At 34.7% G+C, this 1,153,433-nt stretch overlaps 18 protein-coding genes across 33 annotated transcripts; 10 read left to right on the top strand and 8 right to left on the bottom strand.

The window, feature by feature from the left end:
- The first annotated feature begins 6,373 nt into the window (after nucleotides 1-6,373).
- Nucleotides 6,374-227,445, top strand: LOC101890035 (disks large homolog 5). Of its 2 annotated transcripts, XM_059129329.1 has the most exons (12): nucleotides 6,374-6,666; nucleotides 34,165-35,317; nucleotides 189,621-190,492; nucleotides 190,566-190,698; nucleotides 200,106-200,236; nucleotides 200,449-200,475; nucleotides 205,041-205,330; nucleotides 205,393-205,713; nucleotides 205,779-205,950; nucleotides 206,177-206,287; nucleotides 210,912-210,941; nucleotides 227,290-227,445. In XM_059129329.1, the coding sequence occupies exons 3-12, from the start codon at nucleotides 189,632-189,634 to the stop codon at nucleotides 227,428-227,430; spliced, it is 2,217 nt and encodes a 738-aa protein (XP_058985312.1). In that variant the 5' UTR covers nucleotides 6,374-6,666; nucleotides 34,165-35,317; nucleotides 189,621-189,631; the 3' UTR covers nucleotides 227,431-227,445. The 2 variants fall into 2 exon arrangements, with proteins under 2 accessions (XP_058985312.1, XP_058985314.1); XM_059129331.1 differs by lacking the exons at nucleotides 200,449-200,475; nucleotides 227,290-227,445 and having other exon boundaries at nucleotides 210,912-211,531.
- Nucleotides 16,340-23,945, bottom strand: LOC131805723 (uncharacterized). Its single transcript, XM_059129275.1, has 3 exons — nucleotides 22,559-23,945; nucleotides 17,112-21,973; nucleotides 16,340-17,042 (listed from the first exon to the last, which is right to left on the bottom strand). Exons 1-3 carry the CDS (start codon nucleotides 23,943-23,945, stop codon nucleotides 16,770-16,772), a joined length of 6,522 nt encoding a protein of 2,173 aa, XP_058985258.1. The 3' UTR covers nucleotides 16,340-16,769.
- A 51,058-nt stretch (nucleotides 227,446-278,503) lies between the features above and the next one.
- Nucleotides 278,504-300,119, top strand: LOC131800496 (whirlin-like). 2 transcript variants are annotated; one of them, XM_059129332.1, is made up of 5 exons: nucleotides 278,504-278,649; nucleotides 291,515-291,601; nucleotides 296,573-296,776; nucleotides 299,780-299,872; nucleotides 299,970-300,119. In XM_059129332.1, exons 2-5 carry the CDS (start codon nucleotides 291,548-291,550, stop codon nucleotides 300,096-300,098), a joined length of 480 nt encoding a protein of 159 aa, XP_058985315.1. In that variant the 5' UTR covers nucleotides 278,504-278,649; nucleotides 291,515-291,547; the 3' UTR covers nucleotides 300,099-300,119. The 2 variants fall into 2 exon arrangements, with proteins under 2 accessions (XP_058985315.1, XP_058985316.1); XM_059129333.1 differs by lacking the exon at nucleotides 291,515-291,601 and having other exon boundaries at nucleotides 278,509-278,649.
- A 29,760-nt stretch (nucleotides 300,120-329,879) lies between these two features.
- LOC101889870 (tetratricopeptide repeat protein 36 homolog) lies at nucleotides 329,880-339,107 on the top strand. 2 transcript variants are annotated; one of them, XM_059129308.1, is made up of 2 exons: nucleotides 329,880-330,355; nucleotides 338,250-339,107. In XM_059129308.1, exons 1-2 carry the CDS (start codon nucleotides 330,019-330,021, stop codon nucleotides 338,492-338,494), a joined length of 582 nt encoding a protein of 193 aa, XP_058985291.1. In that variant the 5' UTR covers nucleotides 329,880-330,018; the 3' UTR covers nucleotides 338,495-339,107. The 2 variants fall into 2 exon arrangements, with proteins under 2 accessions (XP_058985291.1, XP_005183204.1); XM_005183147.4 differs by lacking the exon at nucleotides 338,250-339,107 and adding an exon at nucleotides 334,538-334,856 and having other exon boundaries at nucleotides 329,893-330,355.
- A 75,247-nt stretch (nucleotides 339,108-414,354) lies between these two features.
- LOC101900898 (zinc finger protein sens) lies at nucleotides 414,355-432,779 on the top strand. The gene is made up of 4 exons (XM_005181468.4): nucleotides 414,355-414,575; nucleotides 417,463-418,568; nucleotides 429,143-429,293; nucleotides 431,949-432,779. The coding sequence occupies exons 1-4, from the start codon at nucleotides 414,407-414,409 to the stop codon at nucleotides 432,191-432,193; spliced, it is 1,671 nt and encodes a 556-aa protein (XP_005181525.2). The 5' UTR covers nucleotides 414,355-414,406; the 3' UTR covers nucleotides 432,194-432,779.
- Nucleotides 432,780-486,518: 53,739 nt separating this feature from the next.
- On the bottom strand, nucleotides 486,519-840,220 carry LOC101900197 (pyroglutamyl-peptidase 1). Its single transcript, XM_059129105.1, has 3 exons — nucleotides 840,207-840,220; nucleotides 487,312-487,509; nucleotides 486,519-487,248 (listed from the first exon to the last, which is right to left on the bottom strand). Exons 2-3 carry the CDS (start codon nucleotides 487,432-487,434, stop codon nucleotides 486,637-486,639), a joined length of 735 nt encoding a protein of 244 aa, XP_058985088.1. The 5' UTR covers nucleotides 487,435-487,509; nucleotides 840,207-840,220; the 3' UTR covers nucleotides 486,519-486,636.
- Nucleotides 491,992-503,928, top strand: LOC101900371 (protein disulfide-isomerase). The gene is made up of 4 exons (XM_005181465.4): nucleotides 491,992-492,311; nucleotides 501,079-501,386; nucleotides 501,956-502,924; nucleotides 503,420-503,928. Exons 1-4 carry the CDS (start codon nucleotides 492,155-492,157, stop codon nucleotides 503,480-503,482), a joined length of 1,497 nt encoding a protein of 498 aa, XP_005181522.1. The 5' UTR covers nucleotides 491,992-492,154; the 3' UTR covers nucleotides 503,483-503,928.
- Nucleotides 512,446-607,763, top strand: LOC101901079 (uncharacterized). The gene is made up of 12 exons (XM_011293359.3): nucleotides 512,446-512,834; nucleotides 523,918-523,952; nucleotides 559,270-559,305; nucleotides 594,645-594,895; nucleotides 594,955-595,072; nucleotides 596,479-596,628; nucleotides 596,689-596,774; nucleotides 596,838-597,111; nucleotides 597,179-597,223; nucleotides 599,143-600,114; nucleotides 600,188-600,446; nucleotides 602,195-607,763. The coding sequence occupies exons 4-12, from the start codon at nucleotides 594,666-594,668 to the stop codon at nucleotides 607,282-607,284; spliced, it is 7,224 nt and encodes a 2,407-aa protein (XP_011291661.2). The 5' UTR covers nucleotides 512,446-512,834; nucleotides 523,918-523,952; nucleotides 559,270-559,305; nucleotides 594,645-594,665; the 3' UTR covers nucleotides 607,285-607,763.
- On the top strand, nucleotides 610,099-611,054 carry LOC101900545 (cytosolic Fe-S cluster assembly factor NUBP2 homolog). Its single transcript, XM_005181466.4, has 2 exons — nucleotides 610,099-610,256; nucleotides 610,363-611,054. Exons 1-2 carry the CDS (start codon nucleotides 610,146-610,148, stop codon nucleotides 611,020-611,022), a joined length of 771 nt encoding a protein of 256 aa, XP_005181523.1. The 5' UTR covers nucleotides 610,099-610,145; the 3' UTR covers nucleotides 611,023-611,054.
- On the bottom strand, nucleotides 614,138-616,616 carry LOC101900721 (activity-regulated cytoskeleton associated protein 1-like). The gene has a single exon (XM_005181467.4). It carries the CDS (start codon nucleotides 616,428-616,430, stop codon nucleotides 615,696-615,698), a length of 735 nt encoding a protein of 244 aa, XP_005181524.2. The 5' UTR covers nucleotides 616,431-616,616; the 3' UTR covers nucleotides 614,138-615,695.
- LOC131805648 (uncharacterized) lies at nucleotides 618,005-628,414 on the top strand. 3 transcript variants are annotated; one of them, XM_059129104.1, is made up of 3 exons: nucleotides 618,005-618,434; nucleotides 619,130-619,327; nucleotides 626,728-628,414. In XM_059129104.1, exon 3 carries the CDS (start codon nucleotides 626,730-626,732, stop codon nucleotides 627,687-627,689), a length of 960 nt encoding a protein of 319 aa, XP_058985087.1. In that variant the 5' UTR covers nucleotides 618,005-618,434; nucleotides 619,130-619,327; nucleotides 626,728-626,729; the 3' UTR covers nucleotides 627,690-628,414. The 3 variants fall into 3 exon arrangements, with proteins under 3 accessions (XP_058985087.1, XP_058985086.1, XP_058985085.1); XM_059129103.1 differs by lacking the exon at nucleotides 618,005-618,434 and having other exon boundaries at nucleotides 619,058-619,327; nucleotides 626,728-627,704; nucleotides 628,085-628,414; XM_059129102.1 differs by lacking the exon at nucleotides 618,005-618,434 and having other exon boundaries at nucleotides 619,058-619,327.
- On the bottom strand, nucleotides 634,756-636,113 carry LOC101893614 (activity-regulated cytoskeleton associated protein 1-like). The gene has a single exon (XM_005191131.4). The coding sequence runs from the start codon at nucleotides 635,945-635,947 to the stop codon at nucleotides 635,213-635,215; it is 735 nt and encodes a 244-aa protein (XP_005191188.1). The 5' UTR covers nucleotides 635,948-636,113; the 3' UTR covers nucleotides 634,756-635,212.
- LOC131805649 (activity-regulated cytoskeleton associated protein 1-like) lies at nucleotides 664,891-667,057 on the bottom strand. The gene has a single exon (XM_059129106.1). The coding sequence runs from the start codon at nucleotides 666,877-666,879 to the stop codon at nucleotides 666,145-666,147; it is 735 nt and encodes a 244-aa protein (XP_058985089.1). The 5' UTR covers nucleotides 666,880-667,057; the 3' UTR covers nucleotides 664,891-666,144.
- On the bottom strand, nucleotides 674,115-675,511 carry LOC101890621 (activity-regulated cytoskeleton associated protein 1-like). The gene has a single exon (XM_005190294.4). It carries the CDS (start codon nucleotides 675,310-675,312, stop codon nucleotides 674,578-674,580), a length of 735 nt encoding a protein of 244 aa, XP_005190351.2. The 5' UTR covers nucleotides 675,313-675,511; the 3' UTR covers nucleotides 674,115-674,577.
- Nucleotides 689,117-691,854, bottom strand: LOC131800497 (activity-regulated cytoskeleton associated protein 1-like). The gene has a single exon (XM_059129107.1). The coding sequence runs from the start codon at nucleotides 691,678-691,680 to the stop codon at nucleotides 690,946-690,948; it is 735 nt and encodes a 244-aa protein (XP_058985090.1). The 5' UTR covers nucleotides 691,681-691,854; the 3' UTR covers nucleotides 689,117-690,945.
- LOC101901414 (activity-regulated cytoskeleton associated protein 1-like) lies at nucleotides 703,396-704,685 on the top strand. Its single transcript, XM_005181471.4, has one exon. It carries the CDS (start codon nucleotides 703,579-703,581, stop codon nucleotides 704,368-704,370), a length of 792 nt encoding a protein of 263 aa, XP_005181528.1. The 5' UTR covers nucleotides 703,396-703,578; the 3' UTR covers nucleotides 704,371-704,685.
- Nucleotides 712,166-719,221, top strand: LOC101901579 (activity-regulated cytoskeleton associated protein 1). Its single transcript, XM_005181472.4, has 3 exons — nucleotides 712,166-712,231; nucleotides 712,302-713,026; nucleotides 719,101-719,221. Exons 2-3 carry the CDS (start codon nucleotides 712,318-712,320, stop codon nucleotides 719,115-719,117), a joined length of 726 nt encoding a protein of 241 aa, XP_005181529.1. The 5' UTR covers nucleotides 712,166-712,231; nucleotides 712,302-712,317; the 3' UTR covers nucleotides 719,118-719,221.
- LOC101901746 (CUGBP Elav-like family member 4) lies at nucleotides 761,531-1,128,337 on the bottom strand. Of its 11 annotated transcripts, none has more exons than XM_059129090.1 (9): nucleotides 1,128,199-1,128,337; nucleotides 1,019,687-1,019,766; nucleotides 778,326-778,469; nucleotides 776,773-777,037; nucleotides 775,361-775,477; nucleotides 771,554-771,631; nucleotides 766,324-766,500; nucleotides 765,484-766,116; nucleotides 761,531-762,488 (listed from the first exon to the last, which is right to left on the bottom strand). In XM_059129090.1, exons 1-8 carry the CDS (start codon nucleotides 1,128,302-1,128,304, stop codon nucleotides 765,989-765,991), a joined length of 1,095 nt encoding a protein of 364 aa, XP_058985073.1. In that variant the 5' UTR covers nucleotides 1,128,305-1,128,337; the 3' UTR covers nucleotides 761,531-762,488; nucleotides 765,484-765,988. The 11 variants fall into 11 exon arrangements, with proteins under 11 accessions (XP_058985073.1, XP_058985076.1, XP_058985075.1 ...); XM_059129093.1 differs by having other exon boundaries at nucleotides 766,324-766,482; XM_059129092.1 differs by having other exon boundaries at nucleotides 775,361-775,462.
- Nucleotides 1,128,338-1,153,433: the final 25,096 nt, after the last annotated feature.

The following is a 1,153,433-nucleotide window of genomic DNA, read 5'->3' as shown; positions in this document are numbered from 1 at the left end:
ATCATCGTTTAGATTTGTTTCGAATTTCATTGTTTGACAGTTACATGTGTGTTTCGGATTTCACTTCATTTGACATTTCCATAAATCATTGAATTGTCATCATAAGATGTAAAGAAACATGCGCTCTTGTGGAAAGAGAGCGAGATTAAATCTCACCTTTGTTGTGTGTGAGAGAGAGAGATAAAGCAATGAGAACTGTAGTTACTCTCTTGCCAGTTAATAGCTTTTGGCTTTTTATCTCTTTCCAGTGTTTTGATTTCTTACCTGTTAGTCAAAAATTTATAAAGATTACTTTTTTTTCAACTCTTTCTTTTGAGGTGTTGTTGTAGGATTTGTAAAAAAACGTGTCATTTTGGAGAATTGAAAGGAGAGAACTTAGAACTTGAAATGGCGTATAAGAGAATGAAGTTATTACACAGTAAAGAATATTTAAGGTATTGTGTGGGTCCAGTATTAGTTTTAGCATCTGAAAAGGCGTAATCTTGAATGAAGATCAGTCGGGTGAACGAACATTCAATGGTGCTGCTGTCCAAAAAAGAGATAATTTAAGAGAAAAACAAGTTAAAAAGCAGTAAGTTCGGCCGGACCGAACTTTTAATACCCTCCTCCATTTGCAACGAATTTGGAAATTTTCAAAAAATAAAATCCTTAAAAAATTCTGTTAAAATTTTAAAAATACCAAATATAGCCATTATATTGGGGTCTTTACGACGTGGACATACATAGGCATTGTTTGTCATAAGCCATTACCATATTCAAATTCGAAACATGAAATAAACGTAGCTAAAATCATCAAAATATCGTATATAAGGAGGTGCCGTTAAATTGGAGCTGTGCGAAGACCTGGACCAGCATAGACAATTTTTTGTCACAGGCTGTAGCATACATTACGAACTTCAAATACCACATCTCAAACAATTTCGGTGGGTATTGTACCTAAACTCGTCAAAATACCGAATATATGGAGGTACTGATATATGGGACCTATACGAAGACCTGGACCCGCACAGACTATTCTCTGTCACAGACTGTAGTTCCCAGAACGAACTTCAAATACCAATTTTGAAGCAATTCCGGTAAATAATCTTGCTAAAATCATCAAAATACCGAATATAGGGAGGTACCGTTATATGGGGGCTATACGAAGACGTGGACCTGCACAGACAATTTTCTGTCTTAGGGTGTAGTATCCATTTTGGACTTCAAATACCAAATTTGAAACGATTCCGGTGAATAATGTCGCTAAAATCATCAAAATACCGAATAACGGGAGGTACCGTTATATGGGGGCTATATGAAAACATGGACCTACATGGCTCATTTACGAACTTAACCTGCCTACTGGAAAAATAAACATGTGTGCAAAATTTTAGCCATCTATCTCATTTCATTCAAAAGATAGCGTGATTACAACAGACAGACAGACGAACAGACAGACAGACGGACATCGCTAAATCGACTTAGAATTTTACGCTGATCAAGAATATATATACTTTGTTGGGTCTGACATGAGTATTTCGAGGAGTTACAAACGGAATGACAAAGTTAATATACCCTCCATAGTATGGTGTAGGGTATAAAAATTCTAAGTTTAGATTTGTTCGAATTGGTCACCTTTGGCACGAATTATGGCCTTCAGACGGCCAATGAAGCCGTCATACGCTGCCCGAATGTTGCTCTGCGGTATTTTAGTCCATACCCGGCAAAGCGCTTGATTGAGGTGATGAAGACTTTGGTATTTTTAGTGCCAACCATGCTTTCCAAAATACTCCAGATACAATAGTCCAACGGATTGGTATCCCGAGATTTTGATGGCCATTGTGCGCTAGAATTGAAACGAGGAACCTCACTTTTTAACCATTCTTGGGTGGCGCTTACTGATTGCGACGGTGCTGAGTCCTGTTGGAATGCCCAATGTCTGCGGTCAAAATGTTTGCTTGCCCTAGGCTTTAATACACCCTCCAGATTTTTTTCGTGATAATATACGACATTTATTCTGATGCCACGGTCGATTAATACGAGCGGAGAGTAACCATGGGCTGTTATGGCGGCCCATGCCATCACCATGGCCGGCGCTTGAGGTCTGGTGGCCAAGCGAAGGTGCACATTTTCAGCTGACCTCATTTAGTTTGTTTACAAACTACTGCACAACGAATATTTTATCATCGGAGAAAACCAAATTCGGCGGTTCACCACTGTCGGACAAGCGAAGCAACTCTTAAGCTCTTTTTAGTCTGTTTTCTCCCTGTTGCGGTGTATATTCTTGCACTTTTTGGAATTTCAATGGCTTTACTTCGAGCTCATTTTTCAATATTTGCCGAATGGAATATTGCGATATGTTCAGCTCACGAGCCATTTTCAGCCACTGCGATGCGGGTTTCGATCAAGTCGCTTCTTTAGTTTTCGAACCATTTCTGCTCATGTTGTTGTTTTCTTCCGTCCACTTCCTTGACGTCGGACTATGCTACCAGTGTCACGGTAACGAGCGATGATACAAGACACAAAAGATTTATTCACATTTAAATGCTGGAGTGCTCTAACGATAGCCACTTGTGGTTTTCCAGTCGAATATAAAGAAATCACACCATCACGCTTGAAATCCATCAGGAATAACTTTTTTTCTGGAAAATTCTCACCAAAATGCATTTGTACGCTTGTAAGCAATATAATGAGCTGTCAGTGGAATAATTTTAACAGCTGTCGGATGAGTGGCTTAAAAATGACAGCAGTCTGAAGTTGGTTGCAGTTTTTTCATCTCACCCTGTATAGGTCACCTAAGGCAAATATTAAAAATATCCTGCAAGATAGGCAACACCGACTAGGATGCATGTTTCAACATTGCCGGAAAAGTTCTACCAGGACCAGAAGATTTGAAGTGTTGAAAGCTGTCGATCCCCCATAAAATCTTGGGGTAGCTTGTTATACTTTTAATTTTCCTAGCCCTCTTACACAACCTCCTTGCTGTTTCCGAATAATATCAAGGTCCTTAGTCCGCCAAACCGGCTGGGATTTCCCCCCAGACTAGGTGATTGGACAAGATTTCTTATAACTTGAACGAAGAATATTTGTGACAACATTCACCGTTTTCTCGACATCGTTAATTGCCGACCTCGAGGATTGTGCTTCAACTCTGACGTAAAATATTTCAATTTACCCCAGTCAGCACTTCTTGGATTCCTATAAAATATCGGTATGACACCCCACCTTAGCCACTTGAAAGAATGTAATTTTGTTATTTCAGAAAGAGTACTTTTCAGATAGTTTCCATTTGCCAATAGCAGAGTCGTCCATATCGGAGAGGGTGATGTCAATGACTTCCGCTCTTACACCATTCTGAAATGTGGCATTGTTACGCTTATTGCAAATTCTAAGATTATTTTTGAGAAAAAAAATTGAGCACTAACTCACCTCTTATATTTGTAGAAGAACTGGACATCTGTGTCACATTCTAGGATACTGTTGCTTGAATTGTCCATTTCCTTTAATAGGTCTTGGGCGTATTAGCGTTGTGGGACCGGGTCTTCGCAAGGCATTGGGATTGAGGATATCAGATGTGATTTACCACTACTAATACCTCCATCTCCTGTCTCCTTTGCAGAAATAAGAAAGATTATTTGATTTGCTTTTATTTTAGCAACTATACAGGTCCTCTATTTGCCCCATTTATGGTGGCGTATAGTTCTTGCCCGGAAACTATATTTTTGAAAAGATAGGGCTCCAAGGCGATATCGATGTTTGATGCTGCGAGGTTAAGCTGGAGTTTGGCAGCCGCGGCCTTGCAATGATTTAGATTGATCTGCACCATCTGGCGTAGACCAGATTCCTTGTCCATTGCTGCTTACTTTGTGGGAAGCGACAGTGAATGCGTTGCAACTCAAAGCTTAGCAGTCCCCATTGAATTCTTAGGAAGGCCTCTCTGGCCGTGTCTTCTGTAAGAACCATCCCACTGTTCTTGGCGAAGGAATTTTGCATACGCCAATTTTCAATAATAAGACCAGCATTTTGCTTCTCCTTCAACTCCATTATGTGCGGTGGAATCCAGGTTCGGTGGCGACTATGCTTCCTTCCAAAAAAAAAAAAAAAAAAAAAAAAAGAATCAAGGCCATTAACTGCGGCAATTTGGTAATTTACAGATTCCTCATTATAATAAGTTAGGACCCTGGCTCCATTGCAGATTGCACTACGGTCAATTCGCACATTGTTTAGTTCGATCTCATTCGACAGGTAGATGTACTGGATATTCCCGTCAGTCATCATCAAATTGATGTAAACCTGATCAATGACCGCTACTCTAAGGTCAACCGTTACCATCCGTTGAGCAGTTTGAGCACAAGGTTTCTGCGAAGATTTATCGGCAGGATCGACTTTCGCCTTCTGATAAGTGCGCTTCCCACAATCCTTCTTGGCAGCCACGGTCTGCGTCGTCACCACTTTCTACGCAACTGGCTGAGAGAAGAACTTGGTCGCCTTTAAAGCTGATTTTTTCGGCTACGTCCGCTGGTTGTAGCCTTCTTTGTATTTGACTCTTCTCCGTTGTTACGACTGAAACGGTTTGGTGTTGCATTAGACTTCGAGTTCTTCTTCTTTTTTTAAGTGGTCTGCGGTTCCGTCGACTTACCCCCAAGCTTGCCTTGCCTTGTTTATGAAAGTGGGTTCTCTGGTGTTGGAACCTCAGGGGCCTTCGTTAAAGGCTTGATTGTATTAGTCTTCTTCGATATCATCTTTGTAGGTGGTTAGGGGTTTCCGGCAGTCGTTGCCTTTTCAGATAAGTTATAACTTCTAATCAGTGAGTATTAATGGAACCCCATCGACATAACGACTACGGCAGTAGCCGATATGACTTTTCATCCCTTGTACCCTTGGATTTGGCGTTTTTGGTGTCGGGCGAACATAGCGGCACTTCCATTTTATCAATGGAAACGCCGCTGTGTCCCCTTCCAACATCAAATGCCTCAAGGTTTGGACATGTCGGTGTTTTTTTTCGATGAATTAGTATTGGGGACGCTGGGGCTTCTCAGGTCAGCTTGCTTAGTCAACCTCAGACTAGAGGCCTTCTTCCTCGTCAGAGGGGGGGGGGGGGGGGTGGGGCTTTCCCGAAAGTCCATAGGAATACCAAGATAGTATTCCAGCCTTTAATGGTCCCGGTATGACCCTTTTTTGTGCGGATTATTTATGAAAAGAAGACCAAGCTTGAATTAAGTTTACAAAACTTATAAAGTTTACAAAAATTATGGATCGAGGAGGCGGTGTTGGATATACCCAAGAGGAGAAAATTTCAAGCCACGGCCGAAGGCCGACTTCTTATGAAAGTTATATAGTTTAAAAAAATCGCACAGCCGGTGTTAGATATACCCCGGAGGAGAAAATCCCAAGCTCCGAATTTAAATAAGCGATACAATTACAATAAACTACGGATTTCGTAGCATGTGTTAAGCATACCCAGAGGAGAATATATCAATACTTACCAAAGTTGGACCTACAAGAGATATCAGCACATTTGGCAAAGGCAAAAGTGCAGGGTACCGGTTCAAGCAACCCCATCATATAACTACTTGTAAAATAGGTACTGTCATATTCTTTCAAATGATACCCATTTTGAAGGACCGCATAAAACACGGATTTCGTATACGAACTTTGTGGGTTTTCCCCCAGAAAAAATTACTCTGCCGTAATCAGGTTCAAAATACCTAACCCATAATGGAGTTTATGTCACCCCAGTCACTTTGGATATAATCCCCATTATCAGGGGGTTTAAACGGTCAAAATGCTCATAATTGTAATTGATAAGACAAGATAGACCATGCTTCCGTAAAAAGTTGTCAAAACCATTTTCCATTGGTTCTGGTTCCGTAGGATCTTTGGCTTGCTGTTTTCACTGAAAATAATGAGCTTAATATGGTAAAAAATGTCCCTTTCTGGTGACCACGGATAATTAGGAGACTCTTCTAGTCAAATAGATAAAATAGGTACATGGCAAGCTCCCGCAGTACTTCACCGAAAATGGAATGGATCTTTGGCTCAGAAGGACATTAGCCGCTCCAATGAAATTTGATATCCCTGTTTAAAAAATATGAGGAAACCAAATTGCCTGTAACGGAATTTTCTCACAGCCATTACTCTCTGTGTTATTTTCTTTTAATGCTCATTCAAATCTCAGATACTTTTCTCTCTGTACTCTCTGTAAATTAATGCTCCCACATTTCATGACTACTCACAACGTGGCGCCGTTTTGTTATTGTCTCCCACGCACACAAACAAACAAAATCACTAGACCAAATCATTCGGAATCAACTACGACGATAACGAGAATGTTAATGAAAGCTTTCCATTCGGACTTGAATTCCTAAACATTTGCCATATTGGCAGTGGCCAAAGTAGTTGGAGACGTGGAGCCTTAACGAAAGGACTTAAATAATCATTGCGTGAAACTTTGTGAAACGGTAAAGAAATCCAAGAAAAAAAAATACCTTGTCTTTTCTTTTGCTGCTCAAAAAAAATGAAAAGAAAAAAAAATTGTCGAAATGGAAAGAGAAAAAGTGTTGGAAAAATTGTTGCAAAGAAAATAAATGTTTACGTTTGAAACAAAAAATAAATTATTTAAGAAAAAAGTGTAATTCAATCAAATCTGAGTGTTGTGTGAAAAAATGTTATCAAAAAAATGAAAATGTGAGCATAAATTATGGATGGGCAGAAAAACGAAATCTAAAAAAAATTTCTGTGTGCAAATTAAATGGGAAAAAAGGAAGCAAAAATAATAATAAAAATGTTCGAATTCTACAGAACAATGCTAGCAAAAAGGATATGCAAAGAATATAATTTTTTTGAGAATTTCTAATAATTTCTTTTCCTAGTTTTGGATTTTGGTTTTTCTTTTGCTGTTCGTTCAATGTGCTTTTGACAATGTATAGCGTATTCGTCCTGTCTAACCTCCCCCGTCCTCATACATATACACACGCACATACATATGTATATGTATGTCGATACATAGTATACAAAACTGACAGTTGGACAGACACATGGAACATTTGAGATTGTGGTAGACGTTGTGACAGCAAATGGCAGACTAAAATGAAAAGATTTTCTTAAAATTGCGAATAAATTTCGATGTAAATCAGCAGCTTTGGGGCTCTGAGAAAAATTGAGGTTTTCAAAAAAAAAAATATTGCTGAAAAAATCCTGGTATCCTTTTGGATTCCTTGCGATTTTATGCAAGTTTGGAAGATTTAAAAAAGCAAGATTTTTCTCAAGTTTTTGCTATTTTTAATGTAAATATTCTCTTTTTCTGTTGCTTGCTGTGTTTTTTTCTTGATTTGGAAGTTCCGTGCTCTTGTGCTTCTTTTTTTTTTGACAAATAAGGCCAATATAACCTTGACAGAGTGCGTCTGCACTCAAAACCCCCCAAAAAAACGCACAGAAATTGTTATGGCACCAATCGAGAAGTCCTACAAATGCTTGTTGGGCCAACAAAATATTTTGAAATTGTATTGTAAAATTTCCAAAAAATATAATTTTCAAATAAATCTTTTCGAGAATCCTGTGAAACGTGCTGGTCCTCAGCTATTTGCCTTAACCAAGCGGGCAACAAAAACTACCAAAGGAAAAAGCAAAAAATCAAGGGGAAAACGTTTATTTAATGATGACGCATTCCTTCAGAGTAGGGCAGAAGGTTATGTTACACACACTCTCACACACGCCGAGAGAGAAGAATGGATGAAAGCAACGAAACTGAAATAACAAAACCTAATAGCCACCACAATAACAACAGCAGTAGCAGCAGCAGCTAGAACTGGCAAAATGTTAAAAGAGGAGCAGGAAAACAATGCCACCAACAACAATAAAAATATACACATTTTCATACAAACGCTGGCACGCACACACACGCGCTCACTCACGTAACGGTACTCCAGAACAAGTCCTACTGCCAAACTAATTCCCTTATTTTGTGGCAATGTTTTGTTGGATAACCCTCTGAAATATAACAGAGCACAGTACAGAATTCGCTCTCGCTCTCTCTCCCTCTCTTTTACAATACAGACAATAACACAAACTCTCATAATTCCCAACAAAAGCTTTAATCAGCCACACACAAAAAATGGAAAGAATATTTTACTCCGAATATTAAATGGTGTGCCACAGGCCCGCCCACCCCACACACCCTCAACGGCCGCTACTACTACAATTTTTTACAACTCTGGGTATTCAGCAATGCTGGCGCAGGGCCATCATCAACAGTAGCAGTCTGTCAGTCAGTCGGTAGTAGACAATGACAAAAGCAGAAGACGAAGACGAAGAAAAACAAAACATCATAAACACAGTAGGAATGGAGAAGCAGCAATAACAACAACAATAAACCACTCCACCATCTTTTCATTTCAGACATTGACTCTCAGCCTTTGCCCACTCTCCCCCCTCCGCCAATTAACCAAACCCAAGTGCTCATCAGAGACAAGTGTTAACAGTAAAACAATTAGTTTTACATTCATTCTCTTTACTCGCACTCTCATTTGTACTCTTAATGAGATTCTGGGATATTAGACATGTTTCTAATGGGGACTAAAATTTTGAGGAGTTTTGCGGGACAGGTATGGAAATGTAGAATCGAAAAAGCCTTAGAAAGTATCAGTTTTAATATAAAAGTCTGCTATTTTAGGGAGAATGAGAACAAAATTCCTTAAAAATGTTTTTACAAAATCAACAATTTGTTAAAATAAGTCCTTTCTAATAATATACCCTTAACAAAACATGCGGAAGACCATAAGAAATATAAGAATACCCACATTAGAATGCCCACAATTCGTGAATAGGAATCGGTTTAGAAATATTTGTATACCCTTCATCTTGAAAAGGAGGGTGTATTAACTTTGTCATTCCGTTTGTAACGTCCCCAAATATTCGTCATGACCCCATAAAGAACATAAATTCATAATCAGCATAAAATTCTAAGTCGATTTTATATCCGTCTGTCTGTCTGTTGAAATCGCGATACAGCCCACATTGTTTGACGTAAAGCTTCCAAATTTGGCAGAACAATTTGTATTGTGTCTAGGATGGTTGGTATTTAGAATAAGATAAATCGGTCCAGGTTTTCATATAGCCCCCAGATAACGGTACCTCCCAATTTTCGTTATTTTGATGATTTTTGACACATTTTTCCATGGATTTATCTAAAAATTGGTATTTACGGGAAATAATGAGTTCTAGCTCCATTACCCATTGATTTTGTAGTACCCATTGATTTTGTAGTACCCATTGGTTTTGTAGTATTCACATTTGAAGTCAGATATTTTTATGGTGGTGGAGTGTTTCAAAAACTTAATTTTTTACGTGCCTAAATAAGACTCTCGGCTTGAAATCCCTTGAAAAAAAAAAAATAAAAAAGTATCAGTCAGTTTTGCCGACAGATGTACACCCTCAGCCAATGTTTGATTATTTAAATATATTTTGACTTCAGTTATGATTATTCAATTGTTTGAACCTCTATGGAGTATTTAATTCGAAGCATTTTAATTGTATTTCGTGAAATTTCATTTGTAATTCGAGAACTGCATTCGTAGAATTTCAAATGAAATTCGAGAACTACACTCGTAATTCGAATTCAATAGTAATTTTAAAATTTCATTTGCAATTCGAAAAATTCCATTTGAACCTTGAAGTATTTTAGTTGTAATTGGATTTATTCTATTTTTTATTTGAATAATTCCATTTGTAATTCAAAATATTTCTCTCTTAATTTGAATAATTTTATTTGTAATTAGAAATCCGAAAAATGTTTCCGATTTTTGTTTTCTTTCGAATTTTAAGCGGAATAATTCAAATTACAAATGGAATAAAACGAATTTCAAATAAAAGAATTTGAAATTAAAATGGAATGTTATGAACAAAAAATTGAAATCTTGAATTACAGTTAAAATATTACGAATAACAAAATGGATTCTCGAATTGCAAATAAATTTTTTCCAATTACATCTGAAAAAGGTGTTGTTCGTCAGTTATTTCATTAATTAATTCATGTAAAACTAGGAGAGCTTTTTTGCACTCAAGAATGACTCTCGATTTAATGGCACTTGACTTGATAGCTTTGAGAGGCGTCTGACTATCGATATATATAGTTATTGCCCTGTCATGCTATTGCCAAGTTATCTTACCATTTCTCGGAATTTCTGCCAGAAAAACGCTACAATTGTCATTGAGTTTATATGAGAGTTTTATGATTGGATTCGGGCAGAATATATCAGTACCGGTGCCATCATCCATTTTCGAACCATCAGTGATGGCCAGAAAGTCAAAGAATGTTCACCACCAGCCTAAACGTCTTTTCCAGTATCGTTACTTCCATGAAATTGAGGTAAAGCAAGTAAAAAAACAAGTAAGCAAAGGCTACAGTCGAGCGGGGCCGACCGTTGAATACCCTACAACACTATAATAAACGATACAGTTTATATAGGCGAGATACTCGAAAGAATTCCACAAGATATTGTGACAAATAATAAAATAAAGCCATCAGGTTTCGTTCTCTAAGTTTCGAATAATAGCAACATAAACTAATTTGCTCATTTCCAATTTATTGGTAGATGTTGCACGTAAATGGTCTTCCTAGATCTGGAACCAATATTTCCCAAAGACCTATAATCTCTCAGAAGTGGCAAAAGATTAACATTTATTATTAGTTTCTGACTGAAACGCATCTATATGAGATACAGACATTTGACTATATTCTTCAGCGAAATCAGCGTTAACGAAATAGTCAGAAGTGCGACTTTCCTGCATTTGTGAATTCTCCAAAAAGTCGCTGGAATGGACATTTTCGTATTTAGTCTACAAAAGTTGGTAAACTATTTCACACATTGAATATTTTTGGATGGCCATCCGAAACTGCTTGGCTTTTGCAATGTGCGGTAAACCCCATTGAGATGTGCGTGAGGATCGGGCGATAATTACGACCTGCTGACAATTTTGCAGTTTTTTTGGTTCATTTCAACCCCTAAATATATAACGATCATCTCCAAAAAAGTAGGAATCTATTATGACCCTCATCTTATCCCCATGCAAAATTTCGTAAGGATCGGGCCATAAATGCGATCTCTATATGATATCCTGATATCCTAACTACTTACTTTTGTTAGCTTTAGAAATATTACCAAATATTTAATTCAAAATGAAAATATGCCAAAAATATGAGAAAATGTTACAAATCTAATATTTTCATCTTTAGAGAGATATTTTTATGCGATTTTTTAGACGTTTTTTCTTTCCTAACAAGAGGCCATTCTGAATTAATGAGAACTGTCGAAATCAGTTCAGCCGTTCTCGACATATAAGATATCTTTCAAGCATATCTTCTTTGATAGACATATATATCGCACATATTTTGCTATATATCCGATTTGTTGGATGTCAACATCATTGTAAAGGTCAGAAGTAACCTTGTCATGGCTTTGTGATTTCGACGGGATTTAAAATATTTACGGTTTAATGAAAAATTTTGAATTTTTTCAATACAAAAGATATATAGACCATATCCCGCTAAATATTATCCGTTGACCACCCAAATTTGTAGGCTTCTTCCCCGCCCTAAACTCTAGCTACATGCGCGTCGATTGGTCTATAATTGCGACCTGTATAGCTACTGCAAAATCTGACATTTTTTCAGTATTTGGTCCATTTCAACCCCTAAACATTTGGCGATCATCTCCAAAAGAAATAGGCTTCTATTCTGACCCTAACACCACCTTCGTGCAAAATTTCGTAAGGATCGGGCCATAATTGCGACCTGTAGCTTGATTACAAATTAACATGGACAGACGGACGGACGGAAATACATAGCTAGATCGACTCAGCTCGGCGAGCTAGGAAGATCCATATATACTTTCCTATATGGGAAACCAATATTTCGTGGTGTTACATAAATTCTGGCCCAATCAAACTTATAATACCCCCAACACATAGTGTTGTAGGGTATAAAAACACCTTCACCATTTGGAAGGAACTTGAAAATTTTCAAAAAATGCCGACAAATGATGACCTTTATGCGGAGGCTATACGAAGAGGTGTACTACTGTAGTACCCGTTACGAACTTTAAATACGAAATTTGTAACAATTCTAGTGATTTATGTCGCAAAAATCATGAAAATTCCGAATATTGGGAGGTACCGTTTTATGGGGGATATATGAAGATGTGGATTTTATTAAGATTAAGATTTTCCAATACGAAATTTGAAATTATTCCGGTGAATTATGTTGCTTAAATCATCAAAATACCGAATATCGGGAGATAGCGTTATGTGAGGGCTATACGAAAACGTGGACCGATATGGCTCATTTACGAACTTAACCTGCCTACTGGGAAAATATTCATGAATGTAACATATTAGCCTTTTATCTCAATTCTTTCGAAGTGTAGCGTGATTATAACAGACAGATTGGCAGACAGATAGGCAGAGAGACAGTCGGATATCGCTGTAATTCTATGCAGATCATCAAAAGGAACTATAGACCCATAGTTCTCGTTTCCTTTTGCCTATAAAAACTGATACGTTCAAATCGGTAGTTATTTTCAAACGAAAAATATGTTGTTACTTTCTGATATATCCATCCCTGATACTCGCCCACCAAAAGTTAGGGGAGAGGGAAAAATATATTGGTGGTGTCATCATTATTGGAGACATTGTTCTACAGTGGTTTTATGTAAATTTCCCTTCTGTTTATGGCTCTTGTTATGTTCAAAATAGGATTCGAAATTTAATAATGGCAACTAAAATTACAATAAAAACAACAATAACAATATTAATAGTACAAGAGAACAGAAGCAGCATCCTAAGACTCATCGCCAATGATATGAAATACAGTTTTTCATTTGTTTGAAGAGTAACACCGTATTTTATTTCTTACTCTCAGTTATGTTCTCTCCCACACCGTTGCCGTTAACATAATTTGAAATGAGTTAATGTTGTAACAGAGTTATGTTGTTTTTGCATTCATTGGAGAAAAAGCCAAAAAAGAAGAGAGAGAGAGAGTGTGTGAGAAAAGCAGAGAGAGAGAGATAGAGTGGAAATAACAACAAAATATGTGCCACTGACAGCAATTCCCATAATCGTGTGTATGGGTATGCGTGTTTAGATATGTATGTGAGTGTATCTGGTGTTTAAAGTTAAATTACCAACCGACGAATGACATGCAACAAAGAGTGAAAGAACAAAAAACCAGCAACAACAAAACCAACAACATTCAATTTAATACAAAAACATCAAAATAATGAAGTTGGGAAAAGAGTGCAAATTCTTGTCACACGAAAATGAAAATAATGAAGAAGAAAAACAGTATTGTGAAAAAAAAACGCTTAGTTCTGCATAGCGGAAAATTAACTGTGTTTTTCTGCCTGCGCTGGCGGCAGTTATGGCAAAGTACTGCATGCAGCCAGTTAGCTAACTAGCCGACCAGCCAGAAAACCAGCCAGGCATTCGTATCTTGTGTCTTTTTTTAAGTGGGACAATTTACAATTGAAGAAAAAAGTAGAAAATAACAACAGCATCACGAACGCTGCATAAATAGAAACAACAAGTGAAAGAAGAAAGTGAAATGTTAACGAAGTGTATAATTAAGTGAATGAATAGAATAAACGTTAAAATAAAATTAAATAATAAACAAATAAAAGGGAATAATGTTGGTTCATAGAGAAGTGTGCAAATTAAATAAGAATTGTAAATTAAAAAAGGCTTTGTTTATTTGGAAATTGCGTTGACTGGGTGGCGTATGATAAATATTCGTTATTTTCATCCAAATTACGTATACGCCAGAGTATATAGATTTGATGTGTAGTATTGTAATTTGTTATGATTAATAGTTAAGGTGAATTAAAAATTAAATTGTTTAAAATTTTTAATATGGAACTTTGTTATCGAATATACTTCGACTTTTTGTTATTCTAATTATTACGCCTGCCTTATACCTCATGACTACCAAAAGGAGCTAATTCAGTCTTGGCTAGTTCCATATTGTGGTAATAACTTGTAAGTTTGAGTCTCATTTTCTCTCATTGGGAGTGATATTTTGGTTAGTTGATCATGATATTTGGCATAAAACAAGATTTTAAAGATTTTTTTAGAATTTTTGCGTTATGTGTAATATTGTTAAATAAAATTTTGGTAGGCAATTTTGATGTCTGTGTTATCTAAGAAAGCTTTGGGGGTCGAGTGCGTTCTTCGTTTTCTCTTGAGAATATTTTAAATCCAGTTTCGAATAACCAAAACTAAAAGCTAAAAGGCGAACCAAGCAAAACACCTGTCAAATATGATCTAAATATTAAAAAGTGTCGTAAGCATGTTTGCGGAGTCGATACAGGGACTACGAGTTGGAGACGTAGTAAAATCAAAAATCTGTGCAATCCTTCAAAAAAAAAAAAAAAAAAAAAAAAAAAAAAATAAAATAAATAAATAAAAATAAATAAATAAATAAATAAAAATATTAAATTAATAAATGAAATAAAATAAATAAATTAATAAATAAAAATAAAAAATACTACAAAATCTTGTCAAAAGTTTTCTAACACAAAATGTTGTTACATTTTTTTTAAAATATGCACAAAATTTTAAAAATTGGACATCCGTGTAAAATTTTTGTGTTTATATGTGAACTATTTCAGCAACCTCCCCTTCCTTTGACCGTTGATATAAAGAAACAATCTGAATTATTTCATGTGGAGCTTTGATCGCCTAGGACAAATGTTTAAAGGAAATGGGCTACATCGGTCCACGTTTTAATTTACGGTATTATGAATGTTTAACTAAGTTAAATCAAGAGGTAATGATGAAGAAGATATAGGATATTGTTTTTCCGAGTTGTTTAAAAGTCCCTGAGTCGGAGTCTGATCAAAATTGACACGACTCCGCAGCCATCGCCAGAAGAAAGAGATATAAGTACGATTGTATATTAACAGTTCTAAAAAATACAAAGGAGTTACTTCGTCCGGGCCTAACTTTGAATACCCTTCACTATTTTGAAGGAATTTTCCAAAAAAAAATTCCGTTGAATAATACCGAACATAGGGAGTTAGCATTATATTGGGGCATATACAAAGACGTGAAGCAGCATAGGCAATTTTTGACATAGACCATTACAATATTCAAATACGAAACTTGAAAAAAATCCGGTGAATAATGCGCAAAAACATCAAAATACCGAATATATGGAGGTACCGTTATATGGGGGCTATACGAAGAAGCACTCCTGTAACGGAAATTTTCTGTGAGAGGCTGCAGCACCCATTTCGAACTTACAATACGAAATCTGAAACAATTCGGGTGGATAATGTCGATAAAATCATTTAAATATAGAATATAGTGTGGTTCCGTTATATGGAGGCTATACGAAGACCTTGAATCAAATATGGAATTTTCTTTCATAGGATGTAGTACGCATTCAAACAATTCCGGTGAATAATGTCGTAATACCTATAGCCCTACATAAGGGGGCTATACAAAGACGTAGCCTAGCATAGGAAATTTGCCTGTAAAATCCATCACGAACATACAATACGAATTTTGAAACAGTTCTGATCTATAATGTAGGTAAAATCATCATTATACCGAATATTGGGAGGTTCCGATACACAAAGCCCTGGACCTACATGAGCAACTTTCTGTCATAGGCTTTAGTATACATTACGAAGTTCAAGTTTCAAATTTGAAACATTCCGGTGATAAATGTGACATAAATCATCAAAATACCGAATATCTGAATGTACAAAACGTGGACCTATATAGCCCATTTTCAATACCTTCAGACCAAACACAAATCTGGGTAAAATTTTAGCAGCCTTCTTCATTTCCTTCAGAAGCTAGAGTGATTTCCACAGAGTGTATATATATTGATTAGGCCAAAGGGAGCCTTAACGAAATAAATCTTTCCTTAGATAAAATCCGCTGCAAGATTCGATATAGTCATATACGTATATTTGTATACATGTTTGGCAGGTGAGCATGATAAGTCTTGAAGGGAGTATCTAATTTGACCCAAACTGCGTTTTAAAAGGGATGGATAGTCTTAGATGATATAACTTTCAGATAATGGCAATCAAAACGGAAAAAATTACCACAACCTCAGTTGTTATTTTAAAGAAATCCTTTGTGGGGAAAACATCAAATACTGGGAGATACCGTTATATGAGGGCTATGTAAGAACCTGAGGACAAAAACCATTGAAAACTTCAATTACAAATTTTAAAACAATTCTAATGGAAAATTTTACAAAACTCATCAAAACGCCATGTTTCGGAAAAATCTAGACATGCATAGACAGTTATCTGCCAAGGAAGGTGTTAGCGGGAGAATCAAATTCTAGAACTTGTTTGTTCGTTTGTCAGTTTAATTCTAATTTTATTGAACAAAATGTATTACTTAAGTGCTAGTACACAACAGAAATCTTAGGGGGGTTTAATCTTATGCATCTACTTAAGGCTACAAACACTTGACATTTCTAATTCTATGCATAGGCCTAATGCAACACACAATTGCTGTGATCTATATTTACTCCCCAGCTGAGCGCATTTTTATGGGAGAATATTCTTTATTATCAATGCGTCTCCAGCAGCATGAAGTGTTATCATCCCTTATGCTCTTATCTTTCATGCACACACATTTACAAGTACTCTAGAATGTTGGGTTAAAATTACATAAACATTTTATAGCCTAAATCACTTAACGATCTAATTTATTGCAGCAGTCTTTCATGTTCATAGTTTTATGAACATTTTCCCGGGCGGCAAATAATTTATTTAGACATCCTGGCCTCGGGGAAATTGAATTTCGGTTATGCGTTTTAATTTTTTCTGTCTTCTTATAAATAAAATAATTAGAATTATTATTACTATAATTACTAAAATAAAAGCTACGTGTGATGAGATGTGATGGAACTTCAAGCCTCGCAATTCCACATTTTCTTTCTTTAACTTGTCCACGAATTTCTTTAGCTCGTCAATTTCTTGATGATGATTGATAAGTATATTTCCAAGGGGTTTGATTGATTCTTTTTCGTCCGGACTTACATCCTTCAAAAGAAACGAATGGAATTCGGTGTTTATCTCGTTATGAACTCTATGCACAGCTACCAACGTTACTTTACCGATCCTCGCTGTACAGTCTGCATCCAGCGTGAGAATTCCTTGCTTTGGAAGTTCCATAATCGTCTGTTGTTTGTGAGAGCATTGCAAATGAGCTGTTGTACTTGAAAAGGTTTTAAAAAGCCAATTGCCATTTCGTTTCAATGGCATCCAATAAGGCATTCGTTCCACTTCGTCATAGGCGCAGTTTAGTTTTATGTGCGGTCTCAGAGGAGATAATTCACAATTATTTGTAGTTGCATCTCTCCATGGAAAATTCTCTTCGCACATTATCTCCTTACCCAACGTCTCTTTGCACTCATTCAGCATAGGCTGTGTTAAGAAATGAAAAGAATCCAGCTCAAAATTATATACAATGTACGGGGAATTCACCCGGGCTATCAATATCGTATTTCCTTCTTCAAATGGTATCGGAATTACTTTGTAAAACTGGGATGACTGCCGATTGAACAGCGGTATTTTTATATTAATTACCAGTTGGGACCCCACAAACGATCCGTGGCACGTCATCAAATGTAAGATCTCTTTTAATTCCATTCCTGTACGCTTTCCTGGCAGTACATATTTTTCAGGCAGAGCATCTCGTATTTTTACTATCTCTGCTTGTAATTGTTTGGGTGTTATCAGGACGGGATGAAACTTACCGCTGTTTACATCAATTAATGCATCAACAACTTCTTTTTGGACTTCGTCACATTCTTCCAAAAGCTCATGAATTTGTTTTGCTATTATAAAGAATCGTATGGATTCTCTATACACGAAGTAATTCTCATTCATTGTAGCACTTATGTTCTCAATTTTGCCTTTGATATCCGAAAAGTGCGAATTCACTTCCTCTGTGGTTTTCCTTAAAAGATTTACTGTAGCGTCGACTACAGATGTCTGTTGTTTTGCTAACTTCTTCAAATCCTTTTGGTTGGCTAATAGATTTTTCATATTGCTCTCCATAGCTACTCGATCGTCATCGTCCATTATCCCAAATGCCCAGTGTTGAAACGAACCTACAAATTTCAACGGAGCTCCTCTTTTTTGACGATTGTCTTCTCTGAGGAATAATCGATTGTTGGTCTTTATCTTATTAATCTTGAGTTCCATATTGTTAATCGTGGACCAACACTGCTCCTCAAAAGTTTGAAGTCGTGGGCATAAGCTTTTTGATGTTTTCAGCAATTCGGAAGCCAGGTCTAATGTTTCTAAATATGGTTTCAGCTCAAAGTACACAACCATATTCCATGATGAGGAAACCATGTGAATTTGAGACATGGGATCCAAATATACCGCAGCCGAACTATTCAGTTCATGTACAGATGATGCCTTGGTAGATATTAGTAAAAATAAGTTCAGCATCATTGCCCACGTTATTGGTTGTTTCCTTATTTTTCGCTCACATCTTGTCATATTAGTATGTGTAATTTCCGCCTGTTTTTCCTGTCTGGGCAATTCTTCAGATTCCTCGTCCATATGCTCCAATGGACATAATTTGTTAATTGGCCTCTTTATCACGCCGTCTTGTGTTTTAACTGTCACAATCCTTACAACTCCGTCCTTCCCTGGATGGACTTCTACCACCTTGGCCAGTGGCCATCGCGCCGCGTGCGTTTCTTCGTTTTTCAATATCACCACATTGCCTATTTCCACATTATTATTTTGTTTCTTCCATTTCATTCGGTTTTGTAATGTGGTTAGATACTCCTCTTTCCATCTGCTCCAAAAATGACTTTTAATTCGTTGTAGCAGTTTCCATCTATTAAGACATCCTAAGTTACCTTCATCGATAGTCGCCGGTGATTCTAACATCGGACGGCCAATTAAGAAATGTCCAGGTGTTAAAGTGTCAATATATTCTGTACCGCTTCCAAGTTCATGTAGCGGCCTCGAATTTAATACTGCTTCAATCTGAGATAGCACCGTACTCAACTCCTCGTAAGTCAATTTCGTATCACCAATTATTCTTTTTAGGTGATATTTCATGGACTTCACTGCTGCTTCCCAAATTCCTCCAACGTGAGGAGCTGCCGGCGGAATGAAATGCCAACTTATTTTTTCATTTTCCAAAATGGGAGCTAACTTCGTGTTGTTTTTAACGGCATCCAAAAAGTCTCTGTCAAGCTGCCTTGCTGCCCCTACGAAGTTCGTTCCGTTGTCTGAATATAAGTCGGTTGATTTTCCTCTTCTCGCGAAAAATCGCCTTAGCGCCGCCAGAAATGCTTCCGTTGTAAGTTCGCTGACAGCTTCCAAATGAACCGCCTTAGTTACCATGCATACGAACACCGCTACGTAACCCTTCATAGCCTTCACTCCTCTTGTTTTGGAGCACCGTATTTGTAGCGGACCCGCATAATCAATGCCACAGTGTTGAAAGGGTTGATTTATACTGACACGGTAAGCTGGTAAATTTCCCATCAATTGATTTCGCACTTCACCTCTAAAGCGCGTACATCTTGGACAACACCTAATGCAAAGTTTTATCCTATTTTTAGCTCCAATAATCCAATATTTTCGTCTTAGTATATTTTCCATAAGTCGATTTCCTCCATGCATCGTTTGAATATGACAATTTCGAATGATATTTCCCGCTAATCTTGACTTTTGAATAATTATTGGATGCTTTTGGTTATAGTTCAGCTCTGACAAAGCAAGTCTTCCACCAACCCGCATTATGCCATTTCGATCCAACTGTGGATGTAGTGAAGCTATTTTACTTTGATGATCCACCGTTCCCAATGTCTTCAATTTCCTTAGTTCCACTGGCCATTCTCTTTCTTGATGTAGTTTTATTATCTCCATCTCTGCTTCTTCCAACTCTTTTGCCGTCAAATGCTCATTTACTGCTCGCTTCTTTTTTAGCCCTTTTATAAAACGCAGTAGATAAGCCATTACACGTATCTGTTTCTTAAATGACGAATACTTCATCATACTTTCATATAAGTGGTTTTCAGTCGAAAACTTTACTGTTGTTGCTACTGTTTGATTTATGTTGCTTTTTGGCCAATCTTGTTCATCTTTTTTCAGCCATTCGGGGCCTTCCCACCACAATGTATTGTTTGTCAAAGTCTCCGGTGGGACACCCCTTGAACCCATATCTGCTGGATTCTCCTTTGACTTGACGTAGCCCCATTTCGCTTCGGGTATTCTCTCCAAAATATCCATCACCCTTGTTTTTATGAACTTATCCTTGTTTTTGGAGTTGTGAATCCATGCCAAGGAAATCATGGAATCACTCCAAGCAAAAGTTGGTGTTGCTGACTTCAATACTCCTTTGATCTTCTGTAGTAGTTTAGCCAATAGATGTGTTGCACAAAGTTCCAGCTTTGGAGGCGTCTTCCTATTTTTTACTGGATTTACCTTACTTTTTGCAGCCACTATGGTCACCTGCGAATTTACCTTAAGGTATACGACTGCTGCATAAGCCTTCTCGGAAGCATCTGCAAACCCATGTAACTGTGCAGTTTTGTCTTCCAATATTCCAAACCATCTTGGAATCCTTAAATTTTCTAAAGCAGGCAGACTGTATGTAAACTGCCGCCAATCTCCACTCAATTTCTCCTCCAATGGCACATCCCATTCTATTTGTTGTATCCATAACTGCTGTATAAATAGTTTTGCTGTTACCGTGACTGGCGTCAGCCAACCTAATGGATCGAATATTCGTGCCAGTCTTGACAATGCTATTCGTTTTGTCAACTTGTCTTCTTTTTTAATTTGCATACTAAATGTAAAGCAATCGATCTGTGGATTCCATTGTAATCCCAATGTTTTCAAGCATTCATCTTCTTCTATTCTCAGCACTTCATTTTCTTCATTCAATTTCACCGCACTCAATACTTCAGGAGAGTTTGATATCCATTTTCTTAAATGAAACCCATAATCCTCCAGTTGCAGCGTTATCTTCTTCTGCACCTCCCTGCATTCTTGTTTTGTATTCGCTCCTGTTAAAAGGTCGTCCATGTAGAAATCTTCTTTGATCCTCTGAGCGATTTCTTGATTCTGGCACCTATTTCCAATTTCTATGAGCGATCTTACAGCCAGAAATGGTGCTGATGCAGTGCCATATGTTACCGTAGTAAGTTTATATTGTTGGATAGGCTCCGACGGATTACTCCTCCACAACACATGTTGGTATTCCTGGTCTTCTTTTTCAACTTTAATCTGACGAAACATTTTCTCCACATCAGCTGAGATGACAAACTTCCACGATCTCCACTTTGTTACAATGTCAAATATATCTTTTTGAAGCCTTGGTCCCACGTGAAGTATGTCATTCAGCGACTTCCCATTTGAAGTTGTCGATGAAGCATCAAATACCACTCTAACTTTTGTGGTTAGACTTGTTTCACGTACCACTGCTTGGTGCGGCATATAATACAAAGCCTTCTTACTTGGATCCACCTTTACCATTTGGCCCATGGATATGAGCTCGTTCATTGTTTTCTCGTACTCTGACTTTAATTCCGCATTATTTTCTAATCTTTTTTCCAAGTTTATAAACCTCGCCATGGCTCTTTTATATGAATCTCCCAAATCTTTTTCTTCAATTAACGGCAAACGCACGACAAATCTTCCTGAATTGTCTCGGCGTGTTGTGTCTTCATATAACTTAAGGCAGTATTCGTCTTCTTCGGTCGTTTTTTCATCTTCTATTTCCTCTATTTCCCAGAACCTCTCAATTGTTGTTGTTGCTGCCGATTTCTTTATGTTCAATCCAGGATTTACTACTACTGTTCCAGATAAAATCCAACCCAACTTCGTATTTTGTCCCACAATTTGCTCATCGTGGCGAACTCCTTCTTCCAATATTTGTGAGTAAAGATCGGCTCCAATGACTAAATCGATTCTTTCCGGGCTGTTGAAATTTGGATCTGCCAAATTTACATTTCTCCATTTATCCACGTCATATTGAAACCTTCTGTCGGGATGTGCTGATGCAAGTGCTGGAAGGACTAGTGCTTCTGCCTTAATCATTATGTTGCTCAAAAATCTGGGTCGTAGTTCCAGTGCAACTTTAGATTTCGCCACGCCAACTAGGGTCTCTCCTAGACCTTGTAACCTCACTTCTGTCTTCTTCCTTGGTAGCTGCAACAGTTGAGCCGCGTCCTCTGATATGGATGTAATTTGTGATCCTTGGTCTATCAGCGCTTTGACTGTTACAAATTCTCCATGCAGTGATTTTATACGAACTTGGGCTGTTGCTAGCAGAACATTTGTTGTTGTATTGGTGGTCATTGCTTTCGTATATCCTCTTCGCTCTAAATGCATCACTGTGATGTGATTCATTCCACACTTCTGGCATTTAATTTCATTGTAACATTTTTTATCCTTGTTGTGGCTTAAGCATCTGAGGCAGACCTGTGCTGATCTTGCCCAATTGTATCTTTCATTCGAAGATAACGCCGAAAATTTTCTGCACCATGCGATATCATGTCCGCTCATTTTACAGAACTTACATTGTTTTAATTCCGCTACCACTGCTGATTTTTCTTGGAGTTTGTACAGTCCTATGTTATTGTGTTTTCTGCCTACTGAAGCTTCCAAGGCTTGAAACTGCTGCTCCAGGAAGTCCATCACATCCTCAAGTTTTTGGATGTCCTTGGATTTCTTTACATTCTGCTCATAAAGAATAAGCCCATCCTTATCCAGTTTCCGTATAATTATTCGGGCTAAAATGGGATCCGCTTGCTCTAGGGGAATATCCATTGCTTTCAACGCCTGAATACTTTCATTTACATTGTCCAGCAAATTTCTTATGCTTATTGCTGACAGGCTGTTGATGTTTTGATGGTCCAGTATTCTATCTACCAATTTAGTGAATAAAATTCTCCTGTTGCCATATCTTTTTTCCAGTAATTCCCATGCTGCTTCATAATTTGCCTCGGTCACTTGAAGATGTTGCACCAAGCGAAATGCCTCTCCTTTTAGATTTGTCTTGAGGTAGTACAGTTTTTGAACTTTTGATAATTTGGAGTTTTCATCAATCATCTTTTTAAATAAATCGTGAAATGAACTCCACTCTTCCACATGACCACTAAAGGATGGTATTTGAACTCTTTTTAGTTCTACTTCCAGTGACTCCTCTTTAAGACCATCTATCCTTCTTATCATATCCTGCATTTTGCTCTCAAACTTTTCTTCAATTTCTTCAAATTCGAGATCTACCTCTTCCATTCCATGCACCGTTGAGAGCTCGAGATGCAATTTCCTAATTTCATCCATATGCTTCTCCCACGATGACTTCATGTACTCCAAAGCATATTTTGATAGTCCAGCTAAATCGCTTTCAACGGCATCGGCGAGTTTGTTTACTTTTTTCCTGAATTGGTAGATGATTGCGCTTACTTTTATATTCGCCTGATTGCCCATTGGTGATGATTCTATATGGGTTTGTCTTTCTTCCTCATTTTCTCTTTTATTCTTCTCGAACATCAACATAAATTGTTGCATTTGTTGTTGCATCTGTTGTTGCATTTCCTCTTGGAAGGCCTTTAACTGTTGATCGAGCATTAGCCCATGCACTTCGGGCTCTGCTTCTTTTATTACCCTTTGCGGTTCTCGCTCGACCTCTTCTTCCAAACTCGCTAGGAGTTCCTTTGCTTTTCCATAGTTCAAGTTGATGAGATCCCAAACATTTTCTTTGAAATAGGGATCAGTGTTTTCGCCATGCACTCTCAGCATTTCGTGGTTCGTAGTGGCTTCCTTCATTTTGCTTTCCAGGGATCGTAGTGTGTCACCCATGGCTGCTTTCCGAACCATGCCTGCTTGCAGTTTTTCCTTAATCCCAATTACTTCTTTAAGGAGTAGGCTTTGGAGCTTATACAAGTTATGTCTCGACGCCATTTTTCCTTGTTTTGTGAAGCAAGTAAAATTTGTAGTTTTAGCTTCTTTTCTTTTAATGCCCCTGTGGCTTTTTTCAAAATTATTCTGTTTTATTTTTTTGCTTTTGTTGCCCCTATGGCTTTTTTTGATTTTTTCTTTGCCCCTATGGCTTTTTTTGTTTTTTCTTTGCCCCTATGGCTTTTTTTTTTTTGTTTTTTATTTGCCCCTATGGCTTTTTTTGTTTTGCCCCTATGGCTTTTTTTTCTGTTTTGTTTTTTTTTTTTACAAAAATATAATTCTCTTTTTTTTTTTGAAATATATTTTTGTGGCCGCTGGTTTTTTTTTGTCGAAGGACCAATGTTAGCGGGAGAATCAAATTCTAGAACTTGTTTGTTCGTTTGTCAGTTTAATTCTAATTTTATTGAACAAAATGTATTACTTAAGTGCTAGTACACAACAGAAATCTTAGGGGGGTTTAATCTTATGCATCTACTTAAGGCTACAAACACTTGACATTTCTAATTCTATGCATAGGCCTAATGCAACACACAATTGCTGTGATCTATATTTACTCCCCAGCTGAGCGCATTTTTATGGGAGAATATTCTTTATTATCAATGCGTCTCCAGCAGCATGAAGTGTTATCATCCCTTATGCTCTTATCTTTCATGCACACACATTTACAAGTACTCTAGAATGTTGGGTTAAAATTACATAAACATTTTATAGCCTAAATCACTTAACGATCTAATTTATTGCAGCAGTCTTTCATGTTCATAGTTTTATGAACAGAAGGTGAGACTTAAAAAACCAAACTTGATAAAAATTCCGTTAAAAAATGAAGCTCCAACCATCTAGGTACGGTTCTATATCATAATTTGACATGTTTGGAGACTTATTCGCAAGAATGTTTTCTGTCCGCAGAATTTTCCAAGTTCGCTTGGAAAATTGGCAGAAAAAAATTCTTTAAATCGGGTTTTAAAGCTTTTACCAAACTGCACTTCACATTTCATAAGGCCCATTCAAAATAGATCCTCCAGTAAATCTTTTTGGGATTGGGAAATAGAAATCGGTTTCTATAAAAAATTTTATAACTGGAATGAAAAGGCATCGGTTATAACACACAGGGCTATAAGAAAGTCCAGTATTTACATACCCAACAACACTATGCGTTAAGGGTATTATAAGTTTTATTGGGTCAAAAATTATGTAACACCTCGAAATATTTGTTCCCACATAGGAAAATATATATGGATCTTCCTATCTCGCCGAGCTGAGTCGATCTAGCTATGTATGTCCGTCCGTCCGTCCGTCCGTCTGTCCATGTTAATTTGTAATGACTCTACAGGTCGCAATTATGGTCGGATCTTCACGAAATTTAGAATGTAGGTGAGGCTAGGGTCAGAATAGAAGCCTATTGCTTTTTGGAGGTGTTCGCATAATATTAAGAGGTTGAAATAAACCAAAAACTGAAAAATTTCCTGATTTTGCAGTTGCTCTACAGGTCGCAATTATAGACCAATCGACGCGGAAATTAACATGGGGCTATTTAGTGGGTTAAATAGAAGTCAAATTTTCCATTAAACCGCGAATATTTTTAATCCCGGAGAAATCACAAATATACGAACTGGTCAATTCTGACCGTTACGTAGATGCCGAAAGTAAATATATCGGATATATGTAGAGAAATATATACAATGTATATGTACAAAGGTAATGGGATGTTAGCTAGAATGCTTATATGTCAAGAATGGCTGGACTGATTTTGACAAATTTTGCCACTTCAAAATGCCCTCTTGGCATAAAATAATTAAATCTAAAAAAATCGCATAAAAATATATTTTACAAATTATAAGAGATATAATTAATCCAAATTTTTAACCCTTTGTGGGTTAAAATTTTAGAACGTCATATTCCATCTACACATCAGATCTTGGTTTAATGTGCGACAAATGAGGAGAATCGTATTTTATAAGGGTTATAATTATTCCAAATTTTGACCTTTTGTGTGGGAGGTACTTGCTGGAGTGGATCGATATTTTCCACCTGACCTCGAACTGATACAAATATTGGGATTCGCCAAGTTTGCACAAAATGGAATGATCCTTTCTGGTTTTATAAAGAAAATAATTTTCTGTTAAAATGTTCACCTTTTATGGGGGAGGTAGCAGAAGAAGTGGGCTGATATTGCCCATTTCCGAACTCGATCTATGTTTGACAATAATATTACGCTGTACCATACCCCCAACACACTGTGTTTGTAAAATGTGCGTACTTTGGTGCTTATTGCGCTTTCTTTGAACGTTTTGTTTTTCAAAATTTTGAACCCTATGTGGGGGAGGTACCAGAAAAAATGGTTCGATCTCTACCATCTTTCGCGTTTTATGAGCTTCATGGATATTCAAAATTTTGACCCCCTGGAGGGAGGTACCAGAAGGAGTGGACCGACATATTGCATCTTTACACCAGACCTTGGGTTAATAAAAATATTGTGATGTTTGTAATTTGAAGATAATCGGACTCTTACAACACATTTTATAGGACTTAAATTTTTATTCAAATAGGTTGACTCCAAATATCCTGAAACGGATTTGGTCTAAGGAGATCTAGGGTCTAAAAACGTTTTTTCAATTATATATACCCTCTCTTGCCATATGACTGAGGTTATGAATTTTTACATTCACGTTTTTCGCCAGGAGGTCACTCAGAATTGATTAAAAATTGTCAAAATCAGTCCATATTCTTGAGTTCTTGAGTTATATTTGTAGAAACTAAAAGTCTTCAAAATATTCCATTTTGAAGTTTATCGGCCCACATCTAAGTTTTCTATTTAAAACTATGTCAACCTCTCCATCTCCCTAGAAGCCAGCCAATATCAAATTTAATAACATTTAGTACGCATATCCAAACAATCAATCAACATCTCCTGTATCCTAGACACTACCAGTGATTATTACCATTTTAGAATTTTTCATAATCTTAAAGTTCGAATGTTCCAAAAACCTTTAGAAAAACCTATCCAGACTGTTTTTCAAAATTCCAGAATTCTAGCTCATTCCCTTTGTTTAATATATAGTATTTTCGAAAAACCCAGCCTTATCACACGCCTACTCACCAAGACTGGCCTCTTGCGAAATTTCAAGATTCTAGCTTCAGTCATTTCGTCTGGATGTCGATTCTCGGTTAGTCGGTCTGTCAAATATTTTACTACTGTTTTATATCATAAACTCCGGGACGAACATGGAAAATACCTCCTCCCAAGGGTCAACAACAACAACACAACAATAACTCTCATTCAAAGTGTGATTAATGTTCTTTTTATCTTCAAACTACGCACATCCTACTATTTAACATTTAACGAAAATTTGATATGTCGGTCCACTGCTTTTGCTGCTTTCATGACTCTCATAGAGTGCAATAAACATTAGATGTAATTCAAGATATGTATATCTCCTCTTCCTGGTATCTCTACCGCGAAGAGTATACATAAATAAATGGTTCTATACTGAGGGTTAATATCTGTAGGCAAAGTTGCCAATCTCAATGCTTTCAGTAATTTTTTCTTTCTACATAAATGATTTCAAATTTTGAGCAAAATATGAACAATACCCCTGGAGATGTTTCCCCCCAAATTGTTTCGATACATTTACTTGCTTTCGATTTGTTAGCATAATTTTAATTTCAGTTTGATTGTTTTACACTTCCTCACCCCTCCCGCCCCTTTTTTAATGCTCCTCAACACCATTTGAGCATTAATGGCCTTGTGTGATTCTGCAACAACCTTCATTTACTAAAGTGATTGTTTTGTTGTTGTTGTTCTTCGATATCTTACTGTTACTGCCTAACCTTTTGCAATAACCCTCGCATTGTGACGTGGTGTCTGTCGTTGAGTCAAACGTCAAACATCTCACGTTTTGCATTAAAATTCCTAAGACATTACCGAGCAAGGTTTTGCATACATACATCTATGTGAGTGTGTGCGTGTGTGTGTGTATCCATGTACGTGGCAAGGATATTCACTCCTTTTATCTCAACACTGCACTGCAAAGGGAAATGCGAACACATAGAAAAAAAATAGAACAGAAATAGTAATAAAATATGACAACGACAGATATTCAGTTCCCCAGTGTAAATACACAAAGGAACAAGTAAATGTTTTACTTTCCATGTTGTTTTTAATCATTTGTTTGCTTGTTTGCCAGCTAGCTACCTTCGTCGTTAATGTTGAGTGCGCCGAGTGTAAGGCGCACACACCCGCACTAACGCTTTCATGTTGTGGCAATATTTTTTATTATATTTTCCCCCAATGTTTCCTGCATATCCTTTGACAAGAAGACAAAAAAAAAGAAAAGATGAAGTCCTGTTCAAATAACCACGTAACATTTATGTTGATTCTGTTTTACTGTCCCCCACCCGAGTATTTCCACACCTGTGTGTGTCCGTGCGTGTGCTACTGTAAGTTGACTGTCTAACATGCAAATATACAAACATACACCCATAAATAGTTAACATCAACTTAAGTTACACTCACACATTTGCATATTTCCAAAGAGCAACAACGGCCACGTTGTCGGTTGTTTGAGAAAAAAAAAAACACTGTGCCTTCTATAGAGGGTGAGAGTAACTTGTGGGGAGAGAGAAAGAGAGAGCGGAAACAGCTAGAGGAAGTTACATGCAAAAGAAATCATAGAAACACACACTCACACACACACACATAGCGGAAGATATCGTGCTGTTTGCAAATAAAAAATGGGGGTAAGCTAGACAAACTAAAACGCTGAACTGCCATAGACCCAACACACACACATGCACGCAAGGATAGAAATGTATTCCATTTATCCCTGCTACACTTGCTTTCGGGGACCTAAAGTTTAAGAAAAAAAATTGAAAAAAAAAAAAGAAAAACATAAAACGAGAAGTTAAACGTTGACGACAATAACCCACTGTCGCCAGCCATGATGATACGGAAGAAGAAAAAGAGAGACACGCACACACACACACACAATTAACATTTAAACTAGAAATGGAAACAACAACAATTTGTGTTAATGTAATTGTCAGAGTTGAATGTCTGTCTGTCACTCTGACGGTTGAATGGTCGGTTGGTTGACTGTTTGGACCATTGTTATTGTTGATACTTTGCGGCTTTTTCATCTTCTATTCCGTTCGAGGGTTTTTTTTTATTTGTAATGCAATGAGGAAGAATATCTGTTTCAAATGGCCTTTCTTTGCTAAGCATTATTACATTCACAATGTGCAATTGAATAGCCTTTGGATTTCTTAGGCCTTTCCGGACGGATAATGAGTTGTATCGGATTGTGTTATGTTTTAATAAAAGTCTCTACGTGATAGAAGACTATTTTAATTTTTATTTCCTACAATACTACATTGTGAGGGAATTATATGTTTGTAATATCTCGAAATATTGGTCCCAGACCAACCGTGTGGTATATCGATCTTCCTGTCTTGCTTAGCTGAGTCGAAACGAGCGTTAAGTGTCTGCCCGTCCATTTGTGCCTCCGTCTTTCTGTTTATTTTAATTTGTAACTACCTTGCAGGTCTGATTCTAACGAAGATGATGGCAAAATATGTAGGGGTTGGAATGAACTGAAAACTTAAAGTTTTCCTGATTTTGCAGCAGCTCTTTTGTTGGCAATTATAGACCAACCGACGTTGAATTTAATACCCTCCACCATGCATAGTATGGATAGGATATTATGTTCGTCATTCCGTTTGTAACTCATCGAAATAATAATTTTAGACCTAACAAAGTATTTAGCCCTGTCCGTCCGTCGGTCTGTTGTAATCACGCTAGAGTCAAAACGAATTAAGATGGGAAGCTAACATTCCGCACAGATCAATCTTTTGTGTGCAGACAGGTCAAGTTCGAAAATGGGCTATATCGGTCCACGATATCGTATGTCCCCCATATAACGGCACCTCCCTATCTTCGGTATTTTGATGATTGTAGCCAAAATTTTCAATGGAATTGTCTAAAAATCCACATCAGGATTTGCTTCTGAGTCCACGATATCGTATTTCCCCCATATAACGGTACCTTCCGTTATTCAGTATTTTCATGATTTTATTTCTCTCTCACAAATAAATAAAAAATTTAAAATTTCATTTGAGAGTCTGTGACAGTTTAGCCATGTTAGTCGGTCGCACGATCTTGCACATGTACCATATACAGAAAACATTGATATCGAAAATAACAAGGCCTTAACAAGGCAAAACTCAAAAATTAAAAGTCAGCCGAGCCTGGCAGTGGGATTTCAACCGCGGACCTCGGTGCGCAGCCGACTAGAAGTTTCCATCTCTACGTTCAGAGCCATTAACCCGTCTTCATAAAGCAGCACTAAAACAAGTGTATGCATTGGAAGCAATGTAGTTGTTGCGGACAAAAAATCCACCAAACTTTGCTGTGAAAAGGTCTGCTAATAGAACTTGAGTCGAACTTGGAGAGTTTCTAGTGTTTAATTCGCATATGCTAATTCGCAATAAGTTCGAAATATATACTACTTTCCAGAGAACGGCCCTTGTAAGCCATCATCCACACCAAATATGCCTGATGAGCCGCTTAACCAACGGCGGAACGCGTCGCATAGTGGTGAGTGTGTGATAGTGTCTATCTGGCTTTCCTTTTCACAGCAAATTTCAGATCATGAAGCTCGTCTCGAAAGAGAAACAAACACGAAAATAAATTTTACTGAATGAAAGCGATAAATGTCGGAAATAGCATCAAATTTTAGAATGAATTAACATTTGTTCGAATTGGTCACCTTTGGCACGAATTATGGCCTTTAAACAGCCAATAAACACCGACACACGTTGCCCGAATGTTGCTCTGCGGTATTTTTGCCCATTCCCGGCGAAGCACTTGCTTGAAGTAATCGACTCTTTGGTATTTTTTGGTGCCAACCTTGCTTTCCAAAATACTCCAGACACAATAGTCCAACGGATTGGTATCCGGAGATTTTGGGGGACATTGTGCGCTGGAAATGAAGCGAGGAACCTCATTTTGGGTGGCACGTGATGAGTGCGATGGTACTGAATCCTGTTGGAATGTGCAAGGACTGCGGCCAAAATGTTTGCGTGTCCGAGGCTTTAATACACCCTCCCGAATATTTTCGCGATAATAATCGGCATTTATTCTGATACCACGGTCGATAATACGAGCGATGAGCGCCCATCGGCTGTTATGGTGGTCCACACCATCACCATGGCCCGCGCTTGAGTTCTGGTAGCCAACCGAAGGTGCAGCTTTCCAGCTGACCTCTTTGGTAAGTAAATACCATCAGTTTGTTTGTTTACAAACTGCTGGACAACGAATGTTTTCACATCGGAGAAAACCAAATTCGGCAGTTTACCACTTTCGACCAAGCGAAGCAACTCTTTAGCTCTTTTGAGTCTATTTTCTTTCTGTTGCCGTGTAAGTTCTTGCACTTTTTGGAATTTCAATGGCTTTACCCCGAGCTCATTTTTCAATATTTGCCTAATGAAATATTGCGATATGTTCAGGTCATGAACCATTTTTCGATCACTGCGACGCGGGTTTCGATTAAGTCGCTTCTTTACTTTTCAAACCATTTCTGCTGATGTTGCTGTTTTCTTCCGACCACTTCCTTGAATTTCGGGCTACGATGGTACGAGACCCAAAAGATTTATTCACATTTTAATGCTGGAGTGTTCTAACGCTAGCGATTTGTGGTTTTCCAGCCAAATATAAAGAAATCACACTACCACGCTTGAATCACATCAGGAATAACTTTTTTTCTGGAAAATTCTCACCAAAATTCATTTGTACGTTTGTAAACGATATAATGAGCTGTAACAGCTGTCGAACGAGTGGCTTGGAAATGTCAGCATTCTGAAGTTGGTTGAAGTTTTTTCATCTCATCCTGTATATATTAAACAAATATTTATTGGAGCAATAGATAACCCGGACCGGGTTTCACCAAATGGAAAAAATTCGATTGAATAACAAAAACTCTACACAATTTGGGCTGATATTACTTCTATGGTGAGCAATAACCGTAAAATCGGACGAGGATGTAGATCGAAGCTATATAAAAATCTGAACCGATCTCGATAAAATTTGGCAGAGGTATTTTCGAGCTGTATCAAATATCGTGAGGGACTTAAACACCAAATTGGATGAAACATATATATGGGAGCTATAGCTATAACTGAACCGATTTTCTCTTAATTTCCAAATTTGACTAATGTTAAATTTCTTCAATCCCAATATGTCTACTAACACAAGATCTGATGTGAAGACGGAATATATCGGACTACTTCGTCTGGCACCTACTCCACAAAGGGTCAAAATTTAGAATAATTTTAACATAAAATCGTGAATTAGGGTTAGATTGTCTCCAGATTCCAAATATTCCAATATTTTTATTAATACAAGATCTGGTGTAAAGGCCACAATGGGTTTTAATAAATGTATCTCTCATAAAATACGAAATAAATATCATATCATATCTTTAAAATTTACATATCCCAAGATTTCTATCAGCACAAAACTAGGTGTGAAGATGGAAAACATCGAACCACTCCTTCTCATACCTAACCCACAACGGGTCAAAATGTTGAATAAGTATATCTCTCATAACATGCGACATATGCGTCAAATTCTCTTCAAATTTCATGGATTCCAATATTTTTACGAACACAAGTTCCGGTATGAAAATGATAGACAGGCCGATATCTATAATTTTCTGGTATCTCTCTCAGCTCTTTCTCTCATTTTTTGAAGGTTCCACGATTTCAGTTTGACTAAACATTACCATAGACAAATGAAGGTATAGACTAAAAAGTTTTAAAATGTACCCCTTCCGGCAGATGTCACTATGGTTGATCTTGGGCCAGTTAAGTCACTCAGGGCTAGTGAAGTCACTCGACTTCGAAAACAATTTATTCATTTTTTTGCTATTTCAGTTCCATATTTTTATATTTTACGACATATTTGGATAATGTAAAAGTAAAAAAGTCACTGTTTTGTTTTTAATTGATAAATAATAAATAATCATAAAAATATTCAAAATTTTGTATTTTGAGAGAATTGAGTGATTCTACTGAACCTCTCTCACAGCATGAACGACATCTATTGAAGCACTTTTTTCGAAGATAACAGATGAGACAACTTTTTAGTCTATACCTAATTTGTCTATGACATTACGATGTGTCAATTTTGAACCACATTAAACCGAGCAGACGGACACGGCGAGATCTATTTCAAATGTCATGAAACGAATTTTCTTCAAAGAGACATGAGATCTTAAAATTTTTACTTTGACTTGACACATTTTGGACCTATCAAAAAGGTAAAAAGCCTTTGTAACAATAAATTTCAGGATAGAAAATATGTATAATGGGGTTTTTGGCCAATGCTACTTTGCTACTTACTATATCATCCAGATTGAACGTACCTTGAAAATTACTTTATTGTAACGTATTCGTGAAAAACTTTTCAAGAAGCATTAATTTTTTCTGAACTTAAGGGGCTTTCAAATCCCAGAAAAACATTTTCAATACAACAAGGGCCTCTTTGAAACCGAATCCTGTATAATTTCACCTAGAACGGCATAACAAAATCAAATTAGTTTCCAATTAGAAATGTTTGCCAATCAATCTCTTCACATTTCCAACAACACCCACAAATATTTACATTTTTCTTTTGTTTATTAAATTTCATGGTAATGCTTTAATCAACTCAGTACGGCGATGATGATGAAACAAAAAACAAATGTGATTGAGTGTTTGGGAGTGTGGGTGTGAAGAAATGAGAGGTGAGTTGCCAATGTAAAAGGCATCCATCTATTATTGTTTGTGAGTGAGTGTGTGTGTGTGTAAGTGCGTACATGTGGCACACAAAGGGACATGTTGGCAAGCCAGGCATGCTGTTTGTTTGCTACTCACATTGATTGTGTCAACAGCATCCTCTCTGGCTCATCATCAAAATGGGAGGGAATCTCTCTCACACTCTCACAACCAACATACTCCCACTCATTTGAGTTTGCCGTTAATTGTGTGTGATATTATAATGAACGCCCTGAGATGCGAATGGCGGGATGTTGTTTTTGTGGTGGCTACGTGTTTTTATTTTATTTTTTAATGAAATAATGTTGGATTTTTGTTAAATTTATTTCTTGTTCTTCTTTTTTTTCATATAAATTGCAATAACAATGTGTGTATGCTCGCGTATCTGTGTGTGTAAACTATGTAAAGACAGTTAAAAACAGTTCCATGTAGCGTGTTTTCTCTTCAATGGAATAATATATAGAAATGGTCAACAATGGAACGTGAAAAGGAAGCCTGATAGTTCTTTGTCGGAACACACAACCAAAACACACACACATACACACTAATACACAAAGACACCGAGAGGCATACATTCATACACACGAACAGACCAACCAACCAACCAGCTAGGCATTGGCCCAGGCAGAGATATGAAGGCATGCCAACACCAGAACCAGCGTCCGGAAGGATATCAACACACACATACACACGGCCGACAGACATGAAGACATGCAGAGAATGTGCTAAAACATGAACAAGTTTCCTGTGAAAAAAACAGCAACAACAAATATAACTAAAACTACAACAACGGGAGCTCTAGGCTCACACAATGAAAAGAGAAAAGGAGAGAGAGAGAGGAAAATGTGAACATTTTATTAAAAATAATCTAAAATAAAACGGAAACTAAGCAAAGAATTAAAATAGCCATAACCAACAACAAAATAAACAAACAAAAAAATTGAAAAAGGAAACAATAATTGAAAATTACGAATAAAGTTAATTTTGAAATTAAAAACAACAACAACAACTGTTCTAACATCAACTGAAAATAAAATTAAAAATAAAAACAAAAAAGAAAAGTGTGTCGGAAAAATAAACTTCCCAGTGATAGAAAAGTGTGCAGAAACGGCAAACATCAACGGTGTCTGTCATCAGCAAACAACATTTCCTCTTAACAAAAATAATAACTAGAACACGCTGCAACAACAAGAAAAACAACAAATTTAACTGCAATAGTAATAACATCAACTCTGACGACAATTGCTCTTCCTCTTAGTTTTTTTTGGATCTAATTAGAACAACTTAAAAATAAATCCTCACATACACGTACTAACCCAACAGAAACATCTAAAAAAAGAAGCCCCAGAGAAGGGGGACGGGGGTGAGAAGAGAAACAGAGGAAGAGTATTAAAGGAGTAGATATTTTGCATTAGCATTAACCCCACATCCTTTGTAAGAGGCCTTAAGACCACACAAGAAACAGCAGCAGCAGCAGCAGAAGAAGAAGAGGACTAAAGGAAAGCACCACCACCACAAAAAGCAAAACAAAAAACGCTTTAATGTATCCTTAGTACTTAATACAGGTGAGTCCATGTTACTTTTTGCCTAATATGTTAGCTATGCCATATTACTTTTGGAGCAGCGGGTGGGCCCAAGGGGAGAAAGGAATTTATGTTAATGTCTTCCTTTTGTTTACTCTGCGGAGAGAATGGAAGAAGAAAAAAACCCTCCGGAAAGGGAAATCACCCATAAATAATGGGGGACGGGTATCTCGTCCATGTGTATGTGGATTCTTTGTTTGATGATATGCAATTAAGTGCCATTAAATATGCCGGTGAAACGTGTTCGCACACACACACACACATATACAGACACAGAGGATAATAATCAAGGATATTGAGTTTCTCAAAAGAATATTTTGAATATTAAAGAAAGACCAATATAATGATTAATATTAAGATATTAAGAAGCAATTTTGAATGGATATTGAAACCAGTTTTTTTTTTGGACCTTCAATATATGCGTTGTGTTTATACGAGTTTGAATGTATTCTTTTTTTATGAAAATTTATTTCCTCTTGCTGAATTTTTCCTTTGTTTTTCGATACACAAAAAGGTAAAAATGACAGACTGATTGCTTCAGATCCACCTAAAAGAAACAACTAGGGCTAGAATATTGAAATTTGTCATTAAGGTAGCTGGTGGTGAGTATAGGCCCATAAACGCAGTGCTTTCGGACATTCGTACAAAAAAGTAATAAAAAGAGAAAAAAAATTAGTTTGTTCTTCGACTAATTTTCTTTTAGTTTTAGTGTTCTTGGAAAGCACTAAAAAATTCTAAAATTGTGCGATTACTAAAATTCACTAAAAATCAATATTTTAGACCTCGAATCTTATAAATACGCAAGTGGAAATAACTACGACTGCGAAATATCAGTCGAAGAGGTATCTTTGGAAGTTGTACCAAAAAGTACTAAAAACTGCGCTGATGTACTAAAAACGGTTTCCGATTAAAATCATCACACAAGGTTTTGTCTTTTCTTTGGAAACTGTACTATAGTGGTACTACAAATACTAAATAGTTCATGGTTAGAGCTAGAATTCTGAAATTTGCTACTAAGCTTTGTCTATCTGAAAAAGAAAAAAAATCAGGGATTGTGATGTCGATGGATTCGGGTTGTAGACGATTTTTAGGTAATTGTTTGCAACATTTTATCCGGATTAACCCACATTTTAGGATTCATTGGTTAATCCGGATTTATTCAACCCAATTTACAATAAAAAAAAGAAATGAAAAATAACAATAACAAAATAACAAAAAGAAGCTAACTTCGGCCGGGCCGAACTTTTAATAAAATTGAAATTTTTCAAAAAAAAAAAAAAAAAAAAAAACCGAAAATTACCACTCAAATGAAAACCGTTATATGGGAACTATACGCTACATGGGGACCTTAATACGAAAATTTTTGTCATAGGCTGTAGTGCCCATTACGGACTTCAAATACGAAATTTGTTACAATTCCGGTAAATAATGACTCAAAACTCATGACAATACGGAGTACCGGAAGGTACCGATGACGTGGACAAGCACAGGCAATTTTCTGTCTTAGGTTGTAGTACCCATTAGGATCTTCCAGTAGGAAATTTGAAACAATTCCGGTGAGTAATGATACTGAAACCATCAAAATAACGAATGTCGGGAGGTACCGTTGGGGGCTATACGAAGACTTGGACCTGCATACAAAAATTTCTGTCATAGGCTGTAGTACCCATTAGGATCTTCCAGTAGAAAATTTGAAACAATTCCGCTGAATAATGTTGCTGAGATCATCAAAATACCGAATATCGGGAGGTACCGTTATATGGGAGCTATACGAAGACGTGGACCTGCATATAAAATTTTTTGTCTTAGGCTGTAGTACCCACAACGAACTTCAAATACCAAATTTGAAACAATTCCGGTGTATAATTTTGCTGAAATCATCATAATACCGAATATCGGGAGGTACCGTTGGGGGATTTACGAAGATTTGGACCTGCATACAAAATTTTTTTGACATAGGCTGTAGTACCCATTAGGATCTTCCAGTACGAAATTTGAAACAATTCCGGTGAATAATGTTGTTGAAATCATCAAAATACCGAATATCGGGAGGTACCGTTATATGGGAGCTATACGAAGACTTGGACCTGCATACAAAAATTTTTGGCATAGACTGTAGTACCCATTACGAATTTGAACATGAAAATACCCAATATCGGGGTATTTCGTATGGGGCTATATGAAAACGTGGACCGACATGGTCCATTTACGAACTTAACCTGGAGTAGATCATACCAACTAATAACTTTTTTCATTGTGGCTTTAGATCAGTTACAATTTGGAATCGGGGGGAACTAATATATATGGGCGTTATATCTAACTCTGAATCGATTTCCATCATATTTGACGAAGGCACTTTTTCCTTTCATACAAAATAACATGGCTATGGGGTGCATATGACTTCGAGAAGGCTTAAATAGATATAGATAGATATAGATGTATGGGAACTGAGTTTTACAAAATCGAAAATTTTTCTTGTATGTGCAAAAATCTATCCAATTTGGGTTGATATTAACCCTTTGGTGCGCAATAAACTTAAAATCGGATTAAGATATATATGGGAGATATATCCAATTTTAAAGCGATAATAATAAAATTTGGCAGAGGTATTTCTGGGCTGTATCTGATGCCTGTTCCCAAATATTATTGTTGTGGAGTGCATATTGCGAGTGTGAGGGACTTAAACGCCATAATCAGAAGCTATAGCTATATCTGAAGCGATTTTCAGCATATTTAAAGTACCTACTTCTTCTAAGCTGAATTTGATCGGATGTGCCAAAGGACATCCTATTTTTAGGAATATTACACATATGGCGCACAATAAAATTGAACTCGGACGAAAATATATGTATATCATCGATCAACTCATTTTTGTACCTTCCCTTAAAAGGGCGAAAACTCAGAATTTTCATAAGTCATGCGAAATGCAAAAAAATCCTCCGATTTTTCTGAAACATTATAATATTTCTAACGACCAATACTTTTTACTTGCTATGCAACATTTCGATTCAAATTTTTTTTTCGAATAGAAGGCTATGAAATAGTTTTTAAATCAAAATCAAAATATTTTTCACATTTCATTTAAAATTTTATAAAAGAAAATAACGTTTTAATTAACATTGAAAATTGGATTTTGAATTACCGGAATATACATAAATAATTTGCGTGCATATCATACGCAAGCGGTACAGATGATAGCAGATTTGAATTCATTACGGAAAGTTATAAAATTGCAAATTGAATGGGGAAATATTGAAGAAACAAAATGAGTTTGGGCTTGAGAATACATTCATTATTGTGGATTATGGATAAATGGAATAAATGAGAGAATCATGCCAAAACTGAGATGAAAGGTAAGAATAGTGAAAAAACGTTATTAAGAGATTTTTAGAAAATGTATCGAAGCATATATTTGTCAATATTTGATCAAGTGTCACTTTTTATAACCTACAACATTATGTGTTTGGGGTTATTAAAAATTTGATTGGTCCAAAAATTTTGTAAGACCTCGAAATATTGGTTTCCCACATAGGAAAGTATATATGGATTTTCCTATCCAGCCGAGAAGAGTCGATCTAGCTGTGTATGTCCGTCCGTCCGTCTGTCCATGTTAATTTGTAATCAAGCTACAGGTCGCAATTATGAACCGATCCTCACGAAATTGAAAATGGGGGTGGGTTATGGTCAGAATAGAACCCAATTGTTTTTGGAGATGATCGCACGGTATTTAGAGGATGAAATGGACCAAGAATAGAAAAATTATGTGTTTTTGCAGTTGCTCTATAAGCCACAATTATGAACCAATCGATGCGAAAATTTACATGGAGTTAGAGTTTAGGAGTGGGCAGAAACCTACCAATTTGGTCGGCCATCGGACGGTAAGTAGCGGGTAAAATAGACCCTAACTTGTATGTAAGAAAATATATATATAAAAGATTTGATCTTATGTATTATAAATAAAGAACCGCTGGGCCGATTTTCACAATTCGCATCAATTCGGAATGGTCTCTTGCCAGAAAACGATAAAATCTAAGAAAATCGCGGGAAAATATACCAATAAAAAAGTGAATATCTTTTGTCGAATTTTTTCAATTTTTGTAATATTTTTTATCGCATGCAATTTTTTCAATTGGACATACAATTTTGAATTGTAAATTTTCTAAATTTTTATACCCCCCAACACTACGTTATGAGGGTATTATATGCATATCTCAATTATCGTCCAATCCTCACGAAATTATGCATTGGGGTAGGGTTGGGGTCAGATTTAAAGCCTATTGTCCTTAAGATGTACACTTAGAGGTGCAAATGGACTAATAAAAATATATTTTTCTAATTTTGTAGTCGCTCTATAGGCCACAATTGAAACTAATCGACACGGAATTTCGCATGGGAAGAGAGTTAAGGGCAGGGAAGAAGTCTTGCATTTTGGATGTCCATTGGATTACATTTAGCTGTAAAATAGACCACAAATTTCACAACTTTTGCCAAATTATCCGGGCCACAAAACTAAGGGTAGTCTCTGGGCGGGGCTCTTAGACATTATTTCAAAAACGAAATCTTCCAAAATGGATTTGGATATAAGGGGACCACGATCATATTGTAGTGTTGTAGGGTATCACATGGTCGGCCCCGCACGTCTATAGCCTTTGCTTACTTGTTTTTTTGGTGTTTACCCGAGGGAGAGAAACGAAAGATACATCTCCACTTCTTTCCGTTCCTAACCCACAAATGATTAACATTTTCGAAGTTTATAACTCTCAAAATTAATACTGCACTTCTAAATATTTTTGTCAACATACATCCCATCATATATTAGATATATAGCAGCAGGAGTCCAAAGCCAAGTCCAATAGTTGTTTATCGTAACATTTGTTTTAAACTTTGGTCACGTGCTGAAGTTGTAAATAGCTACCATTCTTTCTGGTAATTATTCTAACAAAGAAAATGCGTGGAATTACCCTCTGGATGTCTTCAAACTTCGCACTTCCAAATATATGTTCTTATATTGGACCACTATTGAGCCAAATTTTTCAAAGAAGTCATAAAATGTGAAATTAGTCCCGTATGTTATGATGGTAAAAATGTTAGTTCCCTCTCGCAACCACCAATCGCGGATTTTCTTACCACTTCGTGCACGAGAACGGTCTTTGTCATTTTTAAGGTTTTCCGACTATATTATGTATTGATTTTAAAATGTTATATTTTAATGGGAATATTTTTAAGGGGTTTCTCTACGGACTTCGTGGCTAAGAAAGGTCAATATCTTTTAAATATTTTTTCAATAACCTACTACTACGATCCTTTGACAAACAATTTTTAATGTTTTCAGGATCTTTCTGGCTATATTAATTATAGGTTTTAGGAATATTTGATACACAGTCTTTCCAGAAAAGATTCTGACTTTTAGAACAATCGTCCATCCCTATACAGACAATCGGGATTTTTTTTCAAATATTTTCATGATTTCAAAATTGTAGATTTCTTAAAAACTGCGTGGCAACCAATATTTGGACTTTAAAATACATCTTTAGCGAGAAATCTTTGATTATTTTAAAAATATTTTTCAAAATCTTTACGTTTTACTATAGCACCCATATAGCGGTACCTTCCGATATTCTGTATTTTGACGATTAAAGCCACATTTTCTAACGAATTTTTCTAAAATTTGGTATTTGTAGTTTATAATTTGTTCTTCCATCGATGTCAAAACAATCAAATATTCAGTACTTTAATGATCTTGGCCACATTTTTTAGTGGAATTGCTTTAAATTTTGTATTAAAGTCTGCTAAAATCGGATGATTCTTTCTTTTTCTATGGGTTAAATTATTTTCTAGGAGCATTTTGACCTTTTGTGGGGCAAAACGACTCCGATTTTCCTGAAACGAATTTTGTTTAAAGAGATGAGGCACGTGTTGCCTGTATTAAGTGAAATAAGTGTGTCTCAACTAGAACGCAATCGTGAAATCGGAAATAGGTATCGTGAAGTGATAACCAGTTTTTCTTGCCAAAAATAAAAGAATTGAATGTTGAGGGCATGTGGTTCAACAAGACGGCGCCACATGTCGTACAGTCAGAGAAACAATTCATTTGCTGCATCAGTAATTTCCTGGTCGTGTTTTCTTCGCCGCCTAGATCGTGCGATTCCTTTGAATTTTTTGAAATCGATAGTTTACCCATATAAATCAATAACGATTCAAGCCTTAACGGAGGAAATTGGGAACTGCATTAATAAATTACCGCGGCATTTATGAACAACGGTCATTGAAATTTTCATTAAAAGATCGCGTGTATCACGATATCTTGCTCCATTTTTTTTTTAAGGAAAATAATTTGAACAATATTTTTTGTTGTTTTTTTTTTTAATATTTTTTCTTGTGTATTTCCTTGAAAAAATATTTTTTAAAAACATTTTCTTAATTGTGAATTATTTTTTTTAAATACATGTTTTTATTAAATTTGTTTTTAAAGTTAATATTCTAAAAATATTTTTTAATCGTGGATTTAAAAAAAATCGTAAAGTTATTAAAGAACTGTTTAATCGTTTAATTTTTAAAATACTAGAAAGAAATTTAGATTTTGAGTTTGGATTTTTATACATATTTTTAGAAACGTTTTTCAATCTGTTGTTGCAAAATAGTAAGGCTTAACCCCATTATTGCTGTTTTTATTTTTATAAAAACAACGATTGTTTATTAGAGTTTCAATCGAGATTTTTGTACCCTACACAATATAGTCGTAAGGGTATTATGTCTTTGTGACATGTTTGTAACATGGAGAAGGAAGCGAAATAGCCCCATAGTTACTTCTGAGGATATTCATAGAATTACTTTCTGAGTCGATTTATGCATGTCAGTCCGGCGGTCCATGTATTTTTGTGAACAAAATGCACGTCGCATTTATTATCCTCTTGAGATGAAATTTTCCAAACAATATTTGTTTGGCCCAAGAAATTGATGAGAGATGATTCAAATTTAGATATAGGTCACATATATATCTTTATCCGATTTTAGGTTTATTGGGCACCAAATGGTCTAAATGACCTAAATTTTGTTACATACGTCCGAATTCAGTCTAGAAGAAAGAAAATAAAATTTGTTGAAAATCGGTTCATATATAGCTCCCATGCATATGTTTCATCCGATTTGGTGCTTAAGTCTCTCACATTCGTAGTATGCTCTACATAAGAATGATATTTTGTACCAGATATCAGATAAAGCCTAGTGTAACGTGGTTTTCTCGTCGGCTGAGGTAAGCTCAGCTGTATCCAGGGTCTCCTTAAGGACCCACTAAACCTTATGAAATATTAAGAGTAGATTTCTCCCTTTCCTGGGGGTAAAAATCGGATGTTTTATTGATCTTTAATTCTAAATTACAATCTACTCGGGTTGAAATACGATAAGATAAATATGGAATATAGGATGGCAAATGGACTTCGGAGATGTTAGTGATTTCAAGGTATTGATGCTTAGTTGATGATCGGGAATTCGATGTTAACTCGTATCTTAGACAGGAGGATGTACGACTCGTGGACAATCGAGAACGATGATGTCGGGTGTACACAATGAGTACTCGGGTGGTTGATGTGAGGGGTGATTAGTCGACGACTTGAAGGCGATCGGATATTCGGGGATGACCGTAGGAGGTTGATTGTGGGGAAGATCGGGAATTACGGCGTTGCGTTCGGGTGATGCTTACGTTGACGATTTGAAGGTAATCGGGAACTTGTGGTCGTCGGTTGTCGACGATCAGGAATTACGATGATTGTGTTCGGGTGATGCGTTCTGTTGACGGTAATCGGGGACTCATGGTCGTTGACGATTTGAAGGTAATCGGGTCGTCGGTTGTCGACGATCGGGAATTACGATGATTGTGTTCGGGTGATGACTGTTGTTGACGATTTGAAGGTAATCGCGAACTTGTGGTCGTCGCTTGTCGACGATCAGGAATTACGATTAGAAGGTAATCGGGAGCAGCTGTCCAGGTCTTCGCGAGCAGATTGACATTCGTACTGGTTGGGCAGCTCCTTGAGGGTAGATTCGGCAACCGATGCGTTGGACGGGGCTCGTTCGTGTTCGGCAGCTCGTTGAGGGTAGATTCGGCAACCAATGCGTTACTCTTTGTAAATGGATCGGGGCTTGTTCGTGTTCGGCAGCTCGTTGAGGGTAGATTCGGCAACCGATGCGTTACGCTGTGTAGATGGATCGTGGCTCGTTCGGCAGCTCGGGTTTTGTTATTCGGGTCGGCTACAGGGGCGAGGTAACTAGCCTAGCTACGATTCTCTAACTACGTCTACTCCACTACCAACGTTTGACTATAATACGGAACAGCGAGCCGAAGGTCCTGTGGAACAGCGAACCGAAGTTCCTGTGGAACAGCGAACCGAAGTTCCTGTGGAACAGCGAACCGAAGTTCCTGTGGAACAGCGAGCCGAAACTCCTGTGGAACAGCGAGCCGAAACTCCTGTGGAACAGCGAACCGAAGTTCCTGTGGAACAGCGAGCCGAAACTCCTGTGGAACAGCGAACCGAAGTTCCTGTGGAACAGCGTGCCGAAGCTCCTGTTGAACAGCGAACCGAAGTTCCTGTGGAACAGCGAGCCGAAGCTCCTGTGGAACAGCGAGCCGAAACTCCTGTGGAACAGCGAACCGAAATTCCTGTGGAACAGCGAGCCGAAGCTCCTGTGGAACAGCGAGCCGAAACTCCTGTGGAACAGCGAACCGAAGTTCCTGTGGAACAACGAGCCGAAACTCCTGTGGAACAGCGAACCGAAGTTCCTGTGGAACAGCGAGCCGAAGCTCCTGTGTAAATGAATTACCAGCCACTCAAATTAATGAGAGCCAGTCTTGGAAAAGTATTCCCGACTAACGCTTTTTTTAGTCGGAGAACGGCCGATGATCTTTAGAAAATCACTAGCTACCCTTTGGCAAGCTCCTGCAGTAGCGAGCCTCTTTTTATCGCACCTCAAACCGAACACTATATGTGACCGGTTCTACCAAGTCATTGCGAATTTTTAGCCTTATGCTGTGAGCAACACACCACCGAAAACTACTTTGTTCACCACGCGCCCAATGAATGCTGCATTTGTTGGCTCGTGCTGTTGTCGCCTTGTTGACTGCGTATGACCGAGTCGTGTGTGTATGGTGGTGGTGGTTGGTTGGTGCTGTTAGCGTCGCACTTGCAGTGGCCGCTGTTGTTGTTCCCATTGTGTAATAGGTGCGGTTGTTGGTTCTTATAAATGTACGTGATGAAATCAGCACGTTACACTAGAAATACCTCTGGCAAATTTTATCGAGATCGGTTCAGATTTGGATATTGCTCCCATATATATCTTCAAACGATTTCGGATTAATTGTCAATAAAACGGTCAATATCGGTCCAAATGACCTGAAATGTGGCAAATCCGACCGAATTCAGTCTAAAAGCAAGAATTTCAAATTTGGGTTAAGTCCCTCAAATGCATAATATGATCTCGCTGGAGCACTGAATCTTTTGTGTGTCGTACCATCGCTCGTTACCGTGATACTGGTAGCATATCCCGACGTCAAGGAAGTGGACGAAAGAAAACAGCAACATCAGCAGAAATGGTTCGAAAAGTAAAGAAGCGAATTGATAGAAACCCGCGTCGCAGTGGCCGAAAAACGGCTTGTGAGCTGAAAATATAGCAATACTTCGGCAAATATTGAAAAATATGATCGGGGTAAAGCCATTGAAATTCCAAAAAGTGTAAGAACTTACACCTCAACAGAAAGAAAATAGAGCCACCCAAGAGTGGTTACAAAATGAGGTTCGTCGCTTCATATCTAGCGCACAAGTGCCTTCAAAATCACCGGAAACCAATCCGTTGGACTATTGTGTCTGAAGTATTTTGGAAAGCAAGGTTGGCACTAAAAAATACCAAAGTGTCAAGTGTCACCTCAAGCAAGCGCTTCCCCGGGATTGGGCCAAAATACCGCAGGGAAACATTCGGGCAGCGTGTGACGGTTTTATTGGCCGTTTGAAGGCCATAATTCGTGCCAAAGGTAACCAATTCGAACAAATCTAAACCTATTCTAAAATTTGATGCTATTTCCAACATTTTTTGCTTTCATTCAATAAAATTTATAAAATGTAAAAATTATGGCGTTTGACTTTGTTGCAGTTTTTTATTTCACCCTGTATAATTTTTTTTTTGTTACGGAAGCTCTACTAAATACGGTGTAGGGTATCATATAGCCGGCCCCGCCCGACTTTTTCCTTTTCTTACTGATGTTTTTAATTTTCAGGATTTCCTGTTTCATTTCCTGAGTAAAAACCTTGAATTTCTAAAAAGTTTTAACAAAACGTTCTTGAAAAAAAACTGAGGATTATCCTTAAAATTCTTCTTTTCAAATAATAGCGATTTTTTAGAGAGTATCAAAATTTCTTATTAGAACCATACCCAGTATAGTTATTGCTATAGGCTAAGGGCATATTACTGATGGCGACCGAGTACTGCTGTCTAACATGTTTTTTTTTAATTTAGATCTTATGATGAATTTGTAGAAATTAAAAAAAACAAATAAAAATTCCTCCATGTTCTTCAAAATTAACATCGCCGCTGAACGTGTCTTGTTTTATGAAACTATACTTCAATATACACGATTACAGTATGCCATCACATCTCTAACCATTCCGGATTTTTTTTTTTTTTGCCTTCACTTCTTTATATTTCGTATTTTTTATCGTCTACACCCGCATTCGCCAAATTATCTCTAATGAGAGCAATTTTTGTTTAAATACGAAATACGCCAAAAAAATAATTGCAAAACATCTACAAAAACAACAACGGCGTCGAAAAACGACGATACAAAGTGAATTCAAACAAATTAGTCGTTTATGAGTCCTTTTTGGGCCAGATCGAAATGAAGGAAGTAAATAAAAACGCAAAGCATGTTTTGTTATGGGGTCAACGCAAAATTCATTTTTGGGTCAGAGGGGGAAGCAAAAAATGATTTTCATGAAAATTCTAACATTCGAAAATGTTTAAATATTTTCTGCAAAGGGAAAGAAAGAAAATCATAGAAAAAACTAAAAACCGATTTAGAAATTCACAAAATTGGCGTGGGAATTCAATACAGCTGTGTTTTGCCTTGTTTTGTTTGGTCTGGTATTGGAGGGGTGTTAAGGGAGAGGAGGGCAAATTATACATCCCTAGCACACCATCAAATTATAAAAGCCAGGCAATTCTAACTCTTTATATCCCCCCCACACACACAATCATATCCACAGAATTGCCTACATTTTGTTTGTAACAAAATTCTCTTTTGATTTTCCCTTTGGGTTTCAATAAATAGCAAAAATAGTTGAATTTTTAAAATGGATTTCAGTTGTTTTTGTTGTTTTTTTTTTTTGTTGTGTCAGTTATGAATGGTGAATGTTATCGTAACTGTGTTCAACATCAGGGTTGCCAATATATTTCTGAAATTTGAGTGTGTAAAAAAGTCACGATTCTCAAATGCAACGTGTGTATACAGGGTGAGATAAAAAACTGCAACAAAGACAAAAGTCATGATTTTTACAATTTTTTTTATACCCTCCACCATACATGAAAGTATATATATATATACAAAGTATATATATTTTTGATCAGAGTAAAATTCTAAGACGATTTAGCCCTGTCTGTCCGTCTGCCCGTCTGTTGTAATCACGCTACAGTCTAAACGAATTAAGATAGAAAGCTAAAATTTTGCACAGATCCCTCTTTTGTCTGCAGGCAGGTCAAGTTCGAAGAAGGGCTATATCTGTTCACGATGTCGTATAGCCCCCATATAACGGTACCCCCCGATATTCGGTATTTTGATGATTTTAGCCACATTTTTCAAGGGAATTGTCTGATAATCCACACAAGGAGTTCTTTGTGGGTACTTTATTCCTTGGAAGATAATTATCTATACAGGTCCAAAATATCGTATAGCCCCCCATATAATGGTACCCCCGATATTCGGTATTTTGGTTATTTTAGCCACATTTTCAACGGAATTGTCTGATAATCCACACAAGGACTTCCTTGTGGGTAAATTATCTCTTGGAAGAGATTTCTCTATATAGGTCCACGATATCGTATAGCCCCCATATAACGGTACCCCGCGATATTCGGTATTTTGATGATTTTAAACACATTTTTCAACGGAATTGTCTGAAATTCTACGCATGGGTTTTTTTTAGTACTTTACCCCCTGAAAGAGAGTTGTCTATATAGGTCCACAATATCGTATATCCCCCCATATATCGGCACTTTCCGATATTAGATATTTCAAAGATTTTAACAGAATTTTTAATGGATTTTATTTTTTGAAAAATTTCTAATTCGTTCCAAATGGTGGAGGGTATTCAAAGTTCGGCCCGGCCGAACTTACTGCTTTTTTACTTGTTAATTTTTTATTCAATGAAAGCAAACAAATTATATGTCACCTTTGGCACGAATTATGACCTTAAAACGTCCAATAAAACCGTCTCACGCTGCCCGAATGTTGCTATGCGGTATTTTGGCCCATTCCCTGCGAAGCGCTTGCTTGAGATGATCAACTTTTTGGTATTTTTTAGTGCCATCGGATTGATATTCGGAGATTTTTGTGGCCATTGTGCGTTGGAAATGAAGCGAGGAACCTCATTTTGTAACCATTATTGGGTGGCGCGTGCTGAATGCGATGGTGCTGAGTCCTGTAGGAATGTCCAAGGTCTGCGGCCAAAATGTTTGCGTGCCCAAGGCTTTAATACACCCTCCAGAATATTTTTGCGATAATATTCGTCATTTATTCTGATGCCACGGTCGATAAATACGAACGGAGAGTGACCATCGGCTGTTATGGCAGACCACACCATCACCATGGTCGTCACATGCTGCCCGAATGTTGCTCTGCGGTATTTTGGCCCATTTCCGGAGAAGCGCTTGCTTGAGGAGATAGACGCCTTGGTATTTTGGTATCTGGAGAATTTGGTGGTAATTGAGCGAGGAACCTCATTTTGTAATAATTTTTGAGTGGCGATGGTGCTGAGTCTTGTTGGAATGTCCAAGGTCTGCGGCCAAAATGTTTGCATGCCCATATTCGGCATTTATTGTGATGCCATGGTCGATTAATACGAGCGGGGAGCGACCATCGGCTGTAATGGCGGCCCAAACCATCACCATGACCGGCGCTTGAATTCCGAAGATGCACATTTTCAGCTGACCTCTTTGGCAAGTAAACCCGATCATTTTGTTTTTTTACAAACTGCTGGACAACGAATGTTTTCTCAACGGAGAGAACCAAATTCGGCAGTTCACCACTTTCGGCCAAGCCAAGCAACTCTTTAGCTCTTTTGAGTCTATTTTCTTTCTGTTGCGGTGTAAGTTCTTGCACTTTTTGGAATTTCAATGGCTTTACCCCGAGCTCATTTTTTACAATTTGCCGAATGGAATATTGCGATATGTTTAGCTTATGAGCTACTTTTCATCAAGGCGCTTCTTTACTCTTCGAACTATTTCTGCTGATATTGCTTATCCAGTTTTCTTCCGTCCACTTTCTTGACGTCGGGCTATGCTACCAGTATCACGGTAACGAGCGATGGTATGAGACACAATAGATTTATTCACATATAAATGCTGGAGTGCTCTTACGATAGCTACTTGTGGTTTTCCAGCCAAATATAAAGAAATCACACTATCAAGCTTGAATTTCATTACGAATAATTTTTTTTCTGGAAAATTCTCACCAAAATGCTTTTGTACGCTTGTAAGCGATATAATGCGCTGTCACTGGAATAATTTTAACAGCTGTCGGACGAGTGGCTTAGAAATGACAGCATTCTGAAGCTGGTTGCAGTTTTTTCATCTCACCCTGTAGAAGAAAATAAAGTTTTTGGGAGAGAGACAGAGAACACCGAGAATAATTTATATCTCCTTTATTGAATTCTTTTTCTTTCCCATAAAAGTCAATTTATTTTCCCGAAAATTTTTTTCCATTTTCTTGTGGGAGTGATTACCAATGCTTTATTCTTATTAACTAGAAAGCTGATCTCCATCTCATTCGTTTCCCCATCTTATTTCAAAATCCTTTTTCTGTTTTTTTTTTCAACACTAAAAAATGGCAACCCGAAATTCCCTTTCCGTCCCCCATCCTATAAAGTTCATTTAATGGCCATGTGACCACCTGCCAAAGTCAATAAAACTCTATCGCAATATTTTGTCACTAGGATTATTTGTTGATATTCAATATGTGAAAATATTGAAAAAATCCTTTCACTGGGGAATTGAGTCGATTCAATGGGATTCTGTTTCGTGGAATTCAATGAATATGTTTGTTGACAAAACATAAATATCAGATAAAGGCCACGATGGCTTTTAGAGAACGCAGGGTATTTATAATTTAACCATTTATTTTATTTTATTTTATTTCGATTTTCAAGGCAATGAGGAGGGTTGGGAGATGATATTTTAAAATCAATTGGGTTTCAAAGAGCTTAGGTTTTTTAACTTTTTTTCGCAATGCCCTTCAAACCCTGTAGCCTTGTATTGAGTATGAGAATTTGGTATTTTTTTTTATATAAGACAAGTAGAAACGTGTTTAAGTCCTGTTGTCCTGAACGGTTCTTCTGTACCATAAGATGGACTAAATTACACAAATCGGGTGGAAAATATATTCAATTTTTAGAAGCGTACTTAAAACTCCGTTGGAAACAATTTCAAAGGGTGGATGTTTCCCACCAAATATAAACAGTAAATGTCAGCATTGTAACCATTTGAGAGTGAAACAAGTATAAAAGCAGTAAGTTCGGCCGGGCCGAACTTTGAATACCCTCCACCATTTGGAACGAATTAGAAAATTTAAAAAAAAAAAAAAAAAAAAAAAAAAAATCCATTGAAAATTCTGTTAAAATCTTTAAAATACCTAATATCGGAAGGTGCCGATATATGGGGGATATACGCTATTGTGGACCTATATATAGACAAATATATGTCTGGGGGTAAAGTACTCACAAGGAACTCTTTGTGTGGATTTTCAGATAATTCCATTGGGAAATGTGGCTGAAATCATCAAAATACCGAATATCAGAGGGTACCGTTATATGGGGGATATACGATATCGTGGACATATATAGACAATTCTTTTTGAGGGAGTAAAATGCCCACAAGGGACTCCTTTTGTGAAATTTCACACAATTTTATTGAAAAATGTGGATAAAATAATAAAATTACCAAAAATCGGGGGTACCGTTATATGGGGGCTATACGATATTGTGGACCTATATAGATAATTCTCTGCCGAGGTATAAAGTACCCACAAGGAACTCCTTGTGTGGATTTTCAGAAAATTCCGTTGAAAAATGTGGCTAAAATCTTCAAAATACCGAATATCGGGTGTACCGTTATATGGGGGCTATACGATATCGTGGACCGATATACCCCATCTTCGAACTTGACCTGCCTGCAGACAAAAGAGAGATCTGTGCACAATTTTAGCTTCCTATCTTAATTCGTTTAGACTGTAGCGTGATTACAACACACGGACAGACGGACGGACAGGGCTAAATCGCTAAATCGTCTTAGAATTTTACGCTGATCAAGAATATATATACTTTGTAGGGTCTAAAATGATTATTTCGATGAGTTACAAACGGAATGACGAACTTAATATACCCTCCATACCTTTTTTTGGGAGGGTATAAAAAGGTCCCAGTTATCTCCCACCTGCCTCCCTGATCGCTCTATGTCACAAAATGTAGCTTTATTAAATATAATTTTTTTCCCTCCTCGAAATACTCATGTTAGACCCTACAAGGTATATATATTCTTGGTCAGCATAAAACACGAAGTCAATTTAGCAATGTCCGCCATTTCATATGAATATCTATCTGCTGTAATCATGCTATCTTTCTATCGAATTGAGATAGAAGGCTACACTTTTTCACACATGTGTATTTTGTCAGTACGGTAAATGGGCCTGGTCGGTCCACATTTTCTTATAGCTAACATATAACAACAAACTTTTCTATATTTGATAGTTCGACGATTTTAGACACATTTTGTAAAAGCATTGTTTTAAATTTTATATTTAGAGTTCATAATGGGTTCCTTTGTCGAAAAATTTTTGAATAGGTTCATGTTTTCCTATAACCCCCATGTTTCGGTACTTTCCGATATTCGGTATTCTGATGAATTTAGCCACATCTTCTGGGGAGTCGTTTAAAATTTGGTATGTAGGGTTATAATGGACTTTGTCTTTTGTAGCAATAGACTCATAATTTCATTTATCACTCATTAGACGGTACCTCCGAATATTTGGTATCTTGGTGATTTTACCCACATTTTTAACAGATTTTTTTTGTACCCCCAACCATACAAAGGTTATATATTATTTTCTACGGCCAAAACGTGCCTCAAGACATTCAAACTTCAAGACATTTGGAAACAATCTAAGGGTGTCAGTCTATTCGTTTGCCTGGTGCGCACGACAACTCTCGACAACATCGTAATATTATTGCCAAACTTAAATCGAGTTCGGGGGTGGGCAATAGGCCAACATTCTCATTGATAATAATTTACTTGTTCCTCCTCCACAAAGTGTGGGTGTGAAATAAAAGTCCGATTATCTTCGAGGTTCGCACCTCTCAATATTTCTATCAACACAAAATCTGTTGTAAATATGGATAATATACAACCACTCCTTCTGGTGCCTCCCTCACAAAGGGTCAAAATTTTGGTCAGATATAACACTTTATAACATGTGAAACAAGTCAGTGATTCTCTTTCAACTAAAGTATATCTCAATATTTAGTCTAAACTCGAGATCTAGTATGAATTTTGACCAAAAAAATTAAAAAAGTCAAGTGTCATAAACTTAAAAGTAATTGTTCGATATTTCTTCTAAGTTCGCACAATGCAATGCCTTCGTCCAATGGCCCAATGGTTTCTATTTCGTATTTGACCCAAGTCTGATATAAATATTACAACGTACAGATATTGGGACTATATCGACTATTTCCTTCAGTTTATATGAAATATTTCATAAGAGTTGGGAAATTCTGAAAAGTGCATCAGGAACGAGACATGGTGGAAATTTTACATCTTTTGTGGGTGGGGGGAGATACCAGAGGGAGTGGACCGATAAATCCCATATTTATATTAGATTTCTTGTTGAGAGAAATATTTAGATAAACCAAGTATGAACAAGAAAAAAACAGTAGGTTCGGCCGGGCCGAACTTTGAATTTTCAAAAAATAACATTCGCTAAAAATTTTGTTAAAATCTTAAAACTACCGAATATAGCCGTTATATTGGGGTCAATACGAAGATGTGGACCTGCACAAGCAACTTCTGTCATAAGCCATTACAACATTATGATAACATACAATATAGGGTGCTACTGATATATGGGGCCTATACGAAGGCCTGGACCTGCATAGACAATTTTCTGTCATAGACTGCAGTTTCCATTACGAACTCTTAATACGAAATTTGAAACAACTCCGGTGAATGATGTCGCTAAAATCTTCAAAAGACCGAATGTTGGGATGTACCGCTATATGGATATATTCTGTCATACGCTATAGAACCCATTAGGAATTCTAGGTACGATATATGGAACAACTCCGGTGAAAAATGTCCCTAAAATCATCAATGCTGGAGTGCTCTAACGATAGGCACTTGTGGGTTTCCAGCCAAATATAAAGAAATCACACTATCTCGATTGAATTCCATCACGAATAACTTTCTTTTTGGAAAATTCTGAACAAAATGCTTTTGTTCTCCGATGAGAAAACATTGGTTGTCCAGCAGTTTGTAAACAAGCAAAATGATGGTGTTTACTTGCCAAAGAGGTCAGCTGAAAATGTGCACCTTCGGTTGGCCATCAGAACTCAAGAGCCGGCCATGGATATTGTTAGGGCCGCCATAACAGCTGATGGTTGCTGTCCGCTTGTATTAATCGACCGTGGCATCAGAATAAATGCCGAATATTATCGAGAAAATAATCTGGAGGGTTTATTAAAGCCTTGGGCACGCAAACATTTTGGCCACAGACCTTGGACATTCCAATAGGTCTCAGCACCATCGTACTCAGCACGCGCCACCAAAGAATGGTTACAAAATGAGTTTCCTCGCTTCATTTCCAGCGCACAATGTGTCTGAAGTATTTTTGGAAAGCAAGGTGGGCTCTAAAAAATACCAAAGTGTCGATCACCTCAAGCAACCGGGAATGGGCCGAAATACCGCAGAGCAACATCCGGGCAGCGTGTGACTGTTTCATTGTCCGTTTGAAGGCCATAATTCGTGCCAAAGGTGACCAATTCGAACAAATCTAAACTTATTCTAAAATTTGATGCTATTTCCGACATTTCTTGCTTTCATTTAATAAAATTAAAAACTATTTACAGAATTTTTTGCAATATTACTCATTTGAATTGCGTCAAGTTTCGTATTTGATGTTCGTAATGGGTACTACAACTAAGTCGGAAAACTGTCTATGCAGGCCAACGTCGTAGTATTATAATACCCGTACAACGGTACCTCTCTTTATTCGGCAATTTGATGATGATGACATTATTTATTACTAGAAGTTCGGAATAGTTACAACAGCCACCACAGCTTCGTAAAGCCCCCATAGAAAGGTTTTCCTTTGAACGGTATTTTTCAAAGGATTTTTTTTTGAAAATTTTAAAGTTCCTTCCGAATGGTGGAAGGGGTAAAAATTTCTGATTGTTTACTTGTTAGTACCTTTTATTTACGATGTTTTAAAGAGACTCCTCATCTGAAGAATTGCTTCAATGGCGAACTACAAGCAAAATGTTAAGACTGAATCCCTAAAAGTGCAGTATTTGATCCCATAATAAACACAGTTTTTAGTACTTTTTAGTACCTTTAAGTACGGATTAAAAAAAAAAAAATCAAGACATATCGCCTACCTACCCATCAAGAGCTAACGCCATACCAAATTTCAAGTTCCTTAACCTAACCATTTTGAGTTTGTGATATTTGCGAAAACAAAAAAAAAAAAAAAAATAGTAAAGAAAGTCCTAAAGTCGGGAGGGGCCGACTTTATGATACCCTACACCACTTTGCTAATTTAGTAGAGCTCCACGTAACAATTAAAACTGTTTATGGGAGAAATCAATCATACACGCTATGATATAATTTAAAGTTCAAAGGACTAAATATGCCGAAGCATTTGTATCTTTTAAATTCGGACTTGTATTGCCCATTTGGTGCACAATTAATTTGAAATCGGATAAAGATATATATGGGAGCTATATCAAAATCTGAACCGATCTCGATAAAATTTGACAAAGATATTTCTGAGCTGTATTTGATTTATTTCCCCAAATATCGTTGTTACAGAGTGCATTTTACGGCTGCGGAGGACAAAAATAACAAATCGGATGAACAATATATATGGGAGCTATAGCTATATCTGAACCGATTTCGATCAAATTTGGCATACTTATTTTCAGGCTTAATTTGGTTGTATGTGCAAAACTTCATACTATTCGGGCTGATATAACGCGTTTGGTGCACAATAAAAGGCAAATCGGACGAAGATATATATGAGAGCTATATCTAAATTTTTACCGAATTTCTCCAACTTCAATAGGGTTCGTCCTTGGGCTAAACAAATGTGGTTTGGAAAATTTCATCTCAATCGGATAATAAATGCGACCTGCATTTTGTTCACAAGAATACATGGACAGACGGACGGACGGACTGACATGCATAAATCAACTCAGAAAGTGATTCTATGGAGATCCTCAAAAGTAACTATGGGTCCATCTCGTTTCCTTCTCCATGTTACAAACAAATGCCCAAAGACATAATACCCTTACCACTATGTGGTGTAGGGTATAAAAAAATTTTACAAACCAGGGCCTCCTCTGAAATGGCTGATTTTCATGAATTTTGGTTCAGTTGGGCCTCTTTCTCCAAAATTGTGTTAAAATGCATTTCGGTGTATGTGCTTGCAGCGGATCTACTATATTGAATTTATATATAGTCATAACCATAGTTATGACGAAGAGAATACCTCATAGAAGGCTACCTCTGCTAAATCCCCTCCAAATGTTCCGAATTGGATTTATTACTCGCAAAACTGTTTGCATAGCTCGCATTTATTTTCGCCAAAATATTTGATCTCCCCTCACCCTTTTGTATGAACATTTCATCACGGATTTTCAATTTTTCATAATTGAACATTGCCACCGTTGTCCTCAGCCTTTTGGCCATATTTCATTTCTTAAGTTCGCTGTTTTGTTCTGTCTTTCATTTCCCATGCTTTCTTTCTTTTTCAAAGATTGACCTTAAAAAGATTTTCTCGGCTTGTTGTCATTTCGCCGTAGTATTTGTTGTTGCTGTTATTCGATTCCTTGATTCTTTGTCGAAGGAAGAGATTTCATTTTTATAAGATTTTTCAAGTACTTTTGTGTGTGTGACACACTCACATAGTATTGCAAGAGAAGAAGAAGAAGACAAATACGAAGAAGAAAAACGAACGACGGAAAAGCAGGGCAAATGCTTTTGTAATTCCCTGACCTTTTTTCCTTCTTGCTCTCAGCAATCATCTTCTTCCTCATTTGTTATATCCTTGTGAATTTTCTTCCCAGCTAAGAAGATGAACAGCAAAAAGAAAAAAATGTTTAACATTGAAAATTTTCTTTGGTTCTTTGCTCGTCTTTCATCTCTCCCCTCCCTCTCCATGTCTAAACGAATATTTCGAAAATTTTCCATTTCTTTGGATGGGGGCGGCCGTATGAGTTCTACCAATTGACAATGCAATTAAAATATCTATCGTTTATGGATTTGTTTGAGCCCTTGGGGGAGTGGCGCAGGAGGGTGATTGGGGAGAAATGCATTTTTGCCCATTACCCCGAAGAGGAGGATACCAAAAACGAACAGGCAACACAAATGGACATGTTGCCAATTTAATTGGATGCATGCTATTCAGTATGGATTTCTTGTTGTTGTTGCTGTTTTTGTTAACAACATTGGGATCAAAATGTCAAATATCGACACAGATAGTTTTCCCCCTCGGGGAGAAGAAAGAGGAGGAGCAGAAGCATAGGAAAGATAAATGCAAATGAAAAGTTTCGAGGCCAAGATAACAAACAAAAGATGTGTTAAAAACAATTTTGAATAATGAAAATTTGAGAAGCAAAAAGAGAACCAACCTAGCTGTACGGATGGATTGCAGATATTGCCCTGATGTCGTATGATTGATAATTATTGTTTCTTACCAATTATTGCTCATACGCTCTCAAGTGCGGTATATTACTAATACTTAAACGACACCCACAACATTTTCAAAGACCTTGATTTTTCATGGCCACCGGATTTGTAATCCATCATTTCTTTACGTCAACCGAACAATTTAGTTTTCTTAGGAATTTCTCATTGCACAAGCCATACTTGAGCTTTGACACTGTTATTGGGTCAAAGATAAAGAGAACTAATATTTTAATTGGATTCCAAAGAGTGTGGCATTTTCAAGAGACTTGGGCAATTAAAAATTATTTCGAACGATATTATTATGAAACAATTACGAGTTCGATGGAAACTGGTACTCAACCGTTTTGGGAATATTAAATGAAAGTTTTAAGAGAATCCGTTAAAAATCAATAGAAAATAATTCATTACTGAATTTTATGATAGAATTGAAAATGAAAACTGTTATTGTCCTCTTTACTCCACTTTTTTTTTTTAATTTTCGGATTAAGATTCCTTTGGAATCTATTGAGTTTCGGTATATTGTGTCTTCGAAAATATTTCACATGAAAATATGAGAAATATTTCCGTCCAAAATTGTAAGCCCCAAGCGAATCATAAAAGGCGTCTCCAAAGTTTCAAAAAATGTACCATATTTTTGTTGAGAAATTTTTGAAGCTTTGAAATTTTGCATGGAGCTCATTCTCCGGTCAGGTGTTGGAATAAGCCCTCAAAGTGTAACGTGGTTTTATCGTTGCCTGGGTTTAGCTAATTTGTAGCCTGGGTCTCAATAAAGATCAACTTAACCTTATATCACATTCTGAGTCAATTTATGCATGTACGACCGTCTGTCCGTCCGTCTGTCTTATGAAGTCATTTGTTTGACACAAGGACGAACCCTATTGAAATTGGAGAAAATCGGTCAAAATTTAGATACAGCCCCAAATACAGGATGAGATAAAAAAATTGTAACCAAACTCAGACTGCTGTCATTTCCAGTTACAGCTTATTATATTGTTTACAAGCGTACAAAAGCATTTTGGTGAGAATTTTCCAGAAAAAAAGTTATTCGTGATGGAATTAAAGCTTGATAGTGTGATTTCTTTATATTTGACTGGAAAACCAGAAGTGGTAGAGCACTCCAGAAATTATGGTGGTGGTGTGGACCGCCATACCAGTAAATGGTTACTCTCCACTCGTATCAATCGACCGTGGCATCAGAACAAATACGAATATTAAAGCGAAAATAATCTGGAGGGTGTATTAAAGCCTTGGGCAAGCACACATTTTGGCCGCAGACCTTGGACATTTCAACGTCTGTCCGTCCGTCCGTCTGTCCATGAATTTTTGTAAACAAAGTACAGGTCGCATTTATTGCCCGATCCAGATGAAATTTTGCAAAGATCTTTTGTTTGGCCCAAGGACGAACCCTATTGAAATTGGAGATAATCGGTCAAAATTTAGATATAGCTCCCATATATATCTTCGTCCGATTTGCCTTTTATTGTGCACCAATCGTGTAATATCAGCCCGAATTGTATGGAATTTTGCATATACACCCAAATTGGGCCTGAAAATATGTGTGCCAAATTTGATCGAAATCGGTTCAGATATAGCTATAGCTCCAATATATATTGTTCATCCGATTTGTTATTTTTGTCCTCCGCAGCCGTAAAATGCACTCTGTAACAACAATATTTGGGGAAATATATCAAATGCAGCTCATAAATACCTTTGCTAAATTTTATCGAGATCGGTTCAGATTTGGATATAGCTCCCATATATAACTTCGTGCGATTTACCTTTTATTGTGCACCAAACGTCTAATATTTGTCCAAATGGGATGGAATTGGGCACTTACGACCGAATTGAGTCTAGAAGCTAGTATGTCAAATTTGGTGAAGATCGGTTCAGATATAGCTATAGCTCCCATATATACTGTTCATCCGATTTGTCATATTTGTTACCCACAGCCGTAATATGAACTCCGTAACAATGATATTCAGGGAAATATATCAAATACAGCTCAGAAATATCTTTGCCAAATTTTATCGAGATCGGTTCAGATTTGGATATAGCTCCCATATATATATCTTTATCCGATTTCAAATTAATTGTGCACCACATGGACAATACAATTCCGAATTTAAAAGATACAAATGCTTCGGCATATTTAGTTCTTTCAACCTTAAATTATAATTATAATCACAGCGTGTATGATTGAATTCTCCCATAAAAACTTTTAATTGTTATGTGGAGCTCTACTTAATTAGCAAAGTGGTGTAGGGTATCATAAAGTCGGCCCCGCCCGACTTGAAGACTTTCTTTACTGGTTTAAAATGATTTAGAGAGACCCACTGCAGGTGCAACTGCTGATCGAGACCTCGTTGTTTACGACGGTTGAAAATGTCTGCGATACTGATACTAGCATTGAAGACGAGGTGTAGCTGTCGGATATAGTCCTCTTCACGATTTGTAGATAAGCGGGAACTATGATGTATGGACGTCGGGTGTCCGGGGACTATGATGATGATGATGTTCGAGCTATAGACGATTATAAGGCAATCGGGAATTCTAATGATCCATGGACTTCGATGATGATGTTCAGGTTATAGACTATTTGAGGATAATCGGGAACTCTGATGAACAGAAATTTTTTTTCCGTGGATTACGATAATGATGTTCTGGTTGTAGACGAATATTAGTTAATCGGAAATTCTGATTAATGGATGTCAGGTGTCCGGCGTTAATGATGATGTTCTGGTTGTAGACGAATATTAGTTAATCGGAAACTCAGGTGTCCGGCATTAATGACGATAGTGATATTCGGGTTGAAGACGATTTGAAGATAATCGGAAACTCTGATGAATGGACTACGACTGTCCAGGTGATGATGCCCGGGTTGAAGACGATTCGAAGATAATCGGGAACTATGATGCATGTATGTCAGGTGTTCGGGGACTACGATGATGATGTTCGGGTTGTAAACGATTTGGAGACAATCGGGAACTTCGATGAATGGATGGTCAGGTGTCCGGGGATGATGACCTTAAACGATTTCGCTGTTCGGGTTGCAGTTAATATTGCTGTTCGAGAAATCCGGTGGGGGCACGTATCGGCGCTCGGAGGTGAGTAAGTCGGGCTATGCAACAGTCCACGACTACCTTATGTTACTATTTCGTTACTAACTTGTTGTTACTAATTTCGGTTGAATCTGTGAGCCCGAAGCTCCAGTTAGATCTGCGACCCGGAAACTCCTGTAAGAACTGCGAGCCCGAAGCTCCAGTGGCAATGTATTGATAGCAAATACATTCAAGGGGTAGCCAAATAAAAAAAATGCCAAAAAATATTCCCTACCAACAGTTCATGTTAGGCTCTCCTGCAATAGCGAGCCTGCTTCGGCATCCGAAAGAATAGCCAAGTGAATGAGAATTATTTTTTATGTGCTATTAGTGTGTTTATGGGAAATGAGCGACGACTCCACGATAAGCTTTACAAGCACTGCTTATGTTGGTTGAGTTGTTCGTCGATACTATTGCATTTCTGTGGTTGTTGAGGTGGACTGTGTGTTGTTATTGTTGTTATAATATTGAACCACTATTTCTCGTACCTCCTTCTAAGTTAAAATGCGAAATTATTCCCCAGCTCTCTTTAATTTTCACACATTTCAATATTTGTACTAACATTAGATCTAAAGTAAAGTTTCTAACTTTTTTCACTTCCAAAAGGTTTCCATGTCGAATGTGTAAATTACTCAAACTAAACTAGTTTAGTTCTATTTTATGGCGGAAATGAAATTTTGATTTTCTTTTCGCCGGCGATAATAAAACGTGTCGTTGACACTTATCGTCATCGTCGTCGCACAGCCATTTAGCATTTCAACCCCTTTTTTCCCCCACCATTAAAACATTTACTTAAACACACATGCTTAAAGCCCAAAATAATGCCACAACATTCGAAATAATGCCGTGTAGTTATCAAGATTTACAGTTCTTAAAGGCCACCCCATATGCGATGTGTCGTACAACGCAAGTTGTTTTGCGTCAACGATAAATACAAATAAAAAAGTGGAAACGGAAAAAAAAGAAAACTTAAAACAGAGAGTGGGGAGGTGGATTGCGAACATTTACCGTAAAGCGGGGAATTTTATAGGTATTGTTTCGATACAAACTTCTTGTTGTTGTTTTTGTTGTATTTTTATTAACAGTCATACGCACGGAAAAGACCTATAACAACAAGAGGATGTTTGCCATAAAACATTTCCACTTGAAAAGCAAAAAAATCGAAAACACAACTTGCCATCGTTCTGTGGTAAGCCCAGGGAGGCAATACTATCACACACACACACCACTCAATGCCATGTGTGGTATTTGTATCGGCAGGGATGGGTATGATATACACATTTCTTATTATACACATACATAATATAGGCTCACACCTATACACGGACACACACATGTGTGTCAAGAAAACAAAAAGAAAGTCTGGCCGCTGTTTTTTTTTCGGATTTTTTTTTTATTGTACTTGACACTGTCGATTACAGAGACGACAAATAAATAAGAAAATAACACCAGAAACAACAAAAAACAAAACATGATTTTAAGTCACACCTTTGCCGTAGCAAGGGATTTGTTTGGTGAATGGGGATTACTACCCTGCCACCTTTGCTTCTTGGTCTTCTTCTCAAACTCATACCACTCTTTTATATGAAGCACGGGGATGGGAAATTTAGTACCATAGTAAGTTTTTAGACTTTCAGAGCATATGGGTAAGGTGGGCATATATCATTTCATACGGTAAAAAATGTATGTCGGATACGCAACATAATTCTCGAAAGGAGTACCCGATTCGGTCCAAGCATGGTACATCCTGATATTTTTGATTAATTGCGGAGTTGGTGCTGATATTCCATATATGGTGGAAAATAACCGTAAAATCTGATGAAGATGTTTGTCGAAGGTATATAAAAATTTGAACCGATCTCGAATAAAATTTGGCAGAGGTATTTTCGAGCAGTATCTAATATCTGGTACCAAAAGATCATGGATCATCAAAAATCATCAAATCGGATGAAACATATATTTGGAAGCTATAGCTATATCTGAAGCGATTTTACCAAATTTGATGTATTTGCTTCCAGACTGAATTTGGTCGGAAGTGCCAAAATTCAGTCCATTTGGGTTGATATTAGGCATTTGGTGTTCAATAAACCTGAAATCGAATAAAGATATATATGGGAGCTATATCCAAATCTGAACCGATCTTGACAAAATTTTAGGCACTGTTTCCGATATCTGGTACCAAGGATCATTGTGGTGGAGTGCATTTTATGCATGTGAGGGACTCAAAACCCCAAAGCGGATGAAACATATATATGAGAGCTATAGCTATATCTGAACCGATTTTCACCAAATTTGATGCACTTGCTTCTAGACTGAATTTGGTCGGAAGTATCAAAATTCAGGTCATTAGAACTGATATTGGCCATTTGGTGCAAAATTAACCAGAAGTCAGTTGAAGATTTATATGGGAGCTATATCTAACTCTGAACCGATTCTCGCCAATTTCAATATGGTTCGTCCTTGGGCCAAACAAATATTTTTTGGAAAATTTCATCCCAATCGGATAATAAATGCGACCTGCATTTTTTCACACGAATGCATGGACATACGATCGGACGAACAGACCAACCGAAAAGCATAAATCGATTCAGAAAGTTATTCTTTGAAGAACCTCTAAAAAAATAACTATGGGTCTATGTAGCCTCCTTCTCCGTGTAAAAATATTTCATCAAAATCGAAGGGAGTATCCGATTTGAATGAGATTTCATACATCAAAATATTTGCATCGGACTTAGAACTCTGTATACGTACCTGTATTGGGTCACTACATTTCGAAGTAACAACACTAAATATCTTTGGTCTATACAATGTCATTAAAGGTTTTCATTCTACAAAATATCTTCTTTGGGTCTCCTATCTATAGAAGATTTTCTAAAGATCTTCTGTCTATAGAAGACCTAGTGAAGGTTAGGCTTGGTTGCAGCATGCGAAGTTACACTAAGACCATTGTTTCATGGTGTTCATCCTAAGAAAAATTAGCTATGATAGAGATATCTAGATGTACGAAGGCTTGCTTAGCCTGTTTTGAGTAAACCTTTGGGTGATAATGGGATCAATGTCTGAAAAGAAAGTTTCCCCACCTAGCGAATCCGAGCGAGCCTATGTCTCTTGCTTAACAGCGTGGGACATTTGCATAGCAGATGTTCAATCGTCTCTACCTCTTCTTCGTCCTCACATAGTCTATATTAATCAGAACTACGGTTATCCCATCTACAGGTCCCGTATCTGATATTGCACTCAATAGCCATCATGATTCGTTGATTGGACCCACTAACTGAGAAAAAGGAGCAATCTCGTTTTTTTTTTTTTCAAAAATGCCGGTCAGATGGCCCTAGATACCTCGCAATTTTTTTTTCCAAATGGCATCTTCTTCTAGCTCCTTCTCTGAGAGCCTTTTGGAATCGGCTGTTATAATGCCCAGTAGGTGGTTTGGCAGTTTCTTCAATCGGTCGTCTGGAAACCACCTCGAGGTAATTTTCCCTATGTCCTGGGACTCAACAAAGCTTAATGAGTTCATGTATTTCAAGAAGGACTTTCTTGCAGTTATGAATGGCTCTCGATTTGATGGCTTTGAGGACTGCCTGATATATAGTCACTAGTCCTGTTATGCTATAACAAAGTTCTCTTACCATTTGGGTTGCCTTCTTTCCGCCTGAAAAACGCTGCAGATTTCACTAAGCTTTTAAGAGCGCTTAATGATTTGATTTTGACAGAAAAATCTTGCTCCGTTGCATATTCCATCTTGAAACCGTCTATGTATATGACCAGACATAGACTTTGTGAAGGTCGAAGGAAGCTATAAAAGTCTTCTAATACTCAAAAAGTGATAAAAGCTTTTAAAAATATGTTCGACCTGTTCTGATAATCACAGTCTTAAAGAACTTCTTCTAAAGGTCAAAGATCTATGGACGTCCTTCTAAACATCTTCTGTTTATTGAAAAACTTCTGGAGATCAGGTCCTTTTATAGGTAATGGGCATATCAAGGACCATATGAAAATTAATTTCAGGGTCTCCGGCCTTTAGGCCTTCGGCCCAGAGAAATGCTTTCAGAAACTCAAAAAATGAGTCAGAGAATCCCACTACTGGTGTAGTGAACCGTGAACTAGATTGGCAAAACTCTAACCCCTATAAGGCTTTTTTAAAGTCATCTATCGAAGGAAATCATGTCGAAAGTCTACGCAACATTGTTTTAAGGACCTCCATCTGAAAAGAATTTTTTAAAGGCGTTCTTCATGCAAAAAAAAAAGGATTTTTTATTTCTGTAAAATGCTCTGCTTTGTCTTCTTTTCCCACGCATTACCTATATTTTCCTCTTGCTTAAAATTTAATTTCTGAAATTCTAATTTGCCATGCCTGCCTTCGCCGTGCATTAAGTTCTTTGCCCAATTAACAACCTCAAATGTTCGATAAGGTTTCCCCCCACTCTCCGTTTCACTCTCTTTTCCTTTTATTCCAAAATCATTCACACACACCCATAGGAAATTGTGGTGAATAACTCGAACATATCGAATAAAACCAACAATTCTCAAACACGCAAATCGTGCTCAACCATAAGGCAAACACATTTTGGAACTTTTTGATATCGACAAAAAGCAGAAGAAAATTTTCCTGATGAATAAGCTAAGAGAAGAGAAAAAACTTCAAATATTAAGCGCTAATAGCAAATTAAATTACTTCAAATTTAAATTACATTCTTCAAAATATAACGAACTTTTGTGCTGGAGATGTCAGAAGGTGTGGAGCGATATTTTCTATCTTTTAGTTCGATATATGTTTGATAAAACAAATAGTTCCATTTGATGTTCTAACTGATACATACATACATATTTTTCCTATTACGAAGAGTGAGCCAGTATATTCCATTCTGAGACTAGCTCTAACATAGATAAGTGTATTTGTAGGGGAAATTTGAAAAAAAAAAAAAATAATAATTCGACTTTGTAAGATTCCGAATTATTATAAGAACTAAATACAGGCACAGGCAAATATATTGCGCTGTGCTTAGTTTGATCTATATCGGAGTAATTTTACATTAATAATTATTAATAATTTGAACCCAGTTGTGGGCGAGGTTCTTCTAAGTTTAAGTATTTTATTTATTTTGAAAGATTTAATTTGGTAACAATGTTTTATATTATCGATGTTTGGACAAATATTAATGAAACATGAAAATAATGTAATTCTAACTCTCTCTTGATTTTACTCTTTGTTTTATATTTTGCTCACCGCCTCTTAAATATCCACTCATGTAAACTATTTTTCTCTTCCTCTCTCTTTTACAGGTAAGAGCACAAGATGAACTAATTTTTGGTAAGCTGATTTAATATCAATAGAACAACATCGATATAAAATAAAGCCCTATTAGGATAACAAATATAGTCAATTTGATAGTAAACCTTTGCTGACATTTGAAAGATACATTTGATATATACAGGGTGAGATAAAAACTGCAACAAAGTCAAACGCCATAATTTTGAATTTTTTTTTATTTTTTTTTTATTGAAAGCAAAAAATGCCAGAAATAGTATCAAAATTTAGAATAAGTTTAGATTTGTTCGAATTGGTCACGTTTGGCCCGAATGTTGCTCTGCGGTATTTTGGCCCATTACCGGCGAAGCGCTTGCCAGAGGTCATTTTTCGGTCATCGACACTTTCTAAAATAATCCAGGCACAATAGTCCATCGGATTGGTATCCGGAGATTTTGGTGGCCATTATAAGCTGGAAATGAAGCGAGGAACTTCATTTTGTAACAATTCTTGGGTGGCGCATGCTAAGTGCCATGGTGCTGAGTCCAGTTGGAATGTCCAAGGCCTGAGGCCAAAATGTTTGCGTGCCCAAGGCTTTAATACACCCTCTAGAATATTTTCGCGATAATATTCGGCATTTATTCTGATGTCACGGTCGATTAATACGAGCGGACAGCGACCATTGGCCGTTATGGCGGCCCACATCATCACCATGGCCGGCACTTGAGTTCTGGTGGCCGTACGAAGGTGCACATTTTCAGCTGACCTCTTTGGGAAGTAAACGCGAAGGATCATTTTGTTTGTTTCTTAACTGCTGGGCAACGAATGTTTTCTCATCGGAGAAAACAAATTCGGCAGTTCACCATTTTCGGCCATGCGAAGCAACTCTTTAGCTCTTTTGAGTCTACTTCTGTTGCGGTGTAAGTTTTTGTACTTTTTGGAATTTCAATGTCTTTGCCCCGAGCTCATTTTTCAATATTTGCCGAATGAAATATTGCGATATGTTCAGCTGAGGAGCCATTTTTTGGCCACTGCGACGCGGGTTTCGATCAATTCGCTTCTTTACTTTTCGAACCATTTCTGCTGATGTTCCTGTATTCTTTCGTCCACTTCCTTGACGTCGGGCTACGAGACACAAAAGATTTATTCACATTTAAATGCTGGAGTGCTCTACCGATAGCCAGCCAAATATAAAGAAATCACACTTGAATTCCATCATGAATATATTTTTTCTGGAAAGATCTCACCAAAATTCTTTTGTACGCTTATAAACAATATGATGAGCTGTAACTGGAATAATTTTAACAGCTGTCGGACGAGTGGCTCAAAAATGACAGCAGTCTGAAGTTGGTTGCCGTTTTTTCATCTCATCCTGTATTCCATTTTCAGAATACTGTTTTATTTTAGTGGAAATATATTGGGCACTAAATTTAAATTTTTGAAAGTTCTGGATGAAGTAGATCTGTATGTCCTTACATCGAAACTTATCTTTAAAGAAAAATTGACAAAACATTCGCAATTTCAGAGAGTAATTTGGAGAAGGTATCTAAGCCAATGCGTCATTATTGTTCATAATAAATAAAGAAAATAATAAAATATCCTTTATAAATAATATTATTAATTTGTGATATAAATATTATTAATTTCCCAGAATATCCGATTATAGCCATTCTTAACGGATTTCATACAAACTTTGAATTAGAGAACGCACGTAATAAATACAACTCATTGAAACTCGTCAACACTCCAATGTCAACACCCTTTTCGCGAACAATGTAATTTGATGCCACTAACTTCTTCAACTACTTAAGTATCGACTTTCTGCCTTTATTCCTCTTCAAATAGTTTGATTTGTATTTGCGTTGCGAGTGGCTGCAGTTTGCTGTTGTTGTTGTTCTAATATTCTTGGAATTACGCTTCGCAGCTATTGTTATTCAATATTGAATGGCTTTATGCTTATTTCTTCCATTGTCGAGAGAGAGAGTTTTATTCCACTGAAGTCTGCCATTGAAATTCGTTGAATGGTGGACAGACAACTTGAAATGGATCATATCCCTATGTCATGTTTTGTTCTGCTTTACAAATCAAAATGGGAAGTGTTTTGCAAAAAGTGGTGGGGTGTGTATTTAATGTCCTTGTTATGGGAGAGAGAGGGGGATGAGGTATTACCATTCAAAAAGAGAGAAAGAAAATACTTTTGTTTGTCATAATATGTCATACCATTTTTTATTAAATTTGTATCGTTTTTCAAGGCTGTATAGAGGCCCTTACTTATATCCTTTTGCTTATAGCTACATAGAGCATATATCATTTGTTATGACAAAAATTCGTCTGGCTACTTTATGTGTGAGATGATATCTCCACTAAAAACATTAAATTTTTTACATGAGTCACAGATATTCCGAATAGAGTCGAGTCTGTGTTCAAGTAGAAACTTTATATATCGTAATATTTTCAAATCGCAAGTGTCCGGTACTTCTTCAGCGAAGAGTCCATCTTAAAATTTTAGTTTTGTTCCAACAGTGCGTGTTAGGCCCTTTTATACCCTCCACCATAGTATGTAGGGTGTATTAAGTTTGTAATTCCTCGAAATATAATTTTATACCCCACACAGTATATATATTCTTGGTCAGCATAAAATTCTATATCGATTTAGCGATGTCCGTCCGTCTGTCCCTCAGTGGAAATCACTCTAGCTTCCGAAAGAAATAAGATAGATTGATAAACTTTTGCTCAAATGTGTATTATGTGTGCGGGACTCTTGGTATTGAAAATGGGCTATGTAGGTCCACGTTTTGGTATAGCCCCCATATAACGGTCTCTCCCGATATTCGGTATTTTGATGATTTTAGCGACATTATTCATCGGAATTGTTTCAAATTTAGTACTTGAAGTTTGTAATAGATACTACAGCCTAAGACGGAAAATTGTCTGTGCAGGTCTACATCTTCGTATAGCCCCCATATAATGGTACCTCCCGATATTCGATATTTTGATGATTTTAGCGACATTATTCATTGGAATTGTTTCAAATTTGGTATTTGAAGTTCGTATTTGATACGACATCCTAAAACTGAAAAGTGTCTGTGCAGGACCACGTCTTCGTATAGCCCCCATATAACGGTACCTCCCCATATTCCGAATTTTGATGATTTTAGCGACATTATTCACCGGAATTGTTTCAAATTTGATATTTGAAATTCGAAATAGGTACTACAGCCTAAGACAGAAAATTGTCTGTACAGGTCCACCTCTTCGTATAGCCCCCATATAACGGTACCTCCCGATATTCGGCATTTTGATGATTTTACTGACATTATTCACAGGAATTGTTTCAGATTTGGTATTAGAAGTTCATAGTAGATGCTGCAGTCTATGACAGAAAATTGTTTGTGCAGGTCCACGAATTTTTATAGCCCCCACATAACAGTACCTCCCTATATTCGGTATTTTGATGATTTAAGCGACATTATTCACCGGAATCGTTTCAAATTTGGTATTTGAAGTCCGTAATTGATACTATATCATAAGACAGAAAAGTATCTGTGCAGATCCACGTCTTCGTATAGCCCCCATATAACAGTACCTCCTGATATTCGGCATTTTGATGATTTTAGCGACATTATTCACCGGAGTTGATTCAAATTTAGTATTAGAAGTTCGTAGTGGATACTACCGTCTATGACAGAAAATTGTCCGTGCAGGTCCACGATTTGGTATAGCCCCACATAATAGTACCTCACTAGATTCGGTATTTTGATGATGTCACGTTTGTCACGTTGTCGTATAGACCGTAATATGAAGGCTAATTCGGTATTTTTAAGATTTTAATAGAATTTATAACGGATTTTATTTTATTGAAAATTGACAAATTCGTTTCAAGTGGTGGAGGGCATTCAAATTTCGGCCCGACCGAACTTATAGCTTTTTTACTTGTTAGTACTTAAAATGCACAATTTGCTCAATTTTACAAGATCTTTTCATCAAAACTTCATTTATTGTACTAAATTTTCAGACTTTTAAGATTTTAAATATTATTCGAGTTTTTTCATTTTTGGAAAGAATAAAAGGAAAATATTTACCTTTTACACCAAAAAAATCTTTCATTTTACAGAGGAGGATATTAGTAGAAACATTGCATAACGGACCCACATTTTCATTTTTCTATCCAGACATAATTCAAAGTCTCGATAAATAAATCCTAGAAACCACCAGGGACCCCAATATCAAATTTCAGAATTTAATCTCTTTACCCAAAATTAGTCCAAATTTTAAGACGTATTTGCAAAACCACCACGAGATCCCATTGCCATATTCCAACACAAATATCAATATCAAATTTTCCAGCACTATGATTTTACTCAGCACCAAATTTAGTAATTTTTTTTGTATAATTTTAGTACATATTTGAAAAAGAGTTCCATATCTCAATCCAAGACACCAACAGTTATAGTATAAAATTTCAAGGTTTCAGTTCTATCCCTTGACTCAACAAAACATTAGCAGCTTTTAGTACTTTTCGAGCAATTAGAAAAATCTCCATATCTCAACCTCAGTTTCGAGCACAGACCTTAAATTCGAATTTCAGGATTTTATTTTTATCCCTTCACCCAATACCCAATTAAGTACCAATTAGTACATTTCGTACAATTAAAGTACACATTCCAATACTACCTTCATATTTCAATTTAAGATACCAACGGAGGCCTCAATATCAAATTTGAGGATTTCAGACCTATCCCTTCTACAAATACCAAAATTAGTACCAATTAGTACTTTTCGTACAAATATAGTACGCATTTTCAAAACAATCTCCATATCTCAACTTCAGATTCCAACAGTGGCATCTATATCAAATTGCAGGATTCCAGCTCTATTCCTTGACCCAATACCCGATATAGCACCACTTAGTACTTGTCCAACAATTATAGTACACATTTCTGAAACAACCTACATGTGTCCAGGCTACACATGAACAGCGGCCCTAATATCAATTGTATGATTTCAAGCACAATCTTTACACTCAATCCCAAATAGTATGATATTTAGTTCAATTTAATACTTTTCCTTCATTATAGTACACATTTCGAAAATCCACTCTATAGCTCAATCGCAGATACCTCAATAACAAATTTTGGGATTGCAGCTCTGTATCCAATTTAGTACCACTTAGTACTTTTCGAACGATTATAGTACACAATCCCAAAACCAGCTCAATATCTTTACCACATACACCAACAGTGACATCTATATCAATTTGCAGGAATTTAGTACTGTTTTGTACTTTTTCTACAACTATAGTACACACTTCCGTAACCACCTCCATATGTCAATTTCAGATATCAACAGAGACTCCCAGAAACTCCCAATATCAAATATAGTACCATTCTGTACTTCACGTACAATTGTAGAACACGTTTCCAAAACCACCTCCATATAGCAACATAGACCTCAAAACCACATCTAAGGATTCCAGGCTACACATGCTACACAGCAACCCCAATACCAAATTTCAGATTTCAATCACTATTTGTTAACCCAGTATACAATTTAGTACTATTTAGTACTTTTCGTACAATTAAAGAAATATCACAAAACCTCCTCCATATCTCAATTCCAGATCGCAACATAGACCTCCATACCACATCTGAAGATTCCAGCCCTATCCCCTCAACCCATACCAAATTTAGTACCATTTAGTACATTACGTACATTATGGTACACATTGCCGAAACCGCCTCCATATGTCGAGGCAACACATGAACAGCAACCCTTTTATCAAATTTCTGATACCAAACACTATCTGTTTACCCAATGTCAAATTTAGTACTTTTCGTACAATTATAGACACATTCCCAAAACCTCCTCCATATCTCAATTCCAGATAGCAACATAGACCTCAATACCACATCTGAAGATTTCGGCCCTATCCCTTCAACCCATACCAAATTTAGTACCATTTAGTACTTTACGTATATTATGGTACACATTTCCGAAACCACCTCCATATGTCGAGGCTACACATGAACAGCGACCCTAATATCAAATTTCTGATACCAAACACTATCTGTTCACCCAATACCAAATTTAGTACTTTTCGTACAACTATAGTACAAAAACACCTTTATTTTTCAATCCCTTATACCAACAAACACTTTCTATTTACCCACCCACCTTTTTATCACAAACCTACCACCAACAGGGACCCAAATACAAAATTTCAAAATATCATCTTCATCCGTTTAATCTAATCAAACAATTCCAAATTTAGAACAGTTCGTGTACTTAGTACACATTTCCAAAACCACCTTCATATATCAAACTTTCCTACCTTGATTCTCATACCAAATTTCAAGCATTTAGCTATATTCGTTTACATAACACCAAGTGGTACTTTTTTAGAAGTTTATTACTGTTTTGGAACTTTTTGTAACCTTAAAGGTCGATTATCCAAAAAACCCTTTGATACATCCATCCCGCTCTCCATCAGTGAGTCTCATTCAAAATTCTAGCACATTCTCTTTGGCCAATACAAAGTATTAAATTTTTAGCACATTTTAGAACTTTTCGTACCCTTTTAGTACGAAGTTCCAAAAACCTAGCATTATCACATGTCTTCGCACTAAGACTGACCGCCGTGCAAAATTTCAAGATTCCCGCTTCTGATGTTTTGAAGTTATACTAGAGATGTGGAAAGTCTTAGTGCGAAGACAGTTCCAAAGGTTTTAGACAAGCTCCTCAGATATCATATCCCATCTATTCTGCAATGTAAAACACCCTATACTGCAACATCACAATCACGTGGAAGATTGAATCCTCTTTTGCACCTATTCAATGGAGATTGGTTTTTCAGGTATCGATGTCCCCCCCCCCCCTTTCTTCATTCACAAGACCGCACCGCATATCAATTTGCCAATACTTTCTGTTATGATTCTGTCAATTTGCGGGGAAATGATGAACATTTTTCAAAGCAAAAAAGGGAAATGGAAAACATTTATGAATTTCTCTGCAAATAGAGCATGCAAAGCAACTGGAACATTTTTCAAACTTCATAACGGTATGGGAGAGGGGGCAGGGATGGAGAATAGAAAGTGAAGTGAATTTCAAACAGTTGAAGTACTTTAGAATTGTGTGATTTGTAAAAAAATATAGGAGACAGTTGGAGGGAGGGAGGAAAGAAATGGTTACAAAAGACTGGTTCAATATCGTCCCTTGTGGGACGGGACTAGGGGTATAGTTTGTAAAGACGATTTTCAAAGTTTTCAAGAATTGTTGGCAAACTTCATATTTGACTGTTAATGGTGTGTAATAATTGGATGTTTTCCATGTTTTCGTAGATGTACGAAAGTTAAATTATGAAGAAAAAATAAAATAAATAAAAATAATACAAACAATGCACAATGAAATTAATCAATATCCATGCCAATACAGTACTCGAAATTTGAACTTAAATTGATCTTTACACGCATATAACATTAGTACAGATAACCTACTGTATATCCCTAACGAAATGTATGGAGCAACAAATTTGTAATTTTACAAGAATGGGTTTTGGAAACATATTCGTGGGAGAGGTCAGAAAGAATATCGATTCACTCAATTTGATACCTCCCTCACAAATTATTAATATTTTTTCAAACTATTCATACCCCATATCGCCGTGTTGTGTCAATTTTTCGAATATCATAAAATTTTTATTAATTTTATTGAAATTGGAAATCGTAGTACTATTTCTTCTGGAATGTGTCTTACCAAAAATAACATTTTGGGAAAACAATAAAACTTAAAAGCAAGTAAAAAAACATTGATTTCGACCGGGCAGAACTTTTAATACCCTCTACCTTAGGGTAGTGGAAACATTAGAACCAATTATGACCCACAAATACCAATTTTTAGACATATTCGTGGGGAAAATGTTGCAAAAATCATCAAAATACCGAATATCGGGAGGTACCGCTGTATAGGGCTATACAAAAACATGGACCTATACATACGGTGTTTGGCCAACGGAGCTAGAACCTATTATGAGCAACTTATTCCAAGTTTTAGAAAAATCCCTGAAAAAATGTGACAAAAACAATCGAAATTCCGAATATCGGGAGATACCGTTATATAGGGGCTATACCAAAGCGTGAACCTATATATACAATGTTTCACCACAAATACCAATACAATGACCTACAAATACCAATTCTCAGACAAATCCGTGAAAAATGTGGCAAACCGCTATATGGGGGGCTATACCAAAACGTGGACTTATAGATTCAATGTTTCACCGGAACTAGAACCCATTAAGACCAACAAATACAGATTTTAAGACAAATCCATGACAAAAATGAGGCAAAAATCATCAAAATACCGAATATCGGGAGGTATTTTCCTAAATGGGGGCAATACCAAAACGTGGATAAACGTATATGTCATTTTTAATACCAACCATCCTAGACGCAATACAAATCATTCTGCTAAATTTTGACGCTCTACGTCAAATAATGTGGCCTGTATCTAGATTTCAACAGACAGACAGATAGACAGACAGACGGACCTGAAGGACCTTACGTTTATTCGTGATTTTTTTTTAAATCTTCCTCATACTTTCCTGCAATGTATAAAACAAGGATAAATATATGTTTCAAAGACTTTCTGCAGACTTTTAAATGGTTCCCAAGCAATAATGGATTTTTGCAAGAAACATTTTTTGAAGCCCAGCAATAGTGTTTTTCAAGGATTTCTTGGCCAAGGTCGTGGATTTTTTATTCATATTTTTGCAGATCTTTCCGACTAATCGTGGATTTTAATTAAAGTATATTTTTTCCTAATCGTGAATAAAAATAATTATTCTAGGACTTTCAGGCTAATTGTGCATTTAAAAACAATATATATTTTTTAAGGACTTTGTGGGGAGTCGGAAATTTTTAAAAAAATATTTCTACGTACATTTTCCTTATATAAATCGTGGATATTGTAAGAGCACTTATCCACGACTTTCCGACATTATGTAAATCCGAATTTTTTAAGGACTACCCGTATTAAAAAAATTGTAAAGACTTTTTTGTTTAATATTTTCCGGCTATATATGACTGTGGATTTCTTATAAATAATTTTCAATATAAACATCGGTCTACGTCTACTCCCCCAAATGGAGTTAAAATTTTGAATAGCCATGAAGCTTGTAAATCGCGAAATGATTATCTGATTGATTTTAAAGTCGGAACATCTCAATATTTCCTTCAACACAAAATCTGTTGTGAATCTTGGATGGATCGGATCACTTACTCCGGTATTTCCCAAAATTTTGTATAATTATAACTTTTAATAAATGTGAATTCCGGTACCTCCTACACAAAGGGTCAAAATTTTGAATAATAATAATTCTTATAAAATGTGAAATCGGACTCTCCGATTGTCTTTCCACATATCCCAATATTTCTACCAATTCTAGGGTTAGTATAAAGACAAGAATGATCAGACCACTCCTTTTTGTACCTGCCCCGCAAAGGGTCAAACATAAAATACAAAACTACTCTTTTCAAACTTGGCAAGTCCCAATAAATCCACTAACACAAGATCTCATGTAAGTTTGAGATTTTCTGCCCCACTCCTTCCGATACCTCTCCCACAAGGGTAACATTTTTCAATAGATTTAACTTGCGAAACAAGTCAGCGAATAACTCAACGTAACGTTATCAATCATAGATCCAATGCCAATATGGATGGGTCGATCCACTCTTGCTGGTACCGCCCAACAAAAGTTCAACATTTTTCTAAAAAAAGTTCAGGGAGTAGTCGATATAGTCCAAACCAGGCAAGCCGCAGCATTTATAGCAGACTTAGCTCAGATGCTAAACAGAAAACATCCTAACAAAAGGTCAACACTGCGAAAAAAATTTAAATAAACGCACATTGGCTAAGGATATACATCTATCGAAAAAACCGACTAGTAATTTTTAACTTGTTTTTATATTTTAGTATGGCTTCAATAGAGCAATACTTCCTGATTTTGGATATTTCTAAGATTTTGACCGCACTTGGCAAGTGAATTAACTATATTTTAGTATTTGGAGGGTACGGTACAAAGAATTTAAACACTTCCATTTTCTCGTACAGCAAACAAATATCGATTTGAAGAATTTTGAGTGTTTGGATTACAAATTCCAATGTATCTGGTTATAACATGATGTTTGAGGTTATCTTGGAGCCTGGTATCTCATTGCTTCATGCTTCAATGTTGTCATCAAATTTCTCAATTGAAGCGGGCTCGCCTGTATAGACAAATGTTTATTTATGATTTTATATCCTCAGCCATAGGGCTAAATAGGGTGATATGGCCACAACGTGCATTATCGAAATAACAGTTTTAGACCCTAGGACCAAATCCGTTTCAAGACATTTGGCGTCGATCTAGCTATGTTCGTCCGCTTGTCCGTCTGTAAGGCTGCGGTACGATAATTCTCGAAGGGGTATCCGATTTGGTCCAAACTTGGTACATTGTAATACGATTATCAAACTTAGATCGGGTTCGGAGATGGGCAATATGGGCCCACTCCTTCCGGTAACACCCCCACAAAAGGCCGAAATTTCCAAAAAATATAGTACTGCACGGAAAGGAAAGGATCATCAGATTTTGCTCCAACTTTGGAAATCCAAATATTTGCAGGAGTGCAAGGTCAATTCTCTTCATATTTCTCACATTCCATTATTTCTACTAACACAAAATCTTCTATGGAGATGGGACCTCCCCCACAAAGGGCAAAAATTGTGGAAAACAAAATGTATAAAAATGTGATTGATTAGGCCACTCCTTCTTGGAGTCCCCCCACAACGGGCCTAATTTTTTAATAAGCGTCATAAAATGCAAAACGACTCTTTTCAAACTTGGTATATCTCAATATATCTACTAACATGAGATCTGATATGAGTTTGAGATTTTTTGTCCTATTCCTATTGTCAGCGATTTATTAAAAAATTCGAGTAAGATAATATTTCTATTAACCATAAGTCCAATGTAAATATGGGTGGATATGTCGGTCCGATCTTTCTGGTACCTACCCCACAAAAGTTCAACATTTTCCAAAAAAAAAAAAAAAAAAAAAAAACAAGTAAGCAAAGGCTATAGTAGTACGAAATAAGCATAAAAAATCCAGAAGTTCGCCTTTTGTGTTATTGGGATATCGCCTGTAAGTAATGTTGGTATTTTTTCACACAAAAGTAGTGGTCCATTCTGTTCGCTGTCCTAAACTCTAACATCATGCGAGATTTCGTATCCTTTGGTTTCTATTTGTGACCTTTATAATGGCTGCAAAATCAGGAATATTTTTAGTTGTTGGTCCATTTCAACCCCATGAGCCTTACCTTACCCTTGTGAAAATTTTCCTGAGAATCGGACGATGATTGCGTTCTGTATATAATAGCCCCAACCTGTGTTGTAAGGTGCAAAAATATTACAAAATATACATTTCAATATAAGAAGTCAAATTGAAAAAATCGCTTGCGATAAAAAATATGAAAAAATAAAAAAATGTCACAAAATACTACAAAATCTATATTAACATTATTATTGGCATCCTTTTATGCGATTTTTTAGATTTTATTCTTTTATACCAGGAGGGCATTCAGAATTGACTAAATTTGTCAAATTCGATCCAGCCATTCTTGACATATAAGCATTCTAGCTAAAACCCCCTTCCATTGTATATATACATTGTTTATATTTCGCAATATATATTCGATATATTTACTATCGGCATCTACGTAGCGGTCAGAACTGACCTGTTCGTCTATTTGTGCTTTCGCCGGGCTTAAAAATATTCGCGGTTTAATGGAAAATTTGACTTTTATTTAACACATATGTTATGGTCTATTTCACCCACTAAATATTACCCAATGACCATCAAAATTAGCCCTAAGCTCCAGCCACATGCTAACTTCCGCGTCGATTGGACTATAATTGCGACCTGTAGAGCAACTGCACCCCTCCACCCCCATATATTATGCGATCATCTCCAAAAGCAATAGGGCTCTATTCTTGCTCTAGCCCCACCACCATTCTAAATTTCGTGAAGATCGGGCTATAATTACGACCTGTAGAGTGATTGCAAATTAACATGGACAGACGGACGGACGGACATACATATCTACTCAGCTCGACGAGATAGGAAGATCCATATATACTTTCCTATGTGGGAAACCAATATTTCAAGGTGCTTCATAATTTTTGGCCCAATCAAACTTAAATACCCCCAACACATAGTGATGTAAGGTATAAAAAAAATAACAGTTAGGAAAGGCAAAAGTCGAGCCGACTTTATGGTACCTTTATATATATAGAATTCATATTCATAGTTTATAGAAATTTATAGAAATTCATATTCATAGTAAATATATGTAGTGACTGTTTTTGGTTGAAAACCTGGACATATATAGACAATCTTCTGCCACAAGAGGTAAAACTGGTCAGGAGCTCCGAAATTATGGTACATTATATTGATAGTTTAAAATTTTTGGGACTCGAATATAGTCGTGGTCCATATATAGCCTTAAACCTATTTTGCCGCTTTTCTTTTTTTTTTTTTTTTTGCCATCAAATCATACACCTTGTGTGAAAAAATGTTGGCTCTGAGTATCGTTTGGCAAGCCACACATTGTTCAAGGAAGCAGTAAATATCTTCATATCATCCATATTTCTTTTTTTTGCGATGATAAATTTGGCTGGGACATAAACGAATTGTTGGCAGACAAATTAGAGGAGATGTGTTTCAAATGATTGCCAAAAACATACAGAAAACTGTTGCCTTTTTCTGTTCCGATTGGGGGAATCAATCATGGTACAATGAAGAGAAGGTAGGTCAACTTTGAAAAAATTGCAAGTATAGAGATCTACCTGTTTGGCTTGTAATGTCAGAAATAGTATCAAAACAATAACAAAATCAAACAACTTGTTGCATTTATTTTGAATAAATAATTGAAAACCGCGAAAACTGAATGAAAGGTCAACACTTCTTTTCAAAACCAGGTTCTATATATCTCTAAAGGATTATTTCGCTACAAAAACTCTAGATTTTGTCGATGCATACGATGAAATAAACATTTTGAAAACACCCGAATTTGAATATTTTCTGAACAATTTTTTTGTTATTGACAAGAAAACACATACAAAAACAAATAAAGATGACATATTAAGCCAAGAAAATAAAAAAATTGAAATCATATGGTATCATAACCCTACCTTGATATCATTGTACCATGGAATCAATCATCAAAACGTTCATGGGCAACAAACATTGTCTTATTTGCAAATTTGTTTTGTTAGTTGTGTCATTTTGAATTCCATCCAAATGTGTCAATTTATGGGTACGCACAAACACAAACACACAGACACATATATTATGGAAATGGAAATTCAGATGTGTACGTATGTTTGCTTGCATGGTTTTGTGCGTTTGTTTATGTGAAGGACTTTCATATTTCGCTAGACGATGACTGTATTTGACTGCAATTTTTGGGAAATATGCCAAAAAGGATTTTTGTTGCTAGAATTTTGTTTTTCGATTTTCTACAAACAAATATTGTTTTTTTTTCGGTTCCTCCTTCTTCTTCTGGGGAACTCATATCTACACTTAATAATGAATGTTATAAAACAAAGAAACAACAACAAGAACAAAGTATAAACACGCACTCTTTCGCATTGAGTTCGGCATTGCTGGCATTGCCATACTCTGTATAAATGACAAAGCCAAAGGCAAGCGGAGGGGGAAAAGCTATTTTCAAAAGGAAATTAAGGTCGATGCAAAGACATTTTGAGACTAAGTACAGCTCATATATCCAAAGCAACCAACCATCCAGGCAGACGACAGCACACACACACACATACATGTTATTATTTGGCTACCCTATACCATTTACGTCTATCCCCCTATGCCCCATGTACGGATCATCAAGTCCTAGGGCTTTATTTGTAAAATTGGATTTTTTTGTTGTTGTTGCTGTTTCGTTGTTGTCATTTGATTTGAAAGCAACAAAAACGAAATCGATTTTAAGAACATAGACATAAATTCATTTTGGTTTTGGTTTTAGTTCTGTCTGGGCATTTGCTGTTTTGCGGTACATTCTAATTCTCCATGATGAGAATCTTAAATTATGACGATTCGTCTACGTCCCATCCTGGAGAATAAACGATAGGATGCCATTAGTTTCATTGTCATGTTTAAAACTAAATGAAGCCAATAAGTCTTCTGCTGCAAAGGTTTTTCAAGGATGTTGGGGAAAAGTTTTGAAGAAAATGGAGAAATGCTCTCGAGTAATGATGTGAATAGATTTCATTTGTAATAATATTTGAAATAATTATCGAAACAAATTAAGGAAGAAAATGCCGAAAAAAAAAAAACAGAAAATTGTTTATGGAAGGAGATCTTGTTATAAATTGGAGTAATTACAATGAGAGGTGGAAAGGAGGAGGAAGAGGGAAATGTTGACATTCAAGGTATTATTCGCATCATTGCTTTGTGGGGGCCTTCAAGGTAAATTCTTTAGGCCGACATTTTTTCAAAGACAGTGGTTTATAGAGAGCAGCGGAGCCTCATTATCAGTTGTGGAAGAGAAATCGATTTTTTGTAGGTAACCAGCAAGTGCCCATTATTAGCGCGTCTTAACAATTATTAAAACAAGTTAGAAAGTCTCAGTCGGTGTTCCGACACATATATACCCCCAGCATTTGTCAGACGTCTTTGGGGCATGTACTTAAATATTGGAACTACATATTCCAAATTTATTTAAATATCCTACACCACCATGCATATTTAGTATAGCTCAGGTAACAAAAAAATATATATATTGGAAATTTATATGAAGTAGATCATACCTTTCTCGAATGCCTATCAAGGCTTTAAAGTAGTCATAATTTGGGAACTATATCCAACTCTGAATCGATTTTCAACAAATTTGGTGGTGTTTGTTTCTCTAGTACCAAATAACATTGCTGTATAGTACATGATAACATTAAACAAGTAAAAAGCTGTAAGTTAGGCCTAGCCGAACTTTGAATACCCTCCACCATTTGGTACAAATTTGGCAATTTTCAAAAAATAATATCCGTTAAAAATTCTGTTAAAATCTTAAAAATACTGAAAGTAGCCGTATATTAGTGTCTATACGACGATGTGGACCTGCATAGGCAACTTTTGTCATAAGCTATTACAATATTCAAGTGCGAAACTTGAAAAAATATCTGTTTATAATGTAGCTAAAATCATCCAAATACCGAATATAGGGAGGTACCATGGGGGTTATAAGACGTGGACCTGCAACGACAATTTTCTGCCATAGGCTATAGTATCCATTACGAACTTTAAATACAAAATTTGAAATAATTCCGGTAAATAATGTCGCTAAAATCACCAAAATACCAAATATACGGAGTTGTCGTTATATGGGACCATACGAAGACCTGGACCTGCATAGACAATTTTCTGTCATAGATTATAGTATCAATTGGGAATTTCAAATACTAAATTTAAAACAATTCCGGGTGAATGATGTCGCTTAAATTCTCAAAACACTGAATATGGGGTGGTACAATTATATGGGGGCTGTACGAAGACCTGGACTTGTATAGATAATTTTCAGTCATAGATTGTAGAACTCATTGGAAGCATCAAATGCAAAATTTTAAACAATTCCGAAAAATAATATCACTAATATTATCAAAATACCGAATATAAGGAGGTACCTATATATGGGGGCTCTACGAAGACCTGGACATGAATAGACAATTTTCTGTCATAGACTGAAGTTCCCATTACGAACTTCAAATACAAAGTTTGAAACAATTAAACAATGGTAAACAATGCCGCTGAAATCATCTAAATACAGAATATAGGGAGATATAGTTATATGGGGAAATAGCTAAACGTGGACACATATAGCCCATTTTTTACAAAGACATAGGTCTTTGTTTTTTATACGTGTGACTCTCATACAAAAGTTCAAAGCATTAGCTCATTCCAGTCCCTTTAAATCAGCACTGCGACATTTGTACCTATTTCTAGTTTTTGTGCCTTTTAGGTACGAAGGCAACATAGGGTGGCCTCGTTGCGTCACCACTGACTCTCATGACAATTTTAGGAAATTCTGCTCAACTCCATCGCATGTAGTACTATTGGTACCCTTTTATACCCTCCCCCATATTATGGAGGGTATATTAATTTTGTCATTCCGTTTGTAACTCCTCGAAATACTCATGTCAGACCCAACAAAGTATATATATTCTTGATCAGCGTAAAATTCTAAGACGATTTAGCCATGAACGTCCGTCTGTCTGTGTGTCTGTATGTCCGTCTGTCAGTTGTAATCACGCTATCATTCAAACGAATTGAGATAGAAGTCTAAAATTTTGCACTCATTTTTATAGTGTCAGTAGGAAGGTTAAGTTCGTAAATGGGCCATGTAGATCCACGTTTTCATATAGCCCCCATGTAACGGTACCTCCCGATATGATTTAAGCGACATTATTCACCGGAATTGTTTCAAATTTAGCATTTGAATTTCGAAATGTATACTACGACAGGTACCTCCCTATATTCGGTATTTTGATGATTTTAGCGCCATTTTCCGTAGTAAATTCAATTACGCATTTAGATTTCGTAATGGGAACTATAGTCTGTGACAGAAAATTGTCTATACAGGTCCAGGTCTTCGTATAGCTCCGATATAACGGTACCTCCCTATATAAAGAATTTGATGATTTTAGCTAGATTATTCACAGTTTATATCAAGTTTCGAATTTGAATATGGCAATGACTAATGACAAACAATGCCTATGTAGGTCCACGTCGTACACGCCCTAATATAGCGGCTATATTCTGTATTTTTAAAATGTTAACAATTTTTGGCGAATGTTATCTTTTTCGAATATTTCCAAATCCGTTCCAAATGGTGGAGGGTGTTCAAAGCTCGGCCAGGCCGAACTTACTGCTTTTTTAATTGTTTAGTACTCCAAAGGTTGGATTATCAAAATTGCTTTTCGCAAAACATGTTGTCACCGGCAGACACAATATATTTAAAGTGGGTCGTCTAAATAGATCCCCTGTCAGCATCTATAGGGGTTCTTATTTAGTCGTCCTTAGAGAGCTCTTTTCTTTTGCAGAAGTAGACAGACTCCTTTTCAGACTTTTTTTTTTGGATTCCTATCATCTATGGAGATTCATTTTCTGACTTTTGTAGACATCCCTCTTAATCGACTTTTTTAGTCATATGAAAGACACCCTATCAGTCGTCTATGAGGACACCTTTTCGATTTCCTTTTTCGTCTATAAAGAATCTTTTTTTAGTAGTTTATGGAAACACCCTCTTCAGTCGCCAAACTTAGATTGAGTTCGGTGATATGGAAATTTGATCCACTCCCTCTGGTACGTCAACATTTTCAAAGAAAATAAGAGAACGAGAAAAGATCATCCGATTTTGTTCAAACTTTTCAAATGCCAATATATCGCAGTGCTTGGTCTGGTGTGAAAATGGACAAAAGCGGATTCTCACAAAGAGTCAACATTTTGAATATTTATAACTCCTATAAAATAGAAGTCCGAGTTTCTTCAAATTTTAAAAATCCCAATGTTTCCACCATAACAAGATCTGGCGTGAAGATGGGATATATCGATTCACTCATTCTGGTAACTCTCCCACAAAGGGTCAAAATTTGTAATAGCCATGAAGCTCGTAAAACGCGAAATAAACATCCGATTCCTTTCAAGCTGAGAATATCACAATATTTCTATCAATACAAGAATTGTTGTGAAGATGGATCATGTCAGATCACTCCTTCTGGTGCCTCCCCCACAAAGGGTCAAAATTTTGAAAAAAATTATATTTCTCATTAAATGCGAAATAGGCATCCACTTTTCTTCAAAATTCACATAATGCAAGTTCTGGTGTGAACTTGCGATTCTATTCAAACTAAATATATTCTAAATTCTGTCAAAAAAACATCTAATTTGAATATGGAATTTATCGACTCATACCTTTCCGAATTTAAAACAAGTAAAAAGCAGCTAAGTTCGGCCGGGCTGAACTTTCAATACCGTCTACCATTTTGAAACAATTTGAAAATTTTCAAAATAAAATCCGAAAACTATTACTTAAATGAAAACGTTATATGGGGACTATGCGAAGACGTGGACTTTCATACAAAATTTTTTGTCCTAGGCTGTAGTGCCCATTATGAACTTCAAATACGAAATTTGTTACAATTGCGGTGAATAATGTCGCAAAAATCATGAAAATACGGAGTATCGGGAGGAACCGTCATATGAAGGCTATACGAAGATGTGGACCTGCATACGATTTTTTTTTACCATAAGTTGTAGTACCCATTGGTATCTTTCAGTACGAAATTTGAAATATCGAGAGGCACCACCATATATGGGGGCTATATAAAGACATGGAAATGTATATAAAATTGTTGTTATAGGCTGTAGTACCCGTTACGAACTTCAAATACGAAATTCGAAATAATTCCGGTAAATAATGTCGCTAAAATCATGAAAATACAGAATATCGGGAGTTGCTGTTATATGGGGGCTATACGAAAACGTGGACCGACATGGCCCATTTACGTTTTCAACCTGCCTTCTGGTAAACTATGCATGTATGCAAAATTATAGCCTTCTATCTCAATTCGCTCGAAAGATAGCGCACAGACGGGCAGACAGACGGACATCGCTGGATCGTCTTAAAATTTTAAGCTGATCCAAAATATATATACTCTGTAGGGTCTATTATGAGTATTTCGAGGTGTTACAAACGGAATGACAAAGTAAATATACCCTCCATAGAATAGTGGAGGGTATAAAAAGGTTAAAATTGTGATTAACAATTGCTCCCAATCATTGGTTGATGTCTAATTTTCTTCAAATTTGACACATCCAAATTTTTTTTATCAGTATTCGTTGAAGTGGAACAATTTCGTCCAATATATCTGTTACCTCACGCATATTTCTACAGTTTCCAAAAATTATCACATATTTCATATAAAGTGAAGTCCAAATCGGTCATGTTGCAATATATTTATATGAGGGTTAGTTCAGATGAGATGTGTATAATATTGGTCCATCCCTTCGGAATCTACTCCATAAAGGTTCAAAATACTGAATAATCACAATGTAACTCAATACATGTTTTATAAACTGACATGGACTGAGGGTATACTGTCCGGAAAATCGACTGATACTTTTTAACTTGTTTAGTTGTTCTCTACTCTATTTTGGTCTATAGAGACTAATTTTTACTCAGCCAGAAAACCCCAGATTAGTTATCTACTTAACTGATTTTTCCAATTGTTTACGTTTCAGCCATCATCTTCCTGTTACCCCATATGTACGATTTCGTATACGAATTGACATTACTTATACGATACGTAACCCATATGCACGATTTCGTATAAGTATTGACATTACTTATACGCAACGATGCACACCATTTCAATAATGGTTACCCCAGGTTATTAAACATTTTTACCACACCAACTCGTTTTTTTTTTTCTCCCAACAAATAAAAATATTTTTTTTTAGCATCATGAAGACACAAGATGTGCCTTATTAAAACATTAATTAAAATGGAAAACAAGCCGGAGATGCAAGGACATTTTCGTAAGACATTCATAATCCAAGGCACGAGTATACAAATGCAGTGTGTATAATGAGCATGCATTTTTCTCTCATACTTCAATAAAGTAAATCCATTGAAGTTTATTATCTTCATAAAGTATGTTTCCCCTACTTGCAGAAATTCTTGGCATGGCTCCAATAAAATGTGTCACACATTTGACCTTCTGTATCAAGTGACAAATTTGAACTTTTCGTACACAAAAATTGAAGTAATAGAACAGCTTGCCTGGGGGTTTGTTTTACAATAAGGCTATGGCGAAATTTAGATGTGGTTGGAGGCCTCAGGTCCCACTACCCTTCCACTAACCCTCCCTACATATGCAACCATTTAAATGTCATTTAATCATTATGGACATATGTCATATCGCAGCGTTTACTTTGGTGCAGTAATCTTTGGTCAAGAACGATTGATGACGGTTGGGCAGAATTGGAATTGTGCCAAATCAAAAAATTGGTGTGGAGGGAGGGGTGTTGTCCCATGACACCAGTGTATTGATGAAAAGCCTGATGGCGATTCAATGATATGTGAAATATGTATGAAATAATCGAAATTGAAGTGTGAAGAGATTAAATGTTGACCAATTGAGAGAGAGTAAATTTTATTTCTTTATTGACAAAAGGAGATGGATTTACATTTGTTAAGAATTTATGTTGGTGGGACATTGGCGCATGTTTTTTTCAGCCTCTCGCTCGTCGTTGGTAGACCCACTTTTATACTCAGTCTTGTAATGAACATGATCTATTGATAGCAGTGTTTCGGTAAAAACAGCTGTGGTGTTGTTCAAAAAAAACATGAAATCGATGTTTTAATAGATCGGAGAAGGACAATGGGAGTTTATAATAGCTAGCAAAAGCAGTCGGCTGGGTGAGTTCGGTCCTTTCCTATCTAAAGCCAGTTCATCATTACAGTAATAAAAAAAAACTCCCTTTTATTTTTATGAAATATACTAAACAACTGAAACTAAATAAAAAGAAAGCACGTCGTTAACAGAAAAGAAACACAGCCTTGAAAGAAAACAAATATAGAACGACTTAGAAATACCTTAATATCCTTAATGGTTATTGTAACATGGTCTAATAATACTTTGGCACCTCCACGATGTTGTTTGGAGAGCCTCGCCTCATAACCCATCCCATTCCAATGTCCCTTTGGCGATCAGATAATAAAGAACCCCAAAACGTAAGTTGAATTAAGTTATCATTCCATTGCTATTGTCATCTTAGAGAAACTCCCTCAAAATTAGCTTAGTGGACCATATTCATTTCAATATATTTTATTAATTTCATAAATTCTTGTTTAAATGTTATGAATTTTAGAGGCATCCTATTAATTAATGTTTACATTTAAATCAATTCAATTCATTATTTTCTTAATTCTACTTTTCACAAAACAATTAATTTTGTCATAGAAATGTCCAATCGGATAATCCTGTGACAGAGTATTGCATGTAGGGTAATAATAAAAAAAAAACTACGCCAATAGAGACAATACTAATAATGATCTAGAAATACAAAATGAGAAAAAAATAATGCACATTGGAAGTAGAGAACAATAAAAAAAAAGTAAGCAAAAGGAAGGCAAAATTGATCTACATATCAGGAGAATCAAAACAAAAATCCACTTTTGAGTGATTATTATTCTCTCATTTGCAGGCGAGTGACATAGCTATAATATCAAAATCAACTAAACAGAATTCCACTCATAAATAGAAGAAGAAAAAACGTAAGTGTGGGGTAACGTTACAGCCTGTAAGAGTTTACAGGGGCGTATCTTTTCTCTTTTTTTTTTTTTTTTTTCTTTTTATTTAGGGGGTTTAGATTGCAGACTTACCAAATAAGATGATGATTAAAAAGGCCTTTTTAGTCTCAGCTGTATTGGTGTTTCTTGGAAGCTGAAAAAAATTATTTCCAAACTTGGTGCACTTTCACTTCGAAATATGTTGGTTTTGGTTTTAGCTTTGTCACTACTTGCCTTATTTGTACTATTTGCTGTTGTTATACTCTTAAATAAAGGAATAGTTAATTTATATAAAGTAACACGCATGGGATCGAAATAAGTGAACAACTATATGGATTATAAATTACACTCTTCCATCCTGACTTTTATGTAATTAATAAAAAAATGTTTCACTTCGTTCTGAGTACAATTCACAAATTTTGAGTCGGTTTTAAAGAATATTTTTATCGGAATATTACCACTCGACTGAAGGCTTTTCTTGCAGCTTTTTGGGTTTTTTTTTTTTTTTCATAACATTTTGTTAGTCACTTATTTTAATCACCTTCATATTTACTGCAAAAACTTTTACTAACTACGACAACTTGTGGTGCTTTTGTTTAAGAGTGATTGAAGTCGTAATTTAAAATGATATTGTGCTTTACTTCGCGTAATTGATGATCTCGTTGGTCCACGTGGTGGAAGCTGATTAGAAGTACCGTATGGTGCTGAGATTAAATCTTAAATTTAAAATGTTGATATGTAGATATGGTCGTATCGAAGAGGGGGGGGGGGGATGAATTTTGTTTCTCCGTTTTGTCGATGAAATGATAGGCAGAGTCGTCGGTTAAAGACTTCACTGCCAAATCAGTATATTTAATATTACGATCCCATCTAATAATTATCTTCGTAGAATAAGTTGACAGCATCAATCTCTCTCTTGGCTGGCTTATTAGCAAGATCGTATGGGACTTCCATTAAGACTTTACGCTGATTGAAAAGTGGGGGATCTTGTTGTGACGAAACTTCTGGTGGAGGTGTTACTTGGAAACAACAATCCGGGTAAACTTGGAACCCTCGAATGTTGGAGAAGTTTACGGTACTTGAGTGATAAGAAAATCGATGGATGTCTGCAACGAACAGACGTATGGACATGAAATGAAATTGTCATAGGATGTAAATCTCAAATGATTTCTTTACCTTGATTTCTCGTTCGATAAGAGTTAATTTATTAACAATTATCTCTGAGGATGTGTGAATATTTAATACAATCTAGTATATTAAATGGATACTGGGAACAATTACACTGTTGAAATTTAATAATGTTTTCACCCAATTTAATTTCCAAATTTTCGTCTTTGCTTCTTGACTGGTAGAAAAGAAAGAGGAAGTTTTCTGGTTTATCGCTTAAAGGAAGTCTCTGCTTCTTTGGTAAATACGACAGCTGAGCAAAACAGATGTTATATTCACTAACTGGCAGTCTGACTTAGGCTTATCACGCGCTTAGCCAAAATTGATACGACACCAATAATACGACATCTCATGCGACAAAAAAAAAAAAACAACTTGAATTGTCTGTTAACATTTTTATTTGAAATATGGTATGCGTTTGTTAGATAAAAAAAAGTCCATTACAAAACTGAATAATTCTAGCTCTATGAGCGTAAGAATTATTAAGAACAGGACTTATTGGCGAATATCTTTCGCATGAAAAGTTCCAATCGAATTGCCATCGGTATCTTGCAGTATGTAATAATGATTTCCAAGCTTCTGACATATTTTTGCTTTGAGGAACATGGGGGCTAATTTGGCGTTGAAGTTTTTTTCAAGGTTGCTTTGCGCAAAATTTCTCCTGAAAACTTCGTCCCCAACATTGAATGTCGGCATTCTAGTTCTTAAGTTGTAAGTTTGCTTGTTTCTATCATAGGCATTTCTTATTTCTTTCCGAATATCCTGTCGCAGACTTTGGAGTTGATCTTCCCTGGAGATGTTCCCAACTGGTTCATCTAACATTTGAATTTTACGTAACAAATCATATGAAGAGCCATGGGTTGTCATGTTGAAGCCGAAAACGGCCCTATAGGGTGAAACTTTAAGGGATTGGTGGTAGGAATTTCGCAATGCGCACGATATACTGCTGAGATTTTCATCCCATAGTTTGTGGTCTGCTTTGAGATACGCTCGTATTCCGGCTATGAGGGACCTATTGACTCTTTCGGAGGCGTTCGATTGTGGAGAGTAAATGGCAGTGTAGGTGTGTGAGACTCCATATTTTGTCAGAAAGGCGTTAAACTCCTTAGCCTTAAACTGACTGCCATTATCGCTTACCACAATCTCCGGCACTCCGAATACGTGAAAGATTTGTTGCTCCAGAAAATTTTGAATTGAACTGGCGGTAAATTTTCTTAGTGGACATACCCAGTGGAATTTTGTGAAATGGTCGAGGACGATTAACAATCCTGTATAACCATTTCTACTGCGAGGATAAGGACCTAAAATGTCTATATATAAGCGCTGGAATGGGCGGACGGAAATGTTTTGGTTCCCCATAGGAGGCTTCATTATGAAGTTGGGCGCTTTTGTCGTTTTACAGACTTCGCAATTTTTTATATAGGTTCTGACATCACGCACCATTCCAGGCCAATAGAAATTCCTTCGGATGAGTTCCAACGTTTTACTTATACCTCCGTGAGCAGTTATAGGTGAATCATGGGAACGAACTATAACCTGTTCCCTTAGATTTAGTGGTATCCAGAGCTTCCATGCCTGTTGCTCTTGCAGCTGCTCTCCGGAATAGTGCTCCGTTCGAATATAGACAAAATTATCAACAATCTTCATGTCAGAATACTTATTCTCGTTGCCAGTAATTCTGTCCCGTAGATCAACGTAATCCTTATCATTGAAGTGAGGCGAGTTAAGGTCGATTTCCGGATCTACGTTTGAAAGGGCTGCAATACTGGAGTCAGGAATTCGGGAAAGAGCGTCAGGCACTACATTTTCCCTACCTTTCCGATGACTCACGCTGAATTGATAACCTTGTAGTTGTAAGGCCCATCGGGCAAGTCTTCCTGTCAGATTTGGTTGTCGCATAAGCCATACAAGACTACTGTGATCTGTAATGACTTCAAATTCGTGCATCTCCAGATAGCACCGAAATCGTTTTATGGCTTCTATAGCCGCTAAACATTCTCGCTCCGTAACCGAATAATTTCGTTGAGCGGAATTAAGTTTACGACTCATAAAAGCCACTGGCCTTTCATGATTTTCGTCATCCAATTGCACCAGGACAGCACCGATGCCATAGTCACTGGCATCGCAATGAACGAAAAATTTTTTTGTAAAATCGGGATTTATGAGAACGGGGGCGCTGGTTAGAAGCTCTTTGATTTTTTCAAAGGCCGCTTGTGCATCTACTGTCCAGGCGAATTTGCGTTTGGTGGATACTAATTCGGTAATGGGAAAAACAACAGTAGCGAAATTCTCAATGAATCGCCGGTACCATCCTGCTAAACCTAAGAAGCCGCGAACCTGCTTCAGATTCTTAGGAGTTGGCAAATTATTGATTGCACTTACTTTCTCCATATCGGTTGTTATTCCTCCATTCCCTATCACATAGCCGAGATAGTTCACTTTAGTGACACAGAATTTGCTTTTGTTGAGATTGAGTGTTAAATTAGCTTTTCTGAACTGGAAGGCTATACGCATCAGAACTTCAGCATGTGATTCGAAGTCGCTAGACACAATTATCAGATCATCGAGATACCCAAAAACGCAGTGGCGCAGATCTGGTGGTATGATCTGGTCCATCAATCTACACATTGTTTGCGGCGCGTTGCATAGACCGAAAGGCATCACGACGAACTGATAAAGGGGCCGTCCGGGCACTGTGAATGCTGTTAAGCTTTTTGAGGAATCATCAAGAGCTATTTGCCAATAGGCATCCTTGAGATCCAATTTAGTGATCACATTTGCCTTAGGCAGCCTCGCAAATATCCCTTCAATCGACGGAAGAGGATATGCATCCTTTTTTGTGACACTATTCAATCTTCGCGCATCCAAACATAGACGTATTTTGTTGGGCTTTACCACAAGTCTTATCGGAGAACTCCATGCCGAAGAAGAAGGCTCGATAACCCCGAGATCGAGCATTCGGTCGACCTCTTTAAACATTAGCTTTTCTATAGCAGGTGAGACTGGGTAGTGTCGTTGTTTGATTGGGGAAGATTCATTAACCTCAATTTTATGCTGAATTAAGCTGGTTCGACCCAGGCCAAGCTTCTCGAAACTCGGAAATAGAGACATAATGGTTTCCAACTGAGATTTTTGTGCCTCTGATAGAGGAAAAAATATTTCTTCTGGTTTGTTATTATCAACAGGAAGGTTCGCAGGGACAGGAAGTGTCTCAATAGTTGGAGCCAAGCTAGATGCATGGTCAATGCTAAGCACGTCAATGGAACCGATGATATTGTCAAATAGTTGAAACGTCTTGCAAAAGTCGACACCTAATATTACCCGTTGTGAAATCGATGGTACGAGGAAAAATTTTATTTCGTGTGATACATTTTTGAATTTAACTTCCACATCAATCCAACCAAGTATGGTTTGTGGTTTGCCATCAGCTGTTCGGACATATGATTTGCATTTAGTAAAGTTAGGGAATTTTTGAGCCGCTAAATCTGAACCGAAACAGTTGATGTTGGCCCCGGTGTCTATTAGACCATATTCAGTTTGATCCAAAAATGATATTTTTGCGTAATAACGCTTGTCTTTCGGATTAGAAATTATTGCCGAAACAAGGAACCTCTTCGAAAGTTTTCCTAATTTAAAATACTTTCGTAGTCGTAGCGTTGAACGCTTAGGTTGGGTTAATGAAACCTCTTCAGTACTGAATATATCATCCCTCCTCTTTATATAGTTTTCCAACCTTTTATGGTAAGGTAAACTGGGTAATAAAATTGGTGGCTTAATGTCATATTCACTTTGCTGGGGTCTTTTCAAAATAATAATATTTTTGGTCAAATCAAGGGAATTGTTATTTGTTGTAGTATTGATAGGGGCCTTTGTTTTGTCAGACAGATGAGTTGGCAATAAGGGTGTTGTTATATCTGTTCCTTTGTTGGAACGTTCGTGCGCAAGTTTTTTGGAATGGAATAAGCATTGATTTTACACTTAGGACAATTTGGTTTATACACCTTTTTGGCCCCACAGCCGTAACAAAACACTTGCCGGTCCTGTAAGCAGTCCTGCCAGTGGTGACCTTTTTCTTCGCAGTTCCAACACAAAGATACATACGAAGATCCCTGTAATGCGTTAATAGAATTATCATTTTCCAAAACTGGTAAAAGCTCATCGTCCGCTTCTTCATGATCTATTCCAGCCATTTGGCGTCTTGCCGCCGTGTTATTGTTTTGCCGTAAGGCCATATTGCGGCGCACATGGTCGTCATTGAGAAAGTTCTCGCGCTTGTGAACAAGCTGACGTAAATGTGAGACTGATCTAATATGAATATAAAGCAATTCTTGTCGAATTTCGGGGCGTAAATTTCTCGTTAATGTTTCAACTACCTCTGTCTCAGACATCGGTGTATCTAGTCGATCTATTATGCCAGAAATTGAATCGAAAAATATATCAAATGTCTCTCCCGGCTTCTGCTTACGGTTTCGTATTTCCTCCCTTAAATCTGACGAGGTTTTAAAATCGGCATACTGTGAACGAATCGCCTGGCAGAAGTTTTCCCATTCGATGTTTTGAACTTGTTTACGATATCTCCACAGCCAATCTCGAGCCCTTCCAGATAGCAATATCTGCAAGTTTTTACAAATTATAGAGAGGTCTCCGTCAAAGTAATCTTTTGTGAGGGACCTTACTCTGTATAAAAATTCTTCCACATTCAATCCAGTTGGAGAACCCTCGAATCGAAGATTCCAACCCTGGATGATGGAAGATATTTTATCCACTGTATAAGGCATACGAAATTGCGAAGAAAGGTTTGATGGGTGGGATACATTTTGTTCTACTGCACTATGATCCGTAGCTCGTTGATTATGGTTATGCATGTGGGACATAGGATAATCGTGAGCAGAACGATTTTCTGTCGGGGTGCGGGGTATATTAATTGTGGCAGTTGTTTTGGAAGATATTCCCCCTGAGAGATCAATATTGATGGCACTTAATAACCGTGACATACTTTCTTCTATCATACGATTAATATAATCGTAGTCAACGTTTACTCTACCACCTTTAGTATTTTGTGCTTTGTTGTTTCGACTTGATATTGGTTCATTTTGATTTGCACCATTTTCTTGATGAACCAACTCTTGAGTTGTATTTAGAGGTGGTTTACCGTCATTAAAAAGGTTTCGCATATGACTTCGCGTGTTGTATGCCTTGGCACCTCGTGGTTTCCCTCTTCCACTTGGTTTGGTCGTATTGGTGAGAGGAACAGAGCCTTCTATGTGTGGGGAGTCAAATACTGTATTGTTATTAGTGGAAACATTGAAATTATATCCACGCAATTCAGACAATTGACAAGATCTTTTGCACACAGGACACTGCGAGCTATTCGCTAACGAAGTTTCGATACATATTCTGTGGAATATGTGATTACATTCCTGTATGATGACGCAATTCTGGTCTTCTGATAAAGTTTCCATGCAAATGGAACATAGATGTACGGTATCGGTAATCATGGGAAAGGCCAAAGACCTTGGAGGAGTTCTCTCAAGTGACATTTTGGGTAGAGCAAAATGAAAAAAAAAAACTTTGTTTTTTTTTTTTCAAAATCTAGTATTCTAATGAAAAATAGTATAATAAGAAGGTATGTAGTGGGAATTCAACACTACTTATAATCAATGAGGAATGGAAGGAGTTTTCTTTTCGACAACAGAGCAAGGAATGATAAATATGACCAATACAATCCATTAAGGAAAACAACACTATTCTATGGTACTTTAAAAATCTTGTCAAAAGTGCATCATTTTAACAAACCAGCATCATTAATAATCTTTCAACATTTTTTGAATTTACTACTAAATAATGGACAGACAATTGCAAACAGCAAATACTCTGTACCTCCAAGAATTAAGTAGGAGCTGATAGCTAAGTCAAAAAGACTAATTTTTGATAAGTTTGAAAAGCTAAAATAAAGCAAAGTCTTCAATAAATCAGTCTAGACAACCCTGGAAAGGAAATACCCTAACTAATTGGTTAGCTTACCCGATCTGTGTTTACTCAAGTAGCTAATAATCCAAAATAGGGCTGGTATTTTTCTCGCAGGTAAGTGTACTAAGGAAAAGATTTCTCGACTTTGTTATGGATAATGAGCTTTAGAATTGAATTAATATGGATGAGCAGAAAAGGGTATTTATATCCTTTTGTGCCCCACGTTGGGCGCCAATTTCTGTAATGAACATGATCTATTGATAGCAGTGTTTCGGTAAAAACAGCTGTGGTGTTGTTCAAAAAAAACATGAAATCGATGTTTTAATAGATCGGAGAAGGACAATGGGAGTTTATAATAGCTAGCAAAAGCAGTCGGCTGGGTGAGTTCGGTCCTTTCCTATCTAAAGCCAGTTCATCATTACAGTAATAAAAAAAAACTCCCTTTTATTTTTATGAAATATACTAAACAACTGAAACTAAATAAAAGAAAGCACGTCGTTAACAGAAAAGAAACACAGCCTTGAAAGAAAACAAATATAGAACGACTTAGAAATACCTTAATATCCTTAATGGTTATTGTAACATGGTCTAATAATACTTTGGCACCTCCACGATGTTGTTTGGAGAGCCTCGCCTCATAACCCATCCCATTCCAATGTCCCTTTGGCGATCAGATAATAAAGGACCCCAAAACGTAAGTTGAATTAAGTTATCATTCCATTGCTATTGTCATCTTAGAGAAACTCCCTCAAAATTAGCTTAGTGGACCATATTCATTTCAATATATTTTATTAATTTCATAAATTCTTGTTTAAATGTTATGAATTTTAGAGGCATCCTATTAATTAATGTTTACATTTAAATCAATTCAATTCATTATTTTCTTAATTCTACTTTTCACAAAACAATTAATTTTGTCATAGAAATGTCCAATCGGATAATCCTGTGACAGAGTATTGCATGTAGGGTAATAATAAAAAAAAAACTACGCCAATAGAGACAATACTAATAATGATCTAGAAATACAAAATGAGAAAAAAATAATGCACATTGGAAGTAGAGAACAATAAAAAAAAAGTAAGCAAAAGGAAGGCAAAATTGATCTACATATCAGGAGAATCAAAACAAAAATCCACTTTTGAGTGATTATTATTCTCTCATTTGCAGGCGAGTGACATAGCTATAATATCAAAATCAACTAAACAGAATTCCACTCATAAATAGAAGAAGAAAAAACGTAAGTGTGGGGTAACGTTACAGCCTGTAAGAGTTTACAGGGGCGTATCTTTTCTCTTTTTTTTTTTTTTTTCTTTTTATTTAGGGGGTTTAGATTGCAGACTTACCAAATAAGATGATGATTAAAAAGGCCTTTTTAGTCTCAGCTGTATTGGTGTTTCTTGGAAGCTGAAAAAAATTATTTCCAAACTTGGTGCACTTTCACTTCGAAATATGTTGGTTTTGGTTTTAGCTTTGTCACTACTTGCCTTATTTGTACTATTTGCTGTTGTTATACTCTTAAATAAAGGAATAGTTAATTTATATAAAGTAACACGCATGGGATCGAAATAAGTGAACAACTATATGGATTATAAATTACACTCTTCCATCCTGACTTTTATGTAATTAATAAAAAAATGTTTCACTTCGTTCTGAGTACAATTCACAAATTTTGAGTCGGTTTTAAAGAATATTTTTATCGGAATATTACCACTCGACTGAAGGCTTTTCTTGCAGCTTTTTGGGTTTTTTTTTTTTCATAACATTTTGTTAGTCACTTATTTTAATCACCTTCATATTTACTGCAAAAACTTTTACTAACTACGACAACTTGTGGTGCTTTTGTTTAAGAGTGATTGAAGTCGTAATTTAAAATGATATTGTGCTTTACTTCGCGTAATTGATGATCTCGTTGGTCCACGTGGTGGAAGCTGATTAGAAGTACCGTATGGTGCTGAGATTAAATCTTAAATTTAAAATGTTGATATGTAGATATGGTCGTATCGAAGAGGGGGGGGGGGATGAATTTTGTTTCTCCGTTTTGTCGATGAAATGATAGGCAGAGTCGTCGGTTAAAGACTTCACTGCCAAATCAGTATATTTAATATTACGATCCCATCTAATAATTATCTTCGTAGAATAAGTTGACAGCATCAATCTCTCTCTTGGCTGGCTTATTAGCAAGATCGTATGGGACTTCCATTAAGACTTTACGCTGATTGAAAAGTGGGGGATCTTGTTGTGACGAAACTTCTGGTGGAGGTGTTACTTGGAAACAACAATCCGGGTAAACTTGGAACCCTCGAATGTTGGAGAAGTTTACGGTACTTGAGTGATAAGAAAATCGATGGATGTCTGCAACGAACAGACGTATGGACATGAAATGAAATTGTCATAGGATGTAAATCTCAAATGATTTCTTTACCTTGATTTCTCGTTCGATAAGAGTTAATTTATTAACAATTATCTCTGAGGATGTGTGAATATTTAATACAATCTAGTATATTAAATGGATACTGGGAACAATTACACTGTTGAAATTTAATAATGTTTTCACCCAATTTAATTTCCAAATTTTCGTCTTTGCTTCTTGACTGGTAGAAAAGAAAGAGGAAGTTTTCTGGTTTATCGCTTAAAGGAAGTCTCTGCTTCTTTGGTAAATACGACAGCTGAGCAAAACAGATGTTATATTCACTAACTGGCAGTCTGACTTAGGCTTATCACGCGCTTAGCCAAAATTGATACGACACCAATAATACGATATCTCATGCGACAAAAAAAAAAAAACAACTTGAATTGTCTGTTAACATTTTTATTTGAAATATGGTATGCGTTTGTTAGATAAAAAAAAGTCCATTACAGTCTCTATATATCATGATGTTTAGTCTCTATATATGTATGATAAATAGGAATATGAACTCATTTTTCAGTTATTAAAAGAGAATCGCTTTTTTAGACGTCTTACAGGACTTATTTGCAATCTGTATTGTTTATAACCAAAGGATAGCGACTCATCGAGTCATGCATGTAGGTAGGAAATCATGCATGTAGGTAGGTTTAGGTTAAGAATCAAAGGATATTGCCATGGGGAAGAACACAATATTGTTAGGGGTTAAAATAAACTAAAAACTGAAAAAATCTGACTTTGCAGTTGCTCTTCAGGCCACAGTTATAGACCGATCGAAAGCGAATTTTGCATCCCTTTAGAGTTTAGGACTTTCTACAGAAGCCAATCAATGTGTATGGTCGTCGGATAATATTTAGAGGGTGAAATTAATCTTACCACACTAAAAGCCACAGACAATCAAGTTTTTATTTGATTTCCTTTACATTTTCGTACGAAACCCAAAAATTATATTTGTCTGCCATGAAATGAAATGGTAGAAAAATAAGTTTGCTGAACATGCTGTAAGGATCAGAATAGGAGTCTTTATATTTTTGAATATTTGGCGGTTGAAATGGACCAAAAATTCCAGAGGCAACAATTAAAGAACAATCGACACGGAATCTTGCATAAGGTTGGTTATTTGAAACCAAGGAATGAAGTAGTGACAAACACGTCACTAACATGACACGTCGCGACAAGCTTCTTCGACTTGGGCTTTTTACAGCTACCGGACGTATTCTGTTCTACAGAAAAGCTTTCGTTTTTAATCGCTGTATTTGAAAACCTTATGGTCCTTTGGGATTCTGTAAAAACTCTGAAATAATTACGGCCATGCTCAGTAAAATCCATACATTGTATGGATGGTATATTATGCACACCTTTCCATTTGGAACTTATCAACATAATAATTGTTGACCTAACAACGTATATATATTCTTCATCAGAGTAAAATTCTAAGACGATCCAGGCCTTTCCGTCCGTCTGTCTGTTTTAATCAAGTAAGAGGCAAAACGAGTTTCGATAGGAAGCTAATTTTTTCATAGATTAATATTTTGTGTGCAAGCAGGTCAAGTCCGAACATGTGTTATATCGGTCCACTATATCGTATAGCCCCCATACAATGGTACCCCCCGATATTCGGTATTTAGATGATTGTAGCCAAATATTTAATTGGACTTGCCTGAAAGCCCACACAAGGAGTTCTTTCTGAGCACTTTACCCTCTGCAAAACAATTGTTTATATAAGTCCATGATATCGTAGCCCCCACACAACGGTACCCCCTGATATTCCACATTTTGACGTTTTTAGGGACAATTTTCACCGGAGTTGTTTCTGATTGCGTACCTAGGATTCATTCATACCTAGGATTCAGTTTATGATAGAAAATTGTCTATGCAGACCCAGGCTTCCGTATTTGCCTCATATATCAGTTCCTCCCTATATTTGGTATTTTGATAATTTTAGCTACATTATTCACCCGATTTTGTAAAGTTTCGTATTTGCATATTGTAATGGCTTATGACAAAAGTTGCCTATGCAAAAGTTTGAAAATTCGTTCGAAATGGTGGAGGGTATTCAAAGTTCTTTCTTGTTTACATTTTTACACAAGCCTTGGGCCTTGAAAACAACTTAAATTGGTTATTATTGTTTGAAGGCCCCAGTCGCATTCTCTGAAGTTGAGGAAATTTGGATTTTAAACTCATAAAAAGTAGAACAACTTCTTCAGAAAATTCCTAAATAGGTGGCCTGCTTTATAGAAGACCAGTTCGTAATTTTCATAGAAGAAGGTGATATTCTTCATAGAATACTGGGTGATCTTCAAAAATAGAACGAGTAGTGAAGTTAATGAGAATTATTATCCACAATTGGAAAATAATTCATATTGAAATACAATAGCTCTATAAGAGTTAGTGTTTTTCATGTGGCCAACGAAAAAGTTATTATTAGCGGAATTCATATTGCCCTCATACAACGATATTTATACCCTACACGACATAGTGGTAAGGTTATTATGTATTTGTGCATTTGTTTGTAACATGGAAATGGAAGCGCGATAGACCCATAGTTACTTTTGAGGATCTTCATAGAATCAATTTCTGAGTCGAATCAATTTCATGCCAGTCATGTTTTTTTATGAACAAAGTGTAGATCGCATTTTTTATCCGATTGAGATCAACTTTTCCAAACAATATTCGTTTGATCCAAGGACGAACCCTATTGAAATTGGTGAAAATAGATTCAAATATGAATATAGCTCCCACATATATCTTCAACCGATTTCGGGTTAATTGTGCACCAAATGGCCAATATCAGTCCAAATGATCTGAATTTAGGCACATCAAAGCAAATTCAGTCTAGAAGTAAGTACATCAAATTTGGTGAAAATTAGTTCAGATATAGCTGTAGCTCCCATATATATGTTTCATCTGACACACATTCATAATATACAGTCGACAACAATTAAATTTAGTACCAGATATCTTATAGAGCCCGGAAATAATTTTGCCAAATTATATCGATATCGGCTATGATTTGGATATAGCTCTCATATATATACTTAATCCGATTTCTGGTTTCTTGTGCAAATAATGGCTAATATCAGCGCGTATGGAGTGCATTTTGGACGTTCGTGTTCATTTGGTGGAACTCGGCTCCGAGTGGTTATCATATCATTATGGTATACATCATTTGATACGGTCAAAACGTGCCTAGTCGAAATAACGGTTTTAGACCCTAGGTGTCTTTGGGCCAAATCCGTTTCAGAACATTTGGAGTCGATCTAGCTATGTATTGTCAAACTTAGATCGAGTTCGGAGATAGGCTATATCGATTCACTCCTTCTGGTATCTTCCCCACAAAATATCAACATTTTCAAAGAAACTAATTTATTGCACCTAAAGAGAAAGGATTATCCGATCCTGTTACAACTTTGTAAATCCTAATATGTGCATCAGTGCTAGGCAATATTAGTCCAGTTCATCAAGTACCTCCCTCTCAAAGGGTCAAAATTTTGAATAATTTTAACCCTTATAACAGGTAATGTAAAAGTCCGATTATCTTCAAATTACGCACATAACAATATTTTTATTAACCCAAGGTTTGGTGTGATGACGGTCCCCTAATTCTGGCACCTCCCCTACAAAGGGTCCAAATTTTTAATATTCATGATGCTCATAAAACACGAAATTAACATCCGATTCCATGCCGACTAGGCACATATCAATACTTCCATAAACACAAGGTCTGTTATAAAGATGATGGGGATCGGACCATTCCTTCTGGTGCCTCCCCCAAAAAGAGTCAAAGTTTTGAATAACCAAAACGCTCAAAGAAAGCAAAATAAGCATCCAACTCTCTTGAAATTTCACACATCCAAATATTTTTGCTAACGAAAGATCTGTTGTGATGTTGATATATAACTGCAAGCCCGTAATGGTACCTCATCCAAAAAAAGGTCATAATTTCCGATACTTATATCTGTCATAACTTGAGAAACAAGTCGGCGATTCTTTACAACTTGCTATATCTGAATACTTCTCTTAACCATAAATCTAATACCAATATGTAATTTCTCGAAATTTATAATTTCGCACAAAATTAGATATATATGTTCGATTTCCTTCAAATTGCAAAATATATCAAAATGTTTATCTATATTATATAAAGTATGAAAATGGAATACTTCTATATCTGTTACCTTACGCATATTTCCAAATTTTCCAAAAAAAAAAAAAAAAAAAAAAAAAAAAAACATCATTAAGTAGTCGTTATAGTCCAAATCTGGCACTTTGTAATATTTATATCATTCTTAGTTCAGATACGAATTGGTCAACTGTTTCGAAACCTCCCCCATAAAGGGTCAACAGTTTGAATAATCATAACTCAAGGCTGAGGGTATACATCTGTCGAAAAAACCGACTGATGCAATTTTACTTGTTTTTATATACTTTAAGCCATCATGGTATAGGGTATCATAAAGTCGGCCCTGTCCGACTTTTGACCTTTCCTTACTGATTTTGAATTGTATTCTTACCTAATGATGGGGGATTTTAAAAGTTCGGCTTGGTTCAACATAAAGGATTTGGCTTCCTAAACTTCCAACCGGGTCCGTTCCCCTTACCTTCTGTAAATACATAAAAACTCCATTTGATTGACAAAATCAAATATTACTTATATTCCAAAAAAAAAAGTTATCATTTATTAACATGTCACAAGTTCGATGTATATTTTGCTCTTCACATTTCCCCATCAATATTTAAGATCACAAAACATCGGAAAATCCTTTAATGTTTTGATGGAACTACTTTGGACTTTGTTGCTGTTTGACATAACTTGTATCGTTGACAATAACATGTGTACTCAGAACTTACTTGGTATGCAAAGAAATCTTTTTCCATATCTAAATAATATTCTCTAGAATGAGGCATCTATCAATCTTGCAAAAGTCTTCCATCGAAGTTTTTAAGTCTTTCCAAGAAACTCATGAAAAAATATTGGAAAAAAAATAACAGATGGGGGAAAAGTTATTAAAAAAGAAAACACATGCTTGTTTTTCATTTCTTAGACATTTTGTTGTTCTATTTTTTGCTTCCTCTTCTTCTTCTTCGATTTCTTGTTCGTTAAATAAGCATTACAAGTTGTAACATTTTGTTATACTCTGTTACACATATTGACTGCTGACTGAATGGATGGTTGATTTTTCATTTCGATGTTAGTGTGTGTGTGTGTGTGTGCGTTCGTGTGCAATCACACTTCTGGTGTTTAAACTATGCCCTTTCGTCCGACACTTCGTTGTAGGGTTCCATGCTGTATTGTATTTTCCTTTTTTAAATATTTAACTGACTTTTTCAAATGAAACAACAATAATAACGGCTTCCAATATAACTTTTTTCCCCAACAGTTATATTTTGTTTATATCCCTCTTCTTCTTTGCAAAGGATATCCATGATGGCAGAACACATATTTCTTTTTTTTCTGAATTGTTAAGGGCTTAGGCAATATTGCTCTTTACTCAAAAAAGGAAATTAAATGTGTACATATTTCGTTGGTGTTATTGTTGGAACAGTTTCACACGATAATTGATAGTTGTTCGATGTTGCCATTTCGGATGGTTGGATGTTTGCATGCACCACAGAATCACTACCATTCCCTAACCCAGTCAACCGTGCTGTTACTTATCCGTATTCTCCCCATACTCTTTTCCTCTCTCCTTGATGAGACTTCATTTCATTTATTCAACCATCCATCCATTCATACACTCCGTCAGTCAGTCATTCAGTCCTTCATTCATTTATAAACTCAATTCTATGTCATGCCGCCGCATACAATTCAATTTCAATTTCTATTCCAATTGTTTGGTTGTGCCTCTTCACAACATCGACTACCACAATCGCGCCTTGTCGTTCGTTGTCTGCTACCACTATTATGTGTGGATGGGTGTGGTGGGGTGAAGCCTATTGTGATGGTGTGTGGTGAGCGCCTGTTCAATGTGAATGCCAACATTTGTTTTGAGACTTAAGTCAATTGGCATAGCTGCCACACCGACTGGGAGCTGTTTTTCGAATTTCACAAGGAAAAGCCTTCCTTATAACAGAGACATGAAATGGTCTTGGGGACGGTCTATGGGAGACCAGGTGGTCTTCTTCATAGGTCCTCTTCATGGAAGACCAGGTGGTCTTCCTTATATAAGACTAGTTGGTCTTCTTTATAAAGTACCAAATGGTCTTCTCCCTAGAAATCCAGTCGATATTCTTATCTCTAGTCGGTAGTCTTGTCCCTAGAAGACCAGTCGGTGGTCTTCTCACAAGAAGAACAGTCGGTGTCTTTTCCTCCATAGAAGAGCACTTGGTGGTCTTCTCCATAGAAGAGCACTTGGTGGTCTCCTCCATAGAAGAGCACTTGGTGGTCTCCTCCATAGAAGAGCACTTGGTGGTCTCCTCCATAGAAGAGCACTTGGTGGTCTCCTCCATAGAAGAGCACTTGGTGGTCTACTCCATAGAAGAGCACTTGGTGGTCTCCTCCATAGAAGAGCACTTGGTGGTCTCCTCCATAGAAGAGCACTTGGTGGTCTCCTCCATAGAAGAGCACTTGGTGGTCTTCTCCATAGAAGAGCACTTGGTGGTCTTCTCCATAGAAGAGCACTTGGTGGTCTTCTCCATAGAAGAGCACTTGGTGGTCTTCTCCATAGAAGAGCACTTGGTGGTCTTCTCCATAGAAGAGCACTTGGTGGTCTTCTCCATAGAAGAGCACTTGGTGGTCTTCTCCATAGAAGAGCACTTGGTGGTCTTCTCCATAGAAGAGCACTTGGTGGTCTTCTCCATAGAAGAGCACTTGGTGGTCTTCTCCATAGAAGAGCACTTGGTGGTCTTCTCCATAGAAGAGCACTTGGTGGTCTTCTCCATAGAAGAGCACTTGGTGGTCTTCTCCATAGAAGAGCACTTGGTGGTCTTCTCCATAGAAGAGCACTTGGTGGTCTTCTCCATAGAAGAGCACTTGGTGGTCTTCTCCATAGAAGACCAGATGCTCGTCTTCCCCATAGAAGACCAGTTGCTGGCCTTCTCCATAGAAGACCAGTTGCTGGCCTTCTCCATAGAAGACCAGTTGCCGGTCTTCTCCCTAGAAGACCAGTTGGCGGTCTTCTCCATAGAAGACCAGTTGCTCGTCTTCTCGATAGAATACCAGATGGTCTTTTCCATAGAGGACAGGAGGTCTTCTTCATAGAAGACCAGTTGCTCGTCTTCTCCATAGAAGACCAGTTGCTCTTCTTCTCCATAGAAGACCAGTTGCTTGTCTTCTCCATAGAAGACCAGTTGGTGGTCTTCTCCATAAAATACCAGTTGTTAGAAGGCCAGTTCCCCATAGAAGACTAGTTACTAGTCTTCCCCATAAAAGACCAGTTACTAGTCTTCCCCATAGAAGACCAGTTACTGATCTTCTTTATAGAAGACCAGTTGCTGGTCTTCTTCATAGAAGACCAGTTGCTGTTTATCTCCGTGGAAGACCAGTTACTGTTTTTTTTTTTCATAGAAGACCAGTTGCCGGTCTTCTCCATAGAATACCAGTTGCCGGTCTTGCTGGCCTTCTCCATAGAAGACCAGTTGCTGGCCGTCTCCATAGAAGACCAGTTGCTGGCCTTCTCCATAGAAGACCAGTTGCTGGCCTTCTCCATAGAAGACCAGTAGCTGGTCTTCTCTATAGAAGACCAGTTGCTGGTCTTCTCCATAGAAGACCACTTGCTGGTCTCCCCCATAAAAGACCAGCCTTTGGTCTTCTCTATAAAATACTAGTTGATAGTCTTCACCAGTTGATAGTCTTCACCCCTTGTTGATCTCCTCCATAGAAGACCCCTTGGTGGTCTTCTTCATAGAAGGCCACTTTGTGGTTTTCTCCATAGAAGAACACCTGGTGGTCTTCTCTATAGAAGACCACTGGATGGTCTTCTCTATAGAAGACCACTGGATGGTCTTCTCTATAGAAGACCAGTTGGTTGTCTTCTCCATAGGAGAACACTTGGTGGTCTTCTCCATAGAAGAACACCTGGTGGTCTTCTCTATAGAAGAACACCTGGTGGTCTTCTCTATAGAAGAACACCTGGTGGTCTTCTCCATAGTAGAACACCTGGTGGTCTACTCCATAGAAGAACACCTGGTGGTCTTCTCCATAGAAGAACCCCTGGTGGTCCATAGAAGACCACTGGATGGTCTTCTCTATAGAAGACCAGTTGGTGATTTTCTTCTCCATAGAAGGCCAATTGGTAGTCTTCTTCATAGAATAGAAGTTCCTGGTCTTCTCCATAGAAGACCACTTGGTGGTATTCTCCATAGAAGACCACTTGATGGTATTCTCCATAGAAGACCACTTGATGTTATTCTCCAAAAAAGACCATTTGGTGGTATTCTTCTTGGAAGACCGCTTGGTAGTCTTCTCAATAGAATACCACTTGGTGGTATTCTCCATATTTGACCACTTGGTGGTCTTCTCCATAGAAGACCCCTTAGTGGTCTTCTCCATAGAAGACCCCTTAGTGGTCTTCTTCATAGAAGATTAATCGTTGTTATTCTTCGTAGAAGACCAGTCGTTGTTATTCTTTCAGTCATTGCTCCTCTCCATAGAAGACCAGTTGGTGGTCCTCTCCAATAAAGACCAGCTGGTGGTCTTCTCCATAGAAGACGAGCGTGTGGTCTTCTCCATAGAAGACCAGCTCGTGGTCTTCTCCATATAAAACCAGTTGGACTTCTTCATAGAATATCAGTTGGTCTTCTTCATAGAAGATCAGTTGGTGGTCTTCCCCAAAGGGACCAGTTGGTTGTCTTCTCCATAGAGGGCCAGTTTGTGGTGTTCTTCATAGAAAACCAGGTGGTCTTCTCCATAGAATACCACTTGGTGGTATTCTTCATATTAGACCACTTGGTGGTATTCTCTATGGAAGACCCCTTAGTGGTCTTCTTCATAGAAGATTAATCGTTGTTCTTCTCCATAGAAAACCAGCTTGTGGTGTTCTTCATAGAAAACTAGTTGCTTGTCTTGCCGGTATTTCTGGTCTTCTTCATAGAAGACCGGTTGTCGGTCTTCTCCATAGGGGACCAGTTGCTGGTCTTCTCTTTGTAGGACACTACTTGCTGGTCTTCTATGCCATTTCTTATTTTGCCGTTTCTAAAAATACGCACCCACTGTACCCAGCCATAACTAAACCCCTTCCCTTTCCTCTCCTCCCAAACCACTTACCACGATAATAGATCCCACGTGTCATTCTCTGACAGACATCACATTTTGCGTTCGAGCAGCTTATTGTGACATCGTTTGAACAAGTGTGCGTCTAAATCGAACACACAACAATTACTAATCCATGGATGAATGTTTGTTGGGTCGGTCTGTTGGTTGGCTGGCAGCTTAGTTAGGCTCATTGCGAACTATAACTATTTTATGATACAGTTTTCTTGAAAGGGAGGGTGGAGGTGGGAAATATAATTTAAAAGAAAAGAAACCCCAAGAAACTGTCGTTCTTGGGGTTCTTGGGCGTCTAATAGTTGTTGTCATATAAAATTTATTGATTCATTTATTATGAAATGAAAATGAAATGTGAAAGGAAAGAAAGAGAGAAAAAAGGGTTGACTTCTGGGCTGGCAGGCGGGGAGGCTGCCTCTATTATTTTATTAACAAATCATATTACGGAAATTATTTCTATTGTGATATAATGCGATTAGGCAAGCAAAACTACAAAGTTTTGTGTGCAAGATTTTCTTTGAAATGGGTAAAATGAATGGGGGATTACTAAACAATGTAAATTGCAAGTGACAGGGATTTTTTTGGGGGATAGAGTAATGTTATGGGCTTTAATGGCATGTTTCAGAATATTCGATTTGATATGTTTAATGATTATTATAATATATATTATATTATAGTATATTGTTTGCAAATGTTATAGGCATGGCTAATAGGATTTTATATTTAGACCACTATGTGCAAGGTAGGAATATTTTACATTTGCAAACAAGTTAGAAGAAACATATGGAGACTCGAATGGTCAATAATTTTACCAAACCAGATTTAATTGAGGACAAAAATGATCATTGAGTCAGACTGGAAATAATAAAAATCTCCTGTATTTGTGAGTAAGTTTGTATGTCGATTAGATGTGTCATAAATTGTGAATAAAGTCCAATTTTTAAAGCTTTAGAGCTTCCAAGCAGCCTGCCGACTTAAGGAATTTTGAAGTTTCGAAAGCATATTTCTATTGTCACCAAATTTGCTTTATTTTCTTGGTATATCACTGTATTTAATTTTGGGTTATCATTGGATGGAAATGTGCTGTCCGAAAGTGGTAGGATCACATTATAAACTTCACATAGCTGTATTGGTAATTTAAGTCGCATTGGCAATTCATTATTACTCAGACCACCAGACTTCATAGTCTCTGAACGCCGTATTTTTTTAACCATGGATTGCCAAGTGTTCAGAGAATGTACAAATTACCGCTTCAGAGAACAACCCAGCCCCATAGCAGATAGGTGTTTCAGGAACATATTTCGCTCGAATGCCTGAAATAAGAACTACATACACAGCAGGGGCTGTAGGACTAGCCGATTAGCGTCGTACTGGCCCAGATTTGGACTGGCCCTATGGAGGGTATATTAATTTTGTCATTCCGTTCGTAACTCCTCGAAATACTCATGTCAGACCCCACAAAGTGTATATATTCTTGATCAGCGTAAAATTTTAAGTCGATTTAGCGATGTCCGGCTGTCTGTCTTTCCGTCTGTCTGTTGTAATCACGCTATCTTTCGACAAAATGAGATAGAAGGTTAAAATTTTGCACACATGTTTATTATGGCAGGTTAAGTTCGTAAATGGGTCATGTAGGTCCACGTTTTCTTATACCCCCCATAAGACGGTACCTCCCGATATTCGGTATTTTGATGATTTTAGCGACAGTATTAACCGGAATTGTTTCAAATTTAATATTTGAAGTTCGAAATGGATACTACAGCCTAAGACAGAAAATTGTCTGTGCAGGTCCACGTCTTCGTATAGCCCCATATAACGGTACCTCCCGATATTCGGTATTTTGATGATTTTAGCGACATTATTAACCGGAATTGTTTCAAATTTGGTATTTGATGTTCGTAACGGATACTACAGCCTAAGAGAGAATATTGTTCATTCCGGTCCACGTCTTCCTATAGCCCCCATATAACGGTACCTCCCAATATTCGGTATTTTGATGATCTTAGCGTCATTATTCACCGGAGTAGTTTCAAATTACGTATTAAGATTTCAAATTCGTATAGGTCCATATATCAGTACCTCTCTATATTCGGTAATTTCACGATTTTAGGTACAATACTCACCGAAATTGTTTGAGTTGTCGTATTTGAAGTTCGTAGTGGATGCTACAGCCTGTGACAGAAAATAGCTCTGATATAACGGTACCTCCCTATATACGGTGTTTTGATGAGTTACCGTCTTTTTTTTTTTTGTAACAATATTTTTGCCATTTCACTATGGGGCCAATTACATGCGCGCAATTTTCTGCACGAATCCTCCCTTTTCATATAAATCCCAATATTATATTTTTTAAGCGAATTTTATGATTTTTTCCATCTTTACAGTGTAGTTTTCTTTTTGAAGAAACTATAAGTCCAGGTTCACTTCTTGTTGGTATAGCTCCCTATGCTATCGCCCATACTCAATGTATTAAACCATATTTTGCTACTCATTTCAATGGAATTTGCATGCTCAAATTATTTCGGTTGCATACTGAATTTTTTTTTGCGATTATTCTCAACGGTTCACTTCACTTCGTTGTTTTATACGGTTTTTATTTATCCTATGATATAGATCCCTATGCAGAGCGCCCTGGATCTTTGTTAGGTTAGATTAGAAGTAGAAGAGTATTTACAATTAAAATTGAATCTATCTCACGCATAGACCTTTCGGTTCATTGTGATTATCCTACGTAAAAGCGAAGTAAGGAGGAATAACTAGTAAAGAAAGGTCTCTTTATGATACCCTACGCCACTATACAGTTAGTAGAGATACCCGCTACAAATAAACATTTATATACGGAATTAATGTGAATTGGACCGTAGTTATTTTTTTAACTCCTGATCTAAGCCGATATCGATAAAATTTGGCAGATTTATATTTGGTATCTATGTATTAAATATCATTGTAGTGGAGTGCGTATTAAGAATTGAGGCGCTTAAACCCCGAATCGGTGGATTTTCACCAACTTTTAAATGTTTGCTTCTAGGCTGAATTCGGTCGTATATGCAAAAATCTACTCTATTTAGCTGATATTTAACATTTGGTGCACAATAGACATCAAATCGGATAAATGTATATAGGAGCTATATCTAAATCTTACCCGATCTTGATGATATTTGGCACATGTATTTCTGGGGTCTATACATAATATCTGGTTATCAATGTGAGGGATTTAAACCCAAAATCGGATAAAACATATATATAGGAGCTATGGATATATCTGAACCGATTTTCACCAAATTTGAAGTACTTGCTTCTGGATAGAATTTGATTAGATGTGCTGCAACCTATTCCATTTGAATGAATGTTGAACATATGGCGCACAATAAAATAGAAATCGGACGAAAATATATATCTTAATCTGAGACGATATTCACCTAAATTGCCAGCTATACTTCTGGACTGAACATAACCTATTATTACTTAGTTAGTACACAATACTTATGAAATCGGACGACACTATATATGGAAGCTATATCTAAATCTTTTTCGATTATAGCCAATTTAAATAGGGTTCGTTTTTGGCCCAAACAAATGTTATGCGGGGAAAAGTCCACAGCCCAATAAGTTCTTGTAGGAATACAGTACAATAAAGCATTTTTTTACCCGTTCTTCAACATTTTTATTCCACAATTGTGCCTAGATATAGATAATTGCTTTCAGAAGAGAGTTTAAAGATCACTCCATCCAACACTGTTGGAATAAATTGATGCAAAAAAGTTAAACAATTTCAAAATTAGTAGTCAAAACAATTAGAGAAAAATATTTATGTTAATCAAATAAATACAATGTCTCCTATGTTTTTTTAACTTGTGATAATTTTATGGGGTTCTTCGTTATAGGGCTTTTTAAGGTAAAAATGCTAAGACAATTTTAGATTTCGGACGAATTTTGCAAAAACTTACATTTATCAATGGAAGCATTGTTCGAATTCGATGGGAAACTCATTGTTGTTTATTTTGACATTCTGTTAACTAATTTTTTATTAGAAAACTAATTTAATTTATGAGTAATTCATAGTAATTTATTCTTCATTTTCTATAATTGCAGGTAAATTGAATACAAAATTCCATAATTAACCGTGTGAGTACAAATTGATATTATACCCAACAAACCATAAATTGTAGTAAAGTTTCTGCAGATCTGAAACCCTTTTGATTCCACTAAGATACATCCCCATAGCTACTAATCAATGAAAACTAATGTTGAACCAAATTGTTCCTTTATTTGAATAATTATCATAGATCTGAAGCAAATATTTTCCAAAGACATACGATCATAAAAAAGATAAAAAGACATTAAGTTCGGGCGGTTTGAACTTTTAATATCTTCCAACTTTGGATAAATAGGCCTTTTTATATAAAAGTATCTGGATTGAAACGTGTTCCACTTTAAACTACAGATACCACTGAGATCTATTGGAGAATGCAGTCAAAGTTTTCAAAAAACAATAAAGTGGGTGAAGCCGTTATATAGGGTCATGTCAAAACGGGACCAATATAGACAGTTTTATTATGCGTGTCTTAAATACCAAATTTGAAACAAATCCTTGGGCAAATGTGACTTGGATCATCAAAATACCGAATATTGGTGGGTACAATGTTTTGACACCGCTTGTAGAATCCATTATGAACTACAAATACCAAATTTTACACAAATCCATTAGAAAATGTTGCTTAAATCGTCAAAACTTCGAATATCGGGTAATATCGTTACATGGGTATATCTTCCGATTTTATGATACCCCTACACCACTTTTCTAATTTAGTAGAGCTCCACATAACAATTAAAAGTTTTTATGGGAAAATTCAATCATACATGCTATGATTATAATTGTAATTTAAAGTTCAAAGGACTAAATATGCCGAAGCATTTGTATCTTTTAAATTTGGACTTGTATTGCCTATTTGGTGCACAATTAATTTGAAATCGGATAAAGATATATATGGCAGCTATATCCAAATCGGAACCGATCTCGGTAAAATTTGGCAAAGATATTTCTGAGCTGTATTTGATATATTTCCCTGAATATCGTTGTTACGGAGTGCATATTACGGCTGTGGGTAACAAATACAACAAATCGGATGAACAGTATATATGGGAGCTATAGGTATATCTGAACCGATCTTCACCAAATTTGGCATACTACCTTCTGGACTCAATTCGGTCGTATGTGCCAAATTCCATCCCATTTGGACAAATATTAGACGTTTGGTGCACAATAATAGGTAAATCGGACGAAGTTATATATGGGAGCTTTATCCAAATCTGAACCGATCTCGATAAAATTTAGCAGAGATGTTTCTGAGCCGTATTTGATATATTTCTCTGAATATCGTTGTTACAGAGTGCAAATTACGGCTGCGGAGGATAAAAATAACAACTCGGATGAACAATAAATATGGGAGCTATAGCTATATCTGAACCGATTTCGATAAAATTTGGCATACTTATTTTCAGGTCCAATCTGATCGTACGTGCAAAATTCCATACTGTTTGGATTGATATTACACGTTTGGTGCACATTAAAAGGCAAATCGGACGAAGATATATATGGGAGCTATATCTAAATTTTGACCGATTATCTCCAATTTCAATAGGGATCGTCCTTGGGTCAAATAAATGATTTGTGCAAAATTTCATCTGGATAGGGCAATAAATGTGAACTGTACTTTGTTTACAAAAATATATGGACAGACGGACAGACAGACTGACAGACAGACGGACAGATAGACGGACAGACAGACGGACGGACGAACTGACATGCATAAATCGACTCAGAAAGTGATTCTATGCAGATCATCAAAAGGAACTATGGGTCTATCTCATTTCCTTTTGCCTGTTACAAACAAATGCACAAAGACACAATACCCTGACCACCTTGTGTCGCGTGCTCAGGTTAACGTATCCGTATAGCCCTCATGTCACGATACCTCCCGACATAAGGGGTTTTATTTTTCCAAGTTTTTTTTTGATATTTTTTAAGTTCCTTCGAAATGGTGGAGGTATTAAGACTTTGTCCCGGCCGAACTTTGCTCCTTTTTTAATTGTTTTTTTATTTGTTTCGTTCAAAGAAATCGATCGGTTTGCCAACGCGTGAACATCTGAACCGATTTCAATATCATTTGGCAAATTTATTTTTGTACCGGTTTCCGTTACAAATTCTAAGTTTGGAGACTGTATCAAAAACCCATCAAAATTTCCTGCAGGTGCATTCGATTCTGATGAAAATATTGAGATGTACTAAGTCTTAATTGAATCGGTTTTTTTGGTCCGATGTACCCCATCTTTACTTCTTCTTGGGTAGGTAAAAATAATAGGATTTGTGAAATTTGAAGAGAACTGTATGTTAATTTCGGATCCTATGATCATTTTGGTTATTCAAAATTTTAACCATTTGTGGGGGAGGCACCAGAAAGAATGGACCGATATATACCGACTTCACGCCAGACCTTGGATTAATAAAAATATTGTGATGTGTGTAAATTGAAGGCAATCGCGCGCTTATATCACATTCATAATTATTCAAAATTGTGACCCTTTGTGGGGAGGTGCTAAATGGAGTGGACCGAAATTGTCCACTTTCGCACTTGGCCTAGCACTGATGCATATATAAGGATTTGCAAAGTTGGAGCAAATTCTGATTATCCTTTCTCTTTCTGTGCAGTAAATTATTTTCTTTGAAAATGTTTACATTTTGTGATAAAGGAACCAGAAAGAGTGGAGAGATATTGCCCATCTCCAAACTCGATCTTAGTTTGACAATAATATTACGGTGTACCCAATTTGGACCAAATTGGATACTCCCTTCGTGAGTTATCGTGCGCACCCGCCAAACGGACGGACATCGCTAGATCGACTAAAAATGTCCTTAAACGGATTTGGTCCAAGAGACCTAAGGTCTAAAACCGTTATTTCAATGAGGCGTTTTGGCCGTATCAAAAGATATGTACCCTTTCTAGCCATATGACACGTTTTGGCCGTATCAAGTGCTATATACCCTCTGTAGCCATATGGCTTAAGGTATAACAAGGTACTAAATATGTATTATAAATTAATTTTATGCATTCAAGTCATTTAGTCATTTTTGTCAAACTTAGATCAAGTTCCTCTGGTTTTAAGCTATTTCGAAGAACTTACTCCCTTAAAAGATCTATAGAAAATATATATTTCAATGTAGCGTTCATATATAAAATAGCTCCTGATTTGATCTATTTTGAGGCTTATTATTCTACAATCAATTTGCGAGTAAATTTATATTTTGGTTTACTCGAGGGAAGAAAATCTTTTTATTTTAACCTTGGTATGGGTACCATAGCCAGAAATGCAAGCCAAACCTCCATGTACTATTGCACAATGTTATTTATTCCACTGAAATAAAGAATAAATTTTGTTCCCATGTGTCATTAAAATAATTTCAAATATTTGTTTTATCCATTGCAATAATTAAATTAAAGTCTCCTACAACAATATTTGGTGTATAGCGCTTCCTCATTGCAAAGGTGTAATGAAAAAATTGTTATTTTTGAAAAACACCTTAAATGTATCCTTCATCAATTGCACAACATTTTCCATTTCAATGGCCAAAGTCAAATACTTCGTTTCCAACTTGGTTGGTTTGTTGCCTCCCTCTCCTTCATTCGCTCATTTATTTTCTTTTTGCAGGCAAAATAGTTAGCTAAAGCAATTTTTATTATTTTAACCCTGAAGACGAAGAAGAAGTGCAAGGTAAACTTTGGCTAATACACGTTGCAAGACGACTAACAAGGCAAAAGACCTAAAACCCCAACAAGGATTTATCATGATTTGTTGGTAAAAAGAAAACCAAATTTCCAAGGGTTTGTGTGCAAGTGTGGCCTCTGTGTGTGTGTGTTTGGGTGATTGCTTTGATTTGGCGTTTATTTTTAAGGATGTCTCCGTTTTGCCTTCACCCGCTATTCGATGGCCTTCAAAGCAGGCAAATAACTGAATTACGAAACTAACATCGATTAATATATATATAAAAAAGAAATCAGAAAGAGGAGAGGAAAAGAGGCGATGGGAAAATAACCATGTATTTGCAATACGTGATTCTCTCTCACATTCCTTGTCCTTGCTTCTTTCTCTCGCTGTTCGCTCTCCCTTTTACCACCAAAATGTTAAGGGTCTATATATTTCAAAAGTTAGAGTAATCGTTTGATATATCTCCTCAGATATGACTTGGTATCTAAGCTGAACGTTTGATTGGTTGGCTTGTGTGTTGTTGGCTTTGTTTCTTTTCTTTATGTTGGTGTGTGCGTGTGTATCTGTGTGTTTTTCTTCCTCTTATGGTGCCGTTAACCTCGTTTTCGAAAATTTTCTTAGTTTTTAATTAGTTTTCTTAAATATTTTAATAGTTTAATTAAAAGGTCACCATGGAGATACCCTAAAGGAATGAATGTGTATGTGTATGGCTTTGTATTGCAACATGGGTGGCGTATGGGTGTGTTATTCGATTCTAATCAAATATAAATCATACGCAAGGGTGGTCGTCAATGCCTGCCTATTGTGGGGTTTCTGCCAAATATTTCCCAACCAAATATGTTAAATGCATAAGAATTTATTTTATTTTCGAAATTCTTGGTGTTTCATTTCCAATGGCACTTGAAAATGTTTTAAATTTCATAGCTCATTGGTTTTCAGTTATGTAATTAATGGGTTCAATAACATGTTGATGTATTAGGTTCAGGGACGTATTGAACTAAGGTTTTATATCAATAGTTTCCTGAATTTAGTGCAGAGCCGCCCAATGAACTTCGATTTATTTGAAATGCAATGATTTCAAATAAAAAACATGTAAGGATTGTAAAATTAATCTTAATTCGAAAATATCAGGAGATGTGGATGGTGCAAGATCCATTTTGGTATAATTTGGTATATCCTTCAAAACCTTCCAATCTTCCAAGGTTTAGATCATAAGCCGAAAACAAAATTTTTGAAATTTGGAATGAATGTTAAATTTGTAAGGGCAACGAGCTATGAAATTATTCTGTAGACCTACATAAACAGGCTGAATGATTTTTTTTTTGTTGGGCATATTTCCCTTAGATTGGGTTTGCGGGCAAGTCAGGCGGACTGAAAGCGTCTGGGTAAATTACAGCCACCATCATATGCTTGATTTTAGTAAAACTGGGTAAAAATCCACGTTAGTGCCTTCCAGCGTGGACTTTGTATGAACTTTGAAACTTTGTAGGACTTTGTATGAACTTTGAAACAAGAAGTCTACAATTATCAGCAGGTTTTGCCGACAGATGTATACCCTCAGTCAGTTTATAAAATATATTTTGACTTACATTGTGATTATTCAATATGACCTGAGGGTCACCGGAAGGGGAAGAGGATATAACATATAAGTATTCAAATTTTTGATCCGTTGTGGGGAAACGGGTCGGATTTGGTCTAAATGGACCAACGGTGTAAAACCGTTATTTCGATGAGGCACGTTTTGTTCGTATCAAATGATATATTCCCTCTGTATCCATAAAAGACATCAACGTATAAAGATGGACCAGACAGAATCAACATATTGCCATCAGGTAAAAATAGCGCATAGTTGTTTTATATTAGCATGTCTCTCTCATAAGCTGTTATTCAAGGTAATGTAGCCACAAACCATTTTCTCAGAATGCATTTTGTATAGTCTTTAGCATTTTAGGCCTTTGTAGCCATATGGCTGATGTTCTTTTTTCTTCAGATTTGAGGTGGCACCAGAGTTAAGAAAAAGTTACCATTTATAATAACATTTTGTATCAATTTTGGGGAGGTACTAGCTTCTGTGAGAAGTTCGATGAAAATCATATACTAATTTCACATCTTTTGAAAGTTTGGGTTTTTAAAAGGGAGAGAACAAATGAAGATGGCAGATTTATCCCGTCTTCAGCGAATCGGCAATATGATATTTCAAATTTCAAAAAGATCGGATTACGGGTCAAACTTTTTTTTTTTGAGTTTTGCATTGTTTACTATACCCTACACCACAAGGTGGTCAGGGTATTATGTCTTTGTGCATTTGTTTGTAACAGGCAAAAGGAAACGAGATAGACCCATAGTTACTTTTGATGATCTGCATAGAATCACTTTCTGAATTGATTTATGCATGTCAGTCCATCTATCCGTCCGTCTGTCCATGCATTTTTGTGAACAAAATGCAGGTCGCATTTATTATTCGATTGAGATGAAATTTTCCAAACAAAATTTGTTTGGCCCAAGGACGAACCCTATTGAAATTGGAGATAATTGGTAAAAAATTAGATATAGGTCCCATATATATCTTCGTCCGATTAGCCTTTTATTGTGCACCAAACGTGTAATATTAGCCCGAATAGTATGGAATTATACACATACAACCAAATTAGGCCTGAAAATAAGTATGCCAAATTTGATCGAAATCGCTATAGAGTGCATGATATCACTGCGAGAAGATTTTTTTGTTAAATATATATCGGAGCCGAGTTCCACAAAATGGAAACGTACGTCCCGAAATTCACTCCATTTGGGCTGATATTAGCCATTATTGGCACAATAAACCTGAAATCGTATTAATTATATATGTGGTAGTTATATCCAAATCTTAGCCGATCTCGATAAAGTTTTGCAAAGGCATTTTTTGTGCTCTATCATTTTTCTCGAATGCATATTACGCATTTGTGGGGCTTAAACACCACATCGGATGAAACATACATATGGGAGCTGCATCTATATCGAAACCGATTTTCACCAAATTTAATGTACTTGCTTCTAGATTTAATTCGGTCGGATTAGTTATTTGGTGCACAATTAACCTGGAATCGGTTGAAGATATATATCTGAACCGATCTTGATAACATTTGGCAAAGGTATTTCTGGGCTGTATCTTATATCTGGTACCAAATATCATTCTTGTGGAGTGCATATTACGAATGTGAGGGACTTAAACACCAAATGGGATTAAACATATATATGGGAGCTATAGCTATATTTGAACCGATTTTCTCCAAATTTGATGTACTTGCTTTTAGACGGAATTGGTTTGGATTTGCTAAAACTCAGGTCATTTGGACTCATATTGGCCATTTATATGGGAGCAATATCTAAATCTGAACCGATTCTCACCAATTCCAATAGGATTCGTCCTTGTGGCAGACAGATATTGTTTGGAAAATTTCATCTCAATTGGATAATAAATTCGACTTGTATTTTGTCCACAAAAATACATGGAGAGGTGGCAATTTTTGCTGACGAAGTTGAAACTGCACTTATGGTCAAAGCCGCTATCCTCAAAATTTCGAAGTTCCGTTGTATGGGGCTATACTTATATTGCATATTTTTGAGAGGAGTTAATCTGGGCGGACAGTTAGAAACATAATTTTTTTTAGCATTTCTAAAGAATTTTGCAAAATAAATATATATTAATGATTCAGAAAATGCAAGTAGGGAAAATACCCAAAGCATTAATATTTAGTTATACATATGAAAATACACACCCATTACTTCATTTTTTTATGGCATGGGCTCGGTTTCCTATTGTCGACCAGATACTCGTTTTCTCTACATGCATTGCTTTGTCGTTATCCACATTTGTTTAATATTTGACACTTAAATCCTTTAGAAGATAGCATGTCTGCTTGACAACCAGATATCGCATTTACGCAAAAATGTGCTTTAATTTCCTCTACCCGTTTCCTCTCCAGTCTAATACCCCATTCTATGCTGTTGTTTTTTGCTCACAAACAAATGTAACTGAACCCTTTTAAAAGAATGGTTGTGAAATATAAAAAAACACCCCCAACTCTATAAGAGGTTTTTATTGTCGTCGTCGTCGTTGTTGTTGAAATCACACAATTCAACAACACGCCAAATGCATTGGAACAAAAAAAAAAAAATACTCAAGCGAAATCAGGCAAAACATTTTTTTTTTGTTTTTGAAAAGAACATAGCTGATGAAAACAACAAAAAGAACAACCACATCAACGAGGACTCATATGAAAATACACAAAAAAGTAGAAAAAAAAAAAAAACAATCCAGACAGATAACATGTTCAAATGCTTTTAACCTACAATCGCCACAATACCGCCACTCGTCGTAAACTGGAGAATGGTGGAGCACAAAAATATTTGGTGTGCCACTTTGTTTTTGTTTTTTTGTTTTGTTTTTGTCTCGCAGCTTGTTCGCTCTGCAATGAACATGAACATGGAAAATGAATATGCATATGTATGTGTATGTGTATTTTCATATATATGTGTATTTTGGTACATATGTATAGATTACGCTTAAATATGTTGCAACTGAAACATAAGAAATCTTTAAATATGCATATTTTTCATTGAAATTAAAAATCCCAAAGAGTATAAATTTCACATAAATCCGTTGTGGAAGGGAGATACTACCAGCAAGCGACAAGTTAAACGATTCACGTTGCGAAAGACACAACTTTTCTAATTCTCTCTCTCTTAAGCACATTTGTTGGAAAAGCTTCCATGTGAGTCAAGTTTCTTGCTTTGTGCCCTGTTATTTGCTCGTCTCTAATTCAAAAAAAGTACAAATACCTTAAAGCATTTGACAATTTAAGGTATCAGGTAGTCCATGAAGCTTGTGCCTTTGAAAGATTTACCCCCATTGCAAAAGCCTAGTAGCATGGCATAAATGGGCTTACACACACACACAAAAGCGAACACGAGCACGTGAAGGAAATATGAGATATTCAATGAATATTGTTGTGATTACAATAATACTTATATAAAATTTAGAATACTAGTGCGATATGTCACATATAACCAAACTGAACTTAGAAATAAGTATGCCAAAATTGGTGGAAATTGGTTTAGATATAAGCTATAGCTCCCATACATATTCTTCATACGATTTGTTAAATTTCTCCTCCACATCCGTAACAACGATATTCGGAAAAATATATACAAAAATATATATAATATATAGTATCTAATATTTGGTGCCAACTATTTGATACTACATAAAAATACCTCTGCTTTTATAGATATTTGGATATAGCTCCCATATACAGAGTGACATTGAAAAACTGCAACAAAGTCAAACGCCATAATTTTTAAATTTTTTGTTTTTTTAAATTTTATTGAATGAAAGCAAAAATGTCGGAAATAGTATCAAATTTTAGAATAAGTTTAGATTTGTTCGTATTGGTCGCCTTTGGCACGAATTATGGCCTTCAAACTGCCTGAATGTTGTTCTGCGGTATTTTGACCCATCCCCGTCGAAGAGCTTGCTTGAGCTGATCGACACTTTGGTATTTTTTAGTTCTAATCTTGCTTTCCAAAATACTCCAGACACAATAGTCCAATGGATTGGTATCCGGAGATTTTGGTGGCCATTGTGCGCTGGAAATGAAGCGAGGAACTTCATTTTGTAACCATTCTTGGGTGGCGCGTGCTGAGTCCCGTTGGAATGTCCAAGGTCTGCGGCCAAAATGTTTGCGTGCCCAAGGCTTTAATACACCCTCTATAATATTTTCGCGATAATATTCGGCATTTATTTTAATGACACGGTTGATTAATACGAGCGGAGAGCGACCATCGGTTGTTATGACAGCCCACATGGTAGAGATCGGACTATTCCTTCTTGCAAAATTTTCAGTTCTCATAAAATGCGGAATAAGCATCCTGTTCATTATAAGCTTCACACATACCAATGAATCTTCTAAGAAGAGAACTGGTCTAAATATGGCTTATATCGGCTTACTTTTTCTTGTACCACCTTCCCCACAAAGGGGTCAAGAATTAGAAAAATTATATCTCTTTTAATATTCGAAACAAGTTGGCAATTCTTTTCGGTACTCTTACGATTTAAGCCACAGTTTTTTAACGGAATTATCTAACATTTTGTGGTGATAGAGCATTGTATATATGCATATTTTCCCATAGCTTCCTCTCAATATTCGGTATTTTGTTCAACTTAGCACATTTTTTCACAAGTTTCCCTAAAAATGTTATTAAAAAATTTAACCAAATAGAAGGTACCACTGTATAGAGGATAGGAGAAAACGAGGACCTTCTGCCATAGTGGATAACACGATTCTGCAAAAAATGTGGTTAAAATCGAAGATCTGGACGTTTCAAATGGTGCTCAAAGGTTACTCTTGCATCAAAGGGTTGAAGTAAGCCCCGTATTTTGGGAATGTGTACTTCAAGTACGAAAAGTACCTAACGGCACTAAACTGTATAATATTGTTATTAAAATATCAATAACATCTAGCACTTTAAAATGTTTCACTCGGGGGGCATATTTCACTCGCGAGTAATATCGGAGATGTGGTCAAAATATAGCAGACATCTGTACTTAAATTCTTAAATCCCCTTAAAATAAAAAAAAAATCTTTTCCATCTGGGAATACCAAAATATTTTACCACTACAATTAAGTGAATGAAATGTCGGAGTGTTTCTTAAAAATAGTTGGTTGGTGCGCCAGTTTCATATGTATATAGCATATATCCGACAAGCTAGGAATCTTTAAAAACCCCTCCATTGTCTCTTTTTTCTTTTTACTCGGTAAAAGTAACAGACGATCTAAAACGTAAAGTCTGCATTGTACTATTGCAGGCAGCTGACATAGGAGATGTTTATCTGTTTCCTATTCCCCTTAATATTCGCACTTGTAGCCTGGGTTAATGTGTTTTACCAAATTCGATGGAATTTCTCATATCTAAGTATAAATTCCCTTCCACATAAGCCGATGTACTAATGCATGTATATCAGATGCATGCTTTTTGGGGCCAGTCTTACAGCTGATTGGAGCAAGTGCTTGCTACGGCATGGCATGCTGCCACTATTTCTTTGAAATATTTCTAAGCAGATCACTGATCAGAAAAAGGGAGAGATGGTGAGGGGTGGAATGTATGGAGCAAAAGTACAAACTTTGGAGCAATAGAGCAAAGGAAGTAATGGGACGATGAATTTTTCATCAAAAGTCGGGCGGAGCCCAATATATGATAACCAACACCAATATACATATTAACAAGAGCTCCCGCAACAAAAAAAAAAAAAAAAAAAAAAAAAAACAAATTTTTGATGTAGATCATATCACGTATCAACATTTGGCTTTAGAACAGGTATAGCTTGGTTTCAGTGGGAACTAATGTATGGGAGGCATATGCAATTCTGAATCGATTTCCACTAAATTTGAGGGAGACATTTTAATCTTGAAATGCATGATATAACTTCGAGAAGGATTATGGAAGCCTTCGTTCCGAAATTCACTCCATTTGGGCTGATATTAGCCATTATTTGAACAATAAACTTGAAATCGGATTAGGGGAAATCCGAACCGATCTTCATAAAATTTGACAGATGTATTTCTGGGTTATATTTGATATCTGGTACCACATAATATTCTTCTAACATACCAAATTTGAAACAATTTCGTGGGTAAATGTGACTAGGATTATCAAAATACCAAGTATCGGTGGGTATCGTTATATGTGCGCTCTAGGAAAAAATAGACCTAAATTTTCCATGTTCTGCCCCGGAGCTAGAATCCATTACGAACTACAAATACCAACTTTTGAACAAATCCGTGGAAAAATGAGACAAAAACTATCAAACCACCAACTTTCGGGAGGTACCGTTATATGGCAGCTATTCCAAAACGTAGACCGATAAATCTTATTTTCAACACCAACCACCCTGGACACAGTACAAATTGTTCTGCCAAAATTTTAAGCTTTTTTTACCTAGAGTACGAGATCGAAAGCTCAATAGAAGAGGAGCCCAAGAATTACGCAAAGCCAATATTCTTTTGGAAAATCTTCTAATTCAACCGGTTCCTCTTCTATTGAGCTTAGGTAAAACAAGTTTTTTGACATATGAGTTATTTTTAAAATAACTCCTGGGGAGAATATCCTAGACAAAAACAAGGGAACTGATGAGGATTGGTGTCTCTTTCCGAAACCTAGGTATTCCCTGTCCTACCCCCTGGTAAAGATTTCCATCGTTCTTCACTAATAAACAAACGTTGTTTTTATAAAAACAATAATAATGGAACTAAGCCTGGCAAAAAAAAAAAAAAAAAAAAAAAAATATATATATATGCTGTAGGCGTCTAGCTTTTTGTATATGTTTTCAATCCACTTTTCTCGGTTTCCATCATTTCATGTATTTTCCGCTTTTCCAATTTCGTTCGAAATGCCTCATACAAACATTTCAGACATGTCCGAAATTAAATTTATTTTCCAAAAATTGTTCCTTGATTCGAAACAAAAATTAAAAAAAACTTGCCTGTGAATTCCGGTACTTATGGTTGTTAATTCGTTTGTTTGTTCGGTTTCTCTTCCTTTCATGGTTGACTTGTTCATCGAAACTAGTTGTTGCTTTTATTGCTTGATGGCTATCGTGTCGTCGTTACTGCTGTTGTTGCAGTTGTTGTTATACATACATTGAATTTGTATTACCAAACTTCCGACACGTTATCCTGTGTAGTTCCGTTGCAAAAAAGAAAAAGGAAGAAAAAAAAACAAAGAATATGTATTAAAATTGTTTTTTGAAATAATAAAAAAAAATTTACTATAGATGGGAACCTTAAAAGTAATGAAACAATTTTACATATGTTATTCTGTTTAGGAGGATTAGAAAAGAGGGATTTTGTGGGATTGGTCTACTAATATTTGAGAGCGACGCACAAAATGTTGATAATACGCATATATAGTCCATCTTTAAACAAAATTTCTGTTTTATGTCACATGTTTCTCATAAGATTGATAAAAAGATTAGCTATTGGAAGTTTGGATTCCCTTGAGATTCATTATTTGTCAAGATGTTGGCAATTCGAAGGGGTTATATCAAGAGGAAGTAACATACATGTATATTTTCTATATGTTCAGAAGAGTAGTGATATGACTTACTGACTCACTGATCTAGAATCAACGCCCAGACCTAGGGTGTAGGGATGGATATAAAATTATGCAATTTGATATTTTTAAAACTTGTGGTGTCTGTTTTTGAGATTAGTCGGTGGTTTGGAAATGCGTCCTATATTTGTATGAAAAGTACTAAATGGTACTAAATATGGTATTGAGTGAATAAGTAGAATCTGGAATCCTCAAAATGTAATACTGAGATCTTTGTTGGCATCTGGAATGGAGATATGGAGGTACTAAATTGGGCATTGGTTGAGAGGAGGAGCTGGTTTTGGATATATGTACCATAATTGTACGCAAAGTACTGATTTGGTACAGGATGAAGGGATAGAAATACATTTCAGAAATTTGATATTTATATGATTATGGTATCTGTCTTTGAGATTTGGCTTTTGTTGGAAATGTGTCTTATATTTGTACGCAAAGCATTAAATGGTACTAAATTTGGTAAAAAAATTGAACAGATAGTGCCCGAAATCTGAAATTTGGTATTAGGGTAGGAAATTTAGCACGGATGTGGTTTCGTAAATGTGATTTATAATTGTACGAATAATACTGAACGGTACTATTTTGGCATTGAGTGAAGGGTCAGAGATAAAATTCTGAAATTTGATGTTTAGACTACTGATGATATCTGCGTTTGAGATTTGGCGGTGGTTTTGAAATGCGTCGTACGTATATTTGTACGAAATGGTACTAAATTTGTTATTGGGTAAATGGATAGGATTTGAATCGTCAAATTTGATCTCTGTTGGTATCAGGAATTGAGATATTGAGGAGGTTGATGCTGGTACTATAAGTACCTAGTGGTACTCAAATGGGTATTGGGTAATGGTGGTGATATTTAGATTACTGAGGGAATCTGTGTACAAAAAGTACTAAATGATGCAAAATTTGATATTCGATTAAGAAACAGGGCTTGAGACATTGTTGGCATCTGGAATGAAGGTATAGAGGTACTAAATTGGATAATGGGTGAAGGAATGAAGCTGAAATCATTAAATTTGATATGGATGTCACTGGCTGGTTCTGTAATTAGGAAAAGGAGCTGGTTCTGGATATTGTAAGAAAAGTACTGAATGATACTATATTTGGCATGTGGTGAAGGCATACAAATAAAATTCTGAAATTTGATGTTTAGATTACTTATGTCTGTGTTTGAGATTTGGCGGTGGTTTGGAAAGACATTCAATATTTGTACGGAAGGAACTAAATGGTACAAGATTTAGTATAGGGCGGAGGAATAGGTCTAGAATTCTCAAATTTGATATCGAGGTCCCTCTTGTACAGAAAATATCAAATTATACTAAATTAAGTATAAGGTGGAGTGACAGGACTGAAACCGTGAAATTTTATATTGCTGTATAACTCTTGGTGTCTAGAATTGAGATATGGAACGGTTTCGTATTGACTAAATGTATAGAGCTAGAATCCCAAAATTTAATATTGAGGTGTCTGTTTGTTTCTATGGTTTATATATAGAGACGCTGAAATCGTTTTGGACAGAATAATTGAATGTTGGTGCATTGTGCAATGGTTTTACTAGCATTCTCTTCCGTAAACTTCAATATGAAAGATTTGGAAGACTTTTTGGTGTAAAAGGTAAACATTTTCCTATTATTCTTTCCGAAAATGGAAAAAATTGAATAATTTTTAAAACCTTGGAAGTCTGAAAATTTAGAAAAGCTAACACGAACTTTAGGAATTAATTACAGAAGAGATAGAGCATAGTTTGTTTTTCCAAAAGCCTATGTCTCACACCGATGAGTGTTTGACAGTGGTAGAGTAAATGTTAGATCATTTCAGTTTCCTCCTCATTATTTTAGAGCCTGTAGTAATCGGTATTAATGCCATCCTACATACTACCTGGACAGTGACTGATAATTACCACCACAAATGTTATGTCTAATTTCGGAGGAGGAGTGTTGTTCTCTTCCCAGAGTGTGTTGGTCAAATTGTATCCGAGACATTACATCGCTTTTCCTTCATACAGATTTTTTGACATCTTCCGGCGTAATATTGAGGACACCGAGCAATTGACCTCAATATCGGTTGACACGGATTGACGTCTGACTTGAAAAATTTATATTTTTGACACAGTATTATTGTTAACTTCCGTTAACAATGTAGTCAGTATCTGCTATTAGAATTATTTTCCTATACCACTCAATTTTTGGCTGAAGATATAAAAAGTACTCTTGATGCAGGTTTTTATAAACTCTTTAACCTTATTGGATATATTCCGTACTTTATTCAATATTGGTAGAGATGAAATACACCTTGAATCTTCATTCTATAATCTTTAAAATTAGGGAAAATTTGATAAATTATATTTATTGAAAAATTCCTATGATTGAGGCTCACACATACCAGCTGAAAATATTTCCATTACCTTGTCTTTTTCCCCTTTCAATTCAAAATTCACTTACTTAAAATATTCAGAAACTTTAATTTCATATCGTGACCAACCACTCCATTTGTCAGTGCAATAAAAAAGCGGACTTTTTAAGCTGCTTTAAAACTTTGACTTTAAATGTATCTGAAAAAAGAAATATTCTTAACTCCCTCTAAGCTGTAACGTTAGGTTTTCTTTCTATTTTTGAAATTTTTGATTTCATGTTTCTTCGTCCTGCTTTGTCACTTCGAAACTTAACTTTTCACTTGGTTGAAAGGAAAGTGTTATTTATCTTTTATTCTTCTTCTTCTTCTCCTTCTCCTCTTGCTGTTGTTACTTACTTCTATCGTCCATGGCACTCTCTTATCTAACAGAAGTACAAATTCGTGTTTAGGCATTTTTCCATTCGAATTTCCTCATGCCATCAATTCAATGAAGCGTTAGGAGTAACAAGGACTTTGCTTAATAGAAAATAAGAAGTGAAAAAAAGAGCTTAGAGAAAACTTGAGGCAGAAAAGTACGGAGAGAAAAAGTAGTCTAGGAAATGGGCAAAAAATCTAATCTGGCAAAGGCTTGTCGGTATTTAGGCGGTAGTCAAGAGGATATGTAAGCATGTGACTTGGTATGTAGAAGTAGGTAAATGGTAGAAAATGTTAACTAAAATTTTAATTTTTTTAAATATATCAATGTAATATGTTTGTATTTGTTGATAACATTCTTTGTCTAAATCACGATAGAGCTTATATAACTAAAAATATTATTTCTAGAATGTTTTGGTATTAAAAATTAATATATAACCGTCCTTCTTTAAGAATAGACCTATACAACGGTGCCTTCTGATCATCAGTGTTTTAGAAGTTAGTTTAATAATTTCGGATCAAATGAACTAAACGCAGGCAACATTCTTTGCGTCAATTGAATTTTGTACGGGAAAATGCAAATCAATGCGAATAATCCGTTGTAAAGTGGACCGACCCATGCCCTACTGCTGAGAACGGCGTTTTTGGGATGTTCTTGGGGACCTCTCAACACTGGCTCGTATGGCAGCGATATTCTCGGCCGATCGCCTTGGTCGACTTTTATATGGCCTCTTCGGATTAGAAAGAGCCTTACCAGTCGAAAATTTTTCGTATAAACGCTTAATGGTGTTCTTAGAAGGCGCACTTCTCACATTTTTTAATGTTTTAAAAGCACGTTGAGTTTTCACAATTGACTTCTTGTAAATTTAAACTATTTCAGAACGCTCGCGTGGCGTGTATTGGTTCATGGTTCTGCTTGGACTGACGCTTCAAACGCGGTTTGTCATTAAGCGATGTGACATCTCTGTCGAAAGTTATGGCGTTGCCAGATGGGTCCGTCGAATATGGGCAACCCTGTAAATATCAGAATATTGAAAGCCTTGCTAAATATATTTTTGACATTTCGAGTACTTTGTGCTCAGATTTACTCCTTGCAAAAGCTATTCAATGTAGATCAACTTTCTGGTATAGCCCCTACACAATGGTACTTCCCGGTTTTCCATTTTTAGAGCTTTCCGCTCTAATTTCCAACAAAATCAGTTTTTTTCGATATTTTTATCCCTTGTTGTCGAATTTCTACTTCTAAAAAATTCTACATATCAATTTACACTTAACTCGGCTGGAAACTAATGCCAATTTGGTAGGCATTTGCTTAAAGTTTTCAAATGAAATCGGAGTTTTTCGTTTATTTGAGGGTGAGGTACCAGATATATATCATCTGCACAACAGAAATTTGAAGAGTATTGATAGTTTATTTCGCTTTCTTTGATCGTTTTGTTTTTCAAAATTTTGAACCCTATGTGGGGCTGATAGCAAAAGAAATGGTCCGATTTCTACCATCTTTATAAGAGATCTTGTGTTGATGGAAATATTGCGATGTACCAAGTCTTGAATGGAATCGGATGTCAATTTCGCTTTTTATGAGCTTCATGGATATTCAAAATTTTAGCCTTTGTGGGGGAGCCACACCGAATATTTTGTTAGTGGAAATAATGGGATGTGTGAAATATAAAGAGAACCTGAAACTTATTTCGGATTTTATCAACGATTTGGTTATTCAAAACTTTGACCCTTTATGGTGGAGGTACCAAAAGGAATGGTCCGATCTCTGCCGTTTTTTTAACAGATCCTGTGTTGATAGAAATATTCAGTTGTGCCAAGTCTAAACGGGATCAGATGTTAATTTCGCGTTTTATGAGCTTAATGGATATTCAAAATTTTGACCCTTTGTGGGGGAGGTACCAGAAGGAGTGGACCGATATATTCCATCTTAACACCAGATCTTGGGTTGCTACAAATATTGGGGTGTGTGAAATTTGAAGACAATCGGACTCTTACATCACATTTTATGAGAATTGTAATTTTTCAAAATTTGTGGGGGAGGTACCAGAAGGAGTTGACTGATATTGTCCATTTTCACACCTGACCTAGCACAGACGCAAATATTAGGATTTGCAAAGTTGGAGCAAAATCGAGTTATCGTTTCTCTTTCTGTGCAAAAAAATTTTTTTTTGAAAATTTCGGCTTTTGTGGGGGAGGTATCAGAAGGAGTGGACCGATATATTCCATCTTGACACCAGACCTTGGGCTAACATGGATATTGGGATGTGTGAAATTTTAAGACAACTGGACTCTTATATCAGATTTTATGAGTGTTGTAATTATTCAAAATTTTAACCCTTTGTGGGGGAGGTACTTGATGGAGTGGACCGATATTGTCCATTTTCGCACCAGACCTAGCACTGACGGAAATATTAGGATTCTCAAAGTTGGAGCAAAATCGGATTATCCTTTCTCTTGCTGTGCAAAAAATATATTTTTTGAAAATTTCGTCTTTTTGTGGGGAGGTAACAGAAGGAGTGGACCGATATATTTCATCTTAGCACCAGATCTTGGGTTAAAACAAATATTAGGGTGTGTGAAATTTGAAGACAATCGGACTCTTACATCACATTTTATGAGAGTTTTAATTATTTAAAATTTTAAGCTTTAGTGGTCAGGTACCAGAAAGAGTGGGCCGATATTGTCTATCTTCATACCTTGCCTAGCACTGACGGAAATATTAGGATTTGCAAAGATGGAGCAAAATCGGATTATCCTTTCTCTTTCTGTGCCTTTTTTTTTTTTTTTGAAAATTTTGATCATTTGTGGTACCAGAAGGGGTGGACCGATATATTCCACCTTGACACCAGACCTTGGGCAAACTTGGATATTGGGATGTTTTGATATTTGAAAACAACCGGACTCTTACATCACTTTTTATGAGAGTTGTAATTATCCACAATTTTGACCCTTTGTGGGGGAGGTACTTGATGGAGTGAACCGATATTGTCCATTTTCACACTTGGAGTTGGAGCAAAATCCGATTATACTTTCTCTTGCTGTGCAAAAAATATATTTTTTGAAAATTTCAACCTTCTGTGGGGGAGGTAACAGAAGGAGTGGACCGATATTGCCCATCTCCGAACTCGATGTTAGTTTAAAAAAAATATTACGATGTACCAAATTTGGATCAAATCGGATGCTCCCTTCGAGAGTTATCGTGCGCACCAGCCAGACAGACAGACGGACGAACGGAGGGACATCGCTAGATTGACTCCAAATGTTCTGAAACGGATTTAGTCCAAAGAGAAATAGGCTCTAAAATCGTAATTTCGGTGACGCACGTTTTGACCGTATCAAATGATATATACCCTCCGTAGCCATATGGCTGAGGTTATAATAATGGGATTACCAAATCAAGACCAAATTGGAAACCCACTTCGAGATATATGGTGCGCACCAGCCAGACAGAATATACGTCAACCATAGATCAACTTCAAATAACCTGAAACGGATTTCCGATTTCCAAAGAGATTTAGGGTCTTAAATCGTTATTTCGATTAGGCACCTTTTTCATATATGGCTAGGGTTACAAAAAAATATTTTTAGCATTAGAGTGACTGGCATTTAAAACGACGGCCTCGTCATCCAACGGGAAGGGTTAATGGCGTCTTAGCTTTCTAATCCACGCCACGCTTTTAAAAACTAAAAAGTGAAAATTTCCAAAATCGAGTTTCGTCTACCCACTGATGTTACGTTGAACCAACGTCGAAATGTGGGACTTTGCTAGATTCCTTTTTCTATTGTAATCTCCTTAGGTCATGATTAGCTCAACTCGAAAGTGATGATATCGTTACAGACAGCAAAGAAAAATCCTCTACGAAAACGAAAATGTGTTTTCATTCGTTAAAATTTACAAGGAATAAATGGGAAAAAATTCTTCCAAGAACAGTCTGACACTATGGGTTTAAAATCTGAGAAGGTCAACAAGACTCACAGTTGTTAGAATTTCAAAATCAGTTGAAGGTCTAACTCCCGAGTTTCCTGCTTTATCTAATATTAATTTCTGTCTCGGAATATCATTTTTCGCAGTTCTTATTTCATTTCCATCCTTTAGTTAGTTCTATTGGCATTTTATCTAAGAATCTCAATAGATATGCCCGAACACGGATACACTTGTTTCGAAAGTCGGAAAGAACTCAAGAGAGTAATATATGTGCATGGGAACAGTTTGTTTGATAATTTTATGAATTTTATGATAATAAAAGGGAAAACTTTCGGAAACACAACGACGATGGCGGCGACGACGACTACAACGGCGATGATAACGATGAGTCGAATGTTGTTACACTACTTTATTTCCAATGATTCTTGTGAGCAAGAAGAAGACATATTTATGCTGGTGGAACTTCCGTGGCATGGCATGCCATGCCGCCAACTCTAATGAATACTCGAACTCAGGGACAAAGAAGACACAGACGAGGTACGACGAGAACGAACATCAATGATGACGACAATTTTCTCCACAGTTCTTCCACTTGTTCATCCTTGTGAATGGAAAACTTTGAGGTTCTCAATACAAAGAATACCTACCAAGTGGTTGGCAAAGAGAGAGAGAGAGAGGGAGAGAGAGATAGCGAGAGGAAGTACGAGTGGCAAATGCTTGGTGGCTGTCTGCTAACAAATTTGTTTTCCGAATTGGGCCAAAAGGTTTTTGGAACCATTTAAAATGTAATCGACGTCATAGAAAAATGTAACATCGTCGCCTTTCTTCTCCATTTGCCCCCATCACTTTGGAATTCTCTTCTCTTCGCTTGCTCTAGTTTCTAATTTTCTTTTTCAGGCCTTCGGCTATGTGACTTCGACTTTAGCCGCCGTTTAAAATGTCTTTTATCTCTGCGAGAAATGTGACAGACCAAAACTGTGTGGCAGCACTTATATTAGCGGCGGAACACGTTGCAAAACTGTGTCTTTGGAAAATGTCAATATCGTGTTAAAAAGTTCTCTCAAAAATTTATGTTTTCTCCTAACGTTTGTGCTGCTGCAGCGACGCTACGCTGCTGTAGCGGCAACATTGTCAATGGCTTAAATGGGTCTGTTACATTTTAGTAAATCGTAAATTATATTTCCCGTTTTGTCGTTGTTTGTGTGTGTGTGTGTGTGTGAACATTAAGCTATGGCTATGGAATGTAGTGTAGATGTTCCACATAACAGGAAATGAAAAGCGACACTTGGACAGTGATTCTAGGAAAATCTCAGCTTTTAGATTAAAATTTTAAGTTTAAATAAGTTTTGATAGGATTTTAATGGTATCCAAGGAATTGTTCACTGGTCATATAAATGGAATGAGGTAGAATTCTGAAATTAGGTTTCTGAAGGGTTTCTGGTAATTCGCACTTTACGGTTACGAAAAATTCTAAAATGGTACTAAACTTCTGAAATGATACCAATTGGTATAACGAGAACTTATAAAGATAACCAATAAGGAATAGTCAAAAGTTGGGCGGTGCCGACTATATGATACCCTATGTATATTTAGTAAAGCTTCCGTAAAAAAAAAAATAATTTTTTTTCTAGCAGATCACACCACTTAATAACATGTGGCTTTAGAGCATAGAGTGCATGCTATTACTTGGAGAAGGATTATATTAACAAAATAGATATCGGAGCCGAGTTGCACAAAATGGAAACGTACGTCCCGAAAATTCACTCCATTTGGACTGATATTTGCCATTATCTGCACAATAAACTTGAAATCGGATTAAGGTTATATATATGTGAGGGATGATAAATTTATATGTGAGCTATATCTGACCAATTTTCTTCAAATTTGATGTACTTGCTTTTAGACATCGGTCGGATGTACCAAAATTTTTGACAGATAATGGCCATTTAGTGCGTAATTAACCCTGTATCCAAATCTGAACCGATCTTGATAACATTTAGCAGAGGTATTTCCGAGTTTTATAAAATATCTGGTACCAAATATCATTGTTGTCGAACGCATATTACGAATTTGAGGGACTTAAACACCAAATCGGATGAAACATATATATATATATATATGGTGATATAGCTATATCTGAACCGATTATCTCCGATTTCGATGTACTTGCTTCCAGACTGAATTTGGTCGGATCTACCAAAACTCAGGACTTTTAGACTGATATTAGCCATTTGGAGCATAATTAACCCGATTTCGGTTAAAAATATATATGGGAGCTATATCCAAATCTGAACCGATCTTGATACTGTCTTGATATCTGGTACCAAATATCATTCATGTGGGTTGTATATTACGAATGTGAGGGACTTAAACATCAAATCGGATGAAACATACATATGGGAGCAATAACTGTACCTGAACCGATTTTCAACAAATTTGATGTACTTTCTTCTATGCTGAATTCTGTCAAAAGTACCAAAGTTCAGATCATTTGAACTTATATTGGTCATTGGGTGCACAATTAACACGAAATCGGTTGAAGTTATGTGGGAGCTTTATCTAAATCTGATCCGATTATCACCAATTTAAATAGGGTCCATCCTTGGGCTAAACAAATATTGTTACGAAAATTTCATCTCAATCGGATAATAAATGCGACCTGCGTTTTGTTCACAAAAATGGACAAACTGACATACATAAATCGACTCAGAAAGTAGTTCTATGAAGATCCTCAAAAGTAACTATGGGTCTATCTCGCTTCCTCATCAATGTTACAAACAAATGCACAAAGACATAATACCCTTACACTATGTGGTGTAGGGTATAAAAACTTGAAATTTGGTATCGGAAATCAAGGTTGGAAAGTAAGTTTAATATGTGAAGGTGGTTTTGGAAAAAGTACTAAAAAGTACAATATTTGGTACAATTTGATATTAAGTGAACAGATAGTGCTTGAAACATTAAATTTGGTAGTAGGGTCTCTGTTCATGTGTCTCCTGGTCTTATGTAGGTACTGTAAGTGTACTAAATGGTACTAAATTTGGTTTGATATTGAGGTAGTTTATCATAGTTTTGGTTATTCAAATTGTGGCAGGTACAAAAGGAGTGCGCCCGTAAACCATCTTCAAAGCAGATCGGGTGTTGGCAGATATGTTGGGGTGTGACGAGTTTGAAAGAAATCGTATGCTCATTTCGCATTTTATGAGCTTTATGGCCATTCAAAATTTGACCCGTTCTGGGGGAGATACCAACAGAAGTGGACCGACATAGCCAATTTTCACACCAGATAATGTGTTGGTAAAAATTATAGAATTTGTGTATTTTGAAGACAATCGGACTCTTATTTCATATTTTATAAAAGTTATAATTTCTCAAGATTTTGACCTTTTTTGGGGCAGGTTTTTGATGGACTTGGTCGATATTGTCAATTTTCCTGATCCATTACCTGATCTAGAACTGATGAAAATTTTGGGAGTTGCAGAATTCAAGCAAAATCGGATGATCCTATATTTTTCTAAGAAGCAAGATAAATTATTTGAAAAATTCGAACTTTTGGGGGAGAGGTACCAGAAAGAGTGGACCGATATTGTCAATCGATCTAAATTTGATAAGAATATTACGATGTACCAAGTTCTGTCGCACAATAATAATCGGTCCACTATTTCTGGTTCCTCCTCCACAAAAAGCCAAATTCTTTTCCGTGCAGAACCCTATTTTGTTTCATACTTTGCAGATTTCAATATTTGTATCAACGCTATGTCACGTGCGAAAATTAAAAAAATCGCCCCACTCCCTCATATACGTCCCACACAAAGAGTCAAAGGATATTATGCCTCTTTGCATTTGTTTGTAACATGGAGAAGGAAACGAGATAGACCCATAGTTCCTTTTGGTGATCAGCATAGAATTACTTTTTGAGTCGATTCATGCATGTCAGTCCGTCCGCCCATTTTTGTGTACAAAATGCAAGTCGCATTTTTTATCCGATTGGTACGAAATTTTTTTGGCCCAAGGGCGAACTCCCTTGAAATTGGTGAAAATCGGTTCAAATTTAGATAAAGTTCCCATCGGTCCACTCCTTCTGCTACCTCCCCCACAAAAAATAATTAACTGCACAGAAAGAGAAAGGATAATCAGATTTAGCTCTAACTTTGCAAATCCTAATATTTGCGTCAGTTCTAGATCCGGTGTGAAAATTAACAATATCGGTTTACTTCATCAATTACCATCAATTACCCCACAAAGGGTAAAAATTTTGAACAATTACAACTGTCATAAAATGTGATGTAAGAGATCATCTTCAAATTTCACACATCCCAATAATTTTATTAACCCAAGGTTTGGTGCTAAGATGGAATATATCGGTCCACTCATTATGGTAACTCCCCTACATATGGTTGGAATTTTCAAAATATATTTTCTGCACAGAAAGAGAAAGGATAATCAGATTTTGCTCCAACTTTTCACATCCAAATATTTTCATCAGTGCTAGGTTAGGTGTGTAAATGGACAATATCGATCCACTCCATGGAGTACCACCCCCAAAATAGGTCAAAATTTCGAATAATTATAATTCTTATAAAATGTGATGTAAGTGTCCGATTGTCTTCTTATTACACACATCACAATATTTTTACTCACCCAACAGCACAAGATCTGTTATAAAGATGGTAGAGATCAGACCATTCCTTCTGGTTCCTCCCTCACAAAGGGTCAAAGTTTTGAATAACCAAAATCCGAAATAAGCATCCGGTTCTCTCATACGTCACAATATTTTTACTAACCAAAAATCCAGTGTAAAGATGGGAAATATCAGTTCACTCCTTCTGCTACTTTCCCCCACAAAAGGTCAACATTTTGAGTATCCATCAAGCTTTTAAAACGCGATATTAAGATTCCATTCAGACTTGGTACATCTAAAGATTTCCATCAACACAAGATCTGTTATAAAGATGGTAGAGAGAAATTTCTTCTGGTACTCCTCCACATAGGGTTCAAGATTTTGAAAAACAAAACGCTCAAAGAAAGCGAAATAAGCATCCAACTCTCTTCAAATTTCACACATCCAAATATATTTGCTAACGAAAGATGTGTTGTGAAGTTGATTTGTATCTGCCAACCTCTTCTAGTACCTCACCCACAAAGGATCACAATTTCTCTTTTATAACTTAAGGAACAAGTCAGCGATTCTTTATAACTTGCTATATCTAAATATTTCTCTTACCCAGAAATCTGATATGGATTTGTAATTTATCGAAATTTTTGATTTCGCATTACAGGTGTTCTGATTTCCTTCAAATTTTGTACACACCAATGTTTTTTTATCTGCATAAGTTGAAGTATGAATTGGAATACATCGGTCCGCTATATCTGTTACCTCACGCATATTTCCATATTTTCCATAAATTTGCACATATTTCATATAAAGTATAGTAAGTAGTCGATATAGTCCAAATCTGGCACGTTGTAATATTTATATCCGTCTTATGTCAGATATGAATTCATCAATATTGGCCTACTGCTTTGGAACCTCTCTCATAAAGGGTCACCAGTTTGAATAATCATAACTCTCATATAAATCGGTGTAGTCCCAATCTGACACATTGTAATATTTATATTAGACTTATATCAACTCCTTCGGTACTTGCCTCCCATAAAGGGTCAAAATTTTGAATAATCATTACGGATGTCAAAATATTTGTAAATAACGGACAATAGCTGAGGGTATACATATGTCGGCGAAACTGACGGATATTTTTTAACTTGTTTCAATATCCGTAGGTGTAGAGGTAATTCAAAGAAAATGGTTTTCTCATTCTTTTCCGTATGCTTGGGACACACCTGCGCAACCCCATAAACAGAAGCCACCATTCTTCAAATGCCTTGCCACTGTGCATGTCATTCAATCATAATTTTGTGCAGTGGGTTATATCGGTGCTATTTTTGCTTCTGTTTCACAAAAGGTTATAGTTTCAGTTTATGGATTACCATTTTGTTTTTGACGTTTTTAATGGCGCTTTTAAAGGTTTTTCATATATTTTTTTCGTATTATTTAAACTATGACAGTTTAATCAGCTTGCTATACGTTACATGGTGCTCTCTCCCCGGCTCCCCTAGTCCGCCAGCAAAATAGTTTATGGAAAACGTAAGTGGTAGCCACCCTCCAGGTATTTTACCTCCCCCTCCATTCTCCTTTACCCCCTCCTCCCTTGGCAACATATTAATATTACCTTTTCCCTATTCGAATGGCTTAAAATGTCGGTTGTGTCTCTTTGAGGCAGACTGTGTTGTCATCCATAATACGTTGCTGTCATTATTCTTTTGGATTTTTGTTGTTGCCGTTGCTGTTTTCCCCAGTTGTAGTTATTATTTTTGTTGTTGTTGTTTTTTAGTTATCTATTAAAGCACCATTTCACCAAAACCCCCTGGCGTTTTCGTGACTCTGCCTAGGGGGTGGGGGTTATGGGTAGAGATTTTTTTTGTAGTTCTCTTATTCCACATTAACTGCTTAGGTAGCGGTTGTCGTTCTGTGTTCGGACATAATGTTTGCTTCATTTATATTTAATTAAAAAGAAAATCAATATTTGTCATGTAACCGAGCGGCAAATGTTGTAGCGGTAAGAACCACGACAATGACAGCAACAATGTAAGTTCATTACAACTCGGCAATATTTTCGAAAACAAGTGTTTTTATTTTTGTTGTTGTTGTGTTGAATTCTTCCAAGAACTTCTTAAGCCCCACACCTTTGGTGTTGTTGCTTGCAAGCTAATTTGGTGCAGGTGCCTGGAAAGTCAGCTGTTATTATTTTCTTTAGACTTGTATCTATTATATTTGTCGATACTATCGTTTTTAAATTGTTTGATAGCCAGAATATTCTCAATTAACTGTTTACACCTCAACAGTGGGTTTCTCAGAATATCTTTACCTTTAATATGTCCGTGGCGTATACGTTATGCCACGTGTTATACGCCCAAAAGTAATCATTTTTATACCCTCTACCATAGTATTGAGAGTTTATTAAATTTGTCATTCCTTATTTAACACCTCGAAATATATATTTTAGACCCCACAAAGTATATATATTCTTCATCAGCATAGAATTCTATGACGATTTAACAATGTCCGTCCGTCTATCCGTGTGTGGAAATCACTCTAGCTCCCGAACGAAATGAAATAAGTTGATAAAAATTTACTCAAATGTGTATTATGTCTGCAGGACTTTTGGTATTGAAAATGGGCCATGTAGGTCCACGTCTTCGTATAGCCCCCATATCACTGTACCTCCAGATATTCGGTATTTTGAAGATTTTAGCGATATTATTCACCGGAATTGCTTCAAAATTGGTATTAGAAGTTCGTAATAAGTACTACAGCCTAAGACGGAAAATAGGTCATGTAGGTTCACGTCTTTGTATAGCCCCCATATAACGGTACTTCCCGATATTTGGTATTTTGAGGATTTTAGCGACATTATTTAAAGAAATGGTTTCAAATTTGGGATTTGAAGTTAGTAATGGATACTACAGCACGAGATAGAAAATGGACCATGTAGGTCCACGTCTTCGTATAGCCCCCATATAACGGTACCCTCCGATATTCGGTATTTTTATGATTTTAGCGACATTATTTACCGGAATTGTTTGAAATTTCGCATTTGAAGTTCGTAATGGATACTACAGCCTATGACAGAAAATTGTCTGTGCAGGTCCACTTTTTATAACCCCCATGGTACCTCCCTATATTCGATATTTTGATGATTTCAGCTACATTATAAACAGATTTTTTCAAGTTTCGTATTTAAATATTTAAATGGCTTATGACAAAAGTTGCCTATGCAGGTCCACGTCGTCGTATAAACACTAATATACGGCTAAATTCGGTATTTTTTAGATTTTAACAGAATTTTTAACGTATTTTATGTTTTTGAAAACTGCAAAATTTGTACCAAATGGTGGAGGGTATTCAAAGTTTGACCCGGCCGAACTTACAGTTTTTTACTTGTTTTCTACATTAGACGAAAAGATTTCTTTTTATATAGCCTTTAAAATCGTTCGGAAATTTTTTTATATCCCTCACTAAGAGAAAACTTCAGATATGATGAAATTAGTTATCTAAAAATTCCTAAAGTTTGAGGTCTTTTAATTTTCAGCATACTAGCTTTATACGATTTCCCAGAACCCAACAAAGCTCATTCTCAAACTTCCCCTAACTACAAGCAAGAAATAAATTTTGTACATTTTGTACACGCCATTTTTTTATTTTTTAAATAATTTTTGATTAAATGGACTGTGCTTGTTCTGTTGACCTTTATATTAATTTGTTTGGGATCTGGGGCTGTGTTAATGTAAAACAAGTAAAAAAATGAGAAATGTGCCAACCATGCTAGATCGAATGAATTAGTCTGCGTATGAGTGATATGAAATTTAGGAAATCACTCATACGTTTAGAACTATGAACTAGATTGACACAATTCAACAGGGTGAGATAAGAAAACTGCAACAAAGTCAAACGCCAAAATTTTTATATTTTTTTAACTTTATTGAATAAAAGCAAAAAAAAAAAAAAAATGTCGAAAATAGCATAAAATTTTAGAATAAGTTTAGATCAGTTCAAATTGGTCACGTTTGGCACGAATTATGGCCTTCAAACGGCCAATAAAATCGTGTGACGGTATGTCGCTCTGCGGTATTTTGGCCCATTCCCGGCGAAGCGCTTGCTTGAGGTGATCGACGCTTTGTTATTTTTGAGGGCCAACCTTGCTTTCCAAACACAATAGTCCAACGGATTGGTATCCGGAGATTTTGGTGGCCATTGTGCGCTGGAAATGAAGCGAGGAACCTCATTTGTAATCATTCTTGGGTGGCGCGTGCTGAGTGCGATGTTGCTGTTTTCTTCCGTCCACTTCCTTTTCGTCGGGCTACGCTAACGGATGATGTTGCGAGACACAAAAGATATATTCACATTTAAATGCTGGAGTGTTCTAAAGATAGCAACTTGTGGGTTTCCATCACGCTTGAATTCCATCACGAATAGATTTTTATCTGGATAACTTCACCAAAATGCTTTCGTACACTTGTAAACAATATAATGATCAGTCACTCGAATAATTTTAACAGCTGTCGGATGAGTGGCTTTGAAATGACAGCAGCCTGAAGTTGATTGCAGTTTTTTCATCTTACCCTGTATATCTAAATCGGTCTGCTGTGAAATCTCTAAAATTTTGGCTGATACTTCATATTGGGATACTCAGCATTTTGACCCTTTGTGGGGGAGGTACCAGAAGGAGGATACCGATATATTCCATCTTCACAGAAGATCTAGTGTTAGTAAAAATATTGGGATGTGTGAAGTATGAAAAGAACCGGATGCTTATTTCGGGTTTTATAATCGTTTTGGTTATTCAAAACTTTGACCCTTTGGGAAGAGGTATCAGAAGTAATGGTCCGATCTGTACCATGTTTATAATAGATCTTGTGTTGATGGAAATATTTAGTTGTGCCAAGTCTAAATGGAATCGGATGTTCATTTCGCGTTTTATGAGCTTCATGGGTCTTCAAAATTTTGACCCTTTGTGGGGAGGGTACCAAAAGGAGTGAACCGATATATTCCGTCTTCACACCAGACCTTGTGTAATTTTGTGGAAAATTGGTAATTGTAGTTTATAATGGGTTCTAGCTCACTGTGTCCTATAGCATAAATAGAACGATACCCACCGACATTCGGTATTTTTATAATCGTAGTCACATTTACAGACGAAATTGTTTCAAATATGGTATTTAAAAAGATTTTGTAGATGTCAATCCTTGAAGTATAAATTTCCCCCGGTACCGTTATGTGTCAACCCTTTGTAGGGGAGGTACCAGAAGGATTGGACCAATTCTGCCCATCTCCGTACTCGATCTAAGTTTGACAAAAATATTATAATGTACCACGTTTGTATCAAATCGGAATCTTTTTTCGAAAGTTATCGTGCGCACCAGCCAGACAGACGAAAGGACGGACGGACATCGCTAGATCGACTCCATATGTCCTGAAACGGATTTGTTCTAAGGAAACCTAGGGTCTTAAATTGTTATTTCAATGAGGCACGTTCTGGCCGTATCAAATGATATATACCCTCTCTAGCCATATGGCTGAGGGTATAATTATTATTTTCTTAAAATATTACCTTTTGTGTCGCTGGTACTAAAACAAGATATTGTTCATCTCCTAACTGAGATCTTTTTTTTTTGTGAAAATATTACTATGTACCATATCTGGCCAAAATCGAATACTCTCTTCGAGAATATTCAAGCTCATGAAACGTCCGAAGAGATAGAAGGACATAAAAATTTTGCTACATCGACTTCAAATGTTTTAAAATGGATTTCGTCCAGGAGACCTAGGCTTCGATGAGACACAACTTGGTTGTATCAAATGATATATATCCTTTGTATCCCTAAAGCTTATAAGTTTTAGGCACGATTCTCACGGTCAAGATAATGATAGTTTGATGGTTTTGGTTTGGTTTCTTTTTTCAAATCAGCTTGCCAGTATATATTTTTGGTTGTCTTCGGGAACAAATCGACATAAACTTAAAATTCACCAAACAAATACAAAGCGAAATCTGTTCAAGAAACGATTTCTCTATATGCACTGTATACCCTACTTTGATGTCTTGCTGGGAAGTTGCAGCAATTTAAATTGATTTAATTCATCAGCCCTCGCTGGTAATAAATTGTCCATATCAACTATTTTTAACCGTTTAAATTTCCACTTAAATAATTCCCTTCGGAACTGCACTTTAATTTTACAACGAACACTTTTAGTCTATGACCCGTTTATAACAATAAAAAATCAACAACAACAACATGATAATAAATGCGTACAAATGTTGTTGTTGTTGTTGGCATTCCAAAAGCCATAAATCCCTTGCATTGACATTTTATGCCGGTTGTCTAGGAGGCACTGCAGTCGTCGCTGCCTTCCACGTCGCGTGGCAATGTTGGCCATCATGCGATACTCCTCTTGGATAAGTTTTACCGCTTAGTTAGTTTGTTAGCCAAGACAATAGCCGCATTTAAATTAAGTTTTGTGTTAATGAAGAGACAGACAAACAGATAGACATACAGACAGACTGAAGGGATAACTTACAAACGAACACACACACACAGACAACAGTTGAAACCATTCAAATGGCAGAGACTGGAAATAGTGGCAGTGGTGGTGGCCATAGATAGTCGGTCGGCACAATTATGCCACTTGCCACTTAACAATGCCACAAAAGTACAAATACCATTGCTGGTGTTAAGTTCATAGAACCGGCTGACCAACCGACCTCCTTCTTTACTATGTTTTCTATATTCATTCATTCGTTCATTCATTTATTCATTATTTGTTGTTGTTAGTTTCTTATTTTTTATTTTAATTTTATGAAGAAAACTACGAAGGGTACGAAGCGACAAAGACTCGCCATTACCTGCCGCATTATACCCTCAGCCCTGTGCGGGGCAAAGACTGAAGATTGCCAATCCTGCTTCCTTTCATTGTTTTAATTTTCTTTTGTTTTTTTTCTCTCCTCCTTCATTTTGTATTGCATTAGTTAAAGGCGAATTTTAATTATTCAAATTAAGTTAGCGTTGTTGTTGTTGTTATTGCTGTTGTATTTTTATGTGCCACCGTTGACATGTGATAATAAATCACTGTCCGCACCATGGAGACCTATAAATCTTTATCCGCCAACTAGAGCAGTGACTAGTTGATGGAACTAAAATTAAACGGAAGGTACCAAAGAGTGGGCACCGATAGATACGGTGAGGAGGGGTGTGTGCGTTGAATTAAGGATAAGTTGGGAATAGATAAACTGTATGGTATGGTAAATAGTTAATGCTTTGACAAAATTAATAGGCCAAGGAGCTGGAATGTGACACCAGGAGAGCTAGTTATGTCACGTATCTATTTCAAAATCATTTCGAGAGGTCAAGTAGCAACATAACTTTTCGATATGAAATGAATAATAAGTGTTAGATGGCCCTTACAGTATATCTCCAGTTTGTATAGACGCCAACTCTCAAAATGAATATCAGATTAAGTAAAAAGCGAGTAAAAAAAACTAGGTTCGAAGGGACCGAATTTTTAATAACCTTCACCATTGGGTTAAGAAAAGATTTTTATATAAATAATAAATATAGATTCAAATTGTTCCATTTTAAACTACAAATACCAGTAGGACCTTTTGGAAAAAATGTTGTGGGTAAATGTGACTAGGATATGAAAACGTTGACCTATACATATATACAATATTCCGCACCAGAGCTAGAACCCATTTGGGAATACAAATATAGACAAATTCGTTTAAAAATGTGGGGGATATACGAAAACGTGGACATATGTATTCAATGTACCACCACCGGAGCTGGAACCCATTTCGAACTGCAAATACCAAATTTTGGACCGATCTGTGGAAAAATATGGCAAAAATCATCTAAGTATCGAATATCGGGAGGTACCGTTATAGGGGGGCTATACAAAAACGTGGACCGTTATATCTCGTTTTCAATACCAACTATCCTAGGCACCATACAAATTGTTGTGAAAATTTTTTAAGCTCTACGACAAATAATGTGGGCTTTATGGTGGTTTCAACACACTGACGGCTGAATATGAATATACATACTTTATGGGGTCTATGACGAATATTTAGGGATGTTAAAATCGGAGTGACAATGTTAGCGTGCCCTTCTTAGATCGAGTTCGATATTGATCAATTCCTTCTGGGAACATATATTTCAATTGGAGGTCTTGCTAAGCTCAAGCCAGAAAAATAACAGTGCTGGCCTCCTAATTGCCGTAACTCGCAGTTCAGAAGAGGTCAAGATTGTCGAATTTTCTTTAAATTTGGGAACTTCCAATAGGGTTAGCAGAAATGTGAAAACAATTTAGCTGTTATTTCACATTTTATTTATATGATGATTATTCAACGTTTTAATTCTTTGTAGAAGAAGCACTCAAGGGCGTGATGGTGAGATTGTCCATTTTCAGATCTGCCCGATCGCTGTAAAATAGTGAGATTTACAAAATTTTAACACATAATATGATTAGTTCTCTCTCTATTAGTTAGATTTTTTTCGCTGAAAAATTTGAACTATTGTAGGGGAGGTACCAAAATGAGTGGGCCTATATTGCCATCTCCGTACCATAAGTAGGTTTAAAAGTAATATCACGAAGCACCAAGTTTGAACGAAATCGAATACTTTCTTAGAGAGTTATAGTGTGTACCAGCCAGACAGACGAACACCGGCGGATCGTCTCCAAATGATCTGAAACGGATCTCGTCCAAAGTGGTCTATGGTCTAAAATCCTTATTTCAATGGAGCATATTTTGATCGTATCAAATGATATACCAATAAAAGCAAATAAATGGGCGTATAAATGTCGCTTACTTCTTCTAATTACTCTCCCATAAAAGGTTAAAATTTCAAACTATTCAACTCTTTGATAAATTTGAAAATTAAAATATCGGCCCCCTATTTAAGTCAGTTTAAATTTGTTTTTAGAAAAAAATAATTATTTAATATATATATATATATATATATATATATATATATATATATATATATATATATATACAATAAAAATAATAATTTTTACAAACCGAGTAAAAATGTTATATATGCGGACTGTAGGGTACACGATAAATTAAAAAGTCCAAAACTAGATTTAAATTTAATTACACACACGTCAATTAGCAAAACATATTTTTATACCCTCCACCATACTATGGAGGGTATATTAACTTTGTCATTCCGTTTGTAACTCCTCGAAATACTCATGTCAGACACAACAAAGTATATAAGTTAACACCAGACATATTCAAATTCAACATTAGCAACCCAAAGAATTCATCAACCAAAGTATAAGCGTGTCATTTTGCTGACACTGCAGTTCCCACCGAAACACTGACAACAACATCCAACAGGCAGACAGCAACATTCCATCGCCAACACGAGCAGGTGTCCAGTATCATCTGGGTGCATGAATCCAAAGTATAAGTTAGGGTAGTTTTATTTCATTATTCACTTTGTAGTCCGGAACCTTAACCAATAAAGACGTGATTGCTTGCAGTAAGCAGCAATCACAATTTTTTAAAAAAATAAATAAATTAACATTGAATTAATTGGCGCCCGAGAGCAGGGACCTGTTTTTAAACAGGTACTCGAAACCCGAAGAAAGGATTTCCGACAAAAGTCAAGCCTTCAGGTGGCGCCCCAGTAACTTAATTGTGAAAAGGACGTAACGTTATGTCACTAGATTACGGTAGTTTACAAATAAAAATTTTAAAAAAGTGAAAGTAAAATAAAAACATTGATACAAGAATTGTGAAAAATGAAAAACTATTAAAGAAAATAAAAAAAAACTCCTGAAAAATTAAAAAACAAAGTAAATTAAATTAAATAAAAAGTGAGAATTTAAAAAAAAAAAAATAAAAAAAAAGGATCAAAATAAAGGAAATTTTAAAAAAAGTGAAAGTAAAATAAAAACATTGATACAAGAATTGTGAAAAATGAAAAACTATTAAAGAAAATAAAAAAAAAACTCCTGAAAAATTAAAAAACAAAGTAAATTAAATTAAATAAAAAGTGAGAATGTAAAAAAAAAATAAAAAAAAGTATCAAAATAAAGGAAATTAAAATGATAATTACAAAATGAAAACTTAAAAAAAAAAAAAAAAAAAAAAAAAACTTGTGAAAACTTAAATGCAAAGTAAATTAAATGAAGTGAGAAATAAAAGAGAAACAATTGTGAGAAATTATAAAAAAAAAAAAGAGATAAAAAATAAAGCAATTTAAATGAGTTTGAATGAATATAAATAAAAATAAAGTTAAGACAGAAATAAAAATTAAAATAAAAAAAAAATTGTTTGAACAATATTAAATATTTTAACAATTTATAAATAAAAGTGAAAAAAATCGGACACAACAAAACTTTGAAAACTTTGAAAGGACTAAGAAAAACGATCATCTCATCTCATCTCATCTGTACTAGAAGGATGCTACTCCAGACTCTAATGATGCTGCTATTGTAAGAATAACTTTAAGAATTCAAATTAAGAACAAATTTAGTTCCTAACATTTTATAGTTATAGTTATTTGTTACCTATGAAATTTTTTTTGTTCCCAATACTGATAAATAACGTAACTTTGATAGCTCCACCTTTCCTTTTGATAAAGAGAAAAAATGTTAGAATCAGTGGATGATATTGCCGCAAAATTAAATAGAATTACGATAAATCCATCTTCAAATAACATGGAGACTCAAACAAGGGCAAACACCCTTACATCAGGTAGTTCAGCACTCACGGACAGACAAAGAAATGAAATCACACGAATGATTACAAACCTTTTGGCCGGACGAGACGAAACGTTTGACGATGGTAGTGACATACCGGTAGGAACAGTCTCCTCGAGACTGGAGGAACTGGACAAAGTTCCAGATATAGTGAAATCCTTGAGGGAATTTTCGGGAAAACCCGGAGAATTCAGCTCTTGGAGGAAATCAGTCGAAAGGGTGATTGATTTATACTCATCACTTCGTGGTACCGGGAAATACTACGCAATTTTGCATACAATTCGTACGAAAATTATAGGTGAGGCCGATACTGCTTTAGAATCCTATAGGACTCCATTGGATTGGGCCAAAATACGCAAATGTCTGATGGTGCACTACGCGGATAAACGAGATATAGGTACACTAGAGTACCAAATGAATGTTTTGTGTCAGGGGCACAGAGGTGTCACAGAGTTCTATCAGGACGTCTATCAAACACTATCTCTAATTTTGGATAAGGTTTCCTGCCTGGAATTGGACGACGGTAGTCTCAGAGCCATGACGAATACATATCGAGAGAAGGCACTTGATACCTTCATAAGAGGCCTGAACGGCGACCTTCCTAGGCTGCTCAGTGTCAAGGGTCCTACATCTCTACCAGAGGCTCTACATCTTTGTTTGAAGCTAGACAATATGGCATTTCGGAGAGATTATGCCCAGAAGGGAGGCCATAGACAGGAACCATTGAGGATGTCAACTGGTTCGAAATTTTACCCAGAATTGGCAAATATTCCGACTCATAGACCTAGAGTATCCCCAGCTTTTCCATTTCCGAACAATTTGAATATGCAGAATCAGCGTCCTCAGTTTGGGGGACAACCATTTGTTCATCGTCCTCAGCAATTCTTTCAACGAAATCAGATGGGAGGACACCAAATCACTCGTCCTTATACGGGAACCCAGAATTTTCCTCAGAACCAATTTAGGCAATTTCCCTCACAATTTTACAATAACCAGAGTAAGCCAGAACCCATGGATATTGACAGGTCAATACAAGTAAGACCCCAACAGAACCAGAATTTTAAAAGACCTGCCCAGTTTTCGGTACAGACTCCTATGAATAAGATTCAGCGTAATTTTCATGTAAACGTGGATAATCAATACCCAGATATTGAGAACCAATCCCCAAATATCGACGATTACCGAGACAACAGTGACTATCAGCCAGTAGACGAAAATGACACAGGGAATTACGGACAACAGGATATAATACCGGACGATTACCAGGAACGTAACCCCGATGACATTCCAGCCAACTTCATAGATATGAATTTTTTAGATTAAACTGTTCCTCGTTGCCATACTTTCAAGTCAAAACGAGGGACGGGAAGACATTAGACTTTTTATTGGATACAGGAAGCAGTAAAAATTATATAAGACCAACTTTGGTCCTGAGACCCAAGTTGAATGACAATAGGTTTAGCGTAAAATCTGTAGGCGGCGATGTGGAAGTTTCACACCACACTCTTCTTAACATGTTCGGTGTCAATGACGTCCCACTAAAATTCTTCCTTCTACCTGGTTTGGTATCTTTCGACGGGATTTTGGGGAATGACAGCTTGAAGGAATTATCGGCAGTAATTCATACTTCCGAAGATTATTTCCAAGTAAGAGGTGGCAAGAAAATTGCCATTAGACAGAGAATATCCCAGAATGTTAATAGTCTGGAGCTGGAGGCTGATCATCTATCATTAAGTCAGAGGAGTTCTCTCAATAATATTGCAAGGCAGCACCGGAACCTGTACTCAGATCCGGATGAGAGATTAACATACACCTCTGTTGTGGTTGGAGAAATCCGAACTGAAAACGAATCTCCAATCTATACGCGAAGTTATCCTTACCCAATGGCATTAAAAGATGTCGTGGAGGAAGAGATTCGTCGTCTCCTTCGGGATGGCATCATAAGACCATCCAGATCCCCGTACAACTCCCCTATTTGGGTAGTGCCCAAAAAGGAGGACAGTTCTGGTCGAAAAAAATATCGTTTGGTCGTTGACTTTAGAAAGCTCAACGCCGTCACCATACCGGATAAATATCCGATTCCCGAGGTGACGGAAGTCCTATCTAACCTAGGGGGGAATCAATATTTTACGGTCATTGATCTTAAAAGCGGTTTCCATCAAATACCCCTACGGGAGGAGGATAGACAGAAAACCGCATTCTCAATCAACAATGGCAAGTACGAGTTCACGAGACTGCCATTTGGCCTGAGGAACGCGCCAGCAATATTTCAGCGAACGCTGGACGATATACTCAGAGAATTGATTGGAAAAATCTGTTTACATCGATGATATTATCATCTTTGGCAAGGACGAGAAGTCACACGCCGAGAACATAAAGAAAGTTTTCCAAACACTAGAGTCCGCTAATATGAAGATCCAGTTGGACAAGTGTTCATTCTTTAAACAAGAAGTGGAATTTTTGGGATTTATTGTGTCGAGGGATGGTATAAAAACCAACCCAAAGAAAGTGGAAGCCATTCTTAATTTCCCGATTCCTAACACACTTAAGGAACTTCGTTCTTTCCTTGGCCTCTCGGGCTACTATCGAAGGTTCGTAAGGGGATATGCCGATGTAGCAAAGCCGCTGACATCGCTCCTCAGAGGGGAGGAAGGCAGAATTCCAAAGACAGCTACCAGTCAAATTCCGGTGACATTAGATGTTTCCGCCGTAGAAGCTTTCAACGAGCTAAGAAATGCATTGGTTTCAAACGATGTGATACTTGCGTATCCAGATTTCAGAGAAGATTTTGACCTAACGACGGATGCCTCCAGTGTCGCTCTTGGAGCAGTGTTGAGTCAAAAGGGAAGACCAATTGCATTCATTTCAAGAACTCTGGATGAAACAGAGGAGCATTACGCCACAAATGAGAGGGAAATGTTGGCCATCATATGGGCCCTCACTACCTTGAGGAATTATCTATACGGATCGAAGAAAGTTATAATTTATACCGACCACCAACCCCTCACTTACGCCATTAGCAACAAAAATAGCAATATGAAGATGAAACGCTGGAAATGTACTCTGGAGGAATATAATTACGAATTGCGGTACAAACCCGGAAGACAGAATGTCGTAGCAGATGCTCTGTCTAGAACGGTACAGAAGGACAATAATGCTATTACTCCGATTAATTCACTGACTCCCACACAGCATAGTGCGGAGAGCTCACCAGAGACCCTTATACCCAGTGTTGAGTCACCCATTAATGTTTTCAAGAACCAGCTTCTCATAAGTGTGGATGACACATCAACGTACCAGTTCAATGTTGTTTTCCCAAGCATCCACCGACACACAATTACTGAACCACATTATGACGAACGAAAACTTCAAACAATCTTGAAGAGGTATTTGAACCCGTCTGTAATTAACGGAATCAAGGCACCCGAACAAATAATGGGAAAAATTCAGAACATTTATCCACTCCATTTTAGCCAGTACAAATGCAGGTTTACTCAGAAGGTAGTAGAAGATATATTATCAGAAAATGACCAGGAAAGAATAATTATTGATACCCACAATAGAGCCCATAGGAACGACAGAGAGAACAAAACACAGATTTTGGAAAATTATTATTTTCCGGGGATGTCGGGAAAAATAAAGCGAATTATAAAACTGTGCACGACGTGTAAGAAAAACAAATACGAGAGACATCCCAATGAACCTTACCTTTGTGAGACGCCTATTCCAAATTACCCAGGTCATACTATTCATATTGATATATTCTCTACAGATAGGAAATTAGTTCTGACCTCCATTGACAAATTCTCAAAGTACGTTAAAGTGAAAATACTAGACGGAAGATCTACTGAGGCTATTAGAAGACCACTGAGGGAATTATTATTCTCTTACGGAGTTCCGAAGAATGTGGTAATGGACAACGAACCGTCTTTAAATTCCAGTTCGATATTATTCATGATGAAGGACGAATTAGGAATAAATATTTTTACGACCCCATCCTACAGGAGCGAGGCTAACGGACAGATAGAACGCTTTCATTCTACCCTCGCTGAGATAATGAGATGTTTGAAAGGTGATGGAACATCCAGGAATTTTGAGGAATTACTGGAGAGGGCTGTTAATGAATACAATCACTCGATTCACTCCACGGTGAATAGAAGACCTGTTGATTTGTATTTTGGACGCACAATTGACTTTTCTCCACAAGACATAGAGACTACCAGACGGAATATTGTTGACAAACTCAGACAGAAACAGGCCAACGACTTGACGTATCATAACAAAAAGAAACGACCAGTTAAGGATTATATTCCCGGACAATTAATTTATGTAAGCAACAACAAAAGGTTAGGAACGAAACTAAGCGACCGTTACAAAGAGGAAATAGTTAAGGAAAACCGGAATACCACCGTTTTGACCGAAAGCGGAAGGGTTATTCACAAAAGCCATATTAGAAATTAATAAAATCCTAAATTTTACAGATTGTTTCCTGGAAACGCCCTGGCTGACTTCAGCATCCTCGACTACTCGAACGCAAGACTCATTTCAATTCATAATGGAATAGCAAGGAAACAGAACGGGACATTTAAAGTAATTCATTCAATAGATCTTGAACAGTATGAAAACCTCACTCGTGAAACCGAACACATTCTAGACAAATTCGTGAACCTAGACCATCCTCTCCGTCCATTTATGAAGCAACAATTAATTGACATCAATGGACTATTAGACCGTCTGATGCCGCACAGAGAGAAAAGATCGATAGACTTCATAGGAAGTGCTTGGAAGTGGATTGCAGGCAGTCCAGATAGTCATGATTTTCAGATCCTAGAACAGAAAATTGGCAATATTTTGGAAAATAACAATAGACAGCTGATAATAAACCAATTAATTTCGGAAAGAATAACCGAAATAACTAATAAGACGAATGAAATAATAAAAAGGGAAGGGTGGAACGATGAAGTAGTATTCAAAATCGAAAGAAAACTTAATTTTATTGAAAAAGAGTTACAAAACGTAGAGTTTGCAATACAGTGGGCTAAAGCTAATATCGTCAATTCATTTCTGCTTTCTAAAATCGAAATCGATCAAATAAACACTGTTTTTGAAAAACATAATATTCCTACTTATTCGATAGATGAACTATTAACTTTTGGATCCGTAAAAATTGTTACAAATAAACGAGAAATTTTGTACATCCTTAGTATCCCTGTAACTCAAGAAGAAGTTTGTAAAGTATATTTCATAAAACCTATAAAAACTGGAGATGTAATTGATAAAATTGAATACGAAAAAATTTTGGAATGTAATAAAGAATTATTTGGAATAAAAACAGAATGTAAAAGTAATTACGACATAACAATTTGTAATAGAGATAAGCTTATTTCATTAAGAAATGATAATTGTATAACTAATTTGTTCAAAAGTAGAGTAGGGAAATGCACCCAAATAAACAACGAACACATACCAACAATTGAAGAGATCGGATCGGACTTGCTCTTGCTGAACCAATATCAAGGCGCTATCAGTGTAGACAACGAGCAGATTTTTTTAAACGGGACTTATCTCATCAAACATTTCAACGTCACTATAAGAATCGATGGCCACAGTTACAGTTCAAGAGGAATAAGTGCCAATAAACCTCTTCCCGCCTTTTTGCAACCAAAAGGTCCAAAAGACAAATTAGAAGAAGTAATATCATTGGAGCTGCTTAAACAGTTGAACGTAAAGAACATCGAACGAATACGATCTATGGAAACCAAAGGTACCTTAGCAGTCGGCATCGGTTGTGTTTCTGCAATAATCCTTACAACTATAACAATAATATCACTGAGAAGAAAATATGCAAAAAACTCCGAAAATAATAATCTGAAAATCGAAGATGCCCCAGGAGATGAAATAGAGATTGCGGAAGTAAATTTACCTACAACTTCGAAAGAAACTAAAACATCCAGCATTTACAATATTCATTCATTTTGAACAATCGGGACGATTGTATTTAAGAGGGGAGGAGTTAACACCAGACATATTCAAATTCAACATTAGCAACCCAAAGAATTCATCAACCAAAGTATAAGCGTGTCATTTTGCTGACACTGCAGTTCCCACCGAAACACTGACAACAACATCCAACAGGCAGACAGCATCATTCCATCGCCAACACGAGCAGGTGTCCAGTATCATCTGGGTGCATGAATCCAAAGTATAAGTTAGGGTAGTTTTATTTCATTATTCACTTTGTAGTCCGGAACCTTAACCAATAAAGACGTGATTGCTTGCAGTAAGCAGCAATCACAAATTTTTAAAAAAATAAATAAATTAACATTGAATTAATTTATATATTCTTGAGCAGAGTAAAATTCTAAGTCGATTTAGCGATGTCCGTCTGTTTGTCTGTCTGTCCGTCTGTCTGTCTGTTGTAATCACGCTATCTTTCGAATGAATTGAGATAGATGGCTTAAATTTTGCACATATGTTTATTTTTCCATTAGGCAGGTTAAGTTCGTAAATGGGGCATGTAGGTCCACGTTTTCATATAGCTCCCATATAACGGTAACCCCCCTATATTCGGTATTTTGATGATTTTAGCGACGTTATTCACCGGAATTGTTTAAAATTTGGTATTTGAACTTCCAAATGGATACTACACCCTAACTATATATATACTATATATATATATATATATATATATATATATATATATAAATATATATATATATATATATATATATATATATATATATATATATATATATTTTTTTTTTTTTTTTTTTTTTTGAATTTGGATAAAGTTAAAAAAACAAGTCAGCGATTTTTTGAATTGGAAATAATTTAATTGGAAAATTTATAGTGAGGCTATAACTATACATGGACGTATAGAGCCCATTTTCAATACCAAAGGTCCTGCAGATGAAGCAAACATTTGAGTGAGATTTCATCAACCTATTTTCAATTCGTTGGGAAGCTAGAGTGATTTCCACAGACGAATAGACGGAGGGACATCGTGAAATCGACATAGAATTGTATGCTGCTCAAGAATGTTCGAGGTGTTAGAAACCGAATGACAAACTTAATAAACTCTACATACTATGGTGGAGGGTGTAACAATATGCCCTTCAAGGTTGAAGTAGAAAAATATCGTATTGTGTGAACAGTTATCTCTTTTGCGTTAGTAACATTTCTTGAAAAAAATGTAAAAGGACATCCTAGAAAAAAATTGTGAGCCTTATGTTTTTTAAGAACCGAACACGAAAATCATATTTTTTTATTTTATATTATTATATTTTTGCAAGGACTACGTTTTTATATCACAACGAAATTATGAGAATTTTTATCAATTAAAATAATTCATTATAAACATTTTTCTAATCATATATATTTTTTTTTTAATTTTTTTGCAGGTAACTATTGCATACCTCTGAATTCATTACATAAACCAAATTGAGGTGAGCCAGAAATTTCACACAGATATCTTCAAAACGTTTATTATACCCTCCACCTTTGATAGGAGGATATATTAACTTTCTCATTCCGTTTGTAACATCCCTAAATATTCGTCGTAGATCCCATAAAGAATATATATTCATAATCAGCATAAAATTCTAAGTTGATTTAACGATGTCCGTCTGTCTGTCTGTCCGTCTGTTGACGCAGAGCATCAGAATTTAGCACAACAATTTGTATTGTATCTAGGATGGTTGGTATTGAAAATGAGATATATCCTTCCACGTTTTGGTATAGCCCCCATATAATGGTACCTCCCGATATTCGGTATTTTGATGGTTTTTGTCGCATTTTTCACGGATTTATCTAAAAATTGGTATTTGTTGGCCTTAAATGGGTTCTAGCTCCGGTGGCAAAACATTGCATGTATAGATCCACGATTTGGTGTAGCCTCCATTAAATGGTACCTTCCGATGTTCGGTATTTTGATGGTTTTTGTCACATATTTTCACGGATTTGTCTAAAAATTGGTATTTGTTGGTCATAATGGGTTCTGGCTGCGGTGGCGAGACATTGTGTGTCCCCGTTTTGGTATAACTCCCACATAACGGTACCTCCAGATATTCGGTATTTCGATGATTTTTGGCACTTTTCTTCGCAGATTTGTCTAAAAATTTGTACTTGTGTGTCCTAATGGGTTATAGCTCCATTGCCAAAACATTGTATATAAAGGTTCACGTTTTTATAGCCCCATATAGTGGTACCTCCCGATATTCGAGGGAAAAAAAATAAAAATAGAATTCGTTATAAATTCTGTTAAAGTCTTAAAAATACCACATATATGAAGTTGCCGTTATTTCGGGATCTATACGAAAACGTGAACCGACATGGCCCGTTTACGAATTTAAACTGCATACTGGGAAAATTCACATGTGTGGAAAATTTTAGCCTTTTATCTCAATTCGTTCGAAAGATAGTGTGATAACAACAGACAGATGAACAGACAGACAGTCATTTTTTACGCTGATCCGGAATATATATACATTGAGGAGTTACAAACGAAAATTTAATAACGTTCCAGTTTTTTATGAGTACAACAGAACATACTTTAGCAATTGAGACGGTATCCTCGAATTATTTCGTTAGAAGTCCTATATTAAACAAATTTATAGAGAGTTATTAAGAGATCAGTCAGGATGACTCAGAAATATACCTTCAAATCGATATGGGAAAATCTGAAACTAACAGTTTCTCAAAGAAAAAATATGATTTTGTTTTCGCAGTCAACTCCGGAATCATGGTGGTTAAAACAGACAACCAAGGAGTCGGAGTCTGATTAATAATGGGTCGATCCCGAAGTCCCAGTGTACACAACGAATTTAGGTGTGATCTTTATAGCTTGTTTTCCATGTTCTCCCTTATTTATTACAACAGTACAACAGAACATACTTTAGCAATTGAGACGGTATCCTCGAATTATTTCGTTAGAAGTCCTATATTAAACAAATTTATAGAGAGTTATTAAGAGATCAGTCAGGATGACTCAGAAAATATACCTTCAAATCGATATGGGAAAATCTGAAACTAACAGTTTCTCAAAGAAAAAATATGATTTTGTTTTCGCAGTCAACTCCGGAATCATGGTGGTTAAAACAGACAACCAGGGAGTCGGAGTCTGATTAATAATGGGTCGATCCCGAAGTCCCAGTGTACACAACGAATTTAGGTGTGATCTTTATAGCTTGTTTTCCATGTTCTCCCTTATTTATTCGACCACCAATTTTCGTCTTTTTACGGACAATGATCTCAATGTAACTGAAATAATGAAGATTTTCTTAATTCTTAAATGTCCATTAACTTATACTCCAATAGTAATTCCCTTTGTCATAAATTGCAATTTGTTATTTAAAAGAAAATCCTCCCATTATTATATAGCGCCAGAGCTAACAATAAAAAATGACATAAAATAATATAACAGAACACCTTCTCCGCTGGCATTCGAATTGATTTATTTCTGTACTTTGTTTGTCATTTATCAATAAATTTGCTCAGCCATGTGCCTGCGATTTTGCTTCTTTTGTTTTGTGTTTCTCTCGTTCGTTCGTAGGTTCGTTCATTTCTTGGATCGTTAAATACATGTCTGTACCAGTTTCAATTTACCAAAGAGCCAGGCTATTCCCATATTGTTCGGCGTCGTTGTCGTCTTCTTCTTTGAAATCTTAGCGTGCTCTGAAGTACTTTACCTCAAAAGCCGGTCGTTTACTCTGGAAGCCACAAATGCAAATTGTTTGAATTACGACTTGCTTTGCCAGTCCGCCAGTCAGCCAACCAGCCATATTGCAGTTGTAATAGAAAATTTATAGATGGTTGCTGTTCTAGGCCACAAACACAAAGCATTTGAGGGTTTTGTATTTTTTTTCTCTCTCTCGGCCATTTAGAGCCTAGAACAAATTTATCGTCACCACCGAAAGCAAGTGAAATGTTTCCTTCAAGGCTATTTCCAGTTGGAAAACGGAACGGTAGTACCGTTGTAAGAAGAATTTATTTCCACTGTTGTTTCAATTCAATTTGTTTTCTTGTAAACTTAAATAAACAACAATCCTGATGTGTGTTTGTCCTTCCTTTCTCGTCCTGGCCCAATGTAGTTTATGTTCTCTAAAAGCATCTGGATGTAAAACGAAGTTTACATTGACTTTTATTAAAGTGTAAATTTAATTTGTTTTGTTTTCCATTTCAAAATTTGAAAACAATTTTTAATGGGAAATTTGTTGATGGGAAATGGAGTTGTATATGTGTCTAGGTAGTATGCTAAACAATAAGTGAAGAATTAAGAGCAAGATCTTAATTGTTGCAGAAGGTATAAATCAATTTATAGGTCAAATATTCTTCAGCGAAATAACGTTGTCAGACTCCAGTGTGTATGATTCGCACATTGTAATATTTATTAGCGAGAATCTACAATAACCACCCAATCCTTTTGGTACCTACCTGAACTGAAAAGAACGTGAAAATAATGTTCGATTTTTAATAATAATTTTTTTGAATATCTCTTCAGACTATAAAATTAGTGTCTAATTTTCTAAAAACTATCCATTTATCTAAATCTTCTGGCACCCAGCCAACATGGGTAAATATTCTGAAAACCCTAATTCCGAGTTTCTTTCACCTACAACAAGATGAAGCCGTTTAAAGTCTAGCACTTTCAAAAGCTTAATGTCAATTCTCCATCTTCTACTACAAACTTTCAAAAAACCCACGCTAAATCCTAGTCAATACTAAGAGTAAACCTGATATTTAATTTTACCTCTTATCACTATTGGTAACCCTTAGTTAAATTTTAGAATATTTTCGCTTTTAGTATTATTGATACCTTTCTTTAGTATCCAAATGCGCAAGATTTTAAATAAAATTTCACAATAGCATTTTTCCGTCGGATACAATTATATTCCAAATTTCAAAATTTTAGCTGTATTACAATTTCCCGAATATTATCTATGGCACCAATGATGACCTCCTTTCAGCTTCAAAACACCAGGTTAAAAATGGTACAGCTTTCAGTACCATGTTTAGTACGAATATCCCAAAAACCATGCCTTTGTCTACTGTCTCGTATCAAAAATGACTTATATGCAATACTTGGTAATTTTAGCCTCATTTTCTAAGAGAATTTTTTAAAACTTGCTATAGATAACAACCAACATAGCGGAAAATCGGTAGTTTCGACTTTTCGGTAGTTTAAACCCTTTTGCCAACCGATTTCACTGACAAAATGGAACTGGATCCAACATTCAATTCCGATATTTTAATTTGTAAAGGTTTTCTTTAACTCATGGTGGAGCGTATTCACCACGGCTGAACATATCGCGTTTTTTACTTTTTACAATCTCAGCCATATGGCTAGAGAGGGTACATATCATTTTATACGGCCAAAACGTGTCTCATCGAAATAACAGTTGTAGCCCCAAGGTCTCTTTGGACTAAATCCTTTTCAGGACATTTGAAGTCCGTCCGTCCGTCTGTCTGTCTGAATGGTGTGCACGATAACTCTCGAGTATCTCGTAGTATCCGATTATTTTGATCCAAATTAGATCGAATTCGGAGAGGAGTAATATCGGTCCACTCCTTCTGGTACCTCAACATTTTGAAAGAAAATAATTTACTGCAGAGAAAGTGAAAGGAATATCCGAATCCTTATATTTTCATTAGTGCTAGGACAGGTGCGAAAATCGAAAATATCGGTCCCTTCCGTCAAGTACCTCCCCCACAAGGGGTCAAATTTTAAATAATTATAACTCTTATAAAATGTGATGTAAGTGTTTGATTGTCTTCAAACTACACACATCACAATATTTTTATTAACCCAAGGTGTTGTATGAAGATGGGATATATCGATCCATTCCTTATGGTATTCCCCCCAAAAAGGGCCGAAATTTTGAATAACCATGAAGCTCATACAACACGAAATTAACATCCGATGCCATTCATACTTGGCACATCTAAATATTTCCATCAATGCAAGATCTCTTATAAAGATGGTGTGGATCGGACCATTGCTTCTGGTACCTCCCCAAATAGGGCTCAAGATTTTTGAAAAACAAAACGGTCAAAGAAAGTTTTCTTTAAATTTCACACATACAAACATTTTTGCTAACACAAGATCTGCTGTGAAGATGATATATATCTGCGAACTAATTTTAAGGTGACGCTGACGAACTAAAAGGCACCAGATAAAACATATCCAGTTAAGCACACAAACTGCTTGTGGAAATTCAAGAAAGTTGTCGATGTGGCGCAATTTCATGGTTTTAGAGTAGTCACATTTTGTGAACTATATCCAACTCTCAATCTATTTTCAAGAAATTCGACGGAGGCTTTTGTATCTCTAGTACCAAATATCATTGTTGTATAGTGAGTGCATGATGTGACTTCGATAAAACTTATATTAAAAAATACTTATTGGAGCAATAGATATTTGGACCGGAAAAATTGGGTTGAAAATAAAAAAAAAATCTATTCAATTTAGGATGATACTACAATATGGTGGACAATAACCGTAAAATTGGATGAAGATGTATATCGAAGGTGTATTCAATACGCAACCAATTTCGAAGAAATATTGATAGGTATTTTCGAACTGTATCTGATATCTGGTATCGAATATTATTCCTGTGGAGTGCATACTACGCATGTGAGGGACTTAAAACCCCAAATCGAATGAAACACATATATGAGAGTTATAGCTATATCGGAACCGATTTTTTTTGATGTATTTGCTTCTATGCTAAATTAGGTCGGATGTGCTAAAATTCACCCCATTTGAACTGATATTGGCCATTTGGTGCACAATTACCCCAAAATCGGTTGAAGATATATATCGGAGCTATATCTACATTTGGACTGATTCTCACCAATTTTAATTGGGATCGTCCTTGGGACAAACAAATATTGTTTGGAAAATTTCATCTGAATGCATCTCAATAATAAATGCGACCTGTATTTTGTTCACAAGAATACATGGACGGACGGACTGAAATACATAAATCGACTCAGAAAGTAATTCTATGAAGATTCTCAAAAGTAACTATCTCGCTTCCTTCTCCATATTACTAACAAATGCACAAAAACATAATGCCCTTACCTCTATGTGGTGTAGGGTATAATAATAAAATGTAATAATAACATTCTATGACACAAAATCCTTATTTTTTCGGCACGGCTTGTGAATTCATCCTAGAAACCAGTACTTTAAATTTGGTGTAAATCGTTTCAGAAATAGCTTAGCTCCTACATATAAGTTTTATGCGATTTGGGGTTTAAAGCACCTCACAAGCGTAATATGCAATATACAACAATGATCTTTAGTAAAAGATATCAAATACAGCTCCGAAAAAAGTGTATTAAATTTTGTCTAGACCGGTTCAGATTTGGATGTCGCTCCAATATATATCTTCAACCGATTTCGGTTAACACCAGTCCCTTTAATTCGTAATATGCATTCGACAACAATGATATTTGGTACCAGCTATTTTATAAAGCTCGGGAATACCTTTGCCAAATTTTATCGAGATCGGCGGATATGGATATAGTTCCTATATATCCTTAATCCGATTTCAGGTTTATTGTGCAAATAATGACTAATATCAGCCCAAATGGAGAGTATTTCGGAACGTACGCTTCCATTTGGTGGAACTCGGCTTCGATATATATGTTTTTAATATAATCCTTCTCCAAGTGATATTTGGTATAAAAGGTTAAAACGCCTCCGTCAAATTTAGTGAAAATCGATTTCGATTTGGATATGCCTCCCATATATTTCTTCCCTCTCAAACCAAATTATAATAGGTCTAAAGTCAAATGCTGATAGGTGGTATGATCTAGTTGAAATAAATTCTTTTGTTACGGAAGCTCTACTAAATATGCATGCAAAGACATAGAAGTATAAAGATGAGACAAACCAGAGTCAAGATATGGCAGCCCTGTAAAACTACTTCTGTTGCTATGATATCGTAACAACATAGTTAGCAATGTTAAGCGATTAAAACCGCTTAGACATTATTCAATAATTGGGAAAGTCTATAAAATATAATTTTGAAACCCAATTTTAGAATTTTTCAAACTTTTGTTTGTCATTTCATAAATGTGTGTGTTTTATATTAACATTGTGCTGTTATGAGCTGTTATCTAGATAGTATAGACACCAACCATTTGCTCAAAATGCATTTTGTCTAGTCTTTACCATTTTAGGTCTTTGATGCATGGTGGTTGTTTATCTCCCTTTCCTTTCCTGAGTTTTTAATTCAGTTTGTAGTCCAATTTTGTTTCAGTTTCAAAGTTCAAATTTTATTTGTACAAAAGGTAATGTGCGGGCTGAACTTCTCTGTTCGGTGGTTTGTTGGAGATTATAATCTCGGTTATGTGCCGTATGCATACAGGGATTCGACTCTGGCTAGTGGGTGTCTAAGAATCACGTTAAACTAACACAAAACTATTACAAAGTAGGAATCACCCTGTTAACTCCGAGACTACATCTTCCACATCGACGGAGAGTAACAATGGGTTTACATCATATTGGAATAAAGCATGATTTAACAATATCATTAGAAATTATATTTTTAAATAAAAGTAATGGAAAATCAAAATAAACTATTTCAACGCAACCAGTGGTGTAGGGTATCATATAGTCGGCCCGGCCCTGCATTTGATTTACTGGTTTTACATTGAAATACGGTTTTTGGGTTGGTTTAACATTTTGTTTTAGAACCTGGTTTTTCTGAATCGGTTTGTAGCCGTTGTTTGATTCAAAAATTCCATAATATATCATAAAAACGTTTGAAAGTAAGTGAAGACTTATATTTAATTATTTTTTGGTTGCTATATTAAGAAGAAATATAGGTGAAATGAAGTTAACTTTTTTGATTTTTCTCTAACAGTCATTTTCTATATATTTTGAATATTTACGCTATTTTTTCTATCAGTGATTTTTTTAATTTCTATCCATTTGATTAGAGTATATATACTTACCGTAGACACAAATATGATACCAAATGTTGCATTGCGAATAAAAAATTTTGTACGCACCCTACATTCATCTATTTCGTCCAGCCGAAGGCCAAACTTTGGAATTAATTCAAACAAGTTAAATAGCAGTAAGTTCGGCCGGGCCGCATTTTTTATACCCTCCACCATTTGCAACGAATTTGGAAATTTTCAAAAAATAAAATCCCTAAAAAATTCTGTTAAAATTTTAAAAATACCGAATATTGCCGTTATATTGGGGTCTATACGACGTGGACATACATAGGCATTGTTTGTCATAAGCCATTACCATATTCAAATTCGAAACTTGAAATAAACGGTTAATAATATAGCTAAAATCATCAAAATATCGTATATAAGGAGGTGCCGTTAAATTGGAGCTGTGCGAAGACCTGGACCAGCATAGACAATTTTCTTTCACAGGCTGTAGCATCCATTACGAACTTCAAATACCACATCTCAAAAAATTTCGGTGGGTATTGTACCTAAAATCGTCAAAATACCGAATATAGGGAGGTACTTATATATGGGGCCTATACGAAGACGTGGACCTGCACAGACAATTTTCTGTCTTAGGGTGTAGTATCCATTTTGAACTTCAAATACCAAATTTGAAACAATTTCCGTGAATAATGTCGCTAAAATCATCAGAATACCGAATATCGGGAGGTACCGTTATATGGGGGCTATACGAAGACATGGACTTCCACAGACAATTTTCTATCTTAAAACTTCAAATACCAACTTTGAAACAATCCCGTTAGATAATGTCGCTAAAATCATCAAAATGCCGAATACCGGGGGGGAGGGGTTACCGTTATATGGGGGCTATATGAAAACGTGGACCTACATGGCCCTTTTACGACCTTAACCTGCCTACTGGAGAAATAAACATGTGTGCAAAATTTTAGCCATCTATCTCAATTGATTCGAAAGATAGCGTGATTACAACAGACTGACAAACGGACATCGCCAAATCGACTTAGAATTTTACGCTGATCAAGAATATATATACTACGTTGGGTCAGACATGAGTATTTCGAGGAGTTACAAACGGAATGACAAAGTTAATATACCCTCCATAGTATGGTGAAGGGTATAAAAATATAATAGCAATTTGACAATTCCTTTTCTGTAGTTTCTTATTCCACTTAATTGAAATTGCCCCTATTTGTCGATTTAACAACCATATTAATCGACATTCAAAATCATGAAGTTTCCAGGCATGATTTGAGAACATACAAAAATTATCCAATATCCTCTTCTGTGATAATTATTTTTGGCACCACTACAAAGGTAAATAGCATTCAATCACTCTGCCCACATTAATTCGTGTGGGGAACTTAATTTTTTATGCTATGGCCACGCCTGGAGCAATGGCATGCTGGTTGGCATGTTGGCTTAGTTATCAAATATCACAACTTAATTGCCACCTGATAAGCGGAAGAGAGATAAGTCTTTGGATGCCCATCAAAAAAGAGAAAAAAATGCAACACCATATCATTTTTTATTACAATTTATTAAGGGGAGATTCGAATCATTTTTTAAACAGTTGACTTGCAATTAAATAGTTGTTGCTCCCACCCTTTTAGCCAAGAGCCAATCTTTGCCAAAAAAATTATAATAATTCATCATTAAATTAGCTGAGGGTAAAAAGCGGGAGAGAGAAAAAGCCGAACTTTTTTCGTTACATTTTTTAATTTTTCATTTTGTGGGAAAATATTTTCGTTGCTGCTGCTGTTGTTGCTGCCTTTGTTTGTGGTTATGGCAACAGCTGGTGTTACTTGGCTCCGTTGAGATTGCAGCCAAGTAGAGGAAATGCTGATGTGTGCAATGGAATTATGATTTTAATGAGTTTTATCCTTTTTGATTGCATTTCCGTTTGCAGAGAATTTCATTTTTTGGATGGTTGGGTATGTTTGTCTGTATTTTGGCATGTATGGGTAAAAAAAGGTGGGTGAACATTTTATATAAAGCACTCTACATCCATCTATTTTAGACAATAAGGTAGAAGGGGACTGGGCTGCAGTGAAAATCGAAAATGTATTTCAAAATTTTTGAAACCCATATTAATACAATTTTGAATCTAGTGCCCTGAGGTGCAAGAAGAAGTTGACCAATAATATCCTTTTTCGCATCTGTCTGAAAAAAAATTAAATTTCACTTATATAATGTACAAACGTTTAACTATGTATGGGAGCTTTCAAAAGCAGAACAAATCTGACAAAATTTTGACTCCAATCTGACTCCATAGTATGGAGGATATATTATGTTTGTCATTCCATTTGTAACACCTCAAAATATACAACTTAGACCCCATAAAGTATATTTATTCTTGATCAGCATAAAACTCTATGTCGATTTAGCGATGTCCGTCCGTCTATCCGTCTGTGGAAATCACTCTAGCTTCCGAACGAAATAAAGTAGGTTAATAAAATTTTACTTTAATGTGTATCATGTCTACAGGACTTTTGGTATAGAATATAAGTCATGTAGGTCCACGTTTTGGTATAGCCACCATATAATGGTACCTCCCATTTTTCAAAATTTTGGTGATATATGCGACATTATTTTTCCAGAAATGTTTCAAATATTGTATTTGAAGTTCGTAATGGGTACTACAGCCTATGACAGAAAATTGTCTGTGCAGGTCCACGTCTTCGTTTAGCCCCCATATAAAGTTACCTCACGATATTCGGTATTTTTACGATTTTAGCGATATTATTCACCGGAATTGTTTAAATTTGGTGTTTGAAGTTCGCAATGAATACTACAGCCTAAAAAAAAAAAAATAATAATTGTGCCTGCAGGTCCCCGTCTTTGAATATCCCCCATATAACGGTGCCTCCCGATATTCGGTATTTTGATGATTTTAGCTACATTATTCACCGAATAATTGAAAATTGTGACCCTTAGTGGGTGAGGTACCAGAAGGGGTTTGCAGATGTATATCCACTTCCTAACAGATATTGTGTTAGCTAAAATGTTTTTATGTGTAAAATTTAAAGAGAGATTGATGCTTATTTCCTTTTTTCTGTTCTTTTTTAAATCTTGAACACTACGTTGGAGAGGTACCAGAAGAAATGGTCCCAGATCAACCATATTTATAACAGATCCTGTGTTGACCATATTTATAACAGATCCAAGTTTAAATGGAATCGGATGTTAATTTCACGTTTCATGTGCTTCTGGGATATTCAAAATTTTGACCATTTGTGTGGAAGGTACCAGAAGGAGTGGACCGATATATCCCACCTTCACAGTAGATCTCGTGCTAGTAGAAATAATGGGATGTATGAGATATGAAGAGAACCGGACGTTTATTTCGGATTTTATAATCGTTTTGCTTATTCAAAACGTTGGCACTTTGCGTGGGGAGATATCAGAAAGAGTGGACCGATTGATTCTATTTTCACACAAGACTTTGAGTTATTAAAAGTATTGTGTTGTGTGTAATTTTTAGACAATTAGCCACCTACATCACATTTTATAAGAGCTATAACTATTCAAAACTTTAACTCATTCTGTGGGGAGATACTTGATGGCGGGACCGATATTGTCCATTTTTATTTTTTTCTATTTCTGTGCAGTAAAATAGTTTTTTTTAAATGTTGACGTTTTTTTTTTTTGGTAGATACCAAAAACAGTGGACCGAAATTTATGCATCTCCGAAGTCGATCTAAGCCTAATAATGATATTACAATGTTCCAAGATTGGAAATAGGGTACGAGTATTTCTGAGGTGTATTTGATATATTTCCCCAAATATTGTTGTTACAGAGTGCATATCACGTCTGCGGAGGACAAAAATAAGAAATCGGATGAACAATATACATACATAGCTTTATCTGAACCGATTTTGAAAAATTTGGCATACTTATTTTCAGGTCTAATTTAGTTGTTTGTGCAAAATTCCATATAATATCAGCCCGAATTCCATGTAATATCAGCCCGAATATTACATGTTTAGTGCACAATAAAAGGCAAATCGGACGAAGATATATATGCGACCTATATCTAAGTTTTTCAATAGGGTTCGTCCTTGGGCCAAACACATGATTTGTGCAAAATTTCACCTGGATCGGGTAATAAATGCGAACTGTACTTTGTTTACAAAAAATACATGGACAGACGGACACACAGACGGACGAACGGAAATGCATAAATCGACAAAGACATAAAACCCTGACCACCTTGTGGTGCAGGGTATAAACAGTAAGTTCCGCCGGGCTGAACTTTAAATACCCTCCACCATTTGGAACGAATTTGGAAATTTAATGTCCTTAACATTATCAAAATACCGAATATCGGGGGGTACCCTTGTATAGGGGCTATACGATATCATGAACCTATATAGGCAATTTTTTCCAGGGGTAAAGTGCCCACTAAGAACTCCATGTATAAAATTTTAGACAATTCTATTAAAAAATGTGGCTAAAATCATCAAAATACTGAATATCGGGGGTACCTTTATATGGGGGCTATACGATATCGTGGAGCAATATAGCCCATCTTTGAATTTGATCTGTCTGCAGACAAAAGACTGATCTGTGCACAAGTTTAGCTTCCTATCTTATTTTATTTTGACTCTAGCTTGATTAGAACAGACGGACGGACAGGGTTAAATCGTCGTAGAGTTTTACGCTGATGAGGAATATTCATACATTATTAAGCCTAAAATTTTTATTTCGAATAGAATGACGAACTTTATATACCCTTCTTAGTATGTATGGTGGAGGGTTTAAAAAAGTATATTTGCACATGGTCCGCGGCTATTTTTTTATACCCTCCGCCATACTATGGAGTGTATATTAACTTTGTCATTCCGTTTGAAACTCCTCGAAATACTCATGTCAGACCCAATAAAGTATATATATTCTTGATCAGCGTAAAATTCTAAGTCGATTTAGCCATTTCCGTCTCTCTCTCTGTCTGTCTGTCTGTCCATCTGTCTGTTGTAATCACGCTATCTTTCAAACAAATTGAGATAGAGGGCTAAAATTTTGTACACATGTTAATTTTTCCAGCAGGCAGGATAAGTTCGTTAATGGGCCATGTAGGTCCACGTTTTCATATAACGGTACCTCCCAATATTCGGTATTTTGATGATTTTAGCGACATTATTCACCGGAATTGTTTCAACTTTGGTATTTGAAGTTCGAAATGGATACTACAGCCTATGACTTAAAATTATCTGGGCAGGTCCACGTCTTCGTATAGCCTCCATATAACGGTACCTCCCTATATTCGGTATTTTGATGATGTTAGCGACATTATTCTCCGGAATTGTTTCAAATTTGTTATTTGGGATTCGTAATCGATGCTACAGCCTATGACAGAAAATTGTCTGTGAAGGTCCACGTCTTCGTATAGCCCCCATATAACGGTACCTCCCAAAATTCGGTATTTTGATGATTTTAGCGCCATTATTCACCGGAATTGTTTCAAATTACGTATTTAGAGTTCGTAATGAGAACTACAGTCTGTGGCAGAAAAATGTCTATGCAGGTGCAGGTCTTCGTATAGGCCCCATATATCAGTACCTCCCTGTATTCGGTATTTTGACGAGTTTAGGTACAATACCCACCGAAATTGTTTGAGATATCGTATTTGACGTTAGTAATGGATGCTATAGCCTGTGACTGAAAATTGTCTATGATATGATAATGGTACCTCCCTATGGTACCTTCCATACGATATTTTGATGATTTTAGCTACATTATTCACCGTTTATTTCAAGTTTCGAATTTGAATATGGTAATGGCTAATGGCAAACAATGCCTATGTAGGTCCACGTCGTATAGACCCCAATATAACGGCAATATTCAGTATTTTTAAAATTTATCAGAATTTTTTAAGGATTTTATTTTTTTAAATTTCCAAATTCGTTCTAAATGGTGGAGGGTATTCAAAGTTTGGCTCGGCCGAACTTACTGCTTTTTAACTGTTTTTTTTTTCATTTTAACTCTTATTATTATTTTTTATCACTCTCTCACATTATCCTTTAACAAAATGCAAAAATAAAACACAAAAAATTCCCAACCACCACCAGCAGTCGAGCAACCAACTATTGAGCCAACATGCAACATTTGCTAATTAGTATTTAGTCAAAACTCTTGGGCTTCAATTACTTTAAAGTGGTTTTGTGGGAGGGCTGCATTTTGGCGGGGTGGGTGCTTACAATAAAGGATATTTACCAAATGATTGATCAGTTGTTTCGCCTTTTTTCTGCTTTTGCAATTCAATGAATTTCCCCATCATCCTCAATTTATTAGCCACATTTCAATGGCAAAACAAAATGGCAACAACAACCGGAAACATTATTTCCTACTTATCGACAATTTCGAAAACACCACCAACAGCAACACCGTACAAAGTAATGCCACTAAAATCCGGATGTTGAATTCGAACTGATGTTGCTAGCGGCATGATGTCGACATTATTTTGGTTGGTGGTTTTTGGAATTCGTTTTTTTTCCCTGTCGCCATAGAATTTTTTTTTAATTGCCTTGATTTTTGCACATTTTATTTTTGTGGTGCACAAATACACACACATTTATGCATTATCAATGACATAATTATGTCAATCGATAAATGTTGTCAACTATGTCACTAATGAAGTTCCAGGGATATTGATTTTAATGTTAACCGCATTGACGGCGCTTGAATGCGGCTGTTTGGCAAATTCAAAGAAGAAAACTGTAAATAAATAACTGTTTTGTTTTGGAAAATCGGAAAAAATTGTTTGGTAGAAGAGCCAATTAAACGTATGGACAAAACTTTTTTGTAGCGGGTATTATTATAATTAGTTAAAAGTTTCCAGGTATTTAGGAATATCGTAAAAAAATCTCTCCCACCTCTCTGCCCCCTTTAAAAAAAATTAATAGAGTCTTTTTAAATTTTTGAAAATACGAACGACACATTATGGTACTGGGTATTACAGCTTTTCCGTTTACACTCCGGAGAGAGACTTGCTCGAGAGCGGGAGAACTAGATGAGTGAGAGTTTATACCAGCCGTGTACACGAGCACGTGTTCGTATGAAAATATTAAGATGTTTCAAATCTGAATGGAATCGGATGTTTATTTCGTGTTTCATAAGCTTCATAAATATTCAAAATTGTGACCCTTGGTGAGGGGAGGGGGGTGTATCAGAAGGCGTGCACTCATATATACCATTTTCACAGCAGATCTTGTGTTAGTAGAAATAACGCTATGTGTAAAATATGAATAGAAACGGATGCTCATTTCGGATTGTATGATCGTTTTGGTTATTCAAAACTTTTGACCCTTTGTTTGGGAGGTACCAGAAGGAATGGTCCGATCTCTACCACCTTTATAACAGATTTTGTGTAGATGTAAAAATTGAGATGTGCCACGTCTAAATGAAATCGGATGTTAATTTCGTGTTTTATGATCTTCAGGAATATTCAAAGTTTTGACCCTTTCTGGGGGAGGTATCAGATGGAGTGGACCAATATTCACACCAGACCTTGGATTAATAAAAATATTATGATGTCTGTAATTTGAAGATAATCGGACAATTACATCACATTTTATAAGAGTTATAATTATTCAAAATTATGATCCTTAGTGGGGAAGGTTGATGGAGTGGACCGATATTGTCCATTTTCGCACCTGACCTAATACTGATGCAAACGTTAAGATTGACAAAGTTTAAACAAAATCGGATTATCCCTTCTCTTTCTGACAAGTAAAATATTTTCTTTGAAAGGTTCGACCTTTTTTTGGGGGAGGTACCAGAAGGAGTGGATCGATATTGCCTATCTCCGAATTCGATCTAAGTTTAATAATAATATTATGATGTACCAAGTTCGGAACAAATCGGATACTCCCTTTGGGAGTTATCGTGCGCACCAGTCAGCCAGACAGACAGATGGACGGTCATCGCTAGATCGACTCCGAATGTTCTGAAACGGATTTGGTCCAAAGAGACCTATGGTCTAAAACCGCTATTTCGATGAGGCATGTTTTGGCCGTATCTAATGACATATGAGAGGGTATATGTCACTAGCCATAAGACTGAGGGTATAAAATGGTGTAGAATCTTGGACATAGTACTGTTGAAATGACTTATCTGGAACAGACGTTAGTTTGATACTGGGACCAATGATATACTTATATGGGAGCTCACATTTTGTATACCCTCAGCCATATGGCTAGAAAGGGTATAAATCATTTGATACGACCAAAATGCGACTAGTCGAAATAACGGTTTAAGAATCGGTTTAAGGTCTCTTTGGACCAAATCCGTTTCAGGACATTTGGAGTCTGTTTAGCGAGGTCCGTCCATCCGTCTGTCTGGATGGCTGGTGTGTACGATAACTCTCGAAGGGAGTATCCGATTTGGTCCAAACTTGGTACATCGTAATATTTCTATCAAACTTAGATCGAATTCGGAGATGGGAATATCGATCCACTGTTTCTGGTACCTCCGCCACAAAAATTCCAAATTTGGAATATCTAAAACCCTCATAAAATGCGAAATATAATGCAGATTCTCTTCAAATTTCACATACACCAATATTTTTATACCCTCCACCATAGTATGGAGGGTATATTAAGTTTGTCATTCCGTTTGTAACACCTCGAAATATACATTTTAGACCCCACAAAGTATATATATTCTTGATCAGCATAAAATTCTATGTCGATTTATCAATGTCCGTCCGTCTGTCCGTCTATCCGTCTGTCCGTCTGTGGAAATCACTCTAGCTTCCGAACGAAATGAAGTAGGTAGATAAAATTTTACTCAAATGTGTACTATGTCTGCAGGACTTTTGGTATTGAAAATGGTCCATATAGGTCCACGTCTTCGTATAGCTCCCATATAACTGTACCTCCCGATATTCGGTATTTTGATGATTTTAGCTACATTATTTACCGGAATTGTTTCAAATTTGGTATTTAAAATTTTTAATAGATACTACAGCATAAAACAGAAAATGGGCAATGTAGGTCCACGTCTTCGTATAGCCCCCATGTAACGGTACCCCCCGATATTCGGTATTTTGATCATTTTAGCCACATTATTTACCGGAATTGTTTCAATTTTGGTATTTGAAGTTCGTAATGGATACTACATCCTAAGACAGAAAATAAGCCATGTAAGTCTACGTCTTCGTATAGCCCCCATATAACGGTACCCCCCAATATTCAGTATTTTGATGATTTTAGCGACATTATTTACCGGAACTATTTCAAATTTAGTATTTAAAGTTCGTAATGGATGCTACAGCCTATCACAGAAAATTGTCTGTGCAGGACTACGCCTTCGTATAGCCCCCATATAACGGTACCACCGATCTTCTGTATTTTCATGATTTTAGCGAACCTATTTACCGGAATTGTTTCAAATTTCGCATTTGAAGTTCGTAATGAATACTACAGCCTATGACAGAAAATTGTCTGTGCAGGTCCACGTCTTTGTATAACCCCCATGTAACGGTACTCCCCGATATTCGGTATTTTGATGATTTTAGCGACATTATTTAACGGAATTGTTTCAAATTTCGCATTTGAAGTTCGTGAAGTTCGATATAACAGCCTATGACAAAAAATTTTGTGTGCAGATCCACGTTTTATAACCACCATGGTACCTCCCTATATTCGACGATTTTAGCTACATTATAAACAGATTTTTTTCAAGTTTCGCATTTGAATATTGTGATATAAGTTGCCTTGTGACAAAAGTTGCCTATGCAGGTCCATGTCGCCATATAGACTCTAATATACGGCTACACGATTTTAACAGAATTTTAAAATCCTTTTATTTTTTTTTTTTTTTTTGAAAATTGTTGAATTCGTACCAAATGGTGGAGGGTATTCAAATTTCGGCCTGGCCGAACTTACAGCTTTTTTACTTGTTACTATTACAAAGCCGAGTGTAAAGATGAAGAATATCGGACCACTCCTTCTGGTACCTCCTCCACAAAGGATCAACATTTTAAAAAACAATGCACTCATAAAATGCGAAATAAACATATGATTATTTTTAAACATCATACATCCCAATATTTCTACCAAACCAAATTTTTGACTTAAATTGTATGGATGGGACCGCTTACAAATAAGCTTTATGGGAATTTGTGTATTTTGACCACTACATCGTGTGTAGGTTCGGGGTTTCCTGGTCAGTATTCTACAGTAATGAACGAAAAAAGGTGTTTCTTCAATTTATTTTCCATTAAAAACGGTCCAGCGTCTGTTGAGGAATTAAAGGTCAGAATCCAACTTTTTCATGCAGCCTCTGACATATGGATACGCATTCGTCTATCTTTCACTTCTGTCAAATGTTTAACCCCTTATGCAGTAGGATCCGAATGAATGGGCCAATATTGGCCATTTCATATCGGACCTGAATAAATATGATAAAAATATTGCAACGTGCTAGATTTGAACTGTGTTAAGGATGTACCATGTCTTGAATAGAATCGGATGTCAATTTCACTTTTTATAAGCTTCATGGATATTCAAAATTTTGAGCCTTTGTGGGGCAGGTACCAGAAGGAGTGGACCGATATATATCGTCTTCACAATGGATCTTTTGTTAGTGGTAATAGTGGGATCTGTGAAATATAAAGACGTGAAACCTGATGCTTATTTTGGATTTAATAAACGTTTTGGTTATTCAAAACTTTGATCCTTTGTGGGGGAGGTACCAGGAGGAATGGTCCGATCTCTACCGTTTTTTTTTAACAGATCCTGTGTTGATAAAAATATTCAGATGTGCCAAGTCTAAATGGAAAATAAGACTTATAATTATTCTAAAATTTTACCCTTTGTGGGGAAGGTACTTGATGGAGTGGACCGATATTATCCATTTTTGCACCTGACCTAGATGGAGTGGACCGATATTGTCCATTTTCACACCTGACCTAGTACTGACGCAAATTTTAGAATTTGCAAAGTTGAAGCAAAATTGGATTATCGTGCAAAAAATATTTTACCAGAAGGAGTAGACCGATATATTCAATCTTAACGACAGACCTTGGGTTAATATAAATATTGGGATTTGTAAAATTTGAAGACAATCGGATTCTTACCTCAAATTTTATGAGAGTTGTTATTATTCAAAATGTTGACCATTTGTGGGGGAGTGACCGACATTGTTCATTTTCACACCTGACCTAACAAAACAAAATCGGATTACCCGTTTTCTTTTTGTGCAACCTACTTTTTGAAAATTTCGACCTTTTGTGAGGGATGTATCAGAAAGAGTGGACCGATATTGCCCATCTCCGAATTCGATCTAAGTCTGACAAAAATATTACGTATCAAGTTTGGACCAAATCGGATACTCCCTTCGAGTGTTATCGTGTGCACCAGCCAGCCAGACGGATGGATGGACGGACGGACATCGCTAGATCGACTCCAAATGTGCTGAAACAGATTTGGTCCAAAGAGACCTAGGGTGTAAAACCGTTATTTAAATATTCAAAGTGCTGAGCCTTTGCCGAGGAAGCAAGAGTATGATTTTATCGATAATTTTTATTCAAAATTTTGACTTAAAACGTATGGATGGAGTCGTTCAAAAATAATCTTTATGGGAATTTGTGTGCTAAGACCCCGGCATCGATTGTAGATTTGGAGTATCCTAGTCAATATTTTAAAATTATATAGAAAAAACTGTTTTTTTTTTTAAGTATATTTTATTAAATATGTTCAGCGATTGTTGAGGAATTAAAGGTCAAAATCCGTCTTTAGGATACAGCCTCAGCGATATGTTCCACACCCTCCCCCCCAAATATTTCGTACAAAGCGAAATTAGCACCCGATTTTGTACCTCATCCACAAACAGTCAACAATTTTAATAGTTATATCCCTAAAAAGTAGTTATATCCCTAAACAAACGGAAAATGAGTCTTCAAACTTCTCATATTGCAATATTGCATTACCTAGTGTAAAGGTGGGATATGTGGTGTGTAGGTCCTGGTGCTGTCGCCACATGGGGTATACATTAATTGCCTAGTAAATATTTTTGTTAACATTCTTTATAGATATTATTTCTTAAAACTCGTTTGAAGAGTATTCATATGGTGCCCACTTCATAAATTTTTCATATAATACATTTTTCATATTTTACATTTTTACTCCGGGGTCTAAAGTGGATAAGAATTCTTCGCATGTGGCCATTGTAAGAATGAACAGAGAAACTTACATGAAGATTTTGTATTAACATTCTTCACCCACATATCCTTGCATGCTTCAAATTCCATACTTTTGAATATTAATTTTTTTAATATAACTGGAATTTCATTCAATCCTGGATATTAACAGATAAAACAATTCACTTGAAGTGTGTACTTAAAACTATTTTAATGAATTACTTATTATATTTCAAACAAATAAAAAAACATATAATAATTTTATCCCCTCTGCTCTGCCTTGCTTCACTTCGCATAAGGCCACTGACATTTTGCATTAATGCGCACAGATGCAACAAGTGCAGCGGAGGGGTAACGGCAGAATGTCAAGTGAGGGGGTGTGTATTGAATTTTCTCTCTGTACATCTGGGAATATGTACACATCTATTTGTTTCTCTTAAATTGTATGTGAAGTGGTGGTATTTGTATGCGTTATTATGAAATAAGTATGCGTAAATGTGCTGAGAGCATGTGTGTGAATGTATGTGAATATAAATGTATTAGTATATGTGTGTAAACATAAATCCTCTTTCACAAAAAAGTATGGCAACAACTATAACAAATGATATATTGAAAATGCCAACATTAGCATAATAATTTATTTGAATTTTCGTTTCCATAATGACTTTTCACACATGGAGCAGGGGAGCAGCGTGCAGCTCATTGCAATTTTATTGAGTTTTCCATTTAATGACATTTAGGCTGAGTGGGAAAACTAATTTGATTGCAAAACAATACAAATGAAAGAATAATATATTACTCATTTTATTGCTAAGTGTATATTAGTATGAATGATATGGCGCCCAACGTGGGGCGTATGAGTTAGAAAATTCAGAAAATATTAATTATCCGTTTTTTTTCGAGTTCAATAAAACTTTAAATCTACGTAAGATCGATTAAAAAGGACTTTAAGCCCGACCATGGCAAACTTTTTGTAGCATACACCATGTAAAAACTTAACCTACGGTCAAATGGCGTATCCTAAAAAAATTCAAACATTTTTGGAAGTTTTGTTATTAAAATTTGGCCCTAGCTTACTTAGGTCATTGAGGAAATGCATCATATTATGGTGCTAAAATGTGCCTAGTTGAAATAACGATTTTAGATCCTGGGTGCCTTTGGACGAAATCCGTTTCAGGACATTTGGAGTCGGCTTAGCCTTATCCGTCCGTCCGGACGCACGAGGTAGTATGTAATTTGTCCAAAGTTTATTTGTTATATAGTAATAACTATCAAATGTCCGCTACTTTGTATTCGGGAGAAGAAATTTATATAACGTGAATTTATCCAATAATAGACCACTATTTGCATATTTCAAGTTATAAATTGAGTGAATTATTTCAATACATATGATAAATTCATAAATCTAAACAAAATCGTACATTTCTATCATAAAAATGGGTTCATATACTTTTGCAGTTTTGCATTTTCTTCCGTTGTAAAAAAAATAAATATATTTTAAAATGATTGTAATACCGAAATGCACAATTTCCGCTCTTTTCTTGCTCTATGCACAAAATTTAGTACCATTTAGTAATAGTTTTGTCATTACACTCCCTACCGGATGTCGTACTATTTGTACCTAGTCTAACCCACAGTTACTCGCACAGCAGTATTTATAATTTCAGCTCTAGGAATTTATACTAACATTTAGTATCATTTAGTCCTCTTTGCATTTGTTATCTTACGGGTTGCTAAATACACCTCACAGTCTACACAGTCTCAGTGATCCCTATACGAATATTCACAATTCGGGTTATTTTCCTACACTTTATATCAAATTTAGTACCATTTAATAAATACTTATTGTACACGTTACAGTAGGAATTCAAAAAAATCGACTCCTTATTCCAATGCATTGCATTCACAGTTATCCTAATATCAAAATTCATAATGTAACTTCTATTCCCATGCTAAATTTAGTACCATTTAGTGCTTTTCGCATATTTAATGTACAACATTTGGTACGATTTGGTTTTGGGTGACTGGAAAAGGTGGAATGTTAAAATATAATATAGATTGAGGTCCTTCGTTGTACCTTTGTGCCTTTTTTGTACTATTTATTACAGTTTCTAAACTTCAAATACATTTCCAAAACATCCTTCTTATTTCGAACCATCATCCTAAACTTTGTGTTCATACCAAATTTATTACCTTAACTTTATCTAAATTTGGTACATTTTAGTACTTTTTTTATAAAATCTTTGATTCACCAATCTATACATAACATCATTTAGTATTTTTTGGTTCGTTTTTAGAAATCCAACTCCAGCACACAAAAAGTAACCCAAACTTCATATTTCACATTTCCAGCTTTATTCCTTCTTCATATACCAAATTTAGAACCAGTTAGAACTTTTCGTACTTTTTGGAACATATTTCCAAAGCCAACTTCATATCTCCACCCTACACATTAACAGTGACCCCTATATCAACATATCCAGCTCCAATCAAATCCAAATTTTGCCAAATGTAGTACCTTTAAGCACAGTTCTTACTACACAACCATTTGAAAACCAGCTCCTTATATTAACTCTACTTCCTAAACTTGATTTTCAAAGCAAATTGTGACCCGATTATGAACATTTCAGAATTCCAGCTCTATCCCATCCTTATGTACCAAATTTAGTACCATTTTGTACTTTTCGAACTTTGAAGTACATATTTCCAAAATTATCTTTAAATCTCAACCCTACACATAAATATCCAATGAATGATTGTTATTTTTCCAGCTTCATCCGTTCACCCAAATTCAAATTGTACCAAATTTAGTACCATTTAGTACATTTCTTACGTTTTGGTAAACATTTCCAAACGTATCTGTAAATCTCAACCCAACACACTAACAGCGACTCCAAAATCAACATTTCATTTCAGCAATGACCCAAATCCAAATGGTACCAAATTTAGTTCCCTTTAGTACAGTTCTACACTTAGTACACATTTCAAAAATCACCTCCTTATATCAGCCTAGTTTCCACCTTCATTCTGATACCAAATGTTTACATATCAGCTCTATCCCTCCACGTAATACTAAATGGTATCAATTATGTCGCTTATGGTGGAAATATAGTACACTTTCAGTTACATTTTCGGTGATCTTCATTGCATATATCAGAATCTTACCTATATCCATTTGCCCAATACAATGGATTCAATTTTTAGGTCCTTTTTGTACTTTTAGTACACTTACGGATCAAATATTATCCTATGTCCTTCTGTTGGCTCTAAACTACCTCTTCACCTTCACCCTATGCCAAATTTAATAACATTTAGTAGGTATATCAGAAAACAATCTACATCTCTACACTCTGGACACAAACAGTGATTCAAAATTGTTACCATTTATTACTCTTCGAACGATTTTAGTACGTATTTCCAAAATCACCTCCAAATCTCAACTTTACACACTAACTGCCATGTTTCAGATTTCAAACACTATCTGTTCACCCAATACCAAATTGTACCAAATGTTGTACTATTTAGCACTTTTTGTACAATTATGGCACAAATTTCCAAAACGACCTTCATATCTCAATCCCAGATACCAAGAGCGACCTTAATATAAAATTTCAGCTCTATTCATTCACCCAATACCACTACTACTTGTACTAAATTTAGTACCACTTGGTAATTTTTGTACACATTTCCAAAATAACCTCTTTATTACCACCAGCAGGAACCCCAATACCAACATTTAAAATAATCAGCGTATTCCTTTCACACAACACGGAATTGTACCAAATTTAGTACCATTTAGTACAGTTCTTGCGTTTAGTCGACATTTCCAAAACCACATAAACTATGTTTTCAAGAATTGATGCTCATACCAAATCATACTTTTGGTACGCGTATTTTTAGAATTTTGCGAAAACCTTTTAGTTTCTCTATCCTACACAACCCAAGGTAATACTATTTAATAATTTTCGTACTTATTAATAAACCGCACAAAAGCTGATCGTAATGCCTAATTATAGACTTCCAACTCATTCCCTTACCAAATATCAAATTTAGATCCATTAGCACTCTTTGGTAGCTGCTTCCAAAACCACATCCAAATCTCAGCGCTGCACACTAACAGTGATACTATTGCCAAATTTCAGATTAGGTTAGCATAATTTTGATATTAATTAATTATTTTGAATAATTAGAATTATCTAAACATGTGAAACAATGCAGTGATTTAAATCAAAACAAGTTAAAACGTATCAGTCGGGTTTGTCGACAGATGTATTCCCTCAGCCAATGTTCGATGATTTGATATTTTGACTTCTGTAATGATTATTCGAATTGTTGACCATGTATGGAGTAGGTTCCGAAGCAATGGACTAATATTGTACATTTCGTATCGGATATAAATAAACTTGATATAATATCTCGACGTGCCATGTTTGGACTATATTGGGGACTCCCTTCAATTTTTAAGAGATACCAGATGAAGTCGACTGATGCATTCCATTTTCAGATTCATTCCAATTTTTTCACAGCAGATCTTTTGTTACCAAAGAATGTCTGTGTGTGAACATTTTTTGTGCTTTTGGTTTTTCAAAATCTTTAACCCTTTGTGGCGGCGGTACCAGAAGAAATGGTCCGATCCCTCCCACTTTTATAACATATCCTGTGTTGATGGAAAAACTGAGATTTTCCAAGTCTTAATGGAATCAGAAGTTAATTTCAATTTTTATTAGGTTCATAGATATGACCCTTTGTGGGGGAGATAACAGAAGGATTGGACCTTTATATTCCATCTTCACACCAGACACATTGGGTTAATAAAAATGTTTTGATGTGTGTAATTTTAAGTTAAAATTATTCAAAATTTTGACCTTTTGTGGACCGAAATGGTCTATTTTCGCACCTGAACTATCATCGATGCAAATATTAGGACAAAAGTGGAGCAAAATCGGTTGATCCCTTCTTCTTCTTCTGTGCAGTCAAACATTCTCGTTGACAAAATTCCACCTTTTGTGGGGTAGGTAACAGAATGAGTGGATCGACATTGTCCATCATCGAACTCGATCTAAGTTTGATAATAATATTACGATGTACCAAGTTTGGGACAAATCGGATACCCTTTCGGGAGTTATCGTGCGCACCAGCCAGCCAGCCAGACGGACACACATAGCTAGATCGAAACGGATTTGAACCTGAAACGGATTTGATCCAAAGTTTGATAATAATATTACGATGTACCAAGTTTAGACCAAATCGGATACTACCTCCCAGAATTATCGAGCGCACCAGCCAGATAGACAGACAGACTCCAAATGTCCTGAAACGGATTTCGTTCAAAGAGACCTAGGGTCTAAAATCGTTATATCGATCAGGCGATGACGTTTCAGCCTTATCAAATGATATTTACCCCCTCTAGCCATTTGGCTGAGGGTATAAATAAGTATATCTCAATATTTTTATCAACCATAAATCTAATGTTTAGATGGTATATGTGGGTCCACTTTTTCTGGTACATCCCCCAATAGTTCAAAATATTCCAACAAATTTTACATATTTCTCAAATATAGTTGAGGCAGTTCTAGATATAGTCCAAAACTGACATGCAGTATTTAGGTCACTTTGGCCCTCTCCTTCGATTCCTATCCGATTAGGCGCTTGGCTTTTTGAATAATCCTATAGCAAGGCCGAATATATGTAAACAAACGGTCATAGGCTGGGACAAACCCGACTCATGCGTTCTAACTTACTTTTGAGAAGAATTTATCTACCCACAACGGATCTATAAAAATTGCAGGTGATTCTGTTTAAATTGGCACCGAAATACCGAAAATCAGGATATTTTCTTTTATAAAGATCAGTCCAAAAAGTGGACTCACATTAAAGAGTAAATATATTCACAAAAATCCTAGAATATCAAATTACAACTGATTCGGTTGAACTTTGGGACTGAAACTTATAAAATGCTGAAAATCAGGAGATACTGTCATATGGGAGCTATAATTTAACATGGACTCATACCAAACTTCCTTGGCAAAATATCAATGCCTGTACTAAATTTCAAGGCTCAATTCTTAATAGTGCAAACCTCATCGGGATTAAAATAGACAAATCGATACATAATTATACTGATCTAGGAAAATATACATGGAATGATATTTTTATCACATCCTTCAGTTTGTGGTGAATTAAATTTTATATCTCCAACCCCTACTGATTTTTAATTGTTCCTCATATACTTCCCCAAAGGAAGCCTATTGCTTTTCATTTCCTCCATTTATTAGTTATGCCCCTTTGCTTTTTACCCAACTCTACATTTAATTTTTCATTTAAAATGAATGAACATAAATACCGATTGTAGCCGCATTATTCGTGCCGCTCGAACTCGAACAAATGCAACACAAATGCAGTGTGTTAAATTACATTTGTGGCATATTTGAAATTGTTATGAAGGAATGCATTACAATGCAATGCAACTCGCAATGTGATGGGATGCCAAAAGGGTGGAAGGGGAGGTGGTAGAGGCCATACACAGTAAAAAAGGTCACATGTAATTGAGTTGCCCGCACTTCTTGGTAGGCTAGTGCTAGTGTGGTATGCGAACGAGTTCACATAAAATATAATAAAAATACACTTAATGTATACATACATATATACATAAACGACAACGGTATTTACTTAATGTACAGCGAAATATTATGAAGGTATTTGGCTATGGCAAATGGTGGAGGAGATGCCTGGCGGCTCTAAAACGAAAAAAAAAAACCGACAGACAACAGAGACCATGACATATCCATGCACGCGGTTGAATTGAATACCTAGTATATGCAACAGTACTACTCTGAACTGGACTAAGTAAAATAAACAGAGAGCGAGTACATCAGCATAACGTGGCCACACATGTTCGCCCCCACCACCATGTCATACACAGCAACATCAACAAACATACATCGGCAAACAGCCACATAGTCAGATATTAAAAACAATGCCAAGCTGACGGGCTTTGTAGTCCTTTGCCAATTGTTTAAAACAAATGTAAATTCGCAATTGTAAATCACAAAACAATAGACACTGTGATGAGCAAACCAAACGAAAGGAATGTAAAAGAGTATGGGGAAAAAGCGAGGGAAACAAATGCAAGTCCACGGCGGATAGAGAGACCATATGTTTTAAACACATACATGCACACTCACACACAAGAAAACTGAAAACCGACCATTGATTTAACCATTGTATCTGGCCACATTACAGTGGCATTGTTTTTTAAGGAAACTGGTCGTGGAAGTGTTTTTAAGAAATTTCTGTAAAATTTGGCTTTGAGTTGGAAAATTGAGGGAATTTTTAGTAATAAATTATGTTTTTTGGAAATTGCGAATCAATGAATAAAATAATGAGTTTTTATACCCTACTCCACAAAGTGGCAAGGGTACTATGTCCTTGTGCATTTGTTTGCTACATGAAGAAGGAAGCGAGATAGACCCATAGTTACTCTTGAGGATATTCATAGAATCACTTTCTGAGTCGGTTTATGCATGTCAGTCCGTCCGTCTGTCTGTCCATGTATTTTTGTGAACAAAATGCAGTTCGCATTTATTATCCGATTGAGATGAAATTTTCCAAACCACATTTGCTTGGCCCAAGGACGAACCCAATTAAAATTGGTGAGAATCGGTTCAAATTTTTAGATAAAGCTCCCAATACATATTCAACCGATTTCGTCTTAATTGTGCACCAAATGACGAATATCTGTCGAAATGACCAGAATTTTGGCAATTCTTTCCGAATTCAGTCTGGAACCAATTACATCAAATTTGGTTAAAATTGGTTCAGATATAGCTATAGCTCCCATATATATGTTTCATCCGATTTGGTGTTGTAGTCCCTCACATTCGTAAAATGCACTGCTCAATAATGATATTTGGTATCAGATATCAGATACAGTCCAGAAAACACCTCTCCTAAATTGTATCAAAATCGATTCCGATTTGGATATGGCTCTCATCTATATCTTCAACCGATTTCATGTTAATTGAGCGCCAAATGTCCAATATCAGTCCAAATGACCTGAATTTTGGTACATCCGACCGAATTCAGCCTAGAAGAAAGTAAATCAAACATTGTGAAAGTCGGTTCAGATATAGGTATAGTTCCTATGTATATATGTATCATCCGATTTGACGTTTAAATCCATTGCATTCTCAGTATACAATCTACAACAATGGTATTCGGTACCAAATATCTAATAGAGCACCGAAATACAGTTTCTAAATTATAGGATGAAATAAAAAAAAACTGCAACAACCACAATTTTTAATTATTTTAAACTTTTTTTAAATTTTTAAATTTTATTGAATGAAAGTAAATAATGTCGGAAATAGCATCAATTTTCAGAATAAGTTTAGATTTGTACGAATTGGTAATCTTTGGCACGAATTATGACCTCCACAAGGCCAATGAAACCATCATACGCTGCCCGAATGTTGCTCTGCGGTATTTTGGCCCATTCCCGGTGAAGCTCTTGCTTGAGGTGATCGATACTTTTTTTGTGCCAACCTTGCTCTCACATATACTCCAGACATAATAGTTCAACGGATTGGTATCCGGAGACTTTGATTGCCATTGTGCGCTGGAAATGAAGCGAGGAACCTTATTTTGTAACCATTCATGGGTAGCGCGTGCTGAGTGCGATGGTGCTGAGTGCTGTTGGAATGTCCAAGGTATGCGGCCAAAATGTTTGCCTGCCCAAGGCCTCAATACACCCTCCAGAATATTTTCGCGATAATATTCGGCACTTATTCTGACCGTGGGGTCGATTAATACGAGCGGAGAGCGACCATCGGCTGTTGTGGCGGCCCACACCATCACCATGGCCGGCGCTTGAGATCTGGTGACCAACCGAACCGAAGGTGCACATTTTCAGCTGACTTCTTTGGCAAGTAAATACGATCATTTTGTATGTTTACAAACTGCTGGACAACGAATGTTTTCTTATCGGAGAAAACCAAATTCGGCAGTTCACCACTTTCGGCCAAGCGAAGCAACTCTCTCTAGCTTTTTTGAGTCTATTTTCTTTCTGTTTTGCGGTGTAAGTTATTGCACTTTTTGGGATTTCAATGGCTTTATTCCGAGCTCATTTTTCAATATTTGCCGAATTGAATATTGCGATATGTTCAGCTCACGAACCATTTTTCGGCCACTGCGACGCGAGTTTCTATCAAGTCGGTTCTTTGCTTTTCGAACCGTTTCTGCTGACGTTGCCGTTTCCTTCCGTCCACTTCCTTGACGTCGGGCTACGCTACCAGTATCACGGTAACGAGCGATGGTAGAGACAGAGGATTTATTCACATTTAAATGCTGGAGTGCTCTAACGATAGTCACTTCTGGTTTTCCAGCCAAATATAAAGAAATCACACTATCACGCTTGAATTCCATCACAAATAACTTTTTTTCTGGAATTTTCTCACCAAAATGTTTATGTACGCATATAAACAATATAATGAACTGTCACTGGAATTACTTTAACAGCTATCGGACGAGTGGCTTAGAAATGACAGCAGTCTGAAGTTGGTTGCAATTTTTTCATTTCACCCTGTATATCGACATCGGTTCAGATTTGGTTATAAATATAGCTCCCATAAATATCTTCGACCGATTTCAGGTTTATTGTTCACCAAATGGTTAACATCAACCAATATTGAGTAAATTGTGGGGCTTCCTACCGAATTCAGTCTAAAAGCAATAAAACAGCTCTGCGATTGTTCATCATTTAAAGTATATTTGTAAAAATCCTATGGATCTATGGACGTTCGAAAATTCAAGATTATATGCCTAGTGGTTCCCTCAAAAATACGCCAAACAATTAGCTACTTCTACCACGTCAAATCTTGATTTATGGCCAAATGGCTTATACCCAAATCGCTTAATATTTAGATGTTCCATTATTTACGGACTATACCTAGAGTAGTGTCAATCTAGTTCATAGTTCCGTACATCAGTTCCTATGCGTATGAGTGATTTCATGAATTCGATATATTTCATATCACTGATACGCAAAGTTTTCATTTCATAGAAAAAGATTGACACAACTCTAACTATACTTATATTGAATATATTTTGAGAGGCGTAATCAACCCGAATGCACCTTTTCATAGAGGGTATACCAAAAAATGTATCTAGTTTGAACAAACTATTCCCCGAGAAATCGAAATGTGAAACTACAGCTAAATTGGTAGGAAATCTGGAAGTGGACCGAAATTCAATGTTTTGCTACGAGGTTATAAACTACCCGCTTAGAAACTGAAATAACAAATTATATCATTTGAAATTTTTGCGAGAGCCAAATTTTGACTCGACTGAATGTTCCAGAAAACGGTGCAACAGTAGGGCCCATTATAAAAGGTATACCTATACATTCCATTTGCAATACCGAAACTGCCTGTTCCAAATGTTAAATCTCTATTTTAATATTGAAAGTTCTATAGTGATTCCCATAAACGGACATAAATAAATGTACATTAGGTCTCCAAAGAATATTTCTAGGTGAGGCAAAGGGTATTTTTGGCAAATCGAACTATAGGTACTAAAAATCAATAAATATATGGTACTGTATTTGGTTTTTTTGGGAAGGGACATTCTGAAATTTTAAGGTTAAGAATAGATGTACCAAAAAGTTCGAAACGTTCTTAATGGTACTAGATTTGGTATATGCGGTAGGAATAGAGCTGAAAATCTGAAATTTCGTATTAAGGTCGCCTTTTTTAGGTGGAGTTGATAAATGGAGGTGGATTTGGAAAAGCATACAAAAAAGTATGAAAAGTATTAAATTGTATTAAATTTCGTGTTTAGGGAAGGTCTAGAGCTGGAAATCTTAAATTTGGAATAAGAATATTTGATATTGTGTAGGATTTATAAACCAAAAGTTTTATAAAATATTCGAACAATAAGTGAAGCAAAATTACTAAAATACAGTGATAAAAATATGGTATGAAAACCAATTTCAGGAAGTAGGTTTGATATAAAGAGGTAGTTTCGAAAATATATACTTAGTAAGTTGTAATAAATTTGGTACAATTTGGTTCTGGGTAAATGGATAAAGCTAACCACTGCCGGTGGGTAGGGTCCAACTAAAGAGATGGTTTTGAAAATGCGTACCATAAAAGTGTGAAAAGTACAAAATTGGCTGTAAAGCGGAGAAATAAAGCTTACGTACAAAAGTACAAAAAGTACTAAATTCATTATTCATAATTCGGAGAGGTGGAATTGTGAATTTTTGTGTTATGATTACAATGAGAGTGTAGCTTCTAGATAAGAGGTGGTTTTCGAAATACGAAGTATGTAATGCATTAAAAGTAATAAATAGTATTAATTTTTACATTTTGGGCTTAGAATTTTCATAAAACGGTGAATTTATGGATGCGTAGAATAAGGTGTAGGTAGGATCAAATTGTATTGAATTTATATTATTCCGAACAGTGTTGGCATTTTTGTTTGAGATACGATAAATATTTTTCTACCCTCAGTCATATGGCTAGAGAGGATATATATCATTTGATACGGCCAAAACGTGCCTCATCGATATAACGGTTTAAGACCGTTATATCTTTGGACCAAATCTGTTACAGGACATTTGAAGTCGATCTAGCGATGTCCGTCCGTCTCTCTGTCTGTCTTTTAGGCTTGCTCGTGCGCACGACATCTCTCAAAGGTAGTATCCGATTTGATCCACACTTGGTATATCGAAATATTATTGTTAAACTTAGATCGAGTTCGGAGATGGGAAATATTGGTCCACTCCTTTTAGTACATTTCCACAAAAGGTCGAAATTTTCAAATAATATATTTTACTACACAGAGAATGGAAGGACAATCCGATTTTGTCCTAACTTTGTCAATCCTAATATTTGCATCACTTTCAGGTTAGGTGCGAAAATGGACAATATCGGTTCACTCCATCAAGTACCTCCTTCACAAAGGGTTAAAAATTTTGTATAATTATAACTCTTATAAAATGTGATATAAGAGTCCGATTACCTTCAAATTACAGACAGCACAATATTTTTATTATCCCAAGGTCTGGTGTGAAGATGGAATGTATCGGTGCACTCCTTTTGGTACATCCCCCACAAAAAAACCCGAAATTAACATCCGATTCCATTCAGACTTGGCACCTCTCAATATTTCCATCAACACAAGATCTGCTATAAAGATGGGATTGATCGGACCAGTTCTTTTGGAACTTGAAAAACCAAAGGCTCAAAGAAACCGAAATAAGCATCTCACTCTCTTTACATTTCACACATCCAAATATTTCTGTTAACACTAGATCTGTTGTGTGGATGATATATATCTTCGAACCCCTTCAAAGGGTCAACTCAGTGATTTTTTGCAACTTTCCCTCAAATAACAACCTGAGATGAATTTGGAATTTATATAAAAGTGGATATAAATGTTCGATTTTCTTGTAATTTTGCCGATACCAATATTTTTATTTGTATTGGATGAAGTGCGAAAATGGAATACTTCGGTCGACTATATCCCCGTAGCTCACATACATTTTAACATTTTCTAAAAGTTATCACAGATCTCATATGAAGTGAAGGAAATAGTCGATATAGTCCAAACCTAGCAAATCGCAATATATTTATCATATTTATTTAGGTCCGATACGAAATGGACAACATTGGCTCATTCCTTCGGAACCTATTCCAACGAGGGTTAACAATTTTAATAATCATAACAAAAATCAAAATATATTTAAATAATCGAACATTGGCTGAGGGTACAAATCTGTCGGCAAAACCGACTGATATTTTCTAACTTATTTAGTTGAAATATATTTGAAATTTCATAAAAACGTCATTTATTTATTGGTGGAGAAAGATGGCAATGTTTACCAGGGGATATGGTAGGGGATACCATGGTTTTGGCTGGAGTATTCTCCACAGGATCTATTTAAAATAACTTCTATGACAAAACCCTTTTAATTCAAGTTGTCTGTTGGGCTTTGGTAAAGATATGCTAAAAATCCCCGATTATTGGTACCAGATATAGTCGACAGAAATATGCTTGATGGAGTGGGTCGATATTGTCCATTTTAGCACTTGACATAGCATTGATACAAATATTTGTATTTGCAAGGTTGGAGCAAAGTCTGTTGATCCTTTCTCCCTCTCTGCAGTCAAATATTTTCTTTGGAAATATTGACTTTTTGTGGCGGAGGTACCAGAAAGAGTGGACTGATATTGACCATCTCCGCATTCGTTCAAAGTTTGATAATTATATTACGATGTACAAAGTTTGGGCCAAATCGGGTACTCCCTTCAAGAGTTGTCATGCGCACCAACCAGCCATTCAGACATCGCTAGATTGACTCAAAATGTCCAGAAACAGATTTGGTCCAAAGAGACCTAGTGTCTAAACCCGTTATTTAGATGAGGCGCGTTTTGGCCGTAGCAAATGATATATGCCCTCTCAATAGCTGAGGGCATTAAAAAAGTTACTATTATTTAGTTATTTGTTCCATGAAAAGAAATTTAAAAAAAAATCCTTTATTATTGCTCAAAAAAAATATTCTTCAAAACCTGAAAATTTTTAATTTATTGTTGATTTAAAACATAATCTGCAAAACTCCAAGATTATTGGCCAGTTGGCGATTAAGAATATTCTAAAAATATCCAACGTTGTGTGATCCTCAAAATTACTTTTAAGATTCCGCGATCTCTTTCTTATTGCAATTGAATACTTTTAAAAATTCCAAAATTAATGGGTTTGAAACAAGTTTTCATAAAAATCCACGATTATTGGTGTTTTGTTAAATGTCCCTCCAAATTTTATGTTACCACTGTCCCTCTAAATGTTCGCTCCTAGCTCTCCCCCTAAAACTGATAAGGGAAAATGAATGACTGCTGTTACACTGTCACCGCACAACACGTTTATAATCTTCACTCGCTTGTTGCTTTGCAAAAGGAATTTCTCTACACCAACAAGATACCAGGCCAAACAGCAGCCAACATACATCGCTGGTGGTATCCTTGTGGACATGTTGTAGTATCTTTCCTTTTGTGTAGCCACAACTGGTTCCATTGCTGGCATGCATGTATGCTGTAGTGGCTGTTGGGGATAAGTTCAAATTCACACATTGCCATTCGTCGTCGTCACCGCCAAGGAATTCATGCCGAGTTGGAGAGTTTTAGTGTGTATGTGTGTGAGTGAGTGAGTGAATGGTATGCAACTGTGTTGTGGTTGGTGTCCGGGTAAGAAGTGTGAGCAAAAAAAGAAGACAAGAATGTGGTGTACAATAACAAAATATGTCCTTTCAATACAATTCATCCATCCATTCAGCCGTCCATTCAGCCGTCCATTGGGTACATATCTAGCAAACACACACATACATACAGAGATCATATGTTGTTCTGTGTTGTACTGACTGTTTGGTTGCTGAGCGTGTATGGCATTGCTGCTTACGCTTCGTTACATCCATTCTTCTTGTTCTGATTTTTTATTCGGTTTTTTTTTGTTGCTACCATTGTTGTTGATAGTGATTCTCTTTCGTTGAACGTGTGTGGGTGTGAGTGTTTTTTGGCAATAATCTCAAAAAAACGAACAACAAAATGTTATAAATCATATCAAAAGTGCATAAATGGAGGAGGCATGGAAAGAACAGGAATGAATTAAAATCAGGTGAGTCGATACAATAGCTAGTGTGTATGTGTGTGTGGGAGTGGATGCATTCAGAGAGAGACCTTGAATAGTTTTGTTTTTCCATTTTCATTTTCCTCTTTTTCTCTTTGCTTTGTTGCTCTGTTTCCATCCATGTTAACATCATTTAAATACAAAACAAATGAATTCGAACAACCAAAAATGACCTGTTCGTCCACGTTGCTGTGCTCTGCACACAATGAATGCAAATGGTCGAACAAGCCAAGTTTTTTTCCCCACTTTGGGAAAATGATAATCAACCCAAAAATTATTTTTGGCCAATTCCATTGTGCCACTGGCTGGGTGAATGTGGTGTGGTGGCACCCGTTCCTATCAAAAATCGTTTCACATGTTTTATTTATCAGTTTTAAGTACAAATATTACCATTGGAGGTTATGTGAGCTTTTAACCAGACAACATATGTCCTGAGAATGGAAATGTGGAGAATTATTGCATAATACAATATAAAAAAGTCAAAGACTATATAATACCCTACACCAGTATCAATATTTAGTAGAGCTCCCGTAATACATAATCAGTTATAAGTTAGTTTCAAAGGAAGCTAATATATATGGGAGGCATATTCAATTCTGTATCGATTTTCACCAAATTTGACGGAGACATTTTTATCTTTAAAACAAAATAACATTGGTATAGAGATATATAGAGATATAGATAAAAACAAGTAAAAAAGCTGTAAGTGCGGCCGGGCCGAACTTTGAATACCCCCGTCTTCCTCCACAATCTGGAACGAATTTGGCAATTTTCAAAAAAATAAAATCCGTTAAAAATTCTGTTAACCTCTTAAAAACCTGCATAGGCAACTTCTGTCACAAGCCATTACAATATTCAAATGCGAAACTTAAAAAAACGGTGAATTATGTAGCTAAAATCATCAAAACACCAAATATTGGGAGGTACCGTTATATGAGGGCTATACGAAGACGTGGACCTGCACAGACAATTTTCTGTCATAGGCTGTAGTATTGATTTCAAACTTCAAATATCAAATTTGAAATAGTTCCGGTAAATAATGTCTCCGTTATATGGGGATATACGTGACGTGAACCTACATAGTCCATTTTCTGTTTTATGTAGTAGTATCCATTACGAACTTCAAATACCTATTTTGGAGCAATTCCGATAAATAATGTCGCTAAAATCATCAAAATACCGAATATGGGGAGGTGACGTTATATGGGGGTTATACCAAAACGTGCACCTATTTGGCCTAATACCAAAAGTCCGGCAGACATAACATACATTTGAGTAAAATTTTATTAATATACTTCAATTCGTTCAGAAGCTAGAGTGATTTCCACAGAGGGATAGACGGACGGGCATCATTAAATTTTAGAATTGAGAATTATTTTAGAATTTTATGCTGATCAAGAATATATGTACTTTGTTGGGTCTAAAATGTATATTTCGAGGTGTTACAAACGGAATGACAAACTTAATATACCCTCCATACTATGGGGAGGGTATTTAAATTTATATTAGCCATTATATTTACAATAAACCTCAAGAATATGTATGGGAGCTACATCCAAATCTTAGTCGATCTCTCTAAAATTTGACAAAGGTATTTCCGAGCTCTATAAAATATCTGGAACCACATATCATTGTTGTCGAGCGCATATTACGAATTTGAGGGACTTAAAGGCCAAATCGTATGAAACATATATATGGGAACTAAAATTCGCAAATTCGAAAATTCGCATGGGGTATTTCTGGGCTGCATCTGTTATCTGGTACCAAATATCGTTGTTGTGGAGTGCGTATTCCGCATGTGGGGGACTTAAAATACCATATACATATATGAGAGCTATAGCTATATCTGAACCGATTTTCAACAAATTTGAAGTACTTATTTCTAGGATGAATTCAGTCGGAATTTTTATGATTTAGTCGATTCGGGCCTATATTAGCCATTTGGTGCACAATAAACCTGATATCGCATAAAGATATACATGATAGCTATATCCAAATCTAATCCGATCTCCATAAAATTTGACGGAGGTATTTCTGTGCTGTGTCTGATATCTGATACCAAATATCATTCTTGTGGAGTGCATATTACGAATGTGAGGGACTTAAATCCCCAAATCGTATGAAACATATATATGGGAACCGGTTGTCTTCAAATTTCCACGACTGAATTCGGTCGGATGTACCAAAATTCAGGTTATTTGGACTTTCGGTCTATCTCGCTTCCTTCTCCATGTCACAAACAAATGCGCCAAGACATAATAACCTTACTACTTGTGGTATAAGGTATAATTAGGGAATATTTTCTTTTCTTTTTGAGAACATTGATGTAAATATTTTTTCGACATTCATTAGAAGTACGGATTTATTTTCTTTTGTGACTTATTGTAAAATTCGATGGAGTATATTTTTGTCTCTGACGTCATCCTTCTAAATAATGCTTTATTAGAGTTTTTTTTTAAAAAACTCACAAAAGCATGGATTTAACCCTAAAATGTGTTTATAATAAATATGAATTCAATGCGTTTGGTTAAATTTTAGACTTTTGACGTCTTCTAAGATCTATAGTAAAATTTTTTGACAGATAATTTTGTAAAATATTTTAACTCGCTACGATTCCGTTTAAAGTAAGTTTTTAGTCAAATTTTGCAAAATGGACCAAAAAGACCCCATTTTTGACTCACTTGAGGGTTAAAATTTTTGACCAAAGTCTTCCCCGTATTTTTATCTGCAATATTGTGGAAGCCACTATATACCTAAGAAGCACGGATTCCGAGGAATTTTGATCATCTTTTTTGTTTTGTTTTCCATGTAAACTTTCAAAACGCCGATACACGTGTCTTCTTTATTTAGCTCTACTTTCAAAATCTGCCGGATTTTTTCGTAATTATTAAAAAAATTGAATTTTGTTGCACAGTATAATTGCAGGTTCGGGAATTTACAAAAGACTCTTCAGCTTGTCTATTGGCAAGAAAAACTTCCTGATTCAGCTCGTTGGCTATTATAGGAGAGGGGGGAGAGAGTCTCCCTACTCCAGCTCGTCCATATGAGTGAGAGACTCCCTTCTTAAACTCGTAAGTAGGAGAAATAGAGAGAGACTCCCTGCTTCAGATCGTCTATAGGAGAGATAGACACCCTGATTCAGCTCGTCTATAGGAGAGAAAAAGACTCCCTACTTCAGCTCGTCTATATAAGAGAGAGACTTCCTGCTTCACCTCGTCTATATGAGAGAGACATTCCCCGTTTCAGTGCGTCTATAGAAAAGAGAGACTCTCTGCTTCAGGTCGTCTATTTATTAGAAAGATTCCCTGCGTCAGCTCGTCTATAGGAGAGAGAGAAATAAACTTCCAGCTTCAGTTAATCTATTGAAGGGCGAGATAATCTATAGGAGAAATTCCCTGCTTCAGCTAGTCTATAGGAGAAAGAGACTCCCTGCATCAACTCATCTATAGGAAAGAGTCTCCCTACTTCCGTTTGTCTATAGGGGAGCGATTCCGTTCTCCAAATTGTCTATCGCAGAGAGCGCCAAATCAAATGAGCTCCTTATCTCAGCTTTTCTGAGGAAAGAAGATTCACTCCTTTGCTCGGTTATAAAGAACAGCTCTCATCGTTTTACCAAAAAAAATGCCGTCAATTGAAGAGAACGTCAAGTCAAATGAGCTCCTTAGGGAAGAAGAATCACTCCTTCAGATCGATTATAAAGAACAGTTCTCATTAATCTACCAGAAGCCAGTCATGAACATTCTCCCATCGGCCTCGCCAAAATATAATATTTTCTAAGTCAGCCTCAACCACTTAACAATATTTGATATTTATTTGCTTTCAATGCCTCTCAATTATTTACATTTCTCCCTCTTTTCCTCTCTCCTTGCAGCCTGACTTGTAATGCGCCTTGGGGGTGGTGTACCATACGACGGCGACCCCCCGACAATGAGCGCTGCTGGCAACGACTATGCCGAATTATGCGATCTTGGACCTACGCGATGGAGTTCGCGCGGCTACTATCATGTACCACCACCTGCGCACAGTTCATCACTGCATCCTAGCATCCTGCAGACATCCACCCAATCGTCATCCAGTGTCCCAACGGGTGGCTCAGCCGGTCTTACAGCTCATCACCTGCGCGTTGCACCGCCCACAAGTAGTTACGAGGCAGAAGATATTGCCGCTGCTTACGGTATGACAACACCGCCACCCGGCATCACCGACCTCTCGAATAGCTACGCCGTCAACTCACGTATAGGCAATAGTACAAGTTCGTTACGAACCGGTCCAACATCATCGTCCGCAGCAGCAGCAGCGGCGGCGGCAGCAGCAGCAGCAGCAGTTGGTGCAGGCACAGGGCGCTCGGGTTTGTACTATTCACCGCCTGGCACATCGTATACGATCATTGAACGACCCCATTCGCCGCACTATTATTACAATTCGGCGGGTGTTGCCACCAAGGGTGGTTCATTGCCGGGCCGTGGTTCGGCATATTTGTCCTCATCACCGTCGAACTATTTGAACAGCGGCATGAGCGGGACATTGCCTACCTCAACTGCTGCACGACATGCAATGAATTCCGCTTCGGCCATGGCCAATGGCAACAAGAAACGGCCGATATCGCCGGAGCAGGTGCTGCGCATGTTTGGCGCTACCCAATCGTCTTCAGTTCCTACTAGCAGCTATCATTACAGTAATGGTACGAGAGATCGCACCGGTCGTCGTAGTCCCGCCAGTAGTCCACCATCAACAACGCATCAGGTGGGCATAATAGACAATAATGTGGAATATAACCGTTTGCTAGTAAAATGTTCTCTTCTCTTCCCCTTTGCAGATCTATCGCGAACGTGAAAGAGATCGCAGCATGACAAATATTCACGAATTAACGACACGCACTGTGACCATGTCCCGAGATCAGCAAATAGATCATGGATTTGGTATTTGTGTTAAAGGAGGTAAAGACTCAGGTAAGTCAGGCAGAACAAAAATTAATTAAATTTCTATCATACCAAAACGTATTTCCCTATTTTAAATGTGGTGCGACGACACCAACATGCACAATAACTAAACAAAGAAGCTTACAGCGAAAGTGCATATAAAGTGGTTCATTTTTTATGCAATCAATTGTTGGCAAAATAGACTATAAAAGCGAATAACACCCCCCGCCCTCGTCCTTGCTTGAATCCCCGGTCTATTAACCACCGCTCTCAGAAACGTGAATATTTAAGTCAGCAACGTATTAAATATGAAATTCAATACGACGCCAGCGACCAGCAGCATGTGTCGTTTTTCCTATTTTCTTCTTCTCTGCTTCAATATTCAATAAACGACTTCTCGCACCATAATACCAATGCCATACAATAACTGTCATCCGCCATCCCGTAACCACACCGCCATACAACCGTCATACTTAGTATGTCTTTATGTACTTGTATATTATTACTGGTACGTGTATGTCCCTTTCCCGCAAAACCATTTTGCCTTAGTACACCTCATCCCTTCGCAGTCATCACGACTAGATTTCTATTCAATAATAGGGCTTAATAATCAATAGCCGGGTGGGTTGCCAATCTAGGAATATATTTTTCAGGTTTGGTCGAACATTTATAATACTAACCATACCCTTCACAATGACCTAGACTTCACAGAAAACTTTTTAATAAAATTAGTATCAAAATTCAGAAAAACAGAAAACCGAATATCGGAGGATATCGGTGTAAAGGGGGTATATCAAAACAAGTAAAGTAGCAGCTACGTTTGGCATAGTCATATTTCTAATACCCTCCACCATTTTCAAAGAATTTGAAATTTTTCGGTAGAAAAATACCTCATAAATGGAATCATGTTCTTATATGAGGGCTATTCGAAGACGTGTTCCTTAAAATTATTTTTTGTCATTGGCTGTAGTACCCTACACCACAAGGTAGTCAGGGTATTATGCCTTTGTGCATTTGTTTTAACAGGCAAAAGAAAACGAGATAGACCCATAGAAACTATGGTCTGCATAGAATCACATTTTGAGTCGATGCATGTTTGTCCGTCCTTTTGTCCGTCTCTATCCATATCGTTTTGTAAACAAGGTACAGGTCGCATTTATTGCCCGATCCAGATGAAATTTTGGCTTGTTGAAATTGGTGATAATTTAGATATAGCTCCCATATATATATATATATTTGTCCGATTCGAATTTTATTGTGCACCAAACGTGTATTATCAGCCCAAATAGTATGGAATTTTGCACACACGAGCAAATTAAGCCTGGAAATAAGGATGCCATATATAATCGAAGTCGGTTCAGATATAGCTATAGGTCCCATACATATTGTTAATTCAATTTGTTATATTTTTTCTCCACAACAATGATCCGTAACAACGACATTCGGGGAAGTATATCAAATGCTTGGGGTGATCGACACATTGGTATTTTTAGTGCCAACCTTGATTTCCAAAATACTCCAGACACAATAGTCCAACGGATTGGTATCCGGAGATTTTGGTAGCCATTGTGCGCTGGACATGAAGCGTGGAACCTCATTTTGTAACCATTCTTGGCTGGCCCGTGCTGAGTTCTGTTGGAATGTCCAAGGTCTGCGGCCAAATTGTTTGCGTGTACCCTCCAGAATATTTTCACGATAATATTTGCCATTTATTCTGATGCCACGGTCGATTAATACAAGCGGAGAGCGACCACCGGCTGCTATGGCGGGCCACACCATCACCATGGCCGGCGCTTGAGTTCTGGTGGCCCAGCGAAGGTGCACATTTTCAGCTGACCTCTTTGGCAAGTAAATACGATCATTTTGTTTGTTTACAAACTGCTGGACAACGAATGTTTTCTCATCGGAGAAAACCAAATTCGGCAGTTCACCACTTTCGGCAAAGCGAAGCAACTCTTTAGCTCTTTTGAATATATATTTTTTACTGCTGCGGTGTAAGTTTTTGCACTTTTTGGAATTTCAATGGCTTTACCCCGAGCTCATTTTTCAATATTTGCCGAATGGAATATTGCTAAAATAAAACTACGGTTGAAGCTCATTCGAGGACAATCAAAAATTGAATAGTATTATAAATTTTGCAATATTTCCTAGAAAAGTGTTCTGGTATCCGGAAAGTGGTAAAGCTTTCCGCCACATTTAACGGAATACTCATCGAAATAATCATTTTAGACTTCACAAAGTATATGTATTCTCGAATCTGCGTCGATACAGCCATATCTGCCCGCCTGTTGGAATCACTCAAACTTCCGAATGGTTGATACTCATATTTCTTTATTTTGTCACCCAGTCCGGCTGTCCGGCCGTTCTTCTGTCTATGTATTTTTGTGAACAAAATGAAGTCGCATTTGTTATACGATTGAGATGAATATTTCCCAACAATATTTGTTTGGCCCAAGGACGAACCGAATGACCTGAATTTTGGAAAATTTGACCGAATTCAGTCTAGAAGAAAATACATCACATTAGGCGAAAATTGGTTCACATATAGCTATACCTCGCGTATATATTTGTCATCCGATTTGGGGTTTGAAGTCCCTCACACGCGTAATATGCTCTCCACTACAATTATGTTTGATACCTGACATAAGATACAGCTACATATGTATATAGAATGGTGTTTCAGTTCCTCACATTCGTAATATACACTCCACGACAATAATGTTTAGTACCAGATATCAGATACAGCCCAGAAATACCTCTGTCAAATTTAATTGAGATCGGATCAGGTTTGGATATAGCTCCCATATATATCTATATGCTGTACATAGTATATTGTGCCCCAAATGACTAACATCTGTCCAATTGAACTGAATTTTCGCCATTCCGACTGAATTCGTCCTAGAAACAATTACTTTAAATTGCTAATATCAGCACAAATTGACTGACTTTTTTATTGGAGTTACACCATTTTCTGACTCTATTTTTGTATGTGAGTCAGCAAACTGTTTTTACTTCCTTATTTTTGTGTGAAATTCGAATCAAAGATTTAAGGTTTTCAAGTCTGACTTCTACACTCCGTGCAGCCGTTACCCAATAAATGCCTATCAAATTATTCCTATTTTTGCTGCTTAGATCCCTCAACACAGTTAGGTTTTGTGATACATTACCACCAGTAGTTTTTGATGCTATATCTTGGTCTTGGTTTGGACAATAGGATTGGTATTGTTACACCGATATAAAATATTGCTGGACGGCAGACTTTAGGGCAAATAAATTAATGCAGGAAGGGGTTCATCTCCTGAGCAGAATGTCAAAACTAAACCTTGCAGCTACATTTAAATATTTCCGAATATTTTGTATCGAATAACAGATATACATTATTTAATTCTGCTCATTGAGCGTTGGGCGCCATTTTTATACCCTCCACCATACTAGGGAGGGTATATTAGCTTTGGCATTCCATTTATAACTCCTGGGAATACTCATATCAGACTCAACAAAGTATATATATTCTTGATCAGCGTAAAATTTTAAGTCGATTTAGCGATGTCCGTCTGTCTGTTGTAATCACGCCATCTTTTGAACGAATTGAGATAGAAGGCTCATATGTTTATTTTTCCAGTAGGCAAATGGGCCATGTAGGTCCACGTTTTCATATAGCCCCCATACAACAGTACTTCCCGATATCCGGTATTTTGATGATTTTAGCCGCATTATTCACCGGAATTGTTTCAAATTTGGTATTTGAAGTTTGTAATAGATACTACAGCCTAAGACAGAAAATTGTCTGTGCAGGTCCACCTCTTCGTATAGCAGGTCCACGTCTTCGTATAACGGTACCTCCCAATATTCGGTATTTTGATGATTTTAGCGTCATCATTCACCGGAATTGTTTGAAATTACGTATTTAGAGTTCGTAATGGGAACTACAGTCTGTGACTGAAAATTTTTCTATGCAGGTCCAGGTCTTCGTTTAAGCCCCATATATCAGCATCTCCCTTTATTCGGTATTTTGACGAGTTTAGGTACAATACCCACCGAAATTGTTTAAGATGTCGTATTTGAAGTTCGTAATGGACTCGCACAGCTCCGATATAACGGTACCTCCCAATATACGTTATTTTGGATGATTTTAGCTATATTATTCACTGTTTAATGGCTTATGACAAACAATGCCTATGTATGTTGGGGTCCACATCATATAGACCCCAATTTAACGGCTATATTGGGTATTTTTAAAATTTTGACAGAATTTTTTTAAGGATTTTATTTTTTGAAAATTTCTAAATTCGTTCCAAATGGTGGAGGGTATTCAAAGTTCGGCCCGGCTGAACTTCTTGCTTTTTAACTTGTTATTTTTCCCTAGTATACCTTCTGACATCTCGTTGAAAGTAGAACCCATTAAAAAAAGTGGGTAGAAAACCCCTTCTACAACTTTTTGAAATAGTCTTCAAAAATCTGCATTGCGTAGAGCAAAGTTTTCGTCTTATATTCCCCATATCTTTCATGCATTAGTCTGTAGATGGAGTTGGAAACTTGTATTTTTTCGTTAGGCATGACTATCGAAAGAGGGCATGGCAACCCTAAAGCTTTGATTTCTATTATGTTCCTCTCCCGGTTCATTTTACTATTCTAAGAGCTTTCTCCAAATTTCTGAAAGAAATCGGGCAGAATTCGTCTGGAAATTCGGCGGAATATTCAGATTTTCTGAAAGAAATCGGTCAGAATTCGAAAGAAAATTCGGAATAAAATTCAGATTTTCTGAAAAAAAAACGCTCAGAATTCAGGAGAAAGTTCCGATTTTCTGAAAGAAATCGTTCAGAATTCGGAAGAAATATCGAAAAAATCGTCACACCACTTAAAAATGAAAAAAAAAACACATATTTATTTAAAAAACAAACAATTTATTTCGGGTTTCGTAAAAATGTAGTTTAAATATTACATCTATAATACATTTACATTATAAATATTATTTTTATTAGGAACATAACATACAGTAGCACGTTTCTGTTTCAACTGCTAAACAAGAACTAAAAATAAAAAGCAGTGCACACAGAAAACCGGTATGTAGTTGTTTTTGCAATTTTTTTCCATCATATTTTTTTGGGAACGAAAGAGAAAGAGGCTGATTCACAACAACAACAAAACGCACATTTTTACAACGGAAAATCTAACAGTTCACAATAACAATAACAAATAGCATTTTTGCTTTGCGCTTTGTTGAGATCTTGAAATGAATGATCACAACAACAACTACTATGGGAGAGAATGTGTCAAACCACCACCATCCGTTTACATGTGGGAGAGAATATGCCAGAGCAATAGACAATCTACTCTCTCCGTTTGTACATTTTTCGAGTTTTTTTCGCTTAAAAACACAGGAAAATGTGCAGAAATTCTAAAAAAAAACGTTTAGAAAATCGGACCAATTTCTATCAGAAATTTCTGAAAAAAACGTCAGAAATTTCGGAAAAAAATCTAAAATCAGAGCAGTCGGAAAAAATTGTTTACTGGGTATGGACTTTATTTAAACGCTTAGTAACACTTTTAGCAATGTTTGTTGCTACTTACCATTCTCATGCCGCTCTTCCCCTCTCTCTCTCACGTTATATATCATCCCTGTATTTGTTGAACGTCATTTACAGGTGTCATTTATAAGCCGAGCAACAGCTTACATATATACATATGCAGATAATGCAATATGGAGAACAGGAACAAACAAATAATAAAAATAGGCGATATATCCTCTCAAACTGCAAGGAGAGGTCTTTTGCACACTTTTCAGTTTTCTGTTTATATTTATTTTTAATTGTATTAAGCGAGAGAGAGGCAAAAACAAAATAACTGATGAATATTAATAGCATTTATTTTCTCTGTACATACTTAGGAGACATATACACACATACATCGTATTTGTATTGATTTATTTTCATAACCGAGCCAAGTTCTCATTGCTCTTGTGAAAAGCTCAACTAACAACACAACTGACATTTTGTATTGACAAAAGGACTCACAAGGAATCAATCGCAAGGATATGCAAAAGTGGTATCACTTGATTAGAAGAAAATTACATTGAATGTTATTGAATCGATTTTGTATTCAATTTATTCGAAGAAAATTGTTATCTTTGCAAAACTTGTTTGGATACACTTAATTGAAATCAATTGGAAATCTTTGGGACATATTTGAATGTTATGAAAATACGAGCAATAAATTTCTTTGCTGCAAATATTTGTAGAAAATTTAAAATTGGTTATTGAGAGGATGAGAGTTTTTAAAAAAACAGTAAAGAAAGTCTTAAAGTCGGGCGGGGCCGACTTTATGATACCCTACACCACTTTGCTAATTTAGTAGAGCTCCACATAGCAATTAAAAGATTTGATGGGAGAATTTAGTAATACACGCCATGATTATAATTATAATTTAAACTTCAAAAGACTAAATATGCCGAAGCATTTGTATCTTTAAAATTTGGACTTGTATTGCCCATTTGATATATATGGGAGCTATATCTAAATCTGAAGCGATCTTGATAAAATTTGGCAAAGATATTTTTGAGCTGTATTTGATATATTTCCCTGAATATCGTTGTTAAGGAGTGCCTATTACGGCTGTGGGTAAGAAATAAAGCAAATCGGATGAACAATATATATGGGAGCTTTAGCTATATCTGAACCGATCTTCACCAAATTTTGCATACTACCTTCTAGACTCAATTCGGTCGTATGTGCCAAATTCCATCCCATTTGGGCAAATATTAGACGTTTGGTGCACAATAAAAGGTAAATCGGACGAAGTTATATATGGGAGCTATATCCAAATCTGAACCGATCTCGATAAAATTTAGCAAAGGTATTTCTGAGCGGCATTTGATATATTTCCCCAAATATTGTTGTTACAAAGTGCATATTACGGCTGCGGAGGACAAAAATAACAAATCGGATGAAAAATATATATGGGAGCTATAGCTATATCTGAACCGATTTCGATCAAATTTGGCATACTTATTTTCAGGCCTAATTTGGCTCTATGTGCTAAATTCCATACTATTCGGGCTGATATTACACGTTTGATGCACAATAAAAGGCAAATCGGACGAAGATATGTATGAGAGCTGTATCTAAATTTTTATAGATTATCTCCAATTTTAATAGGTTCGTCCTTGGGCCAAACAAATGTTGTTTGGAAAATTTCATCTTAATCGGATAATAAATGCGGCCTGCATTTTGTTCACAAGAATACATGGACAGACGGACTGACATGCATAAATCAACTCAGAAAGTGATTTAATGGAGATCCTCAAAGGTAACTATGGGTCTATCTCGCTTCCTTCTCCATGTTACAAGCAAATGCACAAAGACATAATACCCTTACCACTATGTGGTGTAGGGTAGATTAAGTAAAAAAATATACCCTCAGCCAATGTACGATTATCTAAAAATATTTTGACTTCTGTTATGATTTTTCATAACACCCTCTATGAAGTGGGTTTTGAAAATGGTGACCCTTTGTGGGTGACGTACCAGAAGGTGTTCGCAGGTATCATCTTCTCATCAGATCCTAAAATAAGAAAAATGTTTGTTTGTGTGAAATTTGAAGGAAGTTGGCTGCTTACTTTAGATTTTATGATCGTTTTGGTTATTTAAACATATTGTGAGGGAGGTACCAGAAGAAATGGTCCGACCTTTACCATTTTTATAACAGATCTTTTGTTGATAGAATTATTGAAATGTGCCAAGTCTGAATGGAATCGAATGTTAATTTCGCGTTCTATGAGCTTCATGTATATTCAAAATTTGAACCCTTTGTGGGGTATGTGCCAGAAGGAGTGGACCGATATATTCCATCTTCACAGCAGATTTTGTGTAAGCAAAAGTAACGGGATGTGTGAAATATGAACAGAAACGGATGCTTACTTCAGATTTCGTAATCGTTTTGGTTTATCAAAACGTTGACCCTTTTTGGGGGTTAAAAGGAAGAAATGGTCCGATCTCTATCTTTATAATAGATCCTGTGTTGGTAGAAATATTGAGATGTGCCAAGTCTGAATAGAATCGGATTTTATTTTCGCGTTTTATAAGCTTCATGGACACTCAACATGTTGACCCTTTGTGGGGGAGGTTCCAGAAGGAGTGGACCGATATATTCCATCTTCACAGCAGATCTTGTTTAAGTAGAAATAGTGGGATGTGTGCAATATAAAGATGACCTGATGCTTATTTCGGATTTTAAGAACGCTTTGGTTATTCAAAACTTTTACCCTTTCGGGGGGAGGTATCAGAAGGAATGGCCCGATCTCTACCGTCTTTACAACAGATTCTGTCTCGATAGAAATATTCAGATGTGCCAAGTCTCAATGAAATTGGATGTTAATTTTTATGAGCTTAATGGATATTCAAAATTTCGACCTTTTGAGGGGGAGGTACAAGAAGGAGTTGACCGTCTAAATACCAGATCTTGGGTTCATAAAACTATTAGGATGTGTGAAATTTGAAGACAATCGGGCTCTTACATCATATTTTATAAAAGTTGTAATTATTCAAAATTTTGACCCTTGTGGGAGAGGTACTTGATGTGGTGGGCCGATATTGTCCATTTTCGCACCTAACCTAGAACTGACGCAAATATTCGGATTTGCAAAGTTAGAGCAAAATTGGATTATTATTTCTGCTTCTGTGCAGAAAATATATTTCTTTAAAAATTTCAACCTTTTGTGGGGGAGGTACCAGAAGGATTGAACCTATATACTCCATCTTAACACCTGACCTTGGGCTAATAAAATATTTGGGACGTGTGAAATTTGAAGACAATTGGACTCTTATATCATATTTTATTAGAGTTAAACTTATTCAAAATTTTGACCCGTTGTGGGAGAAGCACTTCATGGAGTGGACCGATATAATCCATTTTCGCACCTAACCTAGAAATAACGCAAATATTCGGATTTGCAAATATGGAACAAAATCGGATTATCGTCTCTGTTTCTGTGCAGAAAATATTTTTATTTTATTTTATTTATTTATTTTTTTTTTTGAAAATTTCGGCCTTTTGTGGGGAAGGTACCAGAAGGAGTGGACCGATATTGCCCATCTCCGAACTCGATCTAAGATTGACAAAACTATTACGATGTACAAAGTTTGGACCAAATCGGATACTCCCTTCGAGAGTTATCGTGCAAACCAGCCTGACATACAGACGGACGGAAGGACGGACATCGCTAGATCGACTCCAAATGTCCTGAAACGGATTTTGTCCAAAGAGACTTAGGATCTAAAACCGTTATTTCGACTAGGCACGTTTTGACAGTATCAAATGATACATCCTCTGTAGCCATATGGCTGAGAGTGTAATCATACAGATACTTCTTTCTTAATCCCCATGTTCTGCATTCTCAATCATGTGAATTAATCAGTAAATGCATTTTCCTTCCTTTTCAGGCCTTGGTGTTTATATTTCACGCATCGAGGAAAATTCCGTTGCCGAACGAGCAGGGTTGCGTCCCGGTGATACTATCCTAGAAGTGAATGGCACCCCATTCACTTCAATCAATCACGAGGAAGCGCTAAAAGTAAGTATTCGTATCGGTGTTTTAATTCTAATTATCACCCCCATCCCACCCAAAGGGAGATTGTTATAATTAAAACACTTTGCCATAAAAAATAATCGTTTAACTACTAAAAATATTTACATATATAAATAAAACTTATACACTTAAAACATTTTTAATTTTTGGAAATATTTTTATTTTGTTTGAAAAAATACGGAAAAACTTGTACCAAGCTAATAATACAATTACATCAAAATAAGGCAAGGAAATTTGAATTTTTCATTTCGAATTTTGAGTTTATATCTGTCTGTCTGTCCGTTGCTAGAAATGCTCCAAACTGTAGGTATGCTAGGGTGAATAATGAGTTCAGCATCAGTGTATAAAACCCAATATAGATTGAGATTAGTTGCTCCTTCATTTTGGCTAGTGTTGTTAAGCAATAAATCACCTTTGTTTTGAAACTGTTCGAAAAATCATGGGAAAAAATGGGACTTGTCAAAGATATAAGTCATTGTAATATTTTCTAAAATAATTATAAATTGTATAGGAAATTGAAAATCTTCGAGGACTCGTAGGCTCCTAATAAGTATTTCTACTTTTTGATATCTCCATTTTAACAGTCAAATTTTATAGCGAAGGTGTTTTTCTGTGTTTTCTATAGTCCACATGACAGGTCAGTTTTGGATTGATTTGTCCCGACCTAAGACTCGACATCACAACCTATGATTTTATAGAACCTGGGCATCCGTTACTCATTATTTGACAAGGGATAAATCTGTTCCTTTGTAATTTTCCAAGGAATCACTCATTATTTTCAAAATAGATGTTTGTTTACATTACCTAAGAATCAGTTAATCTGCTCATGGGATCCGGATAAAATACAGAATCGATAGGAGCATGTCCTCCTCATATTACGTGTGGATATGGCCGGCAATGCTGATATGATACTATTTTGTAGACTAAATCTATCTTTGATGATGGGGACTAGTATTGACTCAAGATAAAAATAATATCAACCTATATAGTTCACCCTCACTGGCATCGTTCCTGTCGGAAACCCCCTGCCCATTTTCCATCTTTCGGGAACATTTCGTAAAGGACACTTTGAAAAGTGTTCGAAACATCAAAAAAAGTCCAAGTGGAGGTGATAGTACTCGGTTCGTAGATGAAAATACCAAAAGACTCTTGGGTTCCCAGACAAACTTTTTTGGTGCCTTTAACTGCCAATGTAGCCTTAACCATATAAAAGGGATTCAAATATTTCACTCTATACTTTGCAAAATTATAGATAGAGCTTTAAATTATGATGCATGTCTTTGAGTTACAAAATATAGGTCATGTCGGTCCAGGTTTTGGTATAGCCCCCACTATGGGTATACCCCGATTTCAAGCATTTTTTTACATTTAAGTTATATTTTTATACCTTCCGTCATATGGCTACAGAGGGTATATATCGTTTCATGCGCCCAAAATATGCCTCATCGAAATAATGGTTTTAGACCCTCTATAGCATTTCCGATGTATGCCGCTCCTTGACGTCACCTGAGATCTGGAAGTCCAAACGTCTCTGTAGGTACCACATTTCGGAATATTTCACACTCTAGAAATTTTCGCTTAAAAAGCAATGGTTTCGTTGCTTGTGAGGCACATAGTACCGTCCAACGTGGAGGACGGAGACAAAAATTCGACGTCGTTGATGATTGGCCTACATTCATGTGTTATAATAATAATGGAATAATCTCTCGTGGCTTAAAAACACCACATTCGGATTTGGTGGATGTCTTATTTAGATAATAAATCCTTAATAGTTTTTGAGTATGTTTTCGGAAATGATACTTTAAATCATGTATAGGTTTATGTAGCGAATTATGAAATGTTTGTCTTTTTCCATTTCGTACATTTAAGGCTTCGGCCGGGCCGAACTATTAATACCATACACCATAAGATAAAGAAAACTTAAAAAAAAATAAAAGAATCGGGATTGAATTATGGGTCCACTTCCATTTTTTCCAGAGAAATCGGGTGGTAAAATGGTTCTAAAACTGCCGTAAAGTCGATTTTCTACTATATTGGTTATTATATATTGCGAATTTCAAATACCAAATTAAAAAACAAAATGTGATTAAAATCACCAAAATACCAAATATTCGGAGGTACCGTTTTATGAGCAATGAAGAAATAATGAACCTATTTCAATAGTGTAATGCAACAGACGGCTCTTCGTACCGAATTTTAAACGATTTCTTTTAGAAAGTGGATAAAATCATCAGAATACCGAAAATCGGGAAGTTCCATGAAACATGGGGGGCTATAGTAAAACGTGAACCTATCTAGACAATGCAATAGCTGTAATCCGTAACAAACTCTAAGTACCGAATTTCAAACAATTCAGTTCGAAAAGGTGGCTTAAATCGTCCAAATACCGAATATCGGGAGGTACTGTTATATGGGGACTATAAGAAAAAATGGAGGTTCTGCCACAAGATATAGAACCCTTTACGAACCCTAAAACCGAATTTCAAACAACTCCGAAAGAAAACATGATTTAAATAATCAGAATACCAAATATCGGGAGGTAAAGTTTCATTGGGGCTATAAGACAACGCGAACCGACATGACCCATTTACGACCTTAAGCTGCCTACTTACTTACACATGTGTGCATAATTTTAGACTTCTATCTCAATTCGTTCGTAAGATAGCGTGATTATAGCAGACTGACAGACGGACATCGCTAAATCGACTTAGTACAAGGTGAGATGAAAAAACTGCAACCAACTTTAGACTGCTGTCATTTCTAAGTCACTCGTCCAGTGACAGCTCATTATATTGTTTACAAGCGTACAAAAGCACTTTGGTGAGAATTGTCCAGAAAAAAGTTATTCGTGAGTGATTTCTTTATATTTAGCTGGAAAACCACAAGTGGCTAGAGCACTCCAGCATTTGAATGTGAATAAATCTTTTGTGTCTCGTACCATCTCTCGTTATCGTGATACTGGTAGCGTAGCCCGCCGTCAAGGAAGTGGACGGAAGAAAACAGCAACATCAGCAGAAATGGTTCGAAAAGTAAAGAAGCGACTCTATCAAAACCCGCGTCGAAGTGGCCAAAAAATAGCCACACCACTTAGAGCACTCCAGTATTGAAATGATACTGGTAGCGTAGCCCGATGTCAAGGAAGAGGATGGAAGAAAACAGCCACCATGCCACCATAACAGCCGATGGTCGCTCTCCGCTCGTATTAATCGATCGTGGCATCAAAATAAATGCCGAATATTCTGGAGGGTGTATTAAAGCCTTGGGCACGCAAAAATTTTGGCAACAGACCTTGGACCTTCCAACAGTAACCAGCACCATCGCACTCAGTACTTGCCACCCAAGAATGGTGTGCGTTTCCAGCGCACAATGGCCACCAAAATCTCCGGATACCAATCCGTTGGACTATTGTGTCTGGAGTATTTTGGAAAGCAAGGTTGTCACTAAAAGATACCAAAGTGTCGATCACCTCATACAAGCGCTTCGCCGGGAATGGGGCAAAATACCGCAGAGCAACAATGGGGCAGCGTGTGACGGTTTCATTGGCCGTTTGAAGGCCATAATTCGTGCCAAAGGAGACCAATTCGTACAAATCTAAACTTATTCTAATTCCGACATTTTTTGCTTTCATTCAAAAAAAAAAAAATTAAAATTAATGGCGTTTGACTTTGTTGCAGTTTTTTTTTATCTCACCCTGTATGTACTTTGCTAGGTCTGACATGAGTGTTTCAAGGAGCTGCAAATGGAATGACACTTAATAGTATACCCTGGTGGAGGGTATAAAATCGAGTTAGTTTTTCCATTAGACCTGATTTAGGCCAATATACCTGATTGAGAGAGGATGTTGAGACCCTTATGTCCTTAGAAGTTGAATTTTTCATTGTTAGTATTTATAAAGTTTACAACTGATTCTTCCCTGTTCTTCACTTCGGAGCCATCTCACATAGGTCTCTCGCATTTGCATCGTAAAAATCGTGATTAGTTCTACCAACAAGTTGATCAATACAGTGTTCAGAGTATTTTTAAATTTACCTCTAGCTTAACTGTGAGGATTAGTTTCATAATTTAAATTGGTCGGATTTTATTCGACTTGTCATGCATTCAGATAAAAAGATAACCTTTAATACACCACATTGAAGTAGAGATTATTTGGAGCACACACACACACAACACACCATTGAAAAGTAATAACAAATTTTGGAAAACCAAAAGTATACAACACTAATACACTTTGAGAAAAAATTGGCAATAGAATAAGTTTTTCTATTCTGTTCTTCATTATGTACGTATGTGTATGTAAATTTTACAATCTTTTGGTTTTTATTTTGTTTGAGTTCAATACTGCACCGAAGTCGAAAACCCAAGCTTAACACTTCCAACACAAAATTCAATTCACAAAAAATGCACATTGAGGATAAATATCCTTGCATACCCCTCTCACACATTGCAAACCACTGAACACAACACTGAACAATCACCAGCACCGCTTTTTTGAAAAGGATTATTTTTCCCCATTACGAAATTCTTTTATTTCTTTTTATTTTGCTTTCACCTTCCATATCTATCCTCCATTTACTTATTCTACGACTATCTATCTATCTGTCTGTCTTCTTCTCTATTTAAATTTCAATTCAATTAAATTTGCGTTGCTTAACTTTTAATTTTTGGTTTGTTTTGTTTTGGGTTTTATTTGATTTCTTTGCTTTTCGTTTCTTTTCGAACTTTCTCTCCTTTTTCTTCTTCTTCTTCTTCCTTTTTGTCTCTTCTATTGCCACATTTTTTCTTAACGCAGAGATGTGTGCAGATATTGAAATCACAACGTCAAATCAGTATGACGGTACGATCACCACCCACGCTTAACTCAACGGCGCCGCTGCACGGCTTTGGGCCACCCTCTCGAGATCCCATGTACGCTTCAATGGCTCCCCTGCTCACACAACCGACAGCACTGCCACCGGGTGCCGCCATCGGAGCAACTGGTTCGTTGCCATATCGACAAACATGTTCCTGGATGGATAGACACGGGAGACCTGCCTCACCGCCCATGGAGTATGGCGGCCGAAGAAGTGATCGAAGGGATAGGTAAAGACGCTAGGAGCTCTAATGAGAATCATGATATATAATCCGATTTCTTTTTTTTTTAGAATACGTTGTGTTGAGTTATTAATAGAACCCGGCCAGTCACTGGGTCTAATGATACGCGGCGGTGTGGAATATGGCCTGGGTATATTTGTGACGGGTGTCGACAAGGACAGTGTGGCCGATCGTGCCGGCCTCATGGTGGGCGATGAAATATTAGAAGTCAATGGCCAGTCCTTTCAAGATGTTACCCATGACGAGGCTGTTAGCCAGCTGAAATACCACAAGCGTATGTCCTTGGTCATACGTGATGTGGGTAAAGTGCCACATTCCTGTACCTCCATTGAAATGGAGCCATATGATGCTTACAGTCCCACGGGGACAAGGTATGGCCACGAAATATGAAAATAATTTCGACAAATGGAATTAAATTCATTTTCCTTTTTTTCAGAGCCCGTCGAAAAGGTCAAATCACCGCCATGGTAGAAGAGAAAGCCCGCTCACTTCTGCCTCGACATCATTTTGCAAGTCTTTCGTATTATATTGCCGAATATACTGCGAGAGCAATGACCATAGATGCCTTTGTAGCCGTCTTATTAGAAATGTTAGATACATATGAAAAGGTAAGTGAGAGGATCTAATAGCCATTAATCCAGCAAAAAATGCCTTTAGAGATCGCACAAATAATTCAAACAATAATTAGTTGATAGAGAATTACTTATTTCGTGTGATTCGTAATGACACGTTTTGCTGGGATAAATATCTAATCTCTTTAAAAAAAAATATCATTAATTCCTCTCTTTGTCTCTCTCTCTCTCTCACTTGTTTCGATTTCGTTTGTCTCCGTAGCATACACTAGTGACGGAAATCCGTGAACTTATATTCCCTGAGGATCGCACACGATATGATGAACTAGTATATCGTAGAGAGCGCGATCCTTACAGTGGCGAACGATTAAGGGTAAGTAAAATTCATACCATTTTGCATACATACAAATCTATGTGAGAAATTTGCAATATTCTGAAGAAATGTAAATCCTTAGAGTGCTTATACCCTCTACACGAAGGCGTAAAGTACTTTAATAAATTAGAAAGTATTTTTCGGCAGCCCAACAAATATATGCTCTCAATGTACCTTTGGAACACTTATTTTATCTATACGAACCAAATGATTTGGGCTAAGTGGTGGAAATTTTTATCGTTTAACGGGGAGCTACTAGAAGGAATGTAATGATATTGGGAATATGGGAATATTACAATGTATGATATTTGGACTTCAACGGACCCCACTTCCTTCTGAGCTTGTGTTCGGAGGTCCCAGAATGTGTGGACCTATTTCGTTTATAAATTTAGAATTGAACTATGCCTGATCCAAATGTTACGATGAAGCAAGGTTTTGCTTTGGTTCCAAAATTATGATCATTTATTCTTGTAGTTGTTTTAACAATAATATACAGGGTGAGATAAAACAAGTAAAAAAGTTGTAGGTTTGGCCGGGCCGAACTTTGAATACGTGGAGGGTACAAATTTATCAAAAAAATTTTCAAAAAAATAAAATCCGTTAAAAATTCTGTTGAAATCTTAAAAATATGTAGCCATATATTGGGGTCTATACGACGACGTGGGCCTGCATAGGCAACTTTTATCACAAGCTATTACAATATTCAAATGCGAAACTTGAAAAAAATCTGTTTATAATGTAACTAAAATCATCAAAATGCCGAATATAGGGAGGGGGTTATAAAACGTGGACTTGCACAGAAAGTTTTCTGTCATAGGTAAATAAATAATGTCGTAAATAATGTCTCTAAAATCATAAAAATACCCAATATCGGGAGGTACCGTTATATAGGGGCTATACCAAGACGAGCACCTGCACAGACAATTTTCTGTCATAAGCTGTAGTATTCATTACGAACTTCAAATACTAAATTTGAAATAGTTCCGGTAAATAATTTCTCTAAGATCATCAAAATAGCCAATATCGGGTGGTACCGTTATATAGGGGCTATACGAAGACATGGCCCATTTTCAATATCAAAAGTCCTGCAGACATAAAAAAAGTCCTGCAGACAAAAAAATTTGAGTAAAATTTTATCAACCTACTTCATTTCGTTCGGAAGCTAGAGTGATTTCCATTGACGGATAGACGGACATTGATAAATCGACATAGAATTTTATGCTGATCAAGAATATATATACTTTGACAAACTTAATAAATGACAAACTTAATATACCCTCCATACTAAGGTGGATGGTATAAAAACCAAATTCGGCAGTTCAACACCTTCGGCCAAGTGAAGCAACTTTTTAGCTCTTTTGCGGCTATTTTATTTCTGTTGCGGTGTAAGTTATTGCACTTTTTCGAATTTCAATGGATTTACCCCGAGCTCTTTTTTGAATATTTGCCGAATGGATTATGTTCAGCTCACAAGGCATTTTTCGGCCACTGCTACGCGGGCTACGCTACTAGTATCACGGTAACGAGCGATGGTACGAGACACAAAAGATTTATTCACATTTAAATGCCGGAGTTCCTTAGAAATAATCCCACTTGTATTTCTTTTTCCGAATTTCACGTGACATTGGGGTCCAACATTTCAAACTCGACCGGAGAGTAGTTAGTATGGCATTTTGACTGCATGAAACACCTCTGATATATCTAGTACAGGCAATACTGTTCTATGAGCCATCATGTTCTAGTTTTGTCCTCGACGAATAGGTTCGATTATGACGTATATCCATGTAAATGATTCGTAAGTGGATTGCTTCAACAAGTGATGGGGAGGAGTAGATCCTCAAGAGTCTTCCCTACTGGCGACAAAAGCGAGTTCGGCCCGTATCACTCGCTTTTCCTGGCATCCATGTTAATTGACTCGAATCCACATCTTGCCAGTTTATCAGGATCAGGAACCCAACCGAATTTGATGACCAACTTGAATTTTTCCAATGCCTTCCTAGTTTTAAAGCTTCTACAAAGTTCATGGTAAATTAATTTAGTGTTCTCAGACCACCTGACTATGGACTTATATAGTCATATATTCAGTTAAGTTCAGTGTTTCTGTTAGCCATCAGATGTATAGCCTTTTTGATCTCAAAGTCTTCTGCATGGAAGACGCTTTAGTAATTGTTAAGTTTGAATTAGTTGCTTTTGTTAAGGCTATCCCAATCTGTCAATCTGTCAGTATGAACAACTGTAGAGAGATGTGTTGTTACGGTTCAGAAGTCGCCATGAAGTACATGGATGTCTAGTGGCTCAAAGTTTAAACATGGTGATATATAATCACTAGCTTTAACCCCGCTTCCTATACATTCCACACATCCTAAAATCGCAGCGTGTCCAAACGGTTGACTGCGCCATTGTCTCCGATCTCTAAGTCTCAGGGCGCACCAGAGGGTCTATGTCTCTATAAGTAGATTTAAAGTACTTATGAGAAATAGGGTGTCCAGTGCAGCATGAGGTGTGTGCTTCCGATGGAAGGTGGTGGCACCATCGCCCACAAAACTTGCCTGCTTCACGAAAACCAGCTATTGCATTGAAGTATACAACTTTTGATTCCTCGTTTTTACAGTAGATTACCTTAACTCTTTTGTACAGGGTAGCACTGCCAAACTGCATTATTCGAGTATTCCCTTCTCCAAGAAAGACTGTCCCCCTTAGAGGGTCTTCGATAAAAAAGCCACCGAATTTGGTTATTTCAACTTCCGATTCGGCGTTTTCGATGAGTGCTAAAGGTAGGTGAACCGGTTAGATGATCTGAGAAAGACTGAGGTTTAGTGGTTGACTTGTGGACCCTTCCCCGCTTGGGGGGCTAGGTGCCGACTTGGGTACATCCTTTTTGCTGATGGCCGGAGTGGAAGCCTCAGTTGGTGCCAAAAAGCCTTTGGATGTGGCTCGGCAGTGGAACATCCTCTGTGTGCGTGAAGAGATATCGGTGTCCTTAAGAACCATAGATGCAGTGTTCGTCCCCATGTCCACTTTCTTTGGCAAGAGCCTTAACCGCCACGGGGATTGCACTTGATTCCGTTGTTATTAAGACAATGGGAGCGAACTATCATAAAACGCGAAATTAACATCCGATACCTTTTAATCACGGCTGATCTCAATATTTTTTATCAATACAAGATCTGTTATAAATATGGTAGAGATTAGACCATTTCTATTTCTACCATTCCCACATATGGTTCAAAGAAGGCGAAATAAGTTTTACAACTTCCTAAATTTAAATATTTCATTCCTGAGATAAATATAGAATTTATGATTTCGTATAAAATTTGATATAAATTCTCGATGTTCTTGTAATTTTGCCCATACTAATATTTATACCCTACCAAACTATGTGTTGGGGGTATTATAAGTTTGATTAGGCTCAGAAGGGCTAGGCCTATTGTTTTCAAAGATGTCCGCAATATATTTAGGGTTTGAAATGGACTAACAACTAAAAATGTTCCTGATTTTGCAGTCGTTATAAAGGTCATAAATAGAATGAACCACTATTTCAGTCTGAAAAATACCAACATTACTTACAGGCGATATCCGAAAAAAATTCATTGTCGAATATAGCCAAATATTGTAGACAAGAAAATCATATAGATGAGTCTAAATTTGGAGATACAGTGTGGCCTTTTACTTTTGGAGATGATCGCAAAATATTAGGGGTTTAAATGAATCAAAAACAGAAAAAAATCCTGATCACACAATTGAAGCCATTCGACGCGCCTGAGAAGACCGTTAAGGACTGCGAAGAAGTCTAGCATTTTGGATGAGTATTGAATTATATTTAGCTGTAAAATGGACCACAACAACTAACAGCACTACGGTGTGCGTAAATATTGGGGAAATGTCCTTGGTCAAAACGCTAAGGCTATTATCTGGGCAGTGCACCGTGACATAATTTCAAAAGCGAAATCTTCCAAAATGGATTTGGACTTAAGAGGGCTTCTAACATGTTGTAGTGTTGTAGGGTATCACACGGCTATATCCTTTGCTTACTTCTTTTATCTGTATTAGATGAAGTATGAAAATGGTATACTTCGTGTGATATTTTTAGAAATATATTTTCCAAAAATTATCACATATCTCATATAAAGTGAAGGAAGCAAACAATATAGCCAAACCTGGCACGACGCAATATTTATATCATATTTATTTAGATCAGATACAAAATGGACAATATTGGACCAATCCTTTGGAGCCTATTTCATAGAGGGTCAACAGAAGTCAGAATATATTTAAATATTCGAATAATGGCTGAGGGTATACATCTAAAGGCGAAACCAAATGATACTTTTTAACTTGTTTTTTATTTGTTTATTTATATCGGTGTTTGGTTAAATCTAAAGATAATACAAAACAAAACATGAGCTTTAGAACATGCATATTTATTTATTTATTTTTATTTATTTATTTATTTATTTTTTTTTTTTTTGGCAATCCGACTGATATTTTTGTCTTATGTCTAAAATATGTTATATTTTATAAATATTGTATTCCCATTATTAATAATAGAATATACATATAACTTCTGTGTAACCATTTCTCCATTTGCTTCCATTTTAATGCCGATTTCTTTTCTATATTTCAGCGTAAAGGAGAAAGTGCGCGTGATTTGCCGGTAAGCTTTTTAGAAGATTTATTCTACGACACAGACACTACATACTATTAGAGTTGCGTTATGACAAATTATAACAAATAAATAAAAACAAACTAACAAAGAACTCATTAGTTAAGCAGAAAACCAGAAAAAACGACAATTAACAATCAAGCAATGCAATAAACTAACAAAACTTTACTGCAATATCAAATATATCTATACATATATATATACATAACCCAGCAAACCATATTCTGTCTGAATGCAAATTATACGCAATAATAACAAAACAAAACAAATAACTATTCCAGTCCAACAAAAAATAACCAACTAATAAAATTTCCCCTCAAGAATATCTATTAACTTAAAATTAAATAAATTACTAATAATTAAATAAAAATACTTTATGAAATGCTTATTCAAATAATTTATTATTAAAACAAAACAAAAAAAAAAAAAAACAAGAACAAAATACAACAAAAAATATTTATTAAATAAAACGTCGCATGTTGAATGTGTAAAACAGAAAGTACACAGAAAAATCAAAAACTAACGGTATTTTTAATTTTTATGATTTTGTTTTTTCTAATTCTACTGTTGTTGGGAAGAATTTTTTATTTAATTTTATTATTTTTTTTTTTTTCAACGAAAATAAGCCATTAACGATTAAATTCATTTGTGTAAAATTTTATATTTATGGTTTAGTTTTTGTTATTCTATTTTTGTCGTCGTTGTTGTTGTTCTTTCTCATTTATTATTTTTAACTAATACCACTAATGTTGTTGCTGTTGTTGTAAATGTGTTGTCATAACGAACATAAAAAATAATTATTTATGTAGTTTAATATATTTATTAATAACCATTAAGAATATAACAAAAAAAAAGAAACAACCAAACTACTCAACTAATAAACATACAACAATAAACACACTCAATTATACAATGAAGACAATAATTTATTGTTTTGCAAAAAAAACCCAGAGAATAATGAACCACACAATGTAGAACACATTCGAACACACACTCTCCAAAATACTAACAACTATTTTATCCAATACTATTATTATTATTATGGTCGAATACGTTTATAACGACAAAAAGCAAATTAAAAAAATATATATTCAAAGCTTTACAAAAAATTAATAATTCCGTCCTACATTTTTTGGATATGCTACTTTTTAAATAACCGTATTCGATTATAGAATTAACGCAGAGAAAGAGTTCTTAACCATTTCATTGGGACCAATTTTCGTTAGATTTTGTGCACCAACACAGCATTGCGAATTTCGAAAGCCCTTGTTTTAAAAGGGACTCGTTGATAAGGAGACGCACCATGTGCGGCTAAACTAATTTTTAAGCCATTTAAAATCGTAAATCAATAGAAGATTGTGGTAGATATCTCTAAAATACGTATAAAAGGTGGTCAACGAACGAATTTTCAAATTTTCAAAAAATAAAATCCTTAAACAATTCTGTTACAATTTTAAAAACACCGCAGATAGTAGTTATATTGGGGTGTATACGACGTGACCTACAAAGGCATTGTTTGTCATAAGCCATTACCATATTCAAATTCGAAACTTGAAATAAACGGTGAATAATATAGCTAAAATCATCAAAATATCGTATATAGGGAGGTACTGTTATATGGGGGCTATACGAAGACGTGGACCTGCACGGAGAATTTTCTGTCATAGGCTGTAGCATCCATTACGAACTTCAAATACAACATCTCAAACAATTTCGGTGGGCATTGTACCTAAACTCGTCAAAATACCGAATATTGGGAGATACTTATATATGGGGCCTAAACGAAGACCTGGGCCTGCATAGAGAATTTTCTGTCATCGACTGTATTTCCCATTACGAACTCTAAATACGTAATTTCAAAAATTCCGGTGAATAATGACGCTAAAATCATCAAAATGCAGAATATCGGGAAATACCATAATATAAGGGCTATGCCAAAACGTGGACCTGCACAGACAATTTTCTGTCATAGGCTGTAATATCCATTACGAACTTCAAATACAAAATTTGAAACAGTTCCGGTGATAATGTCGCTAAAATAATCCAAATACCGAATATCGAGAGGTACCCTTATATGCGGGCTATACAAAGACGTGGATCTGCACAGACAACTTTCTATCATATGCTGTAGTATCCTTTACGAACGTGGGCCTACATGGCCCATTGTCACTACCAAAAGTCCTGTAGACGTAATATACATTTGAGTAGGTAGTAGTAGGTAGAGTAATTTCCACAGACTGATAGACGGACGGACATCACTAAATCTACATAGAATTTAAGGTGATCAAGAATATACAGGGTGAGATAAAAAAACTGCAACAAAGTCAAACGGCATAATTTTTACATTTTTTTTAATTGTATTGAATGAAAACAAAAAATCTGGAAGTATGTTCTTCAATTCGGGGAAGATCGATTCAGATATAGCTATATCTCTCAATATCCGATTTGAGTAAAATGCACTTCACAACAATGATATTTGGAACCAGATATCTGATACAGCTCAAAAATACATCAGGCAAATTTTTTGAGATCGGTCCGGATTTGTATATACATTTACTTTTTTTTAAATTTCATTGAATGAAAGCAAAAAATGTCGGAAATAGCATCAAATTTTAGGTTAAGTTTAGATTTGTTCGAATTTGTCACCTCTGCCACGAATTATGGCCTTTAAACGGTCAATGAAACCGTCACACGCTGCCCGAATTTTACTCTGCGGTATTTTGGCCCATTCCCGGCGATGCGCTTGCTTGAGGTGATCGACACTTTGGTATTTTTTAGAGCCCACCTTGCTTTCCAAAATACTCCAGACACAATAGTCCAGCGGATTGGTATCCGGAGATTTTGGTGGCCAAATGTAACGAGGAACCTCTTTTTGTAAGCATTCTTGAGTGGTGCGTACTGAGTGCGATGGTGCTGAGTCCTGTTGGAATGTCCAAGGTCTGCGGCCAAAATGTTTACGAGCCCAAAGCTTTAATACACCCTCCAGAATATTTTCGCGATAATATTCGGCATTTATTCTGATGCCACGATCGATTAATACGAGCGGAGAGCGACCATCGGCTGTTATGGCGGCCCACACCATTACCAGGTGCACATTTTCAGCTGACCTCTTTGGCAAGTAAACACGATCATTTTGTTTGTTTACAAACTGCTGGACAACGAATATTTTATCATCGGAGAAAATCAAATTCTTTAGTTCTTTTGAGTCTATTTTCTTTCTGTCGCGGTGTAAGTTCTTGCAGTTTTTGGAATTTCAATGGCTTCACCGCGAGCTCATTTTTCAATATTTTCCGAATGGAATATTTCGATATGTTCAGCTCACGAGCTATATTTCGGCCACTGCGACGCGGATTTCGATCAATTCACTTCTTTACTTTTCGAACCATTTCTGTTGATGTTGCTGTTTTCTTCCGTCCACTTTCTTGACGTCGGGCTACGCTACCAGTAACACCGTTACGAGCGATGGTTCGAGACACAAAAGATTTATTCACATTTAAATGGTGGAGTGCTCTAACGACAGCCACTTGTGGTTTTCCAGCCAAATATAAAGAAATCACACTATCACGCTTGAATTCCATCACGAAAAACTGGAAAATTTGAATCTGGAAAATTCTCTTCAAAATGCTTTTGTAAGCATCTAGAAAATATAATGAGCTGTCACTGAATGACAGCAGTCTGAAGTTGGGTGCAATTTCTTCATCTCGCCCTCATGTTTACTATGAGCCAAATATGTAGTCTTTTGGAGATGAATTAGAGCTCATAAAATATAAATAAACTGATTTGATATTTAAGTTTTCCCAATGCTGTAGCATGTACTCGTACTTTTGATACGATTTTCCGTAATATGCATTTTATAGCAATGGTACCCAGTACTGCCCAGTTCTATTTCCATAAATTTTGGCGGAACATAAATTCTGATATGGCTCCAATGTATAGAGTGAATTTGAGCTATTATTTATTTGGCAACACTGGTTTAAACAGCTCACGCACGTTCGTGTTTTGTCAGACATTCTCAGATGGTCCATAATTTAACCACGAATCGTCCTACACAACGCATTAATTATCCAAGTTCTCTGTAAAGAAAATTTCATCGTTTGCTCATTTTTGGCCCAAAAGGGTACTTATATAAGCAGAATTGTCAATTTTGGAATGAAGATAAGCCTGAAGAATTGCAGAAACTACCAACGCATACTATTATATGCTGGTGGCATTATTAGACCGTACTTCATCTAAGATGCTGCAAAACGTAACATAACTTAGAATGATGAGCGCTACCGTGAGATATTATCTCTCCAATTTTTTTGCCCAAAATGCAAAAGCTTGTCAAGGATGGCATGCGGTTTCAACTACACCGTGCCACATACCATACAGCACGCGTAAAAAAGGGCTTGTTGAGGGGCTAGTTCTGTGAACATTTTACTTCACGTTCGCACGTGTCCAGGTTTGTGTGATTTAACGTCTTTTGACTACTTGTTGTGGGGCTATGTTAAAGCTCATTTTTCAATATTTCAATACATGAGGCCGATTGAATTGACGCATTGGAAGATAACATTAAAGTACTTATTCCTGAGATACCGGCTCAAATGTTGAAAAGAGTTTTCAAAATTGAAGTAAGCAGATGGACGGTTTGAGGCGGTCAATATTTTCCTGAGTTGCATTTTTTAACTTCCTACAGTCTGTAAAAACATTAACTTTAAGAGGTACTTAGTGTGGAAGCTTGTTTGCTGTGTTGGTAGTCTACTCAATATGGTTAAGAACTCTCTCTCTCTCTCTATTTTTCTTTCGTAGATATAAAGACTATAGGCAGAAACTCTCATAAAAATACAATATTTTGGAAATATCCTGAAAGTGTATGGAGATTTTGAAAACAAATAACTCTATAATTAATAATCTCCATAATACGCTTCCAGAGTATTTTATTTCCACATAAATATACTAAAAGACTCGAAGTGTAGAGTTGAAATTGCATGCTTCTACTATGAGAATATCTAACATTACACAGATACTATTTTACTACTATTACTATTAAAAATCTACAATTGCTATTACACTTATTCCACTAATTTTTGTGTTAACTTTTCTCAAAATAAAGTCTTAATATTATTTAAACAAAAACAAAAAATATAGACTCTACTCGTTTGAAACACACACGTTTTTGTTTGTATTTTGTTTAGATAGTTTTCGTTTCGTTTTGATTTTGAAGTTTTGTTCTATGAGTTGTGTATTTTGTGGTTCAAGTTGAAATATTTAAAAGTTTGACGTTTTGTTTTTTATGTAAATTTTTGTGTGAGTATAGGTTTCAACAAAACATAAACCGAATGTCAATTTTTAACAAAATTTAAAGTTTTATTTTCAGTTTATCTGTCATTGCATTAAATCGATTTCATGATTTTTTTTATTCTATGGCATAGTTTGTTATTGGTATCCTGAGATTGAAATTTCTTAGAGAAGTAGGTTAGTCTATTAACGCATCCTGTAGTTGGAATCTCGGTTAATTTTTGTCATTAAATTAAATTGCAATATTATGGGGCTAATCAATGTGCATCCATTATTAAGTCTGGGGGATTACCTGGCGAACTGTTGGTACTCTCCACATTAAAGAAGAAAACATTTTAAAATAACAGCGCCGAGTTTCAGTATTTCAGCATTTGCCCTACAATCCCCTAAGTATTTAAAATTTCAGGTAGTTTTTGAGATTAAATCATTCAAAGTTCTAAATACCTTTAAAATGTTGTTCTTTAATAATAGTTATTTTCTAGAATGATTGCTATGCTCTGCGAACACAAAATATCCTTTACAGCTAATTTGCTGAAACAAGTGGCCAAAACAACTAAGATGTCTTAAAACGTGCGATACCATTGCATAGGTGAATGCTTCATACGAAGTAGCCGTACCCTCTGAGACCCACAATATAGCTCATTGTAAACTGTGGTTAAACCCTTTAAAATACTTAAATCTGGGTTTACATTACCCTTCAGATGGAGCTTGTAGTATAATTTCAGAACTCCATCAAAATTCAGTATTATGATTTCAGATAATAGAAGCAATGTATCTATGATTTCTTAACCCAATCGCCGCGACCGTATCATATATTTTCACCTTCTTAGACCCACTCTATGTACGGAATCATAAGGTACCACATCCGGTGGGTTATGTGTATTTTCATTAAGGGAAACAGCGGCCAAATTTTATGGACGGGAAACGGGAAACGTTAAACAAAAAATCGAAAACATATTTCTCCGCAACGAGTGGGTTAATCTTGTGGGATAATGGCAGCAATATTAAATTGTCATTAGAACAAGTTAAAGAGTATCAGTATTGGCGACAGATTGATACTCCCAGCCTTTATCCGTTTATTCAAATATATATTTCTAAATGTTTTATTATTCCAAATTTTGACCCTCTGAAAGCGCTACCAATGGAGTAGAACAATATTTCCCATTACTCATATGACCTTAGTCTGATATAATCATTGGAAGTGACAGCTTTTTAAAAATGCTCAACTTTTTCGAAAAGTGGCCAAATAGTAAGGGTCAATATACCTTAAATACACAATTTTTGAAGAAAATCTCTTATTTATTTCGCATAATAAGGGGTATAATAATTCAAATTTTTAAAAAGTGGGAAAGTTACCAGTTCATATTCAGGTCGGATCTCTTATTGGTAAAAATAATATATACAAGATTTGAGGAAAATCGTTGTCACACTTCGCATGTTATATGAGTTATAATTATTCAAAATTTTACCCTTTGTTGAGAGGTACTCGAAAGAGAGGATCGATATATTATATCTCCATAGTTTATACAAAATATCGATCCGTTGCGAGTGAGGTATCAGAAGGAAAATTTCGTTCCATCCGTTCCTCATACCTGATCTTGTGTTGGTAGAAATCTTGGGATTGTGAAATTTGTAATATTTTGTAATAGTTATAATTATGACAAATGTTGACCCGTTGTGGGAGAGGTATTAGAAGGTGTAAGTCGGTATGTCCCATTTTTATACCCTATCTTGTAATGGTTAAAATATTGGGATGTGCGAAATTCAAGGTAAATCTGATGCATTTTATAAGCGTATTAGATATAAGCGCATTAGATATATCCCATCTTCACATCAAATCTTGTTTTGGAAAAAGTACCGGGATGTGCGGAATTTGAAGAGAATCTGCATTAAATTTCGCATTTTATGACCGTTTTAGATATTCGAAATTTGGACCCTTTGTGGGGGAGGTACTAAAAGGAAATGCAAATATCACGATTTTGCAAAGTTTGAACAAAATCAGATTATCCGTTCTCTTCCTATGCGGTAAATTATTTATATAAAAATGTCGACCTTTTGTGGGGGAGGTACCAGAAAGAGTGGACAGATATTTCCCATCTCCCAACTCGATTCAAGTTTGACAATAATATTACGATGTATCAAGCTTGGAACAAGTCGGATACTCCCTTCGAGAGTTATTGTGCGCACCAGCCAGTCGGACGGACGGACGTCGCTAGATCGACTCCAAATGTCCTGAAACTCGAAACTTTTTAATGTAATAATATTTCCATTCTATTCGAGTTAGAGTTATACCAATCGAACTAACTAGTTCCTTATTGAGTTCCGTGGACTCCGGCCGTTTGTACGAACACTCTGCATATGAGTGGTATGAAATTTATGAAATCACTATGAATTAGATTGAAACAGCTCGAATTTTTTCAGTACTAATTATAATTATTTTATTCCGAATGGGGTAAAAACTTTAACCTTCATAAATCTAAATCACGAAAACCGAATAAAATTCGCGAATGAGATTAATGAGGTCCGTTGTTCTAGTCTTATAGATCCAGGAGAAGTCAATAGATAGAATAGATTATCAGGATTTTTTTAACCAAATTTTCAATATTTTCCAACGGAATTGGCTATAATTAGTTAGTTGTAATTCAGTTTTTACGCAATTTATCGAGGAATTATCAACAAAATAACAAAACCTACTTAGTTTCCGAAATAAGAAAAAATGTTCGACTTAATTGTGAGTTACTCTCACAACTTTTAATATTTCACATGTTATGTTTGGGTTACGATAATCTGGTTCTAACTCCAGGTTCAAAAACCAGATGTCTTCTGGAGTGAGTGAAGTATGTTTTGCCGGGTAATTGAAAATGTGCAGCATATTGTGTGGGCCAGTATCCCATCGTGCCCAATAAAAATTGAGTCGGCTGCACCATTCTGAACGCAATTGCCCCGAAACTACCCTGGTTTGTCTAGGCAGCCGATGTTCTTCAGCTGCAACGGATTGGGGTGGACTCCGAGGACGGCATTCTTACTGTAATTGTTGATAGCTTCTGTGACTGCATCAATATGAATGTCACTCACACCTCTCTGGAGGTTTCTTTCTAGATCATGTATGTCCTTCATGACACGGCTAGGTGAGAGAGTTTTATCCACCATACAATGGTTTGGATGATGATTAAATCTCCCTCTGCCTTCACATTAAGCTTTGGTCTCATCTCCATAGGCCATGTGGTAAAGAGGGTTAATTTAGTGTCTTACAGAAGCCTCGGTTGAAATTGCAGCTTCGAAAGTATCACTAAGTCCTGTATTGCATCTAATTGAAGTTGTTACTGTGCCGCGGCTTTGGTCATTTTGATCACGTAACCAACCAATCTGGGACCATCAGTAGTGGATCTGTTGCTAAGTCCTTCATTAAAATCTCATCATAATTTTACATCCAAATATCCTTTTCTAAAGCGAATACAAAAATACATTTTATATCAAAATTATTTCACTGTTGACAAGATTGATTATTACTTGAAATTTCCTCTTTTTATATTTACTGATTTGTTGTTAGCATGTTAGAAATAATGCCATTAGACCTCATACACTTAATGTTCACTTATGGTCTAATTCGGTGAATACTGACATATTTTCAAATGTGTCCATTATTTTCAAATGGCCATTCAGTCTGGTCGAGCTTTACACCTTTTCCAGAAAAAGTGTTAGATTTTCATTCCAGTCATCTTTGTTATTCTTTGTACAGGTTGTAATTATACTGTTGTTTAAATGTACCATTCACCCCACTTCGTATTTGGCTGCTTTAATAAAATATATCATATATAGTAGGTCGATGAGAGCCATTACAGATATAGATCTACGATTTATTCTCAGAAAAACGATAATACAAAGTGTTGGGCGCCATTATTTATTTATGTTTTTTTTTTGCTGTTTCACTACATATGAGGTTGGGTTACATTTAATACGAACTAAAATGTTAGAATATCACTGAAATATTTGGTTTTTTTTCTTCATATCGGAATGAAAAAACATTTTCATTTATTTCAGTTATGCCATAGAAAAGAAAATTTTAAATATAAACCAAAAAATATTAATAATGAAAAATTTCCTTGTAATCCCGTTCGACAACAATCACACAACACCATAGACAATTAAATTACGTACATAAATATTTGCATAATTTATTAAAGAGTTGGACAACACCATCATAAATAATTTAAATGCATTTCACCATTTAACCATAGATTTATCTATCATTCACCAAACTTAATATGCCTTCACTGTTCCACATCACTTTCCAACCACCCACCCTAAAAAAATAACCAAACAATTCGAAATGTATCAAAGAAATTCCTCCCAAAAGTATGCACCACTTTTTCACCTTCAATATCAATAAGACAAGCGTTGATCAAAACAACACACACACACACACTCTCTCACGCCCACATTTCTTCTTTGCAACTGTGTAGAGTAGCAAAATTTTTGAGGTTATGCAAACTAATACTAAACCATGTTGTGTTGTGTACCCATCATACACAGGTAACCGATATTGATCTGGAAGTAAGTGCGGCAACCGGAAGAAGTCCCTCGTCGGACTCGGGGCTGGGAATGACCGTGACGGAAAATAAAAATCGGTACTCTCTTTTCTACACTTATTTTTGAGAATTGTGACAATATTTATTTTTTGTAAAAAAACAATAAAATTTTCACGACTTTTGGACTTGGTATCTGTGTTGAACATTTGTAATAATATTTTGAATTTTTTCCGTCCCTCCCTCCCGCCTTTGTTCTCTTGTGACCGCTAAGAATAATGCAACGTTTGCCCTATCGACCCATGTCAGCTGAACCGATACTGCATCGCTCATACAATCATCCGACACCATTACCGCCGCCACCCAATTCAGGGGCAGCGGCCGCAATCAACGCCTCATCGAACAGGTCAAATAATAATTTCTTGCACCCCCATAATCATCTACCACATCACGTCTATAATAGCCATCATTCGTCACTGCGGCAATTGGGGGGTGCAGCATGGTCGCGTCTAACCGGATCATCGCAATCATCGTCGACATCGCGAATCATGGGACCAACCTACATTAGTAGCAGTACCACTCATAATACGCCACACAAGCAGCAGCATGATGGCAGCAGCATGGGGGCGGCCGTAAATCAGAATTATCTAGACAATCAGCAACTTCATCATCATCAGGTGATCATCACACATATAAATATAAATATATTTGAACTATATTCTCTCACTATATCTCTGTTTGTAACTCTCTTTAACACATAAGTACTGATTTTCCGGATACAAACAGAAAGAGATTTGTATTTAGGCTTTTTCAACTGCTAATAATTGGTTTCACCTGAGAAAGCTTTACAAAAAGCTTGTGCACTGTAAACAAACAAGGCTTTTTTCTCTTTACACTTTTGCTTTCTCTTTTCCTCTCAATATTTCTCACCTGCCGTTTTATTCTAATAATATTCTCAATTCTTACTCACCACTGCTAATTGCTCTCTTTTTTTTCGAAATAAAATAACTAATTCGCTCTTTTTCATTAACTGTACTACTCTCCCTTTGCTTTTCTGCAAAATCACTTCTTTTGATATTTCTACGTAAATTTTTCCTAAGAAATTCTCTCAGTTTTTGCACAAAACTAATCCTTCAATTAAAAATATAACAAAAAAAAATTGACATTCGAGGTTCTCAGTTGGGTTCTAAGTTCGAACCTTAATTTTTGAATTAATATCTGTCGAATTTGAATTTTGTTCTTCAAACGTAAATTGGGTTGTCACAGTGTGTCGTGTATTTCACAAAAGGGTGTGAATAAATATTGCAAAGATTTTTTTTTTGTGATTCAACAAAGGGTGTATGTAAATGGTGTGATTGATAATTAATGTGTAATAATTATTATTATTTGTTTTTAATATTTTTTTTATTCTTTTTTTTAATATGGCAGAGGGTTAGCCAATTTTCTGTATCTATCCGTGTATAATTTTTTGATGTTATTCTTTGGTTTATTTGTTGGTGTATTGGTCGTTAGTATTTTCTTTCAGTGTATCTACATGTCTATACTTACTTACTTACATACATAAATAATTGATGTGTTCATTGTTCATATTATCAGTACAAAAACAAAAAAAAAAAAAAACAAAAAGAAACGATTAATTGGCCATGTTGTAAATTACATTAATCTGTATCTGTAATTGTGTTGTAAAAAAACATGTACCATGTATAAATTTAAGGCAAAGCCGTAGGCAAAATGTACGAAACCTTTGAATGGATGGAAAAGTTTTCCTTGAAATGCTTTAACATTTAAGATTTGTATTTAAAAATGTTAACAACAAATTTGATTTATATTCTTTTTAATGTATTGAAATATTTGATAAGGGAAGGGGACCTAACATTTTGGACAAGAGCAGGGCCAGTTTTAATTACAAAAGGTGACTTTAGGTCTGTCTGATTACTTTTCCTTCAAGAATTGTTCTGCAAAACTGCAAGGAATTAGCAGCAATGTTTGTGCTATAAATCAAGTAAAAATGCGATTTGGTACACTCACCCATTAAGAAGTGACACTTTTGAAGATATTGCTGACATTTAGCATTCGAGCGGTTTATATTAGAAATTAAAAAAATGGAGCAAAAATAGCGATACCAAGTGCTACCGTTATATGGGTCTATAGGGAAACGTGAACCTACTTTGGCTATTAGCTGTCATAAAAGTTGTGAATTTCAAGTATCAACTTTTAAACCATTCCTTTAGAAATGTGATTAAAATTTTCAAAATACCGAATATCGGGCAGTGCCGTTTAATGTGGACTATACGAAGACACGGATATAGTTATACGATTTTTTTCAAAGGATTAGTAAAAAAGTTAAAAGTATCGGCCGACAGATGTATACCCTCAGCCAATGTTCGATTATTTAAAAAAATTTTGGCTTCTGTTGTGATTATTCAAATTGTTGACGCTCTATGAAGCTAGTTCCGAAGAAAACCAGTTTAAGCCCGTTTTTTTCATGGAGCCAGTTTTGGCCGTTTCAAATGATATATATATCCTCTCAACCCATATGGCTGAGGGTATAGAAAGTCAAATTTAAATTCGTTCTCACAATTCGTGTTAGACTTGTTTATACCCTCCACGACCACCACCGTATATCCCCCACATAACGGCACTTTCCGATATTCGGTATTATTATGATTTTATACACATTTTCAATGGAATTGTCTAAAAATCCACACATGGAGTTCCTTGTGAGTACTTTATCCCCCAGAAGAGAATTATTTATATAGGTCCACGATATCGTATGGCCCCCATACAACGGTACCCCCCGATATTCGGTATTTTTATAATTTGAGCCAAGTTTTTCAATGGAATATAGCGCCCATATAACAGAACCCCAATATATTCGCTATTTTCATTCCACCGGAATTATTTCAAATTTCGTATATAAAGTTCGGAACCGTTACTACAGCCTATGACACAAATTACTTATGCAGTACCACGTCTTCGTATAGCCCCCATATAGCGGTTTTCATCCGAGCGGTATTATTTGACAGAATTGTTTCAAGTTTCTTCCAAATGTTGAAGGTTATAAAAAGTTCCCGGCCGAACTTAGAATCTTTTTTTATGTTAGTGCTCAAAATGCACAATTTGTTCACATTGACAATTATTTTAATAAAGGCTTCAAAGGTTTTACATATTATTCCAATATTTTTTTCTTTTTCTGAAGTCTTCAAAATCTTTCATTTTGAAATTTACCTAAGAAAATGTTAATAAAACCATTGGACAATGGACCCTCATCCAATTTTCCTTTCCAAAACTATTTCAAAGTCTCCATATGGAAACCCTAGAAACCAAGGGTGACCTCAGTATCAAATTTCAGAATTTCATCTCTAATTCTTCACCCATTACCAAATTTAATACAATAGTACAATTATAGTTCGCATTTTCAAAACCACCTCCATATTTCAGTTCCAGATACCAAGCCCTATCCCTTCAGCCAATTTCAAATTTAGTCAGTACTTTTCGTACAAATATAGTACAGTAACCATCAGTAATCTAAATATAAAATTTCAGTATATTATCTCTATCGCTTTACCCAATACCAAATATAGTACCGTTTCCAAAACTTATGTCCAAAACATATTCCAAAGTTTAGATTTCCACACTATCTGTTCAGCCAATACCAAATGGTACTAAATATATTTTCGTGCACTATATATTTTAGCACACATTTTCAAAACCACCCACCTGAAGGTTGGAATTTTCAAAAACCTTTTCATGCTGCTATCCTGCACTCCATCTGAAAGACAACAAAGTCACTGTGTGTTAACTGATAATAAAGAATTTGAAAATGTCCACACACAAAGATAGCAATGCAGTCACTAGGTAGCATAAAGAAATGCTCTCTCCAGCAAACAACCCTCTGTGTTCATTGATAAGATGCATTGAAGTAGGCTAAGTTAGATTAGTGCAAATAGCTATTAAGAAATAAATATTGAGAAATTAATCGCAGCGTGAAAGTTGTTCTTTCATTTTCAAATAAACACCATCAGTGACTCTCACTTTAAATTTCTAGCTCATTCCGTTTGTCCAATCCAAAAAACAGTCTTATCACACGACAAGCAAAACTTCACGATTCGTGCAAAATTTTATGATTCTATCCTTAGCCGTTTCGCCTGGGCGTTGATTATCAGTCAGTTGTTTAACTACTGCTTAAATGTGTATATAAGACTTCAACGACTCAAAAATTATTTGATTGTATTCCATCAAGAATAAGGTTTAAAGCCTGTTTTATGGTAATAATAAAAAATTGTGTTCCCTTTATTCTACCCATAGGTTTATTCACTAACTATTTGGTATTCAAAAATTTCAAAATTTATTGGTTAACGATTATTTTTTGTGCCGATAGTTGGTAGCATACTTTCAGGCTCTTATTCTAATACAAGAATTATTATTATAACAATTATGCAATTTACAACAAATTTTTTGTAAGCATATAACCCCAAGGGATTGTAGAAATATTTAGTGAAATGATGTCTTATGATTTTCGGAATTTTTAGCATTCAGCCACAATTTCCAAAGAATGTGTTTGTTGCAAGGTATCTTGGGTTCTCGTCAAATGAACATTTACCTTAAAAACAAGTAAAACAACATTAAGTTCGGCCGGGCCAAACTTTTAATACCCTCCACCTTAGGGTAAAGGAAACATTAGAAGAAATGTGGCAAAAACCATCAAAATACCGAATATCGGGAGGTACCGTCATATGGGGGCTATATCAAATCATGGACCTATACATACAATGTTTCGCCAATGGGGCTAGAACCCATTATGACTACAAACCAATTTTCAGACAAATCCGTGAAAAAATGTGGTAAAAATCATCAAATTACCGAATTTCGGGAGGTACCCTTATATGGGGGCTATACCAAAACGTGGACCTATAATTACAATGACTCGCCATACGAACTAGAACTCATTATGACCAAAAAATACCAATTTTTAGACAAATCAGTGAAATAATGTGGCAAAAACCATCAAAATACCGAATATTGGGAGGTACCGTTATATGAGGGCTATACCAAATCATGGACCCATGCATGCAATGTTTCGCCACCGGAGCTGGAACCCATTATGACCAACAAATACCAATTTTTAGACAAATCCGTGAAAAAATGTGGCACAAAAATTAAAATACCGAATATCGGGAGGTACCTTTATATGGGGGCTATACCAAAACGTGGACCCATACATGCAATGTTTTTCCACACGCACAGGGACCCATTATGACCTACAAGTACCAATTTTCAAGCAAATCCGTGAAAAATATGGTTATATGGGGACTATAGCAGAACGTGGACCGATATATCTCATTTTCAATACCAACCATCCTAGACACAATACAAATAGCTCTGCTAAATTTTGGCGCTCTACGTCAAATAATGTGGGCTGTATCGTGATTTCAACAGACAGACAGACGGACTTCGTTAAATCGACTTAGAATTTTATGCTGATTATGAATATATATTCTTTATGGGGTCTACGACGAATATTTAAGGATGTTACAAACGGAATGACAAAGTTAGTATACCATCCTTTCCAAGGTGGATCGGGTCGACTTTTTAATGTTTGGAAGGATATTGACCCTGAAAGTGTCTGTATTAACATATTTTAAAATCTTAAAGTACTGACCACATCCTCCCCGAAAGATTAGAAGATCCTACCCAATTATCAAAAGTGAAGGAAGTAACCAATATATTCCAAACCTGGCACGCCACATTATTTATATCATATTTATTTAGGTCCGATACGAAATGGACATTATTGACTGGGTGGCATCGGAAAACAACATTCAAGAGTTTATTCGTGCCAAAATAAAACTAAGCGGGAGGACTTTTGATAAATACCATTTGGCTTAAAATGATATTCCAATTTTTATTATATTTTGTTGTCGATTGTGCCATAAATTCGTACTTCAGATCCCTGTGAAAATTACAACACATTATATAGAAATACAAAAAAGGTTTTCCTTTCGCCATGATATTTCAATGAATATTATAAATTTAAAAAATTGTGTGAAATCTATAAATCCACACGAATAGATTTATTTTAATATCCATGTCAATAAATTAAAAAAAAAAAATACTAAAGTAAATTGAAATCATAATTTCGTACACTTTGCCTGTGGCTGTAAGCAATCAAACAGGCCCTGCGAAAACTGTAAACAAATATCACATTACAAAATCATAAACAAATTCGAAAAAACAAACGCTATTGAAATTAACATTTTATCATTGAACAGAAGAAAAAATCAAAAATAAACAAACAAAAAAAAACATAACAAATTACATTTTCATCATTACGTTTGAGTTTCATTACGTTTCATTTCATTCTATTGTGTTTTTCTTTCCTTTTTCCTTTTTCTTATTGTGTAACCAAAAACAAAAATCGAAACAACCAAAAAAACATTTGTTTACCACTCATAAATGGATATTTTGTTTGAAAAATTGAATCAAATGATATGAAATGAAATATGAAATGAATGATGGTTGGTTGGTGTCCCTAGGAATACGGCTGTGATGACCATAGGTCCCGAAGATTGAGTGAAACCCATGTACCCCATACGGACTATGAGCAAGATGTGGTGAGTAGAACCCAAAAACAGATTTCTTTCTCAAAAACAACTTCTATTTTTGTTAACTCGTAAAGGCTTGTTAGGGTAAATCAATCCATCATTAATTGCCATTAACTAACTAACTTACCTTTACGCTCGAGGAAAAACAGAAAAATCCATGCAAATATTTATGTCGTTTGTTACCTTTTTTATTTATTTATATATTTTTGTTATTAGTTTAAAATAGTTAATACAAGTATCTATACATTTATGTGCTAGACTACAAAAGCAAACACTTAACAACTATAAGCAGGTAATATTTATGATTTTTTCAACATCATAATGTAGGTATATTTAAAAAAATTATTTATTCTATAAACTTAAGGGAAAATACTTTTGTTTTTTGTTTTCTTCTCTGCTGACGCCAAAAAAATGACAAGGTTTTAATATTATTTATGTATGTGTGTGGTTTGCCTACTTTTTCGTTTCGGAAAATCGATAATCATTACCGCCCTCCTGATAGGATCGGCTGTGAGCATTTGAATTGGAAGCCTCCACATCATCGTAATCACGTGGCGGTGTTGGTGGTCTGGCCATATTTGCATAGCCATTGCCGGAAACCGTTACACGTGGTTCAAATTTTGGTCGGGGAATACGAATTTGTTTGATTTCCGTTAAAAATGATTCCATTGTGAAGTGGGAGGGATGCCTTAATTACTGCAATAAAAGAAAGGAATTTCGATTAATAATTTTGTTTGGGTGTAAAAAAAGGATTTGAAATTAGCAAAAAATAAAATACTGTAAAAAAATATAATGTCAATAAAAATGTAATCAAGTCCTCATCGATGGGAAATTTTTGATATATGAACAGATCACTAAGCATGAAAATCATTTGAATGGTAGATCTTCTCTACATGAGTGATATACCAGAAGTTGTTAAAACCGCAAGTCAATCAACCCAAAATATAAAATTTAATTCCATATTTAAGCAAAGTGTGGACCATAAACAATAATTGGCTGAGGTTTAGTTTCATTTGATCTAACGGTACCTCCCGATATTCGGTATTTTGATTATTTCAGCAACATTATTCACCGGAATCGTTTCAAATTCCGTACTGGAAGATCCTAATGGATACCAAAACCTATGGCAAAAAATTTTGTATGCAGTTTTTTTGTATGCGGTTTTCATTTTAGTGATAGTTTTCAGAATTTTTCTTGAAAATTTTCAATTTCCTTCGAATTAAAAGTTCGGCCCGTCTGAAGTTAGCTGCTTTTCTACTTTTTTTTTTGAAGTTTACCGAGGATGATATTAGAAAAACTTTTGCACAATCGACCAACATCCAATTTTCCTGTCCAAAATAATTTAAACGTCTCCATATGTAAACCCTGGAAACCAACGATGACCTCAATATCAAATTTCAGAACATCATCTGTATCCCCTCAAACAATACAAAATTTATTAACCTTTAAAAATTCTATCCAAAATAATCTATATTTCTCTAACGTAGGCAACAACCGTGACGGAAATTTGATACTATTTAGTACTTTTCGTACAATTATAGTAAGTATTTGCGGAACCGCCACAAGATCTCAACACCAGATGCAAACAGAGACCTCAATGTCAAATTTGAGGATGTAAATTTTAGTACCATTTAGTAATTTTCGTACAATTATAGTAAATTCTCAATTCTAGATATCAATATTATCTAAATATCAAATTTTAGAAATTTATCTCTGCCCCCTCAAACATGACCAAATTAAGTACTATTTACTACTTTTCATAAATTTTCCAAAACGACTTTCATATCTCAATTCCAGATACCAACAGAGATCTCAATGTCAAATTTAAGGATTCCAGCTCTATTCCTTCACCCGATAACAAATTAAGTACCATTTAGCACTTTTCGTACAAATATAGAACACATTTCCAAACCATCGCCAAATCTTAAACCCAGATGCCATTAGTAATTTTAATTTCAAAGTGATGAGATACAGACAAAAAATATAGTATCATTAAGTACTTTTCGTACAATTGTAGTACACATTTCCGAAATCACCTCCATATGTCCAGAATATACATGAATAGCGACCCTAATCTGTTTACCCAATACAAAACTGTACCAAATATAGTACTATTTTCGTACAGTCATAATATGATCGAAACCACATCCATATCTCAATTACAGATACCAAAAGAGACCTCAATATCAAATTTGAGAATTCCTACTCTATTCCTTCACCCAATACCAAATTTCGTACCATTCAGTACTTTTTGTGCGGATATAAGACGCATTTAAAGCCACCGCCGAATCTTAAACGCAGATACAACCACAAATAATCTTTATTCCTTCACCCAATACAATTTTGGTACCATTCAGTCCGTTTCGTACAATAATAGTACACATTTCCGAAACCAGTTCCAATTGTGCAGGCAACGCATGAATGGTGACCCTAAAACAAAATTTCAGAATTTAAGCTCTACTCCTTCCTCCAATACCAATTATTGTACTATTCAGTATTTTTCGTACAATTTTAGTACAATCCAAATCAATTACAGATACCTACAGAGACCTCAATATCAAATTTGAGGTTCCCTGCTCTATTCCTTCACCCAATCCCGAATTTCGTACTATTCAGTATTTTTCGTACAAATATGGGACAAATTTCTTAACAACCAAAATGCCACAGTAATCCAAATTTTAAATTTTGGAATTTTGTCTCTATTCAATTACCTAATACCAAATATAGTATAATTCAGTCCTTTTCGTTTAATTTCCGAAACCGAAGCGGCACTAATACGAAATTTATATTTCAAGAACTATCTGTTCACCAAATATCAAATATGGTACAATTTAATACTCTTCGTACATTTATAATACGCATTTTGAAAACCACCTCCATTATTCAATCCCAGATACCAACAGTGACATCAATATCAAATTTCAGCCCTATTCCGTTACCCAGAAAAAATTTGGTACTATTTTCGTATAATTATAGTTCAAATTTCCAAAACCATCTTCATAACTTAAAGACAGACACCAGCACAGGCATCAGGATTTCATTCCTCCAATACCAAATCGTACCAAATTTAGTACCACTTGGTAATTTTTGTACACATTTCCAAATACAACTTTAATTCTCAAATGTACCATCAAGTTTCAGTCGTTTGGTTGGTGGTTAATTCTCAGTCAGTCACTTATTTCACAACTCTTTAAAATGTATATAGAAGATCATAATTTTCGTTTTCGCCTTCGGAACACTGTGCAATGTCAAGAACAGATTAGTTGGATAACATCTGCATAACCTTCATTTGGTTGTGACCATCAAAAAAAGAAAGACAAATGAAAAGAAAAATAAACAATAGTTTGTTTTTTTCTGTTTTGAAATTTGAAACCAAACTTTCGACATGAAAATCTAGAATGTTTTCTTTCATTTTCTGGCCATTGTCACAGTTTATTTCCCATGGTTCTTTTTTGTGTTGATGTTGTGTCCAGTTGTTGTGGTTGTTGTTGTTTGAAAATGGCCTTTGTTGTCAATTGCAGCAAATGCCGTCTTGGTTTATTACTCAAGAAAGAGTTTTCTCTTTTTTTTAAGCTACTGATTTATTCTGGATTTATTTTGGCCAGAGAAATTTTCAAGGGTGTTAAATGAAACAAGTACAAAAAGCTGTAAGTTCGGCCGGGTCGAACTTTGAATACCCTCCACCATTTGGTACAGATTTGACAATTTTCAAAAAAATAAAATCCGTTAAAAAATTCTGTTAAAATTTTAAAAATACCGAATGTATATTAGGGTATATACGACGACGTGGACCTGCATAGGCAACTTTTGTCACAAGCTATTACAATATTCAAATGCGAAACTTGAAAAAAAAAATTGTTTATAATGTAGCTAAAATCTTAAAATAGCGAATATAGGGAGCTACCATGGGGGTTATAAAATGTGGACCTGCACAGACAATTTTCGGGCATAGGCTGTAATATCCATTACGAACTTCAAATATTAAGTTTGAAATAGTTCCGGTAAATAACGTCTCTTAAATCATCAAAATACCGCATATCGGGAGGTACCGTTATATGGGGACTATACGAAGGTCGGATACATGACCCATTTTTAATACCAAAAGTCCTACAGACATAATACACATTTGAGTAAAATTTTATCAACCTACATTATTTCGTTCGGAAGCTAGATCGATTTCCACAGACGGACAGGCGGTCGGTTAAATCGACATAGAATGTTATGCTGATCAAGAATATATATACTTTATGGGGTCTAAAATGTATATTTCGACTTGTTACAAACGGAATGACAAACTTAATATAACCTCCATACTATGGTGGAGGATATAAAAAGCGAAATAAGATAAATTCGGCCAGCTACCTTGAGGCACTCATGCATTTATTTAATTCGCAAACGAATTCATAACTTTTGATAACAATAATTGCCCCTCGATTTGGGCTTCATTAATCTCGTCGTGTCATTAATCAAATCGAATCGAATTCTCATATCTCTCTCTCTCTCTCTCTCTCAGTGTTCAATGACATTTCTTTAATTGTTTCCATGATGTTTCGCTTTATTGCCAGTGATGGCATATTGTTGTTGTTGTCGTTGTTGTTGATTTGCAAAACTTCGTAGCATTGCTACGAACAAAACCTAAGAGTTTCAGCTACTGCCGACAACCACTGCCATCAATTAATCAATGTTGAAGTATTAATTACATTTCGATTTGTTGTGTATCTGCCATTGGCAGATATCTTTGAAATGTGACACTTAAACAAAAATAATAACATTGCGGTTTAATTAGCATCAACAATATTGAAAGAGATATGTGTGTACGTATGTATGTAGATGAACAATTTCCACAGCCAGATTGTATGGCATGCAATCGATGTTGAAATAAGTTATTGAACCTAATGTGTGATGTGGATATTGTATTACCAAAATTTAAATGAAATGATTTCATTGAAGCAGCACTCACTTTCAAAAGATATATGAACGAAAGCCTTCTCTAAAGCTGAATTTAATCTACTGATGGGGGAAAATATGATTTCGATAAATGGGAAACGAATTTTTGACGATAAAAGCCCTGGGCGAATATATTCTTAATTAATAAACATCGGCATAGGTATATATCGGAATTAGTATATATTAGCTATTTTTGTTGCTTTGTAAAAATTCTCCCCAAAAATGTTGCTACTTTTAGATATAAATTACATTTAAAAAAGCATCGAAATAACGGTTTTTGACCCTAGGTCTTTTTGGAACAAACCGGTTTCAGAACATTTGGAGTTGATCTAGCGATGTCCGTCCGTCAGTCAGTCTGTCTGGCTGGTGCACACGATAACTCTCGAGGGGAGTATCCAATTTGGTCCAAACTATATTTTATATATTTAAGTCGAGTTCGAAGATGGACAATATCGGTCCACTCCTTCTGGTACATCAGCAACAAAAGGTCAAACTTACAAAAAAAAAAAAACTAGTAAAAAACATTAAGTTCGGTCGGGCCAAACTTTTAATACGCTCCACCTTAGGGTAAAGGAAACATTAGAAGAAATGTAGCAAAAACCATTAAAATGTCGAATATCGGGAGGTAACGTTATATGGGGACTATACCAAATCGTGGACCTTCACATGCAATGTTTCGGCAAAGGTGCTAGACCTACAAATACCAATTTTCAGACAAATCCGTGAAAAAATGTGGCAAAAATCATCAAATTACCGAACATCGAGAGGTACCGTTATATGGGGGCTATACCAAAACCTGGAACTATAATTACAATGACTCGCCACACGAACTGGGACCCATTACAATGCACAACTACCAATTTTCAGAGAAATTCTTGAAAAAATGTCTCAAAAATCATCAAAATACCGAATATTGGGAGGTACCGTTATATGAGGACTATATCAAAACGTGGACCTATACATACAATGTTTCGCCACACGAACTAGAACCCACAAACACCAATTTTTAGACAAATCAGTGAAAAAATTTGACAAAAACCATCAAAATACCGAATATCGGGAGGTACAGTTATATGGAGGCTATACCAAATCATAGACCCATACATGCAATGTTTCGCCACCGGAGCTGGAACCCATTATGACCTACAAATACCTATTTTCAGACAAATCCGTGAAAAAATATGGCATAAATCATCAAAATACCGGATATCGGGAGGTACCGTTATATGGGGACTATACCAGAACCTGGACCGATGTATCTCATTTTCAATACCAACCATCCTAGACACAATACAAATTGCTCTGCTAAATTTTGACAGACAGACGGACAGACAGACGGACATCGTTAAATCGACTTAGAATTTTATGCTGATTATGAATATATATACTTTATGGGGTCTACGACGAATATTTAAGAATGTTACAAACGGAATGACAAAGTTAATATACCCTCCTTTCCAAGGTGGAGGGTATAATTACTGCACAGACAGAGAAATAATAATCAGATTTGTTCCAATTTTCAAATCATAATACTTGCATCAGTGCTGGTCCACACATCGCAATATTTTTACTAGCCCAAGGTCTGGTCTAAGGATGGAATATATCGGTCCACTCCTACTGTCACCGTCCCACAAAGGGTCAACATTTTGAATATCCATAAAGCTAATAAAACGTGCAATTTATATCCGATTCCATCCAGACTTGGCATATCTCAATATTTCTGTCAATACAAGACCTGTTATAAAGAATGTAAAGGTCGGACCATTTCTTCTGGTCCCTGCCCCACAAAGGGTCAAAATATTGAATAACCATGAAGCTCATAAAACACGAGTTTAACATCCGATTCAATTCAGACTTCGTGTATTTCAATATTTCTTTCAACACAAGATCTGTTATAAAGATTGTAGAGGTCGGACCATTCCTTCTGGTATCCCTCCCACAAAGGGTCAAAGTTTTGAATAACCAAAACGAGTAAAAAACCGAAAATAAGCATCCGGTTCTCCTCAAATTTCACACAACCCCTTCTACTAGCACAAGATCTGCTTTGAAGGTCTACCACTCCTTTTGCACACTCCTTTTGCACTCCCAATATAAAGTATTTTGATGATTTTAGCGAACATATTTACCGTAATTGTTTCAAACTATGTATTTGAAATTCGTAATGGGTACTACAACATATGACAGAAAAAATGTGTTTGTAGGCCAACGTCTTCGTATAACACCCATATAACGGTACCTCCCTTTATTCGATATTTTGATGACCTTAGCGATAATATTCGCCGAAATTGTTTCAAATTTCTTATTTGAAACAATTCCGGAATCGGCCTATGGCAGAAAATTACTTACAGCTCCTATATAACGGTTCCATTCAAGTGATACTTTAAGACGGATTTTATTTAATTTTTTCAAGTTCCTTCCAAATGGTGGAGGGTATTAAAAGTGCGGCCCGGAACTTACCTGATTTTTTACTTGTTTGTATTTTGAAAGTAAAAACCTCAATTTACGGGCTAATTTCCTGTTATTTGGTCCCACGTCAAAAGATAAAGAAACATCCTCGCAAAAGACAAAAGGTCCATTTTTCGGCATAGACCCAGTATAATACTACCATCGGATAATTGTTATTCTCAAGGGTTTGTGCTCGCTTTTTTCCGATACCGCCGATTATGCAGTATTAAAAAAACTCTCTCTATAATATAGGAGTTCGATCCGATCGAAATTAACGCCATTTTTACTTATTTCAGCCGATGAAGAAATAATTACAAAATTCCAATTGTGGGCGAACCTACTTTCCCTTTGGCCCCCCGCAAGAAAAATTATGTACCTTAAAATTGCCTCCACTATGCCATTATAAGAAAACTTGTTGGGACAACTGTAACTGATGTGAATGTGGTCATCAGACTTGTTATTGCAGCTGTCATTTGCACTTCTTCGTTCTTTTTTGCAGTTTCCTACATTCCCTCCAACCATTAAAAACTCTTATTCAAGTTTCTATTTCATAAAGGCTATCTACTTCCATTTACGCATCATTCGTTTTTTTTTCGAAGAAATGACCTACATTTTTTTCTTTCTTTCAAACCGAAGAAGATGAAGAAGAAGGAGACGAAGAAGATAGCATCCCAAAAGAATACCAACATTTAGTCATCCAAGAATAAGTTTTTTTTTTTGTTTTCCGCTTCTTTCACAAAATTTCAATGAATGAACTGCCATGTCGTCCAAGTGGTAAACAGGTCTTTGCTTTAATAGAATGATGTCAAATAAGTCAAGACCATAATGAGGTGAGTGTGTGAGGTAGCACGCAGCAGAAGCAGCAGATGAAGCAGCGTCGGCAACACCGACCGACAGACAAACAGTCGACCACATTTCAAAAACAAAAGCACGACCGCAATAATATTTATTAACCTTAGGTATTAAAAAAATCTCTTCTCTCTCTCTCTCTATCTCACTTAGTGCATGTGTATGCCAGCAATGGAGACATGGACACATAACGGCATAACGACCACGGCTAAGTGATTTTTATATCAAAAAGAAATGGCTAAATGTCTACGTCTTTCCCCCCACGGCGGGCTGCAGTACCAGTTCCCACAACAGAGCGTCATCACCAGCAGAAATTGCCTTTTACTTAAGCCTCGCAGAAGTTTGTTTAAATGTTTACGCTCAAGGAAAGTGTCTTTAGGCCTGCGATTGCAAAGCAAAGATAAAGTGTGGCAAATTGATTTCAAGCCATCCTCAGTTTTTATGGCCAAAAGGAAAAAGGTTAGGAGGGACGTTTAAATACATTTTTCTTGATCCAGAAAAAGGCTTATCTCTCAGGCATATCTTAAGTAGTACAAAGAAACAAACAAAAAAATGCGAATGTTGTTTTTTCTTTGCTTTTTGAGATCAGAAAAAGAGGCCATAATTAAATCGTTAGAAATTGAATTTATTTTCATCTGCTTTGGGAAGTGTCACAGCAAGTTATTAAAAAAAAAAAAAAAATAGGAAAATAACATTTTAAAGTGGGGTGAATGAAATGATATCTAAACTTTGCTTAAAGGGTTGTGGAAGATATATTTATTTCCTACTTCTACTTGGCAATCGTATTTTTGCTCTCGACTTTTTATTCTGTAAATTTCCTACCAATCAGTTAAAAATCGTCTACCAATTTTTTTTCTCAAAATTTGCATTATTTTGCTTTTGATTTAGAAACCGCGTCATTAAATATTATATATTTAGGTCCACGTATAGCCTAATATGAGCTCAAAACCTCGTATTCGGCATTTTGAAGACTTTAATTACGTTTTCCTACTGATTTTCCAGACAACATTTTCAGATTTAAACAGAACTCGATCAAATGTGGAACCTCGGTATCTCTTTTCAAAGTTTTACCCAGTCAAAATTAATAATTTTAAGTTATATAAACCGGTTTGTAATTATATTTAAATTAACAAGTTAAAAAGTATCAGTCGGTATTGCCGCCAGATATATACCTTCAGCCTATGTTCGATTATCTAAATATATTTTGGCTAGTGTTAAGATTATTCAAACGTTTGATCCTCTGTGGAGCAGATCCTGAAGGAATGGACCAATATTGCCCATTTCCTATCGGACCCAAAAATATGATATAAATATTTCGACAGATGTGCCAAATCTAAATGGAATCGGATGTTATTTTGGCGTTGTATGAGCTTCATGTGTACTCAAAATTTCAATATTTTGTGGGGAAGGTACCAGAAGGAGTGGACCGATATTACCCATATCCGAACTCGATTTATGTTTGACAAAAATATTACGATGTCGTCAATTTGGACCAAATCGGATACTCCCTTCGAGAGTTATCGTGCGCACCAGCCAGCCAGACAGACGGACGGACGGACGGACTGAGGGTAAAAAAAATTCAATTTGAGGAGGGTAGAAAAAGCGGAATTTTACTTCTTATTGTATTCCTCCATTGTGTCATTACAATAGCACTTGCTGGAGCAACTTCTAAGTTCTTATTTGCAGCTTTCTTCATTCCCTCCATCTATTAATAAACTATTATTCAGGTTTCTATATCAGGATGTCTGTACCGATATATTCCATTGTCAATAGTATTTGGCATTCGGAGTGGGTATGCCAAGATAATTAGAAATCGGACCATATTTAGTTATATTCCTCAAAAGAGTGTATCGCCCGATTCTAGGTATGTTGAAGGGTTTGACCTCAATTTCCACAGAATTTGGCTACGGAAACTCCTTAGGAGAAATTTTGGCATTCGTTCCATGGAATAGTCTCCATGTAACGGTACCGACGTATTTAAGTCAATTTGGTCTTTTAGTTATATATTTTTCTAATAAAAGGCTAAAATTTTGCTCACATTTGTATTTTGGCAGTAGGCAGGTTAAATTCGTAAATAGGCCATGCCGGTACAAGTTTTCGTATAGCACCCATATAACGGTACCTCCCTCTTTTCTGTATTTTGACGATTTAAGCGACTTTATTCACCGGAATTGTTTCAAATTTCGTATTAGAAGATCTTAATGGGTACTACAGCTTATGACAATAAAGTATTTTCTTGGATGTGTTAGTCGCAATTATAAACCGAATTTGCTGTAAGTGGGGAGGAAAAATCCTTGCAGAGAATTGTAGAAATAAGTACAAGTTTTGGTATAGACCCCATATAACGATACCTCCCAATATTCGGAATTTTGATGATTTGAGCTACATTTTTATTTATTTAGATTTCGTAGTGGATACTACATCTTATGACAGAAAATTTCCTGTACAGATCTAAGCCTTCGTATAGCCCTCATATGACTGTACCTCCAGATATTCCGTATTTTGATGATTTTAGTTACATTTTCAACCGAATTATCTCAAACTTGGTTTTTGGAGTTTGTGAGAGGCACCTCCTTTTCTGGCAGATAATTGGTTGTAAATGTCAACGTTGACAAAATTATAACAGCTATCACAGAGAGAGAGATATATAGAGGAAGAGTATCTGATTCCGTTAAAATTTAGTGTATGGCAATATTTGTTATCAGACCTATGTTAGGTTAGGGTAAAATGGTCAACATCGGCCATGTCTTCTGGTATCTCCTATACAAGGGTTCATTTAAGCGTTTTGTTTATCAAATCTTGAACCCTATATGGGGCAGCGGTACCATCTTTATAACAGATTTTGTATTGATGGAAATATTGAGATGTGCCAAGTTTGAATGGAACCGAATGTTAGTTCCGCGTTTTACGAACTTCATAGATATTCAAAATTTTGCACTTGGTGGGGGAGGTATCAGCAGGAGTGGACCGATATATCATCTTCAAAGCAGATCTTGGGTTAATAAAAATATTGTGATGTGTGCAATTTGAAGATATTCGGACTCTTATATCACATTTTATAAGAGTTATAATTATTCAAAAAGTTGACCCTTTGTGGAGCACTGATGCAAATATTAGAATTTGCAAAGTTGGAGCAAACTCGGATTATTTTTCCTCCTTTTTCTGAAAATGTTGACCTTTTGTGGGTCTGGCTGGAATGGATCGATATTGGCCATCTCCGAACTTGATCTAGGTTTGATAATAATATTATCATAGACAGACTGATATCGCTAGATCGACTTCAAATGTCTTGAAACGAATTTTGTCCAAAGATACCTGGGGTCTAAAACCGTTATTTCCATGAGGTACGTTTTGGCCGTATTAAATGATATATACCCTCTCTAACCATATGGCTGAGGGTATAAAAAATATATCATATTTGGTGAAGTGAGTAACCGATATAGTTCGAACTTTGGAATTTCGCAATATTTGTATAAGAATTAGTTCAAGGGCGAAAATGGACAATATTGGCTCACGCATTCTTGCACCTCCTCCATAAAAGTTAACAATTAAAAAAGCTGTAAGTTCGGCCGGGTCGAACTTTGAATACCCTCCACCATTTGAAACGAATTTAGCAATTCTCAAAAACAATAAAATCCGTTAAAAATTATGTTAAAATCTTAAAAATACCCAACGTAGCTGTTATATTAGGGTCTATACGACGACATGTACCTGCATAAGTAACATTTGTCATAAGCCATTACAATATTCAAATGGGAAACTTAAAAAAATCGGTTATAATGTCGATAAAATCAAAATACCTAATATCGGGAGGTACTGTTATATGGGGGCTATACCAAAACGTGGACCTACATGACCCATTTTCAATAACAAAAGTCCTGCAGACATAAAATACATTTGAGTAAAATTTTATCAATCTCATTCAATTCGTTCGGAAGCTAGAGTCATGTCCACAGACGAATAGACGGACGGATAGGATGGAAAGGATAAAGGGTTTTTGCAGATAGATTTCCATTTCTTCAGGTACCTCTGTAGCTTTATATCAGTTTTAATACCAACTGAAGCTTCGCAATTTGCGTTTCTACAAATGGTATTTAAGATACGGCAAAAATTGGACCGTATTATCCTATACACTTACAAAATCTAGTGCAGGAAGAAATATTGAAATATTGAAATGGGCAAAGTTAAAAGGAAATCCGCAATGCAATTTATGAGAGTAATGATCATAAAGATTGTTGCCCAGAAGGAGTGCAGATATTGCTCATCTCGATATAAGTTTGAGAGGACAAATTGGCTTCGGTAAAACAAGATTTGGGGAGTAAAAGTTACTACATGTGTTTGTACATCGACTCCAGTTATGGTGTCTCAAACATTTATTTCGATGTGGCAGATGTGGTAGAAAAAACTTCAAATTCAAAACTTCTAGTTGGTTCTGGAACAAAGTTGTTGTGAGTTTTGAGGTATCGGGTAGGGTGCCAGTAGACAATAGTTCCCATATATCCATTGTTCCCAATAAAAATTTCAATTTACTATCGTTTTCATTTGAATTCATTAAAATCTTTATAGCTTCACTTTTTTAAATCCCCTTCTATTTCTCCCAAAAAAACAGTTGGCAATTGGAGCAAAATAATGTCGTTTTGTGACTAAATACAGTTTTAGGATTTATTTCATGTCTTTTAATTTATCGGATATTTGTTAATTTTTTTGTTTATGGCTTCTTAACGTGTTTCAATTTTATTACCACTTTTTATTACGACTTCGCATTTTGTCGATGGCTATGTGTGTGTGTGTTTGTTTGTTTGTGCGAACATTCTATTTCAAAATAAACTTTTTTTGGTGCCGGCTTGCTGGCTTTTGCACAAGCCCAAGCAACTTCAATTTGCACCACTTTTTTTTCGACGAATAAAAATGGTAGCAGTAAAAATTAATTATTTTCCTCACGTTTGACTTGATTTGGTGGGACGGTTTTTTAATGGGGGGTTTTGGCTTCTTGTTTACTGTGTTGAAATTTGTTTTTCTCTGTGTGTGTGTCTGTGTGTGTTTCGAGTTTTTTCTTCGCATTTGCCGCACGTAATCTACTTGCCGTTTGTTAACTGCTGTTAATCGTAATGGGCGACATCTTTCTTGTTTGTGTTAAAATAAATTGTATTTTTGAAATAAAAATCGTTGCGTTTGCGAACGTTTTACGCTGTTGAGATAGGTTATGTAAAAATACAATTGGAAAAAGACATCAAAGTAATTTGCTAAGAAACAGGCGGATAGGGGGTGTAAAAAGCCAAGATGGTAGAATTAAAATAATGTATCAAAAACGCACAGGTCGAACGATTTTCGACAAGATTGTCGAAAATTGCAATTCAAAAAAAAATAGTTAAAATTTCAAATAGGTAAAATTTTTAGAGATTCTGAAAGTAGAGCTAATGAGAGAAGACACGTGTAGCGGTGTTTGCATCGCAAAGTAACATAACTAGGAAAAGTCTTCACATTTTTTTTAAATGTACGGATTAACATTCCTTGGAATCCGTTGAATTTAGGTATATTGTGTCTTTGGCAATATGACTAACAGTAAAATAAGGAATATTTTAGTCAAAGTTTTTAATCCTCAAGCGAGTTACCAAAGGTGTCATTTTGGTACTTTTTTTCGAAATAGGGTAAAAACTCTCTTCAAACGTAATCGGGTAAAGTTAAAATATTCTACAAATTAATTGGTGATAACATTCTACTATAAGTCCCAGAAGACATCTAAGGTCTATTTTAAAAATAAACTTTCTATTTTACAATTTAGGACCTTCTTGATATAATATTTTTAAAACTCCATCTATTTTTCGGATATGGCGAAAATATGGGCATATTCTGAATTGATCTATACATAAATCGTGGACCTGTATAAACACTGTATTTGGCCTTAGAAGTGGTAGCCTTTACAAACTTCTAATTTAATTCAATTTCTTTAATATGGCTTAAATAATTACAATGTCGAACTTTTTTCGGAGGTCTAGTTTTTATTACACCTTTTTATACCCTAGGCCATATAGCTAGTTATACCCTCAGACATATTTGATACAACCACAACTTGCCTCAACCTTAGACCTTGGGTCTCTTTGGACAAAATCCGTTTCAGAACATTTGGAGTCGATCTTGCGATGTCGGACTTAAATCAAGTCCGGAGATGGGCAATATCGATAAACTCCTTCTGGAACCTCAACCACCAAAGGTAAAATATTTTACTGCAAATATTACTTAAACTTTGCAAATCCTAATATTTGCATCAGTGCTTGGTTAGGTGCGAAAATGGACAATATCGGTCAACTCCATCATGTACCTCTCCTCAAAGGGTCAAATTTTTGAATAATTATAAGCCTTATAATATGTGATGTAAGTACCCGATTGTCTTCAAATTACATACATCACAATATTTTTATTAACCCAAGGTCTGGTGTTAAGCTGCAATATATCGGTCTACTCCTTCTGGTACCTTCCCCACAAAGGTTCAAAATTTTGAATATCCATGAAGCTCATAAAACGCGATATTAACATCTGATTTTATTCAGCCTTGACACATCTCATGGCCCTAGAGATAGGGCCATTCCTTCTGGTACCTCCCCTACAAAGTGTCAAAGTTTTAAATAACCAAACCAATTATTAAATACGGAGTAAGCATCCGATTCTCTTCATATTTCACACATTCCATTGTTTCTACCAACACAAGATCTGCTGTGAAGATGGAATATATCGGTTCACTCCTTCTGGAACCTTCCCCACAAAATGTCAAAATTTTGAATATCCATGAAGCTTATAAAACGCAAAATTAGCATCCGATTCCATTCAAACCTGGAACATATCAATAATTCTATCAACAGAAAATCTATTATAAAGATGGTACAGATCGGACTATCTCTACAGGTAACTCCCCCGCAAATGTTCAAAATTTTGAATTAACAAAGCGCTCAAAGAAATCGAAATAAACATCCAACTCTCTTCAAAGTTCACATTTTTGCTTACACAAGATTTGTTGTGAAAATGACATATATCCGCGAACCCCTTCTGGTACCTCACCCACAAGTGGTCCCAGACCCAACAAAGTATATATATTCTTGATCAGCGTAAAATTCTAAGTCGATTTAGCGATGTCCGTCCGTCTATCGGTCTGTCCGTCTGTCTGTCTGTTGTAATCACGCTATCTTTCGAATGAATTGAGATATATGTCTAAAATTTGGCACACATGTTTATTTTTCCAGTAGGCAGGTTAGGTTCGTAAATGGGCCATGTAGGTCCCATATAACGGTTCCTCCCGATATTCGGTATTTTGATGATTTTAGCGACATTGTTCACTGGAATTGGTTCAAATTCGGTATTTGAAGTTCGAAATGGATACTACACCCTAAGACAGAAAATTGTCTTTGCAAGTCGACGTCGTTGTATAGCCCTCATATAACGGAACCTCCCGATATTTGGTATTTTTATGATTTTAGCGACATTATTCATCGGACATTATTCAACGGATTTGGTATTTGAAGTTCGAAATGGATACTACACCCTAAGACAGAAAATTGTATGTGCAGGTCCACGTCTTCTTATAGCCCCCATATATGGGTACCTCCCTATATTCGGTATTTTGATGATTTTAGCGTCATTATTCACCAGAATTGTTTCAAATTACGTATTTGGAGTTCGCACAGCTCCGATATAACGGTACCTCCCTATATACGATATTTGGATGATTTTAGCTATATTATTCTCTGTTTATTTGAAGTTTCGAATTTGAATATGGTAATGGCTTATGAAAAACAATGCCTATGTAGGTCCACGTCGTATAGACTCCAATATAACGGCTATATTTTCTATTTTTAAAATTGTAACATAATTTTTTTGAAAATTTTAAAATTCGTTCCTAATGGTAGAGGGTATTCAACTTCTTTTTAACTTTTTTTTTCTTTTTTTGGCATACTAAATATTTTTCAATACAAAAAATTCTAGATTTCATAACATTTTATCAATATTATGTTATTACCAAAGACGGACGGGCATGGCTCCATTCAAACAGGATATTATATTGATCAAATAATCTTTATACGTTGTGGGCTCTAGAACGGTTATTCCAAGGAGATGCAAAAGGGAATGACAAATTTAATATACCGTCCAAATTTAGGAAGACATTTTTTATGCCGGAAATCCTGAATGTTGAATTACATATGATTGTGTTGGGGAAATCGGGGCTGATACGTTGTAGATGAAAGTACAACGAGATATTCAATTACAGGGCATATAAAGTTTGGCTGATCAACGACATAAGAGGGTCTCCTATGAATATTTCGAGCTATTCCAAACGGGTATTTGGTATTCGGTGCATTCAAATTCCAAATATTACTTTGAAATCTGAAAGTTTTCAGAGATTTAATCATAACTCCATTGAGCAGATGATTGACATTTCTCGAATTCAACCCCAATGGGCGTTAATGCCTAAGCATTCACCTTTTCGTTGTTCACTACATTTTGCTCGCAATCGCCTTGTTTTGCTATATTTTGCATGCCGCCAAATGAAAGTGAAAGTTAATTTTCTAAGAGAGCAAGAAAAAAACAGCATTACACTACAAATCCATAATCTTACACGACAATTTGTAATACCATGCATAAACACACAAATGTACATACATACATGCTTACATACATATCTATCAACAACATAACCGCAATAAAGTTTTACTATAATTCCATGAAAGACATGACCAAAACATGCATACACACACACACACACATAAATACAATCAACAAACTTTTTTCTTTTTCTGATTGAGGTAAAGTGCTGCTCCTAATGGCCAGGCTAAGAGTGGTATTTAAACATTTTCCATGGAAATTAATTTAATCAACAACTTTAGTTGGCTAGCATGGCCCCACCGTAACTTTGCCATGACAGCCAGGCAGTTAGCCAACAAACAAACTACGGCAAACAATTTCCAGCCAGCCAACAACTAACTCCGACTGGCATAGCCATAGTCAAACCACTGGTTACAATCAATTTTGTTGCAACTTCTTATTTTTATTCAGTCTTTATTTTGTTTTTTTTTTTTTCTCTCTGCACCAAAACCAAAATTACCAACAATCAATCATTGCTGCATAAATATTTATGGCCACAATCTGTTGCTGTTGTTATTGTTGTTAGAAACTCCCTTCTCGATTCTCTGTTGCCAAAGAGTGCGTGTGAATAAAATTTAAAGGAAACCACCTACAGATTTCAGTTCACACATAATTAAGCCCCCAACGAAACTCCCTTGTTTGGTCGCCACAGAGCTCATTCATTTTCAGAGTCAGCCCTTTTTTCCGCCAAACGCCCCGGTCACTAGGCGGGCACACACCCGTACAACCACAAAGCTTGAATGTGTGTATTGTGTGTGTGTGCGGCATTGTTCTGGAGTGAGTGGAAAAGAGCTTTTAAGTCTATTTTTGACCTGATAACAGGTACAATTACATTTAATTTCCGTTCCTGGTTATGAGTCCATAAATTTATTTCGCATGCAAACAGTGTTCAATTTCGGGATGGAATGGGGAACCTGTTGCGGATACATAGATGAATTTTTCAGAAACTGAAATGCCTGAAAAGTTCTTCCATTAAAGACAAATCTATGTGCCTGAAAGAAGTCTGTTATGCACTGAAGTCTCTTGAGAAAACCTTTTACAGGCCTTTTACAGCCATAGCAACTTTTATAGATCCTTTTATGGATCTCATTAAGGGGGAGGTCCTTTAAAGTTCTTCTATTGACAGAATGACTTTACATGCCTTTATACCCTTACTAGTCTTCCAGATGCAGAAAAAATGTACGCTTATGCTATAGACAGGAGGACTGTTTAAAATTCTTCTATGGACATATGACATAAGACTTTCCATATCTTTTATAGAAAGAAGAACTTTCACAAATATTTTATAGATAGAAGAGCTTTTATAAATATCGGCAGCAAAGCTTTTCCAGATATTATTTTGACAGAATAATTTTACCAATTTTTCATAAACCGAAGAGCTTTTAAAGGTATTATGTAGCCAAAGGGCTTGTACAGACCTTCTATAGACAGAGAAGCTTTTACAGGTCGTCTAGAGACAGAATAACTTTTAGAGGTCCTCTATAGACAGAAGATATTTTAAAGGCAGAAATATCTTTAAAAGGCTGCTGTCTTATCTTCTGTAGAAAGAAGAACTTTAACAAGGCTTTTATAGACAGAAGAGCTTTATAAATCTGACAGGAGAGTTTTTCCAGATCTTATATTGGCAGAATAACTTTTACCAATCGTTTATATACCGAAGAGCTTTTAAATGTATTTTTTAGTCAGGTACTTGTATAGAGACTTGTACTTCTATACACAGGAAAGCTTTGACAGGTCGTCTATAAATATATAATAATATATAAATTTTGAAGATCGTCTGTAGCCAGACATTTAAAGATGTGTGTATAACAGAAGAGCCTTTACACGTCCTCTATAGACCGAACAACTTTCGCAGACCTTTAATAAACCAAAGAGCTTTTGAAGATATTTTTGGTCAAGAGAGTTTGCACAGGTCTACTGTTTAGATCGAAGAGCTTTTACAGATCTAGACAGGAGAGCTTTCCAGATCGCAATTAAGAAAATAACTTTCACAGAAGAAATTTCTGACCAAACTTTTGTAGGCAGAAAAGCGTTTACAGACTCTCTATAGACAGAAAAGCTTTTACAGATGTACTGTAGACACAGGAGCTTTTATACGACCTCTATTGACAGAACAATTTTAACAGACCTTTCAAGTCAAAATATACATTTTTAGTCAGGAGTGTTTGTACAGGACTTCTATATAGACAGAAGAACTTTTACAGATCTAGACGGGAGAACTTTCCTGATCGTCATTAAGAAAATACATTTCACAGAACTTTCATAAGTCAAGGAAATTTCGAAAGTATTATGTAGCCTGACAGACCTTCTATAGACAAAAAAGCTTTTACAGATGTACTGTAGACGGAGGAACTTCTATACGTCCTCTATTCACAGACATTGAATAGATAAAAGAACTTTTATAGACATTTTAATTCTGGAGAGTTTTTGCAGGTCTTTTGTATAAACCGAAAGCTTTTACACATCAAAGCAGGAGAGCTTTCCAGATATTTCCAGAGAAAAACTTGCACAAATATTTGATAAGCCAAAGAGATTTTTGAGATATTATATAACCAGGAATCTTTAACAGATCTTTTGTAGACAGGAAAGCGTTTACAGACCTTGTATAAACGGAAAAGCTGTAAGCAGAATAGCTTTTCCGTCCTCTATTGACTTAACAACTTTTACAGACATTTTAAAGACAAAGAAGTTCTTATGGACATTCTCAGTCAGAACAGTTTGTACTGGTCTTCTGTATCGAGATCCTTGCAGATGGTTATTGAGAGGACAATTTTCACAGATTTTTCTTAGAGTAGTCAGGGATATTTTATAGATATTCTGCAGACAGAAAAGCATTTACAGACCTCCTATAAATAGAAAAGATTTTACAGGTCGTTTTTAGAAAAAGAAGCTCTAACAGAAGTGCTCTAGGTGGAGAAGCTTTTAGACGTCTACAGATAAACTTTCAGAACTTTCATAGACAGAAAATTTTACAAACATTCTTCAGTCCAGAGAGCTTGTGCATATCTTCGGTATAGATAGAAGAACTATTACAGATCTAGGAAGGAGAGCTTTTCCAGATCTTCTATTAAGATAATAGCTCTCACAGATCTTTCATAGATCGAAGAGCTTTCAGAGGTATTCTGTAGCTAAGTCCGCAAAAGGTATTCTGTATACAGAAAAACCTTTGTAGGCTTTCTATAGATAGAGAAGCTTTCACAGGTCTTCTATATACAGAAATCTTTTATTAAAATTCTGTAGGCATAAGAGCTTTTAGACTTCTTCTATAGAGAGAAAAACTTTTGAAGACACTTTTTACTCAGGAGAGCTTATAAAGCTCTTCTGTAGACTGAAAAGCTTTTACTTTAACAGAGAAGACCAAAAGACAAGTTTACTATGCCTCTCACAAGTGCTCCATGTAGAGATAGAATATATCTTTTCGGAAGACTTTTATCACACATACTAACAAGATATTACCGATCTTTTGAGGACAGACCTTTCATAGGTGTTCTATGTAAACACATAATTTGAAGGATGTCCTTCAAAGATCTTCCATGTATTTTATAATTAAAAACTCTTTGGCATGTCTTCTAGGTGTGGAAGGTTTTTAACTGCTATTTTAAGCACAGAAAAAAGCTTTAAAAGGATTTCAATGTATAAAAGAAATTTAACAGACATCCTTGGTAGAGAACGCCTTCAGTAGGCATTTTATGTACAGAAACAGGTTTTTTTTTCTAAATAGCAAAATTATAACGGCCTTCTATATACAGAAGAGCATTTTCAGTAATTCCATACCTTAAGGAGCTTTAATAGGATTTCTAACTTTGAAATAGCTTTGATTTGATAGGTCATGAATCTATAGAGGAACTTTCGTCCACAGAAGACCTCTTTAAGCCCTTCTATAAATAGATGTCCTGTTTAAGCTTTTCATAATTATTTTTATAGAAAGGCTTAAACAGGACATTTAAATATAGAGCAGATTAAACAGGTCTTATGTGTACAAAAGACTTTTAACAGGTGTATAGCAGCGTTTTTACAGGTCTTCTTAGTAAAGAAGAGCTTTAACAGGTCTTCTATGAATGGGAAATCTTTAACGGTCCTACTATATGACGCGTACAGAAGATTTTTAACAATTCTTATATGAAGAGAAAAGCGTAAACAAGTCCTCTATGAATAGAAGAGCTTTAAGTCTTCTATGAATGAAAGAGCTTTAATAAGTCTTCTATATATAGAGGAGCTTTGACTGTGAACAGAAGAAAAACTTAAGAAGCTTTTGCATGTATTATTTTCTATATGTTACATAGGTCCTGTATAGGGTGAACAGAATTTCCAACTAATTGTATATCCTTTTTTTGTGAAACACTGTTTCAAAGGGCCAGCTGGTAGAAGAAAAAAAAGAGGGGTCGCATACCAGCAATGCAGCAGAAGTTGTTGCAATGTCGGTATAAAGTTATTATCGCTGTTGGTGAGCCTTTTTCCGTCCTTTTTCATTTTTTTCGTATTTTCCTCTCTTTTGTTGCAATTGTTGCGGAAAATATGCTGTGCAACAATTTTCCGGTTTGAAACAACGTTATAACTTTGGCTAGCACACAACATTGATACACCAGGCAGTTTGGTGGTGGTGGTGGGAAAAAAACAAAGAAAGTGTGAGTAAGAGAGAGAGGGGGCTAGCAATCATTGCAGGGCTAGCAATTACATGCAAGTCATCCATAGATGTGTATGTACTCGCATGCAGCCAGTCAGTCCGTTAGCAGCTAGCCAGCAAGTGACGGCGTTATTTATGCTCGTTAAAGTTTGGGCATTATGTGAAGTGTGCTGCTTGTTTGCTATCTATAGACGTGTTGTGTGTGTCATTTTTTGTGCATATTGATATTTAAACAAAAAGTTAACAAATTTTTTCTTTAAAGCTTAAAAGGGTTTTATTTGTTTGTTTATTTTTTATTTATTTATTTATTTTTTTTTTTGAAGTTCATTGAATGTTGTTTAAAAAACAACATTTAACTAAAATGCTTTTTAAGCAATTCGTTATGGCTAGAAAAAAATCAAACGTAAGCTGAACTCAATGGCAATGAAGTGCAAAAAAGTTGAATGGTGTTTAATACCAATAAGGGTAGTGGGAGGTGACACATAGTTGGAACACTCTGAAATGTATTTCCAAGACTGATCATTATTAAATTTATAAAGCAAATTGTAAACGTTATGTTGGGATATGTGGGAGGAATGCAATAATTAATTATTTCTATTTATAACATTCAAATCGTTACTTTTGTGTCCCACCAATCTGGACGTGCCACCAGATGCTTTCTGTTATACAATTTTGCGATTTTTTCAGGATTCCAGTTTCGCATTGGATTTTCCGTTTTATGTAACCTCATAATCCCTTGTTGTTATCTCAAAGTGTTTGGAAACTATCACAAAAGGTATTCAAAAAAAAAAAAACAGAAAATTTTGAGGAATTCCAATAAAACACCAAACCAAATATGGCCTCTATATAAAATGTAGTATATCAGAAAATTTTTCGAATTTACAATATATTTTTCAAACACACAATATCTCCTTTTACAGTATTCTAGATAATAATCGTATTGTTAGGTGTGCGCCTGAGGCGAACGGTCCCTGTCTGGCTTTCAAAACGCTGTGCGACAAAATTGATTTTTTTTTTTTCAATAATATCGGAGTTTTGGAAATTTTGCTGTCTCAAAGTAACCTTAATAAAGGAGACAAATTTCCTCTCGTCCACACATTGAGAAATTTCCGGAGTAAGATTCCTTAAGATCCTTAAGGCAATATAACAGATAGTTGTATGAAGATTATTTTGGCAAGTCACCAAAGGGGTCTTTTCGATTCTTTTCTACAATTCTGTCCAGATGAAATTTTTCACAAATCATTTGTTTGGCCCAAGGACGAACTCTATTGAAATTGGAGATAATCGGTTAAAATTAAGAGATATATCTTCGTCCAATTTGCCTTTTTTGTGCACCAAACGTGTAATATCAGCCCAAATAGCATGAATTTTATTCACATACATGAAAATAAGTATGCCAAATTTGATTGAAATCGGTTCAGATATAGCTATAACTCTCATAAATATTGTTCATCCGATTTGTTATTTTTGTCCTCCCCAAACGTAATATGCACGCTGTAATGACTATAGTTGGGGAAATATATCAAATACAGCTCAGAAATACCTTTGCTAAATTTTGTCGAAAACGGGTCAGATTTGGATATAGCTCCCATATATAACCGATTTGCCTTTTATTATGTACAAAACGTGTATTAATAACCCAAATGGGATTGATGGATTAAAATTGACGATATTTTTTCGCTGTACATATATGGTATACACATGTCTTTTGTTCAGAGACTCAAAATGAAATTTGATCGAGAATATTTCTTCCTTTGATACTTTTTCCAAAAACTGAGGTACAAAGGGAGATTTGGACTTAAAATGAAATTGTTTTAAATTAGCAGTAAAAATGGTAAACTCATAATTTTTAGTTGCGGTGTATAAACTTCGAATGTATTTTTTTAAAAACTGTTATACTTAGATATATGATTTATTCTGAGATTGATAATGAAATTTTGTGTAGAATATTTCACCCTCTGACAATTTCAGCCTGCAATGAAATTTTATGTTAGTTGCTTGCACCCACTCAAAAAAAGTCAAGGAAAAAATTCACCAAAAAATTCAGATATATTTTTGGTTTTTTTGGCGACATTGATGCAAATATTTCCTTAATATATAATGGAATTATATATTTCTTTTGTTCGGAGACTCACATTGGAATTCCGTCTAGAATAATTCTTCCTTTGACACATTCTCTAAAAAATTAAGTATTAAGGGAGATTTTGACTTCGATTGGAAAATTGTTAAATTGACAGTAAAAAACGTAAACTCTTAGTTTTCAATTGTAATACACAAATTTCGTATGTCATTTTCTTAAAACCTATTACACCTAGGTATATGATTTATTCGAAGATTGATAATGAAATTTGTCTAGAATATTTCTTTCTTTGACACTTCTTGCCTTAAACGAATTTTTATGTTAACTTTAAGCATCAACTCAAAAAAGGACGAGAAAAAATTATCAAAAAAATAAGATTTTTTCAATTTTTTGGTAACAATGAAGCAAATAATTTTTGAATATATACTGGAAATAGAGATTCCTTCTCTTTGGTGGATATAAGTGAAATTTGATGAAGAATAATTTTGTCTTTGACGTCATCATTCCAACATGATGTTTTTTTAGAGAATTTTGCATAAACTCACATAAAGTATGGCTTGAAACCTAAGGTGTGCTTTTAATATTTTTAAATTTCCGGCCTTTAGGAAAAATTTAGGCTTTCGATGTCTTCTGGAACCTATAGTAAAATGTCGTGAAAACAAGTTAGTAGAATACTTTGACTTGCTACGATTCTATTTAAATTGAGTTTTAATCCACATTTCGAAAAAAAAATGACCAATAAGACTTCTTTAGTGACCCATTTGAGAGTTAATAATTTAGACAAAAATATTCCTCGTATTGCTATATTTAGTACTGGAGACAATATATACCCAAAATTAATGGATTCCAAGGAATCTTAGTCCAACAATTTCAAAAAGTGTGGAAAAGGGAAAATTTAATCTCTTCTATTTGGGTTACTTTGCGATGTAAACTTTCGAAATGCCGATACGCACGTCTTGTATTTATAGTTTAATTTTCGTACTCTGCTGAGGATTACAAATTTCGTCGTGTCTTCTGTTTATAGTTAGTTCAACTTTCATAATCTGCTTAGGCGTAAAAATTTTAAAAAAATAATCTTTGTATTGTTATCTGCAATACAGCCGAATGAATGAATCTTAGAAGAGGAAAAATTTTGCTACCTCAATTTGGGTTACTAACATTCAAAACGCCAACACTCTCGTCTTCTATTTTTAGCTCAACTTCCATAATCTGCAGAATTTTTTCTGTGATTATTTTTTTTTGTGTCTCTCTCTCTCTGTGTAATTTTTGGCCATAGTTTCTCTTCAGAAGTACTCGTTTAGATGCAATTGATATCGTATTATCTATATTACTTTTTAATTGTCGTTAATTAACCAATTTTCTTCCTTTCCTTTAAAGGAAAGTGCAAATGGGTTTTTTTTATTTTTTTTTTTTTTTTTTAACCACACCGTACCATCTACATTTCCCCACCCCCTACCTCCCCCCCCTTGCAAGAGTACGTGATAATGATTTGCAATAAATTTGAACTTGAACATGAACGAGCTAAAGACCAACCTGTTGATCGATAACAAAATAAATTGACTCACCAACGAATGGGCCACAAAGTCAAAAGTGCATTAAAATCCAGCAAAAAGAAGAAATTGCTTTAAAATTTTGCCAATGGTTGGAGGACAAGCAATTCGCTGCGTGCATTTGGCAATCAGGAAGAGAGCCAGGGAAAGAAAAGAAATGAACAGAACAGAACTACGGGAAATTCAGTAGGAGGTTAGTTGATGGTGTCTAGGCCAAAAAGAACACAACTGGAAACAAAGGCTGTTCAAATGCCCACCAAGAATACGAAGAAGACGAAGAAGAATAAAGGCAAACCCCTTGGGGCTAGAAAGTTTAACTAAAAAAAGAACTCAGAAAAGGAAATGACAGTTTCAAGACCACAAAACGACGACGATGATGACGACGACTAAGGCTAAAACCTTGCAACTAAAGACAAGAGAAAAACAAGATTCGTGAAAAAAGAACCTTCTCCATGGAAGACCTTAAGCATGGCTGAGCTTTAATTGCTTTCGAAATTTGTTTCAAATTAAGTGAATTTTCAGTTCCGGTTTTGTTAATTTAGTTTTATTTTTTTTTCGTTTTGTTCTATTTTTGAGCTTTATATTTTTGGCCAAACTAATACTCTGTTTATGGCCAAAATGTTATTAGCCACCAAAAAAAAAAAACAAAAAACTTTTTTGTTAATTACACTTGAAAAATAAACTACTCTTTTTATTGGTAAGCCATCATTTGATGGCTTTGTGGTCAGTTAACAATGAGCGAGAGATAAATGTCTGTGTTGTTTCTGTTGCTGTGGATGTTGTTACTCTATCTAATGCGGTGGCCAGCATTTGATTTCAATGTTTAAAAGTTCCATTGAACTTTGGGCCAATAACACGTTTGACTCTCCAATGTTGTTGTGGTTTGTCTACAACAGCTTAATAAACTGCCGAATTAAATAAATTTAATGATATTTCAATTTGATTTTGGACAATGGCAAAATGTGGTGGCAAATGTGTAGGTATTTGATAAACATGTTAAGGGGCTGCGGGGGAGAATAATTGTTTTACAAATGAATATGAAAATCAAATTATCTCGACATATGGTACCCTACATCGTTATATCTCTACAGACAAATAAACTCATATTGAAAAAAAAAATTGATAAAGGTCTTCAAAGGAATAAATTTTATAAGTTTTAAACATTTTAAGAAAAACCTCCAAAAGTCATCAAATGTATCAACCTAATATTTCACTTGAAAAATCTCCAAAAGTCATAGCTGCATTCTTCGTATATTTTCTATGTAAATGCAATAAGATTATAACAAATATAAGTTCGCTGAACTGTAATCTATTGGATTCGGAGATAGCATTCATTCCAATAGCTCGAAATAATACTGTCTGTGCAAATTAAATAATTTTTATTTCCAACGCTAGTTCTTAAAAAAAATCAGTAAGGAAAGGTCAAAAGTCGGGCGAGACCGACTTTATCATACCCTACACCACTATGCGTATTTAGTAGCATGCATCGACTTCGATAAGGATTATATTAAAAAAAATATTTATTGGAGCAATAAATATACCGAACAGAGTTTCACCAAATGGTTCGGTAGAATATTCTATTCAATTTGATTATGTCCGGTCTTAAATATCATTGTTGTGGAGTGCATATTACGCATATAAAGGACTCTAACACCAACTCGGATGAAACATATATATGGGAGCTATAGCTATATCTGAACTTGTTTTTAGGATGAGTTCAGTCAAAATTTGCCAATATTCAGTAATTTGGGCTGATATTAGCCATTTGTTACACAATAAACTTGATATCGGATAAAGATATATATGGGAGCTATATCCAAATCTTAGCCGTTCTCGATAAAATTTGGCTAAGGTATTTCCGAGCTTTATAAAATATCTGCTACCAAATATAATTTTTGTCGAATGCATATTACGAATCTTAGGGACTTGAACTTGATGAAACAAATATATATGGGAGCTATGGCTATATCTGAACCGATTTTCTCCAAATTTGATGTACTTGCTTTTAGATTGACTGCGGTCGGATGTAACAAAATTCAGGACATTTTGACAGATATTGGCCATTTTGTGCACAATTAAGCCGAAATCGGTTGAGAATATACAGGGTGAGATAAAAAAACTGCAACAAAGTCAAACGCCATATATTTTTTTTAATTTTATTGAATGAAAGCAAAAAATGTCGGAAACAGTATCAAATTTTAGAATAAGTCTAGATTTGTTCGAATTGGTCACTTTTGGCACGAATTATGGCCTTCAAATGGTCAATGAAACCATCACACGCTGCCCGAATGTTGTTCTGCGGAATTTTGGCCTATTCGCGGCGAAATACTTGCTTGGGGTGATCGACACCTTGGTATTTTTTAGTGCCAACCTTGCTTTTCAAAACACTCCAGACACAATAGTCCAACGGATTGGTATCCGGAGATATTGGTGGCCATTTTGCTCGGGGAATGAAGTGAGGAATCAGATTTTGTAACCATTCTTGGGTGGCGCGTGCTGAGTGCGATGGTGCTGAGTCCTGTTGGAATGTCCAAGGTCTGCGGCCAAAATGTTTGCGTGCCCAAGGCTTTAGTACAACCTCCAGATTATTTTCGCGATAATATTTGGCATTTATTCTGATGCCACGGTTGAGTTCTGGTGGCCAACCGAAGCTGCACATTTTCAGCTGACCTCTTTGGCAAGTAAACACAATGATTTTGTTTGTTTACAAACTGCTGGACAACGAATGTTTTCTCTTCGTAGAAAACCAAATTCGGCAGTTCAGCACTTTCGGCCAAGCGAAGCAACTCTTTAGCTCTTTTAAGTCTATTTTCTTTCCGTTGCGGTGTAAGTTCTTGCACTTTTTGGAATTTCAATGGCTTTACTCATTTTTCAATATTTGCCGAATGAAATATTGCGATATGTTCAGCTCACGAGCCATTTTTCGGCCACTGCGGCTCGGGTTTCGATCAAGTCGCTTCTTTACTTTTCGAAACATTTCTGCTGATGTTGCTGTTTTCTTCGGTCCACTTCCTTGACGTTGGGTTACTTTACCAGTATCACATTAACGAGCGATGGTACGAGACACAAAAGATTTATTCACATTTAAAGGCTGAAGTGCTCTAACGATAGCCACTTTTGGTTTTCCAGCCAAATATTAAGAAATCACACTATCACGCTTGAATTCCATCGCGAATAACTTTTTTTCTGGAAAATTCTCACCAAAATGCTTTTGTACGTTTGTAAACAATATAATGAGCTGACACTGGAATAATTTTCACAGCTGTCGGACGAGTGGCTTCGAAGTGACAGCAGTCTGAAGTTGGTTGCAGTTTTTTCATCTCACCCTGTAATTCCCATAAAATGTAATAGATAGAACTGATTACACCCCCAACAAGGAGTAAACTTTTTGAATTACCACGAAGCTCATAAAATGCGAAATAAGCTTCCGATTATTTTCAAACTTAGCACATCTCAACATATCTGTTAAAACAAGGTCAGGTATATAGATGGAATATCTCGGACCACTCCTTTTGGAGTGAGAAATTATAACTATCATAAAATGCAAAAAAAAAAAGTATCCGATTCTCTTCAAAATTCACACATCCCGTTATTTTTACTAACACAAGATCTGGCGCGATAAATCCCATCGGACCACTCCTTCTGCGAAAAAAGTCAACGATCCTTTTTTAACTTGGTATGTCTAAATATTCCTCTTAACCAGAGATCTGATGGGATTATGAAATTGATGGAACCACGCCTTCTCGTACCTCTCCCAAAAAAGGTTAAGGTTTCAATTAACAATTATATACATAAAATAAGAAATAAATGTTCGATTTTCTTTAAATATGCAAATTCTAATATATTTATCAGTATTAGATAAAGAGCAACACTTCGCTCCACTATATCTGGTATCTCGCGCTCATTTCAATTTTTTCCAAAAATTACCAACTGCAAGAAGTGGTCGATATTTTCCAAATCTGGGACAGATGCGAAATGGACAATATTGGCCCACTCTTTCGGAACCTCAACAGTCAAAAATATTTAAATAAACTGAAATTTGCTGAGGGTATATATCTATCGGCAAAACCGACTGATACTTTGCAACTTAAAAACTTAGAGACTAAGCCTAATACTCTAGCCATAGTGTGGCTAAGGGTTTATATACAAAACTATTTGTTTGGTAGTAACCATCACATTGATTGTTACAGATTTAGCCAATCATTCCCCTCTAAATAATTAGGTTACTTGGATCCAGGGTAGCCTGGGTAATTTTCAATTTGGAATGGAAATTACATTTTTTAAAAAATTAGTCATGAAAAAATACCAAATAAATATGATTCACTACGAGATCAAAATTTCCGATGCACTTGCCATTCAAAGTCGGCATTTGTAGGTATGGCGCCACTTAATTAGTCACATCAATAAAAAAAATGACGCCCTAATTGGCCCAGCTGTGTGATCGGTGACTTCATTTACCAGTTATTGTAATTTTGGCCCATATTCATTTCCCCTCTTGCTTAGCCATACGCATCACACAACTTTCATACCACTGCTCCACCTGATTTCAACACTTCCCAAAGGAAGTTACTTATTTGAGATTACCTGTTGCTCCGTATGGTTGTGGTGGTGGTGTTGGTGCTGGTGATTGTGACACATTTCAATGTCACCCAAATATGACAAAAAACTGGGGAAACTAATAAATCACTTCTAACCCACTTAACAGATATTGAAAATTTACGTGATCAACCGGTAGCTGGCTATAAACAGCAAGTTACCAACAATCCAATCAAGGCAAGTAGTACTGCAACGACCAGCCAAACATCCAACCAAACAACAACAGTAACGATGACGACAACAACAAAAACAATCAAACAGCCAATGGGGCCAATAAAACTTCCCAGCTGATACAGATGAGGTTAATTAAATTCAAAATCGTGTTTACAATGTTGGCCAAAAAAAAACAGCAGTAGCAGCAACAACAAAACCAGAAGACAAAGAAAGATAGCAAAAACAAACAACACCACCATCAACAACCATACTTTACATATTGTGACGTTACTTTTTCTGTGTTTGGTGATATTTGTTGACTGTGGAAACCGGAAGATGAAACCGAGCAGTAGTAAGCCAAAGAAAGCCTAGGGCATAAGGGGTCAGCAGCGCAGCAACAACAAAGTGTGTGCGTGCGTGTGTGTCCAGAGTCAAGTTAGTCAGTCAAAAACAAGCCAACCAACGACCCAACCTCCCAACAATAGAGCAAAATTGCAATGCACCGAAAAAATAAATCGCGTCCCAACAGTTCCCAGTAACACACGAGACGTAGAAGAGCCATTAGCCATTTGGCCATTAGCCGGTGCTAAGTTTCACATGATCTCAACGAGAAAAAATTTACACATTTTCAAAATCTATCTTTGTTTTTTGTTTTCGCTCTCGTGGAAAGCAAGAGTGAAAGGAAGTAAGCGAGGAAGGAAGGAAGGGACTAAGTGAATAGGGCTTGACCATTAAATTAGGCATCTGTTATGGTTGGCAATGGCTGTTATGCACATTTATGAATGCATTGCCGCTGCTAATGATAAGCAAAACTGAGTCTCAGTTTTCCCAGCCACATAGTCAGCTACGGTTCCTCGTTATTGGTATTACGTTATTAGCCGCATAATTATGTTTTGGCCACCATAATTTTTTTTGGTTTTACAAAAAACTATTGCCATTTGTGCCGTAATGCTTGACTGCTCGTTAACAATGAGAATGTGTTTGGAGGGAGCATCGTTGGTGGCTGATGCTAGAGTCGAGCCATTGGAATCAATTGCCGCTGTCTGTCTGTCTCTCCGTTCGTTTGCCTGTGAGGCAGTTTGTTACTCAGGCACTGACAGATGCTGATGTTAACAAACTCACAACAATGGGAAACAAAAGAGCGAAAATCTCAATGACACACTAATGCTGTGTGTGCCACACATGTATGTTCATCTGTACTGTATGAACGTTGCTCGTATGCATGTGTGTTCGAAAGTGTTCCATGCCACCATAGAGCACGCACATTTTGTATAATAGTTATAAAACCATAATATATGTGGCTGCACCATCCAGCTTCTGGGGTTTTTTTTCGCATCGCCGGTAATCTACTATGATTATAGGGGGTATATTTAGTTCGAAATTCCAATTGAGACTTGTGTGGCATGGAAAGATTATAGATACGTAGTCGAGAGCAAAAGGCGAATTTTCAATCAGCATAGTATCCTATTTCGATTCATATTCAGCATAAGATTCTATGTCGAGTTAGCAATTTCGGTCCTCTGTAAAAGTCACTTTAGCTTCCGAATGGAATGAATTAAGTTGACAAAATAAATTTTAGCTCAGTAGAATATTTATACCTTCCACCATATTTGTAAATGGATCATGTCGGTCCCCGTTTTCGTATGGCCCACATATAACGGTACCTCCCGATATTCGATATTTTCATGATTTTGGCGCCAGTATTTAGCGAAATTATTACAAATTTCATATTTACAGTTCGTAATGCAAGTCCAGGTCTTCATATAGCCCCCATAAAACGATACTTCCCGATATTCGGTATTTTTATGATTTTAGCGACATTATTATTTATTTCAAATTTCGAATTTGAAGTTCGCAATAGGTACTACAGCCTATGAAAAAAATTTTTGTATGCAGGCCCATGTCTTCGTATAGCCCCCATATACCGGTACCTCCCGATAGTCGGTATTTGGATTATTTCAGCAACATTATTCAACGGAATCGTTTCAAATTTCGTATTGGAAGATCTTAATGGGTACTACAACCTATGGCAAAAAATTTCGTATGCAGGTCCACGTCTTTGTATAGACCCCATATAACGGTACCTCCCGATACTCGGTATTTTCTTGATTTTTGCGACATTATTCACCGTAATTGTAACATATTCCGTATTTAGACTTCGTAATGGGTACAACAGCCTATGACAAAAATTTCGCATCCAGGTCCTCGTCTTCGTAAAGTCCTCATATAGCGGTTTTACATTTAAGAGATTTCGAAATTTTTTGAAATTTTTTAAGTTCCTTTCAAATGGTAGAGGGTTATAAAAGTTCGCCCCGATCGACCTTAGTTGCTTTTTTGCTTGTTTAAATTGAAAATGGGCCATGTAGATGTACTTTTTGGTATAACCTCCTACAACTGTACTGGTGCACAATATCCAAATCTGATCCGATCTCAATAAAATTTTACCGAAGTATTTCTGAGCTCTATAAGTCATCTGTTACCAAATACCATTGTTATAGAGTGCATATTACGAAAGTGAGGGATTTAAGCCCCGAATCGGATGAAACATATGTATGGGAGCAATAGCTATATGTAAACCGATTTTCACCAAATTAGATGTTCTTGCTTCTTGACAGATTTCGATCCGAAGTGCCAAAATACACTCCATTTGGACTGATATTAACCATCTGGTGCGCAATAAAATTGAAATCTGTCGAAGGTATATATGGGAGCTATATCCAAATTTAAACCGATCTTGATAACATTTAAAACAGGTATTGCTGAGCTGTATATGATATCTGGTACCAAATACCATTGTTGTGTTGAGCATATTACGAATGTGAGGGACTTAAAGACCAAATCGGATGAAACAAATATATGGGAGCTATAGCTATATCTGAACCGATTTTCACCGAATTCCATGTATTTGCTTTTAGAATAAATTCGTTCGGATGTACCAAAGTGCAGGTAATTTGGACGGATAGTGACCATCTGGTGCACAATACACTTGAAATCAGTGGAAGATATATATGGAAGCTATACCCAAATCTGAGCCGATCTCATTTTGAAACAGATATTGCTGGGCTGTATCTGATATCTCGTACCAAATATCATTCTTTCATTACGGATGTGAGGGTCTTAAACACCAAATCGGATGAAACATATATATGGGCTATATTTGATGTACTTGCTTCTAGTCTGAATTCGGTCGAATGTGCCAAATTTCTGTTCATTTGTACTGATATTGGCCCTTTGGTACACAATAAACCCAAAATCGATTGAAAATATATCTATGGAAGCTATATCTAAATCTGAACCAATTTTCACCAATTTCAATAGGGTTCGTCCTGGTGCCAAACAAATATTGTTTTGGAAAATTTCATCAAAAGCGAATAATAAAAGCGATCAGCATTTTGTTTAGAAAAATACATGAACGGACGGACAGACGGACTGACTGACATGCATTAATCGACTCAGAAAGTGATTCTATGAAGATCCTCAAAAGTAACTATGGATCTATCGCGCTTCCTTTTCCATGTTACAAACAAATTGATATAGACATATTACCTTTACCACTATGTTGTGTAGGGTGTAAATTTCAATATCTAGGTTATATGATTGTCTTAAAATCATTATTCAAGTGCTATGGATAACGAAAACTTATTGTTTTGAAAGAATCATTTAATCTTTGTCCTTTTTATAGAAAATTCCATATCCTCTTTTTGTTGTATTATACCTAAATATTGCCTACATTCTCAAGATAAGCAGTGTTTCCAATTTTATTTATTTATTTTTTTATTTTAATTATTTATTATTATTATTTTTTTTTTTTCTGTAGTGTCCAACAAACAAATTTTCCAGAGATATTTTTGGCTAATGGACAATGAAGCTTCTATATACATTGCAACTGTATAATGAAAATACATTCTTTTTCTTTCCCCATAAGCGAAGAGTTCACCTGATTTATTATCTTCCGTAATTTGTTTGGGGGTTTCCAGAAAAAAATATTCATTTCCATAACATCTCGAAACCCCTCGAAGGGTATAACTATTTCCACATTGCCCAGCTTTAGTTTTTTTTACAATTTTCTTATTTCTCACTTTCTTCCATTTTTTTATTTATATATATATTTTTTTTTGTAACAACACAATGCCAGCTACAGCAACTGCATTGCTACGTAATATGAAAAGTGCGTTTTTCCGGGTAAATTAAATATAAGCATGCAGTTGTTTTGTTACACTTATGTAAATGTGTCTGTACGTTTGGTATATTTTTTAATTGTATTCTGTATTGTTTTGGGCGGTAATTTTTCCAGAGCATTTCATTTGGAAATGTTTCCTGTTTTGGCATTACTTGCAATTTTTGTTTTATTTTAGTGTTTTGTTTTAACCAAATAATGACGAAGAAACGCACATCACAACACTTGGTATCCACATTCGAAGAAGCAGGGTTTTTACCCAATGCATCATTAAATTGAATTTTGTTTTTTTCTTCGGTCGATTAAAAACTACCCACCTTTTGGAAATGTTGAATGGAATTAATTTTTGTTTACAATTTTTATTACTTTTTGTTATTTTCAATCGAACGATCGATCGTCTTCGAACACGCCAGACAAAGTAACCTTCTCTTCACAAACGCTTAACACCAACTGCCAGTTTAGAGCTGTGAAGTTTTGGTTTAAAGTGAAACAAAAGTGTTTTTTTTTTTTGTCTTCTTTCTGTTGTACCAGAAAACCGCAAACTCACCGAACAACTTCAAACTTGTTGAACGATGAAGCTACAACATCCATCCATTGCATGCAAACATCATCGACAACGCACACAGGCAGGCCACTCACACAAACTCAACGACAATAACAACATAAACCACCATCAGTTCGATTACCCTACTAGAGATTGCAAAATCATATGAGCTTGAAACATGATAAGAGACCATAAATTACACTGAGAGAAATAAATAAGACGGGAATAATGAAAAAAAAAAATATTTGTCTTATATGTGAATAATCCTATGTGAATAAGGAATTTATATTCACTTCTGTGGGCTTAAACACTTTGGATAATATTAATACATTATCTTCGTTATGTGGATTTACAAAGTTCTCCCTAGCCACGGTATGTGGATGCTAATCATCATCATAGCACTGATTTACTTGTTTTAGCTCGGGAGAGAAATTTACTCGCATACGGCGAGTGTTCGAAGAGTGAAAGTGTTATACAAAGTTAAGCTCTTATTCCATTGTTTTGTGCGGAAGCGCTTCTGTTTGAAAAATTAGGATGGGAGTCGGATCACTCTAAACAGAATAAGCGTTCGCTCTAACAGTGAAATCGAGTGGATAAAATCATGAAATACAAAAACGGTATGAAAAAAGACTAAATAAGTTTTCGGCAAGAGCAGATTCTTCCATTTTGAGAGAATTTTGCTCCCACTCTAAAACTAGCTAATCAGCTCGTTCCAACTCGAGCGATATCAAAAAAAAGAGTATGCTAGATTTTTTATACCCTCCCCATACTATGGAGGGTATATTAACTTTGTCATTCCGTTTGTAACTCCCCGAAATACTCATGTCAGACCCAACAATGTATATATATATTCTTGATCAGCGTAAAATTTTAAGACGATTTAGCGATGTCCGTCTGTCTGTTGAGATCACGCTATCTTTCGAACAAATTAACATAGAAGGCTAAAATTTTGCACACATGCTTATTTTTCCAGAAGGCATGTTAACTTCGTAAATGGGCCAAGTAGGTACTCGTTTTCATATAGCACCCATAGAACGGTACCTTCCAATATTCGGTATTTTGATAATTTTAGCGTCATTATTCACCCGAATTGTTTCAAATTATGTATTTAGAGTTCGTAATGGGAAATACAATCTGCGACAAAAAATTGTCTATGCAGGTCCAGGTCTTCGTATAGGCCTCATATATCAGTACCTCCCTATATTCTGTATTTTGACGAGTTTAGGTACAATACCCACCGAAATTGTTTTAAATGTTGTATTTGAAGTTCGTAATGGTTGTTATTGCCTATGACTGAAAATTGTCTATGCTGGTCCAGGTCTTAGCACAGCTCCGATATAACGGTACCTCCCTATGTACGATATTTTGATGATTTTAGCTACATTATTTCCCGTTTATTTCAAGTTTCGAATATGGCAATGGCTTATGACAAACAATGCCTATGTAGGTCCACGTCGTATAGAGCCCAATATAACGGCTTTATTCGGTATTTCTAAAATTTTAACAGAATTTTTTAAGGGTTTTATGTTTTGAAAATTTCCAAATTCGTTTCAAATGGTGGAGGGTATTCAAAGTTCGGCCCTGCTTTTTAACTTGTTTCTTTTAGGAGGATAAAATGTGAAACTCGTTCGATGTTGAGGATTCATTATTAGGACAATAACAATTCGCTATCCACGGTGTAGAGATTTGTGACTCTTTTCAAAATATATTCTATCTACAGACGTTATAAAATACTTCTCTGGTGAATACTTCCCATACTATGATGGAGGGTATACAATCATATAATGGAGGGTATATTAAATTTGTCATTCCGTTTGTAACACCTCGAAGTATATTCTTGATCAGCATTGAATTTTATGTCGATTTTGCGATGTCCGTCTGTCTGTCCGTTTGTGGAAATGCCGAATATTATCGCGAAAATATTCTGAAGGGTGTATTAAAGCCTTGGACACGCAAACATTTTGGCCGCAGACCTTGGACATTCCAACATCGCACTCAGCACGCTCCACCCAAAAATGGTTACAAAAAGAAGTTCCCCGCTTCATTTCCAGCGCACAATGGCCACCAAAATCTCCGGATACCCTTCCGTAGGACTATTGTGTTTAGAGTTTTTTGGAAAGCAAGGTTGGCACTAAAAAATACCAAAGTGTGGATCACCTCAAACAAGCGCTTCGCAGGGAATGGGCCAAAATACCGCAGATCAATATTCGTGCAGCGTGTGACGGTTTCATTGGCCGTTTGAAGGCCATTATTCGTGCCAAAAGTGACCAATTCGAACAAATCTAAATTTTTTCTAAAATTTGATGCTATTTCCGAAATTTTCCGCTTTTGTTCAATAAAATTTAAAAAAAAAAGTAAAAAATGGCTTTTGATTTGTTGCAGTTTTTTTGTCTTACCCTCTAAGCATGTGTGGAACTTAAAACCCAAATCGGATGAAACATATATATGGGAGCTATAGCTATATCTGAACCTATTTTCACCAAATTAAATTTACTTGCTTCTAGACTATATTTGTTCCGATGTATCAAAATTCAAGTAATTTAGACTCATATATGTGCCATTTGGCGCGCAATTAATCCGAAATCGGTTGAAAATAAATGTGGCAGCTATATCTAAATTTGAACCGATTCTCACCAATTGGGCCAAACAAATATTGTTTGGAAAATTTCTATCGGATGGTAAATGCAACCTGCATTTTTTGTTCACAAAAATACATGGACAGACGGGCGGATGGACTGAAATGCATAAATCGACTTAGAACGTAATTCTATGAAGATTCTCAAAAGTAACTATGGGTCTTTCTCGCTTCCTTCTCTATGTCACAAACAACAGCACATAGACATAATACCCTTACCACTATGTGGTATAGGGTATAATTACATATCTTAAAGTCTTTTATCTCTAGAAAAAAACCTTTGCAAAGATCCTCTGTCTAGAGCAGACTCCTAAATCGGGTTTTGCCTCTAGAATAAATTTCAAGAGGTCTTTGAAGACCTTCCAATAGCATAGAGATTTTTCTTAATATAGGTATGTTGAAAGTTGAAAATTTACCCTCCGCCCATGCTGAATTTTCTCACTGCATTTGTTTCCCAATTCTCTCTCGATTAGCTACATTTGCCACTCACATCTTTGTTTCCCAACGCTCATCTCCATGCTTATGTTCTCTCATCTCTCAGTTACCATTGTCGTGAGAATTGATGGACTGAGTCTATGATTGTTCTGGTAGTTGAATCATTGGTCAAAGTCTTTAATGATCTGCACAAGCATTAAAGTGTACTCTAAACTTGTTGGCCAACAAACACTCTTACTCTTACCACAACGCAGCCTAAACACATTAAACCAAAAACAAAACAAAAACATAACCTCAAAGCCAACGGGGGGATGGTGCATGGGAAAGCAAAACAATACCACAAAAGACTGGAAAAAAGTAGAATGAAGAAAAAAAGAAGTAGTTGACGAAGAGATCATAAAAATAAATCAACTAAGAGCCACCACAACAACAATCATGTTAGCAAACAGGCCAACAGACGGTAATAATATTTCTGGCTTTTTGTAGTTTGTTCGCTGGCTATTACACTTTTAGAGAGTTCTTGTTTTCGGGCCATTTTTGCCTTTGGCCGGGACAGGGGAGATTTTTCACGATCTACCAAATGTGAAATGTGGCAGCTGCAGACCATGCACAGACGCATACGCATTTTGGTACTTTTCCATGGTGATTTGGCCAAAACGACAACAGCCCATATCCATCTTACGTACATATTCCTCTAGCCGGCATTCGCATGAGAAACCGATCTATGACCATGTTTGGCTTGCAATTCATGTTCTTCTGTTTTGGTGTTCTTTCTTTAGCCACCAAATAGCGTCATTGAAGGTTTGAGAAAAAAAACTGCCAACATATTTAACAGTTTGACGGAACTTTTTGCAGTATGGAGGGGGCTATAATGCACAAGAACATGTTGCAGATAAAAATAAGCAAAAATTCCAAAAAAAAGAACCAACGAAATAATAATAATTGGTAACAATGCCACCGCATTCAGAACATGTTACAAATCTAGACTAAGGCCGTACAAGGCAAACAGACGATATTGAAGACCGGCCAAAGCAACTAGCGACAACCAAACGACCGGCTAAGAAAATTTTAAGATTCTCAGGTTTGCGTATGTAACGTGTAGAGGCGCTGTTTTCGTAATCGAAACGACATTTGATCTAGAAAAGTTATTGCTACATATATGGGAGCATAGGGGCGACATGAGTGGGGTGATGAGAATTTTATGTGAAATTATGAGTAAGAGATTTGAAATAGATTTATGAGTATGAAAGGGACAAAGTTCAACTACAAGAAGAGTGACTGACTGATTCATCAACGGCCCGGCGAAACTACTGAAACTAGAATCTAGAAATTTTACATGTGGGTCAATGTTGGTGGGTAGCGGTGAGATAAGGCTGGATTTTTGAAATTCGTGCTAGAAGTGTACTAAAAAGCACTAAATTTCATTTCCTGAGATTTAGTATAAAAATTAAGTTTAGGAAAAGTGTTGAGATAGGTAGGAGTTTTTTCGAAGTGTAACAGCTGTACTAAATTCGGTACAATCTGAAATTTGGCATTAGGATCACTCAAAGTGTGTAGGATTGAGATGTGAAGGTACGTTTAGAAAAATATACTAAAGAGGACTAAATGGTACTAATTTTGGTAATTGGACAAGGTATTGAGTTGGAAGTCTAAAATTTGGCATTAGAATCACCTCTGATACGGTTTGGTTGATACATGGAGGAGGGATTTGGAAATACGTTCCAAAAAAGTGCGGAAAGTACTAAATAGTATTATCCTTGGTATTTGGGGAAGGAATAGAGCTGGAAATTTGGAATTAGCAATGAAAGTCTTTAATGTTGTTGCGGAAGGACAAACAAAAGGGTTAATTGAAATTGTAACAAAACGTGTACCATAAGTAATAAAATTCATTACATTTGGTACCATTTGGAATTATGTCAACGGATAGTAGTAAAATCCTAAAATTTGGTATGAGAATCAATTCTTGGAAATGGAGTTGATATAAGGAGGTGGTTTTGAAAATGTATACTAAGTATAAGGTCTGTACTATATTTGGTACAATTCCGTTCTTGGATGAACCGATGAAGCTGGTTATTTGGAATGTTGATATTGGGGTTGCTGTTGGTGGTAGGTATTTGATAAAGAGGTGGTTTTGAGATGTGTGTCCAACAAGTGCACGAAACGTTCAAAATGGTACTATATGAGGTATAATTTGGTATTGGGTGAACAGATAGTGCTTACAACCTGAAATCTGGTATAAGAGTAGATCTTTATGTGTAGCCCGGGCACATATGTACTTTCGGAAATATGTCCTATATTTGTACGAAAAGTACAAAATGGTACTAAATTCGGCATTGGGTTAACACATAGAACTGCAATTCTGAAATGTGATATACAGGGTGAGATAAACTGCAACAAAGTCAAACGCTATAATTTTTACATTTTTTTTTAATTTTATTGAATGAAAGCAAAAAATGTCGGAAATAGTATCAAATTTTAGATTTGTTCGAATTGGTCACCTTTGGCACAAATTATGGCCTTCAAACCTTCACACGCTGCCCGAATATTGCTCTGCGGTATTTTGGACCATTCCCGGCAAAGCGCTTGCTTGAGGTGATCGACACTTTGCTAATTTTTAGTGCCAACCTTGCTTTCCAAAATACTCCAGACACAATAGTCCAACGGATTGGTATCCGGAGATTTTGGTGACATTGTCCTGTTGGAATGTCCAAGGTCTTGCGTGCTCAAGGCTTTAATACACCCTCCAGCATATTTTCTCGATAATATTCGTTGCCACGGTTTATTCTGATGCCACGGTCGATTAATACGAGCGGAGAGCGACCATCGGCTGTTATGGCGGCCCACACCATCACCATGACCGGCGCTTGAGTTCTGGTGGCCAACCGAAGGTGCACATTTTCAGCTGACCTCTTTGGCAAGCGAACACGATCATTTTGTTTGTTTACAAAATGCTGGACAACGAATGTTTTCTCATCGGAGAAAACCAAATTCGGCAGTTCACCACTTTCAGCCAAGCGAAGCAACTCTTTAGCTCTTTTGAGACTATTTTCTTTCTGTTGCGGTATAAGTTCTTGCACTTTTTGGAATTTCAATGGCTTTACCCCGAGCTCATTTTGCAATATTTGCCAAATGGAATATTGCGATATGTTCAGCTCAAGAGCCATTTTTCGGTCGATCAAGTCGCTTCTTTACTTTTCGAAACATTTTTGCTGATGTTGCTGTTTTCTTCCGTCCACTTCCTTGACGTCGAGCTACGCTACCAGTATCACGGTAACGACCGATGGTACGAGACACAAAAGATTTATTCACATTTAAATGATGGAGTGCTCTAACGATAGCCACTTGTGGTTTTCCAGTCAAAGATAAAGAAATCCCTCTATCACGCTAGAATTCCATCACGAATAACTTTTTTTTCTGCAAAATTTTCATCAAAATGCTTTTGTACGCTTGTAAACAATATAATGAGCTGTCACAGGAATAATTTCAACAGCTGTCGGACGAGTGGCTTAGAAATGACAGCAGTCTCAAGTTGGTTGCAGTTTTTTCATCTCACCCTGCAAAGTATAGGAAGTAGACCATATAGTCCAACAATGGCACCTTCTAATATTTATATCAGACTTAGTTCAGATACGAATTGTTCAATATTGGCCAACTGCTTCGTAACCTCCCCATTAAGGGTCAACAGTTTGAATAATCATAACTCAATGCTGGGAGTATAGATCTGTCCACAAAACCGACTGATACTATTTTACTTGCTATACCCCCCACCGTAGCATGGAGGGTATATTAAGTTTGTCATTCCGTTTGTAACACCTCGAAAAATACATTTTAGACCGCAGCAAGTATATATATTCTTGATCAGTATAACAATATATGTCGATTTAGCAATGTCCTCTGGGGAAATCGCTCTAGCTTCCGAACGAAATAAAATAGGTTGTTAAAATTGTACTCAAATGTCTGCAGGACTTTTGCAGTGAACGTCCACGTTTTGGTATATCCCCCCATATAATTGTACCTCTCTATTTTCGGTATTTTGGCGATCTGAGAGACATTAATTACCGGAACTGTTTCAAATTTGGTATTTGAAGTTCGTAATAGATACTACAGCCTGAGGTAGAAAATTGTCTGTGCATGTCTCCGTCTTCGTATAGCCCCCATATAACTGTACCTCCCGATATTCGGTATTTTAATCATTTTAGCGACATTATTCACCGGAATTGTTTCAAATTTGGTTTTAGATGTTCGTAATAGATGCTTCAGCCTATGACAGGAGATTGTATGTACAGATCCACGTCTTCGTATAGCCTCCATATTACGGTAGCTCCCGATATTCGTTATTTTGGTGATTTTAGCGACACTATTCACCGAATTTTTTTTTTCAAATTAGGCATTCGAAGTTCGTAATGGATACTACAGCCTAAGACAGAAAATTGTCTGTGCATGTCTCCGTCTTCGTATAGCCCCCATATAACGAACGGTACCTCCCGATATTCGGTATTTTAATCATTTTAGCGACATTATTCACCGGAATTGTTTCAAATTTGGTTTTAGATGTTCGTAATAGATGCTTCAGCCTATGACAGGAGATTGTATGTACAGATCCACGTCTTCGTATAGCCTCCATATTACGGTACCTTCCGAATTGTTTGAAATTTGGTATTTGAAGTTCGTAGTAGATACTACAGCCTATAACAGAAAATTGTCTGTGCAGGTCCATGTCATCGCATAGCCCCCATATTACGGTACCTCCCGATATTCGTTATTTTGATGATTTTAGCGACATTATTCACCGGAATTGTTTTCAAATTAGGTATTCGAAGTTCGCAATGGATACCACAGCCTAATACAGAAAATTGTCTGTGCAGGCCCACGTCTTCATATAGCCCCCGTTCAACGGTACCTCCCGATATTCGGTATTTTGGTGATTTTAGCGTCTTTTTTCACCAAAATTTTTTCAAATTACGCATTTAGAATTCGTAATGGAAACTACAGTCTGTGACGGAAAATTGTCTATGCAGGTCCAGGACTTCGTATAGGCCCACTATACCAGTACCTCCCTATATTCGGAATTTTGACGAGTTTAGGTACAATACTCACCGAAATTGTTTGAAATGTCGTATTTGAAGTTCGTAATGGATGCTACAGCCTATGACAGAAAATTGTCTATGCAGGTTCAGGTCTTTGCACAGCTCCGATATAAAGGAACCCCCCTTTATTCAATATTTTGTTGATTTTAGCTACATTATTCACCGTTTATTTCAAGTACCGAATTTGAATTTGGTAATGACTTATGACAAACAATGCCTGTGTGGGTCCATGTCGTATATACACCAATATAACGGCTATATTCGGTATTTTTAAAAATTTAACAAAAATTTTCCAGGATTTTATTTCCAAATTCGTTCCGAATGATGGAGGGTATTAAAAGTTCAGTCCGGTCGAACTTACAGCCTTTTTACTTGTTTTTTTTTTAATTCGTTTGCTCTATGTAGACTCTCTACCTCAAAATCCCATCACTCCCTTTGTTCAACAAAAAAATCCCTACTGTATTATTTTTAGAATGGTAAATTCTCCAACATTGCAATTAAAGGTAATTCTAATAATAGGATTATATTTCTGCGAAGACGCGTTCACTTAGTGATCATGAAATTACTGGCTTATCGGATCTCTGTCTTAATTCAGGAGCTATAAATAAATCTCATGACACAATAAAATGCTGAACAGATGTAATGGAATTCTTTTAGTTTTAAGAAAATAATATGAACAAGGGGAAATCAGATTTTTTTAAACCTGTGGGTTTGGATTATTGTTAATATGAAGTATTTCGAGTCTTTGGATCCTTGAATTAATATATAAGTATTGATATTAAGTTCTTCATAGATTTCGAGTCCTTTGGGTTCTGAATTAATGTTTAAGTATTGATATTAAGTTCTTCATACAAGATTTCGAAAATCTCTTTATTTTCATTTTCCCATAATCTCACGCTTTGGCTTCAGATTTCTTATCTAAAAATTGTTCCTATCAGCTTCCTCAAACATATCTCTTTTTTCCTCTCTCACACACACACATCTGCGATGTTTGTCACCAATCGAAAGCAGTTTTTAGAGAGAATCCATGCAAATTATATTTAAAGCTTTAAATAATACTAAAGCTCATTAATGGTCTTTGTGGAATCTTATTAACATAATTTTCTTTATAAAAAAAAAAACATTTTGTCTTATAACTTTTTTGTCAATTTTTTCTTTTCTTTTTTGTCTCGTTTTTTATTTCATGCCTTCTTTGCATTTGGACTGCAACAATGCTACCATTAATTGTTAACAACAAACAAACAAACCAATGAAAACCCCAACAACAGGAACAGGTAAGCTTTTGAATGCTTTTTAATGTGTTTTTTATGCTTTATGAAACTATACTTTGTAAGCTTTATAATAACCCAAACAGACTTTTGAAAAGAAAAAGAGTTCTTTAAAGAAAAAAAGTAAAACACAAATAAAGGGAGGAGAACTCAATCCTAAGATATGTTCAGATAATAAAAAACCTAGGTTTGAAAACAGGAAAAACATTTACACACACACACAAACTACACACAATTGAATACACACAAACACACACAAAGAGTCACCAGAAATCACAAATTCATTAATAAACATAAAGGTATTTTTCTACAGATTTTAGTGAAAAACAAAAAACTCATAGTAAATTGTAAAAAAAAAATAAATTTTAGAAAGAAAATTAGAGAAATTTCCAAAACCAAAAACAATGTATTTCTTCTTAGTATAGAGACAAAGAATAAAACACCCAACATTTTGTTTCGGAGATTTATATATTTTTTCTTAGGATTTAGAAAATAACAATTTAGCTGAAGTCCAATAGTCCTTTTAGAAGGCTATTCGAGTTTCACCAACTTCCCCCTCTACATTTTTTTCATATCATAGGTTATGTAGATAGAATAAGTAATAAAACCCATAAAAGACCTTTAGAGGTTGTTATACAATGTCCATTTCTAGATGTTTCTTTTAATGATAAGTACTTAGAAAATTACCCAAGTAAATTCCAAAAGATATCCTAATTTAGATTTTAATATATAATAACACTGTGTGTGCTGAGTCCAAATTTAAGTGGTAAGAAAAAACCTGCATAATTTCGCGTTTACATATACCTACATATATTATTCATAAATGCGTATAAACGTTTGCTGGATAAAACGGATAACACTGTATTAAATACCTGTTGAGATATCTACTTTACAGAAAATGTAGGAGAAGGGAAAACTAGTAAAAATATTAAAAAAAAAAAACAAGTAAAAAACATTAAGTTCGGCCGGGCCGAACTATTAATACCCTCCACCTTAGGGCAACGGAAACATTACAACCAATTATGACCCACAAATACCAATTTTTAGACAAATCCATGAAAAAATGCGGCAAAAATGATCAAAATACCGAATATCGGAAGGTACCGTTATATGGGGGCTACACCAAAACGTGGACCTATACATGCAATGTTTCACCACCCTAGCTAGAACCCATTATGACAAACAAATACCAATTTTTAGACAAACCCATGAAAAAATATGGCGAAAATCATCAAAATACCGAATATCGGGAGGTACCGTTATATGGGGACTATACCAAAACGTGCACCGATATATGTCATTTTCAATACCAACCATCCTAGACACAATACAAATCATTCTGCTACATTTTGGCACTCTACGTCAAACGGAATGACAAAGTTAATATAACCTCCTTTCCAAGGTGGAGGGTATAATCCCTGAAAACTTAGCTAATCATATGTTAGCAATTGGGCTGTACTCAACCGTGTGTGTTTCCACTAGTAGTAGCTCGAATTTTTTCACTAATTTCTGCATTGTGATCCGACAAGGTATTACACGTGATCATCATTTTTATACCCACCGACACATGGCTAGAGAGGGTATATATCATTTGATACGTCCAAAACGTGCCTAGTCGAAATAACGATTTTAGACCCTAGGTCTCTTTGGACCAAATCCGGTTCAGGACATTTGGAGTCCTTTTAACGTCTGGCTGGCTTGTGCGCACGACAACTCTCGAAAAGAGTATCCGATTTGGTTGTAATATTATTATCAAATTTGGATCGAGTTCAGAGATGGGCAATATCGGTCCATGTTACCTCTTCCACAAATTTTCATAGAAAATAATTTACCGCATAGAAAGAGAACGGATAATCTGATTTTGTTCAAACTTTGCAGATCGTGATATTTGCATTACCGCAAGATCGTGTGCGAGAATGGACTAGAACGGACTACTCATTCTAGTACCTCCCCCACAAAGGGTCCAAATTTGAAACATCGAAAACGCTCATAAAATGTAAAATATAATGCAGATTCTCTTGAAATTTCACACCTACCAATATTTTTACCATTAAAAAATCGGGTGTAAAAATTGAGTATAGCGAACCTCTCCTTCTTGTACCTCCCCCACAAAGGGTAAAAATTTTAAATAACCAAAACGCTCATAAAATGCATAATAAGCATCCGATTTTTTGCACATCCTAATATTTTTACCAAAACAAGATCTGATGTGAAGGTGGGATATATCGGACCACTCCTTTGAATACCTTCTTCCTTCTGATACCTCACCCAAAATGGATCAATATTTTGAATAAACAATCATTAGGCAACTTAAAACAACCTAATGCTACACAAGATCTACTAGGGAGATATAATATATATGTCCTCTCTTTCTGGTACCTCCCGTGTGTATATGGGTTATGTTGACCCACTCTTTCCGCTGACTTGCGCAAAAAGCTGTCACGTCCAATTATTACATCAGACATAAGCAAAATAGACAATATTGTTCTACTTCATCGGTAGATCTCCTATAAATTTTGAATAATAATAAAACATGTCAAAATATATCTGAATAAACCGATAAAGGCTGAGCGTATAAATCTGTTGGTAAAACCGACTGATGCTCTTTAACTTATTGTCATGAATTTTAGTAATTTCATTGCATCGCTGAAGCTTGAATCATTCCACTCCGTCAGGGTATATTAACTTTGTCATTGCGTCGTATATACTCAAAATAATCCCATTAGACCCTACAAAGAATATATATTCCCGATGTCCGTTTATCCGTTATATCAGGAATTACGGTACAATTAGGCATTCTGGATATTCCTTCACTGCGTAGCACTTATATTCGTAGACCACATTACTCACCACAGACAGACCTATCGAAGATAGATGTGGCTTACACGGACGACTTGAACATGCTGTCGAATGTGACCCCTAGAATCTTGCGGTAATTCGTGGTCTGGAGTTAGATATTAAAAAGTTTCGAAGAAATCACCCTACCTTGGGGAACTTATTTTTCCATTCTATGAAGTTTGGTTTTCTTGTTCCGAAAATCCAAGTACTGCAGGTGTTCAAAAATAAAGTTTATTATCCCAAGATTCACACATGGCCGGAGGGTTCATCTCTCGACTTTCTTAAACAATGGAGTGGTATTTAACACCTTTGACAAGTCACAAGAGCTACCCGCACTGCCATCGTGCCATCACGACTTGTTCTTGTCTAATCCTCGACGAATATTTAAGGATATGAAGTGTAATGTTGTTGTGACACTGAGTTGTGGATGTAATCCGTGTGGGACGGCCTATTCTGTTACGTGGGGAGAGTAAAACCTCTAGAGTCTTTGCTACTGGCGGCAAAAGCGTAATTGGCCTGTGTAATTCGCCATTTTCCATGCTTCGGGAATGATGGGTGTGGCTGGCGACAGGTTGAGGGTTTTAGTGCGATTCCGGTGTATTCAGCTGTTGGAAGACTTTGCGTTTCGGATAACATACGCAACATTACCCATTGTAAACTGTAGTCGTACCTTCTCGGTGGGAAGAAATCTTATTCGACGGTTCGACCTCAGGTGCTCGACAAGCTGCCTATAAAAGTGACCAACGTACAACTTCATGACTGCCGTCTATCCTTTGATTTTTGGTGTTTATTATTATATCTGCAAAACTTTTCTGAACATCAGATGTTCTGGGCAGTTCTCCGAAGCGAAGGTTGGTGATCTCTTTGATTTCTGGCCAGCGAGCTTTCCCATGGTTAAGGAAAGTGCGATGTTTAGAGGTATTCAAAGGTTTTCAGGCGAACAGCTTTTGAAGACGATTATCGAGAGATGGTGTGAACAATGAGAAATGACTGACTCCTCGTATTCAGGTGGGGGCATCCTCAATTACAATGCAATGCTGTCCTTACCTAGGACAGAAGGCTACAGTTCATGGTGCGTATATTCTTGAGCTAATATTCGGCAACTAACGCGCTTCACAACTATTGCCCGGCTGGACATCTACCCCATACATTCCATGTATGGGTCACTAGAGACTAGCTCAGGCGAGATAGGTCTGTATTGAAAAAAATGATCTAACAGGAAAGCTTATTCTCCATCTTCAGTTCTGATGCGATCCTTCCTTAATACTTTGTTACCACAAAAATCCGAAGCAGGCATTCCGATATATGCTGCTACAAAGTAGAAAATGGTGGCATCCACTTGCCGGAACAGAAATGTTATTATTCCGGGTCAATCTGGCATCGTAGAGCCCGTCGCTCTGAGTGAATCAGCAGGGTCGTACACAGAAATGTATTTCGGCCAAAAATATGGCAGAAAAATAGTCCTTTTGGGCAAAAGTGGGCACCCAGTGTATATATCTGGTGATCAAGTTCGTAAATGGGTCATGTCAGTACACGTTTTCTTATAGGCTCCATAAAACGGTGTCTTCCGATATTCAACTTCACGCTTTTATAATTCTAATGGGATAGTCTCTACTTGTCGAATGTTGAAATATCAGATAATTCAAAATAACGGGAGGACTCGTTAAATGGGGCTACACAAAAACGTGGACATATTTCGACCGAGTTAGTCAAACCCTCAAAATACCAGAAATTTATAGGTGTAGCTATACGAAAATGTTAACCAACTGGATTTTGTACATCATTAGCTGTTGCGGAATATATTTAGGCAACACTGTCATATGGACCCTTGTTCAATACCTTTCCAATACAAAACATTTTTGCAAATGAGGGTTTCAAATATATGAAATTGTAGCAATTTTTTTAGAATTGTGTCTAATATTCTACAGGCTACTATTTTATGAAGGGCCTTGTATGACAGCTGTATCTGAAGGTGCCCTCAGCCTTATACCTATTTGAAACGGACAAACCGTGACTCTTGAAAATACAGATATTTGAATTTTATATAATACTAGCTGAACCCGGTGCGCTTCGCTACCCCTTTTGATTTTATATGCATTCAAAATTTTATTTACGAATATATGTTGGATAAAGAAAAACAGTAACATGACATGCATACACAAAGGGTTTGTCCTTTGGATTTATTTATTTCATAGCAAATACCAAGCGTGCAGGAAACTGCAATTTTTTTAAGTAGAGTGGCATTTCCATTGCAATTAGTGAATTCGAGATAGCAACATACTTCGCCGTAATAAGCTTATTTCAAATCAATTGTTGTGTTGTTTTTTAGTGTTAGCCTAAGGCGTTGTGGGTCAATGGTTCTTATTAAAATCATATCCCAATCTGATCTGATTTAAATATAATTTTAAAAAAATTACTTTTACACCAAACTCCGCCACACCTTTCATATTTCATTGAAATTGGTGCGTCAAATATGTGAATATGGGAGCTGTATCCAAATCTTAACTAATTTCCAATTAATTTATCACATTTATTATTATAACCAAATTCCGCCACACATTCTGAATTTCATTGGAATCGGTCATATATATCGTGTTTGGTGCATAATATGTATGAAATCGGCCGAAATATATATGTTAGCTATATCCAAACCTCAACTGATTTCAATATAATTTGGCAATTTTTGCTGGTGCCAGATTTTGTCTCTATCGCTTTGGGTGCATCAAATATGTGAAATCGGCTGAGTATATATATGGGAGCTATAATCACATCTGAGCGTATTTGAATATAATTTGTCAAATTTATTTTTGTACCAAATTTAGCCACTCATGCCGAATTTCGTTGGAATCGTAAATACGTATCGTGTTTTGTGCATCAAATATGTGAAATCGGCGGAAAATATATATGGGAGCTATATCCAAATCTGAACCGATTTTAATATAATTTAACTAATATATTTTCTAATTAAAATCCCGTCACACCTTCCCAATTTCATTGGAATCGAACATACATATCGTGTTTGGTGCATCAAATAAACGAAATCGGTTGAATATATATGTTGGAGCTATATCCAAATCTGAACCGATTTCAATATAATTTGACAAATTTATTTTCGGATTAAATCCCGTCACACATTCCAAATTTCATTGGAATCGAACATTCATATTGTGTTTGAGGCATCAAATGAACGAAATCGGTCGAAAATATATATGGGAGCTATAACCAAATCTGAACCGATTACAATATAAATTGGCAAACTTATTTTTGTTCCGAATTCCGTTACGTATTCCAAATTTGGAGACTGTATCTTCAACCAATCAATAGATATGTGCATATAAAATCTAAATTTTTGGGAGGTACCTCCGATTCTGATGCTATATCTCCAGTTCCAAGTGGAAATTCAAAAATGTATATAGCCTATGTTACTTTTAGGCGATGTTGCAGTATATATGGAAATTTTCAGGAAAATCTATTCAGCGGTTTTCGAGTCCATAAATTACAAACAAACAAACAAACAAACAAACAAACATACAAACATTTTCCTCTTTTATAGATATAGAAGAAGAAGAGAGAAGATTGGATTTTATAATCCATGACAGGCCGGTGGGCCTGTACAAAATGCGTTACTAGAGACGCATACGTTCGTAGTTTTATTTGTCCAGCAAACTATTGCAATCAATTGTTTATTTATTCCAGAAAACTTTTTTGCCAGTAACCTCAAAAAAAAATCGAAATTATGCAAATTAGAATACCGACCACACACAGTGTTATTATTACAGTTATATATTATAATTTGTTGTTTTTTCAAATAATTAAAAATATATTATATATTTGTTGTTGTTTTTGTTTCATTTCCCTTTCCGTTTTCTTTTTATATTTTTCTATTTCTGGTATAAATATTTTACTTTGAACTCATTACCAAAAAATAAAATCGAACCATGACTATTTTTTGTATATTAATTTTTCGAAACATATTCCCCCCACCTTAATGTGCGTGCGTGTGTATGTGTGCGTAATTTTAACTATCAAATATATATATTATTTGTATTACTATTTCCTTTATGACCTCTCGAAAATAAAAATTATAAAAAAATATATTTTTTAAAAAAAAAACTCCCCCCTAATCTCCTTTACTTTATTTTCTTCTCTGTCTTCCCCTAATCACCGAACAAAATATGCCATCTAAAAATGATTTCTTTTCTTCCCATTTTTTTTTTTACTTTTCCTTTGGATTTTCCTTTGTGGTAATTTCCCTCCTCCCCCGGAATCTTTTTATGTGGTCTTGTTGTTTCTTTTTTTTTCTCTCCTTTGTTGTTGTTGTTTCTTTTTCTCCGTTCATTGTACATTTCAGGGAGGCTACCTAGATGGATTACGTTCACATTTGGGTGGTTTAACACAACGTGTCAAATCATGGTATTGGGGACGACCTCTTGTAAGTGCAATTGTATTTTTCATTTGAATGCAAAACCAAATTCAAAACCCAAAAATTAAAAAATAAATAAACGAATTACAACAAAAACAAACTCGAATCCAAAAAACCATAAACAATATTTATTTTTTTGAAATGCACAATTCTTTCTTACAAAAACAAAAAATAAATTCTTTGAAATCCAAAATATTTTAAAAGAATTTCTTAAAAAAATCCCAAAAGTTTGCAAAAATATTTTTTTGTTTTTTTTTTTCTTTCTTTAAAATAAATATATTTTTATAAATAGTTTAGAGTTTTTTTCCATTTTCAGTTTAGCCAGTAGGTTTCTTCAATCTTAGTTCTCTGATTTTGTCTTCAAATTGTGATCAATTGTTGTTGTTGTCTTTGTTTTAAGTTTGCCAAAATTTAGTTGTTTTCTTGACATCTGATGAATAATTCCGAATAGAAAAAAAACTGAATATGTTTCCAAATCAACAGCTTGCTTTGACAAAACTCACTCTCAATTCCGAACCACCATTAATAACAACACCCTACCACCCCACCTACCACTACTAACTAACTAACTTACTTACCTACTAACCAAGCAGTCAGTCAGTTTCAGTCTATGTTTCTAACCTTAAAAAAAAATAAAACCAAAATCTCCGTTTTAGTTGCACTTTGAATTTCAATTTAGTTTTAGAATTCTTTGTCTCAAGTTCTTTAAATAAAAACAGTAAATTAACCTAGAATTTTTGTAAATCATTGTAAATGATAATCCTCCCTACCTTCCTAAACACTCGAATCAAATCGTATTGACTCAAACCAAACCAAAACCTTAACTAAAGCAATTCTGTCAATTATGTGTAAGTATAGCGAGTTACTTTCTTTATCAGTTTCCAATTTTTTTCCTTCTCTTTATATGTGTCTGTGATTGTCATTATTTATTTAAGTTGTTTTTCTTCAATAAAAAAAAAAATCATATTCTCAAAAAAAAAAAATCAAAATAATAATAATCCCAAAAATAAAACTAGAACAACTGCCACCAAAAAAAAGTTTGTTAAAATAGCAAAAAAACTAGAAAGAAATTCAAAGAAAGCTTGAAAAATATAATTGCACCATAACGCATGAGTCACCCTGTATTTGTTTTATGTAAAATATTTTCGAAATACACTCAAACATGGCTATATCTAATAAACAATTATATATAATTTTATAAAATTAAATAACATTTGAAAATGAATGCACTTGTAATCCCTATAGCCCTGTTTGCCTGTAACATCATCACTTAGTTTAGTTGTGACTTTCTTTCAATCCTGTTTCTATTGTTTTCCAATCATGCACCACTCCATATAATGTAATTATTTATTATTTTCCTTATAGTTAGTTTCCAATTAAATTCTAATTTTTTTGTTTATTTTTTCGATGTTTAGATGTAGTTCTTATTTTGTTTTTAAATATTTTAAATAACGGGAGACTATGTTGGGCGATTGGTAAGAGTGATTCCGAAAAAGTACATGGGAAAATATGGTCATAAATTAAAACCAGTAAAGTAAGTCCTAAAGTCGTTCAAGGCCGACTTTACGATACCCTACACCACTTTGCTAATTTAGTAGAGCTCCACATAACAATTAAAAGTTTTTATGGGAGAATTCAATCATACACGCTATGATTATAATTATAATTTAAAGTTCAAAAGACTAAATATGCCGAAGCATTTGTATCTTTTAAATTTGGACTTCTATTTGCCCATTTAAAATATATATGAGAGCTATATCCAAATCTGAACCGATCTTGATAAAATTTGCAAAGATATTTCTAAGCTGTATTTCATATATTTCCCTGAATATCGTTGTTACGGAGTGCATATTACGGCTGTGAGTAACAAATCGGATGAACAATATATATGGGAGCTATAGCTATATCTGAACCGATTTGATCAAATTTGGCATACTTATTTTCAGGTCCAATCTGATCGTACGTGCTAAATTCCATACTATTCGGACTGATATTACACGTTTGGTGCACAATAAAAACCAAATCGGACGAAGATATATATGGGAGCTATATCTAAATTTTGACCGATTACCTCCAATTTCAATAGGGTTCTTGGGCCAAACAAATGACTTGTGCAAAGTTTCATCTGGATAGGGCAATAAATGCGAACTGTACTTTGTTTACAAAAATACATGGACAGACGGTAGGACATGCATAAATCGACTCAGAATGTGATTCTATGCAGATCATCAAAAGGAACTATGGGTCTATCTCGTTTCCTTTTGCCTGTTACAAACAAATGCACAAAGACATAATACCCTGACCACCTTGTGGTGTAGGGTATAAATAGAATATATTAACTTAAAATATCAAACCCTTTATATTAAAATAAAAAAACGTGAAATTGCGAAATCATATTACAATCCAAATTGATTGGAAAATGTGGCAGAAATCTTAAAAATACTGAAAATCGAAAGGTACGGTTATATGGGGACTATACCAACTAGTGGGCCTGAATTTTATTTTTTATTCGTTTACACGAAGAGACAGACCTATCGAAACCCTTAAAATATCAAGCTTCAGCTGATTTGGTTGGAAATTGTGGCGGAAACCTTCAAATCAACCGAAAATCGGAAGGTGTCGTTATATGGGGGCTATACCAATTAGTGAGCCTGCATCGAATATTATTTTCAGGGAGAGAACAGACCTACCGAAAACCCCAAATGTCAAGTTTGGAAATTGTGACAGAAACCTTCAAAATATCAAAACATTGACCAATATATCCGAAGTAAGCAAAGGCTATAGTCAGGCGGGTCCGACAATATTATACCCTACAACACTACAATATGTTCGAAGTCCCCTTATGTCCAAATCCATTTTGGAAGATTTCGTTTTTGAAATAATGTAAAAGAACCCTGCCCAGAAGTTACCCTTAGCTTTTTGACCCGGGGAATTTGGCCAATATTTACGCACTCCATCTTGTTGCTAGGTATTCAAAACAATTTCACACAGAAGTTGTGGTCCATTTTCCAGATATACTCATCTAAAATGCTAGACTTGAATGCTAGACTAGACTAGATGTACACCTACAAAAACAATATCCTTTAATAATACCCACAAAACGTAGTGTTGCGGGGTGTAAAAATTTAGAAAATGCGATAAATAATATGACAAATGTTGAAAAAAAATTAACAAAAAATATTCACTTTTTAATTGGTATATTTTTCAGGGATTTTCTTTGATTCTATCCTTTTCTGGATAGAGACCATTCCGAATTGATGAGAGTTGGGGAATTGGGGAAAATCGGCCCAGCGCTTCTTGACTTATAAGCAGAATTAGAAATATTCGCAGTTTAGTGGAAATTTTCGTATTTTCTTACAAAAAAGTTAGACCCTAACTTTTTCACCCGCTAAATATTGACAGTCGGACGACTTATGAAATACATACCTTTTTGCATGCAGGAGGGTATAAACTGATTCCAGCGCAAGAAACTCAAACAATTATTTAAATAAGCACTTCAAGCGATTCTAATACGCACTCAAGTAAAGGTACGACAAACATAATTGAAGGTCTGAAAACTCCTCTCTTCACCTACCGATCTCTCATATTATAATGGGAAAGTAAGAAATATTTCCTCACTTCAAAAAAAAAAAAAAAAAACCGTCGCGATGTAGGATTGTTGTCTATTTGCAAAAAGTCAGAATTCCGATGTTGATTGTCAGATGGTTAACAGAGTGTATGTAATCGAGGAAAATGTTTAGGTTACAGACCACTTGAAGGCAATCGGAAACTATGATGTATAGGCGTCGGGACTTCAGATAATCGAACAACACTATATACTTGTTCACGCCAGGTTTATGATGTCTCGAAAAGTACTTTGCGCTACCCGAATATCAGAAGGTTTAAACTCTTCTCAGAAGCGAAGGTTGATATACTCTCTAACGATTAAACATTTTTTCTCAGTGAGGACTGATCGCCTTTGCTAATTAGCCCGGATAGGATGCAACAATTGTTATAAACCTGATAATTTATAATAGACTGTTAAATGAAAATCCCCATATTTTATACAAAGGTACGAGTTATAGAAATTGAATTAATAATCTTTATATATTACTAGCTGAACCCGGTGCGCTTCGATACCCCCTTTTTCAAAATTTCATATACGAATATCTTTTGGATTAAAAAAATAATAAAATAAATTCAAAAATGTTATAAAAATAATTATTGTAATACTTTAATGTGTAAACAAACAAATAGCTCGGTCTACCAACGCGTGAACACAGCTGACCATGGGAAAAGCAAAGATATGCCAAATTTAGTCCGCGTATACAAAGGATTTAGCCGAGAATATATACTTATAATTTATTATTGTAACAAAAATCCGCCACACAATCTGAATTTCATTGGAATCGGACATACATATCGTATTTGGTACATAACATACATGAAATCGGCTGAAATATAAATATATAGGAGCTATATATACCCAAACCTCAACCGATAGATATGTGCATATAAAATCTACTTCTTTGCCATATCTCCAGTTCCAAGTGGCATTTCAAAAAATTTTAATAGCCTATGTTACTTTCAGGCGACTTTCTAGTATACTTGGAAATTTTCAGAAAAATCTGTTCAGTTCGAGTCCATAAATTACAAACAAACATACAAACATCTTCCTCTTTTATAGATACAGAGAAGAAGATATGTGATGTGATTATATACTTGTATAATGCGATGGGTTGCAAATGCAAACCATTAAATACCGACAAAAACCTCCACATTTGCAACCTTACGCCAAGACACTTCATTGAACTAAAAATGATATTAAACAGCGGCGATAGAACTAATCTTATGCTTTACCTCGTTATATCTGCGAACTAATAAACTCTCGACTGTGAAATTAAACCTTATTATTCTTCCCCATCGCCCAACATAGATCCTTTTATTAATTTGTTATTAAATTTATCAAAAACAAAAATAAAACACCTTGTAGTTTAGTGTTGTTTAGCTTCTGTCATTTGATTTTAGAGCTTTTCTCAAAACAATTAAACAAATAACAAAGCAATCCGAAATATTTCACTCTCCTTCTCTATCTAATTACTGTCAGTCACAATACCTCCAAAAAGATAACAAATGTAGTGCCCTGTAGTTAAAATCACTCATTTTTCGTTTTCATCACTCGCCCCGCCTCTGAAAACTGTAACTATCTCTTTGCCCTTAGTCAACATTCATATAACAGCAGAACATAATTAAACACCTAACACTTCAAACATTCAGAACATGTATCAGACATAATTGCGTAAAATGAATTAATGAATTTAAAGAAACTAATTTATGTATGAAAAATGCTATGATATAATTATTTAAACGACTGTCGAAGTTATCCAAAGGTGGCCCAGAGCCCTCCCAAGATTTTGAACATGGTACTTCCAAAATTTTAAACAAATTCGCCAAAGATCTCTATTTGAGGTTACTTGGAATTGCATTGGGAATTTAGTTAAAAATATTGGATAAATATTTAACAAGTAATGAACATTAAGTTCGGCAGGGCCGAACTTTTAATAACCTCCACCATTAGCTAAAGAAAAAAAATTATATTTAAAAGTATGAGGATTCAAATGTGTTCCGCTTTAAACTACAAATACTACTACTACTACTAAAGTTAAACCTTTTTATACCCTCCACCAAAAAAGGTATGGAGGGTATATTAACTTTGTCATTCCGTTTGTAAGTCATCGAAATAATCATTTTAAACCCAACAAAGTATATATATTCTTCATCAGCGTAAAATTCTAACGATTTAGCCCTGTCCGTCCGTCTGTTGTAATCACGCTACAGTCTAAACGAATTAAGATAGGAAGCTAAAATTTTGCACAGATCTCTCTTTTGTCTGCAGGCAGGTCAAGTTCCAAGATGGGCTATATCGGTCCACAATATCGTATAGCCCCCATGTAACGGTACCCCCCGATATCCGGTATTTTGATGATTTTACCCAAATTTTTCAACGGAATTGTCTAAAAATCCACACAAGAAGTTCCTTGTGGGTACTTTATACCTCAGCAGAGAATTATCTATATAGGTCCACAATATCGTATAGCCCCCATATAACGGTACCCCCCGATAATCGGTATTTTGCTGATTTTAGCCACATTTTTCAATGGAATTGTCTGAAAATCCACACAAGGAGTTCCTTGTGGGTACTTTATACATCGGCAGAGAATTGTCCATATAGGTCCACGATATCGTATAGCCCCCATGTAACGGTACCCCCCGATATTCGGTATTTTGATGATTTTACCCACATATTTCACCGGAATTGTCTAAAAATCCACACAAGGAGTTCCTTGTGGGTACTTTATACCTCAGCAGAGAATTATCTATATAGGTCCACAATATCGTATAGCCTCCATGTAACGGTACCCCCCGATATTCGGTATTTTGATGATTTTACCCACATTTTTCAACGGAATTGTCTATCCACACAAGGAGTTCCTTGTGGGTACTTTATACCTCGGCAGAGAATTATCTATATAGGTCCACAATATCATATAGCCCCCATGTAACGGTACCCCCCGATATTCGGTATTTTGATTATTTTACCCACATTTTTGAACGGAATTGTCTGAAAATCCACACAAAGAGTTCCTTGTGGGTACGTTATACCTCGGCAGAGAATTATCTATATAGGTCCACAATATCGTATAGCCCCCATATAACGGTACCCCCACGGTATTCGGTATTTTCATGATTTTAGCCACATTTTTCAACGGAATTGTCTGAAAATCGACAAAAGGAGTCCCTTGTGGGCATTTTACCTCCTGAATATGAAGTGTCTATGTAGGTCCACGATATCGTATATCCCACATATAACTGTAACCTCCGATATTCCGTATTTTGATCATGTTAGCCACGCTTTTCGATGGAATTGTCTTAAAATCAACACAAGTAGTTCCTTGTGAGTACTTCACCCCCTGAGAGAGAATTGTCTATACAGGTCCACGATATCGTATATCCCCCATATAACGGTACCTCCCGATATTCGGTATTTTATGATTTGACCCACATTTTTCATCGGAATGGTCTGAAAATCCACACAAGGAGTTCCTTGTAGGTACTTTATACCTCGGCAGAGAATTATCTATATAGATCCACGATATTGTATAGCCCTCATATAACGGTACCCCCGATATTCGGTATTTTGATGTTTTTAGCCAAATGTTTCAACGGAATGGTCACAAGGGGTTCTTTGTACAAAGGGGTTCTTTGTGAGCACTTTACCCACCGACAGAGAATTCTCTATATAGGTTAACGATAACGTATAGCTCCCATATAACGGTACCCCGCGATATTCGGTATTTTGATGATTTTAGCCACATTTTCCAATCGTATTGTCTGAAAATCCACACACGAAGTTCCTTGTGAGTACTTTACACGCAGACGTAGATTTGTCCCCCCATATATCGGCACCTTCCTATATTAGATATTTTAAAGATTTTAAAAGAATTTTTATTGGATTTTATTTTTTTGAAAATTTTCTAATTCGTTCCAAATGGTGGAGGGTATTCAAAGTTCGGCCCGGCCGAACTTACTGCTTTTTTACTTGTTAGTGACTTAAATCGTCAAAATACCGAACCTCCGAAAGTACCGTTATATATGCACCATAGGACAACATAGACCTACATATTCAACGCTCTGCTACCGGAGGTAGAACGAACTACAAATACCAATTTTTAGACATATCGGTAGAAAAATGTGACTATGGTGGTTATACGAAAACATGGACCTACAAATACCAATTTTAAGACAAATTGGGCTACACGAAAATATGGAGCTATTTATACAATGTTCCGCCACCGGAACATTCTCTATATAGGTTAACGGTACCCCGCGATATTCGGTATTTTGATGATTTTAGCCACATTTTCCAATCGTATTGTCTGAAAATCCACACACGAAGTTCCTTGTGAGTACTTTACACGCAGACGTAGATTTGTCCCCCCATATATCGGCACCTTCCTATATTAGATATTTTAAAGATTTTAAAAGAATTTTTATTGGATTTTATTTTTTTGAAAATTTTCTAATTCGTTCCAAATGGTGGAGGGTATTCAAAGTTCGGCCCGGCCGAACTTACTGCTTTTTTACTTGTTAGTGACTTAAATCGTCAAAATACCGAACCTCCGAAAGTACCGTTATATGTGCACCATAGGACAACATAGACCTACATATTCAACGCTCTGCTACCGGAGGTAGAACGAACTACAAATACCAATTTTTAGACATATCGGTAGAAAAATGTGACTATGGTGGTTATACGAAAACATGGACCTACAAATACCAATTTTAAGACAAATTGGGCTACACGAAAATATGGAGCTATTTATACAATGTTCCGCCACCGGAGCTAGAACGAAGCACGAATACCAATTTTTAGACAAATCCGTTGAAAAATGTGTTATGTGGGAGCTATACGAAGACCTATATGTGCCATTTTCTGTCATAAACATTTCCAGTAAAAATTGAGGCACAAATCATCAAAATACCAAATATTTGGAGGTAAAGTTATATGGGGACTATATCAAAACATAGATCTAGAGTGATTTGTGTTTCTTATATAAAGCTAGAGTGATTTCCAAAAACAAACAGACATCACAAACAATTTTTCAAAATATTTTGACTTGTTCCGATCCAATTTATGGGAAGCTTTAAGCTATATTTTAAAAAAACCCAAAAAAAATATCACCTGAGGGTTAAAATTTTCTCGTACTATTATAAGTAATATTGCCAAAGACATTATATGCTCAAAATTTAAGGATTTCAAGAAATTTTAATTTCTAATGTAAACTTTCAAAACGCCGAAGCACACATCTTCTTTTTTAGCTCTACTTTCATAAATCAAATTTTGTAGCTCAGTGTTACAATTATTAATCGTTTCCAACAAGGCCTGGTCGCTTCTCGTTCTGGTTGAAATCTATAAAAGAATTTCAAACCTATAATAATCAAATATCGATGGAAAGATTAATACCACGAAGGACTTCGCTACTGATGACAGTAGCGGACCTATCCAAGGTTCCGGAACTGTAAATTTGTTAAATGTTTGAATAAGAATTTAATTTAGTTTCTTATGTGAAAAGCCCATAACAATTTGATTTTTAAGAGACGTATGAATGTAGCTTAGCCTGCCAGGAGAAAGGCTTCACAGGTTAGCTCTAAGGTTGGAATGTTTGGAATTCAGTAGATTGATTATAAATGTACATTGGTGGAAAAATATTAGCGATGGAAGACCTTCGGAGCATTTACCAAGCCAGGATTAACAAATTTTTAGAAGACATTTTGAATAATGTCTGAGTTTTTATTTCCCGCCTTACTTAGTATATTTCCAGGATACGTCGATTGTATCTACCTCTTCTTTATCCCCTCTAATATATGGCCTTGTCTAACATCATGAAGCTAATTCAAACACCATAATAATAGATTGTAATGTGATTTTTTTCAAATTTATATTTAAAAATTTTCGGCATAATTTTAAACGCTATCTACATTTTTTATACCGTACACCACATAGTGGTAAGGATATTATATCTTTGCGCATTTTTTGTAACATGGAGAAGTAAGCGTGATAGACCCATAGTTACTTTTGAGGATCTTCAGAGAATCACATTCTGATTCGATTTATGCATGCCAGTCCGTTCGTCCATCCGTCTGTCTGTCCATGTATTTTTGTGAACAAAATGCAGGTCGCATTTATTATCCGATTGAGATGACATTTTGCAAACCAATATTTGTTTGGCCCCTGGACGAACCCTATTGAATTTGGTGAGACTTGGTTCAAATTTAGATATAGCTCCCATATATATCTTTAACCGATATCGGTATAATTGTGTACCAAATGATCAATATCAGTCCAAATGACCTGATCTTTGGCACATCCGACCGAATTCAGTCTAGAAGCAAGTACATCAAATGTGAAAATTGAAGTGAAAAAAAGTTCAGATATAGCTATATCTCCCCTATGTATGTTTCATCAGATTTGGTGTTTAAGTCCCTCACATGCGCAATATGCACTTCACAACAATGATCTATGGTATCAGATATCACATACAGCCCAGAAATACCTCTGTCAAATTTTATTGAGATCGTTTAAAGATTTGGATATAGCTCACTGAATTTTGGCAAATTCAATGGATTCGTCCTAGAAACTGGTATTTCAAATATCGTATCAGATATAGCTATAGCTCCCATATACATGCTTTATTCGATTTAGTGTTAAAGTTCCTCACATGCGTAATATGCACTTCACAACAATGATCTACAGTATCAGATATCACATACAGCTCACAAATAAGTGTTTGAAATTTGTCAAGATCGCTTCAGATTTGGATATAGCTCTCGTATATATCTTTATCCGATTTCAGGTTTATGGTGCACCAAATGGTTAATGTAATGGAGTGAATTTTGGAAACTCCGACTTAATGCTTCCTAGAAACAAAAACTTCAAATTTGTGAAAATCGGTTCAGATATAGCCGTAGCTCCCATATATATATTTCATCCGATTTGGGGTTAAAGTCCATCGCATGCATAATATGCGCTCCACAACAGTGATATTTGATCATCAGATACCGCTCGAAAATACCTCTGCCAAATTTTATAGAGATAGGTTCAGATTTGTATATACCTTCATCCGATTTTAAAGTTATTGTTCACCATATATATAATACAATACTAATTTTTCATAGAGTGCAAGGATTATATTAACAAAATATGTATCGGAGACGAGTTCCATAAAATGGAAACGTACGTCCCGAAATTCACTACATTTGGACTGATATTAGCCATCATTTGCACAACAAACCTGAAATCGGATTAAAGATATGTATGGGAGCTATATCCAAATCTTAGCCGTTCTCGATAAAATTTGGCTAAATTTTTTCCGAGCTCTATAAGATACCTGGTACCAAATATCATTCTTGTGGAGTGCATATTACGCATGTGAGGGACTTAAAACCCAAAATCAGACGAAACATAAATATGGGAGCTATAGCTATATCTGAATCGATTCTCTCCAAATTTGATGTACTTTCTTCTGGAATGAATTCCGTCGGATGTACCAAAATTCAGGGCATTATGGCTTATATTGGCCATTTGGTGTACAATTAAACCGAAATCGGTTGAAGATATATAAAAGCTATATCTTAATTTGATCGGATTATTACTAATTTCAATAGGGTTCGTCCTTTGGCCAATCAAATATTGTTTTGAAGATGTCATCTCAATCGGATAATAAATTCGACCTGAATATTTTCGCAAGAATACAGGAACAGACGGACTGACATGTATAAATCGAGTCAGAAAGTGATTCTATGAATATCCTCAAAAATAATTATGGGTTCCTTTTCCCTAAAACACACAACTGCACAAAGACATAATAATCTTACCAATTTGTGGTATAGGGTATAATAATAAAATAAGCTCTAATTTGTATTCCTCCTAGTTAAAAAAAATTGATGAGAGCCTTAAAGTATGCTTCAAAATTTTAAATATGAATGTTAAAAAATCACAATACAAATGACTCTTACATAATTTAAGACCCAGAGTTTAGATATTAAAGATTAAAAAAAAAAAACGTGAGCCATAATAATACTAACCATGGTTCTTGGCTGTAAAATTTTAAGGAATAAAATGGACCAGATTATTTACGCTGAAGGTTGTTTTGAAGTAGTCAATATTAAGTTACTATACGGTTGATGGTTTGACAGTCTCTCCTATTCAAATCAATTGGCTAAGCCTTTTATTCTCTGTCATATTGTCTTGACTTGGAACTCAAAATATTTAACTGAAGTATTTATCTTAAGAAGAGAGGTTATGTTTTGAAGAATAGGTCTTGAGTTCATGGTAAATGGGTTCATTGCGTTGAGGGCCTTTTGGAAATCGATATATAATTGATCTGTTCCAGGCAGAACCTGCACGAGTCAACTATTTCAGCAACTTTTTTTTTTTTTTTTTTTTTTTTGATATCATAGGTCCTTCATCTGTTCGTTTGCCTTCCTTTCGTTCCCTCCTCCAACAGGGAATAGTTCGAACTTAGAATGTGCAGACAGGATTTAACGCCCCACTTGTTATCCTCTTCTGATATTACAAATTTAATGGATTCAGAGCAGTATATCTATCGACCTACAAAATTGAATTTTTGAAAGTAGGATTGTTGCAAGGAATCTTCAGCTTTCTCTGATGTTGTTTTTTAAGTGTTCCTTTTTGAAGATGACCTCAATATAAAAATATGAGGCATTTCAAGTTTTGAAAATATAACACAACAACAAATCACGAACACCACACATTTTCAAATTTGTGTTATGTCTAAAAACTGCACTTCAATAATTAAAATGCTAATGATGATGATGGTGATGATAATTATGATTATAATGATGATGATGATTGTCTGTGAAATGAGATTTTCTTTTTTTCTGTTTGTGTGCGTGTTCCTGATTGTTTCTTCTTCCCCCAAAAAAATACAAATGTTCAAACACAACACATGTTTTCAGAAAAATCTACACTGCAAAAAATTAAACGCTTTTTTCTCCTCAAAAAAAAACTGTTATGTTTTTCCTTTCTTTTTTAACAAAAGAAACAATATTTGAAAATTAAAAAAAAAACTCTTTTCTTTAGAAAACACCACACTCTTTTTTGCAAAGAAAATTCTCTCAACTTTACAATATCGTTTTTTTTACAATTTTCAACATTTTCTCAATCATTGCAAATAAAAAAAAATCCAAAACCCAATAAAAACCTTTCGATCAATCCAATTATTGAAATGTGTGCTGGCTCAACAACACAACCAAATTCTGAAACAAAATTCGAAACCCCAAACAAAAATTTGTAAAATAACAAAAAAATTAGGAGTTGGCCACAAAACTATCACGAAGTTTCGATATGAAGGAAGAAGGCGGCACCCTACTGGGCGAAAAAGGTGTACGTAGACATCAGGTAAGTAGTGTATTGAGCGGTCTCGAAGCCAAACACAACTTTTCTCTTTCAACAAATGAAAATACCAAGGCATCATTTCTTTTCTCAGCCAAAAAAAAACATACAATTAAGAGTTTTGTATATTTTTGCTACACGGATAAGAAAATAAGAGGAGGATACAGAATAAAAAACATATTTCAAAAATTCATAAAACCTTTCTTCCCTCATCATTTTCATCTGACATTCGTACTACCCCCCAAAACCTCATACTTCTAACTTTGATCCACAATTTCTATATTACTTCATTGCTTGCGCCGAAACTGCCAAGTTTACATATTGTAATAGAATTGTATTGTTCATACAGTACATTTGAATTCTCTTGAATGTCCAAATATTGTTTTTGAAGTTTATATTTCCAATATCTGAAACATTATTTTTATATCCACACTTCCTTATCCAAAAACCCATAAACTTTTCAAATAGAGTTGCCTTTTGTTTGTACAGTACCACGAAATGATGTTATATTCCATATTCCAGTCCACAGAATAATTAAAGGCGTAATCAACCACAACTCTTTTTTCCCAATATTTAAATCATAATTTCCATATCACCCTCATATTTCCTTGCCATTAAAAACACTCATCAAAATTTCAATTAGAATTGGCTTGTTTGTACAGTACAAAATATTTATTATACTCAATCCTCGTTGGAAATTTGCTACCTTTATAAAAAAAAATATCACACACTCACACTTTAACTATTAATACTTATCCAAAAAATATATATTTAACTTTTGTATGGCTCTCTAACTCAAACTTTGTTAATAATACTTTTACAAATATTATTATTATTATTCTTGAATACTTGAATAAACCTTATGTTTGATTTAAAGACTTTTTGAACATCCAAATGCTTGCTAGAAATTTTTGTAACAAATGTATTATTTTTATTTCCTGTTTTTTTAATGGTAATAAGATATTTATTTTTATATACTTATATACAATATAACCGAGAAACAAACACCAATTCTTGATTTTTAGTGCTCAATATATATATACATATATAAAACCATAAACAATGTACACTTAAAGAAGAAGTTATATTTTATATACATATGTTTTTAATACATTATATAATTATTTATTATTATGCATTGTGAAAATTACACAAATTAATTATGAATATAGAATTATGAATATGAATATAGAATATGTATTGGCGAGATCCGTTCGATTATTGGAATAGCCAAAGACATTACTAGAAACTGAAAAGGGCCTTTTTCGGCCGGGCAGAACTTTTCATGCTTATATCTTAAGGGGTATACGTTTGATTTGGCCAAAAAGTTTGTAACACTTCGAAATATGGTTCCTGGACATAGGATGTTATATATGGATCTTCCTCTCTGGTCGAGCTGAGCCGAGCTAGCTATGTGTGTCCGTCTGTGTAATCACCCTACAGATCACATTTATGGTCCGATACTCACGAAATTTAGCATGGAGGTAGGGGTAGGGTCAGTATAGAATTGTTAAAGATAGAAATGGACCAGAAACAATTGTTAATTGGATATATAGCAAAATATGTATAAACAAGTTAAAAAGTTTCTGTCGGGTTTGCCGACAGATGTATACCCTCAGCCAATGTTCGATTATTATACCCTCCACCTTGGAAAGGAGGGTATATTAACTTTGTCATTCCGTTTGTAACATCCTTAAATATTCGTCGTAGACCACATAAGGTATATATATTCATAATCAGCATAAAATACTAAGTCGATTTAACGATGTCCGTCTGTCTGTCTGTCTGTTGAAATCATACAGCCCACATTATTTGACGTAGAGCGCCAAAATTTAGCAGAGCAATTGGTATTGTGTCTAGGATGGTTGGTATTGAAAATGAAATATATCGGTCCACGTTCTGGTATAGTCCCCATATAACGGTACCTCCCGATATTGGGTATTTTGATGATTTATGGCACATTTTTCACGGATTTGTCTGAAAATTGGTATTTATGGGTCATAACGAGTCCCTGTGCGTGTGGCAAAACAATGCATGTGTAGGTCCACGTTTTAGCCCCCATATAAAGGTACCTCCCGATATTCGGTATTTGGATTATTTTTGCCACATTTTTTCACGGATTTGTCTAAAAATTGGTATTTGTTGGTCATAATGGGTTCCACCTCCGGTGGCGAAGCATTGCATATATGGGTCCACGACTTGGTATAGCCCACATATAACGGTACCTCCCGATATTCGGTATTTTGATGGTTTTTACCACATTTTTTCACTGATTTGTCTTGAAAATGGTATTTGTGGGCCAGAATGGGTTCTAGTTCGTGTGTGGAAACATTGAATGTATAGGTCCATGTTTTGGTATAGTCCCCATATAACAGTACCTCCCAATATTCGGTGTTGTGATGATTTTTGACACATTTCTTCACGGATATGTCTAAAAATTGGTAGTTGTAGATCCTAATGGGTCCCAGTTCGTTTGGCGAGTCATTGTAATCATAGGTCCACGTTTTGGTATAGCCCCCATATAACGATACCTCCCGATATTCGGCATTTTAATGGTTTTTGCCACATTTCTTCTAATGTTTCCTTTACCCTAAGGTGGAGGGTATTAAAAGTTTGGCCCGGCCGATGATAATGTTTTTTTACTTGTTTAAATATATATTTTGACTTCTGTTATGATTATTCAAATTGTTGACCCTCTATGGGGTAGGTTTCGAAGGCCAACATTGTCCATTTCGTATCGTCTACTTCCTAAACTTTATATAAACTAAGCGAACATTTTTAGAAAATGTTGAAATGTGCGTGAGGTGGACCGAATATTCCATTTTTCACACTTCATCTAATACATGTAAAAATATTGACAAGGGCAAAGTTACAAGAAAATCGAACATTTATATCCAATTTTATGCCCAATTATAAATTCCATAATTATATAAATTTCTAGTTTAGAGAAAAGTTTAGACAGAAAGTTGTAAAGAATTGCTGCCTTGTTTCGCAAATTATTACAGATATAAGTATTGGAAATTATGACGGCTTGTAGGTGAGTTAGCAGAAGGGGTTCGCGGATCTTGTGTTAGTGGAAATAATGGTATGTGTGAAATTTGAAGAGAACCGGATGCTTATATCGGATTTTATGATCGTTTGGTTATTTAAAATTCTGACCCTTTGTGGGGGAGGTACCAGAAGAAATGGTCGATATCTACCATCATTATAACAGATCCTGTGTTGATTAAAATTATTGAGATATACCGAGTCTGAATGAAATTAGATGTTAATTTCGTGTTGTAAGAGCTTAATGGATATTCAAAATTTTGAGCCTTTGTTGGGGAGGTACCAGAAGGAGTGGATCGATATATCCCATCTTCACAACAGATATTTTGTTAGTGGAAATAATGGGATGTGTGAAATATAAAGAGAACCTGATGCTTATTTCTGGATTTTATGATAGTTTTGGTTATTCAAAACTTTGACCATTTTCTGGGGGAGGTACCAGAAGGAGTGAACCGATATATTCCATCTTATCACCAGATCTTGGGTCCATAAAAATATTGGGATGTGTGAAATTTTAAGACAATCGGATTCTTAAAAGTTATAATTATTCAAAATTTTGACCCTTTATGGGGGAAGCACTTGATGGAGTGGACCGATATTATCCATTTTTGCACCTGATATAGAACTAGCGCAAATATAGGATTTGCAAAGTTGGAGCAAAATCGGATAATCGTCTTTCTTTCTGTGCAGAAAATATATTTTTTGAAAATGTCGACCTTTTGTGGGGGAAGGAACCGGAACGGCCGATATTGCCATCTGCGAACTCGAGCTAACTTTGATAATAATGTTACGATGTACAAAGTTATCGTGCGCATCAGCCAGACAGACGGACAGATGGACGAATATCGCTAGATCGAATCCAAATGTTCTGAAACGGATTTGGTCCAAAGAGGCCTAGGGCCTGAAACCGTTATTTCGATGATTTACGTTTTCGCCGTATCAAATGATATATACCCTCTCATGCCATATAGCTGAGGGTTCAAAAAGGTATGACAATTACCAATGGCCTTTCGATAGAAAAATGTAATATTTAACATGTTAAAAAGCTGTATTTTCGGCTGGGCCGAACTTTGAATACCCTCCACCATTTGGGAGGAATCTGCAAGTTCTCAGAAATTCCGTTGAAGAATAATGCTAAATTCATAAAAATACCGAATATAAAAATACCGTTATATGGGGCTATACGAAGACCTGAACCTAGCTATGCAATTCTCAATCACAAGCTTTAGCACCTATTATCAACTTACAATATAATCAAACTACTGAATATAGGGAGGGCTATACCTTCGGAAGCAAACATATCAACTATAACAAAACCAGCAAAGTTCCTCAAGTCCCTTAACATCACCATGCTTGAAAATCTATAACAATATAATTCGATGACCAAGCCTTGACGAGAGTATTTCTCACACAAATCTCTGGTCTGGTCAAAGGGGTAATATGAGAAAGCAGACGAGTTAGTTAGTTAGTTAAAATTTTATTATTTTTACCAATATTTTTTCATAGAAATACTTCATTTCTATCGACAATTCTCCACAAATGTTTTTTTGATTCATGGATAATTAACAAGACGGCGGAACACATTTCACGCGGTGAATATGAAAGACTAACTTTGTTTCATTTATTTTGAAGCTGTACATCCTTGTTATCTATGATTCCCACAAGGATCTTCGCATTCGATTGTTTCCTAGGATTACAACAACTTTCCGGCTCTCGCCATCTTCAAAGTCTCTTCTTATTGCAGATATTTCACGCCGATTCCTTTCCCCTACTACGGTTATTCAAATTCGTTACTTTAATATATATTTTGTGTAATTTTCACATTATAGCCAGCAATATATACAGCTAAAGCAAAAATATTAATTTCAACATAAATTTAATTATCCATTTCATTAATAATCCTTTTTTCAAAATTTTTATTGATTGCAGTCTATGCAAAGATTATCGGCTGAACAGCAGCAGCAAAATGGTTCAACGACTGAACAAACAACCCATGAACACAATCCAAACGTCGTACCTGATCATAGAGGCAACTTACACATTACAGTTAAGAAAACAAAACCCATATTAGGTATTGCTATCGAAGGTGGTGCTAATACAAAACATCCGCTTCCTAGAATAATAAATATACATGTAAGTAAAACAACAACAACAACAACAACAACAATAAGAAAAACACCAATATTATGCAACAATTTTCATAGAAATTTAATTTTGGGTGAAAATTTTAAGAATGAAGGGTTAATTAATTACTGGTTATAAAGGAGCCAGCAGAACAATATTTAAATATATTACCTTCTTCTATGGAGCACTATATATACAGCTCTACGTATCGAAAACCTGATAGGAGACCTATTGGAGACCTGATATCTATAAAAATTCCAGATCTTCCATTTATTGACGGTCAATGTATTCTTAAAACGAAAAAAGGGGTCTCCTAGAAGTTTCCTAACAGTAGAAAGTCTCTAATTGATTGGATCTCTTGGATTGAATGCCTTATATTCCCAAATGATTTCAGATAAACGAATTTTTCCGATTTTCAAACCAAAGTGGGGTTTGCGTAAAATCGGAAAAATTGGATCATCTGCAATCATTTGGGAATATAAGACATATATACTCAGAAAGAACTACTCGAGACCTTTCATTTGCTTCCCTACTGGCAACCCCACTTTGTTTATTCGTCCTCGTCGGGAAATTATGCCATATTCCTGTTATATTAATTTAGTGTGCACCAACACAGACTGCAAGTGGTTTGTGTCTTTGCTAGTATATTTTAAAATTTATCTTTACGGGCATAAACGCAAAATTAATTCGAATTTCAAATCGAATGTAACGGATTACAAGATTATTTTGAATTCGAATTTTTCCCTTTTTAATTCGAATTACTTCATTTGAAGTTGCAATTGATTATTTTGTAATTCGAAAAATCAATGGAAAAAAATTCGTATTTTTTGCTTAAGTTTTCAAGTGGAATAATTCGTAGTAAAAATGGAAGGACTCAAATTACGCATGGAATTCCTGAATTACTATTGAAATATTTGCAATTACAAATTAAATTCTTGACTTACAATGGTCGGAAAAAGTCATGGCCCGAGTCTACCATGAAAGCCTTCTATGACAGAAGATTTTTCCAGAGTTTCTATGTGCAGAAGACCTCTGGAATACCTACTTGTAATAAATGTCCCTTGGAAGATCTCCTGGAAACCTTCTAGGAAAAATAGACTACTAGAAGATCTTAAATAAATAGGAATCCTCAAGCCTCTAGAATACCATCTATCTGTTAAAGTATTCTGGAATATGATTTCTCAAAGCCCCCTATGTACAAAAGACCTCTATAAAATCCTCTATAACCGGAGACCTCTGAAAAGCTTTATATGGATGGTCTTTTATGTGCTTAAGAAGCTCTCTATAGGCTTCCGTAAATTCTTCTATATATACAGGGTGAGATAAGAAAAACAACAAAAAAATCAAACGCCATAATTTTTAATTTTTTTTTTAATTTTATTGAATGAAAGCAAAACAAATGTCGGAAGATGCATTAAATTTTAGAATAAGTTTAGATTTGTTCGAATTATGGACTTTAAACGGCCAATGAAACCGTCACACACTGCCCGAATGTTGCTCTGCGGTATTTTGGCACATTCCCGGCGAAGCGCTTGCTTGATTGAGGTGATCAACGCTTTAGTAATTTCTAGTGCCAAACAAATACTCCAGACACAAAAGTCCAACGGATTGGTATCCGGAGATTTTGGTGGCCATTGTGCGCTGGAAATGAAGCGAGGATCCTCATTTTGTAACCACCATTCTTGGGTGGCGCGTGCTGAGTGCGATAGTGCTGAGTCCTGTTGGAATGTCCAAGGTCTGCGGCCAAAATGCGTGCCCAAGGCTTTAATACACCCTTCAGAATACTTTCGCTATAATATTCGCCACGGTCGATTGATACGAGCGGAGAGCGACCATCGACTGTTATGGCAGCCCACACCATCACCATGGCCGGCGCTTGAGTTCTGGTGGCCAACCGAAGGTGCACATTTTCAGCTGACCTCTTTGGCAAGTAAACAGGATAATTTTGTTTGTTTACAAACGCGAATATTTTCTCATCGGAGAACACTAAATTTGGCAGTTCACCACTTTCGGCTAAGCGAAGCAACTCTTTAGCTCTTTTGAGTCTATATTCTTTCTGTTGCGTTGCAAGTTCTTGCACTTTTGCCGAATGGAATATTGCGATATGTTCAGCTCATGAGCCATTTTTCGGCCACTGCGACGCCGGTTTAGATCAAGTCGCTTCTTTATTTTTCGAACCATTTCTGCTGATGTTGCTGTTTTTTCCGTCCACCTCCTTGACGTCGGGCTACGCTACCTGTATCACGGTTAACGAGCGATGGTACGAGACACAAATATTTATTCACATTTAAAAGCTGGAGTGCTCCAACGATAGCCCCTTGTAGTTTTCCAGCCAAATATAAAGAAATCACACTATCACGCTTGAACTCCGTCACCAAAAACTTTTTTCTGGAAAATTCTCACCAATATGCTTTTGTACGCTTGTAAACAATATAATGAGGTGTCACTGGAATAATTTTAACAGCTATCGGATAAGAGGCTTAGAAATGACAGCAGTCTGAATTTGGTTGCAGTTTTTTCCATCTTACCCTGTATACGCCTTCGTAAAGTCTTCTATAAATAAGACATTCCATTTATAGTAGATCCCTGGAAGACATTCTATGTATAAAGCAATCTTTAGAAGGTATTTTATTTATAGAAGTCCCATAAGAGGTCTTCAATCTTGGGGAGGCCCTCTGGAAGACCTTCTTCATATATAGGAACTTTTAAAATATTTGTAGACAAAAAATCCTAGAGAAAGTCTCATATCTATAGAAGAGCTCCTATTTTTAAAAATATCCGTTAGAAGTTATTATATCTACAGAAGACCTCTGCATAGACTCTTATCTATAGACGAGCTCCTATCATTAAAAAATATCCCCTAGAACTTATTATATCTACAGAAGACCTCTACATGGCTTTCCATGAGTTGAAGACCTCTGAAAAAGTTCTTCAATATGTGTACCACCTATAATTTTCATATACATGTGTAGGTATGAACATGTCGCTAATCTACTTTATTTTCCCCTCTAGGAAAATGGAGCAGCATTCGAAGCGGGCGGCCTAGAGGTGGGGCAGCTGATACTGGAGGTGGATGGTAATAAAGTCGAAGGCTTGCATCATCAGGTAAGTAGCTCTTCCTCGCCTATTTTTTATGGATTCTTAAGAAATTTCCACTATTTTTTTTTTTCAAATTATTTCCATCCCCCCAAAAAAACTCTAGGAGGTTGCCCGACTTATAGCCGAATGTTTTGCGAATCGTGAAAAGGCTGATATAACCTTTTTGGTTGTCGAAGCGAAAAAATCGAATTTGGAACCCAAACCAACTGCTTTAATATTCTTAGAAGCCTAACATTTGCTTGCCCTGCCGGCTACAACTAGTGACGACCCCCTGGAACAACAGAAACTGGAGTTCCTCTATGAATGGGGTATCGATTTAACGACAACGCCAAAACCAATGCCAACACCAATACCACTAACAAAAGCTAAAAATCCACCGCCACTGCCAACACTAACACAATTACAACAACAACAAAAGCAGCAGCAACAACATCAACTTAATACACACTCAACAGTAACAGCAACAACATCGACAACAATCCACACAACTACCACCAACACCACAGCAAATACAACAACAGCAACCACACTGAACAAACAACAACAACAGCAGCAACAACAAAAATCCTCAGGAATGTTATCAACAACAGCAACACCGAACACTCATCCCCACCACAATTCAACACACCCACATGCATCACAACAGCAACACCATCAACATCCGCAGCAGCAGCAGCAACATCATCACCACCATCATCACCAACACCATCAGCTGGAAACCACATTGGAAACGCTTACCTCACCCCTCTCATCCAGCGAACACAACACACCCACCCATCAGAATTACACGAAAAGAAATTATGATTCCGTTTACCAATAATCGAGACTTGTTCGATCGTTATGCCATGGCGATCGACAGCTAAAACAACTACAACAAGAAAAACAAAGATGATAATGATGATTTGATGATGATGAAAAACAACAAATGAAATAATCTTCTATTCTATTTTGTAATATTGCTTGCCATTTCTTTTCACTTTCCAGCGAAAAGTGAGAAATATTTTCACACAATTTGTTTTTTTGCTTTTCCATTGGTGTGCTAATTAATTAATAATAATAATACTAAAGAAACAAAACTGAGCGTTACAGCGCAGCTTTACCAACTCGCTTCATTGCTTCGCTTAAATTCGCCAAAACCATAAAATTATCTAAACGGTCAATTGTGCTAGAAGAGAGACAAAAACAAACACACAAACAATATCCGGATTCTTAGGAATAGAAAAACAAAATGAAGAAAAACAACAACGATTTTATAAGTATGACATTTGGAGATTTTTCCTACTTTCACTACCCAAAAAGATTGATACATTACATGAGTAGTGCGCAGAAAGTATAGCCAATGTTTAGATTTCTGTATTTTAAGAAATCTGTTAATCCACAAAGAACTAGAAACTGACAAGAAACAATGACAAAGGTGACATAAAAAAACTGCAACGAAGTCAAACGCCATAATTTTTACTTTTTTTTTAAATTTTATTGAATGAAAGCAAAAAAAAGTCGGAAATAGCTTAAAAATTTAGAATAAGTTTACATTTGTTCAAATTGGTTACCTTTGGCACGAATATTGGCTTCAAACGGCCAATGAAACCGTCACACGCTGCACGAATGTTGCTCTGCGGTATTTTGGCCTATTCTCGGCGAAGCGCTTGCTTGAGGTGATCGACACTTTGGTATTTTATAGTGCCAACCTTGCTTTCCAAAATACTCCAGACACAATAGTCCAACGGATTGGTATCCGGAGATTTTGGTGGCCATTGTGCGATGGGAATGTAGCGAGTAACCTCATTTTGTAACCATTCTTGGGTGGCGCGTGCTGAGTGCGATGGTGCTGATCCCTTTTGGAATGTCCAAGGTCTGCAGCCAAAATGTTTGCGTGCCCAAGGCTTTAATACACCCTCCAGAATATTTTCGCGATAATATTCGTCATTTATTCAGAGGCCACAGTCAATTAATACGAGCGGAGAGCGACCATCGGCTGTTATGGCGGCCCACACCATCACCATGACCGGTGCTTGAGTTCTGGTGGCCAACCGAAGGTGCGCATTTTCAGCTGACCTCTTTGGCAAGTAAACGTGATCATTTTATTTGTTTACAAACTGCTGGACAACGAATGTTTTCTCATCGGAGAAAACCAAATTCGGCAGTTCACCACTTTCGGCCAAGCGAAGCAACTCTTTAGCTCTTTTAAGTCTATTTTTTTATGTTGCGGTGTGCAAGAACTTCACTTTTTGGAATTTTAATGGCTTTACCCCCAGCTCATTTTTTTCAATATTTGCTGAATGGAATATTGCGATATGTTCAGCTCACGAGCATTTTTTGTCCACTGCAACGCGGGTTTCGATCAAGTAGCTACTTTACTTTTCGAACCATTTCTGCTGATGTTGCTGTTTCTGTTTTCTTCTGTCGTGCTACGCTACCAGTATCAGTATCACGGTAACGAACGATGGTACGAGACACAAAAGATTTATTCCCATTTAAATGCTGGAGTGCTCTAACGATAGCCACTTGTGGGTTTCCAGCCAAATATAAAGAAATCACACTATCACGCTTGAATTCCATCACGAATAACTCTTTTTCTGGAAAATTGTCACCAAAGTGCTTTTGTACGCTTGCAAACAATATAATGAGCTGTCACTGGAATAATATTTAACAGCTGCCGGGCGAGTGGCTTAGAAATGACAGCAGTCTGAAGTTGGTTGCAGTTTTTTCATCTTACCCTGTACATGGCTGCGTGTCCCTTCATTCAAGTGATCTTGGCTACCTACTGGCGCATCGATATATGTGAGTGTGGGTTATGACCTGTATTATCCTACACATTACCGTATGCGACAGTACACAAGATCACTGAATTGTACACATGTGATATTTTATGGCCGCTGGAAAACTGACAATTTTGAAATATTTATTTTAAATGGTTCGATTTTCCCAGCGCCTCAACCGCACTCAAAAGTATGTACAAAATATTTTGTACACATTTGAAAGAAAAATAATATATGGAAAACTAAACTGATCCAATTTTTGTTCGATCAAAACTAAAGCAACTTTTTAATTTTTTTTTTATTTTAAAAAAAGTAAATTTGGCTGATAGTCGATAGCATAACCATTATTTTTGATAACAACTGCAAACCTATGATTAATTAAATTAATAAGACACTCAATTTCACCCTTCGGTTTGCTTTCCCAAGCACTCTGAAATCCTTTGAAAACTGCTGTGTTTATTTGTTTCAGAATATCGCTTGATCTTCCTGTCTACGATACTCCAAAGGGTTTCTATGGGAGTTTCGTCAGACAATTGTGCTGGCCATGACAAACCCCTGATTTTAGACTCTATCGCCACAACCAATCTTTGTCAAGTTTTGATGCATGTTTCGGGTCAGTGTCATGCTAAAACACCCAAACAAGCGGGATATTTTCCTCAGCAAAAGAGGAGCATCACGTTTTCCAATACATTTTTGTAAACAAACAGATACATAACTTCCTTTATTTCATAGATGGGCCCAAGTCCATAAAATGAAGAACAACCAGGCACCATTTTGAAACTTTTCCATGCATAATTTAATCCTTGCATTACTGCGACTTGAGTATTTCATTGTTTGGTCTTCTCACCGCAACATTTTTATGTCACAAATATATTTATGGAATATTTCTCGGAAATCTTTATCGTAGGAAGCAAAAAGCTATAGATATAACGGTGAAAGCAAAGCCAAAATCGGGTTAATTGAATTTACCATACATTATTTTTTTTAAATCAAAATGAATGAAATCGTCTTTTTTGTGGCGTAAACAGAAATTATGGAAAAATTAAAACAAAACGCGTTTATTCTGTTTTTTACTTAAGATCATAGCAGAATGGGCGCGCTACGCGTTAATGGTGTAACAAAAACAAAAAGGAAACGGCTTTATCGACATTGAAATTGTATTTGTGATTACTGTTTTATCGATGGCGCGTGAAATGAAATAACGCGTGGCGCTTTCATTCTGATTTTCGCTTATTAAGTACATAACAATGGAGTATTAAGCGAAAACGCTTATTGCGTCTCAAATCATATTTCAAATGTAAAGATTCGTCAATTTATACATTGCAGATCTCCAGATGTCGTCTCGTTCATTCCCAAATTGAACATTGAGCGAAACTTATAAAATCGTTGTTTTTCTACCTACAATACACGCAGCTTCACGTTAAAACTGTTTTAAATATAGTATTTTAGCTTTGTTTAATAACAAAATATTTGCTAAAAAATCCCCTGGCAGAAAGGGTCTTCCACATGGATGAAGTTCTAATTGGAGCGATTTTTAATGTTGTTTTCATTTCGATTGTTTATTATAATTTCCTTACTTAGTTCTTATATTTGATTCTTAGACATTTCCCAAAAAAACTGATTACAAAAAAATACAATGTAATGCTAAAAATTATAAAAATTTGTGAAAAAAATAATAATTGTTATTTGTTGTATTATTTTAAAACAAAATTCAAATTGTTAAAAGTATATAACTGCAAAAAAATAATAAAATATACAATTGATTGATTTTAAAAAACAATTATGTTTGCTTTATTTTTGTGTTGATTATTTTGTTTGGAAGATCCTTTGAAAGAACTCCACTTAACTTTTTTTGATTATCAAATAGGTTAGCAGAACTCTGGAAATTTTGAAAAAAATAACCAAAAAATTTCTTAATTGAATATTTAATTTTTTTAATGATAATGAACTTCTATCCCACTGTGATTTAGCTAGAGATGTTTAAACCCAACGAGATAACTGATATATTTTGCAAAGAGAGATAGTCAAATTACACTAAAATATCTTATTTTACCACACAAAAATTAAATACGTTTTCACACTTTTGCACCCAATTTATTTAAACTTATATTTCACGCTATACTCACTTGCTACTAAATTCTTGATTAAAATTCTTGTGTTGGCATAGGGCAGTTTAAACCATTTCCAGAACTAATCATAATTTTTACATCTTCTTTTTTCTCATCCAAAAAACAAAAATTGCAAAAATTAATAATTCAATATTGTGTGTTAGAAAAAATCTGTAACAAATGAAAAGTAATTAATAGGACAAGTTTTTTATAAATATGTAAAATAAGTTGTAAACATGTAGGCTCATGTATCCAATAGAACTGTCGATAGTGCAGGCAAACCAACACATTGTTTTTTACCGACAGACTTTTCCCATGTTATCGACACTTACAAAATCACTCGCACATAGTGATGCCAACAAAGCGTTTTTGGCCTTTTAGTGAAAAGCAGAAAATGGGTTTTTCTATGTTTCGCGTATTTTCAACACTTTGTTGTTAGTTGGGATCAAATTGGAGAAGAATTCGTGTCCTCTGTTCGAAATGATTAAGCTATTTGGATGTTAACTCCTTTGGTGTAGGAGTTACCATTTCTGTGTCCTCTATATTATGATCTGATTCCAATTGTTCTTCAACTGTAAGCCGTTCACTGTCTGAATTAATCAAATTGACAATATCACTTTTATTCAAATTTTCAAACCCGTTATTCACGTTAAATTCTGCTAAATTTCAGAGACGGGAATATCGATTTCAGATATTACAACACACTCAGGCCAGATTGATTTCCAATACTCGTTCCAAGACTCACTAATACTTTCAATGGCACCCTTAATTGAATTTTTTTCTATAACTTGCTGATCCACAGTTTGAATAAGAGATATAGTATTTTTCGGAAGATACTCAACGTACTAGCATATTTCGTATAAGTTATAAGTATTTACTCCTAAATCCTTGTAACTTTTTTCTGCAACTAGGCTTTCACTTTTGGACAAAAAAAATTTTGATCTAGTCCTCAAAAAGATATTTAGTCATCGAAGCCTTCTTGTTAGACTTCCAAATAAAAGATAACTAATTTTTATCCAATCCTTTTAAAGCTCTCAGGTTTCCGGACATATAAACCAACAATGGTATAAGTTTGAAGTTTTCAGAAACATTACCATCGGACAATAAAGTGAGTCTTTCCTTGGACACCTTGTAATCAGATGAAGATTTCTTAACTCCTGAAATAAATGTTCGTTCCGACATTTGCTTCCAGTACAACTCTGTCTCGTCAACATTAAAAACCTATTCTGGACAATATCCTCCATTACGTAAAATCGCTTTCAAGACTTCTGGATAATTTTTTGCTGCGATGACATCGGGCTAGCTGATTCTCCCGCTAGTTTAATGTTAGCAACCCCTTCTAACTTGTTTTCCATCATTAAAGATTCAAAAATACTTTTAGCCTGTTGCTGAATAATGATCTGACTCATAGGAACATTTCTTTGGTGGTTATCCTCCATCCAGAAATCTAGTAATCTTTCCATCTGCTCCATAATGCTATTTTTTCGCGGGTCCGTTTAGAACAGAAACAGGTTTTAATTTACTTTTTGAACTGTCTATGTTTTTCATTATTTTCCAAACGACGCAAAACATTGAGCTTAGTTTCTAAAGTAAATGTCTTGCTTCGTTCTTTGATTGATCCAGTTCCGATCTCTCCTTTCGCAGAGTAGTTTATTCGAATTAGTTCGTTTTGGAATTGCCAACTTTTATCAAATAATTGCCTTGTTAGATCAATCGTCGTACGTACGTACGTACGTACGTATTTTTATGAGATGGGAAGACGACAGAATTAGGCAATGCTATTCATTACATAAACTCAATGAAGTTTTTTTTCTCAAGAACTAGTTAAATCATATGAGCCTTTATAAACACAGGTTTAAAACTTTCTTCTAGCCGTACGAGCTATAGTTTTCTTCTTTTTTCTTTGAGATGACAAAAAGCTGGAATTGAACATTGCCATTCACTGGATAGTTTAAATTATATATTTCTTTTTCCCAACAGGAACTAGTTATTTGAACTGGTTCATTCATTCCATTTCATTTTGGCAAGCACTAACCTGCCATGCTTCCCTTGAGCATTTCGAACGATGTAATTTTATGAGATGAGAAGATCTCTTTCCTTTTCTCAACAACAACTATTTTCATCTAGTGGTCCCTTAGTTATGTATATGAGAGTTTATAAGAATGCTTTCATCTAGCCATACGAACTATGATTTTTTTGTGATGGCTGGAAGGACAATGATATTCACAGCTGGAGTAGGACAATGATATTCACTGCATGGACGAAATTATAAATTTCCTTTTCTCAACAGGAATTAGTTTTTTTTAACAGGTTCATTCCTTTAGTTAATTTCATCATTTCATCACGGCAGGTTAAAACTTCCCTTGAGTCTTTTGAACAAAGGATTTTTTGACATGGTAAGACGCTGGAATTCAACAATACTATTAACTTCTTGGACTAAACGATCACTTTCCTACTAGTTCCATCAACTGGACATTTTGTTCAATTTAGTTCATTCTTTCATATGGACGTTTATAAGAATTTTAACATTTCTTTGGTCCCTTCGAACAATGTAATTTTTTGAGATGCGAAGACACTGAAATTAAACAATGCTATTCATTACATGAACTAAATGATCTCTTTTCTCAACAGGAACTAGTTCCATCAACTGATGCCTTTGTATAATTTAGTTCATTCCATCATATGGGCGTTTGGGCGCCAGGCTTAAAACTTTCCTCTAGCCCAACAAACAAAATATTTTATGAGATGAGGAGAAGACAGAATTGGATAAACCTATTCACTGCATGAACTCACTGATCTCTCACTCACTCACTCACTTTTCTCAATAAGAACTAGTACCATCAACTGGTCGCTTTGTCCAAATTAGTCCATTCCATCACATGAACGTGTATACGCATGCCAAGTTTTAACATTTCTTCGATCCCTTCGAACCATGTAATTTTTTGAGATGAAAAGACGCAGAAACTGAAAAACACTATTCACTTCATAATCCAAATTATATATTCTTTTCTCAACAAGAACTAGTTCCATCAACTGGTCCCATTGTTTAATTTAGTTCATTCCATTATATGAACATTAAAGAGTACGCAAGGTTTACAACTTTCTAGCCCAACAAATAAAGTATTTTATGAGATGATAAGAATACAGAATTGTACAATGCTATTCACTGCATGATCTCACTCATATCTTACATTTTCTCAATAAGAACTAGTTCCATCAACAGATCCATTTGTTCAATTTAATCCATTCCATCACATGGACGTGTAAAAAGGCGCTAGGTTCTAACATTTCTTCAGTCCCTTGGAACCATATAATTTTTTGAGATGAAAAGACGCAGGAACTGAAAAACCCTATTCACTTCATAAACCAAATGATATATGTTATTTTTTCAACAAGAACTAGTTCAATCAATTGGTCCCTTCGTTCCATCTAGTTAATTTTATCATATGGGCGTTTATGAACACACCAGATTTAAAACTTTATTATAGTCATATGAACTAGTTTTGTTCTTATTAGGGAAAGAACCTGGAATTGAACAATACTGTTCACTACATGAACTAAATGATCTTTTTCTCGACTGGAACTAATTCCATTAATAATTCCCTTCAATATCAATTTAGTAAATTCCATCATATGGGCATTTATAAGTATGACAGTTGTAAATCTCTCCTCTAGCTCGACAAACAAGGCATTTTTATGAGATGAGAAGAAGACATGATTGGGCAATTCTATTCACTGCACGGACTAAATGATCTATTTCCTTTTCTCAACCGGAACTAGTTATTTTATTTGGTCAACTCGTTCCATTTGGTACATTTCATCATTTCGGCATTTATAAACACAACAGGAATAAAACATGTATCCAGCTTTTGGAACAATGTAATTTTTTGAGATGAGAATACGTTGGAATTGAACAATACTATTCACTTCATGAACTAAATTATTTCTCTCCCTTTCCCAACAAGAACTAGTTATTTTAACTGGTACCGGATTTTTAAATTTCTTCGATCCCTTCGAACAATATAATTTTGTGAGATGAGAAGACAATGCATGGTCTCCGTCATTTTTTTCTTAGAAACTTCTATAGAAAAATTATTTTTAGTCTATTAACTTGAGAGAAAATACAAGTTTTCCTTGATTACAAAAATGTTCAATATTTTCATGGAGTTCAGATATTATATATGATATATGACTATGAAGAAGTGAAGTTGGCTGCAGAATAAAAGAAACGTCTGAAACCAAAAGAACAAATGTGTGTAGTCTTGGTTGCTTCTTTCAAGGAACCATTAAACTAATTCGTTCTGGAATAATAGGAATATAAAAGGAAACTTCTGTTTTATCAGAATATAACAATTTTTGGAATTACATAAAATTGAAAAAATAGTATTATTTTTTTTTTACCTTTTAGCGAAGAAAATAGGAAGTTACCAAGCAAAATATCATTAATTTGGCTTTTTAATAAAAAAAGACTAATTTGCGAAATTATTTCCAATGTATATATATATATAAAGTTCCCTACAAGCTTTCGGAGATTTTTAACCAAGTATTCAAGCGTTTCATTTGGGTATTTTTGGATTTTAGATTTACCCCTGAATTTATTTCAAATAGTTTTCTAATGTCGATAACTTGAACTGGAGTTCGATGCAAATTAAATTTTGCTGATTACAGATTTTCACTTACATACACGAAATAAATAAAAAAGATATTCAAACTCTAGATCAAATATGAAAAAAAAAAAACCAATTATCAAAAAAATCACTGCCAAATTATGTGAATAATTCTATATGAGAACCAAATGTGAACCATATCCCCCCAAATCCCTTAACTATAAAATCCTTCTAATAAAAATCCCTACTAAGAACTAAACTCCTATCAAATCCGTGACTTCAACTTTACTTCTCTTTAAAATAGATTTCTTTTGATTTGAATAGTTTTTTTGATTGACATTCATCCACAACACAAACCCCAGAAAACAAACAAAATTGCAGCTCAGAATACACATATTGTAGAGTTAGAAATCTAGACAAAAAAGATGGTCTGACAGGATAACAAGAAACCTAAACAAAAACCCACCAAAACAAAACGAGTCATAGTAGAGATGAAGAAATAGCTAACTATAAAGTAGGAACAACAACAACATACCAAAAATCTTGGAATTTTTGTAAACAAAAACATATAGATTTAGAATATCAGATTTAAATAGAAAACCAAAAACAAAAAGAAAATCCCAAAAAATGACCACCATAAAGCTAAATTTCAACACTACTTTTCTTAAACCAAAAAGGAAACGAACGAAGACACCCTTAAGTCCATGTAAAATATTATAAAAAAAAACGTCTCCTTTAAAAAATAAATAATAAAAAAAATACCAAAAACCATATTTACATACAATTTACTAGGAAAAAAAAGGCAAACAATAACAATTCTTGGAACTAACAACAATAATAACACACCTTTTAAACAAACCAACAAACTTAAGAGCAACAATAAAAAGAATAATAATATATTTTAGTACAATTATGCACCGTGCACCAAACTTTTAAAGGACAATTTTCAAACACCACCAACTGCAATATGAAAATAAAAAATTTAAAATCTTAAACTTTTGCAACACCAATAACAAAAAAATATTACTCAATTTTTTATCGAAAACTCAAAACATGCCAAAAAGAACTCAATTTAAGCAACTACACCACACACGAACACCCAACTCATTTGGTAAACGAGTTATAAACACCAAATCCAATGCAAAAAAAAAATATTTTTTCACACATTTGTCGTCTCATTTTAGTCAGAAAACGAACAAAATTTCAAAAAATCGCAAAAAACAGAAATGGAATTTCTTAACATTCACCAACAACTACAACACACATAAAATCGCTATGAGGAAACTTAATAGAGAACCAAAAAAAAAAGCTTAACAGAAAACACTAAAGGTTGATTGGCATTACACAGAAAAATTGAGCTCAAAACTCTAGACTCAATATCGTTAAAAAGTAAAACTAAACTAAAAAGCCGACAGGGCGCGATTTTTTCAACTGAAAAGAAAAAACCTACAACAATAACAAAAATACGCTAACCCTTTACGAGAACTACAGAAGCTACAACTACCGATACAATTTGAATTATTCTCTGTATAGTACGAACAAATTACAACAACAAATGGCTCAAAGAGAAATCACAACAAACCAATACCAAAAAAAAAGAAACCTTTTACTAATTGTTATTAATTTTCTAAAAAAATATGAGAAAAAAATCTTAAAAAAAAACAACAGAAAATAGCTAAGCTTTTTTAAAACCAAAAAACAAAAATGTGGAATTTATTAATTTTCCCCCCACTTATTTAGTGAGAACAAAACTGCTAAGCCTTTTGCTAGTTCAAACCAAACAAAAATAAATGCAAAATTGTGAAAAATAAGTAAATAAATCCTGGTTGTAGTAATGAATATTTCCTCTATCTCTCTCTTTCTATCTCTGTCACTCTCTTTTCTTCACCATTTAAATTATCAATCGTTCCTCATTCCGTAAAAAAAACACAAACATTTTGAATATTTTTCAAACATTATTCCTGAGTTGAAAGCTATTTTTGTAAACAGATGAGAAAGTGTTACAATCGTAAGTTGGAATTGAAAACAAAAAAATCGCCCAGTTGTCATCATTGCTGGCACAGCATTACCAGCAGCTATTTTGTGGTTGCAGCAACATTTGATCGTGAATACATTGTTATCGAATGTTGCTTGGCGATAATATGGTTTCTTGCATTTATTATATCATGTTCCTACAGTAGATATAAATTTGGAGGTTGAGGTCTCATCACACGGTTTGATCGAAACGACGTATATAAAATAAAAAAAAACATAATTTTGAGTTTTGCCTTTTTTGTTAAGGCAAATATCATATCTTTATGTCTCTTTCGAGAGGAGTTTAATGTTCTGAAATTTGCAGTGAAATGTAGATGTTTCTAGCACTTGAAGGAAATAAATACATAATTTAAGGCAGTTTGCCCCCATCATTGAGCAAAACCGCACTTCAAAGACCACTATCAAGTTATTTATAAAAGTAAAATGTAGAAAACCAATAATATGTAAAAACTATTTAAAGAACCTGCGGAAATTGAATGTTCTTTATGACGAATTGAAAAAGTTTTTGCAACAAATTATAAATAATCTTTCATAGTCTCGATATATAAATTACATTTCAAATTTGTGGAACAAAATGTGGAAGGCTAGAGTAAAATGAATCTTTTTTTTCTGCAAGATTCCTAGGAATGTTGTACCACAAAAATAAAGTCGGGAGAATGAGTAATCATCAGCATTAAAAGCGTTATGTAATTAATGAACGTTCTAGTTCAAATGAACGATTCTCTGGAAAAACAATGGAACTAGGTAAAATCGCTTTTTAATCCATTTAATGTGATAAGCGTAAGAGAGTGGACTAGGAGCATTATTGGTGTTATGCAGTCAATCAAAGACCTAGTTCAAATGAGCGATTCATTAATAATAACAATGGACCCACATAGAATAGTTGGAATCCCACTGTCTTCAAGAACCAAATTTACTGAGTGTGCGTAAAAAAAATGAATGCAGTGTAAAATTCATTTGGAAATAAAAGTAACAGAGGGGAGAAATAAACGACTGAGTTCTACGTAAATTCGGTGATTAAACTAAGAGAAGAACTGAAATGAAAAAAATATAAAAATATTCAAGAAAATACTAAGTTCCGTAGCTCGCTCGCACATACATATACTAACAGAATCCTGTCACATTAGCAAGTAAACCTAATGCACCTACAACAACTAACAATTTGGGCTCATGTATCGTTTCTTCCATGGTAGAAGGATAAAGGTAAATGCATCAACGCTTAGGAACATTGATATGTCAAAAAATTTTAAATTTTCTTTAAAATATAAGTGGTTCTTTACACGTTTTCTTATACGACGTTATTCGGAGTTTATTATAATTCGCGTCTTTCAACAATTTTTAAAAATTTAAATAATTTTTCATTCAACATTTTCAATTTCAAAATTGGTTTGACAGTTCATTGTCCCAGCAGCTGTGTCTTCTACCATGGTTTCTTCTTTTTTATCAACTAGTTTTTTAATCGACGATTACTCGGGTAATCGATTTTCTGAGGCTTTCAAATAGTCGATATTTGATGTTTTGCAAAGTCGATTTTTGAAAAATCGGGGTTTAGAACAAAATCGAAAACTCGAGAACTCAAGTATTGCTTTCCATTTACTATCATTAGAATCGCAGCATCTTTGAAGAAATGCGGTCCAATGGTACCACCAGTACGGTCCAATGATTCCAGCCGCACCAAAATGTGACTTTTCTGGATGCATTGGTAATTTTTACAATGCTTCTGGTTGATCTTCACTTAAAAATCGACAATACTGCTTATTTAAGTACCCATTGCGGCAAAAATGAACATCGTCGCAAAATGGAAGTAGCGCTCGATGAACTTTCTTAACAGAGTACGCACTTTGGCAATAAAATTCAATAATTTGCAAGCGTTTGTAAGACGGTTCATGGTTAAATTATAGAAAAAACTGAAGATGTTTGACGGTGAGACAAAACGCGAACCGTTTTTAAACCAGTGTTGCCAATGAGATAATAGTTAAAAAATCACGCATTACATAGACATTACATGGAGTGGTTGTTTAACAAAAACAAAGATAAATTGGCTGCATGCACTACAGCACCTTGCTCATTTATGGTCTAAAGTTTTCAATATTGTTTTTGAATCCTGTAAGAATGAGGTCAATTCTTACGAAATTTAGCATAAAGTATTTTAATCGGAAAATTTCAAGATATTGCTTCTGTCTGAAACTATTGCACGAATAAAATTGAATCAAAAATGTACACATGCTTAAAATATCCATATATCTATATAGGTATGGTTGGAGAATGTCTTTATTGGAAAGCACAGTGTTTCTCGAACTGAGTAATGTAGTAATAACTTACTAATTTCTGTAACTCTTTAGGTAGTTACCCGCAAAAATCGGCAACCTTCAAACGCAAATTTTTCAAACTTCCGGTACCTCACCCACAAAGGCTCACAGCTATATCTAAATATTTCTCTTAACCAGAAATCTGATATGAATATGTAATTTATCGGAATTTATGATTTCGTATAAAATTGGATATAAATGTTCGAATTCTTTTAAATTTTGCACATACCAGTATTTTTAATTTGTACTAGATGAAGTGGTACGCTATATCTAGCACCTACCGCATATTTCCACATTTTCCAAAAATTTGCAAATATCTCATAAAAGTTAGGGAGTAGAAGGTATAGTCCAAATATGGCACGTTGTAATATTTAGATCAAACTTAGGTCAGATACGAATTAGACAATATTGGTCAACTTCTTCGGAACCTCCCCAATAAAGGGTCAACAGTGCGAACAATCATAACTGAAGGCATACATATTTCGGCGAAACCAACTGATACTATTTAACTTGTTTTCAATAACACATCAACTCTTTATGTGAAGGAATTATATAACTAGATCGCCAGATAAGAGGAAAGTACCTCAATGAGTCAGTAACAATTGTCGTTAGTAGTCTAAAAAGTTCGGTACGGCAGTGTGATACGAGGAAACTGGTAAAGCTTACTAATATTATAGGGTAGGTAATGCAATTTAGTGAGAATTTTTTCGTTAGTTTATAGAAAAATGTCTTTAATTACAGAAATTATAAGCAATCGAACAATTGGTGTTATCTATAATTGTCGAAGAAGTTACAAAATCGATTCTCTTGCTTTTTTTGTCATTGCCGGTAACTTTCAAATACGTAATGTTCGAGCTTCTTCAGTATTTTAGTATTTTGGGTTCTGTCAGTATTTCTTACCGACTACTCATTTTCTAGCAACGAAACAATTATTTGACGAAAATAGAAGAAAATTAAAAATTTCATTTATAAATAATTTTCATTGATCCTGTCGTCAACTTGCTTCATAATCGCTGTACAAACTCTTCAATACATTAATTATAACTATATTATACAATTATAATTATAACAATCTTACATAATATACTGAATCAAAATACTTGTAGAACAAAAAAAAAACGAACTTAAGTGGGAACGTGGTATTAAGACAATGCTATTATCATTCACACTGCATTGCCTACACTGTATACAATCATTGTCGGTAATGCAGTAAATTTCATGTGGAAACTGTTGTTACCAACCCATTTGAAAGCTTTTGAAACACAACTTATAATTGTAACACTTTTTCCAACGACTGACTTTAAAATTCAAATCCCCTCTTTCAAAAGAAAACAAATAAAATAAAGAGTAACTATAAAAACTAACTAATAACTAATAGTTGAGTTGTTATGAGTGTGATAGTAAAACAACAACAATTACCAAAGAACAAAGAAAAATTTAAGTTGCGAATTTAATTTTCATCATATTGAAAGACCTTATTTCATTTAAACCGAAAACAAAACACAAACATAACCTTAAACTTGTTAAAATAAAAAAAAAAAACAAATCTGTTACCAAAAACTCTATAAAATAATCTATGCTATACAAATATAAAAAAAAAACACTAGAAAAATATATTTAAAAAAAACATTGTTGAATAATATGTAAAAAAAAAATAATGCTATGTGTATATTACCAAAACCTAGTACCTTTCTTTTATTGAGAGTAAAAACAAATAACAACAAAACTATGTTAAGAAAGAAAATCAACTAATCCAAAGTGTAAGTAATTGAAAACAGCTAGCTAACGTTAGTGGTTATAATAAAAGAAAAAAATATAAAAGCCAAAAATATTTAAAAAAAAATACCAATATATTCTTTAGAAATGTGTAAAAATACGGCAAATTTTAGAAAAAAAATGCTGAATAATTTGTGTGTTTCAAATTTAGGTATTTTTTTATTTCTGAACTTCAAATCCTTACCAAAAAGCATAACTATTAAAAAACATATTTGTTACCTTGATTCGGAAATATAGTTATTTGATTTTGCTCGACACACAAGGGGGCGCAGAAGTAATCCTTCATTAAAAAAATGCGCAAAAGTTATCCTCGAATCAGAAAATTCTATATATATTACGATTGGCCCCTAATGTCTTAATTAAGCCAAAAAAATCGGAATGTCTGTCAAGTACATGTGCAAGTACAAGGTGGCGCAAAAGTAAACATCAGATGTTTTTAGCTGTAATTAAGACATTAACGGTGAATCGTTAAATTTTAGAACTTTCTGATTGGAGGATTACTTTTGTGCCATCTTGTGTATACGTATCTGCAACCAAAATCTGGGGTGCCATGAAAATTTTGTATTATATATTGTGACCACTTTCTCCGACTATGAGTTTGTCGAAATTATTTTAGGGAATTCATGAAAGTTAGTCTAACAATATACATCCGTTTTAGTATGACTTCGAAAAGAGTAGAATTTCGAAAAATGGAAAATGGCGCCCAATTGTACCGGCAGTTATTAAATGTATAAATCACTTTTTCAATAAATTTAGAGGGCTGCAATCTTAAAATTTCGATAAAACCGAAGTAATGATCCCATATATATCGTACTATGGTTCTCTCGTCGTCTGGGGTAAGCTCAGAAGAATACAGGGTCTTCATAAGGCCCCAGTAAACATCCTTCCTGGGGGGTAAAAATCGGGTGTTTTATTGATGTTTAATACTTAATTACAATCTACCAGGGTTCAAATGCTATATGAGACGAATATAAAAAATAGAATGACGAATTGACTTCGGAGATGTTCGGGAATTCAGAGCAGAGTTGTTCAATTGATGTCTAGGAGTTCGACGTTTACGATGTCTTGTTGGCAAGAGGGTAAACGACTCGTGTATAATCGGGAGCTATAATGTACCGATGTCGGGTTGTGTGAGTGATGTGAAATGTAAAAGGCGACGATTAGAAGATACTCGTGAGTGACCGTCGGATATTGATTGGAGCCAGGATTGGGATACTGATGTCCAAGACTTCAGAAACGGGGGGTATTTCACTGCAGAGATACTCGGGAGAAGATATCCGCGTTCGGGTTCAGGTCCAAGCTGCGGTAGATAGTTCGGAACTCGTTCGGGTTCGGCAGATCGCTAAAGGTATGTTCTTAAGCCGATGTCTATGTCTTTGCAGATGGATCGAAACTCGTTCGGGTTCGGCAGCTCACTGTGGTTATGCTCGTGAACCGATATCTAGGCCCTCGCAAATAGATCGGAGCTCGTTCGGTTTTTGTAGCTCAGTGGGGATATGATGCCTAGACCTTTGCATATGGATCGGAACTCGTTTAAATTTGGCAGCTCAATGTAGATATGTTTGGGAACCGTTGTTTAGGCCTCCGCAGATTGATCGTGACTCATTCGCGTTCGCCAACTCGGTAAAGGTATGTTCGGAAGCCGATAGGATTGGAATTCGTTCGGGTTCTGCAGATCGCTGTGGGTATACTTAAGCGTAGCTATTTGGATTGTCTACAATTGCTACGAAACTTTTTGATCTAGCACAGCAGTTTACGACTACCTATAATCCATCACCAATGTTTCAGCTATGATACGGTACAGTGAAACTGCTCGAAGGAAAGAAAACTATTTAGAAAATCAATACCCTTTGACACCACCCCTGCCGTAGCATGCCTTCCTCGTCGTAACTCAACTCGAAAACTTTATGTGACCAACATTACCAAGTAAATGAGAATTATTTGCCTTATGCGACATATTGTCGAAATCTGAATTTCCGTTAAGCGGCCAAAGAATACTGGAGTGGTTGGTTAACGCTATCGTCTCTTGGGCTTGTTATGTTGCTGTTACCGTTATTGTTACAATTGATGCAATAGTTAAGATTATTTGTTCTGGCTAATGTAAGCGACGAAATCATCACGTTACAGTAACGTTTTCGGGAAACTAACTAAAATTTTTTCCATTTAAAACATCTTTACGTTTTCGATATTAACTTTTCGAAGAAAATAAGGAAAAACGTATTTTTGGTGAAAATCTCTAAATTTTTTAAAAAATTAAAATTGCATGTCTCTAATTTTTCGAAAAGTGAGGATAATGGTAGAATTTATCGAAAAACGTTAACGGCACAACTGTGTACTCTGTTAGCACAGCTCAGAACACTAGTTGATTTCCATTCGAAAATGGAAAATTCAAAGTTGTAACTAGAGCACACATCGACCGAAATCGGGTACTTCCTTCGCCATTCAAGTTCAAATGCCATAAAACGGATTTAGCCCAAAAATAAACAAGGTAGTAAAACTGCGAAACCACTTTTGAACTTAAATTTCAGAACCTTTTCGAAACACTAGAAATTTAATGCCGAACTCTAATTAAGGATTTGAAGTAGTTTCCTTTTTAAGTGAAATTCATTAAAAATTCGGTTTAAAATATTAACAAAATTCAAATTATGCTTAATATTGATGAATATAAAACAAATGCTTACATATAAATAACAATGTAAAATATTTAATAAAAATAACAATCTTAAAAAAAATATATTTCAACAACAAAGAACTTATTTCACCATAAAAATCACCATTCAACACATTTTTAGAACATTTTATGTATGTAATAATGAATTCATTAAAACGAAACGACCCATTACCAAAGACAGATACACTAAATGTAGTTTAGTTCATGTAATATTTAAATAAAAATCTATAAAAAAAATAAAACTATAAACAAATGCTGTTATTAATATTGAGCTAACTGACTTGACTTCAAAACAAAACCAACAAAATAGAAAAAAATACAAGCATTTAATAAAAAAAAAATAAAAGAAAAAAAATATATATAAAACAAAGGCTTATGTTATATACATACATATAAATATATACATAATGTTATATAACTATATTAATATATAGAGAAAAATAAATATATATAAAAAAGAAAACATTTTGCTTAATTTATAGGTGAACAAGCGCGAAATTTACCGAAGAAACTGAGAAAAGACATAGAAAAAAAAATAAAATAAAAATAAAAACAAAGACATTTTTGTAGTTAACTTTAACAAAATACCTTAAACTGACTTTGTTGTAGATAATACTTATACATACATATTTACATATATTAATTGTAAAAAATTATAAAAAATGAAATTGGTTTAAATCTTTGATGACAAAAAAAAATGAAAAATGAAAAGAAAACGTAAAAGAAAGAAAAGCTTGCTTAGTTCGAATTTAAAACAATTTTCCCCATTTCTTTCCCCATCCAAATCGTTTGCCTTACACACACGCCCATTTGTCATGATGTAGTAGTCTCGCTTGTTTGAATACACAAAATTTAGATAATTATTAAAAAAAATATTTATTTTATTAAACAAAATATATTATTATTTTTTTAAAAATATTTCAATTTACATGAAACTTTTTTTTCGTTTGAAAAATCGCCTGCCTTAGGTTGTGACTTTAATCGACAATCGTTTAAACAAATAAACATGATCAAAAATTAAACAGGTCTAATGTCAAAAATTGCACTTGACACCGCAACAAATAATAATGAGCTTCGTATAACAATATTTTGCCAATAGTTTAATATAATAATTGCTAAATTAAAAGAATTTATATTTAAAATCAGACAAAAAATGGCGATTGTATTGCAGAATGCAAAAACTTTTGGTTACCACAAATGGCTGTCCCGTAATATCACTTAGGCGCTTTATCAAACGGATCCGCAAAAGTTTCTACAAAATTCTGGTCTTTTTTACTCCTGCTCTATTCAGCATACTTCTTCAATGAAAGTGAAGATTTTCCAAAATGTCTTATCGGACAGAGGAGTTAAGTTGTGGACAGAAGGCATTTCAAAACAAATGGATAACCCTTCAAATAGTCTTTCATGGTCATTCAAGAGACCGGCACTAAATATAAGAACTAATGACCTTCTTTATAAAAAATAGTTTCCACACATTGAAGACCCTTCAAGGAACATTTCAGAAACACTTTTATAGGTGGACGAGATTTCATATGTCATATATATAAAGAACAAGTTCAGAGTGAATCTCAAGACCTTGATGGAAGACATTCAAGAGGAGGAAGACATATCTTTTAAATAACCTTATATATGGAAAAATCAGCTTGCAGAATTTCTAAAAGTTCACTAATAATAAAAGTCCTTCCAGAAGCCTTCTAACAAACGGACAGGGAGGTACACAGGATCGGAAATCATTAATGTTCGAATAATTTTTATACATTTTACATAGAAAATGATTTTTTGCCACTTGAGACATACAGGCCCCCTCTTCCCATAAAGATAGAAGACCCTTCAAACGCCTTCTTCAAATATAATACTTTCCATAGAGGTTTTCTATATATGGTTCGAAGTCCTTGTGATAATCTATCGAAAGGCTTAAAAAGCATTTCTAGAAGAGCTTTTCAGGGTATATTTGAGAGCCATCTATAACTGAAGAATATTTTTTAGGCCTTTTATAACCAGAATACCTTTATAAGTCTATTCAAGTATCTACTATGGAATCAAGAAATAGTTCAAAACTTTCTACTGATCTTTTGAGATAAAATACCATCTCAAAGCCTTCTGTAAGCAGGAGGCCTCTTCAATCGCAAAATGGGTCTTATATAGATAAAAGTCCTTGAGAAGATACTCTAGCCATTGTAGATCCTTCTTTGAACGGAATTATCTTTTCAAAGTCTTAAAATTCCTTTTGAAGGTTCTTTATGTTCAGAGGACCCACTTTCGATTTATTCACAGACATTTATAATTAGAAAATCTGCTGAATGTTTTCTATGGTTAGTAGACATTTTCAAGGACTTATTTAACTAGAAGACTTCCTCAACGCCTCCTACCTTCTCAAGGCCTTCTATGACCAGAATGTCTCCTCTTTTGAGAGCCATCTATAACTGAAGGATCTTTTTTAGGCATTTTATGACCAGAATACCTTTATAGACTTATAGTAAGTATCTACTATGGAATCAAGGAATCGTTCAAAACCTTCTACTGATTTTCTGAGATAAAATACCATCTCAAAGCCATCTGCAAGCAGGAGGCCTCCTCAATCGCAAAATGGGTCTTATATAGATAAAAGTCCTTGAGAAGATACTCTAGCCATTGTAGATCCTTCTTTGGCCCGAATTATCTTTTCAAAGTCTTTATTGGGTAAAATTCGTTTTGAAGGCCCTTTATGTCCAGAGGACCCACTTTCGATTTTTTCAAAGACAAATATAATTAGAAAACCTGCTGAATGTTTTCTATGGTAGACATTTTCAAGGACTTATTTAAGCAGAAGACCTCCTCAGCGCCTCCTACCTTTTCAAGGCCTTCTATGACCAGGAGGTCTCCTCGTGATCTGTTTTGGAGTCTTTAATGGAGAAATGACCCTTAGATCCTTCTTTGGCCCGAATTATCTTTTCAAAGTCTTAATTAGGTAAAATTCGTTTTTTAGGCCCTTTATGTCCAGAGGACCCACTTTCGATATTTTCAAAGACATTTATAATTAGAAAATCTGCTGATTTTTTTCTATGGTTAGTAGACATTTTCAAGGACTTATTTAACTACAAGACCTCCTCACCGCCTCCTACCTTCTCAAGGCCTTCTATGACAAGGAGGTCTGTTTTGGAGTCTTTTATAGAGAAATGACCCTTAGAAAATCAACAAGCCATGAAAGATTTTTCTTAGGGCCTTGATCGTTAGAACCCCCCATTTCAAGTGCCCTTTTTTGGACAGAACCCCGCATTTTCTTCTCAACGTTTTCTTATGTACGCACAATGGTTACTATTCAGTGATTATTTGTACTTTTTTTAACCTTTAAAAGGTCAGAAGGTTTTCTCAAGGCCTATCATATTTTCGGGTTAGAAAACCTAGGGAAGATTCCCCAGCCATGGAAGATATTTCTTTGATTTAAATAACTTTTCAAGATTTTGGACCTATTTAAGACATTTTTACATCATTTCTGACCAGAAGATCACATTGAGGTATTTTAAGCTTCTAGGCCTGTATTGCGGTCTATCAATTGAATTAATTTTTTTATTTTTCAATATTTAAAATACCTCCACTTAACTATTCATGATCAGAAGACCTTCTCAGGATCCTGTAGCTCTTATTCTGCTAGAAGATCTTCGGAATGTCCCAGAAGAACTTTTCAAGGACAAGAACATAGTCTCAAGGCATTTTAAGAATATAATATTTTCTCATGGTTTTCTTTGGCAGAAAGACCTTTAGTAGAAGACCCTCTATAGTTAGTAGATCTTAAGGCCCCATATGGATAATAAAACATTATCTGGCTAAAGACCTTTTCTCACTTATTCGAGTTGGAAATTAAAAAAATAATTTCATACACAAAATAGTATAGTTTTACATCGTATAGTTTAAAAAAGGAAATTAGCAAACAGCAAATGAAATTAAATAAAAAGTTTTGAGTTACTCGAATAATGGTGCAGCATGGAAATTCTGAGGAGATTGTTAAAGCGTATATGTTGATATTGACATTTGTATTGAACACTTAAAAAAACACAAAACAAAGGCGATTTTTACATTTTATACTTTCTTTGAATCTTATTTTTAGTTATTAAAAATCTAATTGCTTTTAGTTTATAACAAATACAAATTATCCTAAAATATTAGAGTAGAAGCAAAAAGGAAATTCCGTAAAAAATCATATAATTAGAATACCTACAAATATTTAACGTGCCACATTGAAAACTCCAAAAGAATGCAAGAAGAGAAAAAAAGAAACACAAGAAAAATAATTTTTAACATTTTTTGAAATCACCTCATGTGTACAGCATTTTATTCAACAAACACCCATTCGGTCAAAACAGATCACAACTATCATAGTGGGATACATTTAATAGCACAGACAAAAGCTCAACTCTTCACAAATTCAGTAACAAATTATTCGAAAAGATATTTTCAAAACTCACTCGTTTAGTAATTTTAAACCCACAATTTTTAACCCGATTTTTTTCAATTCATCGCAATCAATGTAAAATATCAATATAACTTACTATTGCACAGTGGGATAGAATAAATATTTGGTGGTATTTTTTAATACAGGAATCATATAATAAATCAAAGTTCAGATTTTTTAACAATTTACAGAGATTCTAAACAGGGGGAGATAAAAAACAACAAAGTCAAACGCCATAATTTTTACATTTTTTTTAATTTTATTGAATGAAAACAAAAAATGTCAGAAAAAAAACATAAAATTTTAGAATAAGTTTAGATTTGTTCGAATTGGTCATCTTTGCACGAATTATGGCCTTCAAACGGCCAATGACACCGTCACACGCTGCCCGAATGTTGCTCTGCGGTATTTTGGCCCATTCCCGGCGAAGCGCTTGCTTGAGGTGATCGACACTTTGCTAGTTTTCAGTGCCAACCTTGCTTTCCACAATACTCCAGACACAATAGTTCAACTGATTGGAATCCGGAGATTTTGGCCATTGTGCTCTGGAAATGAAGCGAGTAATCACATTTTGTAACCACCATTTTTGGGTGGCGCTTGCTGAGTGCGATGGTGTTGAGTTCTGTTGGCATTTCCAAGGTCTGCGGCCAAAATGTTTGCATGTCCAAGGCTTTAATACACCCTCTAGAATATTTTCGCGATAATATTCGGCATTTATTCTGATGCAACGGTCGATTAATACGAGCGGAGAGCGATCATCGGCAGTTATGGCTGCCCACACCATCACCATGGTGGCCAAGAAAAGGTGCATATTTTCAGCTGACCTCCTTGCCAAGCAAACACGATCATTTTTGTTATACCCTCCACCATACATAGTATGGTGATCATTCCATTTGTAACTCACCGAAATAATAATTTAAGACCCAACAGAGTGTATATATTCTTGATCAGCGTAAAATTTTAAGACGATTTAGCTCCGACCGTCCGTTCGTCCACCTGTCCGTCAAACAAATGAAGATAGGAAGCTAAAATTTTGCACAAATCTGTATTTTGTCTGCAGGCAGGTCAAGTTCAAAGATTGGCTATATCGGTCAATGCTCCCACATAACGGTACCCCCTCCCGATATTTGGTATTTTGATAGTTTTAGTCACATTTTTTCAATGGAATTGTCTGAAAATCCACAGAAGGAGTTCCTTGTGAGTACTTTATCTCCTAGAAGAGAATTGTCTATATGTCCCCCATACATCGGCACGTTCCGATATTCGGTACTTTCATAATTTTTATCCACATTTTTCAATGGAATTGTCTGAAACTCTACACAAGGAGTTCTTTATGAGTACTTTACCCCCTGACAGAGAATTGCCTATGTAGGTCCACGATATTCGGTATTTTGATAATTTTTGGACACATTTTTCAATGGAATTGTCTGAAATTCTACATAAGAAGTGCTTTGTGAGTACTTTTCCCCTGAAAGAGAATTGTCTATATAGGTCCAAAATATTGTATATCCCCCATATATCGGCACGTTCCGATATTCGGTATTATTTTAGGTTTTAACAGAATTTTTAATGGACTTTATTTTTTTTTTTTTTTAATTTTCCTGATTCGTCTCAAATGGTGGAGGGTATTCAAATTCGGCCCGGCCGAACTTACTGCTTTTTCTACTTGTTTGTTTACAAACTGTTGGACAACGAATGTTTTCTCATCGGAGAAACCCAAATTGGGCAGTTCACCACTTTCGGCCAAGCGAAGCAACTCTTTAGCTATTTTGAATTTATTTTCTTTCTGTTGCGGTGTAAGTTCCTGCACCTTTCGGAATTTCAATGGCTTTACCCCGAGCCCATTTTTCAATATTTGCCGAATGCCACGCCACTGCTTTCGATCAAGTCGCTTCTTTACCTTTCGAACCATTTCCGCTGATGTTGCTGTCCACTTCCTTGACATCGGGCTACGCTACCGGTATCACGGTAACGAGCGATGGTACGAGACACAAAAGATTTATTCACATTTAAATGCTGGAGTGCTCTAACGATAGCCACTTGGGGGTTTCCAGCCAAATATAAAGAAATCACACTATCCCGCTTGAATTCCATCACGAATAATTTTTTTTTTGGAAAATTCTCACCAAAATGCTTTTGTACGCTAGCCGAATATTATGGCGAAAATATTCTGGAGGGTGTATTAAAGCCTTGGGCACGCAAATATTTTGGCGGCAGACGTTGGACATTCCTACAGGACTCAGCACCATAATTCGAACAAATCTAACTTTCTCTAAAATGTGATGCTATTTCCGACATTTTTTGCTTTCACTCAATAAAATTAGAAAAAAATGTAAAAATTATGGCGTTTGACTTTGTTGCTGTATTGAACTGCCACTGAAATAATTTTAACAGCTGTCGGACAAGTGGCTTAGAAATGACAGCAGCTTAGCTTTTTTTAATATTTTAAAGGGTTTAAATATTATTCAGCAATTTATGTGTTTAAGACATTTATAGAAATTTTTAGGAATACTAATTTTTATTGAAGACCCTGTCTTTAGATAAATATCGTGACCACATTTAATGTACTCAGAATTGCAAAAATTATAAGGTCCTTTCATCACTTCACTACCAAATAAAAATTTGACTTAAACTATCCCACTGTGCCCACGAAACACTGTAGATTCAAACTGACCATTTAGACTCAAATCAACCTACAAAGTAATAAAATAAATTTATTTTTTGAAAACATTTTCCAAATAACACTTTCTGAAAATATAATATTATCAACACTCATTTACATATACACAATAATATTCATATATTAAAAAGGAAATCACCACTATTTTTAAATACATTTCACAACACAACCATTCCAAGCGTAAATAATTCAAGGACAATTATTATTAAACAAAACAAGGCAATTTAACAAAGCGAGAAATTATATTAAATTTTTCAATATTTTTTCATAATTTTTATTTAAGCAAGCTTTTTCGGCGAAAACCAAAATTTAGAAAATTGGCAAAACTACAAAGGAAGTGCAACACCATTTGGAATTTAGAAAGCATTTTTTCAATGACCGAGCTATATATACACATACAAAGATTAAGTTGAGAGAAAAGCAGAACAAAAAAATATATGAAAACGAGTTCTTATTATTTTCAAAGCAAAAATGTGTATTTACTATTCTGAAAATAAATAAATAAAGCTGTGTAAATTAATTTTTTTTAATAAATAAATTGCAAAACAAAAATACCCAAAAAAATCGTTTAAGGTTAAACATTACAAAGCAAGGCATTATTTATTAAAATCTAAAAACCAAATATTTATATAAATATAATTAACACAAAAAACCCATATTATTATAATTATTATTATTATTATAAACTATTATTATATATAAAACAGCATTAGCATAGCAAGTATATATTTAAAAAAAATTAAAATTAACATATATATAAAAAGAGAAAAAACGCTGATTTATTATAAACAAACAAAAAAACAATATTATGATTATTATTAATTATTTAATTATAACAAAAAAACAACAACAATTGTTTATTTAACGGCTAAAGTAATATTGTCCTTAATATTTACATTTACATTAAAACAAAAACAAGCAAAAAACCCAACAAACAAACAACAACAACAAAACGTATATTATTAATTATATAATTATTTAAAATAACATAAAAAAGAATGATATTATAATGAAATGAGAAAATAATAATAATAAAAACAACAAAACAAACAAGAAAAAAACACTAATAAAAATTGTTTTTAAAAAATAAAAAATATATATTTTATTTATTATTAAATTAAGTTAAATGTGGTAAGTACTACCGACAATATGTCTGATCGATTGCCTCATCAGTGCCCAGACGAGGAGGTTAATATTAGACTTTTGAATGTGGATAAATATCCATGCATAAGGTTGAAAGGTATACAACCTAGGCTGAAATTGTATTTGTTAGAGCTCAAATCCGAAAACTTCGCTAGTAACATGCTAGAATGAATGAAAGAATTGCTGACTTGCATCGCAAGCTATGAGAGATAGAAGTATAGTAAATTGTGATTCTTTGTGGGGGAGATACCCGAAGGGGTGGACCAATATCTATCGCCTTCACACTAGATCTTACGTTGGAAAAAATATTGGGATGTTTAAAACTTGAAGCATCGGATGTTTATTTCTCATTTTATGAGAAATGTTATTATTCTAAATGTTGACTTTTTTGGGGGAGTCATCAGAAGGATTCGTCTTATGTATTCCATATTCACACCAGATCTTGTCTTAATAAAAATATTGGGATGTACCAAGATGGAAAGAAATTGGATGCTCATTTCGTATTTTATGAGCTTTATAGTCATTCAAAGTATCGACCCGATGAGGTGGGCGGTATTATGTTGGTAGATATATTGAGTGGTGTGATTCATTATTCAGTATTCTTCAGGTACTTGATGGAGTGGCCCGATTTTGATAGTAATATTCCGATGTACCAAGTTTAAATCAAATCGGATACGGCTTCCAAGATTTATCGAGCGTACCAGACAGTCACACGAACGGATGGACGGATACCCCTAGATCGACTCCAAATATCCTGCAAGGGGTTTTTTTTTCCAAAGAAACCTATGGTATACATCCGTTTTTTGATGAGACACGTTTTGTCCATATCATATGAGGTATAACCTTTGTAGTCATATGGCTGTGGGAATAAAAAAACACGTACTTTATATTTGAAAGGTACAAAAAATTCTAAGGAGAAGATCTAGAACTTGACATGGGGGGGTTATATTAATTTGCGCAAAATGGGTACACTTATACACTTAATCTTAACAATATGTTACTTAAAAGTATTTTCGAAACTAAAATTAAGTATTTTTTGTGCTAGAATCTAAATATTTGTTTGTAGGCCACTATGATATAAGATAAGTGTTCCGTTCCAGTACCTGCAAGAATCTACTATTTTTGCGATTTTCTTCGATATCATAAAGGGAAAATCGGTTATCGTAGTTAAAACTTTTACATTCTTCCAGTTCTGGAACAGAGCAAAGGTTATCACTTTTGATATTGGTACCAACACTTACAAACCAACTCTGGTCGTTATTGGACCATTCTTACTTTAGTGCGGTCAACGTCTGAAATCGGAAGAAAGAACCCCGTCAAACGTATTATTTCACAATAATTTGCACAAATACAATGTGTTTTGGTAACAAACCCACACCCTTTCATGCCTTAAAGACAATTAAAACATATAGGTAAATTAAGAGAGAACAAACAAGAAGGGCCTTTAATAACAGTCTCATTATTAACTCTTCAATTCAGGTCCAATTTTTGCTGTAGCCCACAGGTATCTGTACTACCTGAGTTTCGGTATTTAAAAGTCAAAAGTCAGGCTAGGCAGACTATATAATATCCTACACCACTTAAAATATTTAATAGACCTCCCATAAGAAAAGAATTTATGTGAAGTAGATCATACCAAGTTTTAATCTCATTTGACTGAGTATCATGGCTTTAGAGCAGTTATAATTTGGTTCTTGAAGGAACTAATATGTACATGGCAGGCACATCCAATTCTTAATCAATTTAACGGAGGCATTTTTACCTTTCATACCAAATAATATTGCGATAGAGTGCATGATATAAATTCGAGAAGGATTATATTAAAAATATATATCGGAGCCGAGTTCCACCAAATGAAAACGTGCATTTAACAATTCACTCCATTTGGGCTCATATTAGCCATTAGGTGCACAATAAACCTTAAATTGGATAAAGATATATATTTGGGAGCTATATCCAAATATGAGCCGGTCTTAATAAAATTTTCAGGGGTATTTGTGAGTTCTATAAAATATACGCATATTACGAAAGTGGGGGACTTAAAGACCAAATCAGATGAAACATATATATTGGATATAGCTATTACTGATTTTTACCAAATTTAAAATACTTGGGTCTAGGCTGAATTCGGTCATACGTGCTTAAATTCACTCCATTTGGGCTTCTACAATCAATTTGGTTGTATATGCCAAATTTCATCCTATTCGGACTAAAATGACACATTTGGTGGACAATAAAAGGCAAACCGGACGAAGATATCAATGGAAGCTATATTTTAATTTTGACTAATTATTCCCAATTTCAATAGGGTTCGTCCAAAACTATAACAAACAAACTATATGTGCAAAATTTCATCTTGATTGGGCCATCTATCCTGACCCGTACTTTGCTTACAAAAATACAAAGACAGTCGGACGGACATGCATATATCGACTCAGATCATCAAAAGGTATTATGGGTCCATCTTGTTTCCTTCTCTATGTTACAAACAAATTCACAAAGACAAAATACCCTGAGGACAGTGTGGTATAGGGTATAATAAATGTATAGCCCCCTCCACTATCAGAAAATGAAAACATTGGAAATGTGTCAGAATGCATCAATTCTAAATAAACTCACAAGACACTTATTCATTGCTAACAACTCTAAATGCCAATTGTTTTAAGGCCCTTAATAGGCCGAATTTCTGATGAAAATGTAATATGAATACTTGATTGTTCCAATGTTGAACATCTATTCGGAACATAAAATACTTGTTGCAACATCGAAATGAGAACTGATTCCGATGATTTTCGTGCAAAATTGATTATGACAATTACATTGTAAAACATTAATTTTTATTTATTAATTATAATTAATAATAAATTAATAAATAAAATAATGTGCATTGTTGAATATATTAAATGAAGCGAGTTTTTCCAATCGGACATGTCTTGTATGCATTGATACATATATATTTAAAAATATGTTATTAACTACACATACATTATAGCAGTAAGTTCGGCCGGACTGACTTTGAATACCCACCACCATTTGGCAATTTTCGAAAAAAAAAAATTCGTTAAAAATTCTATTAAAATCTTAATAATACCGAACGTAGCTGTTATATTAGGGTCTATACGACGACGTGGACCTGCACTGGCAACTTTTGTCATAAGCCATTACAAAACAAATTGGGCATGTCTTTTATGCATTGATTCATATAGACTTAAAAATATTTTACTAATTGTGGGTAATATTTATATATATAATATTAGACAAGATATATAAAAAAATATTTCATTGTTCTTCGACAAAATGAATACTTATTTTCTTTTGTATCAAAAAGTCACTAATCAAACACTGTGCTTCTTAATACACTATCGTTGAATTCAGAATTTTATTTAAATATTCATTTCTTTTGACCAGTTTTTCGTGTTCATTTGCATTTGGTAGCAACAGTAAACAAACAACAAGATTGTAGTCTAATTTAAGACAACTGCCGGCCAGCGACTGGTTAAGATGCTTGCAAAACGTAACACTCAGCATTCCGCTTTAGTTTATTTTCAAACGCGCAGGTGACAACACGGAAAGAAACCAAAACAACATAGACTCATAAACACCCCCTCCCCTTGCACATCAAACAATGAAAAAAGAATGCCGCAACATCTAACCAAATCGTGTCTCAGTGCCCATGATCAACAAGTCTTGGAATCGATTTTCAATCCTTTGGAACTGACATCCGCCTTAGCACCACAACTTATCAATGCTGATTCCACTGAAGTTTTAATAGACGTCGATGATTATGCGGAGCCCAAGGAGATTGTGGAAAAATCAAAGCTATTGGAAATCGAAGCAGTTAAATTGGTAGAAGAAAACCATTTGGATGAGGCAGCATTCGAGAAATTCAGAGAAGCCTTAGCATTAACCCCGAAACGAGCATCGATTTACAACAATAGAGCTCAGGCGTTGCGTTTGGCTGGCAAAGATGAAGGTGAGTTGCTGGGATGCGGTAATTTTTTGCCATGAAAGGATTTTTTTTATTTTAATGGAATGGTTGTGGAATTTACTAAGTATTTGAATTTCCCTACACTAATTTAGTACTGAAAGGAATTTTTTCATGTGTTTAATAAGGAGATATTCTTGTAGTGCAGACATAAACCACATGTGTTGAAAAAACGTAATCTCACCTCTGGGTAGCTGTGTTGTATAAATAGTATATAAATAATGTAACTTGACATTGTTTAAGAGGTAAAAATAAGGTTTTAATCACGTTTGCGTCCAAACGTCTTGTGCTAAAATATTATGATTTTGCAAAGGCTTATCTTTTACCTTTTACTTACTTTTGTACATTTGTACATTTACTTGTAAAACGTAAAGAAAAGATATAGAACTACATACAGAGATAGAGCTATATACTATATAGCAATCAAATTACGGAGCGATCTCAATTTGATTGCTCATCAAATTCGTAATATTCGACCGAATTCAGCCTAGAAGTAAGTTTATGAAACAGGGTGAAAATTAGTAAATATTTAAGAACAAATTAAAATAAAATCAATTTTTTTGTATTGTTCTAAAATATTGACCCTTTGAGAGAAATATTGAGATATGCTAAATTTGAAGGAAATCTATAGCTTGATTTTCATGTTATGAAATATAATAATTCAAACTGTTGATCCATTGGGGGGAAGGTACCAAAACGAGTGGGTATATATCTTCCATATTCACTCAAAATTAACCATAACTTGAAGTTGAAATTTAAACAAAATACCAATCTTCTTGTGTTGCCCCTGAACAGGTTCAGACAACCCCATCGTATAACTTGTTGGATTGATATTTCCATAATTGCAAATGATACCCATTTGTACATATCAGTCTTTAAGAACCGGATTAAACCCAAGTTTTGTATTCGAACCTTCGGGTTGGGTGATTGGGCATTTTCCTCACAAAAAATTACTTTGCCGTTATCAGTTTAAAACCAGTAAAGAAAAGTCTTAAAGTCGGTAGGGGCCGACTTTATGATACCCTGCAACACTTTGCTAATTTAGTAGAACTGCGCATGACAATTACAAGTTTTTATGGGAGAATTCAATCATACACGCTATGATTATAATTATAATTTAAAGTTCAAAAAACTATATATGCCGAAGCATTTGTATCTTTTAAATTCGGACTTGTATTACCCATTTGGTGCACAATTAATTTGAAATGGGATAAAAATATATATGGGAGCTATATCCAAATCGGAATCGATCTCAATAAAATTTGGCAAAGATATTTCTGAGCTGTATTTGATATATTTCCTTGAATATCGTTGTTACGGAGTGCATATTACGGCTGTGGGTAACAAATATGACACATCGAATGAACAATATATATGGGAGCTATAGCTGTATCTGAACCGATCTTCACCAAATTTGAGATACTAGCTTCTAGACTCAATTCGGTCGTAAGTGCAAAATTCCATGCTATTCGGACTGATATTACACGTTTGGTGCACAATAAAAGGCAAATCGGAAGAAGATATATATGGGAGCTATATCTAAATTTTGACCGATTATCTCCAATTTCAGTAGGGTTCGTCCTTGGGCCAAACAAATGATTTGTGCAAAATTTCATCTGGATCGGCTAATAAATGCGAACTGTACTTTGTTTACAAAAATACATGGACAGACGGACAGACGGACGGACATTCATAAATCTACTCAGAATATGATTCTATGCAGATCATTAAAAGGAACTATGGGCCTATCTCGTTTCCTTTTGCCTGTTACAAACAAATGCACTAAGACATAATACCCTGACCACCTTGTGGTGTAGGGTATAAATAACTACCCCATTATTATGGGGATTATGTCCGTTACTTTCTGGGGATTACGGCAAGGTGATTTTTCGTGGAGGAACTACCAGGTTATTGGACCCATAAACTGGACCGAGTTATTGGTTTTATCCGGTTTTACTTATTACTTACAAAAATTAGGAATTAAAACAAGTTAAGAAGTATCAATCGGTTCTGCCGACAGACTAATACCCTCAGCCATTGTTCGATTATTTAAATGCATTTGGACTTCTATTATGATTATTTAAACTGTCGACCTTCTATGGAGTGGGTTCTGAGGGAATGGGCCAATATTGTCTATTTCGTATGGGACCTAAATAGATACGATATAAATATGGGGTAACTTGGTAATAGGTTCGTCACTTCCTTTACTTTACATGACACATGTGATAATTTTTAGAAAATGTTAACATGTTGACCGTTTTATTATTCAATTCTTGAATCCTTTGTGGGGCATGTAGCAAAAGAAATGATCCGATCTCTACTATCTTTGTAACAGATCTTGTGTTGATGGAAATATTCAAATGTGCTAAGTCTAAATGGAATCGGATGTTAATTTCGCTTTTTGTGAGCTTCATGGATGTTCGAAATTTTTAACCTTTGTGGAGGAGACCCGAGATGGAGTAGACCGATATATCCCATCCTGAAAACTGATCTTGTACTAGTATAAATAATTGTATAAATAATGGGATGGGAGATATAAAGAGAACCTGATGCTTATATCGCGTTTTATGACCTTCATGGATATTTAAAATGTTAACCCTTTGTATGGGAGGTACCAGAAGGAATGGTCCGATCTCTACCGTTTTTATGACAGATCCTGTGTTGATGGAAATATTCAGAACCGCCAAATCTAAGTGGAATTAGATGTTAATTTATGAACATAATGGATATTCAAATTTTCGATCTTTTGTGTGGGAGGTACCAGAAGGAGTGGACCGATATATTCCATCTTAACCAGATCTTGAATTAATTAAAATATTGCGATGTGTGACATTTTAAGACAATCGGATTCTTAAATCACATTTTATAAGAGTTGTAATTTTTCAAAATTTTGACCCGTTGTGGGGGGAGGTACTTGATGGAGTGGACTAATATTATTCATTTTCGCACCTGACCTAGAACTATCGCAAATATTAGGATTTGAAAAGTTGGTACAATATCGGATTATCATTCCTCTTTCTGTGCAAAAAATATATCTTTTGAAAATTTCGATCTTTTGTGGGGGAGATACAAGAAGGAGTGGACCGATATGGCCCATCTTCCAACTCGATCTAAGTTTGATAAAAATATTACGATATACCAAGTTTGGACCAAATCGGATACTTCCTTCGAGAGTTATCGTGCACACCAGCCGGACGGACGGACATCGCTAGATCGACTTCAAATGTCCTGAAACGGATTTGGTTCAAAGAGGCCTAGGGTCCAAAACCATTATTTCGATGAGGAACGTTTTGGCCGTATCAAATGATATATACCCTCTGTAGCCATATGGCTAAGGGTATAAAAACAGTAAGAAACGTCAGGCGGGACCGACTATATGATACGATCTCGATAAAATTTAACAAAAGTATTTTCGAGCTCAATAAGCTATGGGAGCTAAAGCTATATCTGACCGATTTTCGCCAAATTTCATATGTTTTTCTCTAGACTGAATTCGATCGGATAATATGGCAGAGGTATTTCTGGGCTGTATCTGACATTTGGTACCAAATATCGTTCTTTTGAGTGCACATTACGAATGTGAAGGATTTAAACACCAAATCGGATAAAACATACATATGGGAGCTGTAGCTATATCTGAACCGATTTTCTCCAAATGTCGGAATTCATTCCAGTTGGAGGAATTTTACACATAGGACGCACAATAAAAATTGAAATCGGACGAAAATATATATGGGAGCTACATCTAATATAATAATATGTTTTGTGGCAATGGGATACAGTCCAAATTATTTGACGTAGAGCGCCAGGATTCTTGGTATTGAAAATGAGATATATCGGTCCACGTTTTGGTATAGTCCCCATATAACGGTACCTCCCGAGTAAAGGAGGGTATTAATGTTTTTTTTTTTTTTTTTTTTTTTTTTTTGAAATAATGTTATAATGTACGAAATTTCCTGAAAATCGGGCACCAGTTTCACATTTTTTGAGAGCAATTATTATTCAAAACTTTTGCCATTCGTAGGTGAGATAAATTTTGAGATACCCTCATTAGTTGCCACATGTAACCCATTGCCACAAAACATGTATAAATATATATAAATGATAATATGCTGAATAAAAATTAATTTATAAATACCTAATTACCAAAATGATTCTTTCCATTTTCAGATGCCTTCGACGATCTCAACAAGGCCATAGAGTATGGGGCAACGCAACACAAAACGAAATGTCATGCGCTATGCCAACGTGGCGTTCTCTATCGCAAAATGGATAAAGTCGACGATGCCAGACGCGATTTCGAAGAGGCAGCAAAAATGGGTAGTAAATTTGCTAAAACGCAACTGGTTGAAATAAATCCGTTTGCAGCTCTGTGCAATCAAATGTTGCGCCAGGCTTTTGATCAACTTAAGTGAAGGAGCTTTTTGCTGTGAAATTATTGTTAAATTTAATTAGTGTGTAGAAAATAAAACATAAGAAATTAATTGCGCATACAGTAATTTTTAATGGAAATGATTAGACTTTAAGGAAAAACAAGTTCGTTCACCAACCGATATCTACAAACCACTACTCAAGGTATTTGCAAAGATTCTCGGCAACTATCAAACCGATCGGCAAACAAATTCAATCCGATTGTTAATGTGAGAATAGAAATTTGTAATGGACACTACAATATATGACATACAATTCTCTATGCAGGCCCATGTCTTCGTATAGCCCACATATAACGGTATTTTGATGATATAAGCGACATTATTCGCCGGAATTGTATTTGAAGTTCGGAATCGGTAGTACAGCCAATGACAAAAAAATCATTTATTCTGGTTCTCTTTTTCATATATCCCCCATATGGCGGTTTTCATTTGCCGGTATTTTTCGACAATTTTTTAATTTTTTAAGTTCCTATCAAATGGTGGAGGGTAGTAAAAGTTCGGCCCAAAAACTTCAAATATCGGATGGTACAATTATATGGCGGCTATATGAAAACGTGGACCAATTATCGGCCATAGAAAAGCCAATCTGGAACTCGAAAAGCCAATTGAGATAAAACTATAACAAACTAAAATTAAAAACAAAAGAAATGATACGTCTTACTAACAGATCTTGTGTTGATGGAAATATTGGGATGTACCAAGTCTGGAATGGAATTGGATGTTAATTTAGCTTTTTATGGACTTCATGAATATTAAAAATTTCGACCTTTTATGGGGAGGTACCAGAAGGAGTTGACCGATATATTTCATCTTATCACCAGATCTTGAATTTATAAAAATATTGGGATGTGTGAAATTTGAAGGCATTTGTATTTTTAAATCACATTTTATAATAGTTAAAATTATTCAAAATTTTGACACTTTGTGTTGGAAACACTTGATGGAGTGGACCGATATTATCCATTTTTTGCACCTGACCGAGAACTGAGGCAAATATTAGAATTTGCAATGTTGGGCCCAAATAAGATTATTGCTTCTCTTTCCGTGCAAAAAGAAAAATATATATATATTTTTATACCCTACAACACTATGTGTTGGGGGTATTATAAGTTTGATTGGGCCAAAAATTATGTAACACCAAGAAATATTGGTTTCCCACATAGGAAAGTATATATGGATCTTCCTAGCTCGCCGAGCTGAGTCGATCTAGCTATGTATGTCCGTCCGTCCGTCTGTCCGTCTGTCCATGTTAATTTGTAATCACTCTACAGGTTGCAATTATGGCTCGATCTTCACGAAATTGAAAATGTAGGTGGGGTTAAGGTCAGAATAGAACCCTATTTCTTTTGGAGATGATCGCATAATATTTAGGGGTTGAAATGGACCAAATACTGAAAAAATGTCGGAGTTTGCAGTAGCTATACAGGTCGCAATTACAGATCAATCGACGCGGAATTTCGCATGTAGCTAGAGTTTAGGGCAGGGAAGAAGCCTACCAATTTTGATGGTCATCGGGTAATATTTAGTGGGTAAAATAGACCATATCTTTTGTGCTGAAAAAATTCAAAATTTTTCATTAAAACGCGAATATTTTAAATCCCGTCGAAATCACAAAGCCATGACAAGGGTAGTTCTGATCTTTACATTGATGTTAACATCAAACAAATCGGATATATAGCAAAATATGTGCGATATATATGTCTATCAAAGATGATATGCTTGAAAGATCTCTTATATGTCGAGAACGGCTGATCTGATTTCGACAATTCTCATTAATTCAGAATGGCCTCTTGGCAGGAAAGAAACTACGTCTAAAAAATCGCATAAAAATATCTCTCTAAAGATGAAAATATTGTTTTTCTAACATTTTCTTATATTTTTTCAATTTTGTCACATTTTTGGCATATTTTTATTTTGAATTAAACATTTGGTAATATTTCTGCAGCTAACAAAACTAAGTAGTTAGGATATCAGGATATCATATACAGATCGCATTTATGGTCCGATCCTAACGAAATTTTGCATGGGGATCAGATGAGGGTCGGATTAGAAGCCTAATCTTTTTGGATGGACCAAACAACTGCAAAATTGTCAGCAGGTCGTAATTATTGCCCGATTCTCACGCACGTTTGAATGGGGGTTACGGGCATTGCAAAAAGCCAAGCTGTTTTGGATGGCCATTCAAAAATATTCAATATGTGAAATAGTTTGCCAACTTTTGTAGACAAAATACGAAAATGTCAATTCCAGTGAATTTTTGGAGAATTCACAAATACAGCAAAGACGCACTTTTGACTATTTATGTAACGCTGATTTCGTTGAAGAATATAGTCAAATGTCTGTATCTCCTATAGATGCGTTTCAGTCAAAAACCAATAATAAATGTTAATCTTTTGCCACTTCTGAGAAATTATAGGTCTTTGGGAAATATTGGTTCCAGATCTAGGAAGACCATTTACGTGCAACATCTACCAATAAATTGGAAATGGGAAAATGAGCTTAAGTTGCTATTATTCGAAAATTAGAGAACGAAACATGATGGTTTTCCTTTATTATTTGTCACAATATCTTGTGGAATTCTTTCGAGTATCTCGCCTATATAAACAGTATCGTTTATTATAGTGTTGTAGGGTATTACACGGTCGGCCCCGCTCGACTGTAGCCTTTGCTTACTTGTTTTTTTTTTTGAAAATACCAGGTACCCGAAGGAGTAGACCGATATATTACATCAGACCTTAGGTTGATAAAATTATTGAGATGTGTGAAATTTAAAGACAATCGGACTCTTACATCACATTTTATAAGAGTTGTAATTATTCAAAATTTTGACCCTTTGTGGGGGAGGTACCTGATGGAATGGATCGATATTGTCCATTTTTGCACCCGATCTAGCACTGATGAAAATATTAGGATTCGCAAAGTTGGAGCAAAATCGCATTATCGTTTCTCTTACTGTGCAAAAAATTATTTTCTTTAAAAATTTTGACCTATTGTGTGGGAGGTACCAGAAGGCGTGGGCCGATATTGTCCATCTCCGAACTCGATCTAAGTTTGACAATAATATTACGATGTACCAAGTTTGGACCAAATCGGATACTCCCTTCGAGAGTTATCGTGCGCACCAGCCAGACAGACAGACGGACGGACGGACATCGCTAGATCGACTCCAAATGTTCTGAAACGGATTTGGTCCAAAGAGACCTAGGGTCTTAAACCGTTATTTCGACTAGGCACGTTTTGACCGTACCCTCTGTAACCATTTGGCTGAGGGTATAAAAAATTACTGATGCAGTTCTTCGTATAGCCCTCATATTACGGTTTTCATTCAAACCATATTTTTTGACAATTTTTTTTCAATTTTCTTTCAAATGGTGGATGATAGTTGCTTTTTACCTGTTTAAATTAGTTTATAAATAACTAATTAACAACATTATTCTTGCCTTTTTCAGATGCCTTCGACGATCTCAACAAGGCCATAGAGTATGGGGCAACACAGCACAAGACGAAATGTCATGCCTTATGTCAACGCGGCGTTCTCTATCGCAAAATGGATAAAGTAGACGATGCCAGACGCGATTTCGAAGAGGCAGCAAAAATGGGCAGTAAATTTGCTAAAACGCAACTGGTTGAAATAAATCCGTTCGCAGCTCTGTGCAATCAAATGTTGCGCCAGGCTTTTGATCAACTAAAGTGAAAACTGTTTGTTTTTAAATATTTGTTAAGTTTCATAAGTTTATAGAAAATAAAAAGAAAACAAGTTAAAAAGTATCAGTCGGTATTGCCGCCAGAGATATACCCTCAGCCTATGTTCGATTATCTAAATATATTTTGACTAGTGTTAAGGTTATTCAAACGTTTGACCCTCTATGGAGCAGATCCCGAAGGAATGGGCCAATATTGCCCATTTCCTATCGGACCCAAAATATGATATAAATATTTCGACAGATGTGCCAAGTCTAAATGGAATCGGATGTTAATTTGGCGATTTATGAGCTTCATGGGTACTCAAAATTTCAATATTTTGTGGGGGAGGTACCAGAAGAAGTGGACCGATGTATTCCCCCTTCACACCAGACCATGGGCTAATACAAATATTAGGATGTGTGAAATTTGAAGACAATTGGACTTTTACATCACATTTAATGAGATTGTAATTATTCAAAATTTTGACCATTTGTGTGGGAGGTACTTGATAGAGTGGACCGATATTGTCCATTTTCACACCTGTCCTAGTACCGACGCAAATATTAGGATTCGCAAAGTCGGAGCAAATTCGGATTAGCCTTTCTCTTTCTGTGCAAAAAATATGTTTTTTTTTTTGAAAATTTCGACCTTTTGTGGGGGAGATACCGGAAGGAGTGGGCCGATATTGTTCATCTTAACACCAGTCCTTGGGTTAATATAAATATTGGGATGTGTGAAATTTGAAGACAATCGGACTGTTACATAACATTTTATGAGAGTTGTAATAATTCAAAATTTTGACCATTTGTGGGAGGGGGGAGGTACTTGATGGAGTGGACCAATATTGCCCATTTTCACACCTGACCTAGCACTGACGCAAATATTAGGATTTGCAAAGTTGGAGCAAATTCGGATTATCCTTTCTCTTCCTGTGCAAAAAAAATATATTTTTTGAAAATTTCGACCTTTTGTGGGGGAGGTACCAGAAGGAGTGGACCGATATTGCCCATCTCCGAACTCGATCGAAGTTTGACAAAAATATTACGATGTAGCCAATTTGGACCAAATCGGATACTCCCTTCGAGAGTTATCGTGCGCAACAGCCAGACAGACAGACAGACAGACAGACAGACAGACGGACGGACGGACGGACGGACATCGCTAGATCGACTCCAAATGTTCTGAAACGGATTTGGTCCAAAGAGACCTAGGGTCTAAAACCGTTATTTCGACTAGGCACGTTTTGGCCGTATCAAATGATATATACCCTCTGTAGCCATATGGCTGAGGGTATAATAAATAAATTGTGGGTGCTTACATTACATAATCCGCACATTCCCATTGCGTTATCAGAAGGCTGAAATTATGACAGGCACAAACCCTCATTCGGGTATACCCGAACAGATGTATACCCTCAGCAAGTGTTCGATTATTTAAAAATATTTCGATTTCTGTTATGATTATTCATATTGTTGACCCTCTATGGAGTAGGTTCCGATGGAATGGCCCAATATTGTCCATTTCGCCTCGGACCTAAATAAATACAATAAAAATATTCCGAAGTGGCAGGTTTGGACTATATTGGTTATTTTCTTCTTTTATATGAGATATGTGATTTTAACAACTAAAAAGCATCTAAGTTCGGCCGGGCCGAACATTTTATAACCTCCATTATTTGGAGGGAACTTGAAATTTCAAAAATAAAAATTCCGTAGAAAAGTAAGAATCAAATAAAAATTCCGTTGTATAGTACCGCTCAAATAAAAAACTTTATATTGTGGCTATTCAAAGACGTGGTGCTGGATGAGTAATTTTCTGTCATAGGCTGTGGTACTGATTCCGAACTTCAAATACGGAATTCGAAACAATTCCCGTGAATAATGTCTCTAATATCATAAAAATACCGCATAAAGGAAGGTGTGGGCTATTCTAAGACATGAACCTGCATTGACAATTATCCGTCATAGGTTGTAGTACTCAATTCGATCTTCAAATACGAAATTTGACGCAATGCCGGTGAATAATGTTGCGAAAATTCTGGAAATACCGAATATCTCGGGGGAGCGTTATATGGATGCTATACTAAAACGTAAACCTATATAGACAATTCTCTTCCAGGGGTAACGTACTCAGAGAGAACTCCTTGTGTGGATTTTCAGAGTATTCCATTGAAAAATGTGGCTAAAATCATAAAAATACCCAATATCGAAGACACCTTTGTATGGGGGCTATACGACCTATATGACAATTCTGGACCTATGTAGACAATTCTCTTTCAGGGGATAAAATGGTCACGAAGAACTCTTTGTGTAGAATTTCAGACAATTTAATTGAAAAATGTGGATAAAATAACCATCAAAATACCCAATATAGGGGCACCGTTATATGGGAGCTATACGATATCGTGGACCTATATAGAAAATTACCTTGTAGGGGGTAAAGTACTCACAGTACTCACAGTAGTAAAGTACTTCAGACAATGCCATTGAAAAATCTTATTATAATCATGAAAATACCGAATATCGGGAGGTACCGTTATATGGAGGCGTTTCGATATCGTGGACAGATATGGGCTTTATCTTTTACATGGACCTGGCAAAAAATTAGTGGACCTGGCACAAAAGACTAATCTGTACAACATTTCAGCTTTCTACCTTAATTCGTCTTGACTCTAGCGTGATTACAACAGGCGGATGAATGGACATCGCTAGATCGACTCCAAATGTCCTGAAACGAATTTGGTTCAATCTATCTGTCTAATCCCGTTATTTCGATGTGACCGTTTTGGCTGAGGTTATAAAAAGGGTCATTGTTCTTTCCCCAGCTTTGAGCCATATTTTAAGTATTTTGAAATTTATTTTAATGTAGGCAACCTTAACTCATACCAACCATTGGCGTTCCAGTGTAATCCAGATGGAATTCTGCAACATTACTTTTTTATAAAAACCAAAGTCAATTCATATTAAAGCGAATTCAACCCTAAAATTGAAATCCTTTTACAAATTAAAACCCATTAATCGTAATTCGGGTTAATCACAATTGCAATCTGCTTTTCCCCTTATCACAAAATATAGGTCAACTGGTCAATTTTCAATATTCATAACCTGTCCGGCATAATCAATAATCCATAATTACCAAACGAAAAAAAATGTTTCATTTATTTTCAATCTACCTCAGAAAGCAATGCATATCTTAAGGATAACACCTTGTAAAGGATAACCAGCACGAAATGCATAACTGCAGCAGGAACTCTTTCATCAATGTCACTTAGAGGACGACATGGGCTAATTATAAAACAAAACAAAGCAAAAAACCAGAGTGTGGTGTGAAAAAGGCACTGAAGCTAATCTTGAATACCTAATTTTGGCAATTAAGCTTAAAAGGATCCACTTCGGTATTCGGTCATCGGATGAATGGATGGATGACTGGTCAATGCCTTGCCTTGACCAACCAACGACGAAAAAACACCTTTTAAGGATTTCCCTTTGCAATGAAGGAGCAGCAAAAAAAAAAAAAAGTCAACCCTGTAATGACATTTGCTGATTACAAATCGAATCGGATCGATCTGAATTTATCTGCTGTGGACAAGCAGAGCCATTAAGATGAAATGTGATCCTGTGACCAGGCTATGTGACAGTTTTACATATTGTAGAACACATGTTCGCCATCCCAAAGAATCCTTACACAATGGCCACTCTCCAAAGAAACAAAAACCCCGAGGAGAATTGCGACATTAACGACTTCCTTAAGACTTCCTGTCCTTGTTAACTTAGCTCCAGCTCTGCTATTTACATTAAGCTTTCACTGCTTGTTAGTCAACAAAGCGAAAAGATGAAGATGAAGATCAAAAGTCAGTCCCCCCAAAACTGCAACCGATGAAAAACGCAGCCTAAACTCTCCGATATGGCCAGCCATAATTCCGTTAACTAACGATTAACCATATATCATTTGAATTAGTCTCGTGTTGAAATCGACCATCATTGATTTACAACTTGCTGCCAGTATTAAAAAATACAAATTTCATTAAAGCCAAAATTCGGAAGGGGGAAGCCAGTACCTTACATTTAAGCCGAAGACAACGAAGAAGACGACGACGATCACCAAAAGAAAACCTGTCGCATTTCATTAAAACGAACCTGGAAAGGGGGAGACAATTCCGCCACCGCAGCCAAGATTGGCACAAGGTGCAAGGTGCGTTTTTGAATGCTTTACGATTCACTTTGTTGCTGTTGTTCACTTCACTCCGTTTTGTTTACGAGCTACAAGGGGAAACGCAGCGCAACGAATGCATTTCCAACCTGACAAACTGCAACTGTTGCTCTCACAACACTGGCCCTTGCCCCAGTCCGAACGTAAAACAAGTGTGGCACGTGGTCAACAGCTTTGAACGATTGGCACGATTTTGTAACAATTCTGCGTTAAGATGCAATTGCAACTGTTGCTGTTCGTCAAAAAGGACGAAGTAGAAGATTTTGCTGGCCCCTTGAAAATGAAATGAGGTTTATTCTTGATTCTTAAGGGATTAGTCCTGAATTCGCCCCCTACCCTTCTTTTGTGAGGAATTGTTTGGTTATATTTTTATTTTGCATGAAAAATCCGTACGGTTTTCTTATGTCTCTTCCCGTATTCGAAAATAAATGGACAACGGTACACCATCACCAATAACAAATAAAAAGGATTAAATTGAGTTGGTTTTTCACCTACAAAAGAATGATCGGTATGCTGAGTATTTCATTCCATTTGTTACCAGTTTGTGCAGAAACACATAAAGAAATTTAAGAATAAGTAAAAAGGTCTTTATGTTCGACCGGGACGAAATTTTTATATCCTGCACCACTATGTTTATCAGAGTAAAATAAATGATGATGAAAGAGTAGAATATGTTAAGTTAAAATATCATTCCGTTTTAATTAAAATAAAAAAACCAGGAAGGAAACCTAAAAAGTCGGGCGGGACTATGCATATTTAATAGGGCTCCTGCAACAAAAAAATTATTTGAAGTAGATCATACCAACTATCAACATTTAGCTTTAGAGCAGTTATAGTTTGGTTTCAGAGGGAACTAATATATAGGACTCATATCCACATCCAAATCGATTTTAAATTATAAATTTGACTGAGACACTTTAATCTTTTATACCAAATAACATTGCTATAGAGTTCATGATATCTCTTCGAGAAGGATTTTATTAAAAACATATATATCGGAGCCGAGTTCCACAAAACGGAAACGTACGTCCCGAAATTCACTATATTTGGGCTGATATTAGCCATTACTTGCACAATAAACCTTGAATCGGATTAAGGATATATATGGGAGCTATATCAAAATCTTAGCCGTTCTCGATAAAATTTGACAGAGGTATTTCTGAGCTTTATAAGATATCTGGTACCAAATAGCATATTACGCATGTGAGGGACATAAAACCCCAAATCGGGTGAAACATATATATGGGAGCAATAGCTATTTCTGAACCGATTTTCTCCAAATTTAATGTACTTGCTTCTAGACTGAATTCGGTCGGATATGCAAATGTTCTGGTCATTAGGGCTTATATTAGTCATTTGGTGGACAATTAACCCGAAATCGCATAAAGCAACTCAAAAAGTGATTTTATGAAGATCCTCAAAAGTTACTGCAGGTCTATCTCTTTTCCTTCTTCCTGTCACAAACTTTGTGGTGAAGGGTATTTTAGCCGAAATCATAAATTCCATGTTTATCTCAGGTTTCTGATTGAAAGATATATTTAGATACAACAATGTATAAATAATCGCTTACCGGTTTCGCAAGTTATGACAAATACAATGAGGTGAGGTACCAGAAGGAGTTCGCAGATATATATCATCTACATAACAGACCTTTGTGCTAGCAAAAATGTTTGAATGTGTGAAATTTGAAGAGAGTTGGATGCTTAATTCGCCTTTTTCGAGCGAAATATATGGGTGAGACATCTTGTGTTAATGGAAATATTGAAATGTACTAAGTCTGAATGAAGTAATGGGATGTGTAATATGAAGAAAACCGGTTACTTATTTAGGATTGTATGCTCGTTCAGGTTATTCAAAATTTGGACCCTTGGTACCAGAAGGAATGTCCGATCTCTACCATCTTTTTAACACATCTTGTGTTGATAGGAATATTGATATGTGCCATTTATTATTCAAAATGTTGACCCCTTGTGGGGTAGGTACCAGAAGATGTGAATCGAAATATTCCATCTTTACAACAGACCATGGGTTAATAAAAATATTGTGATGTGTGTGGTTTGAAGATAATCGGACTCTTACGTCACATTTTATAAGAGTTATAATTATTCAAAATTTTAACCCTTTGTGGGGGAGGTACGTGATGGAGTCGACCGATATTGTCTATTTTCTCACCTTACCTAGCACTAATGCAAATATTAGGATTTGCAAAGTTGGAGCAAAAACGGATTTTTCTTTTCTCTTTCTGTGTAGTAAATTATCTTTTTTTACCTTTTGTGGGGAGGCACATCTCCGAACTCCATCTAAGTTTGATAATATTACGATGAACCAAGTTTGGACCAAATTGGCCAGACAGACGGACGGACGGACATCGCTGGATCGACTCCAAATGTCCTGAAACGGATTTCAGCTAAAGAGACCTAGGGTCTACAACCATTATTACGATGAGGCACGTTCTGACCGTATCAAATGCTATATACCCTCTCTAGCCATGTGGCTGAGGTTATAACCAACTCACCTGACGCTGAGGGTATTATAACAGAAATAGCGAAACCCATCTTCATCTAATTTGGTTGGAAATTGTGGTAGAAAATTTCAAAATACGAAAAATCGGGTGGACCTGAAACGTACATTTTTTTTGCAAGAGGAGAACAGACCTACAGAAACCCCCAAATGAAAAGTTTCAGCTGATTTGGTTGGAAATTGTGGCAGAAACCTTAAAAATAGTAAAAAATAGGAGGTACCGTTTAGGGAGGGTCTATACTAATTAGTGGACCAGAGTCAAACATTTTTTACAAGTAGATAACATACCTACCGGAAACCTCATTTAATAAGTTTCATCTAATTTGGTTGGAAATTGGTCAGAAGCCTTCAAAATACCAAAAATCGGGAGGTGCCGTTATATGGGTGCTATACCTTAATATGGACAAATATAACCCATTTTCAATACCTATCAGCTTGCATAAAATATAAACCATTGTGCCAAATATCAAAGCTTTAGATTTAAAATTTTGGACTTTTTCTAGATTTCAACTGACAAACAGGCCCACGTCGCTAAATCGACTTAGAATTTTGCGGTGATCCAGAATATATATACTTTGTTGGGTCCATATGAGTATTTCGGGGTGTTTCAAACGGAATGAAAATTCCATATATCCTGTCAGATGTGTCAATGCTACTGCCTTTTTAATGGCAGAACGATTTTTCAGAAATCTTAATAGACGAAGTAAAAACTTTTTACTGTTATGTTCAACGCTATATCCTAGAGGATTACGTTATAAGACCAAAACTACTATAGTGTGTACACTTTCACATTGATGTACGATGACAAAGGGTCAACATTTTGAATAATCATAACTCGTATAGAATGTGAAATAAGATTGCGATGGTCTTTCGCACATACCAATATTTTTGCCCACACAAGATATGGATGGAGGTATGGATCTGATTGATACCTCCCCTAAACTGTTCTCTCATAAAATGCGAAATAAGAATCCGCTTCATTCTAAACTTCACACATTCCAATATTTCTCATGTGAGTAAAATTTGATCAAACTTCTTTGTTTCTTTTGAAAACTACAGTGATTTCCACAGACTAAATCGACGCAGAATTGTATGCTGATTAAGAATATATATAGTTTGAGAGGAGTAAAATGAATATGCGAGGTGTCACAAACTAATTTAAAAACTTAATATACCCTCTATATATCGCAATGTTTAAGATAAATTTTAATCTTAAATATCTAATAACATTTTCATGTTACAGAATAATAACGAGGAAAAAGAATTCTGAAATCCCTGTAAAGAGGAAACATCATAAACTTCCCAGCATTCTAAAAAGTCTTGAGAATAATATTATGATAAGCTTAAGAAGATAAGACTTGAGATGAGAATGCATAGAACGTTTTTGTTACCGGGCTTAAGTCATCAGCTGGCTTCATCGTCATTGAAGCTTCCTAAGAAAACTTTCCTTTAAAATCTGATTTTAAGTTTAATCTGTTTTTCCTGAAAATAGGGGATCTAAAACTTCGACCACTTCAAATACACCTTTAATTTCCTCTTTTACTTGCTCTTTATTATTATTTTCGTTGTTCTCTCAAACATTTGATTTACATATAAAACCGTTTTTGGTTTTTTCCTCTGTTTTTAAAAACCAAAACCTGCAAATTGCCAAAAACACAAAACATTTTATTAAATGCAAGCAAAGAAAAAACTGAAAGTGGTTTTCGCTTTTTTTTTTTTTGTCTACCTTAATTTTTGGTTCGTGTTATTTGTATTGGCATGTGTTGTGGCTGTAAAAATACATGAGGGGATACAGCCGTAATCAAGCTATGCTATGGGGAAAATTAAATGTCAGACGCCAAACTTTGTAAACATCTTGTAAAGAAGAGTTAACATAGACGGTGCAGATTACAGGGTTTTAAGTTCGCATTGTGCGACAAAGTAAGTGCCCTATTTAAGAGGAAAATGGAAAAATAAAAATTAATGAAATTTTAAAAAAGTTAAGGGATCTGAGACGGATAGGCGATGTTTGAAGAAATTCGAAAGAAAGTTTAAATTTTTTAGAGTTATATTTTCTTTACAGTGCAGATCGTTTGGGGGAGATACCAGATAAAGTTACCCAATATATTTAATCTTAACTCCAAATTTAGTGTTGACAGAAATTTTGGAATTAGCAAAGTTTGTAGAAAATCGGAAAAAGTGTATTTCATAAAAGTTGTGATTATTAGAAAGAGTTAACCTATATTATCGATTTTCGAACCTGAGCTAAGTAACATATAGTTAAAGAATTTTGCGAGTTTTCTGGTACTTCTTTGATTTATAGTTTTTAGACAATTTGGCACATTTGAGGGGGAGGTACCGGAAGGATTTGACCGATGTGTCTTATTTTCGTTCTACTTTATCAAGTTTTGATATAAAATAAACAAATGTTCACATTTGATTACATATATAATTATTCTTAATTTTGACCTTTCTGAAGGAAGGTACCTAAAGGAGTTATGTAAGGTACCTGGATGTTGTGGATTTTCAAATCTAACCAAAGCTGATATAAATACTACCACACTTTCTTCAAATTCTTTGATCCTCCCACTATGTATAAAAGATTAATTTTTTCAGTTTAGAATTAGGAACATAAGTATTTCGAGGAGTTACAAACGGAATGACAAAATTAATATACCCTCAATAGTATGGTAGAGGGTATAAAAATTAGAGAAAGAGAATATATATGGCTCATCTCAGAACTCGCTTTAAATTTGACGAAAATATTAAGAAGTACATAGGTTGAAAAAGGATCGGATAATTCTTTCAAGAGTAATCGCGTTCGCACCAACTAAACGGAAAGATGGACTGAGAACCCTAGATCGACTCAATATGTCCTAAAACTGGCTTATTCAAAGACGTGTGGGGCCTGAAATCGTTATTTCGATTAGGCCCTTTTGGCGGCTCCCTTAGTCATAGTTTAAAAAAAAAATGTGGCAAAAAGTAGGCTTTGGGGCTCCACTGACCGATCATTTAAAATATTTAACCTTACCGATAGCACCTGGTATATTTCCAGTGGGTATCAATGACAGCTACGCTAGCCAATGTTTTTCATGTTTTGTTAATTAGTGTGCCTTCGGCCGGGTTTTACAATTTTCTCCTGTGGGTATGTCTGACACAGGCCACGCGACCCAAAGTTTTTATAAATTGTATAATTTTTATACTTTCAGCCGTGTGATACAGAGGGTATATAAAATCATTTTATACGACCAAAACGTACCTCAACGAAATAATAGTGACCCAAGACCCAAGGTGTTCTCGTACCAAATCCGTTTTAGGACATTTGGAGGGTGTCCATCCGTCTCTCTGTCTGTCTGACTGACTGGAGTATCCGATTCGGTCCAAACTTGGTACATCGTAATATTATTATCAAACTTAGATCGAGTTCGGAAATGGGCAATATCGGTCCACTCCTTCTACCACACCCTCCCTCTCAAAAGGTCGAAATTTTCAATATTTTACTCCACAGAAAGAGAAAGGATGTTAGAATTTTGTAAAGCTGAAGCAAAATTGGATCATCCTTTCTCTTTCTGTGGAGTAAAATATTTCCATTAGTGCTAGGTCAGTTAAGAAAATGGAAAATATCGGTCCACTTGACACATCTCAATATTTTTATCAACATAAGATCTGTTGAAAAGGTGGTAGAGATCGAGCTATTTCTTCTGGTACCTTCCCCACAAAGGTCCAAAGCTTTGAATAACCAAAACGATTATAAAATCGAAAATGAGCATCTGGTTCTCTTCAAATTTCCCATTATTTCTACAAACTTAAAATCTGCTATGAAGATGGAATAAATCGGTCTACTCCTTTTAGTACCTCCTCCACAAAGGGTCAAAAGTTTGAATATCCATGAAGATCATAAAAAGCGAAACTAACATCCGATTCCCTTCCAGACTTGGTCAACCTCAATATTTCCATCAACATAAGATCTGTTATAAAAATGGTAGGGATCGGACTATTTCTTCTGTGTTCAAGATTTTTGAAAAATAAAACGCTCATAGAAAGCGAAATAAGCATCCAACTCCCTTCAAATTTCACACAGGCACACATTTTTGCTAACACAAGATCTATTGTGAAGATGATAGATATCTGCCAACCCCGTCCACCTCACCCACAAAGGGTCACAATTTACAATATTTATATCTGTCATAACTTGCGAAACATGTCATAGATTCTTTACAACTTGTTATATCTAAATATTTCTCTCAACCCGGAACCTGATATGAATATGGAATTTATTTATTCGCATAAAATTTGATATAATTGTTCGATTTTCTTGTAATTTTACCCATACGAATATTTTTATCTGTACTAGATGATATGTGAAAATGGAATTCTTCGGTCGACTATATCTGGAAATTCACACACATTTTAATATTTTCTAAAAATTATCACATATTTCATATAAAATGAAGGAAGTAACGAATTTTGTCCGAACCTGGCACGTCGCAATATATTTGTTTAGGTCCGATACGAAATTGACAATATTGGCCCATTCCTTCGGAACCTACTCCAAAACTTACTCACCTACTCAAAAATTTCAATAATCATAACAGAAGTCAAAATATATTTAAATAATCGAACATTGGCTGAGGGTATACATCTGTCGGCAAAACCGACTGATACATTTTAGTTTTGTTTTATATCCTACACCACATCGTGGTAAGGTTATTATGTCTTTATGCATTTGGTTGTAACATGGAGAAGGAAGCGAGATAGACCCATAGTTACTTTTGAGGATCTCCATAGAATTACTTTCTGAGTTGATTTATGCATGTCAGTCCGTCTGTACGTCCGTCTGTCCATGTATTCTTGTGAATAAAATTCAGGTCGCATTTATTATCCGATTGAGATGAAATAATCGGTAAAAATTTAGATATAGCTCCCATATATATCTTCGTCCGATTTGCTTTTTATTGTGCACCAAACGTGTAATATCAGCCCGAATAGAATGGAATTTTGCACATACAACCAAATTAGACCTGAAAATAAGTATGTCAAATTTGATCGAAATCGGTTCAGATATAGCTATAGCTCCCATATATATTGTTCATCCGATTTGTTATTTTTGTCCTCCGCAGCCGCAATATGCACTCTGTAACAACAATATTTGGGGAAATACATCAAATGCAGCTCAGAAATACCTTTGCTAAATTTTATAGAGATCGGTTCAGATTTGGATATAGCTCCCATATATAACTTCGTCCGATTTACCTTTTATTGTGCACCAAACGTCTAAAATTTGCCCAAATGGGATGGATTTTAACACATACGACCGAATTGAGTCTAGAAGGTAGTATGCCAAATTTGGTGAAGATCGGTTCAGATACAGCTACAGCTCCCATATATATTGTTCATCCGATTTGATGTATTTGTTCCCCCCCGGCCGTAATATGCACTCCGTAACAACGATATTCAGGGAAATATATTAAATACAGCTCAGAAATACATTTGCTAAATTTTATCGAGATCGGCTCAGATTTGGATATAGCTCCCATATATAACTTCGTCCGATTTACGTTTGATTGTGCACCAAACGTCTAATATTTTCCCAAATAGGATGAAATTTGGCACTTACGACCAAATTGAGTCTAGAAGCTAGTATGTCAAATTTGGTGAAGATCGGTTCGGATATAGATATAGCTCCCATATATATTGTTCATCCGATTTGTCATATTTGTTACCCACAGCCGTAATTTGCACTCCGTAACAACGATATTCAGGGAAACATATTAAATACAGCTCAGAAATATCTTTGCCAATTTTTATAGAGACCGGTTCAGATTTGGATATAACTCCCATATATATCTTTATCTGATTTCAAATTAATTTTGCACCAAATGGGCAATACAAGTCCGAATTTAAAAGATACAAATGCTTCGGCATATTTAGTCTTTTGAACTTTAAATTATAATTATAATCACAGCGTGTATGATTGAATTCTCCCATAAAAACTTTTAATTGTTATGTGGAGCTCTACTAAATTAGCAAAGTGGTGTAGGGTATCATAAAGTCGGCCCCGCCCGACTTTAGGACTTTCGTTACTTTTTTTTGTTATTATTACTTCAGTGTTATGTCCCACCAATTGTCCGACAATTTTAAATATTTCTGTTTTCTTGGTCATTAGAATCTAATTTCTCAATTCCTTACTCCACAATTCATATTTCAAAGCCCCATCCAAATAGACAACATTCGAACTGTATAAATTGTATGACCACTGAATTCGTTAACTAAACGTTGTCCACAATGTTACATCTTTCGTATGGCAAAAAAAACCAAAAGATTTCAAACCACATGTTGTCTTTTAATTCAAACACCTCAATATGCCGGTCGTTCACAATGAAAAGCTTTAATGCGTATGCTGTGGTTTCATTGAAAAGGTTCAAAACGAAACTAAACATAAAAAAAATACCGGCACGCTTGCGAATAAATTGTTTCTGTAGGACATGGTTCGTTGGTGTGTGTGTATGTTGTCCGTACGACCAACCAAACCATAATTGTACTGATCCTTCCAAACCAAAACCAAAATACAAAAATCAACTTCCAATCAACCACCACCATCACTGCGACTAAATCTTTTGCAACAGCAGATAATTCCCTTCTTCTTCGTCGCCGTCCCCATCTCCGTCATCATCTTTACTCGAAAATAACAGCTTTTCGTCCTGGCTGGCAGAATCAAAACAAAAGTGAGAAAGAGAACAAAAAACAAACAGTTACAAAATCCAAGAAGTCTTGTCTGTGGTTTTACTTTTTTTCCAACTGCGGTTAACTGTAAGCCCTGCAGTATTCATTTTTTGTTTGCCTTCTTCTCCTTCTCTCTCTCTCTCTTGCTCTCACTAAAAATGGTTTACTCTCCACTTTTTCAGTTGCAGCAGGTGCTTCGATTTTTTTTTCTTCGGCATGGATGCAACACAAAAAAGTTGCAAAAGGATCTGCAGAAAAAAATCAAACAAGTCTCACACCAAGTCTGCAGCATATGTTCGTAATTAATCGTACGTTTTAAGAATTCGAAGAAACGATGCGAATGGCTAAGAAAAAGATTTTATGAAATTGAATTTTTTGTAAAATCACATCACATCTCATAGAAGAAAATTAAGCAAGTGGATAGTTGTACTAAATTGTTCTAAATACTTAGGTGCACTAAAAATGTGTTTCTGGAGCAAAAATTCTGAACTTGTAGATTAGGAATCTTGATATTTTAGACTATTGGTACAATACATAATAAGTACTTGTAGAACTACCATAAACTTAAATTTTATAGCGGTTTTGGAATTTTTTAAAGATTTTCAGGCAAAGTTGAACGAAATTTTGTTCGCAATTTACATTCATTCTGGAATTTGGTACGAGAATCAATGCTGGTTTGTAACGTTGAAATGAAGAACGAAAAAACTAAATTTGATATCTTTAAAATAGGATGAATGAATTTTAATAGAATATATCGATCATATGCACGTCATCTGTCCATATTAATTGACAAAGAGAGTTTAGGCACGAACATAGGACTATAATTTTAAGATTATCGCAAAATACTTTGGGAATGATGTGGACCAAAAGTGGAAATATTTTCTGATCTTCATGACTACGTGATATTATTTCAAGAATCAAATGGACCAATGAGATGCCATGTTGGTGAAACATATTTTTTTTTTTTTTTTTTTTTTTTTGTTATTTTATATAGATTTTAAAAACTCTTCCCTAAAACCATCACCATAGAGACATTTGTGGCATAGGAACAAGAAAATCATTCCAAGTATGACCATTATTTATTGCCTCAGAGCCGATTAAAATGGAAATTTGGAATCAAAACTATGTCTTAATCCTAATGGATTTTCACTAAACATGACGAACGTATGTTATGTTGTGTATGTCCTCTTGTACTAAAATATTAGTCGCTAGGACCTACCGATAGATACCAATGTTGTGTACCTTAACTTATTTTTTAAAAGAAATTTTCGGATTTCAAAGTTACCGATTTTTGTCGGTAACTCAACTCTCTCTCTCTCTCTCTCTCATCAGCCGAATTTGCCGACAGACGTATAGCCTCAGCCCAAGTGCGATTATTAAAATACTTTTGGACTCTTGTTATGACTATTCAAATTGTTGACTCTATAGAGTAGTTTCCGAAGGAATAGGTCAATATTGTCCTTTTCGCATCGGACATCGGAAATATCATATCAATATTGCGAAGTGCCAGGTTTAGATTATATTGCGACTACTTCCTTCACTTTATATGACATATGTGATTTTTTTCGACCGAAGTATTATATTTCATACTTCGCCTAATACAGATACATATATTGATACGGGCAAAATTACAAGAAAATAGAAAATTTATATTCAAATTTATGCGAAATTATAAATTCCAGGTTTCTGGTTAAGAGAGATATATTTAGATATAGCAAGTTGTAAAGAATCGCTGACTTGTTTCACAAGTTATGACAGATAAAATTATTGAAAATTTTGGCCCTTTGTACCCGAAGCCGATCGAAGATATGTATGATCTTCACAACAGATCTTGTATTAGCAGAAAATGTGTGTATGTGTAAAATTTGAAGAGAGTTAGATTCTTATTTCGCTTTCTTTGAGCATTTTGTTTTTCAAAATCTTGAACCCTATGTGAAGCAGGTAGCAAAGGAAATAGTCCGATCTCCGCCATTTAAAAAAAATCTAGTATTGATGAAAATATTGAAATGTACCAAGTCTGGAATGGAATCGAATGTTAATTTCGCTTTTTATGAGCTTCATGGATATTCAAAATTCAGAGCCTTTTTGGGTAAGGTACCAAAAGGAATGGACCGATATATTCCATCTCCACACCAGACTTTGGGTTAGTAAAAATAGTGTGACGTGTGCGATTTGAAGACAATCGAACATTTACATCATATTTTATAAGAGTTAGAATTATTCAAAATGTTGACCCTTTGTAGGGGAGGTACTGAACGGAGTGAACCGATACTGTCCATTTTCGCACATGACCTAGCACTGATGCAAATATTAGGATTCGCAAAGTTGGACCAAAATCGGATTATCGCTTCTCTTTCTGTGCAGAAAACATTTTTTTATTTGAACATTTCGACCTTTCGGGGGGAGGTACCAGCAGGTGTGGACCGATATATTCCATCTTTACACCAGACCTTGTATTAATAAAATTATTGGGATGTGTGAAATTTGCAGACAATCGGACTCTTACATCCCATTTTATAAGAGTTGTAATTATTCAAAATTTTGACCCTTTGCGGGAGATGTACTTTTGAAAATTTCAACCTTTTGTGGGGGAGATATCAGAATGAGAGGACCGATATATTCCATCTTAACACCAGAACTTGAATTAATAAAAGTATCGGGATGTGTGAAATTTGAAGACATTCGGACTCTTACACTCCTTTTTATAAGAGTTGAAATTATTCAAAATTTTTAGGGGAGCTACTTAAAGGAGTGGACCGATTTTATCCATTTTTGCACCTGACCTAGAACTGATGAAAATATCAGGATTTGTAAATATGTAGCAAAATGGGATTATCGATTCTGTTACTGTGCAGAAAATATATTTTGAAAATGTCGGTATCAGAAGGAGTGGACCGATATTGCCCATTTCCGAACTTGATCTATGTTTGAAAAAAATATAACGATGTACCAAATTTGGACCAAATGGGATACTCCTTTTGAGAGTTATCGTGCGCACCAGCCAGACAGACAGACGGAAGGGCATTGCTAGATCGACCCCAAATGTTCTGAAACGAATTTGGTCCAAAGAGACCTATGGTCTAAAACCGTTATTTCGACTAGGCACGATTTGACCGTAACAAATGAATGAGCCATATGGCTATTACATAAGGTATTAAAGGAGCTATGACCATGAAATGTAAAATCAGATAATGTAAGATTTGTAAAAAAAATTGAACTCTTAAAGTCCACCCTTTAAGTAAACGGATAATATATTATGGAGTCCCCGGGGAATATGTTGGGATATTGCAAAAGAAATGACAAATTGCAATTGGGATCACAAAACTTTTTGAAGAAACACATACGTTTTGATATCAGTTATCGTTAAAGAAAGTGAAAGCTCAGATTGAGTTTGGTCCTACAACTCTACAAAATGTATTTTCTCACAAAATTTTTAATAATTATTCATTTTGGAACAAGGATTTTATGGCACCTGTATCGGGAGATTTACATATGAATAGTTTGTAAATAAATTTCCCATCCCATCTTTTTCTAAGGACAATTGTGGGAACCACTTGAGAAGTGTTCAATTCTTTTATAAATAAAATTTCATGGGAACTCAATTTTTAAATACTAGATCTTAGAACTTCCTTCCATTATTTAAATCTCATAGATTTTCAATTATTGTTTTTTTCTTCTTCGGATTTTAAGTGTGTTAATCCTGACAAAGTCAAAAATGTTATTCTTTTGTCTTTTCTGTTTCTCTAGCCACAGCCAAACAAAAATCCTTAAAAAATTGTAAGCGTCATATGTTTGGTAAATACCAAAGTCAAAGTCAATGACAGCTAAACCCTGGATAAGGAGAATAGCCGCAAAGGATAATAAGAGAGAGGGAGAGAGAGAGAAGTAAACATCAACAAAGCAGGAGAGTAACCTAAACCTACAACAACAATAAAAAGAGGGCACAACGATGGTGAAACCAAGCCAGGGAAAAAACTGGCCAAGGAAATCCACACTCACACGCATCAACAGAAACAACAACAAAAATTAAGAAATCCTTCAACCTTAACGAATGGCATAAAACCAAGACCAGGGTGAAACCTTTGAATGACGACAGAAGGCACGCGACCAGGTAAATGGTTTTAGATGAAATACAACAGCTACAGCAACAAAAACAATTGGCTGTGATAGCAGCAGGTAAGTTCGAAACATCGATACTCCAAAAATTCCATGAGATTGAAATTAAGAAATTTTAGATTGGGAACTTAAGAATGTTTTAGCTTTTTTACTAAACATTAACATTAAGATTTTTTCCATAACTTTTTTTTGCGAAAGGAGAAAAGAGGATGCTTCCACAAATGCTGTTAACTTAAACTCATCTCAAAACGGAAGGAAGTTATTTCAAAGATATCAATCTTTTGGACTTCCACGGATTACACTCAAATTACAGTTCCGGTGAGCACCCACAAAAAATCCTTTTCGTTTCGTTGGCAACATTTTTTCCCACTTCCTCGCTGGCCTTTTTAGTGTGGACTGATCGATTCTTTGATGAAGGGAAAAAATAATATTCTTTTTTTGTTGCCCTGCTAAATGATTGAGTATTGAAGAAGGAAGGATACTTTGGTCCGATGATCACAATGAAGAAAGGCGCAACATATGTTACCATTTGACCAACAATGTACCTTGTGGCTCTCTCCTTTTTGGTGGATACTTTGGACAATGAATGATAATTTTGATTCTTTTTTGTTATTCGTTTCGATTGCCATTCTCTCAGTTCATCGCACCAACTGACGCAGTATTTTGTGTCCTTACTCAGTTCGTCTACCTACCATTTTTCATTTACAATCTATTGATAGGCTTGATGAATTTGATTATCATTGATGTTGTCCATTGCGAGGAAAAGGACTTTGCCCTCAACTGCCATCGCCAACAACAATAACAATAAAGCAGATACAAATTGATACATGTAAACCGTATGTCCATGGTGTTGGAGTTTTAAATCGCATAGTCGATAGGTAATGTGTTTGAAATGCCAGTAAGATGATGATTAAATTTTATTATAGGATTTCATCTTTCGTTTGTAAGGAACAAAGAGGGAAGGAATATCGAATTTGGTTTGGGGAGAATAGCACTGCGCAACAATATGTTGGGGAGGGAACTTTGGAAAGTGTATTTTGAAGATAAAAGCTCGAGTTTCCCAAAAAAAAATAAATAATTGCCGCAGAAAAGGTTTCAAGCTATGAAATGATGAGTTTTGTCATCATATAATGCATCTCGATATTCCTGAATGAATGCTATTGTGCTAATGCAGCTTTTAGACATTTTTTGTAGAATATTTCGTCCTTCCAAATCCTTGTATGTACTCTAATATCAAAGTTTATGACATCAACAATCATCAAAACAAATATCGATCGTACGATTTTTCGTTGATTTTTTTCGTGAGCTAAAGGACATGGAATCCATACGGTCATGTCTGTACCTCAGACTTATATCTGCAAAGGTTATATATATTTGATACGTCCACAATTTGTATACCCTACACAACAAGGTGGTCAGGGTATTATGTCTTTGTGCATTTGTTTGTAATAGGCAAAAGGAAACGAGATAGACCCATAGTTCCTTTTGATGATCTGCATAGAATCACTTTCTGAGTTGATTTATGCATGTCAGTCCGTCTGTCCGTCCGTCTGTCCATGTATTCTTGTGAACAAAATGCAGGTCTCATTTATTATCCGATTAAGATGAAATTTTCCAAACAACATTTGTTTGGCCCCAGGACGAACCCTATTGAAATCGGAGATAGTCGGTCAACATTTAGATATAGCTCCCATATATATCTTCGTCCGATTTGCCTTTTATTGTGCACCAAACGTGTAATATCAGTCCGAATGGTATGGAATTTTGCACGTACGATCAGATTGGACTTGAAAATAAGTATGCCAAATTTGATCGAAATCGGTTCAGATATAGCTATAGCTCTCATATATATTGTTCATCCGATTTGTTATTTTTGTCCTCCACAGCCGTAATATGCAACAACAATATTTGAGGAACAACAATATTTGCAACAACAATATTTGAGGAAATATATCAAATACAGCTCAGAAATACCTTTGCTAAGTTTTATCGAGATCGGTTCAGATATAGCTATAGCTTCCATATACAACTTCGTCCGATTTACCTTTTATTGTGCACCAAACCTCTAATATTTGCCCAAATGGGATGGAATTTGGCACATACGACCGAATAGAGTCTAGAAGGTAGTATGCCAAATGTGATCGAAATCGGTTCAGATATAGCTATAGCTCCCATATATATTGTTCATCCGATTTGTTGTATTTGTTACCCACAGCCGTAATATGCACTCCGTAACAACGATATTCAGGGAAATATATCAAATACAGCTCAGAAATATATTTGCCAAATTTTATCGAGATCGGTTCAGGTTTGGATATAGTTCCCATATATATCTTTATCTGATTTCAAATTAATTTTGCATACAAATGCTTCGGCATATTTAGTCCATTGAACTTTAAATTATAATCATAGCGGGTACGATTGAATTCTCCCACAAAAAACTTTTAATTGTTATGTGGAGCTCAACTAAATTAGCAAAGTGGTGTAGGGTATCATAAAATCGGCCACGCCCGACTTTAGGACTTTGTTTACTGGTTTTTTATCGAATTAAGGGGGTAGACTCAATGTCTCTCCATTTCATGGCATTTGGAGTCCACCTGTCTGCCTGGCTGGATTGATTTGGTTCAATATGTTTGATCAAACATAGATTGAGTTTGAAGACATTCCACTCCATATTCCACACATAAAAATCAACATTCAGATCGTATTTTTCAATTTGGGTGTGGATCGACCGAACAAGTACACTCTTATAAAATCTTTATATTGAAGAAACCATGTATTACCCATTGCAATGGGTAATATGGTCTTAAAACTTGGTATGAATAATTTCAACAAGAGTTTATTCAATCCCTCTGTCTGTCCGTTGAAATCACTATCCAGGGTGAGATAAAAAAACTGCAACAAAGTCAAACGTCATAATTTTTACATTTTTTTAAATTTTGTTAAATGGAAGCAAAAAATGTCGGAAATAGCATCAAATAAAGTTTAGATTTGTACGAATTGGCCACATTTGGCACGAATTATGGCCTTCAAACGGCCAATAAAACTGTCACACGCTGTCCGAATGTTGCTCTGCGGTATTTTGGCCCATTCCCGGCGAGGTGATCGGCACTCTGGTATTTTTCAGTACCAACCTTACTTTCCAAAATATTTCAGACACAATAGTCCAATGGATGGGTATCCGGTGATTTTGGTGGCCATTATGCGCTGGAAATGAAGCGAGGAGCCTCATTTTGTAACCATTCTTGGTTGGCGCATGCTGTGTCCTGTTGGAATGCCCAAGGTCTGCGGCCAAAATGTTTGCGTACCCAAGGCTTCAATACACCCTCCAGAATATTTTCGCGATAATATTCGGCATTCTGATTCTAATGCCACGGTCGATTAATACGAGCGGAGAGCGACCACCGGCTATTAGGGCGGGCCACACCATCACCATGGCCAGCGCTTCAGTTCTGGTGGCCAACCGAAGGTGCACATTTTCAACTGACCTCTTTGGCAAGTAGACACGATCATTTTGTTTGTTTACAAACTGCTGGACAACGAATGTTTTCTCATCGGAGAAAACCAAATTCGGCAGTTCACCACTTTCGGTCAAGCGAAGCAATTCTTTAGCTCTTTTGCGTCTATTTTCTTCCTGTTGCGGTGTAAGTTCTTGCACTTTTTAAAATTTCAATAGCTCTATCCCGAGCTCATTTTTCAATATTTGCCGAATGGAATATTGCGATATGTTCAGCTATTTCGGCCACTGGGGTTTCGATCAAGTCGGGGTTCGATCAAGTCGCTTCTTTACTTTTCGAACCGTTTCTGCTGATGTTGCTGTTTTCTTCCGTCCACTTCTATGACGTCGGGCTACGCTACCATTATCTCGGTAACGAGCGATGGTAAGAGACACAAAAGATTTATTCACCCTTAAATGCTGGAGTGCTCTAACGATAGCCACTTGTTGTTTTCCAGACAAATATAAAGAAATCACACTATCACGCTTGAATATGAGATCATCATCACGAATAACTTTTTTTCTGGAAAATTCTCACCAAAATGCTTTTGTACGCTTGTAAACAATATAATGGGTTGTCGCTGGAATAATTTTAACAGCTGTCGGACCAGTGGCTTAGAAATGACAGCAGTCTGAAATTGGTTGCAGTTTTTTTATCTCACCCTATATAAATCGTGGATTTATATCCTTCAGGATTTTTAAAAATATTTTGCAAAATCTTTTTGACTATATTGCTATGTATTCTTGGATATATCAACCATGGACTTTAAAAGCAAAGACAGGACGATTATCTAAGCGGTGGATTTATAAAAAAAACAAGTAAGCAAAGGCTATAGTCGTGCGGGCCGACCATGCGATACCCTAAAACATTACAATATGTTCGAAGTCCCCTTATATCCAAATCCATAGATTTCTTCGTCTTTGAAATAATGTCAAAGAGCCTTGTCCAGATGTTACCCTTAGGTTTCTGACCCGGGGAAATTGGCCAATATTTACGCACTCCGCAGTGTTGTTAGGTATTCAAAACAATTTCACACGGAAGTTGTGGTCCATTTTACAGCTATATATAATCTAATGGTCATCCAAAATGTTAGATTCCTTCCCTGTCCTTAACTCTCGTCTGATGCGAAAGTCCGTGTCGATTAGTTTTCAAATTTGGCATATAGAGCTACTACAAAATTAGAAAAAATTAAATTTGTGTAGTCCATTTGAACCTCTAAATGTACATCTTAAGAACAATAGGCTTTTATTCTGACACTAACCCTATCCCCATGCAAAATTTCGTGAGGATCGGATGATATTTGCGACATGCATATAATACCCTCAAAACGTAGTGTTGGTGGCGTAAAAATTTAGATAATTTACAATTCAGAATTGTAAGTCAAATTAAAAAATCACATGCGATAAAAAATATGACAAAAATTGAAAAAAAATGGAAGGTATTCAAATTTTTATTGGTATATTTTTTCGCGATTTTTTTAGATTTTGTTCTTTTCTGGCTAGAGACCATTCCAAATTGATGGGAATTGTGAAAATCGGGCCAGTGGTTCTTGATTTATAAGCAGAATAAAAAAGACTAATTTTTTTACATATATATTGTACTTATTTTGCTACATATCCGATTTCTTGGCTATTAGCATCAATGTAATGGTCAGAAGTGATCTTTTAATGTATTTGTGATTTGGCTGGGATTGAAAGTATTCGTGATTTAGTGGACATTTTCCTATTTTCTTATATAAACGTTAGGGTGTATTTTACCCGCTAATTATTGTCCGATGGCGACCCAAATTGGTAGGTTTCTGCCCAGTCCTAAACTCTAACTCCATGTAAATTTTCGATTGGTTCATAATTGTGGTCTATAGAGCAACTTCAAAATCGGGGAATTTTTTCTTTTTGGTCCATTTCAACCCCTAAATATCGCGGGATCATCTCCAAAAACAATAGGGTTCTATTCTGACCCTAAACCCACCACCATTTTCAATTTTGGGAGGATCGGTTCATAATTGCGACCTGTAGCTTCTTTACAAATTAACATGGACAGAAGGACATACATAGCTAGATCGACTCATCTCGGCGAGATAGGAAGATCCATATATACTTTCCTATATGGGAAACCAATATTTCGAGGTGTTACATAATTTTTGGCCCAATCAAACTTATAATACCCCAACACATAGTGTTGAAGAGTATAAATATTACTTTTAGGAATATTTTTGAAAGGACATCTCGTTATTTAAGAAATATCTATCATAAATCTTTTAAAAACAATCGAGTATTTTTAAGGTATTTCCGAAAAAAACTGTTTTTTTTATAATATTTTCAGGAACTTTTTGAAAAAATCGCTGCATTTTCCTGAACATTTCGAAGGGTTTCTATGGATTTTGAAGCATACTTTTAAGTAACTTCTTAGAAATAATCGCGGATTTTTTGTGGATTTTTCATGGTCTTAGTGTCAAATCATGTCTTTGACATTATTCAATAACTTTCTTGGCCATTAAATCGCAGATTTTTTACTAAAATTTATTCCTAAGGACTTCTTAAAAAATTCACCGATTTTTTTTTAAACATTAATGCCTTTTTTATATTCAATTGATATGAATAAACATATAAAGGTATGTCGATGTTTTTTATTTTCATTATTCGCTTTACCCTGAGAATTGAGAGAACTCGGATGATTTTGAACAACAGAGTACAAATACAACTCGTTTTGTCGAACAGATTTATATATTTTTTATAACATACACTGTTATCCATTTTTCACCTTAAACAGATCATCAGCTCTTTACAAAACATTCAGCTTCTGTCCCTTTTCTAATTTTTTCATTGCCGGAATTGGTCTTGCCAATTCTCTACGTTTAAGAATGATAATGCTATGATATGCTGTCATGATGCCATACATGAATGATAAAAGATGTCACTATTATCCACCGTATCCTCCGATCGATCCGTTGTAGAATACAAGAATGTCCCAAAAAGGCTTAAGTCTATTCCCAAGGTTTAAATCTATGTTCCATGTTTGAAACTACGCCCAAATATATAGAAGTTTAAAGACCTGTTTTGCACTTAAGGAGCCTGAGGAATAATTGTGAAAAAACATGTAAAGGTCTAACCTTTTTTCCTTAATTTTCCATGGCATCTCTATTATTTTTCCGCAGGATTCAATCCATACACTTCCCTATATAAAAACCTAAATATGTTCCAATATTCCTAAAAATGTCCCAAATAAACCAATTTCCCGAACAATTCCTATGACATTGCTGTCATAACATGTCCACTATTTCATGTTCATAATTTTTATTGAAATCCATTCCCAGCTGAGTATATTATCATAGTCTTCGAACATATATGATCCTTAAAAATAACGCTCACACAAGTCGACAAACATAATTCTCAAAATCAAACTGTTGTCACACACAAAACTCAATGAATGCCAAAGCGGTAGCTGAAACTATCAAATCGCAAATTGTCAAAGCAACTGACAACGAAACCAAACAATAATAACACAATCACCGCTCTCGACCAAAAATGGTCTGATCAAATATCAAAGCCAGTAAAACAAACACACATACACACAACATCTAACTACCACAATTCCTCAATGATTCTCCTCCGACTGAGCTATATGCCATCGTCATTGGTTTCGAAGACATAAACAAATTTTCCTTAACAATTGCCAAAAGGACCGGGGAACGTTTTTGTTTCCTCTCTTTCATCTATCTGGTCTAGTCTGCTCTGCTGGAGCTTAATCAATGTTCTCGAACCACAGTGTGTTGTTGTGTCCAATCGCATTAGAGGGCTATCACATTCTATTCTATTGCCCGCATAGCGCCATTATGTTCAAATGCGAACAATGTTAATATTTTTGATGGCTTCGAAAATAGAACTTGGCCGTAGCGTAACTTCAAATGGGGAAATGGACGAAAGAAAGGCTGGAGTTGGTATCGCTGTTTTTATTTTGTGGTTGTTGGAAGAGACCTCCTCGGGAGTTGACAAACATCAGTGCAATTGCAATAAAACAATTTACCAAAACAAGAACTTTGACTACTATGTGATTCCTTCGGTACTAAATAATATGTTCGCCGAGGTGGTGTTGAAGCAGGGGCGTAGAACTTTAACATTTTGGAGAATGGCTCCTTTAATATTTTAGCATCTGTTTTTTTTTTGGTTATGTACTGAATGAGACCATTTCCAGTCACGAAGTTTGTTTCTTAAGTCTTTTGTTTTGGCATTGTTCTATCCTCTGCAACAGTTAACGATTAAGTTAAGTGTTAAGACCCACCTAACAAACACTCAAATAATTGTGACTCAGCTATTACCTGCTGAAAATGTAACACATAAGTACTGGTAATACCAGTTTGCAATAGAGGAAAAATAGGTTACATAAATGTATACCCCCAGCCATATGGCTACAGAGGGTATACATCATTTAATACGGCCAAAACTTGCCTAGTCGAAATAACGGTTTTAGACCCTAGGTCTCTTTGGACCAAATGCGATTCAGGACATTTGGAGTCGATCTAGCGATGTACGTCCGTCCGTCCGTCCGTTCATCAGTTTGTCTGGCTGGCTGGTGCGCACGATAACTCTCAAAGGGATTATCCTATTTGACCCAAACTTGGTACATCGTAATATTATTGTCAAACATAGATCGAGTTCAGGGATGGGCAATATCGGTCCACTCCTTCTGGTATCTCCCATACAAAATGTCAAAATATTCAAAGAAAATAATTTATTGCACAGAAAGAAAAAGGATAATCCTATTTTGCTCCAACTTAGCAAATCCTAATATTTCTATTAGTGCTACGTCAGGTGCGAAAATGGACAATATAGTTCCACTCCAATAGGTACCTCCCCCACAAAGGGTCAACATTTTGAATAACTACAACTCTTATAAAATGTGGTGTAAGAGTCCGATTGTCTTCAAATTTTACATATCTTAATTATTTTACTAACCCAAGGTCTGGTGTGAAAATAACATTTTTCGGTCCACTCCCTCTGGTACCTTCCACACAAAATGTCGAAATTATCAAAAATATATATTTTCTGCACAGAAAGACAAAATATAATCCGATTTTGCTCCAACTTTGAAAATCCTAATATTTGCGTCAGTGCTACGTCAGGTGCGAAAATGGACAACAGCGGTCCACTCAATCAAGTACCTCCAATACAGACGGTCAAAACTTTGAATAATTACAACTGTTGTAAAATGTGATATAACAGTCCAATTGTCTTGAAATTCCACACATCCCAATATTTTTATCAACCCAAGGTCTGGTGTTAAGATGGAATATATCGGTCCGTTGCTGCTGGTACCTCCCCCAAAAAAGGTCGAAATTCATAAAAAATATTTTTGCACAGAAAGAGAAACGATAATCCGATTTTGCTCCAACTTTGCAAATCCTAATATTTCTATCAGTGCTACGTCAGGTGCGAAAATGGACAATATCAAGTATCTCTCCAACAAAGAGCCAACATTTTGAATAACTATAACTTTTATAAAATTTGATTTAAGAGTCCGATTCTGTTCAATTTTCACACATCGCAATAATTTTATCAACCCAAGGTCTGGTGCCAAGATGGAATACATCGGTCCACTCCTTCTGGTACCTACCCCAAAAAAGATCGAAATTTTCAAAAAAAAAATTCTGCACAGAAAGAGAACCAATATTCCGAAAATTTGATCCAACTTTGAACATCCTAATACTTGTTCTAGGTCAGGTGCAAAAATGAATAATATCGGTCCAACCCATCAAGTCCTTTTGGTACCTCCCCCACAAAGGCTCAAGTTTATGAATAACCAAAACGTTTATAAAATCCAAAATAAGCATCAGGTTTTCATCATTTTTTAACCATTCTTGGGTGGAGCGATGGTATGAGACACAAAAATTTATTCACATTTAGTAGTAGTAGTAAAGTAAAGTAGTACTCCAGCACTCTAACGATAGCCACTTGTGGTTTTCCAGCCATATATAAAGAAATCACACTATCACGCTTGAATTCCATCACGAATAAGTTTTTTCTGGAAAATTCTCACCAAAATGCTTTTGTACGCTTTTAAACAATAAAGTTCGACATTACTTCCCAGGTCTTTTCAAAGTACGCATATTAATTTAGTTATACTAGAATTAGATTTAGTGTCAAAAAAGGATATGTAGGTTCAGTTTTTGAGGAACGTGCCCAAAAAAGGGTAGAAATAAGGTGGCAAAGGATATATATCTCTTGGATCGTCCACACAACATTCTAAACAGTTTTAGTAAATTTTGGATATCATTGAATTAATAAAAAAACAAGTAAAAAAGCAGTAAGTTCGGCCGGGCCCTCCACCATTTGGAAAAATGTAGAAATTTTCAAAAAAAAAAAAACAGTAAAGAAAGTCTTAAAGTCGGGCGGGGCCGACTTTATGATACCCTACAGCACTTTGCTAATTTAGTAGAGCTCCACATAACAATTAAAACTTTTTATGGGAGAATTCAATCATACAAGCCATGATTATAATTATAATTTAAAGTTCGAAGGACTAAATATGCCGAAGCATTTGTATTCGGACTTGTGTTGTCCATTTGGTGCAGAAATAATTTAAAATCGGATAAAAATATATGGGAGCTATATCTAAATCTGAACCGATCTCGATAAAATTTGGCAAATATATTTCTGAGCTGTATTTCATATATTTCCCTGAATATCGTTGTTACGGAGAGCATATTACGATCTTCACCAAATTTGACATACTAGCTTCTAGACTCAATTCAGTCGTAAGTGCTAAATTTCATCCCATTTAGACAAATATTAGACGTTTGGTGCACAATAAAAGGTAAATCGGACGAAGTTATATATGGGAGCTATATCCAAATCTGAACCGATCTCGATAAAATATAGCAAATGTATTTCTGGGCTGTATTTTATATATTTCCCCAAATATTGTTGTTACAGTATGCATGTTACGGCTGCGGAGGACAAAAATTACAAATCGGATGAACAATATATATGGGAGCTATAGCTATATCTGAACCGCTTTCGATCAAATTTGGCATACTTATTTTCAGGCCTAATCTGGTTGTATGTGCAAAATTCCATACTATTTGGGCTAATATAACACGTTTGGTGCACAATAAAAGGCAAATCGGACGAAGATATATATGGGAGCTATATCTAAATTTTGACCGATTATCTCCAATTTCAATAGGGTTCGTCCTTGGGCAAAACAAATGATTTGTGCAAAATTTCATCTGGATAGGGCAATAAATGCGAACTGTACTTTGTTTACAAATATACGTGGACAGACGTACAGACGGACAGACGGACGGATATGCATAAATCGACTCAGAATGTGATTCTATGCAGATCATCAAAAGGAACTATGGGTCTATCTCGTTTCCTTTTGCCTGTTACAATCAAATGCACAAAGACATAATACCCTGACCACCTTGTGGTGTAGGGTATAAAAAACAAGTAAAAAGCAGTAAGTTCTGCCGGGCCCTCCACCATTTGGAAAAAAATTGGAAATTTTCAAAAATAACTTTTAAAATCATAAAAATGCAGAATTTCGGGAGATACTTTTATATTGCGGTCTATACGAAGACGTGGATCTTCATAGGAAAGTTTTGTAATAGGCCATTAAAATATTCAAATACGAAATTTGAAACAATTGCTGAGAATAATGTCGCAAAAACATCAAAATATGGAATATAGGGAGATACCGTTGTATGGGGGCTTTGTAGTATCCGTTACGAACTGCGAATACGAAATTTGTGACAATTCCCGTGAATAATGTCGCTTAAATCGATAAAATAAAAAATATAGAGAGCTACAGTTATATGGGGGCTATACCAAAACGTGGACCTACATGGCTCATTTTCAATACCAAAAGTCCTGCAGACCAGACACACATCAGAATAAAATTTTCTCAACCTACGAAAATTCTTTCGGATACTAGAATGATTTTCACAGACGGAAAGACAGACAGACAGGAGGACGGGCGGGCATCGTTAAATCGATATAGAATTTTCGAAGTGTTACATACGGAATGCCAAATTTAATATACCCATACTATGGTAGAGGATATAATAAACCCCGTTATCCCCCTCCCATTGCCACCACCTCTGACAACAACAGGCTACCATACAATTCCTCCTGCCGGCCAAAATATGTGTGTTGGCTTTATTGGCGCTTTAGCACATTTATCATTTCGTTAGTGAATATAAAATGTAAGTAAGTCTAAACGTCTTGAAATGAATACTAGGTTAGGTTCTGAATTCAAAACCAAATGCACCGCTAGTGCAATCATTGCCGTCAACAAGAACCTCAACATTTAACTGGTAAATGAAGCAAAGGAAAAAAGGGAGAGGAAGAAGATGCAGATGAAGGTGGACTTGACTAACTAAAGGTGCGTTTCGGCAGGCTACCATAGGCAAATTCGTACAACAAAATTCCTTTACGGCGCCAAATAGAGCACACAACTGGCAACAACAAAACCGAAGGCAACAACAATTTCGAAGGCTGTATGGATGAAGATGGAGATGAAGAAATGATGCAAACCACTAAAAAGTAGTAGAAAGAAATGATAAACTTCACAAAGGAAAAGTCATATATCGCCCAGCTTTGAAAGTCAACTTCAAAAGCCGAACAACAAATAGACTTTGGAAAGAAGTAGAACCCCTCCCGATCATCGGTCGTCATCATCAATACAAACAATCGGAAGTTCTATTGTGCGTTGCACACATAAGAATAGAGATTTCTTTCGGGGCATAAATATTAACACAGATTTACTACCAAATTGCAGTTAACGAGACGTGACATACTTGAGCCGCTCAGTGGCACTGTCCACCAAAAAGCCAGCCACTCCGCCAAGTCAAAGAGAAGCAAACGACAAGCGTCGTTGGCAAACAAGTCAACAAATAAACCAAGTTTGTGACTGTTGTTATTGTTGTTGGGTTATTTGTTTGCCTACGGAAGTGACCAAACAATGGCCAAACAGAAGCAACGCCAGCAGTCAGGGCACATAAAGAAGTTATAAAAATACGCAATACCAGCAACAGCGGAAAAAACCCCAGCCTGCGACGACTCATGCTCTGCTTTTTCATGTGGCTAACTGTGGCGGGGATGCTTCATCATCATCCTTGTCGTAGTCGCAGTCAGTTTGTTTGGATTCAATTGCTGTTGTTTGTCGGTCGGTCGCTCGCTCTGTGTCTGATTTGCATAAACGTGTACTCCAATCCGGCATAGCGGCAAGTCCAAATAAACCGAAAAAAAACCTCCGCCGCCTGACAAAAGATCTCATAATTGCATGATTTAAATGGCCATTCATAAATGGTCCGACCAACAGCTTGTTTGGGGGCAAAGCCAAGTGCGGTAGCTCATCACCTAGCCGCGAATGTGTAAATATTTGCTGGCCCAGCAGCTAGGTTGTCTGCTCCCAAATACAGATCACTGAAAACAAGGTGTGAATATTCTTGCATGGCTTGCTGCCGCCGCCGCCAATTGTGGAGGAGTTTTGCTGGTATGACAAACGCCTTAGTCAGTGGTTTTTTGTTGCGGTTGCTGTACATTTCAAAACTGGATAGAGCAATTAATAAATGTCTTTATAAATTAAAAATTTAAATTTAAGAACAAAATTGCTGGCATTGTTGCCAGAGGATTTGACAAGAAGTAATCTAAAAATGAAAAAAAAAAGAAAATCTGAAATCGTTTTGGAAGTACATTAGTTCAAAAAATTTTTCGTATACTACATTTTTCCTCGCAAAATAAGGCTACCAAAATAAAAAAAATCAACAAATAAAACAAAGTCCTAATGTCGGGCGGGGTCGACTGATACCCTACACCACTTTGCTAATTTAGTGGAGCTCCACATAACAATTAAAAGTTTTTATGGAAGAATTCAATTTCAAAGGACTACAGGGTTGCCCATATTCGACGGACCCATGTTTTTCTTTGGGCCCATTCCAATCGACGAGGCTTGTCCGCAGGCAACATTCTTTGCGTAAATTGAATTTTGTACGGGAACAAATGCAAATCAATGCGAAAAATCCGTTGTAAAGAGGACCGAGCCGGCGTTTTTGGGATGTTCTTGGGGACCTCTCAACACTGGCTCGTACGGCAGCGATATTCTCGACCGATCGCCTTGGTCGACTTTTATATGGCCTCTTCGGATTAGAAAGAGCCTTACCAGCCGAAAATTTTTCGTATAAACGCTTAATGGCGTTCTTAGAAGGCGCACTTCTCACATTTTTTAAGGTTTTAAAAGCACGTTGAGTTTTCACAATTGACTTGAATGTAAATATCAGCCTAGAAAGTTTGGACCGATAATCCCATTTTCACAACGGATCTTTTGTTAGTGGAAATAATGGGATGTGTGAAATATAAAGAGAATCTGATATTTATTTCGGATTTTATGAGCGTTTTGGTTATTAAAAACTTTGAACTTTTGTGGGGGAGGTACCGGGAGGAATGGTCCGATTTTTTCACAGATCCTGTGTTTTTTATCAACACAACAGATGTGCCAAGTCTAAATGGAATCCGATGTTAATTTTGCCTTTGCGAAGGAGTGGACCGATATATTCCATCTTAACACCAGATCTTGGATTTATGAAAATATTGGGATGTGTGAAATTTTTCAGACAATCGAATTCTTACAACTCATTTTATGAGAATTGTAATTATTCAAAATTTTCACCCTTTGTGGGGGAGGTACCAGAATGAGTGGGCCGATATTATCCATTTTCGCACCAGACCTAGCACTGATGCAAATATTGGGAGTGGCAAAGTTGGATCAAAATCAGATTATCGTTCCTCTTTCTGTGCGAAAAAAAATATTTTTTGAAAATTTCGACCATTTGTGGGGGAGGTACCAGAAGAAGTGGACCCGATCTTGGGTTGATATAAATATTGGGATGTGTGAAATTCGAAGGCAATTGGACTCTTACATCACATTTTATGGGAGTTGTAGTTATTCAAAATTTTGACCCTTTGTGGGGGAGGTACCTGATGGATTGGAGCAATATTATCCATTTTGACACCTGACCTAGAACTGACGCAAATTTTAGGATTTGCAAAATTAGAGCAAAATTAGATTATTACTTCCCTTTCTGTGCAGGAAATAAATTTTTTGAAATTTCGACTTTTTGTGGGGGAGATACCCGAAGGAGTGGACCCGATCTTGGGTTGATATAAATATTGGGATGTGTGAAATTCGAAGGCAATCGGACTCTTACATCACATTTTATGGGAGTTGTAATTATTCAAAATTTTGACAATTTGTGGGGGAGGAACTTGATGGAGTGGACCGATTTTGTAAATTTTCACACCTGACCTAGCACTGACACAAATATTAAGATTTGAAAAGTTTGATTAAAATCGGATTATCCTTTCTCTTTCTGTTCAAAAAATATATTTTTTGAAAAATTCGACCTTTGTGGGGGAGGTACCAGAAGGAGTGGACCGATATATTCCATCTTAACACCAGACTTTGAGTTAATATAAATATATGCGACTGTTTTCTTCCATCCACTTCCTTGACGTCGGGCTATGCTACCAGTATCACGGTAATGTGCGATGGTACGAGACACGAAAGATTTATGCACATCTAAATGCTGGAGTACTCTAACGATAGCCACTCGTGGTTTTCCAGACAAATATAAAGAAATCACACTATCACGCTGTCAAAGGAATAAATATAAAAGCTGGCTTAGAAATGACAGCAGTCCGAAATTGTTTGCAGTTGTTTCATCTCACCCTGTATACCCTCTCTAGCCATTTGGCTGAGGGTATACGAAGGTATGCATTTTTCTGAATTTCATTTTTATACCCTCCACCATACTATGGAGGGTATATTAACTTTGTCATTCCGTTTGTAACTTCTCGAAATACTCATGTCAGACCCAACAAAGTATATATATATATGCTTCATCAGCGTAAAATTCAATCAGCGTAAAATTCGAGTCGATTTAACGATGTCCGTCTGTCTGTCTGTTGTAATCACGCTATCTTTCGAACGAATTGAGATAGAAGACTAAAATTTTGCACACATGTTTATTTTCCCAGTAGGCAGGTTAAGTTGGTAAATGGGCCATGTAGGTCCACGTTTTCATATAGCCCCCATATAACGATACCTTCCGATATTCGGTATTTTGATGATTTTAGCGTCATTATTCACCGGAATTGTTTCAAATTTAGTACTTGAAGTTCGAAATGGATACTACAGCCTAAGACAGAAGATTATCTGTGCAGGTTTACGTCTTCGTATAGACCCCATATAATGGGACCTTCCGATATTCGGTATTTTGATGATGTTAGCGTCATTATTCACCGGAATTTTTTCAAATTAGGTATTTGGAGTTTGAAATAGATACTACAGCCTGTAACAGAAAATTGTGTATGCAGGTCCAGGTCGTCGTTTAGGCCCCATACCTCCCTATATTCGGTATTTTGACAAGTTTAGGTACAAAAATCCACCGAAATTGTTTGAGATGTCGTATTTGAAGTTCGTAAAGGATGCTACAGCCTGTGACAGAAAATTGTCTATGCTGGTCCAGGTCTTCGCACAGCTCCGATATAACGGTACCTCCCGATACACGATATTTTGATGATTTTAGCTACATTATTCACCGTTTATTTCAAATTTCGAATTTGAATATGGTAATGGCTTATTACAAACAATGCCTTTGTAGATCCACGTCGTATAGACCCCAATATAACGGCTATATTCAGTATTTTTAAAATTTTAACAGAATTTTTTAAGGATTTTATTTTTTGAAAATTTCCAAATTCGTTCCAAATGCTGGAGGGTATTCAAAGTTCGGGCCGGCCGAGCTTACTGCTTTTTAACTTTATTTGGCTCAGATTTTCTTTCCTTCTATCACACTTAATCTAATTGATTCTCTTAAATATCTTAACATTTTTCATACAATCTCATTAAAATATTGAAATATTTAGTGATTTCCCAGTTTTATGGGAATTTATTTAAACTCCCTCTATTTGGTTTATTATATTTCAATACACTTGACTCTGTAACGAAATGTGTTCAAATTTTGGAACATCCTCTCTTATCTACCTGACAAAGGATTTTCACGCATTAATCGATTTTATTTCCGGCTTAGGATATTAACAAATTCTCCTAATCCAAAACCAGAAAAAAATATTGTATTATTCTTTCATTCTCAAACTTCTCAACAATGCCGTTCCTTGGGATTATGACGGAAATTAATTTCCAAGTAAAAAAAATGAACAGCATCCCTTAGAAAACAAAAACAAAAATGTGGCGCATAAATTAAACGCTTAGATGCGGTAACAGGTGAATCCATAGCTGAGCTCAAGTGGTGTTTAAGGCGATTTTCTGACTTTTCCATTTATCGGCTATTCTTCATTCATTAGATGCCGAGAAGATGAAATTCCCTCCAAAAAAAAAAAAAAACAATGATGGCCAAAAGGCAATTGCCCATTGCATCAGGTGAATTTCATTTGTTATAGGTTGCATGAAAAGAATCCCATTGTTGTTCTTGTTATTTTTATTCCATCTCCCTTAGCCATGGAACGAACGACATGTGTTTTCCCTGGTTTTTCGAAGAGTTCAATGGTTTTTAGGGTTTTCTTGTTTTTCCACACAATCCTTAAACATCTTTTTACGAAATTAATAAATTCCTGTAATATCATTTACCAATACCACTACACAAGAATGTGCGAGATGAGGATGAGTCCTTTAGAATAAAGGCTAGCTACAATAAGAAAAGCAAATAACAACAATACAAACACATAATTGTTCTATGTTCATGAAATGTCCTTTTCAACCTGCTGTTGCAACCATACCTGCCACATTCACACACACACACGCACACTCACTCATAGAGACACAGACACGACAGAAAAAAAAACAGATCTTCAAATTTGTATCGAACAACGACGGAGACGACGAACTACAGACAATGGGGAAGAGTGTGGACAATTTACATTGCCACCTGCTAGATCGATTACAAGATACTAAAATTGTACAACGACAACGAACGCACGGCCAGGACGAAAAAAAGTCATTGTTGCCGAACAAGAACGCCCCGTAAGCATAAGAATGCCAGAGCAGAACGACAAGATGTTGAGCTGCCACACATTGGCTGTGCCGACATCTATTTGTCCATCCATTCTAGGCGTTATCGCTAAAATAAAACCAAAGAACAGCAATGAAAAGCACCTGTTCTCATACGGTCCCCAACTATGTGGCCGGGTGATACGACACTGGTCCTCTTCTTCTGTCTATCAAATGTTGTCCTTTGCGCGCACACACACACACATCCACGCGAATTCCAGGCTGTATTCTAATAGATAATGTGCATTAAAATTGTGTGTGTTCCGTGTCAGGATAAGTAGTAATAAAATTTGTAAATTATTTGGATTACGACTTGAAGAAATCCGCAATGGAACAGATGCAATTTTAAATCGTGTTATGGTTAAAATTGAACTCAGAAATTAATTTTGATAACCATTTAGGCCATAAAAACACTTTGCAACAAAATTTAGTGAACATTGAAAAGTTCAGCTGCAATTGAAGAAAAGGACACGGATTTCTTCCGAAAGTAATCTGGATCTCTAAATTGTCACAAAAGGTGATTTCGTTCCTTGGTCTTTCCAGCAGATTTCAAAGCATTTTAAAAAACTTTGACTTTATAAATCACCTCTCTTTCGCCACCTAGTGATCGACTAATAATGCAGCTTTTAAGCAATAACCCATTATTTTCAACCTACCGATAATTCAGAAGGTAGTTTGTAATGTAATGAGCTGCTCGTCTGTCCGTCTGTGGAAAACACTCTTGCTTCCGAACGAAACGAAGTAGATTGATAAAATATTACTCAAATGTATATTATGTCTGCAGGACTTTTGATATTAAAAATGGGCCATGTAGGTCCACGTTTTGGTATAGCACCAATACAACGGTACCACCCGATTTTCGGTATTTTGGTGATTTTAGCGACATTATTCACCGGAATTGTTTCAAATTTTGTATTTGAAGTTCGTATTGAATACTACAGTCTAAGACAGAAATTTGCCTGTTCAGGTCCACATTTTGGTATGGCCCCCATATAATAGTACATCCCTATATTGATGATTTTAGCTACATTATTCACCGATTTTTTTTTTCTCATAATCATATTGTAATGGCGGCTAAATTTGGTATTTTTAAGATTTAAACAGAATTTTTAACGGATGTTATTTTTTTGAAAATTAAAAAAAAAAATACCAAGTTCATTCCAAATGGTGGAGTGTATTCAACATTCGGCCAGGTCGAACATACAGCTTTTTTACTTGTTTTTATACCCTACACCACAAGGTGGTCAGGGTATTATGTCTTTGTGCATTTGTTTGTAACAGGCAGAAGGAAACGAGATATACCAATAGTTCATTTGATGATCTGCATAGAATCACATTCTGAGTCGATTTATACATGTCCGTCCGTCCGTCTGTCCATGTATTTTTGTAAACAAAGTACAGGTCGCATTTATTACCCGATCCAGGTGAAATCTTGCAAAGATCTTTTGTTTGGCCCAAGGACGAACTCTATTGAAATTGGAGATAATCGGTCAAAATTTAGATATAGCTCCCATATATATCTTCGTCCGATTTGCTTTTTATTGTGCACCAAACGTGTAATATCAGCCCGAATTGTATGGAATTTTGCATATACACCCAAATTAGGCCTGAAAATATGTACGCCAATTTTAATCGAAATCGGTTACGACTTGGATATAGCTCCCATATATAACTTCGTCCGATTTACTTTTTATTGTGCACCAAACGTCTAATATTTGTCCAAATGGGATGGAATTTGGCACTTACGACCGAATTGAGTCTAGAAGCTAGTATGTCAAATTTGGTGAAGATCGGTTCAGATATAGCTATAGCTTCCATATATATTATTCATCCGATTTGTTATATTTGTTACCCACAACCGTAATATGCACTCCGTAACAACGATATTCAGAGAAATATATCAAATACAGCTCAGAAATATCTTTGCCAAATTTTATCGAGATCGGTTCAGATTTGTATATAGCTCCCATATATATCTTTATCCGATTTTAAATTAACTGTGCACTAAATGATTGAATTCTCCCATAAAAACTTTTAATTGTTATGTGGAGCTCTACTTAATTAGCAAAGTGGTGTAGGGTATCATAAAGTCGGCCCGCCCCACTTTAAGACTTTCTTCACTGTTTTTTTTTTATAATTTTAGTACCCATTTGGAAAATCGTACCATATCTCAATCCTAAACATAAACTGTTATCTTAATATAAAATTTCTCGGTTTCCGTTCCATCCCTTCATTCAATCCAAAATTTAGTATTATTTAGTACTTTTCGTACAAATATAAAATGCATTTTCAAACCACCTCCAAATCTCAAAAACATATACCATCAGTAATGAATATATCAAATTTCAAAATTTGAAATCTATTCCTTTACCCAATACCAAATATAGTTCCATTCACTTATTTGCTTACAGTTATAGAACACGTTCCCGAAAACACCTCCATATGCCCAGGCTACACATGAACAGCGAACCTTATACAAAATTTCAAATTGTATACAAAATTGTACCAAATTTAGCACTTTTCGTGCAATCTCTTTATTTTTTACCAGCTTTTATCTATTCACCCAAAACGGAATTGTACCAAACTTAGGACCATTTAGTGGAGTTCTTTTGGTATAGCCCACATAAAACTTTAGGTTAAGGGGGCATAAAGTTTTTCAGTCACAATTTTAAAACGAATTGACTGTAAATTCGTTGTTTGTGTTCCCAGTGTATCGAAAATATCCTTGCAGAGAACTGTAAATATAGGTCCAAGTTTTGCTATTATCTCCATATAATTGTACCTCCAGATATTTGGTATTTTGATGATTGGTGTCTTTTCACTTGAATTATTTCAAATTTTGTACTTGAAGTTCGTAATGGATAATAACTCTTATGACAGAAAGTTGCCTATACAGGTCCCGTCTTCTTCCTTCCCATATTCGGCATTATAATGATTCCAGTTCAGCAAACAGCCCTTCTTGTATAATTAAGACTATATTTATAATAGGCTCTAAAAAGTTTGGCCTGGGAACCCAAAAGCCTTTTGGGGCTTTGATCTACTAGCTGGATACTATCACGTCCAGTTTGGTAAGAATTTTCCAGAAAAAAAGTTATTAGTGATGGAATTCAAGCGTGATAGTGTGATTTCTTTATATAAATCTTTTGTGTCTCGTACCATCGCTCGTTACCGTGATACTGGTAGCGTAGCCCGATGTCAAGGAAGTGGACGGAAGAAAACAGCAACATCAGCAGAAAAGGTTCGAAAAGTAAGTAACGACTTGATCGAATCCTGCGTCGTAGTGGCCGGAAAATGGCTCGTGATCTGAACCTATCGCAATATTTCATTCGCAATTATTGAAAAATGAGCTCGGGGTAAAGCCATTGAAATTCTAAAACGTGCAATAACTTACACCGCAACAGAAAGAAAGTGGTGAACTGCCGAATTTGTTTTTTTCCGATGGGAAAACATTCGTTGTCCAGCTGTTTGTAAACAAACAAAATTATCGTGTTTACTTGCCAAAGAGGTCAGCTGAAAATGTGCACCTTCCCTTCGGTTGGCCACCAGAACTCAAGCGCCGGCCATGGTGATGGTGTGGGCCGTTATAACAATATCTCCGCTCGTAGTAATCGACCGTGGCATCACAATCAGAATGCCGAATATTATCGCGAAAAAATCTGGAGGGTGTATTAAAGCGTTGGGCACGCAAACATTTTGACCACAGACCTTGGACATTCCAACAGGACTCAGCACCATCGCACTCAGGACGTGCCACCCAAGAATGGTTACAAAATGAGGTTCCTTGCTTCATTTCCAGCGCACAATGGCCGCCAAAATCTCCGGATACCAATCCGTTGGACTATTTTGTCGCTTCATTTTCAGCGTACAATGGCCACCAAAATCTCTGGATACCAATTAGTTGGACTATTGTGTCAAGTGTTTCGCCGCGAATGGCCCAAAATGCCGCAGATCAACATTCGGGCAGCGTGTGATGGTTTCATTGGCCGTTTGAGGGCCATAATCGTGCAAAAGGTGACAAATTCGAACAAATCTAAAAGTATTGTAAAATGTGATGCTATATCCGACATTTTTTGCTTTCATTCAATAAAATTTAAAAAAAATACATATAATGTTTTTTATCTTACCCTGTATATAGTAATTATAATCTTCAAATCACAAAACTATAGAATCAATTTTTTTACATCACTAAAAGATGTAAATCTACAATGGAAATTTTTTGTCAAATTTTCAAGACCTCTTCAATCCGACAATTATGATCAATTTAATTTTACAATTCTCAAATTGCCACTTGAAAATGCGTTCCTTTTTTTCCTTGTACACAATATTTATTGTCCTTTGCATATCCCAAAATCAAACCATAAATTTGTCGTCATTGCCTGCTTTAGCTGGCATTGTCGCTGATATCAATCATGCGTTTTATTGTTGATAGCTACAACTGTTTCTGTGGCATATTAAGCCAAGAGACCACATGTGGTCGAAACAAAGCAAAGGCAGTTGCCTAAGATTGTTTGGTGTCTGTGGACCCGAAAGAGAACAACTACAAGGAAACCCATAATAACGGCAACGCCTCACTTTTCTTTCCACACAAATGTTTGCATTTTCAGCCAAAACAAAGTGGCGGGTTGATTTTCCATTATTATTACCATAATTTCTTTGCTATTTTTGGTAACATTTCTTTCGAAAAAAATAATAATATAAAATTGTTTGTGTTTTGCGGAGCTTTCTTTGTTAATATTTATTTTAATGTAGCAAATTGTGGGGCTTACCAACTGCACAAGTTTTTACACACTCGAAGTGAAATCTATTTATAAACAAGTAAAAAAGCTGTACGTTCGGCCTATCCCAACCTTGAATACCCTCCACCATTTGGGACGAATTGTACTATATTTGTTCGAAAAGTACTAAATGGTACTATATTTGGTACAAATTAGTATTGGGTGAAAAGATAGTGCATGAAATCTGCACTATTCGTCGGGTTCATGTATAGCCTGGCCATATGGAGGTGGTTTTGGAAATGTGTACTATAATTGTGTAAAAAGTACCGAATGGTACTTTATTTGGTATTGGATGAAGTGTCAGAGATATAATTTTTAAATTCGATATTTTGATTGCTGATGGTGTCTCTAATTGGAATTAGGCGGTGGTTTGGAAATGCGTCCTATATTTTATGAAACGTTCTAAATTGTACTAAATTTGGCATTGAGTAAAGAGATGGGTCAAATTTGATATTGAGGGCACTATTGGTATCTGAAATTGATATATGGAGGTAGTTTTGGAAATGTGTACTATATCTGCTCGAAAAGATCTAAATAGGACTATATTTGGTACAATTTAGACTGGACATATGGAGGTGGTTTTGGAAATGTGAACTATAATTATATAGTATTGGGCGAAGGAATAGAGATTTGGCTGTGAAATTTTGAAAATTCGACCTATATTTGTACGAAAAGTACTAAATGGTACTAAATTTTGTATTGGGCGAAGGGAGAAGGCTGAAAACATGAAATTTGATATAGATGTCTCAAGTGGTGTCTGTAGTTATAATATGGATGTTGTTTAGAAAATGTGTTAATTAATTGTTTAAAAAGTACTGGGTTGTACTAAATTGGGTATTGGGTGAAGGGATAGAACTGGAATCCCAAAATTTTATATTGAGATCTCTGTTGGTATCTGGGATTGAAATATGGAAGTGGTTTTGGAAATGTGTACTATAATTGTACGAAAAGTACTAAAAGACACTAATTCTGGCATTGAATGAAGGAACAGAGCAGAAATCCCGAAATTTGATATGGATGTCACAGTTGGTGTCTGTTCTTGAGAGAAAGAGCTGGTTTTGGATATGCGTACACTAATTGTACTAAATGGTTCTATATATGATAATGGGGTAAATTGCAGAGCTGAAATCCAGAAATTTGATATTGAGACAACTGTTGCTTTCTAGGATTTACTTATGGAGACGTTTTGGACAGAAAATTTGGATGTGGGTACGCAATGGTTTTACTAGCATCGTCCTCGGTAAACTTCGAACTGAAAGATTTGCAAGTAGAAGACCAGACGGTCTTCTTATAAGAAGAGCAGAAGGTCTTCTTATAAGAAGAGCAGAAGGACTTCTTATAGAAGGCTAGATAGTTTTCTTATAGAAGACCAGAATGCTAGAAGGTCTTCTTATAGGGCCAGAAGGTCTTCTCATAGAAGACCAGAAGGTCTTCTTATTGAAGACGATAGCATATTTTTGAGTGTACGCCTGCGGGTGGTGCTACGCAGATTCACTTCCAGTCCTGCAGTTCAATAACGACATCCAAAAGAAACAACTACAATAGACAGCTACTGGCATACACGCCTGTCGCTTATTTGTTGTGGCGGGCACAAGCCCAGTTAGAAACCCCGAAAAACAGAGAAACAAAACAACAAACAGCCGATTGCGCATTTTATCTTTGTCTAAATTAAACAACAAATTGTCAAACAATTGGTCTCCTATGACTAGAGTCAACAAAGGGTACAACCGAAACCGAACGAACGCACCACCGCCATAATCTATGTCTGAAGCCAGCTAGCTTTGGCCATAAACTGGGTGTAATCCTTTGAAACGACGACGACGACAACAAGATTCTCCTGTGGTGGCCTGAACCCTGGATACGTTTTTTTACGTTTTGGCTTCTTTCTACGCTGGCTTGTTATGATAACCTATTGAATGTGGTAGCAGAAGTTGTGCAGTTTGTTGCCATGGCTTTTGCTGACAATCTGTGGTCTGGCTAACTGGCTAGCCTGCATGATTGTGTGCAAGGCTACAAACATTGCTGCTGATGCTGTTATATTAGAGGTCCTTTGATGGTCGTCAATTGATAGCCAGATTTGTGCAATTATCATTTTAATAATTGCCAACAATCTTCACGATATATGAGACGCAGCATGCCGGGCTTAAATACCCAACAACTCCTGGTATTTGCTTTCCTCGGTTGCGGACCCCTGACCCTTGCCTGAGTCATCGTCATCAACAACATCATGGCCAGCATCATTGGTAGGCTCGAAAGAAGCTTAGTTGCGTTTGCATATTCCAATTGTTACTATTGGCTTTGGTGGCTTGTTAACCAAAGAACTCTCTGCTTTCAATTGGAAATATTGTCGTTGTTGTTGTTGTTTTTGTTCTACAACAACCATTACCCGTAGAATCTTACATTGTGTGTACAATCTGCAATTGCTTTCGCCGCTTACTAAGTATGTTTCCTTTTCGGCCTTTGCCACAATGTGTTCCAAGGCAAAGTCGAAGCGTGTGGCGGCTGGCTTGCTGCCAGACCCTGTTGCCTGCAGCGCTCATAACCAGTAGCTTAAATTGTAATAAATTTATTACAGATTTTTTTGCCTGATTTCTTTTTGTTAACATTTTTTTGTCCGCTCCAAACGTTTGACTTTTTTTTTTTGCTCAGATTAGCCAGTTATTTTTGGTATGCATGTTCGGTTGATACTGGGGTATACAGGTTTTCAGAGATTTAATAATGTGATCGGTCATATGGAAATTTGGGCACTTTTGTCGGGGAAAATTAGGAATTATGATAGAGAGTTCTTCCATGATATAGCTTACTAATCTTAGATTTTTCCGCCTACCTTAAAAATGGGTTTTCGAATAAACCACATTTTTTCCGTCTGCTTCCCAAATATGAAAAAAAATTGCTCCCACTTAAACAGTGTCGATATTTATTCCAAAACTGAAATTCAAGTGCATCCCATCAAATGTGCGCCATTAAAAATCTCTATCCAAAAACCCTCAATATAAACTTCTTTCAAATAGCTGAGAGCTACAATCCACTATAATTTTATAACTCCTTTTAAATTGGAAGAGAATAATGTCCTCCACATTCGACTTCACCGCCACTGTTTACTCTGGTTTTCCATTACCAGTAATTTATCGTTGTAACCCCCCTTTAAGCCACAAAATTGTAATAATTTGTTACTATTCTCCTTCTGTTTGTATTTCCAACATTCGACACAATGACAAATCGAATTGGTGTCGATTTATTCGCCGCGTTTATTGAAAATATTCAACAAGGCTTTTAAATCAAAGTTATGGTGTTAATTAATAATAGTTTTGAATACCGAGACTAGTTCGCATTTTTATCTCACAGGGAGACAATAGACAAAACAAACAAAGAAGCAAAGGATGATCTACGAAATATGGCAATCGCTTACTTATAGTTACTTTTGAGGATCGTCATAGAATTACTTTCTGAGTCGATTTATGCATGTCGATTTATGTTCGTCCATGTATTCTTGTGAACAAAATGCAAGTCGCATTTATTATCCGATTGAGATGAAATTCTGCAGTTGATATTTGTTTGGCCCAAGGACGAAACCTATTGAAATTGATGATAATCGGATCAGATTTAGAAATAACTCCCATATGTCGATTTCGGGTTAATTGTGCACCAAATGGCTAATACGAGTCCAAATGACCTGTTTTTTGGTACATCCCGCCGAATTCAATTCAAATTCAAATCAAATTTGGAGAAAATCGGCTCAGATATAGCTATAGCTCCCATATATATGTTTCATCCGATTTGATGTTTAGGTCCCTCACATTCGTAATATGCATTCGACAACAATGATATTTGGTATCATAAATCTTATAGATCTCGGAAATACCTCTGCCAAATTTAATCGAGAACCATATATATCTCCAACCGATTTCGGCTTAATTGTGTACCAAATTGCCAATATCTGTCAAAAAGTCCTGAATTTTTGTACATCCAGCAACTACAAATTTGGAGAAAATCGGTTAAGATATATGTTTCATCCGATTTAGTTTTTAAGTCCCTCACATTCGTAATATGCATACGACAACAATGATATTTGGTACCAGATATCTTATAAAGCTCAAATACCCTTGCCAAATTTTATCGAGAACGGCTAAGATTTGGAAATAGCTCCCATATATATCATTAATCCGATTTCATGTTTATTGTGCAAATAATGACTTATATCAGACAAAATGGAGTGAATTTCGGGACGTAAGTTTCCATATTGTACAACTCGGCTCCGATATATATTTTTATAACCTCCACCTTGGAAAGGAGGTTATATTAACTTTGTCATTTCGTTTGTAACATCCCTAAATATTCGTCGTAGAGCCCATAATGTATATATATATATATATATATATATTCATAATCAGCATAAAATTCTAAGACGATTTGACGATGTCCGTCTGTCTGGCCGTCTGTCTGTTGAAATCACGATACAGCCCACATTATTTGACGTAGAGCGTCAACATTTAGCAGAATAATTTGTATTGTGTCTAGGATGGTTGGTATTGAAAATGAGATATATCGGTCCCCATATTAGTCCCCATTTAGCGGAACATCCCGCTATTCGGTATTTTTGATGATTTTTGCCACACTTTTTCAAGGATTTGTCTGAAAATTGGTATTTATAGGTCACAACGGTTCCTAGTTCGTGCGGCGAAACATTGTATGTATATGTCCACGCTTTGGTATAGCCTCCATATAACGGTATCTTCCGATATTCGGTATTTTAATGGTTTTTGTCACATTTTATCAGGGATTTGTCTAAAAATTGGAATTTGTTGGTCATAATGAGTTCTAGCTCCGTTGGCGAAATATTGTATGTAGAGGTCCACGCTTTTGTATAACCCTATATAGCGGTACCTCCCGATATTCGGTATTTTGATGATTTTTGCCAAATTTTACCACGAATGTGTCTAAAAATTGGTATTTGTGGGTCATAATTGGTTCTAGTGTTTCCATTACCCTAAGGTGGAGGGTATTTAAAGTTGGGCCCGTCCGTCTGTCCATGTTAATTTGTAATCCCGCTACAGGTCCCAATTATGGGCCGCTCTTCACGAAATTGCGAATGGAGGTTTTTGGAGATTATCGCCAAATGTTTAGAGGTTTAAATAGACCAAAAACAGAAAAATTTCCTGATTTTGCAGTAGCTCTTCAGGTTCAGTTTTTTATGTGAAGTTGTTTTGAATAGCAATCAGCACGACAAAGAGGTGTAAGTTTAGGGCAAATGCCGCCGGTCAAACAGCATATATTGTAGTGTTGTAGGGTATCACATGGTTTACCCCGCACTTTTCTATAGCCTTTGCTTACTTTTTTAAATAATAAAATATTTTTAAACATTTCTTTAAAAAAATATTAGATTAAAGCTTCTAAAATATATTTTTCAAAAATCTAAGATTTCATAAATCCATGAATAAATATTTTAAAAATATCCACAATTATGCTCTTTAAAAAGTCCACGATTATTAAAAAATTAAAAACATTACAGAAAATATATCTTTAAAAAATCGCCGATCATATGTATTGAAAAAATCGACTATAATATAACCTAAAATGATTTTGAAACGATTTTAGCTCTAAAAATATTAAACATTATTATGAATATATAAAATTGTAATGAAATAATTGACTGAATGACCCAAAATCAACACCCAGACGAAGCGGCTGTAGTTAGAATCATGACATTTTGTACGAGGGTCAGTCTTGGTGCTAAAATGTACTAATAATTTGTATTGAAACCAGAAATTTGGAATGAGAGTTACTGATGTAATGCAGGATAGATGTACCAAAGAGTTTTTGGAAATTCTAACCTTAAGGTTACTAAAAATTCTAAAATGGTATCATTTGGTATAATGCGAACGAATAGAGCAAAAAACTTGTAATATGAGATAATATGGTATGAGAATCAATAGACATTCCAATTTGATATATGAAGTTAGTTTTGGGAAATATGTACTAAGTTTGTGAACTGTATTAAATGGTACTAAATTTGGAAGAGTTTAATTAAGGCTGAAAGGATGAATCTGGAATTTTGAAATTTTGTATTGGGGTCCCTGTTAATGATAGATATGTTGTAAAGAGATGGCTCTGGAAGTGTGTACTGCAACTGATTGCAAAAGTTCTATATTTGGTACAATTTGGTATCGCTTATACATATTAAGCTTGTAATCTGAAATTTGGTATTAAGGTATCTTCTCTAGGTTTCTGATGGTATATGTTATTTGATATTGGGCGGTGTTTTTGGAAATGCGTCCTATATTTGTACGAAAAGTACTAAATTTTACTAAATTTGGTATTGGCTGAAATGATGGGGCTGAAATCTTCAAATTTGATATTGAGATCTTTGTTGGTGTCTGGAATTGAGATGTAGATATGACTTTGGAAATGTGTACTATATTTATACGAAAAATACTAAATCGTACTAAATTTTGTGTTGGGTAAAGGGATGGGGCTGGAATCCTCAAATTTGATATTGAGGTCCTTTTTGGCATCTGATGAGATATGGGGAAATATGGAAATATGTACTATGAATGTACGGAAAGTACTAAATAATACTAAATTTGGTATTGGGTGAAATATGGTATAGATGCCTCTGTTAGTGTATGTTGTTAAGATTGGAGCTACTATAATTGTACGGAAATACTAAATAGTACTAAATTTGGTATTGGATGTAGGGTTAGAGCTGGAATTCTGAAATTTGATATGGATATCACTTTGGGTGTCTGTAGTTGAGAGAAGGAACTGATTTTGGAAATTCGTACTAGATACTAGAGTAAGAATTCTTAAATTTAATATGAAGGCAACTGTTGGTATATTGTTTTGAAAGATGGATGTGAATTTGTGAATGCGTACTATGATTGTCAGAAAGGTACAAAATGGTACTATATTTGCCATTGAGTGTATTGATGGAGCTTGAATTCCGAAATTTGATATTGAGGTGGTTTCTATGATTTAGATATGGTTGCCAATTTTTTGTAATGAAAAGACATTGAAATAGTTTTGGGCAGAATATTTGGATGTGGAACCATAGTTTAAGGGTTTATCTAATATTCTCTTCGGTAAACTTCAAAAGGAAAGCTTTTAAAAGTAATATTTTTTAACTATTCATTTGATAAAGAAAAAACTCCAATATGAATAAAGTGTTATCGAACTGGGGCAGCTAAAAAATTAGTATGATGCATGAAGTTTTGTTCGTAAATTTAATGCAAGATATAATGAATAAATTAGACATTTTGAGTACTGAAATGAAGTGGTAGAACCAAATTAAAATTTTAAGATGGACTTTTCGCTGACGAAGTATTGGGCACTTGCTAATATTAATTATAAATATTTCAAGTAGAAATAAGCATTTACTATCAACATTTCAATAAATATTCACGTACCGGCCTTTTTAAGAGTTTTAATGGTCCTGGAAAGATTATCCAGTCACATGATTAGAATACATATTATTAAATTCTGTTGGCTACTGGTTAAAAGATAAAGCTGATCACTCGGTTTTGTCGACATATGTAAACCCCTAGCCTTGAATTATGATTATTCTAACTGTTGACCCCTGTGGGAAAGGTTCCGAAGCAGTTGGCTTATATTGTCGTCAAATCTGACCTAAAACTCATATAAATATTACAACGTGTCATATTTGGACCATATCGAGTACTTCCTATACTTCATATGAGGTATGTGCAATTTTTTGGAAGATGTGGAAATATGAGTGAGGTAACAGTTATAGCGGACTAAAGTATTCCATATTCATACTTCATCTAATACAGAAAAAAAATATTGGTATGTGCAAAATTTTAAGAAAATGGAAAATTTGCATCTAATTTTATACGAAATCATAAATTCCGATTAATTTCATATTCATATCAGATTCTGGCTACGGGACATATTTAGAATCGCCGACTCATTTCGCAAGTTATGACTGATATAAGTATTGTGGTGTGAGGTACCAAATGGGGTTCGAAGTCACATATCACCTACCAACATAATTTGTGTTAGCAAAAATGTTTGTATGTCTGAAGTTTGAAGAGAGTTGAATGCTTATTTCGTTTTCTTTGAGCGTTTTGTTTTTCAATATCTTGACCCCTATGTGGGGGAGTCACCAGAAGAAATTTTCCGATCTCTACTATCTTTATAAGAGATATTGTGTTGATAGAAATATTAAGATGGACCAAGTCTGAATGCAATCGGCTGCTTATTTCGTATTTTATGAGCTTTATGAATATTCAAAATGTTGACCCTTTGTGGGGGAGGAACTGGATAGAGGGGCCGATATTGTCCATTTTTGCACCTGATGCAAATATTAGAATTTGCTAAGTTGGAGCAAAATCGGATTACCCCTTCTCTTTCTGTGCAATATAATATTTTCTTTGAAAATGTTGACATATTGTGGGGGAGGTCCCAAAAGGAGTGGATCGATATTGCCCCCCCCCCCTAACTCGATCTAAGTTTGACAATAATATAACGATGTACCAAGTTTCCCTCCCTTCGTGACTTATCGTGCGTTCCAGCCAGCCAGAAAGACAGACAAACGGGCGGACGGACGGACATCGCTAGATCGACCACAATAACCTGAAACGTATTTGTTCCAAAGAGACCTAGGGTCTTAAATTGTTATTTCGATGAGGCATATTTTGGCCGTATCAAATAATATACACCCTCTCTAGACATATGACTGAGGGTATAAAAAGTATATACCAAAGGGTTAAAATACACACGTTAACATCCCAGTCCAATTATCAGTGTAGTAAAGTTTTCTAAACAAACAGGCTGTAATTGATATATATTCGGTCCTCGTTTAAATATATTGTTTAATAATCCACCATTGTTCCATGGTTTCAGTGGTTTTAATCAAAAAATTCTATAATAACCCGCAAAAAAAATATTTCAATGCAAATTGCAGATCATTAAGCTCGTCTCGAAAGAGAGAAACAAACACGATAAACGTTCTGGTGATGATTCATAAATTTTCTTTAAAATAGCTCAAATGGTGTTTCAGAAAAATATTCCAAAAAAAATCAATGAATATTGCTCTTAATATTAAAACCAGTAAAGAAAGTCTTAAAGTCGGGCGGGGCCGACTTTATGATACCCTACACCACTTTGCCAATTAAGTAGAGCTCCACATAACAATTAAAAGTTTTCATGGGAGAATTCAATCATACACGCTATGATTATAATTATAATTTAAAGTTCAAAGGACTAAATATGCCGAAGCATTTGTATCTTTTAAATTCGGACTTGTGTTGCCCATTTGGTGCACAATTAATTTTAAATCGGATAAAGATATATATGGGAGCTATATCCAAATCTGAACCGATCTCGATAAAATTTGGCAAAGATATTTCTGAGCTGTATTCGATATATTTCCCTGAATATCGGATGAATAATATATATGGAAGCTATAGCTATATCTGAAACGATCTTCACCAAATTTGACATACTGGCTTCTAGACTCAATTCGGTCGTAAGTGCCAAATTCCATCCCATTTGGACAAATATTAGACGTTTGGTGCACAAAAAAAGGTAAATCGTACGAAGTTATATATGGGGAATATATCCAAATCTGAAACGATCTCGATAAAATTTAGCAAATGTATTTCTGAGCTGTATTTGATATATTTCCCCAAATATTGTTGTTGCAGAGTTCATATTACGGCGGCGGTGGACAAAAATAACAAATCGGATGAACAATATATACGGGAGCTATAACTATATCTGAACCGATTCCGATCAAATTTGGCATACATATTTTCAGGCCTAATTTGGGTGTATATGCAAAATTCCATACAATTTGGGCTGATATTACACGTTTGGTGCACAATAAAAGGCAAATCGGACGAAGATATATGTAGGAGTTATATCTAAATTTTTATCGATTATCTCCAATTTTAATAGGGTTCGTCCTTCGGCCAAACAAATTAATTGTGCAAAATTTCATCTGGATCGGGCAATAAATGCGACCTGTACTTTGTTTACAAAAATACATGGACAGACGCACGGACGGACATGCATAAATCGACTCAGAATGTGATTCTATGCAGATCATCAAAAGGAACTATGGGTCTATCTCGTTTCCTTCTGCCTGTTACAAACAAATGCACAAAAACATAATACCCTGACCACCTTGTGGTGTAGGGTATAAAAAATCACTTTTATAACTGCGGCGATTCTTAGGAAATACTGTTCAGAACCACTATTATAGCTGTGGTATTCCTTTAGAAAATATTATTGATGGAATTATCCTCAAAAAAGTACACGATTAAGGCTCTAATCGTCCTTGAGAAGACATCTTCAAAGCTATTGATAATAGCTATTTTATATCATAGAAGTCGTCGACATACCAATTAAGCCACATATTTTCTCATGCCAAGTGATTCCACTTACCCTGAATAATCACCCCCAAAAATCACAACAAATCAAAGTACATGAAAAATATTTTCTATCAGTCTTGCGCAGTAAATTCCAAAAAACACACATTGGTAAAGCCAATCACAAACTGGCTTCATCTTCCCTCACTTACACGCACACACACGTATAATTCCGATTACCTGTAACGAATATTTTCAATTCCAGCAATTGCACCACAAAAATATTATTTGCATTTACATATTTTTAATTAAATCTATCCATGTTGAGATTTGGCATTGCTAACCAAATATAAGATTTCCAAAACGATAGTCCAATATAAGAAAAAATCTTCCACGTTGTGCCTTGCCTCATATGAATGTATGTATGTTCGAATGTACTCCTGCAGTTAGGTCTCAAAGCATCGATACCGAAAATAAAACGAGGAGACTCCAAACCGAAAACAAATCGCCATAATTTGCATTACAAAGTGAATTTATTTCAATTTTATTTGATATTAATTGCGTAGAACTAGAAGATGAAAAAAGCAGAAGGAGCAGGAAAAAGAAGACAAAACTCTAGCCATGGACACATTTATTGGTGCATATTCTTGTCCGTTTGACCATGGTGGGCATAGCAGTGTTGCCTGGTCTGGCAAGGGATTTTACCTTGCGAATGGATGCATTGTATTTTCGAGGTTTTTAGCCAAAAGATAGGTTAACTTAAAAGATAAAGCTGATCGGTCAAAAGCCAACCAAAAAACCTAACCATGACACAGGGGGAGGAGGAGGAGGACAGCAATGACCAGCAGCAAACTGTGTAACATATTGGCCTGCAGAAGCTGTATCAATTGTACGTAGCATTAGTAGCTGCTCAGTTTTCGGCCAACGAGTAGCCAACAGAATCAAATAGCCTGCAGCTGTTTAGAAACAAAATAAAACAGGGAAACAAACTTAAAACTAAGCTCTTGCTGATTTTTTGGGGATTTTATTGATACCCTACAATACTCAACTTTTGGACTTGAAACAAAATATAGGTAGCATTTATTATCCCATTGAGATTAAATTTTCCAAACATTATTTGTTTGGCCCAAGGACGAACGAAATTGATGAGAATCGGTTCAAATTTAGATATAGCTCCCATATATATCTTCAACCGATATCGGGTTAATTAAGCACCAAATGGTCAATATCAATCCAAATGAAATGAATTTTAGCACATCCGAGCAAATTCAGTCTAGAAGCAAGTACATCAAATTTGTTGAAAATCGGTTCAGATATAGCTATAGCTCCCATATATATGTTTCATTTGATTTGGTGATTAAGTCCCTCACATTCGTAATATGCATTCGGCAACAATGAAATTTAGTACCAGTTATCAGATACAGCCCGAAATATCTCTGCCAAATTTTATTCAGATCGGTTCAGATTTGGATATAGCTCAAATATCTTCTTCAACCGATTTCGGGTTAATTGTGCACTGAATAGCCAATATCAGTACAAAAGTCCTGAATTTCGGTACATCCGACCGTATTCAGTCTAGAAGCAAGTACATCGAATTTGGTGAAAATCGGTTTAGACATAGCTATATACAGGGTGAGATAAAAAAAACTGCAACAAAGACAAACGCCACCTTTGGCACGAATTATGGCCTTCCAGCGGCTAATTAAACCGTAACACGCTGCCCGAATGTTGCTCTGCGGTACTTTGGCCCATTCCCGGCGAAGCACTTGCTTGAGGTAATCGACACTTGGGTATTTATTTAGTGCCAACCTTGCTTTCCAAAATACTCCATAGTCCAACGAATTGGTATCCGGAGATTTTGGTGGCCATTGTGCGCTGGAAATGAAGCGAGGAACCTCATTTTTTAACCATTCTTGGGTGGCGCGTGCTGAGTGCGATGGTGCTGAGTCCTGTTGGAATGTCCAAGGTCTGCGGCCAAAATGTTTGCGTGCCCAAGGCTTTAATACATCCTTCGGAATATTTTCGCGCTAATATTCGTCATTTATTCTGATGCGGCTGTTTGGCGGCCCACACCGGAGCTTGAGTTCTGGTGGCCAACCGAAGGTGCACATTTTCAGCTGACCTCTTTAGCAAATAAACACGATCATTTTGTTTGTTTGCAAACTGCTGGACAACGAATGTTTTTTCATCGGAGAAAACCTAATTCGGAAGTTCACCACTTTTGGCCAAGCGAATCAACTCTTTAGCTCTTTTGAGTCTATTTTCTTTCTGGTGCGGTGTAAGTTCTTGCACTTTTTGCAATTTCATTGGCTTTACCCCGAGCTCATTTTGCAATATTTGCCGAATGGAATATTGCGATATGTTCAGCTCATAAGCCATTTTTCACGCTTGAATTCCATCACGAATAACTTTTTTTCTGGAAAGTGCTCACCAAAATGCTTTTGTACGCTTGTAAACAATATAAAGAACTGTCACTGGAATAATTTTAATAGCTGTAGGCGATCTGAAGTTGGTTGCAGTTTTTTCACCTACCCCGTAAATTCAATATATACAATACAGAATTTTATACAAATCCGATAGAAAATGGGGCCTAAATCTTAAAAATGACGAATATCTACAACTACCGTTATATTGGAACTTAAGGAAAACCTGTATTTTTATAGACAACCAGTAAGTGCCCTCTACTTCGACAGCGAAAAGCCCACCTAAAAATGTTAGATTCGTTTCTTTGAAGTTTACCGAGAATGATATCAGTAAAAACATTGCACAATGAACCTATATTCAACATTTTAGTCCAAAACTATTTCAAATTGTCAATATTTAAACCCTAGTTACCTCAATATGAAATTTCAGAATTTCAGCTCTATCCCTTAACTCAATACCAAATTTTGTAGCATTTAGTTCTTTTTGTACATTTAAAGCACGCATATTCAAAAGAATATTTATGTTTCAACCTCAGATGTCAATAGTGACCTTAATTAACGATATTTGTTTGGCCCAAGGACAAAACATATTGAAATTGGTGATAATCGGTTCAAATTTAGATATAGCTCCCATATTGTGCTCAAAATGGCCGATATCAGTCCAAATTGACTGAATTTGAGCACATCCAACCGAATTCAGTCTAAAAGTAAGTATATTAAATTTGGTAGAAATCGGTTCAGATATAGCTATAGCTTCTATATATAGGTTTCATCCACATTCGTAATATATACTCCACAACAATGATGTTTGGTATCATATATCAAATGCTACTCGAAAATACCTCTGTCAAATTTTATGGACATCAGTTCAGATTAGGATATAGCTCCCATATATATCTTTTCCGATATCAGGTTTATTGTGCACCAAATGGCCAATATCAGTCCAAATAACCTGAATTTTGGCACATCTAACCAAATTAAGTCTAGAAGTAAGTATATCAAATTTGGGGGAAATCGGTTCAAATATAGGTATAGCTCCCATTCGAAATATGCATTCGACAACAATGATATTTGGTACCAGATATCTTATAGAGCTCGGAAATATATATATTTATTTTATGGAGGGTACATTAAGTTCGTCATTTTGTTTGTAACTCATCGAAATAATCATTTTAGACCCAACAAAGTATATATATTCTTGATCAGCGTAAAATTCTAAGATGATTTAGCCATGTCCGCCCGTCTGTCCATCTGTTGTAATCACGCTACAGTCAAAACGAATTAAGATAGAAAGCTAAAATTTTGCACAGCTTTGTCTTTTTTCTTCAGGCAGGTCAAGTTCGAAGATGTGCTATATCGGTCCACGATATCGTATATCCCCCATATAACGGTAGCCCCCGATATTCGGTATTTTGATGATTTTAGCCACATTTTCCAATAGTATTGTCTGAAATTCCACACAAGGAGTTCCTTGTGAGTACTTTATCCCCTGGAACATAATTATCTGTATAGGTCCACGATATTGTATAGCCCCAATATAACAGTACCTCTCGATATTCGGTATTTTGATTATTTTAGCCACATTTTTCAACGGAATTGTCTGAAATTCTACATAAGGAGTTCTTTGTGAGTACTTTACCCCCAGACATAGATTTGTCTATATAGGTCCACAATATCGTATATCCCCCATATATCGGCACCTTCCGATATTAGGTATTTTAAAGATTTAAACTGAATTTTAAATGGATTTTATTTTTTTGACAGGCCCGACCGAACTTACTGCTTTTTCACTTGTTTAATATAATCCTTCTCGAAGTGATATCATGCACTCTATAGCAATGTTATTTGGTATAAAAGATTTTAAATGTCTCCATCAAATTTAGTGAAACCCAACTATAACTGGTCTAAAGCTAAATGTTGTAAGGTTGTATCATCTACCTTAAATAAATTATTTTGTTACGGGAGCTCTACCAAATATGAATAGTGGTGTAGGGTATCATATAGTTGACCCCGCCCGACTTTTGACTTTTCCTTAGTGGTTTTATTTGTTATTGTCAATTTCTATTTCTACTTTATTTTATTGCATTTTAGGAATATGTTAGGGAATTTTAATTTTGTTTTCAAACTTTTGTTTTATCATCTGTGAAATAAACCTTTTTCAAGAAATATTATTTGAAAAACAACCTGAATTTTTAGAAAATTATGTTAAATGAAATCCTGAACTAAATACTTCCTGAAGTAGTTCATTGACTATTCGCCTAATATTCTCCTAGCAAATACAACTATTTCATCTAGCTCCCAGTATCACATGCATGTAGCCTGTTGCTAACAATATTTGTAGCCTTAAGGAATTTGTTGCTACCACATAGCGGCAATATTGCTGTAGTTGCTCGCACACTCTTTGCAACCGCCACTCGCCATCGAGCGTTGTGATGGCGCCTTTCGGTGACCAAACTACACACACAATGGGCCAACAAAACGAAACGATTGCCACAACGCATTTGAAACCTTTATTGCGCCAAAAAGACCCTCCAAACAGGAGAACCAAAAAAGAAGAAAAAAAAAACTAACCCACAACCACTCAACAACATGTGTATGTGGCACTCTGGTTGTTAGCTGTTGTTGTGGCTGTTTCTCTTATTGTCCCTGCTGACTGCTGCTGCTACAAACAATAAAAACAATTACATGTGATATTACAATCAATTTGCAACAAATAAGGCACCGTTTGATTTTCTTGTGTTGTTGTTGTTGTTGTTGCTGTCGTCGTCGTTGCGATGGCTGTTGGAAAACAACTGCTGAGGCAAATCTGGCAGCACTGTTTTGTCACATGGTAATGTACAGAACCCCTGCTTCCTGCTACCCTTTATCGGGCATAATTACCGGGACACGGTGGTAAAAGAACGAAAATTGGATAAAAAATCAAATTATAATGCACTTGATGTCATTTTCATTCCATATTCTGAACGACACTCTTTCTTATCCAGATTATATGGATAACCACAATGGGAACCTTTTTATACCATCCACCTTGAAAAGAAGGGTATATTAACTTTTACATTCCGTTTATAAAAAACCTAAATATTCGTCGTAGACCTGAAAAAGTATATATTCATGATCAGCATAAAATTCTAAGTCGATTTAACGATGTCCGTCTGTCTGTCTGTCCCTTCGTCTGTCTGTTGAAATCACTATACAGCCCACATCATTTGACGTAGAGCTTCAAAATTAGGCAGAACAATTTGTGTCTGTCTGGTTGGTTTTGAAATTAAAATATATCAGTCCAGGTTTATGTATAGCCGCCATATAACGGTACCTCACGATATTCGGTTTTTTGACGTTTTTTTTTTTCACTTTTTTCCACCGATTTGTCTAAAAATTGGTATTTGTAGTTCGCAATGGGTTCTAGCTCCGGTGGGGAAACATTGAATGCATAGGTCCACGTTTTTGTATAGCTCCCATATAACGGCACCCCCTGATATTCGGTATTTTTATGATTGTAGCCAAATCTTTCAATGAAATTTTCTGAAAATCCACAAAAGGAGTTCCTTCTGAGTACTTTACCCCCTGGAAGAGTATTATCTATATAGGTCCACGGTATAGTGTATCCCCCATATAACGGTAACTCCCTGTATTCGGTATTTTGATGATTTTAGCTACATTTTTCAATGGAATTTTCTAGAAATCTCTTCTAGAAATTCTTTGTTTACCCCTTGGAAGAGAAATGTCTATATAGGTCCACGATATCGTATAGCCCACGTGAAACGGTACCCCGCGATATTCTATATTTTGACGATTTTAGCGACATTATTCACCGGAGTTGTTTCAAATTTCGTATTTAGAGTTCGTAATGTGTACTACAGCCTATGACAAAAAATTGCGTATACAGGGCCACGTTTTCGTATAGCCTCCATATAACGGTACCTCCCTATATTCGAATTTTTTGGTGATTTTAGCAACATTATTCACCTGACTTGTTTCAAATTTCCTATTAAGAGTTCGTAATGGGAACTACAATCTATGACAGAAAATTGTCTATGCAGGTCCAGGTCTTCGTATAGGCCCCATATATCAGTAACTCCTCATATTCGGTATTTTAACGATTTTAGATACAATACTCACCGAAATTGTTTGAGATTTCATATTTGAAGTTCCTAATAGGTACTACAGCCTGTGACAGAAAATTGTCTATGCAGGTCCAGTTCTTCCTATAGTTCCGATATAACAGTACCTCCCGATATTTGATATTTTGGTGGTTTTGGCTACAGTATTCACCGATTTTTTTTATAAATTTCGTATTCGTATATTGTAATGGCTTATGACAAAAAATTTATATTCAGGTCCACGTCTTCGTAAAGATCCAAATATAAGGGTTTTTAAAGGATTTAATTTTTTTTTTTTGAAAATTTCCAAATTGTGGAGGGTATTCAAAGTTCGGCCCGGCCAAACTTACAGCTTTTTTACTTGCTTCTCATTATTCAACTAACGTAGAATAATGCATTATCCCACAAGGCGTGGATAACCCATTGCCTTTACATATCAGTTACGTCAACTAAATAAAATGGATAACGTTATCCGAATAGTGTGGATAAAAAACCTATTTTCATTATCTAGACAGCGTGGATAACCTATCCTCGCTATCCAAATGAAGTGGATAACTTATTTTTGTTATCCAAACAACGTGGATAAGATATTTTCGTTATCCAACCCCATTTCCGCTATCCAAATAATGTGGAGAACATATTTTCGTTGTCCAAAGAAGGTGGATAACTTGTATCCAAACAGCGTGGATAACCTACTCTAGTTATCCAAACCCATTTCCGCTATCCAAATAATGTGGATAACATATATTCATTATCCAAATAACGTGCATAACATATATTCGTTATCCAAACAGCGGCTATGACCCAGTTTCGCTATCCAAATAACGTGGATAACATATTTTCGTTGTGGATAACATAACGTGGATAACTTATTTTTTTTATTATCCAAATCCGGATGGCCTATTTTCTTTATCCAAATAACGTGGATAACATATTTTCATTGTCCAAAAAACGTGAATAGCCCATTTTTATTATCCAAACAACGTGGTTAACCTATTATTGTTATCCAAATAACACGGATAACATATTTTCGTTATTTGAAATTGGGGGACAACAAACGTTCGTTAACAAAACAAAGCGAATAAAGGATTTTCGATATCCAAATAACGTGGATAACTGTCTTTCGTTATCCAAAAAGTTGGACAACATACAGGGTAAGATAAACAAGTTAAAAAGCAGTAAGTTCGGCCGGGCCGAACTTTGAATACCCTCCACCATTTGGAACGAATTTGGAAATAGAATCCTGAAAAAAACTTTGGTAAAATTTTAAAAATACCGAATATTGCCGTTATATTGGTGCCTATACGACGACCACACTGGCATTATTTGTCATAAGTCATTACCAAATTCAAATTCGGAACTTGAAATAAACGGTGAATAATGTAGCTAAAATCATCAAAATATAGAATATAGGGAGGTACCGTTATATCGAAGCTGTGCGAAGACCTGAACCTGCGTGGACAATTTTTTGTCATATTCTGTAGCATCCATTACGAACTTCAAATACGACATTTCAAACAATTTCGGTGAGTATTGTACCTAAACTCGTCAAAATACCGAATATAGGGAGGTACTGGTATGGGGCCTATACGAAGTCCTGGACCTGCATAGACAATTTTCTGTCACAGACTGGAGTTTCCATTACGTACTCTAAATGCGTAATTTGAAAAAAATTTGGTGAATAAAGACGCTAAAATCACCAAAATACCGAATATAGGGAGGTACCGTTATATGGGAGCTATACGAAGACGTGGACCTGCACAGACAATTTTCTGTCTTAGGCTGTAGTATCCATTTCGAACTTCAAATACTAAATTTGAAACTATTCCGGTGAATAATGTCGCTAAAAATCATCGAAATACCGAATATTGGGAGGTACCGTTATATGGGGGCTATACGAAGACGTGGACCTGCACAGACAATTTTCTGTCTTAGGCTGTAGTATCCATTTCGAACTTCAAATACCAAATTTGAAACAATACCGGTGAATAATGTCGCTAAAATCATCAAAATACCAAATATCGGGAGGTACTATGAAAACGTGGACCTACATGGCCCATTTACGAACTTAACCTGCCTACGGTAAAAATAAACCTGTGTGCAAAATTTTAGCCTTGTATCTCAATTCGTTCGAAAGATAGCGTGATTACAACGGACAGACAGACAGACAGACGGACAGTAGATTTAGATTTGTTCGATTTGGTCACCCTTAGCACGAATTATGGCCTTAAAACGGCCAATGAAAGCGTCATACGCTGCCCGAATGCTGCTCTGCGCTATTTTGAACCACTCCCGGCGAAGCGCTTGCTTGCGGTGATCGACACTTTGGTATTTTTTAGTGCCAACCTTGCTTTCCAAAATACTCCAGACACAATAGTCCAACGGATTAGTATCCGGAGTTTTTGGTGGCCATTGTGCGCTGGAAATGAAGCGAGAAACCTCATTTTATAACCATTCTTGGGTGGCGCGTACTGAGTGCTATGGTACAGAGTCCTGTTGAAATGTCCAAGGTCTTCGGCCAAAAAGTTTGCGTGCCCAAGGCTTTAATACAACCTCCAAAATATTTTTGAGATAATATTCGGTATATATTCAGATGTCACGCTCGATTGATACGAGCGGAGAGCGACCATCAGCGGTTGTGGCGGCCCACACCATCACCATTGCCGGCGTTTGAGTTCTGGTGGCCAACCGAAAGTGCACATTTTAGCTGACCTCTTTGGCAAGTAAACACGATCATTTTGTTTGTTTACAAACTGCTGGACAATAAATGTTTTCTCATCGGAGAAAATCAAATTCGGCAGTTCACCACTTTCGGCCAAGCGAAGCAACTCTTTAGCTCTTTTGAGTCTATTTATACCCTACAACACTATGTGTTGGGGGTATTATAAGTTTGATTGGGCCAGAATTTATGTAACACCTAGAAATATTGGTTTCCCATATAGGAAAGTATATATGGATCTTCCTAGCTCGCCGAGCTGAGCCGATCTAACTATGTATGTCCGTCCGTCCGTCTGTCCGTCTGTCCATGTTAATTTGTAATCACGCTACAGATCGCAATTATGGCCCGATCCTTACCAAATTTTGCACGAAGGTGGGGTTAGGGTCAGAATAGAAGCCTATTTCTTTTGGAGATGATCGCCAAATATTTAGGGGTTGAAATGGACCAAATACTGAAAAAATGTCGAATTTTGCAGTAGCTATACAGGTCGCAATTATAGACCAATCGACGCGGAATTTCGCATGTAGCTAGAGTTTAGGGCGGGGAAAAAGCCTACCAATTTGGGTGGTCATCGGATAATATTTAGCGGGTAAAATAGACCATATCTTTTGTGTTGAAAAAATTCAAAAATTTTCATTAAACCGCGAATATTTTAAATCCCGGCGAAATCACAAAGCCATGACAAGGTTACTTCTGATCTTTACATTGATCTTAACATCCAGCAAATCGGATATATAGCAAAATATGTACGATATATATGTCTATCAAAGAAGATATGCTTGAAAGATCTCTTATATGTCGAGAACGGCTGAACTGATTTCGACAGTTCTCATTAATTCAGAATGGCCTCTTGGCAGGAACGAAAAAACGTTTAAAAAATCGCATAAAAATATCTCTCTAAAGATGAAAATATTGATTTTGTAATATTTTCTCATATTTTTTCAATTTTGTCATATTTTTGGCATATTTTCATTTTGAATTAAAAATTTGGTAATATTTCTACAGCTAACAAAACTAAGTAGTTAGGATATCAGGATATCATATACAGATCGCATTAATGGCCCGATCCTTACGAAATTTTGCATGGAGATAAGATGAGGGTCAGAATAGAAGCCTACTCTTTTTGGAGATGATCGCCATATATTTAGGGGTTGAAATGGACCAAAAAACTGCAAAATTGTCAGCAGGTCGTAATTATCGCCCGACCCTCACGCACATTTGGATGAGGGTTACCGGACATTGCAAAAGCCAAGCAGTTTTGGATGGCCATCCAAAAATATTCAATGTCTGTATCTCATATAGATGCGTTTCAGTCAAAAACCAATAATAACTGTTAATCTTTTGCCACTTCTGAGAGATTATAGGTCTTTGGGAAATATTGTTTCAGATCTAGGAAGACCATTCACGTGCAACATATACCAATAAATTGGAAATCAGCAAATTATACTCGAAAGAATTCCACAAGATATTGTGACAAATAATAAAAGAAAACCATCAGGTTTCGTTCTTTAATTTTCGAATAATAGCAATTTACTATTATTCGAAAATTAAAGAACGAAACCTGATGGTTTTCTTTTATTATTTGTCACAATATCTTGTGGAATTCTTTCGAGTATCTCGCCTATATAAACTGTATCGTTTATTATAGTGTTGTAGGGTATTCAACGGTCGGCCCCGTTCGACTGTAGCCTTTGCTTACTTGTTTCTTTCTAAGTTCTTGCACTTTTAGGAATTTCAATGGCTTTACCCCGAGCTCATTTTTCAATATTTGCCGAATGGAAAATTGCGATATGTTCAGCTCACGAGCCATTTTTCGGCCACTGCCACGCGGGTTTCGATCAAGTCGCTTATTTACTTTTCGAACCATTTCTGCTGATGTTGCGGTTTTCTTCTGTCCACTTCCTTGACCTCGGGTTACGCTGCCAGTATCACGTCAATGAGCGATGGTACGAGACACAAAAGATTTATTGACATTTAAATGCTGGAGTGCTCTAACGATAGCCACTTTTGGTTTTCCAGCCAAATATAAAGAAATCACACTATCACGCTTGAATTCCATCACGAATAACTCTTTTTCTGGAAAATTCTCACCAAAATGGTTTTGTACGCTTGTTAACAATATAATGAGCTGTCACTGGAATAATTTTAACAGATGTCGGACGAGTGGCTTAGAAATTACAGCAGTCTGAAGTTGGTTGCAGTTTTTTCATCTCACCCAGTAATATGACTTTTCGTCATCCTAACGTTGCGGAAAATCTATTTTTGTTATCCAAAGAAGGTAGATAATCTTATTTTCATACTCCAAACAAAGTAGCTTACCTTCCACCGTTATTTAAACAGCGTGGATAACCCATTTACGTCAATAATATATTTTTGTTATCCAAAAAAAAGTCCAAACGAAGCGGATAACCAATTTTCGTTATCCAAATAACGTGAATACTTTCACATACTTTCGTTCTGCAAGAAACATTGATAACCTGTTCCTAATATCCAAATAATGAGAATATCATATTTCCATTATCCACATAATGTGGATAACCTATTTCAGCAAACTAAGCATCGTGGATAATGTATTATTCTTATCCTAATAACGTGGATAACATATTTACCGCCTCCGGATAAAGTGGATAAATGACTTGTATTGTTTTAAAATGTAAATAATTTTTTATCCGTTATCCAAATGCAGTAGATATCCTAGTTCCATCTCCGGACGATTTAAATTATCTTCTTAGATTATCCAGCAGCAATATATTTTTCTTTTATTTCAAAGCGGATAACCGATATCCATTATCCTATTGACGTGGATAAACATCTTACTTTATCCACAAAAAAATTAAATAATTTCTCTTTCCTCAATACACTGTCCGCCAATCACCAAAGCGACATATCCGTTGACTAACGCTAATATGTTACCGCCGAACATAATGCTGTTGTTGTTGCGGTTCTTGTTGCATTTGTTGTCTGTATTCGTAGAATATCGTTTGAGGTTGAAATTAGTTTAAAATGTTAGTCGAACTTGCCAGGTTGTCTGTTTCAATTAAAACAGTTTTCCCCCCACTGCAAAGCTAATTTCGAACAAATTCAAAGGAAAAAAATCTACTCGGACACACACAACATCGTCACATGCATACTCGTATACACATATAATCCGACATCACAGGAATGGGCTAAATGGCAACAAAATCGACAAGAACGTGTCGTTTAAGCCATTTATGGCGAAAAATGTTTAACAATTCGTTAAATGCAAACAACGGAGCATTTAAAATTTTGTCCACAAAATCGAAATCGAATTGAAATCATTTCCAATTGTTGGCCATTTTATACCCCAACCTCCACTTCCTCCATCCATTTTTTAGGTTCTATGTGGAAACATAGCTCAAGTGGGTTTCTGGTGGCGTTGCTGGTATAATTGCTGAAATATTTCCAAAGCGTTTAACAACATTCCCGGGGTGACAATTAAGGATACGTTCCAGTTGGTAGTTCGAACATAGCTGTATGCGTGGCATGTGAACCAAAATGTTGCAGAGGTTAGAGAAAATCTCGTTTTGCTGGAAAGATTGAAACAAGGACATGAGGTTTGGCAAACAGTTAAACGCTTTGAATTAAGCGGATGAATTGTAGCAATACTGTCAACTGGATTTATTTACGGTATTTCTTTTTCGAATGTAACAGGATTTGTTTGACTTACAACATGTTGGGTTAAAATGAGTTCAAATGAGAAACAAGATGTTTGATTCCCAGGAAATAAATTTCTTAAATAGAACAGGAAAAGTTTACAGTTCTTAGGGACTGAAGTCTTGCAGGAAAAAACTTATTGACACTAACGCAGACTTTGTGGCTAAGGAATTTGTCAGCCTCCTGCCGTTTACGTCCCTAGAAGGAGGGTAGAGGGAAGAAGCATAATTTTACTGTCCGTCTTAATCTAGTAACGTTTCTGGCGACTTATCCACTAATCACATACCGTGAAAGCTCTCCAAATTAAAGAACTACGTTTTTTGAGCTGCAATAGCCTATTTCTGACGAGTCATACCCTGTCATCCTTCAACGATTGTGAATAATTGTTATATAGGGAAGAGGAGACTATACCATGCCGACTTCAGTAGTAAGTTGCAACTAAGACTCTAAATCGGTAACCCAATTAAACCATAGTGAGGGGAATGTGAATAAGACGGCGGTGAACTGATGGAAACTATCCATCTAAGGCACAAAGACGTAGGATATTAATGATGCTCCTAAGGAGAATCTCACCGTCTTCCACTTCTGCGGAATAACCATAGAGGTTCAGTTCTTCAGAAAAAAATCCTGCTTAAAAAAGCTTCAAGTCAAAAAAATAAAATCCTGTACGAAAAATTATCTGCAAGGTTTCAGCTATTGCAAATGATGACGGTTCCTTTGCCAATGTGACTAAGAAATATCAGTAGCATAGCACCACCATGACACCAAAGTAAAGTCGATGAGGATGTGGAAAGTTTAGGTAATTTATTCAAAGCCAGTCCGCAAAAACTAAGAGTATGGCATTTCATACCGATATATTCCATCTTCACAGCAGAACTTGTGTTATTAGAAATAATAGGATGTGTGAAATGTGAAGAAACCCGGATGATTATTTCGGATTTTATAATCGTTTTGGTTATTCAAAACTTTGAGCCTTTATGGGGGCAAGGCTCAGAAGCAATGGCCCTATCTCTACAATCCTGATAAAAAAAATCTTGTGTTGATAGAAATATTGATATGTGCCAAATCTGAATTGAAGCGGATGTAAATTTCGCATTTTATGAGCTTCATGAATGTTCAAAATTTGACCACTTGAGGGGGAGGTACCAGAAGAAGTGGACCGATATATCCCACATTCACAAATGTGAAGAGACAGGATGCTTATTTGAGATTTTATAATCGTTTTGGTTATTCGAAACTTTGACTCTTTGTGGGGGAGGTATCAGAAGGAATGGTCCGATCACTACCATTTCATTAAAAATATTACGATGTGCCAAGTCTGGAATAGAATCGGATGTTAAATTCGCTTTTTATGAGCTTCCATCTCCATACCAGACCTTGGGTTACTAAAAATATTGCTATGTGTGTAATTTAAAGACAATCGGGCTGTTACATCAGATTTTATAAGAGTTATAATTATTCAAAATGTTGACCTTTTGTGGGGGAGGTTTTTGATAGAGTGGACCGATATTGTCCATTTTTCGCTACTGACCCACCAACAAAGCAAATATTTGGATTTGCAAATTGGGAGCAAAATCAGATTAGCATTTTTTGAATCCTTGATAGAGTACTTCTTAAAGTTACATTACCAACTCTGAGTACCAAATTTTAAATAATTCTGTATAATTCTGATCGACAAAATACCAAATATCAAGAGATATGGTTATATGGGGTCTATAAGAAAACGTGGACCTACACTGCCCATTTGCGAACTTAACCTGCCTACTGACAAAATACACATGTGTGCAAAATTTTTGCCTTCGATCTCAATTTGTTCGAAAGATAGTGTGGTTACAAAAGACACACGGGCGTCGCTAAATGGACTTTTACGCTGATATAGCACCCATACATTTCTTCTGATTTGACATTTAAGTCCCTGAAAACCATAATATGTAAAAATTTTGTCGAAATCTATTCAGATTCATGTTTACGGGTAGACTTTCATACTGGTAGTCGTTGGGCGCCACTTGAAAAATGAAGTCAATGCCACTGCAACTGCATAAATCGATCTCAAAGATGGGATACGTGAGGCCATTTTGCGGTTTAATTCTGCAAATGTTTATAAAAATGATTTTCATCCTGTAAACTTGCTCCTGATATCAAACAATCATCCGATAATTTATTTAATATCTAACTTATTTGAATGCTAAACTAAATCCTTTTATTGAAAAAACCTAACATTTATTTGAAAACTATTAAATATGTATACATATATTTTTCCCAAACAAATAGATTCCTAATTCCTCTCCTTTTCACCTTATATTGTAATGCAATCTCTCAAAACAGCATGCATATTTAATTTTGTAAAGCATATCTATTTTTGGCGATTTATATACCCCCATATGTACATTTATTGTCCCATTAGTTTTTCAATTACAATAACTTTCCATCTAATAAATTGTCGTCTTATTAATAGAAGCGCGTTTTATCTGCATTGCCCTCGTGCCAAGCTAGCACGTGCCCTTATTACGCCTGAATAAAAGTTGGAAAAAAAGGAGAACGATAACAAAATAGCGCGCGCGTCTGCGCTTTACTTATCATTAACAACATTAACCGAGGGGGCTTCGGTGTAGCTAGCACTCACTTAAAAAAGTACCTATTTGCTTTCATCGTCTTTGTTGTTGTTTTATGGCTCGCAAAGCACGAGCCATGTTTTTTTCTATTCCTTCATTCCATACATTTTCCTTTTTTCACTTGCATGCTTGACTTAGAACCCCGCCAAAATGTAATAAACTGTAGGCATTTTCTTCTGAACGAGCTAGCAGAATTTCCCCCCCCCCTCTAGGTGATCTTCTCTGCTGTCCGTTAAAAATATCGGTGTGATATGCCATACCGCCATAATTTTCCTCTCTTCTCCTATGTGGTGGTACTTCCTTCTTCCTCCTATACTAGGGGTGACGGTTTGAGTCTTCTTTATAGAACAAATAGAAAGACTACTAGCCACAGCAACAACAACAACAATTCCACTCATCTACATAAACTCGTAGGCAATGCCACCATCATCATGAGGGCTAACTCTTCACAAGACCGGGAAAGTTTTAAGTGCTAATACGAAAGGGCAGGTGTGCGCCACCAGTTTTGCTACTCCTTGCGGGGTTTTTTTATTTCTTTCAAAAATTCCTTCATAGATTCCAGCGCACAATCGCTGTAATAGTCGAACGTCATGTTGTGCCATAGCTACTCAAATTAATTTTAAAGGGATACTAGTCACAGCTAATGATAATCGTGGATTAGTGAAGATAGTAGCCAGGTGGTGTGAGGGGTTACTGAGAAATTTAAAAATTAATTTGGAAGCAATAAAATCATTACGATCGGGAGCGGCATGATAGATACAATAATTTTCAACATTATTTTTTAAATGAAAACTCTACAGTCTGTAGGATGAGTATAGATTGAAAACATTAATAGAATTCAACAATTTACTAAAAAAAAACCGTGTCTACAATTCCTAAGCTACTCACTTTATAAAATAAATAAAAATCAGAATCGGAATTGGTACTAATGTCTCCGGGAAAATTTTTGAAAAATTATATGTCTTTGTTTTCTTAATAAACCCATACAGTGTGAGAAAACTGCAACAAAGTCAAACGCCATAATTTTTATATTTTTTTAAAAAAACGTTATTGAATGAAAGCAAAAAATGTCGGAAATAGCATCAATTTTTAGAATTAGTTTAGATTTGTTCGAATTGGTCATCCTTAGCACAAATTATGGCCTTCGAACGGCCAATGAAACCGTCACACACAGACTGAATGTTGTTCTGCGGTATTTTGGCCCATTCCAAGCGAAGCGCTTGCTTGAGGTGATCGACACTTTCGTATTTTTTAGTGCCAACCTTGCTGTCCAAAATACTCCAGACACAATAATCCAACGGATTGGTATCTAGAGATTTTGTTGGCCTTTCTGCGCTGGAAATGAAGCGAGGAACCTCATTTTGTAGCCATTCTTGGGTGGCGCATGCTGAGTGCGATAGTGCTGAGTCCTGTTGGCATTTCCAAGGTCTGCGGCCAAAATGTTTGCGTGCCCAAGGCTTTAATACACCCTCCAGAATATTTTCGCGGTAATATTCGGCATTTATTCTGATGCCTTTATTCGGTTGTTATGGCGGCCCACACCATCACCATGACCGACGCTTAAGTTCTGGTGGCCAACGGAAGGTGCACATTTTCAGCTGACCTTTTTGGCAAGTAACCACGATCATTTTGTTTGTTTACAAACTGCTGGACAACGAATGTTTTCTCATCGGAGAAAACCAAATTCGGCAATTCACCACTTTCGGCCAAGCGATGCAACTCTTTAGCTCTTTTGAGTCTATTTTCTTTCTTTCGGTTGAGGTGTAAGTTCTTGCACTTTTTGGAATTTCAATGGCTTTACACCGAGCTCATATTTTAATATTTGCCCAATAGAACATAGCGATATGTTCAGCTCATGAGCCATTTTTCGGCCTCTGCGACGCGGGTTTCAATCAAGTCGCTTCTTTACTTTTCGAACCATTTCTGGTGATGTTGCTATTTTCTTCCGTCCACTTCCTTGACGTCGATTTACGCTACCAGTATCACGGTAACGAGCGATGGTACGAGACACAAAAGATTTATTCATATTTAAATGCTGGAGGGCTCTAACGATAGCCACTTGTGGTTTTCCACCCAAATATAATGAAATCACAGTATCGCGCTTGAATTCCATCACGAACATCTTTTCTTCTGGAAAATTCTCACCAAAATCTTTTGTGCGCTTGTAAACAATATTATCAGCTGCCACTGTAATAATTTTAACAGCTGTCGGACGTACCAGAAGGAATGGTCCGATCTCTACCACCTTTATAACAGATCTTGTGTTGATGGAAATATTGAGATGTGGCAAGTTTGAATGGAATCGGATATTAATTTTGCGATTTATGAGCTTCTGAGATATTCAAAATTTTAACCGTTTGTAGGAGAAGGGGATCTTGGGTTAATAAAAATATTGTGTCGTGCGAAATTTGAAGACAATCGAGATATAATTTTATAAGAGACTAGCTTCCCCATTCGGTTTTATCGGTCTTACATATCGTCTTTGGTGCATAAAATATTGGCAAATCGGAAAATGTATATGGGAGCTTTATCCAAATCTGAACTGATAATTTGGCAAATTTATTTTTATTTCAAATTCCGTTACCGGTTCGAAAGTCATTGGAATCAGACGTGCATCGTGTGTTTTGTGCATCAAATTATTAAATCGGCTATATGCAAATCTGAACCGATTTCAATATAATTTGGCGAGTTTATTTTTGTACCAAATGTCCAAATCTGAACCGATTTTAATATAATTTAGCAAATACAATTTCGGATCAAATTCCGTCACCCATTCCAAATTTGATTGGAATCGGACATACGTATCGTGTTTGGTGCATGAAATATGAGAAATCGGCCGAAAATATATATGGAGACGATATTCAAATCTGAACCGATTTCAATATAATTTGGCGAATGTGTGTTCGTTTTAAATTCCGTTACACATTCCAAATTTCATTGAAATTAGAAATACATAGCGTTGTTGGTGCATGAAATACATGATATCGGCCTAAAAAAGTATATGGGAGCTATATCCCAATCTGAACCGATTTCAATATAATTTGACTATTTTTTTCTAAATTCCGTTACGCTTTCCAAATTTGGGGACTGTATCTGTAATCCATCAATAGATATGTTAATATAAAATCTAAATTTTTGGAAGGTACCACCGATTCTGATGTTATATCTTCAGTTCCAAGTGGAATTTCAGGAACAGGAACATTTGTGCAGCGGTTTTCGCGTCCATAAATTACAAACAGACATTTTCTTTTTTTATAGATATAGCAGTCGGATTATCCTTCCTCTTTCTGTGCAGTAAAATATTTCGATCATTTGTGGATTTTTTTGTACCAGAAGGAGTGGACTGATATTACCCATTTCCGAACACGATCGAAGTTTAATAATAACATTACGATGTACCAAGTTTGGACCAAATCGGATACTCCCTTCGAGAGTTATCGTGCGCACCAGCCTGACAGACGGACGAACGGACGGACATCGCTAGATCGACTCCAAATGTCCTGAAACGGATTTGTTCCAAAGAGACCTAGAGTCTAGCCATATGGCTGAGGGTATAAAAAATACGTCAATTGATCTGGAGCAGAAGTGAGTATTACATGTAGTCCAAAATGTACAAATCATAACAGGGTAAGTGCGCCCAATTTCGACATGTAGTAATCGGCATGTTAAATATTTAAACTCAAAGTAATAAGATTTTTATGCTTAAATGAAAAAAAAAAATTATATTAGATTCGAATGTAATATCAGTTATCTTTGTGTAAAGTTTCGCTAAGAGAAGATTTTTTCTATTAGAATTTACATTTTTGTCTGAGAGGGCCCTTAGGCAAGAACGAGGCAATGCATGTTCTTAAGAAAAAAAAAATAGTGAATACGTCTCCAGATTTTAAACTTTTAAGATCTTAATGATCCGATTCTGCCAATTATCTTCATCTTATCTGTAGTCTTTCACCAATAATTACGACTTTAACTTTCCGCCTGATCATTAGCTACTGCAAGAATCGTTCATTTACATACAGATACAAATACATAAATATGTACTTGGCATATATAAGTATGTGTGTTGGTATGTATTCCTGAAAAAATTGCAATATCCCTATTCCTATCGCACTTGTCATGTAAACTCACTTTCGCATTCGCAGCACAAGTCTGACATTTGGCTTGTGTCACTTTTTGGCGTACTTTTCACCGCCAACATAACGGCTTGCTTCGGGTTCTTTCATTTTATTATCAACTGTCATGGTTGAGCGGTACTTCGTAACATGGCTAGGGGTTAGTTACTTTCAAATGAAAACAATGGCAAGTAAATTTCTCTTTTTTTCTGTGGCATTAAAATGGAGGGCGATCATCAAAGCGACAATTGTAACGGATTCGCCGTATGCCATACGTCAACGTTTTAAATGAAGGCATGCGGCTTTTTGTTGTCGTTTTTTTTCAACTTTGGTAACAGGTAATTGGATAGAGGGCCGATTTATTTACAATTCCACAAAGGGTGTTTGTTTTTTAGACACAAGGGTTTGTAACTTCTTGTGTTGGTATCAGCTTTAATTCACTTTTAAACAAAGGCAAGCTGCTGAGAGGTACCAAAATCCCACCAAAACACACAACGAACCCCTAAAACGGCAACTATCTTCATTTTCATCCCCAAAGATGACTAACGTATTTCCCCTCACTTCCTTTGGATTAATCTTTGTAATCATTTTTGTTTATTTTAGAGAATTTGCTCATGAAAAACTAAAACACCTATAAAAATTCAATTTCTCAAGAAAATAATCTCCACACAACTCTCTCAATTCGACAAAACATACCGGCTTTGGCGTTATTACACTACCATGTGAACAACAAACTCTTCTCACGTTGAAAATACCTTTGCACTTGTTTACTCTCATTCTCTCTATCTCTCTGAATTTGTTTGCCCACATTTACTGTATGAGAGCACTGAGTCTCGTTTACGTTTTGTTTTTGTTTCCCTTCACTCTGATTGGCCAATGGCGCGAAATGGTAGGCGTTGCAGTTGCTTACCGTTTTTGTTTGGTTTTCTATGACGTTTGAACAAATGCTTGGGTGCCATATGGATGGTTATTTGTTTGTAAGTAGGTGTTGTGCCTCGGTTGAGGTTTATCATGTGATTGCATCAAATCAGCTATAGGCACATATTTTTGATGGATTTCCTTTATTTTTAGTAAAATATATATTGTCAATACAAATGGGATTAGGACGATAATATGTGAAATACCGAGACATATGTGTATGTAGGTGCCTAGGTAAATAGAAACAAATACTAAACCAAATGGAAGCAATGATTAAATTACTGAAACAAAACATGGGGTTGATAGTCTGTGGAATGTCTTAAAGAAAAGTAAATAGGTTAAGTGTACTAGAATTCGGCATTTAAGGATCCACGCATCTGCAATGTTTCACCATTTTAAGTATAATTTTTTAATTATAATTTAGTTTCCCAAATAATAAAAAAAGTTTGAATCACTTTTGATAAATTTGTAATACGTGGATCGAGGATCTTCATATAATCACTTTCTGAGTTGATTTATACATATCAGTCCGTCTGTCCATGTATTTTGTGAACAAAATGCAGGTCGCATTTGTTATGATATTTTACAAACTATATTTATGAATTTATGAAATTTTACAAACAATATTTATTTAGCTCCAAGGACGAACACTACTGACATTAGCATCGATTCAAATTTAGATGTAGCTCCCATACATATCTTTCGGGTAAATTGTGCACCAAATGGTCAAAATCAGTGCAAATTTTGACACATCCGACCGAATTCAATCTAGAAGCAAGTGTATCGAGTGTGAAAATCGATTCAGATATAGCTTTAGCTCCCATATATATGTTTCATCCGATTTAGTGTTTAAGGCCCCCACTTTCATAATATGCACCCCACAGGAATGATATTTGGTACCAGATATCAGATACAGCCCAGAAATGTCTCTGCCAAATTATATCAAGATCAGTTCAGATTTGGATGTAGCTCCCATATATATCTTCCACTGATTTCGGGTTAATTGGGCGCCAAATGGCCAATATCAGTGCAAATGAACTGAATTTTGTCACATCCGACCGAATTCAGTCTAAAAGCGTTCATCAAATTTGGAGATAATTGGTGCAGATACAACTATTGCTCCCATATATACGTGTCATCCGATTTGGTCTTTGGGCCCCCCACAGTCGTAATATGCATTTGACAACAATGATAATTGGATCAGATATCTTATAGAGCTCGGAAATACATTTGCCAAATTTTATCAAGATCGGCTGAGATATGGTTATAGTTCCCATATATATTCTTAAACCGATTCCAGGTTTATTGGGCAAATGATGGCTAATATCAGTCCAAATAGATGGAATTACGGGACGTCCGTTTCCAATTGGTGGAACTCGGTTCCGAAATATATTTTTATACTCTCCACCATTCTATGGAGGGTATATTAACTTTGTCATTCCGTTTGTGACTCCTTGCAATATTCCTAATGGACCCTACAAAGTATATATATTCTGGATCAGCATAAAATTAAGAAGATCTAGCGTATTTGAAGTTCGTAATGAACACTGCAGCCTATGACAAAATATTTCGTATGGAGGTTCAGGCCTTCGTATAGTCCCCATATAAAGGTTTTCATTTAAGTGGTAATTTGCGGATTTTTTTTTAAATTTGTAAGTTCGTTCGAAATGGTGGAGGGTATTAAGTTCGGCCGGGCCGAACTTAGCTTCTTTTTTTTATTTGTTGTTTTTATGTGTCCGTCAAATTTAGTGAAAATCGATTCAGAATTGGATATGCCTCCCATATATTAGTTCCCTCTGAAACCAAAATATAACTGCTCTAAAGCCATATGTTGATAGGTGGTATAATCTACTTCAAATAAATTAATTTGTTGCGGGAGCTCTACTAAATATACATAGTGGCGTAGGGTATCATATAGTCGGCCCCGACCGACTTTTGATTTTTCCTTACTGGTTTTAGGAAATGTTATTATTCTTCAAATTGATGATCTTTTGTGGGGGAGGTAGGGGAAGTAGGGATCAATTGTTCATTTTCACACCAAACTTACACAAATTTATTTCGTTTTCATAAATTTAAATGTCACAAATTTAAGACGCTTTAAGAAGAAGGTGCGAAAAGAAGTGCACGAATATTGTACATGGTTTAAATATTACAATGTTCCTAGTTAGAGTTAATTCTCGGATTTGGTTCATTTTATGTGTATTTATATGGCTGTATGCTATATTGGCGGAAATGCTCATATGTAATATTTCCACATTCCAAAATAATGAGCTTTTATTAGCTTGCTGCTGAGGATTGGATCGAAGATACTTCCATAAATGTCAATGAGAAACTTGATTTTATTTAAAAATGTGTTCATATATACGTATATCCATCTTCGTTCTCTGTGTAGTGGTGATGTCAATATTGGAATGTGTAAGGAGGAGCTATGACAATTAAATACAAGTAAGCAAAGGCTATAACCGTGCGGGGCCGACAATGTCGGAAGTCTCCTTATGTCCAAACCCATTTTAGAAAATTTCATTTTTGAAAATATGACATAAAGCACTGCTCAAATATTACCCTTAGCTTATTGACCTGGGGCATTTGCCAATATTTACGCACTCCGTAGTTTTGTTAGGTATTCAAAACAATTTCACACGAAAGATGTGGTCCATTTTACAGATAAATATAATCAAATGGTCTTTCAAAATGCTAGATTTCTTCTCTGTCCTTAACTCCCATCCCATGGAAAATTTCGATTGGTTTTCAATTGTGACCTGTAGAGCGACAAAATCAGGAAAATTTTAATTTTTTGGTCCATTTGAACATTTTTAAAAACAATAGGCTTTAATTCTGACCCTAACCCTATCCCAATGCTATATTTCGTGAGGTTCGGACGATAATTGCGACCTGTATATAATACCCTCAACACATAGTGTTGTGGCGTGTAGAAAAACCTTAGAAAATTTACAATTAAAAATTGTAAATCAAATTGAAAAACCGATATTTTGAATATTAACATTACTGCAATGGTTAAAAGTGATATTTAAATGTATTTTTAATTTGACCGGGATTAAAAATATTCGCAGTTTAGAGGAAATTTTAAAATGTATGGTTTATTTTACCCGCTAAATATTGGCCGATGATCATACCAATTTGTTAGCTTCTGCCCAGCCCTGAACTCTAACTCCATGCAAATTTCCGTCGATTGGTTCATAATTATGGCCTAAAGAGCAACTGCAAAATCAGGAAAATCTTTTGTTTTGGTCCATTCCAACCCCTAAATATTGTGCGATGATCTCCAAAAACAATACGGTTCTGTTCCGACCCTAACCCCACCTCCATTTTCTATTTCGTGAGGATCGGGCCACAATTGCGACCTGTAGCGTGATTACAAATTAACATAGAAATACGGACATACATAGCTAGATCGATTCAGTTCGGTGATATAGGAAGGTCCATATATAGTTTCCTATGTCACAAACCATTATTTCGAGGTGTTACACAATTTTTGGCCCAATCAAACTTATAATACCCCGAACACATAGTGTTATAGGGTATAAAAACAACGTTAGAACAAAGTTAACAAAATCCGGCTATATTACAAAAAATCAGGAAATCCGAAAAACAAATATTTAAACACATGACAGGTTGTTTAAAAAGTGTGGAAGTGAAAAAAATGAAAACGGATCAGATCCTGTTACCGCCAAAAAAAAACGAAGAATAACAGTCAAAGGACATGAGTTCATAACGTTTTTTCAACGTTGGCGCTTTTCCTCGCTGAACAACTGGTCAGAAAAGTGTCAGTTGTGCAATGAAACCAGGACATGCAAAAGGAATCCTTGAAAAAAAACGTAAAACAATACACACATATTTCCAATTGTCGTTGTGTGTGTGTGTGCATGTGACCCTATGTCGCGCCGCCACAAACCGGCGAATACAACAAACCAATTAGTATAGAACGCGTGCTACTAACACGAAAATAGGGGGCAGCAGAAAGATGAGCAAACATAGCTTAAATACGGTCAAAATGTTAAATGCTCTCTCTCTCTCCGCTGGGTGAGTATGTGTATGGCTATGAGAGTAAATAACTGTGAGTTTGCTGATCTGCGAGAGCAGGGGTTTGTTGTTTTCATTTTTTTTGGTTGTTTCTTCCTCTGATTCCAAAATATATACATATGTATTTTTTTCATCTTCTTAGGGGTGCCTTGATGATAATGATCATCCAACAGCCAGCGAGCGGCATATGGAGAACAACTGCCACGATCAGCACCATCACCACCACCACCACGACTGCCATCATTAACAAAAACAACAACAATGTCAGTTAACGGAGGCTCCTACACCAAATTGTTTCCCTTACGATTGCCTCGAGACACCGTTTTGATTCGTTTCACCTTCGTTTTTCGTTGTCGTGGCACGAGAGTAAGTGGTTGTTGATTTTGTTTTCCCTTGCTTCCTTCGTGCTTTTTGGAATAAAAGTGGTTGATTTTTGGATTTTTCTCCAAAGGGAAACAACATAACAGTGGTTGAATATTCACTGGTTGCTCTTTTTTGTTGTTGTTGCTGAAGAGGTTCTGCCACCGGTAACAATAACAACAATGCCATGGAACACCGTTGCAGGCACTACCACCACCACCACCACCACTAGCTGCTGCTGCTGCTCTAACCTGGCCAGTTGTTTTCATTTTTATTGTCTCTTTGACTTTGGTTTAAAGGCTCTCCCTCCTCTGTCTGTTGGCCAACATTCACTACGATGTGCATCGCAACTTAGCCTTTTCAGAACCTAACGAACGGTTTAAGATTCAGTCAGGTGCCAAGCACCAAACCGTACGGACGTGTGGTCTTTGCCTTAACAAGAAACCAATACAATTTTCACAAAACATTGCTATTACAATTTTTTTGTTTGGTTTTCTTGGCTCAAAAACGTTAAGACGTTCTCTAACGGGATATATAAAAGAAGGAATAAAGAAAACTTGGATTAAAAAAAAAATTAATTGTGCAACAAATAACTGCTGAAATGGAATATTGAAAAGAAGAAAAAAACAAGTGGATTTGAATTTTTTTGTTTTTGGAAAAAAATCCAAAAAAAAATAAACCCGTTATTTAAACAAAAAAAAAACAAGTGTTAAATTTTTATTTAAAGTGTCGAAAATAAATCCTTGTTAAAATGAATCATTTATCACCCCCACCCTCCCCACAATCCAAGGCCGCTCAATTGAGTAATTTCGGTTCAGCTGCCTCGTCGGCGTCGGTGGATTCCAAAAATTGGATACAACGAGCTTCGGCCTTTAACAATGTTATGGCCACAGCTGCTGCCCAACAACTTAATACCAGAGGTAAGTTTTGAACGCGATATATGAGGATGTGAGGGGTTTAAAAAGAAGAAGATATCTTAAGGAGGAAAATTCCAATGAATCCCCATATTATTTGGAAGAGTTTTTATCCTTTTATACAGAAAATCCTCATAAATTACCGTTTTAAAATTTCCATATTGTTCAAGCTTTAAAGCCTCAGCTTCCTCATCTTAATTAGAGGTTTTCTTTATAATCATTCTCTAGAAAATGGCATCAAATCAAACCAAATACTTAGAAAATAACAAAAAAGGGTAATAAATTGGTACTGCCTATTATCCCTAAAAAATTATTCAGCCGGTCCAATAGAAATTTATATATTTTTATGGAGTATCGATTAGTTACCGAACACTTGAAATAAAAGCTCACAGCTTCAAGTCAATTTAGAGAGAAAAAAATAACAATAATTTGGAGCTTCCTATTTTCCTGAAAAATTATTCTTTCAGTCTAATAGAAACTTATATTTTTTATGGAGTATCAAATAGTTCTGGAATACTTTAAAAAAATATTATCACGAAAAGTATCATTTAGACGTCTTGAATACAGTTTAGAAACATTCCTGTTTCACAGAAAAACTTAAATTTTTTGTGGGCGTTTCAAAACGAGTTTCCAAAAATTCTCACTTCACAGATAAATTGCAAATTTGTTTTGGGCGTTTCAAAGCTCTATTATTCGAAATCGTCCATTAGGGTGAAGCCAATAGAGTGAGTGAAAAGCTCATAGATTTTGATTTGGTTAAACCAAGAGAGAAATTTTGAGATCTTCCTCGTTAATTCTCTATTGGGCTTATCCTATATTCCACACTATTTTTAATTTTTCAAAGGATTCCCGTTTTTTGGAAGTTGTGAAGATTTTGATCATATCTGTAAGACGATTTAGAAGCGGAATTTTATATTTCTGGAATTTATCCGAACTGAATTGCTTTAAAGCAAATTTAGAAGCATTTTTAATGGAACAATACGAAATAAAAAAAAAACATATTCATATGCCTTAAAGGGATTATTCCAAGGCTTGTGTCGAGGTCTTAGAGGGGTTCCTTAGTTCTAACTTTTTATCATTGATAATTACTGGCAGATATTGGATATTACATTCCAGTTCTCTTCCGTTTCTATAATTTCGCAGCGATATTGACGATTCTTCTTCTAGCTTGCGTCTAAGTTCCGTAATAAGTTTCGAGGTCTTAGAGCGGTGTCTAAGTTGCTTATTTTAATTTTTTAAAACATCTCACAGAATTTGAATAATGCATTCCAGTTTTCTTCCATTTCTAACATTTTCGCAACGATGTTGACGATTACTTCGAGTTGACTCCTGGGCTTCTAAGGCCTTCAGCTTCTTCTAGTTCTCCCTTTGTATTTTTGATAACATCTCGCAGAATTTGGTCATTACATTCCAGTCCTCTTTTGTTTCAGTCATTTTCCTAACGATGTTGACGATTACTTCGAGTTGACTCCTGGGCTTCTAAGGCCTTCATCTTCTTCTAGCTTACGTCTAAGTCCCGCATGTTCGTTTCGAGGTCTTAGGGAGGTGTCTAACTTTCCTCTTATTATTTTTGGTAACTTCTCGCAGAATTTGGTCATTACATTCCAGTTCTCTTCTGTTTCTGTCATTTTCCCAACGATTTTGACGATTGCTTCGAGTTGACTCCTGGTCTTCTAAAGCCTTCATATTCCAAAGCCTTCTTCAAGCTTGCGTCAAAGCTCTGATATTCGTTTCGAGGTCTTAGAAGGGTTCCTAAGTCCCATTTTAATTTTTCGCAGAATTTGGATATTGCATTTCAGCTTTTTCTAACTCTCTCATTTTAGCAGCGATTGAAAAAGTGCCTCTTTGTATTACAAGTACTGATCGAAGATCTGCCAAACTGCATTAAGAAGAATAGTGTATTTTCTGCTTAATCTGCAATGTGGGCTATTTAATGCAAGCAAAACTGGGAATGATCTTTCCCATGATTAAATAGATATTTACGGAAATACCGATGCCTCAAGTTTACATTTCCATGTCTAAATTTTGTCCATGCTTTTATTTCTAGGATGAGCCTCGCTAAGCATCTGTCATATATCTCTCGTCTGCCAATTTTCGAATGTCTCCTCTTTTATTTGAGCATGTTCTGAGACTTCATATCGGGAATGTTTTGCTTCAAATATTTTCAACAGCTCTTCTGTCACCAAATCGATTGGTACCAGCTCGATATAATTTGTAACACTAGGCCTCTCAACGCTTTAAGTTCCTGATACTTTAAGGAGTTTCTTTGGCCTCTGTTTATTGAGCATGCTCTCTGTCCAGATTTCGCATTCCGCACAAAAGAACACTCTTGCAGGTCTCCATTAGTAGATTCCTCTTGAACAAAAAAAAAAGAGCAATGGCTTAATTTTAGAAAAAAAAAAACAAAGAGAGCTCCCTAACGCTTCTAGAAAACTTCAGGAATTTTTTATAGCAGAACTTTTGAATTATTTTTGATCGATCTTTTACTAAATATTCTTAAAAAATAAATAAAAATGGTTTTGTTTTATAAAAATATATTTTTTTAATATTTTTTGTTTTATTTATTTTTATTTTATTTCATTTTTTTGTGTATTTCATACTTTCTTGATTCACTCTTCTTTCTTTTTAAACAAAGATTATTAGCTAGGAGGGCTTCCTTAAAACCCCTGAAGAATTCAGCAATTTTTTGTAGCTAATATTTTTGGTTGGGCTTTACCAAATTCACCCAAAATATTGTTTGTTTTATAAAAAATAATATTTTTAATATTTTTTGTTATTTATTTCCTAATTCCTCGGAAAGTTTTTAATTCTCATTTTCCGGTTTCAGCCAACATTTATTAATTTTCTCTCCACAATTTATTTAACTACACCAAATTGTTTATCTTCATTTCAGATATACCGCCCATTCTCTACAATCCCCTGCTATACTCAAGTGCCCTGTTGTGGCCACAATTCCTACTATCATCAGCCTCCGCCTTACACACACCCCATACACCAATTACCCCAAAATCTCCCTTCAATGCCAGCCTTAATAGTCGGGATTATGCTCTCACTCCCGAAAAGGAGGATTTATCCGGATCCTCGCAAGAAGAGAACACCAGCCTTAATGAAGATATGCCATTGAATTTGTGTATCAAACGGGAATCCGCCAATGAGGAACAAGCCTCCTGTAGTGGCACACCACCACCCTTAAGAGCGGTTAATCTCAAATCTTCCTCACCCAAAACCCCCGAAGATGATTATGAAACATCGGTGAAAATACGAACACATCATAGCAATTCCATTTGGTCACCGGCCAGTATGTGTGCCCAAAAGAAAAACACCAGTCTGCCGCTGGCCGCCAACACCCACAATACGGATGAGGAACAAATGGAAATGGATCCGATTGTGAGAAAATTCAAATATGAAAGACGCAACAGTTTTAGCCGTCAACAATCTGTACAGGACAGCAATCTCCTTACACCACTCTCCTCCATTTCCGGACCAGCCACTTTTCCCCGCTCAAATTTCTCGAATCATAAAGCCAACATTGAATTGGAAACGGCTCAACAGCAACAAATCAATGCTCATCGCAATGCCTTTATGGCCGGACTGGCCGGCAACAATTTGGAATTGCTCACCCAACATTTGAAAGCTCAGACACAGCGTGAATTGGAGTTGTTGTGTCAGCAGCGTGTTGATTTATTCGTACACCAACAACAGCAGCAACAAACATCCAGTGATAACGATAGTATTAGTGAGGATTACCACAAGGAGCAAGAGAATAAATTGTCATTGCTGCAGCAACATCATCATCAGTATATGGCAGCTGCAGCAGCGGCGGCGGCAGCAGCATCACAACAACAACAGCAGCAACAACATCCTGATTCAACAGCAGCCATTGGTGGTAGTCCAGCAGATGGTCTACATTCGTCATCGTGTCATCCGGACAGTGATGGTGGCCACAGTGGTGGCACAGCATCGAACAGTGGCGAAAAGCGAGTGGCCAGAAATTTTCAGGTGAGTTTTCGGGATTGAAATTACATATTTAGTATTTCAATGATGGGAAAGAGAGGAAGTTACCACATGACGTACACATTTTGGAAAAAACTCAAACTGTACTACATCAACAGGAAAAAAGTCGGACATATTTGTAAAGGGATGTCCCTATTTTTGCGGTGGAAATCCTTGCTGAATTCGATTGAGGCAATTCACCAAATCCACAAAATTAGGAGTATCCTCCACAAATTACGTGAGATTCTCTTCCATAAATATAAAATTAATCTTGATACCAACTAAAAAATCCACCTGCCAACCTCTGGGAGATGTGAACACCTCGCCACAACTGTCGTATTACTTTGAGGAGTTTCCAAGATCTTCTTCTTCTAACTTGCTCCGCTATTCGTTTCGAGGTCTTAAAGGGTTGTCTAAATCACTCTTTTTGATTGTTAGCAATTTCTCACAGAATTCGAATGTTGCATTCCAGTTTTCTTCGGATTCTGTCTTTTTTTTTTTTTTTTTTTTTTTTTTTTTTTTTTTTTGAAAAAGCGTCGGCTTCTATTTCCAGCTCCGATCGAAGGTTTACCCAAAAACTGCATGAGAAGAAAATGTGTTCTGAGTCATTTGCAAAGTCTCCTTCTTCATTCAAGTAAAATCGAAAGTCGCTTTGCAAATACTCACAAATATACCCAGATCCGGAACGCATCTGTCAATAGGCAATAGTTCTTTTTTTTTGTATTGAATAACTTCACTCATAATCAAACATGAGCGTTTGCTATTTTCAGCAGCATGAGTAGATCGATCGACCTAATATGTCCTTAAACTTTGAGAAGTTGAGGGAGGATTTCCTTAAATCAATAGTTCACACGAAATTACCCCTCTCATTTAATTAATTTCAATATTTATTGAAATCTATAAATTTATATATTCCCATACAACTTCACATATCCCCATATAATCTTCGTCGGATTTAAATTTTATTGGACGCCATATGTCTTATATTCGTCTAAATAGGTTGTAATTCGGTACATACGACCGATTTCAACCTAGAAGTAAGTATTTTCAATTTCTTGAAAATCGATTCACATATAGCTATAGATCCCTGAGAAGTGGGAGGAAGATCCCCTCAAATCTTCCCACAACCACTGGTTAACACAAAATGACCCCCTCTTATTTAATTAATTTCAATATTTATTGAAATCTATAACCTCATCCGCCCTCCTCCCATCATTTGCCTTTATCGAAACTCTAAATGAGGCCATGGCAAGCAATTAAATCAAATATTCATTTGACAAACGGGAATGTTGTATATTTGCCTACTGGCTGCCTGGCTGGCAAATAGATTTTTGATTGAAATCCTTTAATTTTCATTATAGATTTTAATTGCTTAATATCGTGTTTGGCGTATTACACCAAAACATTAGAGGCCATAAATGTTTAGCTCTTCAGTTGGTGTTGTTTTTTTTTTCTATATTTATTACGGCTGCAAAGCTTCAATTCGTTTAATTGAAAAATGAATGGAATACTGGCAAAGGTAAAAAAGAGAGAGAGCAAGCGAATTGAACCCTTTTAATGAAATGAAATAATCAAACTTGAACACCACCAGAAATGGCCATTAGAATTTATAACTGGTCATACCAACGAACGCATCTAAAGCCAGGGCAATAATGCGTGTTTTGCTTCTTTTTCGTTGTGACATTCTGTTTTTGTTTTGCTACAACTTGTGTTAATTGTTTGGTATTATTTATTTACGATTTTATAACATAATTTAATTGTCCCAACCAACCCCCATATTTTTTGTTCTGATGGACTGAGGGGGACTCCCATGGAATGACTCGCTGGCTGGTTCTTCATTTAAGTATTTGTCTAGATAAAAGTGTCACATTAATAATAAAACAAAACCCCCTCTCACGGTTCACAAATAAAACCTAAGTGAAATATTTGTCAATCAAAGGGGGGTTAATAATATTTAGTTGCTATTATTGAAATCCAACATCTAAAATCACGCAATTAATTAATTAAATACTAGCATTTTCACCACCTCCCCACCACTTAAAATAAAAATCCCGACATTACCTGGAAAATTTGGAAATCTCTAAATGTTTTTATTATTTATTTTTTTTATTAATTATTAATGAGTATTTTACAGTTAAAATTACAAAAAAATCTTTTGACATTCTCATAATTACTTCTGGAGAATTGAATTGTTAGTGGTACATAGTGGGGTATGTGGTATGTGGAGGAACATTGAAGTTTGTGTTGTTAACAAAAAATCCGGCTGAAATATCAACCATAATGACATTATAAAGAAAGGAGGCATTTAACAAAGTTTGCAGCTGGATCAGGGAGAGTCTATTAAAGTATGGTAGAAGATTATCAAAGGAAAAGTTCAAACATCTTAAGCAGAAAATTGAACAGACTCGCTGCGATCGCAGGGGGTTTTTATAAATAGGATCCCATATGACCGAAAAGTATTCCAGAAAAATTGACACATATTCCAGAAAAATTGACACATAGATTTTTTTAACATTCGTGATAATCGGTCCAAATTTAGATATAGCTCTCATATATATCAATGTCCGATTTCAATTTAATTGGGCGCCATATGTTTAATGTTCGTCAAAATAAGTTGTATTTCGGCAAATTTAACCGAATTCAGACTAGAAGCAAGTACTTTAAAATTTTTGAAAACCGGTTCAGATAAAGCTCCCAAATACCGGGTGAGATAAAAAAACTGCAACAAAGTCAAACGCCATAATTTTTTTTTTAATCATTTTTGGGGTCGATTAATACGAGCGGAGAGTGACCATCGGCTGTTATGGCGGCCCAGATCATCACCATGGCCGGCGCTTGAGCTCTGGTGGCTACCCGAAGGTACACATTTTCACCTGACCTCTTTGGCCAACATTTTGTTTGTTTACAAACGGCTGGACAATGAATGTTTTCTCATCGGCAGTTCACCACGTTCGGCCAAGTGAAGCAACTCTTTAGCTCTTTTGAGTATATTTTCTTCCTTTCTGCAGCGGTGTAAATTCTTGCATTTTTGGAATTTCAATGCCTTTACCCCGAGCTCAGAATATTTTCGCGATAATATTCGGCATTTATTCTGATTCCACAGTCGATTAATACGAGCGGAGAGCGACCATTGGCTCTAATGGCGGCCCACACCACCATAGCCGGTGCTTGAGTTCTGGTGGCCAACCGAAGGTGCACATTTTCAGCTGACCTCTTTGGCAAGTAAACACGATCATTTGTTCGTTTGCTTGTTTACAAACTGCTGAGCAACGAATTTGCCGAATGGAATATTGCTATATGTTCAGCTCACGAGCCATTTTTCGGCCACTGCGGCGAGGGTTTCGATCAAGTCGCTTCTTTACTTTTCGAACCATTTCTGCTGATGTTGCTGTTTTCTTCCGTCCACTTCCTTGACGTCGGACTACGCTACCAGTATCACGGTAACGAGCGATGATACGAGACACAAAAGATTTATTTACATGTGAATGCTGGAGAGCTCTAACGATAGCTACTTGTGGTTTTCCAGCCAAATATAAAGAAATCACACTATCACGCTTGAATCCCGTCACGAATAACTCTTTTTCTGGAAAATTCTCACCAAATTGGTTTTGTACGCTTGTAAACAATATAATGAGCTGTCATTGAAATAATTTTAACAGCTGTCGGACGAGTGGCTTAGAAATGACAGCAGTCTGAATTTGGTTGCAGTTTTTTCATCTCATCCCTGTATAGGTCTCATATTTATATCTTCATCCGATTTTACTGTTATTGTGCACCAAATGGATAATATCAGCCCAAATGAAGTGGATTTTGGCACATACCTCCGAATTTTTCCATTTGGTGGAACTCGATTCCCAAATATTTATAGCTCCGATATATATTTTTTGCAAATAACCTTTTTCAAAGCAATATCATATATTCTTTGGCACTTACAACGACATGATCAATCTATTAATTAATTAATTAAATGCCACCTTCAACCCTCAACCAACACCAAAAAAAATCCCTGCTCCCCAACACAAAAATCTCAAATATGTCCCCCTGCTTCTAGTTCTCACTCAAAAGCCTGGTCGTGTGCTGGTGATTAAACTTTAATTTTCATGATAATTATTTCAACATACGAGTATCAGGCAGTCGGTCCTCTGGGCTCATATGCTCATTCACTCGCTCGCTCGCTTGCAGTAAATATCAGTTTACATTTTCTTCACACATATTCTCGTAGGCCTTTAATTGCCATAAACAAAAACAAAATCCGGCACATGGTGCTGTTGGCCGTTTTTTTTTTTTCTTCTTCTGGCTGTATGGCTAGCTTGGCAGTCGGTCAAGCCAGCCAGTTTGTTTACCATGCGGCCAAACATGTTGAAAGAGGCCCAGAGTCAACTGGCTGGATGGCTGGCGATGCAACTCTCTTGCATTTGGCCTGGTCATGCAGCAAGGAGGTATGCAACTTGATAGGCTTCAAGAAAAGGTTTCCTTGATGATCGGGCGTATGCAGCAAACAACAACAACAGCCGAAGACAACATACGTTGTATTTTTGTGCGTGCGACTTCCCAGGAATAAACAGATGGCTTAAATGCTTATCAAGCAGGATTTCAATATGATTTCTGTTTCTTACTGGTGTCCTATCATAAAATTCAAAACTACAAAAAAAATCCGAAAAAAACAGAACATCAGATTGTGATGATACAAAATTAAAACTCAAAACTGTGAAGAAGAGAAAAAAATCAGTTATATGTACATCTGTTACTTTTTTCGGATTTTTTTCGTTCGTTCGGCATTCGTTTTTGTTTTTTAACTTTCTTTGTAATTTCCACTGAATATGGGTGGTCTGTGAAAAGGGATTCTGTTTTCATCTTACATTAAGAAATTTAACGGCTCCATGCACAGATGTTATCGCCAGGATAAGCATAAGTCATTTGAAAATGAGAGTTAAAATTCGGGAATTTTTTTCCAATTGATTTTAAAGGCAATTAAGCCGGCTAAACAGTAATATTTGAAAATTATTTTATAATCAATTTTTATATTTTATTAATCAATATTCGAAACTATTTTTAGTTCGAAAATCATTGATAAATCATAGAATTATATAGTTCAGAATAAGATTCCTAGGAAATAGTTGATATTAATTGAATTACATTATAGCGAAATTAAAAGCTCGTTATGACCAAATATATATTCCAAAATGTGGACCCTTATATATTCCATAATGTGGACTGGCATAACCAATTTTTTAAACCAATGATTCTGGAAGCTCTCTATAAATTTTCACATTCCTATAAATATAATATAAATGTGTGAAATATGGCCCAAAATATTGGGGTTCCCTTGTATATGATCAAGGCTATATAGAAGCCATAAATAGTTTGGCCTAAGAATGTACCACAAACCAAGTATAATTTACAAACCGAGTATATTCCTCTTCACATGGAGTTTTTCCCATCTCAGACTGGCCAGTAGACAGAAAAATTATAAGAAAATTTGTAGCGAATTCGAAAAAATTCTAAACTCGTAGAAATTATTTTATTTTTATACCCTCCACCTTGGAAAGGAGGGTATATTAACTTTGTCATTCCGTTTGTAACATCCTTAAATATTCGTCGTAGACCCCATAAAGTATATATATTCATAATCAGCATAAAATTCTAAGTCGATTTAACGATGTCCGTCTGTCTGTCTGTCTGTCTGTCCGTCTGTCTGTCTGTCTGTCTGTCTGTCTGTCTGTCCGTCTGTCTGTCTGTTGAAATCACGATACAGCCCACATTATTTGACGTAGAGCGCCAAAATTTAGCAGAGCAATTGGTATTGTGTCTAGGATGGTTGGTATTGAAAATAAGATATATCGGTCCACGTTCTGGTATAGTCCCCATATGACGGTACCTCCCGATATTCGGTATTTTGATGATTTATGCCACATTATTTAACGGATTTGTCTGAAAATTGGTATTTGTAGGTCATAACGGGTCCCTGTATGTGTGGCAAAACATAGCATGTATAGGTCCACGTTTTGGTATAGCCTTCATATAATGGTACCTCCCGATATTCCATATTTTGCTTATTTTTGTCACAGTTTTTAACGGATTTGTCTAAAAATTGGTATTTGTTGGTCATAATGAGTTCCAGCTCCGGTGGCGAAACATTGCATGTATGGGTCCATGATTTGGTATAGCCCCCATATAACGGTACCTCCCGATATTCGGTATTTTGATGGTTTTTGCAAAATTTTTTCACTGATTTGTGTAAAAATTGGTATTTGTGAGTCATAATGGGTCCTAGTTCGTGTGGCGAAACATTGTATGTATAGGTCCACGTTTTGGTATAGTCCCCATATAACGGTAGCTCCCAATATTCGGTATTTTGATGATTTTTGACTGATTTTTTCACGAATTTCACTGAAAATTTGGTAGTTGTAGATCATAATGGGTCCCAGTTCGTGTGGCGAGTCATTGTAATTATAGGTCCACGTTTTAGTATAGCCCCCATATAACGGTACCTCCCGATATTCGGTAATTTGATGATTTTTGCCCCTTTTTTTCACGTATTTGTCTGAAAATTGGTATTTGTAGGTCATAATGGGTTCTAGCTCCGTTGGCGGAACCTTGCATGTGTAGGTCCACGATTTGGTAGAGCCCACATATAACGGTACCTCCCGATATTCGGCATTTTAATGGCTTTGCCACATTTCTTCTAATGTTTCCTTTACCCTAAGGTGGAGGGTATTAAAAGTTTGGCCCGGCCGAACTTAATGTTTTTTACTTGTTTATTCTTAAAAAGAAATATTTCCCATGAATCAAAATTGATGGTTGAATTTTTATGTTACATATTAAGTTTACGAATTTCTTGTGTTCAGAGACTCATAACGAAATTTGATGGAGAATATTTCTTCCATTGACATTTTCCCCAAAAACTGAAGTATTAAAGGAAATTTTGACTTAGACTGGAAACTTGTTAAATTAACAGCAAAAATCCTAAACACATAATTTTCACTTGTCTCATACATACATTTGGAATGTTATTTTCTTAAAAACTATTAGATCTAGATATATTGTTTATTCTGAGATTTATAGTGAAATTTTGTGTAGAATATTTCTTTTGTTGACATTTTTTGTCTAAAATGAAGTTCAATGTGACTTTCATACATCAACTCGAAAAGAGATCAAAGACATTTTATAAAAAAAATTGAAAATATTTTCCATGATTTTTTGTCAACATTGATGTAAATATTTTCGTGATATATAGTAGAAATAGAGTTTTCTTTTCTGTGGTGACTCATAATGAAATTTGATCTAGAAAATTTCTTCCTGTTACATTTTCCCCCAAAAATTGAAGTATTAAGGGAGATTTTCACATGGAAAGAAACCGTGTTAAATTAGCAGTAAAACCGTAAACACATAATTTTCACTTGAAATATGTAAAGTTCGAATGTAATTTTCTTAAAAACTATTAAACCTAGTGATATGGTTTATTCTGAGATTTATAGTAAAATTTTGTATAGAACATATCTTCTTCTGACCCTTTCTGCCTAAAACGACATTTTATGTTAGTTTCATGCATCATCTTGAAAAAAGAGCGAAGAAAAAAATTCTTGAAAAAATAGAAAATATTTTTAATTTTTTTACAAGTTGAAACACATATTTTGTTGATTTATAGTTGATATAGAGATTTCTTTTCTGTGGTGACTCATAGTGAAATTTGATCCAAAAAATTTCTTCCTTTGAGATTTTGACTTAGAATGGAAACCTGCTAAATTGGCAGTAAGTAACATAAACACATTATTTTCACTTAAAATATGTAAAGTTCGAATGTAATTTTCTTAAAAACTATATGACCTAGATAAATAGTTAATTTTGAAACTTTTAGTGAAATTTGGTGTAGATTATTTTCTTTCTTGACATTTTTTGTCTAAAACGAAGTTTTATTTTACTTTCATACATCAAATCGAAAACGACTGTAAAAAATCAATAAAAAAGAACTAAGAAATACTTTCACGTTTTTTTTTTTTTTTTGCGAAATTGAAACAATGTTTTCTTTTCGTAATAATGAAGATGGAGATTTCTTTTCTTTGGTGACCTATAGTGAAATTCGATAAAGAAAAAGTTTATCTTTAAAACTTTTCTAAAAAAATTAAGAATTATGGCAGATTTTGACTCAAAACTAGGAAGGTATAACAATAACAGCCAAAAACGTAAACATATAATTTCATCTTTTAATAACTACATTTCGAGCGCAATTTTCTTAAAAAGTATTATACCTAGAAATATAGTTCATTTTGAGACTTTTATTGTAATTTGGTGCAGACTATTTTCTCTCTTGACAATTTTTGTCTAAAACGAAGTTTTATGTTACTTTCAGGCATCGACTCAAAAAAGGGCAAAAAATGTGGAAATATTTTGACGTTTTTTTTTAATTTTTGCAAAATTGAAATAAATATTTTCTTATTGTAATAATGGAGGTAGAGATTTCATTTCTGTAGTGACTTTTAAGGAAATTCGATGACGAATACTTTTTTCTTTGATGTCATCCTTCTAGAATGACGCTTAATAGGAGAATTCTGCACAAGTTTTTTAATATTTATGAATTCCTGGTGTTTAGATAAGAGTTAGGTGTTTGATGTATTCTAGGACCTATAGTAGAATTTGATGGAAAATATATTTGTAGAATATGTTGACTTTCTACGTTGCAATTTAAAGGGAGTTTTTATCCATATTTTGAAAAAAAGAGCCAAAAAGGGCCACTTGAGAGTAAAAATGTTCAATTAAAATAATCTTCGTATTGCTGGCAGTAATATCTTCAGCAATATTACTGCGAAAAATGGGAATTACGTACATAAAATGCAAGGATTCCACAAAAAAAACTTAATCCGAAAATTTAAAAAAAAAAAATTGCGCAATGGTTGGGACGTGTAACTTGCCTCCTCTTTTTAAGTCACTTCATGATGTAAATATTTCAAAATACCAATACATGTGACTTCTATTTTAAGCTCTATTTTCATAATTTGACCATTTTGCAACAACAAAATTTGAGGGATTTTTCTCAGACTGGCTATTGAACAGGTTTGCATGAATTGGATATTCATTTCAATTATTTTTCTTAAAAACATAAATTGTGAGATTCTACTACTTTAACAACAACTCAGCCAAATGACCGAAGATTTTTTTGTCAATTCAGTCAGTTTTTTTAAAGAAATTTTATTTTCTAATTTTTCTAACTTTCAAATTAAGTTTTTTTGCTAGGTTAACCTTTCAAATCCAAAACTCAAAAAAGAAAATCTAAATATTATGGGGACCCTTGTCCATTTTTTTCTTATTCAGCCAGGTGATTTTCACATTTATGACAAATAGCCAACTGAATTTAACTTTACCTCAACAAAATAGCAAATTTACTATAATAAAAAAGCTACTCTATTCCAAGAACTATTCAGCTAGGTAAATAATACCTATGCCTTTGAACTCGTGACACAGTATATCCGTTAAGTTTACGCAAATTCAACAAACAATACTTCCGTTTTTTTGTCTCCCAAAACCCCTCCCAACAAAGAGTTACAAAAGACAATTTTTCAGTACTCATTAAAAAATCATACGATATTGATTCTATGGCTCTTTGACTGGAATCATGTCAAAAAAATATCAGCTCATTACTGAGCTGTTGTTGTCAACAACAGCAACATCGTTTCGTTGTCTTGACATCAATCAAAAGAGTCGTCAAACAAAAACTGAATTTTCTCCACTTTGAATGGCAAATAGAAAATCATCTACGAAACACTTGTGTCATCAGCATTACAACCGCCAATGATGGACAGGGGCCCCAAGACAGAGTCATCCATGTTATTTATGTATAACACGTACACTCACACACATGCACACACACAGCGAATAAACAATAGATCAGGGAAAACAAATTCAGCTAATAAATAAAATGTAAAAAATGATTGAATTGCTGGCCGCCAGACCGGGCTTAAATGTTACACCCAACACCGGGGCAAACTGTGTCAATATTGGGAGATGATTAAATAAATGAAAAGCGGAGCCTGATGCACCCAACAAGATTTTAATGTCATAAGCTGTGTTTTTCTCCTCTTGAGGTTTATTGTATTTTCTTAGAATGAAAAAAATAACAATTTTCTTTCAGTCAATTCAGCTGTATTTGAAAAGCATTTATTTTGTTCTTTTCTTTTTTTCTGTCTCAAAATACAAATCCTTAGCAACATTTTTTATAACAAAATATTTTTTTATTATTAAACACTTGTTTACACCTCTTCGTCTGGCAAAGATTTTCAGAATTTCGTTCTTTCCAAGAACATTCTCAAACAAAAAAGAGAACACAACATTTCTATTTATTCCTGACAAACAAAAGATTTTGCAAATGAATTTGTTTTGCAAAAATAAAAAAATAGCTACTTTGATTAACTTTGATTGGCTAAAAGTTTATTTTTGTGTGTCTTCGAAACACTTGGCCAAACAATGGAAATTTGTTGGCGTCATTGTGATTTCTTTTTTCGTATTGTAGATTAAATCATCAAAGAAATGTTTATAAAAAATATTTTTAACTAATTTATTGTTTTCTCTTTCTCTCTCTCTTGTAGTGTAAGCAGTGCGGCAAGGCCTTCAAACGTTCCTCAACATTAACCACCCATTTGCTGATACACAGCGATACCCGGCCATATCCTTGTCAGTATTGCGGCAAACGTTTCCATCAAAAATCCGACATGAAGAAGCACACATATATACATACTGGTAAGTTGATTTCCAAAGTTTATTCTGAATAAATTAGGTTAGATTAGATGAATACGAAATTTAAACATTTTCTTATTCACAATTTTCAATATTTATTAAAAATTTATACATTACATTATATTACAAAATTTTTATAAAAATTTCAGCTAAAAAGCATTTTTTCCAAAAAAATTGGATTTTAACAATTCAAAATATTTTTCAAAAAAAAATCTAGGGGTTAGATTTTAGGGTTTTTGTGTCAAAAAATCTCTATAATTTTATATTATTCTGTAACAGAAAAATCGCAGTAGATTATAAAGATAGGGCCAAAAATAGAAGACACGTGTAGCGCGCGTTTCGAAAGTTTACATCGCCAAGTAAACTATAAAGAGAAAACAGATTTCCACTCTTACCATTTATTTTTGAAAATGTCGGAGGATTATGATTCCTTGGAATCGTTGCATTTTAGACATATCTTTGGAAATATTACTGATAAGAATATAAGGATTGTTTTTGTCGAAATTTTGACCCTCAAGCAAGAGAAATAAAGGGGTCGTTTTGATCCTTTTTTTCAAAAAATACTTAAAAAATCCATTTAAACGGGATCATAGCAAGTCAAAATATTCCACAAAATTATTTGTCACAAGGCTCTACTATAGGTCCAAGAATACATCAATGTTCTAAATCTTACCTAAACGCAATGGATTCATAAAAATCAAACACACATTTTGGGGTTAAACTCGTTCTTCATTTGAATTTATTCAAAATTCTCCAAGAAAACATAATTTTAGCAGAATAATGTTAAAGATAAAAATATTCTTCATCAAATTTCACGAGAAGTTACCAAAGACAAAAAAACTCTATTTCCATTGAAAATTAAAAAAAGTTATTTTAAGTTGCCAAAAAAACGCGAAAATATATAATTTTTAATGGATTTTTCTTTAAACTCTTTTCGAGTTGATGCATGAAAGTTACACAAAACTTGATTTTAGACAAAAATTTTCAAAAGAAGAAATATTCTACACTAAATTTCACTATGAGTCACCAAAGGAATTAAATCTGTATTTCCATTATTAAAACAATAAATACTTGTTTCAATTTTCCAAAAAAGGCAAAATATTTCCTAATTTATATCATCAATTTTTCCTTGGCTCCTTTTTCGAGTTCATGCATGAAAGTAATATAAAATTTCATTTTAGGCATAAAATTTCAAAAGAGAAAATATTCTACACCAAATTTCACTATAAGTCTGAAAGTAAACTATACATCTAGGTATAATAGTTGATAAGCAAAATCCATTCGAAAATTATATATCACGAAATAAAATTGTGTGTTTACGTTTTTTACTGCCAATATAACATGTTTCCAATATAAGCCAAATTCTTCCTTAATATTTCAATATTTGGGCTAAGTGTCCAAGAAAGAAATATTCTAGATCAAATTTCATTATAAGTCATCACAGAAAAGATATCTTTACTTCCATTAGATATCAAGAAAATAGTTATTGTAATTTTACCAAAAAAAATCGCGAAATTATTTTCTAGTTCTTCATGGATATTTTGTTCGATCTCTTTTCGAGTTGGTGCATGAAAGTAACATAGAACTTCTTTTTAGAATAAAATTCTCAAAAGTAGAACTATTCTACACCAAATTTCACTACAAGTTTCAGAATAAACCATATATCTAGATGTTATAGTTTGTAAGAAAATTACATTCGAAATTTATATTAAAATTGAAAACTATATGTTTACGTTTTAGTCTATTAATTTTTTACGTTTCCAATTTGAGCCAAAATTTTCATTAAAACTCAATTTTTTGGCGAAAATGTTAAAGGAAGAAATATTCTAGATCAAATTCCACTATGAGTCTCTGAACAAAAGAAATGTGTACAATTAATATGAACCATACAAAAATATCATCAATTTAATCTAAAAAACCAAAAAAAAAAAAAAAACACTTTTTTTATTTTCGTCAAAATTTGCATTTTTCGCCCAAAATATCCTTAAAATTTTAAGGTGCATCAGTCAAACTGTATGTGGTAGTGTTCGGTTTGTAGATCAAAAGTTGTTTGGGCTCTTAAGATAAACTTTTTAAGGCCTTTATGTAGCCTTGACCAGGGACTTCGTATTTTGAGCTATATTTCGGCCACGGCCAAAACGTGCCTCATCGGAATAACGGGTTTAGGGTTTCTTTGGACCAAATCCGTTTCAGGACATTTGGAGTCAATCTAGCGATGTCCGTCCGTTTGACGCTTAAAATATAAATAAAATATAAAGTTTTAGATTATTCTAAACATCATTAGTTTCAAAGTGGAATTCACTTTTGGTGTAGCCCCATTATAAAGGTAAACCCCGATTTCAAGTATAGTTTTATGTTTTAGTCATATTTACCTTTAATTCCACCACATTTTGACATTTCTAATTTAAATTACGTAGAAACCCTTCTTGTAGCCCCCGAAGCAATTCAACATAGGTTTAAGTCATATTTTCCTTTAATTCCGCCACATTTTGACATTTTGAGTTTTTTTCACATAGTATTAAGTTCACAATATTGAGTTTCCAAAAATATTTTAAATCCCAAAAATATCAGCTAAATTAATAAGTTATTATAAATTTAAATTTTTCTTTTAAATATTTGATTATTAATCTCCCATTTCCTTTTATCGTTTCTTTTTAGGTGAAAAACCCCACAAATGCACGGTGTGCTTTAAAGCTTTCAGCCAAAGTTCCAATCTTATTACCCACATGCGTAAACACACCGGCTACAAGCCCTTCGGCTGTGGTCTCTGCGATCAGGCCTTCCAACGTAAGGTCGATTTGAGACGTCATCGTGAGAGTCGTCATGAGGATCATTCCATGTCCACGGGGCCAAGTAGTCAGCCACCAACAATGATTAAAATGGAAGTGAGCAGCAGTTGTTAGAGAAACATGGAATTAAAGAAGTGCTGCCAAGTTTTTTGTTTAAAGCCAAAGTTTAGACCACCAACAAAACAATGGAAAACAACCAATCCTCTTTAAGAATTTACCCCACCAACCCACATGCAAAAAAAAAGAAGAGAAACTAGAAATCCAAAACAAACAAACAAACACAAATTATATATATACATAAATACATACATATATGGAAGTCAATTTATTTATATACAAACTAATTATCTAAAAAGAATTTAAGTGTAAAATTAACAAAAAAAATATTATATTTTTTTTTAAGAATGCAAAACAAACAAACCAATCCATCCCTCCCTCCCCCAAAACCCCTAGCCATTAACTAGTTTTTAATTAACAAATAATAATTTAAGGCTGTATAGAATTTTTAATTTTTAGACAAAAACAAACAAGCAAACAAATTGGAAGACTTTTGATTTAAATTTTAGTTATTTTTTTATTAAAAATTAAAATATTATATTTTATTTTAGAAAAGTTATTACAAAAATATTTAGTTTTTTTTAATTTTTATTTCTAATTATTTTTATTAAACATTTTATTTGTTTTTCTTTTAATTTATATTTTATTAAAAAAAAAAACAACAAATTACATATTACACCAAAAAAAATTGAAATAAAAAAGACAACAAACGAAATCAAAAGTGCTAAATTTTTTTTAAATAATTTCGAGAATCAACACCCTTATGTTTACAGACTCAAACAAACAAACATACACAGCTAAACATACCAAAGAATATTTATTAAAAAATTTCACAATGACTTTTCTCGCCACCTTCATTGCCATGTGTGCATCACTTCCCGCCTATGGGAATTTCCGTTTCCATACCAACAACTCGTGGCCTTATCCTCTTACTCTTTACACTTTGCATACCTTTCAACCATCCAAAAATCCCTTCCCCTCCCTTGTCTCCTTTGGTATACGCACTCTTCTCTTGAAATTACTTGAAAACAAAAGAAAACACTTGCATTTCTTTGTAGATTTTTTTTTCGCATTGTTTCCACAATTGTGCTAGTATTATTTAAGCCATTTTATTATTAAATATTTTTTTTTTGTAATTGTAATGTAATTATTTATAAATATGATTTCATGATTTTTATTATTGAGCTTTTTTTGTCTTATTTTGATTTCAATTGTGTTTCTTTTTTTTAGTATTTTGTGAATTTATTTATAATTTAAGTTATGTTTAATTGATGGCGAAGATGATGAAGAAAAAAGAAACCATTGATAAAAGAAAGAAAACAAGACAAGTGACAAAAGCAAATAAAGTTGCAGAAAAAAAACTAAAAGAATATCTTGAAGTGTTTTTATTTAATCCGGGAGAGATGCAGCAAATTTTGGGAATCTAAAGCTTGAATTCGGAGTCAGATTTGAAACGAAGGAGGAATTTAGGATAATATCTCTTTCCAGTTGAGCTATTAATCCCAATAAAAAAACCTTGCAAAGGCCAACGCATCCAACCAATATGCGACACATATCACCCTTGGTTAAGGAGCTCAAATACCCATTAACAAATGACCTTCCCTTGATAAGGCAAACATTTCTAATATAAATAGGAATTTACTTAATCCAGTATTGGGTGAACTGGATGAGAATCATTGACACACTTAAACAAATAAAGAAACAGTTAAGTTCGGCACGGCGATCTTTTAATACCAACACCATTAAAGGAGTTTAATCACGCTAGAAAGTGGGGTGATGTCCTCAAAAACAAATATTAATTCAACGTGGCATTCTGTCATTTATATACTGTGATCATACATTGGAAAATTATCAAAATTACATTCAATGTTTTATTTCAATTCAAATTCAAATCCAGTTTTGAGTTACTTGAAAAGTAACATTTGGAGTCGATCTTGGGGTGTCCATCCATCTGTCTGGTTGGCTGGTGCGCACAATAACTCTCGAATGGAATATCCAAATTGGTCCAAACTTGGTACATCGTAATATTATTATCGAACTAAGGTCGAGTTCGGAGATGGCCAATATCGGTCTACTCCTTCTGGTATCTCCCCCACAAAAAGTTAAAATTTTTTTAAAAGACAAATTAGAAAAAATAAGTCGGTTTTGCCGACAGATGCATACCCTTAGCCAATGTTCGATTATTTAATTATATTTTGACTCATGATTATTCAATCTTTATAACTTGTGTTGACGGAAATATTGAGATATACCAAGTCTGAATGGAATCGGATGTTAATTTCGCGTTTTATGAGCTTCATTGATATTGACCCTTTGTAGGAGAGGTATCAAAAGGAGTGAACCGGTATATTCCATCTTTACAGCAGATCTTGTGTTAATAGAAATAATGGGATGTGTGAAATATGAAAAGAACCGGATGTTTATTTATTATTTATAATCGTTTTGGTTATTCAAAAATTTGACCCATTGTGGGGGAGGTACCAGAAGTAATGATCCGATCTCTACATATAACAGATCTTGTGTTGATAGAAATATTGAGATGTACCAAATCTGAATGGAATCGGATGTCAATTTCGCGTTTTATGAGCTTTCTGGATATTCTAAATTTTGACCCTTTGCGAGGGAGGTACCAAAAGGCGTGGACCGGAATATCCCATCTTCACAGCATACCATATTTATAACGGATCTTGTATTGATAGAAATATTCAGAAGTGCCAAGTCTAATCGGATGTCAATTTCGCGTTTTATGCGCTTCAAGGGTATTCAAAATGTTGACCCTTTGTGGGGGAGGTACCAGAAGGAGTAGGCCGATTTATTCCATCTTCACACCTTGAGTTAATAAAAATATTAGGCTGTGTATAATTTGAAGGAAATCGGACTCTTACATCCCATTTTATATAGTTATAATCACTCAAAATTTTTACCCTTTGTGGGAAATGTACCTAATGGAGTGGGTCGATATATTCTCTTTTCACACCTGACCTAAAACTGATAAAAAATTATTAGTAATTATCATAATAAGCTAAATAAGCATCTGATTCATACTGAACTTCGCACATTCCATGCGAATAAATATCGGGCCACCCCTTCTGGTATCTCACCCACAAAGGGACACAATTGTCAATATTTATATATCTCATAACTTGTGAAACAAGACAGTGATTCTTTTAAATTTGGTATATCTAAATATATTTTAACCAGCGATCTGATGTGAATAATTAATCTATGGACCTACTCATTGTAGTACCTTCCCCACAAATGTAGAACATTTAAGATATTATTTCATTTTTGCATATACCAATATTTTTAATAGTACTAGATAAAGTGGAATACTTTGATCACGCGATCGAAATTTAAAAAAATTCCAATTTCCAATAACATTTTAAAAATTTCCAAGAACAGTCCAAATTCGGTACGTTGCAAAATTTATATCAGACTTAAGTCAGATGCGAAATTGACAATATTTGTCCACTTCTTCGGAACTCTCCCCATAAAGGGTCAAGGATTTGAATAATCATAGCGAAAGGCTGGGAGTATACATCTGTCGGCAAAACCAACTGATACTACTTGTTATTTGGCACTTTGTTTTATCAATGAATAGTTACTGCACAATATAGGAACACTCCTTGGTGCTACGGGGCCTAGTAAGGTAAGATCCCCAAAAGCAGGGATTAATTCAAAGGAAACGATCATAGTTTATATAATCTACTTCGCAAGTTCCCAATATAAATCTTTACTTATTACGCTACCCTTACTAAATATGCATAGTTGTAGGAACTATATCCAATTCTGAACCGATTTCAAATAATTTTAGAAATTTGTTTCCAGATTTCATTGAAATTAGCGATATATAGCGTGTTTGGTACATCCAATATATAAAATCGACCGAAAAAATATATGTGAGCTATATCCAAACGTCAGCAGATTACAATATAATCTGACAAAATTTCGTCTCTTATTCCAAATTTCATTGGAATCAATCATACATATTGTGTTTGGTGCAGCAAATACACGAAATCGGTCGAAAATATATGGCAGCTATATCCAAATCTGAACCGATTTCAATATAATTAGACAAATTTATTTTTGTACTAAATTCCGTCGCTCATTCCAAATTTCATTGGAATCGGACGTGATCGGGCGGGTATATATATGGGAGGTAATTTCAAATCTGAACCGATGTCAATATAATTTAGCAAATTTATTTTTGTACCGATTTCCGTCACACATTTTAAATCTGGAGACTGCATGTGTAACCGATCAATAGATATTTGAATTCAAAACCTAAATCTTCTGGAGGTACCTCCGTTTCTGATGCTATATCTCCAGTTCCAAGTGGAATTTTAAAAATTTATATATATATATGGTGCTGTAGTATATATGGAAATGTTCAGGAAAATCAGCTTAGCAGTTTTTGAGTCTATAAATTACAAACAATCAAACGTACAAAAATTGTCCTCCTTTATAGATTTAGTTAATTTTTTTAACGTTTGAAGTTGTATGGGACAGGAATGAAGATATATTGTCCACTTTCAAACTCGAAGAGAGTCTAATGAAAAGTTTATGTTTACCAAGGTTGGACCAAATCGGATACTCTTTTCGAAAGTTATCATGCGCTCCAGTTGGCCAATCAGGCAGACGAACAGTGTAGATCGACTACAAATGTTCTGTAACAGAATTCGTCTTAAATCGTAATAACGATGAGGCATATTTTGGTCGTATTAAATGATATATACCCTACTTAGCCATTATACTGAGGATTCAATGACCATTTGAATGTAAGCTTTGGACTATTCAACTCGTGGGGTCCTCACTTGATTGAATCGTGAATGGCAGAATTGGAATGATGTGAATTATAAAATTTTCTAAAAAAAACTTATTTATCCCAATATCGAAATCTTTAAACGTAGCTAAAGTCTGGCGAGAAACTGGACACTATCGGCCAGACTCATCAGTCTATAATTTCTTGTAACGCTTTTATGGAAAAGTTCCAAATGTTAGTATTCGATATAGACGAAACTGCATATAACGTAATATTTTTATACCCTCCACCATACTATGGAGGGTATAAAAGTATACCATGTATATATATTCTTGATCAGCGTAAAATTCTAAGTTTATTTAGCGATGTCCGTCTGTCTGTCCGTCTGCTTGTCTGTCTGTTGTAATCATGCTATATTTCGAACGAATTTAGATAGAAGGCTAAAATTTTGCACACATGTTTATTTTTCCAGTAGGCAGGTTAAGTTCGTAAATGGGATATGTAGGTTAACGTCTTCGTATTGCCCCGATAAAACGATACCTCCCGATATTAGGTATTTTGATGATTTTAGCGACATTCTTTACCGAAATTGTTTCAAATTTGATATTTTAAGTTCCAAAGGGATATTACAGCCTAAGACAGAAAATTTACTGGTCAGGTCTACGTCTTCGTATAGCCCCTATATAACGGTACCTCCCTATATTCGGTATTTTGATGATTTTAGCGACATTATTAACAGGAATTGTTTCAAATTTGGTATTCGAAGTTCGTGTTGGATACTACAGCCTATGACAGAAAATTTTCTATGCAGGTCCACGTCTTCGTATGGCCCCCACATAACGATACCTCCCAATATTCGGTATTTTAATGATTTTATCATCATTGTTCACCGGAATTATTTCAAATTACGTATTTAGAATTCGTAATGGGATCTACAGTCTGTGACAGAAAATTGTCTATGCAGGTCCAGGTCTTCGTATAGGCCCCATATATCTGTACTTCCCTATATTCGGTATTTTGAAGAGTTTAGGTACAATACCCACAAAAGCAGCTCCGATATAACGGTACCTTCCTATATACGATATTTTGATGATTTTAGCTACATTACTCACCGTTTATTTTAAGGTTTCGAATTTGAATATGGTAATGGCTTATGACAAACAATGCCTATGTAGGTCCACGTCGTATAGACCCCAATAAAACGGCTACTTCTACGCTCATATCACTCTATCTGATCTTGTCATAAAAATTGCATACATCGCTATAATTTCAAGTCAAACCATATCTTCGAGTCTCATATGGCTCGGATTTACATACATATTGATATGGCCATTTGCTAGGGGTGTATTGGTCTCTGCAAACCAACTGTAACTTTCTATCTTACCATTTTTATAAAAAAAATAATAAAAAATCACTTGCGTATAACTTTATTTGCCACTCATGAAAAATCTATACAAATAATCGTATTCGTTATAATTGCGTTCGTCCGTGCTTTCAATTTAATTTATTAAAAAAGTTTTACTGATTTCCCTACAAAGATTGCCTAACGAACATCAACGGCCACTCAAATCACAACTAACCCTCTCACACAAAAAAATTTAATGCCTATAATTTGCTAAACAAATTGCATTCCCATATGTCCTTGCCACATGCAACTTTGTCCTTAATAAAATCGAATTACAGCAGTAGCTTCACTCACAGGACATGTCCGAGTTACATTTTATGGGTTATTTGTTGACTAATCGTTTAACTGATTTCCCCCTCTTTCTCCATTCCAACTTCCTTTTGCGAAATATGTCTGGCATTATTTCCACCTAACCGATTTCCACTCTTCTTTCTCCCCTACTCTCCACCCCCTCGCTTAGTAATATTTTTAATTTTATTTTGATTTCAAATATTCACAACAAGTTGTTAAAAATCACTCTATTAGTTAAATTAAATCAGATAATGCCGGACAAAATGGCAAATCATTCAAGTCATAGTTCCTTTTTTTACAACAAACACGCAAATTGATCGACATACCTATCGAGCTAGAAGGAAACTTCCCCCTTTTTAGTTTCAAGCCAATATTAATGGCAAAAAGTAACAACAACGTGTTGTAGTCACGTGACGTTCTAAAATATTATATGCCAACATATGTGGCCTTCATGTGTCAAGGGGGTAGTGAAAACTGAGTGTGTGTGTGTGTGAGGAATAAGAAGTGGCGCTAAGAAGAGGGTGCTTAAAGTGTTATGCTCTTGACAAGTGTTGAGAGATTTTAATAATACTAAAATTGTTAAGAAAACGGTAGTGCAAAAAGAATATGTATATATGCATTTTTAAAAAATATGGTCATTATTCTGATTCAATTCACATATTCAGTATTAACCCGCTAATGTTTAATAAAAATTCGTTGCAGCCTCAGCCACATATATTAAAACATTAATAGATATCTTTTAATGTTATGGAAAATTTTAACTTTGTATAAGAGTTCTCCAAAATTGTTATATAGTTCTAAAATTTGACATGTTTATACTATATATCTATAGATTGGGACCATATAGGTTAAAGTTTTGGAACGGGACCCAGAAGACACTTGATATTAGTAATTTGGGTTATAGATGAGTAGAAAACTATAGATAAGCCAGTAAGAAAGGACATAACACACTTTACCATTCTGCATATTTCCATAATAAATGTATGGTTATTTTGGGGACTCACATGGAACTACAGTGGCGGACAAAAGTCTACGTACGACCCCCTTTTTTAATTTTTACCCAACTTAAAACATTTAAAAGAAAAGTAATGATGCGGTTTTGTTTAGAATTTAATTATATTAGAAATAAAACAAAAATAGCGCATATTCAGCTTAAACTATAAAAGTTTTTAATAAAAAACATAAATAAGGCACTGACAAAAGTGTACGTACGAACTCAAAAATTAAAGAATATTCAAAGAATTTACTTATAAATAACAAAATTAATATTTAGTTGGGCCCCCGTTAGCATCGATGACTGCTTGCAGTCTTCTAGGCATTGAAGCAGCTAAATTTTCTAGCTCTTCCACCGAGATGTTCTGCCATTCCTCCATCAGCTTCTCTTTGAGTAGTTCAGCACTAGTAATAGCGTGCTTTCGGATTTTTCGGTCCAAAATTTCCCAAACATGCTCAATAATATTTAAGTGTGGGCTTTGTGGGGGTGAATGCAGCTGTCGTGGGGCATAATACAGCAGCCAATCTTTAACAATTTTCGCCGTGTGCTTAGGATCATTGTCCTGTTGGAAGATCCAGCTCGCACCAAGGTTTAGTTTGTCCACGGATGGCTGCAGATTATGTTCCAATATGCGCTTGTATTGCAAGCGGCCCATATTATACTTGGACTCATCTGTGAACAGCACCAATTTCCAGAATTCCAATCCCTTGTCCCGATGCTTGTTTGCAAACTCCAAGCGAAGCTTTCGGTTTTTCTCGCTTATAAGGGGTTTCTTGCGAGGAATTCGGCAACGGTATCCTTCATTATTAAGTGCCCTGGTTATTGTGCGTGGGTGGACAACAATTTGTGATCTTTCTGCCAGCTCCTGGGCCAAATTAGTGGCATGTATTTTGGGATTCTTCTCTACTTCATTGCGGATGAACGACACTTCCCTGCGATTTAATTTCTTAGGACGGCCACTGCGCGGTTTACTTTCAAAACAACTTGATTGTTTGAAATTATTAAATATGGTTTGCACCGTGGATTTGCTTAAATTTAATAATTTTGATATTTCGCCAAAAGATTTTTTATTATCCCTTATTAGAAATTTCTGTACGCGACGTCATTATCACGATCGGAAAATTACTCAAGTGACACAATTCCATGAATTTAAAAGAGAATGCAAAGAATAAGCGCTAAAGTAAATAAACGGTACTTTACCGTTAACTTATAGCAAAACAATGAATCAACAAAAAGGAAAATAAAAAACGTACGTACACTTTTGTCAATGCCTTATTTATGTTTTTTATTAAAAACTTTTATAGTTTAAGCTGAATATGCGCTATTTTGGTTTTATTTCTAATAAAATTAAATTCTAAACAAAACCGCATCATTACTTTTCTTTTAAATGTTTTAAGTTGGGTAAAAATTAAAAAAGGGGGTCGTACGTAGACTTTTGTCCGCCACTGTATATGTTACATTCACTTTATATGAAATGTGTAATAATTAAAAAAAGAACAATAGATGAAAAGTGGAACATTTTACAAAAACACACGAAAATACCTAAAGAATCTTTTAAAGAAATACTGACCTTTTGTATAGAGGACTGTAGATATTTCATATACTCGGACAAGGTGTACGAACAACGAAAAGGACTTCCTATGGGATAACCAGCGCCACCGATCATTGCTGACATCGTAATGGAGGAATTATTGGACTCTTCTTTAGAAAAACTGATGACAAAGCCGAGAGCAGTAACTAAATACGTAGACGACATTTTTTGTATAATGAAGAAATCGGAGATCAACACCACATTAAATATTCTAAACGCATTCAGCCCGAGCATACAATTTACACACGAACTGGAGAAAAATGATAGACTACCCTATTTGGACGCAATAATAATCAGACAATGAAGAAAACTTAAATTAGATTGGTACCAAACGCCAACGGCGTCAGGACGATTGATTAACTTTTATTCTAAACACGCCCAACGAATAAAAATAAACACAGCGACTTATTTTTATCAAAAGAATTTTCAATATAAGTGACGAACAATTCCACTTAGAAAACGAAAGAAAAATGCGCCACATATTAAGCCAAAATGATTTTCCAAAAAGCACCATTGACAACCTAATTATACTCGCAAAAATGGACCCAAAAGGAGGCAAGACATGAAAACATATATAAAGCTGTCACTTACATCCCGGGATTCTCAGAAAGACTTTGTAAACCAAACATGTATAATAAGGACCACTATCAATTAGCGTTTGAATCATGTAATAATGTAATGTGACAGTATGTTTAGCAAAACAAAATCTAAAATAAAGAAGTAGGACAAGTGCAATGTAGTTTATAGGATAACATGTAATGGGGACGACGCTGACGTATGCCAAAAGGCGTATGTCGGCACGACAAAGACGAAATTAAAAACTAGACTTTCCGGACATAAATCGGATCAAAAAAGCGACAAGCCTCTCTGACAGGACATAGACCCTTAAAGCCGTCGACATATTAGCACAAGAAAATAATTACAAAAGACGATTTACATCGGAAATGTTACATATTATAAGTTTACCAAATAACAAACGAATTAATTATAAAACCGATACAGACCATTGTGCTCACATTAACAGAAGCCTAGTTCATAAACACCGACGTAAAAAAACTTAGTTTGATAGTGACATTTAAACTGAATAGAAGAGCTTTTGCTCTAAAAATGTATGTTATTTATTGTGTTATATATTGTAAATTTTTTTTTTTTTTTTTTTTTTTTTTTGTAAAACAGATTCGTAAAGATTATTTCCGGAGGAAATTGAAATATTGGATGAATAAAAAAGGAAAAATTCAAAAATAAAAAACATAGTTTTTTAATGACCTTAAGCCAAACAATTAATAAAATAAATAATATAAATATAACACAACAACAGTATACAACAAGTAAGCAAAGGCTACAGTCGAGCGGGGCCGACCGTTGAATACCCTACAACACTATAATAAACGATACAGTTTATATAGGCGAGATACTCGAAAGAATTCCACAAGATATTGTGACGAATAATAAAAGAGAACGAATCCTCTCTAATTTTCGAATAATAGCAACTTAAACTAATTTGCTCATTTCCAATTTATTGGTAATTAAATGGTCTTCCTAGATCTGGAAACAATATTTCCCAAAGACCTATAATCTCTCAGAAGTGGCAAAAGATTAACATTTATTATTGGTTTTTGACTGAAACGCATCTATATGAGATACAGATATTTAACTATATTCTTCAACGAAATCAGCCTTAATGAAATAGTCAGAGGTGAAATAGTCTCCAAAAAGTCATTGAAATGGACATTTTCGTATTTTGTCTACAAAAGTTGGCAAACTCCTTCACACATTGAATATTTTTGGATGGCCATCCAAAACTGCTTGGCTTTTGCAATGTCCGGTAACCCCCATACAAATGTGCGTGAGGATCGGGCGATAATTACGACCTGCTGACAATTTTTCCGTTTTTTTGGTCCATTTCAACACCTAAATATATGGCGATCATCTCCAAAAAGAGTAGACTTATATTCTGACCCTCATCTTATCCCCATGCAAAATTTCGTAAGGATCGGGCCACAAATGCGATCTGTATATGATATCCTGATATCCTAACTACTTAGTTTTGTTAGCTGTAGAAATACTACCAAATGTTTAATTCAAAATGAAAATATGCCAAAAATATGACAAAATGGAAAAAATATGAGAAAATGTTACAAAATCAATATTTTCGTCTTTAGAGAGATATTTGTATGCGTTTTTTAGACGTTTTTCCTTTCCTGCCAAGAGGCCATTCTGAATTAATGAGAACTGTCGAAATCAGTTCAGCCGTTCTCGACATATAAGAGATCTTTCAAGCATATCTTCTTTGATAGACATATATATCGCACATATTTTGCTATATATCTGATTTCTTGGATGTTAACATCATTGTAATGATCAGAAATAACCTTGTCATGGCTTTGTTATTTCGCCGGGATTTAATATATTCGCGGTTTAATGAAAAATTTTGAATTTTTTCAACACAAAAGATATGGTTTATTTTACCCGCTAAATATTATCCGATGACCACCCAAATTGGTAGGCTTCTTCCCCGCCCTAAACTCTAGCTACATGCGAAATTCCGTCGATTGGTCTATAATTGCGACCTGTATAGCTACTGCAAAATCCGACATTTTTTCAGTATTTGGTCCATTTCAACCCCTAAACATTTGGCGATCATCTCCAAAAGAAATAGGCTTCTATTCTATTCTGACCCTAACCCCATCTTCGTGCAAAATTTCGTAAGGATCGGGCTACAATTGCGACCTGTAGCGTGATTACAAATTAACATGGACAGACGGACGGACGGACATATATAGCTAGATCGACTCAGCTCGACGAGAGGTGTTCCATAAATTCTGGCCTAATCAAACTTATAATACCCCCAACACATAGTGTTGTAGGGTATAACAACAACATTTAAAGAAAATGTTAAAATGTACATTAGCTTCCAGATATAGTCGACCAAAGTATTTCATTTTCATACTTCATCTAATACAAAAAAAAACAAGTAAGCAAAGGCTATAGCCGTGCGGGGCCGACCATGTGATATCCTGCAACACTACAATATGGTGGAAGTCCCCTTATGTCCAAATGCATTTTGGAAGACTTCGCTTTTGAAATTATGTCATAGAGCACTGCCGAGATATTACCCTTAGCTTTTTGACCAGGGACATTTGCCCAATATGTTCGCTCTCCGTCGTGATGTTAGTTACAGCTAAATATAATCCAATGGTTATCCAAAATGCTAGACTTCCTTAACTCTCTTCTCATGCAAAAGTCCGTATCGATTGATTTCAATTGTGTAATCAGGAAAATTTTTGTGTTTTTGGTTAATTCGAACCCCTAATTATTTTGCGATAATCTCCAAATGCAAGAGGCCCGTCTGTATCTCCAAATTTAGAATCATCTATGTGATTTGCTTGTCTACGATACGTGGCTATGTTCGTCAACGAAATCAGCATAAAGAGCCCAAAGTTTGCCATTTGTGTATTTTGGATTTCGCCTGTAAGTTATTTTCAGAATTTCCGAAAAATGGAAAAATTTAGTGTTTTAATGGTCCATCCTACCCGCTATCCTAAACTCTAACTTCATGCGAGATTTCGTGTCCTTTGGTTTCTATTTGTGACCTTTATAACTGCTGCAAAATCAGGAACGTTTTTAGTTGTTGGTCCATTTCAAGCCCTAAATATATTGCGGACATCTTTGAAAAAAATAGGCCTAGCCCTTTTGAGCCTAACCCTACCCTTATGAAAATTTTCGTGAGGATCGGACGATAATTAAGTAACAACCCCAACCTGTGTTGTAAGGTAAAAAAATATTACAAAATGTACAACTCAATATTATAAGTCAAATTGAAAAAATCGCATGCGATAAAAAATATGAAAAAATAAAAAAATGTCACAAAATACTACAAAATCTATATTAGCATCATTATTTGCATATTTTGATGCGATTTTTTTATATTTTATACTTTTATACCAAGAGGGCATTCTGAATTGACAAGATTTGTCAAAATCTGTCCACCCATTTTTGAGATATAAGCATTTTAGCTAACATCCCCTTCCCCGAAATATATTTACTATCGGCATCTACGTAACGGTCTGAATTGACCTGCTCGTCTATTTGTGATTTCGCCGTTTAATGAAAAATTTGACTTTTATGTAACACAATTGTTTTGGTCTATTTCACCCACTAAATATTACCCGATGACCATCAAAATTTGAAAGGAAATAATAAGCAATAGGGTTCTATTGTGGCTCTTGCCCTGCCTCGATTATAAATTTCGTGAAAATCCGACCATAATTGCGACCTGTAGAGTGATTACAAATTAACATGAACAGACGGGCAGACGGATGGACGGACATACATAGCTAGATCGACTCAGCTCGGCGAGATAGGAAGATCCATATACACTTTCCTATGTAGGAAACCAATATATCGAGGTGTTACATAATGTTTGACCCAATCAAAATTATAATACCCCCAACACATTATGTTGTAGGGTATAAATATCAAATCATAAATTCCATATTAAACTCAGGTTTTTGGTTGAGAGAAATATTTTGACATAGCAAGTTGTAAAGAATCGGTGAATTTTTTTGGCAAGTTATGATTAAAAAAAAAATATTGAAAATTGTGACCCTTTTGAAGGGGTTCGCAGATTTATATCATCTTTACAAGAGATCTTGTATGTGTGAAATTTGAAGAGAGTTAGAGGCTTATTTCGCTCGTTTTTTTTTTTTGGTTTTTTAATTTTTTTAATCTTTTAAACTTGATCGTGATCTCTATCATCTTTATAACAGATCTTGCGTTGATGGAAATATTGAGATGTACCAAGGCAAAATGGAATCAATCAATTTTAATTTCGTGATTTATGAGTTTCATGGATATTCCAAATTTTGTCTCTTTTTAGGAGAGGTACCAGAAGGAGTTTACCGATATATCCCATCTTTACAGGAATGTACGGAATATGAAAAGAACCGGATGCTTATTTCGATTTTTATGATCGTTCTGGTTATTCAAAATGTTGACCCTTTGTGGGGGAGGTACCCGAAGAAATAGTCCGACCTCTACCGTCTTGATATCAGATGCTGTGTTGATGAAAATATTGAGATGTGCTAAGCCTCAGTGGAATCGGAAGTTAATTTCGTTTTTTATGAGCTTCATGAATATTCAAAAAAATTTCTAAAGCCGTTATTTCGATGAGGCACGTTTTCGCCGTATCAAATGATGCATACCCCCTCAAGCCATATGGCTGAGGGTATAAAAAATGTTGTCATACTGAACAAAATTTGAATTTTTAGACTCTACACCACACTGTGGTCATAGTTTATGACTTTGGGCATTTTTTGTAACATAGAGAAGGAAGCGAGATAGAACCGTAGTTCCTGTTGATGATCTTCATAGAATAACATTCTAAGTCGATTCATGCATGTCCGTCCGTCTGTCCATGTATTTTTGTAAACAGGCCGCATTTTTTTTTTGCACAAATTAGTTGTTTGGCTCAAGGACTAACCCAATTGAAATTGGAGAAAATCGATTGAAATTTGGTACATGCGACCAATTTTAACATAGAAACCAGTACGTGAAATGTGGTGGAAATCTTCCCAGCTTCCATATATATTGTTCATCCGATTTTTTAGTTTTGTTCTCCACAGTCATAATATTCACTCCGTAAGAACGATATTCGAGAAAATATATTAAATACAGCTCAGAAATAACTTTACCAGATTTTATCGAAATCGATTCAGATTTGAACACAAGTTCCATATATATCAATACTCGATTTCAAGTTCATTGTGCTCCAAATGGTTAATTAAGCCCAATGGATTTTGGCACATACGAACGAAATCATCCTGGATTGTGCTCCCCACAGCAAATAATACCTCTGAAACAAGTGCTATTAAGTGTTCCAAAAATAAAAACACACATTTCTTTTTTAACCTTTCACCAAACCAAAAAAAAATATTCCCTTCAATCTCTGGAAAGTGAAAAAGACATTTCATCACGTGCTCTTTGAATAATTTCGATACGCTAATAAAGGCTCGCCGCCAAACTTTGTCGGCAAAATTGAAAGGTTCGGGTCAAAGGAATCTCCCCACCAAAAAAAAAAAAATAAACACAGCGGTGACAAAAACAAACAAAATAAAGTCCTTGAATTACATGTGAAAATGTCGATCAAAAGCAATGAACTGCTGCTGCTGCTAAGTGATCCTCACAATTGAATTGTATTGCAAATTTCAGAAGCCAAAGCAGTTCAATATTTTTTTTTGGGAATACCTTTTTTTGTTGTAGCATTTTACAATTTTTACTGATCAATTTGTTAAATACCTGACGTAGTTAAACGTACTCCAAATGGAACTGCCACATTCGCACTTGTGCGGAGAGAATGAAGAGGAGCGATCGATGGATGAATGCATGGTTGATCGAATGAATGAGTGGTCGTCATTCGGAAGCGAAAGGATGCTGCTGTTGTTGTTGCTTGTAAGCTGGCATAATTTGTGCCAATTGGAAATGATCGACGTCGTCGACAACGATGTTGATGAATTCAATGGGAATTGTAAGATTTGATATCCCGTGATTTGGCCCAAACTGCCGGAGTGTGAGTGAGATTTATATTTTTTGGGTAATTCTGGGGTTTTGCTTCCCAAAAGCTGTTACTTAGCCAAGCAGGCAGCTGTAATTTTGGGGTAATTGTCATCAATTGTGGTAGTTTCGTTTTTTCCCAACATATTCCCATTGAACTCCATGGAGAGTTTTCGATTAAAGCTGAATTGCTGACATCATCGAAGCGGCAGAAGGAGAACGAGAAAAAAAGCTGCAGGCCAGAGTATTGATTATTTTTTAAAGTGATGATTAGCAAAGCTCTTTAAAGTGTTTTTGGCCATCTGATGACATTGTGATCCTGCCCAGGCATAGAGCGGCTGTGTAATACAGCGGCATTTTACAAAAAGCCTAATTATTGATGAATTCCTTAAAACAAAAATTTGTAACGATCGGCAACCAACTAAAAGAAAAATATCAATGATCTACCGCAAAGTTCAAAAAGCTTATTTGGAATCTGCCGAACAACATCAATCATACTCGGTTGAAAATTTTGGTTTATAGGAAAAATTGTGAAACTGTTTTCTTCTGCCGAAATCAAGTTTTCAAATATTTATTTTGCACAAGGGGTGGGGGCAATTTTTTTAAATGCTGTTAATTATTATTTAAAAGATCTCACTTCACTTAGCCAACCAACCAACCAAAAAATAAGTAAAGAATGTCGTTTACAACACTTTTTGGGGTTTAGGGTTGGGTTACGTTTCGCAAAAAAAGCCCCAGCTCCATTGTATTGGAGTTTATTGTCGGCCTCTAGTGGCTGCTTCCCCAAAACGAAAACCAATACAAAAATTAGTCATTCCAATAATTTGAAATATTTATGTACTCTTTGATGAATAATTGCCGCTGGCGCGTAGTCACAGTTTTAAAGTCGGTATTTAGCACACAATTTGTAAACGCTCCAAGATCAAAGAGATATCTGACATTTGAATTTCCAAAGTTATTTTTGCTTTTTTTGTTGGCTTTGTTGTGCATATCATGGACAAGGTCATTCAGTTTTGTTCTAGACCATTTCGTATCCCTTTTTTTTTTGAGATAAGAACATTTTAATTCACCTTTATGAAAATAGAAATTATTGGCGGCAGACTTCTAAAGCCAAAAATAGATCAAATATTTCAAATAGTTTCGAATTCTAAAAATATGAACATACGGCTTTTTTCAAAGATCAGGAAATGTGGACATTTGCTTTGCAGAATTTGACCTTGTGATAACTTTAGATGCTATATTAAAGCTAATCAAACATATCCGTCTGGTTTTTTGCCGGAGTCGGAGTCTGGTCAAAAAAAAAACAAGTAAAGAAAGTCTTAAAGTCGGGCGGGACCGACATTATGATACCCTACACCACTTTGCTACTTTAATAGAGCTCCGCATAACAATTAAAAGTTTTTATGGGAGAATTCAAACATACACTCTATGATTATAATTATAATTTAAAGTTCAAAGGACTTAACATGTCGAAGCACTTGTATCTTTTAAATTCGGACTTGTATTGCCCATTTGGGGCAAAATTAATTTGAAATCAGATAAAGATATATATGGGAGATATATCCAAATCTGAACCGATCTCGATAAAATATAGTAAAGATATTTCTGAGCTGTATTTGATTTATTTCCCTGAATATCGTTGTTACGGAGTGCATATTACGGCTGTGGGTAACAAATACAACAAATCGGATGAACAATATATATGGGAGCTATAGCTATATCTGTACCGATCTTCACCAAATTTGGCATACTACCTTCTATACTCAATTCGGTCGTAAGTGCCGAATTCAATCCCATTTGGACAAATATTAAAAGTTTGGTAAAGTCATAAGACTATCCATCTCTGTATTTTCTGTAATTTACCTTGTCGAATTTCACTGAATACAAAACAGGTTCCCATCTCTGATTTCTGTGTATACAATGGATTTACAAATATAAATTTTGACAATATGATTTTGTCAAGCGAATTATTTTACGAATAATTGTAAACATATGATTACATGACTTTACGTTCTTAATTCTACCATGAATTTTTATTTCATTATTGAACATTTAATTATTCTTGGGTTTGATTTTTAGAGAAACGAGTTTAAAAGTATCCGTCGGTTTTGCCGACAGATGTATACCCTCAGCTAATGTTTGATTATTTAAATTTGTTTTGACATCTTTTGTAATTATTTAAATTTTGTACCCTCTATGAAGTAGGCTCCGAACGAATTGGCCAATATTTGCAATTTCGTATCGGACCTAAATAAATATGATATAAATATTGCAAATTCTAGAATAATTTTAGATTTGTTCGAATTGGTCACCTTTACCACAAATTATGGCTTTCAAACGGCCAATGAAAGCATCGCACGCTGCCCGAATGTTGCTCTGCGGTATTTTGGTCCATTCCCAGCGAACCGCTTGCTTGAGGAAATGTAGCGTGGAACCTCATTTTATAACCATTCTTGGGTGGCGTGTGCTGAGTGCGATGGTGCTGAGTCCTGTTGTTGAAATGTCCAAGGTCTGCGGCTAAAATGTTTTTGTGCCCAAGGCCCAAGGCAATACACCCTCCAGAGTATTTTCGCGATAATATTCGGCATTTATTCTCATTCCACGGTCGATTAATACGAGCGGAGAGCGACCATCGGCTGATATGGCGGCCCACACCATCACCATGGCCGGCGCTTTAGTTCTGGTGGCCAACTGAAGGTGCACATTTTCAGCTGACCTCTTTGACAAGTAAACACGATCATTTGGATTGTTTACAAACTACTGGACAAAGAATGTTTTCTCATCGGAGAAAACCGAATTCGGCGGTTCACCACTTTCGGCCAAGCGAAGCAACTCTTTAGCTCTTTTAAGTCTATTTTCTTCCTGTTGCGGTGTAAGTTCTTGCACTTTTTGGAATTTCAATGGCTTTACCCCGAGCTCATTTTTCAATATTTTCCGAATAGAAAATTGCGATATGTTCAGCTCACGAGCCATTTTTCGGTCACTGCGACGCGGGTTTCGATCAAGTCGCTTCTTTACTTTACGAACCATTTCTGCTGATGTTGCTATTTTCTTCCGTCCACTTCCTTGATGTCGGGCTACGCTACCAGTATCACGGCGATGGTACGAGGCACAAAAGATTTAATTCACATTTAAATACTGGAGTGCTCTAACGATAATCACTGGTTTTCCAGCCTAATATAAATAAATCATACCATCACCCTTGATCCCGTCACGAATAACTTTTTTTCTGGAAATTTATCACCAAAATGCTTTTTTACCCTTGTAAACAATATAATGAGCTATCACTGGAATAATTTTAACATTTATAACCTCAGCCATATGGCTACATTCATATCATTTGATAATGTTAAAACGTTCCTCATCGAAGACCCTAGGTCTCTTTGGACCAAATCCGTTTCAAGATATTTGGAGTCGATCAAGGTTTGCCTTTCCGTGTGTCTGTCTGTCTGTCTGACTGGTGCACATAATAACTCTCGAAGTTAGTATCTGATTTAATCCAAACTTGCCACATCGTAATATTATTGTCAAACTTAGATCGAGTTCGGAGATGAGCAATATCGGTCCGCTCCTTCTGGTACCACCCCCACAAAAAACCAAAAATTTTGCAGGAAATAATTTACCTCGTAGAAAGAATGATTCGATTTTGAGCAAACTTTTCAAACTTCGAAACACTCCATCATGTACCTTCTCCACAAAGAGTCAACATTTTGAATAATTATAACCCTCATAATATGCGAAAAAGGCATCAGATTCCCTCCAATTTTTATACCCTCAGCCATATGGCTACAGAGGGTTATATCGTTTGATACGGTCAAAACGTGTCTAGTCGAAATAACGGTTTTAGACCCTAGGTCTCTTTGGACCAAATCCGTTTTAGAACATTTGGAGTCGATCTAGCGATATCCGTCCGTCCGCGTATCTGTTTGTCTGCCTAGCTGCAGCGTTCGATAACTCTCGAAGGGAGTATCCGATTTGTTGCAAATTGGGTACATCGTAATCTTTTTGTCAAACCTAGACCGAGTTCGGATATGGTTTCGGTCAACTTCTTCTGGTACCTCTTCCACAAAAGACCAAAAATCTCACAGAAAATAATTTACCTTGCAGAAAGAGCAGGTAAATTTGCAAATTTCGATCCATGTCATGTACCTCCCCCACAAAGAACCAACATTTTAAATCTCATAAAATGCGAAATAAGTATCACATTATCTACAAATTTCACACATCCCAATACTTTTACACAAGATCTGGCGTGAAGACGAAGTCTATCGGCTCATTTTTCACATCCCAATATTTTTATCAGTATTAAATTAAGTGGAATACTTCGGTCCACTATATCTGGTATCTCACGCATATTTTCCACATTTTCCAAAAATTATCACATATCTCACACAAATATGATAGACATCGGTATCTCCTCCATAAAGTGTAAAATTTTCGAATAATCATAAAATAAGTTAAACTATATTATATTAAACTGACATTTTTTTGATGGCGCAGCCACTGATCTTAAGTTTTGTAGTCGGACGTACTTGATTTGATAAGGGAAGGTTGTTTGTCTTGTAAATTTTTGAGGAATAACTCATTATTTTCAAGCTAGCTGGTTATGCAGATGGTGAGTATTTGTTATTACAAGTAATGCTAAAAGTTGCACATACGATTACCAAATAGTTAATGGTATGCCCTCCTTAGAAATAATATTCGGTACAAGATATCAGATATAGCCTACAAACACGTCTTCCATTTTGACGAAATCGGTTTAGATTTAGATCAAGCCCCCATATATTTTGCCCTCTTATTTGTTGTTTAGAAAACACTAACAACGCTACGTTTTTCCAATTAGATTGAATTTTAGACTATAAAACCTGCCGAATCGTTTTTTAGATTTTTAAGACTTCCCGAAGTCACAGTATATACCCTATAGCAATTATATTTGGTACAAAAGGTTACATAAAGCTTAAATGCATCTGACAAATTTAGCGAAAACCGATTAAAATATATATAGTTATAGTCCCATACATACGATTTGAGCGAAGTGTATCGTATAATCGGCCCCGACCTACTTTTGTCTGTTTCTTATTCTTTTGTAATTCCAAAAGCAACGCTTTAGAAATTTTCCAAAAATAATTCATGTTCTAGTATTCACAAATCGGATCGGAAATTTAAACACAACTTCTAGTCAGCTCCAAAGACAAAACAAAAATCATATGGAACACTTAAGCATAACACCTATAAGGCAATATTACATTCTTTTATCGAATTTGAAATACTTTTCCTAGAATGTTTATTTTATGATTTTATCACACTGCCCTCGAACATAATGCCCTGCAATAACGCCCACCACAAATGTGCAAGTAATCTAAATAATCGGCCTAGGTTTTGTTCTGCAGAAACACACAAATAATCCTTAAAATCCCATTAAACAACAAAAGCAGCAAAAAAATGCACAAAACCGCACTTGAAAAGTCATTTGTAATCTTTTGAAAATCTCAGGAGATTTACCGAAGATCCTTAACACTCTCTCATGCAATGTTATGCTCAATCAATTTTATTTTTCTTTTCATTTTCGTACACAAATATCCTTTAGGAGATTTTATCGTCTGGATCTTTTTGTTCATTCACAGCGGCAGATGAATTTGTGCATAGTCTAGGGCGTATGCACCTACATCCATACATAACTACCTACCTACCTACTCTACACCATAGCGTAATTGGTTGTCTGTCTCTCTGGTTGGGATTTTAGCAGAGATTTCTGTTACGGTTATTATTGCAGAACACAACCTAAGGTTCTACAACTTTGTATTCTGTTGTACAAGAACATTAAATTTTTAGAAAACAACAACATGAAGAGGAATTTTTCAAATCAAATCATTGTATTTATGGTCAATGCGTCCGATCAGAGTCTGTCGGCCATACATGTCTGTAGATGCCGGACAACAAAACAAAAAACATCAGCCACTGCACCTGTCACACTGTTTGTGTGGCTGTGTGTTTCGCTCAATCTCTCCAACCTTCGCCTGTAATCGTGTTTCAAGCCCTCTCCTTTTCACAGCCATTGTTTTTGACTTGTTTTGACCCAATTCCATGTGAGCTGTGAGCAATTTTTTCGGCTCTTCGCCTTTTCATTGCTCTCTGCCTTTGTTTCTGTTCCATTGTTTTGTGAGATGATCACTTGTGCCCCTGACTTGTTCACTCTCAAAAACAATTTGACATCACATTGAGCCATTGTCCAAAGCGTTGTGTGTTTGCAGCCAGCAAATAATCACCTTGTAAATGTCCTTTATTCAATTGTTTTCTCTGGGAGATTTTATGACAAATTTATGTGTTTATTAAATCACAATCGGATACACTTCAAATGGGAGTTCAAAGATAAAGAAAAAAGGATCATGTCCTTTTTTCATTACAAAGACAAAATTTGTTCTCATTCGGAGGCTGTCATAAATTTGGCGCTCTATAAAAGAGAAAGATTTTCAATAAAATGACTTTTATTACCATTTAAGGACGAACAAAGGGAATTCACCTGTTACAGCAAAGGATTTCAAATTCTTAGACAATAAGAAATAAAGGCCTTAAAAAAATGAAAAAAGGACAGACATACTGATTTTTTCACAGAATGTCGGTAATTAGTTACAGTTTGAATTGAAATTAAAAAAATGGATAATAAAATAATCTAAAGACAATATTAGGGACATACATATATCGCTACTTCAATATTGTTTCAGAATTGGTTTTCAACGCATATTGTCTATTAAAACATATTGATTTTTTTGTGCCAGGTATAGAGTGATGGGACCTCAATTTCAGCTGTCATACTAGGAATTGAAAAATACCAACACGAAAATCGGAATACATTTTTAATTCAACTCCATGTAAAATCGGCCAAATCGAATATCCTGAATAACCCGAAAATTCCTAAAATGTTAAAGTATACTCTCAGCCATATGGCAACAGAGGATATACAGGGTTGCCCATATTCGACGGACCCATCTGGCAACGCCATAACTTTTGACAGAGATGTCACATCGCTTAATGACATACCGCATTTGAAGCGTCAGTCCAAGCAGATTTTTACCATGAACCAATACACGCCACGCGAGCGCTCTGAAATAGTTGAAATTTACATTCAACAGAAGAAGTCAATTGTGAAAACTCAACGTGCTTTTAAAACATTAAAAAATGTGAGAAGTGCGCCTTCTAAGAACACCATTAAGCGTTTATACGAAAAATTTTCGACTGGTAAGGCTCTTTCTAATCCGAAGAGGCCATATAAAAGTCGACCAAGGCGATCGGCTGAGAATATCGCTGCCGTACGAGCCAGTGTTGAGAGGTCCCCAAGAACATCCCAAAAACGACGTTCTCAGCAGTTGGGCATGGCTCGGTCCACTTTACAACGGATTATTCGCATTGATTTGTATTTGTTCCCGTACAAAATTCAATTGACGCAAAGAATGTTGCCTGCGGACAAGCCTCGTCGATTGGAATGGGCCCAAAGGTCCGTCGAATATGGGCAACCCTGTATATAACTGGATACGACCAAACCGAGCCCCATCGAAATAATGGTTTTAGAACCTAGGGGTCTTTGGACCAAATCCTTTCCTTGAAATTTGGAGTCGATCTAGAGGTGTACGTCCGACTGTCTCTCTGGCTGGCTAGTACGCACGATAGCTCTCGAAGGGGTATATTATTATCAAACTTAGATCAAGTTCGGAGATGGGCAATATCGGTCCAATCCGTTTGGTATCTACCTTACAAAAGGTCGATAATTCCAAAGAAAATATTTTACTGCACAGAGAGGGAAGGGTTCATCCGATTTTGTTTCAGATTTACAAAATCCTAATATTTCTATCAGTTCTAGGGCAGGTGAGAAAATGGACAATATCTGTCCGTCTAGTACCTCCCCCACTAAGGGTCATATGAATAATTATATAATTATGAATAATTTTAACTGTAATGTAAGAGTCCAATTGTCTTCAAATTACACACATCAAAATATTCTTATAAACCCAAGATCTGGTGTGAAGATGGGATGTATCGACCCTCTCCTTCAGGTACCTTCGCCACAAGGGGCCAAAATGTTAAATATCCATACGCTCATATAACGCAAGATAAACATATGATTCCATTCACACTTGGCACATTTCAATATTTCTATCAACACAGGATCTGTTATAAAGATGGTAGAAATCAGACCATTCCTTCTGCTACCTCCCCCACAAAGGGTCAACATTTTGAATAACGATCATAAAATCCGCAATAAGCACACTGTAATCTTCAAATTTCATACATCCCATTATTTTTACTAACAAGATCTGTTACAAAGATTGTAGAGGTCGGGCCATTCCTTCTTGTACCTCCTCTACAAAAGATCAAAATTTAAAAATGATCAAAACGATCATAAAATCCGAAATAAGCATTCAAATTTCACACATCTAAACACTTTTGCTAACACAAGATCTGTTGTGAAGATGATTTATATCTGCGAATTCCAGCTAGTACCTTACCCATAAAGAGTTGTGACTTCAATACTTATTTATATCTGCCATAACTTGCGAAACAAGTCAGCGATTCTTTACAACTTTCTATATCTAAAAATTTCTCTCAACCTGAAAGCTGATATGAATGTGTAGTTTATCGAAATTTATGGTTCTGTGAAAAATTGAATATAAAATTTCGATTTTCCAGTAATTTTGCCTATACCAATATTTTTATCTGTATTAGATGAAGCATGCAAATGTCGGCCCACTATATCTGGTACCTCACGTACATTTCAAGATTTTCTAAAATCTATCACATATCTCATATAAAGTGAAGAGGAAAATGTTTGTATGTTTGTTTGTTTGTAATTTATGGACTCGAAAACCGCTGAATAGATTTTCCTGAAAATTTCCATATATACTGCAACATCGCCTGAAAGTACCATAGGCTACATACATTTTTGAATTTCCACTTGGAACCGGAGATATAGCATCAGAATCGGAGGTACCTCCCAAAAATTTAGATTTTATATGCACATATCTATTGATTGGTTGAAGATACAGTCTCCAAATTTGGAATACGTAACGGAATTTGGAACAAAAATAAGTTTGCCAAATTATATTGTAATCGGTTCGGATTTGGATATAGCTCCCATATATATTTTCGACCGATTTCGTTCATTTGACGCCTCAAACACAATATGAATGTTCGATTCCAATGATATTTGGAATGTGTGATTTAATCCGAAAATATATTTGTCAAATTATATTGAAATCGGTTCAGATTTGGATATAGCTCCCATATATATTTTCGGCCGATTTCAAGCATTTGATGCACCAAACACGCCATGTATCCCCAATTTCAATGAAATTTTAAACGTGTGATAGATTTTACCTAAAAAATTGATTTCCCAAATTATATTGAAATCGGTTCAGATTTGGATATAGCTCCCATATACATTTTCGGCCGATTTCATGTATTTGGTGGACCAAACACGACATGTATTTCCAATTGTAATGAAATTTAAAATAAGTAACGGAATTGGGAGCCAAAATGAATTTGTCAAATTAAATTGAAATCGGTTCAGATTTGGATATAGCTTCCATATATATTTTTGACCGATTTCATGTATTTGATGCACCAAACACGCTATATATCTCTAATTTCAATGAAATTTGGAATGTGTAGCGGAAATTAAAACAAATATACATTTGTCAAATTATATTAAAATCGGTTAAGATTTGGATATAGCTCTCATATATATTTTCGACCGATTTCATGTATTTTATGCACCATACACGATATGTATGTTCGATTCCAAAGAAATTTGGAATATGTAACGGGATTTTGATTAGAAAATAAATTAGTCAAATTATATTAAAATCGGTTCAGATTTGGATATAGCTCCCATATATATTTTCCGCCGATTTCACATATTTGATGCACATAACACGATACGTATTTCCGATTCCAACGAAATTCGGCATGAGTGGCTAAATTTGGTACAAAAATAAATTTGACAAATTATATTCAAATACGCTCAGATGTGATTAAAGCTCCCATATATATACTCAGCCGATTTCACATATTTGATGCACCCAAAGCGAGAGAGACAAAATCTGGCACCAGCAAAAATTGCCAAATTATATTGAAATTAGTTGAGGTTTGGATATAGCGAACATATATATTTCGGCCGATTTCATACATATTATGCACCAAACACGATATATATGACCGATTCCAATGAAATTCAGAATGTGTGGCGGAATTTGGTTATAATAATAAATGTGATAAATTAATTGGAAATTAGTTAAGATTTGGATATAGCTCCCATATATATATTCTCGGCCGATTTCACATATTTGACGCACCAATTTCAATGAAATATGAAAGGTGTGGCGGAGTTTGGCGTAAAAGTAATTTTTTTAAAATTATATTTAAATCGGATCAGATTGGGATATGATTTTAATAAGTACCATTGACCCACAACGCCTTAGGCTAACACTAAAAAACAACACAACAATTTATTTGAATACGCTTATTACGGGAAGTATGTTGCTATCTCGAATTCACTAATTGCAATAGAAATGCCACTCTACTTAAAAAAATTGCAGTTTCCTGCACGCTTGGTATTTGCTATGAAATAAATAAATCCAAAGCACGAACCCTTCGTGTATGCATGTCATGTTACTGCTTTTGTAATGATTTTGTTTATTAACGCATTAAATTAGTGCAATATTTTTTTTTTAATTTTTAAATTTGTTTTTCTTTATCCAACATATATTCGTAAATAAAATTTTGAATGCATATAAAATCAAAAGGGGTAGCGAAGCGCACCGGGTTCAGCTAGTCTCATATAAAGTGAAGGAAGTGGTTAATATAGTCCAAACCTGGGGATAAAGACAAACTTCTAAAATTTGAACATTTTCAATATGAAATTTCAAGATTTCTGTTCTATCCCTTCACCAAATACCCAATTTAGTACCATTTAGTACTTGTCGTACAAATATAGGACGTATTTCCAATCCGCCGCTAAATCGCAAAAACACAGCTATAATCAGTACTAAATTTCAGGATTTTATCTCTACCCCTTCTCTCAATACCAAATATAGTACCATTCAGTGCTTCTCGTACAGTTACAGTAAACATTTCCGAAACCACCTCAACACTTCCAGACTACACATGAACAGTGACATTTATACCAAATTTCAGATTTCAAGTACCATCTGTTCACCCAATACCAAACAGTACTAAATATAGAACAATTTAGTACTTTTGCTACTCTTGTAGTACAAATTTCCAAAACCACCTCTTTATCAATCAATCTATTTTAATATCAACCCCATTTCCAAGATTTGTTTCTCATACCAAATTTCAAGGGAGAGTCCCTTCACATAACTCCCAATAGTACCAAATTTTGTGCATTTCAGTACGTTTGGTACACGTTTGTCTATGTCGAGTTCCAGCTGTGTTCCTTTCCCAAATGCCAAAGTTAATGCTATTTAGTACTTTTCGTACGTAAGGTGGAAGGAAAACTAAACTTGTCATTCAGTTTTCTATTTTTTTTTTTAAGTTCGTCATTCCGTTTTTAACTCATCGAAATAATAATTTTAGACCTAACAAAGTATGTATATATTCTTGTTCAGCATAAATAATAAGACGTTTTAGATCTGTCCTTCCATCCGTCTGTTGTAATCACACTATAGTCAATACGAATTAAGATAGGAAGCTAAAATATTGCACAGATCAATCTTTTGTCTGCAGGCAGGTCAAGTTCGAAGATGGGCTATATCGGTCCACGATATCGTATAGCCCCCATGTAGCGTTACCCCTAGATAATGATTTTATCAACATTATTCAATGGAATTGTCTAAAATTCTACACAAGGAGTTCCTTGTTTCCCTCTAGAAGAGAATTGTCTATATAGGTCCACGAAATCGTATATACCCCAATACAACAGTACCCCCGATATTTTCGGTATTTTAATGATTTTAGCGACATTATTCACCGGAATGGTTTCAAATTTCATATTTGAAGTTCGAAATGGGTGTTACAACCTATGACAGAAAACTGTCTATGCTGGTCCATGTCTTGATATAGCTAACATATAACGGCATATCTATTTTTTCGGCATTTTAATAATGTTACCGACAGAATTTCGTATTTGAAGTTGGGAATCGGTACTACACCTTATGACAGGACCACATATTCGTATAGGTCCAATATTACGTTTTTATTTTTTAAAAATTTTTAAATTCCTTCCAAATACTGGAAGGTATAAAAAGTTCGACCTGGTCAAACTTAGCTGCTTTTTTACTTGTTATCGATTATTTTAGAGTTGGTATTGCATCTGGGAAGATTTGTTTTATCGTTTTGGCATTGACCCATACAGGTCTCGATATTTTAAAGTTCTTAGGCTCCATTTACAAAATAAATTAGCTGCAAAGTGACAATTTGTATTCCCCTGACCAAACCGTTAATTTAGGTAATGTATTTTCTTTAGTTCCCATATAACAATAGCTTCTTGTTTCACTATTTTGAATCTTTTTCAACGAATGAAGCTGACATTTCACATTTCGGGTTATAATTAGGTATGTATTCTTATTATGAAAATTGTTCGAAATAGGTCCACCATTTGGCATAGGTCAGGATACCCCATGGTTTTCGGTATTTTAAAGGAGTTTTGCTCCAATTTCCAGAGGAAACCCCTAAATTGATATTTTGGATTTTGATTAGGTAGATTTTCTCCTCGCAAAAATGTTTTTGACATTTCCAGAATTTGCTATTGTCCTCGTGTAACGGTATCTCCTCATGTTCGGCTTTTGATGGTATCTGGTTCGTTTTTATACTCTCCACCATTTCATCGAAATAATCATGATAGACCCCACAAAATATATATATATTCTGGATCAGAGTAAAATTCTAAGTCGATTTAGCTATGTCCATCTTTCTGTTGTAATCACGCTACCTTTGGAACGGATTGAGATAGGATGCTAAATTTTGCACACATGTGATAATGTGCCATGTCGGTTTACCTATTCGTATAGCCTTCATATAACGGTACTCCCCGATATTCAATTTCAATTTTCGATATTTGAATTTTCGTAATTAAAGTTCGCTTTTGGTAGGTACTACAGCCTATGACAAAAAAATCTCTTATGCAGGTCCACGTCTTCGGATAGGCCCTATATAATGAGAGTCTCTTTTTATTCGGTATTTTGATGATATTAGCGACATTATTTACCGGAATTATTTCAAATATGGGGAGATCTTAATGGCCAGCTAACAACTTCATGTAGCCGCCATATTACGGTTTTCATTTAAGCGGTTTTTTTCGGAATTTCTTAACAATTTTCAATTTTTTTTTTTTAAATGCTAAAGGGTATTAAAATTTCGGCCCGACCGAAATTAGCTTCTTTTTTACTTGCTAACTATTCTTAAGATCAAGGTAACATTTTCCACCCGAAGTGGCTGTAATTTGGTGTTTTGAAATCCAGTATTATTTTAGGAAATCCTGTATTATCCTGGAGGCTTTAATAATCTTTGTTTATTTTCTATCAAAATCTTATTTTATCTCCTTTATTGTTCGATCAGTTGCCATTGAATTCATTTTTATACCCTCCACCATACATAGTATGGAGTATATATATTCTTGATTAGCGTAAAATTCTAAGACGATCCGTCTGTGCGTAAGTCTATTGTAATCAAGCTAAAGTCAAAACGAATTAAGATAGGAACCTAAAATTTTGCACAGGTCTGTCTTTTGTCAGCAGACAGGTCAAGTTCGAAGATGGGCTATATCGGTTCATGATACCGTATAGCTCCCATACAACGGTACCACCCGATATTCGGAAGGATTTTCTTGTGACTACGAAGATGGGCTATATCGGTTCATGATATCTTATAGCCCCCAAATAACGGTACCTCTCGATGTTCGATATTTTGATGATTTTAGCCACATTTTTCAACTGAATTGTCTGAAATTCTACACAAGGAGTTCTTTGTAAGTACTTTACCCCCTGAAAGAGAATTGTCTATATAGGTCCACAATACCGTATATCCCCAAATTACGGTACGTCTCGATGTTCGATATTTTGATGATGTTAGCCACATTTTTCAACGGAATTGTCTGAAATTCTGCACCAGGAGTTCTTTGTGAGTACTTTACCCCCAGAAACAGATTTGTCTATATAGGTCCACAATATTGTATATCCCCCATATATCGGCACCTTCCGATATTCGATATTTTAAATTTAATATTTTTAATTTTTTATTTTAACAGAATTGTTAATGGACTTTATTTTCATGAAAATTTCCTAATTCGTTCCAAATGGTGGAGGGTTTTCAAAGTTCGCCCCGGCCAAACTTACTGCTTTTTTACTTGTTAAAACTGATTTGAATGTCTCCGCTTGTCTTGTAACCGCTTCAAACCAATATTGTTTTGGATCCAATTTTCAAAATTGATTTCAATTGCTGACACAACATCGCCAACACCACCATCATCTCTACCTAGCCCGAGGAGGAAACCCTTACCTTGGCTTGTATTTGTTCCTTTTCTTCTTTACTTTTCTAGTTGTAAATTACAGCTCCTTGCAAACACGGCCTGTCATTTAAGGACATTTGCAAACGATGTTGCTTCGTTTTATTTTTTTCTCCAGTTGATGGATTACTTTTAAATGATTGAGGATTGATGAAATTTATTGGTAATGTCTGATATGTATATATGTTGACTGTATTGGCTCCTTTATGAGGTCCTTGCTTGCCAAATAACAAATAAACCTGCTGTAATTTTACATTACAAAAGCCGACATCGAGCTAGAGGAGAAGAAGAAGAACAGCAGCTCCACAGACGAAGCGACAGCATGTGTTTTCTGCTGGGCAAAAGGAAAATAACTCAACAAGTTAATGAAACCGGCTGCACTTCCAGCTCGCCGCATTGTTGTTGTAACCTTTCCATTTTTTTGTTGAGCCACTTACGAAGGGCTCAACAGAAATTAAGAAAAACTCCAACATATAAAATGCAGTTAGTAGGGCTTTGAGCCTGCTGTTATCGTTTTTTCAGTTTTAGTTTCTTGCCAGACAGTCGGAGGACAGACAGGTTTACAGGATTCATTTGCGAGGACCTACAGTTGTGCATTGGTGTACAACATCAATCCATCCAGCTAGCCGCCAGAAGATAGCAGGTGCATACGCTTAAATATGATGCTATGTTAGCGTTGGCCATGCAGTTTATTTTACCGGTCTCCTTTCGGTATTCCTTAAAGCCAAGATTGCAGCAGGGTTCTTCGTCTTCTTCATCGCCGTCGTCGTCGTTTAATAAGAAATCTCTTCTACTCGTTTAATGTTAAATGGGTGCTGCTTCTGCTGCTGATGTTGAGGCCGTAGCCACATCAGTTATTGCTCCTCTTTATGTTGCATAGCGCGTTACTAAGGGATGCTTCAAAGGATACACGACTACAGACAAACTTTTACAACAAATCGCAGTGAGAGTGTGTTCATGAAAGAGCTAGCAGTCAATGAGACTATTTTTAATAGGCACGTATAAACATACACACACAAGCACATGCACATCCAGGCGATTGCAGTTTTACAGGTGCCTTTTTCACAGGACAATTGGCACAGTAGGGGATAATTGGGAAATACCCTTTTTTGTATTTTTGATTTATTTAAAATTAAACTATAAAAATATTTAAAAATTCATATCTCCGGAATTCATAAAGAACAGAAGACAGATTTTTACTAGGTCTTCGAAAAATATATTCTCCGGACTTTTATTAGAAGACCTCAAAAACCTTCTTTGAGAAGGGTTCATAAGTATTTCATTGAAGACCCTAACCGGTCTTCTATAGGAGACCCAAACGGTCTTCTATAGGAGACCTCAACGGTCTTCTATAGGAGACCCCAAAGGTCTTCTATAGGAGACTCCAACGGTCTCCTATAGGAGACCTCAACGGTCTTCCATAGGAGACCTCAACGGTCTTCCATAGGAGACCTCAACGGTCTTCCATAGAAGACCTCAACGGTCTTTCATAGGAGACCTCAACGGTCTTCTATAGGAGACCTCAACGGTCTTCCATAGGAGACCTCAACGGTCTTCCATAGGAGACCTCAACGGTCTTCTATAGGAGACCTCAACGGTCTTCTATAGGAGACCTCAACGGTCTTCTATAGGAGACCTCAGCGGTCTTCTATAGGAGACCTCAACGGTCTTCTATAGGAGACCTCAGCGGTCTTCTATAGGAGACCTCAGTGGTCTTCTATAGGAGACCTCAGCAGTCTTCTATAGGAGACCTCAGCGGTCTTCTATAGGAGACCTCAGCGGTCTTCTATAGGAGACCTCAGCGGTCTTCTATAGGAGACCACAGCGGTCTTTTATAAGAGACCTCTGTGGTCTTCTATAGGAGACCTCAACGGTCTTCTATAGGAGACCTCAGCGGTCTTCTATAGGAGACCTCAACGGTTTTCTATAGGAGACCTCAACGGTCATCTATAGGAGACCTCAACGGTCTTCTATGGGAGACCTCAACGGTCTTCTATGGGAGACCTCAACGGTCTTCTATAGGAGACCTCAGCGGTCTTCTTTTAGGAGACATTAACCGTCTTCTATAGGAGACCTCAACCGGTCTTCTATAGGAGACCTCAACCGGTCTTCTATAGGAGACCTCAACCGGTCTTCTATAGGAGACCTCAACCGGTCTTCTATAGGAGACCTCAACCGGTCTTCTATAGGAGACCTCAACCGGTCTTCTATAGCAGACCTCAACCGGTCTTCTATAGAAGACCTCAACCGGTCTTCTATAGCAGACCTCAACCGGTCTTCTATAGAAGACCTTAACCGGTCTTCTATAGCAGACCTCAACCGGTCTTCTATAGCAGACCTCAACCAGTCTTCTATAGTAGACCTCAACCGGTCTTCTATAGGAGACCTTAACCGGTCTTCTATAGGAGACCATAACCCGCGGGATTGCACAGGAGACCCCAACAGTCTTCTATAGGTGACGGCAACAGTCGTCGCCTAGAAACCCCACTTCACGGTCTTCCATAGTAGTCTCTTACTGGGAGCTCATCGCAGACTTCGCAGCGCTTCTATAAGTAACCTCGCATGTAGGCTGTAGAAAACCTATTGGGTCTTTTCCTTAAGGGTTTGCTATTGGCAGTTTATTAGGTCTTTTATTTGAAAAACAGGTTCTTCTTCTCCCGCAATGCCTTTCGCATTATTTAGAAACCAAATCCCCCACTGTGCATTGAGCTCTACTTAATTATTGAACTGCTGCTCAATAAATGCGCCGGCAACAGCAGGAGATGCAGTAGCATCCTGGTCCTTTGATGATCGTTTATTATCGTCATTGAGTTTACATTGGAAGCGGCACTTGTTGTAATGCCCGGATTTTCAACCAGTCTTCTCGATGTGGCGGCTATCAAACACTTCACCTGCTATTCTGTTGGACGTCATGTTGATGTGTGTGTGTGTGTCGGTAGTATTTTGGTGTTGGTTATTGCAACAATTTTATTTTTTTGTATTTGTTGTTGTTATATTTTCTTGGGCAGTTGGCTACTATTCAATTTTATGACATCGTTGAGTTGTTGGCCTGCCTGATGCTGCTGCTGCTTGGACTGCTGTTGTTTTTGTCGTCATCGTCGTCGTCGGTTCACTTGTAAAAGGTGCGCCTGCGCAATTCCTGACCTAAGACATTGCTTTTCTCAATAGCCCTATTATTATGATTATGTAGTTGGTTGAGGTTCGTGTTGTTGTGGCTGTTGTTCTTGTTGCCAGGATTCTGTTCGTGTCTGTCTGTCTACCAGAAAGTGTTGATGAACTGGTTCAGGGGTTGTTTGTTGTGTCTGTCGGTGTTTGGCGTTTTTTCGTTGGTCTCGGAATTAATTCATTGGAAACTATTTCAATTTTTTGTTATTAATAGCCAAAGTCACAGACACTAAAAATCACCTGCATATCGTCTTTATTTCTTTGCGCCTTGTCCTTTTGCTGCTCAACATCCTTTGAGTTCGAAATTATCCCAAAGCCAACATTCTTGGCATTTTTAAATTCAACTCTATGGAGTTCAGTTTTTTTCTTTTTCACTTTTGTTCTGACATTTCAATTCGTCTAATTTTAACCACACAAAAGCCATTCGAATGCTTGTAGCAAAAATATAGGGGCCACTTTGGTTTTTATGCTATGCCCTCTTCCTCCTCCTCCTGTTTTGTTTTACCATATCATTTCTTTTGGCTATCTAATGCCAGAGGAAGATAGCATTTTGTATCTGTTTTTTTATGAGCATTTCCTTCCACCATTGCAATAGGTAAAGATGTGTTAATTCCTGTTATTTGACAAATTATGTGGGTTCAGGTGTTAGACAGCACATTTTCAAAAGCATTTCTGGATTAGGGGTTCGCTGGCAAAGGGTTAAAGAACTTTTGTGGAAGATAGTAAAGGTGATGGTAGTGGAGCTGGGGATGATATGGTTAAAAGATAATTATTTGTAATTTAATTTTAATACTTTATACGTATAAGCGTAACACGGAGCAGCATAAGCAGATTATGAAACTAGAGCCAAAAAAAGAATATACGTGAATCGGCATTTCAAATGTTTACCTCGCAAAGTATCCAAAATAAAGACGGAAATTCTGCCTCTTCCATTTTTTGGAATAACGGAATTAGGATTTCTTGAAATCCTTACTTGTTAGGCAGATAGTGTCATGAGCAATATTACAGACTAGCAAGTGTCCGCTATTTCGCCCGCGAAAAGTCCACCTTAAAATATAAGATTCGTTCCAACAGTTCATGTTACACCTTTTTATACCCTCTGCCATATGGCTAAAGAGATTATATACATGGTGATATGAAAAAAATGAAACCAATTCAGACTGCTGTCATTTCTAAACCACTCGTCCGACAGCTGTTAAAATTATTCCAGTGACAGCTCTTTATATTGTTTACAAACGTACATAAGCATTTTGGTGAGAATTTTCCAGTAAAAAAGTTATTCGTGATAAAATTCAAGCCTGATAGTGTGATTTCTTTATTTTCGACTAGAAAACCACAAGTGGCTATCGTTAGAGCACTCCAGCATTTAAATGAGAATAAATCTTTTGTGTCTCGTACCATCGCTCGTTACCGTGATACTGGTAGCGTAGCCCGACGTCAAGGAAGTGGACAGAAGAAAACAGCAACATCAGCACAAATTTTTCGAAAAGTAAAAAAGCGACTTGATCGAAACCCGCGTCGCAGTGGCGAAAAATCGCTCGTGAGCTGAACATAACGCAATGTTCAATTCAGCAAATATTGAAAAATGAGCTCGGGGTAAAACCATTGAAATTCCAAAAAGTACAAGAACTTACACCGCAACGGAAAGAAAGTAGACTCAAAAGAGCTAAAGAATTGCTTCGCTTGTGCACCTTCGATTGGCCACCAGCATAACAGCCGATGGTCGCTCTCCGCTCGTATTAATCGATGTCGAATATTATCGCGCAAAAAAATTTTCTGGAGGGTGTATTAAAGCCTTGGACACGCAAACATTTTCACCGCAGACCTTGGACATTAAAACAGGACTCAGCACCATCGCACTCAGCAAGCGCTACCCAGAAACGATTACAAATTGAGGTTCCTCGCACAATGGACACCAAAATCTCCGGATACAAAACCGTTGGACTATTGTGCCTGGAGTATTTAAGAAAGCAAGGTTGGCACTAATGGGAAAGCGGGGAATGGCCCAAAATACCAAAATAACGGGAATGGGCCAAAATACCGGGCAGCGTGTGACGGTTTTATTGACTGTTTGAAGGCCATAATTCGTGCCAAAGGTGCCAAATCGGAACAAATCTAAACTTATTCTAAAATTTGATGATATTCCATTCAATCAAATTAAAAAAAATGTAAAAATTATGGCGTTTGACTTTGTTGCATTTTTTTGTCTCACCCTATATATTTTGACTTATGTTATGATTATTCAAATTGTTGACCCTCTATGGAGTAGGTTCCGAAGGAATTGGCCAATATTTTCCTTTGGTCATAAATAAATACATATGATATAAAAATTGCGACGTGCCACATATGGACTATATTAGTTACTTCCTTCACTTAACATTAAATAGGTGATAACCTTTAGAAAATGTTAAAATTTGCGTGGGGTACCAGTATTCCATTTTCATACTTCGTTTAATACAAATAAAATCATTAGTATGGGCTAAATTACAAGAAAATCGAACACTTATATCAAAATTTATGCGAAAATTCCAGGTTTATCTCAGGTTTCTGGTTGAGAGAAATATCCAGATATAGCAAGTTGTAAAGTATAGCTGACTTGTTTCGCAAGTTATGACAGATAAAAGTATTTAAAATTGTGACCCTTTGTGGGAAAGTGTTCGCAGATATATATCATCTTCACAACAGATCATGTGTCAACAAAAATATTTTTATGTGTGAAATTTGAGAGAGTTGGATGGTTATTTCGCTTTTTTTAAGCGTTTAGTTTTTCAAAATCTTGAACCCTTTGTGGGGGGAGGTACCAGAAGAAATGGTCCGATCTCTACCATCTTTATAACAGATCTTGTGTTGATAGAAATATTTAGATGTACCAAGTCCGAATATAAACAGATGTTAATTTCATATTTTTTAAGCTTCTTGAATATGCAAAATATTTAACTTTTAGGGGGGAAGTACCAGGAAGAATGGACCAAATATTCCGCCTTCACACCAGACTTTGGTTTAATTAAAATATTGTGATTTGTGTAATTTAAAGAGAACCGGATGCTTATTTCTGATTTTATAATCGTTTTGGTTATTCGAAACTTTGGCCCTTTGTGGGGGAGGTACCAGAAGAAATGTTCCGATCTCTACCATCTTTATAACAGATCTTGTGTTGATAGAAATATTTAGATGTACCAAGTCTGAATGGAATCGGATGTTAATTTCGCGTTTTATGAGCTTCATGGATATTCAAAATTTTGACCATTTGTGGGATAGGTACCAGAAAGAGTGTACCGATATATTCCATCTTCACACCAGACCTTGGTTTAATAAAAATATTGTGATCTGTGTAATTTGAAGACAATCGAACCCTTATATCACATTTTATGAGAGTTGTAATTATTCAAAATATCAAACCTTTGTGGGGGAGGTACTTTACGGAGTGGACCGATGTTGTCCATTTTCAAACATGACCTTGCACTAATGCAAATATTAGGATTTGCAAAGTTGAACCAGAATCGGATTATCCTTCTCTTTCTGTGCATTAAAATATGTTTTAAAAAATTTCGACCTTTAGTTGGGGGGGGGTACCAGAATTAGTAGATATATTGAAGACAATCTGACTCTTTTGAATATCAATGAAGCTCATGACTCTCACATCATATTTTGTAAGAGTTATAATTATTCAAAATTTTGACCCTTTGTGGAGGAGGTACATTATGAAGTGAACCGATATTGTCCATTTTCACACCTGACCTAGTACTGATGCAAATATTAGGATTTGCAGAGTAGAAACAAAATTCGATTATCCTTTCTCTTTCTGTGCAGTAGTATATTTATATTTTTTTGAAAACTTTGACGTTTTGTGGGGGAGGCACCAGAAGGGGCGGACCGATATTGCCCATCTCCGAACTCGATCTAAATTTGATAATAATATTACGATGTATAAAATCGAATACTCCCTTCGAGAGTTATCGTGCATACCAGCCAGCCAGACAAACAGGCGGACGGACGGACATCGCTAGATCGACTCCAAATGTCCTAAAATGGATTTGGTTAAAAAAGAAACCGTTATTTCGATGAGGCTTGTTTTGGCTCATTCATTCATTTCTATTTTCAATACACAACAAGTAACAAAATTGTAAATTTGGCCGTTCCGAACTTTGAATACCCTCCACCATTTGGAACGAATTTGGAAATTTTCAATAAAATAAAATACATTAAAAATTCTTTTAAAATCTTAAAAATACCGGATCGAAGACGTGGGCCTGCATAGGCAACTTTATGTAGCTAAAATCATCAAAATACCGAATATAGGGAGGTACCGTTATATCGGGGCTATACGAAGACCTGGAAACGGTTCGAAATTGTTCAAACAATTTCGGTGAGAGGTACAGAGAGGTACTGATATATGGACCCTATAAGAAGACCTGGACCTGCATAGACAATTTTCAGCCATAGGATGTAGTAGCCATTACGAATTCTAAATACGAAATTTGAAACAACTCCGGTGAATTATGTCCCTAAAATCGTCAAAATATCGAATATTGGGCTATATGATATGGTTGACATATATAGACATTTCACTTCCAGGGGGTATGGTGCTTAGAAAGCACTTCTAGTATAGATTTTTAGACAATTCCATTGAAAAATGTAGATAAAATCATCAAAATACCGAGTATCGGGGGATACGATTATATGGGGGATATCGTGGGCCTATATAGACAATTCTCTTCCATTGGATAAAGTACTCAGAAGGAATTCCTGGAGTGGATTTTCATTGAAAAATGTGGCTAAAATAATTAATATCGGATGGTACCATTATAACTTGACCTGCCTGCAGACAAAAGACTGATCTGGGCAAAATTTTAGCTTCCTATCTTTATTCGTTTTGATTCAAGCGTGATTATAACAAACGGACAAACGGACGGACGGGCAGGGCTAAATCGTCTTAGCATTTTACTGTGATCAAGAATATATATACTTTGTTATGTCTAAAATAATTATTTCAATGAGTTATAAACGGAATGGCGAACTTGTAACTTGTAAATACTTGTATTTTACTTGTGTGATGAATTACATTTACTGGGTACGTCGAATATTGGGTAATGCTCTCAAGTTCCGTCAAAAAGGAATTTCCTACGATTCGTTAAGTTTGCTGTGATATATTCCAATTTTTGATGGATGGATTACAACAAAATAATCCTGGGTATGAAATCATCATGTCATTCTACCTTGACAGCCAAATGACTTTATTTACAGACAATGCACCGCCACAATTAATGTCAAAAAAATATAAAAGGAGCAAACCTCAAAAAATCTAAAACCAAAAATCAAATACCAATCAAAACATCTTTGATTTCTATGGAAAACAAAACTAAAAAAACTGCAACGAATCTCTTAATGATCTAACCACACAAAATCACCATTAAGGATACACTTCACTGTCAGACAGACGTCGAAAACAAAACAGAAATCAAACCCAAATCAAGAAGTGAAATAACAAGAAAACTCGATACAAAATCATCTAAAGAGCACCTTTTTGGATTCAAAAAAAAATGGAAAAAAACGAAGGAAAGGCAGAAAAAATGACGACAGGTGTGATGCTAAAAATTCGTTGTCCTGCGAAGGAACACGAACAGACAAACACACACACACACACAATTGCCTATCGTCCTTATTTTTCTTCTTTGGAGACGACAACAGAGAATGTTTCAAAAAAAGGCATACATTTAAGACGATCGTGGTGTCCTTTCGTCAGTTAGTTGCATTTACTGCAGTCTTCACTGGGCGACCAGATTCAGCACAGTACAAGGATACAATCTGCTGGCTTGAATTTTTTTCTTTAACAGCAGAAATCCAACAAAAAATATGGCTCACAGAATACAGTGGTTCAAGGTACACTTTTTTAATTTAAAAAATAGAGAGATAGAGAGAGAGATAGTTTTACTCAACACACTGGAAAGTATTCTGAAGGACTATGTTCCAATAGAAACGAAACTGGTTTAGATATCCTTTAGAAGTCAAAACGCATATCTATATTAATAAAAGAGTTAAGCAATTGACTGATTAACTAATCATCTTCTCCCTTACAATAGGCTTCTATTCTGATTCGAACATTAACTCCATGCAAATTTTCGTGAGGATCGGGACAAAGTGTGATAACAAATTAACATAGACAGCTAGATTAGCTCCACGAGGTAGGTGTGGGACTAGGACCAATATTTCGAGGTGTTACAAACTTTTGGTCCAATCAAACTTATAATAGCCCCAATACAAAGGTTTGTAGATCATAAAAAGTGTTAAGTTCGGAGCTGGGCCGAACTTTTAATGCCATTCACCATGAGGTAAGTAAAAAAAATATATATTCATGATCAGAATAAAATTATAAGCGATTTATCAATGTCCGTCTGTCTGTCTGTTTGGCACAAAGGTTTATATTATATGCAGCTGATTGGTATTGAAAATGTGCTATATTGGTTCACATTTAGGTATGGCCCCCATATAACGGTACCTCAGGATTTCCGGTATTTTCAAAAGTTTCTTCCACAATTTCCAACCAAATCAGTTGAAACTTTTTTTAGGGGTTCCTGGTCTGTTCTTTGTCTGTAAAAAATATTCGCTACAGGTCTACTAATTGGTATAGCTACCGTATGAAGGTTACTCCCGATTTTCGGTAGTTTGAATATTTCTCCCAAAATTTCCAACCATTTGGGGTTCCCAATCTCAGGTTGTTCTCTCCTTACAAAAAATGCTCGATTCAAGTCAAATAAATGGAAAAGCAACCATATAACGGTGCCTCCCGATTTTCGGTATTTTGAAGGTTTCTGCCACAATTTCCAACCAAATCAGCTGAAACTATATATGAGGTTTTTGGTTCTGTTCTCTCCCTGCAAAAACTATTCGCTACAGGTCCACTAATTGGTATAACACACATATTATATTACGTGACTGCTGCCATTTCTCGTCCGATAGCTGTTAAAATAATTCCACTGGTCATTATATCGTTCACAAGTTCAAAAGTTATTCGTGATGGAATTCAGGCGTGATAGTGTGATTTCTTTATATTTGGCTGGAAAAAAGTGGCTATCGTTAGACCACTCCAGCATTTAAATGTGAATAAATCTTTTGTGTCTCGTACCATCTTTCGTTACCGCGATACTGGTAGCGTAGCCCGAAGTCAAGGAAGTGGACGGACGAAAACAGCAACATCAGCAGAAATGGTTCGAAAAGTAAAGAAGCGACTTGATCGAAACCCGCGTCGCAGTGGCCGAAAAATGGCTCGTAAGCTGAACATATCACAATATTCCATTCGTCAAATATTAAAAATGAGCTCGGGGTATAGCCATTGAAATTCCAAAAAGTGCAAGAACTTACAACGCAACAGAAAGAAAATAGACTCAAAAGAGCTAAAGAGTTGCTTGGCCGACAGTGGTGAACTGCCGAATTTGGTTTTCCCGATGAAAAAACATTCGTTGTCCAGCAGTTTGTAAACTAACAAAATGATCGTGTTTATTTGCCAAAGAGGTCAGCTGAATATGTATACCTTCGGTTGGCCACCAGAACTCAAGCGCCGGCCATGGTGATGATGTGGCCGCCATGACAGCCGGTGGTCGCTCTCCGTTCCTATTAATCGACCGTGGCATCAGAATAAATGCCAAATATTATCGCGGAAATATTCTGGAGGGTGTATTAAAGCCTTGGGCACGCAAACATTTTGGCCGCAGACCTTGGACATTCCAACAGGACTCAGCACCATCGCACTCAGCACGCGCCACCCAAGAATGGTTGCAAAATTAGGTTCTTCGCTTCATTTCCAGCGCACAATGACCACCAAAATCTCCGGATACCAATATGTAGGACTATTGTGTCTGAAGTATTTTGGAAAGGAACTAAAAAAATACCAAAGTGCGATCACCTCAAGCAAGCGCTTCGCCGGGAATGGGCCAAAATACCGCAGAACAAGATTCGGGCAGCGTGTGATGGTTTCATTGGCCGTTTGAAGGCCATAATTCATGCCAAATGTGACCAATTCGAACAAATCTAAACTTATTCTTACATTTGATGCTATTTCCGACATTTTTTGCTTTCAGTCAAAGAAATTAAAAAAAAAAATATGTAAAAATTATGGCGTTTGACTTTATTGCAATTTTTTATTTCACCCTGTAGACAACTAGCTGAACCCGGTGAGCTTCGCTACTTCTTTTTAATTTTAAATGCATTCAAAATTCTATACGAGTAAATGTTGGTTCAAAACAAAAAAATAAGACAACTTCAAAAATTTTAAAAAGAAATTATTGTAATATTTTAATGCGGTATACCAACACGTGAACATGACAGGAAAAGCTGACCATGAGGAAAGCAGGAACATGCCAAATTGAGGTAGCAACATGCTTCCCCGTAATAATCGTATCCTCAATTAAATTGTTGTGTAGTTTTTTACTGTTAGCCTAGTACCATTGCAAAGTCGTTGCGGGTCAATGCTTCTTTATTTTATCCCAATCTGAACCGATTTCAAAATATATATCCAAATCTGAACCGATTTTAATATAATTTGACTAATTTCTTTTCTGATTAAAATCACATCACACATTCCAAATTTCATTGGAATCGATGGGATATGGAAGCTATATCAAAATCTGAACCGATTTCAATATAATTTGACACATATATATTCGTTTTAATTCCGTTACACATTCTAAATTTCATTGAAATTAGAGATACATAGCATGTTTTTGTGCATTAAATACATGAAATCGATCGAAAATATATATATGGGAGCTATGTCCAAATCTGAACCGATTTCGATATAATTTGACAAATTTTTTTCTGTTTCCGATTTCCGTTACGAATTTCAAATTTGCAGACTGTATCTGTAATCGATCAATAGATATGTGTATATAAAATCTACATTTTTTCGATTTTTCCGATTCTGATGCTCTACCTCCAGTTCCAAGTGGATTTTCAAAAATTTATATTTATAGGCAATGCTGTAGTATACATGGAAAATTTCAGGAAAATCTGTTCAGCGGTTTCCGAGTCCATAAATTACAAACAAGCAAACATACAACAATTTTCCTCGTTTACACATATAGAAGAAGAAGATGACCTGAAAAAGTAGGTAGAAGCCATTACGAATTCTTAATACCGAATTTGAAATAATTCCGTTTGGAAATTTGGCTTAAATCCTTGAAATACTTAATATCGGGAGGTAAACTTTATGGAACCTATAATAAAGTGTGGACCAATAAAGAAAATTATCTTCCCAAGCCAATTTCAAACTCCTTGTTCGGAATTTAAAAAAAAATCCGTTAGAAAATTTGATCTAAAATCGTCAAAATACCGAATGTCGGGAGGTCCAGATAAATGGGGGCTATAGAAAAGTGGACCTATATCGACAATGTTCTGAAAAAGTAGGTAGAAGCCATCACGAACTCTAAATACTGAATTTGAAATAATTCCGTTTGAAAATGTGGCTTAAATTCCTGAAATACCGTTTATGGGGCCTATAAGAAAACGTGGATCTATAAAGACAATGATCTGCAACAAGAGGTAGAACCAATTACAAACTCCTTGTTCAGAATTAAAACAAATTCCGTTTGAAAATGTGCTCTGAAGTCATAAAAATACTGAGTATCGGGAGGTACAATTACATGGGGGTAATACGAAATCGTGGACCGACATGGTCCATATGCGAACTTAGCCTGTTCACTGACAAAATACAAATTGTATCCTGCTATTTCAATTTATTCGAAAGATAGCTTCAAGAAGTGACAAGTGCAATGGTAGAGGGGCTATAGAAAAATGGGGGCTATAGAAAAGTGGACCTATATAGACAATGTTCTGAAAAAGTAGGTAGAATCCATCACGAACTCTAAATACTGAATTTGAAATAATTCCATTTGAAAATGTGGCTTAAATCCCTGAAAATAAAATAAAATTCGTTAAAAATTCTGTTCAAATCTTAAAAATACCGAATGTAGCCGTTATATTAGGGTCTACACGGTGACGTGGACCTGCATATGCAACTTTTGTCATAAGATATAGGCTCTATTATCCATTACAAACTTCCAATACAAATTTTGAAACATTTCCGGTGAATAATATCGCTAAAAAATACCGAAAGTACCATTACATAGGGGCTATACCAAAACGTGGACCTACATGGCCCATTTTCAATACCAAAAATTCTTGCAGATATAATATACATTTAAGTAAAATTTTATCAACTACTTCATTCGTTCGGAAGCTAGAGAAATTTCCACAGATGGACAGATTGACGTACGGACGGACAGACAGACATCGCTAAATCGGCAGATATAATTTGTGGGGTCTAAAATGTATATTTCGAGGTGTTACAAACAGAATGACGAACTTAATATTCCCTCCTTACTATGGTGGAGGAAAGTCTTCTGTTTTGATATCCAATACCACTGTTCAATCCTTTAACGACTCTTACACGAAGCGACAAATGTTTATTACTCACTACTCGATGGCCAGAGTCCTTCTCAATCTTCGCCTTTTCTCGTTCGTGCGTTCGTTTGTTGCCATTCATGTCGATTAGTTGTTCTTTATGTGGCTGGCATAGGGTCGTCTACAACAGCAACAACAACAATAATAGTCATCAACAGTTTAGACCGTGTGTCAGTGGTGCAAAATTAATTTCTTGGCAATATTTCAAAGCGGCAACAGATGACACGAGCCAAGCCACAAGCGTTCGTTCGTCTCTAAGCCTACATGCATGCATGCATTTTGTGTCCGGCCGTCCGTCTGAAGTGCAGGTCAGGAGCATTTGCATTATCGTCATTTTTGCTGGATTTTCTTCTTTTATTTTTTGCGGTGTTTGCAGCACATGTCGCCTGGTTTTGTAATGACGATCGCCAAAGATCCTTATAAAGGGCCTACGAGGTTTGTCGTATGCCTGACAAGTTGCATGCCTTATGAGAGGCAGAGAGAGAGAGAGAGAGGGAGAGTGAGACAGTTTGTTTTGTCTTTGTACGAAAAAAGGAGTTCTTTTATTTATGACACAGAAAAATGTAGCAGGACATTATAAAGGATCCCTTCCTTTGCTGTTTTGGATTTTCTTTTTCGGTAACAGTTTTGTTTTTGCGGGTGCTATTAAGGACAGGATAACGTTTTGTGTGATGTTATTGTGTTCGTTCGTTCCTTCGTTTGTTTGCAATTCTACGGTTTCTGTTAAATGTTTGTCAAATGAACAAAAAAAAGATTAGCTGTTCTTTCTTTGCCCAAGGAAGAGAAGACCTCTTCGGTGTTTCTTTTTCTTATTTGATTCGGGTAAATGGCATGAAATCTAAGGTTTATTGAACCCCATTTTGTTTTATTTATGTTTGACAATGGCCAACAATTTGCTACTGGCCAAATGCGAATACAAACGAAGATGATGACAATGACCCTAGAGGAACCCTAACGATCTCGGTGTGTTGGATAGGGGACAACAGCACAGCATATCGAGAAACAGTTAATAGCACGGCACGAGTCATCTGAGCAATTTCAGTTAGACTTTTTTTTGGCCAAAAACAAAAACTATGGCAATTACCGTTGCTCCCATGTCGCTTCTTCTTCTTCTTAGGATCAATGAACTCCTCTAGAGCAATGCGAAAAAGTTTGATCACCTTAAGCTTATCAAAGGATAACAGAATAAAAAAATTCCAAGATATCATCAGTTCATTAACCTCCCATTCCCTCTGATATTTGTTGCGGTTGAAAATTTATTTAATTCGTTTAGACATAAATTTGCATTTAAACTTATTGTCATCATCATCGTCATCATCGCCAACGCCGCCAACTGTTCTGTTTCTTGTTGGAGAAACAATAACAGAAGTTAATCAGGGGAAAAAGCGTCCGACCTGCATACTTGGGCTTATCACTCTTTAACCTCCACCCCCTTCCGATTATCAAGCTCTAATTGTATGGTCTATGGAATTGGCATTAACATACCAGTCAAAAGGTTTCATTCACTTCGAGTTTGTTTGTGTGTGTGGGTGTTTGTAGGCATTTTTACGCAGGCCTCTCTCTCTATCTCTCTCTGTTTGTCAGTTTTTTTTTCTAAATCATGTAAACCTCAATTAGCTCAAATATTTTACCATTTTAATTGCAAATGTCTAACGAGTGAGTTCTATGCCAAATTGCGCTTCATAGCTAAGGAGTGGCAGATTTGGTACTTCATTCCTCTTGAGGAGCAAACAAATATTTTATTCATGCTGAGGCTCCTAGAGAGAACGTCATCTTTTAGGGGAGAGCCAAAATAGACAGTTTTTAACCCTTTCTTGATAACCTGATTGGAATCGAGTAGTGCGACCATATACCTCTGGGAATAATGTATCCTTATGGAGTAAAACTTTTTATAATATAACCATTAAGGAGAAGTCGTGTGGGACTGACTATATGATACAAAAGCATTTATTTGAAGTAGATCATACCACCTATCAACCTTTGGCTTTAGAGCAGTTATTGTTTCGTTACAGAGGGAACTAATATAATTCTGAATCGATTTTCACTAAATTTGACGGAGATACTTTTTATCTTTTATACCAAATAACATTGCTAAAGTGTGTATGATATCACTTCGAAAAGGATTATATTAAAAAAATATATATCGGAGCCGAGTCCCAACAAATGAAAACGTACGTCCCGAAATTCACTCCATTTGGGCTGATATTAGCCATTATTTGAACAATAAACCTGAAATCGTATAAAAGATCTCGATATAATTTGGCAAAGGTATTTCCGAGCTCTATAAGATATCTAGTAACATATATCATTCTTGTGGAGTGCATATTACGAATTTGAGGGACCTAAAACCCCAAATCGGATGAAACAGTTATATGGGAGCTCAAGCTATATTTGAACCGATTTATAGAATAAATTCGGTCGAATATGCCAAAATTCCGGCCTTTCGGACTGATATTTGCCAACCGAAATCCGACAGACCGACGGATGCACGAACGGACCTGCATATGTCGACACAGAATGTGATTCTACACAGAATGTGAATCTTCACAGATCATCAAAAGGAACTATTGGTCTATCTCGCTTCCTTCTTCATGTTACAAACAAATGCACAAAGACATAATACCCTGACCACAATGTAGTGTAGGGAATAAAAAGCAGCTAAGTTCGGCCGGGCAGAATTTTTAATACCCTCCTGCAAACGTAAAAAAAAAATCCGTTAAAAAATTTCCCTATAATTTGAACAATTTCGAATGTCTATAGTGGAATTCTCTAACTCAGTTTTCGTACACGTTATATTACGGATTATACATCCTAAACTTGATTCTCATACATAAATTCGGGATTGTACCTCTAACAGCTCACTTAATTGTAAATGGTAAAAATTAAATGCTATTTGAACCCAAACTCAAAATGTACCCAATTCAGGACAATGCTCACACTTATTACACATTTCAAAGACCACCTCCTTCTATCAACTCTAGTCCCTCACTCTTTATTATAGGTTCATCCAAATCCAATTTCTAGCAAATGTTGTACGATTTATTACACATAAGTATTAATTTCCAAAAGTTCCTACATAACCCAATCCCACACTCCAACAGTAATCCTTATTCGATATATCAGAATTCCAGCTCTATCGATTCTCCCAAAAATTAAATTCGAATTTTCAAAACCTACCTCAGTCCTACAACGCAATAGTAATCTTATTTCCGAATTCTAACGCTATTGGTTCACCCAAATCAAAATTGTACCAAATTGAGTAACATTTAGTACTTTTCGTGTACATAAGTACTCAATTCAAAAACTACCTCTATATCACAATTCTGCACCCCGCCAGAAATGTTAATTTCAAGTGTCAGAATTCCAACTAAATCCTTTCCTCCAAACTCAAATTGTACCAAATTTTAGTACCGTTTAGCACCTTTTGTCTGAGCGTTGATGAATTGTTAAGTCAGTCAGTCAATTACTTTACTCTTTTATTAATGTAAATAGATTATACCCTCCACAATAGTATGGAGTGTATAATCTATTTATTAATCTTTCATAGAACTGTCCATATAGGTCCATGTTTTGTTATAATCCCCCTATAACCAGATAATTTTTCACACAATTTTAATCGGAATTGTTTCAAATTTGAAATTTGGCGTTCAAAATGGGTACTACCTTGTATGAGAGAAAAATTCCTGCAGATTGGCAGATAATTGGCTTCATAGGTACACGTTTTCGTACAGTCCCATATAACTGCAACACTATTCTCTAACTCATTTTTTGAGTTACCGACAAACATCGGTAGCTTTGAAACCCAAAATTTTGATATCAAAAAGAAGTTTAAAGTCGCAGGGGCTAAATGGCTCGTGAGCTGAAATATCGCAATATTCCATTCACAAATATTGAACAATGAGCTCGGGGTAAAGCCATTGAAATTCCAAAAAGTGCATGAACTTACACCGCAACAGAAAGAAACCAGTAAGGAAAGCTCAAAAGTCGTGCGGGGCCGACTATATGATACCCCACACCACTATGCATATTTAGTAGAGCTCTCGTAAAAAGGTTTATACAGGGCATTTCAGAGCTCTATGAGATATTTGGTACAAAATCAAAATCTATCTAATTCTATCGTGCATTTTACGAACTATAGCTATCTCTGAACCGGGTTTCTCCAAATTGTACGTATTCTTCTTCTTCTAGACTGGTGATTTGGGCTGATATTGACCATTTTGTGCACATTTAACCCGAAATCGGATGAAGATATATATGAGAGCTATATCCAAATCTGAACCGATTTCGATAAAATTTAAAACAGCTATTCCTGTGCTCCATCTAATTCCTGGTACCAAATATCACGGTTGTGGAGTGAATATTACGAATGTATGGGACTAAAATTCTAAATCGGATGAAACATATATATGGTTGCTATATTTATATCTGAACCGATTTTCACTAAATTTGATAAAACTGCTTCTAGGCTGAATTTGGTCCGATGTACTAAAATTCAGTCCATTTGGACTTATATCGGCCATTTGGTGCACAATTAACCCGAAATCGGATGAAGATATATATGGGAGCTATAGCTATATCTGAACCGATTTTCTCCAAATTTGATATACTTGCTTCTAGGCCGAACTCGGTTGGGTGTGCCTAAATTCAGGTAATTTGGACTGATAGTGGATATTTGGTGCACATTTAACCCGAAATCGGATGAAGATATATATGGGAGCTATATCTAAATTTGATCCGATTCTCACCAATTTCAATAGGGTTCGTCCTTGGGCCAAAAAAATATTGTTTGGAAAATTTCATCTCAATCGGATAATAAATGCGACCTGCATTTTGTTCACAAGAATACATGGACAGACGGACGGACATGCATAAATCGACTCAGAAAGTGATTTTATGAAGGTTCTCAAAAGTAACTATGGGTCTATCTCGTTTCCTTCTCCATGTTACAAACAAATGCACAAAGACATAATACCCTTACCACTATGTGGTGTAGGGTATAAAAAGAATCAAAAGAGCTAAAGGGTTGCTTCGTTCGACCGTAAGTAGTGAACTGCCGAATTTGGTTTTTTCCAATGAGATAACATTCGTTGTCCAGCAGTTTGTAAACAAACAAAATGATCGTGTTTCTTTGCCAAAGAGGTCAGCTGAAAATGTGCACCTTCGGTTGACCACCAGAACTCAAGCGCCGGCCATGGTGATGGTGTGGGCCGCCATAACAGCCGAATAACAGAATAAATGCCGAATATTATTAAAGCCTTGGGCAGGCAAACATTTTGGCCGCAGACCTCGGACATTCCAACAGAACTCAGCCACCCAAGAACGGTTACAAAATGAGTTTCCTCGCTTCATTTCCAGCGCACAATGGCCACCAAAATCTCCGGATACCAATCCGTTGAATTGTTGTGTCTGTAGTATTTTGGAAATCAAGGTTGGCACTAAAAAATATCAAAGTGTCGATAACCTCAAGCAAGCGCTTCGCCGGGAATGGGTCAAAATATCGCAGAGTAACATTCGGGCAGCGTGTGACGGTTTCATTGGCCATAATTCGTGCCAAAGGTGACCAATTCGAATAAATCTAAACATATTCTAAATGCTATTTCCGACATTTTTTGCTTTCATTCAATAAAATTTAAAAAAATGTAAAAATTATGGCGTTTGACTTTGTTGCAGTTTTTGTATCTCACCTTGTATGTTCCAAATGTTGTAAAATTTAATATAAAGGATAGAACGGAAATTTTGAAAATTGTTATTGCGGTCACTAATGGGTAATAAAGATTACATATGAAGACTTTGAAATAGTTTTGGAATCAAAAATTAGATGTGGGTCCATTGTGAAATGGTTTTAGTAAACTATATGTCATGCAAGTCAAACTCTTGTATTTTGGGGCAAAAATTTAGATAGACGGTAGCGCTCACCATTCACAGTTATGTTACGATTCGCAGTATCTTTGAAGAATTACGGTCCAATGATGACAAGTGAAACAAAACACAAAACGAGAATAATGCCCTAATTACAGAGGTGACAGATTCTGCTAACTCAGAGTCGCATGGGAACTACCCACCGTAAGATTATACGAAGACATCGATTTTCCGTATTCTATATACGATTATCTCATTATTAGTTGCATTAATCTGCTCCCATTTTCGTTCGTTGGCAAGCCAATGTAGCTTTAATGACGAATTTCTAATAAAAAATGGTTTCAAAACTCTGCCCCAATATCGTTTCCTTCCATTTTCTAAATCCCGCCCTTCTGAATAATTGCCAGAGTCAGCTGGTCGAATCGGATTCTACAAGATATCATCAATGGATATCAATAATTTTCTCCAACTCTTATTACATCAAACAATTCCTATCTCCATTAAATCATAGGTTCCCTTCAAATGTACCTCATATATGACTGTCGACCAGAATTGTCACATTTCCAATGCCCTATTATCTTCACTGGTACTTAAATCCAAAGCAAACATAGAAAAATCCCTTAAATCCATTTCATTAGCCAAAGCATTCATTTGCATGTTCTTGTGATTGTTGTTTTTGTCAAATTCGATTTCTTGTACTTCTGGTCTGGCCACTTACATACATACATACATTTTTTTCATTAAGTTTTGCCATTGATTTCTTCGGCTCGTGGTGGCATTTCTTGGGATTTACTTTCGCCATCGCAAACCATCCACACACAAGTCAATCAGCCATTTCTTCAGAATTATCTGTCATACGCCTATCGACTACCCACCACCCATTTTCAATACATTCAACTATTTACAGTTTTGACTCGGATTTGTCATGGCGGTCATTGTTCACTTATCGCAAGACAAGCAGACACAAAGCCCCCTCCATTTGTAAATCCCTCAACAGTCCAGATTATAAAATCTACACCCTTTTGGTTAAAGCCTTTTTGTCAACAAACAGCTACACCAAGCATAGGTACTTTGTTTGTGTGTGTATGTGTGCGGTTGGGTAGGTGGGTGGCATGAATTGATTACAATTCGAAACCACCTCATCCTATTCTGATTCCTCTTTTGGAATTTCCTTTTTCACTACGGCAGGGCTTTGTTGGCGCACTTCTAGGGATTCCGATTTGATTTGTAAACCAGCTTTATGCTGAAAGAGTGGAGGGAAGAGAGGTCATTTGATGATGGTGCATTTGTTAGTGGAATGTATTAAGGCGTGATTAAAATACAACATCACGTTGTATTCACGTTTAAGATTTCTATTTACCGCTAAGGCGGCAGGGAGGATACATTGCAAAAAAGAAATGATTGAAGAACTGCAGAAAGAGGAATGTTTAAATTCTCAAGAGTTTCTATGATAGGTCTATTACACAGTGGGAGATAAAATAAATTGCAAAGTTTAAAGGGAATAAGAAAGTGGAAATTTCACATAATATTGTAACACAGTTTAATGATATTGAAGACTATAAACAATAAGGCAATTATTAGAAGGAAAAAATATTTTTGCCTAAAAGTATGCTTTACATTTTTGCAGTCAATAGTTCATTCACAATAAGTACCCCAATGTTTATTAATGGTCTGTTAACTCTAATCTATTCTGTAATAATTTATTCTTGGCAAAAAAAGTAGTAACCCTAGAGAATAATGACCCTAGGCTTACCTTTCGTACGACAACTGCCACAAAAATAATTTTTAACCCTTTTTCTTCCACTTATTGGGAGTTTAAAATATTAATTGCAACCGCTTTGGCTGGAAATGAGGATGGAAGCCTCAAAATCTGTCGATATCTCAACATGAGATCTAACAAATTATAAAAAAAACCGTAAGGAAAAGTCAAAAGTCGGGCGGTGACGACTGTATGATACCTTACACCAACATGCATATTTAGTAGAATTAATTTGAAGCAGATCATACCACCTATCAACATTTGGCTGTAGAACAGGTATAGTTTGGTTTCAAAGGGAAATAATATATGGGAGGCATACCCAATTCTGAATCTATTTTCACTAAATTTGACGGAGACGTTTTAATATTTTATACCAAATAACATTGCTTAGAGTACATGATCACTTGGAGAAGGATTATATTAAAAAAATATATATCGCAGCCGAGTTGCACAAAATGGAAGCATACGTCCCGAAATTCAATCCATTTGGGCTGATATAGCCATTATTTGCACAATAAACCTGCAATCGGATTAAGGATATATATGGGAGCTATATCTAAATCGTAGACGTTCTCTATAAAATTTGGCAAAGGTATGTCCGAGCTTTATAATATTACAAATGTTAGGGACTTAAACACCAAATCGAATGAAATATATATATGGAAACTATAGCTATACCTGAACCGATTTCCCCCAAAATTTGAAGCACAAATTTGAAAGGCTTTAATACACCCTCCTATGGCGGTCCACACGACCTTTTTTACAAACTGCTGGACATCGAATGTTTTCTCATCGGAGAACGCCAAATTCGACAGTTTACGACTTTCGGCCAAGCGAAACAACTCTTTAGCTCTTTTGAGTCTATTTTCTTTCTGTTGCGATGTAAGTTCTTGCACTTTTTGGAATATCAATGGCTTTACCTCGAGCTCTTTTTTCAATATTTGCCGAATAGAATATTGTGATATGTTCAGCTCACGAGCCATTTTTCCGCCACTGCGACGGGTTTCGGTCAAGTCGCTTCTTTACTTTTCGAACCATTTCTGCTGATGTTGCTGTTTTCTTCCATCCACTTCCTTGAGGTCGGGCTACTATACCAGTATCACGGTAACGAGCGATGGTTCGAGACACAAAAGATTTATTCACATTTAAATGCTGGAGTGCTCCAGCGATAGCCATTTGTGGTTTTCCAATCAAATATAAAGAAATCACACTATCGCGCTTGAATTCCATCACGAAAAAAAGTTTTTATTGGAAAATTCTCACCAAAATGTTTTTGTACGCTTGTAAACAATATAATGAGCTGTCACTGGAATAATTTTAACAGCTGTCAGACGAATGGCTTTAAAATGATAACAGTCTGGAGTTGGTTGCAGGTTTTTTCATCTCACCCTGTATATGGGAGCTATAGCCAAATCTGAACCGATCTTGACAAAATTATATAAATTATATTATATAAAATTAAACACTTGTGTCTGAGCTGTATCTGATACCTGGTACCACATATTATTGATGTGGAGTGCATATTACGCATGTGAGAAACTTAAAACCCCAAATCGGATGAAACATATATATGGAAGCTATAGCTATTTCTCCACCGATTTGCTTCTAGACTGAATTCTAGACAAAGTTCAGGTCATTTGGTGCACAATTAACACAATTTCAGTTTCAATAGGGTTCGCCCTTGGGCTAAACACATATTGTTTGCAAAATTTCATCTCAATCGGATAATAAATGCGACTTGCATTTTGATCACAAAAATGGATTTGAATGAACGGACGGACGAACGAACGAAATGCCATGAATAAATCGACTCAGAAAGTGTTTCTATGAAGGTTCTCAAAAGTAACTATGGATCTATCTCGCTTCCTTCTCCATGTTACAAACAATGCACAAAGACATAATACCCTTACCACTATGTGGTGTAGGATATAACGAAGTTCGACTGTGATAAGCTTGTGAATGGGTAAGCTACTTAATATTCAATTATACCCATGGTTCAATAAGAAAGGTTACTCAACTTCAAGGAAACTTGGAAAATGCAACTCTGTACTGGAGTCTTATTATGTCAAATAGACTTTTTAAATATGCAATAATTGGTTTTGTTTATTTAACATTTGTTTCGCAAAATTATTATATTGGGGAAAACGCACAAAACTTGAATGAAATATTGGGGTTTCTACACAAAATTCCCAAAATTGTGTATTTTATTGCCCGTTAACGTTTTGTTGTCTCAAAATTTGAAACAGTATATATGTACAATACAATTTTTTTTCTAAATGTGACCGAATTTTTGACAGGAATCGAGCATAGCCTCAGGACAGTATTTCTGTAGTTTTTGAAGCTGTTCTACCTCCTTATTGTACCATGTGTATTTCCCCTTGTTTAGTATATTTCTTACACTTCCAAAACTAAACTATTTTGGTTCGTCCTACCCTAAGCCCCTAATTTCAGATTTACATCTCCATTTTTCCCCTTTGTACATATTTCCAAATTACAATCGACGCACAAATACCATATTTAAAACCATTTCGTATTTTTCTCACACTTGTTAAATGCATTTCCCAAATCAAATTTCCAAATTGTGCCAAATGTATTACCTTTTGTAAAGATTGTCAAACCCCCCTTCTTATATCAACCCTACTCTCCAAATGTAATTCTTATACCAAATGCAAATATTTTAGCTCTATTCATTCACATAATACGAAATGGTACCAAATTTAGAACTTTTTAGTATTTTAAAGACTTCTAAAAAATATTTTGTGCATCTATCTTATCAGCTACGGTGTTTTAGACGTGGCAGAGAAAGTACTACTTTCTTCTGGACCAATTCAATTTTATTTTGGCAACTTTTAATCCATAAGGCAAATCATAATATACCTATTGTCTATCAGGAACAGTTCTTTATCTAGGGTTGTCAAGGTTGAGACATTTAGACTAATTATATAAGTTGTCAACATATTATTTGTATTATGGTGTTTTTTTCTTTTATAAAATCTAACTCCCTTTGAGATGTCATTGTAAAACATTGTCCATGTCACATATATACGAATTTTATTCATACATTAATAGAAAAGATATTACAAACAAATACAAATTTAAAACAAAAACACATTTGTAGTTGTTGAGAAATACTTTAGATTATGATAATAAAATCATTTATCTTTCTTATCCACACCATCAATGACTTGACGCAAACACTCCTGTGTTATCTTTAGTACAACCTCACTCAGCTTTTCAACTGGAAATGGTTTATCTAGCGGTGGTACATGAACAAACAACGAACGAGAACAATCATAATCCAAAGATTTTAAATAGATATAACCACACAGATAATTGCCAACTTCTTTGGAAACTTTAGCCAATTTGAGTGAATCCATACTATTTAACATCCCCACATTATCCGTGGTATCGGTATCTGTAGGAGTACACCCACAATCATCGGTTATAACTTGTACAATTTTTTGTACATTTAATTTACAAAAAATTGCCGATTTTTTAGCTGGACAATTTTGTAGACATGCTCGACCTTCGGGCAAATATTTGCCGGCATAATCTTGTTTACAGAAATTGTTGTTGTAGGCCAATTTTTCAACATGTACACACGAGGAATGACCATTGACTCCACAGTGTATTACCAAGGTGGGTCGCCAAGACCAAATTTCTTCGACTGCCTTATCTACGGCTTCATATTCAACAGGTACTTTGACTTTTTGCAAGCGATAAACCGTATTGCCATGAACTACTTCATCTGGCAGTAGGCTTACCTGTAAATGAACCACAAGATAGTTATTGATTTAATGGAATTTAATTGAAAACTTATTACTCACCGCTTCCCAGCTGGCATTCACATCTTCATGTCCCACAAATGGTCCAAACCCGGTGACAACAATTAGTTTTTCCTTTTGTTCGCCCGGCATGTTGGCAAGTGTTTCCTTTGGCTGTGCTTGCATTATCTCTACTGGAAATCTTTATAATCTTTATTCTCTAATAAATTCTCGCATATCTTTTATCAATCGTAACAACTTATTATTATCGTAACAACAACTTATTTTCGTCCACAAGAGCGATGATGACATATTCTAATTCCTCTTCATGTTGTTTTCTCTGTATCACCAAAATAAAAAACGTCCCAAATGAAACAGAAATGAACGACACAAATCAGAGATGGGGCCTGTTAAACCTAAAGGGCTAAGTACATAAGAAGCTTGAAGTCATGGCTAGGCATATTAATGTCAAATTATAATGGAAAACGACGGATGGATTTTAGTGCGGCTCTGTAATCCCTTTGTGAAATGTCACAAAATATGCCTAGCCATGACTTCAAGCTTCTTATGTACTTAGCCCTTAAAAGCTTTACCTGTAGTGGAATTCTCTAACTCATTTTTGAGTTACCGACAAAAGTCGGTAAACTTAAAATGCATATAACTTCGGTAATTAACGAAATTTTTCGGTAAGCTAGCGACGAAATCAAAGTAGTCGTTAAGACCTACCGATAGATACCAATGTTGTGAACTTTAACTTCTTTTTTATATCAAAAATTTTGATTTTAAAGTTACCGATTTTTGTCGGTAACTCAAATAATGACTTAAGCTGGGAATACACAAAGCGCTTATATGGCTGGCTTAAGTCATCGAACTAGGTCAACCTAAAACTCCTTTGTTCATCTACGAAGAAGCCAGCCGATGACTTAAGCCAGCCAAATATGCGCTTTATGTATTTCCAGCCTTAGATAAGGCAAATTTTCTTGTTTACCATAGTTGTGTTCCAGAACCTACAAAATAGTACTAATTCTGCTACAACAAATTCTCGTACTCAAAAAAAAAACTAGCAAAACTTGAAGCTCTCTCGAGAAAAAAATGGAGCTGAGAGGTGCACATTTCTGCTTGATTTACACTGCCTTTACACGGTGACATTTTTTAACCATGCCATTTTTGTTTGTTGGTAAAAGGTGTAGAGAGACAAGGATAGAAGAAAAAATGGCACGATGAGCCACCGCACAGGGTTACATGCCATTTTCTTTGCATTTCTCTTTTTGCTTCTTCCGAATTTTTTATAATTTTGACATTTCATATCGCTTCTTTATTGTAATTTTTAATGCGTTTCTTTTATTGTGATGTTTTTAGTGATTGAATTATATGAAAATTAATTGGAAGTATTAAAAAGTAAAAAAAGAAAGTTAAAATAAAAGTTAATAATGCAATATTTAACACCTCAATAACTTTTTCCATCATTTCTTCTTTAGATTCACACACTTAATTTTAAATCACTTCTTTATAAATATCTGTTACAAACAATTAGCTCTATACGAAATACTGAATAAAATAAAATGTCAGAAAAAATGCCAAGCACTATTATCGTAAAATGCCACCGTGTAAAGGCGCGAAGATTTACGCAGAAATTTTAAAAGAGAATTGATAAAAATGCCAGCTAAAAATTGCACCGTGTAAAGGCGGTGTTAGTTACATGAATTTGGCCGAGCAGAAATGTGCATATTGTAAATTTGACATTTAATTGGCAGGGCTAACAAGGTTGAAAAATGTATTGATACATTTCAATGTTCGCGCGTCACAACAAAAATAAAGAAAATCATCGACATAAAAACTAAAGGAAAAACTATTATTTGTCGTGCAAAAACAAAAAGAGAAAATATGGAGCAACTGATGTATTCACTTTTGGATGATTCCAGTAGTGAAGAGGACTGGCTGAAATGAGGAATTAGATTATTAATTATTATTATAGATTATTAATTTTAACTTATCGTCTTCAATACTCATTTTTTTTTTAAATTTTGGCGTCCTTTTCAATAAGATTTCACCAGTCCGATTTAGACTGTTAACTTTTGGAATTTTGACATTTTATCGCATTTCTGCAAATTTTCCGTTCCCTTATTTTTTGAGCACACCTAAATTAGAATGACATTTCGAACTGTTCTCTCTTCTGCTATTTTTACTACTAAAAAAAGTACTGGAACACAACTCATATTTCCAAAGGCAGTAAGGGTGGGAATCAGTGTGACCAGGGTCTGAATTCTTGTTCTATAAAAATATGAAATGAAAAATATTTTTTATTTGACATTTCATTCCTTTATAAAAGTTTTTATTTGACATTTTCATAGAACAAGAATTGAGGCCCGGATCTAAAATAGTGTTGCAGGCAAAAAAATGCCAAATAAAAAAATAATAATATGCTAAATATAAATACGTTTTTAAACTCGCAACACTGTGTGTTGGGGGTATTATAATTTTGATTGGACCAAAATAATGTAACACTTCGAAATTTTCGCTTCCCACATAGGAAAGTATATATTTATGCATGGGGCTAGAACATAGGACTGGGCAGAAGCTTTCCAATTTAGATGGTCGTCGGATAATATTGAGCGGGTGATATAGACCATTAAACCGCGAATATTCTTAATCCCGGTGAAATTACAAATAGACGAAAAGGTAAATTCTGAACGTTACGTAGATGTCGATAGTGAAGATATCGGATGTATATATAGCGGCATATATTCGCTAGAATGCTTAATTCTCAAAAATAGCTGGACTAATTTTGACAAATCTTGTCAATTCAGAATGACTTCTTGTCAGGAAAGAAAAAATCTAGACAAAAACGCATGAAAAGATCCCAATAAAGATGAGAATATTGATTGTGTGATACTTTCTTATATTTTTCAATTTTGTCACATTTTTGTCGCTTGAGATATTTTCATTTTGACTTACAATATTAAATTTTACATTTTGTAATATTTTTACTCCTTACAACACTGTATAGATAGGATATTATATACAGGGCATATATGGCCCGATCCTCACGAAATGTTGGATGGAGGTGGGGTTAGTGTCAGAATAGAAGCCTGATATTTTTGGAGATGGTCGCAAAATCTTTAGGGGTTTCAAATGGACCAAAAACTGAAAGTTTTCTGACACGTCCTAATTATCGCTTTGTTATTTGGATGGCCATCGGATAGCAGTTAGGGGCAAAATGGGCCCCAATTTTTGTGGGAAAAAATACCAAAATTTCCATTCCACCGAAATACTGGAAATGAATTCCAGGCGAATTAAGAAATGCACGAATGGCGCACTTCTGATCTTTATTTCAACAATTCATATAGAGAAATCTTAATTTACAAATATTGAACAAGTATTGAATAGCCATTAGCATGGCTCTCTTTTCTTAAGCTTTAATATAGGACAAATTCTATAAGGATAAGCATGAATTCGGTCCAAACCATGAATTTTTTTTAGAGATGACAGGTTTTTTAAAAAAATTGGTTCCAGATCCATGAAGGTTATTCGGAAGGAGGGCCAAAGAAGTCCAATATCTCTTTTTAAATTTAATATGATTTTATTAAAATATATTAAGTCCTGCTACTTGAAAATTAGAGACCGAATGATGATTAGAATGAGATCGTTTGTAATTTTAAATCTTTCGCAACCTTTATTTAACCGCATTTATTCAATCCGCGTCTAATGTAAATAAGTGAATTCATAGTGTATAATATCATTCTATTTCTAATTTCTGCTTTAATAAGGTTCATGCCACTGAAAACTGTTTCAAATTTAAAACAAAAACACAACTTCTGCGTTACTAAATGGTAAACTAGACACTTCATAACAAAAGAAGACAATTCCTTGAACGGGTTTTCATTTAAAGCATTTTTTAATTCTTATACACATATCCATGGTAGAAGAATACAGGTAGATGCATCAACGCTTGGGAGCATTGATATATCAAAAAGATTTAAATGTTTTCTTATACGACAATTTTTAAAAATTTAATTAATTTTTCATTCAAAAATTTCAATTCCAAAATTGGTTTGACAGTTCATTGTCCCAGCAGCTGTGTCCATACGTCTACCTATATTCTTCCAACCATGCAGATATCCAAAAATAAATCGTTGAGATTATGTTTGCCCATTTATATGTACTTAGCTTTTGCCATTGCTTTCTAAAATAGTGATTTCGTTCAAAATGTTCATGTAATTTAATTTTTTAGATTTAAGAAAAATTGGATTTATAAAAAAGGACTAAAACATAAGAATGCTAAAAAAATGTTATACTAATGGTGGAAATACATAAAGCGCTTATATGGCTGGCTTAGGATGTAAGTACATAAGAAGCTTGAAGTCATGATTCATGAAATATATAAAGTATGATGTTTTATTGTAACCCACAGGGATTGAATCATGGTACAATAAGGAGGTAGAACAGCTTCGAACAAAACAGAACAGACACACAGCCACACTTACCTTTTTATTGTACTGTGGATTGAATTAAATTTTAAATAATGAATGTACAATTTTTTCCACGATAGCCGATTTTCCATTTATAATATTACGCCCTTCTGTGTAGAATGCATTCTTTACGCTTTACGTTACATTCAGTATCACGCCCAAATGACGTTCGGCTAACAATCTCCAGTGAATTGCCACAACAAATGTCAATGACGTGTACGTGTCAGTCTCCATTCTCTGAGAATTCTTTACTTGTATTTCTCTACACTTATGAATTTATCACTTAACATTTAAATTTCGACGCGTGAACATCGTTGCAGGCAGGGGGTTTAATTGCGCGGTTTTAAGTGTTGTGTGTGGGCATTTATTTTAGTTAATACAATTAAATTAAACGGGAAAAACTAAAAGAAATAAACGGAAAACCGGGCAAACAAAAAATGAAATTCTTACTGTGTTCGCTGTTATTTGTGGCTGTGGCCACTTTGGGCGTGCAAGCCGATGAAGAAATCAAAGTCGAAGATGGAGTTTTGGTATTGACACAAAACAATTTCAAGAAAGCCATTGCCGACAATGAATTTATTTTGGTTGAATTCTGTAAGTATTACGAACTATAGCATAATTTAAGAAATGGTACTGTATTTTGCGAAGGAAATTCAATATTGTGTGTGAAAAAATCATTTTATGTGTTTTTCCTTTATCTAGAACCTGGCAAATTCCATTGTTCTTCAGATTTTTTGTCTGCGTGTACATTTTTTTTCTCCAAACGAACGCTGGCTGGCTGATTGTCGCCCTGCCTTGCGTTTCCCCGTCGTTTCGTTTGTGCCAAGAATTAACTTACTGGCTTGTGCAATTGTTTTTGCTTTTTATTGCACTTTATCTTTTTTTGTTCATAATCTAAACTTGTTCTTCTCCTTTTTGCTTTGGCATATTCGTTAAAATTTTTGGAGATATTACACTTTTTTAAATTGTATTTTATGATTATTGTTGTTTGTTGCCTTTTTTGCCGGTTTGGTTACCTTTCTCCACCACTCACTCTCTTTCTCCCACACTCACTCTCTCTCTCTCCCACTCTCCGCACAACAACGTCTGTTGCTCTTTATAGGTTATGCTCTTTGGTTTAAGTTATGTTGACGTGTCACAATTTGGTTGCTGTATGCTTCCACACATTTTATTTGTTTTTTATATTTCTTCGTATTAAAAAATTGAAAAAAAAAAATATTTTATTTATTTTTGCGTACATTTGTAATTACGTTTTAATTAGTTGCTTTAGATTTCACCATTAAAATGCAAATGCATTATTTTTGTTATTGTTGCCTCACACATCTTAATGGATGCATTGAGTGTTGGAAAACGTCATTTTAGTTGACATTTATCACAGAAAATTATCATTAAAAGGGAATTTGTAAATTGGCGTGCTTAAATAGAAGCTTGTTACTGCAATTAAATTCGTGTTTAAAAGTTGTTCAATTCCGAAAAACTTTGTATGTTGTTGTTGTTTGTTTTTGACAGACCTTGCGTTATTAATTTGCCGCGTAAGAGTGAGCATTTTCAGCAATCAAACAATGCCATAGCCAGGAGTTTTAGGAAGATATTTGGTTGTTTCTAAGAGTATTTTTCTGTAAAAAAGTGCAAAAATCATGCATAATTCTGATCATTTGATAATATTATGGGAAATTATCTCCAACACTTGTTAGAATTACAAAAAAAAAAAAAAAAAAAACATTCAATTCAATAGGAAAATAAACAATATTTCAAAGATTTAAAAAATATCTCTTTAAGGAGGAATGTGAAGTCGACACGTCAGTCTTTTAGGTAAAACAGAACGTAGGAGATACCAGAACCGCACTCAAATCCCCTTACAATTTGACACCAATATGCCTAGCCATGATGCAAAGCTGCTTATGTATCCTTTTTGACTTTACTGGTACCTGGTACAATGCCAAATTGTCACAGTAAACACTCATCATATTCGATATTCCATTGCTTTTGTATCTTTAATGATTCATATTTCTTGGAAATTCTTCTGAAATGTCTTTAAACAAATTCCCATGGTACAATTTAAATTTTTGAAAAAAAAAAAATTCCAAGAAATATCTTGCGAATTTAATTGAATTAAAAAGGTAGACGTGAATACGCTCCATAGGAAATTAATGTAGTTGAATGACTTATTTTAAGAGGAGATTTTTCTTGGCTCGTAGCGAAAACTGTATTTGAAGTTCAAATTCCGAATCTTGAGAACATTATATTATTGTCTTAACTGGAAACTGGTGAAAAACAAATTATTTTCTCAAATTTTATGAAATACTAACATTGAAATTCTATTCAAGAATGTTGTCCAAGATTAGGAGTCAACTCAAGGCTCATACTTTACAAAAGGATATTATCCATTGGCTGGAATTCGTTAAAGATGTTTTGGAAGAATAAAAACCTGCAACTTCATATGACTTTGAAAACCACTTTCTGAAAAATAATACCACACAATGGTTCAAAAAAGCAGAGTGGCCTTATAAGAACTTATTATGTCAAAAACCATACATTATTTGTATATATTATAGATATTTTAAGAATTTCTATTGGTACACTGCTTTGGATTGAAGAAAGAAGTTTATTATTTATGGAGTCATATAAAAATGTTTTGTTTTTCTTTGGAGCACACGGTTCAGTCTTTATCGTATCTTCCCATTGTAGTTAAAAAACAGTCTATTGTTATCATTTTATTTACTGCCACATGTTCCATGTTTTTTCCGTTCCAAAGAAAGATCTGTTGACGGTGTCAACAAGACAGGTATGTGAGGAACCTGCATTGTATTGATCGTTTTGACAGCACCTGCCGGTTCTGATCCCCATTTAAAGAGGAAAAACAAAAGATTTTTCTTTTCAACTACCAAACAATACAAATTATTTCGAACCCGGAAAATTATTTTTTACTTCTTAAACATGTTTTCATTATGTAGAACAGATTTTGTGTATTTTATTTAATTTATTTCTTTTACAGAAATTGTATCTGATTGCCTTACATTAAATACATTCACTCCATATCTCCGCCACTTCATTCAATCATTACCAAAAATGTTATCACCAAACTAGACTATTCGATTCAAGGCCTTATCTTTTAATTTTTACTTAAGAATGTTTTGGAATTGCATGACAGGCCCTTATATTAGTTTAGTTTAATTTCTTTAAACTTCTTATCAAAATTAGGTTTAATTTTAGAAAACAAAAACATTCGCTTTTTTAATGATGATTAGTATTTTTTTTTTTTCAAAAACTTAAAGCCACGTCTTAGTTTGGTAGAGTTTGTTATCGTTTTTCTAGAAAAAATTCATATGCCATAGCAGCAGCAGCATAAATTATGAAAATTAAATTCTATTCACACATATGGCTTGTGTTTCCAAGCCCATATGTTGTTCTTGGCTTATCTTCTAAGAACATATGCAGTCCATGACCATCATAAAAACAGTGAGATTATGACCTTTAAGTAAATGCGTTTTGTGGGGAGATAAGACAAGCAATTACATCATATAATGCTGTCCATTTCTTTTAATTTGAGATGAAATTTGATGCTGACACTTAGTTTCTATGGTTATGCAGCGTTCATAGAAAAATGTAAGGTCAAATTCTCTTATCACTTGTTGCATCTTAAAGAATTGTTTCTGGGCATACATACATATTTTGTGAAAAGTGATAAACAAGAAACTGAAATTATTATTGGTTTTCTTGTGACCTTTGTTATTTTCCTTTTTTTATTGGCCTTTCTCCACATCTCTTCGCTGGGAATAATTAATACGTGTTTGAACTTCAAAACAGCTTAGCTAGCTGAAATCACATAACATCTAGCCCAGTGAGTGTGAGTTTTAAAACCGACAAACAACAATAACCGGCTTATGAACAACTAGTTGGGCCAACTTGTGATGTGTTTGTCATCAACACAACGTCTACCTTCCTACCTATACGGTATTGAGGTTTCATTATGGCTATTTATTTCTTCTTATTTATGTATATTTACCCAAAACGTTATGCGGTGTTACCAAAGTCAATGGCCACAATTCAATTATGTGCGGTGCGTAGCGATGCGGCCGGTATATCTTTTGGGTTTATTGAACTCCAAAGCTGTGAATGAAGAAACATAACGGTAGTTTTACTATAAATTTTGTTATTTACTTTGTCTTTTTCTTAACTTATTCGTTGGTTGAATTTAGTGTTATAGAAATAGGGCTAATTGAGAGGAAGTTTGCCATAAGAAGAGTTGTAAAGGAAATAAAATGAGAATGGAATGTTATTTTCTTCGTTTAATTTGTAACAAAAATTGGTCCAATCTCAACGGTTTTTATTGTAATGGACAAACCGTGTTGTTAGCATCGAAAATGAAATGGATGACCTATTTTTTTTTGGCAAGTCATTAAATCTTCAGGGAGATCGGTATAACCGGTTAGAAAGTTGAAAAATGCGAGCAATAGAAAGACGGTACTTAAACTTGTGCGAAGAAAAGTATTTCGCTTTTTTAATAAAACAAATTTGATCGATTTTCTATCTGAAGCATACTTACTTTCAGACATTCAAATACCCATAATTTAAGTCTAAGTCTTAGTGTTTCAGTAGTATCAGTAGACCGCATCCTCTTCACAGCCACTGACTGAGAGGGAAATTTGGCTGTATTTGACTCTGCCCTATCCACCTGTTTTTTCTCCTTCTTTTCCATTGTGAGGTGTTACGTTGATGAATCAACTGATGAGTTCGGCAGAGTCAATTCCGAGTGTTTAGCAGGATTCTCTTTCTCTTCGCAGCCTTTTTATTGGTTTCTGGTTTCAAAGATTGATCCTCAGTCTCACCTCACCTGCTTTAGAGTCTGGTACCTTCGCCCCTGGCATATAATAGGCTTTTTTTGAAGGTTTCTTTGTTTCCATTGATACCACTTTTAAAGATGAGCGGTGGTTTCGAGAAGCCGTCGCCTTTTTTGAGGCCTCGACTGGTTTTACCACTGTTCTGCATGTGGGATCCTGCATATCGAGAGTTCCTTATGCCTTAGGACTCGTCTTCTTGAACTCCCTAACAAACTTCAGGTTTGTGTTGATAACGTGCAGCTCCGTATCCGCGAGATTTGAGGTATTCCCATCAACATATCAACTGGAGTAGTTTATTGTTCATCGATATGACTTTTTATACCTCATCTCCTTTGAGTTGGTGCTCTTGGTGTCGGGAGAGCTCAGCTTTGAGAGTGTGGGCTTGTCTGCTGGAACTATTCAGGTCGATTACCTTTAGGAGTCAACCCTTGACTAGAAGCCGAAGTCCCAGAAGTTTACAAGAATGCTGTCCTGACTCCGTTTTAACGTTTCCACATCTGCATTGATGCTCTGACTGCAAATCTGCAACACTGATGGGCACGTGGTCGCATAACACCCCAGCGTTAGGGGGTCTTTTTTATGTGGGGACCAGATCATCTTCTCGTCAGTCTAAGCACCATTTAGCACTCGGTTATTTAAGTCGGGACTCCTTCCCAGAACTGCTGTCTGTCCGCGACAGCTTATTCAATTCGCAGCTACCCAGTATATCTACTGGGGTTTCCACTATATTTGATATTTATGAGACTAGAGGCATATTTCCCTTCTGAATTGACTTCATTTAGCATTTCGATTTCCTGGAAGGAGATATTTCTATTTATCCAATCCGGAATTGTTCCAAAATATGTCAATGATTTACATTCTCCTGCTTCTGAAATAGTTTGAAGACTTGATGTATTTAAGTATCGTTCAATCCTATTCCCGACTTTTAACCAAAATTGGTTAAAAGTTCAATCCGATCTCCTTTCCAGGTCGGAATTACATTTACTTTAAAATCTAATGTTGTTGGTATGACTCCAATGCAATAACGATGTCATCATATATCTATTATTTAAAAGACTATAGGCATATTTCAGTTCTATATTGATTCAATTTTGCGTTTTAAACACCCGGGGAGCAAATATAAACTATTTCAATATATGTCACCGTTCTGTGAAAGCTTTTGATGTATTTCCGTAATTTAAATTTCGTTCCAGCGAATTCCACCTGTGCTGGTTCTTTATCAAATTTAATTTGAAGAGTTATTCTTTCTAAAAGTGGAATTAACAAAAATTAAAGTATTTATTATTTTAAATACTCCATATTTCAGCAAAAATGATGATGAAATTAAATACTCGAATTTAATTCCCTAACAAATTGCTTAACATACTTCGATTTACAGTGATACTTCGACATACAGTGATGTGTCTTTAATCCTAGGCACTTGCCTATTTTTTTAATAAGACATCGCTAGTTCTATGTATATGTCTTGGTATTGTACTGTCCAAACTCCCTCGAACACACCCAACCACCCACATCTCTATTTTTTCTTAATAGGGATGACATCTGTTTCCATCCATATACGTCAGTAAAATAACAAGTAGCTTATCAATCTGCAAAAACATATGTGTATTTAAATCGAACACAATACCACATCCCTGATGGTGTGGTTGTGTTCTCCTTTCATATTCACTGTCTTTAACCACACAATTTTGTGGACGACACGTGCTCCAGCACAAACAGTGGCATATGAAGCCTGTTTCAATTCACTACACAATTTTTGATGACGATTATGATGACGTTTGGTTTTTTTTTTGTGTTAAATATAGTTAGCCATTCATAATTATATATTTTTTACATACACGATTTGGATATGTATGCCGGAGTACTGTATGTAGGTTTTTTCCTCTATTTTATTTTGCACGGTATTTAGGTTTTATTTCCACTTTTTTATTCATTTTGTTTTTGTATTGCTATCCATGCGTTGTAGTCCATTTGGCGTTCATTGTGGTAGTAGACATACATTGCTTCCGTTGTGATAATAGCTGGCTGGTTAATATGCTGCCACATATTGTGTGAAACTTAAATGTGCCGCTGCATGGCGTTTGCTTTCTTTTTTTTTGTTCGGTGTCCAATAGGAGAAGGCAGGGAGTGGAGTGGTACAAATTTGATAATAATTGATAATCGTTGCAGATATTATTTATTACTTTACATGGGCTATATGAAATAATCTGCGTGAATAGTAATAGGCGAATTTATTTTGGCGCCTTTAAAATGAAGCAATATAGGTATTGCTCTTTATCAACTAAAAGGGTCCGTCCCCTCAAATTGGGATTGTCGACGAATTAAAATGTTACTAAAGTTTAAGTCTGTATATTTTTTGTCTATAACTATTTGATAACTGGTATCACAACAAGTATTGGGTTTTATACCCAAATATGTGGACATCGTCCGTCCTCTAAGAGGTCCAAACATTTTTAGGAGTAGCAAAATATAGAAATCATTGCAGGTTCCAATTACAACTCCTCTAAACGGGAAAGAAATTCAGCTCTCCTGAAAAAAATGTACATGCGAGACTTAGCCGAGGGAGTTTTGTCTGATATCTTTGACAAACCTCTCCAATGTAGTAAAACAATTTGATAAACCTTCGTGAAAAGGCATATCTGGTATTAAATTTTTCCTAAAAAATCATATTTTTCTTTAAACTTTACTTCTTTGCTTCAAGGTTTGAAAAATGGTTTGTTTTTAGGTACAGAACCTAAAATATTTCTATTGTCTTCAATGCGATACGAGTTGACAGGGCTGTAGGTTTAGGTATTGTGTCTCCTGATTTTTGGTATTTTGGAGGTTCTGTATCTCTTCCTCCTTTCTAGATTGCTAACGCCTTTGGATAGCTTTGCTTTCGGTATTACCACCAACGAAGATGTCTTTGCCAAATACGAAGCCAAATCTGGTTCAATTGTTTTATTCATACCTTTCGATGACAAGAAGTCCATCTACACTGGTGAAGTCATTGTTGAAGACGTCAAGAAATTTTGTCAAGTTGAATCTTTGCCTTGATTGTTCAATTCAATCAGGAATCTACCTCCACGATTTTTGGTGTTTCCATTAAATTTCACTTGTTTGTCGTCTCCAAAGAAGCCGGCCGCATTAAAAAGCTGGTCTATCCCTTGAAGAACCGATATCTTGTTCGTTTCCATCTCATCCTGCATACGGTTCTCAGCAATTTGCTGGAATTTGATATTTCAAGTGTTTATTGGGACCTCCTGGTGGCATTAATCTTATGTACTTGACTTATATTCACTTATATAGAGCAGTGGTACATGGTGTTTGTAAGAACATAGACACAGGTTATGTTTTCTTCTCTCGTTTTTTTTTAAACAATGCCAACAAAACATTTTCTAGTGCTTCTGATTTTTTCAAAATTAGAAAACTACAAACCTAATTATTTACACTTTGGGGTTAGTAACTAAAGCGCGCGCTTATCATAAAGTACCAGTACTTGAACGACACGTTGATTATTCAGTTTGTCAATTCTCTCGACTTTTCATGGGTGGGCATGGGCAAAGTTTCCAAATTTCATTGATAACAAAAAGATTTATATCATATCTTCTTTCTTTCTAGTGGTGACCACTTTCTTACGATAACTCCAAATATAATTTTGTTTATTTTTCTTCGGTTGTTTTTTTCTTTCGTTCAACTTTATCTTAATCGAAATGTTCATAGCTCAAGTTGTTGTTTTCTTTTTAGTTTTAACGAAATAATTAAAAAAGAATACTACGTTGGTGTTGGTATGATGATTGTCATTGTTTTATAAAAAAGGCCACGTATGTATTTTTTTATTTATTGCTTTAGCCTATTGGATGGATGTCTTGATTAGCCCGTTGAAGACGAAGAGAAGGGAAGAGGGAAATGGTAGAGGAACTGTGGTAACGTGGCATTTACCGTTTTGTTTTCTTGTCTCTGTGCTATTCGCTGCTGTTCTTTCTTCAATACAAATACACACAACTCAACTTCTCGTACATGAATGAATTTCACAACCCTTTCATATTCCCCCACTCTTTGAATTTCTGCAAATATTGTTAACTTGTTGCTTATTATTGTTATTATCATTACCGTGGCTGGGGAAAGACATTTTCAGAGCCACGTAAATCTTCAGTGATGAGGGCAAACAGAATATGCCATTGAATACATAAGACAATTGCATATCTGCTTTCATAATGTAAACAATTGGTAAGACAAGGGTTTGGGGGCTTTTCGGGGAGTGAGGGTGTTATTGCTCATTGTTTGTAAAAGAATATGATAATTGAGTTCCCCCTTTTTCTGGGAATTTCAATGACGTAGGAAATCTTGACATTTTACCATATTTACATAATAGATATCTGCTTTTCTTTTACCCAACATCCTTGAAATTTATGCAGTTATCCTCTTTTTATTGTATCATAATAACTTTTCTTGAATATTTATATTTTTTTTTAAATTAACATTTTTCGAACATTTTCCGTATTCATTAATTATTTATTTTCTTTTTCTTTCCTTTTTAGATGCTCCCTGGTGCGGTCACTGCAAAGCCTTGGCCCCTGAATACGCTAAAGCTGCCCAACAATTGGCCGAAAAGGAATCTCCCATTAAGTTGGGTAAGGTCGATGCCACCGTTGAAGGCTCTTTGGCCGAAGAATACCAAGTCCGTGGCTATCCCACATTGAAATTCTTCCGCAGCGGCGCTCCCGTCGATTATACTGGTGGCCGTCAAGCTGCCGATATCGTTAGCTGGGTTAACAAGAAGACCGGCCCACCAGCCAAGGATTTGACCACCGTCGAAGAAGCCGAAACTTTCTTGAAGGACAATGAAGTAAGTGGGGGGGATAATACATCGAACTAATAGTAGTAGGAACTATACCGATGCATTGGATTACATGAAATCCAAAAAAAAAAAATTCAATAACAATTTTTAGCTTAACTGGAAAATAACTCATAACTTTTGCTCAAACTATTCTACTTTCCAAAGAAGCATCGTTTTAGTCTTTAAATTCCAATTTTAATAGAAATTGAATTTCCCTATTTTGGCCTCAGACGGCCACGTCATTCTACAATAATAATCTTTCATCTTTCAATCTTATTAAAAAAAATTAAATTGGAATGTAAAGAAGAATAAGAATTCCTGGTAGAGCTTGAATATGACTGCATATATTTTTCAAAAACGTCTCTACTTTTCAAGGAGCATTACTTCAGTCTAACCGTTTCAATGTCAATGTACATTAAATTCCTCTATTTTTCCCGATTTTCTGAAGGCCAAGGCAAACGTTATAAAATTTAAATTTATAATCCTCCAGAATTATTCCTTTTAATTCTTTAGTTTCTGTTAATATCTTTAATATTTGATCAAATCAACTAAATCGCATTTCTCTTCCTCCTTTCCAGATCGCCGTTGTTGGTTTCTTCAAGGACGCTGAATCCGCCGAAGCTAAGGCTTTCGTCTCCGCTGCCAATGCCTTGGATAGCTTTGCTTTCGGTATCACCACCAACGAAGATGTCTTTGCCAAATACGAAGCCAAATCTGGTTCCATTGTTTTGTTCAAACCTTTCGATGACAAGAAATCCGTCTACACTGGTGAAGTCAATGTTGAAGATGTAAAGAAATTCTGTCAAGTTGAATCCTTGCCCTTGATTGTTGAATTCAATCATGAATCTGCCTCCAAGATTTTCGGTGGTTCCATCAAATCCCACTTGTTGTTCTTCGTCTCCAAGGAAGCCGGTCACATTGAAAAGCACGTCGACCCCTTGAAGGAAATCGCCAAGAAATACCGCAACGATATCTTGTTCGTTACCATCTCATCCGATGAAGAAGATCACACTCGTATCTTTGAATTCTTCGGCATGTCCAAGGAAGATGTACCCACCATCCGTTTGATCCGCTTGGAAGAAGATATGGCCAAGTACAAGCCTGAATCTGGCGATTTGTCTGCCGAAACCATTGATGATTTCTTGCAAAAGTTCATGGATGGTAAATTGAAGCAACACTTGTTGTCTCAAGATTTGCCCGAAGATTGGGATAAGAACCCCGTCAAGGTTTTGGTTGCCACCAACTTCGATGAAGTTGCCTTCGACAAGACCAAGGATGTTTTGGTTGAATTCTATGCCCCATGGTGCGGTCACTGCAAACAATTGGCTCCCATCTACGATCAGTTGGGTGAGAAATTCAAGGATCACGAAAGCATTGTCATTGCCAAGATGGATGCCACCGCCAACGAATTGGAACACACCAAGGTCTCCTCATTCCCCACCATCAAATTGTACCGCAAGGGTGATAACAAAGTTATCGACTACAATTTGGACAGAACTTTGGATGAATTCGTTAAGTTCATGGAAGCTGGCGGTGATGTTAAATCTGTAAGTAGAAAAAGAGATATCTATTACTTTTTAATGGGTATAAGGAAAGCATATATAGAGCTACAGCATATATAGGCAGAACGGGCAGTATTCAAGTTCTGTAAGCAGAGCAATTACTATAGAGTAGTACTATTAGTAATTACTTTAGAAAAGCATTCCAACTGTGGAAATGAGGGACAATTTATTGATGACGAACGGGGAGTATACTTTCCCTTATGATAATATAAACCTTGAACAAGCTCGAGTCGCAGGTGACACCCTAGGTTCAAGTTTCGATCGAACTTAAATACATATTCAATTTCATTTCGATTGAAACTTGGGCCCAAAATGTTAGCAGCTACCCGTGTTTGTTTTAGAGGTGACAGCCAGAGAATAGTTTAAGGTGACAGTCTGATCATATAGACATCTTGATTTTTAAATATGAACCTTAATTTTTAAATATTACTCTTGATTTGAAAATTTACTGATATTTTGTCTTTTTTCCTCTATTTCCAGGCCGATGCTGATGAAGAAAGTGTTGAAGAGAAGGATGATGAGCACAAAAAGGATGAATTGTAAATTTCCACAACTCAAAGTTCTTTTTTAGTTCTACTACTACTCTTCTTATACTACTCCTTTGTCCTACTTCCGCCCACCACCAAAAATCAACAACAACACTAACATTCTATTCATTTGTACTTTTTTTTCATAATTAAATTAATTTAAAACACACAAAGATGAAGAAATAAAACAAATGTAATACAAAAACAAGATACACAAATCTATCTCTATTTTACTAACCCATTCCTCACTCCTCCCGTTTCGGCTCCCAACTAACAACAACCCCTAGCAACGAAAACTATGTTGAAGTATAAAAAAATGCATTTTTTGTTTGCATACACTATAATGATGATGAGAGGTGAAGGGGGAAAACAAAAACATCTTCTCCCTCGCATTTGAAAACCAACAACTTCTGTCTGTCCCTGCCACAGGCAAATATTTCAAATCTTGCTTTCCGTTTTTTTTTAAACAAATAAATTAAGTTTGTAATACTATTTTTATATAAATATATATATTTGTAATTGTAATTAAAAGAAAAACTTGAGAAGAAAGATGATTGAAGGTTAAGATAAAAGTACTTTAAAACATCCCAATTTCTTTTTTTATAATACTTTATATAATTATTTTAATTGCTCTCTAGTTAAAAAACACAAAAACGTCTTGGGCGCCGGATTTTTCCAAAAAAAACCAATAAACCCCAGGCGTTTTGATTTTCAAACTGTTTGCAGTTATTGTAGTTTATAGAAAATCAAATTCTTTTAATAAATGGCTTTAATTTTGTGGGAAAACGAAAAACATTTTCCCATTAATTTTTTATAAAACAAAAAACACCACTTTTTTAATTCATCTAACTCTTTACATATATACAAAACATAAGTCTTGTGTATAGGCGCATACTACTATTTTAGATGTGTTTTTTAAATCATTGCATATTTCAAAAGAAAACTAAAAACAACTATTGAAAAATCTTCCATAACTACATTTGAGAAATTAAATTTTATAGTAAAAAAAACTAAGAACTAATTGAAAGAAATAAAATACAACAATCATATATATTTGTGTGTATAAATAAAGAACTGAAAAAAATATTGAAATCTTAAACAAAACAATTATGTGTTTTTGTTGCCAAATGGGTATTATGACTGTATTCGACTTCAAAAAGGTGTTAAATACATTTATTTAAAGGTTATATTGTACATTGCTACGTCCAATGAGACATCAAACTCCAATGTAAAAGTTTTGGGAAAAATAAACTAAACTAGCAAGTGGTTCAGGAAAATATCTCACACAGGGTTAATTGCTTGTTATTAACTTATTTTCACAGGCTTATTTTTTTCGAATACACAGTTGTTATTATATATAGTTTACACTACATAGTGGTGAGGGTATTGTGTCTTTATTTATTTGTTTGCAACAGGGAGAAGGAAGCGGGATAGACCCCATAGTCACTTTTGAGGAACTTCATAGAATCACTTTCTGAGTTGATTTATGCATGCCAGTTCGTCTGTCTGCCCGTCCATCTGTCCGTGTATTCTTGTGAACAAAATGCAGGTCGCATTTATTATCCGATTGAGATGAAATTTTGCAAACAATAATTGTTTGGCCCAAGGACGAACCCTATGAAATTTGTGATAATCGAATCAAATTTAGATATAGGTCCCATGTATACATATATCTTCAACCTATTTCGGTCAGTAGCAAATGTCCTGAATTTTGGTACATCCAACCGAATTCAGTCTAGAACTTGATGAAAATCGGATCATATATATCTATAGCTCCTATATATATGTTTCATCCGATTTGGTGTTTAAGTCCCTCACATTCGTAAAAAGCGTTCGACAACAATAATATTTGGTACCAGATATCAGATACAGTCCAGAAATACTTTTGCTAAATTTTATCGAGATCGGCTCAAAAAATTTCAGATAGCTCCCATATATATCTCCAATTGTGCACCAAATGGCCAATATCAGTCCAAAAGTCCTAAATTATATATTAGTCTGAAATCTGAATAACGCATTCCTTTACTACCTTTACAATTCGAGGGAAATAACCGAGAATTAATATTAAGAGCTGCCCATCTTCAAGTACCAACAAGAAGAGTTCATCCGAAGTTAGATTCTTTAATTCAGGTTTCTTCCCTCGAAGAGTTTGAAACAATGTACGAAAGTGCTTAGAAGGAATCATTTTTAAAAGGCAGTAGTTTCTATTAAGAAAGGTGAGAGAAGATTGAGAGAGAGAAAAATGTTAAATCAATTTTGTTTTATTTGTTTTAAACGGATGAGAGGTTTTGGTTTAGGGATGTTCGACCACCAGAAACATGTAGTCCTTATACTATTCCCAGTTCCTAGATATAGATCTCGTGGGAAAGTGGCCTATAACGACCCCTGTGGCAATATTTATCTAGGCTTTACTATTAGAGAGTAGGGACCGAGATATTCGAGCTGAAGTTACCGGTCACATTAACATATTTACACCAGATCTTCGAGCTTGTCGATCTAATGTGATTTGGTACAACCCTCCTTGGTCAATTCCAACCCCTACGATGGAAAAATCTTACAGATGATATTGGTGTCTTCTGGTATCCAACAAAACCCTCCCACCATACGCCCTGTTCAACTCGGTGGATTGAGAGCTCCGCTGCGCGAGCTTGTCGGCTATCTCATTATCGATTATGTTGAAGTTTCCTGGCACATTATGACTCCCACCATTCTCCAATCCAGATCTACTAAGGAAGAGTTTTTTGCCTTAAGTACAGCCAGGCTATCTTCAATGACTGACTTTCCCATCTCCATGACCTGTCTGTCCGTTTACTTTTGTTGCAAACTTTTTGTGGCCCCAAAGAATAACGACATACTTTGGTGACGTCTTTGAAAAAAAATAATGGGTTAATAGGTGACTGTTACCAAAAATTGGTTATGAAACCCATTGTAATGGCGGTATTTGATGATAAACTCTTCAAGACTGATCGAAATTGGTCTATCCTGTAAGCAAAAGTCGCTTCTTAAATTGGTAATGTCGCCCTATAAAACTTCAATAATCTTATTTACATTGAGTACATAGCCGTTGTTTCAGTTCCTCTCCATCTAGATTTGGAGGTACACATTTGGCTTAATTTACACCTAACCGCATTTAGGTGACCATCGCGACAGTTTAAGCAAGGCAACACAATTAACCACAAATTAGAATCAATCCCACGGCGGCTGGTTCTATGTACCGGATTGAATCGGAGGAACAAATCTTCGACCAGGGGCCGCCAACCCAGCAAATACATGTGTTCGTGTTTTTCCATTTTTCTGATATGGGAACGACATTACCCAGAAAGTTTGCTCCGTATTTTTTTGGTCCGAGCCGGGATTGAGACCAACTCCAGACCATGGTTCTGCTCCGTTTGTCGTAACCGGATGTATGGAGTTGGTTCATTTCCGGAATTGCTCCGGCTTCAACCGGATACAGGAGTATAGTGATACATTGCTTCCTGCTGCGCCAAGGTAGACCCCAGTGATCGTCGTCGGAGTATAAGACTCCCCCGAAATCTCTACAACATCAAGTCGTCCAGCAGTTGACGCCACACATTGCTGTTCGAGTTCCGATGGTCTCCGAAGTAAGATCAACAAATTAGAATAACAAAGCTATCAGCACCCTCCCTTAGAGTGCCTCTGCTGACTGATTCCTTAATCGGATTTTTTTAATACTGGAGTTGATTAGCCTGTCCTCGAATAGTCTGGATTGACACTCAATGAGGAAAGTTGCTTTTCAAGATATCCATGGATGAATTCAAGAGTCTCGTATTTAAAGGTTCCATGCATGTCAACATAGCCGGCTAACGTGTAGTTCGAATCTCCCATGTTTTCCTCTATAGTTAACTAATTAATGTTATGTTACTTCTATTGATTTCCCCTTTATGTACATAATATGCAATGAAATCTGGCTCATCGTTAGTTGCACCATACTTGGAGGGTATATTATTTTTGTTTTGTTAGTAACTCCTCGAAATACTCATGCTCGACACAATATTGTATATATATTCTTGATCAGCCTATTTTGATGATTTTAGGATCATTATAGACCGGAATTGTTTCGAATTTCGTATTGGAACATCTTAATGGATACTTCAACCTATGAGAGAAAATTGTATATGCACGCCTTCGTGCACTCCATATATAAGGGTAGCTCCTTTTTCGATATTTTGATGATATAAGCACATTATTCAACGGAATTGTTTCAAATTCCTTATTTGAAGGTCCAAACGGATACTACAACCTATGACAAAAATTACGTATGCAGATACTCGTCTTCGTATAGCCCCTACATAACAGTACCTTCCAATATTCGGCATTGGTATGGTATTAGAGACATTATAGACCGGAATTGTTTCAAATCTCGTACTTAAAGTTCGCATTGAGTACTACACCCAAGGACAAAGAGTTGCGTATGGATGTCCAAGTCTTCGATACCTCCCGATATTCGGTATTTTCACGATCTTAGCGGCATTCTTCGTCAGAATCGTTACAAATTTCGTATTTGAAGTTCGTAATAGATGCCTATGACAGAAAAATATCTATGCAGGACCACGTTTTCGTATAGCCCCCATATAACAGCATCTCCCGATATTCGTAATTTTGATGATTTTCGCGACACTATTCACCGAAATTGTTTCAAATTCGTTATTTGAAGTTCGTAATGGATATTACAGCCTTGATAAAAAATTGTCTGTGCAGGTCCACTTCTTCGTATAGCCCTCATATGACAGATTTAGCTATTTTTTTCTCATTTGGATTTGCTATAGAATTTTCTTGCTCCAGCAAAATTGTCCACGTCTTCGTATAGCCCTCATATAACATAACAGTACCTCCCGATATTCCGCATTTTGATGATTTATGACTGAGTTTTCCACATTGGTGAAGATTATGTATATGGAAACTATTCTGAAAATTATCTTTATAATTAACAAGTAAAAAAGCAGTAAGTTCGGCCGGGCCGAACTTTGAATACCCTCCACCATTTGGAACGAATTAGAAAATTTAAAAAAAAATAAAATCCATTAAAAATTCTTTTAAAATCTTTAAAATATCTAATATAAGAAGGTGCCGATATGTGGGGATATACGATATTGTGGACCTATAAAGACAAATCTATGTCTGCGTGTAAAGTACTCAAAAGGAACTCCTTGTGTGGATCGCGGGGTATCGTTATATGGGAGCTATACGTTATCGTTAACCTATATAGAGAATTCTCTGTCGGGGGGTAAAGTGCTCACAAAGAACCCCTTGTGTACAAAGAACCCCTTGTGACCATTCCGTTGAAAAATATGGCTAAAAACATAAAAATACCGAATATCGGGGGTACCGTTATATGAGGGCTATACGATATCGTGGACCTATAAATCGTCTTAGAATTTTACGCTGATCAAGAATATATATACTTTGTTGGGTCTAAAATGATTATTTCGTTGAGTTACAAACGGAATGACGAACATAATATCCTCTATATTTTTTTTGGTGGAGGGTATAAAAAGAGTTATTAACTAGAACCTAGCTAGCCTTTTTAAATATAGCCAGCGTCGCCATTTTAAAAACTCAGAATGTTAATTAGAATACATGATTTTGTTCATGAAACATGCTCAGAGACCTAAAAATAGTCTACATAAATCCATGTTAAGAAATAACCAGACGAAAACAAATAAATACGGTGCACGTGCTAATTTATACGCGTTTATTTGTTTTTTTTTTTTTTTTTTTTTTCAATAAATAACGGTTGGAAAACAGTTGTCCATGTACAGAGGCCTACATATGTTTTCTACTCGAAAAAATGCCGGTGAATGAACTTTAAACAGATGTAGTCAAAAAACGGTTAACTTTCAACTTCAAAGTGCAACGACTGTTTAAGACTGACGTGGATTTACACATTTGTTTTAATTTCACAATAGTGACTGTGAAGATGTGTTATGCCTTTTCTATTTTGGATGATGCAATTTCGGATATATAATGATAAATTAAATATTGTTATGATTTCAAAAAAAAAAAAAAAAAATCTGAGGGCCAATTCCAATTAAAAATTGGATGAAGCATGGCATAGTCCCTGTACAATACCAAAAGGACAATTTATATGTTAGGTTTTGTGCAGTTTAGAACAAAAAGGAGAAAAATTCCCATTTTATTAGCATTCAGATGTAGAAATATTTATGAAGAAAAGAATTATTCCGGTTTTTATGAGAGAAGTGATAATTTAAAACATTGACACTTTGAGGAAGAGATGCCATAGAAGATGGGCTGATATTATGCATTTTTCTTCTGGATATAAGTCTTAATCTTCTTTAAACAGGAGGCAGAAGACTAGATTTTTTGGGAGGAAGGCACCATAATCGATCGACATCGCCCATCTTCCAACTCGATCTATGTTTGATAATTATGATGAACAACATGTTATAGTAATATAAGGTAAGAGCAAGTGTTTTTGTACCCTCAGTCATATGGCTAGAGAGGGTATATATCATTTGATACGGTCAAAACGGTTTTAGACCCTAGGTATCTTTGGACCAAATCTGTTTCCGGACATTTGGAGTCGATCTAGCGATGTCCGTCTGTCTGTCTGTCTAGCTGTGTGGACTATCCGATTTGATCCAAATATTATATTATTTTCAAACTTAGATCGAGTTCGGAGATGGGCAATATCGGTCCACTCTTTCTGATACCTCCAACAGAAAATAAATAAATAAATAAATAAATAAATAAATAATATACTGCAAACAAAGAGAAAGGATAGTCCGATTTTATTCCAACTTTGCGAATCCTAATATTTGCATCAGTGCTAGGCCAGATGCGAAAATGGAAAATGTCGCTCCACTCCATCAAGTCATCCCCCACAAAGGGTTAAAATTTTGGATAATTATGACTCTTATAAAATGTGATGTAAGAGTCCGATTGCTCTACTCTTCCTGGTACCTCTCCTACAAAGGGTCAAAATTTTGAAAATTCATGAAGCTCATAAAACGCGAAATTAACACCCGGTTCTATTCAGACTTTGTAGATATCAATATTAACACAAGATCTGTTGTTAATATGGCAGAGATCGGACCACTACTTTTTTCACCTCCTCCACAAAGGGTCAAAGTTTTGAATAACCAAAACGATCATAAAATCCGAAGTAAGCATACGACTCTCTTTAAATTAAACCCATCACAATAATTTTATAAACCCAAGGTCTGGTGTGAAGATGAGGTATATTGGTCCACTCCTTCTGGTACCTCCCCCACAAAGGGCCAACATTTTGAGTAACCAGGAAGCTCATAAAATGCAAAATTAACATCCGATTCCACTCAGACTTGGTACATCTCAATATTTCCGTCAACAAGGGGTGTTATAAAGATGGTAGAAATCGGACCACTTCTTCTGGTACCACCCCACATAGGGTTCAAGATTTTAATAAACAAACGCTCATAAATTTCTCACATTCAAATATTTTTGCTAACGTAAGATCTGTTATGAAGATAATATATATCTGCCAACCCCTTCTGGTACCTCACCCAGAAAGGGTCACATTTTGCAACATTTATATCGGTCACAACTTGCAAAACAAGTCAGCGATTCTTTACAACTTGTTATATCTAAACAACAGAAATTTGAACATGTGTTTATCGAAATTTATAATTTCGCATAAAAGTGGATATAAATATTCGATTTCCATCAAATTTTGCACATACCAATATTTTAATCTGTATTAGTTGAAGTATGAAAAGGGAATACTTCTGTCTGCTATATCTGGTACCTCACGCATATTTCCACATTTTCCAATAATTTGCACATATCTCATTTAAGGTATAGGAAGTATTCGATATAGGCCAAATCTGGCACGAGGTAATATTTATATGACTCTTATAGCATGTTCACACGATAAATTGAATGACGTTGTTTGCTCTCAGAATCACGTACACGAATTAACCCGTTCATACGGAACGATTCGTAATTCAAAGAAAAATAATTCCTTTTTTCAAAAATTTTGTTTGTTTAATTTAAATGGGAATTTATACGAAAATACATTAAATTCACACTAATATGAATAGAAGAATTATTGTTTTCCTTCCAAAGATTTATTATATCATTAATTTTACAATTTTCATTCATGTTTTCAACTTTTTGTGTAAATGTTGACATTTTGGACCATATTTTAGTATTTTTCTATTTTCAAATTCTGCTGGAGAGACACTTGTTAAACTTTTTTTTCTGCCGACACAAACATTTTGAAAATATTGCATCTTTTGTTTCCAGTTTTCTGTGGAAATTTCAACTCGTGGACAAAATGCGCACCTCGGATGAGAGGGAAAACAAAATGTACTTTCGTTTGAATGTACATACGCCATTCAACATTGTAGTTTTCATTCATAATTTTCAGTCTTCCCAAAAAATTTAAAATTTCATTAAATTTTCCTATTTTTAAATGTCATAATTTATTTTTTCGATAAATTCTCTCATTTGTTAGGGATGGGACATATTTTTTCGTTGTTCTGAGAGTGATTTGATTTGAACAACGTACAAATATGAGTTCGCTCAGGAAATTTTGTGTGAAGAATTAAATAGTTTTTTCATAGTTAAGGGCCAAACAACGAATAGAGAGCGAATCAAGTGCAGTAGAAACGCCACATTAGGTCAGATACGAATTGGTCAATATTGGCCAACTGCTTCGGAACCTCCTCTAAAAAGAATCAGCACTTTGTATAATCATAGCTCAAGGCTGGAGGCATACGTCTGTCGGAAAAACCGACTAATACTAATTTACTTGCTTTATCTGTGATTCGTTTGAAAAATACGTTAAATTTCAACCTGAAAAAATACATTTTGATATGGCAACACTTGTCGATAGCAATCGATGACACAGTATACCATTGTCAAATATCGTTTTGCAACAGCTGTCAAACTAACACAAATTTGTCATCTCTCATTCTAATTGGAAGTGAAGTTTCAGAGCAGTGATTGTGTTTTACGCGAGGATAATATTTTAAAACATATATTTAGTTAATCATGAAAGAAATGTCTAAAATAAAATATAACAAGATTATCGCACAGTTTCTTGTATTTATTATCAATAAATGTGTCATTTGTTTCGCTTCTAGTATTTGAGAAATTTGTTGAAAATCGTCGTCTGGCAAACGAGCAGCTATACCAAAATGAACGTGATATCCTTACTACCTTTGTGAAGGAAGGACTCGCGACATTCTATGTAAAATGTTATGAAAGTGTTTCATAGAACAATTTCATAAAATATTTCGAATGGTGTGAGAAAATTCCATGGCTTTCAATTTGACTGCAACCCCCAGTAGTGGAATAAAGAGCTGTCCTTTTTACCGTAATTCGGTCACAACAACAAAACAATTGTAAGTACTGCTACTTTTCGTTGAGTTTATGTCATGAAATTTACATTGGGTCTGCATGCAATATTAAAATGAAATATTTTATTTTAGAGCAAGGAATATTTTTGGAAAATCGTATAATTTTGGTCCTTGAAGTAGTTATAATCACTAAAATTTGATAAAGCCCTTTGCAGAATACAACGAATAGATGACAAGTAAAACGCTAATAGTTTCGCTGATAAGTGTAGGTATATGTACATTGTTGATTGTTATGAAAATGTTTCATAAAGCAATTTCATACAATCGCTTGGCTGGTATGAAATAAATGTTCTGTTCTCTTTTAGTCTTACTGTTGAAGCAGCTGTCCTTTTTACCGCAAATTATCTCATTCTTCTTAGGTGATTTTTTCATGAAGTTATGGTAGTACACTGAGGATAAAAATTGTGGCTTAACTTTAGTTTAGTAAACATTGACCCAATTAATTTTCGTCGAGAAGAACATAACACGGAGACAGGGACTTAAAAAGAAATACATTTCGAAGAGGCGGGTAGTGTGTGTCAGTTTGAAATTATTGAAAAACAAGTAAAAAAGGCAGTAAGTTCGGCCAAACTTCCAACCACCCTCCCTACCATTTGGATCGAATTTGAAAATTTTCAAAAAATAAAATTCTGTTAAAATCTTTAGAATACCTAACATCGGAAGATGCCTACATATGGGGGTATATACGATATTGTAGACCTATATAGACAAATCTATGTCTGGGGGTAAAACACTCACAAAGAACTCCTTGTGTAGAATTTCAGACAATTCCGTTGAAAAATGTGGCTACAATCATCAAAATACCGAATATCGTGGGGAACTGTTATATGGGGGCTATACGATATTGTGGACCGATCACATCTCGAACTTGACCTGCCTGCAGACAAAAGAGAGATCTGTGCAACATTTTAGCTTCCTATCTTAATTCGTTCTGACTGTAGCGTGATTACAACAGACGGACGGACAGGGCTACATCGTCTTAGAATTTTACGCTGATCAAGAATATATAAACTTTGTTGGGTCTAAAATGATTATTTCGATGAGTTACAAACGGAATGACGAACTTAATACACCCTCCATACTATGAGAGGAGAAAATCTCAAGCTGGAAACCATTAGACGTCTAATATCTCCGGGTTCCGGATCCATTTTCGTAAGGTGTAGAGTGCCGGGTCTTAAAACCGAGTAATATGCTCTAACTTCCGAACTAATAAAAATATCTCAACCGCTTATTGCATAGGAATTTTCATAAGCTTTACATTGTATCTGGTACCAAATATAATTGTTGTGGTATTGCTAAATCCAAATCTGGACCGACCTTTATTTTTTAGCTGTATCTGATAGCTGGCATCGAATATAATTATTATGAAGTCTAAATCATGCCTTTGAGGGAATTAATGTCAAATCGGATGAAACATATATGTATATGGGAGCTACAGCTATGCCTGAACCGATTTTTAACAAATTTGACAATAAATCCATATAATTTGGGCATACAATACACATTTGGTCCACTTTAAACTCGAATTTGGATGAAGATATATATGGGAGCTAATCTAAACCTATCAGACAACATTTTCAATGGAATAGTCTTAAAATCCACAAAAGTAGATCCTTGTTGTCTATATAGGTCCACGATATCATATATCCCCTATATAACGAATCCTTCCGATATTCGGTATTTTAATAATGGAATTGTCTTAAAATTCACATAAGTGGTTCCTTCAGAGTACTTTACACCTAGAAGAGAATTTCTAAAAAGGTCCACGTTTTGTATAGCGCACATATAACGGTACCCCAAGATATTCGGTATTTTCATCATTTTTGCGACATTATTCACCGGAATTGTTTCAAATTTCGTTTATAAAGTATGGAACCATCATTGCAGTCTATGACACAAATTACCTATACAGGGCCACGTCATCGTATAGCCATATAACGGTTTCCATTTGAGCGGTATTTTTCGACGGTTTTTTTTTTTGAAATTTTTCAAGTTTCTTCCAAATGGTGGAGGGTGTAAAAAGTGCGGCCGAACTTAGCTTCTTTTTTAATTGTTTTTATGAAGTCATGCTAGTGCACCGAACATACCGTAAGGAAATGAAGAGTGTCTTAATCACACTCCACTCTTGCAAGAATATAATCAAGCGGATCCTAACGTATGGTGGCTCACAAACGACGTTTTGAGCCGTAACAAATCCCCTTTATGTTGTATAGCTGTCTTAGATGGAACAGTGACAAACAGGAACAGTGAAGTGCAGTTAACAGCTTATAAAATCAAAAATATTCTCTATGTAGATTCCATATGTAGACTAGAAATATGCAATACGAGGGAAATGCATTAATGTAATCGATTTTAAGAAAATAATAATATACCATATCTGGATGCACTCGTTTCCAAGTCCGTTGAATCTGACTGGGAGATCACGAATGATGTGACTAATACTCGGTTAAGGAGTATCGCCTTGGCCAAGAGCAGGACTTTTTATATAGATGGATATACGATGATAGCTAAAATCGGACAAGATAAGAGAAGAAGATGAATACTGGGTTCACAACTCATTTCGGTTTCTATTGAACTGATATTTCCATATCTGTCCATCAATGAATTTGTAATCACATTTTCAGTTGAGTTATTTCTGAAAAGCAAATAATAATTAATCACTTTGATTACGCGAAACATGAAATGTACAATAACCCATAAATGTTTTTACATACAATGCTCTGCAACAATAGGTATATAAAGAGGAGCACATGCTGTGATAACTTCAACCCTTTAATCGTAAAGAGGAGGAGGGTTAAATGGCATACTCTTGTGACACAATATTCATATGCATATTCCAACTGACTTTATCATTCCAAAAAAAAGGAGTTTCATAATATAAATGGTTGCTTTCTAAAGTCTCTCACCTGGGATTAACGAAATTCAAAGGGTGAAGTGCATTACATACGTTGAATGTCGTAACATGAATGGCAGTATATTCTCACCGCTGGATATCACGGCATTGCAAAAGATTTAATCATCTTCTAAGTAAAGGAGCGAAACCATTTCGTATGAAAACATGGGTGTTAATTCAAAATGAGTGAGCACTCAATAGGATTGGCAATCTTAAATAGGTTTTTGGGAGTTCCTGATCGCGATTTAACGCATTTAGGGTATACTTTTGACCACATCACATAATTTGCTTTTTTAGAAGTTTTTTTTTTGACAGCACATTTAATAAGAGTTCATTGGAACTGGAGTTGGACTATATTTCCGATTTTCGCACTTTGACATAAATATTACTATGCGCGAAGTATCATCCAAATAGGATACTCTTTACGATTTATTTAAGAATTATAATTTTTTTTAATATTTTAAATTTTTGGGTGGATGTACCAGAAGGATTGGACCAATATTGCCCTATATCTGATGTTGGCAGAAATGTTGTTTTACGCTGATTAATTCGACCCTTTTGTGGAGAGGTACCAGGGCCGTTTATTATTATATACTATATGCTATTACAAAATTATATACTGCATTTATTTCTGTTAGTCAGGTACCTAATTTTTATTATTTGGTTAATTTTTGCTATTAACACACATTTCCGAACTTTTTTTAGTTTAGTGTGTACCCGCCCGGCAGCATTGTTCAATCACAAAACTTAATCTAATTCCTTTACCTAACCCAACCTCCTTGACCTATCGCAAACTAAACTCCATTGTTTTAATACTTTGCGACATATTCTCCCAAATCTTAAACATTTTGTTAACATCCCTCGTAAAATTAACATTGGCACTACATCACACTTCAATGCGCACATGAAGGTCGTTGATTTGCTGTTGAAGCAAGTTTTCATCCCCACTTTAAGGACCAACAAGAATCATGTTCGTAGTCGTCTATCCTTTTTTCGCTTACACTCCACTGATGAGTGGGTGGTGGTTTAACAACAGAGCATCATCATTGTTGTCAAAATGTTTGAGAGAAAGTTATGTCGAAATTAGATATTTTTTAGAGAATTAAAGCTTTCACTAAGGAGAAAAAGAAAAAAATATATTAATATAAAATATTCAGCTTCAATTTTAAAGCAGAGAAAACTTGAGGCAAGCATTTAGACTGCATAAGTTTGTGTATGTTAGGTTAAACCCGGCATTTGGTTAGTACAGTAGCTCCCTAATTATGTGGCAGCAAAACGTCAACACTGTCCACAAGTTCGTATAGTTGCCTTTCTACCAGACTTTCCAAAATTTCGGTATTTTGTTGATTTTAGTTATGCTTGTCAACGGAAATTTGTATTTGAACTGGATACTAACTTCTTCGGCGGAAAATTACCTCTAGAAATCCACGATTTCTTATAGCCTCTATATAATGGTACCTCATGATATTTGGTATTTTGATCATTTAAGTCACATTTTTCAGCTAAGTTTTCATTTAGTGTTAGTTAATTTAGTTTATTTAAAATTTAGCATTTGAATATCGTACTGGATACCAGAGGAAAAGAGAAAAGAGAGAGAGAAAAGAGAGAGAGATGAAAAACCTGCAACCAACTTCAGACTGCTATCATTTCTAAGCCACTAAGTCTGACAGCTGTTAAAATTATTTCAGTGACAGCTTATTAAATTGTTTACAAGCGTACAAAAGCATTTTGATGAGAATTTTTCAGAAAAAAGTTATTCGTGATGGAATTCAAGCGTGATAGTGTGTTTTCTTTATATTTGGCTGGAAAAACGCATGTGGCTATGGTTAGAGCACTCCAGCATTTAAATGTGAATAAATCTTTTGTTCCTCGTACCGTGATACTGCTAGCGCAGCCCGACGTCAAGGAAGTGGACAGAAGAGAACAGCGACATCAGCAGAAATGGTTCGAAAAGTAAAGAAGCAATTTTATCGAAACCAGCGTCGCGGGATATAGCACCAGAATCGGAGGTGCCATCAGAAAATTTATTTTTTGAATGCACATATTTATAACCGATCATAGAAAGATTGAAATCGGTTCAAATTAGATATTTTCGACCGATTTCGTTTATTTGATGCGCCAAACACGATATGTATGTTCCATTACAATGCAATTTTTAATAAGTGCCGAAATTCCCCGAATTATATCGAAATCGGTATAGATTTGGATATAGCTTTCATATATATTTTTCGGCCGATTATTTTTTTTTTTCAAATAAATTTTCCAAATTATCTTGAAAACGGTTGAGGTTTGGATATAGCTTCCATATATATTTTAGGCCGATTTCGTCTATTTGATGCACAAAACACGATATGTATGTTCGATTCCAATGAAACTCGGAATAAGTTACGGGATTTCATCAGAAAATAAATTTGCCAAATTATATTGAAATCGGTTCAAATTTGGATATAGCTCCCATATACATTTTCGATTTCATGCTTTTGATGCATTATACACGCTATAAATCTCTAATTTCAATGAAATCTGAAATGTGTGATGGAATTTGGTCTACAAATATGAAGTTCTGTTGTTTGCATCAAAATTCCTCAGATGTACTGCATGGAACTCTTGTTAACTTTTGGGCATGTGGCAACGGCCTATATGTGAATAATCTAAAACAGACCTCGTCCTCTTCACGAGGAAACGAAAACTCCAAGAGTTTTCGCCATCTATGCTAAATGGAGTCACGGTTAGCCTATTTTCGGAAATCGGTACTATTCTCGACCAATAATTAATCAACTCTATTGATTACAGGGACATTCTGGAGTACACCCCAAGCTGCACCAGACACCCATCCTAACTTAAATCTCTTAAGTCTATTTGTGGAGGAACCGACAGCCAGGTGTGTGTGTGCCAGTCAGTCCTTTGGAATTCTGCTATTCTAGGTCGTGGGAGGCCAGGTCAAAGCCACTTACTACATATAATCACCTGACAGGGAAATCTGGACCCGTATCAGCCCACGATATAGCGTCTATACCGAAGGTTCAAAGGTGGAGAGTGAAACGGGTGCAGGGATCTTCTGCGAAAGCCTGAACATCAAAAACTCCTTCAAGGAACTGCAGCGTATTTCAGGCAGAAATCTTTGCTATGAAAAAAGCCATTGATCTTCTGGCAAACAAAAACAGTGTACTGAACGGTCCAGTGATTATATTTGTCATTGGTAATTTAATTTTAATTCATTTAAAATTAAATCTATAACAATTTTAGATTGTGGGAATGGACTGGAATAAGCTAAGTCGTCTATTAAGCTTTGTTAGGTTCCACGCTATTGCAAGGGTAACGTATCAGCAGATAAATTTGCAAGATGTGGATCCAAGTCAATCGATTTGGAGGTCGAAAACTCGTTAAAGCCCCCATTGTTCCACTTCTTCAGAGTTATATATATTATTACTGTAATTACTCCTGATTTGCAATATTTCTAAAATTCAGGCCCCATTATCCAACTTTATTAATCTAATTTCAGTTTCATAGAGGAGTTAAACCCTCGCAAAAATTGTTCAATGTAACTCCTCCTTTTTTGGTGTAAACCTCATGCAATAGTACCTCTAATTACTGGTTCTGCTGATTTCTCTGATTCCTTTTTTAAACAAGACAGTTGTAATTTGACATTTTAAGTTCTCTGTGAGCAGAATTGCTTCTCGTTTTTTCCTATTTTAAAGGTTTCCACAATCTCTGTTACTAGGTATTCCAGATTCTTTGTGGGTAGACAATTCGTTTCAAAAATATTCAATATTAATATACAGGGTGAGATAAAAAACTGCAACAAAGTCAAACGCCATAATTTTTACATTTTTTTAATTGTATTAAATGAAAGCAAAAAATGTCTGAAATAGCATAAAATTTTAAAATAAGTTTAGATTTGTTCGAGTTGGTCACCTTTGGCACGAATTATGGCCTTCAAACGGCCAATGAAACCGTTACACGCTGCCCGAATATTGCTCTGCGGTATTTTGCTTGAGGTGATCGACACTTTGGTATTTTTTATTGTCAACCTTGCTGTCCAAAATATCCGGAGATATTGGTGTCTGCGGCCAAAATGTTTGCGTGCTCAAGGCTTTAATACACCCTCCAGAATATTTTCGCGATAATATTCGGCATTTATTCTGATGCCACGGTCGATTAATACGAGCGGGGGGTCGCTCCCGGCGGCCCACACCATTACCATGGCCGGCGCTTGAGTTTTGGAGGCCAACCGAAGGTACACATTTTCAGTTGACTTCTTTCGCAAGTAAACACGATCATTTTTGTATATTTACAAACTGCTGGGCAACGAAAATTTTCTCATCGGAGAAAACCAAATTCGGCATTTCACCACTTTCGGCTAAGCGAAGCAAACCTTTAGCTCTTTTGAGTCCATTTTCTTTCTTTTGCGGTTTAAGATCTTGCACTTTTTTTTGAATATCAATGGCTTTACACCGAGCTCATTTTTCAATATTTGCGAATGGAATATTGCGATATGTTCAGCTCACGAGCCATTTTTCGGCCACTGCTACGCGGGTTTCGATCAAATTGCTTCTTTACTTTTCGAACCATTGCTGCTGATGTTGTTGTTTTCTTCCGTCCACTTCCTTGACGTCGGGCTACGCTACCAGTTTCACGGTAACGAGCGATTGTACGAGACACACAAGATTTATTCACATTTAAACGCTGGAGCCCTCTAACGATAGCCACTTGTGGTTTTCCAGCCAAATATAAAGAAATCACACTATTACGCTTGAATTCCATCACGGATAACTTTTTTTCTGGACAATTCTCACTAAAATGCTTGTAAACAATATAAGCAGCTGTCACTGGAATAATTTTAACAGCTGTCGGACGAGTGGCTTAGAAATGACAGCAGTCTGAACTTGGTTGCAGTTTTTTTCATCTCACCCTGTAAACCCCAAAATTTAGAGGTTTTGAGACCATAGGCCAAGTTTTCATGTTGTGAATGGTATAAAAAAGTCAAAGCTTTTCAAAAAAAAAAATTGAACCCGTTTTTATAAATACACTCTCAGCTGGAGAACCTTTAACTCGTTTGTTGACATTGCGACAGATGGTATCAATTGGCAAACTCGCTGGGAATGCTAAGAATTCTGTAGTTATATTTCCTCTAAATACGTGTTAACAAATCGTAAACTATAACACATACAGCTATTTGGAAATCGGAGGCGAACTTTTCATCACCATATAATTGACTTTTTATTTAATAAAAAGGGGATGTAAGAGATTTAATAAATTAACTAACAAATTGACGCAGTAGCCAGGAAATTTTATAATCTTTTCTACACACATCCAAATACATAGTGATTTTATTAATAATCATTTGGTTGTCGATATTAAACACATTTGGTTGTCGATATTAAACACATTCATCCTTTCCCATCTCTCCCTGAACAGCATGCTGCGTGAGCATGTTTACAAATGTTGTTATTTCCCTTGAGACAACATGGAGAGTTTATTTGTTCAAGGATATGATGTTGTGCGGCACTAAGTATGTTAGGTAGTTTTTCGATAATGGGTGAATTGGTTGTGATGGTAAAAGACCGCCACTTGAACAAATTACGGACATGTGTCGAATGGTTGTTTTGGGTAGGTAAGGCGCATTTAGAGTCTTTATGGCAAAACGTTTCCTTCTTTAAACTTTGTTTCCCAATATAGATTAATTATAGTCTAATTTTCACTTTATTATCATGGCTATGGATACAGTTTTAGGTTTCTATAATTCTAAGCTATTGCTGCAGATAAGCTATTCTATCGTTTCAATTTGTTTTCATGTGTTGTATTTTTTTTGTTCTCGCCAATGTGACACACATACGCACATTGGAATATGTAAATTACATTTACAAGGCGAAGCTAAAGTCATGGAAATGTTTACCCCTTTTGAAGTCGCTAAATTCTGTTGTGACATTAAATTTGCATTAATTTACATATAAATCCAATAAAGATTTGTCAACTGCATTAGCTGTCAAGGAATTTGTCATCTTTATCTCATCTCCGGAGATGAATATTGTTGGATTAAATGTTTTTGTTATGGCGGATGCACCAGATGAACTTTTCCCATATATCTCATTAGCACACACCGTTTTCCAGAATATTTTTTTTATTTATGGTCCTTTACAATTATAACCGTGATCAAAGAAAAAGTGACCCAACTGTTGACGTTCCTCTTGAATATTTATTACTAAAAGCCTGATTTTATTACGGTCATTTATATCCTAGTGCACCCATGGTTTTGGTTATTTGACTTTGTTCAAGGTTATATAAAATGAAAATTGTTCTGAAAAATCAAACGACTTTGGCAAGACGTGGGCCCAGTCAACCGACTTTGAGATGCGACTTTGTACCACTTCCTTCGAGTGATATACGAGCATTGCTCCGGAAGATTTCAACAAAACTGGTTTCGAAGAAAATTATTAAGGATGAAACAAAGGACCAGCAGTTCTCCGAGTAGAGCAGTTGACAATTTCGTGTCCTTTGACCTAACCCAAATATACATTTAAGCCAAATCGATTGTTAAATGTCGAATTGTACGAATTACGTTAACCATGAGTTTTTTTATATGCATGGAAGCATGGATATTCAAAATTTACTGCGAAGAGTTATTCAACCTAAAATATAAAACCAAAACGATTAGACCCTCGAAATAGTTCAAATCAGAGGTTGCCGTCAAATGCAGTCACATCGGGTTTCTCCGTGGGAAATTCTGTCTATATTTTTTGTTAGAATTGACCAATAGATTTTAAGAAAATATCAATGTATGTAATTTCGTCTTCATTACTTTCTACATATGTAAAAAGCCCTGTCTGAGACCTTTCACATACAAAGTAGCCCGCTTTGTAATTTTGCTAAGGACTATCGACAATTTTTATACCCGACACCACATAAGTAAAGTTATTATGTCTTTGTGCATTTGTTTGTAACATGGAGAAGGAAGCGAGATAGACAAATAGTTATTTTTGACGATCTTTATAGAATCACTTTCTGGGTCGATTCATGCATGTCAGTCCACAAAATGCAGTTCGCATTTATTATCAGATTGAGATGAAATTTTCCAAACAATATTTGTTTGGCCCAAGGACGAACCCTCTTGAAATTGGTGATAGTCGGATCAGATTTAGATATAGCTCCCATATATCTTTCGCGTTAATTGTGCACCAAATTGCCAATATATGTCCAAATGACCTGAATTTCGGCACATCGATAGTGAGTGCGATAGTGCTGAGTCCTGTTGGAATGCCCAAGGTCTGCGGCCAAAATGTTTGCGTGCCCAAGGCCTTCATATACCCTGCAGAAAATTTTCGCGATAATATTCGGCATTTATTCTGATGCCACGGTCGATTAATACGAGCGTAGAGCGACCATCGGCTGTTATGGCGGCCCACACCATCACCATGGCCGGTGCTTGAGTTCTGGTGGCCAACCGAAGGTGCATATTTTCAGCTGACCTCGTTGGCAAGTAAACACGATCATTTTGTTTTTTACAAACTGCTGGACAACGAATGTTTTCTTATCGGAGAAACCCAAATTCGGCAGTTCACCACTTTCGGCTAAGCGAAGCAAATCTTTAGCTCTTTTGAGTCTATTTTCTTTCTGTTGCGCTGTAAGTTCTTGCACTTTTTGGAATTTCAGTGACTTTACCCCGAGCTCATTTTTCAATATTTGCCGAATGGAATATTGCGATATGTTCAGCTCACGAGACATTTTTCGGCCCCTGCGATGCGGGTTTCGATCAAGTCGCTTCTTTACTTTTTGAACCATTTCTGCGGATGGTGCGGTTTTCTTCCGTCCACTTTCTTGACGTCGGGCTACGCTACCAGTATCGATGGTAGCGAGCGATAGTAGCGAGCGATGGTACGAGACACCAAAGATTTATTCACATTTAAATGCTGGAGTGCTCTAACCATAGCCACTTGTGGTTTTCCAGCCAAATATAAAGAAATCACACTATCACGCTTGAATTCCATCACGAATAACTTTTTTTCTGTACGCTTTTACACAATATAACGAGCTGTCACTGGCATAATTTTAACAGCTGTCGGATGAGTGGCTTAGAAATGACAGCAGACTGAAATTGGTTGCAGTTTTTCATCTCACCCTGTGTATAAAAATCATCTTTTTTCCTGTACCAATCTAAATTTTGTTTATTTTTTTCAGGTCTCCAAGATGTGCGGATCAGAAATCAAAGTAAGGTAGGAAAACGATCTATAAAATTGTTCTAAACTACAACAAATTATACCTACCAACATTTTTTTGTAATTCACAATTTACTTTACATTTTGGTCGAATATTACCAGAAAATGAAAATATCTTCCCTAGTTGCCACTGTTATGTGTATATGATTTTAAGCATACTTTTAGGCGCATGAATACAACCCTCCGCATACAATAATTCTGTGGGTGGTTGTGTGCGTATCCACAAAAAAATTCTTACGCCTGAATGCAATTGCTGTTACAAGAGAAAGTATGGAAGATAACGAAGACGACGAATAACAAACAAAATGGACTGAAAATTGGAAAAGTAGTTCATGCGTTTCATGGTTGAAAGGGATTATTATAACGTGTCGACGATTCCCTTTTTTCTGCTTCTTTAAACGCAGATTTTTTGAATATTCTTTTGAAGTTTTGCTGTTGTCAATGTCATACAGCAAGGTCCACAAAGTGGTTTGAACTGAAAACAGACAGTCGAGACGCATTTTCATGGGGATTTAGTGTGTGTGCAGTGCAAGCAAATGTGTGGGGATAAAGGTGTTCATTACCAGGAAGTTGTCTAGTCTTGTCATTTGTAGGTATTCTTTATTGGAGAAAGTATTTTGTTTGTTAAGATTTTATGCCAAGAATGGAAAATAATAAAAAATATGCGTCTACGTCTGGAATTGGTCAATTCTTGTTTTTATAATCCCCCCATTTCCAAGGAGTAATTGATACAAAATAAATCCAAATGACACAAATTATGGAGATTTCGAAAGACCAACAATAGTTGAAGCATAACACTTGTTGCTCCAATGACATTATTGTTGTTGTTGTTGTTGAATAAAATGGATACTGTCACATTAAACGGATTTGTTCTTTAATTGCAATCAACTGCACTGCACGTTTTGGACCTTTATTTCCCATGTTCCTACCCTCAATTGCACAAATTATCCTTCGTTAAGCCAACAACAACAATCCACAATCTCGCCCCAGTCCCTCATTTAGTTGTCTGCTGGTACTCATACACATGCGTTGATTGAATATTAAATGCCTGTGGTAAGCAAATTTGTTCCGATTCCCTCTGGGCTACTGAAGTATTTTGTTGTAATCTGATTGTCAGACAGACAGACAGGCACACATAATAAGGGATAAACAGAGAGACAGACAGACAAACAAAGCGAATGTAAATTCTGGCGGACCATATAAAAGCGAATTCAAAGAAGGGAAAGACAGTGATAATTGAGGCAACCATCATCAATGTTAGCGGAAATCTATCTCTTCGTGAGAGGGACACTTTTGGGGAGATTTATGGGAGTGAATTTAAGATTATTAAATGGGTCTCGTAACGAATGAAAATTGTGATTTCCGTCCAAAAAAAAGGAAAACAAGTAAAAACTTATCAGTCTATATGGCCGACAGATGTATACCTTCGATTATTTAAATATATTTTGACTTCTGTTGTGATTATTCATGTACCAGAAGAAATGGCCCGATCTCTACCATCTTTATAACAGACCCTGTATTGATATTAAGTTGGCAAGTTTGAATGGAATCGGATATTAATTTCGCGTTTTATGAGATTTTTAGATATTCAAAATTTTGACCGTTTGTTGTGGAGGTACCAGAAGGGGTGGACCGATAAACCCAATCTTCACACCAGATTTTGGGTTAATAAAAGTATTGTGATGTGTACAAGTTGAGGACATTCCGACTCTTATTTCACATTTTATGAGAGATATCATTATTCGAAATTTGGACCTTTTGTGGGGGAGGTACTTGTTGGACCCATATTGTCCATTTTTGCACCTGACCAAGCACTGATCCAAATATTAGAATTTGCAAAGTTCGAGCAAAATCGGATCATCCTTTCTCTTTTTGTGCAGTAAAATATTATATTTGATTATTTTGACCTTTTGTGGGGGAGGTACCAGAAGGAGTGGATCAATATTGCCAATCCGAACTCGATCTAAGTTAGAGAATAATTGGCAGAGCAGATAGATTGTCCCAAAAATAAGTGTAGAATGTCACAGTTTGTCAGATTTAACCATAGGTTCACCTTATCGGACAAATGACCTGACTTGACAATCCGTCATTCCGTCTTAATAACCTCTGAACGTCGTACCTACCTTAACCATGGAAAAGTTCACCAAGCAGAATTCATATAGTTCACTGACTTTAGCTTCAGAGAACTGCCCAACCCTTCTGATGTTCAGGTAGCAGAAAGAATTTTCCTATAAATCATCAAGTCTGCAGCCGCTCGCTATATGTCTGCTGGTCGAATATCCGTAATAAGATCAAATTTCCAAGCAGAGGCATCGGGAATACCAAGTGAGTGTGATGGTCTCCATTGTTCTAATCCTTCTGATCCCAGAATTAGTGAATTGACAGTGGAAGTTAACCGGTTGGTACAGGAGCATAACCGGAAGAAGTGGCTAGACCATCTAAAGTGTTGCAACATAGTAACCGATATGAATGAACTGTGGGTAATGGTAAAGTCACTCTTGAACCCTGGGGAAAAGAATGATAGGACAGCAGTCATCTTTAACGACGTAATGGTGTCTGATCCGAAGAGATGCGCTGGCCATTTTAAACGCCAATTTGTCGAGCACCCCGAGAGTGATAAGGCGATGCGAAAAGCACTACGTCGTATTAGATCTCTTATCTATGAGGGTGACACCACTACAGTTTACGAAATCGTTGAACCCGGACAGCTTCTCACTGATAATGTTGAAACAGCGGCATGAGGTGGCAGTGGAGTACCTGACTAAAGTACTCAAACTCTCGCTAGCGATGCAAATCGTTCGCGAAGCCAGAAAAATTGGTCGGGTGGCCCGCTGCAGAAACCAGGCAAGGATGCCAGCAAAAGCGAGTCATACAGGCAGATTTCGGATTTGTCACCAGTCCCTAAGGCTCTTGAGGATTTACTCCTCCACGGCATCGGAGAAAGCTATCAAGTTTCCAACCATCAATACGGATTCCGTATAGAACTACATTGTACGTCATATCTACATATATCAGTCAAGGATTAAACCAGAACAATGCGTGTCATAGAACGTTGTTGGCTTATCAAAGGCATTTGATACAGTCAACCAAGCCACGCTGTTTGAGGATGTCAAGGGATCTACCCTCCGGTCAAGTTTGTTGGATAATCAACTATATGTGTGGACACCAGTAGTACGTGGAATTTCGTAACAAAAAGTTCAAACTTTCTAGAGCGAAACAGGGAGTTCCCCAAGGCGGGTGGTATCTCTGGAACTGTTTAATGTTCTATAAGGATGTCTGTATGATCATGTCCTTGGGTCCTGTCGTCGATGACATATGTGTTAGGCTAAGTACCTATAACGCGGATCTTGTCGTTTTTTAGTAAAGGAATATAATAAAATTTCCGTCCCTACATCAACGGCTACACCCTACCAAAGGACTGCTGCTGAATATACAGGTTGAGGGACATAGAGTTTCGATCACTAACTACTACAAGATTCTACAGGTCAAATTCGACATCATGTTTAAATCGTAGACGTAAGCATCTTATAAAGCGATAAGTCGATCTGTGGTAAGCTATGCGTCTCCAGCGTGGATTGCGAATTCTAGTGCAACGCGATGGAAAAGTATGCAAACCTGTCAGAGTGCCACCTCGAGCACTGCAGGAGGGTGTGACTTTTCATGACTTCAGTGAACGATTAACATAGGGAGACGCATGCGTTTGTTGCAGTATTTGATTGGATGTTACCGTGGAAGTCATCGAAATCGTTATATGGTGGAAAGAACTCACCCATCCAGGAAAGAATTCACCCATTCACTGATGTTGTGAACCATTAACGTCTCGAATTGAAAAAGGGTTGATAACATTTTACTCAAATGTGTGTTTGGTCTTCAGGACTTTTGGTATTGAAAATGGGCTATAAAGGTCCACGTTTAGGTATAGCCCCCATATAACTGTACCTCCCTATATTCGGTATTTTGATGTTTTTAGCGACATTGTTCACCGGAAGGGCTTCAAATTTCGTTATGATAGTTCGTAATGGGGACTGTGACAGAAAATTGGCTTTGTAGGTTCACGTCTTTGTATAGCTCCATATAACGGTACTTCCGATTTCAGCGACATTATTCACTGGAAATGTTTCAAATTTTGTATTTGAAGTTCCTAATGAGAACTACAGCCTATGACAGAAAATTGTCTAAGCAGGTCTTCGTATAGTCCCTAACTATCGGTACCTATATTCGGTATTTTCATGATTTTAACTACATTATTCACTGGAATTGTTGAAATTTCGTATTTGCATTTCGTAATGTGTACTACAGCCTGTGACAGAAAATTTCAGGTCCACGTCTTCGTATAGACCCCAAAATAACGGTAACTAATTTTAAGATTTGGTTACATTCCGATGCAAACTTTTTCTTTGATTTTTTTTCTTTAATTTTACACTCCAAATCGATGTTTTCCATATCACTGAACTTCAATTAGCTCTGCATTTTGTTCTTCCTTCGTAATTATCCTCTCAATGACACAGTATTCTCCTATAATAAAAAAACAATGACTCGAAGTTGTCACATGGGCAACAGTTGATTAATGTCAGTTGCTTTTGGTGTAGCTTTCCTTAATCTATTCTAATGGACTCATTTAAATGCATAATTATAAGGGAGCAGGAACAGAAAACAACAACAGTTAGAGCTTTATGAAATGTGCGAATAAGCGATGACAACCGGAGATAACAGCGCATCAGCATTCAATTGTCTGTCAGTTTTGCTACCCTCAACCATCACTTCCCCTTGTTCTTTTTTTTATTTGGGATGTGAGAGACAAAGAAAATTGTCACACAAAGTAACCGGCAAAATACTAATGTTTATTCATGCGGTACAATCACACGCACACACATATATAGAACTGGAAATAAATGTTGAAACACATAGATAGGACATTATCATAAAGTTCAATTTTCTTCCTCCCCTCTTGTTTATTTGGTGCATTGTTGTTGTTGTTCTCAATTAATGACATTTTGTGGTGAGAAAATGAAATATTGTATCAATCTTCACTGAAGGAGAAAGTGTCATCATAGAGCATCCTGATATCTGCAACAATAGGCCAAGGGTGAAGAAGTGGATAAAACGAACTTTTTTCGGCTGCCGGGGTGTCATTTTTGCATAATTTCGATCCTTTATTTTTGTTAATTTTACAGCTTCCAAATGAGTGCAAATGAGAGTAGACCCTAATAACGTTACTTATTTTGCATTTGGCAACCCTGTTTGCAAACTGGAAACAGACCGTAACGGTTACGCATAAATAACTTGGGTCTGCGCGCACAGTTCCTTTAATGTTAAGGACGTACAGAAAATTTAAAGGTTATGTTGAAGGTTTTTGACAGCCGATAAAAAAAAAAAAACTTTAATGAGATGTTGCAAAAACAAGAAAAATGACAAACGAGCGGTTTTTTAAACTGGTATGATATCAGAAAATTTAACGAAGAATATTTTGGAGTAGCTGAGTAATGTTTTTATACCCTTCACCATACATATGGATATTAAGTTCGCCATTCCGTTTGTAACTTTTAGACCTAACAAAGTATATATATTCTCGATCAGCGTAAAATTCTAAGACAATTTAGCACTGTCCGTCCGTCTGTTGTAATCACGATAGAATCAAAACGAATTAAGATAGATCAGTCTTTTGTCTGCAGGCAGGTCCAGTTCGAAGATGGGCTATATCGGTTTTATGGCCACCATATAACAGTACCCCCGGAATTCGGTATTTTGATGATTTTAGGCACATTTTTTAATGGAATATTCTGATATTCTACACTAGGAGTTCTTTGTGGGTACTTTACCGTCTATAATAGAATTTTCTATATAGGTCCACAATATCGTATATCCCCCATATAAGGGTACCTACCAATATTCCGTATTTTGCTGATTGTAGCTAAATTTGTGTACAAAATACTTTGTACATACTTTTGAGTGCGATTGAGGCGCTGGGAAAATTCAGCAATAAACAATAAATGTTCTAAAATTAAATATTTCCCAGCAGCCATAAAACATCACATGTGAAGAATTCGGTGACCTTGTGCGCTGACGAATACGATAATGTGTCAGATAATAAAGGTTATGACCCACACGCACAGATATCGATGCGCTCAGTAGATGCACAAGACCACTAGAATGAAATGACAAGCAGCCCTGCAATGTTCTCCATTCAATATTAGAATAGATAAGAACAATTGTGTGGCTGCGACTAGGTTAAGTTAGATTAGTTTCAGTAGTACGTAAGGAACAAATATTTTAAATAAAAACAGAATTGAATCAACAGCCAAACCGTTCGGTTGGTTTTCTCTTCTCACTCAATTTGTTTATGGAATTGTCTGAAAATCTTCACAAGGATTTTCTTCTGAGAAGTTTGGCCCCGGGATGAGAATTATCTATATAGGTCAACGATATCGTATATCCCCCATATAAAGGTCCTTTCCGATATTTGGTATTTTGATGACACAAGGAGTTCCTTCTGAATACTTAACCCCCTGGAAGAGAGTTGTCTATATAGATCAACGATATCGTATGTCCCCCATATAATGGTACCCCCCGATATTCGGTGTTTTTATGATTTGAGCCACATTTTTCAATGAAATGGTCTGAAAATCCACACAAGGAGTCCCTTTTGAATACTTTACTCCCTCGAAGAGAATTGCCTACATAGGTGTGCGATATCGTATAGCCCCCACATAACACCACACACCGATATTCGGTATTTTTACGATATTATCGGCATTTTTGACTGGAATTGGGGGTTCATTCAAGTGGTATTTTTTAAATTATTCAATATCCTTCAAAATGGTGGAGGGCATTAAAAGTTCGTCCCTGCCGAACTTACCTGCTTTTACTTGTTCTTATTAAAATACATGCTTATACAGAGCATATCAAAACGGCCAAAACGTGGCACACTACAAAACGATTTAATACCCAAGGTCTCCTTGCACGAAATACGTTTTAGGTCATTGATGTCGGCCTAGCGATTTCCATTCGTCTGGCTGGTGCGAAAGGAGATCCGATTCCGTCCAAACTTGATATATTTAATATTGTTATCAAAGTTAGACAGAGTTCGAGATGGGAAATATCGGTTCAGTCCTTTTGGTATCTCACCATAAAAGGTCATCACTTTTAAAGAAACTAATTAACCCCACAAAGCGTCAACATTTTGAACAATTATAACATACGAATAGAGTTAGCGAAATTCTTCAAACTCCTTAAATCTCAGTATTGTTGCCAACCACTTCTTGCAATACATCCCCCACAAAGGGTACAAATTTTGAATAACCGAAATCTCACGAAAAAATGGTTCAATGTTTTCTTCCAATGAGTCAATTGAAGGTGGTTCGTCTGTATAGATGTGAGTTAACATCGCACCTCAAACAATTGTCTAAAGGTGTTAAATCGTACGATCTGGAAGACCAATTGACGGTTCCGAAAGTGAAATAAAATGTTCAACGAAATCGCCTCTCAATAAGTCCAAGTGCTGTGCTTCAAAGCTTTGCATTTCGGGCAAAAAAAATGGATATCATCTCACTGTAGCGCTCACCATTCACAGTAACGTTGCGACTCGCAGCATCTTTGAAGAATTGCGGTCCAATGATGCTACCAATCCATAAACCGCACCAAACTGTAACTTTTCCTGGATGCATTGGAAGCTTTTGCTATGTTTCTGGCTGATCTTCACAATTAAATCGAAAATTCAAAAAAAAAAAAACAGCTGTTTCAAAAAATTAAAGGAGCGCGCGATTAACATTTGTAAAAAAAAATTAATAAAATTTAGTGATTTCCAGGCGTTGTTCGTTTTTAAGACGATTCATTATTAAATTATAGACAAAACTGAAGATGTTTGACAGTGAAACAAAGCACCAAACGTGAGTTGACCAGTGTTGCCAGAAATTTAATATCTAAAACATCGGCCTTGTATAGGCAACTTTTAACATTTATAGAACATTTTTGGCATGTTTGTTCGGGATTTTGTTTTTGCAAAATAGTTAGGCTTAATCCCATTATTGTGGTTTTATAGAAACAATGTTTGTTTAATAGTGGAGAACGGTGGTAATCTTTACCAGGGGGTAAGGCAGGAAATACCTAGGTTTCGAAAAGAGCCACCAATCCTCATCAGTTTCCTTGCCTTTGTCTATTTTAAAATAACTCCTATGACAAAAAACTTTTTCAACTCGAACAAAACATTGATTTCCACTGGCGAAACTTAGAATATAGTTTGCTGAAATTTGCTTTTGTCAAAACTTTATTTCTGCTTTGCAAAATTTTGCTGAGAACTTCGAACTTCTGTTTCGAACGTTTTGAAATGTTTACATTTTAAAACATGCTTGATTTAGCTTAAGCCCAAAAATCCTATTTTAATTTTACGGCGATTTAAGCTGAAATGTTGATGACAATGTGGTATTGCTTCGGGCCAAAACGCAATGTTTCTCGTTTGTTGCAAAGTAAGTTAATCCATCTACTTTGGGTTCTCGCTCTCGATTTCTAACTCAGAAATGAGTATAACAATAAGGGATGCTAGAATGTGCTTTTATCCAACAACAGCAATGTAAACAGCTCTCTTCGTCGAAACTCATAAACAGAGAGAATAAATTCAGAAACAGAGAGAGAGAGAGAGAGTAAAACCCCTTACTTATTTGTTATTCAAAGTCAAGGCATTTCAAGGTTTTTTCTGTACCAACCAATCAGGACTGCTAGTTATTCAACACGGGGTGAGGGGTGTTTGGAATCCTGTTAGATGGTTTGCCAAAACCGGCAAACTTGTGGGTGTTACTGTGAAAGTGTCATCTCCGTTTGCTGGCTCTCTTGCAGGCTCTCATTGTTGTTGCAAAACAAACAAAACTTTTAATTGAAACCAAAAACATTTCGACTTCTCCCTTTCTCTCCCATGGGAGGAGTTCCGCATGATTTCACAGATAAATATAAGTAATATTGAGGGTGCCAGTTTTGTATTTAAAATCAGTTTGACCATAAATTTCATTTTTATGGTCTTCTCATGGGTATGGTAAGTGAAATGTGATGAGTTGCTAATTGCTTGGTGAAAGGTTGAAAGACTTATTCACTTATTTTGTTAAGACAACTTAAATTCAGCTGGGCTGAATGTGGGGTTTTCGTTAGGAAAACTTTAATTCAGCCTGGATGAATTGGGGCATTTTCAAATTTTCCTGGCGGAATTTTGAATTTTTCGTTAAGAAAACTTCAATTCAGATTTGGGGTTTTGGGAAAATTTCAAATCGTTGGTTGTTTTTTTTTTTTTGTTAGAAGACATATTAAGAATATTGATATTGACAATTGACTTCGAGGACATCATTCATCCTGTAATTGCTGATGGCATCTGTGACTGCATCGGTATGAATGCCACTCAGGCCTGCTGATAGGCTTCTTGATATAGAGGTTCTCCACTGGTATCATGAAGAGGCACCCTGTCGCAATTTCCGGGGCTACATTCTGGGACTGCATAGTTTAGCACAGACCGACCGACAAGTCCTGAGGACCTTATTCTTACGTTTCATTTCGGATCTTGGGGTAGTTGGTTGTAGGAATTACATGGCAGATATTTTTATATACTTCACGTGGATGAAGCCGGCAATCTCCGCGAAATAGGTGTTCAATCTTACCCACAGCGAGCGTAACAATAGGAAAGGGGGTTCGCGGAAAAGAGAAAAGAAGGAAAGGAAAATGATTTGTGATCCACGAAGAGGTTAACGTTTCGTCTTTAGCCTGCTGATTGAAAAATGACTGCTGGTTCAGTGACGAAGAATGAAAACAAATCGTGGAGAATTTGGGCAGTGGCGGAGTAAGTGCTCTACCGTTTCAGGTTCTTTCCCATCTTGACAGAGCCTGCACTAATCGGTGTCGTCGTCACCTCACTTAGAAGTCATGACCCTTATTTGAGAGTGACCTGTGATTATTTCCACCACAAGTTTTTGGTCTTATTTCGCCATGATGAGAAGTGACCTTGATCTGTTCCCACAGATCACCGCCAAATTTTCTCAAAAATCTCCCGGAGCAATGTTTGTATATTATTCGTATGAAATGATACAAGGGTGGCTTGACCGATTGTTAATCTCCAAATCGGTTGACTTGGATACTGTTCTTGGCAATTCATTTGCTGGTTCAAAGATGTTGTAATGGCCTGGAACTCAACAAAGCTTAATAGACGACATAGCTTTTTCCACTGCATTCATATACTCCATTCAGTTAGTTGAATACACGTCTTCTTATAGGGACATCTATATTTATATCCAGCTTTGTTCAGCAAACTCCATACAAGTTTCTATACCAGAAAACTTTATTCAGCCTGGCTGAATGCATCTTATATATCCCATCTTCATCTTGGATTGGATAAAAATATTGTGATGTGTGTAATTTGAAAAGAACCGGAGGCTTATTTGGGTTTTATGATTTTTTTTTTGGTTATTCAAAACTTTGACCCTTTGTGTGGGAGGTGCCAAAAAGAATGGTCCGATCTCTACCATTTTTTTAACAGATCTTGCGTTGACGGAATGATTGAGATGTGCCAAGTCTGAATGGAATCGGATGTTAATTTCGCGTTTTTATGAGCTTCATGGATACTTAAAATGCTGATCCTTTGTGGAGGAGGTACCAGAAGGAGTGGGTTATAATTATTCAACGTTTTGACCCTTTATAGGGGAAGTACTGGTATCTGACCTAGCACTAATGCAAAAATTAGGATTTCCAAAGTTGGAGCAATATCGGATTATCCTTTCTCTTTCTGTACAGTAAATCATTTTCTTTGAAAATGTTGACATTTTGTGTGGGAGGTACCAGAAGGAGTGGACCGATATTGTCCATCACCGGACTCGATCTAAGTTTGACAATAATATTACGATGTGACAAGTTTGGATCAAATCGGATACTCCCTTCGAGAGTTATCGTGCACACCAGCCAGACAGACAGACGGACGGACGGACGGGCATCTTAATATAAAACATATAAAAGTTGTGAGGGTTCAAAATGTTAATCCTTTATGGGATAAGTACCAGTACCAGGAGTGGACCGATATTGCCCATTCTCGAACTCGATCTAAGTTTGATAATAATATTACGATGTACCAAGTTTGGACGAAATAGAATAATCCCTTTTGGAATTTCTGTGCACCCTAGCCGGATTTCTCAAAAGAGTCTTAGGGTCTACTTTCCCAAATGATATATACCCTTTGTAGCCACATATGTGAGGGTATAAAAATTGATTTTGATTTTTTTTCATTGACAAAAATATTGGATTTAGCTTTTGATAAGCATAAAATGACTTAATAATTGTCTAAAGCATTTAATATCAGCAATGAATGACTATTATTTAATTGTCCGTTTCGGTACAAATAATATTGTTGCTTATCTTCTCAACGGGGAAATCTACAATCGCTCTCTGAATGCATAACGCTTCGACACGTGCCGTAAAGATAACTTGCTGCCATTGTTTGAAAATCGTTACATCTTTGTTTGGTTTTTTTTCTTTCTTCACATCCCAGACTAGGGGATGGAGATTTATGAATTATGTCCTCAGCTCTATGGCAATGATGTGTTAAGTGTTTAGAGAAGAGCATGGATGTGGTGTTTATAACAAGGGTAAACATGTTACCAATTCCTGGCACAAGTTAGTTCGGAAAATGAATAAATAAATTTGTTAAAGGATATCATTACAGCGGGTAGTGTAATCTCTGGGGAATGTTTGAGGAGAATCAAATTTTTTAGTCATTAAAAACATCAGTACAAATTTAAAAGCAATTTTGTTTGCTTTTTTGGCCACATCGAAGTAAATATTTATTATTTGATTTATGTTAAAAGCCATTGGTGATTCATTCCACTCTAATTGCGCAGGGGAATGGGGGAAGTGAAAAAACGGGTATTTTTTTAAGTTTCCATGCTGAATAAATATAATTTTTTTATATAACAGGCCTTCCATATGAAAATATCCATTCCATTTTAATTTTCCTGTTTTGCAAAGTTTTTTTTTTTTCATAAAAACAGACCAACCGACATGTTTGGTCCACACCACACAAAACCGGCTTTGTTGTAGGCCACCTCCATTTGGATACAGACAAGGCACATAAATACAAACATTTGTATATAAAGCGCCGCCATAACTAGGGAAGTTATGCCAAAGACTTGGCCAAATACCCAATGGTGGCACGATTGGGGTGCCACTCAAATAAACGCCATCCTAGCCTTGAAAGAAAGAGACGAAAGATTTTGCTTGTGCTTAGGATAAATTAGGCCGTTATATTGAAAAAAAAGCATTCATATGCCGTCGGTAAATGTTGGTTATAACTGAAATTTTGGAAAAAAAAACTGCAGAAATTACTCTTAAAATAAAAAATGACGGATATCGAATGAATTGGGAAATTTTGAATCGGAGATTGATGGATCCTTTAATTAATTGCCAAGAAATCTGTGGGCTATAACGATAAAAAGGTGGTCTACACCAGATTGGTGTAGTCAGAGCCGTATTCTGCGATTTTTTTTTTAATTTTGCTTTACTTAGAGTCGAAAAAAGATTCGACTATTATTCCCGACTCGACTATTATATATACCCTCCACCATACATAGTACGAGGATATATAAGGTGCGTCTTTCCGTTTAAACTACTTATGATAGGAAGCTATTTATACCCTCAGTCATATGGCTACAAAGGGCAAAAACTCGCCTCATCGAATTAACGGTTTTAGACCCCAGGTCTCTTTGGACCAAATTCGTTTCAGGACATTTGGAGTCGATCTGGCGATGTCTTTCCATCTGCCTAGTGTCTACTGGCTGGTGCGCACGATAACTCTCGAAGGGAGTATCCGATTTGGTCCAAACTTGATGCATCGTAATATTATTATCAAATATAGATCGAATTCGGAGATGGCCAATGTCGGTCCACTCCTTCTGGTAGCTCCCCCACAAAGGGTCAAAATTTCAAAAAAATATTTTACTACACAGAAAGAGAAAGGATAATCCGTTTATTCTCCAACTCTGCAAATCGTAGTATTTTCATCAGTGCAAAGTCCGGTGAGAAAATGGACAATATCGGTCCACTCCACGAAGCGCGTAAAACGCGAAATTAACATCCGGTTCCATTCAGGCTTGGTACATCTCAATATTTCCATCTTTATAACAGATCTTGTCTGTTATAAAAATGGTAGAGATCTGACCATTTCTTCTGGCCCTCCCCCACATAGGGTTCAATATTTTAAAAAACGAAACGTTCAAAGACAGCGCAATAAGCATCCAACTCTTTTCAAGTTTCAAATATACAAACATTTTTGCTAACACAAGATCTGTTGTGAAGATGATATACAGGGTTAGATAAAAAAACTGCAACAAAGTCAAACGCCATAATTTTTACATTTTTCTGAAAATTTTATTGAATGAAAGCAAAAAATGTCGGAAATAGCATCGAATTTTAGAATAAGTTTAAATTTGTTCGAGATGGTCACCTTTGGTGCAAATTATGGCCTTCAAACGGCCAATTAAACCGTCACACGCTGCCCGAATGTTGCTCTGCGGTATTTTGGCCCATTCCCGACGAAACGCTTGCTTGAGGTTAAGGACACTTTGGTATTTTTATTGCAAACCTTGATTCTCAAAATATGAAATTAATCGAGGAACCTCGTTGTTGCTTGCGTGCCCAAGGCTTTAATACACCCTCCAGAATATTTTCGAGATAATATTCGGCATTTATTTTGATGTCACGGTCGATTAATACGAGCGGAGAGTGACCATCGGCTTTTATGTCGCCCACACCATCACCTTGAGTTCTGGTGGCCAACCGAAGGTGCCCATTTTCAGCTGACCCCTTTGGCAAGTAAACACTTTCAACTCTTTAGCTCTTTCGAGTCTATTTTCTTTCTGTCGCGGTGTATGTTCTTGCACTTTTTGGGATTTCAATGGCTTTATCCCGAGCTCATTTTTCAATATTTGCCGAATGGAATATTGCGATATGTTCAGCTCACGAGGCATTTTTCGGCAGGTTTCGATCAAGACGCTTCTTTACATTTCGAATTATTTCTACTGATGTTGCTGTTTTCTTCCCGGTTACGCTTCCAATATCATGGTAACGAGCAATGGTACGAGACACAAAAGACTTATTCACATTTAAATGCTGGAGTGCTCTAACGATAGCCACTTGTGGTTTTCCAGCCAAACTTAAGGAAATCCCACTATCACACTTCAATTCCATCACGAATAACTTTTTTCTGGAAAATTCTCACCAAAATGCCTTTTTACGCTTGTAAACAATATAATGAGCTGTCACTGGAATAATTTAAACAACTTTCGGACGAGTGGCTTAGAAATGACAGCAGTCGGAAGTTGGTGGAAGTTTTTTCATCTCACTCTGTATAACTATCTCTTCTGAATCGAACGATATGGATCCTTGAACCCGTACAACGCGATTCGGTTCTGTTCAATGAAAAGATTTTTATAATATACAATTGCTTTTATTCGCTATAGCTCCACAAAAATTAGTCTAAAGGCATTATATCGCACGATCCAAGCGGTCAATTAATTTGCCCCGAACGTGAAATAAAATGATCGCCTCCACAGTTACGCGTGCTGTGTGGCATATAGCACAGTCTTGTTGAAACAGAATGCCACGCAAATCATCCTGTTGCATTATGGGCAAAAAAGTTGGATATCGCTTCACGGTTGCGCTTATGATTCACAGTTACCTTATCATTTGCAGAATCTTTGAAGAAGCCAATGAGGCTAACAGCCCATAAGTCGCACCAAACTGTGACATTTTCTGGCTGCATCGGTAGCTTTTGCAATGCTTCTGGTTGATATTCATTTCAAAGTTTGAAATTCTGCTTTTTACCTATCCATTGGCCATTTTTTTTTAGATCGCGCTCTACGTAAACGCGTTGGTAGTTTAATATAGATTTGGCCTCCTGGTAAAGCAGAAAGTGTGTGCATTCTAGATTTTTACTAGTTACTGATCAGAAGAGGGGCCTAATCAGAAAAAAGGAGCGATTGTATTTTAAACTTATTTCTGGACTCCTGGTGGCAGTTTAATAAGTACTTTCGTCCTGTAACATGTCCATCCATAAGGGGTTGGTAAATTGTTATTGGTGCCAAAATTTACTTAATAAATTGTTTATTTGTTGATGAGATTGTTTAAGGGACAGCTTAGACTCATTTATTCAATTTCTTCGACCATAATATTTCTTAGACACATGTAACACATTATGTCGTTGATATTTCCTCGAAGACCATCTCACGTTAATTCTAAAATAGATTCATTTTCGAAAAGTGTATCACAAAGAAGCACCCAAAAAAATCTGTAAATGCATTTATCAACCTAACATGGCCAAAATATTTGTCATATAAGCATAAGCATCTCACGTTAATTCTAAAATAGACTCATTTTCAGAAAATATGTCTCAATGAAGCACCCAAAAAATCTGCCCATGCCTAACATGGCCAAAATATTTGTCATATAAGCATAATTTTATGTAACAATCTTCTTTAATACTTCTTTAACAATCTTTATGAATTGAATATGAGGTTTTTTATTTCATGAATGAATACAAAATCTAAATTTAAAACCAGTTTTCAAAATTTTTAAATCTACAAGCTGTCATATTCTTGCCTTCAGTCAAGTGTTAACAACTCAATGAGAAGTAGGAATTATAATAAAGTAAAGGCGCAAATGAATTGTGTCAAGTCAGCTATTATTATTGGATACATGAGAAACAACCTAATTATGTATTTGTTGGAGATTTATTTTGGTTTGTTTTTTTTTTTTTTTGCAGCTATTAGTTTTTTTACTGCCCTTTCCCAATAGTCAAGAAATAATAAAACAACTTAAAAACTATCCGTCGGTTTTTCGACAGATGAATGCCCTCAACCTATGTCAGTTTAATAAAATATATTTCGCCTCACTTTATGAGTATTAAAATATTGATCCTTGGGGGAGGTACTAGAAGGAGTGAGCCGATAAATTCTATATTCGCATCAGATCCTTGATTGAGAAAAACATGTCGATATACAGAGTTTGAAAAGAATGGGCGACTTATTTCGGAAGTTTTGAGAGATATAGGTATTGCAAATTGTAAACCTTTATGGGAGAGGTAACAGAAGGGGATTCGCGCCAGATTTTGTACCTATTAAAATATTGCAATGTGAGAAATTTGAAGAGAATTGGATGCTAATTTCGCATGTTCGGAGAGCCATAATTATTTAGAATTTTAACCCGTTGTGGGGAAGGTACCAGAAGGAATAGTCCGACATTTTCCATCTTCATACAAGACGTGTTAGCAAAAATATTGGTATGTGTGAAAATTGAGGAGATCCGGATGCTTATTTCGTATTTTATCAGAGTCATAATTATTAAAAATGTTGACTCGGTGTCGGGGAGTTACCAGAACAAGTGGTACGAGCTTTAGACCTCCAGATCTTGTGTTAAAAATATTATTAAAATATTATGTGAAATATGAAGATAATCCGATGCTCATATCGCGATTTATGAGCTTCATGATTATTCAAAATGTTCTCATTACTTCATAGATTACTGGTAACAACTACATACCTTAGTTGTCATTATTTTCATGCCATTATTTTGTCCTATATCCTGTGCATCCTAAAAAATACAAAGCAAAATAACTTACTTTTATCACCAGTTTAGCTCCATCATCGGCAAACAAGAAACAAAACTAACCAGTAAGAAAAAGTCAAAAGTCGGGCGGGGCCGACTATATGATACCCTACACCACTATGCATATTTAGTAGAGCTCCCGTAGCAAAAAAATTTATTTTATGAAGGTAGGGCGATGATAAGATAAAATTTTAATTTTTTTTCTTGGCTTAATATGTCAAAATTATTTGTTTATGTGTGTGTGTTTTCATTTCAATATTAAACAATTGTTCAGAAAATATTTAAATTCACGAGGTTTTAATATGCTTATTTCAACTTATGCACCGATAAAATCTACAGTTTTGTAGCGAAATAAACCTATAGAACAGGATTTTGAAACGAAATTTTGACCTTTCATTCAGTTATCGCGGGTTTCAATTACTTATTCCAAATCAATGCAAAAAGTTGTTTGGTTTTTTGGTTGTTTTGATAGTAATTCTGACATTACTAGCGAAACAGGTAGACCACTATGCTTGTCTTCATTGTACCACCTATCAACCTTGGGCTTTAGATCAGTTATAATTTGGTTTCAAAATTGATGGAGACATTTTTACATTTTGTACCAAATAACATTGCTATAGAGTGCATGACATCACTTCGAGAAGGATTATATTTAAAACCAGTAAAGAAAGTCCTAAAGTCGGGCGGGGCCGACTTTATGATACCCTACACCACTTTGCTGATTTAGCAGAGCTCCACATAACAATTAAAAGTTTTTATGGGAGAATTCAATCATACATGCTATTATAATTTAAAGTTCAAAGGACTAAATATTTCGAAGCATTTGTATCTTTTAAATTCGGACTTTTATTGCGCATTTGGTGCAAAATTATTTTGAAATCAGATAAAGATATATATGGAAGCTATATGCAAATCTGAACCGATCTCGATAAAATCTAGCAAAGGTATTTCTGAGCTGCCTTTGATATATTTCCCCAAATATTGTTGTTACATATTACGGCTGCGGAGGACAAAAATAACAAATCGGATGAACAATATATATGGGAGCTATAGCTATATCTGAACCGATTTCAATCAAATTTGGCACACTTATTTTCAGGCCTAATTTGGTTGTATGTGCAAAATTCCATACTACTCGGGCCGATGTTACACGTTTGGTGCACAATAAAAGGCAAATCGGACGAAGATATATATGGGGCTATATCTAAATTTTGACCGATTATCTCCAATTTCAATAGGGTTCGTCTTTGGGCCAAACAAATGTTGTTTGGACAATTTCATCTCAATCGGACAATAAATGCGACCTGCAATTTGTTCACAAGAATACATGGACAGATGGACGGACTGACATGCATAAATCAACCCAGAAAGTGATTCTATGGAGATCCTCAAAAGTAACTATGGGTCTATCTCGCTTCTTTCTCCATGTTACAAACAAATGCACAAAGACATAAGACCCTGACCACTTTGTGGTGTAGGGTATGAAAATATATATCGGAGTCGAGTTTCACCAAATATAAACGTGCGTCCGAAATTCACTCCATTTGGGCTGATATTAACTATAGCAATATCTGAACCGATCTGAAATTTGATGTGCTTGCTTCTAGACTGAATTCGGTCGGATGTGCCGAAATTCAGGTCAGTTGGACTGATATAGGTCATCTGGTGCACAATTAACCCGATATCGGTTGAAGATATATATGGAAGCTACATCGAATTCTGAATCGATCTTGATAAGATTTGACAGAGAAATTGCTGGGCTGTATCTGACATCTGGTACCAAATATCATTCTGGTGGGGTGCATATTACGAATGTGAGGGACTCAAACACAAAATCGGATGAAACATATATATGGAAGCTATAGCTATGTCCGATTTCCACCAAATTTTATGTACTTGCTTCTAGACTGAATTCGGTTGGATGTGCCAAAATTCAGGTCATTTGGATTTGATATTGAGAAGGGTTACAAAATGAGGTTCCTCGCTTCATTTCCAGTGCACAATGGCCACCAAAATCTCCGGATACCAATCCGTTGGACTATTGTGTCTGGAGTATTTTGGCAAGGTTGGCACTAAAAAATACCAAAGTATCGATCACCTCAAGCAAGCGCTTCGCCGGGAATGGGCCAAAATACCGCAGAACAACATTAGGGCAGCGTGTGACGGTTTCATTGGCCGTTTGAAGGCCATAATTCGTGACAAAGATGATGAATTAGAACAAATCTAAACTTATTCTAAAATTTTATGCTATTTCCGACATTTTTTGCTTTCATTCAATAAAATTTTCAAAAAAATGCTGCAGTTTTTTTATCTCGCCCTGTATATGGGAGCTATATCTAAATTGTAACCGATTCTCACCAATTTCAATAGGGTTCGTCCTTGGGCCAAACAAATATTGTTTGGAAAATTTCATCTCAATCGAATAATAAATGTGACTTGCATTTTGTTCATATAAATACATGGGCAGACGGACGGACGGACAGACATGCATAAATCGACTCTATTCTATTCTATGAATGATCCTCAAAAGTAACTATGGGTCTATCTGGTTTTTTTTTCTCCATGTTACAAACAAACGCCCAAAGACATAATATCCTTACTACTATGAGAATTCAACTCTAATGAAAATTCAACTCTAGTGTTCTAAAAATAGAACGACAGTTTTTACACTTGGGCGCATTTTGGTAATGAATGATATACCCATTTTAAATGGAATAAATATTTCGACGAGACACATTTTGGCGGTCGCTATAACCATATGACTCATCGTATAAATATGTCCCCTCAAAACTTGGAGTTTTTTGGCCGGTAGAGAGAGAGAGAAACGAATCAATGTGAGAGATATTTATGTTGCAGCAGCCATACGTTGACGATCTTACCAGCTATTCTCATACATTTCAATAATTAATTATTAAAGGGGAACCACTCTTTATATTCTCCATTGACCCTAAATATGGTGTCCCATTCACTGATGGTTTTGGCAATTTAATGAAGTGTCTAACGCAAATCGTTTGTATTCTTGAATAAATTTCCTATAAAAGTGACAGATTCCAATGTTTATTAAACACTTTTGATGTGATTCAGTTTGAAGAGGGTATGGTGGGGGAATTACTTGAGTGGCTCATTCCATTATCTACCATCCAAAAAACTTTCAATTGCCTGGAACTTGGCGACAAACTTTGTCATTGGTTCTTCTACATTTGATACTGGTCATTTGGGTTTACCTTTTGATTTTTCCTATTTTTACTTCCTTTGTTTTGTTGTTGTATGGAATTTGCTAAAGCAATCTGACCACTTCCTGTCAAACACCACCACACGCATACCACAATGTAACGACTCGAGGGAATTGTTTTATGTGTCACAGTCTCTCTCCCACCCTAACACTTGCAAATAAAAACATATGTCAGATGTTGTTACATGAAATTAGTTGTAATGGACAAGGGGTAGTTACGCATAAATATTTATTGGAATATATGAATAATTCCAGGGACGTTGACAGAAAGGGGGCCCCTACGAAATGGCTACTTTTGTGATATATATACCCTTAGCCATATGGCTAGAGAGAGGTTTTAGACCCTAGGTCTCTTTGGACCAAATCCGACATTTGGAGTCAATCTAGCTATGTCCGTTCGTCCATCTGCCTGTATGGTTAGTATCCGATTTAATCCAAATTTGGTACTCGTATTGTCAATCTTAGATCGAGTTCGGAGATGAACAATATCGGTCCACTCCTTCTGGCACCTCCCACACAACATTTCAACATTTTCAAAGAAAATAATTTACTGCACAGAAAATGAAAGGATAATCCGATTTTGCTCCAACTTTGCGAATTCTAATATTTTCAACAGTGCTAGGTCAGGCGCGTAAATCGACAATATTGGTCCACTCCATCAAGTACCTCCCTCACAAAGGGTCAAAATTAAGAATTATTATAACTCTTCCAAAATGTGATTTAAGGGTCTGATTGTCTTTAAATGGCACACATCACAATATTTTTATTAACCCAAGGTCTGGTGTGAAAATGGGATATATCGGTCCACTTCTTCTGGTACCTACCCCACAAAGGGTCAAAATTTTGAATATCCATGAAGTTCATAAAACACGAAATTAACATCCGATACCATTCAGACTTGGCACATCTCGATATTTCCACATAAGATCTGTTATAAAAATGGTAAAGATCGGACCTTTCCTTCTGGCACCTCCCCCCACAAAGGGTCGAAGTTTTGAATAACTAAAACGATCATAAAATCCGAATTAAGCATCTGGGCTTCTTCAAATTACACACATCACGACATTTGTATTATCCCAACGTCTGGTGTGAAGATGGAATATATCGGTCCACTTCTTCTGGTAGCTCCCTCTCAAAGAGTCAAAATGTTGAATATCCATGAAGCTCATGAAACGCGAAATTAACATTCGATTTCATTCAGATTTAGTGCAATATTTCCATCAACACAAGATCTGTTTTAAAGAGGGTAGAGATCGGACCATTTCTGGTTTATGATTTCGCAAAAAAATGAACATAATTGTTCTTCGGTCCGTTATATCCGTTACCTCATCTCATATAAAGAATAGGAAGTAGTCGATATAGTCCAAATCTGGCACGTTGTAATATTTATATCAGTCTTAGGTCAGATACAATTGGTCAATATTGTCCAACTGCTTCGGAACCTCCCCCTCCAAAGGGTCAACAGTTTGAATAATCATAACTCAGGGCTGGGGGTATACATCTGTCGGCAAAAACGACTGATACTATTTTACCTTACCTCTTTACCTTTTACATGGGAGGGATATTTTTTTTGTCACTCCTGGAAATGACAAAAGCGATCCACTGTTTTTCGTGCCTCTCCCACAAAATGTTAAAATTTTGCAATTTTTTTCCTCAAATATTCTAAATGGAAAGAAGGCCATTCAGGGGCCTTATAAAGAAAGAACGCCCTTTAGATTCCCACGGCATTCCATAGTAATTTCTTAGTTTTTCCCAAAACCCTTCGTAAGTCCCCCGCCTCTAGCATTTGTTGTATTTTTAATTTGATTTTAAATAACCACATAACTATTTGAAACAAACCCACAACAACAACAAAGAATCTCCCCTGATTTGAATATGACTCGAGAAGAATGATGATTTAGCTATTTTATCTATCATTAGACCACTGGCATACATCCATAATCCGAATCAAATTAAATGTATGATCTCATTAAACGCTTGTTATTTTAGAGGAAGTGTGTGATGCAGTGGGGAAGATCGGCTAACTGACTGACTGCACCAATGAATCGCTGAGGATATGAAATTCGAACACATGTTTTGAAAATATCAAAACAAAATGGCATATTCGACAAAACATTGTTGTGGTGTGTTCTTCTCTGCAAAACAGTTCATCTTTCGTTCTGGGATCCAACAAGGAAACTAATTCACCGAGAATGAGTTAAAGACCAGTCAGATCAAGTATGCCGAAAATTAGAACACTGCACGAAGGAGGATTTATGCATGTACGTATGTGCGTGTACAGTTGCAGACAAAACCTAATCATATTTTTCCTTAAATCTCTAAACATAAATCATATTTTGGCAGTTCTGGGATTTGTTTTTTTGTAGTGCACTAGCAACGATTACGGTTAAGGGTATTCTATATTTCTTATAAGATTATGTGACATCTATAAATAATAAAATATTGGACGTTTGGCCCTACGGTTATTCAAAAAGAAGTTTTCTATTTTGTGAATAAATCAAATAGAGGTCTTTTTATACCCTACACCACAAGGTGTTCAGGGTATTATGGCTTTGTGCATTTGTTTGTAACAGGCAAAAGGAAACGAGATAGACCCATAGTTCCTTTTGATGATCCGCATAGAATCACATTCTGAGTTTATTTATGCATGTACGTCCGTCCGTGTGTCCATGTATTTTTGTAAACAAAGTACTGGTCGCATTTGTTGCACAAGTCATTTGTTTGACATAAGGACGAACCCTATTGAAATTGGAGATAATCGGTCAAAATTTAGATATAGCTCCCATATATATCTTCGTCCGATTTGTCTTTTATTGCGCACCAAACGTGTAATATCAGCCCAAATAGTATGTAATTTTGCACACACGACTAAATTAAGCCTGAAAATGCCCAAATGGAATGGAATTTGGCAAGTATGTAAAATTTGATGAAAATCGGTTCAGATATAGCTATAGCTCCCATTAATATTGTTCATCATTGTTTTGACACCTTTTTTATGGTCCTTTTTTCTTAGAAAGAATGGCTTTTTTGAGGATAGATGTAACAAGACCACCGTTAAGAGCTTCTCGAAAAAAAGGTTTTAATAATTTCTTTGGGAAAAATACCTCTAAGGATCACTTTTAAAAGAGAATACGTTCCTTTGAGGATTTTTCAAAAAGAATTCCTCTAAATCCCTCAGTAACATTCTGTAGAAAGATGTTCTCCTCTAATGGACTTCTTTGGATAAAAGACTTAATTTTTGATTTTGCAGGCTTCTTCCTTAAGTGTATTGCTTCCCTTTGTGGACCTCCGATTTATGACTACTTTAGGAGGTAGGACTGCTTTAGAGGAAAAACTTCCTTTTGATGACATTTTGGAAAGGAAGTTCGTTATTGTAAGAAATATGTCCTACTTCTAAGGACTTCTTTGGAAAAATGTTCTTTCTGAGGTTTTCTTTGGAAGGAAATATTTATTCAAAGAAAAAAACTTTTCCTTTGACGTATTATTTTAAAGAAAGACCTCTTTTTAAGAAGACGTTCTTTTGAGAATTTTTTTTGAAAAAAGACATTTTAAGTATTTCTCAGAAATGAGGCTTTTTGATAACTACTTTAGGAAGAAACTCTTGACCGTTTCTCGAGAAAGAAGACCTTCTTTTGACGACCTCTATTTAAGTAGTTCTTTCTAAGGAAGAAATTCTATAAAAGACTAATTTTTTTTTTAGAATGAGATTACGTTGAGCAATTCTTCAGAGATAAGGAGAGAGAGAGAGAGAGAAAGAGAATACTCTCCTCAAGTGTATTAAGAAGAAAGAACTCCAGAAAAATACCTCCTTATTAACTCGTATTTAAAGAGGCCTTTTGGACACCTCTTTAGAAAAAAATATCATTTTGTGGTTTATATTACAAAGAAGAATTGCTTCTGAGGGTTTCCTTTGAAAGAAGTCGTCTCTCCAAGACAGAAAATCCCGTTGTACTTGACATTTAGAAAGAAGGAATCTTAAGAAGACATCCTTTGGGAACTTGATAAGATTGAAAACTTTTAGTGGAGGTCTTTAAACCTTCTTTTGAGGATTTTTTGAAAGAAGTTCTCGATTTAAGAAATTCTTTGGAGGCAAGATTTGAAACGAAATCTAATATTTAGAAGAAATACAACCAATGGAAGAATTTATTCTAAGGACTTCTTTAGAAAGAAGACTTCGTAAGGCTTCTTAAAAAAGACTATCTAATATTTAGAAGAAATACAACCAATGGAAGAATTTATTCTAAGGACTTCTTTAGAAAGAAGACTTTGTAAGGCTACTTAAAAAAGACTATCTTCCGGGGACTTTTTTATGGAGGATCTCTTTAGAAAGAATTCCATTATATTTCCCTTTTTAGAAACTTTCCTTGGAGTGAAGACTTACATTCTTTTGAGGACTGGGGACTTGTTAAAATGAGGATATCTTTAAAATAATCTGACTATATGACCCTTTTTAGAAAACCTCCTTGAAAATGAGACTTCCTCTTTAGTTTTAATTTAAAGTGTTCTTTTTTTTTAAGAATAGAGCTAAATTTAATTTAAATCTTGAGTGTTCCCCATTTGCTTAACTTCATATTACATTAATTTAGAAGGATTACAATCTATAGTAGATATCCTTTTGAAGACTTTTTTAGAAAGAAGATTTTTTGAGGACTTCTTCTCCCCGCCCTCTTTATGGTTTAACAGTATTATCCAAACGGTCTCTTTGTAGTTTAAAGTGCAATATGTTTGAATTCTGATAGTTTTATATAAAAATGTTTTTTTTTACCCAAAGGTGAAGATAATTAAAAGTTCGGCCGGCCGAACTTTTTAATTTACTTATTTTATTCGTAATGAGCTATTCCACTATGATTTTTAAGTAACCAGCCTGGCCGGCTAGGAATCAGAAGATTGAAAGTTTAATTCAGCGGTTTCTATAATAAGAAACACGTCTATAGAAAAACACAAAAAACTATCCTCTATAAAAGATCTGCAAAAAACTCTACTAAAAGCATAGGGTATCAAATGGTCCATTGAACAGTCGTTGGACAAATTGTTGTTCTTCTTGTTTTATTTTAAATATGATTACCTTGTTCCACTTATGTTGTAATTTATAGGTATTCAATGCAACATTTAAAGCTTAACGACACAAACCAAAAAATCAAAAGAGTCCTCATTAAAATTGCTTTAGTATAGTTTGCCGAAAATTCGAAAGAAAAAAAAAATAATTTTGTTGGTTGGTCTAAATTTTGGCACACGACTAAATTACATGATTATATGTTCATTGTTGGTCGAAAGATTTATGTGTTTGCTGTTGTTGCTGTGGTGGTGATGCTGGTGGTACCTTTTGCCTTATAATTCATAAATTGATTTCACATAAATGTTGCTGCGACAGCACTGCTGATCACTTATGACGATTCTGCAGTTGCAGTTGATTCTCTGATTAGGCACTTGGGCGGTCATCTTGTTCGGAAGACAACAAAAAACATAAACAACAAATGACTACATCTCAAGACAGAGAATGTTGGGTTTCCCTTTTTCCCACCCAACGGAATCCTACCAACCGAACATGAGCAATGTTTGGGATTTCAGCTGATGGCAAAATGAGTGATCAAGTGTTGCTGCTGCTCGGCTGCATCTTGTCTATGTTTCATAGGAAGGCATATCATGTGATTATTTCTTTTCTGTTGTTGTTGCTGCTTGGGTTTATTCTTGGTTTGGCAAATATGATTATTGACGTAATTTTCATAAATTTAAGACTGATAAATTAGATATAGAATCTAAATTTACACAGAAGAGAAATCGCAATTTGTTAAAATTAAACATAAAATGTAGGTTAGTATTTTGCACAGCGGAGGGGAGACATCAAGAATAATTTTTAATCAGGCAATAGAAGAAGTTTGTTATGCAGCTCTAATAGAACTAATTATTGACAAATTAATTTAATATTATTATTGAAATAACTCATTATATTTAGATTTACTGGTATTGCGAAAGGTGTGTAGTTGCTACTTGTTAGCCCAAAAAACTCATTACAAAATAAGTACTTATTCTCATTACAAATAAGTACTTATTCCGGACAAATAATCCGACGGTGACTTTGGCACAACGTGCATTTCGTCGTACATTTCCTAGCAGTCCAACTGCGACGTTTAACCGCTCGCCTCGAAGAGACTGGCACAACAAAAGATGCTGCCAGACGTAAGAGTCCCCGGAGTATCCGTTCTGCAGAGAATATTGCTGCTGTAGCCGAGAATATTGCGTGGAAGCGCCGTCGACAACCACCAGACGACGTGCCACGTAAATAGGTATCAGTCGCGAATTTTAAAGCGAATTTTGGTACAAGATTTGAAGATGTTTCCGTACAAAGTCCAAATGGTGCATCAGCTGTTAACTGATGACCGCCAATCCCGTCTAACATACGCTCAAGCCATCCTTAATAACCATCAAGAAGAAGATGCTTTTTCAACAAAAACAAGTAATGTACTAAAATACCCTCACCATTTGGAACGAATTTGGTAATTTTTTTAAAATATAAAATCCGTTAAGAATTCTGTTAAAATCTTAAAAATACCGAATGTAGTCATTATATTATGGGCTATACGACGACTTGACCTGCATATACAACTTTTATCATAATTCATTACAACATTCAAATGCGAAACCTGAAAAAAATATTCGGTGAATAATGTAGCTAAAATCATAATTATTGTCGTAGGCTGCGGTATCCATTACGAACTTCAAATAATGTCGTGCAAATCACCAAACTACCGAAATAGGGCGGCACCATTATATGGGGGCTATACCAAAACGTGGACCTACATGGCCCATTTTCAATACCAAAAGTCCTGCAGACATAATACTGGGTGAGATGAAAAAACTGCAACCAACTTCAGACTGCTGTCATTTCTAAGCCACTCGTCCGACGGCTGTTAAAATTATTCCAGTGACAGCTCATTATATTTTTTGAAGCGTACAAAAGCATTTTGGTGAGAATTTTCCAGAAAGAAGCTATTCGTGATGGAATTCAAGCGTGATAGTGTTTTTTTTATATTTGGCTGGAAAACCACAAGTGACTATCGTTAGAGCACTCCAGCATTTAAATGTGAATAAATCTTTTGTGTCTCGTTACCGTGATACTGGTAGCGTAGCGTCAAGGAAGTGGACGGAATAAAACAGCAACATCAGCAGAAATGTTTCAAAAAGGAAAGAAGCGAATTGATCGTAACCCGCGTCGCAGTGGCCGGAAAATGGCTCGTGAGCTGAAGATATCGCACTATTCCATTCGACAAATATTGAAAAAAAAACTTCGGGGTAAAGCCAATGAAATTCCAAGATGTGCAAGAACTTACACCGCAACAGAAAGAAAATTGACTCAAAAGGGCTAAAGAGTTGCTTCGCTTGCCCGAAAGTGGTGAACTGCCGAATTTGGTTTTCTCCGATGAGAAAACATTCGTTGTCCAGCAGTTTGTAAACAAATAAAATGATCGTGCTTACTTGTCAAAGAGGTCAGCTGAAAATGTGCACCTTCGGTTGGCCACTAGAACTCAAGCGCCGGCCATGGTTATGGTGTAAGCCGCCATGACAGCCGATGGTAGCTCTCCGCTCATATTAATCGACCAGGAATCAGAATAAATGTCGAATATTATCGCGAAAATATTCTGGAGGGTGTATTAAAGGCTTGGGTTCGCAAACATTTTGGACATTCCAACAGGACTCAGCACCATCGCACTCAGCACGCGTCACCCAAGAATGGTTACAAAATGAGGTTCCTCGCTACATTTCCAGAGCACAATGGCCATCAAAATCCCCGGATACCAATCCGTTGAACTATTGTGTGTGGAGTATTTTGGAAAGCAAGGTTGGCACTAAAAAATACCAAAGTGTCGATCACCTCAAGCAAGCGCTTCGCCGGAAATGGGCCAAAATATTGCAGAGAAACATTCGGGCAGCGTGTGACGGTTTGAAGGCCATAATTCAAGCAAAAGGTGACCAATTCGAATAACTCTAAATTTATTCTAAAATTTGATGCTATTTCCGACATTTTTTGCTTTCATTCAATAAAATTTGAAAAAAAAAATAGCAAAAATTGTGGCGTTTGACTTTGTTGTAGTTTTTTTATCTCACTCTGTGTATTTAAACAATCGAACATTGACTGATTGTATACATCTGTCGGCAATACCGACTGATACTTTTAAACTAATTTAAATAAATTTTAATGTAATTTTAATAAATGGAGTTTGGGGAGATTTTTCAATCTTACTTATATGTACATCATTACAATCCTTGGGGATCTGGTAGAACTTATAAATGAAAAAGGACAAATTACTTAAAATATGATTGGAATGCAAATAATGGCTAAAAGGCTCAGCAGGACATTTCATAATTTTTTTCATTCAATTTCTCACAATACAAATAACATCCCTGAAGTATATCACCCGCGAAATGTTGAATCTATTGTTCTTTTGAATTTTGCTTCAAAAATGTCATTCTTTTAATAAGAAAAATTAAGCTTTTAGGTGTGTAAAAGCAGAAAAAAATGTAATTTATTATTAGCTGTTATAAACAGATGCTTTCAAGTTTTTGGAATTTTTTTTGGAAGATTCAATTGGCAGATGCAATGAAAATGGCATATTTCTATACAAATTTTCGATCAATAAAATATAATAAAATAAAAAGGTATATTTTTATTTTTATAACATCCACCATAACATGGGGTTGTATTAAATTGGTCATTTCGTTTGCAACACCTCGAAATATTCATGGGAAAATCCATACAATTTTGGTGCGCCCTCACTTAACTTCATTTTACTAGTTTTGTCCAGACAATCTATCTAAATTCTAAAAAATTATGTTTTCTTAAATCTGCATTATTATTATCTGCAATTATTTCCAATAAATTCTGCTTTTGACTTATGCATTGGTATTGAACACGTGACATTGATATAAAATCCAAAAAATTTTTTTCCCTATCAAATGATTAAAACAGTTTACAATGTTTTTCCCAGTATACTTTGCATCTCTTAACCCTTTGGCTTTAACCCTCTTAATGTAGACACATTAAAGTAATAACATTGACGCGTCTCATATTTTCATTCACATTTCACCCTTCTGGGATGACGAGACATTATCACTATCACATCATCGTCATTATCCCATCCTCAGCATCTCTCTGGATGGCTATGATATTTGCATCAATTTTCCTAGCCATTCATGTGGAACATTATGAATCTTGTGCCAGGCAGGTCGTAGCCGTGCGGCAAAAAAAAAAAAAGAAAAAAAAAATACAAAAACAAAAGATATGCAACTACAAATATAAATTTCGCAATACCAGACATATGAGCAAGCAAAATGAGCAAAGCAAACGGTTTAGATGTTTTGTGTATTTTTTTAAAAGGCATCCTTTTGTTAAGTTTTTTTCCCTTCTCCTCCCCTTGAAATCCAAGTTCAAACGACTGACATTGAACTCTCTCCTCAATATGACATTATGATTACATTCCCGAACCTGTTTTAACCAGTAATTACAGTATAACCCCTCATTTGTAGACACGCCCCTAAATTGGCTACTCCCATATGTGAGAGATATTTAGTTTAGCATAAACATCACAGCGGGACATCTATCCAGAAATAGAAAGTTGATATAGATATTTTAAATGTATTCTGTCTAAAGGGGTTCTTTAGGATGTATTATATTTCCAGAACACTTAGTAAGTAAAAAACTTGGGAGCTGTATGAACCGAATAACCAGTTAACCCAGGAGAAGAATACTCGATTTTTTTTAAAAAATAACAACATAAAATAACTTACTTTTCATTGTTAGACTTAATCCCATTATTGTTGTTTTTATAAAAAACAACGGTTATTTATTAGTGGAGAAAGAAGGTACTGTTGTTTACCCGGGGGTAAAGTATGGAATTCCTAGGTTTCGGAAAGAGCACCCAATCCTCAACAGTTCCCTTGTTTTTGGGATATTATCCTTAAAATAACTTTAAAATAACTCCTACGATAAGTGCTCAAATCCAACACATTATTAGAGAATTGTTTGAACTCCTATCGGCGAATGGTCACACTAAACAATAACATAAAATAAGTTAAAAAGTATCAGTTGTTTTTGCCGAGAGATGTATGCCTGGAAAGGAATCGGATGTTAATTTCGGATCTTATAATTGTTTTGGTTATTCAAAACTTTGACCCTTTGTGAGGGAGATACCAGAAGAAATGGTCCGATCTCTACCATCTTTATAACAAATCTTGTGTTGATGGAAAAATTTAGATGTGCCAAGTCTAAATGGAATTGGATGTTAATTTCGTGTTTTATGAGTTTCATGAATATTCCAAATTTTGACCCTTTGTAGGGGAGGTACTTGATGGAGTTGACCGACATTCGCACCAGAATTTGGATTAATACAAATATTGTAATATGTGTAATTTGAAGATAATCGGAATCTTACATCACATTTTACCCTTTGTGGGGTTGGTACCAGAAGGAGTGGACCGATATTGCCTATTTCGAACTCAATCTAATTTTGACAATAATATTACGATGTACCAAGTTTGAATCAAATCGGATACCCCCTTTCGAGAGTTATCGTGCGCACCAGTCAGACAGAGAGACGGACGGACGGACATCGCTAGATCGACTCCAAATGTCCTGAAACGGATTTGGTCCAAAGAGACCCAAGGTCTAAAACCGTTATTTTGATGATACACGTTTTGACCGTATCAAATGATATATACCCTCTCTAGCCATATTACTGAGGGTTTAAAAAGCAGTTATATGGGTATACAGAAAATATTCGTAATGTATTCTTTGTTTTGGAGATGTTTAGAAGGTACTCTATTTTCAGAAGACTTACATACCCAGTGAAATCTGATGAGCCGAATAACTCGTTTAAAAACAATGTAAACCAACTTCCTTCTACTATTCTAGGAGGTTGAAAATAAGGAGGTATTTTTTTAAAAAATTACAAAATTAAATAACTTACTTTTCTCATTACCAAGTAATGAGTAAAATCTATATCCGAAGGATATGAGTTCAAGACTTGAAACAACTCTTAAATTTTAGCTGAGTGTATAAGTTATTCCAATTACGAAATAAGCTTAAGAGACCGTTAAAAGCTCTTCCGTTCATTAAATATGATCCAGGGAGTTGCCATGATCTAATCCAACAGGTTTATATTAAATTATTTAAACCCCTAGCGGCGAATCGTCAAACTGCACAATAACATCAAAATAAAGATTTATTTTTCAGAGCTTTAAAACATTTTTCCAAAAAAAAAATAAATAAATAAATAAAAATAAAGAAATGTCAAGTCTAACGGGGCCCTACACCACTATGCATATTTTGTAGAGCTACCCGTAACAAAAAAGATGGGAGTTATATCCAATTCTGAATCGATTTTCACCAAATTGCACATTTCATACCAAATAACATTGCTAAAGAGCGAATGATATGACTTCGAAAAGGATTATTTTAAAAAATATATATATCGGTGCAATAAATATGGGAAGCGAGTTTCAGCAAATGCAAAAATTAGGTGAATGTTCAAAAATCAAACCCATTTAGGCTGAAATTACATATTTGTTGGCCAATAAACGTGAAATCAGTTGAAGATATATATGGGTTCTTTATCCAGATCTGAACTGTTTTCGATATAATTCGGCAGAGGTATTTCTAAACTCTATGAAATATCTAGTACCAAATATCATTATTTTGCAAATGTAAGGTACTTTAACACCAAATCGGATGAAACCTATACATAAAAGTTACAGCTATATCTCAACCTATTTTTACCAAATTTGAAGTACTTGCTTCCAGACTGAATTCGGTCGCAAGTAGCAAAATGCACTCTACCGAATTCAGCATCAAAATTGATAACTTGTGCAGGTTTTCGCACTGAATTCGTTAAAAAACTCGGAAAATGTGAGCTGGAATGGAGCTCACAATATAATCTCTCGCCCTTCTCAATTGAATATCGAGAGAGAATACATTATATTTTTTCTTATTATATCTACCATCATCATATTTCTAATGTATACTGAAGGTAGAGAACTGAGAGTATCAGCCAAGAATCGGACGAGAGTGGTGGTTTCTACTTAAATCCAATATTAGTGGTGAATAACTATTACTTCAAAAAATCTATAGAAGACCTCTTGAAAGTCTTTCATTTGCAAAAGGCCTCTTGTCCACTAGAGTGCTGAAAAAGATGTATTGGGTAAAAAAAAACAGCAGTTTTTAAAAAAAAATTGTCTACCTAATAGAGGTTCCACTGTAAATGTTAATGTTATTATTTCAGTTCATCTCAAATCCAAAGTTCTGTCATTTGCTATTAGCACTCAGGCAATTGCGGTTGACACTTGTTTTCATATTTTGAAGGACATAAATGACATGTTTTTATGACAACTCTGTTATATTTTGTGGTATTCTGTAGTGACGTTCATTGTGGTTGGAAATTTGAGATCATTTGCCAGCTGATATTGTTATAATTGCAGTTAAATTTCAATTTGAAAAACAAAAAAAAAAAATCCCTGTTCTTCACTTAATTAATGTCCCTTGTCTCGAATTGTAGAACTATTTGCCCCCAAAAAAATGTTCTCAGAAAATGACCAATTATGGAATAGGTAATCTTTCTTTCAAATCCTTTAAATATTTGAATTGACACAATTTAGATTGTTCTGATGGCTATTTAAAACTGGATGTCATTGAAAGAGTATTCTTAAAAACATCGATCGATAAATGTATATTTTATTATTGACATTTAATATTATTTTTTTTAACAAATATGTTTTGCTATTCTAAATATGGAATTAATAGTCTTTGGAAAATATTTTGGAAAATTGTGAAACTTTTCTTTAAATGTGAAATTGATATAACCAAAAAAAAAAAACACGATTAAGGAACATCTAATTCTTCATTGTTAGAATTAACATTTCCTCGAAAATGTGAAATACTTCAATTATGGAATTGATGGTCCAACGATTGTTGAACTAAAAACCTTTAAATTGTACTGATAGGCATTGTAAAACTATTTAAAAGGCTCATAGTTCTGGAACTTATAGTTTTTTAATTTTGAAACAGATGTTCCTTCGTGATGTTCCCCCACTGTGTCGAGGCTAGGAAGTTCCGCAGGGACATTAGTAGTATCAGTGAAAAGCTTAAAATATTGAAAAGTTAAAGATTCGGTTCAAAAATCCTATTTGGGTAGGAAGTCCTGCCAAAATTAACCTAGGTGACGCAGATATCCGAAGATATCCTAGCACATAGAATTCCGACACACCGAATCATAAGTTTTTCACTATTGGGACAGAGTGTAGTCTTTATAGGCTTCACACAGTTACCCACCCGATCCGGTTTGTGTCTTTACTAATTAAATACTAATTTATTTAAAATTATATTCTTAAAAAAAAATCAAGGCGAACCCTCGCGGATCGAATAAAAAATGTTACCATATACACTACTTGGGATTATGAGTACACGTTTAAAAAAAAATTTCTTAGGGAAGTCCATGCTTTCTGATTTGTGAGCTTCTAAATTTCGTTTCCAGTGTTTTCGAAACCATCCAAGACAATACGGGGCTTGTCGTACTGAGGACCTCGAAATGTACATTGGTAAACTTTTCAATATGATCGGCAAAGGGTCCCTAAACTCTACTTGTTCTGAAAGCATAGAGATGAATTGAAAACAATATTTTTAAAAATTCGCAGTTGAGAAAAAGTTAGTCCTTGTGTTCCAGGTAATCCAAGATTGTGATATTAGTTGTCCTTAAATCGTGAAACTGGCAGTCCATCAAAAAAAAAAAAAAAAAAAAAAAACTTAAAGAGACCAAGATTGTGGGTCTGATAGCCTTTTAAAAAATATTCTGCCGCCAACCAGATATTCGTCCAAAATGGAAAATTGAAAATTTCTGAAATAACTTTGAAAAATGAGTGTTCTGAAAGAGCTCTTTGAGGGCTTTCACTTCAGAAGGGTCTCAACCTGAACCCGTGAAAAGGTTTGTGTCCTTTCTACTTCAATTTACAATTAAAGGTATAAAACTATAAAGATTTAACCAAATCCATATGGCCTATTATTGTTTATACCCTCAGCAATATGGCTACAGAGGGCATATGTCATTTGATACGGCCAAAACGTGTCTCATCGAAATAACGATTTTAGACCTAGGTCCCTTTGGACCGACTCCGTTTTAGGACATTTGGAGTCGATCTTGAGGTGTCCGTCCGTTTGTCTGTCTTGGTACATCGTAACATCATTGACAAACTTAGATCGAGTGTGGAGATATAGATCCACTTTTGTTGGTACCTCCCCAACAAAGGTCAATTTTTTTCACAGAAAATAATTTTCGGTATACAACAATACCGGATTTTCTATTTTTCTGCAAGTTATGTAAATCCCAATAGTGCTATGTTATGTGCGAAAATGGACAATATCGACCCACTCCATCATGTACCTCCCACACAAAAGGGGCAAGATTTTGAATAAATGCAACTCTTATAAAATACGAAATAAGCATCCGATTCCGAATATATCAAACCACTCCTTCTGGTACACCCCCCCCCCCCCCCACAACTGTTCAAAATTTTAAATAATTACAACTCTTATAAAATACGAAATGAGCAGCCGATTCTCTTAAAATCCCACACATCCCACAACACAAGTCTTGGTATGAATATGGGATATATCGGTCTACTCCCTCTGGTACCTCCCCCACAAAGGGTCAACATTTTGAATAACCAGAACGCTTATCCAAGCAAAGTAAGTATCCGATTCACTTCAAATTTCACACTTCCCAATATTTCTAATAACACAAGATCTGGTGTGATACCCTTCTGGTATCTCCCCCAGATAGGGTCACAATTGTCAATATTTGTATATCTTATAATTTTCTCTCCCGAATCTCTCTTCCTTTTACAGACATTTTGTGTTAACAAATAACTGCATGTAATAATTTTGCAACAATCGTTACAAATTTTAGGGTAGCCAGACAGACCTAATATTTCAAAAATACAATAGTCAACATTTTGGAGGACCATCTACCCATCCCATTCTTTCGGATATGTTATGTCGTAGAAATCAATTGTTTCCATCCTTGGACTTCGAAAATGAAGACATGAATGACAATATTCTCCAAAAAGGATAATAATTTTAAAAGCCGGAAGTTTTTGAGAATAAGATTTAAGTGTTTTATCTTAAAATGAAATCAAAATGATTTTTCTTTAAATTTTTCAATAGAAAAGAAATATTCAATAGATTGCAATTATGATAGACAATGCAAGACCTTTTTGTGGATTTTTTATTTCATTCAATAAATTGTTCCACATGATTTGATTTGCCGGCGTTTCCTTGTCATTATCGCCATTACAGGAGAACAGGGGCTGATTTTCACTCTTATTATTTTTTTTTTTTACAAAAATATTATCTTAATTTAAACTATACAATTTTTGAGTATTAAATTTAATGTATTCTTTAAATTTGTTTTCAATTCTTTGTAGATGGACTAAATCGGATCTCTCTAATATTTAACTCAGGTAAGTGGTTATAAATTTCAATTCAAATTAATTTTTATTTATTTATTTATTTTTTTAACAGAGACATGTCGCACTAATCTTCTCATTCCATAAGTTATGCATTTTCCTTTGATTTTTTCGACCTTTATGACTTCTCTTTTCCGAGAAAAAATTTGTAACATCCTTAGACATGTGCACTTATTACTATCTCCTTGCAATCACTGTTTTTAATAAACAGAAAATATTTGTAAGTTTTTAGCAAACTTTCGAAAGTTATACATTTACTTCTTTTAGCTTAAGATCTTCCTTCAATAGTGTAATGTCTATTGAAAGAGGAAACTTTTCAAACTTAACTCCACAACAGTAATTGCTACCGCCAAATTATATTAATAAACATTTGTTTATTTCCAGTTTAAACTATGAGAATTATTTGAGGGGGGGTTGTCAGTAACTCACGGATATGTGAAGGGATGTGCTGAAGTGTTAAAAACATGGTCTTTATTCTTTTAAAAGAGTTTTTATGTTGTTGTGAGCTTAATAGTCCGTTACAAAAAGTGTTTGTTGTAAGTTTTTGTGTGACGAACTTTTAACCAGCCATAGCTTTCCTCTCGAAAAATAAACTCATGTAAATAACTGGAGATAATATTTTCAACATATTTTAATAACTTTCTGTGTTAAGTAAAAACTTTCATTGCCACTACTCACAAATCTATATATTATTCTGCAGGGTCATGTGGCCATAATAAGTGGTTATTATTTGATCACTAAAATTCGACAAAAGAAGAAAAAAGTTTTATTTTTTAATCGACGTTTCTTTTTTTTATTGTTCCATACGTTGCTACGCTGGTATTGAACTCGCAACCTTATGATTTTAACACTCTGTGCCCCTGTTGCAAATATTTTATTATACACTCAGTCACATGGCTACAGCCATCATCGAAATAACGGTTTTCGACCATAAGTCTCTTTGGACCAAATCCTTTTCAGGACATTTAGTGTCGACCTGCCTGTCCGTCAGACTGTTTGATTGTCTTCAAATTACACACATCACAATATTTTTAGTAACCCAAGATCTGGGTTATTTTTCTTAACATAATTTGTGAAGATGACATACCTGCGAACCGCTTCTGATACCTCACCCACAAAGGGTCACAATTTTTAATATTTTTATCTGTCATAACATGCAAAACAAGTCAGCGATTCTTTACAACTTGCTATATCTAAATATTTCGCTCAACCAGAATCCCGAGATGAATGTGGAATATTTTTGCCAAATTTTATCAAGATCGGTTCAGATTTGGATATAGTTTCCATATATACCTTTTTTGAGTTCAGGTTTATTGTATACCAGAAGGCTAATATCAGCCCAAATGGAGTGAACGCTTTTTGATACCGGGCATCAGGTACTGCTCAAAAATACATCTGCCAAATTTTATCGAGATCGGTTTCGATTCTTATATAGCTTCGATATCCATCTTCATCCGATTTTACGGTTATTGCTCACCATATATGTAATATCAACCCAAATTTACTTAACCCCGTCTATTGTAAGAGTAGGTAACCCTGCTATTTTTTATTCACTTATCCGTGAACACATGTATTTCCAAATCCACATCCATATATTAAACCCACCAAAGAGTGATATTTTCCTTCCTCAAATAAAATAGTACCATTTGGTACGAAACTAAATCTTTATATCCACCCTTCCTATCAAATTTAGTAACATTAAGTACAGTACTTACATAGTATACATTTCCAAAATCACCTTCTTATGTCCACCCTACATCCCAAACTTAGTATGTATACTAAAATTTAAAACACATGCAAAATTTGTAAAGTTTTGCCGATGGAAGGATCCACCTCTCCGTGATCTTCTTGTTGGTATTTGGCACAACCTAAATTCAGTCACATTTTTCTTAACAGTTTGTATATGTGTCGGTTTTTACGTCTGCCGAACCTAAATCTCGAACTCACAATATCGGCTTTGTAGTCGGACACATATACTCCGCCATTACTCATTATTTGGCCATGAGTTCTTGACGCTTGATGGCAGTTTAGTAATTGCTTACGTTCTATAACGTGCTTATGTTAGAGTATGTAGTTAGTAACATGTTCTGTAAGTAGCTACCGATGCCCAACCCATTCTTTTTTTGCTAGCTAATTGTACATTTCTTAAGAACACATTTTAAAGACGAATGTTTGCAGTTGACTTTTTTTATCCCCTCCTAAATATTTTACCTAATTTGTTTTGCTTTCAATCTTTGCTTAACATTTGAGATTTTATTTGTCATTTTGAAGGTATCAAGTTACCGTCATTTGCCATTAGAAGGTCACCCGTTGGCTAATATGTTTTTGAGGCCAAAATGCTTAGCTTAAATACCATTGTTCTTTCAAGTGGAAAATCCTGAACCTGTGCTAAGCTTTTGTACATTTCGAGATTATTAACACTTGCCATGGAACTAATTGAGTGAAGAGTAAAATGATTAATATACCCTAATAAGATCGTATACAATTTTGTGAAGGGAATAATATAATGTTTTGTTATTTCATTTATTTACGTTTCCCTTGCGAAAATGATTCCTAAAAATTGATTTGATATCTAATTTAAATAAATTATCCACGAATTAAGGCTTAAAATTACTCTTTACCGTGGATTCAGAATAAATGCCGAATATTATCGCGAAAATATTCTGGAGGGTGTATTAAAGCCTTGGACACGCAAGCATTTCGGCCGCAGACCTTGGACACTCCAACAGGACTCAGCATGCGCCACCCAAGAATGGTTACAAAATGAGGTTCCTCGCTTCATTTCCAGTGCACAATGACTACCAAAATCTCCGGATACCAGTAGTATTGTGTCTGGAGTATTTTGGAAAGCAAGGTTGGCACTAAAAATACCACCTCAAGCGAACATTTCGCCGGGAATGGGCCAAAATACCGCAGAGCAACATTCGGGCTGTTTGAAGGCCATAAGTTATGCTAAAGGTGACCAATTCGAACAAATCTAAACTTATTTCTAAACATTAATGCTATTTCCGACATTTTTAGCTTTCATTCAATAAAATTTAGCGTTAGCGCTGCAGTTTTTTTATCTCACCCTGTATATTACAGAATATTTTGCTCGATAATTGTTTTTTCAAATTTTGAATTTAGAATTCGTAATGGGTACTACAGCCAACGACAGAAAATTGTGTATGCAGGTTCAGGCCTTCGTATAGGTCCCATACATCAGTACCTCCCTATATTCGGTATTTTGACGATTTTAGGTACAATATTCACCCAATTTTTTTTTTAAATTTCGTATTTGTAGTTCCTAATAGGTACTACAGCCTGACAAAAATGGCTTATGCAGGTCCTCCAGGTCTTCGTAGGTCCCATATATTCGGCGTTTTCATGATTTTGGCTACATTATTAAACTGGTGAATAAAGTTTCGAATTTGAATATTGTAATGGCTTATGACAAAAATTGCCTATGCAAGTCCACGTCTTCGTATAGGCCACAATTCGGTATTTTTAAAAATTTAAGAGAATTTTTTAACAGATTTTATTTTTTTTTTTTGAAAATTTCGGCTTGGTCGAACTTACTGCTTGTTTAATTGGTCGCACCGTGTAACAATAGTTCAAGGTTTTCTTATTATAGCCCTTTGTATTCCCGTTCCCATTAAATATTTATTACAGTATTTAGATTTTGGTTGAATGCGAACTTTTGTTCCTCTATTAAATAAATAGTTTCGCTTAGACCTGCCAACTTAGATTTGTTTTGCGGCATTGCAAATTTATAGCACACATTGTTCACACTTTATTAAAATTTAATTTATGAACATGCGGAGGTGGCCAAAAGCAAAAAAAAAAAAACATATGAAATATGAATTTCTATGGGAAAATAAATATTTTTTTGTACGATTCTTAAAACGGCAAAGCAAAATTCATGATATCTTTTTGCATTTATCTTTCACTCAAGCGGCAATTTTAATTGTATGTAGAACAGAAAAATTATGTTTTTTTGTGGGGGAAGGGGAGGGAAGGACATTTTGCTACTGCAGTGAATTCCGAATTGCATTGGATGCCGGTGCTGCTGTGCGGCAATGGTTAATGAGTTCAGGCGGACGAATGCCGCCGCAGTTGACTTTCATCGCGATGACAGCTGTGTCAAACATAATTTTGTAATTATGAAATGAAGGTTTTGGTTTCCACGATGCATTTCTCCTTTTTTTTTTTTTTTCTTTCAATAATAAAGAAAATAACACCGTTTCGAAAAACGATGCGACTTTTTGATTTTCATTAACATTTCATGCCGTAAAGCTATAAATTAATGAAAAAATTATAAAAAATTGTTTATATATATTCTTTACTAGCAAGTGCCCGCTACTTCGTCAGCGAAAAGAACTCCTTAAAATTTTCGATTCATTCCAACAGTTCATGTAAGGTCCTTTTAGTACTCAATATGCAAAACTTGTCCAGTTTCAAGGTTTCCACACTTTCAAGATTTAATATATTTTTTAAATTTTTCCTTCTTCGGAAAGAACTATAGGAACATGTTTACTTTTTACACCAAAAACTAACGAGGTGGTGGTAAATTTTACACTCCCTTCACATTTTCTTAAAATACTCTCTTCTATTTCGATTGACAAAAGTTTGGTTTGTTTAGTAAAACCATCCTACAATGAACCCACGTCCATTTTTTGTTCGAAATTATTTTAACAGCTTTATCTGTAAACCCTACAATATCAAATTTCAGAATTTCAGCTCTCACCCAATACCAAATTTAGTAACATGTAGTACGCATATCCAAAACAATCTACAACTCGCTATTCTAGCCACCAAAATCACCACCAGATACCACCTAAGACCTCAACATCAAATGTCGGGATTCCAGCTCTGCAATTTTCACCATAACCAAATTTAGTTACCTTATATCAACCTCAGACATTAAGAGTGACCCCCATATCAAATTTCAGAATTCCAGCTCCATCCCTTCACCTAATACCAAATTTAGTACTTTTCGTACAATTATAGGGTGAGACAAAAAAATGCAACAAAGTCAAACGCCATAAATTTCAGATTTTTTTAAATTTTATTTAATGAAAGCAAAAAATGTTGGATATACCATCAAATTTTAGATTTGTTCGAATTGGTCACCTTTCACACGAATTATGGCCCTCAAACGTCACACGCTGTCCGAATGTTGCCTTGAGGTATTTTGGCCCATTCCCGGCTAAGTGCTTGCTTGAGGTGATCGACACTTTGGTATTTTTTAGTGTCAGCCTTGCTTTCCAAAATACTCCAGACACAATAGTCCAACGGATTGGTATCCAGAGATTTTGGTGGCCATTGTGCACTGGAAATGAAGCGAGGAACTTATTTTGTAACCATTCTTTGCTGATTCCGTTTGGAATGTCCAAGGTCTACGGACAAAATGTTTGCGTGCCCAAGGCTTTAATACACCCTCCAGAATATTTTCGCGATAATATTCGGCATTTATTCTGATGCCACAGTCGATTAATACGAGCGGAGAGCGACCATCGGCTGTTATGACAGCCCACACCATCACCATGGCCGCGCTTTATTTCTGTTGGTCAACCGAAGGTGCACATTTTCAGCTGACCTCTTTGGTAAGTAAACACGACCATTTTGTTTGTTTACAAACTGCTGGACAACGAATGTTTTCTCATCAGAAAAAAACAAATTCGGCAGTTCATCACTTTCGGCCAAGCGAAGCAACTATTTAGCTCTTTTGAGTCTATTTTCTTTCTGTTGCGGTGTAAGTTGTTACACTTTTTGGAATTCCAATGGCTTTACCCCGAGCTAATTTTTAATTATTTACCGAATGTTGAATGTTAAGTTGTTACACTTTTTGGAGTTTCAATGGCTTTACCCCGAGCTATTTTTTAATTATTTACCGAATGGAATTTTGCTATATGTTCAGCTCACGAGTCATTTTTCGTCCACTGCGTCGCTTCTTTACTTTTCGAACCATTTCTGCTGATGTTGCTGTTTTCTTCCGTCCACTTCCTTGACGTCGGGCCACGCTACCAGCATCACGGTAACGAGCGATGGTACAAGACACAAAAGATTTATTCACATTTAAATGTTGGAGTGCTCTAACGATAGCCACTTGTGGTTTTCCAGCCAAATATAAGGAAATCACGGTTGAATTCCATCACGAATAACTTTTTTCCTGGAAAATTCTCACCAAAATGCTTTTGTACGCTGTAAACAATATAATAAGCTGTCACTGGAACAATTTTAACAGCTGTCGGACGACTGGCTAAGAAATGGCAGCAGTCTAAAGTTGGTTGCAGTTTTTTCATCTTCTTTGTTCCAAAAACGACACTACTACTTTTGAAGGTATTTATTGGCACTAGGTGTCAGTTGGTTAGGCTAGAGTACTTTTTTACTTCCTAAGGAGTTAGGAGCCAGTTTTTTTTTAATGCGGTTACCAATTAAAAAATTTAATTTATAAAATTATTATTTTTTAATTCGATTTTTTGCTGGGGGTTTCTGCGCACTACTCAGAATCTATCCCTAGGAAAAAACAATAATCAATCATCAGATTAAATACTTTTATAGGGTTTCTTACGTTCTTCTGATTAGTGCTTTGTTTACATTAATTTGTAATAAGTTTTTCAATTCATGTCGACCCAAATTTTTGCGGGGCTCCATAATCACGGAAATGGTGTTGCAAAATTTTGTCGTCTATGATTTTCATATTTCAATATTTATTTATAGTAATTGTGTTGAAATATGATTTTGCATTTTGAGGTTGTCTCTTCGGTTTATTGTGTCAACGAGAACAGAAAATGACAGCTGTCAGTCAGCCTGTCTTATCTGGGCATCAAATTACAAAACTATTTAGGATTTTTTGTTTGTTTTCTCTTTCGAGACGAGCTTAATGATCTGAAATTTGCAGTGAAAAGGAAAGCCAGATAGACACTATCACACACTCACCACTATGCGACGCGTTTCGCCGTTGGTTAAGCGGCTCATCAGGCATATTTGGTGTGGATGATGGCTTACAAGGGCCGTTCTCTGGAAAGTAGTATATATTTCGAACTTATTGCAAATTAGCATATGCGAATTATACACTAGAAACTCTCCAGGTTGGACTCAAGTTCTATTGGCAGATCTTTTTCACAGCAAAGTTTTGTTTTTGTAGTGATGGATTTTTTGTCCACAACAACTACATTGCTTCCAATGCATACACTTGTTTTAGTGCTGCTTTAGGAAGACGGGTTAATGGCTCTGAACGTAGAGACGGCAACTTCTAGTTGGCTGCACACCGAGGTCCGCGGTTCAAATCCCACAGCCAGGCTCGGCTGAATTTTTGAGTTTTGCCTTGTTAAGGCGAAGATCATATGTTTTATGATTTATTGTTTGTTTTCTCTTTCGAGACGAGCTTAATGATCTGAAATTTGCAGTGAAAAGGAAAGCCAGATAGACACTATCACACACTCACCACTATGCGACGCGTTTCGCCGTTGGTTAAGCGGCTCATCAGGCATATTTGGTGTGGATGATGGCTTACAAGGGCCGTTCTCTGGAAAGTAGTATATATTTCGAACTTATTGCAAATTAGCATATGCGAATTATACACTAGAAACTCTCCAGGTTGGACTCAAGTTCTATTGGCAGATCTTTTTCACAGCAAAGTTTTGTTTTTGTAGTGATGGATTTTTTGTCCACAACAACTACATTGCTTCCAATGCATACACTTGTTTTAGTGCTGCTTTAGGAAGACGGGTTAATGGCTCTGAACGTAGAGACGGCAACTTCTAGTTGGCTGCACACCGAGGTCCGCGGTTCAAATCCCACAGCCAGGCTCGGCTGAATTTTTGAGTTTTGCCTTGTTAAGGCGAAGATCATATGTTTTATGATTTATTGTTTGTTTTCTCTTTCGAGACGAGCTTAATGATCTGAAATTTGCAGTGAAAAGGAAAGCCAGATAGACACTATCACACACTCACCACTATGCGACGCGTTTCGCCGTTGGTTAAGCGGCTCATCAGGCATATTTGGTGTGGATGATGGCTTACAAGGGCCGTTCTCTGGAAAGTAGTATATATTTCGAACTTATTGCAAATTAGCATATGCGAATTATACACTAGAAACTCTCCAGGTTGGACTCAAGTTCTATTGGCAGATCTTTTTCACAGCAAAGTTTTGTTTTTGTAGTGATGGATTTTTTGTCCACAACAACTACATTGCTTCCAATGCATACACTTGTTTTAGTGCTGCTTTAGGAAGACGGGTTAATGGCTCTGAACGTAGAGACGGCAACTTCTAGTTGGCTGCACACCGAGGTCCGCGGTTCAAATCCCACAGCCAGGCTCGGCTGAATTTTTGAGTTTTGCCTTGTTAAGGCGAAGATCATATGTTTTATGATTTATTGTTTGTTTTCTCTTTCGAGACGAGCTTAATGATCTGAAATTTGCAGTGAAAAGGAAAGCCAGATAGACACTATCACACACTCACCACTATGCGACGCGTTTCGCCGTTGGTTAAGCGGCTCATCAGGCATATTTGGTGTGGATGATGGCTTACAAGGGATTTTGTTTTGAGATCTGCGACAAAATTGCAATAATTCAGATTAGGGATTGATTTGTATACAGTGTTAAATATGTAGGTGTGGTTGTGTAAGATTGCAACTGCTGGAGTTATGCTTCTAGTGATTTATGCTGCGATTTTGTAACTGGTTAAGGACGGATAATTGCACTGTGCAAAACAAAAATTAAAAGGTAAAACGAGCAGATAATGAAAGGGGAGCTAAAAATATGAGACACATGTATCGGCGTCTTAAAAGTTTACATCGCAGGGTAACGCTGTGCGACAAAATTCAGGTAAATCCAGTAGATAATGAATGTAGAGCTGAAAGAAAAAGACACCGTGTATTGGCGTTATAAAAGTTTGCATAGTAAAAAACATATATAAAGAACGAAAGTTCCACCCCCCCTTTCCCACGTTATTTCAATATTTTCGGATTAAGCTAAATTAAAATTCGGCCATATTGCTAATTTTTTTTAAATATAGTAAAAAACGGTCTGGCTTTATCCCTTTATTGTTGTTTTTATAAAAACAACGTTTGTTTATTAGTGGAGAACGATGATAATGTTTACCAGGGGGTAAGGCAGGGAATACCTAGGTTTCGGAAAGAGCCACCAATCCTCATCAGTTCCCTTGTTTTTGTCTGGGATATTCTCCCCAGAAGTTATTTTAAAAATAACTTCTATGACAAATAACATTTTTTTACCCAAGTGACGAGATCGTAAGCTCAATAGAAGATGAACCAAAGAATTAAATAAAACTAAAATTCTCTTGAAAAGTCTTCTAAATCTTACAACCGCACTTATAAACATTTACATCTTTCTCCACTTGTTATGCTTTCGTTCAGCCTGAACGAAGTAGCATAACCATGTAAGTTGGTTTTGTCTGTTACAACAAAAACCCCTTCGTCGACCGTGCCTTGTCCAGAAGATAACAAAACTCTTAATGTTAACTACACGAATAAAATATTTAAAGTGTAATACACATAAATTATTTAATGTTTGAATGCAAATGTTGATTGCGAATACGCCTCAAATGGTCCATCGACTTAGTTCAATTTTGGTGCATTCTTTCCAACATTTCGGCCGGTATCTTAAGAATAAATGCTTTAATGTTGTCTTTAAATGCGTCAATTGCGAAACAGGCCCGTCGGTATAGACTTGAGTTGTAACATAGCCCCCACAAAAAATGGTCTAAAGGCGTTAAACCGCATCTCGCCTCTCAATAAGTCCACTGACCATAAGTCAAGTTCTTGCAGTAACACAGTTCTTACACAGCATCTTTGAAGAAGTACGGTTTAATGATGCCACCAGCCCATGAACCGCGCCAAACTGTAACTACTCCTGGATGTATTGTTAGCTTGCTTTGTGGGAAGCTGAAGTGAATCCTTTGCAACCCAAAGCTTAGCAGTCTCCCTCGGATTCTAAGGAAGGATTCCTCGGCTTTGTTTGTTGCTTCTTTAAGCAGTTATTAGTAAAGGAATCTTGCACACGCCAATTTCCAGTACTTTTGCTCGTCAAGAAGCTTAAGGATTTCCTTCAACTCCATTATAGGTGGTCGAATCCACACTGAAGCCACAATTCCGGGTGTGATCCCGGATACCTGAACGACAGAGACCTTGCTGCCTTCCCAAAGGGATTCAAGGCCGTTCACTGCGGAAATTAGGAAATCTAACGATTCCTTATTTTCGTAGTTAATTGCCCTGGTGGATCTCCTATACATTGCAATAGATGTACAGGATCTTTTCGTCGATCAGCTGCCAATGATTTTCGCTGATTAGGGTCAGTGATCAATGACCGCTACTCTAAGGTCATCCGCTAATATCCGTTGAGCAGTTTTATTGTCCTGCTTTGGTTTTGGGTCGCTAGGTTTCTACGAAGCATTACGTATCCTTCCCGTTGGTGCACTTCCCACTGTTCTTTTTTACCACCTTCGGCGAGATTGGCAACTCAGCAGATGTTCGCTCGCTGTAGACGTCTTTGAAGTTGACTTTGTGCATTTGTTTGTAACATAGAGAAGGAACGGGGATAGACCTATAGTTACTTTTGAGGATCTTCATAGAATCACTTTCTGAGTCGATTTTTGCATGTCAATCCGTCTGTCCTGTGAAAAAAATGCAGATTGTTTATATATAACAAATACCCCCCATTTTGATGAAAATCGGTTCAGATATAGCTATAACTCCCATATATATGTTTCATCCGATTTTGGGTTTTAAGTCCCTCACATTCGTAGTATGAACTCCATAAGAGTAATGTTTGGTAACAGATAACTTATGAAGCTCAAAAATACCTCTGTCAAATTTTATCGAGATCGGATCAGATTAAAATATAGCTCCAATATATATCTCAATCCGATATCAAGTTTATTGTGCATCAAATGACTAGTATCAGCCCAAATGGGCTGAATATTGGCAATTCCGTCTGAATTCATCCTAGAAACAAGTACTTCAATTTTGGTTTTGGTGAAAATCAGTTCAGATATAGCTATAGCTCTCATATATATGCTTTATCCGATTTGGTGTTAAAGTCCCTCACATGCGTAATATGCACTCCACAACAATGATATTTGATACCGGCCATCTGATACTGCTCGAAAATATCTTTGCCAATTTGTATCGAGATCGGTTCAGATTTTTGTATAGCTTCGATATACATTTTCATCCGATTTTACGGTTATTGCTAACAGCAAAACCGTGGTGAAATATAATTAGAATGTCCAAAGGATTGACTGCGTCATTGGTTTAGTTTTTTGTTCTTTGGTTGAGTTCCTCTACGTGTACGCTTAGTGGACTTAAGCACAGTAGGGTATCCAGTGCAGCTTGAGGTGTGCTCTTGAATGCACCCGTTATTAGTAGGTAAGCGGCTCGTTGAACTTTGTCAATGTGACGTAAGTGGGATGATTTCCTCAAGGAATGTCACCAGACTAGAGCTCCTTAGGTTTGGATGGGGCGAACAATTGACTCATTTAGTGATGTGTGGTTTTAGGCCCCAGCTTCTACCAATGTAGTTCTTGCAAGAATAAAGTGAAGCTTGATTTCACCCTTTGCTCGCCCCTCAGTGTTTCTCTTCCAGCTTAGTTGGCGGTCAAGGATAAAGCCGAGATATTAAGCTTCAGAGGAGAGGTTTAGCGTGACCCCATCTAGCCTCGGTGGTATAAAAGAAGGACATTTACGTTTCCTCGTAAAGAGGACGAACTCTGTCTTTGATGGGTTCAAGATTAGTCCATTGCGACATGCCTACCTTGATAAGGTGACTCGTGCTCCCTGCATCAGATTAGAGATAGTTTGCAGGATTTTCCCAGCAATAAACAGGACAGCATAAGCGATTACCTTAGTCCCAATTTTCCCCAGATCTAAGAGTATTTGGTTGATAACCACAAGCCAGAGCAATGGTGATAGAACACTAGTGTGTTCGTTTGTAGGCCCCTATTAAATTCCGGATTTTTATTACATTTTTAATGTGAACAGTAATAAAAAATGATAATTACAATTTATAAAATGGCGCCCTCTCCTCTAACCCCTACAACAATTAATATTATCAATATCAATTTGTTATGATTTATTTATAATTATTATTACTTTGTGTAAACATTTGAAGAGATCACCGGCCGCTTCTCATAGAAAACTAATTTAATTGCTGTTAATTAATTTTTTTGTAAATAAAAATTTTAAATTGAAATTGTTTTGAATTTAGGCGAGTCTAGGCCATGATAAGCTGCATGGCCGCAGGCAGCCGGGCAAACACTTGCTATCAGCAAAGCTGCTGTCTTCTTCTTCTTCATTAATCATGGAAAACAAAAAAAACAAAGAATACACTTTTTGAAACGTTGTCATGGCTAAAGAATCGATGATAACAAGGGTTCCTTTTGACATTTGCACTCATGCGAAAAACGAAAAAGCAACAAAAAAATCAAATCAAACACAAACACAAATAATATGGAAAAGAAATATTCAGTAAAAAATAAACTACTCGGAACAATGACCGATGATTTCCAGCATATATTTATATGTGCAAAATTAAAAAGATTTCATTTTTTGGCGGGAATTGTAGCACACATCTACATATCTACACATATGTCCCACAAAGCTGATATTTATTTCCATAACACCCTGGAATGAATTCCCGCCAAAAATAGGCTGCTTTAAAGCTTGTTCTTTCCATTCTACACCCCATGACATTTAAAGTTATTTCAGAATATCGTCAGTACTTTTGAATGTCCCACTTCATAAGAGAGCTCAAAACTTTTTTCTTTGATACCATGGATTTCGATTCTTTTTCTTTTCCTTTCGAATTTTCTCCCCTTGGCGCACATTGTTATTGAATTAACTCTCAATTAGTGTTGCATATATGGGAAAACAACAACAATAATAACGTGTTGTGTTGTTTCCCAACACGAATACAGATATATTCATTGAGGACCCTTGACTTCATTAAATGGTGGATTAATTTGGGATTTCTTTTTTAGTGCTCTTGAATTGTGAAGTATTCTTGAGCTGCGCTTCATAAATATGCGCAGGTTAATCAAATTTGATTGAAACTCATTTGGTTTTGGGAATTTTGAAAAGTGAGGCAAGGGGAAGATTTTTGCAGTCCTATAGCCAAGCATATGGTTACAGGGTGTATATATCATTTGATGAGTCCAAAATGTCGCCACATCGAAAGAACGTTTTAAGACCCTAAGTCTCTTTAGACGAAATCCGTTAAAGGACATTTAGAGTTGTTTAAGGTATCTGTCTGCCTGTCTGGTAGGTGAATACGATAACTCTCAAAAGGAGTATCCGATATAGTCCAGGCTGGTTACTTTGAAATATTATTAACAGACTTAGATCGTGTTCAGAGATGGCCAATATCGGTCCACAGTTTACCACATAGAAAGGAAAAGGATCATCCGATGTTGTTCAGTGCTAGGTCAGGTGTGAAACTGAAAAATATTGGTATATTCTTCTTGTGCCAGGCGAAATAACAGTCCGATTGTCTTCAAATTTGGTACATCCAAATGTTTGTACCCACTTTAGATCTGGTGCGAATATAGGGTCAATGGGCCAAAATTTTGAATGGCCCAACACTTTTAGAATGCAAATTGTGCATCCAATTCCTTTCAAACTTAGCACATCCCAACACAAATCTAGTATGAAGATGGGATATGTCGGTTCACGGTTTCTGGTACCTCGCCCACAAAGGGTAAAAATTTTGAATAATTAGGGTGTGCTTCAAAATTTTGATATCAATTTTTGTTATAATCATAGGTGTAATGTCGATAAAGTCCTTCTGGTACCTCCTCCGCACAGAGTTTTTAATAATTATAACTCCTATAAAATGCTGAGGAATTCTCCCATATTTATTTTAATGTCGAACAATGCTACACTCGCATCAACATAAAATTTGGTGTGAATATGGTACTGATTGGATCACTCCATGCGGTATCTTCCCCGCAAAGCGTCAATATTTTGAATGATTGTGACTCTCAATGCTTGTATTAGCATCAGATTAAGAATAAATTTGGGATATGTTGGTCCAATCTTTATGGTTTTAAAATTTTGTGAAAGATCCACCAGAAAGAGACGATCGACACAAACTTCCGTTTTCAAACTTGTTTAGCATTCATGTGTGAAATTTTAAGATAATCGGATATTGATAGCACAGTTTGCGAGAGGTTTTATTCAAAATTTTAACTCATACTATCTATTTTCGCACCTGACCTTAGGTGATAAAAATATTATCATGTGTCAAGTTTGACATTGCTTTCGTTTTATTTTTGCAAGTTTGGAACTGTTGTGAGGGAGGTATCAGAAAGATTGGGCCTATTTATTCATATGTCTTACCTACTTAAATATGCGAACAATTTTTCGGAAAAAGTCCGACACTCATATATACTATATATATATACTTTACTAAACTAAGGTTGGGTGCGACTATCGACAATGTCGGAAAAGTTGGTGAGGAAATAGCTTAGATCAGAATACGGACATATGATACTATATATTCCATTCCGAACTTATTTGAATTTGGGTGAACGGATGGAGCTGGAAATTTTAAATGCTGAAATGTTGGGTCACTTTTAGTGTGTAGGGTTGAGATTTGAAGATGGTTTTGAGAATATGTACTAAAAGTTCGAAAAGTAGGATAGAGCTGGAAATCTGAAATTTGGTATAATTTGGATTGGAAATCAACTATCAGTCCAAGTATCATGGAATTTTGCGCTTTGGATATAAGTATGCCAAATTTGATCGAAATCGGTTCATATATAGCTATAGCTCCCATATATATTGTTCATCCGATTTGTTATTTTTGTCCTCCCCAGCATTAATATGCACTTTGTAACAACGATATTCGGGAAAATATATCAAATACAGCTCAGAAATACCTTTCTAAATTTTATCGGGATCGGTTCAGATTTGGATATAGCTCCCATATATGACTTTGTCCGATTTACCTTTTATTGTGCACCAAACGCATGCAATATCAGCACAAATGAATTTGGGACTTAAATTAAATTGAGCATAGAAATTCAAATTTGGTTAAAATCGTTTCAGATATAGCTATAGCTCCCATATATATTGTTCATCCGATTTGTTATATTTGTTCTACACAGCTGTAATATGCACTGCGTAACAACGATATTCTGGGAAATATATCAAATATAGCTCAGAAATACCTTTGCCAAATTTTATCGAAATCGGTTCAGATTGGATATAGCTCCTATATATATCTTTATCCGATTTCATATTAATTGTGTACCAAATGGGTAATATAAGCCCGAATTGAAAATGCCTTGGCGAATTTAGTAGAAATTTATTCAGAGGAGAAAAGTCCTTTCATATATTAGTTCCTTTGAAATTTAAATTTCTCAAAATGAGCAGCTCCCTGGTAACAAACCTTGATTCTCAAAATAATGTCGTAATATTTTCCAGTGCTGTTTAAGCGTGTACACTGCCATATTCGGAAGGATAAAACTAATTATCTTTTAAATTAGACATGAGTTACGTGTTGCAATTCACGAAATAAGCACTATTTGGAAAAAGAAAGCTGTACACATATGAATTCCTGGCGTTTAGATAAGATTTAGACTTTTAACGTCTTCTGGTAACTGTAGTTAAATTTTAAGACATATTTTGTATAATATATTGATTTTCTATGATCCAGTTTAAAGTGAGTTTTCCCATGTTTCTATCTTCAATATTGTCGAAGTTGTATTTAGGTTACTTTGTGATGTAAACTTTCAGAACGTCAATACACGTGTCTTCTATTTTTAGCCCTTTTTGTCTCTGTAATTATTGGAAAAATTGAATTTTGTGCAGTGTTATTTTTGCTGAGTGGGAAGCTATTTAAACGGCCGGCTTTTGCATTCCACTAACTGTGACGAAATTATCCGGGATTGCGATATCATGTTTGGCGATTAGAAATCACCTTTAAAGGGAATCTACATAATGAATATCTGTGCGGAATCATATATATTTAAATGTTGTCATCTCCGCCTGCCGCTTTAAATAAAGTTCAATGCACTCCCCAAAAAATCTAGACTACAAATGATTGGTGTGTGTCGATTTTTAACATATTCAAAAGATGCCCACAAACTTTAAAGTATTTTCAATATTAGAATAGCACTTTGGGTTTCCTAAAATAGACAAAAACTTTTCTGTGCAGCCACCATTTAATAATGTTTCCAACAAAACGCATTGCGGGTGAATGGATGTTTTCAAAGAGCACAATAGGACAGTTGCTGAGGTTTTTCCCCAATTTGTTCTTATTAAAACGGTCCCTTCCCCGAAAATATTAATGTAAATATCTCCTGGATAATATCCACAATTTGTTTTTTGTTTCGTAGAGAGAAAAAGATCTTACTCTCCAAGAGAGATGCTAATTGGAATGGTAAACACCAACACTTAAGGCAAAAAATTAAAAACAGCTGAGTTGTGAAGTGAGTGAATGTCAAAGTAGTTGTTAGTCTTCTCTCCCGAGCGGCACCAGCAGCAGCGAGCATCTTTGTTCTATTCTGGCTTTTTGGCGGGAAAATTTTTCATTTATGTTGTACTTTGTGCCATGTATTACTTTTGTTGTTACTTTTCATTATAAAATTTATTGAAATCGGTATTTTTGTTAATAATTTCGATTCGCTGAAGAATGGACCGGCATTCTATTTTATAAATATCATCTAAATAATAGTGGATTTACCATCAAAAAGTTGGCATTCAGTTCAGAGACCCCTCAACCAGAGAAGGACAATAGAGAAATATTGAAAACATATTTTCTTTTGTTGATGCCACATGCTTTGGATTGTGTTCTGCATGGGCACTTCAACGATGATGGACGATCTCAATTGTGGAATTTAGTGTTGAATTTACGTATGTGTCTTTGTCGTTGTGTTGATCACTTGCGCTCACTCATTCACTCACCGACCGTGTGACATCAAAGAGGAAACTCGCAATATCTGCTCACCCCCATTTGCGAATTGCGAACATTTTTTCTTAAATGTGTATGTGTTGGTATGCGATCGCTTAGGGTTACCAATCAGCTTAAATGTAGCAAAATGATAGGGAAATGTGAACAAATTGTGAGAAGAAAATTACTTGATTTTTTGGTAGTGCTCACATATAAAGGGTAATTTTTAAACAGTTTTAGGAAAGTATTTTTTCGTATATGGCCTCCCTGGCAGATAATTGGCTATAGAGGTAAACGTTTTCTTACTGCCCCATATAACTTTTACACCTGATATTCGGAATTTTTAACATATGTTTGCAAGTTAATTCCAAATGGTGAAGGGTATTAAAGGAGCGGCGCGGCCGAACTTACCCGCTTTTGTTAATAATAATAAATCTCACATAAACACAAAATTATTCCCCAGTTCTCTTCAAAGTTCGCACATTGCAACATTTCAACTGACGTAAGATCCTCAAAATTGGTAAATATGTGATCAAATATTGAGGCTGTACATTTGTTGGAACACCGAGTGAAGCTTTCTGTTTTCTCAGGTAAGGCACGTATCTACCGATACACTTTGGTCCCAAATGACAAAAATCAAAAACCTAAATGTAATAAATTTTTACTTTAGCGGTGCAAATATTTTCCTAATACATCAAATTTTAATATTCCAAAAATATTATTTATTTATTTAATTATTATTATTATTATTTTTTTTTTTTGTTGAAACCGCACTTGGCAACCCAAAGCAAAGAATGTTGTACTATTTACACCCTAAACCACCACAGGGTATTATGTCTTTGTGCATTTGTTTGTAACATGGAGAAGTAAGTGAGATAGACCCAAAGTTAATTTTGAGGATCTTCATATGCATGCCATCTATTCTTGTGAATAAAATGCAGTTCGCATTTATTATCAGCTTGAAATGAACTTTTCGAAACAATATTTGTTTGGCCCAAGGACGAACCCTATTGAAATTTGTGATAATCGAATCAGATTTAGATATAGATCTCATATATCTTCAACCTATTTCGGGTTAATTGTGCACCGAATGGCCAATATAAATCCTAATGACCTGAATTTTGGTACATCCCACCACATTCATTCTAGAAACAAGTACATCGAATTCGTAGGAAATCGGTTTAGATATAGCTCTCATATATAGGTTTCATCCGATTTGGTGTTCAAGTCCACCACATTCTTAATATGCACTCCACAAGAATGACGTTTGGTATCAGATATCAGATACAGCCGAGAAACACTTCTATCAAATTGTATCAAGATCGGTTCAAATTTGGATGCAGCTCCATACATATCTTCAACCGGTTTCGGGTTAATTGTTCACCAAACGGACAATATCAGTCCAAATGACCTGAATTTTGTGAAAATCATCGAATTTAGTGAAAATCTGTTAAGATATAGTTATAGCTCCCATATATATGTTTCATCCGATTTGGTGTTTAAGTCCCTTAAATTCGTAATATGCATTCGACAATAATGATATTTGGTACCAGATATCTTATAGAGCTCAGAAATACCTTTGCCAAATTTTATCGAGATCGACTCAGATTATATATATCCCTACTCCAATTTCAGGTTGTGCAAATAATGGCTAATATCAGCCCAAATGGATTGAATTTTGGGATGCACTCTATACCAATAAAATTGGTATAAAAAATTAAAATGTCTGTCAAATTTAGTGAAAATCGATTCAGAATTGGAATGCCTCCCATATATTAGTTCCTTTTAAAACCAAACTATAACTGCTCTAATGCCAAATGTTGATAGGTGGTATGATCTACTTCAAATAAATTCTTTTGTTACGGGAGCTCTACTAAATATGCAGTTGTGAAGCGTGTCATATTGTCGCCCGCCCGACTTTTGACATTTCTTTACTGTTTTTTATGACTATGGAGAAACTTGAAGTACTCATTGCAGTACAGCCTGTTCAGACATAAAATTACACCAAATGTTCTTGGTTAAGGTTACTATTAACCATACTATAGACAATTTGTACTCAAAGGCATATTCATATTTTCAGTTCTAACTGCAGTAGAAATAAACTCCGCCTTTTTTAGAATTTTTCGCAGTATTTAAAGAGGCTAAGTTCTACTATCTAGGGCATTCCTTGACACTCTCAAACTTTTTCCAATAATACTGAAAAAAGTGTTTAGATTACGAACAAATTGTTTTCAGCTGCGCTGCAAGTGTTTAAAAATGTCATTATAAAATACGGCTAATGTAGTAGAATTTTTTGCCAAAATCTTGAAAAATCCCTCAAATCGGGGGTGGGGTTCTATGGCTGCTATATCAAGAACATGCTCAATATTGACAATATTAAGTGTACTTTGCAAGAACATCAGGTATCCATTAAAAAAACCCGGATTTCAAATTTCCGTCCATTTTAATTTAAAATGTACCTAAAATCTTCAAATTTCTTTAAATCAGAGGGCAGCGTTATATGGGAACTATGCCCAGATGTGGGTCAATCTTCACAATTTTATGATTACATTATTTATGAAACTACTCTGAAAAAATTAGATCGATAAGTTGTATAGAAATATTTTTGTCACACCTTCCCATACATGTGCGCTAAGACCCCAACTCTTACCTATTTTCTTTTGACTATAGAGTTCTTGCAAGGGTAGAGTATGATGAAGCCTTTTTATTACGCTCTCCTCATTATTCCTTGTTCGTGCTATATGGTTGTGGAGAACACTACCTAGTTATTTACCTTCTCAGTAATGAAAGAAAGTTCTTGCCAAACTGCCACCAAGAACCAATAAATTATTTAAAAAGGACAGTCATTATTTTTTGAAGACTAGAAATAAGTTTTGCGAAGGTTCCAACCTGCGATTTTAGAATTTGCCGTCAAACGTGCTCTCACTGAGCCGCCATATTTATTATTTTGATGATGAATGTAAGCTATTTTGACTTGTAAATTTTGAAGGAATAATTCATTCGTTTTTAGACATTTGTTTGGTGTGAGACACAACATTTGTCTGCGAAAGTCCCCTCACCTTTAATATTTTTGAAATGGCAACCCTGTTATGTTTTCACGACAAAGACGCTGACGACTGCAATGATGAGAAATCAAATACGCACTCCCCTACCTAACAGCAACAACATACCATAAGAATGGGATGGTTTGAAAAAAGAACAACAACAAAACAATGACACCATCACCACCACCTTGCCAACCAGAAACGAAGCAGTAGCGCAGCAGAACACCATCGCCACCAGTGAGACAGACCACTGAGAGAGAAGGCAGCCAAAAACATAAAATTACAGTCTCAGTCGAACGTGAACTTTTGTAGGGAGAACATGATGTGAACACCGGAAAAGGAAACACGGGTTTTGACAAAAAAATGTGCCACAAAATAAGAACATCTGCCAAAGGAGATTCTCTGCGAATAAAAGGATAAGAAAATGAATGAAATTCATTTAAAAAAAAAATAATACCTGTTGAAAAATATTAAAAATCTTTTAAAGAAAATAAAACCTTTTTAACGTGGTAGCAATGATTCTGTAAGAATCCCGGAGTGTGTGTGTCTCTCTGATCGGTTTTCAAAATACCAGTGCTTGACGAAACAAAAAATATTTTTTTTTCCAAAGAATACAATATCAAAAAAGAAAGAAAAAAGAAATTTGAATTAAAATCAACTTAGTTGATTCATTTCGTGTCAAACATTATGAATCTATGCGTGTGTTCGGAATTTCTTTCGGATTAATTTCGGATTGAAACAAATTTTGGGTGAAAAATTTTTTATGTCACCGGAGTGAAAATGGAATTAATTCGAGGCATTCAATTTGACTCCAATGAATTGCAGATCATCAACAGCAACATCAAATATCTGGATTAATTTGAATAAAGCCGACGGATTTACAGACATTAACTACGACATCATCAGCTTGAAATGCAATACGGCAGTTTTGACCTGTATACAAATTTATTCGAAAAAATACGGTATGGAAAATTTATTAAAATGTGTTATTTAAAAAAAGAGAGAAAACAAAAATGTGCTTTTTTGAAAAATAGGAAACATAAATCGTAAAGTTTTTTTTTTTAATAAAAATTGGATATTTTGAAAATAGTTTTACCAGGATTTATATTGAAGGATGAAAAATGATCCTTGGAAATTTAAAAAGATGTTGTAAAATGAAATTAAATTTTTGATAATTCGGAACAAGTTTTTCCAGGTTCTATTCGGACGAATAAAAGTGATCCTCGGCAATTTACCATAAAGTTACAAAATTATAATGTGTCTTAATCCGAACGGAAATCAAATGGGTAATTTTTGAATAATGTGGAAAATACAAATTCTCCCTTAAAAAAAAAATACAAATTTGCAAAAATTCAAATTTTATGTTCGCGAATCAAATGATTTCAACCCATTCTCCATAAGGGTAATAATAATCTAATGCTAGAATTTGCAATTGTGATAAGCGGAAGCAAAGGTCAGTGACAGAGCTATTTCCGGTGATGTTGTGACGGATACAGTTACCTATATATATGTGTGTGTGTTGTGTGAATATCTGCATGTGTATTGTGAAAATTGTTGAAAAACATGAAAAGTTTTTTAAATATGGAATCAGTTTGCCTCATTTTTTTATTTAAGAAGAAATTGAAAAATGGTATTTTAGATAAAAAAAAAAACTTATCAAAAAACAAGTAAAAGCGGCGAGAAATTCAATATAAAAACTTAATTTTTTGTTTAATAAGTTGCCTTAAATAAAATTAATTTTAAGCTTTTCAAAAGCTGAAAAATAATAAATTGTTGTCCGTTCTGTTGATCCTTCCATTTGCCCATCCTCCCATCCTCCCATCTGGTTATTTCAACTTAGAATTTTACGTGATTAGGAATATATTTACTTTGTTCGGTCTAAAATTAATATTTAGATGAGTTAGAAATTAAAATTAATTAACCTTTAAATTCTGAGGTGACATACTTTATAACGTGGTGGTAAATTTTACCCCTCTAAATATTACAGAAAAAAAACTTTGTTAAAAATTTTATTTGATAATAATTTGTTTTTTAAAAGTAAGCTTGTATATTTTAAATTACAATAAGTAAAAAAAACATTTTTTTATGTAAACAAAATTTTTATTCATTGTAATAGAATAGAGAATTTCAAGAAAATGTGAAGGGAGGGTAAAATTTACCACCACCTCAGAAGTTAAAGGTTAACAGTATATATGGTGGAGGGTATAAAAATGTTTTGCAAAAATTATGTGAAATAATTAATTATTATTTCTGCAAATAAATAATAAATGCATATGATTTTGCATTTCAGACATTTTGATTTTTTGGTTTTATGTGAAAATATGTCTCCCCAACTCAAAAATTATGTTTTGAGTTTTGTCACTCCTTTTTAGTAAGTGATCTGTCCGTCCGTCCATGTATTCTTGTGAACAAAATCCAGGTCGCATTTATTATCCGATTGAGATGAAACTTGTTTGGCTTAAGGACGAACCCTATTGAAATTTGTGATAATCGGATTAGATTTAGATATAGCGCCCATATATATTCAACCGATTTCTGGTTAATAGTGCACCAAATGACCAATATCAGTGCAAATGACCTGAATTTTGGTACATCCGACCAATTCAGTATAGAAGCAAATACATCAAGTTTGAAGAAAATCGGTTCAGATATAACTGTAGCTCCCATATATATGTTTCATCCGATTTCGTCTTTAAGTCCCTCACATTTCTAATATACACTCCAAAAGAATAATATTGGGTACCAGATATCTAATAGAGCTCGGAAATGCCTTTGCCAAATTTTATCAAGAATTGCTAGGATTTGGATATAGCTCCCATATATATCCTTAATCCGATTTCAGGTTTACTGTGCAAATAATGAGTAATATCAGCCTAAATGAAGTGACGTATGTTTTCATTTTTTCGAACTTGGCTTCGATATATATTTTTATACCCTACACCACAAAGTGGTCAGGGTATTATGTCTTTGTGCATTTGTTTGTAACAGGCAAAAGGAAACTAGATAGACCCATAGTTCCTTTAGATGATCTGCATAGAATCATATTCTGAGTCGATTTCTGCATGTCCGTCCGCCCGTCTGTCTGTCTGTCCGTCCAAAGTACAGATCGCATTTATCGCCCTATCCAGATGAAATTTTGCACAGATCATTTGTTTGGCCCAAGGACGAACCCTATTGAAATTGGAGATAATCGGTAAACATTTAGATATAGCTCCCATATATACCTTCGTCCGATTTGCCTTTTATTGTGCACCAAACGTGTAATATCAGCCCGAATAGTATGGAATTTTGCATATAGTCCCAAATTAGGCCTGAAAATAAGTATGCCAAATTTGATCGAAATCGTAACAAGAACAATCGTAACAACAACAATCGTAACAACAACAATCGTAACAACAATATTTGGGGAAATATAGCAAATGCAGCTCAGAAATACATTTGCTAAATTTTATCGAGATCGGTTCAGATTTTGATATAGCTCCCATATATATCTTCGTCCGATTTGCCTTTTATTGTGCACCAAACGTGTAATATCAGCCCGAATAGTATGGAATTTTGTACATACAACCAAATTAGGCCTGAAAATAAGTATGCCAAATTTGATCGAAATCGGTTCAGATATAGCTATAGCTCCCATATATATTGTTCATCCGATTTGTTTTTTTTTTGTCCTCCGCAGCCGTAATATGCACTCTGTAACAACAATATTTGGGGAAATATAGCAAATACAGCTCAGAAATACATTTGCTAAATTTTATCGAGATCGGTTCAGATTTAGATATAGCTCCCATATATAACTTCGTCCGATTTACCTTTTATTGTGCACCAAACGTCTAATATTTGTCCAAATGGGATGGAATTTGGCACTTACGACCGAATTGAGTGTAGAAGGTAGTATGTCAAATTTGGTAAAGATCGGTTCAGATATAGCTATAGCTCCCATATATATTGTTCATCCGATTTGTTATATTTGTTACCCACAGCCGTAATATGCACTCCGTAACAACAATATTCAAGGAAATATATCAAATACAGCTCAGAAATATCTTTGCCAAATTTTATCGCGATTGGTTCAGATTTGGATATAGCTCCCATATATATCTTTATCCGATTTCAAATTAATTGTGCACCAAATGGTCAATACAAGTCCGAATTTGAAAGATACAAATGCTTCGGCATGTTTAGTCCTTTGAACTTTAAATTATAATTATAATCATAGCGTGTATGTTTGAATTCTCCCATAAAAACTTTTAATTGTTATGTGGAGCTCTACTGAATTATCAAAGTGGTATAGGGTATCATAAAGTCGGTCCCGCCCGACTTTAAGACTTCCTTTACTGGTTTTAAGTGATATCATGCACTCTCTAAGTGACACCATGCACTCTATAGTAATGTTATTTGGTATAAAAGATAAAAATATCTCTTTCAAATTTAGTGAAAATCGATTCAGAATTGGATATGCCTCCCATATATTAGTTCCCTCTGAAACCAAATTATAACTGCTATTAAGCCAATGTTGATAGGTGGTAGGATCTACTTCAAACAAATTCTTTTGTTAGGACCGCGCCCGACTTTGGACTTTTCTTTACTGGTTTGGCATGTCGTTGACCATCAGTTGTCGAGACATTATACGGCAGTATGCATTTTATCCAATTTTTATAGTTTTATGTTTTTGCTTAGATCGAGTTCGTTGCACGCCTTCTGGTAACTCTCAAAAATTTTGAAAGTTTTGCAAAACAATAAAAAAAAAATTAAAAAAAGGAAGTAGGAATTGATCACAGAGAGTATCTGATATAGTTCAAATCGTAATATTTGGAGAAGTGCGAAAATAGACACTAGCATCCTGCTCCTTATAATACCTTGCCACAAATGGTCAAAATGTCATAATAATTCTCATAAAATGTTAACTCCGAGATTGAGTTTCTTGAAACTTCGCAGATCCATTTCGCTCATCTTAGCTCGACCATGAAAGTGGAATACAAATAATATTAAGTCAAGGGAGAAGCCGATGCAGCTAAACTCGGCCTATTGTAGATAAGACTAAGGTCAAGAGTGGAAATGGACATTATTGAAATTTTGAATAATAACAACTCCTTTAAAGAAGGAAAACAAAACAAAACGTTTTTCTTCAAAATTTTCACACATTCTAATATTTATATCTATATTAGAGCAAGTTTGAAAATTGAGCTCTCATTGTTACATACCCCACAAAGAAATTCGAAGGAAAGATCATATATCTCATACATATAAAAGAATAGTAAAATAATTGGCTGACTGACTGATCGATAATCAAAGCCCAGACGAAATGGTTGAAGCCGCAATTTGTCTTGGCGCATAGGCGCGTGATAAGGCTGGGTTTCTGGAAATTTGTACTAAAAGGGTATGAAAAGTACTAAAAATTTAACACTTTGTATTGGGCAAGCGGAATGAGCTAACATTTTGACATTTGGAATGAGAATCACTGATGGAGGGCTGACTAGATGTCCCAAAGGGTTTTTGGAATTTGAACTTTAAGGTACGAAAAGTTCTAAAATTGTACTAAACTTCTGAAATGGTATCATTTGGTATTAAGTGAACGGATATGGCTAAAATTTGGTTTGAGAATCAAGGTTTTGGAAATGTTTACTAAATGGTTTGGAGCACTGCGGATGTTTAGGATGGAAAGATGTAGATTATTTTGGATATGAGTGCTAAATGTTACAAAATTTGGTAAAACGTGAAGAGATGGAGCTGAACTTCTAAAATTTGATGTTGAGGTCACGGTTGGTTTCTAGGGTTAACATATGTAGCCGTTAAAATAATTTTGAGGTAGAAAAATTGGATGTGGGTCCATTGTGCAATAGTTTTACTAATATCCTCCTCGATAAACGTCAAAATTAAAGATTTTGAAAGCTTTTGGTGTAAAAAGTAAACCATTTCGTATTATTCTTTCGGAAAAAGGAAAACTTGAATAATATATAAAACCTTGAAAGTCTGAAAATTTGGTATGGTGTATGAAGTTTTAATTAAAAATGGTTTTCGAACTGAAATAATTGTGTAAAAAGCCTGACATGAACTGTTAGAACGAATCTAAAATTTTGAGGTGGAATTTTCGTTGACAAAGTAGCGGTGACTTGCTAGTCTCATATAAAAGGAATACAGAACCCGATAAAGTCTATACTTAGTCCGTGATAATATCTATATCAAATTTAGGTAAGGGGCCATCATGGAAAATATTGGTCCACTGCGTCTCGCTCCACCCAAATCAATTTTTATTTTTTTTTTTATTATATATATCATTTGATACGGCTAAAACGCGCCTAGTCTAAATAACGGTTTTAGATCTTTGGACTTTGGACCAAATCCGTTTAAGGACATTTGGAGTCGTTTTAGCGATATCCGTCCGTCCGTCTGTCTGTATGGCTGGCTCTCAAGGGGAGTATCCGATTTGGTCCAAACTTGGTACATCATAATATTATTATCAAACTTAGATCGAGTTCGGAGATGGGCGGAGTGGACCGATATCACCCCTTCTGGTACCTCCCCTACAAAATGTCGATATTTTTAAAGAAAATATTTTATTGCACAGAAAGAGAAGGGATGATCCGATTTTGCTCCAATTTTAATATCCTAATAATTGCAGCAGTGCTAGGTCAGGTGCGAAAATGGATAATATCGGTCCACTCCATCAAGTACCTCCCTTACAAAGGATCAACCTTTTTAATAATTGAAGCTGTTATAAAAAGTGATGTAAGAGCCTGATTGTCTTCAAATTTCACACATCCCAATATTTGTAATAACCCAAGGCCTGGCGTTATAATGGAATATATCGGTCCACTCTTTCTGGTACCTCCATCACAAAAGGTCGAAATGTTCAAAAAATTGTCTGCACAGAAAGAGAAACGATAATCCGATTTTGCTCCAACTCTGCGAATATTAATATTTCCATTAGTGCTAGGTCAGGTACGAAAATGGACAATATCGGTCCACTCCATCAAGTACCTCCCCCACAAAGGGTCAAAATTTGGAATAATTATAACTCTTATAAAATGTGATGTAAGAATCCGCTTGTCTTAATGTTATACGCATCTCAATATTTTTATTAAACCAAAGTCTGTGAAGATGGTCCACTTTTTCTGGTACATCCCCCAAAAAAGGGCGAAATTTTCCAAAAAAAAAAATTTTGCACAGAAAGAGAAACGATTATCCGATTTTGCTAAAACATTGCAAATTGTAATATCTGAATCAGTACTAGGTTAGGTGCGAAAATGGACAATATCGTACGACTCCATCAAGTACCTCCCCCACAAAGGGTCAAAGTTCTAAATAATTATAACTCTTATAAAATGTGATATAAGATTCCAATTTTGTTCAAATTTCACACATCCCAACATTTTTATTAATCCAAGACCCACTCCTTCTGGTGCCTCCCCTACAACGGGTCAAAATTTAGAATATCCATGAAGCTCTTAAAACTCGAAATTAATATCCATTTTTAATCAGACTTGGTACATCTGAATATTTTCATTAACACAAGATCTGTTATAAAGATGGTAGAGATCGGACCATTTCTTCTGGTACCTCCCCCACATAGGGTTCAAGATTTTCAAAATCAAAACGCTCGAAGAAAGTAAAACAAGTATCCAACTCTCTTCAAATTTCACACATACAAATATTTCTGCTAAGGCAAGATTTGGTGTGACGATGATAGATATCAGTTTACCCCTTCGGCTATCTCTCCCAGCGATTCTTTACAACTTACGATATCTAAATATTTCTTCCAATCAGAAACCTGAGATGAATATAGAATATATGATTTCGCATAAAATTAGATATAAATGTTCGCACAAACAAACTTTTTTTTATCAGTATTAGATAAAGTATGAAAATGGAATACTTCTGTTCACTATATCTGTTACCTGACGCATTTTTCCACATTTTCCAAGTATTTGCACATATCTCATATAAAGTATAGGAATTAGTCGATATTGTCCAAATCTGGCACGTTTTAATATGTATATCAGTCTTAGGTCAGATTCGAATTGGTCAATATTGGCCAACTGCTTCGGAACCTCCCCCATAAAGGGTCAAATAATAATATCTCTAGGCTAGGGGGTATACATCTATTGGCAAAATCGACTGATACTATATTACTTGTTAATAATAATGCAGGCAATATTAATGATTCAATCTTCCCTTGATACACAAACAAGTAGTCATATGCTGAAGATATACATTTTTCGACTAATAATTTCTAATCTAGTGCATTTCCCATTTGTATTTGGTGTTTAAATGTTAAATGTCCGTATGTTTCAAAAATTAATAATAATAATTATAAGTCATCGGTCGGGCCGAAGATTTAATACCCTTCACTATTGGGTAGAGAAAACATCTCTATATAAAAGTATCTGAATTCTAACGTATTAGACTTTAAACTACAAATACGAAAACGGGAACCTCTATAGACAATTTTATAGTTCAAGGATTGTCATCTACCAAATCTTCATAAATACCAAATTTGAAACAATTTCGCGGTGACTATGATTATCAAAATACCAAACATCGGTGGGTATAGTTATATGTGCGCTTTAGGACAACGTGGACCTATACATACAAGGTTTCTCCACAAATACCACAAAAACTAATTTTTAGATAAATCTGTGAAAAAATGTGGGGAAAATGGCCAAAATACCGAATATCGGTAGGTACCGTTATATGGAGGCTATACCAAAACTTGGACCAATATATCTCATTTTCAATACCAACTATCCTAGACACAATTCAAATTGTTCTGCCTAATTTTTAACTACGTCAAATAATGTAGGCTGTATCGTGATTTCAAAAGACAGACAGACGGACATGCAGGCAGACGGATAGACTGACAAACGGGCATCGTTAAATCGACTTAGAATTTTATGTTGATCATGAATAAATATATATACTTTATGGGGTCTACGACGAATATTTAACAAACTGCATGACAAAGTTAATATACGGTCCTTATCAAGGTGTAGAGTATAAAAAATTGTATAGAACATAAAAATTGTATTTAACTGAGAATTGTTATACCCTCCACCATGCAACGGTACCTCCCAAAATTCGGTATTTTGATGATTTTAGCGACATTATTCATCGCAATTGTTTCAAATTTGGTATTTGAAGTTCGTAATGGATACTACAGCCTATGACAGAAAATTATCTATGCAGGTCCACGTCTTCGTATAGCCCCCATATAACGGTACCTCCCGATATTCGGTACTTTGATGATTTTAGCGACATTATTCACAAGAATTGTTTCAAATTTGGTGTTTGAGATTCGTAATGGATACTACAGCCTATGACAGAAAATTATCTATGCAGGTACACGTCTTCGTATAGCCCCCATATAACAGTACCTCCCAAAATTCGGTATTTTGATGATTTTAGCGTCATTATTTAACGGAATTGTTTCAAATTACGTATTTAGAGTTCCTAATGGAAACTACAGTCTGTGACAAAATTGTCTATGCAGTTACAGGTCTTCGTATAGGCCCCATATACCAGTACCTCCCTATATTCGGTAGGTACAATACCCACAGAAATTTTTTGAGATGTCGTATTTGACGTTCATAATGGATGCTATAGCCTGTGACAGAAAATTGTCTATGCTGGTACAGGTCTTCGCACAGATCCGATATAACGGTACCTCCCTACCTACGATATTTTAATAATTTTTGCTACATTATTCACCGGTTATTTCAAGTTTCGAATTTGAATATGGTAATTGCTTATGACAAAGTCTATGTAGGTAAACGTCGTATAGACCCCAATATAAGGGCTATATTCGGTATTTTTAAAATTTTAACAGAATTTTTAAAGGACTTAATTTTTTGAAATTTTCCAAATTCGTTCCAAATGCTGGTGGGTATTCAAAGTTCGGGCCGGCCGAACTTACTGCTTTTTAACTTGTTTCCATTTGTTTCCATTTTGTCTATAGTATAATTACTTCTTTTCCATTGAAAAACAAATTTCTATTCAATTCTCATTAATGGGATGTCACATCCACCACCTTCTCCTCCTCCTTCTTCGGTCATAAGCCTATTACCAGCTGTTGTTGTTGTCAAAAACAAATGCATGTTCTAAAAGATAAAACTATTTTTAATAGACCTGGTTACAAACGCTAATGACATACAATATGTTAAAGATGTTATTTAAAAATATAATTATGTATATTTGATTACATTGCCTCCTCCCACCCCCCTCTGTGACTGCTTCGCTCACACAAAAAATATATATTTAATGGTATTCATTAAATAAACAAAAAACCATAAATTTTATAAAACAAAAATTGTTTTTCTTTTTCGTTGCGTTTGGCAAAGAAACATTTAGCATTAAGTTTGCGATTTGGTGTTTGTTTTGCTTCGTAGTTTCTTCTTCAGTGAATAGAAACCGTCAACTGATGCACAAAATATGCAGAAATCAAAACAACAACAATAACAACAAAAACAGAAGAAGAATTATTAAGTGTGAAATTCAAAACTCAGTGCCGCCTTTACGCGCCAGATGCAATAAAACAGCTGCATAAATACACCTGTGCTGTGCCGGGGCCCCAGTGTCATTTGGCTGCAAATTTATATACCGTTCGACAATTGAGAAGGACATCATTTATTTTTGATTTTTAGATAGCAAGGTTTTTGTTTCATCTTTGCGAAGATATTTGTTATTGGATTATTTGCAATTTTAAGATATTTCTTCTTTGGCATTTAATCTTTCTTTATAGCACTTTTATGCCCTCCACCATGGTAGGAGGGTACCATAAATTAGTTACTGCATTTGTAACACCTCACCATAATTATATGTGCCCACGTTTTATACCCTCCACCATACTGTGGAGGGTATATTTATTTTGTCATTCCGTTTGTAACTCCTCGAAATACTCATGTAAGACCCAACATAGTATATATATTCTTGATCAACGTAAAATTCTATGTCGATTTAACGATGTCCGTCTGTCCATCTGTCTGTCTGTTGTAATCACGCTATCTTTCGAACGAATCGAGATAGAAGGCTAAATTTTTGCAGGGAGGTTAAGTTCGTAATGGACCATGTATGTCCACGTTTTCATATAGCCCCCATATAACGGTACCTCCCGATATTCGGTATTTTAATGATTTTACCGACATTATTCAGTGGAATTGTTTCAAATTCGGTATTTGAAGTTCGTAATGGATACTACAGCCTATGACAGAAAATTGGTCCACGTCTTCCAATAGCCCCCATACAACGGTATCCCCCGATATTCGGTATTTTGATGATTTAAGCGACACTATTCACCGGAATTGTTTCAAATTTAGTATTTGAAGTTCGTAATGGATACTACAGCCTATGACAGAAATTTATCTATGCAGGTCCAGGTCTTCGTATAGCCCCCATATAACGGTACCTCCCTATATTCGGTATTTTGATGGTTTTAAAGACATTATTGACCGGAATAGTTTCAAATTCAGTTTTAGAAGTTCGTAATGGATACTACAGCCTATGACAGAAAATTGTCTGTGCAGGTCCAGGTCTTCGTATAGGCCCCATATATGAGTGCCTCCCTATATCCGGTATTTTGACGATTTTAGGTACAATAACCACTGAAATTGTTTGGGATGTCGTTTTTAAAGTTCGTAATGGATGATACAGCCTGTGACAGAAGAATGTCTATGCTGGTCCACGTCTTTGAATAGCCCCCATATAACGGTACCCCCCGATATTCGTTATTTTGGTGATTTAAGCGACACTATTCACCGGAATTGTTCCAACTTTGTTATTTGAAGTTGGTTATGGATACTACAGCCTATGACTGAAGTTATCTATGCAGGTCCAGGTCTTAGTATAGCCCCCATATAACGGTACCTCCCTATATTCGGTATTTTGATGATTTTAGCGACATTATTGACCGGAATTGTTTCAAATTCGGTATTTGAAGTTCGTAATGGATACTACAGCCTATGTCAGAAAATTGTCTGTGCAGGTCCACGTCTTCGTATAGCCCCCATATAACGGTACCTCCCTATATTCGCTATTTTGATATATTTTAGCGACTTTATTCACCGGAATTGTTTCACATTTGATATTTGAAGTTCCAAAGGGATACTACAGCCTAAGACAGAAAATTGTATTTTGATGATTTTAGCTACATTATTCACCGTTTATTCCAAGTTTCGTATTTGAATATGGTAATGGCTTATGACAACAATGCTTATGTAGGTCCACGTCGTATAGACCCCAATATAACGGCTATATTCGATATTTTTAAGATTTTAACAGAATTTTTAAGGGTTTTTTTTTTTTTTGAAAATTTCCAAATTCGTTCAAATGGTGGAGGGTATTCAAAGTTCGGCCTGGCCGAACTTACTGCTTTTTAATTTGTTGTTTTTAATCTGTTAATATCACAACAGATAACCAACCTTGTATCGGAAAATTTTATATGTAAAAATTAGCAAAATGTACGCTTTTGGGGCCCTGAATATCCGTTGTAACCCACGAAGAGCCATTAGTGCAACGACACACACTCCACGTGCCACAATCATCAACAAGCCTCAGACTCTTTCAGCTCTTAAAGATAATATCCGTCAAAAATGTGAGGGCATATCGCCGGAAATTCACAGAATCACTGATTGAGAACTGGATAGATGTGCCAAAGATTTTTGGAAATTCGAACTTGAAGGTTACGAAAAGTTCTAAAATGGTACTTAAATTCTAATAGGTGGTGATGTGAACGGATAGAGCTAAAAACTTGACATTTGGTATGAGAATCGAGGTTGGAAAGTAAGTTTGGTATATGAACGTGTTTTTGGAAATATGTGCTAAGTTTGCGAACTGTACTAAATTTGAAACATTTTGGTTTAGTATGAACGAATGAAGCTGGAATTTTGAAATTTTGTATTGACTAATGACAGAATTAGCTAAAAATTTGGAATGAGAGTCAATGATGGAAAGCAGGACAGACGTGTCAAATGGTCTTTGGAAATTCGAATTTGTACCAAAAATTCTAAAATGGTACTTAAATTCAAAAATAGTACCATTTGGTATTATGTGAACGGATAGATCTAAAAACTTGAAATTTGATATGAGAATCAAAGTTGTAAAGTAAGTTTGGTATATAAAGGTGTTTTTGGAAATGTATACTAAGCGTGCGAACTGTACTAAACGGTACTTAAATTGAAACAGTTTGGTTTAGGATAAATAGATGAAGCTGGAATTTTGAAATTTTGAATTGGGGTTCGTGTTGGAGGTATGTATGTGATAAAGTGGTAGTTTTGGAAATGTGTATAACAAGTGCACGAAAAGTACTAAATAGTACTATATTTGGTACAATTTTGTATTGGGTGAACAGATAGTACTTGAAATCGGAAATTTGGTATACATATAAAGGTGGCTTCGGAATGTGTATATTTGGTATGGGTGAAGATAAAATTCTGAAATTTGATTACTGATGGTATCTGTATTTGAGAAAGTATGAAATTTGGATACGAAAAGTATGAAATTTGGAGTTTTTGGTTGAAGGAATAGTGCTGTAATCCTGAAATTTGATATAATTGTCACTCTTGGTGTCTATAGTTATGGAAGTGGTTTTTGAATTGTGGACTATAATTGTTTGAAGAGTATTAAGTGGTAAAAATTGGGAATTGGGTGAAGGGATAGGACTGGAATTCCTGAATTTGATATTGTGGTCTATGTTAGTATCTGGAATTAAGATATTGAGGTGTTTTTGGAAATTTGTACTATAATTGTACGAAAAGTTCTAAATGGTACTAATTTCGGTTCACTATTTGTATCTAGGATGGAGAGATGCAGATTGTTTTGGATATGCGGGATAAGGGATGGAAATAAAATTCTGAAATTTGATATTAAGTTCATTGTAGGTTTCTAGGGTTTACAAATGTTGAAAAAGTTTTGGACTGAAAAATGTGGATCTATTATGCAAAGGTTTTAGTAATATCCTCCTCGGTAAACTTCAAAATGAACAATGTGGAAGAAGTTTTGAAGTTTTGATTTAAAAATTTGATAAAACTGAACAAATTGTGACGTTTTAGTACTAAAAGGCCTAACACGAATCTAAAATTTTAAGGCGGACTTTTCGCTTATGAAGTAGCGGCACTTACCAGTATATATGTACATAAATATATACTTGTATAACCGATAAAATGGCATATATCTGACGCAAACCAACTAATGATTCCTAACTTGTTACACCATATGGCTACAGAGGGTATATATCATTTGATACGTCCAAAACGTGCCTCATCGAAATAACGGTTTTAGACCCTAGGTCTCTTTGGACCAAATCCGTTTCATAACATTTGGAGAAGATCTAGCGATGTCCGTCCGTCCGCCTGTTTGTCTGGCTGGCTGGTGCGCACGATAACTCTCGAAGGGATTATCCGGTTTGATCCAAACTTGGTACATCGTAATATTTTTGTCAAACTTAGATTGAGTTCGGAGATGCGCAATATCGGTCAATATTTTCATCAACACAAGATCTGCTTTAAAGATGGTAGAGATCGGTCCACTCCTTCTGATACCTCCTAGAAATCGCACCATTTCTTCAACCTACATAGGGTTCAAGATTTTGAAAAACAAAATGCTCAAAGAAACCTAAATAACCAACCGAATCCATCCATCTCCTCAAATTTCCACAGACAAACATTTTTGCTAACATAAAATCTGTTGTGAAGATGAATACATCTGCCAACCCCTTCTGGTACCTCACCCACAAAGGACCAATACGTATATCTGTCATAACTTGCGAAACAAGTCTGCGATTCTTTACAACTCGCTATATCTAAATATTTATCTTAACCAGAAATCTGATATGAATATGTAATTTATCGGAATTTATGATTTCGCATAAAATTGGATATAAGTCTTCGATTTACTTCAAATTTTGCGCACACCAATATATTTATCGGTATTAGATGAAGTATGAAAATGGAATACTTCGGTCCGCTATATCTGTCACCTCATGCACATTTTCCAAAAATTGGCACATATCTCATATAAAGTATAGGAAGTAGTCGATATAGTCCAAATCTGTCACGTTGTAATATTTATATTAATCTTAGGTCAGATACGAATTGGTCAATTTTGGCCAACTTCTTTGGAACCTCCCCCATAAAGAGTCATCAGTTTGAATAATCATAAATCAAGGCAGGAAGTATATATTTGTCGGCAAAACTGACTGATACTATTTTACTTGACTCTATACAGATCGACAGTTCATTAATGTATCAGTTCTTATAAGATTGCCTTCAATGGATTCTTTATTGTATGATAATTATTACTTTCTCTCGCTACACATTTTCTTTTTCTATTATTTTTAAATTGTTTTTTTATTTGTAGTACAATTTCATATGTCATGTATTACTATTTTTTTTTTTCTTTCCAGATATAAGATATTTCTGTGATAATGTCAAATTCTCCAAGTACCGCCACAATGACAACAAATACCAACTCCTCATCATCACCATCGGCAGCATCTCCGCCATCAATGTTAGCTACTAAGAGAAGAAATATGAAATTCTCCAGAATGTATCCATTTGTGGCGAATACATATCGTGAAATACGAAAATACTTGTCTTCTATTAACAGCGACATGAATAGTGAGATATTAATAAGAATTGTTAATAAATTTAAGAGGTAAGTTAAAGTTTGTCATTTTCTGGATATTCTTTATAATTCGTTATTTCTTTATTTAGGGGCTGTTCTGATATATTTGATGCAGTTTTGGAAGACCCTGAATTGAGTAAAATGTTGGCAGCAACTATTGTTCGCGTATTGGATTTACTCAAAGATATGAGCAAAAGGTGCAATGATGTGAGTAATTTTGTATTTGATTAGCTGTTTGACCTTGGTCAAAAATATAAAGAGATTATACCTAGGATTGTATCTGGTAGATAGCAAATTGCAAATAAAGATGATGGAGATATATGGAACCATTTAGGGTTTATGTTTTCAAAGTAGGTTAGTCTGATAAGAAGGTTTCTATATCATATCTGCCTCCCCATCACCACACGGTCTGGCCTGCTATTAATCTTTCTAATATAGGTCCACACCTAATAAGAGATTAAGCCATCTGTTGTTCTAAGTAAATTCCACCACATCGTATATATAGATCATCTAACGTATTTCACTTACGCCAACTAAATCGATATTTAGTCTTCCACTCTGTGAGATGAGCAAGCTTACCTTTCACTATAAAAATCCTGTCTTTATTGTAATATCTATTTCTCTTGAATAGTGGAATCTCTTAATTTCAGCAGTCACAGTTGATTAGTCTCTAGAAGCTTTGCTCGGTGGCAGGTATTCTGCCTTTTACGATGTCGATGTAAAAGCCACATATAACTCGCCAAAACGTAACCCCCCTCCGAAATCGCTGTGTTGTCTGCTACAGTTTTTTTATTCGCAGCCTGTGGATGTGTTATGCAGCTCACGGCTATGCTCCCACAAGGGCGCAAAAAACACAGTCTACAATAGCCTATTCCACTCTCATCCAGTCGGCTGCTTAGACATACCAGGATATTTTTGAGGCAGTTGCGTTCAGGACGGTACGGTCATTTCAATTAGTATAGGGAACGCATTGACGGAGATGTGCATAATGTCTGCCCGGCGTACGATACAGGACATCACACAAAACGCTGCGCCTTTTCAATTGCCTTGCCAAACCTATCTCACTCCAGAAGACCCATGTCTACAGCACATAAAAGTATCCGAATTTTTCAATCTGAAGTAAACGAGGATGCCCTTACCTGAGAGAAGTAGTAGTTCGACGTATAAAAATAGTGTCACCCTGTCTGATAAATGACATGACTTGGCAAACCAGCAATCCATAATTTCTCTTGGGTCAGACCATCTCCCGTCTCCATAAGCAGATTTTATTGGGGGCAATCGCAAAATGTATAGTATTTTCTGATGGGAGGATCAGTATTGCACCACCTTGTATATATCCTACCACTTCTTATAGACCTTTTCACTTTAAATATTAAATCTAATTACCTCTCCACAATGTTAAATATGTATATCAACACCAATTAATTAAGAGGTCTATTATCATCAATGCCAGGTGATTTCTACAATTAGAAGTAGCTTTTTCTATATATAGAAATAATCGAAACCTGTTACTCTTATTATAAAAAATCCTAATCAAAACCTTATTCTTTCGACATATTCTCAAATCTTTCTGTGATTTTTCACGAATATTTATTTTAACTTTTTATTTTCAGTTAGAAGAATTTCATCATCGAGTGTGTGAACTCATAGCCTTCTATATAAGCTGTGAACTTAGAGCAAATTTGGAGTGTCAAGACGAAGACAATCTCTTAGATAATAGAATTGTTTATGTAATAAGAAGGCATTTGGCGCAAGAAGATGAGGTAAATTATATTAAAGAAACAATCATTTTCTATATAATAACGTGCTAAACTCCCTTTCAGAATGAAACACTACACAACATCTTGCGCACCCTGATTTATATACCTCGACTGTCCATACCCAACGACACAATGTGTGCCATCTTTGAGTAAGTTAGTTTTTCAAGAAATATTTACGATTTTTTCAAATTATTTATTGTTGCATTTTACAGAGAATTTATACCCCTCAAGACGCCACCGGAACCCAAACAATTACCTGATAAACTATATATGTTGTACATCATAATTTTCTATCGTTGGATGAAAATGCAAAGCGATGAAAGTGATCAGCAATTGATTATTAATTTTGCCGCCACTTTTATGAAACCCCAAGTTTCGTTGTGCACCAATCCGTTATATAGTCAGCATTTGCCCAAATATACACGTCACAGTCAGGCTACTCGCACAATTTTGAATCAAATGATATACTATAAAGATTTGAGAAATGTATGTATGGTTTACATTTTTATTGAAATTCTTGGGGTTATATTTATGTAAACGTTTCTTCTTACAGGCTTGTATCATTGATAATGCATTTAAGGTGACTGGAACAATTGTGGTAAGTTTTAATTTCTTATAGTTTTGAAACAGAGGAGAGTAATGATTTGAAAAATGGGAATATTAATATATTATATAGGTATGTTAAAGAGCGGATAGTTGTCTTGTGTTACAACTACTCTACTCGAAGTACATCCAGGTGAAGAAGTAAAATCAGAAAGGTTATATACTTAGCTATCGAAATTAAAAAAAAAGGAAGATCTGTAGTTTTAGTTTTTAGTAATTTTAAAGAGTACTTTTTCACAATGATGTGATTTCGTGACGTAGTAGCCACTAAAGCCTTCTGGCAAACTGAACTATCGGAAAAGGAGTTCAAATCTCGGATCTTCTGCTCTCCTATCAATCTAAATTCACTATTGAAAAAAAAATTCAACAGTGGCCCAAAAAGTGTTCTTTCTTAATCTTCACAATATCGTTGCCTCCTTCATTTTGAAACGATGGATCTTCTTTTATAGTGAGCTGTCATGATGCCTGCAACAAGTCTAATAACATTACGATGTACCAAGTTTGGATCAAATCGGATCAAACGGATTTCGCCCAAAGAGACCTAGGGTCTAAAACCGTTATTTCGACTAGGCACGTTTTGACCGTATCAAATGATATATACCCTCTCTAGCCATATGGCGGTGGGTATAAAAATATATTTTACTGCGCAGAAAGAGAAAGGATGATCCGATTTTTCTCCAACTTTGCAAATTCTAATATTTGCATCAGTGCGAGGTCAGGTTCGAAAATGGACAATATCGGTTCACTCCATCAAGAACCTCCCCCACAAAGGGTTAAATTTTTGAATAATTATAACTCTTATAAAATGTGAAAGTTACACACATTACAATATTTTTATTAACTCAATGTCTGGCGTGAAGATGGAATATATCGGTCCACTCCTTCTGGTACCTCTCCCACAAAGGGTCAAAATTTTAAGCGTCCATGAAGCTCATAAATCGCAAAATTACTCTCCGATTTTATTCAGACTTGGTACATCTCAATATTTCCATCAACACAAGATCTGTCATAAAGATGGTAGAGATCGAACTTTTTCTTCAGGTACCTCCCCTATAGTTCAAGATTTTGAAAAACAAAACGCTCAAGAAAGCATTTAACTTTCTTCGAATTTCACACATCCAAATATTTTTGCTAACGCAAGATGTGCTGTGAAGATAATATATATCTGCCAACCGCTTCTGGTACCTTACCCACAAAGGATCAAATTTTTCAATACTTGTATCTGTCATAACTTGCGAAACAATTCGGCAATTCTTTACAACTTGCTTTATCGAAATATTTCTCTTGACCAGAACTTTGATGTGAATATGTAATTTATTGGAATTTATGATTTCGCATATAAAGGTTCGATTTCCTTCAAATTTTGCACATTCCAATATTTTTATCTGCATTAGTTGAAGTATAAAAATTGTCCGCTATGTCTGTCACCTCCCGCATATTTCCACATTTTCCAAAAATGTGCACATATCTCATATGGAGTATAGGATTTAGTCGATGTAGTCCAAATCTGGCACGTATTTATATCAGTCTTATTTGATATACCAATTGGTCAATATTGGCCAACTGCTTCGGAACCTCCACCATAAATGGTCAACAGTTTGAATAATCATCTTCAGAATAACGTTTGTTTTACCTTGAAACCGTGTATGTACTTCCCTTTAGCATTCATTATTCCATTCTCTATGTCAATACCCATTTACATGATGTCTTAGTAAAAGGTTTGATTTTTATGCTGAAATTCATTATTTTTCCAATACAATTAGCAGTTAGTCGCAATTGTGTTGTGCTAAAAATTCTGAAGAGTAACATAAAAAATTGATTACACCCTCAATTACTGATAAATGATAAAATAACAATTTAATTCTTTTTTAAGTATTTGTTTAAACTAACGAAACATATATTTCTCATTTCCAGGATCTCTGTGATAATGATGATGATGAGGAGGAGGTAGATAACGTTAAATTAGCTGTTCAAGAATTCTCATCTTTGGATATCATGGATTTTGTACAACTATTTGCCGCCGTTCAATTGGAGCTGGCAAAAACCTCAACCACTGCGTCGAAAGTTAAACATGAGGAACAAATAATTGTGGATAGTGTAGATTTAACTGTGGCAGAAAATGAACTCGATAGTGAGGACCAATTGAGAACCTTGTTTGAAAAACAAGACAAATGGTTGGACAAAATGAAGACAATTACAAGACAGTACCTTTCAATAAAAGAAAAACAACAGCTACAACAACAACAGAAAACCAAAGAAAATTCTTCTAGTATTATAAGTTTGGATAGTGATTCTGGAGAAGAATATAAGCTAGATGGAAAACAAAAGACTAGAAGTAATAACTTACAGGCAGACAATAAAGATTTATTTGATGACAATTATCCTGAAACTGTAACGCCACTTGATCACAATTCGGAAAGTTGTGAAAATGAAGAAACGCATATAATTACCAAATCAATTCCCAGCTTTGTGGCTGCCGATAATAATAGTCTACGTACCTATGTGGCAAAGAAGAATGGTAGTTCTTCACTGTCATCAGCTGATGAATCCTGTAGCCGTTCTATACACAAGAGAACAAGTGCGGCTAATAAACTGGTCCAACGTCGGAATAGTATACATATAACTGCAACATCGAAATCTCCACCTCCTTCATCACCACCACCACTACCTGCCAATGCGGAAAGTGAAGATGAAAGCACATCGGATGACGTCGAATATTACAGTAATTTATTTTACTCATCTTCGCCGCAGAGGAATATGAATTCTAGAGGACCGGGAGTGCCATTTGATCGTTTAAATTCCACTTTTGGATCTGGTGGAAGGGTGGTATTTTCGCAAGCCATGCCCGCCCGCAATGGATCCTCGCTTTCAAGAAATGATGAAACGGTACGGATAAGGCTTCTTGATATAATTTCATTGTGTATATTTTATTGGTTTGCTATTTTTTTTTCCTTTTTAGAATCTCTCAACAAAGTCCGAACCGCATAGAACTAAAAAAGTTCATTTCGATAGCAGTCCCATGGGTCCAACGGCATCATATTCCAAACAGAAATCAATGAATAATCATATTCCACATGCTCAAACAAACACCAATGATGATGAAGATGATGATGGTGAATATTTTGTACCATTTTGGCAGAGATCATCATTTCAATGTTCCTCCTCCAGATTGAATAGCTTAAATATGTCACCAGCAATGGCTAGACAACAGCAACAAGGTACAACGATTTTTAATACAACATCCAGTAGATTATAAAAGTAGAGCTAAAATAAAGAAACGCGTTTGGAAATTGTACGTCGCAAAGTAAACAAAATAGAGGGGACAAGTTCCTACCTCTTCCACACTTTTGGAAATTTTCGGATTAAGATTCCTCGGAGTCCGTTCATTTTAGGTATATAGTGTCTTTTTGTGTTGATGGAAACATTGAGAGCTTATTTCGGACTTTATGATCGTTTTGGTTATTCAAAATTTTAACCATTTTTGGGGGATGTAGCAAAAATAATGGTCCAATTTCTACCATCTTTAAAACAGATCTTGTGTTGATGGAAATATTGGTACCAGAAGTGGTGGACCAATATATTCCATCTTCCTTGGGTTAGTAAAAATATTGTGATGCGTGTAATTTGAAGTGAACCAGGCGCTTACTTCGGATTTTGTGATCGTTTTGGTTATTCAAAATTTAGACCCTTTTTTGGGGGAGGTACCAGAAGGAATGGTCCAATCTCTACCATCTTTATATCAGCTCTTATGTTGAATGAAAAATTTAGATGTATCAAGTCTGAAAGGAATCGGACGTTATTTTCGATATTTATGAGCTTCATGGATACTCAAAATGTTAACACTTTGTGGGGGAGGTAACAGAAGGATTGAACCGATATATTCCATCTTCACACCAGACCTTGGGCTAAATAAAGTACTGTGAAGTGTGTAATTTGAGGAGAACCAGATGCTTATTTCGGATTTTTGATCGTTTTGGTTATTCAAAATTTTGACCCTTTGTGGGGGAGGTACCAGAAGGAATGGTCCAATCTCTACCATCTTTATAAAGAACTTGTGTTGATGGAAATAATGAGACATACCAAGTCTGAATGCAATCGTATGTTAATTTTACGTTTTATGAGCTTTATGAATGTTAAAAATGTTTAACATTTGTGGGGGAGGTACCAGAAGGAGTGGACCGATATTTTCCATCTTCACACCCGACCTTGGGTAAATAAAAATATTTTGATGTGTATAATTAGAGGACAATCGGATGCTTACATCACATTTTATAAGAGTTATAATTATTCAACATTTTGACCCTTTGTGGGAAGGTACTTGATGGAGTGGACCGATTTTGTCCATCTTTGCACCTTACCTAGCACTGGCGCAAATATTAGGATTTGCATTGGAGCAAAATCGGATTATAGCTTCTCTTTCTGTGCAGTAAATTGTTTTCTTTGAAAATATTGAAATTTTGTGGGGAGGTGCCAGACGGAGTGAGCCGGTATTGCCCATTTCCGGACTCGATCAAAGTTTGACAATGATATTACAATGTACCAAGTTTGGATCAAACTCAGGAGATATCGTGCACACTCCAAATGTCCTGAAACGGATTTGGTCCAAAGAGACCTAGGGTCTAAACCGTTATTTCGATTAGGCATAATAAATGGGTATAATAAATTATCGTACCTCAGATAATTCTTTAGAAAATATACTTAGATCCCTAATAGAATTCTTAAAAAATCCAAAAGTGTTTAAAATCCATAATTGTAGATTAAGTGTGTGTATTTCACATAAAATCCTTGAAAAGTCACCCTGGAAGACGTGATAGCCCTCGAGAAAATATTCTTAAAAATACCAAATTGTGGCTTAGATAGTCTTCTTTAACGTTTTCCTAATAAATATGCGACTATGACTCGGTCTTCGATTAATTTGGAAAAAAAATAGTAGAATTAATTTTGTGTATTTTACTCTCTTCCCCAGACCATAGAACTGGACCCAACTCGTTATACGGCAATATTTTTGAACGACGTCCATCAATATCCAATCGAATGTCGGGCATTGGATCTCATGCTTATTCAACGATGCCATTTAATTTCACAACTGGGAAACGAACTCTGCCCCCATCACGTCTTGCCACAGAAGGCCATCGTTGCAAAAAGAGATTGAATCGCCTTAAGTTACGACGTTCCACAATTTCCGATCATGCCGAATTCAATAGATATCTGGCAGCACAAATTCAAAATGAATCAACAAACCCACCACGCCAACATTTAGCGGAAGACAACACATGGGACGAAGGATCGTATCAACGTTTTCTCAGAAATGAAATCAGCGACCATTTAGATGTTGCCTCGACGGGAACATTTAATGGCGCCTGGTACGATGATAAATTGACAAATCATTACGGAGTGGGGGTGAAGAGCCACGAAGAAATGTTGGAATTAGAACGCCAACGTAATATTATGTACAATGAGATATTACAGAAACAACGAAGAAAATTGGAGCTGAAAGCTTTGGAAAAAATGAAAGAGAAACAGCGACGCAAACAGGAGAAACAACAAAAACGTGAACAATTCCAAATGGAGCAGAGTGAAACAATGAAACAGTTGGAACGTATGAACTTAAGGGGAAATGTAACGGACTTTGAAGAGGAAAAGGAAGAGACAGAGCCATCGAAACACAAACAAACGAGAAGTGTGGAAACTTCAAATAAATTTATCAGCAAGGGTCAGCTAAAAGAATTTCCACCCGCAATGCCTAGTTCACCAAAAAGGGGTCTATTTAACATAACAGCAAAGCCAGATAATGAAGTCCAACATGAACCAGAACTTCAAACGATGAAGGCAAATAAACCAACATTTGTAGTACCTGAAAGTCCTACAAAATCGGCAGTTAATTCATATTTACACAGCACGTCTGAAAATGAAAAAGAATCCTCGGACTTGGATCAAGTTCCTTTAGCACAAAGGAAAACTAGAAATCGTAAACCAACAAAGTCTCTGTCTCCGGAGAAGGTCGCTAACAAAAGACCAACAACTAATACAAGATCTACGCGCCAAAGAAGACATACGTTATGCAATGCCAACAACAATGATTTAGATCAAACCACTGATTCTGAATTTGAAGCCAAGAGGAGGCCAGTACGAGAGAGACGCAAAACCATTACCTGCCAGCCAGCCTTAAAACGTAGAACAAGAAATTCTGAACAAACAACTGATTCGGAAATGGATGCAAAGCAAACCACTTCGTTAAGACATTCGGCACGTTTAGCTCAGAGTCTAACGAAATGTCCCAAGCAATCCGATTCGGATTCAGTGGCTGATGTTCAGGGTTTTTCTGATTCGATAAAAATGTCAGCTCCAACTGAAACTGGATTGAAAAGAAAGACAAAAAAATCATCCAATGCTACAAAAAAGAAACCCATAGTTAAAGATCTGGTCGAGAATGCTGTGCTCCAAACCGATAAAATCGTCGAGCAAATATCCCCACAAATGTCTGAGGAAAATATTGTGGCAGTTATTGCTCAACGTTTATCTTCTCCCGACACCACAACCATTTTGAACAATCCTATCGAAACGACAGAACATGAGGAGATTTTGGAAACATTGGAGGATATGTTGGCCAAAGAACAAGCAACCAAAACTCAAGAACCAGAAAGCATTACGAAAAATGATAACCATAACAACCCTCAAATGGGAGCATCCGATATGCATAGTGTGATTGAAAACACTGTAATCAATGAAATACAACGTGAAATGGATGGCCAAAAGAGCCCCGAGAAGGACGATCCTCAGAAAACTCAATGGAATATTCGAAAAAATACAATTTTGAATTTTGAGGATAGTCCGGAGAATACAATAGACAATAACGATCGGCGTAGTGACCAATATAATTCCCCTCTAATTATAAGTAAGGTGCAATCATATGCCTCGGTTCAGGATTTTGAACTATCCCTGGAGAGACCACAAACTTCAGCCGCCAACAAAGTCATTGTTACGGAAAACATAGTTTTAAGGCCACAATTATCAAATGAAACAGAATCTTCGCCTTCGCTAAACATGCCTATGAATGATTTAATATTAAATCTAAATGATATTCCTCTGTTGCCAATGGACACTACAAATGGAATAACATCTGGTGAAGATAATCAAAATACCACAAAGGAAAAGGAGTATTTATCTCAGTCGACAGAAAACAGCTCGGGCCAGGAGATGGATTCATTAGAGAACAACGAGAAATTAGGGGTATCTCTGCCATACGATTCAATTACAAAGCCATGTCATGTGCTTTTAAAACGCCTCGAAATCGATGAGTACATCAATGCAAAACATAATCTCGAGGACAAAGAATATCCACCACCAGCAGAACAGGCGCAATGCGAGGAACAGCAAAAAACAAATAATGGAAATGACACCAACCCAGAAACTCTCTACCATCCGTCGCATAAATCAAATCTGCTCTTGGAGCAATTTAATAATGCAAACAGAGCGACAACATGGTCTCCAACCGAGTTGGTTGACCCAAATGCTGTAGATGATTCTGAAGATGAAAATCATTACTACCATCGCAAAGACAATTATATTTTGGAGGAGGATAGATCTACGACTTGGTCACCAACAGTAATGGTAGATACCGTTCCTGCCCCAAATGATGATAGCCATGGAAATAAAATGCTGAAATCTTGCCTGTCAACGGGAAAATCGCAAAATGGCATCTCCAAAACTCTTACCTTTAATTCAATGGTTGAAGTTATAAGTGTCTCGCCCTGCAGTAGTGAGTCGTATATGACATCACTTGATTCCAATTCATCTTTATTGCAAAGAACTGGGGTGCTAACAAATGATAGTCACGTTCAACGGAATCAATGTATATCTCCCATTGATAGTTTTCTGGAAGCTAACACTTCCAGTTCCAATATTTTGGATTCTAATGGGGAAACTAATAACTTAGAGAAATCACCACAAGATGACACGACAAGTGGCAAATATGTTCCTGTAAATGACTCGAACAGTAACCAGCTGTCCCCTGCTAATTCAAGTCCTGGATATCCCACCCCTTCATTGGAATGTCAACGTCCTGTTGGACAAGAACATGAGGTTGAAACATCAAAACAGATGGCAATGGAATATCATCGTCATGTTGGACAAGAAATTGAGATTCAAACATCAAATCGTATGACCAACAGCAACGAAACAAATTCGAATGAGATACCATCGAATAATTCGCCAATACCAGTTTACCTTTTTAGCCACGAAGAAATGATACAATTCACATCCGCGGACTCATTATATGTCTCTTCATCATGCGCCCCAGTAAATCCTGCTGATAAAAATAATCTCCCTACAAATCCAATGATGTCACCCTCCGAACAAGAAGTATCCTCTTCACAGGACCGGACACCAATAAATGATACTCGCAAAACTGGTCAAGACAAGGCCGATTCAAGTGGAGTCTTACAAAATAATCAAGTTGATACGACAAATAATTTACCCGAGCTAAATCCAGCACCAACTTTAGATAGCTATATTGCCTCGTCCACAATTGATATTGCAGCCCTGGCAGTTAAGGACAAAGAAAAACTGAAATCGCCCATAAACTCAAAGAAGTCAAAAGAACTGAATCCTAAAGAAATTTCTCAAAAACCCATTTCCGCTGATGTTGTCGCCAATGACAAAAACCACGCCAAGGAGAGTAAATTTAAAATTCCCAAAATAAAACGAGATTTCAATGAAAGATCACACCTTGCTATAACACTAAAGGAAGCGGTCAAGTCACCGACATCAAAGGTCGTACGAAATCCTTTTGTAACTAGATCCACCTCAAGTAATGGTGACGAGAAAACTAAATTGGAAACCACAACCAATATGAATTTAGGATCCAAGCCAAGTGAAGAAAATCCTTCATTGACAAGAAGAACAGAAAACAATCAGAAACGAGAACGTTCTGGCACGTCTAGTGATACAGAACAAAAGAAAGTGAAAAGTGATACTTCCAGTGATAATGAACTTAAAAGACCAAAAAGAAAATTTGCCGAAGATACTTCGAAATCAGATGATGAAGCCAGTAAAAGGGAACGATCGGCTACACCTAGTGATAGTGAGCTTAAAAGGCCAAGAAGAAAAGTTGCGGAAGATTCTATGAAATCAGACGAGAAAAAACCGGAAAGGGGACATTGCACCACATCTAGTGAACAAAATAAACTTCACACAAATAGAAAAACCAGTAAAAGAGAACGATCGGCCACGCCCAGTGATAATGAGCTTAAAAGGCCAAAGAGAAAAACTACGGAAGATGATGCCATAATAAAATCAGACGATGATAAAAAACTCCTCCATACAAATGTAAAAGCCAACAAAAGAGACCGATCAGCCACACCCAGCGATAATGAGCTTAAAAGATCCAAAAGGAAAATTGAAGAAGAAACCCAAAAATCGAATGATAAAACCCAGAAACCTGAAAAATCAGATACACCCAGTGATGATGACCTTAAGAGGTCAAATGCCTTAACATCGGAGGATAAACCAAAGGACAAATCCTCCTTGGTTAGCAAAACAAGTCATAAAATAGATGAAAATAAATGCAAAGATTCCAAATCAAAGACAACTAAAACTGAGCAAACCCGTTCCAAAGAGAGGAATAAAAACTCGGAACAAAAAATCTCCAAAACGAAAAAGTCAGCGAAAAATGAAAAACCTAGTTCTTCGTTATCGGCAAACGAGGCCAGCAAAAAATTCGAAAGTGCTTTAGCACTACCAACCATAAACACAGAAAACCATAAAATGGCAACTGAGCTAACAACAATACCCAGTCTAAGTTTTTATACCAAAACTGAAAAGAAGGAATCCAATAAAAACAACGAAGAAAAAGTTAAACATTCAAAGTCATTCAGGAGTGAACATAAAAATACAACCAAAAAGAGTCATCCCAAACAAAGTTCCATTCAACATGATACTGAAAATGAAAAAACTATATTAACTGAGCGAGAATTGAGAACTGCCTCTCCTTTGCTTCTTCACACCAGTGTAGTTGAGGCCGATGGTCGCGTACGAAAAAAACATAAAACTAAATAATGTTTAAGGTACAACGCCGTGGTACGTCTACAAATGATACGCAATGTCACAAAATCTCTTATGTTTAAATGATACAAACTGACTGAGTGCAACAAAAATATTCAGGCTTTAAATAAATACTACTACTACTATTACCAACTTTATATATACATTTAAATATGTAAATACTCAAGTAAATATAGTTCTAGTTTTAAAAATTTGTACAAATGTATAATTTATTGTTCTAATACATGTTAACAATATTTTTTTGTTTTTAATTTTCTTTCAATTCAATTTCGTAAACCACTGAAATCTGTGTCATTTTTTGTTTTTAAAATGAAAATTGGTATCTCCAATGTTAATTTGATATTTTCATATTTTTTGTTGTTTTTTTTTTTTTTTTTTGTTATTTATCCGATTTTAGAATTCTCAAATCCTTTCATATTCTTTTTGTACACAAATAACTTGTAAACTTTAATAAATTTAATTTTTCAAAAACATCTGTTTTAGTTTTGCAATTCCAATTGGGAAAGACTTACTTATTTTGTGATGAAGGTTTTTTCTGGCGAAGAATGACAAATTCATACTCTTAATTGGTTAAAAAAATTACGAGAAGATTTAAATACAAATTCAAACCAAGTTTACTAAAATTAGAACAACAGTTTGTTTGTACTTTTGATGATTTGGTAAGTACTCATTTCCTATAATATATCCATGCTAAAAAAGGAGGTAGGGATTCTGTTTAATAAATATATAATATATAAATGTTGTCGTCGTCGCAAAATGTAATCGAGACGACAATAACTGTATTAGAGTTGTCGTTTTTTGTCAAAAGCGATGAATGATTGCTATTATCATTGTCGATATAATAGTCGACGTGAAGTCGTTTTTAAAGAATATCTGTCGCCCACATAGTTTGCATTTGTCTAGGATGATTGGTATTGAAAATCAACTATTTAAGCCAACCTTTCTAAAAGATTTATCTGAAATTTTGGTATTTGTAGTTCGCAATGGGTTCTAGCTTTGATGGTCGAACATTGTCTATGTATGTTCACGTTTGCCTATAGCCCTCATATAACGGTTCCTCCCGATATTTGGAATTCTGATTATTTTTGTAATAGTTTCAAATTTGCCATTTAATACTCGAATTCACTTTAGTGGCTAATGGTCCATGTAGGTTTACGTTGTTGTATAGTACCCATATGATGTTACCGTCTTCTTTATGGTATTTAGAAAACTTTAACTGCCTTCTCCAATCTATCTCAGTTTAAATGGAACACGTTCGAATACCGAATCCATTTACATTTATTTATAAAGGGTTTCTTTGAATTATGGTGGAGGTTAAGTCCTCCTATTCAATGTTTCAAACTTGGTTAACGTTCTCAAACAGTATGGAGAGTTTGACAGCACTAAATGTCTTGAATAAGCCCATTAAATGTATCTCTTCAGGTTTTTCTATAGTTGTGGTGACTAGCGTCACAGTGAAGACGTTGCTCAAGTTCACGACTCCCAGCTGATATCTCAATGCTACATAATATTTTTTAATTCTCTGAAGTCTTGGAATTTTGTACAATCAAGTTTTTGTGTTTTTGTTGGAAGATTGTCTAAAGCTGGGGAAATGAACTTTTGGCTCAGTGGTTTTGCTCGTCGAACTGGAAACAACTTTAGTTTAGTAATAACTCTCTTTTTTTGTTTCCGGGAAAGTATTTTTCTTTGGGGACGTTCCTGGGTACCCGAATATTTTAACCAGAAGTCCGGGTTCAAGACCTGAATCTACTTGCCCTAAATATACAATAAAGGTATCCGGTATGCTCCGGAAAAGTTTACTTTAGTTACGATACTGAATACTGCAGACTCTGTCAGGACGAGGAAGAAACCGGGTAGGTGGAGCACTGACTCTGCCACTGTCCAACTGTTTATAGAGTCAGACAGAGGCTACTGGGTAAACAAATTCTGAAGCCGAGCCAGCAGTGATGCTTCAATTAGCCAGAAGATTTAAATGTCTAAAGATAACACGCTGATCACAACGTGGATACAATTTCATCCTCTTCGCTTCTTCCTCTATTCTTTCTAACTTTCCCTTCTGTCTTATTTTCTTTTTACATTGGACTTCTTCATCTCTAAATAGGATGAACACAATGGGCCAGTAGGTCTCCCAGTGGAGTGGTTGGTTTTAGACATCCACGCATCCTTTAACCTAACCTAACCTTGCTCAGGTACAGAGATCCATTTTTATACCCTCATTCTGTTTGAAAATATTCGTCGTAGACCCCATAAAGTCTTTCTGTTCAAATCACGATACAGCCCACATTATTTGAATTTGGCACAACAATTTGTATTGTGTCTAGGATGGTTGGTATTGAAAATGAGATATATCGGTCGGTATAGCCGCCAAATAACGATACCTTCCGATATTCAGTATTTTGATTATTTTTGCCACATATTTTCACGGATTTGTCTAAAAATTGGTATTTGTATTTCATAATGGGTTTTAGCTCCGGTGGCAGAACATTGAATATTAATTTTCGCAATTTCAAATAAAAAACCTGTTGCATTTGCTAATTGTGAATTTGAAGTTAAGAGTCTAGCTTCAGGGTTGTGTTTTTTTAATTTATTCAACCTGCCCTAACTTGCAATTATTGTACCATTAATACAGAACTTTAAATTTTTTTTTTTTTTAGAACTTTAAATTTTATTTAATTTAAAGAATAAAATTTCGTATCGTCACACAGAAATATCATAAAACTTTAATTGCGTTACGATGTTCCTTGTTCACTAACTGAGCGCTTTGAACGAATTGTTCATATGAGACAAAGTGAACTAGCCCACATAGGCTCCTGTATTGAATACTTCAGCTGTTCCAGAACTAGACTCCAGCAAAGATGTTGGATAAAGTAAAACATGTAATATTGGTTCTTTCGGGAAAGGGTGGCGTCGGCAAGTCCACCGTCAGCACACAGTTGGCATTGGCCTTAAGAGAAGCTGGCCTAAAGGTATGTTGGCAAATATGATTTCGTCAAGTGCCGCCTTACACGGAAACAAAACAAAATATTGGCACTCATGTCTTGCATTTCCAGTAATCAATTTCACTATCAACAGGTTGGCCTATTGGACATTGATCTGTGCGGTCCCTCAGTTCCATATCTCTTGGGCCTGGAAGGTCGTGATATCTATCAATGTGACGAGGGTTGGGTGCCAATTTACACGGATGACAGCAAGAGCTTAGCTGTCATGTCCATTGGTTTCTTGTTGAAAAATCGCAATGATCCGGTCATTTGGCGGGGACCCAAAAAGACAATGATGATCAAACAATTCCTTACCGATGTAAAATGGGATGAGTTGGACTATTTAATCATTGACACACCACCTGGCACTTCGGATGAACATATCACCGTTATGGAATGTATGCGTGAAGTTCGTTGCGATGGAGCGATAATTGTTACCACACCCCAGGGTGTTGCGTTAGACGATGTTCGCAAAGAGATAACCTTCTGTAAAAAGACTGGCATAGCTATATTGGGAATTGTTGAAAATATGAGTGGTTTTGTCTGTCCCCACTGCACAAATTGTACGAATATTTTCTCATCAGAAGGTGGAGTTGAATTGGCCAAAATGTCAGGTGTTCCACATCTGGGCACAGTGCCAATAGATCCGCGCGTCAGTGTTCTAAATGGTACGACACGTTCGGTGCTAACAGAGCTACCCGATTCTGGAACGGCAGCGACATTTAAACAATTGGTTGAGAAAATAACTGCATAGTAATTCTGTGATTGGCATATATTTTTGTACATAAAAGGTTCATTGTTTTAACATAAAATATTCCTATTTTCTATCAATTTACCCGTTTGGATTAGGAAAATACATACATTTCCGGAAAGCCAACGAAAATTCAAATAAAAATTTTGTGATAATTCCATTGAAAAATTTGCCAAAAGTCGTCGAAATACCGTTTATCGAGAGGTACCATACACGAAGAGTTTCTCCTTGTGCTTTATTAATTGTCTTAGCAAATTCCAAGCCTACAGGAAGCTGCATTCTTTTAAAGTTGAACGGCCTTTCAGTTGCTATTAAAGGAATTTGAGGTAACCATACTGCTGAACCTACAACGTAATAATCATAGCTTAAATTAAATTCTACACAATTTAATTTAGACTTTTTCACTGTTAGTCTAATACTATTGAATAGGCGTGGTGGGTATATGTTTCTAATATCAAAAACTGAAACGATTTCAACATAATTTGACAAAATTCAGTTTTACACCAAATTCCGACGCACATTCCCAACTTCATTGAAATTTGACATAAATCAACAAAATTAAACGTCATAATTTTCACATATTTTTTTTTTTTTTAATTTTATTGAATGAAAGCAAAAAAGGTCGGAATAGCATCAAATAAGTTTAGATTTCTTCGAATTGGTCACCTTTGGCACGAATTACTGCCTTCAAACGGGCAATGAAATCGTTACGCACTGTCCGAATGTTGCTCTGCGGTATTTTGGACCATTCCCGGCGAAGCGCTTGCTTGGGGTGTTCGACACTTTGGTATTTTTTAGTGCCAACCTTGCTTTCCACAATACTCCAGACACAAGAGTCCAACGGATTGGCATCCGGAGATTTTGGTGGCCATTTTGCGCTGGAAATGAAGCGGAAATCCTCATTTTGTAGCCATTATTGGATGGAATGTCCAAGGTCTGCGGCCAAAATGTTTGCGTGCCCAAGGCTTTAATACACCCTCCAGAATATTTTAGCGATAATATTTGGCATTTATTTTCGCGATAATATTCACCATGGCCGGCGCTGGAGTTCTGTTGGCCAATCGAAGGTGCACATTTTCTGACCTGACCTCTTTGGCAAGTAAACACGATCATTTTGTTTGTTTAAAAACTGATGGACAACGAATGTTTTCACATCACCACTTTCGGCCAAGCGAAGCAACTCTTTAGCTCTTTTGAGTCTATTTTCTTTCTGTTGCGGTGTAAGTTCTTGCACTTTTTGGAATTTCAATAGCTTTACCCCGAGCTCATGGAATATTGCAATATGTTTAGCTCATGAGCCATTTTTCGGCCACTGCGACGCGGGTTCTTCTTTACTTTTCGAACCTTTTCGGGCTACGCTACCAATATCACGGTAACGAGCGATGGTACGAGACACAAAAGATTTGTTCAGATTTAAATGCTGGAGAGCTCTAACGATAGCCACTTGTGGTTTTCCAGCCAAATATAAAGAAATCACACTATCACGTTTGAATTCCATCACAAATAACTATTTTTCGGGAAAATTCTCACCAAAATGGTTTTGAACGCTTTTAAACAATATAATGAGCTGTCACTGGAATATTTTTAACAGCTGTCGAACGAGTGGCTTAGATACGACAGCAGTCTGAATTTGGTTGCAGTTTTTTCATCTCACCCTGTATAAGAGTTGCAGATACTGTATATAGGAGCTATATTCAAATCTGAACCGATTTCAATATTCGTAATTTGTAGACCGAATTCAGTCACATAATCTCAATTTCATTGAAATTCGGCATACATATAGTTTTTGGTGCATCAAATATTTGAAAACGGTCGAAAATATATATGAGAGCTATACTAAAATCCGAACCAATTTCAAGATCACTTGTCAAATTTATTTTTGTACCGAATTCCCTTACTCATTTCGAGTTTCATTGGAATCGGACATTCATATGGTGTTAGGTGCATCAAATATGTGAAATCGGCCGGTAATATATATTGGAGTTTTATCAAAAACTGAAACGATTTTAATATAATTTTGCAAATTTTATTTTTTTACCAAATTCAGTCACAATTTACATTTTTGGAGGTACCTCCGATTCTGATGCTAAAGTTATAGTTTCACGTGGAATTCCAAAAATTAATATAGCCTATGTTACTTTTAAGCAATGGTGTAGTATATTTAGGAATTTTCCGAAAAATCTAGCGGTTTTTGAGCCTAAAAATTACAAACAAATAATCAAACAACAACAGCAACAATTTTCTTTTTCGGTTATCAGCTTATCAATGAATCATATGTTTATTAATTATTTAAAATTTTGGAACAGTGTGGCTTGTTTTGGTAATGTTTACCAGGGGGTAAGGAAGTAATAAACAAACGTTGTTTTTATAAAAACAACAAAAAAGGGATAAAGCCTGACCATTTTGCGTTTAAAATTTTGTCTTTTTTGGCATTCAAAACTAATGAGATATGAGAGAGAATTTTTGTCCATACTTTTATGTGTCCATGATAGAACTTCCACCTGTTAAATATATGCTCATCTGACATTAATATATGTTCTGATATGTTCTTCATTTTTAAAAATCTGTAATGGAGACGTCTTAGTTCTTTCAATGACCTATTTCAGAGGGAAAAATTCATCGAATTAAACTTCCTATGGAGTTAATTTTTACCGGAAGGTCTTTTCTTCCTTATTGGATGAATTTGAAATGAAGATTTGCTTTTTAATTTTACTGAATTTTCTAGACAACCGCAAAAAAAGGTTCGAGAATTCAATTACTGCCCTTTACTCATTTTTGTTTTCCAAAATATTCCCCACATAAAAGTAAAAACACAATGTAAGGTTTAGTTTTTAAATAGCATTGCTATTATTATGTTTGTTTTTGTATTTAAACTGTTTTTTTTAACATCTTGTTGTTTTACTTAACATCTAAATACAACAGTCTTTCCATAACCATAAAATAGTAGAATATAAAAACAATGCTTTAAACTAAAAAAATAAACCAGAGTTTAAAAAATATAAATCAATGCAATTACAAAAGTATACAGATTAAATATAATGTTGGATAATATTTAAACCCCGCAAATGATGTTGATAGGAGCCATTAATAACCTCCGATTGGCTCATCATTTGCGAGGTTTTTTTTTTTTTTTGTTTTGAATAATTTATTTATGCTGTTACTTTATCCTGAAATGCCTTAATTTATAAAAAAAATAACTCCAGTTGTTGTATATTGGTGATATGGATTAAGGTAGCCAGTTGCTAAATTGGAGGTTAGTTGCTAGCCCGATGTTGCGATGCACTTAATCCGAAGAAAAATTTGTGTGGTTGGCGTGTCTTTTCAACAAATTGTAAGATCTTTACTAAAGTCTTAATGCAATTTGGGTTGACGTGCCAATTGTACGAATGGCGACAGCGTAGCCATTGTTGTACAATATTTAACGTTAATTGTTGTTCGTTTGTAAAAAGTTTTTTTTCGCCAATGCGAAAAAAGGTTTTTGCCACTTCAAATCATTAAGAAAAATTTCATCCACTTTTCACCACAAAGTCCTTAGGTAATTCTTTTAAAAGTTGGTGCAATTCCCTCCATAGTCAACCTAACAAATCCCTCCCGTGAGAGAAGAATTTGTTAGGTTAAAAATTTCAAGAATAGACCGCCTAATAAAAGAGAAAACTTCATTTCTTTGAGGCAAAAATACCAGAATATTTCCAAAATGTTTTAAAGCAACGGGGGTTTTTGTTGCATTCAAAAGATATTTGAGTTGTGGTGGAGAAATAAATTTCCACATTAGAAAATTGTCATACATTACAAAGGAAAAAATTCTTCAATTCCAAATTTCTACCCCCTAGAAGGAGGATAAAAATTGAAATCTTAATTTCTTCTTTTCGAAATGTTAGATAATTTCAAAATGTTACTATTTAAAACTCCAGTCCAACTCTCGTAAGCCCCTGAGTACAACGGGTGGGTAGTTTAATAGACTTTATAGTTAATAACTTAATTTTCGCAACTATATCCAAACTATTCTCAAGCCTCGCCTTTGTAAAGGCCAACAGCTAAGGAATTTCTTCCTTAACTGTTAAGCCTTCACAATCGGCAGCTTGAAATAGCTTTAATAAAGTTCAAAAACAAATGCTTATTAATAAAGCCCACAAAATACCCGGCAATGCGTTTCATAAATGAATAATAATTCATTGAATGTTGTGCAATAATAGATTAAAAATCTATTTTTCTGTTCGATGAGGTCCAGGCGTTCATAGCCTGTAAAGCCGGTTTGTAGAAACACAGCGTGTTGGAGGAAGGCAACTTAAAATTAGCCTTAACCTAGTAATGGTGCAGGTGAACTCCCAGTTTAGATACCTAAAATCGGCCCTAACAAATCAATTTGATTTAAGAGTTCAAAGAGTGCTCTCAATTCTATATAATTGAGAGCCCTCAATGTCCAATAAAACCAATGAGATATGTTAAGGGAATTTTAAATATATAAACCAAGAGAAACCTATTAATGTGTTTGTGTGAAATGAAGAGGCAGCCATAACTCGTTTGGGAGAGGAACAACGAATTATAACTGCTCTTTAGAAAATGTGATGTCACTACCAACTCTCTTGGAAATTAATTATAGATTAGTTACTTTTTAAATATTGTAGAGTTTTTCCATTCTGGTGTATGACATCACTGGTATTGTGTTTGTTGTTGTTTTAGTTGTCTTCAGCCGATTTTCGTTTACGACACTGCTCCGTGGTATGGCCACGGAAATTGCAATACGTACAACGTTTTGTGCCCTTGGAGCCACGTACTGGTCCCGTTTGTTCAGCTTCATCTTCCATCATATTATGTTCAATGATGCGACCCTTCTCCAAAAGCTCACGGAACGTTTTGATGTCATGGCGAGCAATATGCTTGCGGTATTTGATATTCAAGAGACCATATACCAAATCGATTTCAGTCTCCTCGTCATGTCTACCATCAGGCAATTGAGCCAACAGGGCCCTTTTCTGGCACACGAAAGTATCAATGGCAACAGAATCCTCTTGTTTCTTTTCGAAGATTTCCATGTAGATTTGATAGGCCGGTTTGGTGGGAGAGAAATGGTCACGGATCAAGGCCAAAACATCATTCCATGATTTAGCCTCTTTGCGAACACCCTGCCACCAAGTCGATGCCAGACCATAGAAGAGCAAAGAAATGCCCTTCAAGGCGTCCTCATCACTGATACATTCGATTTCCTTGTACGTTACAATTGAGGTTATGAATTCTTCAACGGCTTCATGATCACGTTGGCCACCGAAACGGGAGGGACAGTTGCTGAAACTTCCCTTGGATTTTGTTTGGACAGTTTCAGCAGCCTGGGCAGCGCTATTGGCAGCCGAAATGCGAACAGCTTCGATGAGTTGTTGCAATTGTTCTGTGGTCATCTGCACCATTTGAGCCATTTTGTAGAATTTGTTGTTGTTTTTGGTTGTGTGTGTTGGAGTATTTCGGTGTTGACTAACAAAGCCACTTGCTTAGATTTGTTGGCGAATGTTGAAATTTGTACCGTTTTAGCTCCGAACTAACATTAGTTGGTGTTGGTCGTTGCGTTATTCGAGGTTCGCAGTAGACTGGTTTGCCATAGCAATGTTGTGGCCTTTTATACCCGACAAATGTTCTCGAAGAGAGTCGGTGAGAAAAATACCCAACCACAAATGTATTTTTGTTGGCGACATACCCAAATGAGTAATAAATATTTCACAATTTGTGTAATTCTAAATGAAGAGAACATTCGGCAAAGCGTGGAGCTCTTCAATAGTTGATAGAAAACTATTGGGGGTTTTTTTTCTTGTCTTTGAAAAATTGATAAAATACTGATAGTCAAATAGGGAATTTGATAAAAAGTAATTATTATTTGCAATAGGAGAATTTGAATAATTTGGATTTTTTCTTCGGAAGCTAAGGTGATTTTCACTGACGGACAGACGGACGGCTAAATCGGCATAGAATTTTATGCTGATGAAGAATATATATGCTTTTTGGAGTCTAAAATGAATATTTCGATGTGTTACAAACGGAATGACATACACAATATACTCTGCCTACAGTGGTAGAGGATATAAAAATAGGGTAAATATTAACATTATGTAACACCACGAAATATTGGTTTCCCACATAGGAAAGTATATATGGTTCTTCCTATCTCGCCGAGCTGAGTCGATCCAGCTATGTATGGTCCGTCCGTCTGTCCATGTTAATTTGTAATCACTCTACATTTCGCAATTATGGTCCTATCTTCACGAAATTTAGAATGGAGGTGGGGCTAGGGTCAGAATAGAACCCTATTTCTTTTGGAGATGATCGCATAATATTTAGGGTTGAAATGGACCAAAAACTGAAAAAAATCCTGATTTTGCAGTTGCTCTACAGGCCGCAATTATAGACCAATCAAAGCGGAAGTTAGCATCGGCCTAGAGCTTAGGGCTGGGCAGAAGCCTTCCAATTTTGATGGTCATCCGGTAATATTTAGTGGGTGAAATAGGCCACAACATATGTGTTAAATAAAACTCAAAATTTCCATTAAACCGCGAATATTTTTAATCCCGGCGAAATCACAAATAGACGAACAGGTCAATTCTGACCGTTACGTAGATGCCGATAGTAAATATATCGGTTATATATAGCGAAATATATACAATGTGTATATACAAAGGAAGGGGATGTTAGTTAGAATGCTTATATCTCAAGAATATCTGGACCGACTTTGACAAATTGTGTCAATTCAGAATGCCCTCTTGACATAAAAGTATAAAATCTAAAAATAATCGCAGAATAATATGCCAATAATGATGTTAATATAGATTTTGTAGTATTTTGTGACATTTTTTTATTTTTTTCATATTTTTTATCACATGCGATTTTTTCAATTTGACTTTTAATATTTTGTAATATTTGTTCACCTTTCAACACAGGTTGGGGATATTATATAAGTATTGCAAATATCGTCCGATCCTCACGAAATTTTCACAAAGGTATGTGTTCATAAATTTACGCAATTTTGCCCAACACTGTTGGTTGGGTATTTACCGGCGGCTGCATAAAATACATCAAAACGGAATGATGTAAATGATTGAAACACTTACATATACACACATACATTCATGCAGCCACCGGTAAATTCCAATGCTGAATTCCAATAAATAAGCATCGTCAACAGCCAAAACTGGTTTGATGTGACGATGCAAATAGGACAATAATTAGTTCTGATTTAATTTTCGTCGCGAAAACAAGTTTCCCCCCGTGTGACAAGTGTCAGTGCAAAATAAAATAGAGAACCAAATCTAATTACATTGATATTAACATACAACAGTGAAAATCTAACCAACAACAAGAAGTATCAACATTACAAAACGAGTTAAAATTGTTAAAATAAATTACAAAGACGTTCAACAACATACAACAAGAAGGTGAAAAACAAAATTGTATAAAAAAAAACACATACACCATACATATAAAACTTGTACATAAAAACTTAAAATCTAATGAATTAATACTAATTAACTAAAATTTAAAGTCTACAAAATAAAAACGCCATGAAATAAACCTAAAATAAATTATTCAAATTTTAAACCTAATTATCCTTAAATCTAAGTGCACCCCCATAAAAACACAAATAAAAACGAACCATTTGAAATAAATAAAAAAACCCATATAAATTTGTTATAATTTAGAAAGGGCAAAAAAGGTAAGCCTAAAAACATTTGGTCCTCCAGAGCCGGATCAAAAAGTGAAAGTTTTTTAAATAATTAAAAACAAAAAAGAACAATTTGTGAGTGGACGCATAAAAGAACAGTGAGAAAAAAGAACAGTGAAATAGAAAAAAATACAGTGGGGTTCAAAAATAAGTGCAAAGTTTAAAAAGAGTTGAAAAAAAAAATAATTAACAAAAAATAGACTTTACACAGTGCAACAAAAAGTAAAGTTACACAGTGCTACAAGAAAATAAATAAATTTTTAAAATTTTAGAAAAATTAAATTTTTTCTTCAATTTTAAAAAAAAGAAAAATAAAAAATTTTTTTTCAACAAATTAACAAGAAGTTGAAGTGACATTAATTTTTTTATACAAGAAGAAAAGTGACATTAATTTTTTTATACAAAAAGAAGAGTGACATAAAAAAAAGTGACATTAAAGATTAATTTACCCAAAAAGACAATAGAAAGTGATACAAAAGAGACAATATACAGTGACACAGAGAGCAACAACAAGGAAAATTGTGGAACCAGCAGCAAGGAGAGACGGACGGACACACGCAGCACAACAACACCAACAACAACCGAGACCCAAAACCCAAAATCAAAGTGAGTACTCGTTTAAATTTCTTTTTTGACACAAAAGGGCATTTCGGGAGCAGGCAAATCTTCAATATTTGCATTGACCCGCATATTCCCATAATTTGCAATAACACTTTGACCCATATTCAAAGCTGCTAGTTGCCCACTTAGACACTGTGACGGAAAATTTCCCAATTTGGAGCCATTTTTGTGGACGGACATTTGGCTATTGACCCGAAGGAAAAAAGCGGACAGACACATATTTTTTTCAAAAATAGCGGGAATTTTCAGCCATAAATAACTATATATATACTAAAAATCTTGGAATTTTCTGAACGTGGAGTTCAGGTAAATACATAAGCGCCATATTGACACAAATACATAAGCTTTGAACTTTGGAAAATTGGCGTCACCAAACTTGGCAAATATATAAACGCCATATTGCAAAAAGTATATACAATTTTTTGGAAACAAAGCGTCACTTGCAAAATATAGTCGCCATATTTTTTGGAAATATTTGGCGCCTATCGATAACATAAAGAAGTAAATAACAACCGTTTAAAAAAAAAAATAGCGTCTGGTGGACAGACAAAAAATAACCTAAATTTTTTTTGAAAATTTTGGAAACCAAGCAAGCGTCTGGTGGACAGACACACATGTGATACAAAACCTACAATTTTTTTTTGAAATTTTTGAAAAAAAAAAAAAAAAAATTATTGGCAAAAAAGCAAGCGTCTGGTGGACAGACATACATTTGAAACTTAAACTACAAATTTTTTTTGAAATTTTGGAGAACAAATTTTATATCGGAGTCTGGTGGACAGACATAAAATCGATCCCATATATTTACAATTTTTATTTTTATTCTAATTTTAACCCTTTTTCCCATTTAGCACAATATCTATTGCTCTAAGGAGCTTAAAAATTTTTCTGTGACCCAAAATTAATTTCTTGCATTTTTCGCAGAAATATTTTGCTGGTAAACTTTTTTGATTTTGTGACACACTACACGACTTTTTGGGAAAAATTTCTTCCTTGGATTTTTTTTTTGCAATTTCTTGAATTTTTCTGCAATTCCTTGAAATTTATGCTGAAAATATTTGGATTTTGACCCAAATTATTTTCTTTTGAAATATTTTGCTGGGACATAAAATTTTCCGCTGAAATATCTGGACCTTGACCCAAATCAATTTTTTTGGAAATTTTTGCTCAAATTTTTGGATTTTTGACCCAAATTATTTGTTTGAAATATTTCTGCTGAAATATTTGGATTTATACATACATAATTTTCTCTAACTCTCGTTGCGAATTTTATCGAAAAATTTGGCGAATTTAGAAAATTTGTTGAATCAGACAAATTTTCACAGCAATAATCAAAGTTATTGGCTTTTATAAAATAAAATCCTCCTGTCATAGGATATTAAGCGATTTTAAGTAAAAATTTTGAAACTTTTGTTCGACAACCCAACACACATTTTTACGTCGTTGAAAATATTTTTGGATTTTCTGGAATTTTTTTTGGAATTTTCAACTTCTCTTTGATTATCAAACTAGACTCTCGTTGTTTTTTGGAAAAAAAAAATCGTTTATTGTAACAATACATCTCTGGTAATTTCTGTTTTTGCAATTCTTGTTTCCACAATTTTGTTACAAAAAAAAAAAAAAACTTTTGGATTATTTGTCGATTTGCAAAAATAAAATCCTCCTGTAAGTGGACTTTAAGAGATTTTATTTTCTTTTTCGGCTTCTTTTGGCAAAAAATTGACCCTTTGGCAACCCAACAAACAATTTTTAATCAAATCAAACCGGCGTCAAATACAAAGAAAATTGTTGAAATTTTTCAAATATTTTGAAACTTTTGGGAAGAAAACGAAATATAATTCGAACCAAACCAATAATTGAACATAGATTTCGTTGATCAAATTGAAGAAGATAGCTTATCCTTATTTTTTAAAAATAAAAATCTGGATAAAAGTTTGAATCTTATTCCAAGTCAATCCTTTTCATTGGGTTACCTTTCATTTTTGCAACACAACAAAATTTCGGTAAAGGTTAATACTCAGGCATCAAAATGGATAAGACCCTAAGCGAAAAATTCGCAAACTGCGTCAACGATCTTCAGGATTATATTTCAATTTTTTCAATAACCAAACCGGATGACACGGTTCATACTTTGGAGACAACACGTATGGAGTTGGATTCTGCATGGGACCAGGTCAAAAGGGCATATTTAGACTGCCGTGATTATGTTCCAGAGGAAGGAGGAAAAACCATCGACAAAAATAAACTGAGGAAACATTATATGGATACCATGGGATCATATAAACAGGCGCTGAGTTCAATAAATGGACAAATTCAAAATATTTTGGATGAAAAGGCACAGGAAAAAATGAAAAGAGAGTCAGAGATATCACAACAAGGAAGGGAAGTGGATTTTACTAATGTATCGCGGCTACCTCCATGCGATACCGACACATTTAAAGGTGGTTATAGAGAATGGCCAACTTTCAGAGATCTATTTTCGGCAATTTACATAAACAATTCAAAATTAAGCAATGTCGAAAAATTATTCCATTTAACGCAGAAGACCGCAGGAGAAGCTAGAGAAATTATTTCGCATGTCCCACTAACAAATGATGGATTTACATTAGCATGGAAAAATCTCATAGATCGTTACGAGAATAAACGGATGCAAATTAATGAAGAAATCAAGACACTTTTTAATCTACCTGGAGTTTCTACAGAATCAAGTCACACAATTCAAAAACTACAACGCACGGTAAATAGCTGCATTCAGACACTGGGGATGCTTGATGTCGATGTTAAAGGATGGGATCCGATTTTAATATACATTTGTTCAACAAAATTACCTAGAGGCTTTTTAGAAGAATTCGAGAACTCATTAAGCGATTGCAAACAGATTCCAAAATGGAAACAGTTTGACGCTTTCTTAACAAACAAATTCAAAACTTTGGAATCAGTTGGAAATATAAAGCCCTCTATATCGAAATTTGCTCAACAAAAACCAACTAACAATCAAACGCCTAGATTTTTGAAAACATTTCAAACAAATGTCTCAAGAAATACAAACAATTTTGGAGGAAGACCTACTACTGTATCACAACCTCAACAAAATAAACCAAAAAATACTCAAACATGTCAAGTCTGCAAATCAAATCATTTCATTAGAGATTGCAGCGAATTTTTGAAAAAGAGTGTGAATGACAGAATTCACATCGTGAAAACATCACACATATGCTACAATTGCTTGTCATCAAATCACGGAGTAAAGGATTGCAAAAGTCGCTTTGGCTGCCGGATTTGTACTATGCGACACAATACTTTGTTACATAAGGGAACGGAAACCCAAACAACAAATACATACCTAGCTCGAGTGGAAGCACAACCTAGTACTAGTGCTGCCGCTCTTACAAATCAAATACAGTCCACTACAAACCTAGAACCAACTACTATTACTACTTTGACCCTCCAAGATAAGCAAATTTGTGAGCGACAATCTGGAGGAACACTACTTTTTACAGCAATAGTACAAATTGAAACCAAAGGACAACTTTACGATGCCCGAGCTCTAATAGACTCAGGATCACAATCCACATTTATTTCTGAAAAGATGAAAAACTTTTTGAAGTTACCTACACGGAACAACTTAGTTCATGTCACTGGCTTAAGTCAATTTGTTTCTGAGACTTCAACGAAATCTTGCTTGTTTACTATGAGATCCAAATACGACCCTAGCTTTAAACTGGAAGTCTGGGCTCCAGTTTTAAAGAACTTACCTACAAATTTGCCACCGCAAAACTTAGATGAATCACAACTTCGAGATGTAACAGCATTAGAACTGGCTGACCCGAAATTTTACGTCAGTCAACCAATCGATTTACTTATTGGAATGGACATTGGACCATTAATATTCACAATTGGAACTCCAATGAAAACATTTGGATCAATTTTAACACAAAAAACCAAATTTGGATGGATAGTTGGAGGACCCATACCAGGAAGCACCCTTCAACGAAAACAAATATCACTTCTAAATACAACTTCAATAGAAAAAGTACTTACACGTTTTTGGGAGGTGGAAGAGACCCCTAAAAAAGTTTTACGGTCAGAAGAAGTCCAATTTTGCGAACAAAACTACACTGAAACAACAATACGAAACAAGGATGGAAGATATGTGGTGACTCTCCCATTCAAAAAATGCGAAGAATTGGGGAATTCCCGAAACATCGCCCTAGCTCAATTCTACAGAATGGAGAAAAAACTTATGAAAACACCTGAGATCAAAGAACAATATGATGCCTCAATTCTTGAATACTTAGAACTTGGTCATATGAGGAAAATCAATCCGAATGAAATAGATAAAATGCCAAATTATTATCTACCACATCACGCTGTGATAAAACCCGATCGACTCACGACGAAGTTAAGAGTCGTATTTAACGCTTCTTGTCCTTCATCAAACAAAACAAGTCTCAATGACCTACTATATCCTGGACCCATTCTTCAACAGGATTTGGTATTGCAAATTTTAAAATGGAGATTCTTCAAATATGCCTTCAATGCAGATATAACAAAGATGTATCGACAAATACTTTTAGATTCAAAGCAAACAAAATATCAACGAATTCTCTTTAGACAGTCTCCTGAAAACCCAGTAGAGGATTATGAGCTGCTGACAGTTACATTTGGAGTTAACTGCGCACCATATTTAGCATTGAGAACTCTTCTTAAACTAGCAGAAGATGTCAAAGAATCGTACCCTAGAGCCGCAAATATAATTTTGAATAATTTGTATGTTGATGATGTGTTAGCTGGCGGCCACACTGAAGATGAATCAATAAAAGCTCGAAAGGAATTAACTGCTGCTTTAGACTCTGCTGGTTTTACACTAATGAAATGGGCATCAAATGATCGCAAAATAATACAAGATATTCCACATGAACATTTGCTACCACTCAATTGGCTAGACATTTCCGAAGATGCTTCAACTAAGACCCTTGGAATTCGATGGAATATCTCAGGCGATTATTTTTCGTTCACACCACCTTCAATGGAAAATAAAAATGTATCTTCAAAACGAGAAGTTTTATCAACGATAGCCAAATTGTTTGACCCATGTGGATGGCTGGCACCGGTGGTTGTTGTAGCCAAGCTAATAATGCAACAAATCTGGCTAGACAAAATTGTCTGGGATGATCAATTGAAGCCAATAACTCAGATGAACTGGAACAATTTCGTCCAAAATAGCAAAGATATTGAATATCTGAGAGTTCCTCGATGGATTCAATACACGCTAGATGGTTCTGTAGAGATTCATGGATTTTGTGACGCGTCAGAAAGCGCATATGGAGCCACTCTTTATATTCGGGTGGAAAATACTGACCATAAGGCGCATACATTCTTATTAGCAGCAAAAACTCGTGTCGCTCCTATTAAAAAATTATCAATACCCAGACTCGAGTTATGCGGGGCAGTATTACTATCAAAATTAGCTAAATCCATTGTAAATAGCCTACAGATATCAAAATATTCGACACAATTTTGGACCGACTCTACCATCGTATTAGCATGGTTAAAAAAGCCTCCTTGTCATTGGAGCACATTTGTTGGAAATAGAGTCTCGGAAATTGCTGATAATGTTGGACAAGAAAATTGGAGACATGTTGATTCGGAAAATAATCCAGCTGATATTGCGAGCCGTGGATGTTCACCCGCAGATCTAAAGACTAGTGATCTCTGGTGGCAGGGACCTCAATGGCTCAGAATGCCAAAAGACCGTTGGCCAACACAAGATATCCCACAAGACACAAACGCCGAAGCCAAAACGGCAAAAGTCATGACTCTTTTCGCGGAAAGAGATGACCCTTTAAAAAATTTCTCCTCTTTATCTAAAGTTTATCGATCATACGCATATGCTCTAAGACTCTGGAAAAATACTGGAGCAAATAGGCAACATCTTCGCACGTCATCACAAGACCTTACAGCAGCCGAAATCCAAGATGGAAAACGATCTTGCATAATTCGTACCCAGAAATTCGTATATGCCGAAGAATACAACTCACTTATGAAAAAGACTCAAATTTCTCCTTCAAGTCCTCTATTGACACTCAACCCGTTTCTAGACTCAAAGGGTATTATTAGAGCAAATGGCAGATTGGTACAATCGCCAGCCCTTACATATAGCGAACGTCATCCAATAATACTACCACATGGCGCAAAGCTTAGCAAATTGTTAGTCGAATTCACTCATAAGATCACCTTGCACGGTGGTAATCAATTAATGACCCGAGTATTAAGGTCCGAATTCTGGATATTTGGACTCAAATCGCTAATCAAACAAACCATACGAAAATGTCGAATCTGCTTAATTCACAAAAAACAAACCCAAACTCAAATAATGGCTTCGCTACCACCCGAACGTACTTTTCTCTCTCGACCCTTTACAAACACAGGGGTAGATTTCGCAGGACCCTTTAACATTAAAAGTTATTCAGGAAGAGCCTGCTTTATTACAAAAGGCTATGTGTGCCTGTTTGTTTGTTTCGCCACGAAGGCTATACATTTAGAACCCACAAGCGATTTGTCGACATATGCCTTTCTTGCAGCTTTTTCTAGGTTCATAAGTCGGCGAGGTTGTCCATCTTGTATATTTTCTGACAACGGAACTAACTTTGTAGGAGCGGTTGATCTATTAAAGCGAGATCGATTAGCTTTCATGAAGAATATTCAAAATAGCACTATTCAAAACAACTTCACTCAAAATCTTACTTGGAAATTTATTCCTCCTGGTGCTCCGCACATGGGCGGCTTGTGGGAAGCTGGTGTTAAATCATTTAAAATTCATTTACGAAAAAGCATCCCAAAAATGAATTTCACTTTTGAAGAATTTACAACTATTTTAGCAAGAATTGAAGGCTGTCTTAATTCGCGACCCTTAAGTCCTGCTAGCGATGACCCAAATGACCTTTCCCCTTTGACTCCTGGCCATTTCTTAATAGGAACATCTATCCTTACCCCAGCTGAACCAGACATTTCAGATACAGATCTAAGCTTAGTCAATCGTTGGAAAAGACTCAAAGTTATTTCTCAATATTTTTGCAACAGATGGAAATTAGAATATCTTCACGAACTTCACAGAAGAACTAAGTGGAAATATGAAAAAGAGAATATCAAAGAGGGAGATTTAGTTGTCGTAAAAGATGATAGATTGGCTCCGCATGAATGGAAGTTAGGTCGTATCGAAAAAACGTATCCAGGCAGTGATCAAAATACCAGGGTTGTAGACATACGGACGGCAAGTGGCAACATTAGCAGACCCATAACAAAAATTGTCAAATTGTTTTCCGACTGACTAGTCGGATTCACACCCAAAAAAGAATTTAGTACTCGCCTTCATTTTCTTTCAGATATGGCCGCTTACTTGCCCAACCAGGACTACCGTCTGGACGATCGCAGCCGTAGCCCAGCCTCATCTGCCCGTCCTACAGCAAGAAGCGCCAACAGACCCTTACGGCCAATCCAACGTCCCAGTTCCACATCCCCTGAAAGACGTCAACGAAGTCGATCCGATGCAAGACCCCGCCAACGCCAAGAAAGACCAAGCTACTGGCAATATTCATGTGGACTATGCCAAGAAGACCATGCCCTCAGTGCCTGTGAGAGGTTCCGCCGGCAGACGCCCTTTCAGCGGTATGAGACCGTGGAGCGTCGGGGGTATTGCCGAAATTGCCTGGCGAGAAGTCATTTGGCCCCCGACTGCCCGTCTTTAACTGGTTGCCGGAGATGCAACTACCGGCACCATACCCTATTGCACGGGGCGTCTCAATTGGAAGAGGTATCCCTAAATATAGAAGCCGTCACCACCCCAGCTTTCGCATGGGACTTAGTATTTGTACCGACGGCTATGGTGCGCATAACGGCCGAGGGCATGGAGGGGTTCAGCATGTTGCGAGCCATAGTTAGCCAATCGGCGACGATGTCCAAGATCTCGTATGCAGCTTTCCGTCGCCTGGGTCTGCAGTCGCGGAGCTACAAAGGGGAGCGATTCACCACCTTCACCGTTTCGCCCCGCCGCACAAACTCTGATTGGAGTCTGAAGGTAAATGCTTTAATAATTGAAGACCTCCCCAGACGCATTTACTCAGACCCGATATTAGAAGACCCCACGAGATGTTTTACGAACTATGCGCTTGCTGACCCTGATCCCAGAGGAAATAGTCCGATCGATGTGGAACTGGGAGCGGACACGTACTCCGCCATACGAAAAGAAGGGTGTACAGCAGCTGGAATTGGAGATGTCCTGGCCTACAACACACAACTGGGCTACGTGTTTGCCGGACCCATCAAGAATATGCCGAGGAACGGATGAACGAGAATTCTTATGGTATACTACAAATGAATACTTACACTTGTCATTCGGGGCCCAGAAAATGTTCATAAATTTACGCAATTTTGCCCAACACTGTTGGTTGGGTATTTACCGGCGGCTGCATAAAATACATCAAAACGGAATGATGTAAATGATTGAAACACTTACATATACACACATACATTCATGCAGCCACCGGTAAATTCCAATGCTGAATTCCAATAAATAAGCATCGTCAACAGCCAAAACTGGTTTGATGTGACGATGCAAATAGGACAATAATTAGTTCTGATTTAATTTTCGTCGCGAAAACAAGTTTCCCCCCGTGTGACAAGTGTCAGTGCAAAATAAAATAGAGAACCAAATCTAATTACATTGATATTAACATACAACAGTGAAAATCTAACCAACAACAAGAAGTATCAACATTACAAAACGAGTTAAAATTGTTAAAATAAATTACAAAGACGTTCAACAACATACAACAAGAAGGTGAAAAACAAAATTGTATAAAAAAAAACACATACACCATACATATAAAACTTGTACATAAAAACTTAAAATCTAATGAATTAATACTAATTAACTAAAATTTAAAGTCTACAAAATAAAAACGCCATGAAATAAACCTAAAATAAATTATTCAAATTTTAAACCTAATTATCCTTAAATCTAAGTGCACCCCCATAAAAACACAAATAAAAACGAACCATTTGAAATAAATAAAAAAACCCATATAAATTTGTTATAATTTAGAAAGGGCAAAAAAGGTAAGCCTAAAAACAGTATGGTTGGGCTCAGAAGGCTAGGCCTATTGTTTTCAAAGATGTCCGCAATATATTAGGGGCTTGAAATGAACCAACAACTAAAAATGTTCCTGATTTTGCACCCGTTATAAAGGTCACAAATAGAAACCAAAGGACACGAAATCTCGCATAAAGTTGGAGTTTAGGATAGCGGGTACAATGGACCACTAATTTTGTGTGAAAAAATACCAGAATTACTTACAGGCGATATCCGAAAGGCTTTTTTATGCTGATTTCGTTGACGAATATAGCCAAATATCGTAGACAAGCAATCATATAGATGAGTCTACATTTGGAGATACAGAGGGGCTTCTTGCTTTTGGAGATGATTGCAAAATATTTGGGGGTTCAAACTGACCAAAAACAGAAATGTTTTTCCGATCACACAATTGAAGCCAATCGACACGGCTGTGAAGAGAGTTAAGGACAGGGAAGAATTTTAGCATTTTGGATGACCATTGTATTATATTTAACTGTAAAATGGACTTCAACAACTAACAGCCCGACGGAGTGCATAAATGTTGGGCAAATGTCCCTAGTCAAAATCCTAATTTCAAAAGCGAAATCTTCCAATATGGATTGGGACATAATGAGGCTTCTAACATATTGTAGTGTTGTAGGGTATAACATAGTCGACCCCGCACGACTATAGCCTTTGCTTACTTGTTTAATAATGAAAAATAGGGTATTTTAAAAACGGCTGTAACTCCTTAAATATTAATTTTATACATATGGTGCAGAAAACATACAGTTTCTGAAACGCAAACTGGATTTCTTTCGAATACGAAGTCTTCTGATTGTCGTAGAATTGTGCCATTAAATTGTGCATGGATGTACACTAATTAAAACTTTTTCTGGGCTTATTTTCGATGTGAATTAACACGAAATAGTAATGTGGAAAATGTTAATGCATGCATAGGTATGTACAATTACAAATATATAAATATATGTATGTACAAGTACGTTTAAGTTCAATCGTACCTAAATGTTTATAATTTGTTTCGAAGATGAGTCATATTTTGTTTTGGTCATACTAAAAACAGAGACATTTGGAGAGATTTGTCATTTGCCGGTCATAAGAGATATGTAAAGTTAGAAAAAATTGTATTCGAAGAGAAAACAAATTGTGTTGAAAATATAATATATCCAATATATATAGTCGCATTGCTCTGATATAAATCCAAAGTCCAATGGTTGATTTTAGTGACGCACATATGAATTTCCATTCCAGCAAAGAAGTATCGAAGATAATAATCAATCTTTGATGAGGAAAATAACTTCATGACTTTGAAAACAATTTATTCATTTTTCTGCTATTTAAGTTCTATATTTTTATATTTCACGACATTGTTGGGTAATGTCAATGTAAACAAAGTCACTGTTTCGTTTCTATTGATAAATAAAACACAAATACTCAATATTTTGTATTTCAAGAGAATTGAGTGAATAGACTTATGCTCTCTGAAGCACTTTTTTCGAATATAACAGATGAGACAACTTTTTAGTCTATACCTTAATTCGTCTATGGTATTTGGTTAAAGTCTTGCTCGCAAAAATAGGTTCTTTCGTTTACTTACCCAATAACATTTACTCAGTAAGAAGTTTTTATACCCTACACCACATAGTGGTAAGGGTATTATGTCTTTGTGCATTTGTTTGTAACATGGAGAAGGAAACGAAATAGACCCATAGTTACTTTTGAGAACCTTCATAGAATCACTTTCTGAGTCGATTTATGCATGTCCGTCCGTCTGTCCGTCCGTCCGTCCGTCCGTCCGTCTGTCCATGTATTCTTGTGAACAAAATGCAGGTCGCATTTATTATCCGATTGAGATGAAATTTTCCAAACAATATTTTTTTGGCCCAAGGACGAACCCTATTGAAATTGGTGAGAATCGGATCAAATTTAGATATAGCTCCCATATATATCTTCATCCGATTTCGGGTTAAATGAGCACCAAATGTTCACTATCAGTACAAATTACCTGAATTTTGGCACACCCAACCGGGTTCGGCCTAGAAGCAAGTATATCAAATTTGGAGAAAATCGGTTCAGATATAGCTATAGCTCCCATATATATCTTTCATCCGATTTGATCTTTAAGTCCCTCACATTCCTACTATGCACTCCACAACCGTGATATTTGGTACCAGGTATTAGATGGAGCACAGAAATAGCTGTTTTAAATTTTATCGAAATCGGTTCAGATTTGGATATAGCTCCCATATATATCTTCATCCGATTTCGGGTTAATTGACCACCAAATGGCCAATATCAACCCAAATGGCCCGAATTTTGGCACATGTGACCGAGATTAGCCTTAAAGTAAATACAACAAATTTGGAGAAAATCGGTTCAGATTTGGATATAGCTCCCATATATATCTTCATCCGATTTCGGGTTAATTGTGCTCCAAATGGCCGATATAAGCCCAAATGGACTGAATTTTAGTACATCGGACCAAATTCAGCCTAGAAGCAAGTATATCAAATTTTGTGAAAATCGGTTCAGATATAGATATAGCAAGCATATATATGTTTCATCCGATTTAGTGTTTTAGTCCCTTACATTCGTAATGTTCACTCCACAACCGTGATATTTGGTACCAGGTATTAGATGGAGCACAGGAATAGCTGTTTTAAATTTTATCGAAATCGGTTCAGATTTGGATATAGCTCCCATATATATCTTCATCCGATTTCGGGTTATTGACCACCAAATGGCCGTAATAGCATCAATTTTGGCAAATCCGACCGAAACCAGCTTAAAAGCAAGTACACCAATTTTAGTAAAAATCGGTTCAGATATAGCTATAGCTCCCATATATATGTTTCATCCGATTTGCTCTTTAAGTCCCTTACATTCGTAATATACTCTTCACAGGAATGATATTTGGTACCAGATATCAGATAAAGCCCAAAAGTAGTCGCTTTTAATTTTCTCAAAATCTGTTCAGATTTGGATATAGCACCCATATGTATCTTCATTCGATTTCGAGTTAATTGTGCAACAAATGGCCAATATCAACCGAAATGGCATGCATTTTGGCATATCTGGCCAAATTCAGCCTAGAAGCAAGGACACCAATTTTAGTAAAAGTCGTTTCAGATATAGCTATAGCTCCCAAATATATCTTCATCCGATTTCGGATTAAATGTGCAGCAAATGGCTAATATTGGTACATCAAATTTAGTGAAAATCGGTCGGATACAGCTATAGCTCCTATATATATCTTTCATCCGATTTGTACTTTAAGTCCCTCAAATTCGAAAAATGTACGATACAAGAATAATATTTGGTATCAGATGCAGCCAAGAAATATCTTCTTTTTCAGTTTTACAAATATAGGTTCAGATTTGGATATACCTCCTATATATGTCCAATATCAGCCCAAATGTCCTGGGTTTTGGCAAATCTGACCGAATTCCGCCTAGAATCAAATACATCAAACTTGGTGAAAATCGGTTCAGATATAGCTATAGTTCGTAAAATGCACGATAGAATTAGATAGATTTTGATTTTGTACCAAATATCTCATAGAGCTCTGAAATGCCCTGTATAAACCTTTTTATGAGAGCTCTACTAAATATGCATAGTGGTGTAGGGTATCATATAGTCGGCCCCGCCCGACTTTTGAGCTTTCCTTACTGGTTTTTATTAAAAACACGATTTTCTCTTTCTCGAGAAAAAAAATTACAAAAATACATTTCGCAAAACATTTGTAATATAATAGCTGACCAATCAAAACTACTTTGGCGCAAATTTTTATAGCAGAAATTTTTGATGCAGTTTAATTGTTTCTACATTTTATTACAAAAAAATAATAATAATAAACAAGTAAAAAAGCTGTAAGTTTGACCTGGCCGAAATTTAAATACCCTCCACCATTTGGAACGAATTTGGCAATTTTTAAAATCCATTAAAAATTCAGTTGAAATCTTAAAAATACCGTACGTAGCGGTTATTTTAGGGCCTATACGACGACGTGGACCTGCATAGGCAACTTTTGTCATAAGCCATTACAATATTCAAATTCGAAACCTGCATAGACAATTTTCTGGCACAAGCTGTAGTATCCACTACAAATTTGGAACAATTCCGGTGAATAATGTCGCTAAAATCATCAAAATACCGAATAGCGGAAGGTATCGTATCGTAATTCGAAATTTGAAATAATTCCGGTAAATATTGTCGCTAAAATCATGAAAATACCGAATATCGGGAGGTACCGTTATATGGGGGCTATACCAAAATGTGGACCTACATGACCAATTTTCAATACCAAAAGTCCTGCAAACATTATATAAATTTGAGAAAAATGTTATCAGCCTACTAAATAGACATAGAAATATATGTATATATTCTGGATCAGCGTAAAATTCTAAGACGATCTAGCGATGTCCGTCTGTTGTAATCACGCGTCGAATTGAGATAGAAGACTAAAATTGTGCATACATGCATAGTTTGCCAGTAGGCAGGTTAAGTTCATAAATGGGCCATGTCGGCCCACGTTTTCGTATAGCCCCCATGTAACGGTACCTCCCGATATTCGGTATTTTCATGATTTCAGCGACATTATTTACCGGAATTATTTCAAATTTCGTATTTGAAATTCGTAATGGGTACTACAGCCTATGACAGAAAATTGTCTGTGAAGGTCCACGTCTTCGTATAGCCTCCATATAACGGTACCTCCCGATATTTGGTATTTTGATGATTTTAGCTACATTATAAACAGATTTTTCTTCAAGTTTCGCTTTTAAATATTGCAATAACTTATGACAAAAGTTTGCTATACAGGTCTACGTCGTCGTATAGGCATTCGGTAATTTTAAGATTTTAACAGAATTTTAAAGTGATTTTTTTTATTTTTTTTGTACCAAATGGTGGAGGGTATTAAAAGTTCGGCCCGGCTGAACTTACAGCTTTTTTACTTGTTATACCCTCTACCATTCTATGGAGGGTATATTAACTTTGTCATTGCATTTGTAACTCCTCGAAATATTCATAATAGACAATACAAAGTATATATATTCCGGATCAGCGTAACATTCTTAGACGATGTCCGCCTGTCCGTCTATCTGTCTGTTGTAATCACGCTATCTTTTGATCAAGTTAAGATAGAAGAATAAAATTGTGCATACATGCATAGTTTGCCAGTAGGCAGTATAAGTTCATAAATGGGTCATGTCGGCCCACGTTTTTGTATAGCCCCCATATAACGGCACCTCCCAATATTCGGTATTTTCATGATTTTAGCGACATTATTTACCGGAATTATTTCAAATTTCGTATTTGAAATTCGTAATGGGTACTACAGCCTATGACAGAAAATTGTGTGTGCAGGTCCACGTCTTCGTATAGCCTCCATATAACGGTACCTCCCGATATTCCGTATTTTAATAATTTTAGCGACATTATTCACAGAAAAATTGTAACAAATTTCGTATTTAAAGTTCGTTTATTTGTCTGTCACGATACAGCCTACATTTTATGACGTATAGCTTACATATTGGGCACAAGAATTTGTTTTGTGTCTAGGATGGTTGGTATTGAAAATCGGATATATCGGTCAACGTTTTGGAATTGCCGATATTCAGTATTTTGATGATTTTCGCCACATTTTTGCACGGATTTGTCTAAAACTTGGAATTTGTGGATCATAATGGGTTCTAGCTCCGGTGACGAAACATTGTATACATAGGTCCACGTTTTCGTATAGCCCCCACATTGTGGTACCTCTGAATTCTCAGTATTTGGTTGATTTTTGCCACATTTTTCCATGGATTTATCTAAAAATTGGTATTTGTAGTTCCTAACGGGTTCTAGCTCCGGCGGCAGAACATTGAATATTTAGGTCCACGCTTTCCGTAGCGCACATATAACGATGCCCACCGATATTCGATATTTTGATAATCCTAGTCACACATTTACCCACGAAATTGTTTCAAATTTGGTATTTAAGAAGATAAGATAGACGACAATCCTTGGAGTATAAAATTGTCTATAGAGGTTCCCGTTTTTATGGCCCAGTATAACTTTCTCACCCACTTTGTTTTTTTTTTTAAAGGTTCAACAGAATTATCCAGACGGTCTTACTGGTACTTGTAGTTTAAAGTGGGAAACAGTTGAATTCAGATACTTTCGTAGAAAAATGTTTCCTTAACACAAAGGTGGAGGGTATTAAAAGTTTGGCCCGGTCGAACTTAATTCCTTCTAAAATCCACTAGTAAGAAATAAATATGGCTTGGTATTACTGTTACTAATTATGGTCTTGTATAAAAATAGTTTATTTAAAAAAAAAATAAATATTAATTAATGTTAGTATACAAATTAAATAGTTCACTGGTTTTCAGGTTTTGCAGATCCACCTTTTTTGGAAGGCTATTTAAAATTTGCCCTAACCTAGCAACGATGCCAGTTTTAATATCTGCAATTGGCTCTAATAACCTATTTGATATCTAAATTGTAAATGAAATTCTCCAAACAAAATAATTTGGGAGATGCCAAAAATCAAAAGAATCCAAGAGATTTCTTAAGGGAATTTCCGGCAAAAGAAGTCAATATAAACCAGCTTCATTGAAATCGAAAGCAATTTCTTTCATCTTTCCTTATCAAATGTAATGTGTTTCCAATCCTTCGGCATCTACATTTCGGACCGGTTGCTTCCGCTGGACTGGTATGACATTACGATTGATCCACTTCTTGTTGTCCCTCTAGTTATCTCCATCCGATTTGCGTTTACGACACTGGTCCGTGGTATGGCCACGGAAATTGCAATATGTGCAACGTTTTAAGCCTCTAGAGCCACGTACTGGTCCCGTTTGTTCAGCCTCACCTTCCATTAAGTTATGCTCAATGATGCGTCCCTTTTCCAAAAGATCGCGGAATGTTGTGATGTCAGGTCGGGCAATATTCTGGCGGTATTTGATGTTCAAGAGACCATATACCAAATCGATTTCAGTCTCCTCATCATGTCTACCATCAGGCAGTTGAGCCAACAGAGCCCTCTTCTGGCACACAAAAGTATCAATGGCAACAGAATCCTCTTGTTTCTTTTCGAAGATTTCCATGTAGATTTGATAGGCCGGTTTGGTGGGCGAGAAATGGTCACGGACCAAAGCCAAAACATCATCCCACGTTGCGGCCTCCTTGCGAACACCCTGCCACCAGGTCGATGCCAGGCCATAGAAGAGCAAAGAGACACCCTTTAAGGCATCCTCGTCACTGATACCTTCGATTTCTTTGTAGGTTACAATTGAGGTTAAGAATTCTTCAACGGCTTCATGATCACGCTGGCCACCGAAACGGGAGGGGCAGTTACTGAAACTTCCCTTGGATTTGTTTTGGACAGTTTCAGCAGCCTGGGCAGCGCTGTTGGCAGCCGACACGCGTACAGCTTCGATGAGTTGTTGCAATTGTTCTGTGGTCATCTGCACCATTTCAGTCATTTTGTAGGTGTTGTTATTTAAAATTGTTCAAATCGATATTAAGGTTTTTCGATATTTTCTAACAAAGCCAATTTCTAATCTATGAGATTTGGCGAATGTTCTTAATAATATTGATAACGTTTGAATTCTAAAGAAACATTGATTAGGGTGCTGGTCGTTGCGTTAATCGAGGTTCGCAGTAGACTGGTTTACCACAGCGGTGCCGTGGACTTTTATAGTTGACAGAAACTACACACAACCACCACTTATCGAACATCAGTTATTTGTGCTAAAGGTGAGTGAGTAATAGTAAAATATTTCACCATTTGTGTAATTCAAAATGTAGAGTGGATTAGATTATATTCCCGCAACAAATATTTGAGGACAATTTTTTGGGAAGTAATAAAATGTTGATAGCAGCATACATACCTCAAATTGATTTTAAATAATAATCTATGAGAGGTCTTCGAATGTTATTTATGGTATGAATTTCTGAACTATTACTCTCTTCTATGATAGAAAATGACCTGTCCAGATCCACGTCTTCGTGAAGACCCCATATAATGGTACCACCAAATATTCGGTATTTTAACAATCTTAGCAACATTTTTTACTGCAATTGTTTCAAATTTAATACTTGGAGATCTCAACGGTTCCCCTTTCTATGTCAAACCAGTAAGGAATAGTCAAAAGTCGGGCGAGCCGACTATATGATACCCTACACCACTTTGCGTATTTAGTAGAGCTCCCTTGACAAAAAAGTTTATATTGAGAATTTATTTGAAGTAGATCATACCTTCTATCAACCTTTTACTTACGAGCAATTATAATTTGGTTTCAGAAGGAACTAATTTATAGGAGGCATATCCAATTCTGAATCGATTTTCACCAAATTTGACGGAGACATTTTTATCTTATATAACAATTAACATTGCTGTAGAATGCTTGATATCACTTCGAGAAAGATTGGCTGATATTAGCTATTATTTGCGCAATAAACCTAAAATCGGAATAAGTATGTATAGACTAATTTGATATGACCTTGATAAAATTTGACAGAGGTATTCCTGAGCTCCATAGGTTATCTGGTACCAAATATCAAACGTGTGTGGCGTTATATGCACGCATGTGAGGGACTTAAAACCCCAAATCGGATGAAACATAAACATGGGAGCTATAGCTATATCTGAACCGATTGTCGCCAAATTTGATGTACTTGCTTCTAAACTGAATTCGGTCGGATGTGCCAAAACTCAGGTCATTTGGACTGATATTTTCCATTTGGTGCACAATTAACCCGAAATCGGTCGAAGATATGCATGGGGGCTATATCCAAATCTGAACCGATCTTAAAAAAATTTCGCAGAGGTATTTCTGCTCTATATCTAAAGCTATAGCTGAAACGAATTTCATTTGAACAAATTGAAATACTTATTTCTAGGATGATTTTAGTCCGGTGTGCCCACATTTAGGTCATTTGGGTTGATATTAGCCATATAGAGCACAATAAATCTGATATCGGATATTTATATATATATATATATATATATATATATATATATATATATATATATATATATATATATATATATATATATATATATATATAAATATATATATATATATATATATATATATATATATATATATATATATATATATATATATATATATATATATATTTATATATATATATATATATATATATATATATATATATATATTTTGTGCTCCAGGTTATCTGGTATCAAATTTCATTTCTGTGGAGTGCATATTACGCATGTGAGGAACTTAAAATGTCAAATCGGATCGGATTTCAATAGGGTTCTTCCTTGGGTCAAACTAACGGTTTGTAAAAAATATCATCTCGATCGGGAAATAAATGCGGCTTGTAGTTTGTTTACAAAAATACATGGACAGACGGAAAAACATGTATAAATCGACTCAGATTCTATGCAGATCATCAAAAGGAACTTGAGGTCTAACTCGCTTCCTTCTCTATGTTACAAACAAATGCACAAAGGCAAAATACCCTGACCACAGTGCGGTGTGGGGTATAAAAATCGACAAATATATCTTCGATAGACCCACAAAAATTTCTGTTTAAAAATCCACGATTACATCCCTGGCAGTCCTTCATAAAATATAGTTAAAAAATCCCAAATTTTAAAGAAATATAGGGGCTTTAATCAGTCAGTCGTCAAAATGACACACATTTCAATATTTTACTAACTTGGGATGTATCCATTTTTTAGGGCCACATCTTTGGAAATCGTATGGGCCTCATAAAAATGTAATGTTGGTATTTTATGTCACATTTTTCAAATTTGACATTTGAAGTTCCAAATGGGTACCACTTCCTATGACAGAGAATTGTATATGAAGATCCACATCCATACCTTGCGACATTCGGTGCTTTTCCGATTCCGGAATTATATCAAAATTGTTATTAGGAATTTACAATGGGCCTTTTCTTTCACATAATTTTCAATAAACGTCCACGCTTTCATTTAGCTCCCTATATAACTGTACCACCCCAGTTCGGTATTTTGATAATTTTAGAGACATTTTTTCCAAAGGATTTGTTCAAAATTTGCAAGTTCCATCCAAATGGTAGAGGGTATTAAAAGTTCGTACCGGCCGGCTTTTTACAAATTTGGTATATTAAGTTCCATATGGATACCACATTCTATGACAGAAAATTACCTAGGAAGGTCCACATACATTGCTATATTCTGTACTTTTCCGATTTTCACCATATTTTCCAACGGATTTATCTCAAAATTGTTGTCATGAGTTCGTCTCCATAAAACATTTGACCTGTTTCAGAACTGCAAGAATGTAAAAATATTTATTTTATTTCCCTTTATGGTATCGAGAAAAATTGCAAAAATTGTAGATTCTTGCAGGATCTGGAACAGAGCTGGTCCCACCTGTAGTATGTATTGTTGGATTCTCTCAAAAAATGTGTTTAAAATGTTAGAATGATGAACGTATTGGCCGGGCACGCAATATTCACCAGCCTTATTGCTCGTCGTTTGGGGTGGGATCTTGCCTTTGTCCATCAATAGCCACAACAACTACAAGTTATATTTTTATTACGTGCATTATTGTTAACAAGAAGAAAATAATTAACAGGATAGTGAAAGGAAGAGGGTATCTACAGCCCTAGAAAATAGACAAAACTTTGGTTTTCAACTAATCAGGTTGAGCCATGCTAAGGTGTTGTCAGCATGGTAAGCCCACCCATCCTGTTCACCATAAAATCCACACTAAGGAAATTAATATCATATGATAAACCCACTGTTTGTTACCCTACATTACCTTTTGGACCCTTTAAATCAAACCCTTAGGATTCAATTCAATACATGATTACAAAAATCATTGATTTATTGAAAAAAAATTCCATTAGAGACTAAAACGAATTAAATACTAACTATTATTTCCTTAATCATTATTCAAATCCAGAAATGATTTTAACCAAAAATTAAATTCACAACTTAAAAAGTTAATACAGGTTAAGGTAAAATTGTTATCAACAAACGCAATAATTTAATGATTATCCTAGAATTTATAAAGTTATTCTTTAAAAAAAAAAAATTCAAAATTTAATTATTTTATGACGGTCTGTCTTATCCCTTTAGGAATTTATAATACCGATATAAAAAAAACATTATAGATAAATAATATATTTTCTTAGAAAAATGTAATTTTAAGAATTTTAAAATAATTCAAGTTAATGCGATAAACGTGTGAAACATATTGGCTGAAACATTTGATGAAAATTAAAAAAAAATGTTATTTGTATATAAGAGGCAAAATTTATGGGTATGGATGTGTATCATTTTTTTTTCTATCCGTTTACATATCACGGTTCCCCTAAGGTAAAATCAGCTGTTGGGTCATTGAACTCTTTTCTGTTGAGTATACACACACATACACACATAATTTTGATATTTATCACTTGTTATATGCAAGTTATATTTGGCAAGAAAATTCGCCAAAAAAAAAATATTTTATACCAAATAACAAAAAGACAATGATTACCGGCTGATTGTTGGATGGATATGCATGGAAAACTAACAAAAAGTATTAAAAATACTAAAGAAAAAAAATCAAAGCAAAAAATAACAGACAGATTTGGAGTTAATGTTAGTATGGTGATGCAGGGCTTTTCAAACTGTAGCCCACCAAAGAGCGAGTTAACAGACTTGTACTGATGTTAACAGTGGTTGGTCAGTTAACATAGCACACACCACAGCATATTCATCCAACCAGTACAGCACTATCTTTGATCAGCAGGAAATAAAGAGGAGCAAATACAAACGAGTTAGTTCTTGAGTTAACCTCTAAATACCAATATTAATAATTAATGCAGATTTTTTTTAAAGGACTTTAAACAATATATGTATATACAAAAAATTACGTTCCAAAAATATGCAAAATGAGAGAATGGACTAACGGTTAACTCCCAGAATGTGGTACTCATTTGTGTTTGCTCTGGATAAATGAAAGAGATCGTCACTTACTACTTATGTTGCTGGAGCTCCCACGACGAAAGGCCTTTCAGAGGGGGTGAGGTTGACAAAATAAACCACGATCTCCAAAACTTAAGGCGATGTTCAATAATTTTTTCTTAATTTTTCTGCTGCAATAGACACTGTTCTTTTATAGTATTTGGCATATGTTTCAACGTTTTTTTTTTTTCTTTGGATCATTCTTCAAATGTTCATTTGCCAATCTCATTATTTACACAGTTTAATAGAAGTTAAAAAATAACACTTTTTCTCTCATTTGGGTCATCAAATGTGTTTCACTTTCATACGTTTCCACTACCGCGTACAAGAACAAAACAAAGTAAATCTTATGCAACAATTGACAAAATCGGTATATAATAAAATGAACTACACTAAATTTATATGAATCTGTTATTGAGTTTTCTGTTAAAAAGGCCAAACCACGAATTTTACACTGATTTCGGGATAGATTTTCATAACTTCTCGTATTAGAAACACTTTTAAATATAATTGTGGTGCTGTCAACTTTGTCTTGTTGATACCCCGACGGAACAAAATCAACTGTTTGCTGAGGATTTCTACGGTACTCTTGCAGTTACCACCTTTAGGTTTCCAGGGGTTACCCAACGCAACTAGGGGTAAAGGGAATCCTAGGAATATTGAAAAAGAAACACCAACGAACATTAGCTCTCGCATATTTGTGAGTTCCTACAGAATAATGATGAATCTTACCCAGTAAATATTAATATAGAGGACAACAGAAAAAAAAACTCAGCTCCATGAACCAAAAGGGATACTAGTTAATCAAAATCAATATAGGTTATTGAAAAAAAAACAACACCTATGTGGTTGCTTCGATGATTGGCCAGCTTAATTTTCTGCTGACTACCAGAAAATTTACACCAAACTGGTAGAAAATGATTTAGAGCTCATCCGGGGTTTTTATACCTTGGCCTTTTTAATCCCAAATCCAAAGGGCACACATCTTTAAACCAAAGGACACACAGCTTTCGAAGGTATGGCAGAAAATGTTCTTGTTGCAAAGAATTATACTCTGGGTGTTAATCGTTTAAAGAACAAAATCAAAAAGAACTTCATTCCATTATGCCACTAGCTTTTCTAGCCTCGGCTACATTAATGAGGCAAATAGCTGAATCACTAACATATGCATAAAGTTCCAAAATTCAGTATGGCTCCAAAAATTTAACTGCTACATTCAAGCCTGAATGCCTATGTATACATAGTCACACAAACAAGAAAAAGTTGGTATAACGAAAGTAAACAGATTTCACCACTTGAGGTAGGGGAAATTTGGTAACGCCAACAACAATTGAATTCGCCGATCATGTAAACACAACCTGACATTAATATTTATCATATTTCATACTCTTTTAGCTGTATGCTTTTCTAACATAAGAGAAAAATACAAAAAAATAGTTAAAAGAAGCGGAAAAAAAAATAAACATGACGGAGCCGGGATTCGAACCTGGGTTTCCGGATCGGTAACCAAAGTCGCAACCACTAGGCCACTGCAGGTCTAGCACCTAGTATAGATAAGTGAATATATGAAATGGCAATCGATGTAACAGCAAACTAGGTTACAACAAGAATTGCAGTTCTTCAGAAATCTATAAATAGAACAGTGTAAACAAGATCCACAAAGTGGATTACATTTTAGGGGAATATAAATATGTAGCGAGTAATGTTAATTAACATTAGTTTCTATGCATACGAAACCAGAGATGTCAAACCATACTGTCTGAAGTGCCATATAAAATTTAAATATTCGTAATTCGTGAAAAATCTGCATGCCCTGCTATAATACCCCCCGCCAAAATCAGACTTAACGGATGAAAACAAGTAAAGGCTGATACAGCATGCAGATTTGTATCTACATTCGCATGTCTTTTGCGTGGTAAATACCAAGAGATTTGCCTTGGGGGTCCTCCAACTCATAGTAGCAGTTACCTATTTTTCGCCGAACTTTGCATTTTATAAACGTAGGGGCTAGTTTTGCGTTATAACCTTTTTCCAAGCTACTCTGACTAAAATTTCTTCGAAAAACTTCCTGCCCAACATCATATGAAACCTGACGTGATCTGAGATTGTATTGTGTCTCGTTACGTTCCTGTTGCTTACGCATAACCTGCATTGCTTTTGATCTTACTAGGTCAAAGCTGTCAGATCTATTAAAATTCATAGATCTATCCTCTAAAACATTAAGTTTCCGCAATAGCTGGTACGTGGATCCGTTGGTAACCATATGCTGGCCAAACGCCATGAAATACGGAGATGTCCCAATGGCAGTGTGGACAGTAGATCTCAGGGCACAAGCTATGTGGCTTAATTTTTCATCCCAGTCCTTTTGGTCTGGGTGTACGTAGGCTTTTATGGCTGAAATTATTGATCTATTTACCCTTTCCGAGGCGTTAGCCTGTGGTGAGTAAACAGCAGTGTACATATGGGAAACTTTATAAAAATCCAGTAACTGATTGAACTTTTTTGCCCTAAACTGGGTTCCATTATCAGAAACTATACATTCTGGAACTCCGAAAGTATGAAGTAATTCTTCTTCTAAATACTTTACTACGACGTCTGCTGTAAATTTTTTCACTGGGCGGATAAAACAAAATTTAGAAAAATGATCCAGGACAATAAATATACCTATATTACCTGATCGAGATCTAGGATATGGTCCTATAAAGTCCACATATAGCTTCTGGAAAAATCTTTGAGTACTACTTGTCTCCCTAATGGGTGGTCTCATAATTTTGTTAGGATGCTTTGTGCTTTTGCACACCTCACAGGAATTAATGTAATTCTTGACATCCGAAACTAAATTCGGCCAGAAGTAGTATCTTCTAATTCTTTCCAATGTTTTGTTGATTCCACAGTGGGAAGATAAAGGATCATCATGGTGCTTTTGTAACACATCTGGTATTAAAGCATTGGGAATCCACAACTTCCATGCACTGTCATCAGCTACGGGGTCACCAACAGCATGATCAGTTCGCCGATATAAATATCCATCAATGATCTTTAAATCAGGTGTTACATCACTATTCTGTTCGACTCTTCTGAGCAATTCCTTGTATTCCTCGGAGGAAAAATGTTCTGACTCCAAATCAACAAATACACCAAGATTTTTTTTAACTTCTAACAAAGAGAAAATACCCGACAAATCATCCGTATTGGTACGCGAAAGCGCATCGGGAACTATGTTCTGCGATCCCTTACGATGCTCAATTTTGAACCGGTACCCTTGAAGTTTCAAAGCCCATCTAGCTAGCCTGCTGCTTAAATCGGTCTGGGACATGAGCCATTTGAGAGAGGCGTGATCGGTGATCACCGTGAACTCATGTCCCTCAACATAAGCTCGAAACTTCTTGATGCAAAGCATTGCTGCCAAGCATTCTTGTTCGGTGACGCTATAGTTGCGTTGGGCTTGGTTAAGTTTCTTCGACATAAATGCCACCGGAAACTCATCACCTTCCGCATTCTTTTGCACCAATACTCCTCCTATTCCTGTCTTGCTTGCGTCACAATGTATGAAGAATGGCATTGTGAAGTCAGGACTATGCAAGACAGGGGCTGTGCTTAGAATGGACTTTAATTCCTCAAAGGACTTCTGAGCCTCCTCGGTCCATATGAACTTACGATTGCTCTTCAATAAATCAGTCAACGGAGTCGATATCGCAGCATAGTTCCTAATGAACTTTCGGTACCAACCGGACATTCCTAAAAATCGTCGAACTTGCTTAACCGATCTTGGTATTGGAAATTCAGTAATTGCCGAAATTTTATCGGGGTCGGTACGAATTGTACCATCACCAACCACGTGACCTAAATAGCGAACCTCAGATCTACAAAATTTACTTTTTTCGACATTAATTGTCAACCCTGCACTTCGGAGACATTCAGCCACTTCCGTTAGTACCTCTAGATGCCTTTCAAATGTTGGAGATACCACTAGAAGATCGTCCAGGTAGACCAAAACCTCAGTCCTGAGAGACGCTGGAATTACCCTGTCCATGAGCCTACACATGGTTTGCGGGGCATTACAGAGGCCAAAGGGCATGACCTTAAAATGGTATAGCGGCCTCCCAGGTACTGTGAAAGCAGTCTTACCTTTCGACGATTCGTCCAGTGGTATCTGCCAAAACGCATCTTTTAGATCAAGGCTCGTTATATATTCCGCCTTAGGCAGACGACTCAAGATGCCTTCAATGTGGGGAAGTGGGTAAGCATCCCCTTCAGTAACAGCATTAAGTTTTCGACTATCTAGACACAACCGATTTTTGCCTGGCTTACGATGAAGGACAATTGGCGAACACCAAGGACTAGAAGATACTTCTATCACCCCCATAGCTAGCATGCGGTCCAGCTCTGCATAGATCATTTTTTCGATTGCTGGAGAGACAGGGAAATGGCGTTGCTTAATAGGGGTGACTTTACCCGTGTTTATGGTATGATAGATAATGTTGGTTTTCCCTAGACCTTCTTTCGCAAACGAAGGAAACCGATCAATTACAGCCTGTAACTGGAACTTCTGATCCTCGGTCAGAGTTTTTTGGTCTAACGAATTGTCTTTATTCAAAGATAAATCAAGGTTGGCAACACTAGGAAGAAGAGATGAAGGAAGCAAATCAAAAATTTTCCAAAAATCGATACCTAAAATCAAATTCTGGGACAGATTTGGGACTACGTAAATGGTGAGGGGAAGACTTTTTCCACGAAAAACTATGTCGGTCGTAAATACACCAGAGATATGCTGAGGTTTACCATCTGCCGTGTTGACAGTGGTGTGCAACTTTTTATAGGGGATATTTGATGAAAGAAACTCTAGTGCGGCTTGAGATCCTAAGCAGGATACCGACGCACCCGTGTCCAAAAGACCAATCACATTTTTCCCTAACAAAACCACCTCGGCATAGGGACGGACATCTCCTGGTCTACCAAGTACTGAAATGGCAAAATCCTTTTTAAACTTCTTAACCTTCTTCCAAAATTGTTGTATTCTTTTAGTAGATCGAGATATACGGGGTTCCTCATTGAAAATCTTTTTCCTTACATTTCGATAGTTTTCCAACCGTATATGGAAAGGTATTATTGGACGAGGTCCAATATTTCTAGACGGACAACCTTCTACACCCACACCTACATCGACATCCTCACATACATTTACCAATTTCGAATCAGAAAATTCAGTGGAAGCTTCCTTTTGACTTCTATATCTACAACTACTAACTAATGAAAAATCTTGACGACGAAGAACCTTTACATTGTCTGAGAGGACTGCTGGCACGTTTTCGGTCTGAGTGCACCTCTCTGGAAGTTTTTTGAATTGGTATTACACGTGCTGCAATTCGGCTTGTACACCTGTGGTGTACCACATCCATAACAAAACACAGACCGCTCAGCAAGACACTCCTGATACCTGTGACCCGATTTTCTACAATTCCAACAAATTGTAGCAAGTTCCGAGACCTCTTCATACTCAAGAAGCTCTGGATCAGTAGGACTGTTAACATTAACTTCAGCAACTCGTCTTGAAAAATTATTGGACCTGGTATTTGCAAAAGTATGTCTCCTACTCAAATCTTGCAAGAAAAACTCTCTGCGTCTACAGATCTCTCTCAGCTGACCAACGGATGCTATTGTCATGTTTAAGATCTCATGCTGTATATCAGGTAATAGATTTCGACGCAAAATTTCTACCAAAATTTTGTCTTCCAGTGGCTTATCCAAACGATCGACCAAATCAATGACAGCTTCATAGAATACATCGAATGGTTCGTTGGGTTTCTGCTTCCTATCTCGTATTAATTCTCTAAAATCGATATCAGTTCGCGAATCCCTATACTGCTGTCGCAAAGCCTTACAGAGATCAAACCACTGAACCACATGCACGGAACGGTGAAACCTCCAAAACCATTCACTGGCCTTACCGTCAAAAAGAGCACTCGCACTTCGGCACAATGTTTCAAAATCGCCGTTAAGAGTCTGTTTTGTGAGGGCTTCAACGCGATAGATAAAATTATCCACCGGTAAGCTACTTGAACTTCCATTAAATTTAAGTTTCCAATTCGCTATAATTTGGCTAACCTTATCCGGTCGGGAAGCTAAATCGAAAAAGGACGAAGGATTGCTTAAACGTGATCTATTTAAAGAATTTCCATCTAGATTAATTTGACCATAACCATTGTTACTTCTCTCGTTATTTGAAGAAGGCAAACCAAGCAACTGCTCTAATGTTCTTTGCTCAACATCAGACACATTCGGCATGGCAACGTTATTGGTCCGAACTGGGGACGAAGCATCAACATTCTGGGAAGCAGGATTTATATTAAGACGGGTTAGACTAGCCTCTACACTTCTTTCTACCAATGAGGATATTTGACCTGACAGGGATTGAACCAGCTGTGCTTGTTGATCGCTTACTATCGAAGTTACAATATCTTTGACATTTTCCATAGTTAAAGTTGGTTGAGAACTCGAAGAACCTGCAGAAGGATTAGAACCTGATTCTCGTCGAAGTGACTCGTCGGTTCTATTTGCATCAAAAATTCTAGCTTTCGATGTAGATCTGGTGGTAATTGACGATCCGACCTTTTGGGTAGCAGAAGAATTTACTTGCTTTGCGTCTTTAATGATTTTGGATCCACATGCTGGGCAATCAGAATGCGTTTTTATATAACTGCTTATGCAAATCTTATGAAATGTGTGCCTACACACAGTCTCAGACAAAACAGAAGGATTTTGAATAGCTAAGTTACATATAGTACAGAAAGGAGAGTTTTCAACAACAGCTGCACCAGCCGCTTGCAAATCATCTGAACTCCTATCAAGGGGCATTGTAAATTCTATCAACTGTTAAGCAGACTAGACACAAACCGAAAATTAAGAAAAAAATTAGGGAAAAATATAAAAAACAGAAAGATTATCGGGTTTGACTATTTAGGAATCCAAACAAGTAAAGCAGAAGAGAAATAAATTAAAATCACCCAAATAAATGAAACCATGTGAAAACAGAAGGAATATACAAAAGAATAGAAACAAGGACATTGAAGGATCAGGCTGTAGACATAGATTTACTGTGGTTAAAAAATATGATAAATAATATTTTCAAATTCCAAAAAGTAAAAGAAATTAAGTAAAATCTCCACTTCAGCATGCAAAGTCGATGTCAGAATTAGGACGACACCCAAAATCTGAATTCATACAACATCAAAACCGAATGAAAATTCTACCCCAGCAGGATAACAAAATAATAAAAGTCCTGGTATTATGGCTATGCACTAATGCATTTTAACCATAAAAATTCCGACGAAATTGTATTATTCCGAATGAGAAAATTAACGAAACAAATCAAAAGAACTGAAAGATCAAGTGAAAAGAAAGTCATTTGAGAAAGGAACCTGAGCAAAGTTAACCTACGGTATATGAGATACCAAGATTTTTAACAAAATTTAAACTGTTTAATAACCCCACTCGGGCCCCACGTTGGGCGCCAAAAACTGTAGTATGTATTGTTGGATTCTCTCAAAAAATGTGTTTAAAATGTTAGAATGATGAACGTATTGGCCGGGCACGCAATATTCACCAGCCTTATTGCTCGTCGTTTGGGGTGGGATCTTGCCTTTGTCCATCAATAGCCACAACAACTACAAGTTATATTTTTATTACGTGCATTATTGTTAACAAGAAGAAAATAATTAACAGGATAGTGAAAGTAAGAGGGTATCTACAGCCCTAGAAAATAGACAAAACTTTGGTTTTCAACTAATCAGGTTGAGCCATGCTAAGGTGTTGTCAGCATGGTAAGCCCACCCATCCTGTTTACCATAAAATCCACACTAAGGAAATTAATATCATATGATAAACCCACTGTTTGTTACCCTACATTACCTTTTGGACCCTTTAAATCAAACCCTTAGGATTCAATTCAATACATGATTACAAAAATCATTGATTTATTGAAAAAAAATTCCATTAGAGACTAAAACGAATTAAATACTAACTATTATTTCCTTAATCATTATTCAAATCCAGAAATGATTTTAACCAAAAATTAAATTCACAACTTAAAAAGTTAATACAGGTTAAGGTAAAATTGTTATCAACAAACGCAATAATTTAATGATTATCCTAGAATTTATAAAGTTATTCTTTAAAAAAAAAAAAAATCAAAATTTAATTATTTTATGACGGTCTGTCTTATCCCTTTAGGAATTTATAATACCGATATAAAAAAAACATTATAGATAAATAATATATTTTCTTAGAAAAATGTAATTTTAAGAATTTTAAAATAATTCAAGTTAATGCGATAAACGTGTGAAACATATTGGCTGAAACATTTGATGAAAATTAAAAAAAATGTTATTTGTATATAAGAGGCAAAATTTATGGGTATGGATGTGTATCATTTTTTTTTCTATCCGTTTACATATCACGGTTCCCCTAAGGTAAAATCAGCTGTTGGGTCATTGAACTCTTTTCTGTTGAGTATACACACACATACACACATAATTTTGATATTTATCACTTGTTATATGCAAGTTATATTTGGCAAGAAAATTCGCCAAAAAAAAATATTTTATACCAAATAACAAAAAGACAATGATTACCGGCTGATTGTTGGATGGATATGCATGGAAAACTAACAAAAAGTATTAAAAATACTAAAGAAAAAAAATCAAAGCAAAAAATAACAGACAGATTTGGAGTTAATGTTAGTATGGTGATGCAGGGCTTTTCAAACTGTAGCCCACCAAAGAGCGAGTTAACAGACTTGTACTGATGTTAACAGTGGTTGGTCAGTTAACATAGCACACACCACAGCATATTCATCCAACCAGTACAGCACTATCTTTGATCAGCAGGAAATAAAGAGGAGCAAATACAAACGAGTTAGTTCTTGAGTTAACCTCTAAATACCAATATTAATAATTAATGCAGATTTTTTTTAAAGGACTTTAAACAATATATGTATATAAGTTAACGTTAACTTCTTTATTTCTGTTTCTGTTGCGCGTGCAAGTTCGATGGCACTTAAATATGCTTGCAAAATGCTTACAATGCATTCATGTCATTCATTCGTATAAACAACAGATAAATGCTTACATTTTAAGAAACCTAACTCTAAGAAATAATAAAATCAAAAGTGCTAACGTTGCACTAAATACATTGTCCAACAAAACTTAATTTTAAGAATAAAGGAAAAATAAAGTCAGTCCCATTTTGTCACTCGAAAAAGAACGTTATGTTTAATTGGCGCCCAACGAAAAATTAAAAGCACCCAAACGGCTGCAAAGTTAATAAAGGCACCTCATGAAGCTGCAAACTGTCAACTAAAAATTAAAGCACCCAAACGGCTGCAAATTAATAAAGGCACCTCATAAGCTGCAAACTGCTAACTAAAAACATCAAAACCTGTGGAAGAAGGCACCTCATAAAGCTGCGTACTGGTAACTAAAAACATCAATAACCTGTTGAAGAAGACACCCTATAAAGGCTGTAAATCAACACTAAATCCCCAAAAGCTGTGGGAAAAACTTGTGGAGTACGAGAGAGTCAACGACATCCAGCCGGCTCAAAAGATTGAAGACACCCCCTTAGTAGCAGAAGCAAAAAGGAATACGGAGAATCAACAGGAGACGGCATGCTCTACAAAGTTTTATTGTAAGTTTAGAAAAAAAAGTGATAGTGTTTAAGTGAAGAAAAAAAACTAAAAACATTGATAAAAACAACTTCCCTATTATTAATTTTGAAAAGTTAAAACAAAACAGACGGCATGCTCTATAAAGTTGTATTGTAAATTTAGAGATAAAAAGTGATAGCGTTTAAGAAAAAAAAAACCCAAAAACTAAAAACATTGATAAAACAATTTTCCTATTATTAATTCTGAAAAGTTAAAACAAAACAAAATTGTAAAAATATAATTTGTGTTCTAAAAGGTTAACAACTAAATAGTGATCGTTTAAAATGTCCAACCCAAATAACCTTATCCGACCACCCATCCTTAACGTCAATAACTCCGACGGACAAAATAATAACGGACAGAATAATAATAACAATAATAGCGCAATAAATTCAGCAAACATGGAACAAACCATTGCCAGAATCTGTGCACAGCAATGCCAAATTGCCATAGCCCAATTTTTAAGACCTAGTTCAGACATAGCAGGCGAAGACGAAACTATCGACGTCAGATATAGAGAAAACTTGACAGATTTAGATAAAGTACCCGACGTAGTGAGAAGCTTGAGAGAATTTTCAGGAAAAGCATCGGAATTCAGCTCTTGGAAAAAGAGTGTCGAAAGGATCCTTAAGTTATACGAATCTACAAAAGGTACCCCAAAATACTTTGCCATCCTTAACACCATAAGGAATAAAATCATCGGTAATGCCGATGCGGCCTTAGAGTCTTACAATACACCCCTTAATTGGAGTAGTATTTCAAAGTGTCTAACGCTTCACTACGCAGATAAGCGTGATCTTACGACACTAGAATATCAAATGACAACCTTAATACAAGGTAACAACAGTATCCAAGATTTTTATCAAGAAGTGTATTCACACCTTACGCATATTATGAACAAATTGTCATGTCTCGATGTAGGTAAAGAAGCTCTAGATATCCTAGCCCAAACTTATAGGGATAAAGCTTTAGACATTTTCATAAGAGGACTAAAAGGACAAATGTCAATTCATCTTGGCATGAAAGAACCGACGGATCTCCCACAAGCACTACAATTATGTCTCAAAATGGAAAATCAATTCGCTAGAGCACAATTTGCTAACTCACACAATCCAACAGTTAAAAATAATAGACTAAATTTTCAGAAACCACCCCATCCAAAAACTCATTTTCAAAATACGAATCAGATGCCATTTTACCCACAATTGGCATATTTGCCACAACACTCTGGTGTTCGACAAAATAATTCTAATCCTCCTATTTATCCTCGTAATAATTATAATCAACATAATTACCCCCAAAATCAAAATTTGCAACCACCAAGACCAACAGCACCAAAACCTCAGCCCAAGCCTGAGCCGATGGAAATAGATGCTTCCATGCAATCCCGAGCTGTTAACTACATGAATAGGCCAGCACAAAATAATAGATTTTATGGAAAGAGACCATCAGAACATTCTGACCAATTTAGGAGACCTGATAAGGCACAAAGAAATTTTCATGTAGACACAGATGAATTAGGTCCCACCGCTGAAGAATACGAAACAATGTTAGAGCAGTATGAAAATCAAGAACAATTATCTGATCTCAATGATTACATAAAAAATCAATATGATGTTCTTGACAACGATGACAAAGAAGATACACAAGAATTCGTAGATATTCATTTTTTAGATTAACGAATTCGTCCTTACCTTATTTTGAATGTAGGACGAATTCAGGTCAAATTCTTAAAATCTTGATTGATACGGGTTCAAATAAAAACTATATCCAACCTGGACTTATAAAAAATCCTTTAGAAAATAAAACCCCGTTTTTTGCAAACTCAGTAGGAGGAAAAACAGCAATAACACAACACACTTTTATTAATCTTTTTGACAAAAATTGTTGCCCTCTACAATTCTTCCTTTTACCAACCCTTAAATCTTTTGACGGAATTTTAGGAAACGATAGCTTAAAAAAATTATCTGCTGTCATTTATACGTCAAAAGACTACATGCTTATAGACAATAGAATAAAAGTGAAAATAAAGCAGAAATTATCTAGATCTGTGAACACTATCGACCTTAGGACAGACCATTTAACCCCACAAGAGAAACAAAAATTAGATCTAGTGATCCAAAGGCATAAATCACTCTTTGGGGAACCAAATCAAAAACTTACTTACACTACGACAGTAGTCGCCGATATTCAGACTACCAATGTCGAACCAGTTTATTCAAAATTTTATCCCTACCCTATGCATTTGAAAGGAGAAGTAGAAAAACAAATAAAGGAACTCCTCGATCAAGGTATAATTAGACCTTCACGGTCACCATATAATTCACCCATCTGGATCGTGCCAAAAAAATCGGATGCATCAGGCAAAGTGAAATACAGAATGGTGATAGACTATAGAAAATTAAATAAGGAGACAATTCGAGATAGATATCCCATCCCAGAAATAAATGAAATCCTACCACAAATAGGAAAAAATAAACTGTTTAGTGTATTAGATTTAAAAAGTGGATTTCACCAAATATTACTTAGGGAAAGTGATAGAGAAAAAACTGCCTTTTCTATTAATAATGCAAAATACGAATTCACTCGACTTCCATTTGGTTTGAAAAATGCTCCGTCCATATTCCAACGAGCCTTGGACGACATTCTTAGGGAGCACATTGGCAAAATATGTTTCATCTATATGGATGATATAATAATATTCGCAGAGGATGAAGATTCACATCTCAAGAATATTTCAACCATATTCGAGACATTAGAGAAAGCCAATATAAAGGTACAACTCGACAAATGTGAATTTTTGAAAAAAGAAGTTGAATTCCTAGGTTTCATAATATCCGATTCCGGTATAAAAACAAACCCAAAAAGGGTTGAAGCAATAGAAAAATTTCCACTTCCGTTAACACTAAAAGACTTAAGATCATTTTAGGACTTTGTAATTTCTACAGACGCTTTATTAGAGATTATGCCAAAATTTCTAAACCTCTGACAATATATTTAAGGGGGGAGGCAGGACGTGCGTCCAAATACGTTTCCAATAAAATGGCCATAGATCTCGATCAAGAAGCAGTAGAAGCTTTTAATAAATTAAAGAGAATATTGTCATCGGAAGACGTAATATTGGCATATCCCGATTTTAATAAAGAATTTGAACTTACTACTGACGCTTCGCACTATGCAATGGGCGCAGTGCTTTCACAAGATAATAAACCAATTGTATTTTTGTCTAAAACTTTCAAAAAGGAAGAGGAACATTATGCAACAAACGAAAAGGAGATGCTTGCAATTACTTGGGCTCTCAAATCCTTCAGAAACTACCTTTACGGTTCTGCCAAACTTAAAATTTATACCGATCACCTTCCACTGACATACGCATTGAATAATAAAACAGCTAATTTCAAGCTAAGGAGATGGAAAGCCTTCCTTGAGGAATTCAATTACGAATTACTATACAAACCCGGTAGTACAAATGTAGTTGCCGATACACTATCAAGACCTCCTAAAGAACCAGAAGAGATAAATGCTCTGACTTCGACCCAACACAGTCATGAAAGCTCATCTCATAATTTAATACAATACACTGACGCTCCGATAAACGCATTTAAGAATCAAATTCTCATCTCTTCAGAAGATGATGAACCATCTTATAAATTTGAAATTGTCTTTCCAACTTATCACAGACATACTATAAATGAACGAAATATTACACCAGAATTTCTCAGAGACATTTTGAAGAAATATTTAAACCCATCGGTAACAAACTGCTTAAAGACTAATGACGAAATCTTGGGAGTATTGCAAGAAGTGTTCCGTGATAATTTCACACAATACAAAGTCAAATATTCAAGACAAATGGTAACCGACTTGAAAAATGATGAAGACCAAGAAAACAAGATTATTGCTGAACATAATAGAGCACACCGAAATAGCGTAGAAAATAAAGCACAGTTATTGACAAAGTACTACTTTCCCAGAATGCAAGCTAAAATTAAGAAAATAGTCGATCAATGTAAAGTTTGCAAAGAAAACAAATACGATAGACATCCTAATAAGATAGGCCTACAGGAAACACCTATCCCACAAAATCCTGGACAGATTGTTCACATAGACATTTACATAACCGAAAAGACATCCGTATTGACGGCTATAGACAAGTTTTCTAAATACGCTCAAGCAAAAATTCTGAAATCAAGATCAGCAGAAGACATTAAAGAACCACTTAGGGAATTAGTCATATCTTTTGGAATTCCTGAAATAATAGTTATCGACAACGAAAGATCTTTTAATTCCAAAGCAATAGTTTTCATGTTAGAAAATCAGTACAACATCAAATTGTTCAAAATCCCGCCGTACAGTAGTACTGTAAATGGGCAAATTGAGCGGTTCCACTCTACACTGTCAGAGATAATGCGATGTCTAAAAGCACAGAACTTACACAAATCCTTCTCAGAGCTTTTACATAGATCCATTTACGAATATAATAACACAATACACTCAAGCATTCAAAAGAAACCAGTTGAAGCATTTCTTGGAAAAAGGGCAAACATGAGTCAGGATGATATAGAGAAAGAAAGATCCGAAATTGCCCAAAGGCTTAAAGAAAAACAAGCAGAAGATATTAACTACCACAATAAGAAAAGGACTCAACCAAAAACCTATACGCCAGGAGAAATCATATTCGTAAAAGAGAATAGGAGACTTGGGACAAAGTTAAGTAAGGCATACAGACAAGAAATAGTAAAAGAAAACCAAAATACAACTGTTATTACAGAATCAGGAAAAACCGTACACAAAAATAATATCAGAAATTAAGAAATCAAATATTTTCAGATTTTTATTCGCCACGGCGACCGCCTATGTCAAGATTTTGGACTATACAAACTCTCAAATTGTTGCGTTTGATTCCGGTTTGGCAAAAATTCAAGATGGTAACTTCAGGATAATTCATATCATTGACATCGACAAATATCAAGAAACAATAAATTCCCTACAAAACATCCTTTCCCAGAACATAACCAAACACCATTTCCTTCATCCCTTCCTAACCCATGAGCTGACAGAGATTCAAGGATACTTGGACCGTTTGAAGCCAAACGTGAAAAATAAACGATCATTGAATTTTATAGGTTCAGCGTGGAAATGGATTGCTGGAAATCCAGACCACGATGATTTTGAAATAATAACTCAGAAAACTAATGAAGTTCTAGAAAACAATAATAAACAAGTTGTAATTAACAAATTGTCATTGAGAAAAATTAATGAGTTAACACAAATAACTAATGAAATAATAAAAAGTATAAATTACAGTGATGTAAACAGAGATAGATTAAGTTCAAAATTAAAATTTAAAATAGAAATATTAAAACAAGAAATTGTAAATATTCAATACGCTATCCATTGGGCAAAAATAGGAATTGTAAACTCATTCATACTTTCATCTGACGAGATAAATATTATTAAAAATATAATTGAAAAAGATTCAATACCGTTTGTTAATGTAGAAGAAATCTTTGAATTTGCTCAAATAAAAATCGCAACTAATAATCAATCTATCATTTATATTATTAGAATACCAATGACAGACAACAAAGTTTGTAATAGATTATTACTGAAACCTATAAAATTTGAGAAGTTCGTCAATAAATTAAAATTCGAAAATGTAATAATGTGCAAACAAGATTTAAAATTATACGGAATCAAGAGTGAATGCATGAAATACAATAATATAAGTATCTGTAATAGCATAAACTTAGAAGCTATAGAGAATAACACCTGTATTTCTAATTTGTTAAATAGCAAGACATCGAATTGCACGGTAACTGATAACAAAACAGTACCAACAGTTGAAGAAGTTTCTCCAGGGGTAATCCTGTTAAATAATTTCAATGAAACAATCCTAATAAATAATGTTACACAAAGACTTATTGGATCGTATGTCATCCAATATAGCAACACTACACTAAGTATTTCCGACAAATCATATTCCTTTTTTGAAATAAGCCATATTCAACCATTACCGGCGATTCTGCAACCTAGGGAGTCTGTTCTCAGTATAGAAGAGACGCTCTCTTTAGAGTCAATTAAAGAAATTCAAATTAGTAACACAAAAGCCATAAATTTATTGGGAGGCAAATACGAGTGGGGTCAAACCACAAATTTTGGACTTACCTCCTTCGCGATAATATTGATAATCGTTTTCATTATAAGGTCCAAGATCTGCAAAAGGGGAAAAGAAATTATACTCACCCCGTCTATAGCAGATTCATGTCCGTATGACGCACGTAATCGTGTTCCTATGCCGGAAGTAGTGGAATTGCCGGGAATACGAAGAATTTCTCATATTCCCTATTTTTGACCGATCGAGGACGCTCGGTTTAAAGAGGGGAGGAGTTAACGTTAACTTCTTTATTTCTGTTTCTGTTGCGCGTGCAAGTTCGATGGCACTTAAATATGCTTGCAAAATGCTTACAATGCATTCATGTCATTCATTCGTATAAACAACAGATAAATGCTTACATTTTAAGAAACCTAACTCTAAGAAATAATAAAATCAAAAGTGCTAACGTTGCACTAAATACATTGTCCAACAAAACTTAATTTTAAGAATAAAGGAAAAATAAAGTCAGTCCCATTTTGTCACTCGAAAAAGAACGTTATGTTTAATTTATACAAAAAATTACGTTCCAAAAATATGCAAAATGAGAGAATGGACTAACGGTTAACTCCCAGAATGTGGTACTCATTTGTGTTTGCTCTGGATAAATGAAAGAGATCGTCACTTACTACTTATGTTGCTGGAGCTCCCACGACGAAAGGCCTTTCAGAGGGGGTGAGGTTGACAAAATAAACCACGATCTCCAAAACTTAAGGCGATGTTCAATAATTTTTTCTTAATTTTTCTGCTGCAATAGACACTGTTCTTTTATAGTATTTGGCATATGTTTCAACGTTTTTTTTTTTCTTTGGATCATTCTTCAAATGTTCATTTGCCAATCTCATTATTTACACAGTTTAATAGAAGTTAAAAAATAACACTTTTTCTCTCATTTGGGTCATCAAATGTGTTTCACTTTCATACGTTTCCACTACCGCGTACAAGAACAAAACAAAGTAAATCTTATGCAACAATTGACAAAATCGGTATATAATAAAATGAACTACACTAAATTTATATGAATCTGTTATTGAGTTTTCTGTTAAAAAGGCCAAACCACGAATTTTACACTGATTTCGGGATAGATTTTCATAACTTCTCGTATTAGAAACACTTTTAAATATAATTGTGGTGCTGTCAACTTTGTCTTGTTGATACCCCGACGGAACAAAATCAACTGTTTGCTGAGGATTTCTACGGTACTCTTGCAGTTACCACCTTTAGGTTTCCAGGGGTTACCCAACGCAAATAAGGGGTAAAGGGAATCCTAGGAATATTGAAAAAGAAACACCAACGAACATTAGCTCTCGCATATTTGTGAGTTCCTACAGAATAATGATGAATCTTACCCAGTAAATATTAATATAGTGGACAACAGAAAAAAAAACTCAGCTCCATGAACCAAAAGGGATACTAGTTAATCAAAATCAATATAGGTTATTGAAAAAAAACAACACCTATGTGGTTGCTTCGATGATTGGCCAGCTTAATTTTCTGCTGACTACCAGAAAATTTACACCAAACTGGTAGAAAATGATTTAGAGCTCATCCGGGGTTTTTATACCTTGGCCTTTTTAATCCCAAATCCAAAGGGCACACATCTTTAAACCAAAGGACACACAGCTTTCGAAGGTATGGCAGAAAATGTTCTTGTTGCAAAGAATTATACTCTGGGTGTTAATCGTTTAAAGAACAAAATCAAAAAGAACTTCATTCCATTATGCCACTAGCTTTTCTAGCCTCGGCTACATTAATGAGGCAAATAGCTGAATCACTAACATATGCATAAAGTTCCAAAATTCAGTATGGCTCCAAAAATTTAACTGCTACATTCAAGCCTGAATGCCTATGTATACATAGTCACACAAACAAGAAAAAGTTGGTATAACGAAAGTAAACAGATTTCACCACTTGAGGTAGGGGAAATTTGGTAACGCCAACAACAATTGAATTCGCCGATCATGTAAACACAACCTGACATTAATATTTATCATATTTCATACTCTTTTAGCTGTATGCTTTTCTAACATAAGAGAAAAATACAAAAAAATAGTTAAAAGAAGCGGAAAAAAAATAAACATGACGGAGCCGGGATTCGAACCTGGGTTTCCGGATCGGTAACCAAAGTCGCAACCACTAGGCCACTGCAGGTCTAGCACCTAGTATAGATAAGTGAATATATGAAATGGCAATCGATGTAACAGCAAACTAGGTTACAACAAGAATTGCAGTTCTTCAGAAATCTATAAATAGAACAGTGTAAACAAGATCCACAAAGTGGATTACATTTTAGGGGAATATAAATATGTAGCGAGTAATGTTAATTAACATTAGTTTCTATGCATACGAAACCAGAGATGTCAAACCATACTGTCTGAAGTGCCATATAAAATTTAAATATTCGTAATTCGTGAAAAATCTGCATGCCCTGCTATACACCCCATATTCGGTATTTTAAACATTTTAGAGGCATTTTTTTCAAATTAATGTTTTCATATTTTGCAAGTTTGGACAGGCCGGGGTTTTACTTGTTTTACATTTACTCTGTTCCAGAACCTACAAGATTCTATTAGTTTTTTAATTTTTTTCTGATAACATAAGGAAATATTTCTGGAACAGGGCAATAATTTTAACATAATTCAGGATATTTTGTAAGCAAATTCCTAATATACGCTCATCGATTGTGGTTGATTTCCGAAACTATTTTTATTGTAATTTTTACGTGATTCAACATTTCCGATAAATAAAGACTGTTTTTGAAAAACCTTGTGGTTTTAAATTAACGTTAGAGTTCTTAAAGAACCAGCACATTTTCCACATTTCAATGACGTGTAACTGAATTTTGGGAAATTCAAACACTCAAAGAAACGTAAGTTCGAACGTTTCACACTCCATTCATCTTAAGGAAAACCACAATCAAATGGGGAAATGTAAATAAGACCTTATAATAGAAATCGAAAAAATTGCGGTTCAAATGATTTGCTTTGGAAAAAAATTTGAATACCCTCCACCTTTTGGTAAGGAAAATATTTTTAAATAAAGGTATCTAAATTCAAAAGTGTTCCACTTTACCCTACAAATACTAGTGGGTTAGCCTGTTGTATGGGGGCATACCCAAATGGGAACCTCTATAGACAATTTTATACTTGAAGGATTGTTATCTACTAAATCTTCTTAAATACCAAATTTGAAACAATTTCATGGGTAAACTAGGATTAGGATTGTCAAAATACCGAATATCGATGGGTATCGTGCACTATATGTACGCAAAGGAAAACGTGGAATTATATAACATTGTTCCGTCACAGCATTATGAACTAAAAAGAAGTAAAAAAGCTGTAAGTTCGGCCGGGACGATCTTCGAATACCCTCCACCAATAGGAACGACTTTGGGAATTTTCAAAAAATTAATAAATAAATAAATAAAATCCGTTAAAAATTCTGTTACAATCTTAAAAAACCGAATGTAGCTGTTATATTAGGGTCTATACGACGACGTGGTCCTGCATAGGTAAGCCATTATAATATTCAAATGCGAAAAAAATTGGTGAATAATATAGCTAAAATCATCAAAATACCGAATATCGGGAGGCATTGTTATATGGGGGCTTAAAGAAGACGTGGACCTGCACAAACAAATTTCTGTCTTAGGCTGCAGTATCCATTACGAACTTCAAATACCAAATCTGAAACAATTCCGGTGAATATCGTCGCTAAAATTATCAAAATACCGAATAATGACGTGGACTTGCACAGACAATTTTCTGTCATAGGCTGTAGTACCCATTGGAAATTTTAAATACCAAATTTGAAATATTTCCGGTGAATAATGTCGCTTAAATCACAAAAATACCGAATAAAGTAGGTACCATTATATGGCGGCTATATGAAGACGTGGACTTTCACAGACAATTACGAACTTCACAAATTACGTTACGAACTTTAAATACCAAATCTGAAACAATTCCGGTGAGTAATGTCGCTAAAATCATTATATGGGGGCTATACGAAGACGTGGACCTGCACAGATAATTTTCTGTCATAGGCTGTAGTACCCATTAGGAAATTCAAATGCAAAATTTGAAACGTTTCCGGTGAATAATGTCGCTTAAATCAACAAAATACCATTATATGGGGGTTATACCAAAACGTGAACCTACATCACTCATTTTCAATACCAAAAGTCCTGCAGACATAATACACATTTGAGTAACATTTTACAAATAAAATTTTTTAGACAAATCTATGGAAAAATGTGTTAAAAATCATAAAAATGACCGAATATCGGCAGGTACCATTATATGAAATGTTTATTTGAGAAGGAAAGAACAACATTTACGCTCGTATGTAGTTTCGATTCTGATTTTAGTTCACAATTTTTATTTCTTAATAGCTGCTTGCACTAATCTAACTTAGCCTACTTCAGTCCTAATAATGCAGCTTATCAATGCAACCAGAAGGTTGTTTTGTCCCTGCGCTGGAGAGAGTATTTCTTTATGCTACCTGCTATCTGGCTTTATGTGGACATTTTCAAATTCTTTATTATCAGCACACACACAAAGATTTTATTGCATTTCGGATTCCCCATACTTTACAAAGCATTAACACTGGTCATCTATTACTTAAGCACTTATCATTACACAGAAACACTTTTCCCAAAATTACATCTTATCGTTGAACATAAACATTTGTCACAAACACACAAGAGTATATATTATCCTGAATCAATACAGGAAGATTACACTAACTCTGTTCATATGAGCATGGAGACTATACAAAACCTGTACTCATACATACAATGTCTCGCCGCGGAAGCTAGAGCCCATTATGACATACAAATACTAATTTTTTGAAGAATCCGTGAAAAATGTGGAGAAAATCATTAAAATACCGAATATCGGGAGTTACCGTTATAGGACAACTATACCTTATATGTCAAGAGGGCATTCTGAATGGACAAAATTTGTCAAAATCGGTCCAGCCATTCTTGAGATATTAGCATTCTAACTAACATCCCCTTCCTTTGTATATACACATTGTATATATTTCGCTATATATATCCGATACATTTACCATCGGCATCTACGTAACGACCAGAATTAACCTGTTCGTCTATTTGTGATTTCGCAGGGATTAAAAATATTCGCGGTTTAATGGAAAATTTGACTTTGATTTAACACAAATGTTGTGGCCTATTTCACCCACTAAATATTAACCGATGACCATCAAAATTGGAAGGCTTCTGCCCAGCCCTAAGTTCTAGCCTCATGCTAACTTTCGCTTTGATTGGTCTATAATTGCGACCTGTAGAGCAACTGCAAAATCAGAATTTCTAAATATTATGCGATCATCTCCAAAAGAAATAGGGTTCTATTCTGACCCTAGTCCCACCCCCATTCTAAATTTCGTGAAGATCGGGCCATAAGTGCGACCTGTAGAGTGATTACAAATTAATATGGACAGACGGACGGACGGACATACATAGCTAGATCGACTCAGCTCGGCGAGATAGGAAGATCCATATATACTTTCCTATGTGGGAAACGAATATTTCGTGGTGATACATAATTTTGGTCCAATCAAACTTATAATACACCCAACACATAGTGTTGTAGGGTATAAAAACACTGTTACTAAGAAATTTAATTCTAGTAACTTGTGTGACAATTTTTTCTAGAGGTTTAAAATCTTAACCTGTTTATGACATGCGATTTAAGATGGGTAGGATTAAAACGACATTTTTATCGTGTTTTTATACCCTGCACCACATAGGGGTAAGGATAATATGTCTTTGTGCATTTGTTTGTAACATAGAGAAGGAAGCGAAATAAAGCCAAAGTTAATTTCGAGAATCTTCATAGAATCACTTTCTGAGTCGATTTATGCATGTCAGTCCGTCTGCCCGTCCGCCCATGTATTCTAGTGAACAAAATTATTTTATTATCCGATTGAGACAAAATTTTCCAAACAATATTTGCTTGGACCACGGACGAACCTTTTTAAAATTGGTGAGAATCGGTTCAAATTTAGCTCCAATGTATCTTCAACCGATTTCGGGATAATTGTGCAATAAATGGCCAATATGAGTTTAAATGACTTGAATTTTGTCACATCCGACCGAATTAAGTTTAGTAGGTTCAGATATAGCTTCCATATATATGTTTCATCCGATTTGGTGTTTTCTCATGATCGGTTCAGATTCTTAACCGATTTCGGGTAAATTGTGCCCAAATGACCAATGCCCGTCCAAATGACCGGAATTTTTGGCACAATTCACTGAATTCTGTTTGGAGCATGTACCTAGAATTTGGTGAAAATCGGTACAGATATAGCTATAGCTCTAATATATGTTTCATCCGATTTGATGTTTAAGTATTCCACATTCGTAATATGCACCTTACAAGAATTATGTTTGGTATCAGATACAGCCCACAAATACTATTGCTAAATTGTACCAAGATACAGACACAGCCCACAAATACCTCTGCTAAGTTGTATCAAGATCGGTTCAAATTTGGATATAGCTCCGATATATATTTTCAACCGATTTCGGGTTAACTGTGGATCAAATAGCAAATATAAGTACAAATGACCTGAATGATGAATAATACATCAAATTTTGTTAAAATCGGTTCACATATAGCTTTATCTCCCATATATATGTTTCATTCGATCTGGTGTTTAAGTCCCTCACATTCGTAGTGTGCACTTTGTATCAGATACAGCCCAAAAATACCTCTCCCAAAATTCTCAAGGAAGTTAACGGAAGAAAACAGCAACATCAAAGAAATGTAAAAAACTGATCGACTTGATCGAAACCCGCGTCGCAGTGGCCAAAAAATGGCTCGTGATATGAACATATCACAACATTCCATTCAGCAAATATGAAAAAAAAAAATGCTCGGGGTAAAGCCATTGAAATTCGAAAAATGTGCAAGAACTTACAATGCAACAGAAAGGGAATAGACTCAAAAGAGCTAAAGAGTTGCTTCGCTCGGCCGAAAGTGGTGAACTGCCGAATTTGGTTTTCTCCGATGAGAAAACATTCGTTGTCCAGCAGTTTGTAAACAAACGAAATTATCGTGTTTACTTGCCAAAGAGGTCAGCTGAAAAAGTGCACCTTCGGTTGGCCACCAGAACTCAAGCGCCGGCTATGGTGATGATGTGGGCCGCCATAACAGCCGATGGTCTCTCTCCGCTCGTATTAATCGACCGTGGCATCAGAATATTTATTCGCAAAAATATTCTGAAGGATGTATTAAAGCCTTAGGCACGCAAACATTTTGACCGCAGACCTTGAACATTCCGACAGGACTCAGCACCGGTTACAAAATGAGGTTCCTCGCTTCATTTCCAGCACACAATGGCCACTAAAATCTCCGGATATCAATGCGTTGGACTATTGTGTCTGGAGTATTTTGAAAAGCAAGGTTGGCACTAAAATATACCAGTGTCGATCACCTGAAGCAAACGCTTCGCCGGAAATGGGCCAAAATACCGCAGCGTAACATTCGTGCAGCGTATGACGGTTTCATTGGCCGTTTGAAGACCATAATTCGTGCCAAAGGTGAACAATTCGAACAAATCGGAACTTATTCTAAATTTTTATGCTATTTCCGACATTTTTGTTTTCACTAAATAAAAATAAAAAAATGTAAAAATTATGGCGCTTGACTTTGTTGCAGTTTTTTTTATCTCACCCTGTATGAGTTTCCTATGAACCAAGCAATAACTGCTCTAAAGCCAAATTTTGATAGGCGGTATGATCTACTTCAAATAAATTATTTTGTTACGGGTGCTCTACTAAATATGCATAGTGGTGTAGGGTATCATATAGGCGACCCCGCCCGACTTTTTCGCTTAAGCTGATTTATACGCGATTGAAACGTTTTCTCAGGTTTAGCACCCGCAAATTCAAATTGAACCTAGCCTTTAATTTAGATCTTTGTTGTTTCCCAAAAAATTTCTCGAAAAAAGTAAAACACAAAGTAAGGTTTAGTTTTCAAATAGCATTGCTATTATTATGTTTGTTTTTGTATTTAAATTGTTTTTTCTTTTTTCCAATAAAAGTATGCTTAACATTTAATACAACAGTCTTTCCATAACCATAAAATAGTAGAATATAAAAACAATGCTTTCAACTAAAAAATAAAATTGAACCAGAGTTTAAAAAATATAAATCAATGCAATTACAAAAGTATACAGATTAAATATAATGTTGGATAATATTTAAACCCCGCAAATGATGTTGATAGGAGCCATTAATAACCTCCGATTGGCTCATCATTTGCGAGGTTTTTTATTTGAATAATTTATTTATGCTGTTACTTTATCCTGAAATGCCTTAATTTATAAAAAAATAACTCTAGTTGTTGTATATTGGTGATATGGATTAAGGTAGCCAGTTGCTAAGTTGGAGGTTAGTTCCTAGCCTTGGCGATGCACTTAATCCGAAGAAAAATTTGTGTGATTGGCGTGTCTTTTCAACAAATTGTAAGATCTTTACTAAAGTCTTAATGCAATTTGGGTTGACGTGCCAATTGTACGAATGGCGACAGCGTAGCCATTGTTGTACAATGTTTAACGTTAATTGTTGTTCGTTTGTAAAAAGTTTTTTTTTCGCCAATGCGAAAAAAAGGTTTTTGCCACTTCAAATCATTAAGAAAAATTTCATCTACTTTTCACCACAAAGTCCTTAGGTAATTCTTTTAAAAGTTGGTGCAATTCCCTCCATAGTCAACCTAACAAATCCCTCCCCTGAGAGAGGAATTTGTTAGGTTAAAAATTTCAAGAATAGACCGCCTAATAAAAGAGAAAACTTCTTTTCTTTGAGGCAAAAATACCAGAATATTTTCAAAATGTTTTAAAGCAACGGGGGGTTTTTGTTGTATTCAGAAGATAGTTGAGTTGCGGTGGAGCAATAAATTTCCACATTAGAAAATTGTCATACATTACAAAGGAAAAAATTCTTCAATTTCAAATTTCTACCTCCCAAAAGGAGGATAAAATTTGAAATCTTGATTTCTTCTATTCGAAATGTTAGATAATTTCCAAATGTTACTATTTAAAACTCCAGCCCAACTCTCGTAAGCTCCTGAATACAACGTGTGGGTAGTTTAATAGACTTTATGGTTAATAACTTCATTTTCGCAACTATATCCAAACTATTCTCAAGCCTCGCCTTTGTAAAGATCAACAGCTGAGGAATTTCTTCCTTAACTGTTAAACCTTGACATTCTGCAGCTTAAAATAGCTTTAATAAAGTTCAAAAACAAATACTTATTAATCTAAAGCCCATAAAATACCCGGCAATGCGTTTCATAAATGAATAATAATTCATTGAATATTGTGCAATAATAGATTAAAAATATATATAACTGTTTGATGGGGTCCAGGCGTTCATAGCCTGTAAAGCCGGTTTGTAGAAACACAGCGTGTTGGAGGAAGGCAACTTAAAATTAGCCTTAACCTAGTAATGATGCAGGTGAACTCCCAGTTTAGATACCTAAAATCGGCCCTAACAAATCAATTTGATTTAAGAGTTCAAAGAGTGCTCTCAATTTTATATAATTGAGAACCCTCATTTGACCAATAAAACCAATGAGATATGTTAAGGGAATTTTAAATATATAAACCAAGAGAAACCTATTAATGTGTTTGGGTGAAATGAAGAGGCAGCCATAACTCGTGTGGGAGAGGTACAACGAATTATAACCACTCTTTATAAAATGTGATGTTACTACCAACTCTCTTGGAAATTAATTATAGATTAGTTACTTTTAAAATATTTTAGAGTTATTCCATTCTGGTGTATGACATCACTGCTGTTGTGTTTGTTGTTGTTTTAGTTGTCTTCAGCAGATTTGCGTTTACGACACTGCTCCGTGGTATGACCACGGAAATTGCAATACGTACAACGTTTTGTGCCCTTGGAGCCACGTACTGGTCCCGTTTGTTCATCTTCATCTTCCATCATATTATGTTCAATGATGCGACCCTTCTCCAAAAGCTCACGGAACGTTTTGATGTCATGGCGAGCAATATGCTTGCGGTATTTGATATTCAAGAGACCATATACCAAATCGATTTCAGTCTCCTCGTCATGTCTACCATCAGGCAATTGAGCCAACAGGGCCCTCTTCTGGCACACGAAAGTATCAATGGCAACAGAGTCTTCTTGTTTCTTTTCGAAGATTTCCATGTAGATTTGATAGGCCGGTTTGGTGGGCGAGAAATGGTCACGGATCAAGGCCAAAACATCATTCCATGATTTAGCCTCTTTGCGTACACCCTGCCACCAAGTCGATGCCAGGCCATAGAAGAGCAAAGAAATGCCCTTCAAGGCGTCCTCGTCACTGATACATTCGATTTCCTTGTACGTTACAATTGAGGTTATGAATTCTTCAACGGCTTCATGATCACGTTGGCCACCGAAACGGGAGGGGCAGTTACTGAAACTTCCCTTGGATTTTGTTTGGACAGTTTCAGCAGCCTGGGCAGCGCTGTTGGCAGCCGAAATGCGAACAGCTTCAATGAGTTGTTGCAATTGTTCAGTGGTCATCTGCACCATTTGAGCCATTTTGTAGAATTTGTTGTTGTTTTTGGTTGTGTGTGTTGGAGTATTTCGGTGTTGATTAACAAAGCCACTTGCTTAGATTTGTTGGCGAATGTTGAAATTTGTACCGTTTTAGCTCCGAACTAACATCAGTTGGTGTTGGTCGTTGCGTTATTCGAGGTTCGCAGTAGACTGGTTTGCCATAGCAATGTTGTGGCCTTTTATACCCGACAAATGTTCTCGAAGAGAGTCGGTGAGAAAAATACCAAACCACAAACGTATTTTTGTTGGCGACATACCCAAATGAGTAATAAATATTTCACAATTTGTGTAATTCTAAATGAAGAGAACATTCGGCAAAGCGTGGAGCTCCTCAATAGTTGATAGAAAACTATTGGGGGATTTTTTCTTGTCTTTGAAAAATTGATAAAATACTGATAATCAAATATGGAATTTGATAAAAAGTAATTGTTATTTGCAATAGGAGAATTTGAATAATTTGGATTTTTTCTTCGGAAGCTAGGGTGATTTTCACTGATGGATAGACGGACGGCTAAATCGGCATAGAATTTTATGCTGATGAAGAATATATATGCTTTTGGAGTCTAAAATGAATATTTCGATGTGTTACAAACGGAATGACATACACAATATACCCTCCCTACAGTGGTAGAGGATATAAAAATTCGGGAAAATATTAAATAATATAATATTTGTTTCCCACATAGGAAAGTATATATGGTTCTTCCTATCTCGCCGAGCTGAGTCGATCTAGCTATGTATGTCCGTCCGTCCTTCCGTCTGTCCATGTTAAGTTGTAATCACTCTACATTTCGCAATTATGGTTCGATCTTCGCGAAATTTAGAATGGAGGTGCGGCTAGGGTCAGAATATTTCTTTTGGAGATGATCGCATAATATTTAGGGGTTGAAATGGACCAAAAACTGAAAAAATTCCTGATTTTGCAGTTGCTCTACAGGTCGCAATTATAGACCAATCAAAGCGGAAGTTAGCATCGGCCTAGAGCTTAGGACTGGGCAGAAGCCTTCCAATTTTGATGGTCATCCGGTAATATTTAGTGGGTGAAATAGGCCACAACATATGTGTTAAATAAAACTCAAAATTTCCATTAAACCGCGAATATTTTTAATCCCGGCGAAATCACAAATAGACGAACAGGTCAATTCTGACCGTTACGTAGATGCCGATAGTAAATATATCGGTTATATATAGCGAAATATATACAATGTGTATATACAAAGGAAGGGGATGTTAGTTAGAATGCTTATATCTCAAGAATATCTAGACCGACTTTGACAAATTGTGTCAATTCAGAATGCCCTCTTGACATAAAAGTATAAAATCTAAAAATAATCGCAGAATAATATGCCAATAATGATGTTAATATAGATTTTGTAGTATTTTGTGACATTTTTTTATTTTTTTCATATTTTTTATCGCATGCGATTTTTTCAATTTGACTTTTAATATTTTGTAATATTTGTTCACCTTTCAACACAGGTTGGGGATATTATATAAGTATTGCAAATATCGTCCGATCCTCACGAAATTTTCACAAAGGTATGGTTGGGCTCAGAAGGCTAGGCCTATTGTTTTCAAAGATGTCCGCAATATATTAGGGGCTTGAAATGAACCAACAACTAAAAATGTTCCTGATTTTGCACCCGTTATAAAGGTCACAAATAGAAACCAAAGGACACGAAATCTCGCATAAAGTTAGAGTTTAGGATAGCGGGTACAAGGGAGCACTAATTTTGTGTGAAAAGATACCAGCATTACTTACAGGCGATATCCGAAATACACAAAAGGCTTTTTTATGCTGATTTCGTTGATGAATATAGCCTAATATCGTAGGCAAGCAAATGAGTCTACATTTGGAGATACAGAGGGGCTTCTTGCTTTTGGAGATGATTGCAAAATATTTAGGGGTTCAAATTAACCAAAAACAGAAATGTTTTTCCGATCACACAATTGAAGCAAATCGACACGCCTGTGAAGAGAGTTAAGGACAGGGAAGAATTTTAGCATTTTGGATGACCATTGTATTATATTTAACTGTAAAATGGACTTCAACAACTAACAGCCCGACGGAGTGCATAAATGTTGGGCAAATGTCCCTAGTCAAAATCCTAATTTCAAAAGCGAAATCTTCCAATATGGATTGGGACATAAGGAGGCTTCTAACATATTGTAGTGTTGTAGGGTATAACATAGTCGGCCCCGCACGACTATAGCCTTTGCTTACTTGTTTAATAATGAAAAATAGGGTATTTTAAAAACGGCTGTAACTCCTTAAATATTAACTTTATACATATGGTGCAGAAAACATACAGTTTCTGAAACGCAAACTGGATTTCTTTCGAATACGAAGTCTTCTGATTGTCGTAGAATTGTGCCATTAAATTGTGCTTGGATGTACACTAATTAAAAATTTTTCTGGGCTTATATTCGATGTGAATTAACACGAAATAGTAATGTGGAAAATGTTAATGCATGCATAGGTATCTACAATTACAAATATATAAATATATGTATGTACAAGTACGTTTAAGTTCAATCGTACCTAAATGTTTATATTTTGTTTCGCAGGTGAGTCATATTTTGTTTTGGTCATACAATAAAAAGAGAAAGTTAAAGGGAGAGATTTGTCATTTGCCGGTCATAAGAGATATGTAAAGTTAGAAAAAATTGTATTCGAAGAGAAAACAAATTGTGTTGAAAATATAATATATCCAATATATATAGTCGCATTGCTCTGATACAAATCCAAAGTCCAATGGTTGATTTTAGTGACGCGCATATGAATTTCCATTCCAGCAAAGAAGTATCGAAGATAATAATCAATATTTGATGAGGAAAATAACTTCATGACTTCGAAAACAATTTATTCATTTTTCTACTATGTTCTAAATTTTTATATTTCACGACATAGTTGGCTAATGTCAATGTAAACGAAGTCACTGTTTCGTTTCGTTTGATAAATAATAATAAGCCACAAAAACATTCAATATTTTGTATTTCAAGAGAATTGAGTGAATAGACTTATGCTCTCTCACAGCATGAAATACATCTATTGAAGCACTTTTTTTCGAAGATAACAGATGAGACAACTTTTTAGTCAATACCTTAATTCGTCTATGGTATTGGGTTAAACTCTTGCTCGCAAAAATAGGTTCTTTCGTTTACTTACCCAATAACATTTACTCAGTAAGAAGTTTTTATACCCTACAACACTATGTGTTGGGGGTATTATAAGTTTGATTGGGCCAGAATTTATGTAACACCTCGAAATATTGGTTTCCCATATAGGAAAGTATATATGGATCTTCCTAGCTCGCCGAGCTGAGTCGATCTAGCTATGTATGTCCGTCCGTCCGTCTGTCCGTCTGTCCGTCTGTCCATGTTAATTTGTAATCACTCTACAGGTCGCAATTATGGCCCCATCTTCACGAAATTTAGAATGGAGGTGGGGCTTAGGTCAGAATAGAACCCTATTTCTTTTGGAGATGATCGCATAATATTTAGGGTTTGAAATGGACCAAATATTGAAAAAATGTCGGATTTTGCAGTAGCTATACAGGTCGCAATTATTGACCAATCGACGCGGAATTTCGCATGTAGCTAGAGTTTATGGCGGAGAAGAAGCCTACCAATTTGGGTGGTCATCGGATAATATTTAGCGGGTAAAATAGACCATATCTTTTGTGTTGAAAAAATTCAAAATTTTTCATTAAACCGCGAATATTTTAAATCCCGGCGAAATCACAAAGCCATGACAAGGTTACTTCTGATCTTTACATTGATGTTAAGATCCAACAAATCGGATATATAGCGAAATATGTGCGATATATATGTCTATAAAAGAAGATATGCTTGAAAGATCTCTTATATGTCGAGAACGGCTGAACTGATTTCGACAGTTCTCATTAATTCAGACTGGCCTCTTGGCGGGAAAGAAAAAACGTCTAAAAAATCGCATAAAAATATCTCTACGAAGATGAAAATATTGATTTTTTAAAATTTCCTCATATTTTTTCAATTTTGTCATATTTTTGGCATATTTTCATTTTGAATTAAACATTTGGTAATATTTCTACAGCTAACAAAACTAAGTAGTTAGGATATCAGGATATCATATACAGATCGCATTTATGGCCCGATCCTTACGAAATTTTGCATGGGGATAGGATGAGGGTCAGAATAGAAACCTACTCTTTTTGGAGATGATCGCCATATATTTAGGGGTTGAAATGGACCAAAAAACTGCAAAATTGTAAGCAGGTTGTATTTATCAACCGATCCTCACGCACATTTGAATGGAGGTTACCGGACATTGCAAAAGCCAAGCAGTTTTGGATGGCCATCCAAAAATATTCAATGTGGGAAATAGTTTGCCAACTTTTGTAGACAAAATACGAAAATGTCCATTCCAGTGACTTTTTGGAGAATTCACAAATACAGGAAAGGCACACTTCTGACAATTTCGTTAACGCTGATTTCGTTGAAGAATATAGTCAAATGTCTGTATCTCATATGGATGCGTTTCAGTCAAAAACCAATAATAAATGTTAATCTTTAGCCACTTCTGAGATATTATAGGTCTTTGGGAAATATTGGTTCCAGATCTAGGAAGACCATTTAAGTGCATCTAACATCTACCAATAAATTGGAAATGAGCAAATTAGTTTAATTTGCTATTATTCGAAAATTAGAGAACGAAACCTGATGGTTTTCTTTTATTATTTGTCACAATATCTTGTGGAATTCTTTCAAATATCTCGCCTATATAAACTGTATCGTTTATTATAGTGTTGTAGGGTATTCAACGGTCGGCCCCGCTCGACTGTAGCATTTGCTTACTTGTTTTTTATTAAAAATACGATTTTCTCTTTCTCGAGAAAAAAAATTACAAAAATACATTTCGCAAAACATTTGTAATATAATAGCTGACCAATCAAAACTACTTTGGCGCAAATTTTTATAGCAGAAATTTTTGATGCAGTTTAATTGTTTCTACATTTTTATTACAAAAAAAAAAAAAAAATAATAATAATAATAAACAAATAAAAAAGCTGTAAGTTTTACAGGGCCGAAATTTAAATACCCTCCACCATTTGGAACGAATTTGGCAATTTTCAAAATCCATTAAAAATTCTGTTGAAATCTTAAAAATACCGAATGTAGCCGTTATTTTAGGGTCTATACGACGACGTGGACCTGCATAGGCAATTTTTGTCATAAGCCATTACAATATTCAAATTCGAAACCTGCATAGACAATTTTCTGGCACAGGCTGTAGTATCCACTACAAATTTGAAACAATTCCGATGAATAATGTCGCTAAAATCATCAAAATACCGAATAGCGGAAGGTATCGTATCGTAATACGAAATTTGAAATAATTCCGGTAAATATTGTTGCTAAAATCATAAAAATACCGAATATCGGGAGGTACCGTTATATGGGGGCTATACCAAAACGTGGTCCTACATGACCCATTTTCAATACCAAAAGTCCTGGAAACATAATATACATTTGAGAAAAATGTTATCAGCCTACTAAATCGACATAGAAATATATATTCTGGATCAGCGTAAAATTCTGAGACGATTTAGCGATGTCCGTCTGTTGTAATCACGCTATTTTTCGATCGAATTGAGATAGAAGGCTAAAATTGTGCATATATGCATAGTTTACCAGTAGGCAGGTTAAGTTCATAAATGGGCCATGTCGGCCCACGTTTTCGTATAGCCCCCATATAACGATAACTTAGCGACATAATTTACCGGAATTATTTCAAATTACGTATTTGAAATTCGTAATGGGTACTACAGCCTATGACAGAAAATTTTGTGTGCAGGTCCACGTCTTCGTATAGCCTCCATATAACGGTACCTCCCGATATTCGGTATTTTAATAATTTTAGCGACATTATTCACCGAAATTGTAACAAATTTCGTATTTAAAGTTCGCAATGGGTACTACAGCCTATGAAAAAAAGGTTGATGTATTCGTATAGTCCCCATATAACGGTTTTCAATTAAGTGGTAGTTTTCAGATTTTTTTTTAAATTTCAAGTTCCTTTCAAGTGGTGGAGGGTATTAAAAGTTCGGCCCGGCCGAACTTAGATGCTTTTTTACTTGTTATACCCTCCACCTTGAAAAGGTGTGGATATTAACTTTGTCATTCCGTTTGTAGCATCCCTAAATATTTGTCGTAGACCCACCCCGTAAAGTATTATATTCTAAGACGATTTAATTATTTCCGTTTGTTTGTCTGTCCGCCTGTCTGTTGAAATCACGATACAGCCTACATTTTTGACGTAGAGCTTAAAAATTGGGCACAACAATTTGTACTGTGTCTAGGATGGTTGGTATTGAAAATTGGATATATCGGTCAACGTTTTGGAATTGCCGCCATATAACGGTACCTCCCGATATTCAATATTTTGATGATTTTCGCCACATTTTTGAACGGATTCGTCTTAAAATTGGAATTTGTGGATCATAATGGGTTCCAGCTGTATGTGTAGGCTTACGTTTTGGTATAGCCCCCATATAATGGTACCTTTCGATATTCGGTATTTTGTTTATTTTTGCAACATTTTTCCACAGAATTGTCAAAAAATTGATATTTGTTGGTAATAATGGGTTCTAGCTCCTGTGGCGAAACATTATATGCATTGGTCCACGTTTTCGTATAGCCCCCACATTGTGGTACCTCTGAATTCTCAGTATTTTCTTGATTTTTGCCACATTTTTCCATGGATTTATCTAAAAATTGGTATTTGTAGTTCCTAATGGGTTCTAGCTCCGGCGGTAGAACATTGAATATTTAGGTCCACGTTTTCCTTAGCGATGCCCATCGATATTCGGTATTTTGATAATCCTAGTCACACATTTAACCACGAAATTGTTTCAAATTTGGTATTTAAGAAGATTAGGTAGACGACAATCCTTGAAGTATAAAATTGTCTATAGAGGTTCCCGTTTTTATGGCCCCGTATAACTTCCTCACCCACTTTGTTTGTTTTTAAAAGGTATAACAGCATTATCCAGACGGTCGATTTGTAGTTTAAAGTGGGAAACAGTTGAATTCATATAGTTTTATAGAAAAATGTTTCCTTAACACAACGGTGGAGGGTATTAAAAGTTTGGCCCGGACGAACTTAATGATTTTTTACTTGTTTTTTTCTTTCCTTCTAAAATCCGCAAGTAAGAAATAAATAAGGCTTGGTATTACTGTTACTAATTATGGTCTTATATAAAAATAATTTATTTAATAAGAATTAAATATTAATTAATGTTAGTATACAAATTAAATAGTTCACTGGTTTTCAGGTTTTGTAGATCCAGCTTTTTTTGGAAGGCTATTTAAAAATTGCCTTAACCTAGCAACGACGCCAGTTTTAATATCTGAAATTGGCTCTATTAACCTATTTGATTTCTAAATTGTAAATGGAATCCTCCAAACAAAATAATTTGGGAGGTGCCAAAAATCGAAAGAATCCAAGAGATTTCTTAAGGGAATTTCCGGCAAAAGAGGTCAATATAAACCAGCTTCATTGAAATGGAAAGACATTTCTCTCCTCTTTCCTTATAAAATGTAATGTGTTTCCAATCCTCCGGGATCAAAATTTCGGACTGATTGCATCCGCTGGACTGGTATGACATTACTGTTGATCCACTCCTTGCTGTACCTCTAGTTATCTCCATCCGATTTGCGTTTACGACACTGGTCCGTGGTATGGCCACGGAAATTGCAATATGTGCAACGTTTTATGCCTCTAGAGCCACGTACTGGTCCCGTTTGTTCAGCCTCACCTTCCATTAAGTTATGCTCAATGATGCGTCCCTTTTCCAAAAGATCGCGGAATGTTGTGATGTCAGGGCGGGCAATATTCTGGCGGTATTTAATGTTCAAGAGACCATATACCAAATCGATTTCAGTCTCCTCATCATGTCTACCATCAGGCAGTTGAGCCAACAGGGCTCGCTTCTGGCACACAAAAGTATCAATGGCAACGGAGTCTTCTTGTTTCTTTTCGAAAATTTCCACGTAGATTTGATAGGCCGGTTTGGTGGGAGAGAAATGGTCACGGACCAAAGCCAAAACATCATCCCACGATGTGGCCTCCTTGCGAACACCCTGCCACCAGGTCGATGCCAGGCCATAGAAGAGCAAAGAGACACCCTTTAAGGCATCCTCGTCACTGATACCTTCGATTTCTTTGTAGGTTACAATTGAGGTTAAGAATTCTTCAACGGCTTCATGATCACGCTGGCCACCGAAACGGGAGGGGCAGTTACTGAAACTTCCCTTGGATTTGTTTTGGACAGTTTCAGCAGCCTGGGCAGCGCTGTTTGCAGCTGACAAGCGTACAGCTTCGATGAGTTGTTGCAATTGTTCTGTGGTCATCTGCACCATTTCAGCCATTTTGTAGGTGTTGTTATTTAATTTTTTTTCAAATTGATATTGAGGTTTTTCGATATTTTCTGACAAAGCCAATTTCTAATCTATGAGATTTGGCGAATGTTCTTAATAATATTGATAACGTTTGAATTCTAAACAAACATTGATTAGTTGGTGCTGGTCGTTGCGTTAATCGAGGTTAGCAGTAGACTGGTTTGCCACAGCGGTGCCGTGGACTTTTATAGTTGACAGAAACTACACGCAACCACCACTTATCGAACATCAGTTATTTGTGCTACAGGTGAGTGAGTAAAAGTAAAATATTTCACCATTTGTGTAATTCAAAATGTAGAGTGGATTAGATTATATTCCCAGAACAAATATTTGAGGACAATTTTTTGGGAAATAAAAAAATGTTGATAGCAGCATACATACCTCAAATTGATTTTAAATAATAATCTATGAGAGGTCTTCGAGTATTATCTATGGTATGTATTTCTGAACTATTATATGTTCATAAATGTGACTCTTTTGGAGATTTTAGGAATCTGCATAAATTGGCTGTTTTGCAATTGGAAGTTTTGGTATAGTCCCCATATAATTATGATTGGAGTCACACTTTTCACCGGAATTGTTTCAAATTTGGTATTTGGATTTCCCGATGGGTACTCTCTCCTATGATAGAAAATGACCTGTCCAGATCCACGTCTTCGTATAGACCCCATATATAGTGGTACCACCAAATATTCGGTACTTTAACAATCTTAGCAACATTTTTTACTGGAATTGTTTCAAATTTAATACTTGGAGATCTCAATGGGTTCTCCTTTCTATGTCAAACCAGTAAGGAAAGGTTAAACCTACACCACTATGCGTATTTAGTAAAGCTCCTGTGACAAAAGAATTGTTATTGGGAATCTAAGTGAAGTAGATCATACCATCTATCAACCTAAGGCTTTAGAGCAGTAATAATTTGGTTTCACAGGGAGCTAGTATATGGGAGGCATATCCAATTCTGAATCGGTTTTCACCAAATTTGACGAAGACATTTTAATCTTATATAACAATTAACATTGCTATAGAATGCATGATATCACTTCGAGAAAGATATTAGCTATTATTTGCGTAATAAACCTAAAATCGGAATAAGTATGTATATCCTAATTTGATACGACCTTGATAAAATTTGACAGAGGTATTCCTGAGCTTCATAGGTTATCTGGTACCAAATATCATACTTGTGCACAATTAACCCGAAATCGGTCGAAGATATGCATGGGGGCTATATCCAAATCTGAACCGATCTTAATAAAATTTCGCAGAGGTATTTCTGCTCTGTATCTAAAGCTATAGTTGAAACGAATTTCATTTGAACAATTTGAAGTACTTATTTCTAGGATGAATTTAGTCCGGTGTGCCCACATTTAGGTCATTTGGGTTGATATTAGCCATTTAGTGCACAATAAACCTGATATCGGATATAGATATATATATGAGGCGATATCCTAATCTGATCCAATCTCGATAAAACAGAGGAATTTCTGAGCTCCAGGTTATCTGGTATCAAATTTCATTTCTGTGGAGTGCATATTACGCATGTGAGAAACTTAAAATGCCAAATCGAATGAATAATATATATGGGAGCTATGGCTATACCGGAACCGATTTTCACCATATTTGATGTATTTGCTTCTAGACTGAATTCGGTCGGATGTGCCAAAACTCAGGTCATTGGTGAACAATTAGCTCGAAATCGTTTGAAGATTTATGTGGGCGTTATATGTAAATTTAAACCGATTCTTACCGATTTCAATAGGGTTCGTCCTTGGGCCAAACTAATGGTTTGTGAAAAATATCATCTCGATCGGACAATAAAAGCGACCTGTACATTGTTTACAGACGAACATGCATAAATCGACTCAGAATGTTATTCTATGCAGATCATCAAAAGGAACTTGAGGTCTAACTCGCTTCCTTCTCTATGTTACAAACAAATGCACAAAGACAAAATACCCTGACCACAGTGTAGTGCAGGGTCTAAAAATCGACAAATATATCTTCGATAGACCCACAAAAATTTCTGTTTAAAAATCCACGATTACAGCCCTGGCAGTCCTTCATAAAATCTAGTTAAAAAATCCCAAATTTTAAAGAAATATATGTCACAAATTTCAATATTTTACTAACTTGGGATGTATCCATTTTTTAGGGGCCACATCTACAATTGGTAAAAGTTTTGGGAATCGTATAGGCCTCATAAAAATGTAATGTTGGTATTTTATGTCACATTTTTCAAATTTGGCATTTGAAGTTCCAAATGGGTACCACTTTCTATGAAGATCCACATCCATACCTTGCGATATTCGGTATTTTTCCGATTCCGGAATTATATCAAAATTGTTATTAGGAGTATACAATGGACCTTCTCTTTCAGATAATTGACAATAAACGTGCACGCTTTCATTAAGCTCCCCATATAACTGTACCACCCCAGTTCGGTATTTTGATAATTTTAGAGGCATTTTTTTTCAAAGAAATTTGTTCATAATTTGCAAGTTCCATCCAAATGGTAGAGGGAGTTAAAAGTTCGTACCGGCCGGCTTTTTTCAAATTTGGTATATTAAGTTCCATATGGATACCACATCCTATGACAGAAAATTACCTAGGAAGGTCCACATACTTGCTATATTCTGTACTTTTCCGATTTTCACCATATTTTCCAACGGAATTATTTCAAAATTGTTGTCAGGAGTTCGCCTCCATAAAACAGTTGACCTGTTTCAGAACTGCAAGAATGTACAAATATTTATTTTATTTCCCTTTATGGTATCGAGAAAAATTGCAAAAATAATAGATTCTTGCAGGATCTGGAACAGAGCTGGTACCACCCCATATTCAGTATTTTAAACATTTTAGAGGCATTTTTTCAAATTAATGTTTTCATATTTTACAATTTCGGACAGGCCGGCTTTTTACTTGTTTTACATATGCTCTGTTCCAGAACCTGCAAGAATCTATTAGTTTTATAATTTTTTTCTGATAACATAAAGGAAAATCGATTATCGGTGTTCTAGAACAAGGCAATAATATTAACATAATTCAGGATATTTTGTAAGCAAATTCCTAATATACGCTCATCGATTGTGGTTGATTTCCGCAACTATTTTTATTGTAATTTTTACGTGATTCAATATTTCGGATAAATAAAGACTGTTTTTTGAAAAACCTTGTGGTTTTAAATTAACGTTAGAGTTCTTAAAGAACCAGCACATTTTCCACATTTCAATGACGTGTAACTGAATTTTGGGAAATTCAAACACTCAAAGAAACCTAAGTTCGAAAGTTTCACACTCTTCATCTTGAGGAAAACCACAATCAAATGGGGAAATGTAAATAAGACCTTATAATAGAAATCGAAAAAATTGCGGTTCAAATGAATTGCGTTGGAAAAAAATTTGAATACCCTCCACCTTTGGGTAAGGAAAATATTTTTAAATAAAAGTATCTAAATTCAAAAGTGTTCCACTTTACGCTACCTCTATAGACAATTTTATACTTCAAGGATTGTTATCTACCAAATCTTCGTAAATACCAAATTTGAAACAATTTCATGGGTAAATGTGACTAGGATTATTAAAATACCGAATATCGATGGGTATTGTGCACTATATGTACGCAAAGGAAAACGTGGACTTATATAACATTGTTCCGTCACAGCATTATGAACTAAAAACAAGTAAAAAAGCTGTAAGTTCGGCCGGGCCGATCTACGAATACCCTCCACCATATGGAACGACTTTGGCAATTTTCAAAAAAAAAAAAATAAATAAATAAATAAATAAATAAATTCGTTAAAAATTCTGTTACAATCTTAAAAAAACCGAATGTAGCCGTTATATTAGGGTCTATACGACGACGTGGTCCTGCATAGGTAAGCCATATTCAAATGCGAAAAAATCGGTGAATAGTATAGCTAAAATCATCAAAATACCGAATATCGGGAGGCATCGTTATATGGGGGCTTAAAGAAGACGTGGACCTGCGCAGACAAATTTCTGTCTTAGGCTTTAGTATCCATTACGAACTTCAAATACCAAATCTGAAACATTTCCGGTGAATAATGTCGCTTAAATCACAAAAATACCGTATAAAGGAGGTACCATTATATGGGGGCTATATGAAGACGTGGACATGCACAGACAATTACGAACTTCACAAATTACGTTGCGAACTTTAAATACCAAATCTGAAACAATTCCGATGAGTAATGTCGCTATCGTTATATCGTTATATGGGGGCTATACGAAGACGTGGACCTGAACAGATAATTTTCTGTCATAGGAAATTCAAATGCAAAATTTGAAACATTTCCTGTGAATAATGTCGCTTAAATCAACAAAATACCATTATATGGGGGCTATACCAAAACGTTGACCTATATATACTATGTTCCTCCACCGAAGCTAGAACCCATTACGAATTACAAATACCAATTTTTTAGACAAATCTGTGAAAAAATGTGGTAAAAATAAAAAAAAATACCGAATATCGGCAGCTACCATTATATGAGGTTTTTATTTGAGAAGGAAAGTACCACCTTTACGCTCGGATGTAATTTCGATTCTGATTTTATTTCACATTTTTTATTTCTTAAAAGCTACTTGCACTTATCTAACTTAGCCTACTTCAGTGCGAATAATGCATTTTATCAATGCACCCAGAGGGTTGTTTTGTCCCTACGCTGGAGAGAGCATTTCTTTATGCTACCTGCTATCTGTGTGTGTGGATATTTTCAAATTCTTTATTGTCAGCACACACACAAAGATTTTATTGGCTTTCGGATTTCCCATACTTTACAATACATTAACTCTTTTCAAAAAATTACATCTTATAGTTGAACTCAAACATTTGTCATAAACACACAAGAGTCTATATTATCCTGAATCAATACAGGAAGATTACACTAATTCTGTTCATATGAGCATGGAGACTATACAAAACCTGTACTCATACATACAATGTCTCGCCGCGGAAGCTAGAACCCATTATGACATACAAATACTAATTTTTTGAAGAATCCGTGAAAAATGTGGAGAAAATCATTAAAATACCGAATATCGGGAGGTACCGTTATAGGACAACTATACCAAAACGTGGACTGATATATCTCATTTTCAATACCAACCTGGACACATTAGAAATTGTTCTGCCAAATTTTGAAGCTCTACGTCGAATAATGTAGGCTGAAACGTTATTTCAACAGACAGACGGACGGACAGACAGACAGACGGACATCGTTAAATCGACTTAGAATTTTATGATCATCATGAATATATAGTACTTTATGACGAATATTTAGGGATGTTACAAACGGAATTACAATGTTAATATACCCTCCTGTTCAAGATTATGGGTTTTAACAAACGAAATTATTTTTGCACTTAATTATTTTACGTAGGTATACACCTGGCTGTTGCCTAGGCAAGGTAAATTACAGAAATTACTGTGTGTTTAAAAACATTGTTACTAAGAAATTTAATTCTAGTAACTTGTGTGACATGAAAATTTTTTCTTAAAAGAAAATAGCAGAAAATAGGATATTTACCCAAAAATTGCAATTTACCTAGAGGCTTCAAATCTTTACCTGTTTGCTTATGACATGTGATTTAAGATGGGTAGGATTAAAACGACTGTAAGGGGGGAAATCTCCAAATGGTGAAAATTCCTTTCCTTGGTAAGGGTTATTAATAATTTTATAATTTTTATAAATTTATTCTGGGACAGAATAAGTCGAATCGAACAGTATTCGTCCTCAGGTTCGCTTGCTTATGTAGCCTTAAGGCTTCCAAAGTCTTAGCGGTTTGCAAATTTTATAATTATTTTATGTTTCCCAAAATAAAAGAGGGGTTTTTCCGTTTACCAACTTTATTACTCTGTTGCTCGATCAGAATAGAAAGATGCAACGACATTTCAATGACCAACTAAGCATAAGTTTAATCATAACATAAAATAGAACTTAACTACTAATTGAGTATTTATTACTTTGCAATTATAGGTATTTTGCATATACATTGAGTTATTGAGAGAAAAAGAGTAGCATAATGGCCCTGACTATCGTTAAGTTAATGGGTACGTGAGAGCATTCATACACTAAACTTCGTTAAGCAAGAAGAAGCATAGAAAAAGAGTACAAGAGAATAATAGTTAAATTGCTCCTTTGAGTGTAAGTGTTAACCTATCGCTGTTACAAAAGCTAATGCTACCGCCTAACATAACATGCGATGTAACTTGCATTAGCATAATACTGATATTACATTCTCTCATGTTAGTTATTATGTTAAATTATGCTCTATGATATTATGATTATGTTAAACATATATAAACGGGCTGCTACAATCTCCCCCTCTGTTGCATTAATCGTCTCGATGATGCGAACAGGATACCATCAATTCTTATTTTTCAAACGTAAGGATCTTCTTAATACTGTCGGTTCCGAGTCACGATCGTTTTGTTGTTGCTGATTATATCGTACGTCTTGTTGCTGGTGATTTCGTTGTTGGCTATGTTGTTGGTGATTATGTTGTTTGTGTTGCTGTTGGTTACTTCGTTGTTGGTTATGTTGTTGTTGATGACGTTGTCCGTCTTGTTGCTGGTAATTTCGTTGTTGGCTATGTTGTTGCAGATTATGTTGCTGTTGGTTTTGTTGTTGCTGATTCATATTGGTCTTAGATGGGCGACCTCTTTTTTGTTTCGGATATATTGCAATTTCTTGCTCGCCTTTATATTGAGTTAATGCCGATGAATGTACTGTTGCTATTGGGGTATTGGGATCAGTTGTTGTAGCTATGACGTAGCAGTTGGATCCTTTTTTTTCCTTAATGATGTACGGACCGTCTCTACGAGGCGCGAATTTGGAAGTTATTCCATCCTTGGCCTTGCTTAGCATGTGTGTATCAATCAAAACTTTACAACCAATTTTAAAATCTGGCTGCTTTCTTCGTTTCTTATCCACAAAATTCTTATTCTTATCCTGCATCTTAATTTGTAAATCATTTGCAACTTCCAATATATTTGCTAGTTTTATGAGATGAGGAGTAATTTGTGGAACGAAGTTTTCTGCCAAAACGATGGCTTTAAAATCAAAGTGTACTTCGGTTGGCGTCCTCAGCTCCCTTCCAAACGTTAGATAAGCTGGTGTTTGGCCTGTGCTATCGCATTTGGCAGTATTCATAGCAAATCTAACTGTTGGTAAAAATGCGTTCCAAGTTCTGTGATCCTTACCTACGTAAATACTTAATTGGGTTTTTAGATCACGGTTTCTTCTTTCTACTGGATTTGATTGTGGATGATATATGGGGGTAAAAGTCTGTTTTATTCCAAGACAGTACGTTAATTTTTGCATCAAGGCCGAAATGAATTGTGTCCCATTGTCTGTGTGTATCCTGCGGGGAACTCCGTATCTTAGAATAATTTCATTTAACAATGTTAGTGCACAATTTTCTGCAGAACCTTGTTTTAGTGCAAATAACTCCACCCATCTACTACAGATATCTTCCACTATTAATATCCATTGGTGACCTTCTACTGTTTTAGGTAAAGGTCCAAAGAGATCGACCGCCAAAATTTCAAAACGTTTGTTGGTGCTTATAGTTTGCAGTAATCCGCATGGCTTCAGATTCGATGCCTTGTAGCGTTTACATTCCTCACAGTCTTTCACATAATTCGCAATATCCGAACGCATACCTGACCAGTAAAATATCGGAGTAATTCTATTTGTCGTTTTGTCTATACCATAATGTCCTGATAGTGGGTCTTTGTGATATTTATCTAAAATCTGATTATGAAGAGATTTCGGCAGCACCAATTGACCATTTTCTGAGTCTTGCTCCGAACAATATCTGTAAAGAATTCCATCTATCATTATGTAGCCGCGATTTGTGTGCCTTGTGACATTTTCGTCGTCGTTCTCGAATGACATTATTATATCTTTCAGCTTGTCGTCTTCCAACTGAGCCTTACGAAAATCTTCTAATCCCTCTCTTGGAAAATCAATGTATATAGTGAAACACGCACAGAACTCAGTACAAAGTTCGTTTCCACATGGTGGTCGTGATAAAGTATCAGCTATGATATTTTGTTTGCCTGGTGTATAATCGAAAGTTATATCGTAACTCTGTAGCAATAATGACCATCTTGCTAATCTGCCGGTTGGTGATTTTATAGAAAAAAGCCATTTAAGAGGTTGGTGATCTGTAAGGACTCTAATTTCAGATCCTTCGATATATCCTCTAAATTTCTGAACTGCCCATACTACAGCGAGAGCTTCACGTTCTGTTGTGGAGTAGTTTCTCTCTGCGGGTAAAAGGAGACGGCTTGCATACTCAATCGGATGTTGGTTTTCTTTCTCCCCCTGGAGTATTACAGCCCCGATGGCATAATTACTAGCATCGGTTCTTAGAAAAAATGGCTGTTTCTCATTCACTTGCTGAAGGACTGGCGGAGATGTTAACATTTTCTTTAATTTTTCAAATGCGTTGTTTTCCTCCTCTGACCATTTCCACACAACATTCTTTTTCGTTAGGTTAGATAATGGTTTTGATATGTCTGCAAAATTTGGTATGAATCTGCGAAACCATGAGCAGGTTTGCAAGAAAGACATAAGCTGCTTGATATTTTTGGGGACTGGACGCTTTAAAATTGCTGATGATTTGTCTGGATCGACTTTTATCCCTTCTTTCGTAAGAATGTGGCCCAAATATTTGACCTCAGCTTTACAGAAGAAGCATTTTTCGCTATTTAAATGGAAGCCAATGTTCTTCAATTTTTGAAATACTAGATCAAGATCTTTTATATGAGAATTAAAGTTTTCTGAACAAATAATAATATCGTCTAAATAAGCCAGAATAAGGATGTTCGGCAGACTGGACCGAAATTTGTCAATAATTCTCTGAAATGTGGCTGGAGCATTTTTAAGACCGAAGGGCATTCTATTAAATGCATAAATTCCGAATGGAGTTGTGAATGCCGTCTTTAATTTATCCTCATCTGACATTTTTATTTGCCAATAGCCTGATTTTAGGTCCAAAGTTGACATAAACGGGGTTGTTTTCGCTGAATGCAAAAGATCCTCCATACGTGGCAGTGGATATGTGTCAGTGGTTGTTATGGTGTTCAATTTTCTATAATCAACGCAAAAACGAATAGAATTGTCCTTTTTTGGAATGAGCACCACTGGAAATGCCCAAGGAGATTCGACTTCTTCTATAATTCCTTTTTGTAACATATTGGTGATTTCGACCTTCAATTTTTCTTTCATGGCAGGTGAAATTCTGTATGGTGGATTGGAAATTGGCTCATGAGAACCAGTGTTAATTTTGTGCTCTATGCCCTTTATTGGAGTACATATATTTTCAAATATTTCCTGATTGGCATTTAAAAACTCCCATAAAATCTTCTTTTCATCTGATTTCAATGTAGATTTTTCATCCTTACATATGTTGAAATCAATAACATTTAATTCAAAAGCAGCTGTGGAGTCCTTGCGGCATTTTTTCAATGGCGGAAAAAGATTTGACTGCTTTGGCATTTCAAAATCATTGGGCAATGTGTCCGAAAAGATTCTCAATAATCCACCAGGGGAATAATCTTCTGGTTTTGAGTACATTTCACCCAAAGTTGGGGGTTTTTCATCATAATTGGATTCAAACCATGCCATAAAATCATTTATATTGCATGCCATTTTTGTTGTTTTATTTTCAATTAGAGTCTGATTGAGTCTTATGTCGTCCATGTTCGATGGTTTTGCTTTAAATGAAAAAAGTTCTTTCGGTGCATCTTTAAAATACCACGTTTTCTGAGCCAGATCCATAACCATACCAGCTTGCTCAAGAAAATCGATGCCCAAAAGAGTTCTATTATTTCTGGCGTTTGGCAGACATATGAACCTTATTCTTTTCAATCTTTTTCCAATTATAATCTTCACGACTGTTGAACAAACTAGTTCTTTACGCACTATTCCATCAGCCAACGTTATTTCGGCGTAAACTTTTTGGAATTCCTCCTTCATTTCAACAAGTTTTTGGAAAAGATGGTAACCGGCAATACTAGTCCTAGCAGCTGTGTCTAAATAAGCTTCTCCGTTCAGTCCATTGACATTGATGTCCACGGTGGGAACGTTATGACCTATGAGAGTTGTTTGGACACTGTTGAAATCAAGAAGTTTCGGACTTTCCATTACATTCCTGTTGTTGCATGTAGGGCAATTGGATCTATAATATCCTACAGCACCACATCCATAACAGCTGAGTTTAGTTTCTTCAGGTTTTCCCCGCTTTTCCATTTCAATACGTTTATAACAAACGTCAGCCGTATGGTTCTTCTTTCTACAGTAAGAACAGCGAAGTTGGCCTTTTTCTTTTGTTTCAAATGGCGTTGAAATTGCGGCCATTTTATTTTCGGAAATTGACATTTCGATATCCCTAGCTCTATAAAGCAATTCTTGGAAAGAACTCACGCTTTCTCTAGGAATTTTCTCACGAATGGGAATCGAAATCTGTGAAAATATCATATTAATGATTGTATTTTCTGGTAGCCTTTCCTTTAATTGAGCGAAAAGACTCCTTTTGCGACAAACAAATGCATCAGTTGACTCATTTGGTCTTTGTTTGTCCTGAAAGATCTCTGAATAAATCCTCCAATCAGGTTTTGGGGGTGAAAATGCATTTCGAAGTAATTCGATAGCTTCGTTGAAAGTTTTGGCTTCATATTGAACACCTTGCCACCAAGTGGATGCATATCCTTCAAAAAGCAATGGTAGGCTAAGAAGGGCTCTTTCGTCGGGTATATTTTCTGCCTCTTTAAAAATCAGTATAGTCGCTATGAAATCTTCTACTTTAGCCGTATTTCTACCTCCATTAAAACGCGAGCTACATGAGCTAAAGCTGGTTTTTGTCTCTTGTCGAGCATTCAAATTTCCAATTAGAGAAGATAGCTGATTCAGATCGGAGATACTAAGACTCGCAGGGGCATTGCTCGAAGCTGAGCTAGATGGACGGGGATTTGCCATATCTGGGTTTGGAGCCGTGTTTTGTCTGCTACAAGATGGTGCAGTAGAAGGAGTAGATTGGGGATTAGGGTGGTTTATAGGGGAATTCAATTGATTGGACTCATTTTCAAATCCTACAAGAGGGCTCATAGCACTTAATGAATTCATTGTTGTCCTCGGCATTATTGAAATTAAATAGATTTTCTGCCAAGAACTGAGTTTCTATACCACTTTTCCTCAATTATCAAACTCTGCCAAATTTTCCAGATTTTAGCACTCGTTTTTTCCTAAAACCAACAACAACAGCACCACGTTTCTGCAGTTCTGGTTGCAATGTTAATGTTAAAAAAATGTTAAAAATGATGTAACCAAACAACAGACACTTCTCCTACACAACAACGTTAACTATGGGCAAACAATTCCAAATTTTTAGCAGCTTCTTAAAATTCACGATGGGCGCCAGATGTAAGGGGGGAAATCTCCAAATGGTGAAAATTCCTTTCCTTGGTAAGGGTTATTAATAATTTTATAATTTTTATAAATTTATTCTGGGACAGAATAAGTCGAATCGAACAGTATTCGTCCTCAGGTTCGCTTGCTTATGTAGCCTTAAGGCTTCCAAAGTCTTAGCGGTTTGCAAATTTTATAATTATTTTATGTTTCCCAAAATAAAAGAGGGGTTTTTCCGTTTACCAACTTTATTACTCTGTTGCTCGATCAGAATAGAAAGATGCAACGACATTTCAATGACCAACTAAGCATAAGTTTAATCATAACATAAAATAGAACTTAACTACTAATTGAGTATTTATTACTTTGCAATTATAGGTATTTTGCATATACATTGAGTTATTGAGAGAAAAAGAGTAGCATAATGGCCCTGACTATCGTTAAGTTAATGGGTACGTGAGAGCATTCATACACTAAACTTCGTTAAGCAAGAAGAAGCATAGAAAAAGAGTACAAGAGAATAATAGTTAAATTGCTCCTTTGAGTGTAAGTGTTAACCTATCGCTGTTACAAAAGCTAATGCTACCGCCTAACATAACATGCGATGTAACTTGCATTAGCATAATACTGATATTACATTCTCTCATGTTAGTTATTATGTTAAATTATGCTCTATGATATTATGATTATGTTAAACATATATAAACGGGCTGCTACACGACATTTTTATCGTGTTTTTATACCCTACACCACATAGTGGTAAGGATAATATGTTTTTGTGCATTTGTTTGTAACATGGAGAAGGAAGCGAAATAAAGCCAAAGTTAATTTTGAGAATCTTCATAGGATCAATTTCTGAGTCGATTTATGCATGTCAGACCGTTCCTCCATGTATTCTAGTGAACAAAATGCATTTATTATCCGAATGAGACGAAATTTTCCAAACAATATTTCATCCGATTTGGCGTTTTATCAAGATCAATTCAGATTTGGATATGGTTCCCATAAATATTCTTAACCGATTTCGGGTAAATTGTGCCCAAATGACCAATGTCCGTCCAAATGACCGGAATTTTTGGCACAATTCACTGAATTCTGTTTGGAGCATGTATCTAGAATTTGGTGAAAATCGGTACAGATATAGCTATAGCTCTAATATATGTTTCATCCGATTTGATGTTTAAGTATTCCACATTCGTAATATGCCTCCTACAAGAATGATGTTTGGTATCAGATACATCCCACAAATATCTCTGCTAAGTTGTAGCAAGATCGGTTCAGATTTGGATATAGCTCCCATATATATCTTCAACCGATTTCGGGTTAATTGTGCACCAAATGGCCAATATCTATCCAAATGTCATGGATTTTGGCAAATCCGGCCGAATTCAGCCTAGAAGCAAGTACACCAATTTTGGAGAAAATCGGTTCAGATAAAGCTCTAGCCCCCACATTTATGTTTCATCGGATTTGATGTTGAAGTTCCTCACATACGTAATATACACTCAACAAAAATGATATTTTGTATCAGATACAGCCCAAAAATACATCTCCCAAATTTTGTCAAGATCGGAGAGTTCGTTTCCGTTTTGTGGAACTCGGCTCCGATATATATTTTTTAATATAATCCTTCTCGAAGTGATATCACGCACTCTATAACAATGTTATTTGATTAAAGATTAAAATGTCTCCCTCAAATTTCGTGAACATCGATTCAGAATTGGATATTACCGGGTAATTTGAATTCAAATATTTTTGTTGAATGTGAATAATATTTTCGTACTTGATTTGCAAAAGAAATTTGAAGTATGCTCGCAGTTCGAACGCCGAGTAATGTTTTCCTTAAATGGAATATAATTTTTTAAACTGTCGGTAAATCGGAGAAATACAGCTTCACACACTTTATACCTAGAAGCATATTTATTATATATTTATTTATATTATTTTTATTATTTATATTATTTTATATATATATATATATATATATATATATATATATATATATATATATATATATATATATATATATATGTATATATATATATATATATATATATATATATATATATATATATATATATATATATATTTATATTATTTTTATTATTTATATTATTTTATATATTTATTTTAAGATTTTTGTGGATTATAGTGGATTTATTTGATTTATACGCGATTGAATTGTAAACATGTTATACAACGTTTTCTCAAGTTTAGCATCCGCAAATTTAAATGAAACATAGCCTTTAATTCAGGTCTTTGTCGTTTCCCACAACATTTACCGTAAAAAATTAAAACACAAAGTAAGGTTTAGTTTTGCATTGCTATAAGCAGTTTTGTTTTTTTTTGTATTTAAATTGCTTTTTTTTCTTTTAAAAGTGTGCTTAACATCTAAATACAACAGTCTTTCCATAACCATAAAATAGTAGAATATAAAAACAATGCTTTAAACTAAAAAAATAAACCAGAGTTTAAAAAATATAAATCAATGCAATTACAAAAGTATACAGATTAAATATAATGTTGGATAATATTTAAACCCCGCAAATGATGTTGATAGGAGCCATTAATAACCTCCGATTGGCTCATCATTTGCGAGGTTTTTTTTTTTTTTTTTGAATAATTTATTTATGCTGTTACTTTATCCTGAAATGCCTTAATTTATAAAAAAAATAACCCCAGTTGTTGTATATTGGTGATATGGATTAAGGTAGCCAGTTGCTAAATTGGAGGTTAGTTGCTAGCCCGATGTTGCGATGCACTTAATCCGAAGAAAAATTTGTGTGGTTGGCGTGTCTTTTCAACAAATTGTAAGATCTTTACTAAAGACTTAATACAATTTGGGTTGACGTGCCAATTGTACGAATGGCGACAGCATAGCCATTGTTGTACAATGTTTAACGTTAATTGTTGTTCGTTTGTAAAAAGTTTTTTTTTTTCGCCAATGCGAAAAAAAGGTTTTTGCCACTTCAAATCATTAAGAAAAATTTCATCCACTTTTCACCACAAAGTCCTTAGGTAATTCTTTAAAAAGTTGATGCAATTCCATCCATAGTCAACCTAACAAATCCCTCCCGTGAGAGAGGAATTTGTTAGGTTAAAAATTTCAAGAATAGACCGCCTAATAAGAGAGAAAACTTCATTTATTTGAGGCAAAAATACCAGAATATTTTCAAAATGTTTTAAAGCAACGGGGGGTTTTTTGTTGCATTCAGAAGATAGTTGAGTTGTGGTGGAGAAATAAATTTCGACATTTGAAAATTGTCATACATTACAAAGGAAAAAATTCTTCAATTCCAAATTTCTACCCCCTAAAATAAGGATAAAATTTGAAATCTTGATTTCTTCTATTCGAAATGTTAGATAATTTTCAAATGTTACTATTTAAAACTCCAGTCCAACTCTCGTAAGCCCCTGAATACAACGGGTGGGTAGTTTAATAGACTTTATGGTTAATAACTTCATTTTCGCAACTATATCCAAACTATTCTCAAGCCTCGCCTTTGTAAAGACCAACAGATAAGGAATTTCTTCCTTAACTGTTAAGCCTTCACAATCGGCAGCTTGAAATAGCTTTAATAAAGTTCAAAAACAAATACTTATTAATCTAAAGCCCATAAAATACCCGGCAATGCGTTTCATAAATGAATAATAATTCATTGAATGTTGTGCAATAATAGATTAAAAATCTATATAACTGTTTGATGGGGTCCAGGCGTTCATAGCCTGTAAAGCCGGTTTGTAGAAACACAGCGTGTTGTAGGAAGGCAACTTAAAATTAGCCTTAACCTAGTAATGATGTAAGTGAACTCGCGATTTAGATACCTAAAATCGGCCCTAACAAATCAGTTTGATTTAAGAGTTCAAAGAGTGCTCTCAATTCTATATAATTGAGAGCCCTCAATGGCCAATAAAACCAATGAGATATGTTAAGGGAATTTTAAATATATAAACCAAGAGAAACCTATTAATGTGTTTGGGTGAAATGAAGAGGCAGCCATAACTCGTGTGGGAGAGGTACAACGAATTATAACCACTCTTTATAAAATGTGATGCCACTACCAACTCTCTTGGAAATTAATTATAGATTAGTTACTTTTAAAATATTTTAGAGTTTTTCCATTCTGGTGTATGACATCACTGCTGTTGTGTTTGTTGTTGTTTTAGTTGTCTTCAGCCGATTTGCGTTTACGACACTGTTCCGTGGTATGGCCACGGAAATTGCAATACGTACAACGTTTTGTGCCCTTGGAGCCACGTACTGGTCCCGTTTGTTCAGCTTCATCTTCCATCATATTATGTTCAATGATGCGACCCTTCTCCAAAAGCTCACGGAACGTTTTGATGTCATGGCGAGCAATATGCTTGCGGTATTTGATATTCAAGAGACCATATACCAAATCGATTTCAGTCTCCTCGTCATGTCTACCATCAGGCAATTGAGCCAACAGGGCCCTCTTCTGGCACACGAAAGTATCAATGGCAACGGAGTCTTCTTGTTTCTTTTCGAAGATTTCCATGTAGATTTGATAGGCCGGTTTGGTGGGCGAGAAATGGTCACGGATCAAGGCCAAAACATCATTCCATGATTTAGCCTCCTTGCGAACACCCTGCCACCAAGTCGATGCCAGGCCATAGAAGAGCAAAGAAATGCCCTTCAAGGCGTCCTCGTCACTGATACATTCGATTTCCTTGTACGTTACAATTGAGGTTATGAATTCTTCAACGGCTTCATGATCACGTTGGCCACCGAAACGGGAGGGACAGTTACTGAAACTTCCCTTGGATTTTGTTTGGACAGTTTCAGCAGCTTGGGCAGCGCTATTGGCAGCCGAAATGCGAACAGCTTCGATGAGTTGTTGCAATTGTTCAGTGGTCATTTGCACCATTTGAGCCATTTTGTAGAATTTGTTGTTGTTTTTAGTTGTGTGTGTTGGAGTATTTCGGTGTTGACTAACAAAGCCACTTGCTTAGATTTATTGGCGAATGTTGAAACTTTTACCGTTTTAGCTCCGAACTAACATTAGTTGGTGTTGGTCGTTGCGTTAATCGAGGTTCGCAGTAGACTGGTTTGCCATAGCAATGTTGTGGCCTTTTATAGCCGGCAAAAATATGTGAAAAGACAGAGAGGGAAATAGAGAAAAATTGTACCTGCCCACAAATGTAGCGTTGTGTATGCTTAAGAGATGAATAACAAACGTTTCACAATTTGTGTAATTCTAAGCAAAGAGAACAATTCAAAACCCGCTGAAACTCAATAGAATTTTGTTTGTGTGAATGTGAGTTCGTGGAAGCAGATAGCTGACTATTGACGAAATACATTTATAGAATTTGATAACAACTAATTGATTTGTTTAACATGTGCTCTATTCCAGAACCCGCAAGAATCTATAAGTTTTGCAATGTTTTTCGATATCACAAAGGGAAAATCAGTTATCGTAATAAAACTGTCTTACATTTTTGCAGTTCTGGGGACACCTACGGTGACAATATGTTTCTGCGTTTAATCTTCTTTGGTGATACAACCGCCAAAATTTCACCATTTCAAAGGGTGCCTAAGGCACCGATTCATTTGAAGAGAAGTCCTAGGTCTGTTTGTTTTCACAACCTATGTCCTTGAGTGATGATTTTCGCCCAGAAGACGCGGGCTGTCGCAGATATTTCCCTCGAGGTCAGGTGTTCAATCCCCGCCAAAGGAATGTGTTTATGGTACATTGTTTAGAGCCTTCTATATACCAAGACGTGGACCTGCACAGACAATTTTCTTTCTTAAGCTGTAGTTTCCATTACCAACTTCAAATACCAAATCTGATACAATTCCGGTGAATAATGTCCTTAAATTAACAAAATACCAAATATCAGGAGGTGCCGTTATATGGGGCTATACGAAGAAATGGACCTGCACAGCCACTTTTCTGAATTTAGTATCCATTACGAACTTCAAATAATAAATTTGAAGCAATTCCGGTGAAAAATGTCGCTAAAATCATCAAAATACCGAATATCAAGAGGTACCCTTATGTCGGTGCTATAAAAAAAGGTGGACCTATATGGCCCATTTTCAGTATCAAAAGTCCTGCAGACATAATATACAATTGAGTACAATTTTATCAATCTACTTCATTTCATTCGGAAGCTAGAGTGATTTCCAGATTGATTTCAGACGGATAGACGGACAAACATCGCTAAATCGACATTGAATTTTATGCTGATCAAGAAAAAAGGATAGTGGAGTCTAAATATATATTTCGAGGTGTTACAAACGGAATGATAAACATAATATACCCTTCATACCATGGTGGTGGGTATAAAAATAACTGTAAGAAAACAACTATGTTTGGACAGGTCGAACTATAATACCCTCCACCATTAGGAGGACACTAGGAAATTAAAAAAATCCGTCAAAAATATCGCTTAAATGAAAGCAGTTATATGGAAACTATACCGGAATAAGCAAATTTCGGTCATAGACTGTAGTACCCATTGCGAGCTTCAATAACGAAATTTAAAACAATTCCCGTCACTAATGTTATTAAAATCGTCAAAATATCTTATATCGAGTGGTACCGTTATATGGGGGCTTTACGAAAACGTGGAGCGACATGACCCATTTACGAAATTAACCTGCCTACCGGGAATATACATATGTGTGCAAAATTTTAGCCTTCTTTCTCAATTCGTTCGAAAAATAGCGTGAATACAACAGACATCGCTAAATCAAACACTTTGCAGGGTGTAACAGAAGTATTTCGAGGAGTTACAAACGGAATGACCAACTTAATAGACCCTTTATAGAATGGTGGATGATATAAAGATAAAAGATCAAAAAGCCATGCTGAATTGACATTAGTGAAGTTTTGCGAAGAGTTCAATCTTCTTTGGTTCCACGAATTCAGGAGTCGAAACAGAAACACCTCAAGTCGCCCTCGTTTTCCATTTCTTAGATTTTTTTTCATTTCCTTGTAAGCCTTGTCGTGGATAAGTCGAGATCTCCTATCCATGTGTTCCTGAACACATGGTCCACAAGCTGCAGGACTTCTTTTCGAGTGGGAGAGTGGTGATTCTTTTCGTATCTAGAAATGTAAATAAGTTGGGTCCATGAGCCTTAATGTTTTAATAAACGTTTCTTGGTGCGTTTATGGGCTCGATGTTGTTCATTTGGGAGTGCTGGTGGGGTCCATCTTCTCTAATTCTCATCAAGATTTCTGATTCTCACTGTAAGAAATCCTCCTATCGAACATCTCAAATATTAATATGCAACCAATTCGATAGTCATGACAGAAGTGGCGCCCAAGCAAAAGAACAAATCTCCTTACAAACAAGTAAAAAACACTCAATTCATCCGGGCCGAACTTTTAATACCCTTCAGCTTTAGGTAAAGCAAACATTTTTATATAAAAGTATCTAACGTGTTCTATTTAAACTACAAATACCAATAAAACCGTTTGGGTAATGCTATTAAACTTTTCAAAAACCCATAAAGTGGTCGAGGCCGTTATATAATGGGAACCTCTATAGACCATTTTATACTTTGAGCATTGTCATCTACCAAATCTTCATAAATACAAAATTTGAAACAATTTAGCGGGTAAATGTGACTAGGATTATCAAAATACCGGATACCGGTGGATATCGTTATATGTGCGCTGTACGTGGACCTATACATACAATGTTCCGCTACCGGAGCTAGAACCCATTTTGACCTACAAATACCAATTTATAGGCAAATCGGTGAAAAAAATGTGGCAAATAACATCAAAATACAGAATATGGGGAGCTACCATTATATGGCGGCTATATCGAAACAATATCAACCATCCTAGACCCAATACAAATTGTTCTGCCAAATTCTGAAGCTCTACGTCAAATAATGTTGGCTGTATCGTGATTTCAACAGACATAGACGGATATCGTTAAATCGACTTAGATTTTTATGCTGATTATGAATATGTATACTTTATGGGGTCTACAACGAATATTTAGGGATGTTACAAACGGAATGTCAATGTTAATATTCCCTCTTTTTCAAGGTGGAGGGTATACAAATGAAAGCGAAATGTAGAGGGTAATAATGTCTGTAATAATGGTAATAATGTTCTGTTTTATTACTTTGTTCTTTGCGAATTTAGGTCCGATTCTATATACCCATGGATATGGTATAGGGAATACATTAATATAATCTCTACAAAATGATTTAGTCATCCGACTTATGACTCAATCAAAAAGTAGCAAATCAAAATACATACCTTCTTTTGACGTGGGTTGGATTTTAAATTTTACGTCATCAACCGCACAATAATCCATTATGCCGGTCTAAATTTTTCTCACCCAGAGCTAATGACCCTAATTTCAGATATTTGACGTAAACAAAAACCTGTTTTATACTTAATAATTTATTTCATTCTTTTTGTTTTTTTCTTAACAATAAATTAATTGCTACTTAAATTTAATAAGAAATCATAATAACAACATTTACATAGTTACTTCTTAAATATTTGTCTTATTAGGCATTAATGACGCGTCCTCTCGATGGTACGCGCCTTTTCGAGCAGACCCTTAAATGATTTTATTTCATGTCGTGGAAGTTTTTGACGTAGTTTCGAGTTCAGCAGACCATATATAAAATCTAGTTCAGTCTCTTCATCGTGCCGACCCTCTGGCAGCTTGGCCAGCAGTGCTCTCTTCTCGAGTATGAACGGATCGATTTGTTCATATTCTCCCTGTTTCTTCCGGTAATACGTTCAGTTGTTGACGTTAGTCAAAGAGAAACTAAAATGCCAACAGTGGACTTTTTTTATCAAAATTTATTTTGTTGTGAAATAGAAAACAAGAAATAAATGTATAAATGTGTGTACGTCCGTGGCTTTTTGCTGCTCTGTTCAATTGTTCTCAGTTATAGTTTGTCGTGTGAATGAGTCATATTTTGTTTTGGCTGTGTTATTTAAAGAGTTAGTTCAAGAGATTGAACGGTTTTTTTGTGTGAGAAATATTGCCACTTAGATGAGAGAAAAGCGATTTTGAGAGTACAGAGAGAAGTTTAAGTGAAATTACTTATGCATGATTGGGAAAACACGATATGGTTTTGTATTTGGATTTGTTTTACTTGTAAATGGGAATCCCCAATGACCGATAAGGTCATAAACGTATGCTCAAACATAGCATACGTTTACAAAAGCAGTAAGTTCGGCCGGGCCGAACTTTGAATACGCTCCACCATTTGAAACGAATTTAGAAATTTTCAAAAAATAAAATCCTTAAAAAATTTTGTGAATATTTTAAAAATACCGAATATAGTAGTTATATTCGGGTCTATACGACGTGGCTTGTTTGTCATAAGCCATCACCATATTCAAATTCGAAACTTGAAACAAATGGTGAATAATGTAGCTAAAATCATCAAAATATCGTATATAGGGAGATACCGTTATATCAGAGCTGTGGGAAGACCTGGACCAGCATAGACAATTTTCCGTCACAGGTTGTATCATCCATTACGAACTTCAAATACGACATCTCAAACAATTTCGGTGGATATTGTACCTAAACTCTTCAAAATACCGAATATAGGGAGGTACTGATATATGGGGCCTATATGAAGACCTGGTATCTATTACGACTGTAGTATCTATTACGAACTTAAAATACCAAATTTGAAACAATTCTGGTGAATAATGTCGCTAAAATCATCAAAATACCGAATATAGGGAGGTACCGTTATATGGGGGCTATACGAAGACGTGGACCTGCACAGATAATTTTCTGTCTTAGGTTGTAGTATCCATTTCGAACTTAACCTGCCTACTAGAAAAATAAACATGTGTGCAAAATTGTAGCTTTCTATCTCAATTCGTTCGAAAGATAGCGTGATTACAACAGACAGACAGACAGACATTGCTAAATCGAGTCATAATTTTTCGCTGATCAAGAATATATATACTTTATTATTATATTAAAACATACTAGTGAGAGTTGGACTTATCTTGGAAATTAAAAAAATTATAAAATTCTGGACGCCAAGTTTCAAAAAAGAAAAATGATAATAATAAAATAAAATAAAAAAATAGAATAAAAGAAATAAAAAAATAAATAATAAAATAAAACAATTTAAAAGGAATCAATCGGGTTTTTGACAGATATATATCCTAAGTCAATGGAATTTCTATATTTTGACTTGCATTATAATTATAATTATATTATTATTATTATTATTATTATTATTATTATTATTATTATTATTATTATTATTATTATTATTATTATCATTATTATTATTATTATTATTATTATTATTATTATTATTATTATTATTATTATTATTATTATTATTATTATTATTATTATTATTAGTATTATTATTATTATTATTATTATTATTATTATTATTATTATTATTATTATTATTATTATTATTATTATTATTATTATTATTATTATTATTATTATTATTATTATTATTATTATTATTATTATTATTATTATTATTATTATTATTATTATTATTATTATTATTATTATTATTATTATTATTATTATTATTATTATTATACCCTACAACACTATGTGTTGGGGGTATTATAAGTTTGATTGGGCCAAAAATTATGTAACACCACGAAATATTGATTTCCCACATAGGAAAGTATATATGGATCTTCCTATCTCGCCGAGCTGAGTCGATCTAGCTATGTATGTCCGTCCGTCCGTCTGTCCGTCTGTCCATGTTAATTTGTAATCACTCTACAGGTCGCAATTATGGTCCGATCTTCACGAAATTTAAAACGGAGGTGGGGCTAGGGTCAGAACAGAACCCTATTTCTTTTGGTGATGATCGCATAATATTTAGGGGTTGAAATGGACCAAAAACTGGAAAAATTCCTGATTTTGCACTTGCTCTACAGGTCGCAATTATAGACCAATCGACGCGGAATTTCGCATGTAGCTAGAGTTTAGGGCTGGCAATAAGCCTACCCATTTGGGTGGTCATCGGATAATATTTAGCGGGTAAAATAGACCATATCTTTTTTGTTGAAAAAATTCAAAATTTTTCATTAAACCGCGAATATTTTAAATCCCGGCGAAATCACAAAGCCATGACAAGGTTACTTCTGATCTTTACATTGATTGATGACGGATATTTAGCAAAATATGTTCGATATATATGTCTATCAAAGAAGATAGGCTTGAAAATCTCTTATATGTAGAGAACGGCTGAACTGATTTCGCCAGTTTTCATTAATTCAGAATGGCCTCTTGGCAGGAAAGAAAAAACGTTTAAAAAAATCGCATAAAAATATCTCTCTAGAGATGAAAATATTGAGTTTGTAAAATTTTCTCATATTTTTTCAATTTTGTCATATTTTTGGCATTTTTTCATTTTGAATTAAACATTTGGTAATATTTCTACAGCTAACAAAACTAAGTAGTTAGGATATCAGGATATCATATACAGATCGCATTTATGGCCCGATCCTTACGAAATTTTGCATGGAGATAAGATGAGGGTCAGAATAAAAGCCTATTCTTTTTGGAGATGATCGCCATATATTTAGGGGTTGAAATGGACCAAAAAACTGCAAAATTGTCAGCAGGTCGTAATTATGGGGGTTACCGGACATTGCAAAAGCCAAGCAGTTTTGGATTTTTGAAAATTTTTGAAAAAAAATCAATGTGTGAAGGAGATTGCCAACTTTTATAGACAAAATACGAAAATGTCCATTCCAGTGACTTTTTGGAGAATTCACAAATACAGGAAAGACGCACTTCTGACTATTTCGTTAACGCTGATTTCGTTGAAGAATAGAGTCAAATTTCTGTATCTCATATAGATGCGTTTCAGTCAAAAACAAATATTAAATGTTAATCTTTTGCCACTTCTGAGAGATTATAGGTCTTTGGGAAATATTGGTTCCAGATCTAGGAAGACCATTCACGAGCAACATCTACCAATAAATTGGAAATGAGCAAATTAGTTTAAGTTGGTAACGAAACCTGATGGTTTTCTTTTATTATTTGTCACAATATCTTGTGGAATTCTTTCGAGTATCTCGCCTATATAAACTGTATCGTTTATTATAGTGTTGTAGGGTATTCAACGGTCGGCCCCGCTCGACTGTAGCCTTTGCTTACTTGTTATTATTATTATTATTATTATTATTATTATTATTATTATTATTATTATTATTATTATTATTGTTATTATATATACCAAGTTTGATAAGAATCGCCAACTTGTTTCGCAAATTATTAGGGTTAAAAGTATTGAAAATTGTGTCCCTTTAAGGGTGAGGTACCAGCAGGAGTGGTTCGATATATTAAATCTTCACACCTCATCTTGTGCGGATAGAAATATTGGGTCGTGTCGAGTTTGAAGCGAGTCGGATGCTCATTTCGCGTTTTATGAGAGATATAAGTATTCACAATGTTGATCCTTTGTGGAGGAGGTACCAGAAGGTATGATCCGACCCGTCTCATCTTCATACTAGATCTTGTGTGAATAAAAATATTAGTATGTGTTAAATTTCGAAAGAATACGATGCTTATTTCACATTTCATGAGCGTTTTGTTATTCAAAATTTTGAACCCTTTCTGGGGGAGGTACTAGAAGGAGTGAACCGATATATCCCATCCACACATCAGATCTTGTGTTAATAAAAATATTGCGATGTGTGAAATTTAGTGAGAATCGGATGCTTATTTCGACAGATATAATTATTCAAAATTTTGATCTTATGTGGGGGAGGTGCCAGAAGGAGTGATGCGACCTATCGCATCTTGATACCAGACTTTTGTTAGAAATATTGACATGTGGGAAATTTCAAGACAATTGGACTCTTATTTCACATTTTATAAGCGTTTATATTAATCACAAAATAACAATCAAAAAAATGTTGACCCCTTATGAGGGAGGTACTAGAAGGATTGTCCATATTCACATTTGACCTAGCACATAAACAAATATTTGGACTCGTAAATCTTGCACAAATTCGAATGATTCTCTTTCTTTCTACGAGGTAAATTATTATTTTTTATGAGTTTGAAGAAACTTGAAGTACTATTGAGTATAATCAGTTCAAAAATTTAACTACACCAAATATTAATGTTTTATCTAACATTTTTAGTTTGAATATTATGGTTAATAGTACTATCAATATTTTTTACTCAAAAATATATTTATATTCTCATATTTTTAGCATTTTTCGCAGCATACTGTTAAAAGAGGTTAAGTTCTACTACCTAGGACATTCCTTGGTATTCTAAAACTTTTTTCCATAATCCTAAGAAAAATGTTTAAATTACGAAAAAATTTGTCACATATCCCCATTTATGGAATCTAATAGTGTTTCAAAATTTCACTTTTAACTTTAAAATACGGCAAAAGCCAAGGTGCCTTTATATGGAAGGTATACCAACGATTGAATATTCTTTTCCCTTTTTATGAAAGTATATATTGTGTTCGGATTCTTAAATGACAAATTACATCAAGATTTGTTGAAAAATGTTGCCAAAATATAGAAAAAAAAAACTCTAATCGGAGGTAGGTTTTTATGGGAGCTTCATCAAAAACTGCTCAATGGTGACAATTTTTGGCACACGAATGTTATATTTTTTTCAATTAAATCAAGCTAAAATTATCATATTAATATTCATTTCGATCGAATTTGTTTTCGCTAGCGAACGAGAAGTTTTGGTCCCTGTTCTTTCTATTTGGAAGAATTTTAAGCATACGTATGGACACATACACCCAGACAATAAAAAATTTCTGCAACTGCAAAATACACGTGTTCAATACATATTGAACACAAACCATCATAAATTTTAACAAATTCGCAGTCACAATTATCTAACTGCAATTTCTTATCAACGTATAAGTACATAGGTCTAAAAACCAAAATATGCCGGAAACTAGTTTGAATTTGAAAAATGGGCTCACATGATATTGATTAATTTCTTATCAGAAAGCTATATTTATTGTGCAATTTCTTTTTTAAAAGACCAATCGAATACATTCCTAAAAAAAGTAAGGAAAAGCCAAAAGTCGGGCGGACAGACTATATGATACCCTACACCACTTTGCATATTTAGTAAAGCTCCCGTAACAAAAGAATTTGTTTAAAGTAGGTCATACCACCTATCGACATTTAGCTTTAGAGCAGTTATAATTTGGTTTCATAGGGGAGGCATATTCAATTCTTAATTGATTTTCCCTAAATTTGAATGAGACATTTTTATCTTTTATATCAAATAACATTGCTACAGGGTGCATGATATCACTTCGAGAATGATGTATTAAAAAATATACATCGGAGCCGAGTTCCGCAAAAAAAACTTACGTCCCGGAATTCGCTTCATTTGGGCTGACATTAGCCATTATTTTTAAAATAAACCTGAAATCGGATTAAGGATATATATGGGAGATATATGTGATATCTCGTACTAAATATCATTCTTGTGGAGTGCATATAACGAATGTGATGACTTAAACACGAAATCGGATAAAACATTATAGCTATAACTAAACCGATTTTCACCAAATTTGATTCTCATGCTTCTAGACTGAATTCGGTCAGATGTGCCAAAATTCAGGTCATTTGAACTGCTATTGGAGCTATATATATTGGAGCTATATCTAAATTTGGGCCTAACAAATATTGTTTGGAAAATTTCATATTGGATAATAAATACGAACTGTATTTTGTTCACAAAAATACACCAATATGTGTGTAGGGTGTACAAATCGCTATTATGTGTCCCTGGATCTCTTAAAAAATCCACGATCCTTAGTCTAAAGTTGCAGTCAAAACATTTTCTTTTCCATCTGTCTGCCTGGCTATCTTGGACAGCACGATAACTCTCGAGGGGAGTATCCGATTTGATTTAAACTTGGTACATTGTAATATTATTGTCAAACTTAGATCGAGTTCGGTCCACTATTTCTGGTACCTATCCCACAAAATGTCAACATTTTCAAAGAAAATTATTAACTGCACAGAATGAGAAAGAATAACCCGATTTTGTTCCAACTTCCAAGATCCTAATATTTGCATGAGAGCTAGGTCTGCTGCGAAAATTACAATATTGGTCCACTTTATCAGGTACCTCCTCCACAAAGAGTCAACATTTTGAATAATTATAACTCAAATAAAATTTGATATAAGAGTCCGATTGTCTCCAACTTACACATATCACAACATTTTTATTTACCTAAGGTCTGATGTGAAGATGGAATATGTCAGTCCATTCCTTGTGGTACTTCCACCACAACGGGTTAAAATTTGTAATATTCATGAAGCTCATAAAACAAGAAATGAACATCCGATTCCTTTCAGACATGACACATCTCAATATTTCCATCAACACAAGATATTTTATAAGTATGGTAGAGATAGAACCATTCCTTCTGGTACCTCCCCCACAAAGGGTCAAAGCTTTGAATATCTATGAATCCATTCGGAATTGGTGCATCTCAATATTTCCATGAGCCCAAGATCTATTATGAATATGGTAGAGATAGGTCCATTTCTTCTGGTACCTCTCCCATACATAGGGTTCAAGATTTTGAAAAAAAAAACGCTCAAAGAAAGCGAAATAAGCATACAACTCTCTTCAAATTTGTATTGTGTCTGTTTTGAATATATATAATCATAATAATAATTTTCAATAATTTTACCTGTCATAACTTGTGAAACAAATCAGCGATTCTTTACAACTTGCTATTCTAAATATTTCTCTCAACAAGAATCCTGAGATGAATATGGGATTTATTATTTCGCATAGAATATAAATATAAATGTTCGATTTTCTTGTCATTTTGCCCAAACCAATACATTTTTCTGTATTACGTGACGTATGAACATGAAATACTTCCGTCGATTATATCTGGTACTCCACGCACATGTTAACATTTTCTAAAAATTATCACATATCTTATATAAAATGAAGGAGGTAACCGATGTAGTCCAAATCCGGCACGTCACAATATTTATATCATATTTATTTAGATCCGATACGAAATGGACAATATGGCCCATTCCTGCAAAACCTACTCCATACAGGGTGATATGAAAAAACTACAACCAACTTCAGACTGCTGTCATTTCTAAGCCACTCGTCCGACAGCTGTTAAATTATACCAGTGACAGCTCATTATATTATTTACAAGCGTACAAAAGCATTTTGGTGAGAATTTTGCAGAAAAAAGTTATTCGTGATGGAATTCAAGCGTGATAGTGTGATTTCTTTATATTTGGCTGGGAAACCACAAGTGACTATCGTTAGAGCACTCCAGCTATATATGTAGGTATATTAATATTCTTGTATCAAATTCTTTGGGTACACTTGTACCCATATATGTTTGCTTGCTTGGGCATGCATACCAATAATTCTAAACAAAAAAGCTAACCATTGCTTAACTCATGCGATTACTAATTTCGCAAATTGTGAAATTGTCTAAAAAATAATAGCCTCTCTTTATGCTCAAAAAAAAAAAACAATACCAAAAAATATTCAAAGAGACCTGGGAGGCTCTTAAATATTATCATACTCTTGCTCATGAGCTCTCTTTGGTCAACAGAATATAAATTTGAAGACAAAACCAATTGAAACCAACAGTCGACCATTTGGGCTCGTTCAAACGTAACGACACGCAAATAAAGTCAATTTCCGCACATATCTACCAAGAAAAAATTGGCAACCATCCAACAGTGGGGAAAACTTTACTATTGGCACAAAAAGAACTTCAGGTTTCACTAACCTACAAATCAAATTCCAAAAGAAAACAGTAACAACACCAATAGCTCAAAATGGCTCAAATGATTCAAATGTCCACAGAGCAATTACAACAACTCATTGATTCGGTGCGTACCTCGGCCACCAGTAGTGCAGCTGCGGCCAGTGCTGCAGCAGCGGCACAAACTTCACTCAAATCCAAAGGCAGTTTCAGTAATTGTCCTTCCCGTTTTGGGGGTCAACGTGACCATGAAGCTGTCGAAGAATTCATTACATCCATTACCACCTACAAAGAAATCGAATGCATTACCGATGAGGATGCCTTAAAAGGTGTTTCATTGCTTTTCTATGGCTTGGCATCGACCTGGTGGCAGGGTGTCCGCAAAGAGGCGAAAACTTGGAACGATGTTCTATCTCTAATACGAGATCATTTCTCACCCACCAAACCTTCGTATCAGATTTATTTGGAAATTTTCGAAAAGAAACAAGATGAAGTGACCGCCATCGATACGTTTGTTTGCCAGAAGAGGGCATTGCTGGCCCAACTTCCCGATGGCCGTCACGATGAAGAGACTGAAATCGATTTGACCTATGGTCTGTTGAATATTAAATATCGCAAACACATTGCCCGCCATGATTTCAAGACATTCCGTGAACTTTTGGAGAAGGGTCGCATTATTGAGCGGAATATGATGGAAGATCTGAATCAAACGGAATTCAGGGGACCCATACGTGGGGTGAGGGGTACGAAACGTTGTACATATTGTAATTTCCGTGGTCACACCAGCGAACAATGTCGTAAACGTCGCAATCCCGATGGTAGACCAAGAGATTCAGCTCCAGCTGTTGGTGCTCATGAAAACTGATGCTGATGATAAATGAAAAGCCCATGTATTTCAAATTTCATTTTTTAGATAAGACCTTTGAAGATAAGAGAGTTTTAGATAGTCTAAGAGTATACCATGCTTAATTTTAATTAAATAACACTAATTGAATAATTACATAATTAAAATTAATATTATTAGCTTTAACTTCTTATATATCCTTAGTCAGGTCATGTATCTTTTAATGCGGCCAAGATTTGCCACATCGCAAGCGGCTGATTTCTCTAAGTTTTTCTTAAACAGCCAACCAATCAATGTCTATGTATTATTTATTTAATTCTTTTAAAAATAAGCTTTAATAACAATTTAAGGCTACATTCGACTTTATTAATGTTTAAATAAATTGCCTTTCTCTTAAGCAATCTCTTAATATTATTTCGCTCAGCTCTGATCTAAAGTAGAGCCAGGCAAAAGCACACGCGTGTCTTCAATGAACGTTATTCTCTTCACACTCACAATCAGAAACATAGAAAAAAGATGTAATCACAGTGTAAACAAGTAAAAAAGCAGAAAGTTCGTCCGGGCCGACTTTGAATGCCCTCCACGATTTTGGAAATTTTCATAAAATAAAAATCCTTAAAAAACTCTGTTAAAACTTTAAAAATACCGAATGTAGCCGTTATATTGGGGTCCATACGACGTGGACCAACATAGGCATTGTTTGCCACAAGCCATTACCATATTCAAATTCGAAACTTGAAATAAATGGTGAATAATGTAGTTAAAATCATGAAAATACGGAATATATGGAGGTACCGTTATATCGGAGCTGTGCGAAGACGTGTACCAGCATAGACAATTTTCTATCACAGGCTGTAGCATCCATTACGAACTTCAAATACGACATCTCAAACAATTTCGGTGGGTATTGTCAAAACACCGAATATAGAGAGGTACTGATGTATGGGGCCTATACGAAGTCCAGGATCTACATAGAAAATTTTTTGTCATAGGCTATAGTTGTATATAGTATGAACTTCAAATACCAAATTTGAAGCAATTCCGGTTAATAATGTCGCTAAAATCATCGAAATATCGAAAATAGGGAGGTACCTTAAAATGGAGACTATACGAACTTAACCTGCCTAATGGAAAAATAAACATGTGTGCTAAATTTTAGCCTTCTATCTCAATTCGTTCGAAAGATAGCGTGATTACAACTGACAGACAGACGGACACCGCTAAATCGACTTAGAATTTTAGCTGAAATACGAAATTTGAATAAAAAAATCCGGTGAATAATGTAGCTAAAATCATTAAAATACCGAATATAAGAAGGTATCGTTATATCGGTGCAATAGACAATTTTTTTCTGTTACAAACTGCGAAATTTCAGGGAATATTGCACCTAAAATCGCCAAAATACCGAATATAGAAAGGAACTGATATATGGGGCCTATACAAAGACCTGAACCTGCATAGACAACTTTTTGTCATAGGCTACCCTTTACGAATTCTAAATACGAAATTTGAAAACAACTTCGCTGAATAAAGTGGCTAAAATTATCAGAATACCGAATATTGGGAGGTACCGTAATGTGGAGACTTTACGAAGACGTGGGCCTGCATATGCAATTTTTTTTCAATAGGCTGTAGTACCCATTACGAATTCTAAATACGAAATTTGAAACAACTCCGGTGGATAATGTCCTTAAAATCGCCAAAATATCGAATATCGGGGGTACCATTGTATGTGGGCTACATGATATCGTGGCCCTATTTAGACATTTCTCTTCCAGGGGGTAAAGTGCTTAGAAAGAAAAAACCAGTATGGATTTATTGACAATTCCATTGAAAAATGTAGCTAAAATCATCAAAATACCATATATATGGAGGTACCGTTATATGGGGGATATACAATATTATGGAAAATCTTCCTGGGGGTCAAACACTCAGAAGGATCTTCTTTGTGGATTTTCAGACAATTTCATTGAAAATTTTGGGTACTATCATCGAAACACCGAATATCGGGAGTATTGTTACCAATATAGCCCAATTTCGATCTTAGCCTGCCTGCAACCAGAAGACTGATCTGTGCAAAATGTTAGCTTCCCATCTTTATTCGATTTGACTCTAGCGTGATTACAACATATGGACGGAATGTTACAGAGTAACAGAGTAAAGTAATTAGCTGACAGACTAACTTAACGATTCATCAACGTCCAGACGAAACAGCTGAAGCTAGAATATTTAAATTTTGGGTGAGGAAATTTTTACTAGAGCGGTACGAAAAGTACTAAATATGGTACTCCTTGTATTTGATAAACCAGTAGAGGTAGAACTTTTACATTTGAAATGAGGTTCACTGATAGTGAATGATGAATATACCAAAGGATTTTTGAAAATTCGTACTATAAGTGTATGAAAAGTACTAAAATATAGCATATTTGGTACCATTTCGTATCATGAAACTTGGAATTGAAAACAAGGTTGAAGTAGTAGATGTTAGGAGGTAGTTTTGGACGTGTTTACTCAGTCAGTTGGAGGAACGGATGGGGATGAATCCTGAAATTAGAAATTAACATCATTGGCGGAGAGTAGGATTGTGATAAGGAGGTTGTTTTCAAAATTTGTACTTATGTACACGAAAAGTACTAAATTGTAATAAATTTGTTACAGTTTATATTTTGGGAGAACCGATAGATTCGGAATTTTGAAATTTAGAAATAAGATTACTATTGCGTTGTAGGGATATGGGATATGTATGTTTTGGAAATTCGTACTTATGTATACTAAATGGTACTAAATTTAGTACAATTTAAAAGTTTGGAGAACTGGAAGAGTTGGAATCCTGAAATTTGGAATAAGATTTCTCATAGATTGTATGCTGTAGGTAGTTACGGGAATTTGAACTTATGTGAATTTAATGGTACTAATTTGATACAATTTGTATTTATGCGAACCCAGGGAGTTGGAATACTGAAATTTGGAAATAAGATTACTGTCGGAGTGTAGGATTGGGATATGAAGGTAGTTTTGGAAATTTGAACTTATCTGTACTAAATGGTACTAAATTTGATGAAATTTGTATTTGGTATATGAAGGAACTAGAATCATGAAATTTGGAATTTCGTACTTAAATGTACTACATGGTACTAAATTTGGTACAATTTATATTTGGGAGAAACCATTGGGGTAGAATCCTGACATTTGGAATCACTGTGGGTGTAGGATTGGGGTATGTAGGTACCTTTGGAAATTCGTTCTTAAGTGTACTAAATGATCCTGAAATTAAAATTTGGACAGAAGTGCTACGAGAGTACAACTGGTAATAAATGGTACAATATTGGTTGTACGGATATGTTAGAAATTTGAATTTTGGGGTTGGGGTTAAAAATAGTGTGAAGTGTTGAGATATGGAAGTGGTTTTGGAAATACTTACCGTATATGCACGAAAGGTACCAAAATTTTAATTCTGGTCCATATTGGTCTATATGGTTAAGATATATACTGGTTACGAAAATGAATACTTAAGTGAACGAAAAGTACCATATGGTATAAAATTGGGTAGCAGGTATAGCAACAATAAAACTACAAGATTTTTTTTTATTTTTAGGAAATGTGTACTTAGTGTGAGAACTGTACTAAATGGTAAAAAATTTGAGACAGTTTGGTTTCTGGTAAACGAATGAAGCTAGAATTTTGAAATCTTGTGTTGGGTTCATGTATGTTGGTTCGTAATAAAGAAGTAGTTTTGAAAATATGTACAGGAAATGTACAAAATAGTACTATATTTAGTATAGATAATACTTGATATCCGAAATTTGGTATTAGGGTCGTTGTTCATGTGTAGCCTAAGCATATGGTGGTGGTTTCAGAAATGCGTCTAATATTTGTACGAAAAGTAGTAAATGGTATTAAATTAAGTTTCGGGTGAAGGGAAAATTTGATATTTAAATTAGTGATGGTATCTGTTTTTGAGATTTGACGGTGGTTTTGGGAATTGCGTCCTATATTTGTACGAAAAGAACTAGTAGTACTAAACTTGGTATTGGGCGAAGAAATAGAGCTGGAATATCGAAATTTGATATTGAGGTCTCTTTTGGTGTCTGGTAGAGGTTTTGCAAATGCATACTATAATTGTTCGAAAAGTACTAAAGCGGGAATTATATTTGTAATTTGAAATCGCTATTTGAAATTCGTTACATTTCAGTTTAAATTCGAATTATAAATGAATAATTTAAATTGCAAATAGAATTTAAACATCAAAAACTAAACAATTCTTTGAAGAAATATTGAAAAAAAAAAATCAATATCTGGAAGTACCGTTGTATGGGGAAGTAACGTATAAGCGTGGATCTATGTAAACTATATTCTGTCACATAAGTACCTACATTTTAACTATTCCTTTAAAAATGCTTAATATCGGAAGGTGCCGTTATATGGAGACTATACGAAAACGTTGTCCGATGTAACTGATCTTGAACATGACCTGTCTACAGACAAAAGGCAATTCTATGCAAAATCTTAGCTTTCTATCATTAATCGTTTGCATGCACACGTTGTGATCTCTTGACTAATTTTTTGATCACGGGAGAAAAAAAGGTTTGACGCTAACCGAGGAATTTGGTGTTCTAAACGAAATTTCCTTAAATTATTACTTTAATCTACCCTAATGCCATGCGCATGGTGTCGTCTCCCAATGGCTGTATTTTAAAAATGTTCAAATATATTTTGCATTGGTATAATCTGGTACCATTTGTCCCAAACAAACAATGGGTGGATTATTTTATGGCTTGAGTTTCCATAGGATAGATTTAATCGATATTTAATCTAGCAAATTCCCAATAGTAAAAACTCCTTGGAGAAAATATTTTAAATTCGCCGATGAATTTTACCTGCAGTTCATATTAACGAGTAGAGGCAATTAAGATTTTATGTTCCACATACATGACACATGTGCTCAGGTAAAAATCGAGTTAATCTATTGATGTTTTCTGCCTAAAACAAAATGTTATGTTACTTTTATGCATCAACCCAAAAAACGATCGCGGAGAAATAGATATACAAAATTAGGGAACATTTCTTTTTTTCTGGGAACAAAAAAAATATGATAATTTTTTAAAAAAGTGTGTAATAGAAGGTTACTTCCACCTCCATTTAGGCTAGTTGGTGATTTTAGCTTTCAAAACTACGATAACTGTGTCTTCTTTTTTTGCTCTGTTTTCATAATTGTTGTAATTATTAAAAATTTTTATTTTATTGCAGTGTTATTAAAGGCTTACCTTCTTCTTTATTATGAAACTAGCAACACTTTGCATTCGTCCCAACATTCGTTAAGCCTTTTTAGTACTCAAAACGCAACAATTTTTATATTCTACAAAATGTTTTAATATACATCGAATTAAATTTTCAGATTTTCTAGCTCTATACATTCACTCAGTGCCAAATTTAGTTACATTTAGTATTTTCCGTACAATTTTAGCACTCATTTGCCATATATCAATCCCAGACACCAACAGTTATTTCACGATTTTAGCTCTATCCCTTCACCCTATGTCAAATGTAGTACTATTTAGTACTTTTCATACAATTATGGCATACATTTCCAAAACCATATATCTCAAATCCAGATACCAACAGAGAGCTCAACATTAAATCTTAGGATTCCAGCCCTATCATTTCGCCTAATACCAAATGTAGTACTTTTCGTACATTATAATACACTTGTTCAAAAAAAGCTCCCTACGAGTAGAGGTTCTAACAGAGATCCCATGATCAAATTTGAAAAATCCAGCCCTATCTCTTTACGGAACAGTGACATCAGTATAAAATTTCAGCCCTATGCCTTAATCCAATATTAAATTTATTACCATTTAGTACTCTTCGTATATTATGGTACACAGTTCCAAAAGAACCTCCATATCTCGACCGCAGACACCAAGAGTAACATCTATATCAATTTTCAGAATTTCAGACCTACCCATTTATTGCCATTTAGTATTTTTCGTACCAATTTAGGACGAATTTCCAAGGGACCGCATCAAATTTCTGAATTTGATTTCTGTCGTCCAATACTAAATGTTGTACCATTCAATACTTTAAATTAAAATACACATTTCCGCAATCATTTCCATATGCTAGACAGGAACAGCGAGCGACCCTAATGCCAAATTGGAGATTTCAAGTACTTTCTGTTCAACCTAAGCCAAATTGTACCAAACGTAATGCTTTTCGTGCACTTGTTGTACACATTTCTAAAACCACCTCAAAAACAAAATTTCGAAATTCACCCTAAACCAAACTTTTCCAAATTAAGTACCATTTTGTACAGTGTCCTCACCAAAACCACCTTCATATATCAAACTTACTTTCCAACCTTCCAAATGGTACCATATAAAGTTTAGTTTTACTAAATTTAGTACATTTTAGTACACATAAGTACAAATTTCCAAACTTAATACATTTCCCAATCCTACACTCCGACAGCAATCTTATCTCCAATTTTCAGGATACCAGCTCTATTGGTTCAGCCAAATCCAAATTGTAACAAATTAAGTACCATTAAGTACAATTAAGTACAATTTTTCATTGCTACCTACATCATACAGTCCAATAGAAATCTAATTTTCAAATTTCAGGATTTCAACGCTACCGGTTAACCCAAATTCCTAAGTCCAAGAATGCAATAGTAATCTAATTTCTAAACTTCTTATTTCATTGTGCCAATTTTAGTTTTATTTAGTACTTTTCGCGCACATAAGAACAAATTTCAAAAAATTCCTCTATCCCAAATGGTTCCAAATGTAGTACATTTAAGTACTTTCCCACACTTATAGTGCCAATTTCCAAAAACCCTTTGATATATCCGTCATACACTCCATCAGTGATCCTCATTCCCAATTGAGGAGTTTTAACTCTACTGCTTCCTCTAAGACATAGTACCCTTATTTAGTACCTTTTAATACTATTCGTACCGTTCTAGTACGAATTTCCAAAAACCTAGGTTTATCTGACCCCTTCGGAGCAAGAGTGACCCTCACCCAAAATTTCAAGATTCCGTACCCTCAATGACATGTTTTCAATTTCCTGTTCCATCTGTTCATCGCAACCCAAATTGTACCATATTTAGTACAATTCTTACACTAAGTACACAATTCCAAAACCACCTTTTTATATTGATTCTACCAAAAACGTCTACTCTCCAACAGTGACCTCAATAACAACTTCACAATTCCAAAATTACCTCCTTAGACAGACTCTACTTTCCCAACATAATTCTAAATATCAAGATTTTAGTTCCATCCGGTCACCTAATAACAAATGGTATCAATTTTGGTGCTCTTTAGTACTTTTAGAGCACTTATGGTATGGTAGCTTTATTGGTTTGATGAATCTAATGGATTAAATTTTTTTGTACCTTTTAGTTCCCTTATTGTCCGAAAACCCCAGCGGGCTCAAGATGTTCACTCCTTCTACAGCGCATTGAGAGGATTGCAGAAAAGTTGTATGTTATTCCTTTGGACTATCCGCCCGTGTGACTTTGTCCATTCTCCATATCCTTGTCTGACATTAGATCCTGATTTTTATTTATTTTTATTTCCACAGCTGTTAGACATAGTTGCATTAGTCATTCGTTATTCGGAATTGTGAAATACAAACGTACGTAGGCCAGAGTTCTGATTCTCTTTACCTATGTATGTACGTATGTATATATTATCATTTGCAAATGCAATAGAAGAGAACTTAATGCCCGTATTTTTTTTTTTTTTTTGTATAGTTGGAAGAGCGAGAAATATATATGAGGTGAACAAATTGTCTGGCTCAAATAGTTTGTAACGAACCATTGGCCATGGGCGATTGGCAACAAAATAAATTAAAAGTTTTCAAATAAATAAGCAGGGTAATTTTTATTGCTATCTTGTGATTTATTGAACAAATTTAATGTCAATATTTAATTTAAAATTTAATAGATAATACCGGAAAAAAATGTCTCAAATGGTGCAAATGACAACGGAACAGTTAGAGCACCTGATAAAATCGCTTCGCGCGTCGTCAGCCACTGAAATTGCCGGTGCTGTTGCCGAACTTGCCAGCCGGCCCAAAGTCGCCGGAAGCTCTATGTGTGATTGCCCCTATCGTTATGGCGGAGAAAGGGATCGGGAAATAGTTGAAGAATTTATTCTCTCCACCCAAACCTACAAAGACATCCAGGCGATAGGGGATGAAGAAGCTCTAAAGGGTTTACCGTTGTTGTTTTACGATTGTGCCAGCACCTGGTGGCAGGGAGTCCGTTATCACATCGCCTCTTGGCAGGATGCATTGGAATCACTGCGTAATCACTTTGCACCACCCCGACCAGCCTATCAAATTTATTTGGAATTTTTTGAAGAGAAACAAGATGATGTGACCAGTTGTGATAGATTTTTAGATAAAAAGCGTGCCATTTTGGCCCAACTTCCACGGGGTCGGCATAACGAAGAGACTGAATTGGATTTGTTGTATGGCCTAATGCATTTAAAGTATCGTAAGCTTATTGCCCGTGATGATTTCGAAACTTTCGATGAATTATTGGAAAAATGCCGCATTGTGGAGTACAATATGCGTGAGGATCCGAAGGAAAAGAAGAAACTCTGTTCGTATTGTAAATTCCATGGTCACACTGTGGAGAATTGCCGTAAATTGGAGAAGGATGAATGTAAGTAGTCAAAAAAAAAAAAAAGAAACAAGTAAAAAGCAGCTAAATTCGGGTCGAACTTTTAATACCCTCCACCATTAGGAAGGAACTTGGAAAATGTTAAGAAAATTTCGTCGAAAAATATCTTTTATATGAAAACCGTTAAAGAATCATCAAAATAACGAATATCGGAAATAATATATAGGAGCGTTTTATGGGGTCTATATGATATGAGACGTGGACCTGCACTGACAATTTTCTGTCTAAGCTGTAGTATCCATTTCGAACTTCAAATATCAATTTTTAAACAATTCTGGTGAAAAATGTCCCTAAAATCATTAAAATACAGAATATCGGGAGGTACCGTTATATGGGGGCTATACGAAGGCGTGGACCTGCACAAACAATTTTCTGTCTTAGGCTGTAGTATCCATTATGAACTTCAAATACCAAATTTGAAACAATTCCGGTGAATAATGTCGCTAAAATCATCCAAATACCGAATATCGGGAGGTACCGTTATATGGGGGCTATACGAAGACGTGGACCACACAATTTTCTGTCTTAGACTGTAGTATCCATTACGAATTTCAAATACCAAATTTGAAACAATTCTGGTGAATAAATTCGCTAAAATCATCAAAATACCGAATATCGGAGGGTTCCGTTATGTGGGGGCTATACGAAGACGTGGCTGTAGGCTGTAGTATCCATTTCGAACTTCAAATACCGAAGTTGAAACAATTCCGGTGAATAATGTGGAGGTACCGTTATATGGGGCCTATATGAAAACATGGACCTACATGGCCCATTTACGAACTTAACATGCCTACTGGAAAAATAAACAGATGTGCGAAATTTTATCCTTCTATGTCTTTGTTAGGTCTGACATGAGTATTTCGAAGAGTATGGTGGAGGGTATAAAAAAAAAGTAAAAAGCAGCTAAGTTCGGGCCGAACTTTTAATACCCTCCACCATTAGGAAGGAACTTGGAAAATGTTAAGAAAATTTCGTCGAAAAATATCTTTTATATGAAAACCGTTATATGAGAAACCATTCCGAAAAATAATATCCCTAGAATCATTAAAAGAACAAATATCCGGAGGTATCGTTATATAGTGGCGTTTTATGGGGGCTATACGATATCGGGAACCGATATAGGCCATCTTCGAACTTGATAGTTCGTTTTAACTTTACCGTCATTTCAACAGACGGGGAAGGGATAAATCGTCTTAGAATTTACGCTGATCAGGTCTAAAATTATTATTTCGATGAGTTATAAACTGAATGACGAACTTTATACACCCTCCATACCATGTATGTTGGAGGGTTGGAAAGTAGGTTTGATATGTGAAGGCAGTTTTGGAAATGTATACTAAAAATGTATTGGGTGAACAGGTAGTACTTGATATCAGAAATTTGGTATTAGGGTCGCTTTTCTAGTGTAGCCTATGCATTTGAAGTTGGTTTCAGTAATTTGTATTATAACTGCACGAAAAGTACTAAATTTGACATTGATTAAAGGTGATTGATTAGAGATAAAATTCCAAAATTTGATTTGAATATTTAGATTACTAATGGTATTTGTGTTTGAGATTTGATGGTGTTTTAGAATTGCGTTCTATATTTCTATGAGAAGTACTAAATGGTTCGAAATTTGGTATTGAGTGAAGGGATAAGGCTGGAATCCACAAATTTGATATTGAGGTCTCTGCTTGTATTTGAAACTTAGTGTTCACGGATAAATGAACATGTTTTTATAATAAAAGAGAATAGCGGGGCTAACTAGCGTAGATGAAGGGATTTGTTAAACAGGGATCTTTTTAATACAGTCCATATTATATAAGATAAGAAAATGTGGTGAACAGACCTTTGAGTTGGAAATAAATAATTCAATTGCTGCATGTGGTATGTTTGAGTTAGATTATGGGATGTAATCTTAACTCATACTGATAAGGAAGTGCAGCATGTTTGCTTGCCACAAGTGAGATAGCTACGCATGTTTTATGACTTCCCCTAGAATTTATGGCGGCATGGTGCACAGGCATGTGTAGATTTGTATCTCTCTCTCTCTCTCTCTCTCTCTCTCTCTCTCTTACACTTTATGCTAGACTAGGTTAAGAAAAATTATCATAAGTAGAACTTAAGAATTATTTTAAATGAATAAAAACAGTGTAGTAACAATAGTAAAACGGTGCATACATTTCTTCCGCGTACACTTAGATATGGAGTTGGTTTTGCATATATCAACTTAAATTGTGAGAAAAGTACTAAATAGCACTAAATTTGGTATTGTGAAGAGATAGAGCTAGAATCCCGAAATTTGATGTTATAGTCCCTGTTGGTATCTGTTGTTGAGATCTGGTGGTGGCTTTGCAAAAGCGTACAATAATTGTTCAAAAAGTACTAGATTGAGTTTCTTTGTAATTCGCAACATTTTAATTGTAATTTGAGAACAATGCTTTCCTAATATCTTGCCTTTTAGAACATTGGTTTCGCCATGATACGAAAAATAATTATAAATTTTGTACAAAGAATGAAGGAAGAATCTTAAAATGTTGCAATTTTTATACCCTACACCACAAGGTGGTCAGGGTATTATGTCTTTGTGCATTTGTTTATAACAGGCAAAAGGAAACGAGATATACCCATAGTTAATTTTGATGATCTGCATAGAATCACATTCTGAGTCGATTTATGAATGTCCGTCCGTCTGTCCATGTATTTTTGTAAACAAAGTACAGTTCGCATTTATTGCCCTATCCAGATGAAATTTTGCACAAATAATTTGTTTGGCCCAAGGACGAACTCTATTGAAATTGGAGATAATCGGTCAAAATTTAGATATAGCTCTTACATATATCTTCGTCCGATTTGCCTTTTATTGTGCACCAAACGTGACCTGAAAATAAGTATTCCAAATTTAATCGAAATCGGTTCAGATATAGCTATAGCTCGCATATATATTGTTCATCCGATTTGTTATTTTTGTCCTCCGCAGCCTTAATATGCACTCTGTAAAAACAATATTTGGGGAAATATATCAAATACAGCTCAGAAATACATTTGCTAAATTTTATCGAGATCGGTAGTATCCATTAGGAACTTCAATTACCAAATTTGAAACAATTCCGGTGAATAAATTCACTAAAATCATCAAAATACCGAATATCGGGAGGTATCGTTATATGGGGGCTATACGAAGACGTGGACCTGCACAGACAATTTTTTGTCTTAGGCTGTAGTATCCATTACAAATTTCAAATACCAAATTTGAAACTATTCCAGTGAATAATGTCGCTAAAATAATCAAAATACCGAATATCGGGAGGTACCGTTATATGGGGGCTATTCCAAAACGTGGACCTACATGGCCCATTTTCAATACCAAAAGTCATGTAGATATAGCATACATTTGAGCAAAATTTTATCAATCTACTTCAATTCGTTCGGAAGCTAGAGTGATTTACACAGACGGACAGACGGACGGACATCGCTAAATCGGCATAGAATTTTATGCTGATCAAGAATATATATACTTTGTGGGCGTATTTCGAGGTGTAACAAACGGAATGACGCTTAATATACCCTCCATACTATGGTGGAGGGTATAAAAATGGATATCATCACACGATTGCGCTCTCCATTTACAGTTAATTAACGATTCACAGCGTCTTTGTGACATCATTAATCGTTCTCTCTCAATCACACGTATTTATAGTTACTATACACTTTGTTTTTTTATGTGTATTGGTTTGTTTGCATGTGTGTGTTTATGAACATATATACATAGATTCATGACGAATGGTTCCATTTTTGTAGATCCTAAATCGTCCTGGATTTGGATTCTCAAAACAACCACGTATAGGTCAGGAGCTATATATACGAGGGAGTAGGAGGTAAGTCAGTTGGTTTAGAATGGAATATAAAGCTCTACAAACTAAATACAAACAAGAGAAAGTTTTTATATTCAAGTCGGTTGTATTGGCACATGAATATTCACGGTTCACAGCGCCCATAAAGCCATATTTGAAACCGTAAGTGTTTATACCCTACAACACTATGTGTTGGGGGTATTATAAGTTTGATTGGGCCAGAATTTATGTAACACCTCGAAATATTGGTTTCCCATATAGGAAAGTATATATGGATCTTCCTAGCTCGCCGAGCTGAGTCGATCTAGCTATGTATGTCCGTCCGTCCGTCTGTCCGTCTGTCCATGTTAATTTGTAATCACTCTACAGGTCGCAATTATGGCCCGATCTTCACGAAATTTAGAACGGAGGTGGGGCTTAGGTCAGAATAGAACCCTATTTCTTTTGGAGATGATCGCATAAAATTTAGGGGTTCAAATGGACCAAATACTGAAAAAATGTCGGATTTTGCAGTAGCTATACAGGTCGCAATTATAGACCAATCGACGCGGAATTTCGCATGTAGCTAGAGTTTAGGGCGGGGAAGAAGCCTACCAATTTGGGTGGTCATCGGATAATATTTAGCGGGTAAAATAGACCATATCTTTTGTGTTGAAAAAATTCAAAATTTTTCATTAACCCGCGAATATTTTAAATACCGGCGAAATCACAAAGCCATGACAAGGTTACTTCTGACCTTTAAATTGATGTTAACATCCAACAAATCGGATATATAGCGAAATATGTGCGATATATATGTCTATCAAAGAAGATATGCTTGAAAGATCTCTTATATGTCGAGAACGGCTGAACTGATTTCGACAGTTCTCATTAATTCAGAATGGCCTCTTGGCAGGAAAGAAAAAACGTCTAAAAAAATCGCATAAAAATATCTCCATGATGATGAAAATATTGATTTTTTAAAATTTTCTCATTTTTTTTCAATTTTGTCATATTTTTGGCATATTTTCATTTTGAATTAAACATTTGGTAATATTTCTACAGCTAAAAAACTAAGTAGTTAAGATATCAGGAATCATATACAGATCGCATTTATGGCCCGATACTTACGAAATTTTGCATGGTGATAAGATGAGGGTCAGAATAGAAGCCTACTCTTTTTGGAGATGATCGCCGTATATTTAGGGGTTGAAATGGACCAAAAAACTGCAAAATTGTCAGCAGTTCGTAATTATCAACCGATCCTCGTGCACATTTGAATGGGGGTTACCGGACATTGCAAAAGCCAGTTTTGGATGGCCATCCAAAATTATTCAATGTGGGAAATAGTTTGCCAACTTTTGTAGACAAAATACGAAAATGTCCATTCCAGTGACTTTTTGGAGAATTCACAAATACAGGAAAGACGCACTCCTGACTATTTCGTTAACGCTGATTTCGTTGAAGAATATAGTCAAATGTCTGTATCTCATATAGATGCGTTTCAGTCAAAAACCAATAATAAATGTTAATCTTTTACCACTTCGAGAGATTATAGGTCTTTGGGAAATATTGGTTCCAGATCTAGGAAGACCATTTAAATTAGTTTAAGTTGCTATTATTCGAAAATTAGAGAACGAAACCTGATGGTTTCCTTTATTATTTGTCACAATATCTTGTGGAATTCTTTCGAGTATCTCGCCTATGTAAACTGTATCGTTTATTATAGTGTTGTAGGGTATTCAACGGTCGGCCCCGCTCGACTGTAGCCTTTGCTTACTTGTTTAAATTTAGTATTTGTTTTTCCCAAAGAATATCAGCCACTGTAGTAGAAAAATGTTCATGTAGGTCTACATTTTAGTACAGCCACATATAAATAGGTTCTCTGGATACTTGATATTTTACAAATTTTACCAATATTTTCATACGAAATATTTAAAATTCGGAGTTTTGATTTCGTAATTTGATCTACTCCGTAGCACTACAATTCCGAGAGCCCCATCACTTCTATATTCGGTATTTCGATAGTTAAAGCCACATTTTTATAGAATTGTTTGACATAACCTTCAAATACTGGTATTTCAACATTAACAGACATATTTTTACAAGAGATACTTTCCAAATGGTGGAGGGTACAAACAGATCGGTACGGTCGAACTTTCCAGCTTTTTTACTTGTTTTGATTCCTTTTTGATGAAATTGATTAATAAATCTTAACGTTTATTCTTCTTTTCTTTTCAGACGATGCTGTGCGATAATTATCAATATCGGAATCACCAATTTGGTTTTAGTTCATTATTACAGTCTATACAATTTTGTTTACACAAAAATATAAACAAGGGATATTATTTTCATAGTTCACTCCAGTGTAACATTATTACAGGTAGTGACATAAGCATCTATTTTGCAAGAAACAAATATGAAGTGTCAACAAAGATGAAAAACACATACAACGAGAAACGACCATTTTTATACCCTACCACAAGTTGGTCAGGGTATTATGTCTTTGTGCATTTGTTTGTAACAGGCAAAAGGAAACGAGGTAGACTCATACTTCCTTTTGATGATCTGCATAGAATCACGTTCTGAGTCGATTTATGCATGTGCGTCCATCCGTCTGTCCATGTATTTTTGTAAACAAAGTACAGTTCGCATTTATTGCCCTATTCCTATCTAGATGAAATTTTGCACAAATCTTTTGTTTGTCCCAAGGACGAACCCTATTGAAATTGGAGATAATCGGTCAAAATTTAGATATAGCTCCCATATATATCTTAGTCCGATTTGCTTTTTATTGTGCACCAAACGTGTAATATCAGCCCGAATAGTATGGAATTTTGCACATACAACCAAATTAGGCCTGAAAATAAGTATGCCAAATTTGATCGAAATCGATTCAAATATAGCTATAGCTCCCATATATATTGTTCATCCGATTTGTTATTTTTGTCCTACGTAGCCGTAATATGCACTCTGTAAAAACAATATTTGGGGAAATATATCAAATACAACTCAGAAATACATTTGCTAAACTCCCACATATAACTTCATCCGATTTACCTTTTATTGTGCACCAAATGGGATAAAATTTGGCACATACGACCGAATTGAGTCTAGAAGCTAGTATATCAAATTTGGTGATGATCGATTCAGATATAGCTATAGCTCCCATATATACTGTTCATCCGATTTGTTATATTTGTTACCCACAGCCGTAAAATGCACCCTCTAACAACGATATTTAGGGAAATATATGAAATACAGCTCAGAAATATCTTTGCCAAATTTTATCGAGATCGGTTCCGATTTGGATATAGCTCCCATATATATCTTTATCCGATTTCAAATTAATTGTGCACCAAATGGGCAATATAAGTCTGACTTTAAAAGATACAAATGCTTCGGCATATTTAGTCCTTTGAACTTTAACTTATAATTATAATCATAGCGTGTATGATTGAATTCTCCCATAAAAACGTTTAATTGTTATGCGGAGCTCTACTAAATTAGGAAAGTGGTGTAGGGTATCATAAAGTCGAAGGTAAAGGGTGAAATACAGCCCTGAGGCTATGTCCGCTTCCAGTCAGAATTATTCAACATTAGAAGCAACAAAGTGTTCTCATTGATTTAAAAAAAATATCCTCATTTTTAAAATGGATTGAAAAGAGTGGAAGTTGAATGAAATGGCTGAATTTTCTTTCAAAAATGATCCAAATTGTTCGATATTTCTATTCCATGGCAAATCTGTTAATATCTCATCATTTGCTCTATTTGCCGGCAAGATTCTATTAGTTTTGCAATTTTTTTCATATCACAAGGGAAAATTCGGTAATCGAAGTAAAAATTTTACATTCTACGAGTTCTGGGAGAGAACAATTTCTTTTGAATAATGTTTGTTTTTATTTTCCAAAACAATAAAAGCAAATACGAAATTGGCAGAAGTCGGACACACTCAGAAGGAAATTGTTAGCAGCTAATAACTTTACCATACCTTTTTGATTGTACAATGATTGAAAGTGCGTTTTATAAGCAATGATTTTGGTTTGTATATATATATTCACATTTGATTTTCCAGGTGACGTTTGTATTATTTTCTACCAACAAATGGGGATGTGTCACTGCAAGTGTATTACACTTGCTGTAACCTGTGTAGTTGTACCACGGGTTCTCTCAAATGTAACTACTATTCAGAACGTAGTAAAACATACAATCTCGAAGGTCTGCAATTTCCATCCATCCGTCTTTATTTTTCAAGAATTCTCAAGGATTGTTTATTAGAATTAAATATTAAAATTAAGAAGGTAAAGTCATTTCAAATAAGCATTCCCATTTCTGCATTTCTTATAATTTACCTTGTCAAATTTCACTGCATAGAAGACAGGTTCCCATCTATGACTTGTGTATGTACAATGACTTTATAAAAAATATTTTGACAATGAGATGTTGTTAAATGAATTAATTTAAAAAAAATGTAACTGCATTATTTTCCCTTCTTGATTCTAACAAAATTAGAATTTTAATATGTTTTTTGGCAAAAGCAAGAATTCGATAAAATATTTATTCTTATTGAAATAAAATTTAACTTATCCAATTTTATTTTATTTATGTTTTTGATGTCGTTTCTCTTGTGTAGAAAAATCAAACTACATTTCTGTCCCAAGACATGCACCAAAATGTAAATAAGGAAGGGCGTGTTTACACACCAAAATGTAGTAAAGCCTTCAGAATTTAAATTTGTTGTTATCGATAACCACTTTATCGAAATGTAGTTTATAGTGTTTAAGCCAGTGTAGTCTCAGTAATATAATACAAACATAAACCCATTGTGATGACAAACATAGCTAGCCAATGTTCTAAATAGATGGCGCTTAAAAATGTTGGATTTGTACCTGTTTTATAATAACGATACCTCCCGATATTCAATATTTTAGCGTCATTATTCACCTGAATTGTTTCTATTTTTGTATTTGAGGCTCGTAATGAGTACCACAAGCTATGATGGAAAATTGTCTATGCAGGATCACGTCTTCGCACAGCCTCCATATAACGGCACCTCCCTTTTTTGATATTTTGGTGATATTAACGAGAGAAGTATAGAGGTATTTTTCGCCGGCTTTTTTTGAAAATTTTCGAGAAAACGTTTTTCTTATACCCTCCACCATAGTACAGGGTTGCCCATATTCGACGGCCCATTCCAATCGACGAGGCTTGTCCGCAGGCAACATTCTTTGCGTCAATTGAATTTTTTACGGGAACAAATGCAAATCAATGCGAATAATCCGTTGTAAAGTGGACCGAGCCATGCCCAACTGCTGAGAACGGCGTTTTTGGGATGTTCTTGGGGACCTCTCATCACTGGCTCGTACGGCAGCGATATTCTCGGCCGATCGCATTGGTCGACTTTTATATGGCCTCTTCGGATTAGAAAGAGCCTTACCAGTCGAAAATTGTTCGTATAAACGCTCAATGGTGTTCTTAGAAGGCGCACTTCTCACATTTTTTAATGTTTTAAAAGCACGTTGAGTTTTCACAATTGACTTCTTCTGTTGAATGTAAATTTCAACTATTTCGCGTGGCGTGTATTGGATCATGTTAAAAATCTGCTTGGACCGACGCTTCAAACGCGGTATGTCATTAAGCGATGTGACATCTCTGTCAAAAGTTATGGCGTTGCCAGATGGGTCCGTCGAATATGGGCAACCCTGTATGGTATATTAAATTTGTCATTCAATTTGTAATACCTTGAAATACACATTTTAGACCCCACAAAGTATATATATTCTTGATCAGCATAAAATTCCCGTCCGTCTGTCCGTCTGGGAAATCACTCTAACTTCCGAAGGAAATGTAGTAGGTTGATAAAATTTTACTTAAATGTGTATTTTGTATGCAGGACTTTTGGTATTGAAAATGGACGTGGACCTAGTCTTCGTATAGCCCCCATATAACGGTACCTCCCGACATTCGGTATTTTGATGATTTTAGCGACATTATTCACCGGAATAGTTTCAAATTTGGTATTTGAAATTCGTAATGGATACTACAGCCTAAGACAGAAAATTGTCAGTGCAGGTCCACGTCTTCGTATTGCCCCCATATAACGGTACCTCCAGATATTTGGTATTTTGGTGATTTTAGCGACGTTTTCACCGGAATTCTTTCAAAATTTGGTATTTGAAGTTCGTAATGGATATTGCTGCCTATGACAAAAAATTGTCTGTGCAGGTAAACGTCTTCGTATAGCCCCCATATAATAGTACCTCCCTATATTCGGTATTTTTATGATTTTTGCTACAATTCACCGAATTTTCTTTTCAAGTTTCGAATTTGAGTATTGTAATGGCTTATGATAAAAGTTGCCTATGCAGGTGCAAGTCGTCATAGATATTAATAGAATTTTTAACGGATTAATTTTTTGAAAATTGCCAAATATGTTCCAAATGGTGGAGGGTATTCAAAGATCGATCCGGCCGAACTTACAGCTCTTTTACTTGTTAAAATTCGTATTCTAAGTTCGGAATCGGTACTACAGCCTATGCAGGACAATGTCTTCGTTTATCCCCTATACAACGGATTTCAAAATGGCGGAGGGTTTTAAAAGTTCGGTCCGGCCTAACTTAGCTGCTGTTTTACTTTTCTTGGATCGTGGATGACAAAAAATTAGGGTTTTGGTCAGGAAAATTGAAATAATGAATAACTGTGCGACTTGAAATTTCTTCATATTCTAATGCATCGACACACATAATTATTTATAACTTTGAAATAACTTTTTCGTTCTATTTTACGAGCTGTTTAACCTATTTTGTTTTATCGTTGCGCTTCATATTTCTACAAAGTAGAAGATCTGAATGAAAACAACGAATGATATATGAAATCATGTTTAAATTTCCAAATTACCACCACCTCCTAATGTGTAGTATTTTGAATCTAGGCATCATCTAAATGTAATTGCATTTTTGTTTAGAATTTTTTCGAAACAATGCTTAGTCCTAATCAAAACATGTTGTGTCAGCTACCTCTGAACTATAAATGTTAAAATAAGAACACATTTTATTCAAAACCAATATTAAAGATCAAAACTTGAAGCAAATCTTTAAAAACAAATGAGAACTGTGGATTCGAAGATGCATTCTTATAGAAATGATCTCAGCAATACCTTCCGAAGCTGATCATGCTATATAAAATAATAACGAATGTTGATCATTTAGCCAAAAAATTACAAATGTTATTCTCTTTTTAGGCATTTATTATTCTGAATTCAGTTTTATACTGAGAAAATTCTCGGAATGTCGCCATACATATTCAATATACCTCGCAATTTATTGAAATCTTACAATTCCGCCTATTCCAAAAATAAACAATAAAACACAATTGAAAATTTTTTGTAATATTTTTAAAAGTTTATTATTTATAACTTTATTCATCATCATTTGTTTTTCGGATTTTTTGTTTATTTGTTGTTCATCTTCATCATCATATTCTGGTTCATTAATATTATCATAATTAATTATTATTTTTTATTTATTTTTCTTTTTTGTTTTTTTAAATTTCTATAAAGTATATAATATATAATCTGCATTTTTTCTGGTTTAAATTAATATTATTTTCATAATTATTTTTTCATGTTTTTTTTTTAATTTTTTGTTTGTAGTTGTTTTTTGTTGTTAATTTTTATGAATAATTTTTTTCACTTGTAATAATCGTAATAATAATATGTTAAATTATTATTTTTGTTATGTTGTTGTATAATAATATATATGTAATTAATAAGTTAAGTTTGTTTTTTAATTGTGTGTGTGTGTGTTTTTTAATGAATTTTCTTTATTTTTGTTTTTACTATAAAACTAATGAATAATTTTTATGCAGAGGTATGAGGAGGGGCAGGATATTTATGTGGGATTAAATTAAACATTTTTATTTTAAATATAAATTTATAAAGTATGTTACTTGTGAATATTCAAGTGTTATTTTTACAAAGTAAACAAAATTAAAAATTTAAATGGAAATTGCTGTGAGCCACTGTATGCTCGAATATTTTGGCAGAAAACAATATATTAGCCACAGATTGAAATTTTCTATTTTCTGCCCATATTGAATGTAGAATATGTTCTAAATATGTTTTAAAACTAGATAGGATTTAGAGAAGTCGCTACACATTAAAATAAATTTGACCGAAAGTATTTTAACTCATTTTTACATATTTGGGTATACGATTTTTTTCAAGTTTCGAAAATTTCTCTATGGGGACACCTCCATATAGGACAAAATTTAAATATCTGGGTACATGTACATCTTGTATCAATATCTTGAACATGAAAATACTGCATTGCATATTTTGTATTTATTTATTTATTTTTATTTTTATTATTATTTTTTTTTGAATATTTGTTGCATTCTTTCATCCATTAAGTCCCTTCAAAATAAAATTTCATTTCAATTTTTAAAATTTCAGGTATTTCTGTAACTTGAATTCACATTTGGTTAATGGATGGCAAAAACATACGCAAACTACTCAGGGACTATTTATTAAGATGTTATTAGAAAATTATTTTGGTACGATTAATACTCTGAACGCTTGGTATATTTTAAAATTTAAGAAATTTTTGTCTTAAAATTTTGTTTTAAATTTTCCTGTATGAGGTACCTCTAAATTCTGGGCATTTGAATCTTCTTTGGGTAAACTCAAGTTCAATTCAATTTTAATAACGTCGGAAATTATTGTAATTTGAGCTCCTCTTCATGCCATGAGCGAACTACACAAGGACTGCTACTTAAAGACTATTTATTACAGAACTATTAGAAATTTATTTAATATTTTAGAGTTCTAACCCTTTTCCTTTGGATTTAGTATGATTCGTACCTTTTTTAGTCAATATGAAATATATTTTTTTCTAAGAATTTTAGTTATAAAATTAAAATATTTAGTAATACGACTTTTTTAAATCCTATTCTATATCTCATACCTCACATCAACATTAACTCAACTTCTTTTCATTTTGAACTGTTTGGACCTTTTAGTTCTAAAATTTCAATATTTAGTAATATTGGTACCTTTTTGTACGTTTTTTTCCATTTTACCCTTTTTCTCGTGCTTAACTTCAACAGTAACATTTATGGGAATTTTCGCGATTCTTGCTCTAAGAGTACAGAAATAAGTTTTTGTTCTTTATGGTCTTATGGTCCTTAAGAAGAAATTTTGAAATGGAATTTCTCACTGATCCATTATATATTGTTTTAAATTTTAATTTTTGAAAGGAAAAACTTATAAAATTGGAAGTTTTTTAATGATGGAATTCTAGCTTCACTCTTTTGCATTATGTACTTTTCGTAATTTTGGTGCCCAAAAGATACATTTTTTTCTCGTGAAACGGTCGCTTTTCTTGTGTGCCCAGTGGGCTGTCTCTTCTGATGTTACATACTTTTCAGCTCCGAAAAGTATGCACAAATATTTACACTTATAATTAAAAGTTTACACATTACTCTGTGTAACTAGAAAGTATACAAGTAGAAAGTAATCGATTATGTTGTTGTCGGTTGTTTAGGCTCATTAATGTAAATATCTATATATAACAGTTCTAAAGGTATATAATTTTATCTTTAAAAACATAGATTTTTGAACGGTTTCAAATATTGGGCTTTTTCGTAACCTTTTGGGTTTTTTTGCCGATTCTGAACCTTGAAGGCGTGGGAACGAGCGAAAAAAAGGTTTTATAATTCGATGGATCGATTCGATTCTCAAAATATTTCCCAAAAACCCAATCGAAAACAAACAAGTAAGAAAGCAGTAAGTTCAGCCGGGCCGAACTTTGAATGCCCTTCGCCACTTGGAAGGAATTTTTGAAATTTTCAACAAAAATAAATTTCTCATAAAATCTTAAAAATAACGAATATAGCCGCTATATTGGGGTCTATACGAAGACGTGAACCAACTTTTTTCTTAAGCCATTACAATATTCAAATACTAAACTCGAACAAAAAAATCCGTTGAATATTGTAGCCAAAATCATCAAAATACTGAATATAGAGATGTATAAACAATATCGGTGAATATTGAACCCAAAATCGTCAAAATACCGAACATAGGGAAGTACTGGTATGTGGGGCCTATATGAAGACCTGGACCTCCGTAGACAACTTTCTGCCATAGGCTGTAGTACCCATTACGAATTCTAAATCCGAAAGATGAAGTAATTTTGGAGAATAATGTGTCTAAAATCGTCGAAATACCGAATATTGGGAGATATTGTTATATTTACATTTAAAAGAACAGAGTTCCAGTTCGTGAAAATTTTAAAGTCGACATAATTTGGCAGCTTGAATTTACGATCTGTTATTTGCTCAAATTTGATTATCGAAAATCCCCTTAAAATTGATTATCGACTTTATTTTTATTTCGGTTGTGATATGATCGAAGTTGACATCGACTTGTTGGGAAATAAAATTCGAAATGATATCTAAATAAAAACTAAGAAGAATATATTCATTGCATACTCTTAGGCTCTCATGAAAATCTATTAAACGTCAATAAAAATTCTATTCAGCTGTTTTTTTCTATACGAAAATAGATTAATCGAATGTAGGTAGAGTTACAACTGTCCATAGACTAATGAAAATATGGACGAAGAAATGCTCTCACCGTTTATCTTCGAAAATATTCGGATCGGCAGATGTCGTCTATATCGTTTCAGAGGTTTGAGTGAGAATATCGAAGTCCCTCAATTCTTAAATGTTAAAAATAACATGAGCTAATTTCGGTCACAGAGAGTAATACGTAATATATTTTTTGGGACAGAACCAGTCCGAAAACTGATAGATTTATTAGTTAAAAAAAATAATAATAATAAATGATCATCTAAAAGAAATCCAGTTTAAAAGCGTACTTTTTGGGACTAACATTTTTACGAGAAGTACTAAACGTAAAAATTACAGATTAATAATTTTTTCTTTCAGAAGAAAATTTTAGAATTTCGTGTTCCAAAACATTTGAAACCTTGAAACTCAGAATATATTCTCAACATTCAATATGAGATAGTGGACTAAAAATTGTTTTCCTATGCGCCAACTTCAATTAATTATTTATTTATTTTTTTAAATGTTCAAACAATTTCCATATGATTATGCAAAACTATTTACTGTGCTCAATTGGCGTTCAACGTTGATTTCGAAACCATTACAATATTTTTTGTTTCAATAATCTTTTGTTATAAACAAAATGTATACGAAACTAATAAATTCAGGATAATTAGGACCTTTATCTATTTTTCTGGGGCTTTTAATTCATGTTTTTTTTTGTTACTAAACATATTTCATTGGTTTGATTAATATTTTAATTGAATGAATTATTTAATGAGTAGTTTTGTTTAATTAATTCGAAATTATTGTTAATTTATTAATGTATCTGGTATGTATGTATGTATGCAAGTGTGTTAATAATGCTGACGATGTTAATAAGTAATAATAATATCGTTTTGTAGATGTCAGTTGTTTGGTTTTCTTAATTTTGTTTTTTTTTTGTTTTTTTTTTTTTAAATTTAAATTACTATTTGTTGTATTTATTTAATATTTTTTTATGTGATTTTAGTTGTTTGTTTTTTAATATATTTTTTTTTATTTTTTATAATAATAATTTCCATAATAATAATAATCATAATAATGATAATAATCAATAATCATAATTTAATGCATACTTTTAGGGGGCTTTTTCTTTATTTTTTGTGTTTTTTTTTCGATTTTTTTTTGTTTTTAAACTTTACTACTATTTCTGTTTTGTTTGTCTATGTTACTGGGATTATTTCTCTTTTGATTTTGGGGGAAATGAGGGAGAGGTTTGGTTTTGTTTTTTAATAATATTTTTTATTTTTTTTATAATAATTTTATGTACAAGTAGAAAATAGTTTGACCAAATATGTTTGTTGTTGTAATGTTGGTTTTTATTGTTTTATTTTTTTAATATTCATTTTAATAATTTGTATTTTATTTTTTTGGTTTGTTTAATTAATACTTGTTTTATTATTCGGTGTTTGCTTTCATCCATTTTTTGTTTGCGTTTTGAATGCAGACGGTGTGCCTGTACAAACATGCATTCATATGCTTTTCAACTATTTGTTGTTTTTGGGTTTTATTTTAATTAATAATTAATGATAATAATAATGATAATGTTAATAATTGTAATTATAATAATAATTTTCGATAATTTAACTTGTTTGTCATACATTTGTTTAATTTTTTGTTTTTTTTTTCCTTTTTTTGTGAATTAAAAAACTCTATGATTTTCTTTGCTTTCATTTGTTAAATCCTGCTTCCTGTTGACGGTTCTATGCTTCTGCTATTTATATGATTTTGTTTGTAATATGTTCTATTAAAGTTTTTCTTTTAGTTGCCTTTTCTTTTGTTTTATTCTATTACTGCTATAGCTGCTATTTTCCCTAAGGACTTCTTTTCTTCGAGTTTTGGGCAGGTGTGGCCTTTTTTTCTTGAATTTACTGGATAAAGGTTAATGATATTTTTTTTATTAAAAATTATAATATGGATGTGTTTTGTTGTTGTTATTATTCTTTAAATACTAGAAATTTGTTTGCGATTTTGTTGTTGTTTTTTGGAATGAATACCAACAAAATTCTTTTCTTTTTTTGGTTCGATTTTGTTTTTCGTTTGGGAAATGAAAATGACAACATTAATGAGGAGCTGCACTGGTGAAGGATTTGTCTTCTCTGTGGATTCATGAGACGATTTTATTACATTTCGGGATTTTGTTTTATTAAATTAAAAATAAAAAATTTAAAAAAAAAATTTTTTGAAATTTAAAATTTACGCGGGAAAATAGCACCAAGTCCTTACTCATGGGTTAATTTATTAAATTAAAATTTATTATAAAGTTTTGAAATCTTTTCTTTTTCGAAAATTATCGAAAACCGATTTCATAGAATGCCACATTTTCCTTAACCATGGGAAATCTAATTGACAAAAATTAAAAAATATGCCAATCGCCGCTTCAGAGAACTGCCCTACCCAACTGATGTTTAGACAGCAGAAAGATGTTTTCAGCAGATAGGTGTTTTCTGGACAACAAAAAGTTTTGAAATCTTTTCTTTTTTGACAAATATATTTCAAAACAACAGAATACCTGATTTCATAGAAAGTCGCACTTTCCTTAACCATGGGAATGCTAAAAATATGCCAATCGCCGCTCCAGAGAACTGCTCAACCCATCTGATGTTCAGATGGCTGATAGGTGTTTTCGGGACAACATCAAAGCTGCAGCCGCTCACCCTGAAATTTGACCAAATTTTCCAGCAGAGGCAGAAGAATGAGCTTTGCCGTTCTAACCCCAAATATCCCAGAGTCAGAAACTTACTCTGTAGTTAGTTAGTAAATAAGCCGAAAAAGTGGCTAGAACATCTGAAGGATTGCAACATCAGTACCGAATCGAGTAAATTGTGGGCAAGTCGCTCTCGATCCTTGGGAAAAAGGATGTATGTCTATTTTAAGGGCGTAGAAGTGAAATATCCACAAAAGTGACTGGGCTAAGTGAAGGATCGTACGCCGTGTACTATATCTCCCAGCCGAGGAGGTACCACCACCTGACTTAGCATTCATGGTGATGTTAAAGCAACTGAAATTAAGTATCTCCTTAAACCCATCAACCTGTCGTTGGCCGCCCTAATAGTTCCCGATGCCCCCAATTGAGGAGGTACCATCATCTGACGGAATATCTATGGTGAGGCTGAAGCAACTGGAATTGTGTATCTTCTTAATAGTTCCCAATGCCTGGAAATGGAAAATTTGGTATCGCTGCTGAAGCCAGGCAAAGGTGCCAGTAAAAATGAGTCATACAGACCGATAACCATTTTGTCGCCAGTAGCAAAGGCGCAAGGTGGTGTTATATCTCCTGAACTGTATATCCTCTTCCTTTCTTGTATGTTTGTGGCATCCGGACCCATCATTAATGTCGTTGTTGTTGTAGCATTTATACAGGCAGATGTTGGGATTCTGCTAATCTGGTTCGAGCTCCAGATTGAAAATCCGGCTACATTAATTGACTGTAACCAGAGATCTTCTGGAGTGAGTTGGGTAGGTTTGGCGGTGCAATTAAATAGGTGTAGCGTATTGTGCGGGCCTGTATTACACGCCTGGCAGAAATTACGCACAAAGGAGGCGATAGTCCTACCCTTACGTCAGCATAATGATATGCTTTCGTTGAAGTACCTTCGTATCAGGCAGGACTGAGTGGCATTCTTGCTGATGTGGTCACAGACCCATCATTAATGACATCTGCGGGTGATTTTTTTACGGCGAGAAATATGTCAAAACGCATGGTCATTTTATGTTTAGAATCCTTAGAGTGTTCCCCATTTTTCCCTCCCTTAGAGTGTTCCCCTTTAACTCAAGAACTCTTTGTACTAAAATTCGGCTAATCCGGCTCAATAATGTTCACTTGTAACCCATCCAAAAAATTAGAGATTAAGTGTTCTTTTGGACAGAGGATATGAAAAAAGCAAAAAATTTTATAAAAGGGCCGTATAATTACTGACAACACTCATACGCCCCTAGGCGAGAATTTTATAAGAAAAGTTTTTATTATTTTTTTCTATTTTTACAGGGCATTTTAGGTTAAATTTAAATTTAAAATGCTTCAAAATTATTCTGGCCTTTTCGGAGTTTTTTAATTAAATCCTTCATGTGTTGTATTCTATTGTTTAAAACAAAAAAATATAAAATTATTGGTATATGGTCAGTGCTATTTTTCCAAACTAAAATTGCTCAAAAATTCACTACAATTTTAAATTAAAAAAAAAAAAAAATAAAATAAATAAAATTCAAATTAAATTAAATGTAAAAAACAATGAACTCATACTATCATTATTTACTTACTAAATATTTTTGTTAATATTTTCTAAATTTATTTATAATCATACTTAAATATAATTTGTTAATTTATAATTTTGTTGTCGGTTTATAAAATATTATGGCCTCTTTTATAATTCAATTATATTATCGCTTGTATGCCTTTTTTAATGTAGTTTAATTTTGTATCTTCAATATATAGTATTTTTTATTTCTTATTGTTCTATATATATATGTATGTATATATGCTATGTAAATCTTATACATAAAAATGTAATTGCAAATATCCCTTGCCTTCTTTTATGTTTTATTTATTTATTTGTGTAAATTTTCAAACATTATTTATTGGATTTGTTTTTTCAAGTGTATTATGGGTGTATAATGTGAATATGAGTTGTTTTTTTTTAAGTGTAAATGTAACTATGTGTTGTTAATAATAATAATAAGAATATTACTATTTCCTATATAGTTAATAAATAAATCTAAAATAATAATAGATTTTTTAAGATGAGGGGATTGCAGAATGAGATGCGGTAACCGCATGGGGCCATTTGGGTAGATTTAGATTAACTCTTCAACTTATATTGGAAATGACAGGTAATAAGAGAGACGAATTTTTGTACCTTTTCTCAAACTGCAATATGTACCTCTACTTACTGAGGTACTACTCATTAAAGTACTGAACATTTTCGAATTTTGGAAAATGTTCTCATTTGAGATACTTTTTTTCAAGTTATGTACCATTTTTTTTATTTTTTTACCATTTGAACCTTTTTGATACCAAAAAATGTGGAGCCGATTTATGTACCAAGAGAACATTAACATTATCTTTTTAAGCGAAATATTTTTGATTTTCAGTCAATGGTTCCTTTTTTAAAAACCTTTTTTTAAATTTTTGCACGGTTTGATATTCAAGGGCTCCTATATGAAACCGCTTTCGTTAACTAAGGAAAGTGCTACTTTAGTACCATTTATACTTTCGCTGGCACCAAAAATTAGAAAAACTCTTTTAAAGGCTACTTTCTAGGTAACATTTGAATATTTTTAATAAAAGTTTAAGTATTTCAAGTCAGGTGTTAATGATACTATTTCCACCACATTGAACTAAAAAGCTTCCTGTACCATTACCATAACCAAACGTTAGACTCAGCTATACGTGTAGCAATTGCTGATTTTTTGGTACCAGTTGGTAAATTTTTTTATTATATTTTTTTAAGAATTCAGTATATTTTGTTAAGAATTTCCTCATATCAATTATATCGTACATGCAAAGTGGTTCTAATACTTCAGAATTTTAGCTTTAGTTTTTGGTACTTTTTAGTACGAATAAACAATGTGGTAGTCAATTAAGTATCTGAAAGCACTCCTCACAATTTGGATTAGTCCCAATAATTAAATTCTTTTAAGGCGATCTTCAGAGTGCCTTTTAGTTTGAATTTCCTCTTGGTACCCTTATTGTGTCTCTTTTGTATTTTCGTAGAACATTTTTTAGCGATGTTGCATAAAGAGAGACATTAGAATTATATTGTTACGTATATAATTTTAGCACTTTTTTAGAACGACGCTTTTTTCCATTCATACATTTTTTAGAATTTTTTGGTACCAATTTCCTTTAGGACCCTAAATTTGTTTCAGTCAGGAAGATTTTAGTTATTTAGTACCTTAAAGTATTTCTCCGTACTTATGGCACTATTCTTAGCCCAAACAATTACATATTTCGATGTACCCAAATCTTTTTACGCGTCGCACCAAAGATGGTATTATTTTGTACCATTTCGTACTTTACGTACTCTTAGAGTCCGAATTTCCGGTCTATTTTCAAATAAAGGTGGTCTTTATATAAATTTTCTTAAAGAGCGGTTTTTCAAAAAAGTCCGTCTTATCTCAGCCTTCCGCCCAGAAATAAAATAATACAAAATTCAATACTTGATTATACAGCGTCCGTCATCTAACGGTTTTCAACTAGTTTTTATTACGTGAATGGGAACACTATGCTCATGTCTGATTTGAGAGGTAATTACTTTTATCCTTCTGCTGAACGAATATGGTTTATGGCTTGAACAACGCTGGGAAATATTGCGATATTACTTTCAAAATCATAGCAATGTTTCAGACGGATTTTGGAAGAAGAGAAAAACAAGCTAATTGGAAATTCGATGTACCCAAAACGTGTCACTGTTTGGTGCGGATTTTGGCCCAGGGTCAATTTTTTTAAATTGGATTTAATTCATGTTGAACGGATTTTTGTTTACAAAAATTAAAGAGGAGGGTATTGGCAAAATTTGAATTCAACAGGAAGGCGCTACGTACCACACAGCTGAAGCTACACTCGATGTTTTGCGCCAAGTTTTTGATGATCGCATTATTAGCAGCAGAGCTGTTGTCTGTTGACTTCAAGGTGGCTGCGGTTTGACACCGTTGGACTATTATTGCGGATCGCCGTCAAAGATAAATGTTACGCCGACAAGTCAGCTTTAAACATTAGATCATGTGCTTAAAAAAAGTGTGACAGCCATTTGAAAGAAATTATTATCCATTAATAACCAGAAGAATATTAATTTCGATTAGAAAAAGTTTTTTTTTGAGAACATTTTCAATATTTCTATTTTAAGCTTTTTCGAAAGAAAGTTATTTGGCAGATCTAGTAGTTAACCCAATCTGGTACACATAAAGTGACAAAAGCCAATTCTCCGTAAATGATATTAATTGTTTCAGGTTGGGTATGTGTAATGGCAGTACTTATACGTTCCAAGTAATTTTTTCACAATTTAGTTATTAACTGGAATGGAAGCCATACATTTTCTTTCCACTTGAGAGATGGTAAGTAAACATATAGCTGCATACATTCCAAATTTGTGAGTTCCTGAATTCTTGTATGATGAAGGAGCGTATGAGTATTGATAACATGTATACGCTCTAACGTATAGTGGTTGCGCAGACATGTCTCTAGTTTTTGGATGGCATTTTCTATCCTCAGCTTTAAACCTATGCTCTCATGTGATACGGCAAAAATGTCATCCGTCAAGATTGCGTTTTTAGACGGCATATAAAATCCATTTTTCGGGCGAAATAATTTCTTCTTTAAGATTTAAAGTTGGGGAAGGTAGCTAATATCTAGCAAAGCTTCAGTTTTGCATTATGGATAAAGGGAGCGTATGAGTATTGACAGTACTTATACGGTCGATAAAGTTTTTTTTATAGCCAATATTTCATATTTCTAACTAAATGTATGTTATAAATCATATACGCATAATTAATAATACAATTTTAAGTAAAATCCATTTCAGGTTTGATACATTTTCAATATTCAAACAACATATTTCTTTAATGGAGAACCAAAAGTATAAAAAAATTTATTCTCTAATATACAAGCGCATCTTTCTTTAAATTTTACATATTATTTTAATACTTTATAATAATAAATTTAGTTGTTAGTTTAGTTAAGTTTTAAATTCATTCATAAGTTGTGAAAAGAATGTCTAAAATTGATCTATAAGTATAATATTATTATTTTTCTTTTGTTGCTATTTTATAGTCTAGTGAATCTATTTTGTTAAAGATTTTGTTTTGTTCATTCCATAGTTTTCTTTTTGGATTGTTGTTCTTTTTATATAATAAGCTGATATGGTTTTATAAAAGCCGCAGTATTTTTTGTTGTTATGTTTAAGTTTTGGGTTAAATAGAATGAGGGTGAGTTAAAAATTAAATTTTAAATAAAGAAAAAAATAAATAAATAAATAAAAATTAAAATTTGTCTGTTTGCTGTTGATTTTGTTTTGCGTCCCTGTGTCATATTTATTTATTTTGTTTTCAATACCTATTTTTTTGGTTTGTTTAAATATTGTAATAGTTTTTTTTTTGGTTTAGGAAATATATTTATTTAATCGCTTTTCCGTTTGGTTTTCTGTCTTGTAAACTATTTCATTTAATTTTATTTTGGTTTTCTGTTTTTAATATCCCGTTTGAATTTTGTTGTTTCTTCTTATTCTGGTATTAATCGAAAACTACATTAGGTTTGTATGCTGTTTAGCTATTTGTTTTTGTCTTAAGTTTTTTGTTTTTAATATTTATTTTGAAACCATTTTACTAATATTTTTCTCTTGTTATTTTATTTAGATTTTCATTATTATTAACCACTTTATTTTCGTCTTGTTTGAGGGGGGCTTTTGTTTATCATATTGTGGTTTGTAGGGGTTATTGTTCTTATTTTTTATTTCCTTTCAATAAAGTGCAAAAAATTCTTTTTGTCTTATTTGTTATCGGGTTGTTTTTTATGAATTTTGAAAAATTTGTGTTTTTAATAGGTTTTCTTTTTTTCTAGGTTTCTATTTGAGTCTGTGTGGTAATGAAATTTCTTTTTGTTTAGGGTGAAGTGCGAATCTGAATGATCTTGTTGTAATAGGTGGGTTATAGTTTAGAGGAGTTCATTTTTCATTCATTTTTTATTTTTATTTATTTGCACACGAAAGTGTAAACCGTTTTGAAAAGAAAACACCTTACATATTGAAAACAAAACTTTTAGAGGGAGGAAGAGAAATTTATAATTGTTTGGTTCATTGATTTGGGAAATATTGGTACTTTTTGCAATATTTTGGAATTATTTTAAATTTAAATTAAAATATAATATATAATAATGAAGAATTACATTTAGAGTTGTTTTAATGAAACTAATAAAACTTTAAAAATTCAAATTAAATCTTAAAATAAATATAGTAATTTTAAAAAGTGGAAAAAGCTAAGTCCAAGAAAAGAAAATTAAAATACAGTCAGTACCCTTCGTCTCAATTTAGGAAATATCACATCTGCCTACTCTGAGGTTTAACACAAACTATTTCCATGGGACAGATACTAAACCTGACGCTGATACTATGTGTAATTTTAAGTCAAGTTATTTCGTTCCGAAAGGAACTAGTTCATATGAACAATTACAGAAAAGGAGCAATCGAAAAAAAATAGTAATTTTTAAAAAGTACTAAAAATAAGCCTATCTTCGTGGAACAGATACGAAACCTGGCGCTGATACTGTGGGTAATTTTATAAGTTGTGTTGTTCTGAAAGGAACTAGTTCATATGAACAATTTATGGCAAGGGGCAATCGGAACTATATCCTGCTACTTTAGCTAATTTTGTTCATTAGCTCTCGTTTCCTTGTTTTACATTTCCCCTCAAACGTATATTGTTCGTTATTCGTATGCTTCTAACCGAATTAGTTTATTGGAATTATTTCGGACTTGTTCGTTGCAACTAGTTCCTGTAATACATATGCTCTCTCTAGTGAGATAGACTTGTGTTGTTCCGAAATGAACTAGTTTAAAGGAAGTATTGAGTTCGTCCCGTTCCTCATATCTTTTTATCCCTTTTTTCGATTCTGTACCTCATCTGAAACTGATAAAGATATAAATCTTATGTTCCAAACCGAACTAGATCATTAAAATTATTCCGTACTAGTTCAAAGGAACTAGTTCCTTCTATGCATTTAAATCATTTGGTTCTCCTAGTTTTTTTTAATAAATCTAGTTCCTTTAGTTCATCTAGTCCTCCTTTCTTTTCACTTTTTTTCGTTCCTTGATTTTTTTCACACTTTAACACAACACAACCCTAAATGCCATACAATTTATTAATTTTAAATAAATTGAGTGAGATTTAGAGTTGTGTTGTTGCGATACGAACTTAATTGAAGTATTAAGTTCATCTCGTTCTTTTGATTTGCTTTGCTGAAACTAATATTGTGGGTAATTTTTATAGTTGTTCAAGAACTAACTAGTTCGAAGAAAAAATTGTGGGAACAGAAAGATCGGTTCCATATCCAGCTCTTTCGGTCATCTAGTTCCATGAATTTATTAAGTTTTAACTTAACTTATATAGTTCCTTAACTCGTTTCGCTCATCTTCATGCAAGTTTCCATTTTAAGCTGAATCTGCAATTGTGGGTAATTCTTAAGGTTACATTTTTCCGATATGAACTAGTTTCGAGAAAGGAACTTTTGGAACTAGTTCCTAGAAAGGAATATTTGGAATTAGTTCCGAGAAAAGAACTTTTGGAACTATATCTAATCGACTCACTAACTCTCTACCTGGAATAGACATTTCTCCTGAAATTGATATTGTGGCCAGCTTTTACAGTTGTGTTATTCCAGAATGAACCACGTCAACGAATCTTGTATATTATATATAACATGTTCCTTTATTGATCTTGTTCCCTAAGCTTCAATTCCTTCCTTTGAATAACATCGTACTTTTGTCTTATCGTCATCTGAGACTCATATGTTGTTAATTTCTTTATTGCTTTTTCTTGTTCTCCTCATTCCACCTGAAACTGATATTGTGGGAAGCTTTTGAACTGTGATGTTCCGGAATATACTAGATCAAATAAACTTTTTGGGTAGTGACAGATCGGAACTATTAGCGGATCTTCGATCATTTAGTTATGTCACAAACCTAGTTTCTATAGTTCAGATGGTTCCTTGAGTTTCGTTTACTATCTCATTCCTTTTTCCCTTTTTCTATGTTTTCCACACTTTAGCTTCTCCTAAAACAGGAATCATCAGAACCATATCCAGATCTTATGTTCATCGAGTACATATAGTTCCTCAAAAACATCCAGCTTCAATAGTTCATTTGGTTCCTTTAGTTCTCTTAATAAATCTAGCGTCATTAGTTCATTGGGTTCCTTTTGTTCATTAAGTTACTTAGTTCATCTCTCTCTAATTTTCAAATCTCATTCTCTACATTTCTCGTTTTCTACACATCTGCTGAAACTAACTTTCCGAAACTAATCAGTTCTAAGGAACTATTCTGAGAAAGGAAATAAATGCGATTCCTTTATTCATACAGTTCCATTCATTTAATTAGTTCCCTTAGTAAATTTAGTTCCATAAGTTCATCTCATTTCATTGCTTTATCTCATTCCTTGGATTCACTATTATGGGTTTCATGATCCACTTGTTCAGTTGTCTCTCCGAAACGAACTAGTTCAAAGGAGCGATGGGAACCTTTCCATGCTGTCCTTATGTCTAGTCTCTTTAGTTTACCTAGTTCCTTTAGATCACATCCTCCTCGATCTTATCTTATTATATTCTTTTAATAGTTTTTTAACTTGAGCTGCAACATAATTTTGAAAGTTGTATGGTACTAGCACAAAGGAACTAATCAGGGAAAAGTACGGCCGGAAATATATCAATCTCATTCGTTTATCTAGTATCCGATCTAGTTGATAATCTCAATCTATCTCTCTCATTCTATTCGATTCTCAGTTTCCATATTTTACCTAAATATTATGGGGTAGTTTTATGGGTAATATTATATGGGTAGTTTGCGGAGTTGATCTTTCGGGAATGAACTAATTCAAAGGAGCCATTCAGGGAACGGAAAGAACTAGAAACTATTCCGGAGCTGTTGGAACTAGGAACTATTCCGGAGCTGAAGGAACTTGGAAGTATTTCGGAACTAAATCGAACTCCTTAGTTCACCGTGGATCTTTAGTTATTTTAGATTATCTTGTTCCTTTAGTTCTGTTCATTTCTACAAAAGAGAGAACGAAATGGAATGAAGAATGGGAAATATAACATCGGTCTTTGACAATATTCTGTTGACATAATAACAGAAATTCAAATTTATTTTATTTAAAAAATAAAGGGCTCTTCAATAATGATCAGGGGTATATGTTACGTATAAGTATTGATAACACTTATACGCACCATTAACAGTGGGGTAAATTTAATTGTTATAAAAGAATTACCATATTTTACCATTATTATCATTATTCAGAGCATGCCTATTGTTAATATTGTTTATTATTAATATTATTATTATTATTATTATTATTATTATTATTATTATTATTATTATTATTATTATTATTATTATTATTATTATTATAATTATTATTATTATTATTATTATTATTATAATTATTACTATTATTATTATTATTATTATTATTATTATTATTATTGTTATTATTATTATTATTATTATTATTATTATTATTATTATTATTATTATTTGTCATTATAATTATTTGTTTATTATTATTTATTAATTTTTATTTGTATTTCCCAAATCAACACCATTTCTATAAAAACAAATTTCAAAATTGTTTATCAAAGATTTACGATATTCCTTGCATTTCATTTTGTTTTGGTTTCAAGTTCTGTAGGTGTGTCTCTGTGTGTGTGTGTTTCTTACTTTCGTTTTATTACAATTTTCTAAAATTTTTTATTGTTCATTTAAAGGTGCTCTTTAAACATTACTTGTTGTTGATGTTGTTGTTGTTAAGTTGCTATTCTTTTTGTTGATAATTATTAAAGAAAATAAATTTTGGAATTTTAATAAAAACAAATAAACGAAACAAGAAATGTAGTTTATTTAACACGGACGGAATTTTTGAAATTAAATTTGCCATAATATAAACTTAATTTTTGGAAGCAAAATTAAAATTAAAAACAAATATTTGAATTATTTTTTTTGTTTATTATAGTTTTTTGTTTTATTTTGTTTTATCATAAAAACCTGCTTTGCTTTTTTGGGGATTTCCTATTTATTATTTCTTTCTTTTCTGCTGCCGCTTCTTCTTCTTCTTTATGTGTATATAACCGTTGTTAATAAATATATATTTGGTAATTTATTTATTTATTTGTGTTTTTTTAATTATATATAAATATTTTTTTGCTATTTACAGTATAAATTCGATTACTGTTTCTTTTGTTTTCTATATATATTTTTTTATTTTTCTTACTATCTTTACTTTTTAAAAAAAAATCTTTGGAAAAAGTATATAAAAAAATTGAAAAATTCTATTTAGTATTTATTTAATATATACATAATTTAATAAATTATTTTCAAGTTAATAAAAAATTTACATAAATTAAGAAACAAAAAATCTTAACAAATATATGTTTTCTCCCATATCCTTTACAATAACTCAATCTTTGCCTTCACATTATTGGTTTAATAAGATTTCAGTGTTGTGGTTGTTGTTGTTGATTTTTGTTTTTAATATTCTCTTAGTAAATGCACTTTCTTAGCTTGGTTTTAACATATTGTTATTTTTGGTTTTTAATATGTTTTTTTTTTAATTATAATTTCATTACAAGCACTACCAATTATTGTTCATGTATATATATATATTTTATTTATTTAACATTCGTTAAAAAGAAAATAATTTAAAAAAACTGCTATTGTTATTTGTTTATTGTTTTTTAAAGAAATGAGGATAAACATATTGAAAGCAGTTGAAATTTTTTGAAAATATTGATAAAATACGCTTAGAAATTTACTCCAAATCCTCTCTCACAACGTCGTATGAGTGTTGACGATAATCATACGACACCAAGTGCGGTATATTTTTCATTTTAATTAAAGGCTTTTTCGAAAGGCAATTTTAATTCCTCTGTGACCGTACAGGTTCCAAAATAAGGAATACGTTCCAAAGTTCTATGTTGTACGATTTTGATATTTTTTCTAATAGGATTAAACATTAAGATGCTATAGCTGAAAATTTCACTCTCGCTCTCTCTCTCTCCTATTATAATTGTCAATGAAAAAAGGGGTCGTATGAGTATTGCCAGCACGTATACCTTTCAATGTCAACATCATAATTTTTCTCTTGAGTCATTATTTTTTTATGGGTATCATGGACTTAGAGCAGTTGTAATTTGTACTCATATGGAATTAATATATGGGTGGTATATCAAACCCTAAATTGATTTCCACCAGATTTAGCGGAGAAATTTATACCTTCCGTACCAAATATCATTCCTATAGTGTGTATGACTTCGATAAGGATTATAATAAAAAATATTTATCAGAGTAATAGATATACCGAACCGAGTTTCACCAAATGGAACAACTTGGTTATATATGGGAACTATACTGGACTTGTTTTTTTTTACCAAATTTTAAGTACTTGCTTCTAGACTGAATTCGGTCTAATGTACTGAATTGCATCCAATTTGGACGAATATTACACATATGGCACATAAATGGCTAAATTTGCTCCGATTCTCACCAATTTTAATAATCGAAAACGACCTGTACCCTAACAAAATGCATGGACCGTATGATCATCGACAGCATGTATATGCATTGAGGAACCTGTATAAAAATTCCCAATGTTAAAATAAGGGCGTATGAATACTGACAGTATGTATACGTTCCGAAATCGACATAGCAATATTTCTCTTGGTAGGAAAAAATTTTAATTAGTTTTTACAGGTTTATCGTTTTTTTAGGATGTCCATGTAATTTTGCTATAATAATTTTTTTAATTCTAGTTTGACCTTAAAATGTTGGTCAATAAAAATATTATACAGGTGGTTAACGATTGTTGAGAAACGAATATGAAGAAATCTGGTTTTCTAAATCCCTATTTGGAAAATTGGTCGTATGAGCTTTGGCAGTACTTATACGTTGTCATATGGCTGCTCTGTACTGGGGAACGAAAGACTCACTTCTTGGTCTATTGAAATCTGATTTGAAATCTTTAATAAGGGAAAGTATAATAGTATTTTTCATTTCAATATTTAAAATGTAGGGTCGAACTTTCAAGACGTGAATCTGCATACGCGATTCTTTGTTATAGGGTTAAGTGCCCATTACGAACTTCAAATATCAATATCGAAACAATTCCGGTGAATAATGCCGATAAAGTCTTGAAAATACCGAATATAGGAATGCATTGTTATATGGGGTCTATACGAAGACGTGAATCTGTGTAGGCAATTTTTTGTCACAGACTGCAGTACCCATTACGAACTTCAAATACTAAATTTAAAACAATTCCGGTGAATAATACTGCTGAAATTATGAAAATACCGAATATAGGGATGTAACGTTATATGGGGAAATAGGAAGAGCTGGACATGCATACGCAATTCATGTCATAGGCTGTAGTACCTATTATGAACTTTAAATACGAAATTTGAAACAATTACGGTAAAAAATATAGCTAAAATCGTCAGAATACTGAATATTGAGAGGTACCGTCATATGATGGTTATACGAAAACGTGAACCGACATGATCCATTTATGAATTTAACCTGCCTACTGGCAAAATACACACGTGTGCAAAATTTTAGTCTTTTACCTCAATTCGTTCGAAAGAAAGGGTGAATACAACAGACATACACAGAGGCAGACGGACATCGCTAAAGCGACTTAGGCAGACAGACCTCACTAAATAGACTTAGAATTTCACGCTGGTCAAGAGCAGATATACTATTTTGGATCTGAGGGTTTAAATGGGGCGTATGAGTATTGACAATACGTATACGTTCCATGGTTAGTATTGTAATTCTTTTTAGCGTTTCTTGGGCATATCATTGTTTTTTAGCCAGCATTTTTTCCAATTCACCATCGTCTAGCATGGTCTATGTAGATATCAGCATTTCCAAAAGTTCATTAGAAATGGACCGTGAGAGAATTGAAGGAGTCTTCATAGTAAAGTAATGGCAAATCTTTCATGCTCCATCTAAATAAAAATTTGAGTAAAGGCCATTTAAAAATAATTCCAGTGAATATCGCTGGATTGAAATTAACGTAATTTTTTGAAAGAATATTCCGGCGAAACATCAAATCTAGTAACTAAAAAAATCTGGTGTCGTATTAGCTATTGACAACAATCATACGCCTATATTTGTTTTTACAAATATCTCAAATTTCTCTGTATTTTCAATAAATTTCAACTGCTATTCAGCCAATAAGCAAATCAAAATTATTGTTAAAAAAAGAAAAACTGCAAAACCAGGTTATTTTTAAAAATTCTCGGAGCAAAATTGTATGTTTTTATTATTTATTTTTCAAATGTCTCTTCAATTCTAATTTCATTAAGAGTAGGCATATTTGTATGTGTAATAATTGCATTTAGTACCCTGTATCCTATATGTGTTTTAGTTATTATTATTATTTGATTTTTTCTTATATAATTTATTATTAAATTTTATTTTCATCCTTTTTGCTGTTATTTTAAATAAAGATTTTGTGTAATATGTAAGGTTTTGTTTTTTATATTTTATTTTATAATAATAATCTACAATCTGTAGTCAATTTTCAGTTTGGTTTTGTGGGTGTCGGTTTTTGTTTTAAAAAGCCTTGTTTTATTTAATGATAAAAAGGCAAAATTTTCTAAGTTTTTATGTTATTTTTGTTTAAGAAAATGTTTTCCTGTTTTGCTTGGGTTTTTCTTGTTCTTCTATATATATTAGTTTGTCTTTGTTGTTGTTTGTTTGTTTGTTTTTAAATATAAAGTGCAAAATAGTTGTAAACCTTATAATTCAGAGGCTTGGTTTTGCATAAAATTTTGTTTGTTTGTTTGTTATTTTTACAATCTAAAAAATGCTAAATTTAGTACTAATAGTTATTTGTTGTTGTTGTTATTATTAATTAATATTTTTTTAAATTATTTACTTACTTTCTAAATAATATTTACAATTTGTCATAACTTTCTTGGTTTTATTTAGATATTTGTTTTAAAAAATGGACTAGTTTTCTGATTTTGTTCTTAGTTTTAGGGGTTTTTTCTTTTTTGTTTTTAACATTCTATAAGAATGCTAAATTATCCTACAAACTATTTAATAATTATTTTAAATTTCTAGCATAATATCTTTTGTGTTATAAGAGATAAGTTTTTTTTTTCAAATATAATTAATAATAGTATTTATTTTTATTTTTTTATTTTGCATGTTGTTGTGTACACTAACAATGCTGACATTTATCATTACATTTTTGCAGAAAATTTCAAAAATCAATTTTGAAATATCCCCGTCACAAATATTGGTCCATAGTCGTGGTATTCTCCTTCTTCTTCTTCTTCATCATTATCTCCTGTATGCTCTTGATTTGTTTCGTGGATATTTCAAACTTCTCTTGAGTTTACATTTAAGATATGCCAACATTGTTTTTTAAGGAACGTCAAAGATAACTGTATTGTTTGTTATTTATTTACAAACTTACAAATAGCATTGGTTTTGTTATTTTAAATAATTTATAGTAAAATGAAAATTAATAATTTATAATTTAATAAAAATATTATTGGTATAGAAAATTCAAAGTGTTCCAAAGAAAATCCATTAAAAATAGTTTTATTTTTTTTTTAAGTTGAAATATTTTGGCTTAGCAACAAGTTAAGAGAAACTTCAATTGTCATTTTTGAAGAAAAAAAATCCAAAAAAAAAAATCTTTGAACTTGCCCATAATAAATTCAGAGGAAATTATAGAATGACTTCTGAAATTCCTAAAAAAATGCAAAATTGCAGTTTTGAAAATTCGAGACACTCTCACTAAAAATTTTCGTAAATTTAATTCAATTAAAATAGGAAGAAATGTCCAATTCTTAAACACAAAAAAAATTAAAATATGATTTGTTTCATTAGGCTAGCTCTTTATAAATCGTTTTCTTCAACTTTGTCAAGCATGCTTTCTGATCTTAAAAGTTTAGGCCCGCATGCAACAACAACAACCAAAGTTTTACACACCATTTACATAAATATAAACACGCAATCAACTAGAAGAGGCGAGAACAGTTATGGTGGCTCTTGATTCATTGATTTTGATACATTCAACCACGTCATACTGTTTGAGGACGTTGAGCACACTACTCTCCGGACGCCAATCACACGTGGCATTCAGAGAAGGAGAGACGCATATCCTTAGAGTGAAACATAAAGTCTCCATTTTCATATACGGTAAGTTAATAACGCACGCGGCTGAGTCTACGCTCATGGCGTCTGTATGACATCTGTGATCGGTTCAACCATTACATAGTTGATTTTACGGGAAATATGAAAATATCAGCCACGAAATCGATGGTCAGACTTTTCACCACATGGACAGTGGAGATGAGGCTGTCTCTAAATGTGGAGGCCAATGGTGTTTTTATTCCGACAACCCATAATCCCAAGGTGTTAGGGATCTGTTTAAGGACGTTGAGCACACTACTCTCCGGCCATTATTGAAACGATGCGTTGTCAACTGCATGTTTGGACGCCAGTCGCATATCCCAAAGTCTTCAAGGTGGGTTGATATTTCAGAACTATTGAAGCTCTGACATTCCACTTCCACCATACGGTGAGTTAATAACGTACGTGGACATGGTGTCTGTATGACTTCTGCGATCAGTTCAACATTTACATTGATTTCAAAATATCCGGTGCATGAGTAGGTAAAGGTTTTACCATAGCCTTAGTAATAAAACGCTGTCGATGCAATAATTGCATGGGTGTCATAAAAACAGCCATCCCAATCAACATCTTGTGGATAGGCAACCTTCACCCAGCCATGAAGAAAAAAAGAGGTACAGAGGTATAAGAGACAGCCCCTAGATCATCAGGCCTATCAAGCATGACTTGATGGTATTGATCCTGACGCGGTTACAGAAGTCATGGATAAATGCAGAGAGAATAGCGTACTCGGCAATAAAAAGCCTCTCTTGGAAGCTGGAGAAAGAGAGCTGCCTCATGAAACCAGAGTAGTTTTTGCACAACTAAGATCTGGATCTGTGTAGCCACCATTTGGGTAGAACCGACAGCAGTGCACAGAACACCTGCTCATACATATCACCATCTGGCGGATAGGCAACCTTCACACAGGCATGTAAGGAAATAAAAGAATGAAAGAGGTATAAGAGACAGTATCTAGATCAACAGGCCCATCAAGCAAGCAATAATCAGTCTCCCTCCAAAGCTGAATATCTAGAGTTGTCTCGATAAAACAAAATAGTTTTGGCTCAACTGAGATTTGGATGGTATAGCTGCCATTGACAGCAGTACACCTGCCCAGCGTGCAGCACAGGCCAACCTGTCACAACGCACCTCTTTAATTGACCAGGCAAGCTTATTCAAATAACTTCCGTGTCGATATGGACCCAACCAAAACAGGTCGATTCCTTTTTGAACTTGAAGTTAAAAGCAGGGCCAGATTAGAGAAGAGAAGACAAGGAGAAGGAACACAACACTACGAGTTGCTACATCAACAACAACTAGCACAGAAAAGCACGCGATGTCAGCAATGAGGGCAGCATCAACCACAAGGCCAGAAATACTAGCAGTGCTATTGAAAATTATGCTGTTAACTACATGTCTTTTATAGGGCAAATAGTTCTCATTTACTTGGTAATGCCTATCATATTGATTTGTTGTGCCATAAGATGGTTTGCTACAGCAGAAGGCTTAGGGTAGGTAGTGATTTTTGACTGTCCTCTGACAATCGGAATAATTAGCTGAGATTCTCTTTTGAGCTGACTTTCATTACGCTCTTTATTCCACAGGAGTCTTTGGCTCGTTTTTCCACAGGGATCTCAGCTTGTTGTTCTACAGGAGGCTTTGTTTATTGTTTCACAGTAATCTCGTTGTTTAATAGGAACATTTGCTCATTTTCCACAGAGGTTTCGACTCATTATTCTAAAGAAGTCTTTGACTCATTGCTCCATAGGAGCTTCGGCCCGTTATTGCACAGGAATTTTTGCTCACTGTTCGAAGCGTAGTTAAAATATTGGTTATATATATATATATATATATATATATATATATATATATATATATATATATATATATATATATATATATATATATATATATATATATATATATATGTAAAATATTCTATATATGGTAGATGGTATAAAACTTGAAAAACTAGAAGAATCTTGCAGGTTCTGGAACAGAGAATATATTCACTTTCTTTTAAAGTTGGTTTGAAAGTCATAACGAACATTTATTGTTAGCTGATTAGGAAAAAATTGAACGACCGCAATATCTACTCTTTGGTTGAAGGCATAATCGAAAATATCTGTTGAAGGTATTATTTTTTAATGATTATAAGTAGAATAATTTTAGAATTTTTCCAAAGATTATTGCTCAAATTTTTTTAGAAACTTTGTTAGCATTTTCAGTTCTAAACTTTTACAATTTTTTTGGAACATTTTTCAAACTTAATTTAAGGAAATATAAGTTTAACTATTAATCTAAAAAACAATAAAATTAATGTTATTAAAATTTAATATTGATATGATCGACTTATATTTTAAATTCATTAAATCAGGAGAATTTTAATTTTTCTTTCACATCTTTCGGCTGTATTCGAATTGAAAATGTCACGGAAGAAAACTGATTTTGGCATTTAGTGTGAGATGGAAATAATTAAATAATAATACAAAGTGTTTTTTTCGGAAAATGTGTAACTTCCAATTATCAATATATTGTTCTTATATAGTTTTCTCTGTTTTCGTTTCAATTAAGTTTAATTATTTTTTGTTACATCATTTGTTTTGGTTTTGTTTAGTAAATTTTCAATTTGTCCAATTTTTGCTAAGGTACTTTTTTTGGTTTGCATATATATATGTTTCTTTAGTTTAGTTTAATTTTCAATCACATTTCATTTTTGTTGCAATGTTTTTTTGTTTTTAGTTTTAACATATCTCTCGAATTGTTTTTGTTGTATTTGTTTTAATTTGTTTGTTTTGTTGTTGTTTTCTTTTGGTTACATGTTTCGCTGTAATTTTGATTATATGCCTCTCAATGTCGTTATTTTTATTATTTGTGTTTTTTCTTTAGATTTTCTTCGTCGGTTAATGGTGTTTTGAAAGAAATAAAAATATTTAATTATGTAAGTAAGAATGTGTGTGTGTGGAATTTGTGTATTTTTCGAATTCATTTGAAAGTCTTATTTATTATTATTAAAGGAAAATGATGATGCCTGGCAAGAATTTTGTTTTCATTTAGGAGGTACCAGTAAACGAGCCTGATTATTTTGGAATTTACACTGTTTCTTTGGTATTGAAATTTGTCCAAAAAGTAAAAAAGTAATTTTTGATAATTAATTTAAAAAAAAAACAAAGTTTTATTAATATAAGTAACTGTTACACAGCAATATTTCAAAATTGGTTTTATTTATTTATTTAAAAAATCGCACAATAATGTTGAATGTTATAATGTCTTGCTAAAATATTAGGCGAGATTAATTTTAAGCAAGTCACACAAAGTCTCTCCAGATTTTTTTTTTTTTTTTGATTTCTACGACAATTTTCGACCTTGTATAACTTTATCAACTGTTATAGTATAATTTCCAAATCAACTATTTTTAACCAATTTTTTAAACTTAATTTTGTTTAAGAAATATTACAATATTAAACGTTTTTGTTAATTTGCAAATCTTCAAATCATCATTTTTTTGCAAATCAATAAATCGTCATTTTTGTTATAATTTTAAATCTGTAATACCGTTAAACTCTTAAAACAAATTCTAAATGAATTTTTTGATAAAAAATGTTATTAAAATGTTACACAAAAATATTTTTATTGGCAACCTAAAAAATTGGAATAAATGTTGTTGTTGTTTTATCTTTGAAACGATTAAACATTTAAAATTAAAAAAAATCGGTTTTCAAAAATTGCCTTTTAAGTTTTAATTTATTAAAAAAATATATGTTAGAAAATTTGGAAAAATTTGAATATTGTAATATTTAAGAGTAATTTTTAGATTCAAATAACATTTTCTTTAATCTCGACAACTGTTATATATTTGGTATCCTATAATGGACAATATTAATATTTAAATTAAATAAATTACAATTTAGTAATTTTCAAGTATATCTAAAAATACTCCTGACGGTTGTAATAATTTATTTGAGATAAAGCTGTAATATTTGTTATGTGCTAAATGTAAGATATAGTTTTCCCATATATTCAATAAGAGATTTTTGTGAAATTTTAAACTTGTATATACCCAAATAAATATGATTTAAATATTAAAAATTAAATAAACAAAATATGTCGTATAAAAACTATAATCGTTATAAAATTATAATATATAAAACTAGAAAATTTAAAAAAAGTTCTCGGCATTAGCGTATTTTGTTGTTGCATTAGATCTTGAAAGTATTTAAATTTTATATTTTGTCTAAGAGATATAATAGAATGCAATTTTTATGTAGTTTTTCAAATTTATAACGGTTGCATAAACTGGTATATTCTGTTTTACAAACTGTTATAGCTTCAAATTTGTTCTGGGAAATTGAATATATTTTAGGAATAAGAAGAAATCACGTATTATTTCCAAAATAAATATGTCCCAATATTTTTAAAAATTTGGAATTCTTATTGTTGAACGAAAATCAAAATTTATAATCTTTGTTGTTGATTTTATTATTTGAAGAAAAAGAAATAAAAATATGTTTGTCGTTTTGACATATGAAAAATATTGAAAGCGAACAATAACTTGTTTCGGTAACAAAAAAAAATAAAATAAAACAAATATATAAACCGATATTACACCAAAGGGTTATAATAAAGTTCCTAGCCGAAATTTGTTATTAGTCACACACGGTTTAAAAAAGATAATTATTTTGCTCTTCCAAAATATTTTTAATTTAAATTTGCTTTTGTTAGAATATCAATTTCCTGTTAGACATTTGTGTTACTTTATGAATCTTGTTGATTTGTAACTTTTAGTATTCACCAGTTCCTATCCACCTTTCAAGCTAAAATTTTAATTCACGCATTCTTTGAATCTTGTCCAATAAATACATTTAGTTTACAATAATTCTAGAAATTTCCTAAAAAATAACAACTCATACCCAGAATTAAATAAAATTGCTAGATTCTGTCTAGCAATGATATTGCCCAATTTTATATGAGTGTCACTAGGCATTTGAAATATGAAAAGAGAAACATTCGCATAAAGGTATATGTTGCGTATACTCAATGAAACCACTTATACGTTCCAATGAAATTAGTACCGTTTAATTTTTTGTTTATTCCAAGAGGAACAGAAGAACAGTTACATTATGCTCATATTTCGTACAAGCCATGATCATATGGTTATAATAATGGTTATAATAATAAAAGTAACATTGTTTTGTTTAAATATATTTCTGTTACCTTAAAATGTTTATTTTTGGAAGAAGGTACAGTACAGCAGTGTGTAAACGTATTTCATAAATTCCATATCATTGGCAGAGTTTGCATACAAACGACCGGAGCTCTTGAACTACATATGTATCTACCAGTTAGTTCGGTCGAACTAGATTGACACAATTCTAGTTTTAACTCATTAATCAACTCAACTCATTGCTAACTATGAAAGGGAACTTTCTTACTTTCACTTTCTTCTTGACAATATATCAATACGTGTAGGGCTTATTAAAACAGGAAAATGCAACAAAAAGCTGAATTCCAAAGTATTTCTTTAGATCTTTATAGACATTGAATTGAAAATTTAATAGTAGTTTACTTTCAGAAAGGTCAGTAGCTGCGTATGATTTTTTAATTATTAATAGTTGTGTTCCAGAACCTGTATTATTTCAAATCGTTATATTTTATTGCCGTTTAACTACAATACTCTGTTGCGTATAATTATTGATAACACGTATACGCCAAATATAAATAAATATTTGAAATATACATTTATAATGTCTATTAAAGGATTTTATAGACATTTACAACAATTGAGCTTTTATAGAGTTTTTTTCGATAGAAAGGAGCATAGAAACTATCTAGAAAAACTTTAATTTTTAAAATTCTTAATATTTTTTATGTTATAACCGTAATTATTTCTGTAAAATGATTTCGGGTTTTTATTATAATAGAAATAAATTATTTGATTAAGAAAAGCAAAAGTCTTTTTGTTAATTAAATTCTGAATAAAATTGTGTAGTTTTAATTCGATTTAGAGACACTATATTGGTCCCATATTGTGGATAAGCAACGACAATACGTATACGCCACGAATCTGAGTATTGATTATTTATTTTTTCAGCTTTACCAAATAAAGTCAGAAAAATATTTACTTCGACTCAAGAGGAAAAAATACTACAGCTTAATTGTCTTAAGTAAGACCTTTTTAATAAGGTCACACAGGAGGCAGATTTTGGACCAAGTATTTTCTTTCAGTCGAAATGTTTTCCATATGGATTGCGTCAAAACCATTTCAATGTTGTAAATGTATGTACATTAATCAGAAAAGAAATATTTATATATGTTTTTAATCAAAATGTTGTGTTTGACAACAAAAGAAGGCCCTGCTCTTAGGTACCAAAGACTTTTTTTGTATTCTTACTGTATTCCAATAGGTTTAGGTAATTTAATTTAAGTAATCAATTCCTAAGCAAATCCAACAATTTGCTTACAATCATTTTCAACATCAATTTGCCTAAATGATATCTCTCATTCTTTAGACGATGTAACATAATCTATGCGTCGATTCGAAGGCAAATGTGAAATAAGTCATTCAGAAACCTTTGTATTTTTCAAAATTTTATTAATGTTTAACTAAATCCAACTCGGGATAGTATTGTCGTGGCAGCTGTCGCTGATGGATTTCTTAAGAAATATAACCACTTATGCAATCAGAAATCGAAAGACCAAAAATAAGCTAATTTTTTCTGATACATAAGTCAGAAAATTTATCCATTTTTTTATCCCTTTAAAGATTTTCAGATATTTATTCTTCCCAATTCAGTTTTTGTTGTACAATTTCGTAGTTTGGCGTCGCTATTCAAACTGGCTTTGACTGAATGTTTTTTTGGAATTCCTGTATATTTTGAATTGATATGTAAAAATCAACTCTTCTAAATAGTTTAGTTTCTCATTAAAATGAAAATATTTGTACAGTACAATGATGTTTATGCAAGACAAAATTATTTTTTTTTCTATCTCAAGTTTATGACTCTTATCGATATTTGAACTCAAGAATAAATTTTTTTAAATTTTAAAATAACTCTGAAAGTTGTTTATTTAAATGACATTTTTAAAGACCAGACGGCGTATAAGTAACGACAACACGCATACGCCAAGGTCTCCTGAATGGAAATTTGAATATGTTCCTGAGTGTTTAATTGAATTTGCAAAATGTTTCTCTTAATTTCAAACAGGCGTAAAGAAATTTCTGGAAATTTAAATTTTGAAACATATTTTACTTGAGTATTTTCATGTATTTTTGGCGTAAGAATAGGACATGGCACGCATGCGCCAAGGTATCGTGAATGGACATTTGTATCTCTTCCTTAGTGATTTATTGCGTTTTAATAATCAAAAAGACATCAAAAAGTATTTGGAAATTTTAAATTTACATCAATTGTTTTCTAAATATTGTATTGGTGTGGGTGAGGTGTGAGTTTTATAGTGTTTTATTATTTTTTGTTAAATATTCAAATCACAGCCCATTTGTGTAGGTGTTTTATGCATATTTTTTTAGCAATTTAAATATAAGAAATAAATAAAAAAGCAATACAAACCAATTGGAAACAAGATTCGAAATATCTTTGTTTGCAACATTTTTTTTTTTTTCAACAATGATCCCGTTTTTTGCCAACTTATGAGAAAAAAAGCGAACGAACAAAAGCATTGCCCAATTTTTGTCAAATGTTTCAATTTTTAGAATGGGAGGAAAAAATAAAACAATTTTTTTTATTTTTGTGGATTTTTCAAAAGTTTTTATTTTTTATTTATTTCTCTTGTTTTCATTTCTTTTTTTAATTTATATAAATTAAAATTATAAATATAACGTATTTTATGATTTGGAGGTGTTGGGTGTGTATGTGTTAGTGTTTGGTGTATAAGTGTGATTTTAATATTTTTTTTTTCTGGTATATTTCTAAATAAAATTTGCAAAATTTTCTTTTGTTTTCTTTTTAAATTTTGTTTGCCAAAATCAGTTTTCTTTCAAGTGTTTTCCTTGTATTTTTGGTTCTTGTTTTCTTTTCCATTTTGTGTGGTATTTTAGCGGATTCTAGGGGTTTTTACAAATTTTCCATTGGTATTTAAAATACAAAGAGAAAATATGTTGTTGTTTTTGTAAAATTCCATTTTCATTTGGTTCTCCATCTCATTGGGGTTATTCTTCTTCGGTTTGATAGTTTTAATGTAATATAATATTTGTTTTGTTAAGTTTTTGTTTTTGGTTTTTAATTATAATAATTAACTTGAATTTGACTAGAGTGTATAACTTTGGGGTTTGTGTGTATTTTAATTTTTTTGGTTTATTATAAATTTTAAATGTTTTAAAGTGTATTTGGTTAATGTCGCATAAGGGCCTTATAAAAAGTTGTTGTTGTTAATATTTATTTTTTTTTTTTTATTGAAAAAAATGTTTCCTTGGTTTCCAGGGGAAAAATTACTTCCCCTTCTTTTTATAATAATGAATATATAATAATATATCATTTTTTTGTATTTTTTTAAATAGGCCTTTCTAAAAAACTACATTTTCATCTTCTGCGTCATGCTCTTTTTTCTGAGGGAGGGGGGATTTCTAGAATTCTTAAATTAAAATTTATAGTTTTCAGATTTTGTATTTTATATCTTCAATATATGTATGTGTGTTTGTATATATCTTTGTGGATTTGAATTTGTTTAATAGTATAATTTATAATTATTTTGTTTTCTTTATAAAATTGTATAATATAATAATATATAGGTTGGTTTGTTTTTTTTCATTTCTAGTAGAGTTTCTTCGATTTAGGAAAACATTTCATTATTTTTTGTTTTGTATTTTTATTCATATATTTTTTGAATGCTTTCCCAAGCTAAGAATTACTGCTACTTATGGGTGGTTTTAAGGGGGGACTTTCATCCGCCATTCAGTTTGCCTTTATATGTACAGAGTTTGGTTTTGTTTTGGTATTAATATTAATTGTATTGTATATATATGTATAATTACTTGTCTACTTGCCAACTGAAAAAGAAAAAAAACATTTGCAAATAAGGTAATAACATGTTTTATTTTGGCTTAGAAAACAAACGAGCAAACCTAAGGCAAACAAGGGAAGGTGTTCTTTTTTTGGGGTAAAATTGAAAAATGCATCAACAATGTTGATAATTTTTGGTCAAAAATATTAAAAAGAAAGCTTATTTGTCGTACAAAGATGGTGGGAAAGGTTGTTATATTGGTGGGCGTCGATTTTTCGAAATTTTTTCAAACTGTTATAAACTGTTATACTATGTAAAAAACTGTTATACACAATTAATTTCACCTGTTTGATCCATTGAAAACATGAAACATAAATAATATTTATGTTTTACGTAACTTTCAAACTGTTATAGGCATTTGAGAGGATTTTTCTTTTACAAACTATTCTGGGTTAAATACACCAAAAATGTGTGAATATCTTGTGCATTTACTTCAACAGTATAACAGTTTCGAGTAGTCTATTCAAGAAAAACTAGGAAAAAATCATTAAATTTCTATCTGTTATACCGTCTTTATAGGACATTTTTATAATCAAATATAGCAAAATGATTTTCAACTCGTTTTATTGGGTTTGAAGTCATTGCTTCTGCAGTATAACAGTTTGGTGTACTTTATAATACAAAAATGTAGAAAAATTAATACACATTAAACAGTGTTTTTAATAGAAATTAGTCAACTGTTATAAACCGTTATACAGCGGTATAAATCATTAGCAATTCTATAATTAAATACAGTATAACACTTATGTGTCTACACATTTACAATTTATTAATTGTTTTAAACTGTTAAACTGTTATACCGTTATACAGCGGTATAAATCAGTGGGAATTCTATAACTTAATGCAGTATAACAGTTGCATTTTCAAAGCAATTTATTAATTGTTTTAAACTGTTATACCGTTACACATCAACATAAATCATTAGCAATTCCACAACTAAATAGAGTATAACACTTAAGTGTCTTTACACTTTGTATTGGAATTTTTTAAAGCAATTTACAAATTGTTTTAAACTGTAATACAGATATTAAAATCTTTGGAATATTGTAAATTATGTTTAAAATTGCCCAAGAACGTCTCACTAAAATATTGCAAGTTTGATTGCCAATTTTGAGGTAATTCCTTTCTTAGTATAACAGTTTTATATACAATCTTTAAAATTCCAATTAAAATCTAATTATTATAAACCATTATACATTGTCATGACCACTGTCAATTTGAAATATTAGAACCGCAAAAAATTGTAATGTAAAAATATTAATTATATTCTGCAAACTCCAAAGTGTTATACAGTGTTATATATGAATGTGGAAACCTTTTTATATACGTATTGACAAATTATTGAAAATTACACATTGCTTCTTAATTGGATATTATTTCTACAGTATAACAGTTTTGCATGGACTGTTATACATATAAAATTGGGAAGTTTTTAAATACATATTAAAACGTTTTTTTTTTTTTTGAAAATGATGAGAAGATGTAGCAACGAGATATCAGCATTCTAAACTGTTATACTGTTTTTTACGGTCTATGCAATTTTTCAAACATTTTATTTTTACATTTCGATATATATGTTTTAACTTATAACAGTTATATATTTTTTATATAGATGACGACTTTTGACGCTCAGCTGTAGGGAGAAATTTTCGCAGACTTTTGCTCGAATTGTTGAGCTACTGCTTTGTAGTACAGTTAGATATTTTTCATATAGATCTATACTCAAAGTGTAGAGGAATTGGTTTCACAACCTCAGAAAATATACAAAATATGATTATAAATACAGGTGAAGATTTCAAAACTGTTATACTAATTTCCTAAATGCCGCGATTTCGTAAAGTATTTTGTTTGTTTGGAAAATGATTCAAAATTGCAATATTTAAAAAAAACTATCAAATTTTTTCAAACTGTTATACAGTATAATAAACTGTTATACATTAGCATAAACTGATATACCTGCTTTTGCCAAATCTTATTGTTATTACAATTTTTTTTAAGCAAAAATTCTGATATTATTCCGAAATTCCAAACTGTTATACAGAGATATTAATCTATTAGCAAAGGATTTTATATGAAAAATTTGCGTATCATGATGCAATGTTAACTTATCACTAAACAAAGCATGCAAAATTTCCATGGAACGACCCTCTTTGCAGTATAACAGTTAAAAATAAGAGACGGTTTTTTAAAAGAGACTCATTTTATCTTGAAAAGCGAGAAACGCCATAATCCTCGGCCATTCCCAAATCCCTTTTTTCTTGCACGACAAAATGTATAGCTTTCTTTTAAAAAATTTATTCAGTTTTTTTGTTTAACGAAAAAAAAAGTCTGATAAATGTTTACTTGTGTCACAAAAAAATAATAATTATTTGTTTACAACGGACGGAAACCTTTGATTTTTAAGGTTCATTTTATTATTATTTTTTATAATTTTCATTTTGTTTGTTTTTATTCAAATTAAAAAAAATCCAAAGAAAGATAATAATTAAGAAAAACTATAATTATTTATAATTATATGTATTAACAAATTATTGCACTTAAAATGAAATGTTACAAATTTAATTAACATATGTATTAGTTTTTGGTTTTTAAAATTTAAGAAATAGCAACTTTAGTTTTTTTCTTTGTTTCCATATTTGGTTTTAATAATGCAAAAATTCAAAAAGATCAATTATCATTATTATTTGTTGTCAACAATTTTTTAATAATTTTTGTTTTAGCATTCCTTGTTTTCAATTATAATAATTTAATAATAATAATAATTTTGTTAATAATACTAAAATATTTTTGTTGTTGTTTGGTTTTCATTACTAATCATAATTTAATTTCTTTCTTAATAACTTTTTTTGTTTGGTTGCTATACAATAGTAGTAATTATTTGTTCTCAGAATTTTGTTTTAAATTTATTATTAAATTTTTGTTTTTTTTCTTTTTTGGTTTAATTATATTTGGCTTATTTAGCTGTAGATTTCCTTCTTTTTGCAGCAGGATTGTAAATATGTTGCGTGGGGCAGGGGCATGTAGTTCTTGAACTTAGAATCGAAAGTAAGAATAAACAATTAAAAATTTTCTCTTCTTCAATAGGTTTTGATATTTTTTGGATTAAGGAATGGTAATTGAAGATTTAAATGTTAAAAATATTTTTTTTGGAAATTAAGAAATGTTTTTGTTTTGGAAATATTGCTGTTTAGCAAACTGTTATACAAATTATTACGAACCGTCGTACAATCTAAGTTACATTTTCAACATTTTGATCGTAATGACATCATAAAGATTTAATTTAGATTAAAAAAATCGAATAGGTCCATTATTTTGTACTGCTACGACCTTTAACCAACAAAATGGAGGAAATTTGCTAATTACCGATTAAATAGAGTTTCCACGTTCATAGATCCTCTTGGCTTCTATCTAACGATTACTGAAGTCGACTTTAAAGTGTCGACCAGAAATTTTGGTACCTTTTTATGAAATATTTTTTTTTAGTTCAGAATTTTCTTTGTTATAACATATATAACAGTTTGAATATACAATGTGTTATAAACTGTTATACAGATTGAAAATGATGAAATAAAACACAAAAGATTGAGTTTCAAAAATTATAGCTATTATAGCGGCTGTTATACACCAAATTGTTAACTGTTATACTTTTCTGTATAACCTTTTTTTATCAATGAACAAACAATCCAGATATATTTTGGTACTTTTGTATGAAATATTTTTTTTTATTTTGGATTCATTTGTGATACCAACTGTTATACAGATTGAAAATGTTATTAACTGTAATTACCGTGAAAATAAAACACAATACAATGAGTTTCAAAAAATATGACTACTCTAGCAATTGTTATACACAAAATTGTTAACTATTATACTTTTCTAAATATTAGAAATGTTCTCTGATTTGAAAGAAATGCCATATACTCCGTCTTCATTTTGAGAAATTTAAATTTATCTGCGTGGTTTTTGGGGATTTCTCCCAAAAAATATTGCTATATAACATTTATATCATTTTGAAATATCATAGAATAGTCATATAAATCTTAATTGTTTTTTAAGAAATTGTGTGTATAACAGTCTTAGGTTGAACATTTTCATGTCTCTTTTGCATGTTCTATCAAAAAAAAAATCTGTAAAGTAATATTTTCAGAAATATCATAGTTGAAAAATTGATTCATTACTGCATCAAACTGTTAAAAAAATATGTTGGTAAATTAGTTATGAATATCTGAAATTTCCTTTAAAAATTTTTAATTTTTTGTGAAGTTAAGTCAATAGAGGAGTACTCCAAACTTAAGCAGTTTTTTTTTTAATTAACGACATTATAACAGTTTCGATTTGTCTAACAGTTTTCATAAAAAAAAACAAATATAATAGCTGAGAAGTTATTTGAAGGATGTAATTTGCTATAAAGTAACAAAAATTCCATTATAACAGTTTTAAAGTAAAGAGGATTCGCCTAAATTTGAAAATAGTCATTAAAAACTGTTATAAATTGGGAAATATCGTTTAATTTTTGGAAGGAAGAGAGATTTTTGTATAACAGTTAAACACTGGACAAGAAATATTCACTTGAATATTTTAAAATTCTTCCTAGCTCTTAAACTTTTATAATTTCATAAAATGTGAAAAAATTGCCTGGAAATTATTATTTTTATATTATTATATTTATATAACAGTTTCGATTCGTATTACATTTTTTTAAAAACGAAAATAATCGCTGTGAACTTATAAATGACGAATACTGTTATACAATAACAATAATGTCATTATAACAACAACAAATTGATGAAAATTTGAAGTTCGTCACTAAAACTGTTATAAACTATAATATATTGTAAACAACAAAAGGATTTTTGTAGCAAATCGGTTAATTTTCAATAGAAACTGTTATAAAGAATTAATATTTATATAACAGTTTTAAATAATACAGTTTCGTTTTGTATAACAATTTTCATAAAAAGCGAAAATAATCGGTGGCAAGTTATATAAATGATGAATACTGTTATACTGTTGCGGTAATTTGAAGCATGTCAATAAAATTGTTATAAATTGTGCAATTTTCGAAGAAAATGATTTTCATTATTATATTATCGTTATAATGTTGAAAAAATCATAAAATGTTGAGAGGTCGAAAAAACATATATTGTATAACAGTTCCATTTAATAAGGTTTTGGGTAATATTTAAACTTTTATTATGCAATAATTAGAAAAGGGTAGTATTCTAGTTATAACAGCTAGCAGAAAATTGTTATTATCTGTTAATTTTCATTGTATAACAGTTTTAACAAGGTTTTGGAAAGACATAAAACTTTTGGAGTATTAATTTCGCATAGAAATTAATGTAATTTAGTGAACAATTCCAGTATGACAGTTTTACGAAGAATTAAAACTGTTAATGTAATGCAGTGAAAAATTCCATTATAACAGTTTTACAAAAAATGTGTGAAGAATAAATGAGAAGTTTTGCAACATGTCAAAGTACATGAACAATATATTTTAAATATAACAGTTTGATCTATGGGCTTTGATGAAGGGTTTTTAAATTGAACTTGTATAACAATTCGAGTTAATTTGTGATCTTGAGAAATGTAGAGTTCTTTTAAAATAAATTACCATTCCATGTAAGATGTTTGCCAACTAAATTTGTTGGTTTTGCCTCCACAACTTTAAAAAAAAAAAACTAAAAATTATATTAAATATTATTTTTCAATTAATAATATTTTTCTTTGCAATTAATATTTTTCATTTAACCAAAAAGTTATTTAAATATTATTGTTTAAAAAGGCTTTAAGTTTTTATATATATTTATTTTTTTAATTTTTTTCTTTTCATCTTCTTCTAAAAATGTGCAAATATAATAATTAGCTGTATAGGATTGATAATGATTTATTAATTAATTATTTGTTATTTGTTTTTTTTTAATTTTTTGTTATTGTTATAAATAAGTTTTTGTTTTTGGTTTTTATTTAGCAAATATACCTGTATTATATATTCTTTTCTGTAAGCAAGCTAAATCTAAGGTTGTTTTGTGATGTGTGTTTTTTTTTAATTTAATAAATATTTTTTTTTTTGTTATAAAGATTTTGTGTAAAAATTATAAAAAAAATGTAAGTACTTTATGTTGATGGAATTCTATGAAACAAATACTGAAGTGTTTTCGGGGGTTTTGGGATAAAATTAAAAATTAAACCAAAAAAAAAAATTATAACAGTTTTAAAATTGTGTTAGTGATTTTTTTCTAAGAATGATAAGAGAAAAATGATATAGTTGTGGTTTCTTTTTCTAGGCTTATCATTAAGTTTGGGGTCCAAGAACCTTTATTTTTTTTTTATAAGAGCGAAATTATTTAACAAAAAATACTTTTGGGAATTTGGGATTTGTGTGTTAGTTTTTTGGGGATTAGTAAGGGCGGGGTTTGATAATTTTGTTTTTTTTTTTTGCATTTAATTTCTAAATTTTTATTCTTTATAAATAATATATAATATATGTGTGTATATAATTGTTTTTGTTTGTTCTATTTAATATTAGTTTTTTTTTTTTTTTGGTTTCTCAATAATTATTAAAAATAATATTTGAATTTTTTCTCAGTTTTTTCTTTACTTTCTTTTGTTATTCACCTACTGCCTAATATATTATGTATATATATGTTTCATTTTTAACTTGTTGTTTTATTTTTTTATTTTTGGTTTTTACTTAAAATTTAATTAAATTCGAAATTTTTGTTAATATATATTCAAGTTTATCATCAACTGCTTTGCTAGCTGCATGCATTCCAGCCAGGCCTTCTGTCATTGAATGCAATATCTCCTTACGTTTGTTGTTGTTGTTGATGCAGTTAAACGGCTGTTGTTGTTATTTTTGTTGTTTAATATATAATTACTAAGCTAAAATGCTAAAAAGTTTTACTCCTCTGCAGCTTAATAACGGCTCTTAATCTTTGCTAATATTTTTTTGTCATAATTTAATAAATTTTAACACATGGGCTGGTGGGGTCCCAGGGGAACGGATAAAAATAAATTAAAAGGCAAGAAAATATATAAAAAACTTCTTGAATTGCCTGAAACTTGTCGATTTCCTTTCTTGACCAGTCCTGGGAGCCTTACGCCCATGTGTTAATTTATTATTTTTTGTTTATAGGATTTCTCAGCTGTTTATTTTTTTTTTGTTAATAATTATTATTTTGTTTTTAATATAATTTTTAAATCAACAATTTGTTTTAATATTCTTTATCAGTTGTTTGGTTTGCTTTTGATAAGTATCCATTTGTTGTTGTTGTTTTTTAATAATTTTGTAAAATTAGTTTTTGTTGTTGTTTGGTTTAATTTTCTACTTGTATTTGTTTTTGTTTTGTTTTTTTTCTCGCAATATTATATCATTTCTTATAAATTCCCATTATAATGTTGTTTTTCTTTTGTTTTTGGTTTGTATAAAAATTATTTTTTTTTGTTATTTATTTTTTAAATATTTTTTTTTTTTTATTTTTTGTTGTTTGAAAACCCAGATCGTTTTTGGTCACTTGCCAGTCATTTTATTTTCTTTAATATATATATCATTATTTGTTTTGTATTTTATTTTTCTTTAATAAAATAAAAATTATATATTTTTTTTGACATTTTTTTATAATATTTTTTTTTAAATTCTTCCTCTTTGTGGTATAACAAAAAAATGTAATTTTCTTCTGCATCTAACTGCATGAGTTCTTTCTATGTAGCATTTTATTATTTATTTTTTTTTTTTTCGGGGGAGGGGTTACTTATTGTTTGCTTGCTCCATCCAGCTTTGCTTCTCTCTTTCTCTATATATATATATACTACTTGACTTGTGTATGTATATATATAATAATATATATTTTCATTATTTTCTTTTTGGCAAAAAATTGTTGTTCATTTTGTATGTTAAGTAATAAGTTCAGTGTTTTCTTTATTTATGATTTTCGAGTTGCTGTTGTTTGTTTGTTGTTGTTGTTATACTTCGGCGTTTATTCCGCTTGGATTCTGCTTAACTTCAGTTTAGGGTTGTTTTAGCTCCGTGTGTAAATTATATTTGCTATATATGTAGAATATATGTGTAATAATGACAGGAATTTTATTTCCATACTGGATCTGTGTCTGAAAATGGAGAGACAATCAGTAATTAGTTGGGAGAATTAAAGAGTAAAAAAGCAGAAAAACTCGGTCAGGCCGAACCTTTTATACCCTTCATCATTTGAAAAGAACATGCAAAACGAAAAGAGTCCACTGAAAAATGCGGCTAACATTTTAAAAATTCTGAATATTATATGTTAAACTCAGATGGGGCTATAAGAAAACGTGAATCTCTATAATCAATTATCTGCCAGCGTGGGTGGCAGATAATTTTAGAAATTTCTCTTGAAAAATGTAACTAAAACAAATAAATTCCGGGAGTATCGCTATGCTAAGACGTGGATCTGCACAGGCAATTTACCTCTTGCGAACTCCAAATTCATAAAAATACCCAATATCGCAGGTACAGTTATAAAGGGTTCACATATAGCCAATTATCTGCCAGAAAAAGCGACATAAGCGACTAATAACAACATTGAGATAAAGGGTCAAAGTTTTCAATAACCAAAACGATTATAAAATCCGAATTACACACATCCTAATATTTTTTCTTAATCTAAGGTCTTTTGTGCAAATGTCCACTCCTCCTGGCACCTCCTTCATAAATAGGAGGGAGAAAAAAATATGAAATATTTTGGTTTTTTCTTTTGGAAGTATTAACAGAAATATTTTTTTAATATCCAGTAGGAATTGAGATCTTTTTCTTTGGATGGCTTATAATAAAATATAATGAGGAATATTTTTATCTTAGATGTTATTCTTCTATAGGTTTTTGCATAAAGTCACATACATAGTAGATTTTAACCTTAAAATTCCGAGGTATCCTAATCCGAGGGAGAACTTGCTCCCCTCTATTTAGCTAACTTTGCGATATAAATTTTCAAAACACCGACACACGTGTCCTCCTTCTGGTGAATTTTCTCCGTAATTATTTTTTGTTTTGTACAGTATTTTTTAGGGTTTCTTATTGGAGTCTTTCAGATAACCATTGGGAACGAATTGGAAAATTTTGTAAAAAATAAAATCCGTTTAAATCTCTGTTAAAATCTTAAAAATACCGAATGTAGCCGACAAAAATTGTCATAAGCCATTACAATATGCAAATGCGAAACTTGAAAAAATCGGTAAATAGTATAGCTAGAATCATCAAAGTTCCGAATATTGGGAGGTCCCGTTATATGGGCGCTATACGAAGATGTGGACCTGCACAGACGATTTTCTGTTTTAGGCTTTAGTATCTATTACAAACTTCAAATACCAAATTTGAAACAATTCCGGTGAATAATGTCGCTGAAATCATCAATGTACCGAATATCGGGAGGTACGGTAATATGGGCCCTATACAATGGCCTGGACCTGCATACGCAATTTTTTGTCATAATCTGTAGTACTCATTACGAATTCTAAATACGAAATTTGAAACAAATCCGGTGAATAATTTCTCTAAAATCTTCAAAATATCGAATATCGGGGGGTACCGTTGCATGTGGGCTATACGATATCTTAGACATACAGAGTGAGATAAAAAACTGCAACAAAGTCAAATGCCATAATTTTTACATTTTTTTTTAATTTTTGTTGAATGAAAGCAAAAAATGTCGGAAATACCATCACATTTTACAATAAGTTTTTATATTTTCGAATTGGTCACCTTTGGCACGAATTATGGCCTTCAAACGGCCGTCACACGCTGCCCGAATGTTGCTCTGCGGTATTTTCGCTCATTCCCGGCGAAGCGCTTGCTTGAGGTATTTTAAGTGCAAACCTTGCTTTCTAAAATACTCCAGACGCACAATAGTCCCACGAATTGGTATCCGGAGATTTTGGTGGCCATTGTGCGCTGGAAATGAAGCGAGGAACCTCATTTTGTAACCATTCTCGGGTACACGTTGTGAGTGAGAGGGTGCTGTTGGAGTCCTGTTGGAATGTCCAAGGTCTGTGGTCAAAATCTTTGCGGGCCCAAGGCTTTAATACACCCTTCAGAACATTTTCTCGATAATATTCGGCATTTATTCTGATGCCACGATCGATTAATACGAGGGAAGAGCGACCATCGGCTGTTGTGGCGACCCACCCCATCACCATGGCCGGCGCTTGAGTTCTGGTGGCCAACCGAAGATGCATATTTTCAGATGACCTCTTTGGCAAGTAAACACGATCATTTTGTTTGTTTACAAACTGCAGGACAACGAATGTTTTCTCATCGAAGAAACCCAATTTCGGCAGTTTACCACTTTCGACCAAGCGAAGAAACTCTTAGCTCTTTTGAGTCTATTTTCTTTCTGTTGCGGTGTAAGTCCCTGCTCTTTTTGGAATTTCAATGGCTTTACTCCGAGCTCATTTTTCAATATTTGCCGAATGGAATATTGCGATATGTTTAACTCACCAGCCATTTTTCGGTCACTGCGATGAGGGTCGCTTCTTTATTTTTCGAACAATTTCTGGTGATGTTGCTGTTTTCTTCCGTCCACTTCCTTGACGTCGGGCTACGCCATACTTGAGGCGTAACGAGCGATGGTACGAGACACAAAAGATTTATTTGCATTTAAATTCTGAAGTGTTCTAACGATAGCCACTTGTGGTTTTCCAGCCAAATATAAAGAAATCACACTATCACGCTTGATTTCCATCAGGAATAAGTTTTTTCTGGAGAATTCTCACCAAAATGCTTTTGTACGCTTGTAAACAATATAATGAGCTGTCACTAGAATAATTATAGCAGCTGTCGGACGAGTGGCTTAGAAATGACAGCAGTCTGAAGTTGGTTGCAGCTTTTTGTTAGGTCTAAAATTATTATTTCGATGAGTTACAGACGGAATAACGAACTCAGTATACCCTTCATACTGCTTTACATGAATGTAGAAATAGTAGCTTTTACATATGGCTCTAAGATTATGCGTATACTAGCCCTTATCTGTATTCTGAGTACCAGGACGAAATTTTGTCCTACAAATCTAGACATCGACTTTTCCAACGACACATTTTTAATATATTTTTTTAAATATTTATTTAAACTTACCTATTTTGAGTGTTAAATGTATTGTTGAAATACCAAGATAACTTCCCGCTTCTTTTCCACATCTTCTTTTTTTTGTTATTTTTTTCAATATTTTTTTGTTGTGGGACAGCGTTTTCCACAGCTACTAACGCTGCCAGGGAAGCAAAATATTATGCTGCTGCAGATGATAAGGTTGATGATGATGTGGCGGCGATGGTTGATAATGATGGTGTATTTGTTGCTGTTGTTGGAGAAGGCGGGCTTGAGTTTGTGTTGTTGTTGTTGATGGTGGTGTTGGTAGTGGTAGTGGCAATGGCAACTGTGATGGAGTTGGAGTGTTGCAATTTGTGGTGGTGGTAGTGGTGTGGTTGGTGGTCGTGGCTGTAGTTGTATTGTTATTACCGGCGGCCGAGGATAAAGAGGAGGAATCGATTTGTAAAACATAGAACTGCATAAACAATTTGGTGAAGGTTTGTAGATTTAAAGACGATTGAAAACAATTTAACATTTGAAGGAACTCCGATTGTTAATAGGGTCGACTGGCATCTTTGGGCCGTTTCAATTGTACCTTCAGTCTTTTCATGCCGATTTGGAAGCCATTCATGGCCTGAATGGCAGCTTGAGCGCTGGCAGGATTATCAAATGAAACAAAACCTTTAAAATGGGGAAGAGAGGAGGAGAGAGAGAGAGAAAGAGAAAATTAATTGTAAGACTCATTTGGGGCTATGTATGTCACTGTTTACACTAGGCAGTTTTAGTTTGGGAAATTCTCTGTGGAGTAGGAGAGAGAAGTATTATAGGTGAGAGAACCTCCTCAGCTAAAATTGACCCATGTAAATCAAGCGAATTTTTCCTACTTACCAAAACATTTGCTCTGATTTGTAGCCCGATCAATAAACACCTTCGAACTGATCACATTGCCAAATGGCAGGAACATTTGCATTAGCTCAGCATCACCGAATTCTTGCGGCAAATGATATATGAAGAGATTACATCCTTCGGGACCGGAAATCGAACATCCTGGGAACATCAGAAAATCTTTGTTTTAAGGCCACATAGTTTGTTTCATTGATTGTTTTTTTGATTTGATGTTTAGAAAAAAATTGGAAACCCAGAAAAAGAAAGAAGAAAAAACAAGAAAAGAAAGAAAAAGAAAAAAATACGTTTTGTTCTTTCAAATATAATTGAATAATGAGAAAACTTAAAAGTTTATGATTTATGATAGAGTTGTTGTTTATTTTTCGCATACTTTTGTGTTATACGAAAAAAAGAATGACTGAATGGGGACAGAAAGGAAAGAGCAAATGGGGTCAAGGGAATATAGGAGAGGGGGAAAGAACTTATTCCCAAAGGAACTGAAGAGGCAAATTAAATAAAAAAATTAAAGAAAAAATAATAAATTTTGCTCTTAATTTTTTGTAAATAAAATAAAACATGCTTGAACATGCATAAGCTGTTTTTGGGGGGATATTTTTTTTTTGAAAAGGTTTGTACAGTTTTGAAAAAATTAAAATTATGTAAAAATAATATTGAACATCATTGGGTTTTAATGTAAAACATCACACTCACACATGAAATTAAACTAAACACACATACACACACACATTGAAATACATAACAAAAAACAATTATTTATTAAAGCATACATTTAGGCTAAGAGCAAAAATACACAAATGTCATATATTTGAAATACTCAAACGTTGCAATGGCTTTTTATGGCACTTTTTTAAGTATTGGATGAAGGCCTACTCCTACTCCCCCTTTCCCGGTTAAGTTTAACCAGGTTTGTTAATAGCTTTTGGGTAATTCCAATATATATTGAATTGTGTGTCCAAGAAAAAAGCATTGCCATGGCACATTAACCATTCAAAACATAGCTGCTATGGACTTCCCTCTCCCCTCTTTCTGAGGTTAAATTCAAATGAATAGCCATTGTTTTTTGTTTTGGATTTTAATGGTATTTGTCGTATTGAGTCCTTTTTTATTATTATGGCAAATACATTTAATTGTTGCCGTTGTTGTTATTTTTGAGCACTTTTAATGGCAAATATTTGGATATTTTAACAATAAAATAGCAACAAATTACAGCTATAGTGCTTGAAACCAAATGACCATTAAAACATAAGGTACTGTTTTTTTAATGGTTTGCAATTTTTTCGAATTTGTTTTTCCTCCAATTGTTGACAAAATGACCAGCAGTAATGACAATAACAATAACAAAAATCACATGGACATATATTTATATAAATAAAAAAAAACAATACTAAATAAATATTAATAGGCTTTTTTTTATAAATAAATACATACATATCTATATATGTATGTGTGTAAAATATAATATATAAAAAAGCATAAGTACCCCCTAATGTGAAAGTCATATTGCCTGTTGTTTATTTTTTGCCTTTGTTAACAAAACGATTTCAACAGGAAATTGAAAAATGTTCTTAATGCTGCTGTTATGGCCATTGTTGTTGTAGTTGTTGATTTTTACAAATTAGTTAAACACATTTATTAACGGTTTGTTTTTGTATTTTTTTATATATATGACATTTGTACAACACACTTGCCAGCTTTTGTTTTGTTGTATATATTTTTTATTTATTTTAATAAATATGTCTGTATATGTATTTTTGTTTTATTATAAAAATATATATTTTTTATAATTTTAATTGAATGTATGTTTAAAAAAAGGTTCGGATTCATTTTTTTCGTTTTCTGGTTAGCTAATGGCTTTTCACTCTTTGTTATGGAAAAAAGCATTTAGATTAATCGGAAATCGTGAAAAAGCCATGTGGTTTATCGGGAAAGAGAGCGAGATATAGGAAAACATACAAATATTAATGGAATTGACGACAAGGGCATTTAGGACAAAAATTGTTATTGGCAGGGTCATAAGTGGCCTACGCTGTAGAAGAGGTAGTGATAGAGAAGAGAGGAAATGTTTATATATGTAAAAGCATATAATATAGTCCCAGCTAATATAGCCCTAGTCCTCAAAATACGTATAATTTGTGGATAGTTTCTGGCTAAGGATTTCCTTTTTTTCATCCTGAAAGTAGCTTTACAATTTATATATTTTCTGGCAAGTATTTGTCAAAGACATAAATCTATAAAGATTGGACAAAAGGTTATAGATGGCAGGCGACATAACAGAAGTTCATTGGAATTTTAGAAAAATATGTTACGCCGATATCGCCGAAAAATGGCGGAAATACGCGGAAAAAATATCAGGTATGATAGACATGCTCTCAAAAACCTATTCCAGAGCATTTTCTTGTATATTGAATCGATAAAAATCAACAACAACCCCTAAAATGTGTCAGCTCTGTAAAAGAATAACATAATGCTATGTCACGATATCGTGACATAACATATTTTCCACTGCCAGCGCCATCTATTGAAGAAAAGTAATAATGTAATGACCCATCTTATCGTATTATATGTCTTTGTATTTGTTTTAGCACATACGTTTACATATTTTTTTTCGGAACAATTAACAATTGTTATTTCTGCCTCAAAGTGTGCCATTGCATTTTCAAGTCAAACATTCATCAATATCACTAGATGGCGCTTTGTATTTCATGTTAAGAAGAAATGCTTTTGCCAGTATCGAAATATTCTAAGTTGCTCATTGTCAATTATTCCTTTGGAAACAAAATTAGAAAACAGGACCAAAAATACGAGAAGGAGTGGACCGACAAATTTCATATTCACATCAGATTTCTGGTTGAAGAAAATAATTAGATATGCCAAGTTTAATTGGAATCGGAAATTGAAAATTGCGACGCATTGTGGGGAAGGTACCAGTAGGGGTGGACAGATATATTTCATATTCACACCCTTGACCCTTGTTTCACATTTTATAATAGTTATAATTATTTAAAATGTTGATTCTTTTTGGAGGAGGCACATGACGGAGTGGGCTGATCTTATCCATTTTCGCATCGGATCTTGCACTGCTTAAAATATTAGGATTTGCAAAAAATTGGATAGTCGCTACTTGTTTTATAAGGTACATTTTTTTGAAAATGTTGATTTTTTGTGGGCGAGGTTCCCGAAGGAGTGGATTAATATTGCCCATCTCCAAACTTAATACAAGTTTGATAAAGATATTACGATGTATCAAGTTTGTACCAAATCCAATGCTCTTTTCGTGAATTGTCGTGTGCACCAGACCAGACAAACATACGGACGGACAGCCCCAGAACGACTTCAAATGTCCTAAAATGCGAATAGAAATCTGTATGTAAAAGTACTTTAAGCCCAGAATCAATAAGTGGTGACTATTAGAATACATATCCTCTAGTTTGATCCTCAGGCAACATTCAGAGTTTTAAGCGTCAACAGAATACTCCATACATTATGTTCGGCCTTAAAGTATACTTTTCCATTTTTGTTTTTAACTCATATATTTATTAGCCCAATATGTAAAAGTCCCGGGAGCAAGGGCGTCCATTAACACACAAGATGTCTACATTTTATTGTCTTTTTATTACATGAAGCATGATGCTGTATAACTTTTCTTGATATTAGGATAATACATTATAGTCTTAAGGATTCCTTTATATTGTTTTTAATTGTAATCTTATTGATAAAAAAAGACTCAATAAAATATAATTTAACTTAACTTAGCCCAATATAGACATATGGCGCTCGTTAGAAGAGTATAACCGAAAAAATCCTAACTCTCGCCATTCTAGGATGATTTTTGAAGAAAAACCTAGGCTTAATGACCAAAAATTGGACCTAGATTACAATTTTTTTGAGAGGAGTAATCAAAATCGATCGGAAATCAGAACTGAATTCCAAAAATTAAGATGTGCAATTAACCGAAAATTGAATCTGGGTTGACAATTTTCTGAGAGTAATTAAACTAACTTCTAAAAGCTGAAAATATCAAATTACAGCTGATTTGATTGGAAATTGGGCCTCAAAAACGCTGAAAATAAGGGACTATAATAAAAAACCTACACCTACATTAGAATTTGTTGCAACGGGTTGACGCGAAATTTGGTTAAAAATCGTGGCGGAGACTTTCAAAATACCTAAAATCAGGAAATACCATTATATGGGATATTTTCCAAAATTTGGATCTTTTTGCAAGGAGTTTCACTACCCTTCGACTTTTTTGGAAATTGGGGCTGTAACCTTCGAAATACCGAAAATAAGAAGGTATAGTGGCACAGGGAATATACTAAAAGATGGACCTTCAGCTTATTTGCTTGGAAATACAGACAAGTCGAAGTTATCGACAACTAGGAGGTAGGACATTATAACTATGTTTGTACTGAAATAATCCATTCAAAATACAAAACGGTCTGAGAATAATATCAGCGCCTGTGGGAGGCTAAATAAAATACTGTACTGTCAAATTACCTGATGGTGAAAAATTACAAAGAAAATTATCAGAAATTATGGCTAAGGACTCGAAAGTATATTCCAGAGTGATTTCTTGAACATTGGATCGATAAAATCAGCGAAAGCCCAAAAAATTAGGTTATTTGGTTATATAACATTTTAATACGACCAACGCCATCTACCGGAATATAACAACGATGGAATATCCCATAAAGCTATAAAAATCTATATAGATCGGACAAAATGCATAAATTGTTAGATGGCTGAAAATATGTGCATTGGAAACTTGACGGAACTAAGTTTTTCCGAAATCGTAGTAGTGTAATGGAGGTTCTGGAACACAACTACAATGTTATGTCATGATGTTAAGGCTTAGGCTTGCACCCAACGCCATCTCAATTGCTTTGAAATGTTTATTTATGTTCGTATGGCAAATCTCTCACCAGACGACCTCTTTATTTCAATAAGAACTTTAAGGTAATAATAAGCTATTAAAGTTGAATAAGACATTAAAGTCAAGGGCTACATTTAAATTTCATATAAAAAAATCCGAACCTTTTTCAAATTAAAATAAAATATTATCAAAAAATGTATTCAAGTAATAATTCTCAATCAAATTTCTACTAATTCTTTTGCAAATAAAAACATTTATAATATAATAAAATTAAAACTTGTAAAATTCTTTTTTTTTATAGAGAAATACATTTTTTTTTGTTGTATAAATTATTCTTACCTTCACGTGGAGCGGGTGCAACCGCCGCAATTGGTGGTGGTAAAGCTTGTGGAATATGTCCATAAACGGCGGGGAAGGCTGCATTATAAATAATTTTGTTTGGTTTTACACAAAAATCGAAACATTTAAAAGACAACACAACAATTAAATAGTAATAATAATAATTATATTTAATAAATATAGATATTTATAGGAATATATTTATATGTAAATGTTAAAAATTTAGTATATTTAATAAATGAAACTTAAAGAAAAATGTTTAAAACAAATTATAGGCTTAGAAACGTTTTTACTAAAAAAATACAGTGAAAACTCTGCAAAACTGAAGCTCAGACATAATCTGTCTTGAGGCAAATCTCAAATGTTGAAATATATAAGAGAGAATTTGGTTAACATTTGTCGAAAGGGACTTTGTTAAAAATAATGTCCCAAACCAGGGTTTACAACCTGTGGCTATTTACCCATGTGGTGCTGGTGCCCATTTGTAAGAGTTTCCACTGCATTTTTTATATAAATTTATAATGATAACCAATTAAATTAATATATTTTATATAAATATTGAATACATAAAAAACAATAACAAATATATTAATGTTTTTATTGTAATATAAGTAAAACAACAAATTACGCCGAAAACGAAAGTAAAACAGAAATTAAAACGAAAAACAATTGAAACAGCGAAAAACGTACGTACACAAAAAACTGCAAAAGGTTTAAAATTGTTAACAAATTTTATTTGATTTGGAAATATTTGGATTGATTTGGATTTTTTTTCATTGGAAATAGTCATGAACAATTTCAAAAGCTCGATTTTATTTTCAAACTCCAAATCTGTTATTTGGAATATCGGGTTTCTGTTAGGCCGCAATTTCTCCCTGAGTGAAATTGACAAGTTCCGACTCTCATATCAAATATTGTATTTTGCCATTATACTATATTTTTAAATATCATTCCCGCCTGAAAACATGTTTTTTCAATTAACATTTATTGGGAAATGTTTCCTCAGCTTAATACCAATAGGTGGCGCTCTTGAAAAGACAACAGTCGAAATACAGAATTTTTAGGACCTTTGAATTTTGTGTCACATCAATAGATGACGCTGTTTAATTTTTCTATGAGGCAATAGATGGCCAATGACATGACAAAATTTCAATATGTTATTTTGAAATCAATGCAGAACAATTCATTGAATTCATTGTATTTATTAAATTAATGAAAACCCTATAAAAAAAAGTCAGGTCTGTTAGATTATAACATAATATCATGTCATTATATGGTCACATAACATTTGTTTCTACTACCAACGCCATCTACCGAATCAAAGCAACAATGAACAGTCACAAATTATTATAGGCTCCTAACCCAAATAAGTTAAGGTGTCTCTATACCAATTTGTCCAAGATAATTTCCGCCTGAAATCATGATTTTCAATTAATATTTATCAGGAAATAATTCCTTGAGCCTAACACCAAAAGTTTGGCGCTTAGGAAGATTTTAGTCGATATAAAGATTTAAAATATTCTACGAAGGTAAAAGAAAATTTCAGAGGGCCAGTTATAATTTGAATCGACTATGAATTTCTTAGATATCTATTGGTTAGGCTAGTATCAATAGATGGCGCTCGGTATGTACTGTATTTTTATTATTAAAGACATAAACAACACAGCTAGGACAAAATTCATATTAATTTTGCTATTAGGCCATAGATGTTCAATGGAATGACGAAAGGTTAATAGAAATTGTCGTATGTCACTTTTAAGTTGCCATTCAGGACGGAAAATTTTTAAATAAATTATCTAGAATGACCGTAGACTTAAGAATCCACCAACGCCACCTACCGAAATATCACGACATTGATATGTCCAATTGTATTATATATTGTGTCTTTGCACCCCATCGAAGTCATGCAAAAATTCTAGATTTTAGCTCAAGGCAGAAATCGAATCCTCCATCGATCTACGTAAGATTATCAAGGCCAATATCTTAGGTAGCCACTCATTAGCTCAATGTCAGTAGATGGCGCTTTAATTTTTCTTTAATTTTAAGACATAAGCAACAAGAATTGTTCCAAAACAGAAACATATAAGATGGTACATTTCATTGTTGTTTCGATTCGGTAGATGGCGTGGGTAGTATAAAAAATGCTATGTCGTCACATTATGATATATAATTTATTATAATCTTATAGACTGGGTGGGCGTTCTTATCGGTATCTTATTTTCTTATTATTTTCTATCAATATCTGCAATATTTCTAATACGTTTTTGTCATGTCTTCGGCCATCTATTGCCAAATGGAAAAACTAAATGACAATATGCATTTTGACTTATCTTTATACTTGTATATTTTTTTTACAAAATGCAGTTTAATTATGCTTCTAGACCATAGGTGGCCAATAACGTGTAGGAAATGTAATAGAAGAATTGAAATGCCAAGATTTGGAGGCTTTTTTCAAAAAAAAAAAAAATAAATAACTATTCCAGTGGATTCGATATCTTAATATTGAATAAAAGTGCAAATCTGTATCTAGGGAAACATAGCTACAATACAATGTCTCAACTTATTCAATGTCATAACTATGATCTAGGCCTTGCAACATTTCTAAATTCGCCTAATAGAATTTGAATTCTAAATAGTTTTATTTCCGCCTGAGAGTATACCCTTTAATATGTATTCTTAAGGAACCATTTGTTAGCCCAATGTTAATAGATGGCGCTCGTTGGAAAAAGTCTTGCTAAGTTTTTATATTTTCTGAAATCGAATTGGTTTTGATTTGCCAATTAAAAACATTTTGAAGAGTTGTGGTATTTTTTAAAAGGAAAAACATTTTGATGTCAATTCCATATGAAGGGTCTTTAAAATTCCTATAAATCGGCAGGTGGCTCTGAGGCATATACATATTTCGGAAAATCAGTATTGCATTATTAATTTTCTATGCATTCAGACCATGAATGTGTCCAAGACATATCCACTCGTTTTTTTAGAGCTTTCAACTAGTATTTTTTTCATTGTCCATTAACGTAATTTATTTGTTCTAAGTGATTATAATATTTATTGTTTATAAATAAATTAGATTTTATTGTCTGATTATTTTTTCATGTTTTTGTTTTTTTTGCCTTGCAGTTTTTTGTGTTGAGTTATTTTTTTATTTAATATACTAACAATTAATATTTATGGCATGACACAACAATTATAATAATTGTAATTCTTTTTTTGTTTTGTTTCAAATATGTATATTAAAAAATATTTAACAAATAATTGAATAACAAACATAAATTCGTTGTGTTTGTAAATTTGTAATACAAAACAATATTTAATATTGAAGAAAAAAAAATGAGTATATTTTATTATGATTATAAGGGGAGTGAATTTGATTTAATTCTTTTTTTCAATATTTCATTATTGTTTTGTAAAGATGTAACACTGAATACGTTTTTTTTGGTTACGTAAAAAAACTATTAATGTATTACGTCAAATACAAATACCATGGGTGATAGTTAAATTGAACTTTTTTTTTTTTGAACAACATCAAGTATTAAAATAAAAAAGAACAATATTTAACAAAGAATACAAATCAGAAAAATAAAACAATTTATAATTGATTTTTTAAACACTACATGAATGATGTGAATAGAAAATGTTGAAACCATAAGGAGCGTTTTTTCTATTTATATTTTGCTTGTGATAAAAGAAATTAAAATTTTCTAATAACCAAGGAGTTTTTTGTTGTCATTAAACAATGGCCAAAAAGTTTTGTAGAAAAAGGTTTTTGGAAAATAACAATTTAATTTCTTAATGGATACTTACCAACTCCAGGGAATGGTTGCATGCCAGTGGCAAAGGCATGTTGTAATGCTGCGGCTTCGCCATTTTGCAGGCCTTGGGGTGGTATGGTTAAGTGTAAAGGTGCTGAAAGGTACAATTCTATTAATGAAAAGTTGTAATATTAAATATTATTGAAAAAACAAGATTTCTGAAAAATATTTTTATGGAAAATGTTTATTTTGGTGTGAATTTAATAAGGCTCCTGAAGGTAGGCAATGGTTTTCGAAGATTGGTTATTTTAAAAAATGTAATAAACTTAGGAATGAATAAAAGGCATATACACATAATATTGAAATCAAGTCTAAAGTAACTAATTATATGTAGAAATTTATGAGCACACTTTTGGGCGCTCCCATTATTTTTAAAAAAATAAAAAATATTAAATTATTATAGTACAAATATAATAAAATTATATTATAAATAATTATGTATTATATTTTATGGTTTATAGAGTGCAGAAAAGTATTTCCTTTTAGTTTAACAACTGTTTAAAGCGCTTAAAGGTATGCAATAAAGATGCTAAATATATATATGCGATGAAGTCACTTTTCAATCCACTCTAAAGTGAATTACATTTCATAGTAAATCCATATTTCAAGTGATCTTTTCATTTTAAACTTTTAGCATTTTTGTTGCATACTTTCGGGCATTCACAACTATTATAAAACTTAAAAGAAACTTCCACATGTATACATCTACTGTACATTTATAAATTTTCACTTTATTATAATTCATTTCTTTTTGATTTAAAACACTCTGGGAAGCGCCTAAAAGAAGGCTTTAAAAATACTAAAGAGGAAAAAGTCACAAGCATATGACTCCAACACGATATATAGTAGGTGCCTGAAGCACTTTCCCTTTAAGCCTTTTTTACACATGTGCCTTTTTTAAATTTTTTATCAAGCATTTTTAAAGCATACTTTTATGCGTTTCCAAAAAATATTAAATTTAAAGGAAATTCTTTACTTTATGAACAGTATACCTTACTATACTACCATATTAATATTATAAATATATTAATTTAAACGGTGTTTTAAGTTCAACGTTTTGGGAGCGCCTAAAACTATGCTATGAAAATCAAAATATTAATGCGTCACTAACAAAATATATAAAACAGCCCTTATTCATATATGTTGGTTTTATTCAACATTTCATACAAATTGTCCAATTTACAATTGCCTAATTTTAGGCGCCATATTTGAATATAATTTGAATTCGTGTGTACTTGAAATAAATGAAAAATTTATCATGAGTTTCAAAAACACTAAGTTTTAAAATCTTAAGCTGTCTTGAATTTTATATTTTCAGAAATATTGCCTACATTTAGGAGCCATATTAAAAATGATTTTTTTTTCTAATTAAATATATTTTTTATATAGTAAGAAAATACTTACGTCCTGGATATGGTGTCTGTGGTGGCATACCATTTGTAAACACACCATCAGCGGCGGCAGCAGCCGCTGCAGCTGCAGCAGCACTGCCCGGTTGGCCATTGGGCGTTTGTGCGCCCATCTGGAAATTGGGCATGGTCGGTGAGGGTAATGAAGGCTGGCCAGCACCATTAATGCCCGGAGGTATTTGAGTGGCCAAAGCAGTCATGGGATTTATATATGAACCAGGGGCTGTGGCAGCGGCAGCCATTAATGCAGCTTGTTGTTGCTATAAAAGTGGCAATGGAAAAAAACAAAACAAGAAAGACAGAAATGGAAGAAAAGAAAAATTATTATTGTGGCATAATAAACCTTATTAAGAATATACAAAGCTTTGGATATTGAACTCAACATCCACAAAAATTATTGAAATTGTTCATGCAAGCCCAACAACTTAATTACAGATCTTACATTTCGTATTGTATTTGTCCGTCTTTTTGTTAAGATGAGAAGCAAGACCACAATAATATTCATCATGCTGTGTTTTTGGCCTTCTTAACTGGCTCTGTGTTTCGCTGTCTGAGGTAGCATGCAATTAAAAAATTACAATGACATTTGGGAATTTATGACACTTGCTTAATTTAATTTTGTGCGACTTGGAAGGGACTGAGAGCCGTGGCCGTGTCGAGAAAGAAGTTCAGATGAGCTTCTTTTATTGTTATATATTGAAAAAAACAAGTAAAAAGCTGTAAGTTCGACCGGGCCGAATTTTGAGTACCCTCCACCATTTGGAACGAATTTGACAATTTTCAAAAAAATAAAATCCATTACCAATTCTTTTAAAGTCTTAAAAATACCGAATGTAGCCGTTATATTATGGTTTAACTTTTATCATAATTTTTATTTTATTCAAATACGAAAGTTGAAAAAATCGGTGAATAATATAGCTAAAATCATTAATATTTCACATTTACATTTCACTGATTTCAATTAATTTGGTTCTTTAAGATACAAAATATGGTGTATACTTTCAGGAGTATTATTCACATTTTATTTTAAAGTGATATTTTTCTCTGCAATATTGACATTGAACTAGGGTTTTTTCTAGATGCAAAATATGGTGCCTACTTTTAGGATTGTCTTTATTTGTGTATTTTAAATTTTTATATATTTTTTGCAATATTTTCAATACCTGAAATAATTTTTTTATTTTACATTTCTTTCATACTTTTTCACCTTCATTCATTTCCCCTGTTACAAGTCATACAGTAACCATAAGACTCAATCTTCGGAACTTTTTATTTATCTTATTTTTTCAACGAATTTCACCTTATGTTACCATGGCTTGACCCTTGAAAACTGCTGTTGTCATGTATCTTATTAAATACAATGTATACGAGTTAACCCCCTTATCTCATCAGTGCATAATAACTTGGCCCTTTGCATTCAAACAATATTGCATCTGTATTTATGCGAGTTTTTACGGTCGGTTGGGCCCTTGCTTGCGAACAATTTTTAATTGTGGAGAACTTTTTTGTTTCGTGTTTTTTTTCGGGGGGGTTTCTCTATGTATTTACCTGCGCATAAGCTCCATATGGACCAAATTGATTAAAGACAAATGGATTAAGCAGATTCATATGACCGGCCATTTGTTGCATACGCCGTATTTGCCTTTCTTTTTCGGTATCAGCAAATTTAACTACCAGACTAGAGGAAGCACCCTGGAAGTAAAGGAAAAGAAGATAAAAATAAGTTTTTTGTAATATTAAATGGTTAAAAAGGTTAAAATGTAAATTGTGTTACTTATAATGCTATGCCTTAAGATAGGCTCCAAATAATGTCTTTTGATAAAAGTACAGAGAAATTAATTTTTTTGAATTTTATTTGAGGTAAGTTAGCACATCACTGCTCTCTTCCAAAACCTGTCTACTGCTAGTTTTATTTTTTTTTTAACATCATGAAGGACGAAGTTAAAAAATATCAGTCGGATTTAGCGACAGATATATAACCTCAGCCAATGTTTCATTATTTAAATATGGATCTTGAAGATACCAGAAGAAATGGTCCCATCTCCACTATATTTATAACAGATCTTGTTTTTATGGGAATATTAAGATGTGTGAAGTCTGAATGGAATCGAATGTTAATTTCGTGTTTTATGAGCTTCATGTATATTCAAAATTTTGACGCGTTGTATTTGGGGTACCCGAAGGTGTTCGTTGATATGATCTTTAGAACAGATTTTGTGTTAGCAAAAATGTTTGTATGTTTCGAGTTTGATGAGAGTTGGATGCTTATTTCGCTTTCGTTTTGTTTTTCAAAATCTTGAACCCTATGTGGAGCCGGTACTACATCTTGATTTTGATGGAAATATTGAGCTGTACCAAGTCTGAATAGAATCGGATGTTAATTTCGCGTTTTATGAGCTTCATGAATATTCAAAATGTTGACCCATTATGGGGGAGGTACCAGAAGGTGTGGACCGATATAACCCATTTTCACAGCAAATCTTGTGTTAGTATAAATAATGGAATGTGTGAAATATGAAGAGAACGGAATGCTTATTTCGGAATTTATGATCGTTTTGGTTATTCAAAACTTTGACCCTTTGTGGGGGAGGTACCAACAGAAATGGTCCAATCTGTACCATCTTTATAACTGATCAGTTGTTGATAGAAATATTCAGATGTACCAAGTCTAAATGGAATCGGATGTTAATTTCGCGTTTTATGAGCTTAACAGTTATGAAAAATTTCCACCTTTATATTCCGACTTAATACCAGATCTTGGGTTCATAAAAATATTAGGATGTGTGAAATTTGATGACAATCGTATTCTTACATCACATTTTATAAGAGTAGTAATTATTCAAAATTTTGACACTTTGTGGGGGAAGCACTTGATGGAGTGAATATTGCCCTGCACCTGACTGAGAACTGAGCCAAATATTACAATTTGGAAAGTTTGAGCAAAATCGGATTATTGCTTCTCTTTCTGTGCAGATTTTTTTTTTTTTGAAAATTTCGACCTTTTTTGAGAGACTTACCAGAAGGAGTGGACCACTCCTCCGATGTATTTCATCTTAACACCAGATCTTGGGTTAATAAAAATATTGGGATGTGTGAAATGTGAAGAAAATATCATAACATTTTATAAGAGTTGTAATTATTCAAAATTTTGACCCTTTTTATGGGAGAGGTACTTGTAGGAGTGGACCGATAGTGTCCATTTTCGCACCTGAGTCAGCACCTATGCAAAACTTTGTTTTTGAAAAGTTGGAGCAAAAACGGACTATTCTTTCTCTTTCTGTGCAGTAAAATATTTTTTTTGAAAATTTTGGACCGATATTGTCCATCTCCGATTATCCGTTACTTCGATAAGGTTTGTTTTGCCCTTAATTATTTAAAAATTTAATTATTTAAAAACAATTGAATTTTTCGCTCTGGAAGTCCTTCAAAAAGTATAATTTAATATCCACTATTAGCGATGTGGATGTCATTAATTAATCCTTGAAGATCCTTTAATTTAATTAAAGATTTTTAAAAGACATTTATATCTCTTATCTTCGATTTCTTATGGAATTTTTTTTTACCAGAGTATTTAGCTTAAAGAATTGTGAATTTATTTTGACTATTTTTTTAAGGACACACCGATATTTTTACTTGGATTTAGAAAATCCAAGGACATTCAGATTCTTATAAAATCAAGATTTTTTTTGGGAATACTTTACAAGGATTTTTAAATCTTTTATCGTGAATTTTAAAGACAATTGTTACAAAAACAGACAGACCTTTATTCGAATATTTAAAAAATACAAGGGCAACTAAACATTTGAAGCTAGTATAGTAATTAAAAGGATATTATTTTTTTATGGGATATGTCAACTACTAGTAGTGGTATTTAAATGTCATTAGGACGTCTATTAAATCGCTTTTCAGGAGTTCTTTTTTAAAAAATTCGATTTTTGTAAGTCTTTCAACAATATTCTTAAAAATCTACGATTATAACTGTTAATGTTCTTAATAAGTCCTTTAATAATAAAAACCCCCTTTTTTCTGTTCCCTGAAAGTCCTTATATAATATTTTTTTCAAACTACTATTGTGTTCTTGATGGTCCTTAAAAAAAAGCTTTCAAAAATGCCATAGAGACTCTAATAATTCCTATCGAATTATTTTGATACAGTTCGGACATACAGCCTTCATTATCCTTAAACTAAACTCATGCTAACATTTAGTCCTTGACGAGGTGTTATTTCTATAGACACCCTCTTGTAATATCTTATATCTGCATAAGACCTTTGGAACCTTATTTTTTTTTTTTTGTATTTTAAGATGTTTTAAGATCACATGAAGTCTTTTAAAGGCCTTTCATCCGACAGATTGTTGGTTTCAACATATATTTCCTTATCTTAAAGTAAGATTTATTTTTTCCCAACCATATAATTACATTATAAAGGATGCTTATTATTGTAACGATTGTTTTATATAAGCCACCTATTTATTCTATAGAACAATCATATGTATGAGTGTGTGTGTGCCTATAAATGCGTATATATGTATTGTGTATTATATAATTCTCTTGTTTTGTAATCCGATTATATTCGGTTTTTATTTCTCTGCCATTATTTAAGGATTGTTATTTTGCCCTCCAACTCCATGAATTTGGTCTCTCTCTCTCTCCCACTCTCAAAATTTAATGATCTGATTTTTATTGAAGTGGGCCTCTTGTTGTTGTGGTGATGTATGTATGTATGCGCGTGTGTGTGGGTGCTTTTGAATTTTGGTGCATTGAGTATGTTGATATCAAGCATTCTCGAGTGTGTTGAGTGTTTGAAGAGTTTTAATGTCAATCACTTTATACTGACAATCACAATCATCATCAGCATCCTCGCCAACGACAAAAACAAATCCAACAACAACAACAACAGCAGTAGTAGAAGCTAAAGCATTAATGTTATTGTCATTTGATGATGATTAAAAATAACAAAAGGTTTAGAATACACAGAGGTTTTTTTGCGTTTTGCTCTTGTTCCATTATCAATACCACCTTTCACTAGTTCCGCATGCAACCCCGTGGCCTCGCAACAGACAACAACAAACAGCAGCAGTAGTAGCAGCATGATTGTTTGGTTTTAATGTTATCTATTGTATAGTATACTTTTGGGGGAGCCGATGGAGGGAATATACTTATACATATATGGTGCTTATAACGAAATTTAATTAGCATAATAATGCTTATATAATAATATCACAATAAAATTGGTGTTGTACACAAACACACACACACACACATACAGAAAAATACAACTATACTGGCATTGTTATGCTTCATTGTATAATAAAGCCTTTTATTGAAAACATTTACATATGTGGGTGTTCATAGAATGATATATGATTTTTCCTATAGCAACCACCCCCCACCCCATTCACCCACTTATCATGTTGATAATGATAGACAATATGGGTATATGTATATGTGCGTGTGTGTGTAGGTGCGTGTATATATAATTTGTTTATATTTTACTAAAATATATATCTCATTATTTTTAATGACAACAAACAATGTGAGCCATTACTACTACTTCACCAAAGGAATCCCATAAATGCATTTTCAATATCATTAAAATTGACAATTTGCTTTATTGAAAAATTTCTATGGCAAATATACAACAGCAACAACAACAACAATGCCAAAAAAGCCACATTAATTTTATTCCTCATGTAGCCATGTAGACAGTGAAATGTGATATATCACACAAACACACACGCACACATCCACCAACCCAGTAAACAATTTTTTCCGACTGCTCTGATTTTAGATTTTTTTCCGAAATTTCTGACGTTTTTTTCAGAAATTTCTGATAGAAATTGGTCCGATTTTCTAAACGTTTTTTTTTAGAATTTCTGCACATTTTCCTGTGTTTTTAAGCGAAAAAAACTCGAAAAATGTACAAACGGAGAGAGTAGATTGTCTATTGCTCTGGCATATTCTATCCCACATGTAAACGGATGGTGGTGGTTTGACACATTCTCTCCCATAGTAGTTGTTGTTGTGATCATTCATTTCAAGATCTCAACAACAACAAAGCGCAAAGCAAAAATGCTATTTGTTATTGTATTGTGAACTGTTAGATTTTCCGTTGTAAAAATGTGCGTTTTGTTGTTGTTGTGAATCAGCCTCTTTCTCTTTCGTTCCCAAAAAAATATGATGGAAAAAAATTGCAAAAACAACTACATACCGGTTTTCTGTGTGCACTGCTTTTTATTTTTAGTTCTTGTTTAGCAGTTGAAACAGAAACGTGCTACTGTATGTTATGTTCCTAATAAAAATAATATTTATAATGTAAATGTATTATAGATGTAATATTTAAACTACATTTTTACGAAACCCGAAATAAATTGTTTGTTTTTTAAATAAATATGTGTTTTTTTTTTTCATTTTTAAGTGGTGTGACGATTTTTTCGATATTTCTTCCGAATTCTGAAAGATTTCTTTCAGAAAATCGGAACTTTCTCCCGAATTCTGAGCGTTTTTTTTTTTCAGAAAATCTGAATTTTATTCCGAATTTTCTTTCGAATTCTGACCGACTTCTTTTAGAAAATCTGAATATTCCGCCGAATTTCCAGACGAATTCTGCCCGATTTCTTTCAGAAATTCGGAGTTGTCCTCCGAATCTTTTCCGAAAATCTAATTTTTTCTCCTATTTTTTCAAGAATTTTCACCGAATTCGGACCGAATTCGTCCAGAAAATCTAATATTTTTTCAGATTTTTTTCAGAAAATCTTTCCGAATTCGGTGACCACGTCCATACAACTTTCGTACCGAAATCGGAAGGAATTCGGAATCAGAATCGGACATTTTTTCAGAGATTCTGACAGAAATCGGACCGAATTCGGCAAAAATTGTTTACTGGGAACCTACTCATGTTACACACATATTTTTCCACATAGGAATATTTTGCTGGAAAAAAAGAGGACTGGCATGACAACTGTTGCTTTGTGGAATTTAAGAATTTAAATTCACGAAAAGTGTAGCATACAATTAGGGGCGCAGTAGGTGAATATTATGGATAGAATACATTCTTTAGATAGAAAAGGTCTTTAGGAGATATAAGACCTTTTAAAATATCTTCAATAGATTGGGGGCCTATTGGGAGAACTTTCATAGGCAGAACTTTAATAGACACAAGTTTTAAGGAAATTTTGGATCTAATATCTACTATTTATTAAAAAAAATATTAGTGATTTTCAATTTGATTTGAGAGTTAAAAAAAATCTTAAGCTGAAATCAATTTTAGAACTATATCGAGGATTAGAAAAATATTCAATTTTTTTATTATTTTCATTCCTTAAATCTTGGATTTTTAAGGAACAGTTCTCAAGAAATAGCTTTGCTTGTCTCTTGACATTTTCTGTCATTTTTCAAGGATGGTCTTTGCTACCATCTTTAATTTGTTTAAGAAATGGAAAAAAATTGAACTACATTTAAATATTATCAGAGCTTCTCAGGGATTATCAGAGCAGAAACAATGATTTTTTTCATTTTCAAGGACGGATTTTTTTTTGGAATTTTTCAAGGATTATGGATTTGATGAAGGCAACTTTTAAAAAAGTTGCAAAGGCCATTTGAGCTGTATTTCTTCAAGGATTATTAGAGCTGATATCGTGGGTTTTGAAGAAAATATTTTTAAGAATTAAATAAGAGCAGCAATTGTATTTTTTTTTATTTTTTTTTTAAATTATTCGAGCTAAACATGATTTTTTCAAATATTATCTCAAGGATTACAATAGTGGATTTTTATACCCTACACCACATAGAATTACTTTCTGAGTCGATTTATGCATGCAGGTCCCATTTATTTTCCGATTGGAATGAAATTTTCCAAACAATTTTTGGTTGGCCCAAGGACAAACTCCATTGAAATTGGTGAGGATCGGTTCAAATTTAGATATAGCTCCCCCATATATCTTCATCCGATTTCGGATTAATTGTGCACAAAATGGACAATATCATTCCAAATGATGATATACGACCGAATTCAGTCAAGAAGTAAGAAAATCAATTTTGGTGAAAATCGGTTAAGACATAGCTTAAGCTCCCACATATATGTGTCATCCGATTTGGGGTTTTAAGTCCCTTACATGCGTAATATGCACTCCACAGGAATGATATAGTGTTAAAAAGAAGGAGGAGGAGGAAGGAAGGAGCTGTAAAATACCTCTGTAAAATTTTATCGAGATCGGATCAGATAAGGATCATATACAGGGTGAGATACAAAACTGCAACAAAGCCAAACGCCACGATTTTAATTTTTTGTTAAATGTTATTGAATGAAAGCAAAAAATGTCGGAAATAGCATCAAATTTTAGAATAAGTTTAGATTTGTTCGAATTGGTCACCTTTGGCACCAAGTATGGCCTTCAAAAGGCTAATGAAACCGTTACACGCCGCCCGAATGTTGCTCTGCGGTATTTTGGCCCATTTCCGGCGAAGCGCTTGCTTGTGGTGATGGACACTTTGGTATTTTTAGTGCCAATCTTGCTTTCCAAAATACTCTAGACACAATAGTCCAACGGATTGGTATCCGGAGAGGAACCTCATTTTGTAACCATTCATGAATGGCGCGTGCCAAGTGCGATGGTGCTGAGTCCTGTTGAAATGTCCTAGTTCTGCGGCCAAATTGTTTGCGTGCCCAAGGCTTTAATACATCCTCCAAAATATTTTCTCCAAAATAATATTCGGCATTTATTCTGATGCCACGGTCCATTAATACGAGCGGAGAGCGACCATCGGCTGTTGTGGCGGCCCATATTCTCACCATGACCGGCGCTTGAGTTCTGGTGGTCAACCTTGTGGGAGACGTTGGAAATTTCAAAAACTTATAATATACTCGTTCATATTACCATTTATTTCAAGCGGTATGTCGAAACAGTTTTTCTCTTCAATACTACATCAACATGTTTTGCATTTGTTCTCGACAAATGTGTTTTATATTTTTTAATCATTTTTACATATCCACGTAAATACGCATCAATCAACACATCATTAGAAATAATTGGATTTCAGTCTCTTCTCGGTTTTTACAACAAGTGTTTAAAAGCACAATTTTGTTTCTAACCAGACCAAATCATACAACTATGACCTTTCAATCTTGACACTTCATTTCTGGCAGAAAAAATAAACAAATTCAGTTTAATTACTATGGAATTCTACGTCAGCAATTCCTACCTATTTCACGTTGCACATCTTTTTAGATCTTTTCGCCAAATAATTTCATATATACTTTCACATCATATATTTCCACCTTAGCTTCATCCCACTGGAGAAACGCCTCTGCAACTTGCATGGTAATGAAACTACACCAGATAATTTGATACGTTTGCTAATTATTCTAATTTTTTTTTCCTTTTAAAACAATTATTGATCTTTACCTCTGACCTTGCTGTAATAATGTTTTGTTTTTGTTCTAGTCTCCTTTGTTACGATCAAGAACCTGTTTTACGTGTTCCCTTTTAACCTTAGCTTGAACTATCAAAAGTGATCAGACTGTACAGTACAGATATAAATATTGTAAACTTCTGCTTGGTACTGAAAAAATGCATTTTTTTTGGATAAGCTTATTTCATCGATAAAATAGAAATAATACTATTTACCAAAAATTCGATATAATCCAATCGCAAAAAAATAGTCGAAAAGTGGTTTATACTTTTGAGCAAAAATAGTACAAAACCATACAACTTTGGTTGTCCATTATCGATAAGCGCGCAATCGTTCTTGTAGTTTTGACGTTTCTTATACCCTCGAAAATTTGCTCTGGTCTACATCAAAAATCCAAAAGTACTTCCTTTTTGTATTAACCTTCAAAGCGGAAAGTTCATAATCTGCCCGATTAACCAAACTAAATCCGTTTGCATCCCAATACTTCTATTAAAATAAAGCAAAATTTAAATCAGGTTTGTGTTATCCCTTAGCATGTTTTTGGATTCTTTGATTATTATTGAATAATTAAATTTTAAACAGGGTAAATTACGTACATGCTAGAATCCAAGCATAGATCAGACCCAAGCAAGAAAATTCAGTTGGCTGATATACCCAAACCATAAATTTTCGGAGCGTAAAAGACATTTCAAGTGACCAGGATAAGGATTTTTACATTGAGATCGGGACCTCTCTCTTTGTGGCGGGGCGAAGCCGCTAACAAAAGATTATCCCTATAACACCTACCGGAAAGTGGTAACCAGCCCTCAATCTGGAGTAAATTTTGTAATTAAATCCCCATACAAATTGTGGAAAGTGGTTGCATATAAAGTTTGAAGCTTAATTGAGGCCCATCCTCCTAAAATCCTCTTGACCCAATCTGGACACACCTTCAAATCGGCATTGCACAGTCATTTTTAGATTGGAAACCAAGTGATGTTTGTTTTTTTTAAGGAAACCCCGAAAGAATTACAAAGAATTGTATTTCCGCATAATTCAATTTAATATTGGTGCCATAAAACACTCTGAATCCAATTGGACCTAGTAAGCAATGCGTAACGTCGGCAGAATCCTAAAATCATATAAAATAGTATTATAAACTAACCATAAAACACATCTATGGTCCATAGAAAATTTCATTTTCTACAAAGAAAATTATTTTCCACACCAATATCTATTTCCATCTTTGAACACCCGCTTTTAGTTTTTTTATTAAAATAGTTCAAAAATCATTTAATATTGAAAAATACAACAAATCTTAAAAGGGGATACTTCCCTCGTTAGTATCTATGAATTTCATTATGCTCCATCTCTCTCTATACTACTTTGAATCGTAAAAAAATTATCAATGAAATATTGCAGAGCACTAGTAGTTTGAATAGCACTGAAAATTTAGAGAAAACAAAATCAATATTTTACATACTTAACTCTCCCAGCTATGTAAGCAACAACAAAAACATCATCACCCGCATCCAGTCGTGCTTGGAGGCCTTCACCATGATCGGAGAAAGAGGGTAAGCAATAACACAGATTATATTTTTTTTGTATGTTCTCTTATTGATTTTGTTTACGTTTTACTTGGAGAGACACCATAATTCAGAGGCAATCACAATTATCAACATATTTGAGTGTAACATTCATTCACTTGCATTTTTGCTTCTTACTCCATTTTTTTTGTTAAATATCTATTGTGATACCTGGGAATCTTATGATCTCTCTCCGATATTGATTACTTTGTTTTTGTGCCTCTTTGATAATTTCATTGTTTGCTAACCATGAGGTATTAATCCATTAAGAACCTCGATAAAATTTACTCCTAAATATTTGTATACTCAGAAAAAAATAATATTTATAGCATTTATTTAAGCATAAATAATATGTTTTATTAGAAATTTTCGGCATACCGAGTTTCTTTATTTAATGTATATTGTATTTTTTTTTATAATAATTTTCATGATTTTTTTTTATATGAAATTTTGCCCTCCCATAAATTTATAAATATGTAAGGAATAATAATTGTAACATATTAATAGGAATTAGTACACATTTCAAAGTTTGGCCAATGTTAGAAATTTTTTTGAAACCAATATGCCATCGTTTTTAATATATTTTGAATAAACTATTATTTTTTATTCAACATGGAATTCTAAATAACTTGAAGTTTCTTACTTATATGGGTTAGTTAATAAGGAGTGACACACATTAGGGGTTCTACTATAATTCATAAAGGCCAGTAGAAAAATGGTCGGCGAGGGTCATGAGGCCTAAACTCTCAATAATATCAGAGAGTACATAAATCTATATAAGCATCGACTAACACCAAAACTACATATAAAATCATGGTTTTTCAGTTTGTGGGGTATTTTATCTAATTTTTAATTTTCTCTAATAAAATTTTTCTTTCATTTTTCCTTAATATTAAAATTAAATCCGGGAGTCTAAAATAATTATGTAATGTAAAAATGGTTTGGGTATGAGGAGGACGCGAACCCCCCCAACCGACTGTAGCTAGAATTGCAAAGGCTCCCAAAGTCCGAACTCATCCCAATATCCTGAATGCACCAGATGTTCAGAAAAATTGCTTTCACACGAATTAGTACGAGTTCATTACAGAATTTGGCGCCCAACGTGGGGCCAGAAAGATTATTACCCAGTCTTTTGGCTCTATTTTTCCATATTTTAGAATTCAATTTTACTGAGACAACTTTAATTTCATTTAGTGCAAGATATTAGGTGTTTGAATTGCTGTCAGATGCTTACTGGAATATCGGTAGATAGGAGTTTACTTCATCTTACTGACCGTTTGCGATCTGATAACCTGCGTTTATTTTGAAGGTTCTAAATGCAATTGATTTTCTCATAAAGTTTTGTGTAGATTTTTTTTTACATTAGTTATTTGTTGACTTCGAAATCAGCACCTGTTACCCTACTGGACATCATTCTTTTTGCGTCTGCGAATGGATGACCGTTGGTAAACAGTTAAGGACCAATAAAAACTAAAGTGAAGTCCATGGCTGGTTTGTCCAAATTTCTTGGAATTAAAACTGTACACCTAACTCCATAGCCCTGTTTTGTCATTATTATTAGTCGTATGCCTTTCACTCCTTTCAACAATACCCATATGTAAGAAGCTAGTACATACCAATACATTTATTTATTAAAAAAAAATTTTTTTTAAAAAAAAATTACTTACAAACTAAGCACTTCAAAAAATGTCAAATTTATAATAATCAAAAATATTCCATATATTATCTGATATTAATTCAAATATGCAACAAATATCTCCTTAATAAGGAAAAATTCAATTAAAACCCCCATTTTTATTGAAACGGTGAAAAATTATTTTGTCTTAATTGAGTCATATTTTTACTGTATATTTTTGATATTTTTTCTTATAATGGCGGAGTCTTCACAGTCTCCACATCCCGAAGATCAACCACCAGCTGCTTCGTTTTCCGCATGTCCCTCATTATGTACCGTCTGCAACTCAGCAATGGACGATGGACAAGAATGTCTCATTTTATGTGGGTGCTCTCATTCGTTCCACAGAATTTGTATCGAGACGTGTCTTGCTTCATCTTCAACATGTCCAACGTGCAAACGTACATGTGAACCTAGTGATTTGCGTGGCATCCAAGCTGTTCCACTACCTCCACAAGGTAGTAGAAATACTAGTAAAAAGTCAAGAGGTCGCGGAGCCATGTCTAGATCATATAATACGAGGAGTACTACTCGTAATTTATTCCAAGAATCCCAAAATCCTCTTTTAAATATTAGCTCGGGTCCAAATGGAGATCTGATGCAAACTCCAAGTCGGATCAATAGTGATTCTAATCGGAGACATATGGAGGGCTCCCCTTTACAAACAAATCTTCCTAATGGGGGTAATAACAACAACATTGACAGTAATCAACTTAATGAAATTATTGAAACTACTCTAACGCGTCTCCTTCAAAACAGCAACATTTTTCAGCGGTTACCATACAATAATATTAATACCCAGTCTGCTCCTTTCACTATGACACATGGATTAAGCAATCCCCCAAACCTTCCTCCAGTGTCTCAAAATAACATTATTAATAATAAACCCAACACTATTCCTAATATAGATGTTAACTTCCATTGTAACGATCGGAATACCAACCCTGTTCAAATGCAAAGTAATAATTGCTCAAACTTCCCAACAATTAATTTGTCTCCAAATACGCAATTTGCTCCCTCTCACATTAATATGAAGGCAGATAAAATAACGTCAATTATAAATAATTGGAATTTGAAGTTTGATGGTTCTCCCAATGGGTTAACCATAGAAGAGTTTTTGTACAGAGTAAAAACTTTAACCAGAGATACCTTTAATAATGATTTCACTGTTATATGCAGTAACCTAAATACTCTATTGACAGGAAAGGCCCGTGATTGGTACTGGCGGTACCATAAACAGGTCCAGTCCATCACTTGGGAATCGTTCTGCGAAGCCATCCTCAATCAATACAAACTGTTAAAGTCCTCATTCGACTTACAGGAAGAGCTTAGGAATAGAAAGCAAAAAATTGGTGAATCTTACGATTCATTCTATGACGCTCTCTCCCTCATCGCTGACAAACTTGCAACCCCTATATCTGAGGAAGAACTAATAGTTATTATATCTCGGAACTTACGTCCGGAAATACGACAGGACCTCCTATACGTGCCGATTAGATCCTTATCTCATTTAAGAAAATTAGTTCAAATGAGAGAATCCTTCCTAAGTGATGAATATGTCAGGAAAAACCTCGCATCTCGTAATATGAATGTCAATGCCATGCCCCGTAGATATGTTGCTCCTTTAGAAGATGAGGAACCCGAAAAGGGTGACAACACTGTAAATCCTTTTGTTGACGCAATCTGCAAGTCTGACACTAATCTAAAATGTTGGAATTGTGACAAGATTGGCCATCATTGGCATGACTGCCTAGAGGACAGGTCAATTTTTTGTTATGGCTGTGGTGCAAAACAAATCTATAAACCGCAATGTAAATACTGCTCGTCGAGATTACAGTCAAAAAACTTAAAGCAGGCCCATCAGAAGGACCCGGCCTAAAAAATTTCTGTCAAACAAAATTAACCCCTAAATTCGACACAGATTTTCCAAGTACAATCCAGACTTTACCAAAACTCTGTGATGTTCCTAATACTCAACAAAGCCCCATAAGTATACTCAAGAGACCTCATTCTGACTGCGACATTAACACTACTAATGTATGCCGGATTTTATATCCTAAATTACCTTTCCACAAAAGGTGGGAAATATATAAACAGAAAAGGGATGAGATATTTAATATTTCTGAGATCCATCAATCAATCAAGCCCAAACGATCCACTATCCGCCTTAGAAATCACTTCAAAATCAAGAAACTGTGTCGAAATATTCGTATATCGACTATAATTTCAAATCCAAAGGATATGCGATACTACGCAAAAATATCATTCCTTGGCTTTGACGAATATGGTCTCCTCGATACTGGAGCAAATCTTAGTTGCATTGGTGGTAGTTTAGCCCGGCATGATTTCGCTAAATATGACATTTTTAAACCTGCTAGATCAAATGTGAGAACTGCAGATGGCAGTAAGCAAAAGGTATTAGGGTGGATCGATGCAAATGTGACCTTTAAAGGCAATACCCGGAACCTAAAATTATTTATTATACCTTCCATTTCTCAAAACCTTATTTTAGGCATCGACTTCTGGAAATCTTTTGATCTCCTCCAAAATGTTATCGCTGCCTCTGACGTAATTGCCCTAAACAGTAGCGGCATTAGCTCACCAAACTTCTTGTCAGCGGATTTACCTGTTCATGATATCTCCAATGACGCTGCAAATGTCAAAAATTTCCCATTAACCACCCAAGAAAGACAACAGCTTGATGCTGTTATTAAATTATTTCCAAATTTTGAAGTCCAAGGTCTTGGAAGAACGAACTTAATAAGTCATTCCATTGACGTGGGCGAAGCACAACCGATAAAACAGCGGTTTTATCCTGTCTCACCAGCTGTGGAAAAACTCATGTTCGGAGAAATAGACAGGATGCTCAAATTGGGTGTAATCGAGCCATCTACAAGTCCATGGAGCTCTCCAATGAGACTGGTGGTGAAACCGAACAAAGTTAGACTTTGTTTGGATGCCAGAAAATTAAATGCAGTGACCAAGAAGGATGCGTATCCTCTTCCCAACATTGAGGGTATTCTGTCCAGGCTTCCTAAGGCCAACATTATCTCCAAACTGGACTTAAAGGATGCATTCTGGCAGATAAGCCTTGACAAAGAGTCGAAAGCATTGACGGCATTCACAGTCCCGGGAAGGCCGCTATATCAATTCGTGGTGATGCCTTTCGGGCTGTGCAATGCCCCTCAAACAATGTGCAGACTGATGGACGAGCTAATTCCCCCAGAATTGCGACATTCGGTGTTTGGGTATTTAGATGACCTGGTAATTGTATCGGAGGACTTTTCCTCGCACATCGAGGTCCTTTTGAGCATATCCGCTCAATTTCGCAAAGCTAATCTGACCCTCAACATAACGAAAAGCCAGTTCTGTGTGACAAGTGTCAACTATTTGGGATATATCATTGGTAATGGTGGTATAACAACAGACCCGGAGAAAGTCTCTGCAATTCAAAACTGACCTGTACCAAAGAACTTAAAACAGGTCAGAGGTTTTCTCGGCTTAGCCGGCTGGTACCGTAGATTTTTGCAGAATTTCTCCACAGAAACGTTCCCCATTACAGAAGTACTATCGACAAAGAAAAAGTTCAAATGGACTGAGGATGCTCAATTAGCATTTGAAAGAGTAAAGTCTTTATTAACTTCAGCACCAGTGTTGACCAATCCTGATTTCACTAAAAAATTTTATCTCCATTGCGACGCTAGTGATGTCGGGATTGGTGCGGTACTGGTGCAACTCGATCGAGATGGCTATGAAAAACCGATTGCTTTTATGAGCAAGAAATTAAATAGTTCCCAACGGAACTATTCGGTCACAGAAAGGGAATGTTTGGCAGCTATAGAAGGTATTAAAAAGTTTCGCTGTTATCTGGAGATGCAGGAATTTGAGGTAATCACGGACCACTCAAGTCTTCTGTGGTTAATGAGACAACCTGATCTGAGCGGTAGACTCGCTCGTTGGGTCTTCAAACTACAGTCGTACAATTTCTCCATTAGCCACAGAAGGGGTAGTGATCATGTGGTCCCCGATGCCCTATCCCGAATTCCCTCAGCTACAGTCGACAGCATTGACATCTGTGAACCTGGAATTGACCTGGACTCGCCACATTTTGATACTGACATAGAATATATTGATTTGAAAAAACGCATAATGGGAAATGAGGCTCAACATCCTGATGTGAAAGTCATTGATAGATTCGTGTACTATCGTACTGAACATTATACTGGGGATGAAACTGAGGAAAATCAATCATGGAAGCTGTGGGTTCCATCAAAACTCCGAAATGAAACTATCTTTAAAGCCCATAATGTACCCATTGCTTCGCATGGAGGCATGGCGAAGACACTTGAGTTACTTAGACGTACATTTTTCTGGCCTGGAATGGCTCGAGATGTTCGTGATTACATTCGCAACTGTGAAATTTGTAAAACCACAAAAGCCCCAAATGTTGTCCTTAAGCCACCAATGGGTAATTTGGTGGAAACATCACGTCCATTCCAGCGCCTTTACATAGATCTACTTGGACCGTATCCTCGGAGTAAAGCCGGTAATATTGGATTGTTAATAGTATTGGACCATATGTCCAAATTTCATTGGATTTTCCCACTGCGCAAATTTACATCGAGTTCAATTCAAGACAATCTCCTGAAACAAATTTTCCACGTCTACGGGGTCCCGGAATAAATCGTAAGTGACAATGGTAGTCAATTTCGGTCCAATGAACTGAATGCGTTCCTGACATCCCTGGGCATAAAACATACATATACCGCATTATATTCGCCGCAATCGAATGCCTCCGAGCGAGTTAATCGCTCACTGATTGCTGGCATTCGAGCGTATTTAAAAAATGATCACAAGAAATGGGATGAAAATTTGACCGCCATTAGTTGTGCACTTCGAAATACAATTCACACGTCCATAAAATGTTCTCCATATCACGCCCTATACGGGTTTGATATGGTAACCCATGGGTCCTCGTATGATCTGATGAGGAAGCTAAAACTCTTAAACGACCCAACCGTAAGACTACAAAGGGATGACCAACTACAAATCATTCGTCAAAATTTGCGAAAGTATATAAAAGAAGCGCACGAGAGAAATCAAAGTGGATACAACCTTCGAACAAGGCCACGAGCATTTAATGTGGGTGATACAGTGTTTCGTAGGAACTTTGCTCAAAGCAATTCCGAGAAAAATTTCAACTCCAAACTGGCACCAGTCTTTATAAAGGCAAAAGTAAAAGAAAAGTTGGGAAATCATTATTATGTGTTAGCAGATGAGGACGGAAACCATACTGGAACGTACCATTGTAAAGACATAAGAGAATAATCTACGCCTTTTGTCCGTCTAATTTCGTTCCATAAAGTCCGAAATTATCAGGTTTGTGGGAGACGTTGGAAATTTCAAAAACTTATAATATACTCGTTCATATTACCATTTATTTCAAGCGGTATGTCGAAACAGTTTTTCTCTTCAATACTACATCAACATGTTTTGCATTTGTTCTCGACAAATGTGTTTTATATTTTTTAATCATTTTTACATATCCACGTAAATACGCATCAATCAACACATCATTAGAAATAATTGGATTTCAGTCTCTTCTCGGTTTTTACAACAAGTGTTTAAAAGCACAATTTTGTTTCTAACCAGACCAAATCATACAACTATGACCTTTCAATCTTGACACTTCATTTCTGGCAGAAAAAATAAACAAATTCAGTTTAATTACTATGGAATTCTACGTCAGCAATTCCTACCTATTTCACGTTGCACATCTTTTTAGATCTTTTCGCCAAATAATTTCATATATACTTTCACATCATATATTTCCACCTTAGCTTCATCCCACTGGAGAAACGCCTCTGCAACTTGCATGGTAATGAAACTACACCAGATAATTTGATACGTTTGCTAATTATTCTAATTTTTTTTTTCCTTTTAAAACAATTATTGATCTTTACCTCTGACCTTGCTGTAATAATGTTTTGTTTTTGTTCTAGTCTCCTTTGTTACGATCAAGAACCTGTTTTACGTGTTCCCTTTTAACCTTAGCTTGAACTATCAAAAGTGATCAGACTGTACAGTACAGATATAAATATTGTAAACTTCTGCTTGGTACTGAAAAAATGCATTTTTTTTTGGATAAGCTTATTTCATCGATAAAATAGAAATAATACTATTTACCAAAAATTCGATATAATCCAATCGCAAAAAAATAGTCGAAAAGTGGTTTAAACTTTTGAGCAAAAATAGTACAAAACCATACAACTTTGGTTGTCCATTATCGATAAGCGCGCAATCGTTCTTGTAGTTTTGACGTTTCTTATACCCTCGAAAATTTGCTCTGGTCTACATCAAAAATCCAAAAGTACTTCCTTTTTGTATTAACCTTCAAAGCGGAAAGTTCATAATCTGCCCGATTAACCAAACTAAATCCGTTTGCATCCCAATACTTCTATTAAAATAAAGCAAAATTTAAATCAGGTTTGTGTTATCCCTTAGCATGTTTTTGGATTCTTTGATTATTATTGAATAATTAAATTTTAAACAGGGTAAATTACGTACATGCTAGAATCCAAGCATAGATCAGACCCAAGCAAGAAAATTCAGTTGGCTGATATACCCAAACCATAAATTTTCGGAGCGTAAAAGACATTTCAAGTGACCAGGATAAGGATTTTTACATTGAGATCGGGACCTCTCTCTTTGTGGCGGGGCGAAGCCGCTAACAAAAGATTATCCCTATAACACCTACCGGAAAGTGGTAACCAGCCCTCAATCTGGAGTAAATTTTGTAATTAAATCCCCATACAAATTGTGGAAAGTGGTTGCATATAAAGTTTGAAGCTTAATTGAGGCCCATCCTCCTAAAATCCTCTTGACCCAATCTGGACACACCTTCAAATCGGCATTGCACAGTCATTTTTAGATTGGAAACCAAGTGATGTTTGTTTTTTTTTAAGGAAACCCCGAAAGAATTACAAAGAATTGTATTTCCGCATAATTCAATTTAATATTGGTGCCATAAAACACTCTGAATCCAATTGGACCTAGTAAGCAATGCGTAACGTCGGCAGAATCCTAAAATCATATAAAATAGTATTATAAACTAACCATAAAACACATCTATGGTCCATAGAAAATTTCATTTTCTACAAAGAAAATTATTTTCCACACCAATATCTATTTCCATCTTTGAACACCCGCTTTTAGTTTTTTTTATTAAAATAGTTCAAAAATCATTTAATATTGAAAAATACAACAAATCTTAAAAGGGGATACTTCCCTCGTTAGTATCTATGAATTTCATTATGCTCCATCTCTCTCTATACTACTTTGAATCGTAAAAAAATTATCAATGAAATATTGCAGAGCACTAGTAGTTTGAATAGCACTGAAAATTTAGAGAAAACAAAATCAATATTTTACATACTTAACTCTCCCAGCTATGTAAGCAACAACAAAAACATCATCACCCGCATCCAGTCGTGCTTGGAGGCCTTCACCATGATCGGAGAAAGAGGGTAAGCAATAACACAGATTATATTTTTTTTGTATGTTCTCTTATTGATTTTGTTTACGTTTTACTTGGAGAGACACCATAATTCAGAGGCAATCACAATTATCAACATATTTGAGTGTAACATTCATTCACTTGCATTTTTGCTTCTTACTCCATTTTTTTTGTTAAATATCTATTGTGATACCTGGGAATCTTATGATCTCTCTCCGATATTGATTACTTTGTTTTTGTGCCTCTTTGATAATTTCATTGTTTGCTAACCATGAGGTATTAATCCATTAAGAACCTCGATAAAATTTACTCCTAAATATTTGTATACTCAGAAAAAAATAATATTTATAGCATTTATTTAAGCATAAATAATATGTTTTATTAGAAATTTTCGGCATACCGAGTTTCTTTATTTAATGTATATTGTATTTTTTTTTATAATAATTTTCATGATTTTTTTTTATATGAAATTTTGCCCTCCCATAAATTTATAAATATGTAAGGAATAATAATTGTAACATATTAATAGGAATTAGTACACATTTCAAAGTTTGGCCAATGTTAGAAATTTTTTTGAAACCAATATGCCATCGTTTTTAATATATTTTGAATAAACTATTATTTTGTATTCAACATGGAATTCTAAATAACTTGAAGTTTCTTACTTATATGGGTTAGTTAATAAGGAGTGACACACATTAGGGGTTCTACTATAATTCATAAAGGCCAGTAGAAAAATGGTCGGCGAGGGTCATGAGGCCTAAACTCTCAATAATATCAGAGAGTACATAAATCTATATAAGCATCGACTAACACCAAAACTACATATAAAATCATGGTTTTTCAGTTTGTGGGGTATTTTATCTAATTTTTAATTTTCTCTAATAAAATTTTTCTTTCATTTTTTCCTTAATATTAAAATTAAATCCGGGAGTCTAAAATAATTATGTAATGTAAAAATGGTTTGGGTATGAGGAGGACGCGAACCCCCCCAACCGACTGTAGCTAGAATTGCAAAGGCTCCCAAAGTCCGAACTCATCCCAATATCCTGAATGCACCAGATGTTCAGAAAAATTGCTTTCACACGAATTAGTACGAGTTCATTACAACCTAGTTTGCACATTTCCAGCTGACCTCTTTGGCAAGTAAACACGATCATTTTGTTTGTTTACAAATTGCTGGACAACGAATGTTTTCTCATCGGAGAAAACCAAATTCGGCAGTTCACCTCTTTTGGCCAAGCGAAGCAACTCTTTAGCTCTTTTAAGTCTATTTTCTGTCTGTTGTGGTGTAAGTTCTTGCACTTTTTGAAATTTCAATGGCTTTACCCCGAGCTCATTTTTCAATATTTGCCGAATGGAGTATTGCGATATGTTCATTTCACGAGCTATTTTTCGGTCACTGCGACGCGGGAACCGATCAAGTCGCTTCTTTACTTTGCGAACCATTTCTGCTGATGTTGCTGTTTTCTTCCGGTAACGAGCGATGATACGTTATTATTCATATTTAAATGCTGGAGTGCTCTAACGATAGCCACTTGGTGTTTTCCAGCTAAATATAAAGAAATCACACTATCACGCTTCAATCCCATCACGAATAACTTTTTTCTGGAAAATTCTCAGCAAAATGTTTTTGTACGCTTGTAAACAATATAACAGCTTTCCGACTTAGAAGTAGCTTAGAAATGACAGCAGTCTGAAGTTGGTTGCAGTTTTTTCATTCACCCTGTATTTCATTTTTTGGAGAAAGTTAAAAGAAAAGAAATATTCAAGACCATATTTCATTTCGAGTGTCTGAACAAATGAAATCTGTATATTCAATATGTACCATGAAAAGATGAATAATTTTTTTAAAAAAATCCTTTCTTTTTTGAAGAATTTAGCTTTTTTCAATTCACTGCAAATTTCTTTACTGTTCAATAGCCAGTCTGGGGACTTTTTTTTACCATATTTTGAATAAAGGACTAAGACCATTTTGGTGACTCGCTCGAGGATTAAAATTTTATATTTTTATATAATATTCCTTGTATTTTTATCTGCAATATTGTGTTGCAAAATCAACAGATTTCAAAGAATCTTAATTTGAAAATTTCGAAAAGTGCGGCAAATTAATCGCGAATTACTTTGAGAATATTTTGAAAGGAAATTTGGAAAAATTTAAAGGAATTTTTAATAGCATATTCGGACCTCTTTTTGTAAATTTTTTAGGAATATTTTAACATATTCCTTAAGAATAACCCTTACCCTTCAAGGACGTTTTGTATTCGTAGGTATATTGGAATATATTTAAGAGTACAGTCAAATTTCCAATTTTCCAATGAATCAGCCTGAAGGTATGCACCTGCCATTCCTTTAGTAGCGTTTTTTTATTTTTTATATAATTGTTTTAGGGAGAATTTGTATTTCTAATCGTGTATTAATTATTTTTAGATATTTATATTCGGAACACGTATTGTAAATTTTTTAAAAGATGTTCGGCCCAAGAGCCTATTATTTTAGAATATTTTTAAAAGCATATTCATATTTCCAAGCATCTTCAGGCATTTAATAATAATTTTTTAAAAGTATTTTTTTCTAGCAGTTCTTGTTTTCTTTAATTCGGTTTTATTAAGACACACTTCCCAAATGTTCGTTTTTCAACAGCAATCCTTCTACTGTAATGCAGTAAAGCAGCCTTAAAGTATGCACCTTCCATTAAAAATAAAATAACACTATCGAGTTGGTAAAAACTGGCTAAGTTTTTGTTTTCTCACTTAATTTTGTTAACATCACTGTCTTCTTTTTATTTAACAAGTATATTGTATTAAAAAACTAAGTTTTTTTTTATCAAAAACACACCCCTGCAGCTATTCGTGTCATGCCGTTCCAATATTTATCTAAGGTAAGAGTAATGGCATTGATCAAATATGTTTTGGCCTTAAACAAATAACCCAGCCGTTGTTGTGACAGTTTAATGGGCTTTTAAGCGGCTTTGGCCTAAAAGGCATTTTGTAATCATCGACATCATCGAAATGGAAAAAAAAATTAAAAAAAAAAACACCGACACATTTTACAATACAAATTTTTTAATTGATGTGCCATAGGTAGTTATTGTCATTCATCACAGTTGCGAGGCGATTTTTTGTTTTGTAATTTTTTTTGCTTGTTTTTGTTTTCTTTTTTCCGTTAATTGTCATTTCAATTCCTGTCTATCCCCAGGGCTTATTTGTCAAATGCCAGGGTTTTTATTTATATGCCATGCCATTAGGAATTGATGGTGTTTTTTTCTGTTCTATTTTATTTTAGGACCCAAAACATTTCAGTGATTTTTGATTTTTAATTGAAACTTTTTATTGTCGATTTTAGTTTTTATATTTTACCATTTTTGTTATTGTTGCTGCCGTTGTGTGTGTGTTTTACGAAAAGCGAAAATATGCATTTTATTTTAATGGAAAACAATAAATTTTATATGGCTTTGACCAATCACAATTGAAAAATTTTGCTAAAAGCAATAAATATTATGGTCGAAATTTTTAATACCCCTAACCAGAAAATAATAATTTTAATTCGCCCGGAAGTATGCAATAACTTTTTATTTTGCAAAAAATAATAACAATGCAGCTGTTTCTGTTGTCGTTGTTGTTTTTGGCCAAACGACCACAAAACGCATAATAACTCTTATCGTCGTCATCATCACCAACAACATCATGGACACCATTTTAGTGCCGCATTTATTTGAAAATTGTTCATTTTGATGGAAAATATAATAAACTAGAAAAAATATCAGATATGTTTATGCATTTGAAAAATATGAGGTTTTTATGGAAAATATATATGAAAAAACAAGGTTTGAGATTTTACAAAATTTTATTTGGTTTAAAAACATATAATGTGAGGCACATGCTTTTGAGACAGGAATTTCGAGAGAGAAAGACTATTTTAAAAATAAAAAAAAAAAAAACAGAAAAAACAATAATAATATTTGAAATTTTGCAATTTGAAATGTATTTGGCTGCAAATTGAATAAGTCGGGGATAGTCAGGGATCTGGGGTCAAGAGCAATATGAGATATAACTGAAGAGTTTCTAGAAATATTTTTAGAAAGACATTTCAAGGAATATTTTTGGATTTTTGTTAATGTATTGTTAAGAAGGCATAACTCTAAATTGTTCCAAAATTTTTAATTTTTGTTTATTTTGAAAAATTTTATTTCTTCTTTTTGTAAAAAAGGTGTTAGCACCGCTGAGCTCACCCGAGGAAAATAATAGAACGGGATATCGATGAGCAGTAAAATTCTGTAGTCGATGGGGATCCATCACAGCTTAATGATAAGGATCTTTAGCTTATCAGGAGAAACCTAAAGTTCGAGAGGACATATCTTAACGTAACACTAAGGAAGCTCTCGATAAGCAGGATCTCCACATGCTGAACCAAGGAGAAACCAGTTGAGGCTTCAAAAGAAAAAAAGTCAGTAAATAAAAACCCCTGCTCATCTGAAAGATGGTGTCACAGGAGACTGGAATAAACAAGCTTTAAAAAAGACCTCTCAGGTTCCAGAGCCGGAGGTACCACCCTCCAAAGCAGGGTAAGGCAAGGCTTAGAAAAAGTCTACGTAGCCGCAGGACTTCAAAAAGGCTGCGTAGAAGAAAAGGACATTCAATCTTGCTAAATCCTTGAAAACATCTTGGGAATATTTTTATTTATTTTGTTGATTAATATTTCAAACCAATATTCGGACATTTTATCTTTGATTTTTCAAGAATATTTTTAAAAGAATATTCAGATCTCAGAAATTTGTATTTTTTTAAATATTGTTAATTTCTTTGGAATTTTTTTAAAACAAACTGACAGATTTTAACCGTGGATTTTTTACGAATATTTGTATAATGACGAACCAGGAACCAATTGTTTAAAAATTATGGATTATTTAGAGCGCAAATAGTTTTATAATTTTAATAATTGTAATATTGATTTTTTTAAATATTTTTTGAAGGACCCTCGGTTTTTGTCGCAAATTTTTTGATTGTGAATTTTTTAGAAATATTTTCATCGACCTACAGGATTTTCATCATGATTATTTGAGAATGCCTTCTGAAGGACCTGCAGGATTGTGATTGCGGATTTTTTTATAATTATTTTTTGAAGAACCCACACCCTTTTAACGGTGGAAATTTTTTGAATATTTTTAAGCATATTTTCATAAATTTTCATAGAACGTGGAACAGACTTTTAATTGTGTTTTTCAAGAACGATTTTGAAGTTCATACCGAGTTTTAATCGAAGATTTTTCAAGAATATTTTTAGAGGACAAATAATTGGCTCTACAAAAAAAGCAACTACAAAGGTTCAACATCTTGTTAAAAAAACATATTTCTAAAAATTATAGTTTGAAAAATAAATATTCTTTGAAAATTAAGGTCCTTCAAAAATAAATATTCTTAGAAATTTAAAGTTCTTCAAAAATTATCCTTTAAGATAATAAATATTTAAAAAAAACGTTTTTAAAAATATTTTAAAAAATTATCCTTTAACATAATTCTTGAAGGCCCTTAAAAGGTAGTCTTTTTTTCAAACTGTAATTCTTAGAAATATTTTTTAAGGAGCTGTAGAATTTTAATGGTTCATTTTTTTTTTATTTTTTGCAGAGCCAATATTCGAATTAAAAAAAATATATGGCCAATATTAGGACTTTAAAGACTATTTGGACTATACTTCAATATGCTAACTCTTAATTTACCGACACGATATGACCAATTAGATTAAATACAAGGCAATGTCCTTTTCTCATTTGACTAACCTAAAAGTATGCATCAATTAATGCATTTTAAATTCTACACATTTCTTTGAAAACGCTTTTTGTTTTATTCCTCACTAGCGCTCAAAACTCATTTGCCAATTCGCAGAAACACTTTACCACTATTTTGCACTTTTTCCCACTATTCAAATAAATAATGCATACATTTAGGCGGTTGTGACAAAGTTTTCTTGTTGTGTATGTTTTTTCGCTGTGCCATTTTAGTCTTTTGTTTACATTCAACTATGTGTTGGGTGCTTGATTATTTCGTGTAAAAATATTTGTACACCATTTAATTCACATTAAACTTTAACAAAAGGCATGCATTTGATTTCAGAAACACACACACGCACACATTGGCATTCATGTGTTTGTTGTACTACAAGAGAACTGTTTGTTTTTTTCTTTTTCCTCCATTATAATCCACGTCAGTGACATTTTCCGGGTGCGACAAATGACACCGTATAGATTTGCCAAGCGTGGAAATATAACGTGTTCAATGTTCATTTTTTGCGCGCCGTGTGTGTGCGCTCGCCATCTTTCCGTCTCTTTGCTAATTTTACACAATTTAAATTATAGTGCTTTGCAGCAACACCTAAAAGTATGCAACAGTTTTTAATGCCACAACAAAGTAGTCCTTTGGTAATATAAATACTAGACAAACTCCATATGGGAGGGTTTTGTTGAAACGAAATGAATGTGTATGCATGTGGAGTACGTGTCTACTCCAAGGATTTAAAGGCCTAGAGTAGACTGGATATGTTTGCATAGGGTTTTCTTAAACCTGGTGTTGTTATTGTAGCATTGATGGTGTTTGCCCACCATGTGAGGCAGGAGCAAAGAAGAAAAAAACCCTCATGGCATAAAACCACTGTCATGTACAACATACGAATAATAATTTTGGCACGAAAGCCATGTTAACATGTCCCCCGAGTGTGTGTGTGTTTGGGGGCATTTTCAAGCAACAGCCAAGCCAGTCAGCCAAAGCAACCAACCATCTAACGGTATGGTATGGTATGGAACATAGTCGGTACCTTGCTAGTGGGGAACATAGAGTAAAGAGACATGTCTACTGTTGCACATTGACATTTATAGTATGAAACGCGAAATCACACACACACACTCACTTACATACCTGTAGCAAGAAGTTAATGGGTAAACGCGAATGCATCCAACGAGGTGGTAAGTTCTAGCGTTACTTCCGCAACACAGACACTCACACACACGCACATACACACACATTGAAGTAGGTACTTTATATGCGGATATTATGAGAAGTACATTGTTTGGCCTTCGAAGTACTAGCCGTGGCGAAAGGAGTTGGTGTATGGAGGTTTGATTTTGTCCTTAAGCATAGAATAGATAAAAATTCAGGGAGCTATTAAAATCCAAGACAGTGTCACAATGTTGTAGACAATCGATTTATTATATTTCTACCTTGGCATAGGGATAAGCGAGGACCAGGGAGATAATTTTGGGGAAATGAGATGAGGGATTTTAATTTGAGTTTATTTTTAAGAATTTTGGTAAGATTTTAAAGAGTATTTTGAAATGTTTTCTGGGGAATATTCGTAGAAATTTTAAAAATGTTAAAAATATTTTGAGCAAATGTCAAAGCAATAATTGTGGATTTCAAAGAAGTAAGGTTGCAGCAATTTTTATGCAATAGGCATGGATATTTTATGAAACATTTTTAGGGTACATCTAGAGTATTGACAGTAAATTTTAGAGAACATTTTTAAAAAAAATTCAGTGCAAATTTTTAAGAAAAATATTCGAAAGAAGAGGATTCAAGATGAAAATAATGATGATTTTTATGGATGTTTTCGCAAGGAGTTCCAAAGCAACGATCGAAAAATTTTTTAATACATTTTCTGGGGGTGTCTGGAGCAACAACTGGGATTTTTTGGGATTTTTTTAAGATACTTATTCGAAAGCATTCAATTTTAAATGACACCCTTTCAAAATATAATCGCTCTTCTAATTGTTATACAATAGGCATTGATATTTTATAAAATATTTTTAGGGTACTTCTAGCAAATTTTTAAGAAAAATATTCGAAGGAAGAAGTTTCAAGATGAAAATAATAATGATTTCTAAGGATGTTTTCTCAAGGAGGTCCAAAGCAACAATCGAAGATTTTTAAATACATTTTCTGGGGGTTTCTAGTGCAATACCCGTATTTTTAAAATTCTCATTCGAGAGCATTCAATTTTAAAGGACACCCTTTCAAAGGATAATCTGTCTTCTAATTTTTATGCAATAGGCGTGGATATTTTATGAAATATTTTAGGGCACTTCTAGAGTAATAATCGTAAATTTTAGAGAATGTTTTCAAAAACTTTTCAGATCAATGATCCTAAATTTTTAAGAAAAATATTCGAAGGTTTTTTTAAGAATGTTCTTAAGAAGATATTCAGACCTCAACTTATAAAGTTTACAAGAATAACTTTGAAAGAAAGATTTTTAAGAATATATTGGTTGGCCTTCAAGACAAAAATAGTAATTATTTCCAAGGACTTCCAAAGCAACAATCGAAAATTTGGTAAACACATTTTTCTGCGAACTTCTTGAGCAACTACAGGGAATTTTTAGGAAACTTATTCGAAAACATTCAAATTTTCTTCGGTTTTTCAAGATCGTTCTTAAGAAGGTATTCAGACCTCTACTTATAGGGCTTACTAGAATAATTTTGAAAGGGCTTCCTGGTTTTTAGTCGAGGATTTTACAAAAAAAAAAAAAAAAAAAAAATATATATATTGGAAAAACCTTCAGGACAAAAATAGTGATGAATTCTAAGACTGTTTACCAAAACAACAATGGAAGATTTTGTAAAGAAAAATTCTGGGGACTTCTGAACCAATATCCGTGTATTTTAGCATACCTATTCGAGAACATTCAATTTTAAAGGACACCCTTTCAAGTGGGTAATCTACAAAATATTTCAAAAGAGATAATTCAATCTTTAATGGCAGATATTTTAAAAATATTTTTAATCGTGTAGAATTTAAGATTTTTCAAAGGACACACGTCTTTTAAACGTGTGGTTAGAAAAAAATGGGGTATTTTCAAAATATTTTAAGAATAATTCTGGATCCTCTAATATATTTGAAGAACAATTTAAAAGGGTATATTCGAACCTCTTATCTTAGATTTTTCAAACAACATTTTTGAAAAATATTTGCACCTTTAATTATCGATCTTTGTGATTATTTTGAAAAGAACATTTAGACATTAGGACCATGGATTTTTAAAAATGTCTCTAAAGAAGTATTCGAACCTCTATTTTTAGATGGCTTACAGAATATGTAATAAGAATATTCGAACCTCTAATGGGAGGACATTTAATCGTGGAGAATTGGAGAATATTTTTCTTAGAAACTTGTGGTTTAAAAAATTAAAGGGATTTTCAGAATGTTTTAAGAACAATTCTGGATCCTCTAATATATTTGAAGAACAATTTCAAAGGGGATATTTGAACCTCTTTCCTTAGATTTTTCAAACAACACTTTTGAAAAGTATTTGGACCTTTAATTAGCGATGTTTATAATTATTTTTAAAAGAACACTTGGACCACGGATTTTTCAAAATATCTTTAAACAAGTATCTAAAAATAGAGGTTCCACTATTTTTAGATTGCTTACAGAATATCTAATAAGGATATTCGAACCTCTAATGGAAGGACATTTAATAGTGGAGAATTGGAGAATATTTTTCTTAGAAGATCCAACCTCTAGTTAGGGTTGACTCCCAAGAAATTTGAGCTGAATAATCCTAGCGGCCCAATACCAATTCATCGATAAGTACCAACAAACTCACAGTATCAATGCAAGAGGCAAGCGATGTAGAAGGAGGATAGAGCCGCATCTACATTGATAAATGGAAGTACCACAGAGCTCTCCGTATGAAAAACCAACGGCATATTGACAAGCAGTAAAATACTGTAGTTAATGTGTAAATGGGTATCCATCGCAGGTTTCTGAAAAGGATATTTAGCTTATCAGGAGAAACCTAATGTTCGAGAGGACATAACCTCTTTTTTAAGATTGCTTGCAGAATATTTAACAAGGATATTCGAACCCCTAATGGGAGGACATTTAATCGTGGAGAAATGGAGAATATTTTTCTAAGAAGATATTCGTGGATTTTTAAAGAATATTTTCAAAGGGTATTCGGACCTTTAATCATAGAGGATGCCGCATATTACTTTCTTCATTTAATCTAACACTTATCTAAAATTAGTGATCCGAATTCTGGAGTTTAATTGTACTTGAAATGCAAAAATTGATTTTTTAAATATATGATGACGGATGTTATTGCCAGTTATGGGGGATTTTTAAAAATCAAATTATATTTTTTTTTGGAGAAAATACTTTTTGATGAACCACGATAAAAACCCTGCAATATCGTGGTTCCTCAAAAAGTAGTTTTGAAGTTCATTGAGAAGAAAATCAAGGATATTTCAATGTGAATTGTTTAAAGAACATTCAAGGTCATAATCGTGGAATTTAAAAAAAAAAATATTTTTTAATAACTCACTAGGCGGATTTTTTAAGATTTTTAAGGATTTTAGGGGAACAATGGTTAATTAAAAAAAAAAATAATTTTCACAGGACCAACTAAACAAAAATAACAGATTTTTTACAATATTTTTTGGGTTATTACAACCAAAATAACAGATTTTTAGAGAATCTTTTGAAAGGTAATTAAATCCACAATCATAGGCGCATACTCTTTGAGAGATCCACCGTGCGAAAATAGTTGATTTCTATAAATACATTTGAAAGAGCTAACAAACATATAATCGTGAATTGTGGTGGTGTAAGTATCAACAGATTTTTGAAAAGATATTAAAAAAAAGATAATTTCTTGAAGAACCAAGAGGCCTTTAATCGTGGATTTTTTAAAGAATATTTTTGAAGCACTCTCTAAGTCAAAATCGTTGATTTTAAAGTATATTTTCAAAGGACCAACAGCTTCATAAATAAATGTGTTTTTAGGAATGGCTTGGGAACGAACAAACCTTTAATAGTTGATTTTCAAGGAATATGGTTTGAAGAACGTTTGATTGTGGACTTTAATAGAATAATTTTTGAATTGGCAACAGAGCTATTATCTAGGCCATCTAAAGGATATTTTGGAAAGACTTTCAGAAATGTAATAGTTTTTTAAGGACCATCAAAGCCACACCCGAGGTTTGTAAAGGATATGTTGTACAAGATCAAAAGCGTTGTATTGAAGGATTGGCATTTCCTTATTTAATTCTAAAAAAAATCAGATGTATAGTTCCCAATATAGCCGCATATAGCGGAGTCCTCTTTTCGTCCTTGTAGGATTATTTTGGATTTGAAAAAAAAAAATAATTTTTGAATTAGCAACAAAGCTTTTATCTAGGACATCTAAAGAATATTTTCGAAGGACTTTCAAAAATATAATCGTATTTTAAGGACCACCAAAGCCACAACCGAGGTTTTAAAAGGATATGTTGTGGAGGATCAAAAGCATTGTATTGACATTTCAATATTTAATTCTGAAAAAAATCAGATGCATAGCAGGATATGTTATACAGGATCATAGCGTTGAATTGAAGGATTGGTATTTCCATATTTAATTTTCCAAAAAATTTCGGTTGTCATATAGTCACGCATTTTTCTGAGAGGTCCTCCAATCGTCCTTATAACCTACGCAGATGTAGCTCCCTCCATTGTTAATTGCATTTTGTTGTGGTGCCACTCGAATTCTAGCTGAGCGGCAGCACACATGGCCGACAACAGTGTCGTCTAGCCGTTATCCAGTGCATAAGCTAAGTTTATTCCCAGGATTTCAAACAACAGCAGGAGTAGGAAGTCACACTCCCCAACAAATAGCGTACTTCAATAAAAATAAGGCCAAAAGAGACAAGTGGAGGAAAAATGGGAAAACTGGCTAGCATATCTACCCGGCGGTAGGCAACCATTTTCTCCCCATTGTACCCGTAGGAATGTTATAATACCGGATATGCTTGCGGCTTGTTCAACCATTAGTGAACATGTAATGTGAACATAGCCGCGCGTAATCACAGCGAACACACACACAGACACACAACACATATGAAAATACGTATGCAGGCATAATAATGCATAGAGACATCTCGGTGAATATGTTTGCTCGCATGCATACATATATGTGAGTGTGTGTGTGTGTTTACATGAAGGAATCATGTATGCTTGACTATGGGCTATGAAATTGTGTAATGTTTTACAAACGAGCTGACAGAGTGGAGAATGAGAGTATGTTTGTGTGTGTGTGACTCTATCCCATATGCATTGCCATGTCTGTGGAGACCAACAGGTTTATTTGTTAGCTGTTCACGTATATTATAGTCTCATATTTTTGTATAAGGTTGTATGTTCCTTTTTTTTTTTTGGTTTCCAGTTCTTGCTCTTGTTGCATCACAACCACCATTTGAAAATTTTTCCCTTGATAATGTTTCATTGTGTTGAATTTGAATATACTACTTGTTCAGATTGTGATATATTTACCGAGAAGTTGGGGAGTTTGTTTCGAGGTATAAAATGTTTGTCGATGAAGGTATTTGCAAAATGGAAAAATAGGGTTACAGTGGGAAGGAAATTTTTTAAAGAATAAGTGGGAATATAATTTTTCGAAGTTGAAAATATTCTCCATCATTAGGTGGAGAATATAAGGGACTGTTTACTCACGCAATTCGGTAATGCTCTGTCATGCGATGGGATTTGAACAAATGTAGAACTTACCTAAAATTAAAAGAAGAAAATAGTTCATAATTAATAAGAAATTTAAATTACATAATATTTTTATAATTTAATAATTATATACTAATTTAAGATCTGCCTCATTCTGTGTGAGATGACAGGATCACTTCCCTAGTAAAAAGTAATTGTATCATTTATTTTCTAAATATATAAAAAGAGTGGTGAAATAAATGACTGACTGGCTGAGAACGAAGCTGTTGTAACAAGAATTTTGAAATTTTGCACGAGGGTCAGTCTTGGTGTAATGAGGCTGCGTTTTTGGAAATTCGTAGTAAATGGGTACGAAAAAGACTAAAATGCACTAAAAATTGAATACTTTGTATTTTTAAGAATACTTTTATACGATTTTTAAGATTATATTTTAAACTAATTCCGGACTTTATGTATTCGATTTTTATTAATAATTTTAAAAAGAATTCAGAACTTCAATAAAAGATTTTAAAAAAGATATAAGTGGCTCTTATATATTTAAAAATATATACAGGGTGAGATAAAAAACTGCAACCAACTTCAGACTGCTGTATTTCTAAGCCACTCGTCCGACAGCTGTTAAAATTATTAAAATTATAAATTATTCCAGTGACAGAAAAAAGGTATTCGTGATGGAATTCAAGCGTGATAGTGCGATTTCTTTATATTTGGCTGGAAAACCACAAGTGGCTATCGTTAGAGCACTCCAGCATTTAAATGTGAATAAATCTTTTGTGTCTCGTACCATCGTACCGTGACATTGGATGGCCCGACGTCAAGGAATTGGACGGAAGAAAACAGAAAACAGCAACATCAGCAGAAATGGTTCGAAAACTTAAGAAGCGACTTGAAGGAATCCCGTGTCGCAGTGGCCGAAAAATGGCTGGTGAGCTGAACATATCGCAATATTCCATTCGACAAATATTGAAAAATGAACTCGGGGTAAAGCCATTGGAATTCCAAAAAGTGCAAGAACTTACACCGCAACGGAAAGAAGAAGAAAATAGACTCAAAGAGTTGCTTCGCTTGGCCGAAAGTGACAGTGTTTACTTGGCAAGGAGGTCAGCTGAAAATGTGCACCTTAGCCATAACACCCGATGGTCACTCTCCGCTCGTATTAATCGAACGTGGCATCAGAATAAAGGCCAATCTAAACTTATTCTAAAATTTGATGACACTTCCGACATTTTTTGCTTTCATTCAATAAAATTAAAAAAAAAAATGGAAAAATTGTGGCGTTTGACTTTGTTGCAGATTTTTTTATCTGACCCTGTAATTGTTCGAACAACCAATAATTGTGAGTTTTTAAATAGCATTTTTAAGAACCTAAAATATTTTTTTGATGATACCAATGATCTTAATTTTAAAGTAAATAATTATTAAGGACCAAAAAATATTTTTTAAATATATATTTAAAAAAATAATCATTTTTTAAATTTATTTTTTTTAAATGCCTTTTATATATTATTAAAATTTCTTAAATTTATAACACCAAGCTAATAACCCTATTACACCATTCTTGTCCGTCCAATGTCCTCTCACATGCTAGCATATGAAATTGTTGCTCTATGCCGGGCGATGTTTGTACCAATGTGTACATATAAGTATGGATGTATGTGTGTATGTATGCATGTGTGTGAGGATGATTTTTTTTTCTGTGTGCAAAATAAATTCATGCGGATTTTTATTTTGGCGGTCTCAGACAAATTACTTTTTAAATGCATTTTTAGTATAAACATTTAATATATATTTTTGCAAACACATATACCCCTGGAACGACCCATACACACACACACACACACAAACGAATAACTTCAACATATTACAGCTATCTATGGACATTTTGTAAATGTGTTGAGATAGCATTCAATTTATTTCAACAACAGGGCTACAATGCCAGTTGGTACAAGTCCGCAACATTATTGGCTTTGTTCGGTGGAACAACAACGACAAAAAAGTATTTTATATAAAATGGTGTTGGTTTTGCCGGGTTTATATGGCATATATGTTATAATAACTACCGGTTTTAGTTTTTTGTTGTGGATTTTTTTTTCTTTTTGTAAAAAAAAAATAAATTTTATGGTGGTGCTTTTACTAAAGCCGCTGGTATTTGTTGCTTGCAATTGTAGTTGGCGGTTAGCGTGGCTGTTGTTGTTGTTGGTAATGTCACTGCAACAAAAAACCCCAAAAGACAAATTGCATGTGGCTTGTTGATATTTGCTGAGATATGGCTCGGTGAGTGAGTGTGTGTTGGTGATTATTTTCGGGGTAAATGATTAAAAGATTTGTATGTGGCATGTTGTTGATAAAGAAGTTATATAAATTATAAACTCTCGTTTTGGGTAAATCTGATTGAAAATTATGGTTATTAGCTAGAAAAATGGGTGGGTTGGGTTTAAGCTGCCTTAAACGAGTTACATGTGGTGTGAGTTTGGTTTTTTTAAATCAACGAAAGGTGTTAAATTTGATGTGGTAAGTAACATGGAAGCTAATCATGCAATTTGGTTAGGAATTAGGGTTGTTGAGCGTATGAGTGTTGAGAGACTTCATACGCCCTAGCATAAATACGAAGTATTTTTTAAGATTCAAGGTAAATAGCAAGAAGTTTCAACAAAATGTTTGTTATCCGAATTTTCCTTAATAATAGTTATTTATTATAGGCACCAAAGGCAAAAAAGAAAAAAAAAGAATAGAATATAAATTTTCAATAAAAATCAATAAACCTTTGAGCGATGCAGATAGGATTGATAAGCAATTCAAATGAGTGGGTTTCAGGCCTATATTTGTTTAAAATATTTTTGGAAGTAGCAGAAGCCCTTTAGTCTTTGATATATAGAATATGTTGGAAAATTCGAGTAAAAAGGAAAGGAAGGAAAAACTGCATCAGAGAACTTAAGAACAGAAAAGATAAAATTCAATTCAACTCCTTGATGATGACTATCGAAGATAGTCGAAATACCGGAAAAATAAATTAAAATATAAAAAAACAAATTCGTCTGTTTTTTTTTTTTAAATTCTGACCTCAAGCCAAACGAAAAAGCAGAAGAAAATAAGAATATTTTATTAAGGATTTACTTTGTAATGGATTTTAAGAGAATATATTTGAAGGATCAAAACTTTTTAAGGATTGTTTTTGAAAGAGGTTTTTGAGAGTCAATCAAAAATGTTTGATCGAAACCAAGTGGCCGAAAAATGGGTCGTGAGCTGAACATATCGCAATATTACATTTTTTCAAAAGTATTGGAAAATGAGCTCAGGGTAAAGCCATTGAAATTCAAAAAAGTGAAAGAATATACACCACAACAGAAAGAAAATAGACTCAAAAGAGCTAAAGAGTTGCTTCGCTTAGCCGCAAGTGGTGAACTGCCCAATTTGGTTTCCTCCGATAAGAAAACATTCGTTGTCCAGCAGTTTGCAAAGAAACAAAATGATCGTGTTTACTTGTCAAAGAGGTCTGCTGAAAATGTACACCTTCGGTTGGCCACCAGAACTCAAGCGCCGGCAATGGTGGTGGTGTGGGCCGCCCATGGTAGAAGAATGTAGGTAGGCGCATCGACATAGCTGCTAGGACAATGAACTGCCAAAACAATTTTGGAATTGAAAATGTTGAATGATAAATTATTTAAATTGGTGAAAAACGAGATTCATAATAACCTCCGAATGACGTCGTATAAGAAAACATATAAAAATCTACCTATGTTCCCAAGCGTTTATGAGTCTACCTGTATTCTTCTACCATGAGACCGCCATAATAGCCGATAGTCGCTCTCTGCTCGCATTAATCAATCGTGGCATCAGAATAAATATCGAACATTATCGCGATAATATTTTGGAGGGTGTATTAAAGTCTTGGGCACGCAAACATTTTGGCCGCAGACCTTGGACATTTCAACAGGGCTTAGAACTATCGCACTAAGCACACGCCACTCAAGAATGGTTACAAAATGAGGTGCCTAGCTTTATTTCCAGCGCACAATGGAAAGCAAGGTTGGCACTTAAAAATACCAAAGTGTCGATCCCATCAAGCAAGCGCTTCGACGGGAATGGTCCAAAAGATTGCAGAGCAACATTCGGGGAGCGGCCAAAGGTGACCAATTCGTACAAATCTAAACTTATTTTAAAATTTGACGCTATTTTCGAAAATTTTCTGATTTCATTCAATAAAATTAAACAAAAAATGTAAAAAGTATGGCGTTTGACTCGCCCTGTATGTCAATGTCTTAAGTTTTAATGCATATCTGGATTTAAGAAATGAGAATTGTGAAGTATTTTACTTCTCTGGCAATGTTCTAGAATGCGATTTTAAAGAAAGTTTTTTTTTTAAGGCCATGGGTCGTATGACAAACGTCATAAATTATACGCAACAAAAATTCAAGGAAATTATTATTAGAAGGAGGATTTCCTGCCACTTTATTAAACTTTTCTCCAAGCTCACCGATTATTTTTGAAAAATAATCAACTATGATTTTGTTTTTAATACGCCGTTTAAAATTGCAAAACTATATGATTATGGGTTCCATGGGCGTTAATTTATATATAAATATTTTTAAAAATAAATATACCTGGATGTGTGCATTAGGAACATTTGGAATTTGATATGAAGCATTTGGAATTACACTCTGGGTTTAAGAATTCAAGAGTTTGGAAAAGTCGAAAACGCACCAGGGAATATTTTTTTGTGTTACGCCCTAATTCAGTCCAATACACTGCAACAACTCTAAATTCTTTCGTCCATTAAAGACCATTAGTTTATTTCGAGTTCACAAACTTCTTCCCTTTCTCATCCTCTTTTCCTCTCCCTCATCTGTTCCCAAATAAAATCTGTCACATTAAATATTCCACAGTATATATATTATTCTTCAAAATTACATTTATTTTCATTAGGGCTAAAAGCTGTTTTATGTTAAAAATCTACCACACGCAGACACAAGCGCCAAACTTCCCCATGTTCTTGCATACCACCCTCTCTCCATCCCTAAAACACTTTTGTATATATTTTTGGCAACAAATGTTATTTTCTAAGCTCTTTACCCCGCACTGGCAATCACTTTGAACACTGTGTGATCTCAATCCATGGCATTTGGGTCGGAGTAGTCCGATGCTGCTGCTACTTATAGGAATTATTTAATATTACAACACTATTTACAAAATCAAAAGCGAAACATTTAACAGCAATGACTCTAAACCAGGGTTTTCCATCATCTCCACCACCATTCCATCCTATCCCATTCCAATTTCATTCTGGGTTTTCGTTCTGGTCCACCAACTGTGGGCCGCTTTGGCATACACTTAAATCTCCAACAAAGAGCGGTTGGCATTACAATAAAGTAAAATGCTACAAGAAAAACAAGAAAAGAAATACAAACGAACAGCTGGAGTAGGGAGAACGTGAAATGAAAGTTGGCTAAAGACCAGCCAAGTAGAGAATGCCTGCCTGCCAGCTTTTTTTCCTTCTTCGTCGTCGTCTCTTCTTTTTTTTGCTGCTGCTGTTAAATGTAATTGAATTAAATGCGGGAAAAACGAAGTGAATTAAATAAGTTTTCACCATTTGCCAAACTTTCTGGTGGTTTTCACTGCTATGAGGTTTTTATTTCGTTGTTTGTTTTTCTGTTCGTTCCTTTGGTGTGGGAATATTTAAAACTGTGTCTACAACATTTAAATGCAAACCAAAGTAACAACGACGACCAGGACTATTGCGATGACAACGTTTCGAGTCATCAAGAAGAAGAGGAAGAACAAAAAACAGCCTTACTACAAACAAAGGAAACGTCTTTGGGTGATTCGACCTTAGCCACAACTTTATCTTTAGGCTTCACTAAACAAAAAAGTACTGCGTTTTTACTTCTTTGCGTAGTTAAAGAGAATTAAGTGAAGTAGCTGCAAAGTAGTGGGAAATTTCTCCTTTAAAACTCTTCGTCGTGAAATCTGACAAATATCAGTACTGGAATGAGTAAGAGTTCGATGTAATAAAGCTTTAGTTTCTTTGCTGGTTGTTTTTCGGCATTACCCTGGGCGTATAACTACTTATAAAAAATCATACGCCCTAATGTAGAGTAAAGGAGGACAAATTAACAAACGAATATTTTTAAATCTATTAAAAAGATAGAAGCAGTGTGCGGTGTCGGATCAATTTTAATTCCAGCTCTGATTTTCGAACAAGTCCGATGTATTTTTTTAAATTTTAATTTTTTAGGAAAAGTTAAAAAAGGTCAAATAATGGAATCAAATGAAGTGGGAAATTTCTCTTGGTCATGTAGCTGTAAAAACTTGACCAATATAACTATATAAACTAAAAGAGATTGTACTCCAATACGTAGTTTTTTTGTGTTACCAGGGCGTATAAAAAGCAAGAGAGATGGAGAGAGTTGTGATCATTCAACAGATACATTTCTATAATTTATAAATTCCATAAGGCGGAGAAATTTTCATTCCAAATTCACAATTTTTATCCAAGAAATTCTTTAAAAATATTAAAAAAATGGGAAGTTCGTGAATAATATCAGTTAGACTATTTTTTGCTTCAAGATCCTTAGAAATGTATTTCCAAAATTTTTGAATTTTTGAAATAGAGATATTAAAATAAATCCTTAAGTTTCTTTCCTTACATATAATCTACAATACATATGTGGTATTAAATCTTAAAAAAACATTAAGAAATGAACACTTTTTTAAGGGGACTTACAAAAATTTCGAGGACACAAATATTCTTAACAAGTAAAAAAGCTGTAAGTTCGGCCGGGCCGAACTTTTAATACCCTCCACCATTTTGTACAAATTTGGAAATTTCCAAAAAAAAAAACCGTTAAAAATTCTGTTAAAATCTTAAAAATACCGAATGCTTATACGACGACGTGGGCCTGCATAGGCAACTTTTGTCATAAATTATTACAATATTTAAATGCGAAACTTGAAGAAAAATCTGTTTATAATGTAGCTAAAACCGTCAAAATACCGAATATGGGGGGTACCGTTATATGGATGCTATACGAAGACGTGGACCTGCACAGACAATTTTCTGGCATGGGCTGAAGTATCAATTACGAACTACACATGCGAAATTTGAAAGAATCCCTGTAAATAATGTCGCTAAAATCATTAAAATACCGAATATCGGGGGGTACCGTTATATGGGGGCTATATGAAGACGTGGACCTACATGGCTCATTTTTTGACTTTGGATGAAGTATCCATTACGAACTTCAAATACCAAATTTGAAATAATTCCGGTGAATAATGTCGCTAAAATCATCAAAATACCGAATATCGGGAGGTACCGTTATATGGGGGCTATATTATAACTTGGACCTACATGGCCCATTTACGAAATTAACCTGCCTACTGGGAAAATATACATGTGTGCAAAATTTTAGCCTTCTATCTCAATTTGTTCGAAAGATAGCGTGATTACAACAGACAGACAGACAGACAGACAGACAGACGGACGGACATGGCTAAATCGTCTTAGTATTTTACGCTGATCAAGAATATATATACTTTGTTGGGTCTGACATGAATATTTCGAGGAGTTACAAACGGAATGACAAAATTAATATACCCTCCATAGTATGGTGGAGGGTATAAAAATCCAACATTTTCTGTCAAAACGTTTCTCAGACAAGGAAAGATTTATTAAAAAAGAATTACAAAATTCACAATTTTTTGTATATTTTTTTTTCAAAAATAAAAAAAAATGAAATCCGTTTACAAATATTCATAAAAAATATTGTTAAAAATTCGCGTTTTTATTATATTTATATTTAATTTTAAAAAAATCCTCGTTTGTATTTAGTTCTTAAAAAGTCTTTTTAAAAATCTTCGTTAGTATCTGGTTATATTCTTAAAAAATCCACGTTTGTATCTGGTTCTTAAAAAATAATATCTTTAAGAAATCCACATTAGTATTTGGTTTTTTAAAAAAATAATATCTTTAAGAAATCCACATTAGATTTGGTTTTTAAAAAAATATTTTTAAGAAATCCACATTAGTATTTGGTTTAAAAAAAGATATTTTAAAAAAAATCCACGTTTGTGTCTGGTTCTTAAAAACTATTTTTGAGAAATCCACATTAGTATTTTGTTATCAAAAAAATATATTTAAAATATCCACGTTTGTATCTGGTTCTTAAAAACAATTTTAAAAAATACACGTCAGTATCTGGTTCTTAAAAAAAATATTTTTAAAAAATCCACATTAGTATTTGGTTTAAAAAAATATTTTTAAAAAATCCACGTTTGTATCTGGTTCTTAAAAAAATATTTTTAAAAAATCCACGTCTGTATCTAGTTCTTAAAAAATATTTTTTTAAAAATCCGCGTTTGTGTCCCTTTCTTACAAAAATATTTTTAAAAAATCGAGGTTTGAATCTGGTTCTTCAAAAAGAAATCCGCATTTGTATCTGTTTCCTAAAAAAATATTTTAAAAAACGTTTGTATGTGGTTCTTATATATTTTTTTAATCCATTTTGTACCTGGTTCTTAAATATATATTTTTAAAAACCTGGTTCTTAAAAAAGTATTTTTAAAAATCCAATTTAGTATCAGGTTTTTAAAAAAAAAATATTGAAAAAAATCAATTTTTGTATCAGGTTCTTAAAAAATATTTGTAAAAATCTACTTTTGTACCTGGTTATTAATAAAATATTTTTAAAAGATCGACGTTTGTATCAGGTTCTGGAAACTTAATTTAAAAAAATCCACATTTGTGTCTGGTCCTTAAAAAATGTTTGTAAAAAAATCCGAGTTTTTATTTGGACCTTGTACCAGACCTTGGAGAAAATATTTTTAAAAAATCATTTTTCTATCTGGTCTTGGAAAAAATATTTTTTAAAATATGCACATTTATATTTGATCCTTGAAATAATATCTTCCCATTTTGTACCTAACCCTGTTCTGATCAAGTCCCATTTTTTGAAACAATAGGATAATTCCTTCATTTTATATGGGGTATGCATAGAAATACACAATTTTTTGAGGAATTTTCTAAATCATGGGACCGATATATTCCATTTTTTAATTATTTTTATAGTGGTGAAAATAGTGAAATCGGTCTCTGATTTCACATTTTGCGACCGGAAGTACAAGAAGGAATGGGTGAATATTGTCTATCTTCAAACATTGCCTAAGGTTGAATTAAATATTCGATCTATAACGCAAAATCCTTTCCGTTATTTCGATGAAGCATATTTTGGCAGCCCTCTTCAGCTAATAAACTGCGGGTATAATTATGTATGTTCGACAAATACCAAGAGAGCTGAGGTATAATAAAAATTACAATTTCACACTTTCAATGACTCCCAGATTGTCTCCGAATGGGTATACGTATCATTTTCCACAAAGCAACAAAACTAAGGCTTCATCAAAAATATTTGACTCCGATGGCTATTTTTTTTTAATATTTGAAAGTAAAAATTTTCGAATTTTTGACAAATATTTCTTTAGAAATCTACTCCCCCTTTCCACATTTGGGAAAAATTCCTACAAGCGGAAAATCCATTTGCACTGAGTTCTTTTTTGCAGCTTCATGTGGTAGCATACAAATGTACCAAACAAACTTTTTGCAAAAGTAAAGAGGGAATGTAGTGGAAATAAAAGTACAAAGAAAAAAACTGTAGGACATAATGCCTGTCTTGCCGATGAGAAATGGCAAAGCAATGAAGTTAATGTGGCATAAAAAAGTTGCCATGTCAATATAATGTGAGCGGAGAAAAAACCAAGTTGCTAAAACACTATTTGCTTAATTACATTTCTATAATAACGAGAAAAACTCCTGAATTTTTTGCATCCATCCCCACAAAGAAAAAAACCCTTTGGTGACAAGCTTTTCACTTTTTACTAATTTCAAATAAGTTTTTTTTTACCCAAAAAAAAAGAAAATGTGATTTATTTTAGAGTTTGGAAATTTCAATTTTAGTTTTTTATTCGCTTTCATTTTTCCCTGTCGATTTTATTTAAACGTCAATGACATTTAAACACTTGTAATGTTCGATTTCCCTTCCTTATTGGATTTGCCGTAGTGGCTGTTGTCGTCATCGTCAATATGTAACAATGAATGTTGACAACGAAATTAAAATGTTTTTCAGCTGCTGCTCGTGGTGCAATACATTTTTAATTAATTTCAATTTTGTTGTGAGGGTTTCGCTGCTGTTGCCTAGCCTGGTTGGGTTTGGCCTGGCCTGGTCGGGCCTTGGTGGTGGTAAAGGTGTGTGTTTGCCAGATCCAGGTTGTTTTTTGCCCGACTTTGTGCCTCTGGTGGTGTAGCTGGTGCTGGTGCTTTTGTTTTAGTTTATATTTTGCCTTTGTTGTAAATCAGTATGACATTTTTGTTTTTGTTGCCTTCCATCCCTGAACTGAAATTAATTGAAAATGTCATTTGCCGCAAATTACTCAGAAATACCAACCAACCAACGAACTAGTTTGCTGCAGTTATTTTGGTTGCAACCAGCACAAATAAAAAAAAAAACAACTTCAATCCCTAGTTCAGGTTTTTTGGTTTGTTTGATAATAAATGATAAAATAATGGGTTATATTAAATAAATAAATTAAATGCAGAATTTCAGAGAAAGAAAAATAAATTAAAGTGATATGGGACGTATGATTAATGGCAAATAAATTATTATAATATAATTATTATACGCCGAAAAAAATTAATATCAATCATACGCTCCCTAGTTAAGGGATTATGGGGTTTTTATTTGATATATTTGAACCAATGATCGGGGATAAATTTTTAAAGGATTGAAATAAAAATTTTCCTGGATTTGAAATAAAAATTTTTTTGGGGTAAAGAAATATAAATTTTTTAAGAACCAGAAATCATGGATTTTTAATATTTTTTTAGTGATAATTGTGGATTTTAGACAACAATATTTTATAAGGAATAATCATACCATTTAAAAAAAAATTTAAGGCATCAATTTAGTTTTAATTTTTACCAAAAAAAAATAGAAAAACTTTCAAAAGACCTGTTTTAGCACAAGAACAAGTTCCTCGCAATAATTAAATTCAGGACGTATATTTATATAAGGGTTCTCCCAATAGCCGGATTTATTTACATTACATTTATAAAATCAAAATTTACACTTCATAAGAATTTAAAATGCCAGAATTTTGAGAAATTGCCAAATCGTAAAAAGTGTTTGAAAATAGAGTAACCCTTACATTGGGGCTATACCAAAAGATAGACCGATATGATAGTTTTAGCCTCATTTCTCCACCAATTTGTCTGCGGCCGAACTTAATGACTTTAAAATTGTGTAGATTTTCTTTCTGGACCTGTTACTGTAGAATTTTTCCAAAACTATTTTTAATAAGGAGCTTTAAAAAGAAAGTTGAAGGAAATCGGGGCTCTAACCCGAGATATATAAGAAACTATTCTGAGGGACAAACAAGGCACTATTCGAGGGTTTTAGGAAAATATTATAAAACATGGATTAAAATAAGTAAACAAATCGTGGAGTTTTTATATAATCCTTTAAAAATACGAAGAGCTTTTGGACTGGCAGATTATTTAGTGTTTTTAAGGATCTTAAACAACCACAATTTTTAAAGATTCTTAAAGACATCTTAAATGTCAATTTTGTTTTTTTTTTTATTTTGGAAAGGATTTCAGACTTAAATTGGAGGCCCTTCATTTTGAGTAACATTCAAAGTAACAGTCGTAAATTTTAAAGAATTTTTTGTACTAACCAACTACGTAAGAAAATAATATTTTCTGAAGGACTTAAATTGTGTTTTTTTTTTCGAAGAATATTTTCTAACAGATTTATGGACTTAAATTGGTGGCTTTTTGAAGAACATTTCCTAAAGGACTCTTTGAGTAGCAATCGTTTTCTTTTTTTTAAATATTTTCTGAGTGATGGACGAATTGGCGTGGAATTCGAAAAATGTTTTCTGATGGACTAGAAACTGTGCTTGGGAAGGACTTTATCTGGAAAATTACTTTTTTTTTAAACAATTGGTGGTGTTTTAATTCTCTTCCTTAAAGACTAGCATTCGTTTTATTTTAAAGAAAGGACCTGTTTTTTAATTTTTTTTCACAATTTTTGAATATTATTATTATTTTCTTTCTCAACTTCAATTCAGTTAAGACATCTCAATGATATCTTCCGTGACTTATGGCGTGTAAGCAATATTAAATAATTACCAGAAGGCGTATAACTAACATTCAGTAATCATACGCCCAAGAGTACCTTCATTTAATTTCAATTGATTTCTTTCGTTCATTAAATCAATTTCCTATTCTCTCTTTTTTTAATTTCCCTAATCCTTGCAATGCCTCTATTTCAATTATCCAAGTACGGGCATAAAAGAGGGCTGACTTGGCATTTACTCAAATTACATAGCATTTATTCGGCAATTTTTTTATTGTTGTTCGTTTTCATCTAATATTGTTTAATAGAGTGTTACATTACAACTAAATGTTATCAAGTTTAACACTTCAACAGTAACATATATGGGAGGCGGGAGAATGCAAAACCATCCATTCATGCCATTGTTCATGCTGTTGAAACTTTGCCAATATCAACACTTTTGGCTTGAAGTTTCATAATAAGGCCAACAAATGGCAGTAGACCTTACCGCACCAAACTCAACCGCAGAACAACAAGTGGCATTAAAAAACAATAAAAAATATGTTGTAGAAGGCTTTAACGAATGACTCCCCGCGAACAACAACAACAGTCGAAAAAAAAACAATGTTGTATGACAAACAGTGGTTACTCCTCTGGCTAAATGGCAATCATCGTCCATAACAAGAGCATGGCAAAGAGCAATTGCCAAAAAAGTAAGCAGCCAAAAAATGAAGCAATTCCCAGAAATTGGCAAAACCCCTCTGCCGAAAGTGGGAAGGGGGAAAAACTTCCTTTTGCTGGAAAAGTAACAACAACATTAAACGGAAGTTGAACTAAAAATTGTTTTAATAGCGTCACGTTTGGCCTTTTTGTACGAGTCTAAACGCTGCCTGCACATAGAGAGTAAGACTAAGTGTTCCAACTCCCAAAATATGTTGCATGCAACATGCGATTTTTTTCGGAACACGATGGATGCCAGAGCGAAAAAAAGGAACAGAGAAAAAATATGTTCAGTATTTGGCAAGAAGAATATTTTTTGAATGAAGAAAAAAAACGGCCTGCCTGCCTGTTGCATTAACATGATGTATGTGCCCCAGGGTTTTGTATTCCAATGTTGGCTCCTTATCATCACCATCATCATCATTGAATATGAATGTATTATTATGGAATGAATTGCTACGTGTTGATAGTCCTTGATATGCCTTACATTATTGGTAATGAATGTGAAATTCGTGTTAGCTAAGTTCCTGTTATGTTTTTTTTTTTTTTTTGTATTTTTTTTGTATCATAAAATTCTTTAATAAATTATGCTCTACAAAAGAGTTCAGGAAACTGGATATTTTTCGGGTTTTATTTTTGGAGGTACTGTAGGAAGGAATGGGGGAAATTTAGGAGCTCATTCAAGTGAAAAACACTTTGTTGCCAATTTCTATATTTTTAATAATTATGGGGGAAAATCCAGCAGCTAATGGAGTTAAAGCTAAAAATAGAGGACACGTGTATCGGCGTTTTGAAAATTTTTTGCAAGGTAACCTAAATATTGGGAGCAAGTTCCCCCCTTGCACACTTTTGGAAATTTCTAATTGAGATTCCTAAGTTAGGATATGTCATATTATCATAAGTAGTTCTTAAGAAATATTTTTAATAAATAAATTTAGTGTCTTACAAACGCTCATGAAACATAGACGTGGTGTCTATAAAATTATTACTGATCCCGGTTTACATAGCTATATCGTGTCTTCGTGAATACTGCAGCTAGAAATGCGACGAATATTTTCGTCGATGGGATTTTTAACACTCGAGTCATAAAATAGATATTTTTGGTCCTTTTTTTAAACATTGCTAAATAATGGAGATTCCTTGCAATATGTGTCATTTAGGTATATCATGTCTTCGGCGATATTAAAGATAGAAATGTGACGAATATTTTGGTCGATTGATCGATTTTTAACCCTCTGGTCATAAAAGGGGTCTTTTCGGTGCATTTTTTTAAATATCGCTAAACATGCCCTTTAAACGGGATCGTAGAAAGTCAAAACCTTCTTGGAAATTATTTACCATAAAATTCTACTGTATGCCCTAAAGTCTTCGAAAGTCTAAATCATACCCAAATTCCAGCAAATAGCAAAAATACATTTTAGGGTTAAAGCCATACTTGTGAGTGAGTTTGTGCAAAAATCTCCTACAAAACATCATATTATAAGTATAACGTCAAAGGCAAAAATGTTCTACATCAAGTTTGACTGTGACACACCGAAGAAAAGAAAACCGTGTTTCCGCTGCATGGCAAAGAAATATTTCATAAATTTTCACAAAAAAAAAAAAAAAAAAACGAAAATATTTCATAATTTTTGAGATAAATATTTCCTCGGACTTTTTTCGAGTTTACGCCTGGAAGCAACCTTAAATTTTATTTTATGAAGAGGGCATCAACAAGAGAAATATTCTGCACAAAATTTCATTATAAGTCTCTAAGCAAATCGAATATCTAGGTAGAATAGTTTTTAATGAAAATTACATTCGAATTAAAAAAAAAATCTATCACTTTTTAACTATAAATTTAATACGTAACTAATTCGAGTCAAAAATCCCTCATTCTACATCATTTTTTGGAGAACTTGTCAAAGAGAGATTTATTCTAAATAAAATTTCATTGTGGGTCTCTCAAAAAAAGAAATCTGTATATGAAATATGTATCATGAAAATATATCATTTAATTTTTGTTAACAAAAAACCCTTGTTTTTTGTGAAGAATTTAGCACTTTTTTACCAATTCGCCACAAATTTCCTTATACTTTTCCGATACAATACCCAGTCTGGCTTGTGGAAAATTCCATGTGGACTTGATAGTACTCGTTTTGTAGTCAATCCCCCAAGGAGCTTAGGGTTCTTAGGCCAATTCTTTTTAAGATCGCAACATTTAAGATTTAAACATTTGAATTTCAAACAGAATCATTCAATATTGCTGAGAAGACCTTACCTAAAATCAATTAATTCTAAGGAATCTTAATACGACATTTTGAAAAAATGTGGATGAGGGGGGAATTTTTCCCCTCTATTTTAAATTGCTTTGCGACATAAATTTTCAAAACACCGAAGGTCTTGTCTTCCATTTTATCTCTATTCTTATAACCTGTTGGATTTCCCTGTAATTATTTTTTGTGTTGCACAGTGTAATGAAGACAAGCAAAATAGTGCCAAAAATAAAATTTGTCATAAGTGGCGTATGATTTATTTTAATTAATTTTTTAAAGAGGCGAACAATTTCGATTCATGTTAATCATACGTTTCCCAAGTAAAATATTTGGACAAATAAATTCATAAGAAGCCATGACATACGACATGTGTCGTATGATAAATACAAATATTTTGCATAAGAGCCTAGGACGATGCTACAAAGAATTTAATCTTTTTAGAGTAGAAAATTTGGCAAATTCCAGTATTTGTTATTAGAAAATCCCATATTTTTGTAATAATTAATTTTTTTTTATTATGTCCCTCCTTTGATTAAAATCTTTATAATATATATTTATCTTATCCTCGGAAAATCTAAGCTTCACAATTCTTCAGGAAACAAATTTATAAAACTTTCATATAAATTGATTTTTATATCATTCTCATCAATATCAGTAGCTCCATGGCTACTGGAGCCTGACAAGCCGTCTTCTTGTCCATAAAATAAAACCAACCCGCATGATGGCATTTGCAACAGGCGAAACGAGCGTCATGCTAAGACAACAATGCAAGCATATTCCAAGCAGAAATACCTGACAACAATAACCTGTTTACTCCTAAAAGTATGCAATACAATGGCAACATAAAATCTATGGCCAAAAGAATTTCTCCAGTTGTTTTCTTGAGTAGTCCGCACATAAACTCTTGGAGTCATAAAGTTTAAAAAGGCCAAAACTAGCAAGTGATGTTGCAAGGCGAAAAAAAAACATTACAAATGGTATTGCATACTTTTAGGAACATTTTTCAAAAAAACAAAATACAAAGCCAAGTTATTTGTAGTTGTTAGGTAGGTTGCTGGAGGGGAGGATACTACAAAATCCTAACCTTTTATGATTTTGACAAAGTTCTTTGGATGGCCAGCAACACATAAACTCCTGCCGGTTGTTGTTGCTGTAGTTGTCAGTAGTCCTGTTTGTTTGTTTTTCTATCTATCAAGAGTTTTTGGGGACCTTTTAATGCATTTCAAGACCTTTTGAGAATTCTTGTATTCAGCAACGTCTTCTGGCCTAGCATAACGTGTGAAGCAACAATTTTGAGTGCGTGTGTGTGTGTGCGAGATGCCTGAAAAGCCAATTCGTAATGGCTTTTATGCCACTACAAGACTGCCGACCAACAACAACAGCAGAAGCAGTTGCTGGAGATTTCAACAAGGAATTGTCTTTTGTTTGTAAGAAGAATCCCTGTTGCTTCTTATGTTGGATGGCTGGCTGGCTAGCTAACTGGCTGAGGTTTACTCAAGCAAATGGTCCATGGTCACAACAAACAACAGCATGAAATGTTTTCACTTCTAAGCCATTATGTTGCACAAATACGGCAAAAGGAATGCTTCTCATACCATTGAAATAGAAACGAGCTTAGGAAAAGGACAATTCTTGGGACCAAAACGAAAAAGCAGTGTACACATAACCCAACGTCACATAAGCATGTATCACTTCTGGTAATATTTACCAGATCCTTGGAAGTTAGAAGTACTTTGGGCAAAACTTCTCCGGGCCAAAGGCAGAGGTCACCACAAGACCCCAACCGCCTCCTGAGGACGACAGGTTGTTGCAGAATAAAATGTGTAGCTTACCACACACATACACACTCAAGAGATTGCATGTTGTGTCCTCTTAAAAGAAATATGTATTTTAAAAAGCATTTCCAATATGAAATGAGGGCGTTGTTTAGCTGTTATTTCTACATGCTTGATTTGTATTCCTCCTCGGCAGTAAAAGTAGAAATCCATGGCCCTGAGTTGGAAATTCAGGGAGTGTTCTTGAAGGGTGGACATTCGGCACTCTTTGCTGTTGTTAAAGGATATAGCACTTAGTTCTTCATCGACGACAACGACAACGATGAGGATGTTGATGAGGATGTTGCCGAGCAGGGCAGGAAGAGTTTAATTTGATTGGAAAATTGATGAGTGTGCCCTAGGCAGCGCTTGCAATAGTCAAGAGTACTTATCCCTAGCACTGGCATATAGGTAATGTGCAAAGGAAAGTACAAAAAAAAAAAGAATGCTAAGGACTTGAATTTAATTACACTTAAGCCATAGGGGATTTATGTGGTGTTGTTACGGCAAGGACACTTTGGGAAATATATATGAGAGAGTAGAGAAAAAAAAATGGTAGGAAAACAAAGCTTGTTGGGAACTGTCAAATAAAATAAATGAATTAAATCAATATTGTTTTGAAAAGAAAGGAAAAATATGGAGGTGAAGATAAAAGATTTTTTCGAGGGTGTTTTGAGGCGTATACGTAATTTCAATGGCTTTACGCTGTCAGGTATGAGAAACGATATTACTTATACGCATGGAAGTACATTACATTTTGGGTAGAGGGGAAATCGTTTGGGACAATCGTTAATAAAAATACAAATTTTCAATATATCTACATAGAAGTTGAAAAAATCATGCTTTCTCCGGTACCAATTCCAAGCTAAACTAAACTAGTTAAAAATTATCAGGAAGTTTGTCTAGAGATATATACCTCAGCATATGACCGATTACATGAAAATCAAGACCGCGTAAACACTAAATTTTTAAAAATCCCATCTTTTGGCCAGGAAGTTTTTGAAAGGCTCAGGATTTTTGTTGAAGTTCTTGGTAGGGATTTTTAACAATTCCAAGTTTTTTACGTGTAAAAAAATGTCACCTAAATTTGAGAGAAATATTGTAGTATTCGATGTTTAGGTCAACATGGATGTTCCTGTTATTCTATATTGGTCTCAGGATCTTCAAAATGTAAGGTACTTCTACTCATGTAAGCGGATAACCAGAATTGATCATTTTTATATACATTGTTTCCACATAAAAATAACTCTGAATGATAAAATTTGACGAAATGAAGCGGAAAATATGACCAGAATGTAACAAGAAATAGGAATCGGAGTTATTCTTAACATGGTCTTATTTCAAAATGTGGTTGATATGACCTATTTTTTGTACCAATGATTCTGGATGTAGTCCAAAAATCTCTATCAAATTTCAAAGCTCTATCCTAAATACTAACTATAAGAACCCTTTGTATGGGGTCAAAACTATATAAGCGCCTCAGCAACATTTGGCTTATGAATCTAGAACTTCTTTGGGGGTATGATATAAAAACAGGACTACTTGGAATTTTTCACAGCCCAGGCTGATAATTGTACAGTAAAATTATGAGATAATTTGCAGCAAATTGAAAATAGTGCTAAATTTTTCAAAAATATAGAAGGTTTTTTATTAACAAAATTTGATGCCATATTTTCATGGTAAATATTGATTATACACATATCCTTTAATCAGAGACCAACATTGATTTTTGATGCCGAATAATTCCTCCTCTGGTACTTTCCCCAAAAAATTAAGTATAAAGGGAGAGTTTGCCATTGACTGAAAACGTATTAAATTAATATGTCAAAAAAGAAAACACGTAATTTTCACTTTTAGGACATAAATTTCAAATGTAGTTTTCATCTGTTATATCTAGATATAAAATTTATTCTGAGATTTATAGTGAAATGCAGAATATTTGTTCTCTTGACAACTTACGCCCAAAACGACATTTTATGTTATTTTCTGGCCGTCAACTCCGAAAAAGACCTATTAAAAAGATCGAAGAAATTAGGAAATATTTTTTTTTTTTGTGAACATTGATGAACATATTGTTTTGGTATTAAATAGAAATTTAATTTCTGTTCTGTGGTGGCTTATAGTGAAATTTGATGAAGAATATATTTGTCTTTGAAGTTATCCTTCTAAAATGCTGGTTTATAGAAGATTTTTGCATAAACTCACATAAAGTACGGTACAAATTGTGTCTTAGAATCAGTGTGTCAAATTTGGAGCAAATCTGTTAAGATATAGCTATAGCGCCAGTACATATTGTTCCTCCGATTTGTTAAATTGCCGTAATATGAACTCCGTAGTAACGATATTCGGGAAAATATATCAAATACAGCTCAGAATACCTTTGCCAAATTTTATTGAGATCGGTTAAATTCGAAGCTTCATTTTATTTGTCGCAATGGGGAAAAATTGTAAATTGATGAAGAAGTACTCGATGCGTATTATCAACGTCAATAATCATACGCCCCAAAGTTTCGATTGTAACTACATTTTAAAGCTTTTTTATAGCCTCCATCTATCCTCCACCTCGAAATGTTTAATCAGCATAATATTCTATGTCGATTTAGCGATGTCCGTCTGGGGAAATCATTCTAGTTTCCGAACGAATTTAAGTAGTTTGATAAAATTTTACTCAGATGTGTTTGTTCTGCAGGACTTTTGGTATTAAAAATGGGCTCTATAGTTCCACGTTTATGTATGGTCCCCATATAAGGGCACCATCCTATATTCAGTATTTTAATGATTTTAACGACATTAATCACCGGAATTATTTCAAATTTGGTAATTGAAGTTCGTGACGGGTACTTCAGCCTGTGACAGAAAAATTTCTATGCAGGTCCAGGTTTTCGTATAGCCCCCATATATCGGTATGGCCTATATTCGATATTTTGACGATTTTAATTACAAAATTTACCGATGTTGTTTCAAATTTCGTATTTAAAGTTCTTAATGGGTACTCCAGCCTATGACAGAAAATCATTTATGCAGGTCCAGGTTTTCGTATACACCCCATGTATCGGTACCTCCTTATATTCAGTATTTTGATGATTCTAGCTACATTATTCACCGGAACTTTTTCAAGTTTTGTTTTTAAAGATCCTAATGGATACTACAATCTATGGTAGAAAAATGTCTTTGCATGTCCAGGTCTTCGTATAGCCCACTTATATCAGTACCTCACTAAATTCGATATCTTGATGATTTAAGTTACAATATTCACCGAAATTGTTTCAAATTTCGTATTTGAAGTTCTTAGTGGGTACTACAGTCTGTGACAGAAATTTTGTTCCAAATGGTGGAGGGTATACAAAGATCTGCTTTTACATATCACCTTTAAAAATTAAATTTTAAGTATCACCTTTTTATTTAATTAGAAATGTAAAAATTATAAAAATATAATGAAGATGGGTGTCTAATGAATGATGATTACGTAATGATTTTCAGGATTTTTTTTAAAATTGCAAGGTATTCGAAGCATATGATCAATGTCAATATTCATACACACCAAAGCCAGTTTTTAATTTTTGACCTCTTTTAATGTTAAAATTCTCCCTTTCATTAAATTTTTTATTCAAGATAATCTTTAAATTCTTCTATCAAATTTATTAAATAAAGCACCATGGGTGTCTAATGAAATGATGATAATATGTCTAATAAAATATTCATTTACTCTACCAAAAAATGTGCAACATGTGCTTTCAAACTTTCTTTCTTTCTGAATTTTTTGTTTTTTTTTTACCCCTTCTAAACACACACACACATATCAAACAAAACTCCCATAAACTTGTTTAGCAAATTAAATTTTCAACAAATCACATTTGCAGTTTATCTTCGAACTCCACATCATTTTGGCCGGTCTGCCTGCCTTCCGTCCGTTTCGAAAACGTTCATTTTGACAAGCAGCAGCAACAATTGACCATTTGTAGAGCGAGAGAGAGGGAGAGTGGAAGAGACCAGTAGTAGACTTTAATACTACTTCAGCAAAAAATGTAAGTAGTAAACGAAGAAAATTGAAGAAAAACAACTAGCCAAAAAACAGTAGACAAGAGAAATATTCCATCCATCCTTAGATCATTTGTAAGCAACAAATGCGTTGCTGTTGCTTCTCCACTTCTTGGTTTTTTTCTTTTGCCATTTGCCGAGAATGTCGGAATAATAAGTATGAACGAAGAAAGCATTTAACTTAAATCAAGATTCAAATAAAAGGAAATCAAGCGTCCATAGACATTGTTATGCTGATAGAAAACAGCAAAAAAAAAAACATTTAACAAAAGAACCATGGAAAGAGCTGTTCATTTTTTTTCGGGAAAATATTGTGGCTATAAACTAAATTGAAAAACACAAATTTGGACTGGGTTTTCTTGGGTTGAAGAATTTAAACGGATCTCAAAAGGATATTTATATGTAAAATTTAAGTTTTGATCTGCAATGAGGCTTTAATTTCGTTGTTATGTTTAACAAATCATATAAAAAAATGGCCAATAAAAAAGTGATCATTTGCCCTCCAAAGAATGAAGATGGAAAAATTGAATTTAGGACAAAATTTAGGAAACGAACTATTGTAAGAAAATCGAAGAGAGGAGAGAAAAACAATGTCCTTTACTGGTAGCTCATTCACATGCTCTTTGGGATAAATTTAGGAGAGGAGAGAAAAGAATTTATTTTGATGGTAGCTCATTCTCAAATTTTGTGAGAAAAATTAAAGAGAGGTGAGAAAAAATGTTCTTTACTGGTTGCTCATTCTCAAGGCATATGAATATTTTCATTAGAAAAAAAAAAGATTTTATATTTAACACTTTGGTTTGATTTTATATTTAACACTTTGGCGTATTACAAATTTCTATTAATATTAAGAATAGGCCTCATCCTCCCCGTCATAATTAAAATAATCATACGCCACAGTCCAAATTTTTAGAATAACGATTTTCATTTTATTGCTTTGATTGTTTTCCAAACAAATCCTTGCAATTAGTTATCCTTTCTAAATATTTTATCCCTTTCAAGTTTTACTTAAATGTAGTTTTGTTTACTGCCAAAATCCCCAGCGGTCTGCAACTGCAGACGGCAAGCATGTGGCGTTTGCAAAAACGTTGCACAAAAGAAAAAAAAAACAATGACAATTATCAATTATTATGGAGAATTTCTGGGAGACTATACGTTGAAGAGTTTTTTGAATTATTTTGAATTATTCACTACAATTATACTTAGATTTTTAGAGTATAAAAGCGATTTTTTTCACAAAATTTTGTTAGGAATTTTTATACTTGCAGTTCAATATTGAGGATAATTTTCTAAAGGAGTTCTAAATCATCATTTTTACATTTTCGAAAATTATTTTCTGATCAATAATTTTTAGAGCAAATATTGTGGATTTTAAGATTATTCTTTGAAATTTTTAGATCTACAATTGGAGATTTTTGGAAATATTTTCTGAAGTAATTTTAGAGCAAAAATCTTGGATTTCAGGCCAGTAAATGAGGATTTGAAAAAAATCTGATCGACCATCATATTAACAATCGAGGATTATTTAATAATAATTTTTGCACGATTTTTAGACCACCAATGTTTTAAATTATTTCTAAAGGACTTTAAAAGCAATGGAAGATAAGTATCTTTCTAAAGACTTTAAGTCCGGCAATCGTGTATTTTTTTAAGATTTTCTAAGTACTGTTAGACCAAACAATTGGAAATTTAAAAAGATGAATTTCCCGAAGGATTTTATATCCAAATTGGTAATTTTTTTTTTGGATAATATCGGGACGAACAACTGTAGAACATTTCTAACAGTTTTTAAGGACTTTAAGACCGACAATCGTTATCGTTGTGGGGTTTAAATATTGATTTCTAAAAAATTGCTGGATGATATTAGAGGACTTTCACATTATTTTCTACAAGAAACTCGTAAATTATCTTTAAATTATTTTCTAAGTGGCAAAACTATTACTTTCAAACTATTTTCCAAAGGATGATGTTGCTTTTTTTCAAAATATTTTTAAAAGCAATAGTGTTTTTTTTTTTTCAAACTTTTTCTGAAGGACAGATATGGAATTTTCTTAAAACATAATCTGAAAAAAAATCTTGAGATTTTTAAATTATTTTTCAGCAGTAATAATTTTTCGGAACTTGGGTGTTGCGAGATGGCTATGGATGGGCTGGTTGAGTGTGGTGTCGATATCATTCAAAATATTTTCTGTAGAAAAATAGTTTTTTTTTTAAATATTTTCCCAAGGGCAATTGTGGGTTTTCACAATATATTCTAAAGGACTACCTTGTTTTTTTATATTTTCCAAAGGACAACGGTGAATATTTTCAAGATTTTTTAAAGACAATCTTGATTTTCTATTTCATTTTTTTATTTCTTGATTTTTAAGATTTTTATATTTTATTTCTTGATTTTTTAAGGTATTTTATGAATCTTGATTTTTTTAAAAATTTTATTAAGTTAAATCGTGGAATTTTTCAAAATATTTTTTGAAGGACTTACTGACCAGCAATTGTTTGGTTTTAAAAATAGTTTTAAAATAGTTTAAGCAAAATAAGCGTGGATTTTTAAAGATATCTTTTTTTGTTTGTTTTTTTTTTTATAGAAGGAGTCTCTATGCAATACTCTTGTTTTTGACTGTGATTTTTGAAGGGTATTTCTAAGGATAATTTGGATAAGACCTCCTTTGGAATTCATATCAAAGAAAGTTCTGCTCCTATGCAATATTCCTATATTTGAGTGTGATTTCTAAGGATATTTCCAAGGATACTTTGAATAAGACCTCCTTCGAGATTTATATCAAAAAAAGTTCTACTCTTTATACCTTTGTAAAATGCCTCTTAAATATTATTGAAGTTATATATTTTATATTCCTACTGGTAACAATCCTACTATGGTTGTATAAATTTGATTTGAATTTGAATCATGAATCCTGCTTGACACTTATTGTTGTTGCATCTAAGCTTTTTACAACTTCCATGAGTTAAACAATACATTTAAAGTGGGTTAAAACAATATCGATTTTTTAAATTCCATAATATTGAAAACTTAAAAAATGATTTCTATATTGACCGCTTCTTCTTTAATCCTATATTTTAATTTCCTTCCAACCCTACAATAGTTAAAACAACCATAAATACTTTCAAATTTAAATTGAATTTGATTGAATTGAATCAAAAATCAATCAAATATTATTGCATGTGGATGTCGTTCCTCCTAACGAAACAATATCGAAAAAAAGAACACACACACATTTAAACATTATTTTGCAAATTTCATTCGAAAATCTTTTGCATACCAAACATGCTTTTCTTGTAGCTTTCTCTTATATATGAGCAACAGCAGAAAAAAAATGCCGAAATACAAGAAATAATAAAGAAAATTCCTATGAAATTTTTTGAAGGAAATTGAAGAAAATTCATGAACATCTTTTATTTGTGCAACGCAAGCTAAACGGTTATTTAAATGAATGTATGCATGCATGTGTGTGTATGTCCTCCCAGGAACATGTTACCATGAATATATTTGCTTAAAAGCCTTGCAAACTAAAAGTAATAAAAAAAGTAAATGGAAAGAAAGAAAGAAACTAAGCCACTGCGACTACTAGTACTTTGTACAAAATACATTTGGTTACAAGTTTCTTTGGTACAAGGCTGAGGCCACTTTTTTGCTCTCCTTCCATTCCACATGAGTTTTTTGTGCTGTTTTTTTTCCAAAGTCCTTGCTTAAAAGATTTATGCATATTTTGCATAGAAAAATACTCCCAGGCTTAGTTAAGCATAGCCTTACTTATGTCCTGACAAACGAAAATCGTAGACTTATGTTTACGCATGCCAGCAACATGCCAACGAACATCGAACACACACACTCTCACATACACATGCATGAGCAACCGGAAGTGTAATGATATATGGAGAAATGATATAGTACTTGTGTGTGCATATTATTATTCCTGGCTGCCAAATGAAGCATGCCTTGCAAGGACTCTAAAGTAGATTTCATTTTTTTTCCGTTTGCTCCATCAAATAAACTGTTGCCTCCAATTTGTATGGGAATTTGGTAGACTGCTTTCGTATTTGTCTTCAATTGATATGCATTTGGAGAATGTAATGTGGCATGTTAAGAGATTTCAGTTTCCTTTTCACTTGGGTTTCGTGCTACCATGTCCGTGGCGTCTTTAAGTATTAAATTGTTTAAGGAAATGATAGACGGAAGGAAGTCTAGCTAACGAAATCTAGGCAAAGGAAATAGTTTTTATTTTTTTGTTGAATTGACAAAAATATTCTGCTAAATATGCCAGAAAAAAGAACGGAAGGAGAGTACTTAGTTATGAGAATTGTTTTAAATTTTAGTGAGGGGAAATGCTCAAAGAGGAAATTAAATATTGGAAATACATTGGAGGGAGTGAACTTGATAGCGTGGTAATTTGTAATCGTTACTGGAAATGCTGTCTAAGGTGAAATTTTTAGTATAATACTTAATAATCCTTCATACTCACACGGGAAGAAAATAACTAACAATAATTAAAAAAAAAATAAATTTATAAAAAGTCTTCAGATCAAAAAATCGGGATGTTTATTAAATATTATCTGAAGGAATCCTAAATTAAAAATGACGGGGTACTTTTTAAAAAGTAAAAATTCTTTGTTTTTTTTCTGAAGAACTTTCGTGTATCAATCGAGAATTTTATTAGAAATATTTTTCAAAAAGAATTTCATGTCAATAATATCGGATTTTCTGCTTTCAGACCCACCGATGACGTTTTCAGACTAACAATCCTGGATTTAAAAGCCTTATTTCTCAAGGAATAAGAGACCTATAATTGAGGATTTCTAAAAACAAAGTAACAATAAAAATGGATCCTGAAGGGCTATAAGACCCATAATCATGGATGTTTTAAAAAAATTGGATCAATAATTTTGGAAATATAGAAATATATTTTGAAGTACATTAAAACCAACAATTACTAATATTTAAAAATATTTTCTTGGCAACGTTTTTCAAGGACTACTGGAACAACCGGTGGATTTTTCTTTATTTTAAAGGACACGTAGATTAACAAATGTGATTTTTTCTAGGATATGTTTGAAAGGAGTCTCATCAAGGAATAAGAAAGGACTATTATTTTGAGGGATAATTATCGTGATTTTGAAGTTTCTTTGGTTTTTAGTTCTTATTAATTTTTAGAAATGGTGTGAAATACTATTAAATTGCCGATCACTGGATTTTTTTTTGGAATTTTAATGATTTCAATTTTTTGGATACTTTTGATGGATGATCGGATCAGCAATATTAGTTAGACATATTTTTGCAATGATATTGAGAAGAGTATTCTGGAATGTTCTAGCTATATTTTTGAAGGTTAATCCGACTAATAGTTGATTCTCCCGAAATAATATCTGAATCGTGGGTTTTTATGATATATGTCAGAAAAGAATTGAATTAAAATTTGATGCCTGGCATCTTTGAAATTTTAACGATTATATTTTGAAGCAGCATTGGACCAATTATCGTGTTTTTAAGAATATTTTTTGAAGGACATTCACCAAAAATTGTGGACTTTGAAAGAATGCTATATGAAGAACAATCAGACCACTAATTGTGGAATTAACAAAAAATAATTTATGGATTTGACCAATGTTCCTCCAGATATTGAGAAATATATTGGACCAATACCCGGGTATTTATACCCTACACCACATAGTGGAAAGAGTATTAGTCTTTGTGGTTTTGTTTGTAACATGGAGAAGGAAGCGAGATAGACCCATAGTTTTTCTTTCTGAGTCGATTTATGCATGTCAGTCTATCTGTCCGTCCATGTATTCTTGTGAACAAAATGCAGTTCGCATTTATAATCCGATTGAGATGAAATTTCGCAAACAATATTTATTTGGCCCAAGGACGAACCCTATTGGGTTTATTGGTGATAATCGGATCAGATATAGATATAGCTCCCATATATCTTCAATCGATTTGGGGTTAATTGTGCACCAAATGGCCAATATAAGTCCAAAGGACCTGTATTTCGATACATCCCACCGAATTCAGACTAGCAGCAAGTTAATCAATCAAATCAGTTCAGATATAGCTCTAGCTCCCATATATATGCTTCATCCGATTTGGAGTTTTAAGTCCCTCACATGCGTAATATCACATATTTGGTACCGGACATCAGATACTACTCCAAAATACATGTGTTGATCGAGATCGATTCAGATTCCCATATATATTTACCCGATATAATTAATTTAATTGTGCAGCAAATGGGTAATATCAGCTTTTTTCCAATTACGACTGAATTTATTCTATAAACCAGTACTTCAAATTTGGTGTAAATCGGTTCAGATATAACTATAGCTCCAATATATATGTTTCAACCGATTTGGGGTTTTAAGTCCACCACATGCGAAATATGAATACAACAAAGATTTTTGGTACCAGTTATCAGATACAGCCCAGATATACCACTTACAAATTTTATCAAGATCGGTACAGATTTGGATATAGATATACATCCCAAATATATTTTCAACCGATTTCGGGTTAATTGTGCACCAAATTTGTCAAAAAGGCCTGAATTTTGGTACATCCTACCCAATTCAGCGTAGAAGGAAGTACATCAAATTTGGAGAAAATTGGTTCAGGTATAGCTATAGCTCCCATATATATGTTTCATCCGATTTGGTGTATAAGTTCCTCACATATATATTCTTAGTCCGAATTCATGTTTATTGTGCAAATAATGGCTAATATCAGCCCAAATGGAGTGAATTTCGGGACGTACGTTTTCATTTTGTGCAACTCGGCTCCGATATGTGAATTTTTTAATATAACCCTTTTCCAATCAATGTCATGCACTCTATAGTAAACTATAAATGCTCTAAAGCCAAATGTTGATAGGTGGTATGATCTACTTAAAATTAATTCTTTTGTTATGGTAGCTCTACTAAATATGTATAGTTCCGTAGGGTAGCATATAGTGGTGTAGGGTATCACTGCCCGCCTTTTGACTTTTCTTGGACTTTTGGAAAACATATTTTATAATAAAATATATTTTTTTATTTTGAAAAATATTTTTAAGTCTTTTTTTGAAGTCGTAATTGTAAATTTTTTTCGGTTTCTGAGAATAATTTTTATTTTTATAATTTGGATTTGGATACATTGATTTTTTTCAATTTAATATCGAAATTCAGGAATCTTTCATATCCAAATTGCCGAAATAAAAAAAAAAAAAAACTAAACCTGAGAACATATCAGCTTGTTGTTGGAATTTAAAGAAAACACTAATAAACGAACTCTTATCTCTAAATCCCAAAGATCTCATCTTGCCCTCCATTTTTTTTTTTCGAATAATTTGTGACAACACTTTCCTTGGATCTATTCAATTTTCACAAATCTTCAATATTGCATTAGCATAATATGCCAGTTTAAACTGCGAAAAAAATACATACAAAACTAACAATCTCTATTACCTCCTCACATAGGAAAACAAATGCATTATCATTTTACTCCAGCAGTGTCACTACTTCCGAAGCAGAAAAAAGAAGAACAAAAAATTATGGGGAAAAAATCATAGTCATAATTTTATTCCTTGTTGTCCTTAGCATAGATTTCACTTGAGAAGAAGAAAAAACGAAGAAGAACAAATACAAAAGCAAAATACTTGACTAGTTCCGTAGATTTTTGTCCGGTATGATTCAATTCCATACGTTTATTTTGTGTGTGTGTTCGTGTGCTTGTATTTAAATTGCTGTTTAAATCAATTTGCTTGGCGTTGAAAGAATACCCAGTTCAGTTTGTTCTTAACCCTCTTTGCAGAAAGAGACAAAGCCAGAATATGGTAACTGCACAAAAGAAGAAGAAGAAAAAAACAAAAGCTTTTCAATTTACTTTTGACTATGAGAAGAAAAATGGACCAAGGAAAAAAAAAATAAAAATCATCTCGCCCAAGGAACGAATGAGGGCTGGAATGGGAAAAGGCGAAGAATGAAAAAAAAAAAAAAAAACACACGGTATGTACTCTTATGACAGACCATTCAAATTTCCGTATTATTTTTTTTTTTTCATTTTCTTCATTTTTCCTCTCCTGCCATTTTTCTTGAAGAGCCTTTTAAGAAATATGATGCTGGGGTTTCTTACATTTTTTTCCTTTTTTTGTTGTAGTTCCTGCCTTTTAAATATTGCAATGCCAGAAATATCCTTTTGCTTTATGGCTTAACACAGAATGAGGGGTGGGTGGGGGAAGGGAGAGAATTTAAAAAAAAATGGGTTTGGGTTGCTCCAATGATTTTTTTAAGGCACAAAAAATGGTTGTGAAGATAACAGGAAAAGGACTTGCATTAAACGAAGAATAAATTGAAGAGGCTGAAATCTTACTATCTTTCCCCCTTCCCCTTTTGCTGCCGCTGCCGGGGTAACCCAACCCTTCAGTTATTTGTCTTTATCTTGAAGCTTCTTGTCATCCTCGTCATCGGCATCATCCTCATCTGCTTTGCTCCAACAACAATTGTTTTGTTTGCATATATTTCTGGCGTTCTTGACGTCCATCTTGGGATTGGAAGGCTGGCCACATGGCTTTAGCATCGTTATGATCATCGTCATATTTTTTCTCTTCGTTTGGGAGATTTTTTTTGCTTTCTTAATATTGGTTTCAAGTATTTTAAGGAATTTGTATTGTACAAAAAAGGACCTTTTGTTATTGCAACAGCCAACCAGCCACGGAACAGTTTATTCAAGTGGTTGGAGAGAAGGCCAAGCTACAAGTAGCATGGCATCCCTTTCTCCAGCGGTGGCCAAAAAGGGTAAGAGCTCTACTCAGTTTTTTCTTCGTTTGGAGTTTTTTTTTCATTCTCTCTAAAGGATATGGCAAAAGGAAGCAAATATAGAATTTATATATATGAAAATTGCTCTAAGATTTTTATCCTTGGCAGCATGGAAGCAAACAACCAGCCATTATTATTTTTATTACTTATTTGCTTTTAATATATCAACCTTTCAAAGACAACGACAGCTCCCATCCAGGGCAGCTATTATTTCACTGCCATCGTCTTTTCTTTCGGCCAAAGACAAACAGCGGTATGTCAGTGCATTTAAGACCAAAAAAACGGATGTCGCCCGGAATCAGTTGTCGTTTAACTTTGAAATTTGAATATCAATAATTTTTTCTTGCCACAGCCAAGACGCTTGAGTTCCATTTGCAATGTGACCCTGAATGTTATTGGAAAAATTTTTGTCTCCATTCTTTTTTTCACTTGAAACAATGGCTGGCTGATGGATGGAGAGAGAAAAAAACTTGACTGACATTCTTTTCTTGATAAATATTTAAATTATTTTTCCATATAGCCACATTCCATTAGCCCAACTTCGTTGTTTTTTTTTTATCTGAAGAATGGGAGGAAATTTCCGGCCCACTCCCCACTTTTTCCAGGCCACTTGAAATGGAAATTTCCATAAAGTTGTTTTTCATATTTTTCTTTATTAGTGCCACGACTACCACCAAGTCGAGGTCTTAGTAGTCCGGGTAATCACTGTCAATGTACTTAGTGTCCATATATTTTGTTTTTCGTTTTTTCCTCTTCTCTTCTGCCATGCTAAGTAGTTGTGATTTTTCTTCGTCTGCTTCGCGGAGGAAAAAAAATAATACAACAATAACTTATGATCCTTATTCAATGTCCTTACATTGTTATTAATAATAAGCCATGCCACCAAGTTTGTAGATGTTTTTGGTTCTTGTTCTCATTTTTGCATCTTATTATTTTAGTTGTTTTTCTTCTTCTGGGGACTTTTTTTGGTGGACATTGGCTGGCCTTATTCATATTAATTTTGAAAGTTTTTAATGACGTGTTTTTTTTTTTTTTGGAGTTTTTTTTATTCTACTTTTTTTGTTGAGGATGATGAAAATCTTTTTAAATCCGACAATTTGTCTGGTATTTGAAATGGATTAAAAAGTGACAGGATTTGTGTTTTGAATAATGGGCGATTTTTGAAGAACAGGAAAGGGAAATTATACCATTTTTTAGTTGAAAAAGTGTGGATTCTGTAAGGGAGGCATTTTGTCATTTGTTGAGATTGCAAAATATCCGAAATTTGGCAAACAATTGTAAAAAAAAAATATTTTATAAAATTTCGAACTACTTATCAGAACTCACGGAGATACATTTTTTAAAAAATGTATCCACCAAGGAATGAAGTTTCTACTATCTCTGCAGTCGGCACGTAACGTAAATTTCTTTGAAAATCACAGTAGCAAGTTGCACCAGATATTACAAAGACCGCCATCTATATTTCAATTTTCCTCTTTCATTAAACAAATGGAAGATATAATGTGTGGCAGCCCCTCGAAAATTTTTAAAATCGCAAGTCTCTCAAAAATCGCGTTAGCAGGACTATAACAATTTAATGAGGCCACCTTGAGCAGAACTAAATCGAGCGCCATCTATACTTAAAACAATTTACTTGTGTTGTTATATACTATGTTATAATTTTTGAATTGAAAATGTTTTCCTTTTGAGAACTAGGCTTCTGCAAAGGTGGACGGAAAATGTAGTCAGAATCGAGGAAATGTACACTACCTATTGGTTGCGAAGGTACTTTTTAGAAATTCCTTTTATCAATACTTCAAATTAAAAAAAGAAACATATATTTAAGGGAAACTACAACGAGAACCATCTAAAGCACTATTGGCTTTATCAAATGTTCATATTAAAAATAAAAAATAATTTTTTCTGAGGGAAACTTCAACGAGCGCCATCTAAAGCACTATTGGCTTTATCAAATTTTACATAGACTGCTTTATGAGGGGACAATTTTCGGTCCTCTGTGATCACAGAAAAAAAGATTGTAGAGAAATATTCGGTTCCGAAATTCGATTTTATTACATGGAAGCTATGCAAAAATGTGGTCCCATATAAAACACTCGACTGCCGAAACAAATAACTACAGTTCACCTAACTCCAACCAAAAATCAATTGATGGAAAACAAGTCATTCGGGGCCAAATTCCGATGTATTTGCAAATTTGATTGTATATCGACAAAACCCAAGGAAAGTCTCCATTTGTCGAGTAGATAACTCAGATATAGTATTGGCGGCATTCCTAGATATTTAAATGACAAAGAACTAGAATCCCTACCAAAATTCGTAGTTTTGTAACAAATTTACATAGAACGCCATCTATATTTAATTTTTTATTTATGACACCTAGCAGTTAATACTTTTTATGTCTCCTTTTAAATAGCTTACCATAGGTGGCATAGACATATGCATCTAAATTTTTTTGCAAGCAGAAATTTCTGTGCATACTTTTAGGTTGTGGAGTTGTATCTCAAATTACACAATGTCTGAAAATATTACAGCAATTTCGCTGACCCTGAATGGTACCTTAGGTATAAAATTATTTGCAGTTTTAAATAATTAAAAGAAACTTCAATCAATTTCTTAATGATACTAACGTACTTATTATTTAGCCGAAAGCTCAAGCAGATGAGCATTTTTTCAATCCTGTTTTATTAACGCATTAAATTTTTTATAGATTTTCTGTCAATTTCACTCTTTACAATCTTCAACATGCTAAGGCCCGCAAGATGCCCGTTTCTTGGCGTAGTTTAAAAGAATACGCTTCAATTTTGAGATGTTAGAAATAACATCTAGCGCCATCTGTTTTTGAAACATTTGCTCGTTTCCGAAGGCCTACAACAGGCATTTTGTAGGCGGAATTTAAAAACAAAACGCTTTAATTTTCCAAAATTCGACATATTTTATCTTTTTTAAAATTGCCAACACCTATTCAATTCTTTATCTATTTTCGCCATTTTTGCATTAGCATTCACACGTTGAATGTATGAATGGTTGATTTTTTCATAGTGCATCCTCAAAATATGCAATATATTTTTGTAAATCTTTTTCATTTCCATATGGCTCATTGGCCCAAAACTTTCGAATATCCAAACATTTCCTATATTTTTATTATTTCCATTCCATTATACCTCATCCGAAAATAAATATTTTTTGTTGTTGTTGCGTTTTTTTTTTACAATTTGCTTGCAATTCAACATTATTTGAAATTTTTATCACACATTCTAAATGTGATGTGCCGGAGAAAAAAAACCTAAATAAAACATAACAATTATATTTACATTTTCTAATAAATATATTTAGAAATCTGGCTGCGTGCGTGCCATATATTCCTGTGCAATTTGTTGAACGATAAAATTCTATGGATTTTCATGAATACAACAAATGAATTTTTATTTTGGCATTTCGTGTGCTTGTGCAGAGTATGAGTGTGCCACAAAATGTTGCATGCACATGCATTTTTCGGGATGCGGCTAAGAAATTTATTTGCATTGAGTATGTGTTGTGGAAAACATACATATAAATTTGGGTGGCCATAACTAATACTCTCGCCCTATGTCGGGTGAGCGGGTCGAGGGGGGCTAGGGTGGTAAAACCCTGGAAATGTAGAAAAATGAAATGGGAATGTTGTGGTTTTGTTATTACGCGTAATTGGACATTTTGCGGCCGATATGACAATTTTGTGGTTCAACTCACACACACACTACCACGTTCATATGTAGATACATGGATGTGTGAATGTAGTGAGGAAATATTTTTGAAAATTTACTGGTATTTTCGAGTTATTGTTGTTGGTTGTTTTTTCTTCTTCTACTACATATTTTATATGAAATACGAAATCATCTAATCTGTTTGAAATTGTTGGCTAGATTATGTACCTGAAATGTGGTTAGCTGTAACCGTGAAAGAGGTATTAGATATAAAAATCTGCTGCATACTTTGTGGCAAGTGATTTTTGGAATTCAAATTTACAAAAGGTTTTTTTGTTTGTCTTGAGATTATTTGGAGTCCCAGACTTATGGTTTCTTGAAAATTTAGAAATATGCGATTTTTTATAAGCTTACCTGCAAAGAGAAGAACAAATAGAGGGGTTTATTAATAAAGGTTAAAATTGATAAAATATTAATTTAATAATTTATCATTATGTCTTTAGTTTTAAATGGAAATTAAATAATTCTATTTAAGTTTATTATTGCAATAAATATTCTGAATTAAAAAATGGATGGAATTGAATGGATAATATAAAAATACTTATGAACTGTTTTTGTATGACGAATTCGAAAGAAAAATACCTATTCCCCAATGTTTTCCGATTTTTTTATATTTATTTATAATAATAATGCTAAGAGAATTTGTGTTTTTTTACTATCGTATCGTCATATATAAATAGGCCTTGATGCTCTTTATTACATATATTTTATTTAAATGAAGACTTTTATTTTTTGAGTACCCTTCAGAGGTTACGAACATAGCTTGGGTTCTGAATTGTTCCAAATTTGCTTCCCGATTTGATTAATTGTTCCTTTTCGTATTTATTTTTGTCCACAACATGACCCACCAACCGCTTTAAATTAAAATACAAGAGAACTGAGACTACTTCGGTAATGTTGGTCCTTAGGGACTGACAAATTTAAAAAACAAAAAATGTCTTAACGTGGAGAATGGAAAGCAAGACAACCGGAAATATCCTGTTTCTTTGAAATTGACTTCTTACATGACCTCAATGAGAAGCTCCTGAAAGATGCCTGGATCTCACTCTTCAGAATGCCTGAATTAATTTACTAAATCAATCTGCCTATAATCTTGTAGGAGGAGACTATCTTGCCTTCAGCTCATCGGGAAACGACTTCTTCACGACTTCTGGTCTTCAACTCATCGGAAAGTACTGACTGACCTTTAGCTCGTCGAAAAAGATTCCCTGACCCCATAGTTCGTCAATGACAGGCCCCTGCGCTCGTCTATAGATACTCCCTGACCTTCAACTCGTCTGTAAGGACTGCTTGGCCGTCAGCTCGCTCGATTATAGAGACTGCCTGGCCCGTCAGCTCTCTCATATATATAGAGACTTCCTAGCGTCTATAAAACTCTTGTCCCGACTCGACTCTCTATAGAGACTCTTGTCTCTTCAGCTCTTCTATAGAGACTCCCTGGTCCGTCAACTCATCCATAGAGACTTCCTGGTCCGTCAACTCATCTATAGAGACTCACTGACCCGTCAACTCGTCTATAGAGGCTCACTGACCCGTCAACTCGTCTATAGAGGCTCACTGACCCGTCAACTCGTCTATGGAGACTCACTGACCCGTCAACTCGTCTATAGAGACTCACTGACCCGTCAACTCGTCTATAGAGACTCACTGACCTGTCAACTCGTCTATAGAGACTCACTGACCCGTCAACTCGTCTATAGGGACTCACTGACCCGTCAACTCGTCTATAGGGACTCACTGACCCGTCAACTCGTCTATAGGGACTCACTGACCCGTCAACTCGTCTATAGAGACTCGCTGGCCTTCAGCTCGTCTAAAGAGACTCGCTGGCCTTAAGCTCGTCTGTAGAGAATCGCTGGCATTCAGCTCGTCTATAGAGACTCGCTGGCATTCAGCTCGTCTATAGAGACTCGCTGGCATTCAGCTCGTCTATAGAGACTCGCTGGCCTTCAGCATTTTTGTGGCATAACTTTTACGGGTTCTATAAATACACGTTCGATTAAAACAATTGTAAGGAGGGCCTTAAAGTATGCTACAAAAATTGCTAAAACATAAATGTGAAAACTTACACTAATCTTGCGCTTATACGTGCTTAATTACCGATTGGAGCCTCAAATGTTTTGATACAAATTTAGTAGCCCCGAATCCTTTATCTTTTTTTTGACACATATAACAAGCACCTCTTTACCAACAGCGATTTTCTGTTTTCCTCTTCCACTCAATGTCAACAGATGACGCTCTGTAGAAATTTTGTACTCCATGAAAATTCTTTACTTAAGGTCCGATTACTCTTGATTTTAGAATAATTTCAAAGCGACATACTTTTAGACGCTCTCAATTTTTTTTAACTTTTTTCAAACTTTTGTTTAAAATCACATATTACACGCCGGACAAAAATTTAATTCCACCACAAACAAAATCCTGCAGCTACATTATTGCATTAAGATAACCCGCTGTGCTTTTTAATTATGGACGAACATTTTAATATAAACAATAGCTGGCGCTTTGATGCGAACTCTTTCAAGAGCACCCCAACTGGTTACTCATTTAAGGATATTGCTATTGTAGTGGTGATTGTTTGTAGCATAAAAACTAAAATAATTTGGTTTAAAGGCAATTAGAATCCAGATTTTATAATGTGCCACAAAAAAAAGAGCAAACAACAACCCTATTATAATTATGTTGGCCTCCTAAAAGTATACTTTAATTTAGCTGTCAAAAGCATACATCACCAGGTATTGTTTTTTTTCTGGCTTGCTTCCTTGCCGTGGGATATTAAATATAAACTGTTATTATTTATTTTAAAAATATTTTAAGCTTAATTTAATTAATTGTTTTGTTGTTGTTGCTGTTGATGATGTGGGAATAGCGATATTTTTCTGCGACTTCTCCCCTCTGTGCTGTGCATTGCTGTGACAGCTAGTGAAAAACAAAGAGCTTAAGGCTAAAAATATAAATTGTGTTGTACTACCACAAAATTGAAAAGAGAAAAAAAAAAACGAAAATTATATGTTGCATAAAAAAGGGGAAAATTGCATATTAAACATCAAGAACACACACACAAGCATGCATGCATGTCATTTTAGGCCCGAAAGCGTTTTCGGAGATAATGGAAGTTGAATGAAAAAAATGTGTAGGGTAAGCGATAATCTGTGAAGGGAAAGGGTTGGAGTTTGTTTTTAATTACCGTTTGACTTTCAAATGCATATGAAACATTAATTAACAATAACTGAAGAAGATTTGAAAACAAAAGGCCAAGAACGATAAATACAGGTAGGTTGGGAAAAATTCGTTATATGTCCATGGAGTCTGGGCCACGAGACTAGAATGTTTTGATTTGTCCAAATAAATGCGCACTGTTATCATTAAATTTTAATTATTTTCCATATTTGCCTATAATTATGCAACTTTTTGTGGAACACAACCAAGAAAAAGACTTTATAAAAGCTTTGCAGCATTTTTTATTATTTGGTAAATTAAAAGTAACTTCATATTTGTTTTCATTCAAAACTTGTCTCCAGTTCGGTTGGATCATTATTCAAAGCTTGTTCCCTTCACTCAATTGTGGTTGGCATATTTTTCCATGTCTTATATGTTTGTGGCAAAAATATGTCCCAGTAACCACTTTTCATTATTTTGCAAATTTGAAAATTTTTTCATTACCAACGATTTTTTCAACACACACACACAGCCATGCATACCTTCATTATTGTACTGACATTGTTTGCATTGATGCTGCCGCCCGCCATGGCTTGTCTCTCGTTATGCGTTCACTCCGATGGCTGTTGTTATTATATGTTTTGCTTATTTACTTTATTAAAAATTAATAAATTTTCACCAAATACCGAGATTGTGATTAAAATTCATGCCTAAGGTCTATTTGCACGGATGCAATTTAATTTATAAATATTGAAAAGTGTGTGTGTGTGCGCATATGTGTGTGTGTTGAAAAAACTCCCATATACCCTGAATTGATTCGTTGGTTTAAAAAAGGCACGTTTTCGTAAATTATTTTTTGTTGTTGGTGTTTTTGTTGTTGTGAGTAAATAAATATTGGTATATGTGTAGATATAAGATGGGGTAGCTAAATCTATATACATATATAAAAGAGTAGTGAAATAACTGACTGACTGACAGACCGAGAACGATTTTTAGAAATTCGAACTAAAAGGGTACGAAAAGTACTAAAATGTACCAATACTTAGTATTGGACAAATGGAATGAGCTAGAATTCTGAAATTTGGAATGAAAGTCACTGATGGAGCGCAGGATAGATGCTCCAATGGATTTTGGAAAATTCGAACTCTAAAGTTACGAAGAGTTCTGAAATGGTTCTAAACTTTTAAAATGTTACCAGTTGGTAGTAGGTGAACAGATAGAGCTAAAAACATGGAATTTGGTATGAGAATTTAAAAATAAGTTCGTTATATGAAGATAGTTTTGGATATGTGTACTAATTTTGCGAACTGTACTTAATGGTACCAAATTTGCAACATTATATCTTATCTGTTGGTAGTAGGTTTGAGATAAATATGTGGTTTTGGGAAATGTGTAGAACAAGTGAGCGACAAGTACTAAATGGTACTATAATTTGTACAATTTGGTATTGGGTGAACAGATAGGGCTTGCAGTTTGAAATGTTGTATAAGGGTCGCTGTTCATTTGTAGCCTGGACATACGGAGGTTGTATCGGAAATGTGTACCATAATTGTACGAAAAGTACTGAATGGTTCAATATTTGGTCTTTGAAATTCTGAAAATTCGAACTACTTTTAAAATGGTACCATTAGGTATTATGTGAACAGATAGAGCTTGAAATTTGATATCAGAATCAAAGTTGGAAAATAAGTTTGTTATATAAATGTGGTATTCGAAATGTGTACTAAGTCTGCGAACCATACAAAATGGTACTAACTTTGGAACAGTTTGGTTTAGGGGTGAACGAACGAAGCTGGAAATTTTTGAAATTTTGTATTGGAGTAGCCCAATTTTATTTGTACGAAAAGTGCTAAAAGGTACTAAATTTCGTATTGGCTGAAGGGTTAGTCTTAAATCCTCATATTTGGTATTGAGGTCTCTGTTGGTATCTGGTGGTGGTTTTGGAAATGTGTACTTTTATTGTACGAAAAGAACTAAATAGTTCTAAACTTGGTGCTTAAGTTATGGAGGTGGCTTTGGAAATGTGTCCAATGGTTGTTCGGAAAGTACTAAATTGAACTCAATTTAGTATTGGGTGAATGAATTGATCTGAAATTTGAACGTCATTATTGATGTGCGTGGTTAAGATATGAAGGTGGTTTTTGGAAATGCGTCATATAGCTATTCGAAAAGTACTAAATAAAACTCAATTTGGTATTGGGTGAAGGGACAGAGCTGATATTCTGAAATTTGATATTGAATATTGAGTTCACTGTTAGTTTCTGGGGTTTACATATGAAGCCTTTAAGCCTTTGGTCATAAAAATTGGATGTGGGTTCATTGTGCAATGGTTTTTACTAATATCCTCCACTGTTATCTTCAAAATTACCGATTTTGAAAGATTCTTTCCTAAAAAGGAACATATCAAACATTGAAAATCTGAAAATTAAGTACGACGTATTTTGTCAAACTGAACAAATTGTGAATTTTAAGTACTTAAAAGGCCCATCACAAACTGTTAGAACGAATCTAAAAATTTAAGGTGGAGTTTTCACTTGCGAAGTAGAAGTAAATTTTGTAAGGACCTATAAATTCTTGATTTTTGGAAAAAATATATTTTTAATACTGAATTTTCTGATGCCCTTTAAATAACATTTTTACAAAACCTTTTCTGTTATACCTTTACCCCATCTAATATACGCTTGTATATATGAAAATACCTGTTCCCATATTCGCTCCTTACTTTTAACCTCAACGGTGTTTTTTCATAGATAAATATGATTGGAGAAAAATTGATATATTTATATAAATATTGTGTTTGAATGCATTTTTATGTAAATATTTAAATTTGTTGAATATTTCAATATGGAGCAAAAAAAAAAACGATCCAAAAAAACAAATAATCAAGTTTTACAATTCGATTTGCATGGTTGGAGAGAAAAGTATGCAAATAAACAAACAAGGATTTAATTATTTTAAAGGGTGATGTCCACAAAGGATTAATGTTAAGATAATATTAAATGCCGAAAAGTAGGCAATAGAAGTTGAGACTTACAACAAAAAAGAAGTAAATGTCAATATGTCTTTGATGAAAATCATGGATTAAAAAGTATGTAACAAAAAAGTATCATTAAATCGCTTAAAAGTATGCAAGACAAACATTAACTAACAATTTTTATTGCTTATTTTTAGGCGCATGCTTTTTAATTCCATGACTTATCTTGGTGATAAAGATATATTGATTTCAATTTCGTTATTAGTCCTAACTTCCATTGCATACTTTTCGGCCAATTCTTATTTGAATGATGACTTGATTGATGGTTTGTAGCTTAAACAAGCCAATTATCTTTCAATAATTCCAATCAAACAAATATTTTGACGTTCTCATTTTTACCTACCACCACACAAAAAATTAAACATAATTAATTAAGCTTGACGACCATGGCCATTCACTTAGCTATGGCATTAAAATGTTTATTTGTTATTTCGAGGAAAAAAAATGTTGCATTGAAAATGGAACTTATTTTAATCATGCCAATAATAAGCTTATTACAGAGTTAAATATTTTTTTTCTCTGTTTATTATATTTTTCCATAAAACCCTTCATTAAATATCAATGTTTGTGGGAAAACATATTAAAAAACAATAACGTTGAAAAAAAAAAAACAGTAAACACTTTGACGAAGCCGTTTTTTAATAAATATATACGTTTTTTAAAATACCCAACGCAACTTCTCTTTGGCCCGTCTCCACCATGGTCTATGTTATTAATTACCGTTTTTGTATGTATGCGTTTTATTAACGGGTATGTAGGTGTGTGTGATTTCGTATTTTTTCATTTGTTTGTGATAATTATGATGAATTTTCATAGCGAAAACAAAATGATAATTTTTAAAGCCGGAAAGTAGGCTTACCGTATTATCTCAGTGAATGCCTAATTGTATGCTTTAAATAATTTCCTTTTATCAAAGTTAAATGAAATGGCCCAGTGTGAGCGAATTAAATATTAATAATTATTTTAAGAGGATAATTATTGGACAAAAGCTTTAATAGAAAACAAAATCAAATATCAAAGGTTTTGTTGAGGTGAACATGAATTTAAATCTTTTTTGCCATTTTTGTACTTTTTTTTTTTAAATTGAGATTTTTTTTGGAAAACATAAATTAATGGCTTTTTGGCATTTATAAGAATAAAAAATGATATCAATTTAAACAGGAATTAAAGGGACTATAAAAAGTATTGATTTATATACCAAGAATATTTTTTGGTGGAATATTTTAACCCTCAAGCGAGTCAACAAAGGGGGCATATTTGTGATCCTTTTTCAAAATATTCTTCGACATTATTTGTCATAAAATTCTATTATGGATTCTAGAAGCTGTCAAGAGAACACATTTTGGATTTTATGTCGTATTTTGCGTCAAAGAATATGGAAAACATGACCAACGTAGGAAATATTTGAAATTGGAGTTATCCTTACAAGAGACTATCTCAACCGGTGGACCGGTATGACTCACTTTACTGTTCCGTTAATTCTGGATGTAAATCAAAGATCTTTATCAAATTCCAAAGCTCTATTCTACATATTGCGAATCATACCCCAAAGTATAGAGTTCCCTTTGTATATGGTGAGGACAATATAAGTGTATTAAGAATATTTGGCCTAAGAACCCAAAACCGCATTGTAATTTTGATCTTAAGGCGAATACTATCAGGCCCACTTGGCATTTTCCAAAGCTCAGACTGGCTGTTGAATAGAGAAATTTTAAGAAAATTTGCAGCGAATTAGGAAAAACGCTATTTTTTTTAAAAATAACCAAGGTTTTTTATTTACATGCACGTATCGCAAATATTTTTTTGCTCAGAAACTCACAAGAAATTTGGAATTTGGAAAGGAATTCATTCTTTGATACTTTCCCCGAAAATTGAAATATAAAGGTCGATTTTGACTCGGACTGAATACACGTTACATTAACAGCAAAAAAAGCCAGCACATAATTTTCACTTTTGGTTTATAAAAATTGAAATTTCCATAAAACTATTGTTCATAAACATATGGTTTATTTTGAAACTTATAATGAAATTTTGTGCAGAATATTTCTTTCTTTAACCACCTCCACATAAAATGAACTTCTATGCAACTTTCAGACTTCAACTCGAAAAAAGTCTGAGGAAAATTGAAAAAAATTATGTTTTTTTTTTTAACATTGATGCAAATATTTTTTCGATTATAATGGAAATAGAGATTTCTTCTCTTTGAAGACTTATAGTAAAATTTGATGAAGAATATTTTTTTCTTTGACGTCATCCTTCTAAAATAATGTTTTCTTGGAGATTTGTGGATAAACTCACAAAAGGTATAGGTTTAGCCCTAAAATATGCTTTTAATTTTTATGAATTCCTGGCATCATGGTAAGATTTAGCCTATTGACGACTTCTACAGTACACTCTTTTTACTTGATACGATCCCGTATAAAGGGAGTTTTTAACCATATTATTAAAAAAGGACCAAAAAGGGTATCATTTTCGGCCAAAATATTCCTCGTATTTGCATTGCAATATTGCCGAAGCCACAATAAATTATATACCTAAATTGCATGAATTTCGAGGGATATGTATTCAAAAATTTCCATAAGTGTGGGAGAGGCGGGAATTTGGGCCTCATTTTAGGTTCCTTTGTGATGTAAACTTTCAAAACGCCTATACCCGTGTCTTCTTTTTTAGTTCTTCTTTCATAATCTGCAGGATTTTCTTCGTAGATATTGAAAATATTGAATTTAGTGTTTTCCAAAATGCAATGAACTAGAATTTATATTTTTGAAAATTATTATTCTTTCTCAATACTGCAAGTATCTACTTCAAAAACCTTTCCCCAAGAATACCCTTCGTTTCATTTTCATCCTTAAAGTATGCACCACACAATAATTAAGTCAACTTATGTTGTTAATGCTTATATTACCAGCGGAAGAAAAGTGAAGCATTTATTGTGGCCATTAGGTTTTAGAATCTCAATGGCTACCATCCGCTGGCTTCTTTTGCGATTCAACATGAGGCGTCACGAAACAACTCATTTTGCCAGGCAATTGTGTTTGCTGTGACAAACATATGCCGATGCTAGTTTTATTTCTTTGTTTTTTAAAAACCGGATTGTTAGGCTCGTAACTTCTATGTACATTCATTTGTATGTACGTATGTATGTATGTACGAGCAAACATTTCAACCACAGACATGTTAATTTTTGAACTGTTAACACTCTAATGCCAACATAATTACGCTGACATGCAGTGCAATTTCAAATGGCTGTCTGTGGGTCCGTCTGTCTGTCTGTCTGTCCCTGAGTCTCCCTGCCTGTCTGTTTGCATGTTTGTCAGTTAGCTGGTGGGCCTGTCTATTTTCCATGCTGTTGATATGTTGAATGGAGTCACATTGTTGTGCATATGTGTGTGTGTGACTGTCTAAATGCGGCTCAAGCTATTTATACTCACTTAGGGAACACGAAATAAGACTAATGACATTGTGCTCAACGCGAACATGCAACAAAATCCTAATGAAATACTTCATATATGTATATCAAGCCGCCTGGTTGGAAGGCAACTTTATTTGCCAATTGTCGGTTGTGTATGACAATGTTGGGACAGTGGATGGAAATGGAGACGGAATAAATGGCTTTTTGGTTTAAATTTCAAAGAGAAAATTGAATAAACCCTTAAGTTATGCAATAATTTCTTAAAGTATTTTATGTTATTGATTTAAGCTCTCAAATGATACAATCACAGAGAAGTTAGTTAGCAGCTATGGTCGAAGATTTTCGAATTATGTTCATTTTCACTACAAAGATCCAAAATACGACGGACGGGCATAGGAGTAGTTTTGAACAGCCCCTAAAAGTATGTATAAAAATGTTACTTCATATTTAATAACAGTTGTATTAAAAAAGAAAAATTTTTCTCTAAGAACACCTAAGAGTAGGCTTTATAAATACTCTCTAACGTAACATACTCTCTACATACAACATACATATAAATATTGCGACTAGCACGCAGTATTTTAAAGGGTTCATTGAAACCTTGCATAGACATTGATACTACACCTAGGATGTTTAATTCTGATAACGCATATATCGGCCTATGTCAATTTATAGCCTATATAAAGGCTTGCAATTTTTTTAATGTTTCAGAGACAATTCCTAACAGAATAAGCTTTACTTTTCATACACATATGCAGGTTGAGATGAAAGAACTACAACCAACTTTAGAGTGCTTTCATTTCTAAGCCACTCGTCTGAAAGATGTTAAAATTATTCCAGTGACAGCTCATTATATTGTTTACAAGCGCTTTTTAGTGGGAAATTTCCACAAAAATAGTTATTCGTGATGGAATTCAAGCGTTATAGTTTGATTTCTCTATATTTGGCTGGAAAACCACAAGTGGCTATCGTTAGAGCATTTCAGCATTTAAATGTGAATAAATCTTTTGTGTCTCGTACCATCGCTCGTTACCGTGATACTGGTAGCGTAGCCAGACGCGAAGGAAGTGGACAGAAGAAAAGAGCAACATCAGCAGAAATGGTTCGAAAAGTAAAGCAGCGACTTGATCGAAACCCTCGTCGCAGTGACCGAAAAATGGCTCGTGAGCTGAACATATTGCAATATTCCATTCGGCAAATATTAAAAAATAAGCTCGGGGTAAAGCCATTGATATTCCAAGAGGTGCAAGAATTTACACCGCAACAGATATAAAATAGACTCAAAAGATCTAAAGAGTTGCTTGGCTTGGCCGAAAGTGGTGAACTGCCGAATTTGGTTTTCCCGGATGAGAAAACATTCGTTGTCCAGCTGTCTGTAAATAAACAAAATGATCGTGTTTACTTGTCAAAGAGGTCAGCTGAAAACGTGCACCAGAACTCAAGCGGCCATGGTGATGGTCGCTCTCGAATGCCGAATATTATCGCGAATATATTCTGGAAGGTGTATTAAAGCCTTGGGCACACAAACATTTTGGTCGCAGACCTTGGACATTCCAACAGGACTCAGCACCATCGCACTTAGCACGCGCCACGCAAGAACTGTTACAAAATGAGGTTCCTCGCTTCATTTCCAGCGCACAATCTCCGCACCAAAATCTCCGGATACCAATCCGTTAAACTATTGTGTCTGGAGTATTTTCGAAAGCAAGGTAGGCACTAAAAAATACCAAAGTGTCGATCACCTCAAGCAAACTCTTTGCCGGGATTGGACCAAAATTACGCAGAGCAACATTCGGTCAGCGTGTGACGGTTTCATTGGCCGTTTGAAGGCCATAATTCGTGCCAAAGGTGACCAATTCGAACAAATCTAAACTTATTCTATAATTTGATGCTATTTTCGACAAATTTTGCTTTCATTCCAAAAAATTAAAAAAAAATGTAAAAATTATGGCATTTGACTTGGTTGTAGTTTTTTTCTATCTCACCCTGTATATCGGTCTATGTCAAGGTACAGTCCACATAGCAGTACCTTAAGACTTGCAATGATTTTGAATGTTTCAGAAAGTTTTCCTAACAGAATAAGCTCTATTTTTTATGAACATATATATTTTTAAAGTAGCTGCCCAAAAGTAGGCTCTGAAATTTACTTTGTAGTCATTTTAATATTATTTTCTAGTGTTTTGATTATTTCTTCAAGATTTTTAATTTTATAGAGAGCAAATCGTAAAAAAATCATCAAGAATCTTATAATTTTTAAAATCCACCGAAAGTATGCTTTGAATTTGCTTTTTTGTCTTAATATTTTTTTCTGAATGTTTGATTATTTCATTGTTTTTTTTATGTTTATTTAAAATCCCGAAAAAAATTATTTTTTTAATAGTCCCCCAAAAGTATACTTTTATTATTTAAATATTATTTCCTGGATGTTTGATTCATTGATTTTAATTCTTTGTCTATGCCAATTCAAAAAAAATATCTTTTGTTAAAAAAAATCCCTCCGAAAAGTATGCTTTGGATATTAACCTAAACCACTGTTCCCATTATGTATTTTTTTTCACAATTGTATATATTTCCTTTTCATCCTGTTGAAGAATGAATTTATGAAACTTTTACAAGTGCATAACAGCCGTTAGTCTATGTGTTCACATTTGCCAACTTTTAACCGCAAAACAATTTCTATTTGCATAGCATATTATTAGGCATATTTTACTTTCGCTACCTCAAGGCAAAAGGCAAAGAAGTTTGCAATAGTGTTAGAGCATTTAATTGTTAACATAACTTGACTTTTTAAGTCGAATGCTAGGTAAATAGATATTCTCACACACACAAACACACATACATGAAGTAGCATTGTCATATACATATGTATATCTCTGGTTAATATTGCAATGTTAAACCTCAAAATTGAAATGAAGTTCATTTAACAAAGAATATTAATGCCATTCTGCCAAGCACATTTCCTAAGTGGCATAGACGAATTTAGTTAATGTTAATCGCATAAGCTGTCATTATCTTTCAAAAAGCTTAGTTCAACTTGAATATTGTCTAATGTCATGGTTAGCTGGGTGAATTGTCATAAGCCTTAGACTCTGCTATGGGTTATTTGCTCATTGCTGTTGGTGGTTAACTCTTTTTGCTGTTGATGTTGTTGGTCTTGTTGGCAATTGTCTTCATCATTAATAGTTAAGCATAATTGTATATGCTTATGTATGAGTAGATAGTTGTGTGTGTGTGTGTGTGTGTGCATGTAAATAAGTATGTCTACAAATGTGTTTGCATGTTAGTTTTGTGGTTGTGTCATTAGCATAAATGTTCAACAAGATGATGTTATTATCCATTTTAAGTAAGTGTTGTTTAAACACCTTAATGCCTCTTAAATTTCATGGTACATACATATGCGTGTGTGTTTAGGTGTGTAAGTGATGGGAGTCTAAAGGTATGGTAATGCTACATTTTTGTAATTTTTGGAAAGATTGTAAAGGCCGCAAATAATTTTTTTTTTAAATTTTTAAAGGTCATAAATTCTCAATAAATTGAAATATCCTAAAATTTTTAAAATTTTCAAGTAGCCAAAATATATTCTAAAAAATATTTTTCATTGCTTTAGTTTCATATTTTATTTCTTAATTGACTATTGAAGCCCAAACCTTGAAATTTAATTAAGGCTTATAAATACCTTCGATTACAGAAGAACGTTTTTAGGAAACTATTGAGGTTTTGTAAACAGAGCCTTTACAAAAATTCCCAATAGTGGATGATTTAGTGTGATCCTGAAAGTATGCACCACTCTTAATGAAGCCAAAATTTTTATTAATGCAGTTTATTAAATACGAAAATTCATCCTTATTTTACGATAACAGATCAGGCAAGAGTCATATGTTAGGTGGATTTTGTCAACTTTATTTTTTCATTTATATAGCAGATGCTTTTTAGTATAGTGCAAATTAATAAATGGAATTGAACAGTATATAGCATACGTACAGGGTGAGATAAAAAAACTGCATCCAACTTCAGACTGCTTCCATTTCTAAGATACTTGTCCGACAGCTGTTACAATTATTTTAGTGACAGCTCATTATATTGTTTACAAGCCTACAAAAGCATTTTGCTGAGAAGTTTCCAGAAAAAAAGTTATTCGTGACGGAATTCAAGCGTGATACTGTGTGATTTTTTTATATTTGGCTGGAAAACCACAGGGGGCTATCGTTAGAGCACTCCAGCATTTAAATGTAAATAAATATTTTGTGTCTCGAAACATCGCTCGTTATCGTGATACTGATAGCGTAGCCTGACGTCAAGGAAGTGGACGGAAGAAAACAGCAACATCAGCAGAAATGGTTCGAAATGTAAAGAAGCGACTTGATCGAAATCCGCGTCGCAGTGACCAAAAATGGCTCGTGAGCTGAAAATATCGCAATATTCCATTCGGCAAATATTGAAAAAGGAGCTCGGAGTAAAGCCATTGCAATTCCAAAAAATGCAAGAACTTACACCACAACAGAAAGAAAATAGACTCAAAAGCGCTAAAGAGTTGCTTCGCTTGGCCCAAAGTGGTGAACTGCCGAATTTGGTTTTCTCCGATGAGAAAACATTCGTTGTCCAGCAGTTTGTAAACAAACAAAATGATAGTGTTTACTTGCCAAAGAGGTCAGCTGAGAATGTGCACCTTCGGTTGGCTACCACCTTCTGCTCATATTAATCGACCGTGGCATCAGAATAAATGCCGAATATTATCGCGAAAATATTCTGGAGGGTGTATTAAAGTCTTAGGCACGCAAACATTTTGGCCGCAGACCTTGGACATTCCAACATTACTCAGCACGCGCCACCCAAGAATGGTAAAAAAGTGAGGTTCTTCGCTTCATTTCCAGCGCACAATGGCGCAACAAAATCTCCGGTTACCAATCCGTTCGACTACTGTGTCTGGAGTATTTTGTAAATTAAGGTTGGCATTAAAAATACCAAAGTGTCGATCACCTCAAGCAAGCGCTTCGCCGGGAATGGGCCAAAATATCGCAGAGCAACATTCGGGCAGCGTGTGACGGTTACATTGGCCGTTTGAAGGCCATAACTCGTACCAAAGGTGACCAATTTGAACAAATCTAAACTTATTCTAAAATTTAATGCTATTTTCGACATTCTTGGTTTCATTCAATTAAATTAAAAAAAATGTAAAAAATAATGGCGTTTGATTTTTTGCAGTTTTTTATCTCATCCTGTTCTATGCAGTTTTTGTGTAATTTTGTAAGCCCATAAAAGTATGCTATAAAAATGCAAATTAATATTAATAAAAATGCAATTAAACAGACCTCCGTGATCTCAAATTTTTTGTTTCCAAAATATTAAATCAACCCTTTTTTCATTTCATACCCAAATCTCTGTCATTACTTGCACACCTTGTACTAAAAACGTCCACAAAAACCGCCCACCGAAAAATCTCTACCAAAAATTTTCAAATTAATTTTATTTCAGAAAATTAGAATCTATTTTAAGGCTTAAATTCATTTTACACATGACTGGCTGCCTGGTTGAATAATATTAAAGGCTGTTACAACAATGCAATGTTCCATTAGAGCAAGGTAGCTGCCAAGCGCTTTTGCTGGCTGCCAAGCTGATTATTGTTATTAGAGGCAATGTATACACGCCCACCACCAAGCCGCTCCACCCCCTGCCGCAAATGCCGCCAACTACCCGGCAACCTCTACCATGGCTTCGGCGGCTTTTCTATATTGTATTATTATTTTTATGCTAATCACAAATAATTTTAATTAACAACCAGTACTTAAAATGTAAACAAAAACCGAACCGAATTTTCATTAGCGCTCCACAAAATTTTGGCTGAAACATCAAATAAGCCAACAAAATACCAATTGTGTAATTAGATCAACACATACACACACACTAATGTACACGCGCACAATACCCAGAGATACATTTTGGGGTTTTGGGGGGGTGGGCGTACAGGGGTGTATGTGTGTGTGTTGTTCTTTCATGTTTGCCTTTGTAAGCATATATAAACATAAAACAATTATTATTTGCTTAAAAGCGAGATTTTCACAATTAACTTAAATATAAGCCACTACATTGAGTGCAGTACACATTCACACACATACGCACACAAAAAGTCTATGTAAGTACATTGCATAACAATTAGGTATGGAGTTAGGATTGATAATTATGGTTACGAAATTCAATTTTGAAATCAAATTTTTGTTCGGAAAAGTAAGCCCCATTGTAGGCATTAAATGAACGAATTTAAGAAAAAATATTGCATACCTTAAGGATATTCAATTTTTTCATTAGATATTATTTCAACATTTATTTCAACCATATATATTTACGTTGTTGGCCAGGAAGGTTTCAATACATTGGATATCATAATCTGAGGAAGTCCCAAAAGGCAGATGAGCTCTGAAAGAATTATTTTCTACTTCCCATAAGGTTGCAAAGGCACTTTGAACGCCCACGACAAAAACTGAAAGTTATTCCTTTTAAAACTAATTCGAATTTTGAGAAAGCAAATACATTTGAATTGAATTGTCACATTCTTGGTAAACAATAATTCTTAAATATTTTGCATACATTCAGGAAAAAATGATTACGTTCACCCTAGAAAATCAGAAATGTCACAGTCAAAGTCGTCATGGAAGTAGAGTATGTATGTACAAAGGAAAAAATGTCGGAAATAGCATCAAATTCTAGAATAAGTTTAGATTTGTTCGAATTGGTCAGCTTTGGGCACGAATTATGGCCTTCAAACGGCCAATGTAACCGTCACACGCTGCCCGAATGTTGCTCTGCGGTATTTTGGCCCATTCTTGGCGAAGCGTTTGCTTGAGGTGATCGACACTTTGGTATTTTTTTAGTGCCAACCTTGCTTTCCAAAATACTCCAGACACTGCGCGCTGAAAATGAAGCGAGGAATCTCATTTTGTAACCATTCTTGGGTGGCGCGTGCTGACTGCGATGGTGCTGAGTCCTATTGGAATGTCCAAGGTCTGCGGCCAAAATGTTTGCGTGCCCAAGGTTTTAATACACCCTCCAGAATATTTTCTCGATAATATTCGGCATTTATTCTGATACCACGGTCGATAAATACGAGGGGAGAGTGACCATCGGCTGTTATGACGGCCCAAACCTTCACCATGGCCGGCGCTTGAATTCTGATGGCCAATCGAAGGTGCACATTTTCAGCTGACCTCTTTGGCAAGTAAACACGATCATTTTGTTTGTTTACAAACTGCAGAACAACGAATATATCGGAGAAAACCAAATTCGGCAGTTTACCACTTTCGCCAAGGGAAGCGACTCTTTAGCTCTTTTGAGTCTATTTTCTTTCTGTTGCGGTGTAAGTTTTGCACTTTTTAGAATTTCAATGGCTATACCCCGAGCTCATTTTTCAATATTTGCCGAATGGAATGTTCAGCTCATGAGCCACTTTTCGGCCACTGCGACGCGGGTTTCGATTAAGTCGCTTCGTTACTTTTCGAACCATTTCTGCTGATGTTGCTGTTTTTTTTTTTGTCCACTTCCTTGACGTCTGGCTACGCTACCAGTATCACATATGACGGCAGCGAGCGATGGTACGAGACACAAAAGATTCATTCACATGTAATTCCTGGAGTACTCTAACGATAGCCACATGTGGTTTTGCAACCAAAAATAAAGAAATCACACTATCACGAATAACTTTTTTTGTGGAAAATTCTCACCAAGATGCTTTTGTAACCTTGTCAACAATATAATAAGCTGTCAGTGGAACAATTGTAACAGCTGTCGGCTGAGTGGCTTTGAAATGACAGCAGTCTGAAGTTCGTTGCAGTTTTTTCATCTCACGCTGTAATTACGCATCTCATAGAATATTAGCATTAAATATTCAAAAATGGCATAAATTGCAAACAATTTCCCAGCCGACAAAAGCGCTTAGCTTGGAGACTAATAACATCCAAATGTGGTGCATATCTTAAGGATGGAACTTTAAATTATCCTTAAATTGTAAAAAAAGTACTTAAAAGAACTTAAAAAAATATGTTAACATTTTTTGAATATAGTCCCGTTTTTTTTTTTTGAACGGCGTCGTATAAGTTGCGATGTATATAGTTAGTCCGCAGAGATGTTTAAAATATATTGCCTATCTTGAGGAGGAAATTCATATTTGTGCTGAATGGTTATAATTAGAAACGATTAGGAATTTGTAAATTATGCTATCAATAAATAATTATAATAGTGATGATGGTGTCTAGGAATTTTAGAAACCGTTGCATACATTACGGCGCAAATTATTTTTTTTGCTCACCTGGACCTTACCCATAATTATTAAATCAGCATTTCGTTTTAAATACGACCAACAAAGTTTAAAAAAATCTATGGGATGAGGTGAATACTCTACTTCCCATCTTCCACAAAACATTTACTAATACATATTATGCAAATTTTCTAACAATGTTTTAAACAAATATCATCATAGCGCTCTCCCCCGAAATACAAACACAACCATGTATGTAGCTGCATAAAATTATGCCCATGCTATTGTTATCAAATAGGCCTATTTTAATTGGGGTGATTCACATCCTAAATAAAAATGAGTTATATTTGCAAGTGTTTGCGTGTGTATGTTTATCATACACAATGCCAATAAAAACAAATCATTTACATATTTATACGCTTGGCTTAGAATTCACATCATAGTCATATTTAAAGTTATTGCATTATTGCTAATGTTGTTGTTTTAGCTAACCCTCCATAAATGCCCTTTCCATTGGGGCCCATTCAAAATGGTTACTCAATTTTAAATTTTAAGTCATTTTAAATATTTGTCTATGTTAATATTTAACCAAACATTGGGACTAACTAAAGCATGCAAACATTAATGAAAATTGGGAGAGAAATTTCGAAATTAATTGCAACTTGCATTTAACCAGCCATGCATGCATTGCACAAAATAATATTAGCTAAAAATTTAAATGATTTTTACATTAGAACACTTTTTTGTTGTTTGTGTTGAGTTGTTTTTTTTTTTCTCTCTCTATGCTTGCAAATATGGTATTATTTAAAGTAGGGATTTTGGAAAATATTTCTATTAGCAGATGTTTGTGAGTTTTTTTTTTTTTTTGCTAACTGAAATCCTGTACAAATACTAACTTTTCCATTTTCATTTGCCTGTGTATGTTTGTTTAGAAACTTTTGTCCATTAACATATTAGAGAAAACAAAAAAAAAAAGTTTTTTGAAATAAAAAAAAAAAACAATATATATTTGACCAGATTGCATGTAAATGTTATTTAAATAAAGTTGCAAAAAAGTGAGAGAAAGAGCAGATAATAAAACATTTGCCAAAGGTTTGAGTTTGCATAAATTCATAAGCATTTCTATTAACACATTGTTTTGGAAAATATACCCTGAAAATATGCTACACTTCAACAAGGAATTTTATTTACAATAATTTAGTGATTAGAATTATTTTCACATTAATTATCTGCCATAAGTGCTCGTGCATTCGAACAGTATTAAATATGAATTTAAAATGTTAATGTGTTAACAATTTAAATTTAAACTGAATATACAATTTATTAAATATTGCTGAAATAGTTGATAATGAGCTTTAAAGATTCAAATATAAATTATGAGAGGAAGTTAAAAACAACAGACCAAAACAAAATCCAGTTTTGACTAATTTGGTGGATTTTTAAAATATTTTTAATTTTCAAATCAATTCAAAAAAAGTCTCAATAAATTTGAATTGAATTGAAAGTTAAAAATATATTTAATAATAATATTAGTAAAATTTGCTGGCTTTAAATTTACAAAAAATGGGGATTGCAGAAACTTCTATTATAATAAATACACCATCGCAGTCGATTTAGTGGAAAAATTGGGTCTGTACCTTCAAGACATCAATATCCGGGGTCTATCGCTACCTGTGAACTATTCCAAAAATCTGAACCTTCATTAAGTCTTTCATGACACAATATCAAGTTTCTAGGGCTATATTGGAGGTATTCCAAAGTCTGGATTCCCATTGAGAATTTTTGAAATGCATACATTTAGGATGGTCAATGAAGCTCACCTTCTAAAAATTTGAGATGTCGTAATCAACAACAAAATTGTCCACAAATCTGAATATATTTTGTAAAGAAAACTTCGGATTTAATTGGTTTGAATGTATTTAATCAATAACCCATTAAAAAAATGTTGCATATTTTGAGGATGGAATATAGAGTCTAGGGCTATGTGGGGGCTTTTCCAAAGTATTGACCCAGGTTGGGAGGGGAAGTTATTGAAATATTAAATTTTAGCCCATTTCGGCGAAGAATTCGTCAATGGACTTCAAAACACCCAAACTCGATGGGACCCGTCATATGGACCTTATTCACCAGAATTCACAATTACAGACATTCTGTTTGGATATTGTTGCCGAAATCTGAAAATTACTGAAAATCCGGAGACATATCAATATGGGATCTGTATGGAAAATGTTCCGTAGAGAAGGTGTGTACCCACAGAGAAACTGAGACATAAAAGCGCAGCAAATGAAGCTGGGAAATATTTTCGAAATCTTTTAAAAATTGACAATCAGGAGATACCCGTATAGGTTGCTAAGCCGAATAATGGACCTACATTGAAATTATTTTGCAATGAGAACTGGAAATGAGATATTGCATTAAATTTGGTAGAAAATTGTGATCGAAGTCTTCAAACTTCCGAACAACGGGAGGTACCCCTAACCTATACCTAATTTAAACATTTCTTAAAATTTTCAAAGTTCTACTTCGAAGACCTGGGGTCTCTAGCAAGATTTCAACAGATCAGAAGACGGACAGACCGAGGACATTGTTAAATGGACTTGAGGTTAGTTTAGATATCATGGTAGATTCATATGTAAAAAGGCTTTTCAGAATCTATCTTTAGCATTTTTATAGCATACTTTTAGCCGCGCCTCACAATTTGTAAACTAAATTTGTGGCTTTTTTACAATTTATGTTTTTTTACAGCATTACCTTATCTTCATTTTTGACTCTTGTGACTTTTTGAAGAAAAATGCAATGTATACTTTATGTGTTATAAAATTAATATACCCTTTCATTATATGGAGACCTTAATTAATGAAAAATCGGCGAAATTTACAGCTTTAGGATTATGAAAAAATTTGACGATTAAATGAAAAACCCCTGATTTTTCAATAAATTATTTGCCATCTATAACTAGAATCCAATTTTCGTTGGGTTGGTATTATTTATTGAATTTTTGACTTCCTCCATTCCCCTTGACATTTTCCACAAGTTTTCCAGTTTTTTTTTTTTCACGGGCAGGGGGTGGTCTGGCATCTCTGTCATAATTGCTTTTCAAAAACTTTCCAAAACCAGGGGCATACACTATGCACCCATCTTTAAGTTGGGTCCTTCATCCTCCCCAAAGCAACCAACCACTTTTAATCACCAATAATTGCTGTGCACACTTCATTTAGTCTGTTTCGGATTAAACATTATCGAAATGGCAATAACAACAGCCGCAACTTGCCTTCACAAGATGATGATGAAGAAGAAGCGGCAAGAACCACTTATCCCAAGTTTTGCCGTTAAACTGATGTGGCGTTTCGGTTTGGCAGAATATACATGCGAGCGAGCCTCCCAAAAAGTATGCAAAGGAAAAAGTTTCGTATTTTTTTTTTTAACTCATAAGTGTCTAAGTGTAAAAAGCACTCACACACGCACACATTTTTTGTTACTTTCATTTCTTTTCCACCCCAACGACTATCATATATTGTTGTTGTTATTATTTTGTTTGTTCATTGGGGTATATCTTTTCTGTTACAAAATGTCTTCTTATCTTACCCAGGTGTAATAAATTATATTTTTGGCTAAAAAGTTTCAGTGTTTTTTATTTTTCTCGAAAAAGTAGAAAAAAACTTATAGCAGGTATTACCAAACGACAGCATCTTTTTCACTGATAAGTTTTAAAACATTTTGACGGGGGAGATGGTGGTGCGGCAATGCAATTGAGAATAGACCGGTTAAGTGTAAGGAGAAGACATATTTACCCTATATTGTCTGGCAGATATTTTTCTTGTGGGTTTGCTTAGTTGTGTGGAAAATGGATGCATGAAAACAAAATACAACAATAGCAACAGCAAAAAATAAAAATACTTTGGAAATGGCGAAAAAATGTTTTCAAAACTTTCAGGACGTTTTCTAGTCGGAGGAAAGAGTTGAAGATTCTGCCAGATAATGTTTTGTGTTTTGAAAATATATATGAGATACAGAGATTACCATTATTTTCCCAAAAGAGGTTAAGGGCGCCATTAAAAAAAATACCAATAAATGGGGCATAATTTTAGGGGCGGTGAGATCTACAGAGTTTTGTATATTTTTAATTTTTTCTTCTTAATATTAGTGTCACAGATAAGACCTAAATTGATCTAACATTTAAATACAATATACAAATTAATTTAATTTGAATATGAAATACAAATTTCGTGCATAATTTTAGGGGTTATATTGAATTTTAAAGGTTTCCCTTTATATCTGATCGAAAATGCCAAAATTCGCCATTGTTTCACACTGCATATATAAAATCTATAGAAAGCGTCATATATATAGATATAGAATTGCTAATATTTCCAATAAATGTGAAAACTATATAGAAATTTCATGGTAGAGTCTTTGAAGACGAGAGTAGGTATTAAACTAGAGACGTAGATTTAGGTGTTGCGAATTATGAAGTTAATCTATTATTAATATATTATAAATGACTGATATTTTCTTCAAATTTAAAAAAAATATATAAAATTTGTGGCATACTTTTAGAAGTATTTTGAATAGAGGCGAAATTTTGAGTGATCCCAATATATCTTTTATCTATTTCCATTAATTTAAAATGTGCAATACAAATAAATTAAATTTTTAATTAGGGGCATACTTTTAGGGGATTTGTAGTTCAACTTTATATAGTTTTTAAAAATGAGAAGATGTGAAGTCTTAAAAGTGTTTAGAAGAATAGAGTACATATTGAACATGAGACATACTCTTAGATGTTACGAATTACCTTTAAGTGTTAGCATCACAATTTGTGGATCTTTATTAAATTTAATGACTTAACACAAATTTTGTAGAGGAGTATGCAGAGAAGGAAAAAAATGTTGACAAATATTTGAAATAAAGACATAATTTTGGGTGTTACGAAATATGTCTTTCATCTATTTTCGTTGATTTAAATTATTGGAAAAAATAAATTATATTTCAAATTTGGTGCATACTTTTAGGAGAGTTCTATGAAACTTTGAAATATCTTTATTTATTTATTTATTTATTGAGACTTCATTCATTTCATTAAAGGCAAGGTATTAACAATAAATATCAGGGACACTTAAAACTATCATGTATTATTCTAATATCATTATATAAAATGGGTATGCTACATGCTTAAACATTCTTTAGATATATAATTGTATTTAACAAATAATCAATAAATAAGAAAAATAGTGTTTGCTCCCGACACTTGCTGTAGCGAATAGAGTTTTATCTATATTTTGATGTGTACTTATAACTAGGACTTACAACTACAGAAAAAAAAAAAAACCAAAACAAAGCAATTAAACTAAAATTATGAATACTTAAACTATATAAAAAAAAACTACCCCCTATGTGTTCCAGGTGTAGAGTTAGAATAAAAGTTTTGGCCAGATGAATTTGACCCTCCTTGAATTATTCCTAAGGCGGAAAGATAATTCGTATTCGTCCAATTAAATTCACGTTCGCTGTTTAAAATTTCCTGAAAAATAGACCCATTGAAATCGACAAGTCTTTCTACGAATCGCTTCATCAAATCAAGTGCATATGTTGAAAGTCGTGTAATTTTGCTCTCAAAATAAATGAATTCATTTGAATATCGCTTAGTCTGTGACTGAAAATTTCGACCTAAGCATTTCCGAATAATGTTCCGCTCAAAAACTTCTAATTTTTTCATCGTGGTTGGAGAAATGTTGAACCAAATAGTAAAGGCATACAGAAGGACAGGACGTATGCTAACTTTGTAGAGGAATAATTTAGTTCTAACTGATAAAAATTTGTTGTTAAATAAATTTGAAAATGCACCTTTAATGCGATTCGCTCTTTCTAAATTATAATCAGCATGTCTGTTGAATTTTAGAAGGTGGTTGAAATTAACTCCTAAGTATTTAAGGTTATCAGTGAACTCAATTTCATCACCATCCAAATGCAGCTCTAACTGTTTACTTTCCGGCACTACAGTATATTTGCATTTTCCGGAAGCATTTCTAATGCAAATTGCTTTACTCTTTGTGGCATTAATTTTAATGCCCCATTGCGAATAAAATAATTTCACTCGGTTAAGATGCGACGAGACATGTTGAAGAGCAACTGACGGGGATTCATCGTGAGCGTAGAGAAGAGAGTCATCGGCATAAAGTAAACCCTTGGATCCATCAAATACATGGGGAAAGTCGTATATGGATATATTATATAAATGAGGTGCTAATATGGATCCTTGCGGCACGCCGCAGGTTACATCACAAAAGGATGACAGGACGTTATCAATTTGAGCATAGAATTTTCTTTCGTCGAAAAAGCTTTTTTGAAATATCTTTTACAAGTGAAAACTAAATATAAAGTTTATGGTATAGTCTTAGAAGTGTGAAGGAGAAGACAGTATATATTGAACATGAGGCATACTTTTAGGTGTTACGAATTATATTTAGGTGATAACATCATAAATTGTTGATATTTGAATTGCTTAAATTATATGACTAAACTTGAATTTTCGGGAAGTAAATTTAGAAGAGGGGAAAATATTGAAATAAAGACAAAATTTTGGGTATTACGAAATATCTATTCTATTTCCTATAATTTAATGTATGCAAAAAACAATCAAATTAATAATGTGGTGCATACTTTTGGGAGATGTAATACAATTTTAAATATTTTTTTTAAAGGGGAAAACTAAATATACTTTTAATGGTATAATCTGTAGAAGCGTTTAGGAGAAGAGAGTGCATATCGATTACATTTAGGTAATACTATCATAAATTATTGATATTTTCTTAAACTTTATGACTAAACATGTGTTTTGTGGAGATGAATTCAGAGAAAGGGAAAAATTTGAAATATGCCATAATTTTAGGTATTACGAAGTATATCTTTCATCTTTTCCATTAATTTAAATTATGCAAAAAAAAGTATTTAAAGTTAAAATTTGGTGCATACTTTTGGGAGATTTGTAATACAATTTTATTTTTTTAAAGGGGAAAACTAATATACTTTTAATGACATAGTCTCTAGAAGCGTTTAGGAGAAGAGAAAACATATTGAACATGAAGCATACTTTTAGGGGTTTCGAATTACATTTTGGTGATACCACCATAAATTGTAAATTTTCGTGTTGAAAAAACAAAGACTCAATAATTTCGAATTGAATTTAATTGCTTAAATGTTACGACTAATAATGCATTTTGTGATGGGAGTATTCAGAAAAGGGGAAAAACATTGAAATAGAGACAAAACTTTGGGTGTTACGAATTATGTCTTCCATCTGTTCCTTTGATTTAAATCATGAAAAAATAAATGACATTTAAAATTTGATGCATACTTTTAGGAGAGTTGTCTAAAATATTTATATATTTTAAATAAATATAAAGTTATTGGTATAGTCAAAGAAGTGGTTAGAAGAAAATAGTAAATATTGAAAATTAAGCATACAATTAGGTTTTCATATAGTTCAGGGCATACCGTAATAACGAGATACTATTAATTATAGTTTTAAGCATTTCTTTTTTCATCATCATTTTCGTGTTAAAAACAAAGGCTCAATAAATTTGAATTGAATTGAATTGAATATGGAAAAAATGAAATAAACTTAAAATTTGCTGCCTACTTTTAGGATATTTTTAACAATTTTTAGTTTTTTTTATTAAATTTACATTTGTAACAATTAAATTTTTTCTTTAAATTACATCGAAAATATTAATCGTGTGCCTTAGTTAGCACATTACAGACAATTTTGTTTCGTAAAAAAAACTTGTGAAAGATACATTACACCATTGTTTTGCTGTACACCTTTTTAAGCGACAACCTTTAATTATTTTGTGATAAATGATGACATTTTTAGTTGCACTCCAGAAACGAAGAAAAAAATACTTGAGACTTCTTCTTCTGTTTATACCTTCAAAACTTTCACCAGACTTCAAAAAAATATATATCAAACTTTTGCAAAGTAACACCACAAAAACCCCCACAGCCTTATTGCCAAAGACATTTATTGCGTTTTCATACTTTTTGACCGGAGTTGCGCTTAAGCCGGAAACTAAAGTGAAGACGAGCAAAAACACAACAGGAATTAGAAAATGAAAGTTTTATAATTTTATTAAAATTGAAAAGTTTTTAATTGCATTTTCGGTTTCAAATTACTTACAGCGTTAACAAAAAGTTTCCGTTTTTTTCTCTACTTGGCCAGGACAAGACATCATTTGTTCTTGTTTTGTTTGTGTTGTTTTTGAGGGACAAGCTTTTGCCATTTAGCTGATGACAGTTACAAAATGAACACTTCATTAACACCTGTCTGTTGGATGTAAGATAAACATTTCCTCTGCCGTAGAGATGGAAGGACAGACGGACAGAGCCAGAGGAAGTATAAAAGATGCTGATGATGATCCAGTTTTAAGACAAACAAATAATAGTTTTATCATTATATTATGTCAGGCTACAAACAAGCCTTAAGAGAAAAAATGATTGATTACATTTTTTCCAGCAGCCAATGTCTCAAGTCATTTCTGAGGGTGCAAAGTATGAAGGGAAATTCTAAAATCTTAAAACACACCTTCAGTGGCAAAGTTGTTCCAAAGGACACTGTTGCTTGTGTTCCAAGCAATATGTTGACAAGGGGGAGTTTTGTGAAAATTCTGTTCACACCCAACCTCTTTTTTTTGTTGTCTGATAGGACATGTTGTAGTCAAAACCCCTTGACAATATAATAAATTTCCTCTTATAAAATTTTTAGATTTTCAATTTTTCTTATTTCATATATTCGTTATGGTTGTTGCTGTTGTTGTTTTTGTTGCTGCCGGGCTGTGAAACGTGGCTAATCCATATTTTATGTAACAAGCCTAAATGTATACACTATGATTTATGATATTGCCTGTTTGTCTAATACGTTGGGACAATTTGTTCATTGTTGCTGTTTTGGTTTGTACGAGTGGTAGGGGAAGGGTGGCACAGGCCAACTTAAAACAATTACTCAATCTCTCATAACTGTATATTGTTGCCAGAGATAATATTTTATATCTGTCGTAGGGGTTTTGATTAAAATATGAATTTTGTATGGCATACGTGGGGGCGGTGTTGCTGTTGTTGTTTTTTTGCGTCCACGGAGATTGATGATGAAAGAGTTGAATTTTCAGCTAACATTTTTTTTTTCTATTTTGTTAGGTAGTTGGTTCAATTAGTTTAAGAGCATGGGGATTGCTATGTGCGTGAGTGTTATCAAATACTAAGGGAATGGATTAAACATTCATAGGAAATTCCAATTTTCGTAGGAGAAAGAGGTATTTTTTCTAAGGAAGTTTTATTGGCGTGGCAAATTTTAGAATGTCCCGAGAGTACTGAATATAAAATACACTGCGATTTTTCACCTCCCAAAATATGTACAGAAAAATAAGCATTGCTCAAATAATTAAGATGGTCGAGTTCTGATACAGGTCGGAAACGAATATTGAACCATTCCAGTATATATCAATTATAAATACACAATTTCCCCCAATATTAAACAGAAAATTATAGAATTGAAAACTCGTAATATAAAATTTTATTTTGGGCTAAAAAGTTTCTGTGTTTTTTTTATTTAATAACCATTGCCCTTATATCTTATGGAACCTAGCATTGCATCTTTATATATTTATTAACAAATTTTATTTTAAATAAACATTCTGTCCAATATTGGAAGAAATGTAAACAAAAAAAAAAAAAGAATGTAGGCTCCTAAAAATAGGCACTACTTTTTCAGAGTATATCATCAAAAGTAAAATACTGTTTTGTGTTTTTTTCCAATCTGAAATTTTGAGGCCAACATAGGAATATTCCCAGGTCGTATACATAATGCCTAAAATTAGGCAACATATATTTAAACGCCTCATATAAAGTAATAAAATTTGCCTATGTGTGTTTAAATTTGAAGTTTCTAATGTGGATTTAAAGGGACAAAAGGTCGTTATTTTTTATATTGCTTATTGAAGGATCAAATAAAATTTAACGAACTTTCTTGAGGGACAAATAGATTAATACTCATGGATTTGGTGAGAAATTTTTAGTGGGACCTAAAGACATTTGGAAGGAACTTCAAAAATTAAAAAAAAAATCTGAAAACTACCACTTGAAATGAAATGAAAAACGTTATATGGGGACTATACGAAGACGTGGTCCTGCTTACGAATTTTTTTGTCATAGGCTGTAGTACCCATTACGAACTTCAAATACGAAATTTGAAACAGTTCCAGTGAATAATGTCACTAAAATCATTAAAATAACGAATATCGGGAGGTACCGTTATAGGGGGATATACGAAAAAGTTTTTGTCACAGGCTGTAGTACCCATTACGAACTTTAAATATGAAATTTAAAATATTAATTCCGGCGCATAATGTCGCTAAAATCGTGAAAATCCGGAGCTACCGTTATATGGGGGCCATACGAAAACGCAGGTTCACGTTTACGAACACGGCCCATTTACGAACTTTTAGACATCTATCTCAATTTGTTCGAAAGATACGACCAATTTATATGGATCTTAACGGAACTTTTTTTTGAAGGTCTTATATGCTAAGATTCGTGAAATTGAATGTTTGGAAGGGAGTTTATAGAGACCCAATCACAAGAATGGGAGGCCTAAGCGAACAGTTCCTTTAATGTATCAAATTTTAAAGTAAAACCCTAAAACTCATGTCCAAATCATTAAAATCACTTAATCTTCACGCTATATTTCCTTCAATAAATTAGCCTTTACATTATGCTTAAAATTAGTTTTAAGCTCTTAGAAATATGCTATAAAAATTCTGAATATAAAATCAAACACAAAAAATAAAAAAATAAAAAACAAACATTTTACATAGCCATTAACGTTATCTGTACAGCAGTATTTTAAATTTGTGATTGCAATATCAATTTACACTCCCTATTTTCTCCTAAAATTAGGCACTATTTTTTTGGGTTTTCATAAAAGCTGCATAGATTGGAAAACTTCTCAGTTTCGGTTTAAATATTTCAAATATTTTAAACAACATTCCTTTTCTTTTTTCGCAATGCATTTTACAAACACCCAGCATTGCCCTTTGAATCCCCTATTCCCTCCATGTATTCAGTTGGATAGTAATGGTGCTGATGATGTTGTTGCAAAAATTACAACAATTTCAAATATTTTTATAGTGGCATCTTCTATTTTACAATGCAATGCATTTTTGATATACATATATGCATTCGTTATTTACGCTATTTGTTGAGCTGTCTCTTTACATTTATATTTTTTTACACACAAGACACCCTGTAATGACATGGCAACTTCGATGGAGAGTGGTTGTCTATGTTACACATACACATGCATACGAATGGGTTTTCCAGAATTTTACCAACAACATGTGAAAAATAGCAGAAAAACACCCAATATTTGAAAGGGAAGTTGTAGAATACCCTTCTCCACGTTTACTGTTTAAAATTACTTTTATATCAGCTTTATCACCCCTTCTGTTTTTCTGGTCGTTCATGAAGGTGGTGCGTGCAAACTTTACATGTTTTTCATATTTTTGATGCGCAAAAAAAATGTTTCTTGAACAAAAAATAAAACAACAATATCATGTATGAACATGATACACCTAGACAATATAGCCTAAGGCTACAAACTTTTAGACATAATATATGAAGGTTTTCTTGAGAAGGCCAAAAAAAAAACGATGCAAACGTAAAACTGCGAGAAAATGTGAGATCAGGGCATATGGGGAATGCTTAGAGTAAAGGTAGGGCACTGTCATGTGACATTGCTGAACGCATAGTCAACATATTCGAACAGATAGCATTTTTAAAATAGTGGTTATAATGAGCCACCAAAAATATCGATTTTTAGAAAAGAGTTTTGTAGGAAACACAAAATATTTATAGTGGATATTTTAACAATATTTTTTGAAGGTCAAATAGAGTTTAATTGTGTGTTTTTTTTTTAATATTTTTGAAGAGCCACTTATAAAAGTGGATGTTTCAAAACCACATATTGAGGAACCACTGGAACTTTATTTATGGGTATTTTTATGAAAAAATATCTGACAAAAGAATTAAAAGAAGAATATATTTATAAGGACTACAAATTAGATCAACGTGGAAAGGATTTATTAAAGGGCAGTCGAAATATTAAAGGACCGAAAGACCAATGGTCAAAGAGTATATTTTGAGAAAGTATTAATTAGACCAATGTGGATTTTTAAGGATATGAAGGACATACATAGGAGTTTTCAAAAACCAAAAAATCGAATTTTATAAGAAAACTATATGCACGGCCAACAGGTAGTAAAAAATACATTACACATAATATTAAACTCATATGTGAAGTAAAGTTTTTAAGAAACAAAGACTGATAAATGTGGATATTAAGGCAGTTGAGTAAGGACCCATTAAAGATTTTCACCAAGAAATGTTTTCAAGGACCAAAAAATTAATGAAAGTTAATTTTAATAGAAATAATACAATAATCGAAGATTTCCGTACGGAAATCCTAAAAAAATAATCGAGGAAGGAAATGATATACGAATAAAGGACCAATAAAAATATTTTTTATAGAAATATTTGTAGAATCAAAAGATCAATCATAGTGTGGACACTATATGAAGGACTGACAAATCAATAATCGCGGATTTTTAAGGGAACTTCTTAAAAGACCAAAAGAAAATTATTTCATAGACTCAAAGACCAAGATTTTAAATTTTTTTGGAGAACCAAAATACAGTTTTTCAAGGTAAAAATAAAATATATATTTTTATATCCTCATACGAATGCCTCCACTACAGAACAATAAAGGATCATCTATTTTAATGCAAATTTTGCAAATCCTAATATTTTTATCAGCGAAAGGTAAGGTCTTACTCTATTAAGTACCTTTTCCACAAAGGGGTTAAAATCTTGAATAACAAAACGCATCTGATTCTCCTCAAATTTCACACATCCCAAAATCTTTACTAATTCCATAACTGGTGTGAAGATGATAGGTATTTCCCCCTACAATTTTCAATACTCATATCTCTTATAAATTTCGAAACAAGTCTGCAATTCGTTTCAAGCTTGATGTATCTAAATATTTTTATCTAAGCCATAATTGCATTTTTAATCAACATTTTTTACAGAAATAATTTTATTTTTTAACATATTTTCAATATTATGCCTTTTTATAGTTTTTTTTATAAATAATCGGAAATAAAATTAAATTTAAAATTAAGAATTATTATATAATGCAATTTATCTACTAAAATTATCTATTGTCTTGGTTATAGAGATTTTTTTATAAGTAATAGAAAATAAGACTAATATTATATAATACAATTTATCTACTAAAATTATCTATTTATGTTTTGAAACTTTGACCACATTTTCCACCTTCCCAACCACTGTGCCCTGCGTTACATTATGCTTTATTACATCAAGGTCTAGGCGACATTGGATAAATTTGCATTGCCCTGAAAGGTTCAACATTCCATTGAATCATTCTCAAGAAAAAAAGAACAATGAGAATGTATAGGAAGGGGGTGGCTACAATAAGAATATGCCCACTGAACATCAAGCATGGTAGTGGTAGCATTTAATCAAGGGGATGGAATGGGAGATGAATGAAAAATGCAAAAAGGAAATTATTTAGCAAAAGAGTCAGAATTTTTTTCATCTTCCTCGCAGAGAATACACCTTTGTTATTTTCATGGCATGAAACAGCAAAAAAATAGTCAGTAAACTATATTCCTGTAATGTATGCAGCAGCAAAAGAAGAGGAATGTATCTAAAGTATTTTTTCTCTCTCTCTAAAATATAACCATGTGTGTGTGTATGTTTCGTTGTTTACTACGCTGCGTCTAAGTGTCTACAAAGAAGTTACAATGATGATGGTAAGTGTCTACTAGCTAGGTGTTTTTTTTTTGTTTGTGATAGAAAAACATTCTTGCTTCTATTAAAATGTTTCAAACCAACGGGCACACACACCCACCCATTCTAGTTGCTCCCCAACCTACCCTTGCAGGAAGTTTTATTTATGATGTTGTTTTTCTTTCAGAATTCTTCGTCTTCGCAGCAATATGCTAAGGTGTCAGCAATATGCTAAGGTGTCAGGTGCCATAAAAGCATGGCAGCAATGCATGAAACTCTGAAGGTGTTAAAAATAAATGTGAGAGGGAGAGAGAAGAAAAATTGAAGAGAAAAAAACACACACCCTAGGAATTGCAACCATGATTGGTAGCGTAATGAGAAGGATGAGAATTTCTCTGTATGCGATTTAAGAAATAAACGAGTTGTAATGAAAATATCACTTTAAAGGGAACTCCTTAAACTATGCTTGGAATTTGAAAAGTCTTTTTTTGGGGGTATTTTATTTGCTTAAAAATCATACGGAGAAACATTGCACTATATGTTCCTTTAGTGTCATTCATGATTGACTTACTCATTTGCATTTTAATTTTTATTGTCATTCTTTCAAGAATTTCACACTTACCTGAAATGAAACAAGAAAAATGTATTCGGTTAATAAAGATTGTTATAAGAAATATTAAATTTATAATATTAATTTTTCGAGAACAAGTCCAAATTATAATTATGTTTCTTTAAGAAAACATTGAGGGCCCAATCACAATCTATAAATTCTCAACCAATTTTTACAAAGCATATTAAGGCCACAAAAGTGGAATTTGTTAAAATAATTTTCTTCAAAATCTTTCTTTCTGATCAAATGTAAATTAAGAAAAAGGTGAAATTATTGCGTTTAAAATGTTTGTTGTTGTTATAAAACTAGCTTTGTATGCCCTACACCACAATGTGGTCAGGGTATTACGTATTTGTGCATTTGTTTGTAACACGCAAAGGGAAACGAGATAGACCCATTGTTTCTTTTGATGATCTGCATAGAATCACATTCTGAGTCGATTTACGGACGGGCATGCCGTCCGTCTGTCCATGTATTTTTTGTAAACAAAGTACAGGTCGCATTTATTGGCCGATCCAGATGAAATATTGCACAAATCATTTGTTTGGCCCAAGGACGAACCATGTTGCAATTGAAGATAATCGGTCAAAATTTAAATATGCTCTGTTTCGAATGCTGCGAACTATATCTTAAACTATAGAGATGCCTTTGTATGTGTTCAACACTATTTAAAGGCCTTAGTAACGTTTGGAGTGAGAGCCGAACCCCTTTTTGCCGTTTTGACCTACAAATGAGTTCTATAATTTTCCATAACAATTTTGTTCGGAGACTCACAGTAAAATTTGATCTCAAATAATTCTTCCCTGGACACTTTCCCCAAAATCTGAAGTATAAATGGGTTGCACGTAGATATGCGATATATTAAAGAATATCTCTTCTTTTGGCAACTTCTTTCTAAAATGAAATTTTATGTTAGTTTCAGGCTGAAACTACAAAAAGGCGAAAGAAAAATTTATCAAAACATTGGAAAATATTTTCGGTTTTGTATTTTTGGAAAATTGAAAAAAGTTGTTTTTTATATATATGATTTCCTGCCGTTTAGGTAAGATTTAGATACTTGACATCTTGTAAGAATTATAACGGAATTTTATGACAAATAGATGTGTGGAGTATTCTGACCTCCTACGATTCCATCTAAAGTGAATTTTTAACCATATTTTTAAAAAAGAACCAAAACGACCCTTTTTTTGACTCGCCTGTGGGTTAATATTTTAGACAAAATTAATCTCCGTCTGCAATATTGCCGAAGATACTATATACTTAAAATGCATGGGTTCCGAGGAATTTAAATCCGAAATGTTCCAAAAGTGTTGAAGATGGGGAACTTGCCTCCTCAATTCAGGTTGCTTTGTGATGTAAACTTTCAATACACAAAATACAGGTTTCGTCTATTCATAGCTCTTTTTTCATAAAGTGCTGGAATAATAATTGAAAAAAAAAAAATAAATAAATAAATAAATTTTGTCGCACAGTGTAATCGAGTTTTTTAAAAAAATAAGACAATTGTTTGAAAACTAATAACAAAATTGAATATTCATTGATATTTATTTTTAGGATAGTTGTTGATATTATAAAAAAATTGGTTATTGCGAGCATTAATTTTTTTTTGCTAAAATAATAGAATAAATTGTATTCTTTCCCGAATTGCATAAAAATAGTTTAGATTCATAAAAATTTCTTAAAAATATTAAATAGTATTTGGTATATTTTTTAAATTTAAATTAGAGTGGTCATTTTTTAAATATTTTTGTAGAATAATTTTGTAATAAAAAAACTGTGATATTTTTTAAATATTGTAAAATATGTTAAAAAATATTAAAATTTTGAATAATAAGGAATATTACATATTACTCCGTAAAGGATTATCATCGCAAAAAAGAGGATATTTCAAGACAATTTTTGGGAGACTATAATTTCATACATATAAAAAAAATAATTTATTTTTTAAATTTAATAATCAATTCTCAATTTTTCCCTACTTCCCAATTTAAAGTAAAAAAAAACTAACCAAACTCATATTTTAAAAATGTTCAATTGCCACATCCTTTTTCATAACTAAAACAAATAAAAGCAAACAAAAAAAAAATGCATCCTTTTGCATGATAGTTTTGTTTTTTCCTTGTCTAGTTCGCCAACGCCAGTTTGTTTTTCCTCTGTGTGGTGTGGGTGTGAATAGTGTTTCCGTTTACTCTATGGTTTTTTATTATTTCCGTTTTTAAACCGAGAAAACTCTGAAAATTTTTCACCACATTTACTTTTTTTGTCCTTCCATGGCGAGAGATGTAGAGACTCGAGACTAGATAAAATAACGTTGTTGGCGACGACATTGGCGCTAGAAGAATACAAATCGTTGGAGATATTAGATTTAACACTCACATATGTGGGTTTCTTGCCAGTGGTTTTACATACATATATCTATATGTCTAAGTATTCCAGGAAGGATATTAAAGGATGGATGTGGCTGCAGCATCACTTCCATCATCATTCATATAAGTACATATACTAAACACACACACACACATACACATCATATACATCTGCATATAGATTTGTGTATTTCCCAGAGATAGTTTTTTTTTCTCTATTTGCTTGCTTCGGTTTGGTTTTGGTTATACTTTTGTCGTCTACAAGTGTCACTTAATTTTGAACAACATTATTTTTTCTCATCCGCTGTTGTCATTTGAGTTTTGTGACGGTTCGGGGTTTTTATACTCTTATTCCATATATATATTTTTTTTTTTTGGTTTGCACAACACCATGTGGTAAACCCTAAAAGTATGCATCATTTTTTCTCTGGGTTTTTTCGTCTATGTGTTTGTATGGCCCGGGTGTGAGGACATGAGACTGCATGTGTGGATAGATATTTTAATTCCGTTCAATTCGTTTTGTAATGGTTGTTTTTCCTCTATTGTTGTCGGTGTGTGTGTGTGTGTGTGCCATGGGACAACGAAAATGAGGATATTTTATTTTCCCAGAACAGACAGTGATTTGACAGTTAAAAAATGCATGGGATGAAATTTTTTGGTTGTGTTTTTGTTGTTGCAGACTTTTTTGCAGTTACTGCAATGCTTGCGGCTGCTTGCTTTGAAGGATTAAATTTAAAGAAAATGTTTGCAATTTTCTAGTGGAATTATAGTTTATGGTTCGGAGAAGAGAAACTTTTAAGTAAAGCGTTTAAGACTTACTTAAAAAAATAAAAGTCAAGGTTGTTAGGGGTCATGTAAAAATAATTAAAAATAATTCCTTAGAGGTCCTTTTTAAGTATCTTATAAAAATATTTTTTATACCAGACAGGTAGTGGTCCTATAAAATACTTCTCAAAAAAACTTCGATAGTGATCTTTTAAAAATAATTACAAGTTTAAAAGTATCAGCCGGCTTTGCTGGTGTATAACCTAAATCTATTTTGGGGGACATTCCATAAAAGTGGACCAACATTTTCCATTTCGTATCTGACTTAATTCAGATGTGTATAATAGAACGCGTCAAATTTGGATTATATCGACTAAATTCTTCACTTTATATGAGATGTATGATAATTTTGGGAAAAATTTGGAAATGTTGTGAGGTACCAGATATACTGGACCTAAGTATGATAAAAATGTTGGGAGGAGCAACATTTAAAGAATATCGCAGATTTAATTTAAACCTTCTCCAGGGTAGTTACCATAAGGAGTGGGCCGATAACTTCTATATTCGCATCTCTGGATTACAGAAATTTTTAGGTATACCAATTTTTTTGAAAAGAATCGGTGACTTTTTTTCACAAAGAGTGATAAATATTCTAAAATGTGCTCCGTGTGGGAAGGTATCTAAAGGAGTGGCCTGATAATCCGTACCTTATATAACATCTAGAATTTGTTCAAATATTGGGATATGCGAAAAATGAAGACAATCGGACTTTTCATTCACATTTTGAAGACGTTGTGACTATTTCAAATTTTAACCCCTTTTAGGGAAGGTACCAGAAAAAGGAGGCTGATATTATCCATCTCCGAACTCGATCTAAATTTGATAATAATATCGCGATATATACCCAGTTGATTGTTGATCTCTGAAACTAATTTTTAAAAAATCCACGTTGAGGTTTGCTCTTCAAAAATTAATTTTTAAAAAATCCACGTTGAGGTTTGCTCTTCAAAAATTAATTTTTAAAAAATCCACGTTGAGGTTTGCTCTTCAAAAATTAATTTTTAAAAAATCCACGTTGAGGTTTGCTCTTCAAAAATTAATTTTTAAAAAATCCACGTTGAGGTTTGCTCTTCAAAAATTAATTTTTAAAAAATCCACGTTAAGGTTTGCTTTTCAAAAATTAATTTTTAAAAAATCCACGCTGAGGTTTGCTCTTCAAAAATTAATTTTTAAAAAATCCACGTTGAGGTTTGCTCTTCAAAATTAATTTTTAAAAAATCCACGTTGAGGTTTGCTTTTCAAAAATTAATTTTTAAAAAATCCACGTTGAGGTTTGCTCTTCAAAAATTAATTTTTAAAAAATCCACATTGAGGTTTGCTTTTCAAAAATTAATTTTTAAAAAATCCACGTTGAGGTTTGCTCTTCAAAAATTAATTTTTAAAAAATCCACGTTGAGGTTTGCCTTTTAAAATTAAGTTCTAAAAAATCCACATTGAGGTTTGCTCTCTAAAAATTCATTTTTAAAAAATCCACGTTGAGGTTTGTCATTTAAAATTAAGTCATAAAAAATCCATATTAAGGGTTGCTCTTAAAAATTAATTGTTAAAAAATCCACGTTGAGGTATGCTCCCTAAAAATTAATTTATAAAAAATTCACATTGAGGTTTGCCTTTTAAAATTATGTTATGTAAAATTAGGGTTTGCTCTCTAAAAATTAGTTTTTAAAAAATCCACGGTGAGGTTTGCCTTTTAAAATTAAGTTTTAAAAAATTCACATTGAGGTTTACTCTCTACAAAATTATTTTTAAAAAATTCACGTTGAGGTTTGCCTTTTAAAATAAAGTTCTAAAAAATCCACATTGGGGTTTGCTCTCTAAAAATTAGTTTTAAAAAAATCACATTGGTCCACATTGAGGTTTACTCTCTAAAAATAATTTTTAAAATATCCACGTTGAGGTTTGCTCTCTAAAATTCATTTTTAAAAAATCCAAGTTGAGTTTTACTTTCTTAAAATTAATTTTCATCTCTCAAAGTTCTCTATAAAATATTTTTTTAGAAATCCATGATCTCTATAAACAAATTTTCTAAAAATTAATTTTTAAAAAATTCACGTTGGGGTTTGCTATCCAAAAATCAACTTTTACTAAAAATTAATTTTTAATATAATTCATCGTGATAATTGCCATCGAAATTGTTTTTGAAAATAAATTATTGTGGAAAATAAGTTAAAAAAAATCCTTCGTGATAATGGTCCTCAAAATTGTTTTTAAAAATCTTTGTGGAAAATGAAAAAATTAATTTAAAAAATCTTCGTCATAATGGTCACCAAAATTGTTTTTGAAAAAATCATTGTCGAAAACGGTGTTCAAGTAATTAAAAAAAAAAAAAAATGTGAAAATGATCATTATTTTTTATAATTTTTAATTTTTTTTTTCATTTATTTTTATTTCTTATTATTATTATTATTTTTTTGAAAAAAAAAACACCATTTTTAAGGTCTTAAAAAATTGTTGTTTTTTTGTCCGCCATGATGAATTTCTTCAATAACTAATTTATAAAAAATCTTTAAAAATATTTCGTAATAGTTTACGTAGATATACGTTCTCTTAAATAATAGTGGTCCTCTGAAAATATTTTTAACGATATCCTGGTTGATTGTGTTCGCTGGAAAATATATATTATAATTAGGTCAGTTTTCTAAAAAATATCTTTTTGAGTCCTGATCAATAGTGGTCCCCTTAAAAATAGTCTATGTTAGTAGGTGTGATCCAAAGTATTGTATTTAAAATATTTTAAAGGCAGTTTAAAAAACCATGTTGATCCTTATAAAGTATTTAAAAAAATGTTATAAAATTTTTTAAAAATCTATTTGTTGATAGTCCTCCAAACATAAGTTTTGAAGCATCCTCTTCTAACGAAGGAGTACTTTAAAAATTAATTAAAAATGTCCATGGCTATGCATTTTTTAATGTTCAAAATATTTCAATAATTTAAAAATATTTTATTATATTTTTGATTTGTTATTTTTTTTAACTTTTTACCAAATCACCTCAATTTGTTGCTCGGTTTGTATGACATGGAAAAATCTCCATTACTCTTGGCCATGCACAACGTTGTCGAAAATCACATTTCAACACTGAAGTGGCTGAGTGAGTTTTAATATTTTTTTTGTTTTTGCAATTTTCTTTTTACTCCTTTTCATTTTATTTTATGTCGTTTGGTTTGTTTTTTTTCCTGCAACCTAAAAAATAGCATTTTACATGATTTATGGATTTTCACACGTCAAAACTGTTACCTAAACTACAAACAACCGGATATGAATGAACGGACGTACGAACGAATGAGCGAGCGACTGAGTGAACGAATTTATGGATGGATGGACAAAAGGTAAGAATTGGAAAGGGAGAAAAAAAAACCAACACCAGTAGTTCAGGCATAACTTCCATCATGGTAACAGAAGGACGAGGAGCAATCATCCAAACGGCGCGATAGGGGGCACTGCAAACGGAAGTATGAAATTTTCGAAAAATACGGTAAAAATGTAACAAATTTCTTTTTCTTTTGCTGCTGTTGGCCATATTCATTTTATGGCCAAAACTATAAACCACCAGAAGGATGAAGTAGCAAAAGAGAGCAGGGTGGCATCGTGGTGCAGTGATGATTGCTGGCGATATGTGTGTAAAGTTTTGAAATCAAAACAAGAATTTGATGTCACATACTTTCAGGCACCAACACTTGGCCAAAACATTAAGGTCTTAATCGTCCGGGTGGAATGTGTCAAAACGGTTTGGGGCGCGGGAAGAGCTTGCTAACTACTGAGATTTTCTTTTTATGCAGGGGGGTTATTGTTGAATCCCATCTTCGGAAAAAAGCTTGGTGCAAAGTTTCTCTTTTTCCAGAACTCCTTCTCTATAACGGCTGTTTTTGTTTATGTCTACGCATATGATTTATTGCTTTAGAAATTTTGAAACAACAGCAAGACTTGTTTACGTGAAGGCAGGGAGGGGAAAATGCCATGTAAAAAGTGTGAAGGATATACATATTTAGGTGTTCCAAAAAAAGGCTGGTAGAACTGAGTAGGGAATGAGGTTGCCGTATTTTTGCAAAAATATGTTTGGAAAAAGGCAGAAAAGACGGAGCCCATGGGAGAAGATCTTTCAAGAGATCATCCAAACGGTATTCTCTCTGCAAAGGAACTATAAATATCTGAGGTACATGGAAAGTCAGAAAGAGTTCTCCAATACAAAGACCGTTTTTAGAAAACCTTAGAAAAGTCGTTTATCTAAAGAAGACCTGTGAAAGGAATTTATGTAGCCTTTCATGTATACAGGACACGTTAAATCTCTCTTATGTACAAAAGATCTATTTAAAGTATGTTCGTCTAAAAATACATGTAAGAGGTATCCTACTTCCATTTGTTCCATTTGTGAACGGTCTTCCATCCTTATAAGACCTTCTATTATAGATATCCTGTCGAGTGTCGTCTGTTTTCACTGTTCTTGCGAAGAGTCTTTCAGTTTGAAAGACTTGTAAATTCACTCTTGTGACGTTCTCTCTTACCTTGTCAAAAAAAAATCTTTGAATGTTTCTCTTTTCAAGATATTTTATTGCAAAAAAGACATGATTAAAAAAGGTGCTTCAAAATATTTCTTAAAAGTCCGGGAGGTTAGAGGTTTTTTTTGGGATTAAGAGAAATCTACGATTAGAGGATTTTGGGAGCTTCAAAAATATTTTAAAGGAAATATTTGATGGGAGAAGATGATTTTGGAGATTCAAATATATTTTTAAAGATTTTGAATATCCTCCACCATTTGGAATGAATTAGGATATTTTCAAAAAAATAAAATCCCTTAAATTTTTTTAAAATCATAAAAATACTGAATGTCGGAAGTTGCCGTTGTATGGGGGCTATACTATATCGTGAACCTATATAGATAATTCTCTTGCAGGGGGTAAAGTACTCACAAGGAACTCCTTGTGTAGAATTTCAGACAATTCCATTGAAAAATGTGGCTAAAATCATCAATCGAAGATGACATGCCTGCAGACAAAAGACATATCTGAGCAAAATTTTAGTTTCCTATCTTAGTCAGTTTTGACTGTAGGATAATTTACAATTTTAGAATTTTACGCTGATCAAGAATATATATATACTTTATTGGGCCTAAAATTATTATTTCGATGAGTTACAAACGGAATGACGAACTTAATATACCCTCCATATTATGTATAGTGGAGGGTATGAAAAAGCTACGACAGGATGTCCTTCAAAAATTATTCGAAAAAAAAGCTAAGACCTGATGTCCTCCGAAAATTATTCGAAAAAAATTAAGGCTTGAAATCATTTGAAAATTATTCGGAAAAAATAAGGCGATTTCCAAATTCGAAAATTATTCTCAAAAAAATCACGACTATCAATCCTTTGAAAATTCTTCCAAGAAAATCATTTATTAGATGTCCTTCGGTAATTTTTGTTTAAAAATTAATTACTACTAGTCCTTCAAAAATGTTCTGAAAAAATAAAAACCTATTGGTCCTTCCAAGAAAAAACCTAAAAAAATTCTTTGAAAAATATCCCTTACTATTCACGATTTTAAACCTTTCAATTTTTTTCTAAAATCCTCTATTTGTAACACGATTGTCCTTAGGAAATACATTCAAAAAAAAGTACGATTGAAGGTGTGTTGGTCCTCTCTGAAAGGCATATCGAAAATGCATATAAAAATATGGAATTGAAATAAGGTTTGTCCTCTGTTTAAAAAATAATCGTAATCAAATGTAAGATAGGGGCATATTGGTCCTGGAAAAAATATTCTTAAAATACACCTTCAAAACTTGACATTTTGAAATCCGAGATTACTGATTTGGCTCATCTTCAAAAAATAACCTTGACAACCGACCTTTGTGGGTATGTTTTTCCTTTCAAAATAATTTACTTATTCAATAAAATTTAGAATAATTTACTATTTTTAAAAATATTGATTAAATCCTTGATTATTGCCTGAAAAGTCCTTCAAAGACTGTTCCCGTTTATTGTTGAAAAGCCCTTTAAACTTATTTTTAGGCCTTAAACATTTATGCTTTAAATTCAAAAATTTTGAACGGGTTTCTTAAAGACTCAATAACTGATAGTCCTTCCCAAGATATTCCTTAAAAGTAAACCATCCTTGTTTTAACAAGGCTTCAAAACCCCTCGTTTATTGTTTCAAGTCGGTTAAAAAATGTAGCGTAAAAATCCTCAATTATGCTACTAATAAGCCTCTAAAAGATTTTTTCAAAGAACACGAAAAGGTGCTCAAAAATATTCCTAAAAATTGAAGGAAAAATGTCCTCGAAGAATATCCTCATAAAGTAACCGATTATATAATACTCTTAAAAATCGACTAATATTCATATAAAATATGCGTTTTTCCCACTTGTAATGCATTCAAAGATCCTTGAAAAAATTACTAAAAAATACACAATTACTATAATTGTGAGAAGACTTAAAAACATTTTTAAAATTCTAGACAATTTTTTTTTTAACATTTATAAAAAAAGTCCTTTGGATAATATCCTTACCAATCTCACGATTACTGTGATTAAAGTCCTTCAGAAAAAATCCAGATTATTGGTCTAAGTGTCATTCAAAAGATATTTTTAAAAACATTTTTCCTAATTTCATTTCCAAATGGCAACCCTGGTCATTTTTTCTCCACATCTCTTCAAATGCAAGAAAAGTGCTGTTGTTGTTTGTTTTTTACACTCCTCTATTTGTTTGAGGTTATGACATTTTCACACAAAACGCAAATTTGTCTATTTCATCAAACACAGCAAAAAAGGAGAATGCATAAACATGCAAACCTATTCCTGGGATGCTGAGCATCAAGTCTATGGGTAACAAAAGTAATGAATAGGGGAAAAACACAACGGAAAGTGACACTAGGAAAAATATATTTCTGCTCATGTATAAAACAAAGGGTGTTTATGACATTTTTACCACAAACAAAAAAATTAGAACTAAAACTTCAAGGTCCAGGGAAGGAGGCAGCAATAACCATACATATATCCAATGGGTTCTTATGCCTGTGGATCAACAGAATTACACAGAAGTTGTTATAGATGGCCTCTTTTTTAACACATAAGAGTTATGGCAATGTACCTACTCCTCCTTCCGAAGTTTTTTTTTTTTGTTTTTGATTCCTCTAAGTTTTTACAATTTAAAATTATTTCATAGAATACGCCCCCATGTCTGCATTTTGATATAGGAAAAAAAGAGAAGAACAACTCCAATGCAAAAAAATACCAACATGCAATGCCATATTTTATTCTTCATAACATATTTAGTTAATGGAATGAGGCAAATATTTCATTCAACTCTGCGTGTTGAAAAATATTGTTACAGTTTCAAGTATTCGATTCGGACACAACACTTCACTGCACGGACTAAAATGCAATGCAGGATTGTAACGAACGGAATCCTAGAAATATTGTATATTTTATTGTCATTGTTGTTGGTGTCGTTGTAAATGTATTCTGTTCCATAAAGCCATAAATAATATTTTGACCAAACACGCAGACTGAAAAATTTTATTTCAAAATACCATATAAATAGAATTGTTGATGCTGTTGTTGTTGTTATTGTTGTTGTTCTGGTTTTAGAACATGAAATGTACTATTTGTAAACTGGTTATTGTAAATTATTGAAACATATTTTACAAAATGTTAAATTCATTTGAATAAATAATAATAGTGTTGAAATTGGACTAAGGTAAAGTTTTGAAAATGTAAAGGAAAAAAAAGAAGAAGAAAATCATGAGGTCAATGAAAGTGCGAAAATTTATAACTAAAGGAAATTGTTTCAGTTAATTATTGTATAATTTCATTTATTATTATTTTTTTTAATTTATACAATTTCAAACAGGTTTGAATGATTTTCTGCAACCTGGAAATAAACTTAAGGCTAGTCTACACATCGTGTAAGAGTCATATGTAAAGTGAATTTTTCACATTTATAGTTTGCTTTATTTATAGCATAGTTTTAAGCGCTTTTAATACTTTTTTAGCTAACAATAGTATGCTATATAAGGGCAAGTCATCCACTACCAACACAAAGGCTTTGCTTGTGTTTGTTTCTCAGACGTGGACATCCAGAGAGTAACTTTCTCTCTCTCGGTAAACATGGTGAGTGTCAATTATATCGAAATTGAAAATCATGAAATCAGGGAAACGCCTACACGTATTCTTTAAAAACGCAAATGATAAATGTAAAAATAGCAACTTTACATACTGCAACTTACTGCACAATTGTTCAATTTAAAATTTATTATAATTTCTGTTTCTAATTATTTCATATAATTTACCTTTAACATTTCTCTGTAAATCACCTTGAATATTACTCAAAATTTATGTACACTAATTAATAACACTACTCTCGTTGCTTAACACAGTGCCCACATAAATACTTCAAAACAACAAATCATTTGACATACTTTTAGGCGCCACAAATGACATTGGCAATAAATAAGCGACGATATCTTCAAAACGTTTCTGTCCATCTGTAAGTTCGCACACAACACAGTTTTACCAACCAAATAAAAAATGCTAAGCTTTGCAAAAACAAAAAAAAAAAAAAAATATCCTAAGCCATCACAGCAATTTAATGCAGTGACAAATTTCATGGCATATTTTTAGGAGTTCATAATTTTGTTTTTGGTGGGACAACAATAACAATATTCCAACATTATTGACAATAACTAAATGTGACACATAATGTGACACATAAATTATGCTGACTAGTTAGGAAGCAGATTAGAGAAAATTATGATGTATATATTTGGGCTTTCTTTCTGAAGTGTATTAAAAATATGTATGGCTGATGATTGTAAATTATAAACATTATATATTTTTTCCACAAAAATCTTGAGCATTTTTATGACATACTCTGTATAGAATATAGTTCATGTAGTACAGCATTCTATAAGCTTAAGATTTGTTAGAAGCGCTTAGAAGTTTGTCGTAAAAATGCGAAAACGTTACTTTATTTTTGACTCGAACATCATATGTTATCTAGTAAGTTTGGTCAAAGCAAGACTTCACCACAATTTGATATGAAACAAATTGAATGCATATTTTTAGGGGTTCATATTTTTGGTCAACAATAATATGCTGATAAATTACACTTTTCAAAAAATATTTTCAATAATTAAATATGAAATTAGATTTAAAAAAAAAATAAAAGACAATTGTAAAAAAATATAGGGTGAGATTAAAAAACGGCAACCAACTTCAGACTGCTGTCATTTCTAAGCCACTCGTCGACAGCTGTTAAAAATATTCCAGTGACAGCTCATTATATTATTTACAACCGTACAAAAGCATGTTGGTGAGAATTCTCCAGAAAAAAAGTTATTCGTGATGGAATTCAAGCGAGATGAAATGAGCTCGGGGTAAAGCCATTGAAATTCCAAAAAGTGCAAGAACTTACACCGCAACAGAAAATAGACTCAAAAGAGCTAAAGAGTTGCTTCGCTGGGCCGAAAGTGGTGAACTGCCGAGTTTGGTTTTCTTTGATGAGAAAACATTCGTTGTCCAGCAGTTTGTAAACAAACAAAATGATTGTGTTTACTTGTCAAAAAGGTCAGCCGAAAATGGCCACCAGAACTCAAGCGCCGGCCTTGGTGATAGTGTGGACCGCCTTAACAGCCGATGGTCGGTCTCCGCTCGTATTAATCGACCGTGAAATCAGAATAAATGCCCAATATTATCCCGAACAAATTCTGGAGGGGGTATTAAAGCCTTGGGCACGAAAAAATTTTGACCCCAGACCTTGGACATTCCAACAGGACTCAGCATACGCCACGCAAGAATGATTACAAAATGAGGTTCCTCGTGTCAATTACCTCAAGCAAGTGCTTCGACGGGAATGGGCCAAAATTCCGCAGAGCAACATTCGGACAGCGTGTGACGGTTTCATTGGCCGTTTGAAGGCCATAATTCGTGCCAAAGGTGACCAATTCGAACAAATCTAAACTTGTTCTAAAATTTGATACTATTTCCGACATATTTTGCTGTCATTCAATAAAATTTGAAGCAAAACAATATATATAGAGTTAATGAGCTTGGATCAGATCAGAATAAAACTGCGAGAATAAAACCAGTGTATGTACATTGATAATTAAGATAAAACAATATTCCTCATTCAGTTTCATGTCCGCTTTGGGATTGAATTTTTTTTTATAACATAAAAAATCCGATTTGGTTTAGGTAAATTCAGTAGAAATGTTTTTTGTTGTAGTAATGCTAAAACTATGTTGTTTTATATTTTTTAAATGTTAAAAAATTGTTTTCTTCCAATTAACGTTTAAATGACCAATTTCTGCTTAAAAATGTTCTATTTTGTTGAGATAAATTATCGACAAAGGCATTTCATTGAAGTAACCCTAAAACTATGCTATTTATTTTAAAATTTCGAAAAATTGTTTTGTACCATTCAATGTTTAGATTACCGATTTCCAGCTTTCCAAAAGGCTAGTTTACACTCGACAAAAACATCGTATTCAAGATGTATTTTTAAATTTTAAGCATATTTAGAGCATATTTTTAGGCGAAACTTAACTTTACATTTTCACCAAAAAATGCTATGCATAACATTATTGGTTTCAACTTTCTAAAGCATACTCTTAGGCTTGACATTTAAAGGTCAACAAGTTTGCAACTTGGCTAATTAGATTCCTTCTTAAATTTTCTAAAATTCTAAAATTGTTTGTATTTTGCTGTTCTCTTTCTCCAATTCCTGGAAAATAATTACAAAAATGCCTTTAACATTCCGTGCTCAAATTTCGTTCGAGCTGAAAAGGATACGCTTAAGAATAAGACACATTTGACAATTACAAATCAAATCCTCCGCAGTCGAACAATTTGTATTTGTAAACGAAAACATGGAAGAAGACAATAACTGACAGTGTTAATGAGGAAAATATTTGTAGAGGCACACACAAACGCTGGCACAAATGCGAGCTTAACAACAGCTATCTAATCCCATTGTGATTCAAAAGAATTGCTAAGGCGATTCCTGGTAAAGCTCTCCAGCCTTTGTTGTTTAGCAAAGATTGTTTAATTTTTGTGCTATTTTCCCCTAGTCTTTGAAATTATTTTCGAGAAATGAACTGTATTTGGAAATAAATGTGGCTTGTACCAGATCCCGGCAACAAATCGAGACCACCTTGCCTTTTTGGCCACGATAACACTCAACAACTCCATCCTGGTATTGGTGAAACCACTTACAAACTTGCCTTTTGATTTCTTCCTTATCGTGTTATTTTTATAGTTGCCGTTGGATTTTTGTCTTCTCCTTTGATTTCCTTTAATCTTGGTTTTGGTATTTTTAGTTGTATTTTTCGTTGAAATTAGTAGTTTACTTTTTTTGCTCTTGCTCTCTTATTTTCATTTATTTCTTCATTTCCTTCGGTTGGCATCGTTGGTTTTTTGTATTTCGTATTTCCTTGAATGGTTGTTGCTATTTTGTTGTTATATTTACTATTTTTTTTGTTGTCAGTCAGTGATAATATCCTGCCATCCCTGATGTTTTGTTTCATTTGACGTTAGGTTGGTTTTACTTTTCCACTTAAAGTCCTTATTGTTGGAAAAGAGTTGGCTGGCTGGCTGTGTGTGTGTGTATGAATGCATGTATATAAGTGTTGTGTGTTTTGAAGCATCCTAATTGCTGGCAGTTAAAGGAGTTGTATGTGAACATCCTTTTGTTGGCATTTCCTGTACTTCCTTTCCGCCTTTCTTGTGTCAGGCGAACAACAAATTTCATTTTATTCACTTGAATGTTTTAGTTTTACTATTTATATTTTGTTGCTTGATTCTTAAATTTCCTACTTTGTTTTTAGGTGTGTTAATAAGAAGTTGGAAAGGATAACAGATTGAGAATTAACAAAATTTACCATTTGAAGGAAAATTAATAAAAATGAAAATATTCGCAGAAAACTCCTGTCAAGTTGTGGATTTTAAAACTAACGGTTTCTTTAATAAAGATAATCTTGTCTCATTGATTAACAAAATTAGGAAATACAATTATTTAGGACTTAATTTTGGGGAACATTATTAAGGGACCATCAGCCCTCTAAGTCTTGTTTTTTTTTTTTTTTTTTTTTTTTTTTGGAGAATTAACATTTTTATAAGCTTTGGGTTTTCAAGAACGTTCATTGAAGTCCTCTAAGCGTAGATTTGAAAATATTTTTCGAAGTGACTTTAAGAAATACTTTTGGTAGACAATCGTTGTTGTTAGTGCGGATTTTTAGGAATAGTTTAGAAGATTATCAATCTTTTACATTGGATTTTTAGGAATTAACTTTAAAGAACCTCAATCTTTTAAACATACAGCTTAGAAATATTTCTTAAAGTATCATTAATCCTTCAAGGTTTAATTTTTTAAGAAGTTTTTAAGGTCATTCAATCCTGTTTTAAGGAAAGTTACTTAAAATCATTAATTCTGAAGGGCTGGATTGTTTGAAAAACGTCTCCAAAGAAGAAAGACATTTGTTTAATGATTATCAACTCTCTGAGATAGGATCTGTTTTGAAATGTTTCCTAAGGATTTTGTGAAATATTTTTTAGAAAATGTTCTAAGGACTACCAATTCTCAAAGCGGGGATTTTTTTGTTTTGGAATATTTCCTAAGGATTTTATGTAATGTTTTCAAAGGGCCATCAATCCACTATGTGTGGATTTATAAACATATTTAAGCTTGTACTTTTAAAAATGCTTTTGACAGACAATCAATATTTAACACACACAATTTTTGTAAAAAAATAAGAACCTTCAATACTCTAAGCATGATATTTTACTAAGGACATATTTTTTAAAAATTATTTTTGAAGGAACCTTGTCTTCTGTGATTTTTTAAGGACATTTAATCCGCAAACCTCGAATTTCTAGTCATTGATTTTAAGTACCTTCAAACCTTTAATTGCGGATTTCTTTAGATTCTTTTCAAAGGACATCATGGATGCCTTACAAATTTTTTTAAGATCCCTCAATCCTCTTATATGGATTTTTATGAATATTTTCAAAGGATTTTAAAGATTTTTGAAGGAATAGTTTTTAAAAAACAGTATTTTTAGGAATACTTTTTAAATCCTCTACTCTTGAATTTGTTCGAAAAATTTTGAATGGACCCTCAGTCTTAAAAGAACTGATATTTTTAGAGAAAATTTTGAAAGAATTTCAATCATATAAGAATGGATTCCTTTATGACTTTTGTTTGAAGGACCTTTGATCATGTAAGAAGGAATTTCTCTGGACCCGAAAATCTTCGGGAGAAAACGATTCAAGTAATATTTTTTGAAGGACCAAAAGATCTCCAATAAATTTGTGCTTCAAAAATATTCTCAAAGGAACTTCATGGCGCTAATCGTGCAAGTTTTGTTATTTTTTTTTAGAGATTTTCTAATGAGATTTTTTTCAAGGAATATATTTTGTAGGGACCAAGAGGTCACCAATACAGATTTGTATAAATAATATTTTTCAAAGAGAATTCAAAGCTCAAATCGTGGAATTTAAATGATTTTTAAGGTGCTTTCAAGGATTCTAATGGGGTATTTACAAGAATTTTTACCGAAAGCAACATTTGCTCTCAAAAAGGACAATATAAGGATGATTTTCAAAGAACTCCCGTACTATAATCGCGCCGCTTATAAAGACTATATTTTCGTGATTTCCCGTATTTTAAAGAACCCGAGCTACCATCGCAATATTTTAAAATATTGTTTTCCGCGAATTTTTCAAATTTTACTTTTCAAAGGATTCCCGTTTCTTTCATTTGACCACTGTGCGCCCATGGGATTTCTTCAGTGAGACCGTGAGGACTATAAGTTATCATAGCGAAGTTCTAAAATATGATTGTGCAAAGGACCCTTGAGCTCCAATCATGGATTACGGAGAGTATTTTCCAAAGAACCCTAAACCTCTATTGCGTATTTTAAAAGGTTGTAGTTGTTTTAAGGGATTCCATTCCCATTTCAAATGCTATGTGTCCATGGAGTTCTTACTGTGGAATTTTTTATAAAAATTATTTTAAATAGTCCCATCTTAAATTAGTGGAACATAGAACATCCAATGCGGATTCTTTTATGAATATTTTCAGTAGATCCGTCAGAGCCCCGATTGTTTGTTGTAAAAATTTTAAAAGAAACCTCTAAAATATTGCCTTGGACTTTTCAAGAGTAGTCACCAGAACCGCTATTCTGAATTTTGAAAGAAATACTTTAAAGGGGCTTCCAATGTTCCTATCGTGGATTTTTAATATTTTTTTTGATTTGTAAAAATTATTAATCCTGAATTTTTAAAGTATATTTTTAAAGTACCTTCAGCATTAGCAGGGTTAGGGTTTTTACGACCTTTAATACTAATATACTACATTTATAAAAAGTTATATTTTAGTGTTACTAGAGCTCCCATTGTAAATTTTATAAAAATACCTCAGGGCTCGATTTATAGTTTATTACATTGAACAAATGTTGCCTCCTTTTAGGCAATATCCATTAAACCCTTAATAACACTGTTATATAAATCTTTAAACAAATTCAGACTTATTATAGTGTTCCAATTCTGGTTTGTAGTTGCCCACAGATGACCAATATGCCTTTGGCTTTTCTGAGTCAATGCGAAAATTGATATTGTATTCTGAATCTGAATTTTTAGGGAATATTTTTAGAGGTTTTTTAGAGTCAACAGTGGGGGGTTTATAAGAATAATTCCTTAAAGTCCCAATTATAAAATTGGAATATTAAAAAATAGAGTCCCTTCAACTCTCATTGTGAGTATTTTCAATGGACCTACTGATCCCATCACATAATTTTATTCATTAAATAAGTGATGCCTACTTTAAGGCAATTGTCATTAAACCTTTAATAATGCAATCTTTTGTCACACCTGATACTTTAATGTCTCCCTTTCTTGGTATTCCTTCTGTTTCTTTCACATTCTTTCATATATTTCTTCTCTCCAGGTTTCAACTGCATTCTATTGACTACAATCCACTTCTAGCCAGCAATTAATTATTTTGTTCCCAAGGAGAGAGGACTTATTGTTGTTGTTATTGTGAAAATGGAATTTTTCTCAAGTAAACAATAAGACAAATTGGAAAAATATTACTTTTGGACATAAAGATTTTTGTTGTTCTTGTGGAAGCTGTTCTCTACTACTTTAGCCAAGTATATACTGCAAGTGATGTTGGTAATTAAATGCCAATAGTTGCAAATGGATAAAAGTCTAGCCAATTGTTTTTTGTACTCTCCACTTTGCTTTTGTTGTTTTGCCAATCCTTAGGGCAATGTGAAGACAAGAAATTGCAATTAAATAATTGATTAACAGGTTTACTTACAATTTATCAGAGTCATTCTGCTTTTCTGTTTTTAAGTGACAGAAAAAGCAATACGTGTAAGACGGAGAAAACAAAGACTGCAATAAAGTTTACTTACCTGGAGAGAGAAGAAAAGAGAGAGAAGGAGACAATTGTTAATTAAGTGGTTATAAGAGGTGTTTAAAAGATTTTTTGTTTTTAAATTTAGTATTGAATTTAAGAGAAGAAAAATTTAATCAAAATTGTACCTAAAAGTATGCAATATGTTGCAAATAGATTGATAAGGAGAGAAAATATTTATTGGTTTAAAAGTTGTTTTATTCAATAATTTTTAGTTTTTAAAATTGGTTTACACGCATTGATCATGAGGAGAACGGGAGTTACACTCAAATTCGTCACGAGTGAACGATAACAATTGCATATGTATGGGTGGTCAACCCCCGATCTTGACATGATTTTATGTATTTCCAATTCTAAATTTTTAACTTCGATAAATTTTACAATTTCCAAAAAAATGTATCCACACCAAATTTTTCACAAAAGTTTTTACAAATTATAATTTTCAAATAATTCCTTTAAGCACCAACATTTCTTACATCCAAATAACCCATTTCTATATTGAAACTCCCCCAAAAGTATACTTTACTATAAGTTTTTTGTTTACTCCATTGTTACGAAAATATGTTCTTCTCATGTCCTCCATTGTTTATGTTCAAGACATTGTCCTAACAATTTTTTATTATATCCTTACATTTTAAACCATATTTCCTGTTGCCTAGCTGTGAGTCTATAGGCCCCTGTCTATTATCTGTTGGCCTTTTGTTTTAGCAAAGTTTTAAACAAATATTTAAACAAGATTTTCTGCCTTTTGCTGCTTGTCTTCCCCCCAATGAAACATAAAAAAAAACAACAACAAAACCAAAACATGATGGCAACATTGCATTCTTCTTTGAAAAGCAGCCAAGCCAGCAAAAAAAGCAACAGAAAGCCAAGCAGGACAATTGCAATTCCGTAGAGACCATAAAAACGACAAGACATCTCTTGTCCGTGTTTATCAACCTGAAAAGAGCATTACTTTATTTGCAAAAGCTCGAACACAAAAAAAAGAAAAAACAACAAACATAGTCTAAATAAAAATAAAGAAAAATGTATAAAAAATATAATAACTAACCCCTGTTGGATATGCAACAGTTTTTGTCGTAATATAAAAACGTTTCATCTGCTAGAGTTTTTTTTTGCGTGTATGTGTCATCATTTCATTGGGAGTAAAACTGGAAATGTTTGTGTTATTTTCTGGTTCTCAGTTGCCTTTTATTGTCAACGATGCATTAATACATTTTTTTTTTTCAAATTTGAAACATGAAATTGTTTTCATGCAATGGAGCTAAGGTAAAGTCTACTTTGATGAGTTGGTTGGGGAGCTACGAAATGGTATTCTAAAATCTTTTAACCAAACTCAAATATTTTGCGGTTGGTCCTTGAAAAAAAAAAAATAATAATAATAATAATAAATTGTTGTATTTAAATTCCTTGGAATCCGTTTTTTATACCCTCCACCATTGTATGGAGGGTATATATATTTTGTCATTCCGTTTTTAACACCTCCACAAAGTATATATATTGTTGATCAGTCCGTCTGTGGAAATCACTGTATCTTCTGAACGAAATGAAGTAGGTAGATAAAATTTTACTCAAATATATATTATGTCTGCAGGACTTTTGATATTCAAAATGGGCCATGTAGGTCCACGTTTTGATAATAGTACCTCCCTATTTTTGGTATTTTGGTGATTTAAGCGACATTGTTCACCGGAAATGTTTCAAATTTGATATTTGAAGTTCGTAATGGATACTACAGCCTACGAAAGAAACTTGTCTGTGCAGGTCCACGTCTTCGTATAGCCCTTATATAACAGCACCTCCCGATGTTCGTTGTTTTGTTGATTTTAACGACATTATTCACCGGAATCGATTCAAATTTGGTATATGAAGTTCGAAATGGATATTACAGACTATGACAGAAACTGTGCAGGTCCCCTTGTCTTTGTATAGCCCCCATTTAAAGGTATCTCATTTTATTTGGTATTTTGATGATTTTAGCTACATTTTGTACCGGTTTTTTAAAGTTTCGCATTAGAATATTGTAATGGATTATGGCAAAAGTTGCCTATGCAGGTCCTGTAGTCGTCCTATAGACCCTAATGTGATGGCTAAATTCGGTAATTTTAAAATTTTAATAGAATTTTTAACGGATTTAATTTTTTTTTTGAAGTTGCCAAACTCGTTCCAAATGTTGGAGGGTATTTAAAGTTCGGCCCGGCCGAACTTACAGATTTTTCACTTGTTCAGCTAAAACAGGAGGATTTTTTTGTTGAAAATGTTAACCCTTAAACGAGTCAATGTAGCGGTCTTTTTGAACCATTTTTTAAAATGTGGTTAAAACCCCCTTTAAACTAGATCATCGAAATTCAAAATATTCTACGAAATTATTTGTCATAAAATTCTATTATAAATCCTAGAAGGGAGTAAGCGGTAAAAAATCATTTAAATCAAAAACACATTTTTCGGTTAAAGCCGTACTTTAAGCGAATTTTTGCAAACATCTCCTACAAAGCAGCATTGTAGAAAACGACGACAAAAAGTCACCGAAAAAATCTACATTAAAAAAAAAATAAATAAATAAATAAATAAAAAAAATATATCTTCATCAATCATCCAAAAAAGAAAATATTCTCTATTTTTTGGTTAATTTTTTCTTCTGACTTTTTCCGAGTTTAGGCCTAAAAGTAGCATACAATTTAGATCAAATTTAATTTTATGTCTCTGAATAGGAGAATATGTACCTTGAAAAATATAATAAATTTTTGTTAATAAAAACCTTTATTAATGTCTGAATTGAACTCTATTCAGTATTCAGTTGGGAAATCCAACTGCCTGCAAATTTCCTTAAAATTTCACAGTATCTTATCTGGGTTGTAAAAAATCCAAGTGGACTTGATAATACACTTTTGAAGATCAGAACCCCAATACACTTTTGAAGATCAGAACAAATAGACACCAATACTTCGAAATATATTTCGCAACATTTAGGATTGAGCTTTGAAATTTGATAAATATCGTTAAATTACCTCCAGAACCATTGGTATATATAATAGGCCACATCGGTCCACTTTTTGAAATATCCGCCCATGTAAGTATAACTTCGATTTCAAATATTTTTTCGTTGTGGTAATTTTTCCTATTTTTCATTTTTCCATTTAATTTTGATACATATTGTAGCCTTATTATTTAGAGAATATAGGTCCTCTTTTTATAAAAACAACTCCTGATTTTAGTTATTCAAGGGTCTTCATCATATATTCGCATCGATTTGAAATTGTTTATTTTGATTTCTTTGTGGATGGAAAACCTTCCGGCACAAGATGTTTTATGAAATATAATATAGGGGCCCCAATATATGGGCGCTACTCCAAAACATGGACACTATTGGTTATTGTGAATTTTGTTAGAAAATATTCTTAAATTTCCACAAATACTGTTCTAATTGCTCTTGAATTAACATCCTTAAAAATTCCATAATTATTCCTCTAATAAATCCATTATCAAACAGGAAGGCTGTACTCCCCATCTTCCAATTTTAGAGCAACAAATATCTAAATTTCCCCATTTTTAATATTTATTTTTAAATAGAATTTTAGGTTTTCATCTATTCTTTTTTGCCGTAATGGGAAAAATTCCATTGCATACTTTACGGCTTAGTTATTATTTATTCAATATTAAAATATTTCTCATTTTTTTATTCGCAAATATTTACATTAATATTCAATACAAAAAATATATAAAATATTTCTTTTTTTCGTAGTTCGTTGCGGAGAGGGTTCTTCTAATAATGTTTGCTTAATGCTGCATATTTTTAGGATTTGTTGGTATTTTTTTCTTGCTTTTTTTTTGGTATGTACATATTTAAATAAACCTCTGATGAAATGTATTTACTCTCGGGCAGCTTTTAAAATTGTTGTTTTCCTTTGGAAAAGTATGCAACAGTATTTTGTTTGTTTTTGGCTATGAAAATATTTACATTTTCGTAAAAATGTATCAATTAAAAAATTATTAAGTTGCATGTTTATGGCAAGGCACGTTTTATGGTTTTTTGTTTGGTTCTTCCATGTTTTTGTGGGGAATCTCTTACTTTTTTCCAGCTCCAATGGTATTTGTTGGATCAAAGTATGAAGACTAGTAGCCACCACATTGTTGGGAATGTTGAGCCTGAGCAAGACGATAATGATGTTGTTGATTCTTCAACATCTATCTTATGAAATCTGTTGGTAATTCTGCCCGAATTATATTCATTTACTTTCTGCCATTGTTTACTCTGTTTGAAACAAAGTCTGTGGTTGTTTTTTTTTTTTTTTCTTGGGACTCTGGTAAAATTTCGTTTCTAAAACATTTTCTCTTGATCCAGCATTTTATTTATGTTTTTTTCTTCGCTCTTGCCTTGTCGAAAAATCTGGGCAATAATATTAAGCCGACTTTCCGAAAGGTCTTTATTATTGTAATAATGAAAAATGCCAGCAAAACATATCGACAAAGTAAACGTTTTCGTTAATGTTTATCAAGGATAAAAGAAGGACATAGAGGAGGGAGCGACAGACTTACTCACACACGAACTACCCAACTACATACAATAGAAATATAAAAGATTATTTCGAGTGTGGTTGCCTACAAAACCAGTGGCAGGACTAAATCTCCTTCAAATTAAGAATGCGAAAGGCAAAAATGATTTCTAGCCTTCCACACATGTATGTGTGTGTGTGTGTTTGAAAACTCTACGATTTCTTGAGCTTAATTTGTATAGTAAACTATAATAAATGCAGCCATAATATCGAGAGTTGGGAGCGTGTGTGTAATATGCTAAAGCATACTTTTAGGTGTCTGTAAGTAAGTTGCCGTACGTAGGTAAGTAGGTAGGTTATGGGGATGGTGGCCATCCTGTAGTTCGTAGTAGTGGCAAGGCAATTGTATAAGATAGCTTTAGTGGTTTTTGTGGTAATGTGTGTTTGAAGTTTGCTGAGGCTGCATGATGAGGTTGGCTACTGCTGCCTGTTGTCTGAATACTTCTATAGGTTAAGGAGAATAGAGATTTATTTGTTGAGGCCGGCAGATGGGAAAGGCATTAATTTGTGAAATATTTGCAAGGAGGTCGTTTGGGAAGTTTTTGAAAAAAGCTGATAAACATTTCACTTTAAGCAACTTAGCCATTACTGAGGTTGGCGATTATTTTCTTTGGAAATAAGGCAGGGTGATTTTTTTCTATAGAAGAAAAGAGGACCTCAGCAATAACTGAAGTTGGGCGATTTTTTTTTCTATAAAAAAAAAAAAAAAAAAAAAACAGGACTTCAGCCTTAACTGAGGTTGGGCGATTTTTTTTTTTTCTATAGAAAAAAAAAAAACAGGACTTCAGCCTTAACTGAGATTGGGCGATTTTTTTTCTATAGAAAAAAACAGGACCTCAGCCATAGCTGAGGTTGGGCGATTTTTTTTTCTATAGAAAAAAACAGGACCTCAGCCATAGCTGAGGTTGGGCGATTTTTTTTTCTATAGAAAAAAAAACAGGACCTCAGCCATAGCTGAGGTTGGGCGATTTTTTTTCTATAGAAAAAAACAGGACCTCAGCCATAGCTGAGGTTGGGCGATTTTTTTTTCTATAGAAAAAAAAAAAAACAGGAGCTCAGCCATAACTGAGTTTGAGCGATTTTTTTCTATAAAAAAAAACAGGACCTCAGCCATAACTGAGGATGGGCGATTTTTTCTATAGAAAAAAACAGGACCTCAGCCTTAACTGAGGTTGGGCGATTTTTTTCTATAGAAAAAAACAGGACCTCAGCCTTAACTGAGGTTGGGCGATTTTTTTCTATAGAAAAAAACAGGACCTCAGCCTTAACTGAGGTTGGGCGATTTTTTTTCTATAGAAAAAAAGGACCTTAGCCACAACTGAGCGACCTTAGAAAAAAATATCGGAGCTGACTGAGGTTTGAGTTCTCCGTTTGGGAATATCCTCCTAAAACTGACGTTCTATTTTTTCCAGTGGGAACCCTCAGCAAGTTTAGATTTCCAGTTTTTCTAGGGAAAATCCAAAGCTATTTCAGAATTAGATTTTTTCTAAAGAAACAAAGTCTTTATTTTCACCTCGACCCTCATTTATTTTGGCCCTGGCCACAAAAAAGTCTATATCTCTTTATTATCTGCGCTGAAGCTAAACGTAGAGGTCTGGCATTTTAATGAAAACGTATTCAATGGCAATTAACATAAAGCAAATACATTGCATATGATAGATATGAAGTCCTGGAAACCTCTGTCTGACCATGACCAGAGAGCAGAGTAGAAGCCTAAGACCGCAACCACTTTTCTGATGTTACCTTTAATGGTCGGCGTTGGCGTAGTCGTCGACATGCACAAGCTCAGGCACACAAACACACACATCCTTTCACACTATGGCAAAGGATGTTTGTGTGTTACATGGTGGTGGTGGTGGTGGTAGTGGTTGGTGGCCTGCTTGGGGACTGGGGTTCTCAGAAACAAAGACATGAAGGTGGTTTTTAGACTCCAACAGAAACAATGCAATTGCACACACAAACGGACACACACACAAACATAGGGAGAAGGTCCTTATTGTTTCCCCAAGACAAACATGATGTGTGCAATAAATGATAAGGCTAGGGGAGGTAAGCCATAACCATCAGTCGTTGTCCAGCAAAGCAAGTTTGTGGAGATATGATTTCATGGACATGAACCAACCAAGTCGATTCCCTGTAACCCCTGCGCCCAACAGTACCCTTGTTGGCGTCATCAACAGGCATTTATATAAACTTTATAAGGAAATGTTTGCATAAATGTATGTAGAGATGTAAGTCTGTGTGTGTGTGTATGTTTGAGTTTGTGTGTCTATGGCCATGTTTGCTTATGTAAAAGAAAAATGTGTTTTTTAATTTAAATGCAAACACATGTATGGGCCATGTGAAAAAGTATTAAATTGCATATGTGTACATATGTATGTGTTAGCACATTGTGTAAGTGTGTGTATTGCCATCTAAGACCTCTTGTTGTTGTTGTTTGTTTGCTAAAATCTACATGTTGCTTTCACTGCTGTAAAAATGTGTGAATATGCGAATGAGTTGGAACACATGTGCCCAGGTTTGTGCATGTGTATATGTGTGTGTAGAGGGTGTACATGTGTTTATGACTAAGTAAAAACTGAAAGGGATTTATGTGATAATCGTTTAAGTGAAAATTTAATTGCATACTTTATGGATGGTTTTTGTGTTTTTTTTTCGTTTGTTCTCATTACTTTGCATACACATATTTATGCTTCATCTGCTAAAGGCGAATAAGAAGACAGTGTTTAGATTGAGGGAATGTGGAATAATTTGGAATAACTTAGTTATTACATTTGTAGTCAAGATAATGATTGCTAATTATTTACCCTGGGTAAAAGATCTCCTATAAATGTATTTTAAGGTTGAAACTCCTCAGGAAAGTTCAATTTCCAAAGGAAACAATATCAAGAATTGGTATTTTTCTGGTAAAAAAAAATTCTGAGTCATTTTCCATAAGGAAAATCTTTGCTAGTAATATGCCACTACCTACTGAATTGAGAGCATAACCTTTCCATTTTAAAAACGATTTTCTAAAAGAGTCTTGTCTATAGGAAAAAAATACATTAGCTAACTAAGGCTTGACATTAGCTAACTAAGGCTTGATAAATTAGTTTATTTTTTTTTTCTATAGGAAGAAATATATATAAGCGTATGGAGGATTAAATTATTTGTTAGAAAGAAAGCTTTCCCATTAAATATCTTGTCTGATAGTCGGGCCTGTAGTTTCAGTAAATGTCCATATAAAAGAGAAAATCCACCAGGCTTGATCTAGAGAAATTTAGAATTGTTGGCGAAGTTGATTAAGGTCAAATGTTAAATACCGCAAGGGAAATGGATTCGACATCCTCTTAATCCAATTATTGCCCACAATATTCAATAGGATACTATCTCCATTTTTTTTAACATGGATCCTTTGCGACAGTGGCGAATGGTGACCATCACAGCAATTCGGATCCTTGTTTAATTGAGAGAGAGAGAGAGAGAGAGAGAGAGAGAGAGAGAGAGAGAGAGAGAGAGAGAGAGAGAGAACAGAGTTTTCGAATTTAAAAAAATCCCGGTCAAACTGACCTTGGTACCTTACACCTTGGTTTCTCGTGCCAATTCAATCAAATAGCAGAAAGGTGGCTTTACATGATCCTCTTTGTGTAACTCGGAACCATAATAATGCCATGGTGCTAGTCCATTGCTACCCAACAAAATTTAACAATTCTTTCCATATCTTCCACATAGGTTCCTTAAATAGAATGGCTGACATCACTTCTTTTAATAACTTTAGGAGACAGATGATTTAAATAGAGAAGATAAAAGGCAATTCCACATTATGGTGCCACCGATTCGGTCCCAATATAAATTGAGATGGATGCTAGTTCTCGATGTCTTTTAAGGTAGGACCATAAAAGAATGACTATTATTAGGACTGGCTACAGGTTATTTAAGACTGATTGGTTTCCCAGTGTATACGGTGGGCACACAGTACCGCCATTTCGAATATAAATAACAAACGGATAAACGATCTTTATATGAATTTTAACATGATTTTTTCATACTTAATATTTTACAAATTTATAGCATACTTTGTGGAGTTTTCAATAATTTTGTACTTTTGTACTTTTAACTAGAATAAAGAGTATCGACTTTCAGGTAATTCAATAACCTAAGGGACACCGAATTTTTGAAGGACTAACAACGGTGAATTATTGAGAACGTTTTATGAAGGACTTTTTGACCAATATCTTCCTTTTTTATACCCTCTGCCATATGGCTAGAGAGGATATATATCATTTGATACGGCCAAAATGTGCCTCATCGAAATAACGGTTTTAGGACATTTGAAGTCGATCTAGCGATGCCCGTCCGACAGTCTTTCTGCCTGGCTGGTGTGCACCATAACTCTCGAAAGGGATATCCGATTTGGTCCAAACTTGGTACATAGTATTATTATTATCAAACTTTGATCGAGTTCGGGGATTTGACAATATCGGCCCACTCCTTCTGGTACCTCCCACACAAAATGTCAAAATTTTCAAAGAAACTAATTTATTGCGCAGAAAGAGAAAGGATTATCCGATTTTGCTCAAAATCGCATCGGTGATTGGTCAGGTGCGAAAATGGACAATATCGGTCCACTCCATCAAGTACCTTCCCCACGAAAGGTCAAACTTTTGGACAATTTTAACTTTTATAAAATACGATGTAAGAATCCGATTGTCTTAACTTACACATACAACAATATTTTTATTAACCAAAGTCTGGTGTGAAGATGGAATATATCAGTCCACTCCTTATGGAACCTCCCCCAAAAAAGGGTCAAATTTTTGAATAACAAAAACGATCATAAAATCCCAAATACGCATCCGTTTCTCTTCATATTTCACACATCCCATTACTTCTCAAGCACAAGATCTGCACTTCTAGTACCTCCCCCACATAGGGTTCAAGATTTTGAAAAACCAAACGCTCAAAGAATGCGAAATAAGCATACAACCCTCTTCAAATTTCACACACACGAACATTTTTGTTAAAACAAGATCTGCTGAGAAGGTGGTATATATCGGTCTACTTCTTCTGGCACCTCGTTGACAAACGGTCACAATTTTCAATACTTTTATTAGTCATACCTTGCGAAACAAGTCGGCGATTCTTTACAACTTGCTATATCTAAAAATTTATCTCAACAAAAAACCTGAGTTAGATTTTATGATTTCGCATAAAATTGGATATTAAATTTTCGATTTTCTTGTAATTTTGCCCTTACCAATATTTTATCTGCATTAGATGAAATATGAAAATGAAGTATTCGGTCGACTAAATATGGTACCTCACACATTTTAAAGTTTTCTAAAAATTATCACATATATCATACAAAGTGAATAAAGTAGTCGATGTAGTCCAAACCTGGCACGTCGCAATATTTATACCCTACAACACTATGTGTTGGGGGTATTATAAGTTTGATTGGGCCAAAAATTATGTAACACCTCGAAATATTGGTTTCCCACATAGGAAAGTATATATGGATCTTCCTAACTCGCCGAGCTGAGTCGATCTAGCTATGTATGTCCGTCCGTCCGTCTGTCCGTCTGTCCGTCTGTCCATGTTAATTTGTAATCACTCTACAGGTCGCAATTATGGCCCGATCTTCACGAAATTTAGAATGGAGGTGGGGATAGGGTCAGAATAGAACCCTATTTCTTTTAGAGATGATCGCCAAATGTTTAGGGGTTGAATGGACCAAATACTGAAAAAATGTCGGATTTTGAAGTAGCTATACAGGTCGCAATTATAGATCAATCGACGTGGAATTTCGCATGTAGCTAGAGTTTAGGGCGGGGAAGAAGCCTACCAATTTAGGTGGTCATCGGATAATATTTAGCGGGTAAAATAGACCATATCTTTTGTGTTGAGAAAATTCAAAAATTTTCATTAAACCGCGAATATTTTAAATCCTGGCGAAATCACAAAGCCATGTCAAGTTTACTTCTGATCTTTACATTGATGTTAACATCCAACAAATCGGATATATAGCAAAATATGTGCGATATACATGTCTATCAAAGAAGATATGCTTGAAAGATCTCTTATATGTCGAGAACGGCTGAACTGATTTCAACAGTTCTCATTAATTCAGAATGGCCTCTTGGCAGGAAAGAAAAAACGTCTAAAAAATCGCATAAAAATATCTATCTAAAGATGAAAATATTGATTTTGTAAAATTTTCTCATATTTTTTCAATTTTGTCATATTTTTGGCATATTTTCATTTTGAATTAAACATTTGATAATATTTCTACAGCAAACAAAACTAAGTAGTTAGGATATCAGGATATCATATACAGATCGCATTTATGGCCCGATCCTAACGAAATTTTGCATGGGGATCAGATGAGGGTCAGATTTTGGAGATGATCGCCATATATTTAGGGGTTGAAATGGACCAAAAAAACTGCAAAATTGTCAGCAGGTCGTAATTATCGCCCGATCCTCAGGCACATTTGAATGGGGGTTACCGGACATTGCAAAAGCCAAGCAGTTTTGGATGGCCATCCAAAAATATTCAATGTGTGAAATAGTTTGCCAACTTTTGTAGACAAAATACGAAAATGTCCATTCCAGTGACTTTTTGGAGAATTCACAAATACAAGAAAGACGCACTTCTGACTATTTCGTAAACGCTGATTTCGTTGAAGAATATAGGCAAATGTCTGTATCTCATATAGATGCGTTTCAGTCAAAAACCAATAATAAATGTTAATCTTTTGCCACTTCTGAGAGATTATGGGTCTTTGGGAAATATTGATTCCAGATCTAGGAAGACCATTTACGTGCAACATCTTCCAATAAATTGGAAATGAGCAAATTAGTTAAAGTTGCAATTATTCGAAAATTAGAGAACGAAACCTGATGGTTTTCTTTTATTATTTGTCACAATATCTTGTGGAATTCTTTCGAGTATCTCGCGTATATATAAACTGCATCGTTTATTATAGTGTTGTAGGGTATTCAACGGTCGGCCCCGCTCGACTGTAGCCTTTGCTTACTTGTTTTATCATATTTTTTTTAGGTCCAATACGAAATGGACGATGTACTCCATAGAGGGCCAACAATTTCAATAACCATAACAGAAGTCTTAATATATTTAAATACATTGGCTGAGGGTATACATCTGTCGGCAAAACCGACTGATAGTTTTTACATTCTTGAAATATATTTTGTACGAATGTCGTACAAGTAAAGAATATTTTAAAGAACCTTCCGACTGACACCAGTGGATTCTTTTGAGCACTATAAGAACACTTTCAGGCCAACAGCCGTAGATTTTTTAGAAAATATTAAAAGAATATTAAGCCAGCAATCGTGGATTTTAAGGTTATTTTAAATATTATAAAAAAAATATTTTTGAGGACACCATATTTTTTTAAAATAGCAAATTTGAATACATAAGACTGTTATTTTAGTATTTTAAGTATTTAAATTATTGCAGCAAAAAAAAAATCTATTTTAAATTACTGTGGACACTTTTTCTCAAGGGTAAATATCTCCATTTAAAATTCATTTTATTCCTCAGCACTGTGCCACACTGTGTGCGTGTATTTAGGTTTTAAATAATCTTAAGCAAGTAATTTATGCAAAATTTTTTGAATAAAGTCTTGTTGAGGAGGCTTTAACTACAAGTCTTTATTACAGACATAAAACCTACTGCCACTGATAAGAAGAGAAGGGAGAAAAAAACCCTCACCATAAAATCTGTAACACTGTGAATGTTAGTAAAGGTCACAGTTAGCATGTGTGCAAAAGTCAATTACAATTCTCCTTTAAGAAGGATATAATTTAAAAAAAATATATATATATCCCCTATTTTTTGTGTACATTAATAAATTAAGATATATGTGTGTGTTCTTTAAATTAAATCTTATAAAGTTAAATACAGCAATAATCATAAAAACAAAGAGAGAAATTAATTTCACCTCCATGGCACCACATCGGCTTCTTACTTCCCCTTCCATAGGGCAAATAATGTTTTATTTAAATTTTAATTAGAAAAAATTACAAAGCATGGTAATCCTTATCCCTCGTGCCAACATCAACGCACCTACACCATGTTTGGTTTTTTTAATCAGCCATAAAGTATGCTTTAGTTTTACAACCCTTTCTTTACTGGTTAGTTACGAAAGGAGAAAGAGGTACATGCGTTTGTTTTTCCTTTTTTATGCTCTAACTTCTTGGCTTTTAGACTTTTTTTGAAAACGATTTCAGCGTTAAGAAACAAAAAGGGTTGTGGGTCAAGCAGCGTATTACCTTCCAACGACGAGGTTTTACGTTTGAATTAAATGCCTTTGGGTGTTGAAGTTTAAAGGAAAGTCACATAAAAACACATAACTTTTTTCGCCTTGTTTGTTTTAATAAAAAACAATTCAAGGATATTGTGGTCATGTTCGACCTCCCACCCTGCCCCCGATGTCTTGTTAAATATGATTAGAGTTTAATTAAAAAAATAAATTTGCTTTCTTTTGTAAAATAAAATGTTTAACCCTCCACCCCATGCTGCTGCTATGTATGTATATATGTGTAATTAATTTCAATGCTTAATGTCATAATATTAGAAATGCAAAGCATACTTTTAGGAGGGGTAGTTTGTTTTTAATATTGTATGGCACAGCTGTAGTAATTTGGTAAGTCAAAGAAGAAAGCAGAAAATGAAACTAGTTTGTGCGTAGGGGTTATTTGCAGAATTTCATTGGGGGGTTGACTTTTGCGAAAAACTCCGCAAAGCAAACTATTTAAGATTTAAGGGTTGCAAGAAAACATTAAAGAGAAAATTTATTCCAATCGGAATGTGTTGTCTTAAGCTAATATAGTTTTCCAGGCAATTTCCCAGTGACTTAATGAAATTTCTTCACAAAATTCTTATTCTGATTTAACCACAATTTTAGAAATGAATTATTTACTTTAAGTAATTAAATTGTTATGGGCCAGAATTGGGTATCATGCATTTCATTTAGTTGCTGATGTAGCTGCTGTTGTAATCCTTAGGAAATATATAAACTATTTCTTTTGATGTGGTTTTCATAAAATTTTCCTTTGCATCCTTCTTGCCTTCTGCCAAAATACCACAAAAAATTGGGATTTTAAGAGTTTAGTTTTGAATTAAATTTTCTATTTCATTCGGACAAGTAAGAGAGAAATTTAAAGATGCCTTTAACACAACTTATCTTTTATTTAAAATATTTATTTGTTTAAAGAGAAACATCTTGAATATGTTTAAGGATTTAAAGTCAAATTAAAAATTTTATATATATTTTTTTTTAAAATATAACTAATAACTGTATTAAATTAACAATTGTATTAAATTAATAATTTTGGAAATATTTTTTTAAATATAATAAATAACTGTGATATTTTTTTAAAAATATGTTTGAAACAAATATAATCCAGGATTTTATTAAAAATATTTTTTAAGATTATAAAAATATTAACCTCAAATTTTTACAGATTATTTTTAGAAGAAAATAAATTTATTTTTAAAAATATTTTTTAAAAAGACTAATAATCCTGGAACATTTGATACCTTTAGACAAGTAAGCCCGTATTTCTTATGACAAGTTCTTCAATAATAATCAGGCACCTCTCATTGTATTTGAAAATCAATCAGACAAGTGAAGGCAAGGATGTTTAAAGATTATCCATTATATGACCCTCCTTCTACAATATTTGTAGAAGGACCCCCAATTATAGATTATTTTGAAATAATTTTAAAAAGACTATTAGGCAAACAAATGTGGATTTTGTGAAATTATTTTCTACTGAATAATTATTTTTTTTTGTTTTTTGGTATATTACTTTGTGATTTTTAGTTGTATTTTTGAAGGACTTTAAAGATTTTTTTATCACAAATGCAATAATTGTATATTTTTTTTAATATATTTTTAAGGACTTTAGTATTTTTTTAATCAATTGTTGATAGACTTTTGGAATTATAATTGGAATTTAATTTTTTTTTAATATTTTTTAATGATTCTTAAAAACAAATCGCAAATTTTTTATCATTATTTGGAGAACCATCAAGCTAAAAATTATTTTTTTCATTATTTTTAGGACTATAAGCCTAATTATCGAGGACTTGAAAAAAATCTAATTTTGTATAGAATATCAGACCAAAATATTTTCAATATTTCATGAAGGACTATCAGACCAACAATGGTGGATTTATCAAAACAAAAAACGTATTATAACATCACTTGTAGTGAAGTTCGAAAATCTTTGGAGAGACTTTCGGACCAAAATTCATTTGTTCTTCAAGAAATCTTTCATGAAGAACTCTGACACAATCGAACCTTTATTCTTTAGAGCATTTTTTCAAAAGACGATCAGAGTTGTAAACGTAGATTTTTTTTCAAATATTTTTTTGATGAAAACTATATATTCAAGGACTGAAAGAGGACTAAAATATGGTATTTGTAAAGAATTTTGTTAAAGTTGTATTAAATCAATTATCGTAAAGATTTACCGAAAAACTTTTTATGGACTTTAATAACAAAACTCAAAGCTTTTTTGAGGGATACTTTACACAACCCTCCCAAAATTTTGTAAAATTTGTTTTAAGAGGCTATATATTAGAATATAAAAAATTAGATTTTTTGAAAAATTGGGCTTTGAAGGACATTTAGTTAAAAATAAAGATTGAAGGACAATCAAAATTAATATAAATTTAATATTCCTTGAAGGAATTTCAAACAGATTACAGGTTATTTTGTAAATAATTTACTCAAAGACAATAAACTCAGAGTTTTTGGATTATTTCTTAAAAGTTCTTTACATAACTATACAAGAAGATTTGAAGTGAGCTTACGAAGTATTTTTAAAGGAGTATCTCAGCAATAATCGTCAAGTTCTAAGGAACAACTTTTAGAGGACTATCGGAACAAAAATTCCTCCTTTTTATTGAAAACCTTTAACATAAGGATTTTTAAGAACATTTTGAAAAAGGTGTTGGAATTAGTCTATTTAAAGAAAATATTTGAAGGATTATCTAATAAAAAATTTTTGTTTCAAGGGCTAATAATATTTCAATATTTTATTGAAGGACTATCAAATATATTATAGCGAATATATGAAACAAAAAAAAAATCGTAAGGACTATCACAGCAATTATCGCTGATTTCTCTAGGGAAAAAGTTAAAGGACTTTAAGAAAAACAATCGTTTGGTTCTTCAAGGAATATTTCTATCACAAGGCTTTGAAAGAATATTTTTTAATTTTTATTGGTATTTTCTTTCGAATTTATAAAAAAAATTGAATATCTATTGGATTTTTAAAGACGATTTTTGAAGGATTTGTAATACTTGAAAAGCTTGAATTCCTGACCCTCAGGACAAAAAATATAAATAAAATTTTAGAAATTGTTTGTTTTTTTATAGCCTCAGCCATAAGAACCACAATCGTAGTTTGTTAAGGAAACATTTTCTGAAGGACCATCACCCAACCTTACAAGGACTTTTATTTAAAGAACATTTTCGAATTTTAATTTTTTTTCCTTGAAATTTGTGCGGAAATAAATTTTGATGGTCTATTCGATTCTTGAAGGATTTATATTCCCTCAAATGTTTCAATTTTTCCACATGATTCTTAGAGGAGACTCAGGCCAAAAATATTTTAATATTTTTGAAGGAACATTATTTTAGAAATTTTTCTGAAGGACTTTTTATGTTTATGCCCTTAGCCATAAGAATAACAATCGTTGTTTTTTTTAAAGAATATTTCTTGAAGGACTATCACACAAGTTTACAATGATTTTTATTTAATGAATAATTTTGAATTTTAATTGTACTTTCTTTCGAATTTGTGCAAAAATAAATTTTGAAGGTCTATTTGATTTTGAGAGAATACTTTTGAGAGACTATAGTCCTTCAAAAATTTTAATTATTCAAGACGATTCTCGGAAGATCCTCTGGCCAAAAAATATAAATTTTCAAATAATATTTTTGATGGAACATTGTTTTAGACAGAAAGTAGAGGTGTTTTCATATCCCCAGATATGAGATTTTAAGGATTATTTCTTGAAGGACTATCATACAATTTTACAAGGATTTTTATTTAAGGAATATTTTTGAGTATTGAGAATATGCAAAATTAATTTTTGAAAGTCTATTCGACTTTTAAGGCAATTTTTGAAGCATTTATAGTTCTTCAAAAATTTGAATTTTTTAAGATAATTCTTGGAGGCCCCTTGGGCCAAAGCGTGCTCATCGAAATTCTAGTTTTATACCCTAGGTATTGTATCAAATTCGTTTCAGGACATTCATTCGAGGTGTGTTATGACTCTTAAAAAATATTAAAAAGAGTCCAATTCCCTCATCTCACAATTCCTAAAATTTCTACAAACAAAAGGTCTTCTATAAAGAATGAACCACTTCTTTTGGTACCTCCCCCACAAACATTTTTGAAGGTCTTTTTTTTTGGATTTTTAAGAAATTTAACGACTAATGTAGATTTTTGAGAAAAATTTTGGTGGACCAGTAATTAAATGTCTTTTAGTTTATGATCGTGAATTTTGAAAAAAAAAAAAACTTTTATATATTAAGACTTGTAATTTTGTTGTTGAAAAATGGTCAGGTCTGTAATTTTAATTTTAAACTTTTGAAAAGGACTATGAAGCTAAATATCGTGAATTATAACTGGGAATTTTTATAGGTTATCAAAACCATTATTTTGGATTAAAAAATGATCATATCAATGACGTTGACTTTTTTAGGAATAATTTTTGTTAGTCTATACAAACAAAAATCCTGCATTTTAAAGAATATTTTTTGAAGGACAACAGGGTTTTAATATATATCACTGGAAGTCTTAACTATCCGACCAATAATTTAAATACAAAAAATACGAAAAGATATGAGATAATTTTTCCATACATTTTTCTTTGTTGTTTTTCTCCAGTGTACTCCACATAAAACAACAACAATTAAATGATCTAAAAATTTTATAAAATTCCAAATATTCCAATATGTATCTGCATATAAATGGCCTACCCAATAATTTCCAAATTTTCTTTGTTTTCAATTGTTTATTGATGTGTTCAAGATCTCTAGCATGTTTTTTTTTATAGATTTTGTTTGTTAAACATCTGCCACACACACACGTAAAAAATCGAAATCAATTGAAAACAGAAGCGTAATGAAAACATAAACAAATAAATGTTTAAAAATAACTTCTAGTCTAGTTTCTGAGGGGCTGAAGTAATCAATGAAATTTCGAAACTGTTTTTGTGTGTGTTTGTGGTTTCTATTTGTGTTTGAATTTTTTTTCGTTTCGTTTAGAGTAAATTTTTGTTTATCTGGTAAAGGGAACTGATGGATAGGTAAACAAAGAAAGATGAGGGAGGACAGGATATAGGCTAACTATGTTTATTCTATTTAGAGATACATATTTAATTGTTATAAAATAAGAAGCCTTTTAGGTTTTTGGATTTTTTTTTTAAAATGTTATGATTTACATAATCGTACATAATATGTACGGCGTAGTATTCAAATAGAGTGCAGTAGTGTACATTGGGGTCAAATGTAATACACATGATTGGAAAACTATTTTAATTTTTTACTGAAGCTGAAAATTCAGTAGCGGAATGATAATTTGGGTTAGTAATTTTGCAAATATATTAACACGAAATCGACCTCCACTGCCGTTTATTGAACCGAGAACTTCAATATGAATAACAAATTATAGGAAAAGTGAAAAATTTAAAATTCCATATTTTTCGTTTTATATACAATGATAAAGTATTTCCTTGAACAAGAATACCAAAAAAGAACGACTAATTTTTCAAAAACAAAATTTCCAGCAGGAAATTTATCAAAATCAACTAATCATATTCAAAAATTATTTGGACTTTGATTTCGAAAAATATGAAAATGGACATAAATATATTTGACGGTCATTAGCAGGTGTCTAATGACACCCATGTCCGCCTAGATTAAATCTATTTACCGCACGAGTTGTCTTGCATTCATTAATTTTGGTGTACTTAGTAATGAAGTGGTGGAAAATTAGGGAAGTGTGCATTATTGGGGGGTTAGTCATAGTCTAATTACATTTTTGTGGTTATTTGAAAATTTTTTTTTTCAAAATTATTTCCTGTGGTCAAAAAAAATCGGGTATTTAAAAAAATAATTATTTCTGTGATTTTGTTTTGGGTAAAATTGTGACACAGGTGCACCTATTCTCGATAGAAAAGTGAAGGGGCACAAATGCGATATATAAGCGTTGTAAACACATTTTCCAAGAAGCCATGGGGGGGGGGGGGGTTCAATTTGAAAGCACATTCCAAAATATCAAAAATGATTTTAATAGTTATAAATTACTGTAGCAGTTGGACAATTTTTTTTGGTCATTTGTGCCTCCAATTAGATTTTCCGATTTTTGGTTCAGGTAAATTTGGTATCTAATTGGAAATTTTATTTGCTACCTGAATACATTTTTGAAATACCGACTTTCAACTTTTATTTTTCTCATCTAAAAATATATTATGAAAAATCCAATGAAATACTAGTTCTAGGAATTCATATTGTGCAAAATATAATTTTTGTAATATGACAGTTTTGAACATTTCCCTAACCTTGATTTTGGAAATTCGAGAAGGAAGGAATGTGAAAGTGTGGAATAGAATCAGTGCTTAGCACATTTGGACATTAAAGATAAAGTGGATATTTTTAAATTTTAAGACAATCCAGCAAAAACCCTAGCTAAATAATGAGTTTCTAAAGAATGTGTTGGAAAACGTTTCTATGCTTCATTCGTTAGAATATTTCAATTATTTTCTTATTAACTTTATTTTGGCTCAATGTCAATTGAAAACATCAGTGTTTTATTTTTATAATTTTGATTTTTATATTCCGATATATTTCAATTAATTTTTTATTATTAGTTTTAAAATGTGGGCATATTTTTCCGGTTTATAAAACATTTTAGATTTTAGAGATTTTTAGTTCAATATTGAATTTTTTACAGGGGGCAGGATATTTCCTGTAAAATATATTTAGTAAATAGAAAATAAGAGAATTTGTAACATGAGAAAACTTCAATTTCATGCTTTTTCCTGTTTTATTTTTTTGTGTTTCAGTTATTATTATAAAATTAATAATAATATAAAATGAAAGATTATTGACTTTTGGTCCTTAAATACCCTAACCCCAAAAAATCGAAATAAATAAATAAAACTCAGACAAGATGTCGCAAGAAAAAAACGCCAAGATTGAGATAAATCTTTTGAAAAATGTAGCTACAATTATCAAAACACCGAAAATAGGTAGGTAACATTTTATGGAGGTTATGCGAAGGCATGGATCTGCAAAAACATTCTGTCTTAGGAGGTGGGACCCATTACGAATTCCAAATACGAAATTTGAAAAAATTCCGTTGAAAACTGTGACACAAATCACGTAAATACCGAATATTTGGAGGTACACTTATATATGGGGTCTATACCAAGACTTGGGCCTATATGACCACTTCTCCGCAAGGATTTTTCCTATATACTGAGAACTTATAATTCCCATTTACAGCAAATTTGCGTTTCAATTGTGACTAAAAAACCCCGAAAAACCTTAAATACGTTGGTACAATTATGAGGGGGCCCTTACAAAACGTGGACCAGTATAGCAGATTTCCATTTAACAAAAGTCTTGACTGAGAGGAATTTTATGACCCCCCTTCCTTTCGTTTGGATGCTAGAGTCATGTCCACAGACGGACAGACAAGTGGACGGACATCGCCAAATCGACATAGAATCTTATGCTGATCAAGAATATATATACTTTGAAGGGTATACACTGTATATGCCGAGGTGTTGCAAACGGATTGACAAACTTAATATACCTCCATGAAAATTTTTAATACGTATTTCGAATTGGCAAGCAATAATCAAAAAAAAAAAAAAAAAAAAAATAATAATAATAATATTTCTCCATTAAATCTCTTATTTTAAAAATTTCACAATATTTGCTCTTAAAGTCCTTCAAAATGTTCATAATTTTTCTTTTAGGACAAAATTAAGGATCAGAAACGATTTTAAAAATGAAAATAATTTAAAAAAAAAAAAAAATAAATAAATAGATATTATCGATAATTACTCTAAAAGCTTTTATTTATAACATAAGTCCACGAATACTATCTAGAAGTCCTTAGGCTAAAATTTTTTAAAAAATACACAATTAATTCCATTTCTTTAAGTTCATAAGGACATTCTTGAAAAAATTTTGGTCATTGCTCAGAAAATTTCTAAAAAAATTATATTAATTTAAAACTCTGTAGAAATGTTCTTTCAAAATCCACAAGTGCTTCTTTTTTTAAAGTCCACAAAAATATTTTTGAAAAAATAAATAAATAAAACGATTACTTATTTAAAAGTTTGTCGAAAAAATCATAATTTCTCTAAAAATTCGGACAAAAAATTGTAAAAAATCTACTATTGGTATTTTTTAACAAGTCCCAAAAACATTATTATTAACTTAAAGTCCTCGAAAAAATATTCCTTAAAAATATACAATTACGAAATTTACGAGAAATTAATAAAAAAATCACATTTGTTGCTCCTATTTTAGCCTAACATATTTTTCTTAAAGTCTCTGCGAGAATAATAAAATTAAGTTTTTTTGTTGAATGTTGTGTTGACACTTTGGAAATTGAACTAAAATTGTATTCTCAAAAAAATCAAAATAACAGAATTTAATGAGCGGTTGTCGCCTATGTCATACTTGTAATGATTCCTTATAGAAATTTTCGATAAAGTAATTTATACGAGAATGCTGATTTTCTAAATTCAATTATTTATAGGCTGTGTTTTCTTCTGGCCAATATTGGGAGAAAAATTGGGGTTTTCTTCTTTCTTCTTCTTACTTTAGACAAAATCGTTTCGGCGATATTATTTAAGACCTATTTCTTTATGACGATACGAGAGTAAATGCAACCGATGCATTCTTTTAGTACTACAAAAAACGCATAATTCACTCTCAAAATTGACCTTAAGGAGTCAAAAATTATTTGTCTTAACAATGGTTTTGAATTTCAGGTGAATTTTTGAATGATTCTATTTATTTCTATGAAAAATCTCAGAACAATATTTGCCCCGCACTCATAATAAACTTATATTTTTTTTTAATTTTTAAAATTTTTTTCTCCAATGTTTGTAAATTTTGCATCTTCATCATCATCACCACTGCCCCCAATTCTTTTAAAAATCAAAAAAAAATACAAAAGGAAAATCAAGTTTTCAATATTGTTTACGAAAAACTCATCTCAATAACCCTATATCAGCAAATTATTATTCTCCAACCCCCAAAAGGAAAGTTACCCCTAACCTAATCATCACACTAGATATATGTTTTTTCACATTTCATTATGTTTCTGTGGCACTTTACAATTTTCAAATTTCTGGTTGGTATAAAACTCACACACACAATTATCGAAATGTCAATATCTTTAACTAACTACATTTCGGAGCATAGTTTATTTTCAAAATTCTATTTCTTTTGTTTTGTGTTTATTTAGATAATGCCAAACTTACTTTTTCCAGAGTACAAACTTTGGTTTTCATGTTGTGGTTTGAGGTTATGTTTATGATTTCCTGAATCTTGACGGAAGAAGCAAAATACACGAAATCACTAATTTATTGCACCAAGTTTTTTTCGTGTGTTGGCAAAGCAAAGCTAATTTTTTCTGGTTAGCAGTTTCACAAATTTATTCACTTGGAAATTCCTTTTTTTAAGTATGGGTTTTGAGATTTGGTTAATTGCACTTTTTTAGAATTTCTTTAATTTTTTAGCAATTTTTTTGAATTTTCAAAATTGTTATTTCAACTTTTTTGCAATAGAAATATTTTGAAATCTATTTTTCTTTTGTTAGTATTTTTGGTTAATCACTTGTTTTTTCTTTGTGTTTTTCTTCTGTGAGAAAACTGTTGATTATTATTTATTTAGCTTTTGAAATAGAGGATATGAGCAAAAATTTGTATTCTTTACCTTTTGTATTGTTGGCATTGATTTTGGACACAAGAATGCTTTTTTGATTTTCTTTATAAATCCAATTTGATTTCTTTGGTTATTTTCCCGATTTATTTTTAATTTTTTGCTTTGTGGTAAAGACACTTTTGTTGGTTTTTTTGTTTACAATACGGCTTGGGCTTTGTTTTCAAAAATATTTATTTTTCACTTGTTTTTTGTATTGAATTTTTTTCTTTACGTTCTCATTGTTATCCTCAACGGTTGGTTTTTTTGGCTCGTATATTCTTCGATTTTTGAAAAAATAAATTTTATCCTTTTTTAAATACTCGTTTAGCCAGTGGGAAAGAAAAAAACACACAACACACACAGTAAACGACGCTCCAGAGTGTCCTGCGGTTTAGACTTAGCAATAAGAACTGTTCGTTGAATTTTTGTTGTTTCAACTTTTTGAATGTTTATTTCCCAAAAACGTAAAAGAGAAATGAACGACAACGGCAACGACGGATACGGCGACGATGACGACGACGATGGCGATGACTACAACAAACGAGGAGAATCTTTCACTAAGCTACTTCTGACAGTCAACCAACGAACGAGCGAACATACAAACCAGCCAACCAAACAGTCATCCAGTCAGTTAGAGTTTTCACCAATACCCATATATAAGTGGTTGCTGGGAGAGGGGGGCACTGAGATGTGAGAGCATAAACAAATAATGCGCGCGCGGGGCTCTACAACAACACTCATGCAAGGGGGTTGTTATTTCGTTCAGACCGTCGTTTGTCGGGTCGTTGTAAACAAAGATCAAGTGGCCCACAGAATTGATGTGGTAAATGTTCGGAGCGACAGAGGGTCGTTGGCAGAGATAAGCATGAAGAATTTTCCATACAAATGAAAAAAAAAAAAAAAAAATAGAAAAATATTGTAAACAAAAGGCAAAATCGATGTTGTTTTTGTTGTAGCTAATAGTTGTAAATTTTGGAAAATACTGCAATATGTTTCCAATCTCTCTCAGTTATTGTTGTTGGTATTTTTTGTTTGCTCTATAAGCTGAATGAATTTTTAGTTATAACATACCACCTAGAATTGGTATGAACACCAACACACACTCACATTTATCGTTGAGTTGTGTGGGTACATTTATTGCTGTTATTGTGGAGAACATCCATCCATTAGATATTTAACCGACAGAGGATTAGTTAAAAGGGACACATTTACTGGCTTTTTCTTCTTCAGCAGGTTCTCTAAATAATATTCGCTCTCATCCAGAGAATTCTCTCTCGTCCACACATACTCCAAAGCACCCACACAATGACACAAATTTATTCACCACTGAGGAAAATCATAGAAATTGGAAAATCCCCTAACACACATCAAACTCAAATGCTTGGTTGTCTGCTGTATTTGATAAACTGGCAACGAGGGAGAATCGTCAATAGCATTCGTTTTTACCGACAAAGGGAGAGTAACAAAAATGCTCTTGCTCTCTTGTTTTATATCACAGCAAGAGTTGCGGCAAACAAGTAACATTGAAGCCGAGTAGGTATCCCACACAACAGTAATAAACGAGAGGGGCGAGAGAGAGTTTGCTGTGCCATAGAGAGAATAAGACATAAGAAAATTGACTCAAATACGGCGAATTGGTGAGAACCCCTCAAATCAGACGTTGTGTGTTATGATTTCCCCTAACAGTGGAAAACCACAAGGCGAAGAGAAAGTCTCATTTAAGCAAACAACCAAATCCACCATTCTACTTACTTTTCTTGGTTTTATGAGTGAGAAGGGGAAAAAACAGTCAAATGATAAGATTTTAATGTATTTGGTCTAGGTCTTTGGCATGACTCACCCTCTATGCCTGACAGAGGTATTAAGAATTTGTAGACTTTGGGTGATATGAGAAGAGAGATAGAGAGAATGAGTGTCTGCAACAGAAAGGCATTGAGAATTGAGTGAGGTGTAAATAATGATGAGTGCACTTGGAATAATCACTGTCGGGAATAAAAGAAGGGTGGGTGGGTTTTAGGCTGTGTGTGAGTAGAAATTTTCAAAACAACAGAGAAATTCTATTTGGGAATTTGTTTTTATTTTGTGAGAATCCTTCAAAGAAAATCTCCTAAAAAACATCTATTGGCAGAATATATTTTTGTTTTGAATCCTTTGTAGTCTTCTCATTATTTTGTAGAAATTGCAAGAAAATAACTATTTTTTGTAGAATTTTTAGTTTTAACTCCTATCTAATGTCCTCCACTCACAGGAATTTTTTAAAAAAAATTCCGCTGATTCCTGCTCTTTAAATAAAAATTGGTTCAAAAAGAAAAAATTTAATTGTATCACGTGAAGAAGGTTTTGTTAGATTTTGTACTTTTAAATAGACTCTAAACAAGATGAGTCGTGTATAAACTTGTTTTTCTCACAAAATACAAAAATATACGTTAATAGCCAGGTTACATGTTGTACATGTTGGAGTCCTACATACAGCGACTTCTTCAATGAGTATCATCTTAAGAATTTCATAGCATACTTTAAAGCGCTCGCAGGCTTCGAAACAGCTGCTGGAACAATGAACTGTGTAACCAATTTTGGAATTGAAAATTGTGAACGAAACATTAATGAAATTTATAAAAATTGTAGAAAAATTAATTTCATAACAACCTCCGATTCGTGTCGTGTAAGACAAAATATAAAAATCTACTTATTTTTGACAAAATATTTTAAAAAAATTGACATATCAACATTCCCAAGCGTTGATGCATCTACCTGTATTCTTCTACCATGATAAAAAGGAAGACTTCAAAGTGTGGTACAAATTATATTTATTATATTATATTTATTTCCTGAATCCCATTCTTAAGGTTTAAGGATAGTATACATGTTGTCAATGTATATTACATAGTGTGTAGTTTCTTTTGATTAAAAAAAATAGAGAGAGTGCTTAGACAAGTAAAAAGAAGTAAGTTCGGCCGGGCCGAACTTTTAATACCCCCCACCATTTGGAAGGAATTTCGCAATTTTCAAAAAAATAAAATCTGTTAAAATTCTGTTACAATCTCAAAAATACCAAATGTAGCCATTATATTAGGGTCTATACGACGACGTGGACCTGCACAGGCAACTTTTGCCATAAAAATAAAAATCGGTGTATAATGTAGCTAAATACATCAAAATACCGAATATAGGGAGGTACTATTATATTGGACTATACCAAAATGTGAACCTACACATACAGTTTCTGTCTAATGCTGTAGTACCCCTTGCGAACTTCAAATACCACATTTCAAACAATTCCGGTGAATAATGTCGCTAAAAAATCATCAAAATACAATTCCGGTAAATAATATCGCAAAATCATAAAAAACCGAATATAGGGAGGTACCGTTACTTGGGGGCTAAACGAAGACCTGGACCTGCATAGACAATTTTATGTCATAGACTGTAGTTCCCATTACGAAATTTGAAATTTTAAGCAATTCCGGTAAATAGTGTCCCTAAAATCATCCAAGTACCGTTATATGGAGGGCTATACGATGCATACGCAATTTTTTGTCATAGGATGAACCCATTACGAATTCTAAATACGAAATTCGAAACTTCAAAATACCTAATACCATTATATTGTAGATATACGATATCGTGGAGCTATATAGACAATGCTCTTCCAGGGTGTAAAGTAATCAGAAAGAACTCCTTTTGAGGATTTTCAATTTCAATTTTATTGAAATTTTTGGCTACAATCTTCAAAATACCGAATATCGGGTTGTACCGTAATATGGGGGCTATGCGATATCGTAGACCTACGATATCGTAGAAAGACAAAGTACTGATCTGTGCAAGAATTTAGCTTCCTATCTTTATTCCGTTTGACTCTAGCGTGATTACAACAGATGCTGATCATTTGTCATGTCTAAAGTTATTATTTCGATGAGCTACAATCGGAATGACGAACTTAATATACCCTCCATACTATGTATGGTGGAACATGAGATGCTCTGTAACATTTGTTAATTAATTACATTATTAGAACGGAATATAAAAAATAAAATCCTTCGCTTGTTCTTACTGTCCATAATTTTATGCATTTCTCTTTAACTGCGGGAGTCACAAATCCTCATTGGGGGTTGATGATAATAATAATAATACTACAACAGCTGATGACGATGAAGATGTCCAAGGGGATGATGGTGGCTGTAGCTTTGTTTACTACCCGCAGTGTCATTCACTACAAATCTATGGCCTTAGAACAGTGCCTACAAAATGAGATATCAATCAAATGCCAATCATGAATCATGAACAATTTCAATGCAAAAGTCCAGGCAAATATTTGTGGCATAGTGGTTGGAATTTTTCTATTTCGGAATTAGATACTGAGATTTTCGCATGTCTTGTGAGTGGTGGAGAAGAACGACGGGAGCGAGATCGGCCAAAGTCTGAAGTATTTGAGGAATAATTTATTTCTGTGGGGAAGTTTAAGACAAATTGCCAATATTCATGAATGAGAGGAGAATTTAATTTAAAGTTAGTTTGTGGTTAACTTATAAAACAAAACTAAAAGCGTAGAAATAGCGTACTTTTTTTGCTCCTTAAATTCGAGAATTTTAGATTACCATTACCGAAGGGATATTCAAAAGATTGAAACACCGCAAATCTTTGAATGAAAGTCTTCTTCTTACTACCAACTCAAAATAAAAAATCTCAACCCATTCAGTTAGAAAACGTGGATAGGACAACATTATCTGGGGTTGAGTATTACATGAGGTCGCCAAACTAAATCTATGTTGAACATTTTTTGTGAAAATATATTCTATATATTGTACTTTACACCACTATACGTAATTAGTAGAGCTCCCGTAACAAAAAAAATTGTATTGGGAACTTAATGTGAATTAGACCATGCCGACTATGAACCTTATTTGAATGCGAGAAGTCACATTTGGGATTATATTAAAAACTATTTAGCAATACATATACCTGGCCGAGTTTCAACAAATGAAAAAAATCGTAAAAAATGTGTAGTGCCTATTTCTAGGATGAATTCAGTGATTCGATGTCGATAAACTTTGATAGATATATTTTTGAGCTCCATAAGATATCTGGTACCAAATATCATTCTTGTGGAGTGCATATTACGCATGAGAGGGATTTAAAACCCCCAAATCGGATGAAACATATATATATGGGGCTATAGCTATATTTAAATCGATTTTGGTGTAGGGTATAAAAACAGAGTGTACCGCAATATGGAGATATATCAAAGAGGGGATTCATATTGGATACCTTCTACAGGAAAACTAGGAGAATTTTTGAGTTGTAAGCATATTTTTTAAACAATTTCGCCTAGTATTGGTATTAAAGGCATTCAGTTAGACTTTTTCATGTAGCTCGAATATAATGTTACATACTGTTCCTTATGTTTTGGATGATACTGATATTGGCTTTCAGGAGGTAGACCACCAAATCGAGTTTAATTCTTAGAAAACTAAAATCATTAAATAAAATTTAATATGGTGAGGAAGATGCATTCGAAATAAATGACCCTTAAACTTGTTTGTTATACCAAGTAGGAAACTGAAGTCTCTTTTTGTTTAGAGAAAATTATGATGAAATGATGACAATTATTGATGAAAATCTAAAATACCGACAATCGGGCGGTGCTGTTATATAGACGTTATAAACCAACGTGAACTAATAAAAAAGTTCGGCAATTTTTTGTATTGAAAAGTATTTATGGGTACAAGTTGTCGTTTTAAACCGAATCAACTGTTTTCTCACATTTGGGTTCCCAGTGTGTAGAATTTTTTTTTTGTAGCCCCCACATAGCCCATCTAACTTAAATTATTTTTAAGGTTTATTGAGTTGTAAAAGCAATTAAACTCGGATTTTTACGGTCCTCAGGAGACAAATTTCTATATATGTGATCTCTCGGACAATTTTCAAATTTAAATTTTCAATAGACTTCGTAGAATTAAAATCCAGTGGCGTTGCTTCGAATTATTAGAAGGACACAGTCTTTACTAAGGGCTTTTTAGTGTTCAAAATTGTTTAAGGTAATCAAAAAATTGAACCTTCATTGTCGATAATCGCACCTGATCTGAACAATTTTTGGTATCAGTCGGTTGTGGCGGCAGGAATATACCCTCAGCATTTTTCTGATAATAAAATATATTTTGTCTTGATTATTCAAAATGTCTACACTTTATTGGGATAGTACCGAAGGAGTGGGCCAATAGTTTGCATTTCGCATATCACGTGAGTCTGATATATAATTATTGCTACGTGTCAGATTTGGACTATATCGGCAACTTCTTCCCCATCATTTAAGATAGTTATACATTTTTTTGGAAATGTGCAATAATTACCTTTTTCGAGTCTTGTTATATTAATATAAATCAAAATTTCTTAAATATTGTGGGGAAGGTACCCGAAGGAGTGGACCGACAAATTCCATATTTACATTACATATGTGGCTAATGAAAATATCATTATTTTACCCTTTGTGGTGGAGGTACCAGAAGGAGTGGTCATATACGTTTCACATTTACATCACATCTTGTGTCGATAGAAATATTGAGACGTGCCGAATGGAATAGGATGCTCATTTCCCAATTTTAAAAATGTTGACCCTTTGTGGGGGGAGGTACCAGAAGGAGTGTGCCGATATCCATCATCTTCACCTCAGATCTTGTGTTAGTAGAAATATTTAAATGTATGAAGTAGAAAATGAAACAGCTGCTTATTTCGCATTTCATGAGAGATGTAACAATTAAAAGCTTTGACCCTTTGTGGGGGAGGTACCAGAAGGTCCGATACATTCCGTCTTCACGCCAAAGTTTATGTTGGTAAAAATATGGCGATGTGCTAAGTTATTCAAAATATTGACGCTTTGTGGGGGAGGTGCCCGAAGGAGTGGACCGATACATCCAATCTTCACACCAGATTTTGTGTTAACAAAAATGTTGGGATGTGTGAAATTTGAAAAGAATCGGATGCTTATTTCGCATATTATAAGAGTTATAACTATTGCAAATGTTGTCCCTTTATGGGGGAGGTACATGGTGGAGAGGTCCGATATAGTCCATTTTCGCACCTGACATAACACTGATACAAATATTGGGATTTACGAATTTTACACCAAATTGGATGATACTTTTTTGTAAATTAGTTTTTGCGAAAATGTTGAACTTTTGTGGGGGATTTACTTGAAGGAGTGGACCGATATTGCCCATCTCCGAACTCGATCTAAATTTGACAATAATATTACCATGTACCAAGTTTGGGCCAAATCGGATAATTCCTTCGAGAGTTATCGTGCGCACCAGCCAGACGGATAGACGGACGGATCGACTCCAAATATTCTGAAACGGATTTGGTCCGAAGAGGCCTAGGGTTTAAAGCCGTTATTTCGATGATGCACGTTTTGGCCGTATCAACTGATATATACCCTCTATCGAACATAATGTTCAAGTTGGGCCCTAGATATTGTCATGCCCAACACCACACTCGATATTTGGTGCCAGCTATAAGATACAGCACAGAAATACCTCTGCTAAATTTTAAAGAGATCGGTTCAGATTAATATGTTTATTTGATTTCATTTTCATTGTGCATCAAAATATCAAAATATCAGCTCAAAAAGGGTAGGGCCGAACTTGGCAAAGGCCATTTGGAAAGAGATTGAAAAACTTGAAAAATTTTTGTCGCAAAATACGGTTTAATATACGAAAAGGACCTATATACATAATTTTTGCCATAGGCTTTAGTACCCATTAGGATCTTTAAATACGAAATTAAAAACAAATCCTTTGAATAATGTTGCTAAAATCATTAAAATATCGAAAATCGGCAGCTACCGTTATATTGGGGTATACGAAGTCCTGGTCCACAAAGAAGATTTTTCATAGGTTGAGGTGTCCATTACGGAATTCAACTACGAAATTTTAAGCAATTCCGGCGAATAATGTCTTCAAATTATCGAAATACCGAATATCGGGAATTTGAAACAATCCGGGTCTTTAATATCTCTCTAATACTATAAACAATATCGAATATTGGGAGGTACCGTCTTATAGGGGCTATGTGAAGATGAGGACCTGTATAAGTAGTTTTTTGTCACAGGTCGTAGTACCCATTAGGACTTTCAAATACGAAATTTAAGACACTTCCGTTGAGTAATGTCGCTAATAATATCAAAATTCAGAAAAAGGGAGGTACTGTTATATGTGGGATATACTAAAACGTAAACAATTTCGGTCTATAATGTCGATTATTGAGAGGTACCGTTATATGGGGCTATACGAAAATGTGGACCGACATGGTCCATTTACTAAATTGACCTGCCTACTGGCAAAATACACATATGTGCAAAATTTTCGCCTTCTATCTCAATTTGTTCGAATGATACCGTCATCGCTAAATCGGCTCAGAATTTTTCGCTGATCAAGAATATATACTTTGTTGGGTCTGACAAAGGTAATTCGAGGAGTTACAAACTGAATGGCTAAGTTAAAATATCCTCCATATGGCGGTGGTGGTACTATGGCCCTTCATAGTATGGCGTGGGGTATAAAAACTATTTATTTAATATTTGAAGAAAAGATCGGAGAATTCAATTCTTCGACCTCTGCAGCCTGCGGGATAAATATGAAAACAAAGAAATATTATATTGAGAGCCTTCCATTTCAGCTTTTTCATGTAAAGAACTATTTCCCAGAATATATTCCTAACACGTATCACATCCCACTGTTCCATTAGCTACACTCTCCAGAAAGAGTGTGAAATTTGTTGGTATTTTTTTTGTTTTTGGCGTTCGTTTTATTTTTGTCCGCAAAGCTCTGTTAGGATTACCGGTGATTGAAATTGTAAATGAAAATTTATTTTTACAACGTGTTTTCATTTTATTGTTGCAGTTTGTTGTTGCTTTAGCTATTTTTGCAAGCAAATGGTGGCCATTTAAGCGGGGGGTGTATAGAACGAAGTGAAAAAAAAATAACAACAAAACACCAGTTTATTTTTTTGATTTTTGATGTTGTTGCCGTTGCTGTTGCTCTGCTGCGGCAGGGATTTAATACCCTGCTGGCCAGTGATGGGATCAAATTCATATGAATGTTGTTTGTGACATTGTGCAGCAGCGGCAACATTACGACTAACATCATGTTGTTGTCAACAGCTATGGTAGTCGGGCTATGCACACGCACACACACACACACATCAACATAAATACACATATACTACCACACATTGATATAAAGTCCTATTGTGTTACTGAAATCCCCAACTAATGCCGTCTCGGCTATGTTCGCTAGCTTTGCGTGAGAGTTTTTATGTTGGCTAACTGTTGGACAGCGGGATAGTCGGGAGGGTGGTTGTGTGTGCGTTAAGCCCTGTTCACAAACACACACACCCACACGGGCATTGTAGCAATCTTCCTGTGGATGCTGTCACAAAATGCTGTTGACATGGCCGCCAAGCTGTTCAAGCCTCCAACTCTCATCAGCATGGCCACCAAGTTGTTGAGCTGGGTTCAGCGGCGTCTGTTGCTGTCAACCACCACCACCATCCCCATCCCCACCATTTGGCGTTGTTTTTGTGGCATGTATTAAAAATTAATTGAGTTACTGACATTTTATTTTAGTATAATTAAATTAAGCATGGATTAGCATTTGATTTTAATTTAGTTGTTTTGTTAAACGCATTTTGTTTCACCAACAATCACAAAATACAATATTTACATGCGGCCTCTTGTGTAAAGTTGTTGCTGCCGTTGTTGTTTTTTGTATTATTTCTATGAAAATCTAGAGCAAATTATTGCCAACAACAACAATAACAAAAAATAAGCCTGCTGAGCTAGCTGGAGACTTAATGACTTCCCCACGTAAAATACGGCACCCCCTCTCTGTCGAGCATCTGCTCCCACACTCCACTGCGTTATCCCAAAGGACTTCATGATTGTTGTTTTTTTTTTCATTCTTTGTATTGTTATTTGGTTTTACGGCTCATTATTTGACCCCTACCTTTTTGCCCCAAACTCCCTTCTCCTCACAGCACAATGGACCCTGACACGCACAGTAGGTGGGCCTGGCCTCAATATTGTTTGAACATGTTCGAATCGAGTGGATTATAGTGACCCAGGTGATGTTTATGTTATTTATTATCAACATCATCAACATTCTGATCGTATAATGCATTAAAATATGTTTAAAGAGGTGTAGGAGAGGGGAAGGTTGGCGGGGGGTGGTGTTGGAGCAAATATTTTTCACCATGAAATCTGCATCGACATTTGTAAAGTTGCATTTTTAATGCTTATAATTCGTTCATTTATGGGGATTAGGGTAGAAGGTTCTGGGAGTGGTTCACCCCCATTCCTTTTATGATTTTTTGATCATAAGTCTACCATGAGTCCTGGATTTTTCGAAGCTGTTTCTGATGGGCTATTCGACCAATAATATAAAGAAAACAATTTAAATGAAACAAGTAAAAAAGAAGTTAACTTTTTATACCCTCCACCATTTGGAGGATACATGATTTAAAAAAAAAATCCGCTTAAATGAAACCCCTTATATGGAGGCTATACGAAGACGTGGTCCTGCATAAGTAATTTGAGTGATAGGCTGTAGTAACGGTTCCGAACTTTATATACGAAATTTGAAACAATTCCGGGGAATAGTGTCGCAAATTCTAAAACGGGGAGCGCTATTCCAAAGCGGGGACCTATTTAGACAATTCTCTTCTAAGGGGTATATGGGGAATAAAGTACTCACAAGGAAATTCTTGTGTGTATTTTCAGAGAATTCCATTTAAGAATGTGGCTAAAATCATCAAAATACCGAATATCGGGGGGTACCATTATATGGAGGATATACGATATAGCGGGCCTATCTTCGAACTTGACCTGCCTGCAGACAAAAGACAGATCTATGCAAAATTTTAGCTTCCTATTTTAATTCGTTTTGACTGCAGCGTCATTACAACAGACGGACAGACAGACGGATAGAGCTAAATCGCCTTAGTTTTTTTATAAAAAGAATTTATGAACTTTGTTGGGTCTTTGAAGAACTGTTCAATCAATCATCCTGGATTCCTTAAAATTTCTTTTGTTGGAGTTCACGTGAAAATCGTTGAGTTTTTAAAAATATATGGCAAAAACGTGCCTTATTAACATAACGGTTATACACCCTAGGTCTCTTTGGACCAAATCCGTTTCAGGAGATTCAAGTTCTTCTATTAGCACAAAATCTGATATAAAGATGGAATTTATCGGACCACTCCTTCTGTAAACTTCCCCACCACAACGCCCTAAAAATTTGAACAATTATATCTCTTTAAAAATGTAAAATCCGCTTATCCCAATACTTCTAGTAGCACGAAATATGGTGTGAAGATGGGAAATATCATTCAGGTACCTCCCCCACAAAGGGGAATAATGAGGTTAGGGTTAAATGCAAAATAATCTTTTGGTTCTTTAAAACAATCACACATTCCAATATTTCTACTAACACAACATCAGGTGTGAGCATGATTGATATCGACTCAACCCTTCTGGTACTTTCCACAAAAACGGGTCACAGTGAAATAAGTGATCGAGAAGTAACGCCCTGAGAAAACTTCTAAGGCTAGAATCTTGAAATTTTGCTCTAGGATCCGTGTGACAAGGCTTTTTGGAAATTCGTACCAAAAGGTACAATGTACTAAAAATGGAATGTTTGGTATTGGACAAAGGAATGAGCTAGAACTCTGAAACTTAAAATGAGGGTAACTGATGGAGTGCAGGGTAGATGTACCAGAGGGTTTTTGGAAATACGAACTTTAAGGTTACGAAAAGTTCTAATATGGTACTATTTTGCATTATTTGAAGGGATTGAGCTAAAATCATGAAATTTAATATGAGAATTGAGGATGGAAAGCGAGTTTAATATATAAAGGTGGTTTTGGAAATGAGTACTAGGTGTGCGAAGTGTACCAAATGGTACTTAATATGGAACAGTTGGTTAAGGGTGAACGGATTATAATGGAATATTAAATTTGAGTACAAAAAAGCCTAACACGAACTGGAACGAATCTAAAATTTTAAGGTGGACTCTTCGCTTATGAAGTAACGGGCACTTGCTGATCTAACATAAAGAGAATGAAGTAGTCGATATAGTCCAAATATGACAATGTGGTAATATTTATATCAGACTTAGTCAGATACGAAATGGATAATATTGGCCCACTCCTTCAAAACCACCCCATAACTTGTCAACCGATTTTCACCAAATTTGATGTATTGAATTCGGTCGGATGTTCCAAAATTCACGACTTTTGGAAAGATATTGGTCATTTGGTGCCCAATTAACCCGAAATCGGTAGAAGATATATATGGGAGCTATATCAAAATCTGAACCGATCTTGATAAAATTTGGAAGATTTATTTCTTTGCTGTATCTGATATCTGATGTCATTATTCTTGTGGGGCGCATATTACGAATATGGGGGACTTAAACACCAAATCTGATGAAACCTATATATGGGAGCTATAGCTTTATCTGATCACCAAATTTAATATACTTGCTTCCATACTGAATTCGGTCGAATGTGCCAAAATTTAGGTAAGTTATATAGGAGCTATATCTGAATCTGATCCGATTATCACCAATTTCAAGAGGGTTCGTCCTTGAACCAAACAAATATTGTTTGGAAAATTTCATCTGAATCGAATAATAAATGCGACCTGCTTTTTGTTCACAAGAATACAGGGACAGATGGACCGACATGCATAAATCTCTGAGTCGATTTTATGAAGATCCTCAAAAGTACCTATGTGTCTATCTCGCTTCCTTCTGAACTATGTGGTGTAGGGTATAAAGAGAACTATTTTTAAAAAAAATAGAAATTGTTAACCCCTACTATATTCTGTTTTTTGAGTTGATGTTTGCAATATGGGACTTTCCTGTTTGACATCCCTAATGTGCATATGTGTTTATCCTTGAATATTATTGTCTTATGCACATACGCATACAAACACCCACCCACCCAGCCACAACAACACAGCAAAAACAAAACACCCAGGTATCATTTCGAACCCAATTATTTTCAATATAAATTAATGCATGGGGATTAACATAAAAAATTACGTTAATTATAATAGTTAATGTTGATGGAGGATAAGCAAAGCAAAAATAAAAACAAAAATAATAATAATAATATAAACAAGAGTTTAAAGCTGAAAAAATAATGCCGTGGCGCAGGACACTCAAATTAGTGACTTTAAAATATTACCAATGAGATTTAAGCAATGCAAAGCGCAACAAAAATGAAATCACAGGGAAATTAAATTTTGGAGGAAATTTTCACTCAATATTTTTAAAGAATATTTCATCTACGGTAAGAAAAAATAGAGCAATAAAACTACAATTTGTTTGAATGACTAACTTTGAAAACTACGGGAAAATATATAGAATACTTAACTCGATCACTTATTTCTTATCGGAATTATTAAGGAAGGATATTTTTTGTCGCTTGCGTGGGAACCAAGAAAAAATTTGACAATGGTAAAATTTTGGAATTTTTTGATTATTCTCTTAAGAATTTCTTTCCAAAGCCAAAAGAAATATAAGATTTTGTTGAGAGTGCAGGCTGTGCCTAGAAACTAACATTCGAGGAAAAATGGAGCAAGATACGAATCCTACACAAAACGTGTAGAAGCGTACTTTGAGATGAAAAAATTGCAACGAACTTCAGACTGCTGCCATTTCTAAGCCACTCGACCGACAGCTGTTTAAATTATTCCAGTGACAGCTCATTATATTGTTTACAAGCGTACAAAAGCATTTTGGTAAAAATTTTCCAGAAAAAAAGTTATTCGCGATGGAATTCAAGCGAGTTAACTTCCGTACCGCCGAAAAATAAGAAAACAAGAATTATTCTGTTTTAGATGCCAAATACAACTGATGCTTTATTCAAAAAATTCTTATATTTAAGCGATTTTACAATTATTGATTTTTCTTAGAGTTAACAAAGGAACATAAAATCTAGAGCTATCAAGAAAAATACTTAAGCTAAAAATTTGTATTGGGTACAGTAAAAGTAAACATTTCTTTTTGGGTTATTTCCGTCATAGTTTTATTACTAGTGTTGTTATTGTGATGTTGAAGTGGAGAATTATTGCTGACGAAATAATGTCAACAATATTGGTGTTAGCTCTTTGGTGCTTATGACAATGTTGTAACTAATAATGATGTTAATAATAATGATATTAATAATAATGATGTTAATAATAATGATGTTAATAATAATGGTGTTAACAATAATGATGTTTTTAATAAATGAGGTTGTGGTTGAAAATAATGAACTTAATAATAATGTTGTTTATTGGTGGCTGTAGGTAACTCCTCCCTCTCCAGAATGAAGTGAGGGCCAAAGGGGCTTCGGATCATTTGTGGCCAGAACTTCATTATTGTTGTGGGTTATGGAGTAGATTAATTTTATAGGCTTTCTTATTACTAATATTATTGATAATATTATGATTATAGAACTAATTATACCAAATGCGGAATAAGAAATTGTTTTGTAATTGTCAGAGTCTGTTTGAAGAAATTCGATATTTGCTTTATTTTGGAATCTGTATTGATCTAGTTTGGGTAATGTTAGTTCGTCTCTTATGGAGAGTGTTGTAATATTGTTTGAGAAGCTAGTTTGGAAGGTTATTGTGCTAATGTTTTCTTGGTGAATATTCGGTTTATCTGTATACCAGACATTATTAAATAAGATTTTGCATTCATTAAAATTAATAACAGAGGAAGACTTGATTGGTAGACTCTTAGTTACGTTGTTACATACTGTGGTTATGTTTCCTATTGGAGGGTTTATAAGCACTAGGTAATTTGGTTCTGGATATATTATGTCCGTAGTTAATCCTATGTCTCTAAGGTGACATGCCACCGTTTCTTCTCTAAGCAAAATTGATTTTAGGCAATCTCTATTTCTTTCGTATTGAGTTTCATAGTTGCAGTAAAATTTTTGTTCTATTTGTTTGCATCGGTTGTCGAAAAGATAAAGGTTATCATTGTTTATTAAAGCGTATTCACCGGTTATTATTTCTAAGGTGTTATTTATGGGGGTTTTGATTATGTGTAATAATTTAAATAGTTCATTAGAAATTATAGGAATTTGTATGTCAAATATTATGTTTGTGTCGTTATAATATGCTGTCAGTTGTAGTAATTCATATATATGTTCTGATGATATAATGTCCGTTGCATTGTTAAGTATGTTGTGTATTTCATTCAGTTCGTCAGTAGTTAATATTAATTTTGGGACGGTGTTAAGCCTTGCTAATACTACTGATTCTGCGATATCATTAAGGTGGTCGGTAAGTATATCTATGTTAAAACTGATTTGAAGTAAATTTTGCATTTGGATTATTGCATTAACCGAGGGGTTTATGGCATTTCTTGTCTGGTTTTGAATCATCATTATAGAACGTTCTATTAGGTTTTGTTCTTCATTTATGTGATTGGTAATGTTTTCGAATCTTGTTATCATTTTGTTATTTAACATCATTTGGTTTTTAAGCGTTGTTTTTATTTGGGTATTTCCTCTAGTTAAATTGTCAATGTTTTTATTTAGTTCTTCTGCATCTTTGTAGTCCATATTTCCCGTTATGAATTTGATTGCTGATCCTAAGGCATTTACAAGTCCCCGTTTTTTCCTATAATTTGGGGTTAATATATCCAATTTGGCTGAGAGATTATTCAGTTTCAGTTTCGTAGTTCTAAGTTGTGATGCTGTAAATCTTGTCTCCTCTATTCGATCCAAAGTTTGCTTTATAGTGTTAATATTGTCGTTATATGTTTTAAGGTTAATAACATGGATTAGATGTTGAAAGTCTGTGATTAATTTAGCATCGCCTAGTTGTAGTGGTATAAGTCCCTGAGTCTGCGTTATGTTTGTTATTGTGACGTCGGATTGTACAGGTACGAACCTAAAAGACAAATAGAAGTCAGTTTATGTAAGACGTTTTCTTTTAATTTTGGCTTTATGTAGTTTTTGGTTATTTGACGTTATCAGCGTCACTTTCTTGTTTTCCTTGACTACCCTCTTTGAGAAGCGAGGGGTCATTTTGTTCCTCCCTGATTCCCTTCTGTATATTGTCTGGTTTTCAGTTAAATCTTCTGGTTCTTCCCTATTTGCGTTTAGTTTTTTTATACGTTTGTCAGTGTCCATGGATAATTTATCTTTAATAATTTTGTGTAAGTCATTTTGAAATTCTTGTAGTCTATTTAAGTAGTCATGTTCAGAGTTATAGCTTAATGTCTTTTCGAAGTTATAAGTCCTACCATAGAAGAGTTCAAATGGGGTTAAATTTGTAGCACTATGGATTGCGTTGTTATAGGTAAAAATGACTTCTAATAGTATTTCGTCGTGATTTAGTGGTATTTCTGATGACTTATACTTTTCGTAAACTATTCTGTAGGTCTCGGTAATGGTTGAATGTAATCTTTCTACGGGAGAGTTTCCTGTACTTTGATGAAATGATGTATAATGTAAGGTTATCTGATGCATTTTACAAAAATCTTTTATAATGGATGCATTAAATTCAGCGCCCTGATCACAAACAATTTTCTTGGGTATGCCGTGTAGGCTTATGAAATGTTTGAAACTTTTCAGAATTGATAGGCTATTCCTAGAGTATAAAGAGTAAGCGGCTGCAAATTTAGAAAATTTGTCTATGATGGTAAGTATATTACGCTTGTTTACAATAGATATCTGTGTGGATAATATCCAGTGGTTTTTCGGGAATTTCAGGTTTTTGAAATTTGGGTTTTGGTGGTTTCCTGTCATATTTTAAAGTTTGGCATGTATGACAATGATTAATACAATTTTGTATTTTGTTTTTCATGAAAGGGAAGTAGTACTCTCGTTTTAAGTGTGCATATGTCTCTTGAATACCTCTATGGTTATGGTTCATATGGTATTCATTAATTATTTTGTCTTGCTCATCAATGGTTCTTATGTCTTGTAGAATGTCCATGCATCGTACTAACTTAAATAGTTTGCTGTTTGCAAAGTATTTTGAGTAGGTGCTTTGAATTAATTTAAATGTATCGTCATCTGCCATAAGCGCAGAGACTTTATTTGGTGTTATATAAATTTGGAAAATGTTAGTCAATGTTTGTTCGTCGTACTTTTCTCTACGTATAGTCTTGCGTATTTTATTTTTAAATATTGTTTCTAAGGTTATTGGTGAGCCACCGATTTGAGTTTGAAATATAATTTGAATATTAAATTCGTTAATTGGTCTTTCTGATATCGGTATTCCATCGTCAACATTTTCGTCGGAGGAATGGATTGTTGTTCCTTGTGTACCATGGTTTGAGATGTTATCAACTGAATTAGTGTTTATATCGACATGTTCATTTACAGATAGATTGTCTAATTTAATACGACTTAGTGCGTCTGCGTTAGTATTTAATTTTCCTTTTTTGTAGATAATTTCATAGTCATATTCTTCTAGTTTTAATCTCCAGCGGATTAATTTTGAATTTGGTTCTTTTAGACTCATGATCCATGTAAGGGGCCTATGGTCGGTAATTATTTTAAATTTCCTTCCAAAAAGGTATGGCCTGAAATATTTTGTCGCCCATACGATAGCAAGTAATTCTTTTTCTATCGTCGAGTAATTTATTTCGCTATTCGATAATGTACGACTTGCGTAACATATAGGCTTGTCACTACCTATTGGTCCTTGGGAAAGTATTGCTCCTAAAGCAAAGTCGCTAGCGTCGGTGGTTAAATTAAATGGTTTTGAAAAGTCAGGATATTGGAGCAGTGGGTCGTTCATTAAAAGATTTTTGCAAGTAGCAAATGTGTTCAAATATCTCTCGTTTAATATTATTTTTCTCCCTTTCTTAAGACATTCTGTGAGGGGTTTCGTTAATTTCGAGAAATCTTGAATAAATTTCCTGTAATAACCTAGTAGTCCTAAAAATGATTTTATTTGTTTTTGTGTTTTTGGTACGGGGAAAGCTTTTATGGCATGAATTTTATCAGGGTTGGGTTTAATACCATCAGTGGAAATAACATGTCCGAGAAAAGAACATTCTTTCTTTAGGAATTCTGATTTGTCCAGTTGTATCTTAAGATTGGCTGTACGTAATTTACCGAGTACTTTTTTCAAGTGTTGTATGTGCTCCTCTAAGGAAGTTGAATATATAACTATGTCATCTAAATATACAAGGCAGACTGTCCCGATCAAGTCATTTAATACATTGTCCATTACCCTTTGGAAAGTGGATGGAGCATTTTTTAATCCAAAAGGCATCCTTACGAATTCATAGTGACCTCTATCGACAGAAAATGCTGTTTTACCAATATCTTTTGGGTGCATTTCGATCTGGTGAAAACCGCTAGCTAAATCTAAAGTTGTGAAGTAGAGACTTCTCCCCAATTTATCTAATATGTCAGTTATGTTGGGTATGGGATATTTATCAGAAACAGTTTTCTCGTTTAATTTGCGATAATCTATAACAAGTCTCCATTTTTGTATATTGCTCGAGTCTAATTTTTTTGGTACGATCCATATAGGAGCACTCCATGGTGAAAAACTTCTTCTAATTACACCTTGTTGCAACATTTTATCGATTTGTTTGCGTATTTCCTCTTTGTGTATGTAAGGGTACCTGTATGATTTTGTAAAAATGGGTTTGTCGTCAGTTGTCCTTATTTGGTGTTTGATTTGATTCGAGAATGTCAATTGTTCTCCCTCCTTGAAAAACACATCTTCAAAGCATTTGCAAACCTTCAGCAAAGCTTGTTTTTCCTCTTTATTAAGATGACCGGTCCTTATCGAATCTAAAATGTCATGATTATCATTCATACAGTTGTGTTCTAAACTGAAGTTATTAACTTCGATGTAATTCTGGTCGTTGTATGGTGTCGTCTTTATTGGTTGTTCAATGTATGCAATTTTATCATGTCCAGAAGTATTAACTATTTCCACAAGGCTGTACCACTTTTTAGAATGATACAGTCCCTCTGAAATAAAGAGGTCGGAACCCAAAAAAGTCCTTGGGAGAAAAAAGCTACCATTTTGTGTGTCTACCGGTACATTAATAACAACTCTGGAAGAGCTTGGAATAATGAATTTCTCAGAAGTAAAATTGGGTTTGAGATGAATAGGTATGATGGCTTGACTTGTTACTAGAGTTTTGTTACCTAGGTCTATTTTAGCTTTGAGAAAATCTAATATGTCCAATCCTATTAGTCCATCGAAATAGTTGTGAAATTTGAAGACAAAAAATTCTGTATCTCCTTTTTGTTTGAATTCCGTAAATAAGGGTAGTTTAATTTTTTGTCCAGTGAGTGTTTAGTTAAAATTGTTGTGATTGTAATTGGTTTGCAAGTCATACACTCTTCGTCATTTACAAATTCTGGGTTTATGAATGATGACGATGCTCCAGTATCTATTAAAAATTTCAGGGGTCTACCAAATGGGGAGGATATGTTAATATAGGGTAATGTGTGTCCATGTTTGTTAATATCTAAGTATCCCGTTGGTGTGGGTAGGCATTCATATGAAAATTTTCATTATCAACTATTACATTTTCGTATTCCGTTCTAATACCATTATTTTGTTGGTCTTTTAGATCGTTCATGTCATTATCATCATTTTGATGATAAGTGTAGTTTTGTTCGAAGTCATTGTCATGTGTTTGTCCGTGGTAATATCCGTCTAGATCATTATGGTAAGCTTGAGACACATTGACGTTGTTTAGGTACGATGTCTGTCTCGTTTGTGTAGTCATAGGTTTTCTTAAATGACTATAACCAGAACTAACATCCATTGGTTCTGGTGGTGGTAAGGGTTTGGTCGTAAGCTGTTGCTGCCTGAAGTTGCTGAATTTGCTCTGTCCGGACCCATTGTGAGAAAAGGTATTTCCATTAGGTGCTTGAGGTCCCTTTTGTGAAAATGCATTAGTTATTGGATTATATTGATTTCTTCCCTGAGTATTAACCGTGTTTTGGAATCTATTTATATTGTTTTGTGCGTAATGGTGAATTTGTCCGTGTGTAAATCTATGTGTGTTATTCATATTTGGTTGGTAATTACGAGCAGGGGCATAATTCCGTGTATTCTGTCTATACCTTGGTTGGTAGAATGGTTGGTTGTAAGCAAGTCTTCTTGAATATTGTATATTTTGTTCCTGAATGCAGAATGTTAATGCTTCATCTAATGAATCGGGTCTCATAGACCTAATCATTGAGCCAAGGGGTTCTCGGAGGCCTATTAAGAATGCATCTAAGCACATTTTAGCGTTAAATTCGCGCCTCGAGTTTATGACATGTTTGTTAGTTTCATGAATTGATATATTATTATTTATTGCTGCCTGTAGCTCTATAACTGAACCATAAAATTCTTGCACAGTCTGATTATTTTGTCGTAAATTGTGGAGTTCACGCACAAGGGAGGTTTCACTCCTTTTATCCGAATATTTAAGTATTAGATTCGCTTTAATTACCTCCCAAACTAACGGAGTACCGGATGAATTAAGTACTTCATTAGCTTCTCCCACTATTTTGTTTCTGATGGCTCTAAGCACTACTGTTGCTTGGTTAGAACCATCGATATTCGCTAATATTCTTAAAATCTCTTCAACGTTTTCTAAAAAATCATTTAGTTGCCTTGGATTTCCATTAAATGTTGGTAAATCTTTTACGGCATCTGGAATTTTTAATGTTTCGTATGCTTGAGAGGATTGTGACGGTTGTTGAGATTGTAGCGCCTGAGGGGCACTAATGTCATTAACGGTAGTCATTTCTTGTTGTTCCGGTATTGCAGTTAAGTATCGAATAGAATATGGTCTTGGTCTTAGTCTTCGCATTTAATATAATTACCCTTTTTATTGATTTGAGATATTTTGATTAGCCTTTTTCTTTATAATTGAAATATTTCTTTGCTTATTTCTGTTTTATATTTTATAAAGTAATATAATAGTGATAAATATTATAATTTTCTTAAAATAATTACCCTAGTATTATCATAATAAATAATTTCATTGTTGATTTCCAAGGTTTTTATCTGCTTCTTTCCTCCGATGAGACCTGTATAAGTTGCTTGTAGATATGGACTGCTTCAGGACTATTTCTTGTTCTTCACTTGTAGTTGTTGTTTGTTGTTTTAATTGTTGCTTGTTTTTGTTTTTTTTTTTTTTTTTTTTTTTTTTTTTTTAGTTTTTTTTTTCGTTTTTGTTACGGTTGTTGTTATTGTTATATGTTATTAACTTTTTAATTGTTATTTTTAGTTGATTTTCCTTTTTTTTTTTTGATCTTCACTGTATTGTTATTTGTTTTTGTTAGTTGGTTTTTTTCTTGTTTTATCTGATCTGATCCACTATGACCGTATTATTTGTTGATATTCCTTCAACGATTTTCATTAAATATTTATTCCAACCAAAAAGATATTCATTCTCTCCGGATGGTAATATTTGTTGATATTCCTTCAACAAAATATTATTTATGAATTTATATATATTTTTTATTTAAGATATAATTTGTTGATATTCCTTCAACAATTTTTATTAAATATTTATTCCAACCAAAAAGATATTAATTCTCTCTGGATGGTTATATTTGTTGATATTCCGTCAACAAAATATTATTTTTGATTTTAAATATATATTTTTATTTAAGAGATATTCCTTCTCTTCTTATAGTAAATTGTTGATATTCCTTCAACAAAATACTATATTGTATTGGCACTTGATTTTCTCGGTTGTACGGACGTAGGTTCTTTTTTTTTCCGATTGTTGGCGCACGATTTTTCTCCTTAAGGATTACTTGATATACCGTCAAGCCTAATTAATTTAATATATTTTTTTTCTTCACCAAATTTTTCTCAAAAAAATTTTTTTATGTCCTTTAAAGGATAGTTCACTGTTTTTTCCACAATTAACTTGTCACTGTTTTTTTTTTTTTTTTTGGTTTTTTTTTTCTGTTTTAAGGATACATTTATTTAATTATATTTTTTCACTTGAGAAAGACCGCACCAACAATGGCCGTACGACTGCGCCAGTTAACTTCCGTACCGCCGAAAAATAAGAAAACAAGAATTATTCTGTTTTAGATGCCAAATACAACTGATGCTTTATTCAAAAAATTCTTATATTTAAGCGATTTTACAATTATTGATTTTTCTTAGAGTTAACAAAGGAACATAAAATCTAGAGCTATCAAGAAAAATACTTAAGCTAAAAATTTGTATTGGGTACAGTAAAAGTAAACATTTCTTTTTGGGTTATTTCCGTCATAGTTTTATTACTAGTGTTGTTATTGTGATGTTGAAGTGGAGAATTATTGCTGACGAAATAATGTCAACAATATTGGTGTTAGCTCTTTGGTGCTTATGACAATGTTGTAACTAATAATGATGTTAATAATAATGATATTAATAATAATGATGTTAATAATAATGATGTTAATAATAATGGTGTTAACAATAATGATGTTTTTAATAAATGAGGTTGTGGTTGAAAATAATGAACTTAATAATAATGTTGTTTATTGGTGGCTGTAGGTAACTAGCGTGATAGTGTGATTTCTTTATATCTGGCTGGAAAACCACAAGTGGCTATCGTTAGCGCATTCCAGCATTTAAATGTGAATAAATCTTTTGTGTCGCATACCATCGCTCGTTACCGTGAGGTAGCGTAGCCCGACGTCAAGGAAGTGGACGGAAGAAAACAGCAACATCAGCAGAAATGGTTCGAAAAGTAAAGAAGCAACTTGATCGAAACACGCGTCGCAGTGGCCAGAAAATGGCTCGTGAGCTGAATATATCGCAAAATTCCATTCGGAAAATATTGAAAAATGAGCTCGGGCTAAAGCCATTGAAATGCCAAAAAGTGCAGGAACTTACACCGCAACAGAAAGAAAATAGACTTAAAGGAGCTAAAGAGTTGATTCGCTTGGCCGAAAGTGGTGATTTGCCGAATTTTCTTTTCTCCGTTGAGAAAATATTGGTTGTTCAGCAGTTTGTAAACAAACGAAATGATCGTGTTTACTTGCCAAAGAGGTCAACTGAAAATGTGCACCTTCGATTGGCCACCAGAACTCAAGCGCCGGCCTTGGTGATGGTGTGGACCGCCATAACAGCCGATGGTCGCTCTCCGCTCATACTAAGCGAATGCAAAATAGTATCATATTAGAAGTTTAGTATCATTTTAGAACTTTTAAAGTTTGAATTTTCATTTGGTACTTCTATTCTGCACTTCATCAGTGAGCCTCATTCTAAAATTCAGAATTCTATCTCACTACGTTATCCAATTCAAAGTATTAAATTTTTGGTAGATTTTAGTACTTTTCGTATCCTTTAGTACAATTTTCCAAACACCCAGCCAGAAAATTGTCCGTGCAGGTCCACGCCTTCGTATACTCCCCATATAACGGCACCTCCCGCTATTCGGTATTTTGATGATTTTAGCGACATTATTCACAGGAATTGATTCAGAGTTGGCATTTGAAGTTCGTAAAAGATAATGCAGATAAAGACAGAACATATTCTGTGCATGTCAACGTCTTCGTATAACCCCCATACGACGGTTCCTCCCGATATTCTGTATTTTAATGAATTTAGCGACATTTTTTCACCGGAATTCTTTCAAATTTGCTATTTGAAATTTGTAATGGGTACTACAGACTATGACAGAAAATTGCCCGTGCAGGTCCACGCCTTCATATAGCCTTCATATAACTGTACCTCCTGATAATCGTGGCATCAGAATATATGCCGAATATTATTGCGAAAATATTTTGGAACGTGAATTAAAGCCTTGGGCATGCAAAAATCGCACTCAGCACGCGCCACCCAAGAATGGTTACAAAATGAGGTTCTTCGCTTCATTTCCAGCGCACAATGGCCACCAAAGTCCCTGGATACCAATCCGTTGGTATTATATTGTGTTTGGAGTGTTTTGGAAAGCAAGGTTGGCGCTAAAAAATACCAAAGTGTCGATCACCTCAAGCAAGCGCTTCGCCGTGAATGGGCCAAAATACCGCAGAGCAACATTCGGGCAGGGTGTGACAGTTTCATTGGCCGTTTGAAGGCCATAATTCGTGCCAAAGGTGACTAATTCGAACAAATCTGAATTTATTCTAAAATTTGATGCTTTCCGACATATTTTGCTTTCATCCAATAAAATTAAAAAAATTGTAAAAATTATGGCATTTGAATTTGTTGCAGTTTTTTTTTTTTATCTCAACCTGTATATTATATACTAATGTGCAATACAGTGTATAGTTTTTTTGCTGTAAAAATTCCTGGGAGTGAAAAAATCGTTACATATGACTCTAACCCAATGTGTAATCGTTAGTCTCCTCCACATATATGAAAAAGGAACCTATCTAATTTCATACTTGCTAAATTTATTTATACTCATTACTTTCTGATATTAACCTATTTTATTACAATATTTAAGTTCTTTCATTAAAAATTGAATAATTTCCTTTGGGTCTGGTCCGTAATTCTCATTTCAATGAATTTCCATGAAATTTTTGGGGCAGCACGTTTTCAGGCCTCAAAGGTGTCCCAAATTAATTTGAAGTTTTCGTACCCTCAAAACTTTTAAATTATTTCACTTTAATTATTTGCATTAAGAATAAATATTATATATTCCTCGTAAAATGTAAAAAGAAGCGAAGACCTCCAACAACAGCAACTCCAACAACCATTACATTCTGGCTTTTTGGCAAATTATATGCCTTAGGCTATACTTAACATTCATTTCGCCTAATGGTTATGCTTTACAATTACGTTGTACATACATACACACACATACATATAAATTATGTGAGAAATATAGTAACTGTTGGTATATTTTGTTGTTGTTGGTGGTGTTATTGTTGTTACATTTTCTTCAATTGTTTTTTAATGTCAGTTTATGGTTAACTGTGTGTGTGTGTGTTTGTGTGCCTGCCCAGAAGTGAGTTACAAGGATGGCGGCGCTAGCTATGTTATGTTATTGTTCACTTTAGAATTTGAATAATTTAACATATATTTTATGCTTAAAGAATGCAATATGGTCGTATGGTTTACTTTTTTCTCTCTCTTTGCTTTTTAATTTTTTTTCTGTTCGTTTCGCTTGCCTCTATTTTTCGTTATTCTGTTTTTGAGTTTCGCACTGTTTGTACTAAACTCACATTTACATTTTATTTTGACAGCTGTCAGCTGTAATGTAAACAATTCAACGAATTGTTCATCATGGAAAATAGCGTATCAAAATATGAAACGCTCTGGAATAATGTATAACATGTGGAGTCAAGTTACTGATCAGTGTTTTGGGGGGCGGCGATGTGGGTGTAGAGGGAAATTGTATAACAAACGTTATATAAACGGCAGATAAGGTGCAGAGCGCAATTCAAAGGTATAGCCTACTTTTGGGAGTTGAAAAAATATTTTAAAATTATTGCTTTTCATTGTGTAGAGATCTTAATGTGTTGCCTACTATCGGGGGTTGTAAATATTTAAAAAAAATAATTCGAAGTAGGGCAAATGGAGATTGCTATCTAATCTTTAAAGAATAAACGAAAACAATTAAACATTCGAAGTTCTAAACTGAAAATGACAAATTATGTAAAGTAAAAAAATTATAAGCAAAAGAAAACATTCAGTTTTCCATAATAGCGCTCAAGTCTGCCATTAAGTACTTAAAATTGTGTAACTGCAATTAAGGTGTGTCTCATCGAAATGACGGCTTTAGTCAGTAGAACAAATTCGTGTCAGGACATTTGGAGTCGATATACCGATGTCCGTTTGTCTAGTCTGCTTGGCTGTTAGTACGATAATTTTCGCAAAGATTGTTCGATTTGCTTCCTATCTGACTCATCGCTAGATTTTTACCAAACTTTTATCGAGTTTGAAGATGGTTAATATCGTCCGCTCCTCTTGGAACCTATTGAAAAAATTTTAAAACTTAAAAAATCATAATGATTCATGGTTCTATCGACCCATGATGATTAATGCTAACTTTTATAAAATGAAAATTGTTTCCAAAAACATTTCTTATCCCAATATTTATAGCAATATTAGATGTAATGAGAAAATACCTGCTCACTTCTTATGCGTCATCTCGCATATTTGTTCAATATTTTTAGTTTCAAGAACTCCATGACCAAGCCGTAATATTTGTGACAAACTTAAGTTGGAAAGAACCTATGACACATTGGTCAACTTCTTCTGATACCTCCGTTATAGAAGGTTGAAGTTGGGAATATCCATAACACTTAAAATATGTGATTGATTTTCTTCCATATTTAACCATCCAAATGTTTTAGCCAAGGTTAGACAAACGTGAAAAGGAATATCAAAATTTTAAAGATTATTTAAAGGTGAAATTCGTACTCAAAATTCCCAAGCTTGAAAAGTTTGCTATCGCCGGGTCATAAATAAATATTTTAAAATCATTTTTTAGATAATTTTTTACCAAAGGTCTTGAATTTCCCAGTAAACAATGTTTTTTAAATTTCCAACTAATGAATCGTGATTCTAGGACTTTGGGTAAAAATTATATCAAGATATTTTTTAAGGACTTAAGGCAGCAAACAAGTATAAAAGCAGCTTAGTATCCGGTAAAAACTGCCTCTAATTCCATCAAACTGAAAACAATTCCGGTAGATAATGTCGCTGATATCATCAAAATACCAAAATCATCAAAATTTCGAATAATTTTGTGATAGGCTGTAGTACCCATTACGAACTTTAAATACGAAATTTTAAACAATTCCGGTAAAAATATCACTAAAATCATCCAAATAGCAAATACCCAAGAGTACCGTTGTATGAGGGCTATGTGATATCGTGGACCTATACAGGCATTTGTCTTCCAGAAGGTAAAGTACTCAGAAAGAACTCTTTGTGTGGATGTTCAGACAATTCCATTGAAAATTTTGGCTTATATGGGCCGTTATATGGGTAATACATGATGTCGTTGACTTATATAGACAATTCTCTTTCAGGTGGTAAAGTACGAACAAAAACCTTCTTTCATTTAAAAATATGGCTAAAAACATTAAAATACCGAATATCGGGGTACCTTTGTATGGGGGGTATACGATATCGTGGACTGATATTGCCAAACTTTTGACTGATCTGTGCAAAATTTTATATTCCTATCTTCTTGGTTTTGACACTAGCGTGATTTTAACAAAAGGACAGAGGGTCAGACGGATATAATATGCGTGTATAAGTAAATGACTGATGGTATGTATCTGCCGGAAATCAGACAGATACTTTATAGCTCGTTTTTCCGTCTTATGTTTACACATATAATCATACTATTTCTAATTTGTCTTATAGAACCCGTTTGAGAACATTTGACACCATTTTCTTCGAAATTATTTTTTTTCAAGAAGTCAAACTACATATTTAGAACCCGATGTATAAAATATACATATGAAAATATGGAAATTTGACCTTCAGTACCGACAATTATAAGGTACACTTCTACGTGGAATATTCTAGAACCCGTTTGAGAACATTGGCACCATTTCAACTGTCCATCATTATGGCTGTCTAACACTCGAGGGGTGCATTTGATTTCTGTCAAACATTGATCGAGTTCAAACAAGAGCAAGATCGGATACAACCCTTACAACCTCAAAATTTTCAAAAAAATCTGCCTCAATCCAAACCCAGCTCATTGTTGTATTTGTATCACACTTAGCTCTAATGCAAAATTTACGATAGGGCTCATCTTTTGGCAAAATTTTGAATATTTAAAGCTCTCGTAAAAAAATTAAATTCCAATATTGGATGCAGATGCATCGGTCCACTTTTTGGGATGAAAAATGTGATTCATCGAAGGCGAAACTGGTATCAACCTCTGTCAAAATGCTCTTTATGTTAGATCTTCTGACATTTAAGTCAGATGGAAAATTGACAACTAGGCTCATGTTTTGGCATAATTTTGAATAATTAAAGTTCTTGTAAAAAGAAAAGATCCAATATTAGATCCTGATGTATCGGTCTACTTTATCGGATGAAGATATGTCTCATCAAAATCAAAGCTGGAATGTGGATCAAACTTTATCGAAGATGAAGTTTTGATAGTTCTTCCACAAGGCGTCAACAATTAAACGACCATATGTGACACATAAGGTCCTCCAAATCGGTGCAACAATTGTACGGCGTTATATTATGGTCCAATTTAAACCGACAGGATTTGAATATCTTTGAACACAGGGCTACATAGAAGTTATTTTGTCAGCAACGTGCCTCATCGAAATAATGGTTTTAAAACTAACATCTTTTGGATGAAATCCATTTTAGGACACCTTTTCCCTATGCAACCATGGTATAAAGTCCAATGGTCTTTCTGGATGATGCACAAGATATTCACAAGATATTCATCGAATCCGACCAGATTTTACACACTGAGAATATTTATCTGACTTTTTGGAGATACTATGCTAATTACTAGATTAACCTGACATAGGGTCTAAATTTATCCTTTTTGATGCAAATGTAGATCAATATTGAACTCAACTCAATTGGGTATCAAAAATCTTAAAAAAGTTGAAACTTATAACAGATATGGTTGATTGGAATTTGGTGCCGAAACATTTAAAATACCGTATGAGTATATCCATCGATATTCGGTATTTTGATAATCCTAGTCTCATTTACCCACGAAATTGGAAACTCATGTAACGATTTTCTAGTAAAAAGTTGAAAACATTTTATAATAATATATTTTATGGAAATACCTAACCACATATCTAACATGTAACCGGCTATTTCAACCGGTTGGTATTTTTTACCAGAACTTTTTGAAAATCTCCAAAAAGTCGAAAATGAGACCATTAAGGGATATCTAGTTCTACATACAAAATTATTATCTCCTACATTAAATACTCTTGTCTTTCTAAAATGGCGCCCAATTTGTCAATGTCTCTTTCATTTTCTTAAATATATTGGTCATAGAAATCATGATTTTGAGATTTTCTCCACTGATATATATCTATCTTTATAGCATTTATAGAAGTTCAGGAATGGAGATTTTACCTCAATGAAATTAAAAAAATATGTTGTGTTTGTATTTAATTTGGAAAATATTTTTTTATTTGACTTTAGTCTCATAGAATCATAGAATTTTTCTTTTTGTCAAATTCTCGCCGAATCTTTATATGCTTTGAATGATTACCACTGGACAACAAGCAAATACGCATCCTCCCCTTTACCCCCCACCAAAATATATTCATTAAAAAGGTCATCTGTTTTGTATCCCGCTGTAAGATAAAGCCTTAGTTTAGAAAAGTTCAAAACATCAGCATCCTTCCTTTGAAAATCTAAAATGCGATAGCTTCGTGGAGTGGGGAACGGAAAATTCAGTTAAAACTAATCCTAAATTCCTAGAGCAAAACAAGGGTATCTTTTTTTAGGGGTTTTAATGCATTTTTTTCTTGTTGCTGTTGTTGTTGTGAAGGAAATTTAGTAACATTTTGGCAGTGATATGAGTAAGATAATTTTCCAAAATATATCCTCCTTCATTCAAACAGACATGGTTAGATATGCACAAAAATGCCAACAATTTGCTCGAGATATCCTCATAAAGTTTGTGCCTCAAAGTTGCCAGTCTTTTGCAAAAATATACTTGGAGTCTTTGGAATCATGCATTTTTTGGCCAAAGGCCATATGGATAGATGATATGAGTTAATCGAGATCGGTACATACAAAGAAACACACACACAAAGATAGATATATGTGCTAGCTGATGGGTAATATGAATACAAACTAAATATGTATGTGTGTATGAGTGGAGGAAACTTTGTATTGATGTAAAAGTTTGGTAAACATGAACTGGTTGCTGTTTAGTTGTGTGTTTGCGTTTTTAAGGACATGAAAGATAAGTAATCCCAGATTTTTTTTTTTATTTTTCATTTCTTCGAGTAAGGATATAATGTTGCTCTAAAGCATATGTGTGTGCATCTCATGTGCCTTGGTCTTTCCGTTTTTTTTTTTAACTTCCTCGCCCAAGGTTATTTGTTTTCTAATATTGTTCCAGCTACCTAATGTGAGTGTGTTGTTGTTTATTAATAATTCTGGCTAAAAAATATTTTTTTGTTCAAAAACTTTAAATGTTCAGCTTTCCTTTATTTTCTAAAAGATTTCTTTCTTTTTTTCCAAAAGGTCATGGATGGATTTCTTTCTTCCCCTTTTCTCTGTAACCCTGTTATTTGTTTAGTTATTTTTTATTTGTCGAAAGCAAGGGGACAAATTTAGCAATGTTGTTTTTCCAGTTTATTCCTACGTTTTCTTTGTATAATATTTTTTTCAAGCTAATAAATAATTCGTTTGGGCCTTAAGGTAGACTTTTGTTTGTTGGTTAGTTGTGACCTAAAAGTATGCTATGTTTCAGTTACTTTGCGAGAAAAAAAACGAAAGAGGTCATTCTAATATAATAGAAACCAGAACATGAGTTTCCTTTTAGTTAAGGTCTGACATATTTTTCAAAGCTTAGAGTTTTTTCCGTTGACTTGTTGTTTCCTGTTGATTGGGGTTCATTTTTAAATTTTTCATAAGTTATCAAACTAAAGCAAATTGAAAAAGCTGAAAATTAATTATTTAGGTTACCAAAGAGGAAAAAATATGTCAAAAATCTGAAATAAGGGTCACATCCTTGTTGGGTGAGAGTGATTGGTACGTGGTGTTGTTTTTCGGATTTTTTCCGAAACTATTTAAAATTGGTTTCATGTCAATTATTAGGTTATGCACACTGATTAGTTATTGCCTATATGACACGAGGTAGTTCTCATAATATTGTACTCGGCAGATGGGTAAGTGATGGAAAGGAATTTTCAAAAACTTATTTGGCCGCTCATTGGATTTCGGTTTGACAGTTGTTAGGTGTTAAAAATATGGAGACAACTCATCGAAAGCTTGAGCGATTTACAGGACCGGTTTCGGTATGACGATACGAGAGTGCATGCGAATGACACATACCATTTCAAATATGATTTTCAATTCTTTGATTTAATTTTGAAAAATCAACATTTTCAAATCAACCGGCCCAAAATGTAGAAAATATTCAAACTCACCACTATTTTAAAAGAAACTTATATATTTCAAATGCTTACCTGTAATGAGAAAGAAAAAAGTTAATTAATTAAATGAATATATAATTTAATACTAAATATAACAATGTTTATAATTATTGACTCAATATAGGCTATCTTTCCGAACAAAGTGGATTCTACTAATTTTGCTATTTTTTTGATTTCAAAAATTGAAATTATTCGAAGAGATAGCATCAACCAGTAAAGGAAGACCTAAAGTCGGGCGGGCCGACTTTATGATACCCTACATCACTTTGCTAATTTAGTAGAGCTCCACATAACAATTAATAGATTTTATGGGAGAATTTAATCATACACGCTATGATTATAATTGTAATTTAAAGTTCAAAGGACTAAATATGCCGAAGCATTTGTATCTTTTAAATTCGGACTTGTATTGTCCCTTTGGTGCAAAATTAATTTGAAATCAGATAAAGATATATATGGGAGCTATATCCAAATCTGAACCGATCTCAATAAAATTTGGCAAAGATATTTCTGAGCTGTATTTGATATATTTCACTGAATATCGTTGGTACGGAGTGCATATTACGGCTGTGGGTAACAAATACAATAAATCGGATAAACAATATATATGGGAGCTATAGCTATATCTGAACCGATCTTTACCAAATTTGGCATACTGGCTTCTAGACTCTTTTCGGTCACATGTGCCAAATTCCATCCCATTTGGTCAAATATTAGACGTTTGGTGTACAATAAAAAGTAAATCGGACGAAGTTATATATGGGAGCTATATCCAAATTTGAACCGATCTCGATAAAACTTAGCAAAGGTATTTCTGAGCTGCATTTGATATATTTCCCCAAATATTGTTGTTACAGAGTGCATATTACGGCAGCGTAGGACTAAAATAAAAAATCGGATAAACAATATATATGGGAGCTATAGCTATATCTGAACCGATTTCGATCAAATTTGGCATACTTATTTTCAGGCCTAATTTGGTTGTATGTGCAAAATTCCATACAATTCGGACTGATATTACACGTTTGGTGCACAATAAAAGGCAAATCGGACGAAGATATATATGGGAGCTATATCCAAATTTTGACCGATTATCTCCAATTTCAATAGGGTTCGTCCTTGGGCCAAACAAATGATTTGTGCAAAACTTTATCTCAATCGGATAATAAATGCGACGTGCACTTTGTTTACAAAGATACATGGACAGACGGACTAACATGCATAAATCAATTCAGAAAGTGATTCTATGGAGATCCTCAAAAGTAACTATGGGTCTATCTCACTTCCTTCTCCATGTTATAAACAAATGCACAAAAACACAATACTCTTACCACTATGTGGCGTAGGACATAATAATGGAGCTAACGTATGGGAGGTATATCCAACTCTGAATTGTTTTACACCAAAGATCCATCCAAGTGCGGCTAACATATTTTGTAGACAATAACCAAATCAGATGAAAATATATACGGAAGCTATATCCAAATCTTAATCAATCTCGATAACATTTAGCAGAGGTATTATTATAAGATATCTTGTTCCGAATATCAGTGTTTGGAGTTCATATCGCGAGTATGACGGGCTTGAAATCGGATGAAACATATACAGGGTGAGATAAAATAAATTAGAACAAAGTCAAACCCCAGATTTTTTATTTTTTTTTTAATTTTATTGAATGAAAGCAACGAATGTCGGAAATAGCATCAAATTTTAGAATAAGGTCACCTTTGGCTCGAATTGTGGCCTTAATGTGCCCAATGAAACAGTCACATGCTGCCCGAATGTTGCTCTGTGGCATTTTGGCTCATTCCCGGCCAAGCGCTTGCTTGAGGTGATCGACATTTTAGTATTTTTTAGTGCCAACCTTGCTTCCCAAAATACTCCAGATACAGTAGTCCAACGGATTAGTATCCGGAGATTTTAGTGGCCACTGTGCACTTTAAATGTAGCGAGGAACCTCATTTTGTAACCATTCTTGGGTGGCGCGTGCTTAGTCCTGTTGGAATGTACAAGGTCTACGACCAAAGTGTTTGCGTGCCCAAGGCTTTAATACACCATCCAGAATAATTTCGCGATAATATTCGGCATTTATTCTGATGCCACGTTCGATTAATACGAGTGGAGAGCGACCATCGGCTGTTATGGCGGTCCACACCATCACCATGGCCGGCGCTTGAGTTCTAGTGGCCAACGGAAGGTGCACATTTTCAGCTGACCTCTTTGACAAGTAAACACGATCATTTGGTTTTTGCTCATCGGAAAAAACCAAATTCGGCAGATCACCACTTTCGGCCAAGTGAAGAACTCTTTAGCTCTTTGAGTCTATTTTCTTTCCGTTGCTCTTTAAGTTCTTGTACTTTTTGGAATTTTAATGGCATTGAACCGAGCTCATTTTTCAATATTTGCCGAATGGAATATTGCGATATGTTTAGCTCACGAGCCATTTTTCGGCCACTGCGATGCTGGTATCGATCAAGTCGCTTCTATATTTTTTGGAACCCTTTCTGCTGATGTTGCTGTTTTCTTCCGTCCACTTCCTTAACGTCTGGCTACGCTACCAGTATCACGGTAACGAGCGATGGTACGAGACACAAATTATATATTCACATTTAAATGCTGGAGTGCTCTAACGGTAGCCACTTGTGGTTTTCCAGCCAAATATAAAGAAATCACACTATCACGCTTGAATTCCATCACGAATAACTTTTTTTCTGGAAAATTCTCACCAAAATGCTATTGTACGCTTGCAAAAAATGTAATGAGCTGTCAGTGAAATCATTTTAACAGCTGTTGGAAGAGTAACTTAGAAATGACAGCAGTTTGAAGTTGGTTGCAATTTTTTCATCTCACCCTGTATATACCCTCTTTAACCGTATGGCTGAAGTTACATACAAATCTTTTTTTATTTTCGACAAACTTAGCGCTTTTCGTTAGCTGCACACTTTTTTATAGGTCATCCTTCTAAAATAATGCTTTGTAGATCATTTGGAAAAATCGCATGAATAACTGTATCGCATTTATGACCTCCTGGCGTTTACGTACGATTTTAAATTTTGACGTATTCAACGACTTATAGTAGAATTAAATTATAAAAAATTTGTGGAATAGTTAGAATTGCCACAATCCCTTTTGAAGGAGATTTTCTTCATATTTTGAAAAAGGATCCAAAAGCCTGAGGCATAACACCATTTTACCAATATAATCCTCGTATTGTTATCAGTAATATTGCCGAATACCCTTTTTTGCCTAATATAAAATAACTTGGTCTGAAAATTACAAAAAAAAAAAAAAAAAAAAACAAGTTAAAAAGAAGTAAGTTGGACCGGGACGAACTTTAAATACCCTCCATCATTTGGAACGAATTTGGAAATTTTCAAAAATAAAATCTGTTGTAATGAAGCCGTTATATTGAAGTCTATACGTCGTAGACCTACATAGTCATTGTTTGTCTTAAAAATTCGAAACTTGAAATAAACGGTGAATAATGTATCTAAAATCATCAATATATCGTATATAGGGAGGTACCGTTATATCGGAGCGGAAGACCTGCATAGACAATTTTCTGTCATAGACCGTAATATCCAATAGGAACTTCAAATACCAAATTTGAAAAAATTCCGGCGAATAATTTCGCTAAAATCATCAAAATTCCGAATGTCGGGAATATCGTTGTATGGGGGCTATATGAAAACGTGGATCAGCACAGACAATTTTCTGTCACAGACTGTAATATCCATTACGAACTCCAAATACCAAATTTGAAACATTTCCGGCTAATAATGTCGCTAAAATCATCAAAATACCGAATGTGGGGAGGTACCGTTCTATTGGGGCTATGCGAAGACCTGGACCTGCATAGACAAGTTTCTGTGACAGACTGTAGCATCCATTACGAACTTCAAATACCAAATTTGAAACAATTCCGGTGAATAATGTCGCTAAAATCATTAAAATTCCGAATATCGGGAGGTGCCGTTGTATGGGGGTTATATGATAACGTGGACTTACATAGCCCATTTACGAATTTAACCTGCCGAATGACAAAATAAACATGTGTGCAAACTTTTTGCCTTCTACCTCAATTCGTTCGAAAGATAGCGTGATTACAACAGACAGGCGGACAGACAGACGGACGGGCTTTGTTGGGTCTGACATGAGTATTTCGAGGAGTTACAAACGGAATGACAAAGTATGGTGGAGGGTCATGTACAAATTGCAAATGCCGATGCACCTGCCTTTTATTAAATCTACTTTCATAATCTACTGGATTTTTCCTGTAATTATTTATTGAGTGACACAGAATTACATACAAAAAAAAATTATCTTGCCAATCTTTAGGCGCTTGTTATACAATCAATTAGAAATCCTACCGAAAACGTGATCTGATATTATTGGCCTTAGTGTCCTGTTTGAATTTTACCATTTATATGTATTTTTTAATAAATCATCCTTAGTCTCAATTATTGCCAGAAGAAAAAAAGACTGTATTTCAAATGACCTTTTCTACTTTTCATATAAACAATATTCCGATCCCGATAATCTTCATATGGATGTAAGAAAACAATTTTTATGATTTTAATACGTGACTTTAATGCAGCAATTGGCTGGAAGCTGAAAAATTTCCAACACGTTTTTTATCAGCGTATTCGTTCGTCGTGAGTAAAGGTGCCCCCAAAAGTATGCTGCAGGTGAAATACTAAAAAAATACAACACGAAAACATGATATATGACAGTGAGCAATTTTCACTGTCATGGTATTATGGGAAAATTAGTTTGCCACAGATTTAAGATTAGTGAGGGGGAAAATATTGAAAATGGTTTGTATAGGTGTGTGTGTACGTAGCAGACATACCCTGAATCCCTTTTTTTGAAGATGAAAATTGAAATTGATGTTTTTTTTGGCGAGGGGAATGTATGGGAAAATAAGAGAAAAGTTGCCATATATAAATGTATTTTTTTGGAAATATGCATGTATGTGTATTTACGTTATTGCCAAATTGTATACATTTGTAGAAGAAGAAGACAACAAAGTGTAAGGAGGAAAAAATACGAGAAACAAAATAAGCAAAAATGTATTTAAAAAAAAAAAAGGGAAAATGGATTGATCGATTTTTTTCTAATACATTCTCTGAAGGCAGACGCGACGTTTAGATGTTTACTGGTTTAGATACATACATTTGTACACATGACATGTGAGAGGTGAGTGAACTTTACGTTTTTAAGTAAAATTTAAAGAGAAATGTTTAAAGTGTGGGCGTATGAAGTAGTATTTTTAAAGCATGTTTTTAGGAGAACTAGAAAAAAATACTAAAATATTAGGGGAATCCATTTGTGACACCTAGAATTATTTTTATGTTTTGGAGGTAGTAACTATCATATATTATACTTGCTAGTAACTATCATATATTATACCTGCTACTTTGTATTTAAAATAATTTATAGAATGTATTTATTCAAATACCACTATTTCTTACTAAAAATCCCAAACATTAGCTGTTACAGTTATATTAAGCTATATGGAATTGTGAAAAAAATGTTGTTAGTCATCAAAGTACCGACTATTGGGAGGTAAAGTTATATGGAGGCTGTACGAAGACGTTTATTTCAATAGGCAATTTTCTGTCATGTGAGGTAGTACAATTACAAACTTCAAATACAATTCAAACAATTCAATATGAAAATTGTGGCACCAATCATCAAAATACGAAATATCTGGAGATACAGTTATATGGAGAATATATCAACAGTTGGACCTAAATGGTCAGTTCTATGCAGGGATGTTTCCTATATACTGGGAAAACAAACAGCAAATTCGACTTAAATTTGTGACTAAAATGACTTCGAATCTGCTGGTGCAGTTATTTGGGGTCTATACCAAAACGTGGATCTATTTTTCATGTATTTCACAGTGATCTTGACGTCGAAAAGCACAATTGAAGGCTCACAGCTATACCGAACTAAGCCATAAAAACATAATTCGAAGATATTTAGAGGTAAAGTAAATGCACTGCAATTAATTTCTGGAAGGAATATTTTACTTTACCAATAGAAAATGTAAAAGTTTATATTCAAAATTAACTTATGATATTAATTTAAAATAAAAATTATTTAAAAATATTACTGAAAAAATATTCAAAAACGAAAAAAATCTACATTGGTTCATTATTACTCTAAATAAAGTTTGAAAGATTCACAGGTCAATCGAACCAAGTCAAAACAATAAAATAAAGTGTTCGTTATATGACTAAATATATTTAACTTTAGCGATTAATTTCGCACTAATTGCAGAGTTTTTTTTAAGTCATGTCTTGGTTTGGCGGCTGGCAGCTGCGGGTGCTTCTGTTGTAATTGACAACCATTGTGATTTTTAGGAAAATAAAAAAAAAAAATTTTTTTTAAATAAAATTAATTTTAACAAGGACAATGGAAATTTTAAGGTTTTAACTATGGTAGAATTAAAAAGGTAAAGTCATGCAATTATATGTTTACATTTTTATTTGACAACATCTCATTGTCAAAATGTATATTTATAAATCCATTGTACATACACGAATCAGAGATGGGTACCTGCTTTCTAGGCAGGGAAATTTTACATAGTAAATTACACAAAATGCAAAAAATATTTACCCATGAAAGATTCGTCATTCCTGTGTTCATAATTTTTGGGGCTGGCAAATATTCCTCATCTTCAATACTAGAAAAATCACTAGCACTGCTATTTTTACTATCCATTTAAACAAACCTCTGATTTTTTAATGTTGCTGAAAATTGAACGACAATAAACACGTGCTCACTAATAGTTCTGATTCAAATTGAAACACACTGACTTGGTTCATTTCTGCTTTGAAAAAAGTCGAAAATGACAGTCGTTGACTTAGGTTTTTTACCGTTATCTTTGGAACGAAACACTTTTTGACATGTGCTTTACATTGTAAACAGAGTTTCCATATACGGGGGCATTGGCACTAATTTCGGCATTTTTTATTTTTCATGACTTGGTTCGGTATAGCAGTGAGCCCTCCAATTGTGGCTCCTTTCCTACTATATGTACACAATTTCGTTTACGTAATAGTACGTATTTGCCAATCGACCTCTATATCTAAAAGCTACACATTCACATAAGCCTAATATCAAATTTTATATTTCCAGCTCTATTCGTAAACTATATAGCCGAATTGTACCAAATTTAGTACTATGTGTATGACAGACATTTCCAAAACCACCTTCTTATATCCAGCCTACTTCTTGATCTTGAGGTTCATACCAAATTCCAAGTAGCACCAAGTTTAAAGCAGTTAAGTAGCTATGGTACACTTCTTCCTCGCATTTCCAAAAAAACATTTTGGTTCATCTGACCTACACAACATCATTTCAAATATCCAGCTTTCACCAATCCCCAAATACAAAATTTTCGTACTTTTGTAGCACTTATTTACAAATCCTCTGTTATATATTAACACTGCTGCACAAAAATTAGTTATAAAACCAAATTTTAATAAAATTCTAGCTCTGTCCCTTTCTCATATACCAAATTTAATACTTTTCGTACTTTTTGAGTACGCATATACAAGTTCACCTCAAAATTTCAACCCTGTACACTTAGAGTGGCCCCAATATTTCATTATTTCAAATATTTCCACTCCATCTGTTAACCCAAACTTAAATTTAGTAATATTTTACAGGGTGAGAAGAAATAACTGCAACCAATTTCAGACTGCTGTCATTTCTAAGCCACTCGTCCAGTGACAGCTCATTATATTGTTTACAAGCGTACAAAAGCATTTTGTTGAGAATTTTACAGAAAAAAAGTTATTCGTGATGGAATTCAAGCGTGATAGTGGGATTTCTTTATATTTGGCTGGAAATCCACAAGTGGCTATCGTTAGAGCATTCCAGCATTTAAATGTGAATAAATCTTTTATGTCTCGTACCATCGCTCGTTACCAAGATACTGATAGCGTAGCCCGACGTCAAGGAAGTGGTCGGAAGAAAACAGCAACATCAGCAGAAATAGTTCGAAAAGTAAAGAAACGACTTGATCGAAACCCGCGTCGCAGTGGCTGTAAAATGGCTCGTGAGCTGAACAAATCGCAATATTCTATTCGGAAACTATTGAAAAACGAGCTCAAGGTAAAGCCATTGAAATTCCAAAAAGTGCAAGAACTTAAAGAGCGACGGAAAGAAGATAGATTCAAAAGCCTTTAGCTCTTTTGCTTCGCTTGACCGAAAGTGGTGAACTGCCGAATTTGGTTCTCTGATGAGAAAACATTCGTTGCTCAGCAGTTTGTAAACAAACAAAATGATCGTGTTTACTTGCCAAAGAGGTCAGCTGAAGATGTGCCCCCTTCAGTTTGCCACCAGAACTCAAGCGCCGGCCATGGTGATGGTGTGGCCCACCAAAACAGCCGATGGTCGCTCTCCGCTCGTATTAATCGACCGTGGCATCAGAATAAATGCCGAATATTATCGAAAAAATAGTCTGGAGGGTCTATTAAAGCCTTGGGCACTCAAACATTTTTTTGGCCGCAGACCTTGGACATTACAACAGTATTCAGCACCATCGCATTCAGCACGCGCCACCTAAGAATGGTTACAAAAATGAGGTTCCTCGCTTCATTTCCAGCGCACAATGGCTCCCAAAATCTCCGAATACTAATCCGTTGGGTTATTGTGTCTGGAGTATTTTGGAAAACAAGGTTGGCCCTAAAAAATATCAAAGTGTCGATCACCTCAAGCGGCGCTTCGCCGTGAATCGGCCAAAATACCGCAGAGCAACATTCGGGCAGCGTGTGACTGTTTCATTCGAACAAATCTAAACTTATTCCAAAATTTGATGCTATTTCCGACATTTTTTGCTTTCATTCAATGCAATTAAAAAAAGTAAAAATTATGGCCTTTGACTTTGTTGCAGTTTTTTTTTTATTTCATCCTGTATACCGGACAGAGTTTCACCAATTGGAAAAAAGCATTTCTGGGCTGTATCAAGTCATTTGGACTGATATTGACCATTTGGTTCACAATTTCAACCGATTCTCACCAACTTCAATAGGGTTCGTTTTTTTGGCCAAAAAAATATTGTTTGGAAAATTTTATCTCAATCGGATAATAAATGCGACCTGCACTTTTTTTTCATAAAAATACATGGACGGACGGACGGATGGGTCTATCTGACATCTTTCTCCATGTTACAAACAAATGAAATTTTGTTCATAAATCCATTGCATTGGAATGAGGTTAAATTGATTTTATTATACCATGGACAAAATCTTTTAAACAGCCACTAGCTATGAACAGGCCATATTTGTTTAAAAAAATATTGGATTTGAAATTTAAAATTAAAAAAAAAAATTGTGCGACATAAGAGTTTAATTCAGACAATTTTTGTATTCTAGTTGGTCTAGACAAGCAAACTCATATTTTTTTTTTGAAATTTTAAGGGATTTTAATGAAAATTTTAGTTCCTCCTGTATATTCGCATCTTCTGACAGATAAGCACAATTGGAAGAGTGAAATGAGTAAGCACCGCCATCCTCTATCTCCTCAAAGAAAAAAGGAAAACCTCCTTAATATGCTTGTGCTTTTAAAGCTATACAAACTCTCATATCCAAAAGAAGTTCTTCCAAATATTCTTTCCTCTTAAAAACTGTCCTAGTTTTATTTTTTCTTCGACATGTTTCCCCTTACAAAATTTCTTCAAAAAATCCCATATTTGTATAGGAAACTTATTTTTCTAATGACTTATTTACAATTCGAAATATGGACAAAACTGAAAAAGAAAAACACAAAGGGATGGAACTCTTGCAATTTGCCAAGCCCAAAGCTTGCCCACACATTTCTTTCAAATGTCCAGTAAATTTACATTTAGTTCAAATAAATATTTCTATCAACCAATCCCCGGGCTATTTTACAGCCAAGCAAAGGGTCACAACATGGTGAAAACAAATTAACAAGCATTATCTACAATTAAAAGAAAAAGGAAAATATAAATGGGGGAATATAGGGACACAGACAGTCGTACAGATAGACAAACATACCGAAAACCTTACAGAACTCTAACATCCAGCATCAGGCAAATACATAAATTTGTTCTTTGCCAACAATCAGCAACAACAGGGGTATCCCCAATAAAGAAGCTGAGCAGGGGGCCAGGGGTTTGCACCCCCATCCTCAAACTACATTTTACGAAATAATTGATAAGTTAAGGATGCTGTTGTTGAATAATGTTTAGAAAATTTGCATATTTTTCCTGGGATTAAAAACAAACACAAAGTACAAATGCAAAAGTTTTGCAAAAAACCAAAAACATGCTAAAAAGGAATACAATAAACAAAGCAAAAAAAGTAAATGCCAACCAACACAAGGCAAAGAAATTGGGAAAGGGAACTCGGTGAAAGAGAAAATGGAATTTTAATGTGTAACTTTTGTTACAATTGCTTGATTTATAGAAAATATTCTGGGGAGTAGTGTGGCGAAGAGCCATCTGTGGACTTTAAATTGGAATTTAGTTGAATTTTAAATACAAAGTGGCTGGCTTAAATTGTGGCTCAGACAGCGGTTGGCCAATGTCTGCGAATGGTAAAGGTCAAAATAATGACATGACATGATTTTTGCTTTAAACAAAAAAAAAAAAATAAAAAATAAAAATAAAATAAAATAAAAATATTACTGTCAAAGACTACTTTACACACTATGTTAGGGTCATATGTAGAGGCTTTAATATACATTTTAGCGTTCTCAGCATTTTTATAAATAATATGAAACACTGTACTGTAAAGTACACGCTACTTAATGCAACTATATTTATATACTTTTACTGCAATTAACGGAAAATTGTAAGAAGCTCCTTAAAATATGCTTCAAAATGGTGAATAATGTGAAATAGTAAGTAATAGTAAGTTACATATGACCAAAATGATGTGTAACTTAGCCTTTAAGGCCATGTTATAATCATACACAGTGTGTCATTTTCCTCACTTATTTAGTATTTTATAGCATACATTTAGGCTATCCCAACAGTTTTCAATGTGTTTTAATAAAAGAGTAAACTAATTGACTGATTGACTGACTTAATGATTCATCAAAGCCCTCACGAAACGCCTGAAACTAGAATCTTGAAATTTTGGGTGATGGCCACTCTTAGTTCAAAAGTTATCAGAGGATTCTTTTGTATCATGTGAATGGTTAGAGCTGAAAAAAACTTGAAATTTTGAATAGGAAACAAGGTTAAGGGGTAGGCACTATGTAAGGAGCTAGTTTTAGGAAGTGTGCACTAATGTATACGAAAAGTACTAAACGGTACTAAATTTGGTGGAAAGGATGGAGCTGGAATCGTGAAATTTGAAATTAACATTGCTGGCGGAGTGTTGGATTGGGATATGGAGGAAGTTTTGGAAATGTGTACGAAAAGTACTGATTTTGGAAAAATTTCGAATTGGGTAAATCGATATAGTTGGAATGCTGAAATTTGGAAATAAAATTACTATTGCATTGTGGAACTGAGGTATGTAGGCAGTTTTGGAAATTCGTACTTATGTGTACTAAATCTGAAATTGGTACAATTAAATTTTTGGGAGAACCGATTGAGTTGGAATCCTAGAATTTGGAAATAAGATTATTATAACATTGTAACATTGGGATATGTAGACGTTTTGGAAATTCGTGGTTATGTGTACTAAATTGTACAATCAAATATTTCGGAGAACCGATAGAGTTGGAATCCTACGTGTACCAAAAGTACTAAAATGCCGTAAATTTTGTATCATTTAGAATTATGTGAACGCCTATAAATAGGCAATGGTTAATGCGTTTAGGCTCTCTATCTTATGATGACATCTCTTGGACCGGTTACTGGGCACTTGGAATCTGATTTAGTTAAAACTTTGCACATCATTAAATTTTTGTCATACTTTGATCGAGTTGGAGAGTGGGCAACTCCCATAAACGTTACTTTACCCCATGAATAGAAGTGTCTATATAGGTCCACGATATCGCATGGCCCCATACAACGATCAACACATATTCGGCATTTTGGTGATTTTAGCGACAGTATTCACCGGGTTTTCCTTTTATACTCTAAACCATTTGTGCATTTGTTTGTAACAGGCAAAAGGAAACGAGATAGACCAATAGTTCCTTTTGATGATCTGCATAGAATCACATTCTGAGTCGATTTATGCATGTCCGTCCGTCTGTCCATGTATTTTTTGAAACAAAGTACAGTTCGCATTTATTACCCGATCCAGATGAAATTTCGCACAAATCATTTGTTTGGCCCAAGGACGGACCCTATTGAAATTAGAAATAATCGGTCAACATTTAGATATAGCTCCCATATATATCTTTGTCCGATTTGCTTTTATTGTGCACCAAACGTCTAATATCAGCTCGAATAGTATGGAATTTGGTACATACATCCAAATTGGGCCTGAAAATAAGTATGCCAAATTTGATCGAAATCGGTTCAGATATAGCTATAGCTCCCATATATATTGTTCATCCGATTTGTTATTTTTGTCCTCCGCAGTCGTAATATGCACTCCGTAACAACAATATTTGGGCAAATATATCAAATGCAGCTCAGAAATACATTTGCTAAATTTTATCCAGATCGGTTCAGATTTGGATATAGCTCCCATATATAAGTTCGTCCGATTTATCTTTTATTGTGCACCAAAAGTCTAATAACTGTCCATATGCTATGGAATTTGGCACTTACGACCGAATTGAGTCTAGAAGCTAGTATGTCAAATTTGGTGAAGATCGGTTAAGATATAGCTATAGGTCCCATATATACTGTTCATCCGATTTGTTATATTTGTTATCCACAGCCTCCGTAACAACGATATTCAGGGAAATATATCAAATACAGCTTAGAAATATCTTTGCCAAAATTTATCGAGATCGGTTCTGATTTGAATATACCTCCCATATATATCTTTACACGATTTCAAATTAATTGTGCACCAAATGGGCAATACAAGTCCGAATTTAAAAGATACAAATGCTTCGGCATATTTAGTCCTTTGAACTTTAAATTATAATTATAATCATACATGTATGATTGAATTATCCTATAGAAACTTTTAATTGTTATGTGGAGCTCTACTAAATTAGCAAAGTGGTGTAGGGTATCATAAAGTCGGTCCCGCCCGACTTAAAGACTTCCTTTACTGGTTTTAAATTTCTTTTTTGAAGTTTGCAATGGGTAATTCAACGTATGACAGACATTTTTCTATGCATGTCCAATATAACAATACCTCCCGATATTCGGTATTTTGACAATTCTAGCGGCATTTTCAGTCGAAATTGTTTCAAATTTCGTATATGAAGTTCCTAATTGGTGCTACCATCTATGGCTGAAATTTGCTCTTGCAGGTCCATGTCTTCTAATTATATTTAATATTTTTGGATGGTAATTTGGTTAGAACATGTGAAAACTAGGAGGGTTCGTAATATTATAGTAGCTAGCTAAACCAAAATGTGGACGTACATTGAATATTTTGGAGAGATTTATACTATTCCCTGAAAACGGAAAATGTCGAACTATAGCTAATTTGGTTGTGTTGAAATTATTGCTTGATTTTCTTTAATCCTTGTACGTACGTCATAATCCTTGTAAGTTTAAAAAACTTAAAATACAAAAATGTGGAATTTATACCGCGAATATAAGGGAAAATGTAAACAATACTTGAAACCGAGGTTTACCCTTATGTAGGTATATATTAGATATGCAAATTTCCTAAATGGACATATATTGAGGGTACACATTTGTTTTCAAACCTTCTTAAACTTTATAACTTCTAGCAATAAATAAAAAACAAATTGTTGAACTATGTGAAATGTATATCTTTTGACTAGTTCCATAAATTTTTAATTACACCCCAGAATAAACAAGTAAGCAAAGGCTATAGACGTGCGGGGCCGACCATGTGATACCCTACAACACTACAATATGTTCGAAGTCCCCTTAAAATGATGTCAAAGAGCCCCGCCCAGAGGTTACCCTTAGTTTTTTGGCCCGGAGAATTTGGAAAAAGTTGTGGTCCATTTTACAGCTAAATGCAATCCAACGGTCATCCTAAATGCTAGACTTCTTTCCTGTCCTCAACGCTCTTCCGATGCGAAATTCCGTGTCGATTAGTTTCAATTGTGGCCTATAGAGCGACTACAAAATTAGAAAAAAAATATTTTTTTTTAGTCCATTTGCACCTCTAAATGTACATCTTAAGAATAATAGGCTTTAATTCTGGCCCTACCCCTACCCCCATGCCAAATTTCGTGAGGATCGGACGATAATTGCGACATGCATATAATACCCTCAAAACGTAATGTTGAAGGGTGTAAACATTTAGAAACTTTACAATTTAAAATTGTAAGTCAAATTGAAAAAATCGCATTCTATAAAAAATGTGAAAAGAATTGAAAAAAAAAAAAATGGAACAAAAATATTCACTTTTTATTGGTATATTTTTCTTAGATTTTCTGCTTTTCTGGCAAAAGACCATTCCGAATTGATGGGAGTTGTGAAAATCGGCCCAGCGGTTCTTGATTTATAAGCAGAATAAATAAGATCAATTCTTTTACATATATATTGTACCTATTTTGCTATATATCCGATTTCTTGGCTATTAGCATCACTGTAATGGTCAGAATGTATTTGTGATTTGACTGGGGTTCAAAATATTCGCGGTTTAGTGGAAATTTTCCTATTTTCTTACATAAAAGTTAGGGTCTATTTTAACCGCCAATTATTTTCCGATGGCCGCCCACATTGGTAGGTTTTTGCCCACTCCTAAACTCTAACTCCATATAAATTTTCGCGTCGATTGGTTTATAATTGTGACCTATAGAGCAACTGCAAAATCAGGAAATGTTTCTGTTTTTGGTCCATTTCAACCCCTAAATATCGTGCGACCATCTCCAAAAACAATAGGGTTCTATTCTGACCATAACCCACCTCAATTTTCAATTTCGTGAGGATCAGTTCATAATTGCGACCTGTAGCTTGATTACAAATTAACATGGACAGACGGACGGACGGACGGACATACATAGATAGATCGACTCAACTCGGCGAGATAGGAAAATCCATATATACTTTCCTATTTGGGAAACCAATATTTCGTGGTGGTACATAATTTTTGGCCCAATCAAACTTATAATACCCCCAACACATAGTGTTATAGGGTATAAAAAAATACAAAAGAATATATTTTCCTAAATTGCAGAAAAACCTAGATCGCTTAAAGACAACGGGACACTTTAAAATTGCATCAAAAATGCAGCATGCACCCATCCATGTTGTACAATCAAGACTTCTGCTTGTTTTTGGTGGTCAATCTATAAAAAAGAAGCAGCTGCAGTCTTTATGGGATCTTTCTCACGAATCGTCTCCAAGTTTTTTTATTACCTCCCTCAATAACATTTATTTTGATGAGAGGAACGAAAACAGAAATAGCGGAAAGTGCGGGGTATTGTATATGTCCAAATGATGCTGTCGCTGCTGTACGGTTATATAGTCACATTTATTTTGATATTTTCTCAGTTGTAGTTTTATTTTTATGCATTATATTGCTTACTTAACGCTTCATTTTTTATAACACAATTTCCAAGATTTTCTTTCGGTTGCCACCTTCCGCTGGTCCAATATCCTGGACGGTTTGCCGTTCCATTGGCTGAATGTGTTACCAAGTCCTTGGTTGTTTTTATGGCCATTTGTGTGTGTTGTCTTAAGGAACATGAATGTGCGAATTCCAGTGCGGCATGTTGGGCGTGTGTGAGTTTGAGAGTTTGGGTGGACCACTTTTACTCGCCGTAGACAACATGCAATTTTGAAGCTTTTAGTATTTTTATGACCTCATAGAAATGCATCATAAAACTAAAGGCAAAATCCAAAAGAAAAAGCGAAGGCTACCAGAAGCAAGAAAAAATCGGCGAAAATGAAAACTACTCTACAAGAGATAGTTAAAATTGTACTAAAGATCATTTTTAATGGCAGGACACAGCATCCAACCATCCCGCCAGCCAGCCAGCCAACCAACAAGACATTCAACCGACCAACCAAGGCGACGAGGCAAAACAAGAATGCCATTAAGCATCATAAACATAGAATATAAATCGGATAGTATTCGTGGAAGGTAACTACAAATGTATGTGTGTATGTGCGTCTTTTATTTTATATCTGCCACACACATACACACATATAGGGTATGCATTAATATCACAGATTTTTAATGAGTCATGCCAGCAGAACAGGAAGATAACAAACATTAAAAATGTTTATTTAAAAAATAAACACTGCTTTGTGTGGGAGTAGCAAAACCCAGGAGATAGTTTTAAATTTAAATGCTGAGCGGAAGAGTGTAGTTTAATAAATTTGATTTAATTAGGGTTTTTGCAGCTACATATGAGATAAAATAAGACATATCGTAATTGTGTCAAGTTGTGAAGAGAAATGTAGTTTGGTGATTTTAGAAGTGCCATCTAAAACAGATATTTAAAGGATATGCGATGTTTATGAAAACCATGCAAGGAGAGTGCCATTAGCAGGAAAACGAGTATCACAATTGTAATCGATAGAAAGAATTAATATAGTATTAAAATATTATGGAATTGCGTGAATTTCTGTGAACAGAGAGACCTGTAGTGGAATTCTCTAACTCAATTTTTGAGTTACCAACAAAAGTCGGTAAAATTAAAATGATCATTACTGAAAATTTTCGTAAATTACCGAAATTAATTTAACTAATAAAGTAGGTGCAAAGACCTATCGATACTTAACTCCTTTCTCTACCCTACAACACTATGTGTTGGGGGTATTATAAGTTTGATTGGGCCAAAAATTATGTAACACCTCGAAATATTGGTTTCCCACATAGGAAAGTATATATGGATCTTCCTAGCGGATATATAGCAAAATATGTGCGATATATATGTCTATCAAAGAATATATGCTTGAAAGATCTCTTATATGTCGAGAACGGCTGAATTGATTTCGATAGTTCTCATTAATTCAGAATGGGCTCTTGGCAGGAAAGAAAAAACGTCTAAAAAAATCGCATAAAAATATCTCTCTAAGATGAAAATATTGATTTTGTAAAATTTTCTCATATTTTTTCAATTTTGTCATATTTTTGGCATATTTTCATTGTGAATTAAACATTTGGTAATATTTCTACAGCTAACAAAACCAAGTAGTTATGTTATCAGGATATCATTTATGGCCCGATCCTTACGAAATTTTGCATGGGGATAAGATGAGGGTCAGAATAGAAGCCTACTCTTTTTGGAGATGATCGCCATATATTTAGGGGTTGAAATGGACCAAAAAACTGCAAAATTGTCGGCAGTTCGTAATTATCGCCCGATCCTCACGCACATTTGAATGGGGGTTACCGGACATTGCAAAAGCCAAGCAATTTCGGATGGCCATCCAAAAATATTCAATGTGTAAAGGAGTTTGCCAACTTTTATAGACAAAATACGAAAATGTCCATTCCAGTGACTTTTTGGAGAATTCACAAATACAGGAAAGACGCACATCCGACTATTTCGTTAACGCTGATTTCGTTGAAGAATATAGTCAAATGTCTGTATCTCATATAGATGCGTTTCAGTCAAAAACCAATAATAAATGTTAATCTTTTGCCACTTCTGAGAGGTTATAGGTCTTTGCGAAATATTGGTTCCAGATCTAGGAAGACAATTTACGTGCAACATCTACCAATAAATTGGAAATGAGCAAATTAGTTTATGTTGCTATTATTCGAATATTAGAAAACGAAACCTTTTATTATTTGTCACAATATCTTGTGGAATTCTGTCGAGTATTTCGTCTATATAAACTGTATGGTTTATTATAGTGTTGTAGGGTATTCAACGGTCGGCCCGGCTCGACTGTAGCCTTTGCTTACTTGTTTATATCTACATTTTCGGTTTCAAAGTTGCAGATTTTTGTCGGTAACTCAAAAAACGAGTTAGAGAATCAGACTACTGATCCTTATGGACTCATTCGAAAATATCATAACTCAGCCCAAAGTATTGCGTTAATAAAGACTTGCAAGGCAGCCTGTACTGAACGGGAGTATTCGAACAGTGCAAGTTCTACATAGTTTTTGTGTATTCGTTTGTAACATGGAGAAGGAAGCGAGATAGTTACTTTTGAGGTCTAACATGCATGTCAGTACGTCTGTCCGTCCTTCTGTCCATGTATTTTTGTGAACAAAATACAAATCGCATTTAATGTCCAATTGCTATGAAATTTTCCAAACAATATTTGTTTGGCCCAAGAAGGATATTGGTGAGAATCGGTATAAAATGTAGATATAACTCCCATACAGGGTGAAATGAAATAACTGCAACCAACTTCAGACGGCTGTCATTTCTAAGCCACTCGTCCGACTGCTGTTAAAATTATTCCAGTGACAGTCATTATATTATTTACAAGCATTTTGGTGAGAATTTCCCAGAAAAAAATTTAACGCGATCGAATTCAAGCGTGATAGTGTGATTTCTTTGGCTGGAAAACCAGAAGTGGCTATCGATAAAGCACTCCAGCATTTAAATGTGAATAAATCTTTTGTGTCTCGTACCGTCCTTCGTTCCCATGATACTGGTAGCGTAGCCCGACGTCAAGGAAGTGGACGAACAACAAACACAACATCAGCTTCGCAGTGGCCGAAAAATGGCTCGTGAGCTGAACATATCGCAATATTTCATTCGGAAAATATTGAAAAATGAGCTCGGGGTAAAGCCATTGAAATTCCAAAAAGTGCAATAACTTACACCGAAACAGAAAGAAAATAGACTCAAAAGAGCTAAAGAGTTGCTTGGTTTTGCCGAAAGTGGTGAACTGCCGAATTTTGTTTTCTTAATGAGAAAACATTATTTGTGCAGCAGTTTGTAAACAAACAAAATGATCGTGTTTACTTGCCAAAGAGGTCAGCTGAAAATGTGCACATTCGGTTGGCCACCAGAACTCAAGCGCCGGCCATGGTGAAGGTGTGGGCCGGCATGGCAACCTATGGTCGCTCCCCGCTCTTATTAATCAACCGTGGCGTCAGAATAAATGCCAAAAATTATCGCGGAAATATTCTGGAGGGTGTATTAAAGTCTTGGGCACTCAAACATTTTGGCCGCAGACCTTGGACATTTCAACAGGACTCGCACTCAGCACGCGCCACCCAAGAATGGATACAAAATGAGGTTCCTCGCTTCATTTCTTCATTTCTGGAGTATTTTGGAAAGCAAGGTTGGCACTAAAAAATACCAAAGTGTCGATCACCTCAAGCAAGCGCTTCACCGGGAATGGGCCAAAATACCGCAGGGCAGCGTGTGACGGTTTCATTAGCGTTTGGAGGTTATAATTCGTGCCAAAGGTGACCAATTCGAACAAATCTGAACTAATTCTAAAATTCGATGCTATTTCCGATATTTTTGCTTTCATTCAATAAAATTAAAAAAAAAATTGTAAAAATTATGGTGTTTGACTTTGTTGCAGTTTTTTTTTATCTCACCCTGTATATACTTTATGGGGTCTAAGACGAATATTTAGAGGTGCTACAAATGGAATGACAAATTTAACAAACGCTCCCTTCCATAAAAATGAACACTATTGAACCTAGCATTTTCCTTCGTATAATGAGGGACATTTTTTTTAAGAAGCTTACATATATACCCCGCTGATAACACATTACAAATCGGATTACCTCTCCATTATTTTCACAAGACTATGTCACTCGAAATAAGTATTGATTCCTTGGCCACAAATAAGAAGGTAAGTTTTGACTACTATAAAGAATAATCACATATTTGTAGAAATTTTTGTGATCAGGAAATAAATAATTTTTAGGAGTCACATGCTCTCTTATGAATATGTATTTTATTTGGTCGAACTTTTTATAAGGAGAACTTTTAAATATTAGATGTTTGAATTACCTTAGCTCTTCTGTTCCAATAATTGTCCATATTAGTCCCAGATTCTCCAGCGTTTTTCTAAACAAATGCAATTCAATGTTGCATACTTTCCCCATAAATTAAATGCCATCGATTCCAGTTTTTGCTTTGCTTTTTTGAATTTGCAATCAAACCTAGAAATAGGCTCCATTTCCAGCGATAGAATCTTGAATATCAATCGAGAAATTCTCATTTTAAATTTAATTATTCTTCCAGGTGATGGACAACTTCTTCTCATTTCACTGAATTCTCCTCATTGGCCTCTCATTCAGCGACACCATCGCCTTTAATTTCCGCAAAAAATTTCCCAAATCGTAGTTTAAATTTAATCTCACATTCAAATTCTTGTGAAAATGTTCTTCATAAAAGTTTTATGACAAAAATTTGTCACACGTTCAAATTTTCTTTGTTTTGTTTTTTTTTTATTTTTGTTACACAAAATTCAAACATTACTCAGTTTGTGTTTATATTAAGATAAATGACAAGAGAAAATATTACGAAAAATCTGCTAAAACAAAAACGACTTCCGGTAACAAAATCTTACAGAAGAACAAAAAAAACGAAAAACAAGAAGAAGAAAGTAATGAAACATAAACTTCAAGCTGGCAAATGAAGAAGAAAGGAAAAAAAAAACTTGGCTTAAGAAACTGACGACATTTGCAAAAGTCATTAAAATGTCAGCACATAAACAGACAGAAGGCTCAAGCAGCGAGTGCAGGGAGAAATGGAGTAAGTAACTCACCTATAGATAAACAACAAATATCTTCCAACTCCAGGAAAAGACAAAATAAAAATAAAAAAAACAAACATTAACTTAAATCATAAAAGAAAAACGTAAATCCCCAAAACTAGTTGTTGAGCAGGGCACAGTGCTTTTAAGTTGTTGTTGCATTTTACGTTTTTCTACTTTCGCATCCTTGTTTTTCATTATTCTGTCAAACATTGTTTATGTATTTGTTGTAAGTTTACTCTACTCCATAATACTGGCTGGAGCTACCATACTTTGATGCCTGTGAGAATGTTTTTCCTCCGGCATCCTTTGTACAAATGCGTAAATGCGTTAATACTTTTTTTTGACTTAACTTGGCCCAGTTGGAGAAGAGGAGACGTAAGTTGAGCAGTTACCTTTGGCAATGCATGCCAGTTTATTTTACTGAGTTTATGTTGTACGACTACGATACGAACGAGTGTCATCAAAAGATAATAAAAAGTCTTCCGTATTTGACAGAAGGGAACAAAAACGTTTCCTCTCGAAGAAGAGGTATGAAAAGTAACTTAAATCTCCCGGCTTGAAGGTTTTAATAAACTCCCAAAGTATTTGACAATTCAGATTGCATTTTAAGTTTTATGTCCGTCAACTTCAATGCAGGTGACAGTATGGAAAGGAGAGGGAAATTGTGAATAGTATGGAAATATTGGAAAACATGAATACGCTAGTTGTTGCTAGTTTGGAAGCTTCATCCAGATAAATCCCAAAAATTTAATTACACAGAGAATGAATACATTCGGGGGCCAAAAGTTCCAAGACGACTCATTCTCATCAAGCAAAACTCAAAAATGGTTTGGAGGTCAAAAAAAGCGTTGTCCACCATTACCTTTAAATTTAGATAAAGACCAAGCTATTGTTGCAAAACGTAGGAATTCTGAGCAGCAGTTTGCTATGAATGATAGCAATGATAGAATGCTGATGAGGCCGTACTTCTCATATAAAGTCCCAACTTTCGCTGTTTATATACCCTCCACCATACTATGGAGGGTATATTAACTTTGTCATTCCGTTTGTAACTCCTCGAAATACTCATGTCAGACCCATCAAAGTATATATATTCTTGATCAGCGTAAAATTCTAATTCGATTTAGCGATGTCCGTCCGTCTGTCTGTCTGTCCGTCTGTCTGTTGTAATCACGCTATCTTTCGAACGAATTGAGATAGAAGCCTAACATTTTGCACAAATGTTTATTTTTCCAGCAGGTAGGTTAAATTTGCGAATGGGCCATGTAGGTCCGCGTTTTCATATAACCTCCTTATAACGGTATCCCCCGATATTCGGTATTTTGATGATTTTAGCGACATCATTCACCGGAATTGTTTCAAATTTGGTATTTGAAGTTCGAAATGGATACTGCAGACAGAAAATTGCCTGTGCAGGTCCACGGCTTTGTATAGCCCCCATATAACTGTACCTCCCGATATTCGGTATTTTTATGATTTTAGCGACATTCTTCAACAGTATTGTTTAAAATTTGGTATTTGAAGTTCGTAATAAATACTACAGCCTATGACAGAAAATTGTCTGTGCAGGTCCAAGTGTTCGTATAGCCCCCATATAACGGTACCTCCCTATATTCGGTATTTTGATGATTTTAGTGACATTATTAATCAGATTTTTTTCGAATTTGGTATTTGAAGTTCGTAATGGGAATTACAGTCAGTGACAGAAAATTGTCTATGCAGGTCCAGTTCTTCGTATAGGCCCCATATATCAGTACCTCCCTATATTTGGTATTTTAACGTCTTAAGGTACATTACCCACCGAAATTTTTTGAGATGTCGTATTTGAAATTCGTAATGGATGCTTCAGCCTGTGACAGAAAATTGGCTATGCGGGTCCAGGTCTTCGCACAGCTTCGATATAACGGTACCTCCCTATATATACGATAGTTAGATGATTTTAGCTACATTGTTCACCGTTTATTTCAAGTCTCGAATTTGAATATGGTACTGGCTTATGACAAACAATGCCTATGTAGGTCCACGTGGTATTGACCCCAATATAACGGCTATATTCGGTATTTTTAAAGTTTTAACAGAATTTCTAAAGGATTTTATTTTTTGAAAATTTCCAAATTCGTTTCAAATGGTGGAGGGTATTCAAAGTTCGGCCCTACCGAACTTACTTCTTTTTTACTTGTTAAAGTTGCAACATTCCTATATAAAGTTTACTATGTTTCGAAAATCTCAACACTGAAACTACAGATTTATTATTTCCATGTGCGAAATAATTATAGAAAAACTCAGTAGACTATGAAAGTAGAGCTAAAATAGAAGACATGTGCAGAAGTGTTCTGCAAGTCTACTTTGCAAAGTAATCAATATAAAGGGGTCAAGTTCCCCCTCTTCCAGACTATTGGAATACTTTTCATTAAGATTGCTTGAAGTCCATTCAAGGTATACAGGGTGAGATGAAAACACTATAATAAACTTCAGACTGCTGTCATTTCTAAACCACTCCGACAGCTGTTAAAAATATTCCAGTGACAGCTCATTATATTGTTTACAAACGTACAAAAGCATTTTGGTGAAAATTTTCCAGAAAAAAAGTCATTCGTGATGACATTCAATCGTGATAGTGTGATTTCTTTATATTTGGCTGGAAAACCACAAGTGGCTATTGTTAGAGCACTCCAGCATTTAAATGGGAATAAATCTTTTGTGTCTCGTAACATCGCTTGTTACCGTGATACTGACAGCGTAGCCCGACGTCAAGGAAGTGGACGAACGAAAACAGCACTATCAGCAGAAATGTTTCAAAAAGTAAGGGAGCGAATTGATCGAAAACCGAGTCGCAGTGGCCGGAAAATGGCTCGTGAGCTGAACATATGGCAATATTCCATTCGGCAAATATTGAAAAATGAGATCGGAGTAAAGCTATTGAAACTCCAAAAAGGGCAAGAACTTACACCACAACAGCAAGAGAATAGCCTCAAAAGAGCTAAAGAGTTGATCCGCTTGGCCGAAAGTTGTGAACTGCCGAATTAGGTTTTCTCCAATGAGAAAACATTCGTTGTCCAGCAGTTTGTAAACAAACAAAATGATCGTGTTTTCTTGCCAAAGAGGCCATGATGATGGTGTGGCCGCCATAACAGCCGATGTTCGTTCTCCGCTCGTATTAATCGAGCATCAGAATAAATGCCAAATATTATCGCAAAAATAATCTGGAGGGTGTGGTGGTGTGGCCGCCATAACAGCCGATGGTCGCTCTACGCTCGTATTAATCGAGCATTAGAATAAATGCTAAATATTATCGCGAAAATATTCTGGAGTGTGTATTAAAGCCTTGGGCACGCAAACATTTTCCAGCGCACAATGGCCACCAAAATATATACCAATCCGTTGGACTATTGTGTCTTGAGTATTTTGAAAAGCAAGGTTGGCACTAAAAAATACCAAAGTGTCGATCACCTCAAACAAGCGCTTCGACGGGAATAGGCCAAAATACCGCAGAGCAACATTCGGACAGCGTGTGACGGTTTCATAAGCAATTTGAAGGCTATAATTAGTGCCAAAGATGGCCAATTTAAACGAATCTAAACCTTTTTTTAAAATTTGATGCCATTTCCGACATTTTTTGCTTTTATTTAATAAAATTTCCAAAAAAAAAAAAAAAAAAAAAAAAAAAAATTAAAAATTATGGCGTTTGCCTGTTGCAGTTTTTTTATCTCATCCTGTATATTCTTGATCAGCATAAAATTCCATGTTGATTTAGCGATCTCCACCCGTCTGTGGAAATCACTCTAGCTTCGGAACGAAATGAAGTAGGTTGATAAAATTTTACTCTGCAGGACTTTTGGTATTGAAAATGAGCCATATTGGTCCGCGCCTTCGTATAGTCCCCATATAACAGTACCTTCCGATATTCGGTATTTTGATAATTTTATCGACTTTATTCAGCGCAATCGTTTCAAATTTTGTATTTAAAGTTCGTAATGGATACTACAGCCATTGACGGAAAAGTGTATGTGCAGGTCCACGTCTTCTCATAGCCCCAATGTAACGGTACCTCCCTATATTAGGTATTTTGATGATTTTAGCGACATTATTCACCGATTTTTTTATTCAAGTTTTGCATTTGAATATTGTAATGGTTTAAATGGTTTATGAGAAAAGTTGCCTATGCAGGTCCACGTCGTAGAGACCCTAATATAAGAGCTACATTTGGTATTTTAGATTTTAACAGAATTTTTAACGGATTTAGTTTATTTATTTATTTTTTTTTTTTTTTGAAATTTGCCAAATTCGTTCCAAATGGTGGAGGGTATTCAAAATTCGGCCCAGCCGAGCGTACAACTTTTTTACTTGTGTGTTTTTTTTTTTTTTTTTTTGAATGAAGCTTGTAATAGAGATCTTAACAAATCGCCCTTTAGCTTCAGTGGTTTCATATGGGCGTTGGTGAATCAGTTACATACTCACTGAAATAGAATCAAAATACATGTTTCTAAACGAATGCACTAAAATAGCCGTAATCAATACATATACAACATTGGTGCATACGTCACCTTTCATATAAAGTTTACAGAAACAAAATCGCTCTACGCATTCCGGAGAACATCAATTTCAAACACAAAACAACTTATTTTTATATATCGACATTCTAGGTGCGTGCAAATATATGCTATAAATATTCTAAATTTTATCATATAATTCCAATATAATGCGTTACCTGGCTTTAGCTTTTAGTCAACATATTGTATAATTATTATATCATATATCCTAACAGGCTAAGGGCATATGTTCGATGGAATACGCAACTGTTGTTTTCTTAAATTCTGCCTTCACCCATTGTCCAGATTTATTAGCCACCCTGTCACGATTAATACTGATGTAGATGAAATTTTCTAGAGCACAGCTCAATCTTGCTATTCGCTGCACACGTTGATGGCACATCATTCGTTTTCATATCGAACGTGAGCTCATCGAAAAATATTACCCTGATGCTGGGCGGATTGATGTGCATCTGCGAGGCATTGGCGGAAAAGTGCGTTTTATGGCAACTAAAGTTTTTCACTTTCCATCATTTTGTTTATGTTCTTAAGTTAAGGAAGTGTTTTCTTTTAAAGTTTTTCTTTTTTCAGTTCGTTGGTTGGGTTGGTTGGTTGGTTCTTTTCATGGAGTTTCCTCCTAGCTATGCAGGAAAATAGCTATGCAAAAAGTGAGCAACAACAACAATGTCTGCTTCTTTGTTCAGTTTGTTGTTTTTTAATTTAGAACACGTTTCGTATGGCAATTCAATGTTCAAGGTATTTTGCAATCTAAATCTTCAACTATGAGGATGATGGTGAGGAAGCATAAAAGCGAAGACGAGGGTATGAAGGTGTTCTTTTTCTCTCTTTTGTTTTTGGTAGGGGAGAAGAAAATTTTATGGACTTGCGATTTGCATTGTGTTTGCATACGTTATTTTCATGAGCATCATAATCATCATGATGAGGCTGATCATCATCATCATCATCATGAGGTTCGTGAACATAAACATGATGAGCCCCTGAGAAACCGTTCCAATGTCTGTTCGAATGTTTTAAGAATTCTCCTGTTGGAGCTGTCTGTCTGTCCTCAAGTTCGACTCTTCTTCAAAAATAAACTTTTATAAACTGCATCATTTGGTTGTTAAATGCATTCCATCTATCATTTCTACTCCCAGAGACGATGTGATGAATTGCCTGCCTGACTGCCGTCCTGCCGGGGTGGCTGAATGTTTTGGCAATGAGCAGAGTTAGGTGCAGTGCAAGAAGCATGGCCATGAGTTTTTGTTGAATTTTATTAAATGAAAAATGTATGAGCACGTTCGAGACTTAGCCCAGGCTGAATAGTAAAACTGTTTCGAAGTTGCCACAACCATAAAAACAACAGGACCTCTTAATATACAAAACATCAAATTTAACAGATAAGGTCTTAAGGCCGAGGAATTTTATGGACGAAATGGGAGTGGTGGGAGTAGCTGGAGAACAAAAAAGGTTAATAAACTATAAAAATGAAATGCATTTGTTTTGCTAATGAAATATTAAAACTAAAAGCTGCAAAAAAGAAAGATTTTTCAAACGTGCTTTCAGTTCCATTTGCCATTTCTCCACGCTGTACCCCATTTACTTCCACCTAACATTGTTGCCTAAATGTATGCCTGGTTGCCTTGCTGGCTGCATTGTTCAGCATTTTTACGAGCAATGCCAAAAAGTATGCTTTGACTCCCCAGGTAACCATCATCATTGTTCTAATGCTTTGGGACATATTTGGCATATTTTTCGTATATTTCTTTCCTGTTTTTTTGTCGTCTTCTACTCTCTACAATTTCACAAATATTTGTCATAGACACACACGCACACATTGACGCATACAATATTACTGTGGGTGTGTTTTGTTGTTGTTGATGCACTATTATTGAACTCAGCAGGAGTATGGTCTTGGTCTCGTTGCATAGCACTTCAAATGAGACAACGTCAACATTTTGTTTTCACAGCATATTTTTCAGGGCAAACAAAACTAACCAGAAACGATATTATTCCCCAAACAGTAAAGATGCTAAAAGCTTTTGATGTGACAAAATAAAAAGGAGAAGAAAACGAAAAAAAAAAACAGTACTGGGAAAGCATGAAAAAACTGAAAACTATTTAGAGTAGACAGCACCTCATGTGAGTGGTTCAGGTAGGAATCGACTAAAAAAATGAAATACTAATAAGTAAAAAACATCAAGTTCGGTCAGGAAGACGTAGACCTGAATAAGTAACCTTTTTGTCATAGGCTGTAGTATCGATTCCGAACTTCAAATACGAAATTTGAAACAATCATCAAAACTGAAACACTTCCGGCGAATAATGTTGCTAATATCATCAAAATACAGGATAAAAGGAGGTACCGTTATATGTGGGCTATCCGAAGACGTGGACCTTCATAGACAGTTTTAAGGCGTAGGTTGTAGTATTCAACTTAAAGTTGAAACTATTCCGGTCAAAAATGTCGCTAAAATCATCATCAATCAATCATCAAAAAATTTAGCTACAATCATTAAAATACCGAATATCGGTGGACCTATATACAAGCGGTAAAGTACCCACAAATAACTCCATGTGTAGAATTTCAAACAATTCCATTACAAAATGTACCTAAAATCATAAAACTACCGAATATCAGGGGGGGAGGGGGTACCGTTATATGGGGGCCATACGATATCGTGGACCGATATAACCAATCTGCGAACTTAACCTGCCAGCACACACCGATCTGTGACTCTAGCGTGATTAAAACGGCCGGACGGACAGGGCTAAATTGTTTTAGAATTTAGGTCTACAATTATTATATCGATGATTTACAAACAGAATGACGAACTTAATATACCCTCCATACTATATATAGTGTAGGGTATAAAAAGATTAGGATGTATTGCAGGCTGCAGTGCTGGTTGCATAAGAAGAGAAGAAAGGATAGATGTATTTTTATTTATTTAGATTTCAAATTATGAAGTAACTGGCATTTTGGTCTGCACCGAACCGTGGATTTAGACCGAAAAAAAAGTTTCTTGAGAAGTTCCTATGCCGTGGGAGCGAACATAAACTATGGGGGGATTATACATTTCTCATTCCGTTTTATATCCCACTCTAACTTACGAACGGAATTGTAGATTCGGAGAAATAGAATTTGGGTCATACTAGATCTCTTTTTGGTATAGGCCCCATACTAATGTACTGGCAGATTAAGATGTCACACTTTTAAATTGTATTTGGTGTAAATTAAGGGTTTGTGTCCCCAATATGTAGGAAATATCTTTGCAGAGACTGTACATATATTTCCATGTTTTGGTTAAGACATAGGACACTGTACATTCATGTAATCGGAATGCTCCCAAATATATTTCTTTAACACCATATCGGTATCAGCCACCTTTTCGGCGGAAATTTTTCATCATTAATATTTACAGTTCCACAGCCTTCTCTGGCTTATAATCGTCTATACAAGTCGTATCGTTTCGCATAGAGCCCATATAACTCTGCCATCCGATATTTGGTATTTAAATAATTTTAGCACCATTTTCCACCGGTTTTTACACCCTACACCACATAGTGGTAAGGGTATTATGTCTGTGCATTTGTATGTAACATGGAAAAGGAAACGATTTATGCATGTCAGTCCATCTTTCCGTCTGTCCTTCCGTGTATTCTTGTGAACAAAATGCTGGTCGCATTCGTTTTCCGATTGAGATGAAATTTCTCAAACAAAATTTTTTTGGCCCAAGGAGGAACCCTATCTTCAACCGATCTCGGGTTAGTTCTTCGCTAAATGTCCAATATCAGTATATCTGAAATTTGGTGAAAATCGGTTCAGATACACCTTTAACTCCCATATATATGATTCATCCGATTTGGTCCCTAAGACCCTTACATCCGTAATATACCTTCGACAATAATGATATTTGCTACCAAATATTTTATAGAACTCGGAAATACCTTTTTCAAATTTTATCAAGATCGGTTCAGATTTAGATTTAGCTCCCATATATACCTTCATGCGATTTCAGGTTTTTTGTGCACCAAATGGCTAATTTCAGCCCAAATGGTGTTAATTGTGGCACTTCCGACTGAAGTCATACTAGAAGCAAGTACTTCAAATTTGGCGAAAATCGGGTTAGATATAGCTAAAGGTGCCATAAATATATATTTCATCCGATTTTGGGTTTTAAGTCCCACAAATGCGAAATATGTACTTCACAACAATGATATTTGATACCGGACATCACATATAGCTGGAGAATACCTCTGCCCTCTTTTATTGAGATTGGCTTCGATATACATCCCCATCCGATCTTACGGTTGGATCGATTTTTTTTTTTTGGTAAAACTCGGTCTGGTGTCTATTGCTCCAATAAATATTTTGTAATATTATTCTTATCGAAGTCGTATCTTGCATAGCAATGCTATTTGGCAGAGGTAAAAACACGTCCGTCAAATTTGTTGAAATAAGATTTAGAGTTGGATATGGTTCCCAAATTGCCATGATATGCATTCAAATGAAGTTCATAGTTGGTATGATCTATTTCACATAAATTCTCAACATAAACTTTTTTTGTTACGGGAGCTCTACTGAATATGCATAGTGGTGTGGGGTATTATATAGTCGGCCCCGCCCGACTTTTGACCTTTCCTTACTGGTTGCAATCTCCTGCAATCTTAAAGTTCCACATTTTAAGACTAGATAATATTTAATGTTAGAGTCGTATGTAGAACTACTTTCTCAAATTCTGAATTTTACATTTACACTTCTGGGGCTCTGCAAATCCGCGTGTAACTCACGAAGAGCCATTACATCCGCTCAAAGTCACTGTTCTGTGCTGTTTTCGCTGCAGAAGTCATCGGACCTTTTTTCTTCGAAGACGTCGCGGCCCAATCTGCTACTGTGAATAGCGTGTTCTTTTTGCCGCAACTTGATGAGTTGGGATTGGAAAACATGTGGTTCCAAGAGGATAGTGCAACGGAAAACACTTTAAAACCACTTGTGCTGAAGGATGCATTTCCCGGGCGCCTAATTTCTGGTTTGGGCAATTTGTACTGGACAGCAAAATCGCCTGATTTGACTTTTTTTGTGGGGCCTTTTGAAGTCGCTGGCTTATGTCAAGCTTCTGCCAAAATGATGGAAAATGCCATAGAAAGGGCTCAAATGACTATGACATCATATTCTCGACTTGATGTAAAATTAAAACTAAAAAACCAAATAAAAATAATCCACAAGAAAAATCAAAGTTGTTCATGTTTTTCAAATACATCCAAAAAAAAAAAATGGAAGTTTAGTTTTGCGTCACCTTGTATAAAGGAGGCCATGGAAATTTTCATTTCAAAATATTTACAAAGCGAAAAGGAGGCTTTCTGTTTTTTCCCTAAAAAATTAAAAATTATTAATATTTATTATAATTATTAAATTATTCAAGAAAAGTCAACAAAAGCGAATTGTTTTTGCAAAGAAGAGCATGAATGGCAGTTCCACATGATAGAGATAATTGCTAAACTAGAATCATAACCATCAATACTTCAATAACCGTCATAAGCTGCTTTTTATTTTGAGCTTTCATTATCGGAGAATAAAAATGCCAGACTGTTATATACCCGGGAATGCCGAGAAAAAAGTTAAGAATATTGACCAAAAAAGGCCTATTGGTTCATTAATATTGTAAGTATTATTTTTCCCGTTACTTTGAAAAAAGTATTTATAAATTTCTTGGATATAGAATTAGTTGTTATTATGTCCGCATTCACATTATGCAAATTTAATCTCCGTAATTCTCAATATTAGTACGAGAGGTTTTTAGAGGAGTCTCCTATTTCCTTTCAATTTCAATTTATCTAACCGTCAAAATGGCATTTGCCTAAAATATAATTGCTTAGTTTAATTCAGGAATATTGGCTGAAATTGTAGTTTCATCATTGTTTCTGAAAATAAACTTGATCATTAGTTTGAATTGTCAGACGATATCATTGCTACAGTTTTTGTTTCTATAAAACCGATTTCCTTTTGATTATTTTGAGAGCTTGAAAAATCCCTCATTTCATTGTGAAGAAATTGGCATCGATCAATATCTATTTATCTTCACTATATCGTAGTTCTATGATGTAGCACTTCAATGCTTCATTCTTTATGTTTTATCTGTTACACATTTTACGGGAATTTTACTAGATTATATTAATTTTTCTAAATATTTGTTTTCATTTCCACGGAATTTCTCATATTTACCATGAAAAAGAAAATAAAGACAATACTTTGTAAAGTAATAGAATAACGTTCGAAGAAATGTGACACGATAAGCCAGGCTATTTGAAAATTGAGCAGACTTTTGGGGCCATTACGAAAGGATTTTTTCTTATGCCAGAGAATTGTCAATACAAAGAAGATATCGTCTATGAATTCTGAAGAAGATAAATAAGCAAACCAATGAAAGCAAAGGTACGGAGTAATATATGGCATGAAACTTGCTTGGGAATCGCTAATAAATTTTTCGTGAGACATAATAGAAATGGTGCATACATTTCTTAAAAGGAATAGTGACGCATAAAATCATGGATTTTTGTCGGTAAATTTTTTAAAGAATGTCTCATTCATTCAGGGTGCTGGGTGTGTTTTTATGGTATATTGTAAATAATTATTTTTTAAGCAATAATTGCAGATTTTTGTTTTAGGTTATTTTTTAAGAATTAACACACCACACATCCTGGATGTGAAAAAAAAATATTTCCCAACCCATATTTTAAGCAAAAACATTTGGTTTTTAATGGAAATTTTGTATAGAGATACCCTGCAAAAATCACAAAATTTAAAAGAAACATATTTTGAAGCACAAACTATCCAATAATTGTGTATTTTTAAAGAATATCTTTTAAAGGGTTATCGCACCTGAAAATTATAGATTATATTTTAAAGGATTATTGGACCAAAAAGCGTACATCATGAGTAAAAGTTTCAAAGCCTACTTCGAGCACTTTTTCAAAACCTAATAACCAAACATCAGGAATTTGTAAATAATACTTTTAAGAATAACAATCCGCATTATTTTGAAGAGTATAAAATTAGCAATATTGAACATTTTAAAAATGTTTGCAGTCATATGATAGATTTGTGAGAAATTTTTATTTAAAGAATAATCACATCAAAATTGTGAAATTTTTAAAAATATTTTTCGAAGTAAAAATCGTGGAATTTTAGGAATATTTTTCAAGCACATTTCTAGCAAAGAGCAATCAGACCTTATTATATCAAACATTTTTTTTTGCAAAATACTTAGACCAATAATCTTGATTACTTTTAATTTTTTCTGAAGGATTGTGAAATTAGTAACATTAAGTTCTTTTTCAAATCGTGTTGGTCAGTAAAAAAAGTAGTGGACTTTTGCAATATGTCTTTTGAAGGTTAATCCGACCACCAAACCACGAATACCATTTGCGATTAACAGATTTCAAAATTGGAGGATTGCCACACGAAAAATCGTGGATTTTCAACAATTTTGTTAGGGTTCATTTAGAGCGATTTTTTTTGAATATTATGTGGAGGTTATTCACAGAAATGAAGGAATATGTGACAAACAATGGTTATTTATTTATTTTTTTAAGAACTGTGTTGATGTAATGGCTCTTGAAGAATATATTTTGAAGTTCTATGTGACCGATAATTGCTGACATTTAAAGGACATAGTTTATGCGATAAAATTAGTTTAAAAAATTAAGTTCTCTTTCAAGATTTTTCTGATCAATAAATTTGGATATTTTTGCAATCTATTTGATCGATCATCATGAGATTTATATTTTTCGTATACTCAGCCTTATAATCCTTGAATCGTTATTTTGGAATATTTGTCAAAGTAATGAATTAGTACTAATAGTTTTTGAAGACCAGATACCGCGGATTTTTCCTGCAATCCTTCGATTTCAAGAGGATAAAAAGTCATCGACTATATTTTGTAGCATCACCAGCCAATAAATGCGTTTAAAGACATTTTTTAGGGTTATGACACATATAATATTGGATTTCTGAAGAACATTTTTCATTTTTCAAAGCACTACACTATTAAAAGCGGGATTTAAAAATGTATTTCTAATTTTCAAGTTCCTTCCTATCAACATTTTTTTTTTTTTTTTTGAAATTTTGGGATTAAAATTCCTTGACATCCATTGATTTTAAGTGTATAGTGTCTTCGCCAATGTTACACATAAAACACAAGGATTATTTTCATCGATAAATTCAACCCTCAAACGAGTTAAAAATTCCATTTAAACGAGATAGTAGCAAGTCAATATATCCTTCAAAATTATTTCTTAGGCTCTAAAAGAAACCAAGACTCATCTAACGTCATGCTTGATAGATTATGAATCAATCGACGCAGAAATTTGCATGGAGTTAGAGTTCAGGGCTGGGCGGAAGCTAACCAATTTGGATGGTAATCGAACATTATTTAGCAGGTAAAATAAACCATAACTTTTATGTCAAAAATACGAAAATATCCACTAAATCGAGAATCAGGACAACTTACAAATACATTAAAAGGTCACTTCTGACCATTCCAGTGATGCTAATAGCCAAAATAGGTAAATATATATGTTAAAGAAATAGATCATAGTTATTCTGCTTATAAGTCAAGAACCTCTGGGCCGATTTTCAAAATTCCCAACAATTCGGAATGAGGATATTATATACAGGTTGCAATTATTGTGTGATGCTCACGTAGTTTTGCATTGGGTTAAATTAGGGTTCGAATTGAAGGCTATTGTTATGGAGATGTACATTTAAGTTTTTCTTGATTTGTAGCACAATAGGAACAATATTAAACACAAATCGGCACGGAATCTTGCATGAGAGGAGAGTTAAGTACAGGGAGGAAGTCTAACATTTTGGATGACCATTGGATTATATTTAGCTTGAAAATGGACCATAACTTTGGGGTGAGATTGTTTTGAATACCAAAAAAAAAAAAAAACAAGAAGGAGTGCGTAAATATTCTGGAAATGCTCCCGGTGAAAAAGCCGATCAAAAAGCTATGACATCACATCCAAAACGAAATCTTCCAAAATGGATTTGGACATAAGGGGCCTTTCAACATATTGTGTCTTGTAGGGTATCACATGGTCGGCCCCACAGTAAGACTTTGCTTACTTGTTTTGACATACAATGAAAAGAGAGAATTTTGTTCTGTGGTGACTTATAGTGAAATTTGATGAAGAATGTTTTGGTTTTCCACGCCATTATTTTAAAAATATATTTTGTAGGAGATTTTGGAATAACCTCAAATAAAGTGCGGCTATAACCATAGAATGAGTTTTACATACATACGAATTCTTGGCGTTTAAGTACTCGAGGTGTATTCGTTTGGTGTATTCGAGGACATGTAGTAGATTTTTATGACAAAAAGTTTGTGGAATATTTAGAATTACGACTTGAATTGTTAACCTTATTTCAAAAACAGGGTCGAAAAGACGCATTTGTTGACACGTTTGAGGGTTAAATTTAAATCATCCTTGAGTCTTTATCTGAAAAGCTTTCGAAGACACTATCCACCTAAAATTAATGGATTTCAAGGATTAAATTTTCCAAAAACGCGGGAGAGAATGAGCATGTTGCTTCTACTTTTGTTACTTTCCGATCTAACTTTCAAAACGCCGATATACATGTCTCTATTTTAGCTCTACTTTCATAATCTGCAACATATTGTTTGATTTCTGTTTTATGCAAATGAAATCAAATAACTTTTTTTTTTAATATTTTGAAAGCAAAAACCATTGAATAATATTCAGATCAATTACCGAGTTATTAAATGATAGTCATGAGAAATTAACAAGGCAAAAGGACTGATTTTTTAATGAAAGTATAAAATCAGCTATAGAATATATTTTAAGATTTCTTGTCAAACAATGTGTTCTTCTAAAAATACTTGTGAATATGATTTCTTAAAAACCAATTTCAATTCAATTCAATTTTATTGAGTCTTTGTTTTTTTTAACACCAAAATTTACAATTTTGAAGTGAAGAAAGAAATGCTTAAACCTATAATGTTTTGTTTTAATGACTAAAGCGTATTTTCAGCGTCTGGCTTTACTAAAATTTGTTAATTAGTGTTTACTAAACTAAGTGTGTATATCGTGCTTGCTCCCGGCACTACAATGTTTGGGAAAATGTCTCATTTTATTTACCTTAAAACTAACTTAACCTAAACCTAACCTACACTTAAACAACAGAGATGATCAAACGAAAGATTGTTCATCTAAGTTGTTAACTAGCCCCTGTGAATTCCACGAGAGGTGCTAACGTAAAATTCTGGACACTGAATATCTTCCAGATACATGTACAAGTAAATACCCAACGGTGAGTTTTAAAAACCAAATTATAGCAATAGTATACTCACATGTAGATCAAACTTTCTACATATATTTTTGAATTTCCATAGCATATTTATAGGCGCTTCCCAAATCTTTTAAACCAAAAAGAAACGTATGCACAACTTTGTATATTTATATTATAAGTAAAGTATATATAGCATATATATTTATAATAGTATAGCGATTTTTATTTACAAAATATGAGTGCGCCTAAAGATAGACTTTCAAATGTTAAATATGAAAACATCATCTTATAAGACCTTTTAGACAAATAACACAATGATAGAAAATATTTCCTAAATATATATTATTTTCAAGACCTATCAAAGCAAATGAAGGTCTACATATTTAAATTATATTGTAAATTTATATAGATTTGCATGGAAAATATCAATAATTGCGATATTTTCCAATATTTGAAGAATTTTCTATTAGAGCAGTTAACACGTTCAAACCATAATTGTTCCACGGTGGAGTTTTAATCTTAAAACCAACATCAAACATGCCAACATTTAACTCTTCTGCTTCCCTTCTCTGCCTTGATCTTTTGCCTTGTTTTTTCTTTACTCCTGGAGATGCCAACCAAAAAATACTCATTTAGCTATTATTTTTTTTGTCTTTCCTTTCAAGCAATTATCATAAATCTAATATCGAGCGGCATACACAAAAAACACTGCATACTTTTAGGCGCCTAATATATGGGTAATTGAAAGTTTGCAATGTCTTAGCAAACGCACAATGCTCTACAATTCCCCATTCCTTGGAAAATATCCTTCGTTTTCCCAAAGCAAAAACGAAATACCGTAATGTATTAAGAAAACCAACATAGATGAAAGTCAAAGTTGGAAAGAGGAACAACCAAAGAAAACTTTTGTCAGAGCATGTTTTTGTGCAAAAATATTTCCCTTTGGAGAATTACAAATGTTCTTTTAAACAAATGAATTATTGATAATGATGCTCATTGCACATTAGCACCGACAACGTTGATGTCGATGCCGCCCACTAGACCTAACAAACCGCGTACATCCACTCTCCCACCCCGTCTGACGACTGCCAAAATTATGTTAAAACAAAACAAATGCCAACCGGCATAAAGTTAGCTCGTGTTACACCGCCAGCAGTAGAGACATCGAAGATGGTAACAATGTTCGACGGTTCAGACATTGAAAATTTGACATAAATACAATTATTGATGGCAGTTTTGAGATTCACATGTTTTTGTTTTTGTTTTCGCTTTTTTTTTGGTTTGGTTATGGGAAAAATGTCTGACTTGCGAAAAACACCCATCGCCCACAACCAAAAGTAAAAAAAATGTGAAAAACAGAAAAAAACTTGTAAGCGAATGAAGATAAATATAATAACAATTGGCAGTGGCAATGTGGAAACACCTCCTCCCTGGATGATTACCATTTGCAAGGCCATAACAACTGGTGTCATCAGCGCAAATTGTAATGTTGAATTGAAAACTGAATTTCATTCTGCCAAAGCCTGAGAGAATTTCAACACCGTGTTGTTTTTTGCTTTGGTCGTCGTATTTTTTTTTTTTTTTTTGCATTGCTGGGTCTAAATTTGTATGTGTGTGGGGCGGGGGTGTTGTTCCCTGCCACGACATTGAAAATACGCAAAGTTAAATTGCCAGTAATGACAAACAAATACTAAAAAGCGAATCTAACAAATAATAGGAACAAAGCTCATCATCAGGACGACATAGAAAATAACGTAGCATCAACAGAAGCAACAACAAAAACAACAACACAAATTGATACTAACAACTGAAAATGATGAACAGTGGAAGATATTTTTTCAATAAATGGAGGCTGGTGTTGCAGGGCCTTAAGAGAAAGTTTGTGGGATAGTTTAGCCCCCATGCAAGTCGACAATGGGATCTCTTTGGACCTTTTTTAAAAAAAATGCTTAAAAACACCCTTTAAAAGGTGTTATTTGTTTTGAAATTCAACTATAGGTCATAGAAGATGTTCAGAGTCTGAATTCTACCCAAACGACGGGAATTTTTTAATATATGGAACACATATTTTAGGGTTAAATCCGTACTCTATATGAGTTAAAAATATATAAAGCTCCACAACAATAACATTTGGTACCAGATATCAGATACAGCCCAAATTTTGTCAAGATCGTTCCGATGTGGAAATAGCTCCCATATATATCTTTATCCGATTTCATTTTTTTTCACCAAATGGCTGATATCAGCCCATATGGACTGAATTTTGGTACTTCCGAAAGAAAACAGTCTAGAAATAAGTACTTTAAATTTGGTGAATCAGTTCAGATATAACTATAGCTCTCATACATATGTTTCCTCCGATTTGAGATTTTAAATCCCTCACATGCGAAATACAACGATCTTTCGTACCAGATATCAGAGACCGCTCAGAAATAAGCCCCTAAAATTTTGTCAGGATCGGTTCAGATTTGGGTATAGCTCCCATATTATCTTTATACGATTTCAGGTTTATTGTGCAACAAAAAATGATATTTGGTACCAGACATCAGATACAGCTCGAAAATACTTTGGACAAATTTTATCGAGATCGGTTCAATTTTTTATATAGCTTTGATATACGTCTTCATCGGACTTTACGGTTATTGTTGACAATGTAATATCAAGGCAGAATTGGATAGATTTTTTCAACCGATTTTTTTCATTTGCTGAAACTCGGTCATGTAAATCTATTGCTCCCAAAAATATGCTTTAATATAGTTATTATCGAAGTCATATCATGCAATATACACCTATGTCTGTTTTTACACAGTCTTTTTGTACACGGTTTGAGAATTGAATACTTTTAATTTATTTACACGATTTTATTCCATTGAGCACGATTTGAAATTTTATGTACTTAAAATTTTTTGTCAAATTTAATTTTTGCGAAGTATGTTCATATCACAAAAAAGTATTTATGAAAGAAAAAAGTCTGAAACCATCGATAGTATCGATAGTTTGCGAACACTAGCTTAAAAATTTAAGTGAACTCTCCTTTAGCGCGTACAAACAATTTGTGCATACAATAAAATTTACTGGTCAGAGCAATTGAAACGTGTTAATATTTTGTGAACTGTTAATGCAATAAGACGTGTTTGGTAAAGAAAAAAAAAAAACTTCTTGTTTTTCACTAATTTTAATAGGTTTTAGAGATTAGGAACAAATCACCCATTTTTGTATAAGATCAATGTCTTTTTTACACGGTTTTTTTTTTTTTACACGGCTTCTTCTGGAACCAATCTACCGTGTAAAAACAGACTTAGATGTACATACAACAATGTTATTTGGTATTACAGGTACAAAAGCATCCGTCAAATTTGTTGAAATCGATTCAGAGTTGGATATAGTTCCCAAATTGCGATTGCTCTAAAGCCATGATACGCATTCAAATAAGGTTCGTAGTTGGTAGTTACTTCGTAGATCTATTTCACATAAATTCATAAAATATTTTTTTTTTTTTACGGGAGCTCTAATAAATACACATAGTGGTGTAGGGTATCACATAGCCGGTCCGCCCCTCCTTTTGACGTTTTCTTACTGTTTGTTTTATAGTGGAGCGCTGATTGGAACATGAGAATGGGGGGGGGGCAAAATGTTTAAAGTGGAGTATGAATCTTGAAACAACTAAAGGTAAAATCGAGTTGAGAAATAACTAGTTTTGTTACTAATGTGTGTAGTAGAATACTGCTATGGACCGGGGAAAGACAGTAGGTGTAGAAAAGCCAAGAAGAGAATATGGTAGAATGTATTTCAAGGGACCGGTAGAATTGGTGTACATATAGAGAAATCACACTATCACGCTTGAATGCCATAGCGAATAACTTTTTTTGGAAATTCTCACCAAAAGGCTTTTGTACGCTTGTAAACAATATAATGAGGTGTCACTGAAATAATTTTAACAGCTGTCGGATGAGTGTCTTAAAAAATGACAACAGGCTGAAGTTGGTTGGAGTTTTTTCATCTCACCCTGTATATATTTATCCGATTTCAAGTTAATTGTGCACCAAATGGGTAATACATGCCCGAATTGAAAAGGCACAAATGCCTCGGCAAATTTAGAAGAAATCGATTCAGGAGAGGATAATCCTCTGATATATTAGTTCCTTTGGACTTTAAATTATAACTATAATCATAGTTGGTATAATTTAATCCTCACACATTCCCAAGAAGGTATGGTCCGTTCTTCATATCTTATGTAGATATATTAAGATGTGCGAAAATTTAAGACAATCGCACTCGATTTTTGCATTTTATGAGTTATAATTATTCAATATTTTGCCCCTTGTGGGTGAGGTACTTGATGGTGTTGGTCAATATTGTCCATTTTCTCAGCTGACCTAGCACTGATAAAATTATTAAGATTTGAAAAAGTTTGCACCATATTGGATTATTTTTGCCTGTTCTATAAGGTATTTTATTTTCAGTGAAAGTGTTGACACTTTGTTTGGGAGGTACCGGAAAAACTCGGTATAAGTTTTAAAATAATATTACGATGTACCAAGTTTGGACCAAATCGGATACTACCTTCTAGAGTTGTCATGCGCACCAGCTAGACAGATGGACGCATGGATGGACAAACACATCTACTGCAAATGATCTGAAACGGAGTTGGCACATAGAGACCGATGCTCTAAAACTGCGCACACGATGCTCTAAGGCACTTCTTGGCATTATCCAATGATATATTCCCTCCGTAGCCATATGTCTGAGGGTACAAATGTATCAATACAATTCATACGTATAATGGGAAGTTTACTGCGCTTCAAAGGACAACCAGTGCAGGATTTTTGTTAAATACTTTTTAAAATACATAAATATTATTTGAAAGAATTTTTTGAAAAAACCTATGAATTTTTAAGAAAAATTTAGAAGGCCTTGGATTTCATAAAAATTTTCTTAAAATTACTATTAAAAGCTCAAGAAACACATCTAAATCAACTTGGTCCCAATTGTTTATTTATTATAATCTATTAGAAAGACAATAAAATAAATAAAGGCCCCAGTGAATAAAAATTGCGAACAATTTTCAAAACAGCTTCCTCTCGATTTAAGATCTTTTTAAATTCTAAGAAATCGGGAGAGAGAGAGAGAGTAAAAGAGATTCAATTGAAGTGCTTCAAAGTTGTATATTTATGAAAACATCTATCAAATTGGTGCATACTTTGAGGAGTAACTTTAGTTAACAGTTGATTTTTATGTCCTCCATAAGTAGAGGGTATATCAAATTCGTCATTCCGTTTGCATAAACTCAAAATACCCATCAAAATCAAAAAAAAAAAAAAAAAAAAATTAAATCGATGCTCGGCCCTGTAGCTGCCCATCTGTCGAAGTCAAAATAGAGCTACATTCTTTAATGGAATTTGTCACCAGGCATGGTACATGCCTCCCATATCGCGGTACATCTCGATTTTCGATATTTTGAAGTTTTTCCAAATTAAACAGCTGGCTTTTGGATACTTTGTATTCCTTTGGGAAGTTTATAGTATTTCTTATGGTACATCGCTATTGTTAGTATTTAAGGTGTTTGCCACATTTGTCAACAAATAAGTTAAAAATTGGCCAGGGGCTGGATTCTTGTTCTATGAAAATATGAAATGAAAAATATTTCCTTTATAAAATTTTTCATTTGACATTTCTTTCCTTTATAAAAGTTTTAATTTCACATTTTCATAGAACAAGAATTGAGGCCCTTCAAACTAAATATTCGATAATAAGGCTATATATATTGTGGAGAATACAAAAAAAAAAAAAATTGGCTCGGCCTAACCTAACTTCGTTTATATTTCATTGATTCATAAATTACCCAAAAATATCAAAACCTACGTTTCATTCATTCATTTCTGAAGTCATCTAAGCAATGTTGCCTACTTTTAGGATCGACCTTGATTACATCCGCCAAGCATTGATTCTGCCACTGTGTCACGTCATTTCTTGAAGGGAAAGAAAACAAACTCATACATTTTTAGACTTAACGATAATAACTGACAACAATTGCTAACGCCAGCAACATCGAACTTTCTACTGCAGTTGTCAGTGTGCGGGTGCGTGCGTGTGTGTGTTTTCACAAGCAATTGTATTTTTCCTTGGCAATCTTCTTGGATTATGGTTTTGATGAGCAAAAAACGGCAGCAAATAGCAACAGCAGGAAATCCAAGGAATAAAAACAAAGTTGTTTTTTTTTTTTTGGTTTCTCAATCTCATGCCATTGACTCCGCTGGTTGGCTGGTGTTGTTTTTTTCTTTAACTTCTGTCGCTGGCACAGTCAAAGAAAAAGATGTTGTTTTTATTATTAGAGACAAACATTGTTGCTGTAGTTGCCATTACTGCTGCTGTCAGTGCCTAGGGTGATGATTTTGCTGCTGTCGCTGCCGCTGCCTCAGCTTCCACTTTTTTCTTGTTGCCTGTCCGACTTCTGGCTTTCTGTTTGGTTCTTGGTGTCGTTGTAATAATAATATCGATTGAATATCTCAAAATACCGAAGCGGAATTCGTTAATAAAATTTTATTGAAATTGTAGACAACCAAAAGAAAAGCCCGCTCGGTGACTTTGTCTTTTCTTTCGTTTGTTCGTTCGTTCTTTCTTGCGCTAACAAACACTTTGTATGTGGTCCATTGAATGTTTGGCATGGCTTACCTCCGACCATTCCCCATTTTTCCACTTTTTTTTTTTTGCACAAAAGTTGACCAAGTTTGTTATGAAGGAAAGTATTTTTTTTTTCTTCTGTCATGTATTTGCCGTAGAAGAAATAAGAAAAAACGCAAAGGGAATGAAATTCTTGTAAAAAATTTTACAAATTCCCAAATGGTTGCCTTAGCGTTCTTCAGCGCTAGAATTTCTTTTCTTGATACACACATTTTTCCCCCTTCCTCAAGGACAGTTGGGCGCACTCAAAAAATAAAGAAAAATACAAAGTAAATTGATATGAAATGCTGTTGACAAATAAAATACACACGCGATATATATTAAAGTTGAAATTGTCACGTCCATTCGGAGGAAATTGCCAACTGTTGTGCTTAGATTTTTTTCTTTCTTTGAATTAAGTTAAAAATGGTTGACATGTTTTGGTAGTGTTGTAAAATATTTTTTTGTATTTTTTAGATACCTTTAAAATGCAAAGATTTTCAACCTTAATATTTGGCAATAACATATAATATATTTATAACATATGTTATGCAACTTTTCTTTTAAATAGAACAATTAGGAGCGCCTTAAACTCCTGAAAATCAATGAAAAATTAAAAACCTAGTTTCTATATGACTCTAATTATTAGGTGCAAATGTCAGTTTATACATTATGTTAGCGTCATATATAATACACACTTGCACCCTAAATCTTTCCCAACTAGTTTGTAACACCTCGAAATATATGTATGTGTTCTTGATCAGCATAAAATTCTATGTCGATTTAGAAATGTCCGTCCGTCTGTGGAAATCTCTCTAGCTTCCGAACGAATTGAAGTTGATTAATAAAATTCGACTCAAATGCATGTTATGTCTGCAGGACTTTTGGTATTGAAAATGGGCCATGTAGGTCCACGTTTTGGTATAGCCCCCATATAACGGTACCTCCCGATATTCGTATTTTGATGATTTTAGCGGCATTATTCACCGGAATTGTTTCAAATTTGGTATTTGAAATCCATAATGAATACTACAGCCTATGACGAAAAATTCTCCGTGCAGGTCCACGTCTTCGTATAGCCCCCATTTAACGGTACCTCCCGATATTTGATATTTTGATGATTTTAGCGACGGAATTGTTTCAAATTTGGCATTTGAAGTTCGTAATGGCTACTACAGCCTAAGACAGAAAATTGTATGTGCAGGTCTACGTCTTCGGATAGCCCCCATATAACGGTACCTCCAGATATTCGGCACTTTGTAGATTTTAGCGACATTATTCATCGGAATAGTTTCAAATTTGGTATTTGAAGTTCGTAATGGATACTACAGTCTAAGACAGAAAATTGTCTGTGCAGATCAACGTCTTCGTATAGCCCCCATATAACTGTACCTCTCGGATTTTATTGTTTTTGAGAATTGCCAAATTCGTTCCAAATAGTGGAGGGTATTCAAAGTTCGGCCCGGCGGACAGCTTTTTTACTTGTTAACTTTAAAGAAACGCTTTACTTCATAAACCATATACTATACAGTGATATACTATATTTATACTATGCATACACTACAAACATATTGATTAGCAGAAAAGTGAGTTTGCACATGACTCCTACATGAGGTTCAACCTCTGCCCCTGAACTAGTTTCATATAATTAAATGGATTTGAAGGTGTTTGGTTAGCGTAGAATAGGGTCTGCAATCTAATGTTTTTTTTGTAATGTTGTCTGAGATTTATCTTTCCACTGAACAAACACGATCGTGCATGCGAAGAACGCTGGGAAATGTTGCGACATTACTTTGAAAATCGTGGTAGTGATAGAGAATGTGTGCTAAGTTTGCGTAGAGATTTTGGAAGAAGAGAAACACCGTCGGCATGTATACATTCAAAATAGTCACATGTGGGCCACAGAGAGCCCGTAAGCTTACATTGAAAAGCCGATGAATTCAAAACAAGTGAATAATTGGACCACTTTTCATAAGAAATTAGTAGCGAGTGGCCGCTACGTTATCGGGCCATGTGGAACGAATGTTTGTTCACAAAAATTGAAATTGAACATTTGGTTTCGACAGGGCGGCACTACGTGTAATATAATCCCTTTGGGATTATATTAAACATTTGGGGGACAACTGACGTCAAATGGGTTAAAAATGTATATGTGAGCAATATCCAAATCGAAACCGATCTCCATAAAATTTGACAGATTTATTTCTGAGCTCTATGAGATATCTTGTACAAAACATCATGGTTGTAGAGTGCACACTGTGAATTTGGGGGACTTAAACATCGACTCGAATGAAAGTTATGTATAGGAGCTAAAGCCATACCAGAATCGATTATCACCAAATATGAATTATTTGCTTTTTGGCTGGATTCGTTCCGATGTGCCGAAATACATCCTATTTGGATGAATATTACATATATGAAGTACGATAAAATTGAAATCGGACGAAGATATAAATGGGAGCCATGGCCAAATTTAGACTGATGCTCACCAATTTTAATAGGGTTCGTCCCGGAGCCAAACAGATGATTTGTGGTATATTTTATCTTAATCGGGCAATAACCATACCAAAATAAAAAAAAATATTTTGAATTTTGGTTCATAAAAAACCTTTAATATTTATATATTTTAATAGGGTTTGTCCTGGAGCCAAACAGATGATTTTTTTTTTTTTTTTTTGGATTTTGGTTCATATATAACCTTTTTTATATTCGAAAATTTTAACACATTCCCTGAATTCGCCACCAAAGTTTATTATAATTTCACTATCTAATAGGCATTACGGGCTGCGGATAATTCCAGATTAGTTTGATAGTAATTGTTTTATAGATAATTGTAGATTGGGATTCTTAAGCCAAATATATTAAGGCCTTTATAAAGCCTTAACCGGAAACTCAATATTTTCAGTTATATTGCGCAATATTTGATATAGAGTTTAAAAGAAATTACAGAGAGCTTTGGATAACTTTAAGAATTGTTGGTGTAAAAATAGGTATAGTTCCTCTATCATTAAATTTCGCGAAATTTCATACTTTGCGTTTTTATACTATACAGGAATCCCCTTATTTAAGACATTGGAAAATTTTCCAATAGATTTGCCTGAAAATTTGTATATTGGTTTCTTCGGCGCAAAACCTTCGAAGATGGGCCAAATCGGTCGACTTCATCACACAAAATTTCAAAATGCACAGATCAATATTTCTGCCAACGTAGAATCTTGTGTTAAAAATGAACATACAGGTACTCGTTTTTATGGTACCTCTACCACAACTGACAGAATTAAAAAAAATCAATTAAACTACATTTTCATACCAAACTGAGGTTAGGAACGAAAAATGAAATATTTTATAGAATCGATTTTATTTATTTTATTTTTCAAAACCTGAGAATATCATTTGTCGCTTTACTCTTCCTGACACTTATTCAATTTTTTCGAAAACATCATATATTTCATAAAAAACGAATATGCTATGCAATTGTATTAAAACTACGAATATAAAATAATTGGTATCACACTTAAGTCTGGTATATATCTAAATCGGTCCACATATTCTTGTGCTTGCTTTTTAGTAATTTTAGTACACTTGTATATCGAACTTCAAAAAAAAAAAAAAAAAAAAAAAAAAACAAAAAAAAAAAACATTTGTGCATCTTTCCATTAAAAAGTAAAAAGCTGTAAGTTCAGCCGAACTTTTAATACCCTCCACCATTTGGCACGAATTTGGCATTCTGTTAAAATTTTAAAAATACCAAATGTAGCCTTTATTTTATGGTCTATCCGAAGAATTTTGTCCTAAGCCATTACAATATTCCAATCCGAAACTTGAAAAAAATCGGCGAATAATGTAGCTATAATCATCAAAATATAGAATACAGGGAGATACCATTACATCTTAATTATACCAAAACGTGGACCTGCACCGACAATTTTTGGACATAGGCTGTAGTATCCATTACGAACTTCAAATACCAAATTTGAAACAATTCCGGTAAATAATGCCCCTTAAATCATCAAAACACTGAATATCGGGAGGTACCGTTATATGGGGGTTATACCAAAGCGTGGACCTGCACAGACAATTTTCTGTCATAGGCTGTAGTATTCATTACGAACTTCAAATACCAAATTTGAAACAATACTGGTGAAGAATGTCGCTTAAATCACCAAAATACCAAAAATAGGTAAGTACCGTTATATGGGGGCTATACGATGACGTGGACCTGCATAGACAATTGTCTGTCATAGGCTGTGGTACCCATTACGAACTTCAAATACCAAATTTTAAACATTTCCGGTGAAAAATGTCGCTTTAATCATGAAAATACCCACAAACGGGAGGTACCATTCATTTCGTTCGAAAGCTAAAATGATTTCACAGACGGACAGATGGACATCGCTAAATCGACATTGAATTTTATGCTGATCAAGATGAATATTAATTAATATACCCAGCATACTATGGTGGAGCGTATAAAAATCTCTTCCTCTCACCCCTAGACTACAACATTGACCAACATGTAAAATTTCAAGATTCCAGCTGCCTGGGCGTTGAGTCAGTCAGACACACACTCACTCACTGAAATATTCTGAAATGCACCAAAGTCGTTTTAATTCGCGAATCGATACACATATAGAGACCTTTTGTGCATATAAACTTTGGTATATATATATAACAAATTAGTTTACGTATTTCAGAGAACATCAATGACTAACACAATGGAACATATTTGTGTTTCAACAGATATTATATATTATTTCGAATAATATTTCTTTAATTCGGCACATTTACCTAATTTCTTCATATTTTCAATATATTCTTAATAATACTGTGTGGTACATTTTCTAATATTTTTAACTTAAATTCAATGTGCTTTCTTTAGCCCTCTCCTACTGTCATGCTCTCTCTATCGGTTCTAAGGTTCGAAACATAAATTTAAAGCCAATTTGAAAAGTTTTCTCGTAACTGCTCCATAACATGTTTTAATAACATTAAAAGCTTTCCGAGGAAATTTCTTTGGCAGTTTCGTATCGCCTAAACAAGTAGGGATCGGGTGGCGGGATGGGATGGGACGGGTTGGGGTGGTAGGTTTGTTTACTTACTTTATTATTGCTACACAATAATAATATTCCTCTTTCTTCCTTCCTCCCTTTCTATCTCACTCTCTCTCTCTCGAGCGTTTAGAGAGCCTGAGGGAAACGGAATGGAAACTACACTAGTCTTCTGGGGGAACTAATATTAAACTCAAATATTGACAGTTTTCTTCATTCATTAAAATCAACTTCAAAACAGATTTTCTTGGCAGCGTTGCTTTTATTTTTTGTTCCTATTCTATTCTTGCCAATCTGGAAGAGGGGGTATGCGACGAAGCAAACGTTAACAGTTTTTGAAATTAAGCGGACTTCTTTGCTGAAACACAAACAGGATCTCTCGTTAAAAAATAGAAAAGTTTTTGCGCCCTCCATAGAAATGGAGAAAAACAAAAAAACAGCCAAGCTAAAGGACCAAACAAAAGTTAGGGTTTTGTTGTTGCCTTTATTATTAGTTTGAACAAACTTTGGCGGCCGGTCTTAAGCAAAAGTGCTTTGTTTTTCAGATGGATGGTCTGTTGTGGTGTGTTACACAAAGCAAATCAATCGCAATAGGATTTTGAGCCTAAGAGAAAAAGAAACTTTGTCGTGAGATTCGTGCTCTACTCATGGCATAAGGACTTTATTTTATAAGATTTTATTTTTTGTTTTGTTTTGGCAAAACATCTTCATCATCGTCATCGTCGTTGTATCTCTCCTGTAACGACATCTTAAGAAAATGGGAAAATAATGACTGAGTAAATTGAGTGACACACCATCTTTGGAAAATCCAAAAAAAAAAAGAAAACTTGGTTGTGGCGCACACACCATTCTGATAGAAGATGGAACTATGCCATCAATATGACAACTTCTTTAGCCACACTCATCTCCTCCATATCGATGTTATAGCAAGTCACTACAATTTGGACATTTCATGCAGCTGCTACCTCAAGAAAATGATTTCCAGATATGGATAGCGAGCTACATATGTAGCCCAGTCAGCCAGCCAGGATACCCAAAAGCGGTGAACCATTGTCATGTCGTTGTTGGGCTTCATCTTCAGTGCTTTTTTTTCCTTTTTTACCTCATAGTTATTTTGCTGTTGTCGTTTTTCTTACCCCGAGTCATCATAAAGCTATTGTAAGCACCTGGTGTCAAAATCTTCATTTTTCCCTGGGATATCGTTAGCCCGATTTCTATTGTCAAAGGCGTCTGCAACGAGAAAATAAAACAATCCAACAGCAAGGATACCACCATCGCCACTACCAACACCATCGCACATTTCACACACCACAAAATAACAATGGTGTAAATGGTGTTTGGATTGTTGTTTTTCCTTCTTTCCCATTCTGCCGCCCGACCATGCTTAAGATTGCGTTTTGTTGTTTTGGGAGGTGAGAAATACAGCGGCAGCAGAGCAACATCCACATCGACTCAAAAGCGGCACAATGTCGTTAACACAATAAATTTGAGGTGAAGAAATGAAAAAAAAAAAAAAACGAAAAGATGTGGGAGAAACAAAAAACAACAACCTCAAAAACAACAATGGGACCAGCAGATTGTTAAGAAAGAAGCTTTTGTGTGACAGGAACCTAGGCGTGACAAGTGAGAGAAGTGTGTAGGTTTGAAAAAAATTGTGTTTCAAATATAAAATTAAAAATTTCATAGAAAATTAAATTTTTCAATTTGAAATCAGGATTTTAGAGCGGTATTGGTTTTTAAGTATATTTTTGGAGAAAAACGGGGTGAGATGAAAAAAAAATGCAACTAACTTCAGACTGCTGTCTTTTCTAAGCCACTCGTCCGACAGCTGCTAAAATTATTCCAATGACAGCTCATTATATTGTTTACAAGCGTACAAAAGCATTTAGGTGAGCATTTTCCCGAAAAAAGTTATTCGTGATTTCTCCGATGAGAAAACGTTTGTTGTCCAGTTCGTTTGTAAACAAACAATGATCGTGTCAGCTGAAGATGTGCACCTTCGGTTGGTCACCAGGACTAAAGCGCCCGCCATGGTGATGGAGTGGGCCGCCATAACAGCCGATAGTTGCTCTCCGCTCATATTAATAGACCGTGGCATCAGAATAAATGCGAATATTATCGCGGAAATATTCTGGGGGTGTATTAAAGCCTTGGGCACGCAAACATTTTGGCCGCCGAACTTGGACATTCCAACAGTACTCACACTCAGCACGCGCCACCCAAGAATGGTTACAAAATGAGGTTCCTTGCTTTATTTCCAGCGCACAATGGCCACCAAAATATCCGGATACCAATCTGTTGGACTCTTGTGTCTGGACTATTTTGAAAAGCAAGGTTGGCACTAAAAAATACCAAAGTGTCCGATCACCTTCAGCGCTTCGCCGGGAATGGGCCAAAATACCGCAGAACAACATTCGGGCAGCGTGGGATGGTTTCGTTGGCCGTTTGAAGGCCATAATTCGAGTCAAATGTGACCAATTCGAACAAATCTAAACTTATTCTAAATCTGATGCTATTTCCGACATTTTTGGATTTCATTCAATAAAATTAAAAAAAAAAAAAATTATGGCGTTTGATTTTGTTGCAGTTTTTTAACTCACTCTGTAGAATTAAGAAATTATTTGACGGTCTCTGGGCTGATTTTGAAGAATGTATTAAGAAGCTTTCAAATAAAATAGTAAATAAAGGTGAAAATCGAATCGAAGAATCGAATAAAATAGTTCGAATTAAGGTTTATTTATAAAGTGACACAGTAAGCCCATCTGGTACCTTCTTTTGCTGTCACAACACATATTTATACCCATATATCTTTATCTGATTTCAAATTAATTTTGCACCAAATGGGCAATACAGTTCCGAATTTAAAAGGTGCAAAAGCTTCGTCCTTTGAACTTTAAATTACAATTATATTCATAGCGTGTATGATTAAATTCTCCCATAAATCTTTTAATTGTTATGTGGAGCTCTACTAAATTAGCAAAGTGGTGTAGGGTATCATAAAGTCGGCCCGCTCGACTTTAAGACTATCTTTACTGGTTTTAATTTAAAATAGACAACAACTATTTCTATTCGGGCAAAACAGAAACATGTGTAATTTGAAATGTATTTTTTTTTGAAGGATTCCACGCGAAAAACCATTGTGTGATCTTATTAAATAGGCATTGGTTCGAATATTAAGTTTAAATTAATCAAATTTCAGTGGAAATGTTTCGAATTACAGATGAAAATTTCGCGTTTCAATCGATACGTTTCGACTTTCAAATAGACCGTACCGAATAATAAATAAAATGCTCGAATTACAATTGAAGTGTAAAAATGGAAATTTTTCGAATTATTCCTGAAAAAAATTAATATTTTACAAGTGTTATTGTTCTAACGTTCTTTTCAGATGAAATTGTAAATATTCTAAATTGCAGTTCGTTGAGTCTCATTTTGAATTTTGTTATTATTTTATTTGTAATTCGCATTTGTCCCTTTATATACCCTCAGCCATATGGCTACAGAGCCATATATAATTTGATACGGCCAAAACGTGCCTCATTAAAATAATGGTTTTAGACCCTAGGTTTCTTTGGACCAAATCCACTACAGGATATTTGGATTCGATCTAGCGATGCCCGTATGTCTATCTGTCCATCTGGCTGGTGCGCACGATAACTCTCGAAGGGTGTATCCATTTTGGTCCCTATTTTATATATCGTAATATTATTGTCAAACTTAGATCGAGCTCGGAGATGGTCCACTTTTTATGGTACCTCCCCCACAAAATGGCATCATTCTCAAAGAAAATAATTTACCTCGTAGAAAGAGCCTTCTCTTTCTAATTTAAGTTTGTGCAAACTTTACAAATCCCAATAGTTTTGCCAGTGCTTAGGCAGGTACGAAAAAGGACAATATCGGCCCACTCCATCAAGCACCTCCCCCACAAATGGGCAACATTTGGAATAATTATAACTTATATAAAATGTGACCGATTGTCCACGGTCCTCTCCTTCTGGTACCTCTGCCACAACGGCTCAAAATGTTGAATAACCATGAAGGTCGAAAACCCGAAATGGTCATCCGATTCCTTTCAAACACAGCACTTCCCAGTATTTCTATTAACAGAAGATCTGTTGTGAAGATGGTAGATATCGGCCCAATTCTTCTGGTACCTTCCCGACAAAAGGGTCAAAAAATGGAATAACAAACACGATAATAAATAGCATACGATTCATTCTAAGCTTCACACATTCCAATGTTTCCGTTAACACAAAATTTGCTGTAAAGATGCAATATATCGGTTCGCTCCCTCTGACACCTCTCATAACATGTGAAACAAGCCAGCAATTCTCTTCAAACTTGGTTTATTTAAATATTTCTCTGAACAAGAGATCTCAGGTGGATAAAGAATTCGTCTGCCTGCTCCTTCTGGTCCTCTCTCCCAATGGGTCAACAAACAAGCCAGCGATTGCTTCTTATTTGGTATCTCAACATTTTAGTTAAACATATATCTAAAAGCTAATTCGATCCACTCTTTCTGATTAAAATTGTAATTAGCCATTATTTCTATAGAATTGTAAATAAGTGTTCGATCGAAAATGACAGACCTATATGTACAATTTTCGGCCAGGACGATTAGCATCCTTAAGAATTTCAATCAATTCTATTGACAAACATGACTTAAATCATCCAAATGCCGGATATCAGGGTTATTGTTATATAGGGACCTATATAACCATTTTTTCTCAGAGAGAGAGAGAGAGATATCTACTCCTAACGAACTTCAGTTTCGAGTTCATATGAAAAAGTAACTCAAATTGCCGTATTTTGTAGGGTACCGTTACATTGGGGCTATGCTGTATCGAGGAGCTATATAGCCAACTTAGAACTTGACTTGGCTATAGACCAAACACCAAAAAAACAAAATATATATATATATATATATATATATATATATATATATATATATATATATATATATATATATATATATATATATAAATATATTGTTAGGAAAATTTCTCTCAATCGGATAATAAATTCGGCCCGCATTTTGTTCACAAAAATACATGGTGTTAAAGTCCTTCACATTCGTAATATGCACTCCATAACAATGATATTTGATACCGGGCATTAGCTACTGCTCGAAAGTACCCCTGCCAAATTTTATCGAGATCGGTTCATATTTTATATACCTTCGATATACATCTTCATCAGATATTAATATTTGTGTTCGTCATATATGTAATATCAGCCCTAATTGAATCGATTTTTTCATATTCAGCCGAAATTTACCATTTGGTGAATCTCGGTTCGGTATATCTATTGCTCCAATAAAGATTTTTAAAAAGATTTTTAAATTTTTAAAGATTTTTAATCGAAGCAGCAATGTTATTTGGTTCAGTGTTGGTAATATATACTTGACATAAATTCCCAATATAACATTTTTTGTTATGGGAGCTCTACTAAATACGCCTTACTGGTTTTATTTTGCAAAATTTGGAAAGTGTTATTGGAGCAACAATTTTTTACGAATTTTGATCAATACATCTTATGCAGCCTCAACAATTTATATAATATGACAACTTTCAATTTGTTAAGGTTTTGTTTAATTTTCCAAGAAAAAAAATTCCTTCCTTCTTTAAATTGTGAATAATTCTATGGATTTTGGTTTGCTTGCTATTCCCGCCTAAAAATATGCAAAATAATTTCTTTTTGTTTGTTTACTGAAATTTCAAAGTATTGCTGCAGCGTCTGGTGTGTAGAACACTTGGAACTCGTTCGGTCTTCGTCATCAGCACCTTGTTCCTTCGCTTTTCAAAACCACATGCTGCATCAATTATTTTATAAAGAAATGAATAGCATCGGTGCCAGCAGCAGAACAACAAAAAAGCACCTATCGGTCTTGCCTTCAAACACAACAACGATGCTGTTGTTGTTGTTATTGTTTATTATATTGTACACAAGTTGTTTGTTGTCAGTTTTCTTTAAGTTGTTTTTTTTTTTCTCTTCAATCCTGAACATTTTCCAAACATTTCGTATGCGCCAGTTTCCATCAACAACAACTGCTACTACTACTTCTACTCAAGAAAAGCCCGAAGAAAAGACTGCTTACTACAGCAAACGACGAAATGTGCTGCTGCTGCTATTCCTGTTCTTAATATGACTTGACAAACAACAAAATATGGCGCCCAAGATGGCGTCAAATGATTGTGTTTAGCCTGGCGATAGGTGATATAAACGCACACGACGTGATGGAAATGTCTGGCTTAAATTTGAAGTGTGTGTGTGTGTGTTAAGTGGGAGCCGTCACTTGGCCAACACTAGGTGATTGCAATGTCTTGTAGGTGATGGAATTGTAGGTACAATGTGTGCGTGCGTCTGTGTGTGTCAACTCAATTCGCGGTATGCGGGCATGTGTGCGCTAAAGCGTAAATTCACACAGCTAAAATACAGCGAAAAACTTAACGCTTCAATTAAATTTCCTAAAAAGGAAAATATTAAGAGGGAGCATAGCTTTTAGAAAATGAGGATTAATTTTTTTTCAAAACAATACCAGGGGACAGTTGGGTTTATGGGAATGGATTTACTTAAGGAGGGGAGTTCGAGCACTTTAAAATTTAATGGAAGCATAAGAATTTTTAGTTGGAATACTTTATTCCGTTTTTAAATTTTGATTCTACTGACCTATGGAAATTCTCATTTAGCCGGGCTGATTTGAAGTTTTCCTATTGGAAATCTCATTCAGGCCGAGCTGATTTGAAGTTTTCCCTATTCAGCCTAGCTGAATTGAAGTTGTCCTATGGCAAAATCCCATTCATACGGCCTGAATAGAGGTTTTTCTATGGGAAAATCCCATTCAGCCGGGCTGAATAGAGGTTTTCCTATGGGAAAATCCCATTCAGCCGGGCTGAATAGAGGTTTTCCTATGGGAAAATCCCATTCAGCCGGGCTGAATAGAGGTTTTCTTATGGGAAAATCCCATTCAGCCGGGCTGAATAGAGGTTTTCCTATGGGAAAATCCCATTCAGCCGGGCTGAATAGAGGTTTTCCTATGGGAAAATCCCATTTAGCCGGGCTGAATAGAGGTTTTCCTATGGGAAAATCCCATTCAGCCGGGCTGAATTGAGGTTTTCCTATGGGAAAATCCCATTCAGCCGGGCTGAATAGAGGTTTTCCTATGGGAAAATCCCATTCAGCCGGGCTGAATAGAGGTTTTCCTATGGGAAAATCCCATTCAGCCGGGCTGAATAGAGGTTTTCCTATGGGAAAATCCCATTCAGCCGGGCTGAATAGAGGTTTTCTTATGGGAAAATCCCATTCAGCCGGGCTGAATAGAGGTTTTCCTATGGGAAAATCCCATTCAGCCGGGCTGAATAGAGGTTTTCCTATGGGAAAATCCCATTTAGCCGGGCTGAATAGAGGTTTTCCTATGGGAAAATCCCATTCAGCCGGGCTGAATTGAGGTTTTCCTATGGGAAAATCCCATTCAGCCGGGCTGAATAGAGGTTTCCTATGGGAAAATCCCATTCAGCCGGGCTGAATAGAGGTTTTCCTATGGGAAAAGCCCATTCAGCAGGACTGAATAGAGGTTTTCCTATGGGAAAAGCCCATTCAGCAGGGCTGAATATAGGTTTTCCTATGGGAAAATCCCATTCAGCCGGGCTGAATAGAGGTTTTCCTATGGGAACATCTCATTCAGCAGGGCTGAAGTTTTCCTATGGGAAATAAGAGCTACATTTAATATTTTTAAGATTTTAAAAGAATTTTTAACAGATTTTATTTTTTTGAAAATTGCCAAGTTCGTTTTAAATGGTGGAGGGTATTCGAAGGCCAGCTGGGCCGAACTTACAGGTTTTTTACTTGTTAACCTTTAAATTTTCCTAAAATGCCAAACATTTTCAAATCACTAAACCCATCTGCAGAATTTCCATGGTCTCCCTTTTCAACAATTTCACAGTCTGTTAAAATTCGCTTGTTGTTCTTGTTATTCATTTTGTTGTCTTTTCTGTTCCGCTTGCCATGCGGCGGTTTGTGAGCATATGAATTTGAATTTTAAATTTCCTGCAGTTAGTCGGTGGTAAAAATTGTTGACGGTTCAGTTGTTGGCAGTATTGTTCCGCAGAAAAAAAGCTTCATTCTTGCCATGTGGCAACATATGTTTTATTGATTGTTGTTATTGTTGTTCATTTGGTACTTGTATAAGGTGCTTCAATATGTGGAACAATAGGAAGGACATGTTCAATCATGAAAATAAATTCAAGAAACCAATTTTTTGCCGGTGTGGAAAGTTACAATAGACGACATTGAATTTAGGAAAATTCGTCCTTGGGTTTAATAGTTCCAGAAAATGCTCTGATGAGGATCTCATATGAGATCCGAAGTTTTAGACTTCAATTTTTTTCAATGAATATAGAGTTGTGGTTGAAAAAAAAAAAACCATAAAACACATGTTACGGTTCCTTTCAGTTTATGTCTCAATTTATTCCTCTCCCACTAAATTCACATCGACCCGGGGCAATGGAATCTTCCTCATAAATATCTTCCACATGAACAATTTTCCCCCAGATTTTCATTAGTACGCCCTCGTTTAAATTTCCATTAACTTTTGAGATTTCCCAAGAAAAATCATGTCTTCTATTTAAAACGATTATCTTAATTTAAAGTCTCTCAACATTTAGGAGAGGCAAAGAAAAACCAACCCAACAAGTCGCATTTGCTTTTCTTTAATCTAAAAATTATGAAACTTTAATTTATTCAATGACAATAAAAGGACACCCAAACGCACACCTACACACGCACTCGCACACACAGACAACATCTAAGCTTAAGTGAGTACGCATTTGAGTCGTCATCATTCTATTTAGCATCAGAATCGTCATAGTCATCAGCAGCAGCAGAAGCATCATCATCATTATCCATCACACACAAAAACATCTCTCAACTGTCAGGCAATACTTCTCCACTAACATCACTCCATCACCATCTGGCCTCAGGGACTCATACATCCAACAATCTGTAGTTAGTTACCCCCTCAAGCGGAACGTAATTTTAAGGCTGCAAATTTATGCTTGACTGCTGGCTATAAGGACTTGCCCCCGCCTCCTTCGAAATGTTTGTTGGTAGTTTTTGTATTTCTTTGGTTCAGGTTTTTTTTTCTACTGTCTTCTTGTTCCCCGCTTTCTTCTTCTTTGCCTTCTGCCCTGTGCTTCTGGCAACAGCTGCAATTTTTCACCTGAGCAATCTTTCAAAATGAGCTATTAAGTAACTAACAAGGATTCCGATTTCATTTTGCTGTTATTTCGTATTTCTGTGTGCTCATTGTTGGTTTTTTTTTCATATTCTTCGAGGATGGAATCGACAAAAAAAAAACGAAGACAACAATCTTAAATGACAAGATGCAAGGAGGATGGTTGGAGGGGGGAATGGAGGGAGGATGGTTGGAGGGGGGAATGGAGGGAGGATACGGCAATAATAAAAAGCATAGAAAATTAAGTATTTTAATGGTTACATTGGCCAGAATGAAAAATTAAAACGGCGAGGGCTTAGCGGGAAAATTTAAGGGAATTAAAGACTGGCAATTTACACAGGCTTTATAAGGTTCTCCCATAACAAATTTTATTTTGCTTGGATTTCCACAGGTAATCTTCTTCTATTCAGACTAGCCGGCCAGAGGTATCCACAAGAAAACTTCTTCTAATCAGCCTGGCTGACCAGAGGTATCCACAGGGAAACTTCTTCTACTCAGCCTGGCTGACCAGAAGTTTCCATTGGGGAAATTTTTTCTATTCAGCCTGGCTTACTACCAGTTTCCATAGATAAACTTCTCTTCAGCCTGGCTGACTAAAGGCTTCCATAGGGAAATCTGATTCAGCCTGGCTGACTATGGGATTCCATATGGAAACCTGCTATTCAGACTTCCTGACAAGGGCTTTCCATAGGAATCCTGCTAATTAAGCCTGGCCGACTAGGGGTTTCCATGGGGAAACCTGCTATTCAGCCTGACTGACTAGGGGTTTCCAAAGGAATACCTGCTATTCAGCCTGGCTGACTATGGGATTTCATATGGGAACCTGCTTTTCGGACTTCCTGACTAGGGCTTTCTATGGGAATCCTGCTAATTAAGCCTGGCTGACTAGGGATTTCCATGGGGAAACCTGCTATTCAGCCTGGCTGACTAGGGGTTTCCATAGGAAAACCTGCTATTCAGCCTGGCTGACTAGGGGTTTCCATAGGAAAAACTGCTATTCAGCCTGCCTGACTAGGGGTTTCCATAGGAAAACCTGCTATTCAGCCTGGCTGACTAGGAGTTTCCATAGGAAAACCTGCTATTCAGCCTGGCTGACTAGGGGTTTCCATAGAACGCCGAATATGATTTCCCTACGATAACTTCTTTTCGGCCTGGCTGAATAAAGATTTCCAATTGGAACTTCTACAGGGCGAAATAAAAAACTACCACAAAATCGAATGCCATAATTTTTACATTTTTTGTTTTAAATTTTATTGAATGGAAGCATCAAATATCGGAAATAGAATCAAATTTTAGAATAAGTTTAGATTTGTTTGAATTTGTCACCTTTGGCACGAATTATGGGCTTAAAACGACCAATCACACCGTCACACGTTGCCCGTATGTTTCTCTGCGGTATTTTGGCCTATTCCCGACGAAGCGCTTGCTTGAGGTGATCGACATTTTGGTATTTTTTAGTGCCAACCTTGCTTTCCCAAATCCGGAGATTTTGGTAGCCATTGTGCGCTAGAAATGAAGCGAAGAACCTCATTTTGTAACCATTCTTGGGTGGCGCGTGCGAAGTGCTATGGTGCTGAGTCTTGTTGAAATGTCCAAGGTCTGCGGCCAAACTGTTTGCGTGTCCAAGGCTTTAATACACCCTCCAGAATATTTTCTCGATAATATTTGGCATTTATTCTGATGCCACGGTCGATTAATACGAACGGAGAGCAAGCATCGGCTGTAATGGCGGCCCACACCATCACCATGGGCGACGCTTGAGTTCTGGTAGCCAACCGATGCGCACATTTTCAGCTGACCTCTTTGGCAAGTAAACACGATCATCGGAGAAACCCAAATTCGGCAGTTCACAACTTTCGGCCAACCGAACCAACTCTTTAGTCCTTTTGAGTCTATTTTCTTTCCACTGCGTAGTAAGTTCTTGCACTTTTTGGAATTTCAATACCTTTACTCAGAGCTCATTTTTCAATATTTGCCAAATGGATTATTGTGATATGTTCAGCTCACGAGCCATTTTTCGGCCACTGCGACGATTCTCAATCAAGTCACTTCTTTACTTTTCGAACCATTTCTGCTGATGTTGCTGTTTTCTTCCGCCCACTTCCTTGATGTCGGGCTACGCTATCAGTATCACGGTAACGTGCGATGGTACGAGACATAAAAGATTTATTCACATTTGGTTTTGGTTTTTTTTCTATCACGCTTGAATTCCATCACGAATAACTTTTTTTCTGGAAAATGCTCACCAAAATGCCTTTGTACGCTTGTAAACAATATATTGCGCTGTTACTGGAAAAATTTTAACAGCTGTTGGATGAGTGGCTCAGAAATGACAGCAGTCTAAAGTTAGTTGCAGTTTTTTCATCTCACCCTTTATTCTGTACAGAATTTCCCATAGGAATATTTAAATTCAGTCTATCAGAGACTGGCTTTCTTCAGGAATTCTTTTATAAATTGAAATTATTTAATAAGAAATAAGAGAACGTAAGGAAAGTGGTGCGCTCCTTAAGACCTTAAATTGTGTTCTTCACGTTGTGTATCATGAATTTTCACCCCAAAAGTATGCACTGAATTTTCTCACATATCTCTATTAAATTTGCTAAATTCTTTCGCTGAAAAATTACCCCCTTTTATTTTATTAACTTGTCCCTTGTTACAACGTCTTTTTATTGCCTTCAATTAGCATACCGCGACGATTCACGATCTCATCTCATGCTTTATTTTATTTATTCGTTTCATTTCAGGCTTTTTTTCTCTCCTCGGTGACATAACACAAGAAACTCATTATTGCCCCTCGAAGGCATGGCGACGGCATAAAGAGCACCTGTCAACCACGTAGACTAACTGGATGGAAGAGTTACAAAAGGACTCAAATGGCTGTTGGGTTGTTGTAACACTTTGAGGTAATTAGTAGAGCAAGCGAGCTGTTGCTCTGACTTGGATTTTCTTACGTTGTTGTTGTTGTTGTGTTTTGAGGGTTTAGATGGCGGTGCAAGGTGATGGGTGGTAGTGGAAATGTGAGAGGAAGGAATGGAAATTAAAATTACATAAAAAAGTACGCTGCACTTTTTTTGTTAACAGCTTGCCAGCCAACATGCTTGGTGGTGGCACTTGACAAGTGGCCCCACTTTTCTTTGTGTGTGACTTTGTTCTGCCAACCAGAGGGCCCGAAGGGAGAACCCTATATTTTTTTCTCTCTCTTGCTTTGTTATTAATTACTATGTCTGTATGTGTAACGCTGTTCATTTGTTCATCTTTCTGTGTTTTTTTTTCTGCCCGGCCTGGTGTTCAGACTATGATGTAAATTACAAAAGAAGAAAAAAATCGAGGCTATTAAAGCTCTGGTTTTGCTTTTTGTTTGCCGCCAGGATAACTTCACAACGTGTGGGTGTATTTGTGTGTGTGTGAAGTTGTTGGCCTTAATCCTTAGTTTAAATTAAAATACACCCCTGAGTGATTTTTTACCATCATCATAATTTCCAAGCCCGCTCTATGCACATATTTTTTTTCTTATGCACATTTTTTTTTGCTCACATTCAACTCATTTTGCGTACGTTGCTCTGGCATTTGTTTCCACTGTTTTTTTTTTTTTTTTTTTGGTGCATTATGCCGGTGTTGTTGATGTTTGTAGATAGGTAAAAGTTATTATAAATGTAAGACCATAAAGTACCCTCTGTTAGCTCGTTTGTGTTTTTTTTTTTTTCAGGAATATATTTTGCTCGCATTTTTCATGTAGACTTATTAAATCTGTAATTTTTCCCCCGTCCAATGTTGTTTTGTGATTTTGCGAAAATAAGAAGAGATTTTTTTTTTTTTTGAGAAAAAACAAAAAAGGAAATTAATTACGTTAGTTAAAAAAAAACAAAAATGTTTTCCACGGAGACGTTGAAAAAATAGCTGCCAAATTGGATTTGTCGGCCATATGAATTAATTTGCATTCCCAAAAGTATGCTTTGTTGTTTTGAGAGTCTTGGGTTTTTGCACTATGCCTTGACTGTAGGCAAACTGTTATAGAATATTTTCTTCCTAACAGCAGTTGTTTTAAAAAACAAAAATATTTGCAGCGAGACTTTAAAAAAACTTCTAAAACCTATTATCACAAATTGTTAACAAATCTTTTTTGATTGAAGTTTCAAGGAAATTATCAAAATGTTGTGAGAATATTTTGAAAAGGACAGACACAGTAATTATCTTCGATTTGTTTTAAAACATTTTTGGAAGTATTACCGAACAATAAATTGTGGTTTTTAAAATAATTTCCTGACGGGCTGTAATAGCTCAACGAATTTTCATATATTTTCAAGAAAAAACATATCAATAAATCTTGGATTTTTTAAAAATATTTTTTATTAGACGAAAGTTGTGAAAGGAAAGGAGATTGTTAAAGACTAAAAGGAGGATTGTTAAAGAGTGAATCTTGAAATATTAAAAAAATTAGGGACTGCCAGAGAGTAATCTTGGATTTTTTAAAGGCCAGTTTCCACTTAAAGTCATATGAAAAGTAAACATTTTATAATTAAGACATTTGTAGCAAATTTTTATGCTCAGCCAAAACATATTTAAAACCATATTTTTGAAGGTCCTTTCAAAATATTCCTTAACATATATTGAAGGACCTGCGAAGTAAGATCCGCAAATTTTAGTAATATTTGTTTAAGGACTTTCAGGGAAAAAATTGCAAATATTTCTAAATAAGTTTTAGACTTTTTAATAATATTTTTAAGACTTATGCGGTAATAATTTAATTTTTTTAAAGACTTATAAGATAAATACATATTTCTAAATTGATATTTTGTGTATCATGGATTTTTAATAATATTTTCCAGGGATTTCCGGCGTAATAGTAATGAATTGTTTAAAATATGGTTTGAAGGACACCTAGAGCAACAAATCATGGATTTTAAACCTATTTGTTTATTTTAAAAAAGATCAGAGAAATAATAATGATTTTTTTTTTAATTTTTTGAAAACACTATCAGGAAAAAAATAGATCAGATCAATAAATCGTGTATTTTTATGCAATTAACATTAAAGGACTGTCCAAGAAAAGTCATAAAATAAAGCATTAAGTCGTAGATTTTTAAGTAATTTTTAAAAGTATCAGAACAATAATTGTGAGTTTTTTCAATTATCTTTAAGTGTTTTCAGTGCAATAAATTATGATTGATTTAAAATATTTTTGAAGAACTGGTACAAAATAAATTTTGGTTTTAGTTTTATTTATTTTTTTTTTTTTTGTATAATTTATCTTGAATTTTTTTTAAAATAGTTTAAGGGACTATAGTTGAAATATTTTGGATTTTTTTTTCAATATTTTCAAAGGACCATCGGAGAACATATGCTGGAAAACTAACGTTGATTTTTAAAGAATTAATTTTAAAGAAATATCGGAGATTTATTCGTGAAATTCAAGCATTAAGTTGTAGATTTTTTTAATTATTTTTAGGATAATCAGAGGAATATTTGTGATAAGTTTTGAAGTATTGTCGAAACATAGAATTGTAATTGTCGCAGTGACGGAAAAATGGCTCGTGAACTGAACATATTGCAATATTCCATTGAAATTCCAAAAAGTGGAAGAACTTACACCGCAACGGAAAGAAAATAGACTGAAAAGTGCTAAAGAGTTGCTTCGCTTGGCCGAAAGTGGTGAATTGCCGAATTTGGGTTTCTCCGATGAGAAAACATTCGTTGTCCAGCTGTTTGTGAACAAACAAAATGATCGTGTTCATTTGCAAAAGAGGTCAACTGAAAATGTGCATCTTCGGTTGGCCACCAGAACTCAATCGCCGGCCATGGTGGTGATGTGGCCCGCCATAACAGCCGATGGTCGCTCTCGGCTCGTATTGGTCGACCGTGACATCACAATAAATGCCGAATATTAATGCGAAAATATTCTGGAGGGTGTATTAAAGCCTTGACCACGCAAAAAATTTGGGCGCAGATCTTGGACATTCCAACAGGACTCAGCACCATCGCATTCAGCACGCGCCACCCAAGAATGATTACAAGATGGGGTTGCTCGCTTCATTTCCAGGGCACAATGGCCACCAAAATCTACAGATACCAGTTCGTTGAACTATTGTGTTTAGAGTATTTTGGAAAACAAGGTTGGAACTAAAAAATACAAAAGTGTCGATCACCTCAAGCAAACGCTTTGCCGGAAACGGGCCAAAATACCGCAGAGCAACGTACGGGCAGCTTGTGACGGCTTCATTGACCGTTTGAAGGCCATAATTCGTGCCAAAGGTGACTAATTCGAGCAAATCTAAATTTATTCTAAAATTAATGCTATTTCCGACATTCTTTGCTCTCATTCAATAAAATTAAAAAAAGTGTAAAAATTATGGCATTGATTTTTTTGCAGTTTTTTATCTCATTTATATTCGGTATTTTGATAATCATAGTCACTTCCCCAAGGAATTGTTTCAAATTTTTAATATAAGACTCGCTGTATAAGTAAGAATCCTTGTGGTATAAAATGGTGTATACAAGTTCCCGTTTGGGATGCTCCATTCAACGGCTTTATGTTATTGTTTTTTTGTTTTTTTTTTTTTTTTTGAAAAGTTTAATAGCATTATTCAAACCAGCTTATTATTATTTATTATTTATTATTTATTTATTGAGACTTCATTCATTTCATTAAAGACAAGGTATTAACAATAATTAACAATAATTAACAATAAATATCAGGGACACTTAAAACTATCATGTATTATTCTAATATCATTATATAAAATGGGTATGCTACATGCTTAAACATTCTTTAGATATGTAATTGTATTTAACAAATAATCAATAAATAAGATAAATAGTGTTTGCTCCCGACACTTGCTGTAGCGAATTCAAACCAGCTTACTGGTATTTAATCCAAATACTTTTATATAAAAATGTTTTCGCTATCCAATGTTGGAGGGTATTAAAAGTTTGGCCCCGTACGAACATAATATTTTTTTTACTTGTTTAGATTAAAAAATCTACTGGGCTCCGAAAAGTATGCTATTAAAATGCAACAGATAATTGTGGGAAATTGGCTTTACGTATGACTTTCACATCACTCGTAACCTAGCCTTAAATAATGTAATATTTAAAGGGTATCATGGTTAAAAAATCCCTCTCAGTATAATTATTGTTAAGACTCCAAAATAAATATATATTTAATTAAAAAAATATTTATTAATTTTTGATTAGATATATTCATTAAACTTTTTCACGTAAGCCCTCATTCGCCACCTTTTACGTCCTAAAATTACGTGCAATAATTATTTCAATCTACAAGCGCCATATCCTACTACTCTTTTAGATAACTACTAGCATAGCATACTCTTAGGAGCTCAAGCAATCTTGTCCATCAAATAGTAAAGGGCAACAAACGCATATTCCAGCAAAAACCACATTTCCCCCAAAAAGTGTTAATCTCTTAACACCCCATGTAAAGGTAAAAAAGCAATAGGAACAACAACAAAAACTAAAAAAAAACTGCAGCTATAAATGTGTAAGCTGTTTATTGAGGTACAAAAAGTTTGTTGACCACAACCACCTACCGAAATGGGGAAAAACAGAGCAAACACAACGGTCGCTAAGCTTCCAGCGGAAATATGCACCATAGAGAATTATTAATTAAGCCTTTAAGTATGCTTTATGCATATTTCAAGCCAATTTCTATTTTTTGTTGTTGTTTCTTTTTCTTTCTTTCTCTCGGTTCATTTTAATTATTACTTTTTGCAAAACTTGTGGATAAATGATGTTTTGCAAAAAGTCATCGAGCGTGACCAGAAAGGGAAAATGTGTATAATAAAAATAAAGAATATTAAAAAAATTATGAGGATGTTCATATTAGAAACAGAAACTTTGCCTTATATTGGTATATTTTTATAGGTTTTATATTGAATTGAATTGGGAACTGCTTCAAAAAGTATTCAATCCTAAAAAGTACCAAAGTATGTATTCTACAATTATAGACAAACCCCCTCCACCAACATTTTCTATTTTTGTAGTTGAAAGGATCTTCAAAGAATATAAAATCTTTAAATGTCTTATATCCAAAGAAGATCGGCCAAAAGTTTGCTCTCCATAGAAGACCCATTGAAATTAATTAATCCATAAACGACTTAGTAAAAGTCCTCTGTCCAGAGAAGCTAAAGGTCTTGTATCCATTAAGGGCATTTAAAAGGCCTGCCATCCTAAGGAGGCGGGTAAACATGACCAGATATGTTCAGTGAAAATTCTTCCATCCAAAGAGGAAGTGAAAAAGTTCTTCGGTACAGAGTAGACCTAATCGGGAGAAACCCGTTAGAAGTGGGTAAATATATAGAATACCTCATAAGCTTTCCCATTCATAGAAGACCATTTAAAGTTCAGAAGAACTGTCCTCAAGAAAAAAAAGAACTCATGTCTTCAAGAAAATCTCACCCATGGAAAAAATGTTAAAGACTTTCTCTCCGTAGGATACCTGTCTGTTGATGGAACACCTGTTTAATGTCATGTATTTATAGAGGACCACTTAAAGGACCACAATTTTATCACAGATGACCTGTTAAAGGTTTTCATTTCATAGACCTGTTAAGAGGGTTCTGTTCTTAGAAGCCTTGTGAAACCCTAGAAAAGTTCTGTAGAAGTTCTATAGAAGACTTGCCAAAGGTGTTCTGTCCATAAAAATCCTATTTAAAATATTCGGCCCATAGAAGACCGATTAAAAGTATTCATACCAGGGAAGACCAGCTGGAAGTAGTCTGTACATAGAAGGTAATTTTAAAGGTAGATCTATCCATAGGAGTCATTTTGAAGATATTCCATCCATAGAAACCCTATTAAAATGTTTCTTTCTACTACTAAAAGAGCTTTGTCTACAGTGAACCTAGCTAGCTAGCGGTAGTCTGCCCTAAAAAAAAATTAATTTAATTTTTTAATCCAAAAATTTATCCTCTCATAGTAGAAAAGAAGGTCTTCGACTGATAGGTCGTCTCATAGAAGACTGGAAGTTCTTCTCATAGAAGTCTGGAAGTTCTTCTCAGAGAAGACCGGAAGGTCTACTCATAGAAGACCTGAAAGTCTTCTCATAGAAGGCCGGAAAATCTTCTCATAGAAGACAGGAAGGTCTTTTCATAGAAGACCGAAAAGTATTTTCATAGAAGACCGGAAGGTCTTCTCAAAGAAGACCGGAAGGTCTTCTCATAGAAGTCTGGAAGGTCTTCTCATAGAAGCCCAGAACGTCGTCTCATAGAAGACCGGAAGGTCTTCTCATAGAAGTCCGGAAGGTCTTCTCATAGAAGCCCAGAACGTCGTCTCATAGAAGACCGGAACGTCTTCTCATAGAAGGCCAGAACGTCTTCTCATAGAAGACCGGAACGTCTTCTCATAGAAGACCGGAACGTCTTCTCATAGAAGACCGGAACGTCTTCTCATAGAAGCCCAGAACGTCGTCTCATAGAAGACCGGAACGTCTTCTCATAGAAGGCCAGAACGTCTTCTCATAGAAGACCGGAACGTCTTCTCATAGAAGACCGGAACGTCTTCTCATAGAAGACCGGAACGTCTTCTCATAGAAGACCGGAACGTCTTCTCATAGAAGACCGGAACGTCTTCTCATAGAAGACCGGAACGTCTTCTCATAGAAGACCGGAACGTCTTCTCATAGAAGACCGGAACGTCTTCTCATAGAAGACCAGAACGTCTTCTCATAGAAAACCGGTACGTCTTCTCATAGAAGGCCGGTACGTCTTCTCACAGAAGACCTGAACGTATTCTCATAGAAGACCGGAACGTCTTCTCATAGAAGACCGGAACGTCTTCTCATAGAAAACCGGAACGTCTTCTCATAGAAGACCGGAACGTCTTCTCATAATTTTTTTCTACAAAATTTTTAGCTTTTATTGGGAGTGGAAGGTACCAGGAGGAGCAGACCTGATACCGGATACTGCCTTCGCTAGTTGTTGGACATGGTTATATCCATAGAAATAATCCTATAACGAAGCGACCTAGGTCGTAAAACCCTTATTTCGATGAGGCACGTTTAAGCTATATCATACGAACTCTCTGTAGCCATAAAGCTGAAGGTATAATCAATTACAAACATTTTGGATTTACAATCCTTTTGGTTTTGTACTCAATATTAATAACAGAAAAGCTTATGGTTTTATCCTGCAAGCGGCAAAGTTTTAATCCAGCAAACGGAAGTGCGGCCTCTACATGGATGTGTAAGTGTTTGCGCTTATAACTGTGTTTACTTCCTTTCAACATCTCCGTTTTGAAGTGTATGGTTTGAGTGGGTTAGTAAACAATTGTACCAGTGTATTTTTTGCTTGTCTATCTCGCTCATCTCCTTCTTCCGTTAATTTCAACTCATTTACGGGATGCCGAACTTTTGCTACTAAGATTATTTTTTTTCAGGGTTGAGGTTTTCCCTGAGTTTGTTAGCATCCGAATCACTGGCTTGATTATTGAAGTTTCCCTTCTTCTTTTTTTGGAAAAAAATGTGTGGAACCGTCGTTGTGTTGCTGCCTTACTGTTCCGGTAGCCTCATAACAAATATCCTATGTTTTCTATCCTTATGTTGTTGGTATTGTTCTAGGTTCTTTGGCAGATTTCCGTTTCAACAAAGGCAAAAAAACAGCCCGAATCAATAAGTTCAAGAAATTGTTTGTTATTCACCAAAATCATCATTGCAGTTTTCCATAGCCCAGGCACTCGTTCTGGTTATGGTCCTTATCGTCGTCATTGCCTTCTTTTTAACAGCGGGTGTGCGTGTATATGTAGGTGCTCATTTAACTCTTCCATTATGACGGATATGCTCTAGGCAAGACGGCATTGAGTTGTATGTTTTGCGAATTCACTCTAGTTCTCCATCTTCTTCTTCTTCCAGGACTTGTTATCCTGGATGATTGTGTTGTATTAGGAACCAATATTGTGTGTTGGTGTGCATTTGTTTTTCGTGAAACTTTTCGCGTTCTTGTTGTTTTGTTTATCTTCATCAGTTTTGTTTGATTTCGACCGGTGTATGTTCATTGCGAAGCATGTTCTTATTTCCGTTTCTATTTGGGTGTTGTGGGGGTTCCTTATGTTTTTTCCTTTCCGTTTTTATTTCATTTCTTTTTTTTTTTTTTGGGGAGTTAAGGAAAGGACCAACAACCAGTTCCGCCATCATTTTCATGATTTCAATATGAGCTGCGTTTTTTTTTCGCCTAGCAATATTTTTTTTTATTTTTCGATTTGGTTCGCTGGTAAACATGTGTTTTGCATGTTAAGCATTAAGCATCGTGTTTAACAAGTCCTTTCATTTTTCCCAGCCCTTTTCGGCTTCTGCACCGTTTTTGCTCTAAAGGCAATACGCATTTGTGTTGATATCAAAAGCAATAAAAGAAAAATTGCCAGCCAAAAAAAGAGCGAAAAGTGAATATAAAATTTAATGAAGCATGTGTTGTTTGGCGGGACCACAGGATTGAGTTGAGGGAAAATCGATTTATATTGAATTTAAAAATAAGAAATGCTAGATCATTTAAAAAATGGGTAGTTTAGACTTGGGAAATATTAAAAAGGAATTGCAATTCTACTACCCATTGCCCATCATTAAAATGTGATAACCATATTTATTCCAGTCTTTGTTTCTTTGTCTAGTTTTGTAGTATTCAGATCTAATGAAGTATTTGAGAAGTCTTTATAGTGGGGATAATTATTTTGAAATGGGAAAGCTAAGAATGACGAATGGACATTTAAGAATAATTTGGGAGGCTATCAACCAATAGCGTAATTTTTTTAAAAAAATATTGTTGAACGATTTTTTTTGGATTTAAAAAATATTTTTTTAAGATTTCAAGAAAATACGAGTGAATTTTTTAAAAATATTTTTAAAATGTATTTATATTTTGTTGTTGCAAATACTACGGTATCCCGAACAAAAATGCCAACACTGTAATAATATTTTGTAAAAATTGACTCTTTTTTAACTATTTTGAAGGACATTCAGAACACTAATATAACAATAAAAGTATATTTTTAACCCACGCTGGATTTTTTATAATTGTAAATTTTTGGAATCGCCGAAGATTTTTGAAGGACTTTTGAATAAATGTTAATCGTTTGAAAGCACTTTGTAGTATTTTTTGATATTTTCAAAGGACTCTCAATGCAAAAAAAAAAAAAAAGATTTTTTTTATTAATAACATTGTGCGACAATTTCATTCATTTTTTGTTTCAATAATTTCAGGGAAATTCAGCATTTTATAAAAGCAAAGCTAAAAAAGAAGAAACCTGTATCGGGGTTTTGAACGTTTACATCACAAAGAAACCGAAATAGACGTCATTATTTTTAAATCTTCGGATTTAGATTCCTTGGAGTTCTTAAATTTTAGGTATATAGCACCTTAGGCAATATTGCAGATAAAAACTATGATTATTTTAGTGGACATTTTGAGACCTTAAGCAAGTCACCAAATGACTCTTTTCTTCAAAATATGATTAAAAACTCCTTTTAAATGGGATCGTAGCAAATCAAAATATTCTACAAAGTTATTTGCAATACAATACCACTACACGTCCTTAAAGTCGTCAAGAGCCTAATCTTACCTAAACGCCAAGGATTCATAGATATGAATACAAATTTTTAGATTTAAGACGTAACTTATGAGAGTTTATCCAAAATTCTCCTGCTAAACATCGATTTAAAAAAATGAAGTCAAGAACACAAATCTCCTTTTTCATTTAATATTTGCATCAATGTTCCAAAAAAAAGCAACGACTTTATGATACCATACACCCCTTCGCATATTTAGAAGATTTTCACATAACAAATAAACGTTTTTATGGAGAATTTATGAGAATTAAATCATACCAACTATGATTATAGTTATAATTTAAAGTCCAAAGGAACTAATATATGAGAGGAATATCCTTCTCTGAATCGATTGCAATAAATTTACTAAGGCATTGTTACCTTTTCAATTCGGGCTTATATTAACCATTTGGTGTATAATTAGAGAGCTATATCCAAATCTGAACACATCTCAATAAAAGGAGAGAGAGGACAAGAATAACAAATCGGATGAACAATGTACATGGGAGCTATAGCTATATCTGAACCGATTTCGATAAAATCTGGCATACTTATTTTCAGGCCTAATTTGGTTGTATGTGCAAAATTCCATACTATTCGGGCTGATATTACACTTTTGGTGCACAATAAAAGGCAAATTGGACGAAGCTATTTTTGGGAAATATGTCTAAATTTTGACGAATTATCTCGAATTTCAATGGAATACGTCCTTGGGTTAAAAAAATGTCTTGTGAAAAATTTCAGTAGGATCAGATCAGGATATCAAAATGAATTATGGGTCTATCTCGTTTCCTTTTGCCTGTTACAAACAAATGCACAAAGACATAATACCCTGATCACCTTGTGGTGCAGGGTATAAAAACCGAACATGTGACCTACTTATACCCAACACCACATAGTGGTAAGGGTATTATCTTTTTGTGCATTTATTTATAAGATGGAGAAGAATAACCGATCACTTTAAGTATCTTCATAGAATCTCTTTTTAGTCGATTTATGCAAGTCAGTCCACCTGTCCATGTATTTTTGTGAATGAATTGCAGGTCACATTTATTATTCCATTGAGATGCAATTTTCTAAACAATATTTATGTGGCCGAAGGACGAACCCTACTGAAATTGGTGAGAATCGGTTCAAATTTAGATATAGCTCCCAATTCAATCAATTTCGGGTTAATTGTGCACGAATTGGCCAGTATTAGTCCAAATGACCTGAATTTTCGTAGAAAATCTGTTCAGATATAGCTTTGTATGTTTCATCCGATTTGGCCTTTAAGTCCCTCATATTCGTAATATGTATTCGACAACAATGATATTTGGTGCCAGATAAAGCCCAGAAATACCTCTGCCAAATTTTATCAAGATCGATTCCGATTTCCATATGTATATCTTCAGTATCCGACTTAATTCAGTCTAGAAGCAAGTATATACAATTTGGTGAAAATCGATTCAGATATAGCTTTAGCTCCCATATATATGTTTCATCCGATTTGGTCTTAAAGCCCCTCACATTCGTAATATGCATTCGATAACAATGATATCTGGTACCAGACATCCGATGTGAAGAACAATCAGACCTACAAACGTGGATTTTTTTTAAATTTTTTGAAGAACAATCAAACCCATAGGCGTGGATTTTTTAAAGAATTTTAAAGAATAATCAGACCCATAAACGTGGATTTTTATTTAAAAATATTTTGGAGAACAATCGGACACATAAACGTGGATTTTTAAAAAAATATTTTGAAGAAAATCACTCCCATAAATCTGCATTTTTTAAAAATATTTTGAAGAAAATCACACCCATAAACCTGCATTTTTTAACAATATTTTTAAGTACAATCTCTAGGTCTGGTTGTTGATTTTCTAAAAATATTTTGAAGTGGATATTTGGGCAATACAAGTGATTTCTTTTAAAATATTTATAAGGGCAATCAAAAGAATGAACTTGAATTTTTAAATTATATTTTTTGGAAGGATTAACAGAGGTATAAAATAAATAAAAATGCCATTCCTTATTCTTGTATAATATTTCTTATAATAACTTCATAACTTCTGAAACTCTTTTATACATAAACATTATTTAGAGCTCCTTTATATTGAAATGACCCTGGTATTTTCTGCTTAGTTACCTTGGTTGCTTGGTTATCAGATTAGTCGAGTGTCCTTGTAATTTTTGATCAATTTTCTTAAGCATCCATGATTAATTTCTAATGTTTTAGGTTTCATCAAGGAAAACCAAATCGAAATCTAATTGAAAATTCCTTGCAATTGGATTACTCACCCCCATTTACCTTGGAAAACAGATTCATTCTCATTAAAAATTCAAATCAATTTATTTTCATTTAATTTTCGCCAAGTACATATATCAACAAATGCGTATTATTTGGGATATTTAAATGTCCTTGAAGTTGTTTTCAAAAAAAAGGAGAAAGAGAAAAAAAAACACAAAAAATCGTCAAAAGAAATTGAAAATGTTTTGTATTTACCAGACATCGTCATCAGCATCAAAACGGAGAAAATCAATCAATTTGATAAAAGATTCACAGGTCTACAGAACGAAAAAAAACGGAAGGAGCCGATGCAAATAAATTCGACACCGTTTTTGAGCAATTTTGGCATTGGGTTGAAATACATTCTATTTATACGTTTTTTTTTTTCAATTTATTTACTTAAAATTGTTGTTGATTTGTAAATATACCTCCCTCCTCGCCAGAAAAAGAAGGAAAACTAAGACCCTACTGAGAAGCTTTGAAAACGCGTCAAGGGTACTTTTTTCTTATTTTTTAAGGAGGAAAAAAGGTGGCCTTTTCAGTTGATTGTTAAAGAAAATTGAATTCATCTTGGTTGCAGCGGCAGTAGTGAGAATATATCTTCGGAGTTCATCAACGACAGCATCATCATCATCGTCGTCGTCGTCCTATCTTTGCTAAAACGCTTGAGTTCCCCGGCTTTGCTTGTTGTTTACAGGATAGAAGTTGTTTAAGAAAAGCAATTTACGTGCAAAATAACTCAAGTGTCATGCAAATTTTGTTGCCTCCCACGCAAAAAAAAAGTAAAGAATACACTTTTGCCGAGATTGAGGTAGATATTCCAACATTATCGTCAGCATCGTTTTAATGCACTGGCAGTGGGTACAACTTAACAATGTCTACTTCATTTTGTTGTTGATTGTATTTCTCTTTCGGTTCCTTTTTTGTGGTATTCCGTTTTATTTTGAAATCATTATTTTATTTTGCTTTATTTTCTATTTCGACTTACCGGCATAGTTTGACTACCGTGCAGATTGGTGATGGCTGATTGAGCCTCTTGTTGCGAACTAAATTTCACAAAAGCACAACCTGTAAAGACAGCAAGAAAAAAAAGGTATTGAAAATACGAGCAACAAACGACATTAAAAAGAAATATTAACTAAATGAGTTTTAAATGTGGTCTCCATGCAGACAGTCGAACATTTAGGAAAAAAAAGTTTTTGAAAATGAAAAAAAGAAATGCCACTGCCACCGATACAATCATTAATGCATGCAATAGAGCTTAACGTCCCATAATATATTTTTTGTTGCAAATTTTTATTTTTATATTTGTTTTTAAATTCTGTATAATCAATTTTTTTTTTCAACCGTAATGGGTAAATGTGATATACAAAGCATTAAATTTCAATTAAATATAGTCAGATGGAAATGCCACGGCCAGTTGGGAATGAATGAATGCAACGAAGGTGAAATGTAAAATTTTGGGGAAAGTGAAATTGAATTACAAATAATTGAAAAAAAAAACAATATTTTTTGCAAAAAAATATAGTTTTTAAAAATATTTTTGTAAGGGCAATTGTTGTGGATTTTTCAAAAATTGTTGAACAAATATCAGATCTATGAAAGTGGTCATTTTAAAAATATATTTTATTGGACTATTACGGCAACAAATGATGATTTAAGAATAGTAAATTTAAAAATAAATATTTTTTACGAATTTTACAAATATATATTTTTTAAGATAGAACAATTAAAAAAAACAATAAGTTCGGCTGGGCCGAACTTTTAATACCCTCCACCTTAGGGTAAGAGACACATTAGAAGAAATGTGGCAAAAACCATTAAAATGCCGAATATCGGGAGGTACCGTTATATGGGGTATATCAAATTACCGAATATCGGGAGGTACCGTTATATGGGGACTATACCCAAACGTGGACCTATAATTACAATGTTTCGCCACACGAACTAGGAGCCATTATGACCCACAAATACCAATTTTTAGACAAATCAGTGAAAAAATGTGGCAAAAACCATCAAAATACCGAATATCGGGAGGTACCATTATATGGGGGCTATACCAAATCATGGACCCATACATGCAATGTTTCGCCACCGAAGCTGGGAACCATTATGACCAACAAATACAAATTTTCAGACAAATCCGTGAAAAAAAGTGGCAAAAATAATCAAATTACCGAATATCGGGAGGTACCGTTATATGGGGGCTATACCAAAACTTGGACCTATAATTACAATGTTTCGCCACCGAAGCTGGGAACCATTATGACCTACAAATACCAATTTTTAGACAAATCCGTGAAAAAATGTGGCAAAAAAAACTAAAATACCGAATATCGAGAGGTACCTTTATAAAAGGGCTATACCACAACGTGGACCTATTCATGCAATGTTTTGCCACACGCTCAGGGACCCGTTATGACCTACAAATACCGTTATATTGGGACTATACCAGAACGTGGACCGATATATCTAATTTTCAATACCAACCATCCTAGACACAATGCAAATAGCTCTGTTAAATTTTGGCGCTCTACGTCAAATAATGTGGGCTGTATCGTGATTTCAACAGACAGACAGACAGACGTACAGACAGACAGACAGAAAGACGGACATCGTTAAATCGACTTAGAATTTTATGCTGATTATGAATATATATACTTTATGGGGTCTATGACGAATATTTAAGGATGTTACAAACGGAATTACAAAATTAATATACCCTCCTTTCCAAGGTGGAGGGTATAAAAATATTTTTTTCTACGGATTATGAGGGCGGTATAAGCTAAATTTTAAGGACTATAAAATTAAATTTTTGAAAAAGCGCATAATAATGAATTTTAAAATATATTTTTGCAAGACTATGACTATAAACGTGATTTTTTTTTTTTTTTTTTTTTTTTGAAATAACTATTGGAGGATAATAATCGCAGATATTAAAAAAAAAATAATTTATCAGCCAAAAAACCAAAAAACTAGGATATTTTTTGAAGGCCTAGCAGAACAATACTCGTAGATTTAAACAAAAAAGTTTGAAGGACTTTCAAAGCCAAGAAAATGGTCAAATCAGCGAAACCACAAAAAAAAAAAAACGCGAAAAAGTCCCTCTGGCCGTTACATTGATGTTGATACCCAAAATAAAGGATATATAGAAAAATATTTAAAATCTATATATATAAAAGAAAGTTGTGTTAGTTACTACGCTTATAACTTAAGAACCGCTGAACTGATTTTAATGATTCATACAAATTCGGAATTGTCTCCTATCCGAAAAGGATAATATCCAAAAAAATCGCGTAAAAATGTGATATATTAACATTTTCATTTTGACTTTTGAAATGTACAATAGTAATGTTTTATTTTGCATGTTTTTTTTTACATTTTTCTAATGTACATTTGTAGTGTTTTTTATATTTTATTTTTGAATTCTAATATTAATACCAATTTATTTAATTGACTTGATTTCTTGAGAACTGAAATTGATGGCGGGTTACATGGAAGTGTAGTAACGAATTATGTGGTGGCGAAACGGAATAGATGAAATAATTTAATGCGGTCACACCAAAGTTAAAAGATAATTACTTTTTCAAAATCGTTAAAAAAATCAGGAAAAAAGAGATCTCATTGCAAAAATTCTCAAAACGGGAAAATATCGAAAAAAAATTTCCAATGGAATTGAATTTTAAAATAAAAGTACATTCTATTGACAAACTTTGTAAGGATCTTTAAACAGTTGCTGTAAAAAATCTGCGAACAAGTTGAAGATTTTTTCAATTTGTTATTCTTCTTTCGTCAATTTTTTTCAATTTGTATTATCATATTGAATTCAGTGGATTTTTGTGAACAAAATAAAGAATAATTTTTCACTATATACAAATTTTCACCAAATGACCGAAAAAGACTAATGGGGCTCATTTTAAAGCGTGGACCTACTTATTTCATGTGACAATAATCCGTCCAATGAGAGCTCAAAATGCAAACATTTTTGGGAGTACAATCAGTAAAATACCACATATAAAGGGTGCAAAATAATAGAGCGAATAAGACTTTTAGTAGGAAAAGGATTTCTATCCTTCCAAAAATTCTTCCTGAACATTTAAGATACCTTAAATCGCTTTTGCAGGTCATGATATCGATCATAAATAACCATCGCATGATACAAGCTATTTTTGGAGTCTTCGCCACTTTCTTCTATTTTTTGGCCCTTATTGGCATCTTTGTTTTTAGGGGGTAGAGAACCTCTTCGCATAAAATTTTCGGAGTAGGGCCCATATTGGTCTTGACCACTAAAAAATTTTATTTATGCTACCCTGGGGTAAGGAACCATCGTACAGATAATTGCCACATAGAAATTTATTCATGTAAAGTCCCCACATTGGAGTATCCCCAAGTCCACTTTCACATCTAATGTGTGGTCAGAAAAGAAAAATTTGTATTCTATTGAATTTGTAACCCCCAAGAGAATATTGGTTGGGAACGTAGATTTGGTATATACATCTATATGAAATAAATTGTGAAAACATGAACAAATTACAAATATAAGGAAGTAGCACGGTACCGAATATGTGTTGAATCGTCATTGAATTATACTATGATGAAAAATATGGACTTTATGGGGTCTCCAATTTACAATTTAAATGACAAATAAAATTAGTTCCCATATTACGGTAATGGGTGTAAAATAGTAATTATATTTGACTATTCTGAAATCAGTCTGACATCAATTATGAGGTGGATAAAACTATTTTTACTTATTTAAATCACGTGGTTTTTTTTTAGTTTGACATGCTATGTTGTTCTGCTATATTTTCGATTTGGCCTCTATTTGTCATCTTGGATTATAAGGGGTGAAGAAAGTTTTCAATGTAGGTCGATGTTTCGCATTTTACCATATTTCAAAGGATTTGGCTAAAAATGTGTATTTGGGGGTGAAAATCTTACACAAAAATTTCAACATATCTACAAATTTTAGAATTTTCTCCATGTAATAGTACCCCCTCAAGTCCACCTTTTGACGGAAAAACAGACCTACATGGTTAGGGGGACTTATGAGGACTCTAATGCACAATCTGTGGTGCTAATGGGTTTAAAAAAGTAATTAACTTTGGCTATTCTTAAATCAATTAGCCTCCATTATGAGGTGTACAAAGTACAGTAAATTCCAAATTACTGCTCATTTGACTAAAAATTAAAAATGAATCGACCAGTACGTGAACACTTATAACATTCATATCTTTGAATAATTATGCTTTGACAAATATGCATAATATACAAAAACTAGGGGCCGGCAACGCGGACCGGGCCAGCTAGTTTTATATATTGACGATGGGGATGTTAGTTATGTTAGCTTATAACACAACAGTGGCTGAACGGATTTTGACAATTCTCAACAATTAAGAATGGCCTTTAGGAAGAATAGAATAAATTCTTATAAAAATATGTCAATATTTTTTGTTTCGTAGTTATAATGTTCACTTTTATACACTTCACCATAATGTGGAGGTACCTCCCGATATTCGGTATTTTCATGATTTTAGCGAATTGTAAAGAGTCGCTGACTCGTTTCACAATCTATCTATCGCAGATATATATCATCTTCACAACAGATATTGTTTTAGAAAAAAAGGTTTGTTTGTGTGAAATTTGAAAAGATTTGGATGCTTATTTCGCTGTCTTTGAGCTGTTTGGTTTTCCAAATTTTGAACCCTATGTGGGGGAGGGACCGGAATTAATGGTCCGATCTCTACCATCTTTATAACAGATCTTGTGTTGAGTGATATATTGAGATGTACCAAGTCCGAATGGAATCGGATATTAATTTCCCGTTTTATGAGCTATATATCCCTCCTTCACAGCAGACCTTGGGTTAATGAAAATATTGCGATGTGTGTAATTTGATAACATTCGGACTCCTATTTTACATTTTATAAGAGTTATAAGTATTCAAATTTTTGACCCCTTGGGTCGGAGGCAGAAGGAGTGTCCCGACATTGTCCATTTTCGCACCTGACCTGACACGGACTATTATTTCTCTTTATGCGCTGTAAAATGTTTCTTTTTTTTTGTAGTGGAGGTTCCAGAAGGAGTGTACCGATAATACCCATCTCGGAATCTGATGTAAGTTTGACAAAAATATTACGATGTACCAAGTTTGAAACAAATCCGATACCCCTTTCGACAGTTATCGTGCGCACCAGCCAGCCAGGCAAGGAAGGACATATCTAGATCGACTCCAAATGTCCTGAAATGGATTTGGTCCAAAGAGACCTAGGGTTTATTACACCGTTATTTCGATTAGACACGGCTTTGCGTATGATATACCCATATGGCTGAGGGTATAACTAGCCATATGAATGAGGGCAGAAAAAACAAGTTCGTAGATTTTTCAAAATTTCCGTTGTAATACCAATACTTTTCACTTTTGTAAAATTATTTTTTGATCCCTGGTTAATGGAATTATTGAGATACACTCCATTGGAAGAAAGTCGCTGACATGATTCACATTTTGGCCCTTGGTGGGGAAAGCACAATGGCCCGATGAGTTCCATATTCACATAATATATAAAGTACTGCATTGTGCGAAGTTAGAAGAGATATCGAATAATTACTTTGCGTTTTTTGGGACTTCACAATGTTGATCCCTTGTGGGAGAGGTATCAGAAGGAGTGGGTCGAAAGATCCCTAATTCACATCAGACTGAAAGATTGGGATACTTAGTTTCAAGAAAATCACTCGTATGTTCCGCAATTTGTAATGGTTATAATAGGTGTATTTAGATGTGTGAAATTTGAAATTTGCGGTATTTTTGTTCAGAGAGGTAACATAAGGTAACACCAAATCTTGTGTTGATAAAAATATTGGAATGTGCAAAATTTTAAGACGACAGGACTCTTATTTTTCTCATTTTATAAGTGTTACGATTATTCAAATTTTTTTTTTTTGGTATTTCATGGCAGCTTTACTTAAGACACCACACAGACAGGCAGGCAGATAGACACTTCTGGATCGACTCCAAATGTCCTGAAACGGATTTCGTTCAAAGAGACCTATGGTCTAAAACCGTTACTTCGATGAGGCACTTTTGGCCGTATCAAATGATATGTGTAGCGATATGGGTGGACATATCATTAAATGCTTATCGAAGGATCAATTTTTTAAAAAATATTGTACGAAGGACTAATATTTGTATATAACTTTTGAAGGACCAATATATTTAAATAAATATATATATATATTGTAACTGTTCCTTAAATATCAATACATGTGGATTATCTACAAAATAATAAATAAATACGAAATAATTTGTGAATTATCAAAACTTGTGGGAACAGCTTTAACTTTAGCTGTATTTTGACCACAGCCATCATTCACATAAGTGGGAAATTTTTTTGAAAATTGAGTAAAGATTGTCGATTTTTTTTGTGAAGATCTGTCAAAAGCATTGTTAAAACTGTCAATTGATCCAAAAAAGTCACAGTATGGTGCGGTTTATGGGCTGGTGCCATCATTGGACCGCATCTCTTCAAAAGTGCTGTATATCGTAACTTAATTTTGTATAGTGAGCGCTATCGTGAAATAATATAAATTTTTATGGATCGATCCTGCCAGATTGTGCGATCTATGTCCTTATAGAGGAGATGGCTTCAATTAACGTATTGGAAGACAACATTGAAACATCTATTGGTGAGATACCGGCCGAAATATTGGAAATAGCAAACTAAAATTCGACTAAGCGGATGGATCAGGCGCAGTCGTGGTCAGTAGTTATCTTTATTATTCTTGAAAACAATATCAATAATATTATTTTATGAAGCAAATATTGTTCGAACAATAATTTTGGAGAATAAATAAATTTTTAAGAATTTTAAAAAATTAAATTTGGAAGATTATACAATTTTGGAGTTTTTTATTCTCAATTTTATAATAACCATGTCAATCAGTTTTTTAATAACAATTTCTTTACATTGAAATTCTACAATTATCATACCATACCAATTGGCTCATTCTACTCCACTACCATATTACAAGAGCCCTCTCGCAGTTCATTGAGGATTTCGCTAGGTTTTTTTTAATTCCTTTGTGTCCGCCATTGTTAAATGACAATCACAATTTCATTAGGTGGCATTAAATTTGGAATGCCAGTTTGGCATGCTATGGCACGACCAAAAAACCATGATCAACAGACCCACAAGAAAAAAAATAAAAAACCCAAAATTTAAATGGGAAGCAAAAAAAAAAAAACGTTGAAGGGTCCTTTTGTAAGTAAATAAATCTCAGGCTTTTTCATCATCAAACTGTTGCCATAGGATTTATTTACATTAATGACAATAACAAGAACAACAAGAATAACTAACAACATTGAGAAGAGCCAACCAAACAGCAACAACAACAACACATCATCATCATCAAACGAAACACAAATTTTCTCTCACTTCCAAGTGCTTGAAACACTTGTGAAACTGTTTTTTCTTGTTTTTGTTTGATTTTGCTCAATGTTCTCAACTAGGCGCGAGCGGTGCATTCATTGTTTGTTTCATTTACGATTGTTTTGTTGGTTTGCTTTGCCATTGTGTTGCTGTTGCCGTTGTAGTTGTGTTTGAATTTGTTTTATTCGCCATTGTTGTGATGTCAGAAGAGCTTATGTTTTTGTCTATCTGACACTCTCTCTCTCTCCCTATTTTACTTCCGTTTGTATTCTACCATTGTTGTTATTGTTATTTTCCACTTTCACAAAAAGTTTAAATGAATAATTGTGTTGCTGGCTTTGTTTACTTTTATTTTATAAAATGCCTAAAATTATGCAACAGTTCTTTGCTGTTTGACGCTTTGTTTACCCAATTTTTTGTGTGTGATTCAATATTTTTATATCTTTTTTAAGTAAGATAAACACTTCAGATTGTTGAGAGCCTGGCAAAAATAAATTCATTGTCACGTAGCCGTATTGAGAAAAATGTGGGGAATACGAGAATGCCTGAAAGTAGACATTAATCTTTGAAAGAATATATTTTAAAGTTATTATATATTTGGGATTATTATTTGCCTCGAATAAAGAAATTGTGAGAGGACGTTGTAAATAAGGGCATGCAATCTTGGACTATTCTCAAATGGATTATATTTCCTCTAGGAGAAATATATTGCACTAATCACACTGAAAATTCATATTATAAAGATGAGCAAAGACTATTTCAAACATTATGCCAGAGTCATATGTAATTTTTTTTTAATTTTTATATCCTCAGCCATTTGGTATACTAGAGAGGGTATATATTATTTGATAAGGTCAAAATGTGCCTAGACGAAATAATGGTTTTAGATCCTAGGTCTCTTTCGAATAAATCCGTTTCAGGACATTTGGAGTCGATCTAGCGATGTCCATCCGTCTGTATGTCTGTCTGTCTGGCTGGTGTGTACGCTAACTCTCGAAGGGAGTATCCGATTTGGTCCAAACTTCATACACCGTAATATTATTTTCAAAATTAGATCGGGTTCGGAGATGGGCAATATCGGTCCACACCTTCAGGTACCTGCACAGAAAGAGAAGCGATAAACCGATTTTTCTCCAACTTTGCAAATTCTAATATTTGCGTCAGTTCTAGGTCAGGTCTGAAAATGGACAATATCGGTCCACTCCATCAAGTACCTCCCCCAGAAAGGGTAGAAATTTTGAATAACTACAACTTCAAACTTAACACATCCAAATATTTTTATCAACCCAAGATCTGGCGTTAAGATGGAATATATCGGTTCGCTCCTTCTGGTACCTCCCCCAAAAAAGGTCGAAATTTTCAAAAATATACTTTCTGCACAGAAAAATAAGCGATAATTCGATTTTGCTCCAACAAAACCTAATATTTGCGTCAGTTCTAGGTCAGGTGTGAAAATGGACAATATCGGTCCACTCCATCAAGTAAGTCCCCCACAAAGGGTCAAAATTTTGAATAATCACAACTCTTATGAAATTTGATGTAAGAATCCAATTGTGTTTAAATCTTCAAACCAGACCAAAGGTCTGGTACCAAGATGGAATACATCGGTCCACTACTTCTGGTACCTCCCGCACAAAAGGTCGAAATTTTCAAAACAAACAAAAAAATATTTTTTTTTCTGAATAGAAAGAGAAGCAATAATGCGTAAGTTCTAGGCTAGGTCCACTCCATCGGTCCATATAGATTTAATACCCTCCACCATTTCGAAGGAACTTTAAATATTTCATAAAACTTCGGGAAACGACCACTTAAATCAAAATTGTTATATGGAGACTATACGAAGACGTAGCTGTAGTACCCATTACGAACTTTAAATATGAAATTTGAAATAATTTCGGTAAATACTGCGGCGAAAATCATGAAAATACCGAATATCGGAGGTACCGTTGTTTGGGGGCTATAAGAAAACGTGGACCGACAGGGCCCATTTACGAATTTAACCTGCCTTTTGGTAAGCTATGCATGTATGCAAAATTTTAGCCTTCAATCTCAATTCTTTCGAAATATAGCGTGATTACAACAGACAGACAAACAGGTGGACACACAGACGGAAACCGCTAGATCGTCTTAGAATTTTACGCTGATCCTCTATATGTCCTCCATATAACAAAATAAAACCAGTAAAGAAAGTCCTAAAGTCGGGCGGGCCGACTTTATGATACCCTCCACCACTTTGCTAATTTAGTAGAGCTGCACATAACAATTAAAAGTGTTTATGGGAGAATTCAATCATACACGCTATGATTATAATTTAAAGATTAAATTCGGACTTGTATTGCCCATTTGGTGCACAATTAATTTGAAATCGGATAAAAATATATATGGGAGCTATATCCAAATCGGATCCGATCTCGATAAAATTTGACAAAGATATTTTTGACCTGTATTTGATATATTTCCCTGAATATCGTTGTTACAGAGTGCTTATTACGGCTGTGGGTAACAAATATGACAAATCGGATGAACAGTATATATGGGAGCTATAGCTATATCTGAACCGATCTTCACCAAATTTGACATTCTAGCTTCTAGACTCAACTCGGTCGTAAGTACCAAGTTTCATCCAATTTGGGCAAATATTAGACGTTTGGCGCACAATCAAAGTTAAATCGGACGAAGTTATAAGGGGGAGCTATATCCAAATCTCAACCAATCTCGATAAAATTTAGCAAATGCATTTCTGAGCTGTATTTGATATATTTCCCCAAATATTGTTGTTACAGAGTGCATATTTCGGCTGCGGAGGACAAAAATAACAAATCGGATGAACAATATATATGGGAGCTATAGCTATATCTGAACCGATTTCGATCAAATTTGGCATACTTATTTCCAATCTGATCGTACGTGCAAAATTCCATACTATTCGGACTGATATTACATGTTTGGTACACAATAAACGACAAATCGGACGAAGATATATATGGGAGCTATATCTAAATTTTGACCGATTATCTCAAATTTCAATGGGGTTCGTCCTTGGGCCAAACAAATGATTTGTGCAATAAATGCGAACTGTACTTTGTTTACAAAAATACATGGACAGACGGACAGACGGACGGATGGGCATGCATAAATCGACTCAGAATGTGATTCTATGCAGATCATCAAAAGGAACTATGGGTCTATCTCGTTTCCTTTTGCCTGTTACAAACAAATGCACAAAGACATAATACCCTGACCACCTTGTGGTGTAGGGTATAAAGAATAACTCGGTCCGCTATATCTGTTACCTCACGCATGTTTACACATTTTCCATAAATTGGCACATACCTCATATAAAGTGTAGGAAGTAGTCGATACAGTCTAAATCTGGCACGTTGTAATAGTTTTTATCAGTATTAGGTGGGATATGATTTGGTCAACATTGGCCATCTGCAACGGAACGTTCCCCATTAAGAAAAGTTTGAACTGTTTGAATAATCATAACTCAAGGCTGGGGTATAAATCTGTCGGCAAAACCGATTGATACTATTTTACTTTCATCAATCTATGTTCGATCACAGCTCAAGGATTCGTTTTAGTCACCACAATATGCAACTAACGTCCTTGATGCTGTATTATTGTTTAGATCTTTTCCATTTTGAAGCAGTCACCGATAATACCATTTTCTGTAACATTTTTCTGCAAGTTTTCTTTTTAAAATGCAATTTTTAAAATATATATTTTTCTTCACTCCCTGGCAAAGACAGAAAAAATATTTCTGATTATATTGTTGCCATTTGTTAAAGAGGCTTGTCAACATAACCATTTCAATAGCCAAACAAATTTACACAATATTTGGCAAGATGGACAAAGGGAACGACAAGAGAATGTGGTCTATGTTCTGGTCTAACACTTTTGCAACAAATTTGTTGTTGATTTGTTGGCAATGGAGCCAACCATACGACAAGACACAACGGTCAGGCAGGCAAGCGGACAGGCAGGCAGACAACTAAATATATAAATCAACAAATAACCTTAAAACTTACAAAACATTTTACAATATTTTATTATTTGCTTTTAGTTGTTTGTATGAAACACACGCACACATGGACACATGCAATCACTTGTGATGCTGTGACACCAGATACCAAAAAAAAAGAAAGAACAACGAATGAAGAAAAGAAAAGTCTTTTGTGAAAAATCAACACAAATTGTCCAAGTACCAAGAACTTGTTCTCTTTCGTCCAAAAGTTGTTGTTGATGTTCTGTGCCGGAAAATAGCCAAATAGCCCAAAGAAGATGAAGAAGAAGATGTAGAAAACTAATGAAGCTATAAAATGGCCAAGCAAATATCTATTGGTTACAATTTTAGTGTGTAGTTTATTTTTTGTTTACATGTTCTGTATTGAACATTTGAAGAGAGTGTGTGTGCGTGTGTGTGTTGTATTGGCGTTTGAAATTTCAAATGTTTATTTGTTTGCCTGTTATGTTTAGGACATTTCTTAATTGATGTTTTCTAAAGAGATTTATCTGTTTTGGTCATTCGTTGAACTAACGAAAGGACTAAAAGTCATTTTACAAAGTGTACACACACACACACACACACACGTATACATGGATGTGTTTGACTTTTCTAAGTAAACTTTTCTCAAAAGCCGAGAAACAAACTCAAAAGTTAAAACAATTTATTTACTGAACATCAACAAGAAAACCAGGAGACCAAGTCTTGCAAAACATCCCATCCCATCTCATTTTTTTTGATTTTTGATAGCATGTGAACATATTGATTTTTTTACACAGCGTGTAAAATTCATATGTAAGTTTATTTTTCTACATTTATATTTAGCAGTTTTATAACATACTTTTAGGCGTTCCCAAACTCACTAAAATATATTAATAGTAATATAAGTATAAATATAGTGTAAAACCAGTAAAGAAAGTCTTAAAGTCGGGCGGGGCCGCCTTTATGATACCCTACACCACTTTGCTAATTTAGTTTTTATGGGAGAATCATACACCCTATGATTATAATTATAATTTAAAGTTCAAAGGACTACATATGCCGAAGCATTTGTGTATTTTATATTCGGACTTGTATTGCCCATTTGGTGCACAATTAATTTGAAATCAGATAAAAATATATATGGGAGCTATATCCAAATCGGAACCGATCTCGATAAAATTTGGCAAAGATATTTCTGAGCCGTATTTGATATATTTCCCTGAATATCGTTGTTACGGAGAGCATATTACGGCTGTGGGTAACAAATATGACAAACCGGATGAATAATATATTTGGAAGCTATAGCTATATCTGAACCGATCTTCACCAAATTTGACATACTAGCTTCTAGACTCAATTCGGTCGTAAGTGCCAAACTCCATCCCATTTGGGCAAATATTAGACGTTTGGTGCACAATAAACCGTAAATCGGACGAAGTTATATATGGGAGCTATATCCAAATCCGAACCGATCTCGATAAAAATTTAGCAAATGTATTTCTGAGCTGTATTCGATATATTTCCTCAAATATTGTTGTTACAGAGTGCATATTACGGCTGCGCAGGACAAAAATAACAAATCGGATGAAGACTGTCATCGCAAACCAAGCTGAACACTATATGTGACCGGCATTATCAAGTGAATGAGAATTACGTGCCTTATGTGGTAAAAATCATATTGTCGAAAACAGAAATGTCAGTTAGGCGGCCAACAAATACTGGGGTGGATGGTTGATGCTACCCATTAGTACCCATTACGAACTCGAAATCTCAAATCCGAAATAATTCAGGTGGCAAATGTCCTGCAACTGATACCACAGAGAAATATGCTCAAAACCGTTATTTGCAAGAGGTACATTTTTGCTATTTCATATAATATGAATCCTCAGATGTCATAGAGCTTTATAATGGAAATTCTTTAAATAAAATATATTTTTTTAAATATATTTCTTAAATGTTTATAAGTGGGGGTTTCAAACTTAGGTTAATTTCTTAACTTTGATGGTTTGGCTATATATTTCCTCTCATCTTAGTATAAACCTGATATCAAGCTAATAACTCCGCTATACAGGTTGTTATACCCTCCATCGTAAAAACCTTGAAATAAACAGTCTAGATCCCACAAAGTATATGTATTCTTGATCAGCATAAAATTCTCTGTCGATTTAGCGATGTCCGTTCGTCTGTCCGTCTGTGGTAATCACTCTAGCTTCCGAACGAAATGAAGTAGGTTGATAAAATTTTACTCAAATGTATATTATGTCTGCAGGACTTTTCGTATTGCAAATGGGTCATGTAGGTTTTGGTATAGCCCCCATATACCTCCAGATTTTCGGTATTTTGATGATTTCACATTTTTCAACGGAATTGTTTCAAATTTGGTATTTGAGGCTCGTAACAGATATTACAGCCTATGACAGAAAATTGTCTGTTCAGGTCTACGTCTTCATATAGCCCCCATATAACGGTTCCTTACGATATTCGGTACTTTGATGATTTTGGCGACATTATTCACTGCAATTGTTTCAAATTTGGTATTTGAAGTTCGTAATGGATACAGCAGCCCAAGACAGAAAATTGTCTGTGCAGGTCTACGTCTTCATATAGCCCCCATATAACGGTTCTTCCCGATATTCGGTACTTTGATGATTTTGGCGACATTATTCACCGCAATTGTTTCAAATTTGGCGTCAAAAGTTCGTAATGGATACTGCAGCCTCAATCAGAAAATTGTCTGTCCAGGTCCACGATTCGGTATAGGCCCCATATAATGGTACCTCCCTCAATTCGGTGTTTCGATGACTTTAGCTACATTATTCACAGAATTTTTTGTTCAAGTTTTTCTTTTGAATATTGTAATGGCATATGACAAAAGTTGCCTATGCAGGTCCACGTCATCGTTTGGACCCTAATATGACGGCCACATACAATATTTTTAAGATTTTAACAGAATTTTTAACGGATTTTTTTTTAAATTACTTAATTCGTTCCAAATGGTGGAGGCTATCCAAAGTTCGGCCCAGTCGAATTTACAGCTTTTTCACTTGTTTTTATTTATTTTTTATAATAATTTTTTATAATATATTTTATAATAATTTTTATAATAATATTTGTCAAATTGTAAAATTTACTCACAAAAAGAATTCTATCTCTGTATCAACCCCGCTACATACCACCATCCCACTTATGGGAAAAATTGTAGCAATTTCATAAACAATTTACTTGCAATTTGACAAAACAATTTCCAAAATCTTGCAAAAGAAAACACTGAAACCCAATTCCATATTCGAAATGCGTTGAAAGGTATGGTAGCCGGTCCAAAGCGCCTTGAAGCGGCCAACAGAAAAAATAACTTGTTTCAACTTTAACTGGTCAAAGTTGTCGTCGAATTTTTGTTTTGACTTTTTCTCCCAACCGCCCCACCAACATCAACAACGACACAATAAAAAATGGTAATGAAATTGCTGGGGAACTGCTGGGTGGAGTAGAGTTGCCATGCTAATGGTGAATGCCAGGACAAAAAAAAATCGAAAGCATTTGCTGGCTTTAATAAGGGGTGAAACGTCGTTTTTACCATTAAGTCTTTTTTGTGATGAACCCTTCTTCATCTGGTTCTGCTAGGACCGAGCGGCCGTCCAGGCGGCTTGTTATTGTCATTTTAAAGCCAACGGCTAAAAAATATGCAAAAATATTGTTTCGCTGGATTGTGTTTTTACTTTTACAGTTCAGCACAAAGTTGTGTTGCGGAACAACGTTGGAAATTACATTTCCATACTCATTTCACCGTTTGTTGTTTTCGTGTTTGGTTTTTTTCCTCTCTGTTCTTGTACCATATTTTGGTCCTACAGTGATGCTCGTCGTCGTTGCCGTCGACATCATCATCGTCATGTTGTAGTTGTTGTCGCTTGCTTTTGTCCATTTTTAACAATTTCACTTGTTTTTGTTGTTGCCCTACAAGGCAACGTAATACATTTAGGTTGGGGTTGTCCACATTTACGTTTGTTCACAACATACCGAGATTTTGGTCAAAACGTTTGAGGCAATATTTGCGTTAACCCAACTGAGGGAGGCCCAGTTGGAACGAAAAATTCATAACCCCAACGCCAGAAAAAAAAGAGTCATCATCAAACGAAACAAACAGGACCCAGGGTGCTGATGGAGTTGAAAGGACAATATACATGTAAAAATGTTTCGTGTTGTTTTTTGTTTTCGTCTTTTACACACTCTTATGAAACGATAACAGCAAATAAAACCGAAAGGAAAAGGTCAAAAACAACAATAATGCCATGTTGATGACATTTTTATGATGAGATATACTGTCCGTAAAGGACCAAAAAAAGCAAAGAAAAAAAAAAAACGGACATACAAAATCGCTGTTGTTTTTTACTTTTTTTGTTTTCTTCGTATTTTACTTTGATTTTCTTTGTAATATTGCGTTTGTCAGCAAAGCTGGAAAACTGGAAATTGCAATTAAAAAAGGATGATTATTTGTCAAGGAATTTGGTGGGGGAAGAATTAAATTTAGGTTGCTATGTATTTTATTAAATTTAAAGTTAGTTACAAAGACCCCATGGAATGGAGGTGAACAAATTATAACCAATTGTGGGGATTTTTAGAACTTTTTTAAGAAAAAGTGTTTAACGATATTTTTAAAGGACTCCCAGGCCGATATGTGACAATTAATGCAAATTAAGTGGATTTTCCAAAAAAAAAAAAAAAATATTTTCTTAATAATTATAAATGCAATTGAATCGATTTTCTAATATTTGTGAAGCACAAAAGAAGAAGAAGAAGAAATAAATGAGTATTTTATACCCTTCACACTGGAGGGTATATTAAGTTCGTCATTCCGTTTGTAACTCGTCGAAGTAATACTTATAGATCTAACAAAGAATATATATTCTTGATCAGCGACGATGTAAGACGAGTTAGAGTTATCCCCCTCTCCGTCTCTTGTAATCACGCTATTGTCAAAACGAACTAATATAGGAAGCTAAAATTTTGCACAGATCAGTCTTTTGTTTGCAGACAAGTCAAGTTCGAAGATGGTCTATATCGGCCCACGATATCGTATATACCCCATGCAACGGGAGGTACCATATTCGGTATTTTGACGATTGTACCCAAATTTTTCAATGGAATCATTTGAAAATCCATACGAGGAGTTCGTTTTGAGTACTTAACCCCCTAGAAGCAAATTGTCTATATGGAATAGCCTTCATACAACGGCATCCCCCAGTGTTCGTTATTATTTCAGCGACGTTTTTTTTAAGGAAATTGTTTCAAATTACAAGTTCGTAATGGGTACTACATTTTATGACAAACAAGTAAAAAAATCTGTAAGTTTGATCAATGTAATCGTTATATTAGAGTCTATACGACGACGTGGACCTGCATAGGAAACTTTTGTCATAAACCATTTCAATATTCAAATGCGAAACTTGAATATAAAAAATTCGTTAAATAATGTCGCTAAAATCATCAAAATACCGATTATAGGGAGGTACCGTTACAGGGGCTATATGAAGACGTGGATCTGCACAGACAATTTTCTCCATATTTTCGGTATTTTGCTGATTGAAGCGACATTATTCATTGTTTAAAATTTGGTATTTGAAACAATTCCGTTGAATAATGTCGCTTCAATCACCAAAATACCGAAAATATGGAGGTACCATTATATCGGCTCTATACCAAAACATGGATCTACATGGCCCATTTTCAATGCCAAAAGTTCTGCAGACATAATACATATTTGAGTAAAGTTTTATCAACATACGTCATTTCGTTCGCAAGCTAGAGTGATTTCCACAGTCGGACAGATGGACGGGCATCGCAAAATCGACATAGAATTTTCTAAAATGTATATTTCGAGGTGCTACAATTATAATAATATAATATAAACTCAATACTATGGTGGAGGGTATACAAATGGAGAATGGAAATATTTTTCAAGAAACTTTTCGAAGGATATCAAAACAATTATTTTACCCTCAGCCGAATTGCTACAGACTGTATATGTATTCCGATATGGCAAAAATGTCTGTCTGACTGGCTCTGATACCTTTCGGCTCAAACTTAGAACATCCAAACTTAGATCAAATTCGAAGATAAGTAATATTGGTCCACTCCTACCCCTTCTGGTACCCTTATAAATGGTAAAAATTGAAATACTATAAAAAAATTATATCTCACAGAGAGCGTAGGGTATAATCGTCTTCCTTGAAACTTAAAATATTGCTATATTTTGTATCAGGCCTAGGTCACATGAGAAAATGTTTGATATAGGCTCAACGCTTCTAGTACCTCCCATATATAGGTCCAAAATTTCAAATAATCCAAAGAGCAAACGAATTTTCAAGGCAGTTATCGTGATTTTTTTTTGTTTTTTTTTTTATGTGATTATCAGAGCAGTAGTATTTTTAATGGATATTTAACATTATTATTTATTTAATATATTTTTAGAGGTTTATCCACGTTTTCTAATATTAATAATAATTTTTTTAATATTTTTTGAAAAGTTATGTGTAGAGGATTTATTTAAAAAAAAAGAGAATTCTTCTACCTTCAGCCATATGGCTACAGAGGGTATATGATTTAATACGGCCACAACGTGCCTCATCGAAATAGCGGCTTTAGTTCCTTTCTATTTGGACCCAATTTATTTCAGGACATTTGGAGTCATGTCCTTCCGCCCGTCTATTATTCCTGATGCTCACGACAACTCTCGAATGGAGCATCAGGAAGAATAGACGACAACTCTCGTATTATTATTAAACTTAGATCAAGTTCGGAGCTTGACAATAACGGGAAACTCACACTTTACAATATTATTTTCAAATACAAGGAAGGATTATTCAAATTTCTGCAAACTTTGTAAATCTTAATATTATTATAAGTACTAGATTGGGTGCTAAAATGAACAATATCGGTCTACACCCAAAAGGGGTCAAAGTCCTGAATGACCATAAAATAACAATTCAATTCTCTTTAAATTTCACACATCTCAATATTTCTTCTAACACAAAATTTGGTGCATTCATGATATATATTGAGCCACTCCTTCTGGCAAATAGCAGAAAGGGTCACAATTTTCAATATTTATATATCTCATAACTCGCGGAATAAATCAACAACTCTTTTGAAACTTGTTATATATTTATTCGACAAACAAAAGAAGGTTCTTTTTTGTAATATATTTTGAAGGTCTATAAGGTTTTTTAATTTTTAAACCATAAACCCAAGTTATTTAGAAATGTGGGATTGAAAGATTGTCATCGAAATTATCGTGAGTTTTTTGAAGGAAATATTCTATAGGGAGCAGCAGAGCAATCAGGATTTTTAAAAAATATTCTCTAAAGTACCATAACTTTTAAACATTTTTATACCCTACACCACAGAGTGGTATTATGTCTTTGTTCTTGATGAAGGAAACGAGATAGACCCATATTTACTTTTGAGGATCTTCATAGAATCTCTTTCTGAGTCGATTTATGCATGTCCGTCCATCTATCCATGTACAGGGTGAGATGAAAAAACTGCAACCAATTTCACACTGCTGTCATTTCTAATCCACTCGTCCGACAGCTGTTAAAATTATTCCAGTGATAGCTCATTATATTGTTTACAAGCGTACAAAAGCATTTTGGTGAGAATTCTCCAGAAAAAAAAGCTTTTGTACGCTTGTAAACAATATAATGAGCTATCACTGGAATAATTTTAATTTATCCGATTGATATATAGGATATAGCTCCCATATATATTTTTTCCGATATTAAATTTTTTCCGAAATTAAATGGACTGAATTTTGGCAATTCCAACAATTAGGATGAGTTCATCCTAAAATAGGTATTGCAAATTTGGTGAAATTAGGTTCAGAAACAGATATAGCTTAAATATATATGTTTTATCCGACTTGCTGTTAAAGTCCCTCAAATGATATCGAGATCGGATTTGTGTATACCTTCGATATACCGCTTCATCCGATTTTATGGTTATTGTCCACCATATATGTAATATGTGCCCAAATTGGATAGAGTTTTTCATATTCGTCCGAATTTTTCCATTTGGTGAAACTCGGTCCGGCATAACTATTGCTCCAATAAATAAAGGTTCCATCATATTGAAGTCATATCATGCACTATTCAGCAATGTTATTACTAGAGGTAAAAAAATCGGTCAAATGTGGTGAAAATCTATTCAGATTTGGATGTAGTCCACAAATTGTGACTACTCTAAAACCATGATACGCATTGAGAATATGGTTCATTGTTGGTGTAATCAACATGACATAAATTTCCAATATGTTACCTTTTTTGTTACGGGAGCTCTACTAAATACACATAGTAGGTTAGGGTATCATATAGTTGGTCCCGTCCGACTTTTGACCTTTCCTTGCTTCTTTTTTTTAATTTTAGAAGTACCATCCAAGCAATAATCATGGTATTTTAAAGGATTATCGTTTTTATTCAAATAAATAATATTTTTAAGTAACTATTTTAGCAACGTTAGTTTTTAATGAATATTCTTAAAGACTTCTGGGCCACAAATAATTAAATGAAAAATAGAAATATTTTTAAATATTTTTTTAAGGACCTTTACACCAATAAAAATAATAGGTTCAATTGTTTCTACGATTTCTATTTGATAACTTTCATGTTCTACCTTGTTAAATATTTAAATCGATTATTAACCTATAAAACAATTTTTCTGCAGTTTCATAAATTTGTCCCCCCTCCATCCCTGCTGAACGAATTATAAGTGTACTACAAGAAATCTGGTTCTGATAATCCATAACAAGGTATTTAGCATAGCAAAGTAACGTTTCTTGTTCTAACCGATTTAGCTGCAAACTTTGTGTCCTTTGGAGGAGCATTGCTTCGATTGTTTTGCATTCAAATTGTTTTTTTTTTTGATTCCAAAAAAAAAAAAAGAATTGGAAGCTGGCGTTGGTTGGTGATGGAGCAGGTCGGTGGCTCGAATATGGCATTACATGGCAATCAGTTGGAACATTCAACGATAACAACATTCATGAAAATAAAAGCTTGTTTTCGTTCTCGTCGTCGTCGCCATCATGCTCAGCAGCATCATCATCAGCAGTTGGATTTCCTGCGTTCGAAGTGGACAACAAGAGCAGAAAAAACGACGAAAACATTAACACAACACAGCGATTTAGAAAACCCCTGCCTCCCCGTACGCCCCTGCAGTAAGGGTTGATTTAATTGGATTTTAAAATACTCTAACCCCCGATTTTTTGTCGTTGCTGCTTTGCATAAATGGAAATGGGTGAGAAGAGAGGAACCATGTTCAACATCTATCGTCATCACATCGGTTTGTAGCTCGTTCTATGCATAGAACATGGAAATGCTAATGATTTTATAGCTGCGAGGCTACAACCAATGCTTCTGTTTTGGGTTCCCACTCGAGTTCTTTCTACTCCTGTGTAAATGCCCGATTTTGTTTTTTCGTCTTGTTTTGCTACTCATGATTATGTTGATGTTGATTCTACAGCCTTGCTGCCAACTACTGCATTGTATGGCATGATGACGCCGATGTTACTGCTGATGATGCATCGATTTATAAACATGTTAGTTAGCTGCCGAAAACATGTTCACATTGTCCATTTTTCCATTGCGCCAGGCCTAGTCATTTTTGGGTTAGGCTGAGTGTGTGTGAGGGTGCATGTTGCTTCCGCAATTCGGTTGCCAAGTCACTCTTTGACTTTATTTTCTCTCGTTGCCACCGTCGAACATACACATCTTCTCCATCGCTGCCACCTATTGCATCTAAGCCTAAAACCTTCGTTGCTAACATGTATTACCATTATTTGGGTAACAACCAATTGCTTGGCCTCCAACTTCGTTGCATTGTTCCATTGTCGATTTTTGGTCCAAACACAAATTTCCAATTTCCATATGAGGTTATCGTGTTGGTGCACCAACACTGATGAGGAGGGGAGAGAAACACTTGATATTGTCTGTGAAGGTTAATCAGTGAATTTGCTTGCCCATAACTACAGATCAGGGGGTGTGGGAGGATTTCATAATTCAGCCTATTTAAATTTAAAGTAGGAACACGATTTTTAAATATTTAAATGTAATTCAGGCCAGCAATTTATAGGGGTTTCCCATAGGGATTTCCCTTGACTGAATAAGGGTTTTAAGGAAAAGTTCTATTCAGCCTCCGGGTCAGCCTGCAAAAAATGTCTTCAGTTTTCTTAAATTATCCCTCCCATGTTAAATGCGAACCCGAAAAACCGCTCTAATTTACTTAACTTTTTATACAAAAACCACAAAACCTGTCCACCCACCACATCTCTCATTGCACACATCTCTCTGTCCACCTTCATAGACTTCTGCTGTCTTCCTTCTAGTCCTTATTTTTGTCTTTTAATACCTTAGCTTAATTGGTATCAGTTGTTAAAGTTATACACTGTGGTGCTGTTAAGTCGTTTTCCAAAAGGTTTTAAGAAAATTGCACCCGAAAGGCAGTCATGTGGCGGTGCATATACACTTCTTGGCCAAGCCAGTCCAAGGCAGGTTGTACGGCAGCCAAACTAGTGCCTGGGGATAAATTAACTGGAGGAAGTAAAGAGTGAATGTAGCAGCAGCAGCGGCAGCCATGCATTGCCAAAACTACTTCCTGCGACGCCTTCTTAGACAATTTCCTTGGAAGACGTTGCAGCAGGTGGCCCAGTGGATACCTGGATCTTAATGCAGAAGACAAAAAACAACAACAACCTAACATAAGACAAGATACCATATTCAAACACCAAACCACCGTTACCACATACAAAGTAGCCCAAATGTCTTGGTTTTAATGATGATACACTCTACCAACGACCATGTTCTGGTCGTAGCATGTCAAGGTAAGATGTTGCACAAAATCCGGTACTATGCGGTCTGTAACTGGATCAAAGTAGCAGTTCTCTGCCCTGGCTTCGTACCGGGTATCACAGTTACTTAAGCAATTATAAAGATGGTAATAAAATCCCAGTAAATGTTTCAGTGCTTGCATCGGAGATAGCATCGTAGTTTGGAAGGGAAAAAAATCTAAAGATTTTTATGAGCTCTAAAGGATATTTGAGTACAAGACGCTCGTTTTTCGTATCGTAACATTTTACATGAACTTGTGGTTAAGGATTTTATGGCATTGTGTTGCTCTTAAATAGTTGTTGCACCAAAGAAACATTATAGATTATCATTAAATTGTAAAAAGGCATGATTAATACTAAAGGATAATGGTGATGAGAACAGCACCTGATTGCAAGCTATATATTTGCAAGAAAACTAAAGGGGTTTAATTGTGATATTTAACTGAGAGATTTGAAAAAAAGAAAATTAAATTAAATCGTCGAGAAAAAATACATAAAATGTTGCTTTTATTCTCGAAGTGATAATTCCGCTGATGGTCGAAAATATTATTTGATTTTGCGTGCCTGAATATTTGAACCAAATCTCTTTTCGAAAAGGATATTCTATAGAAGACTTTCTGCCTTTCTAAAAAATTGTTTTATGTGTTCTGCAAAGGTTCTTAATGACATTTAAACAAATAACCTTAGCCTTTTATGATAAGGAAAGAAGATTTCTTTTTTTGCTCTTAAAAAAAATTCCCGTATTTTCTGGTGTTTTCAAAAGTTTCACTTAAATGTGATGTCCGGTATTATATTACAATACCTTCTGTACTTCAATAACAAAAAAGTTAATGCCTTCAGTAAAAACGGCCTTTTAAAACATTATCCTCGGGCTGAAAAAGAACTTCTATAAAATCGCTGTCTATAAGGAGACAGTTTGGTCTTCTGTGATAAATCATTCTCTGGACCTTTCGCTCTCCCATGAGAAGACCTTTCGATCTTCTATGAGAAGACATTTCGCTCTTCTATGAGATGACCTTTCGCTCTTCTATGAGAAGACCTTTCGCTCTCCCATGAGAAGAAATATCGCTCTTCTATGAGAAGACCTCGCACGTTCTTCTATGAAAATACCTTTCTTTATTTTGTAAGAACACCTATCGCTCTTCTGGGAGAAGACCTTTCGCTCTTCTGTGAGAAGACCTTTCGCTCTTCTGAGAGAAGACCTTTCGCTCTTCTATTCTATTCGCTATTCTATAATTATATATACTAAGACCATCTGCTCTTCTATGAGAAGACTATCTGGTTTTCTATAGGAAGACCATATGATCTTATCTGAGAAGACATTCTGGTTTTATCTGAGAACACCTTTAAATGTTCCATAAGAAGACCTTTTGCGCTTCTTCAAAAAGAAAAACGACAGAAACTTCAGGAGACAGGACCGACTTTATGATACCTTAGACCACTATGCATATACACCTTAGAACACTATGCACATTTAGTGGAGATACCCGTTACAAATAAACGGGTTTGGTATCTGGATATTTTGGTGGCCATTGTGCGCTAGAAAATGAAGCGAGGAAGCTAATTTTTTTACCATTCTTGGGTGGCGCTTGCTAAGTGCGATGGTGCTGAGTCCTATTGGAGTGTCCACGGTTTGCGCCCTAAATGTTTGCATGCCCAAGGCTTTAATACACCCTCCAGAATGTTTTCGCGATAATATTTGGCATTTATTCTGATGCTCGATTAATACGAGCGAAGAGCGACCATCGGTTGTTATGGCGGCCCACACCATCACCATGCCGGCGTTTCAGTTCTGGTGGCGAACCGTGGCACATTTTCAGCTTACCTCTTTGGAAAGTAAACACGATCATTTTGTTTGTTTACAAACTGCTGGAAAACGAATGTTTCCTCATCGGAGAAAACCAAATTTGGCAGTTCACCACTTTTAGCCAAGCGAAGCAACTCTTTAGCGCTTTTGAGTCTATTTTCCTTCCGTTGCGGTGTAAGTTCTTGCACTTTTTAGAATTTCAATGGCTTTACCCCGAGTTCATTTTTCATTATTTGTCGAATGGAATATTACGATATGTTCAGCTCACGCGGCTTTTTTCGGGGTTTTATCAAATCGCTTTTTTACTTTTCGAACCATTTTTGCCGATGTTGCTGTTTTCTTCTGTCCACTTCCTTGACGTCGGGCTACGCTACCAGTATCACGGTAACGAGCGATGGTACGAGACTTATTCACATTTAAATGCTGAAGTGCTCTAACGATAGCCACTTTTGGTTTTCCAGCCAAATATGAAGAAATCAAACTATCACGATTGAATTCCATCACGAATAACTCTTTTTTCTGGAAAATGTTCACCAAAATGCTTTTTTACGCTTGTAAACAATATAATGATCTGTCACTGGAATAATTTTAACAGCTGTCAAACAAGTGGCTTAGAAATGACAGCAGTCTGAATTTGGTTGCAGTTATTTCATCTCACACTGTATGGCGTGAACGTGACTTTCGAATCTTTAAAAACGAAGAATTGTAATACGAACCGCTTTTATTTATGGATTCGAAGTTTGAACTATGTAAAGCGCGGAAGGTATGGTGTCTTCCGTATGAAGAGAATCTTCATAGAGGTGAAATTTTCCAAATAATATTTGTTTGGTCCAAGGAACCATATTGATATTGATGAGAATCGGTTCAAATTTATATACAGCTCCCATATATAACTTTGACCGATTTTGGTTTAATTTTGCACCTAATGGCCAATATCAGTCCTACTGATCTGAATTCGGTCTAGAAGCAAGTACATTAAATTTGGTGAAAATCGGTTCAGATATAGCTCCCATAAATATGTTTCATCCGATTGGGTGTTTAAGTCCCTCACATTCGTAATATGCACTCCACAAGAATGATATTTGGTACAAGATATCAAATACAGCCCAGAAATACCTCTGCCAATTTTATCGAGATATTCTTCATATATTTTCAACCGATTTCGGGTTAATTGTGCACCAAATGGTTAATATCAGTACAAATGAACTAAATCTTATCAATTCCGACTGATTTTTTCCTAAAAAAGTGCTTTAAATTTGGTGAAAATTGGTTCAGATATAACTATAGCTCCCACATACACGTCTCATCCAATTAGGGGTTTGAAGTCCTTCACATGCGTAATATGCACTCCACGATAATGATCTTTAGAGATATCAGATACAGCTCAGAAGTAAGTGTCTAACATTTTGTCAAGATCTGTTCAGATTTGGATATGTCTTTATCCGATTTCATGATTATTGTGTACCAAATAGTCTATACCAGTCGAAATTAACTGAATTTTGACACTTCTGACGAAATTCAGCCCAGAAGCGAATACTTCAAATTTTGGTGAAAATCTGTTCGATATGGTGTTAAAGTCCCTCACATGCGTAATATGCTCTCCGTAATAAGGATATCGATACCTTCGATCCGATTTTACGGTTATATATGTAATATTGGATGTAATATTGTATAAAATTGGATAGATTTCAACTGAATTTTCTCATTTGGGGAAACTCGTCCCGGTATATCTATTGCTCCAGTTAATATTTTTTAATGTTATTTAGTACTAGAGGTACAAAAGCCTGCGCTTTTGGATATAGTTCCCAAATTGTGACTTCTCTAAAGCCATGATATGCATCATATCAGGTTCATAGTCGGTATTATCTACTTCACATTAATTCCCAATATGAACTTTTTTTGTTACGGGAAATCTACGATTGTGACCTTTCCTTACTGATTTTCTCTTATGTTTTTTTTTCAGCAGAAGTAAGATATATATTTAGCATAACGCACCTTAAAATGCTCATACCAGGAAATATTCCTTCGTAGTAGTGAAGGGTGAAGGGTACCTGCGTCATATTTGTTCTTCGAATATTGAATGACGACATTTATACGTATTATATCTTTTGTCTCTGATAAAATACCAAGTTACATAATTATTCTCTTAAGCTCCATATTAACTGCGTAGAATAACTTTTAAAGGCTATTGGCATTTTCATTTTCAATAATGGCAAACATAAGTTTCCTCTACTTCTTCTCCTCGCCAGCTCCATAAGCCAAGCATTTATAACAAAATCCTTGATATTACTGTTTCGATCTCTCTCTCCCTCTCTGGGGTGAATTTTCATTTTACCCTTCAAATGGCATTTCTCGCAAAGTCCAACGGTCTGACCACTAGACTGCCTGGTTACCTCAAAAATTACAAATCAATTGCACAATCCCTGGCTCTATTCTAATCCGTACTGGGTTTTGTTTCTCTCCTTTTCTCTCCTCCGCCCCCATGGCCACAACAACTGGTAAATGGCCAACTGGCCAATAATAAGTTAAATAAAATTCCACTTGAATTGTATTTACAATAAAACAATTACGTAAGGGATTTTGTATAAAACGTCCATTGACTTTCCATCTTCATCTACCACCGACCACCGACCATTCCATCCAAATGGACGGCAATGAAAACGCCCAACCTTAAGCGTTCAGAGTCAACTTCGACTCCATTAAATACCTTCGTTCTTTTATTTTCTCAATAAATACCCTGGATTCGGTACTTAGTTAAATCCCAGTTAGTTTGTATTTTACCTCCTTTAACCTGGCGTTTTTTTATTTCGTTGTTTTTGCTGTTTTGCTCTATTGCTGGTTTATTATTTTTATTTCATTTGCTTGTTTACCTTTTAGTTTGTCGGCGTTTTTTCCCTGCTTCTCTTCCGTTCTCTTAATATGTTATTTATTCTGTAACCTTTTGCAATTTGTTACAGTGTTTTCTTGATTTGCTGGAGTTTGCTAGTGTTTTTATTTGATATGAGGGAAGTGGAGGGCATTTATTTTTTACTCATAGGCTTTGTCGAACAAAGTCTAAAGGTATTTATAAGGCTTTATTGTAATGAAATAAAAAAAAATGTAGCAAAGAAGAATAAAAAGGTAAGGAAACAGCAATAACATCTAATCCGGCAGAGTGAAGCTGTCGTGTCTAGTAGAACAGTGACGTTTATCTTTGAAAGAATTTATTATAATAAAAAGAAGAAGGTGAAACAAAACAAATCGAAAAGAAGTACGCTTTATTGTGATGGACAGACTGAAGCATAACCATACCTGTATCCATATAGTGTTTCGAAAGGTCAGTTCAGAGAGTATTTTATATAGAAATGGGACACCGAATTGAAGTTTTATTATCTGAGGAATACAAACCGAGATAAAATATCTAGGAGAGACAATGGATAGAGTTCAGTCTACATATGAGAAACTTCTAACTGTAGATTATTTTGCAAAATTTAAGAACGATTTAAGGAAACTATTTTAAGTCTTATCAAACGAATATTTTAAAAACACATTTTTATACCCTCCACCATACTATGGAGGGTATATTAAAAATTTTGCACACATGTTTATTTTTCCAGTAGGCAGGTTAAGTCCGTAAATGGGCCATGTAGGTCCACGTTTTCATATAGCCACCATATAACAGTACCTCCCTATATTCGGTATTTTGATGATTTTAGCGACATTAGTCACCGGAATTGTTTCAAAAATGGTATTTGAAGTTCGTTATGGGAACTACAGTCTGTGACAGAAAATTGTCTGTGCGGGACCAGGTCTTCGTATAGGCCCCATATATCAGTACCTCCCTATATTCGGTATTTTGACGATTTTATGTACAATACCCACCGAAATTGTTTGAGATGTGGTATTTGAAGTTCGAAATGGATGTGCCAGCCTGTGGCAGAAAATTGTCTATGCTGGTCCAGGTCTTCGCACAGCTCCAATTTAACGGCACCTCCTTATATACGATATTTTGATGATTTTAGCTGCATTATTCACCATTTATTTCTAGTTTCGAGTTTGAATATGGTAATGGCTTATGACAAACAATGACTATGTATGTCCACGTCGTATAGAACCCAATATAATGGCTATATTCGGTATTTTTAAAATTTTAACAGAATTTTTTAAGGATTTTATTTTTGAAAATTTCCAAATTCCTTGCAAATGGTGGAGGGTATTAAAAGTTTGGCCCGGCCGAACTTACTGTTTTTTTAACTTGTTTATGGTTCTTTTATTTTTCTTTAAAACAAATAAAAATTATCAGTCGGTTTTGCCAACAGATGTATACCCTCAACTAATGTTCGTGTATCTAAATGTATTTCGACTTTTGTTATGATTATTCAAATTGTTGACCCTCTATGGCGTAGGTTCCGAAGAAATGAACCAAATTTGTCCCTTTCGTATTGGACCTAAAAAAACATGATATAAATATTGTGACAGTCCAAGTTTGGACTACTCCCTTCATTTCCCTATAATAGATATGAGATAATTTTCAGATGATGTTAAAATGTGCGTGAGGTATCAGATATGGTTAGGTTAGGTTAGGTTGAAAGGAGGGGCGAAGCAATTCGCCGCATGCCCTGTTGGGCATACACTTAAGTCAGTATAGGCCTGTTGTGCGCTCTAGACTAAGGGTTTTTTGAAGAAGGCGGGCAGTTTACCGTCTGTTATATTTGAAATTCAGTTGCCTTTATGAAATTTTTCAACTGTCTTATATCATTTAGCATGGTCTGATTAAGGTCTGGTATCAAGTCGTTCCCTAAAAATTGGGATCTGATATTTGCAAACGCTGGGATTTGAAAATGTTCCAATGCTTCGTCATCTTCCCCGCATCCCCTGCATATGCTGTTATCTGCACATCATATAACATATCTTGTACAGATGAGCTTGTAGGACCGGGTGCTTCGTAAGGATGCCTGTTACCTCACTGATCTCTTTTTTACCTATTAATAAAAGGTTCTTCGTTTTTATCTCATCGGGATCGCCCCATAAGATTTTTGTGGTTTTCACTACATCCTCGTTCGAGGTATCAAATATAGTCGACCGAAGTAATTCATTTTCATGAAATGGTATGGAAGAAATTACAAGAAAATCAAGCATTCGCCTTCAACTTTATGCGAAATCATAAATTCCATATTCATCTCAGGTGTCTGGTTGAGGGAAAAATGTAGATATACCAAATTTTAAAGAATCGCTGACTTGTTTCACAAGTAATGATAGATACAAGTATTACAAATAACATATTTTGTGTTGATGGAAATTTTGAGATGTACCAAGTCTAAATGGAATGGGATGTTAATTTTGCATTTTATGAGCTTCATGGATATTCAAAATGTCATCTTTGTGAGTGAGGTTCCTGTAGGAATATTGCGATCTCTTCCATCTTTTTTACAGATTTTGTGTTAATAGAAATGTTGAGATGTGCAAAGTCTGAATGAAATCGAATGTCAGTTTAGTGTTTTATGAGCTTCATGGTTATTCAAAATTTTGACACTTGGGGGGGAGGCGGTGGAGATTCACCAGAGGGAATGGACCGATATATCCCATCTTCACAGCAGATATTGTGTTAGTAGAAATAATGATATGTGTGAAATAATAAGAGAACCCGATATTATTTTTTGTGGATGAGGTACAAGCCGGAGTGTGCCGATATATTCCATCTTCATCCCAGTCCTTGGGTTAGTTTAAATATCGTGGTGTGTGTAATTTGAAGTCTATCGGGCTAGTACATCACATTTTATAAGAATTATAATTATTCAAAATGTTGTTTATTTTCAAGCCTGACCTAGCACAGAGGGAAATATTTGGATTTGCAAAGTTGGAGCAAAATCGGATTATCCTTTCTCTTTCTGTGCAGTAAAATATATTCTTCGAAAAGTTCGACCTTTTGTGGGGGATGTACCGGAAGGAGTTGACCGATATTGTCCAACTCCGAACTCGATTTAAGTTTGATAATAATATTACGATATACAAAGTTTGGACCAAATCGGATACTCCCTTCGAGAGTTATCGTGCGTACCAACCAGACGGCTGGATATCGAATCCAAATGTACTGAAACGAATATGGTCCAAAGAGATCTAGGATCTAAAACCGTTCTCTTGATGAGGCACGTTTTGGCCGTATCATATGATGTATACCCTCTCTAGCTATATAGCTGAGGGCTTAAAAAAATAAAACATACTTAGCATACTTACTATACGACGACATGGACCTGCATAGGTAACATTTGTCATAAGCCATTACAATATTCAAATGCGAAACTTAAAATTAAAATCGGTGAATAATACAGCTATAATCATCAAGTATCCATTACGAACCTCAAATGCCAAATTTGAAACAATTCCGGTGAATAATGTCGCTGAATTTATCAAAATACCGAATATCGGGAGGTACCGTTATATGGGGACCTTACGAAGACGTGGATCTGCACAGACAATTTTCTGTCTTAGACTGCAATATCCATTACGAACTTCAAATACAAAATTTGAAACAATTCGGGAAAAATAATGTCGCTAAAATCATGAAAATACCGAATGTCGGGAGGTACCGTTATATGAGGGCTATACATTACCCATTTTCAATACCGAAAGTTCTGCAGACATAATACACATTTGAGTAAAATTGTATCAACCTACTTCATTTCGTTCAGAAGCTAGAGTGATTTCCACAGACGGACAGATAGACGGGTATCGTTAAATCGACATGGTATTTTATGCTGATCAAGTCTAAAATGTGTGGGGTCTAAAATGTGGTGTTACAAACGGAATGACAAACTTAAAATACTCTCCAGACTATGGTAGAGGGTATAAAAAGGAGGCGAGGTAGACCCGTAGGAACTCTTGATATTCACCATAGAATCACTTTCTGTTTTGATTTATGTATGTCTGTCCCTGTATTTTTGTGAGCAAATGCAGGTCACATTAAGAACCCGATCGAGATGAAATTTTCCATAAATCATTTGTTTGGCTCAAGAACGAACCCTATTGCAATTAGTCAAAACTTAAATCCAATTAAAATCTCTGTCCGATTTGTCTTTAATTTTGCACCAAATGTAGAATATTAGCCCACGGTGGATGGAATTTGGTCCATGGCACATATATATATATATATATATTCGTTCGATTTGCCAAACGTGTAATATCAGCCCGAATAGTATGGAATTTTGCACATACATCCAAATTAGGCCTGAAAATAAGTATGCCAAATTTGTAATAAGTATTCGAAATCGGTTCAGATATAGCTATAGCTCCCATATATATTGTTCATCCCATTTGTTACCCACAGCCGTAATATGCACTCCGTAACAACAATATTTGGGGAAATATATGAAATACAGCTCAGAAATACCTTTGCTAAGTTTTATCGAGATCGGTTCAGATTTGGATATAGCTCCCATATATAACTTCGTCCGATTTACATTTTATTGTGCACCAAACGTCTAATATTTGCCCAAATGGGATGGAATTTGGCACATACGACCGAATTGAGTCTAGAAGGTATTATGTCAAATTTGGTGAAGATCGGTTCAGATATAGGTATAGCTCCCATATATATTGTTCATCCGATTTGTTGTATTTGTTACCCACAGCCGTAATATGCACACCGTAACAACGATATTCATTCAGCTGTATTTGATATATACAGCTCAAAAATATCTTTTCCAAATTTTATCGACATCGGTTCAGATTTGGTTATAGCTCCCATATATATCTTTATCTGATTTCAAATTAATTTTGCACCAAATGGGCAATACAAGTCCGAATTTAAAAGATACAAATGCTTCGGCATATTTACTCCTTTGAATTTTAAATTATAATTATAGTCATAGCGAGTATGATTGAATTCTCCCATTAAAACTTTTAATTGGCATGTGGAGCTCAACTAAATTAGCAAAGTGGTGTAGGGTATCATAAAATCGGCCCCGCCCGACTTTAGGACTTTCTTTACTGGTTTATTCTCAAAATTGTGAACTTTTGCGGGGATGCGTCAGGAGAAGGGAACTGCTATTGCCCGTTTTGGAAGTTAATATAAAGTGTGCCTCGTCCGCAGTCTAGCTAACTGGTTTTTATCAGTAAAATCTTCGTCATGCACTTAACGCTTAAACCTTAATCTCTTGGACAGTACAACGCTTTTAGAAGCTTTAGCCTCTTAGAAGGGTTCAAGAACAACGACAACTCCGAAATGTTCCAAGGGGTTCAACACTCACAGACTATATTTTACTTAATTCTACAAAAATTCTATTCCTCTCCAACAATCCTTGACAATTCAAAATTTACCTACATTTCCATTCTAGGCAATTGCAAAGTTTCTTTAAAAACCACCAACTTCACTTAAAGCCATGTGGGGTTTTCTCCACAGCCATAAAATTGACTTTCCGGCTCTTGAACTGAAACTGCGGGTTTTCTTAACTAACAGCCATTATCGTTAACACCATCCACACACATTTTTGCACTTGTGCACCTTTGTGTGTGTGAGTGGATGCACCTCAAAAACTCATTCTCCAATGTGGTCGACAGTCAGCACTTACAACCATGCATGCATATACACACTCACCTAAATACGGCAACACTTGGTGACGCAACGACCAACACTTACGCTTGAAAGGAATCGCAATCTGGGTAGGGGGGTGACATGCAATGGCAGTGGAAGAAAGAAAATGCAAAACGCGAATGGCATTACAAACAAAGCGTAACGAAACAAACAAAACAAGCCAGCAAAACAACAGCAACTATGATGTGTTGGCCCAAAAGCGAAAATACTTCTTCGATGGAGGAGCTAGAAATGGGTCGGTTGGTACAGGTGGATATTGGATGTTGAAGCCCTGCGTTTCCTATGTTGGTTAGCAAATCTAGCGACATCCAAATTCTGAAATTTCTTCTTTCAGGTTTTCATAACACATCACCTAACGCAGCGCGATGCAAGGTAAGTGATGATGTTTAGTTTTGTGTTTGCTTTGTTTTCTGTGGCTCGACAACGACAATTTCCCAGCGTCGTAAAATGACGTCGAATAGGAGTTCTAAATTCAAGTCGTCTTTTGTATTTTTTTTTTCTCAAAACACAGTTCTTGTTGTTTTTGTTTCTGTTGTTCATGATGATGAAATGGCTTTAGCTGCAGGTGGCAAATGCTGGCTAAATAAATATGAACACCAACAGTTGCACACAGTGGCAATCGTTTTCGTTGTTGGTGCATGTAGAGCACACAGAGCACATGAGTTGTTGCTGCTTACACCGAGTGTGTTGGAAAGGATGTCGTCGTGTTAGAGAATATATTTATGTGTTGTGCGTGTGTATATTATTTCAGTTTATATATGGTTGCGTGCGGTTTTTATGCATTTGACTTTGTGGTTGTGGTGTTTACATTAAAAACAACATCACCATCAACACCAAAACCAACAAACGGCAAGAGCGTCAACTGCTGCCAACTACAGTGGGCAAGGAAAACAAATGTTATACAATTCTGAGAATAGAACTGCATTGAAGGTAATTGCTTTATGCTCAAACCAGGAGTCGTAATGAAAATTTCCCGCGGGGCCGAAGTAGAGAGGCGCACTGGTTCTCGAGGGTTAAAAAAATATACCTTCAAACCTCATTTCGTCATAGAGCATATTTCATAGGTTTCTCATGGAAAAAAGGGATTTAAACGAATTTCTTTTTAGGAGAGTTAAAGTCGATCTAGAGAACATGTCTCTCTGCTTGGCTGTCAAGTGATGTATAATAACTTTAGAATAGAGTACCCGTTTTGATACATACTTAGTCTATCTAAATAGTCTCGTCAAACTTAGATCTAGATCCTAAATGAAAGATTTGTGTTGACATCTTCTAGAATATCCCCCACACAAAAATGTACATTTTTCATTTATTCATTATATCTATAACGCCTTATTTTTTTCAAAATTGTAAATGGAAATTAGTATATTTCGGCAAATATCGGTTACATTTGTAACATACTCCGGCAAATCCTTCATTAAAGTCAAATTTTACGAAACTTTGAGTATTTCCTTCTTTTATCTTATTGTAATAATAACTTTCAAAAGTCGTCAATATTCTGATTGTGTCCACTCATCTAATTCTTTTAAACACTTGAAAATGACATACGTATATTGGCCCTTAGAATAGGAACTATGATCTTTATATTTATTTTAAATATCTTAACCAACATTAAATACCGTACATATAACAGTATATTTCGCTGACGGCAGACCATGGATCTGCAAGGAGTTGCAGGCAAACATTTTTGGATTTTTCTAAGATTTTTTGCCAACAAAACGTTTTTCTACGAACCTTCTTAAAAACAAGAAGACAAATTATATCTTGGTCATAGAAAACATCTTCCTTAGAGTGGGTAAATAACAGGACTTCTTAGCTATATAAGTCGTATGCAAAAAAGTGTCATTTTTATAACCTTCCTCTGTGTAACGCAGATATTTTTCAAGGACTTCCCATTAATAATTGCGGATTTTAAATATGTTTTTTAGAAACTGTATGTCAAACCAGTAAGGAAAAGTGAAATGTCGGGTGGGGCCGACTATATGATACCCCACACCAAGTTTAAAATTTGGGAATTTATGTGTAGTAGATCATACCAACTATGAACTAAACAACATTACTGTATAGTGCATGATATGACTTCAATAAGGATTATATTAAAAATATTTAATAACAATAAATATACAGGATCGAGTTTCACCAAATAGTAAAATTCGGTTGACTATGAAAAATAGATTCAATTTGGACTGATAATACATATATGGTGAGGAGTAACCGTAAAATCGGATGAAGATGTCTATCGAAGATAGACATTTACCAATTTTCGATAAAATTTTGCAGAGGTATTTTCGAGCAGTATTTGATGTCCGGTGTCAAATCCCATTGATGTGGATGGCATATTACGCATGTGAGGGACTTTAAACCCAAATCGGATGAAAAATATATATGGGAACTATAGCTATATCTGAACTGATTTTCAAATTTGAAGTACTTGTTTCTGGGATCAATTCAATCCGAATTGCTAAAATTCAGTCCATGGGCGCTGATATTAGCCACTTGGTGCACAACAAACCTGATATCAAATATAGATATAAATGGGAGCTATATCTTAATCTGATACGATCTCGATAAAATTTGAAACAATTATTTCTGAGCTGTAGGTGCATTTTACGCATGTGAAGAACTTAAAAAGCCAATAGGATGAAACATATATATATATGGCAGCTACAGCTATATCTGAACCGGTTTTCATCAAATTTGAAGTACTTGTTTATAGGGTGAATTCAGTCGGAATTGCCAATATCCAGTCTATTTGGGCTGATATTGTCCATTTGGTGCACAAAAAACCCGGAATAGGATAAAGATATATATGGGATCTGTTCTGTTGTGAAATTCTCTAATTCATGTTTGGATTTACCGACAAAAGTTGGTAAAATTAAAATGCTTATAATATCAGTGAGGGACTAAAACCCAAAATCGTATGAAACATATATATTGGAGCTATAGCTATAACTGAACCCATTTTCTCCAAATTAGATGTACTTGGTTTTAGACTGAATTCAGTTGGATGTGTCTAAATTCAGGTCATCAGTACTTATATTGACCATTTGGTGCACAATTAACCCGAAATTGGTTGAAGATATATAGGAGCTATATCTAAATCTAATCCGATTATCACCAATTTCAATGGTGATCATCCTTGGGCCAAACAAATATTGTTTGCAAAATTTCATCTCAATCGGATAAAAAATGGCCTGCAATTTGTTCACAAGAATACATGGACGGACGGACCGACATGCATAAATCGACTCAGAGAGAAAGAAATTCTATGAATATCCTCAGAAGTAACTATGGGTCTATCTCGCTTCCTTCTCCCTGTTACAAACAAATTCACAAAGATATAATACTCTGGAGTTGGGTATACAATTTTTAAAATTTGTGACTTCGTGTGGACAGTGCGTTATTTGTTTCGTTTGTTTTCGTTGGCTGTTTCTTTTTTATACCCTCCACCATACTATGGAGGGTATATTAATTTTGTCATTCCGTTTGTAACTCCTCGAAATACTCATGTCAGACCCAATAAAGTATATATATTCTTGATCAGCGTAAAATTCTAAGACGATTTAGCCATGTCCGTCTGTCTATCTGTTGTAATCACGCTATCTTTCGAACAAATTGAGATAGAAGGCTAAAATTTTGGACACATGTATATTTTGCCAGTAGGCAGGTTAAGTTCGCAAATGGGCCATTTAGGTTCATGTAATCATATAGCCCCCATATACCGTCCACGGTCCACGTCTTCGTATAGCCCCCATGTAACGGCACCCCCTATTTTCGGTATTTTGATGATTTTAGCTGCATTATAAATAGATTTTCTTCATATAACTAATAATAACTTATGACAAAGTTTTAAAATTTGTACAGCTTTTTTACTTGTTTTAGTTGTTCACATTGGCTTTGTTCATTACAACATATCTAGTCAATGGTTTCAGTTTTTACAATATTTATTCCTTGTTCACTTATAGGTTCAGGCTTACGCTTGCGTATACTGAATTTAATGTATTTGTGTTCAAATAAAATAACGCATACGGCACCTTGCACCAATGTGAACTATCTTCAGAAGAGTTTAACTATTTCCAAAGGGGAAAATTTTAGTCTGTGAAATAAAATCCAAAATTGTCTTCAAATATTAAACTCTTGCTCACTGTATATTTTCATCTATTAATGGGCAGCAGTAAAAACATTTATCCCATATTTTTCACACAGCTTAGGGTTAAAGGTTTGACATTTGTATTTTAGGGGATTTTTTTCTGGAGTCTACATGTTGGCTATTGTGTGGCGGCCGTGGCGGCATTGTTTCTCGTGTTTAAGCCCGTTGCAAAAACCAGCCTAGTTGAAGTAAGCTTTTGTTTGTCGAAGCTATAAGTGTTCATGTTTTTTTTTTTTCAGAGCTAAAACATTGTACAAACATTTATGAAGATGTTAGGTAACTGATGTCGCGTTAACAAAACAACAGCAACACCACTAACAAAAACGGGCATATATGTTTTGTTCACACTTTCAGGTGAAAACACATTTTCAAAACCACAACAATATCGGGGGGGTTTTTTTGACAGGTTTTTCGTAAAAATTTTAAATGTGTCGCTTGATAATTTTTTTTTTGTTTTTGAATTTAATTCATTGAGTTAGGTGGAATGATATTTGAAAAGGTAGCCAACTTGGTGGTGAGATTATTGCAATCTGAATTTTAGGCTCAAAATAAATGTCGATAGTATTTTAGATTTTTTTCTGTGGCGGCAAATAAAAAGTAGTACTAATGGGATTTTTTTACTTCTTTCTTAAAAATGTCGGACATAAATTGGGTAAAAATGAAAACTTGTTTATTATTATTATTATTATTATTATTATTATTATTATTATTATTATTATTATTATTATTATTATTATTATTATTATTATTATTATTATTATTATTATTATTATATTATTATTAGTATTTTATTATTATTATTATTATTATTATTATTATTATTATTATTATTATTATTATTATTATTATTATTATTATTAGTATTTTTATTATTATTATTATTATTATTATTATTATTATTATTATTATTAATATTATTATTATTATTATTATTATTATTATTATTATTATTATTATTATTATTATTATTATTATTATTATTATTATTATTATTAGTATTAGTATTATTGTTATTATTATTATTATTATTATTATTATTATTATTATTATTATTATTATTATTATTATTATTATTATTATTATTATTATTATTATTATTATTATTATTATTATTATTATTATTATTATTATTAATATTAATATTATTTTTATTATTACTATTATTATTATTTTGAGATGGAATTTTTCATTTTCGAATCCATCAATTTGCTTGTTGGTATTAAGATTATAGCCAATGGGTTTGTATTCGGCACACACACAGTGTCTCCCACTAATACTCATTATTTAGTTATAGGTAATACAAATTTCCTATTAAAAATATATAGTGAGAATGCAGGCTACTAACACATTACACTGTATAACATAAAAAAAACATTAAAAGGAAAATCCTACAGATTATCAAAGTCAAGCTAGAATAAGAGATACATGTAAACAAGGTTTTTTTTAGCAAAAATCATTTATGATTTCTCTTGCTCAAAGGCTAACAATTAAGGTTAAAGCAGAATAGTTTTTTCTTTAACACTTTTCCCAAGATATGAATAATAAAGGGAGATTCTGACTTGGATTGGAAACCGTTCGTCGACAGACTTATGTTCGATCAGCCAATGTTCGATTATTTAAATATATTTAGACTTCTGTTATGATTATTCAAACTCTTGGTCCTCTATGGAATGGGTTCTGAAGAAATGGGCCAATGTTGTCCATTTCATATTAGTCCTAAATAAATACGATATAAATATTGCGACGTCTCAGGTTTGGTCTATATTGGTAACTTCATCATTAAATACATAATCATCCCAGTTTCTGGTTGAGAGAAATATTTGGAAATAGCAAATTGTAAAGAATTTATGACAGCAAAAGTATTGAAAATTGTGACCCTTTGTGGATGAGAAGGTTTTCGCATATATGTGTATATCATCTTCACAACAGATCTTGTGATAATAAAAATGTTTGCCTGTGTGAAATTTGAAAAGAGTTGAATGCTTTTTTGGCTTACTTTGAGCGTTTGTTTTCTCAAAAACATTCAACCCTATGGAGGGAGGTACCAGAATAAACCAGAAATAAACCAATAGAGTGAATTTTGGCAAGTACGATTGCAAGTACTGCAAATTTGGAGAAAATTGGTTCAGATATAGCTATAGCTCGCATATATACTTCATCTTATTTGGTATTTAATTCACTCATATTTGTACTCTACAACATATTTTAAACCAGATATCAGATATATTTCAGAAATATCTCTGTCAGATCATTTCAGATTGGAATAAAGCTTCTACATGTATACAGGGTGAGATGAAAAACCTGCAACCAATTTCAGACTGCTGTGATTTCGAAGCCACTCGTCCGACAGCTGCTAAATTATTCCAGTGACAGCTTATTATATTGTTCACAAGAGTACAAAAGCATTTTGGTGAGAATTTCCCCAGAAATTAAAGCGTGATGGTGTGATTTCCTTATATTTGGCTGGAAAAACACAAGTGGCTATCGTTAGAGCATTCCATCGTTTAAAAGTGAATAAATCTTTTGTGTCTCATACCATCGCTCGCTACCGTTATACTGGTAGCGCAGCCCGACGTCAAGGAAGTGGACAGAAGAAAACAGCAACATCAGCAGAAATGGTTCGAAAAGTTGAGATGGTTGAGATTCCAAAAAGTGCATGAACTTACACCGCAACAGAAAGAAAATAGACTCAAAGAGCTTCGCTTGGCCGAAAGTGGAGAATTGCCGAATTTGGATCTCTCCGATGAGAAAACATTCGTTGTCCATCAGTTTGTAAACAAGCAAAATGATCGTGTTTGCTTGCCAAAGAGGTCAGTTGAAAATGTGCACCTTCGATTGGCCACCATAACAGGCAATGGTCGCTCTCCACTCGTATTAATCGAACGTGGCATCAGAATAAATGGCGAATATTATCGCAAAATTATTCTGAAGGGTGTACTTGGGCATGCCAACATTTTGGCAAAGAATGGTTACAAAATGAGTTTCCTCGCTTCATTTCCAGCGCACAATGGCCACCAAAATCTCCGGATACCAATCCGTTGGACTATTGTGCCTGGAGTATTTTGGAAAGCAAGGTTGTCAATACCAAAGTGTCGATCACCTCATGCAAGCGCTTCGTCGGGAATGGGCTAAAATACCGCAGAGCAACATTCGGGCAGCGTGTGACGTTTTCATTGGCAGTTTGAAGGCCACAGTTCGTGCCAAATTTGACCAATTCGAAGAAATCTAAACTTATTCTAAAATTTGATGCTAAACTTATTCTAAAATTTGATGCATTTGGCTTTGTTGCAGTTTTTTATCTCACCCTATATATTTGGTTTTAGGTGAAGGGATAGATATAAAATTCTTAAATAAAAGGTATCTGTGTTTCACATTTGGTAGAGGTTTGAATGTGCGTCCTATATTTGTACGAAAATACTAAATTTCATTAAATTTGGGTTATGGAATAGGACTGGAATTCTTAAATTTGATATTAAAGTTTTTGTTGGTATCTGGAAATTTCGATGAATAATGTCGCTAAAATGATAAATATTCCGAATATCTCGAGGTTCAGTTATAGTTGGGGCTATACGAAGATCTGGACCTGCATATGCAGGCTGTAGCACCCATTACAAAGTTAAGATACGAAACTTGAACTCATCAAAATACCTAATATAGGGAGGTTCCGTTATATTGGGTCTATACGAAGACGTGGACCTATATTTTCAATATTTTATAATAGGATGTAGTATCCATAAGGAAATTACAAATTCGAAACATTTCAGGTGAAAAGTTTGACCCAAATCATCAAAATACCGAATGTTTGGAGGTACAATTATATGGTTACTATACAAAAACGTGGACCGATATATCTCATTTTCAATACCAACCATCCTAGACACAATATATAATAATATATGGAGACAATATAAAAACTTAGACGTACATTGACAGTTTTATGCAAGGATATTTCTGCCAATTGACACCAAAGTTGGGTTTAAAATTGTGACTAAAGCAGCCAATAAAACCTCAAATCTGTCGGTAGGAGTTATACCTTATGGTCGGAGTAAAATTTTATCAACCTACGTCATTTTATGTTTATTTCGTTCGGAAGCTAGAGTGATTTCAACAGACGTAGGTACAGCGCTAAATCGACCTAGAGTTTCATGCTGATGAAGAATTGCAAAGTAAAAATATTCTAAGGATTTTTTATTCAAAAATTTGGAAAAAAAAAATTGAAAAGAAGTGGAGTGGGTTTACTTTGCGATACGAACTTGCAAAATCTGCTGCATTTTCCCCTGTAATTAATGAAAACAAATTATTTTGTCGCTCAGTGTTTTTATAGGGGCCTGTCGCATGGAATAGGTAGTTATTTGATGGACATAAATTTGGCCTCTTTTCGGAGTTGCATTTTAGCCCATATGAAGCTATTTCAGTTCCACACAGTTACATGAGAAGGATTTATATTGACGGCATATCCCTTCAACTATTTTATCATTTTGTTTTCTCCTTAATATTATTTCCATTCACTTTAAAATATATTTTATTTTTCAATTCCATTTATTTTTTATAAATTATTTACAATTGCCTGCCAGAGAGAGAGCTTTTAGAGGAAAAATAATATCCTTAAGTGGCTTTTCTTTGGCATTAAGAGATCCACATCATTTATAGCCCACTTCAATTAAGTGAAGTTTGTCTTGAGTTACCTGTACTTGGCTATTTATCTTTGATTCGACAGTTTTCTGTCTTTCTTGAAGATGACTTTAATTAATTTTGCTAATGACAGGTGATTGCAGCTAATTGAGTCCCTCAAACAGTTGTACTGGTTTTTTTAATTCTCTCTACCCTCCCCTACCTGTCGTTGTTTTTTTTTCCTTATTTTTGCGAAACATTTATTCAGCCAAAGTATCTTTACAAGGATTGTGTGGATATAATGAAACATTTCTCGTTTGGAAATAAAGGCGTCATTTAATGCAGATGGCAACAACGACGACGACAAAAAATGATGCTTTCATTTTAATTAAAAGTAAATCATTTGCGAATTGGTGGCAAGCACGAGAAGAAGAAGAAGGGAAAAACAAAACACGAAACGTTAGTTTTGCAACTGGCAAAGAAAAAGATGTCAGAAAAAGACAACCTTTTGTATGGTTCATCAGGGAGCTGCATAAATCGAGAGTATCCCCATTTTGTCGTTGTTGCTGTTGCTTTTGCCGAGGTTTTTTTCATTTTGTTAGTTTCACCATTCAATTTGCATATAAATCAAAATCTTACAACTCTTTTATTATAGCTTTTGTTTAACATTTCTTGATGGCAATTTAATTAACTTAACACAACTAATGATGATGACGATGATGCGGATGACGAAAGGGACAACGTCGATGATAAGTATTGAGGAAAAATAGAGAGAGATAGAGAGAGAGAGAGAGAAGGAGATACTGGTGTTGAAGGCGTTGACGATAACGTTGACATGCAATGGTAGTTGTAGAGTCCAGGCCATCATTGATGACAAAAGTTGATAAGGGCAAACAGAGTTAATGAAGATTATGTGGCCTTAAAGAAGAAAAAAAAAACTCCAAAAGGCTTCAAAGTCAAATTAATTTAATATATCAAATTTTATTTAGAATTTTTGGGAATTTAAGTTAAATTACTAAACTGCTATGAGGCTTTATGTCGGTCTTGAACCATTTGTTTTACTCTCTGATTTAATTTTTTTAAATGGCCCTAATTGTGAGTGTAAACAGAATTAAGCTTAATGGTCGAAATTCCATTACTATTTGTATTTGTAGCCTTATTGAATATTTTGTACATGTCCTACGCATCGGGAAACTGTTATCGAAAATAATATTCAAAATAATATATATATAATATAATCGGTTCCGTCAAATTTCAAAAACAGTGCCTGTTATCCCACTTAACTTCTCTGCTTTTTTTAGTCTCTTCTAAAATAATATATAGTATCCCTTAAATTAGGCAACGATTTCAACTATTTTACAACTACGAGTGATAGAGAAAGATATGGAGATAAAAAGAGAGATAAAAGAAGATAAAAATAGAGAGAGAGAAAGTGAGAGAGAGAGAGAAGGAGCGTGCAGTTAGCAGGGTGGTCTGCTGGGCATGTATTTTTTTTAGAAAAGGACGATTGAATTTTTATCTCCCACCTGCCAAATAGCCAATATCTCTTTCTACATAATATGGGATATCTACACAGTAGGTGTTCAATCGTCTCTACCTCTTGTTATACCCTCCACCATATAGTTTGTAACTAATCGAAATAATAATTTTACATCCTTGATAAGTGTAAAATACCCAGACCATTTAGCCCTTTCAAAACGAATTAAGATAGGAAGCTAAAATTTTGCAAAGATCAGTTTTTTTGTCTGCAGGCAGGTCAAGTTTAGGGACTATATCGGACCACTATATCATATAGCCCCATATAACGGCACCCCCCCAATTGATGATTGCAGCCAAATCTTTCAATGAAATGTCTATATATCGTATCGTAGAATTGTCTATATATCGTATCGTATATCCCCCATTCAACTGTACCCCACGGAAATTCGGTATTTTGATGATTTTATGGACTTTATTCACCGGAATTGTTTTAAATTTGGTATTTAAAGTTCGTAATGGGTACTTCAGTCTATGACAAAAAATGCGTATGCAGACCCACGTCTTCGTATGGTTCTCATATAACGGCTCCTCCCTATATTCGGAATTTTTATGATTTCAGCTACATTATTCAGCGGAATTGTTGCAAATTTCGTATTTGAAGTTCCTAATACAACGGTTCCTCTCTATATTCCATATTTTGATGATTTTAGAGACATTATTCAACGGATTTTTTTTTTCAAATTACGTTTTTAAAGTTCGTAATGGGTATTACTGCTTGTGACAGAAAATTGTCTTTGCACACCCACTTCCTTAAATCGGTACCTCCCTATATTCTGTATTTTGACGATTTTTTCGCGAGATTTTTTTCGAGTTTCGTATTTGAATATTGTTATGGCCTATGACAAACGTTGTCTATGCTAGCCCACGTCTTCGTATAGACCCCAGTATAGCGGCGACTTCCTATATTTGGTATTTTTAAGATTTTAACAGAATTTTGTTTTTTTTTTTTTTTTTTGTAAATTTCCAAATCCGTTCCAAATTGTGGAGGGTATTAAAAGTTTGGTCGATCTTAGCTGCTTTTTTTACTTGTTTCATCTTCACATAGTCTAAAGTAGTCACAAACACATTTATCCCATCTTGAGGTCAGATATCTGATACTACAGTGGCCAGTCTACCGCTATTCTTCGATTCGAACTACTAAGTGGTAGAAAAGAGCTTGTGGTTCTTCTCGAGATTACAGATCACATAAACTTTGATACCCTGCAACAAGTCTCCAAATTCCATCTACTTTCAACATCTTCGATGAGAGATTTTTTGAAGCAGTCGATATATAGTTTTTTGGTACTTCAATAGTCTTACCAAGCGGTAGATAAATCGATCTTTGAACTAACATCTTTTGGAGTCGATCTGGTGGGTCCATCCGTTTGTCTGGCTAGTGCGTACAATAACTCTCGAAGGGAGTATCCGGTTTTATTCAAATTTGTTACATAGTAATCTTATTGACGATCCCCTCCATCTTGTATCTCCCCCACAAAAGGTCAAAGTTTTTGAAGAAAATAATGTACCTCATAATAATAGTCCTAATATTCGTATCAGTGCTAGGTCAGGTGTAAAAATGAACAATGCGTATTGACCCGCTCATTTTAGTTGCTAACCCACAAAGGAATAAAATTCTAAATTATAATAAATACTATAAATTTTGAAATAAGAGTCCGCCACATCCCAATATTTGTAATTACTTCAGACCTAGTACGAAGAAATTTATTTTTTTTTATTTTTCATTACCTTTCAGTGCTTCCTCACAATGAGCCAACATTTTGAATAACATTGACTCTCAAAAAATGTGAAATTAGCAGATCCAGACAGCCTTTTCTGGTTCTCTCTAAAGGTTCAACAATTTGAATAGTTATAAGTTTTACAAAACGTCATCAATCAATATTATTATCAACCATATACATAGGGTCAGTATGCGAGATATAGGTCTCCCCTATCCCGTACCTTCCACATAACAGATCAAAATAATAATTTTGACCCTCATAAAATTAAAAATAATTCCAACAATATTAGATCTACGTGAATATGGAACTGATCGGACCTCTACTTCTGGTACCTTCCTCACAAAGTGTCAAAAAATACCCCCACTCCCTTAAAATACCCCAAACACCTCGATGGAAGAGGTGCATTTCTGAAACCCATATTTTTGAAATGAAATATGAAAATGTTTATAAGTGCGGTTGTAAGTTTTATAAGATTTTCCAAAATAATAGTTTTATATAATTCGTTGTTTCCTCTCCTATTGAGCTTACGATCTCGCCACTTGGGTAAAAAAAAGTTTTTTGTCATAGGAGCTATTTTTAAAATACTCCTGGGAGGATATCCCAGACAAAAAACAAGGGAACTGATGACGATTGGTGGCTCTTTCCGAAAAATAGATATTCCCTTGCCCTGGTAAACATTAACATCGTTCTCCACTAATGAACAAACGTTGTTTTTAAAAAACAATGGTATTAAGCCTGACAATTTTGCAACAACAAAATACTATGGTATCCCGAACAAACATGCCAACACTGTTCTATTTCACATTTATATTTAACTTTTAATAGCATATTTTTAAGCGCTGAAAACAATATTTAATATAAATGCAGTTTTGTGTTGTCCTATTTTATAGCATAGCAGTGGTATAAGATATACTACTGCTATAAATATCTTAAATAACACTATACCATAAAATTTGGGAAGCACCTAAACGTATGCTCTAAAAATGCTAATTATAAATGTGAAAAAGACTCCTTACTTATGAGTCTAACATATTGTGTAAACTAGTCTTTATGCCTTCTTTTCTAAATGCATTTTTAAAACAATATTTTCTTTTCCGCCTCAGAGCAGGCAACATTTTCACCAACTTCACATTAATCCATATTGCAGACTCTTGAAGCACATATCATTTGCAAATTCCCTAATTGGCAATTTTCGTTTGGCAGCAATTAGACACTTCTATGACTTTTTGAACTTTATTACCATTACCCAGGCGGTGGAACAAAAATTCGATTCTATTGCGACAAAATGCAATGGCACACAATTTTTATCAAATGTCCCTAGCGCTGAGGAGGCGGCATTAAAATCCATTCAAACGTTTTCTTCTAACTGAGTAAACATTAACAGCAACAACATTAACTGTGTCTAGTCCAGGATATAAACGCTTTTTAGATGTAATTACAATTTCGTTATAAAACCCAAATCAAATTATTTGCATAGAACTCGATGTGAACGGCTAAGTCAGAGGAAGACTAGGAAACGACCACAAAACACACTGCGACCATTCATGGCTATGTACACATGCATCCAACGGATTGTGAGCGGTGGTGTATGGGTGCCATGAGCACACGTGGTTGCCAAAGCAATTCCTAAGCTTCCTGAATTTTGTTCAAATACTCGGAATAAATACTGGAGAAATTATGTAAACATTTGCCAGAAACGGTAGTGGGATACTCATCAATGGAGATAGGTGAAAGCGCACACACACTCATTCACATACATCTATATTTGGATGCTACACAAATGAGCCCACATTCACACACATGCATGTATAGGATTTATAATGCATGATGTCCAACTATAATAATGTTGGTCAAATCGGCACGTATAAGTTTAATTTACAGTCAGATCCAACTACACAACTGATTCGGTAAATTCTCGGCATCACAACGCACATTTAGGTTAGAAAAACCAGAAAACACACATACAGACGATCTGACACACACTTTTAATGCAAATTTGTTGGTGTTTGGGGAAGAAAACCCACAAAAAAAAGTAGGGGATGCATCCCAAAAAGGGTAGACTTTAACGAATGTTCGATTTTTTGCTTGGAAGTTTTGTATTGGCAAGTATCTTTGTGTGGGTGAGTGTGTTTTTTGTTAATACCCTTGCTAGCAAAGGTTATCACAAAGTACCACACTCTGCGTATTCACTCAGTTTGGGGAGCACATGTGCGAATATCCATCGTTGGGTTGGTATGCAAATAACATTTTGGGGTTTTTCGATACATTGTTGTTGATTTATATTCGCATGTTTTCTGTTTATATGGGTTATTTCGAAATTATTATTTTTGCCAAAAAAAAAAAATTGCAACTGTTGTAAAGAATTCTGAGGAGAAAGAAATTAAGACTTGAAAAGAAAAATTAATTTTTGACAAATATTAAAAAAAAATAATAATTTATTGGAAACTTATAGTGAAAATTCTTGTACTTTAGAAAGGAAGAGACCTGTCCTGATGTCGAAATTTTATGTTTTTGATGGAAAACTTACATCAGAGCACAGGATTGTTCGTTTTCACATGGGAGTGAAAAAGTTCACGAACGGGATTGCTCGAAGAGTTGGATTTTTACACGAAGTTAAGACTTCAATCTTTTGTTTTGTGTTGGAGCGCTCGCGAGACACTCCTGTTTGAAAATTTAGAATGAAAACCGAATTGCTCGAAATAGAGCGAGAGTTGGCTTCAGGACTAAAATCGAGTTGGAAAAAAATATTACATTTGTTGATATATGTGTGCGTGTGTTTGTAACAGCAAACCGGTTTTGACCTAAATAGATAATTTGCCGTCACAGTTGCCAGTACCTATTAAGAGCTTCAAATACGACATCTCAAACAATTTCGGTGGGTATTGTACTTAAACTCGTCAAAATACCGAATATTGAGAGGTACCGTTATATGGGGGCTATATGAAGACGTGGACCTGCACAGACAATTTTCTGTCATAGGCTGTAGTATCTATTACGAATTTAAAATACCAAATTTGAAACAATTCCAGTTAATAATGTCGCTAAAATCATCAAAAACCCGAATATCTTATGGGGGATATATGAAAACGTGGACCTACATGGCCCATTACGAACTTGACCTGCCTACTGAACAAATAAACATGTGTGCAAAATTTTAGCCTTCTATCCTACATATTAAATATTCTTCAAATATTTTTTTTTTGAAAATTTTCAATTGTTTCGAAGCTTTTCGAAGAAGAACGAAAGGTTTCCAATTGAAAAAAAAAAATTAAAAAAACATACGTTTGAATACGGACGAATCGAGGGGAAATACCTTTTTTACAAAAACTGGCTTAAAATCTCAAAAATTAGGGACCTGTAACAACAAAAGTTGCTGGTTAAATTAAAAGTCTTCAAAATTTTTCATCTTAAAGTTTACCGAGGAGGATATTATTAAAAGCATAAGCAAAGAATAAAATATAAAAAAAAAATACACGGCTTCAGCTTTAAGGGCTAAGTACATAAGAAGCTTGAAGTCAGGGCTAGGCATATTAATGTCAAATTATAATGAAAAACGACGGTTGGATTTTAGTGCGGCTCTGTAATCCCTTTGTGAAATGTCACAAAATATGCCTATCCATGACTTCAAGCTTCTTATGTACTTAGCCCTTTATTCCTTCACCCAATACAAATTCTAGTTCAATTTTGTACTTTTCAAATAACTTTAGTATGCATTCTAATCCCACATTCAAATCTCAACCTCTGATATCAACAGTTATCTAACAATCAAATTTCAGAATTTTATCTCTAGCCCTTCATCCAAAATCCAATTTTTACTACTTAGTACTTTTCGAACAATTGTAGTACACATTTCTAAAACCACCTCCATATATTAACCACAGGCAGCAAAAGTAACAGCCATATCAAATATTCCTTTCCTAACCAATTCCAGAAATGTTCGTACTTTTATAGTACATATTTCCGAAAACATCTCCACATGTCCGAGCTAAACATGAACTGCGACATTATGCCAAATTGTACCAAATATAGTACTATTTAATACTTTCCGTGCGCTAGAAGTACACATTTCCAAAACCACTTCCTTATCACAAACCTACCTCCAACAGGGATCCCAATACAAAATTTCAAATTCCCAGCTTAATCCGTTTACTCTAAACCAAACTGTTTCAAATTTAGTACCATCTAGGCCATTTACACACGAGTTTCCAAAAATACAGGGTGAGGTGGACCTTCGGTTGGCCAACAGAACTCAAGCGCCGGTCATAGTGATGGTGTCGGCTGCCATAACATCCAATGATCGCTATCCGCTCGTATTAATCGACCGTGGCATCAGAATAAATGCCAAATATTATCGCGAAAATATTCTGGAGCCCCCAAAGAATTGTTACAAAATGAGGTTCCTCGCTTCATTTCCAGCGCACAACGGCCACCAAAATCTCCGGATACCAATTCATTGGACTATTGTGTCTGGAGTATTTTGGAAAGCAAGGTTGGCACTAAAAAGTACCGAAGTGTCGATCATCTCAAGCAAGTGCTTCGCCGGGAATCGGCCAAAATATCGCAGAACAACATTCGGGCAGCATGTGACGGTTTCATTAGCCGTTTGAAGGCCATGATTCGTGCCAAAGGCGACCAATTCAAACAAATCTAAACTTATCTTTGATGCTATTTCCGACATATTTTGCTTTCATTCAATGAAATTTAAAAAAAAAAATGTAAAAATTATGGCGTTTGACTTTGTTGCAGTTTTTTTATCTCAGCCGGTACCTCACACGCTTACACACCAAGACTGATCCTTGTACGAAATTTCTAGATTCTAGCTTCAGCCGTTTCAGTGATGCTCAGTCACATATTTGACAGTGACACACACAGACACATATGTAGGTATAGTTCAAATTTATACCCGTTGTGGAGGAGGTACCGAAAGGAGTCATACTATTGTGTGTTTTTATAAATATTGGGATGTGCAACATTTTAAGACAATGGGACTCTTATTTTATAGGGGTTAAGTTATTCAAAATCTCTACCCATGTAGAATGGAGATACTAGAAACAGTGGGCCGATATTGTCCATTATCACCCCAGACCCAGAAATGATGGAAATACCCGTTATTTCGTGCCTCGGTGTATGATATACACCCTTTGTAGCCATATGTTTTAGGGCATAAAAAGGAATGTAAGTATAGCTCCTATTATTCTTAGTCTTCCGGAACTTCTCTCCCAACAAGATTCCAACAAATGTAAAATAATGCATTATATATATCTTTTCCGAAATTTCTCATATTACCAACATTAAAGGTGCACATTTATGTTTGTGTACCTTTGTAAGTATGAAAAATAATCACATTGTATATGACATTGTATCGGTGTTAGAGTGCGTGTGCATATATTTAGAAATTGTCTCCGTTTGTGTAGCAAAAATACAAACGAATTCATGGCCGATAGTCAGCCATGTGAACAATCGTTCGTCCGTCCTTCCATCCGTTCAGTGTGCGAGTGTGAGTTTTACATTTGGTAATACATTTATAATGATGGCATCATGTGTAAAAGTCTTGCATGCTTAACATACAGATATTGGCAACTGCAGAACCTTACGCACTGCAATTGATTGAAGTCGGCTAACCAATATTCTAGCCGAAAATTCTCAAAATTGCATCCTACAAATTCGATCGAAATTATTTTGTATGCAACTTTGTTGTATGGAAAATTTCCATTTTAAATTTACAACACAAGGACACGTGGAAATGACGGAGAGAGGTAGGAGAGGAGAGAGAGAACAATGTCGATGTTGAAGTTGGATGCTGCATGTAAAATGCATATCTTAGCCAGGCTGACGTTTTCGAACCGAAAAACTTCGCTTGTAACCTTAGTTGTAGTTATTTTACATGTTGTAATTTGCAATGTTATTTGAACTGTATTTTCGTAATTGAGCTAGTGTGGCTGCTGTGAGCCAGCCAGTGAATGACTGTCAGAGTGACTGACGGACTACATGATAGATAGATAGGTAGTATGAAATCGACATAGAGTTTTGAAAATTTGCATTTGTTGTTCTTGTCCATTCTGATTGCAAATCATTTACCAGTTGCAACAAGATATCGAAAGTACAGTTTATATTATGTATTTTGAATGCCAATTAAAATGCAAAACATGATTTGTTTTTGTTTAAGGATGCGGATGCAATGCAACGACAGGGAGAGTATTTTGGTTGTCTAGTCGATTGTAGGCTTTTAGGTGGGGGTAGACTGCGATTGCGTGTAATCAGTAGTCTATTGTGTCAAATTTGGGTTGAAAACAAGTTGGAAACCTTACTGTGAGTTTGTGCGAAATTCTCCAAAAAAGTAAAAGAGGTATGACGTCAAAGACAATGATCTTACTTATAAAATTCCACTATAAATCTCCAAAATATATATATTGACATCAATGCTCCCACAAAAATAAAGACATAATAATATTCCCTAAGTTTTGAATCAATTTTTCTTTAGACTTTTAGTGAAACTCGGTCCGGTATAAATTTCACCAAATGGTAAAATTCGGTTGAGTATGAAAAACTCTATTCAAGTTTGGCTGATATTACACATATGAGGAGCAATATCTGTAAAATTGGATGAAGATGTGAATCGAAGCTATATACAAGTCTGAACCGCTCTCGATACAATTTTGCAGAGGTATTTACGAGCAGTATCTGATGCCCGGTATCAAATATTATTGTTGTGGAATGCATATTACGTATGTGAGGGTCTTTAACACCAAATCGGATGAAACATACACATGAAAGCTATATCTGAACCGATTTTAAAAAATTAAAGCACATGCTTATAAGGCCAAAATTCTTCGGAAGAGTCAAAATTCGGTCCATTTGGGCTGACATTAGCCATCATATGCACAATAAACCTGAAATCGAATTAAGGAAAGACAGGGTGAGATGGAAAACTGCAACCAACTCGTATTAGTCGACCGTTGCATCATAATAAATGCCGAATATTATGGCCAAAATATTATGGAGGGTATATTAAAGCCTTGGGCACCCAAACATTTTGGCCGCAGACTTTGGAAATTCCAGCAGGACTCAGCACCATCGCACTCAGCACGCGCCACCCTAGTATGGTTACAAAATGAGGTTCTTCGCTTAATTTACAGCGCACAATGGCCACCAAAATCTCCAGATATCAATCCGTTGGACTATTGTGTCTGGAGTATTTTGGAAAGCAAGGTTGGCACTAAAAAATACCAAAGTGTCGATCACCTCAAGCAATCGCGTCGCCGGGAATGGACCATAATACCGCAGAGCAACATTCGGGCAGCGTGTGACGGTTATATTGTCCGTTTGAAGACCATAATTCGTGCCAAAGGTGACCAATTCGAACAAATCTTAACTTATTCTAAAATTTAATGCTATTTCCGACATTTTTTGCTTTCATTCAATGAAATTTAAAATAGATAAAATGTAAAAATTGTGGCGTTAGTCTTTATTGCAGTTTTTATCTCACCCTGTATATCGAAGTTATATCCAAAGATGAAATGGTAAAATTTGCCAAAGGTATTTCCGAGCTCTATAAGATATTTTTTTTACCAAATATCATTGTTATCGAGTGCACATTAAGAATGTGAGGGACTTAAAGCCCAAATCGGATGAAACAAATATATATGGGAGCTATAGCTATATCTGAACAGATTTTCACCAAATTTGATTTGCTTGTTTCTTGACTTAATTCGGTTGGATGTACCAAAATTCAGTTCCTTTGGACTGATGTTGGCCATTTGGTGCACAATCAACGCGAAACCCGTTGAAGATATGTATGAGAGCTATATCTTCATCTGATCCGATTATCACCAATTTTAACAGGGTTCATCCTTGGACCAAACAAATGTTGTTTGGAAAATTTCATCTCAATCGGATAATAAATGCGACCTGTATTTTGTTGACAAGAGTGCATGGATGGATGTACGAACGGACGGACAGACGGGCTGACATGCATGATTCGATTCAGAAAGTGATTCTATGAAACTCCTCAAAAGAAACTATGGATCTATCTCGCGTCCTCCTCCATGTTATAAACAAATGCACAAAGATAAAATACCCTTACCACTATGTGGTGTAGGGTGTAAAAAAAGATTTATTTCTGAAAAAAAATTTCAAATTCGCCGCAAATTTTCTTATAATTTCACTGTGCAATAGCCAGCCAGATTTGTGGAAAATGCCAAGTAGACTCAGTTGTGTTCCTGTTATATATCAGAACTTCAAAGGAGTTCTGTAATTTTTTAAGGCTCTTATATAGTTTTTATACCCTCCACCATACTATGGAGGGTATATTAACTTTGTCATTCCGTTTGTAACTCCTCGAAATATTCTTGTCAGACCCAACAAAGTATATATTCTTGATCAGCTTAAAATTCTAAGTCGATTTAGCGATGTCCGTCTGTCTGTTGTAATCACGCTATCTTTCGAACGAATTTAGATAGAAGGGAAAAATTTTGCACACATGTTTATTTTTTCCGTAGGCAGGTTCGTAAACGGCCATGTAGGTCCACGATTTCGTATAGCCCCCATATAACGGTACCTCCCGATATTCGGTATTTTGATGATTTTAGCGACATTATTCAGCGGAATTGTTTCAAATTTAGTATTTGAAGTTCGAAATGGATACTACAGCCTTTGACAGAAAATTGTCTGTGAAGGTCCACGCCTTCGGTATTTTGGTGATTTTAGCGTCTTTATTCACTCACTTTTTTTTTCAAATTACGCATTTAGAGTTCGTAATGGAGACTCCAGTCTCTGACAGAAAATTGTCTATGCAGGTCCAGGTCTTCGTATAGGGCCCATATACCAATACCTCCCTATATTTGGTATTTTGACGAGTTTAGGTACATACTCACCGAAATTGTTTGAAATGTCGTATTTGAAGTTCGTAATTGATGCTACAGAATATGACAAAAATTGTCTACGCAGGTTCAGGTCTTCGCACAGCTCCGATATAACGGTACCTCCCTATATTCTATATTTTGATGATTTTAGCTACTTTATTCACCGTTTATTTCAAGTTCCGAATTTGGTAATGACGCATGACAAATAATGCCTGTGTGCGTGCACGTCGTATAGTCACCAATATATCGGCAATATTCGGTATTTTTAAAATTTTACAAAATTTTTTCAGGATTTTATTTCCAAATTCGTTCCAAATGGTGGAGGGTATACAAAGTTAGCCCGGCCGAACTTACTGCTTTTTAAGTTGCTTATGTTTGACCTTGTTTTCCATGAACATTGACATTGGCATATTGATTCATCGATTTGAATGAGAATTTTTATTTTAGAGTTATGTTTTTTCACCCAATACCAAAAACTCCACTAAAAAGTTGTCCAACTAAATTGGTTGCACTAATACTAAATACCATCTTCCGAAAGATTTCTACACTCAAAGAAAACATTATTTTTAAAGATCTAGGAAATATCGTCAAGACCCTCGAAATAAAATCAGGAGCATTTATATATGGGCTCCACTCCGAAAAATTTATCTGTTGCTAAAAAGTTTTCTATAGCTAAAGAAACTAAATTAACGTTCTTGAAAACTTTACACCTTCATCTTTGATGTAATTCAACAATATTTTTTTAAGTCTCACGATAAGAACTCAGATAGGCCTTTAATAATTATTTCAATTTTTGTTAAAATTTATATTTCTCCACACCTGAATTATCTTAAATCCCTTTAATATTCTCCATTTGAGATTCCTTACATTACCCGTTATCTTTGCGAACAAATAGAAGGAAATCCATATTCCGTAAACAAAATCCCAGTTTTCAATCAAATATCTAACTGTCGAACTCAATATACAACATGAATGGATGGACTGAAAGTATTTTATTCAATTCAATTTCAAAAATCTTTGCCTGAGAAAAAAAACCTTTCACAATATTGTAATAGAAGGACTTGAAATAAAAAAGGAGAAACTGTCATTCAAAATCATATGCCTCAAATTTCAATGGATATTTCTTTCTGATGTTGGTTTTTTTTCTTTTTCTTGTGTGGAATATCACCTAAGTCAGCTCTGTCCATTCCAATTTTTTTCTTTTCTCTCCTTCTGACAAAGAAAAACTTATTAAATTTATGTTATAGAAAAAACAAAAAAAAAAAAAGATTTGTATGTGTGTGTGTGTTGGTATTTTGCGACTCATCTCGTTTCCTTCTGTGTGTCATGCCCTGGCATCACCGTTGATGATGGCATGGCACAGTTCACACAAATTCCAATAGGATATCAGCTACAGGACACCGTTGCTTGGTATGTTGCTGCTATTGTTGTATATATTTATACAAACGAACAAAAAAAAATATTGTATATCCATGTCACATTATTATGCATTATAGGCTGTCAATATGGTTTTAGTTTATTTAGAGTCAAGTGATATGAGAGAATGACACTGAGGCCAAGGTTTGTATTAAAGCTTCACGTAGCTGAGAGATGTGTGTGGTGAGTGAGCGAGTGAATGGACTTTTGGTATGTGTAACACTATAGTGGAAATATTTACATGTTGATACAGGTTTCAGATATTGGCTGATGTTCGCCCGGCAGAGAAAAATGAATTATATCCAAAGTTATGACATACATATTGTTATAAATATTATTCCACAGTGTTTCAAATTAGAATTTAATCACTCATGGCATTTTCGGAGATCTGAAGTTTTATTTTAGACTAGCGGAACAGATCTAATTTGATATAAAATATTTAGTTTAGATGCGGCCAACATTTGAAATTCGTTATAAAGTACTTCAGACAACAGTTTAGAATTCTACTCAGCAAAATTACTCCTTACAAAACTCTGGCTAGATATTCAAACCAGTAGCGAACCTTTTATCAAATTTCAGAATTCTGACTACTAAAAACATAACTTATTTTGGTAAATAAAAAGTACCTTTTTAAGGTCAAAAAATGATTATTTTTAAAGTAAAGTTTAGAAGTATGTATTATGATTTCCGATTTATCAACTTTCGCATTGAACAAGTAAAAAAGTATCGGTCGGTATTGCCGACAGATGTATACCCTCATTATTGTTATGAATTTTCAAACTCTTGACAATCTATGGAGTGGGTTTGGAAAGAATGGGTCAATATTGTCCATTTCGTATCGAACCTAAAAAACTGTGATATAAATATAATTATATATATATAAGAAAATCGAACATTTATATCCAATTTATGGGAAATCATAAATTCCATATTCAACTCAGGATTCTGGATGAGAGACGTATATTTAGATGTAGCATGTTGTAAAGAATCGCTGAATTGTTTCGAAATGTTTGTATGTGTGGAATTTGAAGAGACTTGAATGCTTATTTCGCTTTCTCTGAGCGTTATATTTTTTAAAATTTTGAACCCTATATGGGACACGTAGCAAAAGAAATGGTTCGATCTCTACCATCTTTATAACAGATCTTCTGTTAATGGAAATTGAGATGTACCATGTCTGGAATGGAATCGGATGTTGATTTCACTTTTTATAAACTTCATGGATATTCAAAATTTTGAGCGTTTGTGGGGGTGATACCAGGAGGGGTGGACCGATATATTCCGTCTTACAACCAGATATTGAGTTCATAAAAATAGTAGGACCCTTTGACACTTTGTGGGAGAGGTACTGTACGGAGTGGACCAATATTATCCATTTTGGCATGAGTCCTAGAACTGACGCAAATATTAGGATTTGCAAAGTTAGATATATGAAGACATTCGGAATCCTAAATCACATTTTATGAGACTTGTAATTATTCAAAATGTTGACCCTTTGTGGGGGAGGTGCCAGAAGGAGTGGACCGTCCATTTTCGCACCAGTCCTAGCACTGACACAAATATTAGAATTTGCAAAATTGGAGCAAAATCAGATTATCGTTTCTCTTTCTGTGCAAAAAATATGTATTTTTTGCAAATTTCGACCATTTGTGGGGGAGGTACCAGAAGAAGTGAACCTAAACATTCCATCTTAACACCATACCTTGGGTCAAGATAAATATTGGGATGTGTGAAATCGGACTCTTACACCACATTTTATGACAGTTCTAATTATTTAAAATTTTGACCCTTTGTGGAGTGGACCGATATTGTCCATTTTCACACCTGACCTAGCACTAACGCAAATATTAGGATGTGCAAAGTTGGAGCAAAATCGGAATATCCTTTCATTTTCTGTTCCAAAAATATTTTTTTTTTAAATTTCGACTATTTGTTGGGGAGGTATCAGAAGGAGTGGACCGATATTGTCCATCTCCGAACTCGATTTAAGTTTGACAAAAATATTACGATGTACCATGTTTGGACCGAATATGATACTCCTTTCGAGAGTTATCGTGCGCACCAGCCGGACAGACAGACAGACGGACGGACGGACATCGCTAGATCGATTCCAAATGTTCTGAAACGGATTTGGTCCAAAGAGACCTAGGGTCTCAAACCGTTATCTCGACTAGTCACGTTTTGACCGTATCAAATGATATATACCTTCTGGCTAAGGGTATAAAAATCAAAAAAAGTGATTAATGAATGAATAATGAACGGGATGCTCTCACTCCTTATCATCGTAAAAATTCGAATCAGTAGTTGTTGGCTTTATCGTTTCAGGGGTATATGTGGAAATACAGGACCTGTAGGATATTTGCAAGTTGAAAACTGCTCTACAATAAAATGTAGGTGTTCTTAACAGGACAAAAACGAGATCATTTATCGTTTAATATAATAAGAGATAGTTTCTTTATATTCAACTATTCTTTCCCATCGAAGTAGAGAGTGAAAACTCGCTTAAAAATTGTGGTATAACACTTGCAGTTAGGTCCCCGTCAAATCTATAGATTTTTAGACTAGTTATAGTTTCGAATCACTGATCACCAAAAAAAATCAAAGCATAGTCAATTCACTTCGCAGTTGGGCCTGAACTTTCAAGATTCCCAAAATGAAGTTGCTACAGTAAACATTGGATCTATTTTCAAACATTTTCCGTATGAAAAGTTAAATAAAATTTGGAATCTTAATTCCAGAATCTCTATCGCCGAACAGTAGCTATTTTGTAGTAATTTGTTAAAATTGCATTTGAAATCTGCAAGTTTTTTAATTTAGAAATACCGTATGTAGCTATAAAACTTGAGGGACTTTCACTTGTATCTACTGAAAATCCGAAGGAGAAACCTTTTAAGAACGAAAATCATATTTTCCACCTCTATAGGGCTATACCTAACAGTGAATTGATGGGGTATATATTTATTATATGAGATCAAGTACTGGGTTTTGGATCCGTAACTATTCTGCCTATTCTGGTTGGCAGACAAATTACTCGGCGAACATTGGTCCGTTAGGATCATTTTTACAAAATAGAAGTATCGAGAAGGAGAGAGGGTTAGAGAGCTAAAAGAAATAGAAGAAATCGATTATGAGCTCTAAAAGCTATACACTAGGAAATTGGAGTGTAAGTCTACCAGGTCTACACCATGACTGTTCTAGCCTCCTGGAGAAGTTGATCAGATCGAGGGATTCGCGACCGTATGTTGGGAGATGGATTATACACAAAATAGCGCTGAAGCGTATGTCTCCGATTCGAAAATCGGTGATAGCTGCTGAAGATATGCTTAATTTACTAAAACTTTCCCCGTCCTCACAGCATTTTGGTAAGAATTTCCCAGAAAAAAACTATTCGTGATGGAATTCAAGCGTGATAGTATAATTTCTTTATACTATACTAAAACGTGGACTTATATAATTAATGTTCTGTCACCGAAGTTGGAACCCATTACAAAAAACTAATACAATTTTCTAGAAATATCCGTGTGGCAAAAATTATCAAAATACTGAATATCGGGAAGTACCCTTAAATGGTGGCTATACGACGTGGACCTATATATAAAATCTTCCGTAACCCATAACGAACTACAAATACCAATTTTAGACAAATTGGTAAAAAAAAAGTGTGGCTCAAACCATTAAAACACCGAATATCGGGAGCCATGGGGGCTATTCCAAAACGTGGACCGATATATCACATTATACCCTCAGCCATATGGCTACAGAGGGTATATATCATTTGATACGGCCAAAACGGTTTTAGACCCTAGGTATCTTTGGACCAAATCCGTTTCAGAACATTTGGAGTCGATCTAGCCATGTCCGTCCGTCCGTCCGTCTGTCTGGCTGACTGGTGCGCACGATAACTCTCGAAGGGAGTATCTGATTTGATCCAAAGTTGGTACATCATAATACATATAATAATAATTTCATTGGCCCAAGATCTGGTGCCAAGTTGGATTATATCGGTTCACTCCTTCTGGTACCTCCCCCACAATAGTTCGAAATTTTCAAAAAATATTTTTTGCACAGAAAGAGAAAGGATAATCAGATTTTGTTCCAACTTTGCGAATCCTAATATTTTTATCAGAGATAGGTGAGGTGCGAAAATGGACAATATCGGTCCACACCATCAAGTACCTCCCCCACAAATGGTCAAAATTTTGAATAATTACAACTCTTATAAAATGTGATGTAAGAGTCCGATTATCTTAAAATTTCACACATCCCAATATTTTTATAAACCCAAGATCTGGTGTTGCGATGGAATATATCGGTCCAGCGACTCTTCGCAACTTGCTATATCTAAATATATCTCTCGTTTCCAGAAACCTGAGATGAATATGAAATTTATAATTTTTCACAAATTGGATATAAATGTTCGATTTTCTTGTAATATTGCCCATACCAATGTTTTATATGCATTAGATGAAGCATGAAAATGGAATACTTCGGTCGACTATATCTGGTACCTCACGCATTGTTAACATTTTCTAAACGGTATCATATAGGGTAAGTGTACCAGTAGTCGGCACTTTTAGGATTTTCGCGTTTTCAATGAGCTCACCATTCTGAGTGGAACTTTTCAATTATTACAAAGTTAATTTATTCAGATTCGAAATTTTGTGTAGTTTTTGGAATAATAAATAAAGTTTTAATATATTTTTATTAAATTTCATAAATTTGTAGTTTAATTAAAACAATGCTTTGTCGGTATGGCATGTTCCAACAGTCGGCATACCAATTTTTTTGTAAGAATAATTAATAATAATAATAAATTAATTCATTAAAATATAATATTTTTGTTTAGTTAAACTGATTCGACGTCTTTATTGTTATTTTCTTAAGAAAATGGATTGTTGAGGACCTTCACAGACAAAAATTTATTTTTTATTAGAATAATTCATCTTTTCTTAGAGAAATTGTGAACAAAGATATCTGACAATATATTTGAAGTAAACAAAATACATTTAGTTACAATAGTTTAATTTATTTGGGCTTAAAAATAAAAAGTGCCGACTACTGGGACATGCCGAACTTAGGCACACTACCCTATGTCATGTAAAGTGAAGGAAGTTACCAATATAGTCCAATTCTGGCACGTCCAATATTTATTTCATGTTTATTTATGTCCGATACAAAATGGCCAATATTGGCACATTCCTCACTTAAGGGGTTAAACATTTAAATAATCATAATAGAAGTCAAAATATTTTAAGTAATCGTGCATTGGCTGGGGGTATACATCTCTCGGCAGAACCGACAGATACATTTTATCTTGGTTTCATTATCAATCATCTTAGACACAATACAAACAATTGCGCCAAATCTTATAGCTCTGCGTCAAATAATGTGGGCTGTATCGTGATTTCCACAGACAGACGGACGTCGTCTGATGAATGCTAATCATGAATATGGCGTCTATGACAAATATTTAGAGGTGTTACAAACGGAATGACAAAGGTGGAGAGCATAAAAATAGCAAAATGTTTATAATTTTTTATCGACTGACTGATATTCGCTAAACAAAAAAATTCTTATTTCGGATGTTAAAATAATGGGCTGCTGTGTTAGCAGTTACGACTGCCAAAAATTGATCAGGAAACTCATTACTTCGTAATGGATGTGCAATATGTTAAAGCTCCTCGTTAAATAATGGAGACTCATAGGAGACGTTAATTGATTTCGGATCAAATATATTTGGTTACCTGTTACCTCCATTTTATGGATTTACCGAAGGCGGAATGCAAGGGACCTGACTACCAAAAGTTTTATGGGAAACCACAAGAATTTGTCACAAATTTCTGGATACAGAACACGGAAGCTGTATGGTTATTCTAGGAACTAATTATCCCAAGCGATTCCAGGCAATTTTTTACTTCTCATATCTTACTTAAAACACTGTAGGTGTGGTTTATAATACACATCTTGTCATCAGGCTAACAGAAGGGAGTGGGGACAAAAATACCCTCCCCCATACCTCCCTTTCGTAAAAACACCAACGAAAAAAGGACGTCACCACGTAAATATATGCCACTGTATTTGAGATTTTATGCTCAAATTGAATTAATTTACATTTTGATGCTTTTACATGTGGTTACTTTGTGTTCATGAAAAAGAAAGAAAAAACCCGAACGCACACACACAATCTCATACACATGACCGTAGTAGATGAATGTGGCTGTGTGAGTGTGCGTGTGCAAACACTTGTCAGTATTTTGTACGCATGGCCACATAAGATGAAGTTGGGAAAAAATCAGCATCTGAAAATAAAATGTAAATGATTGTGGTTTGGTGATACCTAGTCTAAGTGTGAGTGTGTGTGTGCTGAGCGTTGAAGTCTTTTTTTTTGCTTTCTTACATTGGTATTAGCAAATTTCTTGACTTTGATTTGATATGGCAGGCACCCACACAAACGCACATCGCTAACACATACTAATTTTCCCTTTTTCTACAGACATGGCATGTGTCTAGGTATAAGGATGTGGGATGTCCTGCCTACCATCGTCACCTTGTATCTTCCAACCTAAAGGGGGTGTCAAATTTCAGACTTTATCTCCAAGTATTTGATGTGCTTGATTACATATGGTAATATCCTTGAATCAGTGCGTGCGTAGGTACATATGTGTGTATGTATGAGTGCGTATGCATATAGATTTGCGGTTGAGATTTATTTGAATATGAATAGACAACAAATACATAATAAGAATAATAATGACATACATGCACACACCCATACACACTAGTACTTAGATACCCCACACATCACTCATAGACGAAAATCTTTGGGTCTGACAAAAATTCCAAATCTAAATCAAATTCAATTTTTTAGCTATTCTTCTGGCTGCTTGCAGTAAAGCTGAAATTTCCACTGCATGTGTGTGTGTGTACGTATGTGTGAGTGCGTACATATTGGTGGGGTAAATAAAATGTCAATTCATATGTAAATTAGATTTTATTGTAACAAGAGAAAATATTCAACTTTCTAGTCTATTTTTCACATAATTTCTCTTGTAATGAAATCTGTTGTGTGCGAAATAATGAAGATGATGACGAAAACCTAGACAGACAGATACAACGACATCGACAGTCGCATTCTTCTCATCCCCATCGTCATTTGTGGTTTGCTGCCCAGCGTTGGTAGAACAATGTGTGTTTTTTTTTTTGGCGAATGTGTTATGATTTGCTGGGGGATTTAGACAAATTCTATTAAAAAAGTTTGTTTGTTAAGCCGAAAAGTTATCGAAGTAAAGAAGGCATGACCAGAAAAAAGTTTTTTTTTTTTATTTTTCTAGCTACTAAATTTTAATTTACATAGTTTTGTTGGTTGCCCATGTTCTTCCTCTTTTGGGGGTAGGATTTACTTTGTTATTAATACAAGGCCTAGTATTAGTTCTAGTTGAGCGAAAATTGACCAATGAATTGCAAAATGAGAATAGAAATTAGTTTTCAAAGATAAGTTTATTTGGGCGGGGTAGTGGGTGGCAAATTAAATTGTTAAAATTATAGGAGGTAGCCTAAACTAATATTTTTAAGAAGACAACAAGTAGTGGAATCAGCGTAATGTTTTATATGGACAATTATGTGCAATGATATCTCCAGGTACTAAGTTTTTTTTTTCCAGGGTGAAGTATGGTTTGAAATATTTAAGTGCTTCAAAAATTCAAGAGAGTGTTTTGTTGAATTATGTCAGATTCCAAGTAAAAAAGCTTTATCTATAAGACAAGAATTTGCTAAATGAAAAATAAATTTTTTGATTATATGAGTGATATATATGGGTGCTGAGCTCACTTTTATGTTGACTTCCGACTTATGTGCAAAAATACAACATATTTGGTCATATAACGTATAATGGAAGGTAGTTTTATATCTAAATCTTAACTGATGATCACCAATTAAATAAATTTAGTCTGTATATGGTTTTGTCTATAAATAAAATTATTTTATTCCAATTTTTTCGGAATCGATTTTGGTGTCTGTTTGAAGTTGTGAAAAAAATTGAACTGGTATTGGAGTCTTATCAAAAATAGCTCGACTCTGAAGCCCTTGTATTTTTATACCCTTTATCATACATACATACAGGGTTGCCCATATTCGACGGACCCATGTTTTTTTTTTTTTAAATCAAAGAAACAAATAAAAACTTGGCGGTTGGCAATGTTAATCATTTAATTTGTTCCAAGTAGATTTGTTTACATGATATCTCTCAAATGGCCGCCTCTGGCGTTGATGACGTATTGTGCCCTTTCTGCTGCATTTTTCATCGTTTTTGCCAACATTTCGGCCGGAATAGCGGCTATTTCTTCACGAATGTTGTCCTTGAGCTCTTCTACGGTCATTGGCTTGTTAACGTAAACCTTTTGACTTCAAATATCCCCACAAGAAGAAGTCAGACGGCGTCAAATCGGGCGAACGCGGTGGCCAGTACAAATCACCACTTTTCGACATCAAACGGCCCGGAAAAAAATTCTTCAGAAAATCGATTGTTATGAGACTTGTGTGCAGTGGAGCACCGTCTTGTTGAAACCAGAACTGCCTCATACGCTTTCGACGAATAATTAGCATCACAAAATTGGTCAACATGTCGCGATAACGCTCCTGATTGATGGTAACAGCATGGCCATTTCCATTTTGGAAGAAAAACGGCCCAATGACCGTTTTCGCACTAACGCCGCACCAAACTGTGACTTTTTCGTCATGAAGAGGCACTTCATGAATCTCCTGAGGATTTTCAGTGGCGTAAAAACGGCAATTTTGCTTATTTACGGTCCCATTCAATTTGAAATGGGCTTCATCGGACATGATAATTTTGTTCCAAAATTGCTCGTCATCTTAGGCCATTTCGATGACCCTTTGGGCCCATTCTAATCGACGAGGCTTGTCCGCAGGCAACATTCTTTGCGTCAATTGAATTTTGTACAAGAACAAATGCAAACCAATGCGAATAATCCGTTGTTAAATGGACCAAGCCATGCCCAACTGCTGAGAACGGCGTTTTGGGGATCTTCTTGGGGACCTCTCAACACTGGCTCGTACGGCAGCGATATTCTCGGCCGATCGCCTTGTTCGACTTTTATATGGCCTCTTCGGATTAGAAAGAGCCTTACCAGTCGAAAATTTTTCGTATAAACGCTTAATGGTGTTCTTAGAAGGCGCACTTCTCACATTTTTTAATGTTTTAAAAGCACGGGTCCGTCGAATATGGGCAACCCTGTAGTATTTTTTATGTCGATTTAGCCATCTCCCTGTGTCTGACAGTCCGTTTGTGGAACAGTGTCTATTGAGGTCATTCAAGTGTTGCTGGGTGTGCCTCCTTTGGTTCTTGAAGTGATTCATGCAAACGTATTCTTCTTGACCAAGAGGGATTTACATTTTTTTATACCGTACACCACAAGGTGGTCAGGGTATTATGTCTTTGTGCATTTGTTTGTAACAGGCAAAAGGAAACGAGATAGACCCATAGTTCCTTTTGATGATCTGTATAGAATCACTTTCTGAGTTGATTTATGTATGTCAGTCCGTCTGTTTGTCCGTCCGTCTGTCCATGTATTCTTGTGAACAAAATGCAGATCGCATTTATTATCCGATTGAGATGAAATTTTCCAAACAACATTTGTTTGGCCCAAGGACGAACCCTATTGAAACTGGAGATAATCGGTCAAAATTTAGACATAGCTCCCATATATATGTTCGTCCGATTTGCCTTTTATTGTGCACCAAACGTGTAATATCAGTACTATTCGGCCTGATATTTTGCACATACAACCAGATTAGGCCTGAAAATAAGTATGCCAAATTTTAACGAAATCGATTCAGATATAGCTATAGCTCCCATATATATTGTTCATCCGATTTATTACACTTGTTACCCACAGCCGTAATATGCACTCCATATCAACGATATTCAGGGAAATATATCAAATACAGCTCAGAAATATCTTTGTCAAATTTTTATCGAGATCGGTTCCGATTTGGATATAGCTCCCATACATATCTTTATCCGATTTCAAATTAATTGTGCACCAAATGGGCAATACAAATCCGAATTTAGCGTGTATGATTGAATTCTCCCATAAAAACTTTTAATTGTTATGTGGAGCTCAACTAAATAAGCAAAGTGGTGTAGGGTATCATAAAATCGGCCCCGCCCGACTTTAGGACTTTCTTTACTGTTTTTTTTTTTTTTTTTTTGTTTCACTTGGGGTACTTGTTGACAGGACATGGTTTCTTAAATGCATTTTTGTATAGAAGGAACATCTCTGGCACAGAAGCATGTAGGAGCGGGGCACCAGTCGAACATTGGCTACCTTCATTGTGCTCATGTCCATTTTATGATGACTTCCGGAATCTAGATTCCTTGGGTATCTCCATTGTTAAGGGCCAATGGGATGTTAGTTGTGTTCTTTCCACTCGATCCAGCCCGCTAGCCTTGGGGAATTTGCTAGTCGTTCTTTCGCCACAGTTTGTTGGAGCCCCTACACAACGTTACAACCCGAATTAGGATAGAGTTAGGTTAGGTTAGAGGATGTGTAAACCTTTGGTTCATTGTGATCATCCAGTGTCAAATGAAAAGGATCTAAAAAAATAAAAGTCGAGAGCGATGTAAGGTGACAGTTCTTTGTTAGAAAAGTAGAAAGGTTGGAGAAAAGCGTTAAAGAGAATCGTGTCTAATCTTCGGCGCCTGTAAAGCCTTTTTGTGAAGTCATAGATGACAAAGTGATCCGAGTCTGAATTTCTAATGAGATAATAAGTCGAATGTAGCCTTTCAATTGATAGAGCAAGCCTTAAGTGTTCGATGTCCATTCGAAAGTTTTTGATCAGCATCCGCTTTTTGATTAACATCCGTTCGTGGCCTGTTATGGGTAACGCTAGTTTTTTCATAGTTAATAGAAGAAGGGTGTTTAACATGTCGGCGACTTCAAGGTCTGTTACAATGACCAGCTACCCAGCAAAGCCGGAGAGTGGTGTGCAAATTTCCCAGAGCCATTCTTCACTTTAGGACTGCATCAGAATTTCGCAATGATCTCGGTCTGAAATCACTGCATTTTGCGTTCCGCTCATGGACAGAACTTTGTCTTTTTAGGCCCACGTTCTCATATAGATTCTATACAACGGTACGTCCCTATATTTGACATTTTAGGAATCTTCGTATTTGCTTATGTTTTGAGTTTTGAGCCAACGACCTCGGGATTTTTAGTCAGAAGTAATCGCTCTGTGCTCTCGTTACTCATTACATGGTAAGGCAAGAGTATGATATTTTGTTCAAAACATTTATAGGAATAACCCACCTTGACTCTCTCTATCAGAATCCTCGTTGCTTACGACATTTTCAATAATTATGAGCCTCAGAGAAAATAAAAGGGATATTACCTCCGGATCTCTTATTTCCTTTATTTCCCAAAAACTTTTCATTATTATTCGATATTAAAATTAATTTCACTTTTTAATAAAAAAAAAAACGCAAAAATGTCATCTAATAAACACATTGTTTGCCATAATACTTACGCAAAAGAACTTCAGGGCATATGGAGATTTAATCAAAGTTTTTCTAGAAAAAACAACTTACCTAAAAAGAGACAGAAAAAAAGAAAAAGGAAATTTGAATATTTTGTTAATATTAAATAAAGAAAAAAATCTTTTGAATTTTCAAAGCAAACAACGAAAGCTGGGAATGAAAAGAAAATAATTGAAGCTTAAATATTATCCGGCCTATGAAAATTTCTATATAAAAGAAAATTCCAATTTTTATCGTCCTTGATGTTTATGTGAAGGTAGGTAGGCCAGCCAAATAACGGTGTGCCTTTATATTAAACAAGTGCTACAATTTCAATAATATCCGATTTCCTTATTATAAAACGGGCTAACAATAACAGCAATAATGAAGCCCGAGGAGTAGCAAGGTGGTAACTGGCTGCGAGGAGGAATGGTAACGGCAATATAGTCAACAGATTTCATTTATGTTGTTTTTTCTTTTGCTCTTTATTGTTGTTAAAGGACAAAGGGAGTAGTGGAGTAGGTGATGGCATTTGCAGTAATATTACCGGCTGCCGCTCACTGACTACCATTCTCATTTCCTTATGACCGACCATTTCTCTTTCGCCGGCTTTTGTATAAAATTCAATACCTTTGCCTTGGTCCCATTACCATAACAAACAAACGACGCCTATTTGCCTTAAAATATCCTTTTGACACAAGACCAAAGTATTTTGCTTAACTTCTTTAGCTTGGGCTGGCGGAATGGGCTGGCTGACTGGTTGTGTACCATCAGACTAAGGGTTATATGGATTTGTTGCCTGTTCTGTTAACTCAGACGTCTTTTGCCTCTTCTTGTTACACCATAATAATAAAATCTCGTTAAAGTGTTAACATGCAATATAAAGACATTGTATCCTTCAAGAACAGGCAGACACACACACACAAGCGAGTATCCTTGCCAAAGGAGAGCCTTTCACATGCCAAAGATTTTCTTACAATATCCTTTCTAAAACAAGGCTTTTATTAAAATTTCCTCGAACATCCTGTTCAAATGCCTTTCATTTGCCTATATCCTCAGAGCAGGAGATGGAGCTGGGTAGTTTCTGTCAGCCAGTCAGCCAGCCTAGCCGGATTCTATTGTTAGTAGGTGTTTTCTTTACATAGCATAACAAATTCTCTGGAATATCCTTTTAAGCCTTTAACGTTGTTTCATTAAATATTTCACGGTTAAAAGAAGTGAAAAAAAGGAACAAAACGCAACGAAAAGGGAATTCTTTTGTCGGCTAGTGTAAATATTTTGTCTACATTTTTTGTTTATTAATTTATTTACACGAGTCTAGCTGAATTCCAGGCTGCTGGAGAGCTTTCTGTCTTCCACAGCCAGCCATTCATTGAGACTCCTTCTATTTGCCACTTGACAAGGCTTAAGTATTATGTTGTTGGTGGCGTTGTTGTTGCTGTCGTTGTTTTGTAACAGTAAATTAATTTACTGCCATGCAATGACTTGGAAAAATTCAAAATTAGGATTTGTTTTGTTTCAGAAGATGAAAACAAATTTCTTGAGTTTGGTACTTGAATTTTATTCACGTACAGATCTCCTCTGCTTGGGTGATGGGATAAAGTGTCAGAATGGGAGCAATGTAAATAATGTCTGGTTTTAAGAACACTCAAAGATGATGATATAAACTATCGGAAACAGAAGACACAACACAAAAAACATGAAGCTTAAACTGCTCATATTGCATTTCTAATGGCTGGATTATATATTATCTTCAATCATATGTTAAGGAAATTGTTCCACAATTATCTGTAGCATTTGTATAGCCTTCTTTTAGTCATACCCAAGAAGTTTAATATAAAAACAATTAAAAAGCCAGTAAGTTCGGCCGGGCCGAGCTTTGAATATCCTCCACCATTTGGAATGAGTTTGAAAATTTTCAAAAAATAAAATTCGCCAAACATTCTGTTAAAATTTTAAAAATAACGAATGTACCCGTATAATGATGTTTATAAGAAGACGTGGACCTGCATAGATAACTTTTGTCATAAGCCATTGCAATATTGAAATACGAAACATGAAAAAATCCCGTGAATAATGTATCTAAAATCAAATATTATATATATTTGACTAAAATCATCAAAATACGAGTGTCGGGGGGTACCGTTGTAAGACCGTTATAATGGGCTATATGATATCGTAGACTTATATAGAAATTTCTCGTTCAGGGAGTAAAGTACTCAGGAAGAACTCCCTGTGTGGATTTTATACAATTCCATTTGAAAATGTGTGAATATCGTGGGCCTATATAAACAAATCTCCTCCGGAGGATAAAGTAAACAAAGAGAACTTTTTGTGTTTATTTCCAGACAATTTCATTGAAAAATGTGGCTAAAATCACCAAAACACCGAATATCGAAAGGTGCCGTTATATGAGGTCTATACGAAGGCGTGGACCTGCACAGACAATTTTCTGTCATAGGCTGTAGCATTCTAAGCTGTACGAAATAGTTTACCGTTAAAGCAGGATCTGTTGAATACAATGAAATTCGATTTTCTAACTTCGTTTTTTTTTTTGGGTACGTAATAGGTACAAAATTAATAAATCAACTCTAGTGTAAAGACACCAGAACAAAAGGCTATCAAAAGTCTCTTGAATATGAGTGGTACTTAAAATTGTGCTTTTTGAAATCAAATCTTAAAATTCTGTCTAAAAGTAATTTTTTGGTTCAAGGTATAAACCAAACTGGAATTTTTATACACTTTGTTTTGAGAGGTAATAAAATTTATAAGTACCTATTTTGCGAATTCTATCTCTAATTCGAGAATTCGATTCGATGTCGGGAAAAGTGTATCAACTATTAAATGCTAAGGAGTAGTTTCAGAATTCTGAAATTTGTGCAAGGGCCAAAATTAGTGTCAAAAGATCTTAGAAAGCAATACGAGAAGTTCTACTTAAAGGGTACTAAAACGCTAATAATCTTTAACAACTACTAAAAATTGTGGCTTTGGAAGTAAATTGCGGTAAGGGACAACCTCAGTGTCAAGTGATCGAAAGAGGCAAAGTGTATGGAAATTTGTACCTAAAGGGTACCACAAATCTCTCAAATCTTAAATGTTCTAGAAACTGTGCTTTTAGAGGCATGACTCTGTACTTTTGGACGTAGAATCTTAAAATTTTGTAAGTGGGTCATATTTGATGCAACGTTTGGAATAATGTGAAGACTTGTATACCTTACACCACATATTGGTAAGGATATTATGTATAGACCCATTGTTACTTTTGAGGATATTCATAGAATCACTTTCTGAGTCGATTTATGCATGTCAATCCGTCTGTATAGGGAGTTACTGTTACATGGGGTTTATGTGAGAATTTTGTCCTATATAGAACATGTTCTGGCGTAGAAACCAATGAACGAATTCCGGTGAATAATGTCGCTAAAATCATAAAAAATCCCAGTTTAGGGAGTTACCATTATATGGGGGTATACGAAGACCAGGACCTATATTGCTGATTTTCAATACCAAAAGTCCTGCAGAACAAAAACACATACAGGGTTGCCCATATTCGACGGACCCATCTGGCAACGCCATAACATTTGACAGAGATGTCACATCGCATAATGACATACCGCGTTTGAAGCGTCAGTCCAAGTAGATTTTGACCATGAACCAATACACGCCACGCGAGCGCTCTGAAATAGTTGAAATTTACATTCAATAGAAGAAGTCAATTGTGAAAACTCAACGTGCTTTTAAAACATTAAAAAATGTGAGAAGTGCGCCTTCTAAGAACACCATTAAGCGTTTATACGAAAAATTTTCGACTGGTAAGGCCCTTTCTAGTCCGAAGAGGCCATATAAAAGTCAACCAAGGCGATCGGCCGAGAATATCGCTGCCGTACGAGCCATTGTTGAGAGGTCCCCAAGAACATCCCAAAAACGCCGTTCTCAGCAGTTGGGCATGGCTCGGTCCATTTTACAACGCATTGATTTGCATTTGTTCCCGTACAAAATTCAGTTGACGCAAAGAATGTTGCCTGCGGACAAGCCTCGCCGATTGGAATGAGCCCAAAGGTCCGTCGAATATGTATGAGTAAAATTCTATCAACCTACTTCAATTCGTGCGGAAGCTAGAATGATTTCCACAGACGGACGGGCAGACAGACAGGTAGTGCACAGAAATCAAAAACAATAGGGTGCATGGAAATTTGTACCCTTTATATTAAAAAGTTTTATAACTGTGCATTTTGTACTCTAGAGTCTGAAAAATGCAATAGTGCTTACATTTTGGTGCTAAAGTATATATTTTATTAACTCGTACTAAAAGGTACTAAATTTGTCAAATTCTCGACCTCTACATTCAGTAACTTTTGTATCTGGTTTTGTCTAACGAAATGAAAATATTCCTCTTAATTCGATTCGAAATCGTAAATTTACAATTCATCTTTCCATCTTAAGTGCTCAAATAAATGTGTCCTTAAATGCCGTAGCTAGAAAATAACTTAAAAAATGCCAAGAAACGAAGAAATATCTAACCTAGAAATGAGTTTTGTCAATGTAGATATGTATGTATGTATGTGTGCATGCCCAGAAAATCGTAGTTAATATGCCACACGACCAACGACCACATGGCGCTACTTAATAGAAAATCTTGGTACTTTTTCTACACAATAATGCCATTAATATTGCAGTGTATGAAATTGTACAAAGAAATGTCGTTAATGAAATTGTAACCAAAAATACAGTGTTTGTATATGAAAGCAAGTGTTCTTTATTAACACATTTTGGTTATTGTGTTTTTTCTTCTTTTATTGGCATACTACATACCCACAACTCCCATACTTTCATTTCAAAGTGTCCACAGTCCAACAAAGACGTCGATAAGTGAGAAATTTTCTAAGGACACAATAAGAGCAAAATGAGGGAAATTTTTTCCCATTGGTAAAGTTCGTAAGAGTCCGAGTTCAAGTATTCTCTTCCTCCCACATTCCATATCATGAGAAAAGGAAAATTGTCATAAAGTGTTATTTCTCATTTATATGAAAAAACCCCTCAACTGCCTTGACTCAATTGTGAGTCCTGGCGATATTGAGAGTTAACCAAAAACTTATGGCATTCAAACGGAAATTACATTTTCACACTCAAGCAATTACTGGGATAGTTGGCAGGGAAAAAAATGTAGTTTTAAGCTGATATCCGCTGCAGACGGAGGCTAAGAAAAAATATACCACAAACAAAAAAGCAAAGCACGTGAAAAATTACCCAGTGTTAAAGAATATTGAAGGACACACCATCTGCTCCCCCTTTTCCAGCTGTTATCCTCACATCAAGTATAAAAAGGAAAACTAGGTACTAATTTTCCATTAAATATTTTATTAGCCAAATATTAATCTTTGATTGCAGGTTGTCAAGTCACATTAAGGTTTCGTAAAATACACCCTCTACTCCATACCTTCTCTGGCCATGACTAAATACATTAATAAAAGATTAACTTTTTTCGTTCTAACACTTTATTACCTTTACTTTTGCCCGTTTTTTCCTTTTCTCATTCCTCATCATCATCCATACCTAAAAGTATGCTACTAAAATTTCATCCAAATCAATTAGTTCGCCTTTTGACGAGGGGATTATTGAAAAATTAATGTAATTTCATTTAGTGGCTATCACTTAGAGCAGAAAAGGCAAAAAGCGTGGCTAATCGTCGAAAGAACACTCACGCAACTCAATGCGCCTGACTCCGCTTTGGGAGGGAAAAATAGAATATTAAATTAAGCGCATAAAAGTCTAAGTTAAGATGACAGCTATAGGTTCTTTCTAGGGTGTTTCTTGCTTTGACTTTCACTTTCGTTAATTACCTATGGCTAAAAGGAGTTGGAAAAAGTTTGATAAAAATAACTGGGATATGATGGAAAAAATACAGTCGTAGACACGGGATAGATGGGAAAATTAATGGCATGATTTTAGGTTGATTAAACTTGAAGAGGAATTTTTTTCAGTGAGAATGTTAATTAGGGAGCGAACCCAAGGGTACATAAATAGCAACAATAAAATTCAGATATATAATGATTGATTTATAGTCACGTGTCTCGAGATCTTTGTAATCCTAAAAGTATGCAATATTTTTTTATGAAATGTTTTTTTTTTTGAGTAGTGGTCTCATGTCTATATAGATGATCCCGCTCAATTAACCCACTGGAGGACAAACATTTACGAATATATTCGTGAGATAGCGGCCGAAATGTGGGAAAGTAGGCGAAAATTGGAATAAGCGGATGGACCATATGAGGCGCATTCTCGGTCAACATTTTCATAATATAATCTTCAAACATAAAATAATATGGACAATAATATTTATTGTGAATTGCTAATTACGGCTTTTGGGAGGCTAAAATAAAAAAACTAAATAAATAGAGGCTCTCCCAACTAGAAAGCAATTTTTAAATTTGGAGGCAATCGAAGTATCATTGCTTGCTGGAGCCCTACACGAATGAACATCACATTCTCATCGTGAAATTGTATTACCAAAATGGTGAAAGTTTTGCGGCTACAGTTCGCAAATTGCAATTTGGGGATACAATAATGCTTCTTGATAGATTCACGAGAGGCAAACGCTCAACGGGTCACTTTGTGGTGTGGTTTTTGGGAAGAATCATTGTACCTTGTTTTTATGAAAATGAGACAGGTCAAGCGCAAATAGTCAAGGGTCTTCGGTATTGTGAAAATTTCAGTAAAAGGTCGCATGTGCGCCAATTTTTCCATACATAACCTCATTCTGTCTACTTTACGATATAATAAGTTTTCGCGATTTTTAAACCTTCAGTTATATTGCTACAGGAGGTATGCATAATTTGATACGGCCAAAACGTGCCTCGAAATAAGGGTTTTAGACCTTAGGCCTCTTTAGACCAAATCCGTTTCAGGATATTCAGAGTCAATCTATGGCTGTCCGTCCGCCTGTCTGGCTGCCTGGAGCGCACGATAAACCTCGAAGGGAGTATCCGATTTGACCCAAGCTTGGTTATTCGTAATATTATTGGCACTCTTAGATCGAGCTTGGAGATGGGCAATAACCGTCCACTTCTTCTGGAACTTCCCCCATAAAAGGTCACAATTTTCACACAAAACTATTTAAAATTATTTATTATTTATTTAAAATAAGAAAAGATTATCCAATTTTGTGCAAACTTAAGAAATATTTGAATCAGTTGTAAAAGAGGTGCGAAAACGGAAAATATAGGAACTCTTCATTATGTACCTTCCCCACAAATGGTCAACATTTTGGCACAAGTCGAAATTAGTCTTACCCCAAGTACATCAAATTTGGTTAAAAACGGTTCAGACATATAGCTTTAGCTCCCATATACAGGGTGAGACGAAAAAACTGTAACTGCTGTCATTTCAAAGCCACTCGCCCGGCAGATGTTAAAATTATTCCAGTGACAGCTCATTATATTGCTTACAAGCGTACAAAAGCATTTTGGTGAGAATTTTCAAGAAAAATGTTAATCGCTATGGAATTTAAGCGCGATAGTGTGATTTCTTTATATTTGGCTGGAAACCCATAAGTGACTATAATTAGAGCACTCCAGCATTTAAATGTAAATAACTCTTTTGTGTCTCGTACCATCGCTCGTTACCGTGATACTGGCAGCGTAGCCGGACGTCAAGGAAGTGGACGGAAGAAAACAGCAACATCAGCAAAAATTGTTCAAAATAAAGAAGCAACTTGATCGAAACCCGCGTCGAAGTGGCCGAAAAATGGCTCGTGGGCTGAACATATCGCAATATTACATTCGGCAAATATTAAGAAATGAGCTCGGGGTAAAGCCATTGAAATTCCAATAAGTGAAAGACTCAAAAGAGCTAAAGAGTTGCTTCGCTTGGCCGAAGGTGGTGAATTGCCGAATTCTGTTTTCTCCGATGAGAAAACATTCGTTGTCCAACAGTTTGCAAACAAACAAAATAATCTTGTTTACTTGCCAAAGAGGTCAGCTGAAAATGTGCACCTTCGGTTGGCCACAAGAACTCAAGCGCCGACCATGGTGATGGAGTGGTTCGCCATAACATCCGATGGTCACCCTCCGCTCTTATTAATCGGCCGTGGCATCAGAAAAAATGCCGAATATTATCGCGAAAATATTCTGGAGGATGTATTAAAGCCTATGGCACGCAAACATTTTGGCAGTAGATCTTGGACATTACAACAGGACTAAGCACCATCGCACTCAGCACGCGCCACGCAAGAATGGTTACAAAATGAGGTTCCTCCCTTCATTTCCAGCGCACAATGGCCACCAAAATATCAGGATACCAATCCGTTGGACTATTTTGTCTGGAGTATTTTAGAAAGCAAGGTTGGCTCTAAAAAATACCAAAGTGTCGATCACCTGAAGCAAACGCTTTGCCGGGAAGAGGCCAAAATACAGCAGAGCAACTTTCGGTCAGCGTGTGACGGTTTCGTTGGCCGTTTGAAGGCCAAAATTCGTGCCAAAGGTGACCAATTCGAACAAATCTAAAGTTATTCTAAAATTTGATGCTATTTCCGATATTTTTTGCTTTCATTTAATAAAATTAAAAAAAAATGTAAAAGTTATGGCGTTTCAGTTTTTTTTGTGCACCATATGGCTAATATCAGTCCAAATGCAGTAAATTGTGACACTTCTGACCAAATTCAGCCTAGAAGCAGGTACATCAAATTTGGTGAATATCGCACTCTACCACTCAATAAGTCAATTTTTTTTTGTCAAGATTGGTTCAGAGTTCGATATAGCTCTTAGGTATATTACATACCAAATTGTTAATTACAGCCCAAATAGACTGAATTTTGGGCACTTCCGACGGAATTCAGCCTAGAAGCACGTACACCGAATTTTGGTGGAAATCGTTTCAGACATATCTATAGCTCCCATATGAATGTTTCATCCCATTTGGTGTTAATGTGCGTAATATGCACTCCACAACAATGATATTTGATACCGGACATCAGATACAGCTCGAGATGCTTCTGTCAAGCTTTATTGAGATCGGTTCTACTTTTTGTAGCTTCGATATACATCTTCATCCGATTTTACCGTTATTGTCCGCCATATATTTAATATCAGCCCCAACTAGATAGTCTTTCATATTCAACCGATTTTTTTTATTTAGTGAAACTTGGTTGGGTATATCTATTTCTCCAATAAATTGTTTTATGTATCTATATAGCAATGTTATTTAGTACCACAGGTACAAAAGTTTTCGTCAATTTTGTTGAAAATTGCTTCAGATTTGAATATAATTCCCAAAGTGTGACTTCTCTAAAACCATGATATCCATTCTAATTAGGTTTATAGCTGGTATGATCTTCTTCACATATATTCCCAATACAAACTTTTATACCCTCCACCATACATAGTATGGAGGGTATATCATTCCGTTTGAACTCATCGAAATAATCATTTTAGACTCAACAAAGTATATATATTCTTGATCAGCGTAAAATTCTAAGACGATTTAGCCATGTCCGTCCCATGTCTGTTGTAATTACGTTACAGTCTAAACGAATTAAGATAGGAAGCTAAACTTTTGCACAGATCCCTCCTTTGTCTGCAGGCAGTTCAAGTTCGCAGATGGGCTATATCGGTCCACGATATCGTATGGCCCCCATATAACGGTACCCCCCGATATTCGGTATTTTGATGATATTAGCCACATTTTTCAACGGAATTGTCTAATAATCCACACAAGGAGTTCCTTGCAGGTACTTTATCCCTTGGAAGAGAATTATCTATATAGGTCCACAATATCGTACAGCCCCCATATAACGAAACCCCGCGATATTCGGTATTTTGATTATATTTTTGCCACATTTTTTTCAATGCCACATTTTTTTTCAACGGAGTTGTCTGAACATCCACACAAGGAGTACTTTGTGGGTACTTTATACCTCAGAAGAGAATTATTTATATAGGTCCACGATATCGTATGGTCCCCATATAACGGTACCCCCGATATTCGGTATTTTGATGATTTTAGCCATATTTTCCTATGGTATTGTCTGAAAGTCCACACAAGGAGTTCTTTGTGAGCACTTTAACCTCTGAAAAGTAATTGTCGATATAGCTCCACAATATCGTATATCCCCCCATAAAGCACCTTCCGATATTAGATATTTAAAAGATTTTAACAGAATTTTTAATGGATTTTATTTTTTGAAAAATTTCTAATTCGTTCCAAATGATGGAGGGTATTCAAAGTTTGGCCAGGCCGATCTTACTGCTTTTTTACTTGTTTTCTTAAGTACCTCTACTAAATACGCATTGTGGTGTAGGGTATCATATAGTCGGCTCCCTCTCGAATTTTGACCTTCCTTACTGTTTTTTTATATATACTTCAGATTTGGAAAACGCCCAGAAATCCTGAAGGTCTTTCACATTTCTATAAATAAAATGTATTTGTCACATTGTCCTGGATATCCTTAAACCACAGCCTGCTTTCTTTAATTATTTCAATTTTGTTTCTCTTTTGTTGATTATGAATCTTTACTGTTTTGTTGCTCTGGCCATTTTCGGCATAATGCTTAACTTTTTCTTAGTGTCGGTAATGAGTATTAAGAGTTTCGCCTAATATGCTATGTTGCCATGGAGCCGCACTTTGGCTTCTACTGCTGCTGCTGCTGCTGTTGTTGTAGTTGCTAACATACTATTAAAGAGAAGCCAGAGATTCCATTTATGAAATGGATATTAATGAACACATATTTTGCGTTGCTAATTAAATTTCTAAATTGCTGATGCTATTTCAAGCTGGCTGTGTGTGCGCGTGTGTGTGTGCAGCAGTTTGTCCTTTATATGGTTGCTATTATAGCCATGGCAACTTGCAATATGCTTTTTCTGCTTGTACGTTCCTCTGCTTCATCTTTATTGTCGTCGTTTTTGTTCGAGATTGTAGTTCTATGGCCTCGTTGGATTCGATGCTTATATGGCTGTGTAAATTTGTGCTCATATGAGTTCTAAGAATTTCCTTTATTATCACTATGAACTACCCCACCCCACCGCCAACACCACCCCCCACTGCCAGGCCCACATGTTTGGCATATGGTGAGATGATACCATGCCTAACATGCTCAGGGGGGTGGGCAAACGTAGATGTCACTTGGTTGCGGCTGCTGATGATATGAGAATCTCGGGCAATACATATTGCTGCCAGGGCAACTATAGCTTTGGAAAGTTGAATGAGGAGGGTTGTTGATTGGCAGCCCCAGTGAGTGAGTGAGTGATGCTGGAGTTTAAGTAACCAAGGACGATCACATAAAACCACATTCCTAGCAACCGGGCAAGGCATGTGGCACATACTTTGTGTGTGTGTATGCGTGTGTTGGTGGGCTTGTGAGATGCTGTTCGGCATTCAATTGCCCGATGCCTTTTAAGTCATATTTAAAAGTTGTTGGCCTGCCTCCTGTCACATGTAGTACTTGTTGTATCATCACACAATAACAACAACAACAACAACATGCGTTGTGGTTGCTTAGTTGTTGACGATGTCAATGATATTGTTGGCGTTGTTGGCCATTGCTCATCATCAACATTCAGCCACATGCCAATGAAAAAGAAGAAGAAGGACATCGTTCACTGCTTGTTGCCCTGCCTGGCAGTTGGATGCAGTGGCAAGTGGATTTTTAATGCTCTGTCGCCTGGGGTAACCAATTTATAAAGCCTTCGCTTTTTGTAAGCTGTGGTTCACAAAAGTTTTTATGCCATTAGAGAGGAGTGCTCTTCTTCTTCTTTTCGTGGTATTATATAAATATTTTCATTTTTTTTTATTTTTCGAGTTTTGTATGTGCACTTAGTTGCAAAGGACATTTTGTTTATTTTCTTTTTATATTTCTTTTTGTTTTTGACTGCAAAGTTTCTGTTGCAAGGATAACGTTGAATGCTCTTCCAGATAAGTATTTATTTTGCAATTAGTGACAAATTCCAAAGAAGACACTTTTAACTCAATCTAAGAAAATAATCCAAAAGATTTGCCATAGGCACAACTGAGTTGAAAAGGCAGTCGTATTATCTAAAGCAGGCAGACATGTGAACCATAAGCTAAGTGCAAAGGACCCAACCAGGCAAAAAGAGATCTTTGGTGATATTTTGTGGGTGGGAGATGACTACAGGGTATTAAGTTGTACCTCTACCATGCATCTACAAAATTATGTATAAATGTGGCTTGTCTTGAAAACTACTCTAAGATATTTTATTTTTTTAGATATCCCTTAATAGTATTATCATTATTGGCCATCCAAATCACATAAAATTGAAGAATATATTAATTATAAAATGACTTTTTCCACTATTTTACAAACTTTTTCCTTCCTCTCAGATTCCACCTTAAGATTTGTGTGCGATTAAGTGAGATATATTTGAAGAACTATCAGGCTTATTACTATGGGTTATTTTAAAAGCAATTTGAGAATATTTTCAATGGGCTATGTCATTAAGATTTGTTAAAAATATCTTACAATAGTTATTAAAAACCATGCCTTTTGCAGGTGAGAGAGCCTTGAGATCAGGGTAACCTCCGAAATATTCAATTTTCTGACTTTTTGCCTCTCACTAGTTACGGCTGAATAAAATAATAAAGTGCACTTTTTGTATATGTTTTGTAGGGGCTCTTTGGCCAATACTGGTGAAATTATTGTGACAAGTTAAAAAGAATCAGTCGGTTTTTCTGAAGGCCAATATTCGATTAGGACCGATATTGTCCATTTTTGCACCTAACGCAGCATTGATGGAAATATTAGCAAAGACATAGAAGTATAAAGATAGGACAAAACAGAGTAAAATATGGCAACCCTATGAAAAATTCCTCTGTTGTTATGATATCGTAACAACATAGTTACCAATGTTAAGCAATTTAAACCGCTAAGGCAGTATGCAATTATTTGGGAAGGTATATGGAATAGAATTTTGAAACCAATATTTTGGATTATTCAAACTTTTATCTGTCATTATTTCCTATAATTGTGTTTTTTTTATATTAACATGCCTCCGTCATGAGCTGCTATTCAAGGTAGCATAGCCACAAACCTTTTGCTCAGAATGCATTTTGTCTAGTCTTTACCATTTTAGGTCTTTGATATTAGTACTGGCAAAGGTAAAGCAACATCGGATCATCCTTTCTCTTTCTGTGAAAGAAGAACAACGAACTTTTGTAGTGTGGGGAGACGGAGTGGACCAATATTGCCCATCTACGAACCCGATCTAAGTTTGATAATATTATACCGATGTACCAAGTTTATTTTTATAGAATTATTGCCCAAATAACTGTGATTTTTGAAAGTATTTTTTTTAATATTATCAGACTAATCGAGTATTTTTGAAAGTATTTCTTGAATTTTTTTTCTTAAGGACTATCATCCCAGGATTATTGGTGTAAAGTATTTTATTATTTAATTTTTACTTATAACGACTATTTTTTGATTTTTTAGCTATCATCTTTTTGGCATTACTTACTTAAACAGACTAATTTTTCGGAGTGGTCCGAACGGTCCGATCCTTATAAAAAATAGAGTTGGAAAAAATATTTGGACACGTCAATTTTAAAAAGAATCCGATGCTTCTTTTTCAAATAAAGAGATGTGAATTTTAACAAGTAAAAAAGCTGTAAGTTCGGCCTGGTGGAACTATAAATACCCTCCACCATTCGGAACGAAATTGGCAATTTTCAAAAAAAAATAAATAAATAAATAAATAAATAAATAAAATCCGTTAAAAATTCCGTTAAAATCTTAAAAATTCCGAATGTATCTGTTATATTAGGGTCTATACGACGACGGGGCTCCGTAAGCCATTACAATATAAAAATGCGAAACATGAAAAAGAAATCGGTGAGTAATGTAGCTAAAATTATTAAAATGCCGAATATCGGGGTGTACTTTTGTGTGGGGGCTATACGAAGACATGGACCAGATGGACGCAGACAATTTTCTGTCTTAGGCTGTAGTATCCATTACGGATTTTAAATACCAAATTTGAAACATTTGCGGTGAACAATCACCAAATTACCGAAAATATGGAGGTACCATTATATGGGGCTATAGCAAACCGTGGACCTACATGGCCCATTTTCAATACCAGAAGTCCTACAGGCATAAAATACATTTGTGTAAAATTTTATCAACCTACTTCAATACATCACTCTGGCTTCCGACGGAGTGATTTCACTGACGGACGGATATCGCTAAATCGACATAAAATTTTATGCTTATCAAAAATATATATACTTTGTGGTGTCTAAAATGTATATTTCGAGGTGTTACAAACAGAATGACATTCTAATATTCCCTCCATACCCTCCATGGAGGGTATAACAATTTTGACTCACTGTGGGGGGAGGTTCCTGAAGAAGTGGGTCCTCTTTAAATCAGATCTTGTGTTGGTAGAAATATTGGGATATGCAAAATTTAAAAAAATATAGGACTCTTCTTTCGAATTTTCTAAAAAAAAAATATTATTGAAAATGATGGTCCTTTTTGGGAAAGGTACTTGATGGAGTGGTTGTCCGTCGTAGCACCCATCCAAGCATTCATACAAATATTTCGAAGTTTCGGGCTAATTTGGATTACCCTTTCCCTTTTATGGGGTAAAATATCTCCTTGGAAAATTTTGATATTTTGTGGTGGAAGTACTAGAAGAAGTGGACGTCCATCTCGGAACTCGATCTAAATTTGATAATAATAGTACGATATACCGAATTTGGATGATATCACATAAATACTGCCAGAGTTTTTGTGCGCACTGACAGACAGAGGTACGCACATAGCCAGACTGACTTCGTATTTCCAGAAACTGTTTTCGTTCCAAAAAGGCTTAGGGTCTAAACCGTTATTTCGCTGAAGCACACTTTGGCTGTTTCAATGATACACACTTTCTATATCGTGGAGTACTTTTGCTCCGCAAAAAAATTGTGATCCCTTTACTTTCTAGTATAGTCCACAATTTCAGGAATTTCAAGAATTTTTTCCATATTTGCTATGAAATTGGTCATGCATAAGTATCTGTGATTCTGTTTAGGTACTTCAACTCCATAAAAAATCTGAATAGTTAAAGTTTTGGTATGTCCTCATACAGATGTACCACTCGACTTTAGGTTATTACAAGGATATCGCTTCAGTTTGATATACATTTTCATACAATTTTCTAATTATACCCCTCAATTCATATTTAACATCACAGCTCAAGCAGTTCGGCACAAGTTCATGATAGTTTTGATAACTAAATATTCCATGTCATTTTGGCATTTTTAAACGTATTTTTAAATAAAGTTTTGGTTGTTTCAGCGAAGTTTCAAACCAACGGTTGACTCTAAATATTAACTATATTTTGCGGGTGTTCAACATGTTTCTTCTCCTCTACGCTAACCAGCCATTTACTTCAAGTAACCTTTAAAATATTGATCGTTATCTACAATATCATCACTTGTCTCAGATGTCTTGTCGCCTTAATCCCCCTCTGTTCACCATATCAAGCAAATAGTTTTAATTTTCTGGTGTCAACAGCAAAGACATGGCGAAAGGGTTGATGAAATGGAAAAATATATTGTCAACACTCTTTTCCTTAATATGATACAACAAAAAGTCCCAACGAAACGGATAATGGTAAGAACTTTCAGTGCCTGTAACAGACAAAACCCCATCTGTGGGCATATAAGGTATAAAACAACAAAAACGAAAAAAGTAAAATAATTATATATATTTTATACAAAATATATACAAGGTATACACGTGTGTGTGGAAGTCCAAATGAGATGAAAACGAAATGAGGGAGAAAATCAAGGAGAGCAACAACAACAACCAGTGGAAAAATAACATATGATTTCATGTTTGCCACAGGGCAACAGCAACATCATTGCCAACAAACAACTGCAGTTAATTTGTTGGCGGAAAACGAACACATGAAAATCAGGCTGGTTGGCTTGCAGGCAGGCAGGCTAGCTGGGGCACTCGCTGTGTATGGCCTGCAACATAATGCACGGAACTTGTAAAAGAGCTGAATTCGTATATGTTAAATAGCTGAAATTCGGCGTAAGAATTAAGTAGGCGAAAGTAACAATGGAGAGAAGAGAGTAGGTACTTAGTTTCAATTTCAAAGTTAATTTAAATTGCATATTCCATTAAACATATTTAAAGCAACTAAATAGCTAAGATCACTTATTTGAGTGTAGAATAGTACTTTTTTCATATTTTATGGAAATGAATTTAGCCTAGTGATGATTTTAATTCACTTTATAAAAATTTTAAATGATTTTTTATCGTTCCACCCTTATCCTTATAATGAATCGATTTCACCGTAGCAAAACCCATTGAAATGTCCTTATAATCGCCAAATAATATTAACTCTGATGGATCTCATTATTATTAGTAACCTCATCATCAGCTGTCCCTAAAGAGTCTATAGTAAAGACCCTCGAGTCTATAGTAAAGAATTGTAAAATTTTTGTTGCTGATCCAGCTGTTGTTTTCTTTGTTGTTCTTTAACAAATATCTGATTTCGTTTACAAGCATAATATTTTTTGAAGCTCTGGCTATAACTTTGAACTTTCGAGTGCGGAAAAGTGAAGAGAGGAAATAATCTGTAATTGATAATATTTTGGGTGTGCCTAGTGATACCCTCTGCAAATTCAGTGATTGTAGAGTAATAAAACGACAAATCCAAATGTTTATTTTTGCGATATAACAAAGATTTTTTGTTATTTAATTTATTTACTATTTTTTTTTAATTTCAATTAAAATAAGTAAAAACGCGTAAAGGTTAGCCTCCACCTTCAAAAAAAAAAAATCGGTATTGAATATTGGCTTCCCTTGCATTTTTATATTAATTAATATAATTTATTATAAATGGGGGCATATTAAATTTGTCAACCCGTTTGTAAGACCTCTAAACATTCGTTATAGAAGAAGTATTCGTCATAGAAGAAAGTATAAATATTCATGATCAGCATACAATTCTAAGTCGATTTAACGATGTCCGCCTGTCTGTCTAACCGTCCGTCTGTCTGTTGAAACCACGATACAGCTTCGGCGTGCGCCGATCTTTGAATACCTTCCACCATTTGGAAATAATTTGAAAATGTTCAAAATAAATAAATAAAATCTGTTAAAAATTCAGAAAAAATCTAAAAAATACCGAATATAGGCGTTTGGTTGGGGTCAATACGAAATCGTGGATCTGTACAGGCTACTTTTTTCATAAGCCATTACAATATTCAAATACGAAACTTGAAACAAAAACTCTGGTGAAAAATGTAGCTAAAATCCTTAAAATACGAAATATAGGGAGGTACCGTAATATTGGGGTTATACGAAGACCTAGACCCGCATAGACAATTTTCTGTTACCTATTAGGAACTACAAATACGAAATTTCAAACAATTTCGGTAATACGTAATATAGAGGTACTAATATAAGGGGCCTATACGAAGACCTGGACCAGCATAGACAATTTTCTGTCATAGATGGTAGTTCCCATTAGGAAGTCTAAATACGGTAAAGAATGCCGCTAAAATCTTCAAAATGCCAAATATTGGGAGGTACCGTTATATGGAAGCTATACGATATCGTGGACCTATATATACAATTCTCTTTTGGGGGTAAAGTACTCAGAAGGAACTCCTTCTGTGAATTTTTAGACAATTGCATTGGACAATTTGGCTACAATCATCAAAACACCGAATATCGGGGAGTACCATTACATTGGGGCCATACGATATCGTGGACCTATATAAGCACTCAGAAATAACTCCTTTTGTGGATTTTCAGAAAATTCCTTTGGAAAAGGTGGCTAAAATCATCAAAATACCGTTGTATGGGGGCTATACGATATCGTGGACCTATTTAGCCCATCATCGAACCTGACCTGTCTGGACGGACAGACGGACGGAAGGAAAGGGCTAAATCGTTTCAGAATGTTACGCTGATCAAGAATATACATACTTTGTTATGTCTAAAATTATTATTTCGATGAGTTACAAACGGAATGACAAACCTAATATACCCTGCATACTATGCATGATGGAAGATATAAAAAGCGTAGCATAAATCACCTCCGATGTTTCAGAAAATAAAAACAACACACACGCCCAAAAATATTAACAGAATTTCTGGCATTTTTATTGTTTCGCAGTTAAAATTAACCATTTTTTTGGGGGGCAAAACCACTTAAACTCTGGATTCTGAAGTTGTTGGAGCTTCAGCTATAGTTGTTGTTGCTGTTATTGTTATTATTGTGTGTTAAATACAAATATATACGCAACAATTATGTATCCTCTTAAACACACTCACACTTGAGTGAACATAATGAGGATGGTGGTGGTAGCTAACAGACAGACAGACTGAATGACTGGCGGAAAGGCTGGTAGGCAGCTGCTGCTGTTGCTGCCAATGATGGCGGTGACGTTGCTGCCTGGCACCTCATCATCAGTACATAAATGTTAATGATTCCCGATGAATTATGCATGTATGTCCATCAAGGACTTTTATGTTTGGCTGTGCACACACACACACACATGTATGTGCCATATGCAATGGGTGTTTGTATTTTATGTGTTCGCAGCGTATACGTGTGGGCATGTGCATGCGTTTAAGTGTTTGTCTCAAATCCTGATGGCATTGAAGAATTGCTTTTCACAGTTCTGCCCAACTCTCATTGATTTAAGTTCTTGTTGGTCTTGGCCATTTTCATTATTATTACTTTAGTTGTAGTTGTTGGTGTTGGCGTTGTTGCTGCTGCCGCTTTTGCTACATAAAATAATTACTATAATAAGTTTGGTATGTGGTCAATGGCAGCAGCATCAACATCATCTGCAGCAGCAAGAAAAATATTCCAAAAGCTTTGCCGACCCATCATCGGCGCCGCCACCATTAACATCGGCATGTAAAGTTCAATAAAAATCTCAAATTCTTTAGAGTATAATTAAAGTAATTGGTACTGGTTGTCCGGGCGTTATGCTCCACTGATTCATTTGACCAAATGTGTACTGCTGGCCGCAGGGATGATTCAGTCAGCCAGCCAGGCAGGCAGTCAGCCAACTAACCAACCATCCAGCTTGCTGGCCAACAACATAAGAGAATCTCTCTCTTTCACATATGATAAACGAGTGTTTAAAAATTGATTTAAGCCACCAGGCGTTGCTCATTAAATGCTGGTTGTTGTTTTTTTTTTTTTGCATTTGCATGTGAGTGTATGTGTGCGGACATGCACATATTTATTTGAAGAAGTTGAAAATGTGGAAAAAAAGGCATGAAAATGAATTAACATTAACAACAATTTCAATAAAAGTTTATTGTTTTAAATGTCACATGGACTCAAGGCCTCGAGGAGCTTTAAATGAGGGAAATAGTTGGAAGTTAACGAATGACCAACTAAGGGATGTGAAAACGAGGAGACGAGAAGTTACGATGTTCGTGTAAGTGAACTGGAACTGCAATTTACGAATTTCAAAATAAGAAAAGTGGCGAGATTTTTTTTAAAAATAAAAAAAAAATGATAAAAATATTTTTTTTTCAAAAAAAAAAAAAAGAAGAGAGAGAGAGAGAGAGGTCACATATAAAACCAAAGGACACGAAATCTCGCATGAAGTTAGAGTTTAGAACAGCGGGTGTGAAAAAATACCAACATTTCCATTCTACCGAAACGCTGAAAATAGCGTACAGGTGAAATCCAAAATACACTAAAGGCGAACTTATGGCTTTTTTAAGCTGATTTAGTTGATGAATATTACCAAATATCGTAGAGAAGAAAATCATATAGATGCGTCTAAATTTGGAGATACAGAGGGGCCTCTTGCTTTTGATGAGATGATCGCAAAATATGGGGTTATACCAAAACGTGAACCTACATGGACCATTTTCAATACCGAAGTTCTGCAGACATAGTATTTATTTGAGTAATATTTTATAAATCTACTTCATTTCGTTCGGAAGCTAGATTGATTTCCATATACGGACGGACATCGCTAAATAGATATAGAATTTTATGCTGAATAAAAATATATATATTTTGTGGCGTCTAAGATGTATGTTTCGAGGTGTTACAAACGGGATGACAAACTTAATATAACCTCAAATTTGGGTTTTTCCCATGAAAAACCATTCGTTGCCCAGTAGTCGATGGTCGCTCGATGGCCGATGGTCGCTCTCCGCTCGTATTAATCGACCGTGGCACCAGAATAAATGCCGAATGTTATCGCGTAAATATTCTGGAGGGTGTGTTAAAGCCCAGGAAACGCAAATATTTTGGTCGCAGACCTTGAACATCCCAACAGGACTCAGCACCATCGCACTCAGCACGTGCCACCCAACATTTTTTGCATTTATTCAATAAAATTTAAAAAACTGTGCCAGCAGTCACACACAATTTTAAACCGAATTTGTTGTAAGTTGGCAGTTTGTGTTCCCAAGTTGAGGTATAGACCCCATTTACCTTTATATATGCGGTATTTTAATGATTTCTGTCACATTGTTTCATTGTTTTAAATTTGGAAATTGAAGTTCGTGTACCCATACTTTCTATGACAATATGACTTCGTATAGCCCCCATGAAAGTCTTAGCCATATTCATAAAAAAAGACCAAAAGTACCACTTTCGTAACTCGTTTAAGCATTAAATTTTTTACCAAAATAGTCCACTTAGCAAAGATTTCAGATGTAGCCTAAACACCCCTATGGGAAATGTTGTGGAAATCGGCTCAGTTTTATATAAAGCTCCTCTAATTTCATATAAATAAGACACCGACCGTGCTACGTTTGTCTTCCAAATTGAACAAAGTCTGACAAATATATATATATTTTTTTTATACCCTCCACCAAAAAATGTATGGAGGGTATATTAAGTTCGTCATTCCGTTTGAAACTCATCGAAATAATCATTTTAGACCCAACAAAGTATATATATTCTTGATCAGCGTAAAATTCTAAGACGATTTAGCCCTGTCCGTCCGTCTGTCCGTCCGTCCGTCTGTTGTAATCACACTACAGTCTAAACGAATTAAGATAGGAAGCTAAAATTTTGCACAGATCTCTCTTTTGTCTGCAGGCAGGTCAAGTTCGAAGATGGGCTATATCGGTCCACGATATCGTATAGCCCCCATATAACGGTACCCCCGATATTCGGTATTTTGATGATGTTAGCCACATTTTTCAATGGAATTGTCTGAAAATCCACACAAGTAGTTCCTTGTGGGTAATTTACCCCCTAAAAGAGAGAATTTTCTATACAGGTCCACGATATCGTACATCCCCCATATAATGGTACCCCCCGATATTCGGTATTTTGATGATTTTACCCACATTTTTCAACGGAATTGTCTAAAAATCCACACAAGGAGTTCCTTGTGGGTACTCAACAGAATCATCTATATAGGTCCACAATATCGTATAGCCCCCATATAACGGTACTCCCCTATATTCGGTACTTTGATGATTTTAGCCACTTATTCCAATGGAATTATCTGAAAATCCATACAAGGAGTTCCTTGTGAGTACTTTACACGCAGACATAGATTTGTCTTTATAGGTCCACAATATCGTATATCCCCCCATATATCGGCACCTTCCTATATTAGATATTTTAAAGATTTTAAAATAATTTTTATTGGATTTATTTTTTTTTGAAAATTTTCTAATTCGTTCCAAATGGTGGAGGGTATTCAAAGTTCGGCCCGGCCGAACTTACTGCTTTTTTACTTGTTTTACTGGTAAAACGGTGTAGTATGTCATATATTTAGCCCTGCCCGAATTTTTTCTTACCTCGTTGCATTATTCATTATATTTTAAGGAAGATATAATTTCTAAATTATTTTGCATCTCCAATATACATATTACATACATATGAATCCCATACATAGTAATTAATTACAGAATGGCTTAACAATTCTCAAATGACTTAAAAATTCCTATCATTAAAATTTTCAGTTAATCAAAAATATTTAATTTGATAACTCATAACTCCGGCCAAATAAAACCTATAATTAATTTTTTATAATTTATCACTTTTTATGGAAACCAGTTGCCCTCACATTCTTCTACCACATGTTCACAGAGAACCAACACCCATAAGTACCACTACCAACACATGCACACACTCACAACACTTGGCTAACCACTTCCGGCGGATGCGAAACTCCATGCTTGCTGGATAAGGTAAGGCCAGGGGCAAACACTGTTACACAAAACCATAATGAAATTTTACATAGATACAGCAATAAAATCATTCGAGACGAGAAAGTGACATTCAAATTATGTCATAAAAAACAAAAACAAGTGTTGTTGGGTTATATAAAAATGACATGATATTAAAATATACAAAATTCAAAACTGAAATTACAAAACTCACAACTTGACAGAAGAGAACAGGCAATATGGTTAAAGGATGAACGGGGAGTAACAAACCTTAATGGTAATGTACATCCCTGTATGTGTGTTTGGATGTGTGTGTGTGAGTGAAACATTAGATATTGTAAAAATGGGCGTTGGGTTGGGTGTAAACTTGTCGAGCTGTACAATTTAAAATTTATTGTTTTTCAGTCATAATTGCTGTTGAAATGAAGCTTGGCAACAACAATAAAAAAGTTTCACATTACCAACACCATCAGTATCAGAATGACTACTACTGCTACTACCACAACTACTACTATTAGAACAATGATGAGTGCTTGTACATTACCCTTTCCCTCCAGAACGCACACCAACACACTCAGCGTTTTGTTTTTTCCTCAAATATAATAAAAATTCAAGAGAATGAAACTTTGTAAGAGTTTGAAGTGACAGTTATGAGTAGTTTGAATATCAGCATTGTTTGTTTGTCAACAACACACCCAGCATGGAAAACAATGGAAAGCATCGGTGATGGTGGTAGTTGGCGAGGGACATTTCCACTTTTCATATTTTTCGTCTAATATCGTTATGGAAAATTGTAAACAACAGGTATTCTAATAGGATACTTGGTCATCTAAGTTGATGTTATTGACAATGTTGTTGAGGGTGTGGCATTTTTGTAGATGTTATTCTTGTTGTTGCTATTTGAAGGAATCTCAATGAAATGTCGCCCGAAAAAAGTTGGCAGATATGGAGGGTCGGTGTAACCAGTTCTATTGTCATTGTGTTGCTGTCTGAACTTTTGCTTATGCATACCTTGGAGAAAATTTGTCTTCCATTATGGCAATAGGAAACTTTTTAATTGTTATTTGTAACGTTAATACCCGTTTGTTTGTTGATATTTCGGAGCAGAGAGAAAATGTCTGCAGCTCGGGTTTCATTTTATGTAAATAAAAGGAAATTTTGGAGTGTTTTAGAGATGGAAAGCGGGAAAATACCCAATGGCTAAATAACCGGTGAGTTGGCTAAACTCGGTTAAATACCAGGTAGTAAATTTGGGAGCTATGTTCAAATCTTAACCGTTTTTAATAAAATTAGACAAACTTATTTTTGTACAAAATTGCGTCAACAATTGCGAATTTCATAGAAATCGGATATACATAGCGTGTTTCGTGAATTAAATACACAAAATCGGCCGAAAATATATGTGGGATGTGTCTCCCAAATCTTAACTGATTTCAATAAAATTAGAAAAATTAGAAGACATACTAGCGTGGTTTATGCATCAAATAAAGGAAAAATTCGGCATCAAATAAGCCGAACATATACATATGGAAGCTATATCTAAATCTGAACCGATTTTAATATAATTTGGCAAACTTATTGTTATACCAAATATATAAAATGTACATACAAAATCAAAAAATTTTTGGAGGTACCTCCGATTCTGAGAATCCAAATGGAATCCAGCTCCAAGTGAATTTTAAAAAACCTATATAGCCTATGTTACTTTCAGGTGATGCTGTAGTATATTTTGAAAATTTTAAGGAAAATCTGTTTGGCTGCTTTTATACCCTCCAGCATAGTATGGAGGGTATAAAATTAAGTTTGTCATTTCGTTTGTAACACCTCGAAATACACATTTTAGACCCTACAAAGTATATATATTCTTGATCAGCATAAAATTCTATTTCGATTTAACGATGTCCGTCCGTCTTCCGAACGAAATGAAGTAGATCGATATAATTTTACTCAAATGTATATTATGTCTGCAGGACTTTTGGTATTGAAAATGGGCCATGTAGGTCCACATTTTGGTATAGCCCCATATAACGGTATATCCCGATATTCGGTATTTTAATGATTTTAGCAACATTATACACCGGAATTGGTATTTGATGTTAGTAATTGGTATTTGATGTTAGTAATGGCTGCTACAGCTTGTGACAGAAAATTGTCTGTGCAGGTCCACGTCTTCATATAGCCCCCATATAACGGTACCTTGCGATATTCGGTACCTTGTTGATTTTAGCGACATTATTCACCGGAATTGTTCCAAATTTGGTATTTGATGTGCGTAATGGCTGCAACAACCTATTGTCTGTGCAAGCCCACGTCGTCGTATAGCCCCCATATAACGGTACCCCCGATATACGGCAAATTTTGTATATGAAGTTCGTAATGAATACTACAGCCTATGCCAGAAGATTGTCTGTGCAGGCCTATGACGAAAGTTGCGTATGCAGGTCCACGTCGTATTGACCCTTATATACGGCTACATTCGGTATTAAAATTTTAACGGAATTTTTGGAAAATTGCCAACTTTGTACCAAATGGTGGAGGGTATTCAAAGTTTGGCCCGGCTGAAATTACAGTTATTTTACTTGTTATACACTTGTGAAACACTAATACTGACCAAGTGTAGAGAACCAATTCATTTTTATACCCTCCACCATAGTATGGAGGGTATTTTAAATTTGCTATTCTGTTTGTAACACCTCGAAATATACATTTTAGACCCCACAAGGTATATATTCTTGATCAGCATAAAATTCTATGTCGATTTAGCAATGTCCGTCCGTCTATCCGTCTGTGGAAATCACTCTAGCTTCCGAACGAAATGAAGTAGGTTGAATAATTTTAATTTTAAATGTGTATTATGTCTGCAGAACTTTTGGTATTGAAAATGGGCATTGTAGGTCCACGTCTTCGTATAGCCCCCCATATAACGTTACCTCCCGATATTCGGTATTTTGATGATTTTTGCGACGTTATTTACTGGAACTATTTCAAATTTGGTATTTGAATTTCGTAAGGAATACTACAGCCTATGACAGAAAATTGTTAGTGCAGGTCCACGACCTCGAATTGCCGCCATATAACGGTATTCCCCGATATTCGGTATTTTGATGATTTTAGCGACATTATTTACCTGAATTGTTTCAAATTTCGCATTTGAAGTTCGTAATGGCTACTACAGTCTACGACAGAAATTTGTCTGTGCGGGTTCACGTCTTCGTATATCCCCCATATTACGGAACCCCCGATATTCGGCATTTTGATGATTTTAGCGACATTATTTACCGGAAATATTTCACATTTTGTACTTGAAGTTCGTAATGGATACTACAGCCTATGCCAGAAAATTGTCTGTGCAGGTCCACGCTTTATAACCCCCTTGGTACCACCCTATATTCGGTATTTTTATGATTTTAGCTACATTATAAACAGATTTTTTCAAGTTTCGAATTTGAATATTATAAATGCTTGTGACAAAAGTTGCCTATGCAGCTCCACGTCGTAGTATAGACCCTAATATACGGCTACATTCGGTATTTTTAAGATTTTAACAGAATTTTTAATGGATTTTAATTTTTTGGAAATTGCCAAATTTTTACCAAATGGTGGAGGGTATTCAAAGTTCGGCACTGCCGAATTTACAGCTTTTTTACTTGTCTCTACTTCCAGGAGTGCTTCCACTCGAATTCGAACGAGTTTCACTCTTTACTTGAATTCGACCGACTTTTTCGGAGTTATGTTTTTTTTTTTAGGAAATAGAAATGCTTTAAATTTTTCAGAGTTTTAGTATTCAATGTGATTTAAATCTAAAAAAAGTCAAAAATAATATTGGCCCTTGCATGAGGGCTATACGTAAACGCAAACAGAGTTGATAAACAGTACGCTAAAAATAGTTAAAAATTTTCTAAGCCGACTTAAACAAAAAAGTACATCAACATATGTTGTTTACAATCTATAAATAATAAACACAGAGTATGATCATGAAGGTTATTAGTCAACAAGGTGTTAGGGTAAGGGTGATTTCCAGAGACGAAAAGATACCCCGACACATATAAATCAATAAAGATTTTTCAAATCACATAACTTTTTTAGATTCTTCAAAATTATTTCGAGTAGTTACTAATAGAATCACAATCGTAATATATATGATGGAGGTTATAAAAATTTCTAACTATGCTGCAACATATGTTTTCTGAACTTCCCCCAACACCTAAAAGTATGCTTATTATTCCCCGCTTTGCTTGGCACATAAGTTTTAATCTGATAATCCCTTTAAATATGCATACGTTTTGCGTCTTAAACATCCATGCCATTTTAGTTTGATCAAAAACAAAACAAAAAAAAAAAAAAAAACGAAAAATCAATTTTCTTCACTGCTACCCAACTAAAACAGTCTACACAGAGAGAGCGAGAGGTAATTTCGTTTTTCTTAAATTTTTAATTAAAAACCCCTAAACGTTTTACCCAATTAACCATTTTGACTTTGGTATGCAAATTAAATTGTATTATGGTTGTCGGTTGGTTGTGTCGTCTGTGGCATTGCTAAAAGTCGAACAGTGATGAATGGTGGGGGTTGGGGATTGGGAGCGAGATACAAAATGGCTCTTCACAAAGAAGAATGAATAAAATTGTGGGTCTTTAGCTGTCATTTCTCTTTGCATTGCTACAACGCAACGCAACACAGCACAACGCAACTACGATGCATTTTGCAGTTTTGGACTGCTAATTTATTCAAAGTACTTGTCTTTAGACGCATATTCAAACACCCAAACAGACACACAGACGCATACACACACCAATAAGACGTTGTTGAATATTTAAAATGCTTGCCATACAAAAGCAAAATTACCCGTCAGTTGTTGCCGAACAACGAGAGCAACAACAGCAATAGCAACACAGAAGCCAGCAAACAATCTAGCCTAGAATGAGACCAACAACTTAAGTCCTAAGTCATTCTATTTCATTTCAATGTTGTGTGAGTGTGTGTGAGCGTGTGTTTGCCTCTGTCTTTTTAAGCTTCTAATGTAATGAAATGATGCCGTCGTTGCATGTTGCCATCGTTGTTGGTACACTCACTGTGTTGACGATTCAAGTGGAAAAGGAAAGGCCTCTCATTTCATCAGATTACTGTCAGCACACTTTGGCAACAATAATGAAATACTGTTCGTCTTTTAAAAATGCACCCTGCACACGAACAATCACACACACCCTGACATGGTGGGGACTTAAGCAATCATCTCATATACAGCATTGGAAATTTCAATTGAGACAACAGAATATCAATTGGCACTTTAGAGTCCATTTTTATAGAAAACAATTAAGCAAAGGCTATAGTCGTGCGGCGCCGACCATGTGATACCCTACAACACTACAATTGGTTCGAAGTCTCTTTATGTCCAAATCCATTTTGGAAGATTTCGTTTTTGAAATAATGTCAAAAATAAGGTCCTTGTCCTTAACGCTCTTCTGATGCGAAATTCCGTGTCGATTAGTTTTCATTTGTGATCTATAGAGCGACTACAAAATTAGAAAAATTGAAATTTTTTAGTCCATTTGAAGCCTTAAATGTACATATTAAGAACAACAGGCTTTAATTCTGACCCTAACCCTACCGCCAAACAAAATTTCGTAAGGATTGAACGATTATTGCGACATGCATATAATATCCTCAAAAAGTAGTGTTGCGGAGTGTAAAAATTTAAAAAAATTACAATTCAAAATTGGAAGTCAAATTAAAAAAAAACGCATGCGATAAAAAATATGACAAAAATGGAACAAACGATATAAACTTTTTTATTGCTATATTTATCAGCGAATTTCCTAGATTTCATCCGTTTCTGGCAAGAGACCATTCCGAATTCATGGGAGTTGTGAAAATCTGCACAGCGGTTCTTGACTTATAAGCAGAATAAATAAGATATATTCTTTAACATATATATTGTACCTATTTTGCTATATATCCAATTTCTAGGCTATCAGCATCACTTTAATGGTCAGAAGTGACCTTTTAATGTATTTGTGATATTTTTTTCTTACATAAAAGTTAGGGTCTTTTTACCCGCTGAATATTGTCCGATGGCCGCCCAAATTGGTAGGCTTTTGCCCACTCCTAAACTCTAACTCCATGTAAATTTCCGCGTCGTTTGGTTCATAATTGTGGCCTACAGAGCAGCTGCAAAATCAGGAAAATTTTCTGTTTTTGGCCCATTTCCACCTCTAAATATTTTGCAATCATCTCCAAAAACAATAGGGTTCTATTCTGACTCTAACCCCACCTCCATAACCCCACATAGCTAGATCGACTCAGCTCGGCGAGATAGGAAGATCCATATATACTTTCCTATGTGGGAAACCAATATTTCGAGGTGTAACATCATTTTTGGCCCAATCAAACTTATAATACCCCCAACACAGAGTGTTGTAGGTTATAAAAATCAGTTCTCCGAGTATGAAAACAGAAAGAGTAGCGACAAAACTTATGAGGGTTGTCTATGCCAAAAGTTTCAATTATTCTTAACTTTTTCGGTAATATATAATATTATTAAAATAAAATATTTATTTTCTATAGAAAATCTCGATCTTCAAACTCTGGAGAAACTTAACCTTTAACTTCTGAGGTGACATATTTTATAACGTGGTAGTAAATTTTATCCCTCTAAATATTACAGGAAAAAACTTTGTTAAAAATTTTATTTGATAATAATTTGTTTTTTAAAAGTAAGCTTGAATATTTTAAATTACAATAAGTAAAAAAAAAAAACATTTTTTATGTAAACAAAATTTTTATAGAATAGAGAATTTCAAGAAAATGTGAAGGGAGGGTAAAATTTACCACCACCTCAGAAGTTAAAGGTTAAAAACCCATCTGAAGGTAACAATGTATCACATGAATTATAGGTATGAACTTTAAACAATACTGTCATAGGGGAAGTTGAGTAGGGGAAAAATTAATCCCGTAGAGAATTTTTTCTATAGGGAAAATCTATTTTGAATTTTCTAAAACTTTTTCTGGTTGACCAAGGCTGCCCATAGAATTTTTTTATTTTTAGTTATACACAGCTTTCTCTATTGATCAATGAAACGTTCACACGCTGACCCATTCTCTCTGCGGAATTTTGGCCCATTTCCGCGGCCCACACCATCACCATGGCCGGCGCTTGAGTTCTGGTGGCCAACTGAAGTTGCACATTTTCAGCTGACCTCTTTGGCAAGTAAACACGATCATTTTGTTTGTTTACAAACTACTGGACAACGAATATTTTCTCATGGGAGAAAACGAAATTCGACAGTTCACCACTTTCGGTCAAGCGAAGCAACTCTTTAGCTTTTTTGAATCTATTTTCTTTCTGTTGCGGTGTAAGTTCTTGCACTTTTTGGAATTTCAATGGCTCTACCCTAAGCTCTCATGAGCCATTTTTCGGCCACTGCGACACGGGTTTCGATCAAGTCGTTTCTTTACTTTTCGAACCATTTCTGCTGATGTTGTTATTTTCTTCCGTCCACTTCCTTGACGTCGTGCTACGCTAAAAGTATCACGGTAACGAGCGATGGTACGAGACACAAAAGATTTATTCACATTTAAATGCTGGAGTGCTCTTACGATAGCCACTTGTGGTTTTCCAGCCAAATAAAAAGGAATCACAATATCACGCTTGAATTCCATCAAGAATAACTTTTTTCTAGAAAATTCTTACAAAAATGCTTTTGTACGCTTGTAACCAATATAGTGAGCTGTCACTTTAACAGTTGTCTGACGAGTGGCTTAGAAATGACAGTAGGCTGATGTTGGTTGCAGTTTTTTGATCTCACACTTTATATGAATTTGGACTTTCGACGTCTTCAAGGACCCATAGTAGAATTTTAGGACAAATAATTTTGTACAATATTTGTACTTGCTACTATTTTAAGGTATTATTTTTAACAATATCTTAAGAAAATGACCAAAAATACCCATTGCTTGACTCATATGATACGCTTAAGTTTTCTTCATATTTTTATCCGCAATATTTCCGAAGACACTATATACCAAAAAATGCGCGGATTTCGCGGAATCCCCATTCAAAAATTTTCAAAAATGTGGAAGGAGGGAATTTGTCTCCTCAATTTCGGTTATTTTTCGTTGTAAACTTTTAAAATACTTTTCGATGCAAGCTTTCAAAACGCTATACTTTCATAATCTGCTTGACTTTTCTCTCAATTATTAAACAAATGAAATTTGTAGCACAGTGTAATTTACCTTATAAAAATCAAAGGGGTACCCGATTCATCTCCAAAAGGACATCTTAATATTTGTATCAGACTTAGGTCAGATATAGCATAAAATTGGGGAAGAAATTCCAATCTCCATGGTATGTCCCCCAGCAACGGTACACAGATATTTGGTCAAATATTGACACTACATATCTGGCGGAACACCTACTGAAGCTTTATAACTTTTTACATAAATTAATATAAGTCACATTCGGATTACGGGCTGTGAGAGCATGTAATTACTGGAGTTTGAATAACTCTAGCGGCTCGGACTTCCCCTAAAAAGAAACATCTCCCCATGTCCGTTTTAATGCCCGACACCTAGGCTATGGCACATCTTTGTAACGCCACTTATGCAAATTTGAAAATAACGTGTCTTTCTTGTTAATGCTTACAATGTTCGTTTGCGAACTTCAATACAAAGCTCATACACTCCTGCGCCCATATGCATACGCTCGCTTGCTAGTGGTTGTGTGCATGTGTGTATATGCGCCAAGTATTTGATAAAATGACAAGCTTATTCATTCAATATCAAGCAACATGTCATTTTTTTCCAGTTCCACTACTTGAAGCTTGATGATGACGACGACGACGACAACGAATGCAGCCAAATGTTAACGGCAGGCAAGCTAGTAAGCAGTCTGGCAACAATTGCCAGAGCAGCAAATTACAGCCATTGGAGGCATAAACTAACGCCATTACCGCACTACCATCAGAAACATCAACGCCACCACCACTACCACCACCATGGACTTCGTCTTACCACAAGCAGTTGAATAGATCTTTCAACACTTTGTATGACTTCAAAACCCCCACCCGAAACCCAGCAGATTTCAAACAAGTCAGAAGGACATCGAAGTAGGGCGAGCCGTAGCTGATGATTCGTAGTGCGTTCTTTGGGCTGGGCATGCAACCATAGACAATTGCTTAAAAATGCATGCATTTGCTGATGAGAAGGCACATTTGCACACTCACACACACACAGTCTCATGTCCTCATAAGATAATCATGATGAGCCTGTGATGATGATGATGAGAGTCTCTTTTGCTGATGAGGTTGACAAGCAAGGCGTAAAGACCGACGAACTGTTGGGAATGGATGCCAGAAATGGCAGAAGCAGCAGCAGCATCTGATGAAGAAGAAGAACTTTGATGTGTGCGTTTTATTTCTTGCTATTGGTGTTACATGAAACACATAACCATGTGGTGATTACCAGACTCCATTGGTCTCCAACTCCCTGTTGCAGCATACACACACACACACATAGATTTTAAGTCCAAGTCATTATCCTGGCTATACCATTACCAAATGACATGGCCTCCATTGCCATCACCATCAGCACCAGCCATCCATCCATTTCCCATAAAGCTCTTCACACGATTTGAATATTGTAATCAATGACTGAAGACTCCTGAAGCCAAACAGTTAGGAACTTTGTAATCATCATTACCAGAACGACTATTATAAAGTAGAAAGTCAAGAGCCTGGAGTACTTTTAAATACGGACTACTGCTACTACTTCTTCTCATCGTAAACACACACACGCATACACACACACCTAAACCAACGAACAAACATATGTTAATAGGTAGTTCTTTGTGTGTGTGTTTGACTTTTCACTTCATTTTATCCGATGCTGTTGAATGTTGCTACTGTTCCTTGACTTTCGTATAAGAATATTGATTAACAAAGGACAACTGAAATAACAAACCTTAAACAAATACAGGAACATCATCGTCAACAAAAACAACAACAACAACATCGTCATCAGGATCTTAAAAATCAGTATTTTAACTTTTGTTGTTAACATCAAAGTGTTAAAAGTCGTTATACATATATTACAAGTGTGGGATTTAAGTAGGATGAACTTTTTCGACAGATGAGAAAAGGGGTCAACATCAAAAGAATTGTCATACTTCTGAAGGGAATCAGAAATCTTAATAAAGAAAATTTGAATTCTATATTATTTGCAGAATGTTGTTTAAAAGAGACCGAGAGAGAAAGGAGAAAATATATTTATAATTAATAACGGCTTCTCTTTGGATGAAACCCGTTTCAGGATATTAGAAGTCGACCTAGCTATGTTAGTCTGTCTGTGTGTTTGCCTGGCTGGCTGGAACTAACGATAGCTCTCTAATATAGTATCCGATTTACTTCAATTTTGGTATATTTTAACAGTTTATCAAAATAATATTTTTATATTACAGAAAAACACCTAATTTTTATATTTTCCATACATTTTCCCTAAAAAATATAATCCAAATAGATCCATTATTGCAATATGATAATTGTATATTAAGACTACAGTAAAATATATCAAGAAACCCATCAAAATACAAATTATATCTAAATATTTCTCTCTATCAGAGATCTGTTGTGAAGATGGGATATATCAGCCCAATTTTTCTGGCCACCACAAAGGATTAAAATTTGAATGATTCTGGATGTAATCTGAATGTAACCTCTATCAAATTTCAAAGCTCTATCATAAATACAAAATATATACATCTGAAAATATAGGGTCCCTTTGCATATGGTCGAAATTATAAAGGGTCATTAGAACATTTGGTCTAAGAACCCAGAACTCCTTTGGAGTTTTGATCTGAAAACGAGTACTATCCATTTTTTATATTTTCCATACATTTTCCCTAAAATATATAATCCAAATAGATTAATTATTGCAAGATGATAATTGTATATTAAGACTACAGTAAAATATGTCAAGAAACCAATCAAAATACCAATATGCTGGCTATTATTAGGAACAAACAGATTGACATATCTAATTAAATACGAGGTAAAACCAGTAAAGAAAGTCTTAAAGTCGGGCGGGCCGACTTTATGATACCCTACACTACTTTGCTGATTTAGTAGAGCTGCGCATAACAATTAAAAGTTTTCATGGGAAAATTCAATCATACACGCCATGATTATAATTATAATTCAAAGTTCAAAAGACTAAATATGCCGAAGCATTTGTATCTTTTAAATTCGGTCTTGTATTGCCCATTTGGTGCGAAATTAATTTGAAATCGGATAAAAATATATATGGGAGCTATATCCAAATCGGAATCGATCTCGATAAAATTTGAGCTGTATTTGATATATTTCCCTGAATATCGTTGTTACGGAGTGCATATTACGGCTGTGGGTAACAAATATGACAAATCGGATGAACAGTATATATGGGAGCTATAGCTATATCTTAACCGATCTTCATCAAATTTGACATACTAGCTTCTAGACTCAATTCGGTCGTAAGTGCCAAATTTCATCCAATGTGGGCAAATATTAGACGTTTGGTGTACAATCAAAAGTAAATCGGACGAAGTTATATATGGGAGCTATATCCAAATCTTGACCGATCTTGATAAAATTTAGCAAATGTATTTAGCAAAACGTATTTGATATATTTCCCCAAATATTGTTGTTACAGATTGCATATTACGGCTGCGGAGGACAAAAATAACAAATCGGATGAACAATATATATGGGAGCTATAGCTATATCTGAACCGATTTCGATCAAATTTGGCATACTTATTTTCAGGTCCTATCTGATCGTACGTGCAAAATTCCATACTATTCAGACTGATATTACACGTTTGGTGCACAATAAAAGGCAAATCGGACGAAGATATATATTGGAGCTATATCTAAATTTTGACCGATTATCTCCAATTTCAATAGGGTTCGCCCTTGGGCCAAACAAATGATTTGTGTGTGCAAAATTTCATCTGGATAGGGCAATAAATGCGAACTGTACTTTGTTTACAAAAATACATGGACAGACGGTCGAACGGACATGCATAAATCGGCTCAGAATGTGATTCTATGCAGATCATCAAAAGGAACTATGGGTGTTTCTCGTTTCCTTTTGTCTGTTACAAACAAATGCACAAAGATATAATACCCCGACCACCTTGTGGTGTAGGGTATAAAAAGAGATGAGGTGGAAAAATCGAATATCTGTGAATAATTTTACATGAGGCTATAGACAAGAGTGGATCTGTTTACACATTTTTTTGTAAGATTCCTAGGTGCCTATTACCAACTTAACTCCGAAACTTCAAAATACCGAATATTTGGAAATACCGCTAAATAAGGACTCTATGGGCAGGCAAATGACTAATCTGTGCGAAGTGTTGTCTTCATATCTAAATTAGTTTCGAATACATCGTGGTTACAACAAACGGACAACTGGACGGAAGGATAGGACATTTTTATACCCTCCAACTTGAAAATGTTCGTAACACTCCTAAATATTCGTCGTAGACCCTATTAAGTATATGTATTCATAATCAGCCTAAAATTTGCAGATTTTTTGTGTGTCCTTTGGTCTGCTGAAATCACGATAGAGCCTGCATTATTTGACGTAGAGCTCCAAAATTTAGGACCAATTTTTATTTTGTCTAAAATGGTCGGTATTTAAAATGAGATATAGCTGTCCACGCTTTGGTATAGCCGGCATATAACGGTACCTCCCGATAGTCGGTATAATATATACATATAATGCCACCTCCCGATATTCCGGGTTTTGTTGATTTTTCACATTTTCCCACGGATTTTTCTAAAAATTAATATTTGTAGTTCATAATGGATTCTAGCTCCGGTGGCAGAACATTGAATATTTATGATGAAGCTTCCTATAGCGCATATATAACGATACCCAAATTTCATATTTAAGAAGATTTGGTAGATAACAATCATTGACGTATTAAATTGTGTATATAGGTTCCCGTTTTGGTATGGGCCCATATAACGGCCTCACACACTTTATGGTCCTTTGAAAAGTTTAACAGCATTATCCAAACGGTCTTACTGATATTTGTTGTTTAAAGTGGAACACATTTGAATACACACGCTTTTAAATAAAAATGTTTCATAACTCAAAGGTGGAGGGTATTAATTAACTTAATGCTAATTAAGTTTGTCATTCTGTTTGTAACACCTCGAAATATACATTTAAGACCCCACAAAATATATATATTCTTGATCAGCATAAAATTCTATATCGATTTAGCTATGTCCGTCAGTCTATCCGTCTGTGGAAATCACTCTAGCTTCCCAACGAAATGAAGAAATTTGATAAAATTCTACTCAAATGTATATTATGTCCGCAGGACGTTTGGTATTGAAAATGGGCCATGTATGTCCACGTTTTGGTATAGTCCCCATATAACCGTACCTCCCGATATTCGGTACTTTGATGATTTTACCGACAATATTCAGCGAAATTGTTTCAAATTTGGTATTTGAAGTTCGTAATGCATACTTCAGCCTATGGCTGAAGATTGTCTGTGCAGATCCACGTCTTCTTATTGCCTCCATATAACAGTACCTCCCCATATTCAGCATTTTCATGGTTTCGGCGACATTATTAACCGGAATTTTTTCAAATTTGTTATTTTAAGTTCGTAATATATACTACAGCCTAAGACAGAAAAGTGCCTTTGCAAGTCCACGTCTTCGTATAGCCCCCATATAGCAGTACCTCCCGATATTCGGTATTTTTATGATTTTGGCGACATTATTTACCACATTGTTTCAAAATTGGTATTTGATGTTCGTAATGAATACTACAGCCTATGACAAAAAAATTGTCTGTGCAGCTCCACGTTTTGGTATTGCCTCTATATAATAGTACATATATATTCGGTATACTGATGATAACGGCTACATTTGGTATTTTTAAGATTTTAACAGAATTTTTAATGGATTTTATTTATTTATTTTTTTTTTTTTGAAAAGTGCCAATTTCGTTTAAAATTGTGGAGGGTATTCAAAGTTTGGCCCGACCGATTTCAAACTTTTATTTTTCATTTGTTCCTGTCAAGACCTGTTACTCAATGTATTGCAAACACAAACCATTTGCTTAAAATTCGTTTTGTCCAGTCTTTAAAATTTTAGGTTATTCATGATTTTCGCACATTTTTCACGGATTTGTCTTAAATTGGTATTTGTAGATCATAATGGTTGGCGAAAAAATGTGTATATACGTCCACGTCCTTCTGTAGCCCCCATATAACGTTAGCACTGATATTCGGTGATTTTTGCCACATTTTCCACGGATTGTCTAAAAATTGGCCGTTTGTGATGGGTTCTAGTTTCTGCGGCGTAACATTGTATGTATTGGTGCACGTTTTCATATAGCCGCCATATAACGGTACCTTCCGATATTCGGCGTTTTGTTGATTTTTACCACATTTCTCCACCCATTTGTCCAAGAATTGGCATTTGTAGTTCGTAATGGTTTCTAGTTCCGTTGGCGGAACATAGTATAAATATCTAATGTTTTTCACAATATAGATTGTTTTGTGGCGATGTAAAGAAGCAGTGAAGTCCGGGCCGAAATTTTTATACCCTCCAATTTCAGAGTTCTGTCTCAATCGGAAATTCAGCTAATATCCATCACTTAATTCGTTAAACTCACACTATTTTCCTGAGGAGTTGAGATGGGGTACCTTAAACATTGTTCAAGATTATTTTTATTTGAATTTAGGTTTTAGCCCGAAAATGGACGATATCAGTTCAAGATATTCATAACTTTATTTTTTTTTTATAATTTGTACAAGACAATATATTATTGGCGGGTTTATATATATTTTTGTACTGACAGTTTCAGACAGCAAGCAGAAACCACTTTGAAACCATGACTCTATTTTGGGTTATCAATTCAGTAATATATTTTTTTACCTCCTATGACGCGTTCTCCGGATAACAATAGCAAAGAGTGTTATTTGTCCATTTAATAGTGATCTCATGGTTACTTTGTTCCCTACTCCACAAAAAGAAAAAAAAATTAAACATTTGCTAAATTTTACGCATTCTTTTTTTGTAAAAAGTTCAAATATTATCCGAGTATATAATTTTATACTCGTATAATGTTTAAACTTTTTTACAAAAATAAAAAAAAAGATATTAACTTCATGCATTTTTTCACTTTTTAAAGTTGCCTGAAACCCATTCTGCTTATCATAGTTGCCGCCTTAGCCCACCTCAAATTTGCATTCAGCCATTTAAAAATGTTATCTTCAGTTCACAGCTGTGCATTGAACCTTGAAATAATCACAAACATAACAATAACAATTACATTACTTTACATTGCATTGAAGTATTACAACTAAAAGCAGCAACAACAACAACAAAAACATCAGCTGCAGCATCATCAACATCATCATCATGGACATCAGCTAACATCACACCAGTATCATCTCATCTCTGGTACGATTATACATATATAACCATTACCATATTTAATGTTTTACAACTTCTCACTCGGATGATTTTTAATGTATAAAGAGAGATATTTACTTTTGTTCCATGGCGAGATTAACTGTGAGAGTTACTTTAATAACAAAAAACTTAAGTAATAACAATATATGAAAATATTTTTTTAGATAGTTTTAAAATAAAAATTGTTTTCGGTTTTAGTTTTTGGTTTTAGAAAAGTAGAAAGCCATAATCCAAAAGAGAAAGAATACAGAATATCAAAATTTCGAACAATTGGGTTTGCAAATGAGTTCTAGTGTGCAGCGAAATTCCATTTCGCTTTGACGAGCTAAAAACCCAAGGCGTATAACATCATAGTGTAATAGTTAGAAATTTCCTAAAGGCTTGGTCTGAGTATATGAAGAGTACCTTGTCATTGGTAGGTGGATCGAGAGTGGAAAAGGCGGTGGTCGTACTTTTAGTCTCATTCTTACTGAGCATTGTCTATCTGATCATTGTGCAATAATACGATATTAGTTAGTAGATTGATTTTAAGTACTTATGACTGCCAAAGTTGGTTAGGAAACACATTATTGGGTAATTTAAGGTTTTTCTTATTTTATTTATTTATTTTTGAGAATCCTCAAACTTAGTCTTAATTACCTCTTGAAAACAATGTTCTATACATTTTTTTTTTTTGCAAATTCGGTAGCTCATTGCCAAATACTTAAGATAATCTATTGTTGTCGATTAGATAGTCTTTGAAAGAATATAAAAATCCAATTGGAATATTATTTTAAAAAATAAACGAGAGGTTTACTGTGAAAGCTCTTGAAAATTGTTTATTTTTTATACCCTACAACACTATGTGTTGGGGGTATTATAAGTTTGATTGGGCCAAAAACTATGTAACACCTTAAATATTTGTTTCCCACTTGGGAAAGTATATATGGATCTTCTTATCTCCATGTTCATTTGTTAACACGATACTGATCGCAATTATGGCTTAATCCTCACGAAATTGAAAATGGAGCTAGGGTTAGGATCAGAATAGAAGCCTATTGCTCTTGGAGATGATTGCAACATTTTTAGGGGTTGATTGGAACAAAAACAGAAATTTTCCTTATTTTCTAGTTGCTCTATAGGCCACAATTATCAACAAATCGACGCTGAAATTTACATGGACTTAGAGTTTAGGAATAGCAGCAGCTTACCAATATGGACGGCCATCGGACAATATTTAAGGGGTAAAATAGACCCTAACTTTTATGTATGAAAATACAACATTTCCAATGAACCGCGAATATTTTTAATGCCATCCAAATCACAAATACATTAAAAGGTCACTTCTGATCACAAAAGTGATGCTGATAGCCAAGATATATGATATATACAAAAATAGGTACAATATATATGTAAAAGAAATCTATCTTATTTATTCACCTTATAAGTCAAGAACTGCTGATTTGTCTTTTGCCAGAAAAGGATAAAATATAAGAAAATCGCGGAGAAAAATTGCCAATAGAAAGTGAATATCTTTTTTTCCATTTTTTTTTAATTTTTGTCATATTTTTTATCGCATGCGATTTTTTTAATTTGACTTGTAAATGAATTATAAATTTTCTAAATTTTTACACCCCGCAACACCACGTTTTGGTGGTATTATGTACATATCGCAATTATCGTCTGATCCTCACGACATTTTACATGGGGTTAGGATTAGGATCAAAATTAAAGTCTATTGTTTTTAAGATGTGCATTTAAGGGTTCAAATGGACTAAAAAATTAAAAATTTTTTAATTTTGTAGTCACTCTATAGGCCACAATTGAAAACCAATTGGTACGGAATTTCTTATCAGAAGAGAGTTTATTACAGGAAAGAAGTCTAGAATTGTGCATGACCATTGGATTATATTTAGCTGTAAACTGGACCACAACTTTCGTGTGAAATTGTTTTGAATACCTAACTTCCTCTGGTCAAAAACCTGGTGGTAACATCTGAGCAGGGCCATTTGACGTTATTTCATTAACGAAATCTTCCAAAATGGATTTGGAAATAAGGGGACTTCGAACATATTGTAGTGTTGTAGGATATCACATGGTAGGCCTACATGAGTATAGCCTTTGCTTACTTGTTAGTTTTGCATTATTTATTTGAAGACTATATGTTTGTTTAATTCTCTTTCGAGACGAGCTCAATGATCTCAAATTTGCAGTAAAAAGAAAGCCAGATAGACACTATCACATACTCAAAACTACGTTGGTTAAGGGGCTCATCGAGCGTATTTGGTGTGGATGATGTCTTAAAAGGACAAGTACCAAAATGTGGACCTGCACAGACAATTTTCTGCCTTAGGCTGTTGTATCCATTACGAACTTTAAAAACCAAATTTGAAACAATTGCGATAAATAATGTCGCTAAAATTATCAAAATACCGAACATCGGGAGGTACTGTTATATGGGGGCTATACGAAGATGTGGACCTGCACAGACAATTTTCTGTCAGAGGTTGTAGTATCCATTACGAACTTTAAATACAAAATTCGAAACAATTCCGGTGAATAGTGCCGCTAAAATCAATAAAGTACAGAATATCGGGAGGTACCATTATATGGGGGCTATACGAAGACGTAGATCTTCATGACCCATTTTCAATACTAAAAGTCCTGCAGACATACTATAGATTTGAGTAAAATTTTATCAATCTACTTCATTTCGTTCGGAAGCTAGATTGATTTTCACAGACAGATAGACGGACATTGCAAAATCGAATTTTAGAATTCTATGCTGATCAAGAATATATATACTTTGTGGGGTCTAAAATGTATATATATATATGTTACAAACGAAATGACAAACTTAATATACCCTCCATACTATGGTGGAATGTGTAAAAATCAACGACTTGGAAAAATGTTTTTTTTTTAATTTTAAGTACAAAACCACGACTATGGAATTTGAGAAAAAGATTTTAAATCAACAATCGAACCGAAGGAGTGGGCCAACATTGTTCATTTCATATCTGACATAAATCTTATAAAATTCAAAATTTTAACGCTTTGTGGCTGAGATACTAAGAGGTGTGGTCCGATATTGTCCATTTTCGTACCTGACCTAACACTAGTGCAAGTATTAGAATGAGCTATGTGTGAGAAATTTGGACAAGTATTTACTTTGAATATCCAAGATTATGGGCTTTGGACAAATATATTAAAAAAAAAAATCCACAATTTGCAATCTTAGGAACATTGGGAAAATATTTAAAATTTGTGAATAATGTTGAAAAGTGGACTTATGTTTTAGCTCTGGTATCTCTTAAAAATTCACTATTTTATTTATCAAAAGTAAGTTGATTATGTAAACAGATTGTTCAAAGGTTGAGAACCGGATTTATGCGAGAGTATATCGGCAAATATAAGAATTTGATGAACAATATTTGCTGCAATGTAGGCACACAGTTATATTCCCATCACTCATTACTCTCATTGAGGAATTCTTATCAACGGATGGCGATTGCGTTGAGTAATTTTGTAGGGAAAAAAACACTTTTTGAACGGAAATTTCACAAAAAGCTGAGAGCGCCTAAAGGTATCAATTGCTCTTTGATTTGTCTTCTTTTTAAAAAAAATATATTTTTTTTTTAAAATTTTTGTTGCATTTTTTCCTTTTCTTTATTGAGTTTGTCTCTCTCTTATGCCAAATTATAGTTTACAGACAAATGATTTTCCACACAACCAAGGTTTAAAGGCCACAACAATTTGCAGTTGTTGCCTTCTATTTGAGAAAAACTTTTTGTTTTAATTGAAAAACATTGTCTGTGTCGTTGTTGTTTTTTTTTTTTAAGTTGAATAATTGGTCTTTGGTCTTCATATTTTAATAACTCAACTTGAGGAATACTTTTCAGAAGGAGAAAAAAAAAAAAAGAAAACAAAATAAAATGAAACAGAATATCATAACACAAACACAGACAACATTAAAACAGAGTCGAGGCAAAGGATACGCATGGCATACCAAACTATGGCTAGCAAAAAGATGTACGAGGAACAACTACAATAACAAAAACTACATCGAAAAAAGAAAACACACAAGGTTAGCTATAGTGGCCAGAATTGAGAAACATACACCCGAAAATGAAACAAATATTGTGAATGTTTTTTTTGGAATGTCAGACTGACTGGCTAGCTGTCTATGGTGGTAGAAAGAGGAGGAGTAGCTTGAAGGAAGAAACTGTTGATTATTTTCTTTGTATGGAGAGTAGAGTAGAAAATAGAATACAGACATCGAAATATGGCTGCCAAAATAAAAAAACGACAACCGAGAAAATAGTTTTTGTTTATGAAAAATACTAGAATTTTTGTTAATGATAGACTGAGTTTGGAAAAAACTTTTCTGTGGATGTGTATGTGTGTTTACTTTATTTTTGTGGTACTTACCCTTGCTGGCACCGTCCGGACCCCTGAGTATGGTGCACTCCTCTATAGTGCCAAAGGGATTAAAAATTTGTCTAACATCCTCTTCGGTTTGTTGTTTGCTTAACATACCCACGAATAGCTTGCGATCTAAATTTTGTTCTGCATCATCAACATGGCCAACATGTATGGAATGAGGCAATTTATGACATATGGTTTGTTGGTTGGTTCGTTTGGTTTGTTTGGATGAGCGGTTGGCCATTCGGATGTTCGGTTGGTTGGTTGGTCCACCATTGGAAGGGTCCATAGATATTTCGTTTGAGTTTTTTTTTTAATTATTTTGATTTCAAAACAACAACGGCATACAAAAAACAAACAAAACAACATTACATACGGGTTGTGGATGTGGAAGAGCAGGGGAATTAAAAATATGGGTAGCAGGTTACGGATGAACATGGAAATAAAGAATAAAAAAAATTGTAAAGAAACAACAAATTAATAATTTTGTATTTTTTTGTTGTACACAAATAATTGCACAATAGTTAGATAGTAAGTAACAGAGTTCAAGATAAATATGAAAATAAGAGAACGGAAAAAAATTATAATATGGCAAAACAGAAAAAATCCAAAAAAGTCAGCCCGCATTAGCAAACGTTTGGTTTTTAGTTTGAAATATTTTTTATTTTTTTTTTTATTTTTCCGTTTTGCAATCATAAACGACAGACAAACAACAACAATTAAGTAAAAAACACGTTCAGTACAATTACAACATTGATAGTTTACGTTTAAAATTTAAATAAAAAGAAGAGAAAAAATACAAAATAAATTATAGAAAAAAATATGCAACGCACGTATGTTAAAAAAGAATGACAAAAACAAACACACGTCACAACATTTATAGGTTATTATTTATTTTTTATAACAATAATGATTTTTTTTTATAAAAATAGGATTTTTCATAAATGCAAAATAAAAAATAGTATATTTTATTTGAGATTCGAACCCGAGAATCATTGTTATATCAAAAAAAAAATAAATAAATAAATAAAATTAAAAACGAATATATGAAACAAACCCGGGCGAGCATAATTTTTGTATTTTTTTAAATAAAAAATCACATAAAATTTTAAAAAACAATATATTTATATAAATTAAAAAAACAATTTTAATTCAAAAAATTAAGAAATAATTTTTTTAAAGCCAATTGTGTTTTGTGTAATTTTGATCATTTTTTTCAATTTTCGAATTATATTTTGTTTTTTTCGGTTTATTTTTTTGTTCAAGTTGAGCACATAAAAGAAATAAAATAGAAAAAAGACAAAAAATATCAATTTAGTTATAAAGATTTTAATTTTATTTATGTTTATATATATAAATAACTAACAAATATTTTTTGATAGCACTAAACACATTACTAATAATAAAGAAATACATAAAGGTCACAACATTTAAACTAGTTTTATTTTTTTAAATTACCAAAAATTGATATGTGAATCCTCTGAGGGCAAGGGCTGAGAGTTGTGACTGTTTGAAGCTGTATGTGGGAAGGATAATAAACGTATTAAGAATTTTTAGTTCCAAAATAAATGAAACATTCTTATATATGTATATCCAGTTTCCTCAATAGTCTTATATTGTCGAAAGCGTCTTAAAGTTAAAACATTGTTTTGCAATTTTTTTAATATTGTTAATACAATAGTCGAGAAGTGAATAAGTACAATTCCTTATTTTAATATGTTAAAAAATCCTATTAAAACCTGTATTATATTAAAGAAAAGTAACATATTAAAATATTTTTCTTCGCCTATAATTTGCACCAGTAAAGTGCAAACTACGAGTCACTAATACATTGATAATATTGATGGAAATGCCTTTGAACCTGGGGGTCGGTAACTCCTACATATGCACACACGAGGAATTTGAGCTCTTCCCATGATCATGGTGTACCAAATCAATACCCTGAATAATTTTAGAAAATTCATTCAATTCAAAAAAATTGACATTTTTGAATACCTCAAATAGACCTGATATAAAAGTATTAAAATATGATTTCATGAAAATATATTTTTTTACAGGTCAATAAAAAATTACAATTGGATTCATCGAAAATTCTCTTTCATTGTATCTTTGAAGTCCCACTCTTGACAAATTTCTGTATCACAACTTCGAAGCGATTTTGAACAACTAATTTTTCAATATTTCAACTTGGAGCACGGGTTATTGGGCCCCTTACTGTCTGATTGTATGTGTTTTAAGGATTATACACAATTTTATAATAATTTTGAAAATTTGAACCACAAAATTTTCATTATTCTACAAATCTTAATATACCCTCCACCATAGTTTGGAGGGTATATTGAGTTTGTCATTCCGTTTGCAACACCCCGAAATATACATTTTAGACCCCACAAAGTATATATATTCTGGTCAGCATAACATTTTATGTCGGTTTAACAATGGCTGTCCGTTTGTCCGTCTGTCCGTCCGCCTGTCCGTCTATGGAAATCACTCTAGCCTACGAACAAAATGAAGTAGGTTGAAAGAAATTTACTCAGACGTGTGTTTGCTCTGCAGGTCATTTGGTATTGAAAAGGGCTATATCGGTCCACGTTTTGGTATAGTCCCCATATAACGGTACCTCCTTTTACTCTGTATTTTGATGATTTTAGCGGCATTATTCATTTATTTTCGTATTTGCACTTCGTAACGAGTACTCGACCCTGTGATGGGTACGCAGGTCCACATCTTCGTATAGCCCCCATATAATGGTTCCTCCCGATATTTAGCGGCAATGTTCACTGGAATTGTTTCAAATTTCGTATTTGCACTTCGTAAAGGTATTTAAGACAATGACAGTAAATTACGCATGTAGGTCCACGTCTTCATAAAGCCCCTATATAACGGAACATCCCTATGTTCGGCATTTTCATGACTCTAGTGACATTATTCACCGAAATTGTTTCAAACTTCATATTCCAGTAATCATATAGCCCCATATACCGGTACCTCCCTGTATTCGATATTTTTATTATTATATTTATTATTTTGATGTTTTTGTGCAGTGACTACAATTTTTTCAAGTTTCGTATTTAAATATTGTAATGGCCAAGGACAGAACTTGCCTATGCACGTCTTAATATAGACCCCAATATAACTGAAACTCCCTTTATTTTATGACATTTAACAGTATATTTTAACGTTTTTTAATAATTTCCAAATTCTTTCCATATGGTGGAGTGTATTCAAAGTTCGGCCCGACCGAAATTACTGCTTTTTTATGGTCATCATAGGCATAGCTTTTAATATAGATCGGGTATAAACGAAATGTGCATCAAATATAAGCCGAAGATTAGCATTTGAAGTTCTAAGTGGATATCAGTTTCCCAGACAGACAGCGGTCTATATACGTCTAAGTTCTCCGATAGACCCCATATAAAAGTACCACGCGATATCCGATATTTCGATGACTGAAGCCCCTAGTTTTAACGTAATTGTTTGAAGTTAGAAATTTAAAAATCACAATAGATAAAAAAACCCCGGTAGCAGAAAAATATTTAAATAGGGTCACGGTAACATCCACTTTATGGTATATATAGATTGAAGGCTCGAAATCCCGATAGTAAAATTGTTTAAGGATTTTTTTACCTCATGACAGAGGATATTAATAGTTCGGCACGGGCGAACATATTGATTTAGTTGTTTGTTTTGGTATTATTTATGGTGGGTGGTGGGGTTGAATCTGAGATATTTTCATGAGTAGAGCGTCACACAATGCACTCATCCACTGTTACTGGTTTTTCTTCATTTCTTTGAAAAAAAAAAAACACATTTCCAATTTCAGAATTGTAGCATTTACAACCCCACCGCACAAAAAGTACCTTCTAGTACCAAATTTTAGATATCTAAATCTATTCCTTCCTCCAAAATACCAAATACTTAGTACAATTTAGTACATTTAGAACTTTTTTAGAACGTATTTCCAAAACAACCTTCATATTTCAAGACTACACACTGATAAATTTCAGATCTATAGCAATACCAAATCTATAATAAATTAGTATCTTTTAGCCTTTCCAAAACCATCTCATCGCTCCTGTCCACCAGGAGTGAAGTTAGTACTAACATTTGCACAAAAAAACTTGATTGTACAAAATTAGGTACATTTAGTGCTTTTATTATACTTAGTACACGTTTCCATAGCCTCTTTCTTACATCAACCTTATTTCCCAGACATAATTTTTGTATCAAAATTTCAGATTTTAGCTTAAAATTCACAAATTGTGCCAAATTTATCGGTTTTTAATATTCATTGTTCGAATTTCCAAAAAAAAAAAAAAAACTTTGGTAGCCTACATCCTATCAGCGATCCTAATTTTAGAAACCTTCTTCAATTCGTTTGTGCAAGCCTTCAGCCTTGCCTTCTGGGCATTTATTCAGTCATTCACATAAATATTTTCAAATTACATAGTTCACAATTAATGTTGTGTTTTTTTTTTTCAAAATTGTTGTATTTTTTAGAAAATTATGAGAAATTTTTATGATTCTGAATAAAGAAGGGTACAATTTTAATTTGGTTTCTTTGTAAATTTGCAAAGTACACTCTGAACCAATCTCTATAAAAAATTTGTCTCTACAGGCTACCTTTAGGGCGTAGACCCCAAAAACTCTTGATTGAAGTATTTTTTAGATTTTGTTTGGATGTAATTTCGTATTTAGAATACAAATTAACTCCTCATAAAAAACATTGTAAGTGTTGACCATTTTTTCTTTAAGACCCCGTATAAATTGACCAAGCTCGTGCTGTTAATTTCACGGATTTTGTTTAAAAATTTCACAAATTATATTATGTCCTTAGTGGTATTCACGTCATCTGTAATTCTGTTATAATTTTAATTATTTTTACATTTATTTATTATTTTAATTTTTGTGTTTATTGTTGAAAAAAAACTTTCAGTTAACAAAAATTAAACGTAGAAACTTGACGAACAAATTATTTATTTACTGAAATTATCCCTGAAGAAGTTGTAAAGTCACAACGCTGGCCACAACGCTGGATAGAAAAAAAAAATAATTTTTAAGTTTTGCCTTGTTAAGGCGAAGATCATATGTTTTAATGATTTATGTGTTTGTTTTCTCTTTCGAGACGAGCTTAATGATCAGGAATTTGCAGTGAAAAGGAAAGCCAGATAGACACTATCACACACTCACCACTATGCGACGCGTTTCGCCGTCGGTTAAGCGGCTCATCAGGCATATTTGGTGTGGATGATGGCTTACAAGGGCCGTTCTCTGGAAAGTAGTATATATTTCGAACTTATTGCAAATTAGCATATGCGAATTATACACTAGAAACTTCTCCAGGTTCGACTCAAGTTCTATTGGCAGATCTTTTTCACAGCAAAGTTTTGTTTTTGTAGTGATGGATTTTTTGTCCACAACAACTACATTGCTTCCAATGCATACACTTGTTTTAGTGCTGCTTTAGGAAGACGGGTTAATGGCTCTGAACGTAGAGACGGCAACTTCTAGTTGGCTGCACACCGAGGTCCGCGGTGCCTGATGAGCCGCTTAACCGACGGCGAAACGCGTCGCATAGTGGTGAGTGTGTGATAGTGTCTATCTGGCTTTCCTTTTCACTGCAAATTCCTGATCATTAAGCTCGTCTCGAAGAGAAAGCAAACACATAAATCATTAAAACATATGATCTTCGCCTTAACAAGGCAAAACTCAAAAATTCAGCCGAGCCTGGCTGTGGGATTTGAACCGCGGACCTCGGTGTGCAGCCAACTAGAAGTTGCCGTCTCTACGTTCAGAGCCATTAACCCGTCTTCCTAAAGCAGCACTAAAACAAGTGTATGCATTGGAAGCAATGTAGTTGTTGTGGACAAAAAATCCATCACTACAAAAACAAAACTTTGCTGTGAAAAAGATCTGCCAATAGAACTTGAGTCGAACCTGAGAAGTTTCTAGTGTATAATTCGCATATGCTAATTTGCAATAAGTTCGAAATATATACTACTTTCCAGAGAACGGCCCTTGTAAGCCATCATCCACACCAAATATGCCTGATGAGCCGCTTAACCGACGGCGAAACGCGTCGCATAGTGGTGAGTGTGTGATAGTGTCTATCTGGCTTTCCTTTTCACTGCAAATTCCTGATCATTAAGCTCGTCTCGAAAGAGAAAACAAAATAATTTTTATTTTCATTAAATAAAACGCAGCAGTAAGTTCCGTTGGACCAAACTTTAAACACCCTCCAATTTTTCTTATAGGAAATTACAATACTCAAATTCGAAATATGATACAGTTCCGGTGCATAACGTCACAAAAAACCATCAAAATACCGAATATAAGGAGGTACCGTTATATGGGGCACCTGGATCTGCATAGACAATTTTCTGACACAGGCTGTAGTACCCGTTAGGAACCTCAAATACGACATTTGAAAATTTTCCGGTGAATGATGCCACTAAAATTATAAAAAAACAGAATATAGGGAGGTACCGCTATATGGGGGCTATATGAAGACGTAGACCTTCATAGCCAATTTTCTGTCACAGGCTGCAATACCCTTCAATACCAAAAGTCCTGCAGACCAAACACACATTTGTGTAAAATTTTATCAACCTACTTCAAATCCTTCTGAAGCTAGAATGATTTCCACAAAGAGAGACGGACGGACATCGTTAAATCGACTATGGTGGAGGGTATAAAAAGCCAAATAAGACAGAGTCTTAAAACATTAATATTAAGACCTTTTTCCAAATATTAAATACTGAAATGCAGACCAGAAAGCCAATGAAATTGGACTAGGGAGCGTAGTGCAGTTGTGACCTAATTACGAAGTTTCAAAGTTTTTGCTATAAAAATATAGTATTTAGGGCAAAAGCAGATTTCCTAAGTCACCGCTTTTATATGAGTCTACCTTTCAATATTTACCGCCCACATACCAGTCCATCAATATCTACTTATGGCTAAATTTGAGCTTAACTCAAGAAATTAGACCAGTAAAGAAAGTCCTAAAGTCGGGCGGGGCCCTACACCACCTTGCTAATTTAGTTCAGCTCCACATAACAATTAAAAGTTTTTATGGGAGAATTCAATCATACATCCCATGATTATAATTATGATCTAAAATTCAAAGGACTAAATATACCGAAGCATTTGTATCTTTTAATTCAGACTTGCATTGCCCATTTGGTGCAAAATTAATTTGAAAACAGATAAAGATATATATGGGAGCTGTATCCAAATCTGAACCGATCTCGATAAAATTTGGCAAAGGTATTTCTGAGCTGTATTTGATATATTTCCCTGAATATCGTTGTTACGAAGTGCATATTATGGCTGTGGGTAACAAATACAACAAATCGGATGAACAATATATATGGTCGTGTGTTCCGAATTTCATCCCATTTGGACAAATATTAGACGTTTGGTGCACAATAAAATGTAAATCGGACGAAGTTATATATGGGACCTATATTCAAATCTGAACCGATCTCGATATAATTTAGCAAAGGTATTTCTGAGCTGCATTTGATATATTTCCCCAAATATTGTTGTTACAGAGTGCGTATTACGGCTGCGGAGGACAAAAATAACAAATCGGATGAACAATATATATGGGAGCTATAGCTATATCTGAACCGATTTCGATAAATTTTGCATACTTATTTTCATGCCTAATTTGGTTGTATGTGCAAAATTCCATACTATTCGAGCTGATATTACACGTTTGGTGCACAATAAAAGGGAAATCGCACGAAGATATATATGGGAGCTATATCTAAATTTTGACCGATTATCTCCAATTTCAATAGGGTTCGTCCTTGGGCCAAACAAATGTTGTTTGGAAAATTTCATCTCAATCGGATAATAAATGCGACTTGCATTTTGTTCACAAGAATACTTGGACAGACGGACTGACATGCATAAATCAACTCAGAAAGTGATTCTATGCAGATCATTAAAAGGAACTATTGGTCTATCTCGTTTCCTTTTGCCTGTTACAAACAAATGCATAAAGACATAATACCCTGACCACTCGTGGTGTAGGATATAAAAAACAGAACAACCAGTTGAATCGGTATTAATTTTAATTCTATAAGGTATTTCTCTTAACTTACAACTTGTTCAAACTTATCCTAGCTTGTATTTATTGAGATATGTGGCTGCATCGCGTAACCTCAATATGTACTTTTCTATTTTTACATTTCCCAATTATTCGTCTTTTTGGCAATTTTTTTATTCCCAAATTGTTAATCAATTTACTTTACATTTGACAGTCAGTCAATTTGCATGTCAATGCCTTCAAATGTCGAAATGTTAGAATTAATTTGTGTTGTTTTTCTCCCTTCAAATTATTTTCGTTTAACATTTCTTTCTTTTGCTAAACTACAATTACGCTGACTGGTCTGGTCCAGTCTGGATAAACTCAAAAGAGAATGAGCCACAAAATAGACTTCGGTTTAGCTAAACCTCCAAACAATTAGTTAACTGTCTGTCGGTTGAAAACTGAACTAAAGTGTTGTTACAATTTCAGAGTTGCTTTTAATTCTTTCGTCTAGTCTTATCATTTAGTTTTTATTTTTTTGCTTTACCAGATTATTGCTTTTGTTTTTTTTTTCGCATTTAAGAAAAAAATCACATTCTGAAATTTACTCTCTGTTCTTTTCATCTTTTTATTTGTCTGCTTCCCTTTTTAACCTGGTCGCCTTAGTTTTTTTTGTCTAAATAACCTCTAATTTTTTGTAAGGTTAAGATATTTCAATTTTCCCCCAGAATCAAGCAGCAGGACTGTTGTTAATTTTATGTTGCAGCTTTTTTAAATAACCTCGAACCGCCAGCATCGTACCTGGTAAGTTGTAACGTTTCTTTTTTGCATATGAGATCACAAATGAAAAACCAGGCAAAAAACATCACATCACAACGTTAATGACTTCTACGTTAGCCCCCTAACCGCTTACATTGTAATGGCAAATTGTCGGCAAGAACAGAAAAACACGGCAACGGCTTGCAGCAGCAGCAGTTGAACAAGCAATTATTACCCTCATGTCTCGTTAAGGAGTCAAGTTAGTACATTTACTTTTTTTTGGTTCCTTTGGTTACCACAATCAGCCCAACAACTGAAAGCCAGCTATCTAACCCTATCGAAAATTAGCCACCCAACCAACTTGGGCCAGAGGTAGTTGTCATTCAGCCGTCCCAGTCAGCCACTTTAGGTTGTCTATATGAGCCTAATGGTCTTTAATATGTTCATTCACTTTTATTGTCCTGCCAGCCCATGCCACTGCTGCTGTTGGTTATTTTCTTCTCGGATAAATGCAGGAACGGGTGATTAAATTGGACACAAAGTAATTGTGTTTCAAATGGCGATAGTTCGATCTTTTCTGGAGCATTTCTAAAAAGTTTCAGTTGCTATGATGGCGATTTTTGCAGAACTTAAAGAAAATCTAACATTCATTACCAATTTAATGCAAATAATTGGAGGGGGAGGTAGCAGAAGGATTAGTCCACTAATGTTGATCTTCATAACAGATCTAATGTTGATAGAAGCATTAGGAAGTGACAAGTTTGAAAGTAATGTGATGCTTCGTGTTTTATGAGCTTGATGGTTATTTGAATTTTGACGATGAGGAAAATATACTAGAAGGAGTGGTCCGATATCACAACAGATCTTGTTAGTAAAAATATTGGGATGTATCAATTTTGAATGCTTATTTCGCATAATATAATCGTCTTGGTTATTCAAAATTTTGGCCATTTTGTATGGGTAGGAACGAATAGAAACATTAGAAACATTCGCGTTTTTTGAGTTTCATGGCTATTCAAAATTTTGACCCGTTGTGGAGGAGGTATAGTGTGGACCGATGTATCTAAACTTCACACCAGATCTTATGCTGGTAGAATCATTAGAATGTGTGTAATTTGAGGGCAATCGAATTCTTGGTGGGGGAGATACTTGATGGAGTGGGCCGATATTGCTGGTTTTCACACTTGATCTATGTTTGATAATAATATTACGTTGTACCAAGTTTGGGCCAAATCGGATATTCCCTTCAAGAGTTATAGTGCGCACCAGCCAGCCAACAGTCATCCGACGACGGACAACCTCAGATCGACTTCAAATATCCTGAAACGAATTTGGTCTAAAGAGGCATAGGGTCTAAAATATCCCATTACGATATTCAAATACGAAATTTGAAACAATTCTGGCTAAAAACGTTGGTAAATAATCAAAAATATTCAAAATAGGAAGATACAGTTATATGGGGGGCTATACCAATACCAGGACCTACCTGCATATGCAATTTTCTGTCATAGACTGAAGTATCCAATAGGAACTTAAAAAGTATGAAATAAGAAACAATTCCGGTTGATAATGTCATTAAAATGGGAAGGTACCGTTATATGGGGCTTATACGAAGATGTGGACCTGCATAACAATTTTCGCTCACAGGCTGTAACACCCATTACGAACTTCAAAAACGAACTTTGATACAATTCCGGTGAATAATGTTGCTAAAATAAAAAAAACCTAAATCTGTCGGCGAAACGTGGTTTTCTCGTCGCGCCGAGATAAGCTCAGCTTTACCCATGGATCCACATAACCTTACGAATAAGAAGAGAACATTTTTTCTCTGCTCTGGGGTTAAAAATCGGGGGTTTTATTTTTAATACTAAATTGCAATCTAGTCGTGTTGAAATGGATTTCGGAGGTGGTCGGAAATTCAAATAGACGATTGAATTGGTGATCGGAAATTCGACGTTTACAACGTCTTGTAGGCAGGGAGGTAGCATGGACGAGTAGTTCGTTGACAATCGGGAACAATACTGTTGGGTTCTTCACGATTGATACTCCTCGCGTTGATGTGAAGTGTGATTAACCGACGATTCGAAGGTGATCGATGGTTGGCAAATGAGGAAGATTCCGAATTACTATGCTTGTGTTTGGCGTTCGAGGTGATGATGATTTGGAGGTTATCGGGAATTTGTGGATGCATGCCAAACGTTCATCGGTGCGAGAGATCAGGAATTACGATGCTTGGATCCGGCTTTCGGGATAGTGACGATCGGGAACTTGTGGATAGTTTCCAGATGTTGAATAGTGCTGAAGATCAGATCATGGATAGAATTACGATGTTGCGTTCGGTATATTGACGATTTGAAGGTGATCGGGAAGTTATGGTCATCGGTTGTCGACGGGTTGGTGATCTTTGTGACGTCTGCGTTCGGGATGTTGACTTTTTTGAGGCAATTGTGGCTTACGATGTATGTGGTTGAGATATTGATGTGAAGGTTTTTGCAGGAGGATTGGGGACTTGAGGCATAATCCTTTGCAGTTCATTGTGGAGATACTCGCGAGCCGCTTTTTAGGTTTTCGTAGACGTATTGAGATTTTGCTCGAGTTCGGCAGCTCGTGAGGGTAAATGCGGCAACCGATTTCCAGGCCTTTGTGGGTGGATGGGAGTTCGTTCGGGTTCGACAACTCACTGTGGGTATGTTCGGGTTTCGCTATTCGGGTCGTCTACCACTACCAATCTTTGAGCTGTGATACGGAATAGTAAACCGAAACTACTATGGAACAGCGAGCTGAAACTCCTGCGAAACAGTGAGCTGAAGCTCCTGCGGAACAGCGGGCCGAAACTCCGGCGGAACAGTGAGCCGAAGCTCCTGCATTGCTAAATCGACGTAGAATGTTATGGTTATCAGGAATTCAATAAAATAAACCCTCCATACTGTATGGATCAAATCGCATAGACTGATATGTGTTTGGTTGAAAAAGACCTCTACCTTTTCGATAACCCTATCCCTAGCAGTTACACCATGTGCATGTTAAGCAATTTTAAGCAACTGGCAAAAATCTCTCTATATAAGGATTCCTATTTTTTTTCTTCTTCTTCTATTTGCACCTCACTCTTAGTACAGGTTGGCCTTTTTGCCATTTTTAATAGTTCTGTCTCTTTGCTTATCTTGCGACTCGTTTATGTCATGGTCGTTTTCTCTGTCACTCACCCCCTCCCACCATTCCCTATGTATGTCCATAGACATTTGGTATGGTAATTGTAGGCAAGTGTTGGTTGTATGGTCTCTAAGTTAGTGTAAATCCTTTTCGATGTCCTTTGTTTTGTTAGGTGTTTCGTTTTTGTTGCTTTTTTCTCTTTTTTTGAGAACAACTTCATTGGGCCACGTATGGCCTGCTTGTTAACTCTCGACTCTGCTATTGAACTTAAAATTGCACACACATACATACATAGAAGACTAACGTAAAGGACCCCAGTTTAAGGTGCACAAGTCACATGTGCCAGGTTGCTACGTTAAACGTGACATACATTTTTATTATGGCCTCCGGCCCAACTGGGCTTCGAAAGCTGTTGCTCAGACATTATCGTTATGTGCCTGACTGTGAAACAAAAACAAAACAGCCAGCTAGTTTGAAATCCTTAATTTGTCCATAAAGGTTAAAGTCGAAAGGAACAACAACAACAGCAACGACACATGGAAATAATCAGCTATGCTTTTCTTTCAATCTTTAAAGTTTTACCTTTGTCACAGGTGTAAAACTTGCATTTAGATTTTGTTGCTTCATTTTCCTGGCATAATGACTGTTATTTGTAAAGTCTATTATCCTTAAGGATCATTGTTGCTAGTTAGGCCATAAAAATAGCTTGGTCTTGAAAATGTCTTGCAAGACATTTCTAGCCACTTTCTATTTTCCAATTGCCAAAGCATAACAACAACAACAACACAAACAAAGTTCAAATTGCTTTCATTTAGGTCGTCCCATATCCGTTTGTAAAATATATATTGCTTCTCTACGTTGTCTGCTGCTGCTACTGCTGCTGTTGTGGCAATTCTATGAATTGACAATTATCTAAACCAATTTAGTGTTTTAGGAAACATATGTTGTCCTGGCCCGAATATCCCCTTTGGCTTTTTACCGATAATGTGTCTATTTTTGGTTTGCTTATCTATTATTGACTTGTTGTGTTAAGTTTCCAATTTCATAACCTTTGGGTGTCCTTTTCTCTTTTTGGCCTGCAATAAAGGTGTGTGAGAAAGGGGTTGAGAAGGTGTTTTCTTATATTCTCCGTGTGGGTGTTGCACAAGTGACAAGTTTAAAGATTTTTTCAGTTTTTATTTCACACTTTGTAAGGGATTTACTTCGATTTATTTTTGGAAATTTATTAGATGAGCTTTATTACCGAAATTGCTGAAATAAAACATAAGGATGTGTTCTAGGACATTTGGATACCTTCTGAAAGTAGTTAGATTGTTAATTTTGGAATGATTTTTCAAAACAGATGGCATGGAAAAATTATATCTGGAAAGGGGTACATATTAGCAACTAATATGGCATCGCAGCACCTGCATAGCAACCAAATATAACAAGTCTTAAAATAGGACGGTCGAACCTTAATAAAATCCAAAATAGAAGCATATAGAAGCAATACCAAATTGGGGAACTGAATAGAAAAAAAAATTGTTACATGGAAACATACCTAATATGCACCGAAGTTCCGGCTAATATTGTTTTCATACCCTCCACTGTAGTATAGAGGGTATATTAAATTTGGCATTCCGATTGTAAGACATCGAAATATAAATAATAGTACCATATGTATTCTTGATCAGCATAAAATTCTATGCCGATTTAGCGATGTTCGTCCGTCCGCCCCCAAATAACCATTCCTCCCTAAATTGGGTATTTTGATTATCTACCGACATCTTTCACAGCATTTGTTCATTATCGTAATCTATGACAAAAATTGCGTATACAGGTCCACGCCTTCGTACAGGCCCCAATTTGGTTATTTTTTTGATTTTAACAGTATTTTCCACCGGAATTTATTAGAGATTTTCTAAATTACGGTAGAACTTTCTGCATTTTTATTTGTTTAAAATATTTTGTTTAAAAATCCTTCAGACGACCTTTTTATATTATTTTAAGACCCATTGAACTTAGTTTCTTAAAGTATTTTTCAGATACCCATTAAAGAAAAGATGAGATGAAAAAACTGTAACCAAATTCAGACTGCTGTCATTTCTAAGCCACTCGTCCGACAGCTTTTAAAAATACTCCAGCGACAGCTCATTATATTGTTTACAAGCGTACAAAAGCATTTTGGTGAGAATTTTCCAGAAAAAAAGTTATTCGTATTTTTCAGATACCCATTAAAAAAAAGATGAGATGAAAAACTGTAACCAATTTCAGACTGCTGTCATTTCTAAGCCACTCGTCCGACAGTTGTTAAAATTATTCCAGTGACAACTCATTATATTGTTTACAAGCGTACAAAAGCATTTTGGTGAGAATTTTCCATAAAAAAAGTTATTCGTGATGGGATTCAAGCGTGATAGTGTGATTTCTTATATTTGGCTGGAAAACGCATGTGGCTATCGTTAGAGCACTCCAGCATTTAAATGTGAATAAATCTTTTGTGTCTCGTACAATCACTCGTTACAGTGATACTGGTATCGTAGCCCGACGTCAAGGAAGTGGACGAAAGAAAACATCAACATCTGCAGAAATGGTTCGAAAAGTAAAGAAGCGACTTGATCGAAATCCGCGTTGCAGTGGCCGAAAAATGACTCGTGAGCTGAACATTCGCCAATTGAGAAAAATGAGCCATTGAAATTCCAAAAAGTGCAAGAACTTACACCGCAACAGAAAGAAAACAGACTCAAGAGAGCTAAAGAGTTGCTTCGCTTGGCCGAAAGTGGTGAACTGTCGAATTTGATTTTCTCCGTTGAGAAAACATTCGTTGTCCAGCAGTTTGTAAACAAACAAAAAGATCGTGTTTACTTGCCAAAGAGGTCAGCTAAAATGGTGCACCTTCGGTTGGCCACCAGAGCTCAAGCGCCGGCCATGGTGATGGTGTGGGCCGCCATAACAGCCAACGGTCGCTCTCCACTCGTATTAATCGACCGTGGCGTCAGAATAAATCCCGAAAATTAACGTGAAAATATTCTAGGGGGTGTACTAAAGCCTAAAGCCTTGGGCACGCAAACATTTTGGCCGCAGACCTTGACATTCCGACAGGACTCAGCACCATCGCACTCAGCACGCGCCACCCAAGAATGGTTATAAAATGGGTTCCTCGCTTCATTTCCAGCACACAATGGCCACCAAAATCTCCGGATACCAATCCGTTGGACTATTGGTGTCTGGAGTATTTTGGAAAACAAGGTTGGCACTAAAAAATACCAAAGTGTCGATCACCTCAAGCAAGCGCTTCGCCAGTAGTGGGCCAAACGTTTCGACGTTTTCATTGGCCGTTTGAAAGCCATAATTCGTGTCAAAGGTGACCAATTTGAACAAATCTTAACTTATTCTAGAATTTGACGCTATTTCCGACATTTTTTTGCTTTCATTCAAAAAAATTTTTAAAATATGTAAAAATTATGGCGTTTGACTTTGTTTGCATTTTTTTTATCTCAGCCTGTATATACTTTATGGGATCTACGACGTATATTTAGGGATGTAATAAACGGAATGACAAAGTTAAAATACCCTCCTTTTCAAGGTGGGCGGTATAAAAATAAGTGTTTTCAAAGATCTTTGATACGTTAACAAAAGGAGTGTAAGATTTTACCTAATTCGTATCCAAAATGTCAAATTGCTGCTGGTTCGGTTGAAAAATTTGTCTGAAATCTTCAAATAACAGAAAAATCGAAAGTTAAAGACGACTTTTTCCCCCCGATATTATTATTCTGGAAAACTCAACTGTTGTCAATTTGGCAAAAAATTCTAGAATATTTAAAAATAAAAATTCAATATTAATTAAAACTTTTTTTTTATTCTTCCATGCAGGAATTAAAGATTTTCAGTACTGATCTAGCCTGCAAATATGTTTCGAAATGTTTAAATTCGGACATGTTTTCAAATTGTTATCATTAAGGTCCTAAATGTCATTTGGACGCTGGGTCTCTTTGGACAGAAATCCGTTTGGATACATTTGAAGTCAATTTAGCAGTGAACATCCGTCTGGTTGGTGCTCACGATAATTTTGCGGAGGGAATATTTGTTCAAACTTGGAACGACGATCTTAGATCGGATTCGAAGGTGAGCAATATCGAACAAGTCCTTCTGGTACTTTTTCCTCAAAGGTTCAACCTTTTGAATAATTATAATTCTTACAAAATACGAAAATGAAACGCTTTATGCCCTGTAATGACTAAAATATCTGAATATTTTCCAAATTTGAAATTAAATTTTTAGAAAATTTTAAACGTTATTTTGTTGCTCTGCATAAGAATTTATTTTACCAGTATCATATGTGTTCTTTCATTGATGTCCTTTAATAAATAGAGCTCTTCAAATGTTAACAATTGCCAACCTCTGCATTTGCTATGAATTCTTTGGACACATGGCCTTTGATAATAGTTTCACACTTGCCGACAATGGTTTGGGCAATGAATATAGAAATATTACAATTAAACTAATCTTTTGTTTAATAATATTAATAATAATAAATTTTAAAATATGTATCAAATATTTTCCAAGAATTCATTGAGAGAGATCATAAATAATGTGCTTAATCATTAATGTGTTTAAATACTGCTATTTTAAGTACAAGAACATTTGTAAATTCAATCCCACGTCTGTGGGAAAATACATGTGTATGTAATTTGCTTTGAGTTTCCATGGACATTTCTTTATGAATTTATAAGCTCTTTTAGGCATTTAATTAATAATTACAATTTAATGATAAAATCTTAAATTTCTCATGCAGAAGATGTTTCCATAAACTTAATTTTCCAGGTAAGGTAGTCTCATTTTATCAAGGATATTGAAATTTTAAAAATTTGTAGAATAAGCAACAATGGCAAAGCTACCAATAACGCTTTTGCCATTATAGCCGATTTAACATAAGTTTAAATTTTCGATATTCTTGATAACACGAAACTGTATAACCTTAAAACTAAAATTTATGTAATCATCTGCTGCAAGAAAAGTTTGAGATTTTATCATTAAACTGTAATTATTAATTAAAGGCCCAAGAAGATACGTAATCATAAAGATATGTCTTTTTCCTCGATAGTGCCAATAATATTGCACAGTTTTATATTTTTGAAAAAATAAATCTACTTTAAACAAGTTAAATATTATTGGTCGGTTTAGCCGACAGTTGTATACCCTCAGCCAATGTTCAATTATTTAAATATTTTTTTTTAGTTCTGTTATAATTATTTAAATTGTCGACCCTCTAAGGAGCAGGTTCCGAAAAAATGAGCCAATATTGTCCATTTCTTATCAGACCTAAATTTAACACCAGATCTTGGGTTTAGTAAAATATTGAGATGTGTGTAATTTTTAAGACAATCGAATCATTACATCACATTTTTTAAGAGTTATAAATATTCAAAATTTTGATACTTTGTGTGGGAGGTACTTGATGGAGTGGACCGATATAATCCATTTTTGCACCTGTCCTAAAATTGACGCAAATATTAGGATTTGCAAAGTTGGAACAAAATCGGATTATTGCTTCTCTATCTGTCCAGACTTTTTTTTTTTTTTTTGAAAATTTCGAGCAACTTTGGGGAAGGTACGAGAAGGAGTGGACCGATATTTTCAATCTTAAAACAAGACCTTGGGTTAATATAAATATTGAAATGTGTGAAATTTGAAGACAATCGGACTCTTAAATCACATTTCAAAAGAGTTGTAAAGAATCAAAATGTTGACCATTTGTGAGGGAGGTATTTGATGGAGTGGACCGATATTCTCCACTTTCACACCTGACCTAGCACTAACGCATACATTAGGATGAGCAAAGTTGGAGCAAATCGGATTATCATTTGTCTTTCTATGCAAAAAATGTATTTTTTCAAATTTCGACCTTGGTGGGGGAGGTACCAGAAGGAGTGGACCGATATTGCCCGTCTTAACACCAGACCTTGGGTTAATATAAATATGGGGATGTGCGAAATTTGAAGACAATCGGAAAGTTGGAGGAAAATCGGATTATCCTTTCTCTTTCTGTGCTAATATATATATATATATATATATATATATATATATATATATATATATATATATATATATATATATATTAGCACAGAAAGAGAAAGGATAATCCGATTTTCCTCCAACTTTCCGATTGTCTTCAAATTTCGCACATCCCAATATTTATATTAACCCAAGGTCTGGTGTTAAGACGGGCAATATCGGTCCGTTCAAAATGTTGACCTTTTGTGGGGGAGGTGTCAGAAGGAGTGGACCTAAATTTGACAAAAATATTACGATGTACCTAGTTTGGACCAAATCGGATACTCCCTTCGAGAGTTATCGGGCGCACAAGACAGACAGTCAGACGGACGGACATCGCTAGATCGACTCCAAATGTTCTGAAACGGATTTGGTCCAAAGAGACCAAGGGTCTAAAACCGTTATTTCAACTTGGCACGTTTTGGCCGTATCAAATAATATATACCCTCTGTAGCCATATGGCCGAGGGTTAAAAAAGAGTAAATTAATTGACTGACTTATTGTCTGACTGGCTGACTTAAAGATTCATCAGTGCAAGATTGGGATATGGTGGAAATTTTTGAAATTTGTGATTATGTGACGAAAAGTACCAAATGGTACTAAGGTTGGTACAACTTTGATTTGAGTGAACCGATAGTGCTGGAATACTAAAATTTGTAATTGACATAACTATTGAATTGTAGGATTGGGGTGTGTAGTAAGTTTTTTAAAATTCGTACAAGTAAATAGTAATTAATTTGGTAAAATTTATATTTTTTCCGGGAACCGATAATGGCGAAATCCTGAAATTTGTATTTAGGATTACTGTGTGGAAATTCGTGCTTATGTGTTTAAAATGGTACTAAATTTGGTACATACCGATAGAATTTGGAATTTTTTAATTTTGAATTAAGATTCTATGGGATTGTATATTTGTGGTATGGAGGTTGTTTTGGAAATTTGGAGCGCAAGTTGTAGTATTTAAGAAGTTTTGGAATTTCGTACTGAACTTCGTGTACTAAATTTTTTTCCAGTTTGGATTTGTATGAACCAATACGGTTGAAATCCTGAAAGTTGGAATTAAAATTACTATTGGAGTATAGAATTGGGCTATGTAGGATCTTTTGGAAATGCATACTAATGGGTACTAAATGGTACCATATTCATTGCAATTTACTATTGGTTGAACAGATAGTAAAATTTGAAATTTGGTATTGGAGTTGCTGTTCATGTGGAGCCTGTACATGTGGGGTTGGTTTCAGAAATGTGTACTACATTGTACGAAAAGTACTAATTGGTATTACATTCCGTATTGGTTGAAGGAATCCAACTACAATTACGAAATTTGATATATATATATATATATATATATATATATATATATATATATATATATATATATATATATATATATATATATATATATATATATATATATATATATATATATATATATATATATTTATATATTTATTTATTTATTTATTTATGGAAAATGTTGACCTTTTGTGGGGGAGGTGTCAGAAGGAGTGGGCCGATATTGCCCATCTCCGAACTCGATCTAAGTTTGACAAAAATATTACGATGTACCCAGTTTGGACCAAGTCGGATATTCCCTTCGAGAGCTATCGTGCGCACAAGACAGACAGTCAGACGGACAGGCGGACATCGCTATATCGACTCCAAATGTTCTGAAACGGATTTGGTCCAAAGAGACCAAGGGTCTAAAACCCTTATTTCAACTTGGCACGTTTTGGCCGTATCAAATAATATATACCCACTGTAGCCATATGCCCGAGGGTAAAAATAGAGTAAATTAATTGACTGACTTATTGTCTGACTGGCTGACTTAAAGATTCATCAGTGCGGGATTGGGATATGGTTGAAGTTTTTGAAATTTGTGATTACGTGGACGAAAAGTACCAAATGGTACTAAGGTTGGTACAACTTTGATATGGGTGAACCGATAGAGCTGGAATACTGAAATTTATAAATGACATTACTATTGAATTGTAGGATTGGGGTGTGTAGTAAGTTTTTAAAATTCGTACAAATAAATAGTAATTAATTTGGTAGAATTTATATTTTTCCGGGAACCGATAATGGCGAAATCCTGAAATTTGTATTTAGGATTACTGTGTGGAAATTCGTGCTTATATGTTTAAAATGGTACTAAATTTGGTACATATGGAATTGTGGTGAACCGATAGAACTGTAACTTTGTAATTTTGAATTAAGATTTCTAAGGGATTGTATGTTTGTGGCATGGAGGTAGTTTTGGAAATTTGGAGCTCAAGATTGTAGTATGTAAGAAGTTTTGGAATTTCGTACTAAACTTCGTGTACTAAATTTTTTTCCAGTTTGGATTTGTATGAACCAATAGGTTTGTAATCCTGAAAGTTGAAATTTAAATTACTATTGGAATATAGAATTGGGCTATGTAGGATCTTTTGGAAATGCATACTAATGGGTACTAAATGGTACCATATTCAGCGCAATTTAGTATTGCTTAAACAGATAGTAATATTTGAAATTTGGTATTGGAGTTGCAGTTCATGTGGAGCCTGGACATGTGGGGTTGGTTTCAGAAATGTTTACTATAATTGTACGAAAAGTACTAATTGGTGTTACATTTGGCATTTGGTGAAGAAATCGATATTAAGGTCTCTGTTGCTATCTCAGGTTGAGGCATGGAGGTGGTTCTGGAAATGTGTACTAGAATTGTACGAAAAGTACTAAATAGTACAACTTTTGGTATTGGGTGAAGGAATGGAGCTGAAATCCTGAAATTTGATATGAATGCCACTGTTGGCGTCTGTGGAGAAGAAATTGAAAATGCGTGCTACAATTGTACGAAAAGTATTGAATGGTACTAAATTGGGTGTTGGGTGAAGGGATAAAGCTGGAATCTCGAAATTTCATATTGAGCTCTCTGGAATTAAGATAGGGAGGTGATTATGGAAGTATGTACTATAATTGTACGAAGAGTATTAAATAGCATTAAAATTGGTATTGGGTGGAGGGTATGGAATGCATAGAGGTGGCAATTTGTCTTTTTGGGATTAGGATCCGGGTTTGTGATAGGTCTGTGAATTAAAGTTGGAATTAAAAATGTGCACGAACATTACTAAATAATATTATATTTGGTACAATTTGGTATTTAGTGAACCGATAATGCTAAAAATCTGAAATTTGGTTTGAGGGTCGCTGCTCATGTGTAGCCTGAACATATGGAGGTGGTTTCGGATAAGTATTATAATTGTACGAAAAGTACTGAAGGGTACTATGTTTGGTATTGGGTGACGGGATAGGGCTAGAATTCTTAATTTTATGTTGGGGTATTTGTTGGTATCTGGAATTGAAAGAGTGAGGTGGTTTCGAAAAAGTACTATAATTGTGCGAATAGTACTAAATTTGATATTGGGTGAAGTAATAGAGCCAAATTCCAGAAATTTGATATTGATGCTGTTGTCTAAGATTGCGATATATAACAGTTTTGCTATAGAGTACTAAAATTATACCAAAGGTAGTAAATGTTACTAAATTTGGTATTGGTTGAAGGAATAGAGCAGGAATCCTCAAGTTTGATAGTAAGATCTCCGTCCGTATCTAGAATGGAGATATGGAGGCGATTTTGGAAATGTATACTACAATTGTAGGCAGAGTACTAATATTTGGCATTGGGTGAAGTAAAAGAGCTTAAATTCTGAAATTTGATATGAATGTTACATTTGTTGTCGTTAGTTGAGAGAAGAGCTGGTTTTGGATATGCGTACTATGTTTGTTCGAAAATTACTAAATGATACTAACCTTGAGTGAGTGGATAAAGCTTGAATCCTGAACTTCGACTCTGAAAACACTTTTAGTTTCTACGGTATACATATGGAGACATTGAAATACTTTTTCCCGGAAACATTTGATGTGTGTTCATTGTTCAAATACCAAATAACAAACAATTCTGGTGAATAATGTCGCTAAAATCAACAAAATACCGAATATCGGGAGGTACCGTCGAATGGGGGTTATACGAATACGTGTACCTGAACAGAAAATCTTCTGTTATAGGCTGTTATATCCACTACGAACTTCAAATACCAAATTTGAAATATTTCCGATGAATAACGTCGCTAAAATCATCAAAATACCGAATATCGGTAGGTACCTTTATATACGAAGACGTAGACCTGCACAAACAATTTTCTGTCACATGCTGTTATATCCATTACGAACTTCAAATACAAAATTTGAAACATTTCCGGTGAATAATAATCACCAAAATACCGAAAATAGGAAGGTACTATGATGTGGGTTCTGTACCAAAACGTGGACATCAATCTACTTTATTTTGTTTGGAAGCTGGTGTCATTTCCACAGACGGATACACTGACTATCGACGCTAAATCGACATAGAATTTTATGCGGATTAAGAATATATATACTTTGTGGGGTATAAAATGTATATTTCGATGTGTAACAAACGGCATGACAAACTTAGTATACCTTCCATACTATGGTGGAGGGCATAAAAAAGGCCTAACACGAACTGTCGGAATGAATCTAAAATTTAAGGTGGACACTTAATAATATATAAATAAGTAAATATAAGCTACGCTCCTTATATGCGGGTATCCCTACAATTACTATATATTTCCATACGTGTAGCCATCGAATAGCTTGTAGCTGATTTTTGCTTTGTAGTCCTTTCCTACAAAAAAAACTTAATTACAAAACGTTATTTTGCGGCTGATTAATTGAAATGAGGTTTATTCCATTTTCTCAGCATAATTTCAAACGATGGTGTCTTTGTTATTTACCACTGATTATATGCAATGGCGGTCATGTCAAACCTTCAATTCCACCCAACTCATTAGAACAAATTGAAGTTTTGTGGAGTACCTAAACAAACCCCAATCGACAATATTTTGTTGAAATGCCAGATATAAACTTGTTTTGTTTATAGAAATTGCGTGTTGGCATTGTATTTGGTGTTTGAATTATATTATTTCATTGAGGTAAGTGGTTTGCTGGAGGGTGGGGTTGTAATGTCCTTTCTGTTTCTTGTGGTTTCCTAAGTATGACATTTTGGAATTGATTTTTGGTTTCTGAGGGTCAATGAATGCCGCCACTGGCACGTGTATCTAGTGCGTTGTTCAATTTCTTTAATTAATTCGAAGTTGTTTGGGTGCTTTATTTTAATATCATTTCCGATTAGGTTTGTGGATTTTTTTCTCTATCTAATCATATCTAAAGGAAATATCATGGAATTAGGCGAATTAGAAGACATTTCTAATAAATTGTCAGACAGATATTCAAATCTGGCCATTTTACATGTTAGATATTTAAGGACAATACTTTCATTTTGTTATACCCTCAGCCATGTGGTAGAGAGGGTATATATCATTGATACGGCAAAAATGTGCCTCATCGAAATGATGGTTTTACGCTCTCTGTCTCTTTTTGGAGCAAATCCGTTTCAGGACATTTGGAGTCGATCTAGCGATTTCCGTCGGTCCGTCTCTCGGGCTGGCTGCTGCGCATGATAACTTTCGAAGGGAGTATCCGATTCGGTTTAACTTTAAATAATTACAACTCTCATAAAATGCGAACTTTTCGAACTTTTATCAAATATCTAATTTAAAGTGAAGGTGGTAGTCGATATAAAAACCAAATAAAATATTGACCCACTTCTTTGGAACCTCTTGTATGAAAAGTCAACAGTCTGAATAATCATAACGCAGGTCAAAATATATTTATATAACCGAACAATGGCTGAGGGTATATATCTGTCAGCAAAATCAATTGATTCCATTTAACTTAGTAATTTCCAAAATCAACAGAATAATTTTCAAAAGCTCATTTTCTAGTGAGCATACAATCTAATTAATGGTATGGATATAGATTGATGAGCCACCTAATGTCAAATCACCGGCTATAATTGGTAAAAAGTATAGTCTATTAATGGGAGCATAATTGAAGTGTAATTAGAAAAGTTCAGGTAGTTATTATTAATTGGGTTAAAAAGTAAACAAACAAATGACAACAAATCTAATGGCGATAATCAAATGTTGACAGCAATTGTGCCCCTAGGAAAATCATTTCAATGATAATACGGCTAATCAATGAGTAAGTCTGTAGTATTTTATCATTGAGGTACAGCAACAAGGTCAAAGTATAGCTTATATTGATCCAAAGGGAGAGTTGCATAAGGAAGCAGTCGTCTTATCATATTTTTATAGTCATTGAGAAAAATGAAATTATTAAAATTATCTAATGCCATACTTTTGTGTAGGGTTAACCATCTTTATGAGGATTTATTTGAAGTATAAGTAATGGATATGACAATTTTAATACATATCCAGAGGGATAACCCCTTTATATGTAAATGTACCCGTTACTAAACAGAGGAACTTTTGTCGAAAATTTAAAATCACAATAAATTAATTTTTTTTAAAACATTACGGGGTACTTAAATGGCCAAAAACGGCCGGCACCATCTTGCTGTTATTTCCTGACCAAAAGTGTCAAATGTTTGATGGGATATATATATTTTATTTTAAATTTGATGTTAGGAAAACTACTTCATAACATTTCAAGCTCAAATTAAACAGGGGTGCGGATTCGGAGTCTTTCAAATTTGCTGGAATTGAATTAATAAAGATTTAGAGGGTGAGATGAAAAAAATGCAAGCAATTTCAGACTGCTGTCATTTCTAAGCCACTCGTCCGACAGCTGTTACAATTATTCCAGTGACAGCTTATTATATTGTTTACAAGCAAACAAAAGCATTTTCGTAAGAATTTTTCAGATAAAAAGTAATTCGTGATGGAATTCAAGCGTGATTTTGGCTGGAAAATCACATATGGCTATCGTTAGAGCACTCCAGCGTTTAAATGTGAATAAATCTTTTGTGTCTCGTATCATCGCTCGTTACCGTTATACTGGTAGCGTAGCTCTACGTCAAGGAAGTGGACGGAAGAAAACAGAAATATCAGCAGAAATGGTTGCAAACGTAATGAGGCGACTTGATCGAAATCCACGTCGCAGTGGCCGAAAATGGCTCGTGAGCTGAACATATCGCAATATTCCATTCAGCGAATATTGAAAATGAGCTCAGGGTAAAGCCACTGAAATTTAAAAAAATGCAAGAGCTTACAACGCATTAGACTCAAAAGGGCTAAAGAGTTGATTCGCTTTGCCGAAAGTGGTGAACTGCCGTATTTGGTTTTCTCCGATGAGAAAACATTCGTTGTCCAGCAGTTTGTAAACAAACAAAGTTTTAATG

Source organism: Musca domestica, unplaced genomic scaffold (genome assembly GCF_030504385.1).
Source record: "Musca domestica strain aabys unplaced genomic scaffold, Musca_domestica.polishedcontigs.V.1.1 6, whole genome shotgun sequence".
Classification (NCBI taxonomy): Eukaryota; Metazoa; Arthropoda; class Insecta; order Diptera; family Muscidae; genus Musca; species Musca domestica.
The sequence above is the reverse complement of the archived record's forward strand: the minus strand, read 5'-3'. Positions and strand labels throughout refer to the sequence as shown.

Bases quoted from the DNA above. Each gene is read 5' to 3' on its own strand.
- LOC131805723 (XM_059129275.1), bottom strand. From the start codon at position 23,945: ATGGCGTCGAGACATAACTTGTATAAGCTCCAAAGCCTACTCCTTAAA. The intron at 21,974-22,558 runs GTAAGTTCTGTA...TAAATTTGGCAG, and splicing joins GGTAGCGGAATTAAAACAAT to ATCCAAATTTCAACAGCCCG. The intron at 17,043-17,111 runs GTAACGTTGGTA...TTTCTTTTGAAG, and splicing joins GTACAGCGAGGATCGGTAAA to GATGTAAGTCCGGACGAAAA.
- LOC101890035 (XM_059129329.1), top strand. From the start codon at position 189,632: ATGCGCCTTGGGGGTGGTGTACCATACGACGGCGACCCCCCGACAATG. The intron at 205,951-206,176 runs GTAAGTGAGAGG...TTGTCTCCGTAG, and splicing joins TGTTAGATACATATGAAAAG to CATACACTAGTGACGGAAAT. The intron at 210,942-227,289 runs GTAAGCTTTTTA...TGGTGTCCCTAG, and splicing joins AAAGTGCGCGTGATTTGCCG to GAATACGGCTGTGATGACCA.
- LOC131800496 (XM_059129332.1), top strand. From the start codon at position 291,548: ATGAAGGAAGAAGGCGGCACCCTACTGGGCGAAAAAGGTGTACGTAGA. The intron at 291,602-296,572 runs GTAAGTAGTGTA...TATTGATTGCAG, and splicing joins AAGGTGTACGTAGACATCAG to TCTATGCAAAGATTATCGGC. The intron at 296,777-299,779 runs GTAAGTAAAACA...TTTCCCCTCTAG, and splicing joins CTAGAATAATAAATATACAT to GAAAATGGAGCAGCATTCGA.
- LOC101889870 (XM_059129308.1), top strand. From the start codon at position 330,019: ATGCCGCAACATCTAACCAAATCGTGTCTCAGTGCCCATGATCAACAA. The intron at 330,356-338,249 runs GTGAGTTGCTGG...TGCCTTTTTCAG, and splicing joins TTTGGCTGGCAAAGATGAAG to ATGCCTTCGACGATCTCAAC.
- LOC101900898 (XM_005181468.4), top strand. From the start codon at position 414,407: ATGAATCATTTATCACCCCCACCCTCCCCACAATCCAAGGCCGCTCAA. The intron at 414,576-417,462 runs GTAAGTTTTGAA...TCTTCATTTCAG, and splicing joins CCAACAACTTAATACCAGAG to ATATACCGCCCATTCTCTAC. The intron at 429,294-431,948 runs GTAAGTTGATTT...GTTTCTTTTTAG, and splicing joins GCACACATATATACATACTG to GTGAAAAACCCCACAAATGC.
- LOC101900197 (XM_059129105.1), bottom strand. From the start codon at position 487,434: ATGCAAGCACAGCCAAAGGAAACACTTGCCAACATGCCGGGCGAACAA. The intron at 487,249-487,311 runs GTGAGTAATAAG...GTTCATTTACAG, and splicing joins TGAATGCCAGCTGGGAAGCG to GTAAGCCTACTGCCAGATGA.
- LOC101900371 (XM_005181465.4), top strand. From the start codon at position 492,155: ATGAAATTCTTACTGTGTTCGCTGTTATTTGTGGCTGTGGCCACTTTG. The intron at 492,312-501,078 runs GTAAGTATTACG...TTTCCTTTTTAG, and splicing joins ATTTATTTTGGTTGAATTCT to ATGCTCCCTGGTGCGGTCAC. The intron at 501,387-501,955 runs GTAAGTGGGGGG...CCTCCTTTCCAG, and splicing joins CTTTCTTGAAGGACAATGAA to ATCGCCGTTGTTGGTTTCTT.
- LOC101901079 (XM_011293359.3), top strand. From the start codon at position 594,666: ATGTCAAATTCTCCAAGTACCGCCACAATGACAACAAATACCAACTCC. The intron at 595,073-596,478 runs GTGAGTAATTTT...TTTTATTTTCAG, and splicing joins TGAGCAAAAGGTGCAATGAT to TTAGAAGAATTTCATCATCG. The intron at 596,629-596,688 runs GTAAATTATATT...ACTCCCTTTCAG, and splicing joins ATTTGGCGCAAGAAGATGAG to AATGAAACACTACACAACAT.
- LOC101900545 (XM_005181466.4), top strand. From the start codon at position 610,146: ATGTTGGATAAAGTAAAACATGTAATATTGGTTCTTTCGGGAAAGGGT. The intron at 610,257-610,362 runs GTATGTTGGCAA...CACTATCAACAG, and splicing joins TAAGAGAAGCTGGCCTAAAG to GTTGGCCTATTGGACATTGA.
- LOC101900721 (XM_005181467.4), bottom strand. From the start codon at position 616,430: ATGGCTCAAATGGTGCAGATGACCACAGAACAATTGCAACAACTCATC.
- LOC131805648 (XM_059129104.1), top strand. From the start codon at position 626,730: ATGGCCGCTTACTTGCCCAACCAGGACTACCGTCTGGACGATCGCAGC.
- LOC101893614 (XM_005191131.4), bottom strand. From the start codon at position 635,947: ATGACTGAAATGGTGCAGATGACCACAGAACAATTGCAACAACTCATC.
- LOC131805649 (XM_059129106.1), bottom strand. From the start codon at position 666,879: ATGGCTCAAATGGTGCAGATGACCACTGAACAATTGCAACAACTCATT.
- LOC101890621 (XM_005190294.4), bottom strand. From the start codon at position 675,312: ATGGCTGAAATGGTGCAGATGACCACAGAACAATTGCAACAACTCATC.
- LOC131800497 (XM_059129107.1), bottom strand. From the start codon at position 691,680: ATGGCTCAAATGGTGCAAATGACCACTGAACAATTGCAACAACTCATC.
- LOC101901414 (XM_005181471.4), top strand. From the start codon at position 703,579: ATGGCTCAAATGATTCAAATGTCCACAGAGCAATTACAACAACTCATT.
- LOC101901579 (XM_005181472.4), top strand. From the start codon at position 712,318: ATGTCTCAAATGGTGCAAATGACAACGGAACAGTTAGAGCACCTGATA.
- LOC101901746 (XM_059129090.1), bottom strand. From the start codon at position 1,128,304: ATGTTAAGCAAACAACAAACCGAAGAGGATGTTAGACAAATTTTTAAT. The intron at 771,632-775,360 runs GTAAGTATCCAT...TTTATAATGCAG, and splicing joins GCAACCATTCCCTGGAGTTG to CCTTCCCCGCCGTTTATGGA. The intron at 766,117-766,323 runs GTAAGTAGGAAA...CCCATTTTAAAG, and splicing joins AAATCAGAGCAAATGTTTTG to GTTTTGTTTCATTTGATAAT.